Source organism: Phaethon aethereus (genome assembly GCF_964289735.1).
Source record: "Phaethon aethereus genome assembly, chromosome: 20".
In the NCBI taxonomy this organism is placed as follows: Eukaryota; Metazoa; Chordata; class Aves; order Phaethontiformes; family Phaethontidae; genus Phaethon; species Phaethon aethereus.
The window spans coordinates 3,402,148-4,555,580 of NC_138596.1; the positions used below are offsets into that span (position 1 = coordinate 3,402,148).

The 1,153,433-nt window shown below is 47.7% G+C and overlaps 5 protein-coding genes across 9 annotated transcripts; 4 read left to right on the forward strand and 1 right to left on the reverse strand.

Moving 5' to 3' along the window:
• Positions 1-346,321: 346,321 nt before the first annotated feature.
• On the forward strand, positions 346,322-525,372 carry PAPPA (pappalysin 1; the record flags this gene model as incomplete). Its single annotated transcript, XM_082009036.1, has 22 exons — positions 346,322-348,832; positions 374,311-375,379; positions 400,778-400,923; positions 405,448-405,741; positions 409,838-410,030; positions 416,049-416,170; positions 421,731-422,238; positions 439,305-439,433; positions 441,048-441,139; positions 453,649-453,845; positions 472,101-472,214; positions 472,623-472,758; positions 476,393-476,606; positions 485,993-486,161; positions 492,731-492,914; positions 495,556-495,766; positions 496,367-496,538; positions 499,899-500,046; positions 502,701-502,810; positions 509,465-509,536; positions 513,396-513,494; positions 525,265-525,372. Exons 1-22 carry the CDS (start codon positions 348,436-348,438, stop codon positions 525,370-525,372), a joined length of 4,884 nt encoding a protein of 1,627 aa, XP_081865162.1. The 5' UTR covers positions 346,322-348,435.
• A 15,447-nt stretch (positions 525,373-540,819) lies between these two features.
• Positions 540,820-899,182, reverse strand: ASTN2 (astrotactin 2). 5 transcript variants are annotated; one of them, XM_082009183.1, is made up of 23 exons: positions 897,900-899,182; positions 842,611-842,798; positions 807,491-807,875; positions 788,760-788,909; positions 780,609-780,716; positions 765,941-766,087; positions 754,190-754,357; positions 742,103-742,187; positions 741,859-741,933; positions 741,321-741,458; positions 705,836-705,986; positions 693,022-693,188; positions 690,861-691,049; positions 671,373-671,497; positions 670,855-670,959; positions 669,144-669,323; positions 645,925-646,190; positions 633,624-633,757; positions 632,332-632,480; positions 575,811-575,952; positions 550,141-550,241; positions 548,708-548,891; positions 540,820-541,489 (listed from the first exon to the last, which is right to left on the reverse strand). In XM_082009183.1, exons 1-23 carry the CDS (start codon positions 898,222-898,224, stop codon positions 541,252-541,254), a joined length of 3,900 nt encoding a protein of 1,299 aa, XP_081865309.1. In that variant the 5' UTR covers positions 898,225-899,182; the 3' UTR covers positions 540,820-541,251. The 5 variants fall into 5 exon arrangements, with proteins under 5 accessions (XP_081865309.1, XP_081865306.1, XP_081865308.1 ...); XM_082009180.1 differs by having other exon boundaries at positions 780,609-780,830; XM_082009182.1 differs by having other exon boundaries at positions 741,321-741,446; positions 788,760-788,929; positions 807,487-807,875.
• TRIM32 (tripartite motif containing 32) lies at positions 655,379-660,447 on the forward strand (the record flags this gene model as incomplete). The annotated part of the gene is given in 4 exon segments (XM_082008811.1): positions 655,379-655,417; positions 657,329-657,344; positions 657,347-657,443; positions 658,312-660,447. Coding segments are annotated over 4 exon segments (2,163 nt in total). The 3' UTR covers positions 660,323-660,447.
• Positions 899,183-980,740: 81,558 nt separating the features above from the next.
• LOC309412257 (CMP-N-acetylneuraminate-beta-galactosamide-alpha-2,3-sialyltransferase 4-like) lies at positions 980,741-986,205 on the forward strand (the record flags this gene model as incomplete). Its single annotated transcript, XM_082009129.1, is given in 10 exon segments — positions 980,741-980,769; positions 981,154-981,281; positions 981,913-981,976; positions 982,836-982,931; positions 983,492-983,535; positions 983,538-983,683; positions 984,025-984,033; positions 984,035-984,154; positions 985,620-985,766; positions 986,098-986,205. Coding segments are annotated over 10 exon segments (891 nt in total).
• A 6,622-nt stretch (positions 986,206-992,827) lies between these two features.
• On the forward strand, positions 992,828-997,946 carry TLR4 (toll like receptor 4; the record flags this gene model as incomplete). Its single annotated transcript, XM_082009009.1, has 3 exons — positions 992,828-993,415; positions 994,238-994,404; positions 995,687-997,946. Exons 1-3 carry the CDS (start codon positions 993,293-993,295, stop codon positions 997,944-997,946), a joined length of 2,550 nt encoding a protein of 849 aa, XP_081865135.1. The 5' UTR covers positions 992,828-993,292.
• Between the last annotated feature and the right edge of the window lie 155,487 nt (positions 997,947-1,153,433).

The window sequence follows — 1,153,433 nt, forward strand, 5'->3', positions numbered from 1 at the left end:
TGTTCAGGCAACACACGCTAACACAAGTTAGACTACTATTTAAGGTCATTCCTAGCTTCTGCGTGGCCCTAGGCCAAATCATATTTGCAGGGCTTTAGCCAGCTCCTCCTCTGTGGAATCATCCCCTCAGACGTGGTACACAGTCACTTCCTCTGCACGTCCCCGGTGCTCGGGGCTGGGGTGGCTTCCTCCCCCTCTGCCACCTCCGCATGGTGCTCCTGGGGCAACATGGGACACCTTTCTCCCAGAAACACAGCTGGAGCTTCACTTTCCGGGCCGTGAAGCCAGGGAAATCACTCACAAATGCAGCTGGGGCTCCAGTCAGACCATAAATGGGGAGCTTTGGGCCTTGTTACGAGGTTTCATTTAGCATTTGAACAATTGTTTTCATGTGACTGTGCATCCGGTAATAAGTTTGTGGCACATGGTTTTCGGAATAGCGCAATCTCTGTGCTTCCCTAAATCACACAGGCCTTCTGAGAAATCCTGCCTGGGTGAACATACTGGCTCTGGCCCTGGGATACTGCCTGGATGCACATGTTCAAGGTTTTCGCTCAAGGTCAGGTAAGAATACCTCACTTCACTGTAATGAAGCACATTTGAAGACATAGGGAGGGCCTTTCACACCCTTCTTTTACAAAAGTAGAGGTATATAGAATTTTCACATCAGCCTTGGTCACACATTTCTTGCTCAGCACGCTTTGTTTTTGCCATCAGTTCAGTGACAGCCCAATTGCTAACAACAATGTTACAGTACAAAAAAACCCCAAACCAACAACAACTTGAAATACTTCAAGATGACTCTAGGAACAGTGGAAAACTTCAGCTGAGAAAAACATCAACAGCATAGGATTCAGCTTTGCTTAACCTTAATTTATTACTCTTCTCCCACATATAGAGACTTCACTCCAGAAATTGAGAGGTTAGAGATTAAGGTACTAGCAAAAGATGTGTATTCAACGTTTTTTCCCCCCACCAGAAATCCTATGTGATTTCAGGTGATGCTCAGTCCTTTCATGCCACTCTTTGTCACCTGGAAAACCCCACCATCAATCCTACCTTACAGGGGTGTTACAAAGGAAAATGCTTTCAAGATTAGGAGATGCTGCTCTGAGTTCATACCCAATGTAATTTATAACTTGATTTCAGAGCAAGAAAAGTAGGCAAACTTCTGAGCAAGCTGAGAAATATCACTTTAAATTCCACTTCTGTTTAATTTATATTTTTTCAATTCCATTTATGTCAACACTTCATTTATCCCTGATCTATTCACCTCTCTAGCTGCAACTGAGGTGAGAACCTTCATATTCAAAATAAAAATCTTCGAAGAACAAGGTAAATAAGGACAGGTTCTTGATCCCATGCCCAGCCATTTGAGATTACTGAGAAATGCAAACACTTCATTAATTATCACAGTAACAAAGGATGTATCTTATAAGGTTTTGCAAGGAAGAAGCCAGTATATCAATCAACAAATCACTAAGATATTAAAAATTACTAGGAGAGAGGTGGAGTCTGAAGAAAATCCAGTGTTTAACTCTGGACTGAAAAGAGACTTATCTCCAGAATGGTCTCCTAGAGAGCACTAGTGCAGGTGAATCCCACCTCACATGAAATCCAGAAGAAAACAGGTAGTGCTATCTTCTTCAATTCAAAGTCAACAACCAAAGCCATTTAAGGTGAAGGAGACTTAAGACCATGACCCAGCTTTGTTGCATTTGGAGCAAGAGTGGGAACCCTTGAGTCAAAGCTCCCACAGCAGTCACTAATTACCAGCTGGCAGTCTCTCAGCTTCCCCTCATGAACTTGTTCTGCTTTGTGTCACTAGCTAAATATTTCTTGGAGCAAAGACAGGAAACTGTTCCCATATTTGTATCATATTCCATGTCAAGTGGACCATTTGCAGTGGGAGAGCAGCTAGCTCATCCCAGATGAGCTGCTAGAGAAGACTGTATCTAAGTCTTTAAACCAAGCAGAAGGAGAATTCACCACAGAACTGCCAGGTAGAACAGGGAACACTTTTACCTGAAGTCTTTTCCCAGCAGGTCAAAGCACTCTCCAAGTCCAGCTGCTGAATCAGACACACAGGCTAAGGAAGGCAACATCTACATTGTGAAAATTAGTAGAGCTTAGCCCTGAAAGAGCTGCCAGCTTCATTAGTGTTGTCATGGATGAACATAAATTAGCAGAAATTTAGTCACTGTTGATTTTAGGAGTAAAAATCAAGATTCAGAGATTTGGGGTAAACCAAGGCAAGCTGGCAGCTGAGTGCGAGTATAAAGAATAACTGCAGTGCCTATGCAGTAGATTAACATGCTCAGAGGGACAGCAGGGTACCCAAGGTCTTATAGCCAATCTTCCTCTCCTGTCTGGACACATAAGATCAGGTTGTTTTGGATATGCAAAGTCAGCTTTCTCAAGATTACATGATTACATGTGTTGTAAGAGTAGAGGACTGATCTATCCAACTTTTAACCATACCAAGATTCTAAGAAATATCCACGTAGTAGAAATTTTGAATTCTTACTTCACATACGAATGTAAGTAAGTGTGAAAAGTGTGCCCTTGATGCCATCCAAGCCAGAGCAGGTAAAAAGGGAACATAAAAGTTCTCCTATCATAAAGCCTCCTTTTTTATGTTGTTCCTCATAACTAGAAAAGGATATTGAACTTCCTCTAAGTTTTTAGTCTGGGCACGTCCCCAGAAACAACAAAGCAACAATAAAAGCTGGTGTGTATCAATATGTTAGCCGGATTTTTACGAGGTTTGTTTCTTAATAAGGAATGTTGACTCATTTGTAAATTAAGAACATGGTTTGTTGTGCAATCTCCTTTTACATGCCACTCAAACATCAAATGCAGATAATTTAATGGTGGCTTGCTTACCAAGAAGAGATTTAGAAGAAAGTTGTTTTGTCTAAGGGTTGGGGTTTTTTTTCCCCCAGCATATGACAGGTGTTCCAAGAACATACAAATAAAATACACACAATATGCACTTTAGAAAAAAAAAAAGCCAAGATTTTATTTGAATTTAGGACAGCTATAAGGAGGTGATTCTTTTTGAACTAATTATGTTACTCAAACTACTTCCACTCTCACCAACCACAAATCCTACCCCCCCAAAAAAAAAAAAAGCTGCACAGACTTATGTTTGCTTCCACAGTTAGAGAAAAGATGAGTAAAAACTAGATCAGCCACTTTTCCTAGGGTCAGCCACCGATCCCTATTTCATTGAGAAAATGGCATTGTGTTTCAAGTAGCAATAGTGACTTACTCAGAACCTGCTGCTGTTTTATCTCCATTGGTACTGGCTCTGCTGCCTGAGGAATGTGCATAGCTGCAAGACTGAGCTGCAGCAGAACTAGAAAACTGCTCAAAGATGCAAGATATACCATGAAAGTTTATAATGAGGCATATACAGCTAGCTGCCTTCAGCAGTTAGATACACTATACCAAGTAATTTATAATTTAAAGCACAAGAATCTGTGAATTGGGTTCAGCAAAATGTCTTGAGGGACAGTGAAAACCTGTTGAGTTTCTTGTAAACTTCTATTATACTTGGACTGAAAAGCTGACAACGAAAAATCATCTGGAGAAAATGTTAGCGCTGCAAAACAGAACAAGTTGCAAAACAAGCCTTATGGAAACCTTTGTGACACTAGAGGCAGGTTCTGGTTGGGAAAATGGATAGCGCAGCTCTTTGCAGCGTTTACCACCTGCTCGTGCTGTGACACTCAGTGTAACTAGGCAGAACAAACTACTGGAAGGAATGGACCAAAGACATGTAGGAAAACATGGATTTCAGGAAATAGAAAGACAAAGTGAACTTTATCATGCATAAATTAAGCTCTGAGCCCAAGCGGTGTAGCAGCATGCACATTAAGCTAGACTTCTGTTCTCACAAAAATAGAAAAAATTACTTCCAGTAAAGTTTTACTTTAAAAGGGCTAGTTATAAAATCACTTTTGTGAAGATTAAGCAAAGGCTGCCCCTACCATGATTTGCAGTGCAGCTTTTCAAGTGCCGGAGGTCTCCCTGGTGTTGGCTCATGCCTATACAATGGCTCCATTTAAACTCAGAAAAGCAGAACTCATCTTTCTTCTTATTCATTGCTGATACCGTTCTAGGGTGCACAGACCATTTACATGTATAGTGACTGTAAATAATGTGCTTGCTTTGGTATGAGGAGAACAATTCTAAAACTGTTCTCAAATAAGATTTTTTTTTAATCCACACATTTTTAGAAGGGGTAACATTACTTCACCTTTCCCCATGTGATTGCTAATCCTTCTCCAGATTTTGTTTTTACACAAGAATGGAAGTGCAGGGATGTTCTGGCATGCCTATGCACCATAACCCCCTTCTCCTAAATGGAATGTTCTTGGTTATTAAAGCAAAAATACTCTTGCCTTAATCATTCACCCTCATCTCTGCTATTATTCAATTAGGTACATGTGACTTTCCAGCAAGGGGTGCACACTCCATCTCAATTTTAATTGGATCCATACATTCAAAAAGGGCATCTTTCACCATAAACCATACTTCAGACCAGATTTTTTTTTACTTCTGCAAGAATCCTGCTCCTTCTGAGTTTCCTTCTCCTTACAGCCTATTTTTCTTTGCTTTTTTAAGCTTGTATTCTAGTAGCAAAATTCTGAGCTGAAAACCTCCATTTATTTTGAATTCCTTTCTGTGAGATACTTGAGAATTTTTCCCGTTTCATAATAATGCTGGTAAAACCAATAATCTTTTTACAACACTCAAATTATTCTGCAAAATACCTCGAAACTTACAAATATTCAAACCAAATCAGTCTAATGGTATTCTCCGAAATGTTCTGCTCATTTCTAAGCACAGAGCACGGCTTTGGCCCATTCTTCCATATGAGGTATATAAAAATGATTTTCAGTGGCAATATACGTCACAGCAAATTTCTGAGAATCCTACTCAGTTCTAAAGTCAGGCCAACATGAAGATGCTTAACACATTACAGCATCAGGGCTAAAACAAGTCAGTGCCACATCTGCATAGAACAGCAGGCTGCTTATTGCAGTTAGGACACGAATCTCACTGACACTTAAACATCTCTGGGAGTGCAAGCGAGACGTTGGAAGGAGGGTAACTCATGTCTGCCTTCCACTTTCAAATTAATAATATGAGGCAATCCCAATACAGATGAAAATTAAGCATGGGATCTTGCATTCCAGTAACTAAATCAGAGTAACACGAGGAGAACTACCACTGCAGTGAATGTCAAACTCTGTTATCCAGACAAGCTATTTCCAAGAACAGTTTTGGAAATCCACTGGCACCAATTTTAAAAAAATTTCCAATCATTCACTCAGCCTTTTTCCCGTTAGTAAAATGACCCTTTGCATTGTCCTGGTTTCAGCCAGGATAGAGCTGGTTTTCCTCACAGAAGCTAGTGTGAGACTGTGTTTTGGATTTGGGATGAGAAACTGTTGATAACATGCTGAGGTTTTGGGTTGTTGCTGAGCAGTCAAGGACAGTCCAGCTTCTTGTGCTGGCCTGCCAGCGAGCAGGCTGGGGGTGCACGGGGAGCTGGGAGGGGACACAGCCGGGACAGCTGACCCAGGCTGGCCAAAGAGATATTCCCTACCATACGACGTCATGCCCAGTACATAAACTGGAGTTAGGCGGGGGGTGGAAATCGCTGCTCGGGGACGGGCTATCAATCGCGGGGTGGTGAGCAGTTGCTGTATTGGGCATCACTTGTTCTTGTACATTCCTTTGTTGGTATTATTATTGTTGTTATCATTGTTGTTTCTTTCTCTCTTTCTGTCCTATTAAACTGTGTTTATCTCAACCCATCAGTTTTTTTCCCAGTTCTCTCCCCGTCCCACTGTGGGAGGGGGAGTGAGTGAGTGGCTGCGTGGTGCTTAGTTGCCGGCTGGGGCTAAACCACGACATGCATGAAGCTGAGGATGCAGCTTGTTAGAGGAGAAGTCCTGACAGTGTTTGCAGCTTGACTCTGAGAAACTGAGCACTGGCACTTCCTGCAACCACCGTCAGCAGTGGATGACTGGGAATTTTTGAAGCTGTTGCTGCCAATAGGAAGAAACTGTCAAGCAAAACAAACCACTTGGAAAATCCCATTTCAGGAGGCCAAAGCAGAGCTGTGGCCATTTTCACATGTGATGGTTAATGAAAGCCCTGTTTTTCTTATGATTTGTCTTTTTTTTGGGGGGGGGGGAAGGGGGCGTGTTTGGGGTAGTTTGGGGTAGTTTGGTTTTGTGTTTTTTTGTTTGTGGTTTTGTTTGATTTTAAAATACCTTTATAAGAATCAAGAACCAGCTACTGGAATACAGCTGCTCTTTCCTCTGAAGATCTTCAGTGTGTGCCTGCAGAAAGTGCGGCTGTCACACCAACGATGCCTGTCAGACTATCCAGCAAACCTCACCACTTGGAGGAATCTAGTTTCAAGAGGCCAAGAAGTAATTGTTGCAAGATTCACATCTGAAGATTATCAAGCTGCTTTTATTATGATTTCAGGTTTATTTTATTCTATTGTCTTAAAAAGAACCAAGCCTCATTTGTCAAGTAATAAGTATACAAAACAGATTAAAGTCTTTGTGAAACAGTTCATTACCAAAATAAAAAGTACACAACAACAAGCAATCAAAAGCCATTTGTACAGCATCTTCCCCTGGGAATTTAGTGCTCTTAATTGCCATTTTACGCTGACCATTAATTTTTTTCACTAGTGGAGAAGGAAAAAATAGCCTCATCTTGTACTCAAGAACAAAGTTGATCTGAATGTCTAAATCAGTTACAAGTTCTGATACAGGATGTGATCAGATAAGTTTCATTTTCTTATTTTCCATTAAAAAATATAACTTGAAACCACAATATTTTCACTCCCTGGATTTAGAGTGACTCCCCAGGGAAGTCTGCTATCCAAACATTTTTGTTTGTAAACAAACAAGTTCAGGCTGTAATTGTTTGCTCTATAGTAGAAGAAATGAATGCTTCAATGCATAGTCATCTGCTGCAAAACAAACTGCTAAAAATATGAACATCCATATTCACCCTTTGGGCTTCACCAGATAAACAACAAGAATGGGGGGAACTCAAAAATAAGCTCTCTGCCTTTAATACTTCTGTCAACAAACACTGGTAGGCAGAGACTTTATCGGAGAAGGTTCACGTAGGCTTTGATCCTTATCACAACAACTGCTAAGCCCTACCTAGGTGCCTGTAAGAGAGGACTTATCTAGAAAATCCACTGCTTAGGATAGTAAGTTGCAAAATATCCTGGCAGATGGTAGAGCATTATCTCTTCCCAAATCTCACACATCACTAAAACTGCTGGTTTTCTGCTACTTCTGCAGTGACAATCAAAAGCATAATCTTGCTTGGCCAACTGCGCACCACGCTCACAGATTCTCCCCTGGGAAAACCACAAACTCATTGCCTTTCTAAAGGCTTTACTGACCTTTCTCAAAAGGCCATGGCAGCTACTTTTTGAAGACTTGTGAGGAAGAGAAGGAATGCAATCACCACATAGTATTTTTCTTATTCTTCCTCAGCTATTTCCCTACTACAGTTAACCAAGGACACTGGGGAACAAGCTCTGAGGCAGGCAATGTTGCAGGAGCTGAATGATTTCAGGAGAACCAGCTGTAGCTCTGGGTTTCAGTGGGGAAGAACTAGAGGAAAAGAGAAGACAGGAACTCACATAATCTTCAGCATTGTCTCCTCTCTTGCTGATCTCTTACCATCAGAAAGAAGCAGCCAACCCAGCCGTGTAAGGGCAGCTTTCAAGGAAAGCAGCTCTTAACCCACAACTCACTTGCCCTCTGAGCAGACAGGTAAGAAACGACAACTTTCATGCTAAACAGGAGATTTTTTCGTAGAAAACTGAGGAGGTAATTAACTGTACAGAGTCTTCTACCTCCTTGTGACAGATGGTGAAACCTTTTCATTGTCTGGTTTTCAGTTTGCTCCATAACTATGTTTGGTGAAAGAGCTATGGTCAGACAGTGCCTCCACATTTGCCTTGTCCTGCCTGCTGTGCTTGGGTTAAAACAGTCACAGAATGGTGTGTGTTGGAAGGGACCTTAAAGATCATCTAGTCCCAACCCTCTGCCATGGGCAATCTAAAAAGAGCTAACACATCCAGTCAGGGTATCACTGTCACCAGCTTTCTGGAGCAATGGCCTGAAATTCAAGAACCAGTTGGCTTCTTTTTGGCTTTGCAATGCCATGCTGGCTTTTTGCTATAATTACATTGCCTGCAAATGTGTTTAGGCTTTCCTACACTTTATCACATCTAGATGTTAAGCAATTCCCCCACCCACCCAGGAAAAATTAGTCAGGAGTTTCTGGAAGTGCTCAGCATTTTTGTACCCGTAATTAGTTTGTACAAAATGCACAATTTCAACCTTGAAGTTACTTTCCGAGGAACACTCTGAGGTGTTTGCTTTAACAACACTAATCCCTGAAAAAGCTATCAACTATCTGCAGTGATCCTGCTCCCTCCTGAAATATTTTTCTGTTAAAGACATTACTGTCTCACAGGAAATCATTACCTTCCATGCATACGCTACCTACCTCATACTTTTTGGTCACATTTGTTTCAAAAGCAAAACTCAAAATTATGCCTAAGCCGGGATGATCATTATCTGTTTATATAGGCGAGGTACCCTATTCATGGACTGACCACACAGAGACACCCCCTTTGACGCAGGCTGGAAAATGCAAACACACTAGAACTGCCTTGTTTCTTTTAAAAATAGCATTGAATAAAGGGCTCCTTCATTTCAGGCAACCTAGGAAACTGAAGCGTTCTGTGACCCATGCCTTTGGATTACCTGCTAACATCTCCATTTCATTCAGAAAGCTGCCTTGGGCTTTGCACAGTAGGGAATGAAATTCCCCCCTTCCCAGCAGGAAGAGAAATAGTGAGTGGTACCCAAAGATTAACCAAAGCAAGCCACAAAGGAAGCCTGCAAGCGCATATGGAACCCTGTACAGCATCGCAGCAGTGTGTTTCACGTGCATCCCCTGTGCAACCACTCTTTACCAACACTGATTGTTTTCCTTCCCCTCCTTACCCATGTCATTTTTGTCAGGGAAGTGGTGGAAAACATATTTGGAGCAAGATGCACCTCCATGTCAATAACAGTATCAACCAGCTTAACTGTGTTCCCTACATAGAGCAAGGTAGGGGAGATCCTAAAAAACAGATTAAACTTCAGAAATGGCTCCAAAACCTTTCTATGAATATTCACTCATCCAGATGTCTAAACATAATTTATTTTGTCATATGTACTTGTCAGTATATGCCAACTTTACCATTTCTGTAAGAAATAAGATGACAGTTCGCACTTTTTTTTGCTTTCAGCCATTTTCCCTGAATTTTATGGATATACCACAGAAATGGGAAATGCAAGTGCATTCCCAACCTTACACTATATGTGTCTTATAGTTGAACATGATATCCATACAGACCGTGGCAGTTAGTTACACTCTGAGTGGGTCAGACATGTAGCAACTCTTTTTACAGGACACAGCGTAAGTTACTATGCCTTGCCTCTCTGTTGATATGGATCTGAACTGGTTCATGTCAGGCTTGCTTGGAAGACAAGTGGTGCAAATAAGGTCTGCCTGCACTGTTATTGAAAACATGTCCTTGACTCCACACTGCTTGCAGAAAATCTCTTTACTCTTTGTTATTTAGGCTATGACAAGCTATTTATTCTTTGAAAGGACAAGCATTCTCAGGTGCAAGGAAGGCAAGACAGAGGAGGAGGAAGAAAGAGACTGGGGCAAAGACATGAAAGAAACAGAAGGGAGACAAGCTTTATTGAGAAGGAGCCTGAGGTCTGGGTCTGATGCGAGACTGCATAAGAGCATCCATAGCCTGAAAATGTAACTGGAGAGCTGTTTGACAGGCATAGGTAGGGTGTGATTCTAGATGGTGGCAGCTTAATGGACAGACTGGCATTTTGAGGAGACATCTGGCAAAAGCTCAGGTAACCAAACAGACAAGAAGGGTCTCTGGAGAGTCTTTCAGGGAAGAGGAAACCATGCTCTGGACAATAGAGGGAAGAAGGAGAAATTCAAACGTGAGAGCTGAGGTGTTACAGACAGATGTTAGTAAGACAGTGTAGGAATCTGAGGAGCAAAGTCACCATTGCTCACTGAAAGACAGAAGTAAAATGATTCAAGAGGTGAGACACAGACAAAGGCCAACAGCAAATCTTTACTCTTAAATCTGTTCAAAGGGAAAAAACAGTGCAATGTAAAGTGGGATGCTGCATTAACCTTTTAGCATTTCCAGTCATGCTTACCTTCCTTTCTTCTGGTGCGTTGGTAGGACTGGGCTTCAGGTGAGCTAGCCCTTTTCTCCCCACAGCATTGCAACTGCCATGAACATCTGTAACTGCACCACACATCCAGCAAGGAAATATAAACTTTTGTGAATAAATCACTTTGATGCCAACATCAGTAACTAACTTGAAATTTAAAACACTTCATCCCATCCACTGTTACATAAGTCAGTCTGCAAAGTTATGCCAGCTCTTGAAGGTATCACAGTCCAAAGTAGTCTGAGGACAGATACATAAAGAGAGGATAAACCAGATTCTTTAAAAGTCTACACTGAAAAGCAACATTGCAAACAGCTGCCCCACCTTCATTAAGTACTAAAACAAAGATTGTTTCTGCCACCTTGCTGTCTCTGCAAATCTGTTTCACTAATAAAATCCTTTTCCAAACCAGTGATGGTCTCTGCTGAAATATATTTACCTGGTTTTGTTCCTAGCTGTACAGAATTAGAGCAAGCCAGGAAAGCATCATCTCACTTCTCAGCTCGAAAAGTAAGGACGAGACCCCTTTTCAATCTCCTCCATCAAGAAAAATCAATCTCCACTGAACAGAAAAACAGTAACGCTCATAAATCCCTGCCCTTACAGTTTCTAGGAGACAAAACAGGAATTAGAAAAGTTTCTTATAAAAATCACATTATTGTGACAAAATTTATTGTATTGCAACATCAATAGTTCATTGATTAAAAGAAACATTTGTTCTCATGCATAACATGTTTAACATCCTTTGTATCTGTGAAACAGAATAAACTGTGAAACAAAATAAAAAGCACCTAATAGTCGAACTCTCTTTAAACCCCTGTTTTTAGTACTCCCTCCCCTCTATCATGTTCGTATCATTTGTGCCTTTTTTCCATCTCCCTTCTTTGCACCTTAGGGCAGTCATCTAACTTCTCTGTCAGTTTTGCAACTTTAAATCAGAAATTTTGGATCCTCATAGGGACAAGGAGATACATATCCAGTAATGACTATGAGACACTGTTTTCAATAATAGAAGAGTCAAAAGGCAGCCCTTCTTGTGAGACAGATACAATTGGTCTCGTTTTGAGGAAACCGAGGCACACAAAGCTTAGATATCTTGCCCAGAGCTTCAGTGAGTCATTCTAAAGCCAGAGGTTGGACCAGGGAGCCCAGAGCTCTTGCTCCTTTGCTCTAATCAATTGATCACTTTTCAGGATTTATTTCCTCTTTGATGACTGATGACTCAGCTACTGTCTAAGGAGGGCATTATATACTGCTTCATGAGAGGCTAATTCCTCCTCAACACATACTGTTGGGTATAACATGACCCAAAGTTACTGAGATAAGAAGTCCATTGTCTCAGTGTGTTAACTGAGACAAATGGTGCAATGAATCATGTTTAGGTGTCTGCTTCAATGTTTCCTCTTTGTTTTCTGCTCCTGAGATTAATGCCTTCAATTCCTTGGAGGTGACTGATGATGTTCCTCCTCTCTGAGCACTACTGCTGGGATACTGTGTGTGCTTGTGCTATCTCATTTGCAAAATATTCCGCTTATTCAGATTTGCTATTTTCAGAGTCTTTGGAGAATTGTTTTTCCATGCCAACTGTTTTTGAGGTTAAAAGCAAATGAGAAGGATGGAATCAAAACAACAACTCCCCTTCCACCCCGCTTTTTACACGCGAAAAAAAATCTGAACCAATCATTTTTAAGCTTCACCATTTGGGATTACGGTTAAATGATTTTATCAGCCGAACATTAGCCAGCTGTTAATCAGGGGCATTTCTGTCTGAACTTTCTGTCTCCCCGGAGCCTTCTCTGCTCCAGGCTGAACAGCCCCAGCTCTCCCAGCCTGTCCTCCCAGCAGAGCTGTTCCAGCCCTCGGAGTATTTTTGTGGCCTCCTCTGGACCCGCTCCAACAGATCTATGTCTCTCCTGTGCTGAGGGCTCCAGAGCTGGATGCAGTACCCCAGGTGGGGTCTCACTAGAGTGGAGTAGGGGGGCAGAATCCCCTCCCTCACCCTGATGGCCATGCAGCTTTGGGTGCAGCCCAGGACACGGCTGACCTTCTGGGCTGCAAGTGCACATTGCTGGCTCATGTCCAGCTTTTCACCCACCAGGACCCCCAAGTCCTTCTCCTCCGGGCTGTTGTCAATCCATTTTCTGCCCAGCCTGTATTTGTGCTTGGGATTGCCCTGACCCATGTGCAGGACCTTGAACTCAGCCTTGTTGAATTTCATGAGGTTTGCATGGGCAAACCTCTCAAGCCTGTCCAGGTTCCCCAGGCGAGTCAACCACACTACACAACTTGGTGTCACCAGCAAACTTGCTGAGGGTGCACTTGATCGCACGGTCCATGTCACTGACCGTGTGTGAGTCCCCTCACATGGACCCCTGATGAACGTCACCCATCACTGGTCTCCACTTGGACATCAAGCCATTGACTGTAACTCTTTGTGTACAGTCATCCAGTCAATTCCTTATCCATCAAGTGGTCCATCCATCAAATCCATGTCTCTCCAATTTAGAGATGAGGATGTTGCATGGGACAGTGTCAAATGCTTTGCACAAGTGCAGGTAGATGACATCAGTCGCTCTTCCTTTATTCACCAACACCATAACCCCATTGTAGAAGGCCACCAAATTTGCCAGCCATGATTCACCATTAGTGAAGCCGTGTTAGCTGTTGCCAACCACCCCCTTATTTTCCATGTGCCTTAGCATAGTTTCCAGGAGGATCTGCTCCATGGGCTTGCTGGGCACAGAGGTGAGACTGACTGGCCTGTAGCTCCCTTGGTCTTTCTTTTTTCCCTTTTTAAAAAGGGGTTATATTTCCCCTTTCCCAGTCAGTGGGAACTTCACGACTTCTTGAATATGATGGATAGTGGCTTAGCACTTTTTCCCCCAGCTTGCAATCAGTGGTTAGAGGTGAACAACTAGTCCTCTCAAACGAAAATATTGTTTAGTGTTAACAGCAGAAGCTAAACATAATACTAAGCTAGAGAATTTTTAGCATAGTGAAAGGCTTTGAAAGGATGCCTCCTATTCAGTGGAAATTAAAATCTTCCCTAAGACATCCACTGTGAATTAAGCCAAAGTAAGGACAGAAAAAAACCCAGAATATCCCACAGAGCTGCACTGTAACCATCCATGGTCATACTCAGCATCAGTAAATTACTGCACATCAGGCATGGCCACAAGGGAGTTTAGCAAAAGTTGTTTAAGGATTTAACAAAAGGGCACAAGTCTGTGTATAGACAAAACTCAAAGCAGGCCTAGCAGAGTCAATACGGTGGAATTTATCACTCAAGGCAGTAGCAAAAATGTTGAAAAATTGGCTCTTTTGACAACTTGGCTCTGGGCTTCGCACTCTCAGTAGAGACAGGTTAGAGGAAGACAGCACCATCAGAGGGGAGCAGAGCACTCCTGCATTTGGGTGTAAACAGGGGTTAATGATGAGGCAGCACATAAGTAATTTATTTTTATGCAACTTTATATATTTTTATATATATATTTTATACTTTATATACATTTTTATACAACTTTATTGATCGGGATTGTATGGAGATGTTGAAAGCTAGATGTAGTGATAAATTGTGGTTCCAAAATAGAGCTTTAATTCTTTAGCAAGGTGCTGCTGCTCCCCTCCCCCCCCCGAATATACCTGATTTGGATAAAGGTAGAAGCTGCCACTTGGATGTCTCTTAGCTGGCCCCAAGCACATGGTTTCAGTTATGCCATTCATAACTGATTAAATTCCAGACTTGTTTGGATTTTGTTTCCAGTCTGGGAATACAATACATAAACATAATACAGTCACATTCAAAACAAGTTCTGATGAAGAAGTTTGTTTCCTGGTGAATCGTTAAAGTGCCACCAAAATATTTGGCTGCCACTGTAAAGAAAGGGCTTTCCCCCCTATGCTGGGCTAGCTAAAGTTGAAAGACAGATTTATGGGTTCTTTCTAAATGTTTAAATAAGGGCCTGTCAGACAGTCCAGTTTGAAACAAGAACACTTTTTTTTTTCCCCTCTCCATTGCAGTTTTCTGTAATTTCCATCTGACTGTTCGATGGCTCTCTCAGGGACATAAATACCCAAGGGAGGCTCTAAATATCCAGACATTACAAAGATATTTTATCTGCAAGAACATTATTCAGCTGATGTTTTTGTATACTAGACAAGAGAGACTAAACCGGGCTGTTAGCTGCATAAACAACCCAAATCCATATTACAACACTGTTTCAGTTTCGTCCCTACAGCTACACATGTCACACTGTACTAAGCTAAAAAGCTGAATTATGTCAACACACCACACTCTGAGCCTTATTGCAGCTAGGGAAGAGAAACATTAGAATGATTGAACTTTATAGTCAGTAAGTTAAAGGTAACACCTGCTATTTGACATCTGGAGTTTAATCAGTGGGGATTAGGAAAAAGCTAGGCACCCTAGTGCCCACTCCTTCCTTCAGCCGTTCTGCCATGCTGAACAGCCTACAGTACGCACAAGCAGAGCTTTGCTACAGCATATTCAAATTCAGTTTGCAAACCCTTGAGGAGAGAAAGAAAATACATCATTCTTATGTGTACAAACGTGCTTCTTTATGGCTTTTTGGCCAAGTATGCCTGTTTAAGACCTTTCCTTCTTGCTGCCAAAACAAACACCATTCCTGTTTATTATTTGAAGAACAATCAAATTACATGTTATTTAATTTGAACTGAATTTATCTGACCCTGCACAATGGCATTAAAAAAAAATCCAGATAGAACAAATTATACCAGAGGACTCCAAGTGAAGAGATGAAATGCAAGCTGGGCAGATGAAAGAAGAGTTTCAAAGTCAAGGTCAGCATTATTTTGAGAAATGCAGAAGTCTAATCTGTCTTCTCTTAACTGCTGCCCACCACCCTCTTGCCTGCTCCCCTGCCCATCACAGGTTCTTCCTGTCACAGCCTCAGACACAGTCCTGAGTCTGGTCATTGGATTTAGAAGTACTGCAAAAACTCTGCAAGGGCCAATTAATGTCCCAGTTGAGACCTACAGCTAGAAGAGGGAATTTGTTCTCTTGGAAGCCCTTCAGATCCCCTCCTCTCCCCCCCCCCCTTTTTTTTTCTTTGTTTTCAATGCAAACGCAGTTTTCAAAAACAAAGGGTTCAATGAATGATTTAATAAATTCTGGATTAAGTAAAAACTAAACTGTGCCATACAGTTCATTCAAACAGCTGGAATACACATACATATATATATCTTTTCAATGGGTTCTAAGAGGAGAGGAAGGAAAAAATAAAGAAAAAGGAAGAGAAAGTGTTTTAAAGACAGCAAAGCTCTACGGCAGATTTCCAGAGAATCCACAGGGAAGTATATTCCCTAGAGGAAGATGAATGAATGGGGACTGCACACAAAAATAATTTTATGGTGTGTGGTAGGGAACATGGAAGAAAAGGTGTTGGGTAACAGTGACAGAAGGAAACACTAGAAGCACGAAAAGGAAAGTGCCAGTGAACAAGAGAGCACTCCTGTTAGAAGCTGACCTTCAGCAGGGCTCTGCAGAGCAGATGCAGCAGTTCTTGCCTTGTAGATGCAGCGCTGTGTTTTGTGACTGGGCATTGTGGAGGGGGGTTGCACAGTGAGCTCTTTGTAGTGGTTTCTTTAATAGTCTCCTATTCTTCCCAGGGCTGCTTGTGGAGGCAGGAAGGGAGGCAAAGAGCAGGGTAAGATGGGAGAAACATTTCAGAGGGCTGAGACACAGCAGGGAACAAGAAAATCAGTTTTCCCATATGCTGCGGTGGCAAAAACATATGCCAAAGGTTTGAGGGCTTGGAAAGATATAATGGAGGATTTAAATTCAGGGCAAGATAACATTTTATTTTAGGAGCTCAGACTATTTACATTCCAGTTGTAGCTGTGAATGGGCCTGGATAACCTGCTCCAGCTTCTCGGCCTGACAGGCTCAGCCCGTGCCAGGCAGGAAGCTAAATGTTCATTTGTTTCCTGATCTGCTGTCACCTCTGTCCTGAGAAAGGCTGTATGCAGGCAAATCTTCAGAGAAAATGCTTTATCTTTCCTAGCATTCAAGAGCCCAATTTCCCAAAATATAGCTGTACTTCTAGACTGGTTCAATTCCTTTCATTTTTTTTAGCTCTTATTTCAGTGAAATTGGAGAATAAGAGAGGCTTAAGGGTTGTATTAGATGTGTTCATCTTCAAGGAGAACTTGATAGAAATGGATAATCCTACTACGGACTGTTGGGAGTTTGTTCAAGAAACCACACACACACCCCCCTTACTGTTCAGATCCCAGATAATGGGATCTGAACTGCAACAGTTCAGATCCCGTTATTTTCATCCTTGATAAATTCTGTAAGACATTTTAATGGTAACAGCTAAACTGTGAGTTTCTTGCTCCCTTTCAGTCATCTATTCTCTCTGATGCCTTCTCCCAGACTACCATTTCTAAATAAAGAAAAACATTCAGAACAACTGAAAGAAGAAAATTCGGAAAGAGATGTACAGCTTCCGCCCCCAGCCCGTGCATCGCCAATAAATGACCGTCATCCATTCTTTTAAAACCTCAGGATATCCATCAGTCCCTCCTGGAGATGAGAGCAGAAAGGTAACTCTAGCAGAACATCACTACAAATGTCATACCTTCAAAAAGAAGTTTCACTGATTTTAAACAATTCCCCTTTACAAACACCAGTAGAGGATAAACACACAACCAGTGGTCCCCTTTTATATTTGTACACAGCCAGCTCTAGGGAAAGCAAACACACCAGGCAAGCGATCAGGGTTCAACACCCTTCTCTGTCCAGGTTCCGAACACTTGTGTTTAAAGCAGTCATTGTAAGCCGCCAGGAATGCCTCTATACTCACATGCCTAACAGATCTTCCAGTTGGATATCTTCCACGTTCCAGCAGGAAGAAAGTGTGTTCTTCCACTTCGATAAGTTATAGCTTGGTAATTAGAGTACCTGCTTGGATGCAGGAGATACAGGTTTGAATCTTTTCAGGAAAGAGAGAGAACTGAGTCAGAATCTTACAACTGACTGAATGCCCCAACTTATACTCTGCCTAGAGAAAAGGCAGAACCACCACTCTTAGGACTCTCTGCTTTGCTTTACTTAGACCCCATGCACACCAAGTATTCACAATAAAATAAGTTTATTAAGGGATGGAGAAATTGTAAATATTGAAATATAATTTGATTCAACTAGGTATCAAAATTTGGGCCAAGAATAAATAGGGAAATAATTTCACAGACAATTCATCCATTTACTCCATCCTGTTCCTGATTAAGGCGCCTTGTTTTTTTCTTCTACTTCCAACTCGGTTTCTGTTCTCCACACCCTTCTCAGTTCCCTCTTGATTTCCTCCCATTCTTTCAGCTCCTTCCCCAGAGAGCCAGGCCAGATCGTTGCAGCTGGCAGCAATGGGCTATACCCCTCCCTTTGATGCAACTCGCTGTCATGTTAACAACTCGGGGTACCCTCGTGGATCTCCTGGATTCATGCAATACCTTGACCTGACCTGCTGGCTTCCCTGAAGCACTGCAGAATTTAAGCAGCAGAAACCTCCTATTTCACTAGACATTGCACTATTTTTTTTTCTTTTTTACAAGAACTGGTGTCAGCTTGAACATGTGGCAATTGGAAAGACAGCATTTGTACTCTGGGAACAGCAAAAGCTGCTTCCTTTGCTTTGTAATTAGATCTTCAAGTTGGCCTAATCCATGTGCTGCATAAAAAGTCTTATTCTTCTCAGCCTCAGTCACTCCAGTTGGAAAAAGAAACTGTCAAATTGCTTTAAAAGGTATCCTTAAGCTTGTTTTTTGGATAAGCCCCAAAAATTACCTACACGTGGATCACATATAATTGAAAGGATTCCAGCAGGGTTAAGCACTGGCTGTGGATGACTTGAGAATGGGAATGTTATGTAACATTTTTAATCCAAAAGCAGGAATCACCTTCAATCATAGCTAGGGTCAAAGTCATTCTCAAGAAGTTAGATGGTTCTAATTCTTCCCGTTATGCTTTGCATGTCCACCTAGAAGTGTAAGCTCCCTTTGCCCTGTGAACCCCAGCTCTCCAGCAGCCTGCTGACTGGAGACAGGTCGAGGGGCCTGTGGGTGTCTCGGTGTCTCCTATGCAAAGCACAGGTAATGGTCCTAACCTCTCTGGAGGGCTACAGTGAAGAGTGCCACACCAGGACATTACTGACAGGACATGAATGCTTTCTAAAGTTTTGTCCCACATTTTACAGAAAAAATATGCCCGTAAGCTCTGGCCTCAAAAAAACTTGCTAATTCCAAGTTTGCTGTGAAATACAGAGAAAACATTGCACGAGCCAATTCTCCCATTCTGTAAAAATAAATCTCAGTATGAGCTCCACATGGACTACATTTTCTCCTGGGCCATTCTTTCCCCCAGTGGGAACTAAAACAGTTTTCTAAAATTCTCCCAGCAGGAAACATTCTGTGATGTCTCTACTCCACCACAGCACCATCACATCAAAATCTGTACAGTCCTTACGCCTAATTTTGCTCTAACAAAGTTTATTCACAGGCCATCTTATTTTCATCAGCAGAAGGCAGTCCTTGAGAGCAGCTCTGCATTCAGTTTCTTCATTGGCAAACTCAGTTTGAGATTTCCCCCTTTTCACCTCAATAAATTTTTTTCTAATGTCCTAGGCAGAGTTCTTCGGTTTGGTTTTTTGTTGGGTTTTTTTGGGGAGTGGTGTTTTTTGGTTTTTTTTACTTTCAGTTGTGGCAATACCCTTCTTCATTAGGCTGCACTTTAAACTAGGTCTGTGAAGTGATCTGCAATTAACTAATCTAACATATGTACCAGCGCCTAAATCCATTCCACTTCTATTGTAATTCCCTTCCCCCCATTGTTTTGCTGACCTAGTTTAGAAAACCTCTGCTCCTGAAAAGTTATTCTGTACAAGTGAGGACAAATTTAGCAGAATGACAACATGTGGAGCTGGGAACTGTTTTTATTATGGGCTTTCCTATGAGAGGAATCTTAACAGCATATCATTAATTTGAAATTATCCTTAAGTTCTGAGTCACTTTGAGAGGTTTTGCATGGATGCGTTATGTCCTGGGTTGTGGGCAGACAAAATTAGCCCCATTAAGAAGGCACAGAAATAAGAATGAGTACTTATGCTTTGACTACTTAGCAGAAACATTTTGAGAACTGCAACAATTAATCCAACCTCAGAGTAGAAAATGTTCATACTTTTCTGTAAAAATAAGGTGTCTTTTCTTTCCTCAGAAAAGATGAAACTTCAATTAGAGAGCTGAAAACATTCAACTGGAATTCTCAATTTTAAATTCTGCTTCAAAATATATGGGTCTTTCTAGAGAAGTATTTTCAGTACGTTTCAATTATTTAAGGAGAAAGTTTCAATGGAAAAAATATCTGGCTAGTGCTAGCAATTACCCAATCTGTCATTAGAAAAATGCCACATCTGCCATTCATAGGACCTTACAACCATGATCTTGTTTCTGCTTCGGAAAAAAAGTCATCATGACAGATGCAGTAGCAATGTATGCACACAAAAAAACCCACAGAAAGAATACCAGCTTTAGATAGATCAAGAGTTGTTGCTATGCTGACAATGCAAAGGAAGAAGCAGCTCTGAAGACCCTATTTGCCTTTATCAAGCATTTTGTAGACAGCTGCTCATTATTGTCTACCCATACCACTGCATGAATAGATTTGTTAGGGCTACACACTGAAAATTAAGTATTTACTTGCCTTATTTTCTACTCAAAAAAAAAAAAAAAATCACAAGAACTCAAGGGAACACCTCCCAGTCACCATGTTATGGACTTAACACAATGCCTAATTTTACCTGCACCATTCATATCTTGAGATGATTTTATTTGAAGTAAAATAAAGCTTTAACACACCCACGCCTGTTGTCCTGTATCAGAATAAATTGATACGTGTTGTACAGCACTGGTTGAATATCAGGTTTTAGATCAGAAGCCAGGAACCTTGCTCCAAAGAAACAGGCAAAACATAACTACTCAAACAGCATGAGTTTAGTTCCGGGCTTTGTTTTGTTTTTTAAAAACTTCATGCAAGTACTTAGCTTGCTTCAGAGCTGTGGAAAGCAGAGGCCAGTCAGCAGAACATCAAGAAGTTAAGCAGTGATTTCAACTCACTTCCAGCAGCTGAGGGTTTAGTGAAGAGCATTCCCTTGCCCCCAGCTTGTCCTGGGGTATGAATCCCATTAGCTCAGTATCGTGAGACCACAGAGTGAAACAGAGTGTAGCTTCAGAAACTAGCCCAAAGCACTCTAAGAACCAGAGCAAATTAGCACAAATGATGGGAAGATGGCTGCCAAAGCAATCTTTGCAGTTGTTCTCTTCCGACTTTGGGTGGCAAAGGGGTGTTGTGTCACAGCCTGCAGCTTCACACGATGTCAAGGGAAAAGATTAGCTCATCTTTCAGTGACAGACAGGAGCTTGGCCTGTGTTTTTTCACAAACATCACCTTTCCCAAGGGAGGGAGAATTTACACTCTTGTCTGTCTCAAGCAGTTAAGTGTCAGTTCTCAAATGCAAACCCGCCGCCTTCCAGTCAGCACTTCTCCAGAATGACAAGCAGCTGGAGGGAAATAGCACAATAACCCATTGAGTATGAGAAAGAGAAAGATTTTGCCACAGGGCAGCGTTACAGGTCTTTCTGAAGCTTAAGGAAAGGCAATTAGAGATCTTGTATAATCTGTTCCCGTCACGTCTGGGCTGTAATGGAAAAAGGACCTCCCCAGCTCTTCTAAGAAATTTAACGTACTGCTGGAGACTCGCTTTACTTTAAACATACGGCATTTTCAGTGTAGTCCCCAGTCAGGGGACTGTGCGAAATACTTACAGTACTGGATAACCTTTTCAGTACAATGGCTTTAAAGTATTCGGGTTTCAAATACACATAAAAGTTTACTCAGTTTAATGCCTTTTGCCATCAGAAAGCGTCACAGCTTTCAATGTCAAACAGAGTAGAGACATGTGAAGAACATTTCCCTACGCTTGTGATGGAGAATTGAACATTGTTAATCCAATTGTGACTATTTTGCTAAAGGTACTGACAAAAAAACCAAACAAATGCTCCTGGTTCAGAATCTCAGGCTGGCTCTATTGGAGTAAGCATCTAAAATAAAGTTGCAAATTTATGTGAAAAACAAACAAAAGCCAGTGCCCCCTCAAAAATCCCTGCCATAATCAAAGTGTGTAAAAATTATCATAAAAGGAAAAGTTGTCCCAAAATAGTAAGATATCAATCACGGTGGGAAAGGCAGTTTTCCTATGATGAAAGCATTTAAAAAAAAAAAAAAAGAAGAGGTGACATAGATAAATTTGTCCTTAGCTTTGCTAAGGAGAGATTTTGGATTTTGGAGAAATGGCTTATGGCATGCTGAAAGTGCCTTATATCTGCCAGGCACAATAGGTGGGGGGGCAAAGGCAAAGAACAACAAAAAAAAAAGAAATTAAAAAAAACAGAGCTCCTGGCTTTCAGGGTTTCCTGCAGAAGTAGTAGCCAGTACTGTTGAAGTGACAGATCCCTCTCAAGAGCTTTTAAACACATTGGAATTGACAACCTCTTCCCAGGAACAAAAAGTCTAAGCAGGCAAGGTCAGCAGAGAAAGGAGTGGGAAGGGGAATAATTATCCAGAACTCGTAGATGGGGAACAAAGAGACTAAGTTACTTGTCACACAATACCTTGTGTTTCAAATACCTAATCCCATATTCTAAGCAATAAAGACCACCCTTTCTCTTGACAGCGTATTTTTAACTGCACACAATCCAAAGGAAAGGAAGGTTCTATCACTGAGAAGTATTAATCCTCTTAATTAAGTGGAGTAGTTGGAAAGCAGTTAAGAAAACAAGTGAAAGAAAACTAGCTGAATAACATCAGAAATAAACACTAGACTTCTTGATAAATATGACACTTGCATCAGTCAGAGGCCCTGGGGGAATGCAGTGCTGGAGACAGATTGGTATTTCTTGAGGAACATTCAAAGCCTGAGAAGCATTTTAAGCGGTACAGTACATAACAGCTCCAGGGAGCCCCACTGGAGCAGGGTACAGCAAGCAGCAGTCTGAATTGTATCCCTTCAGCTCCCACTACCTGAAGTAATTTCAGGGTGTTTGCTTGGCTCAGTATCTTCAGCAGAAGTGACCCAATTCAAAAACTCACCTTAACAACTAAACTGAAGACAATAAAAATCAGTAACCATTTTGCAAATGCTTTGCCCTTTCCTTCTGCATCCCAGTCCATAAAGAGAATGGAAACCACCATCTTCATAAAGTCATCGGGCATCTCTGATGGCATAAGCAGCAGTGGGATGCTCTCTTGTAAGATACTTTTAAAGCTCCATTATTAGTGTACTTGCAGATCAGCTGCTGTATTGGCAATTCACAGGCATGTTACAAATCAGTACTAAGGAGATTTCCCCAACTTGAATGGGAATAAGTATTTTAACAAGCGTGCTGTACTGGTAGTCTTTGAGACATCTTCCTCTGCAACTACAAAGTGCTTGGGATTTCCTCCTAGTAATAACTATTCATGATGCCTTAGCAACAATTTGGGTCTACTTCTCCATGTTAAGTTAATTAAGTTCACGTTTTCAGGACATGTACTTAGTCTTCATTGCATAGTTTTCAGACCTTCTGTTCTCATATTTTGCCTTTTTTTTTCCTCCCTCCTTTTTTTCAAGCTTGGTTGAAGCTTTACTTTTTCACATTTGTCCTTTCACCTGTTATGATTCTTGACATCTAGAGCAGCTTCTCCCCACTCCTTTTGGACTCTGCACTTGAAGTCATTGAAGATGGCTCTACTGTTGCCAGTTGCATTCTGGATTTATTTATTCTACTTGTTCTCTTCATCTCTCTCCCTCCTTTGTGTATGATGATATAAATAGAAAACTATTCCTGATAGTTTTATCTTTTTGACCATGAATAAATTCCTAACCTCTTCCACAGTTGAGTCCTTGAGCTCCTCAGCCACACAACTTCTTAGTGTATCCATCTCTGTTCTTGTAAAACCAGTTCAGGCTTACTTTTGCTTCTTACATTACATCCCGAGTCACTGAAAACACGAAATTGGTTGGAAACTTCTCTGCAGAAGGCATAAAAGCCTTTAAGTCCTCCATTCCAAAATTCAAACAATGGAATAAGAAAAGCCCTGTTTCTTCAACACTGTATAGGCAGCAATTCACAAAATTACAACAGTGTATGAAGGTCAGTAACGCAGCCAGTCCTCCTCAGCTGGAATTCCTGACACACAGAAACTATTGTCCATCAGAAATGAGTAGAGGAGAGTTACTGAGGATTTCTTCCTCTTTCTGAGTAAACAAAGTCAAACACGACATCCAAGAAAACCCCCAAGTCAGCAAAACAAAAAGTAATTTTGTTCTTTCAGGCCAAATATGGCCATAAGGAAAGGCGGAAAAGGCCGTTGTACCATGTGAAGAGAGTTGTCAAAGACAACTTTTATTTTATTGTGATGCTATTTCAGCATAACTGTATCCCCTGCATTTCTAGAGAGAAAGAAAAAAAGCAACAATAATTGCTAAAGAACTGAAGTTAGCAAACAAAATACCAATCAACTTCCCGAGAAATGGACTTCAGTAAACTTTTTATTTGATCCTCTGAACTTTTAGAGTGAGAAAAAGCAGGGGGAAAAAGTCTTCTCAACTAAAGCATTCTTGAGGATAGCCTTTTGAGTCCAGTGGTCAAAATGCACAGATTATATTAAATCGCAATACTTCATTTAACATCAAAGACTTGGTTTCATCAGTACCTTGCAAGTTTTTTCCTTCAGACTGTGTAATTTATAATTTATGTTTGAAGCCGTATTATAAAATGAAGTCTCAAAACCTTGTTTTGAAAGTAACAAGTGTTTTCTAAAACAGAAGTTACATGGATATCTTTGCCTCTTCCCAGCTGAAGAGATAAACAGGGAAAGAAGATTCCATGCTCATAACAGCTCAGCACTGAAATGAGAAGACAAGATGATCAGAAAACAAATTTTCCATACACTAAAAAATTCTGTAGCTGAAAAGCTGGTGGAATTGTGTGACACTGGACTCGCTACTGAAAAAACGCACAGCTCTCGATCATTAGCATTTAATTTGTTGATTTTTTTTTTGTTTGGGTTTTGTTTTGGAGGGTTTTTTAATGCTATTATAAAAACGTGATCTTTGGGAGATGTGGGATGAATTTTTATTATTCTTACAGAAAGTCTATTTCATCAGTGAGGCATAAAAAGATCAAATTGCAGTACAGCATTAGCAAAAATTTAAATAACATCTTTCTAGCATGATGCCGTTTCAGAAAGTAGTACCGCCTTCCTCCCAGGAGGTCTGACATTTAAATATTTATAGGATCAAACATTAATGACAGAAGATTTCCTCAAGCTTCTCTCCCTGCCAACAGAGGATAAAGTTCTATAACGTCTCTTCTAGTATTCAAACAGTGCTTCCTTTTAAGTGACACAAGAATCAGGGATTTCTCCCATTTTGTTTTCTGTTGTGTTTGAGGCCAGACTCAGCTTCATCAGCTCACGGGCAGGGGCCTTATCTATACCCTCAGTGTAGGTTCCAATCCAAAACTGGATGAGGTGTTATGCAATAAAAAAAAATTAATGAAGCAAAACTTTTCTAGTAGCTTATTATATCAGCCCTCCAACTGCTCTTATTACATCACTTCCTTACTGAGATCATAAGATAGACTCACAATGTCTCAGCTAATCTTGCAACATCATGTCAGTTAAGCTGATTTTGCACTGGTTTAACACAACTAGATCTGAACACACTGGAAGAATAGGGATTGTTCAAACATGAAATGTGAGCCCAAAGTGGTTGTAGATACACCAACTACAAAATAAATAGTATTCCAGTGCTTTATAATTAAGTTAAACACAAAATGCACATTTTAGGAACTTATCTTCCAAACTGCCTTTGGTACACCAACAAAAAAAATCTCATCCTAAAATTGACACAAATTGAGATAAATTAAGATTGAAGCATTACAAGTATTCACCTGGCAAGACACAGAAGATGTTGAGCTAGCAATTCTTCTCTGCTGGAAAAGCTTTGGATTATCACTATAGGAAAGGAAAGTTCACCACACAGGGGATTTGTTGTTGTTTCAAGTAATTATCTCCAATGAACCAACATGATTCATCATTGGATGAACAGCACTTTACAAAATTAAGCTTTATTTACATATAACAATTAAAATGATATAAAAAACCCCTGTGTATCAATGCATTAACCCTTTCTTTCCCCACAGCAGAAAGAAACAGCTTTCCTGCAGATACTAATAAAACATTAATTTTCAGAACCTTGAGTTTCTCTTCAAAACACTGATTTCACATGGTGGTTTTTACTTTGCTCTACTTGTCTCTGTACGAAGTAGGAATCTACTACTACTAAAGTCCTCTGATATAAATATACTAACTCTGCTTGAGCGTTTCCCCTCTCATAACTTCTGATCCCTTGTTGCTTTCTTCACTGAGTTCTTCATCAGCATGATGCTGCTAAGCTTTCCTCTGAAGCAACAACCACCAAAAGTCCTCTTAAGCACTTTTTTAGCATTCAAAGCAATGAGTTAAGCCCCTAAATATCTTCAGGGCCCCGGACCTGAATTCAGAGGGAGGCACTCAGCAACACCTTATTCAACTGAAACCACTATTCCCTCTGGGTTAACTGGAGTTTTTATGGGTCAAGTCACAGCTACCTAAAGAAAAACCTGCTGACTTACTGTTTTTGAATAGTGTAATCTTACAAGGCTCTAAGTATGTTTCTCATTAGAAGTGACATTGAATTTGAATTTCAGGGGGTGGTAAATGATGTTGTTTTGTTTCCTGTTTTATTTTTATAGCTATTTCTGATTAGCTGTTCATTCAGTCGATTTTAGTGTTTGATGTATTCTGTATTTAAGCAGGACAGTATGCATTGTACCTTACCTGGTATTTCATGTAACACCTTCTGGAGGAAATTCACGTATCCCTTATCTACTGTTAATTCTAAACACAAATAGAATATATTAATCAACGACAGAGGCAAAAGAACCCAACAGAAAATAACTGGCTGCATTTGCACTGGTTTAACACAACTAGATCTGAACACACTGGAAGAATAGGGATTGTTCAAACATGAAATGTGAGCCCAAAGTGGTTGTAGATACACCAACTACAAAATAAATAGTATTCCAGTGCTTTATAATTAAGTTAAACACAAAATGCACATTTTAGGAACTTATCTTCCAAACTGCCTTTGGTACACCAACAAAAAAAATCTCATCCTAAAATTGAGACAAATTGAGATAAATTAAGACTGAAGCATTACAAGTATTCACCTGGCAAGACACAGAAGATGTTGAGCTAGCAATTCTAGTGATTGCTCCATAATACCCTGCAAATCAAAGGGGATCTTTTCTTTCTCCTGGCAGACCTCATAAGTGGACTTTTAACATGACAGACAGAACATCAGAGGGTTTCAGATGATTAAAAGCAAGAACAAATCACAACTCTTTCTCCCTCGCCCAAGGAGATTAATGTAAAGCACCTTAGGATTTGTCTACATGAAAAACTTCATATAAAATAATTATTGTAAAAATACTTGCCAGCATTTGTCAAATGCTGTCCTTTGAATAGTTGACATCTCTATTAAAACCTCTCTCAATTAGTATTCCATTCAGCATTAGTAAATGGTAGGTGTCAAGCAGTCACAATAGACTCCCAGCTGATGCAACTGAAAAAGAACCTAATGCAAATTCCAGCAGGCTTCAGATGTCGTTTTAAAACACTTTCCTTAGAGCCTAGCTTTTTATTTGCTGACAGATGCTTTTGTAGGCCCGCTAACTTTTGAAGCCAGCAAACAGTAATCACTCAGGCAGAGGTTGCATCAGCGGAACAGCAACAATGAGTAAGACTCTGTATTTTGAATGAAACTTGAGCACATTTGCCAATATCAACAGGTACCACACCATTGTTCCTTGGAGATTCATCTGCTTGTGCAAGCTGTCCCAGTTCTCTCTGGCAAAGAGGAAAAGCTGCTTTCAAATTTCACCTGCATCAGCACCAATGAGGAGTAACACCACAAAAACAGAATTAGTTCCAGCTTATATCAAGATTACTGAGGTTGAAGCCCTTGAAATTTCAATTTTCCAGTCATTGAAATAAAGAGAGAAAATAATACTTGCCTACCATCAGAGGGAATTGGGCTGACACATTAACATTTGCTCAGTGTTCAAAAAGTTCCAGCTCAAACAATTCACATTCTAAATTTGCCTCAAGTTCATCCTGTGCCTAATGCCAGTGATTTCAATCAACTTACCCCAGAAGATGTCTGGTCAGCCTTTTTTTTCTCCTCGAGCACACTGTATTTTCTGCTGCTGTGGCCAAATGCAATACAGATGGCTTCCTTGGCATGCAGCCAGCCAGACACAGGTCTTCTTACCTCGCAGCAAATCCCCATGCCAGTGCACCGCTCCTTGGCCTGAATGTACCTTCATATATGAAAAACAAGAAACCACGTGGAACCCAAGCTAAATTTCATTTCTCTTCCCACTTGCCAGCCTCCAGGACTAAAGAATTTTTGCTTCAGGCTTTTTAATTAAAACTTCCTTTCTACAACTGCACTGTGTTAGCACTGGATCCAGTCTTTGGCTTGCAACACACCTGTAGAGCCACGAACTGTAGACATGAAACACAGGAACGTGTCAAACTAGAAAGGGCGAGAAAGATGGTTGCTGCTGAGACTTCGATCAAAGCAGACCAAAAAGTTAGGCTGCATTCTCCATTCTTGGTGCATATAAGCACTATCAACAGAGTGCAGAAAGGAATGGGAATCCAGAAATTTGCATTCAGAAGTTTAAGAAAAAAAAAATCCATATATGACTTTGGTTAAGTCCCAAAACCATAGTCAGAATGTAATTTAAAAAAAAAAAAAAAAACACCAAACCTGTAGTCTTGTATACCACCATTGTCTGTTGTTGAAATCCTCCATCAATGCCTCAGTTTACCACTTCAAAATTCTACATATGCTTTAGCTATACCTGAACTTCTGTACATTACCAAAGCACTTCAGTCTTGGTACTGAGCTGCTGACTGCCTGTGCTCTGGCTGTGCTTGAATGACATCGCAGTTCTGCATAACCCTCCCGTTTGACCAGGTATGGCATGTTCAGGACTCATAATACAAAATGTCTCTGACAGAATAGAGTAACAACACTAAGTATCTTTTAAAACATAAGCAGAAAAAGAGGTAATGTTCTCTCTTCCCATGTACACCTTCCTATCCTTTAGGAGGCAAACCAAGGGTAATGCTCAGGAAACATCTCTCAGCAAAGAGACATAACTACACAGTTATAGGCTATTCCTATACTGTTTTGGACGTATGCTTCATTAGCTTATGTATAAAATTATTAAGAGTTAAGAAGTTTGCAGATGCTACAGTAACAGGAAACAGTCAATAGAAATATAGTATCTTCAAGAGATTGCCAGCTGAAACTAATAGCCATGTTTACTTTCTTTTCCCATCAAATGGGAAAAACACTCTATTACAATGTTATATTGTAATTTTATGAAGAAAGTGACATGTGTTGGGGATTAACATTAATGAGAGAGAACCAAAACCTCATAATTTTGGAACAGAGTGTCCTGGAATGCAAGGGAAAATTTAGACCTAAAATCAAGATTTATTTTCACAGCAAGTATTTCCCATTTTCTGCCAAAGACAACAAACAAAAAGAAGATAGCAGATTTAATGGAAAACAAGCTGAAGTCCTCAACCTCAATACAAGAAAGGGACAGAGGGATGTAGACAATACCTGAAAGTGAATTACAACTTTTTGGCTAAGTTGTTATGCAAAAGAGGCCACACATGAAGCAATCACATGAAAGCTGGGACTGCAGTGCTGCAGGAAGTGGGCACACTGAAAGACTGAGACATGGAGTGGGGCTGGAACTTTTCACGGAGACAGAAATACTGAACAACAAGCTGCCTCTGCAGCTGGGCCTGGTGAACTCTAGAACGTAACAATATATGGTCCTATTTGTAGTACCAGGCCCTTGATAAATTAGGAATCATGTGAAAAAAGGTAATGCCTAATTAGCATAATTAATAACAGAGTTATGACAAACTCCAGCTGATTGCCTTGCTTAATGGAAGGCACTGTTTCCTCAACCCTCAGACATGTCTGCATTTCAACCCAGGCGGTCATACTTTACCCAGGGCCACTGGCACTGTAGCCACACAAAGCTACAAGGATTTATCTTAAGATCAAGCTGAATTCCCCCCCCCCCCATCAAAACAGTTTTACATATCCCAGTCCTTCTTTCCTACAAAAGCCCTTTGTTTTCTTCCATTCAAAGCAAGAGCTTCAAAGAAAGGTCTGGACTCACAGATGGAAAGAACATTCAGAACTATAATGAGGGGTTTTGCTATAGGGACAGTATTTTTTAAACAAGGAGTTTAAATTTCTCATGGGCTCATTGAGAAATCAGCCAGCAAATACTGAGTTAGGATCAACCTCAAACTACTCCACAGCTACCCACACACACTGTTCTTTGAAACACCTAGTGTAGCCTACTTTAATTCAACAGAAGACAAGTTCTGCATGTCTGTCCATGCACATTTTAACTTACTATACTTTGTAAACTGCCCCCACAGGTTGACTTTTTTTAAATAAGATTTTTATAACCTGAAAAATGTCCACCCTCCCACCCATCTCACTTTCCCATAAATTGCACAAGACTTCGAAATAAATCAACACCTAATTCTTACGTATCTGCTTCCAGTGCAAAGCTGCTGACAAGGACAAGGCTTCACCAGGAGAAGAAACGAGAGCCAGGTGTCACCAGCCACGCAAGAGCTTCACCTTGAGGCTCTTAGGGCAGCGTCCGTACATCTTCTCGAGCGCGGAAGGAACTGAGGGGCGCTTGTGGAAAGCCTTGAGCGGCGGCTGCTGAGGGAGAGCCCGGTGGCGCCGCGGGCCTCGGCCCGGCCCGGCGCTGTCCGCCACCGCGGTGCTGAAACAAGGAGCGGTCCGGGGCGGGCAGAGCCGCCGCCGGCAGGCGGAGGGTCAGGGAGCGGTGGCTTCCCCTGGGTCGCCTGCAACGCTCGCTGACCTCCCGACTTACTAGGGCCTGGTGTCCACTTTACCCGCCGCGTTTTAAAGATGGCTGTGGTCCAAGCATGTACTTTTCTGCAAAGGAAGCTGCTGAGATGAGACAAGATCTGTTTGTGGTTTGTTCCCCCCCCCCCATCATATCTAGAAAAGGATTCCTGCAAATCGTCGCCAGAAGTAAAAAAACTGCACATCAGAAACTTCATCTGTATCCTAAACTATATAGTGCACCTGAAAGTCCTGCTTAGCCCCAGTCCTGGTCATTTTTTTGAGAGCAGAGAACCGGTCACAACATCAGCATGTACTTTCAGTATGAAAATTACCTGTCAGCTTTAACAGGTGACACTTGAGATGAAGCTTTAAGGGTCACATGAGCATCAGTAAAAGAATGAGACAGTCAATTTGTCCTGAGACATCTTTAACATGAGAAAAGCAGAAACTATAATGGCCAGTGCTCTGTCTCTACACTGACTCATGGATGGTGGCAAACGCCCTGTGGGGGTGGTTACAGCAATGGAAGCAGAGCAACTGGCAGTGCAGAGGCAAATGCATCCGGGCTGCCACATTATGGCAAGATATTGCTGACCCGTTGTAAAACTGCAATGGAGTCAGCCCATCTTTTCGACTATGGTTCATACAATAACACCAGTAGTAGAAGTTATGGATATGCTGCCCACTTTACCAAAGGTCTTAATGAATCTTATCACAACCATCTAGAGTTAACTGAAAAGAAGCATTTGTATTCATTGGCCTGAAACCCTAAGTTGTTTTCATTCTAGGTTGGGACAAGTATTTAAAGTTTAGTCCAACAGATGTTCCAACTATAGAGCAAATGTCAAATATAAAGGATGGAAAAATCAGATCAAACATATATTATACAGTTTTAAAATATACTTATATTTGCTGCAGTGAAAGCACCAAGAGACTGACTGAGCACAAACACTTTGACACTGCAGCAACTGCAGTTTAAGAAAAAGATTCATTGAAACTGTTCATGGAAAATTCACATCTGCTAACAGTGACAAAAATGGAAAGGCAAGAAACAGCTTGTTCTTAATTCTACTGTTTGCCAGCCAAACCCTCTGTTGTTCAAATAACTTCTCTGAACTCTGCTTTTAAGCTGAATCGTGTATATTCTTATACCACAAGTACTAAGAGCCTATTTTCAATATGATTTAACTTAACCAGCTGACTATATATACACTAGCCTATGCACATGGCTAATAGTTTTCTCTTGTTTGTGCACTCTTCTGCTGAGAAGAGCTTTAACCATGACATCACCACATAGTTCCATCAACTTAACAGAACAGGATCCCCTTTTCTTTTTCTTGTTCCTCATGGTTCTTGGCACCACTTCCAGGAGCTTTAAATGCAATAAGTAGATCTTGAAAGACAGCGACTCCTTGAGAGACTTAAGACACTGAAATTAGAATCCCTGAAGAAACAGAATAAGGATTAGAATTATTTTTTCCTCTCCAAACAGAGCAGAGCTTGGTCTCCTGCTGCGGTAACCACATGCTAAGAACTGTGATGAAGACATCTGTTATCTGACAGATTACATTTGCACCTACTTTTATTAAATTCTTTCTCCAGCAATTTCTCTTCTCATTACTGTACTACCTGAAGATCTGTCTCCACAGAATTAATCCTTGCAATACCATGAAAAAAGGGCAATAACACAATTTCCCAGCATCATGCAGAGCTTGCCAGAAGTGTTTCAAGGAAAAAAAAAAATTCCTTATGAAATGCCATTGAAACAGATTCTTCTCCCTCTCCAAGAATACAGCTTTTTGTAAAGCAAAGGCTTCTCAGGTGCAAAACAGTATATCTAGTCAGATCAATGTATATATGCAGATCAGGAGGACAGAAGTCAAGTGATTATGGTACTCTGACATGTTAGTTATGTGACACATTTTTAAATCTGTATAGAGAAATTTTTTTTTACTTGAACCTTAGGACTAGAATCAGAGTCTCAGATAAAGAAGATAGTTCTTAAAAGGAGGAATCAAATTCACTCCACCCTAGACAATCCCACACTTCAAACGGTTGAGAATTCTTGCAGCAAAGGATACAGGGAGCTGTACATCGCATTAAACAATAATTTCTGTTCAGGCTTGGAGGTCAGAATTGTAGATACTGTGAAGAAACAAAGTTCCACTGAAGATGGTGTGGTACATGGAGTCAACAGGATGATTTTTATCCTAGTGTGTCACTGACTTGACCAACATTTTATAGCAAGTCATTTCATCTCTGTACTTTAGTTTCCCATTTGTAAAACAGAAATGAGATATTTCATTAAGAATATATAGTCTGAAGACTTGCAGATTTTGCTGTAGTCTGAAGTTATTGCCCCCTGACGCACTTTATTTTCTCTCATTTGACCACACAGACACCCCAACAGACTGAAAACAAACAGGCTACTTTCAATGTGGTTAACCAGGTTACTTTAAATCATCTTCAGCAGGACATCTGGCTGTGCCCCAAAACGTTTACTTAAGAAAAACTTAAGACCTTACTCATGTTCAGATCAGCACTTTGCCCTCTCTAAATGATCAACCCCTTCATCCTCCCAGTGGCTCATTTTTCCACAATAGTTAATTTAATTATTCAGCTTATAATCTGGCAAACAAATTCCTAGGGTATATCCTGGGTGCACTACCCCACAGTAAGAGGGAAGCAGGAAAGCCAACAATAATATTTTTTTTTCCACAGGAAAGATATCAACTGGAAACCAAGTCAGTTATTTTCTGATAAGCATCAGTAGCTTCTCACCCAGGAATAGTTCTATGGGACTTTATCTACACTACTGCAAATCACTCAATTTACTTTATTCCAAATTAGTTTTTCACTCAGAAAATTATTGCTTTAAAGATAGCATTTGTGTTCATAACCACATACTCTCTAGGACCTCACAGTTCTTGTGGTTTCCTTTAAATAAGTGTAAACAGTGTAACGCCTAACTCGGGCAGTATTGATGGTGCTCAGGCAGCAAAAGCTGCTTTTGTGAAAAGGGCTATAAAATAGCCAAACATAGACTGTTAAAAACTATGATCAGCTTGATACTGCATGCTTTTTACAGGCCTTCAAAGCTTCAGAAGACCTCAAGAGGTGGCCATATAAATAACCTGGTGGTAGAAGAAGCTATAAATAGCTATTCCTGGGGTTTTTTCAGTATTGTTTTTTGGGGGTGTGGGTTGTTACTTTATGTTGTTGTTGTTTTTTCCCTTGAGAAAAGCCCTGTGGTATCTAGGGCAAGACCCCACACCATTTAACTCCAGGCTAAGAACTTCCACTGTCATGACTCCCCTTGGAAACTATACATCTCTATTATACAACAGCTTCTGTCTAAACTACACAGGACATTGAAAAGCTGAGATGTCCCTGTTGTTAAAAAAAAAAAAAGACTCTTTTAATGAGCTCTTCTCCCCACCTCATCTCCTCCTTGCAAACTTCTACTTTTATCTCTCTGTCTCAAGTTGCAATAAGATATTTCTGTATGATGAACATTTGACGTTAACTTTTCTGATAAACCTAATGGCTGCTTGGAAGCCTGATACAGTTACAGCTCCCAGAAGCCGGTTAATGATGACTTTCATTCCATCTTTTTGGAAGTGCATCTCACTAGAACACTGCCTGATTAAAAATCCATTATGGTGTCCAGACTTGATGACCTTGATACGTATGTTGATTTAAACCACAAAAGACAGCAGAGGGGGAGGAAAAAAAAAAGTGGAAACAGTCATGTCTAGTAAATAATTCCTAGGAAAGTTCCATGCAGGGCTTTCAGCCACACTGTAAATTCTGTAGGGTGAGAAAACTCCTGTTATCATTTGGCACATTGGCATGTTATTCTGAGGAAGAAACTGAACAATGCCTGACTAGCCTACAAAAGGCCAAAAAAACAAAAATCCACCAAATATTTGCTGCCTGGGGCAAATATTTGAGTGTTACAAATATTTAGCAGTTGGTAATTGTGTTAATGTTTTGAGGCTCTGGAGAACACATTTTCCAGTTTACCAGGACAGTAAAACCACACAGTTTAAGATTAGAGCAGCCAAGTTGTGAAACTACTGCTGATGTTACTGTGATAACATATACGTAAAAGGAGTCAGGCAGCTGGTATACATTTACATAGGCATAACATTTACATAGGCTAAAGACCTTGGAAACTCATCAACTTTACTGAAGTTGATTCAAACTTCTATCCTCCTAATCAAACTTCTATCCTCCTAACTACTTCTTACAGAAGTTACATAATTTCTTTTATTTTGAGAATGGCAACTTCATGCAGGTAATTCTGTAGCTGATTTTGAAACCCTGAGTGACTGTCACTGTTTAACTCCAGCCAGCAGTTAAACCCCACAGAGTCGCTCACACATTCCCCCCCGGAGGGATGGGGAAGAGTAAAAGTGAGAAAACTCATGGGTTGAAATAAAGACAGTTTAATAGGGAAAGCAAAAGCCACGCAGGCAAGCAAAGCAAAATAAGGAATTCATTCACCACTTCCCATTGTCAGGCAGGTGTTCAGCCATCTCCAGGACAGCAGGGCTCCATCACACGTAACGGTGACTTGGGAAGACAAACACCATCACTCCAAATGTCCTCTGCTTCATTCTTCCCCCAGCTTTATATACCGAGCATGACATCATATGCTATGGAGTATCCCTTTGGTCAGTGGGGGTCAGCTGTCCTGGCTGTGTCCCCTCCCAGCTTCTTGTGCACCCCCAGCCTGCTCGCTGGTGGGGTGGGGTGGGGAGCAGAAAAGGCCTTGACTCTGTGTAAGCACTGCTCAGCAGTATCACACACATCCCTGTGTTAGCGATGCTCTTTTCGGCACAAATGCAAAAACACAGCCCCATACCAGGTAGTATGAACAAGATGAACTCTATCCTAGCCAAAACCAGCACAGTGACCCTGATTGATTGTTCCACCTTCTTTTGTTTCTGTGAAATGACTGTGGACATATTTCCATGGCTGTAAATAGCAAAGACTCATACTCAGACATAATAATTGTATTCAGTTCTACAGCAAACTGCCTTTTTATTAAAAAAAAAAGGCATATACACAGAATTAGGAAAATGCATTTTATTATCTATTTTAACTCCTACTATCCTGAGTTATTAGCTATTAAAGGACACTAATTTTAGCGACTATAAAAAGAAATCCCATACACTTTTGCAGTGGTTGACAGCTTTAAAATCTTTCAGTAAATATTTGAACCATTTTCCAGTAACACCAGTCCCATGTATGCAGCTTTAATGCTTGTAATCTGGAGGTATCTGGGAAGTGGAAACAGGTACATAACTAGAGAGAACTTGGTTCATCATGCTCATTCTTACAACAGAGCTCACTGACAAAGAGAATCAAGAACTCAATCCACTTCCATAAAGCAGGAAGGAAAACAGATACATCTGGTTTCTAAATATCTGAAATCCTTAGACATATGCTTACAGTATAGCTTTTCCTCAGTCATTCACGGGTTTGAGTAGGCTATATCTATGCGATAACACCAAATAGGGCCATCACTCAGCCTATTGCAATTTAATACTACGGCTACTGAGACAAATTAGACAGGGATTGAAGAATTTTTCCATTTTCAAGGTGAAATTCTATCCCAAAGTCACAAGCAGGGGTTCTGAATACAGCTCAATAGAATTTCATCTTTTTAAATCTCAACATCTTACAGACATATGAAAGATTTCTTTAGAGCATTTCAACATATTTCAGTGTCATTCATTCTACAGAGGAAAGAATCCCCTGGAGCATTAGTAGATTAATAAAGCTAGCGTACACTGCTCCACCATTCATGATTGTATAAAATGAATAAAAGTTTCCTGCCAGACTGCAAACTCTGGCTAACTTTTAAACCCAGAGAAATCAGACATCAGCCACTTGGTCCTACTCACGTCACCTTTCCAGTAATGTTCAGTAGAGAATACTACTTCTCAAAGTGTTTTACCATGGAAAAGGGAGCCAGTGAACTGACTGAATAGAGTTCCACTTGTTAAGCTATCCTCCAACAAAACACAGAGACACCAAATGATCTTGTAATTTATGCAGCGAGAAATAAGAGGCGACAATGACAACCAATACAAGGAGGGTTTCTCCTAAAAGATAGGACTCATCCAAAGCCTACTTAAGTCAGTGGGAGTCTTTCCATCAACTTCAAGAGGCTTTGGGCCAGATACCATATGAAAAGTCTTACAGCAGGACCAAAATACAGAGACTATGGGGAAAAATATTAAAACAAAAAAAACATTGCTTAAAAACCAGAAGTATGGCTCCTCCCCAGATGTCATTGAAATATCTTGTATAGTTTCCTGCATTAAAAAGGCCCTCAAATCAACACTGTGTGCCAAAAAATAAAATACGAAGAACTATACCATATATTTCTTTGGAAATCCAAGCCAAGGTGAATTACCAATGTCCAAGTACTGCAAGTTCTCCTGAGGAATATATAAACTGTCACCAAAACACATTGGCTCCCAAATCCATCTGCACATTTCCTATCAGACATTATCAATACAATCATTCAAACATGCAGCATAGGCACTATCGGAATACATATATACCATAAGCAACCCACATGTTTTATTTCAATGCCAAATACCCTTAATACTATGAGGACCTAATCTGGGCAGCCCTTGCCAATATCTATATGGACCTATAAAGGAATTTGTTCTGCCACGGAAGTCTTTGTTGTAAAACAAAGACTTTTCTGTGATTAAATACACTAGCTGGAATAGAAGTTGGGGTCTTGCTTAGCTTTACAAATACGTGCATCTTGGCTTTAAAAACCTGTGCGTATCAATAGCTAAAAGAAATTAAAAAATAAAAAATTAAGTGAGCCTCAGTGATTCCCTCCAAGGGAGTTGAAGTCAGGTGAAGTGAAAACTTGAAATCTGTTCACCAACTTAAACCCTTTGGACAGAATCCTAAGTTTTTAGAGTTCCAGCAGCCGAAGCTATCAGATGTCCAGAACTGTCAAACAAACAGCCTCACTCTATAAGACATTCACATCTGGCACATCCCACACTGCCTTTGGTCCTGTGCAGGCACATATGAATTCTTCCAACTCATCAGCATGGGCATTAACATGTAGCACGTTTCTTCAACCTAAAGTTTGCCAGCATAAAAATTTTCACAGAAGTGAAAAGTTTTTGTATGACAAGATAAAAGTTCAGATCAGAGTCCTAATTCAGCAAGACTTAAGCACATGTCTTATTTAAGTATGCAAGTAATTCAGCTGAAGGACTGAACGCTGGCAATGCGCAAAACTACTTTCTTTAATTACATCCAAAAAGTAGATCGGCACTGGATGAATAGTAGAACTAAAAGATTTAACTGGTTAATAGTATCAGCATGAAAAATCTTGATCTCAAATTTTCATGGTCTGCTCTGTAGTTTTGTTTTAAACACAGCTTCTGGTTTACTTCTAACAGTGAGACAGTTTTAAACTCCTAAAAACATGAAGTCTATCTGAATCTTAAGAAAATGTTTACACAAATGAACCCCTGTGCTAAAATGCTTTGTCAGCATTTGAGAGGTTTCTGAGTCTACTTACATTAAATACAGTTTAAACACACAAACAGGGGAATATAACCTCCCAGGTGGAACAAATACTGTTTGTTTTTTTTATTTTTCTGGTTTTCAGTTTTAAAAATTTCGGTCTGCAGCCACACCAAGTTAGTTGATGAGTTGCATAAAATGCAGTCACAAGAATAAAGATTTGATTTTAGGGGAGACATTAGCTGGAATCAATTTATTCAATACTTACAGACTTCCTATTACTGTAGGAATAGTGGTAAGATCTATTATGAAACCAACTGTCCTAGAGGAAGGGTAATCTTAAGTATAAAAGGGTAGATAACCTCCACTAATGAAGTAATGCAAATCATGACTTTATGAATAGAAGTTGTTTGTGGTACTACTGTAATTAGTAATAGTATTAATGATAAATAATGCAATTGGCTCTGAAAAGAATCGTGGTAATTAATTTTACCTTAAGTATATAGTAGCAAAGGCATGTAGAAAGCTGTGCATGTAGAAAGCTGTGCTTTCTACAGCTCCAAAGGCAAGGTGAAATTCCACTGCAATAAACTACACCACCAAGTCTAGGATTTTTAACTACGTTAAAGTTGAGACATCATGGAATCCAGTTGGAGCCATTCCAGACTCTCTGCTCCATCACTCAGCCTCTAATCAGAACCAGTCGTGGGGAACCTGACTGCACAGCTCTGACTCAAACCCTTGGCATGCACAGAATAAATAGAAAGTAGCAAATTATTAATTTAAAAAACAACTTTTCAACAGAGGTGATACCTTAACAAATACAAGGAGATTTCAGAAGGATGTATGTATGTAAATTCCCCCGTTGCTAAGGAAAGGAGACATTATATATGCAGTACGGGAAAGCTCCAGGGCTCAGCACACCTATTTCTTTCCCCACCTTCCCCTCCTTCCTTCTTTCTACTAATTGTCTAACTATGTATGTCTGAGGCAAGAGTTTGTCACAGTTTTCCATGCAAGAAGCCAAGCTCAGTAGCAATACATATGAAATACCTGGGGTATTACAGCAAAACTTGCACGCAAGAACAAAAAATTAAAAAACTGAAACTAATGTTTGGACATAGGCCTTGCCTATCATACCTCAGAAGACGAGCTTTCTTCTAATTACATGTTCTTTCCTCTCCTCAGTCACATTTACTGCAGTATGCTCAAAGCTTAAGCTGCATAACGAGTGGTCGGGAAACTCTCTGCAGAACTTCTGCATGCACAGCAGCACACGAAGGGCCCTTATTATTCAGGTGCTACTGACAGAAGCTGTTCTTCAGAACTGGCTGTCCTGAACTGGCTCTGGGCTAGTAACAGAAAGGAAAGAGATGTATTTTGAACTGAAATCAGTTCCCCGAAGGAAATGAAAAAGGAACAGCTTGGCATGGAACACCTCCATTCTCTTTACCCCCCAGCAGTGACTTTTGTAGTAAATTGATCACGTCAGAACAGAGTCAGATCCAAACCAAATTTTGAACTCCCCTCAGTTTTCCCACAACCTTCCCTACGACTGGAAAAAATCTTATTTCCCCAAACACCTACGTGCTGCTCCACTGTGTCAAGCAATGCAGATCTCTATAGCAGCACATGTTCTTCCTTAGTGACCTGATGTTCCACTCTGCCCTTGGCAGGGCTTGCAAGGGACACTTGCAGACCTGCTTACAGATGTGTCTTAGTGGTGTGTTTACCTCCAGTTGACAAGCTGATCAGACAGACTGTAATATGCATACAAATACAAGCATATGCTAATTTGGAATTGTACACTCTCAGATATCTGGGACAGGCAGAAGGGGAAGTCACTTCATGCTCCTTATCCCCAAAGGAGGGAACGTGGCTGAAAAAAAAAAATTATAAGACTGGAAAGAAAAATAAATTCTTACCATCTCACCTCATTACATGAAGCCAAATTCCAAGACTTCAGAAAAGGAAACCAAGTTTCCAAAATTGTGGAACTTAAAACTGAATATCAAGAGCTGACAGTGCTGTGAATATCTCTAGTATTTTTTTGTCACTATCGAGTACTGCACTTAATCTAGATACCAGACATGGGAACCCTTAAACCATTATGAATTCTGTTGCTATGGCATACATACATACATAGGTATACACACTTAGATCCTGCAAAGTACTTATTTGTCTGACAGACTGGAAAATATAGGACAATGTGGGAATCTTTCTGTATGAGTCACTACAGGAGCTGCTTAGAATCTTCCAGGGCAGTCCGGGTATTCTTCTGGTTTTAAATGTATTTCAGTAAGGACTGTAAGGTTTGGTGTATTCTTAATGATTTTCTTTTCCTTGGCAGCCTTCCACCTTTTGTGAGGTAAAGACTGAGGTTTGCAAGAGCAGTAGGGGAAGAAGGATTAGTAAGTTATTCTCAATAACTCCCCAACCTCCTCCATTTCTCCCCCTCTTAGCTCTCATAATTTCTTTCCCCACCATTCTGCAAAATACACTTTAATTACTTCATCGTTGCTAAACAGAACCACAAAATCCCTGTTGACTACTCTTCCACAATAAAAAATAAACACACACACATATAAATACATACACACACTCTACAATAAGCCCTTCAAATCTAGAGCTTACAGTGATTTAAGACATTCTAAATATAGTACAGGCTGTGGTTGAAAACCCCATGAGTTTTATTTTTTCCAATCTAGGAAATAAAGCTTTCATCAGCCTGAAACTCCAGTTCTAATAAAACAAGGGAGTGCCTTTCACTTAATGTTACCACTAATGCCTCAGGTAGTGCTGAGCAGTAAATGTTCAATACACATACGGATAAAAACATTAAAGGACAGCCACATCTTTGTTAGCAGGAGGGAATTTGAAGGGCTTCTGAGGCTACAGAAGATAGTTTTACATGAAGATGCTGGTCTATTATCTGTGACAGCAAGGACAAAGACATCCCGTTCAGCTGCCCTTGAAAGGCAGGACACCTCTTCTGCCTAAGCCATGACTAGAGAAAGCACGAGCAAAACATTGTCGAACCTATGAGAGCTCAATCTGCCCGTGCTCTAAGAGTATATAAGAGCAGACTCTCAAACTAAGAGCATATATTATGCAGAACCGTCTTGAACAGGGGCTCTGATGGCTTGGCTCAGGCCAGTTCTAGCTTGATGAATGGCCTTCAGTAGGTCACTGAAGTTTCTTGTACATTCTGCCTATCCTGTCTTGGCTACAAGTACATTGTGACCGGGACTGTCTCATTACACTGTTCTCAAAATGATTCTGAAAGTGGAGACTATCACATGGAGTTGATGAGACAACTGAGAGAAAGTTATAAAAACGTAAATGATTGGGCTGTTCCTCTTCACTATCTCTTACCAACTTTTCTAAGCAAGAGAAAGTGCATGCAACTGATTCATGGAGCTATGCTTGAAGAAGAGCTTCTAAGGAACAGAAAGGACCATTAAGCTACTGAAGACCCAGAGGCTATTAACAGAAATCATGAGGATGGGCTGAGTTTAAGGTGACTATCAAAGAAATATTAGGCTTTCAGCACAAGGGCAGTGCACAGAATGCGAATGGCAAGTGACATTTCAACTTTCTGAATTCATCTTGTCACTTAAGTTTTCATCATTTCTCTGTCTTGCAGTATTAAAGCTGAACCTAAAGGGCCACATACAACTGATCTACACTAAACTGAAGCAGGAGACAAGTGCAGACCTAAAATCCTCCTCTAAAGCAATGCAAAGGAGATAATATCCCCATAGCATTAAGCTCGGATTAGCATCAGTTGAGGTCTAGCAAAGCAACAGGCAGAAGCCGCAAAGGAAAAATGTACTGATACTTGCTCCCTCAAATGAGGAGTGGAAGTAAGCCTTAGTCAGCAAGTGATTTCTGCAGTAGCTGACATTAAAAACTTAGTCTAAGCACCAGCATCTTCCCAGCAGATGTCTCACCTGTGAAGCAATACAGACAAGCTATGCAGCTCACTTGCCTGTAGCTGGCTCCTGCAACCAACAAGCTTCCATTTCTAGTGCTGGCTTGCAATCAGGCCAAAATGAAAGCAGGATGTATTCCCCTGCTGCTGAGTGTTTTGTCTGCCTGTTCCTTAACCTCACTGATGTAAACTTTGTACTTTTCCCCACTCCCCTTCAGTGTTTTCTGTTTCAGCCCAAGGGCTAGCTCAGATGCCTGTGTTTGCTTTTACTTTGATTTATTGCCAAGCTGTGTCTGAAAACATAGAGGGGCAATGGAAATGTTTAAAAACATATTAAAAGCTATTAAAACTCATTGCTTTTGCATGTTACATCGGTTGTTTCCCCCTCTGAAATGAAGCTAATGTTCTTTGAAGACTGTTCTCCCTCCTTCTGCCTCCCCACCTCTCCTCCCACCATGCCAGTGTGACATGCAGGTGATGTTCTTTGATGGGATGCTGCTTGAGATCAGGCCATCCAAGTTTGCCTAAAGGAAAAAACCAACACAGACTAGTTTCCCCTGCAAAATACAAGAGTTTTATAGTGCCAAAAGGAGTTGCAAAAAGGTAAAAATTATTTTTACCCTGTTGGCACTCTTATACAGCAACTCCACATACCTGAGGCTGTCAAGAACAAACTACTTGTGAGCTCCAACTGATAAACATACCTGTCTCAGCCCCAGTTAGGGGACACTTGCCCTCGGACTAGTTCTGAGACATCATAGCCAAGAGTGTGCACCTGTGTTGGAAAGGCCAGGACTCACAGGGAGCCACAGATTTCCTAAAATGCTTCAGCTTCATTGCCCTTTGTTTAGGGGTACGTTAGTATCCAAGATACCACGGAGATTAGTATCCAAGACAGGTAGGGAACCTGGGCATAGGAATCTGCTTCATGAAATCATTTTCTGCCCCATAGCTCATTATACTTGACGCTACTATTTTTGCATTTGGTTACTGCTGGAGTCCTTGGTCACTGGAAGGCTGAGTGTAGCAACAGACTGGACTTCAGGAGATGAGGAGTCCTGATGAGTCCTCTCCAATCTTAAAACTATTCAAAGCAGGGGAACTGAAGCCGTTGGGGCATTATCATACAGTGAGGTTAGTAGCACAGATAGGAGCAGACTGCATGTCTTTCGGGATGAAATCCAACACCCCAACACTGACTACACGCCATTCACATAAGATCAACATGCACCATTGGAGAACAGAGCCACACATTACATGAAGCCTTCTCTTCTGGGTGCAGAGTTTTTCATTTCTTCTCTTCAGTACACAAAAAGCTAAAAACACCAGCTAAGTTCATAACCACAAGGGAAAGCAATTATTAAAGACTGGTGACAAGTGGTCCCCCTTCTGTTAAAGTAGGTCCCCATACTTTGGTTAGGGCTGACTGTCCTAAATAAAGTACCATTTCTTCTTATTTTGCGTGCATTCGTTTTGATGTTTTAAATCTCAGGCTTTTAGACAAATTGAGAAACAGTAACAGAGTTTCACCAGATTTCTCGTATAAGTAATGATCAGCGAAAACCTGCTTAGGAAGAGCAAATCCACAGAATTTTACAAAACAAATTACATTTTCTTATTCCTTTGTAGGAACAGAAAAGAAAGCTAAGGGGTTATGGCATTCCATCACTGACTTTAGAAGCAGGTTTTTCTATTTAAAATCAGTGTAGGTGAGGATAGCAAAAAGATAGGAGAAAAAGGTGAAGCTGTAGGCATAATGATAGGTCTGCTCTTATGGCAGATGTGTGTATAAGACAAAGCACAAAGCTAGAGTTTTGGTGGAAGCGTAAAACTGTCCTGTACAGAAGACAATACTAGCCCCAGCATCAGCCTGATGCCATTATGCACACTCAGAAAGTAAGCAAAGACCACATCACCTTCTTCTGTAACCTCTTTGTAGCACCATATTTTTATCTTAAAATAATTATCCCGCCTAGTGGATGAAGGAAAGACTGTGGATGTTGTCTACCTGGACTTTAGTAAAGCCTTTGACAGCGTCTCCCACAGCATTCTCCTGGAGAAACTGGCGGCTCGTGGCTTAGACAGGTTTATTCTTCGCTGGGTGAGGAACTGGCTAGATGGCCGAGCCCAGAGAGTTGTGGTGAACGGTGTTAAATCCAGCTGGTGGCCGGTCACAAGCGGTGTTCCCCAGGGCTCGGTTCTGGGGCCGGTCTGGTTCAATATCTTTATAGATGATCTGGAAGAGGGAATCGAGTGTTCCCTCAGTAAGTTTTCAGATGACACCAAGTTGGGTGGGAGTGTTGATCTGCTGGAGGGTAGGAGGGCTCTGCAGAGGGATCTGGACAGGCTGGATTGATGGGCAGAGGTCAATGTATGAGGTTTAATAAGGCCAAGTGCCGGCTCCTGCACTTCGGCCACAACAACCCCATGCAACACTACAGGCTTGGGGAGGAGCGGCTGGAGAGCAGCCCGGCGGAAAGGGACCTGGGGGTGCTGGTTGACAGCTGGCTGAACATGAGCCGGCAGAGTGCCCAGGTGGCCAAGAAGGCCAACAGCGTCCTGGCCTGTATCAGGAATAGTGTGGCCAGCAGGAGTAGGGAAGTGATCGTGCCCCTGTACTCGGCACTGGTGAGGCCGCACCTTGAATCCTGTGTTCAGTGTTGGGCCCCTCACTACAAGAAGGATGTTGAGGTGCTGGAGCGTGTCCAGAGAAGGGCAACGAAGCTGGTGAGGGGTCTGGAGGACAAATCTTATGAGGAGCGGCTGAGGGAACTGGGGTTGTTCAGTCTGGAGAAGAGAAGGCTGAGGGGAGACCTTATCGCTCTCTACAACTACCTGAAAGGGGGTTGTGGCGTCGAGGGTGTTGGCCTCTTCTCCCACGTAACTAGCGATAGGACAAGAGGCAATGTCTTCAAGTTGCGCCTGGGGAGGTTTAGATTGGATATTAGGAAAAATTTCTTCACCGAGAGAGTGGTCAGGCATTGGAACAGGCTGCCCAGGGAGGTGGTGGAGTTGCCATCTCTGGAAGTGTTCAAAAAATGTGTGGATGTGGCGCTTCAGGACACGGTTTAGGGGACATGGTGGTGCTGGATTACTGGTTGGACTTGATGATCTTGAAGGTCCTTTCCAACCTAGTGATTCTGTGATTCTGTAATGTAAACAGAGCAGAAAACACTCCCAAAATACACACTCCACTGTGTACATAGTGCTAACCACTGGAGAGAAGATGAAAGAGCAAGCCATTTCAGAATTATTAGTTATGTAATGCAATGACACTGTTTAAACACTACAGAAGTGAAAGCGCACCAAAAATAAGCTATTGGACTTATTTTAAAGAGGCTGTTATTCCTAAACAAGGTCACTCTTCCTCATTTTTCACCCCAAAAAGAAAAAAACAAACCCAAAATAAACCCAGATTAGTTTCTAAGGTGTGTACTCTGAGCAAACAACTGGCTGTGAACACATCAGGGTACTGGTGAATTATAATGATTTGGTTCTCATTGCATCAAGTACCCAGCAGCAGGCGGGAACAGTTTGCATCTCCCGTGCAGTGACAGATACCAGAAATGGCGAATTCTGCAAGAGATGAGTTTCTCCTAGGCCTGGCTCTCAAGAAATCCTTTGCTGGGTGTCATTGCTGATGCCAAATACCAATTTGTTCCAAACAGGTGGAACTGAAGCTCCATTCCCCAGAGTCCTTCTTTAGGGCAAGCTGTCTGGGTCTGAAGAGATACCAATGCAGGGAAAAAGAGATCTCAGTGTTAAATGGTCATGTTAAACGGTCATGTTAAATGTCACCTGAGTCAGAGGAGTAACATTAGGGAAATGGTGGTAGGAAGTTTCTGGAACTAACCCACACAGGGCTTTCCAACAGATAGCGTCAACAAATCCATGCCTATCCTATTACCCACTCATATACTCCCATCCACAATTCTAACCTGAAATATTGGAAGTGGTTTAATACAAATTTGGATCCAGCTATTCTATGCATACACACACAATCTAATCTTACATTTCCTAGATCCATTAAGTTTGGAAATACTCCCCATAACTTTCTTAGACTGGTGTACTGGGCCTAACTTCAGCCCATCTCGTCTCACAGGCAGCGCAGGACACACTGATCTACATTGAAAAAGTAGAGTTGCAGCAAGAAAGGAAAGTAAGAGGAGTGGAGAGAGAGGAGCTATGTGTAACATGCAAATGAATTGTCACCCAATGCTTATGCAAGCATGATCAGTTCACAGCAGCACATGAGTAGGGTCCAGTGATTATTGCAACTTACAGGAGCACAAAAAGGGAAGAAGGCATACCCAGGTGACTTGTTAGGGCACTGTGAAATTTGCTGAGCAGCCTGATGCAAGAAAAGTGCAAAGTAGGTCAACTCATCGTTACTACAAGGCCGCATAGCCTCTTCTATGCCTTTGCAATGCTGTTTCAGCACTTTCTTATAACGTTTTTTTACTAGCTAGATCTCCCTTCTGCTTTAGCAGAACACATTGTTAGTAATAAACACCTATTGTATTTGTATATCAGCATTTCCCTAGTGCAAGCACATGGCTTAATTTGTATAACTTGGATATTCCTCCTCAGCAAAAGCACCAAGGCCAAAGCACCTCTTCCTTTATGCACACAAAACCACTTACTATGAAGCGGAATACAGTATCGAACAGCAAATTCTTGCATAATGCCAGTGCTTCCATAAAACGTTCACAATTTAAAGTACTATTGCCAAAACATAGTCACGAAAGTAAATTATAAAACACTTGGATAAAGACACTCAATGCAACAATAACCTACTATGTAAAACCAGTAACAAATAAATGGAAAGTAACAAAAGAGCACATTAAGACAACTAGTTAGCCATGTCCCTTTAAATCACTACATGATACAGCTTGAATGCAGACCAAGTTCTCTGTTCCCCCGTTGTTAGGGCGGTAGCTGTTTAGCAGCCGTAGGTATTTTTCCACAACAATTCAGAGTGGTAGGAAACATCCAAGCTCCTCGGAACAATTTCTTCACCTATTCCACTCAGTTTTGCAAAGAAATATAGTAGAGATGCATTCTTGCCATACCCTGTCCCTCCCAAGCCCAGACACGCAAACACGAAGACTCAAGAACTGAATCCAAAAGCTGAATTCTTCCTCAACTCCTGCCTTTGAAATAAACCTGTTCTCTAATGGCATTGACACTGCACGGGGTACTTCGAACAACTGAATGCCAGTACCTTCATGAAGAAAAGCTACCAGGTGTTAAATGGCTTTAAAAATGGCAAAAGCTTATTAAGAACTAACAGCTAAATACTAAGCCAGGGAAAAAAAAAATAAAAGGTACAATTTCTTAGCAGAGATTGTGAATAAACTTCAGGACACAACATCCAAAAAAGTGGCAGGATCACTCCCTCAATACTCCAGGAGGTGAGGTCAGCACCTCTCCCTCAATATCTAGAGATTAGATGCCTTCAGAAGAAATGCTTTAACAAAAGAAGCTGCGAGGTTCCATACAGGAGCAACAGGGAAATATTCCAGAGCCCCACACAAGGTACATAAACCAAGGATCTGTGCATCACACTTCACTGCGTGACAAACACCTGTGACCATCTGCACAGGTCTTGCAAGTTCTGCACACTCTGAGCTAACAAGTTGTCACCATTTACAAGGGGCAGAACTTGTCAAATTACCTCCATGTTCAACCTGCTTCAGAACAGGAACTGCCACACTTGAACCTTGTATAGCCAGACTACCCCAGTTACAGTTGCTCTTTATGCGTTTTTAAATTAGTTAGCAGCTGGTATTCACCTACTTGATTACTTTTTTCCTTCCTTTTGTCCCTTTTCCACTTTCAGCCCATAGACAAGATGTTGCTTCTTCATTCACTCAAGGCGGGCAATGGGACTTGCTTTCTCTTCTCAAAACTATATGTTTTTTCCATTTCAGAATAGCACATGGACACTTGTGCTGTACCTGCTCTGAGAATAAACACAATTCCAGTTTTCTGCTATAGACAAGGGCTATCGTCTGTGACCAAAACATATATTACAGAATGAAGCACAGCTACAGAGACAACTTCTTCAACCTTTCTTGAAACACAATCTCAGATTCTTACATCAATCCTGCCTGCACAAGACAAGAGCAATTAGTGTGCTGTCTTACACGAAATTTACCCTGGACAAAGCTTTCTCCTGTCACAGCCCAGGTGATTTCAGTACTTAGAACTACCACATACTTCTACCTTAAACCATGCTGTAGGCATACCCTTTATTACTGGTAGTTGCAAAGACCTCCTTTGGCTCAGAGGAGACATTGTCATAGAACAGAATCATAGAATATCTATAGTTGGAAGGGACCCATAAGGATCCACAAGTCCAACGCCCTGCTCCTCACAGGACTACCTAAAACCAAACCATATGACCAAGAGCATCATCCAGATGCTCCTTGAACTCTGACAGGCTTAGTACTGCTGGCACACAGAAGAAATCTTAGATTTGGTTTTAGTTTTTAAGAACAACCTTTTTTCTTATTGCAGTTGACAAGACAGATTTTTCTTCAAAAATTAGAGTGTTTTAGGCCCAGAGCACAACAGAATTGTGCATGGAGATAACAGTACCACAGAAGTTCTCATTTCAAGAACAAATATTCCCAGAATCTATCAGAAACTTTGGGCAAGTGTTTCAGGTATGAGTGCCTGAACCTTGAGTCCTACTGCCAGTGAGGCTGCCTGGAGCTGAGTCAATCTTCAGGGGAGATAGTATTCCACCTCCAGACTAGAACCTTTAGGCAGGATGGAACAGCAATTGACTCCAATTCAGAAAAAGTGCATTCAGCCATCCAGAGATCTAAGATGAATTTGAAAGTTTCCCCTGTTCAGCAGAGAGGCAGCTGTTTGAGAAGTAAAATTACAAAGGCAAAGTCAAAATTCAGTTTTCATCTGAAGCTCAAAGTGTCTTTTAGCTCCTACAGAGCCTGCTGTTTAAAATGCCTACTTAGAAAAAGTGTCTTTAAGCAGCAGAGATCTGATTCATCCCCAATTAAATTAAAATGCAACCTTCTTCACCCAGTTTACATTGGATTGGACCCCAACCTAGATAACCAAATGTCCCAAACCTACACTTACGGAATGAGCAGGGATAAGCTAAAGCTACATTGGTATAGTCTGTAAGAGTTAAGAGCGTCAAGTACATTGCATCCACCTGTTTTAAGGCGCAGATTTTTGACTCCCAGATTAAGCTAAATTAGAGCTAATGCATAGATTTGTAAAACAACAGGGCTGAAAAATAGCTCTATATACGGAAAGCTCCTGTAATACACATAAGTAAGTTTTCCAAAATGAGAGGGTGACTAGGCAGACAGCAAGAATTTTGGCAAAGAGATCTTCGTGGAAGGGCAGTCATTTTTCTCTATTCTCCTACTACAGCTCCAGGAGGAGCTACATTCACTAAGATTTATAATTGGCCATAAATACGCCTGGTACCATTATGTTCTTAAAGCAGTCCAGAGGGGACCATACCCATACACTAGGGATTTGAGACTTCTCAAAGTAAGCTTAGAAATTCATCCAAAAAAGACCCTAACATGGGCCTTTCAGGCACACCTGAAATTTGCTTATACTAACTGGCTAAGCTCTGATAACATTAGGTGACCATTTATTTCAAAGCTTTTTGGAAGGGCTCTCTCCCCACCTCCCATTACTTTTAGCTTTCCTCCTTGGATAATAACCAAGGTTTCAAGGACAGCACTGATAAAACAGTAACTCAAGTAAAAACAAATTAGAACTGAACAAAGGCACCCTCACATACTGCCTACCCCATTGGAGCCAAGATTTCTTAATCCCTTAGTGATTTTCAATTTACGATGCTGCTATTATGTTAACTAGAACAACATCTCTTTCAACAGTACCCAATTGCTTCTGCCAGCTTTGGCCATGTGAGCTCATCCAAGCCTTGCCTTACAGTTCACCCACTGACCAGTTTAAGCTCTGGCCCACATGTATTTTCATCATCCCAACCTTTCTATTTCTCCAGCTTTCGGGTTATGCAACCCCCAGGTTCTGCTCCCATTTCAGGATTACTATGTTTCATGTCCAGCTGTCAACTGGACAGCAAATCCCATAATGTGCAAAAACACACAGCCATTCTCTCTTCCAAGAAATTATATTGGAAGCAGCAAAGGGTGGATGACACTGCAAGGTTGCTGAGAGCCCTTACCGTACCTGCTTGGAGAATTAGGCTATGGAAGCCCAGACAGAAAGAAGCAGCCAGCACCCAGGCCACAGGGTAGAAAGTGGTGCCTCAAGGTGATGTAAGAAATTCTCTTCTCCGGTAACGCTGGCTGTTCAGCACAGATTCTGCCCTTCAGGCAAGCATGCCTAGCTGACAGTGGCATGAGAGCTCAGCAACATTTTGCAGGACCAGGCTTAAGGCTCAAAGACTTCAGAATTTCCACCAGAAGAATGTGTACTTCCAGAGGACTGAAAGAAGTAGGAGGAATATGTTCCTTATTAGACCAGTCCAGTGTGCCTGCAGAGGAAAGAATGGAATCTGACATGTTATTAGCTTCACATTTCCAGGAACCTTTAGGAAAAAGGTAAAAGCAGACATAAGAGCACTCATTAAAGTTCAGTGCGGAGGTAAGCAATCCTTAGCACTGGTCTCAAGTTTAGTGTCAGAATTTTTGCATGGGCTTGGGGGCAGTGTTAGCTATAAGGCTTTTGAAAATAAACTTGACTTTGGACTCCAGACACATTCAGCACTTCTGATTTGATTTATGGCAATTGCAGCAGGGAAATATCAGGCAGAGCGTGGATAACCACCCTTTGCAATTAAAATGGGCAACTATGAAGTACCCAACAGCAGCTGACCTACCCACAATGGTTTATGGTGAAAGACTGAGATGCTAATAAGAGTAAAACCCATTGGAAAAGAGGTTGTCTGGAGAGTAAACAGTGAGGACATCCTCTAGCTTTCTAACGTAACAGTTATTGACACTGGATCAACTTTTATATATCCTGAAAAACTGGCCTACAGGGCAGGAGTTCAGGATTCATTAAGGCCTTGCTCAGTGGATGCTAATTCACACTTCTAAACTACAGAAATAAGAGACCATTGCAGTTACTGAAAAGCCTTTGAAAAGTACTGTTTGTTTGCAGTATGCATAGGGTACTGCCTTCTATGCACTCGAGTCTTCTATGCTTATACTCTGGATGGTCAGCCAATCTTGTCCACCCTCAAAAGACAAGTGTTTGTGTGTCTCACCTCTATCCTCACATGAGTGCAAAGATATCATTAGGAATGAGCTGGGCTACAGGATATGCCTATCGATTTAAATATGCAGCTGCACTCAGGGGTCAATCTGTACATATATCGCTAGATATGAAATCCAGACTTGTCTTAACGCAATTCTCTCAGAAAAGTCACTTCTTCCAATGACTCCTTAAGTAAACTGCTCAGCCCATAGCTTGTCAGCTTTCAGGCATGCTGCTCATTTGAAGTAAGTGTTCCTGGCTCTCTAGTTGTTATTACCCAATACTTTTGTGGCAGCCAAGTGGCTACAGGAAAAAGGACTATGGCCCGGATCACAAGACGGGTTTCAGGGATGCTCAGCACTTAAAGCAGCTCCTCTTGCAATTGAAAAATTGAAGGATGGACAAAGACAGAAGGAAGGAGAAGAAGTATGTAAACACTCGTAATTAGTGATGCAATTAAACTATGAAACAACTCAAAAGATACAACTTAAAAGCCTACTTTTATTATCTAAGTATTCATCATTACTCAGTGGATTAGTACTCTAGCATATATCAAAATATCAAAAGGTTTCTTCATATATGGGTACCTATTTAAGATGCCATTAAAAACAGCATTTCAGTCTACATCAGGAGCTCTGTGCTTTTCTCTGAAAAACTGTTATTGGTGCTCTGACAAGAGCCTTCTCAGGATTGCTCTTAGAAAATAAAATTAATATAACTAGAGCAGTCTACCAGATAATCTGCACCTTAATTCAAAGGCTTAGTCACTAATTCCATTGTCCTAGAAAGAAGTAGTGCTAGAGTGAATTACTACTCTTATCTGGGGATTTGTTTAGAACAATTTGTTGTTAAAACACAAGTTGTATAGCACAGAAACATGCCACTGAAGTGCCATTTATGTCCACTAGTGTTGTGACAGGGTTTGTGTACCCATAAAACAGACAAGTAAACCAACGAGTTGCAAATAAAGAATTCAGAGACATTTAGCTTACTGAAATGTAGACTACAGCGCTTCCCAAAATCTAGTGTCAGACCTATGAGTTTGTCCCTATTATTGTTGGTCTCAGCTGCCTACTGGTACACTCCAGCTGTCTCACTTGCAGAGAGAACTTAAGTGTAGGTAACTTAGGTCAATTCCTAAGTGAAGAGATACTCTGCAAACGTACACCGTGGTCCCACACCAAAATATAAAGCATTGAATCTGGGACTGCTAGTGCAACAGAGCTCTATTCTGCAGGAAGAACAAGGAGTTGCCCAGGGCAGCCAGATATTTAGGAGTGGTTTATTATGTGACTGACTAGAGAGACAGGAGGGACATCTTCCAGACTGTCAAAGGAAGACACCTCAGGGCCAAGCACAAGGGGTGGGGAACAACCCACAACTTATTTTCTTTAGCCTCCATCCCACTGAGAAGTTTTACTCATGAAATGGTAGATTCCGTCACCTTACCTAACTGGTCTGAGCATGTTCCTGCAGAATTAAATAGTGGGCCATGAAGGAGCAGATGGGACTTTAAGTGCCATGACTTTCTCCAGCTGTCAAATCAGAATTCTAGATGAAAGACAAACAGTCTCTACCCACCATTGCTTCAGGTCACATTTTCCAGCTAACATGCAGTCATCTGACTAGAACTACACCTGGAAGCATATATAATCCTAAGAAAACATCAGAGCAGCTCATTCAGTGAAGTAGAAAAATCCAATCTAAGCTTCTGTTACAGGACACTTCTTGGTCTGGGAGAGAAAGGAGAACTGAGGTAGATCTAATGCTGAAACTTTGTTTTGGTATAGTTTAACTGATATCCATCCACACTATGACATCCTGAAAGCTTCTAGTATTTCTGTTGCCAGTTCTTCATACCAGAACCCTCTCACAGCTTCGGTTCATGCAAGACTAGACAATGCCCTGATCTGAAATAAGGAATAACGCGATATACTTCCCCATGAAAGGCAGCACAAAGTGCTGAAAACATGTGACAGGAAGGTTACAGCTAGCAAATGCAGTCTTTAGTTATCAGGAAATCAAATCTACGTGTACCTAACCCTCAAAGTAGCAGGCTGTAGGTGAAGTGCCACAACCTTGTATAAGGTGAACCACGATGCATCCGTCAAGTAGGTAGTTTGTATGGATACTTTCCCCTCACATTTTGAAATTCTTCAAGACAAGGACTGTCTCCTGTTAGGCATATGACAGTGTTTATCTCAACAGGACTCTGAGCTTGACCCTGGATCCAAAGTGTCACTGCCACCAGCATGTCAAGTAAGATTTGAGAAGTGTAGTCCAGGAGGCTGAATGAGGAGGCAGCAAGTGCTGCACACATGCTCCATGATGGGCTGCTGTGCTTGATAAGGGATGATAGATCATTATATTAGTGTCATTGTTGCTTTACTGGATGACAACCTGGACACCATGACATTATCAAAGAGGAGAGTACCTCTATTAGGGAGAGCAGGTAGGGTTTCCCTGATAGTCATCAGCTGTGGACAATTCACTATAGAAGCCTTTTGGATTCCCTGCTAGTACCTGAGACTTAGCCACAATGTCATCACTACAGAGCACAAGGATGCCTTATATTTGCTAGTCAGAAATCAAGGAAACTGGCACCTTGAAATGAAGAAGTCTGCACAAGAGCTTTCTTCTGTTGTTATATAGAACACAGATTCCATCTGTAAGCATATTTACAAAATACAGCAGCACAAGAAAATGCAGTCTCAGCTGATAGCTAGAATTGTCTCAAGAACAAGTTCATTAGGTTTTCAAGTTTGTCTCATCTGGTCATTTTTAAACACCATCTAATTTAACTGACTCATGATACTGCCAGTAAAAACTCTACAGTCCCTATGATATTTGCTTTAGTAACTGAACCCTGACCATTTAAAGTGGTTAATTTTATTTGCAGCTTGGAGCTCCAAGTCAACAACTTTCTAGCTAGCACAGCTCTTTCAGTATTTCCGGTGACTCCATTGTGCACTATTGATGCCTCAATTCTTCCAAAACATAACAGATATCCCAACAAACTTTATGCAGTTGTACTGGTGCCCATAATATGGGCATGGAAAGGAGAAGGCAACAGGATGAGTTCCATGCAACAGATTAGCCCATTCTGTTAGGAGTGTCATATCTTGAGGACTGTTCAACAGTCAGATTCCTTCCTAGCGACACAGGAAAGAGGGCTCAGGTTTGGTTGTATAAGTCTGCCTTTCTCTTTCAAGAAAATTAGGAGAGTTAAGATTTAGTACATTGTGCCAGTCCCTTAATTTTATATGCTTCTATTAATAACTTTATTTACTTTTGGGTTTGAATAAGTCTTCAACCTCAAATACTACCAGTGACATTAACAGTGACCTTAAGTTACTTCCCTGGTGAGTGACAGAGTGTAAAGTCTACAAGAAAGTGAACTTTCAATTTTGGTCACCACACCTTTAAGAAGTAAAAGATTAATTATAACATATTTTCTTCTTCTAAAGAAGGGAATGATTAACTTAAATTTAGATGTCTTGCTCCATAGGAACTCAACTAGATGGATACTTTAAGTGTCAATTCATAAGCTAATACAAGTTATAGACCAATAGTTCAAATGCTGACAAACTGAGAGGATACTCAGGGGTCCACAGCTTCTTGAAAAGCTTCATCATGAAAGATTACACTCTGCTGAAAGTGTAGTGACCTGAAAAACTGGCTGCAGCCATAAAACACTTCCTGACACAAATTAACATAGCTTGGTGAATAAGGACAAGGACACAGGAGAACAGTGTGAATGGAGAAAGAAGCAGCTGACTGACCAAGGCCTCCATCATGGTCAAATAATGCTGTTCCACCAGTAAAAAAAAAAAAGTTAGTCAGAAAATGAAAGCCATGAAAGTCATTCTTTTCAGGACTGCCATTTACTTACATAATTCTATAAAAGTTAGTTTCATGAAGTTTCCCTTCCGTTCTTACCTCTTAAAATTTTTTTTTCTACTCTTGTACATCCTCTCCCCTCCCACCTTTTCTTTGCTTTCCCTCTGACATCCCACATTTTCTTCTCTGCAAGTAAAATAAGGGCAGAGTAGGTTGCTAGTTTGACAAGCTTTCCAACACCCAACTTTCATGACAATGTAAAATGAAAATCTCTTCTCAAAATAAAAATCCTTAGAGAAGTCCTTTCCCAAGTCCAGGATCAGAATTCCTTACTGTGCCAAGCAAGGTAACAAGAGGCACACAGCAGGCACTTCCTTCACCTACCCATTTTATTGATTCTGTGTACAAAAAAGGGGATTACACTTTTCCTTCTACATACAAGACGCCTGCTAGGGCAGAAAACTGAGCCAACAGACTGCATAAGTGGAAAGAATCAAACCTTGGAGAAGACAACTAGCAGGGCTGTGCTCAAGAAAGAAATAAAGAACAAGATGTATGAACTCCTTTTCTGATGTGCTTCAAGAGCAGCAGCTACGTGCTGCTTCCATCCCTCAGGACGGACTGTACCATGCTCTTCTCCACGCCACTCAGTATGTTTTACCCAAGGTTGCACAAGTATCCTGGAGACTTCAAGTGCGTTGCTGGAGGGAGGAAGGGGGAGGGCAAGATGACTTATGAATAGAGCTATTCACCATATCCCACGGTGGGCATGCTTTTCAGCTTGAAACAGCAGCCAGGCTCTCCAACACTAACCACAGCTGGAGACTCTGCCAAGAGAGCTGCTGAGAAAGGGGAAAAAAAACCTCCTGGTTGATTCGTATTTAATCAAAGTAAGCTACTGCCAAGGCTCAACCATACAGGGACTTAAGATGCCTCTATGTTTTGAATAGTAGACTTTGCTGTTGATAACTAGTCTTGGATTACTTTTTTCCATGCAAAAAGAAAAGCAGCCGAGGCCAACTAGAACCATTTGCAGATTAATGCCAAGCTGTGGGAGTAGCTGTGGACAATTCTATTTTTTCTTCAAAAAGTCAATCTGTTCTACTGTTTTTGAGAGTTGAAGCCAAACAAGGCAGTACACTGAAGTCAGGTTGCCTAACATTTAAAGGGCAATAATCCCAGAAGTATTTCGTAAAAGCCTGAGATGTTTATCAAGAACAGTTTGATCTCAAAGGATTTTCATTTTAGTTCAGGAGTAAGCCGTAAAATGTGATTTGTACAACTGAAACACTTTACCAAAGCATCAAGAGCCAGGAAGGCAGATTTGCCTAAGCACCCAGCTCCTTTACTACTATCATATCTAAGAAACAATCCTAAAAGACATCTTCCTCCTCTTGAGTCGTCTCTAGTCACCCCAGAAATTCACATAAGTCAGATGCTTTGGAATGTTCCAGACCTGAAATCTCAGGGTAACAACTATACTACTATGGGTAAAAGCTGAGATGGACTTCATCAAGACCTTTGTGGATTGTAAGACATCTTCTGCCTTGTGTAAGCTACACTACCACAAGAATGAAATCTATAAATCGTTCCCCTAAAATAATGGATTAGTTAGGCTGAAGAGGACATACAAACAGTGCCAAAATGCCAAATACTGTTTCCTACATACCTCGCAGCTGGGAGTTTCTGACGCAGCCAGTGACCATCTCAAATGCATCTTGCATAGAAAGATCTTGCCTTAGAGTACTATAATTTTATTTAGCAAAGTTCAGACTTCTAAAAATTCAGATAAATTTTCATTTGAAGCATCTGTTTAGCTCAGGTTAGCATAAGTTACTGGAGAGTAATCTAACCAGCTTTACTCCTATTACCCATTTACAGTGTTGCATCACATCAAGTTTTTACCTGAAGCAAGCAAATCATACATGCTAGCAACAAAGATCCATGCCTAATAATTGAGATATGCCATGTCCACACAAAGCGGTCCATTTTGGTCCAAGACACCAAAGAGTGTCTCAAGTTTATTTTCAGAAAATCTCACCCACAGCCCTTTTTGAGCATTCAGTACATAGTTTATAACATTCAGAATAATTTTGGAAAGCCTAGCCATTTGTGGGTTTATAATAAGCTGAGCAATTTAGAGAAACATAGTCCTTCGGTGCCAAGCCCTTCTAAGGAGCCCAGCTTAACAGTGATGTTCTTTAGATTTTAAAGAACTTGAGAGCAGATGTCAACATTGGAAAGAACAAACAGATGCACCTTTAGCAACTTCGTGATTTATAGCTGTATTGACCCCACTTCACTTCTGATCATGATTCAACAGGAAAATATGGAAGCAGAGCTCCATACAAGCAACTTTAATTTCAGCTATATTTTTTGCATTAGTAAGGAAAAGCTGGGAAAGCAGAGGCATGTACTTAAAAAGCAAAAATCCTGTGCTATAGCCTCTACTGAATGCAGTCAGGAGGCAGGGATACAGCACTTGAAGGAACTGGCAAAGATCTACAGGACTAGAAGATGCACAGTTGCCATCCCTAGATGGGGGATTTATTATAACAGGTTTCCAGCAAGGAACTAGAGACCACATCAAACTTCTCTCAAGAGAAAAAAGCCTTAAGGGAAGAAGCCTAGAGGAGGTTTAATGGTGAGGATACTGGGGTATAGGAAGTTACTATACAAGGAGACACGTGCTCCTACTCTGAAGGTTTGTCTGATGGTCATCAGCATCCGACACAGAAGCTAGAGGTCGTTCTGCAACTGAGATCTGAGGAGCTGCTCTGTGCACTCAACTGATGCCTCTGCTTCTGCGCTCCAAGGCAGGCAGCTTTAATTAGCACAGCCCAGATGTACACAGGCTCCCGATTAGATGGTTCATGACCCAGAACACAAACAGCTTTAACAAAATACTAATTCCACTTCAAAAAGCAATCCCTTTAATGAATTTATACAAGCCTTGAGGCTAGAATTACCATCCAAATATTACTGGTCTTAAAAATAAGGAAGTGAAGAAGGGAGGAGGTAGAAGTACAGATAAATTATAGCCAAGAGCGCTGGCACCAGACATACATACTACCTGGCCTGGTGGTTGGGACACAGTGAAGCAACTGGGGAAGTAACACAGAACTGCTATAAAAACCTTGTTGCAGCTTCACAAGAAGTACAACATTGCAGTCCTTCAGGCAGATTGTAGCCTTCAAAACAAGAGTGAGACTTTGGAACAGTTTAAGACAAACAATGATGCAGCCAAGAAAATGCCTTCACTGGGCGTTTAGCTCCCCAACAGAATAGCATAGCAGCTTGCAGGTGAGGTTCAGAGCCCAAGGCAGCATACCTTACCAGGCTTATTAACGTAGGCTCCGTCCTACAACTCCTTGCCCTTTTTGCTGTCAGGGCCAGATGAGCAGGGACATCTAGCTGGGAGGCAGCAAGGTCAACAGTAGTTTAGCATTCATGGGAAAAAAAAATAGTAGAAACACAAGGGAGAACCTTGATCTCCTCTCTTCCCTACTTTGCCACTGACCTGCTATATGATATAAAGACAAATATTTATCTTGTCGTATTTCAGTATATTAGTTCCTATAAATACTTAAATCCAGCTAATGGAAGGGACCTCCAGCATAATTTTAAATAATATCCCCTATATCGCGGGTGGCTGTTGGACAACAACACGGCTCTGTCTTCATCCTCAGCAAGCCAGTTCCCTGCCAGCCCTGTCTGTGCTCCAAGCCAGCCAAACCAGCTCTGATCCCAAAGCCACGCAGCTACAGTAGTGCAATACTAAACCTGACATAGCAAACCAGCAACCGCTGCCTCAGGCACAGGCAGAGAAATCAGCAAGTCCATAAACCAGGCAGGCAGAATAAGCAAGCTGGCTTGTGAAGATCATGAGAAGTAGGAACAATCTGTTATCCTGGGAACGGCAAGACTACCGCAGGGAGAGTGAAAGGTTACATGAAAGCAGACATTGTCAAAAGACTCCTGGGTCTACTGAGTATGTAATTTTAACATCAGCCGCCTTGGATGTTTGAGCACGCTCTTAGTCTCCTAGGTAGATGGCAGTTTTAGAGTTCATCTGTCCATAAAAACATTTCTTCCCAATCCTGCTTAGGCCTGTTTGCCTTGTAAGGTAAAGGAAAGAGAGTTGGTGATGAGGCTGCTTTTACAAGACTTTGGCACACAAGAGAAAAAAAACAAACAACAAATTCTATCCATGTATAGAAGGACCTTCATCACCTAGACCTCTCCAAGAGTGCTAAATTGGGCTGCTGGTAAATGCACCTCCTTTTCTTTCCTACTCCCACCTTACTTTACTCCTACCTTGCTTTAAAGAAAAGCTTCTTAACCACCTTAAATTCCTAGTATATGACTGCCTGCCTTGCCTTCATTTTCATGCAAGAGCCCTGAGAACTACAGCATTGTGTCCACAACACATTCAATGATCTCTCTGCCAAGGCTGTTAATTAGTCCATCCATTACTTTGCCTCAGCAAGTTGCATCTCACATATCAGCTTCGCTTTCCTACTACTAGACTCGAACCAAATTTGGCCCAACACCACAGGGATTACCCACAGTCACATTTGTGTTAATCCTTTACACAGCCCCTATTAATGTAGGGCTTACAAACTAACAGTATTTAATGTGCTGCAACTATCAAATGTTCTTACCAGTTTCACCAGCAGAAAACTGAGACACAGAATAAGCTGCATATCCACAATCCCATGGGAAATGCACATAAAATAATGACTCAACTTCAAGTCGTTTAAGTCCCATGTAAAAGTCTCACTTTCTCCAAGTTCACATATTACCATATTGAGTACTTCAAGACTGCTCAGGTGCCTAAAAGCAGTCACGTGCTTAAAGTTGTTGATAGGAGATCCCCAGAATATTTTACACTCTTCATTTTCTTAAACAGTGCTGAACAATGTAAAAACTCCTTTCAATAAGGCACCAGGCAACTTTTCCCACTGACAGTCTCATCTTTCCCATACCAAGATCCTGAGCAATCTGCACAGCCTGCTCCCAGCATGGGCACTCACATCCACCACAGCGGTAAAACAGACATGGAGAAGGACTGCCCAGGGTGGACACTGCACAATTTTAGTCACTTGCATCCAATTACAAAAAAATCTGCAGGGGCCAGAAAAAGCCATTTTCTTTCAAGACGTAATCATGCTGTGCATCTGATCAACAAGCAAGCAACATGCCATGGCCTGAAATAACTCATAAAGCTGGCTGACTAGAAAAATAAATTTTCTAAAAAAAAAAAAAAACCTATCTAAAAGCACATGCCTTTGTCAGACTCTTACTGGTTGCAAGCCTACATCTCCCAGGACTACTTTTTATAAAGACAAAAGCAAACATAATCCTGGCACGAATCCCACACAGCTTGTATCTGTCCAAATCATCAGCTATGTTTTTGATTTAGCTGCAATTTAGCCAGCCAGCTTCTCCAACATACTGAACAAGGCAGAGTTGTTTTAAAGATGCTCTGAAAGCAAAGGGAGAGAAAGATAAACCGTTCAGAAGCTAGGGCAGTGTGGTCAGGCAAGGCTCCTGGGATCTCTAGGGAAAAAGAAAGTGTTTGATGCCTTCAGCACTCATAGTTCCTAAACAACTTCAGGAGGTGGGGAAAAACACAGAGGTCTTCCTGTAGAGCTGGAGGATTTTTCATGTTGGAACAAAACCAGCATTTGTCTTTGTATTTGCTCTTGAAACTGTGCAAGTCCTCTTTGATCAATAGCGTGTCTTTGTTTTGTCTCCACCTGCATTGTCAAATGCTGTCTTTTCGTCATAAAACTTTGCTTATTTCTGCAAAGGCATACAAGGAGCTCACATGTCCCCTAACAGCACAGGAAAAGAGGTGGCATGAAATTCTAAGCTACCTGGAACAAGTAAGCAAGAGTCACCAGCAGGAGAAAGAGGAGGTGGGGGTTACATATGGATGCACTTGATTCATCAAAGCTCAGATCTCACTGTCTGTGGAAAGGTTTAAAGTTCACATTACAACCATCAAAGATTAACTAAACATTTTGCTTTTAAAAGAAACCGGAAAAAGCTTGTTCCGAACATCTCACTTCTAGATTATACAAGTATATATAAAGCACAGAAGAAAGATTTATACTTGCATGCAGTTTATTGGTCTAACATTAGTGGTGTTTGTGAAAGAATGGTACCATTGCAGAATATAAGGGGAGGAATAGCATTTGCACTCACACAGGTGACCAGTCAAATAGAATCTCAGAAGATAAAAGCCCTCAATAAATGTTTAAGAGACTAGAAATCTGAAGCAGAGAACTGTATCCACAAGGAACAAAGATTAAAAACCTGCCCTAATGTGCAGTAACAATCATGACAAACTTGGACAGGCTTCTTGACATCGCAGCTGCTCATTACAAGATCCTAAGTAAAGCCCTGACTGATCATAGGAGTTCGCCTCGCAGACGTGCAATAACCATAGCTCCACAGCACACATCAGCTCCGGTGGCCTGCAAAGTCACTTCAGCACACATCCCAGTACAAAAGGGCAGCTCAACTCTCCCACAGTCATGGCCCAGCAAAGCTGGACTACTCAAGAGCTTTGCATGGGGTTTGCTTAAAACACTGTTCATAACAGGCAGACAAGAGTAATTAGTCACCAAAAAGCAACCACCTGCTTTGTAGTCAGAAGAACCATGGAACATAAGGTGACTGGACTTCAACATTTTGACTACTCTTTTCTACTGTTCTTTGCTTCCCACCTAAGCACTGCCAAGACATTCCTGACCAAGCTACTGAGCTGGGAATTCCCAAACATAAGAGCATAAGCACAGATACCCCTACAATGGCAAGGGATGCCCAGATGACGAGCAGTGATACCTCTTAACTAAACAGGGCTCTGCAGAGGAGTTTCCAACAATCTCATCACAAAATTAGGAATATTAATGCTTCTCTGAAGGCATTAGGAACTAGCCGTGTAATGGAACACAAACATTCCTAGATTTTATCTCACTGCTTTCTCTTCAGTGATCAGTTTTAGTTTACAGCATAAAAATAACCTAAAATGCACCAACAACTGAATTAAATTTAGGACCTGGAGAAGAGTTTCAGCTGTTCTAAGAAAAGTTTTTAACAAGGAAGATTTTTCTTTTGAAGAAAAGCTTCTTAAGCTGGTCTTAATATTTATTGCTTTTTAGTAACAGAAGTAGGAAAAGGAGCAAGAAGCATGATTTCAACACAGAACACTCAGTGGAGCTGGAGTCTGGAAATGCTCTGTGCCACTCAAATGCTCTGTGAAGCCCAGTTTAAAAAAAAAAAGAAAAACAGAAAACACACAACAAAAACCCAAAGACAAAACACTTGAGAGTGCAGTGGAAACAAAAGAAAAGAGTGCCTGATGACACAGGCTCTTTTCTCAGTCAGAGCTTTGGGTTATTTGCTGAAATGAAGTGATGGTACATCTAACACTATCAACTATTTCTGGCCTGTGACTAAGGCGGGCTCCTACTTGGCATTCTCTCCTGCCCCCAGCACCACTTGGAAGTAGGGAGCTCCGTTTCAGCTCAACAGGCAGAGCACAAATAGAACCAAGTTTATAAAAAGTGAAAGATTTATTATCTCTGCAGTTGTTAGTCACATTGACCTATAACAAGCTATTAGTCGTCAGGCATACATCACTCAAAATACGTGTGCACATATCTGTCTGCTTCCTCCTTGGCCATCAGCCACAGACCACAGCTGTACTGCACTGCTGCCCTTCTCCGAGCACTCTGCTTACAAACCTGGCTGCAACGCCACCTCGTGTTTTGTGATTTCATGGAAAAATGGTATTTATTGTTAGGGTAGACACTCATTTACCTTTTTGAGCTAGATTTCCTTACTCCTAAGTACCAATCCACTTGTACAGCTGAGAGTGCAACAGGTATCCAAGAGAAGCAACAGCCTTCAAGAATTCTTAAATCCAAGTTCTACCAGCCAGGGTAGCCCAAAATACTGGGAACAACCTATTCAAGCATATAATTTGTTCTAAGGTAACCCTACAAAAGGTAAAAGTCTGACCTTCATCCTATTCATACCTATCCTTAGATCCCTCAGTCTTCAAAATCCACAAAACACTTCATTAAAGATATAGAATACATATATAGAGACAGTATATCTATACAGATAAAGATATATAGGTACATTAACCATCTTGATGGCACCTGCAACAAATAGTCCCTGCAGTTCATGCATAAGTCAAAATACTCTGCTTCCACCGGATCCAGAGAAAGAGATTCTACTTATTTCAGCACAGCTAGGAACGAACAGGACATCTGCAAGCCCTGGAGGACTGCTGCTGGAGCAAAATTCTGCCTATTCTTCCTTTTCTTCTAGGTATTTCAATACTACAGTTTGCTTTAGTGAATTAACAGAATTGGAAGCCATCGTTAAGTAATACAGACCCACACAAAATCATACATGAACAACCTGAGCAGGGCTGCAATCTTCAAGGCCAAATCCAATCTGAAACCTTCAAGCCCAAAGATCTTTCCTACCATCCTGCCTTCAAACTGTAGCAACAACCTACTTACAACCACCTCATCCAGCATGAAAATGTGGAAACAAGTTTTCATATTACCTGTTCATCTTGGCAGCATTGCAGGAGGAAAACTATTGCTATATTTCTATATATACTTATTTCTATAGAGAAAAAAAAAGCATAGTAGATCTTGAGTATTAAATATCAGAGCAAAAATCGGAGCATTGACTGGAGAGTTTACACATTGAAATTAGCTTGTATATTTAAGGATACAATTTTAGAATTTCCAAAGAGCTACAAGTAATAAGTGGTCTGGCAAAGCAAAAACATTCTTGACAGATTAAAACTGCTTTAAACCAAAATAACATTTGACCCTCAAATTAAGTATGCTTCATTTACATTTTGAAGATCTTCCAAAAGGAAAAAAAACACACATCACGATTGTTATAACAAGAAATAATCTCAAAGCTGAAAAAATGTTTCAAAGATGCCAAAGAAAAAGCTGTCATAACTCTTCCTATGGATTATGAAAGATTTGATACCCTGAGAAGTTTCTAGTTGCCTCCAAACTTAGTTGAAATAGAACTAGATGAAGATTTTCAAGACCTAACTTTCAGGAGCTTCAACAAAAAAACCATTTTTTTCTAAATTATCCTGGTTCTTGGAACCCCTGCCGAAAAAAAATAATCTTGGAGCTGATTTTAAAATGCCTGCTTTCACTTTTCCCCATCCATTCTTAAATTGTTTTACCCCTTATGCTTTCTGCTCTGAAAGTCTACTCTCCAAAATAATTCTATTTTATTAGAAATTAAATACTGTTCTTGGGACATAGAGACATCTTCCATGACATCCAAAACTTTAGCATTTTGGATTAAAACCATGAAAAAAAATAAGCGCAGAACCAAGAAGCACTACCCGAGATCAGGTTATCACTATATCACCTTGCAAGAAGATAATGCTTTCTCCAGAGGAGTTATCCATTGCCTGGATCATCATCTTAAACTCCAAAGGTGCAATTAGATAGAAAAATCCTCTGAAGTTTATCAAAGTAACAGGAGCATTAAATACTTTCACCAGTCTCTGTCACAGTAACTTGTCAAAGGAGGAATGCATATATTGCTATGCTGCTTCAGACCAAAGGTTTATCGAGCTAGAGAAAACAATACCAATTGTAAGCTGTTCACTAGAATGCAACACCCTATGAAGATATTCAGGGATGATTTCCCCCCCCCCCCCAGTATCCTATTTGAAGACTCTGGATTTAAAAAGGAAATTAATTGAAGAGGTTGGTCAGGAGAAAGAAAAGCCTCAACTTTTTATATACCCCAAGCTAGGTGCAAGCAGACCAAGAAGGTCAAAGGCACCCAGGAACCGTTTGGAACGAATGCAACACATTACAGAACGCCCCGGGCACTTAATAAACTGACAAACTAAAAGAGGGTAGATTTAGACTAGATATAAGGAAGAAATTTTTCAGAATGAGGGTGCTGAAACACTGGACCAGGTTACCCAGAGAGTAACTGGGTTAGATGCCCCATCCTTGGAAACATTCTAGGTCAGGCTGGATGGGACTCTGAGCAACCTGATCTAGTTGAAGACGTCCCTGCTTACGGTAGGGGGTTGGACTAGATGGCCTTTGAAGGTCCCTTCCAACCCAAACCCTTCTGTGATGCTATAACGGGTACCAGCAAAGCCCTAGGGCTTTTCTGTCAGTTTAGTCTTTCAGACTAACCTGGGTGTTGGCCTGTTGGATAGCTTCCTCACTGTCCTGGCACTGTGTCTTACAGAGTTTTCCAGAAACAATTTGCTTTGTTTGAAAGATCCTCAGTAAGTGCAAACAAACTGGAAACATCAGCTTCTTAGGGGAAAGTGCTGAGTCAGCAAAAAGATTGAACTTGGTTAGGGCTTCTTGAATTCAACACCTGGGTGCATTGAGAAGAGAAGCATTTTTCAAGGGGAGTGGCTTGCACAATATGACTGATAAGGTACTGCTGGAGCTAATGAAATATTATCAGGTCAGCTGAAGAAGCAGAGGCAGAAGGGTCACACAAAAGGGACCTCCAGGCAAGTAGAAATGAGACATTAGCTAAAAAAACTCCACTACAGTCACAAGTGAGGCCATGAGCACCTAGGAAAAGCAAGAAAAAGGCAAACCCATATAGTATTTCCCCCCAATACTGTCAAAATTCAAACTGTTTTCACCTCCAGGAACTCGCCGGTTTGATGCTGTTATATTGTAAACCAGCTGCACAGCCTGATTTCTCCACCCCATACTTAATCTACTTATTGAATCTCCCTCTCACACACTGGTGCTGCTTTATTGTGACTTCTGTTCTGGAAACAGGCTATTTAGAAGTGGAATAATCTTTGTAAACATTCTGATTTCCACAGAACTATTTTTCACCTCACTCCTACAGCTTCTCAGGATCCAGTGAATATGTAAGTTTGCATGTTAGTCTACCCGTCCTAGGAGGTTATTACCCTTAATACCAAAAGTTGCACACTTTAAAGAGTCTTCTTTTCTTGAGGTTTTCTATCCAAAACGGAACTGAGCAAGATTCAACAGTTTGGTTTTCCCTTTAATTTATGTTTACTTTCTGTTGGTGCACACACATCGGTATTTCCTTAAATCACTCCCAGCAGTATGAAGCATTACTAATCCTAACTGACATGGAGAGTCACACATTTCTTATTTATACTAAGATATATACACATCACTCATTTTCCATTCTTTTGAAATAAAGGAATCAAAAAAGGTCCATTGACTACACAAATTGTCCAGTAGCATAAATACTTTGCCTCAAGTGTTTCAAAATGTTTGATCATGAGGTAAGAGGCAGCTGTTACTGCCTTCCACAGCCTTCACTGGGAATAAGAGGTTCTTCAGAGCTGGTGCTGTTCCTTTCACAGCCTAGAGATGTTCCACTTGCTTGGAGGATGGCTCCCTACTGCTTCCCTGCCCAGGCACCACCAACTACATCAGTTAGCAGGCACAGAAAGTGCACCTTTTAAGTGTGCCCATACTGAGACATGCCAGGTTTTTGATCTCTAAGAATTGATTTTCTGAATTACTTCATTACAGGAGTAATTCACCATTCCCAAAGACAAATAAACCAGATTTAACTAAGAGTAACATGCAGGTTTGACAACTGGCACAAGATTTAAGGGCAGTAAGGAAAACTGGAAGTTAATGCAGAGATTCTTTGCACAGCACCCACTATTCCAAAAAGGTGATACAGCCCAGGGGAGAGCAGGATAAATCCTCTAAGAACTAGCGTACTTCTCATAGCTAGTGCAAATGCCCTAAGCAGAAACAAATTATACCTTTTTTCCCCTTGCTCAAAATTAATTTATCACCAAGAAAATATACTGAAGACTTAAAAGAAGCCTTGCTCATTTTAGTGCATCTCTTCTCCCTGATTATACACTACTGATCAGAAACCACATATGCCTTTCTCAAAACCAGACAAATTTTAGTAAAGCCTGTTGGAAAAGACTTCAACTATCTACTCCCTATAATAGCCATGCAATTTAGTCTATATATGTGATAGCCAAGACCTTTGAGCTCTATCTGTTAGTTTTGACTAGACATTTTATGAGTGTAGTTCATTTTGCTTGAAGACACACACACGCTCTGAATTTTTATTAAGGATGCATCTAGAAAGTGTGAACTAGCCTGGGGCATCTGGGTCACACCAGCAGTGACATACACTGGCAAATAACCGATAAACTAATTCTACAGTGCCAATCCTGCCTCTTCAGACTGTAGAGCAGCAACCTAGACAGTCTGCTCATCACCAGTTCAAGAGAGCTGATCATTGTTTTCCTTGGCATTGAAGTTTTCCAGTAAACTCTCTTTGCTTATTTTTGCCACAGACTTCAAAGGCAGGTTACTCTAGAACTATACAGTTTTCACGCCAGAGAAGAAAAAACAAGTATCTTTTTAGCTTCAGCTTGCATCAGCTCACTCCCTTTCCTTGTTTTCAGCTCAAATATGTACTTCAAAAGCATACTTCCAAGCATTTTCTGGAGTATCAGTTCTTACAATTAAAACTACGCCCTGGCTTAAGCACCCATGTGTGGACCTCATCAAAACACACACCTGTGTGTCTTTGTCGGTCAAGGAATGTTGACAATAAAGGAATATGATGGAATTTGGGGGTCTGAAAGGTTTTTCACAGTTGTTTCACCAAGTAACAAATACACATGGAAGTTACCAATTGAATAGTTGGGGAACACAGGCAAGAAATTTAATCCAACTAGGCAAGCTACAGATCACTACCTTTGTACTGGACTTGCATCCTTGTTCCTCTTTGTTGGTGTTCTCCAACCCGGACCTGTTGGGCACATACCATGCAAGATTCCTACCTGAGAGTCAGAAATAAAGCTCTTCATTCTTCATATGATTGGCTGAGAACTGGTGATATAAAGGCTTCCACACAAAGTACTTCATAAATATGAAGTAACAAGTAAGTCTTAATCCAGATGGGAGGTAGAGGCTGACTGCACATGTATACCTTATATCAGAATCAAGGTCTTTAATGCCTAGAACCACAGACAACTCAAATTCAGAGCTTCATTTTGGACCCACATCTGTTTTTAGTGTGATAGTTTGCATCATTTTTAGTTTTCCTAAGATCAGCTTCCATGGAAATATACTCCTTTCACACAACTAATCACTTAGACTATCTGAAGGCCAGATACCAAGCTGATTTACTGGCTTGGCTCCCTTTAATCCATCAGACATTTGCATTGCATCACTTCCTAGTGAGTGCTCCAGATTGCAGCAAATGGGATGCAACCAAACTTTCTGCCCCAGATCTGGTGGCAATGACCACCTGAGTTATGCCAGTTGTCTTCAGATTCAGATGCTGCTGCTGAAGTATTTCTGTAGTGGCAGGTGGTCTCACTCCTAAAAAAAAAAAAGCTGTGAAGAATCCAGGGATGATTTTTCAGAAGCTTGAGACACACAGGAATACTTTAATCAGTTCATAAGTAATTACAATATAGTTGCAAGTGTCCCACTCACATTTGACTTAGTCACTAATGGCCATGTCCTTTGGAAACTGAAGGACTTGGGTCACATGCTGAGGATGTTATCAGTTCTCAGCCAGTCCCACTTACACACTACCATCAACATCCTTGACTAAATTCAGGAGAGTGAGAAACAGATCTCTGGACATCCTTTCGTGCTGTCACAGCTATTCCCACTTTCCCCTCAGCAAGGTGATGGGGATGAATTAGTTGCTACAGCAAAGGAACTCCAATTCCTTATGCTGTGTGCTCTGGGGTCAGAGCACTGGGATGTTTTAACAGTCCTACTAAGAGTACCTGAAAGCTGTAACAGCAGCTAATGGATCTGCCAGACACAGCTTCTTAAAAATATCATCAAGTTGGCTAATGGAAACTCCAGCCCTCCTTTTTGTTGTTTCATACATATAAGTATCATTTCACTCAGGTTAAGCATAAAAACACTGTCCCTCCACTCAGATTTGTTTCAGTGCCAGATCTCCAGTGCTATTTCTAGGGCAATAAACGAAGCATTGATCAAGTTATGTTTACATTACCACCTAAGGAAATATGGGTGTGAAAAACCAATATCAAAATACGGAGTCTGGTGTCTAAAACAGAGTTATGCCTCCCCTTGGTCTGGAACAATTTATATAAAGCATTGCTTTGGGCATTATTCTACTAGCTGTAGGATAAACTTGTTATTATGGCTAACTACATCGATTTGTATGAAATACCTGACTTGAGCCTTCATCTAAAAACTCAAGCCAGTTCTCTTGTTACTGAAGTGCAGATACGTTCCCTCCACCCATTCCACGCTGGGACTAGGAGCACTGAAACACCAAAAGCCCATTTCTCTGTGATGCTCACCTGAACCATACTGTTATGCAGCTGATGCAACAAAATGGAAAAATCAGTCTGCCCCTCCATTTCCTTCACAATAAGTCTCTGATTCAAAAGGTTTTTCAATCCTAGTTTTATAGATTTGTATCTAAGTGCACAAAAGAATAAAAACAAATGAAAAAACTCCTGAATCCACCAACAAACTGATACTGGCACAGCCTGCTCCAGTAGCTATAGTGTCCGTCACACACCAAGAAGCTAATTTATTTATTAATATCTCATTTAAGAGTTTCCATTAAAGGAGACCTCAAGAACCTCAAGTTTCAAGCAGCTGGACTACCAGCATAACTTGAGTTCCCAATCAGGTATTCTTGGGGTCTCATCCATTTAAATTTCTTGCTTCAGATTTTGACTTGAGATCCACAGACGACAGCCTTTCTCTGATTTTCCCATTCCTCCTCAGGTTTGCTTACCATTTGGCTGAAACATTACAGCTTAACTAGGATCTGTCACTCAGAACAGAAACCTAGCAAACAGCTCTTAAACCTGCAGCATTGATTCCAATAAGCTTGAACTCTACCACTGATTCAACCCCAAATTTCAGTTTAAGTTTCAATTTTGTACTGCATGAACCTAATCCAAACTCGGGAATGTTTATCTGTAGGAAGCCTGGAAAGCTTTGAGGGCTCTACCTGCTGCTAAAAATAAGCCAGCCTAGGGTAGATAATACCTTCACTGAAGGACAGTTTCTCCACCTCAAGGAGAGACGAAAGCATCAGCTGAACAGAGATAAACAGAAGAACGTATCTTTGAGAAGTGAGACCCTTGTCACATCCAAGAACTCTGATGTCTTTTGTCATTACTGTCCATCTGAAAACCCTGCCAGGTTAGATACATGGAAAAAACAAGTCTTTCAACACTCACTAATCTAGAGCTTTTAGTTCAAACCTTATTTTCCACTAACAACCTTTGATTACTTGCCCTGGGTGGAGTCCAGCAAGTACTTCCTGCTGAGCAGCACACACCCTTGTTCTTTGCAATACTACCATATCTGAAAGGTGCGCAGTAGAAGCAGCAGCTGCTAGCACATTTGCAGATCAGTACAAGCATCATATCAGATGGAAATTACCTCATCCGTGCCAGTAAAAACTGAAGACTCAGCATGTGATAAGAGTGCTTTATCCCTGCACTAGAATCTTCTTTCCAAAAAGCACAGGCAGCACACATGAGTGTTACTGACTTAAAAGCTGAGCCAAGGGGAGGTCCAGGTGGCTGTGGCATTCCACAAGTATTCTGTGTATATGTAGGACTGCATTAGTCATAAAATGTAAGGTGATATGTATACCAAACTGAAATGACTCTTTAAATTACTATGAAAAAGCATTGAAGAGAAGTAACATCAGCCTTTTCACAGGAAAAAGTGAATTCACATCATCAGTCCTGTGCTTGCCAAGTGCACACAAGGAAAGCAGCCCTCTCCTTCACCAGATGGCATGTTCTGACACTCATTTTTCTAAAGCTCCATTTATCCACTACACGATCTCACCAAATATCCTCGGCTTTCACAGAAATCCGGGCAACCTTTCATTGCATGGGAGGGAGAGCACACAGACCTTGGTCAATGCTCTATCAAGAGATGACCTTATGGAGGGGTATTCTACAGTAATTGCATGAAATAAAACATGCACTCTTCACTTCAGGAAAAAAATCCTATGAGGCCAGTAAGGTCATTTACATAGTTTTAACCTTGCACAACAATAAAACTCTTGAGTTTTCTAAATATTCATATACGTGTTATTGGCTTTTGAACTATAACTGATTCTAGCCTGAAAACAAATGGAAATTGAGCATCTTAGGTGGAGTTTAGCAGGTCAAAAGATATGCAGGGTAGAACAGTGCCTTATAAGCCAGACTGAACTGTAAAAGCGAGAACTCTATCAGCTATTACTCAAGAGGTACAAAGTAACACAGGAATCTTCATAGACCACATGAAGGATGGCTGCTTTTCCATCAAAAATTCAAAACCTTGAAAGTCAAATCAGTTTTATTAAGCTGACTAAGGCCCTAATCATAATTCTTTTTTTTCCTCTGAAATTATGCACAACACCATAGGAAAGAAGAGGCTCTACAGTCATACAGTGAACTAGTAGATCTAGTGGCCAGGCAGAAAGTTAAAGACAAGCTATTTAACCTCCTTGCACTTTGGTACATTCATGATTCCCCCCTTCTTCTAACCTATTTTGGTTATGAGGTCAGGACACCAACATATTGATATTGAAGAGTACAAGGATCTCGTTAGGTCAAACAGGGACAAAATTAGAAAGGCAAAAGCCCAGCTAGAGCTCAGTCTGGCCACAGTCGTAAAGGATAATAAAAAATGTTTTTACAAATATATTAACAACAAAAAGAGAGGCAAGGAGAATCTCCATCCCCTACTGGATATGGCGGGGAACATTGTCTCCAAGGACGAGGACAAGGCTGAGGTACTTAATGCCTTCTTCGCCTCAGTCTTTAATAGCCAGTCCAGGTATCCACAGGATATTCAGCCCCCTGAGCTGGAAGACGGGGATGGAGAGCACAATGTACTCCTCATAATCCAGGAGGAAGCAGTCAAGGACATGCTAAGCCACCTGGACACCCACAAGTCTATGGGGCCTGATGAGATCCACCTGAGAGTACTGAGAGAGCTGGCGGAGGAGCTTGCCAAGCCACTCTCCATCATCTATCAGCAGTCCTGGTTAACAGGAGAGGTCCCAGAAGACTGGAGGCTTGCCAATGTGACGCCCGTCTACAAGAAAGGCCGGAAGGAGGATCCTGGGAACTACAGGCCTGTCAGCCTGACCTCTGTACCAGGGAAGATTATGGAGCGGTTGGTCTTGAGAGTGCTCACAGGGCATCTGCAGGACAACCAAAGGATCAGGCCCAGCCAGCATGGGTTCATGAAAGGCAGGTCCTGCTTGACCAACCTGATCTCCTTCTATGACCAGGTGACCCACCTAGTGGATGAGGGAAAGGCTGTGGATGTTGTCTACCTGGACTTTAGTAAAGCCTTTGACAGTGTCTCCCACAGCATTCTCCTGGAGAAACTGGCGGCTCGTGGCTTAGACGGGTTTATTCTTCGCTGGGTGAGGAACTGGCTGGATGGCCGAGCCCAGAGAGTTGTGGTGAACGGCGTTAAATCCGGCTGGCGGCCGGTCACAAGCGGTGTTCCCCAGGGCTCGGTTTGGGGGCCGGTCTTGTTCAATATCTTTATAGATGATCTGGATGAGGGAATCGAGTGCTCCCTCAGTAAGTTTGCAGATGACACCAAGTTGAGTGGGAGTGTTGATCTGCTGGAGGGTAGGAGGGCTCTGCAGAGGAATCTGGACAGGCTGGATCGATGGGCAGAGGCCAACTGTATGAGGTTTAATAAGGCCAAGTGCAGGGTCCTGCACTTTGGCCACAACAACCCCATGCAACACTACAGGCTTGGGGAGGAGCGGCTGGAGAGCAGCCCGGCAGAAAGGGACCTGGGGGTGCTGGTTGACAGCCGGCTGAATATGAGCCGGCAGTGTGCCCAGGTGGCCAAGAAGGCCAACAGTGTCCTGGCCTGTATCAGGAATAGTGTGGCCAGCAGGAGTAGGGAAGTGATTGTGCCCCTGTACTCGGCACTGGTGAGGCCGCAGCTTGAATACTGTGTTCAGTTTTGGGCCCCTCACTACAAGAAGGATGTTGAGGTGCTGGAGCGTGTCCAGAGAAGGGCAACAAAGCTGGTGAGGGGTCTGGAGCACAAGTCTGATGAGGAGCGGCTGAGGGAACTGGGGTTGTTTAGTCTGGAGAAGAGGAGGCTGAGAGGAGACCTTATCGCTCTCTACAACTACCTGAAAGGGGGTTGTGGCAACGAGGGTGTTGGTCTCTTCTCACAAGTAACTAGCGATAGGACAAGAGGAAATGGCCTCAAGTTGCGCCAGGGGAGGTTTAGATTGGATATTAGGAAAAATTTCTTCACTGAGAGAGTGGTCAGGCATTGGAACAGGCTGCCCAGGGAGGTGGTGGAGTCGCCATCTCTGGAAGTGTTCAAAAAACGTGTGGATGTGGCGCTTCAGGACATGGTTTAGGGGACATGGTGGTGCTGGATTAATGGTTGGACTTGATGATCTTGAAGGTCCTTTCCAACCTAGTGATTCTGTGATATATATGCCCTTTGTTGTGGATGGTCTGCAAATTCCAGCATAACACAGGTGAGTCCTGCTCACCCGTCACACCAATTCTTGGCATAATCCCTTGTAAGCATACAGCCAGGAGCACCCTGCGCCAATTACCAATCCACTACTGGTCTACATAGGTGAAAAGTGCTACAGGAAGCAGCCAAAGCTAAGTCCACTAGAAATGTGGGGGCAAGGCCATGAAAAGGGACATGTATAAGATGGAAGAGGGATCAACTGGCATTGCCGTGCACAAAGCTCTCAGTGAGAGCTCAGACAGACCATGAACAGAACTATCAGAGTAGCAGCGATTTGGGTCATGGAAACTAGAAAGGGACTTTCCTCTCATTAGGTCAAAGCATTTATATTGTATGTAAACACAAATACAGCAACAGTGCATCTCAGGATGACATCTTTAGAGAAAGGAGGAGGGAATCTTGATTTTATTTCTGTTTATATAGGTTGCATTTCTTTTTATTATCCTGGGAAATAAAACAAAACTTTTGATTTTTTTTTCTCCTAAGTAGGATTCTCTCATACAGTCCATTAAATCCTTCCAATATGAAAAGGTTGCAAGGGGTAGAAGACAGAAGCTGCAATCTAATTTTCCACTGTATCTTCTAAGGCCAATTAAAAAAAGATTGAGGCTACCACCTCCTGCAGTCAGTTGCCACTGAAGCCCATGCCAGATATCTATCCTTTGAAATCTACCCTGGGTCACTTGCGAGAGTAGTCGTTTCTCTCATTTGAGGAAAACATCATGACAAACAACAGACAATCAAATCCCAGTAGGACTAAGTGAAATGAAAGCAGTCAACAACTCCAAACTTGCTCCCTTGAATTTGACATATACTGAAATAAGATGTGCCTTGCTGTTATTGACTTTCCATTTGTACCTTTCCACTAGTAATTGGCCAAAACTCCCAATTCCAAAGCCAGCTGAAAACTATAATATGATCAGACTTAAATCTAGATTTGATAGCCAGTGCCCTACTGGTAAATAAAACATTTTGAGTAGTTATCTTCTCACTTGCGAATACATTGAACATGTTGATTGCAGCACTGGCAAAAAAACCCCAAAGAACATCACAACAAAGCTCCCAAGCACAGATCATGGGAAAATATGGCCATTCAGCTGCACCAGACCTTTTGACTGGAAAAATGGAAATTATTCAAACCGGAGAATAAAATTTAAAAATTAATAATCTTTATACTTACAAATGATAAACCATTGAAATAAAAGCATCTACAGTCCATATTTGTATTTACATACATGAAAGATGCAGATCTAAGCTACCTGAAACTTAACTGTGATTAATGCAATTAATTACAAAACAGTTTCAGAATCAACGGGGTTAGGGGAACTTGTATTGATACTGGCTCAACAGTTAGGATTTAAAAAACCTTCCCAACTGTGCTAAGGCATAATCCTACACAAAGCCCTCACAAATAATGCAGCTGGAAGACATAAGCAACCTGCAAATAATTATCTCAATGATTGCACTTAACCTTTATATTTCCACCAGGCCATCTTGGGTGAGATGATGTGTTCTCTGAAACATGAGGGTGAGTTCCTGATGCATGCTGACAAACACTCCCTCAGCTGAATAGCTCTTCTTGAGTAAGTTGTGTGGCAGCTCAGTGAAGAGCACCACAGGCAGAAGGTAAGCTCACAGCTGCACATAGTCACTCATGCTCGTGGTAGTGAGAGGATATAGACTTGCCATTGGGAAAGGAGACAAAGCAGAGGAGGAAAAAAAATTAAGAAAAGGTGTCAGGCTAGAGAGCTGGGACACACAGTGATTAGACATTACTAATTTTTTTTGTTTCTGGGTAAACCTTAAAAGATTCTCTGAAATTCTGAGTTGAGAAGTTTCTTCAGTTCCTCTGGGCTGGCAAATCACAAAAGTTCATCTCACATGAGCAAGCGTACTTGCAAGACTTCTCGTAAGTCCAGTGACTGATGACCACCCTACTGCCTCCTGGCAGCGCGGCTTTTAGTTTTAGTGGGAAGCAGCTTGTTATTAGTATGCCCATAAAGAACTAAGTGGATTCGCTGTCAGCATCAGTCTTTCAGCTGCCATTAAATAAATAAGCCTCAAAACAGATATCTTCAGTTGGAGGACCCATTTAGGCCTTTCCTTGCCTCAATGCACATGTGCAAACCTTCTCACCTGGAATGATTCTAGCAGCATACATGTATGCCTAATTCTGTAGCAGCACAAACCTCTCAACAGGGAGAGATGATAGCAAACCCATCCTCAGCATCTTTCACAGGCTGGGAAGCCAGAAGCAAACATGTGGCCGAACCCTCCTGCATTCCAGCCAGCAGCATTGAATGTCCTAGAGCATTCTTCTGAGGACAGCATGGGCAAGCACTGTACTTGGATGAGAATGAGAAACCACAGCCTGAAAAACAATCATTTTCACCTTCTCATTTTTATTTTTTTTTTTAAATTGAGTTGCATATGTGCTTCGTTGTGCCAAAATCACCACCAACATAATGAAAGAAACCAAGTAAATATCATTAAGAGTAACAGGCCTCCACCACACTGCATTAGCAATACAGGTCCCCAAAGAACATCTTGTGCTCTTCCTGAAAAGAGTTATAAAACACCACACACACCTCTTCGTAATAAAACTCAGGATTTTCCAAGGCACACAAGTGAGCCGTGCAACAAGAATTCTGAGAGTACAAGTTTGAAGCCACATTGTCAGCTGCTGTAAGTCAGCACACACAGAGTCTGGGACTCAAGGACACCATCAGTGCATTATCAAAGGAGTATTCTTCAATTTGATGTTAGTAATCTAATTTTTTTTTGGAGAGTACAATTTCCTCTTTTTTGTTGTGGTTTATTTTTGTTTGTTTGTAATTTTTTTTCAAGCAGTTCTAGTCTTCAGTTGCTCTCTTGTTTGGGTGCAAGGTACAGCATGAGATATAAAAGGAATATTCAAAGCTAGTTCTTTCTTTTTGAGACAGAATGTCAGTTGCCTGTGATCTATTAATATTCAATGCCCAAGGTAATAGAACAGTTTCCTGGTTTGATTATGTCTTTACAGAACACTACACATCCAGGAATATTAATTTTACTCTTTGCAGTCTGAGTAACTGTAATAACGCAAAAGAACGTTTAATTTCAGAGCGTTGACAGACTATAGCATCTGTGCTGTAATCTTGCATACACGTTGTCATTTAACACCTATGCAGAATGCTATCAAGGCAGAACACGTTGTATCTACTTTATCCTTCCTTTATAGTGTTGTGGAAGTTTTATGAGGATCCTGCCCTCCCCTGAAATATTTCCATTACTATTTTCAGTGCTTAACAGTCACAGTAGTAATCCTCACAGCAGTGAATATCACTTTGAACTGAAAACAAACATCATTCAGAGCTAGAGAGTCATCACAACATGAATGTGCAAGACTGATTAGCAACTGCTGTGGCACTGAAGGCTTAGGTCTAATAGAAAGAACAGAAACTAGATATTTATGCATTGGGGAAAGCACATCTTCAGGCTCTTTCCCCACAGATACTACAGCAAAGCAGACAACTCCACTACTTCTGTCAGATAAAAAGACTCCAGAAAAATGAACCCAGGCAGACGGTACACAGCACTTGATTTCCCTCTCTGAAGTTCAGTGTTGACTACACATTGTGATACATATACCACCACAGGACCCACTCAGTCCAGGGCTCAGGACAACAAGATTTTGAAATCAGAAAACATAGCTACTTCACATTCAGCTGCCTTCTAAAATAGTACCTAGGAAGGGATGGAAAGGAAAACACATGGCTCACAGATACCTACGCTGTAGACTCTTGAAAGAGTTTTGCCTGCAACACGTAAGGGCCTATCTTACTTGATTTCAGTGAAAGTTGATGTTCTAAATGCAGTAGAGTGACTTCTGGAAGTTAACCGCTCAACTTTGGTGTTGGGTTACCTCAAGATCAATGAAAATCCATAAGAATGAGCATTGTATTTTATTGCATGTATACCTTTAAGTGATGTCCAATATAGAATGAATTTTATTCAACAGGAAACTGTAAAAATATGGAATTCAAAGTTGTAAGCATTCACTCTGCTACTGTTATAGCTGGCAACACTTCAACAGCACAATGCTTTCTTGAAAAGTTGTAATTTAAAAGGAGACCTTAAATGATAATTTCTAAGAACAAGCACAAGAGTGCTAACCTGAAAATATATGATGATGGACTACCAAGAGAAAACAGACAGCCTGCTATGCCTTCTGCTATCTCTTCAGAATGCCCCAAAAGGTGAAATGCAAATAAATATTTAGAGTTTTGACACAAAACCGGTTGCTCATACCCAAAAACAGTGCAACTGGAAGCTAACGGACTATTCTACTTTGAAACCAGGTGCAAACTCATGCCTAAGGCAAGTGGTCACTTTACTTTCTGGATTAATCCATTGTGTTCAAGGTCAACAGAAAAACAGTTGCACAGGTTGTGGAAAGATGTTCTTTGAAAAAAATTCACTGGTAGTTTCTTTTTTTATTGATTAGTAAGGGTGCTATGACTTTATAGGACAAGATACCCACTACTGAGTCACATTCAGATGCACTACTGTACTTAATTTTATGCATACCAACAGCAGTAGAATCTCCTACTTGATGCAATATGATTCAGCACAACCAGTTCTGGCAAAACTATCAACTAATCAAGAATAATTAGAACTTGGCGATTTATACTCTGCACCTATACAAGCTGTGAGAAAGACTTAAGTACCTTCATGCATCTAGCATACCACATGTATACTTGGTATCAGATTCTGACCCCAGATGCACCTTCACATTGTTTTGATCAAGGGAGGCAAACAGGCAGGACTGAAAGTTCTAAGCTCCTGCTATGACAAATATGTATTTTGCTCCTAGTGAAAGCTGGTATCCATTTTTGTAACCACCTCCTTTCTTTGTAGGAGGAGAGGACTTCTTTTAAAGGGAGGAGTGACAAATTCCTCAAACTACATCTTGGTACAGTACAGCACACATACATCCCTTTACCATACAACACTACTGTGATGGATACACTCAGCCCCTTAACTAAACTAGCAGTAGTTTGGTACAGGCTCCAAAGGAGGTAAAGGCCTGAGCTGAGTTATGACTGACCCAAAAATTAAAGTTAACACAGGATTCCCATTCCCCAAGCCTAGAATGAATATACATAACATTAGCTTCCAGCTTTTAACACACACACACCCTCCTTCCATCCCAGTTTGGTTATAAACAATACCCTGATATACCTGGGAAAGTATCAGAATGAGAATTTATTAGGATCATAAGTCTAGAAAGTTTAACAGCTAATTGATCCTCTGATTCCTTTTATCCAAGACAATAAAAAATAGGAATTAATAGGCACAAAAAGCAAAAATAAAGAGGAGCAAAATTTCTACTATATATTCCTAAAGTAGGAGAAAAGAGGATCACAAAGAGTCCTAACAAATAAGGAGATAAGGAGAATCACTTTGGGGATGCAAAAACTTATACCAATAATTATCACCTAGACATGACTGATTAATCAAATCCTACCTGATAAGAGAAAAATACTTCTCTCTATGTCACCTTTCAATACATGCTATTTAAATGTTTGCAAGAAATTTAGACACAGCATTGCCTTCCTTCAATAGTATTCTCAGATCCCTAAAGTCAAGGAAAGGACAGAAATGCTCAGTTTATAGTACTAGCTGGAAAGACTTTTAAACAACTCCGACAGATCAGTAATAAATTACTATTGTCTGGCTGCATATTCCCACCTATTGTCTCATGTAATGTGGAAGGAATGAAAAAGAAGAATACAGACAGAAGGGAGCAGCATAAAAAAACAGCTTCCTCAAGTCTCTAGAGAGAAAAAATATGATGCCTTAAGACTTGTTTTGCATGAGCAGTAGCCACATTAAATGCACCATTACATCACCACAATAGACACTGTAAAGCTTACATAGCTTCAAAATCTTGAAATACTAAACATATCACCTTAGACAAGAAGTCCCCGAATACATCCACAAAGCAGATATTTCTTTCACTTTGTCAGGGAGCAACGAGGGCCAGTTACTCCACAGAGCACAGTGAGGAGCAAAAGGAAACAAGGCTACAGCATAGACACAAAGTCCATCCAAGACACAGAGCCACAGACAGGTCTGAAGATAAGCTACGGGCATATATACAGAGAGTCCTGCGAGGAGATGACCAACCTACCTCCACACATCCAAAGCCCATTGAAGAGATAGGGCCAGAGGAAGGGCTGAAGACACACATACCTATAATATAGCTCTAGGAGATGTGAGAGTCCAGGCCCAAGCCCAACTGGGTTTTCTGGGCCCGGGGCAGATGGTTGGTAGTGATCCCAGGTGAGGCTGGTCAGTGCTTATTATGGCCTAGTGATGGATTCAGGGTCCTGACACACTCATCACAGCTCAGCCAGTATTTTTGTTCTTCTGCACACCCTAGAGACATATACAGACAGTATGGCTTAACTTGAATACAGGTGTTTTGCATACACATAAGTAATGTGATTTAAGATATCTCTGATTGCAACCTCAGTTTATCCTTTTAACTTTAATCTTCAGATATAAGAATGCCCATAGTTAGCACCCCCCAATCACAGCAGTCCAGAGCTAACAGAGTTACTACTTGCCACTCCTTCTTCCTTTTAATCCTTTCTCTCCTCCTAGAAAGGCAAAAAAGTCAACTTCACAACAACACAACTGCTTCTGCAGGAATACACAGACAAGGCCTATCTCAGTCCTCTGTACTGAATCAGAAAAAACTCTTTTCTTCCAGCCCATCCTCTCAGCCAGCAGTACTTCCCAGACTGAAGGCCATTCCACATCTCCAGGATACTAAACACTCAGCACAAAACTTATAGACATGCTTCTACAAGGTATAGGTCTGTAGAAGATATAGACAAGCCACAATCAACTACAGCAAGCCAAATTCATAATCACCATTTTAGCCTACAGGGAGAGAATGCCACCATATAGTTTTTCTTGGACTTAAGCAGTAAGTCTTACCACAAACCACCAGGCAGCTCTCCTACTCCCTTTTAAGCTAAGCCTTGTCCTCTACTGGCAAACCAAAAAGGGAAAACCCTAACACTTGCCTCTGATATCATTGACTGAGGTTGATTAACCTTTTAATGAGCTTGTTAACCCTTTCCTCACTTATGTAGGGTTGGTCTAGTAGGAGAGGCAAAGTAGCTAGAGTACCTAGAAAGAGTGAAGCTCCTACGTGAGTGGGAAAGGCTGTTATAATTTTGTATACTGAAAACTTGCCTATGCCACAACTTACACATAAATGGAATCACAGATGTGCAATCTCAATGCACTTATTTTTTTAGATTCCAGGTCAGTGTCAGTCTCTGACACCTATTGGAACACAGTGTTTTAAATACTGGGATATTGCAAAAGAAAAACAAAAGAGGGGAAAAAAGGTGGATGGATTTAATGTACTGCAAATGTTGCTAGTCTGAAGCTTCCAAAAATCATGAGGTTGTTTTAAGAACAAAAGACTGATTACTTTCTATTTTGATAACTTTGCCTTTCAGATGCACTTAGACACCACATTTAATTTTGCTTGCAGATGCACACAGGTTGGGGAAGCACAGATTCAAGGCAATGGCAGCTGAAGTTCTCATACCACTTGTCAGTTCCAGGAGGCAGGGTGCTATGGAAAACTCCAAATCCTGCGATCTTCGCACTTGTATCACAGCTGTTAGCAGAAAAACCCTATCAGGGCCTGGAGAGCATTAATGACCCTGACTGGCTCCACCTGATCACAGGTGGGGTTACTGAGCTTCCCTTGGGCTGTGTGTGTGGCTGTCTGTGGTGTTTTTAGGGTTGTGTTGGGCTGTATAGCTGCTTTGTTCTTCTAGGCTCTATCCTGCAAGCTTGTCTGGGTGGACCTTGGACTTGCCTTATAGCCCTGAGCTTCCCTGATGCTGTGGGCTCTCAGCTGTCCTCCCTGGGCTGGTCCTGTTGCCTTGTTCAGGTACGGTGGGATCGGTCCTGCCTGGTTGGGTCTTTGCCCTGCTCAGCTCTGGTCCAGCAAGCTCAAACTACCTGGAGCCCTGAGCTGGGCACACTGGGACCTTGGCCTTACTGCTCCTCAGGAGGGACCAGCCTGGCCCAGGGCTCTGGCTTCCCCACGGCACCCACCCCTACCTGGCCCCAAGTTCCCCATCTGGGCTCCCCGTGGGTCCCCAGCTCAGCACCAGTGTTGCTGTCCTGGCTCTGTCCCCTGAGGTAGCCCTGAATCCCCCACAGCTATTAAAACCGCTCTAGAGCCAGGGTCTGTGTGGTGTAGTGCCCACCTCATGTGGGGAGGTCCTGAGGGCACCAACAGGCCTTAACAGCCCTGGGCCTCTCAGATGCCATTCCAGCCCGGGCCCTCAGTCCTTGTCCCAGTGATACTGTAGGCTGCTGTTTTCCAGCTCTGCCACAGGCCTGCTGGGCCCTGCGGCCATTCTGGGCTGCTTCTGATGCTGCTGCTTCCCAAGGGAGCCCCTGGCCCTTGCTACACGCTGACAGGAATGCTGAAAGCTGCACCTCAGAAAAATCCCTGCCTTGATACTTACAGTCCTCCTCTGATTTATTCACAGTGCAAGCATGGATTTGCCACCTCGGACTGAAATGGCTTAGCAGCCTCCATCCTTTTCCCTCACTGTATCTACTGCACTGTGTACAAGCACAAGGTCATCTTCCCTTTCAGACAGGTAAGGGACATTTTGTGGGCTGCTTGTCATTGCCAGCTCTGGGTTAAAAGGTTGCGCCCTTTCCTGGGGCCTGCTGGCTGCAGGGAGGCCTCTGAGCAGGCAGGGAGCACCAACACTTTCTCAGTAGGAAACAATGGGGATCTCCATGCTCCTAAATCACTATGTGCTAAACACGTGCTTTCCAGAAGAGAGCATGAATCAGGCTGGAATCAGCAGAGGTATAAAAGACAGGGTGGAATGTTTTTCTAGGTATAGCATAACTGAACAAAGGAGAGAAGAAAAGTCATCTTGTTTTTTTCAATCAAAGCTCAAAGGGAGAGAAAGATAAGAAAAATAAACAATCTTTTGTGTTTCTTCCCACCAGCTCAAGAAAAATCACTTTGCATCAATCTGTAACTGTTCTCTTAGACTTGACTATTTTTGTTTCTTTTAGTTATTTAATCTTTTGAACGCAAGAAAAAAATCAACTTAAAGCATTGCTTTTGAGTCAATATATATTCATTTTCAAACCAGAATATATAGAAAATGTAATTTAGAAAGCAAAGCAAATCAGGGTGAAAATATGACATGACAACATTGATCTTTTCAAAGGTTTTTCCCTAACAACTTTGGCCAAAACTATCTGTTAAATTCAAGGTTCATTGGCAAAGAGCTTCAGCATCCCCTGAAAGAAATTTTCTTTTTTTACTGTGGGTCCCCTCATTCAACAAACTTGAAGGAGCAAATCCTTATTCCAGCTCAACCACTGCAAATGGAAATTTTAAACCCTCTCAAAGCAGTTTCCCCCTAAATCACTAATTAGAAGGGAACGCAGTAAAAAAACTATTGAATTTATGACTAGCAAAAATTAGCAAGAAAAAAGTTTTCTTATTATCTGAAAAAGCATTTATCTGAATGATTATGAAAATGTCATTTGTACTGGGAGCCTCTCCACGCTGCAACTGCGTCAACATAATTATTACTGCATTTTTTCCATTGCTAGTTGAGGGACCCTTTATGGTGTTGCCAAGTGTCCTTGTCCTAGCCAGATATAAACCCTGCGCTGTTTTTCTTACAGGAGTATTTCCTGTGACTCTTCCCTCTGTCCTTCATAGGTTTTAAGTATGGACTGTGTGGCAGAATGGGTGTGATGGGTTTTTACTAAACTACTAAATAAGCAGTCAAACTTCTGGATATGTGGCATGAACGCATTCTAAAGTTCATCATTTAGCTTGTTTTTTCTTCTACCAACTGAGTTAATCTAAGTTCCCAGCTCTCACGATTTATCACACATTGAATATTTGAGTTTTGCCTTACAGTCCCAACTGTTAGGGTATGGTGTTTGAACATGAACATCTTTTTTTTTTCCCTGATTTTAGGCATCGTAGCTGTGGAGAAAATCTTGAACATTTGAATTCTAAAACTTCAGAAGCTAAAAAAAAGTAAATCTAGTGACTTAAGGCAGTCTTATGGTTATTTTTTTAATGGTTGGGCAAAGCAACACTGACTCACTGTAGCCTTGTCTAATGTCTCCAAACACCACTGACAAGGCTATTGCCAAGATCTCTGCTTAAAAGTTCCAGCTGTTTACAAGGTAATTGTGTGTGGGGAAGTATGTGGCAATAATTGTGTTTCTTCTAACTGAAAAATGGTTGAAGAAATTTTCTGACAAATTGTTCAAAAGAAGTGAGCAAAACTGACTGAGGGCAGGAACTAAACAAGACCAATTCACAAGCAAAATAATGCTTAGGACTGAAATCTTTCTGAACTTTCAGTTGTGGATGTAGCTCCCCTGTGTACTCTAGAGGTAGCCGAAGGAAATGGGGTGGTCGTAGATTTTCATCACCAAGCTGTCTCTGTGGGCCATCTATGAAATTTCCTGTTCTGTAATTGTAGACTAGCAATGCTTTGCAGAATTTTCATTTGTGCTCTACACAGAACACTAAGACTGAGGGTAAAATATCTAAGAAAAGAAAATTCTTTATAGATTTTTTCATATTTGGGGCACTCCATTTTTATGCTATTTGCCTACCACTTTCAGCGAGGTCTTAGCAAGGCCTTTATGCAAACTGAACTGCCTGACTCCTGTGACTTAAAGGCTGACTCCAGATTATCTCTGGCATTGGATTCTACAGAATATCCTCTTGAATCAGCGGTTGAACTTTAAAAGATGAAGGCTACAAATACTTCCTAGATCCTGTCTTATCTGACTCCACCTGATCTGTCCCTGTTCTTAAAACCCGTCTGTCTGTCAACATGGTTGTCTTGGTACTTGTTGGGGAAGATCAGGAGAGGAAGTTGTACAGTGGGCTGTCCCACTGAATTCCAGGTAGTCCAAATGCCTCTGTTTCCTTTTCTTTCATCTCAGAATAAAATTTTAGCTCATTCCTCTTAAAGTCACATATAGAATACAGGAAGATACAGAAATTAAGATAAGCACAATTGTTGTAATCATTCAAAAATTGTTTCATCTCCACAAATTTTTTTAATTCCCAAAAAGATGTTAATGGATATTTTTGCAAAATTCAGGGAGATCTTTGGAATTTGTTCTAGGTTTGCTCATTCATGCCTTTGTATGTTCATTTGATTTACATTAGCTGTGTATCTTGCACAAGCTGTGCATCTCACCTCAGCCTAAAATAGGTTCCCTACAAATGCTTAATCCTGACCTGCAGATATTTGTCACACAAGATAAAATTAATCTCAGTTTGTTTTCTGAAAGTTAGGTATTTAGTCGAAGTGGAACGTCTGCCTTGTATTACAGCCAATGAAGAAAGAAGCACTTTGAGTGATCTATTACATTGAACTCACCAACTTTTTTGGGTAGGCACTCAGGATCTCCTTACCGGGTAGAGAGAGCATTCAGAAACCATGAAGTGAATTAAAAAAGCAGATTTCTCCCATAGTTTAACTAGCACTAAGTACTAACTGGTGTGTGTGTGTGCAATGGTTTAATTTGCCCTTTCTAAATGTACAGATAAAGATAAACCCCTCTTTAAGGGTCGCTGTTTGATATCCTGTGAAGGCTGTTGGCTGTGCATCTTTAGTGTACATCTGGGTTTAAGAATCCCAGTGTGCTAATAAAACAGCTTGGCTTGAGAGACTAGCAGGCAGAAAGCCCACAGCATGTTTATAGAAACAGTTTTTCGGCTGGTATTTATCTGAAGGGTCCCACTTTTGGTTTAATTACATTCTGTATAAATCATAAGTGAAGTTATATTTAAAACTGGAGAGTTCTCCTAATGTAGAACATTTTCAAGGGTGCTGTGGTTTGTAGAGAAACAACATCAACCAGCCAGGGCAGACTGAGAAAAACAAAAACCTGAGCAATAACCTAGACCTATGTGCAGACAAAACTCATGCCAAGTCCTGTTGGCTGCACAAAAGGCCCAGAGCCAAACACTTTAGGGTTCCCCAAGGAAATGTAAATGCTGATTAAGTCTGTAATTTCTGGAGGTGCATTTCTTGTCTCTAAGATGTGTTGTCCTAGGAGCTCTAGCAGGTTTTTCACAACTGGAGTGATTTCAGGGCCAGTGTGAGCTACAGACACTCTTACCTAAGGCTGTATTATCTCTGCATGTGACTTTTTTGTCAGAAATGTGCATGCATGCACAGATGGCCTACATATGTGCTATAAATTTTCTATTTCAGGGACACATTAAAATGACTATGCATGTGTTAGAGATCTGATATACAGCAGACTGCTGAGGGAAACAAAGAGAATGCTCAAATTCTTATATTTTGGAAGATGAAAGGCAAAATACAGGAGTAGCATGGGAGAAAGCCCAACAGGATGCCTTCAGAAGGCTTGCTTTCCTTAGAGCTTCCACCTCAGCATTCACATCACAGGCTTCATTTGACTTCTTGACTCCAAACACCTTAAGAGATTAATCCAAGTAGCCCTCTCTTCCCCAGAAGGTACATCTGAAAGGCATCTTTTCTCCTGCCTTTTCCAAAATCCCTTTCCCAACTACTCCAAGCTGTGAGGGTGACTTGGGTAAATCCTTACCCCTAGGGCTTTCCCTGGCCTCCTGCTCCCAGGTATACATAACTTTATTATACTACATGAAAAGCATAAATTTAGCTTAATCAAAACACAAGCTGGATCCAGATTCAAACCCCAGGCTTCTCGGTGTTACCCCAGTCTCCTCGGTGTTACCCCAGTCCTCTTGCCAGGAGCACCCCTGGTAATGGGCAGGATCCCCATATGGTGGTCCTACATGTATCAGGCTGCGGGGGGAGGTTGCATGGGGAGCTGCTGCAGGAGGATGGGCGGCTTTTTGGTGCAAAGCTAGCAGTGAAGAACACTATGGAGCCCCTTATTTGATGCTTTGTCCATCTACAGAGCTCCTTTGCCTTGTGGTTGCTGTGCGATGGAGTGGGGGATTCCCACAAGGGTTCCCTTGGTGCAGGCTGTGCCTTGCTTGGGTGCTGCTTCAGGGCTGGGCTGGTCTTGGATTAGCCTCCTTGGGATTGAACTGCTGTTTTCTCTAGGTGGAGCAAAGAGCAGAGCAGGCTTCCCTGGATGGGGTGCAGGGGGAGTTCTTGTACGTGTCTTGCTGTGTGATTGCAGTTTGAACGATTCACTGTGTGAAGACATGTTTTTCCTTCACCTGAGTTTCAACCACACACAGTACAATGGAGCTCTCTCTGTATCTGTGATGCACAGCTAAAAGTAATAAATGGAAATGACGATACTGTAGAAGAAGGCAGGTGAGAGCTGTTGGGAATTACTGATGCTTTCATTTTAATGTAAATGGCATCTCATTTGGAGCTGATGAATTGCCTCATATTTCCATCAAGTATTTTATAGTAGCCAGTCCTTTTTATTACTGTGATTGTTCAGCATCTCATTACTGACAATTAATTTTTTTCTAATGTATCTGTGTAAAAATATGCATGGACATAACACATAATTGGCTTCATTTTCTGCTGCCTGATACCCATTTACTTTTTCCTATGCAAAAGAAGGTGCAAATGGATATGGAGCATTACCATATCAGTGTATAAGTCTCTGTAAGATCTAATTATGTAGTCCACATGCAAATGAATCTAATTTTTCCTTGCACAATAAAACTGTATGTTGAATGTCTCTAATATAAATTATAAATCCTTGGTATATGGTCAAGTTAGGGAAGGTGCTATACAAAACTACTGCCTGCCCTAGCTCAGCCACAAAGGCTAGCAAATCATGACCCTTTCCCTGACCTACCTTAAAGCTAGCTCAGAAAAAGCTGGAATGCAACATGTCACTTGCAAAAGCTGAAGGGGAAAAAGAAAGAAAGTCTGTTGCTAAACTAGGCTGGTCTTTGTTCAGCAGCTTAAGCAAATAGAGGCACAGGGAGAAAAAGCATAGCACCGTGAGTGACCTAGCCCTGGCTTGAAGTTATGAACGGGAGCCCGGCAAAATTGGCATTAAGCATGCTTAGGAGAAAAGCTTGGAAAGGACTTCTGTGGTCAGGGTGCAGGCCCAGGGAAGGGAAAACAAAAAAAAGATGACTCAACTAGCTAGTTTGAAGGCAAGTTTCACTCTGACTCAGAAAAAGAACTGAAAACAGTTCTTGCAGTTCTAGTCAATATATCAACGTTTTGGAAACAGTGAATGGAAACTTAGAAATAAGGAGCAGTGCACAGGGAGCTCGGACAACTCATGCTGATGGAGATGGATATATTTAGGCTGCTTGGTCAGTTAAGGTGAATGACTAGATCACTAGAGCCTGCATAACTGTTTACATTAATCCTCCTCTAAATAACTTTCCTCCAGGAGAGTATATGCACATGTACACTCCACTTAACAGTCATAGTCATGTTAAAAAATGGTTATGTTAAAAAACAAAAAAAATCAGATCTAAGCTTGCTGAATGATGGCTCTGTGAATGGCTTTAGCAGAAGGAAAGCAGAACTTGATGCAAAAAGTATGCTTTTCTGTACCCTCTTCCTTCTCTTTTGTGGTGCAAGCTCAGTATGATTGATGTGATGCTTAAAAGTAACAGGGCTTGCTCTCCAACATGCCTGTGGAGCAGGATGGTAGCCATGTGGTAATGCCATCCAACTTGACCAATCTTTCTTATGTAAATGGATAAGTCTCTGCTGTGAAATGATGCCTACAATTCCTCATCCTTAACAAGGTTTCATTTTCCGTTGCCTAATCGTCATCTGCCTCCTTGGAGGAAGAATGGTTATTTACAGAAAAGGAACAAATAGGAAGTAATGAGAGAAAACCCATTCTGTGGTCAAAGTGGAGACCCTTAAGTGTTTTGTTTCTTCTCTGAAATCGGGTGATATTTGCTGTAGTGGTTTTTGACCTTGTAGCTTTTCTGGATTGCCTGAATCTCATAAGTGAGAAGAAAAGAGCAGATTATGACATCACTTCCCTTATGCTTGTTCCAGGTCCCTTTCTATTTGTGTCTCATCCTTTTGTCACTCTAATCCAACTTGCTTATAAATCCTGATGCTATGTTGTGCACCTCTTCTTTCTTCTCTTTCCCCCATTATAGCAAAGAAAATCTGTGATACTTGCTTTCATCATCTACTTTTTTAAGGAAAGAGAAATCAGGAAAGACTAACTGCATCATTAAACCAGTGAAAGTGGGCAGGACAGGAAGTGATAATGGGACAGACTTGCTTCCAAAAGTAACAGATTGACTTAGCCAGGCCTTGTCTACTGTTGACTTCAAAGAATTTAAACTCACAGAACTGGACTCTGGTTAAAGAAGATTTGACTCAATGCTAAGAATGTGCAAACATACTCAGATAAGATAAGCACCCTGAGCTTTTATTTCATAACCATGAGTTTTTGAAGTTGTACTAGAATAAAAAGTACCATGAGCAAACATTCTCCTGATATTATAGTTTTGTTCTGAGGTTTTATTTGTCCCGTTGCTCCTTGTCTTCAGATCTCCTATACCCTGGGCTTCTTGCTTCCCGGTGGGCAGGACTTCATGAATGGCATGAGGAAAGTTGAAGAGCAACTGGAGGAACCCTGGAGGAGAAAAACAAGAATGATCAAAGGTTTAAAAAGAATCATGACCTTTGGTGTATGACTGAGAGAATGGGCTTTATTAAATGTAGAGAGAAGAACTGAAAGAGACATGTTCTTTAAATACATAAAAGTTAACTGCAAAAGACTAAACTGTTCTCCATGTGCTGTATAAATAATACTAGTGAAAGACTTAAATCACAGAGAAGGAAATTTTAAGGAATATGTTATAAAAGATGTTCTAAGGAGACCGAGGCACTGGATTGCCTAGGGGTGTGTGGCATTGCTGTCATTGGAGAGTTTTAGGAACAGAAGAGTCCAACATTTCTTGGAAATGAAGTTAATTAATGCCAGTACCAAATCTGTAGGAGAGAAAATCTGATCCTTTCAAATCAGTGGGATATTATGAAGAACATCCTTATGTGGGTTTCCTTTCCAGCATCCCTCTCTTAAACAGAAGAATTTACTATAATAAAAACATTTTTAACAGTAAAAAGTCCTGTAAAATATTGACATATCATGTCCTATTTTTTGCAAAGATGGTGTTTTGTGTTTTCTTCAGTTTTTGCTGAAAATTGAATTGCTTTTTTTTTTTTTTTCCCCTGAAATAGATGATGGCTTTATATCCCAAGGGGAAGCACTGACTATTTTCTTTCCAGTTCTCTTCATGCTTAGAACAGCATTAGAATCTAAATAAGTCCTGTGTGCTTTTCATGCTGGTGAATAAATCCAGTGTTTCACTGCAGAGATGCAAACTAGACCTTTGTCCTATCACATGCTGGTCGGCTTCATGAAGCAAATCCAACCTCAGGTCATAAGGGGACTTTGATTATACATGCAGCCCCAATGGCTGAGGTTTTGATCTTGCAGGATGAGCTACTGACAGTGTTCCACCAAAATACCAGTTGTCTTGGGGTGATCTGAAGCCCTCCGGGACCAAGAGAAAAGGGAAGATAACTCCTTTTCCTTCTTCCATGCATAACTGGTTATTGGTCTGACAGTAGCATTGGCTAAAAACACCAGTGACAGGCTTAGGAAGAACAGACTTTGGGAGTGCAATGGACTGGGCTACAGCAGATTCAGTCTCGTCTGCCTGATCCACCTGAAATGCATGGAAGAGGAAATGGCCTACCCTGAGCTGCAGAAGTGCTCAGGCTGTAAATCTCTGAGGCTGGTGGGTTTTAGGACTGAGCTGTCTAACGGGCAAGCCCTGAGAAGGGGCTAAGGCCCAAACTGCATGTGTAGTGTAAGCAGAGCTATTAAGTGTTCTGGGTCATAAAGGGCTATGGTTGTGGCTGGTTGTTTTTATGCAAAAACACTGTTTTGTATCTTTTGGTTGCTTTTCAATCCTTTTGAGCTGAGGCTTACTGATGTATTTGAAATGGTCATCTGGCAGCTCTCTGTCACGGGAGCTGCTTGCTGTGGTTCATATTTGCAAAATCAGAGACTTAATGAGTTGTTCTCATGTGTATGTTCTTTACAGAATTTTCTTCTTTGCTTTAAAGTATTATTCATCATGAACAAGGCTAGAGAGAGCAATCTCAGTTGTGCAGCAGTGGAAATATAAAAAAAAGATAGCATAAGCCCAAATAGGCATCTTCCTTTAATGTCTACTCAGGACACTGTTTCTGAATCCTTGTTCTTACTACTGGTTTGGGACGCACCACTTTTGTGTTGGGACAAGTGAGTGTGGTGTTTATGCTTGCCCTAGGCAACAGTTCAGCAAAGCAGAAATTTTCACCCATCAAGAGTAAGGTTGGTGGGCAGCTGGCAGGATGCTGTTATCCCTCCTCTTCCTGTCAGTCCCATGTATCTATCTTGGAAAGCTCAGAAGTTGTTTACTTTATTTATTGCATATCAGTATGGTACTGACTTAGCCACGATGTAAATAAATGATATATGCCTGACCAATGTTTGTATCATGAAGTATTAACTACAAGGCCCTGCTACAAGCTGAAATCTGGTGCTCTGCATTAACTCTTTGAGAGCAGAGCACTAGCAGAGAAAAACACATCAAATATTTAGAATCTACCCAACTAAGAGAAAACAAATTCTCTTCCTGATCCTGGTAAAGACACTAGAAAAGCAAGGTTTATTTATGCATGGCCTTGACTGAGCTACTTAACTTCCACTAGAGTCCTTGTGGGGAATTCTGGGGACCAAAGGGGTATATGGATCCAAATTTTACAAATCATCCTAGTTTGTGGGATGGGCAGGAGCAAGGCAGTGAAACTCAACATTTCTGACCTTTTCAGAAAAAGGCAATTGAAAACTAGCTGTGGAAACAGTGTAACAGCTGAAACTGAGCCCTTCTCAATGAAACCTTTCCAAAATGTTGCTGAAGTTCGTTTTATTGAAGGTTTCAAACAAAGCCGCACTGGCTGCTGGATAATAGGCCTTTAGATATTGCAGTCCAAACACGAAAGAAGGGCTAGTTCATTTCCTGTAAAAAGGATTTTATTTTTTATTCAGCTAGTGAGTATGAAATTGCTTCAGTCTGGGGAGTTGGAAAGAATGCAGTGTGGCCCCTTGCTAAAGCGAACATAGACATTGACTGACTGATATGATGTTATTGGAGGAACTAGGAAACAGGGCTGGAAAGGTCTTTCAAGGTCATGTCTAGTCTGGGGCTCTGTCAGGCATCCATATCATAATGGCATTCATAAATGTATCAAGATGGATTTTCAAATCAAGACTCAGTCCCACTACTGCTGTGAGGAGGCTGCCTGAAAACCTTATCTATTGTGGTTAAAATCCATCTTATTTCTACCTTAGCGTATTACTGCCCAGCTTATGGCCATTTATTAATGAAAGCTTTGAGCAAGGCTGCTGAACTTCACTTCACCAAGATTAAGTTCTTGTGCCAACAGCTTTTTTTTACCAAGCTCTCTCTCTTCCTAAAATTTATACTCATGAGTGCCATTCCAAATATTATGCCACCATGTTATATTGCCAAATGACATCCTATGCTAGAGAATTGGATTAATACGAAAACAAACCCCTTCCCCCTGCCTTTTCGTCTGAAACAGTTTTTTTTTAACCATCTCTCCTAAGATTTCTTAAAATTTAAGTTTCTTATTTACTTCATCCATATTTTCCTCATCTGTTTGTGGTCTGTTCCAGTCTATCCTTTCTGGAACATGAAGCACCCCTATCACATTCTTTTAGCTCTTGCTTTGCCAGACCAACCTCTCCCTCGTTCTGAGTCACTTGTTTGCACCCTTTTCTGGATTTATCTCCTGGAGTCCTCTGGGATGGGTAAATGCCTTTCTACTGTAGAATGGTCTCCTGCTCAGTAAAGATTTTTTTTTTTTTTATTGGAAATACTGTTAGAAGGGACAAATTTTTTTCAAGGTGTCTTTTACAAAATCTAGCAGGTTTTTCCAAGCTGCGTGTTTCATTAACTGTAGTATTCTTTTGGCACCAAAGATAGGATTTTGTGATGTTCTCTGCCAGCATCTTGGTTCTTGGGAAATTCTAGATTTTCGCTGCCATGGACTTACTTCTAGATCCTCTCCCCTCTGTTAAATCAAGTCGGAGTAGTTTATTTTCTTCTAGGCCAGAGGGATAATTGCTCTATCACTTCTAGTTTCAAATCTTATTTGTAATCCCCAGAATATCCTATGGATATCCTGTAGCTTCTCTGGATAAAGTGTTTTCTTTTTGATTTTTTAGAAACATATGCACTTTCTCAGTTTTTCTCCAATATATTCCCTCCAATATTTGATTATTCATGCTAAGGTGGGCAACATGCTTCTGATATGGGTCTTTAACAAAGATTTATTATTAACAAGGAGAAATTCCAAACGCCAGAACACTTCTATATGGCAGAAGATCCCTTTGTCTTTGCCTGCACTTTGCATTTTCAGAAAGAGATTGAGAAGAATCTGAATGCAATCCATACTGATATATAGTGGCAGTGAGAGCAGGGAGGCTTACTCTGTCTTACTGCGTCATTCTGTAGGAGAAGCCTTTCTGTTACCACCATACATGTCATCTCCTTGTGAGCCTGCATGCAGGGAAGCTCTGCTTTGTTCTGGAGAGTGAGACATGTCCTTGGGGAAGGAACAGGGGAGAACAGTCTTTTTCCATCTGCCCCCTCACCCCACTGCCATGGTATAGAGGAGATACGGGTAGAGAGCAGGCCACAGAGCGGCAGCAGGACCTGGTGGTAAAAGACTCGTACCAGACGTATTTATGATGCTGTAGTATTACTGGCACTTAATTGTTTGGTACGGCATACAGCCGGAACTCTGGTTCTGCTGAGGCATCCTTGTATCACTGCTGCTATATATCCATGCACCAGGGTCACAGAGCTTGGGGTTCAAAATATCCATTAAGACTCGTGAGCAATCACCCTTGGGAGCCCCTCGACTGCTGGCTAAATGGTGCATTTTCATTGCTTAGTCTCTGCTTTAAGATTCAAGGACATACTGTCTCACTAGTTATGATTCTGGCTTGGATTGGTTTGTGCAAATATTAACATTGGCTTTTCCCTTCCTCAGCCTGCCTCCTCATATGGTAGGAGACCACATGTATGAATAATGTGACAAGCATTTCTTTTGGTGGGATTGGAAAATGCAACTTTCCTAGAGTTAGATCCGGAATTGGCAAGAGTCATGGCTGCCACTCAGTTTTTGGACTTAGCAGAAAAAGCAGCAACCATTTTTCATTAGCAGGCATCTGGGGCAGATAAAAGGCCTGCTGAAGTCAATGGGTACCAGAGAATTGCATTTGAGAGTATTTACTTCAAAGTCACAAGGCACTCATTCTGCTGAACAAGAGGTTTGCTCTGTGGGAAGAGCGACTGCCTTGCTACTCTTGAGCTGTGTGTGGTGTGGGCAGCCCCAGGGCAGCTCCTCAGAGATGGCCAAATGACATGGTTAACTGTGGGAGAAAGCATGTAAGCAGGAGTCCCCTGCTAAACTGGGAATCTAAAATGCATTTGTGGATATTATCCTGACAAGAGGGGACTACCTTGGCCATACCAGTTAAAAACTTTGCTGGTAAAATGGAAACATGGTTGATTAATAAGAAAAAAGGTCAAAAAGCATGTGAGTATTGTATTCGGGATTATGGAACAAATCTTGACATATCAACCTAAATCTAATTGCAGCCCTCTTCTTACAGGCTGGTTAGAGCTTATTGAAAATAAAATTAAAGCTTTTGGTCCAAACATAAAGCTGAAATACTAAAATACCATGAAAAGACATTTTTCTTATAGTAATTTCTGCCCACATGAAAATAAGGAAGTACTACAAATCTTTCAAGAGAGCCTGACTTTATGAGATTTCCAGCATAATTTCCAGATTAAACAGATTTGGCTCAATGTTCAAGCTTCTTTAGGCTCATCCGAACCAAACACATTTTCTGAGATTTATGTCAGTCTGGGCTTTACTCCTTATATGAGTCTTACTGCAGATTTTTTCTATTTACGGGTATATTTAGAGGAACTGTGCAAATCATTCAGCCTGTATCTCAAAAGCCTGGATTCTGCTTTCAGCAGCAAAGCTGGGATCGCTGACCAAATCAGTAAGAGCCTAACAAACTCTGGACAAAGTTCCATGGAAAGGGGGTCCAGGTTGGATTTTAATTTTAACTTTACTCAGTTTGGAGAAGAGAAAATATTGAGGAATGGGAAAGCTGCTCTATGATTTCTTGCTGTCCTGCAGGCTTCTTTGATATTTAAGTTGGCTGTGTAACTTCTAAAAGCTATTTAGGTATCCAGGTGCTCTTGATTTTAATCAGAAGTAAAGGAAAAGCTGGTGAGGGTTAGCTCATTACCTTCTGAGCTGATGTCAATAATGATTTCATGATAATGCCTGAGTTGAAGCTCTGTTTTGCAGAGTATAGCTGCTGAGCCTGTTGGGACCAACCTACAAGAGTCTGCAGTCTGCATTATTGCTTCTTAGCACAGGGATGTAGGTAGCTTATTTTAGATTTCAGCTGGTCAAAAAGGTTGTGTGGTGGTCTAGCATGTAGGAATAACGTTAATGGAACTCAAGCCCGAGTTAGATATCACCTCTCTGCTTCAGATATGCATGGAGCAGGGATGGTATATTGCTTTGGTACACTAGAGTAATGTTAAAGATTGTGAAGTGCTTCCTTACCACTAGGATTAATAGGACCATTTAAGGATTTTTGGATTGTTCTGCAGAAAAAGCTGTTGAATTAATGCCAATCTCCTGTAACAGGGAGATTTTTTCCTTTATTTGAATGTCAGCAATATGCAGGGTTGGAATCATGATTTTTTTTTTTAATCTAGGAAATCAAAATACTACTTCTTTTGAGGTCTGTTGCACTTTTATGCATTTAAGCTCTCTCCAGATTAATTTGAATGTAAATGCACTGAGGTCACACTAAGTAAAGGCTGCGTTTATCACCCTGAAGGCAATGTTCAGCAGCCATTTTGTTCTTAGAGTAACTTTCTAAACTGTAACAAAGGAGCTGAAAATACTATGTTTTCTTATGATTACTGAACTTTACCTGCTTTCTTTCATGTTACTCTTTACAAGAGTCAGATGAAGCTGGACAGGATGAGTTCTCTTCATTTTGTAGGGAAAAAGATAAAATAACTGAAAGTCTCTAACAATTTAAACCAGCAAATCCTTGCAAAAATGAAACTGTCCTAATTCAGGGAAAAAAAGCTTTCACCATAGTGAAACCATCTTAAAGCAATCATGTTTACCAGATTGGTGTTTTTGTTTATCATTAAAAACAAAATAGGGTTTATAAAGGAGATTTGCCACAGATGTTACCTGTAACAGAATCTAATAACTTTAGATATTTTTATTATCATGAGATCCACACTTCTTTCAAAATGGGGAGGATGTTTACAACTCTGGACTGTCAAGATTTTGACCTGATTATTTGCAGGCAACCTAGGCTGCCTACTTACATAACAGGACAACAATTGTGTAATCACCACTGTGAGGTGAAAAGTCACAGGATTTGAGTTTTGTTTAAACTCAGCCGGTTCTTGTTTCTTAATGGGTTGCCATTCCCTTGTCCCTCACCCTCAAGGAGAGTGAATTAGATAATTTGAAACAGCATTTCATCTTTGTCTTTTCATGCTTTATAACTTTGTTATGGCTTTCAAAACCTCCCAAGCTGTCAGGGAAATAGCTTCCAGTATTAGTTAACTGGACTAATTACACACTTCTGCATGGAATTGCTCTGGCATTAATGGTTCAACAAGAGTTTTCCTAGTGAGCATGTTTGCCCTTATGCATGAACAGCTTCCCACAGATCAGTCTGCAGACTTCAGCCTTTAATGGGCCACAGAGACTTGGAGTGCTCTCAAGAACATTGTGGATGTAACACAGAGGACTGGAAGGATGATCAGAGGCAGCAGTCACAAGCAAACATATGTATATGTGTGTATGACAGAAAATAGATTTCCAGTAGAAAAAAAATCTGAGTGATGTTCCTGAGGAATCGGGAATACAATAGTTCCCACACCAGGATGAGAGGATTTGAACTGAGCGCATGGTTAAGCATTCAGATCCTCCAGAATTTTAATGCCCGTCTTTTGTGCCATACCAGTTCCTATAAGATGTTCTTTCAAAGGGCAGATCTCCTGGAAATAAAATAATAGGAAAAAAATACATCTAATTTGTCCTGGATAAGAAATTATATAGAATAAAATAACTACATTTTCTGTAGTGTTCTATTTGATTCTTCATCATTGTTGTAAAAGCCCATTGTTTAGGAGATAAATTGAGAGTGGCAGTAAACACAAAAAGGTTAATGAAATACATGATTTCTGGCTCATTTGTTGGAAAGGAGAAAACATGGGAGGTTTTGGTGTTTGGAATTCACAAGTATTTCCATTATCTACCCTGTGCCTCCTTTTTTTTTTCTTTCTCTCCTAGATCTAAGATTCTCTTCTTCCTTTCCTGTTTCTTCATAATCCTCTTTTTTACTACTTCCACTGTACTCCCCATGGCCTGGAAGAACTCCTCTGCCCCACACCCGAACTCCCCTGTTCAACTGCCAGCAAGTCCTTGCTTTTTCTGCTCAGTTTTGTACTTCTAGTGGCCTTTCTGGGAGATCTGTTAGAACATATTTAAGATACACTTTTCTTTTCAGGATATGCTAAACTATATGAGGAGAGCTAAATAAGTATGAAAAACTGTCCTAATACGACTGTGTCACTACAGTAGTTGCCCTGGGATGTCTGATAGCAAATGAGAGTACAGATGATCTACTAGTACAGGCTTTGTCTCCTGTAAGATATGATTCCCTGCTTGAAACTCCTGAGCTTGGCTCTCTTCCTAGAGACAGGTTTAGCCTGGAAAGGCTAAGTGACATGGCATCTCAGCATGGTAGAAGTACTGCATCCCACAAACAGATGCTTCCCTTTGCTACAAGACTGGAACTGCAAATATTTTCCACAGTTACTCTGCCATTCTTCATGTGGCAGGTACATTTTGTTGAGTGATGATGACAGCTACGTGCATGAGCAAGATGTCTATTCTTTAACCTCTGCTAATGATTTTACTTAATATGAAGCAAGCAAAGGACAATGGATCATATTGTGCCTGATTAAATTTTCTGAGCAAATGTCTTAATGTCCCCTGTGCACTATCTTGGCCAGAGTTACTTCACTATAACCACAAGAGAAAGGTGAATCAACCAGCAGATTGAGCCACAGGTAGTGTCTGAATCCAGCTGCTGATGGGAAAGGCATTTTTCCCCTCTTCCCAAGTCTTTTCCTGCAGCCAGTGGGATAGCTGTCGAGGCAGTATTACATTGCAAGGATGTGTCTCATTCTCTGACAATCTTACATGACTTCATAATTTATAGCATAATAAAGTAAAAATCATATGTTGCAGTTAATCCCCCTGGAGTGGGCAAAGCAACACACCTGCTGCTTTGGGAGGCAGGACATCACCTCTGACTTCAGAAGCCATTTTGAAAATAAAAGAGAGGATTATTGAGTATTGTTTATATGGAAAGAAGCGAAGTCACTATCAAAATGAGGAAAAGCAATCTATAAGCGCAAAAATGCTGAACCCAAATTTCTCTTTGGTGTGTATGTTTGAGAGAGAGTTTATCCCTCTCAGTTTCTATGTTTGAAGAATGGTATTTAATGGAATGGGGCAGACAGGGTCAAGCTGAGACATGGATTTAATTCCTTACCTCTGTAAACAAAAACACCTTTCTTGATGAACTTTGCATGATGAGAGGGAAAAGATCGGGACAGGAATTTAAACATTACACTTTACAAAAAAAGGGAAGTAAAATGTTCACAAAGGTGGTGCTATTTGCAGGCACTTCTGCCTTTGCCTGGGCGTTAGTGTAACTAATGTATATTTGCACTATTACACTTTGTTCATAGCATATGTGCACCACACAGAAACAGCACAGTGGGGGTTATCTATGGATCTAACGGCTTCCTCCTGCATGGAGCCAAACTGGCAGTCACAAGGCAGATGCTGTCAAGCACAGTAGCACATGCAAAAGTGGGACACGATGGGAAGCTGCTCTGCAGGCACAGGATGAGAGAAATGGTGGAAAGAGCACGTGGCTGAAGACAGTGGTGATCAATAGTGGCATTTGGTCACTTACAAAGCTGGAACTCAGAAGAGATTTCAGATTTGGTATACCAATGGCTCTTGGCAGAGTGATGCCCCTGGGAATAAAAGGGAAAATAATCAACAATCTCAGACTCAAGAGAAGCCCAAAATTTGGTGTTTGAATGTTTGTGGACCTGTTGGATCCTTTTGTTCCATCAGCCTTGACTTTTGTGTTTTCCCATAGCATTAGCTGCCCGGGGTGACTGAAGATATTCCAGTGCTTTGGTGTACCTGGGATTGTACTATTGACTAGCATCCTGCTCTACAAACTTTTATTATATGACAGCATATATTGTCATGCATCTTCATACATAGATTTGTACTGAATATTCCAGTACATTGTACATAGATACTGGGGAAGCAAATGTAAGAGAACTTGTTATTATGGAACGGAACCAGCACCTTAAATTATACTTGCTGACTGAGAAACAAGGTGTTCAGTCGGTGAAGGTATGTAACCTGTATCCTAACCACACTCTTCACATCTATTTTTATCAGGCTTTGGGGCATGGAAAATAGCTATATTTTTAATATTAAATAGTCCATACTGATAGCCATTCTACACCTAGATAACTTTCTTCTTTTTAACCTTTGACTAACCTCTGAATACAGACCCATTTCATGTCATAGTTTAGGAAGTTAGAAGGGCTCCCTGAGAACTGTGGAGTTTGAGCCATCTCAGGGTTTGTTCAGTGCAGGGAGCTTTCCATTATGGAGCTTGCTTGGCTGTTCTCTCCAGATACATTCCAGCTGCTTCCCACTTCTCAGCTGATGCAGGCTTTTGATATTTTCATAGTTAGGTAAAAGAAGCCAGCAAATCATTATACCCTTTGCCTCCCCTTTGCTCACACGCACACGACTGACAGGAAAATAAGCACTAATATTTCATCTTTAAAATAAGAAGGGGACATGGTTTCCCTCTGAAGTAGTGGAAACAGTGACATCATGTTTGGAACAGCTTTTTTCTCCTTTCCCCTTCTAATTGCACTGAGCTTTTAAAGCCAGGGAATAAAATCTTCCCCTCTGGAGCGGGAGAAGGTTCCCCATAGGCTGCTGTGTGTCTGGGCTTGGTATGACTCACGCTGCTCCTTTTGCACTTCATTGACAAATTACTAGAACCAGGAGCTGGGAACTTAGGCAGCAAGGGGAGAAAGCAGGGAGTGCAAGTCAACTGGTGAAAGAAAACGAGGAGGAAATATTATTTATGGAAAATTCAGTAACTGGTTCCTTATTTCTGTATTTTATTCTTTTTCTTTCCACTTTAAAGGAAATGGCTCCTATAGCAAGAATGACTCACTCGTCAGATGTTGCCAGTGATGTGGGTTTGTCAGTTACTTATTACATTAACCTTTTATCACAGCATGGTGCAAGTGCATGGTTCCAGATAAGACCACAGATGTGAAGGCAGAGGAGGAAAACAGCAGGAGGTGGAAAAAAACACATCGTTTATGGTCATGCATCAGTCCTGTGTGTCTGCAATGAGAAGGAGCTCTTTGACAGATCTTTGAGCTGACCTGAAATAGTATTGAGAGGTTAGACCTCTGTAGCACTGTCCACACAACAACACATGCTGGCTTTCACAGGATTTTTGAGTTCTGTATCCTGACAAAGTAGAGGAAACTCCACCAGGCTCAGTGATAAGCCAGGTATGACACCATGTCAGCTCTCTGCTAAATGTTTTTCTTGCTGCAGCACAGTCTGGTTTTGATGGCACCTGCTTCCCAGCTTTGCAGAGCTCCTCTCAGATCCCTGGAGGGTCCCTAGCTCTTCGCTGGGGAGAATTTAGACTTGAGCTAACAGAGGCAAGAGAAGGAGAGAAACAAAGGAGGAGACTGCAAGTAATGTAAGGAAGCGATCTTACTAGTTTCCCTTCTTTCCTCTCTCTGCCTCCAGTTGATACAAAATGACAGTGAAATACAGGAACTAACAGAAAAATGGGTCAAGGTATGATGTCTGATCATTCAGTCTATGAGAGAAGCCCAAAAGTCACAGAAGGAGTCTGAGCTCAGCAGATGAAAGAAAACAGGACACTGTTCTCTTCAGGAGAAGACTTAAATGCAGCTGATTTTGTTTTGTGTCTGTGTTGCCTGTTCTGAAATGCTTGCAAGAAATAATTGAATTTTCATTGTTCTGAAATACTTGCAGATAGCACGCTTTAGACTCAGCAATAACAAGACTAAGCCTAAGATAGTTAGTGCTAGAGATTTGATGTTACACTATCCCAGTCAAATCAATCCCAATAAAACCTTCCAGCAGTAGCTGGAAGCTGTTCTGCAAGAAGAGCTGGTTGCTGATTGATGGTTCACTAACACACCTTAAATAAGAACCATGAATACACTATTGGTACATCTGTACTGCTAAATGAAGGATGTCCAGGAAATGAGAGAGGGCAGTTAAGCAAGGACCCTTGGGTGTCCATGCTGCTTTGTTGTTAAGTCTCTTTAGGACTCTGTTTTGGACCACTTTAGCAAGCTGTAAGGTAAGTCTGCTTTACAGACGACTGGCTGTAAGCAGTGTGGGTGTGAGCCAGTAAACAAAATCTGGTGTTAGAACTGGGTATTGGTTCCTGGTCCTCCCTATTCAACAGTATAAATACAGTCTCTGGAGTAACTTAAAATCCACTGGCATATTGGTTGACACAGACTTTTTTACAGTTTTCTTGATGTCATCCCCACTTTCTAGATGCATACACTGGAAGATGCAGCACAAGACAAGACTGAGTCCCATTTAATCCAAATTGGCAGTTCTTATTGCTATTCATATCATCTAATATCTTAGGATCATCAGAATAATTCCATCTGATAAAAGTTTGGACACATTTTCAAGAGGTAGAGTTGGACTGCTCTGCGTTTAAACAGAGGCATCCCAAGAGCAGTAGTGATCTGCTCTCCAAAGAAACTAGAGTGCCTCAGGAACTTTTTTTTAATACTATCTCCGACGTCTAAGCATGTATCAACTCAAAGTTTGAAGTTCAGAGTTTGCCACCTCTCAGATGTGCCGTTTCTACGACAATCATACAATCATAGGAGAGTTTGGGTGGGAATGGACCTTTACAGGCCATCTAGTCCAACCCCCTGCAGTGAGCAGGGACATCTTCAACTCGATCAGGTTGCTCAGAGCCCCATCCTGCCTGACCTGGGATGTTTCCCGGGATGGGGCATTGACCACCTCTCTAGGCAACCTGGGACAGGATTTCACCATCCTCAGTATAAAAAATTTCTTCCTTAGATCTAGTCAAAATACACTCTCAGTTTAAAACTGTTACCCCTTGTCCTCTTGCAACAGGCCCCACTAAGAAGTTTGTCCCCATCTTTCTCATCAGTCCCCTTTCAGTCCTGGCAGCTGCAGTAAGGTCTCCCCGGAGCCTTCTCTGCTCCAGGCTGAACCCCCCCAGCTCTCCCAGCCTGTCCTCCCAGCAGAGCTGTTCCAGCCCTCGGAGCGTTGCTGGGGCCTCCTCTGGCCCCGCTCCAACAGGTCCATGTCTCTCCTGTGCTGAGGGCTCCAGAGCTGGAAGCAGTACTCCAGGTGGGACAAGTTCTCTGAATTGGATCAGGGAAGTGATGAGACTTTAAATAAAAGCTATTAAAAATGCTCTTAACCCAGATGATTTTAATTTATTTGCTTTAGAGCACCCATGACTGCCATAACCTAACTGATACTGCAACAACTGGGAAGAGGAGGAATATGCACAGCTGGTGGGGGGCGGTCTTAAGAGGCTCATAACCTCTTAAAACATTGTTAATGCTGTAGAAGATGGATGTATGTACCTTGAACATTTGTGCAAAGAAGGTACAATATGTTTATTTTGGTGTTTTAGCCTAAGTGACTTACTCCATAATCAGAAAGGAGAAGAGCATGTAAGGGCAGTGCCATGATTGTAGTTAAATACCCTACAGAAAAATACCCTTGATAAACTTTTTTCAGCATGCTATAGTCACGTTAGTGTTACTTTATAGTTTAGATATTACACAGGTCAGCATCATGCACAGAACCAATTCCTTTGTTTTAGACAAAACAACTAGGAGACATGTAAGCAGTACACAATTTTAATCCTTGTGTCCAATATATCCAAAGTTCGGGGTTGTTTTTCTTTGAGTTGATGAAATGGAAATTCAAATGTTACTTTGACAGTGCCATAGGAAAGTCTAAAGTGAGGGCCTGTAAATGGAGTTCGAGCTGACATTTCAGCTTAGAAGTTAAAGGAAGGAATGAAGTGAAGCAGCCAGTATGAATGCTCACTGGAATCTTGAGGGAAAACTTAACATTTGAGAGATGCTTTTTTTCTACTGATATTGTAATTTGTAAAGCCACATCTGAAGGCCATTTGTTTTTGTACTCAAGATATCAATTCAAAGCACACTCTTATTTAACACAAAACTACTTGCCATCCTCTTTTCTTACCCCAGCTCTCCATTCCCTCCTTGTCTTTGAATTCTCTGCAGTAATTCCTGAATACAGGTTGGAAATGAAGCCATTTACCAGCCGAGAAAGATGAAAAGATTTGGTAACAAAGCCTGACATGCCAAACTTGGTGTCTGCAGTGGAGAGCATTCTCCATGGCTGTTTTGTGTGCTAGCCTGGAGTTTTTAATTAAATCTGATATAGTGGTCACTCACAGCAGCCCTGTTGTGCTAGGCAGTATCACATATCCAGAAGCAGCGTGGGCACTTACTCTGCTTTTTAGGGCAGGATCCTGAACTGCCTCTGCAGAAGATGTTTATTATAAGAATCTGTAAAACAAAGCGCCCTGAGGTGAATGAGACACGGGATTCGTGTCTGAGAAAAGTCACTAGGACTGGAAAGTGGGAGAGTTGCCTACAGATCTTTTCCCTTGCATTCCCTTTCACTGTAGTATTATAAACAATCATTAATATTTTTAGGCTTGTGGTATTTCTGGGAGATGTTATCTTCATTTTGTGCATAGAGTCTTGGATGATCCATCTGTCTAGAGAGGTACTTTTTTGTGCTGGGAAACATTTGATCAATCCAGGCTAGCAAAGAAGTGCCTTTGGGAAGTTAGTAAAAGCTGGCAGCCAAATAAAAGGCAATGTTTCATCATGTGTCTTTAGAAAATCACTGTGCTTTTCTGGTCTTTGTGCTCTTGCAGCTTTGTGTTCCAGAGCACTGCACGTGAGCCCTGCCTAGTGCTCACTCTGGGGTTGCTTCAGATTGCTATGACAAACTCACTGTGTGCTCTCGCTCGTTAACTATATTCTTGTTCAGTTCTTTTCTTCTTTTAATTTCTGTTATAATAAGCCCATTTGCAATGGAAAGTGACATTTTTATGGTCACAGTTTTATAAGCCTCTTCTGCTCCTGCAGTCATGAAGCCAATGTAATTTTGGTTGTATGGCATGGCAGCTGGGAGATTCAAGTGTAGTGTGAACAGGCAAATGTAATTAACCTAGCTTGTAATCCAATTAGTTAGCAGTATCCAGGCTAAAAAGCTGTAACAGCTACAGCCATAACATCCTACCTGGTACCCCAGATATATATTCCACAATTGAAATCTATTTCACTGCGAGTTTTATTTACGGCAGGTCTCTGTGCTGTTTTCATGTTTGGTAGGCATACTGCTCAGAACAGCCTGTGTTTCTTTTCAGAGCAGCATCTTGAAAAGCCTCTGAAGATCATGTTTATTGTGCTCTAGGTGGCAACATCTTCAACAAACCCCAACGGATCTGATCCCTGCTTAAACAATGACTAAAATATTGTGTTCATTACGTCTGTTCCAACTTGTCCTCTCCAAGCTTGTCTGTAAAGGAAGTGGATGACATATCTAGTTATAGGACACTCAGATCATACATTCTTCTGCCAGTTTTCCCTTTCAATTGGTGAATGCAAATACAAGAAACTTTCAAGCGAAACACTGCATCCAAGGAAAAGGCAATGAAAAAAATCCTGTTGACATAACTGAAGCCAGGATTTCAAGTATTTTCACCTCGTTTTCATTTATTGAACCCAGGTAGTATGTCAGGAGTTCTCTGAAGTCAGAGGAGGTGTGCTCATTTATGTTTGAGAGCAACAGATTCACATTTTCTGCTAGTTAAAACCCTATAAAGTTTATGTGGAGATATTTCCCTACAGACTTTTTCCCCCTATGCTGTTTCCTTCTCATACCATTTCTTATCCAACACTTTATTGACAAATTTTCTCTTTTGATTTTTTTCCCAGTAAGTTCAAAGCAGCCTTCATTCCCAAGCCTTCATTGCAGTCACCATGACTTTTGGCCTTGCAAGACAAAGCTTTTTAGCCTTCATAATACATTTGGCGTTTATTAATGAAAATGAGCATAGGCTCAACATGTTAATGGGGCTTCTAAAAAATGCTGGTGACATAATTCCATATCTGAATGCTTATGGCATACATACCTTTATTTCAGGTGATTCTTGTGATAACAAATAGCTCTTTCTCACGATGTTATTATACAATGGACTAATATGGTCCACAATGGCTTCCTCTTGAATTTTAATGACGAACTGTTTGTAAGTCTTTCAGCATCAGAAAGTTCAGTGCTGTCCTAGCAGCTGATCTATCATAAATCTGTGAATTCAGTGAGGGGTTTGATCTTCTAGCTTATTTCAGCAAACAAAAATGTTACTACAATCATTCATGAAATGGAAACATACTGAGCACTCTCAGCCCAGTGCACAGTAATTTCACTCCTGCCTTAAGTATCCCAGATTAAAATAAAACGTGTTCTACCCAGGGTTTTTTTTTTGGAGGTGGGTGAGTGGGTTTATTTTTTTCCACTCCTGGGACATATTTCTGCCATCCTGGACATAAGAAGTTGTTTTTCCTGAGTCCAGAGATTTTCTTGGTAAAGTCTTTTACAATACCAGGGAGGTTAACATCACCTGGGAATAAGGCTGGTACAAAATAAACAAGACATTAATATGTCTCTGGAATCTGAGCTGTTATTCCCGTTATGGAAGCAGATGATCTGTATTGACAAGACAGACATGGCAAAGTCTTGGCTCAATACTAAATGGGAATGATACTTTCATGTTTGAACACAACTACTGTTGGCTTTGGTGGACCTCTGTGGGATGTTGCACCTGAAATCTGAAAAAAATCCCAACAACCAAACCCTAAGCTGACCAAGTGGAAAAACTTGGAAGTTTAGCCTACAGAAAGCATAAACGTAGTTGGATTCTTTCTGTACAAGAGAAAACTGGATGCATACTAAGGGGTCATGAGAACACCTGCTCCTTTTGTGACCTGGCTTGCTCTATGCCCGTTACAGGGTGTTTTGAAGTGCCATAAAGTCATGAATTATCTGACAAAACCTCCTTTCCGTAAAACAATGCCAGTCCTGGATGCTGGCTAATTCAAAAGGGTATGTAAATTCTGAGGCATTTGTTGGACACCTATGACTCTTTAGTGTACTCTACTGGGATATTGTGATAATCTTGACATTTTTTTAGTTAAAAAGTACTTTTTGGAAACTTCTACCTCACACATCTCACCACAGCTGACTATGGTATGTGTATTCTCTCATATGAAAATAAGTATCTCTCCAGAATGCAAAAGATTAACCACCTGAAATCAAGCTATATCAACACTGAGACTCACTCTGCTCATTTGCCCTGGGGAGATGTCAAAAGCTAATGAACTTAGCCTGGAGATTATAGACTGTATCATACTCATAGCCATAGTATCCAAGCGTATTAACAAACTTGACTAACGTCTGTTGTGTGGTGTTCTCTCATCTTTTTGTTTCTTCTTTCCAAAGTAAATTTTAACAATTTTCAGAGAACAAAACCCAAATTTGTAGTCCTTTCAGTAGATTTTTTTTTAAATAACTGTTTTGTAAAATGAAAGCACAGTAACAGTAAAACAGAACAGCAATGGCCAAAGCACAGCTCTTCTCTATCTTTTCCTGTTAAATATTTCCTTCCTATTCCAGTTCATGCATAGACTAGCAGAAGTTACTTAAAACATTCTTCCTTTTCCATCCACAGCTGCCCGTGGAGCTGTGTTGGGAATCAGAGAGGGGACTGATCATGTTGAATAGCCTGCCTCACAGCACGAGGATGACCACAGTTATTCTGAAATGTCCAGGGTGTGAAGGAGGAACAATAATTGATATAGCCACTGGCCTCTCTCTCTTTAAATTATTTTCTTGTTTGGGATCATGGGAGAGATGTTTTCATAATATCCCATATAGAGAAACAGCTTTCTGGCTACAGCTTGCCATCAGTGTATGCCTGAAGCACAAAGTCATTGTCCTTGTGCTATGCAAGAGTTGCACACTCGGAACTGCATGGATTTCACTTCAGCTGGCCACATGCCCATGAAAATGATTCACCGCCATCATAGGCAGATTCATATTTAAGGGCTGACTTTCTGCCTAAAAGACAAGGGTTTTAAATCCTTCTGTTACCAGCTGTTTGTTAGTATTCATGATCTGAGTGCTTTAACAGGAGTTATATCTATGTATCTGAAGGAAGTGTTTGTACCAGTGTTTGTTGTAGGTCATGGGCTAAATTCATTCATGGGATAGCCTGACTGAATTCAAGTCATACCAGGAATAAGCTGGCTTGTTTCTGACTTTTGCTAGATGAACAAATAGGCCAGAGGAATGTGTATGTTAATGTAACGTAAGCTTGGGTGTGAGTTTACACCCTGACAGATCATTCTAAATGTACCTCAATACTTCAGACTACAGAATAGCATGGATCTGTGTGGGTACCAGTAACAATTATCTCCATAGGCTGGCTTGCAGCCGAATAATCTACAATTATCATGCATTTGTCCTCATTTACCATCAGCAACTAAGATTCTGGCGTCAGTGTATGCTCTGTCTAGGTCACAGCCCAGACATACCCAGTCTGCAGAGATCCTGAATGCTTCCCATACGCACGGTTAGACTGCAGGTCTAACAGTCTAGCTGATCTGACAGTCGTTGCACCGTGGGTTGCTGAGTGGGGATCTCTGCAGAGTCTGATTCACTGTCTGCAGGCAGTCTGTGGTTGAGTAACTGTATCTTTCTGCTGCCTGCCTTTCTGGCTGAAGCTGGTCTGGGGGTCCTTGCAGCACATTCACATGTCCTTCAGGGAAGATCTTCTTTAACATCAAAATAAACAGATGTCTTGCTGGTTTCTGATATCATAACTATTCTTTCCTGTGAACTAATACTACTGTTATTAGTGGGTTCATATCTATTCAAAGAGTTCTTTTATTGCCTTTTTTCATCCCATATACATGCTGGTTTTCTAACATCTATTTTACACATGTAAAGAAGATTGCTCTCCCTGTGGTTCTTGTTAATGTCTTAAGCTGCTCCAATGGGATTTCAGGATCATCATGTGAGTCTGGCATGCATCTACTTGGGGATATGCTAGTCATATGTCTATATTAAGAACTCTGTTGACAGCTATAGGCTGTTGGATATTCTGAGTACATTTTTAGGCATGAACATATGTCACCAATGTAAATATAAGGTTAGATTCCAAGTTGCTGTGATGCAGAGGTATCAGAAACTGTTCCCTGCAGGCTCTCCGGGCAAGAAACTTGCTGGTGGGCAGAGTCTTTCCTTCTGTGTAGTTGTTTAAATGGAGGAAGAAATTAGGAATGTGGTGACAACAGAGAGACAAACTAGGGATGGGGTGAGAACGGTCCATGACCATGCAAACTCACCTAAACTCACGCAATCACAGATGAAAATTGCATGACGGTCTATTTTTTTCTATGAGTAGAATACTGTTTGAACAAACCTTTCTAGGAAGCACCATGGGATTGTGATACAGGGGCTGGACAACATAGACAGAATCTTGTCTATTGTCTGGGGTCCTGAAAACCTTGCTGTACTACCAGACTGTAGATTCAGGATGCAGCCTGCATGAGTGTAAGCTCCTGGATTCTGGGTTTATTCTTCCTTGCTAAACAAATCATAGGCAGCTTGCTCATCCAGATGACAAAGGACACGGACTGGCTACATTCACACAGTACGGCTGGGTTTTCTGTTGTGTACATGTGACTCTCAACAACTTACTTTTTTTTGCATGATGCATGCTTTTTTTTTTCAGTTCAAGATGCTGGAAGTATTGTGAGAACTGCATTGCAGCCCATCAAAATGGTATTTTCATTGTACAAACATAGAGGTGCTGCATGCCTTGGGATATGCCGTGAACGCATGTTGGGAATTCCTGAGGATGCAAAGTCTCCTGGAGCAGCTTAAGGCAAGGAAACCAGCATGGTGCAGTCTTGTCTATGTTACCTAATAAGCCCTGGAACTTGTTTTTCCCAGAATTGGGTCTGAGTGTTGCCCTGAAGACTGCTAGTCTGCTGCACATGGTTGTGCACGGGACACAGCTAACAGCTGCACGGTATTGACTCCAACCACCAGTGCTTGAGCCCCTGAACTTATCCTGTTCCATTTAGCGGCATAGCCACAATCTGGGAGACTGTGGGGGAATTTCCTGAGGCTGGAGTCACACTGGGCATTGGGGTACACTTTATGTTTATGAGCTAACGACAAATACTGACTATCTAAATGGCACAGTGCAGCGGCATGCAAAGGTATTAGTCCTGAGCTTGGTAAGAAGTTGCCAAACTACTATATCATTCCACTTGTGTTACTTTCCTTCACCAGAGCTGACTGACTCAGCTGTACTAAGCCACCCAGCGTTTTGCTTGGGAAGGAGGCATTGTCTTTTATAGAAAAATCTACTTGTTAGCACTGTGCTAAATTCTTTCTCTCTTCCGTACTTTCTGAAAACATTTCTTGTGTACTTTGCGGCGACCTTTCTCTAGCAAGTCACCTTATTCCCATCTCTCTCCAGCCATATTTTTCCCTAGACTATTCTGCTTTCCAGTATGTGTTTCCAGTCACCATTTTATTAAATTTGCCAGTCCTGATCTCTGCTCGTAGCCAGCCCACCCACTTACAAATGCATCTGCCTTTAGGAGTACCTGCCGCCCTCACTGAGTAGCTTCCTTGCAGACAGACAGTCCTCTTGGGAGCATCAGTAAGCCTTTCAAGATGCTGGGAGGAATATCAAATTCTCATGTTCTCTGTTATGGAATAGCCTCCTACTACAAGGAGAAATAAACACTTCTCTTGCAGGCAATGTATTCATTATTTGTGCCTTCTAAGGGTTCTATCTACTGATACCTGCCTCTGGGACACATAAATCATTAGTTTAACTTGATATGTGTACTTTCTAGTCTTCTATTTTCAGGGCAGTGAACATGTTGGCATTTATCCAGTCAACCTCCCCTTAGCAGTACAGTTATTTTGTTGCAGCTCTCTTGAATGCAGCATCTGTACGTTTGTTCACATATTAGATTATGATAATATTAAAAGTATTCCTTTGACCTTGGTTCAGTCCAGACTCAGAAGAACAGTCTGATTTATCTGCTTTGTGGGTGGTACTTCAGGCAGTTAATTAACCAAATCATAAATTACATTATTTACAGTGACTCTTTCTTTGTGTCTGCCAATGATGTTTAATGTTTCAAATTTAAATTGGCCAAAGAAATGGAAGAATGCACGCAGGGCTTATCATCCTCTAATAGGACATTCCATTTGTTCACAAATTCATACTGCTCTTGGTTCTCCATCTTCTTGCACTACTTTTAAGCCAGAAAAGTAACCTGCTGTGTGTCACCAAACCGGAGGGGAACAGGCGCCAGCAGTACCAAAAGCATACCAGGTCAGTGCAGGTAGTCTGCAGGCTTGTACCTTAATAGAAAATCTTTTTCCAGTCCTAAACCTGACAATCCTGAACATGTGATCAAGACTACAGCTGGTATGTTAAAACAAATAGTAGAGACATGGTACCAGCCTTGACAATGGTTCTACTCTGACCAGTGGGAAACCTGTAGAAATAGAGCATGTGATTTAGCAGAAGGAAACAAAACTCTGCGTGAGCTGTTAAACAGTAGAAGCACACAGAGGGCATACGCTCTCCCAGAGGCAAGCAGCAGCAGCACAAAAACGTGAGATGTAACTCAATGAAAATTGTGAAAGCAAATCAGGATTATGTTTAGCAAAATTTCTCCCCACATTTTTCCTTGTATCAGCATTAGGGAAAGTAGCAGCTCTGTAACTAGGCAGTACCTTTTCCTTACAGTTCCTTAAGTATTTGTGAGAGTCTTTCTTACATGGTCATAATGTGAAGTTAAGAACTACTGATGTAATGGGAACTGAACCGAACTGGAACTCTGATCTGGAAGTATCAAAGTTTCCTTTAAAATTCATCTTGTGAAAGAGTAGTCCCCATGAGTCTCACCCAGATTTAACCCTTCAGGAAAAAGCGGGCGGATGCAGTTTTCTTTCTGTGTGACCTGATGCTGTAAGTCCAAGCTGCTAGGTGTCTATCTCTGATTGTTTAGTCTCAGGGTGGGACTGAAAATTTGCCTTCCTCTAAAAATTTCCCTTGATCTGGTGCAGCTAAGGAGTCCTCATTCTTCTGTCAGGTTTATTTCACATCTTTAGAAAAGGCAACTTTGCCAGCATAGCTTTGAGAAGTTCCAGTGGTCAGTAATGATGTTTTAATATGGATAATAAAAAGGCCAAACTCCATTTCTTTTAATCCCTCGAATTGGACTTCGAAATACGTAGGAGATATCCCATTTCACCAGTGTTAAGTCCACAGTGTTAAATTCCTGGTTTAGACAGTGACTTTTGTGTGACCCCGGCTAACAGCTTCAGAACACGAATACCCTTTGTCATTATTCACCAAGTAGGTTAATACTTCTCTCCCCAACAAAAGTGTTTTGGGAAGAGAAATGTGGTGGTTTAGGGGTAGGTGAACCATTTTTTGCTCTTGGAATCCAGCAGTGAAGTAACTATTCTTTATTCAAAATAACCATAAAAAGCAGTGAAGTTCATTGTGGGAAGGAAAGATTTTGCTGTAACAATAGCAACAGTCTCTGAAGTGACAGGAAGTATGCCAGGCTGGTCAGAAAGACATAGCAATGATTGTATCTAGACAGTACAGTAAGCACCATTCGGTCCATTTTTAAGGAATCTTAAAAAAACCTTCTAGATAGATTTGATATGTTGAGCATGGCCCCAAAGCCAAGGCATCTGTACAACTGCTGACTTCATTATCTGGCATCCTTCTGGTGTCTGACTGCAGAGGCCAGTCTCCCAGAAGTAAACTGGGTGCCTTGGCTCATGCTCATTTCTATCCATAAGACTGCGGTCTCTTTGCCTTTTTTATCACATGCAACTATCTCAGTCTCTCAGTATGTTCAAAAGGAGGGGAGAATTAAAGGGTGACAGAACAGGGAGAGGAAATCCATTTCAATTTAGAAACCATCTGGGCACCACAAATTCTATCAGAAAAAGATCCAGGAGAAGGGAGTCTTCACACTGAAATAAACAGCTGAATATCCATTTGGAACATGTCATTTTAACTGAAAAGGCTTTCAGATTGCTCTGTACTTAAAGCTTGCCAAGGCCATGGGTGAAAGGGCAGCTTGGGAAAAAGATTGTTTGAGTTTGCTTGCTAACAACACTTCAGAAATAATGGGTTGTGAATGATGCATAAGGTTTGACAAGGCCTGTGGACCATTCATCATCTGATATGTAGAGTCTTTATGTGCGCAAGGTCAAGCTAACATGGAGCCAAGATGAAATTGTAAAAGGGCTGAATGTGCCTTCATGTCCCTAAAAAACTTCTCTGGGTTAACTAAGTGCTCTTCTGAAGACACCTAAAAGTCTGACTCACACTCGAGTCATAACAAAAGAACTGGCCTGTGGTAGAGGTTCTTGTAAACCATCATGTATTATCAGGTACTGCAGAATAAATTTTTGTGGAGTTTGTGGACAAAAGTCAACTTTGAAAGAGCAGAAAACCACCCTGCCCCCCCCCAATTTTTAAAGTTTAAGTATAGCTTAAGTTAAACTTCACTGTGCTTTTTTCAGTCCTCTTTTCTAATCTTTCAAATATAAACCAAACATACTAAATTAATCCAGAACAGCACTTGACATTTTAAAAAGCTGATTGACCTAACACGCTGTGGCTTTTGCAGACTGCAAGTTCAAAAAATTAATTAGCATATGTACTTTTCATTCTGATTTTCAATAGGAAGAGTGTGTAATTTATTTAATGTTTTGAACAAAGAGTAAGGAGACATCAAGGCAGACAGACAGGACACCATTTCACATTCATTTCTGGAAAACAGAGAAATAATCAGACATGTCTTCTCTGGCAGCCAACTTGTTAAAGAAATTTCATACTGCATTTTACTTGCCTTTAGTAACACTGAGGCAACTGTCCACACATGGTTCTGAACAAGATTGCTGAAGTGATCTCGCCTAAAAAGAACTTATTTTTGCTTAAGGAGTTTTTTAGCCAGGTCAGTGCGTGGCTTCAGAAGGAGCTGTACAGACACAAAGGAACAGGACGGGGGCGGGCAGCCGTGAGCAGGCTGGGTATACACGAGATCTTCCTAAACTGTCCAGAAAAAACACATCATCAGACAACAGTGTAACCTTATAATTCTTAGGCAATTCTGAGCAAATGATTTCTTAGAAACTTGCCATAACACCGTGGTTTGTGTTTGCAGTGGTGACATCTTCATTTTCCTTATCCTGGAAAGTTCTAGCCTTAACTGTTGGTGGGCTATATTCAGCTAGGTCTCCAGTGTAAAAACTAAGGATGGGATTATGATTTCTTTATACATTTCAGTAGTACTTGATTAACCATTAAACCATCCCCTTGAAAACAAGAAATATCTTCACAAACTCCTACAGCAGTAAGGAACAGTATAAGCTTGTCCCAGAGGGTGGGGGATCACTAGGAATAATCTGAGCCAGAACCTTCAGATCATCTGCTTTGTGAGAACTGCTTACAAATGTCCTGTCTTGGAGGTCTTTCTGTTTTGTTTTAGGAATCAGCTTAAAAATACCTAAATGCTTGTTTTTGAGTTTTTAAGAATACAATATGTTAATGAAGTATTTTGCTCCAGAGGTAAATCCATGAGTGAATTACAGCACGGGTAACATCCTAGACGAAAGTTATCTGGGAGAATAGAAAAACAGTGGGAATACTCACTGGTTAAGAATGCTGCTGCTGTCATCTCACATAATTTGTTAATGTTTGGTGTCCTCAAAAAAGCATAAGGGAACTAGGGCCCTAAATTCCATGAGGATTCACTGGGACTTGGTTATGCTACTTCCACAGGCTGTTTTGTAAACAACCCCCATTACAGTCACCTTTGCTCTTCAGCACATACTCTCGGCTTTTCTTGTCACTGCTGAGGAAACATGATCTTGTACAGATGTGGACACTTGACTTCTGCTCTGGCGTAGCGTGAAAGTTTGTTGTGTTGCATTTAGTATATGAATTGCATAGTAACATGTTATCAATATACTAATCCCACAAGAATTTTAAGTTATTTCTCATACAAACTGAGAAAAGTTACGCTGTGTTGCTCCTTTCACATTACTGAACCTCACTTTCTTCTACTGCCCTGCACTACAGCGATGTTGCAGCAAATGCAGGCAGGCTGCCTCGGAGTCACTGATCATGGGAAGCTGTTGCTTTTGAGGCAGACTGTAACCTGCTTCCTGAGCAGAGTAACTCAGCAATACTATAGCAGATACTCGGCAGCCTCCAGGACCTGTCTTACTCTTGATCTAAGATGTCTAAAAGCCTGGGCCTGGGTTGCCTCAAAGGCTGCAGGTCTGCTCCACTGACTAGCTCTGACTTCAGCCCTTGAGCCCAAGGAGCAAAGTGTGATGGTGGCAAGATCACCAGCACTGAGGCTATTCCCTGCAGAGATCCGTTAGTGGCTACTTTTGGTCCCTTTCAGCTCTCAATGCAAGATCCATCCACCAGTTTGAAAAGGACTCTCCAGAGCAATGTCCCCTCCACAAGCACTTTTGACTACCACAGCAAAGAAGAAAAGCAGAGAAATAAAGAGGAAGGAATGCACATGTGAATTGTGAGGGTGTGAGAGCCCTGAATAACAGCCCTGACCAGCCTCATCTGAGGCCTCCACCCTGCCCATGGGCTCAGGAGGTCATTTAAGCTCAGTCCTGGGACTTTACTCCTAGGTCAAGCTATGCTGCAGGATTACTGGTCTCTAGCTCAGCCACAGACACGCTGAGCCATGAATCGACTTTCTGGCTTGGACTCAAATCTGTGTCATCACTATGAACCTGTCTGCAATCACTGGACTATGTCTGACCCTGTTCACCATCACTGAACCTAATCCTGAATTGCTGACTTCTACTTGTTCCTAGCTTGGCCTTGAACCTGATTCATCACTATGAACTTGTCTGGTCACTGGCACTCTTAATTGAACCTGGCCACCACCCCCTGCCCTGTCTTGCTTGCCTCGCTCAGGAGTTGGTGAGGCTCTTGTTCTGCTGGCCCTGGGATCACTCCTGGCTTCACCATTGCTTTGAAAGCAGCTGACACTACTGTGCCCTGACAGAGGAGATCATGAAAGCATTTGGATATCTATAGCAGCATGCTCATGAGTTTGTTGGACATGAACTTCTGAAAGAGTCTCCATTATGCATTTGCTTGCAGTAGCAGGGAACCAGCCTTGATGACCCAGGTGATTCCTCCCAGTTGCATGCTGCTAAAATGCATGTGAACAGGATGCAGATGTATTGAAGGTAAATTCTGAATGACCTAGAATCTCATAAAGAAATGCCCAATGGAATGAGGGGACTAGCTACATTGCACTTACCCCGAGAAGTACACCTTTAAAAGCATGTGTTTGATAAATCCTTCTTGTGAGATTATGGACTATTTGGGAATAACTCTGCTGTTTTGCTTAGAAAGCTAAAATTCTGGAGAGCGGATTGATGGGAGCTGTTTTTACTGTTAGCCTAATTCAGGTTCCTAAACTGATTAAATGAGGCTTTGGCTAACGTGTGTCATGTCTCAACAACTGTGAGGATGAAGGGTTTCATGAGTTTCAGGAGCCAGAGCAGACTTTCAGTTACATCCCAGGAACTCCAGTTACACTTTGAAGGCAGCTTACCTCTGCTTCTTGCTAGTTGTTTCTGTCAGCTGTGTCCTCTAAAGTCACTGATGTTGGGTACCATGACCCAAGTTCCTGAAGGGATTGGAGAATGCAGAATTAAGTGCTGTTATTCTGTATGTACACTGCACGGAAAGACTTTGATGCTCCAGAATTGAGGAAGGGGGGGCAAAAAAAAGCTCTGAGCAGGGAGCCATCACCTCTAATAAGTCAGGAAGCATTGAGGACAGGCTGTGTTTTTTACATCTCATGCCCTTCAATATCTTGAAAGAGGGTCTTTTCCAGTAAATGTGAGCTGTTACTCTTATTCTTAAATGAAAGTGTCCTCAGACTAGACAGTGCAATCAAGATCTGATTTCCTTCTCTAGCCACAAAGCAACAGCTCATTCTCACCCCCTCATTTGTGTAATCGAAGAACTGTAAATGTTGTCTGCAAAGTGGAACAGCTTCAAGCAGAAGCAAAGTAAAAATTCCTTGCCCCGCCACTGTGGAATAGCCTCCTGTTCCAGGCACTGTCCTAAGGAGTGAGAGCTCTGATGTTCAGACTACTAAAAATTAAATTTGAGAACTGAAGTGAGATTAAAGTCACTGAGTTTTCTCCTTTCAGTATGGAATAGATCAAGTCTTCATTATTTAGTGTGCAGGAAGGAATGAGACAAACAATAGATTAGAAACTAAAAAACATGATGTGTTGTCTTTCCCCCAAAAAGAGTAATTATTTTAGATAAGGCACATTGGCAGAAAGATCATGCATGGTCTAATCTAGGAAGCATGTCATTATTTAGCCTCAGTTATCTCCCACATACTGTTTAGCCTCCTAGCAAATTAGGAATAAAGACTAGTTAGCCCATTGCTAAAGGTTACTTTGTGATATGTAGTTGGCCTGTGTGAGAGTCACAGGATTTTCTGTAAGAGAAATCCATTGCTGCTAAACAGATTTTTATACAGAATGTATTGTTTTTGCCAAATTCAACCGGTTTTCAAAATCACAACCAAAATAAAGACAAAAATCCTGGAATTATGAGACTACGCCCATTTCTGTATGAATGCTTTGCACGTACTTAATGTGAACATGTATCTACTTAGAAAATGGAGCAAAACCAACAGCTCATTTCAAAAAGGCCACCAAAAATTGTTGGTTCACTTTAATATTCATACGTTGTTTGCTTGCAACAGATACACCAAGAATATATCTCATTTTGTTAATATTTCTGTTTTAATGTGTGTACAGAGATCTCTAGTGGGACAGGAAGACTCTTATAAGGCCAAATTAAGATATTTCTCTTTTTTGTGAGAAAGTTGGGGTCTGATTTTTCTGCATATTAATTGCTTGCAGAGAAAAGAGGTTTTCAGATCCCTCTGATCCAGTAGCATATCACATGCCCTTTGCATTTGCCTGTGACAGGAAAGGCAAATTCAAAACTCACTACTGTTTTTTGAGGTTCGATTCTCTGCTTAAACTGGCTTAAGTTAGTGATTTCACAAAGATTATTCCTGATTTATACTGCTATTTTTGAGGGGAGAATCAATATGGTTGATACTTAGCTAGCTAGCTAGAGACACATGGAGGGAGAAGAAAGAGGCATGAACATACACTTAAAGAAATGTGGAAGCCAATTTTCTATTATGTACTCGTGAACAGACCACATAGCACTTACCTTACCTGTCAAGGCATCAAAACTCCTATCAGTTGGAACAAATAACCCTAAAATGAGATTATAATACTTTCCTATTTTTGAAATCTTTTATCTAAGAAACGCAAAGTTGAAGGCATTCTTTGCTGGAAGACTCATAATCCCTAGAGTGGTTTGCATTGTGTGTATTTCCCCAAAATCATTTTCATATGAGCATTGGAATGCTCTGCAAAACCCCTCTATTTGCCTTTGGGGATGTTCCAAAACTCCTCCAGAAAGTCTAAAGTTTCAGGGATTTTCTGGGATTATTTGACTTAAACTGGAACGTGCCTCACTTTACTCCAGACAGAAGAGAAATAAAGTCAGCATGTTTCTCCGGAAGCTGAGCCTGTGTATATAAACACAGTACTTCCACTGGTAACTCTTTGTTATAGAAGACTAAGTGTGTGTTTGTGCAGAAGAGAGGCCCCTTTGTCACTCAGGTTAGCAGATCATTATCGTGATATGGAAAAATTAATAAAGCACAAGGAAACAAGTTTATAGAGTAAAGAATTTTTCGCCTAAAGGGAGGCAGTTCACTGGCCAGTTGTTTTCCTGCAAACAAGTATGTCCTTGTCAGAGTTGGGTTACAAAATGGAAAAAAAGTGGAGGAGGAAAAATGTGTGGGAGGACTAGCAATAGGAAATTTCAAAGATCATGAAGTCTAGGACAATGTATGTGACAGTTGTGGAAAACATGTCCTTGACTGCCAAGAGCCAGCTGAGAAACAGACTTCCATGGGAGATGACGTGAATCCAGCATCTTTAAGCAATGTGACAAAACCAGTGTTTTACGAAACATTTCCTCTGTAACAAGATGACATTAGCAATGAGGCCTAATCAATGAGCAGGAAAAAGGGGATGTGGTTTCATGTAAAACTGAATGTTCTAGAGGAAAAGTTTTCCTTTGAGAAAGACACATCGCAAGGGATGTAAATCTCTAAAGAGGTTTTTTCCAGCTGTAACCTGCCAAAATATTCATTAAATATTTAGCTAGAAGTTCTTAATATCTTTCATTTTAAAATGAATACTCTTTAAGATGAAAGCAGCTGAAATTCTTTTTTAAAGTATCTTATTTCTCCATTGAAAAATTGTAAGCAACCCTGCATACAAAAACAGCACTCATAGCTGTCCACTGCACAAAGAATTGAAACTCGTCAACAGACATTAAAATTAGTAAGTGGCCAATGCAAGCGGAGAAATACCAAAGTTAACTATTATCTCCCCAGTGCAAATGTATGTGGCCCTATCTAATTTCCTGAAGAGCTCTCTATGCAGATTGCTTGAATGGTGCAGTGCGAAGCATCTTGAAAATCCTTAAACAGAGGAGCAGCTAGGACAAATTATAAAAGCTTAATAAAAAGTCTTTTCAGTCATGCATTAAAAAATGGCAATTGAAACCTGACGGAAGTCTGTCTTTAAAATCTTGCTACTGAAGGATTCCCTGATGGTCTTAAGAAAAATGGTGAAAGGAAATACAGATAGGAAGAAAAAAATCTCTTCTTTCTTTAGCAATGGATTATGTTACCAGACAAATTTTGGCAGCCTATTCATATTTCACCTGAATAGCTGAAGTTTTTACCTCTTATCACAAAATAAATGTAAAAGGATTTCAAAGCTTTGGTACTTCTATCTGAGCTCTACCTACTTTTTTTTCTTTTTTCATAGAATAAACTACCCAGTAAGCTTCTGTCTTTCTAACTTTGGTGGTTATGAAGGTCACTGAAAAGGTATCTATTGCAATTTTGTAGTTATCTGGAAATCTAAGCATGTCAAATTTCTAGGTGCTTGCAGTAATTGCTTGGCATGCGTGCAGTTACTGAGCAAATCAAGCGTCTGGTTCCCCTTCCCAGAATATTATATGGGGCGCTTGCAGATACAGTAAGACTTAAAGGATTTTAGGGTTACCTTTGTGTGTACTGCATTTTTTTGGTGTTCACCTATATGGGGATTTAGCTACCACAACCTGTGTCATACATTCTTTAAGGTTCTTGGTTATATTTAAAACTTTAAAAAAGCTGTGATATCAGAAAACAGTAAACTCAAACTGATTCCTAACAGGATAGCAGTTCATTTGGCAGCCTAGTTGTTAACAGACAGTGATGAACTACTATCAAAGTGTAACACGTTGATTATTCATTTCAAAAGGACTAAGGGGACCTTGACCTTTTGGCATTTTGCAGATTACATACCAAGTGGCTGATATGAGGAAGGGCTTTCATATCATCCAAAGTCGATGACAATTGCTTAATGCACAGCTGTACCCGAGCTGTATATGTCGGTTTACAAAGCCAGTATGGAAGAAGACTTCATTACAAATTCATATACTTTTTCAGGACATATGGATATATAAAAGACTTCTTTGAAGGAAAACCTAAAACAGGATTAAGAAGGGCTCATTTGGAAATATTCCACTCTATTATGGGTTCTGATCAGCAGACCCCTTGATTCCACTCTTGCAAGGATGACCTTTTCTGATCTGTATAATCTAAAGCAGGAATAGCCCGGCCAGCAGAAAAGGCTAAGGAATAGATAACCACTAAGAGCCAAATGTTCATCTTTGACAGCAGTAGCACTCCCAGTGACATTAAATGGTAATTGCATACTGCAGCAGAGACAGTGAGAGTCTGTGTTCTACAGAAACCTTCAGCTGCAGCCTGTGAGAATTTCACCAGCCCTGAAATCTTTCTTGAAACAAGAGGAGTGGGACATAGCCTGTTGCATGTTCTTGTTAGACATACCGGTCTTCTCAAGATGAAACTAAAGGTATGAGGAAAACAAAGCCAAGGAACTTTTGTTTGTCTTACTGAAACAATTGCATAAAGTCTGGCACAACTAAGCATATACTATAGGTTATTTTGCAAAGCTTAAAATCCTCTTCCTAGATGCACTATGTTTCCAGTGCCTTTCAGAGGGGATTCCATCCTGCCAAGCCTTTTTATAATATTTACTCAGGGAAAGAAGTGTGCTCTCCACAGAGTGGTCCAAATTCACTGCTTGCATAAATCCACAGAAATCAGTGAAATTATGTTGCAAACAAAGAAAATGGTCTCTTCATTCTTCACAAGGCTGAGAGAAAATTGCATACAAGTAGGGGAGTGTATCAGAAAGATCAGGATGTGACCACTAAAGATAGAGTCTGCTTGACAGACTTGCCCATTGTTTTTGCTTCCTAAGCTTGTTTGTTAGCACCATCTACCATGTTACTAATCATGCTGTCTTTCTACATCTCCATTTGCTCCTTATTAGTCAATATTTTCCTCACACTATATCTCTCTGAAGGGTGGAAAGATGGGTTTTTCATACATGTGGCTATCTTTATGGTTGTTCTATTCAACATTCAGGATTTGGAGTAATTTAAGACATGCATAAGGCCTGCAGGAATTCTGCAAACATGCCTGAGGGGAGAAATATGGCAGCTAAGCTGGCTGACCTTTCTTAAAGTACTACCAAAACAGTGCTGGATATGTCTGAAGTGCTGTATTTGTCACTCTTTCAAACTAAAAATGGGTAGCCTCTGGAACCAGTGAGTAGAAGACTTCACATTGGCAACCACTGTGAAGATCCGATTCCTACCGTAGTAAAGTTGCAGCTCTTTTTGAAGGTGAGTTTTTTAAATTACCACTAACAGATAATCAAGAAGATGATGCAAACCCTGGTTAAAGTGGCACCTTTACTCATCTTCCCAGATCTATCTTCTGAACCAAGGCTTTGCATTGTCATCTATCAGTTGCCTTTAACTAAAATATTTGTTGGCTTCTGAATCGTAGCTGTTCACAGGTAACCCAGGTTAATTTAGTCATTCAGACAAGCACCCCTTTCTAAACAGTGCTAACACCCCAGTTGTGCCTCCTACCAGAGGCATTAAGGCATGAGCAAATAAAAGTAGGTCACTCAGCTGTCACAAGCATGAGAAAATAACTCTGCCAGCATAGAAAATTAGTATGTTTGCATTGGGGTTTTATACTTTATTTTTGCATACTAGGCAAGAAATTGAAAAAAAACCCCCACAACAATTGACAAGTAATGTGACCAACAGACTTCTTGAGCTTCATTTAATATTTTAATGAGCTTTCTTAATTCTGAGTGAGAGAGAAAGCACAGATGTGTTTTCTCTAGCTCTTTAGAGAAAACAGAGTACTTCCAATGGAAAGTACCAATCAAGGAATCGTTCCCTGGAGTCCACTTAAGAAGACTTGCTTGTACTGACATCATGGAAGTTGTCTGGGGGTACAGTGATCTGAGGTCAGGGGGGCTGATTTTGATAAGGAAGTGTTTTGGAATTCTGCTTTTGGAAGGCTAACTAGAGCCGGATAAGTATTAACAACTATTTTAAATCAGGGTGTTATCAGGAATAATTAGAATTAATATGCTTGTCATCATGCCATTGTCTTGTCTCTTACTGATGGTTATTTCAGATGATGTGGATGAATCTGTGAAAGGTTAGAATTTAAGTGATTAGTTAAACAAAGTTCACCACACAGAAAATTGTATGTAAATGTATTATGAAGGCATGCCAAGAGAACATGCTTTGTGTGGGTATGTGGATTGTACTGGCTCTCAGTTTTACTACAGATCCATATTTCAGACACTGAAAAGCTTAAGTGTCCTCAAATTTGATTCAGCTCTTTATAGATTTTGTGACAAGGTATCAGTCTAAGTTCCAGATTTATCAGAAATGGAGGAGAGAAAAGTACCCTTTCCAAATGTGACTGTATATTAAGCTCTTACGTCTCCTAACCACCGAGGTTACAGTCTCTGCAGAGTGATGGGAAATGTGGGCTTGACACTCTCCGGGCAGGACACTGAGCTGTTTTACATCTGGGAGTTCTCTGTTGACTAGAAACAACCACATATTCTGTGCTTCAAAAACATCCATGACTGGGTTCCTTGCCTTGGCTTGTCCTGGATGGAGGGGCCTTCCAAAGATGGTTACCACTCTGAAACCTAAGGAGAGGAATACTGTCTCATGATACTGCCGATCAATGAGCTAAGCTGTGGAGAGGGACAGGAGGGGGATTCTGGGGGCTACAGCGCTCTGCTGCAGAGACCGAGTGCACCTTGAGCTTTGTCATTTGAATCCCTTTTGTGCATTTGATAGTCTGGCTTTCAGAAGGCCACAGATGAAATCTGTGATAGAGTAGTGAATCAAACCACAGCCTCCTGGCTTAAAATCCACTTAGCTACCCTCACTCCCCTGACTGGCATCTGTCTCTTCTTTCTACTATGCCTGAAGATATTTTTTTTTTCTTTAAGAAAAACTCCCTTTAAAAGTTACAAAGGACAGTTGAGATACATTTCCTTCTTTTTGTAAAATGTTAGACAACTCTTGAAGCTTCCAGCTTTAGGAGATTTAGCTACACTATAGCTACTATAGCCATTAACTTCAACAGCAAAGTCCTCTGCCACCACATGTATATTTTGAGTTATTTTTATGTAAGTGTATTTAAAGTTGCAAGGACAAACTTTCTGAAGTTGGGAAAAGTCAGAATCATAGCTCCTAAGTGACCTGAATTTGGTCTCTTCATATGTGTACATTATGGTACAGTTTCAAAAACTGATTACCTCTTTCTCCATGTGACTCTGTACTTCTCATGAAGAGGATGAGCAACGGCTCTTCTTATTGTTTAGATCAGTTTCATGCTTTATTTATTGGATTATATTCAAGTCCATTCTGGCTTTTTCTGGTTTTTTTCCTATTGTGCCTATTACTACAACATTTTAGCATTTACAAAACCCTCTTATATTCTTTCCATTACACTTGCATATGACAGGATTGATGAGGAAATAGGGACACAGAATGTAAGGAAACTCTAACTTTTGGGTGCTCATTGAGAGATCCTCAATGGCTGATTTTTTTCAGAGCACTTAGCAGTATAGAGCACTTTATTTGTTCCCAGCTCCCATGGAGTTCAGCTGTAGCTATGAGTACTTAGCACTTTGGACACACGGCTCCTGGGGCCGGGGTCAAACAAGGCGCACAGAATAAGTGGCCACCTGGCTGAAATGACTTAGCTTAGCGAGGTGGGGTACTTGGTGGTAGAAGCTGATATCCAGTCTAAGTCTGTATCCCATTGCCAGAGCTATGAGATTGTCTTTTCTTTTCCAGCAAATCCTTCTGCATGTAGTATGTGAGTCTTCCTAGAAATGAAGTAGGGGTCTTAAAGTTTCTATTGTTCTACGGCACAAATTCATCACAGGACATATCTGTTGGGGTTTTTTTAACCCAAATGAAGTAACTTGGAATAGGAAGGGATAGTGTATGGTCATGGCAGAGCTAGAAGAAAGTCAGCAGTTTTGAAGGAGGTAACGTGGTTAAGCATAGGAATCAGACATATCTTTTTGGTAGGAATTGCTGAGAGGAAGGGAAGAAAGATGTCTTAAACTCATATCTGCCTCCTTAATTTTGGGTTTCTTCTAGTATATCTTTGTTAGAAATATATTACTTCTTCCTAATCTGTCTGCTTCTTGAGGGATGGAAACCCAAACAGGACATGGAGTGGTCACCTCTGATATTGACACACAAGGAGGCCTGCTATGGCTCCTACTGTCCTGCTCCATCTTTGCCCTGGACTCCAGAGACATCCCTGGCATTTTTGTCTTGTGGCTACTGTTCTGCAGACTGTATGCTTTTTCCCCCCATGCTCCTTGAAAAAGCTTCAAAAGACACACATTTGCAATATTTCCTTGCTAGGAACAATGAGAAAGCTTAATTTTTCTGGGCAGGGTTCATCAATGCTTAGAGATTCAGGACTCTGGGGACATTTACTAGACCTTTAATCATATTCCCAGAAAGACAGAAAAGCAAAGGCCAGTGTATATCAGCTTTTGCTGATAATATAATTCCCTGTTCTCTTGCCTATGTGTACAGCTGGTTCCTACCACCAAATGCCTTATGGAAAGATGGAAACGTTTCACTGAGGACAGTGAAGCCTTCAAGTGGCACTGAGAAAATTCACAATGACGCCCTGTTGTTGAAGTCCAGAAACCTTCTCAGAGATGTTTTGCTCATTCCCTCTGTAGTAGTTTTAAGAAGATCTGGCTCTAGAAAGGATGGCTAGATACCTGGACAGTCAGCCAGAGGATTGGTCTAGGGAGGACAAGCAACTCCCTTTATATGCAAAGGAGTATGGTTAAGAAAGATCCCTATAAAATTTCTCATAACCGCCTTGGCATGTTGTCTATTTCCTCATGGTTTAATTTTTGAGCTAAATTTAGGACACAGACACCACACATAGATGAGCTGAGAAGGCTTTTTTTGTTTAAGATGGCTTAAAAGGACTACTCCTAATCACTATGTTCAGTCACAGCTATTGTAAGTCATATCTGCAGCTTTTGCTTCAAGTATTACCAATCTTATTATATTATAATATCTTACATATATCTTATATTATATCCCAAATATTCCTTCTTCTGCAAAGATGTCAGTAGGGCAAAGTAAGTCTGATGCTTCCTGGAAGGACTGTATGTACTGAAGGAGTTGCATTGGTCATCCACTTCAAGAATCTGCTCAGAAGTTTGAACTAATACTCATTTAAGTGTCCACTTTCAAGTGGCATATGAATAAGCTTCTTTGAGTTTTCTGTCTTATTCTTAACCAGCAAGAGGCACTATGAGTCATCTCAGTATTCAGTTTGCAGACTTTGGATATCAAAACACAAAAAAAAGGCAGAAAGGTAAAAATACTGACTATGGTTCTGTGTCTTGAAATGTCTGGTTCCATATATCTAATGTCAGCCACACTCCTTACCTCTACAATAATATTCTCCTTTTACTTTGCTGTCTGTTCTTTGGATTTTTTTATTCCTAGGCCTCCAAACCAATGACTAACCCACCTCTTTCTTCAGTGTCTGGTTCTTCTGGAGTTTTGACTCCTGTCTGGGAAAGCAATGATCAGTCACAATTATTTTAAAAGACCGTGGTGGCCCTGGAATCTGATTGAAAGGAAAGCACTCGAAGGTTAGGAGAGCAGAGCCTGAAGAGCTCTTCATGGAACTTCTTTATTGTTGGGTTTAAAACTGCTAGTCAATAGAAATCACAATGAGGCAAGATCAGACTAAAAATGTTGTGCATTGTTCTAACAATGAAGCAATTAATCTGTTTAATAACTCACCAGTTATTGTGGTTGATTGTCTCACTGATAACCTTAAATCAAACTCACATTTGCTACAGATCTGCTTTAACTAAAATAGCAATTAAATTGTGGGCAGACTAGAGATGACAATCACTGCTTTCAGACATATCTGTGATTCACCATTTAGTAGCCTCAGACACTCCCTTGTTCAAAGGCAAGGTGACAGCAGCCAATCCAGGAAAGTATTTTGTTGACTTTGCACTCAGGTAATCTCAAAGGTGCCAGACTAGGCCTGGAGACCAAGAGCTCTGCCTGTTTGCAAAAGGGGTAGATCACTAGGTATTAATAAAAGATTGCCCAGCCCAGCAGGCTCAGTTCCGTGCTGGCCTAGAGGTAACCTCTTCTGCAGCAATTAATAAAAATAACACTCTTTTCTGAGACTGTTACTAAGGTGTTTGAGCACAATGTGGACCTTTGGCTTATTCCTGTTTAGCAAATAAATTGTTTTCAAATACATGGTCTGTACAGTTACCTAGAAGTGAAAACTGTCTTACTATTGTCCCTCCTGCAATGTATTCCTTCCACAAACAATATTTATTTGTTTGAGGTAATACTGTAACAGAGAATTTTGTCTCCAGAGACCACTTTAACAAGCACATACTGATTTCCAAATCACAGTCATAATGTTTGCACAGCTGCCAGGTATTCAACCACATTTACAAGCAAAACCTTTCTAGTTTGCTTATATTTGTATTTCGATGATCAAAATATCCAACTTGGCAAGTGGTTTGACCTGTGGTGAAACCTGTAGCTTCCAGATGCTGATTCAATTTAGAAGATGATATAGTCTTGTAGAATACTTTCTAGTTTCATCTTAGTAGGTTCATCTAAGGCTGATAATAGCAATGACCTATACAAGACTTTGTTGTATGGGTCACATAGTTTCATCTCCATCTTTCCATGCAAAACTGTACTTCCTGAGAAGTAGGGTAGAGTTAGGGTGAAGACCTAACTAAAACTCCTATCCTTTGTACCTTTGCGGAAGTGGTTTCTGTCTTAGCTTCATTTGTCTTTCATTCCTTTCTCCACCTTATTTTTCGTCCTTTTTTTTTTTTGGTTTCGGTTTCTTTTGTTTTGTTTTGTTTTGTTTTGTTTTTTAATGTTTAGATTGTTAGGTGCTTAAATGCAGGTATTTGACTGTCACATCTATTATATGCTATCTACTACAGTGAGGCTTTTTCTTATCTGAGTTTCTGGCTCCTGCTACATACAGTGAATGCCCACATTTAGTCAGCTGTAGTCTACAAAGGCTGAGTCTATAAATTTTGAGCAAGCTGACTGGGCAAATGTGTCTGATTTCCCCAGAGACCTTGAGAGATATTTGCCATTTGATTATTTGCAAGATTTCTAACCTATTCTGTTTTCTTCGGTACCCACAGATGTCAATAGCTGGAACAACCAGAATAAAACTCATTTCTAGGCAGAACCAAGTCACAGGGAGATATTACCCAACACGTTCCTTTGCGTAGGAGCTTGATTCCATTCCATTATTTTGTCAGCCAAAATTTATGGTCTTCCAACCTCTTCCCCATGGCAGTTGGCTAAAGTTTGAAAGCAATTACAAGTCTGGGCTGATATTTGTCTGTTTGTAGGAGGGAGTAACTAAGTGCTAACATTCAAAAACAATTCACTTTCTCTGCCTGAAAGAGTCTGTTGGGAGAAGACCCTTTTCTCCGGGTTAAATTGTTTATATAGTGTAAATGCCAGAACTAGTTTGGGTGCAGTTCTGAGACGGAAAGAACCTATTTTGCCCAATTTGTGTCTCATGTTTTCTTCTTCTTCTAGAGTCTTTCATGGATCTTTTATGGATCTTCCCCATAAATTTCTACCTAACCTTAGATACACCCTTTTCTCAAATAGCAATCATAACACTGTATTGCATGATAAGTGTCCAAACAACACCTTTGCCCAAGATGCCCACAAACGACCTTCATCTTCACTGCTAGTCAGACAGCAGTATTCCTAAATTTATAACTGGGTTTCAGATTGTGGAAAAAAAGAATATCATCACCCTTTCATTTTAGGATTTGTTTGGGTAATGTGTTTGAGAGCCATATCTGGCTTTAGATGACTGGACAGATTGAAAGTGTGTAAGAAACAATTCATAACTTTTATTCTACTAGCCTTCCCACTTCACTTTAAAAAGTCACCTTTTCTTTCTCCCAATATTACTTCTCCATAAGCAGACCCTAATGTATGATTGAAAGGAACTGTTACTGCTTCACTGTACAAAGCAATGTTGATCAATTCATGCCAGAAATGCCTCATTTCAGCCAGCCTTGAGATTGAAGCCTTCTCCTTTCCAAAGCGCATGTCCAACACAGCACATACTAGCAACAAAATATGTTTTGTCTCTCTCTCATAGCTATTTATTCTTGAAATCAATAACTGAACAATTCTCTCTCCCATCCTAATTTCCTATGATATTCACTGCTCATTTCTCACAAGCAAATGGAGTAACTTCTGGGATGGAGACAGTCCTAAATTTGGGATCTGCATTTAGGATTCGATCCTGGTACTGACTTAATTTTTAGTGTTTCTTTCCTACAGTCTGGGATGATGGCAGTAGGAGAGCTAGTAGGTACCACTGCTGCCGCCTGCCCTTGTGAATCGGAAATGGCTCCTCTCTCTGACATCACTGCATCATGGTCCTAGGAAAGAAGCTAAGCATGATTGCAGGGTAGGAAAAAAGCACTGAAAGAAAAATTACATTGGTTTGAGGTTAAATCCGTGGTTGTAGTCCAAAGATGCCCTAGGACTGACTGTCCTTTATAGCAAGCCATGGAGGGAACACTCACGCAGAAATCTGGCAGACAGAGGAACCTTGAGATAGCCTGTGATAACCAAACAAAAAAATAAGGGAGTGAAGCAGATGGAAAATGGCCTGGAAATATGCAGTCTAAAAATAACATATGATTTCAATAAGTTACTTCTATCTGCATTCTTTAAATGCCTATTTATTCAGTGCTATATACAGTGTGTTCTATGCTCCACATGCTATACGTAACTTATCCCACAGCCTGACATAGTTCTGCAAAAAAATATGCCCCAGAAAACACTCTACAGATGCAAAACTTCAGTCTATAGATTAAGGGTTTAGCACCAAACTGTTAGGCCAGACCACCATGCCTGGAGGTTGGTAAGCACTTTGTGAAGTTTCATGTTATGTCCTAGTGCTTCTCTCCTCCCTATTACATCATCCCTTTAGCTTCACATCTGGACCCCAGAGCACCTCTGGATGCCTGTTTGCATATCACTGCATATCACGGAGAAACACATTTTTCATAGCATTATTGAGAACTATTGCAGTAGACTTAAAGGGAGGAGCTAATGTTTTATGGTGGAGCTGACAATAGCTTCACAATTTTTTTGAGCTTTTTTGAGCCTAAGCAATTTTTTTGCTAATGATTGATGAATGCTGGAGGGTCTGTGTTGGGCATAAAAAGCAACAGTTCCAGAGCATCCACCAAGGACTGCAAGCAGCAGAATCCTTGTCTGCTTGTGAGCCCAACAACCTGCCCTCTTACAGGCTCTGTTTTTTCCTGCTCATACACGAGGGCTAACCTCCCCCAGCAGCCAGTGTGCATTTCAGGTAGGGAACAACATGGACAAGAGATGATGTCATGTTTTTCAATCCTTCACGGAGCTTTTAATCGGCTGGAAGACTGTGTGAGTAATGAATTGTTAAAAATGGTTCATGTCAAGAGGTCGCTGCCGCTGCTGCTGCAGGATGTGCCAGTGACTCAAAGAAAAGGCAAATGGCTTATTTCTCTGAGCGAGCAATGACTCATTAACATCTGCCTTTTTCTATTTATACGTGTGAATTCTCTCATTGACTTGCAGATTTTCCTTTCCATTCTCTTTTACAGTAAGACTGTTACTATTTTAGTCTATTTTAGTCTTTCTATAGGCAACTTTTTCCATTGCCCTCTTCCACTCCTTCCTTGGGAAGGAGCTGCTGCTGAAACTCCCTTTCACAAGGACTGTGGCTCTCTGAATCCAGTCCATCTGGAATCGGTGGCATTATGAGATCCTTCAGCGACAAAGTGCAACACATTTTACAGGCAGTTTTTCTTAGAGTCTTATGGAGTATGGGACTTCTGTGAGAAGTCAATCTGAAGTGACCAAGAGCCCCTATACAACCACTCTCCTGTCCCATTTCCCATGATGTCTCTCTTTGGAAAGAGGTTTCCCAATCATTACACGCTTCTCCATGCTGCCAGGCTGTCTAACCCAGCACGCTGCTGATTTTGTCAGTTTGGTCAGATCTATCTTTAGCTTCCACCTCTGCAGAAATCGGTCAGTTTTCACATTTCATCAAAACTCTCTGATTCAAATGAAAGCTTGTGATTTTTGGTTTGTGTTCTTAGCTGCCAGCAGGGTGCTGGTGGATTTATTTAATGACAGTCTTGGGTACATGCAGTTGTGCTGCGGCATTCTCTGCTTCCAAGAAATGTTGTGTGTAGGTGCTGGCAATGCCTCAGAGGTGAGAGTACACTGACAAGGCAGTGCCCCTCCTCTTTCTCTGTGCCTCTGTGGCCCAGATTATGGCAGGCAGGTCTCAGAGGCAGAGCAACTCAATCTGGGAACTGGTGTGAGACAGACTGTTAGGGCAGCTTCAAAACAAGATGGTTCATTTAGACTTGTTTAGTGCTAATGTTTGTCATGAAACAGGCAAAAAGTACTTAAAAGATAAAACTGAAGCTTTAACTGTCATCCCTCTGATGTATAAATGATCCCAGTCTTTGCATTCCCAGCACTTTCTGGACTCTAAGCTCCAACCAGCTAAACTTTTCCAGCCTTTCTTATATTCCTTCCCTCCTTCTTGTCTTGGTTGACTTTGGCTAGGACCTCTCTGCACTCCCGGTTCATTCAATTCAGACCCAAGTCCGAAGCTAGAGCTATAAAGGTTTTCTTAGAGATGCTTATCGTTGTGACCACAACAGAGAAATCATGATTTCCATTTAAATAATATGAATCTGACTATTCATGTCTATGTTTTTGGACACCACAATATAGTAAAGGCTTGGAAGGATGGTGGGCAGGGGGTGATTATGGAGAAATGGAGGACTCAAAAGTCATACTAGGAGAAGAGTTTAAGCATATCCCCTCCAGCCACTTTTTGGTTATTTTCCCAATAAAAGGTGAGACTTGTTTGGTTTTGCTCACAGTTTGTGAATCATTAATCAGTACTGTTCACTCTCAAAACTGATATTAAAAGTGACTGGAGAGTCTTCATTATTGTGTTCTGGTTCAGAAAGCAAAGAATCTAGTGATTAGCTTAGGTTTTGAGCAAAATTGTATTGAAACCTAAATAAAACACTTTAATTAGAAACATTTTCTCACATTTTAGAAAATTCAAAGAACATTCCTCTGTCAAAAATTGAATTTTCCTTTTAGCACTTGATGCATGTGATTTAAAAATTGTGTTGGAATTGTGTTTTTGCTGACCAACACCAGTTAAGACATGACGCTGTTTTCCTCCTGCAGATCACAATAAGTAGTCATGCTGCCCAGTGTTGAAGGATTTCTAATGGATGCTTTTTATGGCTGTTGTCTCCCAAGCCAGGGGAGGGGATGTCTTTGGCTCTTCCCAGATCAGAGCTCTCATTTCTTACATGACAAAAGGAAAATGCCACAGGGTAGGAGACCCTGTCTGTGTCCTGCTGCTGAAGAGCTGCACATTCAGTTAAAATAGATACAAGTATTGTACAAATGGGATGTGTTTTTTTTTTTTTTTTTTGCTTGCTCTGCTTTTTGTACCACCATTATGTAGCAGTGAAAACTGGTAACATAAAACACATTGACTATCAGGTGACACTGCTGCTGTGTCAGGGGAAGCTCCCAAACCACAGGCTGCAGAGCTGCCTCTCCCTCTCCTTTCTGGATTTCCCCAGGGAGACTCTCCTACAGGAGCAGATAGGAGACAGCTTCATTATCTGTGAATAAAAAGTCTGTGATGATCTCATAGCAGATGCATAAAAGTGCACATTTCAGCATTTTTCAAACCTCAGGTTCCTTCAGCACAAGTGTGCTTCTACCACCCACAATGGAGTAGGAAAAAACATTTCCATGCAGTCCCCCACAACCAAGGAGCTCTTGGCTCCTGCTCCTCATGCAGAAGATCCCTGTGTGGTGGGAATAATTGTATCACCCACGCTTGTCTTCTAAATAGAGCTTTTGCAACCTCTTTGGACTACCCTTAGGTTGAAGGCCAGATACTCTTTTAAAGATTGATGTAATTTGCTGAATGTTAATACCTTTACACCCTCAGCTCTTGTAAGTTAGTGCTGGCTCTGCTTTTTTTTGGCTCTGCACATTGCAAGTCTCTACTGGAAGGTGGACCACATTGTGTTTTTGTGAAGAGCAAGATAGTAACTGCCATGAAGTGCATAACTTTATCTGACCCATAATTTCCAGGGAAAAGGAATAACTTAAACTGTAGTTCAGACTGCTGTGACGATTCCTTTCCTCTTACATAATGTTCTAGGTAAATTATAAAATCATTTTAGAGATGTAACCTGGTGATTCAACACACTTTCAGAAGCAGTTGCATCTGTAAGAGAGAAATGAGGGTAGGGCACTGCAAAGCCATGTGATCTAAAAGGCGTATTTTCCAAATGTGTCTTGATGCAATGCTGTTGTTCAGTGAGGCTTTAGCCCAGCTATGGCATCTAGTTGTATCTGCACAGCATCATTAAGGCCTGTGGGGAAGGAATTGAGGAGCACCAGCTGGCTGCAAGTGCAGACCTCCAGGAAATGCCTCCAGTTATCCCAGCAACACGTGAATGGGAATGCATAAGCTGCTTCTCAGGGTTACTCTTTTTACCAAAGTTTAATTAACCTTGATGCTGTTCACCTATGTTAACCACATAAGGAAGACATGTTTGTACAGATGAGACTATTTTCATATTCCTGATTCAGAAAATCTTCTGAAAGATCCTTAAAGATCACATGGTGATCTGGAGGTTTCTTCACAGCCTTTGCCTGTCACCACTGTCTGGCAGACTGATGTTCTGCTATGCTAAGCTTGGCCTTGGACAAGGTGTCCATATCAAACATTTCTGTTGAATATGGCTAACTTCCCATATGATATACCTTGCACTGGCAGTCCTATGCCACTTTCATAAACTTTGTTGCCTGGAAATTTTAATCAGCAGTGACTTTCATTTTTTATCACAAATGAAATCATGCAAACCTCCTTGCTGTTCAGCATAGAGTCTCAGCCATTGGGCATTCTTGATATCTCACCCTGCTTACTTCTTGTCAGAATGTTTACAAACAACTTTCAAAACTATTGGAAATGCCCTAGAATGTTGTCTGCAGTACAGCTACAGGTCTTTTTTGCATCCTTTTTCTCTTTTTTCCTTTTTTTTTTTTTCTGTTCTTTTTTTTTTTTTCCCCAAGTCTCTTGACACTCCTCATTTGCATCTAATGATATAGCCACAGGATGCTGCCGCTACAGCTGAAGTTTTGCAATGGCCCATGGATGCCCCTGCTGTGCTTTGGACCCCTTGAGCCGCCTCTCACAGCTGGCTCTGCCCTAGGGTGGATCAGGAAGGATTTGAAGGGCCTGTTTTGCTGACCAGCTGCTGGAGCCAGCCGTGAGGAGCAGATAGCAGTCAGTACTCCGCTTGTTTTCAGTAAAGTGGGGCCATCCTTTCTGAGCTAGTTTTTGGTGGATATATGCCAAAATCTCTCCCTAAAGCCCACCGGTGGTACTGGCACCATTCACCAACAGATGAGTTGCAGAAAAGAGCACTCACAGCTTGAACTGACTTTGCCTTAGTTCTCCCAGATGGCTAAAACACAGTGCTGAAGCAGGACTGAGACATGCCAAACAACTGGCACTGCCAGGAGTTCCTGTCTCCTTACCCAGAAATCCCAACAGTGCTAATGTCTGTCCTGCTCTTTTCATTCTCCTCTGCCTGTGAAAAAGAGAGGATCTTCCCACTGCAATCCACTTATCTCTGGGGTGGAAGATGGAATATGCTCTTCAAAACCCTTAGTAGCACACACAATTTGAAGCAATGAGCAAACAGATTACCTTATACAGCCAGGAATTCATGGAAGTTTAAATGGGATAGAAATATCGTCTTAGACTTAAATAACATCCATGAATTCTGGTGATATTCTGGAGTTTAATTTCCATAAATTCAAATAAATATTTGCTATTAGTGACACAGGGAGGTCAAAACTTCAGTTCATGACACTCTGCAGGCATCAGTTGCAGCCATGTGGAGAACTCTTTTTGTTCTGGAGCATGGTTATAGTTTACTTGAACACTCATGAAAAGAGATACACCTGCTTTTCCTGGACTACTCTCAGTGACTCAGTGCATATATGAAAATACACTTTCCATCTGCTGACTTCTGGTTGAAGTTTGTTCTTTAAGGTCTCCATTTCAAATTCACAAAATGAGAAAAAGATCTGCTTCACAGCAAATTTTTCAGTAAGTGGTTCTGAGGAAGGAAATTTAAAGAAATCCCAAAGAAATCACTTGGTTATTCCCAGCAAGGAACGCTGAATTCAGCCACTTAATCCCTGGGCTCACCCTGGTATGCATTGCTGTGTTGAAATCAAGACATGCTTAAACTTCCAAAGTGAATTAATTTATCTACTGCTCTGAATTACTTGTTTTGCTTTAGTAAATATGACAGCATTACCCAAAAATGTTCTCTTCTGAGTTGATTACAGAGATGAGTTGCTGGAAGTTATCAAACATTTACATCTCCAAAAGGAGAGAGAAGTTTATGCATAGTAAGAAACTGTAAATGTTTCAGGTATTGCATACTTCTGACACAGAAGGCAGGCATTTATGATGTATAAACAATTTAAGCAAAGAAGTTTGCACAGGAATGACATGATGGTCCAAGTCTTTGCCTGGTGTAAAGCAGCATTGCTTTACTTGACTTCCTTGGTGCAAGCTGGTTCATGATGGCTGAGGGTCTGGTTCAAGGGCAATTAGTGAACAGACTGTTGCAGGTACAGGGATCCAGTCTAGAAAGACAAGCTCTGTGTTTATACAAATCTTTTGCAAAAGTTTTCAAGCAATTTTGAGGAGACAAAATGATGCTGGAAAACTCAAGTTGTTTTTTAATATTATTATTATTATTTACTTTTTTAATTCTTGTATTTTCCATGTGTCCAAACAGGCAGATTGATTCTCAAAAGTAACTTAAACTATTCAAACTGTAGCAGTGGGAAGAACCTGGGATGTCAGAGATACACGCAAGAGAACTAAAAGGGCATCATCAATCAAGTGAGGCAGTTAATGGCAAATTAAACATGGAAAAAGCATCAAATGAATTTAAAAGCTGTTGGCTCTGATTTTAAGAATATTTTGTACTAGATGGCTTCCCTGGTAAACATCCAAATATACTTGAATCTGAAGTGTTCCTAGATACTAGCCAAGCTGCCACAATCTTTTTTAGTTTCCATGATCCATCTCCTTTGCGGCTAATATAGCATGTATTACTTACTTTATTGACAGCTCCGTCACCTTTGGACTACGAGTCTGTGGTTAGCATGTGTGCACATTTTTGACTTTCACCAAAAGCATCGAGACTTGATATAATGCAGGAGGAGACACTTTTAATAAGATGTTTAACTGACGTCTGTCCCTGTCAAGGCAACATGAAAACAGATGCTAAGATTCCTCTGTTCCTTTCTAAAGTCCTGAATCATGTCATATTAATCAGGAAACTTTTTCTCTTTCAGTGAAAAAAAAAAATTATTAAAAGACAACTTGTTTAGCTAATCGACAATGAAAATAGAGATAGAATCAACTAATAAAACTTGGTGGAATCTTTCAAATATGAACCAAATATATAAAATAGGGGGTTATCGATTCAGTAATCTAAAACAGGCTGGTACCTACAGCTTCCACCCTTCTTTGTGTGTAGTCTAGTCCAAGGTTAAAGGTAGCCAACCTTAGTTTTGCTCACCATAGATATTTTTTTAAAACTTGTCTAAACTCCAAATGTCATGTGTAGACAAATCAAAGTCTGATAGCCAAGACCATGCCAACCACTTAATACTAGTCTTATTAAACTTATCTGCCCATGCCACTTGCCTGTCACCCTGTCCCTGGTGTGAAAAACATTATATAAACTGCATTTTGTTACATGGTGTTGCTGGAATTCAGGCTATGAAATGTTTCAAGTCACATTGTGTTTGCACATAATTCAAGTGTCCGGGGATCTGAAAAACTCATTAGCTCTTCTGTGTTTGGAAGGTTTTAAAACTCATTTGGCATTTCAGTTTGGAAGGTTTTTCATCATTGTAAACTAAGCATAGGCTGAGACACATCTCTCCCCTGAGCCTTTCTTTCACTTCTTGCTCAATCTAATCTACCCATCTAGCTAATAAAGGTGTTCACCTCTCCTGAGGTCAAGAGAGGTGCTAGACAGGGGTTCCGGGGAAGGTCTGAAACTTGCAGTAGGACTCCCTTTGCAGTAACAGTAAGTCAAATGTTTACACTTGTAATGTGGCCTTCTGCCCAGGAGCAACTTTGCAAATCTCTGTATTTAACTCTAGCCATTTTCTAGCAAATTATCACTGAAAAGTCAGGGAATCTGTGAACAAATGCATTTCATTGCTAGAGCGGAACAGGAACTCAAGGTACAGCTCCCTGGTCCCTGGGGATGGCAAGTCAAAATCCAGATTCTCCTCCATTGGTCACAGCTAATGCTGTGGGCTCAGCTTAACTCTTACAATTCTGCTCTCTCTGCAGTCTGGGAAGGCACAGGACTGGCAAGGACTGATTGGTCTCTGAGGCTGTATAAACCACAAAATATCTCCCAAAGCTATGAAACACAAATCATATAGTTAAAGACCAATAGTCATAACTAGACTATGGCACAGGAGAGAGCACAAGGGAGTAAGGACAAGGGCCCTAATGCTTCAGGGAATTTGTCAGATAAAACCTCTCTGGAGCCCCAAGGCTTGGCTTTGTCCCATGTCACTGAAGGAGTAAAACAACCTCGGTACTCCCTCCCTAATAATTTTAGAGTTAGAAAAAGCTATTCTGCCTCCAACTGTGGTTGTAGGCTAGATAAACTGGGCTTCTCAGGGATGTGAATGAGGCCAGGATTACTGGTGTATCCTCTGCACAGCCTGTCTCTAGGAATTGCTAGCTCCAGCACTGCAGAGAAAGGGTGAGTTCTGTATAAGGCAGAAGGTGCAGAAGGAAAATGCTTCCTAGCCACGCTGTACACCTAACAGAAGAACCGAAGTGTGAGGTTCATACTGCATAAACCTGATGGACACAAACAGATCTCACCCCCTTGGAATTATAGATAGATAGATCGGAGCATTGGGCTATGATTAATGGGATGAAATTTAACAAGTCGAAATGCTGGATTCTGCACCTAGGACAGAGTAACACCAGGCACAAGTATGAATTGGGAGAGGAGTGGCTGGAGAGCAGCCCTGCAGAAAGGGATCTGGGGGTGCTGGCTGACAGCAAGCTCATAATGTGCCAGCAGCGTGCCCGGGCAGCCAAGAGGGCAAACTGCACCCTGGGATGCATTAAATACAGCATAACCAGACGGTCAAAAGAGGTGATTATCATTATTATTATTATTATTACCATTGGTGTGGCCTCACCTTGAATACTGTGTGCGCTTCTGGGGCCCACAATTTCAGGATGCCCTTGAATGCATCCAGAGGAGGGCAACAAAGCTGGTGAAAGGGCTGGAAGGAATATCATATGAGGAGCAGCTAAGGGCTTTGTGCTTGTCTAGTTTGGAGAAAAGGAGGCTGAGGGGTGACCTCATTGCTCTCTGCAGCTTCCTGAGGAGGGGGAGTGGAAAGGAAAGTGCTGATCTTGTCTCCCTGGGATTCAGTGATTGGACTCATGGGAATGGTTCAAAGCTGCACCAGTGGAGGTTTAGACTGGACATTAAGAAGCATTTATTTGCCAAGAGGGTGGTCAAACACTGGAACAGGCTTCCTAGAGAGGTGGTCAATGCCCCAAGTCTGCCAGTGTTTAAGAAGCATTTGGACAATTCCCTTAACAACATGCTTTAACTCTTGGTCAACCCTGAATTGGTCAGGCAGTTGGACTACATTGTAGGTCCCTTCCAGCTGAAATAGCCTAGTTTATTCTGTTCTCTATTGAGCTCATGTAGAAATTGAGGTAGCATCAAAACTCATATCGGACCTGAAATCCTGCTCAGTCTTCAGTATACCTATAGCACTTGGTGGTTTGGGGATGGATTTAGGCAGCACTTAGAGAAAAATGGACCAGAAACCAGATTCTGTGGCACAGTGTTCCTTACCACCGTGACAGCCCATCCTTTAGCTGCCATGTAAGTCTCTCCTTCAGCACAGTGGTTTCGATTCATGTTACTGGCACTGTAGAAAATGCATTCAAATCTCACTGCAATGATTTGTTTTCCTCCATTCAGTTTTGTTTCACTGGTTTTACTGATGCCAAGCAGGACCAGCCCTTTGAACACTTTATTTAAAAACCTTTTTATTGTGACTGGTGGGTGTCCCCTCCAGAGCTGACCACCAAGCACAGCACATGGCCAGGCTTGGCAAAATGCTCTGAGAAACTGTTCTTCCTTTTCCCCACTCCCCACACTGCCTTTTGTGGTTCGCTATTTAGAGATCTGGGTAGAAGAACAGATGGAATAAATTGTCTGGTGGTAGCCAAGTGACCGAACCACTTCTGGGAAATGCTACATCTCTCTTTCTGTTGGATTTATATGTGAGATGCCCAGAAGTCACTCTTGTGTCAGGGGTGTCAGGAACAATTTGCTTTGCAAAGCACTGTAAATCTCCGGGTCTGTTCTGCTTCCGGGAAGGCTCCCCAGCAGAGACGCCTGGAGCCTGCTCATGGGGAATTTCCAGCCAGCCCAGGGCTCTCCTCTAAACCAGCATCCGTGTTGTTAGACCATATAGGAATGAGGCCAAAACCACCATCTATATATCACCTCTGCGGATGTGGCAGAGAAGCAGGGGAAAAGGGGGAGGCACACATTAAATCTTACAAGTACCATTTTGTTTTCCCTTCCTTCTTCTCTTCCAGCATCCTCTCCTCTCCCCCCCCAACCCTCCGCTTTTTTTCAGTAGCTGATGGGGGTGGTAAAATTCCAGGGGGCCAAGACAAACTGTTAAACGTTGTGATTTCTAATGGTTCCTCTTGAAAATTGCTGACAGATGCTGGTCCTGAGATCAGAACAGCAGAGGCTGCCAGCATGAGGCTCAGGGCCAGCCATTGATTCCCTTTTTTAATAGTGAAATCTAAATCTATGGTAACTCTCCAGGCAGAGACTATGTACCACTTTTCTCAAAGTTTCTCCTTGTCCCCTCATCTTCCCTCTTTATTCCTATTCCCTTTCCCACTTCCCCAGACTTTACTCTTTATTCTCCAGTTCATAATTTTATTTCATAACCTTTCTGTATTTCCCTCCCCCTTTCTTCCTTCCCTGTTTCTTTTTGCTGTCTAACTACTGGACTCTATGGATGTTTGCCCAGCTAAAAATTAGAAAAAGAAAAGTGCAGGAATTTGACTGATGCAGCAAGTTTCTCTTTGGAATCTCTAACTCACAAGACAACCTATTTATGTCGCAAAATAATAGATGGATAGAGCTAAGGAGAGAGATGTGATGGGGGCTCATTCGGTATTGAGGTCAGTCAGTGTCTTGTAGAAGGAGACAGAGGTAAGCTGCCAGCTTAGGGAAGGAATGCATTTTGATTCCAGCCAGACGTGTAGCTGTATTTGTGCACACTGTGGCTGAACTATTGTTGCATCCATAATGTGCCCCGGCACCTGGCATAGCAGTCTGGGCTTTTTCCTCACTTAATACCGGCTCCTTGTGACATAATATCCCTAACTGGATGTTTTGTAAAGGAAGAGATTAGACACGGTTTCAGTTTTGCTGGTAGAACTTGGAAAAACACTGATACAGTCCCAAACATTGTCATGTGTTTAAGAAACAATAGCAGGCCCCAGGATGTGGAGCAGGGGAGGCATTTGTCCATAGAAAGGTTCATAAAATTTAGACAGAATTGGAAACTGCTATTCTCCAAGGCACAAATTTCTGCCAGCATGTAGGTTGAAGTCTCCAATTTACCTGCTGTGACTGTGGAAGCACTAGAGGTGCAGAGATCAGTACCTGGGAACTGGGTCTGAGGTCCTTAGTTTCAAGTAAATACGTATGCACAGTTGGGTGACCAAATCTGCTTTCTGTGGTTACCTCTTTGTAAGTACACCACAGCCACAAGTTGTGGCGTACGATATTCATATTGGATGTGGGGGAAAACACCTTCACTAGGAAGATAGTGCAGCACTGAGCAGGTTAGCAGAGAAGCTATGCCATTGCTATCCCCAGGGGCTCTCAGGCTTGGCTGCCTTGATCTAGTACTGGCAATAGTCCAGTAGCCAAATGGGAAATTGGACTAGAAACCTCCCGAAATCCTTTCCAACCACTTCCGTGATTCTGTGATGTTCAGATGCTAGTTGGCGAGAGCAGGATGTAAACACAAGTAGGCAGAGCTGTTTCCCTGAAAATACTCACTATTGAGACACTCAGCTGAGGCATATCCCTCATCGTAAAAATAGTGATGGCTACTCCTTTTTATCGTCAGCAGCAGTGTCACTAGACCTCAAAATAGCATCACAGAGTTGCTTTGGGCCAGAAAGTATGACCCATTCAGAGCTGTGCTGCTTAAACAAGGCTTCCTTTTACCAGTGTAGCAATTCATACACGAAAAGCCATTTCATCCCTTTTCCTACCTGCAAAGGACTCCAGTATATTCCATTATGCCTATCCAACAAGCAAATGTTGGAGACAGAGATCTGCCAGAGATATGAATCCCCAGCTTCCAGGCTGGCAGCATTAATGGTCATACTTGCAGTATTTTGCTGTCTTATTAGCAACTGTCAACACCACTAAGGGAATGCCTCTCACTCTGACCAGCAGCCGTGGGATATTAATGTGTGTGATCCTAGAGGAATTGTTTCTTCTGGCTGCTGATGTGCCACAATTAGCACCTTCATCTCTAAGCTGGTACTTGGTTCTTTATTAATAAAACGATTGTCAAGGATTTCCTTCCAGAGAGTTGGGGGAGTGCCATGTCAGAGAGGCAGTGATGATGGATCGGCTGAACAGAGGCACAGCTTGGGAGCTGTGCAGATATTGCATTGCTCACGTCACCACCTCATTACTGTTGTTGACTTTTATGGCACCATAAACATTCGGCTGCACCCTTTTCCTCCAGTTGCAGACAGTGAAACGAGGGAGCTATCAGCACCTCTGAGGAGGCACTCCACATCATGCGGGAGTGAGTTCAGTGGCTATACAAAGGAGACCATAAAAGCAGCCTAGGAGAAGTTTGAGCACAGGCATCCATAGGAGAGGCTATGCATCCTCTCCTAAGGCTGTAGGATTCTAACAAAATTTCAAAAGAAAACCTCATCTCCAAAATGGGGATTCACAGCACCAATATCCTTTTGTCTCATGGTTCCAAAGTGTAAGAGGTAGCCACACTGTATGGTGTCCCCTGTTGTTGGAGGGCACTGTGAAGTGCAGAGATAGGTCATCTTCACAGTTGCATCTACAACACCACTAATGTGGAAGACAAGTTCTTCTGCATTTTTAACATGGAAAGTCTGAAGGGTGAAGCAGCTACATATGGGCATCCCCATAACTGGTTAAATGAAGAAATTCAAGCAACTGACTCACTGACCTGCATTCATTTTCACTACGGTCTTCAAACACTAGACAGCAGGGGAGAGCCTGTTCAAAGCTGCAGCCATTCCTGAACCATGAGCTCTCTCCAGTGCAATGTAGTCCTCTCCCTTCTTCATGGGGGCCACGTTCATTCTGTCACATAATGCAAAAAAGCAGGAACCATGGTATATGCTCTAGGTGAGTGTGCTTTGTTCTTTGGTGCTCTGCTTGTCTGTAGCAGATATGGGTATGGAGCTGTTCCGTATCTTCTGTAAAAGATATAACTGTTTGAGATCACAGTGCAGACTGCGGCAGTCACAGATATTTCATTCAAAAACAGAGGGAATCACATTGCTTCAGCCCACAGGAGCCTTAACCACAGATGGGCAGTTAATACCTAATGTTGGAAACATGATTTGAGTCTTCCAACTCTTAAAATCTAAGTGCTACTCAGAGAGTGAAAGCACAAGCCTTGCCTGTAAGAACTGATGAAAAAATATCAGTCAAGTCATTTAATTCATTCAGGAACAGCAGTGAAATAGCACATACATACAAAGAAACTCATTACAGTGTCTGATATTCTTGGCAAAATACAGGGCATATCTAATTGTGTTTTTCATTGCTGAGTTCATTGACTGATCATAGTGAATAAATAATGTTAGAGGAAGTAAAGTATATGTATCTGGGTATATATTTCTACAAATGTCTGGTTTAATTGCTATTTATTACTTATAGTGTAGTAACACCTAAGTCCCATCAGAAATTGCAGCTCGGTTGTTTTAGGCACTGTACCCACCCAGAGTGTCTAACACACCCTTTGTCTTGACATGCAACCTTAAGTAAGACAGCCTTAAGATCTGAGGTGTACTTGGAATGGGAGAATGAATATCATCCATTTGCCGTAAATATTAGGACAGTGATCTGTCTGCTGGGAATGCTCCTTGTGAGGGCACCAAACTGATGGCATGTTCTGCAGAGAGATGTTGTGCGATGTAGGTATGAACGTGTACAGTTGCCAGAAAGCACTATATTTCTTGCAGTGGCTATAGATGACACAGGTTTCAGATCCTCCTCTAAGCTCAAATCCTCCATTCACAAATAGGAGAATGAAAATATAAAGAGAAAATATAACACTGAAAAGCAAGTGCTTTCATGTCACAAAGATGTAGTAAATATGAAGTCAGTGGGTTTTTTTACATTCCTACTGATCTGATACTTTGCCAAGAACTGTGCAGACTACTAAATCCACCTAGGGAGCTCAATACAGGAGGAGGAGGAGGAGGATAATGGTGTCTTTTCTTTGAAGTGTTTTGTTTTCTGCCTAGGGATACTCCCATGCAGAACCAAGCTGTGATGGGAAAGAGATGGGAAACAAATAAAGGTCCAGAATACATAAATAACCATGACAGGGCCTATACAGAGCCAAATGACTTTGCACGTGGGAAGAACTAAGCGGAGTGAAAAAAACGCTATAGGTTAAAACCCAGGAGACTGTCTGTGCTAGAAAATGACTCATTATTAACAACACTTGTCAAAAGTAAGTCCCTTCCCCCTCGTGTGGGACTGAAAACACGTTGGCTACTAGAGTGGATAGAGCCAAAATGTTTTCAGTACCTATTATAGAAAATGTATGAGACCCCTGAGCAAGATATTTCTGTAAAAGAAGGTGGGAAAGATTTGGCTTTTTCTACCCTAGCAATCAGGTAATTATCCAGGCAGAGGGTACTAAGAACTCACTCCTCACTGGTGTTTGTTGACAGCCATGCATCAGAGCCACCAATGACTCCAGAGCTCAAATTAGTGTCGTGCACCTGATCAGGACCTGCCCAGAAGTCCCGGATCATTCAGGTGAGAAATAGCATGAGGGAGATCAGCATCTGACTCCCACTGTCTTCCCTGACCAGTATTTTCTGCAACCATAGGAAAGTACATACAAGTCCGTGCCACTGAGGTAGAGCCTTGCGCATGTGCTAATTTGTGTCTAGACAGCCTGCCCTCGCCTCTCCCGTGGGTTTCCCTGGTGCTAACGTGCTGCCTTTTATGCACTATTTCGGATGAAGGAGGAAGTATTGAAACACAGACCCGAGGAAACGGCGTTAATGTCACTTATACCCTGATTATGTCACTGTGTGGCTGCATCTGTTCGGTGCCCTGCAATGAACTGCATTTCTTGTCCTCCGCAGGGACCTGTTCAGGCACAGTCTACAGCATTTCTAGCTTATGGGCTTGGGTTTCTTTGCATGGAAACTGAAATGCAGGAAAGGCTGAGCAGGGTTGAGGCTTGGTCCCGTCACAGAGTTGGAGCTTTGCCAATACTTACACCTAGACCTGGGAGCCAGGAAGCATTCCTGGGTCCTACAGTATTGCCTGGCTTATTAATCATGGCCTCGTAAACCTGGTTACATCAAACACCTCCTTAGTTCACACTTGCATCATGGTGAGAATATTAAAAATCAAGAGTAGGAATATGAGAGGACTTTGTCAGCCTTTTGGATTTCAGAACTGAAGGCAGAACAGTTTATATGAAGCTTGCAGAAATGCAGTCTGTGTGGTCCAACTTGGCTTTGTTGTTGAAGGAATTTTTAAAATTGGAAATACCAAAATTAAAAATTAGATACTGAAAGATAGCATTTAAAAAGTAAACAAAATAAAGCCAGAAAAATTTTTAAATACAAAATTGTTTTTCCTCTTTTTAGCATTCTCTTTTCATGGCTATCTCACATAAACACTGTGACTAATAATCTGCACTTAATTTATCACATATTTTTATTAGTAACCTAACATCACACAAACATCCTCAGCTTGTTACCTTTCTTTTCTACATGCTATCATAAAAGTTTGAGAGCTAGCAAAGGAAGTTATTTCACTGGTCATGGTGCTTGGGAAGAGTCTGTTAAAGTCTACGTTTAACTGGAGACTTCTTAGGTGACCTCAGTAAATGCTCAGACGGTATTTCAGTGCTTAGCTGTGATTGATTTCCATGGAAATGAGGTGCCTACATTCCTTGCAAGAGAGCAAGTTACAGGACAGAAGGATGACTGGCCTCGGCATGCTGTAATGTGAGAGCGATCTGAGGAAAACTTTGTGCGTTACCTTTCACTGAGGGCTGCAAATCAGCCAACACAGCAACTTTTGGTGTGTCTGAGCCCTTAGATTGGTAATTTCTGTTTCCTATTGGCAAAATGAAGATTTTAGGTTTTTTTCCTCAAAGGAGTACATTTGTGTTCATAGGGCTGACCTACATTAGAAAAATACTGGAATACAAGAAAAGTGTCAGTAATATAACACTGAAGTGCATGTCTGTATGACTGTATTTTGTGTGACTTGTTGATCGATTGCTGGTAACAGGGTGCTAAAAGTTGGGCCCACATGTTCACCTGGAGATAAAAATGTTCCTTGTTAATTATTAGTATTTTGATAAAATTATCAGAGCTGCCCAGCACCTTTTGGAAATGTATGAATAATTCCCTTATATGATGAGAAAACAAAGAAATGATTTCTTCTAGTTGCTGTTTTCCTTCTACATCTTGTTCTGTGCTGTGTTGGCAAAAGTTTTATGAAACTTAGGGATGCCCTCAGGAATCAGCCACAACTCCAGGAAAGGCAGCAGCAGGCTCAGGTTTGGGTAGTTTGGCTTTTCTCAAATTCCTGGTTTCAAAGAGCCCCTCGGGGAGGGAGCAGCCGTGGGTGACCCCGATGCTTTCAGGGAGCTGTGGAGGTTCCTCACTAGTGGAGCCAGGGAAGGTAAAACCAAGAAATTACTAAATGCAGAGTTCAAAGGAGCAGAAACTGAGTGTGGGGTGAAACCATGCCATGTGGGAGCTTTGCTCGGCATTTTGGGGGCAAAGCAGCTCAGACTGGAAAAAAGTCAGAGAGGTGCATCACATGTAGCGGGCAATGGTGATATCCTGCATGAGACATGCACAGTAGTACATCAGGGTGGGTGAATAGATATTTTCAGATTTAGAGACAGTTTGCATCCTTCTTGCAGCACAGGCAGAACTTGAGTCTGTCTGAAACAGGCCTAGTTTGCTGAATCACTGAAGAAACTGTCTTAAATTGTTGTGATTCTCTCTGCTAGATGCAGCTAGGAGCTGCTGACCATCCTCTGGGAGCTGCCAGTGCAGGCACAAGTGACTCTATTAGTATAAATTATATTTAGGATCCTGGGGACTGGATATATATAGGGGACTTCTTTAAGCAAGAAGGCATCCAGCACTTGGAGTATCTAAACAGACCTCCATGGCATTGAGTTGTGCTTGCTACCCCTACGGGGCCATGTGTTTGCAGGTTATTGGCCCCGCCGGGCAAAGCGGGAGGGTATACATTCCTGCAGGGGCATGGGGAACACAGGGCCTTGTGCTGTCTCTCTGGCTCACCTCTTTGCTGGATTACTTTGATTTCCACACCCCCCCCCCCCCCCCCCCCATAAACAACCTCTCCCCTGTCTCGGTGTCAGTGCATGGCTTTATGGCTGGGACTGAAGTGATGGTTGGTCCACTCATTCAGAGCCTCTTAACGATAGTAACAGTTGGTCCATCTAAGCTGTTGATAGTACCACTGGATTAACTCTTTAGACAGAATTCATTCATTCATCAGGATTCTCCCTTTTGTTATTCCCCTTGAAAAATATTCCTCATTTCACAGTCTATCTCTGTGAAAGGGCTGGGGACCAGGACGTGTTGCAGTGACTGTGGGGATCACGCCGGCTAGTGACTGCAACATGAAATGCAGTCATTCGCTGACAGCTGGGTCTTTTTTCCGCTCTTGTTTCTCTTTTTCCAGTTCGGCCCGCTGACGTTTGTGTGTAATTAGAGAAGAGAAAATTAATGAGTAAATCATAGGAATTAAAAATGTCTCCAAAGCAGACGGATCCTGTTAGCTATACTTCTCAGGCTGTAGTAGTTTTTCAGTGCTTGGAACAAAGTTCTGAGCAGTCAGATTTGCCGACTTGTATTGATGTGGCAATTACATGCAGCGTGTCAGGTGTCAGATACGATACATACCAAGGTAGCCTGGGAAAGAGAGAAAATCTTTCAGTCCATCTTCATAACAGGAATAAATAAACTGTTTTAGATGGATAAAAAATTAACCCCTAGATTGAGAATACAACAAAACAAAACTGACAAAAGCCCGAACCTACCCTTTTTTCCATTCCCATTGTTTTTTGCCTTCTCTATAAGAAAAACACTTCCCTCGGAACCTGTACAATACGATGTTTGCTAAAGTGCTGGACGCCTCTGAGATGATTCTTGTGAGATCCCTTAGTCTTTCAGCTGCCAATCAGTTCTCTGAGTCTCTGCACTGAATTCTTAGGGCTCCCAGTTTTGGGCCAGTTTGTAAGGTTGAACACGGTGTTGTGATGCCCATACACACCTAAGCCACACAGTTATAACAGTTATACCCTCCTGACGGTGGCTGAATTAAAAAAAACAGTAGGAAGATCCAAAATGTTAATCAAGTGGGAAGACTCCTTAGCTCCTTTCTGTGGTTCTTAAATGGGGAAAATTGTCCTCAAGTAAATGCCCCGTAAGTATCTATTCTGCAATGCAAGGTCATAGAGAAAAGCACAGAGGGCATTGGCCAGGGATGATGGATGCCCTCTCTCCTTCCACGCGTGCTCCCAGCATCACTCTTTGCTTCATTGTTTGTTTGGACATTTCAAACCAACACTTGAGACTTCCTCTGCATTGCACAGCAGACTTGTCTCATGCAAGGCACAACCATTTTTAGCCTCAACTAGAAGACAAGTCCAAGGGCTGGATCAGAAGGAGAAAAGTAATGTTCAGAGAATAACATCAGCGAATATTGGACATGCCAGGGATTAAAATGTGTTCCAGGGAGCTTCAGAAGAGTTTAACGAACACAGATGACATGACAGATATGGATAGCAGAATTTCATATAAACTTTCAGGCAAAAATCAGCTGTCAAAAATCTTCAGCACACATTTTTAAAATCTTTCACACAAATCTCACTTTTCTGCCAAGACAAACTTTCTCCGTTTGAAAAGCAGAAGCAGTTTTCAAAGAGCCATTCTCCCATCATTTAGTTATTATGATTGATTTACACATCACCCAAGATACCATGCCCTTGGCTTTTGTTGTATCAATAGTTACTGGCAGAAAGTGAGAGGCAGAGCAGAGAAGCCAGCCAGCGAATCTGTCAGAATCCCAGAGAGACAAAGAAAGTTAATGCTCTTGGTTGTGCATAAGTGGAGCAACAGTAGGACTAAAAGTGTGATTCAGTTCCTCTGCATGGCACTCCTCCGGGACTTGAAAACCAAAGAAAAGCATGTACATGAAACCTTTTCCTTCTAACTCCATCAGTTGATCTAATAAAGTATAAGTTGTATGATTTCTCTCCACAAAGCTTGCCCAACTGGCATCTTGGGCCATCACATCTCCTGCAAAACCGTTCTACTGTGACATGTAATTTTGGCACTGTAGGAAGTGTGAAAACTTGTAAAGGAAGGTACAAAAGTTACATGAGGGCTGAGAGAATGTTTCAGAACAAGAACAGAAGTTGGTTGAATATGTTTGGTAAAAGAAAATATTGAGAGGTGAAGTAAATATGTTATGTAAGTACATCCCTGGGGGAAAAAAAAAATACTGGGCCATGCTGAGCTCCTCCATTATCCAGCAAAGTAAGAAGCAGCAGATGGATCTGAAGCTGAATAAATTTGTGTGAGAAATTCAACAAAGCCTTTCTGGAAGAGACATTTTGGACAAACACAAATTATTTGGTTCAGAATAATTAGGTGAAATATAATGGCCTGGCCCATACAAAATGTTGTAGTAGGTAATCCAGCGATCCCCTCGATCGTAACACCCCCAAGTATGCTTTGTGGCTGCCCACACCATGAAGAGCTGTCTGATGGCTATGCAACCAAAGAGTGGGAGTGGAGGCAGAAGTTAAGTGACTTGCCTGAGGTCATGCAGCGGAGCGGGAAGGCAAACCCCTTGTCTCCTGACTGCCCTCATCTCCCCTGTGTGCTGTCCTGCTTTGTCTTTCCAAACTGTGTCTTCTCCTCCACACATCTGGTTAGGACACTAAAAAAAGAAAAAGGCAGTTAAGGAGATTAGTCAGAAGGTCTGAGGTAGTTTCCTGTTCACATAATGAGTTTCCAAGCCAATGAGGCTGTCATCCTATCCTTCTAGTGGTAACGAATGGGAAATCCTGAGCATTAATGTCCTCAAGCAGTTCAGGACAAATCATCTGTGTATCAGTGGCTGGAAGGTTGAGTAAGACATCTGCAGGTCAGGTAGTCAGGTGTGCACCACCAACAGCACTTACTGGTCCTCTGAGAGGTCTAGACTCCTACTGGTTTTGACAAAATATATGTCAGACCAGCACATGTTGGTTCACAGAGGTAGTTATGTGCCTTTATTGCCATACAGACAATGGGGAAATGGAGGCATAGGGTGGCAATTGGCTTTTTCAAGACAGTACAGCACGTCCTTAGCAGATCTGCATCCAGCAACTTTGTACCTGGCAAATGGGCCTTTTTGTGGTATTTTCTGACATCTGACCCAGGAAATCTGGGCCTTCCCTAACATAAAAAAGAAACAAAGCTGAGAACAGAATAGTCAAACTTTTATGCAACATCACTGATTTTGAGGATTTGGGATAAGTTTGCCACTAGTTTGTGAATAACTTAAGCCATTTCTATTTTCTTTGCAGCTACTTCCCATATCTTAGAAATGAAAGCTTCCAGATATTCCTGATAGATAAACTGTCAGTGCCAAATAGTATGCAGTAAATAATCACCTCAGGGTGAATGCATCTTCAACCCCTTTGGCTGAAAGGCACTTTTGTAGCCTTTCCCTTGGTTTAAAGCTAATTGATGCTTAAAATTCTGTGTATTTCAATTTTCTTGTGGACTTGTATCTTTGAACGTGGACCCCACCTCCTGTGAAAAGTTTGGTGGCAGTGTGGGTCAGCAGTCTGCAGCCTGGCAGCTACCAAGTTTAGGAAACTCATTGCCTGCTGCTGAGAACTATGGCTTGTTTGCCCTTGAGACTGCGTAGGATCTTCTGACTTCTCATCTCAGGGAAAGATACTGTTGTGGGCATGAAGGTTAGAGTTCAGGGAAGAAGTCTCACTCCTTGAGTGAAATGAAGACCCGGCAGCAGGAAAGAGTGAGAAATCGGGCAGCTCTGGGAGGCAAAATCACAGAGCATCATCATCATCATAATTCACTTTCCTCAAATGAGAGGAAACGTTATGTGCTGGAAGGGTTATACACTACATGGCTTGTGGGAAAAAAAGTGTCTCTTTAAAAGCTGCTAACTAGGTTATGGGTGAGGCAGGAGATAAAAAAGATCTTGAACTGATGTAAACCTGCTTAATCAGACTCAGCCCACCTTCTTTCCTCCAAGTATAATGGCAGTCTGAGATCCAAACCCACATATGCTAAAGCACAGATGTCTGAGCACAAATGAAGAAGAGTAACTTATGGTAATTTCATATTTCTTTCCAGGCTTCTCCATACCATTTCCTGCCAGTAAGCTCCCAGAGACGATGTGTTAGGACACAGATGCTGCATGACTGGATCTGGAGCGTTCACACAAAGGGACTGGAGGAAGGTATTTACCGTATGGGTGTTGATCCCCTTAGGCATCCCCCTGGGTTTGGCCCCATATTTGTACCCTCAGTCCCCACCAAAGCCCAAACAAAGCATAAGCTTCAACCCTGGGAAGTGGAAGCAGTCATAGAGCACAGCCCTGGTGAACTGCTCTGAAAATGCATCCTTTTTTTGTGAGCTTGTACAAGTGCTGTTGCTGCTTGTGATGGGAAAGGGGCTAAGGACTGCCAGCAGGAGCAGCCCACCTCCACAGGGTCCTTCTCCTGAATTCCTCTGATCAGACTATTAATAGTGAGTAGTTTTGACTTGGTGTCCTGCACAATGATACTCATCAAACATTTTCTCAAAAGATGCTTCAAAGCCTGACAGGCATCACTGGAGCTGTTGTTTTCATTTCTTTTCGTAAACTGACTTAAAGCCAATATCAATATTTATCTGCAACTAGGGAAGTGTTTTGCTGCCAGGAATGTGAATGTTCTGTTTTCCTCTAACTACAAACAGGGCAATTACTAATGAGAATATTTCCAAAATGAATGAGTGGAACATTAATTTCCCCTTAGCCCCAGTCTCTAGTCATCCCACAAATAACCCTTTACATGTTTTTAAGCCTTATCTGATGGTTAAGTTGCAGGCTCCATTACAAAACATGATTTTATTAACATATTCTGGGTATTGCTACCCCTCAGACTTGAGTGTCTAGTTGTTTTGTCCACATCAGTTCTAGTTGATGGGTATGTTTCTTCTGTATCCTTCACTTGGAGTGATAGAAGAGGGTTTTTTTTATCACAGACCATAGAAAAATTCTGAAAGGGAACATAAGAAATTGTTTAGCCAGCCCCATGCCCCAAGGCCAAATCTGCTATACCTGAGCTATTGCCTACAGATAGCAGTCTGACCTGCCTGCACTCAGAAAGATGGAATCTTGGGAAGTCTGCAGCTTCCCTACACAAATTATTCAGAGGATTTATTATTCCTGTGCATTCCCTACAGTTTCATCAAAACTTCCTCAGCTACACTTTGAACTTATGACTTCCTGTCCTCAACACAAAGGATATACTGAATGTTTTATTCCCTTTCTTTTTGCAATTACCTTTCACATATTTGAGCACTGTTATCATGTCTTTCCTTTGCCTTCTCTTCTCCAGGCTTAAATAGACCAAGACTTTTCAATCTTTCATCACAGGTCACATTCTCTAGAGCTCTGATCATTCTTCTTGCTTTTCTTTGGACTTCTTCCAACTGATCTTCCAGTCTTTCTTGATGTGTGGTGCTTCAAACTGAATAGTCTGCCAGCTGGAGTCTCATGGTGTAAGCAGACTGGCAGGTGATCTATAAGCTCACACAAAACAATAAGGGGATATAAAATAGAAGCTGATGACTACATGTCATCGGCCCCTAGTACATCTACTATCTGTTAATGTTTCTGCTACGTTGTATTGTATACTGGCATGCCAGCTGACACCAACAGACCAAAGAAGCCTTATGTTCCTTTCCACCTACACTTTGGCCAACGGTGCTCTGATTAATTTTCAATAGTGGGAGGTGAGATGGGTTCCAAACCAGCTCCTTCTAAACCATCCATCATTATTAACCTACTAAGCCAAATAAAAATGTTCTTTGATGATAGCTCATGCCCCTGGGGAGGAAAAGGTTGGAAGAAAAGTTGGAGAGAATGAGACATTTCATTAATTACCCCATAGCAACTTAGTGGGAGGCTGGATATTTTCCTAAACTCCCAAGCTGTTTTGTGCACACATCCTCCCCCACATTTTTTTCTATTTGGTACATTATTTCCATCTCTCTGCTAAACTCTTGGTGTTGCCAAGCTAAGATCTTGCAAATTCTCCCTTGCTGTTGAAAGCAGGGTCATTTCTATGAATCAGACTGAGAGGAGTTATCACATGCCAAGATACTTGTGATGGATAGACTTTAATGGAAGCTGTGACTTCACATATTTTTATATATAGATCAGCCTCCAGCTGTGGAAGGATTCCCTCTTCTCTATCAGTTCAGCTTGGGATGTGATCTCACCACGTTTTGCTTTCTCATGGAAGACCTCCAAGTAAAGCCCGGATTACTGTGGGAAGCTGTGCTGTAGACTTAGTAGTCACCCTCCTCCATTTCAGCTTCCAAGCCAGTATCCTATTGTAAAGTTTGCACGGTGTTCATAAATCACCATGCTCATGGTAGAGTATTGAAGCCAAGTCCCTCAACACCAGTATCCCAGATCCTTGTAACTTTTGCCTGTAAAGTAGCAACTTTCTCCAGCAGCTACATTTCTCTAAAACTCAGACCTAACATTGCTAAATTAGTTCATGATTTCCTTTAAAAGTTGTTTGATTAGAAAAGAAGATGGTGCAGCCAGAGTCTAAGTAGGTAATGCCATGCTTTCTAACATGCTTCATTAAAGCACACACACAAATACCTCTTAGCCTAACGAGCGCCTAAGGTGCGGGAATGATCCAGTGAAGAATGAGTCTGAAGTTCTCTGTTCTCTGCACTGTGCTGTCTCTGAGTTGCTGTTGGATATGAAGCTGTTCTTTCCACTTCTCCTTGCCATATTTATCACTCATTTAAAAAAGAGAAAAAAAGATGCCATTGTTTAGCAGTTTGTTTCTTTAAGTTTTCTTGCCTCTAGTGTGATGTAAAGGGTAGGCACTATACTATCGTCTTTGGGTATGGTATTTGCACAGTTTAAAGACGTGTTCTTAAAACAGTATAGATTAAGGCTGGATTATCCAATGTTAACTTTATGGAAAATCAAACGCTAACATTGGATATTTGTAAGATCTTATCAATGTACATTTTTGGATTAACAGTTAATTAAAAAAATCCCTCTGACGCTCTTCTTTATTCAAGTAGATTGTAGGCAGGAGGTGAGATTCAAAAATAACCTCTCAATAATTCCATATTGAATTCCTGATTACAGATTGCCAGCATGAGTTCATTGGTTAAATATAAATGAAAAATAACTTTTAAAAATTCTCTAAAGATCTAATTTGCTAGATGGTAGACATTGCAGACTGGAAGCAAAAATCATTAACTGTCTACACTCACAAATGAAAATGGTGTTTTTCCATTCCTTGCAAAGGCTGAAAGAAATGTTGATTTATGTATATTTTGCACTCACTGTGCACTGTGAGCACATGTCCCTGGTTGGAAGGGGACAGGCTCCTGATCAGCACTGTGCCTGTAGCTTCCAACAATTCCAGATAACTCTGATTTCATCTCATGGGGCCAGGAACCAGAACTGTACAGGAGATCCTGGCATTCAAATCCAGTCCTCAATTCCCTTCACACTCAAAAAGGCACTTCAAATAGTATCTAGCTTATTGTTTGGCTCTTTGGCCATCTTTTCCATTCCAGAATTTTCTCATATTACTATAGCATAGTTATTCTATCTACTTTTGGACAATGCATTAGGCAAACTTCATGAAAACATCTATGTTCTTTGGTGTATTTGCTAAAAAGGCTGAATGTTAATGCTTTCTCCACGCAGCAGACAATTTATGTACATCTGAAATAGCCTTGGCTTCCTTTGGCTGTAAAATACAACACCCTTCCCTGGTCTTAATGCCACGCTTGGTGTACGGCTCTAAACTGCTAAAGGGCAGCTGTTGTACATTCTGGGAGGCCATGGGCATTTGCCGGCATCCCCAGGGATTATCACTAAGGCAGACGCATGCTGTTCAGATAATGATGTTCAGATAATGATGACTTCTTTACTTGACACAAATTTGGTCTTAAGCCCAGAACCTGCTAGAGGTGATAATGTCACAAAGCTGAAGAAATACTTGAAAATGCAAAAAGTAAGTTTTTCCCACCCTGTTAAAGTCAGTTGCAGAAGTTTCTCTGCCATCAACAGGAGCATGAACAAGCCCCATCAGAGGTGGAGGAGGGCTGCCACCTTCTCAGGAAGACTCACTGAAAGAGAAACAATAGAGAAAACAAAGAATAAGTATGTGATTTACCCTCTGAGCTCCCAAAGTCATCCAGGCCTGAATCACTGCATGTGCAGAGGCAGATGAATTGGAAAGCATTTATTAATAATTTAAGAATAGGCTGACCCTTTGCTATGTGCTCATCCCCGGCAAGTTTCTCATACCACTGATTCAGTCAAGCCAACTCCAACATGTGGCATTACACAGAGGTACTTGCTTGCTTATATAGTGGGAAATAGTGCAGAAAAATACACTAGTCAGAGGGAATGAAAACGCAAATTTACACTGTCACTTTGAGTCTGAGCCTGTTTTTAAATCCTCACATGCCTTCTCTCCATAGTGTTTACCAGCATTTTGGCTAAGCATTAGAGCTTTCTTGAGGATCAAGCTTGAGCATGCTCCATGCTTTAGCCTATCCCATGTACCCATTCACATAAGTGGGTGAGTGCAGTCAAATATATTATGTTCCAGTCTACCAGTAGCTATCACCCAGCACAGTCATCTCTTTTTTAGATCTCCCTCTCCCCATCAGAAACGCAGGCCACTGGGCAACTGGAAAGTGAGAATCTGCTGCAAAAAGAAGCAGAGCATCCTCTGTACTTCTCATATGGGAAACTGCACTCAACAGTTTTGAACTCGTATCCGTTTTGAAACGGATATGCTGGGACTGAGCATTCTGGACCAATCTTAAGTTGCATTTGCATCAGTATTTTCTTTTTCCAGATTGTAGTTTGGATGCATCTAAATCTCATGGTGACCTGGAGATTTTCTGAGATTGTAGATAAATATGATGAAACATGTGAGCTGGAGATTTTCATAAGAATTAGGTAGAACCAGCTTGCAAGACACCGTAGCAGGTCTATTCAAGGACTCAGATGACACCTATCTCTTGGCCTTTAACACAAACCCCAGTATCCTACCTAGTCAGTCTCCCCGGTGATTATTAGTGGTGGCAATCCACAGGAGTCTGACTTTAGTTCTAATAGTTTCCCAATACATTCAGTTTATATTTAAAGCTTTTTGTTTTGAAATGCCAGAATGAATCAGAGAAGAGATCCTCTACACAATATTAAAGATGTTAAAAAAGAGTGGATTAGGGGCATGTCCTTTTCCAGTGAACCTCGCAAGACACCTGGAAAAGTAAATGCCTCTACCTAGACAGAGTTATAAGATGATTTTGGAGACCTTGCCACTAGCTCAAAGGATACCTAGTTTTCTCTATATGATAGATATCCCTTTCTGGTGCTATATAGAAAGAACTTGCCTTGTGATTCTTTGTTGTCTTGTAACAGTACAAATCACAGGATTGCAGACTGGCTTCATTTTCTGTGGTGCATCTTTCAGCAACAGTAACGTGTCTGAAAATTGAGTGTACCTTTATCCCCTTGCAGAATCACACAGCTATATAAAGGCAGCGTTCCAGTTATCAGATTGGTCCATGGCAGACAAGTTTGTATTCACCAAGGTATCTTCCCAGCCCCATGAAATGTCAGCAAACTGCTCCTTCAGCTCATGCTCTGGTTAGTATAAATGATAATGCAGAAACAACAGCGCATCAGCCTCAGATGTGTTTCCAGTTAGCTGCTTAGAAATGCATGTGCATTAAATATGTACTCTAAAGCACAGTGACCACTCCTTTTCTTCTGGGAAAGGTGCTAGAACCATGCAGAAAATTCCTCATAGACAGGAACTTTGCATCTTCTTAACTAGCTGTAACTACCTTGAGCATATTATCACCATAACCAGTTGAAGTAAAATATGCTGGTCCATCTTGCACTACTGTGTCACTTGGATTTTAGCTTAGTTGCTTCTTCCCCTACTATGAGTAGCCTCATTGCAAAAGAATAGTTTGACACCAGTATCAGTCCTACAGCAGGTCAGAGCAGAAATGAGTGCAGTATCCCTTGGTACGTTTCACTGTTGGCAGAGAAAGGTTTAAACCTAGATATAAACCTCATTGACGTACATTCTGCTTTCTGTCCTTACCATTTTTTGAACGGTCAAGGGTAGGCTTTTGGGTATGGGTTGTTTTTTTTTTTTATTGTTGCTGTTGCATTTAAAACTTCAGAGAGGAAGGGATTTACAGAGTAAGCAAAGCTCTGCTTGGAAGCCGATTCAAAGCAGTTCTAAGAATTGCTTCCAAGCTTTTAAAAAAAAAATTATCTCTTCCCACTCCAAATGATCGATGAGGAAAAAGACAAAACATTCCCTATCACACAACAATCACTCTCAAACGCTGCTTCCTTCACTGTGTTTTGTATTACTGGTGACTCTCCCATTTCCATCTCCTCCACTTGGCACATATTCTCTGGCTTTCCAGTGCCTAGGGATCATGTGTTATCATGATCAAGTGAAGAGGAAATTACAAAAATGGCATCCTGTAATATTTCATGCAGGAATCAAATGCTGCTTTACTATGAAGTCATTGTTTTTAGTCTATAAAATCCAGTGCACTTCTGAAGTTACTTTCAGTTACTGGACACAATTTTTAGACTGGCAAATAGATGTGCATGAGCTGAAGTGGATCTGATCCCATTTTGAAGAAAACTCCATGTTTATGGGTCACAGCTGCCAGAAATCCACGTGCCTCCAGAGACACAGGGCCTTTCCTTCGCTCCAAGCACTGACAGACGTTGTCAAGATTTTGGCTTCTCAGTCCCTATATTGCTATGGATCTGGGCCCAGCAATGTGCAGTAAGAGCAGCTGACAGTAATCCTTGCTTGTGGTAAGGTGTCCTTGGTATTTTAACTAAATCCTCTTGTTCGTTGAACACGGAAGTTCCTACTTGCCACTTGGCTAAAGGATGATAACCAGATGTCTGTGCCGTGGACCTCCGTAACCAAATGAACAAGGCAGTGAGGGCATCAGTTAGTTCCTGTGTAGATCTCCAGGCAGACTGATCTGAATAACACATCCAGAGTGAGTACAGCGAGCACAGAGCAGTGATCTCCCCTTGCACAAATGCCATGGTTGATCTGACTAGGCACCATGGGCATTTCTCCAGGATTTCCAGATACTTGCAGGCTAGTCTGAGCTCCTGCCCTGCCCGACCTGTGACTTATGTAGAAATCCTGGAAAGTCAGCCAGTGCCATTGTGCCTGGACAAATGTTGAGGCAGAGAAAGCATGTGCGTCTGGACTTTCCCAGACACAGGGTAACCTTTCAGCTTTCAAAGTTCCCTATCCAGGTCTGTCCAAATTTTTCATTCTCTATAAATAGGCAGTGCTGGCTTCCCTTGGACAGTCTGGCTGGGCTGCTTTCTCAGTGGGGACAGTTAGTTCTGGGGGCAATCACATTTGCTGATATCCCTAACGAGTCTGTCAGTAATTGATGCTGGTACTTGGATCGGTTGCATGTCTATTAGGAAAAAGCTCTGAGTTCATTTCCTCCAGGCAGAGCACCAGACCAAATGGCAGACGGAAGTACAGACACTCTGAAGCGATACCAAGCCAGAGTCCCACCAGCCTCATTCCTTCAGATCCATCCTACATTCACAGTTGTTTGCAGAAAAATGGTGTATTCAGCACCCTGTGCTCTGTGAGAGTTGTCAGATGAACCCCAGCCCTGCTGCCAAGCTTTACCTAGGAACCTAGAGTCAAAAGGATAGATGATGTGTTTTAATTCTCTGCTGAGTAACATGAAAGAGCAGATTTTTCAACAGAAGTTCAAGCCTAGGCCGAGCAGTCAGACCTCAGCAGCTCCCATCTGTAACATTTCACAGGCAGTGTCTGAATTCAACTGAAATCTGACTTTGAAATTAGAGAGGCCAAAATGACAAATAAGGTCTTTGCAAATCTTGTCTCCCTTTGGATCTAAAAATTGAAATCTGCAGCCTAGCCCTTTCTGATAGCTCAGAGTGGTGGCTTAGACCACCAGTTCGGGGTTGGACTCACTGTGGGCTTGGGAGAGGACTTGAAGGGCTATTATCTACTGCTGTTTGTTTTACTTCTTTCTCATGGAATGATGGAAGAGACAGAATCCCTCTTCCCCACCCACACTGTGAGCTGGCCCTACCTTCAAATGCAACCCTATGGTTGAAATAATGTTCTACTTTTGTAAAAACACAATTTGCTCATAAAACTCCTGCTAAGCCAAGCCTGTTCCACTGGCCTGATGGAACCTGCTCCTCTTCGTATGGCTTGAGAGGCTGAGCCCAAGATTTTTGTCAATAGATTTCAGAGTGGATGGTTAAAATCATCTTGCCTGATGTGAAATCCATGACCTTTTATTTACTATTTTGCCATTTTACTGTAGTTCATAGGGCATTTACCTTCAGAGAGATCTAAGTGCATAAAGCACTGTCAAGAGGGGAAGAAGTCAATAAGGAATAACTCTTGTAATTGGTTTTATGCCTTAAGGACACTATTATTTTTAAAGTCTCTCCAAAACTATACATTTGAAGTCCTTCCTATATTGTTGGTGTCCAGGCAAATGTTTAGAAGCTGAAATCAGAAGGGTCTGGGCCAGGTTCAAAACTGCAGGGAAGTGTAGCAGAGCAAAGCTGAGGATTGTGTGGATTCACAGAGGTAACCTGCAGTGACATCTTTTATACTCCAGTGCCAGCACCAGTCCAGCCTCTAGTTTAATTTAGAGCTGCCCGAGTCTTTTTTCTATCTTTACCTTATTATTTAGGCTCTCAGGATGATTCTCAGAAAGCCTGAAGATACACATCAGACATGCATGGGTCGTTTCATACTCTAATTGTCAAATAGTTATTTTGCCAAAAAAATGTGTTTCAGTGATCCTCAAACTGCTTGTTAATTCCGGCTGGAGTCACAGATGAGCTCTGGCTGGAGGAGCACTGTCATGGCTTGAGCGATGGTGCTTTTTCTTCTTTTTTCCAGTATCTCAGTGGTAAGTGAATGTGAATGCAACAGGGCTATGGGAATCCTGGGTTTGTGTCTCTCCTCTGCCAAAGCAGGGCTCATCTTATAGCTCTCGCAAGTCTATCCACTAGGTTAGACAGTATTTAGGCTTCATCTCTCCAGTTTGGGCTAATTCCGCCTATTTATAGGCTATAGATAGGAAAGCGGAGAACAAGTTAGTGACTGGCAATGGAGGGACTACCCAGGAGATGAGATATTACTTCCCACCTTCTGCTCCTGGTAACATGTAGCAGAAGAGGACCCATGACAGGCTGAGAGCACCCCCAGTGAAGCCATTCCCTCTGGCTCACACACTTCTGTGTAGTGATAAGAGACAGGAGTACAAAGCCCTCCAGGCACAGGAGGGAATCTGTGAGCTGCTGGGGAGTTGCCACGGCTGCTCTCAAGTGTCTCATTTATGCCCTGAAAAGCAGGAGAGATGCCTCCACAGAGGAGAACTCTTGAATAGAAGCTGTTGTCTACTACTGCTCGGTTTGATACCATTAACAGAAGCCAGCTAATGCTGCCATGAGTAACAGCACTCTTGGGCTGGGATTGTCAGAAGCAGCTCTGGTGAAAGTTGCCCCACTCTGCAAAGGCATCCCACACTGGTTTCAAGAGGTTGTTTATCAGCAAGGTGAAGGGTAATTCCCTGCCGGCTAGCAGCAAAAGAAATCTTTAGGACTGCCTTGCTTATCTTTTCAACTAGTGTATTTAAATACATTTTCCAGCTGGGAGAGGTTTCATAGGATAAGGGGAGGAGTTTTGGGGAAAGAATGTCAAGCTAAGGAAAATTCTGTGGCTGCAGGAAGGGCTGAAGGGAGGAACAACAGACTGGGCTGTAGGTTTTATTAACCAGGTATTATATGTAATTATGCACCCCCAAGTGCACATAAAGGCTGTAATAATATTTTTTAGTATCTCAAGCTCCACTTCTGTGTTTGGTGATGTCACCAGCAGCTTGCAGTGGGTTAGAGGCAGAAGAAAGAGGGAAATAGAATTTTATTCCTCATCTTGGACGATGTAGGAAGCAGGGATGCGTAAAAGCAATTCTTAGTGTGGTGCTTTTCTTGAAGATATGTTAGAGGTAGCCTGACTTGCACTCCATGTGTTTCTTATCAGTGGCCTAAAAAATTGGTTGAATCCATAAAACCCCTGAAACACCAGCACACCTACTCACTCGGTGAGCTAAGGAGAAATTCATCCTGCTGCAGTGAAAGCAGAGGAGGGATGCTGTCATGTTTGTCTTATTTTTGTTAACTGGCTACCTTGAAAGTTGCTTTCACTAGGAAAGAACAACAGAGCAAGTGCCAAGGCTTCATTGTAAGCTGATCCTAAATGAATAGTTCACACCTGACCCAAGCAGTAATTACCACCACTGTGTTACTTACTGTCACATGGGTAGCTGAGGGTTTTTTGCTTACCTGGACTTTTTTTTTTTGGCTTTACATATTCCATATTTAAGCTTGTCTGGAAGAAATTAGTTCTTTTCATCTCCTTTGCCTTTGGTGTTGCAGTGTTAGGAAAGTTTGAAAACTACTTTGAAGGGTTCCTTCTGAGCAGCAAATGCTGTTATTGCAGGGAAGGTATTCACCCACGAGACAGCATGGCTCTGAGGAGATGGAAACGTGCCATGAAGCTCTGCTGCCATCCTGGATCCTTGTTGCCTGCCAGTGACATTCAGAGCCTTGAAACAGAACTGGAATGTCACAAGCTCTGTGGCAAGCAAGCTCATTATGTGGGACAGTGCCTGAATGAAAGAGTTTACAGCCTAAATAAGCAACGAGCAGGGAAAATGCCCCTGTTGAAGAAAACAGCCGGGCAGGTGATTGCTATAGCTGCTCGGAAAGCTGGTTGCCCGGCTTCCCTCACCAAAGCTGTCGCCCATATATCATTTGGAGGGCAACTAGGGTAGGTCTTCTGTAAGACAAAGTGGGGTCCTTCAGTTCAGCAGATAGCTATATGTGCACGATACGTGGATGCCTGCTTTAGTGCTGCATGTGCTCCGCTGTCACCCTCCAAAGACATGGCCGTGTAGCTAAACATCCCTTCCACTAAACGGGATGGGATGGAAGAAATTAAAAGCATGCATGCCAATCTGCAGAGAGACAACATGATTTTCTCAAAACCATCTTGGGTTTGTTTTCTTTTGATAGGAATGGGTTTGATCCATCTCTTATTGCAGAAAGCTGTGGCAAAATCCGTGTATTCAGAAAGCTTGGGAAAATGCTGCAGCCTAAGGCCCTCTCTGACTATTGTTTCCCAGTGCCTTGTCCTGGAGGATGACAAACCGGATCGCCTGTTATCTGTGACTGACTGTAGCAGAACACTGTTTCCTCTGTCATTAACACTGCTAATCAGTCACGGGCAATTCTCCCTTGGTCTCACATACATATACTTGGACACAGGCTTTCATCCCATGAACAGGGCTCTATAGTACTAGCTTTCCTCAAATTCTTTGCTTTGGGGAAACGAGTGGAAACACAGAGCAATATGAATTGAAAGCTTGCCACCTTCCGGACATTGCAGAGTACTGTGTCTTTCACAGAAAAATTAATTTTACAAAAAGGGAGCTCCAGACAGCAACTGAAAGTAGATACATGAGTGCCAGTGTACATGTACTAACTTTAGGGATGAAAAAGGAAAAAGATGGATGGAACAGGAATGCGAGTTGCATAGTGCAGGACTCTAACCCATCCTCACAACAGCTGGAGTGCTCATTTTCTCCCTTTATGTTTATGTTTGTTGCTGAGCTTGTGAAAACAAGGGATGGTATAGCATGTGCAAGTGTGTGCCAGGATGCTTCCATCCATCCATCCATCCAACCAACATATATCTTCTCTTTTCCTAGTCCCACCTGCACATCTGCACAGTGATGGCGATGTGCTGGCACCCCGTTCTCTCCCACCGCAAACCCCTGCGAGCCGCAGAGCCCGTACCCCTCTGTGCCATACTCCCTCCCAACGTGTGCTTTGCCCAAGAGCACCAAACTGTGCTACTGCCTGTGAGAAACCAAACCCAGGACTCCTGTGCTGTAAAAGATTCAAGGCCATTTTCGTTCACTCATGGTTTGAATTTGGGTCTCAGGAGATGTGAGGCCACAGAAGTCACCCACTGTATCTATCTGTCAGCCACAAGCCACACAATTCTCAGCCATGGATTTCATACTCGGGTAAAAACGGACCTGCCCTGGTGATCCTATACTGAGACCTCTGGTCTCAGCTTTTAAAAAATAAAAAGCAAAATTATCATGGTAATAATAATAAACTCTGACCATGGGGCTTCAACCTGGGACTTAAGCCACAGGCACTATGTGCTACAGCTAGAGGAGGGTCTCTGCTGCTCAGAGTTTTCTATGGACAGGCCCACAGGCATGAACAAAGCGTTCTCCTAGTAATGAATAATGTTGTGCAGATGATGGGAGCCTGACAGGGTTTTACCTGAAAGCAAAGCAAAAAAAAAAAAAAAAAGTAAAATATTTTTCCTTTTCTTTATTTATTTTACCTATTTTTCAGATGAGTCCATCATCTGTGATGGGAGTATGGACAGACATTTGAGCAGTGTCAGTCAGTACAGCGTTAACTGGTGTGATTGGACAACGAGAGCTCTCAAAATCCCCAAGATCAGTACAGCTCTCCAATCCTACCCTTTCATGGAAATTTCACAACATTCACCAGTAACTCAACTTTCAGCACAGGAAAAAAGGCCTGCAGGCAAACAGGTTTTGTTTCTGTAGCTATATTGAATATCACTGACACGCTGTGTACATGCGTGTAGCAGTGAGATGCTACTCTCAGATTTACCACACGAAACCCAAGGCTCAATTGAAATGCCAGTGTATTACTGGAGAGCAAATCATGGCGCTCTTTCTGTGACAGGAGCTACAGATGTGAATATTATTCCACAATAAGCTCAGTTCTACATACTCCTGCAAGCTTCAAAAAGCTTTCAGCTCCTATTGAAGGCAGCAACTGCAATAGAAAGTGATCAACATACTAAGGAGGTGGTTGTGTTTTTTAAAAAAAATAGTCCTTTTACTTGCTTGCTGGAGTATGTTGGAGCCAGAAATTGCAAAACCCCATATATGCTGAGTCCAGTATCTCTCCCAAATATTGGTGCCTAGACATCAATTTAAAGAGCGGGTGTAGGCTATCTATAATAGCATCCCTAACGTATTACGATTCCATTCCTCTGAACATTACAAACCACTCACTTTTCCGTTACGTGTCCCTGTCATGCCTGGTCTGCCTGACACCCCATTCAGGCCACTCAGATTAATTTAGTTCCCTCTTTGTCACCCTCCCAGCCTGGTGCAGTAGCAGAAATTGCTTTAGATGTTTGCATATAGACCCAGGGATGGTACATTTATCAAGAGCAAAAGGTCAGGAGGACGTTTCATCCGTCTCCTGCCTACTGCTTTGCTCTTGACTTTGCACACGTAAGAGCAAAGCACACATGCTGTGTGCAGTGCAAACAAATCCCAACCACAAATTTGTCTTTGAGAAACAGAAGACAACTTTTATACAAATAGGCCTATTTTGGGTCCCCAGGGACATGCAACCCTGCGTCACCTTTGGGATGCAGAGAAAGGATTGAATCTCTCGTGTCTTTCAGTAGCCTTCAAGTGCTGTCTGAACCTCGGCGCATTCTTTCCTCCCACTTTTGCCTGTGTGCAGGATGTGCTGGGGTCAGCGAGGTGCTGCATTGCATAAACCACTGCCACCGCCTCCTCGGCAGGATCAGAATTTCCCACTCCTTCCAGGACAGCTCAGTGGTAGTAGAGATTTCTATCAGCTTCAGAGGCAAATGCTGTTATAGCAAAGATGATGATTGTAACAGGCATGCAAATGAGTAAAGTCATTTAACTTACATTGGCATCATCTTAATTACGGCAGTGTGATCAACTGTTTTGACCGTAAAAACTGCCTTCCAAAAACATAGCAGAGAACTTGAAGGCACACCAGGCAAAGGTCTGAGAGCTATGAGGAGAGGGAACGCTAAGGGTAATTTGAAGGTGTGAGGTGGCATCAGCCTCCAAAAAATTGAGCCCCTAGAGGCAAGATGGCAATTTGGGCAATCCTCCCCCCCGCCCCCCCCCGGGGATTCATATTAATCAGCAGGCATTATGCTGCAAGACTCTCAGACCAGTAGGAGTAAAGGTGTGTGCGATCTGGTCACAACTCACCTGAGGCTCACAGGGCACCATAAATCAGGAAGAAGTATGCAACTGCTGTTACTGTGCACTGTGTTACATCAGGTCTAGGTTGCTTTTCCTTTTTGAAGTATTCAGGAATTACATATCTGTTTCCTAGCACTGTTCTCAGTCTCTGACTTTCATCACAAAATTGTTGTCTGGCTAATAATGCACGGATCATTTCTGTCATCACTTGCCTCTTAGCAGGGTGTGTGAGGTAAGATGCAACCCTAGGCAAAAGACTGACAGCTTTTGGGCTTTATGCCACAAAACAAGCTTCAGTCCCAGGATACAATGCATGCAAGTGCAGCAGTGTAACCACCTGGAGCAGTATCAGCCCTTCAACTCATAACTTCACTGTCTGCAGTGGCCTTGCATCAAGGTGTCCCTTTGCCTTGCTGGACGATGACAACACAAACCTGAAGCTAACTTCATGCCTAGCAAAATCAGGGCCACTCTTGAGACACTAGACCTGGTGGCACTGCTGCTGAAGCTCCCTCACAGAGATGACACCAAGGCAAAAGAACAAGCTTGCTGTGCAGTACCACACAGAGGCCTGCAGCAAAAGCACTGCTGCCAGCCAGTATGAATGTCCCAGGAGAGTCATGTGAAACCACACAGCAGAGCAACCTCACGATTTGCAGGTCTTCCCTCCTTAGATAATTTCCTGAATGTGCCCCACCTGAGTCCCGGTAAGAGATGTGATTTTCTGACTGGGTGCTCCATGCCAGGTGATTTCTGGCATGTTCAAGGCTTTGTATTAGAGACATTAAACTTAACATAATAGAAAATTTCTTGGAATTTTCCATAAGCTGCAGAAGAGACTTTAGTCTAAATCCTTGTAGTTCCTTTTATGTCCCTCTTCAGAAGACACCTTAAAATTACTAACATCAACCCTGTTAAAAATACTTTGATTCCTACCGATAGTAGCTACTGAATTTTGTGACTTGCAGCTAATGCTCTGTACCTGGAACGAATCCCTTCCTTGTTCTCAGGATAAGAAAGTAATCTTAAAAGCTTTTTGAATAAGCCCATGCTGTGCAGATTTCAGGCAGAAGCACGCAGAAGAGCCCTTGCAGCTGTACTCTGTACAAAACTGCAGACAGAGGCTGTTGTCTGAAATAACGCGTAACTGCTTTTGCAGCAGAAGTAACATATTTATGCTGTCATAATTATTGCATTTTTATCTTTGACTTTTCCTCCACTGCCTGCATCCATGCAATTCTCTCCAAAATCCTACTACCAAGAGCAGCCTCTTTTTAATTACATCCATTTTTCTCACGGCACCTGCCTTTCCTTTACATTTCCACATATAGACCTGGCTCCTTCTTCTGCCTTTTGTCTCTCCCTTTAGCCAGGACAACCAGACATGCTGGAGTGACCCCCCCCGCCCTGGAGTTTAGGATCTTCTTGTGATACCAAAGGCAGTCTTGGAGATCCAGTGCTGCCCCATGTTTTAGAAGCAGCACAATTGCCTCCCATAGCCTTTTTTTAAGATACAGCTTTTCCTCTTGCACCTTCTCCTCAAGCCATCAGCCTGGGAACACCTGATATTTAATCCTGAGATGGGAAAGAGGAGCACCTGCAGAAAACTTTTTCGCCATCTTTTTGTTGTCCACAAAATCTGGCCTTAGCCACACCAAACCCACCATCTCCCAGCTTGCCAACCCAGGAAAAGCAGGAGGTTTGCTCTTCTAAGGGCTCGGGGAGGGGGCGGCGTGCCCGGGGCTGCTGCCAGGGCAACCCCCAGTGCTGCCTCTGCCCCCTGCTGTGACCCCCAACTAGCTCAGTCCCAGCTGCAGGCGATGCTGGGCCGGCCCAGGTGGCTCCAGTAAGGATTTAAGGGCGGGGTGGGTTATACTGGCTTCCACCTGCATGGCTTGAGGTGGGGGAGTAGACGCAGGAGTGTGGGGTGAGCCCCAGGTTCAGCTCGGTGCTCCCGCGGGAGGGGGCTGCTTCAGGACAGGGCTCCGGGCCGGGCTGGAGGTACGGCGGGGGAGGTTTGCTGGGGCTCTGGGGGTGCCGGGGGGCCGCCGAGCTCCGGCCCGGGCGAAGGCCGCCGAGCCGGCCGAGCTCCGGGCCTGGGCTGCGCGAAGGCCGCCGAGGTCCTGGGCTGGGCGAAGGCCGCCGACCCGCCCGTGCAGCGGCTGAGGGCCGGGGCCGACCGGACAGACACGCACACGCGGTGCTCAGACCCACTAGGTGGCGGCAGCTCCTTAAATTAGTGCATTCGGCGTGGAAAAAAGCGGAGGATGAGGGTCTTGAGGTGGGAAGTTATGAAGGCAGCTGAGCGCTTCCATTCCTAGGGCTTCCTGCGAGCCCCAGGCCGTGGTCTGGGGCCAGCCCGGAGCCCCAGCTTGGCGGTGTCGGTGCAATTGAAAACGCATGCTCGGGGGTTCCCTTCTGAGTCGGGGGGGGAGGTTGAAGGCCCCGACTGTATAATTTGTTTAAAAAATGCCACTAAGCAGCTGCACTGGCCCACTGCTGGGCCCATGGCGGCCCTGCCTGCCCACAGCAGGCTGCGGTGTGTTGAGGCCCACTGAGGGGCTGGGCAGCCCTGAGGTGCCTGATGGGTGCTTGGCAGAGCTGAGGGCCCTCTGGATGGGACTGAATTGCATCTACCTGACAAGGTTGAGGGTCTGGCCAGAGCTGGAGCCTCCCTGGGTTTGCCGCTCTGGTGCCAAAATACTTTGGCAGCGCTGGCTGCTGTGGCTGCGACTTGAGCCGTGTTCAGAATTGGTCTCTTAGATGTTGGCCCTATCCAGAGCTAGAATGGGAAACAGAGTTGGGGACAGATTCCTGATTTGTGACACTGTCATCAACTCCCACCTGTTTAGGACTGGGAATGTTTGTAAGATTCGTAAAAGTAACATGCTACTCCAAGGTTATTATTTGTCCTAATGATGCTGCTTGGTAAATGAGAGAACTTGTATATATGTAATCTACTGCTCTTCCCTGGAGTGGCACCTTGCTGTGGACTGTGTCCTGATACTGTTTTAAGCAACCATAGCTCAATATGTACCTTGTGTTGTGTGAACCCTGGGCATGATCTCTGTGTGAAAATTGGTCCTGGCTAAAACCTTTACTCTCTGCAGCTGCAGCAGAAATTGCCATGTTACTCTATTTACAGACAGGGGATAAATGACTTGATGAAGGTCAGGTGACAAGGTTGTGGTGAAGCTGTGAGATAAATAAGCACTTGATTCATGAACAATGACAAGGAGAGGGGGGACAGTTATGTTAGCTTAGACATCTTCCCTTTTTGCTGCTGTTGCCATTAGATTAGTCCCTTTTTGGGTGTTCATTTGTACCTCTGGTGTGCAATGCACTTGCTCTTCTCCTCTCCCAGGCTGCAGAGAGCATCCCTTTTATACTGCAGCTGTGATGCCTTTCATGGGAGTGAGCATTCCTGAGTGTTTGCCTGCTGTGTTGCTTTACTTATGTGCAATGCTGGGTAGAGATCATCCTCAAAATCTTTCATTTCTGGTTGGTTACAGATTTGCTGGGAAATTTTCAAGAACTGGGCAGTTTTCCTAAAGCCTGATGGTTCAGACTTACTTGTGTAGCTTTGTGGCAGAGTGCACAGTCACCTGGGCATCTCTAGGAGTTGTATCGGGTGGCAGGTACCATGGCTCTTGCTATTGTCATTCCTAAAAAATGGAATATGCTTCATTGCAGGTCCATTACCCAGAAACTGTGCCTTTTGCTGTAACAATTAGTGTTGAAGGTGGCAGGCTGCGTTTCCAGTAGTCTACCTACAAGACAGCACAACCTGTAAGTGACTTAAAGATGTGCAATCTTCCGTTTGCTTATCATCTTGTAACTTGCCAGAGAGCATCTCTTCTAGGATGCTTATCACACTGCTGAAGTGCTCACCCAACCGTGCTGGTGGGGCTTGTTCAGCCAGATTCTGCTGTTCGTGGAACAGCCCTGCAGAATTGGGGACAACTGTTCCCTGGAGTTCATTTGTGTTCAACCCCCTTCCCATGTACATTTGAGTGCAGTTTAATTGGGATGTGAATTTTAACCTTTTTCTGAAGTGCCATTTTCTTTCTGCTTTCCTAATATTGCATACAGAAATGCCGATGTCCTCTGTATGCAGTTACCTAGAGCCAGATCCTTTCTGGAAGGCAAAAGGGAGCTTGTTAACAGTTACCTCTGTGCTTAATTAATGGTCTAACTTGGTGGGGTGGAAATGCTCCCTTCTGCCCAATGCAGTTCTGTTACTGCAGTGTGTAACTAAGTACCCAAATCTGCCCTTTATGCCAGTGCTAAAATGGTAATTGTGCTTGAAATGGACATAAATGGGATGAATATTGGTAGCTTACATGTAGCTGCTGATTCCCCTCGTGTGTCTGTTCTGTGAAACGTTTGGAGGGCTGAGCAAAGGAAGGGAATAGGATAGTGAATTTGAGGCCTTTATTTCCATTTGCTGAAGTCAAATGACTGGAATTAAATGTGACCTGTCTGAAAGCCAACCTTGTTTCCAAAAAGTGCGTGGGGACCTGAGATCAGAAGACACATTACAAACATTGCAGTAGCATAACTTGAGGCAAGTGCAATCATTTACTTGACTAATGAATCCCCTGGGCTGCTAGCAAGAGAGCAAATCTCTCATTCATCTTCTTAATTTAATAAGCAGAGGGGTTGGCCTTAAGGGTAAATGAAATGCATAGCGATCCCATGAATGTTTCGGCAAATTGATGTACAATAATACAAGGGAGATCCAGTGAGTGGCTTGCTTTATTCTGAGACTCTCAATGGGCTTTAAGGGAAAAGGAGAGAAGCTCAGAGCTGATAGCTCTGTGTAGCCCTCTCCACTGCATTTCTCCCCAACCTCTTCGATTCATACAGGCTGGAGCACAGGATTTCTTGTCAGGATATAATCTAGTGAGCTTAGTACAAAAGTAATGCCTGTTGTGCTTGGTGCTGCACATAAGACAGCCATCGGAGATCAGTGAGCTTGCTGAGCTACCCAGCACGTGAAAAGCTGAGTAGGGAATGCAATCTGTCTGCAGCAAATAACCTTCTGCCGTCTCACATGCCTGTGTGTACCTACAGCGAATCCTTGCTGCTTGGAAAGGTTCATGGCAGAGCTAGAGGACGCCTGTACTTGTGGGAGCTAATGAGGCTCATTCCTGTCTTTCATGCTTCTAATTACTTTAGAGGAGAAATCGATGGTGTGAAACAATGAAATGCTTTAATGGCTAGAACAGAGATTGTTGGTTCTTGCCACCACAGCAATTATGGTGCGATCACCTGAGGAAGTGTTATGCATTAGGGAAACTGAGGCAGAGATGAAGTCATAATATTGCTATAGATAATAAACTTTTTAGTGTAAAAATGAAAACGGGGTAAGGAAGCTTCTGACACATGCAATAAATTTGGTAGGCTTTTTCTCTCAAAAAAACACCACTCCAACAAATAAAAACCTCAGAAGGGAATACTTTATATGGTTCATGATTTAATTGAAGTTTAAAAAGTGACTTTTGGGAGTCTGGATAAAGTATAAATAAATTGAAAATGGGAATGCTTGTTATTGGCTATCATTTGAGAGGGGATTTTGGGATTAGATGGTCCATTGCTATTGAATGTAGTTCATTGCTTATGCCCTTTATGATGAACACAGAATATAGTGCAGAAAACTGAGCAGAATTATCAAAAAATTAGTGGCTTTTGGCATGTTTTGAATTTTGGACTTCTTGAAATCAAACTGGATAGTCAGATTTTCTCTTAATGAAGGTAAAATATACAGATATAATGAAGTTCGTATGTTGCATTGGAATCTGAAATAATTGCATTTGTGGACTAATTTGATGGGATGGAAGCTACAGAATATGGATTTAAGTTATGAAACTTCATGTATATGCATTAGTATAGTTCTGTATTAGAGTGAGATTCTTAATAATGGAGTGCTTTTGCATTCTGGCCAGTATTTGTAGGGCTGCTCTTCTGGAGCTTGAAAAAAATGTATAGATGTGGCACTTCGGGACATGGCTTAGGCATGGTGGTCTTGGATTAACGGTTGGACTTGGTGATGTTAAAGGTCTTTTCCAACCATAATGATGCTGTGTGATTCTGTGACTTTAAGAATAATGTGTAGCAAATTGCTCCTTTTAATGTGAGGTAAATGGTTGTCATGCACTGAACAAGGTGTTGGCATAATGTGAGCAGTATCGTTCTATTTTAGGGTTCAAGCTGCAGCTCTGAACACATCAAGGATTGAAGACCTTGAAAATCTCAGTATTGCAGCGTTTATGCTAGCACAAAGCAAAATTCCTGAGAAACACCATGCTGGTGACTGGATTTGTTGTAAGCATGACAGTGTTCTTTGGACTTGGAAGCCAAGCTAGGGGCCAGCTCCCATGTTTTGTTGTTCCCCAGGCGGTCAGCAGCACTGCTGCCAGAAGTAGCAGAGTTGCACTGTGCCTGCAACTTTGCAACCTATTTGGTGATTGCTATAGGTGCCATGTGCAAGCTGCTCCTGTGTCAGGGCGCAGGCAGTTTTGGGGAGGGATAGCTTAATGTTGTAACAAAGAAAATTTGACTTAATTGGACTCCTAAGGTTTTGTGTCCTTTGCAGTGTTGTAGCTGGGTGAGATGCATGTTGTAGGAAGCATTTTTATTCACATGAGAGAAAATAACCAGGTGTTTGGGTTTCAGTGAGCTGAGGCAGGGGGGAAGCTTCCAAAGGGGAATATCCTTATTTCCACTGCGACTAAGAAAGAGGCTTGACATTAAATGGTCTGTTCTGTCAAGTCTATCTGGGAACTAAAAGGTTTAGGCAGTTGTGGTCAGACTCGATGGTCAGAGCTGCTGCTTGTTCATGGAGCAGACAGTACTGGGGGAGGAAACAACCCAATCTGGGTGTGTTATGTCACTCCCTTAGGTGCTCCCTCCCCTGTGAGGTGACTTTGAACTGGTCAGTAAAGGTCAGATCCATCCCCAAATCGGGCTTAAGACATGAGCACTGTTGGCATAGGAAGAGAAAAGAGAAATGTTCTGGATCTGTTGTTGGGGTGCAGAGGGTGGGGCATATGTGCCTCTCAGCTAGCAGTCCCCATGACTTGGAGCACTTCTAAGGTCTTCTAGATTGGCTGCTCACTGCCATTCCAGTTTAGCTGCTGTGCCTTCATCCCATCTTGAGACAGGACTTCTTTTATCAAAGGAGCAACTTGGAGTGAAGGAAGGGACCTGCTGTGTGGCTGAGCCTGAAAGACACCTCATTCCTGCTGGAAAGAGGGTAGGTTGTGTAGGTCTGCTCTTGCTCCTTGTTGTAAAGTCTACACCTCCCCTTCCTTGCAGAGCTCATCAGATGTGTTGAGCTGATACAATTTGCTGAACTAACAAAATTATCCCTCTTGAGGTAACCCAGTAGACATACTAGTTCTGGGTGCAAGTCCCTGGATAAGGGACTTAACTCGTTTACCCTCTCCTTAGCTTGCTTCTTGGTGAGTATTTCCAAGCTGCTTGCTGATGTTACTCAGCCAGACTAACTCTTTGCTTTAGCCTGTTTTCACTTGAGAGTGATTTTTGTGCTGGTGTATTAGGATAATGAATTTTTTGGCCGTACTGCTAGCTGTCACTTCCTTCCTAAGAGTCTGGGCAACATTTTAGCAGTGTTAGATGGGGAGAATAAATAGTGGAAACATTAAGCTGACTGCTTCAGCCCAGTGTTCACCTCTGCACACCAGTGCCTAGATAATGCTACAGTTTTTGTGTGAACCTGATGAGCATTGGGGTGTGAGGCCAACAGTCTTGGCTGAGAAATGAGATTTTTTTCAGTTCCCAGTTTGGTGTGCATAGCTCACTCCAAACTGGGAATTTGTTATCAAACTGGTGTCAAGCTTACAAGAAATCAACCTTCCTGCTGACAGATCCCAAGCTATTGGCAAACCTGTTGCGTACCCAGGCACTGGACCCCAAGAGTCCCATCTCCCAGGCAGCTCTCTTGCTGTGCTGCCTCTTTGCATAATTGAGAAGCATCTGGATTAGTGTGCTGTGCTGTCATGTGTGACTGGTGAGCAAGTGACTCCAGAGGAGCTTGCCTTGAAATGGAAGAGCTGAATGATAGGGATATACAAGTGCTGTAATACCAGGGCCTGAGCTTGCATATTCCTGTGTCTCTGAGGGTGGCCAGTGCCAGATGCATCTGAGAGGTGCCAAAAACTCCTTAGTGTGCTCTTTTAAAATGTCAAACTTCTCTGTCTGCTCCACAGAGCAATGAGATCTTTCATGTCTTCAGCTGAGCCTCCATATTAAAAATGGTAGTTCTGTACCTCGTTCCAGGGCTCTCTGGGGTTCATTTGGCCAGAAGTCCAAACCTCTCCTGTACTCCTGCCCCAGGAGGTTTAGCCTTAATGCATTTATCTGTGTGTACAAGGAGAAGGGAACATTTCTGTTTTTACAGATGGTGTGGATTCAGGAAATCCAGTCAGCTGGTGTGGATCTGGAAACCATTCTGCACTTATTAACACCCTCCAATGATATAAACAGAGAATCCCCAAAGCAAGAAGCAGTCTAAATAAAACTTCAGGCCAAACCAGAACATCTAAGGTGTGCCAGATCTTGCCTCAGGGAAAGAGAAGGGATGGGAAGTGCCAGGAAAGGGAAGATCTTAATTTCTAAGAGAACAGCCCCATGATTAAGGAAAGTTTGTACTCTTGCCTCTCCCAGAAGGGAGAGAAGAGAGCTGAGGAGGGGATATCCTAGGGAAAGGGCTATTCTCTGCCACTGCCTTGTCTCTTCTTTTGGCAAGGAGTGGTGAGATCTAAGCCAGGGGTTGTCTTAAGACGGAGGTTGGAGGCCAGAAAGCCTTTATAGATCTGAGCCTGTATTTGCTGTCTGCCTCAGTTTCCTGTCTGTAGTATAGGAAGAGCAACTAAAAATACCCAGCTGCAGAGCAGTATCTGCCCAAGGTGGGAGCCCCGAGGTCTTGCAGTGTGGCATGGTCTTCCTCGTTTCTGGAGGGAGGTCTGGTGGCTGCAGGTACGTTACCTCAGGGGTTGGGGATGTACCATTTGCCACTGGGGAGGGTGCTACAGCTCAGGATACATCTCTGCTGTGTGCCCTTGCCCTGACTTGCATTTGTAGTGGGGAGTGGACTGGGAAGCGAAGTGATCTTTAATGGGGCGTTTAAGAGCCTATTCCTGTGTCCTGCCAAATGGACCAGGACAGTTCTTCCAGGGTTGACATCTCTGATCAAGAGAGGTAGTGAAGGGGCTAGAAAATGCTGTGTGATGCAACTTTGAGAGCTGAAATTTTAAAAAGGGAGTTTTCTTTTGTACTGTCTGCTCTCTTTCTGCTTTCCTTTTATCTCTCTTCCCTTTGTGTCTGTTCTTTTCCTGTAGCTCCTAGTGTAAGTAAGAAAGAATTTAATATGCTGAGACAGGAGAGAAGTTGTTCCATGTTGCAGATGCACAACATGTCTTCATTAACTCCCCATGACATTCAAAATAGCTGGAGATAAAGACAAACTAAATCTGGGAAGACAAATATAAATACTGTTACCTCTCCCTTCCTCTCCCCCTTGCACTGTGCACCCCCCCCAGGGCATGCATTCAATTACTGAAGATGAATGGAGCAAAGCCGTGCGGCATTGGGGATGCGTTGAACAGCGCTGCCCGCTTCTGCCATCAGATGGCCCCACACTTCACGGAATCTGCTCCGGGCCCAGGGTCCGGCCTGGGTGCTGCTCCATGGGGTCTGCAATCCCTCCTTTCTCTGGTGGGGTGATAGCCTGCAGGCAGCCAGGGATGGCTCGCAAAGACCTGAGCAGGCATTGCTGCATTGCTCGCATCTGTACTGTCCCTTTTTGACTCCCTAAAGTGTATGGAAGGGAAGACCTTGGTGTTTAAGGCACTAGGTGAGGAGCAGGGAGTTAGGCTTGCTCTCCTTCACCCTACTGTGTAGCTGTGAGCAAGTGCTGTAGCTTCTCCCGGGGGTGTGGACACAGGCTGGTGGCAGTGGGGAGCAGGAGCGCTTGCTGGGAGAGGCTGCACGCCTCTCCAGCAGATCTAGATGGCATTATAGAGAGCTTGAGGTTCTGGTTAGGTCTTTGTTTTGCTGAGTGTAGGCTGGAGAGTTTTTTGGGGGAGAAGTCTCTGCCCTGGGGTTTGCAGCTGGGTACCCAGAACACCCTGGCTTGCTCTGACTCAGAGGTGCACAAAGAACTGCTCTTGCATGCATCCTTTCTGTGCTCCACACGACTCAAACTCCATTCAAGCTTTACTTTGCATGGAACTCTCTCTGTGATCTCTTGGAGCTTTTCTGTTGCTGCAGTGCTGCAAGAGTTAGGGTGAGCTCAGATTGCTGCGAGCTGGGGTGAACAGCTTCCCAAGGAAGGACTTGCCATCTCTTTCCATTATAGTCTTTTCAGTTCCCTACCTCTCTGTGCACAGCAGATGATTATCTCACAAAAGCATTCTGGGTGTTTTTTCCTGTGTAGTTCAAATTATCCTTTCCTAAGTGCATTACCTTGCATTTGTCTGCACTGAACTTCATCTGACTTCATGCTGCCCATCCACCTAGCTTTGTTAAATGTAATTGAAATTGAGTTTGAGCTGGGGGGAGGCCTGGGGTTGATGTAGCAGAAAAGCAGAGGCCTGTGCTTCCAGGACTAAAGAAATACTATGAGCTATTCAGTTGTTGAGTCCTGTTACAGTGACTGTTCATGTTACAGTGAATTAAGTGAACATCAGAAATGAAAAGGCAGGGTAGAACCTCATCTCTGCTACGCCAGGCTTAAAACTAGAATAACTGCATAGCCTACCTTGTGTGGATTCACATTTTGTGTTCCTTTGTCTGAGGTCAGAATCTGTCCCTGGGAAATTGTCTAGAAATGGCAACTTCTTTCTCTAGTAGAAGCAGGCTGAGAGCACAAAATGGGGATTGTTAGTGTGTGTCAGAGGACACAACCTCTGAGGGTTTGCTGCAGCCCAAGCAGGGATCTGGACACAGTTTTCTCATTACGAATAGCATCTGCTTCCAAGGACTTAAGCAAGTTCATTGACACAAATGAGCTGGTGAATAGCCTTACAATTTGGTCTGATTGTTTCATTGTTTAAATTACTCTAACTGGCTAGTCATAAGGAGTTAAGCTTTTAATAGGAATAGTGGGGGTAAAGCCACAAACTAGTGTTAAAATGAAGCTGCTTCTTCTGAACAGAATTATACAGTCCCGTGGACTACAATAGTGGGGGACTGTATTCAGCAACCCAGACAATACCTTTCCATCCCTTGCTATTAAAAGACTTTTGTGGTATGCTGTTGAGTAGGACCCAGACCTCCATTTGGAGAAGTGAACTCAGCACTGTTACCTGTAGCTTGCATACATGTCAGATGAGATGCGTACGTGACTTTTTTTTTTGGCAAGGAGTCCATCAGAAATAAATGCAGAGTTCAAATTCTCCCTACTGCAGTCAGCAAAGGAAGGCATTTCAAAGGGTGCCCCTCTGTTCCCACACTTCTCCTTATAGGAACAGCAGCCCTAAATCACCTGCTCGAATGCTGTGATCGACTTGGTGCTGGAACTCGGATAGTGGGATGTTGAACCTCCTTTAAGGTCCTTTAGTCTTGGATTTTTAAGCCTTGTAGCCCCACTATGAGGAAGGAGTTGCGTCATCATACTGTATTTACAGAGCAGATGCCTGAAACGAAGGGAGGTTCTGGTTTGATCAGCTATCCAGCACCAACAGAGATGAAACGGCGGGGAGACCATGGGTGATGTGGGTTATAAGTACTCTGCTTGTTTTGCGGCAGTGACCAGCCAAGTTCTGCTGGAGATGTGCCTGCTGTTCCCTGTACTGCCTCACCTTTCCCTTTGTTGGTGCTTTGTGGTTCTGTTCCTCTCTCCTCCCTGTGTTCCTTTTAATGGTTTATTATTGCCTTAGTGGGGTTTTTCCCTCCTTCAGTTCTTGTAACTCGCACAATGAACAGCTCCAACATCCCTGTACGTGACTAGCAGCTTCAGGTAATGATTAATGGCAATTAAATGAGATTCTTCTCCTGCACCCTGCCCCTTTGTTGAATGAATCTAAAAAGGGTTTTATGGGGGGGGGGAATACAGGGGGGAAATTAAAAGGGTTCATAAAAGTGAATTTTAAGAAAAGCCTAATGAAGGAAATGAACCTCCTGAGAGATCAAAGCTGAACCTGCTGTGCCAGTGCAGAGAGTTTAGGCTTTTTCTTATGTTTCCACTGGCACAAAAGCACATGCACAAATATTTCTTCCAACAGCTTTAACTCTTAAAGTCTTGTGGGGTTGGCATTAATGGCCTCTTTCTGTTTTGAGTAGTGATAGAGTTAAACTATTTCATTAGAAACTTGCTTATGTGAAGCCTCCTTTCACTTATGGAGAGGACTGGGTGTCCCCATGATCCATCAGGCCCAACAGAAGGATGCCACCTTCTTCTCCAAGAACCGGGTCAGCTCTGTGCTTTGCTTTGTAGCATTGCTCCTGCCTCTTGCTACAATGGCCCTACAAGGAAAGTCATAATCATTTAGGCTGAAAAATACCTAATTGCTGTCCCAAGTAGGAAGTATGAGGGCAATACTGCTCCATTCCCCTGGTTGCCAGCTCTGTCTCACGAGAGATATTTGAAGGGGGGAAATGGCTAATCACCTGGTCACAGTAAGTTATGGAAATGTTACGAAGTCTTAAAATTCCATTTTCCTTAAATTAAAAAAATAGGGGGCTCTCAATAGGCTCTGAGGGAGATGGAAATGTTGACTGAGTTGCATGTAGGGGAAGTTCCATTAATCATGGAAAGCAAACTGAAGGCTCTTAATTTTAACCAATTTTTGTAGGCCAGACTCCCCATACCCTTAATTTTTCCATTACACGTGTAATCTCCTTTCTGAAAAGGGCTGGGTTTGTTTAGCATCAATTTTTTTGGTTGTTGTGGATTAAAGACTGGATGGTTCAAATTTGTCAGGGGCTGGCTCTGGTCTCCTCTCCTCATCTCGTCACTTGTCGCCCTCGCACAGGTCCCAAGGCTCTTACTTTTAAAGTGTTTCCATGTGTTTGAGAACAGAATAAAAATGGGGCTGCACAGAGTGCCTTGTGCACTCGCAGCTTCCCAGAGTGCTAATGAGGAACATATTGGCAGTAAGTGGCTGAGTAGAGCAGTGTAGCAGGAACAACAACTTGCATGCAGCCTTATTTATGGCAGGCCTGTTTCTCAGAGAGAGGGAATGTCAACCTGGATTTGGACTTTCACCTAATCTTCCCTGAAAGTACCCAGAGATATTAAGTGGCCACCTACTCAGCTGCTGGACTTCAGTTTAAAAGCAGATCCAAAAGCCTGCTTCTACGAAAGCAAATTACTCACAGGCGCAGTGGTGGCTGTAGGTCATGGCTGTAAGCCTCAGGCTCAGTAGAAAACCTTTGGACCTGATACTTTTGTGTGTAAGATGGGGTGAGTTTGCCATGCTTGGAGTGCTGCTGGTGCAGGATTATTGGCAAGGGCAGGAGGAATTGTGTCCCTTTCCTCTACTGGGAGGTGATACTAAAGCTGCTACAAGAGAACTAGCCAGAATGTGGTCTTCCCAGAACCAAGCCTAGAAGGAAACAGGGCTTTCTTGGGTCTGCGTGTCTGGGAAACAACCCTTCTGGCTTCCATAGCAGCCTGTTTGAGCAAGGAGGTGGGGAAGGAAACAAATTCAGAGATGTGCACCCAGACTTGGAACTTCATGGACATGTACATGCCCACAATCAGAGCCTGATTTTTCAGATTGGCCTTTGCCTTTTCATAGGGGTAATGCTACCTGAATGTTCAAAAGGGAGGATTTATTCATGGACCAGCACGTGTGTTGCATTGCTCAGTTGCCTTCATCTCTTTGCCCTTTTTGAATACGGTGTTCATAACCTGGTCTGCTGTGTGGGTGCTCCACTGCAGTGCCCTCTTCTCTAGTAATACTCCTTGCTTACTACAGAAAGCAATGGAAAGTATTCCTGCCTGCTATTAAATCTCTATTCATGGGAAAAGCTGGAGATGTCGGATAGACCATCTCCCCTCTGCTACTGAGGTGCTTCCAGGAATTTACAGCAGCATTGAATTTGGCCCAACGAACATTGTTACACTTTAAAAAGCTAGCCATTGAATTATTTTTATAATTAGTTGCCTCCTGAGATTCATGATTATCCATGTGCATCCTAATGACTTGATTAAAATATCTTTGAGCCATGCTTTCCCTGCTTTTTTTCCATTTACCTTGGTCCAACCAGGCAAAACCATGATGGAGAGCACTTTGCCTTTTACAGCACTGACCAGGTAGTGATTAGCTGACAGTTACAGCAACCTAAAAACAGTATATAGTTTTAAAGGTGGTATCTTCAAGGTGAATGGAAGAAATCTTTAAAAAGAGTCAAGTTCTTTATTAACAAGCTGACCCAGCTGCTTCTGTAGTGCAAAATTGACATTGCTCTGATTTACCCTGGCTGAGAACTTCACCCTCTGCATTAAATTACACAAATTACTATGAATATTGCAAACTACAGTTAGTCCCTTCCTGCCAAGTGATGAGCTCATGATTCCTCACTTGTCTTGTGAGGGTTACGATGACCTAACCAGGACCAAAGATGCAAGTTCTTGCAGCTCCTTTTGACTGTTGTTCATAGCAGGAATGGGGACTTCTCTGAAAACCACTGCTTTATCAGCAGTAATGTGGGAACGATGACTCCTTTATTCTTCCTGGAGTTGGAGGAATCTTACCAGTGTGTGTGTGAGTGGGATGAGGTCTAAAGGCAAGGCCATCAGTGTCTGGTCACATTATCTGGTTGGTAGAAGGTTATTTCTGATTCTGTGCTCAGTCTGTTCCTCGGTGTTGCAAACAGCATCCCGTGGGGATGGTGGTTCCCATTCTAACTGGGTATGAGTTTTATCCCAGCACAAACTTGCTTATTTGCCTGTCAGACTTTTTACTGCATATGCAGGGAACGAGGGAGCCGAAGCAAACCCATCACCTTGCTTATGCTGAAAAACCTTATAGTAAAGGAGGAAGCTGGCTCAAACTGAAGCAGATGCTATGTGGGAACAATTACCTGAGAGAAACTCTGGGAGGGAGTGGAAGAGATAATGAAACACCTAGGGATTTGGGAGTCAGCTTTCCAAGGAGCAAAGCGGTTAGCAGTTTAGAGTTGGAGCTTGCAGCTGTGGTGAGAATCAGCTTCCCTTTCTCTCTGCTCCTCCTTTTTCCTCCCCCTGGCTCAGAGGATGGAGGAGAAAGGTGACCTTTGGAGCATGAGTCACATTGCCAGCAAAGAACCCCGGCTGCAATGGTGCTGTGCTTGAAATGCAACTTGCTGAGCTCAGCTGCTGCCTGCAGCCCTGGCCAAGGCAAACAGCTGGTGTGGGGGCTGCAGCAGGGATATTGCTGGGTCCTGACCCAGCTGCTTGTCAGCCGAGGAGCTCTTTTCCTGCTGGATGGGGCGTCACTGTCACCAGATCCAAAGCAGCGTGAGCTCTACATGGATGTGAACTTAATGCCCTACAACTCCAGGAGAGCAAGAGCAGGATGGGTGCCCAGAAATCATCCAGCTGTGGATTCCCTAGAGCCTGAGGCTTAGCTAGCTCCCCTCCCCTTTCTCTTCTCCTGCAGGCAAGCACTCCTATTCCATCAGCTCATCTGAAAGGGCCAGCTTTGTTTTCAGTTTACCTACATGGCTTGCAGTACTGTTGATAGGGGATTTAGCATGTGTGTTAATAGCAGGCTGAGCTGGGAGGACCAGGGATTGAATAACACTTCCTGGGTTTCTGTACCTGCTCTGCCAAAAGCCCACTGTTAAGGCTGTTTCTACTTAGTCCAATAACAAAACAGTTTGGGCAAATCATCATTTCTGCAAAACACCCTGCGCTGTTCCAAATGAGTTGCTGTGTGGGGTTAGGCAACATCAGTAGCTCAATGGTGCAAGCAACAACCTTTGCTGTTACAGTGCACCTGAAAGTAAAAATAGGGCCAATTTTTGGCAGCTGAAGGCCCCCAAGAGATCAGTTCACAGCTTGGAGCCTTCATCCCAGTTTGGTTTGAGACTCATTGTTCCCTCATCTTCCTGTACCTCAGTTCCTTTCTATGAGTCTGAGGGTAGAAATGCTACTTGCCAGGGAGCTGGGTGCTTCAGCCTCTCCTCCATCTTGCCTTTGACTTTGGAGCCTTGTTGGAGGTTTTGCTGCTAACGCTGAAAGGCCTCTGTGGTTCTGGCTGTGGGTAATGCTTCTTCCTTCTGAGCTATGGGCCTCTTGAACTGCTAAGAGAAAGTCTGAGTATTAAAGATGGCTGGTTTGCAAGAGATGGGCTGTGGCCCAGAGGTTAGATGGACTGAGAGACAAAGAAAAGCATACCAGGAAATTACTGAAACCACTGGTTTTCAACTTGTGGTTTGTGACCACTTCTAAGGAGTTGCTAAGAAATTTTTAGCGCAACCTGTCATCAGTATGCATATATCCACCTTATGGGGCAGAAACCTGTGTTTTAGGAACTTTAATAATAACAATCATACAAAAAGCTACTTCAACAGTCTAGGTCTGTAATATGAATTTTTATGTAAATCTTGTCAAAACTGTCAAGCCTTCAATGCGGAGAGCTTCATCTTGTGTACTATATACCCATGCAAAGTGAGATGTATATGGTTTGCTACTTACCTATGTGTTTTTTTAACATGTACTGAGGGGTTCAGGAGGCTGCACTGTTCCTAAGCCAACATGCGATTTGGCCCAATTCATATGTGGCTTCTGTTCTCCCACTTTAAATCTAAGCCAAGACTGTGAAAGCTACATTGGGCGCATGCTGGAGGAGGTTTGAAATACTACTTTACAATATAGGACATTACACTAATTTTTCTCAGACTTGATTAACTGGGGCTATTGCAGGCAATCACCTTGGCTTTGGGTAAAATGTGTCCAGTTAGCATTTTCTGCAGTAAGCACAGGGAGTGCATCAGCAAAGACTTGAAACATCTCTTTGTTCATTATTTGTTATTGTTTCACCTGCCTTGAAATGGTAATTGCAAGCGCTTTGATTTGTGGATTAGAATGCAATTTAGTTTCAATTGTTGCAGGCCTGTCGTACCCACCTGGAGCCAGGCTTTGGAAACTTCCCCGTCCACACTCAGCAAATCCTGACGGATGTCCCCACTCCTGCTGCAGCAGCATGCTTTCATGAGAAAAGATGTAGGGAAGGTTATCCCTGTTAAACCAAGGCATTATGGTGGTCTTGTCCCTTTTTTTTTTTTGAGCTTAGTTATTCAGCATATTTTCTTTAGATTTCATCCTCAGGAAAGAATGGGCCAAAACTGGCTTAAGGGAAGCTGTGGCACTATGCTGATAGCAGCAGCTGGAGATCCTGCTTTCTATTTAGTCTATTGATTTAGACAGTTGTGGATTTTCTGTAGCTGAAATATTTTTCATGCTGTAGCAGAACCAGCTTTAACTCAGTTAAGACAGTGAAATACTTAGAAATGTTTTGTTTTCACAGTGATCAGGAGCCACAAATTAGCATTACTGCTGGTGTTACCAGCAGGAGATAGACAGTGCTGGGGACTGTGTATGTGATTGCCAGAGAAGAACTTTTGTATTTAGCTGTTGGACAAGCTTGTGCATGATACTCTGAAAACAAGCCTCGGTGTTAATCGGAGAGGAACAATTCCAGAGCTGAACACAATAGCAATAAGCCTGGAAGGGACCTCGAGAAATCGTGTACTTCAGTCTCCTGCTCCAAGGCAGGATCTGTTCTACCTAGGTTATTCCTGACATACCTGCCTAATCTGCTTTTAATTTGCAGTGAAGGGAGTACTTTAACAGACTGATTGAGGAGATTTTTGTCTTCCTAATATTTCACCTTAATCTCCCATGGTTCGAATTAGTGTTGTTATTCATTGTCCTATCATCCAGGAGCAGAGAGAAAAAATTGTTTTTGTTCCCTCTTGCCTAGTTGAAGAGTGAGGGGAACTCGTTGATCTTTCCTAGGCAAGACACTCCCTGATCGTTCAGCCTTGTCTCTCAGTGTTTTCTAGACATCTTATTCTAATGTGTTTCTTCTGAACTTGCTCCAGTTCTGTGCTTTGCTTAAAATGCAGCACCAAACACTGGCTGTGGTACCCTTACCTGAGGCCTGAACCAATGCGGGAGAAGAAATACTCATATTTTACAGGGTTGTTCTTTGTGTTTATAGGTGTTTAGCTTTTTCCCCCCGCCTAGGAAACACCAAAAAGGTGCAGTTCAGCTCAGGCCAGGCAGTTTTGTGGGATGCTGTATCTACCAAGTGATTCTACAAAGGTTCCAATATTGCTTGACCTCAACAAAAATCTGAGGTCACATATGCAAAATAGAGATCCAGGGGACCCACAAAAGCTTGTAAGTCGGTAATATTCAGTCTTGCACAGAAAATTAGTTCATTCACCTGGACACTCATAGCAGCCCTCACATAGCGCAGCTACAGTGCTGTATGCTTTGCCGTAGGCTGCTGCAGGAGAGCTGGTCAAGTGCTGCAGAGCAGTTAGTTTCAAGCCAACCAAGCCAAAGTAATGCTGACACCTCAGCACAAGAGGGTGCAATAAGTTTGTAATAAAACCTGGATGCGAGGTGGGTTTGTCCCTTCTGCTGTAATGGTGCCAGTGGAGAAGTTTTTCTTTGCTGAGACTTGTCTCGCAAACCTAAAATCCTGTTAATTGGTGGAGTTGGAGCTGTGCGAGTTTGCCTCATTATTTTCAAGTCCTTTTCACTCTGAGTATTTCCATAATTACGGTAATTAAACTTGGTGGGGTTTTAATTATTATTTTTAAAAAAAATAATCAGAACTGTAGTTGAATTATGAGAGTGCCAAAATGAGCTGGCAAATCATAATTTTAGTTTGCTGCATTATAAATCAAAAGCAGACTTGATTTCCCAGCTTGCTGGATGTTTTGTTAACCAGATCACTCCAGCTCTCCTGAGGCCTTGTATGCCGAGAGCTGTCCCTGAACGAACAATCAGGCTTTATAAATAGCAGCCTTAACAAGACCGTCACTGCCAGATGCTGCTGAAATAACTTAGGGACTGGTGCACAAAGGAAACTCCCTCATCTGGGGGCAGCTGGGCTCCCATCCATTATCTAGGACATCCCCCTGCTTGTGAAATTTCAGAGAAGCTGTTAGGATGCCTGCAGATGGGGTCACAAGCACATTCCCATGTTTCTCAGATGCTGGGCTTGCCAGCAGCTCCTCCTGATATGCTTTGTGTTTACTACAGGAGTTCAAGATCTGAGTTTGATCTATTGCTTCCACTCATGTCTTGTATAGAAACGGCAGTAACTCCTCTCTGCTTAATTAGCTCTAACCAGTGTCTAGCTATGCTCTTTCTTAGCACGGCAATGACTGAGCTGCCTTCTAAGGATCCCTGAATGTTTAGCAGCAATTGCAAGGGGTGGTCCAGGCTCCTGCCTTTCCCGAGGAACCAACTTCTTTTCTCAAAATCCTTTCTTGTGCCTCTTGTCAGTTCTCTTGGCTGCTAATGCCAGGCTTTCTAAGCAATTAAGGTGAGTGGTGGACAACATACTCCATTTTTTAGGTAAAAAACGATCTTTAAAGTGTAGGATATGTATACAAGTCTCCAATAAGGCATTATTTAAGAAGCACTATGTGCTGAGATGTGTATCAGAATGGAGTCAGAAATTACAGTCTTGGCCTTTCGGACATCTAGGTAAGGTAATAAGGACCCATGGGTACTTGAACTCCCTAGGATTTCATAAGGTGGCAGATGTCTTTTTGAGCAAACTGTAAAAGACTCTACAGAGGTAATGGAGACAAGAAGCCCCGTAAACCCAGATTGCCTTTGTCCCCATACTGTGCGTTATTCTGAGCACAGTTTGTCCTTTGCTGCTGATGTTCACAGACTGGCATGGCTGACATTGCAAAACTGTGGCCTGCTCACAAGTGGGCTTTGGCAGGAAAAGAGGCTGGGAAGAATGATGGGGATGAACTCTGTAGGGTTGGGCAAGTCATTTGGGGTGAATGTCAGTTTAATCTCAGAACCGAAGCATGGTTAAACACTGTTCTGGGTAAGGGTTTTACTCAAGGTCTGAGTCTCTGTAGTTCCCCACATATGAAGATGGTCACCCATTGCATGAGGAAGTGCTTTGGGTACAATGACAGTGGAGTACATAGAAGTGCTATGGGTGGACAGGAAGAGCACCATATTGCTGTGGAAGCAAGTGACTTCACAGCACAAGTGTTCTTCCTGAAATTCTGCCTTGTGTGTTGGGTCTCCCATAAGCCCTAAGGTACAAACTGCATGTTTCTTGCCTCTGTCTTGCCATAGGCAAGGAGCTGGGATGGCAAGAACAATCTAAACTTGCATGCTTCAGCCCTTGGGCATCCTTGTGTATTAGGAATGTATTGGTTTATCCCCATGCTCTGAAAAATAAGCCCTTCTCTTTCCAGAGAACTGTGAATTTTGTAGTTATTTTGGTATCTTTTTTTTTCCTGGTTTGAGTGTAATTCCATATTGTGCAAGCTGTATAATTTCTTCTATTTCCTGACTATGCCTCTGCTAACTTTAGTTTTCAGAGTTCTAGGTAGGGGGAAAAAGAGAATCATGGGGGAAGTCATCTCTAAAAAGGGAAGATAACACTTTCACATCTGGAGCAGTGTTTCTCAGTGAAGTCAAATGGTTTGAGGCTACCTGGTTCCCAGCATGTGGCATGCTAGGTTTCAAACATTAGAGGCACAGTGTATCCCAAGTAACTGCTGATCATGTACCACAGGGTATGTAAACATGTCACCCCATGGGTGGAAATATTTGGCTAAGGAACACTTATTTGCAATCCTTAAATACATGCAGTAAGTGCACCCTGTGCTAAACAGCAGCTTCTGTACGTCTTTGTCTACAGGAAGTTATCAAAAGGCTGAGGAAAATAAATCTCATTTCAGGCTTTCATCTGAGATGAGATTTATAAATATATATGTATAACATTTGAAAAAAGTCTGAAGACCTTATGCGTACCAGTTGGGTTCTGTGATCATTTCTGGGAAGATGCTGTCAACAGAAATGCATAAATGCTTGCTTACTCATAACCACTGCGATCTGTGGGGCTGTTCTGCTGCTTGGACAAACAAGAGCAGGAATGACCAGCTGGGTCACAACAGAGCTCTGAGAGCATCTTGAATTAACAATCAAAACATTCTCTGCCTTAATTTCATGACTCTCTGCATCATTGATGTCTCCTGAACAGGCAGTACTTGCTATGAGAGCTGGATCTGTTCTGAAATGGTGGTATTGAGCTAGGTCCTCGGCATGGGATTTTCTGTCATCCTGCCTGTCTTACTCAAGACAAAAACAGAGATGTGAAACTTTTGTCGTTATGCTTGAAGTATTTACTTCTGCTGAAAGGGACTTCACAAACTGCAGTGCTGGAAAATCGGGTCGTGTGTAATTTAAGTCCTTGTTTCTGTTCATTTTTCCTGGTGTTTTTTTGCTCATGTGGTTTGCCTGTTGCAGTGACTTACTCTTATGCATCTTGCTATGAAGTGAAATTCCTCAGTGTAGTGCATGTGGCAGAGGTATTCCACAGGAGGATCCACACAAACTAGTAAAGGCAGTTGGGAGCTGGTGGTATTTCTTAGTAGAAATTGCCCTGAGGAGGGGGGAAAAAACCCAAGACACTGAACTTGTAGCTGCCACAGACTTGGTCACTCCTAAATATGATGTATCTCTATTCTATTTTCTAAGAGCAAAAGTGATAACCAGAGCAATTCTTGGATTTAGTCAAGAACAAAGAACAGGACAGCCTGCCTTTCCAAACTCTGCAAGCTTTGCTTGTATGAGTTTTGCAGGGAATGCACATGTGTGAGTGAGAAATAGGAAGAAATGTGTTGGCAGTTCTTTGTTTCTTATCGCTAAGAATTGTATACTTAATGAATGGCATCTAACCCTTCTTCTGACTTTGTCTCGGTCTTCACGGTGATGGTTTTTCTTAAGTAATATACTCATTATCTGGAAAGTTGCTAATTGTGCCCCTTAGTTCTTCAGAATGGTTGTCATGGTCCAGGAAATGTAACCTCTTTCAAAATCTCCTTGTGTTCTGCTTTGTCCTTGTCTGCTCTTCCTTCAGGCTTGCACTGTTCTGTCTTTTTGATTTAGATGTGATGTTAAGCCTGTCTAGTTTAGTCTGAGCTGGCACTTTTGTGATGGGAAGCAAATACTTGCAGTCACCCGTATCTACCGGATCCAGTTTCCATCTGTCTTGTGTGTGGAAGTCCATGATGTTTTTACACCATCATGTCTCAGGCTGTAGTACAAGATGCCCCTTTACACCTCTCTCACAAACAGCTTATGCAGTGCTGTGCCCAAATGCAGTGATGGTGCGAATGGGTGCAGCTCTGTGAAACCATACGGAGCTGGGCTAGGCTGTATTTGCCCGATGAAGCTTGTAGCTCATTGCACTTCATCGGTGATGCAGAAGGAAAAAAGAATGCTCTTTGCATTCAGACTGGAACAACTAGCTGCAATCCTTTCCCTCCCAAAGAAATAGATCTCCTCTTTGAGGCAAACTGTTTGCATTAAGAGTCTTCGGCAAATCCTCTGCTACATGACTGTGTGTGTACGCTTCAACTTATGCACCCCGTACATGCAAAAGGTCTCTTGGGGCTCTCGCTAGGAAGCAGCTGCATTGCCTCTTTTCCTTCCTGATGCTGTTCCCAGCATCACCAGTTCCTGTGACACTTGTTCTTCTGCCACCCACCTTCCATTTGGATGCAGAACTCATCTCACTGAAAAAATGGAACATTGGGTGACTGAGCTCATCCTGGTTGGGGCTCCGATTTGGCTGCCTGCTCCAATCGACCTGTGCAGCCTGCAGGTCAGACTCTGGTCACTTGCCCCTTACTTTCTGTGTCCTAGCAGCAGAAGGGGATGAGTGGGAGAAGGAATTGGTTTACTAATGAATCCCCAAGCTCTGCTTTTAAAGGATAAGAGGATTGGGGTAATAAAAGGGTGTTGCCCAGGTGATGCAAGCTTTGATTAGCCTCTGGTGGTTATTTCCTGCTTGCTTCAAGCCATCTACCTACTACTTCTACTGCCCTTTAACCTAAACTCCAGACTTTCAAAGCTTGACAAAATCCCTGAAGTTTTACTGCATACAGCATTCTTTTAGTATACAAAATATTCTTAGCATGTGCTAAAAATACACTGTGAGTGCTAAAATTGTACTGCTCTTTCCAGAGAGTCTTCCTAATTTCTGTACATTTAGTACATGTCAAGAAGTGATTTAAAGGTCATCTCATTTCCTTATGTTTGTTTAAAAAGAAGTGCTGAAGGCTAACATTTTGGCAAATGCTTGCTATAAGTTGTACACGTTGTACTTTTTTTTAAGGTAATAGTGGGTTTCATCTTTTGTAAGGAATCAAAATGGAGCTTGATTTGAGAAATAAGGGATATTGCAAATCTTGTGCATATAGGTAAATAAAACTCCTGAAAAGGCAAGAGGTATTTTGTCAAAATCTTGAACTAATTGGAAAATAAAATCTTTACTTTGCAATTTTTGTCTCCCTGTCTTTAAGCATACAGATTCTAAAACGTCTTTCTAATGGCTTGAATTACTGTTGTATGACATCTGGCTGCACAGGTGTGGTAGCAAAGTAGTGGATTCCTGATGGAAAGAAATGTGCATCTATGTTGTATGAGGGCATTGCTGAAGTACAGACTTTTGCCTTGAACTCCTCTTTGCCCCCTGCATTTCTGATGCACAGATGCTCCATCCATCTGAGCAGCTTAGGTGAGAAGGGAGGATGTGCCTTTGTTATTTTGAATAGCAAGAAGAATAATTGGGGAACTTATGAACTCATCGCAAACCCTTTGCAAGTTGGGGTGGCCTTGCGTAGAAGGGCAAGAGAAAGGCCGCCATTCAACAGTGAAGTTTGCTGCAAACTTCACTGACCTAAATCTGGCAGCGGAACGAGAGCATAGGCTGGCTGCAATGATAAGGCATTTTTGAATGCATGAATTTGGTGTATTTCAGTGGTACTGAGCCAAATTCTACTTTCATAGTGGATCTGGAATATAACTCCATTTGTCTTAATGGAGCTGTATTCCAGATTTACAGTGGTGGTGAAGAGAAGAGGGGAAAAGACTATGCATAGAATAGGTGGGTGGTGGAGAAAACCTTTTTTTTCCTGCTACCACAGTTTTCAGTGAGAAATTGTGTAGACAGCAGCTTCTATTTTGCCAATGCAAATTGAGACAAATTAGAGGGTAGATTAACTAATTATTATAATGTCATGGTAGCAATGCTACACTTCAGGTTGCAGAAGGCATTCCATTATCAGCTGTATTCTTCACAGTTACCTTTTAATTGGTAATGTATTTGTATATAAATTAAGGCAAAAAGCCTCTAGCCTTTTGTTTTATAGTCATTAAAGAAATGCTTCAGTGGGTTTTGGACTAGAAGGAAAGAGGGACCCTTTACAATGATCAGAACAGATGGTAATGCCCCACAAGGGGGACATCTGTAAGAATGGAAATTCCTTTTTAGACCTCACAGTGGAATATGAGTTAGATACGCATCTGATAAACAGGCTATTTTAAATCTCTGTTTGGGGATATGGGAAAGTAAAATGTGCAGCTGGCAAGCTAAATCTCATCATGCTTCACTTCTTAGAAATAGACAGTCGCCAAACAAAAGGCCTTATTACAGTTATTCTAGTAATAACTAATATACATACCTGTATGTATATGTATATCTCCCTTCAGAGTACAGCTGCAGGAAGCTATGCAAAAAGATAGTTTGCATTTGCAGTTTTTTGGAGGTGACTGAAATTCTCCACATCTCTGAAAACTTTGATGTGTGCTTTAGGTGTAAACTGAGTTTCAACTCATAATGGAAACTCTGCCCTAAATAAATAATTCACTTTTAATGTTCTATTTTAGAGGTGCTGTGGCCTCAAAGATAGGAATTTTTTAATCTGAAATGTAGACAAATATGTGCCATAGTGCTGACAGTGACCTGTCCTTGTGCTAGGTCTTCTTACCTGTGTTCTGTTCCTAGGCTTTTATAAATTACATTATTAAGGCAAGTAGGATCTTTGGATCCTCACCCTGTCTCATTATGGGGATGCAGCTTATGTAGTATATATGTATATAATGAAATGGTCACCTTGGAACCATTAGGATTTTCTGGAAGGTGGGTTAAATGACTGCAGCGTGGGGAAAACCTGGGTGGAACATGAAATTTCCTTTCCAACTGGAGCCTCAGTGTTTTGTTTGACTTTTCCAAGAGCCTTTGGAGCGGCCTTTTGTACACCCTGCCCATCTGCTTGAGGAGAGCTGAGTGGTTTGCGTTGAGTGACACACCTCTGGACTATCCATTTGGTGAATTACCTGGGGGCAAGAGCACTGAGGGCTTGCTGAATGGGAATCAGATTATAGGAGCTGGATCCTTCATGTTTTTCTAGGGTTCCTTCTCTCTCTGTCCATCACACTTTCAAGGCATTTGGGACCTGGCCAACTTACCTATGGGGTAAGGCATGGGAGGTGGGAACTGTCTTGGTAGCTCCTTGGGCAGAGAATTTGGGACCCAGGTGGGCAAATGGACTTGAGGCTGCTTTCAAATTGGACACATTCTTGCAGAGTGTCTTGATGAATCATTGCTTTTCCTCAAGAGAATAACACAAAGACTGTCAGTTCCATATATATTGTACTTGCACTTAATGTAAAAGCACAGAAACCCTTTCCTGCTCCTGGGAGCTTTACATTTACTTCAGTAGGAAGGACCATTAATTTAAGCATGGAATTGATATATGTCATCTGAATCAAAACATCTTGCAAGAATGTGATTAAATGAAATTCTTCAAGTACGTTCCTGCCATCTGGAACGACTTTTCCATGTTGTCTTATTGATTTTTTCAAAACTCAACTGAAAATGTGTGTTTTCACTTTTTTTCTTTGTTAATACTTAGTTTTCATCTCCACTGCACTTCTATAAAAATCTGCAAATCATTTTGGAAGAAGCATTAAGGGGAGGGAGCTCTTCAAACTGAGAACAAAATCCTGTTGGGTACTGGTGGCTTCTGCTGCCCTGAGATCCCATCCCATCTCTGGGGGCCCTGGTACCTCTCTGATTTTCGCCTAGAAGGCATATCCAACAAATTACCCTCAGAGCAGATGGGAAAGGATGTGTGGCTGATGTGATGCCTGCAGCCTGGCCAGCTGATGCCACTTCAGCCTTAGAGGAGGCAGACTTACTTTGTCAAGTAAATGCAGTCCACAGAGAAGCAGAAAATGAAGTAGCAACTACCCCAGATCCCTATTTGGTGTCTGAGTTGCACACCCCTGGTAATGCTGGACCATGCTGTTAGGAACAGCAACCTTCCATGTCTGTGGAAATCGGGGTCAAAACGCTCTGTGCATGAATTCAGAACATAAAATACAAATAAACCCCTAAATGCATGGTCAACTTCAGGCTTGTTAAGACTTCCTGCAAACAAGCTATGCATGATATCAAGGCTCAGCTAAGCAGAGATGAAATGTCAAAGCAGGATTTGGAGGGTACAAAGGCATAAATCACCATGCTCATTGCCTTTCAGTGACCTATTTAAACATAAAAACATAGAGAAATTGTTACACACAGATTGCTATGCATGTGTTTCAGGAAAAAAGGCAAAAAATACTGCAAATGTGCCGAGTGTGGACCGAATTAGTTGAAACTAGCTTCTTTTCAGATACCTAGCCTGAGATTTTCAATTTTACCTGGATTCTTTGGTGCTCACTTTATTTCTTTGATGGCATCTTATCTGAATTCCTTGAAAATATGTAACTTGTCTCAAATTATTTGATATTTCTTTTTATTAAGCTTGCTTTGGATTATTTTCAGTAAAAAATAATGCCCTCCCACCCCCAAAACTTGCTTTGCCTTGGATGCTGGGTGGGTGCACTCTGGAAATAACAAATTCAGAGACCCAGCAATCGGTCATTTAGCAAACTGAAAATCTTGTGGGATTCTGTCCTGTAATGTAAGTAGCTATTTATGTACTTTTTTGTGACTTCACTATTTCTGATGTGAATAATTTACGGAAGTAGTAATGAGAGAAGACTAAATAAGGAGCTGAAGTACAAGAATTGAAAAGCAGGAATCCAAAAGTGAGGTTCAGCTGGAACTGTTTGTAATTTGCAATGTCTATGGGTTTAGGCAACTTAAACATTTAAACCACAAAGTGAGGAAAGACTGGCTTGACAGTACTTTGGCTCAAACTTTGAGCCTAATGAAGCCCAATTAACTCTTGTTTGAATTTTAGTCTTGGTCTAAATCAGATCTTACTGCAGACAGTAGCAACATCCCCGTTGCTATATGCCTGTCTACATAAAATGGGGCCAGTGCTTGCAAGGTCCTGTTGATGAAAACAGGGCCCGTGCTTGCAAGGTCCTGTTGACATTGATTCAGAAAAATGTTTATTATTGTGTGGTAGAGGGAGAAGGGACTTCAATAGCTGTGTTAACTCCATGTGACTTTTGGCACTTCACTGATGCTGGGTGACAGTTGCCTTGATGTCCCACTGTAGTTGAGTGGCACACGGGTAGGTATACATATCCCAACACTATGGAAGATCCCTTTGGAAGATGTTTTGCCCCCACACTGACAAATAGAGGGGCGTAAGATGCTACATGGCTCCATGTGGTACCTTAGGGTAAGATGAATGCAGACCTGTGCCAAGGTGGTCAAAAGCTGAAGGATGGTTTGCAGCTCATCACTGTCCTAGATGGGCAATAGAGAAGGACTTTCTACCAGGTACTGTTGCCTGGTGATGAGACATCTTGTGATCACTCCTCAGTCTCTTGACTCCTGAAAGTGATACATATAAGGCAAAAATTTTTGGAAAGTTTTGGCCCACTCTCCTGCTGCTGACCCCAGTGGGAGTAGGGTGAGTACTTCTGACATTCCTGCTCTCAAAGTTCAAGCAACTTCCTTTCTTTTCCCTTGAGCCCTCACCATGGATCTGCTGTGAAGAAAATGATGAGAAAATGTTCCTGCGTCTGACTTCTTGTTAATGGTGGTAGTGCTGGAGCCATGCTGTCATGTTGTCAGGTCCCAGCTTGCATTTGCAAACTTATCTACTAGGAAAACTACTCATGTCCTATAAATAGAGATGGCAAAGAATGGCTTGATTAAAAGTTTGTTTACTCTTTGAAGTCTCCTGTTTGTGGAAAGCATTAAGCCAGTTGGAGTAATAAGTTTTTCTGAAATACTTGTCAGGAAGTTTCCTCAGGTTCAGGGCAGCTCTGTGACAGTTGTTGGATTGGGAAGATGGATGAAGTGCAATTGCTTTTCTGCTTGAAGCAGATTGAAGTCTCTGTTCTCAACTATGTCAGTCAGTCACTCACCTCCCCCTAAATCTCTTGCAGAACTGTTCTCCTTGTACTGCACCAGTGATGTGGAATGAAGCTGAACTTCAAAATGCTGGAGGGTTTAGTGGAGCAGAATTGTTTTCTAGTCAGTCCTGCTATGCAAGTGGCCTGAAATCTCAGAGACAATAAATCTAGATAGCACAATGTCCCCTTTCTCTGCCCTCCGCTTGAGGTCCTTTCTGAAGAACAGCATGGAATAGGAAAACAAGGCTTTAAAAAAAACAGGGTACGTACTTAAGTTCCTAAATTTGGATTTAGGTGGCCAATGGTAAGTACTCATCTTTGAAAATGCTGGCCTCAATGGACAAGCTGTAGGTTGTTGGGGTTTTTTTAAGCTGCAGACAGATTAAGTGGAATTCTGTTTACCTATCTGGCAGCCTTGCAGAAATAGGATGGCAAAGCCACAAAAGGAAAAAAAAGTTCCATCGTTTGGAGGGTGACATCATTTGCAAGTCAATGAATGATCTCCCATTTAGGAACTTGCCTAAATGGCTGGTAATGGTTGTTTGGCAGACCCTGCCAAACAGGGTCTGGATTAATGAGGTCATTGTTCTAGATTTATTATTCCCTTTTTTAAAGAATGTTCTTATATATTCAAATGGAGCAGAAGCAATATTTCTAGTGTGAAACGCAGCATACTGACTTGGGGGTTGCATGTCAGGCACTGAAATTACCATCCTGTATTGTGGTTTTCTTTATTGAAAAAAAAGCTTTAATCTTAATGGAGAGAGTTCCTTTGAACCTTTAACCATTCCTTGACCTTCTAATAATTTATTTTTGACCCTTACGTACACTTCCACCTGGACCAAACTAAACTCCTTTACCAAAGTTCTCTGAAAACTTGGAAGTTGTAGTCCAGGGCTGGATCTCAGTTTTGTGGCTTCATCCCTTTGCCAGATACTGTTAGCGTTTATAAGCAGCACAAGTAGCTAGAATTTCTCTGTCAGTTCCTATTATAAGATCTTGATTTTAGTTGATTATAACTTTGCCAGACTTGTACTGTGGAGCTGAGGTTTTCCATACTTGATTTTTTTTTTGCAAGTTGCAGTTAATATGGCTCATCTGTCTCATTGCAAGGGAGGGAGCTGGAAAATACATTGTTTTCCTCGTGCTCCTTTTTGAACTAGGAATTTTCCTGATACGAGGAATTAGTTTGGTTGGCAGCTTTCTCATTTTATGTGACACTGACTTCACCGAGAGATGGAATTTGGGGCTCATAGCATATACGTAGCTGGTTTACAGGCTTATCAACAGAATTTCTAAGGGGTACACGTGAGGGGGGCAAATTCTGATAATAAGACTATTGCAGTTCTGGAACATCAAACTTCTTCTAAAAGGCTTGACTAAAGAGCTTTAGCCTTCCTTATTTGCAGTTTTCACTTGAACTCTGGATCCTAGAAGTTTGGGCAGGAATCTTATCTCTTGAAAATTGGATGTAAAATATTAAAGTTGGAGGTTTTTTGTGTTGGTGTTAGCAAAGTAATAAAATGGCTTATAGCCATAATCAGGATTTTCTTTAAAGTGTGTACATATAAATCCTATTTTGCTTTTGCATAGTTTTTTGTCTTGGCTGTGTGTTTTGGTGTTAGTTGAATCTGCTTTACATCTCTGGTAAAAGCTTCAGAATAGCACCCTACTTAGGACAATTCTGAAAAGGATTTGAACCATGTTGTGTTTACCTCTGTTTCTAGGTTATATTGCTGAATGCACACACTTGTGAAAATGCAAAGTGGCAATGGAGATAAGAAGTGAACTTATCTGAACTTTCAGGAAAGAACTTAAACCCCATTTAACTTACTTAAATGTGACTTGACTGCCCAGGTCTGTTCTTAAGCTGTTTGGATACACGTTCCTCTCCTTAATCACAGCAGAGATCAGCCACTAGTTCTTTGTATGTAAACTGTGTGCGCAAGGGCTTACATTGAGGGTGAACTTGGGGGAATGATGTTCCTGGTCATAAAGCAATTAAACTAATATGTTCTGGAAGAGGATAGAAGGGAAAAGGGATGTCCTTTGGCTGGCAGTTACCATTCCAGCTCTGTACATTATATGAAATGCTGGCTTTGCACCATACAGCTTTTTTTCCTCCACTGTTGTTCCTCTCCAGTGCTCTTTAAAAGCTGAGAATAATTTATCTTAGCATATGTAAGTTTATTTTTTATGTAATTACATGTACTGTCATGTTAACTTTGTGAAAAGGTTGTGCCTATTGTCCTTAGAAAACCAAAGTGATTATCATTGGTTTGTTTTGTTACACAATTGTTTAAATTATAATAAGTTACCATCATTGTTTCTTGAGTCCAGCTGTGTTTATGGATTAAGATCTACTGACTCAAATATTTACAGTGTTCCAAAAATTATGAGAACATGCAGTGCTGGGGGTTTTCCATATGCTGCTTTATTTGACTGAGAGAGTTCTCCATCACAACTGGAAAGGAAGTCTTGGTCCAGAATAGTTTCATAAAAGACTGTTGGTGGGTACCTCTTGTATCCATCTGGGCCAGTGCTGTCTATCACTCTGGTGGTGTGTAGATGCAATTCCAGGTTTCCAAGAGAGGCCAGAGCTCTGGCAGTGATGGGTGTTGAATCCTCTGGAAAGCTTGACCTGGTTGGCAATACTGACAGAGCCCTTGAAGTCTGGCTAAAGCCAATGATAATTGCATCAAATTCTACGCCCAGGCCACTCCAGTTCTAAGTATCTCTTATGTGGGTTACCTGCTTCTGCAAGGCATGTATGTGCAGGGATATCCACTTAAGGTCTGGACCAGGGCAGCTCCCAGGAAGTCTGTGGGCCGCCTCGGAGCAGATTTCTGTCTCCTTTGTCTAAGGCAGACTAGAAGTTGCATTTGTATTTGTGTTGTCATTATGAGCTGGGTCTTTCTGATGTGAGGAACTGGCGTTACTCACAGAAGAGCTGCATTTCTTGCAGGAAAAGGCTTTGAATGACTCGAATCCTTACGCTGCGGTTCAGGAGCACGTCTCTGTGCAGGGAGACAGTTCATTGAAGGCTGTCGGATTTGATAATGCTACGTTTGTGTTCAGATACTTCCTCGTGCAGGGTCTGAGTCTGCTGCTACTGAAGGTGTAAGCCGATATCAAATGGCAAGGGGATTAGGGGGAAACTTTCCCTCTTGACTAGCTGTTCTGTAGCTGCCTGCTGCAGAGCTGTTGTATTTTTCCTTTGTAGCACTGAGTACCAGCTACTGTTGACAGCAGGGTATTACATATGTTGGGCCACTAGCCAGTCACCATGGCAATTCCTGCCCTTCTAAGAGGGGAGAGGAAGGGACATGAGAGGTCGTTGTGCTTTGCTGTAAATAGACCAGGGTGAGTTTGTCAGAAGAGCTGAATCGTCAGATCTTGTCCTGTGCACCTCAAATATGCCCTATCCAGGCTGCTGGCCATCACCCTCTGCTGTGGCTGCTCAGACTTCTGTGGGCCCCTGCTGCTTGCATTGAGCAACAGACCTCTTGTTATTCTTGGCACCTCCTTTGTATTTTTGTCTTGACAATAACAAGTTAGCCATCGTTTTGCTGTCACTCAAAGCATAAATTGTTTAATAGCAAAAACATCATGGAAAGCAGGTGAGATGCATGCCTAGCTTACCAAGACACTGCCCCAACATCGGTGTGGAGCTTCTGATGGGACTAGAGTCTGTAGACCCTGTCAAGAGTTGTTTTTCTTGGTCCTAGTTCCACACAAGTTTTTAAATTGAGTACAGGTGACCAGGGTGGTCACTTCTGTACAGCCTTTGGGTGTACCATGTCTTGAACTACGTCATACAAGCATGTGCTCTTACCTTCAGGTCTGAAACTACAAATATCTTCATTACTGTGGTAAATAGACTTTTTTGCATATGTAACTTAGTCTCAAGTGCGTTGCCAGAAACTAATCCTCTCTTACCCATTCATGTGACAGCACCTCAGTCACGAGCAAACCCATAGAAGCAAAATGCTCTCACTGTGTTGGTAGGCAGACTGTTCTGTGCATGGCTTGGGAATCTCAGCAGATTGGCCCCTGGATTTTGTGCTGTTTGTAGAGCCTTGTGTCTTTCCCAGACCTGTGTTCGTTTTGTTTCCTGTGTGTGATTACCTACAAGTCTGTCACTGGAGCTTATGATGTGAGTGGTGTCCTCCATTCCACGTGCCCAGGCTCACTGTGGGTGTAGATGGAGTGGCACTCATCTGGTGGTGCTTCAGTTGCACAAAACATTCATGAAGGGTGTTGAACTCTGATTAAAACTAGGTTTATGGCAGCTTTTTTAAAAAGAGCAAGTCATTGTTATTTCTAGCATTGAAATAGGACATTGTCCACTGCTTCATTCTTCAAGTGATCAGGCACATAAGCACATGCTTAAAGTTAAGGAAGAGTTAAGTCTTGTCCTGAAAGAAGGCCTCATGGTATTTTGGTTTGTTAATTACACTGTAAACCCTGGTTTTTGTGGGTCTGAGTTTTTAAAATTCTCATCTCTGTTGCACATATTGGAATAAAAGTTATTCCCCTGTGCATAGGAAATATCACTAATGGAGCTATGGATGCTTTATTTTCCTCTGTACCGTGCTCAGAACTCACCTCATTGTGTCTGCCTAATTATGGAGTGAAATATGATCCTCCATCTGTCTCTATTGTTAATTACTATGAGTTTGGATAAAAATATTAACCCAAAGTATGAAATAGTCTAAGTATGAAAGCAATGTGAAGACCAAACAAGAAAGCCATTTGTTCTCTCCTTTTCTTCCTTTGGCATATGGAGGCTCTACTGCTAAAGTCTGCATATTCTTCCTGAGATGTTTATTTCATTTATATTTAATTTCTTAATCACAAGTATTTGTGTGTCTATGTAGGTGTGAATATTTATGTAATGATACAATGGAAGATAAAGCTGATCTGCTGAACAGCTGTGTTCTACCTGGGGTTTAAAAAAAAGTTTGAAATGCCCTAAATGTATTTACCACCTCTGGGGCTTTGTTTTTAGTGAGTTTTTGAAACTGCAAGCTTAAACGGAGTAAAAATAATAGCATCGATGCCTCTTAAGGTTGTCCAATACTGCTACTAATGGTATCTTGCCATCAGAGGCTAGTATTTGCTGTAGTGGTAGTTATTTGGGTAAGTGCTACATGCTAACTGCAGGCTGATATTTTTCTGGAATCTAGAGACAGCTCATCTGTTTGACGCATAGATGGAGAGGCATGTTTTGCCCATATTTAAAAATATATTTTTAACTTCAGGGGGTTGGAGTACTTGAAATAAGTAGAAGGTCCTGGCAATGGGTCATGAGCTCCATGCTACAAACGTGAGTAGCTTCAGCCTCGTCAACGCAGGTCTGACACCAAAGACAACCCTGTGAAGAGGTGTCAGTGGAGGCTACTTCAAGTGATGGGCATGATTTTCTATCTTAGTGCCAGTGCCTTGTCTGAGTGGGTAGCGGGCCTTTTTCAGAGGCATAGGTACATGCTGCTATTTCTGACCTTTTGCTTGCTAAAATGATTATTTCCAGCAGAAAAGGCTATGACAAAATGAGAGAACAGCGGTTGAAAGCGGAGTGCTGAAGGAGTGGGAGAGGAATACATGAGCACTGCTAGCCCTGAGCCTGATCCTGGTGACAGCCAATGTGGTCATGTAAGAGAAGGGCTTCACAGGGGTAAGCAGGGCTGAAGGTGTGAACAGTCTGGTGTTTGTTAACATCTCAATCTTTGCTTTCAATCAGTTGCTATAATGTCTTTTTTTGCATACGGTATTAAATATAAAGACTGTTCTTGTGAAATCTAGCTCTTTCATCTGGGGGATTACAGAGATAAATATCGGCTTAACACTCCAGTAATTATCTAACACACTTTTATTTTGCTGATTAGAACTGTGAAACTTCTGAGAGTTTGCATCAAATTGGACTTGTTCATTAAATCTGTGCTGGAACTATGGCACAAGTCAAGTCTGAAAGTGACAGATACAGCAGTTTGGTTATGCTTGCATAAAACTTGTTTGGCTTACCTGGATGATATCAAAGTGTATGTATTTATTAAAAATATGGATATTTTTAACCCTGATGAATATGTGAGAAATTAGCAGCCTTAAAAAATGTTATTTTGGAAGATTCACTTAAACCCGAACACTAATGAGCATTATTTTGCCGACTGTGCAGACAAGATAAGAGAGGAAAGAAAATAACCTATAAATATCTGTGATAATTCTTTAAAACTCCTGTTTTTATCAAGCTGTAGTGGATGAACGTTTGACCAGCAGTCACTGTGAACATAAGACAGAAATAGCATTCATAGAAATCTTAGATGATAACACATCACTAGCTTCATTGTATATTTTCCGTTTCATGGTGACTACAGAGGACCAGAGTCCACAAAACAGTCTGTGCTCATACAAAAGGCACCCCTGTATAGCAAATGAACAAAATGTTCTTGGATCAAACTCTAGTTTTTATTTTATTTTTTTTAGGCCAGAAAAAGTTATTTGAATGCTCCCACAGCTTTCCTCTTCACCTCTTGTACTGTTACATCCTCTGACATCATACTGTGCTTCCAAGGAGAAGTTTATGGTGTCATGAAAAGGGCCTCAGAAGTTCAAGACGCTGTGACACTGAGCGAAAGTGTCTGTATGTTTTCAAACATTATGGAAATTGTAAGCGTGCTTTCCAAAACTGTCAGAAATATATACTTTGAAAAGATGAATGCCTGTGTGGGATTAACTCCTCATGTTACACGTGTACTCTGGAGTGTGGTGTTTTCTCCCACTGGTCTCCAGAGCCCAGTATCTCAAATGGAATCTGACACACCACACCAGATGCTAAATGAGGCCTTTCCAAATTGAGGTGTGTGTTTTCTGTGCCGAATGTAATCTTTCCAGACCTAGTTTGTCTAAGTCTGATGGGAGTTGTCCTGCTGTTTTGGAACAATTCACCTGGCTCAGCCACAGCCCATCTTTGTGTTTGTTGGTGTTAACAAATGCCTGTGGATGGGTCCCTCCTCCCTCTGCGTCCGAATCGCCCCTGGTTGAAACGTCTTGCTGGTGTAGTTGGTGTAGCTAGCTGGTGTACATATGGAGCATATTTCTAGGAAATGTTACGCAAACCAATTCCAAAAAAGAGGCAAACATAGGAAAATTATGTTAATGCTATCCCTAAAGCAGATAAAATCCATTTCATATGTTATTCCTCTTCTTTTTAAGAAAGGAGAAGCAAATAACTATAGCAGCTGTTTGTGCTATAACAAACTGGCACTGTGTCTTCATAGCTAACATTAAACAGCTGATCTGTTGCAGATCCCAAGACTCTTCATAATAAGATCTTGAAAGATGGGGTTTACCTGGATATGGAACAAGAAATGCTCCACTAACACTGGCACTTGCTAACTCGGAGCACAAATGGCAAGTCAAAATGACCATAACCAGCTATGACAGCTTATCTGGCTTGGGCAGGAGATGTCCCATACTGCCTCTAGAAGGAGGAGGGCCACAAGATGGCTGAAGCTTGGGTAGTTTGGAGCAGTGATGTGGTAGATGGCACAATGTTCTCAAGCCATCTCTTCATGTTTGACATAAGTCTTTTGAGAAGCAAGTGCCCTTTAGCTCCCCTGTTGCAGTGGTCCAGAATTTCTAGGTTGAGGAAGGAGGAGGATGGATGAATGATTTTTTCCTTTTGGTGTTTTTAGGCTAGTGATTAAGGTTCTCACCAAGCTGAGCAGAGACTCCAGTCTCTGGCCCGCAGGAACTCCTAAGCACATAAATCTCACTAATCTTTGGGTACGATACAGTGCCTCTGCCATGTTCAGTGTGGCACTGCATGAATCTGTCTTTTGATGACATTGATCTGTCTGTTATGCTGTCTTCTAGGTAAAGTGCTGTTAACACATCATCTTTTAAAGCATGAGATTTTCACATGGCAGTGACAGGTAATATATACTTGTTTCTGTGGAAAAAAAAAAATCTTTTCCGTTAGCAATGACTTGCTGATTGCCTATTTATTTTCACAAATCTTCTCATGTCAAAATATTTTGATAAAAGTCTGGCCGATATTAAATAATCAAGAAAATAATTACTACTTCCAATTTCATTTAATTTTTGACTGTCAAATAATCTAACAAGCTTATTTTTAGCTCTCAGGAATACATCTTGTAAGGTGCTGCAGTGAGTGAGTAAAGATGGTTTGTACTCAGCAGAGGTTGGGGAATGGAGGGAAGTGGCTGATTCCAAAGCCTGGCATACATTAGGATTGAAAGGGAGAGAGTGCAGGGAAGGAAGAAATACTTAGTGTGCAATCTTGACCCAGCAGCATTGGGTTAATGATTGCCAAGTGGCAGCCAGATTGGTTAATTAGAGAATAAGTGCTTGCTGTTTGCATCTGTCTCATTAAGTCTGAAGAATAAAGCTGAGGAGAGGTACTGAACAGTGCTGTTAGCAGGGTGCTGGCTGTGGGGGGGTTTGGGTACTGGTCTACTGGAATCGTTTCTTCAGCTGAACGTGACTTCAGTGGTTATTCTGTGTCTTCTTGCATACTCTAAAAGTTGTATACAGGGTTCATGTACTGAGCTGTAAAGAATGTTTATTCTTAGTTTGATATGCTGGTCTGAAGCATTACTGTAAAACCTCTTCATTTTAACATGCAGCAGGAATTTCCTGTATTTATGCCATTAATGTTGAAAACATCGAAGTTGCAGAGAAAAGGTATGCAGAGAGGAAGGGAGTTAAGGTAGGGCAGGAGAGTGAAATTGCGGGTTAAAGGGTTGATTTTTTTTAAAGGAGGACGTGGATTATTTGAACAAGTCTTTCAAGGTTGTCCCCAAACATCTGCCAAGTGTGAAATTCCTCTTTGTACACTACCGTGGCACTGCTGGGACTGGCGGGAGAGTTTGTGTTAAATAGCCAGTATGAGATTTACAGGAACCAGGCCTAAGTGGATGGGACTTGAGAAACCAAAGTGCTTGGGATGCTTTTTTTGCTTATTTGTTTTGGTTTTGTGGTTTGGTTTTTTGGAAGGCAAAAGTCAATGAAAGGATAGTGAATCTGCCTAGATAAGTAACTCCCTCTTGCGTTGCTGGGTACGGAGCGGGACAGAAAGGTGTAGAAGGTATGAGGTGGTGCGGGTAGAGCAAGGCAGGTCAAGAAGAAGGTGTGGGGAGCGATTGTCACATTCCCCCTGTGGTCCTTGTGTGCAAAGGATGTAATGGGTCAGGGTTCAGGCGGTTATGGGACGTGCAGAAGTAAAAGTCTCGAAAGGTGGCATGGCACAGGGGACTCCAAATGAGCATGAGTAATAGGGAATGGAGGAAAACCAGCCTTGCTGCCCGTTAACAGGCAGCTGGAATGTGAGACTTTTCTCTTAAGGCTATTTCTTGTGATCCTTTTTCTTCCAAAGGCTGAGCGTTAACTGTATTTGGAGGCCTGATGTGGACAGAATGATATTCTGTTTGAGAAGGATGGTAATTCAGGGTGCTTTCCAGAACGTATGGAGGCCATTAGGGACCTAGTCTAAATGACAGTCTTTCTCCATTGACTTTGAATCAGGTTATTGCATCTTACAGCTGAAGCTTCCAGCCCTCTCGCAAGGGTTTTGGACACTTAGTCCCCCATGGAAAATTAAAATGAGATTAGAAAAGCTCAGCCTGCTATTCTAAGTGGATTGAATCAGAAGTAGGAACAGGCTTGGGGTTTTGTTAACAATCAATTGAAACTTAATACTGCAATCACTTTTAGCATCCACAGGGAGGGAAGGCAATATCTCTGGAAAAAGACAGTATTGTATATCACAGAATTGAATATTCTGCATGGAATACTTATTGGAAAATGATTTACATTCCCTTAATTTTCCCCTACAAAAGTCTGCCCTTTTCTGGCTGGAATTGTCTTCATAACCACATCCCTGTTTCTAAAACTGCTAATAGAGCTGATTTAAGTTGTGCATATAAAATGCTTTTCATGGAGGAAAGAATTGTTCTTAAAGTGCATCTGACTAAAATATGCCAAGGTTATCAGCACTTCAGATTTTGCAAATGAATTCATATCTTATTTAAAATTTTAATTGAACATAGATGGCTTGCTTTTTTAATAACTTTCCTGAAAAGATTACTCTTTTTCCAATAAAAACTAGACTCTGCTCACTAAAGAAAAATCTAAGGAAGATTTGAGCTAAATTATCCTTTCCCTCAAAAAAGAGGTTTGAAGAAATAAAATAGAAAAATAGGTCTCTTTGGGCCCTTGCAAAATGCAAATATCTCTTAATGGGTAGGCTCTGCTTGGCTGTTAACTAGTTGTAGCTGTTCTTGCTTCATTTGGTTTGCATAACTGTGGCTTAATTCAAAACTATTTTGTCCTAACGTACCCCCTTTGTTACTACTTCTGTGCTAATGTTTTGGCATTTACCTATTTCCTTGATAGCTTCGGATCTCCTTTCCGCCTGGCCTGGCTGTGCGGTGGCAGTGACATTTGTGCCTGAGCATGTGCCCCTTGCTGTCTCCCTGCTGCCCCCTCGCCTCTGTCATGAAGGTGTTTGTCCCTGTGAGGACACAGGGTGTGGGGACCGCTGGGTGAGGCGCCTGCTCTGTGCCCCAGAGGGATGGTGGAGGGGCAACAGGAGGCTTGGGGAAGAGGGACAGGCATTGGGGTTGTGTGCTGGACCCTTGGGCAGGGAGATGGATGTGGTGGGCACCATGACCAGGAATGATGGGCCTGGACCTTATTGGTCTAACTTGCAACCTACCTGAAAAAGCTCTTGCTTTTGTCTCTACTTGCACTGTGGGGGTTGAGTACACCCTTGTGTTAACTCTTCAAGCCCATGAGTGTTGATAAGTCACCTTTACAGGTGATGACCAGAGAATCCAGCCTCTATTAAAAACCAGAAAGGTTGAAGCAGGGAAAGTCCAAAAGTACTTATGGTGAGCATAAGTACTTGGTTTCCAACAAATAGTTGTTCTGGGTTTAATTTTTGCCATATATAAACAAGAGCTCCACCAATTGTACATTGATATTAGAATTAGTTTGATTTGAAGTCAACCAGAACACTTGCATCCTGGCAGTAGATCCCTTTAAGTTGCATGTGGTTCCATTAGGAAATATTTGATGTCACTGTCAGGGTAAAATTGCTGATTTCAATCTCGTCTGGTTTCCCTCTTTGCACTTTGGCAAGTAGAGAAATATTTTTGCTTTTCTGTGTAGTTTTCCATTGAGTAACTAGGGCATCTTGGTAGTCTCTTAAAAAAAACAAAGCTGGCAGCTGCCATCTTAATGTTCTCAAAGTAAAGTACCTTCAAGATTTCTTTTCTCTGCTGACTTGCAGCTGCTATGTTAATTTATTAAGGTGGGAGTCTATGGGACCAGCCTTTAATTAAATAAAATTTTGAAAAAGTCTGTGTGGGTGCTGGATACTTTACCATGATGCATGAGACATTGTCTTTCTGGCTTTTAACTCCAACTTTTTGTACCTTTAAAAATATTGATAACCCAATATTACAGGAAAGAACCTGAGGCCCAGGTTCAACTGAAAAATGAACAGAATGGGTAAAAGCAGAGCTGCAGGGGGCAGCTGGGGAAAGGTGTTGCCATGGCATTCAGTGACCAGTTCAGCATTGTTCTTTACCAGTATCAGAAAGCACATGTTAAGCAGTCTGTCCTTCCTGTGACATTGTATGACAGTGTCCCCTTTCACACTGATCTCTTTTTTTCTCTTTTCTTTTTTCTCCCTGAAATCTAAAAAGGGATATAACGAACGCAAGATCCTAGTTTGCGTGGCATTTGTGACTACTGCACTACTGTTAGGACGTTGGCCTGTCTATTCTGAATAACCAAAGCTACAGTTCCTGCCCTATGCAAAAATTAACTGTATCCCAGGTGGGATCTAACCACATTTTCCCCTGACTCACAGGCATGAGAGGATATCTAGAAGAGTTTGAGAGAGAATGTCATGGGAGGCAATGCCCCGAGTGAAATATTCTGGTGTTGACAACATTTTTGTTAAAATTCTTCAGACAAATCTCTGTGGAATATAATTGGTTTGGATTTATGTTTAAAACACAACTAATTTGAACTCAGAATTTCCAGTCATCTTCTAGGCACTGATACTTTTTGACCCAGGCTTAGCGCTTACCTGTTCCGTTATTATCAGTGATATGCTAAAATGTTATGGCCAAGTACCATACTCCCTATGATAGTTAAATATATAACATATTTGGAGTTCTTTGCTTTTGCTTCTAATCTTTCAGCAACCTTATACTTTCTGACTTCTCTCTCAAACCAAGGACAGACATTTTTCTTCGTTGGGGAATTCTGTTTTCAATCAGAAGGTGTCAGCAACTCCGACTTCAGGGATACTGTCAAGTACTACTAGATTATTGATAATTTTGCAAGAATGACCACACCAAAACAGTCTAAATGTTTGCAGATACTCAGTCTGTGGCAAGGGTAGGAATCGGTGCTAATATGTCATGAGATACATATGGGAGATTTTTTTACTTAATAAAAAGTAAAGAAAACTAGAAGTCACGTGACAAGCCATTCTCTAAACATTTTTTGTTGTGTTTTTTTTAAAGCCAAGTGTAATGTCGTAAGATTTGGATCTGATAGGGAACCCAAATCTTTGCCATTACTGTGGAAGACTTTCTTGGAGCTGTGTACCTGGCAGGACCCCATTTCTTTTCGAGTAGTTCAGTCAAGTGTTAGATTCTATAGCACTCATCAGTGTTGCACAGAACTCTTTTTGCAACTGGTTTTTGGAAAATACTGCATTATTTCTCAGTACAGGAGCTCAGGACCTATTTTGCACCTGCTCTGCTAATACACCTGTGCTTCCAGGATCCTCAAACAGGCATAACTTAGACTGACAGAAACGACTTCTGATATTAGTGGGTAGTTCTTCATTTAGTGAAAAGTGCTGATAAATGTGCTTTTATGTGGCTGCATTGGAAAAACTTTTACTGGCACACGTCACAAGCTAACCCTGTTCCTCACGCTAATTGACGTTGATGGCCAGACTGGCAAGTTTCTTGTGTAGATTTAGTCTCCGTGCTGGAGTCAAATATCTTCCAGACTTTCACCAGTGCTCCAGCTCTCAATTTGGCGGGGTTTTTGGAAGGCCAGGATTTAGGCACGATATGTGTGGCACAGTGTGGTAATCCCCTTGCTTGTGTCAAGCAGGCTGGCTCCAGCTCTGCACCTCCCTGGCAGTAGCTTTGGCGGGCTTGAATTTAGCTCTTGGAAAATGTTGTGCTGGGGAGTTGGAAGAAAAGGAGTTTGGCGTTTACAGGGGCTTGAAAACAAAATGCTCTTTTTCACAGGAGGATTTTAGGATTGGTTTGGGGGAGGGAAGCAAGGAGCTTGTTGAGAGGTAGAGGGAATATCTCATTAATGATTTACTAATGAGCTGTAAAAGTTCTGACTCTTTATAACTTCTGAGGATGGAAAATGTTTCTTGGAATGCTGCAGCTCCACAAAGGCTGGGGCAGATCCTGGCTGCCTCTGTGTAGGGTCTTTGATACAGTCGACTTACCTCTTTACTCCAGTCCCTTAGGCCTTAGAAAAGATTAATCACAGTGTGGTGGGAAGCACATGGAAATAGCAAAGAGATGAGAAATGAGAGCGGGAGAGAGGAGGAAAAAAGCCCCAACATGAAACACTGTTTTCTTTCTGGTAGGGCTCGGGCAGGAATAAATTGCCAATGATCTCACTTTCGAGCAATGTCAGTTTATTTGTACTGACTCTGAACTGACCGTTTAGCAGGGGCTTCTTGCTCTGAGGCCCGATGGGCTTCTCGGCTCTGGCTTACGAGGCAAGAGCCTTGTAATGACACAGGTTTTATGTACAGCGCAACAGTCAGCAGGGATTTGGGTTGGGGAGGTCCAGCCAGAGCCCAGTGCAGTCGATGTAAAGGACGCTGGCTTCAGCCTATTAGCTCTGTCCCTAGCAAATCGACTCCGACTTAAAGGTAATGCTGCATATATCCAGTCCAAAGGTGGGCACAACATACAGTGCTGTGGCTTATGCGGAAGAAATGAGGCAGATGAGAGCCGAACGAAATAAAGATAATTAACTGAAACTTGACAACTCTGAAATCAAAGTTCCCGGAGTGTTAAACAGCAAGGACTTGGAAAGAGCCCAAAAAGGGCCAGGGTATGGTATAGATTTGCCTTTCCTGCAGTTATAATGCTTTCCTCTGTGTTATGTCTGTAGCTTGGAAGAATTTGAGTGTGTTTTTCTGCAGCCAATTCCCGTGGTCTTTATTTCTCCAGAAGTAGCTAAGGGTAGTGTTGGAGTTAGGGCATGGATCTTGGAATTGGTGTACCAGGGTTCATATCTTGGTTCTGCCAGTGATTTGTGTAGCCATCAGTAAGTCACTTTATTCCCTCTGGGCTTCAGTTTTCCACCTATGAAATGTGGTTAACAAAGCTTTTCTGTTGTTCATTGTCAGCACAGCCTACAGCTCTTTGGGATGGGGCCACTCGGGACCAAGTGCATGTGAAGTACCTTGCAGAACAAGGCTGTTGCTTTGTTCAGACCTGGTGGTGGTTTTCAATGAAATATTAAGACAAGTGGAAACCCCTGCTGGGGTTAGCTGTGAGATCTCCGGCTTCCAGTTTGCGAGCAACCTTTGTCAAGTAAGCACAGCACAGAGAGGCTGTGACCTCCCTAAAGCTCTGTGTACACCTTTCCTTGCAATGACTCTTGCCTGGGCATGGCGCTAACACTGTAAATCCTCCCGCACGAGGCTGCACTCCCACCTCCTTGTACGGTAAGGGAGAGCAGAGGCTGTATGAAGGTGCTGCACATTCACAACCTTGTCTTGCTAAGACAAGTTGGAAGGTACCCAAGTATCTATCTGAGCAGTGTTAGCACTTTGTGTTTTCTTGGTTTTAAAGCTCAAGTGTTTAGTTAATGTCTGCACAGGTGGTTAAATACAATGGCTCCCTCTGCCAAGTTACAAATCTGAAGTTTACTGGAAAGAAAAAAAAAAAATCGTAAAGTCAAAGTTTATTCATGGTTTTTGCAGGTTGTAAATGTAAGGAAATGAGACCACTCATGCAGATGGGCATAATGTATGCCTAGTGTGACATCTGAGAATGCCACTCAGTTATAGGCTTTGAGACTCAAAGCGGTGGGCAGAAGTCCCCTTTAACATTGTAGCTTGACACACAATTTGTATTTTACAAACTAAGTATGTTCAGTTAGTGTGACACTTTTGCAAGCATTCCTGCAGAAAAGCTATTTAACTGCAAAGTATATGTATTTTAAACTAAGCCCAAATACTTTTCTGAAAGAGCTGCCATGCAGGGGCTGTGAGACTGGTGGAAGAGGATTCTGCATTTGGTTCATAACATTCTGAGAAGTGGCACTCCAAGTAACAGTGCAAGCTGCAAGGCACCAAAGCTGAAGTACCCCCAGTTTTGTGGTTCCATCATCTTGAGGATTCTGGGAAGAGCTAAATGACAAACACAAATCTGAATATCCTTTGAGCAACAGGCAAATTTTCTTCTATTCCTGGACGCAATATATTTTACTATGAGTGACCTGTGAGGTAATGTATGAATCTTTTCCTTTTACTGATCACTCTCCTAGGTAGGAAGCTCTCCCCTAAAAAGGACCTAAAAGCTTGTAGGTAATGGAGCCCTGCCCTGTGTTCAAGGAAATGCTGTTGGTGGGCTCTTTGCAGGAGCTGAGCAAGCTCTGAGTTGCTGGGACAGCAGAACTGTACTGGGCTCTTGCAGGTGGCAGAGGAGAGGGCAGCCAGCATGTACCAGGCAGCTGTGTTCGTCTTCCTTTGCTTAGCACCATGGAAAGAGGAGCTTGAAGCTGCTGGGGAGGTGTCCTCTTAGGAAATGGTCTGAAAAACCATTCAGCTGAAGCATTGCTGTACTGCTGCTGACCTGCTACCGGTTCTAGTAGCAGATCGCTCCTAGATTTCTAGACAGAAAAACATTGGTTTGGTTTTCTCCTGCATCCATCTTTTCATGTCATCTTCAGTTTAGACTATTATGAAAGGGAGAAAATTTATATTGTTTCTGCAAGCTCTATATGTACAGTAACCTTCTTGCAATGTAAATACACTTGTATATTCATGAGTAGCAGGCAGTGCCATGTGTAGTTGTCAGGCCTTTGAAACAAAGACTTCATTTTGAAATACATGAGGATGTACTGAATGTGAACAGAACACATCAACAAGCTGAGCTGCTTGGGGGGAGGGTGACCTATGATAATTGCTGTTGCTCAATAACTCTTCTAAAAGAGAGTGCTCAGTGGCTATGTGCCCTCCCACCCCCTAAAAGCCCAGTGAGGAGTGATGGGCCAGCTCCTGTACACTCAGATATTAGCCAGGCATGTTTTCATGATCAATTTAGTCCCTGGAACTGTTTTTCTAGTGGATGAGTTAAAAGGCAAGGAGATACCTTCTCTGCCCTGGTGAACTTGTGTCATTTAGATATCAGAATCTGCTTGAACTACCCCCAAGGAACTGATGATTAAAGCAGCCCCCAAGGACACATGTTCTTCTCTGCTGCTTCACAGTGGAAGGCGCCAAGGTTTGTTGGTGAGACCAAGCTTCCTGCTGAGAAGTCAACTCAAGCTGGCTAGAGATTAAATAATACTTTTAACTGCCTGATACTGTGAAGCTTAAAAGAAGAAAAAGACATGCAGTGTCACCTAGGGAGTAAACCAAAGCTTGCTGAAGTCCATTGAAAGGTTTCCATTGAATTCAGCAGGTACTGGAGCAAGCTGCCAGCAACATGCTGATGTGACCTCAGGTTACAGCTGTGCCACTGCCACTAAAGGAGGTTGTTCATGTTGGGAGTTCAGCATATATCTCAGCAAAGGCAACTGAAAAAGAAGGCAAAGGGGTGGGATTGAATGTGGAGCTCATTTTAGATGCTTTCAGTTTATAGACTGGATTTATCACCCATAGCTGAAGTGATTTCTCAGTGTTAGACACCTGCCCTTCCCCATGGCCAGCTCATAAATGACATTGCTCTTTAATATAATGGTTTTAAAGGTACAAAGGGTAAGTTCCAGCTGAAGCAATGTTTAATTTGGCTTTTGTGGTTCAGACAGCTAAGGAGCTGTGGGCATGTCAGTTTGAATTTCAGCTGCAGTTCTGTCAGGCACCCAAACCCAGCTTTAAGCATGTACCACTGTGCCCCTGTACAGGGCCTCGTGCTTTAGGCAGCCCTGTACTTCAGGGAGCACTTAACATATGAAAGAACTTATTCCTGTTTTGAATTTGAGCAGCACTGCAGTGCATTGTACTTTATTACAATGCTTCTGAATTGCTTTCATAATTTCCCCTGTGCCACCACCCGAATGTAATTCTTCTCCCGTGCACACTCTGCTCCGGCTTAGCACATGGCTGCCTGCTGAAGCTCGCCTGCAGGCTCCTCTGGCGTGACTGATGCTTTACATTCCCGTACCATCTCTCAACCAGGCTGAATGAATTTCAATTCACGGTAGTCCTGTATGGGAACCAAGTGCAATTATGTCCTGTAAGTGAGAAAAAACAAGGTGAAGAGAGATGAATGCTGTGCATGAAGACACTGGCAATCCATGGCAGGAGGCAAAGCTGCAGAGCTGCCAGCTGCCTAGTTCATTTGTGCTACTGGATTTTGGTTTGGCCCATGCGTCATTAACTGGATTACAGGGAGAGAAGTCTTTTGATTTCCTAAAGCTCCTGCCCATCCTGGCAGAGGCAATGGGCAGCCTTCAGCACTCACATATATTCCAGTTTTAATTACTCATTTTTTGAGTTTAAGAGTTTCCCTTGAGCTGTGCATATTCTTCTGTTTGAACCTCTGGAAAATGAGGTTAAATGAGAAGAGTTTTCTTTAAAATAAGTATCCTTCTGCTTGCTCTCTTTTCTGGAGCTGCAAAATCCTTCAAGGTGTTAAACAAATCTGTCAACAGGGTTATTAGTCATATCTTGGTCCCATGAACAAGTTGGGATTATTGCATTAGAAAAATGCTCAGCATACAGAGACCCCATCCTCTGCTGAGATTTGAGAGAAGAAAACTGGATGCAAAGTTCCCTCTTAATAAATGTGTCCTCATTTATCATCACTTACTGTCTTTGGAAAAGAAGATATTGTTTTTCCAAGTGATCCTGCAGCATTGGGAAGACTTCTGCAGCTTTGACTCATTGTGATTATTCCCAAGTGTTGTCATCAGTTCTTCCTGTATTTATGTGAAATTGCTCTTAGCCTGTGCTTGGCTCCCAAAGCTGATCCTATTCAGAAGTTCTTTGAATAGGAAAAAAACACAACCCCACCCCCTGCTTATGGACTAAAATATGATTTGCTTCATTCCATTTCATGCTGCTGGGAGATGCCAAACTGAAACTTCTACATATCCCAAATACTCTACTTTTATTTGTCAGGCTATCGTTCATGGTATAGGTTATATATGTTGGTTATAATTAAGGAGAGGCTGAAAAGAATATAGGTCACTATACAATTATCATTAAACCTGTACCATGCTCTTATGTTCTATGTGTAAACATGCTAAGATGTGATCCTCTGCTGCCCTGTGTGTCGTAGTCGCATCCATCACAGCAGAAGTCTAAAGTGTTATTAAATTGGACTGCAGATGATTACACTCACTTTAACATAAATGACTACGATGCAGATTCTAGTCCCGCTTTGTGATGTGCTGTGTGAAGATCTGTAATTTGTGCTTCCTATAAGCATAAGGGAGAATTGGCTCCACATAGCAGGTACTGATACAAACTACTACAATCCCAGACTCAGTACAGTTAAGGGTTGTCAAGGAAGAGTGCAACTACTTGTTACTAAAATTCAGAAAGGATGACTGTTTAGGGCTATGCACACTAAGCAGTCAAAAGGGAAGGCTTTTTAACCTATAGCATCAACATTCATTCTGCTGACAAGTGGTAGTTTCTAAAGTTCCCAGTCTTGTAAGATGTTGCAGGATCCCTAACCACAAGTAGTGTGCTGAGGCAACAGTTGAAGTATTGTGCAAAGCCACACAAGAAAGGTGAAGTTTATTTCTATCGGCTCAGTTTAGTTTGGAGCTTGAGCGCATCTGCCTGTAGCAGCCATAATGTAAGGATGTTAATAATGACTTTCTGTATGAACTGGCATAAAAAACTCACTGTGTTCTCTTTAGCAAGTAAACACTCTTTTTTTACTCCAGGGCTTGTAATAAAGGCTCCTTTCTCTGATTCCTTCTCCATCCAGATGTTTCTCTGTTACCAGTATAGCAGAGAAATGTCTTCAGCTCATAAGGCCACCAGCAAAATACTCCCTACACCTCTGTCTTAATGTCATCTTTTCTGTTCTATTCATTCTATTCCAAGTATGTACTGTATTTTTCTTTTTAGAAAAAGAGTGCAGCTACTTCTAAGAAACTTTCTCCCACACTGAATGTCTTTCCCAAGCATGAGAACATTCTACCCTTTCATTTGCTCACCAGGCATTGCATGATTTGCAATGGAAACTGGCAAGAACATTTAAAATAACAAAAATAAAAATTGTGATCATCTTGGAACTGGAAGATGAGTGCATTTGCTGAGATATGCAGGGGTTTTGAGCACTGTGATTGAAGTCTCCAGGAATGTTAACTGAATTTTAATTTGCCGGTTACACAATGATATGTATGGAGTGAATGTGTTAGGTCAGGAGAGGGTGAGAGGAGACTGAGCCACGCAGGGTAAATGCATCGCTTAGTGCCCGCTGAACAGGTTTTTGGTTACCCCAGTTTTCAAACTTGTGCTCTAATCTTTATTGATTTGAACAGGGGCTCTCGCACAGTAAATTAATGCGGCATTAGTTGTCCACAGTACCCTTGGAAAAGCTGTGCGCTGTATATGAGCGTTACTCCTGCTGGTGTGGGGTCTGCCATGACTGCTGGGGCTGGAATGGGCAAAAGTGTGTGTGGATCCATGGACTAGATTATAAATAGCAGGTGGCCCAGGGGTGCTTGTTTCCCTGTCTGCCTGCTTTTCTTGGGTGCTTTGTGGGTGAATCCTTGGGAATTTTTTTTGAATGGCTGTTGATTTAACTTGTCTCAGTTTTTCAGGAACCTCTGTCAGACCTTTGGTCTGGCTTTGTGCAGTAATTTGCTTCCCTAAGATCTCACGAATTCTGGTTCAAAAGCAGTACATAAATTAGCTCCACTCAAAATAAGGAATTCAAAGAAATTGTTGGGGACAGGCCCAAATTGAGGATTCCTTTTAAAATAATAATAAAAAAGGCTTGATTCCTCTCTGTTACTCCCTCAGGCCACAAGATTGAGCAGGTAACTCCAAACCATTTTTGAAATGCTGAAAACTTTCTGTGAAAAGGTCCTGTGTATTGTCTGACAAAAGCAGCATTAATTGCTATGTGCGAGACTACTTAGAAACCAGTAGCAACCTGGTCTTTAATGGAATTGGCTCTCCCATGAGCACGAAGCTAAGCTGTACTTGTTCTGTTCTAGCTTCTTTAAGGTCCTCTTAAGAAGAATTCTTATAGTATGTTTTTGTTTTATACTAGGGTGAGGAGGTTGGCAAGTAATCCAAAGAGGAGATATACCTGAGGTCACCACACTGAATCAGGCAATGGCACACTCAAGTTTCGTGGGCTTTTGTCATTGCGTGAAGTTGCCAGGGACTCTTTTGGACCACATGAGTGGCTTTGAGGAAAAACTAGTAGAGCTCTGTATTGTTTGTTGTAGGTAGGTCAAGGTGAATGCCCTCTCATGAAACAAGCTTTTGTGCAGTTGCTCTTCAGACCCTTCTGTGTAGTGCACAGCATCGTCCGTGAGTTGCATCATCTCTTCCATTTTCGTCTCCAGTACATGAAGCTGTCATCTATCATCTAGCTTGGATGTTTCTCCTGCTGTTTTGTGCTCCCGTGGTGTCTCCTGCCACAGATCTCCGGCCGATGAAGCAGTGGGGAGGAAGGGTCATATAGCAAACGTGGATCCGAACTGAGGCGGAGGGATAAAGGGGAGTAAAGGTTTTCCTTCACCAATGTTGTCAGGCCCTGTTGACATTTCTCATGCAGCCCTTAATCTGTAAAGTGAGATTAAAAAAACCTCCCTAAATACTGGCAGAGCTGAGAGGGTGATTTCAGTATCGTTTGTGAGGTATTAAAGCCTGGATCCTTGAAGTATTTCAGCATCTTTTTCTTATTTAAGAGTTGCTGAATGAAGCATCTAAATAAATCAATCTCATGGTTTTGGGCTGGCTTTATTTGTGATTTTTGAGCCTTTTGGTTTGGCAAAACCATGATAAACTCTTTTTGGATGGAGGCCACATTTCTCTTTGAAATCTTGTGAAGCAGCACACGAAGCTATGTGCCTCTCTACATGGTTCGCAGTAATAAGGGAGCGATGGACTGGGAGCTGTGTGTAGCGGTCCAGCTGTTCCCACACAAACCTTTCATTTGGATGAAAGGAGACTGTAGCTGTTAAAATGAGAGCAGCGAATGGCATCAGAAATACGACAGACAGATGGATGTTAATGTAACAGCTGTAAAAGGCCCATATGAGAAAACTGGGATAAAAGCTAATTTATTCTACTTCTATTGTATTTTTTTCCTGAGTGAATTGGGTACTTGGTGATCCAATGGCAACATGATTTCCAATTGTAAAGTGATAATGCACAATTGCCAGAGCTGTCAGGTACTGCCAGCTGGAGGACTGGCTACTGGGATCCTGCATTGACCCAAGTAAGTGGGAAACTTCTTGGGAAGACAGCTCCAGGATGTAGGTGCCTGTTGAAGTGCAAAAAAAATGCGCTGTTTGCCCCCTGCAATACTTGGGCACTGAAAACAGAGTTTTAGTTCCCCGAGCATAAGGGAGAAGACCCAGCATAAAGCTCTTGAGATCACCTGTACCCAGCAATATGTGACCAAGCAAGGAGGTTCACAGAGCTGGGCTTGCTTTGTTGGGCAAAGAGGGGATGAAGCAGCTCCCTGCTAGTGATCTGCAGCTACCTGGAGGGGAGTGACCAAGACAAGGGAGATGTTAGTAGTGCCAGACAATAAAACAAGGGGTAGTGGCTGTAAAGCAGCCATTTGGAAGCTGCAAATTGAATATTAGAAAAATAGTTTTCACTAGAAAGGAAGTGCAGGCCTGGGACGGGTTGTCTAGACAGGCTGTGGAAGCACCATCCTTGGAGGCTGCTCTGCGTCTTGGCTAGATGAAGCTGTGGCTGACCTGAGCCAGTGCTGGCAATGGTCCTGTGTTGAGTGGGAGACTGAGAGGTCCCTCCCAGCCAATATTTCTGTGATAAGAGATACTGGAAGAGAAAAGCTGTATCTGCAAAAACACTTATTTTAATACTCTATATTAGACAAAATTAGTTGAGGGACAGAAATTATGAGGAAAACATTTCTTAAATTTATGTGGAAAAAAGAACAAATTAAAAATGTAATAAAAGAATAAGAAGTCCAGACTCTGTATTTTACTTCAGGCTGCTTGGAAAAAAAGTTCTGCAGCATCTCAAACTATAGCTATCCATTTATGTGCATGTAAAACCATACACCAGTGGATCTGTTGTAACTTTGCTGTGAGACAATTAAGCGTAGATTCTGTGGGTTTCTTATTTCCAGCACATTTACTGTATAAATAAAAATTCTTTTATTATGTTTACTCATTTGGAAAACAGCTAATACTTTCTGGGTGCGTATTCTAAGATTTTTTTGAACTCACTTCAGTATTTTTTCCTGTGTTATAATAGTTGGCTTGTAACAGCAAAGTGTAGTAATCAGCTGATTGTGGCTGAAATAAGAACCATATACCAGAGGCTGGTTTGATCGTTTATGTCAGTTATGGTTACGACAAAAATTTGACTAATTGGTTGAATTTGAAGATACAGGAATATCTCCTGAGCAAAAAATAAGAGAATACTTGGAGCCAGTAATAGTTACTTAGCTTTCAAATCTTCGGGATTTCCTAAAGATTCTGTCTTCTCCCTGAAAACCATGAGCTGGCACTGAGTTTGTAGAGTCATGGGAGAAATAGGTGGTGAAGGATTGGTCTTGTTCATGTTCACGCAGTCTTGGTGCTATGTGCATCTCAAACAAGCAGGTCTCCTAGGCAAGACCAGTAAATTCTGCCTAAGCTTGGTGCCGATGCTGTGAAGGAAAGAAGTGATATTTTTCTGCATGTAGGCTTCCTAAACTCCTGCATTGGCTCTTCCCAAGCTGCAGAATAGGGAATAGGATTTAAAGATCCATGTGAAGTGGCAAACTCCTGGGGCTTCAGTGGAGCAAGAATTTCAGCCATATTTTCAATAACTACTGTCCTCTCTCCAATTTTTCTTATAAGAGATCCCGTCTCTTGAGAGCGTGCTTGTCACGCTTGCTACGGGGAAATTACCTTGAAGGTGTTCTGCCAGAAGCCTAATTCTGGCCTGGTTCCAGTTTGCTTCACTAATGGGTAAACGGTTGAGTTATCTTGGGAGCTTAGTCACATCAAGATATTGCTCATACCAAGCACTAATTCATTTAGTTGCATAGAAGGCTTTTGAGATGATGGCTTCATCATGAGTCAGTTATTCATTATCACATTCCTCTGATGTTACACAGCAATATTGGAACTGCCACAAGAAAACAGATGAATGATACAAGATTAGATGGACCTTGTCTCTGATAATGGCTAACGTGTCAGGCCTCAGACGCACGCAAACAACCAATGCGTTGCATCAGGCTCCTCATGCGAGGGAGACAGAAGCCTTTCACAGCTCCTGCTTGCGGTTATATATATATATTTTATATACTTATATATGGAAATGCGAAAGTGACTTTGCAGCTTGATTTCAGTTACTGGCATGGTGAAATTCCTACTCCTAACCATGTCTAATCATTCCTTTTGAAAATCTTGTTAAGGTATTCTTTTCAATTAGTACTTATTTCAGTGAGCTTCATGGATTAATTAGATATTGCATTACAAAAATAATTACGCTTTTTAACCATTTTCAGTTATTTACTACTTTAAATGTTAGTTTTGTGAAGCAAACTGGCTTGGTGCCGTAATTCATTTGAGCAGAATCTAACGCAGATTAATGAACAAACTTGAAAAGCAAGCAGTAAGTCCCCCAGCGTTTTGTAATTAGGCAGTTTGATTAAAAACAACTGGAACAGCTCTCTACACTGAGAAACAAAGTGGAACAGCTCTCTGCATTGAGACCTGCATAACAACAGATATCAAAACCAGGTCTGAAAGTAATACAGGTAGCTTAAATTTTTTATTGGCTGCCTGATAGTTTCCTAGGAGAGGTTTGTGAAGAGTGGGCATTTAGGCAGTGCAGATATTATTCCCCAGCCTTCTGCTTTGCAAATACAGAATGACAAAGGGATACAGCTCACTTCTGAGGAAGCAACTCAAATGCTTGTCCAGACATGTTTCTGTTGCTCTACAGGCACAGCGCATGTAATTCAAAGTAGGTGACTTTTTAAGACGAGCTGAGAATTTGTGCAGTTGGCTTTAATGGAGTTGCTTCTGCCTTACCCTGATGCCTGTGATATCTAAACCGGGCCCTCTAAAAGTACCTGTGCACAAATGGCCTGTGGCTATGAAAATCTGTTACCTGTGTTGGACCAAAAGCTTAAAATTGCTCCTGAGGTAAAATTCCAGCACTGATTTTGAGGAAGCTGTGCTGATTTACACCGACTGACAAGCTGGCTCAAAGTAAAGCTAGGCATCATAAGTAGCTGGATTGTGAGTATCCTAGGGCTTCATCATGCTGGCTCCTGTGCATGTGTGAACAGTGCTGTAATTGATGTGAACATGGCTAGTCTGAAAAAGCTGATACTGCAGCTGAAGTGCAAGGCAGGGCTAAACTTCGTTCACCTTCACATTAAGGGCAAGTCAGGTTGACAGAAAAATACACATGTTCTTCTTTCCCTGTCCTAGTATTACCTGCCTGAACTACATTTCTGTGCAAATGAGCCTGTCTGAGGCTTCAGACATCAATTTTCCCTTATTTTCTAACCCATTTAGTTTTCTTTCTCACAGGCAGATCGTGTTTAGACTCAATAGATCCCCACTGTATATTTACTTATTGGATTTTAAAAAAGGAGAGGAAGAAAACTTAAAAGAGAAAATGTGGGGTTTTCATTGGAAGTCTAGTATTTGAAATGCAGAGCCTTTCTTTCAGCTTTTAGTATTGCTACATTACAAAACATAGTTGAAACAATTTATGCTCCAGCTTGGCTTATAAAATCCATAAGCAGACTACAAAGATCTCTCCTAATGTGCCTCAGATGATCATCAAACGCTGCTTGGGCCCTTTTGGTCAGTCCTCCTTAGATGCATTTTCCACAAATTTGCAGCAGGTCATAAAGTCTTTCAGATCTGGCTTCTACCAAGCTATGACACAAAATGGATTCTTGGAGACATGTGATAGTGACCTGTTTCATCATTCTGCTGTTCATCTGCAGAAGGGTGGTCGCCTCCTGTGCTGAAGGTAGCTTAGATGGCATCTGTAGGGATATCATGCTGCTGGGTTGTAGATTTGTCAGTCGTTCTTGCAGACTTTAATTTATTAGCTTTAGTCAGGGATTGAGAAACATCCTGTCTTCTAGGGAGCCTGCTTATAATTTAGATGTTTGGAGAAAAAGAAAGTTTAGGGAAAGTTGTGCCCAGGGTCCTGTCCTTACCAGATGGTCTCTTCCTTCCCATTGCTGCTGTACTGCACACCACAGTAAATGGGAGTATGAAACTCCTACGCCTTCCAGGAAACTTGACCAAATGAAACCTTTCTTTTATTGATAAAGCGGTATTTCTTTATCAATAATGATCCCCGCTGCCCCAGGAAACTGGTAGAGGAGTACCACCAAGGAGTTGAAACGGGCATGTTTTCACATTGCTTGCTCATGAGAAAGCCTGCACATAGAGAGTTTGCAGGCGTTGGATGACATTACTCTTCTTTGTAACTTCACGTGCTTTTGCATGAAAAGATCAAACCAGCCTGTTCTTAATGTAGATCTGTGTGGACACTTGCCCTCTCTTCATAGCCTTATAAAACAACCAGCTCAATACAGGTTGCATGTTCCATTTTTCCATGTGGCATATTCTTTTGCCTTATTATTTGGGCCTTCCTCTTCCTCAGGACTGCAGTGAGGAACATGTGCTAGTTTTCTGTCCAACTGGCAAAGTGCTTGAGGGAGTTGTGTGGGTATGGAATGGAATGACTGAAGTAGGGTGTATTCAGCATCTTCATATCCACGAAATAACCCCTGTATGAAAGTCATTCCTTGTATGTGCAATAGGTGTATATTCCGTTGCATGTGCATACATGGAATCTATATTCTGTTGCATGTACATGTATATGCAATATATGTATATTGCAAAACAGAACTTTACTGAGCTAATCCCAGCCCACAGGAAAATGCTTTGTCACACAAAAGGGTAACCAGGAAACTGATCTCAGCAGTAAAGCAAACATAAACAGCGTGTATAGCCTGATTCTGTACTGTCATTCCTTGTTTGCCTGAATGTGGAAAGAAGAGCAGCAGGTCAGGGTATCCTCTCTCACTGGGAATGCTGATAGTCTGTGCTGGAGATCTAATGAAGTTGGTTTTATTTGGGAAGGTCCAGCAACATGGGAGAGGTCTACAGAGGGTAACTTCATCACATGTCTCTCTTTTAAAGCCCTATGTGTAGTAGGAAGGTTGAAGAAGAAATAATTTTAGTAACGTCACTGTCTTAAATCTCTGGGGGGAAATGCATGCCTGTCTGTACGGTTTTCATAAAAGATCCCGAGACGGACCCATTGAGCATGAACACTGGAAGAAGCCTCTGGTACCTAGGTGCAAGGCAGTGTCTTCCCCAGGAACCAGGCCAAAACTTTTATTGTAGCATCAATTATCAGAATGGCCCAGCACAGCTCTCTTCTCAGCTGCCTTCCTCCTCTTGGCAAGGATGATACTGTCAGGGCCAGGGAAAAGAGATACTTCTGCACCTGCGATTTGGCAGAGGCCTCAAACACATCAAGCATCAGAGGCAAACGTCGTCTTGCTGCTGCGTGTCCAACCCACCTGCTGAGCAGGCTTTTGATGGTGTTGGAAGCTCTCTGTGTGTCAGAATGGTTAGTAACAGGCAGTCTGAGTTTGGGACTTTTTTTTTTGAGCCAGACCTTGCAGTCTGGGATAGAGAAGTATGGACACAAAAATAAGTTAATTGAAGGTAAGCTTGCAAAATAGGTTCAGTGCAGTTATTACAAGGTATCTCTGCCATCCATGTTGAAAGTGAATTACTCTGGAAGCAAACGTTCATGCAGTGTAGCTTTAGTCCAAGGTAGCCCAAGGGGAGATCTGCACCTTGGTAGTCTAGGCTTCAGTGCAAGGTGCACAAAGTGAATCTGAGAGGCTTTGTATATATGCAGGATTAATCTTTGCAGCCTCTGCTTCACTGCTTTCAGTCCTCAAGCAAACCAGATTAAAGATATCGTGTGTATGTTTGCTCTAATACCTTTCCCCATCGTTATAACAGATTTTTGTAGAAACCCACATTTACAATGGTGATTACTATGAAGTAAATACAACACCTATTTTTCCTCTTCTAATATATGCTTATATGTTGTTTAACTGCAAGTTTCTTAGAGCAGGGTTTTGTTTCCTTAAATTTTTGGAAAGCATCTGGCAAATAATGGATGTAAGTGTGTACAAACAGTGATAAGCTTCACCTGTTTTAGACTGCTTTCCTTTTAGTGCTTTTTACTCAGGGTGGGAATCAAAACTGGAAAACTTAAAACTTCCCAAAGTGCGTATTATTTCCAAACTCCAGTACGGTTGCCCTGAACTCGTGGCTCTCAAACCTCTTGTTATCTGTAAAGCTCTGAGGAAAGCTGAGGTTGACCGGAAATGCTGAGTTGCATCTTCCTTGCATCATGTCTTGTGCTTTGGTGCTGCTGCTGCTTATGGCCCCCACAGGTTAAGGGTCAATGCATGTGCATGCACATAAAGTCTGAGGCTGCATTTAGGTGAAGGCTTGCACTGGTGTTATACATAAACTATTCCGGTTGGTATATTTTCTTATACTTTGTTCATAATCTGACTGTATTCTGTTTGCTTTCTACCTGAGATATAGGAGACAAATGCCCCAAATAACCTTGGCCCCAAACTAGTTGCATTCTATGGCTCAACATGAATAATGGCTGCCAAATCTGTCCTTCTGGTTAGATCCACCTTACAAAGCTCACATGGAAGTTTAGCAGCGCAAGTATGAAAGCTGTACCCTTTTCTCCTAATCTGATGATGGGTAGTATGAATTGTATTTTACCATTTATCTAGAAAATAGACTAATGTGAAGCAAAGAGGTGTAAAAAAATATTGTAAGGATGGCCGTAATGAAGTTTGTCCCAATACAGTAGAGTCTGCATAGATTAGTAACAAGTTCACCTTATTGTTAAGCAGAGGAAGCTGCTAAATGTGTAAAGACTCTACTCTTAACTGTTCCCTTAAGAGCAAACAGCCTTTCCTGGGGAGGTTGAAATAATGATCAATTTAGGCTTTTATTCAGGGTTTAAATTTTACCTACATCTCTGCCTAGGCTATATCAAAACCCAGGCACTACTGAAATCCTCTGGAGACCCGGATGAAGATCTGAAGGCCTGAATCTGAAGCCAGCCAAGAGGCAAAGGGACTCGGGAGAAATCTAGGCAGCCTGAATATGCTCTTTAGTGACTATTCACATCTCATATGTTCTTTAGCCAACAACTTACATCCAAGAATGTAATATCCTCCTCCATTCTTTCCCCTCTTTCTGTCCAGTCCTACAGCCCTTACATGAACTTTAAGTAATTCCCATCAAAGTCAGCTGGTTTGTTGAGTGAAGTTCAAATCCCCCTTGGCTCTGTGTAGTGCAGCTTTAAGTCCTGGTAATAAAAGAGATTGGGGAATCTGCAGAGAATTAGCAAACCACAGGCCAACTCCATATCCTGCTCACTGCCTCATCAGCCCTTTTCTGAAGAAGAGGTAACTTGCTGTCCGGTCTTCCTGAGTCCAGCAGAGAGACCTTAAAGCCTGCTACCTTTCAGCTAAAGATCTGTCTTGAGATCCTCTTCCCTGAAGCCTCAGAATAAATTATAAAGGAACCCTGTTGTTCCAGTCCTAGCAGGGAGGTTAATGAGCTACGTTCTTAAGATTGACAGTCTTTCTCGACAGCCTTCATAGTATCCCTTTGATGCTCTCCTGACAATAGTTTTCAAGGCAGTAAATTGTAACTGGACATAAAGCCTTCACTGAGAAATGAAGGCACCGTTTTGCACTTACCAACTCTAAATGCAGAAAGAGGCAATTTTAAGCGATACACTTAGCAGGCTTAGCTTGAGCAATGATTCAGGCTTCCAAGAAAGATACTACTTAAGTGGTTTTATTGCTCTAAATAGGATTAAAATTCACTTTTTATCAAAGCATCAAGATCCCTAAACCTATCCTAAACAGGTACTTAATCAAGAATATTAGACTGTAGCTGTAAGTTTTTCTATTCCTAACTTCAGTACAGAGCTTTTTAAGTGAACCTGGTGTGTGCTAAACAGAAGAGGGTAAATGCCTCAGGAACACTTCAGCTGCTGCAGTTATTGTCCTGTGCCCTGAGCTGCTCTTGAATCGTAGCTGGGTCTTTTCTCCTGGAGTCCAGGTGCTTTTTGGGTTTGAAATTACTGAATTTTTAATTGTCTTGGTCTGACAATGTGTGATGATGCAAGCACATTAGAGATGAACCCAACTGGAGGAGATGAAGAAAGCCCCTCTCCCAAACTTCAGGGCCTTGCCAGACAGATTTGAAACAAAGCACTGCGTTTCAGGCCCTGGGGAAAAAAAAAAGTGACGTGTCTGAACTGCATCACTTATTCTGACCAGCTCCAAGCTAGGGGAATTGATAGCAATATGAATCAGTGTCTGGATCCAATATCTGCGGCTTAAGATCAGCTCATGGAAATACAGGCGTTTCTGAGAGATGTCGTACCAAGGGATGAGCATAGGAAAATGCCAGCTCTAATGCAGCTTGCTCTTCTCCCTACTAATTGTTTTAGATAATGAGGGAGACGGAAGCACTCATGATTTTTAAGCCTAGAGGGTTGAATCCCAGCAGAGTTGACTCAGCCATTCATCTTTGCAAAGCAGATAAGCTTGGTGGTGTGCGTAGTACGAAATGAAAAAAAAAAATTTGAAAAAAAAGCTTTCCATTATGAAAAAGGGCTGCGATTGAACAGTGCTTATAAAAATGCCCTTCCCCCATTCCCTGCCCAAACTGAAGAGAGGAAAAATATTGTTAGAAAAGATGTGTGTATTTGGAATCACTATTTTAACAGCTTTGACCAAGCTAAAATGAAATGGTGGTACTCACAGGGTGGAAGAAGTTACAAAATAAGGAGAGGAAGCTGATCTGCCTCGCCTGCGTTGCGGTCCCTGCCCACCAGCCTCGCTGCAGAGCTGGCAATGCTCTACGTGCACCGCTGTTGGCTTGGTAATAGCTCCCACTTCAGCTTTTTAATTTCCTATAGTTGAAGGTGCTGTAGGGGATTATCTTGCACCTTTCAGACATGCTGCTTTTATTTACTTTTCTAAAATACTTATCTGCACATAACAGACACTCACTTTCTGGCCCTGTGACAGACATGCTTTTGGTGGCATACGCAGAGCTACTCGCGTGGTGGGGCAGAGGAACGCGCCGTATCGTGTACGGCGATCTGGATGCCAGGATGCCATGTCCCACTGTGGGACATGCCTGTGTAACCTGTAATGGCAAGAATGAGTTTTTTTTAGACTATAGAGGAGTTGTACCAACGTTGCCATGCGCAAATCATTGGTGAAAGCTGTGCTATTGCGTGCAAGGGTGTGAGTAACCACCACCTGCACCATGAGGTGTGATGGTGGAGGGTGACCACTGCCAGCCTGATCCTTTGGATCCTTAATATGGTCTCATACTGGTGCCAAGTGATAATTTCAGTTTGCAAGCAAACTGGAGTTAGGACATGTAGAATAAATATGACTGGATTTGAGAAGTTACTGCTCGGGGAAGGAAATCATGCTCGGCTATGCTGGCTCGAAGCTGCATTGTGTGAGGTACTCTGGCTTTTGGGAGGGCAGAGGCGTTGCTTTGCCCCCTCCTTGCCCACTGGTATGGTTATGGCTTGTAGCAGCTCTGTCGAGCCTGCGAGGCCCGTGCGTCAGCAGCACCAGGATGGCACCTGGATACAAGATGCAAGGGATAAATGAGTTCTCTGTATCTACTCGGTCATGCACGCCTCTGCAGCAAACTGGTCAAAGCTTGGAGTTTTTCCTAGTACCTGGGGGTTTCTTTGGTATCTTTTCTGGAAGATATTTTTTTTCTAATAGCTTTTACTTTATCTGTATTTTGTAGTTGCAGCTCCATTATAGGAAGGCTACGGGATTTATCTAGTAGCCATCTTTCTCAACAGGATGCTGTAGGTCAGAGGCAAAGTCTTTTTCCCTATATGTTTTTCTTTACAAATATCCCGTTCTGGTTATAATCCCTTTGCCCCCGAGTACCGATGTCTCATGTGTGTTTATTTTTTTCTCCATTTCCTTTAGGGAATTGCAGGAATGTGTCTATTTTCAATGGGGAGAGGCGCCATTCTAACAAGTGTCATGTTTACCCTGTGACTCCTGTTTCTGGAAAAAGAAGGATTTCCAAGGAGGAGTGGGGATGTCGTTAGGGGAATCCACTTGATCTGTCCCCACAGTTTTTGTGTTTTCTTATCCTCTGGGGAGGACTCTTACTCTAGTCAGAATTGCGGATTGATATAGCTATTTGTTATTCTTAGCTGCTTTTGAGAGAAGCCAAAAATGGTGGTTTCCATTAGTCATTTCCCATGTCGACCATATAAAGGCCATGGCAGGGCACGATGCTGCCCCTCAGCCTATTGCCAATGTCCAGACGGTACATTAAGGGGAATTCCTTTTCATGGGTGAAGGTTCATATTTTTCCTCCGCGGCTGGAGAATCATCCCATTCCCTCATCCAGAGATTAAACTATGCTAGGTGGCTTCCTCAAGTTTGCCATGTTTGAGGCTCCCAGGATTTGATAGACTCTACTCAGCCACCGAACTGCAATAGAGTAAGGCTTGACACTAGGGGTAGTGTTAGGTTTGGCGTACAGAGTAAAAGAATCAGCATGGGTATAACAAATACAGGGTAAGGCTAATCTGGAACACGTATCATTTCCTCTTTTGTTTTCTGTTCTGATTGTTTGAGGTTCATAAAATTGTGGTTAGTTATTTCTCTGGTTTTCTTTTCTCTGTTGCTTTTCAGTTTTGCCAGCTGCCTTCGATCTTGTGGCATTCCTGGTACGAGAGGAAGGACAGGCACTAAAAGGCAGCTTAAAGGCTGTTTATGACAGTCTGGCAGTCCAAGTTGGCAGACGGAAATGGCATAAGGGTTGAATGAATATTCAAGTGTTTTACTTCTGAGCCTAATGATCAGTGCTGTGTCATTGACTCATAAGCTGTATGGAACATCCATTTGAGCAAAGAATTTATTTGTTCTCTGAAATGCTTAGCATGTTCTAAAGTGATAATGGCATTAATAATAATAAAAAGGTATATTAACTAATGGAGATGGTCTCTTTAAAGCAGAGAATATGCTGACTGTGGTAGAGAGAATACTGTTTCTAAGTGGTAACTTGGTATTATTGTTTGTTCTTGCTAGTACTATCTATACCTTGCAGCTTTGGGTGTATTTTTTTTGCTTATTTATTGCTGCTTGAATTTTTTTTGTCCAGAACATGCCAGGAGGTCTTCAGATGAGCCGCATTACTTAGTGGAATCTTAGGACTCGTATTTTATTTCTCGACGCGATCAAAGTTTGTTGGAGCCTAATAGGCAGAATTGCTTGACCGACACCACTTGGTGACAGAGAACAGATGTCACTTGTGTGTTAAAACAGGCCTCAAAGTAGGTCCAGCTCCAGGCATCCCTGCGCAGAGCAAACTTCTCTGCGCTGCTGCCTCGGGGCTGCCGTCTGGCAGGGGAAGGTGAATCACTCCCTCAACCTCAGCACTTCCAGTACGTTTCTGATTCCGTTGTACTAAGTTGCATATTCAGAGGCCCAGAGCGTTTTCACTCTTTCCCTTTACCCACTCTAAATGCATGATGTTACAATTTAAAGGGTGGACATCAAGCCCTTCTCTACACTGAAGGGTAAGCACGTAGGACACCAGAGTAACATAAAGCTGGAAGCCATAGAGAATGGCTGCTGTCGTGGTGCACAATTCTCTGCTGGCAGGAGTATCTTAGCACTGTGCAAGGAATATTTTTTCACTAATTGTACATTCTACAGAAATTGTAAGGAAATTTCAAGAAAGATACAAAACTAATCAGCTCACCAAACGAGCCCCATGCTTCAATAGTAATAAATTTTAGTGCTTAAAAGATGACAATTCAATGAGAAATCGTCACGAAGTCTCTGGAGTCCAGCATGCGATTCCTCCTTCCCTTACTGCCCATTCAGGCCTTTCTTCCTATTCATTTAATTCTCACGTGCTCTTTCTAATTCCTTTTAACAACATTATGTACCTGGAATCTGTGGCTTGCTTAACAACTCAAGAGCCATAGAAACTGTTGGGTCTGCTATTTTCCAGGCTTTAGCTGAAGCAGAATGAAAACTGATACTCCTTGTAGAAGAGAGCACCATCACAGAGCGAGTTTCTTTCAGCCTGTGCAGTTCCAAGTCGCCTCCGTGGTGAGCGCAGCACACATGCCAGCTCCACTGGGCTGTGAATAAGGATATCCAGGGGAAAAAAGTGGGACATGAGCTTTAGCTCAGTGAAAAAAACGCTTCAAATTTTCTGGAAGTGCAGAATAGAAGTGATAAATATTTTACTTTTTTAAAAGCAAGTAATGGTTCTGTTAATTTAAGTAATTTTTCATGTAGTTAATGCTTATCATTGAGAGCAAAGACTTCACATGCTGATCTTCAGCTGGTAAAAATTAGTGTATTTCCATAGACAAATGAATCTGCTCTGACTTATTCCAGCTCAGCATTTGACTTACTACAAATAATGAAAATGTGAGGTAGGGATGTAAGGAAGAAATTAGCCAAGCTGCAGCCTGGCAGGAATCACTGCTGTTTTCAGGAGTCCTGAATGCTCAAGACTAGAATTGGCCAAAATGTTCATTACAAACAGTATTAACAACTTAATGCCTTTACAGTTGTTAAGTAGTCGCAAATCAACCCTGCTTTGCTTTCAGAGCATTTGTTATTTTGCAATTACTCGGAGGCAGCTCAGAGGGGTCGCGTTCAGGCTTCAGGCCCAAGTCTCTTTTCTATTCCCACTGCCCGTGGTGTGGTTGGTTGCCCAAGTGACGTGGGATTGTTTCTGCTCTCTGATTGAGCAACCGAAACATTTTAAGCATGAGAATAATTAATAACATACTGCCCTGTTATGCTAATGGAAGCTGCAGGTGTTTGACGTTTCTGAAACCCAGATTTCTATAGGACATTAAAATTTATTAATGTTGTAGCTCTGAGGGACTTCTGCCACGGACGAGACCCCCTTTGTACTTGGCACCGTGGAAATGCCAAAGAGATGTCCCCTCCTCCAAAGCATTTAAAATCCAAGTAATTTTTAATCCTATTGTTAAAAATTACAATGCATTGTGCCTTAGAACTGTGTAACACAATGTTCATGAAGCAGAAACAAAGATGCACTGAGAGACACAGTCCACTTGAAAATCATACATCTGTCGGAAACACTTGACCTACTTTGTACAAATGACCTTCAAAGGTACTGCCATGGATATAGATTTTGATGGGGTAGGGAAAAAAGATTGCCTTTTTAGTTTGCTCGCGTTCTGTATCTGAAATCACTTTGCACGCAGTCAATTTTACATCTGAGCTCTTCGCTTCTCACCCTCATTGATGTCCGTTGAAGAAAATTATTAGCAGTGACCTTTGATGCATGAAGCATCTTTTCAAGTTTGGTGTTATATAAACTGTGATTCCTGCTCATGTGTACTGTGTCTGTAAGCATGTAATATTTGATTGTCTTCGTGTTTCCATATGAGTATGCAGTTTACAATTTCCAATTTATTGCATGTTTTTCCTGGTTATCATTTACTCTGTTTTCTTTATATTTAGGAGTCAGATTTGTATTGTTTTTTGCGCTGAGCAGACATGAGGATTTCAAATTTGCCAGAGGAAATGTGCTGCTTACTTGCCTTGGAGAAGCTACATGGGTGAATCGCATTCCCATCTATCTCTTTCCTGCAAGTCTGATATATGTAGTTACAGCTTGCACTAAGCTGCTGCTCAAGTGATACAACCTCAATTTTCCCCTCCCTCAGACAGAAGCAAACCACCCCAAATAGAAAAGAGGAAGGTAATTTCAGAAAGATTTCTTCTCATATTTTTTGATTAAAAGACAGACTTAAAAAAGGAATGTGTGTGGAAAGACTCACTTGGGGTCATTACAATCTTCTGTAGTGAAGAAAAAGATATCCTATTTGCTTCATTTCAGAAAGTTTTTTGCCTTTGTATTTTTCACAGAGGCATAGATAATTTCTTTTTTTTTACTCTGGAGTTTTGTAAAAAGCTCTGAATGTCTTCCAGAGCTGCGTGTTAGAGACCAGAAGACTGAAGATTGAGACTCTTGAGAGTAACCTATAGTTGGGAAACTCAGAAGCATCCTTTAAGAAATATAGGTGCTCTACTTCATTTAATTAAATGCAGTACTTGGAATGAGTGAATCGGCTGTGTGAAATATCTTATCTGTCATGTTTTTGTAAAGAAATGAGACAATTTAAAGGTATGCTAATCTTTCCCATTATTCTGAAGCTAAGCTTTCAATAAGAAAAACTGCCTTTCAAATGCAAGTGTCTTAGTTAATACCTCTTTATAAAAGATAAATGATAATGGAAGAGAAAAACAATTACCATAGTACTTTCAGCCATGAGGAAGGCCCCTGTAGATGAAGTAGAGGTTCTTAGTGGAACATCATAACAGACAATGCATCATAAAACAAACAACTAAGAATAAGGAAAAACTAAACTTAACAGGAAATTATTTCCTTTTATTTTAATTTTGTTTGACTTATTTTCCTGTGGCAGTCAAAATTGATGCTTCTGGTGGAATTAGCATGTTTGTGCCACTCTGTCTTTTGCCGTGGTAAATGTACTTTTACAAAGAGATTGAAGGACCTGCTGGAGCTCTGAATCACCCTGTGGAGAATCTTCTGTCTTTCCCTGTTGACTGTAAGGCAGAGAAACTTTCTCAGGTCCAGTCTGGTTTGATGCCTCTGTTGTGCCCTGCTGTGCAATCTTTGAGCTGAAATTTTCAAGAAACCCAGTGGGGATTCCACATTTTTGGCAAGAATTGGCCATACAAATACCTTAGACCCATTTGATGTTTCCAGCCTTTATATGTTTCATGCTCTGTTATCTCAGCATGCAGCTGGCAATGGCAAGGGTCAGTCAGAAGGCCCAGATCCAACAAAGCACTCTGGCATATGATTTCATTTAAACAGAAATAGCTGTGGCATCAAAGCACATGGAAGAAGGACAATGTTGGTCAAAGCAATGAACTCCAGTGCCTTGGATTCGGATAGTGGCTCTGCCACAGAATCCTTGTATGACCCCAGAAAACACCTAACCTTGCTGTGCATACCTGTTAGTTACTGCATTTTCTTTATATCTTTGCTTCTGGGGAATTCAAAGACAAGTATTTAGGGCCCTGTGAGCTTTATCAAATTAGACATTTCTAACTGCAACGAAGCACACAGTTAAATGAAAGTGTCTGGGGGCTTCTTCAACCCCTTCAGTTTTCTGGGCAGAATAGTGATGTGTGGAGGTTGGTCTCTATCTTACAACACAGATATTTGGAAGCTGGAGCGTGTCCACAGCTGGCACTGCCTTACAGAGAGAGGTGGAAGTGTGGCTTGTTGAACTGCATCCAGAGACCTGCCCTAGGGCCATGGTGAGGACTGGACTTTTGGTCCTGCACGGAGACCAGCAAGCTCAAGGGACGTCAAGCCAGGCGTGCTCTTTGGAAAACAGTGGACCACGTTTGTTTGAATATGCCCAGCTTCCTAGGTCTCTGCAGGATGTGAAGTGTGCTTCCCAGATAAGCAGTCTGTAGGCTGCCCATGAGGCGTTCAAAGCCTGTGCAGGGTACGGACCAGCTGCTGCTGTGTCTACCCACTGAACACAGTCATAGCTTAGGTCTTCCCCCCTTCTTAAGCTCCTGCAAAAATCCTACCTTTAGTTTGTGCAAACTGAGAGGTGCAATATAAATAAAATAACAGATTATGCAAATGTGTAAACAGTTGTGATTTCCTCTGAGATTTTCTCAGTGCAATTCCGTGGAGTGACTAGAATGAAGGAATATTGCTCAGTATTCTTAGGCATGTGAGATCTGACCAATAACACATTACTAACATAATACTCTCTTATCTCATACGTATGCTGGGAAGATTGATTAGTCTTTGCCTGTAATATGCTGGGAAACTGGGAAGCGTTATTTGCCATAAATGCTAAGTACTACTCCTATTGAGGCATCTGTGACTCAGTTCCTTAGTTTTAAATAAATAAAAGCCTATGTCATTAGCAACAACAGAATAAATGCACAAGGGCTTACTCAGCTACAAATTTGTAGTTGACAAATTTGAATTGACAAAGCTCAGGTAATTAAAAGCATGAGCTGGAAAAGATCCTCAAACTTCAGAATAGGTCTGACACATGGAACTCTGCAACGCTGACGACTTCTAGCTTTGTAATTCAATGTATATTTTTTCCTCCCCTTTCTTTGCAGCCAGAATTTGTACTTTGGCTTTTATCTGGCCTCTTATCTAAACACAGGGATATCACAAACTGAATATCAAGGGTAAATCAAACTTCCCTCAGTAAGTTTGCAGAGGACACCAAGTTGGGTGGGAGTGTTGATCTGCTGGAGGGCAGGAGGGCTCTGCAGAGGGATCTGGACAGGCTGGATCGATGGGTCGAGACCAACTGTGTGAGGTTTAATACGGCCAAGTGCCGGGTCCTGCACTTCGGCCACAACAACCCCAGGCAACGCCACAGGCTTGGGGAGGAGCGGCTGGAGAGCAACCCGGCGGAAAGGGACCTGGGGGTGCTGGTTGACAGCCGGCTGAACATGAGCCGGCAGTGTGCCCAGGTGGCCAAGAAGGCCAACAGCGTCCTGGCCTGTATCAGCAATAGTGTGGCCAGCAGGAGTAGGGAAGTGATTGTGCCCCTGGACTCGGCACTGGTGAGGCCGCACCTTGAATCCTGTGTTCAGTTTTGGGCCCCTCGCTACAAGAAGGATGTTGAGGTGCTGGAGCGTGTCCAGAGAAGGGCAACGGAGCTGGGGAGGGGGCTGGAGCACAAGTCTTATGAGGAGCGGCTGAGGGAGCTGGGGCTGTTTAGAGAAGAGGAGGCTGAGGGGAGACCTTATCGCTCTCTACAGCTACCTGAAAGGGGGTTGTGGCGACAAGGGTGTTGGTCTCTTCTCCCAAGTAACCAGCGATAGGATGAGAGGAAATGGCATCAAGTTGTGCCAGGAGAGGTTTAGATTGGATATTAGGAAAAATTTCTTCACCGAGAAGGTGGTCAGGCATTGGAATAGGCTGCCCAGGGAGGTGGTGGAGTCGCCATCTCTGGAAGTGTTCAAAAAATGTGTGGATGTGGCGCTTCAGGACATGGTTTAGGGAACATGGTGGTGCTGGATTAATGGTTGGACTTGATGATCTTGAATATCCTTTCCAACCTTAGTGATTCTGTGAAGGGTTTCTAAGGATCCCAAAGCAATAAGCAGTAGCTATCTGCAGAACCTGGTATGTCATTTCATGTACAGAGCTTAACTTTGGAGCAATGTTGTGTTGCACCCCTTCCCAGCATCATTAGCCTGGACAGTGAATGGGATGGCCTCAGAAGGCAGATAATTTTATTTGGTTTGTGAAGCTCTGGCGAACACTGGGAGAAATGTCCTCAGGAGTGTTTCTTAAGTCCAGAAGGCCGTTGAAGGTCCTCTTCATGGAACTTCTCTCTCTAGCTAGGCTGAGATTTGCAAAGAGAGTAACAGAACTGGGTGGCCAAATTTTTTGCAGATCCTGTGCCTGCTAGGAAGTGCCTTGTCCTCCGAGATACTGAGCGGCTGGAAAGGGCTTACATTCCTGTGGTCATTCTAAAACATGCACCCAGCAGGCACCACTCTCTACTTTCTGTCGCCTTCATGGAGTTTCGCACTTTTCTGCTTCCTGGTTTGTGTCCTTTACTACCATAGCAAATTGTTAAGATCTAGTGGATTGTTTTTCTATTTTAATTCCATAGATGAATTGACAAACAGCAGATTCTACACACTGTCTCTCATGAGTTTTTCAAGTGAAGAGATAAGCTCAGCATTTTAATGTGGTATTGATCTGAGCCCTCTGGAATTTGAATTTGCTTGACTTTGTAAAGTTTGCATAGGTAGGATATCTGAACATCAAATGCCTGTCAAGCTAGAGCCTGGCCTGTTTGATCTGGCTAACTCATAATTAATTGAGCTGTTAATGTGAGTATTTGATAAGAACACCTGAGGGTGTTTGGCACAAAAGGTGCTGGAGATGTGGAGCTTGACAGATGGATGCTCTCCAAATTTAAATCAGGTAGGTCTTAAACAATGATTTATAGCTAGGGTGAGTGGAATGTAAAGTGATGTGATATTTTCCAAGTGAAGCAGTCTGGTCTTTCTTAAGATCAGGATACAGGATGGAAATGATCTGAGCTGTCTATTAACAGCCTTCATTTCAGCTGGAACAGGCTTTTCCATTGTGCTTTTTGTGCTGAGAGTCTCCCTGAGCACTTTGCCATGACAAACCACATAATAGTTCAGTTTACGGAGGCAACAAATAGAGCAGTAATAATGCATGTAATACGTCGGTGTACCTCTACTGATTCAGAGGAACACTTTGATTTGCTAGCAAACTTCACACCCAAGGAAAATTGACTGCAAGCCCACAAGGGTTTAATCTCCAGTGATAGGTAGAGAGAACACGAAGAGCTCTTATTCTTCCTAAGGTAGATCTACAGATGTCATCAGTGCGGTGCTATTAGGATTTTTGTAGCAGCTGTAGTGACGTGTGTGGCAGCACACTTGCGTGTTAACCAGGCGAGTTAGCAAGACCTCTCTTCTGTATCCTAACAAGTGGAAGAAAGACGATCAGTTTTCATTTAAGGGGCATGTATCACTGGTGAGACTAAAGCGTGCAGGGGCTGGAAATGAATGGCCTGGTATGTTTGACTGGTTGCCTCCTCATTCTCTGCCAGTGAAGCAGCTTTCCAGCTGCAAATGCTTATTTGGTTATTGCTTGCTTTTGATGCTAACACCCACCACAGGAGGGGACCCAAACAGTGCTGTGTTATCACCAAGTTCCTTCCTCCTTCGAAGTCTGGACTTGCCATTGCTGATTCCTCATCATCCTGGGCTGTTCTAGCCTAATTTGGCAAAAGTCAGAGCTGACTCTGGCCCTTGAACCTGAACAATTGACAACCTCGACATAGACTGTCTTACTATGTGGGTGGAGGGGAATATACAGCAAGAACTTAATATCTTTTTATTACATCATTCCCAAATATTTTTAACCTCAGTTGTACTAAGATTGTACCCAGAGCTGATTGAAACACCTGTTTAACACATTCTTGGCTTGTTTTGCTCCTCAGACTGGAAAATTTCTCTGGGGAATGAATGCATTGCTTGAGGAGGAGGGTATAGGAAACAGAGGTTGTGCAACGCACACTGAACACCGCGTTCCTTTTCTGCGCAGTACGTTATATATAGCTCTATGTGAAAGCTCATTGCAGGACAGTGTTAAGGATAGAAGCTTTACTGTTTGCTTTTTGATCAAACCCATCGGATGCTGAGCCACCAGAAACATTCATTTACTCAGTAAACTTTCTCCCTTTGTGTCTGATTGCTCTTGAAGTTGAACCAGTGTCTGCCTATGCAGTTTTGGACTTCGTGCTATCGCTGTTGAGAGAGGATCTGAACTAACCACTGTGCCATTGTGAAGAACATGATAAAGTTGAGTTTGTCTGCCAATCTCTTCTCAATTGCTTTTGTTCATTCTGTCTATATCACCAAACCAAAGGCATCAAATTCCACTATAAAGAGTATTCTTATTTCACAGGGGGTTCTGTTAAGTGTACTCACTATCAGAGGCCCTGCTGTATGCTGAAGTGACATAAAAAAGGATTTGTTTTTTGTATTGAATTGTGTTCATATTCAAGTCATAGCATTTTAAAAATTAATTTCTGTTGCTAAAAGACTGACTCCGTCTTCTCTTAGGAAAAATACTGTCTCAATAGAAGATGAAATATTATAAAATAACTAGGTTGGGTGTGAGGGGGGACATCTGCGTGTTTCTGGTCCAACCCTACTGCTCACAGCCGGGCTAAACTTGAAGTCACATGGGGTTGCTTAGGGCTTTGTACAGTTGGGGTTTGGTTATCTTTACGAATGGAGATTGCAGTTTCTCTGGGCGTATCTGTTGTAGTACTTAATGTTATTTTTCCTGCTTTTCTAGCTGGAATTTCTCTTACTGCAACCTATATGTTTCCTCTTGCTCGTTGTGCACCTCTAAGAAGAGCTTGGCTCCATCTTCTCATTATCCCCCTATTAGGTGCCTGAAGATTCCTGATGAGATGTCCTTTTGGCCCCCAGGTAGAGCAAACTCAGCTTTCCTCGCTGCTCTTCATACTCCATGTGTTCTGAAGTATGATCTGTTACCATCCCAGTTCTTCTCTGAGCTTGGTCTAGCTCGGCCTTATTTCACTGACCTTCGTTTTCCCTTTGTCGATAGTTATGTGAGACCCATTTCTAGGTTAATATAACTTAAGGCTCCCTTCCGTTCTTTCATTTGCGCTTAAATGAATTTCAGCTCTACTCAGATAATTTGAAGGCAGCTGTTGCTTTATGCGGATGCTGGGAGTGGAAATAGTGAAAAGAGTCAAGTATAGAGGTGAATGTACTATAACTATTTGTTCTCATAACTCAGTGCAAGCATCACAGTGAAGTAGGCAGGAGCTTGCAGAAATACCCTGGGGTTTTGCACATATCCAAACATATACATTGTTTTAGCTTCCTTGTCAGATTCTTGTGCTCAATATCCTAAATATCTCTTAATCTGATCAGATCTTTTCTGTACAGTCTTATTTCCTCAGGCCCAAATGAGGTTGGTAGCCACATATCCTTCTCAGAAACAATTGGGAAATAATTAAAATCTGGAAATCATCATTCAGGCAAGGATGAACAATATTTTCAATTTCCTAAGTAGCTTAGTGACAGTTTTCACATGAGTGCTTGCTTTCTTCTGAAACCCCTCACTTTTCTCTTTGGCCACTCAGTGTTCTTTGTTTCCCCTCAAAAAACTATATCCTCATGAGAAGCACAGGCAGGATTGGGATGAGCGCATCAGTGAGGCAGGAAGGCAGCTACCTTCTGCCCTGAATGTGCCATACATGTTCTTTCACCGTTCTTCCTGTAATATCAATGCTGCAGGATCCTGAAGCTTTCTCATTGCTCCTTATCTACCTCCCAGCTTTTGGATGTGGTGGGTTTTTCTCTAAACTGCTCTCAAGGGTTAGGGTCCGGAGCTGCCTTGCTGATGCTGAGTTCGACAGCAGATCAAGGACTTGCATTGGGGCATAAACATGGCAACGGCCCGATTTGTGAGTGTGCTCCGCTACCCCAGCGCCTCAGCTCGCCGGGCTTGTCCCCGCTGCATGGGCTGGCGCGCATGGCTTTGTGGCCTCACGGCACAAGCGACCCGTACGCCCAAGTGTGTTAGATGACCTGGCATGGGAGACCTGCGTGCAGGCATCGGCAACCTCTGGGGTCCCTGCGTGGCAGCCCCACCGAAAGGCACACAACAGGCAGGATGCCACTGAAATCATAGTATGAAACCATTATACTTGATTTAGGGACCTGAATCAAATTTCTAGCTATATAACCTTTTTTTCTGGCTCTGCTTGTAAAGAGTGGTAGATGGTGCTGTTATTTTTGGAAGTGCAGAGATGTCTGTTAGGAGCTGAAAAACAACTGTCCTTTATTTCAGCTGGAGGCATTTCCATATAAAAGCTTCTACAACTTGTCGCTGTATTGTAAATTTATTTTGGGGGTTTTAATATTGAAGTCTGCCCAGCATGTAGTATTAGTGAGAGTGAAATTACATGAATGTGAAATGGAGGAGTTTAAATATTCAAAGGGCATTAAATGAATTAGGTTTCATTCTCCCACTGAAGGAACTGTTCTCTTTCTCCCCACCATTTTATGCCACACATAGATTATAACTTCAGACTAAGGATACATAATGCATTCAGGCACTATTTCCAGTTTCTCCCTTTTTTCAGCCTGCAGTGTCTTGCTTAGCTAAAAATCAATTTGTTATTACATGACTTGCTGCAGGACATAAAGCTGTCTATGTAACTAGCCCAATTAATTAATATTTTTGCACTGTACTTTAATCAAACATAATAGCCAGGCTGTTAAATATGACCACTCATCAGTATTTTCCAGTGGAGCTTATTTTTTGTGATTAAATTATTACTGCAATCTATCCTTGTGCCATTCCACTGCCTTCATATTGAAATGAAGCGTTCTCAGCAGCAGCAGAGAAAGACTGAGAAGTGAGAAGAGTGAGGAGATAGTGGAGCGTCTGCCTAAGTCTTTTCAATGAACAAATTAGTCCTTGGTCAATGTGTAGCCCAACAGATGACTCTCAACCTGTCTGTGAGTATTTTGGTTCCAATTCATTGTCCATCTCGTTATAGAAGATCACCAGAGCTACGTCCTGGCGTCACTTTAAAACTATCTTAAACATGGTTTGCTCCTTGCAGGACTGATGGAGACACCTGGGCTGTCCCCATTCTGTAGGTGACTCATTTACTCCAGTTTGCCACAGTGTTCAAAAGGGCATGATCCAGATGGAGGCTGTGGCAAAGCAAAATACCTAAGCCTTCAGGTCTCTCCATTCCTTCTTGTCTCCTCTCACCCCTTAGTTCAGAGCTGATTTTGCATAGGCATAAATCTACTAGTACTGTGCAAGCAGAGAAATAGGAAGAGTTCATTATACTAAGTCAATTATTTTCCTATCTCTGGTAGAGCAGAGAAGCTCACAGAAATATGTTCTAGAAAAATAATGCTTATACCTTTTATTGTGCATTCTCCTGCAAGATAAAGCAGAGGTGGAAAACGCAGTCTTTGGGAAGTATTCTGTCTTACATCTCACGGCAAAGAGAATGGGACCAAGGGTTCTACCTGGTGGTGGATGCTATCGGTTGCTTGAAACAACGGCAAAGTTGAATAGAGAAACAGGTTCCCGGAGATTATCACAGTACCAGCTTGCACTTTAGCTACAACTCTTGGTGACTGTCCCAAGTAACTTGAGTACTTTTTGGATGTGCTAAACCCATAGGCACGCGTGTACATGTGGCCAGTCAGAGAACTGCAGAAAATCGGGGCTAGAGAGGGCCTTGGTAGCCTTTGAACCTGACAGTTCACCAGCTATTTTAGCTCAAGAGCTATTGGGACTTCTTTAAAAAAAATATCAAGATTATCTTGACCAGCTTTGCCACAGTTGTTTATTGTTTAAGTCAAGCAAACATTAGGTTAAACCACAAATGTATCTGCATTGCTGTTTATTTGCATGCAGTGTGCACATACAAGAGGTTTTTACAATTGCTTTTACCTACAGCTTCCAGCACTCCTGAGGCATTGACTAAGTTTGGACTTGAAGGATTTATGTGTTCATAGTCCTTGTTTTCTTATAGTTTTGCTTTCTCTTTTCTGCTACTCTCTATTTCTACCATTGTAGGAGTAGAGAAAAAAGGAAGAGAAGGACTGTGTTTCAAAAAAAAAAAAAAAAAAAGAGGGAGAAACAAAGGAGAAGGAACCTATGTTCAACCTGGTAACTGCATAAAAGAGAAAAATCCAGTTCAACCAAATCCTCAGTGTCCAATGTTTCAATTTTCCTTTTGGAAACAAAAAGCAGTTTTGACTTTCAGGAAATTTGGGGTTGGTGTATTGAAACTTTGAATGAAAAAAAATTTCTGTTACTCTTAACTTTTTTTTTTTTGGTCAGAAAAATCCTCTACTGAAAAGTTCTCAAATGAAAAATAATTGAATGGTAAAGGATTCACCTGCTGCTCCCCCAGCATCACTTGCTGCACGGAGGTTCCCCAGTCCGTGCATTGATCATAGGTTCTCGGAGTTAGCAATTCAGATCATTGCTGCTCCTCATGCCCTCTGCAAACACAGTTATAGATCTTGCATTAATTAAAAAAAGTGGCCTTTTTACTTTCTCCAGAAGTTCCGTCACTGTGCAAATGCAGCCTGAGGGATATTTCTTTTCTTCTCCCAGCAAAGATTGCATAAGGATTGCTAGCACGTGGATCCAGTGCGTGGTGTGCGGCAGCCAAATAATCATGGATTTAAGAGTCCCTCAGCACTCATTCACACGCCAGACCGTAACCGCTCTGATTTTCCCCTTTCAGCAGCTGCAATACCCAGGCACAATGGGGTGAGTTAAGGTTAAGGATGTCGTTTCAGCTTTAACTTGGAATGTCCTAGCTTTGATGGCCCCAAGCCAAATCCTTAACATTATTTTAACGTCGTTTTTCTTCTTCGTTTTATGTTTGCATATGTTTAAAAACAGAGCAGGGGTTACTTATGTCACAGCTGTGCATACTTTCGAAGGCCAATGGATAAATACAGGCTTTATACTCCAAAAGGAAATTTTTTGTAGGACCCAAAATACAAGTTGGTTGAGAGTTTGGTTGGTGGATGAGATTGGCAGCTAGCGCAAAGAGCTGTGTCTCCCTTGATTTTGATGGAATTGGGCTGATTCCTCTGCTGAGGATCTGGCGCTCTGTCCCTCTCTAAGCTCAGGACTTTTTTCTGGCTACTTGACATATATTTTTGTTTGTATAGAATTATCTATCTCTTCCCACCCGTTTCCTACTTCCTGTCTTTCCAGATTTAGGGTTTAATTTTGTACAGACTGAATCTATTTATCTGATTTTTTTTTTCTAAAGAAAAATATTTATTTATTTTTAAGCCAAACAAGTGCTGCATGTTTTGTCTTGGTACCCAAGTGGCTTGGTTGAAATCTTGGCTGGGTGAAGTATTTCAATTTGCTGGGGAAGACTCCAGTAAACAACTTGACTAATTCTTCCTTTTATGATCAGGATTAATGATGTGCTAAAAGGTGTTTTACTCTATTTTTCTGGTATTAAACACTGAGCCAATATCTATAGTATGAAGTGTCAAAGTAAAAAAAAATGCTTTAGGAGAACCTTTCAAACAAGTTTCTTAGCCAGATAGTAGAGAAAAGCATTGTTTTGTCGTCTTTGGGATTTTTTGGGTTGTTTTCTTTGTAGCAGAATGGAGATTTTTAGCACTGTCTATTTTGTCTGGTTTTTTTCTCAGTTTGCTTGTTTTTATCCTGGGTAGAAGTTTTGAAGTCTTTGTTTTCCTTACAATCAGAAAGTCTTTGAAAATCTGGAAGCCATTTTTTCTGCCAAATCAACCTAGGATTTTAGTGCAGGAAGGTCGCAGGGATCCAACAAATAGAACTTTAATTCTGTACCTGAAGTTGCAATGGCAAAACCAAAAGATAGTGACGCTAGTTGAAACTAGCGCATTGTGTACCTGGATCAAAACTCGGAGAGATCAGTGGAAGGTTTCCCACTGACCTTAATAAGCTTCGGGTCAAGCCTTAGACTTTAAGATGAAATTTATTTCTTTGGCATCCCTCTATACGCTGTGGAGCCATCTCATAAGCTTAGATGCTGAGCAATAGCACATTTCCCCCGTCTCGCGACTCGCTCTGGTTTCCTGCGGATCCCTCCGGCGCAGCAGAAGGTTTGAACGCGATGCTCATTTACTACAGATGCACAGCACAAGTTCCACCCAGGAGCTGCTACGCATGGTTCCTTTCCTCCGGGGCCGGAGGGAGATGAAACATTCATGGCTCTTTGGCCCCTGAGTGCAGCTAGCTGCAGAAGTGGATTTTTTTTTAATGCAGTCACGCTATCCCTGCCATGCACAGACTTCTCAGGTGAGCACTAATGCTCAACCCGAAGACATAATCGCGGCGTTTATGGTCAATGTAATACTGATTTGACTCTCCCGGCAGATGGATTTCAAAAGCGTTTTCCTTCGTGTCAGTGCTAGTACAGCAGTTGCCACATTCCTAGGGGAGAAAAATTGTTGCATACTCAGTTCTTTAGAAATCTATATTCTTATTAAAAATACATATTCTATATTTTTGAAAGTAAGAAAGGGAGGAAGAGAGCACAAAGCAGCAAGAGGGAGAAAAGTCCTATTCTGAGCACCGGGAGGGTTAGTTCCTTTTAGATGTTTTTTTCACGACGAATTCACCCTGAGCCAAGAGCGCAGAGCTGAGGAAGCGTGCAGCCCTGCCTGCGTGCTGCTCTCCGCATTATGAGCGGCTGTTAAGGCCAAAACCGGTATACTTCTGAGTAGAGGGGGTATATGAGGTGAAGCTTCGAGGGGCAGTTTCCTGCTTTGTTGGAAAGAGGCAGAAAGACATTTTGTATCCTGTCAAGCTGTAAGGCTTTTCTCTTTTATTTATAATTTTTTTCCCCTGTTGCCTGAACTTTTGCGTCTTGCTCAAACATAAACAGCAGCCGAGGGGCCGAAGCCTCCTGTGGACCCAGCACGGCGCAGTGGGGCTGGAGACGCGGACGACTGCAAGTCACCCTTGTGTTGTCCAGTTAAGCCCCTTCTGTTTTCACGGCACAGAAGGATGTTGCCAGTTAACGTGTTTGCATTCCCCTTGGAAGCTGAGCCCTGTTTTGATGAGCAGTTGCCCTCTGGATGAGCGAGCTGGTAACCCGTTGGTGTGCAAGAGCAGCTGAGTCCAGCTGCCCCAGTTCTCCTGGTTCTTTGTGAGCCGACCAGTAATTAGGACAGTAGCTTTTTCTTCATGTGCTTTAGCAAAATGCACCCAAACTTATAAACTACTTTGAGCGCTGGGCTGTGTGCTGACATGTGAAACTATATACTGGAGGATACTGAACTGAGCCTCATGCTCATGCTGGAACGTCACTTTTTAATATATGCATTTGTCAGGTATGATGCTTCTATTCGCCACCCAGTGATTTGTAGCATGTAACAGCCACAGCTTTCATTGTCCTGACCCCCGGAATTAATGCGGAGGTGTGTGAGAGCTGGGCATAGATTCTTGTCATTTCTACACAGACGTGCACATTCGTGCCTGTCCTTGGAGGTTAATTCTTCCCTCTTGTGCACCCACTTCTGCAGATACTTCATCACAGGTGGCGTGTGGATCTACGTGTTGCACTCATAACAAAACCCAAGGAGGAGTCAGAGCAGGTAAAAGCAAAACAATCCAAAATTAGCATCATGAAACCTTTACAGAGTTTTGCGCTTTAATTCAAGGAGTAGGAGCTGTAATTCTTCTTCCCAACGGAAGCATTCAACAGTGTCAACAATTTTCCACAAAATAAAAAAAAAAAAAAAAAAGCCGTGTTTGGAAAAGCATTTTCCCCATAAGGAAGCTGTTTAATCTGAAAAACAATTTCAGCCATCTCTGGTATAACACTAACTTCACTCTGCAGTAATGTATAGCAACCTGAGTTCACTGCAAACTGAAAATTAATTATTCTTCTCTGAGAATACTCTTATGTTTGAAAAATAAACAGAAATCTGTTCTACAGGTGCAGGCAACAAGAACAGTATCTGTTTGTGCAACCCTGCAGTAGGGGTGTTTGCACACAGCTTGTAGGATGCAAATGGTTTTTTTTTATCTTTTTAGAGCCTTGCTCTTTAGCCTGAATAAAAAAAAAAAAAAACATTGGTGATGTGAGAATGCTGCTTTTGAATAGTGGGATCCAGCACCAAAATTTGTGTCGTTGCATCCTAATTTAGGAGGTGACTTTCACTGTTATAAGTGACTGACTTTTTCCATAGCACATGGTTTGTGGGGGTGGGATGGAGTACGTTGCAGACATCATCTGGTCAATTGTTGCTTCTCGTAGGCAAAAGAAGTTCATCCTAATTTACCGAATCCCATAGCAATTCTTTTTCTGTAACAGCCACTGTTGTGATGGACGCAATTTTAGCTGTTAGCAGAAATTGAAACAGCTATGTCCAAAAGCTCGAATCTGTAACTGAAAAGAAAACTAAAGCCATGAATTACTTGGCTTAAGCTGATACCCTTTAGCAGAGACCAGTAATGGAGTGGCATTTTCTGTGGGATAGCCAGGTTTCACTGGGGTAGCGTGTGGAGCAAAGGGGTTTGTGATAGGTGGCTGCACAGGAGTAAATCCTGTCCTCAAGTGAACTAAAAAGTGCCATCCAAAATCGGTCTCCGGTGTTGTTCTTACCTTGAGGAAGCAGGACCAGGGTCACACTGCAGATACTTCAAACAGTCGTTTTGAATGTAAATTGTTTTAGTTGCAGCTCTTAGAGGCTGCTGAACTGTATCATGAATCAGGTCCAAGCCTGAACAAATGGTGAGAAAGACTAATATGAATATTTCTAAGCATGAACAAGCATTATTATTCTTTTCAGTGGTAGTAAACAGATAGCATACTTACTGTGGTAATACAGTTTGGTTTTTTTATTATTTATTTTTATGCGCTGGTGGAAAGTACCGATCATATGCGAAAGTAGTCAAGTCAACTCTTTTTCACAGAATGAAATCTGGTCAGCTTTATGGCTACGGAGGGACTACATGACTTGATGGTTGAATAAATAGCACCAGCAAACTTGCTGTCATTGTGGTGCTGATCAAAACCTCAAATTTCTCCAAGAAGGGAGGCAGATGGACTCACCCAGAGCTCCATCCATTTGCATCAGCGACTGAAATGTATCAGAGTCAGAAGTTCAGTCGATAGAGAAATGACTCACTACTTTTTTTGACTAACAATAAAGTCATTCAGCTGAAGTGGAGACAAGTCATATCTGATATCATATTCTTATATCCTTTTTGCTTATTATAATTTATTTTTTTCAGATTGATATTGCACAGAGAAATATGATGCATTGTTCTGAAATTAAATTTGAATCTGTATCAAGGCAATTTAATCCCACTTGGACTTGATGGATAAAGGAGCAAGCGTAACCTTCGATAATTCCCTTGCTCATAGTTGGCTTTTTCTCATGCACAACAATTTAAAACAAAATCACTTTCTCTAATGAGAGACTATAAATTACTACTTTAATGAGACACATGAAGTTTGAAGAGTTGAATTCCCACGTTCCTCTTATCTGTAAGCCTGGGTACCTCAAGGGACGGGGAAAGATCCATACTGCTGAATTTCTGTGTTGTAACATCGCTCAGTATTAAGATGATTATTACAGTATCATTAAGTCCCAGATGGGAATCTGGACTTCAGTATGCTGAGTATTGTTTCCATCTAATGTGAGAATCTTAAAATGCTTAGAATTGAAACAAAAATTGGGAGGGAAACTTGGATCTGCCCAAAACCAGAGCGCAATGTGGTGACATAGTTTCTCACAGTTCCTCCTATGCCATTTCTGCAAGTGCACTGCGTTGTGTTTCAGTAACGTATTTTTCAGGTAGATATTGGCATCTGCGTTCTCTCTCGCAAAAAAAAAAAAAAAACTTTTTGGAAAGGATTAATTACATATTACCTTAATAACTAACAGGTTGTAATGTGGTATAAAAAAACAAGGATCAAAAACCCTAAAAGTAATCATTGTGAAGTCAGTTCCACGATCTTGGAAGGGACTGTAGTAGCTCCACACATTGAATCTGTGCTGCACAGGTACAAATCCTGGGGAGAAGATGGGGAGTATGAGGAGTCCTGCTTTGATTTAGAAACTGGTAGGAGCAGAGAATCCAGCACGGCCTTTGGTCAGCTACCCTCACGGCTAGTGTCGGTAACACCAAACCGCCCTGCCTCTCCCACCGGGACGCGTTCAGTGCGCGCTCCCGGGCGCCGGCGGGTCTGGCGCATGGCCCCGAGCGTGGCAAAGGCTTCGCGCCCCCGTGTAAGGGCGGAGCGGCAGCGCGCTGGCGGGGAGCGAGCGGGGCTGCGCGGCCTCGGGCTCACCGTCGTGGCCGTTAGTTCTGCCGCTCGTGGCGTCACTACGAGTTTCCTTCTCTTGACCTTGCCCCGCAGCATGCGCATGAGAGCTGGAGGGAAGGACTGTTTGCAGCATCACCGCTGTGCTGGTAGTGCAACGCTCCTCTGTGGTTCGCCTCGGCTGCGCAGCGGTCCAGCGGGGTTCTTCCTTCAGAGGTTTTTGGAAGTCTGTTCAGACGGGTCCTGGCAGGGAAAAGAGAGAGCTTGCGGTGACGGCACGTGGCTGCACTATGGTTAACACCAGTGAGACACGTATGGCATTTGAATAAAAGATCGTTCTTTGATAGCCCCCCCATTTTGGGGGGATCTCTGGAGAGGGGCCATATAGTGCTCATGGCCAAAGAGGCTTATGCGTCTATAAGGGACCACTATTTATATGCAATTATATATTCATGTATACATTTGTATATTAAATATATTGATCATGTGCATGATGTACTGGCTAGCCCGATGTATTGTTTGCTGACTTTCTTAAAATAGGTCCTAAGTAACGTAAAACAACAGTGTGGACGATGATTGCTAGGTTATTCTTCGTTCTTCAAGAGAAAGGCAGTTTGTTTCATCTATTCTCCATAAAGTGTCCGGTTGCTGGTATGATAGCACTACAATTTAAGGTATTAGCATATTTATAAACCAGTGTGTGTTCTAGCATACCATTTCTTGTTTGAGGCAAATCTATTACTGGTCCTTTGCCTCTGCCAAGACCAGCCCAAGGCAGAGCTGTCTCAGCAGACTTTATGTATGTGTCGTCTTTTCAGAAGATGTGTTTTTTGCGATGTGGTCTTTCATTTATTATGTATTTATACAGCACTTAGCATTATGAAAATCCTGATCTGATTGATTTCTAGCACTTGGGCAAAAGAAATGTTATGCAATAAAACAATCATTGTCCCTTGTTGCCTTTCAAACACTTCAAAATTTAAGCAGACTGCATTCTTAAATGAGGGCTAATATGAAAATTAAGTGGAGTTGTTCTGCATAGAGAACCAGTGTTTCTTAAATGCTTTCAAAACCGTAAAACAATCTGTGAGTAGCCAACAAAAAAGTATGTTAACAATGGCCAAATCAAACAGTGATTCAGAATTTGAATTAAAGGTCATAAAAACCCTGTATGCATTAATCACGGAGCTCTGGAATGAATATTAATAGCAGCTGAGAGCTGTTGAGTAGATGTTTTAGCTTAATTTTAAGCATTAATTAAACATTTATTAAAACTTAACTCTATAAATACTTTATAGCTAAAAAGCTATGATAAGGACTAGGTTGGATGAAAGTGTGGGCTATTGGTACCTGTTCTTTTGACTTGGATGTATTGCCAGTACAACTCAGATTGGTATGAAAATAACATTTAGGAAACCATATTTGCAGTGTCTCAGAGCTATGTGTCTAGTGGTAAGATCCTTGTAATACCAGACTTCAAGATATTTGTGAGAAGGTTAAATTTTCAAACTACTACAGTTATCTAAATGATTTCTGGACTAAGGTTATATTGGGACATTTTCTTTCTGCCCTAACCCAGCTCTCAAGAAATTCTTTGTGGACAAGATCTGGTGCATGAGATAAATGGTAGCTGCTCAGAATGGATGGTTTAACAGCTAATTTGGTTCTCGCCTTTAAATCTGTAAAAATCCAAAAGAAACGCCAAAAAGTGCGAGTCACACGTCAAGTGTTGTTTACATTTATGAATCTGCTGAAAATACTATTTTAACTGGTTTTGCAGATACTGAACATTTTTCTTTCTGCAGAAATATAAGCCTAAACTCTTCTTTACTTGGTGCATTAGTATTTCTACAGATCATCCTTTCTTTCTCCTTTTGCTATTCATTGTTATTACAAATAATTTTGCTTGATCCTAATGTTATGGTTTGATGTTGATATATCAGAAAGAGGGGTAATAGCTAGTTAGATAAACTTGGGGAATGGATGAAAATGACCCATGAAGTTAAAGAAAATGAACCGGCTGAAACAAAGCTGTGTTTTAATTGATTGGTAGAAAATACTGCTAAGGGGGCTGGAAGCCCTGCAGCTCTTCTCAATGTATCTCTGAATTGCTAGACCGTTACAGACATCCAGCTAGCTATATTCGTAATACCTAACAAAACGGGGTTTCAATTTTGAATTGAGTCTCTGGTTATTTGCCTAATAAAAGCAATGGATATATTAACATCAAGTGGGAAGGAACGGTATGTATCAGCAGGCAGGCAGCAAATGCCCTTTTCTAGTAATTGCACTTATCGAGTATAATGGTCAGATGAAATTACCTAATATTCTTTTTTTTTTTCCTGAATTCCTGTACCATTCACTGGCATGTTGTAGGGTTCTTTCAGTAGTGTTTCCTAACGAGCTGTGAGAATGCAAAGGGTGCAAACGATTCTTGGTTGACCTTGCTGGCCTGAATTCACATTAGTTGGAGACATTCTAGAGGTTAGTCCTCTGTTTCATTTCAGGAACTGCTCAATAACAGTTTTAGTAATTCACTGCTGTGAAAACATGATTTAGTGTTTCAGGTAAAAACATCTCCTTAAAATGCACTGGATGCCGCCTCTTGGACAGCACGTGATTCCAGTGCTCACAGGCTTGCTTTAGGAAGCTGGGGGATTTTTACATGAGGGTTTAGACACCCAAAAGATCTTATGCATCTTGAAAATCTCAGCTCAAACATCAGACACCTGCTGGCATACATATATAGCCAGGAGAAAATGTGTGGTGTTTGCCTAGCCTGCGCGTGAGCCTGAACCATGGCCAGTGGAGAGCTTGGGTAGGAGATGTTAGCAGAATGAACTGGATGATGGGAGCAGGAATTACTGAGTAGCAAGACAGTCTTCCTTCATGGTTTGCTGCTCTATCGACAGCACATTATACTGTTGTTCAGGAGAGATCTGATGGTCGGAGTTACCTTGGAAATCTGTAAAATCAAAATTCTACCTCTGGGTTGCAAAAAAGGTCTTTACAAATGTTGAAGACATAGTCCCAGTGTACTGACTAAATTCCAGAAGGCATAAACGTTTTTTGTACCGTCTCCTTTGTGCAATTTCCAATGGATACAATAAATGTGATCTATTTTGCTGTACCTGAGGAGCTGCTGTGCTTGACCTTTGTGGCGACTACATTTTGATGGCAAGACAAAGTGCCAAATACGTTCCACTGGGGTCCTTCTGGATAAAAATGCCATGCAAATTTATTCTTTATGTTAGATTTATTTATACCCTAGCTGACATGATAGTAGAGAAGAAGTCGATCCTCAGGAGATGTAAATGAGTGAATGCCCATTTCTGTCTGCCAAGAATATGTCCAGGATGTCTTCAATCATACTGTTCAAGTTGCAATCAGACAGGGGCATGTATCTGTCTTCTAAGGTCTCTTTGTTAAGCATTTGGTTCTTCATTTAAACCATCTTCTGAGTCCAGAAGAGGTTTTCTTTGCTGGCCTAAGAGATAGTTACCTTTAAAATTGCTCGTTCTTCTCTGTCTGCCCTTGGACGTTGTTCCTATCCCCTGTGCTACTGCAATGTGCTATTCTGCCAAGAAAAGAGCATCTTCTGTTGTGTGGAGGCCGACATCCTTGTGTTAGAAGACAGACAGCCTGGCAACATCCTACAGCAAAGCTGGTTGTCATCCTCACAAGAGAGAAATAGGAGAAACCATCATTGTCAAGGGAAGTGTTGGCTGTCTTGAACTTCCTTGACTGTCCAGCGCAGATCTCCAGTCCTGCAGGTGAACCTGCAAAATGTGCAGTCCCTGAAAATCCTTTTAAGAGTGTTTTATTTTTTTATAGACTACTAGTTTACAGTATTTGAATAACAATGCAAATAAAAATCTGTGAGAACTGAAAGGTCATGTAGGCTGCAAAACTGAGCATCTGAAACTTATGAAGAGCTCTCCCTGTGCATAAAGAGGCAGAACTGGTTTGGAAAATTTTCAGTGAAAATATTAATATCTCCATGGGCAGGAATAATCTGGATTATTGCAAATTTCTCATGAGAAGGGCTCTGATTTTTATAGCTATCCTTTTATCCAACAACAAAGAATTCTAAATTATATAAGAGCTGAAATTAAGCTAAATTTAGAGACAGAAATATCGAGTAAAAGCAATCTAAAGCAAAACAGGATACCTTCAAAGTTTAAAAGGAGAGCATTCCACTTTACCAAAACTGGTTTTTTTCCCTTTCCTAATTAGCTTTTTGCTCCATATAGACTTTCTGTAATCTCAACTTTTTTTGTCTGGTTTGGGCTTGGGAGTAGAGGCAGGGGGAGAGAGGATCTTCAAAATCCTGAAAACCTTTTCTGCCCAGAGCTAACAGCAAGAGAAAAATCGGTCTACGTTACCAAGAGGAGGAGGAGGATGATAGGGCATGCCCAGTGCTGAAAGTACTCCAGAAAGTCTAGTCTACCTCTATATCAATACAAAGGGAATTAATTTCCCTCTTACCCCGATGCTGGATCATGGTCTGTATTTCTCACAACTGCTGTTTTATTTGCATTTTAGCTAGATGAAGTAGCATTACAATTAGTTCTTGGGGCTTCCTGTGGACGTTCCTTCATTCTGAGGTCAAAAAAGCTTTGCTCTGCTGAAAAGTGTCTTAAGGAGAGGGGAACCAGCAAAGCAAGGAGCTTGTTAGCAAAGCTAGTCTACGCTTTGGATTGATTTTGTTTTCTCTAATGGCTTGATCATAACAGTTGCACTCTAATTTTTGTACAGGGTTGTGCACATTTTAGGCAATGTAAATATATACATTGGCATGCTTATTAGCTCTGCTGTTTAAGTTACGGATATTTGATAGTGTATAATAAAACCAAGTGGTCCTGTATACCATTTGTCATGCTGAGCTTGGACTCATCTCATTGTACTCCCACTCCACCCTTTCCAACTTCATTATATTCCAAATGCTCCTCCTTGCTTGGAGCAAAATCAATCCTCGTTTTACATTGGGTGGAAGAGGAGAAATGCGTGCTGGGGTTTTTCTCAATGCACAGAGCTGCGTGCAGACTTAATACTCACTTGACCGATAAGCGTGGGGCTTCCCGGGGCGGAGGGGCAGAATGCTCTAAGACAGTTGAGGTCATGGTCACAGCCTCAGCCCTTGTGTATTAAACTGCGGAAAGAAGTGGAAATATTAGAGGGCCCTTTCCACTTATCAGGAAAGAATACTACTATGAATGCTGCTTCCCTGAGCCGCCATACGCTGCAGGCAAAATAGTAAGTCCCTGCAGCTCTGAGAAATTATTTTTGTTTGATCATCCCTTCATTTCAAAACACCATTTTCCCCCCACTAGCTCAGTCTGTCTTTCCCTTGCCGAGGGACTGGCTCATGTCACCGACTAAATGCATCAGGCCTGTGTTGGTAGAGGATGTATTTTTCTAAGTGAGGATGTAAGTCCCTAGCTGAGGCTTGGGGGATGCTATTTATACCCACAGGACCTCAGACAGGTTAAAAAAATGTGGCTTTCTAATTCCACTGGGAGTTGGGTCCTGATTTACCTGTATAACTTGCTAAGGTGAGATGCCAGTGGTGAAGCTGAGATAGGAGAAGTCTCAGGATAAATGTCGGAGGGCTACATGGTCCCCAGACTGTATCCTGTCTTGCAGGGGTACATGGTCCACAGCTTATCCAGAGGAGAGGAAAAAATGCCTCGGAGACCTTCTCCCTGCCGTGGTGCTCCCAGTGTGAGTAGGCTATTGGGGTGTACGTTGTTCTCAGGGACGTCCTTGTCCCTTAGCTCTTCTCTTCCCACAAAGACCAATGTCTCAGGCAAACCTTCAGAGTTTTACTCTGAAGCTCTTGAAATTATCCAGCATTGCCAAAAGAAAGGATTTGCTGACAGTCAGAATCCTATTGGCAAACCTAGGTGGATTTATGATCTTGGGTGGAAACCAATTTGAACTATAATTTTACGTGAATCCGATCCCTCTCCTGAGCCAGGCAAAACTTCATGATTCTGGCTGATGGTTCACACTCAGCGGTTGAGCACTTCTGTTCAAATTTGAGCTGAAGATAAAACTCTGGGCCCATGATTCTGCGCAAACCAAAACTTCAAGCCCATGCAAACAGATACAACTCCCTTCCTTGCTTCTTGATGTCTCTAGCTGTAGGTTGACTTTCTTGACATCTCTTACTTGGTTGCCTTTTCCCTAAAGGAGCACATTAGGAGTTACATGTATGCTCCAAAATGTAAACAGAGTAACATGTTTAAAGCATGTGCCACCATCTCATGTTGTTATGTTAATTGTTATAATTATTAAAAGTATTGCAGTATTGCGTCCCCTATTCTTCTTAGCTCCTTCCACCATTTACCCCCCACACAAATCCAATGCTATTTGGGGAGCAGCAATTTTGGGTATTCTGGGTTCAGTTTCTGCTTCTGCTCCAGGCTCTTGGTGTGAACGTAGAAAATTACTTCAGGGTTGCCTACGTGCAGGCAGGCATAAGAGTTAAGTGGGTGCAGTCAAGTCCCCTGCAGATTTTCTACATGCTGCAGCCACTGTTTGTAAACAGGAATACACATAATAGGTTGAGAAATCAGCTCCAAAACAACAGGCATTGTTTGTGTGCTGAGTAACTCTAGTGATCAATTAGGATCTGGGAAAAAAACCATGTTGTGTCCAGATGAATGTAAAACCAGAGCCTCCCCTGCCAAAAGCTCCAGCTGATACCTTTGGAACTAATGGAAAGTTTAGTTAACTTTGTTCCCCATATTTGACTTAACTTGTGGGAACATTTTATTTTTTTTTAATTTCGGCAAACTAATGAGAAATGTTATAAAAATAACAAAATACTAAGCGAATGCTGGCTAGTTCCATCTCTCTCTGTGTCGTGACAGGAATGTGACAGAGTTGTGCTGGTACCAGTCAGAGCTGAGCCCTGTGAGCTGCACTGGTTGCATTTACGTCGGGCAAAAATGGGCTTAGGCTTGACGTGCTGTGATGGTGGTGTCCTGACCCATCGGAGTAAGTGTTTTTACCACCCTGTCAGGGTCTGTGCTGTGCAGCTGTGTGAGTGAGGCGCAGTAGTGTAAGGGGATATATGAAGGACAATATACAGCATGTCCCCTTATAAGCAGGTGATACTTGTTAAGGTGTCGAGAACCATAAAATGAGCAGTCTATTGGTGTAACGGGAGCCCACTGGTGCCTCGTAGCTATCTGTTTGGTGGTCCTGGCTGGGTCCAGAAGACCTGCAGATCAACTGTGGTAAAGATACAGGTTCATACAAGCCACTTTCATTTCTTTATTCCCTGTAATATGAAGGAACAGCTCTCAAAATTTCTTCCCTGTCCCTAAGACCTGTGGGCATTAGGACTTTGTCCGTAATTTGCTCCCACATTGCTGAACCCAGCAGTCATCTCCTGCCTCAGTTATAGCTGTGGCTATACAGCTATTTCCTAAGCTGCATTGGTGACTTCAGAGCCACTCAAGGTCAGTGACCACGCAAGGACAGCAGCAGCGTTGTTTGTGATCTGAGGAAAGTGCTTCAGTTGCTAAATGGATTTGAGTTGAGTTTGTTTTTTATCATCCTGAAATAACCGCTGCTCAAACAATTGTAATTCTTCTGATGTCTTTCTGGAAAACATTTGGCTTGTTTGGCAGTGCAGTGTTGTGTAAATAAATACGTACCAAGCATCAAAGTCAAGGAGGGGAGGGTGAGTTCTCAAATAATTATGTAAATAAATCCAGATAGTGTGCTCTGATATTGGCTACCATGTACATTTATATTAATCAGTACAGACATTACTGACAAGTGAATCTATTCTGCTTCATTCTCCTGAAGGTTTCGAAATTAATGCTTCATTTTACTCCTTGGTTCGCTGTAAGGGATGCAGGGGGACACCGGGGCTGTCTTATCTCAGCATCCCCTTCAGATGTCTCTGGGAGGCTAAGACCAATGAAACTTTGCATAAGAGCTTACAAGCTTGATCCAGCACTTAAAAAAACACGTAGGGAAAAAAATAAATACACTCCTTTGCTGGAATGGCATTTATTTGTCAACCTCATCTTGACATCTTTGGGGAGGCTAAAGGACATTTAGTGACTGTAAAGCGCAAAGACTTTTGTATGTAGCCCCTGGTGAACTTTTTCGATGTTCCATTGCCAACATCTGTAATTCAGCCAACTTGAATGGTTCTCCATTTTTCTTTATCCAAAGAACCCATTTGTTTGTCCAGGATTTGGCACCCATGCTTAATCACAGAATAAGTGAGAAAAAGCAGTTGTTCTCACTGCTTCTGTGATGTTTTCCCCCATAACTATTAAGCCATTGAAGTATATTGTGAGAAGATGGGAAATTTTCTAGTTGGGTGGTGACACAGGCTACCTAAATTGTAAAGTTGAATCTTCATTCAGGGTTCCACCGAACCTGGTGCTGATAACTGGCTACCCCTGTCCCTAAGGAGAAATGAGGCAGGAGGTGAAGATGATCGGGAATGAGGCGTGAGGGTGCTCTTCTGGAAAGCAGGGAAACAATGAAAAAGGCAGTTGGAAGTGATGTTTTCAGTTTGTGAGGTTTGAGTTATGTGGCAATCAGCCCACTTGTTAAAAGTCGGAGGTGGAGGAAGAAAGGATTGTTGCCATCCTCTAATTCAGAGTCCTAGAAAACAGGAACTTAACTTGTGACTAGAGCACAAAATCATGGTAAATGAGGAAGAGCTGAGCTTTTATCTTACTATCTATCTATCTTACTGCTTTTTAATTCTTAAGGAGAGGACATGTTGCTTTCTTGGAGAGGCAGATTGCTTCAGCGCCAGAAGGGGCAGATGCCTGGATGAAAAGGCAGAAGAAGAAAATCCATGGGGCAGAGGCCCACTTTGGGACGACAGAAGTCTCTAACTTGTTAGCTAGAGTTTACCCAGCTTTTCTTTTTTTCTTTGCAGCCTTATGGCAGGTTGCAGGTAACGTGTGATTGCTGACCATGTTATAGCTAGTGAGATTATTTGCATTAGAGTAGAACCTTCAAACTAGAACAGTAGCATGGATCCTCATGTTTCAGTTTTTAATTCGTGCAGAATAATTCGAGAAAGGCCATGCATTATTTTCAATTCTTGGTGTGAGAATATCGTACAGATTCATTTTATTCCTGCTCTTGGCTTTTTTTCATTGCTGTGGATGGGGATCTATGTTTCCATTGTATCCTGAAGTTGAGCAAATACGCATGCATTGTTAAAATTCACTGCGCCTCCAGGTGTGAAGATGCTCAGCGAGAGTAGCATTGGTAAATTGATTAATTGGATCAATTACATAAGATTTTTTTCCTTCCCCTCTGTGCTTGCACAGTTTGCTTCAAATACCAGTGTTCAAAATAACACTTGCCTGAGTTAGAGGTATGAATGATTACTTCTCTGGCTAGCTATCTCCTCTGGCCAAAACAGTACACGTTGTCAGTTTGAAGCTATCTGTTCAATGCGTACTGCCTAACAAATGGCTTTGGCAAATACTGTATTTGTACAGTACAATATATTGGTAAGCTAAAGTACTTGGGTGTTCTCAGAATCTGCTGCTTACCACTATTTTTCTACTCCTCCTGTTTGCTGCATTTTATTAAGCATGTATTATATGTAAATAAATATGTTTGTTGATAGATTGATTACATGCCTCTTGCAAAGACTGTAAAGGCAAAATGGGTGTATTTTATATAGTGAAAAATCACAACAAAACTTAAAATAACTTTCAGGAAAGCAAGGTAACTGGAATAGACTTTAATCTAATCAATAGGGGTGAGCTAAGGGAAAAGTGACTTAAGGAAAGCTGGCAGACCCTTAGGGAGTCTTAAGGCTACAGGTTCAAGCTATCCCATTCAGAAAGTATAGTAGGGGACTAAATTGGTTTAATCATGAGCTCATCGTTGACCTCAAATGCAAGAAAGAAGCATGCAATAAGAGGAAACTAGGTCAGGCTCCCAGAATGAGAACAGAAGTGTAGCGGGAGCATAGACGAAATCAGAAAGGCCAAAGAACTAAATAAAGATCTAATGTTTAAGAGCCATTGGCAGTAACTAGATACCATTCTCTATCACTGTTACAAGAGGCTGGTCTGCTGTACGATAGGGAAAGAAAGCTATCAACGTATCAACACCAAAGAGAATTGTTTAATGTCTTTTCATATGAAGTTCAACATTAATTAGATGATTTCTGTAATTAGGACTAGTCATAAAGCAGTAAGGTCCCAACCTAGATATGTGAAAAATGGGTTAGGGCCAACCTGGATAATTTAAGTGTTTTCAAATTGGTTGGAATTATGAATTTAATTTTAGAATATTTAAAAAAAAAAAAGATATTTCAGTGCTGCAAGTGGGGTTAACTTGCAAAGTAGAAGCTTGCAAAAAGACTAGCACAGTGAATATTCTTAAAAAAGAAGAAAGAGGAGGAGTTGGGAAGCTAGCGATTACCAATTTAACATTGATTTCTGGAAAAGTACACGAACAAGTAATCCAACAACCTTATTTAAATACCTGCAAGATAACAGGGAAAGAATTACATGCCAAAAATCTTCCGAAAGCCATCAGGCTTCCTTGTGTGGCATGGCAATAGGTCTTGTGGACAGAGAAGCAGCAGCAGATTTATATATTCAGATTTCAGTTAGGTCTTTGGCAGCGTCTCGGTGACATCATAAGTAAGTTACAGAAATGTTGTGTTAGTCCACCTAAGATCTTAATTATTTTCAGGAGGCTATTGTCTCTATTGATTAGAGTGGGGATCTAGAAGGCTTAGCCTAGGCTTTACCTCCTGGACTTTCTACTTAAAGGCTTCAGCAAGTGTGTAAAGTAAGGCCAGTATTCAGTGCTATCACTTAAAAGAAGTCTGTTGGCTCCATGGAGTTTCCAGCAGAACCATGAATGGAGATTTCTTCATAGTGAACCCCATAGGTAATGTGCTGAATGCTCCCCAAGGAGAGAGGAATCCCCTCTCTAGGCGATTCATGTTTGCCTTGCTGAGAGTAGATGAAGAAAGGCACCTTGGTAGAGTAGATGTGTATGTGTTAATGTAAGTGTACCAGCTTCTTCCCAGGTGCAAACAGCTCCACAGGATGCAAGGAGGGGGGAATGAAACTACTGTTGGATTAGGGATCTGGGGTGACATCGAGGTGGGAGCTGCTCCATCTAGCTTCTGCAAATGCCCTGACTTGCACCGTTGCCAATTTAGCCTTGTACTACCTCTCATGCCCCAGCAACCCAGAGCAATAGTGTGGTTATTCAGTCTTAAAATCAGGCCTAATTGCAAATCAGACCCAGTGGCCAAAGGACAAGAGTATTATAAATGCCAAATATTTGTGAGAAGCCAACTTGTCCCAGGGAGGGACAGCTGCTCCCAATTTGCCTGAGAGAATCGTATTTTAAAGCTTAAAAATACAATAATTTTTGTGCATAGCAGGGCAGCTACTCCCTACCCAGAAGGGTTTAGTATTTGTGTGCCTTGGCCTGCCAGCTGTGAGATGGGAAGAATACTTGTCTGCTGAAAAGGCGACTTTTAGACATGCTAAATTATTTCAAAATATATTTTTGAGGCCTTCAGAAGAAAACTGCTGAATTGTGCTAAGTTTTTAGATACTGGACCCTGTGACAGGTTAACAGTGTTCAACTTGAATTAAGCCAATTCCTCCAGTCCGGAGAGACCTCAGCGCATCTCCCAGCATAACACAAGAAGGTAAAGACCGTGGGTGTTTCCCTCGGTCTCAGATTGAAGGAGCTATTGAAGAAGGCACATGTTCCTAAAGAATGAGCCTGTCTTGAGAGACAAGGGAGGAAGGAAGAGTCCAGCTGGGCTGTTGGCACAGCCTACATCCAGGAGGGTTATAAGGACTGGAGCTGTTGTTTTTGTTTGGTTTTTGGTTTTGTTGGTGTTTTTTTTTTTTTTTTGTAGCACACAGCTAAAAGCTATGGCTGCAATGGCTTTGGGATATCCCCCCTCAGCACCAGTCTTTGTCAGGCAGGTGGTTCTACCTGGGCCAAATCTTGTTTTGCCTTGGGGAAGTCATTGTGGACTGCTGCACTTCAAAGGGCTTGTAAATCCTTGGTGGGAAGGAGCCCCACTGTTGCAAGAAGTGACTGGCGGGCAAGTTGTTCTGACAATCACTGCATGCTTGCAGCTAATGTCAATGCTATGGGTTGGGAACATTCTTTATGTCTTGTCTGCACAGTCCAGCTCTGTGCTTCAGCTGCTGCTGCTTCTTTGAAGGTCTTGTGTGAAAGAATTACAGGAAACAAGGGACAGGACGTCTAAAGAAAAACTGCACTCCCCTCCCCAGGGATACAGTCTATCCACCTGCCTCCTGACAGTGTGTAGGGAGGGGATGCAATGAAATCAGCCACCACTGGACCTGCATAATAAGCTTCTTGTCCATATGCTGCTCTGAATTTGGATCACAAACCCATGCAGATCAACCACTACCTTCAAGAAAATGCAAGCATCCACAGATGACTTTTGTCCTCCTGCATCAGGTGTTTCTCTTGCAGATGTGGTACTTCCATCTCTGGTCAAAGTGACCTGGAATTTTGTTTTAAATGTTGAAGGCTTTTAAAAATGTTCTAATTGTTCATAGCCACAAGGTGGCATTGCAGATTAAAGGGAAAACATCTCTTGTTGTTCAGCGAGATAGGAGGGAGGTGGGAGACTTGAAAAATATTGCACAGCCACCCTAAAAATCTTTTTACATCTTGGAGAAGCAAGGAAGACTTTTCCTTTCAACTCCCAGGCCTCCAGGTTTGATAGAAGTGAGCACAATGTTTGCTATATTATGATCATGAAGAGTTTCAACTGATTCGGCATTTGCAAATACATTTGAGCTGTTCAGAGCTGCTACTTCACTCTCTTCCTGCCTTTGGGGCGTGATGTAGTTTAGAGCTGTGAGAAAGGTGATGGTGTCACGTCACAGGCTCTTTTGTTTCAGTTGGTGTGTTCAGATCATGAAGAAAACAAATTACTTTTTCCCCTTCCTACTCCTGCGCCACCAGTCACATTTCCCTTGGTTTCTGTGCGGGCTCAAATTTGGGCTATCTGAAAGGATGGCAAGCTGTAGTAAGTGAAGCTAAACCCTCAAATACAGATTTGAAGCTAAACAAAGTCTTAAGGGCTATTTGTTTCTTTACTTGTAAAGACGAGATGAATTGAGCATCCTGTAGCTGGATTTTCTCTGTACTTTCCAGGTTTTACTGTGATCCAGGGCTCAGCCTTTTATGTTAAGGGTAAGACTTGGAGCAGGATGTTCAAAGGTGTTTGTTTCTCTGTTGAGTCCAGATGAAATAACACGGTGTTAGGAGATCTGGGTGAATCCTTTGGAAGCCTGTTTTGCACGCAAAAAATGGTACCAAATTTCTCACTCTGGAAATACTGACCACTTAAGATCAGAATGTGCTTCAGCTTTTTATTTCCTTGTCATCTTTATTATGAGTCCCTGTCCCCGGGAGCGTATCACTCTTGTATCGCAGCTGTACTCGTGCACAATGAAGGGGCCTGATTTTTTGCTCAGTCCCCACTATGTTGCTGTAATATAGCTGCTGTGTTGCTGATGGCTCCTTTCTAGTCCTAACTATTCTTATCAGTGCTTGTTGCCTTTGCCTGTACATACTTTCCATGTAAACCAGGAAAAGTAGCTCTGCTGAAAGATAGATCTTCCCAGCACTGGAAACAAGTGCTAAATGGAGTGGGGGAGCACCAGGCCAGCAAAGGAAAACCTTACCTGTTTTGGAAAGAAAATGAAAATAGTTGTATTTTTACTTCTGCTTTGGAGAAGGAATGAAAGGCAGATTAAAAAAAAAGCTAGCTTTTGCTCAAAACCCACTGAAAGTGTTTGTTAGGAATTTTGCAGATTAATGGGACATAATTGACAGTGTGCTTCTCCAGGCAAGAGAAATACCCTTCTCCTAACTCTTTTCTGAGAAGGAGAAAAGCACTGAAAATTTCTCATCAACATTAACACGCAAATGACAGCAGAGAAAAACATCATGCAGTTTCGCTTGGACAATTTTCACCTGGTCGAGAAAGCCAGGGCATATAAATACTTACAGATCCACAAACAGAGATATACATATATGCCTGTATAGAAATATAGGAGTTTCTTGATATATTAGACATGTCTGATTCCTTTTGTGACCAGCTTTTTTCAGAGCAATTTCTGAAAAATATTCCTAGTGTTCTCAGCCATGATTGCTTTGCCAATTGTCCATAAATTTCTCCTGGTTTTCCCTGTGTGTCTGCCTTGAGGTTACTGCAGTAAGTGGGGATGCTCTTGCCCAGACCAGCTGTCCCTAGGCTGTGAAACTGGTTTCCTCCAAAAGGACTGTGGTGAGCCGGCCACGAAAGTGTGCAAAAATGTTGTTGGTTTAGGTAGTGTGGGAAACGCCAATCTTGCTCCAGTTCCTTGTTCTACTACAGACCTCGCAGCTAACCCTGCCCAAAATACTCATCTGCCTCTGTTCTCAGCAGGGACAATGCTGCCCAGCAGCTCAGACTGCACAGTCTGTATTCCTGCTCGAGCAGACGCTGTCTCTTGCTATGTGTAAAGCATGGTCAGACTTGGACTGGGAGGACTGATGGAATATAAACATCAAGTATTTATTAAATGTTATGAATACTCTGCTCCTGATGTGTAAATAAGCAGCTGGCATTTCGATTTATGGGATGATTGACCGTGGTAGAAATATGTAAGGCTAATGAGAACATCCAATTATGTTAGGATAATTTAAAAAGGGGTATATGCATCCTTCTGGGTGTTGTGTACTTCTGGGTGTAAGCCAACTACTAAATGATAGGGGTTAGGACGGGGCTAGCAAGAAACCTCATCTTACCAAGGTTATTTCATAACTGCCTACTGCAGAATTTCATATTTACCACTGGAGCAGCTGGTGCTGGCTCAACTCATCTGTCAGGCAGGGTGCCGAAAGAGATGTATTACTGGACTGACCCGAATAGTGAATCTGATGTTCTTGGCGTTTTTTTAGTCTCTCAACCTGAAGGGAGAAGTGAACCTTTTTCAAAAGAAAAGTTATACATAAAAAATTCTGTGCAGTCCACATTTCTGGATGAATGTTCAGGCCAGCATTACTTAATGCTGAAATCAAAGCTTTGGGGATTCATGGGCATTTCCAAGGCTGCTGTGATACCACAACCCCTCTGTATAACCTCATGCTTAACACAGGTATATTATTCACCTTGAAATTCTCTTTTGCTCTTCAATCAACTCTGCTCTTGAAGGAAAGTGGGGAAAGGAATAATATGATTTATCAGGGTCTCTGGAGACGAGCAGACGCAGCTCTCCTGTGATAGAGACCTTTCTTACAGTGATGCCTGTTCATATTCTAGAGGAGGTGGCCAAAGAAAATTTGGGACAGTATGTATGTTTTCTGGGGAAAAATGCTGTTTAAACTACCATCTGTGTGTAACTATTAAGTAGCATGCAGCACAGTAGAAAAAACAAAATTTCCTTGTCCTGGAAAACACTATGTGAACACGTTTTGGTAGATGTAGTCTAGTAAAGATGGGATCTCTCTTGTGTGTGTTGCTGCTGACTGATAAGCACCTTGAGGCAGTCTCAGTCTTGCTGAATTCTCATTGAATGCCCTATTAAAGGGAAAACTGTACTTCTGGTAGAGGGGCTTGCTGAATGACATATGGTCTAGCTTGGTGACACAGAGGTTCAGACATGTAGTCTGCTACAGAATGAAATCACAAACTAGATTTTTCTTTTTATTTTCCTTCCTCCTCCTAATTCCAAAAAGGAACTTTGCTCATACAGTTCAACAAGGCCAAGTGCAGGGTCCTGCATCTGTGGCGGGCCGACGCCCAGTATCGATACACACTGGGGTTGAAGGGATGGAGAGCAGCCCTGCTGGGAAGGACTTGGGGGCACTGGTGGGTGAAAAGCTGGACATGAGCCGGCAACGTGCACTCGCAGCCCAGAAGCCAACCATGTCCTGGGCTGCCCCCAAAGCCGCGTGGCCAGCAGGGTGAGGGAGGGGATTCTGCCCCTCTGCCCCGCTCTGGGGAGACCCCCCTGCAGTGCTGCGTCCAGCTCTGGAGCCCTCGGCACAGGAGAGACATGGACCTGCTGGAGCGGGGCCAGAGGAGGCCCCAGCAATGCTCCGAGGGCTGGAACAGCTCTGCTGGGAGGACAGGCTGGGAGAGCTGGGGGGGTTCAGCCTGGAGCAGAGAAGGTTCCAGGGAGACCTTACTGCAGCCTGCTAGTGCTTAAAAGGGGGCCTACAAGTAAGGTAGAATAGAACAGACTATTTCAGTTGGATGGGACTTGCAACAATAATCTAGTCCAACTGCCTGACCAGTGGGGCCTGCTGTGATAGGATAAGGGGTAACGGTTTTAAACTAAAAGAGAGTAGATTCAGACTAGATACGAGGATGAAATTTTTCACACTAAGCATGGTGAAACCCTGGCCCAGGTTGCCCAGAGGGGTGGTAGATGCCCATTCCTGGACACATCCCAGGTCAGGCAGGACGGGGCTCTGAGCAACCTGCTCCAGTTGAAGATGTCCCTGCTCACTGCAGGTGGTTGGACTAGATGGCTTGTAAAGGTCCCTTCCAACCCAAACCCTTCTGTGTTCCTATTTTCCCCCACTCCCCAACCCAAGAAACTATGGTGGTTGTCAGGGGGTTCACGTAGCATGGCGAGTACTTGAATTCAGGTACTTTCTGGGAAGCAGACAGGTCTTCACCCTGCACAACTTTGAGTATTGTAATCACTCAGCTACTCCTGCTTAGTTTGAGTTAGAGGGCAGGAAGAAACATTGCTCTGCTTTTGCTGAAACAAATGCATATCTGAAAAATACCTTTGTTTTTGACAAATCAGTATTTTCTCTAAACTTTTTCTACTGTGTTGCTGAGTTCGAATGCTAAGGCCATCATCTAGAATGGCACTGAGTTTGAAAGATTTAATTTGGTCTTCACATGTATAACCTGCTGACATGCTACAAAGGTCTGAGATGGCTGACAACACCTAAGCACATTTTCAAAGCACAAACACTGGCTTTAGTCATAGTTAAGTTGCATGAATCAGATCATTCTTCCTCGGACAGTCCTCTGAGGAAGAAATTTGTTTAAATTTCTCTGTTGTGCATCTGCAATTCATGCTTTCATATGGGAACAATTTTTTTCATGTGCATCAGGGAGGAGTGAGTAAGGAAACAGCGACACGCTGACCGCAAAAGCTCTCGGGGAGTTTTCTAGAGCTTTGGGCTGCCTGTATGGAGATGCGTGTGTGCTTACTCCAGCCTTTCTTTTCCTCTGGTTATCCTGTGTACACCTCTCGCTGATCACCACCCCTGCCAGGGGTATGAAAACACAGACGAGCCTTACTTGCACAGCTAAAAGCCCACAGGTATTTTGAAGGTGAGTGCTGAGGAGCAGCGAGTTGATGGGAAGAAGTGTATACTATTGCTATTTTTGTTCTACCTGCTGTGTAGATGCAGAGGCATATACTCTCATCAGCTGTCAAGTTAGCAGTTTGTGTTCTCAGTAGAGTCGCTTCAAGGTTAAAGGCAGAGCAACAGCTACCCTTGATTTCCTTAGCATGAAACCCAAAGTCTTAAAGGCCCTGCTGATACCCACTTGAGACGAAAGTTTTATTTCCATGGCTTGAAATGACATCAAGAGTTGTGGGCATCTGTGCCCAAGGGGTGCTGAGCTCCTGCTGGCACTTCAGAGATGTCTCTGCTCATGCACTCTCTTCTCCCTGTTAGACACCTATTCTAGCTGCTGTTACCAACTTCATACTCAATCACTTTGTAGAGCAGAACACATTGTTCTTAACGCTCATCTGATCCTTTCTGTGCAAGATTCGGTTGGCGAAAATGGCTTTATTCCCGTTTGTTCTTGTGGAAATTAGGGCAGAACCAGACTGGAGTAGATCCATATGTGCACACACACATCTGGCTGTGAGAACATCCAGGGATGGGGTGGAGAGGAGCACACGTGAGCAGCCCTCTTTGGATAGTAGCAGGTTCAGTTCAGGAACCTGAGATTAAGGGGTACGAAGAAGAGTTACCCTGAGGTTAATATTTATGTTTCATGGGAAAACCTTAGGGGGAAAAAATTTTCACCTATTTCAGACCAAAACAATACAAATTTGAAATTTTCCATGGAAAGGAATTACTCTCATTTTAAATCCCTGTGTGTTGTGCCATCCGCACCACCTCCCCCCCCTCCCGCCCCCAATGCATTTAAATATTGGAAAGAAATGGAAACAAATTTGAAAGTTCCTGACTGGTCCTTAAAAAGCTAACCAGGAGCTGACAGCACAGAAATCTTGGGGTGATAACTGAGATGAAGGCTAAAAGCAATTACTCTTGAGCTCAGAAACAGTGATCTGTACTAAGGCGTGGGCCCAGCTGTGGGGGAGCGTGAAATCTGTTATTTGATTTTTACCTTGGTTTAAACCCTACCATGTAAGAGTTACAATTAGGAAACACAGTAAATGTTCTCAGGTACTTAATAATGGTATTAGTTTACTATCACTAGTTTGTTTTGTATTTTACACTCCACTCCTTTAGAGTGCCTTTCTGTAGAGACTTTGGGCTCCCTTCCTCTTTCCTTCCCTCACTCTTTTCATTGCTGTATTATTTACGGCTCATCTGGGATAGGCAGAACTGCGTCCTTTGTCGTCTTATAGCCCAGAAAGTGATTCTTTTGTGAGATAGTCACTACCGCAAACCTTGAAGTCTCCAAATAACCCTATTTGTAATCCAGTTATGTTGTTTTCTCATAACCTCCTAGGCCACAAGACACCCAGATCCACCCCTGAGTTGATGACTGCCTGGTAAGCAGCTGTCATTAGATAACTGAGTTCACCCTTGCAAGTCTCCGCCCACAGGAATATAGAATTGTTCATACATATGACTAGCTCTTGTGGTTGAGCATTGCTCTTTCTGGAATGGCCAGTGCATTGGAGGATGGTTTTCTCTTCTCTCTCTCCCTTCCCACTGACCTTCCCCAACATGTCCTTGACTAAATATGTAGTGCTGCACACGAAAGGAAGGAATTTAGAAGTGTGTGAAGTACTTGCAATTAAATGTCATGCAAGCCACATGTGGTTTTGTTGCTCCAAATTCAGCTCAAATGGATGGAAAGGATTACAAAATGAGGGAACAACTTGGGTCAACCTGGAGTGTTAAACAAAATATGTTTTCCTTCAGTAGCACCTAGGAGCATGTGATGCATTTTACCAAATGAAGAAAAAGAAGAAGAATCCAAGTTAGGGGCTCAGGCAAGGTATAATTGTCACAGGACTAAGAAAGTCGGGCAGTGTTGCTTTATGAGCCTTAGTAGTTCTGGTGCTTGAAATAGTTGCTGCTTGCTTTGTTTGGCTTGCGCCAGAGGGAGTGTTTTCCATGCCCGCTGTGACAGAACAAGAAGGAATGAAGGTACGAGTCAGGAGTGAGGTGATGGCTCAGGCTCACTAATGGGAAATTAGGCAAAGGAGGGACAGGAACTGTTCATGTTGAGCCTCCAGTGAGCCAAAGCTCAGGGGGTTCCTCGAGTCTTTAAGATTATTTAAGATTATTTTCCCTTGCTGGACTATGCAGTAAATGATATCTCCATATGTGAGATTTTATTACCTTCCATTCCTAGTCAGAGATTCCTAGGGAGATGAGTATAGTTTCTCACTGAACTCGCTCAGATCTCTGATGTTCCTGTGATCAGGAATCTCCCGATTCAGAAATTTTCCAGCGGTTTTGACTGAGAACTGCTCTGTCCTGGTAGAACTGCTCAACTCCTTTTGTGAAGTTGAGAGCCAGAAGACTACAGCAAACCTGCCACAGCCCTGTTGTCCTCTGCACATTGAACTCTGAAAGGTTTGATAGCATTAGTTGATGGAGGAAGGACGTGTGTCTTTTCCTGAAAAGCTGAAGAGAACAATTTGCTCTCTATCAGCAATGCCATTGCCTTTCCCAGGCAACGACTGCCAGCTGTGGAAGTCACGTTCCCTCCTGCCAGCTGTTTGTTGTGCTTTTGCAGTAGGAAGAGGGGGGATGGAAGAAGGGGGGATCTTAATTGAAAAAATAGGCCTAGGGCTTCAGGGACATAACAAAGTCAGTGGGAGTGTGTGAACAGCGATTTATTTTGTCAGTTCAAGTTACAGTCACTCCGACATGTGAAAATTGCAGATGCCAGTTTCTCAATGTGTCACTGTGACAGCATCCCAAATAAATAAATAATGAAACTCTGGACTTCGTTTGCAGAGCTTCGGAAAGCCCAAAGAAATGAGATGTAAAAATTGACACGTAAACTGAGAGAGTTTTCATTGATATAAGGGGCATGATCTTAGCTCAGCCTTTCACAGGTCATCTTCATACCTTTCATTGCTTCAACAGAGTGGTCCTATCGTCATTGTAGACCTCATACAGTTTATGGCCTTCATAGCCTCTTTGGGCTTTGAAAATGGAGCTGTTTTCATGAAGAATGAAGCAGAGCTTTCCCCTTGAAACTGTGAAGGATTGGAAGGAGTGTGGCTGAAGTGTTGATCTGAGACTGAGTAGACCTCCGAAGGAACTCGTTAAGGCTAGGATCCAATTAGGAAATTAACTGTTACCCTGACTGTTTAGGAGCTTTTTAAATGTTCCATTTCTAAATTTTGTTCTTCACCTGTAAAATGGGAGGAAAGGCGATATTTACATCTCCTGTCTTTTCTTACTTAGTTTAAATCTTTTAGTACGGAGCTCTCCTTTCCATGTATTTCTGTAGCACTTAATGTAATTTGGCCCAGCCTTTATCATGGTATCTAGATATTCTAGGAATAATATCTCTTGTTTTGTGCAAATGAAGTAGTTCCGATGTTTGTTCATTGGGCTTACAGAAGTAGACAAATAGCTATTAACGATCAGGTGACCAAGTTAGAAAAATGAAGTTGATTAAAAGTTTAATCAAAAAGAAACTGTTCTGCAGAGATTCTTGGCAGGAGCTTGAGTGGCAGCAAAGGCATTCATTGCCCTTAAAAGTGAAGTCCTTAATAACATGGCAAAGCTATGAAAGGTTTTCTTTGCCATTTCCCTAGTTAATCTGGGTTAGGAGTCAACAGTGTGGTCAGATGGAATGTGTGACTTCTGAAATCCTGAATAACTAGAATCATTTTATCTAAGCAGAAAAGAGTGAGAAAGGATATGGTAAGTCTTCAAATGCATAAAAGGCCTGTGCATGCAAGAAGAAACATGTTATCTTTTGGAGAAGAATAGGATGAGAAGCTGTAAATTTAAACTGCAAGGAGGTCTGTGTCCAGAACTTGATACCAACAGGGCCAGTGAGGATGAGAGCTTGTGCCATTATCTGTAGCATGTAGTCCTAGCAAGCTGGGGATGGAAGGGAGTTCAGGATTCTAGCCAACCCTTCCTCTAAGCCAACATCTAAAAGTGCTAATGTTTTTGCACAGTATTTTGAGAAGCTGAAAGTCAATGCAGACAGGGAGGTTTATCTGGGTTCATGACTTTGGAAGAACTGTTGAACTGACACTTCTTACCCGCAGGTAGGTTGTGCTCAGGATTGTTTCAGTAGTGTAAGAGGATCCCCTTGTTCGTAGAACAGTACATCTCCTTCGGCTGCGCTGCTGTCTCTTTTCATGAAAACTTAAAAATAAGGGATGCATTCTCAGGAACTCGAAAGCCAAACTGCCCTTCTGTGCAGCCAGGACCAAAACTAATTTTGGTCACATGAGGCTGAAGACAGAAATATGAAATGTGCTAGAGAGGGATCAGCTCCTAATCACAGATGAGTGAGCTCAGTCTGTACACTTTCCAGGACGTGGTTGAATCCGTAGTTCTTCTTTTCCACGGAAAAGCATCCGTTGACTTTGCGTCAGTGCTCCAAGGGGAAGTGCTGCATTGCCCTTCTTATGCTTTCGAGAGGACTTTATCTGCTTCCTTGGGAACTATGGAAAGAAACTGCATGAATTAGGCTGCAAATAAATCTTACTGGATGTTAGTAAAATCTTTTACTGGATGTTCTTCATCCACAACTGCCCTGGTCACTCTTCTGAGTACATCCCTAGGTAGACAGACTTAAAGAGAGCTGATGCAGTTACTTGACAGACCACTTAACGTGTTATTAGCTCTGTGCTTGCCTATACTCTTAAAACATGCGTCATTGTACACTGTAATTATAAGGAGAGCTAACTGGCAAGGAAGGATGATTGCATCATTAAGACACTGGAACGGGAATAACTAATTCTGCTGTTAACTCCTCATGTAACCCTGGCTATGACACTGAAGATCAGTTTTCTCATCTGAAAGAAAAAAATTTTTCTACCTTATTCATCTTATTTTCTTGTACTGTATAATGTCTCTATATTTTGAAGGGACATAGACATGAGGAAGTTGTGTCTATAGCATGAATGATAAGGATCAAATTCAAACTGGAATTTCCTACAATAAGAATATTAATGTCAATAATATTTATAATAAAATATTTACGAAGAGTTTGGAAGAGAAATCGTAACAGAAATAGCTAAAAGAAAAGTCTGTAGTATATAATAGAACCTGGTTAATTCTTTGTGTCAATTTGCAACCCTGACATCTCTCACCAAGTATTCTGGCAAGCTCATAGCACTTTCAAGAAAAGATTTAACAGCCAAGTTACAGCACTGACATCTCATGTTGCTTTTAGTTTATTATTATTGCAAAATGCACTACTGAAGACTTACTGGTGCATCACGAAATAAAATGCTGTGGAATTACAAATGAATTTTGCTTGTAAGATGAATGACTCTGATTTAGAATCGTTGATATCAATATCATTGATGCTTTCATGGTAAAGATGAATGCAGTCACAAGGATTTTTTTTTTCTTTTTTTTTTTTCATTTGGAAGTTTTAGCACCATTTTGAAAAAGGTAAGTTTTGGTAAGATTCTTTGTAATCTTTTCCCTAAAAAGTTCAGACAGCTATGAAATAAGAGTGATTTTGTTTGTTTTCCCCTTGTTAGCTTATTTTTCCTCTTTTAGATCAAGCATTTTTTATGATGTCAACCTTTTTCTACCTCTGCTCCCATATCCCACAACCCTGCACTCATGCACAAAATTCCACAGTCCCCTGGGACTCTGTTACCCATTGATGCTGTTGGCCAGAAGCTTCTCTACCCATAGAAGGTATTTTCTTGTGCAGTGTTCCTTGTGCCTCCATTTTTGTGTGTATCACATTATAAACCCGTGCAAAACTAATACAGCTGAAGAGCTAAGTCATCACTTTCAAATTCACAGTGCAAAGCAATAGTTTGGGTTTTTTTCTTAAATATTTCAGAAAATGCTTTTATCAAAATGGGTCATTCTTCTGTCTCGTCGGTGTGCCACTCCTTGCAATGACCAGTTCTAAGTGCAAGAACTGCTGCAGTGGGCAGTAATGGATTAAATATGTCCACTGTGAAAGATTCTTCCTTAATTGCATTAGCTTGAGGTTTATTTTATGCCCTGATACATGGCGTCAAGCCAAAGATACCACAATACACCTCCCTTTCCAAGGTCCGAGCACTGAAAAGTATCCCTTTACAAGAAGGGTGCTTAAGTGCTTTTCTGAATCAAAGCCTGAGTCAGTGCTTTAATGTACTCTGTTCATGCTTGGAAATGGCTTATATTCCTCTGAGCAAATTTCCTTTAAAGAAGCTAAGCCTACTACAGTGTCTGAAGAATTCAATGTCACACTGAAAACTTATCCCCCAGATCTGTCTGTGTCCAAAGAGATCCTGCTTAATGGATGCTACCTATTACTTACTGCCATACAGCATTCCTCTGTCAAACACTGAAACAGTCTGTTCTCTCTCCAGGCAATGTGTCAAATTTTCGTCTGGTCGCCTATGGTGTTTTCCATTTATATTCAAGGTTCTAGAGAAGGTCACTTCAGTGCAGCATCAATAGCACCTCCGTACCCATGATCTCATACATATATTTGAGGCTGGCTCTAAGGCGAGAGGATCGTAGGACTCAGACTGCCCACTGGAAAGTTTAGGCAGCCATCTCGTGTAGGACAGAGGGTGATTTAGGGATGTGTTCTCTGCTGCTGTTTTCAGCACAGTGGACCACATTGTCCTTTCAGAAAGTCTGAAGCAGGTGCCTGACCTGCCTGGAAATGCTTTATCGTGGTTCGTTTCCAGCCTTACTGCGGGCTGCTGCTTCCTTGTCTGACTATTGCAGCCCTCGAGGAAGATTCATCCCTTAGTCTTGCTGGGCTATTTTAAGGCAATGCTTCTAAGTGTCTGTGTGAGCCCATATGCTTCAATTAGCTTTTGTCTGGCCTGAGCTGTTTTTGTTATCGCCCTCTTTTTGCTGATAAAGCAGGACCATTTTTAGAGGCGATTTCCCCCCCACCCCACCCCGCAGGAGCCCTAGGATGGATGAGAATGAACTTTGTCAGGTGCTTAGAGTAAAAGGAATTGTCAGGATACCTAGCTCCCTGTCGGTCCTGACAAATCGCTTGTGGGCCTTGTATCTCGGGTTGCTCGATCTGCAAAGCGAGGCTAGTATTTATTTCCATTATATATATTAATAGCACTTAGTAACTTTGAACAAGGTCAGGACTTCACTGCATTACATACTGTGCTAAGACATGCATATATTAGTGCATATATTAGTTCCTGTCTCGTGCCTCCTGTAAAGAAGTGGTGTAAGAATGCAATGCCTGAGATGCAAGAAATGATCCATAATGCATGATGTATTCTGAGGTTCTGTCCTGTCGCATTGGCTCATCTGATGGAGTGCATTATGGGCAGGAGATTCACTTGAGCTGGCCCCTTTCATAACTTGATGATCTTCTTTCAGTGTTAATACCCACAATAAGGATCCATGACTAAAGGAAGACAATGTCTGAAAAACCTGTGCAAAGTTTTGGTGGCACTGCTGGTGACGCAAAGCAGGGAGAATAAAGCAGCAATGCCAAAGAGTGTGTACCTCTGCCGAGGCTGACCCATGTTTCCTCTAAATTTAAGCCCCTCTCTTTCATCACTGCCTTGGGTCCTGCAGTCACTCGCTGGATGCTGTGCTCTTTCAAGTTCAGACCAACGAGTCTCTGAATTAATAGATTAGTAGACAACAGCTCTGTGAACCTACAGTATGAATTAATAAACAGGCTGTCTCCAACCACCGTTAATGCATCCCAGATTTAGGGCTGCCTGACAAGCAATGTTCTACTGTTGCCACCATGACTTTGTTCTATACTTTAAACTTGTAAAGCCATGTTTAAAAAAAAGAATAGTTCGGAACCTCTGGTTGTTAAATGACTGCAAGCTTCCATTGTGGATGCACAGTGACACCACGGTTGCTAATGTCTATAAAACTGCTCCAGAGGACTAAGTTATTTTGGGGGGGCCCACACTATGTTAGTTCCTTCCTGGACAGGATGAGGGACCTTTGTGTGCAAAAGGGACATGTTGGGGCAGCATTGCTGAGGTTATGGAGATGTGAATTTGGATCTGTGATGGGATATGATTTTTTTGATTCCTTCTATAAATGACAATATTGATAAATGGTGCTTCCTCCTAGTATCATCATGCCCGTGTATTCTGGTTTCATACTTGGAGGCAACAGTTAAAGTTCAGGGTGGGAACAAAGGCAACTGGATGTGCTGTTGATCGCGTGAACTTTGGTGACAGACCGTGCTCGGTCCAGGGTTGGACTGAAGTGGGGTGGGTGCTTGTCTCTGAAATATTGAAGCGGGAGTTGCTATCACTAGAAGAAAGAGCGAATTGTCTTTAAGCAAAACTGTACTAAATTGTCATCCTCTGTAAAACATAGAGATGGGTCTGCAAAACTAGTTCAGCAGCAGAACTAAAGCTTTGTGTGAGGACTGCAGCGAGGCTAGTGATGTACAGATGTCAACAGAACATCGTATACCGAACTGAAATCGTTGTAAAGGAACAAAGTTAGGGTGTGCAAGCTCTGAAAGCAGAATGAATCTGAGATTAGCAACACCGTATGGAGAGCTACAGCTTAATCTTGTATGAAAAGATATGTAAAATAATTTGAAATTAAATCCTAGTTGTGAGATGGTAATCAGCTGCTGAACTGCGATATTCTGAAGGTTTGTTTAATGCAGCATTATTCAGAAATCTTTAAATTCTATGGTGATTAAAATATCCTTTTAGCTTTCTATTTATTTCTTTTTTTATAATATAATCCTACTTTATCAAGTTTGAAAGCGAGGTACAAGTTTAGCGAAAGCAACGAATACGGTTTGCGAGATGCTGGCTCTTCATGCTTTGCAGTCATGCAGGGCAGTACTTGGGGGGGAAAAAACGAAAATGATCCAGAGTCTTCATTCCAAGAAAGAGTCTAGACATTAAGCCACTGCATAAAAAGCTGTTGGAAATTCAAGGATTTCCTTACAAGTACTTGCATCTTTCTTTCCTGGCTTCTTCTGGAAGTTGCAAAGAGGTCCATTGACTTCTCTGAGATTCACAGTACCACATAAATTAGACGGAAAGACTCCATGGGAAGTGGGCCAAAGGAAAAGACAGTCCTAAAATATATTATCTATTTCACTCTTCTCCTTTATACATTTCTCTCCATGGCAACTCCTCCTCTGTACTTAGTGAAATACGCTTTGAAGTAAGTTAAATTGCCAAAAAATAAGATAAACTGCCAAAAAATACTTGTTATATTTTCATTCTCTATTCTGTATGAAATAATAGAGCAGAACCAGTAAATATGAGAGTCATGTTACTTCCAGTGTTGGTGCGATGGGCTCAAAAGTCACCTCGGATTGTTCTGCCCATCTCTCCAAGTGGTGAGGTGACAACAATACCAAACAAGCAGCAAAGAAAATAGAAGGTCCTATACAGCATTTTGAATACTGGGCCTTTTTTAGAGCTGGTGGTTGTTTGGATAAAGGAACTTGTGGAAATAAGCCACAGCTGTACAGCTGGTACCCACGAATAGTCCTTTGGAGCAGAAAATACGCTAGTCACAAGTGAGCTGTCCATGGCTGGTAGCAAGCAGGGACTGTCTATGCCTGATAGAAAAATTACCTTTCCAGTGACATTTCTATCAAATGTTTCAGGGTTTAGGGGCATCTAGCATAGCTGTCTTCTGATTGTTCCTGTTGGCCAGCTCCCAGCTGCTTTTTGAAGATACTTATTTTTGTAACTTGTTGCATTTATCGGGGTGGATTAGCCAAGTCTGTTGACTTTAGTGCTTTGGCACAGGCTGTCAGAAATTATTTTAGCAATGCTCTGTCCTGGACAAAGTGCATTTACTTTTCAACCTCTGCTCTCGCTTCCAAGCATTAAGCTACTGAGGGTTTCATTTACAGTCAGACATTCAGTGGAGTTCCTATCTGCAGCACTCTCTTGTAGATTGGATTTTTGTTTGTTGAAATCAAAGAGAAAGGACCATCTCCACCTAATGGCTTCTGGCTACCAGTAAATTGTGGCTATTCCACAAGGAGGTATAAAGCACAGTAGGATGTTTTCAGAGGTAATAAATCTGCTGGGATTGTCATGAGGAGTGCCAACATCATCTGAGAGAGAGGAACTTGTGGCATTTCCTTTGCTTTGTCTTGGGCATCATCTCCATGAAGGCTTGAATACGTGGGCCAAATTCTCTGCTCAGCAGATCTGTCATTTTTCAGCACCAAAGGGCTAGGCCCATCCTCTGCAAAGGGTTTAGGTTAAAACACTGGTAGTGAAAATAAAGCACAGTATTAAGGGAACTCAGAAAACAGCCCTCCTCTTGGCTAAGCTGATTGACCTTTGATAGTACCGTCAGGGCTGTGAAGAAGTTTTTAATGGAACGTGTTCACCCTAATGTTTTTCAAGGCAAGGAAGAATTTAATCTGAAGTAAAGCTCACCGTTCAAGAGACTTTCATTGGAAATTGAATATCCTCTTGATGCCATTACCTCCAGCAGAAAGTTCACCGATTTTTCTCTTGCACAACTCTGACTAGCCTTTACATTCATATCTACCTTTAAAGTAAATGCGACTACTCACTTCCACAAGGTTTCTCGCTCACGCTAATTAGCCTGTTCATTCTCTTAATTCCACTTGCCTCTCCTGCGGATGAATGTCACCGCAACCTCTGTGCTTCCATGCTAAAACCTGATCTCGTCACTCACTTCAAAGATGCAATTCACTGCCAAATACCTCACCTTCATCCATCTCAATCTAAACTCAGCAAAATGACCTCTCAAAAAGTACTCTACAGAGGCACTCTTTAATCAACATCTGTTTAGAGCCTTCCCCGTTAACTTCACATAGGCAGATTGTTTTCCATAATTAGATACAGATAGGCTTTGATATAACCAGCTGACATCTAGAATACATATTCATTTCTCCCTTTGACTTCTTGAAGGATCTGAGTAATGCAGAAGAAACACCTAGTGCATTTAATACTAGTCTCAAGAGCTTCAGACTTGTCTAAGAGTTGCTGAAGCACTTCAGGTAAAACTCTCATCTCTTGTTAAAATGAGAGGCTTAGGACAGTGTGATGCTCTTGATGAACTAAGAGGCTGTATTTAGATAAGAAATGGAGAGGAACTTGGAGCTTGTGTCTCCTTATTTTCCCTTGCTTGATGGGCTATAAGGGGCAGAAACATTCTTTAGGGACAAGAAAATGATGACATGAGCTATCGTTAATAGAGCTTTCACTGCAAAGAGTTTATGGTTTTGCAATTATAGCCCTGAACAGCTACTTGGGGCTCATTGATGCTCACTGCTGTGGAATTTGCTTGATCTGTATTGTCTTAGGCCATTTGTTAGAGACTCTAGTTCAGATAAACACTTAAACATATGCTTAAAGTTATTCATATGTAAAAGAACCCTTAAGCTCTCTCTACTAAACATGACCTTGATCTCTTGGTGCTGCAGTTCCCCAGTGAAAAATAGAAATACGATAACAGTTTTATCAGTCTGAAAAGTCCCAGCAGTCCCATGCTACTATTTCTCATGTAACATAACAAAACATATCTATAAATGTGATAGTATTTACTGGCTTGATTCTGCCCTTTCCCTTCAGTGAAATTAAATAACAGCTGACTCCAGAGGCAGGCTGATTGATTTCAGTGAAACTAATGCTACTACTCAACAAGAGTAAAGGCAGAAGTAGTGGAGTCAGGCACCGGGCAGGTTCCGTTATTCCCCTGTTACTGCTACAGAGCTCTGGTTATTTTGAGAAAGCCTGTTCCTATTTTCTCTTTTTCTCTTTCCTCCTGATCTTTTCTTTTCACCTTTTCTCAGCTTCATAGAATAGTCTCAAAACTTATCAATTGACTGCCAGTCTTCAAATCTCCTATTTCTGGAATTTTCAGGTTCCTCAAGTGAGCATTTAGAGCCACAGTATCTCCAAACCATCTGCTATTATAGGAAAAAAAATAACACTTTAAAAGCTGACAGCTGACTTTCAGAAGACTTTAGTAATTGCAGCCTTAGTTGAAATTATTGAGAACTAATAGTCTGACATGTTTTGGAAAGTCAGGGCACGGAAAGGTTCATTTGCATTCTGCTGCCTCCAGCCCCATAATTTTCTACTGTTTTTCAACATATTATTGTTGAAGGTATCAAAATTTGGAGGTGATTAAAACTCAATAGTTCATTTGGTCTTCAGCATATTGTTTTCAAACATTTCAAACAGAAGTAAATGCTTAAATCCCATTAAATTGGAGTCTAAATGCCTTAGGTTTCTTTACAAATCCTTCTGGTAGGCATCAGATATCAAACAGACAAAACAAAAAAATTAAGCTGAAGCCAGGGTATTTTTCTTTCCCTATGGGGAAAAGGGCATCCATTATGCAATGAATCTTCTTTTGTAATGGTTTGGTGGCTTTGACAAAATCCATTTTACTTCATTGTCCTTTTACTTTACATAATGTCCGTAAAATGGCAAAACAGAAGATGTTATTGCTGATCAGAACAATTAGCATAAAGCTCTTGAGTAGAATAACGTTGCCAGAAAAGCAACCTTTCAGGCCAGAGCAACTTTCTCAGGAGCTGTATTCTGCATGAAGGGGTATGACTTGCAGTGCCCCAAAGCAGTTTTTGTCTGTTGCCTTCATATCAGGGGAAAAAAAAAAAAGAGGAGCTGGTTTAGTTCCTCTCACATTGTAATACCCAGCACGTTGCAAGATACCAGAATAAATGTTACAAGACGGGTAAAGCTTAATTCTACTGTGATCCCAGGAGATGCTGGAAACTCTAGTAAAATGAGAGTCTGTGAAATTGAAACAATTAAGTAAACTTTTTTAACATTAGGTTGGGGATAGACCTGAAACGGGATCCATTTGGGAGACCATGCTCTCATATGGACGTCTCTGGATTTGGGAGAGGAGTTCCAGCCAGGTGTAGGGGTGTACCCACATGTATAAAGTTATGAGGAGGCTTAAAGATCTTTCGGGGCAGAGAGAAAACTGATAAACCTATGGTTCATATAATCTGGGTTTACCTCGTAGTGCACAAGTCTTCCATAGGTAAATCCCTGTGGTGCGGAGGACGCCTTTAAGGACAGCTAAGCCGATGCCCCAGTTCCCATTGATTTTTACTGGGAGTCTGACTCCCATTTGCCTCTGATTAGGGGCCCCTGGTTTCCAGTGAATGTAACCACCTTGCTCTCATGTGGCCCCTGTTGTGTTCACCTGTGGGTTCTCCTCTTCTCCTGCGCTGGCACCCTCACGGCACCCTTTGAGGAGCCGAGCCCAGGGGCGGTGACGGGAGGGAGCAGGGAGCTTTGGCTGGCTTCCTGCAGGAAACTCCAGGAGCACGGGGGGTGGGAGATGCTAAAATTGTTACTTGAGGCCTTATAGTTGGAATACGGTTCTGTAGATGGTTATTTCTTTGGAGAGTAGTCTCTTTAATTAACACGGAGCCTCCAGAGAGCACCTTCTCATCTCTTTCTTCCCATCCCTCCCCTCACGTATATGTCTACGAGCATTAATCCAATCGCTCTTCTGTTCTGTCCATGAGTTGAACACGGGGACTGGGTTTCTTGCTCACCCTTGGAGAAGGGGCCAGCTTATGCCTAAGTTAAAGCCGAGGCATTCGATCTGCGCAAGCCAGCTGAGCTGCGGCGCCGCAGCGAGCGGGGCTCGGTCTCTGAAGGCTCCCTCCCCCACTGTCCAGGATCCTTCGTCTCCCCTGATGTCATCACTCCAATTTAAACAGAGGGGCTAGTCTAAAAAGGCAGAAATTTGGGTTTGGCTTTAACCTCCGGCCAGCTCGGGCCTGTCCGGACATGTCTGCGGACCATTTGTGAAGCGGGAGTCGCTCTAGCAAGCGCACGGCCTTCCTGCCCCCTCCCTGGCACAAAGCTGCTCGGCGCAAGTTTGTTCTTCTGAAACCTCAGTATTGACACGGGCTCCGCGAGCGCGGTTTACTCGGGGTCCGGCTGCAGATGGGGTCTCCCGGAACAGCCTTCAGCAGCTTGGCGTGGCGTAACACCCTGAAGAGGGGAACGAAGGCGTTTGGAAAGGCGCGACGAACATCCACGGGTGAGCAGGCCGCCTCTCCGCCGGGAAATCTTTGTACCCAAGCATGTGGGTACAGACCTGGAGTCCTTTTCCTCAGGACCACGCTTTCCGTTCAGAGAAAGATGCTGCCATCGGCACGGGTGTGCGAACGTTTGATAGGGACAGTAGAGAAGGTCATAGGCTACGGAAGGACATGAGCGGTACCGACTGCAGCTCTTCAGTGATCAGCACAAAAGGGCTGTGTGAAATTAGCAAATATTTGTCATTAATATTTCTACTAGAAATAACAATAATTGCTTTAGGCCAGTGATTTTTTTTTTTAAAGCACTTCACCAACTTTCACTGAGTCTTTAACCTTGAATTTTTAAGGTTTTTTTGTGTTTCAGCATGAGATGGAGAAGAAGAATTATCCTCATCAGAGGTATAGTTCTTAGAAGTTGGAATTTCTTGAAAATGTAGAATTTTAACTAAAAATATTAAGGGCTTTTGTCCAGAACAGGAACACCCTTACATAATAATGCTAATCTTACAGATGAAAAAAGAAATCCTATTTTCAAGTAATACACTGGAAAAACCCCACAGTATTTTAATTAAATTAAATCGCAATGAAATGCAGAAGACTTAAATAGATTGTCTGCCTCGTATAGCTGCTAATCTGTCTCAGGTTCAGTGATCTGCTTCACGCCGCATAATCATAGTCTATTCTGCCTGTGTTGTTCGAGACCGGCTACATCCCAAAATATTTTGCAGAGTTAATCAAATGCAGTCTGAAATTCAAAGAAAAGGAGAACAATTAAGATGTATATGCAAGAGAGAAATGTATTGCTTTCAGGTACAGCTTGGAAATAGATGAAAAGCCTCAGATCTATAAGGGAACTTTCTCAGAGCTCCTGCAAGCATATGCAGTAGCTCCTGTAAATGCCCAAGGGACTGCAGCGGTTCCAGGTGCTCTGCAGTTTGGTTTCTCTGTCTGGGGTCTATGAGTTAATGAAGAGGAGACAGAAGATGTTCCATCATCCCACTACGGGTAAGCAAAGTTCAGCAGTCAGATTTCTTTCGTGCTTATAGGATGCAGCTTGTCTGAAGGAATCAGCAACGCTGCCTTTGAGATCAGCAGTGTCTCCATTACCTTCCCTCCTGCCACATTCATTTACACCGGTTAAAAGTTTCGGCTGAGACCTCCAAAGAGAAGTATAGGCAGCTAGATATCTTTGAAAATCTGGGATTTTTTCACGGATGCTTTTCAGAGCTTTTGTGATTGCCTGGCTCTTTCCATTTCTCAAATTTCTCTTTCCCCCCCTGTCTCCCCGCCCTCAGCCTCTTCTGACCAGCCTTATCCTCTTTCCTTTCTTGATGCCTCTAACCTGCTTCTGAACCATTTAGCCATTTCTCTGATCAAAGTATATTTTGGTTTGAGTTTGGGAAGAAATTCTTTTTAGTCAGTCTGTGTCAGAAACACTTGGCCTTGTGCTGCCAGTCTGCTTTGGCATTGTCATTCTTAGCCAGGTTTATTCAAATTTGCACATAAACCTGTTTTAAGTAGGAAATCAGGCAGAAGCAAGCCTCCTGCTTCCATCCAGACACAGCGTTCGGAAGCCCTCAGTTCAAATTTCAGCCATTTCTAATTAAGAGCTCATCAAACCTCATAAAACCCACAGGGTTTCCAAGGATCTCTTGCTAATGGCTACACTTGAACAAAAAAAAGTACTTAACGCTGAGTTATTTTGCTTTCAAAGTGCACTGTGTGCTTTTGTCATCATCTTCCTTTTCTTTCTGTGACATCTATGGACAAAGTGTATTTGGAGATGATTTGGTCAGTTAGATGAGAAATAATATATTGAGTATACTAGCATTTAACTTTACTTTTCAAAATGCTTTTGGTCATCAGCTTGTACACAGAGGGACAAGCATGCACATATGGTCTTGTGTATACTAGTTACATGATAAACTTTCTTAAAGGAAAGCAGAAGCTTTTGCACATGTATTTATGTTATTTAGACTTTTTAATTTCCAAGGGAATGTTGTCTTTTTTTAATGGCTCTGAGTTATTTTTGAAGCCAAGAATTGTGCATCAACTCATCTGCTCATGGTGTCCGAGTTTCTAGATAATGCAGATCCTGCTCTTGCATTACTTTGTCCCCCATAAATCAGTCGCTGAGTCAAAACTTCTTAAAAACATAAATGCAAACATAAAAAACAACAAATGTTAGGATAGTTAGTCTGTTCCTTAAAAAGGAAGGAGAGCAAATAACAAATGATACAGAGAATGAAATATTCAATGCCTTTTTTGGTTGCTTCTCAAAAAAAATATGGTTGATTGTGGTTGTATAGTAATGCAGTAAGTTTTAACAAGGGGATAATCTAAAATAGCAAAAGACTATGCTGGCTAAAATGTAGATAATTTAGATGTCCTGCAATTCAGCAGGACCTGATGAAATCTACCCTGGAGTACTTCAGGATCTAGCTGAAACAATCCCAGAGTGATTAGAGATTATCTTTCAGAGTGCACAGATGACCAAGGTAGAGTCAGAGGCCCAGGGAAGGGTAAACATAAGGTCTATTTTTAAATAGGGAAAAAATGAGAACCAGGGGGATTATGGAACAGTAAAACTAACTTCAATACCCAAAAAGTTTCTAGAATTAGCTGTTACAAGCACTCGGAGAATAAGAAGTTAATAAGAAACAGCAAATATGGATTTGTCAAGAGCAAATCATGTCAAACCAGTACAATTTCTTTGCAGGGTAGATGAACTAGTAAATAAACCCCAAGAAGTGCATATGATGTTTGTGGATTTTTAGTCAGGCTTTGAGTGCTATCTTTCACGGCATCCTCACCGTCAAAGTAGAGAAATGTGCTCTCTTTCAAACTGCCACGTTGTGGGGGTACAACTAGTTGTAAATTAAGGATCAAAAAGTAGGTATAGATAGTTTCCTGTGGAGGTGGGAGGGCATGTGAGATGAGGTCCCTCAAGGGTCTGCCTGGGTCAGGCAGTGCTCAGTACTTTAGTGATTGTCTTGCGTGATCATATAAAGTGCACAGTTCTAAAATTTTCTGGGGTCATGTTGGGTGGAATTGCAGCATTTTGGAAAGGAGAAGCAGACCTCCAAATGTTTTTTCATTATACCTGGGTATATGAAATTAGCGACTTGAAATGTGATAAAAATAAATCATAATTGTTAATGAAATAAATGCGAGTACAGAAAGAATGCAAACCAGAAAATATTTAGCAAGAGAAGCACTATTTAAAAACTAAGACAATTAAGGATGCAGAGTGTTGGAAAAATCATGAACTGAATATGATATAGCATCATAAAACTGCTTCAGAAAAGACAACTCATGCAATGGAGAGTTTTAGTGGGACTTGTGAGTAAAAGACAAGGGGTAAATTTTGCTTTTCAGGCAACCTTCATATAGTCTTGGCTGCGTTCTGCTTTGGTTGTACAGTTCAAGAAAAATCTTGACAAATTGGAGAGGGACTAGAGGAGAGCTGTAGGAATGATAAGAGGTTTGGAAAACGCAACCTATGAGTAAAGATTGAAAGAATTGCATTTGTTTAGTCTAGAGAAGGGAGGACTGACAGCATGTGATAACATTCCTCCAATATGTAAAACATTGCTGGAAAGAGAATGGTGATGAATTGTTTTTTTGTAGCAGCAATGAGTAGGAGAAAAATAATTGGCATAATTTTTAGCAGAAAGGGTTTAAATAGTAGAAAAAGCTTTCAAGCTTCAAGGATAGCTCAATACTAAAATAAGCTGTGTGAGAAGGTTACTGGATCTGCTTCTTTGGAGGTCTTTATAAACAAGTTAGTCATCTGCCAGGGATGGTCCAAGAGTATTTTGTATTGTCCTCTGTATGAGGGAACAGGCTAGACTGCAGCTTTGGGTATCTTCTGGCTCTTATATCTGGGTTTGTAATTGTAAGTGCATTTAAAGATTAGACTGAATAAATTATTAGCAACCGCCAGGTAGGATGGAGTGTTGATCACTTGTCTACTGTGTTTTTTAGAGGGATGCTGCTGTAGATGCATCTGAGTTCTTAAAAGAATGAAAGATTTTATTCATTCAACGCTTGTGCAAAGTGACTATTACACTTCTTACAGTAGGTGAGGAACAAGGTAGATTAAGTAGTTTCATCAAGGTTATTCCATGTTGTGTAAGCAAACCAGTTCATATACCCAGGCCAGGTGCCCTTTCAACTAAAACATCCTTCAGGTTTTGTGAGAAGCATTATGCCTCTCTAGTTATTTGGACGCTAGGCAGTTGGATATAGTTGTTCATATGATCGTAGCCTTCCTTGGCAGTTGTATTGTGGTTCTCATATGTTTCCCTGCCTTTGTTTTACTGTTCTGCTTCATTGTGCTGTGATTAGTAATTAACGCGCTTGGGGTTTTACATGGCTTAACTTGTTATTTACAGCTGACAGAGATAACTGTGACTGGGTGGAAGTGGTGTGATGATACATCTACAACTTTTCATTCCCAAGTTCACCACCAGCGGGTGAACACCGCTTCCTGGAAACTGAGTCCTCTTCTTTTAAATCACAGATTACTCTGATACAAATGTCAAGGGAGCCTGGGGTTTTCAAAGTGCCGAAGAGGTCCAGACACCTGCAGCTTCCCGAGGCTGATGGGCATCTCATTGCTGAAACAAGGATAATTTAGGATGTAATCCCTCCTTCCCTCTTTTTTTTCCTAGAATTGTGACTAGAAGGGCATAAATGTTATCGTACGCTATTTGTTTTTTCATGCATGAACCTACAAGTGTAAAAGGGACGTAAAAGTAGTGTAAGCACAGGTGTTGCACATAGATTTTGAGTAAAAAGGCGAAATATCTGAAATTGTCATCGTTTGAAATTTCAGGACACTGTTTAGAAAAAAAGGAAGAACAAAACACCTTTCTACCCTTTCAAGCTGAAATGCTTTTGTAGTTTTTCCTCAGGACTGGCCTGTGCTGACTTCACGGGGAGGCTCTGCCAGGGGAGCTCCAGCTGAGCAGGGGCTGCCCGTCCAGCATTGCGTCGTCCCCCTCTGAGCTGCCTCTCCCCAGGGCTCTCGCGGGCACTGAATCCCAGCTCGCACAGTTACGGCAAACTGAGACACAACAAGACCACCGAGTACCCACGGTGGTTTTGGCAGAGCGGTGTGAGGTATGCTGGCTACCTGTACATTGGGGGTTAAGTACTTTTCGTTAGAGATCACCCTAACGACAAGTTGAGGGGCGAAGGGGAGGCTGGCCACTTCCCTGCCTTCGTGGCACCCTGTCTTCCCTTACATGGTGTTGCTTTGTGTGTATGAGCAGCGGGAAGCAATTGTCCAAGGAACGAGAGCGGAGTCCTCACCACTGGTGTGTGTGTTTGGCATTGGGATTGCCATTTGTCCTACCTTGGGAGTCGGGATGCGGGATGAGGTAGCCTGATGCTGGGTTTGAGGGAGGTTGCGCAGCGTAGCTGGCTGCCCCGGCACATGACCCTGGCGAGGGCTGGACCAGCACGGATCCAGACGGGATGATTTCCAGCTGCACCGACCCGTTCCCAAATTCCAGTTTTGAACCAGGGACCAAACAAAGTGATACTCAGAAGGTTTCTTGCTTCGGGGGTGTGTGTGTGTGTTTTATGTGTGTTGTTTTGCTACACAGCTGCATCATCCCAGAATAAACTACCCTAAAGAGACAGCGACTGTATGGACCAAGGAGACCTCTGTATCTCTGAATACGAGCAGCAAGTCTTGCACTTTGCCTGGGGAAAACAAAAGGTTAAAAGCCAAAGCTGTGTGTTACTTTCCTGCAGTTGAATTTACTTCTTTTCTGATAAAGAGAACAGGCAAGATGTTCCCCCTCCTCACACACCTTCCCCCCCCCGCCCCGCCCCACTTCCCACCCCGCCGCTGCACACGCTGGTTCTTCTGCACTACATAAGTGGGGGAGATTTCTTGAACCAGGGGCCTCCTGCTTAATGCACCAAGGATTCAGTCAGGCCAAAAATGCCTGTAGCATGTGGGGAAGGAAAGGGCCAGCAGTGAGCGAGCTTGGACAGATGTGTTGCGGAGGGAGCGTGGTGTTAGTGGGGGTGGAGAAAGCTCTCCCCAGCCGTTTCGGAGGGTGGCCAGTCACAAGCAATGGACCCTTTTTAGGACCCCAACAGTTAGGGAGAGCCCCCGAGGCATTTTTGGCCGGGAGGTTGTGTGCGCGCACACACACACACACGGAACAGTTCAGCAGCAGTCCAATCCCCAGTGACATAGAGCTTTTTCTTAATTCAGAGCATATTTCAGGCTTCAGTTTAAGGGGGAGAGAAAAAAAAACACACCACCAAAAACCAACCCATAAACCATAAAGAATCTATTGAAACAATTGTAAGGGGAAAAAATAGAACGTAGCTGCATCCAAAGTTGTTAGGGAGGAGGTGTAGGGGAGAGATGAAAAAGAAAATGAACAATTACTATTTTCCTCACTGACTTGGCCAAATACAGACCTGTGCAGGCACTTTCCAAAAAAACAGAAGCGTCTCCCCCAGAAACGTTGCTGCCCACGGGCGAGCTGCTGGTTGAACTGGGCTTGGGGACAGATGCGGCTCTGCTCATTTGCTCTTATTTTCACAGCAGCATCTCTTGTGTTTCTCAGTGTTGTTTTTCAAGGAGAGACTTAAAGCCAGGTGATCGGTAGTTTATTTTCTTGTTTGTTTGTTCTTACTGAGCACTTTCATTTGGGGATCTCACAGCACGTTGGAAGCAAGAGGCTCACAAGCTTTCTGGTGCACTGAGGCCATCTCCTGAGACTCCCCTCCACAGATGCAGAAACAGCCGCTTCAAAGTGTTCCAGTGATTTTTTTTAAAGGGTGCCAGGCAGGACCGGGAATGGCACCTACACAACCCCAGTCCTCTTGCATAGAATCTCTCTACAGTGTGATCTTTCCTGACAACGTTTTTTTTTTTTTTAATTAGCAATTAGGACTTATGTGCCTGGACCTTGGCATCCTATACAAAGAGCAACTGAGTTGGTCCCTGCCCCAAATACCTTCCAGTCTTTGCTCTCGGGGACAATTTTCCTCTAAAGGCAATTTAAGTGCACAGAACCCTTAGCATAGCTCGTTCATTACTGCCAAGGACCTGCAGTGCAGGATGAGTCTCCTCAGTTAACATCTGTTTTTTTGACCAAATTGCCTCAGTTTCTGCATGGGCCCACAGCTGATATAAAATGCTGAGAAATTATGACTGGTTTTGTTGTTTGGGTGTTTTGATTTTTTTTTTTAACTCTCCGGTTCATTTTGGCATACTGAGCTGGATTTACTTACAGTCGTACCCAGGCAATTACGATGTTAAAAAAATTCCTCCCGACTTACCCCAGTGCAGGGAGGAGAAAAAACAGGGGAGGTGTGTTTGTCTCCTGAGGGGATCTTTGGCATCAGACCAACAGGAGCAATCGGTGTTCGGAGGGAAAAGATGCATGTGCGCATTAGGAGGCAACATCTGGTCCTAAGGCCGCATGTTCAAATGCTGGCCTCGAGTCTGCTGCCGCAAAAAGAGAAATGCCACTTCTGCGCTGTCGTTCTGCGTGTGGCATTGGGTGTCTGTGTGCAAAGGGGTTCAGGGTGAGCAAGGTGTCTTTGTGGGAAGTTTAGGCACGCTGGCCAGATTTTTAGTTGTTTTTCTCTGTCAAGTCAAGAAGAAAGCAAGCAGGCAAATGAAGTCCAATTTTGGAAGGGAACTGGGCACCTGAGATATTTCTGTCACCCTGTTCTTAAATGTTCTTTATGCAATTAAAAGCTTAAGGGACTGCATAGGTGATTCTTTGACTGCTGTCTGGACAATTCAAATCAGTGAGAAATCAATAGCAGTAAGATGCCTGGAAATTGCTCTCCTAGTGAGGACTTAAAACGGCGGGTGGAGTAACACTTGTGTGTCTTTGGCAATGAAGCAGCACTTTGTCACCCAGCATTAATCGTCCCATCAGCCCTACAGCTCTGTTCCAAAGAGTTCCTGGTTATTTCTGACCATATTTTACTGCTTTGCTCTTCCAGGTCTGTATCTAGTGCTCACCAGGATTGTCCAAGGCAGATAGGAAGCCTTTGCACTAAAAGCAGTAGCAGCAGTTTCCTTGGCTTTAGTGGCAGCCTTTGGGGAATCTAAAGTCTAATCTAATAGTTAAACTTTGGATCTGATGGCCCCAATTTTGGAATCTAGATTCAACTTTGCATCACCTAAGGCAATAAAATGCCTGGCAGGCTTGAAGACTAATTATTGAGATTAAAAGGAGGCAATGTGTCTTGCTGCCTTTTCCAGGCGATGCAAGACATGCAACCTCAAAAGAAAATATCATTTATTGTCAGAGTCTCTCTAGTGAATTTGGAAAGCCTGAAGGTAGGACAGAAGGAAATCGAAGTGCGAGGACAGGGTCTCTTTTCCTTGTCCCTTACTTGATATTATAGAATGAGTTGTTAATTTTTATACTCTGCATTTCCCCACACCTTTGGGCATATTACATTTCTTTATGTAACTCCCTTTGGACCAAATCTGGATTACCTGCCAGACCTCCTCTGTTTAGATTTAACTCTGCGTTGTGTTTGTAGTGTTATGCTGAACTCTAACTCTTATTTTGCTTTGGCCCTACCTTCCACTCGTGCAGAGGAATCCTGACTGCAAACTGAATCCATCTGGGCGATGCTGCTGGATGGAAAGGTTGAACGTGTAGAGGGGAGGCAACGCAAAAAATGAAATTTTGATTTTTTTTTTTGAATTTGAAATTTTGAATTTGAAAAATCAAACCGGAAGACCACCGGCATCATTCAGTCCCATCGCCTTGTGCCAACAGGATGTTATTGTGCAGTGTGGCTGTCCTCACCCGAGGAGCTCAGCGTGAGCTAACTGTAGTAGAGACCAGTTTGTAACAAACTGGTGCTTCTCCTCTCCATCAGTTCGTGGCTTGTGCTCCTGACCCGTGTCTCCTTCGGCAGGGATAAAAGCCAAGCACATCACTGCTGCCGGCCCAGGGCCTCAGCTCTTTGAGGCTGTGGTCACAGCACTCTCTACAAGAGTAACTCCATTTTCTTGGCTAAATAACTATGTGGGTAACTCCATACTTCCTTGCTAAATTCCTCTTGGAGTTCTATTTTGATTTGCATCTGTTTCTTGTGTGGTATAAAGTTTTACTTTGTCTTGACTAGCACTTGCTTTAAATGCATTTTTTCCCCCAATAGTGGTAAAAGCCTGAGTTTGGAAAGTGAGAGCTTTTGGGAAAGTGTTGCAGAATGTTACCTTTTCCCCAGTGCTCTTAATTTTCATCCACTCTCAGGGAAGGGGATGGCAGGTAGACTAAATAGGCCCAAAGGAGTTTAGAAAATGCAAAAGGAGTTAAAAAGCCAGTGTCTTAGCAGGTTACGGGATGGATTTGGGATCCTCTGGGTATCCAGATATCTGGATTTGCTGGTGAAATCAAAGAACTGTAAGTTGAAGTGAGTGTTTACAGGCTCCCAAATTCAGTTAATTTATGACATGTTTAGTATGTTTTTACAAATGTTTGCTGTACTCAAGTAGTGACGATGCTTTATTTGGTCAGTAAAATTCCATCCTGACTGCAGTACGCGAAGACCTGAATATCACAACGATGTTCTGTGTCTAATTCACTCTCACTTTAAACAGCTATTCCAAATTCTTTTTCTTTGTTTAATAGAAACTTAAACCTGTCGCTGAAACCACCAACAGGACTTTCCAATTCTCACTAACATTAAAGGATATTTCTGATTTTTCTGGTTTCCATTCTTCCTCTTTCCCCTTTTTTCCTTTTTTTCTTACCCCCCCTTTCCCCACTCTCTTTCTTCAGCTTAACAAGATTGGAAATTAGTGCTGGCTTGAGGCCATGGCTGCATCTATGAGGCCATTTAAAGTTATTGCTCTCTACTCCCTCTGGGCTAGTAGGAAGTTCAGCTGTGATCACAGAGGAGAAACTACCCCAAAATGCTAGAAATAATAATTTAAAAAACAAAAATCAGATTAATATGGAGTTTCTTTTAGGCAGTCTGAGTTCTGGGTGAAAAGAATTGTGAAAGCAGGTAGAAATACTGAAAAGCAGCTTTTTGTGCTGAGGTGCTGGGATTGCTCTGGTGAGATTTGTGGTCACAGCCAGAAGGGAGAGTCTCTTTTTACTTTGTTTTAGTCCCCAGAGTTTGGGCTTTGGCCTCTGACTTTTACATAGGTATAATCAGGAATAGTCCTACTGAAGCTGGTGGGGTTCAGCTGCTGTGTAGTTGGATGGAGGGAAAGCTCTGAACATCCAGGCAGGTGGGAAAAGATTTGCAGCTTCATTCCCATTCTACTTCGGAATTTTGCAAATCAGCTTATGCAGGAACCTGAACTGAAGCAAGACTTTTCTTATAGCAGCATGGCTTGGAGTAGGATTTGGGAAGGTGGATGCAAGATTGGTTTGCATGGGTAGAATTTTAGTGAAAAAACCTGCCACCACAGAAAATGTCCTCTTTTGTAAATAGAAGGCTTCTTGGCTGCAAACAGGGAGCTGAAGATGAAGAACGGGCCTGTGCATGTTCACGCAGATAACCTTTTTGCACGTACCGGTTGGTGGCTTTTCAGGCAGTACGTGCACACATCTGAAAGCATCTGGCTTGGTCTAGCAGGTATGAAAAAAGCAGAGCCTGCCTTACATTGAGTGAATGGGTACGCCTCAGCCGCCCTTTTTTTTTTTTTTGGCCTGAAGTTGAATGACCTGGTGCTGTAAAATCTATCCCTGCAAGCTTTCTTTTCCCATTTGTACAGCAGTAGCTGCTGAGCAACATTTGGGCTAGTTCTTCTTGGGATACAAATGGAGTTTCTGTCTTTGCAGACAGAACAAGTTTTCTAGGAGGGAACAAAGGGAAACCTCAGGTATACTCACTTTCAGCAAAAAGGTGAAGGAATTTTCAGAGTCTCTGTATGAAGAGAGAGGGATGTTGTTTAATGGATTTAGATGTTCTCCCAGCACCAAATATACAAACCACATCCTAGATCCATGAAACAGGTTGCGGGGCAGGGAAATGATGAAACTTTTAAAGAAAGCAGTCAGAATGGTTTGAGTCCTCCTGATGTTTTCCGACTCCTAGTAGCTCTGTATTGTTCAACTTTCCACTCAATTCTAAAATTATTAAACCCAGTCATTAATGGAGTTATGGCCCTACTTGGTACTGCCTGTCCAAAAAGCTCCAAGTTGAAAAGCAGCTCAGGACAGTATGTGATGGCTTGGTATTATTCAGGAGTTGTTTACATCACCGAACCTCCATAGGCTCTGACCTTGATGCCTGTCTTGTTCTTGATGCTACGTACATGAAGTCGATGTTCCTACTTGCCCCTCGAATTTACAGTCAATATAGGTGAGGCAAAGAGAGTCTTACATCACATCCTTGGTTAATAGCAAATTCAGATTCTTCTACTTTTAAGACCGCTTATCCTAGAGCTCAATTCAGTGCCGTATCCTACAGCTCAATTCAATGCCATATTAATTTCTCAGACTATTTTAAATGAATGTAGGCCTCCTCTTCACTGAACAGAGATTTTAAAGTTTAGGAGAATTCTTTAAGTTTCAACCCTTGGGTTTCCTGTTCCTCCCGTGGTTGTCAGTTGGCAGATCCTGCATGAGAAACTCCTTGCTTCCCTGTTTGTCATGAAGGGTTAAAAAATAAATAGCGGCATGTGTTCTGGGGTGCCAAACTTTTTCTTCTGCTCCGTCTCCTTTTGATTTAAAAGCTTTGTTTATCTCTCTGTAAAGTCACTGGCAGGCCATAAAGAGATATATTGCCTTGGTGCAGACAGCACAGACTCCGCTCCTGGGAAAGCAATGGACTGTGAAGTTGAGTGTGTGCGTGTGTGGGCCCGCTCATAATTCAGGAAGGGTTCTCTTTTGGGAAGCTCCCAATGGACGCTGCCTGCGGTCGCTTGCGACTCCTTGTAGGAGAAGCGTGCATGTATCCACGAGGGTTGGTCGGCCGCACTGCTTTTGATGTTCTCATAAAGCCATCACTCCAAAGCTTGGAATCGCAAGGCTATTGAACTCAGTCATAACAGAGTGGATAAAGTACTCCCAATGGTTTTATTTTATTTTATTTTTATTTTTTGATAGAGAAATAATGTCGTGTCAGCACCCGGCTTGCTTGGGCACTCTGTTTAGCCGGCGTTGAGCAGTGAGATTCAACATCAGCACTGCTGCTTTGCTTCGCGGGCACTGCCACCAGCGGAACCTGCGAGGGCGCGTTCCTTTACAGGGGCTGTTCTCCGTTGCGCGTTTGCAAACCGTATGTTCCCCTGCGCATCCCGCAAGTGCCGGGGAGCAGTGCTCTTGGCTGGGATGAAGGCATTGTGGTAGGAGAGATGGAATAGGTGAATTATTTCTGTCGCGTTTAGACTGCAGAACCTGCTTGTTTAAGCTGAGCAGAGGACGCTTGGGTTTAATCTTCAACGGAATTGACTTGTAATGTCCTTTTTGCTTATCACCAGAGGAAGAAGCTACTGAAAAAGAGGGTAGAGCACCAAAGCCAGCAGAAAGGTTATTGATTCCCTGGCCGAGAAGATAGGAATCTGCCTCTCTCCTCTTTTAACAGCAAGTCACGCTTTGTGGGAATCCCCTACCTGGAATCATGGATTTCCAAAGATGTGAGCCTAAGTTGGGGAAGCAGCAGACACGTCTTTCTGAGAATTTCCTCTGCGTGGAGGATTAGCATGAGAACGACAGATCATTTCAATCCCACTGCCTTTCTCAATGCATTAAGTGACGCGTAGCCTAGAGGAGGCCCCTGAAGATTAATGCTTTCCACAGATGCAGTTTGTCTTTGGAAACTCTACCAACACATGTAGAACATGGGCCCTCAGCCTGCCACCTCCTCGGCAAGCCCTACCCACCCTGTTTCTCCTTGTGGATGGCACAAAAGGGGGTTCCAAACTCACTGTGTCTTCTGCAGCTCTGGGCTGCTGTCCTTAAAAGGCTGTTAATCACAGTCTCCCTGTAAGCTTGTGTTTCTGGGGAGAAATCATTAGTACCTTTTTCACAGTGAGGATAAATCTGAGAATTGCCTGAAAATCTGCAGGAAATTACTTTTCAAGTGACCGATGGTATGACCTCTAATTTCCTAATGATCTAGAAGAGTTCAAGCCCAAGTGCTTGTATATGCAGAATGCCAACTTTATATATACAAAGCATCATAATTACTGTCATGGAGATTTACAGTGCTTTACAAATCATTAATAATCATAATAATAATATTTACCATAACTCTTTCTGGCAGATTAATTGCAATACTCTTTGACCATCCTCAAACTACTTTTCTTACAAAGTCTTTCCCATTGGCATGAAAATGAAGTACACAGAGCATAATTTATTGGCATAAAGAGTGGCTTTATTTGCATGTGTGCATTTGAGACAAAACTAGATATTTGCTATTGAAGTGAAAGCATAGCATGAATGAAGAAGCAGATCTTTGAAGGCAGTGCTGCGTATTGCTACATTTCAATACGGCGTTCGCAGGTGATGTGCTCTTGAATGTTTGTGATGGGCAGGTGTGGTTCTTACTGCTCAGTTAACGTACCATTTGCAGTAATAAGTGTATAAAAGACATACGTAGGTATTTGCACAAGCATCTTTTAGGTCTTTCAAACCCGTTTGAAAGGTTTTTGTAAATGTTTGAAACATTTACTGTTTGTGGGGTGGAATATTCACAGATGATAAATGTCAAGTTTAGGTTACACTGACTGATGTGTGATTGATGGGCTGAGGTGATAGAAATTTCTCATTTGTCTAAATACCATCAAATTAATGAGATTTGTAGAAAGGAAAAAAGTAAGAACATGTTTTCTCATTTCCTCTGCTTTCCTACTCCTCAGTATACAAAGTTTGCAAGCAATTTCAGATGGGATAGAAAATAAATGTCAGCATGCAATGGCGTTTTTTTGTTTGAAGTTTTGTATGTTAGTAGCTTTTCTTTATAAGCTATTTTGTTGTAGCAGTTTTATGAATTTTCCTGCCATTTTTTGACAGCATGTACTATTCCTGCCAATGCCATGGGTATTGTTTCTCTTATGAATTATTCTATCTAGGTCTGGTTTTATCCATTACTAGAAATCTGGTATTAATAACCCTTTATCCTATGGCAGATTCATTAATATAAAAGGGAAGTTCAGTTATTGTTTGCGCTTTTTTACATTATTCTGTTAGCTATTTTGAAGAAAAGGCAGTATTAGCATTTTGTATCGTAGTTTCATGCTTCCTTTTATTCATCAAAAGCACATTTTGTTCACCTGCTGTGGTAGCCCAGCTGTGGGGTAGAAGAAATCATTTGCTTAACTGTTTACTGGAATGGTACCCACTGGTTGATGGTTAAAAGAGTTCTGGCTCTAAGATATACCAACCACTCTCATCTCTAGTTGAACTCACTGGGAGCTGCGAGTAACGTGCGTGAGTCAAAGGTGCAAAAACATGTAATCTCATATTGAAATACTGCTTGAAATATATGGTAATTTAATAATTTGTCAGACCAACACAACCTTTAACTGCATTCAGTGTTGCAGCATCAGACTCCCTACCGAGGTACAACGACCTGGATATTAGGAAAACTTTCGCAGGATGACAAACAGAAAACTCGGACACCCCTAACCTTGGCTCTGTCTCATCAAACTTTCACCTCTGTGAGGCAATTACAAAAGCTTATGTGTCATAATGCAAAACGTTGAACTATTAATGACTGCTGACGTGGAGAAAAATGGTAATAGTATTTCTGTCCCACCTTCCTGTCCTTCAGTTTAATTTTATAGCCAATGTCTCATAATTTTTTTAAATTTCAAAAAAAAAGACTTAAAGAATCTTTTCTAAAAGAAAGTGCCAAGCAAGCTAAATGTGCAAGTTACTGCCAGTTCTACCTTTTATACTTTTGAAACAAATACAAATTTACACTCCTACCACAGCTGTATGCCAAAGGCCATCAGAACTAAAAACATGTTTTAGAATACAGAAGTATAAAGTGGGTCGGCTAGTTCACATAATTTGGTGCCTGGAGGCAGAACACATTTACACAACGTCCTTTAATCTATTTCTAATTTATATGATGTTCCTTGGTCTAATCTGTTAGTTCTCCGTTCTGTGTGTCCAGCAATATACGGTACACATTTGAGTGAGACACGATGGCTTGCCTGACAAGGACCGTTCTATGTTTGTTCATATATTCTCCATTCAGTGTAATTCCAGAGAGATAATTACCCATGAATGCATTCTCCTTTCTCAAGTAAATTAAAGGGTTTCCCATGCGGTACATCCTTCTGAGGCCACAAGGAGTTTTCTGAGAATCTGCAGCGGTTCAGGTACAAGGAGACTCCCAGCTTAGCTGTAACCTTTGAGGTCCTTCCTATTTTCATACCGACACCTATGTCATCAATCCCATTACAGAAAAATTCCTCTAATTGGAAAACCCTGCTGGTGGAAAACCTGTCCTCATCCTATGAAAAGTAAGAGGTACCATGGGGATGTTTTTGTTGTTAGTGAATCATATCTGGTAGGAGTTGTTTCTTTTTCTTGTGCCACACCTCCAGCCCCCTCCAAGCCATCTCACCAATTGCTTTGGCTGAAACAGCCCGTGGAAGTATAGCGTACAGTAATTGCTTCATTGCGTTGCCTTAAGAGGAAAGGAAAATAGCTATTACTGTGAGCAAGTGCTTCTGTTTTTTTTCCCCCATTGCTGTTGTATGTTTTGGTTACGAAACGTATCCTATTCTGAAACTGTTTTTTTGAGACTTTCTGTTGTTCAGGTGGAAGGTTGAGAATGGGCAACTGTTGGTAACGCAGCTGGTGGTAAAGAGAGAAAACGTTGGTTTAGAGAAATGTTCTTCATTTATAAAAAGGGAATGAAACTATTACTGATTAATTTTCATCCTGATCTCTTTATGGAAGGTAACAAAGCAGCATAGTTTTATTCCTGGAAAGCATGCCGAGGCTAGGCTTGATGCCTATGTATTTTCATTTTGTCTTCAGTTACATAAAAGTTAATGGAGATTTGACTTTTAAAGTTACTGTACGTACTTGTTTACCCATTTGGTTATAGACATAAATATGGGATTTAATGGTCAGTCAGTGGTTGAGATAAAGCTCTATAAATTTGGGGTACTGCCTGTAAAGAAGCCGTTCTTCCATAGCGCTATTCTGAGAAAAACGAACCAAAAAAAGCCCAGCTCCAGTAAACTGAGATCAGACCTATTACTGGAGATATCTAGAAATTTATGACTGGAAAAGGTATTAGGTTGAGACCTGATGGTCTCCTGCTGCTGAGGCTCCAATGGTGATTAGGAAGAAGTGATTTCATCGCCGTATGAAGGCTGCCGCCCTCATCCCTGTTTTTTTTCTCATTGAGAAGCTGAACGTGGTATTCAGGACTAAGAGGAGAAAATGCCTCCCCACACATACACACAAAGCGTTATCACTGCCAGCTCCTCGTCTTCAAAGACCCCTGGCTGAAGGTCTGTGTGACTAAGTCCACTTAATTCCCCACCTAAGAGAAAAAAGTAGAGTTCAGAAGTTCAAGAAACTCTTTTACTAACCACACGCTTGTGGTTGTCTGGGCTGCAGGGTGAAGGGTTAGGCTGAATCGCTCAGTGTTTCGGACCTGGTCACAATCATGTAATGTCTTCTTTCGAGGCAATGAATGGCCAAAAAGTGGAAGGCTTCACATGCTGCTGGTGGCACCTGAGCGTTCTTGGAAAAGTAGCTTTAGATGTCACCTTGGGAGCTGTTTGATATGAAGTATCTGGGAGTCTCATCCCAAGTTCTGGGAACGTTTAGCATAAGATTGCGTATTTGTGGCCTTGACAGGGTCATATATAACCCTGTATAGCATCCCTCTTTCCTCCCAACTTGTGTAACTGTTAATAGTAGCAGTCTCCTGTGAAGCTTAAAGTACGTAGAGCATTTAAAGCTTCTAACATTTATAGATTGCTACAGTAGCAGGAGAATCAAGCTAATGAAAGGATTGGGTCGGTGCCCTGAATTAATACGACCATAATCTAATTCATTTTAACTTCTTTTTTGCTGTGTATAAAACCTTCCTCTCTCCTCCAACAGCGCACTTAGGGCCCAATTCACAGGCTTGTGGCAGATAATGGGAAGGTTCCCGCCCGGTGGGGCTGAGAGTCAGGTTTTGAACAGGAGGCCCTTGGCAAGGGCAGAGTAGCAATGGTAGAGGTGGTAGAGGTCTTCGGTGGAGGGTAACGGGAGGTCTAGGAAAAGGGGATTTAGAGTTTGAGGAGTGAATAGGAGAATCTAGAGCCAGGAGGTGTAGATAAAGCAGTGAGTTTTGAAGCAGGCTCTCTGCTGTAATTTGAAATAGAGATACTTTTTTATTTCCTTCAAAGTGTATAGAGTATAGCACCTACTTGTACCCAGAGATTATCTCATAGGCTGTTCCTTTCCATTTTATGACCATATAGCATTTTACCCTCCCTTCTCTGCCCTTGCCTGTTCCCTGGAGAAACTGTGTTTGGAGAATACTTCTTGTAGTTATAACTCTTAAGGGCAGTGAAATGTATTTGATTGTGCTGTCTACTTTTGTTCTTTGTTTCATCTCCATTTCCCATCTGTTTTCTTTGTTTCAGCCAAAAAGGAAGGATTATTGAGTGCTCTATAGATCATCCCTTGGAAGCTTGGAGGGTGGGGAGGGAGCTCAGGACCTGCAAGCAGTTAGGCTGGGGAGCTGGAGGGGAAAGCAGTGATTTTTGAGAGTGAGCAAGGCACTGTGGATTGTTCTGACAGATTTTGCTGAACTGTGTTACTGGATCACTGAGTCCAAGAAAATATTACAGCACGTGTAACAGCCAGTTTATACTTACAACCTTTTCATATTCTTCTCAGAAGTTATGTATGACACTGTTTTCTATGTACAAACTTTGACAGCCTTCCCTATCTGCTAGAAAGCTATGGAAAATAGTATACTACTAATAATATATAATAAACTATAAAATTTCTTTTTCTTAAGCCTGGATCCATGTATACTGTGCAAGGGTTTCAGTAGCTTCTCAGTGCTTACAAGCTAAGGGATGGGCCTGCTCTAGGATGTGAAAAATCCAGTAAAAAACAAGGTATTAAAGAAAGCAATAGCTGGACACGATTGAATGGGGAGCACTGTTCTTCATGGACCTATCCTGAACTCGTCCCCCAGCGCAGTTTGAGGACTGGTGTTGTGCTTGGAGTAAACCTAAAACCAACGCTGAAGCCACTTGCGCTCATTAAAGAACCCATGGCAGCTTTCGCTGTGCTGGATGAGCAGCACCTTGCCCTGGTCAGACACTTACTCGAGTGAGTCTCTTGTATGTGTTGGTTGTGGCTATTTATAACACCTTATTTAGGAGGCTCTCTCCATCACTTTCTTTCTCCATTGAGTCAATTAAGAGAGAGTGCATGTAAATTAAGTTTGTTCTCTTCTTGCCTTCTGGAAGTTTGTTTTTTCTCCTCTCACTAAATATATAAGAAGTCTAGAGAGATTAGCCTCATAATGTAGGCTAAGATAGGTATTTAAAAGCAAGTTGAGTTTACACCCATTCTTTAAGCATCTAGAATCTTCATTCAGATAAGATATGCCTTGTCCCTTTCTCCTAAATTGCTATGTCACATTAAAGCATTTCCGAGGTGGCTGTACATCCATCTTGATCCCATGTGCTTCTGTGAATACTCAAATGTGTATGGGGGTGATAAAATCTACTTTATTTGAAGAGACTTGCAAGCAGTAAAACAGTGCCTTAAATAAGAGAAATGCTTGCAAGGATTGGTGCATACTAAAGGGTGAAGTAATACACGCAGCTGAAGAAAATCATGGTTCCCCCCGGTAATACAATTAGCAACCACTACCTGCAGGCTCAGGGCTGGATTAAAGTTCAAGTGCATAAATGCAGAATTGCATCTCCCAGAGCTCCTGCTCCCAACAAGGTGAGATCCGGATGACGGGTTCTGCGGGGATGGAGGCATTTCCCTGCAAGCAAGGGCACTACAGGCCTACAGTTCTCTGCAACTTCTCCATTGCCAGGCTCCATCTGCTCTGTCCTGGATCCTGCTGTGAGGCAGCCACAACAGAGAGCATCGACACCTCTCGCTGCGCTGCCTCGCGTGCTGGTCCTCCTGCTGCCAGCCAGCCTGCAGAGCCGTGGTGCTCACACACGCATCTGCCCACTCCGCCTGGCTGAAAGGGACGTGGTCCAGCGCCTCTGCTCTAGCGTGCAAGCAGTGAGTACCCCCAATTAGCATTTGCATTGTTAATGCCTTGTGTAATTCTACAGATAATGAAGAGACCCTACTTGGTGTGTGCTGGGGAGAGGAAACCACAGCTCTCGAAAGGGCAGTGTCAGGATTCATGGGATAGTCACCATAAAAACACAACGTGGTGGTATGGGGAAATAAGCCCATACTTGGCCGAAACCTGCTCACGTTCCTCGTGGAAGAACCACGTCACGGAGTCTTCTCTTAAAATATCTGCAGGCAAAGCCGATGAGATTCGACCCCTGAGGAGCACCTGCAGGGCCGGCCTGTGCTGTCCAAGCCGTTTCAAGGTGCAGGGCAGAGCAAAGCTGGTCAGCCTGCAAATGCAATGATTTGTTTATTTACACAGAAACTCCCTCCTGTTCCTTGCAGAGGCCCGAAGCCAGAGCTTCATCGGGGAGCGTGCGTGCTGGTTTGGGCAGGAAGCATGGCACGGGGGGCACCCGACCTGGTTGAAAGACACCTCCTCTGACTCATCAGCTGAAAGCAAAATGAGCTGTATATATTTAAAGCAAAGCTCTATTTTAAAAATTAATGATCTGCCAGGGAGAGAGGAGAAACTGCTTCTCTGTAATGCAGAAAAAGGCCCTGATGACCACAGCCTGGGTCCCTTTCCAGATGATGTCATCATCAGTCTAAATAATAAATTTTTAACGATGTGGGAAAAAAAAAAGGAGGAGGAAATAAAAAAAGAGGGGGACTCTGTTTCAATGAGGAGTAAAAGTAGCTGGTGGCAACAGGGTCTGAGGAAAATATATGGTTGGGTGAGGTTTCTGCCCTGTGTAATTAGATTATCCCAAGTGTAGGAGTGTGCTGCAAAAGGCACATTGAAATGCCAGTAATTGACTGCTCTGTGTCTTCCCCTGCCGCATACCCATGCCGAGTGGAAAATTGGGGTACTTGGGATATATAAGGCAGAGGGGCATTCTATAGACGGGGTTGCTAATAATAGGCAGTTAAGATTAGAAGGGAAAGTACGGGCTCTCATCAACCCAGAGACTAGGGGATATTTTCCCCTCATAAATAACAGGCCACAAGAAATCTATTCAAACGGATTTGTGTTTGGTTGACAAATGTATGCAGTATATTACCAACAGAGTACTCACACTGGCTCTTTAATGCAGCTTAAATTACTAGTAACACATTCGTTTTTAAATGTGCTCAGTTTTGTTTCACGGTACCCCCCTGGAAACGTGTTGCCTATTGCCGTGAGCGTGTTGTGCAGGCGGGGAGAGCCAGGCGCGGGGAGAGCCGGGCAGGCATCGGCGGTGTGGCTTTGGGAGGGATTGTGGCACCAGTGTAGACTCAATGATTTTGTTTTTTCACTTCATGCTGACTCCCCATCGTGGGGAGCCCTTGGGCATTTTCCATGGGATTCCAGCCAGAATTTTCACAAAAAAACCCCAAACCAAACCTGTTTTTGTGCGGGATATCAGAATGTATCTGATGTCATTTTAAGCTGTATTTTAAGCAATCTGACTTCCAGATCCTGTTCAGGGCTTGAGTTCCAGTGCACTGTGTATTCCTGTAGAGATGACCCTCGCTTTGAGAAACTTAGAAGCTAAGGAGACAAGACGGCAGCTATTCCAACCTGGCAGGCAGGGGGGCTTGGTTGTCCAAAAGCAACAAAAAATTCATGTCAAAGCTATGGACCAAAGCTGCATTTCTTGAATCTCAGTCTTGTATTTTCCCAACTAAATGTATTAACCCTAATCAAAGTTTTCATGGACCTCGGCTATCTGAACGTCAGGCCCTGAAAGGAACAGATGTGTTTTATGAGGTTTGGGGGTTTTTAATGGGAGATTTCAATGGTTTTAATACCCAAATCTACACCTTCTCCTCAAACTGTAAGGGACAGATTTATGTCATGTTTTGTAGTGGGCTGATCCTAATACCCTTGTCGTGAGACAGATTTACTGTAGTTGTCAAGACAGATTTGCTGTAGAAGTCAATGCCTCTCAGCCCGCTGGTGCCTTAAGGAAAAGAGGGCTGGGCGTTTAATGCTGTAAATATTTTATTTTTGCTCTGTTGTACAAACCTTGTATGGCCTTTCAAAACCAACTTCTATTATGCCCTAGTTTCTCATGAGTTAAATGGACATAACAACACTTCTGAGAGTGGAGTGAATAAGACGGATGAAATAAGGAAACTTCTGACCAGGAAAATGGAAAAAAAGGTCTTTTTTCTGCGAGTCCCTGTTATTTTGTTTAAATGAATTCTTTCCTTTTTGCGGTTTTCATTGCTCCTTAAATAGTCACTTTAATTTCCTTTCAGTTTTGTTCTAGTATGCAAAGACACACCTTTTAGACACCTTTCAGCTTTGTGAGTCTTTTGGTGTCTGTGCTGCTGCTACTATTCACTTAGGGAGGGAAAAAGGCACCTTGGAAGTATTTGTGTTGGGTTTGAGGTGACATTCACAGGGCCCTGCAGAGATGCTGAAGTTAGCAAATTCAACTTGGGTCTTTCTACAGTTTGCTGGTGGAAATGCAGAGGAAGAAGACAAATACTTAGTATTGACTGTCAAGTGCTTTTGTCTGCTCTGGGTTCCCTGTGAGAAGAGGAGATGCTGCTGCACTCACGGCTGGGTTTTTCTTTGCTGCTGGCCAGGCAGGAGGGCACCATGCAGGACTGATGTGTCCTTTGTATTCCCGTATTTCTTCTACCACTGTGAAGGATACATTGAGCTTTGGGTTTTATGCTGGGCTAAAGACACTCTCATCCATCTGAGTCTGCTGCAATCTAAAACACAACTTAGATTTTACCGGTCCAATACGGACACTTGTGGGATCTTTCCTATTATTAGTTTGCCCAGAGTTTACCATGGATGGGCAGTGCTGTGTCTTTCTTCTGTCTGTTGTGATAGAGCTGGGTGCTCCTTCTTTGAGGAGCATACAGGGTAAACGTATCTCTTGCTGTACAGAGCGACAGAGTCAGTTCATGAAAAAGACGAGCAATTTGGGTAGAAAAAGGACGCCAAGTTGGCAGTACGAGCTCACCCTGTTTGGAAACAAATAATGCTGGTGGGAGGACTGGAGTCACTGCGCCATTCTCGCGTGTGTTGCACCGGCTGCAGTGGAGGTTCAATGCCAGCACGCTGGATGGAGAGCTGGGAGAAAAAGTGAGTGAGTTGCCAGGGACTGCCTGGATGAGATGTGCCTACAGAGGAAGCGTGAGCCATCGCACCAGCTATTTGGCAGTTGAGGAACCCGTCTGCAGAAACCAGGCCTTCTCTGAAATGTGAGTTATACCATTTCTCAACACTGTATGTAGCAAGAAACGACTAGGAGGCCAGTGATTCATTCTGGGTTAATGTAAAGGTACCAGAGGGGCTAATATAAAGGAAGAAAATTGATACCGGCTTTGCCGTGTTTGTGGTGGAGAAATGTGTACAAATGTTTCCCAGGGAATATTTCCAGGGAATATTTGACGCAATATTAAAAACAAAAAATACCCACCCACCACCAAACAAACAGCCATGGGGATATAAGGGCTGGTAACAGTGTTTGGCTATCTGTAAATCAGGGCTAACTGTACAGGTATTTGCTTACTGCTGTACATTTCATTGCGGCTGAAAGGAAAGGGCCCTTGTGAGATGGTAGAAATAGTATGAGAAAACTTCGCTTGAATTATAGCACTGTGTCAAATTATTGTGTCAAATACACTTTGGTGTGTATCCATGAGAGTTGCACAAGGGACAGATTTGACCCTTTGGGATGAATACTCTGGGGAAATTAAAACTAGCTATAAAAGCTATATATAGTTGAAAAGGCTATGGTAACATTTTATACGGTATGAGCCATGTTCTTTTCTTTACAGAAACCCATATCTGTAAAAAAGCAATTAGAAGTGCTTCCCTGAAAAAAGGCAATTGAACACAGTGAATGAACTGCAGGAATTGTACAGTTTCCAGAAAATGGTGGTAGTGAAGCATTTGTGGGATCCATAAAGTCACCATAAATTCCTAACTGAATATGGATTCACTCTCCAACTCTAAAACCACAAGATTTATTTATTTCCTGCTGGCAGGGGAGGTGAAGTTCGCAGAGCTAGATCTTCCTCGAGCATGCCAGCAGGTGGTGAAAGCATCGGTATGTTCCCAAGTGTGTAACGTTCCCAACATCACCTTGATTATCCGTGTCCTTTCAAGATGAGAATAGAAGACAGGACTGCTTTTTCTCTTTTTGTTGAAGACCTGTCTGTGCTTTCAACACATGTAATTGTATATGGGTAGGAGGGTTTACTAATGTGCAACATCTCCTATTGGAAAAGAAGGATAAGGGAGTGGGTACGCTACTGGTTTCACTTGGGAAGACCTAGTTTTGGCTCAAGCACTGACTTTGAAGTCACACGAGCTCTATCTGTCTGGGCGGTGGGGATGTTCGCGGGTGAGTCACGTGTTTTGTGGTACAAATCTAAACGATGTGGTCAAGGTTGCTTTGTTTCCTTTCCATGAAATTCCCTTTGTCCCCCAGACTGTGGCTGTTTCATGGATATGTGCTTTCAGGAGGAGGCATTGCTGTGGCAGGTGGTTTTTGTTGGGGTTTTTTTTCCCCCCTCTCTGCTCATACCCATTGATCTGTGCCTCTGGGTCCTGGTTCCAACGCAGCTCACTTCAGACTCCGCTCTTTTAACTGTGCTGTGCTACTTCTACTGCTGAACATAAGAAGGGCACCAGCGCCATCAGCCAAAACTTTTAGTCACTTGACTGCCTGCAATAGTGATGGAAATATGCCTATTAATGTGGATTTGGGGTGGGAAAACTGGAGGATTAAGTCACAACTTCAGGTAGGGTGAAGTAAGGCAGGGAGACATGGACTAAAAGTCACTGCATTGAAATGGAGTGCAGCTGCAGAAATTTGTAATAATTTGCGCCCTGCCAGAGATGAATGGCTACGTCTCTTTCCGAAGTCATCTGCATAGCTGGGTAAATGCAATCGCATTGATTTAGCGTGTCTTCAAGAGTCTTTTTACAACCACAGGAGCTAGAAATGTCTTTTGTTGTTGTTGATTTTTGTAATGAAAGCTGACGTTCTGGAGCACAAGTCAGCAGGAAGTGGGGGTAAGTTTATTGGCTGTTTTGGTGGGGCTTGGAGAATAATTCTGCTTTTCTCCTGCCTTTTGTCTATTCAGACTGTAAATTCATTGAAGCAGGGACTGCTTTTTACTGTGTGTCTTTATAGCACTTGCTGCAATGGATCTGTGCTCTCAGCTAAATCCCCTAAGGCTTAACAAAATATAAATTAGGATAATGGTATAATAAGTTAAATGTTAAATGGTCATGGGGAGTGGTTTATTTACATGAATTATCACCTTAAAAAAAAACCAACACAAAAAGTCCTTCTGAAATCCTGGTGGGAGTTTTTAGCTTTGTGGCAGAAACTGTGCATTATTCGACAGTATTGAGAGGACAGGGCACTCGTATAGTGTTTGTGCCCCATTTTAATAGAGAGGGGACAGGCTGGTTTCAGTCTTCCTGTATCCCAAACTTTTCTAAGCTGAGTTTGTTGTTATCAGTGGGAAACTACTCCCTCCAATTCCTTTCCACAGGCTTCAGTGGTTGCTTTGTGTTGCACCGTGCCTTGGGCAGAGCTTTGACACGCAGGAATACATCCTGGAAAGATAATTTCTTCCTCCTTCAGTTCCTGCACAAAGCAGTCTTCAATGCATTCCTTGGCTGTTTTGTGAAGAGAGAATGTAATGCTAAACCGGGCAGACGTGACAGAGTGGAAGAGTGTGACAGAGCTGCAGCAAGCCTGATGTGGCGTCATGTTGGCGTAGGATTTGTATCTTTCCCTCATGAGAGCAAACAAGGCCACAAATGGCAAGAGCTTGGGGCCCAGGCTGTCGTGCATGTGTAGGAGCTCAGAAAAGATGTGCAGAATGATGAGAGTCCTCAAAATCCAGAGCAGATTTGCTCATCTACGTTGTGTGAAAAAGGATAATCTTAATCCCGCTCAGCAATCTGCCAGGTCCAAGCCCTCGGGAGTAGCTTGTTCTCCTGCCTGCAAACCGCAGCCTGTCATCGGCGTCCATTTAGGTGCCTTTGCTCAGGGCAGTGAGTCCATCCATAGTTCAAGGTAGTGGAAAACTGGTCTCTAGCTCTCGTTTTTAGCATAGTTAAGATCCGCAGCAGCAAAACTTTCTGTGGCTCAGATATTGGAAGTCGTCAGGAAAGTTAGTGGCAGTCTGTCTGCCAGTGTTGCACTGGCTACTTTGAGGTGACCTGTCAGCTGTCCTGTCAGGTCAGCTGGAGGCATCTTGTTCTAGGCTTTGCAGTGTGAAGCACCCCCGAAGACGGCAAACTTTACTGCCACAAAACAGCCCTATTTGCAGGTTGCTCAGTGCAGTGATGCGGTGCACATCCCATATCCCTGCCTACTCCTTGATAGTTCCTGGAGGCTGGAATACCCCGGCTGCATTTTAGCACTGTCTGATTCAAACATTTGTATACCTGTGTCTCTGAAGCACCCGCTTCTGTGATAGATCACCCTTGTTTTTCCACTTCCAGAGCAGACAGCACAGCTCAGACACACCAGAGAGAGCCTCACTCCAAACACAGACCAGCATAAGAGAGCCAAACTGAGGCCAGTGGTCTGTCAGCAGATAGTCGGGCTTGGGAGAAGGCAGAAACAGGATTTGCCGTCAACTTCGTGCCAGTGACAGCACCGCGACGTTATTTGCTGTAGATTAATGTGAGAGAAGGTCCTTGCCGACAACCCCTGCGAAACAGTTCAGCTTCAAGTGGAATTGCAGTGGTCCTTTTAGATAGTGTATCTTTGCCAGCTGATCCCCAACAGCACTCCCAGCGGTGGGGAAAGCTGAAACTATTACTGTAAATACAAAAGGGAAGACATACTTGGCATCCCTTTACATTAGAGCTGGCTCAGAAGAACGTCTGCGTAGCTGTTCCACTGCCAAGATGGATTGTAGTCAGATAGTACACATTGCAAAGGAACCAGAGCACACACTGAGATCTGTTGGGGTTTTTTTAACAATAGTTTATTTGTGTTTCAAAGGGATAGTTACAGGAATCCAGATCAATATGCTTGTCCAGAACTGTGCCTTCCTATTTTAGGGCCTGGATGAATAGGAGGTTACTTGAGTTCACATGCATATTGAGGGATTGGTGCCTGCGGTAATGCAGCCTCCCAGGCTTGTTACTTTTCCTTTTTGAAAGTGAACGTGAAAGAGCTGCAAGGCTGAAGTTGCCATTGTTCTGGTTCCTGGAGTTTTAATTTTTTTTCCAATGAAGTCCGTGTGGCGTTGCATGTTGTGAGGCTCTTTATGAATGGTGAGGTCGTGTCTCAACGGGAGATGGTAGGAGCTGAGCACTCCGCATCCAAGGTGTTTAAATAGACTTTGGTTGAACCATTTTAGACACGAGTGCTCAGAACATGTCGGGCTTTAGACCAAATCGAACACTTCTGAATGGGAAGGAAGATTGTCTGTTTCAGTTAAATGTTCTGATTTTTTAAATGGAAAATTGTAAAAGTACATCTTTTCTTTGATGAGAATATGTTTGGCATTTCCCAATCCCAGGTTTTGAAACCATCTGTATATTTTCACAGTTTCACCACTCTATCCCATTTGTTGGGACAAGAAAAATGGTTGACTGATGGAGTTGGTTGCATGGGACCAAAAAAAAGGGTTCTGTTTCTGAGATCTTCTGAAATGCTGGATCAGGCAATGAATTGTAAGTGCTTGAGAGTTAGACATGTAATTGCTTTGAAAATCTTGCTTTATGACTTGTTTTTTTTCTCTATTGGTCTTGATATATTTTTAAGGGATGGAGGCAAAACAGGACTTTGGATAGGCAGAGGTACTTAGATGCTCAGGGTAGGAGTAAGATATTTTCCCACATATAATTTCAAGCCCTGATTTATAACAAGCAATAGATTTCTGACAGTTTTAAGCAAGCATGTACCACTGCTGCAGCTGGGTTTTTGAGGGCAAAATTGCATCCATTACTTGAGCATATACGGTATCTAGCTGGTGATGAATTATGCTGCTCATGCTTTGAATGGTGCCACTGCATTTTTTGTGAAGTGTAGACTCAACAAAGTATATCAGCAGACGGAGACAGTTTCTTCTGAATTTCAACCTATGACAACTTTCTCAACACACACTGGTCTACGTTGATCCAAGGGGCTATCTTGATGGGTGTGTTCCAACGCAGCAGTGCTTCAGAGTTCAAATTCTGGTGTCATCTGGCACATATCTGATGTCTGTGGCTTTAGTGATGACATCCTGTTACATGAAGAATTTTGGCTGGTGTATGGTGTTCTCCTTTCAACTGTTTTTGTATAGCTGAGGAAGATACCTTCCTGACTAAGTCAGTGTAGTTTGCAGCAGTATGTCTGGTCTTTGATGTGAGAAGGCCTTCTTTAATCTTGACTTACTTTTCTCCATTTTTCTCTTTCCCCCATGTGTTTCTGCATTGCCCAGCGTGAAAGGTGGGGCGGTCTCTCGTGGTGGCACTGTTGCAGAAGCAATAAGCACTGTGGCAGTCCTAGTGGAGGGCAAGAGAAAGGAGTTGTGGTTCATCAGGGATTTCACAGCCCTCACTCTTAATTGCACTAGAAGGTGAATGACCAGGGAGGTTATGAAAAAGTTGTGGATTACCTTCTGTTTGCCGCTGGTTTTCATAGAATCATAGAATGGGTTTGTTGGTTTGTTTTTACCTGACCTGATGGGCTGGGGTGAGCAGGGAAGACACTTAGAATCATAGAATAGTTTGGGCTGGAAGGGACCTTCAAAGGTCATCTAGTCCAATCCCCTGCTGTGAGCAGGGACGACTTCAACTAGTTCAGGTTGCTCAGAGCCCTGTCCAACCTGACCTGGGATGTTTCCAGGGATGGGGCATCTACCACCTCTCTGGGCAACCTGGGCCAGGGTTTCATCACCCTCAGTGTGAAAAATTTCTTCCTTACATCTAGTCTGAATCTATCCTCTTTTACTTTAAAACTGTTACCCCTTGTCTTATTGCAACAGGCCCTGCTAAAATGTTTGTCCCCTCTTCCTAGACACCCCACCACTATGAGGGGAAGAAATGGTTTTACAGGCTTTAAGGAAGCAAGGCATTATTTCTAGAAATGTATGAATTGGGAACCAGGCATAATTGTGGGGGACATTTTGAGAGCAGAGCTCTTTCCAGATCCAGGTCCCTTTAAAGAGAAACCTTTAGCATGTTTCTGACCACACAGAATTAGGGGACTCTGATGAGAGGGACAATGAGAGCACGGTCAAGAAGATGCTTGCAGAATCCTTCCTGGCCCTGGCTAGAACTTGAAGTCCCTTGCTGTCCTGAGCACACTAGAAAACTCTGCACACTGAAGTTGCCTTGCAGGTAACTGGCTGGGAAAGAATTTTTTCAGGGCTTATACTCTACCTCCACCCACACTTGCAGTCCCAGAGTCACCAAATAAAATTTAAAAATATTCTGCTAAATGTTTGCTCAGTTAATTTTTTTTAGGCCTTTTTGTGTTTATCCCCTGTTTTGATTCTTTATTTTTTTGTCCCTGTCTTCCCTTAAAAAACTTCCCCTTCTGGGGGATGGTCTTTAGGAGTTGGATGTGTAGAAGAGACTGCCTTAGCAGTAGTCACCTTGCAAGTACTCCAATGCAATGCTTTTCCGTGTGCACATTTGTGGTCTGGGAGTTTTATTTAGTACTTTTTGATGGGAATCAAATCAGGATAGGATTTCAACATCTCTTGAAGAGAGAGAATGCACAGCACAGACTGCATTGCAGGGAAAACTACCCAGCACATCATGTGCCTGCTTCTCATTCTTCACCTTGTTCTTACTGTTCCTTGAGTTGAGGGACCAACCTCTATTTGCTCCTGTTCAGGAGTAAAGTCACTTGAAGTGACTAAAAGTCAGGGGAGTTCTTGTTTTGGCATAACAAGAGATGGCCTTTTGCTTTACTTTTTTGTACTTTGTACAACTTTTGGAAAAAGCAGTGGGCTTCCATGTTTATTGTGTCTGCAGCATGATACCATGAGATCCCCGTGTCGAGTCTACCTGCGCTTCCTGCGGAAGAGAGAGAAGGTGCAGCTTCAGGCTCAGCCCAAGTCACTTAATCAACCCCTCACCTTCAGGGGCTGAGAAATGTGCTTAGGACATGCTTCCAGCCCTGTTGGCTTTCAGATGTAGAGGATCATGGACTGTCCCAGCAATGGTTCCCCACACCACCGGGGCGGTGGAAGTACAATAACTTTGATGTACAGTAGGAAGTTGTACATCTTGTAGGAAGATTATAAGCTGTTCATTTATCAAGATTTTCAATCTGTGCACAGCTGGAGAGGAATAAAAGCAACAGATTTATTCCTTTAGGAGGTGGGTTAATCCTGTTTCAGCAGTTCCTGGGCAGGGGTGGGTAGCAGGAGAGGGAGAGCCGTTGCTGTACGTCCAAGGCAGCACGCTGCGAGGTGCATTCAGATGAGTTTCACCTCGGCATGCACGCTGCGTCGCCTTGGCTTCCTTAGCAGGTTTGCTCTTCAGCATCCCAAGAGAAGCCTCAAACAAATTACCAATTACATTTTATGCTTTAATTAAACAGAAAGGTGGGCATACGCTCCAGCTTCACTGTGAGCCACAGCGTTAAATAATCTCTTGGAACGATTGCAAACAAAGCAAATTGGGGCACTGCATGCTGCTTTTTTTTCCACATATTGGTGACTTACCTCAAAGATTCCCCTGTCAGTGAGTTCAGTGTCCTCCTAACCTGCCCCAGAGAGCTTTTGAGACTCAGGGATGGTATGAAGAGCCTTGAGCATCTGTTGAAGTCAGAGGGGGGCCCAAAGTCATTAAGGGAAGCTGGAAGATGCTCAGAATCCTACAGCATCTGGGCCCTGTGTGTAAGACCTGATATTAAAGCAAGGAGCATATCCAAAATTTGTGCCACAGAGGGAAGCGTTGGCAACATGACAGGAGCCCAAAGGTTGTGCTTCATTTGCATGTGTATTTGCATAATTGCAAAAGCATGAGATGCACATTAATAATCACTCTTGCATCTTTATCATTCTCAGTAAGTACAGAGAAAATTTCTTGCTCTTGGAGTTCATCAGCAATAAAAACCTGCAGTGTCCTTATTCTGTAATCGCAGGGAATTAGGGACACCTTGGGAGAGACAGGTTTTATCGTTCTCTTGGATTTGTCTGCCCTTAGATCTGTAGTCCATAAAATTTAACTCTGGACTAGTTCTGGGCAAGAGAAATTAACTGTGAAGGGAAAAATACTTTGAAATTTTTATATTAGTGGGGATATTTTGAGGAGCCTAGAAAAGCTGGCACCTGGATCCTGTTGAATTTCGGTGGAAGTCCCACTGCTTCTTGCTCTGTTCAAAGCCTCAGCAAAACCCTCTAGGGCATGACCAAGGATGAGTGTAATTCTTTTTGGGTGTTCTATGTAAGGACTTAGTGGGACTGACAAGAAGTGGTGTGTCGGATGGAGTTGGTTGCTCTGGATGTAGAGTCTGATACTGTCCCTGCCATAACGACTTTATTTCTCAAGTAGGCAGTACATAAAAAGGATTGGAAGAGGGAATGCAGAGTCAGAGGGTTTTGCATATCACAAAAAACCTCTTCTTTACCAGCTTGTCTTTTTTTAACCTTATCAATTAAATTTCTCTCATTCTCAAGCTTATATTTACTTTGCAGAGTTGTTCTTTCTGACACCACTCTTCTGCATTATACTGTGGTGCCATTACTTAATTGCAGAAAATCGCAGTGGTTTTAGGATGGAGAGTGATGGATTTCTGCAAGTGATTAAATGATGCAGTAGTCTGTTGCAGGAGGGACCTGACTGTGATGGCCTTGATTTGATGGACCAGTGCTGTGTTCCAGTCTAGAAAGTCTGGGCTTTGCTCATGTACTTCTACAATGTTTTTGTTACAGTTGGCCCAAAAATGAGAACTCAATTCAGCAGAAAACATTTTTGACTTTCTAATGTTTGTTTTCATTTTTTCTCAGATTTAAAACTTTTAACATTTCTCAGGATGGGGGAGATGGAAGAATATGATTACATTTCTCCCAAACCATCGCTGTCCAGTGGCTTGGATTGAGATGACTCAAATTCAGAGTTGTCCTTTTCTTTATTCAGGCCTTGAGTCAAATCTAGGTGGGTACCTTAATCATGTTAGAGGTCATTCTGGAATAGATTCATGAAACCCATCTTGATCTTCTTTCTAAACAATAGTGTAACTGAAACTTATCGCTACAGTGTTTGGTTCAACAAATCAGCATTTTCTCTAAAAACAAATATCAATAGGGATCATTGCTATTGTTCCTTTATCTTCCCTGCTGTAAGTGCTGTAATTATGGAATATTACCTTAATAGGTGAAGACAGGATAGGTTATGTATTTACTGCTGCAGCATCTCAGTCTGATGTCTCCCTTGGGATATTGGCTCCAGAGTTTTCTCAGTGAAAAAAGAAATCTTCATTAATTTGTCCAAGGAAGCAACAGCCTGTGAAGAAGGGGACAAGCTACTTAAAAGCTTTGTTCTGCGTGATAGAAGTCCCATGATTTTGCAACAAGCAATGTCATGTTTCAGGCACCTGCTTTGCCTCAGCAGGATGAACTCATTGCTGGTGATTGTCTGTTCCATTGAATGGTTTCTCAGGGATCTACGAAACTGCTGAGTGCTCACGTAATTGTCTTTACACTTCTATTGCAGATGTCTTCAAATGTTTCTAAACTGAACACACAGGAGACTGAGCAGGCATCGATCAGCTTCTCTAAATCGGAGACCTCACGTTTTTCTTCAATGGGATTTCACTTTACCCTTCAAATAATATTTGTGCCCTCAGACGTACTGTGGCTTCCGCACTTACTTTGAAACTGTATTGATCATGTAATTAAAGTGTCTTCTGACCACCTCAGGAATCTAGCAAGATTGAGACCTAGGCTTTCTCGTCTGGTTTCAGAAACTTCAGTCTGTCCTTCATTTTAATCTCAACTCCCAACTTGATTCTTGCATTTACTTACAGATCTTGCAGCCTGTGCTCCTCAGAATCTTCAGCCATGCAGAATTCAGTCATTTAGAAGATTTAGATGGATCTCAGTCCTGCGCTGTGTTAATTCCAGTCTTGCATTTCTACTGTCTCGTTTTAATGGCAGTATACTGCTGTCCACAGGCCCCAAGAAAGACACTGGGGGTCACTGTGCAAACTCATACAGTCCCTTGGCCTTTGCTGACTTCCACCAAAGCAATGGGAATGATTCTAGTACTTTTTATTTAAAATCATATATCTGATGGGAAGATGAATGCAATGATCATCATTCGCTGTTCAGAACCATCACTGGTTCGCTCCGTGTTGACTGTGAATAATGCCGAAGGTGCTTGGCACAAAAAAACACTTCGGAAAGATATCTGGTTGATTGACTAAATTGAATAGTACTACAAAGTGAGCCAATAAAAAAGAAGTAAGACTGTCAACTATTCAATCTCTCTTCATCTCCGTAGTATCTTTCACAGCTATTAACTTCAAAGCTTTTCACAAATTTATCGATACTTTTGAAAGCTGTTTGGGATAGATAGTACATTATTTTGGGAAAGAAAGGGTTTAAAAAAGTTGTTTTGAGGAATAAAATACACACTATTAACAAGAGGAGGCAAGTTAAGAGTGAATGTGAGTACACTCTGGCAGAGAGCTTCCCAGCTGAGGAATATAATGCAAAAAGCCTATTGGCCAAAAGTTTTTGTCCAAGACTTCCAAAGTCCAGCATTACCTATAATCGTGTCCAATCTCTTGCTGATCCAAAAGCCATTTTTCAACTCAATTCCGGATGAAATTAGAAACCCATGTAGAGATCTCAGATTGGTGAAAAAAGCCTGTTACCATGCATGCCAGAGATCATTCCTGCTGCCACGTTCTGGACCAAGTACAATTTCTTCTAATAAAAACATTTCTGGCAAAGCTGTACATTAAGAGTTAGTGTAATTGAATCTGGATGTGAGGAAAGCATGCAAACTTGCTTCCAAGTCAGCAAGAGTTAGGCAGGATTTAATCCTCCATGTATTTTTATTATGATATAAAAAGCTGTTATATTGGTATTTTTAATACATTTATCAAAAGGAAACTGCAAATCCAAAGTCACTTCCAAATTTCCCACTGATACAGGAATGAGTAGCTGAGACAATTCTGAAGTGAACTAAGGCAATGGGATTTTGTAATATGGGGTTAGCTGCCAGGAGACCAGCATTTGGATTTGACTTTTAACCAGTTCACACTAGACCTGTGCAAACATTTTCCCTGAACATTTGCTGCGGTGTGAAGCTGCTTTTTTTTTTTTTTTTTTTTTTCTTCCCCCCCTTGTCTGCCCTGTTTCTGCACATTTTTCTCTTGGCTTTTCATGAACATTTTAGCAACCCATAGGATCTCCTGGGATGACAGAGCCAGTCACCAGCCATGCACCAGCAGCTCCCACCACAGCCAGCACCACTTACTTAGGGGCCTAAGAATAGGAGGCGGCAGACATTTCTATTAAACCCTCTTTTTTAAAAAAGAGCTTGGCTCTCATTTACTCGTCTAAATAAGGTCCAGGTTTTCAGAAGAGCTCAATGGATTGCGTGCTGAACACTTGTGAAAATAGAGTCTACATTTCACATCTACTCTGGGGCTCAAGGCTTTCAGAAGGCTGGCCTCAAATTTCTTGTTCTTGGACAAACAATGAATGTTTGGGGATACCTTGGGGTTGATTCTGCCTTCCTTGCCCTGGGGTTTCCAGTGGTGTGATGCCATGCAAGCATGAGTGGCCGGGCTGGTGTGACATCCTGCGGGAGGCAATGGGAGGAAGTGGTAAGGGGCCTCCGATACAGGAGATGGGCATTTCGTTCCCTGCTCTGCCACAGATGGCCTTCAGGGTCTTTGGCTGGGATTTTCAGGCTGTTTAATGGATGTTTGAGGGTCACAAGGAAGTAATTCAGCTTTTGAGTCCTAAAAATAAGATACTTTGAAAAGACCTGATTTTGAGACCTGCCCTCTGATATATGCCAAATTAGGTGGTGAGAATGGAGGCACTCACAGTCATCTCTGAGTTTTAGTATGCTCTGACTTCTTGGTTGGTTTGTTTGCGTTTTAAAATTCTTGCCTCCTAGGGAATTGCGAGGACAAATGCATTAACGCTATAAAAAGTGTTTGGGAACTAAGCTAATAGAGGCAGCGTAAATCCCATGTACTGATTCTGAAGCCCAATTTAGAGCAGCCTAGGGGCAACTCACCATCTTTTTATTCCTTCTCAGTACCAATTACTTTTGGATGCTAAACAACCTGTCCTGAAGCCTGACTGTACTACAGTATCTTTCATCCTGAAAAACCCTAAAACTACACAGCAAATATATTACATAAACCATACAGGGATCGTTTTACCTATCTTTAGAAAGCAGCCTCTTGTGAGTTGGGAACAGCAGTGTTATGCAGGAAGCACCATTTTTAATCAGAATGCTTTCATCTACACAGTGAAAGTCCCTTGCCAAAAGCGCTCTCATCTCTGACCCCTTATGCGGTGATATAATGTAGTTCCTCCTGGGGCATGAGAGCTGCTGAGGTCAGCCTTGCCATGTAGTCTGAATTACTGATATTAAAGAGGATAATTGGCATTTTTACCACCTGGTACAGTTAATAAGACAGCATCCAGATCAACTGTCTAGAGCCCTGTAAAATAATCATAAGGAGAATACAGTTCTTTAATAGCAATGAAAGTATAATAAGGTCCTCTAAATAGAGTAACAAAAGTTGAACGAACCCAATATTAAAACGCTATATATTATTAGATTTTTTAAAAAGTCCGTAACCAGGAGATCCTTTGGCACACAGTACAAAATCAAATTTAACAAGTGAGTTAAATAAGCAATTGGGAGTGAGGATTTTAACTTCTTTCCAGTCTCAATTGCTCTAATTTAGCACAAGTGGAGATCTGCCTTGTGTATTGCAAACCGTCTCTGATGGTGGCCGCACCTGAACAGTGGCATTTTCAGAGAGATTGGCATTTTCAGAAAAAGATTGAAAACCTGATTCTCACAGCGGGTCAGATTCCCCAAACTGACCCTTTCTTACGTGACGTCTTTGTGTCCGAATGCTCACCCAGGATGTTGGAGACCCAGATACAGTTTTTGCTTCTGCCTGGGAGAATTGAGACCGAAATATCCTCCTTTCCAGAAAAATCTCTGCCTAGAGAGCTGGTTGCTCTGCACTGGGTGCATTTTCCAGCACTGCAGTTAGTTTTACTGGTATCTTAATAAGAATGCAGGAACCATTGGATAAGGAGGGGAAAAAAATATCTGAAGCCTTGTAAAAAGTGCCTTTGCCAGTGGTAGCAGACCTGAGTTCCAGCCGTAACCCCAAGGTTGTTGAAATGTTTTTTGTGGAACAGCTGAGCAAGCAAAGAAGCAAAACTGGAGGAGCTTGGGGAGTTCAAAGGAACTGAGTGAGGTGCCTTTAGGGTTGGCGGAAGTTTTCAGGTTGCCATTTTGAGCATAGGAATCTAAATGCAGAATCTAAACCTGAAGATCCAAGTCCTATTTTGGCCTCGTCCTGGTCCACTCTCAAAAAAAAATTACCTTTGCCTTAAAAAATGTGTATACACCAAGTAGCAGGCATATTTTCTGTTGGATGAACTCTCCCAGGAAATCATAGTATCTTTCTAGCTCAGCCACTGGGATTTTACTGGCAAATTGCACGTCAGTGTGTGAGGTCCTCAGATGCTCTATGTTGGAGGAGCTCCATGACTGATACTGCTGGTATTCACATTTGCACCACTGCCATTTGAAGAATCTGGTTACTTATAGCTATAAAAAAGACAAGCCATCGTATCTGCTTTTCTAATTGATGAATCTGTTGTGGTCATCCTTAAAATAAGGTGGGATTTTTAAGCCATTCTCTCCAAGTGTTGTTACAAGAGGGATTTTAGAGGGATTCTAGAGGGATTCTGCAAAGCTGGACTGGTGTGCTGCCATCCTTGGCAATTCTTTGTTGATAATGGACTCCATCACTTTTAAAGGCTCTGTTTCTGCAATTATTGGAAATGTCATGGCTGGTAACTGCCCGGCAAAGTAGAGGCAACCAACTGTTTTGGATGAGTACAGTGTTTGAGCCGCATCTTGCTTTTCATACAGCATCTGTCTTGCTCAGGAGCGTGTCCTGGGTTAACTCTCTGCTCGACAGCAGCAGAGCAGCAGTGCTGGCCCTACGGTCAGCACTAGCCATGTCCTTTTTCATTCTCCTTTGTATGACTGATTATTTCCCTTTAGCTATTTTATTTTTTACAAAGAAACATGTATCTGTAGCCACATGTGAAAAACTCTCAAATGGGCTGTTCAAATCTAGTCAAGGTCTTCAAAAAAAGATACTTCTAAAGTGGTTAGGGCTCTTAAAAGTCCTTTTAGATTCCCCAGAAGCAAAAAAGCAGCATTTACCCTGTAAGCCATATAGATCAAGGACTTTAGTATCTTTCAACATCCCAAAGCCCGTGCAGACTTTAAACTGGTATTCCTAGCTCATTCGCCAAAAGAAGAGGAGGAAAATGAAATGAACTGAAAGCTTTTGCCTTGAGGTCTGGTGCAATAGGCCTTCTGAAGTCTGGAGTCTGAATTGTTTCAATCTATGTAAATATCGGGAAATTAAATTCCATATGTTCCATGCCAGATGCTCCCAGCTGCTGCTGCTGTGTGGGGAAGGGTAAGTAGACAGTTTAGCCTCGTCAGGCGGCGAGGGGGGGATATAGAAAGGATGGAGGGGGGGGATTGTCATTTTGAGGTCGGGAGGGTAATGTGCACAAGTGCCTATGCCAGTGAGCTGACAAGCCAAATCGCTGTAAGTGCCGTGTGAGGCTTAAAACTGGAAGACCCCAGTGAGAGAGTCACGGGACTTGGCGTGAGAGCTGGACCCTAATGTATATTGTTTATTTCAAAGCGTATAGGAATTGTGCGCATATGGGAAACAGTCAGGTTTGGACCGTGAATGGCTCAAGTGGGTAAATCTGACTTTGTTGTAGCCTGGGAAAAATAGCCCAGAGCAGGAAAGGCCCCGTCACAGAACCAACCAGCCATCGCCAGGGGCTGCACAGGCCACTCGTCAGCGGCCCCCGCCGCTCTACCGCCATGCCAGGCCATACCTCACCATCGCCCTTGTTCGTCACCCCAGCTCCAGCCTTTTGGCCGGGCCTTATTTACGCCTTACAGCAGGCTCGCACGTTTATTTAATAGGTTTGTTATTTATATCGCGAGCCTTATGCTGTGGAAGGGAAAGGGGAAAGTAGAGCGACGCAACCACAATTTTAAATGACCTGTTCTTAAAAAAGCACACACGCCCTAATGAAACTAGAGATTTAGGAATCCTCGTGGAAACTCCAGCTGCCTAAAAATAGGCAGTGCCCCTCTCGCGTCCACACGGATCCTTCGCCGTGCTCCTGGCCGTCGGCGCAGCCGAGCCTCGGCCCGGCCGGAGGCGGCTGGAAGTGCCGCCAGCCTGGCCTGCAGCAGCCCTCCTCCTGGTCTGGCCCACACTCGGGCGGCTGCTCCTGCCTCCCTCCCCCTTTTTATTCTTTTTTTTTTTCTTCTGCGGTGACAAGTGGAACGGCCTCCGAAAAAGAGCGGCCTTGTGGCTTGCCCCGACATCGCTGCAGACGTTCAGTAAACATGAGGGAAGCCGGAGCCCCGTGGCCGGGGCGCGGGAGGGAGCGGGCGAGGAGGGCCGAGCGGTTACTCAGCATTTACTGTCTGAGAAGGTGAGAGTTACTGTGGAAAAACCCTGCAGCTTTATTGTTCTAACCTTTATTTAAATATAGAATCTATAACCCGTTTTTCCAGAGAATTTAAAATAGTGGTTTTTCTGCTCGCAACTGCCCCATCCAACTTCTGAGGTATCACATACTTATGTATTATTTTATGGAGCTGACAGAGGGGGAGTCTAGGGGGAAAAAATAGCTGAAATAGCCAACAGCAGCGTGTGGAATAAACCCGTGTGTGTGCGCGTGTCTCGGGAGGAAGGTCGGCTGCCGCCAGCCTGCCAAAGCCTGTGCTTGCTTTTAGGTTAGCCCACCATCCTCCACCCACGGCTCCCCGGCTCGAGGGGCTCGGGCCTCAGGGCTGCCAACAAAAACCACCATTTCCCCAGGCAGCGCCCGTGTGAAGGGCTCGGGGCGGGCGGCCTGGCCCTCGCTGTCCCGCCTGAATTATTTGTAAACTTCACCAGCGGAGGCATATTGTTAGAAGCGATCTTTTCTAGTGGCACGCCTGGAAAAAGAAGGGGGGGGGGAGAGGGTATCAAATGAGCGTGGCGGTTTCCTCGGTGCTGCCGGAGCTGCTTCGTCTGACACGGTCGTGCCGCTCTGCGGTGGGGGTTTGCCGGCTTTTGGGACGCAGGGCCTCCCCATCCGAGACAGGCAGAGGCCTTTTGGTTTCTTGTATGTCAGCAGAATCCCTTACGTTCCCAAGTCCGTTCCTGCTTGCCCTTTGTATCCTTTTCGCATGCTTTAATACTTTGCTGAAGACTTTTGCTGTAAAGCGATAGGCAGAGCAGCCATGAGGAAACACCTCCGCTATTCTCAACGGGCAAACCTGCACCCGTCTGTAGGGTAGCGTTTAGTCCAAAGCAAGGCTTTTTTAAGTCATGAATACTTGTATTGCGGTGGTATCTTGAAGTCCCTGTGGGGACCTGGGGTAGGTAGTGCTGCACGGACATTCAGGTCTATGTGGGCAAGACAGACAAAGGGTGTGCGGGGAGGTGGGTGCGGCTCGCTGAGGGTCAGGACGAAGCTCAGTGGCAAAGCCAGGGCTGACCTGCCGCCAGCGCAGTGCCCGGAGGCTGCTCGGGGATTTTGCACTTTCACCGTTTTCGGGATGGCTGTTTTTGCCCTGTTCGCACAGTGACAAGTGCTTTGTTCTGCAAAAAGCATGGTGTTTTTCCTCTTTAAAGAGTGTATTTTAGGGCCTTAAACAGCAACAAAGCATTCAAGGTATGCATATGGGCATGCCAGCAGAATCTTAATGCGTGCACTTACCAGTCACGTACCTGTTCCCCTGGTGCTTCCCTCCCCTCTCTCTGTCAGGTGCTTCCCTGATGTCATAGGATTTAATTCTTAATTTTCAGTGTTTTTGAAAGGTTGGTGTTTTGATTAGCTTATGGCTGATGAAAAGCTGCCTACCTGTCTCCCCATCTTGAAAAATGGGGCTGCAGAACTCAAGTGTTTGAAAATCATGGCTGAAAGATACAGGGCCAGGAAGTATAAAAATTAATGTAAACTATCAAAAGTTGTTACTAAATCAAAATGGATTGAAGACGGTGGGTGGATGCGCATGCGTCTCGTCAGAGTGGGATTCAGAAAGGTGAGGTATGTTTGTGGGGAAACCTGTCATTGGTTTTGTTTGAAAAAGGAAACATTTACATCAATAACATTGGTTATCTCAAGGTGAAACAGTAGCGTACACAGGGCACGAGGAAAAGTTGGCTTTTCAGAGCTTGACAAGATCTGTCCGTTGACTCTTCACAAGAGGTTTGTCATAGCAGGCTAGGTGGATATGGAAGCGATGATCCTCCCTGTCCTCATGGTGTTTTACATGGTAAATAGTTGTCTTGGTGTAAAATCACAAAGGGATTTTTTTTATTTCCCCCACCCAGGTAAGTGAAATTACTGGTCCTTTGCCAGTCCGTTCGATGGATCAAGTTGAGGTAGAGGATTGTTCGTGTTTACTATTCATTCACAACTTGTATTGCACTAAAATCTCTTTGATATGCTCGCAGAATAAACTTCAAAACTGTTTCAATTAAAGACCATGGCAGCAGGTTAATCAGTGACTTGACCAATATATTCTGGTACAAGTTCTTAGATCAGTCATGATTTATTACAGAAATATATGGAAGTGCTGAGTATTGTGTATACTCTCACAGACAACATACAAATCGTAAATAAAAGGAGACTGCGAAGGATCTAAACTGAACAGAAAGTGCAGAGATAGGAATGGGTTTGAAAGATTTTTGAAAGATTTCTACCTCTGTGTTTCCTCTACTGCTGTCCAATATGGCAGCTAAGGTATTCAGAGGAAAAAGTGGCTTTTTCTGGGAGTTCTTGTGTGAGCGTAAGTTGCTCATAATGTGAGTGTCTTTCTGACCGATGTCTCCAAACATGTGGAATGCTAGTTGATCTTTTTTCAACGTTTGTCATCACATGGTATTTAGGTTTCCTTTGAAGTCTTTAGTGAAAGTTCAAGTTGGTTTTTATTTACCATAATTTATTTACCTACTTTTAACTGTGAAAAAAGGGCACTTCAACCATGATGTCAGGGGGCCAGCCTTCCTCTCTGCTCTCCTCCCACAATGTGACCATTATATCAACATATGGCAAACATTTCTCCTATTCTGTGTTTACTCCCAGCAGTAAAAATTCAGTAAAAAGCCAAGGGCCTTCCACAGAGAGAGAAAAACTCAGCTACAACCTTCAGGACAGGAAAAGCAAATACACGTTTAACAAGAAAGTTATTGGGACATTGCTAAGTATTTCCAAGAAATAAAATAACAAAGGAGCTTGTATCCAAGAGGAGTCACATATCTTCAGAAAGTATAAGCATAATGGAAAAAAAAATCCTGAAGGATTATTATTGAAAGGTTAGCTGAAATTAAAAGCACGTTTATGCAGCCAAAGGAGTTTTTGGGCTTTAATTCATTAGCTCAGGTTTCATCTACCAGGATTCCGCCCCCGGCACGTGTAATAAGATTAGTTCATTAATCGTCAAGTCCTTGGGAATTAACATACTGGAGGTGCTTTTCTCCCCCTCTGAAAAGTCCCCCTGGATATATAAACACAGCAGCGATTTTGTTGAACGTGGGATCAGAGTTAGTCGTGCCAGGTTTGGCTCAATGAGAATGACTGAATCCTATAAACAAGTGAACAGTGGGAGAAATGTATTAAGAAAAAAACCCTTGTTTTGTGTTTTAGAGTTGTACTGCAATGTTTGGCTGATTGCACATGGAAATCCGGTGTATTAACTCTTTTAAAAAAGAAAAAAAAGGAAATATAGAATGGTTTGGTTTACAGAATAATTACTGAGAACTCTGCTCCCTACCTGCCATCCCATCAGAAAAGTGAGGATGAAAGGCCAGAAGGGGACCCAAGCAGCAGCTGGCGAGTGTATAATACGGATGTGTGCGCATGCTTGGGGCCAGACTTGGGCAGAGCGATGCAGAAGCATTTCTGCCTCCCAAAGAGGCACGTTTCATACAGGGGCGGAAGGCACAGTAGCGCTGTCCTGGGGCAGCACTGGCCTTGCTCAAAAGGCAGGACAGATGGCCTAGTTGCTCCTAGAACAGATGTCTGAAGGTGGAGGGAGCACATGGTCAGCAATGTGGGAGGAGGATTTTGGGACTCTCATCTTTCCTTCCCTTGGTCAGGGCCTAAACAAAGTCAAGGCAAGATGTGGCCCAATCCTTTTTGCTGACCGAGTGGGAAAGAATCACTTTTGTAGTACGGGCTTTTAAAAATCACTTGGGTCATGCGCCCATTTACATTGTGCCATGTTGTCATGCAATTTAAACAGATTAAAAACACATTTAACAAAGTGCAAGGAAGGAAATGCCCTGATCCCAAGTGGCAAGGGTCAGAAGTGACATGAATGATTAGGTGCGTTATTGGGTATTTTGATACGCCGTTGCTTAGTTCTGAGATTCTTTTGGATTTTGAAGCAGGGAACGTAAGGCATGAGGCTCTGGACTCATGGGAATTTTACCTGCCAGAGGATATTCAGCTTTCCTTTTCTTGTAATTTCTGACTCCATTTTTTCTTCTCTCTGCAATCAGATACAAGCTATTTTCTAACAGAGGCATATTTCACTTTTGGAGCTAAAGGAAAACATTCCTGACATTGGCAAAGGAGACCAGGGCGGGATGATTTACGAGTAGAAGATTAAAAAGAGCTAAATATGGCTGCTTGGTTTAAAATGACTAAGTAGGTATATGATAACTATCTTCAAACATATAAATACTGGAGAGAAACAGAAACATCTCGTTTGAGCCAACAGAGGCAAACCTGTAGACAGTGGAAGGAAAATAAATAAAACTCAGGCTGAGTATCAATAGAAAATACTGAGTAGTGAGACCTCTCTAAAAATCTCAAGGTACAACAATGCTCCAGTTGTAATAATGTCGTAAAAGTGTCCCAGTGCTACAAATATTGTAAAGAGTGCTGGGGATTTCCTATTTATTATGCCCAGGTGGGATTAAGTAACCCAGGCAAAGGAAGGCTTGATTCAGTCATTAGCCCCTGTGAGGATCTGGAAGGAGTGCAGGAGCAAATTGGGGAAACCTCTCAGTGCTGATAAGTGGAAGGAGACAATGACCAAAAGAAAGGTGAATGTGAAATTATCCTATTTGGCCTCAAAGTGTGATCTGAATGGTGAATGCTCTTAATGAAAGCATGGCTGCTTTAGTAACCCAATACCTCCATTACTATTTTAGGCTGTAATTGTAGCTAATAGAAGGAAATGGATTTATATTTTGCTAGAATGCATTATTTATCAGTAAGAGTTTTAGGATTCATACAGTGTTGTGGTGAGAACTGCTTGATAGAGCCTAAATAGACTGAGTCAGCTACACTGTATGCACTGTTTTTTGGGGTGTGAGCCCTAAGTCCAGAAAAAAACCAAAAAAATGAGAAGAATAGTTCTGTATTGACATGGCCAAAGGAGACTTTGTAGAGTAAAGGCAGCAAGAAATACAAGGTGAGTGTGTAACGCAGCCTGTAAATAAGGAAGAGATGGAGCAGGGAGAGAGCAGAATCTCCCAAATGTTCCTAAATCAAAGGGGCAATATGTAGAGGAGGACTGAAAAAACAACAATTGCAGGGACTCTTTCCAGATCTGCTGAGCTGATGACTAAGCCCTCCTAAGATCATAAAGATTCAGGGGACATTCAGTTTCCTGGAGCAAAATCCTGTACTTATTTCTTTAAAAGAGAAACTTTGTCACTATGGGATAAGTCACAGCAATCCCAACAAGGTGAATCCTGCTGAATTTTAATTCTATCCCATCCCCTTGCCAGAGAGGGAGCAGTCTGGGGCTACAAATAATGGAGTAACACAGGAAAGAAACACAATAAATGTGGTTATCAGGAAATGTGTACAAGCAAAGGGCACTGGGCTATGAAATAGCCACTGCAGCATGATGGCGGAATCCCATTGTTCAGGGCTTTTTTTAAAGCGGTCTGGACAAAATCCTAGAAAACGTCTTTGAAGACAAACCTGCACTGGCAGGGAAACGAGCTGGATGATCTAACTGGACTTCTCCACCTCCAGCTCTGGCGATCTGAGCACAGCTTCCCACGAGGAAAGCCGAAGCTCTGCTGCCTGAATCACTTCGGCGTCTGGGTCAGACCCGCAGCCCCTTACGCTCGTGACGGACGTCTCCCAGCTCTGCAGACACTGGTGGGACTACTGTGTCGGTAATTTTTCTCTGTGTAAGAAGTTGTTGCGCAACCTGGCCCTTCCATTAGGGAGTGAGCCATCTAATGAACAATTAACCACGCACATCCTAGATGCAATTTCTACACAATCATTTCTATTTTATCATCCGCACTTACGTTTTTGTGGCTGCTGCTTCTTTCAAAAACCGGAGAAAACAAAGCAAGCTATTTTGTGTTTTGTTTTTCTTAGTAATTTATGATTAATGGGGTAAATCTTGGAATCCCTACTCAGTTTTCACTTTGTGTTACCCAGGGCTTCTGTTTATTCATGTTTTGTAACAGAAATAAAAAGTATTTCCTTTTAGCTCAAGGCACGTAATCAGGATTAGGCCTGGAGCAGAATATTTTGCATTCTTGCATTCCAGGAGTACCTTGATGTGGAGTTATCTTTTGTCAACTGTAGACTGGATATTCAATTACACTACTCTTTTTTTTTTTTAAAAAGAAGGTATTTTAGGGCATATATGATCAACTGATACTGAATACAGTTATTCTCTGCACCACATTTAGTGGATGTGGGTCTTCTTACAAGTTCCTTAGCTGAAAGTTGATAGTTGAAGTTAGTTTGTGAAGCTGCCTCGCTGTGGAATTGAGGGATTGGGTCCCATTCATTGCTGTAGAAGCAGTCTGCTTATGTCTGGCACACAAGTTATGGGTCTCAGTCCTACACTGAGCTCGGACTTGTATCTCATGCTTTTAGTCCCCGGCTCATGCACTATCTGTGGCACAGGAGTCACTGCATCTCCTCCTACCTGTTGGCACTCCGTCCTTCTCTGCAGTCCAGTGTGCACTATAATGTTTACAAGAAGCTCTGATTTATGTGCCAAATCAAAGCGATTTTGAAACAGTATCTAATTTGCAGTTGCTTGAAATAACAATCTGTCCTTGTATTTCCAGTGGGTGAAGATGAGTGACTTGGAGGGAGACAGATGTCAAATCAAGGCAGAGTGTGTTCTGGATCGTTCTCAGTCAATGCCGCATTATCAAAGCCGAACTGAATTGTAGAGCTTTTCTGCAATTACAATAATAAGCAGCTTTATTTAAATGTAATTGCTTTAACTGAAAATATCCTAATGTGGGGTTTTTTGTTCTCTCTGGTGTTTGGAAAAGTCTCTGTAGCTTTGAGTCACCTATTTTGAATTTTTAAAAGAATTATGTCTAGTTACAGTACAGACATATTATTACGCATCAAGGTCTTAGTCATTTTCTTCTGTTCTTACATCCTGGTGAGCTTATTCACTTTGGTTTATCTGAATAGGGAGGGAGGGAACCTGGAGGGAATGAGAAGGGTATATAGACTGAAGGAAAGGTCCCACTTACCTTTAGAAACAGTGGGCCTTTACTTTTTAAAATTATTTTTATTTCATTGACTTACTCTAAATAATGATAACTGTGAAAGAATGAGAAGTCCAGAAAAAACAGTTTTTTATAGGACAGCTTTCTGAGTTGTACACTGTATTGGAGAATCCCATTGAGGAGTAACATCAGATCTCACCTCTCTAAATAGCTTTTATATTTACAGTACATTATTTGCTTTTATTTTTATACAAAGGGATTACTTGTTCCTTTTTTATTATTATTATTTTTCCTTTTCCGTTACTGTGCCTGTAACATACTCAGAAAGCTGGTTTGTTACAGTAGTGTTTGGCACACCTTACCAGGAACTGAGCAAAACTTCCAATCCCTTGACCTTTGGTTTTCCAAAATTAAAATTTGCAGCAGAACTGCGTATGTTAGGCTTATCACCTAAATATCCAGGCTGATGCTGCTGGTTTTGGGCTGCAGTGAACGTTGTTCTTCTTTGCACCATCGCTTTTGCTCCCCACCCTTCCTGTTTGAGCTGCGGTCTGTCCAGCCACGCAAGAAATTTTGAATCGGGACTCCTGAACCTCCTCTCGACCCCGTGCAGGACTGTACAAAGTGAGTCACTTCACCAGTCAGTGGAGTTTGGCCTCATTTTGCCTGAATATCAGGCAAATTACATCACTGAGCTCTTGACGGGACAGCTGTGGTCTCTGGGTCTTCTTGGCCTGGTGAGAGAAGCAGGGAGATGACACGGAGGTGACGCAGCTCAGCAGAAGCTGCCGCTGCAGTGTCCCTGAGGCAGCCTGTGTTCCTGTGTGGCTCCCTGTCACTTTGTCTTCAGGCAGTGGCAAAATCAGTAAATGTAAAAAAGAGGATTATTAAACAAAACTCCTCTGGCAGGAGAGCTACTTAAGTGCACTGTGTGGAGGAAAAACATTGGCCAGGTACAAGGATAGGGCATAGGAAAATGGGGAAGGAGGCATCTCTAAATTAATGTGAAGAAAGGAAGCAAATTTCCTTTCAGCCTGTCCTGAACACAGCTCTGTGTTTGCTTGTTGTTGCTTTTACCAACAGGGAAGTCGGCCTTTTAAATCTCTCTCCGGCTGCGCAGGTGGCAGTGTAAGTAGCATAAAACAGAACTTGTCAAATCCAGGAATCTGGCTTGTGGAGACCAAATCCCAGAAAGAGGAAAAAAAACCCTCAACCCCAAAACAAAACAAAAACACGATACCTAAACCAGACTTCCACTTCTGGGATCAGATCAAAACAACAAAAAGCCCAGAAAGATTAAACTAAGCTCAACTTAAATTAGTTTACTGTGTTGCCTGTTTCTCGAGGCAAAAGAGTTTACTTTAGAATTAAAGCGCGCGCACACATGACATAGCCCTCGACTGGACATTCAGCGCTAATAGTTTGCAGAGGAGTTCAGGGAAGTTGACTCTAAAAAACAGATGGGTGTTGAGAGGCACCGTTGAGGTCTCCGCATTCCTCTCCGTGTATCGACATGAGGTTGTTGTGCTGAGATGGTCAGAAACTATGCAGCTGCTTGATTCCTCTGCTTAAACAGCTCTGCACACGTACAGCCACCTAACACCCCGCAGAGCCCCATATACCGTATAACGCAGGCTCTGCCAGGGACCAGTCCTGCCGCAAACACGGAGACAGGGTGGAGAAGAGGGAGGGCGCTTTGGGGGGCCAGAGACCTGCTCCAGGGAAGCATTGATGAAGCGCTCTGGCTGGCTCTTTCAAAGCGTGTCTGCCTCCATCGTTTCTTGTGGCTGTGGGACCGTTGTGTGAGAATTGCCCTAAAAGATTGCTTTTGTAGTATTAGTTGGTAGCATTTTGTAACGCTTTGGCAGGCAGGATTCTGGCCGCAAATAATTAGTGCAGAGGTGGCATGAAACTGAAAAATGAATTATGAAAATATTTGCTTTTTAACTTTCAGTAAGAGCTTTGGTGTCCTGTTTGGGAATAGTTTCTGTTTTATTCCAGCTGGGTTGAAGTTTTTGTACTTTTATTGTTCATTTATCTTTTGAGGTGAGAGAAGGGCATTTCTTTATGCTGGTGGTGTCCCCACAAGTCCACCCGCACACATCCTTAGTGAATGGGGAAAACATGGATGCCATGATAGGACAGGGTCACTGTGAACCCCCTGTGCACTGGTGCCCAAAGAGGCTGCTGTGTTCTTTGCGGATCTGGCACAAGGGGGGCTTGTGAGCCTGCGGCAAGTTTACGTGAAATGATGCTTCCAGGTGGAAGCAAAGCCAATGGTAAAACGTTTGGAAACTCCTGCCGCAGTGAGCCTCTTCTACAGTAGCAGAGGGTGCAACCTTCCCTGTTACTCTGAGGGTTGGCAAAGGAATGGAGATATTGCCAGTCTTAGGTTTCTATTTTATTTACTTAGTTTTTAAGGCTGCAGTCTTGGCAATAGGAAAATGCCAATGGCTATTTGTGCAAGAGCCGCTAAGCTCCCTTCCATAGCATCACTGGGCTGTCTGCCCTGAGAAGGGCATTTCTTTCAAGGTCATCTCCTGAGGACCAAAGACCGCTGTGTTCAGATGAGGGACAGTCTCTCCTCTTTTCTCCTCCAAGGTTGCTCGGGTGGAAGCAGTGCGCTGAGAGCTTCTCAGGCTGGGAGGGCTGGGACGTGACGGATGCGAACGCAAGGACACTATGGAGAGCAGGAAGAGTGGTTGAGGTGGAGAACCGGCTGCTCTTTTATTCTACTTCTGCTGGCCTAACTCCAAGCTCCTCCTTTACCCCATAATATCACCCAAGACACAACTCTGGTCCATTTGGAGAAGGCACAGGTAGGATTACAGGGCTCTCTGGGCGCAATTAAGAGGCCAGCCATGAGGCCTCTGACACCACTTCCTAGTTGCCCGCAGCGGCAAACCTCCTTGCTGCTCCAGCTTCTCCAGGTCTGGGGAGTGCCTGAGCAGATGCCTGTGCTGCTGGCAGCTAGAAGGAAGGTAAGAAGCAAGGGGTGAACGGTGGGTTGCTTGAAGATATGTTCCTGAGAAAAAGAGCAGTTTAGAGTCCAAGGACAAGGTGTCAGAGCAGTGTGATGCTTGAGGAAAGGACAGCCCAGTTTTCCTTAGTTAAGTTTCACATTTGACCTTTTGGTTAAGGAGTCAAGTCAGTCCAATTTCTTCCAGCATAAAGACACTAAATTTAATTGGTGACTGGCAGTGGAAGGTTGTATTTTTGGACCGGGGCTGTATACTGAGGGAACCTATTCATTAGCTTTTCTAATATTGTGAATATTAGTCGCTGCTACTGCTTTATGATTCTGGCTTCATGTGTTTATACAGTGTTTATGCTAGTACTCTGCTTTGATGGCATTGGATGTATTCCCCAACAGCAACTCCTAAGTTTGGTGGAACTAGCACATGATAAATAGAACCACCTGACTTTGCTGTGGCCTCATATGCCCTTGACTCTCTTTGCAGTCAAGTTGAGATGTGATGTGGGGTTTTCCTAGCACTAAATCTTTGTCATTTTGTACAGAGTTTGAGGCAAGAGCAGGAAACTACTTGGTTGGTTTTGTTTGTATTTTTTTTTCTAAAGATCTAATTCTTTTGAAATAACACATAAGAGTCAATAGAGTTGTTAACAGCTACAGTGGGGATTGTTAGTCCCACTTTTGCAGATGAGTGGTGACTGTTAAGGATGGATGCACAGTTAGAATTCTCTCTAATCCACAGCTGGGATAATACGAAAATTTAAATTCTAACCAGTGGTTTACAGGTTTGGTGTTTTCTCCTTGCTAGGTACTTAGCCAGAGGAAGGGCTGTATTTATTGACTGTTATGTCCAGTCCCAATGAAAATAGGAAATCCTTGGGAATCACATGAAATCCATCCAAATTTCATCCATTAAATAAAAATCAAGATAGTGAGGAACCAAACTGCTGATTCTTCCTAATATCACAATACTGCTGGAGAGGTGGTCCCTGAAATTAGCCAGAAGTTGATAGAAACTGGGGGACTTGAAGCTGAAAAGTGGCTTTAGTAGGGCTACAGGGAGTAGGGATGAAAAGTTTCTTTCTCCTCTACATATCTGTTTGCTGTACATTCAAACTATCTCCACATGCCATATTGTGGCATTAGGGTTTTTAGTTCCACATTGATTTGAGGGATGATTTCTGTTTAAAAATCAATGGCCCAGGGTGGCTTGTGAAGAACAGGGAAGGGAAGCCCATTTTGTGTTTGTGTAACATTTGCTAGAATTGGTTAAACAGACACACATCAAAATAAATGCTGTAACCTTTCAATAATGTTTAGTCTCCCTGAGAATGAACATACTGTAAGTATGTGTGTTAAGTATACACCATTAATAGTCTCTGTGACATTTGGGCTGGCTCCACAGGGGAGATGAAGGGCATGCACTGAAAATGGTATCAAAAGGGAAAAATAATCACCTCAAGTCACAGAAATAAAATTTACCAGAAGTTACAGGAGTAAAAATAGGTTACTTGGGTTCCCTTGATTGAATTTGTTCTCTGTGATGTCGCCATCAGAGGACACAACTTAGGTCCTTTCATAGCCCAGGTTTCTTCTCTGAAGTTGTGACAGGAATGGGTCCAGAAATTCCTGGAGAAGCATCACAGGTGATGGATAATTTTGGTGTAAGTTACTGCCGTTACTTAAAGGCAGTAATTTTTTCTCAAATTCTGTCTCTCTCTGTTGGTCTTTTCTGTTTCTTTTTGGAATGATATAATCATAAGTATAAATATCTAAGGACGAATTACCACTACGGCAGACTTTGTCTCCAACTGGTTCACCATGTCAAAGCAACCTTATGGTCTGCTAGTGGAAGCAATCTTCTGCTACTGAAAGCATGTGAATGATTGCAGTCCTCTGCCCTAAAATGAATGGCAGCAGAGAGGTGAGGCTGGCCTAGATGTCAATTAGGTGATTCCATGAAGGAAGAGCAATTTTGATAGAGAAGATGATAAAGTCAGTGAAGACTTCTGTTAACGTCAGTGGCCTTGGATACAGCCTTGGAGGAGTATAAACAGGAGTTTTTATTGTGGTTGGTTTGTTTTTGTTTTTTTTTCTTTTAAGAATCATGCTTCACCAGCTTACTGTTGTCTACAAAACAGCCCATACCTGATGATTGTGGTTTTTTGTAATGAGCTCTAGCTAACTATGTAGGTTTATTTCCACTAAGACTGAAGCAGAAGATGACCATAACTTAACTGAAACTCTGAGCTGTATCAAGTTTTGCTTAGGCTCCAGAAAGCTTGGTTATTCCCTTTTTATTAACTTTTCTTGTCTCGCTTTATCTCTCAATGATAAGAATGGTTATTATTTCTGGACCATTGAGCTAAGACTATTGAAATTGTTTATTGGTGTAGAAAGGCTGATGTGATTTTTGTGGTGGATCATATCATCCTACAATAAACAGTTAGACAAAGTGAGATGAGATGCCTCGACCTGGTGAGTTTTAACAGAATAACAGTTCCACGTGGTGTTCTGAAGCCCCTGAGTTCACCCAGACCTGGCCACGGCTGCCTTTTAAGGCTTTGGACAGTCTCTAGAGATAAGTTACTAAGGATGGCTGCAGAGCATGCAACTTTCTCTTTACAGTGGACATAATGTTCAGTCTTGAGAAAAACTGTTCTTCCTGTGGTACATTGCCTAGCTCTGGGGTGTTAGTTTGGGTGGATGCCATTGTCATGAGTTTATATAACTCTACCACATCAACTATGTACATTTTGTATTAGCCACAAGGTTTGATTTGATGTTTTTCTGTGACTCTTAACATAAATCGAACTGACAGAGAGGTGCTGCAGGTGAAATCTTAGGGTCTTTCTGGAATACCCCTGGTAATCGGAGAACTGGGGAGTCAAATGCAGATCTATTAATTTTGTATCACCTTTGCATCAGCCATGGCCTTGGGGAATGTTCTAGGGTGGACTGGAATAGGCTGAGATGAGAGCAAATCGGGACATGGCTCAGACAGACCTACATTTGGCTATGGCTCTGCCGATAGATTAAACTGATTTTCCGAAAGATTTTATCATTGATGTGACTCAGCATCATTAAACTTGAAAGCAATAGCCAAATTGGTGATCAGAAAGAGAACTTGGGGACCATCACTCAAAGTTTGATGGCCTATAATAAGTCAGAATGGCATCCAGATGACTCATGTTCTTTAAACACAGAAAGGGTTTGGATAAGATTCTGAATTGGACCCAACCTTCCAATGGTTTGAGGTTCACCTATTACTATTTTCTGTCTAACTTAGGCAAAGGCTTAAATTTAGAAAAATAACTTAGTGTGTAAATATTAAGCACTTTGTTTAAATATTAAGCATTAAAGTTGCAGGTTGTTTTTTTCACTTGAGCATGGAAATATGTAGCCTAATTTGCAGAGGTGTGGAAGCCAAATCAATTTTGGGACTGGAGTGAGCTCAGCTCATTGCACTTACGATGTGTGTATGGCTTAGAGCTATAACCAAAATGTTTGCAGTTTCACTCTGTGCCCTGGAATAGTCACTATTTGGGATAAAAGAGAAATTCTTTGCAATTGTAATATTCCAATAGTAGGAAATGAAATTGATAATGTCTGATTGCATTTCAATAAGCATATAAGAGGACAAAACCCCGATTCTGTAAAGGCTTTTGTGTGTAAACAAAATTGTGCAGCCTGGGAGTAGCTGCATGAAACCACAATCATAAGGTATATATTAATAATGTACATGCGTCTTTACAGGGCTGGGGATGTAGATATTCTCCCTCTGAGAGCCAAAACAGAATGAAATAGAAGTATAGGATTTGCCACTGTGACATTTTGGTTGTGGAAATTTTGGAAAACAAGCAACTAGTGTGTAAAACCTTTCTTCTTGTTGAGGCTTGTGCTTTATTCTCCTCCCTCCTCCAACAGTTTCTCAAAAGCACCCTAAGAATTGTTGAGTAAAGGTCATTCATCTAGTATGGTTTTCTCTAGGATTGCTTTTCATGCTGGCTGTCACAAAGATTTGGTGCTGGAAACTGCCTCAATTTGTTATAGAAGCAAGCTTGCTAATACAGAGCTTGAATGGGGATGTTTGGAGGCAGTTGGCTGGAGAAAGGAAAGGCCTTGTCCCCTATGAAGAAGTAAGAGCCTGTTTTAGTTTGTCACCTCCTTGCTTGCTGTACTGGTATCCAAAAAGCAATAACATTTCTACAAATGAAAACAGGAATGATAACCAAATGAAAAATCCTCCTTATTTATGTAAGATAGCATCCAGATCTACCCACTTTGGTTAGATTTGCTGCTTTTTTACCTGTTTGCTCCATGCACTGCATGGATTTAGTAGTATTTGCCGAAGACGACCTTCAAGTGCTGCCAGCAGGACAAAATATGACTGTGTAATATGTAAAGTATTCGAGGACTTTTCTAGCTTGATGCATTTTCCAGAGGTACCTTTTCTACCTTGCATCCTCAACAAAGTACTTTCCCACAAGTTGTCACGTCTCCTGCAGTACGATATTATTCCTATAAATGCCTATATCTTTCAGTATGTGGGAATGCCCAGTAATGAGAGCTGAATGGAGAGTGAAGTTGTGAGTCAGGGACTTGGATAGCTTTAGTACCACGTATCATTAGGATTCCTGTAACTAAGTTGTCATTCAAATGCATCTTAGGTTGATGGTGTCTGAATGTTGTTGCCAGCTGATGATTGTCCAGGCATCCAGGTGGTTTCAGCTCTGTAAGTGTCAGAAGCAAATAAACAAATCCTCTGTTGTTTCGCACTTTTAGGCAGTTTCAGCCAAAGACTGTTTTCTGTGTCTTCGCCAGCTCTCAGCTGCAGCCTTGATTTCTCAAGGCCTGGACTTCAGGACAGGTTTGAGGCTGTGGGTATTTGCTTGTGTGTAGCGAAATGCACCTGCACAAAAGCTGTCACTTCCCAGGGGAGCAGTGAGCCGCTTAGACTCCCTGTTACTTCAGAAGCCTGAAGTCCCAGGGCTCCCTTAACAGTCGAAAGGAGATAGATAAGATGAAGTTAGGCTCCTGATGGTTTTTCTGGAGGATGATTCATTATAGCCTCCTCTCTGGCTATAAAAGGAACGCGAGAAGCTTAACCGGACAAAACCATGGATGACTTCTGTGAATGCCCACCACCATCATGCATGCAGCAAAGCCTTGCAGCCACTCTTCAGTGGTCAAAGTGACAGTGCAAGGGGCAGGAACCAGACCTCATGGCTGGGAGGGAGCGGTACGCGCGCTGCAGCTGTCTGGACTGTACCTCTTATGTGGATAAGCAATCAGCTCCTGTCTCCAGGGCTGTCAATCTGGAACCTTTCACCAGCACTAAATTCACTTTAGGAAAATAAAATAGAGAGACAGGGAGATTAGTCAGACTTCTAAAATGCTTCAAGAAACTTTAATGTTATTATCTAAGCAGAAAGATATCCAGCAATTCCTCAGCTATTTAACATAATAGGCAGTTGCTGACAAACGACGTTATCGAGCATACACTCTTGAGTGAGGAAGAATGATACGATCTTGCTTAAATTGTATTTTAACAAACATGCCTATCTAACAATTAAGCTGTAGCAATTTTACTCTAATAGATGCTTTTGCTGCTTAATATAGAAATTTACATGTTCATTTGTAGCCCCCAGAGATCACACAGCTGCCAGACTCCCAGCTGCCACCACCCCATTCCTCCCCCTACAACTTGCTCTCAGCTTTGGCTATGAGCACTTGATCTAACGAAGCACTTTAAAATACAAATCCCACTGTTTTCTTGGCCGTGGAGCTAGGCTCACTGGGCTGTATCTGAAATAGGCTGTCTGCCAGCCAGACACCCTTACTCACCTAAGCTAATTTTACTCCATCTGATGGCAAAATTAGTTGTTACCCCTCCCTCCTTATCAGAATCCTGCTGCATTATACGCAATGCTACGAAAGGCTGGGAAGGGCAATCCTCTGTGCCCTTGGCTGTTCACCCTGTCCCTCCTCCCACGACGCGGCGCGAGGTCTGTCCTGGCTGGGATCAGCTCCGTGGCTGCCGTGGGCCGTTTCAGGCAGGACGGGCACCGGAAGAGGCAGCGGCTCTTCGGTTGAAACTCTGCCATCCAATTCACGAGGCATTTCCCAGATAAGGAGCTTACAGTGGGAGGTGGCAACAGGCAACTTGGGCGCTGGCAGCATTTTTCCATTCTCCAGTTACTCTGTAGTTCAGCTTGGGACAAACACGAGCCTGATGTAATACGCTGTGTGCTATTTCAAGGAAACGGAGCCCATGTCCTTCAGGCCAGCCCTCGGAAAGTTTAGTAGATAAGAAATTCCACTCTGAATGTTTCTTATAGTCTCAGATGAGAGAAATAGGTAATGCTTTCTTTTAACTCTGCCAGTGAAATATAGTTGTTTCATCTAAAATCCCAGGAGCAGGGTGCCCGTAGCTCAGCATTTCGCGTGTACACGCACTTTTGGCATTGGTTTAGCAGAAGGTGGCAGGTAGAAATGAACGCATGGCTAGCAAACTGCAAGTTGTTAGGGAACTGTGAAATCGGTTACCTGTGGACTACAATACCAAAAGCCACACAGTGGTGCAGGTACTTGGCTCTGTTTTTCTCTGGGATAAAGATGCTGGAGGGCTTTGGTTTACCTTCAGGTCTCATCTGTTGTTCTGTCATGTGGATGAAGGATCTTCGGGTCCAAGCACTGCCTTTTTCTCCCTGGACACAGTTAGAGGTCGGATACTGAGCTAGATGGAGACTGGGTCTGATCATGAGGTTGTTCTTACGCAGGAGCCAGCAAAACTGTATCTCTAAGTAACTTGTCCAGCCACAAGAAAAAAGCCTAAACTTCTCTATGAAGTGTTTTGGCATGAATAATTCTATAAGCTATAGACAAAGGGGCATATTCTCTAGTATAAATCGATTTATGTTTCCTAGGGATTTGGCCTAGAGCTTTTTTCTCTGACTTTTTTTCTCTGACTTGCATACCATTGTGACAGTTTTGTAAAACATTGTCAAAGATAATTCATTGTGGATTATTTTGTATTATGATCAACTGTCCATATCGTAACAAGGGGCGTTCAAAAACATTATTTCCCCCTCCTTCCCCTTGCTGAGTGACAAACCTCATACCAAAGGTGCCTTCGAGGGTTGGAAGGCCAGAGAATCCATTCCATTTGTTTTCCCATTTAAAACAAACCCACTTTTACTTAACCATAATGAAGGAGAGAGGCAACACCACTCCACTTGGCATAATAATATATATTTACTTATAGTAAATGCACTTGCTAGAAAAATTTATAGCTTGTTCCTGAAAAATAGACTGAGTATATTGATAGCATAGCACAATCTGACTTGTTCTTCCTGCGTGGCAAAAGGAATGTGCATCCTCCCTACGCCTAGAGCTGACGTCTCTTCTGCAAGGTGACAGATGCCTTCATTTATAAATAGGCCCAATTAGAGTGAGGATGATAGAGCTATACAATGAATTTGGGAAATTCCTCCCCTCCCAGAGGGAAGAAATGCATCTTCTGAAATAACTTGTGGAGGATAATGTTACCCCTGGAAGAAGTGATCCCTAGGCTGCTCCAAGGACAGGCAAAACACCACATTGAAATATTTTCAATGAACACTTTTTCCCTAATCTTCTGCAAGCTTTCCAGAGATGAACCAAAATGCCCTTGCAGAGGACTGCCTCAACTAATCGAGTGCTGCAAATGGAGGTCAGCATTGGACAATTAACTGCCAGAAGGTACCTTGAACCAACAACTTAGCCAAACATGGAGGTGTTAATGCAGTCAACAGTGACTGCATGATTGAGGAGGATGTCTCTGGAAAGCATCTTCCAAACCACACCCAGAGAGGGAAAGCAGAGTCTCAGATAACCAGAGTCCTGGAAATATTTTCCTCTGCCTAGCGTGTGTCCAAAAACTCCTGGAAAGAGACTTCTGTGGATCTTGCATGGAAAAGACTTCAGCCTATGGAAAAGCTCTGCTGACATTTGTCGCACGGCCTCTTGTCACTACCACCTCACGAAGTGCCTTCCCCTCAAGACGTGGAGGGCATCAGATTAGACAACAGTTTTTGTGTAGCTCAAAACAAAGTGCTGAATGTAGGCGTTCAGTGCTTTAAAATTAAATGGGGGTAAGTTTGGTCTCAAAACTTCACATGGAGTGAAAAATTTAATCCCATCGTTTTGAAAAGTTGGAACTGAAACATTTGGACTCTTTAAAAAGCTCTGGTTTTCTGTTCTTTTTCATCCCTTTTGGCCAAAACCATTAGTTTAATTTTATATAGCTGCAAGAGAAATTGTGAACGATCCAGAATTTTACTTACAGCTTAAAAAACACCAACAAAACCAGAAGAAAACATCAAATCTACCTTAAAACAAAAACCCTCAGGTATAGCTGCTTCTGAGAATAGGCCGTGTGAGAGATAACAGCCAAGGCTATCATTTTCTAGTGCTTTCAGTATAAAACTCTGACTTTTTTTTTCAGTTACTCATGCAGGCTGAAATTTTTCCTGCTGGTTCATCTCTTAAAACATTTGAGCCAAAGTAGTCTTCTCTTTCCAGGAACAAATTGGGAGGAAATTATGTTGTATTACCCATTAAAAAAAACAAACAAACTCACAGCTGTTTCAATGTGAAACTCTCAAACTTCCACACAGAAAGACTTGACGTTTGTTGATAGGATTTGGGGGCCTCACTCTGCTAATGTGCATTTTTATGGTCCTAAATTTGCAGCTAATTCTGTCTCCCAACTATACGTGTTGCACAGTTTTGGAGCCCCTGCTTCTGAACTATCAGTGCATGGAAGAGGAGGAGACCGCTGTCCGTGCTCACGTGCCGAAAACACAGCTTCATTTGGTCTCCACCCCAGTTCATTTTTGGAGCAAGGATCTGTGCCCTGAGTGAGGCAGCCCTAAGCAGCTTGTGATAAAGGAGCATGTGATCATAGTGTTGGGGACATGGTTGTAGTGTGTGTGCACATGGGGAACAAATTTTGATTGCACATTCAAGCATAATTCAGGGATTTCCTAATCGCTGAAATCTTGACTCTGCAACCTTATGAATTTTCTTCCATCTGTGGTGGTGTAATTTGTTGCTGTAATTGCAACAGATGGCTATGGAAAAAAAATGAAACAATAAAAAATTGGGGATCTTGGTGTCTATGACGTTATACACTGTGTGACGTTTCAGATTCCGATACGAATATTACCTGGCTATAAAATCCCTGCATATATTTTTTGATAGCTCACAATACACTACTTTCTCCTGTGTAGTGACCACTTGTCACTGTAATAACTCCTACAGCTCTGCCATGGCAGCTTCATGCAGATGCATCATCATCCTTAGCCTACCTACGCTGAGCTGAGACGGAGCACAAATGGTAGGAAGGTATAATCCTGTCTGTCCTGCAGGCTGCAAGCTGAGGATAGGCGATGCAGGTCTGGAGAAAGGAAATGCAACTTTTTCCCCAAATCCTTGGCTTAACTCAATACACATTGTGAGCCCAGTGTTTTCAAGTTAGCTTTTCAGAAAGCTTCAATTTCTATAGACCTCTGCGATTCCTGGCTTTGCAGCACCAGGTATGTCAAAACATCATGTCAGAGGCTGTTTTGATGGCATCATAGTTCAACCAGGTGCAAGATGTAAATCCTAGGAAGGGTTTCCTCTCCTCCTTTGAATTTTGAAAAATTTTGGAGAGCCTAGAGCACAGGCAGCCAAACATCTGAATTTTTGTGAGAGTCCTTCAAACAAACCTCTGAAATTTTGGGGGAGCCTTAAGTGATTTAAGGAAAATGTTGGAGATTACCTAATTTGATACGGGGATAAGCAAACTGGAGAAAACTAGACAATGAAGGTAGAGAACAACCCCTTACTCCCCAGTGTTGGGAAGAAATGTTCCTGCTCCAAATGATGTCTGCCCATCATAATTATCTTTAAAATACATTTTGCAAGTTATGCAGAAAGCGGATGCATTTTACCTTTGCAGAGCAATTACTTAGAAGTGACGTATTGATTAGAGATTATACTTTTTGCTTCTCGTTAATCAAATGTTGTCTTTGTGCCCCCTGTTATTCCAAAGTCTAGGTAAACACTATATGGGATAGTAGAGCACATGGAGAAACAAGTGTCTGTATACATTTAATAGCTGAAGGAGAATATTGCCAATGTTAAAAGCAAACACAGAGCTGTTCACAGAATGCTAGTAGGGCCAGCAACATTAACGTGACAACCCTGATTAGTATCTGTGGGAGTGCAGGTGAACAGTTGTGTCTGGTCAAAGCTCAAGATACTGAAGGCTTGAGAGGCAGTGCAGGTAGCAAAAGATGCCTTGGCGAGAGACGAAATAAGGGCAAATCTAGCTACCCACGTACCTGCCCTGCTTTGCCGTGTGCTATGGTGCTGTAGCGCGATCCTTTGGACTCTTCGTATCACTGGTAGGTATTAGGGGATTTGGTGGTTTAGTGGCTGTTGTGTTTTTCAAGAAGCCATGTAATAGCTGAGAAAAGTTGCAAGTCTGTGCTACTATAGATTTTGCTGATCATTTTGCGTTTCTTTCGTATGAAAGTTTTAGAGAATCGTCGCATAGAGGTAAGAGAAACTGGGCCGACGTTACTCACCTTCTGATACAGGTTGTGGAGCTTTTCTAATCCTCCCAACTGCTCATAGAGCATGCTACAACTGCAGAGAATAATGTTACAAAACTAACATTACTATTTTCTTGATAGTTACTTGAATTTATAATTGAGGTTGCCTGCAACATACTTTTAATCTAGTAGTGGTATAACTGTAGCAGTCTATTTGAAATGTCAGCATTAGGGAGGGTGAATGAGCAGGAGAGCTGAAAAATGTGCTTATCCCTAATGCAATTATTAGTACTTTTAAATAACTTGTTCAAAAAGAGGGAGAGTGAGTTGCTGACTGCATGTTCAAAGTTTTTTCCCCACCTTGGGATCCATTTTCATCCCTAGTGGAGGTGTGGAAGAAGGGAAGCCAAAGCAATGACATAGCTTCTGCCTTTAGCCCATGCTAGAAAAACATCCTGTTACACCTAATATCCTCCACAGCAATCGCTTCACTGGCCACAGCCCAGAAAACCTCCCCACTAATGCCAGAGTCTCCTGCATAACAGACGTTGGTGACAGCCACTTGCGAGGTGTGGCTCTGACTCATGCTTCATGTTTGCACCGCTTCCTCCTGCACACCCACCCCAAAACATGTCCGTGGAGTGGGGCCCCACGATGCTTTTGTCCACTTGGTCCTGCAGCCAAGCCCGGGGCCCGTTCCAGCGTTGCTCTCTGCTTCTGAGGCCGTTCCTCAGCTTTTTTCCTTTTCGGTTTCTTGCGTCCCTTCTGGAGGCCTCGATATCTGCTCCGTAATCTCTGGTCGAAAAACTAGACAGGTGCCACTCAAAGGTGTCCTAATCACCAGCAAATGTGTGCCTGGATGCCTCCGTGTCACAGGGCGAGGCGAGTGGTTGGGAGCGTGGCACCCGCTCTCTGTTTCGTGCGAGGACTGGTGACCAACGTGGTGGATTCAGCAGGAGCTGCCCTGCATGCTCTCCCTTCCCCGTCTCTTTTGGGTGCTGTACTGAAAACCTGGGGACAGAGTATTTCTAATATGTTGATTTTTTTAATCTATTAAGAAGCACAGGAGGAAATCAGTGATAGTAGATTGCTGGGATTATTTTTGAACCATATTTTATTCCCTTAGCCAACTATAATGGGACTGCAGGAGGCTTTATGATGAGCTGTAAAAACTCACCGCTGAGTGTGGTAGTTTAATGGTCACAGGGACTTTCAAAAGAGAATATAGTTTATTTTTATGTAGCATCCTTTTTAATTAAAAAAAAAAAAAAAAAAAAAGAAAATCAGGAAGTATTTTACAGGGAGGCGGTAAAATAGGCAGTGAATGCTTCCAGGAGGTGGATGCTGCTTTGGAGGGAGAAAGGGTGAAGTGGTATATAAAGAAGGACAGGTACCGTATACAAGAGGGAAGGGTGAGGGGAGAGAATGGAAAGTGAGCGTGATGGGAGACAGAAGATGAATGTGGAGGAGTTGGACAATTCGAGAGGGGAAGGATGCAATTATAGAAAGGGAAAGAAGAGGGGAGATGAATGTTATATTTGGGGCTAGGTGTGGAGGAACAATTTTTGGCAGGAGGGGAGAGCGATGGGTTTAGTGGGAGGCATCTGCTGAGGGGGGAGGGAGAGGGGCAAGGGCTGTGAGAGGAGGGGTGATGGCTGGGTGAGACCTTTGGCTGGCTGAATTGGTGGGTTTCCGTGCTTCTTCTGGAGGTGATGGTTGTACCCTGGTGTGTGATTTCTGAGAATTTAGGAAAACATGATTCCAATATTACGTTCACTGGTCATGCCGCTAGTTTCTGCACAGGAACATGCCTTCCAAAGATGGTCTCTGTACGGGATTTGCATAGAAAGAAAGACTGCTAAGCAGAAACACCCTCAGGGAGACCAAGCATCTAAACTCTTTTCTTAGTGATAACAGTACCCAAAGTTGGCACTGTCAAAGATAGCCCTTTGTGGTTTTAATCCTAAGTGGTTATATGGCTTCTGCAACATGCCCTGTGATGGCAAACCTCAAAGAAAGGGAAGAACCCATTTGAGCTAACAGATTGTCTTGTATTCAGAATAAACTGAGAAAGTAGCTCTTGTAATCCTATTGAGCACTCAGGCCATGAATACCCCGACACAAAGCCTTGGCATGTAGTAGGATTAGAAGGGCATGAAGAGACATGGTACCTCCAGGGTGGCATGTCCTGCTCTTCCTATTGAGGAAGGAATCTCCCAACATCATTTTAAAGCCAGCACCAACAACCAATCTGAAATCCAGCACCAGAGTATTTCATTTGCAACCTGTGTCCACTCCTGTTAGAAGCTCGATGTTAAGCCTTGAGAATGCTATCCCCGCCTCAAAGACCTCACAGGCCTTGAAGAGATGTAGAGGTGGGGAGGTCTGGAGTGATTGGCAAATTGCAACAAGAAACAATTTCCCTTCCCCTGAAGAATGCAAGTGAATGAATTTTATGCAGATGAAGTACTTGGTTTAAAAAAAAAAAAATAAACCCCCCCCAATAAATAAATCCCCAAACAAAAAACAGGGTGTCTCATGACTGGAGAATGAAACAGTGAGAGAAAATGCCAAAGAGCCTGAAGGCCAAAGAGCTTTTATTCCTCACTCTGAAGAAGAGTAGCGTAGATTTAATGGTCTCAGGAGGAGGGATAAGGAAGCTACAAGCAACAGAGGTAATTATAGTAAACTGTGCAGAAAATTAGCCTTTCTGAATGGGGCTATGTCTTGACCATTTATCAGTGAATAATCTTAGATTTTCCTTTGGATTCTCCCAATCAAAGTTTCCTACCGAGTAACATCCTTGAAAGCCCAAAGCTTTCCTTGGGGTGCTCAGGTTCCCCTCCGGCTCGCTGCCTCCAGGGAGCCTCATGCGGGGACAGCCGGCAGGAGCCAGATGCAGGAGGGGTGCTCTTCGTGCGAGTCTTAGGTGTCAAGCTGTGGTACAGCAATGGAAATGCCTCTGTGGATTTCCATTCAGTGTCTCTTTGCCTGAGATGAACCACTGGAAAAAAAAAAGAAAAAAAGAAAATATCCAGGAGAGAAGTACTCTATTCCTCTGACCTGCTTCCTACCCGGGTATGTGCGTGCTGCCTACCGTAGACATTAAGGCTGTAAAAGCGTATTGTCAAATCAATTCCGCTCTTACTGAGACCCAGAGAGACCAGGAGTGCACCTTGAAAGACTTTAAATCTTGCCCCTCCCTGATGATTTGCAAAGTTTAATTTCTGTAATGGGCTCCGGTGACAGAGGCATTCACTGTTTTTCCAACAGGAATTGCTGAATGTATGAATGACTCATTCTGTAGGCGGGAGATATAATGGCAGTCTTCGATATCCTGATCTAAGGGTGGGGAGGTTGTGTGGGAGGGGAGGAATGGGGTATGCTTTAAGTTAAATTATCCACCTTGCTTCCCCTTCATCAGGCAGCCCCTCCTCTCAAACTCCCATCCTGGCCCGGTATCAGGATAATGCTGAAAGAGGGAAAGGGAAGGCTGAGGGACCTCCTGTGGGAGATGAAGTTTATAATATGTGCATTTGCCTGGAAATGCCATAAGAAATTAATATTTGTTACAGAAACAGTGGGACTGCATTAATATTTTAATATTAAATGAATATTTAATTTGAAAGCTTTGATTTGAAAGTGAATGAGACAGCCATGACACGAACAGTTGTGCTGTTCCTGTTAAGAAATGTTAATGATTTATTGACAGTGTCGGTAGCAATAACTTTACACCGTTTCAGTTACATAATGCCTTTGAAACATCGATAAAGTGATTACTGAGAACAAAAAGCAGGCTGGCTTCAGCAGCCCTTTTGGGAAGGAGTTATGTTAGAGAAAAGTGTGATTTCCTCCAGAAAGAGGATCCCACCCGGTCCCCCAGAGCCAGGCTGGCTGGGGCATTGGGTGGCTGCCCACTCCCCAACATCAGCATCCTACACTGATTTCGACCATCTCTCTTGCCCAAGGTGCCCCAAGCCGACACATTGCTCTGGCAGCGGCTCCTGAAGAGGAGGCTGAACCTGGAGGGGCTAAGAAATTCTCAGAGCCAGGCTTCTCAGGCGGCTTCCCACAGTGACTCCTGCCAGGGACCTTGGTGCCATTTATAGCCAAAAATGGCTTGCTCCAGGGTTTCTTACGGCTTTTCTGGCTGAAGATGACTCAGGGGTATCTGTTGATTTTCATGCATTCAGTAGTCTTAAACATCAAAAGCATCTTAATCGCTCAAGCAGGTTTATTTTGTACATTTTACAGGGTTGTTGAAGCTGTACCTGTAGTTTCTGGGAGCTGTCTTAGGGTTTTACTCTGGGGTGTGAAGGCCGTGAGGGAACAGAGGAAAGCAAACAGGTCTGTTGCCTCATGAGCATCCAGAGTTTAATCTTAAATTGCAGCTGAAAGTGGAAGTCCTTGGCTGAATGTGGCTCCAGTGAACCTGAACCTAGTTGCCTACAGCCTGTAGGCATTGGTTCTGAGGACTCTCTGCCTATAGGTTTTAAACCCCTTGAAAACTCTCGGAAAAAGCTCTCCTCTGCTGAACAAATAGGGATATGGAATATTCTTGTGACATGCTCTGTAACCCATTACCTCAGAACAAGGAAAATTCACCTAAAAAATAATTAAAGAGACACTTTGGCGTGGTGTCTTGAAAGCTGTACCATGCTGTAGGTTCACAATTCCAGAAATGTGTTTCTTTTTAAGGCCAATCTTTGTACAAAATTAAGAGAAAAATGAAGCCTAAATTCACAATGTGACCCAATCTAAACAGACAGAGTGTGTTTTTCTTCCTTTTTTATTTTTTCCTTTTTCCTTCTCTCTCTCAATTTTATGCCATTGTTACAATCAGCCTTAGTAAAAGTAAATTAGTGGAATGAGGAAACAAAAACTCGGTATAGGATGCAGTTTAAAGTACTGGTTCTTGAGCCTGATAATCTTTCTAATTTTTCAGCTGCATTTTTCTGATGGCAGTCTTGGCAAAAGATGCTAGACATAGAAGGATGGAGGCTTGAACTTGTATAACAAATGTCAGCGCATGTTTTTGTCTGCTGCACCTCTGCCCTGGTCCCTCTGCTGCCTTCTGGTACCTTCAGGTGGATTCTAGGTAAGGTTTTGAGGAATGAAGGCTCATGATGGCCTCCAACAAATAATGTCACAGAAGGCAATTGAAAAGGATGAGATCAACTTGATAACCTTGGCCATACTTGACAAGGTTGGAAAAGAGAAAGCAGCTATTGCTGCAACCTCGTAGAAACTTGGCAGTTGAATATGTTAACATCAACTCCTATTTAAATTCTTCACTTCCACTGACATGATTGGAAAGGTAGGCACCAACATACTGATGTAGCTCTTGATTTTGGTTGATTGGCCACAAACTATACAATGGGGCTCATCATCCCACTCACCTTTAGCGAGAAAGCTGCCCGCATTCTCCATGAGGTAGTTGCTGTAAACTCCACGTACGGCTTTTCCTATTAAAAGTTGTCAATATATTATTTGCTACAAAGCATGTACAGTTTTGGAGCACGTGACATTTAAGGGCTGAATTATTGTGAATAGTCCTAACAAAGTTGATTTCATTTGTGAACAAAAAGCCTCCCTATTTTTCATAGTAACTCTTCAGTAAACTGACAACAACTCAAGTCTGACCTAATTAAAATCAGTCCAACCTTTTTTTAGCGATGAACTGAACTGTAAAGATTTTGGTATCCCAGAAAGAGTTGCTAACCTTTCTGGGCAGTTCCTATAGCATTTAACAGCAAAGGGTACCTTCTTGTATAAAGATTGTGAACTATGGAATTTAATGAGATTTGTATTGTGCTATAGAAATGTACTTTAGAGAATTAATTTTGAAGTCTGTAGGTTTAAATGTTTTCCAAAAATAGTATTGAATATATACAGGGCTTTGTGCTTCTATGCCTATTTAGTTTTGGAGAATGTTTTCATGTATTATTTGGGTTTTCATTTTATGGCCTTTTCTTTTTCCTCATTCTTTTTTAAAGCATTGGTGGCAAAGGAATGAAAGGAGGCTATTTTTTGCTACAGGATAAATTTTGATATTTCAATTCCAGGTTTTGCCTCCTGAGGAATTTTCTATTTTCTTGAGATTCTTATCCAGGTCATTCACGTACTCATCGGTTTAATTACCTGCCTTAGCAGTGTATCCGAGCTTCCATTTCAACAGTCCAGTCCATTAAGCGTGTCCAGTTCTGTGCATAAATGCACTCATGCAATAACAAGCAGTTTTAAAACTAGTATACATGAAATATCCGCCAATACAAACAAGGATATAGTTTTCTCAGATCCAGTTCTCTGCAGCTTTTGTAGCTGTCCATATGATGTTTTCTGTTTTTCTATGCTAGTGGGCAAACAGGGTTTGACACTCACTAGCGAGCTGTACTGCATCAGAGAGATCTGCTACGTATCACTGGAGAACCAGGTATCACCTCAAAGAGCAAAGGGAATTTTTGAAAATCCTGTTAAATGCATTACCAATGAGCTGGGGATAAAGTCAAAACCCTGCTTAGACATTTCGATTGAGAGTTGCCATACAACTATAGCCAGTGGTGGGTCTTGGCTGAAAATGTATTTATACATTAAGACAGATAGAGATGGATTTCACTAGTTTAAACGCAGCTTTAGCGCAGACGAAAGCGATAGGGGGTGGCAGGGAAAGCACAGGCCGCCACCACCCTCACATATGGCAATTGTTTCCTATAATGCTTGCTATATTGTGTTTATTTCATGCAGTAACATATCACAGAAAGCTGCCGATGCCAAATTCTTAACAAGAAAAACCCCAACCTGCAGCTTTTAGTGAGGGCTGTCCTCCAATTTATTTATGTTTTGTTGTTGGTTTTCTTTTTCCTTCTGCTTTTCATCTGTCTGGTTTCTATTTCTACTCTTTCTGTTCTTTCTTTCTCCGTTTTGTTTTGTCTTGTTTTGTTTTTTTTACCGTATTTGAGGAATCTCAGTTGCACTGAGAAGCCTGGGAGGTATGAGTGGAATGTTTGATTTAATACATCCTTGCCTGAACTTTCTTTTGGCAAATCAATTAATATCTGTGGATTCTGGGGCAGAGTATTGGGGGGCACAGGAAGATGAAGCAGCCAGGGTGCAAGGCTGGTATGAGGTTGGTGAAGCTTGACGGCACAGGATCAGGAAGGGAGGACTCTGGAGTGCTTGCTTCAGGTGCAAGGGAGTGACAGGTAAAGTTACGAGATTTTTCAAATTCTGAAGCTAAGCACATACCTGAAAAGACTAGATACATCTTCCAGGCAGGCTGTCACCTTGCTCTGCGATGCCAGATCCTGCCTGCCTTGCTCTGAACTTCAGGTTTAAGGTATAAGCTGCAGTTTGGCAGAGGTTGGTTCAGATGCCGGGTGAGTTGCGTTTGCACTGACGTAGCCTCCTGTGTCAGCTTGGGGCAGGAGTTAGCCTTTGACTGCTGATTTATGGGTGGTCTCAAGGACCCAAGTCCGGATGAGGATCAGGTGCCTGTTGAGGCTTGGGAGCATTTGAGTCAAGGACTTGTCTTGGGCCCTGTGTGCTGTGGAGACAGGACAAACTGCTAAATTCGGATCTGCTGCTGAAGGCTGTGAGGGCCTGGCTGGGAGGGTTCCCCACTTGGCTGCATACCTTGTGTGCATGGGACTCTGCAGCTGTGTTTTTCAAATGCCATTCAAATGAAAGCAGAAAGGGGAAATCCCATTTCACTGGGAATAGCTCTCAAATGCAGAGAGAAGCTTTTCCTCTGAATTCTGTCTTTTGGCTTTCTTGCTGCAGAATGACACACAGTGTCTTTCTCTTGATCAATTTGTTTATCATTTGCTTGATTATCTTCTTCAATAGCAAGACACGACAGGTTTCTCTTGTTAATCCTGTTAGTACTGGCATTGGAGCAGAAACTTAGTTTAGCAAAAAAACATTTGGGTATGGTAAACTTTCTTGTAGATGATGCCTGTGAATACCAAAACATGGCCTGATATGTTTGAATTTTCTAGATTATTCCTGAGCCATGTATTTCCATCTGTCTGAGTCTTGCTCCTTGTCTCTCCCCACGCATACTTACGTGCCAGCACCAGACTTTCCTCTGGCTTTCAGAGCAGCTTGTGTGGCTTTTCAGATACAGTACCACAATGTGCTGACTACACTTTGGGGAAGCTGAGAGCGCCGCAAGCAGAGCCCTCTTCTCCATCCCCACCTCCTGGACCCACCTCTCCTCCAGTGGCTGATGCCACCCTGCCTGATGCATGGGCTGGAGAACCATGCCGCTGTTTCTGCTGCTTTCCTCCTCCAGGATGGCTGATAATGACCTTTCTTTAACGTTTTAAAAGAGATATATGGCTAGAGGAAAATGTCAGAGCAGAGCACCAGAAGACTGATGACCTCCCATGTATCTTCTGAACAGGTACCCAGCTAGCAGAGGCCCCATATGCCTTTCCAAGGCAGCCCCCCTCCCCTCTCTGCACCCATGCATGCTATTTATCTTGTGGGGAAAACATTAGTAGGTCTAAGAGGACAGCTTAGGCTCCAGAGCTCACCCAGCCCTTGACCTCTCGGCTAAGACTTGCCAATGGGGTGGTGACTAATTAACAGCAACTGCAGTGGTGTGTTTTGTGTTGTGGATACATGCCTTTTTGGGTGGAACGTATCTGCTAATGTCACATATGTTTACAGAGGCAGGGGACCCCTGTGTCATAAGCGAGCCCCTGTCTTTTCTGTCTTAGAGTTGTTTGACTGTCTGGTGCTGTCTCATAAGTCTTTGGTTCAGTGAAACAAGTCTTTCTCCTCCCCTGTCACCCTCCCGATTTGGTCTTGGCTGTTTTGGGAGCCTGAGTACTCCTGGGCATCCTGAAGACGGATTTGAGGTGGCCCCAGCGGATGTCAGGGTGGGCTTGTGGGTCCTGTCACGGATACAGCTCTCTTGAGTTACAGACTGCAGCGAGGAAGCCCAAACAAACTGAAAATGCTCAGGGGTGAAAAAGCAATGGCCCTGTGCAGTCGTCCTCCTCCTGCAGGTCGTAAACCAACTATACCAGTACTTGCAAATCACTAGGAGATGCAAATCGCAAGGAGTTTTTCCCTTCCTGGTCAGTTGTCTGCTTCTCTTGTTCCCCTTTCCTTCCCAGCCGTGGTCTAATTCTCTTCCCCCAGCATTTGACCCAACCCCAGAAATACTGGAGGACATAGAACCTTTGGGTGAGATGCTTTGGGAACCCCATAACACGTTTTGCATTCTGGAAAATCAGGGTATCTCCTCATGCACTCTCCTGGGTTTTACGTGTTTTTTCAGGAGCAACATTTGATAGTTCCTCCTTTTCGCCCCTCAGAAATTCCTCATTGGGCAAAAAGTTCAGAAGTGATAAAACTAGTGTTCTGCAGTTCTGGGTTTCAGCATCCTGGTTCCATGTGAGGATCGTAAATCTCTGGGCAAACAGACTTTTACAAGGGGCTTCATTTTAGTCTCCTTAAATGAGAAGGGAAAGGGGGGCAAAGAGTTTTTGTGTTCTTCTTGGGGTTTTAAACCTGTCCAAAAGGGACAGGGGTCTCCGAGCAGGGTTTTCGATACAGGGGCAATGCCAGGAGGGCCTGGGGAGGGTGCTGGGAGCTCGCTCCTGCCAGGGACACTCAAGGGAACCCCTCAGCTGCCCCAGTGGCGTGGGGCTGTCTGGGCATGGAGCTGTGGGCACTGGCTGAGACCCAGGAGGTCCTTCCTCCTCTCGGTGTCTTTTGCTTTAGGCTGTGATTTTGCTGCCCCCATCAGTCTGCTGGTTTAGGAACCTGCCTCCTTTGCCTGTGAGGTGCTCTCCCGTATCAGGATGTGGCCCTGCAGAAGTGAGAGGTAAAGGGCCTGTCCCCAAAGTCACCCCATGGGACCCACTGGGGCGGCTCACATAAGCCTTGTGCATCCTCACATGTGCATCTTGGGTCACAGGGATGCGGCCTTGGAGTGGCGACTGGGCACCGCTTAGGTGAGGTCTGTGGTTGTTGTTCTCTTCACGCCTGAGTAGGGATTTAATCTGGGCAGTCCATCCCGAACACCCAGAATTACAGTATACAGTCCAAATTAAAATGGACCCACTGAATTTGTCAGCATTTATGTGGCTTAATTGAAGAGGAGGAATGTGCCGCGTTGCTTACATCATCTACTATGTCTTTTTGCTCTCACCACAATGTTGTAGAATAGGGATTATTGCCCCACACCCAAGAATGTATTTCAAGAATGTGGTGAAAAAAATACAAAGAATATGTAACTTTTCTGGAAATACGATATTTCATGAGGGAAATTTGAAGGATAAAGTAACCGAATTCCAGGTGAACAGGCATCAGTATTGTTAGGAAATACAGCTCTCTTTAGGGCAAAAAAGAGTGTTATGCCAGATTTGAATAGGAATTTATAGCTGCTGACTGTAAATTAGCTTATAAAATTACTGATACCTACATAAAGTCATCATTTATATGTTTAGTCTTGATTGTCATTTATGGTACTTCTTAATTGTTCAGTAAACTTTTCTGGATTAAATGGTGTATTTCAAATTGACATGAAGCTGTTTTATTGGTGTAAATTAACATAGTGTATATTTTATGTATGGGACAACTGGGGGACCAGCAGTAGAAGAGTCTCTTAGCCACTAAGAAAGGCAATGTAGCACTGGTGTTCTGACTTCTGCTCAAGTTAGCGTGGTTGTATGGAGTTATGAGTATGCAGGCAATAGTTAAAAAGGACCCTTATAATCAGGATTGTTACTAGTATGGAGTGCAACAGTAAAGGCAGCACATAGACTTTTAATTGTTTGTCCTTTTTAAAATAGGAGGAGGAAGGACAGATAGAAAAAAAATTTTTTTTAAATAGTGAAAGTATACTGAGTCCAAATTAGGTCTTCTGTTAAATCTTTTCCAAGACAGAATACGTTTGACGTTTTTTCATTGTTGTTTTTTTGATTATTAGCATTTCTGCATTTTCTGGGGCTCACGAGGAGCTGTAGCCATGTTCCACCCAACACAACCCCTGTCTCACCATCATGACACCAAGCGAGTCGCTCTGTCTCCTAAGAGGTGCTGGACTTGATGGGATTCGCAACCTAGAATGCCCAAATCCCCTTTTCTTTGAAGCTATTCTCGGCTCTTTGGGTTTCATTCCTCGCTATTCTGTGGAGGCAGCGTGATTCCTATCATACCATTGTTGATTGCATAAAATATTCCCTGAATCCAACACGTTGCATTAAAATCTGGTGTCTGGGCCCTGTCTGATTCTGAACAGAGTAACTGTTGGATTGCGTTTCAGCGATCCTCAACCCACGCCAAGTTTGGAGAGACTTGATTGGGATATCGGTGAGGGGTAAAAACCATGCAGACCTCTGCTGTGATTGATGGAGTTGTGCACAGTCAGGACAAATACGTACAAATACTTGCCCAAAATAGTAGGGCCTCAATTCAGCTGTAACTGGCAGACTTTTCATCTCGGCTTTCAAGAAACATTGTTTTTAATTGACCTTCATGTGAGTAATTTGAAGAGCCAACACTGCTTTTCACAAGGAGAGTTTCAAGCAGTTGATTCTCCCATCATATGTAAAATCAGTAATTTTACTATATCGTGAGTGATTAAACCTGACCCCCAGGGATCCAAAAATAATGCTGTGTGACTTCCTTGCCTAATTAGCACAGAACAAATGTGAAAATGTGTACATTACAGTAAATTGTGTGCTAATTGGCCATAGAGAAATACTAAATATGAAGAAGAAACTGGCATATAATTTTAAACATATTTGAGAGGTTTTGCAGTCTGCTTGCAAATAAGAGAAAAAAACCCGAAATTTGATAAAACCATTATTTCTTATGATTTATTCACTCAGCTCTAGTCTTGAACCTGGGAGTTATTGGCAGCTTCAGCTAAGATTCCTGCTGAGTAGTTCTACTTATAATGACTGCGTACAGTATGTAGCTCAATGCTATTTTTTTGGCATAATATCATAAATATCTATTTTAATTCTTGTCTCTATGTGTGTATCTAGGGTTTGGTGTTTTTTTCCTTTTTCTTGTGAAAATACCTCTAGATGCAGGACAATATCCTGCTCCCTTTACTTAGGAGAATACTCCACTTGAGTTCAACAGGAGGATTATTCTCCTTGGGTAGAAACCACCCTGCCAGAAGGTCCGTACATCACTTAAGTAACTGGCTTAAGCAGAGAATAAATGTCCATCTGTGTAGGGTAGAATTTCATCTGTTGTCAGGGAAGTTAGAGCTGACCCAAAGACTTAAGGAATCCCAGATTTACTCGCTATTCCTAAAATTACATTTCTCCCACTCTCCGTTCTTTATCGCTCAGGACTCAGGACTTTATGTATCACGTTTTCTTTATGCTTTTGCTATGTCTTAGAAATAAAACTGATTGAACATGTAATTTGTGCTCTAGAGGTAAATTCCATCTTTTCATACTTTCTTCTGTCTTCCATGAGTACAGAAAGCTGAGCTTTGGGCCTTTATCTTTGTAGCAAGAATACCCCAGAATTTGTTGCTGGAATTGCAGTCTGATGCATTGAAGTGTTGCATTTTGGTCACAGTGAAACCCTCTCTTTTGCCAGTGATATTGTAAGAGATAGAAGGTCAAATATGTTCAAAATGAAATGCTGCAGTGCCATCAAATTGAAATGTTTCAGTACTTTTCTTTGAAGATTTCAGACAAATCATAATGTCCCTAAGAAACATTGCGATTTCACAGAATTGGCTTTTTCCACCCGAAAAACTTGAACCCACATTATTTAAGTTAAAGAGCCTGCTCTTCCGGACTCCACGTGGGCAAAGTTCCCGGGGACTTCAGGGGAGTTGTCAAGTGGAGAAAGCGGTGTCCCTGGCAGCAGGACTTTTCCTGGTTTAGCTCTTATTTGAAGTTGAACAGGTTCGCTTTAAATTTTTGAATTTTTTGTTTGATTTGCACTGTCCTCTGTGTTAAATTAGAATAGTAAAGTGCAGTGCTTTAGCTCTGATCTTAAATTGTTTCTGCCAAGCAGGCACGTACGCGTTTTTGCATCCCTCTGAGTTCGTCAGGACGTTTGTGGGAGTTTATACCATGGTATAGTTTGTTTCCGAGCTAACAATTTCCTCTTGGTTGTTGAGAGGCTTAATTGCTTTGAGGTCTTTGTATTAAAAACTTTTTAGATGTTGCCAGTATTTTGTATCTGTCTTGTGTGTAGAGCTGTTGTGGAGGTCTGTGTGGTTAGAGAGGGGTTGGTCAGCTGTAGTTCTTGTTGACTTTCTGGTGGGACGTTGTTGATATATCCAGCTTCTCTGAAAATGCCAATTGTACATTCTCGAGTGTTTGCAAATTAGTAAGAAACTGAAAAAAACATCTCTCAGAGGCTTTGCACGCATACAACAGGCCTTTCTTGTTGAAAAATCTACTTTCACTAATTTTATCATGTATATTTTAAGTGTAAGTAGTCGTAACAAACATGTACTAACAGGGTAGTCTGCAAAAGGAGAAGGTTTACCGTCCCAGGAAAACTCTCTTGTGTGATTGCTGTTACAAGTTTATAGAAAAGCAAGGTGTGACAATCGTTAGATTTGAGATGGGAGAAGAGGATGATGTGGGTTACTGGGTTGGTGACTGGATTTGGTGCGATTTCACTTGGTTCTACTGGACTACTAAATGGAATAGTGGCCCGTAGATTCAGAGTGCTACTGCTAAGTCATTTCCACTTATTAAGTACTTAGAAAAATCCTTTTTGTTGCCATCAGGGGGAGCTTTTGAGATCTTTCAAGAGTGAAAAAAAAATATTAAAAAAAAAAAAAGGAGAAAAAAAAGAAACGTCCCAGCTCAGAAACAGAGATCTACAAACCAGCAAGCAGCCAGAATCTTACCTGTGGCTACAACTAAGCCAAGGGAACCAGGGGAGCTGAATTCCTTAGACTGAAAAATTAGCAATATTGAGAGAGGATTTTTTGACTCAATCCACCAATAAAAATAATAATTTTTTTATTATTATTTCAAAAATCCAGGAGTCTTTGGAGCATTCAAAAGCCAAATTCTACTCTGTTGCTACAGCTTCTGGAAGGCAAATGCTCTTCAAAAAGCTTCTTTCCTTTTAGCTCCTGATGATTCGATGGGGACCTTTGATGCAACATTTGGATTAGCTGCACACAACTGCACTGAGGGGGACCACAAAAGGGGGAGCCTGGCTGATTGCATAACTTTAAGAAAATAATAAGAGGAAAAGAAAGAATTAGGAAAGAGAGAGAGAGTGAAAAAGAGAGAAAGAAAGCAAGCAATTAAAAAAATATCTGAGACTCAAGTTTCAAGACTCTTTATGTGCTGCAGAGGAGCATAAGGTTTACCAGCAAAGTGCAACGGGGAGTCTGAGAGGAGAAATAGCTTTCTCTTTTGCCAAGAAAAAAAAAATAGGAATGTGTGTTTTGGACTGGACTGAGAAAGAAAGCTTGGGGAGATTGCAAAAAGGGGGGTGAAGGATTTTTGTGACATTGATCCATTCATCTTGATTGTCTTCTTAAAAAATAAATAAGAGGGGGGAAAGTGATAGGGGGAAAGAGGAAGAGAGGAAAAGAAGGGGGGAAAAAGAAAACAGCAAAAGTGTTTGAACCTCTGGAGCTATCTGCTCCTTCAGGCTGATTGATTAGTCATGATCCCTGCAGTTTTAATGGGAATCATTCAATTGGGAAGGTGGAGCACCCTAGAGTAGATTAGCATATTCTTGTTTACTCATCTTCTGAGGGGCTTTTTCTCTTTTCTTTCATTTTGTGGAGAAGAAGGGAGGGGGGGAGGTTGGGGGGAAGGAGGGGGTTGTGGCTTATGTTATAAAGGAGGCCAAAAAAATAAATAGAATAGAGCATCTTTTGGGGGGAGGGAAATCAGTGGGTCTGAGTCTTGGAGAAAGCTTGGGGGGGTGTTTTGTTTTTTTGTTTTGTTTTGTGTGTGTGTGAGAGTGTGTGTGTGTGTTTTTTTTTTTTAAAGAAGAAAAAAAAAATAAAGGGAAGAAAATCCAGCAGAGAAAAGAAGAGAGAGAGGAATTCCAGCTGTGGAGGAATAGAGGAGAAGAAGACAGATAGAGGAGGAAGAACAGAGAAATACATTTCAACCAAGAAGGAGTTTTGATTTATTTTATTTTTATTTGTTTTAAGGAAAAAAAAAAAAGCCCTATAAGCAGGAAAAAGAAAGAAAGAAAGAAAAAGAAAAAAAGAAAAGAAAAAGCAACTGAGAAGGGTTATAAAAAGAGCAAATACCAAGAAGGGTGAACAAGAGAAGAAAGTCAAGGCAAGGAGGAGCCCAAAGCTGGCAGATCGGGAGGATTTGCAGGGGAGAAGGGGGGGGAAGATTGGAAATGCAGCTCTGGAGTTTGCTGCTGCCTCTTGCGCTTCTCTGTTCAGCCCTAGCCAGTGGCCCCGAATGTGGGATGGACGAGCGCTCCCGCAGGGCGAGAAGGGACGCCAGGCAGAGCCGCCGGCCCCGCTCCGCCGCCCCGGGCACCTGTGCCACCAGCTTAGCCCGGGGCAGGCGCTCCTCTGCGGGGCTGGAGCCCGGGCATGGCCCCCGCAGGAGGCAACAGCGGGAGGTGAAGGACGAAGAGGAGTCCCTCAGCCCGAGCAGGGCGCTCTATTTCAGTGGACAAGGTGATCAGCTGCGGCTGAAGGCAGATCTTGAGCTGCCCCGAGATGCCTTCACTTTGCAAGTGTGGCTGAAAGCTGAAGGAGGACAGAGATCGCCGGCTGTCATTGCAGGTAGGTAGCTCGTCGTGCCTGTGGCTGCAGCATCCCTTTTACGTTTCGGGAGCTGGCAGAATAGCCCGCTGCAGGCGTGTGTGTGTCTACTACATGTCTGTGGACATTTAAATGTGCGTGTGTGCCTTGCAACCTACATATGTGTGCGAGTGCATGTGTAAACGCGCACGGGTGCCTTTAGTATCTATAGATTTGGTGAAATACCGGAGCTCGGGAAACTGTCTGAAAGTGTATGCTCGCAGAAAAAGTTATGTAAACTTTTGCATAGGGAAATGGCAGTATCCTGGGTAGCCTCTTGATTTCTGTGTGTACGGATTAAGATGCAGAGAGGAGAGAGCGCTCTTAAGGTGGGGTTTTACCTAATTTTCAGGTTGGAAAATTGTAAATAGAGCGTTTGAAAGTAGCTTCTATGTATGTATGAAAAGAAATGTATGTGCCTAGTGTGTGGCTGCAAAGAAATGCATATCTAAGGTCCCTATACGATTTCCTTAGTTTTATTAGCTCTTTAGTGTACTTGACTGTTACCTTTTTAGATGCAGTGTTAGCATGTGGTTTCCAAAAAGCTATAAAGGAACTTTTGGCTATTGTGAAACCTCAAATGAATCAAATGAGTTTATAAAGTTCCCAACCCCTCGACACTCAGCTGGGGCTGGGACTAGCACTGCAGCTAGAGGATGTGTTGAGTATTTTTGTCTCCCCTTAGCAATGGCAAGTGTAACACAAATGATTGTAAGGTCAAATAGCCCTATAAAATCATTTAGTACTCAAAGCAGCTACCAGTCTATGCTGTCTGAGCTGAACAATAATGAGGAATATTGCACTTTTCTTATTTAAATTTTATGAGCCCATCATGAATTTGGGTCCTTGTCCCCCATGTTTGCTCCCCCCCCACTCCTCCCCACTTCAGTGATAAAGTGCAACAAAGTCGTTGTGAAATCGGATACTTTTCGGAGGGTTACAAACCCTTATAAATGTCGCCACATCCATCTTTGCTCTGAAGGAAGTAATAGAAAATGGAAATGCCATCAAAAAAAAAAAAAGAAAACAAGTCAGAAAGAGAAACGAGTATGGGGCAGGCAGGGAGGGTGGAAGACATGGTTTACAGTTCTTTTGGCAAGGAGATTCCCTGAAAGTACAAAGTTTCCATGTCCTAGGATGCCTTAAAGAGACAGGGAGGATTTCCCCATTCCCTTTAACTGGAGTCACTTCCTACCAGGAGCAGCAGATGCTCGTGCCGGTGGTACCACCACCGCGCTGCTCCACGCCAGCCCAGCTCGCCTCTCCCCTGCCAGATTGTCTCCATCTCCGCTGCCCCGTCCCTGACCTGCGCGACTGTCCTCTCGCAAGAAAGTTGCTTTGTCCTAAGGAAAACAAAAACTAAGATGAACTCAGCAGTGCATTTCCTTAACTTTCCCCAACCCCAGCTGCTTTGCTGACTTGTGAGGAGGGGGACACGCTGTGTGTGGCTGCCAGGGTGGGCAGGAGGTGCGGGGCATGGGCTGGTCCCTTTTGCCTTTAGCAGGACAGGCAGATGAGTGATTTCATAGGTGAAATAGATTATTACTTGCTTTATTTTCCCTGGCTTTCTCATACTCCACTCTTCTGGTTCCCAATCTTAACTTAAATGCCAAGGCTCAAAGTGCTTCTCTTTCAAGTTAAGAAAGGCAGAATTTGGGTTTACACGTATCTTGTCAGTGGCAAAACACGGTCAGTATATTTTTTTAATGTGTTTAATCCAACACCTAAGACCCCATGTCTGTCTTTGGTGCAAGTATCTCTAATTCATACAATAGGGAACCTAGACAAACACACACAAAGATCATTTGTAGTAGAATACTTTAATTGGATGGGGGAGGTTGGGTTGTTGCCTGTATAAAACACTTGACCCATTTTATGCGTGGAAATAACATTCCACTGTGAAAAATGAAAAGAAATGTCCCAGTTTAGCACTGTAGAGCTTGTAGCTCAGCTCGGGAGGACTTTGTGATTTTTATTTTATTTTTAAGCTCCCCCTCCCCCCCGCGCATGCAGTCTTGAAGAGGAGCCAGGTTTGGCTCTGTGTGTAAACACCTGGAAGAGGTCCAAGAGGAACTCACTCGGAGTATCCTCCGCACACCACAGCCTCCCAGACCTGCAGCAAGCTTAGGGAGAGATTACGCTTCCCTCAATGAGGAAATCAAGGGTTCTGGCTGCCAAAACTCTTGGCTTTCTCATTTTCACTGTTTTGGGATGTGACAGACTCAGGAGCCCTGTTCTGCTGTTGAAGTTGCATCTGTAGGACCCTACTGAAATCAAGAGCCCTTCTGGGTGTTTTGGAGGGGGGGCAGGGACTGGGTCAAACTTGCTGACAGTGCCAGAAGTGAGTTTCTCCCCAACTTCCATCCCAATTGCGAAGTCAGAAACTCTGTGATTGTACAGATCTGAGGGAGAGGGCAGGATTGACTGGAAGACACCTCTTTTTCAGAGTCCTCCTCGTATCTTCATCTGCTTTCTGGCTCTCACCTCTGCTTGTGTTGACTGCTCCTCTTCCATCCCTCCTTGCTGGCCTGTATGTAGTCACTACAAGTTGCATAGGAGCCACATGTGTGCCTATAGGAAAAGCCTGTTGTGTCTGTTAAAAATCTCATGTAGGACCCGAGTTGTTATCAGCTTCTATGCCTGAGCCCTGATATAACGGAGCTCTTCTGCTAATCCAGGCTACAGGAGTTTCTGTTTCTGTCTGGAGCCAACTCTCCTTACGTCACCCTCTGCTGCAGTATTCAATTTGTTTTCATAAATGGCTAATTTTACAGCGCTGTTAAGTGGGTTCGTCATTGTGCCGGGCCATGCCCTGTCTCTGATGATAGGCAGTCCTTGGTGCCAGGCTCTGCCAATTTTCACGCTGGTTGGCAGTGATGTTATTGCTGCCCTGTTTGACTTCACTGATACCTCTTCTGGCATTTGTCAGGGAAAGCTGTTGGGAAACTAGAAGCCTGACCCATTGATCTGTGTTATGCAAAAGTTCAGAAGCATTTTCAGAGCTGGGCTGTTCTTCGTTTGTGTGGCTCCCGTGGTGCAGCTCTCCAGCGGTGGCAGCTCTCAGCTCGCGTGTACTTGCCTCCCTCTCCGGACCACATAGTTTTTGGACAAACGCTCCTTGGATGCGCGTACCTACCACACAGCACAGTACATCCCTCTTACACACATGTGCACGTGGTATTAATCATGCAAGCTTGTGCACTTTCCCCTGTAGAGTTTTTGAATGCATCTCTAGTTGTGAAGGAAGGAGTTAAGGTCCAGACTGTTAGTCAAGTTGGGTAATACACATGCCATGCAAAATAAGACGCTTCAAAGCACAGTTGACCTTCCTTCTGTTGTAATCAAAGATATTTCAGTTCTACTGTGGAAATGCAACTCCATCCTAAGAAACAGGATCCCTCTGAGTCCCTGTCAGTGTGTTTTCTGGTATATGGCTCGGGAGCGGAATAGCTCATGTTTTCATAGGAATGAGATGTTGACTCTTTACTGGCTGGGAGCTGAGAGGAGCAGGATGAATGATCGGCAGCGGGAGCCGGAGTAAGAAGGCGTGCCTGCTCTGAAGAGTGAAAGTTATTTGTGTTTTGTTTTTTTTTTTCCCCCCCCTTCCTGATTTCATTCTCCTCTGTCTCTCTATTCCTCTGCCTGCCAACAGAGAGCATGATCCCAACTTAATAAAGCTTCATATGTAAGGGAGTGCCTATGTTTTCCCAACTTCAGTCCTTGATGAACATAAAACTGCAGCAGAATCCAAAGGGAAAGAAATGCCAAAATCAGCACAGTGGAACTCAATTAAAGCCACAGCTCTTGCATGTAAGAGACCGAGAAACATCTGTGTCGAGGTCCAATAATTGGGCAATTATAAAGATATGTAACTGACACTGCGTAGGTATGTTCCCCCCACAGGATTTGAGAATATATGTTTACTTTTGGGGGTTAATTTTGTTCCTTTCTGAAGTATTGGAGTCTGATATTGATTTAATACACTTCAGGTAGAATTGGTGAGCTGGGTCCTGTCCTCAGAGCTGATCCTTGTAGCAGGTGTGTTGGGAACTTGAGGACGTTGTCGACAGAGTTTACTCTGAGTTTCACTGGCATTAAAATAGTAGGTAGATAGATAATGCAACATTTTCTCATCTTCAACTGCCTGTTGTCTTTTAATTGCATGAATTTTCTTGTTTTGATCTGTAATGAAGTACTAGAACGAAGGACTATCGAGTAAGTGAAACGCAAAGTGTTTCACTGGCACCCCTGTGCCAGCTCCTGGGGTGATGGGCATGATGGGCAGAGGGGAACGACGGCTGGACCAAAGTGACAGGAGCTTGAACACCTGCCCAGATGCTCCTTCAAAGTGACAAGCCTCCGGTACACCAGTGCTGAAGGCTACAGGTAGCTCTACGGTATGGCTTCCCTGTGGATGGGTTCAAATGATTAGCCACTTCATGACTATGGATCTGGACAAGGCTTGACTGAGGCCTTGACAGGCCACTGAAAAAATACGGCACAGCTTGTCATTTACTAAATGTTTGCGTTTTAACAGCAGATTTTCTTCAGCCTGCTGAAGAAAATAATTTTTCTTTCCATATGATCTCCAGTTTTAATTGGTTTCATTCTTTTGACCAGCTACACACTAAAGTCAGAACATCACAGTTAGAAGAAAGTTGTTTGTTTTTTTTTTCCTTAAAGCACTTACATGTGGGCTGCTCTAATTAATAAAATGGTAATAAAAGGAGGAGGGAAATTTGACTCTGTGTGTGTGAAAGATGGTAAATTTAGATTCCTAAATGATGTATGGCTGTCTCCTGTAGGCATGGAGATGTGTCCCAGGCTAAACTCACCTCTGCAAGCTTCATTTTGGACTGATTTATTTCAAACCAGCCTGTTTCAGTTAGAAAAACACGCGTGAGGCAGAAAGCAAGCTGAGGGGATGGTGTTTGGAGAGAGAGTGGGCGCGGGGCTCTCCTCAGGGATTCGTGGAGACGTCTGGAGAAGTGCAGAGCAGAGCTGCGGCGGGCAAGCCTCGGTGGTGAGCGCAAGAAGCCCTTGGAGAGCCTTCGCACGCTAAGGCACTGTGGAAAGACAGACCTGGTTGGTGATTCAGATGCCTGAAAGGTATTGTGTCAGGTGGAAGCTGCTCTCCGGGTCCCCCCGTCGCCTCCCCACATGGTGCCGGGGGAGCATTGCAGAGGGGATCCCAAGCCCACAGCCCAGCCGAGCGGACGCGGAGGTGCCTACCATCATCCCCAGCCACACATGGCATAGTGAGGGATGCACTTAGATCCCAAATCCCAGAGGTCTCGCTGAGCACTGCAGTGGCTGGGAGAGGTGAGGCTGCCTCCCTGGGGACCCTAACCCAGACCCACTCACGAAGGTAGGTGCCACTCACTTTTCTCATGAAGAACGGGACAGGTCTCTGCTTTTAAAGCAGGCCCAGGGGTTTGCTGATGCTGCTCCACGTGTTCGTTAAGCTTTGCCAAGGACGGGAGAGATCCTTGGCCGGGTGCGTTGAACAGCAAAGAGCTGAACAGCCGGCGGGAACTTCCCTGGTCACTGGGGCCCGACCCCAGTTAAAGGCAGCAGGGGCATGCCAGCTGGGTGGAGCGGGGATTTTTGGTGGATATATATCTTCTTTGGAGCCTGGGTCTGACTCGGTCGGGACACAGGTGCCAAGCTCCTCAGGTCTGTCGCAAGAGAGTTGCATCCCCGACGCCTGCCTGAGCTGCTTTAACACAAAAATACTGCAGGAGCAACGGGTTTTAGGTGCTCGCAAGACCACGGGATTAACTGAGTGCTTTCACCTTGCATTTTCATTGCTCGTGCTGGTCTGAGCCAGAAAAAAAGAGCCAAAATATAGTGGCTTTTTTCAAAAAGATGTATTGAAAAAACAAAAACAAACCCTTCCATGATTGGGGTCAGCTGAAATGTTCCTGTATAATAGTTTTCCTTCCAATTTTAGCTGTTGTTTTTTCAGCTCCTCTTTTCTTTTCTGTGATAGAAATTATAGAAGCAGAAGCAGAGAAGGGACCACCTGGGTTGCCAAATTCAGTCCCCTGCAGTGTCAGGGATACAACAGCAGATAATTAGTGCAAACATTCACAGAATATCCACTTTGTAGGTTCTGATATAGCACAGGCCACAGAAAATTTCCCAGTGCACTACTATAAACCAAAGATCTTTAGCTAAGACCAAGTGTCACCACTATAATGTTAAGACAGGAGGACAGATTGACAACATCTTAAGTACGTAAAATCCAAAGCACTGGTTTAGAAAAGTGTTAAGTATGAGAAAGAAAAACATTTGCTGGTAAAAGATATCGGCTTTCTTATTTTCAGAAAGTTAAAAAGGAATCAGGTGTTTTGACAATTATGAAACTTCTATTGAAATTTTATGTTAGAATATTTGCCAGAACTGATCCTTTCCCACAGATAGTCTGTTTTGATTAATTTCCCTTTTTCCTGAGAAAAATATTTTATCAAACATTTCCCACCCTTCTCCAGTCTTATTCTGTGTGGCAGTTCCTACATTCCCTAATAGTAAGAACGAATGTGTTCACTTTATTACATGTTTACTTCTTCAAACCTTGTATTCCAGGTTATTCTCAAAATGCATCAGGAAAGTCTTGTTTGATCAAAAGCCTCTACCTTTTTCTCTCAACTATATCAGCTAGTCTAATGTCATCTTTTTCTTAATTTAACCTCCTCTCTCAAGAATACCAAATTTTTCATCTAATACTGTCTTTACATGATCAGTATATATTACTTTCTTTCTATTTCAAATATGCCAAATATATTGGACTTTTTTATTTCCTAGGTTCTGGGCATTTGCTTCATGCATTGTTCTGGGCACGGAACAATTGACTGTGCTGTCCTTTTTGTTCGTTTGTTTTCCCAAAAATGAGACTTCTAAATATGAAGGTGTATCTTTCTTCCGACCTTATATTACTCTGCGGGCATTTCCCTGCCTTGGAGTAGCTGACATCTGGATATGATTCTTAGTTTTATTTCAGCTTTTTGTGGAGAAGAAATGCTTGATTGTTCTTCTGCTAATTTCTGCTTGTCCCTACATTTCTCTTCATTTTCTCTGGTGTGAGCATTCATGCACATAAACACACAATTTCCGAAGCACCTTTGATTTTTTTTCCCCAGATCAATAGAGCATTTAAACTCCAATGATCAAGGAAGAGCAGCTTGTTTATTTCCCCACATATTCTGACACAAGTGGCAGATCTTGTAAACTGCTTTGATTTGATGTTAGTGCCTGTTATAGGGTTTATTCTTCCCAAAGCCATCCAGGAAGTCAAAGCACTCTTAGTCTGAACATGAGCAGAGCAGAACTCAAAAAAGCGAGTTAAAAACAAGAGTGAATATCGTATCCCAGAATTTTGCGTTCTGCTGTCCTTGTTCATAGTGATCAGAACGATTTGCTTAGCTGAGGACTGTTCAACATCCATAAGGTTGCCAGCACCAAGTGAGGGTGCAGTATGTATCATGGTTAACACTGTGAACAAATATAAATAAGTCAGATTATCCCTTGGTGAGAATGAGGCTGGATTCATCATGTTAGATTTATGCAGGCAGCATGAATTTGATCCTAAACCTGTTTAAGATCATGAAAAAATACCATTGACCTTGGCTGACTCTGGCTTAGGCTCTGATTTCAAAGAATCTTCTGCATCGCTCCTCTATGGCCTGGCCCCTTCCATGGTCCTTGCTTTAATGTCCTTTATTTTGCTGTCCTTTCTTGCTTTGGATACAAGAGAAGAAAACTTGCGAAGCCCTAACGTCAGAGGAATTGGCCGGGGGAAGGGGACAGGGTTTTTTTCAGTTGTTTTTGCTATACTCCAAATCCCACTTTGGCCTCCGTCTCTTTCAACCTTACACTTTTTTCTTTTTTTTTTTTTTCTTTTTTCTTTTTGGTTTTTTTCAGTGTTAAAAAGAGCACTTATTCAAAACACGCTGTCTGGTTTTCTGTTTTGCTGGGTGATGTAAGTGTGTAACTTTCCCGTCCAATCTCTCCACCCTCTCTTATCACTATCATAGTCTCAGTTCTTTCTCTACTATCTGGTGTCCTTGATTCCCCCGTCTTTCCCTTCTTCCTGCTCCGCACAGTTCCCTAGCAAGAGCGTGCTGTGGGTAACCCTGCGCTCTCTTAGTTCTCGTCGTCTTTTGCCGCAGGAGGGTGGTAGCCCCTCCTTGCAGACCAAGGGTGGCCACCAGGTTGGTGGCTTCAGCCAACTCGTGTAGGAAGTGCCGTGGGAACAGAGGGTAAGCAGGCTGTGTGTTTGTGTGCTTAGTCAGGCATATGCTCATGCATATTTTCTGGGAATTATTGATATTGTTCTGTTTAATATCCATCCTAGCGGTACACAAACAAGGAGCGAGTGGCTGTTCTCACAAAGAGGGAGTGAGGGTGAAGTGAAACTGAGAAGCATCTGGAATTGGCCTGGTGAAGCAGCATCTGAAAGAGATGATACCAGCTCATGAAAGCAAAAGAATTGCTGTGTTAGAGAAGAAAAGCCACTCTGTTTTTTGCTGATCAACTCCTGGGGTCTGGTAGGCTTTCCCTGAGTCTTCCTTTTGAGTGATACTTAGGGCTCTTTTATCTCTTCTCCTTCCTCCCCTCTGCTGTGTTTTTCCTCCTTTTCCTTATCTAACTTATTGTCCCTTTATTTGCTTTAAATCACTTTCCCATATGGATTTCTCTCCTCTGACCCATCTTCCCCTCTCTCATCTGATTCCCGGGAGTCTTCTGTCGTCATGGAATTGGGAGAAGAGCAGCCTTGTTCCCGACACCAAGCATCAGCTGCAGGCTTCTTTCCTTCTTCATTTTCTTCCTTGCCTATTTTCTGCTGTTAGTCTTGGAAGCATATCCACAAAGATCATCCATTGGATTGAGGAAAGCGATCTTATCACCATTATTTTGTTTGTTTTATTTAAGACAGGGAAAGGAATGGAACAGAGAGGCCTCCACTGTAACCAGTGTTACTTAGTTTTGAATGTAGGTTTTAGTTCTCCTGTGCTAATGTGTCCTAGTACTGTTATTTTCCTTTATCATTGCAGTAAGATTGCGGTTTTGTAGTACACATAACTGCCTCAAAACATCCTGCTGGTGGTGGTGATAAGTTTCTCAGGCGTGGGAGAATATTGCCCTTAAAATGAGGGAAACTGGGGAACAGAGGGATGCTCTGGTTTGTCCAAAATGTGGTAGTGTGTTGGTGACAGAGCTGGAAACAGGGCCCAGCAGGCTTGGCCTTTTGTTAAACTGTTGTGGTTGTTTTAAGGGCAATGAAGGTTATTCTTCAGCCTGGGTTGTTCTCCATGCGAAGTCAACACACTCTAATTCCTGTAGGATGTTTCCTTGTAGCTGCTGATGGGTCTTTGCCGGGTGATTGCTGTGCTGAGCTAATGGTGGTGGTGAAGTCTTTTACCTGGTGTTGCTCAGTTGAAAGCACTGGCGACACAGGGCATGGGTGAAGAAGGCAGTTGCTATTTGTGACGTGAGCTCTTTGGACATGGCAGAAAATCAGATGGTCTGGAATTAATATCTCCGAACCAGACGTGCTGGTGATGTTTGAATCGGCATGAATTATTGTATTTCTCAAATGGAACGGCGTATGTAGCCCATAATGGGAGAGAAAAGCAAATATCACCAAAGCCCCTTAGTTCAGAGTACTCTTACTTAAATTGGAATACTTTGGTACTTTTCATACATCTGCACATTGATTAATATATTGACTTGCTGAAACAGCTTGTAAAATATGTAAGTTGTAACTGCTTATCTTCCTAGGAAACGCTGAAAATCTGTCTCTGGATATCTCAGGTTATTGATTAAGGGTGAAAGCAACTCATTTACCCCATAGTTAAATATGGACCAGGTAAGAGGTTGCAAAGGGGCTTTGCACACAGCATGTTAGTGCCCCAGACTGTTTTGGGAAGGGATCATCATCTAGTGCATACCCTCACAGCTAAACGACCGGTGTTTCTGTCAGGAGCTTCAACAGGGAGGCTGTACGTCGTACAGTCCATGCACTTTTGTTCTGAATTCAGCAGCATCTGTGCTTGTAAAGTCTGAGGTGCTCAGGTTGAAATCTGGAGCTTGCATTACTACTGTCTTACATCGCATCTCTCTTGTGGGTAAACAGAGCAGCCTCTCTGAGGTCAAAACAACACCTTTCACCAGTGATAATTTAATGGGAATTATTTTCAGTGTAAACTAGACAAGAATTGGAAGCCTCCTGTGCTGTAGCTTATGAATGGAGATGTTCAGGGAGAAAAGGAGTACTGGGAGAAAAAGCAAATGTTAACTAAATGCATTACGCACACAATTTTGAAACATGTACTTGGCAGATGGAAGGGTGAGCAGTGCAAGCCAGATTCTGCTATTGAACACACCAGTGTAAACCTAGAGTAACTCCTTTGGAGAGGAAATCGGGGGGTGCTCCAGACCGATGACTGCGTAGGATTTGGGGCATGCAATGGGGAAAATGAGCAAGCTGAGAAGTGGATGTCATGGAGAACAACCTCCAACCACTGCCACCGCTGTCGATGGTTTCATTTGGGTGTGTAATGGTTATGGTGATGCAGTGGGAAACATTTGTACAGTGTGGGGTTGTTTTTACTTTTTGGAACATTTTCTGCATATACCTATCGTAATCCCTTTAGACTGTGAAATTAGGCTGTATACCAGTTTTACAGTGAGCCCTTTGTGTTTCTGGCAACAAACACTTTTGAACTTTACTGTCCTGTCTTGTGGCCCTAAACTCCTTCACCCCTTCCCATACTGTCCCATCTCCAGTAATAATATCCCATCCTCTGTTTATAAACAAACACCCTCAGAGAAAGTTCAGTTCACAGGAAGAAAAGTTACTTAATGAAAATCAACCATGCACTCAGGTCCAGGCTGTGGGTTGGAGCCAGCAGGTTTCCTACTCTGCATCTGCTTGTAGGAGTTTCTTTGACGGGATGTTTGCCTGTCTGTCTAACTATGCGTCTTTCTCTTCTTTTTCCTTCATCACGGAAAGTATGAAAAAAGAGGGACTAAAATTATAGTCTCAGTTTGCTTTAAAATCAGCATGGACAGTATTTCGGGAACCCTGAGCAGGGAGGCTAGCTTCAATGAACTTGTAGAATTTCTTCTTGATAAATCCACTGCTTTTGTCTTGTTTTTTTAAGCACCGAAATTTAGATTCTGGCTCCTGGCAAAACTGTTGCTCTTGAGTTGCACAAAGGCTGCAAAAGGACTAAAATATATCAAAGGATAATTGTCCTACTATAGCCTGAGCATAAGGGTGATGCATCTGGTGTTGCACATCACTCTCACAGAACCACTAGCTTAGGAAGGTAAGAGTGAGCAGGACCCAAGGAAGTAGGTAACACAGGACTCTGGAGTCACCAGGAGCTCTGGAGTCACCAGGAGCTCTGGAGTCACCAGGAGCTCTGGAGTAAGGGACAGATAGAGGTGGTAACGGTGCTGTCAGCAGGAAAACACAAAATGCTTTAACTTGCTCCAGAGGTCCTCCAAACCCCTTACAGCACAGGGGGAACCTAAGAAAAAGTCTATCGTCTTGTGACTGCTTCTGGGTTGTGCCTTTAGTACTGCACCTTGGTGGCCTCAGATAGGAGCTGAGGGAATTATGTGTTTGTTTCCTTCCAGGAGACACCGGAATCCTCTAAAAAGCCTTTCTAGATACTCAAAATGCTTGGGAAAATCATCAGATAAAGAAAAGCTCTGGGAGTGGAGGAGGTGGCACTGGTCAGGGCTGTGGTTCCTCACTTGTGCAGAGGTGTGGTATTAATGCAGTGCTCATGTCACTAAAGGAATAAGGAATAAATTGGGAATAGGGGAGTTTTTACAGATATAATAGATGTGAAAGTTGTGGTCCCACTTTTAGTTCTAAGAGCCTTGAAGTTTTAGATGTATTACAAAAGGTGTCCAGTGCTGGCAGAATCTCCATACCTTAAAATGTGATGATTTAAAATAGTCTTATCTGTTGCTTTTTGCTGAAAGAACAGTTTCTCTTATTGTACAAATATTTTCTGTTATGTAATTAATAGCCTTATCTGTAAGACTATTCCAGTGTGGTCTCTCCACCTCCCATCCCAACAAGGAGGGGGGAGACAATCAGAAATGAGCATTTCTTATTGCAGCATGGACAAAGTTTATCAGTTGTTACATAATCCCTTTGCCTGTGAACAGATTAAATAAAGAAGGGGGGCTGGTGGTGGTGGAAATGGACTTGATTTATACTGGTGATCTTCCTCCAAGAATTCCAGGATAACTATCAACAGTTTCTTCTAGGAGGAAAGTTGAGCGATTCATTCTTGCCCTTTGAAGAGCTCTGAATTAATGAAGAGCAGAGTGTCTCCTGCTCTTTGCGCTGAGGAAGACTGGAATTCCCCAAAGTCCTCTCACTAGAGATGGTTTAATCAAACAGACTGTTTACATTTTATGTCTCACCAGAGGCAATGCTCGAACAGGGGTGGTCTTCAGCTATATTCTGTAATACTACAGGTTTATTTTATTTTATTTTAAACATCAGCATACCACCAGTTTTACTGAGAAATGGCCTTATCCAAACACCTGCAGGCTCCATGGAACAGGCCAGGGAGGGAAGCAATGGCAGCTGCATCTCACAGGGGCAAAATGATACTGTGAGGGGTCTCTGTTTCTCCTCCAAAGGTTTCTGCAGGGTTGGGATTTGGCAGCAAAGGTGGCCCGGGAGCATTTGCGCTCATGGAGGAAGACACCTTGCAGCAAGGCTGAGTGCTGGACCAAACCCTTACCTCTGCCTCAAGCGCTGATGATGGAGGCAGAGAAGCAAGGGCCTTTCTGCCCCAACCTTGTGTTTTGTCTCACACTGTGAAAGCCAGATTGTTCTGGTGAACGGTTTCTGTGGTCTGATACTTGAGAAGGCACTAAATGAAATGGGAGCTCTGTATTTCATTAGATAGAGGGAAGAAGGAAACGAGATTAGGATAGCTCTTCCTACCATCGCCCATCTCTTCCCTCCACTCCCTCACAAGGAACATCTCTTGCACCAGTATCAAGAAACCAACACTTTACTGGACATCTGTGTGTCTGAAACTGGCCATAAATCTTCAGTCAGGATCTAAACTTGTGTTCAGATACACTTGTTTTAAAAAATACTTCGGTATCTTCTGGAAGTGATGTATTTCCGCTCCCCATGCACAGGATCTTCTGTGCATCATTGAGGAGGATGCACGTAAGTAGGCAATGTGGCCAGCATTCTTCCAAACCCAAGCAATCCAACCAGCTGTTCAGCAGGGATGTTATTTATTGAGAACTGTCAATGTGTTCAACACATGGTGCTCTTTGACAAACTCGCAGCCTGGCTTTTATGGGGTTTCTCTGACACTTGTCAAACACTGGTGACAGGGCAAGCTTGACAAGGCACACGTTTTTATGTGGAATTATTGTAGAAGGGCATTGCAACAAGATGTTCTGTAAGGAAAGGAGAGACGGAGACTAGTTGGCAGAGAAGAAAACAGGCAGTTGCAAAGGGTAGAGGTTTCTTTTTGGCTGGCGGTTTCGGGAAGAGAACAGAGATTTCCTTCAGCGATAAATTAGAGCTTTTGGGAGAAAGAAAGGGTGTTTGTTTCAGCAGTGATGAAACTGTTTGTGTGAGAGAAAAGCAGGCTCCCTCTTCTGCTAATTCAAGCTGCTTATTTTGTGGCATAGTGGTTGGAGGTGCACAGGTTGCTCTGGGGTTTTAGTTGCTACTTTGCAATTGCTCTGAGGTGCCTTCAGCTCTGTCCTTTCCACCTGTGAAGGTGGGATAATGGTCCTTGGCAGCCCTCAGAGAGATGTTGTTTGTAAGGATGAGGTAATATCAGTGCAGTGCTTTGACCAGGTATGATGCTGTAAATGGCAAATACCACTCCATTGTACCAAAGAGAAGAAATGCTTAGCCAAGAAGTCCCGTTGGCCAGGGTCGTGCTAGGTCCCTCCAGCGCTGTGCTGCTATAAAGAAAAGACCGAGGTTGTGGAATGCCAAAGAGACAAAAAGACAGAGGCATATCTTGCCAATCTCCTAGTTATCTATTTGTCCCATCTTTTTTCTCTTGACTTGTGTAAGCTCGTATTCATGAGTATCACAGGTATTTATTTTCCCCTACTGAAAAACAAAGCTGTTGCCTGAACAGTGTGACTCTGGCCACATTCCCTCCTATTCAGCACAATGCAATCTTGGCTCTTTACTAGTTAATATTTTCTGTCAACAACCTGCAAGAAAACATAAAATCAGTGCTGATAAAATTTGCAGATGTTGCAGAGTTCAGGGAGTGGTAAACAATGACCAAAACAGGACTCTCATTTGGGTGTTTTCAAAAATTGAGAACATGCAAAGACTATGCATTAGAATAAAGCCAAATGTGAAGTCATACATATAGAAAGACGGGCGGCAGGTCACACATAAAGGATGGATGGTGGGGGAATGGTCTTTCACCTGGAAGCTAGATGTGTAGGAGTAACTGCCTGTTGGAATAGATAAAGCATGTAAATGTGAGCTGCCAATGGGGTGCTGCGGCCAAAGGTTTAGAGTCATCGTTGGCTATGTAAACAAGGAAGCATTGAGCAGGATTGGGGAGGTTGTGTTATCCTTGTATTGACACTGGAGTAGCTGCTGCTGAAGTACTTCATCCAGTTCTGGTGTGTCCACGGTTTAAGAAGGATGTTGTACGAAAGAGGATTTAGAGGAAAAAAAAAACCTATTACAATAATTATATGATTTGTAAGAAGTATTTGATTCAAGAAGATTAAGAAGTGGCTTGATCTTTATGATCTTTAAGTATATGTTTGAGGAATATTAATCTGATAATTCAAGGTTGAAAATCTAATAGTAGATGATATGAGTAAATCTAATGGATGCACATGGAGACTAAGCAACTTCAGAACAGAGAGAAAATGCAGTATTTTATCCCTGAGAGTAGTCAGTCATTGAAAAACCTTTCTTACTAGAATGGTTGAATATCTGTCACCATAACTTTCAAATTAAAATTCAGCGTTTTTCCACAATACAAGTTCTTTAAAGAGGAGTTAATTCAGTCCTCACCTGTATTGTGTCTGTGCTTCTAACATCAGATTATTCTGGGGTTTACAGCTATTACTGCAAATATAATTGAAGCCAACAGTAAAGCACAGGCAGCACTAGGATGCTTATTTCAAATCCTTTCATTTTCCAGTATTTCTATGGATTCTCCTTGACAGTGGTGGGATACTTCTAATTGCCATAATATTTCCTGCTCTTTGTAGGGTCTCCTAGGCATCGCTGTAGGTGAATTGTCAGGCTCAGTTTCATATGTTGTTAATTTTTACATTTTGTCACCTTTAACCAGAACGATGTGCTGAGCAATGACTTGACTTTTCCCCTTCAAAACAGTCCAATGTGCTAGTTTGAAGACAAGCTGAAAAACAAGACTGAAATCTTTTCTCACTGAAGGTAGTAGAGTTTTGCTGTTGATTTCAGTGAAGCCAAGAATTTACCTCTAGGATACAAACTTCAGGGAGCAAAATCAAGGTTTCCCTCTGGAAGCTGGAGCATTGACAATGTCAGGACTGTGAAGCTAACACAGCAGACATCTGTTAAAAACAAAGCAGTGAATGAGAAAGCAGGGAATAAGGATTGGGTGACTTTTGCTTGTCATCTCCTCGCTGGGTGGTCTGTCAGTCTCAGGGCAGAAGAACAGTCCAGAGGGGTAAGTAGGCTGTATGCTGAAATGACATACTCCTGTGACTTTGGCTGAGCTGCAAACAGAAAATATAGACCAAAGACCTATCGAAGGCAATTAGTTTTCTGAGACTGGATTTCATTTCATTTGAGCCATCCCCAGATGGAGACTGTTCCTCAAAATTCAAATTTAAGCCAAGTGCTCAAAATGCCCCAGTCTGCTCCCTCAAACCCATGTGCACATGTGTATATATAGGCCTATGCACAGAGAAAGTAGTACACGTACATGCTATTTTGTTAGTCTTCATTTCTTTGGTTCCAAATGTAACCAGAAGTGGAAGGGCTGAAATAACATAAGAAAGGTTGGACATACGATATTTCCTGCTGCTCAGCTAAACACAGGAATTGCCAAAAATCTTCCAAGGTAGCTTGTTTCTTTCACATTTTTCTCCCAGTTCTGCAGACTTGAGAAGATCAATTACTTTTGAGAAGCATTTGACTTTGGCAACGCTTATGGAAAGCGAAGCAGAATTATGACCTTTTGGAGGTTTGCCCATCGCTGTCCCATCTTGTCCTTTAAGAATTAAAGGCTGAATTTTCAGCTACAGCCTTTGGTTTAATAGGTGTGAATTTGTTTCTGTACACTTCTAAGACATCGTGAGTATCTGTGTGAGAATTTTCTTTTAGATGTCTATTTATTTGTGCTCACAGATCAAGTGAGCGCTGATATTTGTAGAGAAGAAGTAGAGGCTCAGGTATTTCTAGGAGGAGAATCATATCAAAGCAAAGGAAATTGTATTAAAACTGAGCAGAAAAACAGAGGTCTAAAGTTATATACTTAGGCTGTAGTCACCATATACTAACCTATCTGGAATGCATACTATAAGAGTTATATCATGTTAGAGAGGCGGGTTTTTTCAGCAGGATGTTTCCTAGAAAGCAGAAATATCTCTGTGGTTTGTGTATGGGTTTGGAACTTGTATGCAAGTATGGAGCGGGGAATTTGAGGCATGGAGTAGTCATGATTAGAGAAGGCCCGGATCCTTTTCAAAAGCGACAACAGAAAACAGGCACAATCGGCTCCGCTCTGCCTGCTGTTACTGTACGCTGTTCTGTGTATTGCATCGGAGACGTTTCTTTTAAGGTCGGTAAATTCCTCAGTCGTTTCTATTAGTACAGGAAAGATGCAGTCATATGGAAAAGCCAGATCCAATAAGATATTGGAGTCTGGATAAGATCTCAGATATTTTTACAATAAGATATTTAATTCTCACAGAGGCAAAGACCTTGCATGGTATAAATCAGTGTAAATGCACTGGAACTACTCAGTTTTACACTCGCAAAGTATCTGCCCAAGAATGTTCTCAAAATCCAATTAAATAACTAGAACTGTTTCATGTGGAAATGCCCCTCAATTACAAAAACAAGTCTGAGCTATCACGATGTGATTTTTACAGTCTCCTCACAGGGTGCCCTAGTTTGCATTCATGGAATTTTTTGGTTTTGTTTTGGTTTTGTAATAATGTAGATGTTGGCCATCTGTCTGATCCTGGAAAGGTTGTAAGGTTGTCCCCGCTCCCCAGGTCCTCTTCCCACTCCCTCATTGATCATAGTGTTTGATTTAGGTGCCGCTAGACTTCCTCCTTTGTTCTCTAGCCTTAACCTTCCCCTCCCACCCGCCAAACACATGCGCGTTGTGCAATGGTGTAAAAGCTCTTCTCTCTGCAGCTGGGAGTAGTAACTGCTCAGCTGGTTCCAGTGCTGCCCTAAAGCTGCTGTAAAGGTCACAGACAAGGGAATTCTAAAAAGCAAAACAATCTGTGGCGTTGTCCCCCCTTCGATCCTTGCTGTGTATTTTGATCAGCACCACAAGCAATCTCATGTGTAGACATCCACTTCTCACTGCTCCACGTTTCTGGCCATCGAGGGGGGTTCCGTAGGGCAGCGTGTCGGGTGTTTTTCCAGCACGACTACGGGCTTGCCTGCTGCCGCAGCTGATTGCCTTGCAGTGCTTGTCAGGCACAAAGCACATTTTGAAAGGAAATGCCATATTGAACTCCCAGTGAGCTGATGGGTATTGTGCACGGTCATCTGATGGCACAGATGTGCCCCTAATAATCCTTCCAGAAGAACGTTTCCTCCTGGGATGCTCGGGCCATCTGATCTGCTCTGAGGTATGCTGACCTATCTTGACCCAGTTTATGATCAATTCTCTCTGCTGTTTTCTAAAATGAGCCCAGAAATACCACTTTATCATTTAGATTGCCTGGAAGTTATGGTACTTGCATGTCTGTTCCTTCTGTAGAAGATACTCTCTGTGTTTGCTCTCAAGCATTAACACATACAAAAGGGAGGAAAGCCACTCTGTGTTAGCATGCACAAGAGTAGATTTCTCTGTAGAGCTTTGATAGCTAATCAGTATTTGGCTAATAGTGCAGGGAGGAGGAGGAGACGTGTAAGCAGAGGTAACATATGTTCCACCAAGCACGTTGCCAGGTACATTCATCTGTGCGCATAGAACAGCTCTTCTGCTGGCGTGCCGTTGTATTTATGTCCTTTTTTGCAGGTTTGTGTGTGCTTCCAGCTTTGTATGCGTCCCTTGTGCATGTGTCTGTGGAAGATGAATGATTTTCACACATGCCTCTTGATATGTATCCTTGTGTTTTGCAACATTTGCATTTAAGGTGAGAGTGATGTTAATGCTGGATTTCTCTAAAGGTGAATACAACGCCTCAGCTGCAATAGGATGCTTAATTCGTAACCTGGCTCTGCTGATCAGTGAGCATAGGTAAGCTCGGAAGCTGAAAGGTGTGTTCAGGTCTCTTTGAGCCAAACCAACAAACTTATTGAGGGCTTTCCATTCATCATGTTTGAAAGATATCTGCGTTTTCATAAGCACTAAACTCTGCTTTATTACCAGTGGGCCACACTAGCGTGTCTAAAACTGGCACCCGTCAACCTGAATTCTTGTCTGAACCAAGCCTGATGCAAAGCCTCCCATATTTATGACATACACCCGTGATTCTCTGAAGGAACGTGCTGATGGACACAGAGTTTATGACTTAAGTAGTGTCAGAATAAGGCCTGCCTGTACAATCTTAATACTGTCCCTATGTCTGCATGTGTTATGTTCATCTCTAATAACAGGGACACGTACTGTTTTTTCAAGCTTCAACCAGAAATATTTGGTTGTTTCTGAGAGCGAGGCAGACAAAAAATTGTTTTGTAGATGTTAGAAAATCCTTACCCTTGCTCTCTGGAATGTTCCTGTGGTCCCAGACTTTATAGTAGGGACTGAAGTTTGACCCTTGCGAAGGATGTGCTCTTTGCTATCCGACTAAAAGCCCATCTAAACCTAGTTATTAGATCATAAACAGCCACAGTTTGTTAACTAAGTACCAGTCTCCACTGGTTCTGCAGCTTTATTGTGAAATGCTTAGGGAGATCTAGATAAGAAGCCAACCTTCCCACTAATACTTGTTTACGCTGATACTGTATACAAAGGAGCCCTTGCAAAAGCAATACCCAGTCCAAGGATGACCCTGTTAGAATACTGCAAGGACTGAAGCTCGCTCCTCTGTGCCATCTGGTTATGCAGTGTTGTGTGTTCACTTGCACCTCAAAATCCTCACAATCTAATAATTTCTCACCAACCCCACCCTACCAGATCTGTTTGCAGTAAGCTCTTCTATACTGTTAGTGGGTATATTCTCACAATAGGCTCAGTGAAGTGTCACTAATGTGATTGTCCATGCCAGTGGCTGCTCTGTTGCAGCCTACGCGACTTTGTTATCAGAAGGGAAGGATTTATGTAATGTTCATAACTAACCAGCCACTACAAATCCATGTTTTGCTGTTTTAGCTGTTCTCACCTCCCCGTTTTCAGGCTTCAAGGTATCTCATTGAGCATATGAGTGACTGGGAATTTGAGAAACAGTGCTGAGTATATGCTTAATTTAATGCTAAATGGCAACGATATAAGGATTTTTATATTGCAAAGAGCCTTGGGCCAAATTCTCAACATTAAATAGGCATAGCTGTATTAGAGACTGTATTTCTACATGATGAAGATCTTGTCTTTCATGTGAAAACAAAAGGAACTCAGTCCTTCTCTCTCAGTTCTGAATGCTATTGCCTGGCTTGTGAATGATAATATCTGGTGTGAATTCAGCTAGATTGATAGCAGCACCAAACGTCCCCTTTTTGCTCGCTTAAGTAGTATGTTGCCACCTGAGCAAGTCTCAGGTGGTTTGCTTCAGCCACTCCTTGTCTCAGGGGGTGACCTCAGGAGGCCTCTTAGCTGTGTTGGAAATGGTATAGACAGAGATGTTGCCTTAAGTACTCTGGACCTTGAATTATTTAACTATTGTGGAAGGAAGCGGAGGCTGGGGTAAGCATGGCAAAGGAAAGGAGAGATTATTTCTCCCCTTTGTAAAACTATATTGGGTTCAATGTCATACCATGAAATATCCAGTGCAGAACTCAAGAACTGCTCCAGTGGATCTTCGCTGACTTATTCAATTGCATGGAACATGGGGATACTTAACCCAAATCTGTCGGTTTTAATTATTTTCCTCTGGACAGATAAAAGCTTTCTATAGGTTCCTGTAGAATATTTGCTCTTTCAAGCATTCCTCTGTGCTTTGATACTAAACGATTAAAGCATGCTAAAGAAAAAACCAGCCCCAACCTTTAGCGCCCTGTTCTTGGGCCCCCTGACTGCAGCTTTGATTGTTGACCTAAATTCCCCTTTCATAACTGAGTCCTGTCACCTCTGGTTGGAGTCTCCCAGCAAAACAGGCACGGCCAACTTTCAGAAGTGCAGGGCATTGTTTTCCGTTCTGCCTTGCATGGCTGTGGCGGGCTCCGCAGCACACCTGATGTGTTCAAAGTCAAACTGACCTCCTTCTTCCCCTTCCCCCAGCCTCTCAGCTCCTGGAAAGGAAAGCATAACAAGTCCTTTTGTGGTTTTGGGTTTTTTTTTTTTTTCTTTTGCTTCCAGTTGCTCAGCAAAGTGGGGAAACTTCTTCTGCATAAAGAATTAAATTCTTAGGTAATTCTATGGCTGAGCTGATTACCGGGAAGATTGCTCTTAGCAAGATGCAAGAAACTGCACTGAAGTGAGGGAGGGAGGCCTGGAGTCTGTTATTGATAATGTTAAAGTGGATTATACCAGCTTGCATGGGCTACTTCAGCCTCTCTTCTTTCAAACTCTGCCCACAGAGAGAGCTACTTAGGACTCCAGCAGCTACAGCCTCTAGCTGTGAGTTCCCGTTTCTCTGTGGCTACCGCTGATAAACATCTGCTCCAATCTCGGCATCGAGAGCCTGGTTACAGCAACGCCTCGTGTCCTCACCCAGGACTTTCTTCCAGAACTTCAGCAGCTGATGCTACACGCTGTGCTGGCGCTGCCAAATCCTGTCCAGCACACAGGGCCCATGCAAGGATGTGGCCCTATTTAAGTCCCCAGTAAAGTCCTGAAAACAAACTGGGTTATAAACTTTACACTGGCCTTGGTTAGAGCCTCCTGGAAGAGGTCCGGTGGACAGTCGCATACTGGAGCAATTGTGGGTCAGTAGCGAGGACACTGAGATTTCACTTAAAAAAAAAAAAAAAAAAGGAGAGACTAAATTTCTGGGGTTTCATGTTTGGCTTTTGGTGTTGGGACTTTGGAGCTGAATTTTCTAGCTTTCCCCACTCTTGATGCCTAGGAATTTACTTTTCCTATAAGGGATAAACATCATGGGACTGCAAGGAGCCTCGTGGGCCATCAGAGTCTGTCTTTGGCCAAGTAGACAGGAACGTGGCATCTTACTCTGTTATGCACTTCTCTGGAGTTGTCAGAGAAGTGACTCACTTCTTTGTGGGGAAGGAAGGTTACCAGTGACTCTTACTGGAAAGCTGAACTAGTGCCTCTTCTTTCTATTTTTTAACAGGAGATAAAATTCTGGTTTAATCCCTTGGGTTTCAAGAACAGGAGCTTTACAAGGAAAAAAATCATTCAGACTAAGGAGTTAGAAGGGCTGTCAGTATTCTTCTCAGCTGTAGCTCCATCCCTTTCTAGCAACTCAGGGCAGGCAGAAGTGAGGAAAACTGTTTGCTGCTGTATGAAACTTGTACATATTTTTTTAATCTAATTGCTGTGGGGAAAACAAACACCAGTTTTATTTCACACCATTTCTTGGCTCAGAAACTTCAGGCTTATTCGCCAAATTGTGGTTTTGCAGTCATTGGCTTGAGTCTCATTTAGCATGAGGCCTCTTTACACCACTCTTGGTTTGTAAAGGGATATTAAGTAGCTAAAAATGTCCTTTACCACATTATTGTAAAGAATTCTCAGTGTAAATGAGAATCTAAACTCTGTATGTTTTTCCTGTAGATGTTGGTTGTGGTCACAGCTGAATTTTGAAATTCAGAGTGTCAACCATTGTGAGGGGTGATTTTGCTCAAAAACAGCCTTGTTTGGGGTAAAAGAGGCCTCCTCTTGTCTAAAATGTTCTTAATTATGTCTGAGAAATAACTCATGGCTATGGAACCTTTTACTAAATTGAAATAAATTGTGAAAACATCAAATTATTCAGTTTTCAGAAGTTCTGGCAATTATTTCACATGTCCCTCTTCCAATGGCTTTGCCCTTATTAGTTGTCATAGAAGAAGTAATAAATTCTTTTATTATGACATCCGAAGTCCCAGCTGAAATTAGTTTCATTGTGCTGGGGACAAAACGGAAAAGTGACACTCCCTTAGCCGGAGGATTCTTAGTCTAAAGCCAAAAGTAAGTGAAGGATTGGGAAAGTAGGTACAGCATACAAGCAGAGAAGGTCATACAGAACTGGTACGACTTTGCAAGTTATAGGGAGTGTGGGTTTCTTATCCCTTTTCTTACTCATTTTTCCTTTCTCTTAAGAATAAAACAAGTCTTGCTGCTGAAGGGATTGTGTTCAGGCCATCTTTTCATCAAGAGTTGGATGTCTGTAATAGTAAAAGTTTGAGAAAAGAATACTGTACGTGGCATATGGATTCAGTAATGACCTTTGCCCTAAACTAGAAAATGTAAGGAGCTGGAATAGTAGACTGTTTTAGTTCAGCAGCTTTCATACTGGCATGTTCAGTGGTGTCCCTATTGTCACTGTTTTTTTCTTTTTCTGCCCTCCTTTGGCTCTCTGTAAATCTTGAATTGATGGCAGCTGTTTGAGCCAAACTCAAGACACGTTGCATCACATCAGGGTTTAAATGCTCAAAGGCAAGGGACGATTGCTACTATTCTGTAGTATTCCTCTAGCAGCTCCATCTGTTCAGCTGAGGTCAATCACTAGCATCGTGCAGCACTTCAGAGAGAGAGGAAGATGTTCTTTAATGCTGGCTAGGAAACTGAATTTCCATTCCACAATAATTTATTAGTTCTTTGGGGGAATATTTCCAGTACAAAAAGCCAAAAACCTTGACCCTTAAAGACCGTACGGTGGACTTCCCCAGAGCTGGAGACCCCAGAAGCCTGTTCCAGGACTTCCAGCCATCCGTTCAACAGCCGGGATCTTGGATGCCTTAAGAAACAGGTGGAGCAACTGTTGCGTGTGTAGCTGCCCTGTGGTCTGCAGGCCTGAAGAATTCAGTCACTGGGTGGCAAAGGTGGCAGGAGATGGTGGGGAGCATGGCTGGGATGGGTTGACCTTCTATGCTTGCAGTCAAAACAGCCGAGGGGGTCCCTGGCTGGGTCCATGGCGTTCCCCTGGCCATGTTGAAGACCTGTACCTTCTCAGAGAGCTTTGCTGGTACTAGCCTGTTTTTGCATCACTGTTTCTGCTCTCGCCATGTTGGCATTTCTTGGCAGGCAAAAACTCTCTTACAAAATGTCTGACCAGCTCTAATGGTCTTACTACAATAAGTTGAGATTTTTATAGCTTTTTTTTTTTTAATGACTTATTTGGAAGAGGGACGTGTCTTGCCAGCTGTCTTCTCATTCATCGCAGTATTATCCACCCACTGTCGTTGGACAATACCTTCATTTGAGATTCATAAAAATGCAGACGTTTGTGGGCTCTCATACATCTGAAAATGAATGCTTTGTAAAAGTATTTATTCCATAAAGAAAATTTTAAAATGCTTAAAAAACAGACTCCAGAAAGTCATCGGTAGCTTTGGCTTTCATGTCATGAATTTCTCAGGTAAATATCCATGCCAGCAAATGTCTTTTTTTTTTTTTTTTTTTTTTTTTTTATAGCATGTTTGGTTTTTCCTTCCCTGGTTCTTCTCCTCTCCTTTCTCGTGACGAGAAGTAGCAGTATAAACTAGAAGCTGATCTTGAAAAGGTTTTGAACTGAGTGCGCCCTACAGATGAATAAACACATTACCTTCCGAACCCTGGCATCTCTCTTCCAAAGGAAACAGGAAAAGGGGGAGCTCAGAGTCCCTAGCAAAATACCAGCATGCAGAAAAAAGGCCTGTTTAAATTTTTTTAACTTTCCCATCAGAAGACTTTTTTTACAGGAGGAGGAGAGGGGAAGGGTGTGAGGAGAGGGGGGAAGGTGGGTGCTGGGAAAGGGGAGGAAAAATACAGTGAATGCTCCTGTAACCTTTGCTCTGTTGATACTAGACAAGACCACACTGTTAATGAGTGATTGTTAACAGATGGCTATTGAGCAACTTAGTCAGAAGCAGAAGATGTTATTTGGTTGTAGTGCTGGGAAGGTTAGGGTGCAGGGGTGAGGTAAGGGGATATTTAGTCTTTTCATGAGGACTGAACTGTCAGAGATTTATGATTTTCGTTTAGGCTTTCGTTTTACTTTTGGAAGTGAAGGCGTGGGGGAAGGATTGCTTTCTGTGTGCTGGTAGTAGAAAGGCTGTTCGGTGCTGAAGGCTCTAATGATTACTTTTTCAGTTGAGGGGTGTCCCTGCAGCCCTTGGCCTTTGAGAACTGCAAGATAGCAATGTGTGTCTTTAACTTGCCAAACCTCGTGTCCCAAACTGAGGAGTGGGCTCTTCCCACCACTTGGCTTGTCTGAAGACCAGTTGAGAGAGCTTTAGGTGTGGATCCATGCTTTGTTTATGAGAGAAATCATTAGTGTATATTCCCTGCGGTGCACCAAATTGCTATGAATTGTGTGTGTGAGGGGGCAGGAAGCTTTCTGAACGTGTGTGTCCACCCATGCATGTTTCTTGCCCTTTCCTGGTGTGTTATGGTCAGCACATCCAGCATACCAACATGTGCCATTTCTTATTGTTTTTTATTGGGTATGAAGCTGAAGGTAGCCTGAACACATCCCTTTCACTCTCTCTAGTGTTTGGGTGTTTGATCCTGCCAAGATTATTGCAGCTGCTCAGTGTTTCTCAAACTGTGCAGTACTTAGATTTTATACTTATTTCTTCTCTGGACCTTATTAGATGCAGGGTTCAGGGATATAGGGTATAAAGCGAGGTCAACAAGGATTATTTCTCAAGACTGTTCTTCTTTTCAACCGGTGATGTATGGCTTGAGTGAAGGTAGGAACCAAATGCACAGTACAACATTTTGCAAAAGAGTTTTCATCTTTGGTCAGAATAAGGGGAATCCCATTCATACATGCCCCTGGCAAATCTTGACCTTTAATAGCAAGTCTTAACATGACCTCTGACAATGATGCCCTAGATGATTTAATGTCTTTCTTGTATACTAACTTTCTAACATATGTAGGTGAGTGTGTGTATATACATATAGAGAGATATATTTATACAATTGAAAGACTAATTTCTTTATTCTGTCATCCTTATTTATTCGTATTTCTTTTTTGGGGGCACATAGGATTATATGACAAATGTTCTTACACCTCCCGTGACCGAGGATGGGTCCTGGGGATTAACACCGTCAGTGACCAGGGGAATAGAGACCCCCGCTATTTCTTCTCTCTGAAGACGGACCGTGCTCGCAAAGTAACCACCATTGCAGCACATCGCAGCTACCTCCCCAACCAGTGGGTGCATCTGGCTGCCACGTATGATGGGCACCTGATGAAACTCTATGTGAATGGTGCCCAGGTGGCCACAAGTGGAGAGCAAGTGGGCAGCATCTTCAGTCTTCTGACCTTGAAGTGCAAAGTGCTCATGGTTGGAGGAAATGCCCTGAACCAGAACTATCGGGGTTACATAGAGCACTTCAGCCTCTGGAGGACAGCCCGGACTCAGAAGGAGATCTTGTCGGACATGGGCCAGGCAATTCACAGACAAGACATGCCTCTACCTCAGCTAGTTCTTCAAGACAGTTTACTGAATGTGAAAAACACCTGGTCTCCCATGAAGGATGGCAGCAGTCCTCAAAGCAAGTTCAGCTATCATCATGGATATTTGCTGGATACCAGCCTAGACCCTCCTCTCTGCGGGCAGACAGTCTGTGACAACACGGACGTAATTGCCAGCTACAACAAGCTCCCTAGCTTCCGCCGCAACAAAATCGTTCGCTACCGTGTGGTAAACCTCTATGATGACAAGCACCAGAACCCCACTGTCAGCCGGCAGCAGATTGAGTTCCAGCATCAGCATTTAAATGAGGCTTTCAGCCGCTACAATATCACCTGGGAGCTGGAGGTGCTGGAGGTGAAGAACTCTTCCCTTCGCCACCGACTCATCCTGGCCAACTGTGATATCAGCAAGATTGGGGATGAGAACTGTGACCCTGAGTGCAACCACACCTTGACTGGGTATGACGGCGGAGACTGCCGCCATGTACGCCACACACTCTTCAACAAGAAGAAGCAGAACGGTGTGTGTGACATGGATTGTAATTACGAGAGGTACAACTTCGATGGTGGGGAATGCTGTAACCCAGAGATAACAGAAGTCACCAAGACGTGCTTTGACCCATATTCTCCTTACAGGTAAGCAATTTCTTAAACAAACAAGCCTTTTATGATCATATTAATGAATATTTGTCTAGGTATTGATCAGCCTGCTGGCTGTTGAACTCTTGTGTTATTGACGTTATGGGCCTTGGAGTTTTTAATTAGTTTATGCTTTTCTTAGTGTTTAGTTCACGTTACAGTTATCCAAATGCAATCTCAATAATAGTCTCAACAGCATCTTAACTGGTATTAATTGGTATTCCCCAGCTAGGCTAAAGAAAGTTAGAGCTAAAGGCCAAAGCAGCCAACTTTGGGAAACCCATTAGTTGTTGGTTATGAGCAGCGTATTGTAGCATTGCACAGTTTATTTTAATGACAGACTCTTAGGAGTGGGGATTGGATGTCATAGAAAGCTCATATGTATTTGGAGGGGGAAGAGCCCCTCAGGCATGGAACAGAACGTAGTCTTAGGTAGACTTTAATTCTATAAGACTTCTTTGAAGGTGGATAGGTTATTCTATATTCTTAATGTTGTAAGTACAGCTTTCTGTAAGCGCTGCTGTAGAGGGGCAGCTGAGTCTGTGGGTTATGAGGAGGGAGAGGGGTACCAGGTTGCTGGCAGCGCTGTACACACATTGCGTGGGTAATTGAACTCTTCTGCAGCCCTTTTTATATATATGAAAATGGGGGTAATGCCACTTCATTGCAAATGGCAGGGCAACTTTCTGTTGGGTGCATGTGAGTTTATAACATCCTGAGATCCTCAGCTGAAGCCTTCCTTGTGTTGTAGTTTGAAGAGGAGCATCCGTGAATAACTTGCATCACTTGAGTACCACCTACCTACAATAATTCCAACTTACGTTTTGTCTTCTTCAGATAAGAGTTAGTATGTATAAGTAAAAAAGTGTTCCCTGTGAATGAGTTAGAAATATAAACACACAGAAGATGAAGGTTAAAGCTGAAATTCTGTTGTCTGTATCCTGTGTTACAGTTTTTTTAGGGCAATTCATGGAGTCATGGGGAAAAACTTCTAGATGGTCAGAACACCCTGTGTTGTCAACACTAAAGTTCAAGTTAAGAAGGAAAGTATGAGTTGTGCTGGAGTCACTTCCATTATAGCAATTCAGGCTATATTTGTAACTTCCTTAGTAGAGAGAAGTTTTTAAACAACATTATCAGCTCTACTGGAGCTTTAAATACACATAATTAAGCTGCAAATAAACCCTTCTTTTCCAGCTTTTTTGTGTTTTTTGTAAACTCCAGTGAGGTTGTTGTTTTAAAAATCCTTACAGCCCAGCTTGACTTCAGCCAGCTACCACTGAACAAAGCTCAGATGAGGGAATGCTTTAAATACTAATTGTTGAAAATATCAAAAGGAAAAATACCAATCTTTTAATACTGTTCAACTGGAGAAGAACACAACTAAGCAAATATCATCAAAGGCATAATGCAAATTGGACTGTTTTAGCACTGTAGCTCTGAGAACGCGAGGTGTTAGTTATAACAGCTATGACAATTTTTAGAAAAATACATTATTTTTAATCTGATAGTACCCTTTTATCACTTGTTCTGTGACCAGCATAATACCCACACAAAATGAAACAAGAAAAGCCTTGTAAATTTTAGATGACAGTTTTAAGACTGTGCCTTAATATTATTCTGACATACAGAGATGTTTCTATTTCAAATGTAGTCTTTTTGCTGCACAGATTGTACTTGCACAAGCCCAAGCAAGAAATTTAGTCCCAAAATCTGAAGTTACCTTAACACAGCATAGTTGCTTTTCAGTGCAGTTCTATGTTCCTTTTGGAGATAACCACCTTGCTGAACTTGTCTGGAGGATCTGCATTTCATGGCATTGAGCCCACAGACCTTCTACGTGTTCATTTTGGCTTCAGAAGCATCTCCTTTTCACTGACAGGCTTAAGTCAGTGAGAGAGACCTGAAGGTCCTTTTCCACAGTATAGAGCCTGAGAAAATCCATAAGATTTTTTTACAAGAGTTAGATTTCCTTTATTTGTCTTTGCACAGACATTTTAATGCAGCATTGATCATTGGCAGTGAAACCAAGAAGGGCAGTAGAAGATATTCCATCTCTCTGGAGCCTTTATTTGGTGGCTGATGTGCTTAGGCTCAGCTCATACCTACCACTCGGTATGGCAAAATATAGCAATTAGGCCTGTGGACTTGATCAGTGAGGTTTGTAAGGCTGAACACTGCTTTGAGTATTTAGGCTAACAAATACAGGTTTAGAGCAGTGGCTTTGGCAGCAAAACCTTCATTGACTAAAAGGGTGAAGATTCAAACCCTATGTTTGGCTTTGGTATTGCCCTCAGCATCATCCCCTGAGAGAGAATTCCATGCCAATTAGTGACTCAGTCAAAATCTGTGACTCAGTTGGCACCATCTGGGCCCATTTTGCATCACCAGCCCCTCTTGTCATCACTTTCATTGGCAAAGAGTCCTCAGTCCCCTCTAGTGCAGGCCTTGCACCACATCAATGAAGACATCTCCACAGCCACCGAGAGCTCACATCTAATTACAGGTATTTCCTCTGCCAAAGTTCAGTCTAACAATAGCAGAAGAAAGGTAAAAGAGCCCTCAGTCTCATGAAGCATCAAATAAAAGAGGGAAAAACAATGAAATGGTACCGGTAAAAAGTTTCCTGAGCTTTGTGCTGTAAAGACTCTTCACAGCCTTCCTTGGTACTGGAGGGGCCCTCAGGCACTACTGGGTTTTGTTCTTCCTACATCCTTAGTGTCAGCAGTTGTAGCCAGCTGTTCACCATGTCGGAGTTTATTCCTGAAATACTTTTGTCCTTTGGAACCAATCAAAAATTGCTAATGCTTGATTAATGCTGTTATAAACAGAAACCCTCTCCAGTGCCTCTTCATTCCCAAAAAAAGATGTATCCGTTTCCAGTCGCTTTCCTTCTGACTGTCTCAGTACTGCCCATCTAGCCTCCATCCTGGGACAAGGTTGGTATGAGTCTTGTTACAGAAAACTCAGTGGATGCATCGTGACTAAGTGCAACCACAGATGTGATATCACTGGAACAATTTCAAGACATCTTTGATCTGCATTATAAGTTTCCTGTGATCCTTTTGGCACCTTGGACAAAGTGCTTAGGTTCTTTGATGGTGTCCTTCAGTCACTGTTGTGGTGCAACTATGACTATCAACTTTAGAGCTGATCCCAGCAGCTGAGCTGGTTTTTGTTGGTTTGGGGTTTTTTTTGTGTCCCCAACCTCTCTCTGGCACCTCCCCAAACACATTTTCCTCCCAAGACCTGAGATTCTGTGCCATAGTCAGGTAGCAGGGCTGTTGGTGCATAGAGATTTAAGTACAATGGCTTATCTGTAAAGAAGGTTGCCAGAGGGGCAGTTCAGAGGGACAGCACTGATGGATGGGGACTCTGCTTTCAGAGCTGCTCAGCAGAAAAGCTGTAAACATTGTGGTACCAACTAGATCATCTCTTCTCTTTTTTAATAGCCTACAGGAGAAAAACAAAAGACTGGTTATCATTAGCTGCACAGTAGGCTTTCTCCAAGAATAACTGCCTCACTTTTTATTAATTTCATAAGAGTGGGACAAAGTGTGTTTAGTCCCAGCACCAGATTTGCAAATATTGTCCAGCTTTTCTTTATTTCTGCAATTCTGGGAAATTAGAACATGCTAAGATCATACAGTCTGGCCCAATACAAAAGGAAGGAGCAAGGATAAACACACTTGCCAGAAACACACATTCCTTGTGTTGTTTGGGATATTGCTGGTTACAAAATAGGGAAGACTTTGAGCTCATGACACCTACCATGGCTCCTTTTCAAAAAAACTTGAAACAAACAGCAAGGGATCATAGGAAATCATGCTCTGTAAGTGCCATTTGATGTGGCAAATTGTTGCACCATACGATGGTTAACTGAGCCATTCCTTTTATGTAATATTGGGCTTGCACATCAGGCTTCACCACAGGATCGCATGGACAGATAAGAAAGCATTCCCCTTGATGCCTTCTTAGGAAAATGATGATGAAATTCCTGAAACAGTAAAAGCTACTGGAGTCTCTTCAAACTCCATACAATCTACTGAATACTTGCTGGAAATCCCCTCAGAATAGCTGACCCTGGGGACAGGCTTTCTCAACATCCATATGTGTGCCCTGAAGGCTCCCGCAACCCTTCCTCTCTGCCTAAACAAGGGGCAGGGATGAGCTGTACATGCTCCAGAGTGTATTTGCAGCACCTGCCTGCAGGCTCGGGGTGACACCAAACCAAAGAGCTGGAGTCCAGTGCCCTGTTGATCCTACCCTTTTCTGTAGCCTCTTCCAGCGCTTGTGTTGTGCAGTTCAGCAAAGCTTAGCGTTGCGTCACATCAGCTCGCTCAAGATTAAGGGCATTGGCACATTCCAGTGGTACGTAAATTAGACTCTGAATACACGTTTGAACAATTTGTAGAAATTTCCATAGTGGTTTTGAACAGCAATGGGTATGGCAGAGTCTTGTACGAAGAGCCCACCGTGCTATGCCATGTGGATGGCACTAGTAGCATTAAAAGCAGGAGGTGGTTGGCTAATCTACAGCCCAGGTCAGCCTCGTACAGACAGCCGAGCAGTGTCTGCACTTCGGGGCTCCTCCATGGAGTTTCTGATCAGATCAGCTTCTTAACTCTTTTTCCTTCTCTTCCACTGAACATCTTTTCATGAGGCTTCTTTGCAAAATATGGTCAACTTACTCTGGAGGAGGGAGGCATACTTAATGCCCTTTTCTAGGAGCTAGAAGAGTTGTAAGAAATACTCCTTGATTCCCAATAAAAGATTAATTTCCACCTAATCCTAAACACTAAAAAGAACAGAAGAAATTCATCAAAGCTCTTCAAGTCAGGAAGCTTGAGAACTTAATCCCCTGCCTCGAAGAGACCATTGTGTAGCTCTTAACATCAAGGATTCCTGCATTCACACAGGTATCAGACAGACATATAGCAAATACCTGAGTTTTTATCTAGGGATTCGGCATTAAATGTCCAGTTCTTTAATTACCAGCCCCAGGGCTGTTTAGAAGGTGGAGAGGTAACACTCTCAAGGACAGAGTTGCTGTATCTTGGTAGTTGTCACCCAAAAGCCAAGTCCCAACAGGAAATCCTCTGTTCTCTCTGTTTATTCTGTCCTCTGTTCCAGATGTCAGGGATGTTAATCAGCTGGGAGGAGTTGCATCTGTTCCCATGCTAGTAAGTGACATTTATAAGTCTAGTATTGAATTCTGATATAGACAGGACTTCGGTATTAAAGAAACTATTTCTGAGTATACAATTGCACACCCTAGAAACAGTAGGAGTTTCCTCGATTTATCTTGACCCACAGTCATCTTTTCCAACAGTTTTTTTTCAAGAAACATTTTTTCCCCAGGACTCATAGGACTCATGTTTTTTTTCATGGATGTTATCCATTATGTAAAAAAATCACTGTCTGGTCAAACTGCAGGATGCTCGGAATGAAAACAGCCTATAAAATCTATGGAGTAAACTACCAGAGATCATTAAGAATCCTTGTGGGAGACAATAGATTAAAGTATTATTATACTGTCCAGTGCTAATGCAGACCCGTTTAGCTCTGGCTCTGGAACCCCACACGGAAGATTTGCAAGTGCAGAGTCTGCAGATTTGCAAGGACTGAATTTGCCCCTCGCTGCTCTGCAGCGCTGCATCCTCCAGGCCCGGCCGCCCTGCGGGCACAGACGCTCTCCAGCAGCCCCTTACCAGGCTCTTTCTAGCAAACAAGGTGGAGCTCATCCCCTCCCGCGTTCTGAAAAGTAGCAGTGTATATGAGCTGTTTTATTCCCCTTGCTGATCAATTCAAATTATACCAACTTACACACAGACCCACGGTTTGATCACATCCAGCATGCCTCTTCCAAGTGCCGTGGGGCTTTGCATTCGTCACCCTGGTTTTCTCCCATATGCATTTGTGCACAACCTCTCTTCAGCAGTGGGCGTGAGGTGCCCCTTGCATTTTTAATTAGCGGCAGCTGAAACCTTCTGTAAATTCAGGGGGTTGCACCTTTCACACAGAGGAAGATGCAAAGCACAGGCTGTTTCTGTGGCAAGTTTAACCAGGTGCAATACTCATATTTGCAATTCCAATTCTATCTTGCAGACTTCTGATAGGAATTTAAGTCTAATTCCTGCAAACAATGGGGAATGCAAGCTGCCCCTTGGGAAAATACAGAACAGGCACCTCCACCGTGCTTCATTTTACAGCATCCATGAACATGATGCATTTGACTTTGCCTCTCACATAGATTGCTGGACTTGGGTAAATAGTACTTCGGTTGGGTGGGTTTTTTCCTAGCGATCCCTTCACTGTTGCTGCCAGTGGAAACGTACAGAAATCTTTCAGAAGAGATGATGCTGACTTGTGCTATGTCCTGGGGGAGTTTGCTCTGTGCAGCCACACTTCAAACCCTCGGCATTACTGGTGCCTTCATGTAGTGGGTTCGCAGGGTTCAGGAGAAGGGGTGAGAAGGATAAGGTGAATTTTCTTTATATAGTCTCAGCTGAAAATGTTGATTGAGCAGAGGCACGAATACAGAGCCCACGAATTGGGCTCTGCCTTTGCCCAACATCTGTGAACTTAATGCAGGTGAAGAAAGCCAACCCAAAAGTGTGATTATTCAGAAAACAGCAGTTTCTACAAGTAGTCTATATTTTTGCATAGAAAAATGCCTTTATGCCACAGAGGACTTGCCTGCAGCCTCAGTAGATGCAGTGGGAAGATTGGGAAAAGGGATGCAAGATCTGCGCAGGAAAAACAGATAATATTGTGTCAGTGCTATGATTTTCAGAGCAATGTTGTTCTTGATGTAGCTGGGAGAGCTGAGCAAGTAAGGCAGGTTTCAGCAGCAGGGGGGATGTCTTTTCTTAAGCCAATTAATAATGTTAAGAAGAAAAGGTAAGAATAATACAAAGAAGGGTTTATGAGACGGAAAAGTTGTCCTTTTTTTCCGCAAATTAATCAGTTGATCCAGTTAAAAAAAAAAAATATTAAGATTTCTCCCGAGAAATCATTGCTTGTGATTTTTGTGTAGTCTTTCTTCTTTTGGTTTGTTGGCCTGTTGGGGGATTTCAGAGATAGGAGGAGGAGTTGTATGTCAGGGGATTTGGGTATGTATGTATGTATGTTTAAATCTGATAGCTGGAACAGAGTGAGGAGGGGATTAACTAAATGGAAAGGTGATAGAAAAGAGGAAGCTCTTGGAAAAAAATAAAGGAGAAAGGATGCAGAGGCAGATCTGTAGGCAACAGCACGAAGCACAGTCTGTGTCTATTGGCCCTTGTTTGAACTTCTTTGGCACCAGTTCCTGATGTTTTAAGTCACTGTCTGCCTCCTCCCTATTCTGTCTTCCTTCCTTCCCCAAGGTAGGTCATCCCTTCAGTATAGATTCTCTCCTCTGCCCAGTTTGGGGCTAGGGGAAACCCAAGAAGTGGATGTCCTGGTTTATCTTCTCTTAACTGCAGCGAGAAAAATTCATTGTCCCTCAAACACCCCAGGACCAGGACAGTGTGGAGCTGTCCCATCACTTTTATAGCTGTCCACCACTACGATATGCTGGTGCAGAGTGACTGGCAAGGCCTATTTCAAAGTACATGTGATGTCTTCTCTATTAGCTGTATGTCAAGACACCCATTGAAATCGTCATAAAGAGTCCTAAAACTTTCTCTGTGCATGTTTGAGAAGGATGAAGAGTGTGGGTGATCAGAGGGGCTAGAGAGAGTTGCTGGTAATAATTTCCTTAGAGCTATCAGGAAATGCAAAGATGCAGAGCCTCACAACAGGTCTTTTAGGATTACTGAGATACACTGGAACCACTTCAATATTCGTTCATAAAAGCTATGTTGTAGAAAAGCCTGATGCTGATAGCCATAGTAATTTTTCATCCATTAGGGCCAGATTCATTGAGAAGTAGGATGGATATAGCCCCACTCCTCAACCTGGTAGAGTGTGTAGACCACGAATACAAACCACTACTGCCAAAAGCAATTCTGTGATTGCTTGGTTGCAGCCCTGAGCCCTGGCTGAAGCGGAGCTCAGGACAGGACCCACATACAGTGGAGGAAGATGAGGAGCGATTGCTCTGTTGGGGTCAATGAAATCTTGTCCTTCAATTTTGTTCTGAGTAGATTTGCAGTTTTGGAGTTTCTCAGGGTAACTCAACTGAAACTACCTAGTTTTCACATAATTTCAGCGCTCCAAATTAACATAAATTTGCAAGAAATTGTTTTCAGGTTCATTAATAATGGATGGGTGGCTACACCATCGGAGCGCTTGTTCTCAGCTTCCAAAAGGATCAGGGTGAGCTGCGCTGAGGAAACTTCTTGGAATACTTAAATGTTTGGGGTATGAAACTCTAATAAACCTGCAAAAAGCCAGGAAATTTGGAGTGAAGGCTGAAACTCCATACTTAGTGCACCCTACTGGGTTTTTGTATTTCAGAACACGTTGTGTTTGTTTGCTGAAATATCTCCAGTATGGAGCTCTTTAGGGTGGAGTTTCACCTTTAACTCTAAATTTCCTGGCGTGTGTGAGTTTGAAGTACATGCTTAACTTTTCCCCAGTGCTGTTTTTCATTTTTAATTTCCTTTTTCTTTTAAAGGAGGGACCCTGCTAGAGGGACCCCTGCTAAAAAGGGACCCCACTGAAACCAAGATTAGAGTTTTTGGCCTAACTTGATCTTTCTGAAATTCTTCAGGAGAACTAGGTTCAGCAAATTTTTTCTACTGTTGTTTTAAAGACTCTTGTGGCCAATCCACCCCAGTGAAAAAGATCGATAAAATCTGCACCCTGCGGACCAGTTATTTGAGAAGGTGCCCAAATGTTTGAGTAGTCTATGACAAACCTTGGAAACATAGAACATCTCATGTAAATTCTAGTTAAAGATCTCGTCATGGCCATTGATATGTGTGAGCTGTTTGTTGTGAAACATGTTCTTTCTGTTAATCCAATAATTGCAGAAGCAGCCCATGTTTGCTGTTGACACTTGTTGGGTTACATCAGTGATGGTAAAATAGTGGAAACAGCAGTGGTTTGGAATGACAGCAGTGGCAATTACCTGCAATGCTTTTAAAAATAATTTTGGCCCTGGACGTTGAAAAGATGTGTCATCACTGATTTGTGTGAGGGCAGCTTCAGCAGGGTTGAATTACAAGACTGGAGAATAAAGTTCTTTCTGCTGCCTCAAAATGCATCTTTTGAGCTATATTGCCAGTAGATAATATGGAATAAGTTTGCCTCTCATGCTATAACCCTGTCACGTCAATAAATTGAGGGCTTTGGTGAGAAGCTGTGGTAGTTAGTTTCCCCCAGCACAAGAGACTCTTGGTTTTTCACATCGTTCCCATCAGTTTTGCAAGGAGAATTTACCTTAGTGAAATGTCCCTAGGGAAATTTGAAAAGTGCAGAAGTTATGTGGCATTGGTTTTGTAAGTGCCTGCAGCCTCAGACCAGGTGTGCTGTGATTACGGAGAGCCCGAGCCTGGTTTCCAGAGGACTTGAGGCTCCCGTACTATTTCCCTACAGACCCTCACGATGGCTGTGGCATCGTACGGACTTTGCATGGAAGTCCCTGAAGCTCAGCAGTTCTTGAGGATTTTTAACAACTTTAGTTCATGCAAATAGAAATTCAAAGTGAAATCTGGGGAGGATTCCTGCTGCCTGGAGCCAGGTACTTTGTCACCAACGAGCCCCTCTGTGATGGGCCTGGTACCCTTCAGTGCTGAGAAGGTGGTGAACTCCCTGTATCTTCTGCTAAGCTGAATATTTCTCATTCTGACATAAAAGCACTTTGTTGCTTTACCAGGAGACAATATTCCTCTCCTTTCACCTCTTCCACTATGGCCCCGTCAACATCCTTGTGTTGTATTTCCAGCCTTGACTTTGTAACACGGATCACAGCTGGTTGGTTTGAATTTCCCCTGAGCTACCCAGGATGCTGCTGAAAGCACAGGAAGAGCAGAAATGCTTTAATCAGTTAAATCAATCAGGCAAAAAAAAGTAGACTAGACCTTAAAATTTACCCCGCGACCTTTGATACTCGCTGCGATGACGTCTTTGTTCTATCCCTTTAAGTGCAAGAGTTACTGGGACTTGGCAGAAGGGTGGAGTAAGGAAGACACAGGAAGGGGGTTTGCTGAGTTGAAAAAGCAAAAAGAAAATGTCAGTGAGAAAATGGAAATACCCTGATGTTTCTCCAGCCTAGGGCTGGAGTCGGACTCTCTCTTCCCCGTTTCAGGGAAGGGACTCCTTTTCCGTTAGCTTGACTATGGCCTTATTTAATCGGTTTCCTCCGACACAGAGCCAAGAAGGGGCTTTGCTGTGTGATGCTGGGTCCTGTGTGCGCTCAGGCATCCACAGCTGTTCCCGAGCAAGGGTTGGCTTTTGACTACTGAGGTATTTTTTTATAGCCACAGAGGGCAACTATTAATAGATGAGATTTACCAAAACACAGAGCTATGCAGCGTGGTGTGGAGGGGAAGAGGGAAACCTGTGTGATTTATGCCAGGAAAATTCCATGTCAAAATTATACTGAGACACAGTAAAAATGCATATGCCAAGAAGGGGATTTAATCTGCTACTCGGGCCATGCCAGCATTTCTCTTCCATTAAGGATCTGCCCCATCACGTGAAGTTTGTTGCTGAATTATTTATTCAGCATTAAATGGGACAAGTTATACGAAGGATAAAGATAAGACGCATAGAGAGAAAACACTAGCTTTTCTGAGATGTGATTGGACTGTGAAAGAAATACCAAAAGGAAGCGGAGGCATTCCTGACCCTGAAGACATTTCAGTTTGATCAGATGTGGGATTAGGGGTAAAATGTGAAGAATTCCGCACGGTGTGGTAGGAATGAGTTGATCAGAAATTTGCCTCTTTGTTTATTGATTCATTTCTGATTTCCATGATATGATGTAATGAGACTTTGTGCCCTTGTCAGACTTGCAAATTATATTCGTGTATCGAAGAAGACAGGTTAGGGAACATTGAGCAGAAAGGAGTGAGGTGACAATTTAAGCTTCTTTTGCAGTCAGAGCTCAGACATTGATTAAATAATGTAAAATCCAGATGATATCAATTAATAGACCCGTCACTGTAATCATCTACACATTTTTTGTGCACCTCCCAAAGGCTAAAAAGGGAATTATATACCCAAAATGAGACCCGCTGACTATCAGTAGTGTGTGGGTATCAAAATCCCCTTTACGCTTTGAAAAGCTTGTTTTATGTTTTCTTGGGGTTTTTTTTCTTGTTTAATTAAAAACGAGACAGGGAGAGATTAACTGTTGAAAAATTTTAAGTAAATAAAGAAATACGACACGCTCCTTTAGAGAACATGAGTAGACCTCAAAAAGGCCAGAGCTTAGTTTGCTTCACGTGAGCATCAGAGAGTACAGAAATGTTTCCAAACTGTCTGAACTGCTCAGGTTTGCAGAACTGCTTGAGAACAATTACAAAACAGCATTTTTCTGTGATCTCCTGATTTCCACGAGCTTGATGATGCTCTATTCCTGCCTTCAATCCCAGCAAGCGCAAATGGAGACAAACATGGGCATGCCTGAGAAATATTAAGAATTACATGAACGTTTTATGCAAAATACCTTGGGCATTTCTGGTTAAGGCGTTTTATTTTGCCTTCACATTTGGCTTGCTTTCTGTTGAAGACTAATTCTGTGAGTTGCTGATTCCTCTCCAAACGTGTAGTCTTAATGTTACTGCACTGAGTGCTGAGGATAACCATTGGCCATTCGTAGTTGTTGCTCAGTTAGTTCCTTAGGGGAGCGTTCATGCCATCTGCTCGCAGCAGGTATAGACACACAACACAGGTATGGTTTAGAGAATTAAATCTTAAAGTCTCTATAATTGCTGGAGAAAAGGTAGCTTCTTCCACTAGGATTCAGAGCACCTAGGTTAGAGGCTGGAAATAGCTATGTAAATGCCACGCACAGTTTGCATCGGGCTTCCCCATCGCACTGCATTCCTCAGCAGTCATTCCGTCTTTTCTATTTTTATGTATATAATGTTGTTCCAAATGTACGTTATGCTTTCGGTCTGGACTGAGTTACATATCCTAAGCTCTTTGAAGTCCATAGAAAGATTGAACTCCCAAAGACTTTGGTCTTTGGCTTGGATCTCTACATCCAGAGCACAAGTGAGGTCGAAAGCCTTCCTGAGACGAAGGGTAAGAGCTAAGAGGAAAGCTCCTACAGAACAGCACTGGAGTAAGTAGAAGAAATGTTTTGGGTAAGGATAGATGGCAACAGTTCACAGCATTATGAAAATTACTTCCCTTTTGCCTCCAGCCTTTTTACCACGACTGTGTCAGTGCCAAAAACCAGAACTCACTCACTAATTCTTCCAGAATTGATCGGTCATGATAAACTTCCAAACACAGAGTAAAATGCTTTCCGTCAGACACATCAGAGTGTTTCTCCCAGTTTGCCTGAAGAAATCTGTGCTGTTTGATTCCCCTCCTGCACCCAGTTGGATTCAGAAAAGGGCTAGGAGTTCCTGGCTTCCTCCTCATACGCTCAGAATTCCTCTAATGGTTTTACTTCTGGGGATAGATCTATTCATGTGTTTTTGCTTCAAAATGCCTTATGTTGTCTTAAGAATGCAGGCTCAAACCTTTAGCTATCCTCATCTTGATCAGACACAAAGTTGGGGTTTTTTTTGTCCATCTGGGAACAATACCTGAAGAATTTCCAGGTTTTGATCTAGAAAACCATCGGGAGAAGATAGTGCAAAAGGTGGTTCCAGGATGCCTTCTCTTCCCCCCCAGCTGAATAAGGCAGGATGTCAGGTCTTGCAAAGTTCTTGAGATGTACTTGAGCTGGCAGCAGAGGAGCTGTAGAAGTGAGGGAATTCATAACAGCCCCCCTCTGTCCTTGACAGGGAGTCGCAAGACATTTCATGCTAACATACGTTTTATAAATGCGGGTTTTTTATAATTCAGGGTCTATGTGTGGGAAACAGTGGACAACAATGACAACGTGCAATTTTTGCTGGATCCTTTGCAAAGCTAGTTTTGTAGTAATCAAGATCTTAAGTCCTGTAGTAGCTGTTAGTGACACGTTACAAATAAATTACTGCAGCAAACCAGAGTGACAGTTGATGTGTGGTTGAGATACGCAAATAGAGTGACAAGGGTGCAAACGTTACGGGGAAGTTAGACTGCATGGCCTGTCCGTAGCGGTCGGACTCATGGCAATAGTTGGTCAAGAAATTCCCCATAAAGGAAAATTAGAGTTTTTCTCTATTTGTGTTAGTATTCGGCAATGTAGAACAGACCTTTGCATCCTCGTAGCCCTTTGCTAGAGGTCTGTGTTTGATTCGAGTGGATCCACGGGCTTGTGGTGCCAAAACAGGCAATTTCTGCACCCCATGTCTGAAGGCCAAATATATGGGTATGATTTCCTATAGTCTACTGTTACATGCTGGATCAGTGTTGTACGTTTCATAAGCTGCCAGTCCAATTTTGTAGGGTCTTGGGAAATGTGTCCTCCAGGGAATGCTTACAATCAACCTTATGTTTTGGGCTGATACTGCCTGTTTTCTGGTACACGTGTTAGCAGATCCATATGTGAGGCAACCCAAATGTCCCTCCACCCGACTAATAACCATTAGATGTGTCTGCTGCTCACTATTTACTTAAGGGGTAGAGGACCTTTTCTGCTTAATTTATCTCTCAGTCCAGGAAACGTCCATTCTCAGAAGCACACACGTACAATGGTATTTGCTTTAACTTGTATCTATGCAGAAGTTGCAGGTCCTGCATAGGCTTAAAAACCAGAAAGTCTGAAAGTTCTTGCGGGTTTGGAAAAGGCACATTTACATCTTTCCTCCTGCTGCTTGTCTCTGGCTCAAGAGAGAAATGAGGGGCAGGATTTTGATGACAGGGAGTTAATTACGTTAGCAGTGTTACAGCCATTGCTGCCGTGTTTCGTCTCCCAACAGTAGTCGCTTGACAAAGTCATGATCTACTAAATCCTCTCTCCAGGTCCTACTTTTCCTTTCTTTCTGTTTTTCTAGTGAACAGGAATTAAAAAAAAAAAAAAAAAAAAGTTGGATTTAGAAAATACACCGTCCACAATATTTTCTTTCTGCAACTATGAAGTATTTTCATTGCAGGTCTGTTGGAGTTTCTGCCAGATCACCTGGCAATTTACTGTGGATTCTGGGAACTTCAAAGCTGAATATTCTTATGTGAAATTTCTGTTTCAGTGACTGACATTTTGTTTCCTTGTAATCTCTTCACTGCTGGGAAAGAACAAGAGTAACCAGCTTTTGTAGATGTCATAACATTTAGTGGTTCTTTGACTATTCAATTTTCTTTTTTTTTTCCCACCTTAAAAACTGTGTTCAGCACTTCGCTGTTGAAGGTACTTCCTGGTATGATCCATCAATACCTCCTGGGAAAAAAAAAATCGGAAAACAAAAAGAGCTAAATATTAGTGCTTTGTTGTAACAGGGAGAAAAAAAATCTCACGAACTTCAAAAATGCGAGGCTTTTAGGGCCAGGGCACAAGTTTTTCTTGGTTTCCCTGAGTGGAAGTCTCCATCACCAGACTATGTTCTTTGTGACCTCACTTTGGTGTCTCCTACCCTTTATTGCAGAAGATGAAATAAGAAGAAATTTCAGTCAGTCTCATTTGAATCAGGTTTTCATTTCTTTCTCAGAAAAGAGGAAAATTGGGATTATCCTAACCATAAGCCATTGATGATCTGCCCACTGCAGCAGGACCAACTTTATGCACAACCCTGTCAGGAGGTTAAGAAATGAGATTTGGAAGTCCACAAGTTGTAAAAAACAAAAACAGAAAAGAAGTGCCATCTCGAAAGCAAAAATGATTTTTGCAAGATGCATATTTGGACTGGTTATTTTGGCCCATCAACTCCAGAAGTAGCTGTAATAAACATGTTTAGGTCCTTTGTGGTTATATATGATTTGATTTCATTTTTTTTTTTTTTTAGGTGATGTCGGCCTGATTCCAAGTTGCTCTTCATTCCAATAGCAATGTATATCTCACGTTGGGGCACAGGGTTTATGCGCAGGGAGGATTAGTGTCAAAAAGTGAGATGAAAGGAGCAAAGAATTTGATCGTGTTCTTTTTTCATCCTGCATTTTTTACCCTGTGTTAATTAGGGAAGATGCTAAAGGACCAGCCCCTTAAAGTCCCAGCTGCACACTCCGGCAGGGACGGTGCCACGTGTCACCCTTCTGCAGGAGCTGTGACTAATTGCGATCTGTGAGCACCCCAAGGCCACAGTGCTCCCTACCCTGACCTGTGTTCGTCTTCCTAAAAATCTAAAATATTCCCAGAGTAGGTGATCCACCGGAGCCCACCCAGATTGGGCCCTGACCCTGCCTGCCTGTGGTTGCCCACTACAAGGGCAGATGGACCCCAGGACAGAGCAGTAACCATGCAGTAGGGTAACTCCATGCTTTCCGTGGACTCTAAAGAGGGAACACAAAGCGTTCCCCAGTGCTCCAAAAGTGCCAAAACCTGAGTCACTCCAATCGTGTCTTCCCAGCAAGGCTGGTCACGCCAGCAAGGCACTTGTTTGGGCAGGCTGCAAGTGGGACCTCAAGCCTGACCCCCCAGCCACCAGGATGGCAGATGGGAAAGACAAGCTGGAGTAGAATGTTAGTAGTGGGAATTGTTAGACAACTTTAATATAGAGAGTTGCTATGAACTACTCCTATAATTAAAGAAAATCCTGTGTCAAAGCCTCAAGTTTCCTCTTGATCTCTCCTTCCAGTCTGATTAACAGAGGCTCTACCTAACTCTTGACCTGACTCAAGGGAGTGATGACAGGCTGCATGCCCGGCCTCTGGTGCTTTTCATGAAAAAATCAGGTTTGTTCTGGTGACCGAAACCAAAATGTCCTTTCCTTGAACTGTTGTGCAGTGTGCTATGAACGTACCTGTTGGTTGTTCTGGAAAGCTTTGGGATGAGAGGTGGTATGTAAATGCCAAATATTATTCGAATGGCAGCTGCTCGGTCATTGAAAGTAGAGCCCTGGTTCGACAAGATCTGTTTATGAAGTAAATGTGCTACATTGTCTTCAGAAATGGTGAAGCCAAGGGATTCAGGAAGGACCCGCTTGTTGTAGGAAGCTCCAACTTCCCATCTCCTGAGCACCAGACCTTTAGGACTTTTTTGGAGATTGTAATACATGAGCAAAAGATTGTAAAATAAGAGCGAAAGCTTGTAAAATACGATTAGTGGCCACTAGCACAAAACTTAAAGGATCAGTAACACAATCCACAGCTGATTTAAAAGAAAGATGATCCATATTATCACAAAACGTAGGCTCAAGAGATCGAGTTTCTAATCCTAGCTGTCGCCCTGAATGATTTTGTTGGTTTGAACAAATTATTGCATTTCTCTACCTCAGTTTTCCCATTCAGAAGACAAGGAAAATGACTCCATTTGCCTATTTCATGGCCTCTTCAGTCATGGTAAAATTTCTTGAAGGGAGGCCCAGCACAAGGGTTCTTGTCCCACTTTAGTATCACTTAAGCCCTTGGATGGGGTTTGGAGCAGTGCAGAGGGCTCGTGTCAGGGCTTTGACCAGAGTGGAATTTCTCTCTTCACATTTAGGAAGCATTCTGAGGCCCAGAGGGGAAGCACTGTGGGAGTGCCAAGCAGTATAACTGAGGGTAAAATAGTCAAAAATACATATACCTTCCTATCCCGATTTAAATTCTCGAGCGTACGTGAAAGGTTTGCTGCAGCCAAAAGGGGTTTTCGGAAAAGCGGCAAAGGAAATCTTTTTTAACAGAACAGGTTCCTGAAAATATCCTTACACCACTTCTTTCTTTGTCGTTTGACTTTTCTCCTTGTTACAATGGTTCAGCCTGTGGAGTTTGGAAAAACATCAGGGTAACCAGGTCAGAGGGAATATCAGATGGAGATGAGGGATGGATAAGAGACAAATTACAGTGCGTTTCTCATGGGTCATTTGGCTCTAGTCTTGAAAAGAGGGAGAAAAAAATCCCGAAGTAGTAAAAGAAAGAGACAATCAAAACAAATAAACCTGCCAGTGTTGCTGATTTCAAAGGTCTGTGAAATGTGCATATACGCTTCATAATGCTTTGCTGTTTTAAAGAGATGCGTCTTGAAATGTTCCGTGCTTTAATCCTACTCACTGTCTCAAAAGTTAATTGTACAGTAAGATCACAATTCTCTTTGCCAAGGCTTCCCTTTGTTTTCTTTTTTCTTCCCGTAAGTTGGCCAGCCAGCATATCTTTTTCTAGTTCTGTGTAGTCGCTTAGATTAATTATTTTTTATGGTCGTGTGAGGAAACGGGGGTTTTCAGTTCTTGCTGTCTGAGTGAACTCAAGTGTTGCTCCGCTCTTGGATGTAGACCTTGCAAAGGCAGAAGGCTCGGTGAACACATATTTATGGGCTGGAGCACTGCAACTCCTTACAAACCTACATAAAGGTGGGGTCTCTGGTATAAGCCGTGGGCAGTGAAGCCTGGGAGGATAAACGGAGAGAGGGAACAAATAATTTTGTGTACATTAACAGCCACCCCAAACTTTTGTCCAGAGCTCAGACTAAACATGTTTGACATTTGAAAATTTTTACATCATCTTTTTCCCCATTCTTTTTCCCTGAGCCTCTATTCTTTCTTATCCTGGCCAGAAGCAGCAGCAGAAGCGCTGGGGGGGGGATGTGGGATAAAAAAAAATCTGTTTTCACTGTATTTCTGAATCCCGGCCCAGGTTTGTGAAGGATTTGGCAAGGATTTACAAACCTTTGAGAGAATCCGTGTGGAGATCTGAGGAAACCCGCCTCCCTCCTTAGAAAATCAAGTTGCGTTGGCCAGAGATTGGGCAAAAAATTGGTCGTTTCAACTGAGGTTTCCTTTGAGATTTTGGATTTGAACCTGAAGCTGCACTTTGAGAATCAAATTTTGCTCTGACTGACTCTAGATTTATACTGGAGCAAATACATCACAGTCAGCGCTGATACAGCGCTGATACTCAGCCCAGTGAGAACAGAAGTTGGCTCCAAGTGCAAGCTCACATGAACCAAACCAAAAGAGGACCCAGAGGTAGGTTTGGAGTAGTCCAACCATCCGGTTTATTCCAACCTGTTGCTGTGGTTCAGCCCATTAAGTAGATACTGCATTTACAACAATCAGAAGTTATTTATAGGCAATTATATGCAATACAGCTGTATCATTTATTAGAGGTCTTCTACGAGGAAGATAGGGCTGAGCAGGGGTGCGCCATTAGGGTTCTACAGAAGATAATGCTGATTTTTAGAATTTAGTAGCAAATAGTTTTCTTTATGTATGGGTTCTTTTTTTTCCCCTTGAAGTCCTATAGATTTATAGTACAAAATGTTACAGTAGAAATATGATTCTTTCTAGGACTGTCCTGCTGGAAAGCCAGCATTTCAAAGCAAATGGAATGAAACTGATGACTTGACAATTGTAAAAATTTCCTACTTTAGACCAAGGAGCTGCTTTCAGTCTCTGTTGCAGAATAAAGCAAATCCAGACCCAAAGGATTCCCATATTTTGCACAGTAAAACACCTATTTTTTTTATAATAGGGTGAATAAAGCCTGAGTCACTAGCATAATGGTAGAATTCAGTTCAGAAAAGAGGGCAACCTAGGATCAACAAACACCCAGATTTTTGTAGCCATGTGGCCTTTTATTTTGTAGTATGTGTTGCTTAGGATTGGTCTTAACCTGCCACTGATGTAAAAAAAAACTTGTCCAGCTTTAACCAGCTAAGCTGAATGCATTAGCAGTGTCACAGAGTGATACAGAGTTCAGCACAGGCTACCAAACCTACCCAAGAAGCTGGGTTTATATTTGGACAGTTATCCTAAGTATCTTTTCTTGGATCCTTACCATTTCTCCCCCCCACCCCCCCCCCCAAAAAAAACCCCAAAACATTCCTTCTTTCTTGTAACAGGAGATCAGATTTGGGGGCTGTAGAGGACATTTTGCTGCAGCGGATAAATCAAAATTCTTTAAAAGCTGCCAAGCCTACATGTGCTGACAGTGCTTGCAATTTATGCTTGTGGATATGACCTAGTGACTGCCTGGTTTGGATGCGGTCAGAATTACAGTTACACATTTGGATTTTAGTGTGAACACTAAAAGGCAGTGATCTGGATCTAAATTGGGACCTGAAGCCTTTCACTTGCAATATTCTGGCTCTGCTCTATTTCAGGCTCTGTCCCAATCACTGAAAGATTTATACTTTTATCAATAAATTATCATGACTTTTACTACACTTACACCAGTGTCTTAAATTAACACTAAACTAAATGTAGATGAGGCACGCTTCCTGCTTCGCAGGATTTATGGCAATCCTTCTGAAATGAGGAGCAAAATTAAATTTGCCAGCAAAGGCAGATCTTAAACATCAGGTCAGACAAAAATTTTATTGCAAGTCCACTGGTAAAGAGGGTTTGTAGGTTGTCTTTCCTTGTTCAGATTTTTGATAGACCTGTAGCACTTTAGGCAAAAAAGGAAGAAAAATGTTAGAAATGTTTGTAGGTCTGAAATCTCTACTGTGTCCTTTAGATCAGGTTGGAGGTGATAGACAGGGCAAATGTAGCAGTTACATGGCACTGATAAGCTCTCAGCTTGAGGACTGTCCCCTCTTTTGATGACCTGCCTTTGAGAAAGATGTGGGAAGTGCAGATGAGAGCATCAGAAATTACCAGAGATCTTAAAAAATATAACCAGTGGGGAGAGGCTGAAGAAATAAGGTGGTTTTAGCCTAAATATGGGGTGGTTTATAGAGAATATAATAAGCTTTCAAATAAGTAATAGGTTTGCTAAAGTGGAAGGGACTCCCTCTCGGTGGAGAATGGCACAAAGAGTCATATACATCTGTTGCAGTAGAAAAGATTCAGGTAGACCTTCAGAAAAACCTCCTTGTATTGAAACATGGGCTGCAGGTTGCTGGTGCAGTTGCAGAGTCCTTGTCACGTGTGATTTTAAGTATAAGCCAGATAAAAATTTGCTTGGTGTGACATACAGAGATGCCCCTGCTTTGGGGTGGAGCGCTAGCAGTGATGGTCTCTGGACATCCTTTCCAGACTTGTTTTTCTGTGACTCTATGACAGAAGGCAAAAGGCAGCTTACGCACTGGCATCAACACTGCATCTCCAAAGGAGAGCACCATGTCTGACCAGCCAAGACTGAGAAATCACAGGGGAAAAAGCTAAATTACAATTGTACGTGTCTGCCAAATGGCCCCATTTCAAGGTCAGCTTTCAGTGCCGTTGAAGTCACTGGTCTTGCCATTATCTTCAGGAAGAACATAATTTATCTCAAAACCGTCCTTGCTGTTTGCTACAGATACTGAAAATCTCTAGGTGGACAGTGCACCCTAAAACCTTGGGCCCCTGTTTGTTTGCTTGACAAAATGGGACAGACGGTTGGTGAGTGCCTGCCCACATACAGACTGCTGCGGCCTTTTGCTTCTCTCTTGAGTTAGTGTCAACCCTGGGGCCAAGATCAGAGCTGGAGGGACCAAGGGAACACCACTGAGACATACCAGCCACACCACGTTGGGAACCACACCTGGGTCTGTCACAGCCTGCTGGCGAGTATTGCCAGGGCTGGCCAGAAAAGCTTTCTCTTTGTCTGCTAAATCATATACCATGGTTTAAGCTGGGCTGACAGCTCTTTTGAGAGCACCAAATGAAAACAGAGACAAGGAGTCTTGGGAAGGAGAGGGATGTACCGGCTCCCTATGATTCCAGCAGGTTTACTCTGTCCTGCCATACGCTGAACCCTCTAGGTAAAGGGGAGGACATTGCATGTCAAGAGATAAAATGGAGACTTTTTGAGACTGACTTCACAATTGAGAAGATGCTGGCATGTTTGGTTTTGTTTGTTTGTTTGTTTTATTTTAATGATGAAATGCAGTGCCTTTTATTCCTAACAAACTCGTCAGGCAGTTGGAGACCATAATCCGTAGTGAGCAGATAGCAAAGTTCCTACTCTGTATTTGGGTGGGGTCTTGCAAATGAGTACTGTTTGTTTTCTTGCTGTAAAGTGACACTTGTCTTTGAAGGAAAAAATGAAAACAAAGTCAAATAGAGAAGAACTCAGAGCAAACAGGAGAAAACATTTCCTAACAATAAGGACTGGAAAGCTCTGTGTTCCTTGCAAAAGCAACCATGAGCGCAAGAGGCTGCACCCCAGCCGCAGTAGGGAAACACAGGAAAGCCACTCTGACCTGGAAGAAAATGGGAGAGGAAGAGTTTCCAACCCAGTCACAAAACTGCTCGACTCTAGTCACCAAGGCCAGATTTAATCCAATTAGACCTGTTACCAACCGAGCTTAAAAGCCATTGTCAAATGTGTTTGTAGCTAAGGGCAGAGATTTGTGGCTGGATTTGGCTCTGGAGCTGAGGGCCGGCAGAAGGGAGCTCCTCGCGGTGGTCCCCGCGGGCAGGTGGGGCTGCTGGCTGGGGGCTTCACCTCGCCGCCCGGGGACGAGTCCTGCTGCGGTGAAGCCTCAGCCCAAATTGACAGGAAATGGGCTTGACGGATGACACGAGCGCGGGGATAATGGCTCGCGGGACTGATGGGGCAGGCTGCGTGGCGGGCAGGCCGGTCGTGAGACGCTGCTGGGTGAGCTGAAGACTCCATTAGGCTGAAACTGGAGCACTGTACAGGATACACGTTACTACTGAGGTCCAGGGCTTGCTGGATAAGGGCGGGCTGCTGTACGGTACAGTTTCAGAGGGCTATTCACACTGCAGTGAAGGAAAACAGCAAACTGAATCTGTGCGTTGGACAAATAAGTCGATGAAAAGATCTGGGTGGGAACGTGCACATTGCCTGATATGATTTGCTGTCCCAAATGGCCTTAAACAGCCCATAGAATTTCTGTGTCTAAAGCAGATTCCAGCAAAGGAGGCCTTTTATGATGCACTAATAGGCTCATTAGGCTTTCTTGAGCAGGGCACGCTCACAGTATCGTATGTTTTTTCCATTACAGGAATTACATGTGTTTTGTTGTGCTTTGGGTTTTGTTTTGTTTTCCACATAGACTTGCCCTGACAGTTCCCCCATTCAGGTTTATATTGGAGGTACCATCTCGAGCCAATGAATTTTATGAAATATGTTGCTGGCACTCACAGAGAGATGCATAAAGGAAATATTCTAATGACAGTTGGAAAGGCTTTGATCCCCTTCCAAGACTGCACTCATGTCTTTGAAATGCGAGTTTGGCAGTGCTGGAAAGGCTGGGCTCTTTGGCTCTCTTTGGCACAAGCCCATGTGACAGACATTATGTCCTCTATCAGGGGACCCACATAACCTTGAGAAGTGTAAGCAATGCTCACACATTGCGTTGGGTCAGATAGTCTGGGCTGATAACAAAGCAACCGCTGCAGCAGGGGGGAGTCAGCCTAGTCCAACGCAATAACTGAAAACTATTTTGACCTGGTAACTGTTGGGTCTGCTGCCTGCGGCTACGTAGTTGGACATGAACTGCAAAAGTAGTTAATTTATGCCTCCTTGAGCGTAGGAATGTGGTGATGATGGATAGGGATGGGAGGTTATTAGAAACATGGGGAGGAAGGAGAGGATGGAATTCCAGCTCATGTTTTTATCTCTTACACACACACACACATGCTGGTTCCTTTGCATACATACTCTTGGCTGTCTTGCACGTGTGCACAATCCAAACCCTTTCTTACACACTCACACCTCTGCTCATGCACGCACATGCACGCACACGTTCGCATGCTTACAAGGGATTTGCCCGAGCTAAATTCTTGAGCGTGTTTATGTGGTTGGGGATTGCTGACTGCTTTTTCAATAGGGGTTTGCCTCTACCTCCTCCCAAGCACAACCTGTTTACACCTACTCCTATGCAGACCCTTTGCTAAAAATCCTCTTAGCATTCTGTTCTTACACCATTTGAATATATTCTGCTCATTCGCAGACTTCCGTTGGCTAGCAGAGAATTAGTCGTCAGAGAAATACTATAAAACCAAGTTCAATTGACTTAGTACAGTGGATTTACGTAAGGCACGAGTTCAGGCTCGGTGATGCACTGACATCACTGGCCAATTAGTTAAATGCTTTCTGCTCTGGATGTTGTCTGCAGTAATAATCCATGTACAAAACAGCCCTAGATGTTGAAGCACAGCCTGTATGCAAGTGAGAGAGCGATTGTGGCCATGCACTGAGGATAATGGGGATTGGATTGTGTAAAAAATAAGAAAGAGACAGCTGAGAATAAAGAAATATTAGTTTAAATTATTTGAAACCATAAGAGAAAAGCCAGGATAAAAATGGTAATCTCAGGAGGGGAGTTTGATTATAGTTACTCCTACAGGGATTTGCATAGGCCATAAAGTGTCCGCATCCAGAGTCAACAACCGCAGTCTCAATACAGACAGTGGGCCTTTCCTTCCCACTGTGATAGAAAACACAACCATTTTCTGCTCGGAGGTACGCAATGCTTCTGTTTCTGTCCTTTTCTCTCTTGCACGAAGTATCACAGCACTCCCACGTTCTCTCTTACACTTTTGCTCACTGTCTTTTGCGGATGCTGCCATATGTGCAGACGTGCACATCGTCCCCTTCACATGCGCACATCCTCCGTCACATATTCCCCCAATGCGCTTACACTTTCGTTTGGAAATGTACATTAGTTCTCAGATGTAATTTCAAACTATTGCTTGCGGACATGTATAAGTATGAGCCCATGCTTGGAAAAGATGTTTTCAAAGGCACAAAGAAGATCCTGGAAGTAGATTACGCACAGCCTCAGAACATTGTGCAGATGTGCGCAGAGCAAGCTTGAGGAGCTAAAGGAAAGATCCGTGTATTTTCCATAGATGTGTTGGGAACTGTGGAGAGATGAGAAATGTGTAAAGGGTCATAGTGCTGACCTGTCCTTCAGGATGTCATCCACATCGATCGGAAGATAAACACTGTATGGAATGGAAACATACCCTTCTACTGGTGTCCCTAAAGAGCACGTCTTCCTCCATGAGTCAGCGAGGGCCTGGGGACACCCAGCCATGAACTATTTTGGAGGCAATGACTTCAGCAAGTGACAGGGGAAGCTATTGTGGAAATATGAATGTGTTTTCCATTGGGGAGTCCTCCAGGGAGAGACAGAAAGATCTTGATGCTGAGCCAACTCCCCTATTTTTTCTTCACCCTTCTGGGAACGAAAGCCTTGCAAAGTATGCAAGGAACCCTGCTTCCTGAAAGTGAGTGCGTTGGGTTTGAGAGAGCTACACGAGCCCTATACACGCCCATACACATACGGAAAGGGGGACTTTAGGAAGCAGGAATGAACCTGCTCAAAACCATCATGGTGTCCTTGCCCTACAAGCTAGTCAGCCGTGCTTCACTCAGTGTGATCTGTCTTTCCATTGTTTCTACCTGTCCACTGAAGACAGTGCAACTCATCCTTGTTTTAGATTATGTGTTGGCACAACACTTAATATCAAAAGACAATGTGAGCTGGAGACAGAGAACCAATGGCTTTACCCTTGTGCTTCACTTTCTCCAGCTTTACTCTGAGAGCATCACAGTGCCACTGAAAGCAGCGTGGCACCATGGTACACACTTCAGCAAGTAGCTCCTCCTGTATTCCAGCATTGACAAAGTCTACTCCTTCAGAGGAGTGCTAAAAGTACTTCCAGTGTGGCCATCAAGCTTAAGGGATTGGCTTTGCTTGCTTCCAAGCAGATTGCTCTGTAACCTCCAAATAACCCAAGAGCTAAGAAGAAATGCCGCTCATCTTGGGGGGACACCTTAGGAGCCTTAGGAATTATGTCACGGTAGGGTACCACTCCTGCAGAGATCCCTTGCAAGGAGATCTCTTGGCACAGCTTTGCTTGCTGGAAATAGCAATGCCCAAACAAGCATACTATGTCCGGGTTAGACCGTGTGCATCTCGGCACAGGTGACTGCCGCTGGTGCTAAAGGAGTAACTTTGTGAGCTGCTGTTAGTTGTTGTGCCAGCTGTGAAACTTGTTATTGTGAAGGAAAATTAGAGGTAACAGTAATAAACAGCTTCGAGGAAATGTGCAAGGTAACTTCTGATATAAAAAGATTTACTGACCATAATACATAGTTAATTACATTCATAATAAATAGATTCCTATACTTATCTTAGGAATGCGGACAGCTTTATGTATTTACCTTGGATTTTGTGGCCTTAGTTAATCAATGGCCTGAAGTCCTTAGATGAGATTCACTATACGAATGCAAAGTAATTGAAGTTTGGGAGTGGGTTATTAAAATAATTCAGGTGACTGATATGCAGGATATTATAAGATCTTTGCCTGGATTGCAGCAGTTCTTCAATACTTTGTTGCTTTTTGTGACACCTTTAGAAAAATAAAAGCTTTTCTTTTTCTACAGAGCATACTTAGATGTCAATGAACTAAAGAACATACTCAAACTGGATGGATCCACACACCTCAACATCTTCTTTGCCAATTCCTCCGAGGAAGAGCTGGCTGGAGTGGCAACTTGGCCCTGGGACAAGGAAGCCTTGATGCATCTAGGTGAGCGATAAAGATGTTTCTTCTTTGTAAAGCATTCTTTTGAGGCGCTAAAAAGGAAAGACAAATATGCGTTAAGCTCTGTTCTGATTTCTTATCATTCCTCTAATATATAGTCAGGGGAAAAAAAGTATTTCACGATTCCCAGATACTGGCTCACAACCAGGAAAATATTAGGTTATAAACCCAAAGCATATTATGGTATTTGTAGATGATGTCAAGCTGAAAGTATTTCACCTTTTAAGTGAAGCTACTTTACAGGGCATTCACTCCATGGGAGCACTTTGCGAAGAAGATTGGGGGGATAGGTGGGCGGATGCTAGACAGAAGTGAATTTTTAACCTTAGCCTGTTACATACTGATCCTTAGTTCTTTGCTTACTAAGTGTTCAATTAATTGTCCTCACAGACTATAGTTAACATTTGTTGCTATTTTTCTCTACCAATGTGCAAAAGAGCAAACTGCTGAGAGATTGTATTTCTAATGTTCATTTGAGTGGAACTGGAAAGAGTTCACTACCCTGCAGATTGCCCTGCGTGTTTCATAACTAGGTTGCTGAGTGTGGCTGCTGGAACCCAGGGATCCAGACAAAGCTGTGCAACCTGCCAAATGACTCACTGCCTTGACACCTGCAGTGCCACTGGACCCGTGTTCCTTGCAAAATGTCAGATGAACCTCAAATGGTTCGTTCAGAAGGCACCGACTGAGCCTGTGTACTTCTCTTAACTGCACAAACCTCCCTGGGGCTGCAAACCTAATCTGGTCATCTTATAAGAGCAGGGATTCTCACAAGTTTTCCAGATATTTCTCCAGCCTGTCCGGACCTTCCTAGGCTGGAAGTGAAGACCAGTTTCATCCAAGTTCAGTCTTTGTGAAAGGCTGTTGCAGCCAGTTTTTATATTACCCAAGCCCATGTTGAGCAAAACAAAATAGATGTGGCAAATGTAAAGCCTAGACAAGGAAAGCAAATACAGTGTTTATTCTAAAGCATACTCGAGGTGCTGAACTACTGCCGGAGCCATCAGTCAGAGAGATTTTCCTATGTTCAAAAATACATTAACCAAAAGCCTTGAAGTTAACATCTCTTTATAGTCACCTGTCTTCATAGCTGAGAGAGGCTTCATGGTCAGACCAAGCAGTTGGAGCTGGCTACCCTACTTCAGTTAGTAAATGTTTTATTACGACATCCAGCTCTGCAGCTGCTCTGGAAGGAGTGCGAGCAAACTTCCCTTCCCAAGGACCGGCCCTGACACACATCCAGTCTCCTGCTGAGCTAGGCTGGAAGCGAAGCCACTTCCACTCTGACTTGCCTCCAGCCCCATCTCCATGGACTCCTGCTGGGAGCACCCAAACAGAAGATGCAGTAAATGCCTGCCAGCGAGCATTCCCCATGGCAAGATCTTCTGGCAAAAACAAAGATAGATATTAACCCCAGCCTCGACCTGCACCCATGCTGCTGTGATTTCTATCGCTTTGTAATACCACAACCCCCTATTCCTAGCCCCACAGGAACTCTGTTTGCTTCTGATTGTGCAACAGTATGGGTTGCTGGTGGGAAACATTAGCCCTAATGCCACTGCTGGTGTGAAATAAGGCTGTAATATAGCCGATCCTTCCTTAAATGAGTATTTTCACAGCTTCCCTTGGTGTTGCCATGGGAGAGAGCAGAGAACAAGGGGAGAGCTCCAGAGCGCCAAGAAGAACCTTCTGCAAGAGGGCTGGGGCTTGCCCAAAGCCCTGATGAGTTCTTCTGTCACTTCGTTAAGCTAATTGTCAACATCATGCCTGAGCAAAACAATTTAAATTCAGCTCCTACAGTGTATTGACAGAATTCATTGACCAAAAAAAGATCTCATGAGGAAAAAAAAGACATTAGCCAACAGTTTAAAGTTGACTTGCAGTGGAAAAAAAAGTAAAAATAAATAAATAATGGTCATAATTTCCTGTCATAATAGCCCTCCCTGACCTGTGCTTGGTCTGTAAGAATTCATCTTTAATCTTTTTCACTCTCTTCTATAAATCCAATATGTACTTAATAAAAAATATGAAATATGTCCTGTGGTGCAGATCTAAAGGCTGGGATAGAGATTGTCTGGGTGAGGGAGTTTATCTTTTCTGTAAAACTGCAATTGATTTAGATTCTTGACAGCTGTGAAAAATATAAATTTTCAACAAAGGCAAAAATAAAATCTGCCCCTCCAGCTGCCTCAGGGCTGTCCAATGCCAGAACCATTTACCCAGCCTTTATTTTGAAGGCACGTCCTGCTGGGAATTTTCACCAATGCTCCTGCCATTGGAAAACAAACTCTGGAATTATCTTTGGGAAAGACACCCCCACAAAACAACATACCAGGGTGTAAATAGCTCCACCTGGGTAGAGCCCAAGCTCTGGATGCATCAAAGCCTGTATTGTAAAAAGGGGGAGAGAGGGATACAAGGAACATGGGGATTGCAGTGGCTGTGTGCTGGTAGGTCTGGATACAATTAATGGAGGTTGTTCAGAGATAGTGTAAGGACCAGTTCTGTGCTGTGAAAAGGATGTGCAGGTGCTGCATGTGGCATAATAGGCGTGATGTTGCAATGTGATTGATTTTATTCACTCTTTGTGCCTGTATTTACATTTCCAGTTCATTTTTTTTAAATACTGTGTATGTATTTGCACATGCCCGTGTGACTCCTCTCCACTGTGTGTGTGTAGTCAGACACGCTCATGCGCAAAGGGAAAGTCTTTTTGCTATTGCTATGTATGCATGTGTCCTTGGAAGACATCCGAAGTGGTCCTTCCTCTCTCTTCAACACTGATAAGTGTTTCATGGAACACTGTATTATGTGTGGACACTGTACTTGAAGGAAAATGTGAGACAACTGGGAAAACCAAAGGAGAACAACAGTCAGGGAGGTCTAGAAAAAGGATTGAGCTACAAGGAAAGGTTGAATGGATTACAGCTTTTCAGACTGAAGGAAAAGAGCTTGAAGTTGGGATGATGACAATCTCATAAAAGCTGATGAAAGGAGAGGAGAATCTTCTGTTCCATATCCATGTGAGGCAGGACTTGAAGTCATGAACTTAAATTGCCAAAAAATCAATTCAGATTAGATGTGAGTTAAATCCTTGAAGCTGTAAGGATACTGAGTGCTGAAACTGATTGCTGGGGCAATCATGTCATCAGAGGTTATAAGGAGACATTAGGCCAATATGTATGAGGAATGGTATAGACCTACTTGGTCCTGTGTTGTTTGAGAGTGGAATTTAGATGACTTCTTAAGATCTTCTCAGTCTTATTTTCCTCTAATTGCATGGTCATTGCCACCAAGTTTCCAGGCAGATGAGAAGGAAGAGTCTATGGTATGTCAGAACCCAGTGATCTCATCTTCCCTGTGCTACAGTTTGATAAAGTTCCTCCTGCCAAAACCTTTTCTCTCCTCATTGTCACTAAGTTATTAGTGTACCATATCCAAGATTTATTTCCCCACTACAACTTTTACAAAGCAGTCTCCTGTTCTCCTGGTAGGCAATATACACAAACAGTTTTAAATAAAAGGCTTGGAAAAGTTGAGATCAACAAGCTAAATAAAGAAAATATGAAGCATATCATAAGTCCAAAGGTACATCTAGCTGAGCTAAAAATAAAATTCTTATGATTAATTCAATATACTGTAAAGCCCCATTAATTTACTGTTTGCTTATCTACACATCCCATAATTCATACAACAAAAAAATCACCGTTGGTTTTCTTTGTGCACATTTATCAACTATGCAGTTCTTTTAGAATTATCCCATTCCAGGATTTCATACTTTTTGACACATTAGACTTATACATATTCATTAGTGGACTGTGCAGTTCAGATCAAGCTGGGCTTGTGAGAGTTCATGAACAGAGTGTGTTTCTGGCAGTTCAAAGCTGTCCACACGACCAGAGCACACCCCAGAAAAACTGTTCCAGCCTTGGGTGTATTCTGTTTTCTTTGTCCATCTATTATGTTTGCAAGTATTGGTGCAACCTACTGCAATTTTTAGGGTGTTTTAGAGGTTAATAGGCTTCTATTATATCTTTCCTCTGTGCAATAATATACAGGGAGTGCTTCAGCTATGTTTTGTTTGACTCTTGGTATCAAATGCATTGCTTACACTTATCTGAGCAGAATGATTCTATTTAAGCACACTAAATTATTTGAAATTGCATAGTATGAGGTAATTGCATGTAGAATTTTTCTTTGAGTTAACAAACCAACCAAACTGACCATATTCAGTGGACAGACCGATTGTCACTGTGGTTTTTGGTTTGGGACATTGGACTTTGTCCCATGATTCCTCATCCTTACAGCCCCAGATTAAGGATGAGATTAAACCTTGCTGTGCAGTTTCTCTGAGCAGGCAACGTGCCTAATTGTGCAAAAAGCAGTCAGTGCTATAGAGAATCTGATGAACTGCCGGTGGATCTGCCCTTAGGATTGTCTTCCTTTCCCTTTCTCTTTCTGTCCTGAGGAAGACAAGGCAAATGAAGCTCTTCTCTTTTCCCCTTGCAGGTGGCATTGTGCTGAATCCTTCCTTCTATGGAATCCCTGGCCACACACACACAATGATCCATGAAATCGGGCACAGCCTGGGGCTCTATCACGTCTTCCGGGGAATCTCAGAGATCCTCTCCTGCAGCGACCCGTGCATGGAAACTGAGCCCTCCTTTGAGACTGGGGACCTCTGCAGTGACACCAACCCTGCTCCTAAGCACAAGCTGTGTGGGGATCCTGGACCTGGCAATGACACGTGTGGTTTTCACAGTTTTCTAAACACTCCGTTCAGTAACTTCATGAGCTACGCAGGTACTTGGGTTTCCTCGATTTGCTGGTGGTGTTTGTGGTTGGGTGGGAACAAAGAGTAGCAATATTACCTCTGATTTCTACAGTACATTTCATGTGGGGCTTTATGCTGATGTGTATGTCCATTGGTCTAGGACCAGACTTGATGAGAGATCAAATTTGATGGCCTCAGGAATTTCTTCCTGTTCTTTTTCCCTGGTTTTCTCCAACTTTACGTAGTTTCATGTGATGACCAGGCAAGAAGGTTTGGGGGAGGGAAGAAATGAGGTAAGTATTAAGGAAATGGCTTCTAAAGGCTCTACAGCAAATTTGACACCCTATTTCCCTGGGACCTAGCTGCCTGATCTATGAGGTCATCTTTGAAGAAACCAAATTCAGAGATTGTTTATCCTCCCTGAAGGACATATTGAATATCAGGTTAATATAGATACCACCGAGGCTGTGTAATGAACCTGTGATAGGTAGACATCTAATGAAACACTGCTCATGCCTCCAGGTGTCTGTCCAAATACCACGTTTGGTTGGTGTTTGATTTGGAGCCACTGTCGTTCAGCTACAATGATTCACGACTGAGTTTTATCATCAGAGTGTGAATACTGGGATAGTACCTGGGTCAGGATTGCTCTTCTGGTCAAAGACTACCGGTGTGGTGTGCTGGTTTGTGCTGGGAGTGCAACTACAAAGGTTCCGTATCAGTGCGGTAAAACCGCCCCTCCTAGAGGAATAAGCTGCTTAAGCCAAAACTCGATTTTGTGGTTACAACTCTGTGGGCTTCTGTAGGCACAGCTGTGTTGGCCGGGGATGCCAGTTCGTGGCACTCCTACAAACAGAGCGTAATGCAAAGAGGGCATGAGCTCCTGTGACCCTTGCCCATTGGATGAGGGTGGCGTGGGGTCCTTGCTGCACCCCTGTAAGTTCAAGGGGAGTTGAAGGATCCTCTGTTATTTCCCAGAAAGAAGAGGGGATACCTTGGCTCGTATTTCCCCTTATTTGGGGTCACAGGGTCTAGCTGTGATGAAGGTCTGTGACATTGAGCTGACAGCATCAACAACATTTTAAAGGTGACCAATATACTTAAAGCCACTGAAGGGCACCTTTATACTCCAGGCAGAAACACAGATTGCCCAGAAGGTCATAGGAGTGCTTATTCTGTAATAAAACTGTAGAGAAGCAAAGTGTTTAATGTCATCTGGGGCACAGATTGAAATGATTTATAACAGAAATGCTTTTATGCCCTTCATGACACTAGCTAAAAGTGATGCTTCGTTTTCTCTTTATTTTTCTATTTGTTTAGACGGTGTTTTCAGGGACAAGCATACACCACTGAGTCAGCTCCTCAACATGTTGTGCACTTTTGTGCGTGCGGTAGGGCAGAAAGACTTATTGCCTGATACAGCCTCTTGGTAACACCACTCAAATAAGTCAGTGCCACTTCGGGTGACGCTATCCCTCCGCCAAATCTGCTTGTGTGTATGTGAGAAGTGGTGGAGCGTGCGTGTTTCAAAACGCTGAGGTCTCTTCTTCCAGAGGGAACTTGCCTTGCCAATTCTCTTGAGAGATGAGACAGAGGGGCAGACCACAGAGATACCTATCTGCTATAGGGAACTAAATATGTGCTGGTGTTCTGAGCAGAAACCTTTTTTTTTCCTTGAAAAATTAAGTGAAGTGACATGATAGGCATCTCTAGAGCTCATGCATGAATCTGTTTGCTTTTCTGTTGTTGCCAGCAGAATAAAAATATATCAGGATATCAAATTGCTGTAGAAATACCTTTGAAACATCTAGGTTGAGGTCATGCAGCTCTAAACATTGCCTTTCTTTCCTTTCTGTTTTGCTGCTTGTGTACAGCTTGATCATATTGTGTTTGTCTGTCTGTGTCTAACATCCATCTGTCCAGTTATCACCAGCTCTGTAGCAAAGCACTGACTTAAAGGGTAACTTTTCTGTCCCTGAAATAACAAGCTACAATGTCCAGAAGATCGAGAAGTGTGAGAAATTGGACTTGTAAATTATTTTTACGAGTCCAAATAGCCATGGTGTTCCCAAATGAAAAGATAAGTTAGTGTTTTAGACCACTCTCCATGAAATCAGCAGGAACTCTGCCTCTGTATTCTGTGGAATAATTATCCCAGCAAAGTCTCTTGAATTTCTCTAATTATTGCTTCATCTGAGGATCTTGAACCTTTCTTGAAATCGAGTGCCCAAGTGAAATACCTTTCTCCCTCGCCTCTCCTCCCTTACCCCCAGGACACAGCCTGTGCTGATGTTTAAACAGATTGAGAATGCAGGTCATCTTTCTCCCGTGCCGTTGTCTCCCTGCTTTGTCCTATAGATATTTTATTGTTCCTTTATGATGGCTATTAAGGGCCTTTGTTTCCTTCTGGGCTTCCGTGATGAAAATTTATGGCTTTTACAGCATGCTCAGGGATAGACCTTCGATAATTATTGAGGAAATCCAGAGATGTCATATTAAAGTGGCTTTTTGCATACCCACAGGGATTTGTAGATACTTTCAAGCTGGTGGTGTCCGTCTGTCTGCTGTGCACGTTTGATGAGGAGAGGCTCACTGCTCAGTGGAATTAGGAGAGACACGGGAGAACATGAGAACTGGCGTGTCCTTGCTGTGGTAGGGCTGTAGTTTGAGCGGGATCCCAACCAAAGCTGTCTCCTTTTGCTTGCATCTCTGGGAAGATGTGGTAAGGTTTTAAATTAGCCAGCAAATTCACACTTCTCTTTAGAACAAATTAATTTTTGTTTGTTTGTTTGTTCCTTTTGAGTTCCAAGAGGGCACAGACTTGGAGACATCAGAGCATCTACTGAGCTCTATCAGAGCTGTTACAATATTGAACTGCGAACTCACATGCACGCAAGCAGCTCTCTGAGCAGCCTTTGGTGACCTGCGTCTTCCCAGAAACGTGTAGTACTTGACCTGTGCAAAACTGTCATTGTTGTTTGTATCGCGGCAGCATGCAGAGCTCCCATCTGGGACTGAGCTTTACTGGGCTGGGAACTTTGCAGGCACATGTGAAGAAACACTCTGTGTTTTCAAGAGCTTTTCATCTGATGGGAAGAGTACCAGAAAAATGGTTAAAGTGCTAGCAGTAAGTTCTTTAGCATAGCTTTTCTGGATGACTTTGCACGACATCTTTATTCCTTCTGTGATCTTTCTCAATAGAGAAATAGTAATTTTGTACTTCTCCGGGGCATTGTAGTTGTTTAAGTTGTATGGTGTTCAAAGGGCACTAGATGTGTTCTTGTTGCCAAATCATGTTTGGGGAAAAGAGATGAAATGAGAAATGGATATTTATGGGAAATTACCCAGCAAAATTATTTCTCCATTTTGAATGAAAAAGAAATTTGAAATATCAAAATTGTTTATGAGAAGTTCTGAAAGCGGTTAGAATCATAATGGTAACAGGGGAGCTTTTTAATAGAAATAAAGTTATTCTACTGCACAAAAAATTTACATTTTTAATCAGTGTTTGTAAGGATTTTCTTTTAAATTGATCTTTCAGAATATTTCTTATTTGTTCATTAGAAAATTTAAGAACTTTAAAAATACTGTGTTGGCTTTTTTTTTTAAATTCTGTGTTCTCTTAATCTAAGAAATCTGTTGAAGTCTATTGTACACAGTTTGCATGAATGTAAGTCAATGCTGTGTCCTAACACTAGCTGTCCTCTGCCCTTTTATCTTCTCTCAGACATATTATTTTAGACGTGAAATTCTTTTACGTCCAGAGGTCCACTGGTAGCCCCAATTCTGATCAGAAGCTGCTGCACTGAGGCTTTCTGTTTTCTCACGTCTGCGTATCTCTGTCTCATCTACGCATGAACTGTAGGTGCTTCCTGGAGCAGAGGGAGAGAACGTTTATTGATTTTTTTTTTTTAGATTTTTTTTTTTCCTTTTTAACTTTTGTTTCCTTTCACCTGCCTCCACAAGTGATGACTGCGCTAATTTGTTCACAGGCCGTTAACTTACGAGCACTGCGAGAATCCATCCCAGCCTTTGCAAGAAGCTGCTATTCACCGGGTCGTAATTCTCTCTTTTGCTCCCACTTTATATGCTGCGTGGTTGATGTGGCTTCTGTTTTAATTTCAGACGATGACTGCACCGACTCCTTCACGCCCAACCAAGTGGCCAGGATGCACTGCTACTTGGACCTCGTCTATCAGAGCTGGCAGCCCGCAAAGAAACCGGCTCCTGTTGCAATTGCCCCCCAGATTGTGGCTCGGACCTCCACCTCTGTCACCCTGGAGTGGTTTCCACCCATTGATGGGCACTTCTTTGAAAGGTGATCACGCGCTGCTCTGCACTCTTGCACTGAATTGAATGGAAAGGGGAGAAATAAGGGAACAATCCGGGGCCCCGCTCCAGGAGCACAGCTTTATCATGTGCTGCTCTCAGTCTGGGTTGAGGCTTTTTCCTAAATTGGTTCATATTGAGGAGGTTATTGATCTGTTTTCTGCTCTTCCTTCCTCAGCCTGTAGCACTCTGTTGAGGGCCATTGATTTGCCATGTAAAGGGCAAGTCTTTTTCCATATGTTATGGGAGGAATTTTCAATCGATGATTCTGGCCCTGTGATTCCTGCTGTTACTGCTCCTCACAAATACCTGTGGGCTTCAGCTCTGCCTGCATGTCCCCCTCCTCCTCTGACATGTTTCTTTTGCAAGGATAAGGTGAACCTTGTTTCTATTCCCGCAGCATCACAGAGCTCACGGGCAGTGGAGTCTCACAGGGCAAGGAGGTGGCAGGGCCGGGGAGAGGGACAAATGCTGCCTCCTCCCCTGAGCTGCAGGTCTGAGACGGGAGCTGAGCAAGGCAGAGTCAAAGACCTAAAACTCTGAGTATCGTGCAACCAGCATCCTGCTGCACCCTGAGCAGAGCATGTAGGTCAGAGGAACTACTAGGCACGCAGCTACGCGGTACCAGTGAAAATTAAATGAATGCAGGGCTCTGGACAAGAGTTGCACCACACTGCAGTTCATAGCCGGAGCAACTCTTACTCCAGGATGACCCAAGCGACTTGGTAGTTCCTCTAAATACTCTTACGCAGCACTTGGATGGGCTGCAGGAGCTATGGGAGTCCGAGCAGAGAACTTCCTAAATGATTGACCACTTCGCATCACCATTAACTCGCCTTCCCTGTTCGCGTTTCTTCTCCACTTTTTGCCTTTGTTATTTTATAGAGAACAAGCTTCGAGTGTCCTTCAGGACCGTAGCAGTACGTCTCGCAGGAGGCCCAATTTACAAGCGTATTAGCTGTCTCAGCACTGCTGCTTTGTTCAGTTGGAGCACCTTGAAAGCCCCTGCCTCCATCAGGGGTGAAACTCCTTCCAGCACTGCTAGGACACCATGGCCATTTCAGTGGCCAGCTTGCACTTTATCTGAGTAGGCAGATAGCTGTTATTTTCTGCTCAGATGAGATTTTCCACCTTTATTGCAGATTAATACAAGGAGGGCAATCAAATCATAAAATCATAGTTGATAAAGAGAGGTCTTGTGCTCTGAACAATGTTTGCTTTAATTGCAATTTTGCAGCTGAATCCTTTTATTCCCTACGTGTGAAAAGGACTTATGTGAAGTTCTGAAAATTAGAATTTTTTAGCCCATAATCATTTTTAGGTAAATTAAGTTTTTCCAATTTAATTTAGATTGCAGAAAATGCTTATTGTGTGTTAAATAAATACCATCTGCCTCTTAAAAGACAATGATGCAGAGTTAATTGTTACGTAACCAAATATGTCTTTATGACATATTTCTTATAACTCAATCAATATGTTCTTAATAACCCCTAGTTAGTTGCTTCTTAAATAACATACAGTGGGATAGCCTGCTAAGTCTAAAATTTCATAACAGAGTTATCATATGTTAAATAAATAGTGATTTTCTAGAAAAAAAAAGTCCTTTGGGTTTTCAAATCTGTGTGCTCAGTATTACCGAAGAGATTTAAAGAGACAGCCTCAAATACTTTGAGTCCAATTCCTGGTTAAAATGAGATTCCCAATCCTAACAGATAGAGAAATGTTGCTTGTCACCATTTCAAAACGTCACTGAAATATATATATATATATATGTCTGTTTAAAACATGCCCAAATTTCTGATATATTAATCAAAACAAGGATGGTAGTAGTAGTATAGTGACTAATACTGGAAAAGCTCACGTGCTGAACTTCCAGTACCAATGCATTCAGCGCCGCGCGGTTAGAGATACATGCCTGTATCCATCTGTAAAATTGGGTCACTGTGCAAGACAAGTAGGAGGTAGAATTGGCCAAGTATAATCTTATCTGTGTGTGGGAATACTGTAAATCTTTGCAGATATTTTTACACAAAGTGCACACCATGGCCCAAATTTTACTTGCCTCACTTGAATGAATCAAGTCATTCACTTCAATGGGACTATTCATGTAAAAAACAGAAGACTGATACTCAACTGCCGAGTGCCTTGGGCCTGGTGTCTAATGCACAGAGGCCCCTCCGTGCTGTTTGGACAGTGTAAAAGGGCCTTAAAGGGATGAATGGCTCTGGCTCCATTAGCAAGTACTGTGGCCCAATATAAGTAGATCTCTAGCGCAGAGCAGTTGTTAGTGAAGACCTGACGTCAACGCTGTAGGGCTTTTGGAGGGTGGTTTCAGCCTAGCTCTAGCCTGGCCCCGTGGCGTCAGCAGTTGGAGCACATCAGGTGTGGTCCTGGAGCACATCTCCACTCTGGTTTCAGGCAAAACTGGGTCCAGCTTCCACGCCCCAGGACTGCTCCGAGTGCTGTAAGGGAGGAAGATGAAGCGTTTTACTTCAAAAGCCTGCTCCTGATAGGAATCGCGATGCTACTGTAGGCGCGCTCAGTGTAACTCGGGTTCCTTTTATGTCCCTTTTATTCTCTAGAGCTGTGCATAGGCAGTGACCTCAGCTGAATGAAAGTCGGGAAGGGAGAATTAGCCTTGTGTTTAAAAATGTAACGCCGGGCTGGCTGTATCTGTGGGTGAGGTCCTGACAGGCTGAAGGGAGATGAAGCATGGAAGTAATGACCATGTGCCTTTTCCCTGCTTAGATGCAACTTTGTCACAGGTGCCACAGTATTAAGTGCTTGTCTTTTAGAGCCTCAGTTCTGGGATTACATGGTTAATTATGTGGATTTGGGGACGGAGAGTAATGCCAACTCATAGTTCTTGAATATTTGGGGTCGGCTGTCGTGTGTCCTCACACCTTGGCAAGGGTAGCTACATGAGCTGTGTACAGAAGTAAAATCTTGTTCTTGACAGTCCCTCCTTACCTGTTTACGTGTTCAACTGATGTCTGCTATATTACTTTAGAGAGTCATTTACCTGCACATAAATCCTGCACAAAAATTTGCCAATATGTGTTTGACCCTAAACTCCAGCAGCTGGTTGAGCTTCTAAACATCTCGAATAATCAAATACATCAAGAGCCAGCATTTTTTCTTGTAGCTACTACACACAGGATTGGAATACTTGCCATTCTCCATCCTCCCATTAAAAAAAGCATGAAAAATGTCGCATGCGGATATAATAATATGTAATAATAAAATAATAATAGAGCCAACAAAACAAGTGAAAACAAGTGAGAAACAGAAAACTCTATTCATTTCCTGACTGCATCTATTAGATGCGTTCATCTGCTGTCGCTAAGCATCCATTCATGCGCCTCCTGTTTGATATGCATAGGCAGGATGTAAACAGTTGTTGTAATAGGGCTCTGCAGCAAATTCTGCTTGGACAGAAAACTTTGAATGCATCTGCTCTTCCAAGTTTTCATTGAGGTGACTGCATTAATTTCCATGAACCTGATGCTATCTCATTCTTAGCAAGCAAATATTTTGGTCAGTATGGTGTCCCAGATCTAGATGGCTGGGCTTGATAGTCGCTTGCTTAAAGCTTACTGGAAAGTTTCAGTGCCTTGGAGGGGGGAGCACCAATTCTGAATTTCAAGTAAGGAGATACAATTTAGGCTGAGAACAGGCACACTTTATGGAAAGGAATGACAGATTTTTACTGGTTTTGGGTTGCCTACTGAACTGGTGCTGGCCCTGAAGAGAATTGTCTGTTTTTCACTAGTAATCTTTAGATTTTGAATCCACTTCTGAAATATCATGCTGTAGGAATGAATTCCTCCTGCGCTCTGAACTTCATAAGCTGGAATTTCCCCAGTACTTGGCTTATTAGAAAACAGAGAAGTCTAGATTTTCCATTACCCTGCACTTTGGGGAGTCATGTGCACTAGTGTATAAGGTGTCAGATATGCTATTGTCCCTAATTACAATAGTGTTTTGACCTAATTTATGCTCATTTTGTCTTGATGTCAGTGGCTGCGTAAGATGTAAGGATCTGGCTTAGATTTTCCTAAGCCTGTAAATGCAGTTCCATAATTAGTTTTGACATTCACGGCTGTTCGTAGGATTTGTGTGCAAGAGTCTGCAGACCAAAAACTTTAACCCAGGAGTCATCCCCTGTGTAACTCCTTTCAGCCAGTGGAGTTACATCAGGGTTGAGTTTGGCTCCCAAATTGGAAAAGTAAAAAGAGAAAGTTTGCTCATAGCCTTTCCCACATGATGCTCCTTGTGATTTCTCTTACCTCCAAGTCCTTGCTGGTAAAAGGAAATGTTTGTCCATAAGCCTACAGTTTTTTCCACCATGGCAGCCGGTGATGAAATTGTATAGCTGCTAATTTGAGTAAAAAGCAGTCCTAATTGTGGAAACTTGGCTTTCAAAGCCCTGTCCTCATCCAGGACCAAGCGCTAATGCAGGATTCTCTTTGTAGAGAAACTGAAAGATTATTATTGCAGGGACTTCTATCCTGATTATTGGTGGATGTGTCTGAAAAACAACTGCACAATAATAGTTCTACATTTTGATTTCTCAGTATCTTTTATTCTGGATTCTTGATTTTTGTTGCATGTATTATTTAGGCAGGCTGAGTTAGATACTTAAACCACAGCTAAACAGACAGCTGACAAATGAAGGAGGGAGGCAGTGTCATACCAATAGTGCGGGTAGGTGAAGTGAGACAGAGAGAAGTTATTTGCAACATGCCCGCGTTTGTTCATTACCAGCATTACAGATTGTGCAAGGAAGAGGAGGGCACCTTTGCCTCCCTCTTCTCTATTCTACCCCATTGCCACATTTTCTTTTTCGACGTTTTCAGCAGGTGCATCCCTTTCTGCACTGTCTGCAAGTTCAATCACCACCTCATTGTAGGGGTGGCTGTGGGCCATATTGAAATGGATACGAGTTTTACCACTGATTTAATTCCAAGTTCCCCCTGTTGACAATCCCTGCTTCCGCCTAAGTAAGCCAACAGAAAGTTGACTTTCAAATAGATGCCTGTCAACAAATAGGAGATGCTAAGCTGTGGAGCAGCTGAGCGTGTGTTGTCCCTAACACCAAAGGGAAACGAGATCGTACAAGCCTGGGAGGGCTGGGAGAGTAAACGTACAGTCCCGGTGTCCTCGCTGAGGATCCAAAGTAACTTCTGTCTGAGGAGCATGGTGCCCTTTGCAAAGCAATGCTGAAATAAATTGCACAACGGGAGATGGTTAAAATTTGCATAGCTGATTGTAATAATTGACGACTCAATCCATACTTGGGTAGCTTAGAGAATGCACTCTTACGCACAAATTTTTTGCCTAACGTTTCTGTTTTTTCCTAGGTGCATTTAATCATTAAGATCATTAATTTTTTCCTTTCATTTTGAGCGGGCAGCGTTTATAACCCACCCCTTTTCCAGGCTTGTAGAGCCCTGGGCTATGATACAGCTCCAAAAGCAGGTCCTTGCATACTTAGCGAAGCCATGCTTCACAGAGCAGCTCTGTCTGATATTCTCAGAGCCTGGGACTTTTCCCTCTCCTCTATTCACCAGTAAGCCCAAGGCCTTCACAATCTTAAAGATACCAGTAGTTCAAGCAATAAATCCATGAGGGGAGCAGAAATAGATCTGAAATCTCCTGAGGCCGGTTTCCCTCCTCTAACCACTAAACAACACGTATTTTCTTTTGTGGGGTTTGATCCAGTTGTAGTGCCGGGGGCAAAAAAAAGAAAAAAGATATAGCTGAGCGTGATTTCGCAAGTTGCTGTAGTTTTGTGTTGGGTGGTGGACTCACAGATGTGGTCTATGCAGGCCGTTCGCACAAACCTACAGAAGGTCAGCATCAGAAAACACCTTTGTCAGTGCTGTGAGAAAAGAGGGTTAAGTGGAACTGAATTCTAAGTCTTACTGCTTTTAACATAGTTGAATAAGCAGCTCATTCAGCTGTTACTAAGTTGGTGTGTTTTCCTGTTTTCCTGGCCTCCTAGAGAAGTGGGATCAGCATGTGATCTGTGTGCGGAAGGAAGAGTCCTGGTGCAATACGCCTTCAGCGCCTCTTCCCCGATGCCCTGCGATCCCTCGGGGCACTGGAGCCCGCGGGAAGCAGAAGGTGAGTCACAGGGCTGGGGACAAAGACACGGTGGGGGAAAAGTATGGCCAGAGCAAAAGGAGAGCCACAAAGAAAGTGGGAAAATCTGGGAGAGAGAGAGTGCTTATACCTGTGTGTAGCATGAACAAAGCTAGAGGACAGATGAATAAACTGTGCCCTGAAATAATGCTACTGGCTGAAATACCTGCGTCTTGGCCCCTGTGTCCTGACCCTGCTCATGAATTAAATGAATTCCGGGAGCTGAACCTGAATTTCAGAACGCAGCGGAGTGCCAAGAAATGCTGACCATTCACATCTGCCAGATTAATTCTTCAGGGGAGCTGTTTACTCCTTCTACTCCAACTCCGAAAGTGAAGAATTGCATGTTATTTATCCGGGCCTGATTTCTGCTGCCTTCGCTTCCATTGAATAGTAACGGGATGCACCCGCAGACAGCCTGAAAGGAGGTTGCCCTTTGGGCAAGTACTTTGCAGCGTGAACGCAGGTGACTACGTCGAGCCCCGTCTAGTTCAGGGTGTTTTGCAAGTCATTCTTACCGCTTCTCTTGGAGCGTGTTGGAGGGAGAGTGGTCTGCAGAGTGGGTTGTACAATGCCATTAGATCTCCATCATTAACTCTCCTCCATATGTACCTTTCTTTACCTAAGTAGGTGGATGTGGTAGAGCGTATTTAAGATATGCCAGGCAGAGGTCAGTAATCACAAATTACGGTTTGAAAAGAGCAGAATATTATTTCAGTCAGTGCATCACAAGCTATTCCTTTGGGAGCCGCACACTCTGGGCCCAGACTTCACTGTAAACGTGCAGGTGGACTCACTGAAGTCAAAGGCCAATCCCTGGATTTTACAAACTCATTATACAAATACCTCCTTACGTTAAGGGCTTCTCTGTCCCGCAGCTAGAGTACGTGGGAGTTATTCTGCAAGGAAGATTATTTGTAAGCTAATATGGCGATATATGCAGTGCTGGCACCCTGGAGCCCTCCCTAGTCCTAACGTCAGCAGGCAGCAAGCTGCGTCCCCACTGCGTGATGGGACAGGATGTGTGGGCAAGTGTCCTCTGCACCCTTCCCCCAGGTTGGGGGCCCAACAGAGGTTGCGGTTCGCTCCAACTCAGCCCCCCAGTTTGGACATCCAAGGGCCACGGCTGCCGGGCACAGCACAGAGCACACCTGCCCCTTGGGTGGATGTTGTTCAAGAGCTCCGTCCTGGGAAGCAGCGCTCTGGCTACGAGTGTGACTTGGATTATCAAGTAAACAGGATTAGCAAAGTTTGGATCGCTTGCAGTAGTAGTGCAGGGTGGAAGGTTGAATTTCCATTTAGCCAAGGATTACAAGACTTTGAAACCTGGTTTCGTTTGGAACAAAACCTGAAACTTTTGAAATTCTCCATGAAGGAAAATTAAAAACAAAAAGTGTTTGAGGCTGGCCAAAATGTTTCATTTAGCTCACATAATTCCTCTTTCATGAACTTTGGTTAAATTCGGACATTTGAAAATATCCCCTTTTAGTATATAATCTAGGGCACAAGCAACTTTTAATAACAAAATGAAAAGTGTTTCAAAGTGCAAAAATGAAATGATTTCTTCCAAAAATATCAAAACACATTGTTCCAATGTTGTTAGAACTTTCTTGCCATTTTCTCCAGAATAAAATTTTGGCCAAATAAACCAAATTTTGCAAAGTGTCTTGATTTTGAAAGAACTGCATATTCCATTGAGTTATGCAGTACCGTCAAAATTTCTCCAACGAGCTCTGATTTGAAAACTTCTAGATCTCACACGTCTTGCCAGCGGCATCATTCCTAGAGAAACTAAGTTACTCTAAGATTTATTACTCAGCTGCATTTTGCATTTAATTTCCTCTTCTTACAGTGTGTGCCTGCATGTTCTTAACTATGAAGGGTGCAGTCTGATCCTTATCTGCCTGATTCAATTGCTGTTGTGCCATTGCTCTGGAAAGAAAATTTGGGAATCCTATCCTCTTACTATGTTAATAAGTTGTCTCCACTTCAGGGTAGAAAATATACCAAGTGTATGGTATTTGTTGCTCTGTAATTTTCTGTCATCACGACCACACTCCCTGACACTCAGGATCTCTGCCTACTTACACGTGGTCCGAGTTCCAAATAGCACAGTCAGATCATTGTCTGGTTTCTTTAATTGTCTACCTGTGAGTATTCAAGCACGTAAGCTTTAAATTCTCTTTTTGCAAGCGTTCATGTGTGTAAATCTCCACTGCTTGTCTTGTTTGTATTCATATACAAAAGGGACATAAGCGTGGACAAAATGAACTCATTTTAAAATTTGAGGCAACACACGTTTTGTAGTACTCATCCAGCTTCTTACCAGAAAACCGCATTTCTCACGTGTCTCTGAAGCAGCTCCGAACCTGCTTGGTCTGATTTCATTTTCCTGAGGTCTCATAGCATTGTAACGCTGCACATTTCCCCCAGGCAGCTGACACCAGCTGTGGTCTGGGCTACATGCGAGCTGTGCCCGTTGCAAAACTCTGCTGTGGGGACTGTCCCCTTCCCAGTGCCCTGTTGTGCCCCAGCGTGGCAGGGTACAACCCCCGGGCTGAGATACTTAGTGATTCTTTCTCAGTTGTGCCCTTGCACGAGCGTCTTTTTGCTCCTCGGCAGCAGTTGTGGGATGGCACTGGACATCAGGCAGTTCTGATTTAGTCTTCACCCTCGCCGTAGAGCAAGAAAGCTCTAGCCTATCTGGATTCTCACCAGCAACACCAGCTACATAAACAAGCCTTGCAGCACCTCCACAACTTAGTCAAAGGGGGTTTTTGTATAGGAAAGGTAATTTTGGCTCAAACCCAAATAAGTACCTTTGCTTACTGTGCAATATATGTATATATCAGTCAGTTCCTGCTGCCTGGCTCACTATTGACTAAGAGAAATGTGAGAATACAATAGAAATTTTTGCTGCATTAGGCTGTTCTAGTGCCCTGCATTTCCCAGTGGCTACTATTTCACTCAAGGGCGATTCATTCTGTATTTGCAAGTGGAGTTGTCTCAGTTGGACGTCAGAGTCTCACTGGATGGTCCCTTTGTCTTGACCAAGTAAGAAATGTGGCAGGTGAGTTGCACTGGTGACAGCGGCTGCGCCCCAGGAGGCTGCTTTATCCCAGCTGGTCTCCCCGTACAAGTGTGTCAAGTCTCTGTCCACGTGGCTGGGGCAATGGAGGGGCATGGGTGTCTGCTCCCAGCCACTTTGCTTAACTGCATGATGAAAGCTTGTGTTGACACCAGGCTGTGGCTGACGTTTTGGTGGAAGCCTCCCTCCCAGCCTAGCATTCCTGCTGTCTAACCAGGAGATTGGATTTGACTTCTCCTCACAAAACTCACGTTCACATTTTGTTTGTGTTTAGGCAAGACATGTTGTTTTATGAGATGCTGTTCTATGACCGATCTTGCTGATGATCTCATAAACCAGATGATTTTCCAAACCTGAGTGCACAAGGGCAGAATAATTACTGCACCATCTCTTTTTATATATAAATATTTGTAATTTTCATAGTATTTACCCATCTCTAGAAATCTAGAGTTACATGGAATAAGGTTTCCATCCTCTTCCACAATTAAAGGAATGTTTCTTACCCAGTTCTAGGTGTCTGATGATATTTAAGAAAGGACTCTTTATCTAAACTTTATTGAGGTTTTTAGTCTATGCATGACTACAATCAAGCTCCCATTTTGGGGTAACGATCTGCATTAGACTCCCTGGAGGCTGAGTTCAGTTCATATAACCCCAGGGACCACACCACGACCTACCAGAACGTGAAGGTTTATTCCCTATTTAAGTCTTACAGAGGCCTTGAATTGGCAGAGGTGAATTTGCAGGAACCCAAGTGGAGACGACTTTTGAAAACATACTAGGCTGTGAGCCATTAATCAACTCCGTTTTCCTGTCTGCGAGATGGCAGCGATAAGATTCACAGATCTTTTCAAAGCACTTGGAGATACTGGGGTTAAAAAACACCTTCTTAGGGCTGCAGTCAGGAGCTTGCTGTGAGTCTGCAAGAAAGTCATCAGAGGGCCCAGCCAGGCACATGCGGGCGGCAGCGAACGTTGTGAGATAACGTGAGTTGAATGGGGTATTCGTTACTCAGAATGATTATACACAGTACGTGCAAGCTTGCCAGGGGGAAAAAACTTGAGCGTGTTAAATGGAACTCTGGCTTTCTTCAAAATATATCGCTGCTGTGGTCTCTCCAGATGCGGAGGTTAGTGGCATTCCCGCTGCATGTGAGGAGAAGAGGAGGGCTATGGGGTATGTGCCGGTGAGGGAGAAGCGTTAGAAGTTGTGCATCTGCAGGACAATTGCCTTGGATCATGGGGAGGACTGCCCGAGATACCAGGAAATCTATTCTGCATCTGGGTTCATTTGGTATGGACAGGAGAATTCCCCGTGCTGTTTATCCTTGACAAAAAAGGCACATTTCTAACACATCTTTGGATCACAGACAGTAAGAATAACCTTCACACATTGCCCTTTTCTCTTTAAATTAGTAGCGATGTCCTGTTTGTTCATGTTTGCCCAGTGCTTTATCTTGCTTTCTTCCTCGGTTGCAAACAGCTGTGCTCTCTTTTTTTTCTTTGCCTTCTCCATTTCTCTCCCCTTGTTACCTTTCTTTATCTTTACTTTTCCCTTTCTTCTTTCTTGTACTTCGCCTTCTCCCTGTCCTGCTTGCTCCCTTTTCGTGTGATTATTTGGGAAGGAAGAGGGAATTTATAGCTCTCACTGGATTCTGTTACCAACTGTTCCACCCATCTGACCTCTCTGGATCTTGCAGTCCATGACTCTGTGCCAAATTGTAATGTTACCATAGTATTTGGGAACCCAGCAAGCATTGTGGCTTTCATTAGTTTTTAGTAATACCTCCCATGTAGTTGAACACAGCCAACGGTGAGAAGTGTAAAAGTTAAAGTGCCTGTTGTTTCATCACGACGAGTGCAAAGAGCCAGCTCAGACCTGTGCTCCATGCGCCTCCAAAAAATGGGGTTTTACACAATGTGCTAGATTATTAGCCTGTAAATGGCATAGGAATTGCCCCTCAACAGCCCAGTGCAACAGCTTCTGGTACAAAAGCTCTTTTCTTTGCCTTTTTTAAAGACAAGAGAATAAGATTGTATTTTAGAGTGACAAGCAAGGAAGAAGTAGGAGCACAGAGGTGAGCTGAAGGCAAAGTGACTGTTTATTGGGTAAAGTACCAAGTGGAAGGGGTAGAAAATATCATTGTTTGGCACAGGGGAAGGCACTAGAAATAAGAAATGCAGGACAAGACACACTGGCGAGGTGTGTGTTGTGTGGTGTTCAGACCAGCTGGGCACTTAAGCTGGGTTTGTGCCTCTCACCCAGCCAGGAGACGTTGATGTTATATTCCTGCTCTCCATGCTGGCCATGCCTGTTCTGCTCAAGTAAACAATTAGTTTCCTGAACAGATATGCTCTCCTGCCACCAGTTTTTCTTTCAAGACCGATGCTAATGATAACCCATGTTTTCTAACTTCTTTTCTGCCCTGCCTTTTCTTCCTTTCTTTCTTTCCAGGGCACCCTGATGTTGAGCAGCCTTGTAAATCCAGTGTCAGAACATGGAGTCCCAACTCGGCAGTCAACCAACACACAGTGCCCCCAGCCTGTCCTGAGCCTCAGGGCTGCTATCTGCAGCTGGAGTTTCGTTATCCCCTGACTCCCGAGTCCCTCACAGTCTGGGTGACATTTGTTTCCCCAGACTGGGACTCCAGTGGAGCGGTGAATGATATCAAGTTGCTCACCATCAGCGGGAAGAACATTTCTCTTGGGCCGCAGAATGTCTTCTGCGACATCCCATTGACCATAAAGCTGGATGCGGGACAAGTGGGCGAGGAGGTGTATGGGATCCAGATCTACACTCTAGATGAGCACCTGGAAATCGATGCTGCCATGCTGAGCTCCGTCCCCCACAGCACGCTGTGCACGGACTGCAAACCCATCCAGTACAAAGTGGTTCGGGACCCTCCCTTCCAGTCTGGATCTCCAGTTGTCATCTCAAACCTCAGCAGGAGATTTGTTGACACGTAAGTACTGCTTTCCAGAGAGCTGAATAGACTGGTTCAGAGCAAAACAATAACCTGTTCTTCTCATCCCGTTAACGTCCAGCATCGCAACTGATTGTTAGGATTTTGAACTAGATAGACGTACCAAGTATCGCCAAGAGAGGATATTCTCCTAGTTCCTCTCTGGAACCAGGAGCATCACACTCGGGTGAAGTAGCCTGGTATTTCGTGAGTAGTTTTTGAGAAATTTCCTTGCTAGTTGTGCAGAGACATGAAATTCAGGCTTTCCTTAACCAGAAGGGATATTGCAAACTACCTGAGCTATGATAAGTTAACTGTTTAAGATAACCTCTCCTGGAGTAACATGTCATAATTTCCTAAGAAATCTTTTGAAAGTAATATTTTGATGGAGGAGATAGAATGGCTTTCAGTTCTGGAGCACCAATTAACTGCTAAAAAAAAAGAATGCAAAAAAATACACTTGTGTGTTCAGGTATATAAATGTATTTCAGCCACTCTCATTTTTTGCTTTCATGTGTCACTAAAACAAATTGTGTTGGAGCTGGATTGTTCCAACATAAGTAAACATGCTAAATGTGCTAGCTTGTTGCAGGGACTGAGTTTCATCCCAGATGCAGTTATGCTCATCTAGTCAAGGAACGCATGACTGTTGAGGAAAGTCCAACTTCAAAATATTTAAAGATTTCAAGGAGATCCATGATCTTCCCGTAGGCATTCTACAGCAGCAAGAAAAACATCTTTTGCAAAACGTGATTCCCTGGAAATGATTCACTCATCTGTGGGAACAACATGAAGCTCTTCTGAAAAATGAACACCAGATAAAAGGAAACCTGCTAAGAAAACTGCACTCTAAATTAGAAAAGATGATCTAATTAGTACAGCTAATATCAAGGAAGCATACATCATTATGGTCTTCTAAAGCATATTTAAATATAATAAAAATGATTAATTAACAATTCAGTAATCATGAGCTACCATCCCTTTCATGGCCCAATTATACAGCTCAGAAGATGCAAATTGTCCCTACGGATTTAAAAATTCAAGGTAACTAACGATAGTGAATATAAAAACAAAAACCCAGGACATCACTGAGGTTACTCATGTGCTGAAGTTAAGCATGTACGTAAGTGCTTTTTTGGGTTGTAGGCTTATTCCAACAATTGCTGGCACTTAACATGAGATTAATATTGGCATATTGGAAACATGGAAAATGGTGAATTTTCCCATGGTTTTGCTGTGAAAGCATCTTTGCCTGAAACCTGGCCCACTCTCACTGGAAAATGGGACTGGTTTGCTTTGAAATATTTGCATACCTTAGCACAAGTTCCCACAGACACAGGTCCAGTTTCGAGTTCATAACAAAATATGAAAGAAAAAAAAAAAAAGCCCAAAACATAACTTTTATTCTGAGTTCTATTCCCTCGTCTTTTATTATGATTTTGTGGGTCACTTCTAGCTTACAGCTAGCTGAGGTGGAAGGGTGCTCTAATAATTAAATCAGTAGCCAGGGATTAATGACCGTCTTCCTGGGGATCGTTGAATAATGTTGCATGGCATAACATTGCTATACCTGTCTGTAACTCTCGCCTAGTTACATAGACAGCTAAAAATCAGACATAAAGTTTAAGTTAGTCTTTCTGGGCGCTAGCTGCGATCCGTAGACAGGAGTGGATGCTCCTGGAGGCTGGCACAACCAGCCTCCCAACCAAGCCTCTAGTCTAGCTGGCTTCAGGTTGCCTGTGTCTTTCCAGGGACTACAGGGAAAATCCTGCCAGTGAGCTTTGATGAGACACTTGGAAAGTGAAGTCTTTAGTCACTGGGTGAGGCGTTGAAGATGCAGATTCTTAAGCACTTGTAGTTGGTTTTGATTCAAGAGTTCTGCATGTGTTTGAAATTCTGAAAAGTGAGACGATTTCTTTACCCTATACGCATATGTGCGCAGCCCTGATCCGGATCCTCTGGTGACGGGGGGTCATGCAGATTCGTAGCCTGATGCTGTATGTCCAGGCTGCTGCTGGGCCATGCCTTGAGGCACAGCAAACGCCTTGAAACTCTGCGTGGGGTTGTGGTTATGTGGTAGAGACAAAAGCAAGATGAATTTTCCATTAGCACCCTGTGCAAAGAGCAGCCCCAGTCCTTATACTCTGTAAGCAGGAAGGAAGGGAAGACGCTTCAGGAGGCAGAGAGATGCTGGGCTGTGCTCCTGTGTAGAGGTGAAGGCAGTCTCCTTCAACCTGTTCGCATCTGCTTGTTTGTCTCGTTCTGTACAGCTGGAATTCGGCGTATCTGTGCAACCAGATTTTGCAGCCCCTTTATCTTTCTGTAAGCCCCAAGCCAGTTACCCCTCTTTATGCTTTTGCATGTTTTCCATATGAAATAAAATGCCACCCCCACATGTTCTATGGAAGGTTATTTTGAAGGCAGTCACATACCTTTACTCTTGCCTCCTCTGACCTTGATCTTCACTTTCTCTTTTTCTCCCAAAGAAAATATTTGCTTGCACTGTTATCTGTGAGCAAGATCCTTTCCCCAGGTGTGGTGATGCTGAAAAAAAAATTAATTTCTTCTACCTTCTTCCCGTCAAAGAGTGGGAACTTCTCTTTAAGCTGAGAGGAGAGACAGCCTTTAATGGATAGCCCTTGCCTAGTCAGCACTGGGTGCTCCACAGAAGGAGAGTAAATAACTAGAACGGTGGAAACCATTTATTAAGAAATGCAAAATAATGCCAGACCTTCTGTTCTCAAGCTGAATCTTAATGTCAACTCTTGGCTCAAACTGCGGCTAACAATAATTCCTAAGGGTCAGGGCTGTATCCTTGGACCTTTGCAAGATACACTTAGTTCTACTGAGTATGGATCAGCCAGAATTGCTGGTGTCTGTGATACAAAATGAGAGTCAGAGCCGTGGAAGAGAGCAGAAAGCTAAATAAATCAGTGGGGAAAAAAAAGAGGTCAGGCCAGGTGCAGCACAGAACTGCTGAGTCTTCACACCGCAGTGAGTGATAAGGAAGAAGCCTCATCTGCAAGTCTCAAAGTCTCAGCTCACAATTTAATCCAAAATTTGGGTTGTGCTCATACATAGAGAATTTCACTCTTGCTGTTCTCTAGAAATAATGTGCAAGATAGTCGGAATGGTGAACGTGGTAATTGCTTTGCCCTCACTTTGCCCTTACTGTAGCTGTTGCGCTCACATCGTTGCAGTTGGAAAGTAATCGTTGCTTATGCATTTGTTTGTAGCAACCACTGATTTTTTCAGAACTCAGTGAGAAGTAAGTGCCCACAACGAGATGCTCTCCTGAGGATGCCACAGGTACGGTCAGGTGTCAGTCCCACCGGGGCAGTCTGGGGTGAGCAGCCTGTGTTCCCCATTGTGCTCTCAGTAGCCAAATTTGCGAGTGGTGAGCAGCTGGGTGTGCTGGCGAGATCCACGCTCTCCCCTCCGGCAGGCCAAGCCGAGAGACGCCGAGGTTAGTTTTGGAAAGTTGTCAGAATAACTGGAAAAGTTTCTAAGAATGGGCAATTTTCCCAACTTTTCTGTGACAGCCTTTGTAGGAGACCTCAGAATATGGTGGACAGTGATGGATCGGGCTGTCTTTGTGGTGTTAACCTGTAGTCTTTTTTCAAGACAAAAGCATTGACTGAAATAACCTTGAAAGAATCCCAGCACAAAGCCTTGGTATGGGTTTTGGTTTTGCAGAGCATCACTGAGAAATGAGTATGCTGTCCTGTGATATATTCATCTGAACCATTCCTACACCGACTAGAGCTTTAGTACCTAAGTGACACCCAGAGATACTGCATTCATACTTGAAAAAGAAAGGAAAGAGAAAGACTGAGAGAGAAACTAGCGTTTTCTCATGCAAGGAACATGTTTTTCTTCTCAGTTTCATCTATTTTACACCTATGTTCTATGGCTAAACCTTTTCTGTTGTTCGATAATAGTTGGAGGGGGCTGGTCATCATCTGTGTACAGTTAAGTACAACGTTTTTAAATATTTTGATAGAATCAGGAGTTCCATTCAGTGCTAAGCTTGTAAACTCCATGTCATTTACTGTGTTTTAACTCCGCACCTAAGACGGTGGAGTGCAGATCTCACTTGGGCTTCCTGGAGTGGTTGCAGAATGAGTGAGAAATTACCACGATCAAGATTGCAGGTAGTTGGGGAGCTGTTGTGGCATTGGTCGTGGGTCCTTAGCGTTTCATGTACTTCAGTGTCGTATTTTATCCAAAACACTTGTTTCAAAATTTGCATTATTTATGCATTTGCCATTTGTTACTGGTGTCCAATCAGAAGGGCGTATGATAAGTGACTTGTCAGAAACCCCAGATGATTAGTTGAAGGAGATGAAAAACAGTTCTTAGTCTGAAGGTTCCTACAACTATGAACAAGCAGAGAGGCTGGAGAATCAGTGGTGGCTATTCATAATGAGCTGTGATTCATTACAGCAAATTACTGGTGTCACTTTTAGCCCCCGAACTCGATACGAAGACTGCGTTTTCATGACACAGGCCCAGCTGAATGGAGGACTGGAAAAATATGAATATCACAATGATGATATGTAAACCTAAGTCCCTGCTGAATCCAATACTAAAATTTCATGGCAACATCTGTCCTTATTATGGCATTCCTTCCTTCATCTTGAAGATCTATTTCTCTATTTTCTGAAGGTCTACCAGCCAGAGGAATGTATGATCTAAAGCAGCTGAAATGAATTGCCAGATCCATCTGTCATGAAGATAATTAACACCATATTTCCACCCAAACAAGATACAGATCACTGGGTGAATGTTCTCCCGACACCAAAAGCTGAAGCCCATATTATCACCATCTTCTGCTTACCCCTCCTCCACAGTTACCATGCCAAACCTCTCTTGATATGCCAGGAAATACGGGGGAGTTTCTAAGATAGGACTGAAATGTTAAGAAAGCACTTTACATGCCCAGATTTATCTGCGAGAACTGCTAGGTTGTCCGTGCAGTATCGGCATGTTACACATCTGGATCCCCAACAGGCTTTAGAACTATATATGGTATTCCAGATGTCCTTGTGCACGAATACTTACCCAGCTACCCTGGAAATGCCTTGCCTTGATGCATGCAGGGACCTTGTATGCTTTTTTTATGGATACATCCCACTGATGGTTCACAGTTGTCTTGCAATTGAATAAATACAACCAACTGCTTCTTCCCCTCTCACTTGCAATTAAGAGCTCCCAGCTTATTCTGAATTTCTTGATACTACATGCATAATATTGTCTTATACCAACATACGCACCATTTTGAGACATCCAGTGCTGTAAATTAGTCATTTCTACATTGTAAGTCCATCCTTCTCTGCATTGACTTGAGCCTATTTACCAGTTCTGTGTTGTGTGTGGATACTTGGACTTTTGAGGTTCAGATCTTTATTTGCAGGAAATGTTAGTTAACCTCAAAGTGATAACTGAAAGACAAATTTCCATTTTTATTCAAATTTCTCTTTCATTCCAACCTATTACAGCTACTAGAATTCAGTACAAAATAGTGTCATCTCTTGTTGAGTCCCTAAGTGATGCCTGCTCTCACGCCCAGCAGTACCAGAGACTTGCCATTATTAAAACGTTTGTTCTCTAGGCTGCACCTAGGAGGTTTCTTTCCCATAATTACACAATTCTCTGTATGATTTCTGTCTAGTACTATATTAGAGATCCCTATCTGTATCCATATGAAAGTTTACAGCTCATCTCCAGTAAAAACACTTTTACCAAGCTTCAACAGGAACAGATTTAGTCACGCTTTCTTGCTCCTTCCCAATAGCCTCCCTATCATTAGTTTGCAGTGCTGTATGGACAAAGCTATTTTGTGCTTTCCTAGGAAGCATACACCCTTCTGTCCCACCAGGTTTCTCTTACCCTATAATTTCCAGTTTCAGGTACCATACTAGCACAGCTAGTTCTCCACCCAGAGCCCTTGCATCAGGGGTAAATGTTCCAGTTGTTCCCCTCCGACCCCAGTTTCCCAGCTGGGTTAGCGGCCGTGCCGTCACTGCCCGAAAGCCTCCGCATGTCGGTGAAGAGCTTTGAGCCTATCAGGGCTGCCTGCGGTCAGTTTTGGCAAAGTTGTGGAGTTTAATATTCGGCTGGTACGGGAGAGTGTAGCAGGCCCAGAGCTCAGCGGAGGTGCTGGCGATCTACTAGCAAGCGTCGTCCCTCTTCACACCCTCCGAGGCCTTCTCTCGCCTTAGCTGCGTTGTCAGTTCCTGCCCTGTGCAGCCAGCACTGATTGCCCTGTCTCTGCTTAATGAACCTGGAAATTTCCTGTCATGAAAGAACAGAAAAACACGGGTCGGTTGCCTCTCCCACACCTTCCCTTCTACCAGCGGGAGTCTGGTCTTAGGCTTATCTGACCCTAACGGAGGTGAAGTGCTGGTAGGAAGGAGAGTCCTCCTCCCAGCAGCATCTTCACCGCCAACATCCCCCTCAGGGAGATTCTTTCCTTTCCCCAGCGGTGTGGCCTCGCCTCTGGCTTGCACGGCACAGGGGTGGCTGATTCTGCTCCCCGTGCCAGGTGGGAGCACGTACCCCAGCTCTGCACCGCGGGCTCGCTGAGCCGGGAAGAGGAAAACTGCTTCTTTTCCACCTACTGTTCCTGCATCTTTCCTCCACATAGGTTGTGCTGCTAAAGGCTGAGGTAGCGGTGGTTATTATTTATAGCTACCGGTAGCGTGCCGGGCGTTTTGCAGAAGGTGCCTCTTTTCAGAGAGCTCACAATTAAATGTTAGAGGCTGCAGTGCCGCTGCTCTCGGGGATTACACATCTCCACTCGGCTGATGTGACTTGACAGCTGGAAGCCACGTTCTGATGGCTTTCCTTCTTTCTTGCTTTCTTCATTAAAGTGCCAGGTTATCTTTGCGAAAGAGTAAAACCTGCTTCCCGACCCCACACACAGAACAGATAGAGCAATTTTTTCCCTTGCCACCCTCTGCCAAATTGCCTTAACCCTGCCCTGGAGAAGAGGAAGAACAATTTGGCGGTCTGTGCCCATTCAGCAGGCAGCTTTTCTGCTAAGCCTGTGCAAAGATGCCATTTGGTGTAGCGATAGATTTGTGATTCTTCGCTGTTGCGGTTTCTTATGTAACGCAGTAACTATAGCTGGCACTTGACAAAATCCGTAGCTCCTGTTCTGGCTCGGCCGCACATGATGCAAGAATAAGGTAGTAAGGGCGGGTTTATATCTTTATGGGTTTGTGATCCTGAGGCAGGGCATTCCAGAGGCATTTTTCAGCCTGGGTCTATCTTTGAAGGGTGGGATTATGCTGAATGACCCCCAGCTGCCTCTCTCAAAAAAATGACTCGAGAGCATGGGAAGAGCCAGCAAAGAGGGACTGCCCCACTTGGGGAGTCACACTTTGCTTCGGGATCGGCTCTGCTCCAGCCAGAGGCTCCCCAAGGACTGCTGCTGCATTGGATCCACGTCTCCAATGTACCTCTTGGGCAATACACAGAGGCTGGAGAGAGATCAGACCCATAGACTACAACTTAGCCATATGCCAGCATCCCTGAAAAAATGAACATTAACAGCTGTCCCATTATTAACCAAATAGATACTATTAGAAATTAATGTATTTAATCACTCCCAGCCAGGGTGGAATTTGAACTCGCGACCTAGAAGTAGTAGCAGAGTTTTCAGCTGCAGGAAAAAAAAACAGAAGGTCAAACAGGACTTTTCCTGCTGGGCAAAATAATTTATTGCAGGTGAAACAGTCTCAGATATGTGGTAAATTAGGCTGTGCATTATCTCATGGATAATAATTTCTCTCTGATGTTTGCCTTCTTGTGTGCATCTTTATTTTGGGCTCTAAATAAGATAAGAAGCACCAGAAACCTCCCAGGAATAACAAATGCATTTTCTTTTCTTGATTGAGGAAAGAAATATTGGACAGACATGTGTTATGCAACAATTTAAAAATAACTCTCTTGTAAAACTTGGAGTGAGCCTCAAATACCGCAGAAGAAGCAGAAATGTGTTACCTACCTTTTTATCAGCAGTGTCAGCCAGTACAGCTTTTTTCAGCTACTTTTACTGAACTATTGGCCTGATTGTTTCCTGGGAATTTTATTTTAATATAATTTCCTAGGAAATAAATTCCAAGTCTCTGTTAAATTTGGAGTTACTCTCAAACAGGCAAGGATTTGAAAACAACGCTGCGGTAAGACTAAAATACCTGTGCTGTCCTTAATACTTTGTTGGATACAGCGACAGACAAGACAGAAGCCCTTTAGGTGTATCCTTGCATGGCATGCAGTGCACTGAGCACACTGCGGGCCCAAGGCGCCCATCGTGTGATTGCTTCACCCAGACTTGATCGTAGTCGTTCTGGTCAGGATCTTCTTCAATGTGTGTGCAATTGTGCACCTCCGTGCTGATGCCCCAATTCCAGCATTTTCCCGGAGCTTTTTGTGATAGGAGGGGCAAGGTGGAAATAAGGCTCATTCTTCTCTGCAAATTGTACCCCACTGGGGGTGCCTGGAATTGGACACCCCAAATTATCAGCCACTACTGGAAATACTGGTCCTGAGAGCTCAGTGTAGTAAACAAGATCATTTATTCACAGTGGTACAGACTTTTTTGAAATGTAAGACCAGTTGCAGATGTAATGACAATAGAGGAAATTAGCTCATGATGGGATTTTAGAAAGAGGCTAGTGGAAATATGTTCAGTAATGTTCAGTTATTAAACCATTAAAGATCCCACTGGAGACCAGCTAGTAGGATTTCTCATAATCTGAAGTGGCTTAAGGCAAAACACAGAGCCCCTAAGGAGGGAAATGACAAAATGTTCCTTTGGAATAGTCACCTCATCTCCTCGCCCATCTCTGTGTGCTCTGCTATGCGGCGTGCGTGACAGCACATGCGTCTCTGTCACGCATACGCACGTGTACATATAGGCTCCCTCCCTCCTTCCGAGGAGCAGCGCCTTAGGGGTGCCACAGCCCCCGTGCCCTGGCCCTCCAAAGCGGAGTTTTGGCGAGGAGGGATGGTAGAGGTGAAACCAGAGAAAACTGCAAACATCTGTGTTTGCTTGGGGCCCAATCTAAGTCCTACTGAAAATGCACATAATAACTTCCACTGGCTTCAGGAGCCTTTGGATCAGGCGCTGCGAGCGTCTGCTCCCATGGCTCTGTTTACCATTTTGGTGGGATTACACAGAAACGGGAGGGTATTAAGTTCTGAAAATCAGGTCTTGGCTCAGGCCTGTTGAAAGGAAATCCTAGAGGTCAGGTCTGGATTCAGAGAAGCTGAAGAACATTATTCTGCCAAGCTGATGACCCTAAATTGGGAAGAGCCTTCTGCCCACAGGGAGAGCCGAACCCTACAAACTGGCATGGGGCTGAGGGTAGCAGCCGAAGTGCTCCCAGCACCGGTGATGAATAATCGACACGCAAAAGTTGAGGGGTGGTCCCAGACCCCGTGCAGAGTGTGCATCAGGCCCTTCTCCTGCAGTGTGGGCTGAACCAGCACTGGAGCCCGCGTAGACGCTGCCACTGGCGGTCCTGCACGGAGGAGCGACGGCACAACCTGGACATCGTTAACGATGTGAGTAATCAGGCAGCGCTCATCGAGGGGCACGATGCAACAGGCAAAGGTTCGCCAGTGACGATGATGGCCGTTAAAGCAATTAACCTGTCCTAACCTGCCTGCCGGTCGTGTTACTGTTTTCTCCCTGCCGCGCCGGTACACCGGAGCACTATCCCCCGGTGGTGGGTACCAGCACCGTGCCCTTCAAACCAGTAGAGAAGTGCTGGCTTCCACCGGCTGGAAATAGAGCTTTCTGCATTTCGTGTCCCAGATCTTTCCTTCCTCGGTCAAAACATAACAGCTTTCCCTCCTGCGGCGGCCACGTCTGAGCTTCATGTTGAGAGGCACTCCTGTCTCAGCTTAGGGTCTGATCACAGTGGTAAAGAAGCAAACACAACAGATTTTCCCCTCCTTCCCTGCTTCTAATAGCAACCAGGTGCTCCGACACTTAACCTGTGTGCTGCCGTGAAATTGCCCGTCTAGCGCAAACACCCATGTGAGGCCCTGGGCCTCTAGGATTTACTTTATCCCAGGATTTGCAACCCAGTCTCATTTAGATCCTCCATTTCTATCATCCACTTTAAAAATTCATAATTTTTGTTATTGTTGTTTAAACATGAAAGTAGAAAATTAACCGTTGACATTTATTTTTTTTCTTTTGAGAAAAAACAAGAAATATCTTTAAGGCCTTAGCTGCAAACTTTGTTTTTTATTAAATGTGCTACTGTGTTTTAAATTGGTACCAGGGCAAATACTTGGACGATTATATCAAAGTCTGCTGGAGTTAATCAGTTGCATATATATCTATAAGTTTGCTACTTAAAAACCTCATGGTTCTTGCACGAAGGACGGAAGAGAGCGGTCTGTGTAAAAAACAAATGTTCAAAACCAAATGGCTTTAAGGTCCTAAACAGGACCTGGGTTGCGGAGCGGAGGTGTGTAGTCCTGCGCCAGCGCAGCTTGTGCGGGCAGGGAGCTGGGCTGAGCAGCAAATGCAGACGTCTGCAACTCGGACCAACAGATGAGCATCTGAGTGGCAATGGTGCAAACCTGGAGTGCTTTGCTGAGATCTCTAAAGCTACTTGAGGTTTACACCAGCGTTAAGCGAGAGCAGAGCAGCACGCTAATTGCCTGTTTTGATTTTGTGATTATGAGAGGTGGTGGTGGCTTTGGTTTGCAGAATGTCGTGGAGCAAAGGATATTTTCCTTTTCCCAATAGGTTGGATCCCTCAACTTTTGACTTCAATCTCAAATATGTGGGACATCATGGTATTGCGTAAATGGGCAAAGGGGGGTTTTTAGGGGTTACTAGAGATACCTTCCTCATACAGTTAGGAGCAAAAAAGCATCGTTGTCTTGATGCCGCTGCTTTGAGTGGTGAGACTCTGGGCTTCAGAGAGCAGAGTCACCTGATGGTACAAAACATACCCCAAGTATTCAGCTGAGATTATACGTTCAGGTCGTTGGCTGCTCTGTCCTTCTTCAGAAACACCCAGTTCAGGTTTAAGCTGCGTCTGGGAGCAGAAATCCACCATCCAGTCCCCACTCTCCCATCCAACCTATGAACTTTTATTTAATACTTCAACTACGCTGTTTTGATTTGCTTGTAAACAAACAAGAAAGCTGAGGGCACAGAGCAAACCCACCGCCCCTGTTGGGATCTATCTCATCATGGGTGGAGAGAAAAGCCTCTCCAAGGCTGCTTCCTCGGCGTTTATGCCTTCTGAGTGAGCTCAGTGTCTGAGAGAGATGCAGGAGACTTGTTTTGAGGCCTTTGCACCTGCCATATCACTGGGTTTATCCAAACAGCGAGAGATCGGACCGCAGCTGAAAAAACAGCCCGTCGCAAGATCTTGGGATTTTTGACGTCCTTCTTTTGTTTACAGCATCCTGCCCCTCCTTTCTCCTGACTGCAGAGCAGGACAGGAATTCTCTTCATTATCTTCTGCCGTGCTTCTCATGCCATTTTTATTAAAAGAAGGCAAGGCGAGGGGGAGAGTGTGCGAGAGATGAGATAAAAGAAGAATATGGTCATCTTTGCACAATCAATGTCAATGCAGGAAAAAGGACAGGAGTTGGGGAGCAAATCTATTTGGGTCCGTCCTAAAGTGACTTCATCCCCTGCGTAACTCTTTACCGGTTGCTTTTGGAGCACCTGAGGATGGGAGAGCCTGCAAACACGGCGGTGGCATTGCTGAGAGGTAAAAGCCAGCGCAGTTTAATGACCCGCTCTCTGAGTAGCAATGAAGAGAGCAGCGTTAGCTCCTCCGGTCTAGAAACATTGAGCCCTCGTTCAGTGCCCTGGACTGGGAAGCTCTAAGTATGTCTGAGCAGCGCAGTAATTCTTCACTGAGTTAGTGAATATTTGGGGTATTTCAGGACCTCTGTAAATGACGTTGGAGTTTTCAGTGGTTGTGAGCAGCATGTGGGGAGCCAACTGGACAGCGCCAGGCTGTGGAGGGTGGGACTGGAGAAGGCATAGACCTTCGGCTCTTCTGTGTCTGGTTGTATTCAGTCCACCTTGAGCAGCTGATGCAAAGCATTGCAACAAGTGAAGATGTGGGTGGCTGCTACTTGCTGCCGGCAGATTTCCTGTTTTGCTCGGCAAGCTTCCTCACTAGGGAAGAAGAGCAAAGGCAACGGTGTTAGAGGGAAACGGGGATGTTGCTGGCAGCCTCATTCTGGGCTGTGGAGAGCTGTCCAGGAAACGTTGTCTTTTGGCTCAAGAGTTTGGTGGCTATTTAAGGTCAAAGAAAGATGGGTCCTTCACGAGGACACTTGAGGTGCAGAATTTGCCTGTTCCACATGACACTGCCTCTGACAGCCATAATTTAATTGGGGATGCCTAAGACCTTGTTGTCTTGTCCTTAAATAACAGGAACACTGTCTGCTTTCATTGCTTGCTGGGCTTTTATGTTTTCATCGGGCAGAAGCTGGGATCAGCCTTAAGGATATTTTCAATTTTGTTGGAAACAGGTCTTTGCTGTATAAAAACCCTCCCTGCTGTTATTTGTAGTAGGAAAAACATATACGCCATTGTAGTAAGGAGAGAGACGTGGGATGTTTGCTTTCCCTCGGTGCTTTCACTGCATCTCAAGGGTGTGCTGTGTCCTCAGATGCTGAAGCCCCACAGTGGGCCCTGCAGAGCAGATGTGGTTGGGGCAATGTCAGCCCTTGCAGGCCTGCAGGCACTCGAGGGCATGTGTGCTGCTTCTGTAAATTCAATGATCCTTTAAACCCACCTTGGTCTGAGTAAAAAACTACTTCCCAGAGGTACAGTTTTTCCCGTAAGTTTTACAGGAACACCCAAACTGAAAGCAGAGATCTCTTGCCTGGGGGACACAGCAAGATTAACTCAACTGCCCGGCCTCCCCAATAAAAACAGGGAAAGAATTAGAGGGGTTTATATTTCTGACCCTGGATCCGTCACTCGCCACAGCAGACAGGAAGGTTGCCCTCGTGGTATTTCACACGGCACGTCCTAATTCCCCCTCTAAGCAGAGGGCTTGAGTCATTGCTTTTTAATAAGACTGCCTCCCCACGGGCGGAAGCTGCAGCGATCAATGCGGCTTACTCAGTTCTCGAAAAGGTCATTAAAAGACCATAGATATAAATTTAAAAGAGTGTTTGTTCACATTCTTAATGTTAAAGATGTTCTTCTGTCTCACTTCCGGAAGTGGCGTCGTACGAAGCCGGCGTGTGTTGGACGTGCCTGCCAGCAGGGTGGAAGGAGCACAACACCGCTGTTAGCGTGCCGTCGGCTCCGAGGGGAGGCAGGAGAGAAGATAAATGGTCAAAAATCACACTTTTATCACCACTTGGAGCAGAGCTTGTTTTACTGCCATCTCCAGTCTGTAATATTGACCTTGGTGACCCATAACTATATAGGAGAGGATAAGTTCTTGGGGTTTTTTTGGGGGGGGGAGGTCCCCTTTGTTCCTGCGTTCCTTCCTCCCTCCCTCGCTGTGGTGCTAGATTACTGCCTGAAGTATTGCATGTGCCACCCCTTTAGCAGCGATATTCTTCTGAAATGCGGGTACTGTGAAGGAATGGTAAAACCCTCACTTGCTGCCGATATGATATATTTAACAGTTCAGGAGGATGTAAGCGTCTCGGGTTCCAGTTGTTGAGACGTGAAATGCCGCGTCCAGCTCAATTAGGTTTTTGCCACTCGTTGCGTCAGACCAGGGTGAACTGAAAGCGCGATGGCTTGCATTTGAGTTTCTAAGGTGACTTTCTGGTGCTCCTAGTCCAGGCAAAGCTTGCCTCTGCTTTGATTTCATCGATGTATATTCCAGCTATGATTGCGTGATGCTGGAGGGCACCCCTGGAACACACGTGCGCCCATGTCTGATACCTCTGCGCATGGCTGGTTTGTTGGTGCTGCTCCTGGTTGTGACCACTCCCAGCGGGGAGGAGGTTGTGAGGCTCCAGGTTGCTCTCGGCTGGGCAGTCTGGAAGGGGAGCCAGGGTGAGGATGGGGAGGATTGGCCCCGTGGCTGCGGTGTGGGGCTGGAGAGCTGGCTCCCAGTCCTGATGTTGCGTTACAGTGCCCGTATGTCTCTAGGCATTTGCCTTCCCCTTTCTCTTTTTTTAACCTAAGACAAGGATATTTCGTGCACAGCTCATGGGGTAACGTGAGCATAAATCAGTTAGTAGCTATTTTGTACCCAAGCTGGGTAGAAGTAAGGGAAGTCGGGCTGTACAGATACCTAAGTGTATGTGTAAGGAGTCAGGTATTTTGCTCACCTTTTTTTGAGAAGAAATGGCCTTTTTTTTTCCCCCTGTCACTAACCTATAAGGATCACTTGCCTGTCGGGACATATCACTTCTCCAAGAGCTTTCCTTTTCTGAGCAGCAGGCTGCAGATGGACGTCTCCCCTCGCTGCCGTGTAGCGGGTGACAGGGTTAGACCAAAGCCCACTGCCACAAAGCCACAGTCTCTCCTCTCCGACGTCCACAGGCTCCCCTCCCCATACCAGGTTTTGCATTGGCAATCCATCCAGCTAAATACGCCGGAGCGCTCCCCACCGAATAACTTTCGTTTCCAGTTTTCTGCCTTCTTCACCCACATACACATTTGTCTCCGCTCACCTAATAATACATAAACACCACATTCCCTCCCGTGCCTAATTTAGTACTATGTCTTCTTCCATCATGTTCTGCCAACTTCCCGCCCTGTACATAAACAAATGTGAACTTTCCCTGTTTTCCCTTTGCTTACATGTACACACCAGCGTACACAAACACTCCCACACACTAAACACGCTTGCAGAGGCACACTTTCTGCTGTTAGCCGAATGCCTGCCCATCACCTATGGGTAGCGGTGCAAATCAGAGGCGAAATCAGAATGTGAAAACCACTATTTTGCACTTGCGCGTGTGATCTCAGCGCATCAGGAAGCAGCCCGGATTTATTTATTTTGTAGCTGTTATAGCTGCCCGAACTGTTCATTTGTTAACAGTCTTTTTTAAGAATTGAACCTTTTTTGTGGTTAGCAGATCCCCGGTGACAAAATCCACATTTCTGCAAAGGTACTTGTTAATCTTAAATATTTTACGAATGGTTTTGAAGAAAGAACTTGAGAAATAACTGCTTTTTAATAATAAAAGCTTGTCTCTGCTTTGATTTCATGAGTGTATATCAGAAACTTCCCATCTCAATAAGTGGATTCATCCAGGAGTGAAATCTAGAGGAAACCCTCAGTATTATACATCCGTGTGTGTTTGGCCGCTTAAATTATTTCCTAGAATTTTATATTTTTTTCCAAAACAGGTGTTTTAAACAGGTCCCAAGGGCAGAAGTTTGAAATTTTTCACTGTGATTGAATAAACACTCGTACCAATATCTGGGTAGACGTCTCCCCAGCCTGTAGGTGAATTAACATAGCGTTTGTGCTACCTGAAACCTCAGATTTAGCTAATAGGAGCTACAGACTGTTGCCAACAGGAATCAGGGGAAGAAGCAATGAGAAAGCCAGTGGTGGTGGGTTTTCATTCCACCGAGTTTCATTCCCCGTTTCAAGTGTGGTAACAAAGAATCACATCCCAGCGCTCTTCGCATGCAGTTCCTTCGATGATAGTTGTTTTGCAGGCATAGTAGCCATGAGAAACAGCTTTGTTGTAAAATATAATGTGTGATATTGGAATCTAAGTCATGCTTATTAATTTAATGAATGTTGTAAGGACTTACTTATTTCACGAACTTGAAGATTTCCGCAGCTGCAGTCCATTGATACCTACTTCAATGGCTTTGCTGCTCTGTGTAGTAGATCCATCTCTTCATAGTACCCGGTTCATTAATACATGTTTTTTGACCAAGTTCCTGTGACAAGAAGACGTGTACATTACTGTCAGTAATTGGGGCAATATGAGCATCTTAAGCAGAGGACTGGCACGGGTTAGGAAAGAGATGGTTTGCGTTATGAGCTCTGTAATTAGCCTGATTGATGACTTTGAGCAAATTGTTTTGCCTTTGCCACTCCATCGCTTTACAAATCGGCACAATAAGGATAACGGTAATGAGTTTCTTTGTGGAACATTCTGAGTTCTGATAACGTAGCAGGTATTGTAAAAGAGCTAAACATTTATATTAGGCTTATATTATTTCTGGATTGCATATAAAAAAATTACTCCTCATTTACAGATGTACAGGATTTAGGTAATTATGGATTTGCGTAAATATGTGTTTGCTAATTCTTTTTGCACATATTTTGATTCCAGTGCTGCGGTGTGGATCCTACTTTTTGTACTCTCTTGGAGAGGAAGACACCTTCTTTTTAACTCTGTTGTTTCAGTATCCGTATGCAAAGTGGATAACTTACTTATCTATCACTGACACATCCCCAGTCCAATTCTGTCTTAAATCAATACGCGAATTCCCACTGGCTCTAGCTGCAGTTGGATTGCGCTCAGGGCTGTTGAGGAAGTAATCAGTGTTTGCAGGGTATTTTAAGTTTCTTAAATGAACTGTGCCAAATGAACTATGCCACAAACTTGCAGGTAATGCCATCCCTGCCTTGGAGCGACGGGAACAGAAGTGCTCGGAGGCTAAGCACAGTGAAGCTCAGGGCTGGTTTCTCTCGTGCTGCAGTACTATCGACTGTGGGTAATGCTGTCACTGTTTCCCCCTGCCCGCGGTGAGGATTGATACACTGCCGTGGTGCCAGTGCAATGCTTCTCTACAGTGGGTAGAGATGTAAGCAGCAATACACTGAACTGTATGATTTTCATCAGCAAATAGTTTAGCTGTCAAACAGTCAAGAGTTGCACCTTGTTCAGATCTGGCATGAATCGGGCATGGACATAGGTAGCACTGATTGTGCTCACAAGAAAAAGACACCCATCCAAAAATTAATCCCATCAAAATGAGGTAGGGATATTCTGGGAACCTGACTGAACTAATACTTGCTTTTTTGGCAGCCAAGCACCATTTCAGTACCAAATTCTCTGCCCTTTGCTACTGCCTTTGGTGTACCGATCACTTTATATTTCCTCTTGTCTTGCAGGGAACTGAGCGATAGGACCACGTACACGTACCATGTCATCATTGTTTCCGGGATGGAGGAGAGCGAGCCTTCCCCCACGCTTGTGTATATCTCTGGAAGTGGATACTGTGGAGACGGGATTATCCAAATGTAAGTCTGGAGTGAGCAAACAGATAAATCTAGGCACATCTACTCAGCCAGAATCTGAGACTAGAAGGGAACTGATGACCTCTGATGTCTCCTTAGTTTAGGCCGGCTCTCATCTGTAGATAATGACTCATGTGCTTGATGATTACCAGGATGATGACATTTAATTGGAACTTAGGCCCTGCTATCCTGGCACCAGTAGATACAGACAGAGATGCAGATAATGGAGTCCAGACAGCAGGATCGATATGAAAGTACACTATACGCTGCTTATGCTGTTTGTTCGTGTATCCATATCTTCATGCGTGTATATGACATTTCCTATATGGAGCTGAAGTAAGTGATGGAAGAATTCAGTCTTTGATGCTGTCCTTACGCATCAAGTCCCATGTGTCTGTCAGCTGGTGGACAGGGTAAAACTCCTTCCATGTGGTGGGCCAGGTTCCTGGTGCAACCTCTTGTTTGACCGACCACCGGAGCTGGGATGCATTTGGAGGCGATAGATTTGGCCTCTGAGGGAGAGTGCTCGGAATTGCATGTTCTCAATCAGCTCCTCCCTCTCACCGGCTGCCAATCCCCAGACCACTGAAAATGTAAAACAATCATTCACAACTATGTTAGGGTTTATTCTTTTACTATGTTGGCCCTTAAGGCCACCTGCTTCAACACTTGCTGGTATTAGATAATTTAATTATTTAAATGTTGGAAGTAACAACAAGCAAGTGCTTAAGCCAGCCAGTATTATTTGCTTGAAATAATGCTGAGCAGCAATCACATAGTGCAACTCTGTCAGATGATACACCTGGCAGCAAGTATGTGCAGGATGAGGCCCAACAGGCAGGGAAATCAAAGAGAACAATCAAACGACATATGAATCCAGGGCAGTCTTGGAGAGAGAGGTGGAGAAAGACAGATTAATTTTGCTTTCCATAACTTTTCTCCTACTGTTATGTTTGCACATTCCTCAAACATCACTTGTGGCTTTGCAGCAAGCGTCGAACAATAGCTGAGCTGCCTCAGGAGCGAGCAGGAACCAGACTGTGTCACAGCTTGGTTGGTTGTGGCCCCACTTGCAGCTCTGGCAGCCCCTTTCTCATCTGGTTCGCACTCTTCTCCCCACACGCTGCTGCAACCGTGCGGGCTGGCGCAAGGCAGGACCCCGTCGCCGACACCACCTGCTCCTCGTTGACTGCTCTCCTCTGAGAGCTGTCACCTGGAACAGCCCAGCACCAGGCTTTATGCCTTGTTATTCCCATGCTGGGGTCACAGTCTGGCCCTTCCAGATTTAATACAAAGAGTTTCAGAGATTCCTGTTCTCTTTTTCCCCACCTGCTGAGTTGCAGCCACACCAGCTATGAAGGAAGTTGCTCATATCCTCATCAGAGAACAGCAAGTGGTATCCACATGTGCCGGAGAGAAGTGGCCAGGCAAGCTTGTGAACCAGGAATGATGAAAGTCAGGGCTGGAGGAGAAAGGGAGAGGCATTTTAACAGTCGGCACACAAAGCTGCTGTACTGGATTTCAGGGCTTTGGGTTTCTGCAGAGGGGTTGCAGCAATTGTTAGGATGATGCCATTTGCCATCTGACTCCTTTTGCATGTGTGTGCCCTGTCTACAGAGACTTGGGGGAAGAATGCGATGATATGAATAAGATCAACGGTGACGGCTGCTCCCTATTCTGCCTGCAGGAGTTATCCTTTAATTGCATCGGTAAGTCTGGCTCAGACCCCTTCCACTCATGGTGGGCAACAACTCTATGCAGAGTGCAAGGAAAAAACCAACAGTATTTTCAGCATTTCCAGCTGAAGAGTTGTCATGGAAGAGAGAAAAAAAGGTGGAATTTGTAGGTTTGAAAGGCGAACATATCTTCCCAGCTTCTGGTCATTTTGATGGGAAATTGGTTCTGCTGGCTTTGAAACAGCCTAGGACTTAAGGCTAAGTCAGCCATTGTGGGACTGATCCAAAGCCCATTGAAGTCAGTGGGTGGTTTTCCACTGGCTTCAATAGGCTTTAGATCTGGCTACGTGAGAAGACATGAACTGATTTTTTCTGGTAAACAGGAGGAGGAGTGAAAGGGGAAGGGACTGAGACCAGAAGCAAGTCCAGCTGAGGTCACACCTCCTTTGAGTTGCAAATCAATATCTGAGGATCAAAGGTCTAGCTAATCCCCTTTTTCAGAGGTGAAAACTACTTAATCAGATTTCATTTGCAAGCCTGGTTTGCTCTGATTAGCAAAACCTGTAAGCACAATGGCCGGAAGATGCTCGAGCTATCCGGGGATAGCAGGGCTGCAGTTTGAGCTTTACATATTTATTAAACTCTCTAGGAATGCTGGGGGCAGAGAGGGGAAATGGGGGCCAATTTACACTGCACCTTCTGTGGGGTAGCCCTGCGCTGTGGCATTGCATTTCCCAACCAGGACTCAGTGAGGTCTGGGGAAGGATGAGACATGCAGAGCTCCTGAAACCAAAGTTAATGTTTATAAAGGGTGGGCTTTTTCTCAAGAGATTCCTTATCTGGACTGACCAAGCAAACACCCTGTCCCATCTAGTGATCCCATGTCTTCAGCTCAGGGCATCAGTCCTAATGTTGGCAAGACTGAAATTTGCTCTTTTTGGCAATCTGATGATTATCTCTTGTGCCTGGAGCAGCATATAAAGGACCTCACAGGCACCATGTTTCCCTTGGGTGGTAAGCTGGGGACTGTTCGTCTCATTGTAACATCTACATTTTTACTTCAGCATCCCACCCTGTGAGACTTGAGGCCCACTTTGGTGATGTACTTATTTACATATTTACCTATGTAAATTGCTCTATTGAAATCCGAGCGTATTTATGGTGGAGACTAATTGTGATTATTGGTGGTCTTGAAGTTGCATTTGTGTTTCAAGTAATTTGCTGCACTAGAGCCTCAAGCACTGAAAGATAGTAGTCATGATATTTTGAAAGTGAGATAAACATACAACTGTTTTGGGTTCTCTAAAAGTCAGGCACAGTGCAAGGCTCGTTCCAGCAACAGTTTGGGTTGGAGCTGTGTAGTTGCATCTCTATCACCCTGCTCAGCTGCAGGTCTGAGTTCCTTGGTCCAGGTCTGTGCTTTGACCACATCCCAGCGTTGCATTAGGCCATGACCAAAGGTCCTCCTGGTTCTGAAGGAAACGGGGTCGTGTGGGCTGGGCAGGAGCTGCATCATGCTCCAAATAAGTCCATGGAGAGGAGTAAGAGCAGGGTTGTCCCAAGCCTTGGCCTGCACAGCAGTGTTCTGCCAGGTGAGCGCAGGAGCCTGCTTTATGCCTGTGTGCACGTTCATCTCCAGGACCAGCAACTGGTTAAGAGTGTGGAAAAAAACCTGTCTGACAGCAATCTGATTAGAAGATGAAGCAACTAAAACATACACACTGATTTTTCTATGCCGTTACAGAGGAAGCGATTTTTCAGATTTGCTTGTGTTGAAAAGGAAAGGGGAATTCCAGAGGTATAAAGTTGTTTGTTTGTGATGGGCTTTGGAAGGTTGTGGTTTTCCACAGGTCCTGGATTACAAAAGCAAATGAAATCACATTGTTTGTGAAATACTAAATATAGGGACTCACTTAGGTGAATCAAATTAGCTGCATCAATGGCAAGGCGGGTGGACGCAGACCTTACAAACGTTTTGTTGTGTGACTTTACAGTTGTGGTGGCGCGACTGCTGTGGTGGTGATGGCCCTGCATGCGGGGTCTGCAAGGGTAGAGCAGTGCTGTTGGTTTTGGGCAACCACTGCCTTCATCAAGTCCCTCAGAAACGTTCAGAGAAGGCAATACCTGTGAAACAGGTTCTGTTGGCTTTTATGGGTGCTGGACCACCATGAATTAGGACATCAAGAGCTAGAGAGAAACTGCTGGCTAATCTTTCAGACAAATGAACAGTGCTGATTTGTATTCTGTTTTAACGTATCAAGCATTAAAATCTCACCAGAAACCATAGAGATGTTGGGGAAGCAAGAAGCTGTGCATATTACATAATAAATGATAATTAAAAGAGCAGAAAGTCAGCATTCTCCACAATCTAATAATATTGGACTGGATCCCCTGCCTTTAACCATACAAAAGTCATCTTTGAGACTGGTGGGGTGTTTTCCTGGAAAATACAGAATGCTTGGGTCCTTGTTTGAGGAGCACAGAAAAATAAGTGTAATTTATTTGCATGTTTACAAGGCTAACACATGTTATAATCCTGTAGGACAACAAGTAATTATTTCAGACAGTGTTATTTTTGCAGTGATGTTCTTGTTGTATTATGTAGCTCTTTAGAGCCCCGGGAATCACTCCCCTTCACCAAAGAATTCAGTGAGCCTCAAACACATGTTCAGAGGCTTTGCTGAACTGGGGGCCTCCGGGTTTGATCTTGCAAATGCTTCCTTCCAGGCATGTTTCTGAACTACCACAAGGCATTCTTTAGACTTCAGCAAATCTAACCACAACAGTGAATGCAATGCTTGTCACAAATTGTCTGCAGGATTGGGTCCCACATGGCTGAAAATAATCACTAAACATTCTGTTTGCGAAGGCAGGGCTGAAGGGGCTTTATCTGGGGGGGGGGGGGTCCGTAGCAGGAGGTTTGATAGCAAAGCCCAAGCGGGCTTCTTCCTTCCAACGCAGAGACCACGCAAGTCCCCTCACTTGGTAGAACAGAAACACAACAGAGCCTGCAAACGCCATCAAGCTTTAGATTTAGAGCCATGAATCACAGAATAATTTAGGTTTGAAGGAGTCTCTGGAGGTCTCTGGTCCAAGGAGGGCCAACTTCAAAGTTAGACCCAGCTTCAAAGTTGGAGCATGTTGCTCAGGGTCATGTGCAGCTGCCTTCTGGATATCTCCAAGGGTGGAGGCAGCCTGTCTGCAGGTGTCTCTCTGCCCCTCCTGCTCCCTTTGCCTTTTAGGATCATGAGGTTTATGGGGTTTTTTAATTGGTCCAACTTTTCCTTTGAATAAATGGCACAAGGCTCTCAAGACACTTTGTGCTAGTGCTTGTAATAAAATTAGACTTTTTCTTTTTTTCTCCTGGTTTTGTTTTCCCTCCTCCTTTCCTCTCTAATCAGATAACAGTGGATCAATCTGCTCTGCCACGGGAGGAGGGGCGCGGGGGAAGGAAGGAGGGAGGCAGGGAAGAAAACTGTGTGGTCTTACTGTCAGGCTGTCCTGGCCTTCTCTGAACACAAAGCCGAGTAACAGAAAACAGATAAGATTAATAGCGTTTTCTTCCTGCAACATGCTGACGAGCGACAGTGAGATTAATTAATTAATTAATGAAAGCATCTGGCAGCACTCCTTTTTTAAGTTCTGCGGTACACTCACCCTTCCCATCCCGAAATTTATCATCTCTACTTTTTTCCCCCCTCGCATAGTGGATTTTGCGTATTTTATCTCATCCGCACAGAATTTGGTCCCACGGGGAAAGTTTCACTTTGCCTTTTGATTTGTAGGAGACGAGCAAATCAAAGTCATGTCCGCTGTGACTGATGCACCCCTCTCCTAGCTCTTGGCTGCTTTTCTTTCACCTTGCTCTTGGATTACTCCCAGGATAATGGGGTTTTGCGATTACTGAGGATCTCAGCCAAATTCAAGCCGACATGTCCTGTGTAAAACAGGCCCCAGTCATAAGAGTTATGATTTGCAGTTGTGGGAACCCAAGAGCTTTTTAGCACTTGATCCGTTCCATCCAGACCGTTGAGAAATGGGTGTCTAACAAGCAGCTGAGCACCTTGTCCTTGGTATGCACTCTCCCACACACCCAACATCGTACACATGCGTCTAGATATATGTGTGGACGTTGAAAAAGAGCACTGCTTTCATTTGCATTCCTTTTGTTGAGTGTGATGTGCATTATGCATTGATTTAGCTCGCTAGTGCTGAAGAAAGAGAGGGATATAATAAAAAAGATGCAGAGATCAATAAAAAAGAAGGGGAGGGAGAAAGTAATATGAAAAGAGATGAGTAAAGACTGACAGACACTTTGAAACGCTGCTGGGAAGTAGCTTCAGAACTTCTATCTACCCTTAAGTTTGTCTGGTAATTTATGGCATTTTCAGTCGCATCTTACTGGTGTTATCATTGCTACACTTTATCGCCTTTGCTTATAAGGGACTCTTTGCTAAAGCCTTTCTGCAGGAAAACCGGGCAGCGCTTCCACTAACTTCCACACGTGAGTGGTCCCAAGAAGAATGTGCATGTTTCCGGTTAGACACACGTCTCCGTGATCTTGGATCAGGTGCTCAGGGATGTAAAATGCAAAGAAAAGGCACAGAGCAGAGGAAAAGAGAAAATAAATATACGTAGCTCTTGAACGTACCACCAATTTCTGGCATGCTTGAAGCATTAGTCGCCAGTGGTTGTCCAGGGAGAAGTATGACTTTAATTTGACAATGATCCTTAAACACCTTTTCTTTCGCTCCTGCTTGGCCTCAAGTGTTTTTTCACTACCTTACAAATCTGGATCTGTCCTCCTCCTCCTCAGAGGCCTCTCCCTCCAGCTGTGAGCCTTACCTTTGTGGGAGCTCTATCCTTTACCTCTCCCATTATCCATAAATTAAGCATAGCACTTTCCCCTAATCTTATTGTTTGGCGGGCTGCATTGCATTCAGGGAAATAATTAATATTCATGAGCTTGCTATCTCTGTTTGGTGCATAATCCTCTAGGGAAATTGCAGTGTTAAATGAGTGACACAAACCTAATTTTATATGTCTTTTCTTTCCTTTCTTTCTTTATCCTTTTTTCCCCTTCTGACAGAGAAGTAATGTGCTTAAAATAAATTGATGGATGACCATCCATATTCATTGTGGGCATGCTTTGAGAGTGCGCCTCGCTCCCATCCTCTCCCCCTCCCTTTCTCATACCCCTGCACAGGAATACAGCTTTGACTGCCGAAACGGCGGCCCCACACAGCAGCTAATGGTGATTTCGCCGTCTTTCACGAACACTAAATAGGCCTTGGCTGACCCTGCTGAGGGCTTTCAGTAGAACAACAGCATGGGAGAAACTGAGCCACCTTGCAAGAGAAACTCAGCATCTCACAGGGCATCAGTAAGACTAAGGCATTGACCAAGGAGCTTGGGAAAGAGTATTGCTGTCGATAAAGCAGCTGAGATTCTATAGCAGAATTTCATAGCAGAGAGCAATGAATTTACCGACCAGGGCTATTCGGATGATATTTGTGTGAATCCTTCGGCCTGAGGCAAATACTTTGAAGCTGACTGTTTCCTGCAGCTCATGAGAGTGTGGCTACATGTTCTAAAATGTCTGAGCGCTCATTTGGCAAGTTAGTAATAACAGCATCGTCATAAAGTCTCGTAAAGTGATTTTCAGACTGTCATCATTAATAGCGCAATCTTAGCAGGGCCAGCTAAGCCACAGAGCAGAGAGAGCAGGCGTCTCAAGCAGCAGAATACAAAGGACAGATGCTTTTTTGTGGGGGAGAATGTGGGCTGGAGTGGTATTTGCCTGCATTTTTCCCTAGGCCAGTGACTCCAGCCCAGCTCAATCCAGCTTTGGTTTTTAGGACACAGCTACAATGAGAGCCCAACAGAAGAATTACTCCTTTGCTTGTTGCACCCTTCGCACATTACTCTCCGTGGATCAGAGAGGCTTCCACGGCTGGTCACGCTTCCCTCCTTAGAGCATTCTCTGTGACTCAACAGCAACTTGCTGTGCTTAGAGGGTGATGCTGAGCACAAGACCGTCCTTTGCAGTAACATCCCATCACATGCAAACAAGCAGTTGGTTTTCCTTGGTGAACGGCACCACCGGGTTTTTTCTCTTGGGCTCATTCCCAGCCTCCCAAGCAAGTGGGCCAGGTGTCGAGAAGGGCCACCACGCTGGCCAGCCTTCTCGTGGTCGCAGCAGTTGCTGCCTTGTGTGACAGCAGCCTCAAGACTTTCAGTCGAACAGTCTCCAAGCTTAGCTAATAAATCTGTGAAAGTCTGAGGAAATATTGGAACATTCTCAGCACCAATTTTCTGATTTATTCGACAACCCAGGGAGGGAAACAAGATTAGGTGGGAAGAGGATGCGTGTTGTAGTGCTTTTATAACACGCTTGGTTGCCCGGGGCTGGGGGAAGGCCACGTCGGCTCCTGTTGGCTAGCCGCAGAGCAAGGTCTTGCTACCGCTGGCAGCGATGGAAAATATCCTTTCGCTTAAGTGACGAAGGCTCGTGTTCTTGGAGGTGAAATATCAAATTTCAATGCCGGGCTCTGCAAGGGAGCTGTAATTGTATCTGTCTGCAGCACGCAGATCAATTGCATAATTATTGTCCTCCGACCGCTATATCATACCGATGAGCCGAGTCACACCAGACAAAGAACAAGCCCAGGAATGTGTTTCCACGAAGCAGCTGAATTACCAGGCAGCCGTGCTCTGCAAACGCATGATGCCCGCCCGCTCGGTTCAGGAGATGCTCGGACACGATTGTCATATTGTATGGACAAAAGCCCTCCTGCGAGGCCCCTGGAAGTTCTGCAGTAGATCACAACACCCACGACGCCTTAATTTCCAAAGTGTCTGTTTTGTTTCATTGAAGGAAAACGTCACAATTCATTGATATGCAACTTCATGATCTTAAAGGTCCTTTCCAACCTTGTGATTCTGTGATTCTGTGTGATTCATTCGGAAAGGTCTGCCCAAGCTCTGTGTAATGGTTTTCCTCTTTTCAAATCAGAATTTCCAGGAAGGAAAATAACTCTCGAATATTTTACTGTAGCAGGAAATATCTCTGTCTCTGGCTTCTTCAATATTAAAGAAGAGATTAGCAGATATCCTGGAAGCAGGCCATGTTATTCACTCTCTTCCCACTGAAGCCAAAGGTGAAACTCCCATAGAAATAAATGGAGCAGGTTCTGCGATCGCTCAGCCGCCGGGTTCATGTGATCTGCAGTGGAATTATTTCTCCTTTTGTGATAGAAACCTCTGGATACGTTTCTTCTCGCTCATCTGTGAACATAAACACCAGTGCTGGAGATGCCAATTAAGTGACGCGGTGGTAAAATCACGCTTCTGCGGAAGTTGCTGACCTAGGTGAGCCCGTGATTTGGCCCTCGCTGTGCCCGACAGGGCCTGCACACCTCTGGACAGACCTTTCAGGGGTTAAAATGCAAAACTTGCTCTATTCCAAGAATTTGTTACTCTGAGACAATACTTCTGCATTTTTCTGTGTCTCCCCCCCCCCTTTTTTTTTTTCTTCGGACAAATAGTTATGTGGCATGAGGCTTGTTATAGTTGGAAACATCCCTAAGTAAACAGCTGAGCTTAAAAATACTCCTTTTTTTGTCTGGCCTTTTAAAAAAAATAGTAGTTATTGCACAAAAGAAGACTATGCTGATGCCAATCACTGCGTTCCAGCTGAAAACAGGAAGCTGCCTCAAGTGTCTGTCCCCAGCACTTTGACCATGTGGCTCGGACATTAAAAGCCTCGTCGGAGGATGTGCCCTGTGCTATGAATTGGATCTCTTTATCTTTCTTTTTTTTTTTTTTTTTAATGAGGTGGAAGGCTGCCTATCACAGATAAGTGTATATCCTGCATGTCTGCTTCCTGTACCAGACTTCATGCGTTTCGCCGGTGATTGTCGAGCCTCGCTTGCAACAGGTAACTGTGACGGGGAGTTACCTGCTCATCCAGACCTGGCCTAGCAGGCGCTTCCCAGGTGCTCTCTAAGTCCTCTGCTTTACCTTGTGCATCCTTTCATTTCTGAACCCCAGAGGAGGGGGTTGTTTTTCAATAAGACAGGCTGCATTTTGCACTGTGCTTGGGCAGCTTAATAAGCAAGGAGAAACAGAGTTTGCACCATTTTCTGGTGCAACACACAAGAGCCCCAAGATCGTTCTGGATCTTGAAGCCCGACTGCACTAGTAAGCAGGCCATGTCTTACCATTCTCTTTCCCCAACAAATCCCTCTTCTCCAGCTTGACGGCTGCCATGGGGTGTTCAGGGATTCCCAGATGCCACAGAAAGCTTTGCTGAACCAGGGACTGCCTTTTCTCAAAGCAAGGGCAGGACAGAGACTTTGGTCTGGCCCCAACATTCTTGTGCCTTCAGTAAGAACTTTGTCACAGAAGAGGAGCTTGGGCTGCCCGAATGAATACATGTTTCTTAAGTTGAGCTCAGGATCCTTCAGCATCTGTTGTCAGTCCCCCAGAGACGCTGTCTCCTGCCGCCAGGTGCTACATCTGCAGACATTTTACTGTTCTAGATTTAAGCTGGATTTCCAGGTAACTGCGTTTTAATTTTTTGAAGTCATTTTTTCTTGAGGACAAATCAGATTTTCTTCACGTTCCCTTCCTCCATATCTCCTTCAACTGAGATTCAACTTTGACGTGAGAAGTCCACAGTGTTGATGAACATAGTCCATGATGCAGGCCACACGTGACCAATACATTGCTATGACCTTGGCCAGGTCTTGGGAGCCTATAGACCTCTGTGGAGACAAAAATTAGCTTATGTTACTAAGGCCCTAGATGCATTTCACGTCACAGTAGTTGAGAAGAGAGCGGAAAACGCATTTTGCACCATTACGGCAATAAATATGCTAGCTACTGCTTCCTAGAAATATACCACTCCTGACACTGAGCCTGTAGGACTCTACAGATTTAACTGAGCTGTGTTCACACCACTGTGGAAAGGGAAGAAGCCTGTTAGTTTTTATTTTGTGAGGGCAATCGTAGGAAGAAACAATCTGGTCGTTCTTCACTTTGCTCATGAAAATGTAAAGCCCAACTTGTAACCTACCAAGCATCCAAGACCACAGTAAGAATCAGAAGTCAGAGCTGGTGCTCAATACCTGAAGAAGGAAGAGCCTCTGCTTCTTTTTGGCAGCCTACCCAGTGATGCGCCACAACTGGCTGTCACAGGGTGATGCCCTTGTTAGTCCCCTCACCAGTGTCTCGGAAGGATTCAAAAAAGTCCCCCTTTTTGCCATCACTCAGAAGTCAGAAGCTCACGGGCAGGAAAAGACTTCCCCTCTTCTCACCAACGCTCCCCTCAAAGCATGGCATCGCACGCCTCAGGTTGGTGTGCCCGTAGCAGGACCTACAGATCTTCCTTAATAGAAAACTAGGGTTGTAAAGCCACTTCCCCCCATCATTTTTCAAAGCACACAAAAGCGAGCTGGTACCTAATCTCTCAGCCTTTGTGCGCAGTGTCATCCAGCCAGCGAACCCATGCTGCGGCGGAGGGCAGGGTGCCGCGGCTCTCCCGGACTAGCACGGCAGAAGGGCTCATGACAGTGCAGTTCAGCAAGACTTCGTTAATCATTTAGGCAGTCTCTATTTAATTCAGACATCTCAGTCCCTCCATTCGGTTCCTCCCTCAGGTTTTGCAGACTCCAAGCAGACAGATTTATTGGGGTCTTAAGCATAATCAGGAACAAATTAGCCTCTGTTAGGATCACACACTGGCCTGGATCACAGCTATTCAAAGGCTGCCTTCCCATCCATGTGAGTATGAATTAAGTCATCGGATTGGAGTAGGTCTTGAGTATTCTTTTATCCCAAACACATGATCTTATCAGAAGCCCATTACGTTTATCATCGCATTAGGAGGGAACATTTGGAGCCAGTGCAGGAGTATGTTGCTATATAAATGTTGTGCTTACTTCAGTGCCTGTCGTGAAAATAAGTCAGTGCCTCAGGAAGGCCAGGGAAACACTGTCTAAGCACATACGCCTAAAATTAGGCTGTCAGTTTCTGGATATGCGTTTGCATCAGTGGGGTGGCAGCACTGGGGATGTGCAAAGAGAGCATACGTGTGTTTGTGTGTCAGTGTTTCTGTCTGTGTGGGTGTGTAGCAGGATGCACTTGGGTGCCGGTGTTTCGCTGTAAGTGTATATCTTACTGTGCATGTGTTTATAGGCTGAAGGTTGGGTCTGTTTAATATGGTAGGTATTTTCCTTTCTTTTTTTTTTGCCTTTTTACAGAAATAAGCCCCATTTCATAAAATGACCAAGAAACTCTTTTCTCCAAAAATACATATTTTCATGTGTTTGGGATTTGTTTTTGAGGATCTTTGATTGCTGACCACAGTCTCTCCAGAGCTGAATATTTCTGAGAGATGTCTGCTGAGACTCTCACTCAAACTGGGACATAGTGCTCCGAGGCGGGCGAGCCGCTTTGCTTTATCCCGGTGGTCTTGGGCACAGCAGAGACCTGGCCTGCGCTCTGATACGTCCCTGCAGAGAGAGGAGCAAGAGGTGTGGAAGGGTCAGGTGAGGGAACCAAGAGTTTGTCTCCATGGCCCTCAGTTCTATGCTTGCTCTGACCACTCCTTGAGCTGGCCAGACACAGAATGTGTCTCTCCAGGGACGGATGAGCCACGCTGGTGTAGCACCGTGCCAGCATTAATAATCCCTGCAGAGAAACAAGGTACGTTACCGGCGTGTCCAAACTGGGGCTGTCAGGGCACATACGGTTCGTGAGCAGCTCAAGCTCATGTTCCCAGCTGGGTCAGTATCAGATGAGGAGTAGCAGGGTCCTGCTGGCATCAGGGCTGTTGGGCAATCTGGCTGTGGGAGGAGGCAAGGCAGCAGGGCCGCTGGGGCCAGCGCTGCTGGGTTGCCTTAGGGTCCATCTTCACATCCACCCTAGCCCCCTCCCACCGTGGAGTAATGGGACACCCCGGGGAGCCATTGTCATCTTCTGTCTGTGAAGCACTCTCCCAAGCGCTCCTCCTTCTGAGCTCTTCGAGGTGTGTGGTATATGTTTGGTGGCTCCCAGCCATATGAAGATTTTAAGATGTGACATGTAGGGTCAAGAAGTTTGGCCACCCCGGGAATATTCGCTCAGATGGAGGGCTGCGCTCATACAGCTGAACGGCTTCCAGATTCATGCTGGCTCCTTTTCGCCAGCTCGGAGCACTGGCCCAGCAAAGACACAGTTCCCCACGCTTATCCACATACACAAGTTGTCCACAGAGGTCGTGATGAAATGAGACCATAATGACATTCTTCCCTGATAGACTTCTCCATTCTTTCAAACTCACTCTCTTAAAGGATCTGGAATTTTGCATGGGGGAGTGGGAGGAAGGGAGGGGAAAAGGAGTGAAAGGCTTTAAATAATTGAATTGCAATAAACTGATTTTTTTCTGGCTCATGATGGTATTTCACTGTGTAAACTAGGAGGAAAAATAAACAGGGGATTTAGTAGTTTGGAAGTAGCTCAAAATTGAGCGGCCGTTGGATTTTCTGACACCTAGCTCGAGATAGTCCAATGCTACCGACAGGACTCTCCGTAGAGATCATTTCCATCAGTCCAGCTAGCTCTGGCTAATTTCCTACCATTTTTTCAGCAGGCTTATTTGCCAGACAAAAATACAACAGGCTGTCAGAACTGGATACCTCTGGGGACTGGCAATGATAATACAATACAAAATAGGATACCAACAGGTCAAAGGTTTCCATTTCACAGAGTACTCTAATGACTGAAAGTCATTATTGCTATGCAGTCTGTTTGAAAAGAGTAGATGGATCTCAGTTCAGTTTTTAATGGGCCAGTGTTACAGAAACAACCTCAAAAATTTGGCATCTTTGTTGGCAGTCTCATTAGAGAAGCCACAGAATAAATGGACAAGGATAATAAAGTCTCCTGCTGCTTTTGATCCTTTCAGGTCAAATCTGAGTCATGTTGGTTGAAGCCGTGTGTGTATGTGGCAGGCTTACCCTCACATTACGTATCCTGTATCTGCTCTTTGGATAAACAGATCTGTTTGGCCCTTTGGTCATTGCAACTGTGAACTTGGCGGTTTTCGCTATCCCTAAATTCACAGTTGCTGCAGTTGTTGTTGTTTTGCAGATATCTTTTAAAAACAAAAAGGGAAACATTGTAGACCAGATCCTCTGTTGGCATTTTTCCATCCAAGTTGGTGGAATTATGCCAACACTCACATTGTGTGTCTATGTATTTTCTATCTCTGCTTTCTTCTGACTCCATCCTTTTAAATGGAGAGAGATGAAAATAAGCAGAAAACCCCTTACATTAGGAAATATCTTGGGGGAATTCCCCAATACAGAATTTGACTATTGTTGCTTGGCTTTTTTAAAATCACCTCGTTATTGCCTAGAAGTGACCAACGCTTTCACTTCCCAGTGATCTGGTCCAGCAGATACACAACCATTTATCATTTTATCAGGTCCTAGCAGCTAGATTGCAGACATGTTGCCAGTCCTTTGTGATTTCTCTTCTCTACTTTCTCCTGGCAGATGAACCCAGCAGGTGCTATTTCCATGATGGTGATGGAGTATGCGAGGAATTTGAGCAAATGACCAGCATCAAAGACTGTGGTGTTTACACTCCCAAAGGCTTCCTCGATCAGTGGGCTTCCAACGTCTCCGTCTCACATCACAGTGACCAGCAGTGTCCAGGATGGGTGGTCATCGGTCAGCCAGCAGCAACCCAGGTAAGGAAAGTATACTCCCTTTCCTCTCCTGGCCAGTGAAGCCCAGCAAGGAGCAACATTCATGAGGGTAGCTAGATGGTCAGCGTTCTTGTGTGATGTTACCCCTGCCTGTTAACTCGCTGCTTCACCAAGGAAGGCCCCTGACAGCAGTTTCCCTCTTTCTGAGCCTGATTAGTAGTGATGAGCTGAAATTCAGTTCCAATCATCCCACTGAAAACTGGCTGAAGTTGTGGCCTGCTTGATTCAATAAGCTGTGTAGGAGTCACCTCAGCTATCATCACCTAAAGGACTAGATGGGCTCTCTGCAGCTAGCACAGGGTACTATCTTGTGGTGATGAGTTCTGAAGGCTAATGCCGAGTAATACAAAAGAGCGTTCTTTCTTTTTTAATAGTTTTGTGTTTTCTTTCTCCCAGTTTCATAAAAGCGCCCTATTGTTCTATTCTGAGAAAGGTCCCGTCCATTCCCAAAGCCATTCATTAGCTTTAACCCCCTTCTTACATGTCTCCTTTGTAACATAAATAGCTCCAGTTACCATAACTTTACCTTTTGTCTGCCTGAGAGAATTAGATCCAAATGAGTTCAAAAAGACATTAGTTAAATGCCTGGAAAACAGAGCTGTACACAACACAGATGCAACGGTCCAGACGCAACCTGACTCAGGAAAGCCCACGTTGCTTATTGTTGGGTTTTTAGAGGATACAGCAGGGAAAGGATCATCACGTATGAGCTGCTTTGTATGTTCCTTCTTCAGCATCCACCGTCGTCCCTGGCTAGAGACAGAGCAGTGGATTAGACGGACTTTTGGTTTGGTGCAGCAAAGCTGTTCTTACAGTCAAATTAACTGGGAGGTGTCTTGAGTGGGCAGTGCAGAGAGGAATGCCGTGTCACAGATGTGACAAGCCGATTTCTCCGTGAATAGTACATGCTAAGCATTTCCAGTTGGCTTGCAAGAGAAAACATCTTTATCCAAGAGACTTGGCCTTGTTCACATCGCACAAGTCTGTAACAAATTAATGACCAGGTCAGTTTTAAATGCACAAAGCATGGTTAGCTGGCATAGTACCAAGACAGTATCCCGAGCCCAGTATTGCCTTTTTGTCATCGTCTCATTTATTATTTCACACTGTAAAAGGAACTTTCCTCTGGACCCCTACCAGTGCCTTCGTAACGTCTTTCCCGTTCGAGCTCCCTGTGCTGTAGTACAGTCCAAAGCCCACTGTCTCTAGTTCAGGTGCTGCTTTATGTGCACGTCCTCAAGCACTCTGCCCCGTGCAGCCGCTACGGAGAGCTGCCCTGATTTTCTCCTAATATGCTGGTAGAAACGCAGCCACGCCACGCAGTAGGTAACATATGGTCCCGCGGTGGAAAAAACCCCACCACGCGCACACACAACAGAAAGCCCTGCTGTGTAGCCACAACTCAGGCGTGTTTGTTGTACCCAGATGAGATGAAGTTGTCACAGCCTTGTTAAAAAACAGGCAAAAAAAAGCTGTTGTATTTATAGGCAGAGCACTAGCATATCGCACACTGGCAGAGTGAATGGGAACATGCCTCCTGTTATTGCCTGGCCCCTGGGGAGATAACAGTGTGCTATTTACTTCCAGCAAAAGGAATTTTTGCTTTAGCTCAGCTGGTCCTATTACACCAGTTTGAGTGTGTGGGGTTCATTGACCTTTTTAATCATATATGTTGAGAAAGTCTTTGTTTTCCCCAGGAACAAGACAGCCTCGTCGGCTTGTGAAAGCACCTGACTTGCCACTCCGGAGAGGTTAGGTGGGGCAGTAGGTCAGCAGTCTGTTAGCTAGCGGAGATGAAAATTAACCTGAGATCTCCTCTAATCACTGCCTGTAATGATCACCGGTGTGTAAACATGTTTGGCTTCATTATCTGCACAAGCAATGAGCCTTAGGGGTTTTTTGTATTGATGAAAAGAGCACCTTTCCTCACCCTACTATCTCTCAGAGTAGGTTGTGTGCTTGCTGGTGTCGTGCAAACTTTTCGTGTTGTTGCTGGGTAGTTTCCTGATTAATCAGAGTGGCATTTGTGTTGGCTTCTCATCAAGAATGCCATGGAAGATATGTTTGAGTGCAGTGCACAGCAATATACAGAATACATAAGCTGCCTCTTTGTTAGCCATCCCCGTTCCTTGTCATTGCCCCAGTGCTCTCAAGGTGCTTTAAAGCATTTTAAGCATGTCCTTCATGATTTGAAATGTTTCCCATCCTCAGATATCTCAACACCCCTTGCTCTGCATGACTCTCATGGTTTTGCCCAGGCTGTTTCTGAGGAGTCGGCATTGCAGGTCGGTTTGTTATTGTGGTATTTCTCAGTAGTATCTGCCTGAGTGCACTTGTTTACTGTTGGAGGATTGTTTATGAGCACAAGCCTCAGCAAACTTGCTTGTCATTGTAGGGTTGCTTCTGTGGACTGACCACCCCAGTTCAGCTAAGAGGTTGCCTGTTGCTGCAGAGCTGGTTGTTCCTTAGAAGAAGAGTGTCCGCACTTGCTTATTATTGTGAGATGGATCTTACGTGCTGGTTCCTTACTGGTTAGTACGAGGCTGCTGAACGGCAACATACTAAGTGAGGGGAAAAAAGAGTTCACAGTATAAGGTTTGTTTTGAACAACAAAATGCTTACAAAGAATGACACAGTCTTGGCGAAGAGATACACATTTGAAAAATGGAAAGGTCACACAGCCCCCCCACTTTAAACAATTGCTCTTTCTGCAGAAGAAAGACTGATAGACAGCCACTTCTACTTTCCTGGCAGCCACTCTTCAGTGCTGATTAAGAAATATTCTCAGTACTGACAGCATCATATTTGGAGCCAAAGAGGACCAGTCAGCAACATTGCACCAGCACAGAAACACGAGTGCCGATGCAGGGTATTTTTACAGTTTGATTTCTAATCTGGCATCCTCCGCAGATCTTGAAGCAGGCGCTGCTCAGTACCTGTTGACGACTGCGGGAGGAATTCAGCAATAAGGGCTTTGCACACTCTTGGGCTGCTCTTTTCCTTACTGCTCTTGCTGGGAGTTTGTAAACAGTCTCTCCTTGCCATCCACTGTGTGTGAAATATTATCAGTGTTGATGTACTGGTTGTGTGGGGTTTTCTACAGCACTGTTTATTTCTCGGGGCCTTTCTTGCGCTAACGATTATTGATGCTAGCATTAAGTCATCAGCTGGTGTATGCTGGCAAAGACTACAAAAAGGCAGTAGCGCTGGGCAGATTTATACTAGCTGAAGGACAGATCCAGTAGGCATAAACAGACAGACAAAGGATGCTTCGGCTGATGTGTTTTGTGAATAGCTGCAATTTTTTCTGTATTGGGAGTCCCCAGGGACTTATTTCCCTGACCAGTTTGTACCCAGCTAGGGTCAACCTTCTCATTACCAGCAGGAGGGGGTAGGACGTGGCCTCCTGACACCAAGTTAAGCACATCTGGGCTTCACAACGCCTGAGTTTAAAATGCCAACTGGTGGCCTACCTGGAAAAAATCTGTTTTATCATCACTGGTGAAGCTGCATTGGTGAGGAGTGTTGAGTAGGCACATGCAGTGTGGATTAGGTCACTGTAAAAGGCTGCCTGTCTTGTAGAGGTCAAGAAATCAGGGTCTTGCATGGACCTTAGCCAACTCAATCTCCGTGCTCTCCTTGCACACCAGTTTTATTTTGCCACAGTATACACTGGGTGAGTGCGTTAGCTTATATGTTAGCCTCTCTTTCTAGAGTAGGTTGTACTGAGCAGGAAGGATTTGGTTATTTTGCTAAAATGTCTTTCCTATACAGATGTGCCTTTGCAGGAAGCCTCTGACAGCCAGTTTTGGGAGGGTTGCTCCATGGCTTGGGCGAGAGGAGCAGAGGCAGGCAGATGCAGACCGTCTGCAGGAGGCTGGAGATGCCATTTCTCATTTCCTCGTGCTGGTGGCACTCCTGCTTTTGGAGAACTGATTCATCTGCAGTTTCCCTTTGGGCCTTTATAGTAGAGAATTGTAAGAAAAATCTAATGGATCTTTAGGTGGCTTATTGCTGACCTTGTTACTCCTGTCATGGAAATGTGCACTCAGGACTTGGAAGTTGGTGCGTGCATTGGTGATTTAGAGGCCAGTCCCCCAGTAGCTATGTCTTTCGTTGCATTTCCTCGCAGTTGTGCAGAAGTTGATTAGACCAGTAACTATATATATGTAATTTTTTTTTTTTTTCTCCCTATGCCACTGTCCGAGCCTGGTTTTCCCCTGTACAGAAAAAGCCGCGCAGCTCAGGCACAGTTAACCGAAAGGGGACTCTTTCCTGAGGCTGCTGGGCACAGACAGATTCTGGGATTCGTTTTCGTTCCCAGACTGACTAACAGCCCTGTTCTCCTCTGGGTACCCCACAGGGGCTGCTATGGAGTAAGAAGTTGTGGAAGAGGATTCTTATTACATCTTTCCCACAAACAGAGGCCCCCTCCTGCCCCTATTACAGTTCCCACAATTGCACTCATCCAGACTCACTGCAACAAACTTATTCTTCCATCAGCAGCAGAAAGATGTCTAGAATTGCAGTATGTCTGAAATTGCCCACAAAAGGAGACGACTGGAGCACAAAAATATTCTGAATGCTAGAAGAAATAACATGGTAGAGCAAGGGCTCCAGGGGTGGTAAGAAAATACCATAAGAAAATGGAAGAGAAAGATGATGAAGTTCTCTGCCATGCAGTTTTATTTTGACTAATAAATATAACGCTGAAGATAATTCCCCAAAGATCCAGCAAAGCCAACAAATAGAGTAATCTTGAACAAGAGTGGGAAGAGAGGAAACCTGCAACTTTTAATGGAGAAGCCATTCCTTTCCTTTGGGGTGATCTTGCTGAGAAGAGGGAGGGTGTCTGTCTGTCGGCTCTGCAAGTGGCCCTTTTTGAACTTCCCAATTCACAGCCAAGTCCTGTTGCTCTTCAACGGTAAGAGTTTTGTTGTGGTTGGAGGGATAAAAAAATCCCTATTTTTAATAAGATGATTTGCTTTGCAAATGTCTTTGTTATTTCTAGCCTAGCCAGGCTTTGAACCGCTAATCTCTGGAGGATGAGGGCAGAATCCGACTAAGAAAAACTATTAATGGAGGAACCATGAGTGATCAGAGACCAGTTCTGGAAAAAGATGAACTGGACACTCTGCACAGGCTGTTGCAAGAGGAATGTAGGTTTGCTGTATGCATCTGAGCTCATTTCCAGTACTGGCTGATCCACCAAAAGGCTTCAGCTTAGGTTACAGAGTCTCCAGGTCTAACGTTAGTTCAAGAGGGTCCAAAACTTTTGTCTTTATTTCAGCCTTCCCCTGCATAGTACAGACCAGCCAATTTTGTCTTTTGCCTGAAGGCTGGAGAGTTGCATCACGAGCCTGGCCCTGACCATCAGGCAAATTCAGGCTGGAATGCTCCTTCCTTGGCTTAAGTGATGATATTTCTCATATTTCTTCAGTGTGCAGGGATTAATTAAGCCTTATCACAGCGACACTGCTTGGTCTCTGTTCCATTTAATAGAGGTGGAAACCAGAGCACAGAAATGTAAAGTTACTGTTTGAGGATTTAAACCTCAGCCCCCCTTAGGCGTGCTGCAGGCACCGGGCACTATTGAGCCTAGACCTCTCCAGGACTAGGAAGTTCAGGACATCTTGAAAGGGAAACAAATGTTCTTATCTTGGGTAAATAGAAAACTGTTCAGGGCATGCTGAGAGTCACTGCCTGGGAGCAGAGACCTGGAAAGGGTTTTGGGTCATTAAATCCACTGCATTTTAGCTCTGTCAGCCACCTCACATCATCCTGTTTGTGAATTAATCAGACTTTATCTTAGTGCAGTTTGGCTGTTCAGTCCCAGTACAAAAGGACTGGAAAACCATCCCACCAACTCCTTGCTTTAATGGCTAGAAACCTTGTTTCCCACCTCTCTCACTGCGAAAGCTGGATTTTGCAACCTTTCTGACGAAGGAACTCCACTGGTCCTTATGTGCACATTTGTATTTCTGCTTTGCCTCGTTGGAGGAGGTGGTCCATGCAAAGGGTTCACACCAACGTGAACGACGCTACAAAGCTATGTGCTCACAACAGTGCCATGGCTGCTGCTCAGGAATGATCTCAGTGTTCTGGGACGGTCTTTGAAGCAAAATAAAATGAAAAATGGGATTTCTAGGTAGGCTGGCTTGAAAAAGACTCAGGTGCAGAGATGACTGAAAAAGAACATTACCCTTAACGTCGATCCAGAGCGGGCTGGAGAAAAGGGGATGCTGCCCATCACCTGGCTGCCTGCTCCCTGCTAGCACAGACTGTGATTCTCTCCTCCTCACCCCACCGTCCCTACGTCTTGTCAGTGCTCCTCTGCTCCCGGCAGTAGTAAACCAGCAGACCCCATGGCTGATGTCTTGCCTCTGGCTGATTTGTGTAAGGGGAGGACAGAGAGAACACAATGAGATGTCAGAGGAGATTCCAAGCAATTTTGCCAAACACTCAAGGGATATTTTTTTTCTTTCCACTCCCTTCCCCCCTTAGTTTTTAGAATAATTTTTCAAGAGCACATATGCAAGTCATCTAAGGGAAACAGAACAGTGAGTACCAGGGGCTGGTACACTGTGTTCCCTTTGTGTACTGTACAGAAAATAGATAAAAGAAACAAAGGATGATGCAGAGAGCAAAGCAGCCATCAGTACTCTCAGAGAGGTTCAATCTGACCTTTTCAGAGATGAAGGTCAAACCAAAAATCCTCAGGTGCTGGAAATTGGTCCTGTCTTCCTAGGACCAGGAGACATTTACCACTAACGAAAGGAGAGTGGAATTCCATGCCATCTGTTATTGCTAGAAGTGAGAAGAAAGGCAAGAAAGGAATATTGTCTTGGATAATAATAAGGATTATGTGCTTCTTTAGGAAGTATCTTACCATTTTATGATCTGCTGTACACCCAGCCACCCACCCAGATGACACAGTAATAGAAAACAGCTTGGACCCCCCCGGCATCGGCGAGCTGGAAAGCCGGACCCCATGACAGCGGCGGTGCTCGTTAGCATGCACCCTTCTGAAAAGAGACCCCCCTGCTCGGCCCTTGCCCCTCAACCTGCCAGTCTCTCCGTCTGCTGTTGCGGCTCACAAGCCTTTAGATGCAGAGCATGTCCAGGCGTAAGCGTGGGATAGCTCTCCTGCATCCCATCCGGGTTGTTTGTCTTGGGTCCCTCTCCATTCAGAGCAGAAGGGTTTTGCATAAATGCATTGACACGTCCGCTTTGTTCATGCATGAAGGGTTCTCGGCATTTCTCATCCCACTCCCGCCTCGGCCGTCTTCTCCCTAACCTCCTAACATGTAGCTTCACCGGTTTTTGCATCATTTCCCTGTGCAACAGCGAACAAACCCGCCTGAAGCATTGCCAGTCAGTCAAATGCAGTTAAAAATACCTGGTCGATTATTTTGGAGAGAATTAAAACAAATGATCGGAAGGACAGGACGGAAAAGGGTGCAAGAGTGAAGCCGTAAGGGCCTTTACTATGTAATTTGGTTTCATGTTCTGCACAAGAAAACATGTAAAATATGTAAACAGAGCTCTCCAGGATTGTAATGTAGCTACAGAGCCACAGATATACAGGCAGGCAGGGTGCTATTCTTCAGCAGAACGGAATGCCATCCCCGAAACCACACGATCATTTCTTTAAGCCTGAAAGTAAACTTTCTCATGCCAGGAGTGGAGAATTTATTTTTCCTTTTAAATGAAGGATTGTCTGCACTGCTTGTTCGGAGAACTGCAGGCATTTTAGCCACATTGTCATAAGAGACCTCGTATTTTGAATGCCAGTGGATGTTAGGGTGTTCATCTTGAGATGTCTCTAAAAGGCATGGTTTTTGGAGGATGGTGCTTACCCGGCACCGTCCTGACGTTCTCTTGAGTCAACCCCTCTGTCCGCACCTGCGAATAAGTATCTGCTTGAAAAAGGAAAAAAAAAACAAACCCAAAACCTGGGGATCATTTGGATAAATTCTTGAGCTGCTCTAAATCTCTCCTGAATCGTGCTGCCTTAATTGGAGACGTAACTGTTGTGGAACCCCAAATCCATGCTCATTTTTGGAAATACTGCCTGTAAAGTTGGAGGATCACTGTTTCCTCCGAGGTCATTTCAGTGGTGAATCTGATAAGGAGACATGAGTCACCCATCTAGTAAGTGGGCCCAGGTCCCTCTGCTGTCGGCGGGAGCCTCCCCCAGCCCGGGTTTCCACCGTAGCCTCAGGGTCCGGCTGCAAACTGCAATGCGTGCCAGGAAATGATTATTTGTACGATCAGTGCTATTATCTGTCTGTGCATGTACCTACTCACCGGGAGAAGCTCTCATTTCAGGAGAACATCAAGTTCTGCTCAGCCATTTTGATTTGGGCCAAAATCCTTACATTTAGCACTTTGGGCAGTGGATCTTATTTTCCCATTTTTTGGTAATTAACACTTGCATCATCGCTCTGAGAGAAGACAAGTCTCTTTTCAGAGAGGAGAAGCTGAAGCACAGGGTAGAGATGACCTTCTTTCCTTTCTCCATCCAAATAGCTTTGAAAAATCCGCCCGTCCAGCAGAGCCGGTCTGGTCCTGGTGCGCTGCCCTGTGTTGACACTGCGATCCCTTACCTGCTGGAAAAGGAAAGTCTCGCTGGGGAAATTTGACTGGGTCCCAGTGGTTGTTTCTGGTGAGAAAGGCCAAGCCTCGGCAACTGTGAGCTCCTCCATCCCCTGAGCTCCCAGACTGTCCTCCCAGAGCCCGCTCCTGGGAGGCAGCGAGGCTGAAGGAGCCGTGCGCTTCCTCTCACAGACGAGGCTCGTACTTCAATCCCTGCAGTAACTTTTTTGGGGAGTGGCTGGGAGTTTCTGTGAACTCCCCTACTAGCCTGGACATCAGGAGTGAAAAGCTCCAAGTGGTCTTTTGGTTTGATTTGTGGGAGTTCGAGGTTTATGGGAGCAACCAGGGCTGTTCTGAGGCTCTGGCTTCCCCAGACGCCTGCAGCCGAACCTTTGCTTGGGTGCAGACGTGCACGGGCTGGAGGAAGAAACTGGCTGTTGCTCTACGGACCCTCCCCGGACGGTCCAGCTCGCTCGGAGGAACTCGTTTGTGCGGCGGCGGTTTCGTTCCTCTGCAGTTTCAGTGGGAAAAGCCCGGGGGAACCTTCTGGTTTGCATACCACAAGCCGTGCCGTCAGGTATTAAAAAACCCAAGCCACCGGGTTTGAGCGTAAGCAGCGCGCGCTGACGTAGGGCTGACTAGTTGGATGGGAAACCGAAGGGGTTTGGCTGCCGAGGTGTAACCGTAGTCGGCTCCCCGGGACGGCACACGGTAGCTCTCCTCCGTGCCCCCCGCCGCGCTCGCTGGGAGCCCTGCCGCAGCCTGCCCTCCCGCTATTAAACTCAGGGCCTCTTCCTCAATGTATCATCTCCTTGGATGTATCCAATTAAAGCCTGTTGACAGCCCAGAGCAGACTCATACCCTCAGGATCAGAGGCATGTGTACGTCTTCGTATAGGGAAGGACAACAACTGGATGTCTGGCCGGCGCGCTGGGAGTGCGGTGTGGGAAGCCGAGCAGCTTGGAGAGGGAAACGGAGCCAGGGAGAGAGAGATTTGCACCCCCAATTATCCTTGCATGTGGAAACGCTGTGCGATGAGGGTTGCGTGTGGTTTACACAGCGTGTTTACATGGTCCATAACCCTAAACAAAGCTGAAAAGCATGACTTTAACTCTGGAAATAAAAGCACTGCAAACCCCTGGTTTTCTGCACATGAGAAAGTTTTGTTCTTTAAACACACAGATGTTTTTAAATTAAAAATCACTCTTTTGACCTTTCCTGCATGTGGTCATGTGGTCAGAGCTGACATTAACCACTGCGCGGCTGTTTGCTCCAGCCGCAGGCGAAGCTTAGCAAGTGATCTTCAGAGCTGGAGGTAGCACCTGCGTTGTCTCACATCTCTTGGAAGCTGCTCCTGTGCCCCGTGTGCATTTGGGGCGGTTCAGGGGAGGTGGCGTTAGGTACGGGGATATTTAGGGTCTACACCTACCCATGCTGGAAACAAAAGCGTTGTGGTTTTGTCCTTCTTGCTCGTTGGAAAAGATGTGGCTTAATTTTTTTCCTATCTGTCCCTCTTCCTATCAGAAACGTTGCCCAAGTGCTTTTACGCTGCATTGTCCACCTCAGCCAGTGTGCTGTTCTGATGGAGAACTCCTCATCGAGCTGAAGATCCCCAGGGGTTTGTTGTTGTTGCTTTTGGGATTTCTCAGTTAAGCTGTGTGCTTTCTTTGTCCAAGCAAATTCATAGGACCAGCTTTGGGAAGGAAGGAGGGGATGTTACCAAGCCCAATCCTGCTTTGCCTTGCAGGAGTGCCAAACCAGCAAAACTACAATGAATCCAGTGAGTCAGATCCACTAATATAATAACAAAAATATATTTAAGATCCTTCTCAAGTGTGGTGCACATTCTGCCTTTGACAATTTGATTGTCTGATGCCAGCTGCTCCCAAATGAAACTTTCCAGTCAAAGGAAGGAGGGGGGGGGGGAAAAAAAAGCTTTTGCTCTACTCATCAGCGGTAGAAACTTATGGGGTGGGATTGTTTTCCTTTGCCGCAGCACCCCCACGGCCAGCCTTGGCCCGCAGTTAGACGCAAGCTTTGCTGTAGTGGACCTAGCTGGTTCAAGTTAGAGACAGGCAGTTTGGGAAGCCGAGTGTGCAGCCAACAATAATGTTCTGGCTACTGTATTTGTTTAACCTCGCTCTCCAGTGGATGGATATACAGTCTGTTAAAGCACTTATCAGTCTATAATGCCTTCACACTTTTGTGAGCAGCAATGTGGAAGTTGTAGACAGGAGCTTTTGCCATGGATTGAAAATGTCTTTTAGCTGTAACTGGGCTGATGTTTGCAAAGCTCAAGGTATAAGGTCTTGTTGGGTGCTCTTTCTTTATGATGTCTGTCTAGTGGGTTGCATTTGGCTCCTGTTTCTACCGGTAGATGTATTCATGAATTTGGACGTAATAGCAGAATGCAATTTAGGGCTAATTCTAAGAATTACGCCTTCTAGGTGAGATCCTGGCAGTGCTGGGGTGGAAGATGCCACTGTTTAAGAGCACATCTTTATGTGTTGGAGAAACAGCAAACCTTTGATATGAATAAACAGGAGCACACGGCACACTTTGATGTGCTTTGTGTGAGACTGCATTCTGCGTGGCTGTGCACTTGGAGCTATCGCTTGCTTTCGCATCCTTTCAGCGTGCACTGCTGAACGGAAAAAGAAACAGGGGCACGTCGAAATCGCACTCATGAGCTCCAAATGCTGGTGTTTACTTGTGGGCTGGTGCAAAAGCGGAGTTGATTATTAAAACCCATTAGCGCAATTACTGCTTCTTTTTCTCACTCTCTTTCTGTAGTTTCTGGCCCCGGCTCAACTGATGGCTTTGGGGTGATCCTTTGAACCATGCAAAAATCATCTGGTTAGGGTTTTGTTGTAAAATCAAAACTCCATATTTTTTCCACAGGTCCAGCTAGCATCGTAGATATTTTGATTACACCTGGCTGGATGTCAAAGCTGATGTGGGTTTGGGATAGGGCCAGTCAGAACTGATTTACAGTTTTTTCAGGTATATCATGTGAAGTTTATGGTTTTATGTGAGTTTGATTTGAACTCACCAGTTTTAAATGAAATTTGCTTTGAATCTGGAGATAACAGAAATTCAAAGGAAAGCTCAAAGAATGCGGGTCTGCATGATTTAAAAAATGAAATATATTGTTCATACAGACTCTTTGGAAGTGAAATAACTGCATTTTTTGAGAAAGCTAAAGTTAATAACACACATTGAATACACATGCAATCTGGGCCATCATCTAATGGAAATGCCTGTAGCTCCTATTCGCTTTCCTGAAACTAAACCGACTTATATGACAAAACAAAATAGCCCTTGCATCTCCCCCTCATTTCTGAATCACAGCCCTGTGTTACATTCAAAACTCTACCCAAGGAAACGTCCCTTTGGAAACGAACGCTATCATTTCTGTCGTAGAGGAATTTATCATCACGGCACACTGCAAACAAACTGTCGATGCCATGCCGTACCAGCTGCAGTGCTTTCGAACACATAAGGGTCACTTTCCAATTACTAAAAAATCCAACCAAACCTTCGGCTGAAAACTGGGGCTCCGCGCGAAGGGAGCTGGGGTAACTCGCTAAAGTGCGCAAGGTCCAGGCACCATCGGCTGCTCCAGTTTCGAAGGGGAAGTGGCTGTGCTGAGACTGGACATAGCAACTGGCAGTGGGGCTTTATTTCATCCTGCAGGAGATGTAACCTGCTTCCCAATCCCACAGCCAAATCCTGTTCTTCATTACACGGGTACAACTGACAGATGAGATTTCCTCTTACTGCTGAGCCAACTGAATCTGGGAGTAATATAGCATCAGTGTGTTACCCCAGAAGTTTTATCAACTTCCAGTTGATAAAGCTTTTCTGTTGATCACCTGCCTGCATGCCTTCGTCCTGGAGCAGGACATGCTGCAGTTTTTCATCTTTTGCCATCGGACCTTTAAGTACCCCAATGGAAACAGGCAAAAGCAGACAAGAACGTGAAACTGAGTGATCGGACACAGAGGACAAGGAGAGGTTTGGGAAGAAGCTGCAGTTTGTGAGCATCAGAGGTAAGGGAAAGCTGCTGCTGAGGAAGAAGCAGCAGGCGAGAAGGGAAGAAGGCTGTTGAAAGAGGGAGGACACAACTTTTTCTCATCGTCTTACGCTTATAACCTATGCTGCTGAATCTCGGATTTGGTCTTGGGTTTTGGTTTTAATTTTTACAACAACAGGGTGTTTTAAACGCATTGTTAGTGCACATAAAAATTTAATATATGTACCAGTTTGGAAAAAGTAACTTTGAATGCTTTCCTTAAGTTTTAGAGGCCAACCTGAAATGACCCAATGCTGACTTTCATAGTTGGGCAGACAACTGCTGACTCAAATCTTCTGACGGAACAAATCCAGAACACTAGTAAAGAGACCAGTCCTAAAGCATTTCTGACCAGAACCTAGAAGAAAACCCAGGGCAAAATTTCTGATGTCCTTTGAGTAAGCCTGAGTATATGACTTCCATCTGAGTTCCGTGGGCTCCTGAGGTTTGAAATGGTCATAGAAATCGGCTGATCTTTGAGGTGTTTGCTGGAACCCAAACGGTAGCCTTTTTAATGGTTCAGTGCTCACTACTGTGGGCAATTTCATTTTTGCTGTAACTCCAACCAAATTCCTAGCCTAAATGAGAAGAACAGTGCAACAGCTTTCAGAACAGATTGGAGGTCTGTGCTGCAGTCGGCAAACTGGGTGGTGTCCATGTGGCAGTCAAGCTGCCTGATAGGATTGGGCAATAAACAAGCAGGAACCTTTCTGATACGCAGCAACTGCACCATAGTTCCTCATCCTTGGGTAAAATTAACCTTAGGTCTGCAAGAACAATAACATATTTAAGAATAAAAGGTCTGGATGACTGCCAGCCCCTATGTCTGGCAATGGAGAGAGAAAGTTTTCATCTGTAAGGGATGTGTTAAAATGCTGCTCATGTCATGGTTGGGATTCTCTGGCATGTGTTGAGTTAAATATAGATAGCATTCTGCAGACCAGTCGGCTAAAAATTGTAGATTAACGAGGTTTCATTATTATGGTGGAATTCTGTTCTTTAGCTGCGTCTTCAAACAACAGAACGTGTCCTGTTTATGCCTCCACGGGTCTCATATCAGTCCATGAGTACTTCCGTGTGCTTGTACAACCTCACTCAGGATGTTGTGTGCTCCACAAATAGATGGTACTGTGGGTTTTACCAATAGATCCTCTTCCTGCTTGTTCTGTGGTTGCTGTTTTGCAAACGGGACGGGCTATAGCCCGTCCAGAAACTCACAGCACTGTCTGTCTCGGGGCAGAAGTGGCAGCAGCGAGTCCCCAGTAGAGAGGAGGCAGGGAGAGGCAGCAGCCTCGCGTCCGGGGCACGATAACCACTTCCACCCTTCTCCTCCAGAAGGAGGTTGCTCCCTACTGCCTGACGGACAAGTGCTCGCCATGGCCCTTCACAGCCATACTTAGCTTGAAGGCATGTTCTGGAGGAAGCCCCGCCACGGGACAACAGATGGGATTTTGGGAGCAGACAGATCTGTGCGCTGGAGATTTGCTCTGCTTGCAGCCGCCTGTGGGCAGGCAGACAGGCACGTCCACCCCAACCGCGGCGTCAGCCGTATGCCAGAGCTGAGCAGGGCAGCATCCTAGTTTAAATAGCAGCTTTGCCTGTCTGCGTTTAGAATTATTTTGATGTTACAATGTGAGAGATGAGAACCACCAGTGTATGCAAAGCCTGTGGTGTCTGGCTGTGCTTGCTCGATGGGAAGGACAGAGCGGAATGGCATCTGTTTGTGTTTAGCCCTCTCCTGTGGGGAGGCATATCCTTCGCATGTGTATGTGCTTGTGTCCCTTCGCTTTGTAACATCTGAGCACCTTTTTGTGGCTAAAGGCTTTTGCCCTCAAGATACCTGCGAGACGTGGGGGAACGTCATCCTTGTCTTACGGCCGGGGGCCTCAGGGCTGGAGAAGCCAGGTGCTGCCCGGAAGGTTGTAATGGGGCTGTGCACTGGGCATGGTCAGGGTGAGACCTGGTCCAGTGCCCAGTCCACAGGATCAGTGATCCTTAACCTGTGGTTCGACTGCAAGAGGAGCCCATCAACACAACTTAACGTCGCCTGAAGTCACGGGATGGTGGGGAATCATTCACAAGGGTGCCTTCCAAAATTTGCTCTTCAGCAAATTTTCCCATATTACTTTGAAGGAAAACGTTATGAGGAAATGGAGTGGATTGCAATAGTGAATGCGTTTTAGATGTGGCAATGAACTAAGCGCTCCCGATATATCACTTTTCCCTTTCTACTGACACATTCCTCTGTCCCCTTGAGTAAGAGAAAGAAAACAGGAGAGGCGGTTTGAAGAACATGTTGTCCCTGTGATTGACAAGAGGTTGTATAAATCAGTCAAAGGGAATCCTCCAGGCATTCCCTCTTGTGGGAAGATCCCACAGTGTTCTCTGGCCTTGTTCATGCTGTCTGTCGATGTTTGTGTACAAAATGTGTGGGTGGGAGACGAGCTGCATTAGAACCTCTGAGAGGAACAGACATCAGCTCTTTTAATTGAAAGCAGCTTCCTAGGGAGGGGTATGACATGGGCTTCCAGTAAGTAGACACAAATAGTCCCCAAATACTTTGGAGCAGATACTAAGCTCCCGTGGATCCCAGTTGCTGTGTGGGTCTGAGAACCTGGATAAGCCCCAGTGAACGAAGTTTTGAGTCCTGCGTGATGCCGTCATTCTTCAAAGCAAATATTTTAGTGTTTGGTAACACCCTGAAATGAAAAGTACATCTATCCCTCCTTCCCTCCACAGCTGTCAGGTGCTTTAGCTGCTGGTTTGCATCACTGTAGCAAACCGGAGGATGTTAGGAAATAATTTATTTCTCATAAGCATTAATTCCTATGACTTTGTAGCCGTTTGGAGAGATGATGCTCTGTCTTCCAGGCCCTTGGAACTTTTAGCTTAAAAGTGGTGGTACTGCGGTAATAAGTGCCTTCGCACTGCTGCCATCTTCCAGGGACGTTTCAAAAGCAGAGGCGTGAAAGACTCTCCTCGCAAATGGTTCTCAGACTTTGCAGTCGTGGTGTGGCACTCAATAGCTGGGTAGAATTAAAAAGGGGATGTATTTACCACGTGCGTTAGAGCCTGTGGAGGTGGTGGAGTCTGTAGGTGATGGGGACTGTTTATCCAATCAGATTGTGACTACAAAATCTTAAAGGACTTTTTTGCCATTAGCGAAGTTTACTAGATAGCGGCTAGTGTGGAAGAGGCTCTTGAGGCAACTCCTAACGTCATGTCTGTTAGACTTTTCCCACACATCTCAATTATACTCTTCTCATGAAAGAACTTTTTACCCCAGTGCCAGTTTGAAACACTTGTCGGAGTAGCAAGGGATCAGCCTCAGCAGGAGGAAGCTTATCTAACCTGTTCAAACCAGGCCAGTCTACCGAGTCTGCACACCTCAGATGCACATGTCTCAAACACAGGCTCTTTATGCAATGTTAAGATTTTTGCTAATATTCTCAGGCAGAAGCAGAAAGTGCTGGAGTTCACACACGCACACAAATCAAACAAGGCATTTAAAAGTTAACAGAGATTTCCAAGCCACCTCAGCAGGGGTTTATTTTGGGTTCGATTCAAACTTTTGGTGAAGGTCTGTGTGATTTCTTAATACAGGTTTTCACTCATCCATTAAGTGGCACTTAAAATGCACCAAACGTCAGTACTTTTGTTTCTTTCAACCACCTTTTTGGACCAATAGAGAAGGAGAAGATATAAGAATAAGAACAAAATCATATAAAAGTAATGAGACCTTTGTTCATGTCAAAGAGCTCTCTGACCATATAAATTGCAGATGTGGGTAAGATAAATTCCCTAGCTGGAGAGGTATTAAAATAAAAACCATGCTCCCAACAAGAGACAGGCTGCTGAAAATGCAAGAAGGGAGAATTGCGAAATGGTACATGTCGAATTGCTGGCCTGGATTTCAAATGCCAAAGATAGTTTATGTAAAGCCTTGCTCTGCTGTAAAATGTAACACTATCCACTGGCTAGCCTCAATGAAGCTTGGTCCCAGTTGTTTTAAAAAATAAATAAACTAAAAATCTTCTTCCAGCCCATTAAAGCTGATTTATGTTTTGCCCATAGATTCCTCTGTGCTGGATCTTGAGGGACTCAGATTATAGAGGTGATTACCTCACTTTTAGCCAATCTGGTTTCTCATTCCCAGGCATCCCAGGCTCTCTTTGCATTGCCCAGACTTTGTCTGCCAAGACAAGAGGGCAGTTCCGTGCAGAATTACCAACTGGGCACAGGATTTTGAATGGTTAAAAACATCTCTGTTAATTCTCTTGTTTCACTTCCTGATTTTCTTTTTGTTTTAATAACCTGGGAAGTACGGGAAGAGCTTTACTGACGGCCCATCACCACCTGATTGCTCAGTTCAGGCTCTGGTCTTGGAAAGAAATCTAATACTGTCCCCAAGAGTACGTGGCTCCAGTTAGCACCTAGCGCAGGTGATCTGTGTGATCAGTCCTAGGCTCTCCTGTGGCTAGCACAACGGCTGGAGATGGTTTGGCCTCTTGGGTTACATTCGTAGCTCCTTTGCCACTATATTGTGTGACCACAAGGAATTCCCTCTATCCCCATGACTCTGGTAATGGCAGCCACTAAGTTCACCAAAGTGTTGTGAATCTTAGCAGGCACCTTTCAGATGCTCCGAGAGCCTCAGCTGGAAGCATCTTTCTAATGCAGTTGTGGCCTTTTGCATGGTGGGCGCTTCCTTTCTCGTGTTTGTTGGGGGAACGAAGGCTATGGTCACGCACGTTTCTTTTTTTAAGCAGCTTCACTGAGCAGTGTGGTTCCAGGGTAAATCCTACCATTTCTTGCAGCTTCGTTTTCACATCTTACGGCACTGCAAGGCTCTTTGGTACTTAAATTCAGGCATTTTCTTCTCTGAGCTTTTCATCCATGCCAGTAGTTGGGATTCATCTACTTGTTCTTTATTGAAAAGAGCAGTTTGCTTATAATCTCGCTGCTGCCTGCCATGGAAAGTGCAGGAGGTGTAGGAAGAAGGCGATTCCACTTACAGAAACTAGTTAATAAAACAAGAAACTAGTTTGCTTAAATTGGGTTGTAGAGACAGGCCTTTCCTGGCTACACTTGCTTCCAAGTTTACATGGCCATCTGTGGCTTCCCTGGGGTTACAGTAACATGCAGGTTTAAATAGGACGTTGCTTGAGTACTGTGGGGAGCATCTGCAGGCTGTCTGTGCTGTGAGTTGGTACGTTCGCGAGTGATTGTCACGTTGACTCCAGTGGGAAGAGTCCCGGTCTATTTGGGTGGGAGCAAATTTGTTCTGAACGCTGTCAAAGACCTCGTACCAAATTAAGAGGAAACTGTTGGCTGCCATCCAGCTGCTGTGAGTCTTTAGCTCCTTTTCACATTTCAGTTTTTCTTATTGAGGTGGAAGATCTGGAAACTTAACTTTTGAATAATCTCCTGGTATTTAGAAACATCTTTATTGTGTATTATTTTATTCTAGCAGTGCACCTGGACTTTTTTCCCCACTTTAAAAAGTAATAATTCTTCCTTACTGTCATATATGTCTGTTTTGGTGTTTCTTTTTTCTCCCACAGATGTGTCGAACTAAGGTGATTGACTTGAACGACGGTGTCTCTCAGTATGCCTGGTATCCCTGCACGGCCAACTTCCAGTACTCCCACATGACACAGACCATTTTCTGGCTGAAGGTAGGAGGTGCACATGTCATTCAGAAGTATCCTCTTTGCCTGCCTGTAGAAAGTTTCTCCAACAGGCAAAATATCATGGGGCAGCCTTCCCCGGGCCAAGCTGCTCCTTTCTTTGAAGTATGTTTAGTGCAAAATAGCAAAACAAAGCCTCTGAGCACTGTCTAGAGGGTCAGTGGTGAAGTCCCCTCCTGTGATAAGGCTATTGAATTTCTGAGAGGTTACAGCCTCCAGCTGCAGGGCTTTTTGACTCGAGGTTATCTAGTTTGTGTAGGAGAGACTGCAAGAGAAAACTTCTGTGTGACCTGGGACGGGAATTGTTATTTTAAAAGTCCAGGACTGACTCTTGGGGTTTTTTAAATCCCACCGCAGTTCTCCACCTCAGTCTTTGTGGGGCTTTTGTTTTCCCAGGCTTATTTTTCCCAGCCTATGGTAGCTGCAGCAGTCCTAGTTCACTTGGTCACTGATGGGACCTATTACCTGGATCAGAAGCAGGAGACCATCGGTGTGCAGCTGTTTGACACCAAAGAGCAAAGCCATGATCTCGGTAAGACTGTATTTTATTAAACTCCCTCTTTATTGCTTGCTTAATCTGTTGGTACCCCCATTCACAAACTGACTGATACTCCTGCTCAGTTTTTACAGGGTCAGACAAAACAAAAGTGCTTGCTTAATGCTGCAAGACCTGAGTTGCACTCAAGTTTGTTGAAAATGATGCATCATTTTATATAGACCTTTCTCCATACCTGTTCACTATGTGTTCAGAAGTGGTTAGTTCCTCTTTAGTCATTTAAATAAGCACTATTTCAACGCTTCACCCACAGCACCTCCCTGGAGAGACATTGACAGTGATGCAGAGAACTGCTGGTAGCAGGGAGTGAGGGACCTGCACCAGCTGGTGCAGCAAACGCTTCTGCTCCCCAAGGTGTGAGTCGGTCGGATCTCTAGTTCTGCTTGCAGGGAGGTTTCCACAGCTATTTAATGGCCCAAATTTTTCATGCAAAGCATTTCAGGTTTGATGAAGGTCTAACACCAGGGCCCTTGTGGGTTGCTTGCATGGCCTCAAGCAGAGGTGCCTGACAGAGGCTGTGGTCCGGCTAGTTGTGCTGAAGCGCCAGGATAGACCGTTTTCGTCTCTACCATGGGCACAGGTTCCTGAACCTGGGAAAGTTGTATCTCGTGAATTGAGCCTGGCTGCGTTTAAGCTCCAGGACCAAGGAGCTCACCCTAGTTCCCAAATCTGTGTCAGGGGAGGACTTGTGTAATCCCTTTCCAGCTGTCCCCTTCCCTTTTTTCCACTGGGAAGAAAGCTGGCTATGTCACCCCAAGAGCAGTTTTTAAGGAAGCATAACCCTCTTCCCCCAGCTTTCTGTTTTACCCTAACTTTGCCATTTTGACAAGCTGAATCTCAAATGAACTTCCTGTTAGTGATGAGAAGGAGACGGGACATGCACAAGTGCCAGGTGTTGGATGACTATCCAGGGTAATATATAATTTGCTGGGGTGTGGAGGAAAAGAAAGGAAGTACGTGTGGTGTCTGTTGTCTGAGAACAAACCAAAATTCATAGCAAGTTGTGCAGGTTGAGTCGGGATCGCTCCCAGTTCACCAGAGCCCCTGGATTAGTCTTACCCTCCTCCTTTCGCAAAAGAGTGGCACGTAGCTCTTTCCCTCTGAGAAATAACTGATGGAGACACAAGCGTGCCAACAAATGCTTAATGCGACATTTTGTAGAGACAGACAGACAGATTGTGAGAGAAAGAGAACACGAAAGAGGAGCAAAGAGGAAACTGAGGGTTAGGTTTTGAAATCCTCGAGGAAGTTGCAACATGAGTTTGGCATGGCTCAGACTGACGCCTGGAGATCTTCACAGCTGAAATGCTGCCTTCATCGTGGAAAAGGCCCTCTGACCTTTTCAGACGAGGCTGGCCGGGAGCAGAGGGGAGGTATAGGTAGGCTGCCCAGCAGTGCTCACTCAGGCAGAGGTCCCAGTCGCTGTTTTGAGTTCTGGGTGCGACTTTTAAGTCCTTTTCCTGGATGTTGTATTTGATGTGTTTGAATTAGCACTGTGGCAAGCTAGAAACCGCGGCTGAAGTGCCAACTTCAGCATGCACTGGGTGCGGGACTGGCGGCAGACGGTCATCCAGCCTTAGGCAGAAGTTAGTGACAAACTAAAAGTACGTCCAAAAGGAAGCAGCAATTATTCAAAGCTTGATCAGTCCTCAGTGTGCTAAAGACACTCCCATGAGCAAAATGCAGTCTATCCAGAAGTGCAGTTTCCCACCTTCATCAGAGCAAGTTTTTACTGTGTGGACTCCCAGAAAATAATGAGAAGCTTCTTCTGAGTCTCGGAAGGAGATGGAGAGGTCGGCATGCCAAACACCTCCGCGCTGTTAGTTCAGAGCCGTTGCAGACACTGGGTTCAGCTGCTGGGCTCTTTGCAAGAGCTGTTGAAGCTTGAATACGTGGGTACAGAGCTACAGGAACGGGGCAAGCACGGAGACAGCTCTAACTCCCCTGCCATGGGCACCTGTGCTATCTGGAGTGGTTTTTTGCTGATGAAGGCAGGTTGGTTAATGAACCTGACCTGTTCAGCCCCTGTTTACCTTGTCAGGGTCAGAAAGCGCCTGTGGCACAGCTCTGAGGGTCTGTTTTGTTGTGGACATCACCTGAGTGCAAGGAATGAAATTGCAGTGAATAAACAGTCTCATGCCATAAGGTCTTTTTTGGCTTTCCATCAGAGAAGGCAGAAACTTCCAAGGAATTTGGGAACCCAGGATTTCGAGTATTAACTGCACCTGTTTGTAAGTGAGAAACGTGCATCGTTCCACAAGGAGCTGATATCAAAAGACCTGTGGGAGGCAAGTAGACAGGGAGGTTATTTCAGGGTCAGGTAAAGACCAAAACAAAAAGAGGTTTGCTTTTTTATTTTATTTTTTTATTACAGGAAGACTTTTTTAAAGTAGAGGGTGGGAGATAGTTGTTTAAAGAGAGTGGCCAGAAGTCTCTCTTAATTCACAGGAAATCACTTTCTAAGCAGAAAAATGAAAACTTTTCTATTCCTTCCCTTCTGAGTCAAGAAACCTGAACTGGGGGAAAAAAAAAAAAAGAAATCCCTAAGCCAGTTAAACATGCAAATAGAATTTATTTTATTTTCAAATTCGTAAGTGTATCAGGGTAGCCAAAGGGCCTGCGCCAAAGCCGTTGCTGAGGGAGCTCCAGTGAAGTGAATGGAGCTGGAGCCAAGCTGAACCTCGGAGTGATGCCACGGAGCCGCGGAGGCAGGGCTTCGCAGTCAGCCATCAAGCTGTGAATCTCAATTAATGAATTTTGAGGCCAGCCGACAGCTGTCTGTCCTTTGAGTTACCTCTGAGATGGATTTGGCCCATTTGAATTCAGGTTGCCTCTACTTGAAGGTGGGAATTTCGTCCTCACTATCACCGAGTCCCTTCTCTGCTGAAGAAAAGGGAGGGATTAAGAAGTTTCCTTGTCACCTCTCTAGTGCTTCTGTGCACCTCGACCTCTTGAGACACTTTTATTTTCCCTGGACGCAATTATTTTCTTCTCAAATGAGATCACCTGTAAAATCCTCAGTGGGTCCATCACCCTTGTTTGTCTCTGAAGAACCGTCTTTGCCTTTCTTAGCAGAGAGCAAGGTACCCCATGGCTGAAAACCATCCAAAAAGCCAAAACTGGGCATATGTAGTGTAGAGCTTGTGCAAAGAAGTTTTATGTTGAGTGCTGACGACATGCACAGCTACAAACGCGCCACTGGTGCACTGCCCAAAGCCACCCAGCCTGCCGGCACCATTTGACGCGCGGTATCAAGGTTCCAACCGTCCTCTCAGACTGGTTTTACAATAGTGCGGCTCCGCTTCCTCCCTGATGGTTGCTCCTGATTTAACAGCGCACAATAGAGACGTAGCTGTGGTCTAAAGGAACGACTCTGAGAGCTTGCCGCGCTTGCGGAGAGAATGGCAGCCTTTCTTCAGCTGTCTGGAGGGATATACTTCTCTGCTAAGCTCTCTGGGGTGATTTGGGAAGCCCCTCCAGGCAGCTTACCATAACTTTTCAGCTCTATAGGGCCGTTCCTATGGGTGAAATGCATCTGAAGTGCCCACGGCTTCGGGAAGCGATTGTGTTAAGTCTGACCCTTCCTCTGATCTTGTCTCTCCTCTGGCAGGTGTCCACGTCCTGAGCTGCAGGAACAATCCCCTGATTATCCCCGTCATCCATGACCTCAGTCACCCTTTTTATCACACCCAGGCTGTCCTCATTAGCTTCAGCTCCCAGTTTGTGGCCATCTCCGGGGTGGCCCTGCGTTCCTTCCACAACTTCGACCCCATCACCATCAGCAGCTGCCAGCGAGGACAGACCTACAGCCCGGCGGAGCAGAGGTGAGCCCGTCAGCCTGCTTCCTTCTGCCGCGCCACCCACCGCCCCCGCGCCGCCGCCCGCGCCGGGGCCTGCGAGGCGGCAGGAGGGGCACAGCAGCTGAACCCTGCTGACCCCTTTGTGTCGCTGGTAAAAAACCGGCAGTGTTCTCATTGAGCAGGATGGATGGGACATTTAACCCGCATGGGATACTGTTAGTGAATTATTTCCTCTTCCTTTCTCCTCCCTCCTTTATCCCAAGCTTGGAATTGGGGCCAGTTAACTCTCCATACATTCCCCAGTACGGCGGCGTTTTCGCCGCTCACACGTCGGCTTCACTCTAAACCGCTTTGTGCTGCTGAAGTGCTACAGGACCTCCCATGGAAGCGGTCGCGCGGAGACAAAGTGATGCTTGTGCCCCGGCGGGGCCGGATCCTGCAAGGTGCTTCGCCCCGTGCAGTGGGTGCTCGGCCGCCAGCATTCGTGATGCTTTTATGGCTGGGTAAGGGCCCTCGGTACCTCTCCGGATCCGGCCCATGCTCTGAAAAGCTCTGTGGGACCCCCCAGGATGAAAGGTTTATGGCTACCGTTTTATTCTTGTTGTTACTACAGACACATCAATAGATCACCACCAACCCCTCTCAGTCTCTGCTTTACAGCATCCCGCAGAGATTGTGACCTTTCGTGGCCTCTGGTGCGGCAGCTTCATGGATCCTTTCAGCAAGGCAGTGAAAAGAAGAGGGGAGAATTTAGCAAAACCCCTGAAAGAATCACCTTTTTTTTTCCTTTGTGAATTCAAAGTTGTGAGCCGTCGTCATACCAGAGCAGCAGCAATAGTAAAACAAGTTGCATATCCCAGCAAACCTCTGCTCAGCCTCCTAAGCAAGCTGTCAGGTTTTTTGATAATGTTCTGGCTTGTTTTTAAGACCTGCGTTTATTCCAGGAAGGGCGGGAGGGTGAGAAGGGGGAGAGGGAAGGGAAAACAGAATTAAAAAAAAAAAAAAAAAAAAGGAGTATATCTATAGCTAAATCAATCCAGTCAGTGTGTTCTGACCTAGATTCAAGGAGTCTGATCATTCTGTGCAATAGGTTGTATAAATTCAGAGGCCCAAAGACAGGAGGATCAAGTTTCAGATGAGAAGTCTGGTTGTGGAAGTTTGGCCAAATCCCAGTTGCAGGAGCGGGACAGAAAAAGCGAGAAAGACCCACTGGAAGGAGATGGAGAGAAGCAACAGGGAGCTCGAGAGGGCTGAGTCGCAGGACCACATTCCTCCCTCTTAAGTTTTCAGTAGGAATTGAACCATTTGTTCACTTATGAAATTAGAAGTGCTCTGTGTTTAGAAAGTTATTTCCTTAATAAAAAATGCATTCCCCTTAGGCAAAGCTTCAGTGAGCCTCTGCAGCCCAGCAAACTAACCTTTAGAAATCCCTTGAAGAAGAATCACCCGCCGTTTGCCTCTTCTTTCTTTTCTTGATTTTTTTTTTTTTTGCATTGTTTTGTTTTCGTGATGCAGTGAACCATCTCAGCCCCTCACTCTCTAAAACTTGCGTCAGAGCCTCGCTCGTTCAAAGCAACGTTTTAGGGCTTGCAGGTTACAACGCTGGATTGATCATAAAGTTTCCCATGTCAGTCAAGGAACTAGAAGCTCTCTGAAATAAAGCCCTGGTCTAAAGCCAACTGAAATCAGTGGGATTTTTTCCACTGATGACAGGGCTATAGTGGAAAATCTCCAATTTGCCTTGTGATGGGATCGTTTTGGGTGACCGTATGTGCTTTCTTCTTCTGTACAAGAAACTCTAAGTAGTTCAGGTATCCAAGATGTAGAGAAAGTTGTGCATTAAGTTGTGCAGCCAGGAAATTGGTGACACCTTTGCTGTCACCGGCCATTTTTCTACTTCATTATTTTACCCAATCCAGGAAGAACATAGAAAAGGCGATTTTTTTAAAAATTTCTTCTTAACGAGATCAGAAGCTGGATGTGTGTTTTCTGCCTCCCACACTCAGTCTTCCCATGAGACCCGCTTTGAGTGCCAGTCCCACACTGCCCATCCTTCCCTTCTCCCCTTTCCTGACTGGTTGCATTCACCTAATATGATTTTTAAAATATTTATTTAATTTTTAAAGGAACTTTCCTTCCTACGTGAAAGCGTCCATTTTACCGTTTTCATTTTCCTTAGGTAAACATGGATATTTTTGCCTGCTTTTTAGCTTCTCTCTACAAGAGATATTATTTCTCTCTCTTCAAGAATTATTTTGGTTAGAGAGGATTTACAGCCAGATACAGGCACTTCTAGGCAAGGGTGCAGATTTTAAATATGTAAGGGAAAAAAAATGTATCGGCCCTTAAAAGTTAACACAGCTTTTATTTTGAGGGTGAATGGATCACTCCCATGGGTTAGTGACAACTTAATAACTGAAAATAGAACATGCGCTCGCTCTTCTTTCTTAACATATGATGTATTACAGTTAATATTTTCGAAGAGAAAGAGGAGCTTAAATGCAAAAGTCCCATTGAACTTTATAGGTAGTTGTCCTCAGTCCTCATTAGCTCTTTTGAAAATCCATTCCATCCTTCTGAAGATATTTATAGAGGGTTTAAAAAAAAAAACAACCCTCTGTACTTTCCAGTAGTATTTTTCCAGTTGTTGTTTTTTCTGCTGCAGCTGACCACAGGCTCTTTTTTGTTTTCAGCAAAAGTTTACCTCACTGCTGGAGATGTGCTGTAAAAACAACACGCTTTATTTTCACATTGCATCCTTAGACCAGATATAACGGCCCAGCTAGTTCTCCTCTTGCACTTTATAGCTGGAATTATTATACTTTTATTATTTCCTATTTAGCAGAGGTATAATTTCCCGCCCCGAGTCTCTCGAGCAGCCCGGTGCATTGGGGCTGCCTTTGGCAGCGGTTCCTCAGAAATCAGGTTTTTGTCCTTTTCGCTGTGTAGGAAAGAGCAGCTGGGGATCTCCCACCCCTGGCAAGGCAGCTCCTGTGACGTGCTGCTTCTCCGTGGTGGCATTTCCCTGCCGTGTTCACAAGACCTGTCCCCTCCTCCGTCGCGCCTGGCGCCCATTGCTCCTCTCCTGGAGACTGCAGGCGCGAGGCGTGAAAAGCCAGGTAGACGCCCCAATTCAGCTGTCGGGATTGTGCATTTCAGGAGTTTCCAGCTTTCTAATCCTCCATCAACTCCATGTTTGTGATGAGGAGAAGCCTCGCCGCCCCGGAGCGGGCTCTGCCCGCGGCTCTCTGGTGTGCGTGCCCCACATCGTGCAGCTCCTTGGTCTTTCTAGTTAGTGTAGCAAAAAGTTTTTCTTTTTCTTCAGTTAAATCTTGGGACAAACTCACTGTGACGGTTGCAAAATTGCTTCTGCAGCGGAGATATTGGCTTTACTTTTCTCCGTGAGTGTGCACATCTGGGTGTTTGACAGCCGGGGGGACCAGCACTGTAGACCAGGACGAACTCCTGGCCACCGCGGCATCGCCTGCCCGTGCCCCGGCCCCCGGGGAGAGCCGTCCTCCCAGCTTTTGCCTTTTGCCGCCCCAAACAAGCCCCAGGGAGATGTAGCCCACTCCAGCTCTTCTCTTTGTCTTGTTCTCTCCTGCTGTCAGCTTCCCCAACAAGAAATGATGAAGATAAATCTTCAGCAGCGGAACAAATGCAACGGCCCTTTATAGCTCCGGTTATTTTTTTCCCCTTTTTTATAAGGAGGGGAAAAGAAAGGGTTTCCTCGTCTCTTTCTTTCCGTGATTTAATGCAGCTTTCTCTTTCCCGATTCAGCTGCCTTTCCCCTGCCCTGCGTTCTGTCATTAAGCGCAATCTCTGTCAGCTTGCTTCTGGTGAAATTAATGAATTTCTCACAGAACTGTTAATCATAAAAGCTTTGGTCCGTGACATGTGTTATAATTCAATGGGTTTTTAACCTTCACCCCATTTTGGTAATTGGCAAACGGCATCATTTGGCTTTTATTAAAGTGGAAGGCGATGCGTTTTCTTTGTTTACCTGGACAGACTCTGGCAGCGAGACCCACGGCGCTGCTGCCGCCCAGGCACGCGGCCCCGCTTCCAGGCTGGCCGGCCAAAGGGGCTGTGAGAGCGTTACCGCTTCAATAGGGACCCCCCGGCAGGGCTGTCTGACACAATGAGGTGCGCTGGGCGGTGAGCCGCTCCCAGGCTGAAGGCAGAGCCAGTCTCTGGGGGACCATTACCCGGACAGTGGTGGGGACAGTGGTGGGGACGTGCTGGCTCGTGCTCCTCCTGCCCCCACAGCTTACCCGGGGTTGGATCAAGCATTTTCTGTAAATCCCTGGGTTTATCCCCATTCCTGACCCTATCACTTTGACTTAAAGTTTTGTTGTGATCGTTGTGGGGTCAGGCCCAACGGTATGGCAGTGAGATCGCTGAAGGGACCACAGGTGATGCTACTCTTTTGGTCACTCTCATGGACCAGATTTGAAGACAAACACCTAAAAGGAAAGGGCTTGATCCTTCTTCCAGTGGCACAGTCAGCCCAGGCTCACCAGTCCCCATCCAGCCCCAAGGATTTGGGTAGATGTTCTTTGAGTTTTTGTGTTAGCACGAGGAGATCAATGTGTTTCAGCTGGGAAGACTGAAGATGACAAATTCATTGCCATCTTTGCAGATCATACTTTTTTATTTCTTCAACAAGGAATGTGGCTAGCGACCTTTGCTTTTCAAAACGCTACATATACGTTTGGATTAGAGAGAGAGAACCTGCTCTTGCCTTTAGGGGAATCTCTACTAGAGGAGAAGACGAACGCACTGTAAGGATAAATGTGAGAAATACCCTCAGAAGGTTACCTCTGTGTGAGTTGTATGTATGATGGTGTAGAACAAAACCAAAGTATGCTTCAGATCTGCAGCCCAGGCTGGCCTGGACTGTGAAAAAGGAAGTTTTTCCTATGTGCAATAGATAATGGTGTGGCTCTTCTCATAACAAGTGCATACCATGAGTTTTTGTGCTCACCTATGCACATATATGTGTCAGAGCTGTCAGGAAGGAAACAAAAAATTAGGGCACTATGTCAAGATGAGTTCTTGGAAAAGTGCTTGACCCCAAGGTTAGGAAAAGAAAGTTTGGCTGCTGTAAGCTTTTCAAAAGAGGAAGTCCTGGATTGTTTTTATGTGAGGAAGGAAGAGTTCCACTTAATTGTTATAATTCTCTATAAACATGTTAAAATATAAATGTTTCTAGGATTGTGTCGGTAAGACCCCAATTTAGCAAAGCCCTTAGCTATTTGCTTACATCCCCCTGTAGTCAAATCTATCAGTGGGACTTAACCACGCTTTTGAAGTTAAGCACATATTTAAGTGTCTTGCTGAACTGGGGCCAATATTGGCACAGGGAAATGAAGATTTAGAGGCTAATGACTGAGCTCATTTAGATTAGGGATGGGCAGAATGGATTTGAATAAAGTAAGAACTGGCTCAGAACTTCAGCCTACATGTGAAGCTAACTCAGTTCAGGGCTTTTTACATCATTGAAACGGTTTGCCTTGATCTATATTTTTAACATGCTACAGGCAGCAGAATGGGTGCAAGAAATCCACTGCTCCTTGCACTCACCCTGACATGAAAATGTTGCTTTACCAGGGCAAGAACAGGAGCAGGTGAATCCTGAAGTAGACCTGGTAAAATAAACACTGTCAGGGAATATCTCAGGCACCGACACCTGTTCATTACATATATATCAGTAAATCATTAGAGTGGTCCTTGGGTCCCTTGCGTAGCTTTTGTCCAGACCAGCTCATACTCTGGCAAGCAAGTCCCAGGTGCATTTGGGGAGTTAGGATAGACAAGGGATGATTTGAAATAGGCACTTTTGATGAAGTCACCCAATTTTGATTGCAAGAAAATGGGATAAGCCGTCCTATGCCAGGAATCAACGTCAGTTAAAGTAGAAGTGATTTCATTCTCAGATATCCTATATTATTTCTTTCCCAAGGAATGCATAGTTTCTGGCACATGTGATGATTAACCACTGTTAAATGACAGTACCCATGCAAGAGCTTCTGTAACCCACAATTCTGCAATATGGATGTGATGGGTTCTTTGTCTAAACTTCCTACTTGGAGATACTCATTTCTCCTTCTGCATTTGCAGAACTCAATTCAGGATCGTGACTTCAAAATTCATTGGGATTTACGGCTGACAGTAGCTGATACCAAATTGGAACCAGTAGCTAGAGAACCAGAAATATTTAAATTGGAAACATTTGGTGGCAGTGGTTGTTTTTTTACAAAAAGTGAATGGTTGTATTGTTTGTCACTGAAGTCATTCATATAGAGTTACAGACAGAGAGAGCTGCCCAGATGATCTGCTAACCGAGGCATAATCTGGAGCCTGGAGGGGGTGGCTAAAAATGTTCCCTGGCCATTTAAGAAGACCACAAGGGGACTTGTAAACAGAAAGAAGAACATCACAATAAGTGTTTCTTAATGCCTTTGTCTGTGGCGTTTCAGTTCTGTAGGACTTTTAAGCCCAGGCTTGCTCATCTGGTGTCCTGATATGAACTCAAGAAACTAGATTCTTTTTCTCTTTTACATTGATGGAAATGAAAAGCGATGCCACTTACTGCGGTGACGTTCCTCCAGATTTCCCTTTGTGCAAATCGCAAAGGTTTTCTTAGGCTCATCCTTCCCTCTGAAGCCATTCAAGGCTGAATTCAGTGCTGCATTGATGTGTAGCACATTGATTCACAGAAGATATTAAATGAAATAGGTCTGCTATTATTTTATTTTTCCAACTTTAGTGCAAAAAGGTTTTTGGATTTTGTGGGAGTTTTGCAATGGGCAGTCGAGGTTCGCAGTATGTACTTCTGAGAATGGCTTGGCAACGGTGCTCGCTTTTTTCCTCAATGAGTCAACTTCCCCGTCACTGGAGCCCTGGCACGGGAGGAACTGGTGTTGCAGCCTCACCCTCTGAAAAACGGAGGGGAGCAAAGTGACGGTTGGCCTTCATGGGTAGGTGTAACTAGGGAGGATTCGACAAGACGTCATTCATCATTGACATTCTCACTCAACGTCCATGTTCAGTTATTCTCGCTAATGTTAATTGGTGACTTACTCAACTGGCAGTGCTGTGAGGTCGATAGCAAGGTACTGCTCCGCTCGGGGAGCCACGGTGTGCGAGGCTGCCCGGGGGCTGCTGCCGGAACAGAGGAAGGTCTGTGGTTCACGCTCCTGGGTGGTTCATGTTGGGCATTTACCAGACAATTGCACACGGCTGTTCTCTTCACCTCGTTTCTCTGCAGCAGAAGACCACCTGGGCGCTAGGATATACTGTCCACTTGCTCTTCCACTGTCTCACCCACAATCTTATTGATCGGTGAAAAGTGAAATCAATGGCAGTTTAAATGCGTGTGTCGGGTTGTGAGCTACAGTGACTGGAAAACATGTGTGAAACCCTTGGCGTGGGGAGGGGGATCCTACTGAAGGCGGGATCACTCTGCGTAGGTCATCTCTGGCAGAGGATCATCCGTTCTGCAGAAGTAATGAGCATCACAGTTGTAGTGCTGATAGACGGGGCGCTGTTTGTTGCATACAAGGGTATCGAGTTGGCCAACACGGGGATGGAATTCTCCTTCCTCAGTCCTGTCAGCAGCAATACTTTGTGCACAATGAGGAAATAAGATCTTTCTGAATGTAGAAATTGTTTATGGCTCATCGCACTCTAGGGAAGGGCCGCCACTGAACAAGCAACCTTAAATTACATGCAGTGGGCACTTCCCATATAGCACTAGTCTGGGACAGAGAAATGAGTTGTGGAGGTACATAATACTGTCGTCTAATCTGATCTAGAGCTCAGTAGAGACATGTGCAGATGTGCTTCTCTATCAGCAACATGGGGATAACAATACCAGCCCAGGTGTCTCACAGGGGTGTCATGAAAATTAATTAGATAATGTCTGCACAATGCTTTCAACACAGCAAAACATCATGTACGTGCTAAGTCCTGTGCTTACTAAGGTGGATGGGGTTTTGGTGGCTGTTAACCCTTTTTCTAGGAGACTGGAATAGCTTGCTTGTAATCCCTTTCAAAGTATGTGTATTGGTGCATCGCTTTCCCTTCTTTCTATAACTTTCTGTGTTTCAGGTTCTTCCCTACCCACATAGATGGTGAAACAAGTCAAAGTTTTCCCTCCTCAGAATTAATTTAACTGTATTTAATTTAAAATCATTTAATTTTCAGCAGAGGCATATCACCTTCTAAGAATCCTTAACCCCCAAAATTTTGTCTCTAATCCAGGAAATCGTCTTTGCACACAGAATCAGAGAATCATAGAGTCATAGGAACAGTTTGGGTTGGAAGGGACCTTTCAAGGCCATCTAGTCCAACCCCACTGCAGTGAGCAGGGACATCTTCAACTTGAGCAGGTTGCTCAGAGCCTCGTCCTGCCTGACCTGGGATGTTTCCAGGGATGGGGCATTGACCACCTCTCTGGGCAACCTGGGCCAGGGTTTCACCACCCTCAGTGTGAAAAATTTCTTCCTTAGATCTGGTCTAAATCTACCCTCATGCTTTAAGACTCTCAGCATTTTCATTGCCCTTTAGCTGAGGGACTGCCCCATATTCATATTTGAACGTGCGCTATAACGTTTGACTCGGGTCAAACACAAAGATTTTGTGTCAACCAGACATTTCTGTATATACAAAAATTTAAAAAAACCCACCTCTTTTTACAAGTTGTGCTAAATGTTACAATAATTTACTGTAGGGAAAGCACACGGTTTCCATCCGGGGAAACATTTTATGGATGGCAGGGCAGCAACTGGAGAGATCTGAAATGACAGCATGCTGCTGAGCTTGATAAGAGCTTATCAACACAGCTACGCAGCTGATGTTTGGCGTTCCTCGCGAAGTGGAATAAAATGAATGTGTTGATTTCAATCGAATTTCTCACAGATAAGAGCGTCTATCAGAGAAACCCCTCCTCACACGTACACGCATGCACACTTATCACTAGCAGTATCGGTCACTCCTGAATTCAGCAGAGACTTAAAGTTGGATGGGGCATAAGGACTGCTCTTGGAGGGAGAGTGCCCTCGTGGGATGGATCGATGCACGCTGGTGCGGGAGTAGGAGGGCCATAGTGCAGTTGAACGTTGCAGAACAGAAAGGAATTCTGCAGAATTGGCAGGCTTTTCCCTTTTGCCACAAGACCTGTCATTTGCCTTCATTGCCGTCACCGTTACCACTGTCCCTGTCCTTCGGGAGACATAACTGGAGGGTGTGCTCGTTGGTGAGGAGCCTGTTGCCAAGTCGGGTTCAGTGTGCAGCCTATGTACCTGCTGCCTGACAAGTGATGAGTTTGTGAGTCAGACACGCTTGCTCTTGTGGAATGAATTAAATGAATCCAGTAAAAACACCACTTCTTGTCTCCCACCTAGCTGTGTCCACTACTCCTGTGAAGCCACCGACTGCCAAAAGCTGGAGATTGAGAACGCGCTGCTGAACTGCACCAGTGGCGGGTGGTACAACGGTGCCCAGTGCAACGTGAGCTGCAAGACGGGCTACATTTTGCAAGTCCAGCGAGACGATGATCTCAGCAAGGGACAGGTTTGTTCTGCTGGTTTTGTATCACTCACAAGACAGGGATGAGCAAAGAGATGTGGAGAAACTGAGAAATAACTCGGCCTAAAACCCCAAATCTCAGCTCAGCCTTGGGACAAGGCCTTATCCAGATACTTCTCAGCAGAATAAAAGCCATCTGACTCTGTAGGAAGAGGAACTGACAGTGAGCAAAGCTCAGGTATTCCCCAAATTTAGAAAATTTCGACCCGAAAGGTTTAAATATGTGTTCAGGCCTTCTCTGATGTCACTGGCTCTACTCAGCCAAACAGTGTTTCATGGGTTGTTTTTCTGGGGGTGGGATGTTTGGTTTTTTTGCACAACCAGTTTCTGGGCAAAATACCTAGTTTTTATTCCTTGGGTTGAGGCTAACAATGTCTTAACTCCTTTGCAGTGTTTCAGTCCATCTGCTCCCAACCACACCCTGACACTGCAGAAATACATGGTGTCAAGGGGGTGGAAAAAGCAGCCAAACCTTTTTGCTTCCGAACAGAGCGCCGAAAACCTACCCCAGTGGGCCAGGGAGTGCTCCCCATCTTCTCCAAGCCATGCATTAATAATCCAGTCCTACAAAAGCGGCACGTCTTGGTGCAGCGAGTGGGGTATTGAGGAAAATTATCCATTTCTTTAAGCATTAAAAAGCGCAGTTGCGTTGCGCTGGAGGAGGTGGATGAGGTGGACGTGCAGCGTGGCCCAGCCTCGGCGTGCCGCTGGGAGCCGGATGCATGGGAGACGTGGGTGCAGGTCAGGCACCCCAGGTTGCGCTCTCATCTCTAATGCTGCCGGATCCCGTCAGCGTGACGAGCGGGTGATTTCCCCCATCGGCACCTTTGGCGCGCTGTCGGGGCAGCGCACACATCTGGGGCCGGGAGCGCTGGGGGCCGGCAGCCGCGCTCAGCAGCCTGTCTGCATTTGTGAAATACTGCGTTCTTCATCCGCGCGCGGAGGGGGAGACGGAGCGGAGGGGAATGAGTCAGCCCTTTCAACTCAATTACAAAACAAATACAGGACCCCACGAGCTGGGCCTCTTCCATCCTAATTGGCATCAGCACCAGAACCCCAGCTCCAGCTGAGCATTTTTACAGAACAGAAAACAAGTTCTCAAACGAGCCTGAATGGCTGAACCAGGAAATAGTTGGAAGGGATCTGTACATTGAGCACACAGGAATCCCAACCCAAATAAAACAGCCTGGACATGTTTCACCAGCGCTGTGTTATTTAAATGCAAGAAGTACCTTTTGGGGCGGCTCAGCCAACTGTATATGGTTTTGCTTTGAGAAGTTTGGTTTCAGAGCCTTGATCAGACTCATATGACAGGAGGGGAGGATTTTCGCACCCCTAGCTGACGTGATTCACTGCCTATTACAACATGCTTCCTCTCACCCCGGTCTACTATTGCACTTCTTCTTCTTTTTTCCACCAATAAAAAAGCCTGAGGCCAATGGCTTTGTTTTGCCCAGCGCTGTGCATTCACTGTTCAAATCAGGGAAGGAATGGAGCATCTTAAAGATCCCCATGTTCAGCTAAGCACATTAAACACGTGCTTTAAAAGTTTATCCGTGTGCTTCGGCGATCTGTTGAAAAGAACGGACAGTTTCTTTCACTATCGTCTTGGTTTATTACTTTGTGTCAGGTGCTTCAAACCAGAGCTTGTGGAACATGTAGGCAAGAAATGAATTATCTGAGAAAGTCCGGAATCCGTGGTTTGGATTCCTCGTATTGTGTTGTATTGAATTGCATTGTGCTCCTTTCACAATTGGTTCCCAGCTTCAGCTTCTCTTCTGATCCCAAGTGTCTGGAGATGAGATGGGGCATGTGTGGTATTTGCTATGGTCAGAGGGACCTTCTGCCATGACTGAGGAACCTTGCACAAAGCCGTTGGTTGTTTCGTTGTTGCCATTTAGTTGGATATTTTGCTTGTTTGACTGAGTTGAGGGTCTAGAGCTATTTTTTTCTCATTTAACTGACAGTGGGGGGGGTTGCACGAGGAAGAGGAGGAAGGAAAGTAGCTTTGCGCATGCTGGTGTTTCACACTTTTGGGTAGGAAGGAGGCTGAGGTGAGGTGCAGTGTCTCAAAGAGCAGTCTGAACATTGGTGGCCCATGACCACTGCATGCTGATGAAGATGATTGACAGACCTGTGAAAACGGCCTGGTTTAGCATCTGAACCACATTTGTCTTCCGTATTTCAATGAAAGGCAGCAAAAAAGGGTGAACAGAGAATTAAAAGCAAAATTTTCAAAAGCACCTCAGAGATGTAGCGGCACAAGTCACATTTCAAACCAATCTTTTACATCTAAGGGGTCTTTGAAAATCTTCTTAACAGTTTCTGCACTTTCCGGCCTCTGTGTCTTCTGAAGCCACCATTTTAATCAGTCTTAGGGCAAAAAATTCATTCATCTCTGCTCTCTGAGAAGCTCCCGTTTCCAAATTCTGTTAAAACTCCATAAAATCACCAAACCCTAAAAACGTCAGCACTATGTGCAGTCGAAACTGTTTGCTGTTTGAAAATAAAAAAAAGCTGAGCTGTTTGCAGACTCTTGGGCTCTCTCTCATCCTCATTTAGGGACTTTAGCAACAACAATAAAAAAAAGGTTTGCATAGTGATGGAGTAAAATCCTTCATGTTTCTTTCTTGCAAAGAAGATCTCGGGATGTTTTCATTTCCCCCCGATTTCGTCCCACCCCGCTGACAACTCCATCGTTCGTTCTTCTCTTCTTCCCTTTTCCTCCCTTTGTCTTTCACTGCTTTCCTCCCCCTTGTCCTTCGCCGAAAGCCCCGCTCATTCAGTGCCTTGTTGTCATCTCTCCTTGAAGCTACCACCACTGCTGCTCTGGTCAAGAGGTGTTATTTAAAACCCAGCAGCTCCCTAATGTTGTGCAAAGGCATCATCAATCATGCCAGGAAAAGAAAGCGCGGCTCATGTGTGTTCAATTAGAGGCACAGTAGTGGGCAGAAGTGGAAGAATACTTAGAGGGGAGGGCACAGCTGTTCATTTTTAAGGAGAGGAAACTTCACACGTGAAGCATCGCTTGAAGAAGGAGCCGGCTGGGATCTTGGGCAGCAGGAAGGAGACATGAATTCTCCCAGGCTGTTAAAAGTCCCAAGAAACAAATCTTTCTGGCACCAGATTTGTTTAAGTGTGCATCCTCTTCACTGTACGGCACACTGTATCTTTGGAGGCCCCTTTTTTTTTTCCCTCTCTTCTCCTCCTTGCCCGCCCTCCCTCCTTGCGTAAGCCTCTTTTGGAAGGCAGGACATGAAGGGAAGCGGTTGCTGCGATGCCAGTCAAAGCAGCACAAAGTGCCCAAAGTGACAGCTAATAAACCAGATGAGAAAGCCAAGTGCTTCCTATGGGCTGCTGTGAGCTGGGTGACCTTGTCAGATCAGACAGGCGAAACAGGCACGTGCCTGCTCAGGCTTCGGGTGGGAGATGCAGATGCTGCCGCAGAGACCCGGTGCCAGATCCAAAGGCAGCGCCGCTCAGGCTGTCGATTGGAAATAGCCCCGAGGTGCCGCGAGTGTTGGGGAGAGCCAGGCTCCTGCTCAGGAGCCCGGGGTCCTGCCCTGCAATGATCCCACCTTTGGGTGGGACGTTGCAAGAGGGAGAAGCTGAAAGCTGGTGGGTGCCGTCTGCAATAATTTCCATGTTAGGGTTGTCCTCTGTACTTTCAACCAAAGCCACTAGTCTTTGTCTCCATAGCGGGGAATGTTCTCTGTTACATTCTGCTGCAGAAATGCATATGCTCCTATTGCTTGAAGTGATGACATGATAGACATGCTCTAAAATGTGCCATTATTATGTCTGACCTTGAAAACCTCAGCTTCCATCATACAAAGTGTGGAACAAATTACTGGAAAAAGCTGAGAAGCCAGGCTCTTACCCACATGGGCATAGCTTCTCTGCATGGGAATGGCCTTGCTAGTGTGCCAGGAAGAGGAAAAGCCATATGAGTCTGGAAGAAGGTGACTCTTCCAGATTTGGTTAGTGGTTTTGTTGGGGAGGTACCACGGGGAAAAACACAGAGATGAAAACATGGAGAGACTAATTTTTTTCTTCACATCAAGATCTAGAACAGGGGCAGAAATAAAGTGCAGGGGGAATATAGCTTTAATGAGGGATCCCCTCCAAGGAGGGGTGACCCCAGGCACGTTGCGTTTCCAGCAGGCCGTAGCGTCCTGCAGCTTTCTGCTAACAGACACCACGGCTGCAGCTGAAATACTCCCACAAATGTTACTTGGGCAAAACATTCTTGCCAATTTTCTGTGAGGTGTGACTGTCATGCACAGATATTGCTCCTGTTTAAATTTTTGTGTTATGTTTCAGATTCTGAATTTGCACTGTTTATTTGGTGTTCCGTAGAGGTACATCTGATGTGCAACGCCGTCATTAGAGAAACTCCCTTGTGCACCGTACTGTGTCTCTGCAGCCAGTATCAGCTAGTAGGAACAATCATTTATTCCTAAACTAGATCACACCAACACTAACAACTGAATTTTTGGAGTTGAATTCTCCTATCACTGATAGAGCTTCCCCGTGCTCAGCATGGATCCAGCATGCAGCAAGACACAGTGCAAGACCCATGTCTTTTCCGTAACATGTGGATAATCCCTGACATCAATAGCTTGGTTTTATGTTTTTTACCTCCTGCTGTCGAGGTGCCCAGCAGCCACAGTGCTGGAGTGTTATTTGATGATAGCATCTGTTAAGGGAAATGCAGGCTTTGCTGAATGCTGGAGCAAGCCCAGCCTGGAGTGCAAATGTGGTGGTGACGCTGCTGTGTGTATGCCTTATGAAGACATGGAGATACGCTGTATCGTCCCTTCTCCTGTGGCCATCACACCACAACTTCCTGGAAGCACAGGCATCTTCAAGTCATCAGCTGTCTACAGGATATGTGTACTTTTCCATGGTGCAGATATTCTGATACGCAGCAAAGGCAGAATTAATAGCCACTGGGGAGCAAAATGATTGGGAGTGAGAACGCAGAGCGTCGCTTCACCTGAGCGCTCCGAGAATCCCGGAATGTGCTACTCTGAATTTGTAGAAAATGCATTTTTTTCCATCAGCAGTGCTCCCTGTTTAAATAAACTCCATGGTCTAGAAAAGGGGTTTTGTGCCCACTTGGGAAGTGTCCAGTTTCTCAGCTCTGGGACTGCTTTTTCCATTCTGAATGCAACCATATATCAAAGGGAGACAGGTCTGAACTTCTGTTGAAACCATTAGGGTGTTTTTGCAAAAAGGGAATCCAGGTCCCTTTGATGTGTGCTAGAAAAATTCCCCTTCCTTTTATAAACCCAGATCAATGGTCGGTGGTGCAAATCTCCTGTGAGCGTACCAGCCCTGAATAAAATATTCCCTGGAGGCAGAGGAGTGCTGCTGTACAGCTTGGTCAGATTCCTTGCCGGTATCTTCCCCTTCTCGTGTTTAGGTTTCTTACAGTTCTTTTTCTTCTGTCCCTCTCTTTACCCTGGCATGGAGGGAAGAGTCCTACTTTCAGATTCTTCACTTCTAGTTTTTAATAATTTTCCCTTTTTAATTAGAAAGTTGATATGTTGTTTATTCTGTTCGTTTTGCCAACATCTGTTTGTCCTTCGGTCACCCAGTAAATTCTTCATCTTAGCTTTGGATGGGTGGCTCCTTTACCTACTCCCTTTTTTTTTTTCCTCTTTCCCTAGCACTTCAGTATTTCAATCTGCTGCACTGTTTGGATTATTCCTCAAATCCTAGAAGTGTAGCTTTTGTGTAGCTGTGATGGCAGGGTGACCATTAGGGAAGTCAGAGCACAGGTACTGACTCTGTATTCGACCTCTCAAGTGCCAGGTGAACGTATGGGCAGGATGCTCTTGGGTCTGTCCATAGCAAACTCCTCCCGGGAAAAGTCTGTCTCTCAGGCGTGCATGAGGGCAGCAGGGCCCTGATTTCATTTGGAGCCTCGGTGCACTCCGATAGTAGAAGCCATAACAGCAGCCGTCAGTGTCTGAACACAACATTGACATGGTCCAGGCCACCTCCCTTGGTACCCCAGTCCAAGGGTGACTGACACCTCTTGGGAGAGCCTCGGATGGGAGTCCCAAATGGGTTCATGTCAGGTTGGCTTTTACTTCAAACCCAAGAGCGAGTTTGACTACTCAGGAGAACCTGGGGACGCCCTTGGAGTGGCTGTGTCACTGCAAAGGTGACAGGGATCGGGGAGAGCTGTCAGCTCCCAACAGCTCAGACGCTGCTTTCTGATCACAGCGCCGGGCAGCAGGCTTCCCGGCTTGTCTCAGGGCGTGATGCAGACCAGAGTTCAGATTATTTGTAGCGCTCCACGCTTTATATTGAAGCACTCTGGTGTCTCACCCCAGAGGTGACAGAAATACACCCTGGTTCTCTGACACTGTTTCTTGTGGGACCTTTGTGTTTGTAGTAGCTGCTGTGCAAATGACGATGGTAGTGATCAGGCCCAGTTCTGCTTATCTTGTGAGCCACAATAATGGCTGCTACTAGGCTGGAAATGGTTTTGATCTCTCCCTTGCTGGCTGTGGTGGCTGTAGGCATGTGTCTTTTTCCAGATGGAGTCCAGCATCACCATGACTTGCATGGATGGGAAGTGGAACAAGCAGGTGACCTGTGAGCCCGTGGACTGCGGTGTCCCAGACCAGTACCATGTCTACCCAGCCACCTTCAACTGCAGCGAGGGGACCACCTTCGGCAAGAAATGCTCCTTCACTTGCCGACCTCCTGCTCTTCTGAAAGGTATCGGAGGGTGTCTGTGCAGTGACCTGGGGATAGCTGCAAGGCTAACACAGACCGTTCCTGGTAATATATGTTGCTGTTGCTGTTGTTTTAGATTTATTCATGATATTTTAAGTATGAAGAATTATGAGACTCTATGGGAAGGTTTATTTATATTAGAAGTTAAGTTCCTTTGCATCCCTCTATTACCTTCCTTTGACCTTTTCTTGATCACGGCTGGCCAGGCAGTAATGACAGTGAATATTGCTTCCATACAACCAAAACATGGAAAAGTCATGGGGATAAATCAAATTGAATTCTCTCATCTTCTTTCCCATGCCTTCTCTGTTTTCTGTGTCTGCCTCCTTTCTATGCCTCCTCCATGTATTTGGAAAGGCAAGAGAAGACTGAAAAGTCCCATGTCCCAGTGACACAGTCCCCCAACACTGTTCTTCCTAATCCACCCATCAGCTCTCTCCTCTTCCACACTCATCTTGCTCTACCTCTGACCTTTCTCTCCTCTTCTTGTTTGGGACTCTCTACAATTTTTTTCCTTAAAAATAACACGCTCTGCTGCCTTCTTTCTTTTTCTCCCCCATCTTCTCCCCTGCTGCTTTTCTCCCCCATCTTCTTCCCCGCTGCTTTTCTCCTAGCATCCCCATCATCTCAGCACCATCAACTCTTCTGCTCAATGGCACGTTACCCTTTTTGATCTGGTCCTCAGGAAACAAGAAAAGATATCATTGTTAATTTGAAGGAACATTAGAGCCATATTAACTTGTCATCTTGCAGTGGAGTAATCTTAACTGCTGTTGTCAACTCAGGTACAAATGCTGTGTAAGCTTTTTTTGTACACATGGTATCACCTTTTCTGCTGGGATTTGTTGCAAAGCCCCGAAGAGGCATGGGAAGCGTTCTTCATTTCAGTGAAAGGATATGTTGATTTCTTTATATATAACCAAATTGCTTAATTCTTTTAACTCCAACTTACGAGGGTAACCACAAGCAGCCAACACACAGTGAAAGTTTAGACTACTCAAAGGGGAGATTTTTATCAAAGAATTCCCTTTTTCAGACACTCAGAGGGTCATCTTCAACAAGAGGTGCTTTTTCATTGAAAATGCCTGGAATTTTTTTGAGGGGGCAGTGAAAATAATTATATCCATCATAACCAACAGGAGCTTCAGCTGATGACTGCGGCGGGGGTGGCTGGAGGGATGATAACCAACCCCCAGGTCAGGGGGTGCGGCTGTGGTGTGTAGCATCACTTCACTTTTGTCCAGAAACTCTGTGAGCTGTGAGGTGAAGGCACCATTTGGTGTACAGCCATCGGTGATGACTAATAGATGTTGCCACTAAGCTCCTGGAGAATGGCGTTCGAATGACTCATGCCTAATTCAATCACTGACGTCATGACAGCCACTGTTGGTAATGTCACAGCTTATCACTTAGCAGTGGCAAGTATGATATCACCACGGCTGGTCTGCAGAGCTGCTGCATGAGTCAGAGCAGAGGAGCATGCTGGTGCTCTAGAAAAGAGCTCCCTTCCGCACAAAATACCTCTGCAATCATCTGCAGTTGGGGAGGGGAGAGAGAAAGCCAGGGCTGATTTAATGTGGCTTCTCTTATCTTTGTGGGTAGGGCAGGAGGGCTCCTCCACATACCTTCCTGAGCCCTCCAGAGCCTTTTGTTTTCCTCTTCTTTGAATTCCAGCCTCGTGCCCCGGCTCTCTTCCTTCCCTCTCAGAGAGATGGCATTGCTTTGGGGTTAGCAGTTTGTCAGTGTTATTTTGGATAACTCCGAAGTTGGCTTACTGTTGAAAATATGCCTTGTGGGTTGAGAAGAGTTCCTGCAGCAATGCTTGGGGATTTCAATGGAGTATTAGGGATTTTTGAAGGGTTAGTGGCTCATAGCTGTGCTTTGTTTCTTAGGAAAAGCTTATTCCTTTTCAACATACAGTATAAAATAACAAAGAATGTAAAATACACTGCGACTAGGCTACTTTTAGCTTAACCTTCTGAAATCAAGTAGGCCATAGCAGAGGCAAATAGATCTATTGTACCTTTTACCTTTGAGGTGCTGGCCAAGAAAGCTTCCTAAGGAAAACGAGTCTCTAATGAGTATGATGAATCATATTTATCACAGTAGTCCCCAAGGACTGAGAGTCCCCAGCTGAGAATGGCTCCTCATTGTGTCGGAGTAGTGACTCTAATACTAACAGATGCTGCTCCAAAAGGCTCAAAATTGAAATAAAAAGGACAGATTCAGGGAAGAGATACAACACAGAAGCAGAATGAAGAATGTAATGGCACCAACCCCTCTGTTAATGCCGTGACTTTGGAGAGGAGGGGGTTGATGTATGAAGCATGCTTCCTTTCAGAGAAGAACAAAATAAGGAAGAGAAATACAAAAGATTACAAAGCCAGTGTGGTTTCCCCATGCTATAGCATTTCCTGAAATAAGCTCTGTCTGCCTGTCATCTGAAAACAGAGTCCTTAATGATTTAATGCCATCACCTAGAAAAAGAAAATGCATAGGACATACACAGTTGAATTTGTCAAACCAACTGAGGTGGCTCTTGATATATTACAGGTGTAAGGACATTTCGAAAAAAAAAAAAGTCATGCTGAACATTGTTAACTTTGCTCACTGTTCTTCTCAGGAAACAACAGCAACTTGACCTGCATGGAGGATGGGCTGTGGTCCTTTCCAGAGGCCCTGTGTGAGCTGATGTGTCGAGCACCCTCCATCGTCCCTAATGCAGATCTCCAGACTACTCGTTGCCGAGAAGATAAGCACAAAGTGGGCTCATTTTGCAAGTACAAATGCAAACCAGGTTACCATGTTCCTGGATCCTCCAGAAAAGCAAGAAAGTACGTAAAAGAGTAATGCCATGCAGTCAATATGATTCAGAAAGCCATGAGTTAAAATGGGTTTGGGAAAGGGATGGGCTGTTTGACAGACTGTGTGTGTGGTAGGGCGTATCACCGAGCAATTCCTTCATGCAGATAGCTGTGCAGTTTCAAGGGATTTAGGCACCTTAGCTCACTTCGGCTTCTTTGCAAAGCCTAACCAGTGCTCAAAAAACAGACCTTACCTTAGAAATACCGCTTTGATATGCAGCCTGGGGAGTCCCCTTTGAAACTCTGCAGGAAGGGGTTAGAGCTATCGTATATTTTTGACTCTGCACAAACCCACTTCAAACCAACCACAGCCCACAAGCCTGGTAAGCCTTTGGGAGACGTGTCCACGGCCGAAAGAGGAGTTAGGCTGGGCAGCTCAATGTTGGCTTTGCAAATAATCGTTATTTTTGCCCAGAGACCTCATGACGCAGATTCACAACTTGTTCCCCAAGTGTTAAAAGCTCAGGCACACCCGTCCCCTGCAACCTGCTAGCAGAGCTCAGAGGCTTTAGAGGCTCTTTGCTGACTCAGCCACTCACTAAATGGTCCTGTTTTTTTCCACACAAAAAGGCGAGCCTTTAAGATCCAGTGCACGCAAGATGGCACGTGGCTGCCAGGTGCTTGCGTGCCCGTTACCTGCGACCCTCCGCCGTCCAAGTTTCACGGGCTCTACCAGTGCTCCAACGGCTTCCAGTTCAACAGCGAGTGCCGGATCAAGTGCGAAGATGATGACAATCAGTCGGTGAGTCTCTCTTATCCAAATTATCTCAACCCATAAAAGTGTGGTTTTATCATATGTTCCTTAAGGAGCCTGGTCTTGGAGGGGCCGAGTGCCATTATGCTCTTCTGAGACTGGAGACAGAGAAATGGAGAAGGGAAATACATAATGAAAGTAGAGGGAGAGAGCTACTGTGAGGAGCCTAGAAATACTGTTTTTATGATAAGTAGTAATGGTGTTAACTGTTACCCATAGAGGACTAGCAGTGAGTGACTTACAGTTTCCAGACAGTAAGTGGCTGAAAAATTTGCCTCCATGGCTCTGTGATCTAGCTAGAAAATAAGGAGTAATGAATGAAAGTAAGTAGGATATGAGTTACCCACACTTGTCTTGTTTGTTCGTTCTGTTTTACCTTGCTTTTCTCTCCAATTCTTTCTCTCATTATCATTATATGTATGTGTGCCATGTGATAATTTAACTTTATAGGGATTACAACTATTCAGATGAACTGTCTCTAAACTTTCATGTTTTCCTGGCTGTGAAGGTGTCATTTGGCATCAGGGATCAGATCGTCATCTGGCATAAATCAGCGTGTTGCCTTTGCCTTCCTAGGAACTGTGTTCACTGATACGAGAAGGTCTGGCCTTCAGTATATTGTTTGAAATGCTTTGTTTTCCTCAATAGAGGTGATTATAATTTGTGAGATAAGTAACTTCTCCCAGAAGTGCTGCTGCTGCTTAATACACTTGGGGAAGAGAAAGTGGGGATGTAGAAGCTGCTGCTGCTACATGCGCTGCGGAGAGCAGCGAGTGCTGTGTCAAAGGCCATTCCAGATCCCGAGGACATATTGAAAACGGACCAACGCTGCCCTAGGGCCAGTCTTCTGAAAGACACCTCTGATACCTGCTCCAAACTTTAAAAGCCAACTGCTGCCCCCATTCCCTGCCGGGTTGTGCTCTTCACGGGAGCAACAGGCAGAGCCCTGGGGTTTTGCATCAGGGCACGTGGAAAAGCTTTCCCTGTGCAAGACTTCTGTGAAGTTACGGGCCTCGTGAAGTGGGAAGCTGCACGCGTGGGTGCAGTTTGGGTGGGAGCTCTCGGGCACGGCGTCTGTGGCTTTGCGCATCTACCACGTGCTCAGAGTGGTCAGCGTGGCTGGAGACGCGTAGTGCCAGTGTAGGGAAACCGGGGCCGCCACGGTAACGACAACGGGTGTAAGAGCTTTGTGTTTGCTTTTAAATGAGCTGGATGTGAAGAGGAGCAAGCAGTGGAGTCAGGGTTACGGCAATAATGAAGTGAGCTCTGGAAAGTGAGAGATACAGCTCTGTCTCCATGCACTGTAAGGAAGAGTATAGTGACTGTTCAGCTGCGAAAGCACCTTCAGCAAAGGAGTAGATAACATCTTGAGAAAGGGATTTGCAGAGAAAGGTATTTCCAGATATCCCAGAAAATAGACTACAGAAAAAGAGGGAGGACTCCTGGCACAAGCCAGAACCACTTGAGAGGTGTTAATTATTTAAGGATTAAACCCCACTAAGTCTCTCTCAGCTATATAAGGTGATAATGCACGTTGCATCCAAGCAAGAAACCCAGCAGGGATTTTCACAAGAGATTTTGCAGGTCAGGGAATGATGGACAGTATGTTACTATAGCAATGGATATCCTGGGATCTCAGAGGATGTTGCAGAAACTATACAATAGTACCCTCAAGCACAGCCAGCTCCAGGAACATAAATCAGGTTTCATGGCTCACCTTTAAAAATCATGCTTGAACCCTGGCATGCAAATTGCAATGGAAGTGCACCACACTTGCTAAAACAGCAAATTGTGCTCAATTATCACTTAGCAATCTCTTCCTGAATTTGTCACCACGCTGAAAGATCATTACTCAGAGGTACATATGGCATCTCTTAATCACCAGGAACGTAATGGTCATTTAAGCAGGTACCTCCCATGGCACCAAGAGCAAGGGTCGTCCACTTCGGAATATTGTGCACAAATCATATGAACAGTCAGACCTAAATTAATCAGTCTCTGCCAAACTGGCCCTTAGGTGAGAGTCGCCAAGCTGGATCACACCCCGAGTCCATCTGGTCCATTATCCTTTCATATGATTTTCTTATTACTTCTGGCAATGGCCAGATGTCTAGAGAAGGGGAAGCAGGTCCCACGCAGTAGTCTGTCGATAAGACCACTTTGCATCTCACTAAACATTGTGTTTATCAACAAAGCTGAGCAAAAAAAGCGTTGGGATGTTAAGTACAAGACAAACACCGAAGGCTGCACAATCTTCCACACCGCTACCAGGGACTTGTGCCAATCCCTGTGCAACAAGGGGTGTGGGTCATAGGGAAGAGCTCCTAAAAAAAGTTGAGCAGCCCTGCTGGGATGCCAGCATAGACAACACACTAAAGGATCCCCAGAGATATCAAGCGCAATCTCCAAGGGAGGGTGGGTAGATTGCAGGCAACATGCCTGGCATGTGAAATGGGTGAGGAGAAGCAGAGATCCTGCATGGTTCTCCCACCCAGCGAGGCCCCCGCGGGAGGTTTGGAGCCCAGCCACAGCAGACATCCTCCTGTTGAATGTCCCACATTACCCCATGGCAGTTAGGCTCGCTGATCCTGCAGAACATCTTGCGCAGAAATCCCCAATGCCATGAGGATAGATCTGACAAAAGATTGCCTGTGCGCTTCTTTGTTGTTTCTAAAGGGCATGATATTTCCCCTCGGACTTTGGTATTCATTCTTCGGTATCATACAGAGAATCTTTTCTATAAGAGAAATGTCATATTCTGTTCCTTGCCCATTCCCACACCAGAGGATTTTTTTTCTCCCTTCCACCTGCCTCTGTGCGTGCCTGTCTCGGCCCCTTCGCTTGCTGTCACTCAAGGCAGCCAAGCTCTGAAGAGCACGTTCTGCCCTGCTAAGCATCCCTGCTCGTGTCCCGCTTTCCTTCCTCCTTCAGATGGCCATTGGGGGATTCTTTCTTTTTCAAGACAAAGATGATGCAACTAGTTAGAAAATGGGAGGAGGGAAAAGGCAGTCTGCATTCAGCACAAACCTCTCAACAGCAAGGAAGAAGGCACACGGGGTGAATGCCCCTTTACTGCAACTGGAGTTGGGTCTATTTTAAGGTAGAGAGCATGCAAGGGCTGTGTAAAGAAGGCGTTGCATTGCACAGAAGAGGCAAGTGTGTGTGTATGCAATGCAGGCTTCCTTTTTTTTATTCTTTGGAAGAAAACTCCTTCCTGCCCCCCAGGGCTGGCTGTCCCACACGGGGGCTCTTTGAGCTCCAGCTCGGCTCTGCCCGCTTCTCAACGCTCAGCTTGTCCATGCTGTTGTTTTTGTGACCATCCTCGTTATCTCCTTCTTTCATTCCCAGGGCCGTGGAAGCAACGTGATTCACTGCCGGAAGGATGGCACCTGGAGCGGCTCCTTTCATCTCTGCAGGGAAATGCAGGGCCAGTGCGCGCTGCCCACGCAGCTCAACAGCCACCTGAAGCTGCAGTGCGCCGGCGGCTACGGCATAGGTTTGTGAGCATCAGCCCCGGCCGTCTGCCGTGCGGGGATGCAGCTCGGGCGGGAGCGGGACAGCAGACGAGGCAGAGGATGGGAACGAGAGGGAGGAAGGAGCCTGTGGACCTGTTCACCCGAGTGAGAGGCTGCTACGGGAGGCTTTTCAGGGAACTGCTTTTAGGAAACACGAAGTTTTGAGAGGCCTGGCTTCATGTAACGTGCTCTGATCGCCTGCTCCTTCCAGCGCTTCCAGTTTCATGGTGTCCCTTCTTGGCCAGCTGGTTTTAATGGGCAGCCAGCAAGCCAGACTATGCCAGAGACACATCTAGTCCTCAGAAAAAGAGACTGTACCTGCATTTGCTCTTACACTTTTGTAACGTCCCCCTCCTTCAGCCATGCGCACACACACGTGCCCCGGCGGCTGAAAGACAGGAAGCTGGCAGGGAAGCGCAGCACCAGGACAATTCAGGTCTCTCCAGAAAGAACGTGAGACCAGCTGAGCGTCCCCTTTGGTGTGACAGTTGTTTAGGAGCTGTTGTAAGGGTATGCTTTCCCCCTTCCTGCTGGGGTGCCTGGTCGCTCTGCAAGGCGTGATGACTTCCTGCACTCAGCTTTGCTTTGTGTCACCCAGGCAGAAGGAGGGATAGGCTACACGCTGAATTGTACACACTATATTGTATTTCCAGCCCCTCTTTTTGAGGTCTCCCTGCTGTAAGGGCTGCAACAGGAGCTGCACTGGCTGCAGCCCGCACAGACCCGCGAGGCCCCTTCCTGCAGCCCCGCTCCCAGCCCCTGCCAGCCCCCTCCTCCCTCCGCCTGTCCCTTTGAACTTGGAGAAATTTCCTCGTTGCGCGGCTCCCTCATTATATCGCAGCCGTGCGAGGGACCACGAGCCTCCTTGTGTTCCCTCCCTGGGGAGGAGAACACGACCTGGATGAGATCACCGCTCTGTAATGATGCCAATTACAGATCATATATCAAAACAATTCCGACCCGCTCCTTTCCGTAAGCGTAAATAGCGTGGCGGAGCGCAGGAGAGCGAGCGGCGAGCAGGCTGTGGCGACTCTTAATGTGGCGAGGCATTTTACCCTTGAGATGAGGTTACCTCCCGGGGCGGGCCAGGTTTTTGCAAGGGGAGAAATGCCGATTCCTGGTTTGGAGGGGAGCATGTCGGCGCTGGAAGCAGGCAGGTCTGCAGCTGCCCAGGCAGCGGGCGCCTGCCAGCCCTCGGTCCTCACCCAGCCCTGCCAGGGCAGCGGCCAGCAGGTGCTGGTCCCAGATGCAAGGTCCTGTGGGCCTGATCCGGGGATGGGACCACACAGCCGTCGTGGAGGTGAGAGACTCATGGACCCGATCCTCCATGAGAGCATGGCTCTCGCTGGAGAGGGAGGAAGAGCACAGCAGCCGTTGGCTCTTATCCTCAGCAGATGGAGACATACCACGCACTTTGTTAGCCTCGCCCAGCACCACCTTTCCAGATCAGGTTGTTGGATTTTTCTTCTCTTCTTTGTGTTTTTGGAAGCCTGATGGATGTCTTTCCGAGAAGGCGGTCTCCTGCCACTCACTCGCAATGGGGCTGGTTTCAATGGGCCTCATCCAGCGGGTCCGTGGAGCCGCTACCACGTGCACCGGGAAAGAAAAACAAACCCCACGCGCTCCCTGTTTTGCTGGCTCAACAGCCCAGGTCTGCTTTGCTCCCGCTGACTCCTCCATGTGGGAGTACGCGAGAAGGCAGAAGCAGGTGGGGAAAATAATAGCATCCAGTCGTGGTCACTGTGAATCCCACACACCTTCAGTAATTCCGCAGACACCTAATCTGCCCTTCCAGGCTGAGGTGTGTGTTGAGCCAAAGGTTCAGCTCTCCAAACCAGCGCTGAGATTAATTCCTCCCCCAGCGCAGACTGGAGTGCAGAAATCCTAATGACATGTTTGCAGCAGCTGTGCCATTCAAGAGTGATTTTCCAGGGGGGAAATGGTAATGGCCCAACACACTAGGGCTTACGGTTGTGTCACCACAGGGCTCTGGGATATTGCTGCAGAGTATCGCAGCATGTTTTAATAAAGAAAGGACAGGATTCCCACTGGGCATGACAGTTAATCAGAGAAAAAGCAGGTTTATGTGTGAACAAAGCCATCATTACCTCTCTGCGTACTTCTTATCGACTGTGGGACTTAGGTGATAGCTCGCCTGCAATATCGTTAGGCTTGGTCACCCTCTGAAAGATTATTATTGAAGGTTTGTAAATTTGGCAGATCACACGGTAGGTTTTTGTCATGTCGTAGGTGAGATGAGTTCGACAGTCTCTGCTTAATCTGTCCCATTGCTTGAAAGAGCAGTTGAAATGGAAAAACCTTCACATTTTCTTGATGATCGGAAAGCGCAAAACCTGACCCCCTTCTCGGAGTTAATAGCCAGAGAAATACCTAGATATGCAGCTCATACAAAAAAGCCCTGGAATGTCTGCCACCCCCACCATCTCCCGCTGAGATGCAGGGTTGTACTCAGCATTTCACGTGTGGCTATAAGATATGTGATAGTTATGGTTGACTGCTAATTGCAATTTAGGAAAAACGAGCCCTAATCCTGTCCTTCAGCTGGAAGGATGCTGAAAGGGTCAGAAGCTGCTTGCTTTATCCTTTAGTTTTATCCTCTCCGTGTTTCGTGCAGGCGCAGAGTGTACCACCTCATGTCTGGATCACAGTCACGAGCCCATCCTCCTGCGCACGAACGAGACTGTGCAAGACATCCAGCACTGGATGAACCCTCAAAGAGTGAAGGTCAGTGCCTGACGATTTCGCTGTGTCCCTTGTCGCGTCTTTATGTGCAGTGAGTGAAGAGCGTTACACGTGGTTCATTCGATGAGGGGAATACGTGGGGAATTCTGCCCTTTAGAAAAGAATTCCTGATTTGTGTCACGTCTTTGCGTGTTGTCCTGGTAACATGGTGACTTCGTCTCCAAGTTGCTTTCTATCTGTGATTTTCCAGTGAAAGTCAGTTCAAGGTAAAGGCCCCAAATTAGTGTGCTCAGATGCACCCAGCACCTACGGTGGTTCTGATGTGGAAACATGTTTCATCACACCGGAAGATGTGATGGACAGTGAGAGAAAGGGTACTGGCCAGGTTTTATTGTCTTCCTCCTGTTCGCTATTTTGCATTCTTTGGGTGGCAGGGCTGGATTTTTCTGCACTGCTTTTGGATGACAAAAGAAGCGGATACAGAGGGTATTTCATTTCCCAAACCAGCAGAGCTGGCTGAGTCGTCCCCCCGCCCCTTCGCCCGCATGCGAGAGATGCCTGCTCAGCACAGCCCCTTCCAGAGGTCACCACTTCCTCCTCCTGCCTGCTGCAAACACACAGGCAGCATTAACCGCTCACGGCACTCCCTGCTCTGCGTCCTCCGGCACACGCCGGCATCGGGCTGCCCTGGCGGGGCCATGCACGCTCATGTACAGCACCTTGCACACACGCTCGCCCCTGCACACACGTGCCACTTGCAGCAAATAGCTGCTTGTTTCACGCCTGCGCTTGGATACCAGTGGGGGACACACTCACCTACCTCCTTCCGAAACCCCTCATCTGCCATCGGCGCAGATGTGCCCTCCTGCCTAGAAATGCGTGTAACCGGGCGCTTGTGCCTACGCAGTATTTCTGCTTTATCTGGACGCGCTCAAGCGCGTGTCGGAAGACTGGCACATCGCCTGTCACCAGGGTGCGGGTTGCTGGGGGTGCTTGAGCAAGCACTGTCGGCTTTTACGTACTTGGCCTTGGCTTTGCAGGAGCCTGTTTTACACACTTGAAGTCCATTTTGGAGGCGAACAAGCAGCCAATGCAGCCTCAGCATGTCCTGAGCAGCTTTGACCGTCTATTTGCTCCGCTACATGCCTAAATACGTACCCAGGGTTTGGGATTTTTGAAATCTAGCCTTGGCTGTGGATAGCGAGCCGCTCCAAAAATCTCTGCCACATTTTACTTCCCTGTTTCACACGGAGCAATAGAATAAATCCTGGAAAGGGGTGGGGAACCTAAGTCCAGAGAATATGACAAGCTCGCAGTGTCCTTCCCAGCTTCCCATTCACTCCAGAGGCCGAGGTTGTATTGCTGCCTAAGCCTAGGCTCTGCCAAGTTTCTGGCATGAAACATAAAGAAAAGACCTATCTCTGCATTAGGGGCAGTTTCTCACTGGCCCTTTCCCGAGTGCTAGGCTTTAAAGTGGTTTTGTAATTCATGGTGAAATGAAGTGACAGCTTCCCTCCCGTTCTCTGCCGCGCTCCTTCGTTTATTGATGCGGGTACGCAGAGGGAGCTGTAACGAGTTTTATACCTGCGGGTCTCTGGAGGGCTCATTAAGCAGCAGGGAAAACACATAGTAGTGAAGGGGGAGATGAGGGGAGTGAGGGATGGAGGAGAAATCATGGTTTCCAAGAGTACAGTGGTAAAGACGACCTTTTTTGCCTTCATGGTGAGGATCTTGCAAGAGCTTTAGGCTGTGAGCAGATACAAGTTCGATCCCATGAACAGTTTGTAACTAGAGGATGAGATCTGGGCGTGAAAACTTGTGTTGGGAGATGGAGGGGAGCCCTCAGGAGACCAGCGGGATGGTGCTGAGACACGCTGGAGGGGACTTTTTTGGTAGCTGTGAAACATCCATCTATTCAACTCTCCAGATAAGGTGGCGTCACCCATGGGGAGCGGTGCCTCGCAGGGTCCCACTGGGGGAAATGCTGCTGCTGGGGGGACTGGGGAGACCCTGGAGCGACAGGACCCGGATGCCTTAGGGGAAGGTCCCCATGGCAATGTGTTACATGTCATTAATATTACGTGTCTCTATTTACGGTCAGCGACAGCTTGCTGTTGTGCCGTACGAGTAAAGCGAGCAGCTGGTTGCATTTACACGGCAAGTCTTTGTGGATCTCAAAGTACTTGAATGACGCAAAGGAAACACTTTCAGTTACTTAATTTCGGGCACAAGTAATGTACAAATGAGTGCAGTACGAGAAGTGGATAAAGGCAGGACCGATCTCTGGAGCTTACCTTTGAGAGGATAGGCACAGATAAAACATAGGGAGAGCTGGCAAGAAAAGAAAAATAGTTGTGTGTAGCTGCTCAAGCAACAGCTGTTGTGGAAGCAAAGTGGGAAGAAGGAACCATTCCTCCTCTGGGGGTTGTTTAGAGCAAAGCTGTGCAAATCACTTGATTTTTCAGTTTGCTCAAAGTTCCGTCCAATTTTTTTAAAAAAGTTTTCTCCTAATCAAAGCGAATTTTTTGTTGTTGTGATACTTGGTGAACCAAAAAATGAGAGAAAAAAACATGCTGGTTTGAACATAACTTAGCATTTCATTTCCAAGGATTTTTTTTAAACTTTTTGTTTAATCGAAATGAAAAAAACTTAGCAATTAAATGTCCTCTCAAAGGAACAACACCACCAGATATTTAATTTTGAAAAATGTCTAAATATTACTGTGTTTTTCAGAATCGGTTTAGGCTGAGTTGCTTTGTTGGGTCTCAAATAGTTTGCCAAAATCAGTGCAAGCTGGCAGTGTCTTCCAAATCAGTATTTTCAGCAGGAAAAAAAAAAATCACCTGAAATCTTCTGTGTGTCTGTTCTTCTGCAGCGGGCCGTGTTTGGAGCAACCATTGCTGTCCCCATGATTTCCCATTTACCGTGCGCCTGCAAGGGGCAGCGAGCTGTTGCAGACGCCTATAGATAGATCTGCCAAGGCTGACTATGCAGGCAGCGGAGAGAAAAAAGTGAAATGTCTCAGAAAGACAGCTTGACAGCTCTTTCCCACCGACTGCAGAGAAACAGGGCAGACACCTAATTTCTTAGGTTGTCTGAATTTGAGTCCTTGCCTTTGTGCTGAGCAGCAACAGGCCAAATACTGTGCATGCACAGGATAGCCTTGAAAGGGTCGGCATGCCCCGACTCTGCCTGCCAGCGGGGTTGAGTGTGGCCGTGGCCCCTCCGCACGCCGGGGACGCTGCCCTACTGCTGGCGATGTGTTTTCCCATATGCACTGCAAGCCCTGGGATTACGGATGTCCAGAAGTCATTAAGGGGAATTCTCCTTACATACTCCCTGATTCACTTAAGCTTTGAAGTTTTCCTCCTTCCTTCCCCTCTCCTTTTTCTGTGAGTGTTGGGCTCATTTTGCAGGGAGGGAAATTGAGTCATGGAGCGGTGAAATGACTTACTGCAGTGCGGCGGCTCAGCGCCCGGGAAGGCAGGACTTCCCACCCCATCTGTAGCTACAGGAGGAAACAGCCACAAAGCGCCCTGTCTCCCTTCCCTTGGCAGCAGCGGCCGATCCCCTCACCACCACGACATTAAGCCCACGGTTAATTGTCATGTTCATTTAGTGCCTGAGGAGAGAGTTAGCTGAGACCAGTAGATACCAGTCCCTGGGCTTTAGCCCTGGGGGACACTTGACCCATCTAAGGTGGAGGAGAGCTCTCCACCGGCCTCTCCTGGGGAAACCTAATCCCCTCTGCAGCCCGCAAATGGTTGACATCATTGTGTTAGTCCCACCATGGGAGGGAAGCGCTGTGACCGGAGGCACTAGGTCTTCCCTCACAAGGAGAAAATGACAGCTTGATTTGCTTTCTTGGCTCTTTGTTACCTACTGTGGGAGTGCATCCCGGCTTCCTCTCCCTTCGCAGCAGATGGAGGCACAGCCACCAAACCGCAGATGTAGCTGGATGGCGTTTCTGGGATGGGGACAGGACCAAAGTCAATACACCCAGCTGCGCAGCGCGGCCCGTGCGGGAGGGCAGCTGTGCTGCAGAAGCCAATGCACGAGGGGAGCCAGGGCCATGAGGGCGGCATATGTCACCACAGCGGCTTGGAGCACGTGGCGGCACAGGGAAGGGATGGGGCTTGCAGAGGCAGCGGCCAGATAGGCTTCATCCCCTGTGCACCACCTGGCATGTGTCGGATGTGGTCCTTCCATCCACCTCTTACTGCATCCTTTGCTGGCCTCGTGTAAGTCCACCTTCCTTTCTGCGCGCACTGATGCCGTCGATCACGTCCTGCAGTACTGCTGCCTGTGTCCTTCCTTGCTTGTTTTTTATACGTTTGTTTATCTCAGTTTTTATACACCTTTGTGCCTGGTAGCACCGCAAGAGGCAGGAACGATGCCCAGCAACCTGAATCATCCCCAGTTTTTAATTCTCCAACCCAGGCTCTCCCTCTACAAACAACCTCTCTCCTGTCCCATTGCACCACACACACCACAGCAGCAGCTTGAGGGTACAGACAGGTTGGGTAGCAGGAATTCAGCATTTGGAAGACCAGCAAAGAAGAATCCGAGGCCATGGCCGAGGGCCCTTCCCTGAGCGTACTCTGCTTCCAGCTCTGCGAACGTTAGAAGGATTGAATTCAACTGGAGTAGCTCTAATGGTGTCCGCTAGCCTAGCAAAGTATCATCTGAATAGAGGGCGAAGTAACTGGGCCTAAGCCGTTGGCAGGTACCACTCAAGAGTAATGTGAATGTCCCACTGACCAGTGATGGATCTAGCGCAAGGTCAACCGGCTTTCCTACGCTATGGAGAGCGGCCAGGGCTGCACGCCCTTTCCCTGGAGGCTGTCCAGCCACAGGCTGTGCTGCCTTTGGGATTGCCATGACCTTAAGTGAGATCTCCAAGGAGAGCACCGTCCTTGCAGAGATTTCACCTTCTATCCGTTCCTCTAAGGAAGGGTGCTGGCTTTTAAATATTGGGAGGATGAGGATAGTAGTCGGTGCGTCTTCTGCAAGGGATTGCCTTCACTTGGAAACCTCTTTTCTTAAGAGCCCATTTCAGGGCTATGTGGCTCCTTTTGTTACCTCCAAATGCTCACACACATTCACACATACCGAGAGATTTTGTAAATACTGATGCTTCTTACCGGTGGAATGTGAGATGCTCTTTGGAAGTGCACTTCTACTTATTGTCTGGCTGGCCTTGGATATGGGACGCAAATGCCTGAGTTTTTCTACTTTGGTTTAATTCTTGTGTTTAAATGCTCTTGAACTGCCTCCTTTACTCTGCCCCCTCCGGGTCTGTTGACTGGCCTTGTTTATTTTGAAACCTAGAAAAGTTTCCTTTCTTTTCCCTCTGAAGTGCAATAAACAGAAGAGGGGGGAAAAAAAATCTAAAAAAAGTCACCATTTGTGGCAGGCAAGAGCCTGGAAATCTCCAGCTGTCTGTCAAGTGCGCGCTGGGGGAACGTCTGACACCGCAGGGCCCCCGCACCTTGCAGCCTCCCTCCTGGGGGATAAACAGCGTCCTCCCCCTCGCCCGGCCGCTGCTCTGCTCACACAGACGAGCCCTGTTGCGAGGCAGGTGGGGCAAGCCGGGCTTGACTAATAGTGGAAAATCCGAGAGCATCGGAAAGATAAACAGCCCAGGTCAGATAGTATAAAAGTCCTTTTTCTAGCACGCGCCAGGTAAGCCTCAAATGACAGAAACTGTAAAAACATGCTGAGGTTCCCCTGCAGATGGCTTAAATTAGTCCTCAAATAAACAGGGAAAGGGATGGCTTGTGCGTCAGGTCTTCCCAAATGTTAATCCCTTCCTTCCCTGGGCCTCCATTCAATCTCGACCCCTGCCCTTGGGCAAGTGCCTATGTGTTCGTCTTGCCCAACTGGACATTGTAGTGTTTCATCCATGGATGATAGCGCGCAATGAATGTTGTGCCTGGTGTCCTGGTGAACGTACCTCCTAGACCTCCATGGTGCTGAACCACCATCTCCACTGACTGGCCAAACTTTTCATCCACTCTTAAAATCTAAGTTTCCATGTCCACAGGCAAACAGCGACTGCCCTGAGTGTGTCATCATTGAGTAGGATGGTCATCATTTTTGCCCCAAACTGGGCGCTCCAGAATTTACTATAAATACAGAAATTATTATAAAGCTTATATGACGTAGCAGACGATGCTGTCCTTTCAGGGGTTATTCTGAAGGCATGTAATGGGAGGTGCTTCCATTTAAGATCTTCAATAAAGGATGGTATGAAAATGGATCTGAAAGTCCACCTTTAGCATCTTTGAGAAGCACAGATGTGATGGCTAGCAAAAGAGAACAATGTTTTGCAGTACCAAAGAAATCCCTCAATTAATTCCTAAAATGTCTCCCCGCTACCCAAGAGCAAGAAAGTGGACCTGTGCCTTTGCCTTTCCCTGACACGTTCTCCCACCATGAGTGAAATATTGGACATGACATTTTAGGAGAACCTTAAATATTATTTTAATCTCAAATGTTCTGTTATTGCAAGTGTCAAGTCCAACACTTCTTGTAAATACCTGGAGGACAGCCAGGTCCTGAGAACACAAGAGGTGTTAGGAGCCGAACTTCATTGGTTAAGTACAGGAGAGTCATAGGAGCCAGCACGCTGACTTTCTATACACTGATTTCTTTGTCTTAACCTGTTTTGTTTTTTTTTCTTCTCCCCTCCAGAGCGTTGTCTGCACGGCGGGACTCAAGTGGTACCCTCACCCTTCCCTGATTCATTGTGTCAAAGGCTGCGAGGTGAGCTTTCACGTTAGCTCAGGTGGTCCGTGCTTGCTCTCCCAAACGTTATGGTAGCAGTCACTGCAGCCACCTGGGTGGTAAAGGCTGTTTTTCAAGTGAGGCAAACAGGCTTTTGCCCTGACCATCCTATCGAACAGACTGTGATCTCCTGAGTCGGTTCTGACGCTCGGTGGTGTGAAATCGGTGGTTTTCCTAGAGCTGATGGTTGGGTGAGTCTCACGGGAGTTAAATGATCAAGTGGCTCAGCAGCATTAGTAGATGTCAGAATTTCCGAGGATCTGGGAATTTCTGGGAAGTTGCAGAAACTTTCAGTTGTTTTTCCTTGATTTTTACATCTTCTTAGAAGGCCAATTCTTTTCAAGGCCAGCTAGGCTTTGGGCTTTGGTTTGTGCAGATAAACTTTAGGGAAGCCAGAGGCAGAGATGATACCACTGGGTGGACAGAACAGCTGGACAGTGAGAAGATCACACATCCCTCCACTGTGTACGTCCATCTGAACCAGAAAAAAAAAATCGGAAGAATGCAGTTACATTTCAGCTGTGATACATTTTTACAGTCTTTTGTGTTATTTGAAAAAAAGCAATTATTTTGTTTCTTCTGGCAAAAGTCTTTGAGAAGTCTGAGAAGTCTTAAGATGCTTCCAGTGGTTAAACAGGGCTTGGGAGCACCTCTCTCTGGGTCACGGTGCTCATGCAGTTTCCATTATGCCAACCCTTGAGATTCTCACCCACGTCAAGAAGTTAATCCTTGTGGCACCTCTGTAAGGCTGGGAAGCTTCATGCCCATTTTAGAAATGGGGTAGCTCCCAGGCAGAGGGATAGATGGCTGCTTGGGTTACATGGACAGGCAGTGGAAGAGCTGTGTCTTGACCCCACATCTCCTGACTTCCTGCAGCACTGACTGCGCGCTCAGCACCCAGTAACCCAGTTTTACGAGCACATTGAAGTTATTTGCCCGGAGTGGCAGAACATGGCGCAGAACTCCTAAATCTGACACGAAACTCTAGATCACATTGCTGTGCGACGTGATTTGTCTTGAAGTGAAAGACAGGTTTCCTTCGCATACAAATGTTGGGCCCAAGAGGGTGATAACTCTCCAACAATGTAATAGTTTCTGTCTAGTTGTTCCCTAAATGAAAAGCATTCTGCTGTCAGTGCTTTGAATGTCATAAGCCGTCTCACGCATTGCATTCATGCAGGCTGGCTGAGCGCCCCTATTCTCCAAAGAGAGCTAAAATAACATCCAGCGACCATTAAGAAATGCCATTCAGGTGCTGATGCACCATTGGGTATCCATTCTCCTGCTGTTTCAGGACAGTTGTTACTGAGACAAACTTTGCAATGATGTAATAATTTACCAGAAGCCATTATTACAGACATGCTTTTTCTCAGCATTTTCTTCCCTTCCATCATTGTTAATTGCCAGACCCCTCTGCATCAATAGGAACTTTCTTCTTTTCATCATTCATTCAGCAGTGTCACTGCATCGCAATCTATCATCTTGGAAGGCTTTGCCCAGACAATTGATAATGGTCTGTAGCATCATTTTTAGAGCACGATGCTTCCAGGGTCCATGAACGGGCCAGCGCTTGTTCTCTGGCATTAAGATCTCAGAAGAAATGCCATCTTCACCAAGCCTTTTTTCACGACTATGGAAACAGGGACTAATAAGCCAGTAGGTCAATAGTACCGGGCCATTAAGCTGATACAATCCCTCATGTATTAACATCCTTAGCATTAGGGTGGGTTCCCTGAACAGAAGGCTGGAAGCGGGGCACTATTTTACTCTTGGCGGTCACAGTGGTAACCCAGACTGCTGCTGCAATGTGATTTTTTGTCGCTCCCTAGTGGCAGGAACAGAGGTTTATGAGTCAGCCCCGTACTTCTCGGCAGCTAACTTGGGTGTTTCAGTAGAAAACTAGTCCCTCTGGACTACCTGTATAGTCCTCCAAAAACCTAGGAGCACTAAGATACGCATGAAGACCTATAGCAACCTCACCCTCCACAGCCAGGCCTTCAGGGTCGCCCAGATGAGGATTTTGGTACCAAATCAGAATAGATGCTATTTGTTCCATTCTTCCTCCAAAGGACTGGCTTGCCTACTCTGTGCCAGTGTGAGTGAAAGGCAGATTCTTCCACAAGTTTCTTTTACTGATTTTCCAGTGCTCATAGGTGTAGAGTGCAGGCAGAGGCATGGGCAAGCCTTTCTTGACAAGCAGGCACAGCGAGGCAATACAAGGGAGACATGGAGAAGTCTACACAATGTCTTGGGAGGATGGGCAAAGTTCACATTTTTGAATATGACCAGGTTGGCATAAAAATATCTCTCCATCTACTTACAAATCGTTCCCTTTTAACTCTTAGCATATTAATTAAATTGGAAGGACGTTTGCAAGTCAAAGTCTTTGCTTGTATAAATAAGTCAATCTCTGTGGAAGTCAATGGAGTTAAGCTGGTTTACAGGGAGAGGAGCCTCACCCTGTAACTCTGATTTCCTTGTCAGCACTCGTAGTATTTGCGTGTAGCTAACCGAGTGATGCGCAATGCAGCAGTTACCTCCTGGTAGTCCTGCTCTGGTCCGATATTGCCATCATTGCCTGAAATTCCTACATTCTGATAGAAATATTTGAATTTGCAAAACATTAGCCGTAAAAGCCTGCGTTTGTACCACTCTGTAGGGTCCATTTCAATACTGAAGAGCATGGCCATGGCTCTGTCTGGAGAGGGCACGGCAAGCTCTCATTGCTGCTTCTTCAGGTATCTGTCTTCAGGGAGACTCTGGTACAGCAATTGCTGCAAAATCCTCCCAGGAAACCTCCACAAACCTCCCACCTGCTCTGCAGTGATGCCTTCTTGTAGGAAAGGCCTTGGTGTGTTTTTCACAGTGCAGAATAGATGCATTTTCCGAAGAGCAGATAAAATGGGAATGGCGCCGTGAGCCTGCGCGTGTAAGAAGTGTTACAGAGATACGGCTGTGCTCTCTGCTGAGCATCCATTTTTCTGGCCTTTCAGTGCTGCTCATACCAGGCACGGGCCTTTTTTAGCATCAGGCACAGTTTTGACTTCCAAGAAAGACTGTTGTACTTACTGACCAAAAGGGCTCCAACATGTAATGAAAAACCAGACTTCAAGCCTTTTCTTCAGAATTGTGATTATTATTCAGGTCCTGTGCAGCAAATAGACTAGTGACCACATTTTCTTTTTCCAAGTGATTTATGAATTTTACTTAATAGCTCTCCACAACGTCCCTCTGAATATAATAACGTCCACAGCCATTATCCCAGCTCTGAGCTGTGGAGCGGAGGGAGATTAAGTGTCATGGCCAAGGTCACAAACAGTGGTTGGAGAATGAGAACATGTGGTCCCTGTGCTGAGCTCAGACCAGTTCCATTTTTCTTTGTGATATGTGTTGTGCCCTCAATGCTGACACTTGTTGCATAGTTAGGAGAACTGTGGTGGAAAGTACAGATATTAAAAGCAAGCCAGTTTTGCTGCTATACATAATCTTCTTCTTATCCCACATAGTTTTGGAAGGTTCACTTAAAATTACCAAAAGGTGCTGCAATTTTAGATGCCTTGCTGCTGTCTCTGGGCCTAGTCAAATTAATATTCTTGAAGCAGCATCTTATGTGGGATGTGAAAAGCCAACAAGGGCTCATTTCCCTTCCATCTAGAGTCCTTTTTTTTTCTGTCTGCTTTGAAGGGAGAAGGGAATAATTATTTCTTGCTTTTCAGGGCAGTTGGTAAAGCTACAAACTATACAGCTCCTTCAAGTCTTCACGTTTTCCTTCTGGCATGTTGTTACAGGTTCATCCATGTCCACATTCACAGTCTTTTTCTGCTATTTCCTTTTTCAGCCTTTCATGGGGGACAACTACTGTGACTCCATCAACAACCGAGCCTTCTGCAACTATGATGGTGGGGACTGCTGTGCCTCAACAGTCAAGACCAAAAAGGTAGGGATGCTGCTTCCTCTTTTCACTGGGAATTCCTTGGTGAGTGCTGCTTTGTGCCTGGGAAAATTTTATTTTTGCTAGAATAGGGGCAGTGCAAGGCCTCAGAAGAACCTTCAGTCCAGGCATAGGCGCTGAGTTCTTGTTGGTTCATTTTGAAGTTCTCTCTTGATACGCATGTGCATTTCCCATCATAACCTGCCTTATGCCTGTGCAAGACAGGTTCTTAAATAAAGTAGTCAGAGACATTCATTCATTCTTATTGTAAATAAACTCTACCTTTTCTTTGCCTGTAGGCAAAGGCTGGCTCCCTCCAAAACCCTGGGGGATGTTCATCAGAAAAGCTGCACCTGCTGCTTAGGAGACCTTCACACAACACTGAGAAGGGTGTATTTGCCTGTCCCAATATCCGCCCTTAATGCTGAGAGAGGAAACTAAAGGTTAGAAGTCATTAGGAAAAGAACAGAGAGCGAAACGAAAGCATCATTGTAGGTCTGTACTTGGATCCGTGTGTACCCACATACGCATGGCTCGCTGACCATCCCATCTCCAAAAGGACAGAGTGGAACAGAGAGGGGTGTGGAGCACGGCAGCAGGGCTGAGCAGAGGTGTGAAATATCTTCTGCACGGAGACCACATAGACCAGGACGTGCAAATCTTGCAAAGGGGACAGTGGGCATTGTCAGTGGCAGAGATTTATAAAAACATTATTTAATGCAGGGAGGATGCTGTAGAAAATAAATTCCACTGTTTCTTACCACACAGCCAAATTAACTGTAAGCAGATCCAAACAAGTGAAAGAAAGTGCTTATTTGCACAATGTGTATTTGAATGGCGGGATGCGTTGCCACAGTATTATTAAGAACAAAAATATATTTGAAGTCAGAAAGAGAATAGGCATATTCGTGGAGGTTAGCTACATCAGTGGCTGCTAAACACTCTGATCTGGATGCAGTTTCTGTCTCAGGAATATTTAAACCATTGGCTGCTTGAGCCTGGGGAAGGATCCCTCCACACATCACCCTTTTTTATGCTTAACACCCAGTTCTGGCCACTGCTAGAGGCAGTGACTGGAGCAGTGGAGCTTGTGGTTTGGAGCAGTACGACATTTCCTATGTTTCTAACCAGGATAGATTTTGAACTTGTTTCCCAAAGAAAGGAGAGAAAATTTTAGCTTCTGCGATGTGAGGTTTTTACCTTGTCTTCAAGGTTGGAGCATAGACCAGAATGAAGAAAGTCTATCTATGTTAGGTATGTGTTGTATATTGATAAATAACAAAACTTGAGAACAGACAAAGGGAGCTTGGGCTCAGAATGTGATGTCAACCCGTTCACCCATCTGAGGAAGAAGGTCCTCTCTACCACAGCTGAGGGACTGAAGACCTCTCTGCAGGGAACAGTCCTTTCTAAGACAGCTTTGGCTCGGAGGCTTCTTTTGCTTGGTTCAGCCAAAGATCTCTTACCAGTACAGCACTGTGGGCTATCTCTGGCCCATGTGGGAGCACTGGGGAAGGGAAGTGGACATGTCTTGGCACGTGGAAGGAGTTCATTTCTCCACTGTGTAGGAGGTGCGGGAAGAGGTAGCTTTCCTAACTGCTTTTTTGGACAAATTTTCCCCTGTATTGCTGTGTTTCCTTTGCAAGTGTCCCTGCGAGCCACGTGCTGAGAGGGAAGCACGGGCAGGTGAGCTTCGCTGTTCCCCAAGGGTGGAGTAGGGCACGGAGAGCCCGTACAGGGCTCCCTGCTGAAACGACCGCTGCAGGGACGAGCAGGGTGACAGGCAGCGGCTTGTCTTCAAGTGTCGTCTCCAAGAGATTCCTATCTCTGGCTGATTTTCCACCTCCTTGGGAGGAGCAGCCCGAGGGCAGGCACAGCTTGCTCGTTGGCCTCTGCTGGGAGGGCAGAACTGGAAGTGCCTGGTAGCTCAGCATGGCACAGGTCTCGTCCTCCTACAGCAGCCTGCCTGGGAAACTTTATCTCGCTGCCTCCAGGCTTGAGAGCAGGGGATGAAAAATCCCAAGAGGTGCCAGAGGAATGGAAGTGAGGTGGCCGGGAGGGGACCGACCCAAACCAGCGCTATCAGGACAGGAGCTAAGGGCACAACTCATTGCTGGGGTGGCGACGGGACTGAAACACAAGGGATGTGAGTGCCGAATTGAGGGAGAGAGGGATAGGATTAAGGTTTGGGAGCAGAATTTATTGCTGGGCAGGGAGTTGAGACAGAGTGGGATCTGCACAGAGTCGTGAGCGCTTACCAGCCAGGCGAGTCACACTCAAAATATCTGCTGCTTCACTGCCACCCAGAAACGAAGCGACCACCCAAGAGGGGGAAAGCACTTTGTAGCCCAGTTGGTTACTGGTTTCTGTGCTAAACTGCTCGATGCAAAGGGCAAGTGGTTCAGCGAGAGGCAGCTGGTCACACGTCTGATGCATTTCGCCCGTGGAGGGGGAGGTTTTGTTGCTTTTTGGAGATAAGTCTGCTTGTGCTGACTTCATTGGGAGCTGTATCTTTGTGACTGGAGGAATTAGACTTACGCTAGTTTGTGCTTTAGAAACCCCCATCCTAGCGATCACACAGTTTGAGGGCCAAACCACAGAGCCCATCGCTTCCTCGGCACGCATTCAGCTTCCAAAATCCTCTCCTCTCTCCCAAAATGCCACCAACGTCCCAGGGGCTGAACAAGGCGCTCGGGAGGAGTGAGAAAACCACCTTCTCCTTGGACCTTCCGTGCCAAAAGCAAGATGCTAAGCCCCAGTTAATTACATTTATAGGGTAAAGGGGGAAATAATAACCGGGGCGGCAGGGCTGCGGCGTCAAAGCCGAAGAGGCGGCAGGCAGGACCTCTCTGCCTGCAAAGCGGCCGCTGACACCTGCGGCAGCAGCCGTGGGGCCGCGGGTCTCGGCTCTGCGAGTTATTTTCCCGTCTGAGGCCTTTGACTGGGACCAGATTTCAGGCAAGGCTGTTCAAATACAGTCCTCCCTTTGAAGAGGTTTATGAGTGGAGCGTTACAGGAGATATTCCAAAGGGAAAAACAATGAAAGGTGAGAGAAAAGGGAGCTGAATAAAAATACTCCGCATACCAAATCCTTCCAGCGTAGTTTGCCACCTACTTAAAAAGGCACAGTTTTAAAATACACATTGGGTGTAAAAGCCAAAAACCTGGAGGAGACATAGGGAGGGGCGAGCCCAGCTCTGTTAATTCCAATACCAGATGAGAATGTATTTTCATACGGTTGTAGAAAGAGCGAGACACATGAAAGAGACTGCTTTGCTCCTTTTCTTTCAGGGTTACATACTATGTGGCAGATGTGTCAGTCTTTTAAAGCCTCTGCAAGTTTACCCATAAATGTCTAACATTTATGCAACACCTGTTTTTCTCCCAAAATGTCACAGGACATTTTACAAGCTTTAGATTTATCATCTTTTCACCGTTGCAGCCATTGCTGAGGTGACACATGGTTCACATTTAGCAGAACATAGCAACTCCGCACATTATTTTAGGAAAGGGCTGAAGATTAACATTGCATCATGTGAAGATTCAGGAGTTAACAGTCAAGTAAGAGCTGGCTTCAGATCTTTAATGTCCGCAAACTGTCAAGATTTAAGTTTCACTGCAATCCCACTACCCTCCCAAAAGCACTTTCAGCTGCACGCAATGCCGTGAACCAGGCCACGTGAAAGCAAAATTATTCACTCACTTTAATTCTGAGCCCTCTCACTTAACGTGAGATTTTGCATGCTCCTGTTTTGTTGCCCTGAAAATGCACGAGAGGCTTCCGTGCAGCATTTGGTTAGGCCGCGTTCTCCTTTTGCGTTTGAGCATTAGTGGCAAATGACCTTGTGCGTCTGTGCAGCGAGGGGAGAACAGAGCGGTGTGACTTATCTGACCGACTGCCGACTAATCAGCGCTGCTGCTTAGATAGGAAATAATGAGTATTTGCCCTGCACTATTCACGATCAGGCTAGAGAGCTTAAAAGAAATCATTAAAGATGTCTTTTGAATGCTACAAATGGCAACACATAAATTCAGTCATATTCTGGGCGTAAATTCGAGGCAACTGCAGTCGGCAAGCAGGAAACAGAGACATTCATCAGCTTAATTATTTGTTGTGCGCTAATTGATCAGCATGCCCCTGCAGCAGGCGAGAAGCCAGGGCTGGCGCAGGGATGCGCGCCGCCCGCGGGAGCAGGGACGCGCGTCCCGCGGCGCCTGGTGGCGCAGCCCCGCGCAGGTGGGCTGCGTGGGGAGCGGGGGGCCGGCGGCGGGGTTTGCGGCCGGGGCGGAGGACGGGGCTGCGCTGCTCGCAGCTTGCCCTGTGCCTGACCCAGGAGCAGCTTTGAGAGACAGGAAGGCCATTGCCGGCCAACCTCCAAGGGAGAGAAAGCTTCTGTTGTGTATCTGGAGGGGATAAAGTCTTCCGTGAAGGACAAAGCAAAATCCCATCTCCTTTTAATCTTCCTACCCTCCTGACCCAGCACAGGTTGCCAGCTCCCTTCTGCCTGGCTGCTTTAGGAAGCTGCTTCTTGCTTTGTATCCTGCCGCAGATAAAAGAAGATACTATTTTTTAAAACATTAAATATGTGACACTGCTAAAGTGAGAAAAACAAATAACCTGGGCATAACCGGCTGTCTCTGGGCTGGCGGCTGCCTGCAAGGAACTCCTGGGGCGTGCAGCATTGCGGGGAGATGATATGGCTATTTCTTTCTGATTTGTTTTGGGAAATCTCTCCAGTCGCTGTTCTCCTTCACTTCTTTCTCTTCCCGTTCCCTTTCACAAGTTTTCCCTGGACAAGGCTGTCTAGAAAGGCCTCGCAGAAATCAGGAATGTCTCTCTTTAGGCTCTGCTTATGTACTTTGTTCCAGACTCAGAGTGCAGGTTTCTTTAGTTGAAGATCCTGTGGCCTGGTCCCTGCAAATGTAAATAGAATATGCCATTTTAAAATTCCCTCAACTTAAACCATTTGAAAGGGCAAACCTTTCATCTGTCTTTCCTCTCTGCCTTTCCTTCTCACTGCATAAGGGGTAAACCTACAGCTCCCGTGAGAAAAACCTGTCTCACTAAGTTATCACTTGGGTTTTCCCTCAACCACTTTGCCCCACAGCACTTAGAAAAGAGAAAGAAAAATCATCCTGGCAAAAATTCCCATCTCAAATGCCGCCCCTTCAGCCTCTTGACATTTCTGTCCAACACCTTGGAGAGGAAAACCAGCAAGTGCCTCGGCGGAAAACAAATGAGGACTTGCAGCAGATAGAGGACCGTGTGGGATTCATCCAAAGCTTTGCTTATCTGCAAGATAGGCAAGTTATCAAAACCTCTTCAGAGACTTTATGGCCGAGAATTCAAGGCCTAAAGAAAGGAGCTTTGAACTGAGGGGCTGCTGCTGGCTCCAGCGGGGATTTCCAAAGACTGTCCCTGTCTCCCCAGAAAGGGTGGGATCTGCAGCACTCCTACCCTTAAGACAACAGAAATAACCGCTTCTCGGTATTTTGGAGAAATAAGCACCTTCTCCCAGCTCCCTAACTGCAACACAGACCTGTCTTGGGGAATCTCAGGTCTTGCTCTGTCGGCAGAACATGGTTTTGAGACAGTTAATGCAATTAGCGGCTTGAGTGACCACCCAGCTGAGGAAGTTCTGCTTATCCAGAAGAACTGATGTTCCTGCCGCAATGCTGCTCCCAACAACTTGAATGTCCCCAGCTGGGTGTGTTTGTCAGCTCTGTAATTAGCTGGCGAGATACAATGAATGGTGGGTGAGCATGGAGGAAGGAAGGATACAATGCGGAGTGTTGCTTCATGCCTCTGGAAGCGGCTGAGCGCTGCTGCGTGCTCCGAGCACGCTGCTTCACCCAGGCGTGTGGGTGAACTCGCTTACCCATGAGCTGTTGGTCATGGCCTCAGTGGCTTGCCGTGTGCCATGTGAGGAGCGTTTTCAGTTGCTTGGGTTGGGATGGGAGCTTATTTTGGGGCTCAGAGCTTGGTTTCATAATCGTTCAGGGAGGCTTTCCAGGCGGCGATAAATTAAAAGCAGGGATGGTAGTAGCACATGTTGCCTATCCTGAGAGAACGCTCTTGGCTTCAAGGGACATGGGGCTTCCCACAGCATACAGCATTCCCAGGGGATGTGCTAGTGGAGGGTGTTTGCTTTGCTATCCGACCTCACTTCATTAGCAAGTGTTACAAAAACCAGTGAACAAACCTTCCCTGCTCCACCGCCAGCTATTTGGCCTCTGGGTGGTCTGGCTCCTATTAAATCTTTGGTGATTATTTAGACTAATTACATTCATGTTTGCACAATCAGTAGCACGAGGGTAGGAAGCGCAGCTGATCGCTGAGCAACTGAGCTCCGTGTGGTTTGGCAAACGGGCTCCCTCGCTCCGCTCAGCGGGCAGGCGGGGATGCGGGGGTCCTTGCGGGCAGGGCTTTCCCGGGGATCCCTGCTGGCTTTGGGCCATCCTGCTTCCACCCGTTCCGGTGAGGCTGCTCCCGGCTTGTACCCGACGGAGGGAGAGGAGTGTCCGTTGGGTTCGGCTGAGCTACGGCTCGCTGCACCTTGCCTGCTGGCTTCAGTGGGGGAAAGCCTGGTTTATGGTGGGGCAGCCAACAAAAAGTCAAGCCTTTAAAACGGTATGTGCTGCACGGAGAGGAGGTTTCCACCAAGCTCCATCTTCGCCTTTCCCAGGCCCTCCGGAGCAGTGCCCTGGGTGTGAACCTGCATACCAGCCCCCAGAGTTAAAAGGGGGCTCGCTCTTCTTCCCTTATCTCAGAACAGCCCTGGTGACCTAAATGCCGAAAACCACTGAGAAGACCCTTACAAGATGCATTTTTGTCCCACAAGGGCCTTGTCAGGGAACAAACTACTCCCTGGCGTTTGAGCTGCGAGGGTCTCGGGAGGCACGGGGCTGCGACACTCAGCACGGCCTGCCACGCTTATCTCGACACGCCGCGTTCGCCCGCAGGGGCTCCGTCTGCGGCAGGGCCTTCACATTTCCAGCTAGGCTTGTCTGGGAGATTTCGCAAACACTTCAGGGCTGAAATCTAACAACAGGCTGTTTCCCAACACTTTGCAGCCCTCCTCCCCGGCTTCCCCCCCCAGCCTCCAGCCCAGGCCCTTCCCCGGGCCTGATTCTGCCTGCCCTGGTGCTGCTGTGAACCAGCCCCGAGTGCGCAGGATGGGAGGTACAGCCAGGTCAGCCTGATACGAGCCTGCGTGAGGGATGAGCTCCGACCCTTGGCAGAACTCTTTCCCACCCTTGCCTGTACCTGTCCGGGATTTCTTCTGTCAGCATTCCCACCAGCTCGCTATAGACTGGCCTTTCTCAGCGGGGGTCTGTTTTGGGATGTCACCAGCCTCTTTAGATAGGTGCCGCGTAGCGAAGATTTGTGGCCTCTCACTCATTTCTTGACCTGGATCCCGTTTCCGCGCTGGTCTTTGTTTCCGCAGCTGGGAGCGTGGTTCCAAGAGGGTGCTTGGGTTTTATCCAAGGTCTCATCACCTAGCGTGGGAGAGGATGCTTCGGGCTCCCGTGCCGTTGTGGGGAATGGAAGTATGGGTTCATACGCTGCCAGCATGGGTGGAGAGTTGGTCAAGGTGGAGACGTGTCAGCTCTCCTGCGCATTACACCCCAGATGTCTGTTCTAGCCTTCTGCCTAGCCCATAAGCCTACGCCCGCTGCAGTTTCTCCTTTAGGTTCAGAGCATGGTGTGTCGTGCAGTGCACGCCCCTGGGGTGACGGCTGTGATTTAGGTTGTGTCTTGAAGATAGATAATCAGTGGTCCAGAGGGGTTCAGGTGTGACCCCCATCCCCCTGAGCGCTGCCGATCCACACTGTGGCTCTGCTCTGGATCATCTCCAGGGATGTGTGTGTAGGGGGGGTGCGTGTAGGTGTTCTTCAGTTGTGCCTCTTTCAACCTATTTTAGTTAGTCTGAGGAGGCAATATCCTGCACTACTTCATCAAATGACCAAGCCGGGCCCTAAGCTTAATTTTTAGCTTTTTCTCCCTGCCCTCTTAGATATTAGCCAGCTTTTCTACAAGGGGAGATAGATGTAGGGTGAACACAGGACTTGGCAGGTGGAAGGAAGAAGAGCTGATTCTTTAGTACTGGCTTTACAATGGGTATATCTGGGAATTTCAGTGCAGGTCATATATCGTCTTAATGAGTTGGGCTTTCACGGACCTATTTAAAAAGAAAAGAAGCAGTTAATCTTGGAGTATGTATATCTGGGCTCCACACCTAAATGGGCTATCATTCGGAAAAAGGTTCAGCATTTATTATTTCTAGCACATCCAGCAGCCTTATTCATGGCTCTGTACTCCAGAGGGCTATCGCTGTACGAGCCCAAGGCAAAAGATTCTATGATACTCTATGATTCTATGAAAAGACGGTCCTTCTTCTAAGGGGTTTTATGGTTTCTCCAAGTCGGATACTTCTGACAATCCTAGTAGATGTTATGTGTGGGTTTGATTCCCTGAATACCTGTGGAAGTCAGGTCCTTGGGGAACTCGTATGTGTGTTTGTTGTAGAGGTTGTTTAAAGTGGAAACCCTGTATTACTGCTAAGTGTTTGGAGAATTTTGTCTAATATGACTGTGGATGTGCTCATTACCCCATAGAAATCTCTGCCTTTTCACATAATAGAAAACTGATCTCTGGAGCTCACTGCCATAAGACAAAACAATTCATCTATCTGGACAATGGCGCTGTAAAAATCAAATTGCATAAAAAAAACTCTGTAAGGGACATAAAGTGAATAAGGCTAATCTGATCAGGAAGAAACCCTCTCACACTCAGGCTACCCACTGCTGTGACTGCTGCTGAGCCATGAGACTGTCTGCTTTTGGGGCCACAGCTCTGCACTTCTGTCCCTGACCGCCGTCAGGAGGCTGGGGGGTTTCTAGGGGACAACACTCAGCAAGACATTTCCTCTCTAGTGGCTCCCTCTAACCAGAAGCTGGCTGTAATGCAGTAACAATCCAGTCTCTTATGTACACCTTTTGTTCAGGTTGCTCCAGTGCTGAGCACGCACCTACAGTGACCTCTAAGAAAGCAGGGGAAAACGAGGAATTCGCAAGGAGAAATGGGAGAAGAGGGAATGAAGAAGGTAAATCACTTCAAGGCAGTCTCAAACTCGTGCCAGTTTGGGTTTCTAAGGCCACTAGTTCAGCACAGCCCACAGAATATGTTACGGGAACGTGAGCTGGTAGTTCGGAGACACAGTCGTGTAGGGCTTTCACTCTGATGTTGGCTCTGATTTTCCCACAAGTGAAATGGTAGCATTTATGGGATCTCCATCCCTGCAACACGTTTCACTGTCCCACTTAAGCACGGACAGCAGCAGAGGCAAAGTGCAGTAGGATGTCACGGCTAATTTCAGCCGCTTTACTGAAATGCCTGAGTTGGGTGTGTGGTTGTCTTGCGTTCAATGCAAAATGTCCATCCACCTTCTCTGTGAGCCTTTCTCTCTCCTTTGAATGCAGAGCCACTTAATCGCCTTTGTTAGACTGTTACAGACAAACACAGTGGATCCAGGCCAGGGAGAAGAAAAAGCTTGATCAAGACAAATGAAAGAATCAGATTCCCAGGTCTTGCCTCCAACCAGTAGCTTTGTTGTACAACAGGGAGGATTTTTTAAGTCAAAATCCTTGCCAAATCCAGATTGAACTGAATGATTCAGGATAAAAAATAAAAAAATAGGGGAAAAGTCCAGACATATTTGAATGTTTTGTTTGAGCATTTTCTAAGTGAAATAAGTTTTCATTTCAAGACATAACTTTTGCTCTGAAGTAGTCTTTTTTATTTGTATGTCTTGGAGGGAAAGGTCAAACCTGAACTCTAGCAAATAATCTAAACCAAAATGTTTCCTTCTACATTGAACAAAAAAAATCTTTTTTTTTCCTGTGTCTTTTCTTTTTCCCTTTCCAGTGTTTTAATTCAGTCATTAAACAATCCCTCTTCAGCCTCCTCCCCAAACCCCATTGTTTGCAGATGTCTCTGTTTTCCTATCTAAGAATATTCATAATGCTGTGATATGAGACAGTCCTGCTCTGGCTGGCTTCTGTTGGCTCAAGTGACCCTTAAGCTCCTGTTGTTTTCTGCAGTTTATAAACTTCTTTAGTATCCAATTATTTGAATTAATTTGCTTTTAACTTTTTGGACTCTCTCTTCTCTTTGCAACCTCCACATTTGTATATTCAGATTACTGACTGGTTGGTTTCATCGTGTAAGTCACCAAGGCCATGGCTTGATGAAGAGTCATCACCCCGTTCTACCTGGAGGAGGGTCAGGTCTTCTGGGAATGAAGTCAAAAGCAAGGGGAAGAGGCTCTCCAAACCCTGATTTGATGATGAGTGTTGGCTATTTGATGTCTCTGTCAGCATGTCCCTGCCTTAGACTCCCCAGTTGTGAAATAAAGATCCACACCTCTTCATCCCGTTCTTGTGTGCGTCAGGAGATGGACATGCAGGAACACGTATGGAGGGTCTAGGTGGAAATGACAGCAATGTGTTCATGCACAGCCTTGGTCCACATTCCTAGATGTGCTGTTGATGATACATAGGGAAGAGGCAGACCTAGGCTTTATAGCCTGGAGAAGAGTGTTTATGAAAGAGAGAGCAAACATGTGGCAGCAAAGCCAAGGGAATCAGACGGAACGCGCGCATGCAGCCCTTGCCGGGAACGTTTGAACAGGTTGTGGCACTGTTTTGGAAGGAGCGTAAGGAGAGGATTGAGGTCATTTGCTCAGTCTGTGCAGATGGGAGAAATTCTTGGGAATTCACTTCAGGGCACCACCTCCGCCCCCTTTTCTTTGTGTAAATACTGTGATGCAATAAGCCAAAATCAACTTCCGCTAGCCAGGCACTGCAGGCTATTGTTTCAGCTCCTTCCCACGCTTTTCCAGAGAAATCATGGACAGATGACCAGATCATGCACGCAACAGTCTCTTACTTGCATTCCTTTGCTGTTTCTCAGTGCTTGTTAGCTGCATCTCTTGACCTTAAACACAACAGGTATTTAGGGAAATCTCTGCTAGACTGCAGCTTCACTGATCTGCTAGGTAGTGTTTGGTTCGGTTCCTGCCCTGAAAAACTGAAATCCAGAACATTCATAATTAAGTGCACCCATAGATTTAGGCACGGCAGCAGCACCCAAGCCATTGGGCCCTACTGCAAAGTGGTACTACCCTACAGAGGGGAGATCATGGCCCAGGAGTAGGATTCACCAAAACCCCCAAGCAGTGGATAGCAGTGCTACAGGAAGACTGGAGTTGGGACCTGCTGGACCCAGTTGAGTTTGGTGTTCGTTTGAGCTGGTCATGTGAGATGAGGGTTTTGTAACTTTGCTGTCATTTAGTGTTTGTAGCCTTAGGGATAAGGATAGCTTTACAGAAGAGGTTGGCAGCATAATGTGATCCAACATCATGGTAAGTACCCCAAAAAGCCCCAGAGCTGCCTGTGAAGCACATGTCTCCCCAGCCAGCTATGTTCGCGTGCCTGATGTGAACTGTTGGAGTATCTGCTATCTGGTAACTGCATGAGTTGAACAGGTTCTTCTTTACACTCTTCCAGCCTCTCTTATAGACAGGTAGCTCACCTGAGAACTCAGTGCACCACCAGCTCAGCACTAAAATAAATCACTGCCAAAAAAAAAACCCACAGCTGAAGGCTGCAGCTGATCTCTGAAGATAGCACTCCAAAGGTCTTGCTTGTTCTCCAGGGTGCTGTAGGTGTGTACCCTCCTTCATGTCTTTGTGTCTTTGGTTTCCTTCCCCAGGTTACTCCCTTCCCTATGTCCTGTGACCTACAAGGAGAGTGTGCTTGCCGGGACCCCAACGCCCAAGAGCACAATCAGAAAGACCTCCGCGGCTTCAGTCTTGGGTAATGCCACGCAACATGGAATGGAGGACCACACTGCTCAAGGCAGGCTAGGAGAGACACCACATCCCTTTTGGTATTGTTTTTAACATTTAGCTGCTCAACTGGATGGCATTTCTGCACCAGGGACCCTTAGAATTCAACCAGTCTGCCTTTAATTTTTGTCCAAGGAGAACTTAAATAGGGGTTTATGTATTAACTATATCTTAAATAGTGATGACAAGAAACAAACAACCAAGAGTTAAGTCGAGAAGACTCGTGTATCAAAACAGCATGTTTTGCCCACCTAATTTGAACAGTTCCTATCTAGATTCAAGGCGAGAAACAAGCTATTTATATACACATATTTATAGAAATAAGTAGAGAAAGAGAGAAAGAGTGAGAGATTATGATCAACGCAAAAACACTTTCCCCTCTCCAGCACTCACAACTCAGACCGTTCATGGAAGAGGCTGTGCTCTTGGAGGACTCCAAGCTGAGCCTTTTCTGATGCTGAATGCCAAGGTATCGCATGCTCGGGGCACTGAGATTGGGGTGGGATCTCCACAGGGCTGTGCCTCTTGGCAAGTGACTTGCCAGATGCCCAGCAAGCCTGAGACGTGGGATGCATCTGCTCCTCACAGGAAAGCTACTTCCAGCCAGGGAGCTCAGCAGACTGCAGTGGCCTTTCTGTACAGCTCCTCCTTCTCCCCCTGCCCCCAAAAAGCAAACAAAAAGCCCCCTTGTAGCCTGCCTGGAAGCTGCAGGGCTGCTGGGATGTTTCTGTGTGGAGGTGGGCAGGTGGTCCCATGGTGGAGTCAGGGAGTGGGGAGTCTTAAGGACTGGCATCGAGGAATGTGGATGATTGCTTCTGAGGAGCAGAGAGGGTAACTCGCCCCCGCACTTGTCATTTGAGCATGTCTGCTGCTGCTACTCCTGCTGCTATGTCCCATACAACTCGTTTCCTTACTGTGTCAGGACAGGGTGAAAACAACCCCATGCAACCAAACAGTCTGCCTTAAAGCTTACCTACAACCTGCCTTTCAAACCCTCTGGTCTCTTCCTCAGCATTGGGGCAAGAAAACAGGACACCAGCCAGCCAAAGGAATCTGCTTTCTGGTCTCCACCCAGCCAAGTGGTTCTCTAGACCTCCTCCACCTGCCTCTTATGGTAGTATATAGCTAACAACCGCTTCATGCTCCTGTTTTCTCAGGAGGGAAGAGGAGGAGGAGGCACATGCTATGGGGAAAGGACCTCAGGAGACAGTATTAGAATTTTGGCCGTATTTGTCAGTATTAAGCTGCCAGGCCAGTGGGTTGGACACCTTTGATAGACCATGAGCTTAGCTGCTTGTAATCTTTCAGAAGGAAGGGCATTAGCTGCAGCAGACCTCATACTTCCCTGTTGTATAGCTCCATCCTCCTGTTTCAGCCTGGGGCGGGGAACGACATGTTGTGCCAGACCCTTGGAGACTCATTTCATCATAGGATTCATCACACTGAGTCACTGAGCTGCCCAGTGCATCTAAGTGCTGCTGCTACAACCCATCCCATGTAAATCCCAGTGTGGCTTGGGCTTGTCTCCTGCTGCTTCAGGCTTCTGCTAGGAAGAGCACACATCCCAAAGAGCATCCTTCCAAGTGTTAAGTCTGTCTGTTCCTTGGGACTCTACTGACTTGTACAATCTACTGGGTATAAGACAGGTTGGAAAGATTTTTTCCTACTCCTGCTTGATTGGACATTTAGGTAGAAAGGTAAAGGGGGATGCTCATGGAGATGAATGTAAAAATAGGTAGGAGAACTAGAAATAGAAAACTGACAGAGTTGTAGGTGCAAGGAGCCAGGCTCTTGTCACCCACTGTTGAGGTGTTTTCTGTCGGAATAAACCAGAGGTGAACCTCAAGAACTAAAATTTAGAGGCCTGGAGAGGTGATTGGCATAAGAAGGTGAGGAGCACGCTGTTGTGAAGCTCCAGAGAAGCCCTGACCATGGGAACTGTGCAGCTCTGCTCCCACCGTGCAGGGGGGTACAGGAAAGGGAGGTGCTGTGGGATTCGGGCTCCTTCCATGGAGTTAGGCTGAAGGTCCTCAAGTGTAGAGAACATTGGCAAAAACAGCCTGGACAAAACTTCCACTTTTGCCCCTGGCCACCTAATTAACAATGGAAGTAAATAATTGCACAAAGGTTGCTTCCTTCAGGTCCCTTTGCCCTCCCCCTTTGTGCCAGCAGTTTGTTTATGTGCCATCCAGCCCGTCAGAAGAGCTCACAACCTTTGAGCCTTTCAGACTGCCAACACATCATGTCCTCAATGCCTGAGGAGATCTCCCCCTCCGCTCCCCCTGGGTTTCCCCCTAGCAGGGAGCCCCAGTTCAGATCCTGCATCCCGATGGCAGCTCAGTTTGCAAAATCCCCTTCTCAGTTACACAGCTGGGCATGGAGGAGATTTTCCATCTGCTTTTCCCACCTAGGACATTGCCCAGGAGAGACGGGTCTGTGTAAGCATTATTGCCACTTGCTGCTATGGTCTCCCAGGAGCTCAGGGTCTGCTGAACTCCTCTGCCCGGCCAGGGCCAGCCTCTGCTCGCCGAGTTGGAGTCCTTCTCGGCTCAAGGGAGACGGCGGCCTCTTGCCAGCACAGCCTCACACCTCAGCTTCACTCCTGCAGTCCAGGGGTGACCCAGCTCCCTTTCCAACAGGCAGGCTTTCCATGCTGCTATTTGATATTTTTTTCCAACTGCTGTGTTGGCACTGTCCATCTTCTCCAACGGGGCTACAGAACCAAGGAGCAGAAGAAGTTCTGCTCCGAGTCATGTTAAATCCAATGGCATTTTTTTTTTTCCATTGGGAGAAAATCGCATTGAGGCAAAGCTTTGCCCTCTGTGTTTCAGGTGCTGTACCATGCTCCCAGGGGGTGCAGAGAGGGGAGCTGTGGGGCATGGACACCTGCCCAGCTCCTCTCCCCTGTGCCCTCACCCTGGGGCAAGTCCAGCTGGATGGCCTTGCAGCATCTACCACTGTCAGGGCCTTGAATGCCCAGTGGAGTCCCTAGGAAAGACCCTCCATGACTGTGATGGCCACTGGGTGCAAGTTGAGAGGGACATTACCCACCACCTTCACCCACCAAGCCAGTGGTGCAGGACAACATCAAAGCAGCAGCTTGGGGGAACAGGAGAAGGTGCCCATGCTGATGAAATTTAGCTGCTCATAAAGTCCAGGTCACATTAGTGCCAAGATCTTCTCTGTCACAGATAGTGAGCCAAGGCTGCAGCCTACCTGGGGCCACCAGCCAGCCTCCTGGCTATGGGTGGTGTCCATGGCCAGTGGGATGGAAAGCTGGAGCAGAAAGCAGTCAATGGTGCATGGTGGGGTGGGAAACTCCTATCAGCTGCTACCCCTCTCCCTCCCCACCCTCTTGCAGATGGGCTGAGCTGGTGTCTTCCTGCTTTTCTTGCATCTTCCGCTGTCTCCCCCAGGCTGAGAAAGGAGGATGGCACCAGAGGACTCTTGGAGTCGGGTTCCAGCTACCTCCCTTCCGGTTTCGGTTTCACTTGGTTGTAACTGTCGGTTTGTTCTAGGTTTTACCTGTGTTTAAGGAAAAAAAAAAAAAAAAAAAAAGAAAAAAAAAAAAGAAAGAGAAAAATAGAAAACCCAATAGCCAACAGAAGTTTCTTGCTACAACTGATTCAAGTGGGGGAAAAAAATAAGTGAGGCTTTACAGAGAGGAAGAAAAGGAAAAAAAACCCCAAACCAAACCACAAGAAAAGGAGAAAAGAAAACCCGCATCATCCAAATCCAAGAAGAGCAAGGCCTATTTTTGTGTGTTTGAAAGGAAAACACTGATTCTGCCAGCTGAGTAGAGAGCTAGATACTTAAGTGTAGATTTCCCTAGAAGTACCGTGAGGTTTTATAACATTGTCTGGTTTTGTTTTCCTTGTGCTTTGTGATAAGTCCAGGAACTAAGGCTAAGGTATTTTTTCCCCGGTATATTGTTGTTTGTGGGGGGAGGGGGGTGGAGTTTATTATTTTTTTTTCCAGATTATTTTTTTAAGTGTGTATTTGTGCTTATTTTTACATTATCCAACTGTACATACGCATTTAACCAGTATTTCACTGTGCTCTAATTACTGCACTCAGAAGCACTGCACAGTCTGAATCCCGAAGAGCTGCGAGAGACTGGGAGTGAGGGGGGGAAGGAGAAAGCTGCTACCTGAGCAGACAGGCGATTCCCGTGAGTGGGAAGCGGGACGCCGACCGTCCCCTTCCCACGCTCCAGCCCGTCATTTCCATTCGAGGCCAAGCTAGAAGACAGGAGGGGATGGGATTAAACCTGCCAAGGCTGGGATGCTCAAAGGGGTTTCAGAGCTGGCGATTTGTCCTTTGAACTTTTTTGGATGCTGTGGAAATTCCCAGCTTTTCGGCAGTGTCTTGCCCTCCTCTGCCCAATCCCTGGATGCCCCAGTGTGGATTAATGGGCATGTTCACTGGGAAAGGACCGTTAATGGGCATGTGTCACTGGGAGAGGACCGTGTGCCCGGCTTAGATGCGCTCTTGAAATCTTCATGGTTGTGGGCCCCATTTTGGTCTCGGTGGTGCAACTGAGCTGATTTGTTTTGCATTTCTTCCACGTCATCCCTTCCTCTGGGGAAAGCCATCTCCCTGCCGGGGACGTGGACCAGTGCCTCCAGCTGACCTCGTGTGTTGTGTGCACTGGAGCCCCGGGGATGGTCCCCTTTCCGCTGGAGGACCTTGAGCACTGAGTTCAGTGGGAGCATGACCAAGACATCAGCAGGAGCATGTCCAGGTGGCCCAAGATGTATTTCCTTAGGGTTATGGTTGATTCGGGCAATAGGGGTTTGGCATTGGGCTGTTCCTGCCACTGGGGAACCGGTGTTCAAAACCCCTGGTTGTTTTAGCAGGAGCAAAGTGGGGCTTAATGTTTTGTTTCTGTCATAGTTTGGCAAACTGAATTTTCCCCTTTTCACCTGATCTACACATCCAAGATTTGTTAAGAATAATAATCACTTCCTCTGAGGCCAGAAACAAGAGCTTGGGTTGGCTTCAGGTGTTAGATGAGGAGTCTTGGTGCTACTTGGTGGTGGTGTTAGTTCTGTTAGGTCGAGATGCGGAGCTAATGAGTCCAAGTTGTCTTTGGTTCCCATTCTGCTTTGGTCTTTGGTTTTTCATTCGTTTGGTGAGGCCACAATTCAGCCACCAGTTTCCATCTTCTGAGTGCAAAGAACCAGGGCTTTAATGAAACATTTCACCAGCAATTGAAGAGGGAATCGGAACCATTGCGGAGTTTGCGTTGTAGGGCCTCTGTAATTACTTACCTGTCTGCAGATGATAGGCTGAATTTTGCTCCCATCAAGTCAACAGGGGTTTTTGTTGTTGTTGTTGACTTGACTGGGAGCAGGATTGAGCCGTACTATATATATAAATATATATATAAATATATATATGATATATATATAATATTATATGTGTAATATTATATATATATATCAGTGTAATATTTACAAATAAAACTGTGATCTCGTCTAGAGAAAAATGTATTCATATTACCAACTGCTCTTCCATATTTATGTATCATATTGTATCTTTTTATTATTGTTATAATTATTATGATTATTATGGTTATTATTATTATGGAATCTTTCTTGGCACCTTTTGGAAGCCATGTCAACCAATACTCCAATGAAGTGCTGAGGATCTATTTTCACAAGAATTCTACTGGTCTACTGTATAAAAGAGAAAAGAAAAAAAAAAGAAACAAGCAAAATACAGTTCAACCCTTAATTCTGTACCTCACGCCTGTACGTTTGCTGCTCCGATTTTGGGTTTTATTTTGCGTTCGTTTGTTTTTAACGGATCTAATTTAAGTCTCCAAGCAATATATAAAGATGTAAATAGTAAAGCTTATTTATTAAGATTGTCATCTTTTTTAATTTATATTTACACAATTGTTCATCTAATTTATTTTTTTTTCAATACAGTTTTTAACAGTTGTCCTTTTTTTGGTTCATGAGGTTTTTTAAATCATTTTCACAGAATTTCTTTATACAGGTTTTCCTCTTTCTTTTAATAAACAACAACTTCCTCTGGTCTTTCAAAAACAGGTCATGTTTCACTCAAAAAAAGTTATGTCAGATTCATCAGAAATATTTTGCCATTGTTGATTCCTATACCCTAAAGTTCTATATTATATAAATATATAATACCTTGTATGCTTAAATATTTAACTGTGTGATTTTGTATATATCTTCATACACATGCTCACACACATATGAGGGTTAATGTCCCCAGATGTTGGGAGAACAGAGAATCGGAAACACAAACAATATAAGCTTGTATTAAAGAGTTCTGAACTGGACCGCTTGCTCTTGCCACGTCTCCTTTGCTTTCGGTCGAGCCGGCCCCGAGCGTCGCCGGGTACCCCGGGGGGGTGCGCGCGGCTGCAGGCTCCCACATCTGGCTGCACAGCTGCAGGGGCCACCCTGTCCACGTGCTCCTGCTGAGCTCCAGTGCTCCGGTTTTGGGCAGGGCTTTTGAAAATCGCGGCGTTCTGGCAGAGCCCTGATGGGAGGGGGCTGCGGTGGGTGGAGGGAGGCAGCGCCGGCCGGAGCCACGTGTCAGCCCAAGAGCCCATTTCACCTCCAGCGGGTTTGGTTCTGCCAAGGCGGTTCAGGTCCTGCTTCACTCGGGCAGACTGGTGCCCAGGGTAGGTTTTGGTGTGAGAGACGCTTGAAAATTTAAATCATAGAATCATTAAGGTTGGAAAAGACCTTTAAGAACATCAAGTCCAACCGTCGACTCAACACCACCATGCCCACTAAACCATGTCGGGTGCTTCTAATTTTAAAAATAATTTATTTTCTTTGAAATTGTCCCTGGTGTCTGTTCACCCATCAGATGCAGGACATGGTCATCCAGAAAATGAGTCCCAACGGGAATTTGCCTTGACGCGGGGGTATTACCTAAGGGGGGAGGAAGGCTGAAAGCTCTGTGCAGCCACGGAGCAGAACGTGCCGATGCGCAAAGCCTTTGGACACACGAGCAAACACAGAGTTAAAGATAAGGCAGTGTCCAGTGGTCAAGACATAGCTGGGCTTGCAGTCCCCTCGCGCCAGAGCAAGGTCTTGTAAGGTATGTGCAGTGAGCTGGTGCACATCTGGCGGTGGTAAAGCCCCACGGCCAGTGTATGTACACACACACACGCACGCACACACACACATGGTGTTACAGTCTGTCCTGGTCCAGACCCCTGCTCAGAGCTGGGTCACCTGCAATGAAGGTGCACGTTTTTCTCCTCCTGGAGAATGATGAGGCTCTGCAATGCTTTAACGTCGTTTTGGTCAGCAGTGTGATGGACACGTCTGGGTTGCACACCCACAGTCACGCCCATGTCTGAAAGGAAAGGGGTGGACTCAAACCACAGGGCTGTTGGTTCTTGCTAATGTGTGAGATAAATAACCTGAATGGGACTAAGAAAATTTTGGTCCTTCACTACCAAAAGCACGGCGCTTTGTTGCCACGGCAGGCGTTCGTGGTCAGGGAGGTAGGCTGGAGGAGCTGCAGCTCCAGCAAAGCCGGCAGCAGCCCCGGGCTCAGCCCTGCACAGCTTGTGCAGCCCACCAGTCCCCGGCCAAGGGCGGCTTCCCTGGGCAATTTAGTTGATGGTCGTTAGTGGTAAAGTCCTTTGGCCCTGTTCTGGCACAGCGAGTTTGCAGATTTTCCTCCCTCTGAGGCTTTGCCTCTCCTTGGTCACAGCCGCGCTGGTCCTGCCGTGCCGCCCCCGCGCCGTCACTGCTCCAGCGGGACCCCCACGCCGGGGCCGTGGTGCAGGACCCAGCCTGCCGCCCGCTCAGCCCCTGCTGTGGCAGGCAAGGAAAGGGGCTTCACGCTGTTCTGCTGAGAAATCGGTATCGATTCAGCTTCCAGATGTGAACTGATTCAGCATCGACATCCCCGAACGCTGAGGATGCACGTGCAGTCGGGATAGGTGCCATTTAGCCCTGACGGTTATTGACCCCTGATCCTAAAGAGAGTCATTTTTAACCCAGTAAACTCCCCAACTCGTTAATGATGTAACTCCCCAGGAAGGTCCTGGTAAGACACCGAGGCTGGGAACACGGGCAGCGGACAAGGAGGGGGTGCAGGGGGGTGTTAAATACCAGCGGTGCTCTCCCTGTTACACATTTGCCTTTGCCTCTGCTTTAGTCGGCGTTGGGCTATAATGCCAGCTAGCTCCATTTGCCATCCTGACATAGTTACAGTATTGGCTGGTACCACCTTGGCCCCCTTTAAAAGTGTGCCAGTAACACTATAGTGTGTACATGGCCTGTGGGTTGAACAATAAATTAATTCCACGCCACACAATCCATGGGATGTTTGGGGGCAAGAGACTAAAGAGAATAAATCAATTATTTTTTTTTCACCCTGGCATAAGAGAGTCAGTAAAAAGATGTTTTGCATTTTAACTGTCAAAATCCACCTCAATATATTGAGCAGGGAGAGAGAGAGACAGAAAGAGCGCGAGCAAGAGTGCATCATGCTTTCTATACCATGCTCGTCTATGGTCCGTGCATTATTAATAGGGCATAAGCGCATCACAGACAGCCCTATCAATAGAACACACGGTAGATAAAAAGGCCCATAAACAATGTATTAAATGGTTTGTGCCTATAGCGATATACAAACCAGTTGGCTGTGTGTTGAATTATCTATTAAGCATTAATAAGGACCTTAAGACAGGAGCAACCCACCAAGGCAGCGAACAGCGGGCAGCTCGCTCCTGCTGGGCTGGGCTGCAGTTGCTGCGCTGTGCTCAGCTCTCGTCCCCTTGCACGTGCGCAACCGCACGGGCGCGATCAATTGACGTGCACAGTCAAAACAACAGTTTCTACGTCCAGTTTACATGTCTATCTGGAAATCAATCGCTAAAGAGAGGGAGAAGACAAAAAAAAAAAAAAATCAATACCCACATTGAGCAAGGTCTGAAGCCGCTGTCCTGCGAGACGGCAGCAGGGCTCGTGGCCACCAGCAAATGTTAGACCTGGCTGGCACCTAGCGCGCAAGGCAGCTTCCATAGCCCAGCCCCTCAGCGGTAACACCGGCCACCTCGCTGTGCGGTGGCCAGCCCGGGGACTCTCATGACACACTCGGAGTCGCCCAGGCTGGCCCACGCGCCGAAGTGACTGCGAGGCGCTTGTGACACCAGATGCGGTTCCTGTTGGCTGCATTAAATCAAAAGGAGTTGACTGCATTAATTATATATGAAAGCCAGGGAAATTGCTCTGAATTCATACGGCAAAGTCCTCTCCCAGCTGAAAGCCACAGCTTCTCAAACAAGTATGGCATTGGTAATTGTGGTAATGGGAAAATGAAGCTGTTTGTTAGCAACTTCGAACAATTTGGACGAAAAGACACAGAGGCTTAAAAAAAGCATCTGTAGAAAGACTGGAATATAAAGGAAACTACTGACAAGTGTAAAAAAACCCCTTCTTTCCATGTAAGCATCGGAAGATCAAACGAACATTCAGGTGTGTGCACTGGCAGGTGTGTGCCCATGTGCTGGCTTGCTTACACCCCCCACACACCCCCCCCCCACCCCACAGCTCCCCACACCCCCAACCCACACAGAGACGCAGGCACACACAAACCCAGCAAACACTTTGTGGCCCAGCACTATCTTTTCCTGGACTTGTTCATCCCACTTCCTCGGTGTTTCAGGTTCTAAGGCGCACGCCTGGGAGGTGAAGAAAAGTGAGCAGTTCCCAGGCCGGAAAAGTCTCCGTTTTGCTGCTCATTAACTACCACAACACTACGATGGCCCCAGATTTTCCCTCTGCCCTGAATTGGAATAACCGCTGCCTACATCATTCAAGTCAACAACTGGCCTAAGTTCTCTGATAAAATGCAGCCAAAGGGCCAGGGTCTTAAATTTTTTTAAGTACAAGTGAGGCAATACTGTGTCAAAATAGTTTTAAAGGTCTCGAGAATCTTTTGGCTGACTTCTCTCGGGCCTGGGGAGGATTGTTAGTTAACAATTAATATTCTTTTGCAGATAAATAAAAAGTTATTCACAATTTTTTGATCATGTTAGTTATGATGAAGAACTAGTCCAAAGAGCAACATGATCCCTTCTAGCCACCCCCTGCTCTGAAGACGTTATCTGCCAGTTTACCTGTGTATGAAATGTTCCTCCACTCATATAGTTTTTTAAAGACGTATAAGAGCCCCAGATCTGAGCTCGCTGCTGCTCCCCCTTTATCATCATCCAGCCCACAGGGATAAACCGACTTCAGATTCAGGCTCATTGGCATTTCCGCTGAAAGAGCTGAAATACAGGGATGTTTCTGGCTGCACTTCAAAGCCCGGCTCCTTCTTTGTGCACTCACCTTATAGCACACACCTGCTCAAAATAAGCAGGTTCTTTTCAAAATGTCACCCTCATACCACAGTCTCTCCCAAGCCCTGACGCTGCCGCGTTTCCGTAAGGCGTGAAGGCTCCGCAGCGGCTGCTAAAGGGGCTTGGGGAGACGGGAGGCTGGGCGGGAGCAGGGAAGAGAAAGGGAATCCTTTTTATTGCATGCTTTATTAATGCTGCAATGCTCAAGCTTGCCGTGCACGCAGAGCCTCCCGACGCCCGCAGCACCACAGGAGCAGCCGAACCCGCAGCACGCCGCGCCGACCCAAACCCATCCCAAAGCCTGTGCAGCTCCTGGCGCCCGGGAGCTGCTGCGAGCCCTGCGGGCACAGCCCTGCCCGCCCCGGCCCCGGCCCCGGCCCCGGCCCCGGCCCCGGCCCCGGCCCCGGCCCCGGCCCCGGCCCCGGCCCCGGCCCCGGCCCCGGCCCCGGCCCCGGCCCCGGCCCCGGCCCCGGCCCCGGCCCCGGCCCCGGCCCCGGCCCCGGCCCCGGCCCCGGCCCCGGCCCCGGCCCCGGCCCCGCTCTCCGAACAGCACTGGCAGGGCCGGGGCTGCCCAGGGCATGTCCCCCCCACGGTGAGACTACGAGCCATGGTCCCTCCCGTCTCAATGTCATGGCCACCAACACTGGGGGAGGCAGAGAGGCCAAGTGCGCTTAGAAAAAAAACCCAGAAGCCTTTCCCACTGCATCTTGCCGTGCACAGATTGTCACACTGGTGATGCTCAGCTTCTGGAGAGCCAACCCCGCCTCGGGCCCAGCAGGTACGGCGTGCAGTTTGCATCCTTGCAGCACGACAAGGTGTGAGCTGGCAGGTCAGCGAGGCATCGGTCACATCTCGGGGCATTGTCATGGCTGAGCACTAGTGTTTGTTACTGCGAGTCTTCGTCCACCCCAGGCAGCCCTCCCCGCGACGGAGGGGACCTGGGCTGCCTGCGCTGAGCAGCCCCCGGCACTGCCTTGCCTTCTTCCCCGGCCTCAGCAGAGCCTGCCTCAGCCAACCGAGCGAAAATGGGGAAAAAAAAAACCCGACGACGAAAAGCAGAAACCAAACAAATAAATAAAGGAGCAAATGCAGCACTTGACTCCAGAGGCCTTTGCCGTGGGAAGAAGCTGTCCCAAAGCGGTGTGTCATCAGCGGCGCAGCGACCCAAACAATCAGCCCCTCTGTGCACCGTGCCAGCTGCGGCCCGGCCGGGACGCGGGCGGTGGGGAACAATGGCCGTGGGGACAATGGGGATTGTTCAGGGCCGCTCTGCTCCTCGGGAGGGGGCAGCCCCACGCAGCCCTGGGAGGGGACCCGCGCCTGTCACCAGCTCTGAGTTGCCAAACAAGTGGCAGATTTGGGGTGCCCTTAAGAAGGGCGTGTGCCCGCTGGGACGTTCAAGGGATGCTGAAAGCAGCAGTGAATATGTTTGTTAAAAGGAAGAGTGTGAACGCACGTACGGTGAGGAGTGAGCAGCCTCTGCAGAGAAACCACCTCCTGGTGCTGGGCTGGAGTTTGTGGGGTGCTGGGGGGTGCACGGGTGGTGGGAGTAGGGCCAGGCTGCGCAGGGAGCAGCGGACACCCACGACTGCTGTATCGGTGCTGTTACCTGCACGTGCACTCACTGCAAAGGCACGTGGAGGAGGCTGCTCCTTTTGACCTGAACTCATCCTAAAGCTGGTGACTCTGTCCAGGAGCCATTGACGCCAGGTTACCCTTCCCTGCTTCATGCCATCAGGCAAACAATTTCAGCTTTGCAAATGGATGTGGGTAGTTTATCTATTAAACCTGGATGATGACATCTTTTTGCCCCTCTGCCCGCTCACTTTTCATGTTTCATCCACCCCTTGGTGCTCTCTTCACTCAGGACAGTGTTGGCCCCTGGTCTCCCGAAGCCTGGCCGGTGGGACGGCAAAGTCGGGGTATGGCTTGGCAAGAAGAACCAGCTCCCGGGGCAGCGGCAACTTGCTTTGGAGCAAGAATCTCTTTCCCCTAAAGGAGCCAGAGGAATGGCAGGAGTGCGTGTGTGCACACTATGGGGCACAGGTCCACCTGCCAGCATTGCTAGGCTGTGACTACAACTGTTTATCTTGAAAGCTGGAGGGTTACATTCTCCAAAGTTTCCAGGGAGAAAATACAGACCCTTCCTTTCAGCTGCGTGCTGGAGGATGTGTAACCTCGACAAATTCCTTGGTTTTGTTTGGCTTGGGTACGCCACGCCGGGTAGCATCACCGGCCAGAGGCTCCTCTGGCTTTGATCTGGGAGCTAGGTGCGCTTCTCGACAGGTTAATAGCTGTCAAACTCCACAGCCTTCCTGCCCGGGAGTCTAGACTCTTCCACCTGCTGTGTACATATTAACACAGGCTTACACACAACTCGCTCTGTATACGTACCCGTACGCAACAGCCAGCCTCACCAAGGATGCGACGCGAAGCTCTCCAGCAGCCTTCCAAGGTAAGCAGCAAGAATTAAGCCTGCGGTCTCTGCAGTGGACACCGCTGCAGCACGGAGCCAGGGGCACAGCCAGCCCATCCGTGTGCTGCTTGTGTTTTGATCTCGGCAGAAGCCAGGGCTGCCAGAGCTGAAGGTCTCCTTCCCATCGCCGTCTGCAGCAAATGGCCCCGTGCTGCAGGTTTTGCCTCTTCCCCCTGAGCGGGGATGGGTATCGTGGGTGCAAAAAATATCACCGTGGGAGAGTTCGCGGTATCAGAGTGGAGAAAAGGGTGCCGAAGGGCACCCAGCCCTGTGCTCTGGCTGCTACCTCCTACTCCCAACCCTCATGTTGGTCAGGAATCCCATGAGTAGCATTAGCCCCGTCACACCTGCGACTGCCTCCAGTCCCATCAGCGGCGTTACAGAAAACACAAGCAATTTGTCTGTCAGGTCGGTCAACATCGGCTCTCGCCTGCCGTGAAACCGCAGCGCTGCTCCCCGTCGCGGCACACACTGCACGGGGCTTTCAAGAGAAATGAATCATCTCCATGCAAAAACAAACAAAAACAAAATAAAACACCACGTTTGTAAAATACAGGGAAAGGCACAGCTGCGGGCCAGAGCCTTGAGAAAATAAGACGGCTTCAAAGCACCCGGAGGTGCACCCAGCGCTAGCAGCAACACGCCGACGGGCCGGGACCGTGCGGTTGTTGCTGGCCCCGGCAGTCCCGGCGTGTGCCGCGTCCTGCCGGGCGTCTGGGGGGGACCCGTCCCGTGGGGCGGTGGGAGGGGAGGGTCAGCCCCGGTCAAGCTGCATCAGTGCCTCCGAAGAGAGCGTTAGGGGTTTTCGGCGCCGCCAGCAGTGCACACAGCGGGTCACGGCGGCGCATAAACGAGCGGCTCGGTGTCACACCGCGGTGCCAGGAACACCAGTCCGGGCACCGGCCGGGACGCCTGCACATTTGCACGAGCGTTTTGCCGTGTTTTGTTTTACACAATAGCAAGGTCGATCGAACGGTGCCTCACCTCCTCCCACACCAGTGCCTCCCGCTGCGGGAGGCGCACGATCCATACGAGCTCCAGTCTCCCCGCGGCTCACAGACCCGCTTCGGGCCGAGCTGGGGCACGGGGTGCTGGGCGAGTGCTGAGGGCCGCGCCGGGGCTCGGCAGCTCCGGCCAAGCAAATGCAAAATCTACGTTCGTCTGCAGCGAGTCACAGTCTTCTCCTCCGTGCCCCCGACCAATTCTGTGGCCGCCAGATACCTCCGACGGGCTGAGGGGTGGTTAATGGGCCGCAGCCCTGCTGGGGGTCGAGAGAGGTTTTAACATACATGGCATCGTGGTCCCTCCATGGCCCTCGTGCTCGGTGCTCTACAAGCCTCAGTGACACAGCGGCCATAGCCCAGATCCCTCAGTGTCACTGTCCTCTCCCTCTCCATCAGAAAAAGGGATTTAGCTTAAAAATTAAGTCCTCAGGCAGCCTGCAGTGCTGTGGCACTTGCTCCACGGGCTGCTACATCAAGGCGAAGTTTTCTGTGAACGCCGGCGGGACTTTGACCAGGTACTGGAGGCCTTCCCGATGCGCAACGTCAACGTGGCTCAAGACAAATGAAGAGACACAACCAAATAGAGGGGGAAAAGAAAAAAAGAGCAGTTTGGAAGAAATGATCAGAATTATTTGAGTGGGTGCAAATCAGGCAAATAGGTTTAGCTCAAGAAGAAAAAGGTCTCTGGTTGAATTTCCTCCACATCAAATCCTGCACCTTTGTTTGGTTTCAAAACATTTTCATTTTGAAACTCACCTCTTGCTTGTTTGCTTTTACGTTAAAGGGTTAAATAACCTGAAAAACTAAACAAAACTATTTGCTTTGCGCTGACTAAACCGATTCATTCAACCCACACTGTTCCCTTTTCCCCCCTCCAGGTTTGTTGTTTTGCTTTAAAAAGAAAAAGCAATAGCTTTGAGCTGATCTGATTTTTGGTTTTTTTCCCCTCTCACCCTCCCGCACTTTTTGGTTTGGCTACCAGGCTGAGAAATGCATTGCCCACAGGGATCCTGGGCCAGCCTAACCCACATCTGACAGTAAAGGAAACCAGATTCTCCATCTCTATTTAGCCCCTGGCTTCCTTCTCGGGCTTTCCCACACGTCTCCGGCTCCCACCGGGGCTGGCGGCCTAGCCGGGTGCTGGGGAGGGAGAGGACCCTATGCCAAGAGGCTGCACTTTCCCCTCCTCTCGGCGCGTCTTGCCCTCGGGGTCAGCGCACGTTTCCAGATACGGCCCCTCATCTCAGGCACATCCCGGCCTGGGGACGGCCGCCAGCGATCCCCTCTCCGGTCCTGACACCCTGCGAGCACCCCGGAGGCGGTGGGACGGTGTCAGGAAGAAACACCAAGGAGGCAGCGAAGATGGACTTAATATGAATCTTTAATGCACAGAACAAGCTGCCGGGAGCCTTGCGAACGAAGGCTGCGCACGGAGCCGGTCCGTCGACTCGGAGCGGTACAAAAGCCCAGCTTGCCTGCAGCGTCCCGGCACCCCTCTCTGGGACCTTCGCCGGCAGCGCAGTGTCACCGGCCACCCGCGCCGCCTCCTCCTGGCGTCCTCGGCCACCACGGCACCGGGGCCCCTCGCCCCACAGCTTCTGCCCGGCGGCAGGGCAGGCAGGGCAGGCAGGGAGGGGGTCACCCTGTGCCCAGCAACTCCCCTCTGCCTGGCCCTGGCCTTGAGCGGGTATCTCCTCCTCCCAGGGTTTTGGAGTGTGTAGTCCAGGAAATTCAGTAAGAAAAGATTAAAAAGGAGAGGCTTTTATGCTGAGTCAAATTAGGTAATTTCTTTTTTTTTACCTCTTGAAAAATTAAAAAAAAAAAAAGGAAAAGAAATTAAAGTCCAACTTGCTGATTTCTTGTTTCTCTGCCGTCTGCGTGAGAAAGTCCTGTTTGGCCTCGCTGTCCCCTTCCACCCCCTCTGAACACCACCCGAACCCCACCAGCCACTCAGCACATCACGAGTCCTCGACTCCTTGGAGTCCCTTTGCCTCCCACAGCTCCAGGCCCGCACCTTCCCTCACCGCCCCTTGGACTCCCCGTACGTGTTGCGCAGCATGGAGACCATCTTCTCTTCGCACGTTACTTTGGTGTCCTTTAGGATGCTGTACCAGACCATGCCGGGCGGCCGGACTTCTTCACTGCGGCAGAACAAGTAGGGCATGGTCTCGGTGCGGCTCTGGACGTAGGCACTGCGTAGCAGGGTCGAGCAGTGACTGCTGACCTTCTCCAGCCTCCTCAGGATCAGGTGGGCCTTCCTGGAGGGGACAGAGAGAGAGACGGAGCAGGGTGGGCAATGAAAAGAGGAGACCAAGAGCGAGGACTTCTGCATTCCACCACTAGCTCTGTCTTGCGACAAGAACGGACGAGACCCGTTGCCCGAGACCCGTTGTCTTTCCCGTTTCAGGTGGAGAGAAGCTCTGTTTTGCCCAGAAGTTCTGGGTGTATCTACTATTTCAAAGAACCAGGTCAACAGGGCTGGAGGGACCTCAGGTCTGACCCACAAGAGCAGCTTTGGGTGCCCTGGGGACACTCTCTGCCCCTGGTCACCACCACCACGTGCTCCGGGCAGGCTGCAGCGCATGTGCTGGCCCCCGTGCACCTTGGCGAGACCCCCAGCTCCTGACTGAGGAGCCCAGCCCTCCCTTTCCTGTTTTCCCAAGTCTTCGGGAGGCAAATGGCCCAAAAGGACTGAGACGAGAAGAGAGAGGAAAAAAAGCACAACACATTAAGACAAAACAAAATAAACCCGTAAGAAACCAAGAATCTTCTCGTGGGAGTCTGCAAAGTGCTAAATCAAACAAAGGGAGGGGAAGAGGGTTTACTTCAGTGGTCTGAAAGTCTCAAGATCACAGATTATTTCCTCTCCCTCTGGTGCCACAGGAAAGCTCTGGATTCGGGGCTAGGGGATTTTGCAGTTCCTGCAGGAATGTAAATTCCCGATAATGACACGTCAGGGGCAGCGCTGTCAGTCAGCGAGGCATAAACACGGGGATTATTTGATTATGAAAGCTGAGCGGCGTTGCAGCTCGGGCCGTGAGCTGCCAGCCACGGGGGAGCGATGGGAGCCCGGTGCGGCCGCGCGCCCGCAGGCGCCCGGGGACGGGACGCTGGGGAAGGGCTGGCCAGCGTCAGCCCAGTGCCGGAGCAGAGGGCAGAGACGGCGGCAGGAGGCAAGAGGGCATCCCGGCGGCCCCAGCCAGCGACAGGCCTCTCCCTGCGGAACGGGAGGACTGGATGAAAGGCTGCAGGCAATCGCTGCTCCTCCAGGGCCGCACGCAGAAAACTTCCCCGCTCCTCCCCGGTGCTGATGGGCTCAGGGTCGGCGCTCCAGAAGGGAAGAGCAAAGGGACTTGGCCCTTCTTGGACAACACTACGTGGTTCCCTGTATGGAGTCAATCTATAAAGACAAGCCTGACTGGGCAATTTGAGCCTCATTAGCAACACACACACATATATAACAATGTTGTCACGCACTGAGCTGTGCCCCGCTCTGAGAGAATAGCTCTCCTCACGCTACTGTCCACAGCAGCCACCTGACCTTCTACAGCATCTGGTGCTCCCACTGCAGGTCAAGACCTGACACACTGCCAAGAAGAGGTCCTTAGCTGCTGGACGTCTGCTGCTTGTTATGAAATTCTACGATGGCATTAGATGCTTTCAAGTAAAGACCGATTGATTAAAGCTCAGCTCAGCAGCAAACCGAAGTCTGTAGTGACTGTCACCACAGCTAACAAACTTCCAGCAATTCACAGTCACTGGTGCTGGAAGGGACCGAAAGGCATCATCTGTGCCATTTCCTTGCTGGGATCAACATGCTTTGATGAATATCTGTCTAACCTGATCTTACAGCCAAGAGCTGGCAATCTTTCCAGTGCTCACCAGTCCTAACACTGAGAAATTGTTTCTTAACATCCGCACTGCTCCTTCCTTTTCTTCCAGGGCAGGCCAAGCAAGCACCGGGCCCACGGTTACCTCACAGGACAGACTTTTATGTGAGCTCACAGTGCTTGGGAGGAGAGCAGGTGGCCAGAATACCCTTCTCCTCAAAAAGGATAACTACCATCTCCCTAAGGTCACCCTTAGTTATTGTAAATCATCTCTACTGCCAAAAGGGGATGTTGGCCCTTCTCCAGCCCAGATATCCTGGACCTGAACGCTGCACTGACATGGGGAAGTTGTCCATCTCAAGGCCAACCAAGCAACCCATGGATTTTCCCCCAGATTGGGTCCCACTCCAGCTTGCCACAAGGCCTTTTTCAGCCATAGCAAGAGGGGAGCAACAATGAGTGGCCATGACCAGCCCTTGAGGCAACCCCCAGTGGTGGGTAACCATGACTTGGCCCTAACAGCACAAGGAATGGACTCCCCAGCACGCACCTACACGTCTGCTGGCCAAGCTCTTCTCTTCCTCTCCTCCCTTCTCACAACTTCACCTTTTTCCTATCCCCCACAGCTTTCTTCACCCACCTCTCACTTCTCTCCCGCACAACCTGCCTTTGCTTCCATTTCTTTTGTCCTTCTCTACCTTTCTATTTTCATTACTTGCTCCACCATATTTCCATGATCTCCTGGATTTTGCTAAAAATCACCATGTTGTCCTTGCTTCCTGCTACATACTCAGGACTCCTATCCAGGCAAATATTCCTATGCGTAAGGAGCAGCTCAACGCTGACAAGAAGTCCAAGGGTCAAACCATCCAGACCTGCTGATGTCTCATGTGCCAGAAGATGTGCTCCTCGTGGAGCTGGTCTCCACATACCTGCTGCATCTGCAGTCGTGCTTGGTGCAATCGGGCCCAGGAAAGAGCCAATGTTTCAGGGTGGGATGCAGCACACGACGGGTTGGCCCTACGAGGATGCTGAAAACACACTGCGCCGTGGTCAAGGAGGAGACAGGGTGATGGGGAGAGAGGGAATCAGGCCCCTTGCTTTTGGTGTCCAGTGCCAAAGCTCCAGTTTTGATGGTTTTACTGCTTTGAGTCATTTATTTTAGTGGGGTAATGAAGTCATGTGTAAATGTTAGATTTAGCTTTCGGCTGTCAGCTGTTCCCTCTTTAAAAAAATAAGGAGAAAGAGAGACAGAGCGGGCGAGGGGAGGGGTGAGAAAGAGAGAGAGGCTTTTTGGTGAAGGCTGGGTAATAAATTACAGGAGCAGTTCTTGGGCTGCCAATTTAACACCATAAATCAAGCCCTGGGTATTACCCAAGTGCTCCCTGCGGAGGGCTGTCGGGTCAGAACGACCACCTTTTCAAATACTGGAAATGAAATCTTCCTAAATTCTGACCAACCTCATCCCTGCCAGAAACGGTAATTTATGGCCTTATTAAAGGGCAGGAATCGGGAGAGGACAGCAGGGGAGCGAGCGAGGGGGGAAGCGCTCTCATGGCTGCCTGTGGCCAGACCTCGAGCTCTCAGCCCCCAAAGGGATGAAGCAGCCCCCTTCCCCCTCACCCCGCAGCCTAGATGGGGGGTGCCCCCACGTTGGCATGAGCCGGGGTGCCCTCCCACCTGCCACGTGCCTGCCGCAGGGGCCGTTGTTTTAAGTTGGCGCCAGCCAGGGACTGATTCTGGTCTCCACTTCTGTGACGGATTTAGGAGGTCACAGCCGCAGTCATAAATGATGAAGAGGGGGATTTAAAAATAGTGATGGCTCTACACGGCTGCTTCCTTCTGCGGTACCTCGTGGCATGGTAGGGGGGAGGAAAGAGCAGGGGGACGGGTGTCTGCTGCCGGGGCACTTCCCAAGGGCTCGTGCATGAGCCAGTGGCCCCACTGCAAAGGAGTGCGGTGCAGTGATTGCACAGGGGACAAGGCACCGAGGTCCGTGGTTGCCAGCCCCAGCTCTGCAAGGACGTGCCCAAGAGCAGGAGACATGTTACCTCCTGCTCTGCCCAGCCCCGGGGATGCTCCTGCAGGGACATGTGTCACCCAGCTGCACAGGGGACAGCAATCACTCACCTTGATGGCTGGTGTGGGACGAAAACGTATCCAGAGCCAGCAAAACCTGCCCTGTCTCACCTGGGAGGAAGGTACTAAAAGACAACGAACCAGCATGAAGAAGCAGAGAAGAAATGATACCTGGGCTGGAGGGAAGGATGAGACTCCTGGGACTGAGGAAAGCATGGCTGCCTGGCTGCTGTGTTCCCACTTGGGGCGATTTTGTCATAAATTCAGATTTTTCCACTCTACTGAGAACTGACCTGGGTCTGTCAGACCCTCATGTGGGAGGACAATGAGTCCGGGACTCGATGGCCTCTTATCACAGCCTCCCATCAGTACATTGCATTCCCCCTCGGTACCAGAAGGCAGCTGCTCTGGAGATGCACTTCATCTCCGTCGGCTGTGCCTGCTGCCTGCCTGGGCGACTTGCTGGAGCAAAGGAGAAGCTGCGAGCTCTGGGCTGATGCCACATCCTGACCCCGTTGCTGCTGGTAGCCACAAATAGGGGCACAGAAGGAAGATTTTAGCTTAATCATTTGTCCCACCTCCTCTTAAAAGCCAGGCCCTGCTTGCAGTGGTCATAAGAATTGTCCGAAAACACAGTAAGAGAAAATAATAGAGAAATCTCCCCGCCACTCTGTCAGGAAGCACTCTGGCTGCACAGATCCGAAGGGCCTGAATGCACAGTAGCGTTAAACCTTCTCTGGTTTAGACAGATTCTTCTGTTTTGTTGGAACAAATTAACTCTATGAGATTCGCTTGGTGTCTGTAAGAGGAAGAGGGGGAGCGGGAAAGGGGTTGTTGTTGCTAAAGGACTAGCAGGATGAGGCAAGCCAGGTGCCAAGATGCTGCTGACCACAGAAAGTCCTGGTTTAGGGCCACCTATGAGCTAAGTTTTTAATGTCTCCTTAATGTAAATGGCCTGGTTGGGACATCTGGCTGTCAGAGTGTCTTCTCGCAAGCAGCTGTTTGCAGTAACCTGTGGCTTTCATGGAAACTGGGCTCACGAGGACTCCAGTGTGATGTATTTATTACACGGAGGCAATCAACTTCCCTCTTGTCGCTCAGTTTTATGAGTGAACATTTACTGTGAAGCTGAGGCTCATCTGATAAACATTTCAAGGTACGAAAATGAATGTCCCCCTGGGAAGGAGAACAGTTCGTCAATTAAAATCGTGTTACGAGATGGCCTCCCTTGGCAAATCCTCACTCGCTCAGTGCCTCTGTTTCTGTCCAAGCTCCCTGAGAAGCACGGCTGGACGGCAGAGCTTCACTCTTGTCAGGAGCCTGGCACCTGCTGCCGCGGCATTTATAGACGCTTCCCCTTGGCTGCAAGTCACACGCTTCTCAAGTACAGAACAGAGGCATATGAGCACTGCTAGGAGCTCATCTGGCTCGGTGAGGAAGACAGACAGCAGCCAAATCGACCACTGACTCCAGATGCAGCTTAGTACAGAGTCGGGCAATACGGGCAATTTAAATGTCACCTTGCAGATCTCCCGGCTTGATGCAGGGATCAGGTTAGGTAGATAGCATCCTTCAATAAGTGTGTTGGATCTCAAGTAACAGAGGAAATAAGGATGTGCAAGGAGAGGCTGATGGTTCCCAGGGATTTAGAGAAACAATTGAAAAGGGCAACCAAGTCTGCAGTACCATCAAAGGAGGAGGAAGGCTCTGTGCCAGAGGCTAATGAACCACCAGAGAAATCATGACCAAGGTCATCTCTGGAGGAGGGCAAGCCCCAAACCAGCTTGGATTTATGTCCGGGAGCGGTGTAAACTGTGGTGAGGAGCTGTCATCCTGGTATTATGGACAGATCCTCAGCTGCATCCAACAAGCAGATAGGAGCAGGGTGGAGAGAAAGAAAATCTTTTCCAGTTATTCATGGACTGCAGGACGCCATTCCTCCATCTTCCTCTGCTTCAGCTTCCCAGAGAATAACATGTTAGATGAGGATGCTGGATGAACCATGTCTCTAAAAGCTTAAATGAGGTCAAGGCTATTTGAATCCTGTAAGAGATCTCAAGATGTCCGGAGGGATACGGCTACTTCTGAGCATTTCTTGCTCAGTGTTTCTCAAGGGGCTGGGTGCAGCCTGGCCTCTCCCGGGACGCTGCTGGGACACTGCCAGCACCCTGGGTGATCTCTTAGAGTCTTACCACCCCTTTCAGTGTATGCTGGGGGTTTGCAGATGCAGAAACAATCCTCTCCCAGCCCTTTTCAGAGCATAAAATGTACAGTAAAGAGAAAATACTTGTAGCATAAAGCTGTATACAGGTAACAGATGAGGTGCTGTGTGCTTGCTGGCATCCTTCCCTTGGGAAAGAGGGAAGGTGGAGAAGGGAATTTTGGACATATTTACAGTTTGTACCACAACCATATACCACTGTGAGAATAAATATATGCCAAGTCAGATAGATAGAGAAATAAATAGAAGGAAATGTCCACAAAACATGCTACTTCTTAGAACAGCCAAGTTTACCACATACAGATAGTTCAATTGTTGACACCTCTGATGGTATCAAATAGACAATCTACAGACAAAAGTAATAATCTGTTCGCCAGCACCTCAACTCTGCCTTCCAGGGGCTCAAAACTGTTTTTGCATATGAATAATCCCGCTGCAGCAGGGTGTTTGCATTGTTGCAAGCATGTCCCCAGCCACACGAGGAGGCAGCAGGTGCCCAAAGCCACACCTGGGGCGCATGGTCCTCTCCTCGACTGTCCACAGGGAATATCGCCTAGGTGTGGAGGAAGCTAGTCGGAATGCAGGATGACAGAAGGGATCTGTCCTGGCTGCAGAATCCATACCACTATGGGGGTCCTGGAGGTCACATCAAGTTCCTTGACACCAGTGGGCTCCACCAAAAAAAGCCCAGGAGGGATTCTGCTGCTCCTCATTACCTAGCTATTTGACATGCACAAATGCTACAAACAATACAGGACTTGCCCTGTATTCCTCAAATATCTCTGAGGTATACAGCTGCCTCTGTATGGCAGCTCTGGATACCTAATGCTTGTCACTGTACACACCACTCAGCACAGACGTACCTGCTGCATTTTCGCTGCATTCCCTCAGGCACCCTTTCCAGCCATCCACCCTGCAATTAATCAGGGCACCTTTGAACCCTGGGGCAGCCATGGTCTCATCTACCATGGCTTTACAACAGAAGAGGATCTGGGATGATCCTGGTTTACACTTTGTCCCTAATTTACACCCTTTGCCCGTTACCCTCAGCTTTCCCAACGCACCTAGCCCATCTGCAGTATCACCCGCCTGGGTCAGGCTGGTTGCTAGATGTTCCACAAACATCCATACAAAGACCACCCAGCTACTAGATGTCCCACAAGCATTCATCCAAAGACCGAGCGGGACCTGATGGTCCTAGGGGATGGCAGAACAGCTTGGTGAACACCAAAAGGGGACTTCTCTCAGCTACAAGGAGAAGGCAATGAGGGTCACATCCAAAGTGGCCAAGCACAAGGGTGCTCCAGGCGGTGGGGCAGGGGAGGACACAGGGGAGGGACAGGTACCTGGGCCCCAGCTCGTCCTCACTGCGCCAGACGAAGTCTCCGAACTTCTCATAGTGGGAGTTGTAGTGGTGCTGGACTCGGAAGAGCATGGAAGCGGAGACCTCCATCAGCGTGTTATAGGCCGTCTGCTGCTCCTTCCCACTGGTGTAGCCGTTGTAAAGGTTGTAGATTTTGTCAGCTATCTCTGGAAAGGATCGGGGGACAGGATTAACAAACAGCCAGAAGGTGCTAACACAGGAGGAGAAGGAGGAGCAAAGCCCTTGGCAGGGCTGGAAGGAGAGGCGGGCATCTGGGATGGCTGCCAGTCCCTTGGGGCTGCCTGCAGCGGGGTTTAGCGACCTGGAGAGCATTTAGCAGTTCCTCAGGCTAATCCTGCAGCCAGCGCCCTGCATGCGCGGGGCAGCCCCAAAGACACCAGCAACGCTCCACGAAAGAACGGGAGAAGGAGAGGAGAAGGGCTGCCAGCACAGGCGGATGCAGCCTCATCCTCCCAGGTAGGGCAGGCGAGCGCTTCCCTAATTCACCAAACCAAAAGCAATTGCACAGCTACGATGCTAAAGGGTAGGAAGAATACAACATTGTTGGTCACAAGACGGTACTTCAGCCAGAAATACAGCACATCATCGTTGTGGGTATCTACTAGAGTGGCTCAGATGTATTAAACAAGAGGGTGCACTCTCTGCTCTAGAAAAGGACCTCTTTTTGGAAATGAAAAAATGCAGAAAACTTAATTTCCTTCCTTTTCTTTGGTCTCCCATTTGCTCCTTTTTCCTGGAAATGCATATCAACATCATGGAACAAAGCATTAATCAAAACTGTCTTTCGTGTGCTTTTCAAAACAGAAAGCAAGCAAGAAAGGAAACAGGCAACCCGCCTTTCACTTAGAGGAATCTTTTAAAATTTGAAAGCAGCCAAGCGCTCTGGGCATAAGAACAAATGGGATTGGTTTCAAAACTGGGAAAGGCAAATGCGCAAAAGTGACTGGGCCTTTACCGGTGTTTCTGATTCAGAACCGAACCAGCTGCCACCGGCACCCTTTTAATCGCCCGGAGCCGAGAGCGTCCCGCACTGCCCACTGCCCTGGCCCAGCAAGGGTTGCCTCTCCCGGAAGAGACCGGGTTTTTTTTTTTCCAGGGGACGTGTGTCAAGCGCACGTTATCGGCTCCCATGGCCGCGCACGGGGAAGGACGCCGTGGCACGGCGCGGCACAGGACCACGGGAGCCAGCGGCTGCCCAGCCGAGGGGACTTTGCTACTGGCCACTCCTGCGGTTTGCCACCCACCCAGATTAACGTCCCCGTGGGTGAATTTACAGGAGCCTTCGCCCTGGGAGAGGAGGGACTGGAGGGGCTTGCAGGGGTACAATGAATAGAGGAAAAGCAAAATTGGGAGAAAATGTCTTCTGTCGTGGAAATGAGGCACCTGAACACTGACCTTCCGCCTTGCTGTCGTCCACCAGCGGGCAGGCTGTCCTCAGGGTGACCGTGCTCAGCTCCGAGTGTCTCCCTCGCGTGTCCACTGCGTAGAGGGTAAATCTGGAAGGCAGGAAGGAAAAGGAAAATAAAGGCTTTACCCCTCGGTCCCACGCTGCCAGGTTGTTATGGGAATCGGCCTTCAGAAGAGAAAGGAAAAATGTGGTCCAGGCTCCTATCAGTCAGTTTTGGCATCTCAGGCTTAGACCAGGAGATGCGCCCGGCTGCGAAGGACGCACGCATCTCCGGGGTGGCTTTGCCAGGCCCCGATGCAAACATTGCAACGTCGCAGCGTTTGCAAGCCGGGCTCCTCTCTGGCCCTCCGGAGAGCGGAGCAGTAATTCCTGCCGTAAACGGGCTCCGTGCTGACAAGCGACAGCTCGTACGCATCCTGTGAACGGCCCTGGAGGTTGTTTTCTCCCTCATTTCCTCACCAGGGTGGGGCTGGTAAAAGGGTGGGAATGATAATTTCACACTTGAAGCTAATGGAGAGCATCTGACAGTAAAATATAGCTTTTGTGCCGGATGAAGCATTGAATAAACAGGCTGCGGCTGCATGGGACATCCCGGGATGCTGAGCTCAGAGTCCTGGTCAGAATATCAAAGCTCCAAAATGAGAATGCTTCTTCGCAGCAGGGACGACAGCCTTCTGTCCGCCCCCGCAAAAGGCTTCGCTTCATATTTATTCACCCCAAGCCAGGCATGGAAACTTGAGCTGGCTTTGACAAAGCGCAGGAGCTGGCTTGAACCCCTCGGAGGTCTGAGATGCCTGGTGGTGGGGTACCCCGCTCCCGAGAACTAACACAGCCCCTCTCCTTATCCTAGGGTAAAGCTGAGCAGCTCTTGCGAGTGCAAAGAGCACCATAAAAGCAGCTGAAGCTTAAATGGGATTGAGAGCCTGAGGTATGTTTACTTAAGAAACGGTCCTAACTCCTTAGCACCCTTGCTGGGGACAGAAGCAATGCCTGCCTTTTCCTCACCCCACACACGAGCCCCCCCAGTCCCCCTCTCTGCTGGCCCTGTGCACCCCACACGCGGCTGATAAGAGCTGACACTTGCACGGTAGCAATTCCCGGAGCAGGACATATTCTCTCCGAGCAATTAGCTTTAGTTCCTCAACAATACTGGCTGTCTGAAAGGATGCCAGCAGACTGCCAAGGAACCCACTTGTGTGTAGGGACAACTCCCATTTTCACAAAGCTGGGGCATGCAGGGGATGCACACGCTGAGCTCACCCAAGGAGATGCTATTTAATTCTTTGGCATGACATCATTTTCCTTAATTTACAAGGAGCGTTGCTCAGAGTGGGAGCATCTCAGGAAGGACGGCTGCACTGTGCAACTTCACAAGTACCACACACAGGCTGTTCTCCCGCTATAATTAAGGGACAGCAACAGAGCAATAGGGTAATATCGAATTCAGGGCTTTGCGTCCCATCCCAGAGGTGCCACCGTCCCTCCTCCTCCCTTCAAGGCGCGTAAGGAGTCTCCTGCTGTGAGCGGGTAAAGTACGTGTCCCTGCAGCTTGGCAGCATGAATCCCCCTCTTTCCAGGTCCAGAAAGCAACAGCAATAGGGGCACCGGGTGTTGGGTGGGCGGACCTCAGCCCCAGCGAGACAAGGAATGCTGCAGCGGGAGAGCTGGGCAGAGACCCCAGGGGTCCTGCTGCCCTTCCAGGTGCTCAGCAGCAGGCAACGCTCTTCTTGCGTTCTTCATCGCCGTCAGTAAGTGCAACAAGAAGCAAGAGGGCTTAACAAGCAGGTTACTACTGCGAGCTGATCTCCATCCCCATACTGGGGCCACTTGCTTAGCCACAGCGGCTGTGGCGGTGTGGGTGGGTTTTTTTCAATGGGTGAGCACAGCTAATGTGTAACCTCTGCTCTGCCCGTAGCGGCTCAGTCAGTAAGGCTCCATTAGCTCTGAGGCAATCAGTGCCAGAGCACTTTCCTTGAAAAACGGCAGACTTTTATCAAAACATAATTGTAATATTTGGCAATTAGTGCCCACAGCACCTATTCCATCGCCAGCGGGGTCAGGAGGAAGCATGTCTGCTTGGCAGGGTGCTAAAGCACATCCAGCCCTTTGGGCGATGTTGAAGACCTGCGTTAGCCCTTTGACTGCGCTTTTCCCCTCTGCCCAGCACACACAGAACAAAGGCACTCAGCTGCCAAGAGCAAGAGCATCTGTACCAGTCAGGCCTGGGTTAAAAAATATATATCAACAAAGAAGCCCTTCATTTAATCATTTTTTCAGATGATGTAAGAAAAAAATCAAAACATAAATGGAAAAAACATCAGAATCAAAGTGATTTTGATTTGGTCAAAAATCCTTTTATGAAAGAAAAAAATAATTGCTTTACCTCACCTGAAAGCAGTCCTCTTTCAAAAACCTTAGAGGAAGGTTTTTCATTTCCATTCACTCTCAGTGAGATGTTTTGGAATCAGCACCAATGAATTCAGCTCTGGTGGAAGCTGGCAGCCCCGGCAGTACGCAGCCCTCTGCACCTCTCTAGCTCCTTCCAACAAATGATCTCAGAGGGTTTTAACACTAATTACAGTCCAAAAGATCACCCTGAAGCACAGCAGTATTAGTAGCTCTGTTTTATCGATGGTAAACAGAGACATATGGGGTGAAGCATCGTGCCCCGGAAAGGCTCAGTGACATGAACAGCGTGGAAACTCGGGAGATGGTGGTTTCCAATCTTGTTCTCAAACCACTTGACCACCCAGCCTCTCTGTGGCAAAACACTTTTACGGCCAGTTAATGGCACTGCGCAGAGTGCTGGGGTTTATTTTTTTTCCTTTATTCCCCGAAACAGACAATTAAGAGAAGAGAGTGCAAAGATCTGCAGCTCAGCGTAAATCCGGCATTAACTGGTGGCTCCTGCTCACCACGTCCAAGAGCAACCGCTGATAGATGAAGGCGAAGAGCCGCCGGCGGGGACGGGGCCAGCCTGGGACCCAACAGGGCACGAAGAGGGCAACCGGCGGGAGGAGAGGGACCACCACCGCAGGGGAGGGATGGGGATGTCTGCACGGCAAGTAAGGGGAGCACGACTGAGGCAAGGAGCTACGCAGAGCACGTGGTGGGCTGGAGTCCAGCTCTGCAATGCTGCGTGGAGATCCTCCTGCCATACTTGTGTCTACATACAGCGTTTTGGGCCAAGGACCAAACCAAGCAGCATCGCCGGTGATGACAATGGAGCTGCACCTGATTACACCAACCCTGATAATCTGTAAAAAAAAACAAAAAGAGGCCAAAGAGCGGTTCTGAGCGTTTTGCCCAAGGCAGAGGATCTCTGGGGTAAAGTCAAAGCCAGAAATGAAAAGGTCCCAGACTCAGCGCATGAAACCACGTCAGACAACCTGGAATGCCATATGGTAGCTGCGATCTGGCAGAGCCTCCTTCGTAACCTGGAGGTGTTTTGTTTAGCAATAAACTTTCCCCATGACATTTTCTCCTGTTCTCCCTTCTGCTTTGCAAAGGAGCTTGAGGCTACCTGCTACTGTCTCACAGCTGATCCTCTTTTTCACCCGTGCCTTCAGTAAGATCATACACGAACACTTGCTTTTCTAGAAATACTAAGATATATTTTGCCCAAAGAGGTTCCACACATGCTCTTGGCAGAGGTCAGCCCCTCCACGCCTGGCAACGCTGCCACCTCTGCAGTAAAACACAGCATATGAAGTGCTATAAAGTAACGCTGCTTAAATGTTTACTACTAAATCAAACCTATTGGGATCCGAAGGAACTTTTAGAGAGAGACAGAAAGCAATTAACATGTGGCCTCGTGAAATGCCAACACCACCTTCCTCGCAGATACCCCACCCAACGCTGGCTGAAGCCTGGATTTTATCACTAGGCTCAAGATGCTTCTTGGGGGAGGAAGAGAAAGCGGAGGGGGGTGTTAAAACTTCGGTTCCGGGAATCCAATGATAGTGGAAGATTGTCAATTGCATAAAAAAAAAAAAAAGAACAACATGTTTCTGTCCTTTCTCAATGCAGAGAAAAAAAGAGTCCAAAACACAAAACTCTAAAGGCACGAAACCGTAAAGGCTGAGAATGAAACCCCAGAAAGTGTTATTTATTTATAGACAACAACATCAGCTCATGTTTTTTTAACTCCCTTTCATGATGCTCATGATGTTTGAGTACTTTACTCATGATCCTCATTTGCAGGAAGGGAGATAAGGACTTCTGTGTCTGACCTTCCTTAGCTCGGCGGCCGATTTCTTTATATCCTGCAGAGATACCACACGCATTTCTGCTCCGGCTTGAGCACTGCTCTTCCTGAAGCCTGGGGGCTTGTGCAGCGGCCCAGTGAGATGCCGTACCACAAATGGGCTGCCTGGGCTGCAGAGAAAAGGGTCCGATAAGGAGTCCAATAAGCATTCCTGCACCTTGCCGAACACCCATACTAAATAACGGGGTGCCTACGAGTAGCTGGCTGCCTCCAAAAGCAGCGGCTGTGCGGCAAACCCGGGCCGGGCTAAGGGGACCCCTGCCCCACGTAAACGGGCAACAGGGCAGAGACACTGCTCCGGAGCCCAGCGTCACGCAGAGATACGGTCTCATGCTTTCCGAAGCGATGCAACCACAAGATGCTCTTGCCAGTAGGGCTTGGCTTGAGCTTGGCTGATAAGCCTGGGCTTGGCGCCTCGCTCCTGCGGCCAAGCGATTCTGGTTTGCGGCTAGCTCCAGGAGCGCGGCGCAGGGCAGACCTGGCCGGTGTCACACACACGGTGCAATGGATTCTCTCTCCCCTGGCAGCGTGGGTGCCACCACCCGCGATGCTGAGCACGAAAACGCAGATCCTGACCTGGCTGAGGTCTCATCACCCCGGTGTTATGCGCACGTCCTGCTGTCACCCTCTGGCTGGTCGTGGCTTATCCGTGCCTTCTGCACAGCCTGGGGTCTCTGGGCTCGCACGCAACCGGCGCCGCGTGGCTGAGGCTGGTCCAACGTGCTGACACACACATCACATCCCTGCTTTGCCAGCCCTTCTTGCTTGCTCTTCCAGCCAAAGAACAATTTGGAGGCCTCTGTTTAAAAGCCCTCAGCAGACCAGCTCTTGGCAATCCCTGCCTCCCCCGCCCCGGTGACCTCGACACGGGGACTGGGCACGAGAGACCCGGGGCCAGCAAGACTCGGGCTGTGAACATACACCTCGCACCCAGCACTGTGCACGCCCTTGTGCTCGGGGGACCCACGAGCAAACACTGTCCTCTCCCGGTCTTTTAATACCTTCAGCTCCCAGACACCAAGGTGAGGGGCTCGCTGGAGGCAGCCCTGAGGCGGGGAGGCTGAGAGGGTGTGTTTCTTTGTCCCAATACTCAGAGTAAGCGGCAACAGACCTTCATCTCAGCATCTCCTGGCTGCTAAAAACATCAGCAAATTTACAGAAACAGTTTCCCCGAAGGACTATTCTTGCAAGGCTGGGCAGCCCAGGGGTGCTGCGGGGTGGAGTAGAGCTGTGGGTCTTTTAACCCCTGCCGCATTCCACGGGGTGCGCGTGGTCCATGGGGCCACTGAGCACCCACCCGCTCCTGTCTCCTCACCGTGGGCTCACACATCTCCTGCCGAACCTCCCAGCCTCTTTCTTTGATGGCCACGGAGCAGGAGCGGGGCTTGCCGGTCAGCAGCCGTCTGGGCAAGTACGGGAAGGAGGGGTGTGTGTTTAGTGCAAGCATTCCCAATTCAGAAACCATTACAGTTTAGAAAGACATCAGATCAAATAAAAAGCAGCCCGTCCACACAAGCCACAGGAATGCAGTTTAGCTTATTGGCGACTCTGTAATTTGAAATAATTAAGAAAGGTAAATGAGAACAACCCCCCCGGTCCCTGTGACAAATACCAAGCAGACAATGAGCAGGGAGTGGTTTTTGGAAGGAGAGCATTTCTTGGTCTATTTCACAGAATCACAGAATCACTAAGGTTGGAAAGGACCTTCAAGATCATCAAGTCCAACCATTAATCCAGAACCACCATGTCCCCTAAACCATGTCCTGAAGTGCCACATCCACATGTTTTTTGACCACTTCCAGAGATGGCGACTCCACCACCTCCCTGGGCAGCCTGTTCCAATGCCTGACCACTCTCTCGGTGAAGAAATTTTTCCTAATATCCAATCTAAACCTCCCCTGGCGCAACTTGAGGCCATTTCCTCTTGTCCTATCACTAGTTACTTGGGAGAAGAGACCAACACCCTCGTCACCACAACCCCCTTTCAGGTAGTTGTAGAGAGCGATGAGGCTCCCCTCAGCCTCCTCTTCTCCAGACTGAACAACCCCAGTTCCCTCAGCCGCTCCTCATAAGACTTGTGCTCCAGCCCCCTCCCCAGCTCCGTTGCCCTTCTCTGGACACGCTCCAGCATCTCAACATCCTTCTTGTAGTGAGGGGCCCAACACTGAACACAGGATTCAAGGTGCGGCCTCACCAGTGCCCAGTACAGGGGCACGATCACTTCCCTACTCCTGCTGGCCACACTATTGCTGATACAGGCCAGGACGCTGTTGGCCTTCTTGGCCACCTGGGCACACTGCTGGCTCATGTTCAGCTGGCTGTCAACCAGCACCCCCAGGTCCCTTTCCGCCGGGCTGCTCTCCAGCCACTCCTCCCCAAGCCTGTAGCGTTGCATGGGGTTGTTGTGGCCAAAGTGCAGAACCCTGCACTTGGCCTTATTAAACCTCATACAGTTGACCTCTGCCCATCGATCCAGCCTGTCCAGATCCCTCTGCAGAGCCCTCCTGCCCTCCAGCAGATCAACACTCCCACCCAACTTGGTGTCATCTGCAAACTTACTGAGGGAGCACTCGATTCCCTCATCCAGATCATCAATAAAGATATTGAACCAGACCGGCCCCAGAACTGAGCCCTGGGGAACACCGCTTGTGACCGGCCGCCAGCTGGATTTAACGTTCACCACAACTCTCTGGGCTCGGCCGTCCAGCCAGTTCCTCACCCAGCGAAGAGTAAACCTGTCTAAGCCACGAGCCGCCAGTTTCTCCAGGAGAATGCTGTGGGAGACACTGTCAAAGGCTTTACTAAAGTCCAGGTAGACAACGTCCACAGCCTTTCCCTCATCCACTAGGCGGGTCACCTGGTCATAGAAGGAGATCAGGTTGGTCAAGCAGGACCTGCCTTTCATGAACCCATGCTGGCTGGGCCCGATCCCTTGGTTGTCCTGCAGGTGCCCTGTGAGCACTCTCAAGACCAACCGCTCCATAATCTTCCCTGGAACAGAGGTCAGGCTGACAGGCCTGTAGTTCCCAGGATCCTCCTTTCGGCCTTTCTTGTAGACGGGCGTCACATTGGCAAGCCTCCAGTCTTCTGGGACCTCCCCTGTTAACCAGGACTGCTGATAAATGATGGAGAGCGGCTTGGCAAGCTCCTCCGCCAGCTCCCTCAGTACTCTCGGGTGGATCCCATCAGGCCCCATAGACTTGTGGGTGTCCAGGTGGTTTAGCATGTCCTTGACTGCTTCTTCCTGGATTATGAGGAGTATATTGTGCTCTCCATCCCCATCTTCCAGCTCAGGGGGCTGAATACCCTGCGGATACCTGGACTGGCTATTAAAGACTGAGGCAAAGAAGGCATTAAGTACCTCAGCCTTGTCTTCGTCCTTGGAGACAATGTTCCCCGCCATATCCAGTAGGGGATGGAGATTCTCCTTGCCTCTCTTTTTGTTGTTAGTATATTTGTAAAAACATTTTTTGTTATCCTTTATGACTGTGGTCAGTCTGAGCTCTAGCTGGGCTTTTGCCTTTCTAATTTTGTCCCTGCTTGACCTAACGAGATCTTTGTACCTAAGCTTTATAGGGCAGTGGACGTCCTCGTGCTGCCCCCCCGGAGCTGGCACTGTCACAAGTATCGCAGCAATCGGACGCTCCCGTTAGGGCATCTGAAGCCTGGCGGGAATGTGGGGCAGGGCTGGGGACAAGGGGCTGCGCTGTGACCTCTGGCTGCGCCGGCGCAGAAGGGGCAGCTCCTCGTGGAAGAGGAGTTTCTGAGCAGCCTGGTGCCTGCTGCGCGCTGGGGAGAGGCACCGAGGAGGTGACACCAACCACCAACCTGCTACCACCACCCAGCGAATTGCTGCTTGCGTATCATACCTCTTCTGCAAAAGGACTGACGTCTTCTGTTTTGCATTGCCACCTTTTTTGGCTCTGCCTTTTTGCAGAGGCTAAACTGCAAGAAGGAAACAGTGGATAGTGCCATCTTGAAAAAAACCCCATCTTTTAGAAAGCTCTCCTCACAGTTTTACCACCTAAGAAAAGTACCTTTTATAACTGGGCTTCTTTTAACCATCTGTGACAACTGACCTTGCTCCCATCAGTGTGAGTGCCACGCCGCAGTATTGAAGCTTTGCCGTTACACAAATACATGAAGCTGTCAGTAAACTGTTCTCACTATTCACACCCTTTTTTCCAGGACAGCAAATGCTGTGAGACTAATGGTTATCCTTCAACAGATGCCTCCCAACAATACCAGACCACAGTTATCAGATGGAGGAAAGAAATGTACCTGCCACAACATGCCTCAGGGTCTGATGCCTTTTGGAAGTGTCTAAAACATCAAATACTCCTGGCAGGAGGAAGAGCACAGGCTGCTCTGCAGAGTAAGAGGCTGCTTGTTGAAGAAGATCTCTGGAAAAGGCCTGAGGAGACCTGATTTCTGAGACAACGAGGGCAGCTGGAGCAGCTGTGGGGCTGGGGACACCCTTGCACAGGGTCTATCTCTGCTCTCTGGCAACCCTGGGAAAGTCACCCAGGCTTATCTGCACTGCAAGGTTACCCTGAGTTGCAGCTGGTGCCATGTCCATGCTCAAAACTGCTGACTTGAGAGCGTGGTACTTCCCACGAGAGCTTCCAGGGAGAAGGGCAGGGCCACTTAATGCTGCTGCATTACAGGGGTGTAGTGTGGGCCCGTACCACTTCTTTGGTGTCACAGCATCCCACCACTGTGCTCCTGGAGGTGTTCTGCAGCACCCACTGCACATACAGCAAACCCCACAGCTGCCATGCACCCCTGCACGAGACAGACACAAAATGAAGCACCATCAGACCCTCCTTACCCGGCACCCAGATTTGTCTGAGGGAGCAGCTGCTGTCCCCTGGAAGCTGGGTGGCACTGGGGAGATGACAAGAGGGAGGAGAAGCTGCTGAAGAAGAAGGAGGACTGCGGAGCACGTCTACACGCAACGCTGATCCCCAGGTAGCACGAACGAGGTAGCTCGGCTACAGCTGATTCAGCTCGAGAGCCGAGGAACAGGAAAATGCCACTCCATGCACTGAAATGCTGTCTCTGCACGGCACTGCGTCAGCATACCATGCTGCTCCAGGTCTCCCAGGCTTGCCCTCTGTCTCTGAGCTACGAGGCCACGGAGAGCCAAAACCTGCAGTGGGCAAGGAGCGAGCCCGGTCTCCCCGCTCCCCTCTGCAGGCGCGGTGGGCGCTGCATGCCTGAGCCAAGCTACGATGCTCAGCTCTCGCTCCTCGTAGCACTTCATCAATCTCTTTTTGTTTCAGATCCCTGTTGAACAAGATCCAGAAAAAGGGATGAAAGGGAAAGAAAGAAATTAGTTAAAAATCCTGACCATTTCTTGCTACTGCCTGGATCCATTGGCTCCCTGCTAGAGAAATCCCCAGCAGGACACTCACCTTCCCAGCCTCAGCTGCAACGTCTCAATTTCCCGAGATTTCCCTCGAAACCCTGTCAATAAACCCCACCAGAGCAGCGATTCCCAGTACCGCCATGGCTGTGAAAGAGGGCCTTGATACACAGGCCACCTTCTGTTCCCCAGAGCCCTGCTCCTGAATGATCCCTGTGTTAGAGGGCCAAGATCCCACAAGGAGCCCCTTTGCCAGCGGGACACCTTGCGGGAGGCAGTGCCAAGATTGCCTTGGGCGAAAACGCGTTTCACTGGAATCGAGGGAAAGACGCCAGCCCGTTTCAGCAGGGCCACAGTTTCACCTGGAAGGTGCAGCATGGTCAGGGCAGCCCTCCTGGCCGCTGCGTCCCCAGGGTGCCTTCACCATCCGGGGCTGAGAGCACCAGCGGTGCCCCTCTCCCCCCTTGCCCTTTTCTCTGTCTTACGGATTTCCTCCTTTGTCACTCCTGCTCCTTGCAACTGCTGGCAAGCAGCAGACAATTACTCCCTCATGCCTCACCCTTGATACGGTTTCCATTTCCCCGGTGCGTCGCTCACGCTCAGAGTACGTCCTTTCAGCAGCAGCTTTACACCACTGATGAAGAAAGAGCAGAGCTGAAGAAAGCAAGCTTCCCTGCAGAGAGGGGCCGCTGCACCGTACTAAAGCTTCCGACGGAGACGAGACGTGGATGAGAGAACAGCTCCTTGACGTGGCAGCCGGACAATGCACCCAAAAAAAGCCGCCCTGACATGAGATAACATTAACACAGCCTATGTTGCAACCCTGGGGCTTTGGATCCTCAGTGTGCTCCAAGGAGCAAGAAGTCTTGGTCTTTTATTAGCTTGAAGATACCCAGTAGACCCTTGGGGGTCTAAGGGAACCCCTAAGCGATGGTCCCTGAACTCTGGGAACAGGATGCTGCCAGAAAAAGCGGGATCACTATGGAATTACCAGCTCTGGTGAGGAGGGATAGAGAGCGTTCAAGCCCCATATTTCTTGGAGGCTGTGTCCTTGTTTTTGTCCTGCTGGCTGTGAGGATGAAGATTCCCAGATGTGCTTATAGAGGCAACGCAGCAAGAACTGGCCCAGCTCTTCACAGTCTCCGCTGCCTGTCTCAGGGTTTGGGCAAGGTGTTCCCCCGCTCTGCCTGGCAAGGCCAGAGAAGGTCTCAGGTCACCCAAGATGTGAATCCTAACGTACTTTGGTGGAGTGAAGAACCAGAAGGAGGTGGTGCTGAGCCACTACGGGCTGGTGCTTTTGTCTCCAGTTCCCTGCAAAGGCAGCTCGGATCAGTCTGTCGAGCACCAGAGTCCCTGTTCTGCTGGGACTCACCAGGTGATCCCAAACAAAGCCCTTGGGCAAAGGTCAAACGAGTTGCCCCAGACTCCCTGTGCTGCTGGAACAATTCCCCCCACGCCACGGCTCAGATTGGCACCCGAGGCTGCAAACCACAGGGGCTCGTCCCGCTGCGGCTGCAGAGTGTCAGCAGGAGCTGGTGATGGATCGAGCTGTCCTGGGTGCAGCACCGCCAAGGAGGGCTTTCCCCAGGCTCTGCGTCCCACATGTCCCTCAGGTCCTGCCGCAGCCTTCACACGGGCACCGCAACGCCCATCGACCCCTCCAGCTCTCCACAGCCCCCTCTGCCCCCGGGGGGGGTACCCCCAGCCAGCATCCGCATCCTCTCTCCCTCCCACTGCCATACCTTCTGGTCTCCCCTTAGGTCTGGGACAACCCTGCTCTTCCCTCAGCCACAGACACCCCGAGGCCTCTGGCCCTGGCTCCACGAAGGTTACGTGTTTAGGGGTAGGTCATTACTCTGAGGTTTTGTTTGTCATCTTGGCATGGATCTATGGGCGAGTGGCTTTCAGCCTCATCTGAAAGCATTAGTCCTGTGTGCTGGGCGGGTCTCCCAAGAGAGACACATCACGTTAGTACCTTCCTTGGGCTACTCCTGGGACAGCTGCCGTCCTCCTCCGTGGAGAGACAGCAGGGCTCGGGGAGGCTGCAGCTGCAGGAGGCAAGAAGGCTGCTCAGGAGAGAGGGAATAAATCAAAATCTTCCTCCAGTTGTGCCAGAGAGAAAGGAGAGAGGAGCGAAGCGCTGGACCCCTGCAGTGAGCTCCACAATGGAAATGTTCACAGCTAACCATACCCGCCGTTCAACCTACCAACACTCTGCAAAGCTTGGCCATCGCCGGCCCTGGGGAGATGGGGGGAGAGGAAGGTTGTGACCCTTGGCAAATTGGGAAACGTTTGCCCCTCCCAACCTCACAGTCACTCTAAACAAGAACCAGACACGCCACAGTTTGCTACCCCAGGAGAACCCCTTGGTAGGGCTTGTTCTCATCCTCCTGGGGGCTTGGCTTCCATCTGGGCTGCTAGTTGAAATCCAGCCCAGGCTGGTAGCGACTTCAAAAGACAGTGTCATCTGAGGAGTAGTGGGTGGTCCACGTCAAACGAGTCGATGGCTGACTGTTCTTATATAAGCCACCACAATAGGGCCTCCTGCTCGACGGCCTGAGAAGAAAGGCGAAGGGCTGCACTGACCGCGGGGAGCGCGGCCTGTGCGCGGCCCCGAGGGTGGTTCCTCTGGCGCGGGGCGAGTCACCTCGGTAGGGCGGCACGGGGAGGTGGCTGTGCACCCCTATGAGCAGAGGCTGTCGATCTATCTGTCTCCATTGGGTTTGTCCCCAGCACCGCTGGCCAGCCCCAGCTTCACCCTCTGCATGAAACAAAGCAAAACAAAGCACGACAACAATAACGGCACACAAGGGAACGGCTCGGAGGAGGAGGACGCCCCTGCTCGCCGTGCTCGCAGCATCCCAGGCAGGATCCAACTGTGCCAGCCTGCGAGCCAGGGGCATCCGCGCCCTGCCACGGGCTGCGGGAGCGGCACGGGCAGCCAACGGGCCCCCGCGACGGCCCCGCAACATCGGCACGGGGACGCGTCGGGGGAGGACGGTGGCAAGGCAGGGATGCTGCGTGCCAGCGAGCCGCAGCAGGACGCCAGCCAGGTCTGCGGTCGCCGCTGCCCGCTGGCCGCTCCCCCCGCGCCCCGGGGCGCCCGAATCGAGGGGGGACGGGGCGCGGGGCTGGCAGCGGGCGGGAGATTCTCACAGCTCCAGCAGGCAGACAGGGGAGGGCGGAGGGTAGGATGAGGGGGGGCCCCGAAACAAATAATAAAAACAAAATCCCAGTAAGCACGTTAGAATTCGTTTGAAGTGCAGAGGAGCTTTCAGGCAGGGTTATGTACATCTCCCAGCCCAGCGTGATTTACACATTCCTTGCAAGCAAAGGAATCTTCCCTGATTTGAAGTAAAACAGATGTTTTGGGTTTTTCTCTCCGCGCCCCCCCCCATCCCCTTTTAATCATTTCTTTATTGAAATGATGGCTATAGAGCCGACCAGCCCTGAGCGAGAGCCCTGCTACCCCCAGCAGGCCTCCGCCGGGACTGGAGACCCGCTGCCCTGCATTCCGGGAGAGCACCTCGTCACCCGTGTGGCGCCCGTGCTCACGAGCGTCCGGGGTGCGGAGCCAGCCCCGCTCTCCCGCAGATGCTGCTCCGGAGGCATCGTTCCCTGCAGGTTTCTTCCGCTGCTCTTCCCTCTGCATGGAAGGATTGCAACTCCCAGCAGCTTCTCCTCCCTGCAGCTAGAGCCAACACAAAGATCCTCCATCCCTGCTCCACCAGCCCAGGTCCAGGAGAGCTTCTAACTCTACTACTGGTCCAGGAGACTTGTGTTTGGTGGTGCCTTGCCCTTCCTCCTACACCTTAGCGTCACACCTCAGCCCGGTTGTTCTCTCTCCTGGCAGTGTTGATGGAGAAGGGTGATGCCCACGGGCTGGCAGCTGCTCGCGCATCCCAAGTGAAACAGCCCAGCCCCGGGGCCGGTGCTGGGCAGGCAGGCTGGAGCCGGGACTATCTCTTGGTTTGAGCACGACGTGATCTCAGCCAAGTCACTCTGCCCCTATTTTTGTCCCATGTTTTTCACCCAGGAAAGTCATTTGGGGAAGGAGCTTCGTTTTCCCAGAGGGATGCACAGCACTGAGCGCAACGGGGGCTTCTGAGTGCTGGTTGATGCTGCAAACTACCAGCATAACCGTGCCCTTGAGTTTACACTCAGAATAATAACTCATGGCCAGTAGCAAATCCATCCGGCTCCCCCCATCTTTCTTTTCTTTCTCTTCTTTTCTTTTAAAGCCTGTTGTTATTTCTCAGTACTTCGTTGGTGGCAGGGTGGGAAGGGTTTTTGTAACACATTCACGTACCATTGGGACTCACTCCCATTCCCGTCTGGTACAAGAGATTGCACAAGAGAGAGAAACAAACGGGGATGAGGAAATGCGTGTTTATGAGAGGCAGCGCTGTCATCGTGAGCAAGGGACCCCCCGCAAGAAAGCCGGCCTGGGAGCCAGTGGAGAGTTTCCATTCTCTCCTAACACTCCATTCATGCCTTGTTTCATACCTCCCCGGAGGCTCCGCGACTGGCCGCGGTCCCACAGCACGGCGCGGGACTCGCACCCCCCATGCGCCGCCTTCCGCGACATTTGTTGTTGGGGGGAAAGAGAGAGATGTTGTTGTCTCATAAAGATAATGAATTGAGAAAGAGCAGCGCCCTTTGCTGTTGCGTGCGCTCCTTGTTTTCCTCCCGCGGCGGCGAAGCGGGTCCTCCTTCCTGCACCGCCCGGCACCCTCCCTGCTGCGCACCTCGCCTCTGCCTGCTCCCCTCGTGCACCCCTGCTGCCCACCCTCACGGGGCTCTTCGTTAACGCCCGTCATGGAGGCTTGCGTGGGCCTTCCCTGCTCGGTGTGCTGTGGTCACCATGATGAGCATCCTCCTGACCCGATCGGGAGCCCTCCCTATGATCCAAACCACATCACTGCCTGATCGGATACGGTCACCGGTGAATAACCTTGACTGCAGCGGTCTGGAAGAGCGAGGGATCCTGTATCACAGCTATCAATGATTTAGGATCGTACATCGTTTGCAGATGACACGGAGAGGGTCTCATTGCTCGCTACCCCCTGCCCAGGCATCTTCCCCAGGACAGTCCCTGTCCCACCTCACTTCAGACGGCTCTAAGCTAAAGCCACCCGGGTGAGAATCGCTCCTGCACGCAAGGTACGGCAATGGCTGATCTCTGCACTCCCCTGTGCGTTGCAGAGCCCCCAGCGATGGGGCTGGGGTCCCCCCGCAAACAGGTGGGGTTATTAATAAACCCGAACGCCATCGGCCATGCACACATACTACAACCCACTTGGGTCCCTCTCCCTTCGGCTCCCGCAAGCCCCCTGCCTCCTCCCCGCTTTCTCCGCACCTCAACTTCATTATCTCTGATCTTGAGCTGCCTACTACACGCTTGTTGCCAACATAAATATTTAATCCCGGCGCATTGCACAGAAAGGCCCTTGTGGAGTTAATACTTCAACTCATGTTTCCACTCGGAAAACAATTCAGCGTGTGGCAGGGCAGCAGGTACAAGGCCGGGAGGGGGCCTGCAAGAGCTCGGGAGCTGTGCGGGGTGGCACGGGTGGGTTTCAGGCCAGGGGGTGGGCTGCTGCGGGGCAGCTCTGCCGCAGCAGCGGGCGGGCGGGTTTGGACAGGCGACGGAAGAGCCACGGGCGCGTCGCTGCAAGCGGCTGCCCGGGAGTGCGGCACGGGGCACGCCGCCGAGGGGAACGCGAGGCGCAGCGCGCTGCTGGGCTGCAGCGGCGCGTAGGACACCCCGCTCTCTGCAGCGCCCCTGGCGGAAAGCCCTCCGTGAGGGGTTTGCTTCACCCGCCGGAGCACCAGCCACGCGATCGCACGCTGCTCCACGCCTGCGCCGCCACAGGCACCCTCATCAAACACCTCAAAATACACCTGCATACCCAGAGGCTACTGAGAGCAGGATCTGGCTGTGATTTTGCCTCACATGGGCTACGGGATAAGGGTTATGGGATGGTGGGATTACGGGGCTCTTGGGTAGCACTAGGGTACGTGTTCCCGCTGCTGGTATGGGAAAGACCCCCAGAAGAGTGAGGTGTCCCAGCCCCCCCGATCCAAAACCCATGAAGAGTACAGGCAGATAGGCACAGCAGTCCTCATCCACGCACTTCCGTGCAGCCTGGGGTGGGTGTCCCAGGGAGCAAGAGGCGTAGCTGAGCATCTCCCACCCCACGCAAGACACTGGCACTGGTGCGTGTGGAGCCTCCGGTGTGCAGCATACGTACTCCCCCCACACCCACCCACAGAAAGGCTGGAAGATGGTGATGTTGCAATGATGCAAACCAGACAGAAAGAAAATACGAAAGTATCCCAGGCCAGTGGCAGGCCCTTCTGATTGGAGTTGTGCAATGAGATTAAGAGCTGAGGCTACTTCCATAGCTGCGGGGCGGCGGGAGATGCTCAGAAGGAAGGAGAAAACGATGCCAGGGGCTGGCACGCTCCAGATGGAGCTCAGGTTGCTGCTGCTGTGCGCTGCCCTGCGACTTCCCCGGCAGAAACCAAGAGGAGAAAAGATGGAAGAAAAGCAACAGGCCCTGATTCAGGGGCATGACAGCCCAGAGCTGAGTCAAGGTAAGCACCCAAGCCCACCTCACTGAGCTGGCCGGCTGCCCAGCCAGTGGCCCCAGGAGTTTGGGCAAACATCTCCCAGCGACCCAGCGCCGAGCTCCCTGAAGCGAGGCTCCCTTCACATCCCCTCCTGCGAGGGCAGAGGGTCTCCACACCCGGCTCCATCAGCTCACCTAGTGCAGACAGGACCCTGCCCCACTACCCCCGCCATCCATAATCCCCTAAACAAAAAGCAACCCTCACCCTCTACTTCTTTTTTTAGAAACATTTGAATTATGACATAAGCTTTGGCTCCGAGGGTTTTCGGTGAAAGCCAGGATATTTTCTTCCCCTTTTCATAACAGAAACCATACAGCTGGATCATCGAATTTATCTCATTCCTGATGAGGGAAGTGAGTGTACGTGTGAGGTGACCAGGAGCAATGAGGGCACGTTGTGCCGGGAGCAATCACTCTAGAGGTACTCAGAGCAAATATCCTTGGCAGTAAGGAGGTGGCATCAGATTGGGAAGACCAAGCAGAGACCACAGTGGGCCATAGCTCCAACAGGGAACACCACTTATGGCAAGTCCAAGCCTCACCGCATAGATGCCACCCCTGCAACCAAGCAGCTACTTCTTGGCTCTCTCTCCCATTTTCTTATGCTGCTGTCCTCATCATACAGGAAACCTAGCAAAGGGTGTAGCTCAGTTTTAACACATCTGTTTTACAGGTGAGAAAACTCAGGAAGAAGCACCTACTTTGAGCTTACTTGCTAACCTTGAGTGTCTCCATTTTACACCGACCTACTCTGGTGCAAATTCAGCTAGCCTTGAAGGCTTTGATGCACCCAAAATGGAGATGTCCGAATTCTGTTTTGCAGACACGGGTTCTGCAGCAGGGACTTGACCTAAGCACTAACATAACTTGAGGCAGGCTGTGAACCTGTGAAGCTGAGGGATTTCTAAAGCCTCAGGAGATAAAACTGAAAAAGGTCCCAAAATGTGGACACTCCTGACAAGTACACACTCCTGCTCCACCATCTGAACCCAAGGCTGCCTGAGGTCTAGGGGGAATAACACCTTCCTTTCCCAGCACTGAAGATGAGACCAGCACAGAAAAGCCCAGATGCACTCAAGATCCTCGAACTAGGAAAACGCAAGCAAACTTCTTTTGCAGGGGGAAACAATCCTAGAACCCAAGGAATAAGTTAAAAATCACTCAAGATCTACAGGAAAGTGGCTAAGTTCAGCAGCTGCCTGCGCAGGGGCTCCGTCACCCATGCAGCTCCCCCGTGACAAACTCCCTGCAGCTGGGAACCAGCCTTGTCCCGCGACCTTGAGGGGGAGAGTGGTGGCGGAGCTGGAGGGCTCGCTGTGTGCTGATAAAATCTGGTGTGGCACAACCAGGAGGTGGGTGCTTACAGATGTAATGCTCTGCACAACCGAAGATTAAAAGAGAAAGGTATGTTTTTTTAAATACATAGCAAAAAAGAAAAAATGGGAAAATGAAGATAAAGTGCTCTCTGGGAGACAAGGCTGGTGAAAGACTCTCTGTGCTGTTGTTGTTACAGGAAAAGGATGGAGTGGGATGTGCTGCAGGTGCCCTTTGGAAGACGAAATTAAAAAGTTTATCTAGTTTTATGGACTTGCAGGTCATATATGAGATACGCACATCGCTGGTCTGAGCTGGGACAGATCTTGTAGGTAACAGCATCTAAACTTTACCTCTAGAGTGTGGAGGAAAAGATGGGCAGGTAGGATTAGTTTGTGACTTATCTTTTTACTTGGATCAGCATCACCTTTTGGGCCCAGTATCTCCAGCTTTTGGCATCTGGGTTCCCATGCGGAGTCTGTCTGAGCTGATTTACCCTGTGGGCTGTGGGAATGGCTCCAGCTTCAGGTAAGACCTGTGGGTGCAGTGGTATCTGAACTCCTGGGCACCAGAGCAGCTTGTCACATCCCTCCTGGGGCATATTTATGGATACAGCTGAGCTGCATTTGGCCACTCCTTAAGGCTAGAATAAGCCTCTTAAAAACTTGAACTGCCTGCAAATACCAAGTTGACTGCTACTGGGTGCAGGGAAGCAGTCAAAGGAGGAGGCAAAAACTTCCCATCCAAACATCAAAGTATTGGCTAGCGCCTCATGAACCCACATGCGGCAAATCCTGACCATCATTTTGCAGAGACGAAGCCTGCCTGGGGTGTGCAAGAGCCATCCAGCCACAAAACAACGCACGGTGAAGCGATAATCACCCTGACAGAGACCTGAGCAGGAAACCAGCACCAGCACCGCAGCACGTAAGGCACCAGCTCCACTGCACCCTGCCCGATGCCCCCGTGCTCCCCCTGGGCTTGGCAGGGCAGGTGTAAAGCCACGGGACCGCCGAGTGAACACAGCCGTGCTGCGCTGGCTCGGGCTGGCTCGCACGCAGCCCGCTTGGATCCCTCTGCAGCACACTTGCCCGTAATTTAAATTCCAGGATCAGCATGGGCAGAGCTTGTTTTGGGCTGTGCGCACCCCAGCAGGACTGCAAGCGGGACCCGGAGCCGCAGACGTGATGTAACACTGCCTCTTTGTGTCAAAGCCCTGGTGTTGCCCCCCGCCAGGCGAGCGAGCATCGCTCCTGCTACGCTCCCGGGATGGAGGTGCGGCTGCAGAAGCTTCAGCTGCGCTCTGGCAAACAGAGGGGAAACTCCAGCTGGCAAAGTGGCATCGCCCGCTGTCTCTAGCACTCTGCAAAAAAGTCATTTTGCTGCCAGATTGGCTTTGCTGGGAAAAAAACACCAACACGCTGAGAACAAGAACAAGGGAGAGGGGAGAGCGTGAGACACCAAGGCAGACAGCAGCAGTTCCGAGGGCATGCCATGGCTTCCTTGGTGTGACCACTGGGTACCTGGGGCCCACGCTGCATGAGGGAATTAGGAAGAGGAGACCCTATTTTTGTGCAGGAGGCATTGCTTAATCCCCTGACCCAAAAAGCAATTTGCTCAAATGCTCTTCTGGAGTGGGGCTAACATGAAGTGTGAGCAAGGGCATCCCTCAACTCTGCTCAGCTCCAGCCCCCTGAAGAGCTTCAGGCATGTCACATCACCTCTCCCTGCCTCAGTTTTTCCCTGCCTAGGACACGGCCAACAAGAACAAAAACATTTGCCCTTCTCCTAACCCATTTCTCCCCTACACGATAAAAGAAACACCCACTCCAAGCAGTGAATTCCTTCTGTCCTGGAAGGGGCGAGGGTTCAAACCTCGCTGTAAGAATCAAATCAACATGACTCTCAGCTTTCCAACCTTCGGGAAAAAGGTGCTTCATACCATGGAGAACTGACGAACAAAACGAATGACTCCAACGCAGTAGCACAGCGCAGCTTTTGCTGGCTTAGAGGCAAATCAAAGCCAGCAACGCATGTGTTGATATTTACATCACATCTCTTGTACTCGCTCTCCCATTAGTCAATGAGATTAAGACTTGGACGGATCTATGTGAGTGGCATTCGGTTCCCACACACTCAGAAATAAGAATACTCTCCAAGACTTTGACTGTAAAGGGTTGGTGATAGGGGTTTGCTGATGGGGAGAAGGTGGAATTGCAAGGTCCATTTGTCTATCAACAGACAAAGAGGCCAAACTCCTCCTCTCCACCCCATTATCTGTCCATGCCTCCTCCTCCTCCTCGCTCCCCAGCCTTCCTCCAGCCACCCCCAGAGGAGCAACGCAAATGGGCCTGGACCCAGCCAGGTTTGGGGCTCGGATGCCGGGAGTTTTTAGAATAAAACCACCAAGAATGTTATTTGCATCCAGACGTCCTGAGAAAAGGGTGGGGAGGAGATGGCCATGGGAGGCAACAAAGGCTGTTCTGTTTCTCTTGGTGACTTGAGGTATGAGCAGAAACAGAGAATTTGGGGAGGATAACCTGGTCTTTTCTGCAAAAAGGAGGGAGATGCTCATATGCTTGGCAGATACTAGGGAAGGAGGTTCCACTGAGGTCAGCGGAAAGGTACCTCCCGACCCAGATCTGTCCCAGGTGGCTGAATACTGGTGGCAGGGACAGATCTGGATCTGGAATGAGGCTTCAGGCACAAACACAACTTTTAGAAGGGCGATGGCAAATGGTCGGTATAGCAATATTGCAGCAGCACCTGGAGGCCCTGATCCACGTCGCCCAGGCTGGGATGTACACAGAGAAAGCAAGAGAGCGCTTAAAACCTGAGCTTATAAAGGGAACAGGCAAACAGATGAAGATGAAAGTGAGACGAAATGACCTGCTTACGCCACTCAGTACTGCAAATGGCAAAGTTGTGAAAGAGCCTCCAGCACTTTGATTGGCCATGAAAAAAGCATGAATGTGTTTCCCATGGCTTCTATACGTTTACTCTCCTAACGCTGGAAACTTCAACAAGAGCCCAACTTTCCACCTTGCATGGGACTTTATTAATATCAGCAGAAGAGAGACTATCTCCTTCTGCTGAGCCCCTGACCTCCCCATACAGACCATCATTCATGGGGCCAATCCACCTCCACTGTTGTGGTCTGCACGTAGCCCAGATGGGCCCAGACAGCTTAGTGCTGGACTTAACTTCAGCAAAACCACATCCAAGACAGCATTCGGGTAGTCTGGTTCTGAAGCAACCCTAAACTGCTGGGGAAGGATGAGCCTGCATGTAGAGCACAGGCCTGGGATTTAGCAAACACTTATTCAACTCCCAATTTGCCTTCTTTGTGCTTCCACAAACCAGGAATGCCTGAGAAGAAACTACAGCCACACACTGCTTGACTTCAGGAAGCTGGAGAGCGTGCGGAACAGAAGAGGTGGATTGAATGAAGCAGCACAGCTCCCGTGCACACAGGGGACGCAGCCAAGGGCTGTAACAGATGTGTTTTAACCCATGCCACTGAGCTATTTGGGATCTGTCTCAGATTGCTCCAGTGCTCATTCACGTGTCTTCCTGACGGAAGACCAACAATAACAATTAGTATCATATAAGGAGCAGCGGACTGCTGCCAGCATTAGCACACTCTTGAGCACCAAGGGTTTCCATTCCACTTTTTATCCCAGCTATGCATAAGGCAGAGGTCAGTCAACATTAATCAGCCTTCTTCTGGGCCAGCTCCTTTAGCGCATTCAGCTTGCTGAACTGCAATTGCTGTCTCTCTGTGCTACAATGGGTTCTCCCTACTCAATGCCTTTGCCTCTTTCCTTAAGCTCACCAAAATAAAGTATGTTCACTGTTTGTTAGCCAGCATCTGATGACAGAGGTTAAGCCTGGCCATGCTGGTGATGGCCTCCAGACCCTACAGGGGATGATGCTGGCCAGGAAGGTCTTGATGGGTCTTGGCTGTGGATGGGAGCCTTGTGTTGTCATTCTGAGGTCTAACTGAATCCCCCTCTATCCGATGGCAGTGCCCAACCTTCATCCCCTAGGAATGGGTTTCCACCTTTCCAACACTCCTGAAACGTGCTCTCCCAGAGCCTTGGGCTGGTTCAGGATCACCCATGGGGAAACCCTCTCTGAGCCAGCAAAGGGAATGCAAATTTGCGGCTCCTTCTCAGCACATGAACACACTCCAAGGAAAGGCTCTGGAAGGGATCCTGATGATTTCCATATTATTTCCAGTAAATTTTGTACTGATTCTTGGCACAAACACCGGAAATGAATAGGCTAGGTCAGGAATGTAAATAAAGTGAAACATTGGGATTTAATCTAATCTATAATTATAGTATCTGTGGCACAGGGAAGAAGTTGGTGTGTTTGCATTGCAGCTCCATTGAGGAGCTGGAGGGGGTTTTCATTTCCCCTTTCCAAAACTTCCCTTTTTGGCTGAGGGATAGTTGGTGTCTTCCCAAGTATCTGAAATGAATGTGCTGGGCTGGCAGAGCTGCTTTCCGGCAGCCGATCAGGTACAGCTCAGTGAAGAGGCATCCCCAGGCACTCAGGGAACAACGGAGTTGGATGAGTTGGGTTGAAGGCTCAGGGAGGCTGCAGAATGCACAGGGGAAGCTCCTGGCTCCACAATGAAGAGATCGGTTGGGTTCGTAGGGTGCCCAGCTATGTAAGGGCCATGAGCAATGTAAGCTCAGTCCTCCAGGCTGTGTTTGGCCTCTGAGACAAGCCAGAGCCCTTTCTCCTGACTCGTGTTTGGTGCTTGGTGCATCACAAGTTGCCTGTCACAGTGCAGTGCTCCCAAGCTCCCAAACCATCAGTCTGATTGGTGTCAACTGCTGTCCGGGCTGGCTGGTCCATTCAACACGAACACTTAACAGACATGTAGACATCTGTCCCTCTGCCTTCCTCACCCCATCATCTTCCAGATCCACCTGGGAGGAAGCTTGACAGACTGCTGTGGTCTAGCTGACCTCAGGGGAGAACAAACCCCTCTCCTGAGATGAAATTTTGCAAGAATTGTAAGACTTTTGTTTTTGAAGAGCTTAAACCAAACTTGACAGGACCATCCTCAGTGCCCATATATGCGTGCACATGACAGCATTCACATGAGTGCAGCATGGATCCCCACCATGGGCACCCATGTCTGACAGACCAGCAGGAGCGTCCACATGTGTACACGAGCCTATGGAGTACATGAATCTCTGTTGACATGAACTACTTTCCCTCCAAAAACCCTCTACGCAGGGATTAGCATCTCAACCCCGATGTACTACAGGCAGGGGAAAGAAAAGGGATAACAAGGCAACATATTTTTGTCAGACTGAAATTGCAAGGGACAAAGAAATTAGTTCTCCTTTTGTTAGTTTATATTTTGAGATTACAGAAGTCTCAAAAGCAGAGGAATCAATCAAACTTTGTTTATTTGTTTGCTTGTAGAGCATTTTTTGGTTTTGTTTTTCATACTCAAGCCCAGCTTTGATCTCAGGCTGATAATACTCCAAACAAATGGTCAACTGCAGAGTGTAATTGCCATAGGTACTACAGAAGAAAAGGGACAGAACGTCTGACACATTTACTTCCATGATCTCACAGTCCCCTCTCAGTTTACATGATACCTCCAGACTACTGAACAAGCAAAAGCATTTGCTTTTGAAGAGCTCTGACACTGCAGACTCTTGTGCTCACCTAACAGAAAAGCACAGGTTCCTGCCCAGTGGCTATAATCAGGATTATATCCAGGCCAGAGCCTTCCAAGATAGCTATTTTTCCACAGAAACAAATGAAACAAGCAGAAGAAATTCAATTTAAGAAATGACCCCGTGCCCGTGTTTCTGTTGTTACGTCTGCGCGGACTCGGAACAGAGCGTTAGCCTCACATTTCACTGTTCTGGCTTTCTTCATGCTGTGTTGCAACTGTATGGACATGTGAAGAGAGGACTATTTGATGTGTGTGCCTGTGTAGCTGTGAACGCACAGATGCTAAGTAAACACGTGCTGGTTAAGTCCCAGGTTGGAGCTAACGTGTGTGCGTGCTGGACACGCATGCATCCACGGCAGGGCGTGCGAACACGGTGAGCCACAGGTGTACTGGCCCACGCAGGTGTGCTGGGGCGTGCAGCAGCGGATGCTGAGGAGGGTGTGCTGTAGCGTGTGAGCATGTTTTTGATGCCCAGGAGCGTGGGTCCATGTTCCACAGGTGCCGACACGAGCATGTGTCCATACATGTGCGCTCAAGGGCGCGCAGCCGCGGAACGGCATGCCAAGCTCTGCTGAGCATTAGCTGCGGGACGGAGCCAACCCTGTGCGTCACCCCAGCGCCTGTCCCTGCAGAAGGACGAGGTCCAAAGCTCTTCGATGCCAGGGGACTGCTGCCTGCCGGCTGCCTGCAGCCATGGCTCCCCACAAAAAGCTACTGTCCCTCACCCAGGGGCACCCACGGAGAGCAGGAGCTGCCCATAGTCACCCCCAGGACACGGGGCATCGCTGACCTCTGCCTACCCCCTCCATGGCAATGTGCCTCGTGACTGTGAAGCAGAGGCCTGGCTTTGGCCAAAGGGATGACAGAACTCCAGACAAAGCCTTACGCCTTCCACCCTAGGCTCTCCCAGCCCTTTGCAGACATCAGGAATTAGATCATAGAGCCCCTAATGCGACGGGTGAGCGCATCATCCCTGCCCAGCCGATGGGGAAGATGACTTGGCAGCCCGGGCTGCCCCAGAGCCAGACCTCCTGGCTCCCAGCTCCGTGTGTTCACCTCAGCAGCAGCCTCCCCATCAAACCCAGCGGCTCTTCCCTCGGCCGGTGCCCCGGCAGCCGTAAGCCGAACGGCCGGGAGCTCACAACCGGCTGATTTTATGGGACAGCGAGTTATTAGCAAGCTCTGCGGTTGCTCCAGCCTCTCCCTGGCACCTTTTCAGAGCAGCCCAGTTCCCAGAAATATTTATAATTATATTTATGCATTATATATACTTAACAAGAAAACATTTAAAATTATTAAATGGCAAGAGATATCACTCGGAGCCTGCTCCTGGACACAGCCCTGCTCGAGAGATGCGCAATAAAGGCTTCTCCTCCTTCGGAGGCTGTCAACATACTTAACTGGGGGGCGGCGGAGGGGGAGGCAAAGGGAAAGTATTAATCAAGATCTTAAAAAGCTCTCGCTGACAGACCATTTGCCAACTCTCGCTTTAAATGCTTTTGTGGTCCCATAAAAAGTTTCATTACTCACTACAAAATGTGTTTTAATTATTAGAGTCACTCTGACATTAAGCCCTGGGTGTTTCTCTCTTGCTTACTCTGTGTCTCCTCCGTCTCCTTGCCTTTTTGCTCTTTTTTTCTCTCTTACTGTCCTGACTCCTGATATCCCCCTCAAGACAGAGGATGCCCTGGATAATGAGTCAGGCTGAGAAGCCCAGACCCCCTCCAAACGATACTGAAGGAGAAGTTAATATTCAGATCCTGAAATTATCCCTTTGCTTTGGACACTACTCCACAGGATTCAAACAGAAAATCCAATCCCACATTCTCAATGATATCTCAGAGGAGTCAAGTGAACAAGAACATCAGCACTGGCATGGCCAAGCGTTTCTACAGAAGTCTCTGGGTGGTGGGCAGACGGATTTGGTGTCTCTCTCCGATCTGCTCTATGTGTCCTACTAATATAAACAGCGACTCGCAGACAACACCTACCACGCTTCTGACATCTGGCTATTTCGGTCCACCAGGCATTTGGCAACTTGTTCAGTCTGACCACATTAGCTCAGTTCATCCATGAGAGACAACCCTATCCCACCAGGCATGGACCTGGAAGCCCAGTATACTGAAAACGTGAGTTATTCTAGTGGAGTCTCCCATAGAATCCCAGTGCGTCCCGTGCTGTACTGGCAGACACTGGTTCTCCATTTCACTAGCTGAGCCTAACACTCAAAGCAACAGAAAGAGTCTCATAGTTTGTCCAGCATCTTGTGGGACACGGTGCTAACCAGAAAGGTTAATAACAATTAAAGAATAGCACTGGAGATCCCCCTTGCCCCCAGCACCTCCCCGCACGCATCTCCTTACTTGTACAGCCCATCTGGTTCCAGGCACTTGAAAATGACTGAGTAGAGGCTGGTTTCAGGGACGTCCCCGTGGCTCCTACCCGCTGCCACACAGGATGTTGCAAGGCCAGAAAGCAAATCATCCGCAAAGCTCAGGGATTCTCCTGGAGGGCAAAGAGATGAACAAGACCAAAACATCAACACCCCTGCAAAATTACTGCTGAGCATTTAAAAAGCACTGTAGGAACACCTCTAACAGGACAGGCAATCAACAAACTCCAGTTGGCTGTGGCTGGTAGGAACGGCCCCAAGCCTATATGGAGAATATCGCCTATGGACAGGGCAAGTAGAAGACACACCTGGGCCACCAGCTGGAAGAGGGACCCAGAGGAGAAACCAGGGCCAGTGCGAAGCCGTCGCTTGGGCAGGGCAAGGGTGCGCTCCCAGGGCACACAGGCGACGCGTGGACTCGCTGCGACCACCGCACACGGGCCCACCACCCAGGGACGGGCTCCAGGACCCCAGAAGGGCTGGAAGCCTGGCTAAATAGGGCCCCCCTGCCCTAATTGCACACTCAGTTCTTAAAGGGAACATGGCCTTTTTCTACAAGCACCTGCCACAGTGAAATGCGATTGTGCTACGTTAGATTATCAGTAAAGGAGACATCTTCAGAGCTTGGATGGAATTGCTCTCAATGAGCTGAGTTTTTTGCTTTTTTTTTTTATTCAATGAAAACCAGTAGTTTTGCATTCCCTTTCACGCCGGCTCCTGGAACTCTGACTATGCACCCCTTTATAAGCATTCAAAGAAAAAATATACTAATTAAAAGTGCTGATTTTTTTTTTCCTTCTGGTTTATAAAGCTTATTAAACACTTAGATCATGACCCAGCTGAAACTGAAAACGCTCCATTTATTAAGCTTTTTGGGCATGATTACCCACTGCCATGCAACCCGTCTCCTTGCAGTGGGCAGGCTGTCTGTCAGTTAGAGCTCGTTGCATTCAATTCCCGTTTTGCACCAGTGTAGCTGCAGCGTACCAGAGCAGCTGCCCTGGTTGTGCCCCCACGCCCACTGATGGGAATCGGAGAAAGGGCTGCTGCAGCTGGTAGAGTTACGCTGGTATCAGCAAACCCGGCCCCAGACTCCTGTGCCGGGTACCCTGTGTATGTGGAAATGTCGAGACTCCGTGGCAGAGGGAGGAGGAGAATTCCCTTCTCAGCGCTTTTCTTTCTTTCTTTTTCTAAAAGCAAAACTGACTGATGACTACTGAAACAGTAGTGGTGACTCTGCCTCTCTGCCCGGCTCTGGGGAGACCCCCCTGCAGTGCTGCGTCCAGCTCTGGAGCCCTCGGCACAGGAGAGACACGGACCTGCTGGAGCGGGGCCAGAGGAGGCCCCAGCAATGCTCCGAGGGCTGGAACAGCTCTGCTGGGAGGACAGGCTGGGAGAGCTGGGGGGCTCAGCCTGGAGCAGAGAAGGCTCCGGGGAGACCTTCCTGCAGCTGCCAGGACTGAAAGGGGACTTCTAAATGGGAACAGTCTTTTAGCAGGGCCTGTAGAGATAGGAAAAGGGGTAACAGTTTTAAACTAAAAGGGGGAGATTTAGACTAGATCTAAAGAAGAAATTGTTACGATGAGGGTGGTGAGGCACTGGCCCAGGTTGCCCAGAGAGGTGGGAGATGCCCCATCCCTAGAAACATCCCAGGTCAGGTTGGACTGGGCTCTGAGCAACCTGCTCTGGGTGAAGATGTCCCTGCTCACTGCAGGGGGTTGGACTAGATGGCCTGAAAAGGTCCCTTCCAACCCAAACTATTCTATGACTCTGATTCTATGAAATGAAGCACAAGTCTAGGTTCTCGGTATAATTTGTAATAAATAACCCAGTGGTATAACCAGCCCAGAACAACTTACTGTGTGTCTGGATTACCCAGGTAGAAGAAAAAATCCCCTCCTTCCCAGCCCCCGAAACTGCATTTAGGTCTTGTCTCAAAATACACAACTCGGTAACAAACGTCCCCCTTGGCTAGAGAGAAGAGCAGTAATAAATTCTTTTCCTCCCTAAAGGAATCCAAGCCTTAATTATTCATTTTAATGCTCCCAGCATGACTTGTTCTTTCCAAACTTTTTTCAGTCAGCTTTGACACTGGTCTCCATAGCTTAACCCAGCCCCCAGCCCCAGGTCTGTACCAAACCCCAAGTCAACTCCACGGGCAGTAAAATCCCTGCTTGGACGTCAGGAGCACTGAATGGCCTCGAGCAAGCCCCTTAGCTCTGGGCTTAAGGTTTAAACAAACAAAGAAAACCTTGTTGCTAATTTCCAACTTTCATTTCCATTCCGTTTCGTACGAGGTTGGGCTGGATTGGGGAACTCCCTGTCACCAGAAGTCATTGAGAACAGACACTGCTGCGACTTCCAAACCAGATGAATCACAAACACATAATGAAGAAGGAGGACAAGGTTGTGTTGCTAAACTAGAGAAAGAGCTTTTAAACCTCTCCAGATTTCAAGTAACCAACTTCTAACCAGGAAGAAACTTCATGGGAGGACCGATCATCCCATGGGTGCCTGCTGTGGGATCTCACACCCTCCTCCAGAGCACTCAGGGTTGAGAGGCAGCCGATGAGGAGCAGCAAAGAAAAGAGTTGGGCAGAGAGACTGTGATGAGCAACTGGGCAAGACCAAGAGGAGATTTGGACTGGCAGCGCACGGCACCGGGAGCATCAGTCAGGAGATCTGTGCCAGGGACCACAAGAGATGCGACGGGAGAGAAAAACACAGGGCTGAGACAGGGAGTGAAGAGCGTGGAACCAGGCTTGCAGGAAACTGGAAATGGGATGGAAAACGTCATGTGCAACCACTGAATTAAAGCATGTATTAAAATTCCACAGATATCTCTCCTCAAGGCATCCACTAACTTCTGAATGCTCATCTTTCATGGTCTTTCTGGGTAGCTTTGCGGGGAGAGGAGCAGGCTGGCAGTGAGCAATGCCCCGAAACGCAGTGGCAGCTGCATCACACGATAGTCTGGTTTGCCACTGAGCCCGCTCAGACCTGCCTAGGTTGCGGAGTGAGTTGCACGGGAGGAAATGAAGCTCTGAGGGTCTGCCAACGCGGCGTCACCTTGGGTTAAGCCAAAATCCTTGCAAGAAAATCCCTACAGCAAGAGGGTACTTTGTTCACTCAGGTGTTCAATCCTGAGCCTCTGGGGAACCTTCCCCTCTCGTTGGCCCTGCCACAATCAAACAAAAGCAAAGAGGTTGTTATGAAAATAGCAAAACAGATGCTAGCAAAGGTGCTGAAACCTCAGCCCCAAGGCTGGGAGTCTTTCTGCACCTGTACAAGCAGCAGCGAGATTGCTGGTGGTGCCAGACTGCACGGACCGTGGAGCAAAAACGGGGCCGGGTAAGGGACGCCCCAGGGACGAACCGACTACCCAGAGCTGTCAGTCCGCAGCGAACGCAGGGAGCTGCTTTTACACGCTCTCCCCTGGGTGAAGCAGAGCACACAGAAACTTTGTTCATCTCACGCAAGAGAAGTCTCTCTTCGTTCAGTCGGCAGTGCTCTGAGAGCAGCTGAGATGAAATTTCCTAAGCCTTTCCTAGGACCAGAAAACAAGTTATTCCCTAGATTTACACTGGGACTTTGTCAGTGGAAGACAGCTAAGGCAATGGGTGCATTTGCTGGCGTTGCAAGAGGATGATGGACCACTAACGTTGCCCTACCAAGGAAAAGTGGTCTTGGGATGCTGTAGCAATAGAGGAATACTGACCTAACTGCACAAGCCCATGGTGAGAGCTCAGTGCTCATCTGAGAGGGTTGCTCATCTGGGCTTACGAACGAGGCACGGGGGAAGCAGGAGAGTAGACTTCACAGGGAAATAACAAAAAGCACAAGTTTACCATACGGGCAGAGACATAAAAAGGCCAAGCAGAGATACATGACTCTGAATACATCAACAGATGTATACATACTCAGATGGAAAATAAATATTTAGGCTAATGGGCAGTAATGGCAAGAGAAAGTAAATTGGATATGAATAAATGGTCTACTCTCGAGAAGGGCAAATAACCTAACTATCTTTTAAGAAGGAGTTTGATCGCTTTATAAAAGGGATTATATGGATAAGTAGCTTGTGATGGAAAGCAAAGGGGCTTCTCTTTCCCGTCTGGACCTGTGTTCTCACACACCCGCCAGCAAATATAAAGAAGGATTTCAGCCTCCCAAAGCAGCCCTGAAGCACAAACCTTCTAGATGGCTGTAGTATCTTTGCTCGCGTTATTAAATTTCAGGAAGAATCCAAAGGTTCTCTGCAGAGTAAATGATAGCTAAGTAGATCATCTCTGTGGAGTAGGAGATATTTTATTGACCAGACAGCCATCTGTGTCCTTCATTAATAGTAATAAATAATTGATGTCATGCTAAATAAAGCAATAAGCTGTTACAGATACCAAGGACAAATGACCAGCTCCTGTGAGGATGCCTCACCTGTGTTCACGTCTCAGTAGTAAAAAAATCCAAGCTAGAGCTCAAGATCACCATGGCAAGCGCTGTGCACACTGATTACAGGTAACGGAGCAAGTGTGCTCACCAAAGGGATGCTGATACTCCCAACTGTACACCAAAACCCTGCAAGACTCTCTTCCCCCTCATTTCCAGGCCACTGCCTTCCCAGGACTGGTCTGCCCCAAACCATCCAATTCCCCAGGCAGCTTTTGAAAATCATTTTCTGCTCTGCTAATGGCCGCCGGGAAGAAGCAGCTCCCTCCAGGTGGCATTTTCCTTCTCTCTCCAGTGCAACCCCTCGCTCCTGCCTCGTCCTCTTCTGCAGACACGCTGTGGAGTTTGGCAAACCTTCTCATTTTGGTTTTGTAAACACGTATCTTAAACTGATTCTGGTGTTGTGGTGAGTCAGAGCTCTCCCTAAAACACAGGAAAAAAACCAGCACGCTTAGGACTTGCAGGGGGGTTAGCCCCATTTTGTGAACCTCTGCAAGCTTCTCCTGGCCACACCAAGGCACAGAGGTCAACCCGCCGGCGATGGCTCTGGGGTGGCTGCCCGGGAACTCAACTTGATGCCTGGTCTGGAGGAGGAGGACACCCCCAACTCAGCTGCGTGCCTGCAAGGCTGAGCTGGCAATGTGCGCTCGAGCGAGCACATTTCTAGTGGAAGGGAGCTCGGATGGGCAGGAATGGGGACTGAGGAATGAAAACGGATGGGAGCAGGCTCAGACTGCTCGCTCGCAGCATCCAACAGTCTTAGTCTGCCTCAGTCCTTCCACCGCGACCCGTGCCAGCGCCCTGCAGTTGCGGACAGCAGGCAGGATGAATCACCTTCCAACCATCCCACCGAAGACAACAAGAGTTATGGCGTTGAGTTCAACCAGACTAAACAAGAGAGTGAGGCCAGGAGGCTCCAGGAGGTTCGAGGAGCAAAAGGAAGCCCTGGGACCCTCACAGGCAGTCCCACACCTTCAGCCCATGTCCCTGTGCTGGGAGCAGCATGGAAAAAACCCAGGCGGTGCAAACCAAAGCAGAAACGAAAACAAGAGGAGACCTCCCTGCTGCGATTCACCTTCAAGATTCCTAGAAAGAGCATAAAGGAGAAAGTAGGAAGGCACCAACGTCTCTGTCTTGACGGCTTCTTTACTAGACTGGATGAAACCAACCCTGCAACGTTACCAGTCACTTTCTTCTGATTGTGGTTTTCTCTCTCTTTCTCCCTTTTGCTTTTTTTCAACCTGTTTTCAATTTACTCTTGTGGCATCTCTGACTGTGACCTCATTCTGGTACTTAAGGGGGGGGGGGCGGAGAGAGAGAGTGTCCTTTAAAAAAGAAATGAAAGAAATCATATTTTATTTAGCTTGGTTGGTTTTGAAGCTTTAGCAGAAGAAAGATTAACCTTTTCTGCCTAACTTAATGAAAACAAGGAGAAAGCCTGTATGGATAAATAAATATCTGTGTGGGTATGGAGCAGGCACGATCGTGTTACAGCCCCGGTGGAGCTGTAATGGGGAACAGGCGCGTTCCTGCGCAGCGGCTCCCAATTCCCGATCCATTTTCAAGGAAAGAAAAACAGAGTAGAATGTCAGAGGCCCAAGTGGGCATAAATGAGGGAGCCCAGGGAAGGCAGATGGGGCCCAGCGAGGACCTCCGTCCCCAGCAGTGACCTCCGGAGCAATGCCAGCAAAGCAGATGGAAAAAGAGACCTTACTCCACTTTACTCTTGGCAGGTTTTGGTTCCTGAAATGAGGAAACAAATGGCATGCTCAGCCCTCCAAGTCTGTCACGTTTTGGGGGTCCTCGTCCCACCCTCCTCTTCCTCCAGGGCTCTGTTTCTGAGGAGGAGAGATTCAGAGGAGCGCTGTGAGCAGGAGGCTTGGACCGGGTTTTTGGATGGGTAGATGGGGAGCACAGACTTGCAGGGTGGTTACTCCACAACGAGGTTGTACCTGGGTTTAACGTGCTTCGGCTCTTGCGCTTGGTAGGGGAAGGCAGCAAAAGGTGGTTTGTCTTGGAGATGATGGGCTGATTTAAATTAGTGTAACATAACTTTAGGCAATAGAGCTGTTCCGATTTACATCAGCAGATGGTCTGTCTCGCTGCCTAGATCATTAAAAGCAAACCGTCCCTACTGATCCTGGTGGAAAGATGTCAAAACCTCCTTCCCTGCATGGCTTGCCAGATTATAAAAGAAATAAAAAGGCCTAGTTATTACTAAAAAATCTTCTGCCCACATTCTGGGAGCAGCCACGCGTGCCAGCCTCTCGTGTTAGATGGGAGCCTAAGCCCCAGGCCCCAAAAGCCTGCAGCCCCTGAAATAATTTCTTTGTCATGACTTTTCTCAAACACGTATCTACCGGGAATCCCTCTGGCTGGGCACAGGTTGTCTAGGCTGAAACAGAGAAGCCAGTGATCATGCTGTGAACTTCGGGCACAGTTTGTGCCTCGCTCGCTGACTTGTACGAAGGTGCAAATTGCAGTACTTCTCTGAACGCCTTCGCCTTGCCTCAGTGATGAATTTTGGAGGAATTTTCTTCCTATGTCTATATGCTACTAGACACATTAATAATGATGTAGAGCTCTCCTCTGGGCTTCCCAGTTCCTCTGCTGATGGAAGACTGCATTTGTAGATGGCTAAATTTAAGGAGCAGTGCTTTAGCTGAGCTAAGATGAAAAGTTGCATTCCAGTGCCACAAAAGTACCTCAAACTGCTTCGCTGGTGCTCTCCAGGGCTAGAACTTGCTGCACGGGGAGTGACCACACGGAACTGAAGGATGGGCTGTCTTGCACTGTTCCTACCAAGAGCAGTCAGTCGAACAGAAGGAAATGGTATTAATTTGGATGAGCTGCAATGTTCTAAAAACATGATGCACAAGGCTAATCATGAGTGTATTCTTCTTTTAGGGTCACCAGTAGGACTCACCGCTCCTTCACCTGAGCTCTCCACAGACTGCTTATCACAGTTCTTTCACAGTCAATACCTAAGACCTCAGAAAAACTGCTTCAACTTATGTAAAAAAACGCATCACCTCCTCAATCTCCCCCAACGCAGTAAGCTGCTGGAGGAGAGTGAGAATTAATGCATTTCAATCTGTGCTGTGAGCTCTCCAGTATTTCTCAAGGTTCACTGGGTTGCTAAGGGTCAACCACAGCCAGACACAAGCTGATTCTGCTATGCTTGGAGCCATCCAGGCATGAGCCAGTTCCAATCTCAAAGCCACGTATTCACATTAGCATGGTGGAGAGTCCAAGTGAATTTATCTATTCCCTTGGAGTTTGTTTTGGGCTCTGCAGCATGTTAAAATAGTTACTTGATTTCAAGGCACAGTGGGAACCCATTTGTGCTGGGAGTTGTGCAGACACAAAGCAAAGACACGAGCTTTGTCCTCGGATACTTTTTGTCTGGCAGAAGATCTAGTTCTCACCCTCGTCACCACAGATCTAGTTCCCACCCTCATTCTTGCTTCCCTTTCATTTGTAGCTTCTTTTAAATTAGAGATTTCTAAACAACGGACCAGTGGTCCAGACCACTTGGTGGTCCCCAAGACAGCAGTCTGTAGCAGATCCAGGGACTGCATGGAGCCTTATGTTCACCAGGAATCCCACCAGCCCTGCTACAGCCCCAGAGCCACTCTTCTACAGCGTAAACTGATGTGTCAGATACTTCAGAGACAGCAACAAAACCTGTATCATAACCTCTTTCTTCCTAAACGCACAAAGCTACTGCACTCTTGCGGTTCCTAGGGGAACAAGCTACTGTCCAAAAATTACTCCCAAATTTTGGATGCAAAGACGGCACCAAGGACCTGGGCTCCACCACTCCAGAGCACTGTGAGGTTCCATCTCCTGCTGGGATTAACATGACTAATCCTGAAAGGGAGCAGCTTTCACCATGAGACACCTCAGAGGACAAATCCTGGGATCCTTTCTAAAGAAAGGTCAATGACAAGGTGATGCTGGCCAGTCCAAGTGGGCCCTGGGGATACACCTACAACGTGCCCGATGTACAAACTTCCTAACCTGCCTAGTACATGGTGGTCTATGAAGAAAGCAGGGCAGACCTGCCAAACAGCAGGGTCAGGTCCTTCATTTCCAGCTCTACTGAGCAGTCTTTTACCTTTGTTTTCAGCTCTTTATGACCAAATACTCCAGTAGTTCAATGCTCCACAGAAGCCCACTGGCTGACTTGCACCCATTGGAGATCAAGCCTTACACACATATGCAAATACCGACTAGGAGGAGGGGGAAAGGACATTTCCTAGAAAGAAAATTAGTGTGCAATTAATCACTAAAAACAATTAATCTCGAATGATTTGTCAAATCAAATTAATGTAAACCTATGCTGAAAAGCCATCAGCTGGTCTGTGCTTCATTTCTCCTTTTACTTACCGGGAAAGTGCAGTTTTTGGACCTCTTAGATCAGCCAGTTTCTTTTATGTTATTGTCACTGTTGCCTGGCCCTGCTCCTGGTCCCTTCTTACACTTCAGGGCTCAGTGCTGGAAACTGGACCAAACCACCACCTGTAGCGGCAACTAATTTAAAGACAATATTCTTTGTTTGGTCCCATTTATTCTAAATAGAGGTAATATGTGTAAATGCTGATGAATTAGCGATAAGACTTTGGACCAGTATATTCCAAAGGGCTCAGCACACACAACTGCAGCCAGATCTGCAGCCTGTTAGCCAACAAACACTTAAAAAATTGGTCCTGATGGAGGGACCTGCATGGAAGCAGACCTCTTGTTTGGCCCTAATATGCAGTTTTGGACATTTGAGAATGTGGGGGCAGATCCTCAGTTCATAAAATCTCCTGTAGCTCCCTTGAAGTCAATGGAACAATAACAATTTACACTAGCTGAGTTTCTGCATCCTGGCTGTGAGCTATTTGGAACAACTACATCATAATGTTTATTACAGATATTTCAGATCACTTGTCTAAGATGGATAGGTGAGTATCACTGAATAAGAAAACAGAGAGTTGGTTTGCTACGATTTCCAAAGAATTATTGATCCGTATCTTGCAAATCTTTACACGTGTTTAGCTTTATTCATGTGAGTTGTTCCATTACTCTCGTGTGCCAGATAAACTAACGTAAATGCTTGCAGAACCAAGGTTAAAACTTGTGCAAACACAGCGAGTTCTAAATATTTTTGTAGATATGTTCAGTTACCTCGGAGTCAGACTAGAAAGCATGCCATTTGACTGTGCCTCTTTTCATAACTCTCCATTCATCCGAGCAGGTATCACAAGAGACGTCAAATGAGATATCAGGATAAAACTACGAAAAGAAGCAACGACTTGACCAAACTCAGAAACTAGAAAACACCCACTCAGTCAGGACTAATGCATGCAAGAGTTGCCATCAGCTCTTGAACAAGGAATTACCTGGGTTACTAGAGTATACTCACAACAGCTTTCTTAACACAGCTAATGAATCATTCACTTATTGATTTCCCCATAATGAAGTTAACATTTTTCTTCACAGTTTTGATCCAGTACAAGACACGAGTCAGCGAAGAGGAGAAAGAGCTGAGAATCTCTTGGCCATGAGGAGTCCACTTCAGCATCTGTCATCATATCAGCAATCACTCCACCTTTTCCACTAAGACTACAAGGTGAGACAGGATCTCCCGCACCACTGCACAGTCCCGCCACTCACAAGGACAGAATACAATCTCTAATTTCTTAAATTGAGCTGATTTTGTTTCCTTGAGGACAAGACACGTGTCAACAGGGCACCTGACACCTAGAGACTTCAATGCACTTCACAAAGGCCATTAATACCTCCGACAATGTGGCAGCATTTACATCCCTCCGCCAAGACATGAGCTCCGTTACGATCCACAGCTGCATCGCAGAAGGCTGCAGCGTCGGGAGAGGCGGCAGGCAAAGGAGCAGGGACGCAAAGAAAGGAAATTACTTTTTCAAGATAGCAGGCAAAAGGCAAGTTTGAGGCTATAACCCAGAGCCCCAGTCCAGACTTCTAACCACTAATAGCTGGCTTTCATCTCTGAAAGACTATTAACCCTTTTTTACAAGTGAGCAAACTCCAGGCACTGAGGATACCTGCCGTAAGGGCACAGCAGGATGACAGCATGGAAGGAATGCCTTCTGCTCTGAATTTTAAGTCATGTTTCGCAGAAACCAAGACAAATCAATCCTGGCATTACAGGAAAGGGAAGTTGTTAACAGCCAGGACAGCTCTGATGGAAGATGGCCCCTGGGAACCCAGCTCACCAAAGGCCCTCTATGGTGGGAACAGTTGTTTGACTCCTAGATGTCCTTGGCAAAGCAAGGTATCTGGGCACGCTTCCCATCCCCAGGATCACCGATCGCTCTAGGATGGTTAGTTGGAGACACGTCATCGCCAGCAACTGTGCAACATCTTACCCCTCAGATGACAAAAGACAGATTCCCAGAATGAGCCGAGCAGGATTAAGCCAAGTGGTAAATGGATTCCAGGGCTGTTCCAGGATCTGTGCTGATGAGGGAAGCCAACCTGGAGCTTGTACGGTGAGGTTATCACATCCCTCTTTTCCTCAAATCCGTAAATAGAACCCAAACACCGCTTGGGCCATGTTAAAGAGATAAGGTGAGTCTCCCCCATCCCTTGCAAAGCCTGAAATAGAAACCCCGCTACTCTCTATCCTAAGCATCAAACGTAGGATGTTGACATTTAGCAGTAGGGAAAATTACCCAAACAATGAACCCTCTCAGGTCTCTCTTCTCCGTTCCATTTCCCCAGTCCCCTGGAAAATGTTCATAAAGTAACGTGGAAAAAACCCAAACCAACCCAAACCCCAACAACCAAAACCCAACCTTCCTAGGGCTGTGGAAATAATATGTAGAGGAGAGTGAGTCAGGCTCTGCTAACTGCGCAGGGGTCACCAGTCCTGAAGGCAGAGATGATTCACCAGAGTGGCAAGAACTAGAAGGTAGAAGAAACCGAAAAGAGGGTGGGGAAAGAAAGTTGTATTAAACAAGGGGAGGCAATAAGAAATGAAAAGGTTCCAGATTGCAGGCACCTTGCTCTTTACCAAACACCACTCAACTGGAACTGACGTGGGATGATTAACTTGATAGTGGTGAGATTATTCCCTTGGTGCTTTGTCCAGACTTCCTTTATGAGAAGGAGGGCAAACAGGCTGTAAGGCCTCAATCCACCGCCATCTCCCCTGCTCCTCCTTCTCTTCTTCCCCTGCCTGAGATGCTCAGCAGAGCCTCACCTCCCTGCTGCCTCTGCTTCCACCGCTCCTTTCCTGCACCCATGCCCTTTAACTGTGGCAGCATTATGGGATTCTGTTTTCCCCATAAACGATGCCCTCAAGGAGATGAGAAAAGCCGGACTTGCTTACGAGCACGGCATGCTGTGGGGAGCCCTCCTGGATGCCACTGGCACAGAAAGTACCTTGTCACAAGAGATGGACAGGAGGATGGGGCTCAGATGCTGGGGAGAACTCTGCCTGCCAGAACGCTCTCCTGCTATTCCTCCACTCAGCCCTTCTCCTCAGCCATCTCCCTCCTCTCCTTTTATCTAATAACCATAAACAATTCAAACACGGAAAACTTGCTCTGAAAAAACCGAACAACAACAAAAAAATCTTCCCTCTCAAGTTCACAATGAGAACTGTAAAGCTTTTTCTGCTTGGAAAATTCTCCCGGTCAGTTTTTCCTACTGTTTAATCCCCGCTTTGAGTTACACAGAATGAGTAAACACATTTTATAAGGTTCTAATTCATACCTAACCCATACAGTTTATAGCTTAACGTAGTAAAACACACATGCGCACACACACGCACGCACTTTTTTTACATATATATACACACACACACACGCTCACATATAAATGCATAAAATGGCCTTGGTCCCGCTCCTGCGAGCCTCCCCGCAGCGGGTCTGATTGCTCCGGCATGTGCCCCGCTATGAACGCAGGCTGGTGCGCTTCGGCGTGAGCGAGCTGCCCTGCGGAGTAGTTCCCGCTCCAGGTTCCTGCAGCCTCCTTTGTAAGAAATAATTAGTCAGCCTCGTTACAGGAACGGCGGGACCCCCCACGCCATCTCTGCAGGACTGAGGAATGCCACCACGTGGTATCCCAGGCACAACTCCTGTCCGCTTTCTGCCCAGCGAGCACTGGGAGTGACGCCCATGGCGGGGAGGCAGGCGAGGCTGGGCTGGAGGCGATGTGGGGAGCTGGGCTACCGTGCGGCCGTGGCCGGGCGCCAGCCGAGGACGCGTCTGTCTGGCAGGCAGCTCTCTGCCGGCAGCGGTTAGAGAAAACCTGAAGGTGGGCCCTCAGTCAGAAGATGGCCTACGGTGTGAACGCCACCCGTTGCTGCTCTGGAGGAAGGCAGACAGCCCTCACACCAAACCCCGCCACGCAGCCGTGCGTTAGGGTCAGCCCCGATGGGGCGTTGCAAACACTTTGCGCGGCGCCAGCCTCCGCACCGAGCTGCTGGAGAGGTAGATCCTCCCCCGCAGCGAAACCGCTTCCTTCACCTTTGCTCGGGACCGCGGAGGCCAGCCGTGACGTGCTGTGGATGGCGTCAGGGCCAAACGGCCACCAGAACCTCCATCTCCCACTTCCGCTGTTTGGGAACCAGCCACCAGCTCCTGCCTTCACCTCCCCAGAGGCAGAGCTGACCGATTCGCCCCATTACGCCTGGGCTCAGCTTCAGGTCCCTCTGCTTCTTCAGCCCTTTAACTCGCTGTGGGCAGGGGAGATGGACTCTTCTTGACTGGTAGTTAACAATTAGCTAATTCCACCCAGGAAAAACACACCGCCTGACACAGGGAGCTTGTGAGCAACAGCAAACAGCAGCAGAACCCAGCAGTCCACAAGGAGATCTACCTTGCCATGTCCGACGGGAGTCCGTGCAGCTCTGGTAGTCCCAAGCACCCCCGGGGTGAATAGCTGTGCACATCGGACCAAAGAAACTCAGCAACACCCCTCCCAAACTCTGAACGGAGGAACCTTATAAACATGTTGAGCTGCCTGCCAGTGGCTTTGAACTTGGCTGTAAGTTGAAGGTAAGAGAAATTTACAACTACTGACCACGGAATTGCCTCTACCATTGCTCTGAAGAAGGTGGCTTTTCTTGAGCTTGTGTGTTTTGGGTTTTCCTGCTTGTTTCCCCCAGCAGGTTGCTATTAAACTAAACTGAGCGTCTCGTACAGTCCCATACTTCTGTCACAGAGAATAACTGTTAAGTGATTAAAGCATCGTTACTGCTATACCTCTGCAAGACCACACCAAGAGATCATTTCCTCAGAGGAAAGAGAAACAGAGAGAGAACGTGTCAGTGACACAGCTGAAGCCTCCGCTGACACGAGTGGGAAGGGAGCAGTTTGTGCCAGCTGAGAGCCTGGCTCTAAATCGTGCTTGGTGTGGTGCAGCTCCTCTGAGCAGGACGACAAGACAACAGAAACACCCAGAAAACATCCCAGACACTGGATTTTGTGGTTCTCCAGAAAAGCTTTTTTGCAGCATTTGTTTGATTTATGGGATCCACTGCCCTGAACCCCATTTATTCCCTTGATGGGCCTCTCCTCTCCCAGAGGGCATCCAATTAACCAGCAGAGAAATCAGAGTGAGAATTAACTCATTTTCATGTCCTGACTCACTGTCATACCTCCCATCATCTTGTTTTTCCTCATCCCCGCCTGTTTACCCCAGCCCCAACCCCTCTTCTATTCAGAAACCACAGAAAAAGCAGGAACAAATATAACCCCCACCAAAAGACCAGGGTCAGCCGGAAATCTTGACTGCAACAACACAACTCCCTGGTCTTAATCTCCTCAACTTTGTCTTCTCATCCTCTGTGAGACCACAACACCCTCCAACACAGCCTCCGCTCAAGCTGCCAGTAGGCCAAATCCCAGCAAGCAAAAATGAGTTGACCCTTGAAGCCATATTTTTAAGTCAAGGTGCCTCTGCATCCTTTAAGTCCTGGAGCATCCTTGCACAAAAGTCACCTCCCAGGTGGGAGTTTGTCTCCGAAGACCATGCTCTGGGTCTCTGCTGGCAACCACAGCTATGGCTGCCCGAACCATGGCCCCAAGGGAGCTAGCACCGTTACCATCCCTGCTTTTCTCTCTCTTTATTCCCTCTGCCTGTTGCTGCTGTTAGAACCAAGGTTTCAATTTTTCAACTTCAAAGATTGGCTTGAAGACTCAGTCTCTTTTTTCTGGGCGGTTTTTTGATACACAGCCCCTCCAAGGGTGCGGAAAAGCACTCTGGGTTATCAAGGTGAAATCATGGGCATCATTCAAGACCATCCTGGCCGGTTCTGTGGTAACTTGTCACTTGAAGGCACGGACAAAAGCCATCGCTCAAGCTAGTGGTTTAAAGTTGCTTCCAGCCACGCAAAATATGAGATGTGGACTTCAGGCTCCATAATGCTATTTTCATTTTCCTCCTCCAAGAAAATAAACTGAGTGTTTATTTCCTGAATGCTCTGGTCTGAGAAAGGGCAAAACTTTCCTCCAGGAGCCAGGTGGCTGGAAAGGGAAGGCAAAGGCAAATATTTGCCGAATTTGTCAATGAGCTCTTATTCCATCTTTCTTATTAATATTTATTTAGACATAATGTGAGGGAAACCTGCTCAGACCACAGCAATGTGGGAGATTCCACTGTTATTCTCCTCATGCCAGCTACTGGTGGGGAGGGAGGAGAGAAGGAAAAACAGAGACAAAGAGAGTGTCAGGGAGTTCACAAGCAATTTAGAGAAAGTCACGGGCTTTCGTCTTGACTTAGCAGAAGATGGGATGCCTTGAGAAAGTCAATACATCTACGGACCATGTGATGGGTCAAAGAGGTTGAACAGCTCAGCCTTCCTTGCTGATATTCAAGGCACAGGTGTAGCTTTGAGAGAGAAAATTACCTCATTACAGAGCTCTCTTTCTTTTTTTTCTTTTAAAGGAAGGAATCGTTAATGACATGGAGACAAGGAGGATAAACTGCAACCCCAGGTTTAGTAAATTGTGTGAGACGAAGCTGATGTATTTCTTCAATGAGACAGTTCATTCCCTCGACACGAGATGCATGGTACAATCTAATTTATCTGGGTATCAAGAGGCACTAGCCATGACATGACATGGGTAATTATTAGGTAAGCTTGAAAAGATGGGAATTAGCAGAAGAATTATACAGCAGGTCAGGAACTGAGTAACGAACAAATGAAAAGGTTATGCTGAGAAGAGAGTGATGGGAACCGAGTTATAACTAGCAGAGTTCCTCGATGATCAGGCTTGTAATCAATCTTATTTCTCACTGGAAATACAGCAACGATGTTAGCACCGATGAAGTGGAATGCATTAGTGCACAGGCGATCAGAGGATCAGTCAAAAGACATTAAAAGATCTTGAGGGTTATAGTAATACAAGTGGAATGATTTTTAATATTTAAAAATGCAAATTAACTTAAAGATGGACAGTAGAATAGTTCTTTTGTTAGCAGGAACTTCTGCAGATAGAAACAAAGGAGGAGGAGGAGAAACGCCTGGATGCACTGGGTGGTCACAGCACAAACACACGTTGCTGCTGGATGAGAGCTGGAGAAAAGGAAAGCAAATTTTTGGATCAGCTTAGAAAGGGTCTTCCAGTTGAAATAAAGAAGAATCAAATAGTTTGACAGCAAAAGGCTGAATGTGGTGGCCCACTACCTGCCTCGCCATCAGAAAATCGCAGCAAGTCTCCAGTCCAACCTCTTTAAAGTGGGGCCAACAACAAAGCCAGGGCACGGTTGCTTGGGGCTTTATCCAGTTGAATTTTGAAGATCTCCAGGGACTCCTCCAGGAGCCACATAGCTGATGTACTAATAATCACTGCGTGGTAGCAGAAATCCCACTGGACCGTAGTGCCCAGGGGGAAAGACCTGGATGCATTTCTGCAGGGCTTCAAAGCCCCAGCATGCTGGCTGCCCAAACTGGTTGGGAGAGACCTGGCTGTGAGCGTGTCCCCTGTTGCCCTCCACTGGATAGAAGGAGAATGTCACGCTGCTGTGTCATGTCTGGGGACAGCACATCCTAAAAGCATCTCCTCTTTCAGCTGGGGTAGGAGTCTGTGCTCTGGGAATAGAGCAGCTGAGCTCTAGCTCTGTTTTCGCTCTGACTGGGTCTCGTGTAGCAACAGCTGGGCGACATAGGTTTGCTCAAACCACAGCCAGACGATTGGAAATAAAAACGATATTCATATATTAATTAACATCTGGTGACTCGTCTAATTACATGATACAATGTGCATGAGTTTTTTTGTTCCCTTCATATTTTATGCATTGAATGAAAACTAAACAAATGTTGCAAAAGCAACAGTGCAAAAGCAAAAAACCAAACACTACCCAAGTTTGTACTTAAAATACTTACTGACACATCAGTTTAATTAACATGTAAAGAAGGACATGACTAACCCATGATGACGAAGATGGTGGTGACACCAAACTGGAATTAACATCCAGCCTGATCCAACCTGGCCATTTTTCATTAAACTGGGCTTCCCTTTACACATATTCTTTTTTTTAAAAAAAAGTAATAATTTGTTAAACTGAGCAGTTCAGGGCCTGATTTAGCAAATTATTACTTACCCATTTTCAAAAGCCACTTTTAATGAAAACCGGCCCTAAAAATTTCAGACGGACTGTAAAGCACCATCCCAAAGGAAACGAGCTGATGTCACCCTGCCTGCGCAACACATCTGACAGCGTCTGGTGTTTTCCGTCTTTGGGGACGGAAATAAAAAAGAACGAGGGGGAAGGAAAGCCAGATTAATTAAGAAAAGTCATCACTCAGGTTGTCTGGCAGTAACACATTACCCCGTGCCTGTGGCCGTCCCCCCGGGGCTGGCAGGGGCGGGTGACGGGATGCCCCATGGTCATGGGGACAGCGCGCACGCGGGTGGGCAGGGAAACGAAAAGCTGAAGGCTTGGCACTTGGCTCCAGGTTACACCTGGGTTTTGTTCAGAAAGGGGCGTTGAGAGGGGAGGCAGAGGTGAGAGCAGAGCCCCTCCTCCTGCCCCACCATAGGCGACCTGGGGGAAAGAAATGCCCAGCGCGTGCTGCCCCACTGAGAAATCCAAACAGGCTCTTGCATGGTTAAATACTTCGTCAAGAAGGCTGAAGTCTTCATTAAAAACACAGCAAGAAGAACAACAACAAACCCAACCCTATGTTCACGAGCTCCTTTCTGAACCCAACAGCAAGAGCGGAGCAAGAGGAGTCTTGGGGCTGGCAGAGGTGGGAGGGCACAGGGTTTCGGGAAGCAGCTCGCGCAGAAGCGGGGCTCCCCGGCACTCGCCCCCAGCGCCTGCCCTGCTCGGGCACCGCTCCAAAACCATGGCTCCGTTTGATGCTGACGCCATGGAGGCAACATAAAGCAACTGCTCTCCTTTTGGGTGGATCGGTGCCCATGCCGGAAGCCTCTTGGCAGCACAGCGGATACGCAGGGGTATAACCGGGGTATGAGTGAGCTCTGAAGGGTTAATCCAACCAGCCAGAAGCTGGTGTCACCCTCAGTTTGCTAAGAGGGACCAGAGGCGGGAGGTAACTCATTCAAGTTACCCATCCTTCACGCAGACCATCCCAACCACACGAGCCCTGCCCTGACGGCAGCGAGGTGTGACGCAGCTCCCCCGTCACCGCGGCACCTCTGTGAAGGTGACGGGGCAGGGTCCCGCCATGAACAGTGATTTTCTGGCTAGCATGCAGACTCCCATCACCCGGTATAGACGTTTCTATCCCTTACTGCATCTCTGCAGGAGGCCAGATCCGTGCTCAGCCACCCGAGAAGCGGACGCCCATGAAAACATTCCCCCAAGCAGAGCAGGTAGCACAGCCTCAGCACGCTGGCCCAGCACTTTCCATATGTTCAGCTCCTACAACACTGCCAAACTTTAACTGTTTAGGCTGAAATTTTCCACACTGGGTATCTGCCTCAGGCTGAATTTTTTTTGGAAAGTTTCATATAAAAAAGTCTAGCCAATTCCAACAAGGCAGCTTGGGAAAAATATAGTTTTCCTCATCTTAAGAAAAAAAAAAAGTCAAAAAAACAAAACCAACTTAGAACTTTTGTCATCAAGCCCCAGTGTTCAGCGTGGGGACTTGGCATCTGGCCGACCGGGTGGTCACTGCGTTAACGACACGGCTTTGTCGTTCTAAATTTCGTTCAAATTGGCAGCGTTGCAAGGCCATCGGTACTCAGTTTGCACACACTCCACAGAGAGGTCGTCGGGCTTCTCCTGAGTTCCCGAGAAGCTCCAGCCCCTCACAGCTCCTGCGCTAGACCACACCACGTTACACGTCCCTTGCGGAGGGTGGGTGAGCGTGCCCCAGCCAAAAGGCAGCCCATAGCTTCGTCACTACCTATTCAGGGACTGAAGAACATTGCTTCATGTTACCCAACCGCCCGGTGCCTGCTGCAGCCGCCGGGGAGAGGCGACTCATGCCTTAAGCACCAGCGCAATGGTAATGCAGAAGGGCAGAGGGCTGTGCAGGGGCTGCCGATGGTGTTGGGAGTAGAAGGGGGCTCTGCGAGACCACCACAGAGAGATCCCACGGCACAGGGAAATGCCTGAATGAAAGAGCTTCGCCCACCTCCTGCTGAAACAGACTGGGGAACATCAGTGAGTTCTGTGGGGTGGGATTCAGCTCTTATAAAGGAAAAACAGATAGAACAAAATAATAAAATCCAGTAACAAAGCGGTATAGGAGTGTCTTGCAAATTATGACCCATTCTGTGTGAGCAGGCCTCGCTGCTTTGCTTGTTTTAGTGCACTGGGGTTTCTCTTCTATTAATTTTTTGAATTGCAAGTGGTAACAATAATCACAGGCTGATGTTTGCTGGGCAGGTAGCCCCGCGGGCACGGTGTGCAAGCAGAAAGCAGGGCAGCTCTTGGGCTGCAAAATAAATCACTTTGGCTGGGATTTACCTCCCTTTAGCCCTCTCCAAACCAGGCATCTAGGTAGGTTCTTCCTTCAGTCAACAGGAAGGTAAAGGTGTCTCCTGATGGTGATTCCTCACACGCAGACAACGTTAATGAAGACATGCAAGAGGGTTTCCCCAAGAGGAAACCTGTGCAGCCACTGGCCACTGCGGGGACCTGGTCATGCAGGTTAGGCAGATGACGTTAGCGAGGAGGTGTACAGGGCTAAGGGTACAGCTAAACTGTCCTAGAAACCACCAGTCTCACAGTCGGACTCTTCTACTGTACACACTGTCAAGGAAGCAGCAACGGAAATGTGGGCACAGGCTTGAGCTTCAGGAATGAGGACCGTGAGACACTATCCTACAGGTCCATGTTTCCATCCATGTAGTCACAACTACTCTGATCAAAATCACAGCCCACACAACGCAACAGCACGTTTCCCGCAGAGCCATGTGGGAGCTTGTACCTACAGGTTAAGAGCCCATCACCCTGGCCAGTGGGCACCAGCTGGGCTGGAAAGCCCAGGCAACTAGCAATGCTCAAGCCAACCCTTATCTCGAGAGCTGCATGCTTCAACTCTACCTTCCCAAAATGGGAATGACAAGTGTTCCCTGCCCCAGAGATGGCTGGTGAGAAAAAAATTCATAAGACATCATAAAATAGTGATGGAATAACACCTCAGGTAGAGCAAAAAGTCAGACCTTCATCTGCTAGAGTATCCCACTTCCCTCACTCAAATTCTTAACACCATCTAGCACCGATTGGGGTTTACATCGCACTCCCTATATTCGATCAGGACACTTGGTAGGAAAGAACTTGTCCTGTATCTCTCCCTGCTCTGTGGTTCAACAGATGACTCCAGTCTTCAGGACTACTACCCTCTGATCCTTCATCAGCATCGGGAAATATGCCAAGAGGAAGGAACAGAAAGAAATTCGGAGGAGATGACTGTCATGTGAAAACCCGTCGTGAATGGCGCAACCGGTTGCATGTCAGGGGGCTTGGGAAGGGGTGGTGGGAGCTGGCAGGGTGGGCAGTTGCTCAAAGGAAACCACAGAGGACTGACCAAGCACTTGAAAGATTCCACACATACCTCCCAGATATGCCAGCATGGTTACAAAATCCCTGCCCGGCACTTGGGGTGGCGGCTTGTACTTGGAAAAAAAAAAGGGGGGGGAAAGAAGAAAAGGAAAAAACAAAACCCCAAACAACCATTCATGGGACACACAGAGGGCTGCAAGTCCTCTGCTTTAACGAGATGCCGCAGGCATCGCTGCCTTGGAATTTGGGCTATGCTTGCGGTCCACGAGGCGACTCGCCGAAGCCTTTGGTCACATTAAGCAACATTACATGATAATGCTGCAGCACTTTCAGGCTGAGGGAGAAGGAAAACAAAACAGATGACTCTGGATGGAAAGGCATTGCTGTAAACCTGGGAGGGAGAAGAACATTCTTTCTGATACTTTTTTTGGCTGGTTGTGTCCTCCCCTCCCGCCTCCCACCTCTCTCTCCCTTTCCCCCCTCCTTCTCTTGGAGAATTGGTGACAGCAAGTTTTTTTTACTAATATTTCCATATTAAATAGAAAGGAAGAGTGTGAAAGGCCATGTGGAGTGGTGGCAGCTAGACAGTGGAATCTGCAACTGAAGGGTGGAGTTGGAGCACTGGAGAGGTGCCGGTTATTTATAGGGTATGAGAGAACACAAAAAATGTCTGGCCCCTTTAAGGCCCCTTAATCCAAACAACCAATGGAAAGGGAAAAAAAAAAAAAAGAGGAAAAAAAGAAAAAAGAAAAAAAAAAGAAGAAAAAGAAAGAAAAAAAAAAAAGAAAGAAAAAAAGAAACAAAAAAGAAAAAAAAGAAAAAAATGAGGAGAAAAGGCACCTCCGCACCAGACTACAAAGTGTGAAGGAAGACTGGGCGATGGCCTGGCACGGTCCTGTCCCGTCCCTCCAGCCCAACTCGCACCCCATGGGCCCACCACGCTCGGGCAGTGGGATCGGCATCGCGGCGAGGAGCCCTGCGCTTCCCAGGCAGCCCGGAGACGCAGCTGCCTCGAGGGTGGGACGTGGCAGCTGTTTAAACCATGATACAGCAGCGTTGGATGGGAAGCGGAGATGAACGGCGTGTTCAGGAGAAATCAAAAGAGAGAAGCTGAGCGCGTTGGGAATGTGGGCTGGAAATTCCCTTTCTCAGGTCAGTATTTGTGGAGCAACCGGGGATCTCTGCACTCCGATCCGAGAAGAAGAGTCTGTGAGATGCAGCCGATGACTCTCCTCGCTCATTTGGGGATACATAAACTGGAGGGCCATCTTTAAGGCCGGGTGTTTCAGTGCAGACGTGGATGATCTGGGAAGGCTGCCGGTAGGACCCTGGTCACAGCAGGTTTAAGCAGGGCTATTCGGCTCTAGGCCTGGAAGACCATCGCTTCCAGCCCTTTCCTAGGATTCCTGATGGATTTTAGCCCAGCTGAGTAGTGTCTTTCCTCTACAAGATGTCCTTCCTGAAGAGGAGTGATCGGCACCGCGGTGCAAAGAGGGGCCACGCAAACCACAGCAGTTTTGTGCTCTAACTAAAACTCCTTTTTCCTTCTTTATGAAAGAAATGCATGAGGTTATGCCTATCTTTTCTAAGCAGAGGTAAGGGAATTGTGAAGAGGTCCTGGAGGACACTCAGCACTTGCGTGATTTAGAGTACAACAAAGTGGATAAGTCATCAACTGCGATGAATATACACCTGGAACCAGGGAAACTGAAGACAGACAATTCTGTGGATAGAAAAGGGTCAGTAAAGAGATTCAAGAGCTCGAGAGGATGACAGTGACACTAAATCCTCAGGCCTTTTCACAAGCCCTGCTCTTATTCCCTAGGATCCTGTTGAACCCATGAGCCTTCACTAATCGGTTTCATTCTCCTCTGCCAGTATCAAATAACAAATGTCAGATCTCATATGGGAACCACTAAGAACATAAAAATAAGATTTATATGGAAAGATGAAGATCAAAAGAACAGTTACAAAACCCAGAAAGGTTTTGTTTGTACCCAAGCACACACAAATAAAAGCGAAGTCAAAACACTGCTGTTCAGGATTGTGATCACCATCGCCTGTGACCTTCTCCCACCATCACTGCAATTTTGAACGCTGGACACTGGCTACAAATTAATTTGCTGAAACTGAGGAAAATGCTTCCCTGATGTGTAAATAAGAAAAGGCTAAACATGCATTAGGTAATCCCAAACTTCATTTGGCCACTTGTAGTTCACACAAACCACATGCTAATACTCCCTCTAGCTCTCTTTTCATCTAAGACAGGAGCTCCAGAGCTCTACATCTGCTCCCTACCTTCCAACCTCATGAGAAAGACGACAGCGTTATAATGTCAAAATCCTCAACTGCCAGTTGGCGACGCTGGTTTAGTTTTTCTGGTGGCCACAGAAATGCCAAAAGCATCGCAGATCTGGAAAAAAGGGAGGCATGGAAAGGTGAAAAGACTTGGCCACGGCAGGGAGAGGCAAATCCTCAAGAGATGTAAATCATTACAGTTCTTCCGATGTCAGCACCCCAGGGAGGCTGGACCAGCATCAAGCAGAGCAGCGAGGAAGAGGAGGGCTGAGCCTCTTCCTGCTTGTCACAACATGATTCCAGGAAACTCGGACCTCGGCTCTCCTCCTGCTCTGGACTTCAGCCACCGGCTCATCTGCTCGGAGAATCTGTCAGCTCACCTCAACCCTCGAAAACTGGGGCTTGAGCCAAGGCCCTCAAAAGGGAGCAAAGGAAGGATGGGAGACGGAGTCCAAAAGCGTCTTTCCTCCCTAAAGGTGAGCCCTCTGGAACAAGCTCGAGTCCCATCCGCTCCGCCGGGGGACGGCCTGCCAGTGGCTGTTTGATATGTGGAGTGAATGAAAACGTTACCCCCACGCGATGACGTTCCAGCACCTTTCAGCACCAACTTGTCTTTTCCTTTATCTTTTTTTGTTTTAAACACAGACTCTCGGGAAAGCAACTTAGCAGACCAAGCTGCAAAGCAGAGACAGAATAGAATTGTCTTTTTTTTGGCTTCCAATACAAGAATGCAAAGCATTGTCTCTCTGGGAGGAGAATTAAGTATGGGCAAGTGTTTTGGCAAGAAAGCCACAGAGGAGAATGGAAGGCGAGGATGAGGTGGGGGAAGAGGAGGGGAGGGAGAGCCGGGGGTCAGATGGATGGTTTGGTCTTTTATAAATCTTGGATGGGGAAGAGGCACACAGATGGCTTTGTGTTTTAAAATGATTCTAATAAATCAACTCCATAATCATAATCAAAATGCCCTTGTCTCTCTCTTCCCCCCTCTTCCATGGATCACAGCTGAGCAACGAGGCCGGAGCGTGCGTCTGGCGAGGGAATGGCAAGCACCCGAGACAAAACCAGGCTGCGGCGAGAGAGCGAGGGGACGCGCGCGAGCGAGCGTGCAAACCCGCGTGCCTCTGCGCGCACGTGTGACCGCAGCCGGGCGTGGGAGCCGTCACGAGCACTCGCTACGTCAGTCTGTGGGTGAACAACTGACACGCGGAGGGGAAGGGACGAGCGAGGGGGGCCCTGCAGCGTGCAACGGGCAGGCAGTTTTCAGGGCATCCGCGCAGGAGCCTGGGCCGTTTCTAAGCAGGAACGCGCCCACACGTGCAGGACGAGGGTCCGAGCGGGAGAGCGAGCCTGCAGCTCTCTGCAAAGAGAGAAGCTATCCGGATGGCGGGGAAAAGGCAGAGTCTCGTCCCTCCCAGGCGGGAGCAGACGTGCCGGGGAGGAATGCCGCGTCCCCGTTCCAGTGCTTGGTCTTGGCTGCGAGGAAGGTGCAGCCTCTCCTCCTCCAGCAGGAGCCACTGGGCCTGGACCGCAGGGGGAGCGGAGGCTCTCGCTGTCCGGGTTTTCCATTTGGAGCTCCACGTGGCACGAAATCCCATCGGTTTCCTTGCCAGAGGGAGCCAGGTGGAGAGCACAATAAAAAGCAGAAGGCGCGGGGCGGGGCGGGATGGTCCAGAGCGGATGCAGAGGATGGAATTAATCAGCTGTCCGGGAGGAATATTAGAGCTCTTCGGCTTGTCGTCAACGCCTTCTCCTCCTTCCCAAAGACAGACACAATGAGAGACCGAGGAACATTTCCTATTGTTACAGGGGATTTGTCCACAAGGTCCAGCCCCATGTGGAAGTCATTACGGGCTGGGAGTGGTAGGTATCTCGCACAGAACATGCAGCTAGATGGGATGGGGGAGGGCAACGGGGAAAAAGTTGAGACCAGAGACGATGTGTCCTTGTCTAATTGATTTAGGCATCTCGAGGGAGACTGTCACCATAGCAGCCCGGCTCCAAGTCCAGGGATTGCTATGGGCTGAGGTACAAAGTGTTTTGCTTAGTACCACCCCTTGGACCAAGCCAGAGTCCTGAGTGCTCCTGCGAGAAGCCATCAAGGGTAGCTCAGCGCCAACAGAATGGATCATGAATTTCACTGCTGCTACCGGGAAGGGAGGGACAGTTACGTCAAGGTTTTCTTTTCCCTGTCTCCGACCCTCCCTCGACAGAAAACTGAAGAGTGGCTGCAGCAGCAGCTGTATGAAGCACGAGGTGAAGAGCTGCCCACTGCCCACCTGCAAGTCCTCCCGCTCCAGCAGAACTTGGCCTTCAGGATCATCCATGGAAGAACGCAATTATCCGTGGGAGAGAGCCCAGGACTGAGTGATCAGAGAGAGTCAACACCTCCAGGTTCCCAGAGGAAGGCCGATCCTTTTTAGACACATGTTACATCTAAGCTCAGTCGTTTCACTCTAAATCATACTTAAGTCAGCAGCATCTCCAGAAGTGGTGATGTCAACGTCCCCAGGACAGCCGGAGGAAAGGGGCACCTCAGAAATCAATGGGAAATCAGCATCCTGACTCATTTGCTGCCACTTCCCGGTCTCCCTGCTCCTAACCTGCTGGGTACTGAAGAGGGTTGAGTCAAACAGATATTGCTGTAGGTAAAATGCAGACTGGTGTACGACAACACTGCCCTCCCCAGGCCCCCCAAGCTCACTCATGACTTCTCCAGCCATGAAGGAGCAGACAGAATCAAAGTCAGTCATGCATATCGGGGTAAAAAATAATCATATGAAGCCTAGTTGGTCTATTTGGTCTGACAAACCACGTAAAAGAGAAGCAAAGAGACGTAAGCGTGCTGGGGCCTGGGGGAACAAGCAATAGTCAAGAGGCAGCTCAGTGTTACCTGGTCCAGAGCTGTTCTGGAAAGTGGGCCCAGAGGACACCTTTCGGGCTGTGTGCTAACTGCCACCCGCCACTGCTGGCATCTTTAATGCAGAACTGTTTCTCCCAGGGATCTCAAGCCTCATTGAACAAACAGCCTTTAGGGTTCCAGGAAGAGCAGGTGCCACTTTCACCTGGATGACATTGGAGCAGTCATACAGCTCCTTTAAATGCTTCCCTCTCTTGAATCAGGTTCTCCAAAAACTCTCAACATATAAATACACAAATGGGGAGAAACACCAACACTGAAGGTTGTCTAACCATATCCTAACCGGTTGCCTTCCACCTAGCAGGGCTTCTCAGTTGACTTTTGTCAAGTTTCCACCACTGGCCGGGGTTATGGCTTGGGCAGAGCTGATCTGCAGGTTGCACCTGGGTAGGAAGAGGTGTCCTTCTCCAGAAGATGCAAAGCCCAGTCTCATCACGTAACTGTAATATCCAGAGGGAAAGGATTTGGGAGGGAAAGTAGGGCAGGCACATAGTCAATGGGACAAGCAGTGTCTTTCTGGGGTTTTCAGAAGCTCCAAGAACGTCAGCCACAACTACCACACTTGCAGATGGGCACGCACAACTGTCTCAGACCACACATCCCCTAACAGCACTGGGGGAGCAGGAGACCGCTGCTGTGGGGCAGACCAGGAGAAACAAGGACTCTCTCAGCCACCCTCAGATGCTGTAGGACATCTAGGACAACTGCCCACAAAACCCCTCTTTTGCACCACAGATTAAGCAGATTTCTCCAACCTTCTGCCCTCGCTGCATTGCTCTCCTGCTCAAGCTTAATCCCCCCACACCGTATTTCTTGTCTGCATCGGGTCAACTGCACACAGAAGCCCTCACAAAACCGACCATGGAGCTACGATGCTGTGCTGCTACTTTTTTTTAAAGTAAAAACAAAACAAAAGAAAACAAACCAAAACCAAGTTCTTATACTTCCATGGAAATCACCACCAGGAAGTTTAGCATGCTCAGCTCATTTACCTCCACGGAATTTCTTCTCAATTGAGCAGGATGTCCCTCCCCACAGGACAGCACTCAGTTGGGTACTTCTACAGTATGAACACTGTGGCTTTTCCTTGTAAACGGTGTGAATGTTCTCCACTATTTATGTCCTACAAGAACTCATTTTTACCAGCCTTTATGCATCGTAACACACAGCCCTGATCCTGCAAAACCTTGACACCGGCACAGCTTTGTGTATGCCCAAGATCTCCCTGGCTTCAATGAGCTATTCATCCGCAGCTTGCTGAAAAGGTTGAAGCTGTACTTGTGTTTTACGCATGTGGAAAAATTATTACCAAGCAAATAGGGTTCAAACAGGAGTCCCCAGATTCATCAGATCTTTGACTCAATTGGTACGTGCAGTCAAAAATGGAAGCAGGGGGTGGGAAACATAATAACATGAAATAAAAATGTCTTCAAACATTTCAGGTTGTTGAAAAAAAAATAAATCACTCTTTGTAAATTCTCTAACTTTTGAAATCATGAACATGTATTCTCACAAAGTTAGACTTAAAAGTAGCTCATATTTAATTTAAAATTGCATTGTTCCAATTATACCTACAAAATACACACAACATATACATGTATAAAATACATTATTACTCCATAAAATATATGTATTTACATTATTTAAATTAAATTTTAAATTAAAATCATCCCGAAACTAAATTTATTTGCTTGCCATATGTCTTTGCAGGACACGCTATCCTCATTCCGTAATACCAAGGAATATAAAAATAAAAGCTAGGTATTGAACCCATGTAGCTCTTTTCTCTTTAAACTTTTTTTTTTTCCTTTTTAAACATCAACGGAATTTTTAGGCAATCTTCCTGACATTATGCGCACACTCTCCACCGAGGTACCGGAGCTGACGTGAATACGGATTTGACCCGTCCGGCAGGGAACGCGCGTTCCCCGCTCCGCCCAGCCGGGCAAACGACGCCACGAGGGCTCAGCAGGCTGCGGCAACGCCGGCGCTGCCTCGGTGCCACTGGCATCATCTCCTGCCACGGCGAGGAGGGAACGGCCACCGCGGGGAAGGGCAGACACCCCGGGCCCGTCGTCACCGACCCGCGACGCGGTGGCCTCCCAGCGCTCCCGTCGCTCAGAGCCGGCCCGTTCGCGGCACCAGCTCTCTCCCACCTCCCCTCCCGCGCGCTCCCCACACACGCCGAGCTCTCCTCCGCCTTGCCTCTCTCTCTCCTTCGCTCTCCCACCACAGCTGGTTAAAATTATGCTGGAATTTTGTTTTTCTGTCAAGTGAATTTGGACCTGGTAAATCCCTCCCAGCCATTCCAGTGGCCTCCCAACGAACGTCGAGGCTGCGTGTAATATCCATGATTTAAGAAAGGTGCTGCTGGAGCTATTTCCGAGCACGTTCAATGCTACAGGGTTGAGGGCAGCCAAGAGGGGCTCCTGCGGCTTGCAGACCCCCTGTGAGGGACGGTGGGGCTTCCACATGAGGAATGGGTGGGGGAAGGAGGAGAGGTCCGAAGGCATGTCATGTCAGCTGGAGCAGCTCACCTTGCAAAGGACAACGCGAAAAAAAAAAACCACCAACCCAAAACAAAAACATCCCGGACTTGGAGAAATCCCAGCCCTTTTGTCTTGAGAGACCACGGGAGCAAACATGAAAACCCTCTGGTGAGCCAAGCCAGCGGGGAGCTGTGGTGCAGGAGGAGACGGACATGTTCTTGGCTGACCTGGGGGAGCCGAGGGCTTGCAAAAACATACAACAATAAATGGAGGCTACTCGCGCGCACGGGGACGCTTGTGCACCTGCAGGCATGTGGGAAGCTCCACGTGCACGGGGTGGTGGGTGGTGGGACCCGGCCAGGGGACGTGCCCAAGCCCGAGAGCCTCCCCGCTCACCTCCGCTGCTTCCGTGGGGAATGCGAAGGGTCCCGAAACCGGTGCCCCCCTCAAGGAAAGTCTTGGGCCACCCTCAGTGAGAGACAACGTTTCCCAGAGGGAAATGCTGCAGTTACGAGCAGGATTGGTTAGGAATACCAGCCAAATCCAGCTGTCCAGCAAAAAAGTCTTTCTGGTTAAAAATGACAGGTTTAGAAACAGGCGTACAGGTAAAAGAAATTCTGGGTTGGGGGGAAAAAAGCGAGGCAATCCCTTCGATAGTGTTGATGCTGCCCCATTACGGCATTTTTGGACTAGAACAACGCAATTTTAGCTTTCAGAGTGACTTTTTTCAAGACAATCACCGATGGTTAAAAATACTAAATTTTTAAAAGATCAGGAAGAGAAAAAACGTCTTGCTTTCCTACAACAAAGCCTCTAAATTAACCATAAGCGGGTTTTATGAGGGGGCAGGGAGGGGAGGTAGAGGGCTGTAAAAGGGAGATTTTATTTAATGGAATATTTCGAATTATTATGGGAGGGGAAAAAGGGTTCCCTTCTGTTCTCTTTTGTCATAATTAAATACATGCATATTGTGGATATACGTACATGTACATATGCATACACACCTCTTTTCCCTTCAGACGAAATATCCAGACCCTCTCCAGGTTTAATTAATTCCTGCTTGTCCTGGGCATGTAGACACGATCCCTGTCCTGGAGAACTCCCGATCCCAAAAAAGCAAACCAAAGGATGAATTAGGACCTAAGGGGCGAAGCAGCAGCTTAAACTCCCCCAGTGGGTCAGCGGCAAACCTACAACCAGAATCCAAGGAGCTCTGGGTATCACTCATTGCATTATGCACTTGGCCAAGTACGTGAAGGAAAAGCTATTTATAAGGTGATGACTGAACCGTCGAAGAGCCGTCTACATAGCCTGGGTTGGATGTGAGCGTGCAAGAGAAGAGAGAGATTGTGTGTGCACGCGTGCGTGCCCATAGGCATGTCTATGCCCACCTCCTGGATGGGGCTAGCAACCAGCACTGAAATTACCGAGAGGAGGTGTAAAGAAAAGAAATAAAGTCAAAGACTGAAAAGAAATAAAGTCAAAAACCGAATCTTGGTACTAGTCCGTATTTCTCCCCTGCCTCCCACCCCAAACACAGCAATAAAAATTGACTTTAAGGCTTTTTTTTTTCCCCCCTCTTAGTCTAGTATAAGCTTCAGATGATACGAGAAGTTTTTATATATAATCTAGATTTATGGCTTTTTTGTTTTTCAGTTAAATGTTGGGTTATGGAAGAAAAGGAAGTCATGTTTGGTCATAAACAAGAAAGCACACAAACAGAAAATCACTTAGATATTAATTTTGCATACCTAATGACTGCATTTTATATGTATATCAGTATATATATATATACACACACACCAAAGACATATAACTAAACCCTGTGCTTATGCATCATGTTTATACACTGTATCTATGTGTACTTATAGAGAATTCACTTTCTGACTTTTTTTGGCATTTGAAAACATGCCAGTAAAAAGCCAAAATGTCAGTAAACACAGTGGATGTCGTCACTGTTTTCCCTTTTCAGGTTGGTTTCCCTGGTGTACAAAGGTCAGCTCCAGCTCCAGCATAAATTATTACTGCCTATTTGACTCATAATAACATGCCCAAATAATAACCAACACATGCTGGATGCTTTATGGATGAATAATTCCTATCCCAAAGAACTGGCAATTTAAACAGTTTCGATGTAGCAGAACTGGGAGAAAAGTCTCGTTGCCCAGGTCGTGCGGCAAGGGGCAGAATAAATCCCGTGCCCGAGGCAGCGCGGAAAGTTTCGCTGCTGCCAGCACCTCCGCACCCACCCCGTGCTGGACCCAGGGCAGGAGAAGCGCAGGCTCGTGACGGTCAAACCTCCGCTAAAACCCAGCAACCCTTCGGACTCGGTGTGGAGCTGTCGCGCCTCGAGCCAGCCAGGCGCGCGCGGAGGAGCGGCGCGAGCTCGGACGGATGGGAGGCTGCCTGCCCTTCGCTGGACGGGGCTGGGCTTTCACTCGCCCCTGACCTGCGGGAGCTGCTCCGGTTGAACACGTGGCCGAGGCTCCGCCAGCCTCCGCGACGCCCCGCATCTCTCCCGCGTGACGAGCACGAGCACAAACCTGGACCGCTCCTAGGAGCCCATCCGCAGCCTTTGCTGGCTCCGTCCCCGACATGTAAATAATGACATACCATTTCCACGGCTTTCCAGCCTATTACGCTGCTCTTTGGACCTTGCCTCCCATCAGAACAGCAAACCTGTGTCCCTGTGTGACCCTCCTGGTGCAGCCAAAGCAAACCAACGTGCTATATTTGTTTTTCAAGCCCAGGCCAGGAATGATTCCCGTAAGGCTCAGCCTGGCTTAATGGAGCTGTGTCTGTGCTGTGCCTCTAAGCCTGCATTTGGCCACGGGGCTGAAGCTGCTTTTTTGCCTGTCTCGGGTAGGATGCAGCGGTGTTTGCTGAAGGTAACTCCGAAGTGCGAAGCAGCAGCAGAAAGCGATGATGGGGCAGGGGAGGAGGAAGGAAAAAAGGGAGACGAGGGAAAACGAGGAGGAGGGGCAGCCGGAGGGTGCTCCCATCCTTCCCAATGTACTGCGGCTGTTCTGAGACAAACTTGGCTGGACAGCAGGTTTCCAGTGAGCAGTGCAGCGAGAAGACAGCCGGGGCTGCAGCCCGGCGCGAGCCGTCGCCGCGACCTCCTCGCCATGCCCGTGTCACGCTGCCGCACTCGCCCCCTCCAGCCTCTTGCTCAACCGCCGCGGCAGCCGGGTGTTTTCCTTGGAGGAGGCGGCCGCTGCAGTTGTCCAGGGTCAGGCTGCGCTGCCGGTGGCTGGGGGTGCCACGGAGAGCGGTTCGGCGCCGGAGGGCCGGAGCCGTGACCCGCAGCCCCACTGCTTCACCGCTCTGCTTCGCGGCAGCCCTCGGCTCCCTTGTGCAAACGGGGCTGTCCCCAGACCCGCCGCCGTGGCGCAGCACGGCGCGGCGTGCACCGAGGCCACTGCGGGGCTGCCTCGCCTTTCCCCACTGGCCCCTTCCCCACAGGTCACGCTCATGGGCTGTGGCTACCCGACCTCCCAAAGGAGCATCCTGAGCACTGCACACAGCATGAAAGATGCAGAAATCACTTCTGGGTTCTTCATCATCACATCCCTCCCCCCAGCCAGCCTCTTATTTCAATCACTCCCAAGAGTGATGAAAGAAATCTTGCCTTAAGCTAGACAGACGAGATCCTGAGGCTTTTTTCATCATACCATAGCCCTGTCCTCCATGTCTTCTTTCCACCCCGCATGGGTACCTGCTTTATTGCAGAGGTATGTGGTACGCAGCGCAAAGAGAATCCTGGATACTAGCGGAGACCTGCAGGCAGAGCCCTGCATACGGACCCTCCCAATATCACGGCATGGAAGGATTTATTTTTCCAGGAGAAAACTTTTCCCAGCAGAGGAACAAGCAGGTTTGTCAAGCCAATGACGTTTGCAGCCGGTTGAGCACATGGTTGTAGCCTGCACATAGTAGGCAATAAGATACTAATTAGAGAGGTGAATAGCACGTCCTGCTAATTGCATCAGTGAGGTGCAACTGTTCCCCTACACCGGTGTCTGTGCAGACACCCGGGTGCTTTGTCCTGCAGCCTGGTGCACCAGGAGCCCAGCACAGCGGGGCAGAGCAAAGGAGTTCCACGGGGCTCAGCACACAAAACCCGAGTGGCTCGACTGCGGCCGGACGGGGAAAGCTTTGGGGAGGACGAGGAAAGCATGGCTGTTGGGCCCAGATCTTCTGCTAAGTGCTGAAACCTGTCCAGAGCAAAGCAGGAGGAAGTAGAGAGATTGAACCCACAAAGTTTGGTTTAAGAGCCAGAGCAGAAGCTGAGCTTGCTCAAAGTTTGGATGTATTCAGACCGGGAAAAGATTCAACTCCTTAGGAAGAAAATGGCCATGAAGTTTGGACCCAGAACTAAACTTCTATTAAGTTTCTATTGTTTGAGTTTCAGGTTTTTTTGCTGGGACTCGTAAACGCTGCTGTCCCTGTCCTCAGAGGAGGCACCCATTGCTGCTCGCAGGTGGGACCCCAGGGCAGCTGCACCCTCCACACCGGCACCGCATCCCTCCCAAAACGCAGCCACTTCAACACACGGGGGAAGCAGACGAGCTTCGCGTCCAGGACATGGGAGAGGAATCAAATGCCATCGCGCTGTGGCCAGCATTCCTCTGCATTCTCCAAACAAGCGACGTCTGAGCCGGGCAAACCTCATCGAGACCGGCTATATCGAGGATGAGACACATCTTCCTCTGAACATCCTCAAAAACAGCAAACAAGCTTCCCAGAAAACCACCAAAGAGACACGTCCGGGAAGCCGGGGTGCGCCTGCACATCCCAGCCTCCCTCGCTCAGGCCGGAGGGGAGACCGGCGCCCCGAGGCCATCTCTCATCTGCGGTGCGGAGGGCCGGTGGGTTCCCGCGCGCCCCCGCCATGCGGGCATGGTGGGCGTCTTCCATCCCGGGGCAGCACGGGCCAGGCGGGGGGAAGAGGCAGCTGAACTTTTAATGGTAAATGTAAAATGTTTCTCCTAAAATAGAACCTCAGCCCAGAGGGTAGCGAACGACTCAGCTACAAGGAGCCCTTCGCCTCTGGAGAACATGTTTCAGGCCAGTGGGATCACCAGTCACCGTTTGTGCCAGGCTGGTAATTAAGAGCACTGAGTCAAATCCCCGACCACGGCCACAGCCGCCCGTGGGCTGCAGCTCCGAGGGAGCCACGGTGCCCACAGCAGCCCCGCGAGCAGCACCGCAGAAACGCCGGCTCTGGCCAAGAGCTCCCCCCGGCCCCCCACCAGCGCCCAGCGAGCGCGTGGGCATCTCCCGTGGCCTCGCCATAAACACAGGACGTCAGTCTCCAGGCGGGACGTTCTGGCATCTTTCCGAACGTGGCATTCGGGAAGCTAAAATTATGTCCCCGCCACCTACACCCTCGCCGGTCCTGCTGCAGGGACAGGGACAGGGCACGGCTGCGGCGGGGGGGCGGGGGGCTGCAGGGCATGGCTTGGGCACCACGCTCTTGCTCTGAACGCCGGGACGGGCAGGAGCACAGGCAGAGCCGCAACTCCACCTCGGCGCTGCCCGTTCCTGCCTACCTGCCTTGGGGAGGGAAGGAGGCGGCGTCGGCCCCCCCGTGCCCCTCGGGACCTGCCGGATGGTCAGAGGCAGCCGATGCGGCACCGCTGCCCCGCGGGCACCACGCCGCCCTGCCCGCGAGGCGCGGCAGGGCAGGGCAAGGCAGGGCAAGGCAGGGCTGGGGCCGTCTGAGCGCAGCGCGACCCAGACGGGGCCCCCTCGGCTTCCCGGCCAAGGCAGGACGGAGCAGCCCAGCTGCTCGGGCTTGGCTTCTCCTTGCATGGCAGCTGGAGGGGAGAGCCAAGAGCAGGGAGAGACGGGGATCGTCTGTGTGCTCGGGGGGCTGCAAACGCCCTCCCCGCCCGCCTTCCCTCGGCTAGATTAAAAAAAAAAAAGAAATAAGGAATTAGTAATTAGAAGGTGAAATCAGGACGTAAAAGAAGCAGAAAATCGTCTCAAAGGGTGCTTTTTCTTTTTAAAGGTTTCACCAAGATTTTTGCTTTTCCCCAGGGTGTCCTTTGCAAATCAGGCCTCACTGCAAAGGCTATTGGATACGACTCTGACGTCAGCAGGGAAAAGGTCCCCAGACTCTCATTAGAAAGGGGAAGAAAAAAAAAATCTCTCCTTTTTTTTTCCCCTGACCAATTTAACCTTTTCAGAACAATAAACAGGCTGGTTACAGGACGAAACCAAACAAGCAAAAGGGCTGTGGGTGCTGCTTCCCGGGGACGAGGGAAGGCGTGCGGTGGGCAGATGCCAGGGGCTTGAGCTGGCACTGCGGCCAGGCAGCCCCCACGCTCCCCATCCTGCCCGCCTCAGCGCCGAGGGGCTCAGCACCCCGGGGCCCCTGGGCAGCAGCACCCACCGCGCCTACGCACAGGGTTGTTTTTAACCCTTTGCTAGTCTGGAAACTGAAGCTCCTTTCACGCCCTGAGCCAGCGTGTTGGCATCCAAAAGGGGAGGCTGCCGTGGCTGGGTAGCGGGAGCAACCCGCGGTACCCAAAGGCAGCGATGAGTTTTGTTTCTGGCTCTGTGCCGATGAAGCCCGCGGCGCCGCGCAAACCAGCGAGCGGGGTGAAATGCTGCTCTGCCTTTCCCCAGCACCCGTTCCCCGACCGTGCAGTGCCAAACCGACTTGCTGTAACCCCGTCTTGCTGAAGGGGGTCCCCAAATGACCCTTGGAGACCTGCCACCCATTTTGGAGGATGCTCGGATGGCAAGTTTCACATGATCCTTGCGCAGGAGAGGCATACGGTTACCAGCAGCTCCGCACTGCAAAAGTAAAACATTACTGTTTAGAGCCCTTGGTTACCATTTCGGGGAACAAGAGGCGTGAAAGAGGCCCTAAGGGGCTAGGCTAAATCAGGAAGGGTCCCAGCCATAGAGATTATGCTCCAGTCTCCGGAAAATAAGAAATTTAACTTTTAAGATGGAAGGAAAGGAAACAGGCTTTTCCGAATTACAAAAATGAGGCTTGTCAGCGTGCAGCACATGGGTCAGTGCTGATGAAGCCTGGCCTGTGATACTCGGGATGGGCAGTAACCCAAAGGGAACATCTGCTCATCGCATGGTATTTTGGGCCCAGTTTTCCCAGCTGGGGATGGGCAGGTCTCGGCGAGCAGATCTGGCAGGGCTGCTCATGAGAACTGGGCCGCTGCCCTCCCGCAGGAAGCGGAGGACAAATCGCTCCGAGGTGGGAAACGGACGCCGCGAGCGGCCGATCCGGCTGAGGGAGGACCAAAGGGCTGGGTTGCTTCTCCAGCCTCCCCGCGCCATCGGCCACCCACGCAGGACTCCACTGCTCCTCACCCCCCGGGCGGGCTCGCTCTCCTGGGGGACGCCGCGCGGCTCCCCTCTCCTCTTTCCGGGCGCCCTTCTGCCCCGAGCAGCCCCTTCCCTTGGCCCTTCCCGTTTCCCATGCCGTCCATGCAACGAGAACGTAACTTCCCACCTGACGTGGTGGGACTTCGCTTTAAAGCCTGCCCTGCACGTCCCAAAGCCACGGCACGCCCAGCCCGTACGCTCCCCCATCCCATTCAAGGCCTTCCTCCTCGGCCCTCGGCGTGGGATAGGGATGCGCAGTGCTTCTCCCTGCTGCCGGTGCCAGCACCGTGCCGGCGCTAGCTACCAGTTGCCCCAGCTCAGCTGTGCCGGCGAGCAAGAGGACGAGAGGTTTGGCCAGATCTTCACCCAGCCACGTCCCCCCAGGGTGGAGAGGGAGGAGGCGAAGCGGCCGCTCGCTCCCGGCTGCCTGGCCCCCGAGCTCGGCTCGCCTGCGCAGGGGCGGGTGTGCAAACGGGGCTCTTCCCTCTTGCTTTGCCTTTCCGCTTTGCGCGTCGCCGTCCGGGGCGGCAAACGTGGAGCCCTTCAGCCCGGAAAGCTGGGATTGCTTTCCCATCGCTCCCCCGTCATTAGCACCGTCACGTCCATGCTGCGGCGCGGCCGCTCACGCTCAGGCGAAGCCTCAGCCCTTCCCTGAGCTTTGACAGGGGTGCGCTGGGCTGGACGAGCTTTCGGATGGGCTACAGGGACCTTTCCGGGACAGACAGATGACGATCCCCTCGCAGCAGGGCTAACACCTCTATAGGTCGTGTCCTGGACATTTTCTCAGCTGCCACTGAGCGCAGGGGGAGGTGGAGCTCAGCAGCAGCAGACCGAGAACGCGGTGCTGTTATTTTTGGGATTAGGATGCAACCTCCTCCAACTGCCTGCCCCTGCCGCAGTCCCGCCTGGCCCGGCCAGCTCAGGACCTCCTCAAACCCCACGGGTTTGTCAAAGGGCATCAGAAAATGCCAAACCTTGTCAAAGGGGGAGAAGACAAGGCGGGGGGTGGGGGGTGACCTGACTCCTATCGCTCACCTGACCTCCAGCCTCAGCTCGGTTCTCCCCTCTCGCTCCCCCAGCCCAGCAAGGCCAGCCCAACTTGGACATCACCTTGACTTTACCCCAGAAAGGCTCACGGGGGGATGCCCACCCGCACCAAAAGGGTCTTTGTGCTGCACAGGATAATCCTCGGGGGCATGTGATAAAGATCTCCTCATCCCCATGGAAATCGAGCCATGTTCCTCACATACCTCCGCTAATTCAATTTTACACTGTGTGAATAGACCTGCCAAACCTTTATTATTCTTTCTTCTCGAGAAGTTCGCAGCACAGGGGTAGGGCGGGCGGAGGGGAGGGTGGGGGGCACGAGGGAGGGGGTGGGCTCCCTCCTGCCTCTCCTGAGCCCGATCTCTGCGATAAATAGTCATGCTTGGTGCTCTTCAAGCACGTTTCATTCCTCTCCTTTCAAAACACGGGGCTGAGGATGGAGGGGAAGCGAAGTCTGAGGCAAATATGTAATTGCTTAGAAATACCGGGGGCACGAGGCAGTGGATTCTGGATTTAGGCGAGTGTAACGGAGAAAAGCACCCGGAGAGCATCCGCAGCAGTGCTGCTACCGGAGCTCAGCCTGGCCTGGACCACAGCTTGTCCCACTCTTAGACTCCACTCCTGAGATGCCCCAGGCAGGACTCCCAGCCCCTCCACACCCCCTGCCCCACACCAGGACCCCCCCAGCACACCTCGGTCCTGCCTCGCAGGGCCCGCAGCCTCGCCAGCGCTCATCCAGCGTCGCACGTCAGCATCGTCACCCCGACCCGCTCCGACCCAAGCCAAGGCAGTGGGGACACTCGGGGCTCCGGCACGCGCCGCCGCTGCGGTTCTGGGGCAGGGACCTGGATCAGCGGGTGACGCTCAAGAGCAATAAAAACGTTGCAAAAAGTCCTTATGATATTCTCTATCTACTCACAACTTGCCATAACCTCTGCAGCTAAATAGCTCTGTAAAACCCTGATTGATCTCACAACATCTTACACAAGACAGGGATGGGTTGCAATTGCAATGCATGGGTGCAAGAAAATCAAAGAGGTGCCTCTAAAGAGGGGTTCTCTTTCAAAGTCCATACATGAGGAGACCCACTCAGAGGATATGCGCAGGGCAACTGCCAGCTCGGAGTCACTCAATCTGCAAGGAGATCTCCTGGATGGGCAAATACTTGCACAAACAAATGGGTTTTCACCGGAGGCTTGGTTTGGAGCCCTAGGTCTGGTCCAGCACCCATGGTTGACCCCTGAAAGCAGATGGGAGGTGGTCTGTTGAGCCATCAGAGATCTAAGCTTCTAATCGCAGCTTTCCTCCTCACTCTGGGACAAGCCCCTCAGATGTGGTCTCCTGCACATGGTGCAGGACGCACAAGAAGGCAGGTCATTGTCTAGAACAAAGATCAGGTATTCAGTTTCCAAAGGGAATCTGATTTGGAACCCTTTCTCTCAGAAATTTATCCCAAATGGAACTTGGATTAACGAGTTCTGCTGCTGACCGAATGAAACTCTTCAACCGGACTTGGGAAAAAAGTGAACCAAGATACACAAATTACAAGACACTTTGACAAAGCTACTAATGAGGGTGTGCAAACCTCCTCAAGTTCCCACTCATCAGAGATGAGAGCCAAGAGGGGGATGAAATTTGGAAACCAATAAATAAATACGGTTGTTAGATATAAACACACAGAAAAGATGAAATTCAGTATTGTTTGCAAGATTAAAAAAAAATTATACAAAAAAACCCTGATAAGGTCTAACATGCACAAAAAGGCTAAACTTGAGATTAAAATTTAAAAAAAAATTTTTTTTTATGTATTATTGAAGCTTTGATGTATTTCATATCTCCAAATAGCAGGACCTATACTAAGTTCTAATAGCTACAGCCTACCCCGGCTACTTGAAATGCAAATTAACATGTTCAAGTGTGATTTAACTTCCACATTCAATAACTCAGGCTTTTTACCTTCTCTCTGCCCTTTTTTTCTAATTTTGTTGCGAGATTACCCATTAGTTTTCCTTTAAACCTTAAATTACTCTTATGCATTCTGTACATTAGTTCCACACTGAAGCTATTTGTTTGGGATTAGTTATACTTACCTAACTGGAGGGGTGCTGGGAGGATTACCGGGAGTTTGCAAAGGGCTCTGACGGTGGAAAGCACTATCTAAATGCTAAGTATTACGAAGTCAGATGAGCTATTTACTGACCCCGACTGGTAATATCCCCCCCTCCAAACTGGACGCAGAAATTGAAAGAGCAGAATCCTTTTTCTGGAGAGACAAATAGTAACAGAAGGCCAAGCCAAGGTCCACAAATAAAAGAAATCCTAAAACATCACTTAAGGTCAAAAAAGGGCTGGGTTTATGCCTGGTATCAATAAGCACCGAGCGAGTGGCAGGACCCAGAGCACGGGCAGGGAGGGTGCAGGAGGCAAAACCACACCTTGCGGGATCTCCCTTCCAGCCTTCCGCAGCGCTTCCCCATCACCCATTACGCAAACCAAATACCCAAACAGCTCATCTGCCAACGGCTTTGCAGCCTGGCTCTTAAACGGAGAGATGGACGGAGCTCCTTTTCTTTACAAAGGTGGGTTTTACTGATGCAACGTGACCTTTTGCTTGGGCAATGGTATTCAATCGTTTCATCTTGCAGTAGCACCTTGAGATCTCAAGAGAGACCAGGGTCTTGTTGGGAGAGATTTTATACACATACGTATGAGCCGACAACTCCCGCTTCAGGGAGCTGGACTCAATGATCCTTATGGGTCCCTTCCAACTCAAGATATTCTACGATTCTATGAAATACTGCCACCATCATAGTCCTACATCAGCTCCGTACAGACACAGATGGCAAACCCCCCCCCCAAAATCAACCCATGTCTTCAACAAATTCATCATGACCATATTTATCAAGGTGGGAGGCTTAATGGGAGCATGGCCCCTTCCGCAGTGTAGACACTGCACCCTGCACCTGGAGCTGAATCCCTCCCTGACACGGCCAGGAGAATCCAGACAGAGATGGAGGAATGAGGGAGAGGGGCACAGGGATCAGGAGAAAATCGTCTGTCTATACACATGGCAGCTTTTGGGGAAAGTTTTGAGAAGAGCTTTGGGCAAACATGATGAGGGGATGCGGACAGTGCAAGGATCCTTGTTTAGAAGCCTGTTATAGAAGTAATAAAATGTGAAGTGCTGGGAGGAAACTCAGGGAGGTCAACAGCAAACGGAAAAAGTGATGGACCAGCAATTTAGGGATCAATACAGGCTCTGGGGTGGGATTCTTCCCCCAGAAAAGAGACAGTACAAAGCCTCAAGCACTCCTGTCCCCAGGTCCCCAGCTCCTGGCATGGGCTGAGAGGGAATAGGCACCTGAACCCTGCCAGTGAGAGCCTCCACGGGGAGACACACGCCAGCATAGCCCCGTATCACAGGGATGAAAAGGAGGATAAAGCCAGACCATTTTGTTTCTTCCTTCATCTTCCTGCAGTGATTTTTCCCATTGTGCTGACACTTGGTCATCAAGTTGGATTAAAGGGTCATGAATCAGCAGTGTCTTGCAGTTGGTGTGGCTGTGGCAATGATGGTGTTGGTTTGCTTGCCAGTGTGAACAAGAGCTTGCCTCATCGGGGAAGCGTTTAGATCCATTGAAGATTATCCTCCAAGAAGGGCCATAGAAAATTATTTTCTAATAATTGAAGATTATTTTCCAATAAGAGCCAATAAGGTCTTCAGACCTGGCTCAAGACTCCGGCCGCTCTCTGCCGGACACTTTGGCCGGCCTGCAGAAAGCAGCTACCTGCAGGGCTTGTGTTCAGTGCCAAAATCGGACTGGAGAAATGCTCTCCTAGAAAACCTTATCTAAAGATGTTTGTCTGCTCTAGGGATGAGCCACTTCACCAAACCCAGACAAACGCTGCAGTTGTTCCCAAGCAGAGAGACGGCAGGGATGAGCCCGGGGAGAAACTGTCTGCAATCAAACACAACCGCACGGGGAACCCAAAAGCAATGCCTCAAGTGTATTTTGCACTGTCGCCCACAGAAGGCTTGCAGGCTCCCGGCTGGAGGTATTCGTGCTCAGCAGCGCCGTGCGGGATCCCAGAGAAGACGCGAGGCTGCCGCTGTGCGCGTGGGACGAGGCAGGGCGAGCTCACTGCGAGGGACATGAAGATGCAGATGGGGGAAAAGAATCTCAGAAGTGGAAATTTGTGAGGAAAGAAAACAGGACAACGAGGTTGGCGGAAGGTGATGGGGACCTGCAGAAGGACAGATCAGAGGGAGGAAGTTTGTGTGGGCAACCAGAGTATGACAGCGCGTGAGGAGATGGGCAAAATGGGCAGGTCTCGCACCTCCCAAATGAACCATCGGACCATGAGGAGGGTAGGGGGTGGTGTTTGGGATTAGCTGGTGACTAATGGAGGACTGTGTCCAAAAGCTGGTCCTTTTTTCCCCGTTTCCTTCTCCAGGTATATCAGATGGCCTAACAAGAGCTGTTACCTCCCCTAACAAACCACACCTCACTGAGTATTTCTCCAATGTGGAATTCAGCAGGAAAAAGAGAGCAGAAGCACCAAGAGTGCATCTTCACAGATTCAGCCTCCACTCCATGGCTGGACACTGCCACGGGGACAGGAAAACCTCATCCACAACCAGCGGAAAAAGAAGAGACAGAATCCTCCAGCCCCCACGCTTCACCCACTGGGGACCAACTCGCCGGCATTGTTCCTTTCCCCAGCCAAAACTATTCTGTGAATTTGACCTTAACTTTTGTAATAGTTTGGGGGTGACGAACATGGCATTCTTGACGTAGCTAATGTTTGTGAAAAAAACAAATGAAAAAAGAAATAAATAAGCAAACACCCAGCCGCAGACGGCGCTCGGTTTCGCTGTGGTTGACGTGTACAGCCTACGGTGGCTGCGGTGAGGATGACACACCGGGGTGGCTAGCGGTGCTGCTGGCAAAGCTGGGCAGGGTGCCGTGGGCAGGGCTGCGGGGCCAGCGAGGGGCTGGGTGGGCACCCGCCTTGCAGGCACCCCTCCCAGCCCGCAGCATCGCTGCAAACACGAACAGGCTCTTTTCCTGGAAGGGGCACCTTGGCTCTCTGGGTCATCACGGTGGTGGGATGTGCTTGCTTCGAAATCCTTCTGGAAAGGCATGGGGTTAATTTGTGGGGGTAATGGTGCGGTTCAGCCTTTAATTGCCCCTGGCAGAGCTAAAGTCCTGCTTGCCCGGTCTGCCTGACTTCCTACCCGACCTCCATCCCCCTCTGCCTGCTCAGACCGTGGCAGGGAGCTGCCCCAACACACGCCATGCCCAGTGCAACGGGGCAGTCACCCCAGCGGGGACCATCGGCCCCCGACAGCCCCACGACACTGCGTGAAGGACTCTCGGGAACTGGACTCTTACTTATTTGTGAATAAAGACAAGCTTCCTAATTGGGAAAAGAAAAACTCTTGCGGGAAATCAGCTGCTCAAGACACATTTTGCTGGTTGCTCCTAAGAGCAGAGAAAAGGGGTATGCTCCTCGCTTTCTCTGCAAGCTTTAAGAGCACACAAAACAGCGTTTGAGAGATAATTTGGTGGTCACAGAGGACTGGGTTTTATTCCTCAATTGAAAACTGGCTATTAAACATCATTTAAAGAACAAAATAAAAATAAAACAGCAATTTCTTTTTTTATTCTCTCCCTATCATCATCATTAACCTTCTATCTGCATAATATCCCTCTGCCAAGGATCTTCAACTGAGTCATAAAATTTTAGTACTTAAACCTTATCAGTGCTCTGGAAGGGAGTATTCTTCTCATTTCAGAGAGAAGGAAACCAAGGCACAAAGAACTGAAATGACCTGCTCAAAGTCACACTGAAAATTATTAGCCAAGCCAGGAATAGATTCCCTGAGCCCTGAACCCCGGGAGGCAGCGCGCCCACAGGTATGCTGCCCTTACAGGCCAATTAGCTTTTATGGAAACGTTTAAGGAAACATTTCCTTTCACAGACTCTGCCTGCTAATTTACTCCCAAGCTTTGTCATCCGTGAGCGAGAGTGTCTTTGTTTCAGGCTGTTACAGAGCAACTCAGCCCCTTCCCTTGCTCGAGACAGATGCGCTTTCAGCAAGTAAAGATACCTGACAACACAGAGCACCCTGCTACATGCTGGTTAAAAAAGGGCTGGAAGAGGTTTTACTGCAGGTCCCTGCTTACTAATTAAGTCTGATTGCAGGGACTTCATCAAAGCAGAGGGCTTTGCACGGAGACACAGCCACGGGGACCGCCGGGGCGCTGGGTGCAGAGGCGTGCTTTGCTTTCCAGCACGCCGCTCTGTTTGGGTCTGCTCAACTTGGTGGGGCAGAGCTGATTTTTCACCTAAATCCTCAACGTCCTAGGTCCTGCCTTCGCAGGAGCCAGGAGGGAAAGGCAGGGGAAGACGAAAGAAGGGCAGACTGGACGGCAGCGGGCGAGCACGGCGCAGGAGAAAGGCAGACCCGTGTTTGCTTTCCATCTCTCTCCGCTGAGAAACGGTTAATAGGTTGCAAGGTTTCCACCCTTCCAGGACGGAGCCTTTTCCTCCCCTTTCGAGTGCCCCTGCCTTCCTCCTCCAGCGACTGGGAAGCTGTGACTGCTCTACACCGCTGACACCTCGGCTGCTCTGGAAACCCATGAACTGTTTGAGAAAGGTCAGCTGGCAGCCGCTCCATCCCTTCTGCCTTCCCAGCCCGGACGGCCTCGGGCAGTGCAGGAGCCCCCTCTGTAGGCAAAGACCCACATTTACCAGCATCCCCGGCTTCCTGACATGGTGGGGTTTTTTTTTCGGCAACAGCCCCTCTTCGTCCAGCCCACCCCAAGCCCGAGCCCCTGCCACAGGGCGGAGGGAGAGCGGGACTACGGGGCTCCGTGCCAGCCGGGGTCGGGTCTCTGCTCCGCTGCTCATTAATAGCCGGCCCCGTTACACGCGGCGCGAACCGAGGCTGGACATCCCGCCGGACAGCAGATTTGCCATCAAAACAGCCGAGGTCTTGCCAGCTTGCTGTTGGCAAAATAAAACAAGCACGCCTCTGTACAGCTCTGGGCTTCGGTACGTCTCCCAGGTCCGGCGTTGCCCTCCCTCCAACCTCTCCGAAGCAGTCACCTACTTTTCCCTGGTCTCTTGCCAAATCTGAGCTCCGCGGTGCTGCGCGAGCACTTTCCCAGCCCGTGTTTCGGGGGCTTTGGTGCACTCCCTTGCGGTACGACAAAAGGGAACCACCCGCCCTCGACGCTCCTTCTCCATCCTCTCTCCTGCACCTCCTCATCCCAGCACCGCACATCTTGCCGGTGAGGATCTCCAGCATCGCCACAGCCCCCCAAAACCACAGCTTTAAACTCAGCTCTGGTTCAAAATGACCCCGTTTTGGCCCGTTAGATATGCTGCAGCATGCCCCCCAGGCACTTGCTGGGGCCAGCAGTGAATTAAGGGCAGACGAACACCAGACTGGAAGTAGCCGAGGCAAAATTTCTGCCTGGATGCAAACAAGCTCTGTTCTTCCCAAAAGAGGAGTCTTTCTGGGGGCGGGAGGTTAGCAGCTGAGTCAAGGGCTTCTGGCAGTTGTTATCAGCCACTACTCCTACAAAACAGTTTGACCACAGCTTTTAAGAAAATGTGTGAATTCGCCCGTGTTTACTGCTCTCTGTCCTCACCAGTCACGGTGCCTCCTCCTCGGCCTGTGTTCCCCACAGCCTTTTTATGCGGCCAGCCCTTCCACACCCCTCCCGCTCAGCCTCACACCCAGCGTATTTGCCAGCAGCCTCGTAAGGCTTTGCCACCCCAAAAGCAAGAACCCCCTATTTTGGATGGTCTCTAGTTGGGAGAAACATATACTTTTACCCGCTCCCAGCCCCAAGACGTGCTATCGCTCGTGCTGCCATGTGCCCTCATGACAAAGGAGGGGGGCAAAATTAGAAAGGAAGATGATGATGATCTAAAGCCAATTTGTAGGCACCCTGAAATAACTTTATTTCTCTAGTGTCCCGGGAACACTTCTGTCCAAGACATAACATTACTCATTTTCATTTGAAGAAGTTTCAGCATGTAACAAAAATATCTCAGGCTCAGTAATGAGGCAAGAAATCGTGCTTACGTAGCTGAGCGAGTAACATCACTCAACTTCCCTGTCCTTGCGGTGGAAGAAAAATGATTGGAGAATAAATTAATCCTAATAAATGTAGGATTCTGATCAGGCATACATAACCAGCAGTGCATCTGCAGGATGAGCAATTGATGAAGTCATTGCTTCAAAGGTGCCTTGATGCAATTAGTCACTTGTAAAACACGCAGCAGAGGAGAAAATCCCGCTCCTTTTGTTAAGGAGCATGAAAATGCTCCGTGCATCGGAGTGATTTATGGGTTACAGTGCAGCAAAATTAGAGCGCGCGGCAATTAGGGTCGTTCTCTCAGAGATGAAAGGCCGGGGGGAGATGAGTGAAAGGTTGGACAGGATGCAGAAGGGCCAGATGAAGGCAAAACGCCAACGCCACATTTCTGTGCCGTTGGTTTTTAACAGGGATTATTTCCCCTTTGCACAAATCATTGCGGGGGGAAAAGCGGGCTTCACATGTGAAACTGGTGCCACTGAAGATGAATCAAGTCATTAATCACCAGCATGAGTATCCGTAATTAGAGCTGCCGGGAGTCACAGGAGCAAGAGTCAAAGGCTCTAACAGGATTATGGACAGATCTGGATTGTTTTATGACTAATATTAGCAGATAAAGGGAATCTATGACGTGCTCAAGGAGGTCGGCCGATGAGCGGGGGGGCAGGGAGGAAGGCACTTCCCATCCCCAACCCTGCTGCCCGGCTTTGGCGTCCACTGCACCGTCCGCCCAGCGCCGTACATGCAGAGAGGAGGGCAGAGGACCACCCCAGCACCCTGCTTGCGGGGTACCCCAGGGGGGAGGACCCTCCCCGCAGGCACCGCAGCACCCAGGGTGCAGGGTCAGCCCACGGCCGAGCGCCGAAGGGAGCTGGCTGACCCGGCCGTGCCGACGCGGGGTCGGTCCCGGTGCAGCTCGGCGTGTTCTCGATGAACGCGCCAGCTGTTCGCGGCTGGAGGACGCGGGCAGATGCCGAGCCGCCGACCCTCACGACGCGCAGCTGGGGCGAGCGGGGAGCGCCTGCCCGGCTACCGCCTCCCCCGGATGAACCGGGAGACTTTCCTGCATCCGGCTGTCTCTCCGGCACACACGCTCCCTTCTCCAGCCCCGCTCCCAACAAGCCCCGGCATGCCTCTCCGCAGCCGCCCGCTTTCAGGACAGGAGGGAGCCGGGAGGCTGGGAGCTGGGGCTGGGCAGAGCAGGCGCCAGAAGTCCTCCCAGCCTCCCTGGGAGGGGAACGCGCAGCCGCTCTCTAGGTCTAGGGGCCCCAGCGCCCAGTTTTAAGCCGCTATTGCTGCTTCTCTGAGCTCATCCTTGAGGACTGGGGAAGGTCTGGGAGCTTTCAAAGAAAGCTCTTCAGCGTAACTAAGGTCTCGTGCCTTTGTCGGTGAGAAAGCGGGGTGCCGAGACAGGGCTGCACTGCCAGACACCCTCCTGGGGGCATCTGGCAGACAAAGCTCCATCAGCCGCGGGGCTCCGGGAGGATCCCGTCAGGACACCAAGGGGGAACAGTCCCCACGGCCACTGCACATTGTTCCAGCAGGACCCAGTGTGCCCCACGGCACCCAGATGGGGGTGGTCATTCCCCATCTGCTTCAGCTGGGCCCCAGGAGGGAGCAGACCTGATGGCTTCTTTTAGCTCTTGCTCCTGCTCGCCTTGGCCCCTAGCAGGAGGGACACATTCGTCCGGGTTTGACACTCTCCATCCACCAAGACAACATCAAGGTTGTCTAGAGCAATGGGAAATTGAGATGTGAAAATAATCTGAAGCCAAGTGTGAACTTTGGAGGTTTGAGAGAAGACATCACAGTAAATATTAACTGTACGTGAATTCAGACCACTTGCTCTTAAGTGACTGTTCTGGATTTAGAGGCCATGCACAATTTTTGGCCATTACTGCTGAGTGCCTCAATTTCGACAGCTGCACAATGAAGCTGGAGAGGTTTATCCATAATGCAGGATCTGTGATTGTGTACAAGCTCTCCTCTCACAGCACAGCCACACTGCTAGCACCTGCACTCTTGCCTTCCCCGTCCTCATGAGTGGGCACACGTGTGAGCATGCCATAGAGGGGAAGATGGAGAGTGGGGTCCCTCAGCACTCCTGACTCCACCGTCACCCCAGGCAGGTGCTCAGGGTCAGCACCAGGGGAAAAAAGCGAGCCTGATTAAAGCCAGCAAGTTGACCTAGCTGCATAGCACCACGGGTTTCTCTGGAGTTGAAATTCAAGTCGTCTCAGTGGGGGTAGTGCTCATATTGGTGAGGCCAGCCCCAAGGACAGCCCAGCCAAGGACGGCAGAATGACTGTAGGAGCTGGGCTGCTATGTAGCAGGAGCCATTGCCAGGCTCCAAGCTCCAGTGAGGTATTTCCTACCTCAGCGTCGCTCTATTTCATCAGGGTGAGTCATCAGACCACCACAAAAACCCCCACGACTTTGTTTCTGTAGTCGCGATCAGAAAGTTCCTCTATTAACCTAACGAGCATCATCTCGCTGCTAGCGCAGAGGAGCGGGCGCCGGGAGGAGTGCTGCAGAGCCGGGCCTGGGGCCAACCTGCACCAGCAGAACTCGTGTCCGGCAGTGCTGCTCCCGCGCACAGCACGGGGAACGGGAGGAGGCATTAACCCCCACACCAAACAGGTCTCTGGCATAAACGTGGTGGGTTTCCCTTCTCCAGCTCACTGTTCTAAGTGACCCCCTCTGGCACGTATCGGCCCCTTCCCCGTGACTGGCATGACATGGGCTAGCAAGGAGGAAGATCCTACTTGGTCCAAACACCACCAGTTCAGAATCAGAAGCTTCTTCTACCCCAGGGTTACTGGAGACATGACACCCATTTGAAAAAAAGATATTCTCTCGTCTGCAAACAAGCACCAGGGGCAGGTCAGCACCACCCACCCCTCCCTCCAGCAAAGGAAAGGTCATGATCCTGTTCTCTGGAAGAGCAGGATCACAGGGGTGGAGAGAGTTCAGCGACAGTCGCTCCCAGCAAAGACCAAGTCAGCCCGATGCTGAGATAAGACCGCTCCTTGACCCCACCACGCAGGCCCCGTCAGTGGGAACGCAGCGGGGGAACGTGGCAGAATACGCACTCTATCCCCCATAACCCAAACTAGCCACAGCAGTTTTTCCTATTATGTCTCCATAACCTAATCTGACCCCCTCTAGGGTCTCCAGATTAATATCTGAGAAAGCTCACAAGTCCAATCACCCAATTACAGGGAGGAAAGGTTTATCCTATCTAAACAGCATGAAACGTAACATAGACCCAGCTGCCCGCTCGCTCCCAAGAGCCCGATCTCAATCCCTAGCAAGCTGAACAAACCAGGAAGGGGTCACGGGGGAGATGGGGAGGGTCTCTCCCTGCTCTTGTATCATATGAAACACGCAGGAGGAGCAGCTATTTTAATTGGCAAATCCCCTGACTCAAGGTTTAATCCCTCTCCATTTTTGCTGAACTTCCCCCACACCAAAGCAACACGGAGAATAGATGACATGCCCCACCTTGACCCACTGCCCAACAAGAGGAGCCCCCGTCGTCTTGGTGAACGGGGAGCCGGGGCACGACGGTCCTCAGGACACACAGCCCAGCTCGGGCAATGCAGGGACAAAGGGCTGGTACCACCATGTGCCGTCTAACGCAGATGCGCCTGAGGAACGGCGTGGCTCAGAGCAGCCTTGAGGCCGGCAGTGCAGAGCAGGCAACAGGCAGGATCACAGCCCAGGACAACTGTAAGGTCCCCAGAGTACCTCCTGCACTGGGGATGAGAGGCTTCAAAGAGGACAGAATAGGCTGTCCCCAGGCAGCCTTTGTGCCTCCTTGGATCCCTTTCCTATCCTTATTTCTTCCCAGAGAAGCGTGGAGGGACACAGTCTAACTTTTTGGATTGTCTTTCAGCCACCTGACAAAGCTGAATGCATGGGAAATCTCAACAGCAGCCAGTGGACTGGAAAGCAGATTCCCCATCCCGCTCAGGATCTCATCTCAGGCTTTGGCTAGAATGCGAGGAACATGCCAAATCTCCAGGAAGATCCTAACCTGGCAGGGAACACCAGTCTGGGCATCGTTCAGAGCCCATCCAAAAGGAAGACCCATGGTTTTTGCTCAGCAAGCATGCCCAAGTTTCCTCTCAGAGCAGGGTTGTGTTGCATCCATGGATGCCCCGCAGGCTAAATTTTCCAAGTAATGAGCCCTGAGCAGGCTGCATTGCCAAGCACCAGCTTTGCAAATGCAGACTGAGCTTCCCTCCAAATTCCAGCCACAATTTATTGATTAGAAAAGCCTGTCTAGTTGATAAAGGCTCCTATGAAAAGGTTCCACTGAACTGCACTCACACGCCATGATCCGTCTGACTGCATTAGCAGCCTTCGCTTTTGATGCTTTCTGACAAGATGGATTTGTGGCCTTGACTTTTGCAGATCAGGAGAAACTTAATCCTAGAGGATAAAATTACAGACCAGTAAAAAAACTCCACGACTGGCCTTATTAACTGCCATTTAAGAAGTACAGAACCTTCGTAACTAGAAGGGAGCATCTACAGCTGTCCTTTGCCTCGAGGGAGAGGTAGCTCTGAACAGACAGCATAAAGCCCTTGGCAAACACCGTGCTCTTGAAGTGCACGACATACTCGTAGCACCATCCAGGCTGCTCTGTCCTCTGCAGTCAGTGGGGAATGGGCAGACGGTCCCAGCTCTGCACCTACGAAGTGATTTGGGAGAAAGCAAAGAGAATGCCCAGCTCTGTCCAAAAGGTGTCTAGGCAGCTAAAAATAAAAAGCCTGGAACAACCATATGGAAATGTGAATTAATGAAATACTTCAGCAACTGACTCAAATCCTAATCGAGAGCTGAGAATCCTCCACCTTCCTTCTGCTTTCCAGGATACAAAAATGACACTGGTAGGTGGAAATAACTACAGCTGTCCCAGTGGGAGAGAAATCAGTGCTTCACAGTCAGCGTAATGGTCAAAATGAAGCACTTGCTTGGTGCTATTACACAGCACATCCCAGGAAGCAGCTTCCAAAAACTTGACCTTCTCTTCAAAGGCTTCTTTTTGAATCATCTTGCCTTTTGCTAACAAGTGAAGTGGGTTCAGCACTCGGGAAGGGTACTCTGGGTGTTGAAAACATCTTTACCCTGTGTGCTGGTTACAGGAGAGGCAGCAGCCCTGCCCTGGCCAGGCGTTCGCAGATGAAGCTCTGCTGCATTTCCATCCCCAGCACGCAAGCGCTCGTCGAGTGGTGTTGAGATCAGCCAAACACCTGCCCACCGAGAAACCAGCTGAGATCCACCAGGCAGATCGCCAAGGAACGAGCCAGTCGAGACAACCGAGCAGTGAGCGCAAGACTGGCAATGGTGACCAGGTCCTGACCACCATCACGTCCTCCCCTACTTCAGTGATGCTCAAGGACCTTCTGAGCACGAGTCAACTTTGAACACGAGTCTAACGCAGAGATGCCCCCTGAAAGAGCTGCCTATCGCTCCCAGGCTGAGCACTAACCTTCCCGAGCACCAGCACCACTGTGCTGAGAGCAGCAGTCTGCCACCACAGAGAGGGAGAGCGGAACAACTGCTCTTCTGAAACCATCGGAGGCTGGGGTCTCTTTTCTAAGCTCAGTTTGTGACCCATCAGCTGCATAGCCTACGACCCCTGGGCCAACTTACAAATACAAAAACATCTACAAAAATGGCACCTATGTGACTATAGGTGCCACAGCTCCCACTATAGAGTGCGCTTTGCCTCCACAGGGCTTTACAGATGTAGTCAACACCATCACCCACACTCAAGATCATTGGCATCTTTAACAACAACTGGCTTAAACACTCATGCTTAACATCCTCCACACTTTGTTGGCATGAATTAAAACTCTCGATGTTTACATATTTAGCCAGCTCCTGGATGGACCCGAAGGTCCTACAGCTTTCTAAGGGCAGTGTCAACTCCTACTACTCTCTCTGGTGTCCAGCCTGTTTGGAAGTCAGGACTCTAAAGATGATTTTAAGGTCTGTAATAGGAGTGCAACCTGGTTGTACGGAGAGCGCACTGACTCCTTCCTGACAGGCACAGTATTCGTTCTGGCCAGAGAGTTTTTTCCTCCTCTTCTTCCAGTCTATCTCTGGTTTTCACATGACAGTAGCAGCACAGCTTGCACACAAGAGGTGCACTAGAAGTGACGGTTGCCATAGCTATATCTACACAGCCCCGGCCACCCAGACACGTCAGAACACAGTTAAGTTATAAATAAGATACTCTCAGGCCTCAATTTGGAGCACAACTTGCAAGTGTACAAAACACTAAGCCTTCTGGTTTGGCCTCTTTCACTTTCTTTTATAGACATGATGCGTATTCAAAGACCCCTCTGCAGAACAGCGTTGCTCCAGAGAAGCCCGTAACGCCAGCGCAGTGACATGCACAGGTTTTATGTAACTCTACCCTCAACTACTGCACATCGTTCTGCCCAGTCTTTTCTCCACACACCCTCCCCAGCTTACCCGCCAGCTCTTCTCCACACCACAGTCCCGTATCTAGAGGGCCCTGGCATACTAGAGGACTCTGACCAAGCTGCCAAAATCTGATTCTCCTGCTCCGAGGTCTACGTGATCCCCAGCAAGGTCATTCAGCAGGCTGTGTTTCTCCTCTTCTCCTTTCTTCAAGGACTACAAGCTGTGCTGGGTGAGGACCAGCTCTTCCTATGAACATGCCAAAGAGACGCAGGAGCAGCCAGGACCCCTTGATGTCGTGAGAAACGATAAAGCTTGAGAGTCTCTGCTCGGACCTCATCTGTCCTCCAGGGACACGGCATCTCGTGACCGACAGCAGCGCTGCTACATAAAAGCAAATGAGGGGTGTACTTTTTTGTCATATACTTTCATCAGCTAATACCCCGCAACATCCCCACCTGCACTGACCCAGCCACCGACACACACTGAGTGCAGAAGTGGTACCACAGAAAAGAGCGGAAACCACAGCGTAAAAGCCTACGCAGAACAAGACAGAAGACAATGGGCTGGGACAGAGGTAGAGCCTCATAATCCATCTTCCATGGTCTGTGTGCAGCGATACGGAGCAAGCAGCGCGCTGCGGCAGCGTCGCATTCACGCTCGCTGTCCCCCTCAGCGACAGCGAGCGCTGCTTCGCGTCTCCCCAGCCCGACCCGCGTTGGTACTGAAGCGCGGGCAGGAGGAGATGGCTTCACGCCCGAGGAGCACGGCTACGACGCGTGCGTCGCACGGCTACAGGGCTGACCCCATGCTGGTGGGGATGACGGGGAGGCGCGGCGTAGCTCAGTGCTCAGCACGTGGGTCCTGACAGGAGTGAGCGCAGGGCAGAAAGCTCGGAGGCAAGTACCGTTCGATGCTGAGGGTCTCGTGCTGAGGTTAATTCACTGCCCGGCTCCGACAGCCTTGGGGAAGGCATTTTATCTCTGTATCTTGGTGGGGTCTCTTTCCTCCATCTGCACAGCAAGGGAGAGCCCATTCCTATGGTTGGACTTGATGATCTTAGAGGTCTTTTCCAACCCTCATGATTCTACACCTCTACTTTTCAGACCGTGCAAAGTCTGACTTCTCACCAAAGTGCTTCGAGATCCTCTCATGGCTCACACGCTCAAACCACCACCTCCCCAGGCCTCCACACCGTCCCCTGTGCAGCCACGTGCTGGCCACCCCCAAGCCCTCCCCAGATGTGGGTTCAGAGACCCAGCAGCAGAGAGATGTGGGTGGGAGGGGAAAAAACTGCAGCAGGGAGAGGAACATCAAGAAAGGGACCAAGGAGCTCCCAGAGCTACGATGCATGACAGCAGTGACACGGCTACCAGCCCAGGAGCGAGGCAGCCCCTTGTCAAGCCCAGGGACCCCAGACCATCACGCAGCAAAGGCTTAGCCCCTCGCGTTCCCCCAGCCGTCCCCAGGACTGCCGTGCGCATGCTACAGACACACCTTCAAAGCGCTCTTACTTTTAAATCTTGCATTTTGCACGCTCACAGCAGCGACCTGCACCAGCCCCCCGGGGGGTCCGACCACCCGGGGGGCCCCCAGAGATGGTCCAGGGGGAGTTAAACCAGGCACAGCTCTGCCTGTCCCCACCCGAGGATCTCACCCTTCGTCTCTCAGATCATGCCTCCCACCTCAGCTCCTCGTCTCCCAACCCCAAAACCAGGGCAAGGATCCTTCTGTCCTTCCGCCCATCACGGGCTGGAGGACGCAGCGCTCCCCAGGCGGGACCGTCTCAGGCAGCGGGGCTCAGCTCACCCAGGGACCTTCTAAACCAGGGCCACCACAACGAGCAATGGTGATACCCAGGTCCCCCATCCGGCGCAGGCAGGGACATGGCCTGGCTACAGCAACCAGAACCGAGACATAAAAAGCACTTTGCACCACGGTCATGTTATCCCCTCATCCCACCCCCTCATCCCGTTCGGAGCTTCTTAACTTCAGAAACCTTCCTCCAGAGGAGTGTTGGAGTGACAGAAAACATTTTCCAAGCCTAATATCAGTTCCAGATGTTCACAGCCATTTCAGTTTGTACCTCACCCTGTAAAACACATTTCTCCCTCTCCCTCTCTCAAGTGCAGCGCCTGCTTCGTCCATGACATAATGCGCTGGCGGGCTCGGCCGTGCACACACACACGCGCTCGCGCCCTCTTCGAGAGCCCCATGTTCAAACAAAGAGCATCACTCAACTACAAAGCTGTCGCACACATGGAGTTATGAGTAATTTCCACAAGTTTTAATAAACAGTTTGGGATGTAATTGCTCTCCATCTTCTGCGCTGGCTCCCGAGCGGAGAGCTGCTCGCTCCCCGCGTGCTGGTGTTGAAAGCGTGGTTTGTTTCGCACACAAGTTCACCTCCTATTAGGCTCAGATGGTCCAAGGGCTGTGTTTTTCTAAGCGCCAGTAATAAGCCTCTTTAAAAAGCACGTACAACCGGGGGTAGCCGACCCAGGCGAGCTCCCGACTCCTTCCGCCCCGTCCCACAGCATCGCTGCCCGGCAGCGAGCAGAGGGGATGCGTGTTAGATCAGCCTCAAAACTCCCTCCTGACTCTGCTCCAAGAAGAGGAACAAGTATTTTCTGGCTCAAGGGAAAGGCTACATCTTCCAGTTGCAAAGCAAAGGGGAGGCCACGGAGTTCTGCAAGGGCGAGAGACCAGAGGCTTTTGGGGGGCAGGAGGAAGGCAGAAGGCAGGTTAGACAAGGTGCCAGGTACCATCTAGCTTGTCTCAGGGCTGAAGAGCATGTTGGCACCGCTCCAGCCCCAGCCCATGCCAGGAATCCGAATAAGACATGGTTACAACTGCACTAAAACAAACAAAACCCCCGTACAAGCACAAATAATCCACCCATTTAAACTCAGGCGATCCAAGGGATGAATGGCAGCAGCCTCAAGAGTCCTCAAACCTTGCAGAATCCTCCCAGCCCAGCGCTACCACGCTCTGCAAATACCTGTGATGCAGCTCCCAACAACGGGAGCGACCTGCTCCTACCTGCCAGCAGCCAGGAGACCGATGGAAGATCTGCCAATATCCATCCAAAGTCATCCCAATTTCATATCCCTCCCTCCCCCTCAACCCCCCGCTAAGCTTCCCCCTTCTGGGGTGACACTGTTTTTGTGGATGCTGTTCAGATGTGACGGAGATGTGGTGCAGCGTGACGGGTGGGTGATGGTGGTGAGGGGGTACCCACGGTAGGATTTTTGGCCAGGCAAAGCATGGTTCCAAGCGAAGCCTTTGAGAGCTGTAGCAGTCAGCATCTCTGCAAACCTACGCAAGGTATTTGTAAGAATCAAGTCATCTGGCATTAGGGGCCTGTAGGGTAAGAAAGGAATGAAGGCAGGAATGTTGCTTGGTTATAAACAACATAGAAAAAAAAGGAGAGATTCAGGATTGGCTTTTCTCTTTAATTGTTAATGGGGTTATTCTGTCCCAAACAGTCCCCCAGAGCAGGGAGAGGGGAGGGCAGCTCCCCACAATGAATTCAGTCGCCTGTCAAACACATGGCAGTCATAAAAGGAAAATAATAATAATAATCTGTATTTCCTACTCTGGCTGCCAGGCAAAGATCCAGCCACTTCAAAGAAGAAACCCCACGTTTCCCCGGTCTGGCCTCACCTGACCGATGTGTGAGCAATCTGGAATCCCCATCCAAAACAAAGCCCCTCCTTTGGTGGCTTGTTTTCTTTCTCCGTTACTGGAGGGGTGCCCCTCCAAGATAAAGAACAAGCTTTCTTCCATGCCGGGAAACTAGAAACATAACCCAGGGGCCACGGCCACATCGGGCAGCTCTGGAAGGGGATGCTGGCAAGAAGGTGCAGGAGAAAGCTCCTGCGGGACAGGACCGGCGTAGGAGCCAGGAACCAGAGCTCCTTCTCGCTGGGGTCTCCACAAACAGCTGGGGCCCCCCAGGTTGTGGGGTTCTGGCTCTCTCCAGCAGGAAATGTCCAGCTCTTGTAGCACAAAAGATTTGGATATGGTGGTAAGAGAAGCTGTAGAAGGAGAACAGATGGACGCAAGATGAACAGAGAGGGTGAAAACTTCCCTGTGGCTGTGAGCTGGAGCAGTTTGCCCTGTGGCAGCTCACGGCAGCAGAGGGCTTGGCTCAGAGGGTCTTACAAAATTACTGAGGAGAACAAAAAAGCCACCACCACAAGCTGAGAAAGCTTCTGACCAAGACCTAAGGACTGCCTGCATGCAACTCCCAATTTGGCTCTGAATGATCTTTCTAAGATTGCCTTCCCAATGGGGAAACACAGACAAACGACTTGCCAGGATGTCCTGCAAGACTGCAGGAGCACAGCGAGGTTCCTCCCTCCACCATCAGCCCTGTCCCCATGTTCAGTCTGGTCCCTTGGCCTCGAAGGCAGCCCAGACATGCATGCTCCACATACCTGACCTTCAAACAAATTAGATTTTTCACCACCCAAAGCGGTAGCTGTTGCAGAGCCTTGCTCCAATGATGGTGGAAACCTTCTTCCTCTGTTCCCTCACCCGGAGGGGCGCGGAAATTTGGTGCTGCCAGTGTCTGGGGGAAGTGGCCCTTTACACAAAGGTGTATCGCAGCTTTGGCCAACAATACTGGGTGCCTCCGACACGTCACCTGAGCTTTTTTTAACAGACTGCATCCAAAATCCTCAAGCAAAAAGCAGCAGGAGGTTTTGCCTGGCTTTCCACGCAGCAATAGCATCACTCAAAGTCTCAAGTGCTATTTCCTGAAATACATCATTGATTCACCCAAATCAAACCCCATCCTTCATGCCCCTCCACCATGCTTCTGGAGCATGGCTTGAAGTGCTGGCAAAGCCTTTCCAATGCGCAGAGCACTTAGTCCAAGCCTGAGCTGGGAATCAAATTCTGACACAGGGAAGTTTCAGGTTCCCCTAAAGATGTTTTGTGCTGCTTAAATGAGCCCTCTAAATATTGCAGACTACAAATTACTTCGACAGGTAAGCAAGGCAACTTAAGGTGTCCTTTCGAAGGCTGGCATGCAATGTAATATTCACTGGAACGCACAGTAAAGCCCTTGAGTTGTTGAGGGCTGATGTTCCTCCCACACCCATCATCCTGCAGCATTTCAGGCCGATCACGTCAAACAGCTGCTTCAGTCAGAAACTCCAACTTACAGCTCTCCTACCCAAAAAGGGCACACACGCTGCGTTTTTGTATTTCCCCTTCCCCTCAAGCACCCATATCTGCGGAAGCCTTCAGAAACCGCTCCTGAATGGACCGGGTTTGATACTTCATGTAATACCTTGGCTCTACCACCATTCCCCACAAAAGCAGCGTCTCTCAGCCCGGCGGGACGCAGGACGCGCCGCCGCGCGCCCTCGGCACCGAGAGGAGCGTGCCCTTGGCAGCTGCACCCACCTGTGTAGAGGTCCGTGTCTGTGTACTCGTCCACCTTCTTGTGCTGCAGGACGTAGTCAGACACCTTCGTCCCAATGGCAGGCTGCACGTCCAGCCACTCCAGAGAGACCACGGTGCTGGAGGGCTCCACGGTGGGGGAGAGCCGCAGGCTGGCCAGGAGACAGAAAAGAAACCAAGTAAGACACCAGCTCCCTTTCTGGGGGGGAATCCACCTCTACAGGCAGCACATCCCCAGGCAGGGCTCACACTCACACACAGGGATGAGCACACAGACCCACGAGCACGGGCGGCACAAGGGATAAGGTAGGGGAGCATGGAAGAACTTCCAGTTGAAGGTCAGCTGGGTCCAGCCTACTGCGATGCGCGTCCTTACCTCCCCTGCTCCTGGAAAAGCCCGGGTCATGCACGCGCAACCACGCGACCTTCACGCCTAAAGGGGCCTTCATCTCCTGGGAGAACTGCTGGACTCCAGCAGCCCCACAGGGAACCAAGGGCCAGCCGCGCAGGAGCCAAAGGGAAGGGGAGGATCCAGCTTAGCCTTCACGCAACCCAGCGGGGTTGAATCTACAGGAGGGGAGGGTCCGGTCCGCACCGCCGGCGAGCGGAGGCCAGGGAGGGTGGGAGGCAGAGCCGGGGCAGCTGTGGCTGTGAATTTACCCAGCTGCAGATGAGCAAGCCTCTGCTGGGCGTGAGCAAAAGCCAACACAGGGCAGCTGCGCAGCAGCTCCTGCCCGGGCCAGGGCCCTCGTGGGGAGGGGCGAAGGCAGAGCAGCTTTGTGCTCCCGGCCGCTCTTTGCACCAGGGCAAGCGACAACACAATGTACAGGGCTACGGAGAGGCCGGCTCCAAGCACATGAGCGTGTTTGTTGAACTCGGGATGGGAAACAAATCTCCTCCAAGGATACTGGCTCACTAAGAAGGTGTTCCGCTCCTTGTGGATCGCTGGAGCCAGTCTTCCTGCTTTCTCAGCTAATTTCCCATCAGTTTGCTCCTGATCTGCTCTTGCTCTGACAAGCCACAATGAATTGCACTGTAATTCCATTTCTTTCAGCATTTGAAATCCCATTCTACAAGCCCTGCTAATCAGGTGATGAAAATGTATAAGGAAACCTTCCAGGGCCACAGCCGGAGCCAGGATATCCTAAAGGCATCAGTCACACAGCGAGGAGCGCTGGACTGCAGCCCCGGGGCTCGAAGGCGAAAGGAAGGAGGTGCCCATGGGCTGAGCCTGCGGGAAAGGGGCTGGTGTCGGGGGGCCGTGAGCCACGGGAGGGTCTCGCACTGATACGTACACAGGCGGAGGGAGAGGGCTGCAGTTCGGAAGTCCGTTCTCATCGAAAGCGCTGAGGTCACACCTGCACCAGTCTTCGATAACATCGCCTTTCCCCGAGCACCAGTATGAGCTCATCAGGGCTCCCTTGAAAGCCTGATGTGAGAACAAAAAGCGTGAACACGTGTGCTAAAGACTTGGTGAAATCCGGCCAGCGGCTTGGCCGCGTGGTGCTGAACATCAGGGCTGTGTGTGCACAGAGCCCCGGGATCAGGAAACGGAGCGAGGTCCTCCACACCTCTGCCACGGACTCTCTGCATGGCCCTGGGCAAGTCCCTTCACCTCCCTGTGCTTTAGCTCCCGCTAAAGGATGCCGGCTTATCCCCGGGTGCTGCTTTTGGTGTGGGGACGAGGAGTGTCTGCACGATGCCTCGTACAGAGAGGATCCCCTGTGATGGAGGACCGAGCTGCCTGAAGAAACACAAACATAAGCCCATTTGTGATGCTGGAGACCATACGTAGGGTACCTTTACACTGCTGCTGTGCCCAGTGAAACTATTCCATGCGCCCATCCCATAGCTGTTTCTGTACCTGCAAATAAATTCCTACATCCTCAGCAGCACAGACCACTTCATGCTTCTCATAGGTTTGTAATTCATACAAGCTGCTGGCAAATTGCTGCTTTATTCACTTGCATAAGGAATACCCACAAGCGAAACAGCAGGATCTGGAAGAAAAAAATAAAACCCTGTAAAATACTTGCAGGGTCTTCCCCAGCCGGGCAGTGTCCCCTCTCAATGGATCCCCAGAATAACAGCGGTCCATCTTGCTGGGATCTGAGGCTGAAACACTTTGACTGAATTCCCAGGTCTAACTCCACAGTGTCTTCCCTGCGCTCATCCCGCAGCTCGGGGCAGTCGGTGTCGGTCCCCGCGCTGCAGGACGGGGCGTCCCTTGCTCCATACCCTGCTGTAGTTCAGGCTTCGTGGCGATTCCTCCTGCTACCTTTGCCTGTCGTGCCTAATTAAACCTCCAGCTTGGAAGAAAGCAGCTCTCCCTGCCCACACACACGGACGACGTTCAACCCGACCCCGTGAAGCCACAACGCCCTGCTAGAATAATCGTTACACCAAAACTTCAGCCACTAAAACAAACCTCTTTGTAATGCTTTTGACCTTTTAAAAGGCACAATCGTGGGGCCAAAACGCCTTCATGGGTCCTCACCCACAAACAGCAGCCTCGCTGCCAGCCTCCACGCAACCCAGCTCGCAGCAGCGCTAATTCCGCCCATTCAAAGCCGCCTGCGGATGCCTGGCCCCAGCGATACCGCCCGTGCCGCCAGGTTACGCCTTAAAGATAAAAACGTGCCCTTTGAGGAGGACAGGGATGGCTCCAGCAGCTGCGACATTTAGCAAGAAACTCTAGGAAAAGCGCCATGCCGGGGAGGTTTCTGAAAAGCGGAGGTATAAATAGAGCCTGACGTCAGGGCTCCCATTGTCCGGGGTTTTGTCGCTCTCCCCAAACACCCCCAGCACCTTTAATGAGGCGCCTCGAGGCTCTCACCTCTGAAACATTTTCTGCTTTCCAAGTGTTTACAAAATGGGACTGTTCCAGAAGGGGCGGGGGGGGGGGAAGGAAGGAAAAAACACGTGAAAAAGAGAAAATGTGACATTATTTTATTTCATTCTTTAGAATGTAATTGAAGTGCTGGGCTGGAAAGGACGTCGCAAAGTAACTGGAGAGCAGGGAAGACAGAGAGGAGTTTATCCGACACATGGATAAATGGGTGCAGATACATTTCTGTAGAGAGCGGCGGGTCTGTGCGGGATGGAAACAGAAAGCCATGCATGTAGATGGATGGGGAAGCGTGCGCGCGCCCAAGGGAGCAGGATAAACACGTATGTTGTGGGTAGATGCGTGCACGGACACGCGCTGTGGGCGAAGACGGATGCTGGGTGACCCCTGGAAGAGCTGCACTGTCACGCCAACAGCACCGCTCCGCTGCCGGCGTCCCCAGCCCCGACCCCGCCGCTCGGCACGCTCCCTCCCTGGCCCTCAACCCAGGGGAGAAATCCCAGCCGCCCCATCCGTGCCCTTTAGCCAGATCCAATAGTAATTTCTTCCCTTCTATCTCCTTTCTCCCGACGGTAAGCGCAAGGCTGGATGAGCAATCCCCTCTGCTCCACCCGCCCAGCCTCGCGCAAATTTTAATTAGATCCTGCAGGTACCCAGCCGTCATCTGCCTTGTGTCAACCTTCACACAAACGAGGTTAGCTGATCGATGCGTCCTTCCATCGCACTCATTAAGGCGCGCGCACCTACACGGGTTACCCGGAGCACGCCTGGCCCCCGCTGCTGGCTGCGCCTCGCGCCCGCTGCCGGCGCCGGCTGGCGTCAGGCTCGGGCTGGGGCGGCCGGGCAGCCAGGACCTGCCTTCCCTCACTTACCAGCGGGATTTCCAGCCAACGGTCTCCGGCCTTTTCCCGTCGGCGCCGGGGAGCGCGCGTTAAAGGGTGGGCAAGCGGCAAGAGCGAACTGACGGGGGAAAGGGGTCAGATCGCAGGCGGAGGGGGCGAAGCTCCCCGCACCAGGGTGTTCAGCCCCGCTTCGGGAGGCTCTGCGCTCGCCCCAGGAACACTAGCCTGCTCCCTGCGGCCACGCACTCGCTGCACAGAAACTCCAGGACAAACGGAGGGTCTCGGTGAGCTTCGAGGAGTCTGGGGTCCTCCCAGCCCCGAAGCCAGGTACAGCTTTTGCTGCAGCTCACGCGCAGCCCACCCTTCCCTCCCTCCCGTCCCCCGGCCCGGGCCAGGCGCCGGCTGCAGGGGCAGGGGCTGCTCGCAGGCCCTCGTAGTGCTCGGCAGTCAAGGCCGCCTTCCCGTGCGAAGGCGGCGGCTTTCACCAGCCCAGCAGGCGTCTGCTCCTCTACAGGTGGCAACCACATGTGGCTGCCTTTCTCCTCCGGACAGCGTAGCTCAGGAGGTGTGGGACTGCTCGCACAAACCCAGGGGAATGGCGGCTGCCACCTAAACCAGGAGCCCAATGGCACAGAAGGACCAACGGCAACGGACAACGGACACAGCAAAGGTGCCGACACCCATCCCGTGGGCAGCTGTAGCGTTTGGGAGAGCTGCCGATGGGAACGCATGGGGACTTCCCTGGTCTGCGGTGGCCAAGGACAACCTTCCCCTCCTGCCTTGGAGCGGGCACCTCCACATCTCCTGTCCTTCCCTGCTGCCGTGCTTGGAAACACTCGGCAAACACTCTCCTCCCTGCCAGGAGACAGCACACACAAGACGACGACCATCTCCAACACGACATCTCCGCATCGGATACTGCCATGGCGGTCACGCCAAGCTACTGAGCTGGGAAACCCCAACAGGCTCTGGAAGTGTGAAGGTCTTCCCAGGAGCAGCCCTGCCTGCTGGCGATGGCGGAGCGGCCCCCGACGCACCGTCCCGCGCTCGCCAACCACTCCCCGGCATCTCAACGCCCCTCTGTGCCCTAAGGCAATTTTATCTTTCATTTAAAAGTATCCAAATCGTATTGTTTCCCTGTGAGTCAGCCCATTTAGTTTATGTCCTTCAGTGCCAGAGGGGAAATTTATGAGATGAGAAACTGGCTCGAAACGTTTATTTTCTAGATGACGAGTCATGCCATTAGATATATAGCATTATGAATCATAGGAACAGCATCTAATTTGCTCTTAAAGGTATAATAGGTCTGACTCCCCACACCCATACACACACATATATTGGATTGATAGTTCCCCCATAGGATGGCTAGTTCATTTGTTTTGACATGAGCAAGACTTACAGGACCATAAAGTCCCATCTTACCATAAGTTAAGCCTATTCATAAAAAAAATATTAGGGAAACGAATGATCAGCTAAGCACATTTATCCTACACTCGATTGCATATGGATCTTTCTCCTGTTGTTATTTGTGCTCAGGGGGAGGCCGTTTGGCCCCGTTTTATAGCTTAGACGCTCTGCAACAGAATATAGAAGAACATTTCCTTTGTCCTCTGTTAGACCTGGCCGATGGAAGGAGAAGCATTAAGTTATTTCTGACCGTGGGTTTTCTGTTGACATCCCCAGAGAGGTAAATTATAGGAACCTTTCAGATCAGCATTTGCAGGACTCAGCACGCACCACAGGGGCTGGGGTTTCCACATGGGGTACTGGAAAGGGCATGTGTTGGGTGCTTCTCTGTGTTCGAACATCTGCTCTTCTCCACGCCTGATAGGGAAGTGAAAATCTGGCTCAAAGTTGTTTCTTTGAGTCTAGGTTTCTTTGTGGTTGGTACGCACACCTCGGTTTCTGGAAAAATTAAAAAGGAAATACAAGAGAAATGCAAAAATAAGCGCAGATGAGCATGCAGGCTGGACAGAGATATGCTGGAGATATCGGAGATGGCCTAAAAGTTGGCAGTTTGGTACATTTTGGGTTTTGCACCAGCTTCCCTGCTCTTTGCTTGCTTGTTTGTTTTTTTTCTTCTAAATGTAGAAGGAAGGGAAGAAGAGTGGAAGCAGGGTCATGCCGGCGGACAGGCTCAGCCTCGTGTCCGGACAGACCTTCCCGTTTGCAGGAGGGCAACTGAGCCTGCACGCTGCCACCGCCTCGGCGCAGCCCCGTCCCACCTACCACCAAATCCAACTGCCCGGCGCCGCGGCCCCAGGCAGAGCCCGACACAACCCGCCGCTGCCCGCAGCTCCCGGCCGCTGCCGTGCTGCCAGCAGTCCGTAGACAGCAATAGCAATGCTGACTGTTCATCAAGGGAAAGAAGACTACGGGATGTAGGCTCCAGCCTGGATTTCACAGCCTGCACGGGATGATACCATGATGATAGGGTAGCTGGAGGAAAGGCTTTTCACACCTGTACAGTAATGCTCGGTGCCGTTCACAGGAGACAAACGCTGCTCCTTAGTCTAGACATCCCCGGGAGGAGGAGGGGGGGAGAAAGGAGGAAAACTAAGGATTTCCCAGGCCAGAGACTCTTTCCAGGATAATGCAGTTCGCGTCTGAAAGTCTGCTCCGGGTTCACAGCAAAGGAGGATGAAGTTTCCCTGCTGCTGTTGGCAGGTGATCTCATCTTGTGCTGCTCACACCCTGCCTGCCTCCGGCTGCCTGTCCCCGGGGAGCAAGATCACCAGCACTTCATCCCGGGAAGGCACATCAGCGGTTTGCCGGAAAGGTCAGGGTGCTGGAAGGGACCCAGGGTGGGCAGCATCCTGGTTTCTGTTATTTATGGGATCCGAGGGAGCAGCAGAGGACACTGTAAAACCTGGCAGCAGGGGAAATAAAAGCCTTCGCACTGCAGCGAGAGTCCCGTCCTGGGGAGCCGGCTCCGCTTTCACACCTCGGCTACAAAGCTCCCCATTATAGCACAACCGGGGCGTTACAATGCGGCTATTCTTCCCCTGGTAACGCGAGTCGGATGTGGGCTAGGGCTGCAGCAGGATGCTCAAGTGCGCGAGGAGGAGGACGAGGGCCAATTAGGAGATATTAAAACAAAGCAAAAACAAATTAAAAAAAAAAATAAAACCCACACCCCAGACCAAAACAAAAAACCTCGCCTCAACAATACAAACGCTGTCCCCATTCGCCCTGGCTCCCTTTCAGCTTTGGCGGTGGAAAAAAGAAATCCCTGGCACCGGCTCCCCAGGCCTTCAGGGGCTGCTTCGGGGAAGCTGCGTATGCGCAGGGCGGGTCGCTGCCCTCCAGCGGCTCTGCCTTTGGGTCTGACAGGGGCCAAAGTGAGCCCTTGGCCGCGGGGACGCCTCTCACCCGGTGCCCATAGCATCTTGAAAAACCTCACCCTCCTCCTGCCAAGCCCAAGATGGGCAGAGGACATCAGGAGAACCAGCCCTGAGATACAAGGCAACGGGAAGGGCCCAGATATCTGCCCTCCTGAATGGGATTCAAGGGGTATGGCCAAACTCTTCCCTCAGAAATCAGTCTCAGTTTGACTTCTCCAGCCTCTGCCTCAATTCCTCTGTCCCTCCTCCTCAGGCTAACGTTTCTCCTAGTCCTGCTCACGCCTAGGATCGGTCTCCTCCAGGCACGTCTCTGATCTCCACTTACAGAGGTTTGCTTCCCTCCGGGCTGAACCGGGGTGGTCGCACGGACAATGTTTATCCAACGGAGTCAAGGGCTCCTCTCCAAGGCACAGCTGTGATTTCAAAGCCAGCAGCAGAGCTCAGATGATGCCCAACAAGGCCATCTACTGCTGGGGGAGCACGGGGTCTTGGAGCAACAGCACCAGGCTCCTGGGGTACTGGGTTTCTCAGGTATGTTCTTTTTCACCTGCTCTGCCCTTTGAGGGCAATGTCAACACCAAAGGTGGGAGGTCACAGCACCAGTGATACACTTGGATGCTCCAGCTCCTGGCCCAGGGGCTGGAGAGCCGCAACGGCGAGCCCAGTCTGCACAGACGAGGGTGGGCTCCCCACTGCCCCGACGGACTGGCAGCAATGGAGGTACGGTGGATGCATTTCACCGTGTTGTGGGCCCTTTACACCGTCCACCCTGGTGATTCAAGGTTGGTATAAATGCATAAAAGGGCTCCAAGTACACAGCCAGGGCACGGCTCCATCACGCTGTGCCTTAGAACAGTGAGTGTGAGACAACCTTGACCCCAAGACCTGACCAAGAACCACCAAGAGAAGACATCAACACAAGCTACACTTTGCACTTCAGCTGAAATACAGCCAGTGGAGTGAGCGAGCGAGCAGCAGGGGCTTGGAGATCAGCTGGACCCAGGAGGAAAAACACCACCGGTTTGTGCATCTCCCCCCGAAGCTGCCACCACCCCTTTGCCATCGTCTGTGCGAGCAGCTAGCCTGCTCCGGGGGGAGGAAAGACACGTGCTCCATCGTCATCAGCGCATCCTCAGAGCGAGCTGAGAGTAAGTAGCTTGAAGGATGGAGGACAGGAGGGATGAAAGAGGAGCCTTGCCCTCTCTTTGCCCCTGCTTGCCTTCTGGCCCGTGATAACCCAGCCGGCCGAGCTTGGGCAGTGGCTGGAGCCGGCCCAGCACTCCCCAGGGCCACCAGCAGGGGCTGGGCACGCTCATGTCCTCGCTGCCAGTGCCCTGGCCAAGGGAACACTGAAGGCAGGAGGAAGAACAGAGGACAAACAGGAGGGACTTCGCCTGCCCCCTTCCTGCCCATCACTGGCCATGGCTGCTCTGCAGCCCTGGCATCCCTGCTGAAAGTGGGCAGTGCAGGGCGGAGGTGCTCCCAGATGCACCGAGTCTTCCAGGTCTCAGTGCCGCTCCTTGGGCCGGTGCTGGCCGCGGGAGGGAAGGGGAAGCAGGGCACCCCGCTCCTCCCGGTGCCTCTCAGGGTAGCTGCCTGGCTCGCCTTCCTGCAGCCCGGTCCAGGGGACATGGAGGTTTGCAGAATATGCAGACCTGGCGTCTCGCCCTCTCAGACCGTGCCTCTTGGTGGGCTCCAGGTCTCTGCTGGGCAGCAAGAAGTATTCCATGGGGTGAGGGCAAGCACGAATATTTTGATGGCACCACAGAGCAGCGAGGAGGAGGAAGGCCATGACAGCCTGGCACTCTCACTGGGCGATGCGCAGCGCTTTGCTCCTTTAGCTCCAGGACGTTCACTAGAGGGAAGCAGCCAGGGTTGTCACGTCTCTCTTCTCTCCCATCACATGCCCTCAACAGCATCCTGCCCTCGATGTCAGGGGCATTTTGCCAGCAGAAAGCCCCACAAAGGGTAGAAGCTCTTTGCTGTTGGCTCTGGCCAGCCACTGACACTGGTGGAGGTTTCCGCCACAGTCCTGCAGTGGAGAATCTCCTCCAGCTTCATCTGAACACAGCAGTGCAAGGACCACCGCTTTGACCACACTCCGGTGTCTGCGCTGCTGCAGAGCACAAGGGAGATGTGGGCAGACGGCATCGATCAAAATAAGATCAGGTTCCAGAGACGTCCAGGGAAGCCACTGCCAAGGTCACTGCTTCTCTGTCTCTTTACATCTCTTCAAGTCATGTTGTGGGCATTTCAACCGAAGAGCAATGGAGCTGTAACAGCAATGGTGCTATAAACCTACTTGGACTAGTTTAACCTCACCAGCTGACTGGGACCAGTGGAGAGAGGACTCCAGCACTGCTTCTGTTCCAGCAAGCTGTCCTTCCCCCGTGAAACCTCCCACCCACCGCCACATCAGCCATGACTGCCATGAAAAAACCATTCAACAAAGCCCTTCAAAAGGTGCTCGGACTTTCAAACACATTTCCTTGACTCTGGGAAGCTCCTTGCCCACCCCAGCACCGCCAGAGTCCCCAGCCAGGCTATCAGCAATGATGCAAGTTCTCTAACGAATGCCGTTAAACCACAGGAGGAAACAGAAACACCTCCTAGTAGGGGCTCGATGTGTAGAGTTTTCATTGCACGCAAGAAGGAAAGGGGAGGACGTCAGTAACCAGCAGTGCCTTGCCCCAGGCACCCAACATGCTGCTCCTCCCCGCTGCTGCGAGCCGGGGCGATGCCTGAGCGGGATGGGGGAGACAGCCCAAACCCCTGCTGATCACACACAGCCAAGAGTTTCCTTAAGCTCACGGCCCAAATGCCTCTGGACAAATGCTCCCTGGGCAGCAAAAGGCAAAACCCGACTCCCGAAGCCCTTCTAAATTTCAAGCCCTTGCTTCAAAGCAAAAAGAAAACAGCAGTTCCCATGGAAATAAAGAGATTTCCAAATTATTTTGTGCGGGCAACGCAATATATTTTCACCTAATCTCCCTCTTGGAAATGGTCAGTTTTAGCTGAAATCAAATGTGTATGCATAGAAAAATTGCAAATCAGCCCAAGGCAGACACCCAGCACGGAAACTTAAACCCCGGCACTTAAGGCTCTGTCAAGGTCATCAGCAACCAAGACCACGGTCTTGTACCACGCGGTAGCTGTAAATTTTAAAAAGTGTATAACTCACCGCACAGAGGCAGATGAAAAGACAAACCTAGTAAAAAAAAAAAATACACATACTGAAGTGGGCAAAATGTCTTCACCTGTGCCTTGCCTCACCTCTGCTGCTTATTCCCTTTCAGCAAACTTTATAGGTGTTAGCATCCACCTTACTAATGACGTGTACAATTATCTATGTGGACGTATACGCAAAGAGAAAGATTTTCATTTTTTACAATTATTATTTTGTTAATACTACGGGAGAACTGGGATCCACCCGCAGCTCCCATAAGGTCAGCATTTGCTGTATCGATCGAGTATTATCCACACGAAGAGAAAAAGCAGGCAGGGGAGCGCTCCGCTGCGGATGCTGCGCTCGGAGGTGCAGGACTTGGCTCAGCCCAGGCATCTGCAAATCTTGTTTATGCCACAGGCAAACGCCACTCCGCTAGTGCCTGGGACCCGCCCCAGCCTCCTACTTGACGCTGAAAAAGGACATTTCATCATCCAGACCGTACACGAGACGCTCCCGACAGCACCCCCGCTTTGGGAGCCTACCCTGCTGCGCAGAGCCAAGAAGCGGCGTAAGCCGGCGGCGTTCAGGCACGCTCGCAGCGGACCGGGGCACGCCGCCGGCTCTCGGCCACAGGGCGATGCCCCCGCGGAGGTGGCGGCTTCCCACCGCCCCCAGACCCCTGCCCTTTCCTGGGCGTCCTCCCTCCCCGCTCACGGGGGAAGGCGAGGGGCAGGGCGTGCCGCGGCCGCCGCGAGCACCCCGCGTCCCCGCGCTCACGATGCCGCGGGAGGTGCAGCGACACGTTCTCGCACAGGCAGCACTAACCCTGCACCAAACCATCCTCTCGGGGGCACGGGCACGGCTACCATCGGCTCCAGCTCCTCCGGAGAGGTGGGTGCAGGTTCACCCAGCCCAGGCTGCCCGGCAAAACCTCCAGTGCCGAGAGGTGAGGTTTGTGCCGTGATGGCAGCAAGCCCCTCCAGCAGCAACGGATTCCAGCTACCCGGCACCAGGACGGGTCCCTGCCCGTGGGGCAGCGGCGGGAGGAGAAGGGGAGAAATAAATACCCTGCAGCAGAGAGAAGGGTGAGAAGCGAGCTGGGGAGGAAGGGATGGAGGCAGCAGGACAGCAGATCAGATGAAGGTTTAAGAAGTGAGCAAGAAGGGGAAAATAAAGTGCTGGAGCCGGTGCGAGACAAGGGATTCACACTGAGGGACTAGGAATAGCCAGGAAAAAGGAGGAGGGTCAGGGAAAGCAAAAAGCACTCCCTGTGTCCTGTTGCGGCAAGGGTGGGGATGGCCTCGGACGGGCTGCAGGGACGGGGGGACGAGGGGGCCTGCCCTCAAGAGAAGCCCACAGCCAAAACGAGACCCCATCCAGCTGGGGTGGGGCAGTCAGAGAGGACAGTGTGCGCTGACCTGCACCCCACCCCAGGACCCTCCGCTGCGGATGGAGCAGGGTGACCTGTCCTGGCACGCACTGCTCGCTGCCGGCTCCCCGTGTCCCCTGAGCCCCTGCTCCAGCAGCCGCCCGAATCCCTCGCCTTGCCACCTCTAACGCCAGCACCGCTGGTCGCGAGCACCCTTGGGGGCACTCAGACACGGCACCCTTGCACAGACAGGCTCCCCGGGGCTGCCCCTCCACCTCTGGGTGAGCAGGCGGAAGGAGGAGGAGGGATGCATTGCATGCAGCCCTCTGGAAGACGGCTGGGGCTTCTCTCGTTTGCTTGCTTCACTGGGGTTTTGTTTGTTTGCGTGTGTGTTTGCTGGTTTTCCCGGTGCCTCAGCAGAAAGCACAACGCCGGCTGTGCTCCAGCTGCAGCGGAGGGGGCCAGCCCTCCGCACGAGCCAGGGGAGGGAGGGAAGGAGGCTGCTGCTGGAGAAACACAGGCTCCAGCTCCCCAAGACAAGGAGGTGTCCCAGGCGAGCCCGCAGGGCAGGCGGCATCGGCAGGGCTGGGCGGACAGGTGAGGATGAGGAGGGGACCTTGCAGCTAGGGCCAGAGAGGCAGGGTGGCATTGCCACCTGGGCGCAGGGCTCAGAAGGGGAGCTGGTGGTGAGCAGGGTCCATGGAGATCCCCCAGATCCTGCTGCGATCTGCTCGCCTTCACTGTTACCCCTTTCCCCGCTAGCTAACCTACCTCTTGTACCCCGAAAGGAATTGTCTTCTTGCAGGTTGCTGCTGGGAAGCGCATCTTTCTTGTCCGAAGGAAACCAGCTTTCCCACTGCTCTCCCTGTACCCGTAACACCTCATCCCAGCACTGCCTTGGACATGCTGGTAACGGTAGCTCAATGTCTGCACAAGAGCTGCCCAGTGGGAAGAGCAGTCATGGGAGGGGAAAGGATGCAGGGTGTGGAAAATAGTGAGAGAAAGGGAGTTTGGGGAAAGGAGCTGGAAAGAGAGAGGAACCGAGATATGGAAGTCGGGCACAGCTGCATGGAAGAACCAGGAGGGTTGATAGATGGGAAAGCAGGAGCAAGATCAAGAGGTGGGCAAGGAGGGACAGTCCCAGTAAAGGACTTGGGTGCCAGGAGAAGCATGGGGGCTCTTTTTCCCCTGGATCTGGGAAGAGGATGAAGCATCATTCCTGGTGGTCACACCTCCACATGCTAGGACTGCTTCCCAACCTGCAGCCCTCTGCGTCCCACCCGCAGCTGCTGCGCGCTGGCTCACTCCAGGCATCTTAATCAAGTGCAGGCTCAGTGCTAATAAGTGACTTTAAGGAGGTCTGTCATTTTTGGACCTGAGATTGGGGTTAGAGGGCTGCGGAGTGGGGCGGGGGGCGGCAGCGAACCGAGAAATCAATCTCCACAGGATTAACGCTGAAGTTCTTGCAGGAGGCAGAGGAGCCCAGCCCCAGGGAAGGGTGACCTCCAGCTTGGCTGGTCCCTCCTGGAGTAACAGTGACCTCCTGTGGCTGCGGGACTGTCCCAAGGGGCTGGTTATTCCCTCCCTCTGCACCCTCTTTGCAAAGCCGTGCTGGAGCCCTGCAGGTCTTTGCCCACCCCTCGCACAGCTTTGGCTGAGATCTCAGAGCCAGGAGTGAAAGACTGATCTGATGCCTGGCTCCTAAGACCCCTCCGCAGGACGCATCCTGTACGCTGGTGCCTGCTGTGGGTGGACAGCGGCGATGACCTGGCTGCTTACAGCATTGCCTTCACCGTACTGAGGCAGGGAGACACAGGTCTGCGAGGGCTGTAGGTGGTGGGCAGCAGGATCTGCCAGCTCCATCGCTGACACCATCCTGAAGTGTTCCCCAGCAAACATGCACACGAAAACACTGCCTCGCTCCGGGAAACCCAACATTTATGCAGAGGCTGAGGAAGGCAGATTTGAGAGGTGACTAAGGCAGGGCGATAGTGGTGGAGCTGGTCCGTCACCTGCTCACTCACCTCCCTGGTATCGTTGTCCTGGATCAGAGCGTACAGAGGCACCACTCGGTTGATCTCCAGCAGAACCGGTGTAGGGCTGAGCTGCTCCTTGCCCGGGCGCCGGCACAAATGGCAAGTGGATGGGCAGCGCCCTTTCTCCTCACAGTGAATCTCCACACCTGAGATGAGGTGGTCATCAGACAGCATCTGTGCTGTCAGCAGGCCTGAGAGATAGGTGATGAAGGGCATGGATTTCAACTCCTTCTTGTTCCCAAGTTCAGTTGTTTCTGGTTTAGGGAGAGGGAAGAAACCAAAAAACATTAAATAAACCTCAGCACAGTCACCTTCTCAAATCCGGACTTTGCTGCAGCCAGGATAAATGCAGCTGTTGAAGGTGTAGGCCAGGTGGGAGCAGGACACCAGAAAGGTCAAGGAGAGAAGGAGAGAAAAAGGACTTGCAGGTGACTGCTCGGGAATGGGTAGAAAGCGTGAGCATTTCTAGACAAACACTTTTAGAGTGACAGAACTGACCATGTTCTCCTTTTTTGTAACTTGCATATTCATTTTCTGCACTTCAAAATGAAACAAAACCACCGAAGTATATCTTTCCTGCCAAAGAGAAACCTCTCCAAAGGGACCAGGTCAAAGAGCTGAGTGCCCTCACCTCCACCCCAATGCCAGTCCTCTCTAGTCCCTGTGGTCCTTAGCTTTGTCTCTTGGGTGACACATTATCCAGGGCACTGAGACGGATCCAAAGGAAGCTGCAAAGAGACTACATTGTGGGATGAAGCCCCTTGGCAGAAGGGGTAAGCAGGTACCGGAACAAACTCACTGCATGGGGAATAGATGGAGGGATTACCAAAACTGTCAACACTCTGCTTTCAGGAAACATTCAGGCCTTTGAAACACATTGTGAAACTTCGTGGTGGTCTTAACCATGAGGCAATAAACCTGGAGAGCCTTACTTTGTTCTGCCTTGGTCCAAATGCTCTCTAAGGACAAGGAAAGTATCGCATCCCTGAGCAAAGGAGACAGGACTGCCATCTTTGTCCTGTTAAACTCTTTATCTATAGACACTCTTCTTGGGTTGATGCAAGAAGGAAGGTCCAACCTTCAGAGCCTGGTGATGAGCCTATAGAAGAAAAACCTTTCTCCATCCTATGCCTGAATGAGGCTCCCAACACCATAAGCTGGATGGCTGTTGCCTCTGGCAACATTCTCCCAGTCCCAAGAAGAAGCTGTAGAGAAATGAGGATTGCCTCAATGCCCTCGGCTTGCAGTGACATGCAGCTGATCTGGCAAGGCACTAGTCAATTAGAAATACAAGTAAACACAGTATTCATTCATGACTTCCAAAGCCCTTCAGGCTAGGGACAGCCCTTCCCTGCTGTCTGGCTGTCAGGGAACACTTTTGTGTGCAGGATCAATGCTGTCACGGGAAGAACGAGCAAATTCCAATCAACCCATCTTTCAGTGGCATAAAAGGGGGGCAGTTGCTAAGATAAATTAAAACCAGGCTGTGAAGAGATGTCTCGACATCTAGGGAGACACTGGGATACACAGACATGGAAAACGAGAGTTGGAGCTGGTTCTTGGAGATATCATTTTCTGGAAGAGCAGCTCCAGGCAACTTCAAGCCTCATAAGGGAAAGCCATGAAGCCATGATAAACTGGGTGGCTCAGAAAGAGCGAAGCTACGAGGCGATACCATAAGCCTCTGCTCACTTCTGGGTAAGAGCAACATTTTTTTCAACATTGCAACTAAACTACTTTTAGAAGAGAAAGAAGAAGATGACAATAACAATTCTGGGCTGCAAAGCTTCTTCATCAGAGCTCAAGCAGTGGTTTCAGCAATCCTCCACAGGGAAAGAAATTTTGGAGCCATGCTTTAAGAGAGAACATGAACACAGAGCTGAAGTGAAAGTAGAATCAGTTATCTCATGATTGGCAATAGGATATCAAACCTTCCTCCCTGAATTATTTGCTTTATAGGTCAGGATTGTACACCTGGATGTGTCCTTAACACAGGCTATGGCTCAGCCTAAGCCTAGCTGAGGCTTGTCTGGAGATGTGGCACACAGTTTCAAGCCTTCTAAAAGGCTTTCTGAAAATCATTGTTCAAATCTCACATATAGGCTTCCACCAGCACCTGGAAGAAGACCTGGAGACAGCCCAGGCTGGATGGGCAGCATGGTCCAGCTGCTGGAGCACTGCTCTGGGAATGCCTTGTTGGAGGCTCCATTCAAAGCAACGTGCTCTGTGCTTCTCCCCCGTGCCACCCGTCTTCTCTGTGTTGAAGCACAGGGCACACGATGCACGTGCACACGGTGCTTGTGGTCTCAGGTGCTCTTCGAGTACAAACAAGCAGTAAGGGGTGGGATGAATAAGCAGGACGAGCAACTTCCCTTGGTCCTCCTCCGTTACGGTCTGTGTTTGCAAGGAGCAAGCCAAGGCAAGTAAGGAGCAAAATAAACCTCTGAGCAAGCATTTCCCTCCGCAGGAGAGTGCTAACGCCAGTCTCCCTGCGCTGTGCCGTGCTGAGGGACAGCCCCGACTGATGCCGCTGTGAGAGCCAAGATTCAAGTGTTTGCATTAGCTGCCCCTAATTCCCTATTCGTCGGGAATACAGACAAAGCTCCGTGCAGCAGTGCTCCACCAGACACACCACCATGGGCAAGAGAGGTCACAGCTTCCCTGCAAACGGTGGGCTAGACATGGAGAGCTTTCTTTCAGCGTTCACCCTGACAACACAGCTCCTTTAGCAAGAAAAGAAAATGAACATGAGAAAATGAACATGTCCAACATATCCTGCAGCACCCACCGCCTCCTTCGCCCATTACCCCCAGGAAAGGGCACTGCAGCTGGCGTGGTAGAGGCGGTGGTTTCAAGAGGTCTCCAAAGGCACTGGCATGAAAGCGAGGGTTCCTCCTTTCTCCTGAAAGAAACTCAGGTGGTGCAAAGCCATTTCAGGAGCAGCAGTCACCAAATGACGCTGCAGAGGGGGAAAAGTAGAAGTCTGCAAATAAAATAAGGTGGAAAACTGTGTGAGCAGCGCAGTTCCCTTTCCGTAGCAGCCACCTTCTCAGCAACAGAAGATTAACCGTGGAGCCTGGTGACTCGTGGCAGGCTTGTCAGCAGAGCAGACTTCATAGGTAGGGTGGAAACGACTATCTGCATTTAATCCTCTTTGTAACAGTGGAAGCCCCAGTCACTTTGGGGAAAAGGATTGCTTTGCAGACAGGCTTCCTGGGGACGTAAGGGGTTACTGCAGCCGAGCTTACTGGGTCAGCGTGCTGGCAACAGATCCACGGTGTTCCCTTGTACCAAAAACGCTCTGGGTACAACTCCAAAGGAGGAAAATGAAATGGGACATGGCTTAGCAGAGGGAGACAGGCTTCACTGCCAAATTGCCAGCTCTCATCCAGATGAGCACTTGGAAATCATCAGCACTGGATAGCAATTCCTGGTAGCTTTTGTGGAACAAGCTTTGGGGGCTTAAGTACAGTCCTAACAAAATAATCACCCTGTTTCTGCTCTTAAAACCTATCTGAGAGTGCCAGCTGCACACCCTGCCTGTGAGCCAGCTCCTCTGGAGCCAGGGAGAGGCAGGGAGGAGGAATCCTCCTCTGCTTGCTTGGGGGGTGGAAAGCATCAGCTCCAGGTACCTTCAGGACTGCACTCATCCTGAGAAAGCCAGCTACTTCCTTGACAGAGACCATGCTTCCTTCTCTTCCCACCCGCATCACCCACCACTTGCAGCATCTCACAGAGGAGTTCCTCAGACCTGGGAGGTATCTTCCCACAAAACACACTCCTTTACTCCTGGACCTGCCATTGCAACTGTAGCCTCGGGAGAAGGGATCAAGGTCCTTCTATCTCCCTCTCTCCTACCTCTGAGATGAGGTTTGGTTATTTGCTCAGCTGCCTGTACGCCAGGAGGGGACTTGGGGCCAGCCCACTCTCCCCACGGCAAACCCCACAGTGAACTGGAGAAACCCCACATGTTCCTGCAGGCTCAGTCTGGCTTTTATTACCTAGTCAGTGCTGAGGCCCAGCTGACCTGGCTTCTTCTCGAACAAAAATATGGGCGGCCCAACGCTATTCCTGATGAAGTCAAAGGAAGTTTTTGCCATTGGATTGGAGAGAATCAGAACCAGACCCTGCAACGTACCATTGCAATGCCATCTCCAGCTGCCAGTGAAGCCAACAGAAACACTCCTGTTGTCTTCACTGCAAGCTGTGTCCAGTCCAGGGTAAGTAAACCCAGCTCTAGCATTCATGTCCACATTGCATGAGCCCCGTGCAGAACTCGATAGCCTCCCAGGGCACTCAGATTGCTCTTGAAAAGCCTCTGCTGTGCTCCTAGGGGAGGACTTTGCAGGTGAGCGTTACGAGGGTGCTCCAAAGGTCCTGTTCTGGCAGGAGGATGAGGCTTGGCTGCAGGGGCTGCAGCGCAGCAGCAGCGAGGATAGAGGGATTCCTTATCAGCCCTTACATCTGAACACGCTTTCGCTAACGCTGCTGGCGACTCAGTTGAATCCTGACAACATCTGTTTGAAAGCACAGCGCCGCGGATGTGGTCAGGCGCATCACGGCAACTTGTGGGAGTTGTTTGTTTGTTTGTTTGTCTGAAATATGTATTAAAAAAAACCCCAAAACACCACAACAAAACAAATAAAATAGCCTTCCGCCATGCATCAAGTCTTGCGTAAGAAAGGAGGATGAGCAGTGCAGGGTGGGCAGAGGTACCGCTTGCCTGTTGGGGTGCCTGGCTCTGGCCCTGTGCTCCACCAGGATTTAATAACCCCACAGCACGAGGTGACTGCCTGCACAGCGCACAGAGGTCCCTGCTTGGGGTGCAGCAGTTGCACATATGGGGAAATGCTTCCAGCGTTACCAGCAGCACCTCCTAGTGCTTGGACAAGAGGGAAGCACAGTAACACCACTACTATAACAACAACAAAAGCATAATACCTAATTCTTTTGTACTGGAGTGCTGTTTTGTCTTGAGAGCTCCCAGGAGATGATGGGTTTGCTAGTTGTCCAGCATTTTATACAGCGCCTCTTCCAAAAGATCCCAAGTCATTCCAAAACTGGCAATCACTCCACTTACCACAAGAATGCAGCCACATCGGGGTAGGATGTGGTAGCTCTTCAACAGCAGAAATGCTTGGAACAAGGAAAGGAGAAGGCTCTCCAGCTGAAGCCGTAGAGGGAAGGTCAGGAACACACGCAGGTAGGGATTCCTCCAGACTCAGCAGGTTAACCCCACCAACACCGACAGGCTGCTCAGCTGGGCCCAATTTAGGACCTGGGTTTTGCATTTCATGCAAGGAAGATGTAATTCTGGTCTGTCTCTCCTTTACACCACCCACCAGATGGACAGACCTAGTGCCACCACAGGCAGGGCAGTGGGGATTTATGGCCAGTACACACCTGCTAGCAACAGGCTGCCCGTTTATTACCTGGTGGAATAATACCCCATTTATTGGCAAATCCATCGAAAGAGAGTTAGAAAGAAAATCAATAGATGTGTTTCCCTGGGAATTTCTCTTTCAGTGAGATATTGTCAGTGCGGTAACCAACAGCTCTGTGAAGAGCCTGGACAGATTTAATGTCGTCCGCTGTTAGTGATGGGCAAACACTGCTTGGGGCTGTGAGGAAGACATGGGTGCAGTGTCTGGGGGAGCCAGCAGTGCTCCTCTGTCACACGCATCCACGTGTGCAAGAAGCTCGGTGCCAGCCCCTGCTGCTGCCCAGGAAATGCCATACCAGCAGTGGCTCAGGCTGGCTGGGCCAAACCGCCAAGCAGCCAGCAGCAGCCACGTCCCCGGAACTCACATGTGGGCATGGGAGACCTAGGACTTGCCACCCATCTTTTGGGGAACACAGCCATCCTGTGGCATGTCATCCCGTGTGGGAAGCCTGGGTGAAGGCGTGCCTACAGCCTGTGCGGGAGGGATGCAGCGTGCGAGTGCAGACCCCAGACGCGGGCGCGCCAGGGCGTGCAAGCGACCGCAGGCGCGCGCCCGTGGGCCACCTCCACCGAGCCCCGTGGAGCGGCTGGTGGGGCGGCGTGGGGCCCTGCCACGGCGTGGCTGAGGGGCAGTTGTGGCCACGGCGGTCCGTGAGGACCTGCTGCCCTCTCGTGGCACCGCGGGAGGATGGCTCTGGGGCTGGAGATCCCGCCACCGCCTGCTCTGCCGCTGTCACCCCACAGCCCCTCTGCGGGCACCTCCCGGGCCTCATCCCTCGGGGAGCCCCACGCCTCGGGAGGACAAGTCTGGCACCCCAAATGAGTAACGTCCCTGAGTGACAACACGAGATCATTTCCCGAACAGGATGGTTTGTGACCCCTTTTCTCCCCCCATTATGGCCAGAGAGCCCCACACTGCCAGTGCCTGCCTCAGCCCCCCGGCAGCCTCCCCTGCAGACCCCCCTCTCTCCTTGCTGATGCTCTGACCGCTGCTGCCAGCCGATTAACCTAGCTCAATTAAACACAGAACCCTGCGGACTCTCAGGGCCCCAACGCCCAGCCTCAAGGAGTGCCCAGAGAGCCGTGCTTGCAGCTCCGCAGCATGTGTGACCCCTGCTTGCCTGCGGCAGCCCCTCTGCCCTGAGGCTGATCCCGAAGGTGCTGGCAGGGAGAAACCTGGAGGCAAACCATCTCCTCAGGCTCTGCAGTGACCTCAGCTTCAGATGAGACATTTACAGGCTTGCAAGCCTGTGGTATGAAGAAAAAAAGCGAAGAGAGCTTTTAGAGACCACCAATAAACCTCTATAAAAGGGGATGGTGCAGGCATCACTGGCAAGCTCGCTTTAACAAGGGAACTAGCTCTGCAGAGCCCTGCACGGGCCCCACTGCCACCCCGCTGCCTGTGCCAGCTCTCTCAGGAACAGCAACTGAAGTCCTGCCCTGCCCTGCTCGCCTGCTGCCTCCGAGCTACTTCAGCCCCGCAAGGACAGCTCCATGACCCTGCAAATCGCTGCTGCTGCCCCCCACGGACTGCTGTGTAAGACCCATTATCAGCAGCTGGCTCCTTCCCTGCTCCAACGCACCCGCACACCCATTTCCCATGGGATGTCCGAGATCTACCAAGCCCTGCCGGCTGGCTGGCTGGCTACCAGCGTGGGGCAGCCCCTCGGGACATGCCACCCTGCCAGGGGGTCAGGGTGACCGAGGTCCCAGGCTGAACAGCCTCCTCATCCTTCCTGGTCGTGGCACAGGGTCCCCATTTTCCAACATGCTGGGTAACATCATCAATATCACCTTTAAGCAAATCCAGAGAGTCCTTTGTTTTCTCCCCAGGATGCATTAAAAGCTTATTTCCTTATTCCTACCATTATTTTTTCCTCACTTTCAGGTGTGGGTGCTCTCACAAAATCTGCCAGACCACCCTGGTTCGATGCCTACATCCACTTTTATTCACTGGAAAACACATCGGGGCTGAAAGAGCATTTCCCTGGTGATGCCAGGAATCAGGAGTGAACCCTGTGTCTCCTCCCCAGGCATAGCAACATCCCCATGGAACCACTGGTGCTTGGGGGGGTCCCACTGAGGTTTCCTGCTCAGGGCCTGAAGCATGGCCTCAAACAGGAGACCATAAATCTCACTCATTTTCTTCTGCAGCCCTGGTCAGGCTGTGCATCTGCTCTCTCTGCCTTTGAGTGCATCCACTGCCCATACTGCTGGTTCCTTCTACTCCTGATCGCTGCTCAGATGTAGGTCCCTTCCAACAGAACTATGCTATGCTATGCTATGCTATGCTATATAGAAAAAACTAGAAAAAATACCAAACCCAGAAAGCAGCAAGAATTGCTACATTATGCTAGTGCTTTCTTCAGTGCTGGTTGAGAGCTGCTGGAGTGGGTGAGCAAGCAGCACTGGAAATGTGCTTCAGCTTTTGCTGAAAGGTCTGGGCACAGCCCCATAGCTGCTGGCATGGCGCCGGCTGTGCCGCACTCCCGCCTGGGCATGCAGGTGGAGAGGGGAGAGGCCACAGGCAGGGTTTACGGGAAATGTTTAAACCCAGGGCTCACCATCTCCCCAGGCAGCAAACTCCTCTGAACCTCATCAGCCTGTGAGCAGGGCTGACTGCAGGATACTACCGGGACCAGCACTGCTGCCAGCGGCAGCAGAACTGCAGCACTGCTGGTGTGTGAAGGACATGGTTCCCCTGGACCTGCCTGCCCAGGCTTGGGCTTCTCCCTGCTCCCACAGAGGAAGACCCAAGGCCTGACATTTCCTGATTTGCTGTGCAGCCCCACAGTGTCATAGCAAAACTGGTCTCTCTGCCATCTGTAAAGCAGTCTCACAATGGCCAAGAAAAAGCTGAGCTGGAACAGGACCGGCATTACTGATGGCCCTTACACCAGCATGACCCTGAGAAACACCAGGGCAGAGCAGAGTCACTGTCGAGTGGCTAAACCTCTGCCTCCAGATACCGCTGCCAGCCTGCAGGCAGCGTGAGAGCCTCTCTGACGGGCGGAGAGGTCAGAAATAAAGGCTGGAGGGACGAGGAGGAGGAGGCGGGAAGAGGCAGGAGGGAAATGACTGATTCTAAGATTAATGACTCCAATCATTAGCCCTGCGCGGGTGTAATGGAGATGTCATCCTTTGCTACCTCCCAGGCGTGAGCAGATGAATCGAACGACTGGGCAATGCAAGCTCTCCTCCGATCAAGGGCAAACCCTGTAACTGCTCGATTCCCCATGAAGTGTTGAGTTCCCGGCTGCGCCATGGCAGCTGCACCGACCGCTGGCCACCAGGGCCAGAATCGGGGCCGCTGTGGAAAAGGAACGAGTATCAACCAGGATGTGCCCTGAGCAAGTCTTTGCATAAGCAACTGCAGCTGCCTATCTATCTGCTGACGATATTTATGCGCATCACCCAATCAACTGATTACATTTGCTATTCTGTATCTAAAAATAGTCCTTTTTGTCCTGGGAGTCCACAGGCTGCTCCAACTCAATTTATGAGACGGACCAAGAAAGACAAATTTTCGATAGGTGACGCAAAACCCAACACGCGCGCAGGACCCCATCCGACGGAAGGGCAGGGCAGTGACCAACCTGTGCATGCTGAAATTGCAGGTAATAAACCTAGAAATACAAAGACAACATGTTTCTGTTTCCATTTTTTCTTTTAACTTTCCTCGACAGAAACAGCAACAGCACAAACATGGAGGAGCGAGCCTGGCCGACCTGGGAGCTCCCTGTGCAGGCAGGTCCCTGCTCCAGCCCCCGGCGGTGGCAGGCCCGGCACCAGCCTGCGGGCCCACCGCCTGCCCTCACCGCTCTTCCTGCCTGGATGGGACCCCCGCAGCCTTTCCTCCTACCCCAGCCCCGCTGCGGCTTGCCGGCCCTGACGCCTACCCCAGCCGCAGGCCGCCTGCCTGCAGGCCGCCGGGACTCCATCTCCCAGCATGCTCCGGCGGCCCGGCGCAGACGTCACGGCGGCGCGGCCGCGCGGGGCATGCCGGGGAGCGGCGCGCGTCTCGGGAGCGGCAGCCAGGTAGGGCGCACCCCGGGTCCCTCGACGGCGGCGCCCCCTGCAGGCGGGGCGGGGGCGCGGGGCGGCGGCGGGCGGGACTCCCCTCCTTTCACAGCCGCGGGCCCGGGGCCCATCCCGGGGCGGCCTCGGCGGGCTGAGCAGGGGACGGCCGCGCCGGGCCGCGCCTCCGCGGGGTGGGCGCTCCCCGGCGGTAAGAGCCCCTCGGCGGTCGCGCTGGCGTGAGTCCGAGCCCCCCCTCAGGCCGCGGCCGCCCCGGGCACCTGCTGGGCCGCAGCGGGGGGGGTCGGCGGGAGCTCGTCCTGCGATGGCAGCGGGAGTTTGTATCGAACCGGGCGTCCTGTCGGTCTGTGCCGCCGTTACAGCCGCCTGTCTCCCCGCAAGAGCCCGGCGGCTGCCCCCGGGGCCGCGGCCCAGCCCGCAGCGCCGGGCCGCGTCAGTGCGCGGCCGGCGCCAGGAGCGGGAGGCCGCGGGGTTCTGTGAGCGAAACTGCCAGCCCCGGGCCCCGGCGCTGCCCTGGCGGCTTTGTGGTCGTCACTCCGGTACTGCCACAAACGCTGCAGGAAGCAGTCACATGGCAGATTGTGCAGCTTTCCCCTGTTATTTTACCTCGTTAATGACACAAGCTATGAATTACAAGTGAAACGGGTTGTCTCGCGACACACGCTAACTGAAAACTAGAGAGCGAGAAGAGAAACTGCGGCAGGAAATTTTTTTCAATGTAAGGAAACCAAACTCACATAATTTACAGAGTTTTATAGCTTGATCCTCAGCTGATGCTTTCTTTAATACCCTGCTCTGCGTCAGAGGAACTGCCTTGAGAGGGACTGATACGCAAGAACAACTTGCTGTTAAGGAAACTTCCACGAAGGCACGGCCGAGTGTGAGATAAAGATAAAAGTGCAGCAGTAAAAATCATTTCATGTTCCTAACGCGCATGCTGGCATTCCAGTAAAAGGGGGTTTTATATGAAAAGAATGTCATACAAATCGTCTTTCAGAAAACCGAGCCTAACTTAAAACTAACGAAAATCCCCTCTGCCATTGTTCTTTAATGAAGATACTCGTTTTAAAGTAGCTTTTTGTGTAATTCTCAGTATCTGGTGCCAGTGCTGCTCCCTCATCCTTCCCTAAGCAAGTCTTTTGACATCTTTCCAAGGAAAATAAGAATAATGGAGCTGGTATCCTGTGTTTAATTTTTAAAAATCATTTTAAAATACAGATTTTTTTATCCCTCAGAGGAAGGTTTCTGCTCTACGTGACAGTGCCCAGGCTCCTGCTTCCCCAGCTGGGATATATGCTAAGAATAAAAAGGAAGCATATTCAGTGCCAGAGGCAGCAAGTGCCTGGACTGCCCCTCCTCCCCTGGTGCTGAGGATGCGATTCTCATCGTGCCACCATTGAGCCGTGGATCAGATCCCACCTTGGTGCTTGGTGGAGATTCTGCTATGCCACTGAATCCCTTCCTGAAATGTGGGCTTTAGAGGAATGTGAACTGCAGCTGATTGATAAATTAAAATGATTTTTTTTTTCTTTGTATGAACATAAAGAACTTTTCTTCATTGCAGTTGTCTCCATCCACTTGAGCAAATGGTAGACTGAAACACACTGAACCTTTCTGCCTGAAATGCTCCTGAGGATGAAGCAGGCAAACCCAGCAGGGAAGCGAGAATGCTGCATGCATGCAGCCATTATTCAGAAAAAGCTGTCTTCTCGCATCCCTCTGTGACCGTCTCTTCGTTTTAAAGACTAACTACTTCCTCCTCCTCCTCTCCCCCTAGAAGAAATGTTTTCTTCCCCATTTCTTTTAATGGCTAAGCAATGCAATAGCAAAGGTATTGAAACCCAGTCTACTGAATAACAACTTAATGATGTGAACCCTGTTCTGCTTCTTTTGAATGGATGGCTGCTTTAGCAAGAGAGCTGCTGGGATTGCTCCCTGGTGTGAGGGGTTGGAGCATGGAGAAACCTGGATTGAAGCTGAACGGCAACCAGAGTGGTATAAAACTGAACCAGAACACAGGAATGCCTTCAGCACTGCAAGTTTGTGAAACAAAGGGACTTTATATGCAATTATTATATGCATTATATGCAATTAAGCAAAGTTCAAGAACTAATAGTGAACACTTGTAGTATATATTAACTAATGTTTGGAATTGTATGTTAACTCTTAATATTGCTAATACCTGCGAGAACACTGCCACGTCGAGCTGTGTTTAATTTGCATGCTGAAGCATGATGCAGCATGGCAGAGGTTAATGAAATATGCTGGCATAAAGTCTTCGCAGTGTGTTTTCACTATATACAGTCATTCCCAGACAAGTGGAAGCTGACCATTCCTTCTAGTTTCTGGCAACTGCATGAAACCTTGAAAATTTATTTTGGCTATCTAGAAAAGCAGAGTAAAACAACCACATTTATTTCGTTCGTATCTGATGTCACATCTGAATGCAGGTCTCTAGAGGTGATATATTAATGCCCTAAAGCGTTGCACCATCTGGTTCCTCTTTTGATGCTCAACATTTTGAATGCTTGGTTTAATCTCCCTGGGTTTCAGTAAATTATGTAAACTCAGAGGCCTGGCAGCGGGAGATGGGCACCATGAGGAGATGATTCAGTCATCAATATCTATTGGGCTTCCTTATTGCTGCTGTTACACTTCTTTCAGTTCTACTTACAAATTTTGCAAGTGAATAATTCATAGCACTAGGAGCTGCAAGTTAGTTTCGGAATTTGCCCACTCTGAGATTAGCTATGACTAATCTATCCTTTCCAAATGTTGGAAAGCTAACTGGGCTTCTTTTTTCCAGGGTTGGGTGATAAATCAGAAATAAATTGCATGTATATGTAACTGCTGGTGATGACATAAATCATGTTTCCTTTTTTCTTTCTGGACAGAATCAGAGCACCTTGGAATAGATGCGAGTACAAGACTTTGCACCAACCAGAGCTGCCTTGGAAAGCCATGGCTGCCGCCCCTCACCTCAACTCAGATGCACTCCGAGAGGTCCTGGAGTGCCCCATTTGCATGGAGTCCTTCACGGAGGAGCACCTGAGACCCAAGCTCTTACACTGCGGGCACACCATCTGCAAACAGTGCTTGGAGAAACTCCTAGCAAACAGCATTAATGGGATACGTTGCCCCTTTTGCAGCAAAATCACGCGGATCACAAGCTTAGCTCAGCTGACTGACAATCTTACTGTGCTGAAGATCATAGACACCACCGGACTGGGGGAGGTGGTGGGTCTTCTCATGTGCAAGGTCTGTGGGAGAAGGTTGCCACGACACTTTTGCAAGAGCTGTAGCTTGGTTTTATGTGAGCCGTGCAAGGAGACATCACACATGCCCCAAGGGCACAGAGTCATTGCTATCAAAGAGGCTGCTGAAGAGCGTAGGAGGGAATTTGGGACGAGGCTTGCCAGACTTCGGGAGCTCATGGGTGATCTGCAGAAAAGAAAAGCGTCTCTGGAGGGTGTTTCGAGAGACCTGCAATCTAGATACAAAGCAGTTCTGCAAGATTATAGCAAAGAAGAGTGCAAGATCCAGGAAGAACTGGCCAGGTCACGCAAGTTCTTCACCACCTCTTTGTCTGAAGTGGAGGAGGTAAATAATCAGGTAATGGAGGAGCAAGCTTATCTGCTGAACTTAGCGGAAGTGCAGATAATGTCTCGCTGTGACTATTTCCTTGCCAAAATAAAGCAGGGAGATATAGCTCTCTTGGAGGAGGCACCAGAGGAGGAAGAACCAGAATTGACAAACAGTCTCCCAAGGGAGCTGACTCTTCAAGAGGTTGAACTCCTTAAGGTGAGCCACGTGGGACCACTGCAGATCGGGCAGGTGGTGAAGAAACCCCGGACCATTAACATGGAGGAATCGCTCATGGAAACTGCAGCATCCTCATCAGCATCATTTAGGGAGCCTGACTTGGTGCAAGAAGAGGCCAGTTGCACACCGAATTCCTCACCAGCCAAGCCACGGATGCCTGAAGCAGCCACAAGCATCCAGCAGTGTCACTTCATCAAGAAGATGGGCTCCAAGGGCAGTCTGCCTGGGATGTTTAATCTCCCTGTCAGCCTACACGTCACCCTGCAAGGAGAGGTGCTTGTGGCAGACCGAGGCAATTTCCGAATCCAAGTTTTTACCCGCAAGGGCTTTCTAAAGGAGATCCGCCGGAGCCCTAGCGGAATCGATAGTTTTGTACTGAGTTTCCTTGGAGCAGACTTGCCCAATTTGACTCCCCTTTCTGTCACCATGAACTGCCATGGCTTGATAGGTGTGACTGACAGCTATGATAACTCTGTCAAGGTCTACACCATGGATGGCCACTGCGTGGCATGTCACCGGAGCCAGCTAAGCAAGCCCTGGGGCATCGCCGCCCTGCCTTCTGGGCAGTTTGTAGTGACCGACGTGGAAGGGGGGAAGCTCTGGTGTTTCACGGTGGACCGTGGCGTAGGGATAGTGAAGTATAGCTGCTTATGTAGCGCAGTGCGCCCTAAGTTTGTCACCTGCGATGCCGAAGGGACCATATACTTTACTCAAGGGCTGGGGCTTAACCTGGAAAACCGGCAGTACGAACACCATTTAGAAGGAGGCTTTTCAATTGGCTCCGTTGGCCCAGATGGGCAGCTGGGACGCCAGATTAGCCACTTCTTCTCCGAGAACGAGGATTTCAGGTGCATTGCTGGGATGTGTGTTGATGCCAGGGGAGATCTCATTGTTGCCGACAGCAGCCGTAAAGAAATCCTCCATTTTCCTAAAGGAGGTGGCTATAATATCTTAATCCGGGAAGGACTCACCTGCCCGGTCGGTATCGCCATTACTCCCAAAGGGCAGCTGCTGGTGCTGGACTGTTGGGATCATTGCATTAAGATCTACAGTTACCATCTGAGAAGATACTCCACCCCTTAAAGGCATGTCTGTAGGCAAAGCCCCTTTTGGCAGCAGAGATTCTTCCAGCCTCATTGCAATCTGACGGGAAGCAGTGTCAAGCGTTGAGGAAGATTGTGCCATAACCGAAGGGGGTTTGGCATAGAGGCTGTCATGTTTTGTGTTTAGAAACAAAATAGCTTATGTGGTGGTGGTTTGCTTTTTCTTCTTTTTTTTTATAAAATCCATACAATCAAAAAGAACAAGCACGAGGGAAAGGATCCATCCTTCTGGAGTATTGGTTCCTTGCTAAATGACTTGTCACTCCATAAACCTTCTCACCTCCTTTCGCCACATCTACACTTCTAGCTTCCACCATTGTATCTTTCTTTGTGCCATAAACACTGACTGACTGCTCTAAATCACCTTCCCTTAGAGGACTAGAGAGGCAATCCTCTTCTCGCTGTGGTACTCGCAAGGAACTGGGGTAGCAGTTGTCTGGGCAACTACTAGAGAAAGCAATTTCTGATTGCAGCACTGCATAAAACGAAATAGCCCTCTTAAACTGCGGGGAGATGGAGCTTTACTTTCAAACTGACGAGGGAGGGTTGTCTCTCTCCGTTTCTCTGGTATTCAGGAGATCGCCGCTGTCGTGCCATTTGTGAACTGTGTCTGTTCAATGTGAAGTAAGTACTGTGCAATCATGGGAGACCGAGCTGAGCCAGAAAACTGCCCTCTGATGGCAACAGGGTTTTTATTACTACTAAGAGTTCTGCTAGATAGAAGGAGGTAAAAATGGAGGGGGCGGGAGGAAAAAAAAAATAGAGGGGAAACCTACAGTTGATATTCACTGTTGTTTTATTATTAAATGTATCCTGGAAACTGTCCTTGGAAGGTATGTCTGGTATCTAATGCCTTGTGGGGAGGGGGGAAGGGCTGGGGGAATAAAACCAGGAGATTGTGGTAGGCGAGATTAAATGCAACATATTGTATGTTCACCTGCACTTCACTGTTCTGCATTCCAGACCATTGCGTTTAGTGATCCATTTCCATCTGCACTTCGTATGTGCAAGCTACTCACTGCTGAGATAGGGATGGGGACGACGACTGGTTTGCTTTTATTTTTTTAATACTTGGAAGCACATCCATTGGTGCATTGCTTTTTTTTTCCCTTGCACAGCAAAACACTACATTCCTCAGATTTTTTTTTTTTAATGGCACCAGCAGGCACCAGAGTTCATGTTCATCAGGGCTTTGGGCCAAATGAAGCACAAAACTGCAGCTGTGTGAACCAAGGCCCCCACAGTGCTACTCTCCTCGCTGATAAATGCGTACCTCAGTGTGGTGCTGCTTGCCTAGAATAGTTTATTGAATGAAAGATGCATTTAAATAGGGCGCAGTGGTAGCATGTTAATCTGCCACAGATAATAGTTACACTGCAGTGCATTTATTTGTTGCTATCAACAACGTAGTTGCAAATTTGGGGCCATGACAGACAATATAAAAGCTGACTTTATGGTGGCTGCCATGCTACAGCAAATTGTTTGCTGCTTGTGCTACAACATGTATGCAACAGGTGATTTTTTTTTCAGCTCCCATATACCTTCTCCTGGTGAAACAGCAAAGTAAAATAGGCTTCAGAGCTGTTGCTGCTTCAGCCAGTTACTTGGCAGTTACAGGGTTAGCAGAAGCAGCACTGGGAGCAGATTTTGGTGGGATTGGAGGGTTTTTTTTCGCCCTGTTCTGCTCAGCCAAAGCGCTGAAAAGGGCCAGCACAACAAATGCCCAGCTGTGTGATGGAGGTGCCCCCTGACCAGGGCAACTTCCGGTTTCTCTCGCTATTATTCACTGGAAAAAGCTTGCGGAGAAGGGAGTAGGAGCTAAGACACGTGCATGGTAGATGGTGCTGAGGGAGCCCAAGGGAATTGAACCAAACTTCCCTCCTGAGCTGCTCCGTGTGTTTGTCAAGGCTACCAACTTGCACATAATTACATTCTCTGCTCCTCTTTTTTGGGTGGGAGGGGGCAGTCGCCTAAGGTCTGTAACAGCAATTTGGGGAGCTGATCTCATCGTGCATGTATGTTTTTGGGCGATGATGACTATTACGGGGCCCTTCTGCAGTTAATTACATTGTAACTCAAGGCATTTTTTCCAATATTATGGTAATGACAGTTCCTCTCCTACTGATCTCTTTTAAACATTTCTCCTGTTTCTAAGAACTGCTCCAAGCAGGAAGCTACTGTGGACCTGAATAATTGAAGCAATATTATGTATGATAATATGTACCTCTGTCATTTTCTGTTCCAATGGGTTTTGGGTTTTTTTTTGCAATAAACATCACACTACTAGCAATAACATTTCCTGAAGTGCTTGAAGGGACATAAAAGCTGGTCCAGTAAACTGAGCAGTTGGTTACCCCAGCCTGTTCCTGGTTACATAGTTCAAACAAAGCGTCTGTCATCTGTTTCTCACTCAGAGGTTCAAGAAAAATAACACTACTCTGCAATGCACTGGTGGGCCAGGACACTGCGATCAGCGCCTGGGGGGATGTGTCGCCTGCGGCTCTTCTTCTAGTCTTGGGTTTCAGGCAGAAAAGGGAAAAAGAAAACCTGCTGTCCCTCGCCCAGGGTGTGCATGTCCCCCGACAAAACTTGACAGTGACTGCGAGATGATTTTGCAGAGCTTATTTCTTGCCATGGTGCCCCCACACAATGTTGTGATCATCTGCCAAACGAGATGAAATGGAGTAATTAAGGATGTGATGAAATAGTTTGGCTTCTGCTCTCTACCTGGAGAAAGAGCTTGTCTGGTTATACATATGTGTTTGGTTTCTAAAGATTGTGTAATAAAGGAAAAATTGATCCAATTATAAGTGCATTGCAAACAGCTCATTTTCTTATTAAAAACACTTCATCTCCTCCCTTTGGTGGCAGATTGGTTTTTACAGCCAGAGAGGATTAGATTTGGGAACACAATGGCTACGAGACCCCTTTTATGCTGTCAGGTTGCAGAGGATAAATCTGATCTCCTTGGCAGGTCTCATGTAACTTCATCTGACGCTTCCCTCCCCACCCCATAAACAAATACTAGAGTTTCATATCTTAATTCACGCCGATACTCCCACAAGGGCAGTATCTTACGTTTCAGCGTAGCCGATACCTGATGTTTTAAAGGTCTGGTCCAAATTGACTGGCACCAAGCGCTCAGTAACAGGATGTGGAAGCCTGGCTGAAGGCTTCAGCACCCATGTCCCTGGTTCATCAAGGGGCTTTCTGGCTCAGCTCTGCCCCGCTGTAGAGACGATGTATTTGCTGGGGCTGGTAGCAGTGCTGCTGTGAGGGTCCACCTATTATTCTGGATAATTTGGATAAATGCTGCAAAAAATCCTATTAGAAACAGTCTATTTAGGTAGAGCCAAAGGAGAGCTGAGCAATTTGCCACTCGGCTCGGTATTCAAAGGCATCAGTACCCCAGCAGCACGTGCAGGTTCTCCCCTGGTCCTGCTACCCAGCTGGGTTTGCTGATCTGGGTGAAGGTTTTTATCACTTGGGCTCATCTCAGATGATATGAAACAGCTCTTTAAACAGATACGAGTTGCCAGTTTATCAAACGTATACGATCCTTGCAGAACAACTGCCGTGCTGGTGCTGTTAGAGTTACCCTGCCATTTTATGGGAAATTAGGATTTCTTAGGGTAGCAGCAACTAAGCCACGAACATTTGTTCTGGGCAGCAACCGACAGCCGGGGTTTCTAAAGGGATGAGGGGGAGAGTCTGTTTCTTAATCAAAGGGGGCAGAGCTACAAAAGTAAAAATAAAGCCAGATGCTTCGAGTCTTTTCTATTGTATAGTTTAAGTGATTTTTCTGGGTCATTACTCAATGCGAGGATTTAAAGTTATTTCATTTTGCACAACTAATTACTCGACTTGCCTGGCAATTTTGGATTACAATGAGCAGTGCATAAGGTCATTTAGCAGACTGAGTCACAGCACATATTTTAGTCTAAACTAAATTTCACGGCAACCAGCTAGATTGTTTTTTCCTCCTCCAAACAAAGTGTCAAAATCTGAGGTTTTGAAATAAATATAATGACATAAACTGCAAGCAGTTAAGAGTGTTACAAAGGTAGTAGAGCGGTTGTTCATAGGAACAGACCTCAAGGACAGGGAAATTCTATATGCTTTACTTCTGACCAAGCAGGTATAAGGGAAAGCCATTATCTCCCTTAATAGATGCAAACCTTGCCTTACAGCTTGCTTAATGCACCTGATTCTGTCTAGGAAATGAAAACTAAAGGTTCCCATGGACTAGTTCAATCTTAATTGTGTTACAGCAGTACCAGACCTGAAGGGAGATGAATGAAACCTTGAGAGGACAGAAGGGATCCACAGACCCTACTCAGAAGAATATGGAAATTTTAGCAGAGCTCAAGCCTGTATGCTTAAAGTGGCGTGCATTTTATGAAGATCTCTGTCTAAACTGCTAAGTTAACAAGAAAGCATGAAAACTGTAACCTCTTAAAGGTAAATGCAACCAACGACATATGGTCCAAAAGAACAGGAGCAAGTATTAGAGAGGCTGGTGGGCAGAAAGCCTTAGGGAGTGGAATAGGACGTGTCAGGGCACAAGCCCCTCCACGGACTATTTTAATATACTGAGAGGGAACATCTTTCACATCTGTAGCAGCTACTTTCAAAGCTCAGCTTGCTGGGCGCCCAGCATGGCCAGGTAACCTCAGCCCAGGAAACTATCTAGAGAACGTCGGAAATACAAGAAAAACAAACATTTCACTGCAACCTAACAGTTGGGTAGTGAAACCCTCAGAATCTCCTCCACCCTTGTACATCAGCACCCTTCCCACTCCCCCAGCTGTGCATCTCCCAAGTCCTTGGCGGCAAGGGAGAGGAGCTCCTGCAAGCCCGCGTGCTCCTCCGCAGCAGCACCCCACTGACACACTGCCTCTTTTTCCAACTTTTCCCAGCTGAAGGACAGAATTCTCCCACACTAAGGCTCAGCTAATCTGCACCGTGTGAAGGAAAAGAGTTGTCACTCAAATGCTTGACAAGACAAGACCCTCTGCATTACTGCTGATAATGTCTCCATTTTCTCTAAGTGCTAGAGTACTTACAGACATTTGTTCTGCATTTTGTGTATTGCAGTGGGAATGAGCAAGCTAGATCAGCTCTTGGGGAAATCCCACCAGGGCTGTCAGCTTTTGCTATCAGAGCAGCTCTTCCCTTTCCCTAACGAAGGTGTCCTCCTCCTTGTCCAACCAGACCAAGAGGCCACAGATTGAGCAAGCAGGTCTCTGATAAACCTTTAGCAGGGACTGAAGCGATCCCTGGCAGGTGGATTTGCTGGACGGAGGGATTGCTCTCTTTCCTCCTGTACATTTTGTGAGTCTCTTTGTGGTGGGTTGACCCCCAGTCTCGACCTCCAATTTTATCGCTCAGCATGGCATTATACGGTGTGGAATAGCCCAATGTGGGTCAGCAGTCCTGGCTGTGTCCCCTCCCAACATTTTGCCCACCCCAGACTAAATCGCTGTGGGGACAGAGTGGGAAACACCGGAAGCCTGGACGCTGTGCAAGCACCGATCAGGAACAGCCAACACACTGGGGTGTTACCAACACTGGTTTAGCCACAAGTCCAAAGCACAGCATCACGGGGTCTGCGATAAAGCCAGTTCACGGCATCCCGGCCAGACCAGCACGTGCAACGGGAGGTGGCCGGGGGCGTCATGTTTGCCCAGCTGCCAAACGAGATGCTCACACAATTGGTATGAACTTAATGAGGTGCCGTCAGTGTTAAATGCTGGCTTTGACAGGGGCGAAAACCAATGCAGGCTCCCATGGCACAGATCAATGGCCGGGTCGATCTCAAGGTCCCTGCTTGGAGGCTGATCCGATGAGTTAAAGCATTGCTTGGCTGCACAGAGCCAGAGCAAACAGCCCAAACTGGGCTTTTAATCACTCTGCATGAAATAAAATTTGGGTTCGGTTTGCTCATGGGCTAAAGCAGTTCCTAGCGGGGAACCTGGGGGATGTTTCCATGTCTGTCCTGGAAGGAGCCCGGTGCTCGGTGTGCCACAGCCGCGCGGGCAGGCAACCGTGCCTCTGTGCCTCTCTGGCTCTCTTGTTTGCAGGATTCACTCCTGCAAATCCTTAGGAACAAAGTCAGGCAGCTCCCTTGCCTCACCTTCCCCCAGCACACACCTTATCTGCTTGCAGGAGGAAGGGGAACATCTTGCATTTCTGCAGACAGAGCAGCCTGCAAAGGCCGGCGGTGCCTGCAGTCTGCCCGTCCTGGCAGCACGGTGGGTCCAGGCAGCGAAGAAGGCGCCAACTTTCTGCTGTCCCCGGTGAGAGCTGGATTGCTTTCCCCTCTCTTTGGCTAAAGGAGGTGTTCCGCAGACACCGACCCACGTCACGGGCTGCTGTGCCGGCTGCGAGCGCGGCATTCGGGCTGCTCCAGCCTCGGCAGAGAGCCAGCACCTGGCCCGGCGCTTTACAAGGAGTCTGGCTGCCAGCGGCGCGGTCTCTTCTTTGAGACCATGTTTTCAATTAGGGCTCGACGCGCAGATTGTGTGCTGTATTGGCGGAGGCCTCCTCCTGAGGCCCGCCGATTGATTTATGAGGTTGATTAAAATATTAAAATAATTTTGTGCGATGCTGCAAACACACCGCAATGTGCATTTTTATCATATTTGGTGCCGTTCCAATTAGCTCGAGACTCTCCTCTCCCCCTCCTTTTCTGACCTGCTTTGTTCGCTAACAAATTACAGTTATCCTGGCCTTACTTTTGTATTTATTAGAGATGATGCATATATGCGCTCTCTGAGCAGTTCGGAAATGGGCTGGCTAGCAGCGGGGAGCTCGGCGGGCCAGAGCTTTTTCCGAGTGGAGAAGGCATCCAGAACTGTCTAGCTGGAGCTATTTATTCAGATCCTCCTTATGTCACTGTCAAAATGAGGGTAAATCAGTGGAGAAGTTGTGAATAAAATCCATCTACCATAAACAGCAAGCTCTTTCTGATAGCTAGCTGGGGTTTCTCCAGGAGAGAGCCTCGGGTTTCCCGTGACACCACCTTCTCTGTCCACAGAGCTGATTTCCCCCGGTATCGGCAAGAGCCCTGAACATACCCAATGTCCTTCCAAGAGCATTTTCTGGCCATCACAGAGCCAAGTACAACACCGGTCCCCTCTGCGGTACCAATGGCCCTGACGTTCAACCTCACCGTCCCCACCAGCTACCGGAGCCACAGACGGAGCCACACACGAAGAACAAGGTCGGAGCCAGCACCCGGAGTCTAAATGCCACATGGTCAGAAATTAAATGCTTATGTCCAGGCGTTAGGTGCAAAACCCCCGGGGATCCCTGGGATCCCATGAGTGCTTTGGTGGGGAAGGATGTCCCGGATGACCCCAGCGTGCCGGGGCAGCCCTGCCAGCGGCATGGGGCGGGCACGGCTCCAGGGGCACGGGTGGGAGCGGGGTGGGGAGTGAGGGAGCTCGCCTCGGCCAGCTGCATACCATGGACTAAAAAGGAAATTATTTTGTCAACGAGGCACTGCTCGCCTTCAGGCCCTGCGCCACCGCGGGGCTTTGCGGTTGGGCCCCGGGAACCACCGCTGCCCCCGGCCGGGGGGAAGGTGGGGGCTCAGAAACGGGAGATACTTCACCACTGGATCAGGCATTGCCAGTGTTCATCTCCCCTCTGGCCCCAGCACCGTCGAACAGCAGCGATGCTCCCGCCGGGCTCAGACTGCAGCAGCCGCCTCTTGTTCCCACCCGCCATCTCCAGAGAAAACCTGCGTCTGCGGTGACGGCGCTGGGAGCGCGGAGCCACGCTGGGTCTGCTCCCCACCAACACGCTTGCTCGGGGATTGCAGGGAGCACGGCCTGATGATTAATAACATTGCGAGCGCGTAAACGACACACGTCCACGACGCTTGCTCCTGCTACACAGGGGCATTGCTATAGCAAACTTCATTTATCGCTATTTAAAACCCAAACAAAAGAGTACAGGGTGTTATAAATACGCTGACAAGACGAGCTGCGCTGGGAAGACAGAGAAAAAAAAACGAGCAGAAAGCGACGGAGGCGGCGGGCAGGCGCACACCTCCGTCCGCTGGCTTCCATGGAACGAGGCCGCTGTTGGCAGCGCACGCAGGGCAGGATGCAAGTGCCTTTACAGCCTCCGTTACCGTCAGCCCTACAACAGGCCCTGTGAAACACCACAGATGTTTTTCAACAGAAGAATATCAGACCCGGGGAATATCCCCAGCTCCCTGGAGGAAAGAGATGAATTGGCAAATGGAAGGCTACAGTGATAAGGGAGTTTTTATAAACATAACCTAATTGTATTACTTCAAAGTCCTGAAGTTTATTGCCCTGTTTAATGATGTGTCTCATTATTTATGGTGTAGCACAATGAGTCCGCTATTGATTTAATACACTTCCTTAAAGACCGTCCCTGTCACAAGCAATAAAACGAAGCCCTTCTGAGACAGCTCAATTATGTCACATCTCCATCAGCCGACCCCGAGCACCCCCGGCGTGTGGGGGCCACCGCAGCGGAGCCGGGGGCAGGCGGTGAAGAGGGTCCTTCCTCCGGCGAAGGACGGAGCCAGAGTGTGGCAGTCGAAGGGCAGGAGCAGGCAGGGTGGGCTCACCTGGCTCAGGGGTGCTGCCCACGGACATATGCCACCACCTTGGGCACTCAGTTTGGTACAAGTCTCCTGTCTGCGCCCGCTAACCGGCACGGTGACGGCGTATGCACGGGGGAGAGGTGCAGGTGGAGGGAAAACAGCACGAATTAACACTGGCGTTTGTCCCACTGCCCGTTTCCACCGCCCTCCTCACCTTTCTGGTACTGGAGCCAGAGCTGCTGCTGGACCTTCTTGCTGGGGAAGTGGATGGCGCAGCTGAACTCGGAGCCATACAGTGCCTCCGCAATGTAGTGGGAGCCGAACTGCTGGATGAAGGAGAGCAGCTCCTCCCGGCTGCTGTCCTTGTTCAGGATCTTCAGGATGTTCGCAAAGCCTGCAGGAGGGAGGCAGGGGATCGGCAGGTTGGTCGGGCCAGGCTGCCAGCACAGCCCAGGGGGAAGGAGGCCCAGAAGATCCCCTGCTCAAGACATACTAGTCCCCATATGCGTGCAAAGCACGGTTCCTCCTCCCTTGCCTCCATGGTCTGCATGACCCTTTGGAATCCACAACCTGCTCTTTACCCTGGGCTGTGGCTCTGGCATCCTTCTATGATCCTTCTCCCGCAGAGATTTCTTAAATCAGTTTGTAGGGTTGTCCATGTGAACGCACGCGTGCACAGACATACCCACACGCACACAAATGCCCTCCCACCAGCTCCATCCCGTTTTGCAGGCTGCTGGGACATCATCCACGCTCTCCCCAGAGGATGTGCCTGGCCTTGGCTTTGCAGTAACCATAACCAGGGATGTTCTGGTGTAATTTATTACAGATTGCACTGCAGATCATCCCCAGTGCAAACATCCTGCACAACCGATAACTATATTTAGGAAAGCTGGAGACAACCCAGAGGGACACGCGGAGCTGGGCTGACGGCAGCTCTCTGGCTGCGCAAGGGTCGGGGCAACTCTTGAGCAGTGCCCTGCAGCACCCGTGCAGACAGCAGGGACTGCTGCCATGGGGCAAGGACACGGATCCTCGCTGCTCTATGGAGATGAAATATCGTGGAGGCATTGGTGACTACACGGTGCCTTGGCATCCTTCAGAGCTGGCTGATACCATCGTTTTGGTTCAGTGGTGGAACTGAAAACATACTGCAAGAAAACACGTCATAACTGTCACCAAAATGAGGTTATCTGGCTGGTTGGTTGGTTTATTGAAGGAGAAGGTTGGTTTAATAAAAAAAGCTAGAAGAATTCATTCTGAGCTGAAGCCAAATAGTTTGTTCAGCTCCGAGCAGGTTATTTCATTCCAGGGCTGTCTGCACTAAATCTTTTTTTTTCTTTCCCCATTTAAAAACAGGTTGATTTTTAAATAAAAAATGCTATTTTGAAGTGAAAAGGCAAAACATTTCAGGTTGCAACAAAATGTTTCAGCATTTCTGAAACAAAATGTGTAGCTATAAAAACATGGAAGTGAAATGTTTTGACGTTTCCAGGATCCTCCTGCCCGCCCCTTCCTCATCTGCAACTCTCTGCTTTATATGACCCGCATTTACAAGCGCTTTGGGTCCTTTTGAAACCACATTTTTTCAAGAACTTACTGTTTTTCGTTCATACGCATATACACAGCCACCCTCACGTGAATCCTCCCTGCACTGTTGCTTATTAGCTTGAGCCTGGCTCTGACCCCAGCTCTTGGTTTGTGCAGCCAAGACACACGAACTCCCTGCCTCAGTTTCCCCCCTTAAAAAAGGAAGAAAATCTCTCTGCCTGCCGCTGCAGCAGCGCCAGGAGCACGAGTTACTGCCCGAGCAGAGCCTGGAGGTGGGAAATGCTGGTGAGATGCTTGGCGTGGTTGTGCCTTGGGGCAGAAGACCACCACCCTCCCACGCAGACACGCATCTCCCCGCCGCTAGAAACCCTCACCTGCAGAGAGGGTGATGGAGCTGAGCTTCACCCTGTAGAGGTTGCTCCTGACCCGCCAGTGCTGCACCATGGGGTAGCCCATCGCCTCGTCGTACTTGATGTCCCCTGCAAAGGAAGAGCTGGCGCTCAGCCCCTGCCGACCCGGCGGCCGTGCTCTGGGGAACGCTTCATGCTCGCACCGAGCTTTGCTACACGCCGCAGGGGCGAGAAACGGGGTGGTAGCAAGGACGGTAACCTCCTCCGGTGGCCATGCCACGGGGTCTGTGGGCTGCTGCCAGCACCAGCATTGCGGTGGCTGCGGCTGCCCGGAGCTCGTGGGGATGGAGGTGCTGCCTTGCCACGCCGGCGCAGACTCGCACAGCCCATACGCTGTTTCGGTGCAAGGGATGCTGTGAAGGACCCCACAGTGCTAGTGATGCCGACGCCCCTCAGGGACCACACTGGGATCCAGGGTGGGAGAAGGGGCTCTTGCTTCTGCTCTTGCCCCCGTGGGGGCTGACCCCGGGGGCAGCTCGTACCAGTGAGAAGCTGAAGGTCGGGAAGGGGCTCTGAGAGGACGCCGCGGCACTGCTCCTCCACGGGCAGCGGGATCACCATGAGGCCGTCGGCCAGCTGGGGGAAGTCCTTGATGAAGTTATTCTCCCTGCAGAGAGAAAAAGACAACTGCAAAGCAAGGATGCAGGCTGCGGCCAGGCAGGGGGGCCGAGCCGCCCCGGCGGCACGGGGACGGATGGCTCAGGAGGGCGAGGGACATCTCCCGCGAGCAGGAGACCTAACAGGAGATGGGGTTTGCAGCCCCTGCCGCCAGCTGGCCCTGGCTCTGCAGCCCTCCGAGGTGATGCCTAACGAGCTCCCCAGGGATCGTGGCTCCATTCGCTCTCCGGCAATACGGGACCGCTCTCAGCCTGGGGACCCGGCCACTGGTTTTGGCCCAGATTTTCAAAGTGTACCACTGAGAGGAGGCAGACAGCGGCGAGGAGAGAGGAACGGCTGCTACATCCCAAAACTGCCTCGTTCCACCACCTGCAGCATCTTCCCGGTACGGGACCGTGACCAAGCACCAGACCAAGCCCCGCTGGGGCTCCCCACCCCGGCAGCATCATTGCCCCCATGGCTTTGCCCCCACTGGCTCTCCAAAAGGAGGAGAAGGTACATTTATAGCTAGACACCAAAAAAAAAAAAAAAAAGCCCGTGTGTGCAGCTCACGGCGCGATTTTACCACACATGCGGGATCTTTTCTAACCTTGGCAGGAATAACGCTGTATAATAGGCCCCTAATGAATTGTTTCTAGAACAACGGTACTGGGGAAATTATTTGAAATGGTGAACAGACAGGTCTCTGGGAGACGAGTCTCCCCCGGCAAGCGCAACGCCTCGCGCCTGCGCAAAGGAAACTGGAGGGGGGATTTTAAATATTGATCTTAGAAGCAAAATGTAGGCCAGGAGGCTCTGTGTCCTCCGGGTGCGGAGACGAAAGGGCAGCTGAGCAGAAAAAAGGGAGGTTCTTGCAAAATCGGGTCAGCCCCAGGAGCTGGGGGGAGGCTCAGGCTGGCACCGCCTGCCCCAGCTGTGTTTTTCTGAATAGATTTCCCTTTAAACAGCTGCTGGGTTGACCCCCTTCCCCAGTTTTACGCCCCGCAGCCCATCCCTGGGCGGGATGCTCCATCATCCCATGAACACCCTGCAAGTGGGGACGCACTGGCCACCTCCAAGGGTCCCGCTGCGGCGAGACACCAGGCTGGCGGAGCACTTCCCCGGGGCCCTCCCGCTGCTCCAGGGTCAGGATACGGCCACTGCAATCTGTACCGAGGAGGCCGTAGACCCGTGCAAGCCTGGGGATGCTCCCAGCCCCGAGGTGGGTGAGGAGCACTGGCATGAGCAGCGGGAAGGAGGGGACACACGAGTGGGGCCGAGCACGGCTGCACAGGCAGCCCGGCCACCAGGCAGCAGGCAGCAGCCTGCCTTCATGCTGCACCCCTGTTTCAAAGCCGGCACCCAGTTGCATCTCAGGAGCTTCGCTTTAGGCACTGTCAGAGGAAAAGTGGTTTATTTGTCTGAGGGGAAAAGCCTCTCGCTTACATGTGTGCTCACAAATCTCCTATTGATCACGCCGAGCGTGGGATCCTCGTGGCGGAGCGGTGCTTTTGCTGTTCTGAGCCCTTTGCTGTCTTAGCAATGCAAATGGGGAGCTGCAATTACTGCCGGAGCCGGGAGCTGTATGGGCGGTGGGAAGCAGGGGCTGCAAAATGAGGCAAGTCTGTAGGGAACAGGGGAAGAAGTGTGTCGGTGTCTCAGCTGCTCTGCCTCAGCAGAAAAGGGGGAAAAGCGTCAGTGCTACCAAATCCCAAAGCCCCGGAGAGGCGCGATGCTGCACCGGGAAAGCGGGATGCAGCTGCGCGGAGCCCGCCTGCCACGCCGGCCACGGGGACCGTCCCCTCCCTGACGGCTCAGCCCGGCACCCGAGGGCGAGCGCGAGGGCCAGGCAGGTCGCACCAGAAGCCTGTCCAGCCCCGCGTCCCACCTCCGAGAGGCCCAGGAGGGACAATGACTGGCTGGTGGCACCTTCCCAAGCGCTCTCCCACCGCCCCGCACAAGGGGACAGGCCTGGCGGTGCCAGAAGAGCTCAGGTGTGGTGGACAGAAACACGCGGCACGGCAGACACCAGAAGACTGCGTTAACCCTGTGCCCTGCACCCGAGCACGGGGCAGAGAAGATGCAGCGAAGCAGCGTCTCCTCCTTGCCCCACGCAAACCCACCTGGACCATCTCACCGACACCCGCCCACGCCACGAGCCTGCGGACCGGCTGTCCCCAGGCACGAGGCCAGGTCACCCAGGTGGCAGGACAGCCCCCGGGGGCTGGTGGTCCACGCGCAGGCAGCTAAGGAGGGCGAAGCTGGAGGAGACACGCACCAGTGCAAGGGGAACCCACATGCAGCGGCTGCTGCTCAGAGCTGATGCCTCTATGACAAGGTATTTACCAAAAAGCCGCTTTCTGCAGCGCCGCTTGCTGTAACGCCGTTTGCTTTAGCTGCTCCGCAGTCGAAAGGTTGAGGAAAAACAAGGGGCAAGCGCGAGTCAAGGCGTGGGTGTACACACCGGCGTGTGGTGTACGCACCACAACGTGCTCCCGGAACGGGAGGGAGCAGCGGTACAAGGCAGGACTTCGGGAGCAGTTCGATGATGCATTTTTGCTACCAAAACCTTCCTCCATCTCCTCCCTCCAGCCCCCTCCTCTCTGCCACCCCGAAGCAGGACGAGCCAAAGCCGTGCCGGGGGAAGCCCCCGCATGGCGCAGCCCTCCTGCAGAGCCCTGCCAGCCTGCACCGTGCCGAGCCCTCGCTGCTTCTGCGGGTGCAGGAAGGCAAACCGGGAGCGCAGATGATGGGGAGACCCAAACCCGCGTGTGCCAGGCGGCTGCTGCCCGCGGCGTGCCCGGCCGGCGCGGAGGGCAGCGTGCGGCGGAGCCGCAGCCGGCAGAGGGCTGTAGCTCCTTTTCCACTGCGCCTTATTAATAACCCTGCGGCTCACAGCCCCGCTCACCGTAGAGGCACAAAAAAAAGAGTTTCTGCCAGGCTTTTGTGCTCTCTGGAAGCTCTGATCAGAGCCGTCGGGCTCTGCGAGGGGCAGGGAGACAGAGGAGGGAGGGATGTGACAGCATCCCTGCGCACGTGCCGTCGCGTGTGCCTCCACCTGGGACACGGCCAAGCCACCGGCACCTCCGCACGGGTGTGGGACCATGTGCGGGGCTCATATCTCGGGGTCCCTGCCATTTCCCAGAGGCAAAGCAGGACCCTCACGACCTCACGGTTCTTACCAGCCATGGAGCCAGGTTTATTCCTACGGGATCAGGAGATAGCCCAGCAAACCCGCCTGCTCCCAGCACCTGCTTAGCCCCACAACATCCTCCTCTGCCTCTTGTTCTGCCCCTCAGCATCCCCCCAACGCTCACGGAGCAGATGCCTGATACTCGTGGGAGCAGCGAGCGCGCCGCTCTCTCCAGCATGATGCACACTGAATCCACTGGGCTCGCAGTGCGCTCCTGGAAGGGAGCTGCACGCCTCTCGGGGCATTTTGCAGATACTGAGTCATTATACAAGGAAATGCTGTTTCTCCTTAGCAGCCCCCGTCCCCAGCAGTGTCTGACCATGTACGTCCCTGCCTTGGGAGGGAGCTGACTTGCAGATATATGAGTTTTCATCTTGGGAAAGGTCAAATGGCCAAAGGCTTTACTGAGCTCTTGTACTGGCAGGGTGGGCTGAGGAGGAAGGCAGTTGCCTGGATTAAACAGCTCAAAATCCTGGCTTTGATGGACACGTTGTGTAACCTTGGCCGAGTCATAAAATCCAGCCGTTGCTTCGGGTGACACAGATACCAGACAGCAGCTCCCTCCATCCCGGGGTGCTGGTGGGGTAAAGGCAATTAATGGCTGCTCAGGTTCCAGGAGGGGGCTCAGGCAGCGAGAGCCTGCTGTGCTGGTGTTCTCCTGGCCTTCCGAACCTAGATACACAAACTAGAGGTGTTTTCGAGGAATCTGACCTTAAAAAATGCACCCAAGGTCATGCAATACAGCTGTGGCACGGTGTAGCGTCGGGCTGCATTGCTGTGCTCTGCAGTGCTGGTATCATCTCACGCAGCCCACAGGAAGCCTCCAAAAAGGAACAGCATCCCCCAGTGTCCCTGAGCGAAAGGGGGTTTTGGGGGAGCAGGAGACCCCGATGCAGGCGCTGGGGAGCAGCCGGAGTGCTGTGGTCCTCCCAGATGGGGCCACAGCCTCCAGGTCCTGGTCCATGGCCCGATTCTGCTGAGCCCTGGGGCACCTCGTCCCCTTGCTGAGGTGCTGAAAGCCAGGGCCAAGCCTGCAGTGGGATTTTGTCCCGTGGTAGTGAAAGCTCAGCAGGTGCCTCACATTCATTTCACTCTCCTGTTAGCAACACTGTTGGGTGAAGGAGCAGCTTCTCCTCCTCGGCTCAGCCAGCTGTGGCTTCCTCCCTTCGCACTTCACTCCTGAAGGACACGGCCTCGAGGCCAGACCCTGCCCACCAACCCTTTTGGAGACCTTCCTTACTCCGGTACAACTCCCACTGCAAATCCAAGCACCAGCGGGCACGGGGCTTCCTGCCTCCATCCGCCCTGCCTGCGGGTGCACACCCTGCATCGCACCGACCGGGCAAATATATTCAGGAAGGGGTAAAAAAAAAAAAATTAAAAAAAAAAATGACCCCGCAAGTGATTAGCTGATGCCCTGAAGCATGAGATTTAATTACCCGTATCTGAGCCGGCACAGCTACAAATATTAATCACATTATCATCCGGCATGCTTATGTTCAGCAAAGTGACTACATGAGAACTGCGCTTTCTGCTATGCAAGTCTGAGAGGACGCTTTCTCGGGCAAGAATAATTTAATAATCTTACTTCTTCCTGTCCTGCAATGGCTTGGGAAGAACAAGATGGATTTGAGGTTATTTAGTGCCAGCTTTTGACCCAGCTTTCCCTCAGAGAAGCTTTCCCGCCGGGGTGGCTGCAAGCTCACAAGAGCCCAGCCTGAATCTGACATGCGGACATTCAGAAATAGCTTCTTTTTAGCTTGTCGTCACCAAAAAAAATTGATCTAGAGTCACTGGGAGACAGAAAAGAGGGTGTCCTGTTTCCACAGCCACTTTGGAGAAGGTAAGCACGCTGTAAATCTCCCCCCATGTGTCTCCATGACCTCAGGCACCGGTGAATTATAAAGGCTTAATACAAACCCTCTGAAGTAGCCATTAGTTATTCCAAATTTACTGGTCATTAACTTTAGCGAGGCCCCACTCCTGTATAACAAGGCAGGATAAAAAAGGAGAGACCGCTCAGGTTTCAGCCCCCTCCAGCTCCCCAACTTTCAGCCCTAACCACCGTTTGCAAGGGTGCGGGGCCGCACTGGGCTGCAGGGAGAGAGGAGAGCACCAACCCGGAGCTGCCCGTGCCCCCCGAATCCCCCCGGTGCGGCCATAGCCGTCGCCCCCATCCCTCCACCGGCCCCGATGCTATGGAGAGACCCGTCCCCGCACTGCCCGTCCCTCCCCGCCACGTTCTCAGCGTGCCCCACTTCATCGCTGGCAATAAACAGCCCGAAGATATTAAATAGCTGCCTTACCCCCTCGGTTCAGGGAGAATTAGCATTTAAATTGAGGTGTTTCGGGGAGGTAAATTATGCCAGCGCTGGGGCCGCGGTGCCTGCGGGCACACTCGGTGCTCCTCGGGCCCGGCACGATGTGCCTACGAGCACGGTGCTCAGCACCATCCCCTCCACGCGCCCTCAGACTGAGCCCCAAAACCTGCCCCAAAACCATTGGTGGGGCTGGGAGCGACCGGGACCCCCAACCCGTGCCCCCCGCTCCCCCTCTCCTGTGGGGCTGGGGCTGCGCAGTGAAGTCACCTGCTCTGTGATGGGGAGGTGCTGAAAAAGGCTCGGCTGACGCTGGTGAAACACCGTGGGCTCCGTCTCGGGGGCTCTTTGCTCCCGGCACCGGAATACGAATCGTGACGCTACGCCAGCATGGCCGCACTGGCACCGCTGGGGCTCCTTTGCCCTCATCATGCCCAATCTGGGGACACCAAGACATGTGAGGGGACAGCGAGAGCCGCGGGACCAGGCAGAGGGTGGTGGCTGTCACCAGGGACCGCGGCTGGGAGCAGGAGCCACAAACCCCGCTGGTGCCTGCACCACTGGGCGCGTGGTGCCGAGCAGGGACCCCAGCCACGGCACGACGATGGTGGCAGCCAGCAAATGACATCTGGACCTGGGACAGCAGTGACAGCCGGACAGTAGGACGCGGGCGGTGGGAGCAGCGCTGCTCCCCGGGAGCTGGCAGAGGCGGGGAGGGGGATTCCTTCCCGGTCAATAGTTTATTCACCGTAGAACAGGAACCCAGTTGATCCAAAGCTGTTTGTCAGCTCCACTTGAACCTGTTGCAGAACCTGAGCAGAGATTGTTTTGGTTGTTGTTGCTTTGAAGTACAAAACAGATGGAGGAAGACGAACAGATGCCACCACCTCTGTGCCTCGTGGGGGGCTCCTGTGCCTCCCCGGTAGATAAAGGCAAGTCTCAATGGAGACTGCGTCTGCTTTCCCATTTCACGGCGATCCAAAGCACGCTGCTGCTGGCGTTTTAGTTCAGCTGTTGAGAACCGACAACTCAACTCTCCGCACCGCTCGTGCCCGAGCCCGGGTCAGCAGCAGGACCCTCCCTCTGGCCCCGGAGTCATGCGCCCATGCCCATCACGCTCCGCCACCGCTGGACCGTTCCCACCTGATTTTCCTACAGACCATCTGCAAACATCCCCCCGACACTAAAGCCCTCCTGTGGTCTGCACAGCCCTGCCAATGCCCGAGCACCCGGGGAAACGCGGCCGGGGCGCCCACCACCACGGCGCTGATGTTCGCTATCACGGAGAAAAAGTGCATCCTCTCCTGAAGCCATTTCTAAAGGAAAGACACAAGAATCTGCTTTGAGACGGGGAGATGGAGAAGCCGCGAGCAATAGGAGTGGGGATCTCCCTCCTGCACCCCGGCGAGCCCCAGAGCCGGCAGCGGCGGGGGGACGCGCTGCTGGAGCAGGTCCACCACCGGCACGTGGCCAGCAGAAGCAACGCAGCTCAGGTGGAGTGCCCGTGGCCGTGCGGGGGGACCCCAAGGGGCTCCACGGCCTCTCCCAGCTGCTGGCTCTCGAGATGCCGGGTCCCAGTGACATCTTCGGCACCCTTTCATCACCTTTTATTATCCTCCCCACCCCGCTCCCCCATTATACAGCTATTTATTTATTCCAGTAAAGCGTGTCTCCTGTGGGTGAAATCCTGCGGTAGGCTGTGGATCTTTCTTCCTCCGGAGTGTCTGTTGGGAACAGGCTGAAACAGAGTGCCGAGTAAAAAACAAATTTGGGAAGTTACGGTTCCCACAGCAACGCCTGGCGCCTGTGCAGCAGGCAGCACGCAGGCACGCAAAGCTGGATTTATGCCTTAATTACAGAGTCGGGGCTGCAAGAGGAATCCCATGCAAAGCTCTAGTTTTCAGCCCCTTAAACAACTTTGCAAATACACGGATTACTCCCTTTGGGATTGAGATTTCCCATGCTTAACCTAAGCTTAGAGGTGATTTTCTGCAAGACGTTTTAAGAAAAGTCAAAAATCCCTATTTTTGAGTGAGAGGGCGAGGAAGAAAAGCCGACGCATCCCCAGCTGGCAAAATGGAAGAGTGACAACCTGTCTCTTGTTTGGCTGTAACTCTGGCACAACTTGCTCCTGCAAGCCCACACCCACAGGGAGCAAATCCCTTGGGAGGCGAATGCATGTGAGCTAGGAGGTACAACTCAGTGCAGAAGCTGCCACCATTAACACCTGAACCTGGGTAACAGCTCCGAGGTGCATCAGGACCACAGCCCGAAATACCAGAGTCCACCGACAGTCCCTTCCCTCTGACGGAGCAGGCTCCAAGCTCCCTGCATTCACTGCTGGAGACCTCCTCGCTTGACGGACTGCTCCCGTCAATGACCGGCAGCGAGGAAGCTGATGAAATACAACCCAGCGTATGTCTGACCCAACACTTTCCATCTTTAAGTTGCCATCTCCTTACTCCTACACTGCTGGAGTCACACCACCCAGGTGCATCGCATCACTTAGGTGCATCACGTCACCCAGGTGCATCCCCACCCGGAACAAGCGCTGCCACACACACCTCCCTACTCCTCTCCTTTTGCAGGGGCAAAGCGAACGAGCAAGCAGCCAAAACCTCTCGCCCTGCATGGCTCTGCGTTCAGGCTTTGGCTGATCTCACCAGCGAGGTAGGCAGCGGCTCCACCACTGCCCGCACCCGGACGGGTTTTGGCCTCAGCACCCTCGTCCTGAGTCTGCAACCTGGTGGCAGGGCCAGGAGGACACATCTGAGCCATATGCCACCCCTCCTTGACTGGGAGGTCTGGCAAATGCCCGACAGCTGATGTGGATGATGCAAAATCTGCCTGTTTGCAAAGGGCCGGCGCTGCTTAGCGTCTGCCAGGAGGATCCGTGTCTTGCTCCATGTATCTGCTCTTCAAGGTGTCTCCCTCCATTAGCTTCGCCGTCGCTGACAGCCGAAGGGGCTGACCTTGTCGGCTTCCATAAGCTCAGCAACTTCCCGCGTTTTAACGATTTGGAGGGGGAAGTGCCACGAAGATGGACAGACCTCCTGGAGCAGCTCATGGAGCTTCTGCCCACCGGGCTGTAGCCACTGTAAGATGATGCGGGGACGGTTTCTCTGTGGAGATGGTTTTTCTGTGCCTGAGCAACCCAGAGCTGGGCTGGATGCCTCCTCTGAACGATTATTTTGGCGGTGAGCTGAGGCAAGGCTGCGGGTCCTCTTGCGCAGGTTGTTTGGATGCTGTTTGCAATCATTTCCTGAGCATTGCTCAAGCAGGTCCGTGCCTGGCGCTCTCATTAGCATCATTTGTAACGAGGTAACAAATAACAAAGTTCACACTGATTTCAGAGGAGCTGGGACTTCCCAAGGAACTGGCGCAAGGCTGGTGCCTGACTTGCATCCAGTTCCTACGGCATTTGGGCAAGGTGACCTGAAGCCATTGGGCTCTCCGCATGCCAGCAGCCCCTCGCACCAGCAGCTCGTCCAGGGAAACCCACACCCCAGCTGCGATGCCCTGGGAAGTTCAAGCTCTGCCTTTTAAATAATATTTGCCTTTACAACGTAAATGCAGACCCAGCTCTCTGCTAGCACACGCATCCATTCTCTTTTAACAATTTGGAATCTTAAGCATTTTTTCTTCCTCTCCTAAGCTTCATCGTTAACCTTTAAGATGGAGATAAGGCATAAGAGTTTGGAAAGGAATCAGGAGGGACCTTGGAAATGAGCCAGGAGCAGTGTTAATACTGGACTGCACATCATATCTCTTCGGTTCTTCTTTCCCCCCAGGGTGATTTGGACTGCTCTTGACTACCACCATGGTATTACAAACTCTAATGAGGTTTGGAAAATAAGAAACCCACTGCGGCGTGGGAGAAACTAATAGAAATTGTTTTGTCTTCTCTCTATTAGTCATTAGAAGCAGAGGAAAAACAGCCACAGGCAGTGGCAGGGCTGCAATATCACCACACATTTCATATGCTGGCACTCCGACAAAGTCATTTCAACGCAGCTAATGCTCCCGCTTCCCCTCCGCGCAAGGCCTGCCGTACGCCAGCACGGGCTCCAGCTGCGCCAGCGTCCCGGTGCCAGGATCGACCGAGCCCGGGGTGTCCCCAGTGGTGCCCGGTGCCCGCCCAAGGGTGCTCGGCCAGCCCGCGGCTCTGCTCAGCAGCAAACGGGCCAGCACGGACCGTCGCAGCACCCTGCAGCGAGCTGCTGGGCAGAGCCTGGCGTCCCGCCGGGGCCGGGGACAGGCGGGGAAGGCGAAGGCAGCGCCCGGGCAGGGCAGCGCTCGAGGACGCATCCATAAGCGGCAGCTCCCTGGCGCTGTCAGGCAGCCAGAGCATATGGTGAATTAGCTGGGATGTGCCACCGCATCTGCAAAGTCATGTTTCTGGCTGCGAAGTTCATTATGGAAGGCACGAAATGATGCGTGCTGCGAGCTGGGGTGGGGTGAAAGCACCTGCAGCGAACTCGCCCCTTGCCACCCTCCCAGGGCAAGGCGGGTGCTGAGCACCAAGTCCCACTCCAGGGGCTCAGCAAGGCGACTTGGACCACCTTACACTCCTCCCAGCTCCGTGGGCCATCGCACCCAGGCACCGTGGCTGCCTGATGACAAGTGGCAGTGCCATCACACCTTCCAGATGTTCATCTGCTGCCTGCGGGTCCGGGCACAGCTGGCAAGTGGCACCATCCCCGAGAAAGCTGGGGCGCAGGCACGCAGGCTGTTCCGCATGCACCAGGCTCCTTTGGCCCATGCTGGGGCAGAAACAAACTGGCACAAACACCCCAAGCTTTAATCTCAAGAAATCTGTTATTGAAGGCAACAGCCCATGGGAGACTCGTCCTTGCCGGCTGCAAATCTGGGCAGGGCAAGAGCACGACGGCACGGGAGCACCGCTGGGCGACAGGGAGGCCAGTGAGCAGTGCTGGGTCGGTCCCAACCGCCGGCTCCTGCATTCCTCCGTGCTGGGCCATGGCTCCAGCATCCAGGCCAGGTCGCGCTGCCCAGGAACCGGGTGTGGTGGAAGACTTAGGAGATCTCCTGGGTTATCCCACGTGCCTATACCCCCTTCCATCCTATGGGTAGGATGCGGCAGGGGATGGGAGGGCTCCCAGCATAGCTCGTCCACCCATGTGGTGGACAGTGGGTTCAACTGATGGGTCCCAAGCCCAAGCCTAGCACTTGCCTTCAGGTTTATGCAGTCACGAGTTACGCTGCAACACACAGAAGGGCAAATCCTCCATCTCTGGAGAGTTCACTTGGGATGGGAACAAGCAAGACAAGATTTTCTGCCGCACCGAGGACTGCATCCAAGCCCTGCTGCTAACGCAGAAGCAGGTACGGCTCGACAGCTGGCATAGCTGCGGAGCGCTCAGATATCCCCATGCTGGTGCCTGCTCGTGACTGCATTGCCTGGAGCAACGATTCGCATTGCTAAGTCAATGTCAAGTTGATTTAGTCCTTGGATGGGCAATCTCCATCGACCAGCGCTGGCACTAGCGAGGAAGAACAGTGACGGGCTGGTAAGTCTCAGCCTTGCCCCGGAGGTGCCGCTGGAGCGATGCCCGTGGGGCAAGGAGCACAAAGCCATGGCCCGTGCTAATGGTGACCACCAAGAAGTGCCCATAGCATGATGGAAAAACCCTGCTATCACGGCTTAAAGCTGGGTGATTACAATTTACTGCCTCAAACCCTCCTGCCTCACTCTCTTCTTTCTTTCCAGCTGGACATAACCCTTATTTTGATGTGTCCCGAGTGGGTGCAGATCCCCTGTGCCCCAGGAACGGCTGCACCCCACGGCGGATGAGGAAAGAAGGAGAAGCGATTCCTCTCTGCAGGTCTCTATAAAGCAAGGCTATAAAGCCAATAAGGACCGCCTGAGATGAAAGGTACTCTATAAATCTGAGCGGTTATGACTATAAAACCAATCTCCACTGCATCTCTTAATAATGCAGATTAACTATGCAATATCACCACCTATAATTAGGATCATAAAAGTTAGAGACGGAAAGGCTAGCAGGTCAGCGACTCCATCCCATGGACTGCTCCCCATAGCACAGGGGACGGGGGAAACCTCCCGCATGCCCTGGGAGCTCGGAAAAGCACAGGCAGGCTTGGCAGTGCCGGGCACCATGAAGGGGGTGGTGACAAGGAGGGGACGGCACATGAATCACCGCACCTCTGCCAAACCCAGGAGGGGAGCAGAGCCCCGCTCTCGCTCTGCAAGTGCCCGATGCCAGCCTCTGGTCCCTCCCCTCCTGTGCGGGTCCCTGTCCCCTCTCTCAAACCTTTATCCTTTCCTCATGCTCAGGACTTGAGACAAGGGTGTCACCATCAGCTTTTCACAGGGTGGCCCCTGAAGACCGTGCTGAGCCCCCTGACAGCTGTGCGGGGGGACGTGGGTGTCCCCCAAGGGCCACATGCTGACGACAGCAGGGTAGGCTCCTTGCAGGAGGAGCCTGTGTCCCAGAGCAGCTCCCCAAGGGATGAGTGTTCCCCTGGACCCTTCACCGCCCGTCCCACGAGAGGCTCCCAGCCCCAGGGCTAGGAGACGTGACCTTCCCGTACACACACACACTCGCCTTGCCCAGCAGCGTTCCTGGACTGGGATCCCACTGCCTGCTCCCACCTTGCCCAGGGACGAGCACTCCTCCTCACTGGGTGACCAACCCAGCCAGCACACACAGCCCAAGCCCCGCTGCCCGCTGCCTTCCTCCACCTCCCACTCACGGAAACCCCGGCATCCTCCTCACCTCCACGGTGAGCCCACGCGGCCCCGGCCCTCCTCCTCTGCCATAGCCGCTGGCGCGGCGGCGCAGGCGGTGGGCAGGGCAGGAGGGCGTGCTCCCTTGCCTGGGCACAGCACTGCTCTGCCCAATTAGTGCTGCTGGGTGACAGGCTCTGTTTGCGCTGCGTGATTAGCTGTGGAAATGCAAATCCGAACTTCCTCCGCCGCAGCAGCTAACAAGATAATGAATATTTTCATCAGCTGCAGAGAATACAAACATCTGCGCAGACACGAATGTGCTGCCAGGGCCGGGGGGGAGCGGGGAGCAGGGGCGCGGGGTGGGGAGCACCTCCCCGGCATCCCTCGCTCCACTGCCCGGGGAAAGGAAAGCTCTGCCGCCGCTGTCTGGTCCCTGAGCCCAGCAAAAGCCCGTGGGTGACACCCTATCAGCTTCGGTGGGTGCTGGTACCATCCCCAACAGCAGTGCCTTGGCTCTGGACTGTGCCTGTGTCTGTGAGAGCGGGTTTGGGGTACGCATCCGTGGTACCCATGTCTCCCAGGGCACCGTGCCGGCTGTGCCTCCTTAGTGCCCATCTCCAGGGCCCGAGCTCCCCTGTGAAACATCAACTCAACGGTTTGCATGGCTGCAAAGCCTGTGTTCAGGGCATGGACCGGGGTGAAAGGTGCTGGGCTTCTCCTCAGCCTCATGATACAGGTGGGGAGCTCAGCTGTGGTTTTTAATACCCACCTATTTCTTGTACCAGCACATCTTCACACACTGCCTGGCACCGCTGGGGCTCAGGAGGGGCTGGGGAAGGTGCCCACGGGTGTGCAATTGGTTTTGGGCTCTGGCTGTGCTGGTAGCTTCCACCCCGCTGCTCCTCCTCCTCCGCGGGGCTCAGGCACAAGCTGGGAGCAGTGGGGCTCTCGTGGGCAAACAGCAGAGACCGACCCCGTGCGAGGTTATCCCACTGCCTGCGCAGCCTGGAGTGAAACGGAGCAGCTCAGGAGCGCAACTGCAGCAGGGACAGGGCAGCAAGAGCAGGAGGTGGCTGCGACGGCCATGCCCACGCTCGCCGAGGATGGGCTGGCCCATTCCTTAAATCCTACCCACTCCAGGCACAGGACGAGTCTGAAAACCTCGAGTACTTAAAATACCTCTATCACCAACATCTCAATCAGTATATTCTAAAAAATACCTCTTTCGCCCTGGACTCCTGTGTTGTCTTTAGGATATCACTGGCACTAGACTTGCCTTTGTTTTGCTACAAGAATAAAAAAAACGCTACCAAGCCGGTGCAAAAGTATGCGGCTGCAGACTGTCAGAAATACCAGCTCAAAGCCACACAATCTGTTCTCCTTCTCGGTGGGATGCTACTTTGAAATGGAGCAGGGCTGATGCACGCAGGATGCATTTAGTAGCCTAACTGACAGGGTGCTGTGCTAATTGCATTAGTCATTTATACACTGGATTGATAAAATCTCAATGCTTAGCCTGGCAAGCGAAGATGCGCTCAAAATACATGGCGTGCGTCTACGTGCAGCCTGTTGCAGGCTCTCAAAAAGACTGGATGGACTCAGGAAAGCAGCCAGAATATCCCTGACGCTAGGCTGAGGGGTGGAAAAAAATGGGATTGAGCAAAAATGGCTCAGTTTTTTGGGGGCCCTTGGGGAACTGAGGAAAAGCAGCTCAGATGGGGACCCCTTGGGGGCTGAAAAGCCACTGAGCGTGGCATGGCCACGAGTGGGTACCAGGACATCTCTGCTCCGCAGGCAGCATCTCCGGCTGGGAGCTGGCAGTGGTTCCGCACGGCGTGTACGGGGAAGGGGGCAGAGAGCGGAGCATCCTGTCCCACCGCAGCTCCGCAGAGCTGCGAAACTGCTCGCGACCCCCTCGACTGCTACCGAGGACCAGGGCCTGAGGCATTAGCCTGGCTTGCAAAGACATCATTGCTTCCAACTAGTATGTCTGAGGCTTCAGAGTTGTGAACAGGTAATAGAATTGCAGCAACAAATAATAAAAAGAGGAATGAAATGGAAGGCAGCCACTGGAAAAGAGATCCATCCGTTATCCCGGCCTGAAGGGTAATAGGTAAACAAGTCGTTGGGGCACCGGCTGGCGCCGAGCTCGCCGGCACAGGAATAATAAACAGCACAATTATAACTTCTCTGCTCGGAGGTTTCAAAGAGAAGGAAAAAAATATGAAAAAATCAATGGCGTTAATGTAACTAGTTATAGACGTTACATTTGCGACGCCACGGGGGAGGCAGGACGTCCTCGCCGGGGCTGGCCCACGAGCTCCAAGCTGGGAGGCACCAGCGAAGCCCCCGCGCAGCCTCCCGCACCCGACGTGATGCCGCAGCCGGCTGAGCACCCATCCGGGCCCCGGCAGCACCCACGGCCGGGCAGACACGGGGGAGCGATGGGGTGGGGACATCTCCAAAAGCAGCCCCCCGGCAGGGATGGCGCCGGGCTGTCGGCACGCCCCGCCGTCACCACGCTGTTTTATTAAGGGCTGAGAAGCGGCGAGGGGGAAGAGTGACAGATTTAAAATTAACTTGCCAAACTCTCCATCAATATTATGACAATTTCCCGCACCGGTTCAGCGACCCGGCGCGCCGCCTGACAGCATTACCGTAGCTGTGTGGAGGCAGAGCCGGCTGCCGCGCTGGCAGCGCTCAGGGCGAGCGGGCGCCCGGCCCTCCCCGCGGCACCCCGGCCACCTCGGCGCCGTGCTCGGGGCACTGGCCGGCGCTCAGCACCACCTCCAGTCCAACCCTTCCCTTCCCCAAGGCCGTGAAGAAGTAGCAGCCCTGTTTTACAGGCAGGGACGCGAGGAATGGCACCCTCCGCAGACCGATTTGCAGAGGGAAGGGTGCTTCCAAGGCGCGGGAAGGTGCTCGGCACGGCACGCAGCCTTGTATCCTCTAGAGTCGTCCTCCATGGTTATGGAGAGGGGAAAACACTCGGTGTTGGGCAGGTTTTTTGCAGCGAGGCAGTGCCGACACAAATCCTCTCTCCCCTCCAGCCACTAAACCATTTTGGCTGCGTGCCCCCAACACCCAGAAACTCCCGGGACTCGTTGCATCTCCACTGGGGGGATCCCATGGGTGCTCCCCGTGTCCCAGGGCCACGCCAAGCTGGAGCAAGAGCCGGGACGAGAAGCAAAGCCAGAGGCGGGGAGGGGAAGAGACCCCAGTTAGGGCTGGCGGCTGCTCCCCGGGCAGCGTTCCACCGCACGTTGCTCTGACATCCCATTTGCCGTGAAGTAATAATCCAGCGAGTAGAGCTGGCTCTACAGGTAGTAATTTGGGTTTTCTCCATATTAACGGTATAAAAGCAACAGTCTGAAACTGCAAACAGCTCTTAAACAAAAATCTCCATTCCCTCGTGGCAAAGAGATGGCATAAAACAGACGAGGAATGAACAAACAATCCATTTGGAAAATAATCCTTTGGTGATTTGGGGACAGTGTGGAATTCGGGCTCTGCCCCACCATGAAGCAATGGGGGGAAAATCGCTCTAATCTAGTCTTTAGCGAGCTGGATCCACCGCTGAGCCTCCCGACTAGACCAAGAGGTGTGACTGGAATAGATCAGCTCCAACCCCATCTATTTATTAACACCACACAGCATTTCACTGAAGAGAAGAACCTGTTTTAAAAAGAGTCATGCCCAGAAGAAGGTGACGGCTCTGAATGTGCTTTTGGCTCAACGATGGAAGGAGTGAGGGGGGTTTCTGGTGCGTGATCAAAGACCCCCTCCTCTGCCCCCCACCGAAGTGCCCGGAGAAGGACTGCATGGCAGAATCATCACCAGAGGAGCGCTTCCATTTAAATGCTTGCAATAAAACAGCAGCAGCAATGACGTCGCGCACTAGTCCAAGCAGAAACCTTGACGCTGCCTTGTCCAACAGGTCAGTAGAGCACTCCAACCACCACAACGATAAGTAGCAGCTTTTAAGCCACCTCAGTATGGAAAAAGCTGTCCACAGAGCTCCTAACCCTGGTCACAGCTGCCCATGTTTGCTTCCTCCATCCTTCCCTTGGGCGTTACCACCTCCTCCGTCATGCCACCGAAGTGTCTGGGTGCTGCCCGACTCCCTTGGATAAAACGATGTGGGTTAAAGGGGAAAACCAAAATCTGAGCCAGCACCAACTAGAACCGCAGGCTGGTCTTGAGTCCGGGACCTGCAAGCTGTGCAGCTCGCCCACTACCAGCCTGCTGTGCTGCATGCTCGTGTCAAACACCACCCTTACTCTGTGTCCTAAAGGTACCCGCTGCACATGCCTGGACCCAATAAAGCCATCGGTGCTACCCCAGCTTCATCCCAGTGCCATGCCGAGCCACGGCCGGGGGTACCACGCAGCCATCAGGAAAGGGCAGAGGCTCTACTCAGTGCTGCAGGGTGCTGGGTGGCAGAGACCACCCCACCAGGATGGAAAAACTGCTGTAACTGATAGGTGTTGCCCAGGCCAGGGTGTGAGAGATAGCTTTTCCCAGCACAAAAGCTTCCTCCCAACACCACGCTGACATGCGGATTGAGAATATCCTATTTATTAAAGACACTGAAGATGCGGCGACATGGGAAGCAGACACCATTCAAAGGACTGTCACATCTGCATAGCTAAAGGATCCCAGCAGTTATAAATCCCTCTAAAATACTCAGCCCCTTGTTCTGATAGCAGGTTCTTGCTCCTACTTTGCAGAAACAGGCTTTTAATCCCTGGTATTAGGCAGCTTCCTGCTATGTTTCAAATGCACCAAATTAAGGGCTTCTCTAACAGCTGGTGTCTTAATGCTCAGAGAGGTTCTTGAATATCTCTGAAAATCAGAGGCAAATTACATCTTTTAGTTAATAATTTCTTCTCCATTAACCTCCTTCTCTTCCCTTGTTAGGAGATGATGTAATGGCGCTTCTACAGCGTAACCCTCTGACACCCCAGGCAGCCTGGCCGCGGGGAAGGACGCGGCGCACGGGGAAGCGAGCCCTTCTCATCACTGCCCGGCTCTTCTGGAGCCACCAGGCTACATTCAAATGGGAAAGGGCAGCCGTGCTGACCTTCCAGGCTGCCGAAAGCATTTCTGGAGCAAGACGTGCCGCCTCCTGCCAGGCTCCAAGCTCTGCCGAGCCAGCATATCGCGCGCTACAGCCTGCAACACGCGGGCATGCTTTGCAGGTTGCTCTTGTTTCAGACCTGCTTTCTCCTGCCCCTCACAGCCATTAGACCCAGGACTAGTTCCCCAGACCATGCTGGGCACTGAAAACCCTGTTTGTGATGACAAGGACCTGGCTCCCGCTGTGCAGACCCTCACTGGGAAAAGCCTCCCCCCACGCACGCACCCACGCAGAGCGGCAGGAGCGGTGCCAGCCGTGGCAAGGAGGATGGATCACTAACAGCCCTTTTTTTTTTAACCTGAAACCCTGTCAGCCAGATCGCCAGGGAGTGCTTTGGGCTCTGAACCCTGGAAGATGCAATCCCAGCACCGCAGGTGTTTTATTCCGAGGGCAAAGAGGCCGAGGGCAGCCCTGGCAGGAACCGCTCCTGGTCCAGCCTGGGACTGCTCGAACTCACCATCCCCAGGATGCCCTCAGACGGTATAACTTGGAGAACCCGCATCTCCCAGGATAAACCAGACCCACAGACAACGTTGTGTGCTTTCCGGATGGAATTTAGCCCTGAGGACAGGGGATGGGTTTGCTTCCTGGCAGCAACAAAGTAGCCCTTAGACCCCAGCCCTGGCTGAGGCAGGGAAGGATGGCTTTCCAACAAGCCTCCTGCTTTGCGCTGCAAGCAAAGGGCAGGGCAGGCTACGGATGAACTGGAGAGAAAATTTAAGCCTCTGCAAAACAAGATTTGGTGCTTAGGGACTGGCGGCACAAGCTGGGGCTGGACTTCATTCGGGGGAGCCCGTCCGGGTCTGGCATTTCCAGGAGATGGGCTTCAGGAGTTCCTGAAGCCCCAAGACCTGCTCAACCTGCCAGCTCATGGAAAATTTCAGCTCTGCAGCCCTGGCTCTGCTCTGACAGACCCACTGACGCTTGTAACACGGGAGGGAGAGAAAGCAAAGAGGAGCCCGCTGGGAAAATTGCCTTCGTGTACTGTCAATTCTCACTTCCAGCAAAGGCTGTGGCTCCGCTGGCTCCAAGCGCTCCGTTGGCTGTGGCTTTCTGAGCGCCTTTGTGCTGGTGGAGCTCGTAATTCATCTGCCATCAAGAGAGCAAAAGGCCAGAGTTCAGCATGAATCCATAGCTAGGAAGGCTTTGCACTTAGCTAGAGAAAAAGCGCCCAGAAAAACACTGTGGCCAGCAGTAATGAGCACCCACAACGCCAGCTAAAGTCGGAGGCAGCAGTGAGGTCTCGGTGCCTTAACAGGAAAGAAACCCCCAGCGCACTGACAGACACTGGGCGAGGAAGAGTCGCGTCTGCGTGGGGTGTGGGCTGGGTTCTCTCTTGACCATGATGGATGCTGCTGCTTTGAAACTCATAGGCCCACCTGGTTTACACCTGATTGAAATGCAGCTGCATTCAGGAGAACATCAATTCATTTTCCCTGAGCACTGCAAGGTCTCCCCTCGCCTTCCCACCCGCATCTGACCCTCGGCACTCGCGATATACTCAGGATGCAGCTTGCGAACATCCCCTGCTATCTGCCACTGGCACGCTGGTGGGGGATTTACCTTCAGCTTGTTTACAGTATTTCCATATCCACGGCTCGTCCCAGTACTAGAACTGGGGGCACCGAATAAAACCAGCCTGCATAGGCTGAAAACGCACCAAAGGAAATGCTAGAAATGCTCTTCCATACAACACGCAATTAAACGGTGGAACTCATTGTCGCAGGGTATCGCGGAGATGAAAGACATCGGTGCTCACAAAGAGATGAGCGAGAAAAGCCCGTGGAAGACAATTAACCACTCATTTGATGAGACACACTGGCCCAGGAGGGTCCTATGCTGCTGCCTGCAGGAAGGATGAGCACATAGGAAAACCACGGATGCTTGTTGTCCTCTTGGTCTCTTCCACTAGTGAACATGCCAGAGAGGCTGGCTCTGCACCGACGGACCTTGGACCCAGCCCACCACCCTGATGTTCCCAAAACTAGGAGCAGAACCGGGCCATACCTGAAAGTCATCTGGAACACCTGCCCTTGGTTGACGTGCTGGCTCCTGTTGTTATAGCCGTGAAGCATCTCCCCAAAGAGGGTGTCGTTGAACTTGGCATCCGACTTCAGGCACTTGGGGCCCTCACAGATGTCAGACAGCATCAGGCAGGACTTCCCATCCGGGGCCAGCTTGTACTCCTCCACGCACCTGCGGAGCACCACAAGCTGCATGAGACAAGCGGCGTGCCCTGCGCGGGACGAGTCCCCGCTGAGCCCAGCCGAGCCTCGCCAACACCCGCAGCAGCCGCCCGGGAGGGCGCAGAGGTCGCGGAGCCCACATCCTCGGCAGCGGCTCATTTGGGCGACCGGCACACGAGCGCTTGGCTCCTGACAGCCACCCTTCCCGCAGCAGCACGACCCCGTCTGCCCGCAGCCGTGCTCGCCTGCCTGGGAGCTGCCCCCGAGCTGGAGAGCAGAGCTGAGCCCCCCGCGCCTCTGCTGCTCCGCCATCGCCGACGGCCCCTGCCCGCCCGGTGCCCTCCAACACTGCTGCGGTGCGGGGACAAACGTTCCCCAGACAGGAGCAAAGCTAAATGAAGTTCCTGCCCTTTTTTTCCACCCAGCAGTGCCCTCCTGCAAGGAAGCAGCTCCAGCGTGGCTGCTCCTTTGCTCTTTGGTCCCACACGTCGTGGGTACGATGCGCATCCTCATCTTCAACAGACAGTGAGGGAAACTGAGGCAGGCGGCAGGGATGTGATTTAACTGCAGACACTGGAGACATCAGTGCCATCTTTTGCATGTGTGCTCATCCTGCTTCCCCTCCTCCTCTTCTTCTTCCTCCGGCCTCTTCCCCAGCTCTGGGCTCCCAGCTGGCACGGAAACCTCCATACCCTGCCCACCCCGTCCTCCCCGTAGCCACAGCGCTCTGCGAACATCAATCCCATTTGATTCGCTCCCCTCTCCCATTCCTCTACCGCATTTTACTGCTGCAAGCGAAACTCCCACCCGTCTGTCGCACTTCTCCTTGCCTCTTCCCAAAGTACAGCTCTGCCTTGAAAAGGGATTATAAAAAAAAATATCGCTGCCCTTGGGGATGGAAGATTGAAATGCAGATTCCCTGCGTGGGTGTGGATGGAGACCACGTAACATCCCAAGATTTTTTAGACCCTCCCCACAAAGGTTGCTGGTGCCTATATGGATTTCCAACCCCTTTTGCAGGCACAGCACAGGCAACGTGCTCTGTCTTAGTGACTCAGCTGCTCTGCGCTGCTAAACAATAATAAAAAAAAGAAGGTGGGGTGGGTGGGAAACAACAAACCAGCAAAAAGGGATTAAAAAAAGAGAGAAGCTGACATGGGCAGAGCTCCCTGGACTGCTCTTCCCCGGGGAGCAGCCAGAGGCCAGGGCTGCACGAGATCTCTGCTGCACCGGCAGCATCGGGACTCGACGGATGCTCCTCAGAGTTACTATCAGGAATTTGCTCCCCCTTTCTCTTGTGAACATTTCCTTCCCAAAAGGGCTCCTCTTCCCCTCTTTCACCCTAATCCTTCCCACAGGGACGCGAAGGAGGTTCCAGCGCGTGCCCCACAGCGTGAACCAGCCAAGGGACGCAATCTGCAGAGCGCGGGCGCCGGGGCTGGGCGCGGGATGGGGTGGGTGGTGGATGGCAGGCTGCAGCTGTGCAGCGTAAAGCCAGATAATCACTGAGCTCCTTTTAGAACATACTGCAGCCGGGGAGATTTTCCTGAGAAAAAATGCTAAATTGTGTAGGATTATGGGATCCCGGCCAAAATCAGGGATGAAACTCTATTTTAAGAAAGGCAGAGGGGAGGAAAAAAAAAAAAAAGAGAATAGTATTTTTTAAACAAATCCTCCAATTCCTTCCCCCTCCAACACGCAATGTACGATTTTTGGGTCCCTTCACAGTGAGTCACAGATCAAACCGTACCGTCACACAGCGGGGGAGAGGAGGAAGGCGCATCTGCTCACGCTGCTCCTCGCGCTCGCGTACGCTTTTACCCGCAGGCAAAGCAGGTGGAAGTCGGCTCCACAAACAGCCTCGCTCGGGCGCCCCGCTCCCTCGCCGGGCACACCGGGATGGGGAGGGTTGGCAGGGATGGAAAAGGGCGCGGGTTATTTACCTGCTAGCGGGAGCCGCGGGAGCGCCGGAGGGGACTCACCCGCAGAACATGAAGATGGTGCTGGACGAGGGGTCGTGGGGCAGGGGGAGGGTCTGCTGGAGGCAGAGCTGCTCACAGCCGCCATTGAAGCCATCCGAGCAGTCGATCCCTTTGGAGTAGTCGTAGCAACCGGTGCCGTCCTTCATGGGTCGGAGGTCCTCGGGGCACTGCAGAGAGACAGGGGCTGCGGTAAGGCCACCCGTGGGTCCTCACCTACCCCGGAGGCACAGCCCATCCACGAGCCAGAGGGCTTTGTGTGTCGTGCCGCCGAACCCCGTCCACATCTAAAGGAGACGAGTTCATCCCGAGTGATGGACGGGGACGGCCCAAGGGCCCCGCGCGCCCTCGCGCAGCCTTTGGGCAACGGGCAAGGACCACGGGGGCGAGGACCTGGTCTGCTGCAAAAGCCACGCTCGCCATCCTCCCTCCGGAGAGGGGGGAAATCTCCGAGGCAGCAAAGTTACACAGCGATGAAGCCTCAAGGCAGCGTGGGGCGAAGCTCTGTAACCTGCTGGAGGAACCCTCTGCCTTTGGTACCTGCTCCTCTGAGATGCAGAGAAGTCTGGCGCGACCTGGTAAAACCATCTCAACACCGGGGACCAACCCAGAAAACCATCTCAATGCTTGGGAGTGACCCAGAAAAACCATCTCGACCCAGAAAACCATCTCAATCCATGCCGGGCAGGCCAGCGAACGTGGCCTTGGCATCATCTCCAAAAGCTGCCTCCCATGGGAGAAGGCAGCTGCGGGCAGGACCAGCCCGTGGTGGAGGCAGGACTGGGGGGACAGGATTACAGCCCAGGCTCATCAGAACAGGTTTCCGCAGCCAAGGGAACCACATTGATTCACACAAGCTGGGGATCTGGCTCTGGGTTTTAATTTCAGTTTCCCAGCTGGCTTTCCTTGTCCCAAAAGATAAAAGGCAGCAGGCGGCAAATGCCATCAATAAATTGTCACCCAGATTAAAGCACTCTTCTGTTCCACTTGTGTTATTTACCCCTTTTCACCAAACACGCATGCACACAAAAAACAACAAAAAGGCCAGTCCTTGACGAAAGAATAAATCTTGCCTCGGAGCAGCTTGCAATTAAAAATGCATTATGGAATTTCTTGAAGATGAGTTAGACTGGAGCTTGTACAGGTAGTGATGAAGGCAGGTTATAAATGGCCTCTGTCAAGCCGAAGAAAGGTTATAAAACCGCTATACTTTGTGCTTAAAAAAGAAAATCAATTTTCCGTGTGAGCAAAATGCTGTACATATTAATGAAAGTTCAGGAGACCCTGGACCCCGTGCTCGCTGCCACAGGCGGGGTCCCAACAGGAGATGGGCTGCCGAGCCTTGCTTACTCTTGGCTACTCGAGAAGCAAACTGCCCGCAGGTGACACCAGAAAGGTGCTTTAGGGAGTCCTGGCCCACCTCATCCGAGCGATGAGAACTTTCTCTCCACCTCCACGTCCCACCTGGGGGACATGCCGGACGTCCCCCAGACACCTTGCTGGCTCGCTGCCCTCCGCTCTGAAGCTCGGGTGGACCTTGCAAACCTCAGCACCTTCTTGCACTGGAGAAGGTGGGAAGGGGAGGCAAGGGAAGGTTGCGAGGCACAAGGCTTTTCTAGCCAAAGGATGTTAGGATGAGGGGTGATGGTTTTAAACTAAAAGAGGGTGGATTCAGACTAGACTGAAGGAAGAAATTGTTACGATGAGGGTGGTGAAACCCTGGCCTGGGTTGCCCAGAGAGGTGGTAGATGCCTCATCCCTAGAACGGTTCCAGGTCAGGCAGGACGGGGCTCTGAGCATCCTGCTGTAGCTGAAGATGTCCCTGCTCACTGCCGGGGTTGGACTAGATGGCCTGTGAAGGTCCCTTCCCACACAAACTATTCTGTGATTCTAAGTTGGCAGCAAAGGGCTCTGAACTAGGACGCTGCCCATCCCTGCAGAGCAGGCAGAGCACAGGCAGGGCCCCGGGGAGGCGGCTTGGGAAATAGTAGCCCTGCCTAGGCACGAAGCAGCAGGAAGCTTTCTAGCTGTATATACAGAATAAATATGAAGGAGGAGAGGACACTTAGAACAATCTGTGCCTTTCCCTGCCGAGCCGCCTGGGAAACAGGATCAGGATAAGTGTGTTTGTGAATCTGCAGATACAACACTTATCTCCTGTGGTCTCCTCCGCGTCTGTCGGCCCCACTGTAAGAATAAGAGCTGTGCGAATTGGCAGAAACACATCTCCCTTGAGGACATAGAGGGCTGACTGCAAACAGCATCTTCCGCTCCACGGCACTGCATCCGCGTCTTTGCTCCTCTCCCCATGCCGACGGGGATGGGGAGGTCTGGGACTCTGCCCAAGTCCCCTGTGGAGCTCCCGAGGGAACTTCCAGGGTGCTAAAGACAACTGGATGGGACTTCAAGTCAGCAGGAGCTACAGGATCACAGCCAGAGGATCAGTCACAGCTTTTCTGAGCTGTCGCTTGGAACACTTGCCCTGGCACTGATCCATGTGCTGAGCTCAGCACCTTCCCCAGCACGCAGACGAAGATGATGGCTCTTTCCCTAGGACCCAGTTAGTGGATCACTAAAGCCCTCCCCTCCCTTAGCCCCACTCATGCTCAAGGCCACCCATGGGATATCCCTCCAGTCGGGCTTTTAATCACCACGAAGCGTGTTTCCTTTCTGTTTGTAATTATGCATCCTAATACGCATTAATTATGGCAGGCAAAGAGCTCAGCACAAAATTTGCAACAGAAAGCACCCCCTCCCCTGCGCACCCGTCCCCGGCTCGGCGCGGAGCCGGCTCTCCAGCCAGCTGTGTGCTGCTGCGAGAAGCTCTCCAGGGACAGAAAGCTTTGGCAGCCAAGGCACGAACGCGGGAGGTGGGGCCGGGGGGCACGAAGGTGCCAGGGACAGCGAGCCAGGGCAACCGGTGAGCTCTGCAATGGGAACCGGCCAGCAAAACCCACAGGAGAGACAACCACCCCCCGCGCGGGGGGGTTGCAGGGATGAGTAGGTGGATGGAGCAACTATCGGGCACCGTAAAGCTTTACTGCCGAACTCCCTGCCCCTGCAGCAGAGGATTTGCAATCAGAATGTCCCACCAAGAGATCAGAGCAGGGAGAAAACTAAAGCCCGCTGGGGTGCAACGATGTTCTTGCCCACGGGCTGAGCGTAGTCAGAAATGACCCAGGAAAAAGCCAGCTCGTGCCAATCCCAAGTCTCCAGGCTGTGCTGAAGGGTCGGTCTGGGCTCCCCGGTGGGTTTACAAAACCAGAGCTCGCTCTGCGTTTGCTGGGCTTTTATAAAGGACCAGATCTGTTATTGCTGACATTGATTTGTCTGGCTCGGGCAGCAGAGAACCAATAATTACGGTGAGTTTTAATCAATCCCCCATCAATTCAGCTGCAGTTCAATTTGCGATCAGCCTTGACAGTGACACAGGGTGGGGGGCTGTGTCAGAAAATGATTAGAAAATCAATAAGCAACTCAGCCAATAACTCTGTCCGGGCGGTCACGGGTGACATGTCCCTCCCCGACGGGAGGAAAGCTGGTGAGACGTGGTGCCCCAGCAGCCCCGGCCAGCCACCTCTGTGCAAGCCTCGTCTGGATACGGGATGGATCCATTTATCCAGGGAGGCAAACCGGGATATCCTGCAAAATGTTAGTCAGCTATTCAGAAGAAAAAGCTGTTCGTGGTTTGCCGTGTTAGATCCACGCTGCTCAGGAACTCACTTTGAACTCCCAGACCATCCTTCACCCATGAATTCGACCAGCAAAAATACCTCAGAGCTTGGGAAGAGGGTTCGGTGCTTAATCCATACTACGGAGAAGAAAAGGGAGGCAGGGGGAGATGTCAGCTTGTGGTTTGCTCTGAAAAGCCAGGGAGAAGCCATTACCATACAAATGGAATTCCGCTGCCTTGCAAATCCACTCCGTCTATGCAGGAGGGAACTGGTTTCTCTGTGATGATGGCCAGCCCTGAAAATTGCTCTCAGCATTGGAAAAGAAAACTTAGCTTCTTGTCTTCTCCTGCATTAGCACTGATAATACAGATCCTGCAGGCTAAATGCGACCCACAGCTGCAACGCCCTGACCCTGCCAAAAGGTTTGCGAAGGAGGAACCGCCGGCAGCTCGGCGGGGTTTGGCTGATGGCACGGCTGGGCACGGGCTCATCCTCTCCCAGCCGCGCCAGGCAGAGCACCCGGGTCTTTATTTTTACGATTGCAGTCAGCAAATGGACTCCCAAGTACGCACAGGGAGTGGATATGCTGAATAAGAACGTGCTATTTTTATCCGGCTTTTGGAGAAATGGGATTTTTTCCCTTTTGAATGACATCTCCAAGGTGACACGGAGTGGCAGAGCTGGCAGGACCCGCTGCCACATGCCCACCGTCACCCCCGGGAGGCCACCAGAGCCAGCCTGGCTGATGGGGGTGGAACGGTTTGGAATGAAACGGGAGGCCCGTGCCCACTGCTGTCACCCCGGCACAGCCTGTGACACCGCGTGGGCTCCTGCCACCAGCACTCGGCACAGCTCCGCCGCCCACCGCCACCAGCACGGCCACAGCAAACGCAACGGGAGCAGCATCACCTTCAAGGGGAAAGAAAGCAAGCACCCGCCGAATCCACCGAACCCAGGACTGCGTCTTAGGAAAAGACTGGATGAGTCCCTGTTCATGTTAGTGACAAAGGCCTCTTTTTTTTTTCCTTTCTTGTTTACAAAGCTCATTAGCAGCGAGACAGGTGAGGGGGTCACTGGAAATAAAATCCGAGTCTCATTACTGACACGGATCCCCCAGACGAGAGGACACCAGCTCTGCATCTGAGCTGCCCGCCAGGGTTTCTCAGCTCAGCTCCCCTTCTCCGTTATTAAGTTTAAAAAAAGAATATTTAATAAAGTGTTTCTGTAGAGAGTAAATTGCCCTTTTTATTATTCTGCTCTGTTTTCTCAACAATAGCAGCCTTTTTGTCAGAGATAAAAGCCCAGACTTCTCCCGTGCCGGGGGTGGGAGGTGATGCTCTGGGCACAGTCGAGCCCAGCTCCTCCCCGGTTCTTCCCACAGGGAAGCTGCCACAAACCCCCTGCGCCCGGTGCCCTCCGGGTACCACACCCCACGTCCGGCTGCGTCCGCAGGTGAGACCCCGGCCCTCTGCAGCTGCTCAACTGAGTGCAACGTCCAAAGGCTCTAAGAACCCCGCTCTGTTTAGGGGCATCCTCACTCCTCACCGAGGAACCTCTTTGGCATGAGGCAGAAAACATTAATCTGCGGCACTGCTGAGGTACCAGCAAGCACCAGCATTTTAATGAGCTCCTAACTATGCACTGGCATGTATTTTATTTGCTTGCTGGAGCTCAGAAATTATACAAATGCAGTAAACACCTCTGCGTCCATATACATATATATACACACACATTTTTTTCAGACAACTTTGGCTTATTCTGTCTTCACTTTCTTGGCCCAGAAGGCCCCCGGCGAGCAACGCTCCAGCAGCAGGACCAGAGTCCGGCTGTACACAGCCCAGTCTCTATGGGTGAAATACATCCCTCCTGTCCTAGTATTAAAACGGGCCAAAAAGCTGGTTGCTAAAGTGCACATCAGCACAGAGCAGCCTCTCTCCAGGGCCACCCCTGCCTCGCCTCCTCAGGGTAGCGATGCCCTCACCACCACCCCGGCCACGGCAGACCCCTCCCCGACACCCCGCTGCAGGGGAGCATCCTTCCCAGAGGGAAATATTACAACTGTTTTCTGAAATAAGTCATTATCTTCCCACTCTTTTTCCCCTCCCTCCTTTCCCCCTGCTTCCTTTTCCCTTTCAAGATCATCAATCATTATTTTAGCCTCAGAAAATCAAACTCATCTGTCTTCCAGGCTCCCAAGAACACGCTGCAACAGCTCATGCTCCTCGGCTCGGTCCCCCTGTGCCAGTGGGCTGGGGGTCCACGGAGGAGACCAAAGCTCTGGGCAATGAGGCAGTGTCCCCTTCACCTCCGGCCACCACACAGCTCTCGCGTGGACCCTCTCGGGCAAGTCACTCTATGTGTATTTTTTGCATCTCAATTCAAAATGGGATGACTTGTTTCAAGCAGCTGGTGGGATGCTATGTACATAGACATAAGTGCTCAGAGCTCCTGGAGCAAGGAAATCAAATGAGTGGAAACCCTCCAGCTGCTTTCCTTCCAGGAGTCACCATCAGCCCGTTTTGGGGTGTGCTGGCTTCTCCTGCCCATTGGGGCATTTCCCTTCCTGGCCACAGCAGAGGCTGGCACCTCCAAAGACCTTGGGGAGATCAGAAATTCAACTCCTGCCCCACCTGACATCCAGGGTATGGCCCGGCCACAACCTATGATCCAAACCAAACCCAAAGACCCAACCCAACCTGTCCTGGTTTCGGCTGGGATAGTTAATTTTCTTCCTAGTAGCGGGTACAGTGCTGTGTTTTGGATTTAAGATGAGAGTTACGTCGATAACACACTGATGTTTTTGTTGTTGCTCAGTAGTGCTTACACTAAGTCACGGACTTCTCGGCTTCCCACGCTCTGCCAGTGAGGAGGTGTGCAAGAAGCTGGGAGGGAGCACAGCCAGACTGGCCAAAGGGATATTCCATACCATATAACATCATGCTAGGGTTGGGCTAGATGACCTTTAAAGGTTTCTTCCAACCCAAACTATTCTATGCTCAGTATATAAACTGGGGGAAGTTGGCCGGGGGGCAACAACCATGGCTTGGGAACTGGCTGGGCATTGGTCATTGGCATTGGCGTTGAGCAATGGTATTGCGCATTGCTTGTTTTGTATATTCTTTTATCATCATCATCATTATTATTCCCTTCTTTTTCTGTCCTATTAAACTGTCTTTATCTCAATCCACAAGTTTTACTTTTTCCCCCGATTTCTCTCCCCATCCCACTGAGGTGAGGGCAGTGGGCGAGCGGCTGCGTGGTGCTTAGTTGCCGGCTGGGTTTAAACCACGACAGACCACAATGCATGAAGCATCCCAGTCTGCTGGAGAGCAGAGGGGCAAGGGCTGGTGCCAGCCAAGCCCTCCACGAAACACTGCTGAAAACAACAATGCTGGAGGAAATGGGGCTTTTATCACCCAAACTACCTCTTCCCAGCACAGGCAGAGACCCTCCAGCTCACCTCGGTGCTTCCTGAGCTACTCCACTTGCTCTTAAACTTGGCCACCGCTTGCCGACATGGTGCAAACCCCTTTTGCAGCCCTGAAAGCAAAGGCGGGTGGGCATGGGCTCCCCCCTGCCCCTCCGCTCCCTGCCGTGGCCGGCTACCGACCCCAGCAGCTTTTGCCATCTTTTGCTTCTGTCTCTTCCTCAAATCTCATTTTCATCACAGGTAGTTACCTGGCTTAACAAGATAAATCTGAAACCGCATGCTCCTGGGAGGAGGGGGCTTGCTGTCGAGCTCAGGGGGCTTCTGCTTCCAACTATAATGTGCATAAGGAGTCATCTTCAGCTTCAAGGAGCCAGCTAAATTTTAAAGGGATTAGAAGAGAATGGTTTCCTCCCCATCTCCCTCCCTCGCATGTGCATCTCTAACATAATTAGCTAGGTGCCTTGTAAGGCAGGGACAGATGAGTTTTTATTTTTCAATGAACAATTGTCTGTCAGAAAAATGCAGGTTTGATGAAGCTTAAGTGCTTTGTGGGATTTCATCAATTACATCTCAAAATTCATTGGGAAATTAGGAGAGCATTTAATTTTGACAAGGTTGAAATGTTTTGGTTCCCACCGCCTAATTTTGTTTTTGTTTCAGGCTGTACACTGGGATAACACAATACAGAACATAAAGCTCCAGATGATAGTGTTGGAATTAAACACTTCCCCCTCCTTCATAGACAGGAGACGTTTTGAATCAAAATATTTTTGAATTTTCACATATTTGGGGATTTCTGCACAGCATTTTGCTTTGGGCTGAAACTCCCAAACACCGATTTCCCCAAGAATATCAGTTCTCAGCATCATCCACTTCGTTTTGAAGTACCTCCCCACAGCCCCTGGTCCCCAAGCCACCCCTGGGTGATTTGTGCTGGAAGGAGGAGACCAGAGCGGTGGCCGCTGCCCTGTTCCTTCACTTCTAACCCAATTTCTCCCTGAAACAGTCTTAAATTAAGCCATTTCTCCGCCCCACTTTGCAGCGGCTGAGGATCGGTCCATCGTTTTGACATGGAAGAGAGCAAAAGAGAAGGGTTAGCTTCAGACAGGCTGTGCTAAGGCTTATATGCCAGTGTGGACCACGCCAAATTTCTCTTCCTTCTCTATCTAAAAAGGCTGGGACCGACACCACATGGGTGTCACCGTGGGCCACAACTTCGTTAAGAGACTCTCTGGTAGGTGCTCTCCCTTCCGCGCGCTGCAGAGCCAGACAACTCCCTCCACACTGTGCTTGGAGCCAAACTACACTTTTTTCATGCTCAAATTCAAAATAAATCTGTGCTAGAGGAACCTCAGCCTGCGAGCAGGGAGATGGCGATGACCAGCAGGATTCCAGGTCTTGCAGAACAGCAGTGCCCACCCACAGCCTGGGCGCGTCGGGCTCTCCTACCCCTCGCCAGCACCTCTCCCAAGGTGGCAGCCGTCATGCTGTGAGCCCTTCCACGCCCGCCTGCAACACCCTGGGCCTCCGTGGCACCAGTCACTCGCTCCTGACTTAAAAGACTAACTCACCAACGTCTGCGGGCATCCCCATCTGATGGGGAACCATCAGACCACGCCACCCGCAGCTGCACCGCTGCGGTGAAGCTGCTCCATGCAGCAGGGAAACAAGGGGCCTGATTCTGCCGCTACCTTGGCGTGGGACCCTGAGCTGCCTTCCTCAGCACCAGCTGGGCAGCTCGTGCCCTCCTGCTCCTCCAGGAGGTCCTCAATGGTGATGGGACCCCATCCCGAGAGGCACCACAGGGCTCAGACACGTACCCTCACCGCACGCCTGCACCTGCTGCTGCCTCCTCCTGCGGCGATGCCGAGGATGCCCGACGTGCCAAGACCAGAGCTCACCTTCTTCGGGAAGATAATCTCACCCCTCTTATTCCCCTGGGGCCGCAGTCCTGCCTGGCCAGGTTCACAAACAGGCACAGCCATGGGGTGGCAGACACAAGTGACCCCCCTCTTCTCCCCGGGCAGACGAGAGCACTGGCACCAGTGAGCAAAGCCAAGCTGAGAGACAGGTGGGGAAACCTGAATTTAAGCCACATTACAGGTGTTTCCCTCAGTCCCTCAGGGCCAATTCACAGGTTTTCCTGTCAAATTATAAATCATCATGAGGGTCAAGCCTTTTCCATCCTTCAGCATCCTCCTTCCTGGCTGAGCAGCTACCAGCATGCTGGCAGAAGGAATCAGCCATATATATTCCTGTATTGGCAATAATCTGACTTATTCCTCCAGCACGGTTTCTCTTGGCTTACTGTGCAAAATGCACACTGCAGAGCCACCAGATTTAGAGAAGCTCAGTGGGATTTTGTTTTCTTCGGAAATGCCTGTGGTTTCCCCAAACCCGACGGCAATTCTAGGATGCAACAGGAAAAAGCAGCACAGAAACAGGTTTTGTAGAGCTTGGGGATTGTTTTGCTGCGTTGCAAGGTAGAGCTCAAAGGCGAGGCTCCTGTTAGTAATGCCAAGGTCTTAGCAAGGTTGAAGCTCATACTTCTTAAAATTGCCCAAACAAAAAAAGCCTCCGATAAGAAAAGAACTGCAGAAAACCTTTATGCACTAATGCCATCTACTGGGTATAGGTAAAAATAACAGAAAAGCCATGAAAAGAGGGGAGAAAAGGGCCCCGTGGGAAGTGTGGGATGGAAGCTGGGGAGCTGTTGCCCCTCCGGGTGGGGACCCCACTGCAGAGCCTTCGGGGTCTTCCAGGCGACGCCTCGCACGCAGGATTTTAACAAAGCAAAGGGATGTTCTCTCCTCTCCTTCGTAAGCCCACGAGGCCGCCCTCAGAGCCCCCCACCAGCTGCAGGCAGCTGCCCTCGACATTTCAGCCGAGTCCTTTTAAGGCCAAACAATTAGGTAATGGCAGATCCCGCGCCGCTAAAAAGCCCAAAGATAAATACATCCCCAGTCCTCGCGGAATTACTGGAAGCTGTATTAAGGGCATGAAGAAACTGGTAACAGATGATGATTATATATAAAAGGAATAAGAAATCTTTGAGATTTGTGCCGTTCCCCGGTTGAGCGGCTAGGCGCCGGCTCTGCTGTGTATTAATTGCTTACAAGGCTGCATGTATATTTTATGCTCAGTACCTGCCTGGAACATTTGTTGGATTTAGCCTTGATTGATGAACCACTGATTATATACTTCTGTGGTCCTTGGCAAATTAATAAACTGTTGACTGGTAAAGATTAACAACATGTCATGATTTGCGAAACAGTGTCCAGAGTAAAGCTGAAGCAAACCTAGTGCTAAAATTAGTACACGAATGCTCCCTGAACTCCATAAAAAGGGGATAGCTTAATTAAATTACATCCCGATATTGCCCATAGCACTTACCAAATTGGCAAATTGAGTTCACAGCAGTTCAGCTCTAAAACTAACTGACATCCCTGCAAATTTGCAGCAAATGACCCCATCCCCGCTCGCACTGGAAGCCCAGCTCACACCTGGCAGACTCTGGGAACAGGGGCAGGATGAGGAGGGGATGTATCGCCCAGCGCAGGGGCTGGTGCAGAAAGTGCCGCAAGATCAAACGCCGGTGCTGGGGCGAGCTCCGAAACTCAGCTCCCATCACCTGCCACCCCACTCAGCGCCATGAGCACGACCTGGGGCTGGGGGCAGTGCTGCCTGCCCACCCGTTCAGCTGTTCCCCAGACCACGGCCACGGGCCACCATCAGAAACACGGGTCAGTGTCCTCCGGACCTTTGCTCACACCCCTGCCGTTGCTGGGGACCTACGCGCAGGCGATGAGTGTAAAACGTCGCACGGGGCTGGGAGAGCCAGGAGGGATGGAGCACTGCGCCCATCAGTCCGATGGGAAGCAGGGAGAGACGTGGACCAGAGGTGGGATGCAGCAGCCATCTCCAAACTGACCCCGGGGAGCTCAGCTCTGCTGTCCTGCAGCTGGGGAGCTGGGGGGGCTTCACCCCACGGCCGGGGGCTGCGGAGAGGGGCAGAGCAGCCTCACACTCCTGCAGCGGCGAGAAAAAGGGGCGAAGAGCGAAGAGCGGAGGGAGGAGAGACGGGCACCTCGGCGGCCGCCTCCTGCCCCACGGGCTGCACGGCCCCGGTAGCCCAGCGCGATGCAGGGGGGTGGGGGGGTCCCGCGCCCCTGTGTGTCACCCCTCACCCACGGCTCTCGGGGAGGGGACGTGCTCCGGGAGAACGACTCCTGCCGCTTCTCCTGTCTTCCTCCTGGCCCACTGCACGCGGGTCGCTCTCCTTACGTAAAGCCTCACTTAGGCATTACAGGAGCAGGGGGGTTATTTTCCCCGAGTGACACAGTTTTCAATTTGTGCCTCTCTGCACACTGGCATGTCGAGTGCTAGGCCTGTAATTTATTGACACTTGCTACCTTAATATATCCTGACTTTTAAAAAGAGGCATCTCTTCCCAGCGGCATGGGATGATCGGAGCCCCAATTATTTCTGACAGTGTCTGGGAAGCACGTTGGCATTCAGAGCAAAATAACACCCCCAAAAAACGGGCAAAACGCCCTAAAGGACTAGAAAGGCAGCCGTTCCTTGGAAAAAGGAACAAAAGAAAATGACAATGGGAAAAGAAAGGAGAAAAGGGAGAGGAGTGGCAAGGGGAGACGGCACCAGGCGCTGCTGGTGACACGTCAGGCTGTCGTGCTAAATGGCCTTAACAAGCAGCCGGAGAAAGGGATAATGAAAATGCCACCCCCGGGACGGCACCGCTCCAGCCTGACCTTTCCCGGCTGCCGCGTGTAAACATCTTCAATAAATAAAGAGACAGTTAACTCCCGCCTCTGCTGGGATGGGAGGGATGGGGCGACGGGGGCTCTGCCTGCGGCGAGAGGGAGGGGAAGGGGCAGAGGGGCTTGGGGGCTTCGGAGCAGCGGGGATGTGTTTGCCGGGCGGGAGGAGCGGGTGAGGAGCTCTGGACCCCTGGGGGGTCACCACCCGCTGCCTGGCAGGCAGGGGCTCCTGCAGCAGGCAGATGAGACGGGGCACTCCATGGTTCCCCCGGTTTCCCAAGGCTCTGCCGCTGCATCTCTGCGCGTCGCTACCGGACCCGTGCAAGCCCCACGTGCCGGGAAGGGGCAGCTTTACTGTCAAGGGTTAGAGCCGGGAGAGGTGCTGAGCGCTGCTGCTGCCGCCTGGAAGAACGGCCAAAGCCCTCTGCGCATCGGTAGCTGGGAGTGGTTCAGAGCCTCTGCCCAAAACTAATGTCTGGGGTCAAAGAGCTCCTCTGCAGGGGGGATTGCGAAGCCGAGGACACAGCAGATTGTCCAGCAAGACGTGAGCACGTCCAGAAACAACCCAGAACTCTGAGGCTGTCAGAGGGGCACGGGGAGGGAGAGGATGGGGAGATGCCTCATCCTTCTCCCATGCTGGGAAGCGCAAGGCAGGAGAAAAGTGAGACTGCTTTCAACCCGTGCGTCTTGACCAGCAGGAAAATGACCATCAGCCTCATCCTTTGCTCTTTTGCACACCTGAGTCCCTGGGCTCCTTCCCGGAGGCCCTCAAGGCCTGCGTGCTTTGCCATGAAGGCCCCAGGGTCGGGAGAAGCCCATCGCCAGCATGCACATCCCCTTGGCCACGTCCCCAGAATGAGAGCAGGCAACGTCCCCCTCTGGCTTGTCCCCAGAGCAGACGCCCAGCCCCAGGGGCCAGCAGCCGCGGCACCTACCACGCAGCCCGTCGAGTCCACCTTGCGATCTGAAACGCACTTGAAGTTGCGGGTACAGCCACCGTTGTTGCGGGAGCAGTCTCGGACCGGGCCGAAGGAGGAGAGCAAGTCATTGATGGTTTCAAAGTAGGTGGACAGCATCGCTTCTTCCCTTGGAGAGAAAAGGCACCGTTAGGGCTGGCAGGGAGCTGGCAGCGCATGGCATGGTCTGGGCAACCCACAAAGAAAGCTGCTCTGGCAAAATCACATCATTTTGATTAGCAAAAGTGAGGAAAAGGAGGCTTCCCAAGAAAACTAAGGCTTTGTGATTACGCTATATAAAATAAATTTACTGCATAAGTCTGAAATTCTTGATGAAAACCAATCAGTTATGGGGTTTCAAAGAAATTATCTACCATTTTCATGCAAACTGGCAACTAAAAGAGACTTTATCAACAGCCTGGAGTTGTGTTTGAATCCAACCCCATATGAGACAACAGCAAATCCACAACAGGGAAACCCCTCCTGAAGGTTTCACAGCTGGGCCAAGCCTCCCCGAGCGCTCACGCCCCGTCCATCACCTGGGGACACTGCTGAAGCTGGAAAGCCATGCAAAACTGGGTTTCACGCTTACTGGGCTGGGGGTGCGGAGGCTCCTGCCTGTGCTCGGGGACGGGGGACCCGGAGCAGGGGACGCAGAGACGGCTGCAGGCACAGCGCTCTGCTGCACTGCTCCGGCCCCGTGACGGCTCTGCAAAGCCCCGGGCACGGCCGCGCTGGGACACCCCTCTCTTAAGCCAGCAAGAAGCATAAATGTCTACGAATTCAACGGCCATTTAAAGCCTTGGGAAGCTCCCAGCCCTGCCTCTGCGAGCTGCGCGCACAGCAGATTTTGTCTGTGACGAAGTATTCTGGCACTTCTTTGCTTTCTGCTGGGTTCCTGCAAAGGGAACACAGATGCTTGTCAAGAGCTTTAAGCATCTCCAAGATATTTTTCATCTTCGAAGCACATTTTATATATTAACTGATACCTGCAACCCATCCTGGGCAACAGATCCCATCACCCTCTCACCGACAGAAGAGAGACAAAGCGATTTACCCGAGGTCACAGAACAAGCCACTGATGGCGATGGACTTGACCTCCACAAGGTATTTATTAGATTTTTATACACAGTGGGCTGCAAATAAAAACTGACCCCTCTGACCTTAATATACCCCCTAAGGCAATGCCAGGAGTCCCAGGGGTGTTTGTTCCCCTTTAGCATCTCCCCTGCTCTCCCACCAGCACCTAAGAAGTTGCCCAATGACTCAACACCCAGTGCTAGTCTCCCTTTTTTGAGGGGTTTTACATTGAAAACCGTGTGCTTGGCAATGAAACAGCAGTGGAGGAATATTCAGCAGCCCTCGAAGACCACCACACTGCTGTCTCGAACTAGCACTGCATTATCTATCAGCGGAGGGCCCCTGCGCACACACGCCGCCGGCTCGCGCACACACGCCCTGCCAGTACCAAACGCTCGAAACAATCCTGAGTCGGGCATCCAAAAAAAATATAATGAGATTGGCAGAAAAATGATGAGATGTTTAAAATAAATCAATCACTAGGTGGTTTGGGTTTTTTCCACCCCTAAATTTGCCTTCTGCTTTCTGAGCCTTTAGGGCATAATCGAGCTTTTCCCTGCAAACTTGAGGGCTAGAAACTACCCAGAGAGCAAACCCAAAGACATAAAGCCCTATGCAGTCCTGAAGTCATGATGTTGCAGATTCCAGATTTCCAAGCAATCACAGGATTCCAGAAGCTGGGACTTTCAACAAGGAAAAACACCATAAAACCAGCAAGAACTGGTAAATAGGCACGTCCCTGCTGGGACAGAGGTGAAGTGCAACTTCTCCGCTACTGTGGGTCGGGGCAGACGAGGTACCCCAGTGCCAGGGTAGCTCCGTGCCCACCGCGGTGCCTCCGGCTGCGCTGCCGCCCCACGTAGCAAATTCATGTCTGTGCTGCCCACTTTCACCCCAGCTAACGCTTCCCAATTAACTTTTCCCTCTTGGTCATCACGTTTCCGATATTACCCCTTTCTTGGCCCACCTCCTAGATTTTCCAGCATATTTGGAGCTGAATCTCCCTCTGTCCTTTCTCGGTCATGTTTCAAATATCTTTAGAGGCCCTTTTCTATTAGCACTCTGTTCCCACCAGAATTTGCAGCTCCTCTGAAGGGAGTGAGAAAGGCATAGAAAGAATATATTAGATCAGGGCACGTATTTCTGCTGGAGAGGTGGTGGGAGAGAAAGGGCATATTCTTTACCAACCAAACCCACTGTTTATTAACGTAGGGAGAATTATTTAAAAAAAACCCCAAAAACAACAAACCATGACAACTCCTCCACCGCCCACCCAGAAAGCTCAGCCCCATCTGGTCCTCCCGACGGGCTTCTCATCGTAGGCGGACTGCAAGGAGAACCGTGCCCCCACCCTCCCTCATGGCTTTTCCACTTGGCCACCGAACACCCAGACCCTCCGGCATCTCCCACGTCCGTGGAGGGAGAAGGCGAGGAGCTACAGCTGACTTGGGTGGTGTAAAGGAGACCCTGGGGCTGAATCCGCGGCCGGAGTAGCTCCCGAGAGCCGCAGTGCTGCCGGGAGAAGCCAGCTCATCCCGCACGGTGCCATGCTCCCGGGCTGGGGCTGGAAGGGGCAGCTTGTCACGCTTTTAATTAAAATCCGGAAGCACAAACCGACCTTCTGCCCCTGGGAGGGCAGAGGACGGGAACGGGAACCGCGCTCCCCAAAATCATGCCTGGCACAAGGGATGACCCCCAACAAAGCACGGGCAGGGGCAGCCAAGCTGGAATGAGCCATTAATTGTATTAAAATATTAACCTAGCTGCAAAGCAGGGAAGAGGAGCCGGAGGGAAGTGTTCAAATGTCAGTGGCGAGGGGAGCGGGGTGACGGTGCTGCCAGCAGACGGAGGGAGGCTGCTCGGCCGGATTGCTTCTGCGTCGGCCGTCACATTAGAGGAGCATCACTTCAACGCGGCACCCTGACAAGGGGGATGTCAGCAGGGAGAGGGCTGTGGCGATGCTCGGGGCGAGCTGGGAGCAACCTTTGCTTTCGTCTGCCTCCGGAGGGGCCGGAGGAGCCAGGCTCAGCGCAGGCAGGCGCTGCCAAGCCTTGGCACTGCCAGCCTCAGTGGCTCCTTTTAATTTTAAGGGGTGAAGAGCACTAATTAATGACCTGCCTCCACCAGTGACAATGGGATGGGCGACACGCGGCACGGAGGGGATGATTTTCCACCCACGCAGCTCCGGCAGCGGCCCCTGCCCACCCCTCCCTGCCCGCCGTGGGGACCGCAGCCCCCAGCCCCGGCCTGGAGAGCCGGCAGCGCCAAGGCAGGGCACGCTTGAGGAGCGATGGCAGTGCCTGGCCTCCATTGCGCGGTGCCCGCCGGCGGCAGCCGTCCCCTCCCCACCGCCCGGGCACATCAGATAGACCAGCCCTGATGGATGAATCCCCTTCCCTGCGGTAACGAGCTGCCTGCAAAAGAACAGCTCTTTCCTCCTGTTCTCCATCTATCCGCACTGAATTTCACCGAGTAACCCCCGGATCCGTCCTGACAAGGCAGGATGAAGGAGACGGGCTGCACAGTTTGTGCCGTGCCCGGAGCACACTGGAGAGCCGGGGGAAGCTGCCGGTGGCCCTGGCCAGACCCAGGCACCGAAACTGCAGGGACCAGGCAGGGCTCGGCACCTGGCGTAGGGGAGGATGAGGCAATTCCCCACCGCCCTGAGGCAGATGCTGGGTCCCGTCAAAAAGGGCATTTTGGGGCGAGCAACCTACTTTCTAGTGCCAGATTCTCTCCGCAAGCACGTGCACGTCTACGAACACACACACACGCTCCTTCTCTAACGACGCACAACGGCAGGGCTCTCCAGCGGGCTGGGCACAGCCCCTGCGGTGCAGACCACGGCACCCATCTTCACCCAGCCCTGTGCCCACACTCACCTCGATTCCCTCGAAAATACTTTTCTCCATCCTCCTGCTTTGTTCCAGGCCCTCATTAATGAACCAGATTCAGTGACAAATATCACTGGGGGTTATTTATTCATGAAATACCAACACCATGCAATTCTCAAAGCCTCCAAAGCACTCATCTCAGAATAAGCTCCTGAGCTTCGCAGTGGCTCTTCTCTCCAGCTCATCCTGGAAGGGGATTAGTGGGTGTTATCCAACTCAGCTGCCCCTTTTTATTGCCTGCTAATGGTTAAAGACTTCGGTGTCCTTACAAAGTTAACCATCACTGAGAAAAACAAAGAAAAGGATGCGAGCTGGGGACTAAGCCAGTGCTGCTCTGCCATTTGCTCCCTGAGCTGTGTTTGGAGAGGGATCGGGAGGAGATTTGGGGTTCATGAGTTTCTGAGACAGGACACACTGGCAGCAAAAAGCATGATGCTGTGTCACCTGCAGTTTCGTCCTAAAGGAGGGACCGGTAGAGAGCGGGGACCCAAAACCGCGCAGCGCAGCCAAGCCAGGATGCCTCATGTCCAGCAACTCACGCTGTTTCCTACTTCCATTGGCAAGACCCCATTCAACAGGGAACTTCAGGGCTGATACACTTACAAAACAGTACAGAGCGATTTCCAGCCAGAGTGCATTTTTCAGCCCGGCAGCGGCTTGCCTGAGCAACTTTGACCAGCTCTGGCCACAAAAAGTCTGCTATGCTGCGAGGCTTGAGAAAGGGCCGGTCTCCTCGCCACCATGAGCCCACCAGCGAGGAGTCCCCCTGAGCGGACTTTGCTCTCTTTTCCCGTTATGATCAGCCAGGGGTTAAACCCGGATGTCCTCTGCCTTTCACCCTTCTTCTCTGCCCCATCAGGTCACCTCACCCAGAGATGGCTTTACCCAGAGGGACACTCACCCTCTGCCCCACGGCTGCTCACATGGCTCCTTCCCCCTTCCAGACCCCATCGCAGCCCCATCCAGCCCCGAAACATGCCGAGGGCGCAGCTCAAGCCGAGCACCCATCCCTCCGGGGCAGTTTCCAGGAGGAGCTGGATGCCCACCCTGGGGGAAAACGCCTCTGAGGAGTCCCCAGTCACAGCCCCAGACCTGCAACAGCTGAAGTCCCCATCCACGTGGTGGGCAGGTTATTCCTCCCCAGCAAATGCTCTCTCCGAGCATCACCTACCCCGCTCCTGCCTTCCTCCGCTCCTTTTCTCTTCTCCCTCACATCTCTTTTTTCCCCCACTAAGCCCCCGCTTTCCTCTGCTAATCCGGCCAGCGCTGAAATCATTAGTGAGGTTGCCGAACTCTTCCTCGAGCTTCAGAGTAAACCGCTCGAAGATATTAATGGGATCGGTGGGAGTGGGACATGCATGAGCCTTTTTGCTGTGCAAATGGTTCTGCCTCTTTTTTGTCTGCAGCCACGTGGGCTGGAAACTTCTTTACCAGCCACGAATTGCAAATGCTGGGTGGAAGATGGTGAGCCAGGAAGAGTAGGTACTCTCAGTTGCAAGATTGAAATATCAAATTGGAGGGGGAACTATGGGCTGCAGCAGAAGCAAAGTTAACCCAGCCCTTCACCCCCGGCTTCCTGCCTGCAGCGCTTGGGCTTGTTAAGGCTGGGAAGAGCTCAGCGTGTTCACTCAATGCCCAGCAAAATTCATCCCAGAAATGGGCACGACGGCTCTGCCTGCCTGATCGACATGCGTACCCCCAGCCGAGGGCGTACTGCAAAACTCATAATCACCTTTTTTTCTAAAAGCATTACATATAAATGATAAAAAACCAAATTGCATCTGCAAAGCCCAGCATTCAGAAGTGAAGCGTTGGGATTTGACCAGCACGCGGGGTTGGCTCCCCGGCTGCAAGCAGACCCCTCGGGACCCCAAGGTACCACCGTCCGCAGCCCCAGCCCCGCTTCCAGCACGTGACGCTCCCACTTGCCTGCAAAGGCAGAGCCATCCCTTCCCCTGCGGCTTCCCCCTCCCCACAGCGTCTCACGAACGTTAGCTCGTACGCTCACAGCTTCTGTTCGCTGGGTGTTATTTTCTCCACGTTTAGGACGGGGAGCCAAGGCAACAAGAGATCAGGATTACAGATGCTCACCACTGTTGAATGTCCAACTGGAGATGCTTTCAAAGTTATTTTTAGGACTTTTAGCACTTCCTGCGCTCACAGTACAATTCCAACCAGGTTTGATTATACCACAGGCTCAGCTGTTCTGTACAGAGGGCCACGCACTTAAACACCCAAAATATGATGAAAGTGCAATAAATGGTCACCTGAGAAAAGCGGTCTCCGATTTAAAAGCAACAGAATATGTTTTTTCCAGGTTTTCTTCTCTTTTTTATTCTGCCTGCAACAAGAGACCATTCTCTCCTACAGCCCTCTCCTGCAGCCACTACACCATCTACCACGTCTGTAGTGAATGCAGCAACCACCTCCCGCAGCACCAAACCACGAGCTACCTCCCGAGCAAGTCCATCTGCACATTGACCACGCTGGGATGCTCTGGAGAAGTTCATCGCCAGCCGCAGCGCTGGAGGACCCGGTGAGAGGGTGGCAGCTTCTAACTCAGGGGCTTCACAGTCTGAAACTTTGGCGTGCTTCAGCTCACATCTCCAACCAGGTTTCCTAGCGCAGTGCCTGAAGAGGTGTGTGCATGCAGCAGATTTAGTATTTTATGCAGAAAAACTGAGTTTCTGCCCAGCGCATTCACAGACACTTTTCAGACACTCTAATAGTGCTGGGAAGTTTGAAGAAAAAACACCATCCATAGAATCATAGAATCATAGAATTGTTTGGGTTGGAAAAGACCTTTAAGATCATCAAGTCCAACTGTTAACCAACACTGCCAAGTCCACCACTAAACCATGTCCCTGAGCACCACATCTACATGTCTTTTAAACACCTCCAGGGATGGGGACTCCACCACACCCCTGGGCAACCGTTCCAATGCCTGACAACTCTTTTGTGAAGAAATTGTTCCTAATAACCAATCTAAACAATTTGAGGCCATTATCTCTTGTAACTTCGGAGAAGAGACCAACACCCACCTCACCACAACCCCCTTTCAGGTAGTTGTAGAGAGCGATGAGGGCTCCCCTCAGCCTCCTCTTCTCCAGACTGAACAACCCCAGTTCCCTCAGCGGCTCCTCATAAGACTTGTGCTCCAGACCCCTCACCAGCTTTGTTGCCCTTCCCTGGACACACCCCAGCACCTCAATGTCCTTCTGGTAGTGAGGGGCCCAACTCTGAACAGAGGATTCGAGGTGCGGCCTCACCAGTGCCGAGCACAGGGGCACGATCCCTGCCCTGCTCCTGCTGGCCACACTAGTGCTGATACAAGGAAATGATCTTTCTGCTCCAAGTCTTAAACTGGGAGAAATCATCTTTACTTGAGTGATGTTGGAGAAGGCGCCTCGATGGAGCTATGCTGACACATCACTGCTGATGAGCTGCTTACTATAAATTTTCTGGGTACTCTCACTGTTTGTGGTAATACTATAACAAACACTTGCAAAAACACTCTCCCAAAAACCCTGAGGTTGAAAGTGTGAAAAATTCCCTACCACGCTTCAATAATTTGCTAGAGATTCAATAAAACCATCGCTCCGCCGGAGAGTTTTGAAGCTCACCTTGGCAACCAGAAAGGCCAGAAATTTAATTACAGCAAATCAAAGCAAAAACAAACACACCGGAATAAAAGGGAGCTTGGAAAGCCCGTCGCACGCAGCGACGTCCTGGGGGATGCCTGGGCTCGCCAGGACCCTCCACCCCGCCGCAGCTCCCTCGGAGGCAGCACAGCTCTGCCGTACGAAGGACCAGGATGTCACGGATGAGATAAACAAGATATTTTTAATTCTGAGCATTTTCTCCCCTGTTTCAGGGAGGCACCATGGTCGCCGCTTCAACCCCGCGTGAGCCGAAGGCAAATGCAGGCCGTGCTGGCTCAGCCTCCCAGGCAACCTCGGCACCGGGGGGTTTAAGAAACGGCGCACGAGCCTTAACAGGGATGATAAAGCACAGTCAGTAAGCGCGCTGGGAATTACACATGTCAGCGTCCGCTTCACTGTGGCTTGTAATTAATCCCAAATTTGGCGGGTTGCCTTTCCCACATGGTGGCGGTTCCGTCAGGATGCTCCTGTGTGCCACGCACCTCCAACAGCAAAACGCGGGATGGGATGGGATGGGATGGGATGGGATGGGATGGGACAGGGGCTTGGAGGACAGCAAGCACCCTTGGTGGGACAGAAAACCCACACTAAGCACCTGAGGACACCAGCCAGGAGAAGAAACAGCACTGCCCAGCATTGCGTCCCACCCCGGCACGTCGCAGCAAAAGGGATGGGCATTGCTCTGTACCCCCACCACCCTGTTCTGCATTTATTGAAAATACAGCTTTCCCAGCCATTTTTGAGGTCCCCAGCTTTATCCTCCTGTTTTATATCGTTTTGGAGCCCCAACAGCCACGTCCTGGCAGGCTGCAGGGGCTCAGCCCCGTCACACTGCACCGGGCAAACGTGCCTGCGCCGGCGCATCTTCCACCAGCCCCTCGTTAGCTTCATCGGGAGCGAATTCCTCAAGGCGGGGATGCGATGCCCCCGTTTCGAGGGCATCCAGCGCTGACAAAACTACTTCCCCCCCCCCTTCCACGCACTTGCTCTTATTACCACAACTGGTCCTATCATCCCAGCTGATGTTTTCAGCTTCAGAGGACTCCGTTTCCCTTTGCTGACTACGTCACCAGACAGAGCCAGACATACCTACTTCAGCTTTATTAAGTCATTTACCTACGAAGCACGCAAAGTTATCCCAGATGAGCCCGACCTGTCCCTCTCCCTACGCTGCTCCTCCTAACTTCAGCTACAAAGAACAACTTTGTAAAATGAATTCTAAAAGCTCAAAAAATGGCAGCAAGCCCGAAGCATGGGAAAAGCAGAGTTTCAACATCTTACGAAAATAAATAATTAAAAAACATAGCATTTAGACCACCAGGAACAGAAAGCTCCAGGCTCAATGAAGAGTCACCTGGCCCCTCACACCAATAAACACCTTTTGGTGAAGGGCTCTAGGCAGCTCCAAATATTAATAATCTAAACAGTTAATAGTAGTGGAATCTGCCTGTTCAACACCGAATTAGTAATCGTAATATGTATTAATTGGTAGTAATTGAGCACTAATTAACTCGCAACATAATATGTTTATCTAGCAAAATGGATCACTCTATTGGCACCGGGGTTATCAGTAAAGGCAGCAATGCATAATTAAAAAATACGTAAGTGAAAATTATCAAATGGTTTCTCTATGCTAATTAATATTTTTACTAGCTCAGTTTGCTCAGCAATTCCTTCCATCCCATCCTCTCATAACATTAATTTCAAAATAGTGAATTTGTAAATGCATTTTTGCCTTAATTTTAGAAACAAAAAAGGCCCAACTGTTTTTTTGCACACTCAGAGATAACATGGTGATGCCAAGGAAGGAAAAAATCTCTGCAGAAGGAGAAACGAGAGATCACAGGGAGGGCTCGTGGCTCGCCACGGCCGAGCTGCTCGGAGCCGAGCAGACCTCGCTGACGCTGCTGGCAAGACCTTCTGCAGGCTGCCGTGAAAGGAGGCACCCAAAACCGCCTCGAGCGGCCCTGCCAACGAAACGCTGACGTGCACCGTGCGGGGGGCGGCCAGGAATCCCGTGGGCTTCTCTGGCGGGATGGAGCAAAACACACCACGCCGCAGGAGGAGCGGAGAGGGGCGGTGGTGGGGGGAGAAAGCTGGTTTGATGTTGATTAAACTCCGGGCTCTGGCCCCAGAACCGCATGTCGGAACCAAGGCCAGCCCGGCACCCGATCCTCCGTGGGATCACACTTCTGCAGCAGCTCGGCATGGGCTCTGCTATCATCATCCCTCCTCGCTTGGACGCAACCCAGCCCTCCCCGCAGCCCTGCCACCCACGTCCAGCGCCACGCGCGGTGCCCCACGGTTCAAGTCACGGGGAACAACGCCCTCTGAGGTGGATGACACCTCCCGGCGATCTCCGCTTGGATGGTGGGATCTCTGCCGGCAAAGGGATCCTGCAGAGCATCCGCTCTGCAACGCAGACCCAGACCAAGCCTCCGAGGAAAGCCCGTGTTGGCAGGGCTGCGGGTAAGACGGGCGCCGCAAAGCTGGGCAGCCATCGAGCTCCATGCCGCGAACGGGAGCCGCGGCCATGCCACGCGGGTACGCACCGGTCTCTGGATGCAGAAAAACTATAACAAAGGAAATTACAGAGGTTGCAATGTCACATACTTAAAACTTAAGAAAATGTGAGACTAAGGTTGCCAAAGCAACCTTAATTCAGTCTCTGGTAATTAGGCACTTTGATGAAGGTCTTGATTGCGAGACCACATACAGGAGGTTCACCTGAAGGACCTATCTCTCTCCAAACACCAAAGGTGATGGTGCTGAGCTGTAGCCGGGTGCCTCTGGGTGCCTGAAACAGTCCCGAGCTCGACATCGAGGCATCCCAAAACCCACCCCAGCACCTATGAACATCCGCAGGCTCCTCAGCACCCCACTAACAACTTCAGCTGCAGCTTCTCTGTATCTCGTTTTCTCCTCCTTGGAGGACGCATAGCTCCTACTTTATTGTACTCCATTTGGATGCTGTTCTGCATGCACAATTACTCAGCTCCTCATGGGTTGTTTCTTCTTTGCTCAATACCAGAAAGCAGCAGTATTTCACAACCAATAAAGTGATTAAGTTCCCAATCTCCCTGTTACTATCGCCATTTTACAGATGCGGAGCTAAGGCCCGGGAACTGTAATATAAAAAACATCCACTACATTACATGCACCAAATTTGAGACATTTAGACTTGATTTTTCAGAGTGCTTAGCATTAAATGACACTTCCCCTGCTCAAAGCACAGCTCTCATTGACTTTGGTTGAAGTTTTTACAGCTCCACATTAATGCAGATCATTCCCAGAGCAGGTTCATCGGCTGTGCTGAGCAAGGCAAAGGTGAAAAACCAGGATATGATCATGCCATTAAAGACGGTTTCATAATGCATATGCACAGAGGGGCTGCCTGAAGGCTGCACAGCAAACTGACCCTGGCACCTCCTGGCTTTGGAGTTGCGCAAACTTGATAACATTTGCTAAAGAGGAGCCGAATCGGGGTTTTATTCCAGGCAGGGAGGAAGGGGAAGGCATTCAGTCTGAAAAAAGAGGACATTTTTCAGCAGCAGTTGCCTTTGGTGGGCAGAGCTCTCCCCGCAGCCAAATCGCCCCGGCAGGCTCCTGCCTGCCTGCTCACCGTCCTCTTCCCCTCTTGTCCCAGTATAGCCCACTCCTCTCCCCCATTGCCTCAGTTCCCCTTCCCTGTTACACTTGGTATTTTTGGCCAGCTGCTGTCTCCCTCCCTCAGGCCCGTGGCCAGCGCTGCGGAGCGGGGATGCTCGGCCGTGCTCGGGCATGGAGGACTGCTGCCGACTCTTGCTGCTGAAATCAAACAAGACTTCACGCGGCGTGCAGCAATTCAAGTTTTTCAAAAGCGCTTCTAAGCTAGCCAAATTAAGGCAGTTCTTTGCTTGTAAAAGAGAGACCCTCCACAAAACGTCTGCCTCAATCCTCTGCAACAGTTTTGCCTGGGGGAGAAAAAGAAATGTTAGAAAAACAAGCAATCGAGCAAAAGCCTAGACATCTCTCATCCTAAATTATTAAAGGCTGAAAATACCATGAGACGGGTCAGGCCACCTCAGTACCAGGCAGTGATTGCAGCCTTGCCTGGGCTGGTTCAGATAAAACACAAATTCACATAGACTCCACGTGGCATGGCGAAAAATGCCATTAATCTCACTGCCGTGATGAGCTCTGGGCATCTCCTCGCTACCTCAGCCGTATCCACCCCCAACATGGACCCGATCAGACACTGGAGAGGAACTGAGCATCCAGCCACCTTCCCCTTGTCTTTGCCCTTCAAAATAATCAGCCGTCAGCAAACCAAGATTTCAGGTTACTGCTTGTTTGTCATCCCGAAGGGCTGAGCCTGTGATGAGCTAAAGGATTTTCCCATTTAAACACAGACATATATTCTAGCCCCAAAGAGAGCTTGGCTGCAGCAGTTCCCATCTCTCCACCCTGTTTTTCCCACCTAGAAATTGGGAATTGGAGAGGCCAGAAAGGCAGAGGGGAGCTGGAAGGACCCCAGCCCACATGCTGGCTCCATCCCTCGCTCCTGTGCCCCAGCCCTCGGGGTGGCACAGCCCCCTCAGGGCCGCAGCTCGTCCCCCAGCCCCACGGAGGCAGAGATGTCCTACAGTACCCCACGGCTGCTGGGGACAGACCCGGTACGGGGTACGGCATGGGGGGCTGTATCTGCCTTCGGTCATCGTGAGCATTTTGCAATGGCAAGCTTGAAAATCCCAGCCTGGGGCTCAGACTTCAGCATCTGCTTAGGCACAAATGAGTCCCTGAGGTTTTCCTTCTCTTTTATAGCCTTTGAGGGTATTTTGGGCAAGTCTTCTGTTCTAATGGACTCTTCTGGATCTGACTTTTTAGCCACCAGGGGAAGTTGGACTTTGTAGGGAAACTGGGAGAAGGAGGGGGTTGCCCTTCAGCCTGTCGTTTGCCTGCACCCAGGCACCAGGACCAGCCGCATCCCAGATGCAACCACTCTGTCTACACAGCAATTGGGATTTTTTTTCTCAAGAAACGTATAAAGTGCTTAGATGCGGTGACGATAAGCACTTTAGAAATGCCGATAGAATTAGATTAGATAAATAGGAAACAGCCAGGGCTGCAGGATCAGACATCTATGCCCTGATTTTTCACAGATGCTCCTATCGATCCGTTGGGAACAGACAGCGTCAAGCCTGTGGGAAATCGGGTGCTGGGGATCGGTCGTCTCCGCACGGGCAGGGATAAGCCTTGGGACGGGAGATCCCTGTCCTGACGAGACGCTCGCTCCGGGCAGGACAGCCCGTGGAGAAGCGAGCCCTGTAACACTGCAGCAGCTCAGCATCCCCGTGCGGCTCCAGGCTCTGCAATAAAGCTCCATCCAGCTGAACCCCTCCCGAAAGCCACACAGCTGTGTGACCTTCACCAACCCCTCCACATCCCAGGGACCACCAGAGCCCCTCCACCCCCTGGCTCCCCACAGATCCACGGCACCAGGTGAGCAAGCGTCCCACGGCGTGGGGGTACCTACGGCTGCATAGAGAGAGGGGGAAGAGCCCAGAGAGAGGGGGAAGAGCCCATGAGAAGCAAAACGAGAGCTTTTTGGAGACCCAAACCCATGAGTTGTATTTTAGAAAACACCACTCACATGGGTGAGGTACTAGGGATGCATTTATGCATACGTATACATACATGCATAGCTTTGCTGCTATATATAGCACCTTCTATCAGCAACACTCACTGGCTTTGAAAAAGCCAGGTCAATGTCCGCAGACAGAGGAACTGAGGCACAGCTAGACTATTTACAGCTTGTTTCCAGAAGTAGTCTTTGAAGTTGGAATCCAATTAATTTTATACCTAGGGAGAGATTTGCATAGGGATTTTCCATCCGTATGGGCAGATTTTTCAAAAGGACTTGGCTCTTATCTGGGTACCCAATGCAGACTGTGTTTTCCAATGTGCCCAGCATCCATTAGCAGCTCCTCGGAGTACAGCGGGTTTGTCAGAAGGGCAGCACCCTCCTCGGTAAGCCGCTGGTTACTGAGCCCTTCTCAGGACATTACCTCCATGGGTCTGGTCTCCAGAGGCGAGAAGCACCCTGATCTGCTGCTGCCTTTGGTAGGGACCCATCTCACACCTGCCTGGAGATGGGGGCACTTGAGAGCAAATAATCTCCTACCACGGAGAAGGAGAGGGGTTTTCTGCTGCTTTAAATCCCTGAACAAGCGCCGTCCAGGATCAGAGAGATGCCACCGTTGGCATGGGGGAAGTGATGGGCATGGCTGAGGGAGGACCAGGACCACCCTGTGTGATGGCCACAGCCCACTAGATCACCTTGGATGTCTTAAAACCACACTGCCAGGAGGGTTTGTCTTGTATCTGCCCTGCAAAGATGCCCCATGCCCCAAACCCCTCTCAACACCACGTCGGCAAGCGCTGCCCGGACAGACCTCACAAAGCAGCCACACGCTGTCCCCAACTTGCAAACTCTTGGGCGCAGAAGCTGTATTTAGACCTGCACTTGGGGCGGCTCTCTTCAGTGCACTTCAATAAACCTTTCCTGATTTGCAGTCTTACAAATACCCCAGCGGAGACACGAGCAAGCTTTTCCCCATCCCCTTTCACACCCCCGTCGCAAACCGCAGCCCCCGGGAGCGCACGGCGCCGTGCCTGAAAATCTCTGATCCAGGTGACAGCTGCAAAGCATCACCTTCAGAGTTCTGAGGAAGAGACAGAGCTTCAAATGCACATGAAATCCCCAGAAGCCAACGATTTGCAAACAAACAGCACCCACCGGGAGCAAGCGGGCAGCCCTGGCTGCAGCAACGCCTGCCTGTAATGAGCCGGCCCGCAGGCTTCCTCCCGGCTCCTCGACTTGCGGGGTAATTGCTGCACATTTTTAGCCTTGCCTGCAGCCATATCGCATAGCGAAGGCTGCCGAGCTGTGTCCAGAGCCAGGTGTGTTCAGAAAAAAGGAGAATCAGCATTTAAAAAAAAAAAAAAAGGCAAAAAATCTGGCACTGAACTCTGTTGCATCCATTTTTGTTCCTGCTGAACCAAACTGGCTGCCATCGAAGCAAATGGCAGATGAAGAAAACATTGACTTTCTGCTTGGGTCAATAAACAAGATAAATTGAGTGGGGAGTTGAACATGGAACAGGGAACATCATCATTTACCTGAGGAAGAGAGAGGGTTAAAGGCAGAGAGGCTGAAGCAGGGTGCATGTAACGGCATTTCACTTGGGAGCTCCGTGCTGGGAAGCAGGAACCGTGCCAGCTTGAGATTGTGCTGTGGGACTGGGTCTGATGTGGTTAAAACCGGAGACCCCAGACCCAAATCCCAAGAAATGACTACAGGGGATTGCATTCCTCGCACGGAGCATCCGCTGGTGCCAATGGCATTTCCCGTGAGCGGGCACAGGGCTGAGACCTGACTGCTGCCGGTCCAGAAGTGGCCAGACCAACCCTTCCCCAGGCCTCAGGGACACCGAGGACAGGATTCAGCCCACCCATCCCACCGAGGACAGGACTCGGCACACCATCCCCATCCCAGCACACACACAGACTGGTCACTTTGGGCTCCCTCCAAACACACCGGGGCAGACTGGCTCATTTTGGGGATGATGCCCCTGCCCTAAGGAGGTCATGGATTGCAGCAAGAGCTGATCAGTGCCCAGAGCGTCGCGGACCAGATCTCCACTGATTAGAACAGTCAGCCTCAGGGACTAGCTTAGACAGAGATCTAAGGGTGATCTAAGCTACTCCTAAGTGCAGTCAAATCAGTCCCAGTCTACAGCCCTTGGAACTACTCGCAATGGGTGCCAAGGAGAGAAGGATGAGTCTGGTACTGGCCTTCCTGAGGAAAGGGAAGGTCTTGAGCTCACACGTAGCATTAGACAGCTAAAACACCGTTTGCGACAGAGACGGAAAGCGTCGATTATGGAAAAAACCTCCTTGTGCTTTGCACGGTCTTAAACACCACAGATCCACCATGAGACACAAACCTGCAAGATGCCAAAATCCCAGCGCCCACAACAGGACTCATTGCCCTTGCTGTGCTGTCCTGGTTTTTCGCCTCTTGACATTGTAGCTACCCAAGCTTAGATCTGCCGAGCAGGGCTAATTGCCCGCTGTTGCATTATAAAGCAGAAGATAAAGAATATATGCATTTATTAAAGGCAGAAGAGACTACACCTCCTGGCAGAGTCTTCCCTGAGCTCAATTATTGGCACTAAGTGTCCCATGTTAAAGGCGTTTAGAAGAGCTGCGCTACGGCAGAGGTTGCAAGGGATGCACGGGGGGCCCGAGCCTGCGGGCAACGATGGGAGCTGCAGGCAGGCGTGCACGGGCCAGGAGCATCCCTCCCCTTGGGCCAGCCAGATCTCAGCCATCAGGTTCGTTTCAGTTGTCAGTGTCACGGTGAAGGATATTCAGTTTGAACCGCAATTCACAGGAGAGCGGGACATGGTCGTCACCACTCCTGCCTGATTAGATCTGTCAAAACCTATCAGGGGGAAGTCTGCCTGGGAACCCGCGCTCCGGCTGCTCATTTAGCAACAGCAGATTGATGACAGGAGAAAGGGAGGTGGGGAAAAAAAAAAGACAAGAAGAGCATTTGCACGCTGCAGGACCAGCTTCCTTCTCCTGCCCATCACATTTCACTCGCCACCTTTATTTTGGTGTCTATCTTCATTAAGAAGACTGAATGGAAAAGCTTCCATGCTAATCCAAGGTCTGCCCCGAGGGGCTGAGGACGATGCCCAGAATACAATTTGCTTCCTCAGAAAGGCACCAGAGGCAGACATGCAGAGATGTGACCCTCCATGGTCCCACCACGAACCCCCCAAACCACCTCTGCCAGGGCCGGGAGCAATGGGTGAAGATCTTCCGATGGGTGCCGGGAGCACCCATCAGAGCCCATGGCAGTCGGTGCCTCCAGGTAGAAAGGGGAGCTGAGAGCATTGCGTGGGCCCTCGGAGGAGGTGGGGGGCAAGAGAGGGCTGATCCCACCCCGACACCCACGGCAGCGTGCACCCCACTCCACGGGGTGACCTCTCAGCCTGACTCGCTCCACCCTGCAGCTGCACGGAGAGCGATGCCGACCCAATGCCGCATCAGAGCCTCTCAGACAAACACTCTCCCAAAATACAGGCCAGGACTCCTCTTCGATTACATACACGAGGGGCAAAACATGGATTTTTCAGCCAATAAGCAGCAGCAGAAGCAAGCCTCTGCGAATGTGACCCTTGGAAAAAGAGTCAAGTAGGATGTTTTTGGAGGCAGAGCTCACCGGAGAGGCAAACCTGGGGATTTACAAGCAGAACACAGGCAGTGGTTGTATTTTTACCATTTCACTCAAACAGGCTTCTCCATATGTATTTGCAAAAAGCGGGGATCATAGCAAAGACTGAGCTTAACTTATTTCTCCAAGTTTTTCTCTCAATGGAAAGAGCACCACAAAGCTGAAGCGCTGCCCCATCGCTGGCCCGAGGGCAATGAACTTGCTTTCAGTGTTTGGCCTAATTCACATTAGAAGACTCAAATTGGACTTCAGCGATATTCACCTCTGTCTATCCAAATCCAAACTCGGTTTAAAGAAATGAAGATGACCTCTAAACTCCCGAGGGGCTGCTCTGCCAGCGGAGACGAGCAGAGAGCATTCTCAGGAATAACGCCCCGAGCAGGAGCTGGCATTTCGGGATCGGCTGCAGACTCCGATAGTGAATTACCGCACGACCGTGGGCAACTCACAGGATGTGTCAACACTCCAGACTCCTCATCTGTAAAACAGGGACAACAACAGCTACCTACCTCCCACCGTGCTGCGCAGTTAATTAATGCTCCTTTGAGTCGTGAGATGAAAAGCAGCCTATAACTGCAAATAGTGTTTTATTATTACTATGAATTAAGCCTCTGCCTGTTCCATCAGAGTCACCTTAAAGCAGTGCTACTGTACACACTGTGAGTTGTTCCCAGCAGCTGTACTACCGCTGATATTCGGAGGATTTTAACTGTAGCCTTGCAAGTAAGAGCTTTGAACATGTTGGGGAAGAAGAAAGAGAGGGAGAACAAATAAATAGAAATTCCACCACATTTTGTGCTTAGCACCTGGAGACAATGCTCCCGCCCTCCTGGGGCCTGGAATAAAACAAACCAGAGACAACAGCATCTCTTCACCTCCTGGTCTTGACTGTACTTTACCTTCACGGGCTGCCGTAGCCCTGCACGCGTAACGTCAGGGCGGACAGTACTGCAAGGGCACTTACCAGCAAATTCAGCTCACATGGACACTTCCTAATTTCCTAAGAAGTGATTAATATATTGTCTCTATTTGACAAGTGGGAGAAATGTAGCACAGGACACTGAAATCACCCGCCTACAGGCAAGCTGGGGGGCAGAACACTATGTCTGAACTAAGCAAAGGCGTGGACATGCTCCCTGCGCCGGCTGGGGCAGCGCCAGCAGTGCCCAGCTGTTGGCACCACCCAAACCACGTCCCCATCCTCCCAGGTGTGCTGGCGGGAGGGACCGTGGGAGCACTCCTCACCCACCCAGGGGCTCTCCAGCCCTGCAAACCCTCCTTACCCTGCTGCGAGTATCAAATCTGGTGGAGCAGGTCCCCAGTGCCAACCACAGCCTGAGCTGTATGCAGGCTCAGTCCCTCTCCTGCCACAGATGACTCTGAGTTGGTAACACCAGACTAGCTGTCCTGGTTTCGGCTGGGATAGAGTTAATTTTCTTCCTAGTAGCTGGTACAGTGCTGTGTTTTGTATTTAGGATGAGAATAATGTTGATTACACACTGATGTTTTAGTTGCTGAGCAGTGCTTACACTAAAGTCAAGGACTCTTCAGCCTCTCACACCGCCCTGCCAGCGAGGAGGCTGGGAGGCACAAGAAGTTGCGACAGCTGACCCCAACTGCCCAAAGGGCTATTGTGTACTGTACGACGTCATGCTGAACAACGAAACTGGGGGGAGTTGGCGGGGTGGCGGTGGTCACTGCTCAGGGACTGGCTGGGCATCGGTCAGCAAGTGGTGAGCAATTGTATTGTGCATCACTTGTTTTTTGTATATTCTTTTATCATTATTATTCCTTTCCTTTCCTTTTCTGTCCTATTAAATTGTCGTTATCTCAGCTCACAAGTTTTACCTTTTTTTCCTGATTCTCTCCCCCATCCCACCGGGAGGGAGCCAACGGCTGCGTGCTGCGTAGCTGCCTACCGGGTTACACCACAACACTAGCAGACAGCAAAAGAAAGCACAGCTCCTGACTCAGCTACTTCAGGCAAGTCACCTTTTTCTACCTACGCTCCCTGCATTATCTGACAGAGGGCCAGCGTCGGTTTTTTCGCTCCACCTCGCGTATCTAGCCTGCACCTCCCCGAGGCAGACACTCCTCCTTTGATGCCTACGCAGCGCCCGGCACTCTGCCCTCCCTGCAGCCAGCCTCTCTGCGCCCCGGCAGCGCAACCCCGGCCCGGCGGAGCAGCTTGGGGCTCTCCATCACCCCCCACATCGCCGCTCCCCCTCTCCGGGCCACCTCCGTCTGAAGGACTCGGATGCATGCAGCACACGGTGTCCATGCCGCTCCCGATAGGTACCTTTCATGTTTAATTCAGAGGCTAGTTTAGTTAATCTATTTTTTAATAATTCATCCCTTCCATCTTAATTTTGGTAGTTGTTGAAAATCCCTAATAAAACATTTAGGGGCTCTTTTACTGAAGCAATGGCATGATTTACTTGACAGAATCCAGTCTTTGATGTTCTGTCTTAATTCCCTCTCTCCCACCGTGCCTCAATCCTGTTTATCGCTGTGCTGGAGGTAAGAGGTTCTTGTCAAGTTTTGTAGCACTTAGACCCTTGGTCAACGTTAATAATTCAGCTGCCCCGCACAGCTCGGACAAATCATGGAGCACACCATCCTCTTCCTCTTATCAACACTTCCCTCTGCCACCGTGGATCCGGGCATCGGGCAGGAGCGGTGCGGAGGGACCAGGCAGAGCATCCCAACCGACACGGGTCACAAGTGTGAGCAAAATATTGCAGGTGCCAACTACATTGTTGAAAGAATATACACCCTTTTACAGCGCTTATATTTCATTCTCTACTGCCGGAATGGAGAAACATGCTGGGTTTTTGCATCTGTAATTGGGGAAGAACAGATGGTGGAGGCACAGTTGGAAGTAATATGGCCATTAAAATAATCTATACGGCTTGTAATTCTCCAACATGAGAGAAAGAGGAGGACTTGCCTTCACTCGAGTGCCCAGCCCGGCCGCTCACCCTGCTGCAATATGGGCGGGAACGTTTTCTTGGCAGTTGTTGGGATAGTGAGGTGTTTTGGTGAGTTTGATGGGTTTTACCATTTCCCTTCTCCTGGGATTCTCCTCTTGAAGCTACTTGCAGAGTCAACAGCTGAACCAGAGCTGCTTCCACTGGGCATTTATTTGACTCCGCGTGCCATGCGGGGCACATTTTCCCCCCCAAATCGCCCAGTTAAAGCAACTGCTAGCTTTACAGCTTTCTTAACAATATAAAAAGAGGAGCAGAAAGTCCCAAGCACCTCAGGCAGGTAGGGTTGTCTCTGTAACTAACTAGATTTTTAAATGGGGGTTAGGGGAGAAAGATTATGCAAAAAAACCCCACTGATTCATGAAAGTTGAAACTTCTCACAGGAAAGCACAGGCTTTGCCATCACCTCTATCACTTTCAAATCTCGAGAGCGCTTCTCTGTAAAATCAGAGCAAGAAAGTTTCCCAGAAAAGCCCAGACCATTTAGCTGATATATGGAAATTTATGTCCTTGTTCTGCATGATTTAGACCATGGTTTCAGAGACTTCTGTGCCCTCCAAACACCCCACCCACCACATTGTTTGGTACCTCTTGATAGGTGAGGGTTTTTCTCTGGGGTTTTGCTACTGCTTTGTGTCATTTTGTTTTTCCACACGAACATACTATAGAAAAGGTCCTACAACATCAATATAAAATGGAAAAAACATCCCAAATCTCAAAAAACCACACTGGAAGGAGTAATCCTTTCCCACTCAAAGCCAGACACCAGCATCCCCATCCTGATTTACGGAGCAGAGAAGGAAAGGGAATTGCAGCAGCATCCTCTGGCTGGGAACGCAAGCACCTCGTGTCCCCAGGCACCGATGCTTCCCACAGACACCTCCCGGGTGGGGACACAATTATTTTCTCAGCCAGAAACCTCTCCGTTGGGCTTAAAGTCTTCACTGAGATCATGCAAGCAAGTATCTCTCCAAATCCTTACTCTCCGCCCTGAACACATGGGAGCCAGCAGGACGTTACCTTGACAGCTGGCTTTGCTTTATGGAGCTGTAAATACATTTTTTAATAGGCTGGCGGCAAGAAAGATGTGTTTTCAGGCTCAACAACATCCAAAATTAACTGCGATTCATTTCAAAAGGGGTGAAGGGGTGGAGGAAGGGGGAACGCAAGCCTGAAACCCACAGAATATAAAAGCCTTGAAAGCAACTGCCAAAAAGCCCCTGCACAGCTGCCTTCTGGCTCGCAGAAAGAGATTAAAAACCCAAGCAGCATCAGGCTGAAGCAGACGTCACAGGGACCACCCTGGGCCGTGCTCATGCTCACATAAGACCCTTTCTTATTATTCTTCCGGAGACGACCCAGCTTTCACCAAGGCGTAGCTCTGCCCCGCTCCTCGCATCACCCAGCACGACGGGTTCATCTAAACCGAGGAGAGGAGACACGAGGTGCCGGTGCCTGGGGTGACCGGGGGCTCCCCCTGCACGGGCCCTGGGGACCTCGGGGGGATCCTGCCACGAACGTCAGCATCCCCTCCTCCTTCAGCTTCTCATCCTCCTTCGGCATCCCATCCTCCTTCGGCGTCCCTTCCTCCTTCGTGTGCCAGAGCATTAAACCTGATGTGCCTTCGTTAGCCCTGGCGCTGCTCTCCAACGCCTAATTTGACTAACCCTTTAGTGACTAATTTAATTACCCCGGCCCACAAACTGACAGACAGCTGTTAAAAATGGTTATTGCATTATTAATACGCTCCAGTAATTTCCCATTAAAACTGTACTGTTAATAATTTTTTTCCCTGTATTTCTTCCCTCTTAATTAGTCTATTTAAAACTTTGAAGGAATATTCTCTTTATGGTAAATGGGAGTGTCGAGCAAATTACATTTTTGATTGAATACTTCTGTGATAGGCCAGCAAATAAGACCGTTGAGTTGTTAATTATTGTCAGAGTTTCACACGATGCCTGCTAATGAGGCAGTCAATCTTCTCTGCCATTCCTAGAATATTAATGGAGGCCTTTGGTATTGATTCTGTCACCAGGAGAAGGCAGGAACCCCTCCTTCCCAGGGGGCTCCGGGGGGCTCTGCACTGGGAGAGGACATGTTGGGGACCAGAGACCTTTGGGATGGGCCGAGCCAAGGAGGGCTTGAAGCTGGTTGAAGCTTGGGAAGCTCCTGGATGTGCCAACGGGGGCTTGCACAGCTCACGGGCCCGGGGCACGAGGCAGCACATCCCCACGGGGATCAGCCCCGGCACCAGGCCTGGATGCACCACGGCTGTGCGCCAGCCAGACGCGCCGGTCGCCGTCGCCTCTCTCTGTGCCTACCTGCCGCCTCTGAAGAGCATCGGATCGCCCCTTGTCTTTCCACGATACAAGAATCTGTCTTGGGGCCTTTTTGAGGAAAGGGAAATACCTGATCTGTCTAGACTTCAACAAGCAACTTGATAGAGTGATGTGGGGAGATTATTAGCGAAGAGACCATGGACACGGATCCACATGGAACCGTGAGGTGGCTCAGAGACGGTACAAAAGCTGCCTTTCCGTTGGGCTGGAAGATGAGACGAGGCGCTTTCAGTACCATTTCTCAAGCTCTCTGGGGTCCTCTTGGATATTTGCACTAGTGTCCTCATCAGAAGGAGGAGGAGTTTAGCAGCAGTGTCTGCTGGCGTCAAAGTCGTAGGACTTGATGACTCTTCCCATCCAGGCTCCCATTGCCCAGCCCAGAGAGCAAGAGCACGTCTTGGGGGACCATGCCCCGTGCGGTGCCCAACGGCAAAGCCACCTCCCTGCAAACAGCGTCTCGGCCAAGCCAGAGGTGATCCTACTAAAAAAACTGCTGATTTTATAACAAGAGAACTGAGACAGAGAGAGGCAGCCGCCACCCAGGAGGTGGATGGGTCTGTGATCGATGTCCCAGCTGTCCCGTTGATGCCATCTCCCCTGTGCGGGCAGGGAGCTGCACCTCCCCGAGTGAGGGGTTGCATGCACATACGTGCAATTAAAAGATGATGCACGTATCCCTGCTTCAGCCACCAAAAGCAAGAATGAACACGCAGAAGCTGTTCCACTTGCACCGTGGAAGCCGCTCAAGTGGCACAGCCCCCCGCCCGAGCGTGTCCTCCTCTGCCTTCTGCGGCGTCACCATCCCCTGCCAGAAAAAGCAGCAATTCCCAGAGCAGCAGCATTCCTGCGCTGTGGGTGAAAGTCCCTCGCTGCGAGACGCACGGGGCAGACGCTGGCACGCTGCATGGTCGTGCTGGCACGCAACGGCGAGAGGGACCGCAGCAGCACCGGGCAGCGCCGGAGCTGCGGCAGAGGACGTGGGACTGACTTTGCCGGGACTCTGTGGCCCCAAGTCAGAGCAGAGGTGTGGATTTCCTAGACAGGCAGCCCGGCGCTTGGCGCTGGGTTTTATTTCTGAGCTTTGCTCTGAGGAAGAGCCTGCGTGGGCACCTGACCCAGGATCAACACCGCACACCAGGCGCCATGCTGGCCCTGCAAACAGCTCAGCCCCCACTAAACTGCATGAGCCTTCCCGGCCCCGCTCCCCCCGGGAACGCCAGGAGAGCCCAGACGAACCTTGCCAAGCTCAGAACACCCGTTACAGCAGGCGATGTGCCGACACAGGTCAGACTGTCACAGCTGCCGCGGAGAGGCCAGAGCTCAGGGACTTCGCTCCAGCTACCTGCTGCAGCTACTCCAGCCGGGCTTTGCACAGCCAAACCCACACGCTCCCCAAAAATGAGACGATTTTGGGCTACCCTGGGAACACCCTCCGTCTGCCTGGGGAGAAAGGGAGGGTTGGAGCATCTGTGGGGATGCTCCCAATTCTCTGCATGTCCTGTCACCCACAGCTGCACAGCTGGAATGACACCAAGAGACAGGGACAGACAGAGGACAACAGCCTCCGCAGGAACAGCCGCCCATCCGCACTGGAAGCGGTGGTGGGGTCAGGACCACCATCCCCACAAAGCTGCTGCCACCTCCCCAGCTCCGCCTGCAACCTGAGCACACGTGGTGCTCTCCGAGCAGGCTGCCAAAATACCAGGGAGCCAGATGTTTAGCAGGAAATCTTTTCATGCTCCCTTAAATCCCTGCAAAGCCCCAGCTGATGAATCCAAAAGGCACAAAACAGCTGGGGCTTCTTCCTGCACCGCTCGCCAGATCTGCACTCGATCCTACCTGCTTCTTGTCCCCTCTCGAGGCCAGGCAAGGCGACAGGAGGAATTATTGTGGTTTCTTTCCCACCGCGGAGCCAGGCAGCAGGTGAGCATGGCTGGTCCTCAAATACAGGCAGTGTCCCCCCACCCCGTCACCCCTGCTTTTTCCGAGCCCATCTGCTGCCCACTTGTGCTTTATAAGCAAGCCAGGCGCTATTTTTACCGCAGTGAAGTTTTTCAGGCTCAGTCTAAAAGCTCTGGTTTTTTCCTTTTTCATAAACCAGGCTTCAATAACAGAGGTTTCCATTTATAATGACTGGCAGTGATGCAGCATATCCTGCTTTTATCAGGAAAGAGAGAGCCTGTAACTCTCACTGAGCTCCAAATGAGATGCCACAAAAAGCCCTTCAGGTCAATGGCAGCCATTCTTGACTCTCCTCCTCCTCATGTATCAGCTATGTTTGGGCACAAGTTATGGCTTTCATGCCAAAAATCCCCCATGTCATCACAGTGATCTGGCACCAAGTCCACCTAACACAAACCCAGGAGCGCTCCTTCACCTGGACCTAGCTCCCACCACGCCGGCAGGAGGGTGGAAAAGGTGGGCTCAGGTTTGCCTACGGTCACATCAGGTAGGGATGATCTGCTCCTACCTTAAGTCCTTGAGAAGCTCCTGGAAGGGCAAGAAGAAGCCAGGTCTCCTAACACACCTAGCACTGGCTTCTTGGCTCAAATAAACGGAGTACGACTCCCTGTCTCCCCCAGGTCTCCTCTCCCACAGGGAGATGCAGGTTGATAACTGGAGCTATCAAAAGCTCCCTGCAGGACTGGGGAACATGAGCCACCTATTCAGAAAGGGCAGAAGAAAGAACTAAGGAAATGGATAAGCTGGAATAGTCCATCCGTCTTGGCTTGCAGGGGTGCCCATCCCAACTACCTGGAGCAGGTCTAAGAGGCCTCAACAGTCATTGACAACAGCCCATGTCCTTTGGACCCAAATGGAAGCCAATTACCAATTTACAGGTCAAATGCCACCAAGGAAGCCTGGCTGTGGGCAGGAGGCAAGCAGAAACCCACAGCTTCCCTGAAGGAAACCTTCGCCATGGAACAAGAGGAGGATACCAGGTACCACCACTCAACGCCTACCAAGCCCCTATGCAGGTACCTCGGGCACGGCCGGGCTGTGAGCCGGGTCGGCAGCGGCAGGACGACGCTTGCAGGCAAGAGGCAGCGCTGCCCAGCCTTGCCCCAACGGCACTCAGCCTCTGCAGACACTAATGCCTGGGAAAACAGCCTCGGTGCTGTCAAGCTTCAAGGTCACGCTTCAAAACAAGGGCAGACTTTGAGTTAATAAAGGGTTAATAAAGGCAGATTACGGGCTGTCAGCATGGGCACATACGGAATAAAATTGGGACTGAGATCAAGAGCCTTGTGGTGGGTTAACTCCATCCGTTCCCACAGGGTTTTCAGGGCACCCCCCTGGGGAGGTAGTGCAGAATAGCTGCTCCACGGCGTTTACTCGGGTAGATGAGCCCTAACACACATCAGGGACCTGTTAGACATATAGCTCATGTCTGGTATGGATGGTTATAAGCAACGTATTCACCTCTTGGACTCTACCAGTCGAGGAGCCCTTCATTAAACCACCCACAACTTGATCATCAACCCTTTATAAACTACTCAGCTATGGCCCCAACCTGGGTCCAAATCTAGAGGACCCACATTTCAGAGCCAACCTCTCCAGCTCTGGCCCATCTGTGTCAGAGACGCACCGATTTTTAAAAAAAAAAAAAAAAAGAGAATTGTGTACTGAACTGAATAAAGAGATTTCTCCCTGCAAAAGCTCAGTGCATATTTACACAGTATCCTGCCTTAATTCTCAGCTTCTTCATTTATGTCATTTTAAGCCCTCCGCAGTAGTGGGGAAGCATTAGCTGGTGGTTAATTGTGTGTTGCTGGGTTCAGCGCGGCTCCCGAGGAGCTGCTGCTGGGAGAGAGCCCCACGGCAGGGCAGGGCGGCGATGGACGTGGCGAGGCAGTGACGGGGACAGCGCGCGGCAGAGCCACCAGTCAGGGCGGTGCGCAGCATCGGAGGACCCTACCCCACCCTGAGCTGGTTTGGCCTTACATACAAGGTGAAACAACATCGCCCGGCACCGAACGACCTGGCCACGTGGCAAAGCCCGGCGTGCAATGCCTGGACCTCCTGTTTGCAGGAGAATATGAATATGTTCCCACCCCAAAGCCCGTCCAGCGCAGTGCCAGCAGATCTGAACATGCCCTAGATGCAACTGGGGGCTCCTCACGCCGCCACGCGCCCCCCCTCCAAAGCCTGCTCAATACCAGCCGCTTTCGTTTCCTCTGATGAGGAGAAACTCGCGCTAGATAAATTATATACAGACCTTGTGGTCCATCAACACCCTCATCCCCATCCCTCCCTCCCAGCGCTGCCTCCCCTGCCTCCGCTCCGGCCATGGCCAGCTCTGCTCAGCCCCGCCGGAGCCCGGCCCCGAGCGCGGCGCAGCCTGCAGCACGGCGCAGCAGCGGGTCCCTAACTGCACCCATCTGCGTTATGATAAAAGGCACTTGGTTGCAGCCAACAGCACCTCATTAGATCAAAAACACCGCAGGAAATGTCTAGAGCTGAATTGATTATGGCACAGTAATTCTTCAGGCAGTGAAAGCAGGGCAATTCCCAAGATGGGATTATTTTTTCGCAAGGTTTCACCTAATTTTCTCGATTTTTTCCCCCCTGCTCGCTCCCCAGCCCTACTTCTAAACCTCTCCAGCTTTGCACCGCTCTTTGATTTAGTCCCTCGAAACAATATTCTGCTTAACACACTCCAGAGTAGTGCCCAGAAAGGCATCGCTGCCCACCAGACCTCCCAGCTTTAATCACATAGCAGCAGGAGGAAGTTGAGAAAGCTTTTGCTTTTCACCCTCTAGCCAGCAGCCAGATTTGGGGAGACCAGAGAAAGACCTGACAGGTACTTATAAACATCTAAACCAGAAAAGGACAAGATCAGAAAGCAGCAAATAAACGGACAAAAAGGGGCAATGAAGCAAAACGCGGGCAGAGCAGAGGCAGAGGGCAGGCCACTTGCAGCTGATGCACGGTCCGGTCCGGCTGCGGTCCCGCCAGCCAGCTGCGGCAAAGCACGGAAGGGTTTGCTGGGCCAACGGGCACCGCCAGACACGGCGCACCCTCCCTGTTCTGTGCAACGCTGACACTGTCTCTAAATCATGCGTCGAGCTTTTTGGCGCTTCTAACCTCATTCTGAGCTGGTTTTGCTCCTTTGCGCGGAGGTCATGGGGCCAGGGAGAGCCTGCAGAGCATCTCTCCTGCACCTGGAAACTGCACGGAGTGAGAAGGACCAGCACGGCACGAGTGAAGTTCATTTGAGCTGCCTGGAAAGTGCTGTGCTCCTGGCTCCCTCGGCTGCCCAGGGGCTGGTGGGAGGAATGGAGGGCATTTTGCCCTAATAAATCACCCTGAGAGCTGGGTGACATCCCAGAGCAGAGAAAATCCCCTGGGGACAGCAAGTGACCCCCGTGACAGCGGGGAACCGAACCAAGTCCAGCGGAACCAATGGAATCATCACCCCAGCCCCAGCTGCTTAGGAGCAGGAACTGAAATTAATTAACTTCATTTGTCTTTGGAGCACACGGCCGTCCCGGTTCGCTGGCCGGGACTGCGGTTGCCCCCGTGCCCAGCCCCAGCTGCCCACGCTGCCAGGTTCGGCAGCCGCGTTGCCTGCGAAGTTGCTGCCTGCCCCAGGGCGAAAGCTGAACAGGAGCTTGCCCCTCGGTTGTGTCTGCTTTGCACAGAGCTGCCTTCCCTTGTCCCTCCACGGCGAGAACAATGTTCCTCTGCAGCAACATGTGCATCTCCCCTTCCTCTCAGGAATGAAAAAACTCCCATAAAAATAAGCCTAGGGGTCCATCTTCTGCAAGAGTCCTTTTCCAAGCCTGCAAGGGACAGTGTCTTCTCGTGGTGCCCTTAAAGCAGAAGGACAAAGCTCCCCTGTTCCTGTCCACCTCCGTTCCTGTCGTTGCCACTGAGATGATTTCTCCTCCCCACGCCGGCTGTGGAGCCTGTCGCAGGTCCCTGGCGTGCTCCCAGGAATATTTCGGCTCAGATGAGTTTTATTAGTTTTGTCCTTTGGATGAAGTGATCCCACGGTAGTTACGGGAGATAAAAACGAGAAGGGAGGAGCAGACACGGTCTGCATTGGGCAAGTTTAAGGCAACTGAAATCTCGTCAGAACTGGTTGGTGGATGGTGCCAACTCCTTCCTGTAAGCTGCATTAAGAAATAGCTGAAGAAAAGGTATCAGCCCATTCCCAGTGTCACTGCCCCACCCAGGACCACAACCCCGGTGACACAGCTAAGCTGACGGAGAGCTGTGCAGCCGGACAGGACTGGGGTCATCGTCCCACCCCACCCTGGAGCATCGCGGAGCCTTAAGGACAAAGTTGCTGAGGAAAGCCCTGGGAGAGAGGGCAGAGCATCAGAGCACCCTTCCCCAGGCGCCCAGGAAATCCAGTCCCTCCTGCCACCACCACTGTCCTCGTGCCTCCGCTGTCCCTCTCCCGTCCCCAGCGACCCGCGAGCGCGGCTCCCAGCCGCTGGCACCGGGTGAAGGCAATGCGGGTTGGCTTGCTCTGAAATGGGAGAGGGCAGAGCTGACCCCAAGTACTCTGCACTACGAACCATCCCTGCAGCACCGGCCTGGCACCGCTGCGTCCATCCCCAGCGACCTGGCCCTTTCCGAAAGCACCGCAGCTCCCTCTCCAGCACAGGAGGAAGAGGAGAGGAGGAAGAGGAGAGCAGAGGTTCCCTGTCCCACGCCTGGCACAGGTCCCCACCGTCCCAGCACCACGCTGCTGCCACACAGCCGCCCCTGCCTGGGCCAGGGGATGAACCGTCTGGTCCCAATCCCACCTGCAAAGCTCCGAGTCCCCTTCACAGGCGGGAGGCAGACACAAAGGCAACGGTAATAAAGCTCAGAGGGGGGACGTAACTCGGGAAAATAGTACAGACAGGCTGTATAAACAGAGATGGGGCTGCACTTCGAACAGGCAGCTACAAAGCATGCTCCGGCTGATGTTTAACAGAAAGAAAAAGCAGGGACATAAAAACAAATAACACCATCAAACAGGAACGGGAGAACTCCTTTCATTGAAGAAACCCAACGTCTGATTTTGCCACCTTGCATCACCCTTTCTGCTAAGCACACGCATCAGCACAGTGTTTCAGAGCTCCTGCCCCCCGCCCCAAACTCTCTGTACCCGCCGCTCGTCTCGGTGCTGGCAGGATCCTGCTCCACTACGGAACCTGCTCCGGGCGGCTGGATGGACGGACACACAGCTAACAGCAGCAGATCTGCCCCCAGCGCAAACCCTGCTCTGTGATGGGAGATCCCAGGTACATTAAAAGGAATCATTCTGGGTGTGAGACAGCACCTGCATATTTGGCGGGTGTCAGAGTTTTTTAATTGTGTCAATAAATATATAAAGAAAACCGGTTTGCTCGTTGGGTTGTTTTTCCCTCCTGGGCTCTGCGGCTCCATGGATGATAGGAACAGCCATCACACAGCTGCCAAACTTGTAGCTGGTGCTGGTGCTCCCTACGATGGATTTGCCTACAAGCCAGGTCCAAATTTACATCCACTACCCCTAAGAGGTTTGATCATTTTCTGTGCAGTTTTATGGCCCAGCATCAAGACCTCAGAAGCACACTGGCTTCACACAAAGGACTAGAGCACAGAGAGTGAAACTCAGCATTACCATAGCAGGGATTATGAAAAGAATCCTTCTGAAGAGGGAGGGCTGAAATGTCCCTCTGCTGCTGGACATGAAAGATGGTGACGGATCAGGAAGAGACACGCTGACGGCACTGAGGTCCCTGCACCCTCCCAGAGGTGCTGGGTGACCCACATTTCAATTCTTACCTACCCCAGATACTCCCTGGGTGATTTCAGCTTGAGTTTTGAGGGTTCTTTTCCCCCCTTTTTTCTCTGCTCCTATTTCCCCATCTCACCACTCCTGTATCTCCTCTCCTTTTGCTGCTCACTCCCTTCGGTGGCTGCCGCAGGGTTATGTCTCCATTTAGTCACCCCGTAGCCAAGTGAGACGTACCTGACTCTTCTAACCTGCTCTCATAAATCAAAGCGGGAGGCAGGGAGCAGGAAAAATCCCGGTAAGCAGCCAGGATGATGCTAAGTTGACAGATGCAGGGCTGAGGCTCATGGCTGCCTCTCTGTAAAGCATCTGTCCTTTCCCTCCACAGGATGAGGCCAAAGGCTGCCTTTATCCCCGTGTTAAGCACTGCAAGCTGCTTCTCCACCCCTTTTTGTGAGACGATGGCGTGTTGGGGCGATAAGAAGCCCAGGGCCGAGCGGTGGGGACGTTATCTGCAGGAATGATGGTGTCTCTGTGATGTGCACAATAATGAATTGCCCTCTTTGCAGAAATGAGTAAGTTGTGCCTGGTGATGCAATGATCAATTTGCTCCATCATGTGAAGCCATCCATTCATCACAGGCGCCGGCTGAGAGCTGCTCACGGCCGCTTTACTGGCACCAGTGGAACAAGAGCCTCTGCAGGCAGCTCCCTGGGTCCCTGCTGGGAACACCCCAGAAACGGGGTTTCCCTTCTCCCCCGACCTCCTGGCCGAGGGTGCCTCCAGCATCGAGCATCCAGAAATACACAGCCCGCTCTGTCCCAGGAGGGCAGGAGACAGAAAAGGAGGAAAAAAAGACGAAGTTCCCACAGCATCTTCTGCACCAAATGGCAAGAAGAGCTGGCAGGGTGCTCTCTGCCTGCTCCTGCCTGTAACGCACCAGCATACTGCCCACAGGGACTGGCCCAGCCCAGCTCCTGAGCCTCAGTGATGCTTGCCTGCAGCAGCACCCATTTGCCTGTGCTCCCGCAGAAAAGGCACGAGGCTACGGCACAGGGCAGATGAGCTCCGCTGCTGCTGCGACAGCGCAGCCACGGCAAAGCCGTTTCCCCTCTCCTGGCCCAGACTCCCTTTGCCTTTCTCATCCACTTTGCTTTTCATCCTCCTCTGCTCCCAGACAGCCTCACGCCGCAGTGCTCGGCACCAACTTGCGAAATCATGAGTGCCCAAATCACTGCAAAAACCCTTCAAAAATCACCACAAAACCCCTGTAAGCCTGGGGCAGCGGTGGTGTCGCAGGGGCACAGCGGGGCTGAGCCAAGGGCAGGGAGCAAAAGCCCAGCTCCCGTCCTCGACACGAGACGGGACACACGCGGGTGCAGAGCTGGGGAGCAGAGCTCTCTGCCGCCGAGAGCACTGAAAATAAAATAACAAACAAATAAAAAAAAAAATCCAGTTGATTGTACTTTGGCAAAGAATTCAGAGAGCAAAGGGGCTCACTTGGGAGCAAAACGAAGATGAATTGACAGTGAGTTCAAGAGAATTCATTCTGGCACCGAACACTTGTCTCTCCATCAGGACATCTCAAAGGCTTGTCAAGCGAAGGCAAGGCTTTTATTTGTTTCTATGGTTGCCATAACGATAGAGCTATATGTCACGTCAGGCGGCAGCTGAGGCTCGCGCCTTGGATTTATAGCCGCTCACCCAAAATTATCACCTTTTCTGCAGAGCGGGTGGCACGGTGAACCAGGGCCACCAGGTGTTTGCCAGCGCCGCGCTCTGCCCCCCGGGTTATCTCCCCTCTTCATTCCCCCCCAGCCAGCCGTGCCCCAAGGGATGCTTTTATCATCCCCCATGGGGATGCTTTTATTTTCCCCCGCAGGGATGGTCGGTGGTGGGACCCGGATGCTCGGTGGTGGGACCCAGGGCTGCGGGCGTGGGGTCCTGCGCGTGACGGCGATGCAGAGCAGTGTACGCTGCCGCAATTATAGCGATTCCTGGTCTCACAGGACAAGCGGTACCTCCTAAAGGGCCAAAAAGAGACAGCAAGGTGTCCAGGGAAGGCCAGTGGAAGGATTAAATTTGTTTAAAAATAATATGGACTACTGTGTTTACCACCAGGTTATGGGAGAAATACAGATAAGAGAGAGGGATGGGAGCAATGGGGAGAAGGAGCAAAGAGGGGTCTTGAAAACAAGCGAGACAAGGTGGGACTGGGAGGTATTCCTTGTCCTGGCAGGGGATGTGCCGCTGGGACAGCCTGCCCAGCCCAGGACCCGGCCTCCAGCCCGGGACCTGGCCTCCAGCCCAAGCCAGAGGCTTCCCAGCGTGGAGAGAGCCCCGGAGCACTGCTGCCGACCTCGTATGAACAAAGACATCACCGTTAGCATGGCTACCACGATCCCAGACGTGTGACCGACGTCATCCTCGTGTGGAGGATCAGACTCTGGGGTCGAAGAGGAGATGCTCAATACGGTTACTGATAAATCACACATATAAGTTTCATTAACTCCAAGCACCTTCATGCTTTATTTATGACGCACAGCCCCAAAACCTCCACCACTGAGTTCTGCACGCAAACTCCTGTCCCCCCTCATGCCCCGGCACACGTGGGAGCATCGTCCCCGGTGGGATGTTTGCACGTAGACCTTTGGCTCCTGTCTACAGAAGTTTCTCCAGTGACCTGGCTGCAGCAGCGAGAGGAGCCTCGGGCCCTTCGCTCCCACCCACCAAAGCACTGCGTACAGCTTGCCGCACCGCTCAGCGGTGAAACACGCGGAGAGCAGCATCCCTGCGGAGGAGCAGCAGGGAGTCAGCATTTCTCCGGAGAGCTGCTGAAAGGCAGAGCTCCACCTGTCCCTTCCGCAGCCTCGAGCATCTTCATAAAAACACAAGGCCACGTTTGAACCTTTCACCCTTGGCATTGTAAAGACTTCATCACCTGGTTTCTCCAAACCAGGCTTTCTGCAATTTCCCTCCATTAAACTCTTCAATACAAGTGACCCCAGAGCCAAAAGGTGTCAGACTAATGAAAGGTCTGGAGGAATGCAGCACGCTCGTTATTAAAGACACGGAAGAAATACAGCACTGAGCTACCGTCACAGCCTTACAGGACAGCGAACGAGGCGCTCCAGGTGCTGAGACGTGGCCGTGTTGCCGCTAGTGTAATATAGCCCAGGATCTGCTACTCGGCACGGGGACGTGACTGTATTAGAGCTCAAGTGCTGCAGGACCAGGAGCTGCCAGCACGGAGGGACAGCAGTGCCACCGCGGTCCCACAGCCCAGGGAACAGGTCCTTGCCCGTGCAGAGGGATGGCTGCGTTTGAACACCTACACAAGGGACAGCGCACGTTCACCTCCAACGGTAGGTCCAACACTACGGGTCATCATGCAGACATCAGAACCACCAAAACTGCTGCATTACTGCTCCCTTGAGAAGCTACCAACAGTTGGCTCAGTCCAGAGGGACAAAGTAAAGAGGCTGCAAGATAAACAGCTCTAAAAGTACCTTTCTCGTTGCGTGAAAGCACTCAAGAACCTCAGAGGAAGTTCTCAGGGACAGGCCAACGCGATGCCCATGAGCACCAAACACAACCACATCCCTTCTCACCGACTGCAGTGGACCTGAACAGCCCCAGTGTTAGCTCCTCTGCACCATCATGCTCCGCTCAGGTGGGATCACCTTGGTTTCCACCCACCCCAGGGTGCTCGGGACCCTGAGCTAGCAGCCTGATCCCCATTTGAGAAGAGTTTAAGTTCTAATGCAGAAATAATAGATCGCTTTTCGGTTTTCACTGTATCTGTGAAACCTTCCATAATTCAACATCAAATATTTATTATTGCGTTTATTAAAGTTTTAATAATTTAGCATCTCCTGTATGTAAGATACAAGCGCCATAAACTCGCCTCCCTTATTCTACCTGGGTCACTCCAATATTTATACCTGGAATTCTCAGTTCAGGTTTCATTTATGAGGGGAGCAAGCAACAGCCTCCGTTGCCAGAAGTCCCCTTCCTCCTGCCTGGCGTTCATCCATCCCGAGTCTCTTCCACAAGGATGAGTGCCTGGAGACAAATACTGCACTGGAGCAGAAAGCAAGCTTCCTAGCCTCTACTTTCGTTAAGGTACTTTTAACAAAGATGTCAGGAGACAAGAAATAACGTTCTCCTGGCATTTTGGCTCGGAAAATGCTAACATACAACAAAGTGACCCTTCACCTTCTCAAATGAAAAGCAGTCGTCTTCTGCAGACAAGAAAAATGACGCTCCTAAGAGAGTCAAATTGTGATAGTTATGTACCACCAGTTTCTTTTTGCAGGAAAGGGAACAAGCACTAATTAGCAACAAAACCACACCTGGAAGTAAGGACCTCTTGGATGCCAGTCCTGGCTCTGCCATAGGTTTTGCAGGCACTTGCTCCAAGCATAGCCCTGCCAAGACTCATGATGATGGGACAGAAGAGTGGAAATCCACCATCCCATCATGCTGGGAACAGACAAGACAGAAGGGGCTCGGAGACACAAGAACCCTGCTTGTGCACAGGAAGCTGATTCACAATACAGAGAAGAATTTGCAGGTGAGGAAATCATGTCAATGGGAGAAGGGAGAGCAAGAGGGATCACAGAGTCTCCCTGGCACCCGACAGTCACATGCTGAATCTTATTTTAATGGGGGAGAGGGGAACACAAGCCAAACACCTTAGGAATTAAACAGTTAAACCCTTGTAAACCTAGCAGAGGAGGACAATCACCACCATCGCTCTCCTCCAAGGCAGAGGCTCCTGCTTCCTTTCCAGCTGGGGCACAGAGGACAACCATTTTGCCTGGCTCCTTTTCCAAGGAACCCCCCTTTGCCCAGCCTCAGCCTGTTCTCCCAGCAAACAGCTTCTCCTTCCACCAGGGAATCTCTTCCTGCAATGCCCTCTCAGGTCCCACTTCTGAACTAGACTGTCACAAGTCCAGTGAGAGCCGGTTAAGATACAAGCTAGCCCAAATCAGGGAGCCATAGAAACGTCCAGGCACTTACTGAACTCGGGGAAGGAAAAGAAAAACTCTAATTGTGTAATAGTTGGACAAGCCACATGGCCTTTCACCAGAGTCTGACCTTGGCCCTTCAGGAGCACCACAGCAGAGTACCAAGGGCTGGGTCAACATGATATACATATGAGTTTCTGAAAGATGATAGCACCTCCATACCGGTAAATGCATTCATTTAAGCTATACAATCTAACTTAGATTTAAGACACTCAAAAATTGCCTTGCCACAGGTTCATACCAATTTACCTGACTGGATTTGGCAGAATTCAGACCTGTATACACAGGTCTGGCCTAGACCCATCAGGGCCAAAAAAGCCTGGGGAGCTATCACATCAGATTTCTTATTGGAAGGAAATTAATCAAACTTATCATCACAGAAATTACTGCATCCTCAACAACAATTTAAAGAGCAGTATAGTCACTCAAGCATGAGGAAAACGAGAAATCCGCTTCCTACCTGACATCTGCTGGATCTTCTGTCACCAGAACATCTGTCTTGCAGCTGGCGAGAGGATTGATGGAAAGCTCCACGGGGGGCACCACGAAGCTCTTGCTGACAGGCAGCCACAAACCTTGACCCAAACTATAGGTGGACCTGGAATAAGGACAAACATGTCATATAGGAACACAGCATCCACAGCGAACGGTGGCCCTCTGTCGCACCTCACCACCTGGAAATCAGAGCACTGGTGGCACCATGGGATAAGTTGGTCATCTGGTCTTGTCCTGGAAGCCAAACACCAGCAAATGAGAGAGGAACAGCTAGAGATGCGACATGGGGGTGATCACGCTCTTCTTTTTGGTCCAGGGTGACTTTCTGCGCACAGTGTTCTGGCTTTTGCTGAGCTGGGTCTGGCTGAGAGGACGAGAGGGAAACCCTTCCCTGTCTGCAGAACATTGACGGAGCCGGGAGTCACCAAGAGGTAGCATCCACTGGGATGTCTCCACTGTCACCCGCCTCCCGAATGTCCAAGCTGAACACTCCTTTGACTCACCTGAGTATCTTCTCCGGCGCCTGCTCTCCTGTGACCAAGTCATATCCCCGCTCAAGCGTCGTGTAGGGCCACGGCCTGGGAGGCAGAGAGGGAAAGAGCCGCTGTGGCACGTCAGGCGGCAGGGAAAGCAGCACAGCCCCGTCCCGGCCCTGTGGTGCCGGCGATGGCTGGTGGGAAGGAGACCAGACCCCTCGCCAACGAGGGAGCCAGGACAGAGCGAACACACCATCATATCACCACTCACCCTTCGCTGTGTCCCCAGTCGCTGCGCACACACAAGTGGCGATGGACGGGGTCCGGGGCGTAGCCTTCATGGCAGCTGCACTCTCCTAAAAGAGAAGAGGGGAAGATAAGACCTCACTGCTCCCGAGGAACATAAGCGACCGTGGCATGGGGCCCTATTTCCTTGCTACCCATCTCTGCCCGTTCGAGGCCAGTCCTGGTCCCTGCCATAGATCTGGAGCACTTTGGACTCTTCTGGAACCTCCAGGTGATGCAGAGGACGAGATGTGGAGATGGGGAAAGCTGCAAGAAACCTGTAGTTCCTCTGGAGGGAGTTAAGTGAGGTAACTCCCACTGTAGCTGGGGATGGGACTCCATGATGCACAAGGTCTGTCCTTAACCCGTAGTCCTGTGCAGCCCTGCGGCTCCCCCAGCTCAGCCAAGCTCTGTCTGGTGGCCTCCAAGGACGGCTCAGGCTCCCCACAGAGAGGTGCCCATGTGGATCCGGGCCCTGCCCTTGTCCTGCCGAGCCCTGCCCGCAGCCCTGGCAGAGGGGCTGCTCTGGGGCCAGTGGTTCATTCCTCAGCAGGGATCGTGACCTCGCTTGAGGAGAGCCAGCGTCCACCTCCACGCACCTCCCGGGCGGGGGGACCCTCCCGACCCCTCCTGGCCATGTCCCCTTCCCACCTCTGCTCCTGCCACCTCACGCGGCGATGGGACAGCAGAGTCTCCTGCAGCCCAAACTCCCACAGGAGGATGCAGAAGCCCCCAACCTCCATCCTCCGCAGGCAGTGCCCGTCCTGCGGCTCAGGGGCTCTCGGCCCCGCTCCCCTCCTGCTCCCCTTCACTCTCTGGGTGCTGGCTCACCCTGTTACACCCTTCTGACAGCAGAAGAAGACATTTCCCACACCACAAACCCAATTGTGCTTGGCCCAAATTGATTCCGTGTTTGGTAGAAATACATAACCCGGAGCAAGAAACAGCAAAATCAAAAGATTAATTGGATTTGCACGTAGAGTTTCTGTTACAAGCTCCTGCTGACAGTTTTTTTCCCCCCTCCCCTCCTCTCCCCACCGTGCCTGCCGGCGCGGCAGGCTGAGCGGTGAACACGGGCAGAGGTGGGGACCTGGGGAGGGTGCTGGGGGGGCACCCCCATCACGGCAATAATGCGGACTGGCAGGTACCCGCATGCTCATCGGGATCCTAAGCAAGTTCTTAAAATGCCTCCTAGGGATTACACTAAAGAGCTTTATTGTCAGGAGGGAGCGAGATGGGGGTTCAACCGCAGAGATTTTTAAGGAAGAGCTGCCTGGGAAGGGGGAGGTGGCAAAAAAAGAAAAGAAAGGGGGAAAAAAGAGAGAGACAGCTAATGATGTGCTAAAATGCAACAGCACCTTCATGAAATATTCACTGCCTTAAACACGTCTAATATTAAAGATTAAATGTCCTGGGATTTGTCCTAGCGACTTCGAAGCACTGATTTATGATCTGTCAAAAGCTGCTAACCTCATGATTCATAATGGGAGCGGCAGGAACATTGCTGCTCCAAAGGGAAAGAGTTGGGAGAGGGACGGCAGCGCTAGCCCCTGCACCGGCTCAGCTGTGCCCGGGGGCCGGGGCGGTCTCGTTGTGAGAAAACGTGGGTTCTAATGGCTCCATCAGTGATTTTAAAAAAAGAAAAGTTATTTTTTCCTTGGGTGCTTAGTACGCAAGTTTCCCTAGCCGCGCCGTGGATCATTAATTCCTGGCGCTTATTACATAACAAATATATGCTCTGCAAATGAGAGACATCTCAAAGTGCTTGCGAAGCAGAGCTGGGAGTCTTGGAGCACTGGCTCATGCTCAGCTCCTGCCACAGAAATTAGAGCAAGCGGGGAAAAACCACCTACAGAGGTTGGCATCGAACAGCCCGAACGCCTCCCTCCTTATCCATGGCTGGAGGTGCCAGGGCGGTGAACCCCTTTCCCACGGCGCAGGAGGGTTTATTTTGTCCGTCAGTTTGTTTACTGCTCCATCAGTTTGGCGTCGGAAGGAGAAACTCTATCAACCTGCAGAGGTATTGATTTTATCGACTCCAGTCCTGGAGTTTCAACAGCTACAGCTGGTGCTGGAGGCTTCATCGGGAGGTTTATTGGGAGGTTTATTTCGGTAAGCGAGAGGGCAAACGGCAGCGCCGGCTGGGAAGGAGATGCGGGGCGGCAGAGGGGTGGGACATCGGGGAAAATCACCCAGGGCACGGAGACCACAGGTACCTGCCCCTCACCAGGACCACTCGGGACCAGCTTTCCCCAGGGAGTTCTGCACACTTGTGACAGAAGTGGGATAGGAAATCTCCCAGCACGGGACGGGCTGAGCGCTGCAGCCTGCCAGAGGAGCGGGGACGCCATCTCCGTGGGCCAGGATGATGGGTGGTTTAGGACCATCTCCATGAGTTTAGGACCTGTTTCTGTATCTAGAACCACAAGCAGGGAATTAGTGGGGTTTCCAAAATACCTCAGCAGAACCTGCTGGGCTTCTAAAAGTTCCCATGAGCTTTTGCCCTCTCCCCATCAGCATCCACCCTTCTTTGGCCCCCTGAGCTACTCCATTACTTTCTGTCCGTCCCCATCCTCCCCAGGCGCGATGCTGAGCCAGAGAGGATACTGAGCCAGCCACACTTATCCCCACGGACAGAGAAACACCCGCTAAAGCCCCCGGAGCAGCAGGAATGGGGGTTTCCGAACCTCTAACTCCTCTTTAGGGTAAGTATATTTTCTAACGAGCAGATTTTAACATGCCATTAAAAAAGCCCAAACAAGGCCCTTGTTCAGAGCTACTAAATCCCATGTGCTTCTGAGACAAGTGAAGTTATCTGCTCAGCATCGCTCGTGCCAAGTTAGGATTCAACCTGAGCTTAAAGCCAGAGTTGACCAAAATAACCAAGTTTGACAAATAACCGCACCTGAAGCCGGATGCAATTTCCACAGGTCCTGCACACGCCTCCGCGCAGCGTTCGGCTGCTGCAGGAGGACAAATGAATCAGGATCTACAAACTGCTGTGACAAGCATCCTATTTCTGCAGCCACCAACCTGCACCCTGCACGTTGTACAAACACAGGCGTGTGCGGTCCTTCCTGCAGGTTCTTAACCTACAAATCACGTCGGATAATCCACGGCAAATTTTGAACTGTTATAGCAAAGGCAAGGGTCACTGCTCTCAGCTCTGGAGGTCCTGTGTTATATTTTCAGTCTGTTATTTAACAAAACGCTGCCGGGGGGGGAAACGCCTCCGCCATTGCAGCGAGAAGGTGCATAAACTGGGAAATGCATCACTGCAGCTCTAGCAAGAGGCTCAGAAAACATGTTATTCATGCAACACGTGCAGCTACGCGGAACGGCGAGGGGAGAGCTGAGGCCATGGAAGCAGCACCTACAGCGCTGCTCTCCATCCTCCTCGCTCCCCTCTTACACAAAACCTCACCAAAGACCACGCTGCCGTGACTAATTACAGGTGACACGGAGTCTCCACGCTGGTTTCTGCTTGGGGAGGGCGAACCCGAACCTCTGTCTGAACCAGCGGGACATATCCCCAAACACACGTCTCGCCTGCAACCTCCTCTCTGCTGCGCCTTCGTCCCCGCGGCGGCCGCTCAGAGCCGCGGGCCGGGCAGAGCCCCGCGCGGCGAGCCGAGAGGCAGCCCCGCGGGCAGGAGCGGGCAGCCCAGCCTGCGGCACCTGCCGGAGCGGCCGTGCAGCTCCAGCTCCCTTTGGCCCCACGGCGTTGCAGACATCGCTCCTGCCCCCGGCTGGGAAGTGAGGAGGAGCTGGAGCCTGACCTGGAGGAACGGGGCAAGCTAAGGACACATGGACCTGGTTTCCACATGCAGATGTGAGCTTCCTCTGCCCGTTTCTGAGCAAAGGACTTCTCGCGTTGCCCATGCTTTGCACCGGCTTTAGTGCTGGCGCTGCAGATGGACAGGGCGAGAGCCGTCTGCAGCCACTGCTAGCATCCATGGATTTTGGCTCAGGGTTGGCACACGCTGAGGCTCGCTCATGCCTGAAGGAAACGAATCTAACACAAGCCACATCCGAGCTCATCACCTCCACCGGCACCGGGCAAAGCCAAGTACGTGGAGGAAAACAGCCCTCCGGCCCCTGTGGCATCTCATCCAGCACAGCTGGAGGTTTTAGCTTGCTGCTTTTTTTTTTATACCTAAGCTGCAAGTTGCAGCACTAGTCTTCCATTTTGCCCACTGCACCATGTTGCTGCTCCCCCCGAAATGGGAAATAGGGTCTCTTGCTGCAGCCACATCCTCCCCGGCCGTCCCCGCGCTCCGCCCACGGAGCCGCAGAGCAGGGCCACGGGACGAACCGCCAGCGTGCCAGGGTAATCCTGTTAGCCTCGTTAGGGAGAGAGGAGATCTGCAGCGATAACGCTGCAAGATCCCCCTAATCCACCCACCCTGTGCGCCGCACAAAGCGGAGGCTCCGGCGTCCCTGTGCTCCCGGGGAAGCTGCTCTTTGCTGTCATTGGCACTTTTATTTAAGGAGCTGGAGGGGCTTGGCAGTGGCGGAGCAAACCTGTGGCTCGTCAACCCTCTCCTGGCACTGCGGGTGTCCACGATTCCCTTCTGCACGGCTGCACCTCCAACCCTGGCGTCTGCCTTCATGTCGGAGGGATGCCCTGCTGCGAAAGCATGGTCCTGGGGACAATCCCAGCCCCAGCTGGGGTGGCAGCTATTTCCTGGGGGCTGCAGGGCTACAAACACGCACCTTTCGGCCTGTGAGAGCATTGCACGTACACGCTCACACCTGCTTCGGGGCTGCCTCTCCCACCCCGAGTGAGGCACAGCCTGGCTCCAGTTTATCAGGTCAGCACCCAAAGGCGGACCCTTCCTCTCTGGGGACACACACCAGGGGACATGGCTGCCCCAGCAAAGCAACCTCGGTGCCAGCGAGCTGTGGCACCACCTCCCCAGCCACCCCTGGCTCCGCAGCCCAGCTGGGTCGTCCTCCCCGCAGAGCCCCCGTCCCGGCGGCATCCCGGCAGTGGGGCGAGCTCCAGCACAGCTGTCCCTCCAACACCACCTCTTGCTTCTCCTCCTTCCACCCACCAGCGCACGGGAGGAGAAAGGGTCTGCAGAGGGAGGTGGGTGCCGGGCAGCAAGCCAAGGCCGAGCATTTTTCGGCAAACAGAGGCAGCCGTTGAGAGCGGCGGCTGCCCGCCCCGCCAGCCCTGACTGCACCAGTGTTCGCTGCGGGGCTGCAGCACAAAGCCCCTCTCTTACGGGTGAGCACAGAGCCATCTCCAGGGTTACCAGCCCGCTCCGAGGTGGGAGGACTGGAGAGTCCCCCCTCCTTCCCTGCTGCTGGGATGCAAAGCCTTTGCCCCCATCGGCAGCTCAAGCTGCATGGGCCAAATCCCTTCGCCAGGAGCAAAAATGGCTGCAAACAGCATCTCCAGCTCGGTGCTTGGCGAGGGCCATGTCCCCTTGTCACCACTGCCCACAGCAGGAGCTGCTGCCCAGGAGCCCCCGCCAGGGCTGAGGGGACCTGGGTGCTCCCACACTGGGCTCATGGGCTGCCTCCTGCCACCATGTAGGACACCCCATGCTGTGCCCAGCTCTGCTGTCCCCCAACATGTCCCTTCCAAGGTGGTGGCAATGCCCAGGACCACCAGCAGCAGCCCTGAGCACCAGCTGTGTGGCACAAGCCACCAACAGATCAACACAAGTCACCCCCCAACGGCCACGGCCACCAACCTCCCGTAACGAAGCTGTCGAGGCCTCCAGGTCTCGTCCGCATCCAGAGGAAGCCCTACATCGATTTATCCTTTGCAAAAGGTTTCTGAGCTCCTGGCGGAGAAACAACCTCTTCATCCAGCATCCGCACCAAGTTTGATGAAGGCGAATCAAACCTCGTGTCCTTCAGCCACATGCAGCGCGTGCTCTGGCCCCACGGGCACCTCTCACAGGCCTCCTGGCCACTGTGGAGCACCCCGGACTCTCGGTGCCAAGGGAGGCTGCAGGGTTCCCTCCGGCACACGGCACGGCCTGACGGGCCCCGCCGCTGCCGCTGAACCACGTGCGAGGCTCGCTGCCTCGGCCCGTCTCCCTCCCTGCCTACAGCAACCCCCGTGCAGGCAGATCTGGCTGCACCCCTGCACCCCACCCTAGAGCTGCCATAACCCACAGAGAGGTGCCGGGGCCCCCCACAGCAGCACCCCTCCTTGCTGCCAGCCCTCCCGCCGAGGGGTGAGCACCCTGCCAGGGACAGGCAAACGCGGGGAGCCGCACACGAGATCTCAGCCACCGAGCCCTCCCGCAAACGGGAGATTCCCGGCCTGCAGTCTGGCCTCAACGACAATAAAACGCCAACCTGTGCCAGCAGCACTCCCCCGCTGGCCTCAGACTGGCTGCTGGGGGGCAAGCGCAGCATCGCACGGCTCGCGGGTGCCAGGGTGCAGCTCCCCGCGGAGGAGCGGCTCCCAGCGGCGCGATGACAAGGCTGAGCTTGCCAGGATGGGGCAAGACACGCGCTGGCACAAGGGTTGGCACCAGGGTTTCCCACGGAGAGAGGTACAGATGGAGAGGAAAGTTAAAAACCCTGCAACAAAACCCCTCCTTAAAGAGTTTGCTCTGCCCCTGTGGGAGGGCAGAGCGAGGGCCTCTTTTGAGAAGGAGATTTGGAGAAAATTAAACACAGGCAAGGATGAACAAGGGTCTTAATAGTTCATTAAATTCCCAGCTTCAGTGAACAAGTGAAGCGTCTTCAAAGAGCTGCTCCTGAAGTCGGGTTGGCTCCTGGCCGACGTCGTGGCTCCAACAACCGCGGCGGCAGCGCCAGCTCCCGGCAAAGCTCTCTGAAAAGCTTCTCTTCTTACCCTCGCTATCTGCTGTTCCTGGCCTTCGGGGATGGCGCTTTCCAAACCTGGGTCCCTGCTTCATCCTGACGAGAAACGCAATTTCAGTAAAAGCAGTTTAGCTCTCAAGGAACGAGACAGGGAAGGTGGCTCCTGCCCGGCCAACCTGGCACAGAGTACGGAGGGAAAACCTGCAGTTAAGTTTACAGTTATCCCTCCTCTCCCGCCATCACAAGTCCCCCTCTTCACCCGGATCCATCACAGCACTTAAGCGCAAGCTTAACTTCCAAGGATTGCGTCTGGGTTTATGCTCTGCACGGATTTTATTCTCATTATCATCTGCTCAGCCACTGAGGAAGCTCTCCCCGGGCACACGTGCGTGGCTGGTGCAAGGAAGCAGCGGGAGGTCCCGAGGGTGGACCGAGGGTGGTCCACAGAGCCATGCCTGTCGTCTTCTGGGGCGACCACTGCCCCGGAGCTGACCACGCAGGGTGAGAAGCCACCTCCTGCGGTGCTGGTGGGACGAGTCAAGCCAGGGAGATGGGCCCAGGAGCAGCTCCGTACAGCAGAACTCATCCCTCTTTCCCCCTCTCCATGGTCTTTAGACAAGCACAGAAATGCCATTACAAGAACATTAGCAGCTGCAGGATTAAACACTCTAATGGCAGAAAATGAGAGTGTAAAGACAGCACAGATAACCTTAACTCAGCCCCCTCGAAGGCATGCATTTGATTGCTGTTTATGTGTAACACTTCAGCCCCAAGCTAAATTAGCTTGGGAGTTAACTGCCTCCTGCCCTGCTTGGTGCACGAGGCAAGCTGTGCTGCCACATGAAAAGAAATCGTATATTACATGGTTTTTGACCAAGTTATTAAACTACATACCTTAGAGAGACAGAACCTCATCTTATAAAAGTCTAAGTCAATAAAGACACTAGGATCCTCCAACAGCGAAAATAGCAGAAGTGCACAAGAACAAATATGACTTGATGTGCACAAAAGCTGCGTGATATTAAATTGAACTATGGGAGAAAATGGCTGTTTTCATAAACACAAATACACCCTCACCAAGGTTGGTCATCCCCTGATTTACATGCTCAGCTCTGCAACCTCCAAATCGCCTTAACAGGTTGCCTTTAAAAAATGGCTCTGTTTAAAAATGACTTTCATCTGTCTCCTGCCCACAAGACCCCTGTCCTATCCGAACAGGAACACCATCTGCAGCTCTGGTGACAAACTAGCCCATTTGGAAGATGATGGAAACCTTTTTTTTCCTCCTCCTCCTGCCCATTTCCAGAAAAGACTTTGCTACCACATCTCATTTGGTCCTTACAAGCCCGTGCCTATTCCTTTGGGGGTGCCATCAATTGTGGATGCAAAGGAGAGAATTTTGATGGAGAAGTGCCTGATTTATAGATGGGGGAAAAAAAATTCAACGCATTTGCACCTGCTAATCAAGGTAGCTATCCATCTCATTTATGCCACTGCTCCTGCAAGCCTGACAGCACAAAAATCAGAGGCTGTTTTTTCCAGCATTTGGCCCTCAGGGACCGATTCTCCAGCAGGTCTCTTAAGCAATGCCCACAGAATGTGCAAGTGAATCAGTTTTGTGCATACAAAGCAGGTAATTGTGCTCACAAATCAGGATTTGCATATGCTGCCAAAAACGGATGCCCTCATAAACGTTAGCGGTGCTGGTAAAGGGGGACGGTGAAAAAGCAGCACTCCCAGATTTTTTGCGGCGGTATCCCAGCATGGGGTATGAGCAGCGGCGCTGGCAACGTACTCCACAGCCGTCCAAAATACGGAGAGCGAGAAGAGTTGACTGCAAGTCTCAGCAGACAAGAAACCTTCCCCGTTCTTGCTTCAAGCAGCACAGTCGGCACCTGCCAAGAGGATGGAGTGTTTTGGCTGAACCTCTTCAGCCGAGGACCACAGCCTGACCCCAGGGATACCTGTCCTGCCCGACGAGGTGGCTGGGGCACGGCCACCGTGCAACGTCTGCACGTTGAAGACCCTCAGTAGCATCCGTTTATTTATGTACTTGCAGTCCTGTCAGACCAACTGGCTTGGCCGTTTCCAAGGCGGGGGGAAGGAGAAAGATGATATTTTGCTCATGTACAGATGTTGGTGCTCCCTCTGAAAAGCTCTGATGAGCTGGTGCTTTGCAATTTGGGTTTGAGATTTGTCAGGGGGGCAGCAATCATTTAATTAAAGAGTGAGTCACACAGCAAAGACACAAGGGAAGGCAAATTAAGGTCAGGCAAGCAAAATGTATTTTGGCATTTCCTAGTGTTTCAGAACCTCCGTTTTCAGTGCGGATTATTATTCATACTGAAGTAGTACTTGGTGGCTGGAGTCACAAGTCAGCACGCTGTATAGACAGACCTTATATAAAACTCCAGCCCAGAAGAGGTCTTCAGTGCTGGGAAGGGCTAAGAGCTCGAGTCTCACCAGACAGAGCACCCGTGACCTCGGGGCCTCTGTCCCAACATGTGCCAGGAGCCCATGGCACTGCCACTGGGGATGAGTCCTGCCCGCAGATGTCTGCCTACACCTGGGGGCAAGGATGCTTTGGGACGAGGCTGTATCCACACTGCCACGGAGGGTGGCTCCAAGGGTAAGGCTGAAGTCAGATTAGCTATAAATGTGCTGGAGGACCTCAAAGCTGGCTCTGCTGCTCTTCACAGCGGAAACCTTCAAGGCTTTCATCCTCCAGACAGGACAAACCTCAGTCCATCCTCCTCATGGATGCTTTGCCCAGCCCGAGAGGACAGAGGGCAGGGGAAACCCCCAGCACCCGTCGCTTGGGATGCTCACAGAGATTATAAAATCCCTGACCTGGAAAGGTTGAAATCTAGGCAGGATTTATATCCCATAGTAAAACCACAGGCCTGCCTCTCTCCTGGCGATAAAAATAAATCACCCTTAAAAATAGAATGACATTAATAAAAATAAATCTAAAAATACATGCAGTGCATCACGGAGTTACGATCTGCTCCCAGCCTGGCATGGAAACTTCTCACCAGCCAAAGGCTGGTCAACAGTGATGAACGGTAAGTGGTGCCTGGGGCTATGTCCTGGGGTAGGGTGTCAAATAGGTACTGCCAAAGGCCTCATTTTCAGTGTGTGGTTGCTCAGCACTTGTGAAGTTTGGTCCTCTTAAGGGGGTCCTAGATTTAGGCTCTGAAAATCAGCAGCCTCACTGGCCAGTCTTGCTCTACCCCTGTGGATCCAACTGGCATAGACAGGAGAAAGCTTTTGCTTTATCCATGTGCAAACTCCCAGGCTGGAGAGAGAGGGACGAAGCCGATCGACAGATTTGAGGTGAGGAACCTGAAGGTTCAGGTCAAGGCTGCTCTGCCCTCACCTCCCACCGTGGGTGGAGCAGGGAGGATGGGAACCAGGGACAGGAGCTTCAGAGCAGCTGGTGAGGTTAGGATCCAGCATGGTGCCGGAGCGGAGCACCTCCCGGGCTAAAGAGCATCGCTTCCTTCCCTGCAAACATGATCCGACACATCCTGCTCAAGCGTGGGGCATCCAGCGCGAGCGGCAAGCTGCTCCGGAGAGCTGGGGACGCAGCGGGAGCGGCAGCTGGGCCAGCTCGGGAAAACAGACGCTCCTTGCAGCAGAGGCCATGCAAGTGAAACAAGGATTACATCAGCCCTGCTCGGTACCAAGGATGGCATGGGGCTGGCGAGCAGAGCCACGGGGCTCTTCCAACGGGCAAGTCACAGTCTGGCTCCTTATGGTCTCCCCGCAGTTTCTGCTGGACGCAGGTTTGGTTTTTTTGATCTCCTCCTCCGAACCAGGGGACAGCTGAATGATTTGTCGTTTTGCTGTTTTGCCGATGCCTGAAACAACTGCTCTGTGACATCTGGATGAGAAGAGCCTCCTCCTGCACCATCTCCATCTGCCGGGGTGGCTGCCGCCACCCCCCAGCCCTCCTTGGGACTGTAGGTGATGCCCAGGGCTCGTCTACACAGCAAATCCATCCAGCGTAATTATTCTGCCACAGCGATGCCTGCCAGTGCCTCCGTGCAGACAAGCCTTGAGGAACACGAGTACTAAAAAAGAACATTTTCTTGACCAGGAAAATGGATTTTTGAGACCAAGTTCAGTATTTGCATCTCAGCTGAGCAGGGGGAATGAGAACAGGGCCACCCTCGCCAGCCCATGGTGTGTTCACGACCCAGGAGGGCTTCCTCCTCTCAAGATGCCGCATATTAAAGGCACAGTCCATAGCGGTAGGAGGCTTAGAAGAAGCCTTCTCCTCCATGAGCCATTCCTCCTCGGAGCCCCTGACAACATCAGAAACCAACATCCCTACTCGCAGCCACGAGATTCATGCACAAACACAGGCAGCAGAGAAACCATTTTCCCATTTTCCCTCCCTTAGGGAGAAGGGAAGCGGCTCATGTGGAGAGCCGGCGCTAACCTGGGAACAGCACTCCTCTGCGAGGAGACGGGGGTTGCATGCTCTTCAGATGCAGAGCACGCCAGGAGCAACAGGGCCACTTGTCTCCATGCCACCAAGAAGGCATCCCACCCGAGGCAAGGCCCTGGGAGCAGGAGCAACGCTCACCGCGCCGGAGGGCACGGCACACCCTGTTACGAAAAACCAGCACAGTCCCTGAGCCGCCTTCCCATGCAAGGTCCTGTCACCCACACCAGCGAGAAGATGCCATCTCCTGAGGGCCAGCCGATGGCTGGGGCCATGTACTTACCTCCCACCCACGCAGATCCCCTGCCTTCATTCACTAGTGGCATGTTTGCCACTTTGTCTTTCCAGCTCACTGCAGACTCCCATTCGTCACCCAGGAGCACGCAGGCCAGAAGGAAAGCTGACGCTTCTCCTTTGCCCGGCCCCACAGCCCCGAGTCCCAGCAGGACCGGCTGCTGCTTCACAGGGGCAGTCCCTGCGTGCAGGCAGAACACGCTCAGCAGAAAGGTCATTTACAGATGAGGAAAGATGGCAAACTTCCCAACTCCACGAGGAAGGGTTGGAGGAGAGTTCCAACCTAGGTGACCACCAGGCAGGACTGATAGGTCCACCATTTCGAATCCCCATCCTTATGCCCACCTTCTTCATACTTTGCTGATGCGGGGCACCACTGCGTGACCCTGGTGGTACCTCTTGCTCCTCAGTGCCTAACACCAGGCTAACGCAGAGGTGAGCCAAGTGGGCACCGAAGTACCCCGAGACAAACCTTCTTCCCTCGCATCTCCAAGCTTTGCGAGGGCTTCACTCTTCCCCGGCCTCCCTTACCTGTCTCTTGGTCACACAGTTGTTCACAGGCATCAGTGGTCCTCTGTCCACAGAGGTCTCTCACCCAGGGGGACGTGGCATTGATCTGATAGTACAGGGACAGCTTGGCTGGATTAAGCCAGTCGGAGATGTCCAAGTAGCTCCCCTCGCTCACAACGAAGCTGCTGCCTGGAGGGTGGGGAAAAAGCGCATTAAGGGAGTATAAATATTTAAAAAACAAAGAAACAAAAATCAAACATGCATTTTGGCCCAATACCAGCATGCTCTACTGTTCAGGAGCTGCTGTGATGTCAAGATCAGCAAAATAATACTGAGTTCACCAACACCTGGACCCAAAGAATTTCATTTGACCATTCCTCTCCATAGGAAGTGCCCCAGGAAATGGTCTGCCAGCTGGGACACTCCTCTGCCCAGAGACTCCCCCACCCTACTCAGCATCACGAGACACCGATTTGATTCCCAGATCTCTGCAGAAATATGGACCGATGTAATTACTCCGACCCGTCAGATCAGAGCATCGCTTCCCCAGCTCACGCAGGTGGTGTCCACGAGACGCCTGGGTGCCAGGCTCAGGCAGCGGCAGCACGGGCTGTTCCCACTTCAGTTCTTTAGTTGAAGGTGAATGAATTGGCCCAACACACAACTTCACGTACGAGTGGTCTCGTATCAGGGATGCTCCCTCACCCTCTCCCTCCTGAGAGTTAGAAGTGAATCCCTGCCAACAATCTTTTCTTACAAAATCTTACGTTTCTTTATTTTGTGAAATGTATTTTTCCCCACTGGCATCTGGGAATATGCATCATCTAATTAGCCAAATAGATTTTCAGTTCAGCCCAATCATTTCCTTATCTAACATCTGAGGCCCAGCGTGGCTTGGGGGATTTTCCAGACACAGAGGTCCTCATTAACTCTGATCTTCAATTACATTGATTATAAGACTGCCTCCATAATAGTGCTGCACAGATCAGAGTGGAGCCAAAAAACCTCTGCCATTAAGTGGTGTTTTGCAAAAGTTACCAGGGTAAAAGCCTCTAAAAACAAGGGAGAAGAAACCTTCAAAGAGGAGCGGGCAAGGGGAACCGCCAGGTAGCCCAGGAACCCGCAGCCATCCTTCCACTAGGACTTGCAAACATGAGCAAAATTTGCAACCACTATCTAAAGATTCAAATACTTCTTAGCGATCACCCAAGGATGGCAAGTGGGTAGATCCAGGGTGCATTTTCACGAAACTTTAGGGCTTGTATCCCTTCGTAAAGGACTGGGACACCGTTTTACTATGCACTGTGTAAGGTCTTAGCCCAATGAAAGCCAAGTGATTAAAAAAGCAGAACAAAAAACCATAGCAGCAACCCCCCGCCACGAACCTGCCCGAAGAGAATCAGTGACGCTTTGGCCAGAAGGAGCCCTTCTAAACCTCATCCCATGCCCCATCATCCACGCAAAGAATAAAAAAAAAATCAAAGTTTGAAGTCAAGCATCCCATTTTCAGGCGTCCTGAGATCTCGGCACCATACAAAGCTGGGCCCTAATTTCACATGAATTCAAATCACTTCTACTGTTTATACACCATAAACATATTCACAGACGCATCTCTACACTCAAAGCCAACGGAGGCTGCCAAGCTACTGACTGTTCAAGCAAATGAAAATTAGACATCCAGGACCCAGCTGCCCCGGAGATGCAGCAAGGCAGGAGCCCCGCCAAGGCTGCAGGACACGTCTCAATCAGACACACGGCAGCAGTAAATTGCCGGGTAAACTCCACAGCACCAGTGGAAAGCATCGAAACGCTGAGCACAAAGTACCTTAGAGCCACGTAATTTTATTGCTAATTATCGTTCTTTTCCATGAATATTTAAAGATAGCTTTAAATACCAACGATAACTATTGCTGATTTATTTGACCAAACAGAAATGCATCACGGACCCGTTGGGAGTGTTTACTATTTATGTGTACATGTCTATGTAGTAACCTGTCAGTCTTGCTTTCTTCCTTATTTTTGTAGTTCCCCTATAAAGAGCGAGGCTTAGGAGGCACGGAAGCACATTTTGAGGCTCAGCTACAGACAACTCCCTCTGCACCCAAAGACTGAAGAGCAAAACCACCAGCTCTCGATTAAATCCCCACTTAATGAACCCCACTTCTACTTAATGAACCCCACTAGCCAGCCTGCAAGTAACGGAAGCAAATCAGACATAAAATAGTCATATAATTAGTAGTCATAAAGACGAAGGTGACTCGAGCTGGCAGAGCATCCCAGCCCAGGAGCTGCTACACGGAGGGGACCCCGTGGTCGGGGTGGGCGATGGAGGGGTGACTTCTGGAGCTCCCCACCAGCCCCACACGCTGAGCTCCTCTGGCCTTGCTGCCAAATTTTCATCTTCTTTGGACAACCCTGCCTGTTTGCTGCTGGAAGAATAAAACCCCAATTCTCTATTTATGGAAGTACCTCACCAAAATGTGACACCCAGCCAGGAACTTCTCTTTCAGCAGAAGTCTGGTGTCCATGTAAAACCACAACTTGGGAAGCTTGAAATAATTTGCAAATTGATCAAGTTTGCCATATCCTGTACAAAGAAAGATCTTCCCAAATATAATGCAACTGTAACTTAAATAAAAAGGTCCTGGTATTTTCAAGATTAATTACTTATTTTGATTTTAGTAAGTCTGACTGAGAAATCATCTTCAATATCAAAAGTTAAAAAAAAAAAAAAAAGTAGAAGTAAAAATATTTGAATCCAAAATCCCTGAATCCAAGTTCAGCCTAAGCTGGAGGCTCTTCTACTTCAATATAAGAAAAAAAAAAACAACCTAGGGAAATGAACGGTTTTAGTTAATTGTAAACACTTTCCTTCCCTCCCAGGAGGAAGGAGGGGACAACTCCAGCAAGGAAACTTGTCACATCTTTGAAGCAGACTGTGTTGCAGCTCAGCTGGGTAAGATTTTTAGAGTTCACAGACACTGTCATCACCTTCACTCCCATTGAAAATACAAACACACAAACATCCCAACCTTGATCCCTTTATGCTTGCCTGAGAAAAAAACAACAGTGAAAGGCATTTTACAAATATTTTGAAAGCTAAAATTCTGAAGATTTCAAAGCCTTTTCACAGAATTTTTCTTTTTATTTTCAAAGAAGCCACACATAGAAAACAGTTTTCAGAAGTCACCAGCGTGCACTTATCAAAACCATCTTGAAAAGCTCAGAAAGGGCAGCTTGAGTATCAAATCCTTTTAGAAACTACTGAGGACAAACACTTTCTAAGCAAGAGCCATTTCAAACATGTTTAGCTTGCCAGGAACATCAGCCAGGTTTCTTTTCACCAACACGCAGTCTCTCAACAGAGGGAAATCCAGGAGGAGGGAAGGGGGGTGACAGGGAAGCCGAGGGGCTCACACCGCCGGGGCAGCGGGGAATAGACCCCACCTCGAACCATCCTCTGAAAACCTGCCTCGAGGACCTCAGACCCCACCGAATCACCCTACACCCACACCCAGCCTACAGTTTGATGCACATCTACAGTTGCTGCCTGTGGACCCCAGGAGCAGATCCCAGCAGAGATGGTCTCCAAAGACACCCAGAGCGACTGTCCACCCTGCTGTCCTCTACCGCTCACCCATCCCCTCTCAGGTGTCTTCCTGGACAAAAGTTTCGAGCTTCCCACTCAAAAGCTCATTGAACCCCCCCCTTTTGAGACATTTAGGCCTCAGGGTAAAGCAACCATCAACGAAACAAGGGAATGCAACAGCTAAACAGCAGTTCTCCACTCACCACCACCATCTCCCAGGAACCCCCGTTGTAGGCCATTTCCCTTGAGCGCCGTTGGCTATACAAGCCAGTCTATGCAGAACAGCAACATCGCAATGCCATGGAGAACATCAGCACAAGGCTAGACAACCACTTCCCGGCTCCATGAGGTCCACCAGCACTTCGGCGGATTGATTTGTTTGGGTTTTTGCATGTGTGTCTTTCCCCTCCTCCCCTTCCTTCTCCAACGCTGATCAAAGCCAGATCAGTTAAGGCAGTATCAAAAGTTCATGTCTCTCATGCTGGGGTCTCCTTCAAAGTTCAGTGGAACTGCTTAAGCCTTGACAAAAGAGGCTTGAAGTTTTGACATTTCAAAAATAATTTTCCAGAACACAACAGGATAAAGCAGCTCAGAAGAGATATCTAACAAGGGAAAAGAACAAAGCACCCAAAAGGCAGCCAAAAGGGTTTTGGCTTTCCCTTTCTCTCGCTCTCTCTCTTGTTTCCAAGGGAAGAGATCAAAAAATAATTTTTTGAAGAATTCCTATTTCTTCCTCTCTCCACTCTTTTTGTCTTCTTTGGTCCATTCGCTGTATCTTGGCCAACGAAACTCCCTTTTATCTAAAATTAGTACTTTGCATTGAAAAGCCATGGGAGGTCATACTACAGGTTGCTATTAATGTATCCATCCCTATACTATCATACAACTACAATCCTGTTACAGAATTATTTTTTTAAATGCTAGAGGAAGGATTAGCCCTCTTGCTTCAATCTATAGGTACAAAGAATAACCCTATTTGATTTCTTTAGAGACCTTTTTTTTCCCCCCTGTTAAACTTGAAAGAACGTTTTCCAAAGAGACAACTCCTTCCCTATCACTCTCTCCATTGATCAGCTCTCGCTCTCCTGTCCTGGTCCCAGGGAATGAAAACTTCTGCTTCTTAAATTTCTTTCAGAAAATCCAGAAGAGCCAACCAAACTATGTGTTTCCTGGAAATCCAACCACTGACCTACGCAAGCAAACAGGGCTTGGTGCAGAATCACACCCACAGACTAACGCGGTGCTCAGCTTTATCACCCTCTCCCACTCAGTGCAAAACTTGGTAATTTTGGAATAACTTCAGTTCTTCAAAGTCGAACTCTTAATTCTTTATTCTAAACTGAAACCAGTATCACACCAGGTTAAAATTCAAGCTATCCACTTCATCTTGTTTCCCAGATGTTTCTTCTCTTGAACAAGATGAAATGCCTATCAGAAAGTTATGATAGCAAGCTTTTAAAACCACACAAGCCTACAGACACACCTTTCAGTTACTCTTCCATCAGCCAAAGTGCGTATGTTTTCTATCACACACAGTGCTCTACTCAAGGATGTGTTTTCAGCATAGGAACACGGCCGTGGGCTGCTCCTGCCAGCGCTCCCCAACCGCTGATGATCAAACCCAGAGACCCCCATCCCTTAAAAACACTGTCAATCCTGCCAGAGCTTTTTCGCTCTGGCAAAGCAGAAGCAAATTAGTGATACAAATCTGTATGTAATTACAGCTCAGACTAGAAGCATCTTTCCTGTGGGAGGAGCAGGGTTACATTTTAATTGTTAAATTGCACTTTCTTGATAATTCTGACAGACTCTCTCTTTGGGTTTTCTTGGCAGTCAGTCTTGATTTTGCCAGGGATGAACTTCTGACAAGCAACGCAAGGATTTAACTTTATTCAGCCGGTGATGACTTGGCCACCTTTTCCCAAGGGACATGGCATCTTCCCACCCCTGCCTCATGGTCAAGCTCACGCAGCAACGAGATCTCCCATGGCATTGTTAGACTATGTAATTGCGCGGGCGTTAGTAGCAGCTCATCTCCGTCCTCAGTAAGCATCTGGACCAGCAATGGCTGAGATGGAAATTAGATTCCTAAAGAAAAGCTTCTCCTTAATGCTCCCTATCTCCCAACTCCCACGCTGCAGCCTGGGGCTCTTTCTCAGTGATGTGCTCTAGATATGGGACAAGGGTTTGGGGAAATCCAGCCTAAATCTAATCACTCCACGAAGTATATGATGGACGAGTTATGATAAGCTCTAAAAAATGTACACTGTGTGTGAATAGAGATTTTTCAGGCAGCACCAAGACCAAACGTCCTCCCCGGATGGCAGAAAACAGAACCAAGAGGCAGCACGTGCAAAGTTAATGTGCCATGGGACTAAGGCAAGCTACCACCCACTCACCGAGAGACTGCACTTCAGCAACGCTACTTGTTGGGAGAACGATAAAGTGAAGTAGCACGTTCCTCGCCATGCAGCCTCCAAAGATCCTCGCTGCATTGCTGCGTCGTAGCTGCTGCATGGATCCCATGAATTCTTGTTCAAAAGCCTAAGCCAGCTTCCCAGGACTGACCCACCACCACGCTGCAAGCAGGCAGGGCCTCTCCTGCAGATGCAGAAGTCAGTGTTTGCATCTCTCCACCTAGGAAGGGAGCAGGTTAGCTGGCCAAAGACATTGTGCCTTACTGTAGTCTTCCCTCACCATCCCTCCCAAAGTAGAGGGTAAATGGCGTTGGCAGAAGCTCAGCAGGCACTGGATGCCACCTCCCTAGTGGTGGGCACATCCTGCCTCCCTCAGGGTGCAACAACTCCCAGTTCTGAACCGGCTCCTGCTGACACCATCCAAATATTAACACCAATCTCCGCAGCTTTGCTCCGATGAATCCTGTAAAGGAGAAGGGAAGAGGCATTTGCCTTCCCTTGCAAACGGGGCTGCCCCGGCAGCCGGGCGCGCTTGCGGCAGGCACGCGGCCGCGGGAGCCGGGCCGGCACGGGGGAGAGCCGAGCGCAGGATCACAAGCCTGTCGAAGGCACAGTAAAAATGTGATGTACTTCAGCCTCCAGAATCGTATTAGTTCTTCATGCAAAGAGTGTTCATGTCGTAAAACCGTCTCAGAATCCCTTTGATCCATGCTGATACAGTTTATAAATTGATGTTAATATTTAGAGTTCATGTCTGGTAACGCTGCAGCCACTTGCTCACATTTTCTTGCCAGCCAAACAGGCGCGGGAGCAGGAGTGAGCTGTAATGCAGACACGGAGGTGACCCGGTGATTAAGAGCTGATGGAATCGAATGCAATCTGTAAAGCTGCCCCCAGACATGGCCACCTCGCCAGAAACACGCGGGGTCCGGGTTAGCCAGACCCGGCACCGAGTCTGCAATGGGAAAGCATTGCTTCTGCTGAAGCCCTCACCCAGGTCTCTGTAGGGCAAAACAGGGACCTCCGCAGCAGAACGACTCCCGGGAGAAAACAGCACAAGAAAATACCTGATTTCAAGCCAGCGAATTCCCTCCACCAATTTCAGATGGGGCTGGTGGGGCTGGGACCAGCTGGAGAACACGGGGGACCCTTATGGCCGCGTCTCTCTGGAAGCTCAGAGAGATAAAGGTATCAGATCCCTTTCTCCATCCTTCTGGTATAAACCTGGGGTGCTTCACGTGTAGATCAAAGAGCGTCTCCAGCTTTTCCTTGCTGTAAAAGGGAACGGGGAGGCGGCCGGTCCCCCACCTCCCGCTGCTCATTTCTCTGCGACCGCATGCGTAGCACGTGCCGAGCACACGCGCAAGCGAGCGCCTGAGGACACAAACTAATGCCTGGTCACCTCTGAGGGCTGCAGAAGATTGAGCAGGAGATGTCAAAAGCAAACAATTTAAAGCAACACATTTAATTAAAACCAAAATGAGAAGTTGTTGCAAGTCCAACAATTGCAATCTGCAGAGCTCCGGCAATCTTCGGGGAAAATTAACACAAGCTGCTAATAGCGGCATCCAATTCCACCGGCGCCTTGGAGGAAACTGCGGCGGGGGAAGGTAGGAAATAATCTTCAGATGAAACAATTACCGATCAGCTGCGTGACAATCACAGAACGTCACGGTTCAGACGGGCAGATGCACAAAGCTTAAAGGAAAAAAAAAAAGAAGGCACAAAGAGCTTCCTCCAACCCTGCCATCTTGGCAGACACTCAAACCCAAAGCATGGCAATTCCACCTCCTGGGTCCGCCTTCCGCGCCCCGGTGCTTGCAGGGTAGCGTTCGTCGGGGGGCTCCTGACCTCCACAAACGCCCCAGCCCGCAGCTGAGCGAGGTTTCAGGGGGATTACCACCTCTCCTCCGGCTCGCGTCTCGGGAGAGGAGGGAAGGGGGTTGTGAATGCTCCGAGATGAAGTGACAGAAACCTGCTTTATGCCCTTTACTTTATCTCCACTTACAAAACGAGGCCCTACAAGCCCCTTGCTAAACGTAGCTCTTGCTTCCTTCTGTACGCACCAGAGGATCTCCCCTACCTCTCCCACTAAAGGATCCAGATACAAACACCCACCCACGCCATATCTAACCTCTTTGCAGGCTGTAAAAATGGGAAGCTTTAATTGCAACCATATTTCAAACTGTTGTGCAGCAAGGACATACTCCAGGCTGAGTCCTCCAGGGTATCTTTCTCCAGTCCTGCCTTCCCTGCGAGCTGCACCCGTTGCTGTGGCTCTACTTTTTGAATTACAAGAAAGAAAAAAAAATAACCCAACTACGGAATGTATGGAGCTGAGTGGCTCACATTCTCATAAGGGGTTTTATTGCTCAGATAGAGGGGCTCTCTTTCCTTTCTTCCCCCATTGACACTGCTAAAGGGTCCTTTAAATAATGCTTTGCATTTCCACATCCTCATAAAAGCCACCACAAGTCTTTCTATAAATCCGAGCTGTCTCCGAAATCAGAACGATGCCTCCTGCTCAGCGCGGGCAGAGGCTGCCCCAAAACACGACGCCCTGGAGCAGCAGAAGGGAGGAGAGGATGCTCCAACCATCCATCGCATCCCTAAGAGGAGATTTAGAGGCACCGAGCCGTTGCCCAGTGGCAGGAGGTCCCCAGCCTGCCCCAGCCCAGCAAAGAGGCGGATTCGGCCGCCCGTGAGCTGAAGGCAGAGCAGCTGGACACACCGGGCAGTCATTGCTCAGAGGGGAGAGGAGCCGGGGGGGAGCCCATCAATAGAGGATATTGATATATAAGAATAAAGGAAGAGAACGAACAGTGAGAGAGAAGTAAGGGCCATAGAGACAGGCTGGTTATTAATACTGCTGCTTGGAACATGTTCTCCCAGGCTTTGCTGCCGGTTGGCTTCTGGTCCCAGTCCTTCCCCTCCCCTTTCCCATCCTGCGACTCCAGCTGGCTCGAGAGCCTCTTTCTCTGCGCCGTTGTTCACTGCAGAGGGGGAGAGCAGCTTTCCTCCAAGGCTGGAGACATTTGGTGGGGCTTTCCCCCCCCCCTTTTCCCAGCTTGGCTTTGGCTCTGGCGGCTGGAGCTGGCTGGCGCCTAAAGTTTCCCTCAAAGATGAGTTTTCATCTGCTAGGAGAGGGATTTCTTTCAGTCTCTGTCTTTGTCTCTTCTTGCAGAGGTGTTGGTAGCTGCTCCACTTTAAGATTTTCCTTGGCTACTGGCATCTACTGAAATACTACATTTCAAAAAGGAATGAAAGGGCACCCTTCTCCCGCACCGGAACATCTCCCCTGAAGGCACCATCCCTGCCTTACCGTCACACAAAATACAGAAGAGAAGAGCTTCAGGAACCAGACCAAGTGCACGGCAACATTTATGAGCCATGGTGGGCAACATCAGGTGCCACGTGAGGGGTTGGTTTAAGACTGATCAAAGCTCCCAGCCTGGGCCAGGCCAGAGACATCAGCTCCACCGTCGCTTCGCTTATGGGGATGCCCACATGTCAACCCCCTTTTGTACCCAGGCGAAAAGCAGGTTTAAGCCCAGCCAGGAGATCGCCAGGGAGGGGCAAGTCCCCTATTGTCCATCAGCTTACGACTCCGGGTGCCAAGCCTCTGCAAACACCGCCAGCCACATTTTCCTGGGTAACATTAAAATTTCCCAACCCGGCTCATTTCTGTGATGTCTTTAAATGTTTTATGCTATTTTGCTGCCAGTTGGGTGCTGCCATGAGATTTGCCGTTATTCAAAAAGGAGGGACAACTTTAAGAGCTTTTCTCTTCCCAGGCAAGGGACTCTGCCATCGCATAAAATGATGAGATTTCAGTAAAAGTGATAGCCACTGCAAAATGTCTTGGCTGCTTCTATCTGAAGAATTTGACTGTTTCTCATAAAAAATATTTAAAAAGTTTTTGCAGTTTGTAATTATATTTTACAGTTTCATTACAAAGCTCATTTTAATTCTTCTCCAAAACGTTTTTTACCAGTCCTCTTGCCACTTTCTCTTTAGAAAAGTCATTAAGTCAGGTCTGGAGATCATCCCATTTTCCCCAGTTTCAAGGATATTAATCTGTTTTATTGGTATTTCATTGTCATTTCCATTCGAGTGTTCTCTGTATTTGCATAATTTGCATTGCCACCCCCTTTCCGGTGACAAGCACAGGCTCAGCTTTTCACTTTAATTCTACAGAGTCACATTGCATTTTGTTATATTTTCTTTCTGGAGGACACGCTGCCTTCCCTGGGCATAACCGCAGGCCGGGAGCAGGATGCCAAGGTCCTGTCTCCATCACTGCCTTCCTGGCTGACCTTCAGCAAGTACCAAAACCAGCTGTGAACTCCCAGTCCAGTGATGAACTGGCCCGCACTCATCTCAAAGGCACAGGACTTAACACCAGCACAACCTCATTTCCCAAGTGCAAGAAGAGTTTCTGTTCTCCAGCTACGCAAAATAATGATCTGTGAAGACTTCAGAATATTTACGTGCAGCCTGGACAATCCTTAAAGCCTTTTAGAAACAGGTCAAGGTGTAGACAAGTCCCTTGTTTCAAATTATGTGTTTTTCACATCTCTACCGATGTTCAGTTCCTCCAATCTGAGACCACAAAGTAGATGCTCTCCTCTGTTCTTTAAGGACCAAGCTTTGCCCGTTGGGATATCCCATGTACCTGGAGATTAGGTTGCGATTTCCAGAGTCAGCGGCTAAGAAGTGTCCTCACGGATGAGAGCGGAGGCAGCCTCGCACGCCGGCACGGGGTCATCAGCCTGCTGCACACAACACCCATCCCATAAGCATCGTTAGGGGTAGACGTAGAAGTGGGGTTAACGAGGCAGCGAGGGCCAGCGGTGGGGCTGGGGAGGGCATGTGCCCTCTCGGTGTTGCGGTGCAGGTAACGTCCTACGAACGTGTATCAGGGCCAAGAAGAAACCGCGCTTGGCAGGGCTGAGTCCCACTTCAAACACGCTGGTAAGTCCCTCCCTGCCACGGGGTGATGGTTTCAGCCCCTCTCCATCACCCCCTGCTCCGCCAGGCCACCGCACCTCTTTAACCACCTACCTCTCCCCAAAATATTAATTCCCCCAAAGAGCTGCCCTCCATCCCGTCCCCCCAAAGTGGTGGGACATTGCAGCAGCCAGCGATGCACCGGCTCCGTGCAGCACGTTTCTGGCAGAGAAAAGGTGACCCCTCCACACACCCCAAGCAGTGAGACAAGCGTAGGAACCGACTGAATAATGGGTCCCGTCTGCTGGAAGAAAATGAAATTTGCCCTCGTGTTACCAAAAACTTGCACTCGACACTCACTGCACATTATAAAGAAAAGGTCAGTGAAACACAGCAAACGCAAGGAGCCCGGTTGCAGAAAGCAATAAACAGTGACAGCAGCCCTCGTCTAAGTTTTCAAAGCATCTTTGCCTTTGCTCAAATCCGAGCAATTTCACTCCGCGCTGCTGCAAGGGGCTGGGGAGAGCAGCTTTGCTGCTGCGGGACAGGAGGACGTCTGTCTGTGCAGGCTCCCAGGGCGTGTCAACGAGTTTGGAGAAAAACAGGAATATCCATCAGACATAATTAGCAATAATAATTATAATTAAAAAAAGATGCGATTGAGATTTTGGCCTCGGGCTTGCAGACACGCCTTGCTCCTCTGGGAAGCGGGATCCCTGCAGCCGAACGCAGCTGGGGCAATTCCCAAAGAGAGTGACCCCCAGTCCCAAACACACCCGGCGGGGCAGCGGGGTCCGAGTCCCCAGAGGGTCTTACCGTCCGCGATGAAGTGCTCGGGTACGTGGAGCGTCACCTTGACGGTCAGTGGGCAGGAGAGCTGGGAGCCGCACACCACAGCCAGGACGCAGGAGCTGACCGCGATCAGGGTCAGCGCAGTCTTGTTGACGGGGCTCTTCATCGAACCTGGGAGGAAGACAGAGGAGTGGATGGCCAAAAGGCAAAGCTGTACCAGCGTCTGGCTTGGCCTCCCCCCTTCCCTGCGCGGATGCAAAGACAGCTCAGTAGCACTGGAAGAGTTCTTGAGGCCTGCAAACCCCATCACACCCTGGCTGGTTGGGTTTTTAACATTCGTGTTGTCTCCCTCACTGAGTTACGTCTGTCTTGGGGACTACATTTTCCTAGAGGAGGGAGAAAACCTGCTCAGAACCCTGTATAGACCCACTCCCTGGGATCCCCCATCTCCGGAGCCATTCACCACCCCTGCCAGGCTCCCCCCGCGAAGCCACCATCACTTCTCGTCAGCCTTGGTTTATTTGGCAACTCTTGTCAAGTCAAAAAAAAATAACGAAGCCAAATCCGAAAGCTGCCTGGACCGTGGCATTATTTGCTTTCCCTTAAGGCCAGGAGAAATCTACACCTGTAGATATTATATTGCACTGATGAGTGTTAATTATTTACACAAATACATACAAATATTCAGTCATCACAGGGGAGCTACGACAAACAACAAAGCAACCTACAGAACCAGCTGCTTTTCACAAGCAGGAGACACTACAAGAGACGTTTTATTTTGTTACGGCATCTCCCACAAAGCAGCTCAATATTTTCTGACACAGGAAAGCCAGCCACCAAAGCAGGCACCCAGCCCACCCGGCCCCCGCCGGGCACCCACACGGCCTGTGGGTCACTCTCAGACTGCCACCCCACATCTCGAAGGCCACATGCCTGACACCAGGGCTACGGGACGCCTGCACCGAGGAATCATCCTGGCAGGCTGGGGGGATCCCATCGCCCCGTGGCTCCGCTCAGACCTGCACGCGTGGCCAGGCTTGGTTGGTGGCTGCTATTTTATTAGGATTTTTTTTTTAAGCCGATGGCATTAGGTGAAAGCCAACAAGCCAACAAGGAGCTCGAGCATCAGCAGGTCTACAGAGGATGGCAGCAGGTACAAACCCACCAGGAAACCACCTTGGAGTGGCACGGCTTTAAGATGAGTCAGAGTCAACTACATTTGGGTGGGACAGAGCAATCCCCAAACAGAGCAATTCCCAAAGGGAAGGAAGGGGGTGAAGCTGGGCAATACAGAGGCATTGGGAGAGACCTGGCTGCCCCAGGAGATTCGGATGCTCTTGTTGGGCGCAGGCCAGGAGCGCCCACGCGTCCAGATGAGACACTCTCCATTGGTGGAGATGACCAGGAGAAACTGTCCCCTGGCCACCGCTACCCCATCAACAGGTCTCCATCGCCCAAGAAGGGAGCAGCCCTGGACTCCGCATCCTTAGGGCACCACAGGTCCCCTCCCTGCCCAGCCCCTCTGGAGCTGGGGGCTGCCCCACGGCTGCTCCGACGGCACTGCATCCCCACAGCCACCCAGTCCCATGCCTCGCACCAGCGCTCTGCCTTGCTCGAAGCTAACGACAGACACCTCACAGAGCAGCCGGGTCCCTTCTCTGGTGCTTGGGACATCGGTTAAAAACCTCTTGGGGAGCACAGCAATGCCCCAGAGAGGGCCCAGCCCGGCAATCAACCCCAGCCGCACCCCCGTCAAGTACCGAGATGACCGAGCTCCTGGCAGACCTGTCCACATCCCTGCTCAGGATTCAGACGAAGACATTTATTTTTGGAAACCAACGCAGCCTCTCCCCCCCGGCTCCCCAGCCCTCACCATCTCATCAGCCAGGCGAGATTCAAAAAGCATCAGTTTGAAAATTGAACAGGGAATACAACCAGCAAGTTAGCACTTGCACACCCTGTAATTTGACCGAAGCCGCTGTTAGAGATGCTGGTGCCAGGGCAGGGATCTCACGCTCGGCACGACCTGCGTTTGCCAGGCATGGCAGCGTGCGCTCCCAAAGCGTCCCCTGCCGCAGGACGGAGCCTGCACAGTGGATGCTCCAACTGGCATTTGCAGGTCGAGAGAATCTGCTCATCTGCTGGAAAACACCCCCATCGCTGTGACCGACAGGAGTATGCAAATCGATTATTTATGAAGCATCTTTTATTTTCCTTATGCATGCATCATCTAAACAGCCTTCCCACCCCTATTTCACAGCTTTATCGCCAAACTGCTGCGCCCTTCACCTTGCAATCCTCTTTTTTTCTTCCCAATCTTTATTCCTATCATCTGCTGATGAAGTTAGCACCTCTCTAGGAGGCAAACTCATCCTCTTGCTGGGCATACTGTGCCTGCCACAAACCCTGTGTTTAGCTGGAGTTACTACACTAATGCAAAAAAAAAAAAGAAAAAAGAAAAAAAGAAGGAAAAAAGCCTCCATCAGGATAATTGGACACAGCCAAGTATACAATAGACCAGACAACACTGGATTTTACCATTACAAATCACCTTTCAATCCAGGGTCTTAAAGTGCTTTGCAAACATTAAATCACAAATCCCTTCTGAGTTAGACGAGTATTATCCCCTTTTCACAAAGAGCCTGAATCACACGTACTATGGCAGCTTTCACCATCCTGCAGCCGGAGTGGAGCTGGAGGAATTAGGCTCCAGGAGCTCCCATCTCCATCGGTTCACGTAGCTTCTTCTTTCCCCGTGACTAAGAGGAGAGGGGCACAGGAGTTTGAAACAGCAAAAAGCCCATGACAGCTCAATGAGTTTGACCTGGACTGTCCAAGGAAAGCGACAATGTGCTACAAGTCTCCTGTAACTACCTTCCCACTCCCCTGCCTCCTGCTCCCCGCTTATTTCCATCACTGCCCTAATTATGGACCTCTAGAACTGCTTGACATTGGCTTTGACCAACTGAACCAAAACGACAGGTCTTCTGCCTGAGCAGAAATTGGATTTCTAGCTCAGCTCTTCATCGCTCACGGCCAGTTTGCCAGTTTGATGGGAGGCTGTTGGCAAAGCAGATCCTTCCCTCGTTCTTTAAAGAGAGGCACATGGCTCCCATTCTCCGTCCCATCACCTGCTCTGCAGACCACTGATGCTCCAGCAGCGGCACTCCTGTGTTGCATTTAAACACCCATCTGGAGGTAAACAGCTTCATGCCATGCCTCTAAAACCACAAGCAAATGTATTCTTAGCAAGCCACTGCTAACCAAACCTGCCTCAATGGATTCACCAGGGCTTCGCACTCCCGTTCTAGACAAAACAACCAATTCCTTCCTTGGCCCAGAGGGTGATCAAACTGGTTTCCGTAACTCAGGCAGTGCCATATAAACCACAACACCTCGAGACACTGGAGACAGGAGCTCTGCCTGGGTGAAGCCTGTCCTCCTCTCCTTGTCATCTCCGGACTTCCAGGGAGTGCAGATTTACAAACCCAGGTCCACTGAACACGCTGGTATCAACCTCCTTGACCAAGAGGAGGAAGCGTGGGGTGGAATGCAAGACCTTCATGAATGGCTGATGGGACTCAGGAGCCCTGAGAGCCTCAGCACCCAATGCAAGTCTTCATTTGGGTCTTGTGGTATCCAAAAAGCCCAAGAGAAAGGTGGCGACCAGGCACGGCTGAGACCAAACTCACTCTCCAGGTTCCTCTGCCCTAATAAATCCTTCATCTATTGAGATGACCTCTCTATACTTTTAATTAAACATGTTTCTGTTGTGTTTTGGATGGTTGCAACAGAATGAGCGAGCGGGTGTTTGGGCACTCAGTCGGGCTGTGTTAGGGGGAAAGCGACGGTCCGCGGGGCCTCCTGGAGGAGGCAGACCCAGGGAGCCTGCGCCCGAGGAGCGGGCAGAGCGGCAGGCAGAGCGGCAGGCAGGACACACAGTGAGGATGAAGAACAAGAAGAAACGAAGTATTCCCCAACAGGGTGAAATGACCTCTCCCCCCCGCCTGCAAGAGCAAAGGAGAGAGAAGCAGAAAGGAAGGGCAGACTGCTCCATTTTAGGGCAGAACCATACCTGAGATGCCTCCTGCTAGCGATCCAATTAACAGCAGCTTAATTAGTCTGGAAGACGAGAGGAACAGCCAGGACCGCAGTCAGAGGGGCTCCTGCCACCACCACCTTTCCCACTCAGGATTTTTTGCCCCTATAACCCCGGTGCCAATTAACCCAGCCCCGGCCTCCCGGAGAAGATGCAGGTCCCTCTACAGACCGCTCAGGAACAGCTTGCGAAGCACCACGTTCCCCTGAAGATTTTGCACCTGCTCCAAGATGAAGATAAATTCAGAGCCACTGGTGTAAACACTCTGCAAACAGCCCCTCCAAACGCACCGTGTCTCCTTTGAAATATCATTTCCTTGTGCAGATAATTACTCATTGCTTTGTACGTTTTCCCTTGCCCACCTAAAGGACAAGGGGAGGAAAAAACCCAACAAAACTCCGAGCTCATTTCTTCTTAATATTGGCAGTTGCCTAAATTTAAGGGTAAAAAAAAGGTATGTTCAGAACACATGGATTTACGAGCAACACAAATATCCCGCGCTCTTGGTAATATGATGTTTCTAAATCAGGCTCATAAATACATGCTTGGGAGATTAGTCTATAAAAAAAATAAACTTTAATTACCCAATCTTTATCAGCATGCAGCCCATGGTGTTAGCCATATGTGGGTGTTAAACGCCAAGTGCTTTGCAATCTTCCCCCCCCCGAGATAATAGCATAATACAGAATGTTTCGTGGCTATTCGGATATTAAAATGTATTTCTACCACCCGAGGAAGACGGGGATGAGGAAACCGAGCAGGAGAACAGCGAGTGCCTGAACTGCTTAGCAACGCGCGGCGCAGCCGCCAGCGCCCGGCCGCCGTGCCGCATGCAGAAGCGCCCGGCGTGGGGCGAGCAGCTCCCCCGGCACCCTGGGGAGCAGCCGACCCGCCGCAGCCCATCTCGCGTCCCCGGCATCCCCGCGCCGCTCCCAAGGCACGCCGCTGGCGCGTCAGAGGAGTTGGTCGCTCCTAATGATCCTTCTTTATGTTCCAGCAGAGACTCATTAATATGGTACAACAGCGTTTCCAGGACACCCTCACACACAGAAACATCTCACGGTGTTTTACAAGAGGGGGATCATGTTGAATCAAATCAAACACCAATTAAGATGAGCAGCGGTGTTGGCAGGCGGCCTTTGCCACGAGCACCCCTACACCGGGCAGCAGCACTGCCCATCTCCCCTCCCTGCCCCACGCCTCTGCCCCTCGCCACGGCCCCCCCACCCCTTCGCCATCGGGATGGTCCCTCTTCCTCCAGCACACCAGACACGTGGTGTGGCATGGCGTGGCATGGTGTGGCGTGGCATGGCATGGCATGGCATGGAATGGCATGGCATGGCATGTGACAGAACATCCTCCTTCCAGCAGACACAGCTCCCTGGCACCATGGCCCCCACGAAGTCTTCGTGAATCACTCTGCCCCAGAGCCACTTCCCTCAGAAGGGGATGGATGCCGATGCAATGCACACCCGGGCAGCACCTGAGCAGCGGGGTGAGAACACGTGCGGGCGTTTCATGGCGTGCCCTCTCTACGATGCCTGGCCCCAGCCCCTCCTCGAGCAGGCACCTTCTCCACCTTTGCCTTGGACAAGTCCCGAGTGAAAGCGCCCACACCTACAGCCTAGATCCAGGTCAGGGTGTGGGCACGGGGCCGTCTCCAGCAGGATGGAGCAGCCCTGACCTGGCGGCTTCGCTCGCCCCGTGCCCGGGACGCCTGAGAGACCCCCGGGGAGACCCCCCTCACCTCCGGGAAGGCAGAGAGGGCACACACAAGAAGGGACAGGGGGAAGCGAGGAGGAAAGACGGCTGCATTGTGCAGCAGAAGGGTGTGATCAGACACTTTTAGATTTATAGAGGATTTGATCTTGCTAAGCGCATGCTGAATCAGATTAATATTAACATTTATGCATTGCTCACTAGCAATTAGCTGAGGTGTCCTCCAGTCCGGCATGGGGGGCTGCAGGAAAGGCAGCGCTGGGGCATGGGTTAGGGCGAGGAGGACGCTGAGGGGTGGCAGGGCCAGCGCGGGGAGGCCAGGGCCGGGCTGTCGGACCCCGCTCGCCCCGGCCAGCTCTCCCGCTCCTCCAGCAGCCTGAGCCTTGGCTCTTTACGTGCTCCTGGAGTTTTAATGCCTCGTGTACTGAATAAATGTATTTACGTCCTATTTATACAGTTGCCAGTGGCGCTCCCCCTTTGCTCTGAAACATCGCGCCAGCAGCTCGCGGGGAGACGCCACCAGCAAATTTCAATCATGAGGAGGAGGAGGAGGAAGGGGGGAAGCGGAGGGAAAGGAAAAGCCCTGAAGGCTGGACAAGGAAGAGGCAGCGGAGGGAAGCAGGGAAGTGGAGATGACTGAGGTGGCACAGATTGAGATGCTGGTCTTTGCTGACCCACCAGCCGCATCACCACCAGGGCCACCACCTCCAGCCCTGTCACCACCTCCATACCCCTCACTAGCAGGACCACCACCTCCAGCCCCCTCACCACCATGGTCATCACCTCCAGCCCCACAATCATAGGCAGGGTCACCACAGGCAGGTTCTCCTGCCTGCCTGTCTTAGACATCCCCAGCACAGCAAAGGGGAAGAATTTGTGCAAACCCAATTTGCTCTCCTGGAGCTGTTACATTTTTTGCGTTTCTCTGGGCATGGACAATTAAAATCAATGAAGTCAGTTTTGCTTTCATGTTCTCGGTGCTGAACCAGTTGAGATAAAATCACATTAAAGAAACAGTTAGATATCTAAAGGCAGAGATTGCCTGCACTAGAATTTTCTTTCACGCAAATCGATGCAAACACTTCTCCTGGAATTCAGGCCTGATTTTTTTTTTTGTTTTAAACTCCAAAGAGTCCCAATTTTACAATATACAAACACAAAGGCAAATCTGAGTGGAAGGCTTCATTTCAAGGAGGAGGGAAAGCAATTTTCAACACAGTGTAACGAAAACATTATTCCTACAGGAAAAAAGAGGGGAAAAAAGTAATCATTATCTATGAAATAGCTCGTGGTGAGTCACAGCCCAGGGAGGATTGCAGTTGGCAAGCGAAGGGCTGGTCAGACGGCTGAATTGATTTCGGAGACCGAGAGGGAGCCGTGATGGAGGCCAGGCGGCCGTGGAGGGCTAGGGACCTGGCAGGAGATGCCCCAGCACCCGGCGAGCTGCCCATCGCTGCTGGACCTCCACCACGCTGCCCACCGAGGCCCTGCCTGCTCTCCCATCACCCCTGCCAGGCAGATCCCAGAGTCTGGGATCTGGGAATTGCGCTGGGACCTCCAAAGCCACACATGCAAAGCAAAAAAACCCAACGCCCCAAAAACCCCAAACCATCTTTTCCCTTCCTCCGTTATTTTTGGAATAGAGGCAAAATGGCCCAGCAAGGTGGGACTAAAAATCCCCGCTCTGCAACGGCTCCCCAGGGGTTGGAGCACATCCCCTCTGTGCCTCAGTTTCCCCCGCAGCCAAGGGCCAGCTTCACCAGCACGGCGTGACCTCCACCTCCTCCCACTCCTCCCCCTGCCCCAGCCAGGAGATAAATCCATCGCGTCACGGGCGCGCCGAGCACCGGTGCCGAAACACATCTTCATTTTCCAGCCGGCGCGAACCCTCGCCCTCCTCCCGCCCGCATCCAGCGCCGCGTTTATGTTCAGCTTCCTGGGAAACAAGAGACTCGTTACCATGCGGAGGGCGACAGCAGAGCGATTAGTGAAATTTGTTACCCACATGCTCTGAACAAAATTAAATTAAAAGTGCTGCTTTGCTGTCAAGATAAGGGCCAAGCCGGAGAGATAATTTTTCACTCTCAAACACTCAATTACTCGCTGAGGCTGTATCAGATACAATCAAAAAATAAATAAATAAATAGAAAGACCCACACTGCCTCCAGGAACAGATGTAAAAGCCGTTATCTCTAGCGCAGTCCGGGGAAGTTAAAGAGCCTGCGGCTGCCGCGGCACCACAACCGCTTTAATTGCGGACCCCCCTGCTCCCCAGCTCACGCTTCCCGCAACAGCCCCTCTCCTCGAAAGCTCGGCACCCCTAGCACAGGCAGGGGTGTGTGTGCACCCCCTCACCTACAGCCAGCGGGGATTTACTGGACCAAAGCGGCCTCTGGAGCAAGCCCAGCCCAGCGCCCAGACACAGTCTACCGGGGATGGAGGGGGGCTCTGGGTGGCTCCCGGGTGCTGATGCGGCGCCTGCTTGCTCCGCCAGTGAAACGAGCCGCCACGCAAAAGCGCCGCGTTCGCTTGCTCGCTGGCAAAACAGCATCCCTGACGGAGCTGCCGAGAGCCGAGAAAGGTTGGACATGACCGGCGTCCCTCATCGGCACCGCCGCGCCGGGCCACGGCAGGGCTCCAGGCAGGGGCTGCGCCAGCCTCTGCCGGGAGGTACAGGCGGGACTTGTACCGTGAAGTATCTCATCCCCAGGGATCTGGGGGCGTCCAGGGCGCATGGGACACCGGTTATGCCCTCTGGGGTGCTCTTCCCTGGCCTCAGAGAGAGCGGCACGGCTCCACGTGCCATCACCCAGCTGGGGACGCACCAGACACCAGCACTGACCCGTCCGTCTGTCCCCGCAGCACAGGCTGACCGCACGGGGAGGGGATGGGCAGCAGCTGAGAGGGCACAGGGCTGCCAGTGCCGGCAGGGTGGGAGGAGGCTCCCCGAGCACAGACAGACGGCACGAGGCACAGACAGACCCATTACCCCCTCTTGCTACTGTGAGCGACCCAAGTCAACACGTTTGCTTCATGGCCTTTTGCATCCCATTCGACCCCCGGTGCTGCCTCCCCGGTGTGGCGGCTGCTGGCGTGGGGAGCCGAACCCGGCGCAGAGCCCGGGGGACGGCTCCCCGAGGACCACGGCAGAGGTGGGGCGACGTGCTGCCCGCAGCGTTCGCTCAGCCTCGGCGGGGCCGGGGGGACCGGCAGAGCACGGAGAACGGTACCCAAATTTCATTCTGCATTTCGTTTAGCTCCCCACGAAATAATAAGTGTCTGCTGCCTCCGGAGACAGCAGAGGATCAAAGCAAAGCTTCCTCATATGTAACAGACTCCGAATACCTAATAGTCCCTTCTAAAAGGCCTTGTTTTAAACACCAAATACAGAGGCAGATCAAAGCTCAGCTTCTCGTTCTCTAACAGCCCTCAGAAGACTTCGCCAGCCAGCAAGGCATACGCATGCGCGCGCACACGCGCAGCTGACACCGATCCAAGGTACCTAATTGGACTCTGCTAATTTGTCTAAACCGTCACCACGTGCTTTGGAAACAGCCGGGTGCCTTCCTCATGGAGACCTCAGCCCCAGAGCCTCCCAAAACCAGGTCCTCCCTTCCCCGGGGTGCTGGGGAGCTCTCCTGGGATGGCAGCGGGTTGCTGGTCTGGGAATCACAGAATCACAGAATCACAGAATCACTAGGTTGGAAAGGACTTTTAAGATCATGAAGTCCAACCATTAATCCAGCACCACCATGTCCCCTAAACCATGTCCTGAAGCGCCACATCCACACGTTTTTTGAACACTTCCAGGGATGGCGACTCCACCACCTCCCTGGGCAGCCTGTTCCAATGCCTGACCACCCTCTCAGTGAAGAAATTTTTCCTAATATCCAATCTAAACCTCCCCTGTTGCAACTTGAGGCCGTTTCCTCTCGTCCTATCACTAGTTACTTGGGAGAAGAGACCAACACCCTCGACGCCACAACCCCCTTTCAGGTAGTTGTAGAGAGCGATAAGGTCTCCCCTCAGCCTCCTCTTCTCCAGACTAAACAACCCCAGTTCCCTCAGCCGCTCCTCATAAGAGTTGTGCTCCAGACCCCTCACCAGCTTCGTTGCCCTTCTCTGGACACGCTCCAGCACCTCAACATCCTTCTTGTAGTGAGGGGCCCAACACTGAACACAGGATTCAAGGTGCGGCCTCACCAGTGCCCAGTACAGGGGCACGATCACTTCCCTACTCCTGCTGGCCACACTATTCCTGATACAGGCCAGGATGCTGTTGGCCTTCTTGGCCACCTGGGCACACTGCTGGCTCATGTTCAGCCGGCTGTCGACCAGCACCCCCAGGTCCCTTTCCGCCGGGCTGCTCTCCAGCCACTCCTCCCCAAGCCTGTAGCGTTGCATGGGAAGGTACCACCTAGATGAAAGCTATGCGTGAAAACAGGGTGCGATACCTCCTCCCCCCTCTTTTAGCTGGCTGCAGCAGAGGCGATGCCAAGAGGGGCGAAGCGACCCCAGACCCGAGCGCAGAGGAGCGGGCTCGGGGTGGCCCAGTGCGGGCGGAGGCAGATGCCAGGGCCTGCCTGAAGAGAGCCCCTCCAGCGCGACGCCAGCTGGGGCACCGCGCCTCTGGGCACCCTCCAGCACGTCCCAGCACCGACAGCACCCCTTTGCGCTTGCACCCAGCGCCGCGTCGCATCAGCGCTTCCGGCAGCCCGCTGTACCTGGCCTTCCTGCTTGACAAGAGGAGCGGGATCAGCCCAGGCCCCGGCCCTGGCCCCGGCGGCCGCCAGCAGCCGTGGGGGCCCCCGGCAGGTCCCGGGGGCCCAGACAAGGGCCGGGCTGCAGGAGGGGGCAGAGGCTCTCCACGTCTCCGAGACGGAGAGGGTCGAGATGCTCAGCCCCTCGCAGGGTCTCTGCACAACACCGACGCCCTCCGTGCCTCAGTTTCCCCTAACACAGGCAGCTGCACGGCACCCACCCCGCAGACCCGACGCGACACCGACTTACTCCTCATTTACCCCTTAGCAACCTCCTCCTAGAAGGGGCTTTAAAAGAGCAGGAACGTTTCAGTGTTACAGAGCAGCTGCTCCGGGGCCCGAGGGAGCAGGCGGAGGTGGGGGAGGCTCGCTCACGCCTCTCCCCTCCCCAGCAGCAAGCCGGGGGCCTCGCCAGCCTCACCGAGTCCCCGAGGAGCCGTGCAGCGCGGCCATCCCGCCGCTGCCGGGAGCCTGGCACGGCCTTGGAGTTGCCATGCCGCTTCTTTTCTCCCCGCTCTTCCCTCCGAACAGCCGTCGGGCAGGCACTGCAACGTCACGCCCGGCGCTGGACCTGTTCTGCCGGGCAGGAGGTGGTAGCACCACGCCAGAGCTACTAGTATTTTCCTCTCAAACTCAGGCTAAACACGTCCCACGCTGCTCAGGAGAAGAGAGGAACTGAGTAAGTGTCAAAGCTTGGTATCACCCGCGACGGGCAGCTGGGGATGTGGGTTTCGCATCTCTACAACACTGGCAGGTTTTCTCTCACCGAGACTTCAGCACGGGTGAAAGGCGTGATGACTGACAGCTCGGAGACGGGAGCCCTCCGCGTGCCGCAGCCGGCAGGCGAGGAGGTTCCCACGCCTCCCGATTCTCCCGGGGGAGCCGGGAAGGGGAGAGCCAGCCCCCCCAGCAAGCAGAGCCCTGGTGTGCACAAACCTGTTGCAAACAGGTTGCAAGAAAATCTAATTTCTGGAAAACCTCGTGGAGTCAGTAACGAGGGTCAGCAGGAGGAAGCAAACCAGTCACCCCCGGCCCCCGCGGACAGTCCCTCCAGCCTCCCAGCACGGAGCTCTGCATGGCCCGACAGCCTCTCCCAGGACTTGTTTCACCTGGAAAAGCAGGACATTACGTCCAAATTCCAGCTCCCTTGGGACTGCATGCCAGCCCGGCTGTCAGCGCTGCCACCCAGAGCGGAGGTGACACGGATCCACCAAAAAGAAGCAGAGGACGGAGAGCTGGCGCGGGCACAGGGCTGTGATGGAGAAAAGGGATGCCTCGCTGGCGGCGGGCACGAACACAGCACTTCTTGGCATGAGCCAGTGCTCCACAGCCCCCATGACCAGCGTTGCCGCTCCCAGCTCAAATCCCAGAGATGGGACCGAGCCCAACAGCAGACAAGGACCAAGGCCCCGTGGGAAGGTCTCTTCTGCATTACTTCTTACACTCTCCCCTCCTCTAACTTCTCTGGGGACTTTCCAAAGACGGGGGAACGTAAGCGCAAGGGGCTTAGAAGACCTAGAAGCCGGGAAGATGCATGGCGCGGTGTGCGGGGACCAAAGAAGGTGATGCCTCAGCCGTCCCTGCCTCTGTGCCCGGACTGATCGGATTTACTTCTCGGTGTGTTCCAGCATTGAAACCCAGATACCAATGTGTCTGCTGCTCCCAAGATAACCAGAACAAGCTCTCCCACGCTCGATATTTACCTGTGGGAATGTCCCTCCAAGATACCTTGCCAAGGCACTAAGAAACCTGCAGTCTTTCTTCTACAAGAGACAAAGCCCACGACCACTTAACCAGCCGGCTTCAACAAAGCTCAAAGTAAAAGCGAACCTACGCGCCACCGAAGTGGAAACTTCCCATCGCGTCGGCTGGGATCAATGTCTTGACAGTATCAGTAATTAGGCTCAATCCTGCAAAACCTAATCCAAAGAGAGAAACCCTGAGGAATCTCTCTCCTTGGACCTGATAACTACCTCATGGCACCTGCAATGACACGCAACCACGGCGAAATCGATACGGGAACATCATTGTAAGAATTAACCGTATCTGACGATGCATCCTTCTCTATTAGAGTTATGATCTCATCCAATTATGGATCTTTGCTGAACTTATAATTACAAGTTTGGTACTGTGACTTCCCACTAAGCTATTGCCTACCTTCCACAAGGGAGAGAAGAGTCAATGAAAGGATAATGGAAAATTCCTTTCAAGGACGCAGCGATGGCAAAATTTAGCTAGACAGGAGGGAAAATACAATGAGGACTTTATGCAAGACAATTCCCTCGGTTAGCCGCCCCCGAACACGCACAAACCAGGTTCTCGCAGCATCACTCAAACGCTAACATAGATCTAACAGCCAGCTCTGTGCAAGCGCGCGAGGCAGCTCTTCTCTTGAATTCCCTTCAAACCCAGCCATCAAAGCTGCCCAGGTGAACAACAGCTTATTCAAAGAAAAATAAAGGGATTTTCCCCATTTATCTATTCTTTTGTATTTGCCCTACAAGGAAGCTTAAACAAACAACCCAAAGCCAACATATATGTCAATAAGAATATCTTTGTACCCAGCCTAACAGCGTGAGCCTGTTTCGAGAGACTGATGGAGCACTTGACCCCACAGGGAATGGCATCAAGGCAGTGGGAAAGCAAAGATTTATCTGCTTTTCATTAAAACACCATTTTCCACACCTCGCTCACACACCATCTCCCCCTTCCACTGCGGTAGGTGAAAAAAACCCAAACTTCAGCAACTTCTCCGAAGTACCCAAGGACTGTCACCCAGCCCAGTATTTCAGAATAACTCATTGAAAAAATCACTTCAGCACTTGGGAAGTCTTCCCCCTGCACCAGCGACTTTTTGGGACCATTTATTTTGCTCCTGTTTGCAACACAACCGATTTCTTCCTTCTCTTCCAAAGCAAACATCGCAAATCATTTTCCCCTTAATGCAGCTATGTTCGTACTGCAACAGGTAACTTCAGCTCACGAATTCTCTCCCTGCTTTTCATCAAAAGCTCGTTTTAAACTCGGTGAGAATTTCTTGTGGTTCTAAAACACATGGAAAAGAAAAAAATTGAACGCCCTGCCTTTCGGCAGGAACAAACGCAATATGCCCCTGTGCATGCATGTGTTTATTCCTGTGTGCAGTCATCAAGCTGATCATAGGTGTTGAGGTAATTTCACATTCAAATAAACACACTGCGAGCGTTTATCGGAATGCCTAATCGTCGAAACAAATGGGGCCGTGCTTGCTGCGATGGGCGCAGGCTTCTATCTGCCGTGCTGCGCTCTGCCGATGCCCAGCTTAATACAGAAAACAAACGGAGGGAGCAGACCCACTGTGCAATTTTTAAATTGCTTCCCAACATAGTTATTCCCTGACAGTGATTTATCAAATGCAGCAGCAAGGCTCGCCCTGTCGTCCACCAAAGAGCTTGATCCGAGGGTCCCGAACAAAAACGATCCAGCGTGATGGGACCGGAGGAAATCTGGAGACTAATTTCAAACTGCAGATGATATTTCAGTTTCTCAGCTCCTCTAACTCAGAAAAAAGCCTGAAGGGATTCTGGTCTACAAATCCCTGCCCCAGCCCTCATTTTGAATTTGTTCCTTTTAATTGCCTTTGTGCCAAGAGGAAAGCTGGGAAATTTGTGTCCGACGGATGACTTGCATGGGAAATAAAGGACAGAAAACAAGAGTTTGGAGCAAGGAATTGCTAAGGTGACCAGCCCCAACGGCTGCGCTGGCACCAGGACGATGATGGACACAGTCACCATGTGCCAGGGCACATGTAATCTAACTGATACTAGAAACCATCAAAGAAATTTCTCATGGTTCTAAAACACATGGAAAAGAAAAGAAAAAACTGAATGCCCTGCCTTTCGGCAGGAACAAACCTCAGCACCATCACCGGGAAATGCTGTTTATGGCTCCTGCACGGTGCTGCACCACACAAACAGCACATCTTAGGATGTCCTTACCGCTCCAGACCGGTATGGCGATCCTTACCTAGACTCCTGCTGTATCAGACAGCATCACCCAGGGCAACAGTCAAGGTGCTCAACCATTTTTTACTCTTACACCCACATGCATCACCGGTGCCGGTGTCATTTCGTACCTTTGCTTCGTCGCCGGCTCCGATACTGCTCGGTGTAGAAGGTTAGCTGGGTTTCATCGTCCGCCTCCGAGCCGGAGTTGCCTTTGGCACGTCCAAACCCGATCCCACCTGCAAGCAACAGAGAGGCAAAAATCAGCCCCGCCAGCCCAGACGCACAGCAGCAGCAGGGAGCTGGGAGCTCCTCGGCAGAGCTGCTGGGTTTGGCCAGCATCCACCCAGGCACTCCCCAGAAGCAACCGGGGACTTTTACCACTCATGTTTTTGCTGGTTCCTTATTGCCCTCCTCAAGAATCAAGACCCCATGGTGCCAATTGCAATGTAAATGTAAGAAGGTGCTTTCTAGCCCAGGAACGTGCGTTACAACTGCATTGCAATGTATTTACAAAGAAAACCTCTGAATGGAGAAGCTGCTCTCCCCAAGGACCGCCGCACGGTGAAGTACAGTAAAGCTTCAAAGCAAACCCAGCTGAAACAAGAAGCATGGGGGGATACAGCACTTGGGGGGCACTCAGGACCCCGCTACATGGCGAGGGTCCTGTTCCCCTCCCTCTTTGCCCCATCTGCTCCACCAGCTCGTCGTGACGGCCGGCGGCACGCATCCCTGCGGCGGCCGGCACCGACAGCCGCGGCAAGGGGCAGGGCTGGCTCGTGGTTTACCCGGCATCTCCCTCCCGGAGCCGGGGTGGGATGCTGGACCCACCATGGAGTGACAGATGCTTAGAAAGCGACACAGACTCTAGCTGGTGGAAGTCCTTCAATCCTTGCAGAGTTTAAAGCAAAGAGGCCTCCGGGGGTTGACACTGGCCCTTTAAACTGCTATTAAAATATTTTACTGTTTTTAAAAAATCCTTTATTCTAGGCAGAAGCACAATTTCCCCACTTCTTGGCACGAGAACAGAAAACAAGCGGTGCCTTCTGCCCTCTGAAATCCTTAATCACTGCGGTGAGAGGTGGCTGCAGGAGCCGGAGGGACACCAGGGGCTCGGCTCGTGGCTCCTGCCCCATCCGTGCCCCGACCTGGCCGTGCAGTGCCCTCGGGGGGTCCCAACAAGGGGGTAGGAAGAGGCTCCACCAGCTCCTTTCCTCCCGAAAGCAGCAGGAGGGGTCAGTGCTTGCACACGGGGTCTGGGGGTTTACAGACTCGCACCCAAAACCGTAACCCACCGTAGACCCTCTTCAGACCCCCATATCACAACGAACATCCAATGTCACGATACATCCGCACCCAGAAACTGAGGTTCTGAAGGGCACAACCTAGTGGGTAAAACCAGTAAGGCTTAATTTAATTAACCTGGGCTTGTAACGTGGGCCCTTGGGCGACCAGCCAGGGCTGCGCCTCTGCCACACGTCCCCTTCTCCCGGCGAGCAGGGGCTGCCCCGGGCCCCTCTGCGGCCGCTGGTGCTCGGGGCTGGGAGGCAGACATCAGCTATGGGAAGGTTTTCCCCCCGGGAGACGGCAGAGCCGGCTCCTCTGCCCGGGAGAGGGACCTGGACGCTGCCCGTGCCGGCAGGGCACGACGCGTCCCTCTGCCACCCTCCCGTGAGCCAGACCCCGTCCCTTTTGTGCAGGCAGACGGCCGGGGGCAGACAGAGGCAGTGACATCCGGTGCTCGCTCCACTCTCGCACCCTGCTGAGGGGACCGGGCAGCTGGTGCAGGCAGCCGGTGCAGGCAGCAGTCAGCCGGTGCAGGCAGCGGGCAGCCGGTGCAGGCAGCAGCTGCTCCACCAGCCCCCGACCCAGCCCCCTCCGGCCACTCCGCGTTTGTTTGCCGGCTGCGTCGCCGTGATGGATGGCGCTGACATGTTAAATTACTCAGGCTGGATGTCTTCGGAGAGCTGGTGACAGCGATATTGCATTTTCTGATTACCCAGCACCGTGCAGGATGTATAAATACAGGAGTCGGGAGACCCGGCGCAGGTCCCCAGCCCGCAGCGGAAACGTCTCCTCTGACCCAACACGCGGTGGCAGAGGTCAGCCTGGAAACACGAGCCCGGGGCAGAGAAACGGCCACAAGGGATGCGCTTTTACCCCTTCATGCTATCGAGGATGCTGGAACGCACCTGGGTAGTGGTTTTGGGGGTCCCGGAGCCCAGTCAAGGCAGCCTGTAGGATGCAGGAGCGCTGAGCCTCAACTGATCCTGCCATGAACCTGATTTCATGTTTAACTGGCCGCAAAAATCTTGCCGAAGCATCCCTGTGAGATGCTCACGCTTGGGGCAAAACCTCCCGCGCCAGCTCCAGCGGCAGGATGCTTGCCGGGGCACGGGGCCGAGGATGCTCACTGCACAGAGCACCCACGTGCAGCTGCTGACAGGGAGGAACAGAGCACCCAGTTAAAGCCCGAGCAGCCCTGCCTGGTCAGCACTCCTTTTCTCTTTAAAAAGAGGGAGAAAAACACCAAGTAACAGAAAAAAAGACCCTAATCACCACGCCTGATTACAAAGCAGAATAAGATGCTTAAAAGAGAGAGGACAGGGAAACGCCGGCTTCGCGGCTCTGGGTACCCGTAAGGCACCGGCAGCTCTCTGCAGCGGCTCCCCCCGAGGAGCTACACCCACTTTACAACCAGTTTACTCCTGCTACTTAGATTTGAGAAAAACCAAAGCTCCCCCTCCTCGCCCGTGCCCCCGCCTCCTGCCCCTGGTCCCCAGGCGGTGGGGCAGGAGGCGGGGGCGCGGGCGAGGAGGGGGAGCTGGAGGAAGATGCTCTGGCTTCTAATCCTGTTTGCAGATTTACAAGCTCGTCAATCCGTTCAAATAGATCGCAGCTCAGCCACGCGCCAGGGCAGGGCGCTCGTTTTGAGCGCAACATTAATTTAGCGGGGAGCAAGGCGGGGTGCCAAGGCAAACAACTCTCGTTATGGTGTAATTAAAGATGGTAGCGTTAATGCCAAATGGGGACTAAGGAAATAAAATTCAGGAATTAGTGGCTCTGTCGTCCCCAAAGACTTTTTGTTAGCTAAAGCCATGAGTATTTTTTTTAAAGGTGCGTTTTTGTCATTAAAAAGAAGGGAAAAAAGCAAACCTGACATTTTAAATCCCTTCCCCAAAGCCAGGAGGTTACAGAGCGTCTTAGGGAAACAACTGTGGAAAGCAAATTGAATCAAAACTGGGTGAAAATAAAAAATAAGTTACAGGAACTATTTGGATAACTCCGGCCTGAGGCCAGGTTGAGCCATACTTAATCCCTCCAAGCTGGATGTTAGGATAGAAGTGGGAGCTCATCTTTGTCCCCAGTGGTGCCACCCTGGGTGACACCTCTGTCTGTGCATCCCCCCGCCCCACAACCACAGCAAAAGGGTTTTCTGCATCCCTGCCCTCCAGAAAAAGGGCCAAGCCCTGTACACACCCCAGCCTTAAAGACCCACAACCTCCCTGCTCGACTGAGTTGGGTTCACTCCGCCACCCCGCTCGCTTGCCCCGTGCAACACAGGCTCCTGGGTGTTCAACAAGCCCCTCTGCTCCCAGGCTTCCCAGTAAAAACCAGATGAGGAGTCCCCTCCCCGCCTCCCCAGCGTCGCGGCGAAGTCCGTGCGCCGGGAGCTGGCAGGGCAATGCAGAGCTATACAATTAGCTAAGTGGAAATTTTCAGTTTTAATTAATTTACCCCCAAAAGAGCACCAGTCAACTGAAAAACCAAATGTGGCCAGAGAAAGGAAAATTAGATGCAGTTTTAGGGAGGGGAAAAAAATATGGAAACATTTTCTTTTGAAACGCATCCAGTCAACACAAAAAAAAATTATAAAGAAAAAAAGCCATTTAAAAATGAAGCGCTCGGCTCTGGTTTGCCTTTGCAGCAGGGTTACGCATGCATACATGCTGGCTTCAGCTGATGAAAATTCTTCCTCCTCGTTGATCTTCCCTTTTCCTTCTGCCTATGCCCAAAAAACCACACCGGGGCGGGTGGTGCAACCACCAGGCAACAGCCCCACAGCTTCCACCATGGAAAACTGGGATCAGCCTGATCCCAGACGGCAGCCTTCGCACAGCTGTGAAGGGTTTTATTTCACCGAGGACCAACCCAAGGAGCTGGACGTGATCCTTTGACTTGAGTGAAGTGAAAGCTCCCGGCTGAACCCCAAAAAACGCCTCGCCAGCAAAAGGCGATGCTCCGTGGGCACGGCAGGACGGACGGACGGACGGGGCGATGCGGCGGCATCGGGGTGCGAGCAGGGACCGCGGGCGAGCCCAGCCAGCCACGGCTCTGCTCCCGGGGCTGGCTTGGGGCAACTCAGGGCACAGCCACGACCTCTAAAACACGAGAAGCCGCAGCCCCGATAAACAGCGCATGCCGCCTCGGGCAGAAGGCTCTAGGAATCACTTATTTATTCTCAAAGCCCGGGCGCTTTTAAAGGCCTGCCCCAGGAGAGGGCACCAGACCCCCTCTCTGCGCAAGGCGGCCTCCGCCGGGGCCACCTCCCAGCCCCGCACCCCGACATCCCACCCGGCCCCCGGGGTGGACGCAGGGTGGCCAAACCCGCACCCGCGGTCCCGGCGCCGCTGCCTCCCCCCGCGGTTCAAGCCCCGCTCCGACGCAGTCGGGGCGGGACGCTCCGGGCACCAGCCTGGCTCCGTTTTGGGAAGCACTAAATCCCGATCCTCCGGGACGCAGCATCCTTCCCTCCGGCGCGGCCAGCCCTGCCCCTACCCTCCTTCCAGCCCACCCCTCCTGCACCTCGGCTCTCATCAGCCTCGCTCTCCCTTTATTATTTATAACCTCTAACTGCGCTTCACTCGATGAAAGTGGTTGGGGAGAAAGTTTCTATGCAGAAGGCATTAGACAAAATAAAGTTATATGGTACTGTAAATGGAGAGGGTGGCGTGGTGGTGGTTTTTTTTGTAAAGTCGATCTTCTCAGCAAAATACGACCTTTCCCAGAGCTGTTAGAAACACTTAGTGCAGAATCAGATTTAATGACAAGCAATAGGCAGCAGTTTAAATGCACTTAGTGCAGGAAGCGAAGCAAGGCAAAGCTTATCCCAGATTTGTTTTTGTTGGGCTGGGGTGGCGGGTTGTTTATTTTCTGGTTTGGTTTGTCCCATCCTTCTGCAGGAGTGACACTCGGAGCCCTTTTGGGGCTTTTCCGTAAAGGAAGAAATCCTTTTGCTGCGCGTGGTTCCTGCAGGGAGAGCACTCCAGCTGTAGGGCTCTGATGAGGTTAAGCATTAATTAAATCGAACCGCAAGAAAATAATTACACACATGCATCCGTCAGGCTGACTTGTCACTACCCCGTAACAAAGTTGGATGCAAACTCCATCAGTGGAACTGTCACACGGCTGTTAGACGGAAATAAATGCTTCCCAAACGGACAATTTCATTTAGGGGGAGGGAAAAAAAAAACACCCATGGATTGCAAAGGATTAATGAGGCGAAAGGTTTGTGTTTGCAGTTGGATGTAAAATGCAAACATCGTGAGTTGTGGTATCACCGTTTAACCTCAATGTTCGATAGCACTCCAACCACTCGCTCGCCGGAGGGACAATTAACCGCGGGCTGTAAAAACACCTTCCGGCACGGGAGAGGCACCGGGCAAGGCGTGGATACGGCCTCGGCACGGCCACGGCTTTCGCACGCAAAAAGAAATGTACATTAAAAGAGGATGGGATGGGGCTGTGGGGAGCGAGGTCTCCACTGGAGATGCTGGAACTGGCTTGCTTTTTGGGGCTGCTCACTGATTTCTGATGACTGAGACCTTAAAATCTTTTTTCTAGGGTGTGCTGGTGATGGCTGCCGTAGGTGGAGACAAAGTCAGAGTCCGCTCCAGAAGCCCGTGGGATTCGTTATGCCTTGGGCAATTACGGCCAGACACAGCTCCCCGCCGTCCCTGACCGCACACACAACCATCTGCGGACGAGGTGTTGGGAGAACCAGAGGCCCGAGGAAACCACGGGAGCTTGGGCACCAACGCCTCGGGGACCCATCCCGCCCCTGGTGCAGACAAGGGAACCGCCGCGGCAGCACCTTCCCAGCTAACCGGGGCCTTCCCTTCCAGCCATCCTCTTCGCCTCCACCTGACCTGAGCCCCGCAGCACGGGGGTGCAGCCCCCACCCACCTTGGGGCACCTTCAGGACCAGAGCCGCCTGAGGTGCCGGTGCCCAGCTCCTTCCCATCCCCTCCCCTCCCCTGCGTCAACCTCGGGCGGCCGAGAGCCTGCCCGGCGCGGGGCCGCGGGGGCAAACGCCCGGCGTACCGGCGACGCACGCCCAACGCCCCGGAGACAGCCCGAGGGCAGAGCGCAGCGCTGGGCGCGGCGGGGAAGCTCCGCGGCCAGGCAGCCGGCTGTGCTCTGGCTCCCCACGGGTCCTTCCCGGCCCGGAGCGCTGGGAACAGCACAAGAGTCCCAAGGGAGATGGTTTGCTCCCTCCAGCCTGGCTCTGGCCGAGCCTGCTGCTGGGGACCTGCCGGGCAGCCCAGCTTTAGTGGCGCAGGGCTGGGGGCCGCGGGGGCCGGCGGCCGTGGGAGGGATGGAGGGTGACGGTGCCGAGCACCACGAGTGGGTTGCCAAGCGGGGCACGGCAGCTGGAGAGGAAATTCAGCTCCCCATCCCGAGCAGCAGTCGGGCACGAGCTGGTCTCCAACCCTCGCATGGAGGAAACACAACTCTGGGCAGAAATGGAGGGCAACGAAGGGTCCTTGTCCCCAGTGGCTATTCCAGTGGCCACCGATGGGCAGAGGGATCCTGGGGGGCAGCAGCCATGGGGTGAGGGCTCGAAGACCTCCTCCTGCCTTGGGGCATGCTCCAGCACGGTGCAGATGGGGATTTGAAGGGAGGAAGGGGAGCTCCAGCCCAGGGAGGTGGGAGATGGAGGGTGTGTGTCCCCAGAGGTGGGGGACCAGCCGGGCTGGCTCAGGGCCACGCTCTGCTCCCACGCAGCCAGAGGCTCTGCCGGCAGCCGGGCGTCACGTCTCCTCCTAAGCTCGGCTTTGAGGATTAATTGACTTGCTCCATTAGTGACCAAAAACCCTCTTGCCTTCAGGCGGCTTAAAAGCGAAATAAAAAAAATTAAAAAAAAAAAAAGAGACTGGAGCAGGGAGTCAGGGAAACTTCACCAGACAGCCGCTGTGGACCCCAAAGCACCCACACACATGCATGCTAAAATCCAGATATATGTATTTAAATAACTACTAGAAAACAAACCAAATAATTTAAACCAGTTAAAGAGTCAGAACATTTTCTTCACACTAAATGAATAATTTATGGGCAGAGCCATAATCAAAAAAGCCCTCTCCAGGCCTACGTTGCAGGAAAATGTATCCAGAATAAAAGATCACATTTCAGACTCAAATAAATTAAAAACAAACCCAACAGTCAACAGAAAGAAAAGCATTTCCTTCCCGGTTCCTGGCACTGCCACAGGGACTCGCAGCGCGCAGGGCAGACCACGGCCAAGGGACCTCCCTGCCCATCATCCCTGGAGGGACCCCGACTCCCTCTCCTCCTCCCCAGCTGGAAATCTGGACCCAAAGCCTGCGCGCAGCCTCGGCACTCACCGCTTACCCCGCGGCCGTCGCCGTTTTAAGCAGCGATAGCTATAGGAGCCGGCGGTTTCCCTCGCTGAGCGGCAACGCAAGGACCAGTCCTGCTCACGCGGCTGCTCCAGCCAACCTCCTCCTGTTGCTCCCGTGCCTGCGGCAATGGCCGTCAAGGCTACAAATAAACCTCAGCACCCCTCCAGCAACGCTTTTGCAGGGTGCAGGCTTCAGAGCCACGAAACGCTGCTCCCACCCTCTGTGTGGCCCCTAAAACAATGGTCCAAAAAACCCCAAGCACTGGGAAGGCGCAACAAAGAGAGGTCCCAGTGATGCGAGTTACAGCCAAAATGAACTTCACCCCTCCCTCCGAAATAAAAAGTTACCAAAAAAACACATTTCACTCCCACCAAGCCTCCGTTAGCTGAGGCAGCTGGTAGGGACCGCAGACTTGCGGCAGAGCTGGATAAATCCCTGAGGAGGATGCGAGGTGACACCACGCCCAAGCACCTCCACCAGACCACCCAGAGGATGCTCCAGCCTGTCATGGAGGAGCTCCAGGGTCCCCACACTCAGCAGCAAGGGTGAGGAGCTCCTGCTTTCCTCCCAAGCCAAACTCCTGCAGACGTGGCCAAACCCAGGGCACCGGAGGAGCAGCCGGTGACCGCGGCAGCCTACCTCGGGGCCGGCTCCGACGTTTCCGTCTCCCCACGGACGTGCTGCGCAGCGCGGGCTGGAGCTGCCCAATCTCTATGGGCGTGTTGGTGCGGAAGCTCTCCTTGAACTTCTGCATCAGGGACTCCACCGTCTCCTGCGTCACCTCGGGAGCTGTAACACCGGCAAAGGGACTGCGGTTAAGAGATGTCCTGGCCACAATGTCCCCCACGGGCCCGCACAACCCCTTCCCCCTGTGGCAGACAGCATGAGCTGGAGCTGAGTCTGTGGGCAGGAGCTCTGCCAAGTTGGGACAGGGCTCGAGGCCACCCTCTGAAGTGACCCCCAGCGACCCATCCAGCATTTTCCAAGTCTTACCAAATCCACAGAAATTAGAAAATTGGGAGTTTATGGAAACTGCATTTTTCATGCTGCTTCCCAGCATTTGGATTATTCCTTGCCTCTTCCCCCATGTGCACACAGGGCACCTGGAAGCATCGTGCCCTTATCTGAGCTACAGCCCGAAGGGTTCAAAACACACAGGAACCCCCCGGCTGGCTTCGGTCCGGTTTAACTCTGCCCCAGGAGCTCGCAGTCAAACCCCACCCGGGCTTGGCAGCCTTTTGGGGGGGCAGGTACTCCCCAGCAGGCAAGTGTGGGGCTGCGGGGGGAAGCCAGGCAAATGATGCCCACGCCCACGGTCCGGGCACGCTCCGAGCTCCAGCAGGAATCCCTGGGGTCTTCCAGTGGCTGCGCTCAGACACTGGGCAGCAGCGCCCGGGCTCAGCAAACAGCTTGCTGCAACGCCCCGTGGCACATCGCAGCCTGCTGGGATTTAAGCAGCTCCCCTCCTTGCTCCCACCCACCTCCTACCCAGTAACGCCAAAAAAATCCCCCTGAATTGTCCTGTGAAATTCAGCACCCACCCACACAACGGGCACTTAAGGGAAATGATGAAAATACTCGCAAAGAGCAAAGATGAAATTCAGGATCAAAAGGTTTGTCCTCCGGCAGGCCACAGAGGTCTCCCAGGATTAACAAACAGTTTGGCCTCTGTCAGCTCCTTGAATAAACTCATTAGCCAAACGTAACCCCTGTCCCATCTCCATTTCGGGAGTCACGAAGCCCTTGCGGCTAGCCCCTGCGGGGCTGGCAGGGGTCACTGGCCTGACGCCCACACAGGATGTGGGGTGGCCAAGGGGGGAGCGAGCGCCCAGGAGCTCCCCAGCCTGCCAGGAGTTACAGGCTGATGATCCCCCGCCGCATCGCCCGCGGCCAGAGACACGTCAGACCCGTACGGAGCTCCTCGGGCACCCGGCGGGCTCGGGCTGCGTAACCGCTCCAGAGCACGGGCTCTAATTCCCTTTGCAGCCTGGTGCAGGGGCCATTTTAGCGCGAAATGAGAAGCTGGCCATGCAGGACGAGGCATTTATAATCCCAGACAAGGATTCGACTTCAACGCGGAGCCTGCCGCAGCCTCCTCCAGCAGCCACCCATGCCACAGGGAGGGGAGGGCCCCGACCACCCCGTGCCGCAGGCAGAGCCACACCAGCCCACGGAGCAGCTCCCCCTTCCTGCTCCCCAAATCCCAAAGGTGATGGCCTGCCCAGGGGCGAGAGGCTTTAGACCACCCCAAGGTGCTTTCCTACTCCCTCAGGCTGCAGAGAAGGTACCGAAATCTGCCGGGGCCATTGGGAGGAGAAGTGCCGGAGAAGAGCAGACCGGCTGCTGCGCCCGTGGGCGCGGGCGCAGCGGGAGGGCTCGGGAGAGGATCCGTCCGCCCAGCGCTGCCGCACCGGACGGCAGAGAGACGAGGATCAAACCCGCTGCCTGCGTAAGCCCTGAAGGTGGGACCCATTTCAGGAGAGCTCCAGAGAGAGGGTGGCCTAAGGGACCAGCTACGTTACGTCTTCCCCTTGTCCAACGCCAGGCTCCCCGGGCGCCGCAGATCAAAGGCAGAGCTCCCCAAAGCCCCCACGTTCACGGCAGTCGCGGCTGGACGCTGCAGTGTCGGATGCCCCGGCGAGCGGCATCGCAGGGGGGACAAACAAACAAACAAACAAAAAAATCGAGAGTGGGGAAAGGTCTCCAAAGAGCATCTAGTCCCAGCCCTGACAGCGCGCATCCAACCCCCTCTTCGGGGCTCCACCACGGTGCCGGGGAAGGACGCTGCGGAGCACCGCCGCGGCTCAGCACCCCGCCGCGGCTCAGCACCCCGCCGCGGCTCAGCACCCCGCCGCGGCTCAGCACCCCGCCGCGGCTCAGCGCCCCGCCACCACCTTTGCCGGGGGCAGCCCATCCCCGCAGCTCCGCCGCCCGGGAGCGAGCGTAGCAGGGCCTCCCCGCGAGCGGACGGCAAGTCGTTTGAACCCCGGGGCTGTGAGATACGGAACGTGTGCAAGCGGAGCCGGGAGCTCGGGAACCGCGCGGCTGAGGCTTATTTACCGAACAGGAGGCCAGCGGGAGGGGAGGAGGCGGGGGCCATGCCTTCAGCTAGCGACGAAACACGGCGAGGTCACAGCTCTCTCGTGGTCCCGGCTCGGCCGATGGGAGCAATCAGCGCCGCGGTGATCGCACCCCATCTGGCCACCGCGCACGGCGCATCCATCCCGAGGCATCTGCTCACGCGCTCGTCAGTGGAGCGAGTGCTAAAAGCAGGAGGGGAGCATTGCCTTCGCAGGGAGAGGGTCCCGGCCGTCGCCGGCTATTCGCAATGATGTTACAAATACTTATCCAGGAACGGGAGCAAAAAACTGGTGCATCTCACCACTCTGCACAGCTCGTGTGCACCAGCACGTCGTCAGCCTCTCCACATCCCCGACCTTGGGGGTTTGAGCAATTAAAAACAAAAAGAAAAAAGAAAAGAAAAACAAAAAAAACTCTTGTTGACATGTTCTCAAGGAAGCGGAGTTTGACAAAGCCAGCGTGGAGAAAACTCCACTGACAAATGAAAGGTAGCTGGGTCAACTGAATGAGCATCAGGGGTCAAGGATGAAGGAAGGACCCTTCACGCGCTGCCAACCGCAACAAAAGGGAGGCAGAACAAACCGATGCACCATAACGCCGTGAGGCACGGCACTCGCCCAGCCTGCTGGCACCCACAAGAGAGACAGAATCCACCACAAACTGCCACCTGGGCTTTGCCACCCAGGGATTTCCACAGTCAGCCATCTGAGCCAGGGCCAGGAGCCCATCACCCACACTGATGCCTCCGTGGGCATCACACCACCGCACAGCAAGCATGAGTTCACTCACACGCACCGCCGCGCCACGTGTGCCAACACCGGCTCAGACGGCGGCTCCGGCGCTGCCGCACTCCCCGCATGCTGCTCCCCTCCCAGCACAGCGCAGCCGCATCGCCAGTGCCCGGGCACCGGCTCCCGCCAACGACGGCCGAACGCGACGCGGATTTAGAGGCAACAGGACCGTCCTCTCCTCGAGCGAAGCTTGCCAAACCACCTTCTCTCCCACCCTGGTTTCCAGGAGATAAATCCATCCGGGCTCACATCTTCGTCACCACGTTGAGTTTCTCCAGCCTGGCAGAGGTGGTGAGATCCACCCCGAGGTTTGGCACAGTGCTACGATCTCAATCTCACCCCGTCCTGCAGCGAGGCCCTTCGGCAGCGTAACAAGCCCAGGAAAAGCTGAGGCAGGGGAAGCACGAGGTTCTTCAGCCTCCGCAAAATCAGCCTCCATCTCTGGCAGCGATTTAAGGACGCTGATGAAGGTCACCGTACCTTTGTAAAGCACATTACATGTTCCCTTCGTACACCTCCCTCCTGTCCACCCCCATACGCTATTTTGAAAGCGATTTGCTCTCCTTATGGTTCCCCTATTCATTTGCATGTCTCCCACAAAACAATTCATACCAATAGCCTTTCTTTCTTCCTTCGTTTTTGCTGGCACAAATTGCAGTGGGAAAATATGTTGTTTGGCTTAAAAATTACAACAGCAACAACAAAAAAAAGTCATCAACTGAACAATATGAGCGATGTTTGGGTAAAAATACATTGCAACAGAGATGGGAAGCAGCAGCACTCGTTCCAGCCCTGGCGGGATGCCCAGCGCGGCCAGGAGAGCCATACCTTTCCCAGACATGTACATAGGCTGGGGTCTGGGGGGCTGGTGTGGGGAGATACCAGAACTAGTATCTCACCAGCTTCAGTGGCCAGAAGGGATTCTCCAAAACACACTCACGGGCTTGGATCACTGCAAACCACCACCAACCCGTATCCGAGAGACACACTAGTTGGGGGCCTCCACCTCCCCTGGCTGCACTTGGGTGGTGCCTCCAAAATCCCAGGACATCTCCACGGGGCAGCACAAGGGACAAGGAACTGCAAAACCCCTTTGACTGTGCAACCTGTTTTCTGCCAGCAGAGGCTGGGAGGCCGCGATGGAAGTACCCCGTAGCCCTTCTAAACAAGCCCTCAACCTCACTGAGATATTTTAGAGTCTTCAGAGGTGGCCTTGGAGGACCCCAACGGAGCAGATGTATCACACGCTGGAGAACTGCCCTCGGCCTAAGTCAACAGCTCCTGCAGCCGGCAGAGACCCCCTCTCCCCCCAGTACCTGGCAGCCCCACCTGATGCTGCACCGGACCCTGGCAGGGCAGGGGAAGGGCAGCAGTTCCTCTCCAAACCAGGCTCAACGCCTCGCAGTGTCGCTGGGAGAGCTGGACGGCCCCAAGGCTTAGTTTTTGCAGCTTATTATAACAGAATGGTGAGGCTTAAGGTCTGCAAAGGTGCCAGCTTCCCCATGTCTCCCAGTCTTCGGTGTCTGACTTAAAGTTTAGGTCCCTGGAGCCACAACTGTCCGTGTCCTCCTCACACAACATCTGCACACCTACAGCTGCAGGGAGAAGACTGGAAAGGCAACAGCAGCTTCTGTTAGAGCTTCCCACACTAGGTATGGAGTAAAAAATATTAAAAAAAAAAAATAGTTTTTTAAGCACCTGATTTTCACATCCCTCTCTGATTTCTGAGTATCAGAGGCCAAGTTATCGATTCCTCAACATTACCAGTGGTTAAAATGCTCCCAGAGTTTTGGAGAGAGGAGTAACACGCAGAGCAGCTCAAGAGCTGCTCGACTGAGCATGCCGCTTCGCTGGAATCAAACTGCTTGCAAGAACACGTCAAACTCAATCAAGGATTAAATGGAAAAGTTTGGGTGCAATTAGAAGTCAAGATTGGTGGGATTTTTACCTCCTGACTTGTGCACGCACTCATGACGGCACTCACGGCCACGTGTGGGACGCAGCCCCCTCGTCTCAGACACCAGCTCTTCTCCATGTCCATCTCCTGCCCTCTCATCGACTAAATAATCCGCTTTTTTCTAGGCACAGGGGAGGGTGCTCTTCTGGGAATCACCGGCACCGGCTCAAAAGCACAACATCACGTCCATAACGCACCACGTAAACATCAGCTTTGTGTAACGCAGTTTAATAACGTTATAATTGTTTCCTCCAAATCAAATCCCTGAGTTTCCATACGCTCATTTTGATGTTTCTGGATCAGCATTTTGGAAATTTCTATTCTACAAGTACTTCAAAAAATCGACCTTCTGATTCTACTTGGGATGAGCATAAAGTTCACAATACTGGAAGTTTTCCACATGGTGGAAACCCTGTTTTCTCACCAGCAATAAATAATGGGTGTTTGTTGCTTTTCGAAGCATGAAATAAGCGATCTGAAACTGGGACGTGGACTGATTTTCAACAGTGCCACCCTGAAGGTACTGAGCTCCAGAAAGCAGAGAGCTTTACTAGCATAAAATCAGGTAATCACACCAACGCCTGGGTGATGACGGTGGGAGAGGTTTGTACGACAGCTTCGCACATACTGGGAGGAAAACACATCTGGAGAGCAATGTCCTGCCACAGGGCACGGTGGATACAGCAAAGACACGAGAAATGCTGAGAACCTTAGCTCTCCATCGCCTTCTCCAGCCACCAAGTACCTCTACCACCACCTCTCGAGCAAAAGTCACTGTCCCCGTCGGTCCCCTGCTCTCCAGCTGTCCGAGCCATCGCCACGTGCAGGCACGCCATGTCCGAGGACACCAGGAGACTACCAGCTGCATCACGCTACCAACTCAGGAGATAGATATTTAAAAAAATAAAATAAAATATATATGTAAAGAAAAAAAAAATCAAAACAAAGCACAAATAACCACACGTACCCATCCATCAGGGGACCAAGCACCTCCCGCAATGCATACATCTCCAAGCCATCCTTAGGTGAACCCACCAGGGGAAATGATATACGTGGCACCGCGCGCTTTGCTGGAGCTGGCCCCCAGCCCAGCCTGCCAACGCGGCGCGAGGGAGGATCAATCTTTCTCCGAGAAGGTCTTCCACATAGAGGGGTTTTCAGATGCAGCAACAGAGGGATATGGGAACCCAGGAGCATTCTGAGAACAGGCTTGTATTCCATCTCCACTTCTTCTTTCTTTTCTCTCCCAGCCCTTTTTGTTGAGTTTTAAAATAGAAAACAGGTAATTTTTTTAACATACGTATTAATACATTAATAGGTTATTATATATATCAATAAATCGCTTGCTATAAAAATAGATTTTTATACGTAAAAATCTGATTTTAATTGCAAATTGGAGGGGGAGGGTAGCAGAAGAGGAGATAAAGTTTTATTCGAGATGTTTCCTTTGAAGGAAACGGAACAAATGTACTTTCCTCCTTCATATATTCATGAGATGACTGCTTCCCTACCCCGTTCTCCACCACCCTCAGCTCTGGGCTTGGAGCCAGCACGGTCCTTATCTGGTATGAGGCAGAGGGGGAAAAAAAGACAAAAAAACTGATACGATCAGAAGTTTTCAGTAGTTTAGCAAAGCTGGGGGGAAAAAAAAAAAGGCTCCATTGGTTTTTAATAAAGCTTGGGGTGTGTGACGGGGAGGGGGGACGCCGGGAGAGGCTGGCGTGCAGCATGGGAGGGGGATGGAGACCCTCATTCACTCGGGAACCCGCAAATGCTGACGGGGACCCCGGGGTGCACCAGGGCACCCCACAACCCCTCTGACCACACACCCACTCTTTGCTTCTCCTCTTCAGTGCAAAGCTTTGCTGTTCCCCCTCATCCACAGAGAGCAGGAGATCGTACCTGCAGCTCCTGTCTCTGCTGCAGCTGGGTGAGCTGCTCCTCAAACCGCCAGGACCCGGGGGAACACCCAGCCCACCGGGAAGGGGCATCCGGAGCCCCGGGCAGTGCCCACCCAGCACCGGCAGCCCTGACCCTTCTTCATCCTCTCTCCAGTCACGGCGCTCAATCGCTTCCCAGCTAATTGCCTCCACTCATGTGTGCAAACTCACCGTTTACTGGAAAATGCCACGGAATGTTAATTTTGTTCAGAATTGGGTAATTGCAAAGCACTTCCATTTTTTTTATGATAGGAAATGAATAAGCACTGTATTAATAGCATCGTTCCAACCCTGACCACAATCGCAGCCCCATCGACGGAGTTATTCGTCACCCCGCACCTTCCTTGCCTTCCCACCGTCCTCCCTTCGCTTCCCCCTGCCATGCCCCCGACTTCCCTCGTTGGTAATTAAGATAATGCAATATAATTATAAACACACCGCGGAAGATCAAACGCTTAAGAGCCACGGCCCCCGCCTCTGCCTCGCACCTTCGCGTTGCGAGCATCTTGCAAAAGCAGATGGGTCTCTGCACTCCTTGGGCTGCTCCCAGCTGGGCTTGACCTTCCCAGGAGCTGTTTCTGAGTAGGAAACCCTCAGCTCTTCCACAGGGCAAGGATCTTTCTAGCACATCCCCCCGCCACATCCACAGGGCACTGCAGATGGGGGTTGTCAGCCTGGGGCAGAGAAGGCTCCGGGGAGACCTTCCTGCAGCTGCCAGGGCTGAGAGGGGCTTAGAAGGAAGATGGGGACAGACGTTTTAGCAGGGCCTGCAGCAATAGGACGAGGAGTAACGGTTTTAAACTAAAAGAGGGCAGATTCAGACTAGATCTAAGGAAGGAATTTTTCACATTGAGGGTAGTGAAACCCTGGCCCAGGTTGCCCAGAGAGGTGGGAGATGCCCCATCCCTGGGAACATCCCAGGTCAGGTTGGACAGGGCTCTGAGCAACCTGCTCTGGGTGAAGATGTCCCTGCTCACTGCAGGGGGTTGGACTAGATGGCCTGTGAAGGTCCCTTCCAACCCAAACCCTTCTGTGATTCTTTGATTTGTCCCTTTACCCCATTTCTCCTTCTGCAAGGAGAAGCCTTTGGCCATGGGATGCTGCCCCGTCTCCCCCTGCCCCAGCACCGAGAAGGTCCAGGCCACCGCAGACTCTGCTTCCCACCACCTCCACTCCAATGAAGCCCTTAAAACTTACCTTTAAATTAAACCCTTAAAATAAAAACTCACCTTTTTTTTATGAGACACTGTAACTTTTTCCCTTACACAGCAAGCGGAGAAGAGCAGGGAAGATGGGCAGACCTTCAGCAGCAGCTAATGCTCCTCAAGTTATAAAATAATTGAAAAGTTAAATAAGAAGACTCTGGAGGAAGCTTCCCGATTTGGTGCTAATGGGCACACGGAGCAGCCCAGGCTAATGTTGCGTGGAGGAGAGCTGCCGGCGCGAGCGCACAGCGCTGACCTCCAGCTCCCTCCCTCCACCGCACGTCGCCGACAACTCCACAAAACCAGGGGGAAAACGGCCCTGGGAGACAGCTGGGGTGGAGACCCACCAAGGGCAGGAGAAAGCCCCTTCCCCACCTGGCTGAGTAACCTCCACCGGAGGATGAACCTGGGGGCAGCAGTGCTTCAGCACCCGTAAAGCCGGAGGCATGAGCGAGTCCCAGCACCCCTGGGGATGGGCACGGGCAGGGTGGGAAACGTGGCACGGAGGCCCCTCTCCAGCCTCAACCACCACTCAACTCCCTGCTCGGCAGCACGGTACGGAACTAATTTGCTGGTTGGAAATTAAATTTCCTTTGCCCAACAGGCAAGGGGATACCCTTTCCTGTACTGGCAACTCCGTGCCGTGTGCCGGGGCCAACAGGGAGCAACGTTACCCTGGAGCAGAAGGGCAAGCCACCAAAACCCGTACTGCAATGGGGTCAAGAAGCGTCAGCCGTGCACGCACGGCACAGACGGCACCAAAAGGATCCCCTCTGCGCTGGCAGCGACCGGCCATCTCCCACACCGGCAAGCACACGGGTGCCGGCAGCGGGCAGGAAAGGAGGAGCTACAAGCCACCTCCTTGGCTCAGGAGGAGACCTGGAACTGATGGAACGCCCGGAGAGCACAGGCTATCCAAAGCAAACCACTTCCAAGCCACGCAGGAGAGGCAGCGAGGCCAAGCACAGCCAGAGCAACAGGACCCCGTAGGCAAGCCGCAGCAAACGCTGTAACGCAGCGGGGCCATCAGAAAGGATTGATTTGAAGCACCTTGTTAATAAGTTTCCTCTCCCAACGGTCCTTTGGGTAGGTCAATGCTAATGATAAACGGGGCTGCAAGGTGCCTGCAGACCCAGTATCAGCGCAGGTGCCCAGCCTCGATCCATCTTCCTTAGGAGCCGGCTGACAAAACTAACTGTCTCGGCACCGCAGCCAGGTAAAACATGACCGACGGGAAGAGGACATGCAAACAGAGCGAAGAGCTGTCGCTGCAGCTGCTCTCCCTGCTCCCCTCCCCATAAAACCCATAAGCCCGGGATGCACCGACGGGGAGGACATCTCCACCAAGCCGACCAGCAGAGCTGCAATGCCGCTAAAAGCCAAGGTGAAGCAGCACTGGGCATGGTGGACCGAGAAGGACCCATCGCTAACGCAGGTGACGGGATCTGGAGCAGCCTCAGCTCTGAGCCATGCATCCCAGGGCGCTCACCAGCATCTCTGTATTTCCAGCAGAAATGGGAACATTGTGGGGTTGTTCTTCATCCCAGCCCCCATGTCTGCTCCACACCGACACCATGGGAGAACGGCCCTGAGCAGAGCTGAAGCTCCCCCAGGTCCTCTGCACTGCAGACAAGAGAGCTGCAAGATGCAACCCAGCACAGAAACCCAGAGAGGGGAGGACACTTGAGATCTCCCGTGGTCTCCCAAGAAGAATAAACAGCCACCATATTTTTTTTAGATTTTGCATCGGGCAAAAAAATCTAAATTTAAAATTTTTTAAAAAAACATCTTGAAGCTAATCCTGGTCAACAACTGGCCTACAACCCAGCTACGCTTTAAATAATGTAGTGCTTTATCAAACATTCAGAGCGATGCACAAAGCGATGAACACCGTGCGCCTAGCGTTTATATAAATATAGTTCCTGATGGCTTGTTTTCCTTGGACAGCCAAAACTTCACAGCGTATCTTCTGTGAGCTTGTGATTCCGCCTGGATGAAAAGCACTTCGGACACCTGGGGAATCAGGGCTACTGCAGACAAAACTGCCATGACATCTCCACCAGGCATCAGCAGCCACACAAAACCCACCAAAAGCCCACGTTGAAAGAGCTGCTGCTGACTTGAGAAGCTACAGGTCACGCAGCCGTGGCTGGGAGAGGGGATGACCAAGGGTATTTCTTCTCACCTGGGCTGTGCAGCGTGAGGGTGAGACCAGCCCAAGCCTCGCAAAGTGGTGATAAACCAGCGGGACATCACGAAACCACCATCCCTTGGGGATGCTCAGCAAAATGCTGGCGTATTAAAACACCCCTTTTCTCTTCCGTTCCCTACGGCACCATCAGAAGTCGCTTTTCCATCTGCTTCTTCCCTCCCCTGTCTCATGAAATTAGTGAGTGGGGATACAGCAGAGGCACAGGGAGGGGAGAAAAACAAGAAAACCACATCAGGAAATCCAACCTCCCAGCCTTTCCTCATCAGTGGGCCAGGACAGCCTGAGAGATGTTTAAGTCTTAACTAAGTTATTAAGCACGTGCCAGCACAGCACCTCCCTTGGCCGGGGCGGATGCAGGACCAGAAGAGGCCCCCGGGAGCTTCCCCATCCCTCCTGACCTGCTGCTAGGAGGCAGGAGGGACGACGTACGTGGGTCTCATCTGGGGAGACCTCCTGGGCACGCTCCCACACAGCCGCGGCGCTGCCTTAGGCCGCGTTCTTGGGGGGCGTAGGGGAGCGGGAGCGTGTCCGCACGTCCAAGAGACCACCATTCCCTCTCCCCACGTTGGTGAGGACAACCCAAATTTGGGATGGAGGCAACCAGTTCAATGCGACGGGATGGTCAAAACAAAACCTAGAAGTCCCACCTGGCAGCTCTCTGTTCAGAGCTCAAAAGGCAATTAATATATTCATTCTGACTGTGTTTCTCTCTCTGGAAAGCAAAGCTTTTCCCTGGCAGGTATGGACATTTTCAAATCAACACTAAAGTCAGAGCTGGCATCACCACACAACCGCAGGGCCCAGTGGCGTGCCCGTTGTAACCTCTGCAGCCGAGGCCCCTATTCTCTTCATTAATGCTCTCAAAGCAGTTGGAATTAAGCATGTTGGACTTAAAAGACATGCTTAATTTCTCTAATAACTAGAGACACTTGCTAAGCACGTGCTTAAATGCTTTCCTGAATTGGGACCCAATTCCTGTCCTGTTGGGCCTCATTTATTTTCATTTCTTTAAAGCTGAAATTTGCAGCCGGGTTTTTCAGCCAGGAGTAGCGGACTGCAAAAAGCATTTTCCACAGGCAGGCTACATGAATATACATCTTCAAAGGTCTCTGTAAATTGCGCAAGGAGTTGGCGGGGATTAGAGCTGGGAAAAGCTGATCACGTACAAAGAGGGTCATGATCCCATCAGGTCACTGCAAAGAAGACAGAGCCCCAAGGCACATCAGATGCCAGCCTGACGTACTGTCCCATTTTAGCCTCCAGCCCCAGCAAACATTAAGTCGTCATTTTATTTATTAAAGGCTCAGAAAGCCTCTGGTTAATGCTCGGATTCAGGGTGGCACGGGATCTGCCAACCCGAGCGAACGGCGGCTGCAGACGGCGGCTCCCAGCCCCGGCACGGCGGCGCGGGCGCGGCACCACCGGCACGGCGGGGATTTCCCTGCCGGCGGCCAGCCACGAGCCCGGCCGGGCACCGACGTCCCCTCCAGGGTGCTGGGCTGTCAGCGCGGGGACAGCAACATGAGGCCGGCCGTCTCGCTCCTGCTGCCCACGGGCTTTCCATCGCGGAGACGCCGCCATCACCTGTCCGTTACGAGGGCGTCACCTCTGACTCACACCCCGTCTTTAAGTCTCACCCCCGAGATACTGCAGCGATCGGATACTTGTAATAAATAGCAACTCCAGGGCACAGCTTAACTACCTGCCCTCCTCTTCCTCATCGCAGCCCCCAAAACGTCCCTCTCCCCAGCCCTGACACCGCGACCTCGCGCCAGAGCGCTGCCCGACCTGCCCTACAGCAGCCTGCACTGGCAGGCGAGGGTGATGACTGGGATGTGGCCACCAGAACAGCTGCCCCAGCGTTGGTGGGTGGCGTGGGAAGCTCCCTCTCCTCATCACCAGGACCCTTCCCCTGCCTGCCTTTTGCTGTTATCTCAAACCTAAGGCATTTGTCTCCCCGTCAAAAACCCTTCTCCCACAGTTCTCCCAGACTGCATCGCCAGCAGTTTGGCTGGGAGGCTGTTGGGACCACAACCCCTTACGTTAGCAGTTCTCAACATTCCCTTGTGCTGCACTGTCTGCTGCCTGGCTTGGCTCCCCTCTCCAACTCACAGATGAGAACTGGACCATTAAGTGACATGACCAGGGTTACCAAAGCAGCTGGTGGCAGAGCAGAGCCAGATCTACATCTCCAGGTTCACTCTAGGTGCCAGACCATCTTTCAGGCATGCTCAAAAGCCTCTTGCTATCACTACAGAGAAAAGCATCCATGGATTAAGTAAGAGAAACTTCAAAGATTTATCTAAGTTAACACAGCAGGTGAGACGAAAGTCCAGGAGATGGGAATTCAAGATGACTGCACAACCACACCTTTGATATGCCTACGGTATTAATCATTGCTACCATTGGTAATAAGTCCTGTCTCCTGTCTAGACTTGGAGGCCATACCCAGACTGCAGAGTCTCTGAAGCCAGCACAAAGGCCCGCTTGAAAAGTTCTTTTTTTTGAACATGAAAGAAACTGAGAAAATAAAGATGGGTCCTTTGTCGCAGGACTGAAATTGCAGATACTCGATTTACAAGTCTGACATCTATTTTCTCCTCAGTTTTCACCAGGCAGAAGTTCTCTTTCTCACTGATACTGATGAGATTTGGTTTGGCAAAATCTCCTCATTGGGGAACTTGCGGGTAACCCCATATTCAGGCTTGCTGGACTTTTATCTGCCTGCCTTTACTAACTCATCTCTGTGCATCCAACGTGTCCCATCTGGGGACGTAGCGGTGCTGCCTGCGATGGACTGGGGGACAAACCCCCTCAAACAGCACTTGAGGGACAGAAGCAGAGGGCTCCTGCCGCTGTAGAACGAAACCATACCGGTGAAGATGAGCGTCAGGTATAAAAGCAAGTCAGGAATTCCCAAAGGGCTGGAGCTTGAGGCCATCTCCTTGGAAAATAGGAGAGCGGAAATCATCAGGAGCATGGACTGGAAACTACCCGGAGAGGTGAGGACAGAGGCAGTGAGGACAGTGACATCATCTGCGTGAATTTACCCAAATCCCCTTAATCGCAGACCACTGTGTACACATGGGGACTGGCTTCGGACACGGAGGTCTCCCCCGCAAAGACCGAGACCCCAGGAACCGCACCCCACACCAGCAGACCCCACCTGGGACCACGCACACCCACGGGGCACGAAACGCCTGGAGGCCTTCGAATTGCCAGAGAGAACCCAAAACCACGAGGAGACAGCACGGCCCCCTTTCCACATCAGCAGAAAGGGATCTTTTTGGCTAATTAGGACTGCCTGGCTATTGCCTCCTTCCTCGCTCCATTTCATTTTATGGTGTTAATTTAAAAACGACTACTTTTCTTCTCAAGCGGCCTCGGATTCTTCTTCTGTCTCAATTCATTTGGGCTCTGCGCAATGTCACCAGGGCAGTTTGTGCTCCTGCTGCAATCCTAATTTTGTCAGCTTTCCATTTTCGAGGGAGTTGGGGATTTTTCTTCTTTTTTTTCTTTCCCCCTCCAGTCAAAAATGATTTTGCATAACAGTAGTAATGTTAATGGCCCTGCACAGCGCATCCCGGTTACAACCGCAGCTAGGGAGAAATAAACATCTCATCTTTGCCCTGCTCTTTATCTACCCACAGCAGAGCCTGTATCAGGTCAGAACCTGTAATTTCATTAACTTTATCACTCAGACGCGCTTGTTGCTAGATGTCATAATTCAGCACATCGCTCCCGTGTTTTGTGCCGGGCTTCCCTTCAGGTGCTCCGGCACCGCGCGGGAGTAGCCCTCCCATCTGCATCGCTGCGGAGCACTGCCCGAGACTGGGGAGGCAAGTTTGGCTCGCTGATCCGTGCCCTGCTTGCCCGTGATTTGCAAAACATTTGTGCTGCTCGACCTCCCGGGCAGGGACTTCTCTCCAGTTCTGCAGGGCTGGAAACAGCGGAGTCATCCAATGCGCTTCCCTGCCCGTCCCGATACCTCCAGAAGCTCCACGTGGGGGATAAAAAACCCACACTCCTCCCCACGGAAAGGGCAGGTGAGCCCAACAGCCGCGCAGCGCGGGGCACGCGAATGCCAAATGATGGGAAGCGCCCGCCGCCGCGACCCGGCACCTGCAAATCAGTCGCTGCCCGGCACGTGGGGGGACGCACAGCAGAGCAGGCCGGGAGAGGGCGAGCTGAAATGCTCCATCTTCGTCGGATTTGCCATCCCTGGTAATTAATGCTGGGAAGTGACACTCGAAAGAGCCTCTAGTGACAGCCCCGGCGATGATACCATTTGGAGCCCGCTGACAAGTCCCAGCTGATGTCTTATCACAACGCTACACTGCAAGAGCAGGAAGGGGAGCTTTTCCCGTGGGCGCTGCTGACTCCCTGGGATGCGGGCACAGCTCCTTGCCCGGCCTCGGCGATCGCACCGAAACCCGGCGACTCCAGCCAAGCAGGCAGGCACGGGGCGGAAGGCTGACCCTGTCCTCCAGCTCCCTTGACGCATCCATCTTCAATCCATCTGTAAAACCGTGCCCGAGCAGAACTGATTTCCAGCCCCTGGGGATCTCCAGGTACGTGGTGTCTGCTCGCCCCGACGGCAGAGCCTCCCCGCCCCACCTGCCGCGTCCCGCGGGAATCCCAGCTGCGTCTGCTGCGGGCGGGCAGGTCGAAGCGCCCGCGTGCGCAGCGCGTCCAACACCTCCCGAATCACCACGTTGCCCATTCGTGTGTGAAGCCGGTCGGAAGGCAAAGCCCACAGCACGGATATTTATATTTCTGGTGTAAAAACCCTACATCTGAACTACAGCCACCTCATCCTTGATGATCCAGGCTCTGACCAACTTCAGCAGAGAGGAGCAACTAGCGCACACCGTAGCTTGAGTCCTTGAGCAAAGCCTCATCCAAGAGGGAAAAGCGCCCATCTGGGAGAAGACACATGGTGAACCAGCACAGTTTGGAATGATCAGACCAGGCAAGGCACAAACCTGCCTCCATCCAAGGTGCAAAGCCCGACGGCATCACAAGCTGAACTGGTGGGAGCATTTGTGAACGTCTCTCACAGCCTGGGGTACCCTGGCCCAGCAGGCAGCTCGCAGCCCCGGCCTGCGGGGATTTTTCAGTCAGTGTAAGAAGTTCTTTATTGCCAATTCCTGAAGACCTTGGAAGGTTTAATATTCTGCCCTAGTTCTTGTTTACTATTATGTTTTGAAGAGGACTGAAATGCAGTTACTGCTTGTCTTCCCCACTCACACAACTCTAAATTATTTATAGAAAAAGGAAAAGAAAGAAGGGAATATGAAAGAATAACAAAGGTAGCTCAGTTTCAATACATGAAGGCTTTCATTTGTTAGTTCTCACCGAGCAGAGGGTTGGGGAAACATATCTTAACACCACGGGCCAGTAGCAGCCGGCTGTACACGGGGGATGCCAACACGGGTGCTCAGATCAGCACTCGAGGACGGCAGAAGGACCCCTGGGCACCTCCGCGTTTGTTTGCGCAACAATAACCGTCACCGTCATAATAACCTTGCTTAAAAGACCAAAGAGTAAAAAAAGCACTTTAAGGAGGGAAGAAACACAACCTCAGCCACCACTTAGAGCCGCCGCAGGTGCAGGGACGGGCTCTCCAGAGGCGATGCATCACCTGGGCTCTCCCCGGCTCCGTCGCTCAGAGCCGCAGTCTCCTGCACGGAGCTGAGAAAAGTCGCCGTCCCCATCCCTGTCCCCCAGCACTGCCACCGTGTGTGCGCCAGCAGGGACCGCTCAGCCCTTTTGGAAATCCCACACGCCCACAGGAAGAAGGGAAGGACAGTCCAGCGTCTCCCCAAGAGCCCCTTCCCCGCACAGAGGGAGCCGGCACATCCCTTGCTCGCTCCTGCTGGAGTCACTCGGCAATTAGCACTAATGTACTTTGCTTTTGTTTATTCGAATGCATTTTACTGTGCATCGCAGGGTGAACAATATTAAACGGCTTCTAATGACATTTCAATAAGCAGAGGCGGGTGCTGCAGCTTCCGAGAGACAGACTTTACAAACGCAGGCAATCAAGGGTGCATTAGCCAAAACGCTCTGGGGAAAGCGCTGCTCCTCTCTGCGCAGGAGAAACGTCCCCCCCGCGTCACGCAGTTGTACCCATGCAGCCGGCGGTCCCCCTAACCCCGCGCGCGGGCGGGGGCAGCACCCAGACCCCGCCTGGCTCTCTTGGCGATGGTTCTCCAAGTGCAGAGAGCAGAACAACGTGGCCTGGCAGCACGGGTTTCATCTGTGGTTTAAGAGAACAACTACATAAAGAGCAGCCAGTCCGGACTGCTTTATACAGGCTCTCGCACTGGCGCCCCGCGAGAGCTGCCCAGTGCCTTCCAGGAGCACATGAAGAGACCCCACCAGCATCTGTCACCCGTGGTTTGGTCTCTCCCCCTCTCCCAGGAGAAGCCGTACAGGCTGATGGCAGGTAACGCGCCTCCCCAGCCGCTCAGCCTGCAGCAACGCTGCCGAGCCCCGTCCATACGGGCTTCCCTCTGGTCCCGCATACCCCGTACAGCCAGCAACGGCTGCCATCACGTACGCTGCGACCGCAGAGGACCCTGTCTGTCTGTCTGTCCTGTTGCACCCAATCTTTGGCTACTCGCCGTGCCGATGTTGCATTGCTTTTCCCAGAGGGACCCCAGCTCTACCTTCTCTCTGAGCTGGGCAGAGCTTTGGGGAGGGCGAACCCCAAAGGGACCAGAGCTCCTCCAAATCCCAGCCCAGCACCTTCAGGGAAGGCACAAAGCATCCGCAGCACCTCGCCTGCTCAGGAACGGGCACCCCAGCCCACCTCTCGCTGCCCAGCTCCCCGCAGCTACTGGCAGGGGCTTTGTACCTTACAACAGCAGCGTTCTCCAATATTACACCTTACGAGCAGTCAGCACCGCAGGGACGCAGCAGCCAGAACCCACACTTCGGGGATTGTACCGGCTTCTTTCTAATCCGATCTACAGACGCTGTAGAACACTCTACCTGCCATGCCAAACACCTCGAGTGGGCAATGGTTCGCACTTGGGGTCTGTGTCTGTCCATCGCATCCACACGGATTCAGCTCCGAGCTTCTTCCCTCAGGGTGAATTTTCTGACCTGCCATTTCCAACTCCGCACAGGGCTCCTACGTGCTTGCCTTAAATCTACGGCCCTGATGGCTTTGTTTGCGGGTGCCTACAGGATCATTTGTCCGATTGCTCAGAGAATAAAGCACAGGGGATATTTTGCCACTAGTGGAAAATACAGCTTTATGGAGCAGCTCTCCAAGGAGCATCAAGGCTCAGTGGGCTGGTGGAGCCCCAGCGCACCGACACGTTTGCTCGCTAGAACTGATGCTCTACTTGACAGCAAGGCCATGAACATTCCTGCCATCGGGAGAGTAAAGACGGGCCTGACGGAGGCCCATGTGCTAGCACTCGCCCATGGCAAGAAGTCAGGAAGAAGCCCAGCTTTCCCATCCTGTTGAGGAGGCAAGAGTTCCAGCGCCACTGGAACAGCAGGAATGACTCCTCCGTGCTGCCCCGTGCACGGCGCTGCACAGGCCCACGGCAAAAGAACAACTCCCCTCCCTGGGGAAGCGCCAGCTCTGCTCCCCCAGCCAGGCACCCCCCAACCCACCGCAGGCGGCACAGCGGTCTCTGCCATTGCTAGGACCAGGTACACCACAAGCCTGAAAGCAGGGCCGTCAGCTTCCCATCTCATCACGCCGGGCAGGCTCATGTTGGAAACAGGCAACTGGTTTTGGAAGAGGACATTGACAAAGGAAACGGGTCAGAACCTATGAACCCACATCTCGGTGGAGCTCCCAAGCACAGAGCTTACACACTCCTACGGCACCTGAACCACCAGCAAAGCCCAGCCAGGGAGTGCTGCGAGACCAGGGGACCTGGCCCTCGGGGCTGGCCATGGCAGCTGAGAGCTCACAGCTACTGTGCCTCAGTTTCCCCAGCACCATCCAGAGGCGATTCCCCCCTCAGGAAGGGCAGCTCCAGGACAAGGTCTGCAAACCACCTTGTAGATGACAGCTGAGGACCAAAGCCTGGAGAGCCGAGTGCCAGCCACAGGGGCTGTATACGGATGAGCCATCCTCTCTAGGTGACACTGCACAGGACAGACACCCTGGCAGGGGATGGGGAGAGGGAAAGAGAAGAGACAAAAGCCACAAACCTTTCTTTTCATAGTCAGGCTTCTCCTCCCCGACCCGGCCCAGGCTCTCCAGCGTCCGTGTCACCTGGCTGCCAAACTCATCCTCCCTGGTGCTGGGCTCTGCCCGCCGCGGGGTCTCCTCCTCCTCCTCGTCCTCGTAGTCATCCAGGATGGGGGTCTCACGGATGGGCACCCCGATGACCGAGTTGTGGGCCTGGAGGCGCGAATTGCGGAAGCTCTCGCGGGCCTGGGGGCCCAGCAGCACCGAGGGGATGTAGTGGATCTCGTGGGTGGCCTCGGTGCTGGCACTCTTCTGTGGGATGCGGCGGCGCTTGTGCCAGCGCCGCTGGGCATACAGAGCCACCGTGAAGACCAAGAGGAGCAGGAGCAGCGCGATCAGCCCACCCTGCAGGAGAGGAAAGGCACGGGTCAGGAGGTGCATGGGGCACAGGGATGGGTCAGGAGATGCTGCAGCCATCTTCTCTCCTCTTCCACCCCCAGAGCACCCTTTCATCAACACTCCACGAACCGCACACAGGAGGGTTCCCATGGAGCAGGCACCTCTGGGGCAGGACACCTTGGGCAGGAGCAGCAGGGTGCTGGACGTGGCCTTTGGGCAGGGACAGCACAGTGACACTCCCAGCTCAGCTCTGCCCAAGTGATTTTGCCCACTCTCCCAGGGAATTTGTTCTTACACCTCACCTCTTGGGCCCCCCCAGCCCCCCGGCCCACCCACACACACAGGAGCTGCAGTGGGCAAGCTCAGGGAGGTGGGAAAGGAGGCAATCGCATCCCACCGCTGAGGAGAAAAAAAATAATCATTAAAACAACCTAGCCACCGACACGGGAGCAATAAAGCCTCAGCAGAGACACACAACATTTCACACAAACGATGGTACAACAAATGGCACCACGCAACCAGCGCTCCCCAGGGCACGGTTACCCCGGCTCCATCATTTCTGGTTGTGATTTGCCTATGGTTTCAAGGAGACTTCAGCTGCAGACCTGGGGACACAGCACAGCATATTCCGGTCCAGGACGTTCTCTGCAAAGCTCTCCTCTTCCCCCACCTCCAAATTTTATTCAATACAGCTTCCAACTTTCCAACTACATTACCCTAAGAAAGAAAAAAAAAAAAAAAAATCTTGACCAAAGAAATAAACTTCCTAGATATCTATATATCCATGGAAGTGGCCTCTCCTCCCAAGCAAGTCAGGCTAAGAAGTGCCAAAGGGAGCCAGCCCTGCCTCTGGCTGCTCTGGAGGTTAAATTCAGCCACGGTCTCTCGGCCCCGCGCAGGCGGGAGCTCTGTCTGTGCCACTTCCAGCCTCTTAATCTCCACGGTGTCGGAGCAATTTCATCCCGTGGCAGACAAGCGAAGCAGGGCACGTAAATCAGGAGCGGTGCGAGCAACACGGGGCTTCGCAGCGCGACGCAGAACAGCCAGGGCATGGCAGGCGTTCCGTTGGCGCAGCCCAGAATTTTACAGAGCGTGCAAAAGCAGAGCCGAGACGTTCCAGTATTTCATCTGCATTCGATACAAAGCACCGTGCTGCACCCGGAGCGCGGCTCCGACGCGTAAACAGGATCAGCGGTAAAGAGGCGGCATTGAAAACGACAGCTCACGGGGTGAGTTCGCTGGGGGAGAGGCCTCGGGAGCAGGAGCCGAGGAGAGACCTGGACCACGCCGGCACCGCGACCGGCGGCAGAGCGGAGCCCAGCCCAACATCTCCCCCCAGACCGGCACTAATGGGAGAAGGGCTCAGGGATTCAGGAGGGCAGTGCTCAGCTCGACTTCCCTCATTTAGGTGACACGTGCCATCAGGAAAGGCCGTTTAGAGTCCAGGAGATGCCCAGGGATCTCTGTGGGGAAGAAGGGGAGGGCTGGCTGAGCCGACCGGATTCATGCCCTGCAGCCCCGGAGCACCTGAAGGACCGGTGGGATGAGGACCCTACCTGGCCTTCCACACTCAGAAGCAAGAAACAGCGTGGACACCTCAGCCGGGAAGAGCAGCACCGGATGGTGCAGGGTTTGTGCAGTACCTGATGCACAGAGACCCCAGAGCGTCACAGGAGCTCCCTGGCATGAGCCACCCGCACCCCCCGCACCGAACGGGGCCATTTCCTCGGAAGCCTGCCTTGCAGGAGAGCGACCATGGCACGCTAGACCCTCCAAAAGGGAGGCCCGGTGACAAAGGCACAGCAAGGCCATGAACTTCAACACGATGAACCACACCGCAAAATCAGGTCTGGTTCGTGTGCCGGCTTCCTTCCGGCAAAGCGAGGACTCTCACGCTACAGAGGGGTTCAGAACACCACTCATGGACATGACTACTGGGAAAAGTCTTCTCCGAGGCCCCAAAGCCTCACCACCGAGCCCCTGAGCCGTCGTTCGTGCCTGGGTGCTCTCCACAACTGCAAAGTGGCTGCAGGACGGAGCAGGGCAGAGCACTCCGCACCCGCAGGCACTCGCCCTCCCTGGAAAAGCACAACCGCAGACCAGCCAGACGCTCGGAAAAGGCTGGGGTGACTGAGAAAGCCCTGCCCGAGGAGCAGCTTTGCCAGCTGGACCCGGGGAAGCGGTCCGGGCGCCCGCGGCAGTGCTGGGGCTGTGCCTCTGCCTGGCTGGGCTGCTCCTGGGAACCGGCTTGGAGCCGACAAACCAGCCAGCATATTAAAGTAAAGATCTCTCTGCTCGGAAGAAATTCCAAAAGGTGTAAAGGCACAGAGGTTATTAGCGTGCCATTCCCCCCGGCTCGGAATGACAGGGTCAGCTCGAGGAAGCCAAGGGCTCCCAGCCCAGCCTGGCCGCGGCTCCCGCACACTTTGGGGATGCGCCGGAGATCTTGGCTCTGCCGGCCGCCGGCCGAGACAACAGCCCCCTCTCTGCCGGGGAAGGCCTGGGGGTACCCGTGCCAGCCCCTCGGGTGAGCACTTGTGGGCTCAGAGCGGGCAGCTCAGTTTCGACGTGCTCCTTTCATCCCCGACCCCGCGCCGGCAGCTGCTTGTTTAACAACGCCACACGCGCCGGGAGAGCTTCCTGGGAAAAGGGGGAAAAAAAGAAAAGAGTCAAACTTAGGAGGCATTCAAGCCAGCCTCATTTTAATCTATTTTTCATGTTAAATTATCCAACTGAGGGAGCAGGAGAGAGAAAGGGGAAGGAAGGGATAATATGAGAAATGTTTTATTTGACAATGTGTCATTCGGAAACTGATTATTTCTGTCTCTGAGCTTTTTAATATTCCCAAACAATGGCCGAGCCGCACGGGGATTTGGTATTCTAAGGCTGGATTTATAATACTCTGTTCTGCAGTGATAAGAACACGGGCCTTTAATCCTCTGAGCTGTGAACATGCATATTCTCCTGCGTAATGTCCTTCCCGCCGCGCGCCCGCGTGCCCCGCGCCGGCCGAGCCCGGGCCGCGGGCACCGCAGGGTTGCCGAGACCCACAGGAGGGGAGGAGGAGGGTGTGGGAGAAGAGGGCTGGTGGGGACAACCCATGCGTGTGCAGAACTGCAGGGCTCGTGGCACGGGAGCAAATCTCATCTGAAAGCGAAAAGCAGCAAGGCTGGGACTTAGCTGAAGCGCCGAAGGAAAACCGAGGGACGAAGCCACCTCGAAGGCCAAGAGATTGGGCACTCGTAAATCGTGAGGGCTGCCGACCCGGAGGGCGATCGCCGTTCGGGCGTCTGTTTGAGAAGCTGAACGCTTTCGGAGCCACAGAAGATGCACGTGCTGCTTGGAAGACAAGTCACCACCCTTCCCCGCCACAGGGAAGGCGAGGGAGCCCGTCGCTCCGCGGGGGGCCGGGCCGGCCTCCTCGCAGCGGGACCCAGCCTCTCCGCCGGGCTCCTCGCCAGCTCCGCTCGCCGCAGCGCGCCGGCAGCCCAGCCCTGGCACGGCTGGTCCCTGCGGCACAAAGGGACCGAGGTCACCGGAGAAGGTCCCCGGCTGGAGCAGGTGCTTTGGGCTGGGCAGACCAAGGCAAACACCAAAGCATCCCTTCTGCGGGGCAAAGCCAAAGCAGTGCAAACAGCGCAGCATTCAGTCCGGTGCCGACCTGAGCCCCTTCTGCCGCTTCCTCTGAACACCCAGAGAAAGTTTTACCCTGGGGGGGAAGGGAATCCTTATTTCTTTTCTCACTTCGAAGCCGCTATAGCTCCCGCACGACATCCAAAACCAATTACTGTCCCACGTTGTGCCGACAACCAGCCCCATCGCCACCCACAGAATCACAGAATGATTAAGGTTGGAAAAGACTTTTAAGATCATCAAGTCCAGCCATCGACCCAACACCCCCATGCCCACTAAACCATGTCCTGAAGTGCCATGTCCACACATTTTTTCAACACTTCCAGTGATGGTGACTCCACCACCTCCCTGGGCAGCCTGTTCCAATGCTTGACCACTCTCTCCATAATCTCCAATCTAAACCTCCCCTGGCGCAACTTGAGGCCATTTCCTCTCGTCCTGTTGCTGGTTACTTGGGAGAAGGGACCAACACCCACCTCACCACAACCCCCTTTCAGGTAGTTGTAGAGAGCGATGAGGGCTCCCCTCAGCCTCCTCTTCTCCAGACTGAACACCCCCAGTTCCCTCAGCCGCTCCTCATCAGACTTGTGCTCCAGACCCCTCACCAGCTCCGTTGCCCTACCTGCTGCCAGACGAGACGGGGCTCTGGCAGCCGGGGCCACCGCTCCCAGGACAGTCCCTTGGGACAGCCGAGCCCTGCCCAGCACAAACCCTGCACAAAGACCCCCCGCATCGCGCCCTGCTGCTTCGGAGGGCTGGGGCGAGCGGGACCCCGATACTGGAGCATCACATCGTCCCACACTGCCCCAGCGGGCAAACTGTGGTGAGCAAACTGGCATCAGCGATAACCGCACGGTCCTCGGAGCTCTTCACACTGGGCACTTTTTCCTTTCTTTCCTTTCTGGCCATGAAGGTAATTAAACACTAGAACAATTTACCAAGGCTTGTAGCGGATTATCCATCACTGTCAATTTGTTATTTATTTCTTTTTTCAACTCAAGCCTGGATGCTTTTAGAAAAGTTATGCTTTATTTCAAATGAGAAATAAAGGCCTTGGGGAGTCCCTGCACGGCACTGGAGGGCAGAGCAGATGATCCGACAAGTCCCTTCTGGTCTTCCGCTCCCCCAGTTTTGTCCTCCCCACGTTTCTTCGTGAGTCACAGCGTCCAGCTCTGGAGCATCTCACCTGTCTTTCAAACATTTTGTCCCCTCCCAGGTCAAGCCAGATGCAGAAATCACCACTGGCCGTGGACACAAGCGGGCAGGTAAGACACATCTAGCTAACGCAGCCCAAAGGGGGTTGATGGCACCAGCCAAACCCCGACCAAACCCCGGAGCTCTGCGCCTCGGCACACAAACCTCTCCTGGCTCGTCTCAGCCGTTGCTGAGGGCTATAATAAAGCAGTGCTCAAGGAGCACGTGTAGCAAACATTTGCATTAGGTTTTAGCCGTGCTGTAATTTGAGCTAAAGGATTTCTAATTAATTTAACTAAAAGTGATGGCCAACGGCAGCATGGAGACCCGATAAATGCCGTTTCACCAGGTGGAGGCTTGCTCCCGGGCACAGACCCCCCGAGGCCACGTCCCAGGTGAACCGCGATCAGAAGCGGGCTGGGATCATCCGTGTTGGCCGTTTTCACAGCCTGTTAATGGGCAATCAAGCCGCTCGGCCAAGCCCTCTGCTGCAGCCAAACCCAGCGAGGACGCCCATCGGTGCCCAGGCTGGCTGGGGCAGCACGAGCTCTGCCAGCCCCTGCGCCAGGACCCCCGCGCCCGGACCCCCGCACCCACACCCTAACCAAGGGCTCAGGACGACTTTGGAAGAAAAATACTGCATTTAACGTGTTGGGTGCGTGGCATCTGCTTCTTCCCCCTCCACGCCAAACCTGCGTGCCGCACCAGCGTCTCCCTAGGACTCCTTTGCCTTATTGCTCCTGTTCTCTTTGCCACACCTCTCAGTTTAAATATTTCTTCTGCAAATCTTAAGTAACATGCTGTTTGCACCTTCTTTCAGATCATTGACAATGCAAAATAAGGCTGATCTCTGCAGACATCTCAGTCTTCCCTTGCCCGCACGCTGCCATTTACCGTGACCTCCTCTGCACCCCGCCGCTTCCTCGCCCTCCCGGGGCGCAGGACGTAGCCGCAGACGGCACGCGATCCCTCCAGCTTTCGAGAAACACCCTTTCCCTGCCCCTGCTCCTCCCTCGCGCGGGGAGGACACCAGCCTCTGGTTGTTGTCCCCGTAATGGGGGAGTTTTGGGCATTTCCTGCAGAATCGAGGTTTCTGCACCCACAGCACCTCTGTCTGCCTCTCCATCTTCCCCCTCTCGTGTCTGTACACACTGGTCCATCGCAACCAGGTCTAAAAAGGCAGAAAAGGGTCTCAGAAACACCGCCATCCCTTCAGCTTTTGCGATAAGAGGAGATATGTAGAAGAAAGAGGCCCCAGATCACCCCATCCACTATCGTACCGCAGGGCAGGGAAGTGTTATCGGAGCCAACCGAAAGCGTGCGAGGTGGGAGAGGACAGGAGAGAAACAGGGCTTTGGGAAACAGGCTTTGCAAGAAGCAGCCACGTCTGCCACAAGAGGAAAGCAGAGCTCACGGGTAGAAATGGAGCAGCAGCACCTGGAGTTCGGGAAGGCGCTGGATCCCGCCCCGGGAGATGCTCTCGCGGGCGCAGACCTGACCTGGCCTGCCCGGCCCCCACCCAGCCTCGGCCAGCAGAAGGGACGCGCCAGCGCACAGCGAGGACGGGAGGATGCTTCCTGCGTCCACGGCGGATGGCACGAGGAGCTGCGAGCTTGAATTGCAGCGGGGCTCGTTCGAGAAGAAACACAACTGCAGCACGCGCAACGCACCTGGGAGAGCGGGGACACCTCCGGCGTCGGAGGTCACCTGCCCGAAAGGCAGAGCAGCGCTGGCACGCCTCGGGGACGCGGGGGGCCTGGCCCTCCCCAACCGCCCCTCCCCACAGCGGGCAGCTTCCGTCTGGAGGATGCATCGCCCACCCCTGCGCAGGAATCACAGCCACCCGCTGAGAGCGCGTACCCCCGCGTGCTGCGGGGGTCAGCAAAGGAGCCCATGGGCGGGCGAGCATCAGGTGGGGAAACTGAGGCAGAGCACGAGGGTGAGACCAAGGACAGACAGCAAGCCAGCAAGAAGGCTAGCGAGGAAGAGATGAACACCGGGATGGGGGGGGGGGGGGGGGGGGGAGAGAAAAAGAAAAAAAAAAGAAAAAAAAAAAGAAAAAAAATTACTCCAAATAGATCTGGATCTGGTCCTGATCTCAAAACCACCCAACCCAACCTCTTCATAAAATACAGCAATGATACAGGGCAAATCTACTAAAAAATACAGCATTTTCTCCCTGTACGCTTCAAATCCCCATTCGAGCACTGCTTCACAGAAGTGCTTAACCACACGCTTAACTTTAAATATGTGTTTAATTCCCATTACAGTCCATGAGACGACAGCACACGCCTCAGCGCTCTGCTGAGCGGGGACGGCTGCTTGAATTGTGGCCCGAAGAGAACCGTGTTATGTCTTTTTTTCCCTCTTTCCACGGCTCTTACAACATCGCCGAGCCCCAGCGACGATGGGGCACTGCCGTCTGTTGTTACCGCAAGCGCGTCACCTACCCCAGCGCTGACAGCGCCTACGCACCGCGCTCTCCAAAAGGGCTTATACTGGTGGAAGTGAGTGCAGGACCTGGCCCAGAGGTTTAAAAGGAAGGGTTCCCACCGGATGGCTCCACCAGGGCCGTGCAGATCCGTCACATGCGGCCGCTCCTCCTGCCATGCCGTATGTACGCGCATTGGGCGTAAATTTAATAGCATATACAGTCCTGCAAAGTATAACACATGCACAAGAGAGTTACAGTTGCTGTGGGAACCATAACTTTAAAATCTCTGACTCTTCCATGCTAAAAAAAAAATGAGTCAGACAAAAAGTCACATTTCCATATAATTTTTCTTTTTAAGCCATGCTGAATTTTGTTTTGCTGTTTCATCCAAGAACGGAAACAAAAAGGAGGAGTGAACCTGCCAATCAGCCTCCTTGTGCCATTCACACGTACGATGTGATGTTCCAGTTAATGTTTATTTGAATGGTCTCCCAGGCACCAGCTGTAAGCGAGCACCAAAACACACAACCCTCAGTCACACCGAACACGCCTGCATATCCTGAGCTGCACATCTAGGGTAACAATTCAAAATTACTCCTAATCCATTTTTATGATGTTAAAAAAAAAAAAAAGGCATTTATTTGCAGTGAACTGAAAGGGGAGGGCTGGAGGTGATTTTATGAAGCACCTGATCACGAGCTCTTTCTAAAGCCAGAGCACAGATTGCATAAATTGTGATTTTAATGCGTGCTAAACGGTTCACCTAAATTGGCTGACCTGCTAACCCCCAGCTTGCCCTCGGAGAGGGCTGATTTTAAAATGCATAAGGGCTCACGCGTTCGCGCTCAGGTTTCCCTAATGCGGGCAGGCTGGCCGAGCACAAGGCTGAGACAAAACCAAAAGCGGGTTTTTTCCCCCCACCAAGGAGTCTCAGTTACCAAGCCCCATCCCTCCTCCCCGCGTTCCTCCTGCTCGGCTCATTTACACCCGGTACCGGAATTGCATTTTAGCCATATTCCAAAGGGGAGGAAAAATCCACTTGAGTTAAGAACAACCGACCTTGCTTTTAAATAAAGCAAGTCACCACATCCACAGAAGGTCTCTGCCGGCACACACGAGGTCGCGCGAGCAAGGGCTGCCACGCGTCGCGGCTCGTGAGCCGGCACGCCGAGCCCCTCGCAATTAAACATGGGGCCGAAGGCGAGTGCAACCACCCACACGCCATCCCGCCCTGCGCTGTCTTCAGACCCGAGCCCGAAGCCTGAGCGCCCACGGGGAGCCGGCCGGGCGAGGAGCGTCCCAGCGGCCGGCGCAGCTGCCCTGCAAGCTGCGCCCCGGCGAAGGCAGACGGGAACCCAGCCGCCATCAAGGAGGAGGACCAAAGAGACTCTCTGGGGCCCTGATACCTTCCCACGTGAAAGAGAAGAGCAATGAAGTCCTCCAAGGCTCAGTTTTGGCTCGAAACTTTTTTCACCGAAATCAGCAGTAACAGCAGCTTGACCGCGCTTGCTTTGCCTGCTGCTAGAGGGGAGCACGTCCCCACCCCACCTCGCCTCCCTCCAGCGCTTCCCGTCTCCGAGCAGAGATGGTCGCTTGGGGGGTCCTCTTGCCCAGACCCCTCCAGCAGACCAGCAGATTTGCACCCGCGCACCCCCGGGCACGGATCCACAGTTTTTCCCAGCCTTCTTGCCCTGAGCTGCAGGCTACGCGCTGCCCGTGCGGGTGCCCCATCCGGCGGCAGAGCAGCCGGCACGCCGCGCTTGGCTGTGCTAGCCGCGCCGCGCTCCGTTTTTCTGGAGCCGCTTTTGTCACGTTCCTGCTTCACCCGCTGCCCTGCGGAGGCCACAAATACCTCCACAGCTTCTGCCCGAGCTGGTTCCTTCTCCTCCGGTAAAAAAGGCAGAATATCCCTTTTAGCATCTGATGGAGAAGCCAACCTGTTGGCCCCAGCGGACAGAGCAGCACGGAAATAGTCACAGCAAAAGGCGTGTAGAGGCGGCACAAGGGAGGAGGGACGCAGTTAAACTCGCTAATTAAAAAAAGGGATAAAACTCAGAGGAGCTGCACATCTTTTAAGGACCCACAAAGCCCAGCATCTCCACCGCTGTGCCCCGCAAAACACGGTGCAGGTCCTACCTTTGCTCCCGCCCTGCGTCTATCCGCTCCGTTCGGGCAGCGAGCGCATGAGAGCGTCTCCCAGAGCCAGTGTTCTCAGCTGACCTCTGCGGCACCAGCCGGGGCTCCCGGAGCCACCGCGGGCTCGAGTGGCGATTACCACGGGCCCCCCCCGAAATCGGAGCCATGGCGGTACACCTGAACTACCCAGCTGCTTCCCACCCCTCCCGAGCAAAGGTTTAACAAATGCTAAAGCGAGGTCTCAAATTACTTGGATTATTACAGCATCTACCAGCAGAGCATTTGCTAGCAAACGATGAAATATAATTAAAAGTAAAGAACACTTGTCAGGTAAATGAGTAACATGTACTGCTGTTGCAAAAGTACCTTTCTTGTTTTTTTAGTAATTGTGTTTATTCGCTTCCTCACTAATTTACAAAAAATGCAGTTAATTCTCAGTGGATCTCACAACCATTAGTGCGAATTAATGCTGTTCCCACCGTATATTCTGCATATATTAAAAAAAAATTAATCTAATAAGATATGCACATCTCCAGATGAGGGAACATGAACACAATTCACATTGTGCCTCCAGCTTCCAAGTGCTGGTGAGTGACACAGTACAACATCCTTTCTGCTCAATTAACCAGCCAGATTCTGGGGGCTGCCAGATTCTGGACAGTTGTCCAGAAAAGGTGGGAAAACATGGAGGAAAATTCACCGCAGGGTTAAGGAACAGGGACTTCTTGGAGTAGCCCAACACCTCCAAGCCCCACCGATGGGCCAGGTCTCCTCGGCGTTGCTGCGTGCTGCTGCTCCACACAGGGTGGAGCGAAGACGGGCGAGAGACTGGAAAAGGGGTTGAGAGTTTATTTATGGACATCTCAAAGCAATTTATGGAGCAAGGAGCTGATGGGACGGAGCAATTGTGCCCATGGGAAAGGAGGGAAAGAGCTCTTTTTGTTGTTGGGGTTTTTGTAAGGGTTTATTACTGAGCCTGTAGCTGGCAGCTGCTTTGGGAACGATCCAGCCTATTATGTAAAAAAAAAAAAGAAACAACCTGCCTTACCATATTTAAAGTGCAAATATCTCAGCATAATGAACATCTTTCTGAAAAGCAGCAACACAAACCACTGCTTTCCAGGGGGAGAGGGAGGGTGTTCAAACACAATAACGGATAAAAGCTCCGTACACGTGGCTGCATAGCATTTGGCATCTGAAGGTACTTCGCAATTCTGGCATCGTAACTCATGCTACAGGAGTTAGATGCCGCAGCCCCCCGTACGCCGAGAAGAGCCTCCGCTGGTCCTTGGGGCATTGCACGCCAGGAAAAGAAAAAGGAATTTATCAGTTTGCACACATGCAATTTGAGAAATGCACTGTCCCCTGCCCCACCATGCATCTCGGAGCAGGCAGATCCGAGACTTTGATTTAAAGAAAAGCTCAATGAGTTCAGCAAGTCCACAAACCTTCTCTTTTCCAAAAACAACACAGCTATTCCCACCGGGTTATTTTGAGTCCGGTTAAGCACAGCACTTAACCACCCACTTAACTCCCGTTAACTTCCCTGGGACTTTGCACATCCATAAAATGTATCAGGTGTTTCTGGGCTTTTTTTGTCTTCCTGATGAAGAACGCAGAGCTCCCGTTACCCAGCCCTTGGTGTGATGCCTCCAAACCACCTCACGGCTTGCCCCAGTGGAGAAGCAAATCCACAGGGACAGGAGTTGTCCTGCCGTAGAGCTCCCACACTCGTTGCTCACACATCCACAGGGCCACAGAAACCTTTTTCTTCTGCAGCACGTCGGACCTCACGCACCGCTAAGCCATCTTGCCCGAAACCGTGCTCCTCGCTTGCCCAGCCCTCTTGCTGCATTGACAGAAAGCTGAGAACACGAAAGGATGGGAACACACCAGCCTTGTTCTGCTCCCATGTTCTCAGGTGTGCTTTGAAGGGCACAAGGCCGGGGATCTCCTTGCCGGGGAGGCAGAGCCGCGGGTGGGGAGCGCCGGGCACCCCGCTGCCGGGCTGGGGGGGAAAAGCCGGGATTGCATCTGCCAAGGGGCCCTTTGCACCCTGGGGTGCTGCCGGGGCAGCTTCAGCTCTGGAGAGCTCTGGACACCCAGGGGACGGTCCCAAAGCACCTGCAGCTCAAGTCCCTCGTTTTTCTGTATGGACACAGGACCCCAAAGGCGCCGGGAGCAGAGGAGGTGGCAGAAACCAGGGCTCTTACCTGCATCTCTGCCCTGCAGGATGCTGCAGGAGGAAGGCTGAGCAGGTACCAAGATGCTGGCACTTCCAAAAGGACATTTACCTGTGCGTTTTGAGGAAGGAACCATGATTTGGGGCAGTCCAGTCCAGCCCTCTCATCCTCAACTGCCTGGATTTAAAGCCCCACAGTTTGAAAGCCCATGACTTTCTGAGGCTAGAAGCTAACCCACCAGGCTAACCCACACCCTTCCAGAGCAGGGCTTGGCAAGAGGGGACCTGAAGGGACCCCCCCAGGGACCCCCCCAGCCGCAGCCCCCTCTGGGGCAGGGCTCGGAGCTGCATCCCTGCTATCCAAAGGGACCTTTTGCAGAGCCACGAGCTTTCACTTGCGCTCTCCCAAAGCGAGCAGCAGTCCTTGCACCCGGCTCTAATGACAGCCACGGTCTTGTGAGGAGGAGGCAGACCTTTAATGAAGGGCAGCTGGCACCAGAGCAGGAAGAGGCCAGTGGGCAGCAGCAACGGCTCAGAGGGGCAGGCAGGGCGTGGGGGAGCTGGTGGGCTTGCTCAGTGCCACACACACACATCAGGATGCTGGATTTTCTCCGCCTGCATCGTCAGAGGCAGCATCGATGCCATCCCCTGCAGGACAGGTCACCGGCTGCCACCCCTTCCACCTCTGCTAGGGCTGCAGGGTGCTGCTCAGCCCCCAAATGTGGGCCCACCCAACGGGGACATCTCCTCCTCTGCGGCCAGCTCACGCCTGGTGCTGCAGCAAAGTCTGCGTGAGACCTAGAGCAGGGTAAGCAGCAGCTGGGCTATAACAGTGGTTTTATTCCAAGGAGTTGCCCCGGCTAGCAACAGCCCAGAGCATTCTGCACGCAGACAAGACGTGCCCAGACAGCCCTGGGGACCTTCATCTCCTGACTCCATCGCCCAGCTGCAGCTCTTGCCCACAGAAAGCAGCAAGCACCACAGTGATGCCACCCGTGTGCCACGAAGATGACCCGCCAAGCTCCCCGGTACACGCTGCTCTACATGCTTAGGGAGACTGAGACAACGTGGGACTTGCATCCCCCAGCCTCGCTGTAGCAGAGGGTTTGGAGCACGTCCGAAGGCTGCGTGCGTGGAGGAATGGGAGCTCCTTCCCAAATGGAGAGAGGATTGCAGGGCACGGCTATTACAGCCGGTTCACGGCAGCCCAGCTGCACCACGCCGTGAGGGTCCGTGATGAGAACGCTGCGGCCCCGCTCCCCGTCCAACACCGGCTGAGAAAGGGCCCATTTGGAAATGGGAAAGAATTCATTTCAATTAAACATGCCTGGCGCTCCAAACGAAACCAATTAACTCTCCCCATCTGAAAGCTGATTAGCCGGGATATCTGGGTAAATGGATAATAACAGGCTAATAACCCCCTCCCGTCCCCGTGTGCACGCCGGTGCCGCCGTGAGGTTTTTGACACGGTGTCGCCGGCGTAATTGCAGCATCTGCGAGTAATCGTGGAGTGAATTCAGCCATGGACGGCCCGCGGCACCATCCCCGGCCGCTGGCAGGGACCGGGTGAGGATGGCTGCTTTGGAGCCGGCCTGACCCCCAGTTACACCCTCCCAGCCTTCTGCCCCCCCCGGCAGCGTCGACCGCGACACGAGTTCCGCGGCTCTGGGTCCCCCGCTCTGCGGCACCCCGTCTCTGCTCGCCCACCGCGTGACACCAGTGGGGGCTTGTCAGGGCCAACCACGGCCATACAGGTTGGGTGTCCAGCCGACGAGCAGTAACTCATCAGCAAACAGGCTTCAGCGACGGCTCCGTGCAAGGAGAGCTGCCCCCCCGAGCCCCAAACCTCCGTCATCCCCCCGGAAGGCTCTGGGGGCAGCCCTGGCCACGGCAGCTCCCCACTCTCCAGCTCTCCCTTCTCCCCACGGCTGTTACTAGCCAGTGTTTAACTCCACCGTTTAATTAATTCCCTCATCCTTCCCCCTGGGATAGGCTCCTGGCCAGCCTGGCCCGGGGACGGACGGCAGACACAGCACTGGGGTAACGGGCAGGGGAGAGCTCAGCACCTCCATCCAAAACAGCCTTACAGCACCCCGATTTAAGCATCCCCCACCGACCCAGGCACACAGAATCACAGAATCATTAAAATGAAAAGACCTTTAGGATCATCAAGTCCAACCATCAACGCAACACCACCACGTCCCCTAAACCATGTCCCGAAGTGCCATGTCCACATGTTTTTTGAACGCCTCCAGTGATGCTGACTCCACCACCTCCCTGGGCAGCCTGTTCCAATGCTTGACCACTCCCTCCGTAAAGGAAGTTTTCCTAATATCTAATCTAAACCTCGATGGTTTAGATTACCCCTCGAGGCAGGGGGGGCCAGCTCCCGGAGCCGTGCCGAGGCTCGGCCACCGAGGTCCTCAGGGAGTTCAAACAGCTGAACCCCGACGTGGGGACAGCAGCGAGCAGGAGAGGAGGGGGGAGGCACAAAGCCATCCCACGCCTTTCCACGCTCCTTGTTCCCTCCGGCTCCCGAATCACCCCCAGCACCGCCGCAGCCCCGGCCCCACAGCCCCCACAGTCGGACCCTCCAGGTCCCTGCCAAGGGGCGGCCGCTGGCCGGACAGCCGGTGGCAGGAATTTTCCAGCTCTGCTCCCTTTATTTTTGTCCCCAGTTGGAAAGCGTCGATTAGCTAAAAAACACTTTCCAACAGGGTATTTTTGGTTAAGAGCGATCGCCGGGCCAATTCGCGCACAGAGAAAAACAAAGATCTCAATCCCGCTGCCATTTTCTAATCAAATTTCCTTTTACTAATTTGACAGGCCTGTTTTGAAAATCTAAATTTAAAGCTAAATTAAAGTTAGATTCCACAGCTAAATGGACTGAATGAAATATTTCAAGACAAAATATTTCAAAAATGGAGCTAATAAAGCCCTTCTGCCCACACCTTTTGGCTCACAAAGCACCTTTCCACTCCTTATTTGCTGCTCCTGATGCAGACGGTGGGTAAGGAGCTTTGGTTCTCTTCCTCCCCAAACGCACATGCACCCCCCAACAGTTTGTTTTTAGCTCCTGGGAGGCAGGAAAACCACCTCCCGCCCGCGTCCGCTCCACCACAGCTCGCCGCGACGCGGCACCCGTCCTGCCGACCGGGCTGAGTTCAAAAGTGCACGTCTAATCTAAATTAAGCCCAGCCCATGCAACGCTCCATCTTCAGAGGAGGCCTGGCCTCCAGCTTTGCCTGAGGGCAAAGCACGAATGGGAGATGAAGATACAGCCATGAGTTTCCAGAGAAGCTTGCTCAGGTGGCAAGGTGAAGGCGGGCGGCGAGGCGAGAGCCCCCGGGTAGAGAGAAGCACCCATTTGAGAAGCAGCACAGATCTGCACGGGCTCCTCTGTCTTTCTAGTCCTCCCCTTTCGCCAACAAAAAGAACCTCTTGGTCTCCAGGCACTCAGCTGATGTCCTCAGCATCCAACCTCCTTTCAGGCTCTCATTGGAAAAGAGTCATTTCCCACAGGAAAAAGGAAGCCAGACAACCCAACAGCAGCATCCCCAGTACGTCGCATAGACAGAGTGCCGGAAACCTGGTTCAACCTTTCTGGTCCGTGCCTGCATGGTCCTTGTCCAAGCCCCAGGACGCCCAGTCAATGTGCAAAACACCGAGGTGAAGGCGGCCTTCCAGCCAGGGCTGGAGAGCACCCGGGCGCGAGACCCATCAGCACCCCGCGAGCCACCGCAGCAGGGCGGTGCCCAAGGGGACAAGGAAGCTGCTTGGCTCTTTGCTGGCCACCACCCCGAGCAACAGCACCCTGCGCCGGCGTGCCGTTCACCAAGAGCTCCGCTTGCGGCCAGGGAGACACAGTCGTCCTCCGGTCCCGCCCGCGGGGGATCTTCCAGGGGCAGCGGATGACTCTGCGGGGGTAGCCCACAGCCCCGAGCCCAGGATCTGAGACGCTGCGCAGCGCTGCCCAGCCAAACCAAGGAAACCCTCTCTCCAAGATGGGCAAATGTTCTCCATCAAGGAGTTTTCAAAACAAGTTCTTCTCTCCTGGCAGCCTCAGCAGAGGGCTGGGACAGGCTCCAACATGCAAACAGGACCTCAGGAGCCCAAATGGGGCCAGAGTCACTACATGCAAGAAAACAATTACGAAAACAAGGCCCAGGGCCCCGCTCCCTCTCCTGTATCCACGTTTCAGGCGGCAGCACACTCTTCCCTCTGCCCTACCAAGTCCTGCTTCCACCACAGTCCCTCTCCCTACTTCATCCCAAGGCACCGCCAAGGACCTGAACCACCTCTGGCCACCAGCAGAGCTTGGCCATGCCAAAGCAGACATGCCGGTCCCCTCCTGACCCTCTGGGGTGCTCAGCCCCCCGGAAGAGGCAGAGCCGCCCGCAAGCAGCCGGCACGGGCAGCAAAGCCTGCAGATTGCCACGAGTCCTAAAGCTGCTCCTTCCCATCGCCAGGTGCAAAACACATTTATCGTGTTAACATTCCCAGCGGCAGCGCAGGGCTCCCTTTCCAAAGGACGCTCGAGATAAAAATCTATGTGACGGCCAAGCAATGGCAGCAGGCAATTTAATGTGCTAGCCCCGGACGCACGAGGCGAGGAGAAGCCTGTCCCAAGAGCTCTGGGTCAGTAAAGTTACGCGCTTGGCAGTTGCGTCCCTGCCTGGCCCGTAAACGCTCACTGTGGAACAAGGCCGGTCCGCCAAGGGGGTGTTAAATACCCCCCTTGGGTATTTAAAGCGTGGGTGCATCCCCAAAGAGGAGGGCTAGAGGGGTCTGCGGTGGGTGGGGCTGCTCCAGGGAGATCTGCCGTGGGGGCCTGAGCCACAGCGCCATGCGCGTCCACCACGGATGGGTCTCACCAGAGTGGGATCCCGAGGTTTAGCGGACCTGAAGGTAGTTTCCCAAGACTCCTCGTTTCCAGCCTGTTTTCCTCCTCCTCCTCACACATCTCAGGGATGCTCTTTAACAGTGCAGCTGAGCTCCTCCCCAGCCAACAACTCAGTCGTGAACTTCTGCCACGAGCAGTTACCCTGCGCCACAAAGCAGTTTCCACCCTTACACCAGAGAGGGGACACGTGGCACTAATGGGGACCAAGGGACCCCACAACGCTCACGAGCCGCAAACGTGCAAGGATGAAAACAGCAAGACTGACAGCCCCACAAGAGGGTCAGGAACCTGCGCTGGGGTTCAGCTTCCCACTCTTCTCCTTGGTGACCACCCCACCATGCTGGGCACGCTTCCTGGGCTCCCCCAGGACAAGGTGACCCACACACCAGCGAACGACACCGAGCATCAGCGCTGCCCTTTGACGCTGCAGAGCTCAGTAACCCAAACGCTTCATTGCACCGTACCTCTGCCCTGCGCACGGCAGTCCTCCTCGCTTTACGGTGACCTGCCACCACCACCGGGTACCAGCTCAGGGTACAGCAGCTTCTACCGCAACCGCAAGAGAGCCCTCACTCCCGGCTAGGGCTTCCCGGCACCATCATACCAAGCTATTCATCACAAGGACCTTGCTACGCACCCAAGACCCTGCGGGAGGAAGACTAGGAGCACACCTAGGAGGCTGCCCGGAGCCACCCCTTGCCCGAAGCGCTTCCAAAGCTTTGTGCTCGCCCAGGCACAGGGAAGGCAGCCGGGGGGTCAGGGCTGCCGCGTTCAGGTCCCAGCTCCTGCCACAGCTCCATCTGGCCTAAAAGCCACTAAATCCTGGCACTCCAGTGTCCTTTCTGCCACTCAGCAACAGCCCTGCCCCTCTTTCGTGGGAACGGGACAAAGATAAATCTGTAAATCTAAGGACAGGTCTGTGCTGGGGACCACAGAAGAGCAGCTCAGCTACTTACTGAAGACGAGGTGCCCTCACACAAGCCGGACAGGGGCGTCTGTTTTAAAAGCAGAGGCTAAACGTGCCTTGCACAGACCAAAAAGGAGCCCTGGGGAATAAAACGCCCAGAACAGAGGGCCTCTGGCATGGCTGGCAACCTCTTGCTCCAGCAGCCGGTCCCTGCAGGGGAGGTTTGGTGCCTGAGGAACGGATGCGGCTCCGCGGAGCACGGGCACGTCCGATTTTTCAAGGGATACCTCTGAAAGAAAAATACAAGCGCTTAGACCTCTCTTCTTAAAAAGCAGACGGGCGTCCTCCACACGCACGTGTGTCTGCAACCTCTGGCTGAGGAGCCGCGGGCAACGCCGGGGCAAGAGGAGGATGCCGGCCGGCACTCCTGCTCGGTACCGGCAGCAAGAGACTTGAAGCTAAATCCTCAGAGCTTTTCCTTTAAAGGAAAAGGATTTCCATCAATCGCTTCAAACCGCCTGCTTTTTTAAATCAGTCCAAGCATTGCAAAAGTTATTTGAAATACCGGACCGCTGCAAAGTTGGGCTGAAGGCAGCGTGCTGGAAGGGAAGCGTGTTTTGGCGGGGTTTGTAAGGCTGCTCTCCTCGGGTCAGCCACAGCCCAAGTCCGAATCTTTGCCAGATAGCGCAGGCTGGAACAACCGCCTGCGGGGCCGCGGACGTCTTGCAGAACAGGATAGAGAAACATCCATCACCAGTGACAGCGGGTTATTCATCCTGCCCAGGGGCAGAGAGATGGATTTAATGACCTCTCCAAATCCCTGCCACTCTGGAGATCCTATGGAAAAGTAATCCTCATCCTGAAAAACCCTTGAGAAAGGCAGTACCCCTGGAGCATCCCAACTGATGCCAGTGCCACGAACAGGGCATGTACAGGAGGTTTGGGGTGCTGAACAAACAACTCAAAAAAAACCCCACCCTGCAGTCACAAACCACCACACCTTCCAAAGCAAAACCGCTTCAGCATTAACCTGAAAAACTTGTTTAAGAAAACGACAATGAAAAATTAGCACAAGCCAACGCAACACAAAGCACGGGGCTATGCTTGCGCAGCCCGGGGCGTGCAGGTGAAGCTCCCGTTCGCACCCGCCTCCCACCAAGCCCCAAACCCCAGGGATCGAAGGTGCTTTCCAGGGAGGTTCAGCACAGCTAAAAACATAGACGGGTGCAAAGATAGCAAAGGGTCATGTGCTTATCCCACTTCACCTTTGACTTTCCAATATTTGCACTGTCAGGATGCTTTCCAGCACAGATAATCGTTTAAACCTGAAACTTCCCAGAACAAAACCATAAAATTAGCAATTCCTCTACCAATTAGGAAAGGAAGAATGAAGTCCAAAGCACAATTTAAGTCTATATAAAAAAGAAAAGAGCAAAGAACTAGTTATAGATGAATGCAGTTAAGCTAAAAAAAATACAGAAGTCACGATTCCCATTTCTGTACATTACACCCTTCAGATCCCAGCTCAGTAAAAAAATACACACACATATATATGAAGTTTATATATCATACACACATACACAAAGCCCTATAATACGAAGTGCTTCTGGTCATACGTCAGGTCTGCATATTTGCCTGCTGAAGAGCCCGGGTGGGACGCCCAGACCTGCGATGCCGAGGGGCTGGCGGGGCCCCGCGAGCAGCCCTCGGCTCCGGCACGCGAGCTGCGACGCCGAGCAAGAGAGCAGGCGCGCGGGAGCTCGCATCAGCTGTGCCACGGAAAAGGTCGGGGAAGCATATGGCGTGCATGCCGGGTGCTGGAAGGAGGATGACCTCCTCTTCCTCCTCAGCAATTTTTAGGGCCTCGTGCATCGGCAGCCAGGTCTCCAGCTGTCCTTGCTCAAGAGGACAGGAGGAACAAGGGCGTTCTTCTCTGCTACCCAACCAGACGCGAGACTCGCGCGCACTTCCTGATGTGACGGAGCTTCAAGGCTACAGGGTTACGCGTTCAGGGCTCATCTCAGCTTCAGCCCCCTTCCCCAGGATGGCCACACCGCTGTCCACACTGCAGAGCCTCGTGCACAAGCGGCAATCGAGGACACGACCCACCTTTCCAACCGAGTTCACCCACAGAGAAGGTCAAGCTGTTTCCAAAATCAGGAGGGTTGTCGCACCCAGCCCTCCGGCTGTTCCGCGTACTCAGCCCTCCTCACGACGTACCCCTTCCCCTGCACCCAGCCCTGCTTCTCTCGCTCGTTTGCACACAGCATAAAACCCCTCCCCAAGGCGAGCTCTCATTTCGCTTGAGCATCACCAAGATCCACGAGACGGGGCTTGCGCACAGGACCCCCTTCACCTCCTTTCTCTGCAGACATCTCCCTCCCGTGCCTCTTCCTTCTTTCCTCCTCACCCCTCCCTGTGTGAAACGATGCTCCGCGACCTTGCGAGTGCACTGGGAACAGCCCACAGTACATAAGAACAACTCCTGAGGGATGACTGGGTACCGGGTACCGCATTAGCTGCTCTCCTGACCAGTGCTGCTGCCTGGCACCCGAAGGACGTGGGAAGCAACAAACCAGGCATGGAGAGCAGGAGGAGAAATACCTGCCCGTCCCCAGCTTCTCAGCCCTGGGAACCAGGAGAGCTCAGGGACAACCACAGCTCTGGCCACACAGGGTCATCTCTCAAAAGGGGGATCAGAGGGTGAGCAGAACCCCCCTTATAACATAGGGGCTCTCCCCGCTCCGGCAGAGGACCGGCTTTTTGAAGACATATGGCTCCTCTCCATACTTCGAGGAACAACTCTACCACGCTTCCGAATTCCAGCTGCCTAAGCGGTTTTTGCGGATATTTCCTCCTTCTTTGCAATCATTTGGCTAATAAGATGAGCAGGTTGGGCTCATTTATTTTGGACACTGTTCTTGGGTCATTAGCAGAAAGGCTAATCATTGCGTTGGCAGAAAATATCACTTCTGCTTCAGAGCTGGCTGCATAGCACAGGGAGGGGGAGAGCGAGCTTGACAGAACCTTTTAAAGAAAAAATACAAAAAACAAGTTACATGCCTCTAGAAGTGGAATTTTCCTCTGCTGTTTCCCAAGGTACCCACCGCTAGGATGATGCGGGCAGGCTGGAACGCCCGAGGCTGCTCTGCAGAGCTCGCGCTCTCTCCCACGCACGTGCCACCTCCGAGGGCCCAGAGAAGGCGCGACGCTCGCGGCGGCAGCCCGGCCTCGCCGCCTCCCTCGCCGAGCCGCAGCAGCGTGCCGGGGCGACGCTCAGCCTTCCCCACCCACAGGCTGACCCGGCGGGATGCCAAGAGCCCCAAAGCACAAGGCGCAGCAGCCCTTGCTGGGATGGTTTGGGGTTCGGAGAGCATATCAGGTGGGACACCTGCGCTCTGTTCGCAGCACCCCAGCACCAAAAGCTACCTACGGAGAGTTGCTGGAGATGTTTAAAGAGCAGCTCGCATTCGGTGGTGAAGGCTGGAGTGCCAGCGGGGGTGCTGAACTGCCAGGCATTTGCAGAGCTGAAGCCTGAATTTCCAAGAGGGACAGCAAAGCTGAGCCCTTCCATTCCTCTCGAGACAGAGCAGAGAGCAGAAGCAAACGATGAAGCCCCAGGGCACAGCCATGCCGAAACACAGCGGCACTGCCGAGCAAAGCTGGTCCCAAGCTCAGCTGCTGCCAAACCACCCCTCACCAGGAGCCCTGGGAAATGCAGTTACCCTGCAGACACCCTGCTACGGCGAGCGCGGCGACGCGGAACTGCTGCCCGCTGCCGCCCCACAGCGCAGCAGAAGCGGCCGCTGCCTTCACCGACTGACCTGGCGAGGGCAGAAACGAGGTGCTGGGGGGGAACAGCTGGACACAGCACGGGCTGTCCCCTCCTCTAACAGACACGCAGCCAGCACGCCTCCGGCTCCCCTCCTCCAGCTTCATCTGGCCCCAGATGTCCCGGCCATGCGCGCTGCCGGCGATGCCGTGACCTTGACCGCTCTCAGCGGCGTCCCTGGGGCAAGAGCAGGCTGGGCCTCCCCGGGGAGGCTGTCGGCAGCTGCCCATCGGCTCCGCGCCTCCCCTCCCGCGCTCGCCGGCACCGCAGCCGAGAACCCCAACGCGCTCGCCAAGCGAGCGCTGCAAAGCGGCTGTACGGGGAGGGACCTGGGCAGGGGGATGGGGGGGGAGGGCAAAGGCTGGGAGGAGGCATGCCAGAAATTTGCCCCCCACCTCTCCCCAGGTGGTCCAGCTTGCCTCGAGCCACGCCGTGCCGAAGATCTCCCCGGTATCCCCATGGGACCGTGACACTGCCCTCTCCAAGCAAAGCCCCCCAGCAAGGCTGCAGAGCCCGCCGCCCCGGGGAGCCCCGCCACGAAAGGGGAGCTTGCTCGCTCTGCAGGGCTCCCTCACCAGAGAAAGGGAAGAAGAAGATTTGGGAGCTAATTTAGAGCTTGGATTTCCTAAGCCTTTTCAGACATCCAGGCTATTGGCAGGCAGCATTACAGCCCCTGCCAGCCTCAGCGGCTATACAATGTCCGTCCCTTGGCAAGGGCAGCGGTGGGGAAAAAATAACACACAAAAAACAAGGGACGTGTGATGGAGAGTTTGGCTGAAGGCTCCCTCCCCCCGCCGACCCGCATACCAAGGAGGAAGAACATGAAAAAAAAGTGAAAAGTGGCCATTTAAAAAAGGAAACAAAGTAAAACAAGCGGTGTGGGTTTTTAAGAGCAAAGTGGCTGAGCCGAGGGCACAGAGCTGTGGCAGGAGGCGAGTGGTCGCATCTGGGGCCATCGCTTTGCTCGGTGGCCAGGGCAAAGCCATCACCCTCCCCACACGCTCCGGCCAGCACAGGGAAAGCAGGACTCCCACTGCCTCCTTCACAGGCGGCCGCATTTTGCACAGCCCCCCTGCTCCCCACGCTGCCGCGCAGAGCCCCCAAAAGCACTGTGTGTCCCCCCAGCAGACCTGGCGACGGGAAAGCACCCCAGCACGGAAAGAGAGCGCGGTGAGAGATCGTACGCCAGCAGAGACACCCAGACGACAGGCAAGGCATGGTCAGGTGAACCACGATCACTTTAAAACAGTGGTTGGCAAAGAGATACACAGCACGTGGCTTTATCGTTAAAGCCGCTCTTCCCAGCGCCGCGCATCGTGTCGGCAAGCTGAGCACCACGTACCTCTACAGGTTCAGCTACGCCGTGCGATGCCCGGAAAGCTCGAGGCAGCCCTGGGAGTGCGGCAGCCTGCTCGCATGCACGTGGCGCTCCCTCCACGCCAGCCGCTCGGCTAGCCCTTCCGTTGGCTATAGGCTCTTGGTACTATAGAGGCTTGTGGAGCACAAGTGGCCCAAAGCCAACGCAGGTCACCTCCACCTCCTGCCACGTGGCACCAGCCAGGGACATCAGCCCTTCAAGGGTCTGCAGCTGCCAAGGTCAATGTTTCACCCCCAACCCATCCGGGCTGGGGAAGGGCCCTTCCACACGCCGGGAACAGCTCATCCTCAGCGCCCCTCGGGCAGGGCTCTGCCTGGCCACGGTGCGGGATGCTGGGGGTGGCAACCAGGCTGGCAACAAAGTCCAGGGTGGGGTATACAGGGACTGTGGTAGCCAAATCCAAAGCTCCTAAGGTAGGAGCAGCTTGGCTGAAACATCTGCCCGCGTCCGCGTCTCTGCCTAAGCCCGGTCCCTGCAGACCATGGGCAGGCTGCCAAACGCTCTCGCAAACCCCCAGCGCTGGCCCTGCCGTGGGGGGGGGTCAGCAGAAATACAAGCCAGCAAACGGCCCAGCTCATTCCTGCCTTCCAGGGAGCGCAGGGCTGAGGGCAGGAGAAGAATTGGGTCGCTTCACTCCTCTGGTTTTGGCAAGGTCATTCCCCAATTCCCAGGACTAGGCAGCAGCTACGAGAACAACCTGGCCGACTCCTCCTCTGCCCCTCGGCCCCCAGACAAGGGGAGGATGAGCCGGGCTGCATGGCAGAGGCGGTTCAAGTACATGGAGAGGGAGAGGAGAATTGGGAACGGCTCCACACCACAGCTAAGTGCTGCAGCATTCGTCCCAGCACAAGCCACGAGCGTGCCAGGTGGATCTGGGAAAGGGTGCCTCCCAAACTGGTACCGAGGGTGCCCTGAGACAAGGTCAAGGTAGCCCTCAAAGAGTGAGCCAAGTCTGCCAGCCCAACCAGCATGCCCGGGCAGCTGAGGCACGAGATGTTTGGTGCGGAACAGGACCAAAGACAAGCTGGCTGCGTCAGCCAGGGCTGGGGGGGGCACGGCCATGTCCCCTCCCGTAACCTCAGCCTAAGGGCTCAGACCTTGCATGATAACTGGATCCTCAGCCACGCAGCCGAGAGGAGCTTCTTAGCTGGATGCTGTGGGGCAAGAGGAATCCTTGGCACTAATTCAAGCGATAGGTCGACGTACCTGGAGCCGTTGACTCATTTCAGTCAACGAGCCTATGAGCCTTGCAGCAATCATTGCTTTTGTTTGCAGTTCGTAAATAAGCCTCCTCCTTACCTAATCCCGCTCCACGCATGGCTCCAGCGCAGCACTCCATCCCCACAGCGCTCTCCGAAACCCGCACCCCAATATCCATCCCCCATCCTCTCCCAACCGCATGAGGCTGCACGCCCCGAAGGACCATTTTCCAAGGGGTTGCGGATGCTCCCGAACCCGCGGGCTCCCGAGAGCACGTGGGGAACAGCGTCTAGACAGCCACGCACCCCGAGCCCCCGCCACGAGGAAGGGTGGCGGGAGGAGCGGCTGCCCGGCGCTCGCCACCCTCGAGGTCCCAGCCACCCGCAGATGCGGCCCCGGGGCCCCGCTCCGCCGCCGCCCCGCAGAGCCCTCGCCTGCCGAGCCGCATCCTGGCGCGCGAGCGGGCCGGCGAGTTCAAATCATTAATTTCTGCGGCAGAGGGAGCCTGACAGGCCCGGAGCTGGTGTGAATAATGATGGATCTCTGGGAGAGGCCAAGTAAAACCTGCAGCTTAATCGCACCGAGTCAGTCCCTTCGGGGCATTAACCAGTGCCCTCCATCCAGCCGCTCCCGGCACCGCAATTTCACGCTGCTGACGGCTGCCGGGCGCTGCAGCTCACAGCACCCGCACAGGACCGCCCGTCCCTTTACTTCTGCTTTATCAAACCCACCCCCCCATGCAGAACGTTCCCCTCTGCAGAACGATGCTCCCAAAACGCTCCGATGTTTGCAAAATAAGCAGTAAATTCAACTCTGGGGCTGCGCTCTGCTTCCCCAGCGATCGCTGCCGTCCCCACCTTGGCTTCACCCTGAGCTCGTGAGTTTGGTGCAATGAGGAAAAACATGCCCCGGAGAGCAGGAGAGCTCAGGCTTGCCTAAGGGGCGGCTGGTGACGAGCTCATAACCAGATACGCCTCTGGGAAGGGAAACGGAGATACCAGACACTGCTAAAGCATCAGCCGGCTTTGCTGTCGTCCTCCTGCAGGCAGGTTTCTTGCCTCCCCATCGGAAACAAGCGTGAGCGGGCTCCTCTGCCCGGAGGAGCTAGAAGGAAGGAGGGTAGAAGGGAAGCCAACCAGTTTCCCTGTTGGGTAAAGAGCAACACAACAAATAAAGCGCCAAACCCCCGAAAACCGAGCGTTTCGCAGCAGAGCTGGGGCTGATGCTCCTGCTCGCTCTATCCCCGGTTGCTTCCGTAACGAGCCCAGCCCAGCCCCAGGAGCTCCCACTCAGGGCAAAGCCCAGCCAGTCCGAACAGCTCCCTTCAAAAATAATTATTTTCCTGCAGTTTTAGTTAATTGGATTTTAAAAATAAGCACAATTACATTTGGGGTTTTTTTCTCCCTTTTCCTTTGCCGCACATCGTGAACACAAGGCTGCTGCTCGGAGCTCGCAGAGACCTTTCGAAGGCTGAGAGGGAGCTCGGTCCCGCCAGTCCGGGGGGGTGGAGGTGGGAGGGAGGAGGTGGAGTGGGAGCAGCGACAGGTAAGAATAACCACACTTGGCCTGATGTTGCTCCCAATTAAGCCGGTGGGAATTTTGCCCAACTTCCTACAGCAGCAAGATCCAGACACGCACAGAAAAAAAGTCCTCTGCTATATTAGCAGCCTTACGATGATGAGAGAAAAATCACATACGCATGAGTTTCTTCCCCCCATTTCACACCAGCAGGTATTTGAGCATCCCCTTCACCGGGGCTGGGCGCTGCAGAGGCTGGAGGAACTCGGTGGGCAGTCATCAGCCCCACATCTCCTCTGCTTTAGGCACAGTTTTACTCCACAAAGAGCTTGGCAAGGTTTTTCAAGGAATGGTTTATCTGCTCAGACAGTTTCGCATCAGCTGAAACCAAAGCGTAAGTGGTTTCGGGGAGGATATGCAAAGTGTGGAAGAGTAGAAACATTTCATTCTGACACTTTGTGAACAAAAAGCACTCTGCCTTTTCACAGTATAACGTTGCCTTGTGAAACTATGTCCAATTTATTTTTAAATGAGAAAAAAAAAAGCCCAAACTGAAAGCAAATATCATATTTCTGGGGACATACATGACGCTGCAGTTCATCCTGTCGTTAACGCTTCCTCCCGTCTTTGGGTTTTGCCAACCAAATGAAAATTCAGTCTTGTGTAGTGCTGTAATGTAAAATCTTTCACAACCAGCTTTAAGCTCTTCTGCACCAGGTTCATCACAGTTCACCTTTACACGAGCCGGTGCCCGATACCCACAACACTTTAACCGACGCAAACATTTCTAATTTGCGTTCAAACAAGAACAACTACCGAGAGAAGCGAGATCTGCGGCTAACACAAGGTTTGAAGGAATGAAGTAAGATATTTCGCTCCTTGTCTGAAGCCCAGCCCAGCTTTCAAGCCCCCAGGCTCTCCCTTGCAGCTGCAAGAGCAAACCCAGGGCGAGGAGCATCGCCCAGCTCCCCGCGTCCCCAGCCGGTACCGACGGAAAGCTGGAGATGATGCTCTTGCTGCAGGTAGGTAAAGAGCGCGTCGGGCGTCCCCCGCCGTGCCCCAGCGCCGCGCAGCCTCGCTGGCAAGGGGATGGCACCCTACAGCCCGCCGGCATCCCCGGCACCCGGCTGAGGAGCACCCCGAGGCAGGCAGCCCAGGCACACGCTCTCCATCGTAAGCAACTGCCTGGGAGCCGGGGGCCGTTCACCCCCAGCCACCACCGCACCTCCCGGGGAACTCGGCATCCACCGGAGTCACCGGATTAAAGTTTCGTGACAATTTTAATGCTGTATGTAGTTTCCAGCCTGGCAGTTTAACGCAATTAGATCTAGGCTGGGAGCTGCAAAGCATTTCTGTATTTACGTCAATGATTCAAAGGTACCGATCAAGTGCTCCCAGCACTTTACACGCAGGATTAGCATGGGGCTCCCACGTGGAATCGCTCTCTCTGGGAGCCCTGCAGCTCGGAGAGGCCCACGGCACCAGGATACCCGACCTGCGTGGGACAGGGATGTTCCTTCCTCTCCCAACTGCTCTGCAAACCAGGCGCCGAGGCAGAGGTACCGCACCGAAGCCTGGCTTTTCCATCTGCTTTGCCCGGCGGAGAGAAACAGCACCGAGAAAAGGTCAAGCTACCAGCTACGCCCCACGGCGCTGTAGATGCACAAGTATTTCTCCCAGACAGATGGTGGGAAGGGGAAGAGTGAGGAGGAGGAAGGAAAGGAACAAGTTCAAGACAAGAATCTAAAATCGGCAAACTCCCCGCGCAGCCCAGCGCTCGATAAAAATACACGGCTCGCTGCCGCCGGCAGCGTGCAGGGACCCACCGCGGGGGCGAAGGCAGACGCGCACGACGCCTCGCCGCGTGTCCCACCTTGAGCCGTGAGCTAACGCTGCTTCCACGCTCCTCATCCCGTTCCCAAAACCTTCCTTCTGCAGTTTTTCGCCATCTCTCCGCCACTTCAGCACCCCCTTCCAGCTCTAGGACCCCTGACTGTACCAGCCACCTTCCCAACGTGAGCTCTTCCTTTTCCCCCTCCATCCTCTTTTCTCGGCGCATGGAGGTTGGGAATCTTCTAGGGCTGCAGGTCCCTCCCACACCTTCGATGCGATCTGCAAAAAGCAAACCCCTCCCAAACGCCTCCGACGGCTGCTTTTCCCCCCGTACCAACTCGGATTGCTCTGGGGACGACACGAGAAAGTTAGTTTGCTGCTCAGTTCGGATGAACTGGGAGTATTTATTCAGCCTCACTTTATCAGAGATGCAAATCAAGCACTCCAGTTACGTAGTTTAATGGGGGGGATGCGCGAGATAGAAAGCTATGAAGTGTCTAATGTGTTCACAGTAGCTAAGGTAGAAAACAGAGGGAGATTAGTGAAAAATTTTTAACGTAACAGATGCCATTGTCACAAAAGTGACACTTTAAAGACAAATGCTCCCAAAATGAATTCCCTAAATACAAGAGCACATCGTTAACTACATTTAGTCCCTGTTTTATACCGTCGCTGCGAAGGAAGAGGAGAGCGGAGCGGAGGGGGAGGGTGAAAGAAAGAGGCTGCTTCTCCCAGCCTACAAAAAAGTTGGTTAACGGCACGTTATGGAAACGAAACATGAAGGCAAAGAACGTCCTCATCCTGGGAAAGAGCAGCCTGCCCGGACGGCGTTGGGCCGAGGGCCGGGAGGCTTGCTTCTAGCTTCACGGACCAGCAACGCACCAGTTCGAGCGCGTGCGCGCGCACGACTTCACTACTGTCTCCACGCTGCTTCGGCCAGCGCAGGGCAGGTAAAGGTTTTGAGGGTGAGGTTCTGCTTCCAGCTATGCTGAGCTCCAGTCCCCACACTGACACGGTCTGCAAGCGCTCTCCTCACCTCCTTGGCCAGTATTTCATAGAATTGCAGAGAATCGTTAGGGCTGGAAAAGACCTTTAAGATCATCGAGTCCGACAACCAACCCAACACCACCAAGTCCACTAAACCATGTCCTGAAGTGCCACGTCTACACATTTTTTCAACACTTCCAGTGATGGTGACTCCACCACCTCCCTGGGCAGCCTGTTCCAATGCTTGACCACTCTCTCAGTAAAGACATTTTTCCTAATATCCAATCTAAACCTCCCCTGGCACAACTTGAGGCCATTTCCTCTCGTCCTATCGCTGGTTACTTGGGAGAAGAGACCAACACCCACCTCACCACACCCCCCTTTCAGGTAGTTGTAGAGTAGACCCATAGAGTAGACCCCAGTAGACCCACCAAAGGTCCTACCAGCCCCTTTGGCCACCCAGAAGCAGCTCAGGGAAGACCTGAGGGCCACCTTCAGCAGCCTGGGGAGGACTGCGATGGGAGACTGCTCCGGGCAGGGTGCTTGGTCTGTCATCAGCCCAGAGCCTGCGGCTGCCGGCTGCCTCCCTCTGCACGCTGAGACGGGTGCCTGCGTTGCCTCGGCCCACACGTGAGGAACGGGGCTGTGATTCTCACACTGAGCCCAGCTCCTGGGGTTTTGGGGCTTTTCTGTTTTGTTTTTGGTTTTTAAATAAAAACAGCTCATTGGAGATAAATTTAGCTTTTTAACACCTTTCAGATAAGGAAATTTGCTGCAGCAGCAATTCTCTCCCTGCCTTAATTAATTCCTAAACGTATCACAAGCTGGAAGCGCATGTTTTATGAATCTGGTTGACCTCCTGGTGCAGAAATGATGACACAGATGTTGTGCCTTCGTCACTACCTCATTACTCATGTTACACCATTTTTTTTCCCCGTTGAGCCAGCTGACAGGAGCTCCCTTGCTGCCATCAGCAAGACGCGCTGCAAGGAGCAGAGTAAGGCTCAGGCAATGCTTTGCGTCCACCGGAGCAGCCATCCATCCCGCAGGACACGCCGCGACGCAGGCTGCAAGCAGACGGTCGGGAGGGAAGTAAATCCATCGGGAGGTTTTGCACCGCGAGGGACAAAACACCGTTGGGTAGGAAAACGAGACACCACGCAAATTACAGCTAAGCAGGCGGGAACGCCAGAGCTGGAGGAGCCCGCACGTGGACGTGTCCGAGCGTCGTCCGGAGCGATGCTTCAGGGGGCTGTTTGCTGGGGAGAATGGGAATTGCCCCAGCGCTGCAAAGGGTCGCAGCCCCCTCGCCCCCCGCCCCGTGCACGCGGGGACAGGCCCCGTTGCACCGGTATGGCGTGATGCCCGTCCACGGGAAGGAGAACACCCCCCGCCAGCACAGGCGGATGCGGAGGCGGTTGGGCTTGCGCCGCTCTTCGGAGAGGACCGCGCCGTCCCGCCCAACGGGAGGGATGCTGCGTCCAGAGCGGTCGCCCACGAAACGCGGCGGCAGCGCGGGGCCGGGTGCGCCGGGGACGGCTGCCGTCGCGCCCCAGCCGTTGCGCAGGACAAGCACGATGCCACCCGCGCACCGCACTTTGTGCCGCCGAGCTGGAAGCCGGGAGCCTAATGAGAGGCGGGGTCCCCGAGGGAACCCGCGCAGCATGGAGGGAGGGAGAGCTGTGATACGGGTCACAGGTAACGGCAAAAAAGCGGGGGAAAAAAATTAAAAAAGCAAATGAATGCACTTGTCATGGCCCTCGCTGGGGTGACGGCTTCAGAAGGGAGGCGGCGGCAGCGGCTCCCGAAGCCTCACTCGCTCTCGGAAATCACTGCAGTCCTTAAGAAACTAGAGAGCTGCCCCGGCCCCAGGCCGCCGCGGGAAACCGCGCTCGCCGGGACGCACCTGCGCGGCGCGGCGGGCGCGCGGGACCCCTCCCCGGCTCCACTGCAGAGCAGGATGCCACATCAGGGCAAGGCGCTTAAGAGCGCGCTTTGTGCCCGTCTCGGAGGCTGGCAGAGCGCAGCACCAACGGCTGATCGTTAGGGAAACGTCAGGATGTGTAAGAACAAGAAGAAAAATAAGAACAAGAAGAAAAATAAGAACAAGAAGAAAAATAAGAACAAGAAGAAAAATAAGAACAAGAAGAAAAATAAGAACAAGAAGAAAAAAGGAAACTTGTACAAATAAGAACTGAAAAAAAAAACCTCTGCTGAGACCTAGAAACTGGTAGCTAACTTGTCTACTGCCAGTAACAGCCAGCAGAAAGTAGGCATTAACAATAAAAAATAATAATATTAAAAAAAAAAAAAAAAAAGCAGCCTGATGAGGTCTGGTCACCTTTTATTCCAGACACTGAAATGTTCCCTTGCTGGGCAACGGCACGAGATGAAACAAGGCTTGTGCTTGTTACCGTTCTCAAAAAAAGCCCACCTCGTTTCTGCTGGAGATAAACCCGTCCCCTTGCCAGCGGGATGGGACGCGGCTTTGCACCCTCTTCCCAAACCTGCATCCCGGGCACCCGCAGGGCCCGGAGGAGCTGCGGGGTGCAGCGGCCCTGCCCAAGGTCACCGCGAGGGGGGGGTCACCACAGAGGTGAAACGTGCCTGTGCCCCCCATCCCCGCACCTCCACCTCCCCTGAGCCCGGCAAAGGAGACGCATTGACAGCAAACGCTGCTGGACGTGGCCCTGGGTTTGAATTTACCACGACGCAGAGCAATAATGAAACGGGGACACAAGATGGTGGGGAACTAAAATAAATAAATAAATAAATAAAAATCTCTTACGTTTTGTTAAATTCAGCAATTTACAAGGCTGGAATAATTAGTGGTTTAAAATGTTTTGACACAAGCAGCCCCAATAATCATGATAAATCATATCAGGCATATGCCCAGATCCTTGAAGTGACAGATGACAAACACAGCAGTGACAAGACGCTCCATCACGCGGGGAATCATTGAGTTAATGGAAGAATTATTGCTTCTGAAATCTACTCCGATCCTATTGTGGGGAACATTCCAATTTATCAAAGCCAAATGAACATTAATTGCTGCAGCCTGGTAAGTTTTCGAGCTGCTGTGACCTTCATTGAATTTTAATCCAAAACAGATAAGATTTACTTCCACACAAGAGGAAACAACACAATTAAACCCAAATGACAGCTAAGATTATGGGGAAAAAACACAACAGGCGTAATGACAAAAATATTGATTTCTTTCTACTTGACACTGTGAAAAAAAAAGGTAAATAAATAAAATCTAACATTTGCATATTTGGGTTTTTTTCCCCCCTTCCCCCCTTCTTTTCATTTGGGAGACAAATTTCAGATGCTCAAGCCAAGTGGAAAGGGGTGGCAGACAGTAATGGAGACCGAATTCCCTTTAACTGCAGTAATTAATGTTACGTCTCATCGGGGAGAGATTAAGAAAAAGCAGCGAGGAAAGGAAAAAAATAAATAAAAATCAAGTATTATTTTGCTGTCAAAGATGCCCTTGAGCTTGGGAAGGGAGGTGCGAAGGGGGTCACGGTCTCAGCCAGTGCTTCTGCAGGGGACACAGGGTGATGGACACCGATGGCCCCTTCCCTGCTGCATGGGAAGCAGACCCACCCCAAGGCAGGAAGCCACGCACTGACAGCCAAAATCCCTGCAAAGCCAGGACTCAAGCCCCCCCGAGCCCCCCGGCAGCACAGAGGGGGTCTTGGCTTTGGAGGCAGAGCGGGAGCGACCATAACCATCCACACGGACCCCAAACAACGTCCCGGTCCGAGGGAGCTCAGCTCGGAGACGTCTGGCTGTCCGACACAGCCCTGCCCGAGCGCGGGATTAGCGAGACCCCCAGGCGGACCCTCCCCGGCTTTTGCTGGAGGACGCGGAGACAGGTAAAAGTGGGTGTTACAGCCACTTCAAGAGGATGGAAGGAAGCACCTTCCCATGTCTCCTCCTGTCCCCCGCAGCCAGATGCCGGGCCGATGACGAAGGGGGCACGCGGACCCCGAACGCCAAGGCAGCGCTGGGGTGGGCAGAAGCCCTCCGGCCAGCGGGAGCGGTGCTCTAGCCTGCGGAGAGCACGCGGGAGACATCAGGCTTTATGGTTGGAAGCAGAAGCAAAAGTACTTGAGAAGCTGGGAAGGAGGACACGGGGTTGTCCAGCTGCATCTCAAGGCAGGAGAAGGGATACGGACACGATGGGCGCGGGGAGGGGCAGGAAGAGGGGTCCCACACAGCACCCTGGGCTGGGACCCGGCGGCTGCCAAGCACGGCACGGCCGGGGAACCCCGGGGCCGGGGAGGCAGGTGGGCTCGAGGGATGGGGGCTCTCCGAGATCAGGGAGGAAAGTAAAGGCATGGGAAAGCATGGGGACTCAGATGAAGTATTTCCCCCAAAAAACAAAGACTTTCACCCCGTTTTATGTTAGCTAAATAACTCCATGTGGTCTTGGGGGGAGGGGGGCAGGCAGAAAAACCAACAAAATACACGTTTATCTTCTGCTGGTAACTCAAACTTGGCTCGGGTTCACTCAAAAAGCTAATGAATCTTCTAAAAAAAAAAAAAAAAAACAAAAAACAAACAAACAAACAAAAAACCAAAAAACCCCAAACAAACAAACAAAAAAAACACTGAGCAAAGTTTCAAGTCTGTGCTGCTATCCTGACCCAGGGAAGAGACGCCCAGGGCTTCTGCCTCCCCAGGGACATGCGTGAAGCCCAGACCCTGTCCCGGATCCACATCCCTGCCTGGGACCTCGGCTCCTGTCGAGAGGAGTATCGGGATTTATAAAGAAAGTGGAATGATAGCTCATTCTGTGCAGCAGGAACATGTGTTTCTCTCCTGTCTTCCCCCAGCTCTTGCGGAAGGGCAGGAGAAGCTCAGGGCGTCGGTGAACCCTCACAACCCAGCCGCGGCTGCTCGCACGCCATCAGCTCACGGGCCGGCCCCGGTGAGCGCGCAGCAGCATTTCCGCTGCGATACGCGCAGCGATGCCTTCAGCTCCACCCCGCCGGCACCACCGCTCCTGCTCCCCGAGGTACAGCACATGAAGGCTCTGGGCAGGAATTTCTCAGGGAAACCTTCTCTCTCCAAACTTCAATCCGTTACCACCATCACGTTGTTGATGTAGAAAGATCAGCTTCAGCAGGCTCTGAACTCCAGGACTGAACCTCTCCCTGCCGAAGAAAATCCGCGTCTCAAGCCATCGCGCTCGTGGCCGGGCTCCACAGCCAGCGTCTCCCCGCAGCCATCTTCTCCGTGGCGCAGGTTTGCCCACAACAGCCCAGCAATCCCACGCTCAAACAGGCACCCAGCTTCTCACACCCCCGATTTGGCTTTTGCTGTCTTCAGTCCTTGCTCTGTCTCTCACTTATTTTTTCAGGCTCATTTTCCAAGTATACCGGTTTTACTTTTTTTCCCCTCCAAAACTCCACCACAGTGACATTTTCAGCAGGACGTAAGAAACGCTCCCCATCCAGCCCAGTAAGCTCCAGTCCCCGATTCCTCTCCCTTCTGCCATCCTGCTACCACACTGCATCTTATCTTGCTCAACAGCCTTCATGCAAAGCCTCTGTCCATGCCCACATGCCCCAGTGCCCAACCTAAAAGCCCCACCGACAAGGGCTGAGACACTCAAAAAAACAGATTTAGGTAGTAAAAGCCAAATAGCTGCTTGTTCAAATGGGGAAAAAAAGGCTTTGTGCAGCCATCATCTCTGCTCCTCCTTCCAAAATGAAGGACAGAAGGTGTAGAGATGATACACGGCTTCCAAGATACAAACAGATGCACCTTTCACAGAGGGTTGTTGCAATGGGATCCCCAACCCTATAAAAGACTTTCTTTGGTCAAATAGGTGACATGCATACACACAGGATCCACGAGCCTAACTTCTTTTTTTCTTTTTCTGTTATTGAAAGGATAGTTTACCCCAATGGGAGCTAAGGGACAATACATTTAGTCTCATTTTACAGATGGAGCTCTGAAGCACAGATACAAATATGTAGGCAACCACCTCATAAGATACTGAAATAAGCATTTTAAAAGGCAACGGAGCACATACATGATATGTTAATAAAAGGTCACATAAACACCCGAGACGGAGATATTTAAAGCATTTGGATCATCTTTTTACTTTTAGGTCAGGCTCATGGTTTTCAAGAGAAGGTTATCGCGCTATAGCCCATACCCACCTGACAGGTAGCATTCAGTTTCAGAAACCTTCAAAAAGAAATGACCACACTCAAAATCTTGCCTGTGCACGTGCCTGAACACAAGACTAAGGAGAAATCCTCCTTACACCTCACCAGTTGTCAGTAGGAGCCGGAGGAATCACAAGCTTCCATGTCACCCTCTCAACAGCTTTTTCCCCTCTACGGTCTGTTGTTTTATTTTATTTCATTTCCTTAAAAGATCAACCACTCTTCTTTTTCCTGGCCCATCCAAACACACCTCTCCCTCTCTGGAGGCCCAGCCAAGAAGGGACAAGGACATTCACAAACCAGACTCACCACCATGCTCTTCATCATCACCCTCCCACCACGACCTGGTTGCCGGCCACTGTCCCCTCCCAGGTGGTCCTCTGTCCCCTCAGGTGCCACTGGCAGCTTCTACTCACCATGACCGAGATATGAAGAATGTGCATCTGCTCCTCCACTATCTCCGAAGGCTCCTGCAGGCTGGGGGGGGTGGCCCGGGAGAGCTGCTCAGCGCTGCTCATGGAGACGTGGAAGTACAGGGTGCCGTTCTCCAGCCACTGCTGCTTCCAGTGCACCAGCGAAATGTCAGCCACGGTCCCCGACATCTCTGCAGGGAGAAAAGACGCAACTGAGGATGAGTTTGCTCCACGGTGCTAAAAGGTGGTATTCTTAGCAGTCCTGGAAATCAGGACTTTTGAGTCTTACCCCTAGTACTGCTTCCAATCTACCGGGTGAGTTTGAGCACTGTTTTTTGGCCTCTGTCTGCTGTTTCCCCCATATATGAAGGGTAACAGTTGTCCATCTTAATAAAAAGCAAAGACTATGAAGCGCCTTGGGATTTCTAGGCTAGAAAGGCAAGAGCAGTAAATAACACGTTGCATAAGGTGCCTTTAACCTCCTATAGCTCTCTCAGCAAAAAGGCTGGAAGAAGCTCCTAGAGATCTGCAGCCAAGCCTGGGGAGGTTTGCTGCTCACCACAGGGCAGAGGAAGGACAAGCCAGCCAAAATGCAGACATCAGTACACACGCTGCCGGCATTTACAACAGAAACCCTCCTCCAGGTAGCGGGGTAGTACTCGAGCAGGGACGGTCCCGGCACAGACTAACAAGCACCATAAGAAGAGACAACCACCAGGCTTGACAAAGACGTACTGGCCGTGGGGCTGCATGCCCGTTGGTCCTCCTCTGCAGCCTTCTGCCAGCCCTGCATCCCACCCGATCCTGGTCACAGCCTGAAGCGCGCCGGGAGCCGGGCTTAGAGCATCCCGGCACACACATGCACTGCGGCAGCCTCCCCTGACGCCGGGCACCACACCTGGCTGGCCAGGGGCTTGGACAATCCGGGCACAACCCCACCAAAAGGCAGCCCCGGATCCGCAGGTCTGGCACAGCCGAAGCCAGCAGCCCCAAGCCAGGCAGCAGCAGACGCAGGCAGGAGCGCCGACAGCTCCACAGCTGCCCATCAAGTCTTAAACGGATCTCTGCAAAGAACTGATTTGGCAGTTTGAGCAGCCGAATCAAAACCGAAAAAAAAATACTAGCGTAAAATGAGCCAAAATATTTCTCCTTCCACCACCTCTCTTTTTGTGCTTGTTTTTCCATTTGCAGTATAAGCAATGGGAAGCAAGTCAGGTCCTCTTAGTCACTGGGCCCACGGCTTTGGCAATCGCCCGCTTTGTGGGAGACCCAAATTCAATCCCCTCCGGTTCGGGAAGCGCGACCGGCTCTAGCGGGCGGTGACGGGCAGCCCGCATGGCGTGCCTGCTCCAGCGAGGCGCACAGCACGAGCTCAGGTTCCCCTGGCACCGCGGTGGGAACGGAGACCGGGTCCTCCTGCACGCCTTGGCCGCAGAGCGCCGCCCGTGAGAGGGTCAGCAGGGGGGACGGGCTTGTTGCCCTGTGGGCAAAGCAGCCAGGGAACGGTGGTGGCATTTTGCATTTCGTTTTCCTGAACGCAGCTGGGCGAAAGCACATCCAGTTCCAGCTCCCAGTGGAGATGAAGGAAGGAACAAGCCTGGCTGAGGCTCTCCTGAGGAGTTACCCGCACCTTTCAGGACAAGATGCTTCAAGACATTTGGGCGCTGGCTCAGGAGCAGCCACACAGGCTACAAAGCCAGACACCTCCACTTCTACAGACCCACATCCAAACCCAGCGATAAAACCTCTCGATCCCTCAGGAACAATTTTTCTTACCCCTGAAATCAATACATCTCCCAGCAGCAAGCTCCTGGCTTCCACCGCGGATTAAAACAGAGCCAACCACCCCTTGCTCACAGAGCAGCCCCCCATTACGGCCCTGCAGGGTCGCCCCTCGCTGCACAGCCCGGCTCAGGGACAAGGTTACCCCGCTACTGGCAAGTCCCTGATGCAGCACCTCACCCATTACACTGCTGACGTACCTGAGCCTCCCGGCGCTAATGGGAGGACCGTGCTCGTTCCCCCTGCCTCCCGAGCACTGCGCCGGTCGCCATGCCCAATCTCTACGTGCATCTGAGCACGCGAAGGAGCAAAACTAAACAGCTCCTGACCACGCATGGGATCCACCAAGAGCCCACGCATGTGCTTTGCAGGGGACGCATGAAGTCCCCGTCGCCTCCCTGCCATCGCAGCGAGACCACTCCTAATAATCCCTTCCCTCCTTTAATATAAATAGCTGTTTGCTGGAGCAAATCAGTAGCAAGTGGCGTCGCTCGCACTCTTCACCCTGTAAATCAAGCCAGCCCTGCGGTACACGCTGCACAAGACCTGGGAATCTCATGAAAACGAGAGTTTTGTGTCTCTCACCTCCAAAGAGGCCAAAGCCAAAGGTTTCTCGTAGCGGTAAAAGTAAGAACAAAACGAGAGGAGTATCAGGTCTGCTTAATTGCGGTCATCTCCCTAGCAATACTTCAAAGGTCTGTACTGAAAAGCACCTCCTTGTCTAATTAAGATTGCAACAAACGCTACTTTTAGGGGCAAAAGCAGTAACTCGGACTCAGGATGGGTATCACACGCTGTTCCACAGAGGCCATGGGACAGCACAGACACATCAAGAGACAGGACTCCGGCTACGGGAAGCCACCTTAATCCTGAACCGAGGAACAGTCACCCACAGGAGAGGCTGATCTACGGTGTTACATGCTCATCACACCCTCCCCGCAGCAGACCTTTCCACGAGGGCTTAGTAAAGGAGGTTGTATCGCCCAGACCACAGCACAGACCCCACCGCTACAGTTCCCAAAGGCTACATCACATTAAGGAAGCAGAGAAAAAGCCTCCAAGGTCGATCTTTCTCCAAATTTCTTCCCTTGCGCACACATTTTTGCATGGGATGTTTAAAAGGATCACAGAGAACATTTCTGGGGAGTTCTGCGATACAGGCAATTTTTTTGGATTTTAGCCTAGACTGGAGATAAGCCTGTTTCATTTTCAAAAGGTCTCTTCCAAAAGTAGAAACTTCAATTTAACATTCATTTCACAATTTTAAGCAAACCCAGCAGCAAGGCGATTTCTGATGAAAGTTGACTTGCCAAGCTTGGGTACCATTTACCACGCATTTATAAATACCCGTATCCTCTTCCCCGCCGCAGCCCGCGTTGCGGCAAACCGGGCCGTTACTACGGCCAGCATTGCCAGGGCATCGTGAGCCTTCAATCAGATTTGCAGCTCACAAAAGAAAGAAACGTCTTTTCAAGCCCTGTTAGCTGCTGAACCCTTCAATATCCAAACAGAGGGAAGCTTCTTGGCCTCATACGCTTAACGTGAATATTACACCGCCTGTGTTTCACCGGACACGCGTTGTCACTCCACTATCTACACGGCAGTTACAGCAGCGATAGCCCATCCATCAGAAAGGGTGCAATAGTCTGCAGCAAGATTGCCTGTTTTCAGAGCTTTCAAATGGTTTTGGAACAAATTAAGGGCATTCCTGCACCAAAGCAGAATGAGATACGGTTAAAGTTTCAAATGGGCAGCGATGGAAGAGCGCTTGTAGGCTATAGCTATTTGAAATCTCAGCACCTGGCAGACAGGGAGCTCTCGGCAGGGTTCAAACACAGCTTCGTGGGTAGAGCACCGAGCAGAACAGGCAACAAGACCAAGCAACGTCTGCCATACCCTCTTCCTACCTGCTCACTGTGCCCGAGGGAGGGCAGCAGCGAAGGGACAAGACGGGTCCTCCTTCCCCACGGCAGCCGGCCAGACCCTCCTGCTCATCCGCAGCCCACAGGCAACCGTGTTCCTCCGTCCCACCGCTGAGCAGAGGGCCCCAGGCGCCCGCCGGCCCCGCGACGCCAGCCGAGGTGCCTCCTCCCCGGCTCCCCACGCCTGCCCCTCGTCTGCCGTCACGCAGCCCGGCTGAGCTCACGGGCAGCGCTGCCCCCCCCGCAGCCCCGCCAGCCTTCCGCTCCACCGAACGGCCCTCTGAGCTTCGGAAAAGGGCACGGAAAGTCCTTCCCCAGGTTCCGGGTCCCATAAAACTGCAATTTCCACGTGCTCCTGGGGAAACAAACGAGCAATCCGAACAAAACCCTTCGCAGGGCTCGCAAGACCCCGACGCGGGCTCGTGGCCATCGGAAGGTCACCCGCCCAGGACAAGGCAGGGGACAGCAGCGACCACAGCGAGGGCCCTTCCGACGGATCCTCCCATTCCGTTCTTCCCTTCACTGTTGCTACAGCCCTTACATAGCTACATTTCACTGAAGTCTTCAACTCATATTACAATCAAACTTAAAAGCGAAAGGGCCTAAATGCATTTGGTTGGGAACCAAGACAATTCCCATAAAAGCAGATTATGCTGACGCGATGAATGTAAAATGAAACAGCAGATATTAAAGTCGGAGGATTGTTACTCTATGCCTCCGGGCTCCCGGCCGCCCTACCCACCTCCTCCCGCCTCTCCGCCCGCTCCCACTCCGGCGTACGGAACGCAGAGCGAGCCCCTTCGCCTCTGCCTTCTCCAAGGCAGGTCGCCAGGCTCCAAGGACTCAACAGCTCTCCCCCAGCCCCCTGACCTTATGCCGTGCTTCAACATTCATCAGTTATTCGGGAGGTTACAGCCCTGCCTTATCTGTCATGGCATTTTACAAAACCTCTTTTGTATTTAATTGGCTTGTTCTTGCTAATCTACCATGATTATTGTATTTTTGTTTAATTCTTGAAGGTCGTTATTAAAACAAGCTGTTTTCCTCACGGCAGTTCATCCCTGCATGGTTCCCCACACCCGGATAACGGAACTCTCCTCACGCGTCCCCTCCTCTCTTCTCAGATCCCGGGACCTGCCGGACACCTTTACCCTAAGGACCAAATCCTTGGTGTGACGGGTGGAAAACCTGCGAGTAACTTCCAGCGCACGGATCCAGGCTCCTCCTCACCCTTTTCCTCACCGGCACCCCGCGGCCCGACTTCAGCAGCTCACCTGCACAGCTCATCGTCTTAATCTGCTGGCAGGGGAAGGCTGGAGATCCGTTCAACGACTTTATTCCCTCCCACGGCAGGCTCACAAACACGATCCCACCTCGCCCAAAAAGCCAGCGCTGACAGCCGCGTCGTCCTCGTCTCGCCCGCACGTCACCCCTCGTCCTGCAACCCCGTTCCTCCTGCTGTTAGTCCAGGGGCTTTTCTTCGTTAACGTTCTCCGGAGGCACCAACCTCCGGTGAAGCGTTAGTTTATAGATCCTTTGGTGCTAGCTACCACTTATGCTAATAAACCAAATTTATGCAGAAAGTCATAAACAGAGAGCTCTCCCCAGTGCCCTTGCCAGCACAGGATTGCTCCCTGCGGGATAGATTATCATGCTCTGTGCAGACTAGCTCCACAACGACTCTAGTAATGGGGCTTCCCCGTGCTCCCCGGGGGACTATTCTGCAGTCAAACAGGCCCTAATAGTTCTAAGGGTTTGGGTCTTTCCGTGGCGACGTGGTGGGTTTTTTATCCCAATCATTACCTCAGCTCATTTTTTTTTTCCCCCTTCCCCTCTGCTCATTTTTAACGTGTTCCTTCCCTGCTACAACTGCTCCCCTGCTCCCCCCGCAGTGCTCCCCAGGGCAACGCACAAACGCAGCTGCAGGTCGTAAAAAGGAATAGGGAAGCTCAGAAGTTTAGGCGGGGGGAGATGACAAGCTCCCTCCGATCATCTCTTTCCAAAGCCCTGCCTGTGAGGGGTGTGCACCTGCAGGGCGTTTCAGGGGTGGTCTCGGCGCTGCGCGCGTCTGCTGGGACCCGGCGCGTGTCCAGGGGTGGTACGAGATGGAGGAGGACTTCGGGGAGCCCTGGCCTTGGGGGGGGTCCATGGGCACCCCGCCAACGCTGCGGGCGGGCTCGGGCGCTCTCCCTGCGTCTCCTTTGCTCTGCCAGCAGCATCGCGCGTCCAACGTTGGACGGGCAAAATGTCAGGTACCCCGGGGCGAGATGGGATTTGCAGTAAAGTGGGATTGGCCATTTTTAGGCTTTGCTCAAACCGCCTGGAAGGAAAAGTCAGGTTTCGTGCATGCTCCTGGGACCAGCCGCCTCAAAGACCACATAGATCCGGTAAGAGCTGAGCCGCCACCAAAGGGTCCCCGATAATCAGAGCAACACGACTGAGGGCAGATCCCAAGCTCAACAGACACCCCAAAAATGAGAAAGCCTCCTCAAGTCAGCTGGAGAGCCTGCCTTTCCCCACAGCCAGGCTGGAGAGGCGCAGGGGCGAGGGCTGCCGCAGAGCATCCCCCCGCGCCGCCAGGGAGAACCGGCACCGTCGGTACCACCGCGCCATCCACGCTGTCGAAGGCGGGTGACAGACAAAACCCCAGCACAGCCGCCCGCTCCGTCACCGCTGCAAGCCGACAGCATGCCTCCGGGCAGCCCCGGCCCACGCTGCCGCGAGGCCATGGCGAGTACAGAAAGCTGCGACGAAAAGGTGTTGTTCCCACCTCACAGTGCCGTGGCCAAAAATCCTTCCTGGAGACTCTTCAGAAAATGCTTTGCACGGACTCTGCCCTGTGCAGGAGTGACTCCCAGGCTGCGCTTGTTCACAGAATCATTGAGGTTGGAAAAGATCATCAAGTCCAATCATCAACCCAAAATTGTTCATGCTTTTGGCAACAGTGAGGAGCCACCAAGCACCCCAGCACCTCTTCCCTCACGAACACCAGCACCCATGGTTTCTCGAAGAGCTGGAAGCCTATCACATGCATCTCAGCTCCCGGGCTTGAAGATTTACACCCATTTACTGGTAAAACTCTCCCCACAGGCAGCGGTTTGGTGGGAGACAAGGTCTGTGGGTGCGTCTGCACCCACAACGCGGAGGTACAGGGCACCCCTTCGCCTGGCGCTCTTCCCAAGCCCCCTCACCCTTGCAGAAAAGGGGATTCTCACCTTGCACATGGCAGAAAGCAGGACACACACAGCCCACGGTGGCTGAGAGGGATGTAAGGGAATAAATGCACTGAAGTGGTAAATTCAGCCACCGGCACTTGAAGTCAGGCAGCGGGTCCCAACACAAGAAGGGCTCTCCTCGCTGCCATCGTGTTCCATCATCAAGCTACGAGTGCCATGCAATCGCACCAGCCGTCCCAAGGGTGGCCCACAGCAGCTGCCCAGCTTCCGCAGGCACCAACGCCAACCCTTACACTTCCCTGCCCGACCCCCGACTGGGCTCCGGCCCTTCTGGGGCAGACCCTGCAATTTGCCCCGAGCTGGTGTTACACCCACGGGCCCCGCGATGGTGCTGGAGTTACTCCAGTTAACGTCACGAACAGCAAACTCAGCCAGGACATGTGGATTCTTCTTGTCCTCCCACCAACCTGATTTATAAACATGGATTTGTTTTTCCTTAATGATGACATTTTAGGTAGATGTAATTATTGCAAAATGCAGCAAGAGGTCAGCAGATTGCGTCAGCACAAAGATGGTCCAGGAGATGAGACCGGGAGAGCGGGGAGGACAGAGACAGCCTCTTCCACGACTCAGCCCCTGGAAGCCCTTTGAGACAACCGGCGGCTCGGGCTGCTCCAACACAGCACTCGCTCCCGGCTCTGGAGCCCTCTGCATCGCCCCGGCACCCCTTCGGCCTTTCTAACCACAGGCTTTAGGGTCCCTATACGTGTCAGTGAGTGGGTATCGATTAGGCTTTAGGGTTCCTATACGTGTCAGTGAGTGGGTATTGATTGGCCTGCCCTGCCTACAGATCATAATCTGCCTCCACGCAGCTTAAAGAAGCTCAGCGCACACTCCACGTTCTTGCAGCTGCTTTGATTGCAATTCGGTCTCTAGTACATTACCCTTATTTATAATGCCAGGGCTTCAGCATGGCCCCTCAGGCGCTCTAAAATTATTACAGGGCCCTTTTGACTTTCAATTCCCTTCCATTCAATTCCATTTTTATTTGTCAGCAGAGACTCCCACTGACCGGCGGCGGAAGCCGACGGCGCGCAGGCAGACAGCGTTACCGCACGTTAAGTCAATCCTACAGAAACTACTCGCACGCAGCTCAACGCGGCGGGTCATCGCGGTTTGAATGAGAAACGCCGGGTTTGGAAGAGCAGCTGGCAGAGCGCTCCTGGGTGCGGCTTCCTCGGAGAGACGAGACATCCAGGCTTGGAGCAGCACTGGGGGGGCTCACCTGCAGCCCCTCGACAGTGCCATCCACCCAGCTGATGCAGCCGTCATGAAACACAGAGAAGGCGAAGGAAAGCAGCTTTAAGCATTAGGGCCCCTCCTGCGTCCCCTTCAGAGATGATGGGGCAGGCTTGCAAGAGGGATGGGTGTGAACGTGGTGGCTTGAGGCACGGATTTTAGCAGCCCTCTCCCCTTCCTCGATCCCCACCGCTCAATTAAGGCACGGGAGTTTGCTTTGGAGGTGCTTTGGGGTTTTACTGAAAAGCTCAAGCTTTGCCACTTCCCTCAAGGCTCCCGGCTCACCCAAAAGAGGCAGAGGGTTCACTTTTGGAAGTGCACTTGAAGGCGCAAGGAAGAGCAGAGTCTTTCCTCTAGTCACAGGAAGAAGAGCTGCCGGTCCACGAAAGCTGCTGCTCTAGAGATGCATGAGGAAAGCTGCAAAAGTCCTGTTCCCCACTTACTCCAGATTCTCCAAACCAACAAGAGACAGAGCTGATAGATGGGGGAAACAGACTATTTGAAAATCACAAGAACCAGTTTTTGATGGTCCAACTATTAAACCCTGTTAAAGAAATCAATGTCTGACGAGGACGCTTTTCCGCAGGTAACAGGCACACAACTCTGCCCGCCCTGGCCTGTCGCCATTGTAAGGATGGATTAAATTAGACAGGTTTTTATGAAGACAGGAGGGATGGTCTGGCTTAGGAAATCCAGCGACACGCAGGGGATCGGCAGACCTGCTGCAGCAGGACCAGCAACTCTGCTCAGCCCTGAGCCCTGCGGGGACCTGGGCTGCCCCGCTCCGGGTGCCAGCCCGCACCCGCTGCCGCACGGGACTTCTCTCCATCCCTGCCCCAGCACCACACGTGACTCCAGTACATCTGAAAACCCCAGTTTGGCTCCTGCAGGACCACTACAGGCATTAGTCTACTATTAGTCTATTCCCACTGCACCTGGGCAAGAAAACCCCTATTTATCCCTCAAGCCCAGGCGCAGCTCAGTTAAGCTGAGGTGCCAGTGCTTGGATTGCCATCGCCCGCCGCCGCAGACCGCTGCCTGCACAGTGACACCAGAGCTTCGCTTGGAGCCTGAAGGGATCTGAAGTGTCTAATGACACAACTGGAGGCTACAGAGCAAAGAGCTGCTGTGTGCGATAACCACTCGCTTGATTTTTCACAGCAGCTGAGGGAGCACGAGAGAGGCAGCCGAGCAAAGGCACCGTGCATCGCCTGCAGTGGCCGGATGCGGTCCCTGAGCAGGCAGCACACGCTGCCTCATGGAGATGGGGCCAGACAGGTTCTGCTGATATTTTAATCCAAGTCCCACAGCAGAAGAGAGAAAGTGCTCGGCCAGCCCCAGCCTGCCTGCATCCCTCCTGCCTTCTTTTCCTTGACGTTGGCATTAGCCAGTGAGGCTGGGGTGGTGATGTCTTTTTCCAGGACAGCCAGCAGCACAGAGGCCATGGCTGCAGAGCAGCCCCAGGAGTCATTAAGGCTTGTGCAAAGAGAAAACACTTAATTTTTCAAAAACTACCCCGTGGCCTCTTCCCTGCCTGGGTGACGGCAGTGACTTTCTCTTTGACTCTGAGTTTCTGCAGGAGAGGAGAGCTGGGAGCGGAGCAGGGCGGAGGACGGCTGTCACACAGGCGAAGGGACAGCCCACGCAGCGGGGACCGCGCTGCTCTTCCCTGTAAGCTGCGGCAGGAGCAGAAGGGCAACGTGACCTACGCAGGTGTCCTGAAGAGCATCGCTAAGCCAGGCAGGCTTCATAACAAAGCAGAGCGCTACGTTCGTTTTATAGCATCTGCCATTCTGCACAGCATACGCCGGGGAGCGAGCAAACGGTGCCGGCCTCGAGGGGCGAGCATCGCTCAGAGCTTGATTAAAACTAGCCAAGTGCTTTATAACCTCTATGCATTTTTAAATGTCTCTCTTTGGGAAACTTACCTCTTAAAATGATATGGTAGTTTGATAGCTCAGGGCACTGCTCAAACTGTGAAGCAAAGTAATTTTTCCAGCACAGTTCCTCCACGGATCTCCCCTCCCAACACGCTCTTGAGCATGAGACGGGTCCCAGTGGAAACTCCCCACGCGCTGGGGTGGGGTGAGGAGAGGAGGAGAGAAAGCAGGGAAGGAGAGAGGAGATCTCACCACCTTCTAGAGAGACAAACACTGGGATGGATGGTTCCACCTCCTGAGAGGTGGTTGTCCTTTTCCAAGGAGAAGGAGCCAGCAATGCAAAGGAGCTGGCTGCTGGCTGGGCATTTTCAGGAAAAACACAGGTAGCGGATAGCTTGGGCTCTTCAGCCTGTGTGTCACCTGGAGCACCAAATGGGTGCATCAAAAGTAAAGTAGCCTGAAAATTCTGGGCATACCCTTGCCCAAAAAGGCAAAAATATCAGTCACCAGGAATGAACATTTGCCGGAGCCCCTCCATGTGCATCATGATGGGGCTCCTGCACTAGGAAGGGCCTTGCTGTCAAGGCCGTCATCCGCCGCGGTTTAAAAGGATTAAGGGTCTTAGCTCTACTCCGGAAGAAGCTCTTGAGAGCTCGCTCCCTGGAAAGCCTCTCGTTCCCCAAAGCCTCCCAGGTACCCAAGGTACCACCCAGGTTCTGTCCTGGCTACTCACAAAGCCCATATCCAGCTCTAACTTCTAGAAATGAGTTCTTGCAACCTCACGGAAAATTCACTTCTCTCTAAGAGTCCAGTATTACACCTGAAGCCGGGAGTGACCCGCACGTTTATCTACCCGGAGGGATGCCATCAGCCTGGGACACACCGACAGCCTCCCGCTGGCCAAGCACCACCGGGTTTCTGCAGGAAGGGAGAGAAGCACAGCAAGGGCTATGTGAGAGCAGCCTGCAGCCCCCCGAGGATGCCACCTTGGGCTACCAGACCCCCCCTGAGCAGGACGGACCACCCAGGCAGCCTCAGCCCTGGAGCGAAGGGCTGCGGTGGGAGGCTGCAAGCCGTCAGGCTGCCAGAAGCAAAAGGGTTTACTGAGACGGAGCTGAGAAAATCCTCACCTCTCCGTGGACCGACTCGCGCTGAAATGAACCGGACTCAAAGCAGCTGATCTAAGAGCACAAAGAAGTCGCTGGAGGGCTCAGAAAGCGGCGTCGTAAGACAAGGAGACATTAAAATACAAAATAATGAAAGCAACTGAATTTATTAAGGCTTCTCGGAGCCTGTGGGCAAAATAATTTTTCCCCGTTTAAAAGTGGGTAAGGCAAAAGAGAAGCTAAGCAATTTGTCAGAGATTAGGAGCGACCAAGTGGCAGAGACCGAAGGCCGAAGCCGCCATGTCCTCGCAAACACAACCACCACCTCGGCTTGGCGCAAGCAGGGTTCCGTTCCCCAGCAGGGCAAGCGTGGAGCAGGCAGGCTGGCCACGTCTAGCAACGAGTGCTTCGCCTGCCCAAGCGAGAGCGCAGCCCCGGGCCGACAGAAAAGCCTGCCGCGCTGGCAGGGCCGCCGGGCCATGCCGGGGGTGCCAGCCCCTGCGCGAGGGTCGGGGAAACGCCTGCGACGGCACCGGGGCGCAATGCCGCGTGACGCCAGCCCGAGCCAGGTCCCGGGAGGTCGCCAGCCGCCACGCTTAGCCCAGAAGTTCCTGGGGTGCCGGCGGCATCTTGCTCTGCTGTCACGGCAGCCCTCACCCGGCTTTGCAGAACCTTTGCAAACCCGCCGTCACCCCGCGCCGCCCTGTGTGGTCCCACTCCAGTGGAAACGCTTCGTGAGGCTCTTCCTGGCCCCCCACCCTTCCCTCCCGTCGTAACAACAGGGCTACCACCCCGTTCCAGCCCTTCATCCGTATTTTTCCCTTCCCCCCTTCCCGCCAAGTTCAGAGGGCCTCCCATCCCCTTCCCCATTAGGAGAGGCTGAGCCGTGTCCCCGTTAACAGGGGACCTGGTGCCCCCATCGCTACCACACCGTTAGATCCAGACGCAACACGGTTTCACGGTTGTACCCCTCAGGGAAAGCTGTACAGCAGCTGCCCAAAAAGGGCCACCTACACCGAGGAAGAGGAGACACGGAGCATTTCCACCCTTGATCTGCACACACAAAGGTCATGGCAGAGAGGCGGAGGGGGACGGATCCTTGCAGCCTCATTAACGGGGAAGAAACTGTTTCTGCAAATAATAATTGATTTCTAAATTTATCCCCTAATTAAATAGGTTCCCTGAATGAACCTACATACAAGCTGCAAGGTGATGATTTAGTGCCTGGGCTCCTACGGGAACGCATCGGCACATGTTTGCAAATCGTCCCTCTCCCAGGCGGAGGGGAAGGGCGAGCATCCCCCCACGCCCGCACGCGCGGCGCAGCCGGGCCCTCCTGCCGCCCGCAGCTTCCGGCGAGCCAAGCCAAGCCCTGCTCCGCGCAGGGCAGGAGGCCGTTTGTCACCTGGCTGGCCACGGGTCCCCGTGCTCCGGCCCCACAGGGGCTCTCCCACGGAGCAGAGCAGGGGACCCGTCACGACCAGAGCGTGCGACGGGCTCCTGCCGAAGCGGGAGGCTGGCAGGAGGACTTTTTGGCAGGCAGCAGCTGTAAAACCACGGCAGGACGGGAAATGCACTGCCTAAACTCAGCACGTAGCAATGGCACGAATGAGAAACATTATCTCCAAAACATGCTCTTGCTTCCTACATCAATTCCACGGCTGTTCCTGTCTAGTCACTTTGACTTTTTCCTACAGACACCATCAGCTAATAAAACCTCAAGAGACGGATCCCGGGATAAAACCATGCTACAAGCTCTGTAAAAATTAAACACATTTATCACTCTTCTGCGGAGAGCCTCTTTTGGAAACCAGAGAGCCCGGATACTCTCAGACAAGCATCAAAGGGCTCCGGACACCGCAACTCCACGTTAGCTTGAAAGGCGACGGCGCCGAGCAGCCCCGCCATGTTAAAGCCCCCACACTAATTAACTCCTGCCACCCGGGACTGTAAGCGCGGAACCTATTGCCTGTCCATACACAGCACTGGCTCAAAGCTCTCCTCTCCCAAGAGAGGCACTTGCCCGCACCTACACATCATCTTCGGCTTGTCAGCAGCAGCAACACCTTTCATCTCCTCCTCTTTCCTCCCTGCCAGCTTTCCACCCCCAGTATCGTTTGGGCACCAGGCACACAGGTCCACCTTCCTCCGGGGCTCCAGCCCTTTGGTGTTGAGGCTTGGGGATCTACAGACTTAGATCACCCCTCCTGAGGCCCCACATGTTGAGGTCCTGCTCCTGGCACACGGTGCTTGCAAAGAGGAGCCGTAAGTGCAGCCTGGAGACCCTTTAAGGTGCCCATCTCTGCTACACCGGGCAGAGACTGAGGAGCCCTCCATTCAATCCTCGGCTCTGCCACTCATCCCAGAGAAGTTCATAAATGCAGATATTTATGAATCTGCTTGGCCCTGTTGGGGCTTTTGGAAGGCAGAGATGCAGCCTGCATGTCCAACTTGCACCCCACTGAAATCAGATAGAGAAACTGCTCCCATCAAGATCTAAGAGGCTCTTCTGAGGTTTTGAACCTTACCCTGGTCTGCAATGGAAAAAAGAGACCGTCTGGAAGTTTCCCCATGAGGGAGAGGGGAAAATAACCTCTCCATCCATCCCTTCCAGAAACAGTGAATGTAGGTGGCAACCAAAGTGTGAAAGACAAGCACCAGGCATGACCTGGCCAAGTCCATGGCCGTTTGCTATCCCAGGGTGACTACAGCACACATGGACACCTACCCACCTGGTCACCCGCTCTTCTTTGAAGAAATGCCCAAAAATGGGACTTTCTCCCCGCTTTGCCCCCAAAAGTGTTCAAAACTGGAGCATCTCCATGGTGTTTTGGATTTCTCCACACTTCTGGATGAAAACTATCTCATTAAGTGAGTTCTCAACCAAAAAATCACAACCGAAGACAGAGCTCGGGCTCTAACCTACTTCTGCACTCAAAAATAAAAAATCCATTAGGTGGCTAAATACTTTAAGAACTGCGTCCCTTCATCTCCCCGCTTTGGTTCTCCATCTGTAGCAGAGCATCCTCCTTTATAAATTGCCTCTGAGAGCCTCAGATCTCTTATGAAAGAAAACAGTATTATTCACAGGATAGGAAAAAAATGCAAGAAAGCTAATTAGTCCTCGTACAGAGGAGTTTGCAATATACAGCATTTAAATGAAGGCTGATTTTCGGATCACTGTGTTAAAATCTTTGCATTGCGTCACTGGCTTTCTCTTCCAGAGGTGCCTTTTTCGCTCACCTTGAGCATTTTTAAAGGCAAAGAAAATTCCTTTAGGTACCAAAGCAAATTCATAATCTAGCTCTCCACCACTTACCAACTTCAGCACATTAAAACTCTGTTAAAAGCAGAGCAAGATGAGTCCTTGAGGCCCTGTTCCCCAAGGATGTGTGCACATAAAGCAAGGAAAATGTGTGGTTATTAGAGTTTAGCTTTATTGTTTTCATAAAACACACTGAAGATTGTGTTTATGATTCTGGAGAAAATAAAATCCTCTCTCCAATTGTTAAAATAATGAACACAAGATACTCCAGTGACTTCTGAACAATCAGACACTTTGGACTTGCACAGCACCCTCTACTCAGATTTCAGAAAAGTGTTTACAAGAATGAAAATAAGCGGGGATGGGCAGAGGATAAATCCAGCATCTCACCTGATAGTCAAAGGAAGCAGCACAGTTTACGCAGTCATTGCATGAGGCTACCTTACACAGACGGGAAGGGAACTGTTCAAAACTCATCACAGAATTCCTTAAGAGCCAGTTTTGCTGGTTTTCAGTAACATCCCAGTTTCTGAATCATCAAATCCCATTTGAAAGCCAGATTCGAGCACGAGAATAAACTAAAACACACTCAAAACAAAAAAAAAAGTAAAATCTTAGCTGGCACTTTCTCACTGGCCCCTGCACAGGTCACTCGCAAAGCCTTCTCCAACACAACATTCACACCTTCAGAGGGCTTTTGCCTGCCCCATGTTCCTACCATTCTGAAGGTCTTCTGCATCTGGCTGCAAGAAGGCATTTGTACCCCTAACGGCATCCAGTCAGACCAACAGCATTGCCCAAGGAACCTGACAGCCTCCATCACTTCTGCTCCTCTACCTCCAGCCTGGAGGAAGGACAAACCAGAGGAGGTTTTTTTCCCCTCCTTTAAATATTACAAAGACTACGCGAGGTTATGAATTATTGAACGGAGCTGTCTCTTCAGTTTAGCACGACGATGACGGAAGGGAAACGTGGACTGCAGAGCAGCCGTGTCCCCAACATGGGAGCAGGGCAAGGAGCCAAGGGGCACGACCAAGCCAGATATTTACCCAACTGCTTAGTGTCTCTGCCCGTCCATCAGAGCTTGACACCTGCCTGGCACCCCTCACATGGCGGGGACTGAATTCGTCTTGGAAGAAGCCGAGGGAAATACATCATCCGTGGCAATGGCCTAGAAAGGGAGGGAAGCTCTTCAGACAGGTGACCCCCTCCATATCCCTGTACCCCTACTCGAAAACCTGGGCTGAACCAGGACCTGAGACCCTTTTGGCCGTGTCCAATGGCCAACCTGGATGGGCTGACCTGGCAGAAGCAGGTCTCCTTTGGAGGTCCCGCACAAGGCAACAGACTGGGGGTAGGGATGGAAAAAGCCGGAGAGGACAGAGGTACCGAGAAGGTGGTAGCAGAGCCTGGCCTTTAGATAGTTTTGCAGACGCTTTCTGGAAGGTATTACTGCCAGCTCTAAACCGAACTATTAGTATGAGCCTTTGGGGGTTGTAATAAAAACCAAGACTTTTTTTCACAGAGCCAGGTTAGACAGAAGATGTCTGAAAATTAAAGGAGCAGCCTAAAAAAAGATTTCAATTCCATCCCTCCCTTTACGTACATTTACTCGCACGTTCCTCAGAGACAGAGGTCAACTCTGGGGCAGTGGTGCCCCAGCTGCAATCATCCCCAGAACTGGCATAGCATGCAAAAGCATTTTCTGCTCCTTGGACCCACCTTGCTGATTAACTGCTTCGTTCCAAGAAGCACAAAACAAGATTGAATTGAGACTTAACTGATTTCAAAGAACCATCAAATTCGATACACACAGCCAGATCTTCAAGTTGAGGCAGCACAGAGTGTCCAAACTAACGACACAGTCTCTGCGCATCCTGCCCCAGCAAGACGTGCCAAAACAGATGAAAATGGAGTAGTTTCCAGGGCCCCACTTTTGCCCCTCCCGCAAGCTTCTTCTGTGGGTCTCCTTCTGAAAAAGGACATAACCAAAACCAACACACCACCCCAGCGAGATTTGAGTTTTATGAACTAAAGCTCTTCTACTCGGAAAAAGCTGAGAATCAAGCTCTCCTACAAGAGATTTGCCACCATGGCTGCCTTTGATCACTCCATCACACACTATATTACTACCTGCACCCGTGCCGAAATCCTCATTTAAACATCAGAACTGAAAACCTAGGTCTTGCCCAAGAAGTGTGCAGGAGCCCCGCTAGGTCCAATCCTGCCTTTTGCCTCCGCAAAATGCAACTTATCGCCTGCCCGCGATGACTGCCGTGCCGTCACCACCTGGCTTGCGGATCCTGCCCGCTCGCTCTTTTTTTTACTCCGGATGTTAATGGAAAGAAATCTCTGGATCCATTTGAAATGAATTATACTCCAGTAATTGCAGCTGCTATAGGGCAGTATTAGGTCAAACTGCGCTTTTTGTGCTGTGTCTCAAACACTAGAGATGATGAATGGGCTCATTTTCAGCAGAGCTGGATGCTCGCAGCGCCAGGTGAAGCCCATGCAAACCGCAGATGCTCACCACTGCGATACCGCATCGCCGGCGCCTGCCAAGCGCTTCCTTTAATAAAACATCCAAACTCACGCTATATAAACACGATTTTGGCTCGCCTTGCTTGCTACTTGTTGTCATCGTCCCGCAGGTCCTCAGCGCACAGCCTCCCCGGGCCATCCCCAAGGCTGTCCTCTCCAGGCTGCACTTGATTGCGTACGAAATCTATGCCGCTCTCCCACTAGAAGGACCTTTTCAGCCCAAAACAGAGATTCCCTCCCTCCCCTCCTAACCCTGTTAATTATTAAGATAGGGTGGGATTGAAGACACTAATTACGGCTGTAAAGTTACTCTCCTGAAGGCTGATAAGGGAAGTAATTAGGATGGACAAGCATGGATTAGAGAGCTCTACATCTCTCTCTCTTGTCAAGATAATGCTGCTGCCCAAACCGCACAAATGACAAACAAGTCCGTAGGCAAACACGAAGCCGTCATGGAGACCGGACAACAGACTGGACCATCACAGCACACACAGCCTTTGTGCTGCAGCACAAGGGGATCCCTTCCCCAGCAGCTCCAGACTGGGACCAGCCTCCAACACGCAACCCCAAGGACCTCAACACAGGCATCCTGCCCCAGGCTGGGTGACAGTTCATACTTGCACCCACGTTGCTTGTCTTCCATGATGGGTTAACCTTGGTGGGCCACCACACGCCCACCAAGCCACTCTCGCACTCCTTCATTCCCAACTCTTCCACCTCCTCCCCGCTGAGCAGTGCGGGGGAGACGGGGAACGGAGGGTGCCACATAACCCCAATGCTTCTTCACAGTCAATGAGATGGTATGTTCCTTCAAGTCAACACACCCAGCACCTGGGATTTTGGACACCATGCTTTTGGCTGCTTTGCCTTCATCTGGTCTCTTTTCACCTCACCAGACAGCAGCTAAGACAAGAAGCACGCTCAGGCAGGAGATAGAATATGACAGCTACTCCACTGACCTGTGATGGGACACGCGTCCCCATGACATGAGGGCAAGGGTGACACTTCACGGTGTCACAGTAGTGTGCGACTGCCCTGGGAACATGGCTGCTCAAAGCAAAAGCCCAGAGCCTGGGAAATCCCAGGAGGACCAACCCCATGCACATCTCCAGCCACCTCCCGTCCCATGTCCATCAGCTTGTTTGTCCATACGGAAGATGTCTCACGGGTGAGATGCAGCAGTGGCAGCTCAGGGCATCTGGATTGAAGCTTGACCTCCAGGAAGGCCAGCCTACGCGACCTTGCGTAAGCCATTTTGTGCTTCACAGCTACCAGCACACGGACACCCGTACGGCACGTCCCTTCGCTCCGCCGGCTGCAGACCCCTGCAGTTCTCAGCGTTTGTGCGACACACAGCGAAAGGGAGGGTCGAGCTCAGGGAGAGCTGCCAGCACCACCAAAATAAATCTTCGTATAGACAGCGAAGTGCCCGAGAGCGAGCTAACTCACCCGAGCTCCCCAGCAGACCGCTCAGCTTGGGCTCTCTTCCAGCTGCAGAAATTCCAGCTCCCAGGGTCACGTTCCTGCTGCAGCCGTGCACATCTCACACACATTCCTCATGCATACACACAGATTATTTTCCTATAACGATTTCAGGCACCCGGCGCTACAGCATTTATAACTAATACGTATTCTAATGTTCCCATTCACCTGAGACACTCAAAACTTTCCCGGCTCATTTGTCAGACTTTTTTTTAAATACCTTCTTCCCCTCAGGCCAGTCAAATCAGTCCAGTTAGTTTTAATTTCCACGGACAAGGAAAGTCATCTCAAGGTCATTTTGGGGTTATTTTCCAGTTTCAAGTCTGGAGGATTTTGCAGGATTTGCAGTTGAGGCTTCTGATTATCTGTTACATATTGAAACGAAACGAAATCGGCTGAGGAGAGACGGTGATGAAGCACCCCATTGACACCCAGCTAATTAAGGAGAAACAAACATGTTTGTTGGCTGAAACAAGGGGGAAAATTATGCAAACCACTTTATTCTAGCAAGGAAGAGTGGATGAAGGAAAGAAAAAGTAGCAGCTAATGGGTTTCCATCAGAAGGGCGTGCTTTGCTCAAGCCAAAACCTTCCCAGGGTGTTTGCATTTCAGCGGGAAGGTTGTCGCGTGCCACAGGAAGGCTTTTGTCACCTCTGATCCAAAAGACAGTGAGAAGAAGAAACCCACTAAATTGCAAAACACAACCTTTGTGATGCACGAGATAGGCAGATCAACACAGCCCCACGTTGAAGGGGAAAAAAAAATGTACATATATATATATATATGTCCTAAGGGCTCAGAAGTGTCACAGCCTGAAGGTTTGCCATGGGACAGCCCTATCTCCTCCTGGCCAGCCTTAGCATTAAGGTCCTGAAAATTATTCCCTTGGGAAACCGGTGATTCCCAGTGTTAACCCAGCTCAGGGCCAGGACCAGACGATGCCAAGGCCGCAGCAAGAAACAACATTCACGGTGAACTTCACTCGGCTCCCAAAGCGAGCCTAACGCAGGCGCGTCAGCCTGCGCTCCAAACGTGTTTATTAAATGTTTTTAATATTGCGGTGGCAGAGAGAGTAACGCAATCAAGCCCGAGTCGCACATCTTCCCAAGTCCGCGGGGACAAGCCTGGCTTTTGTTTCTTTCCCAGGGAACGATCGAGATACAGGACTCGCAGCTCAAATCACACACACTCCCCAGGGCAGGCGACAGTAATTAGTTCGTGCGCACCGGAGGCATTTTTGGTTTCAAGCCCTGCTCGGGGAACCTGGCAGGAATACCCGGGCTGCTGGGCAGCGAGCGCTCGGAGGGACCTAGTCCTGACGGTGGGTGCCGAGCAGGTACAACGCTGGCCTCAAGCTCTCGAAAACTGGCCTCGTACCACCCATTATTTGCTGCCTAAAAAGCATTGTACTCAGGCTGGGTGTTTTCTCCCCATGGGCAAGCATCTTACAGAGAGGAGCAGCTACGAGAAATAGCTTATTTTGATCTCCTTAAAACAAGGCAAATCCTACTATTCTGGGAGTGCTTCATCCCGCTCTCCCAGCCCCAGGAGACGATGCCCACCACCCCAGGCAGAGCTCACCTGGTCTGAGGTCCCACCACCACCTCCCCAGGCTCACGACAGCCTGGGGGCGCAGGGGAGAGGGCAAACCTGCAGCCCCCCAACCGCACCAGCGCTCAGAGGAGGATGGGGAACGTCGCTGAGGGCAGCGCTGGACCACGGGATCCTTAAACTCAGTTTTAGCTCGACTCCAAGCTAGACTCAGACTGCCTCAGAGCGGATTGGACACAGCAGTCCAGTGCTACAGATCCTTCATTCAACATCAAGTCCTCTCCCCTGGTTGTGCAGGAAACCTTGAAAACCGTGAGACACACTCGGCTGCAGCCGCAGCAGTAACCCGCACACCTCCAGCTGCTCGGGTCAGGTCCTTGCAAGATGCTAATCCTGTAAGAGTACAGCTGAAGTCAGGACTATTTTCCTGCTGACTGTGAAATCCGTGGGGGGCAAAAAGAAAAAAAAAGCAGGGAATGTATTGTCATATACATTTGTCCAGATATAGCACTACCAAAGGCAGATTTGACATCAGGGCACAGCCATGAGATTAAGTCATTTTTCTGTTTGCTGAAAGCATTAAGAGGAGGGGAGGGGGGAAACCCAAAACTTAAAATGTTTGCTGTGAACTTAATGTTTCATTTGACAATTAGTTTTGAAATAGCGAACGCTTGAAACAAAGCCAAAAAAAAGCTAAATGTTAGAAAAAGATCATTAAATCACTGTTAGGCCAAATGTACTTTTAAAAAAAAAAAAAAAGAAAGAAAGAAAATGCTTGAGTCCGAAAAAGCCTGGCTCTGCATCGGGATCAGCCGTGTCCCTGGGAATGACCCCTGGGGCACCGCAAAGGAGAGCAAGAGGGAAACCCACCCCAGCTCGGCCGGTGGAGCAAACGGGGCTGCCCGCGCCCTTTTTGGAGCACGACGCTGCGTCTCCTCTGCCCGCTGCGCCGCCTCCGTACGCTGGCACGGATTAGGCGGCATTTACGCGCCGAGATCTGGGCAAAGCCGGCTGCTAATGGTGAACTGGCCGCACGCAGCAGCCCCTCATGACTCCAGCATCCTGCCTGTTAAGCAGTTTATTTTCCGAGTCGATGCATCCAAGGACCTGGTTGTTTCACATCAGCACAAAGCTCCTGTCACCTGCGGGTCCCGAGGGATGAGGTGCGTGCCCACGCACGGGGGCGAGGGGCTGCGGAGGGCTCCCCGCCGCGAAGCACGAGGTCAGCCACCCTGATTAGCGATCAAAATTAAAACACAAAACGGTGCCTAGCAAACCCAGGGGAGAGACACAGCTGGTGCGTAACATTAAGGGGAAAAATAAAAAGTTACATCCGAATCCACCTTCTATGTGCTGTTTAACGGGGTTCACTGCTGCCACCCCTGCAACATCCCGCTGGCGGGGGGTCCCATCTCCCCTCCACCGCTCCCAGGCTGAAAGGCAAGGCAAGCTGGCCGGCCCCAAGCCCAGCAGCCGGCCCTCACCGCTGCCAGCCAGAACAAGCACCGCGTTCTGAGCCCCTTCTCGTCGCACCAGTGACTGCAGGAGAAGCCCTAGAGCTGCTGGTGGCTGCGCTCACCGCCCCGCACAGCCAGCGGGAGCCAGGGAACCCTCCTCGGGCTTCACCTCTCTGCCTCCTGCTCCTCCTGAACCGGTCTTCTGCTCACAGACCTCCGGGCACTCTCTCCTGCCCTGCTTTTTTAAGGCAAAGCCACAAAAAAACCCTGAACTAAGAGACCGGACTCCGACTCACAGCAGCCCCCGGGTCTGCGCCTCCTCCCACCACCCCGGCTTGGAGCAAGGGCTGCGGGAACAGACGTACCACGACACGAGGAGTTTAAGAGGCTCCTTGTTCGCTGCTGCGGGGAAGAAGGAGCAGCGGGGAGATAAGTACTCGCTTCTGCGTGCGGTACAGAGAAGGATTAGATACTTACAAATATTTTATCCTAGCTAAAGTAATTGCACCACTTGTTCTTATGAGTCAGAGCTATTTATTTTCATGCTTCAGGGCATCAGTTGATCACACCAGCTGAGGTCAGGCAGAAATTCCCATTGCTCCTGTAAGCGTTTTGCATATTGCAGGGATGTGCGTTAGCACTAGTTACTGCAGCCTGGCCCTCCCCTCGTCCCAGCCCGCTTCGGTCCCCACCGGGTGCAGAGGACACGTCAGCAGGAACAGCTTCTCCACCTTAACACCCCCAGTATGACACGGAAAACAGTCATCGCTCTCACCAGTTTAACTTCTGCTAGAGGAGAAGCATATCCCATGCTCCTGCCCTGGCTGGGGGACGCTGAGGCTTTCAGTACCGTCCCATACCATAGCCACATCCAGCTGCGCTCCGTCCTCCCGGCAGCAACCAGGCACAGGGACCAGCGGGACGAGCATCCAGATGAGATGAGATGAGATGGTCTCGGTCACGCAGGTGGCGAAAATTAACACAACTCCTTTCGACCCTGGGCAGGAGAGCCGACCCGGGGTCACCAAAGCTCATTTCGTCGGCCAGCGACTCCGCGGCCTCTGCTGGGAGCAGACACGGATAACTGCTCATTTCTGAGCGCTTACGAATGTGCAGCTCTAATTGTGCCACCACCGAGAACCCTCTCAAAAACCAACACTTCGCCAACGTTAATAAATGAAAACCAGGCAGCATGTACATGGAAGGGGCAGAGGAACACAAAAAACCAGCCACAAGTATTGGAATAGGAAAAAAACCACCTCCTCCCACCCAGTGCTAACTACCCAGCTCCACTAACTCAGGAGCATTTACTTAAGATCTTGGAAAGAAACAGCCCTTGATCTCCGAGCACCAGGCATGAAATGAAGCGGCAGAGGCCAACGCTCACCAAATAAAAGGTTCCTTTCGCACAAAGGACAGGTCGGCTGCTCTCGGAGCAGAACGCGCACACACGTGCCGGCGGGCTCTCCGGCAGCGGGGACTGCAAAGTGCTTCCCCGTGCCAGACGGCCTGTGGCCAAACCCGGCCAAAGAGCATCCCACACCATGCACCCAGTCTGAAACGCCTCCGGGAGCTGCGGCAACGCGGGATCGCGGGGAGAGATCCTGTCCCTCTCCCCACGCGTCCCCTTCCTTTCGTTGTGTTCATCCCCTAACTTCGCCCCCCGCCGTCCTCCCAAACAGCAGCATTTTGCCTCCTCAGCCCTGCCCAGACGCTCACCGAAAGCCAGGTATCTTACGTGTCCTCATCTGCGCTTCACTGATCCCCGTTAGTAATTACACTGCTGCGGCAGCAGCTCCGAACTTTAATTATGAGACAATTTCTGTTCTAATCCCTGGTTTTGACTCGATACCGCAGACCCGCCCCCCCCTTTTCTCCCCCATCCTCTCATTCGGTCATTTCAGAAGGGAAGTCATGCAGATAAGGAGGAGTTTGAACAATCAGGTGTAATGATAACACGGACATCACTTTCATACAGATGTCTGAACAGCGCTTCAAGGGCAGGACCGCAAAACCAGCCTGCTCTCTGAACCTTTGCCATTTCTTATGTCATCAGAAACAGCGTCAGGATCCTTTTCGGAAGCTTGCATTTGTTGCCTTTTCAAACAAATAATTTTATGGCCATCATTGCCAAAGCTCTGGGACATCCTCCCCTCGCTGCTGGCATCTCACCCTCCAGCAGAGCCCACTGCAGGGACGATGTACCAGCAAACTGCACGCAGGGCTGCAAACTCACCGACACCTCCACGCCCAGAGCATCCCACCAGCACCCTCTGGGTGACGTCCCCTGCCAGGCAGCTGGGGTACAGGGAGAGCATCAGGAATGTAAACCCCTCCAACTCAGAAACCCCAGGTTTCACACCCAGATCTTCAGCTCAGCTCACTCGACTTCACCTCTCATCCCCCCACCTGTCACTGGGGATAATATTTTTTTTTCTGACACGCTTTGTTATTCAGAGATAGAAGATTCTGTAAATGCTGAATTATTATCATCAAATTATAATACTCAGAACATTGTCTCCCTTTGGGATTCATGCCGCAGGAGAGGAGAGCACAGCACAGGCACCCGGAGCTGAAATGTGCCACGTTCAGTTCCTTTAGAGATGGGGGGACGGGTGCTGCTTCAGTATTTTCTCTCTTCCTCAGTTGTCTTGGAAGAGTCTCTCTCTGACAGGTCTTCTGCTGGAGAGAAGTGAACTATATTTGAAAGGTAATTTTGGAGCAAATGGGAACAGAAGTGTCAGAGTTGTCATGACGAGATTTTTTGGAATTTCCTCCCCACTTCAGGAGCGAGGAGGCGGGGGACATCAAGACTTTCTGCATTTCATTGTTTTCAAAATGGGATGGCTCCTGCCGCCGCCTCCAGCTTCCCCAGGCTCCCTGCAGGCTCCCAGCCGCAGGACTCTGCGAAAGCCCCCAAAACAGGGCCAGCCAGCCCCAGACATTTGGTTCTCCCTCGTTTTCACTTTCAGAAATAAAAATAAAGCCGGTTCCAGATGGAGCCACTTACAGCATGGGACACGAGGGCACCCTGTCGAGGAGCCTACGGGGAAGCCGTCATCCAGCCTCTTCCTGGAGCCACCGCTGAGAGCCAGCACTAACAGGCATCCAGCACTGCATCTCGGGGCACACATCTCCCCCCAGACACGCAGGAAAGCCTATCCACATCGCTGGGACTTCCCAAAATTACAGCACACAAGCACAGAACCAGCAACATCCAGTTCTGGTACCCGCAAGGCTGGGGGGAGCATCTTCTGGGGACAGCCTGGAGAAGGACCGGCACCACCTCCCTGCTCCCGCCCGGTTTAAGGCTTCATTTTGACATCTTCAAACTTCTCAAATGTCACCTTTTCAGGAAAGGAGGCAGAGACAGCCAAACCTCCAGAGATGGGCAAAGGCTAATGAATTGCTAAGCACTGAGAGCCAGGAGAATGAGACTCTGCGCAGCCAGCGAGCGAAGGAAAGCAGCAGCCTGAGCCCAGCTTGGTCGAGCCCCGGTATCGCCTCCAACGCAGCTTCTCCAACGCCTGCCTGTTTCCATAACTCAGGCCAACAACCCCAGAAAGAAGCAACGGGGAAAACACAGACGCCGCAGGCACAGCGCAGCGAGAAGCCATCAAGCGTGCGAGCAGGGCGCGAGGAGAGGGAAGGCTCTTGCAAGCAACAGCCCGCAGCTCGGGCGGGGAGGTTTTGCTCCTTCTCTGCTACAAAACTAGCTATCAGCTTCTGCCTAAATGCTTTCTTCCCCGTGAAACTTGCCCTGTTGCCCCTCACACACAGAGTTTCAGGCAGCAAAACCCCTGCTAGCATGGGCACTGGAAAGGTAAGCCTCACCGGTCCCGCTGGGAAGCACCCGCAGAACACCACGCCAGCACCCCCGCGCCCTGTACGTCAGCCCGGCTGAGGCAGGACACCCCGGTTCATCCCAGAGCCCCCCCAGCAGCCTCCCCCGGAGGGGTCTGGGCACAGCACCCAGCGCAGGCTGCCCTCCCGCCGTCCCCCCAGCTCGGGGTGCAGCCCGGCTCCCTCCTCCCAACACGCTCCTGCTGTCACATCCACCGCTTCTCCCTGGGAACGACGACAGCAGATGATACAAGACCTTGAATTTAATTGCAGTGGGGGAAAAAAAAATAAAATTAAAAAAGCGTTCAGAGTGATAAAGAACCCCTTTCATAAGCCACATTATTTGTGTCTCTTTTCTAGAGACTTTTACGGTTTGCTTGGGGGTCGGTTTGCCTTTTGCAGCGCCGGGCCGCAGCTTGCACAGAAACGGGCGTACGGCTGGGCAGCCGGTCACCCACGAGCATCCTGCCGGTGCAGCGCGACCAGCCGCTGCGTAACCGGGGCAAATCTCCCACCTTCTCGGCTACCTGCTGGACCCTCGCTTGCCCATGCCACACACAGACCTTTCTGCTTACCCTGGGTATCGTGAAGGAGCAGTTCCAATCCCGCACACAGGAGACAAACCACTGGCGGATGCTTCACCGAGATGGGAGAATATTTAAAAATAAAACATCCCACGCCCTTACAAGCTGAATGGCTCGACCTGCCACTGCCCTTGCTGGTTTGCTTGTAGCAGAAAGCCCGGCCAGGGCATTCCCATGCTCTTTGGGGGCTGCTGCTTCCACGGACCTCGTGCCCCCAGAGAAGAAGGGGCACGGGCACGCAGTGGTCATTAGTAAACGGATTATCTGGGCATTGCAGGGAAGGGTCTTACCAGTGGAGGGGGAGCAGAGAGGAGAAGAGGCACAAGGCCAGCCCCACTGGAGGGCAAACAGTGATTAAATATTTATAGATTTTAATGCATTGATTTGTTAAGTCGGGAAACAGTCCTTTAAGAGTCTGAAGATGCCTTTCAAGGCAATTCTTAATCAGCAACCCAGGTGCAGCGAAGAGGAGCTCAACAAGAGGCAGAAACCACTCCAGGGGAAGGTCTTGAAAGCGGGGGGCTCTCCCCTCCTCGCCCGGCGGGGGACCCCCACGGCCGGGCCGGGATCCAGGCGGGCTCAAAGAGCCCTGCGAGAGATTTATGCCCAAGGCTTTCTAATTAAGTTTCTCCTATATGGGATTTATTTTTCGACAGCATTTTTGCAGGAGAAAATTAAATGACACTGCTTAAGGAGAAACAAACCGCAGCATTTCAAGCTGGCCGTAAAAGAAAGACTCCAACACCCCTTCCAAAATCTGCACAATCTGACTGAAAAAAAGCTGCTGCCCACGCCGGCCTCTGCCTCGCCATCCCTACACCAGCTCCGTGCCTTGCTTTGGAAAAAAACCCAGTAATTGTAAAACAACCGGGAAGGAGGGGGTGCCCGGTAAGTGCTGACCCAGGTGAGGCACTGCTGGCCGCTGCCCCTGGAAGCGCTGCCCGGTTTGGCACAGGGTCCCCTGCCACGGCACGCCGCGGCTCCACGGCGTTCCTCACGCGCGTGACGGTTGCACCTACCCCTGCCCGGGCTGGGACAGGCCTCGGGGCTGGCCCCGTTCGGCCTCTGGAAACATTTCAGGGCCACCAAAGCAAAGTTCAAGCTGGCAGCGCTCCTCAGCCAGTGCTGCACGTTCGCCGGGTTTATGCCGAAGCCGGTGGCAAACCCACCTCCACCGTCCCTCGTTTATGATGGTGCAGAGCTGGAAGCAGGACGCCTGCCCATCCTAAACCTCCTGCAGTTCAGCCATGAAAAATAATATTTTGAAGTAAAATGGCAGTTTTCATTCTAATTCAGCCAACTGGAGGGTACAAATGAAGTGTTTCCCCACCTTCCCTCCCCCCCTTCCTTCAGTGAAATTATATTTTCTGAAGGGAGAACTGTGAGAAAAGTTTTAGATGCTCCTCTCTGGCTGGGAAGCATCAAGCAGCCCCAGGGCTACCAACACAACATCCCATAGTCCATTGAATCCATTAGCTTACTTATCAATATGAGATTAATTATTCCAGTTCACAGGATATTTGGTTATTTTTTAATGCTCCAACTACCCCATTCGACAGAGCCGAGATGCTCCCGCCTTGGCTCACTGGATTAGCTACCCCTCAGGGTCACTGCCAGCTTTTAAGACGCAAGCAAACGCCTCCTCCGGGCTCACAAACAAAATGACAACTAAAACGCCATTTCAGGAGCATCCGCTGATGCCGGAGCCGACGAGGTCCTCTCCTGCAGCCCTCCGGGCAGGGGAGGGGGCTGCCGTCTAACCTCCACTGATGACAAGAGCACAAGCAAGTGCGCCTTGAGTTTGGGTTTCTGCTGCCTAATTTTAACGAGGAGAGGGACAGAGAGGGAGGGAACACACAAACAGGGGAATACAAGAAATTGCACACATTTTGTTCCCGAATCCTCCAGATGTGACTCACTTTGCTCTATTGTGACAAACTGAAACGCCTCTGAGGAGTTCATTTCACGTCTCATCCATTCGCTGAATAATGGGAAAATCCCTCTTTGTTTCTCTAAGATATCAGCACGCGCGACGTGCCACGTACACCCGGTTCCATTAGACATAATGGAACAAGATTGTCCCAGAAGTTGTTTTCAATTGCTTGAGTGCATCCTTCATTTAGGGAAACAAGAATATACGAGCTGCTCTACCCCAGCCGATGTGAGGACGCAATCTTTAAGCTGAAGTCAGGGCCATTTGTTTCCCGGCTTTGGCATGGGAAGAGGCTTGGTCCTTCCTCTCCCCAGCTCCAGAACTGGGCTAACCAAGAGGCTTGGCCATCCTCCTGGTGAAACCCAGGCTCCTGCCAGCATGAAGCCACATGTGAAACTGGAGGTCAAGATGTCTTATGGCAAAGGGTCCCCACTCCCTACAGTTTCAAGCTTTGGGTGCTCCTATTAGGCACCGAAACCTTGAGATGCTACGCCATGTGCCACGTGACGTTGAGCAACGACGCTGCGGGATGCCCGCGCTTCCCTGGCCGTTGACCTGGTCTCCCAGTACATCCCATCCTGCCGTTAGCAGCACTTAACGGTGCCAGTTGTATAGTCAAGGGGCTCAGGAACACTCCAAGACCTCAATGCATAACAAAAAAACCTGCTTATCTGCCAAGGAAAGCGGATCCCCCAGGAACGCGTGTTCTAGCTGGCTGCCTACAATTTACTTTGACTTCTTGGGACAAAAGAAAGTTTGAAAGCCTTAGAGACAAACCAGGCTGCCTTAAAGACACCGTCTGTGATAACGACGTTGTTAGCATCGCTAACATTACTTCTGTATTCAGAAGGAACCAATGGGGCTTAGTGGGGAGGAGAATGATGGATCACAGCAGCCAGGTTTTGAGTTTTGTTTTTTTAATTGACTGCCACCTTGAGATAGTTCCTCTTCCCAACATGAAAAAAAAAAAATCACAACAAAGCAAACAGCATCTTGAGCCTATTGGATCCTTTTCAGCAAAGCTCTGGCTTGAAGCCTCCGTGACACTGGTGCTTAAAGCAAAGCACGTGCCTGCGCTATGTTGCTGAATAGGGACCGATGTTCCCAGAACAAATTCAGAGGAATATTTGACCTGCACTTACATGACGTGACAGCGATTACCCCCGGCCACGCTGCTCACTGGGGACTTCAGGCCTTTCAAGTTTAACAAGTTTTAGGTTTTCCCCTTAGAGAACGCATGTGATGTGAGCACAGGACAACAAAACCTGTCCCCCACCAAAGCACAGAACCACTTTCAAGCTGTTCTTTCCCACTGAATATTTATTTTCCTTTCGGATTTACCTCCCCAGCCCTACAGGGAAGGAGCAGCACAACTCCTCACAGCAACCAGACCAGCAAACACCTTCGGCAGGCACTGGGATCCTTATCCCAGCCCTGTCCTAACTTCCAGATAGATGAGCTCAGGGCCACACCGAATCATAATTTTTTCCCCTAGAGCTGGCACCCAGCCTTCCCTCTATAGCTTCTCCTGGCTTGGTTTCAACAGCAATAGGTTTTATTATTATGCCTTGCTGCCCTAATTCTCTCCACACTCAATTTTCCATTGACACGTTGACCCTCTGCTGCGTTTGCTAGCTCTGGGCAGGCAGCGGGCAGGACAGGCATCCTCCTGGTCCTGCCCGCACCCGTGTGGACATGGCCCTGTGGGAGAGGACAGGCTGGGAAGTTTCTGAAGGGAGCAGAAAGAGGTGGACGGGGAGCCAGTGAACAAAGGGAAAACAAAAAAGATGCAGCACAAAGAACATGAAGGGTCAGGGGAAGAGAAAAAAGAAAGCAAAAGCAGCAGAAATTCGGGAGCCGGGGTAGGAAACGCGACGCCGACACGGGGTGATAAGATAGCCGCATGGCAGCGGCACGAGGCTCCAGCAGGGCTTTCGCTTCCTCGCCCCGGGGAACCCTCCCGGCTCCAAGCGTCACCAGTCCAGCCCTGCCTGGCTCCTGGTCACCCTTCCACAGCCCCACTGGGATGCCCAGAAGAGCAGCAGGGGAAGATGCAGATGGGTTTGCTCCTAGGACTGCAGAGGCTCGGTTCCACTTTCTCTTCTGGTTTCTACTCATCAGATGGGTTGGGCAGAGGGAGGTGGTTGCTCCCAGCTCATTCCTGGGGTTTCCCCAAAGAAAAAGAAGAGCACATGGGAGCGAATTGCTCCTACAAGACCCACCTCAAAGCCAGCATTACCGCTCTGAGCGCTACATCCATCTGCCTCGGGCTGCAAGGCGGGTGGGACAGGATTTTGCCTCCAGTCCAGGGCTTCCCACCCCTCCCCTCGGGAGAGGGACGCAGAAATACAAGCACAGCACCCCTAACCTGCAGCCCCTGACCGGGCTGGTGCTGCCAGCCCCCAGGAGCCACCTCACCCGCTCCTGCTGCCTTTGCCACGCCATCCCAGCCCACTCCATCACAGTTTTTATTCGCAGGGGACACGCAAAGACCCACCGACGAGCAGCCCCGCTGGCGGCGAGAGCGAGGGGATCGGCTCGGCACGGCCCAGGGGGCTCTGGGGAGGAGGGGGAGGACCAGCACTGGCTCGCAGCTGCCTGCTGAACACAATACGAGATGGAGAATGGACTGTGATTACAATTTGAAGGGCTTCTACGCACTGAAAGGGAACTGATTCAATTGTGCCGCAACTCCCGAGAAGCTGTCAGCAATCAAGGCGCTCTCCCCGGAACAATCATCGGAGGCAGGGCGCAAGCGAGAGCAGGAAAAGAAGTATGGCTTAGGTGATGGCAAGGTACAGCAGCACCGTTCGCTCCGCAGCTGCGATCTCCTTCCCCATCAGCATCCGCCGCCGGAGAGAGGGAGCACCAGGGGCACAGAGGGGATGCTGGTTTCGGAAACGCTTCTCTGGTGAACGCTGGATGGATGGCCCTGAGACCCGCCAAGCCACGGACCTCCAAGAGCGGAGTAGGGGATGAATCCATGATGCACATTTTGTGACCGCTCGCTCCGGGAGCGGCGGGTGGCACGCCAGAGCCCACAAGCTCACCCACGTGTGCCACGTCCCCCTGGGCTGCGACTGTCAGCAGGCAGCGTGCAGGCAGCGTGCAGGCAGGCAGCCATCCCACACCCGGGCAGCCCCTCCATCCCCAGCACTTTCTGCATCCCAACTCCTTTCCCTGGCTGCAGTTAATTTGGGTAAAATTTTAGCTCAGCCTCCCCTCCCCACGCGGACCCCAAGGGCAGCACCCATCCCTTCGTTTTGGAATTGGAACAAACGCAGAGCTGCCAGCGTTCACCCCACCAATTCAGGATCCAAGCCGCTGAAAGCCACTTTTAACGCTTCGCTGAAAACCTCAGACCGGGCCAAGAAAACTGCAACGCAGACCCCCCCCGCCGGCTCCTGCCCTTCCCCGTCCACCCCACTATTCACGGGGAGCACGAACACTCACGGGGTGTATTTAGAGGGGGAGGCGACAAAACAGATGCCACAGAGCTGGTGGGCACCAAACAACAGCAATGCCGAGCCCTGCCCAGAGCCGGCTGCCTGCAGCCCCACCAGCACCTCGCTGTCGCTCCTTGCCACTCACGCACAAAACTCAATTTGCAGAGCTGGAAAGCAACCCCGAGAAGATTTCGGTTCTTGGGGCTGCAAGAGATTGGGAGGTCATTTTCAAAAGCCAGCGCCATGCCAGAAACGCTTGCTTTGCCAGAAGCTCTGCTCAGCCACTAATCCCAAAACCGAGGCACCGGCGTGCTCGGAGCAGGGCTGGAGTCTGCGCGTTATTTCAGAGTTTATCCGCTATGGACAAACTCTTCCCAGACAAAAGCAACCCTGTAAAGGCTTCAGCAGGAAGGACGGCACCAGGACACGTGTGTTCATCTGCACATTTGCAGACCTCCCTGTTGACCCAACTAAAGGTTGTGGGTTTTTTGGTTTTGGTTTTTTTTTTTTTTCCCCAAGCTTTGCAGAACTCCCACTAAAGAAAATGCAGATCGCCAAAGCCTGCTTGAAATCAGCAAAATGCATTTCGTACACATTGGTAGGTAGAAGCTATCCTATTATCCAAGGAGATTATAATTACCTCATTTCCTATTAAAAGGATACTGTGACAATATTTAAGTTAGAATGCTTGGGTTATTTGCTAAAAATTATGTGGTAGCAATCAAGTGAAAATTTAGGCTGTAATGCAGCCACAGCAATATTGCTAGCAATTTGTGTAACCAATAACAATTATTTTTAATGCATTAGCAAACATGTTTAAATAGGCTTTTTTATAGACATACGTGTGTGTACATATACACATGCATTGATGGGCAACATGGGCTCAATTTCCCCCTCTCTGAGAAGCAAGACCTTTGATGTATCTTTCCTCGTTAGCACAGCAAGAGATCATAGAGTCATTTGGGTTGGAAAAGACCTTTAAGATCATCCGTTAACCCAGCACTGCCAAGTCCACCACTAAACCATGTCCCTGAGCACCACATCTGCATGTCTTTTAAACACCTCCAGGGATTGAGACTCCACCACTTCCCTGGGCAACTGTTCCGATGGTTGACGACTCGCTCAGAAAAGAAATTTTTCCTATCCTCTTGGCGCAATGGCGCAACTTGAGGCCGTTTCCTCTCATCCTATCGCTGGTTACTTGGGAGAAGAGACCAACACCCACCTCACCACAACCCCCTCCAGCCTGTCCAGATCCCTCTGCAGAGCCCTCCTACCCTCCAGCAGATCAACACTCCCACCCAACTTGGTGTCATCTGCAAACTTACTGAGGGAGCACTCGATTCCCTCATCCCCTTATAAACTGATAAAGATATTAAACAGAACTGGCCCCAATACTGAGCCCTGGGGAAACACTGCTTGTGACCAGCCACCAACTGGATTGAACTCCATTCACCACAACCCAGACAGTTTTCTACCCAGCGACGAGTACACCTATCCGAGGAACAAGCAGCCAGTTTCTCCAGGAGAATGCTGTGGGAAACAGCGTCCAGGTAGACAACATCCACAGCCTTTCCCTCATCCACTAAGTGGGTCATCTTGTCACAGAAGGAGATCAGGTTAGTCAAGCAGGACTTGCCTTTCATAAACCCATGCGGACCAGGCCTGACCACCTGGCTATGTGATGGCACTCAAGATAATCTTCTCCATAGCCTTCCCCGGCACTGAGGTCAGGCTGACAGGCCTGTACTTCCCCAGACCCTCCTTCCGGCCCTTCCTGTAGATGGGCATCACTAACCTCCAGTCAACTGCGACCTCCCTGGTGAGCCAGGACTGCTGATAAACGATGGAAGATGGTTTGGTGAGCACTTCTGCCAGCTCTCTCAGTACCCTTGGGTGGATCCCATCTGGCCCCCGAGACCTGTGTGTGTCTAAGTGGTGTAGCAGGTCACTAAACATTTCACCTTGGATTACGGGGCTTCATTCTGCTCCCCATCCCTGCCTCCCAGCTCAGGGGGCTGGGTGCCCAGAGAACAACTGATCTTACTATTAAAGACTGCTGCAAAGGTGGCATTAAGTACCTCAGCCTTTTCCTCATCCTTTGTCACTGTGTTTCCCTCTGCATCCAATAAAGGATGGAGCTTCTCCTTAGCCCTCCTCTTGTTGCTAGTGTATTTATAGAAGCATTTTTTATTATCTTTTACGGCAGTAGCCAGATTAAGTTCTAGTTGGGCTTTGACCCTTCTAATTTTCACCCTGCATAACCTCATGGCATCCTTGTGGTCCTCCTGAGTTGCCTGCCCCTACTTCCAAAGGTCATAAACTCTCCTTTCTGTCCCGAGTTCCAGCCAAAGCTCTCTTTTCAGCCAGACTGGTCGTCTTCCCCGCTGGCTTGTCTCGCGGTACATGGGGACAGCCTGCTCCTGCGCCTCTAAGAGTTCCTTCTTGAAGAATGTCCAGCCTTCCTGGACTCCTTTGCCCTTCCAGACTGCCTCCCAAGGGACTCCGTCAACCAGGCTCCGAATCTCCAAAACAGGAGGTGTAACACTTCAGCAGAAGGATATCTCCTGGATAGCCTGATCCCGCCAAGCAGACACAGAAGATGAAATCTCCCATCAGCTGATGGCAACCTGCATGATCAGAGGAAGAATTTCCAGAGTCCTACAGAAAAGGAAACTGGGGTAAGAGGATGGGGGACAGCACGATTTTCCCTTCTCTGCAAGCCCACCAAGGATCAATAGCTTTTCCACCCAGAGATTACAGGGAAAGTGTCCTGGAGTCTTTCTTGCAAGGGTTCTGTAGGTCTGCTCCCACGCTTTAATCTCTATTTTTAATATACAGCCCACCCCGTTGTGCAAGGTGCAAGGCTTCTTTGCTTCTAAACAATAAAAAAAAGAAATCGAGTCATACATTTTTACTTGGCATCGCCCTCAGAAAATGGAAATCTGATTACTTATTCCTTGCAATCCCAAATTACCCCTGCCAGGTCAGACACAGTAAATAAATCCTTGCTTCTAGAGATACCCTCTCCATTATAAGTACATGATGGGACCAGCATCCCATTGACCCGAGGACACCGGGAGCACCAGCTGCAACCCCTTCAGTCTGTGTCATTGCCTCCCAGCCGGCAAGCAATCCAGGAGGGATTAGCACGAGCGCGGGATGGTGCACTTCCCCAGCTGAGAGCAGCCTTTGGGAGCACAGACACCAAAACTCAATTTCCTTCTCCGCTGTGGCATTTAACCTTGCGGAAAGGAGTGAGAGGATGGGGGAGAAGGAGGAGGGGTGCAGGGGAGGACGGATGTTTCTACTCAAAGACATCCCTCCTGTGTCCTACCCTTCCTGAGAAGTCCAGGAAGAAGCGTGCTTTATTTGTAGGAAGCAGGGGAAAAAAAAAAGAGCAATATTACGGCCTGCTGTAGCCTTCCAGCGGTCGGAGTACGGGAGAGAGCTGCCAGTGAGCAGCTCTTCCAGAAACCGGCTGCTCCCAAAGACACCGGCAGGAGAGGTCACAGCACGACCCCCCGCCCGACCCTGGCCAGCTAATTTCATTTGGGGATTTGTGCTTCATTTTCAGCCTGAATTTATCTAATTGCAGCTTCCAGCTGCTGGATACAGTTACGTCCCAGCCTGCGAGGCGGGGGCTTTGCTCTGAATAGCCTTATTTTCCCAAATGCAGAGAGCTGGCCAGCCAATGCTATTTTTCCCCAAGCTTCCACATCAGGGAAAGGCCACAGCCACGTGCCTCGAGGATGGGCTTCTTTTACCCTATAAGAAAGAAAATAATAATAATTCCCAAGCACAGTGCCGAGCTGTGCACCAGCCTCCCACCTCACAGAAGGACTGATCTAGGACCGCTGTCTGCGGGCAGCCAGCTCATCCACGTCCATCTTACAGGGGTCAGCATCTCCATGAAAAAATGTCCCTCCCATCAAATAAGCAATAAACTCTCAGAAAAGCTGTATCAGAGGCATACGGTGAGATTTCTCCAAAGCTGTAGCTACACAGTAAAACTTGTGCATCCCAAACGTCCCAGCGCACTCTTCACAGAGCTGGCCACCGAGCTAGGTTCAGTCCTTCGCATCTGAAAAGGCTTCTTAGATCAGGTACAGAGTTGTACCAAACACTAATACCATTCCCACAATATCCACACCAATCCTTGGACGCTTTTCCTAAAAGCTGTGCAAACAGTAAAACAGATGCAGTACTTTTTTAGTATTTTATGTTTTAAAAGCAGAAGACGATGGCTCCAGGACTGGAGAGCTAAATACCAAACTACAGGAGAGCGGGAGCTGCACTCCGAGTCTAATGAGAGGTCAGCCAATACAGAAACCAGCCAAGTACAATCTGAACAGGTCGAGGCACGCAACTTCTTTAAGGCATGGAGGAAGAGAGGCATGCTAAGCAATCTGGCAGTATTATCTGCAAAAGAAAGCCTTTAAAATAAATGAAGGTGATTTAGAGGGTCTAATTTCCGTGGATTTTCAGAGAGCTTATGATAAAAGTGCTTCATAAAAGATTAAGGAAAACAAACGGCTACCCAGTAAGGGGCACAGCCGGGCAGGGATTACAGCTGGCTAGGGAAAAGGAGACAGGGACAGCGCTTCCCAAATTGAAGAGAGGTTCACGGGGGCCAGCGGCGTTACAGAAATGCTGCAAGAAGCGCAGAGCAAGTCGCAGTTTGCAGAGGATCTTGGGCAGCTTCGATTTGCCGCGGCTACGGGGATCGAGCACCTCTGGCTGGATTCATTACACACCGTGGGAGGCGGACGATAAAATTCTGTTTAGGCAAGTAAATGAACATGTTCTGCACGCTGAACTCCTCGGCAGAGGAAGGTGAATGTACTGAATAACCATGCCGATCCTGTATTTTAGTCCATTTTCCTCCAATACTGCCGATAGAGGAGACTCCAAAGGCGGACGACAAAGCCACACCAGAAGCATCGAGAGCCCTGGCTGCCACCAGACTGGGAGAGAAGAGCCAGATGTGCCTCAGCTGGCAGAGGGATGGCAAAGGAGATTGCGAAGCCTGATCACACCCCCGCTGCTGATCACCTATGAGCCGGCACGGCGCGCCCGTGGGGAGCAGGGCTGCCTTCTACCAGCTCCAAATCCGGGGACTCTGCCGTCCCATGGCAGTGGAGATGCTGATGGTGGGGCTGCTCACATGCACATGGGAAAGAAAAAGCTACTTGGGGAACACCCAAAATTTAATTAACAACCTGCAACGCCTCTCCAAAGAAAGGCATGAGGACACAGAAAAGCACAGACTTCATATTGTTTCCCGACTTTGGCAAAACAGGCACTTGCAGCCCAGCCAGTGCTGAGATCTTCCCACCCAGACCCTTCATCTTCATCTCCCAGCTCAAGGTCAACCACAGCAGTCCTTCTCATCACTCCATGACCCACCACCAGCCTACGCTCCCCTCCCCGTGCCAGGAAAGCCCTGGAGAGGTCTGAAATACGCCTTTTCGCAGCTTTTCCATGCTTCCCCCCCTCTACCTGCTGCCTCAGCAGAGAACTAGGGCTCACGCTGACTCCGAGGGCTGCTTTCCCCAGAAACGCCTGCCGTCAGCTGCCCACGCTCCTTCTCCAAACTGGACAAGGGGACTCCGGCCACACGCATATGTATTTGCCTGCCAGCACCAAGCTGCAAAGTTTATGGAGAACATCTGCACGTGTGCAGCCCGTTTTGGAGGCGGCCCTGGAAGTCCCTCAACAAATATTTGACGTATTTGGGGGGGGGCAGGAAGCCGCCAGCTCATGCAAGCAAATTAAATAGAAGTGAAGCTGGTTCAGTGCTTTTCATTAACAACCCTCCAAGACAGGGCAGGGGGAGAATGTAATTCCCAAGTCTAAGGTAAAAATATAACCAACGGTTTTCTTCATGCGAAGCTAACCCAGAGTGCATCAATCAAACTCTGGTCCCCCCTGACAGGGGAGGACGCATCATTGAACAACGCTCATCGCTCCCCGTTGGTGATTTCTCATCTCGCCCGTGCTAGGAAAGCCTTGCCGAGCACTGATGCAGCCGCCCCGTCCCGTCCCACAGGCTTCCAGGCACTGCAAAATGCCCAAGTGATGCACTTCGCTAACAACACCACGAGAGACAAATCAGTCCTTGGGCGATTTAAGACCTTGCAATTTTTTTTCAGAGACCCAGGAGGGTGCCACATTAGCAGCCTCTATGCACCTAACGAGAAGCTGTTCAGCTAAAACTTCTGGAGAAATCCAGAGACAGAAAATGTCCAGCTTCCCAGGGATTTTTCAGTAGGGAGCACTAATGACATCAATCAGAAAGCCAGTTGAGCTTCATACACCCGCTATCTTGTGGCACTTCTTCGTCAGCATCTCTAGCAGCATCTAACAGCAGGAGCACGCTTCCAGCAAATCCCAAGCAACGCGCTTCACTCCTACGTACAGAAAAACATCAGGGCTGAGATGCCTCATGCCTCGGCACAGCCATTCAGCCAAGGAACAACTGTACACACGCTGACAGCCACCTGCACAACCCTCCTCCGTGAGCCCTACGGTCTGTACGGCACTGGGGACGTCTTGCTCAAACACCGTGACCCCAGAAGCAACGGTGAAGACCAGGCTATTTCACTTTGGACTGGACGGCGAGCAGGTAAAACCAGTGGTGCCACATCTCCATATGTAAAATGAGTGCCTCTTTAAAAGCGCTTGCAAATAAATTCAAATAAATTCCCAGGTAACCCCCTGAAATCGGACAAACTGATAGAGACGAGGAAATTCCACCCCACGCGCTATCCTTGCTGCAGGTGCATCCCCAAGGCTCTGCGGCAGAGATGTTTCTAAAAAAAGCATAGAGGTTATATGGGACAAAAGTGTTAGCACTTACTCTGAGCGTGGACTTGAGAGTCTGCTTTATACCCCAGAGGCGTCGCTGGGTACCAGCGCAGAGCCCTGAGATGGAGACGGGAAAAAGACAGGCACTTACTGGATCTAACTGGAAGAGAGAAGGGGGAAAAAAAACAATGCTCCACAGGAGCGTCCCAGCAGCAAGCGGGTCACACCGTGACGGCTGGCACCAGCACATCCCCAGCCCACGCTCCATCCCAACGAAAACACAAGCGACACCTGAAAGGGAACGCGCTTGGCGTCTCCCTGCATCCCCCTCTCAGGCAGAGCCAGCAAACTACGGATCGGTCAAATTTACACCTCCATGCGTGTCCAGCATCTCCTCTCCCTGCAAACACTGCTAGGGAAAGCCCCTTCAAATGGGATTTCTCCCCAGTGGGGTTTTTCCTCCGGTACAAATCTATTTGAAAAGAAGATAAAGCATCTGCAGTTTGACTGAGGTTTTATTCAGAGAAAGCTCTGGCTCAGAAATAATTGCCATTTGCTGTAATTGGTGAGATGCAGGAAGGGACTAGATACAAGTGGAGTCTGGTGCAATTTTGGGAGATTTGTTACGCTTAGCTCGCTTCTATCAATTTCAGTGGCTCAGACGCTTATGACCTGTTGCTCAGCTTATTGTGAAAATGGTTTTTATTTACTGCACTTCCATTAAAAGATGAAATCCATGCATAGGGCTCACAGGGCAGAAAATCACAGTTTACGTCTCAGCTTATCTCCCTTCAGCGGCCTCAGCTCATTTTCGCCCTGGCTCGCTCCCAGCTGCTATAAAAAAGTATTTCCGAGCACTGTTTCAAGTAGCCAAGGCCCCTTCCAGCCCCCAGGGCAGGAGGTGCATTCAGATTTTAAGGCAGTGCTCAGCGCTGCAGCCGCCACCTCAGCCGGGACGGCGAGGACGGAGGGACAGCGAGGACGGAGGGACGGCGAGGACGGAGGGACGGCGAGGACGGCGAGGCACAGGCTCCCAGGGCACAGGACACGGCTGGTCCTTTTGCAGCACGCACGGACCCCGCTGTGCTCGCAAACAGCCTCCGGCAAGAAGACAGCAAGCAGCGGTGGGACATAGGTGCCTCCTCCCGCGGCGGCTCTTGCTTTGCACGGCACCAGCCACGCACAGCGGTGTCAGGGAGGGAGGACGGGTGTGCAGGCAGCCCGAGCTCTTGTCCTCGCGAGAGGCCATTTGAACACCAGACTCCATCTCCAAGGGCAGCTGGAGATGGTCCCCAGCACCAGCGTGGAGTTGCTAAGGTTACCTCCTCGGCTGCCGAACTGGAGAAGCCGTCACTCTCGCAGAGGCCAGGAGACGCGCGCGCACGCGGCGGAGGGGAGGGGAACGGCCACCCGTGCAGGGCGTTCCTAGCACGCTAGGGCAGAGAGGAAACCCCGACTCCTAATGGGACAGCGTGTTACAGCCGTGGGACTCGACGGCCGCAGCCTGCTCCGCCGCTGCCCGGCCGCAGGGAGAGCCGCCGGCTAGAGGAGCGCGCTGGGCCGCAGCTGCCCCGGCTCGGAGAAGCCGTGGATCCCGGTCTGCCGAGTCCGCTTGCCACTCCTCCACCCACCCATTTCTTCCACTGGTCTCCTTTCCTCGGCCCTCTCTGCGCCATCAGCCGGCAGGCAGGGTAGCGGGGAAGGAGCCGGGAGGGTCCCTCCTTCCACCGCCCGCGCAGCCGCCACGCAGGAGTTTCACACCGCCTCGGGAATGCAAACAGGGAGCCCGCCCAGGCCCTTGCAAAGGGCGGGTAAGGAAGAGGTACAGGGAGGTGCGCTCCCTTGGTCAAGGCCACGTCATGAGTCAGCAGCAAGGCCAAGATGACAATCCCAAAATGACTCAAAAGCCCTGTATTTTCCACCAGATGAATCCCCACGCTCATGCACGCTTCCTTTAACTGCAGTACAGTAAAGATCATGGAGGGAAGCTCTTCCCCCCCCGCCTCAACACAGCTAAGAGGTCGCTTTCACCTCCTGAAACCAGACCCCAAATCCCATATACGAGGCCAGGAACAAAGCTGGGAGCGTGGAACAAGACACAACAAGAAATACAGCACCTCGAAGACGCTCAGGAGAGCCTCTCCTCCTTTCGGGCAACACCCAAGCCTGGCACGCACGTCCCACAGACGGCTGCCCCTCTGTGCGGCCAGCTCTGAGCACCTTCCTGCCCGTCTCCACCCCAGCTCCAAGCGCGCAGGACCCTCCTCCATGAGGGAGGGAAGGCAAGACCATCCCCACCTTGGTTACACTCAGATCGGGAGCACTGGGCAGAGGGACCCGGGACTGTCCCACCCTGCAGCTGGCATCCTTGGGAGAAACCACAAAAACCATCCAGTCTCCACGGCCAGGCCTTCGAGGAACGGGAGCAGCGTTAATCCTGGACGGCAGTGCCGCTGGGGTGTGACTTTGCTGGCTCAGAAAAGTTTAAGAGCAGTAGGATAAAAAAAGCAGATGCAGCCAAAAATGCAAAGAGATCCCTGGAGCTGAAACGCTTGCCAAGTTTCTCCCTAACGCTTCACGACACCCACTCATCCTCCCCAAGGGCCTGTCAGACTCACATGGCAAAAAATACATGCTCCACACCCACCCGAGCCCAAAAGAAAAGACCCTTAAATAAATCTGGAATCCAGGGCTGGCAGGAAGACAAAGTTGGGGGCGGAAAAGAAATTTTGGGTGTCTATTTTCTAATGAAGGAACTGCCTGACAGCTCTTCTGCAGCAGACCAGGGCTCGTGGCCCTGTAAGTCGCACAGTCTCCTCAGACATCGTAATAGATTGCTTTTAATTATAGGGCAGGTGCTCAGAGGCCCCTGGGTATCTGAGAGGGAGCAATGGAAACTAGAGCTTAATGGGAATTAAAAATAGCCATCACAAGCCAGCGCATTGGGGTGGCCACAGAAAAGAAAACCCCAAGGGAAGGCTCTCAGTGAGCGACCAAGGATGTCTTTGCCGTCCCGGCCGAGAGGGGCTGCAGGCCGCTGGCAAAGGGGAGGTCGCTTGGCGCAGCCCCGTCAGATGCCCCGGACACCTCCTTGCGGGCTACCGCTTCGTGGGGCGCAGGAGGCAACGGACGAGCAGCTGGGCTGGGCCACGGGACCGCAGCTCAAACTCAAAAGCAACACGGGGATGGGGAGCCAGCCGCTGGGAGAGGCTGTGAAGGAGCCCAAGGTGCTGGAAGTCCCCAGACCCCCCTCCCGATACTGGTGTTTCACGGCCGGCCTCTGCCCGCCAGCCCAGCTTCCCTGCTGCCGGCGGGTGAGCCGAAACGGCATGAACCAACACACCCCGGGGAGTGGACGAGGAGCAGGAGCACCCAGAGCCGGTGCCGGAGACGGCCAGCTCCGGCATCCCCCCTGGCTCCTCATCTGCTCAGCTAACCCATTACGCCGATGTTTGCTCCACGGCTGTGAAAACTCTGTTTTCAGACCAACTCCAACAGCAGCGAGCGCGGCTGGGTCAGAAGTGGCGAGGGCATCGCTCAGGCAGCGGAGGGACCAGCGCCTGTCCATGCGCCATCGATGCCTCATCTCACGCCCTCCTCCTGCTGCTCCATCGGCTGCCTGGAGAAAAGCAAGCACCCAGCGGGGCTGGGGGCACCCACCGCTCCCTCTGACCGGGGCTGAGCCAGGCTCACCCTGCCCAGCACATACCAGCAACACCAGCAGGAGCCACCCGCTTCACCACGCTGGACGCAGGGTCACCTACACGACAGCCAAAGCCAGCAGCACCTCAAACCACCTTCACTGATCTTCAGGGTTGGTCACGTTTGATTCTGGCCTGGGAAAGTCTTGTCAAGAGCTGCCTTTCATGCAAACTTCATCGTTTTTTTTTTTTTTTTTAAATGTGTCAGTTTAAGATTGTAAAAATACTTTCATCTTCAAAACAGTGTCACAACTCCCCTTCAGCATTTTCATAACAATGCTGCAATTTTGGCTTCAAAACATCTTTCCAAACTTATTGTTCACACATACGCTGAACTTTAAAGCTCAGAACTGAGGGGCTGCGACGAAACTGGAACAAGCCGCTCTTTGAATAAAGACAAGTTTTCCTTTCATCTAGTGCTAATTAACAGAAGCATCCCTCCCTCCGCACCGGCCCCTGGTCAGCACTCGGCATGTCCATGGGACCTCAAAGGAAAACCTCCCTCTTCCCTCACCACAGCCCATCTGTGCTCGGTGCAACGCACCAGCCCCATCCACAGAGCGACTTTCCAGAGAGGCCAACGTTATGGAGATGCAGGAACCCTTCGGGAGCTGCTGTGGGACCCTTTCAGCTCGGTCAGGACACACAGACGCTTACTGCAGCTACGTGCACCCAAGCATCCCACGGGAATGCAGGAGCAAACCTCCATGGGATGCGCCAGGGACCCATGCCCTGGTCCTCACCTTCTTCTGGCCACCAGAGCAGAGGCTGCTAGGTGGGGTGGATCTTGGTGCCCACCATAAGACCATTCTCCTGGTCCAACCTTTCCCTCTAACGCAGTTCATGCCCGGCATAAAAATCTCCCCGGGCAGCTCCCTAACCGCTGCAAATATTTGCATAGAGTTGGAAGAACAAGCACATGGAGAAGACCAGGGAAACACTGCACGGCCACTACCAGCCAAATTAAAGCTGCAGCTTGTTCCCCAGCCAGGTCCAGAGCACCCCTCCTCTCGCCCAGGTCCCACCTGCCCTCCAGCTGCCGCAGCCGAGGCAAGAAGCACCATTTCAAGCAGCTTTTTTTGAATCTAAATTCTTCCCCCACCCAACAACAGCAAAAAGAGAAGAGTATCAACACCTGCTGATTTGCCCTTGGGTGCCTTCACAACAGTTTTGTAGAGAGACGATCGGAACAAGCAGTGATTAAAAACTGCAGCCCCACAGAAAACCCTTGCCTTTTGTGCCACAGCCAGGGCAAAAGGGTCACCTCCCCTCCCAGCCCAAACCCCTCCGCTAGCAGGGACGGGGAGCTGCCGCCCCACACTGGCTCCCCGCAGAGAGAGGCTGCAGGACACGCGGCGATTTGGGACACCCTTCCCGGGGGGTGACAGCAGCAGACGTGTGCCAGGTATCCGCAGACAGATTTGTACCATTCTTGCTGGAGAGAGGCTTTGGAGACCAAGGTCTACTAAAACACCTGGTTTACATGACTCGGGGCACAACCTAAATCGGCCGGGAACGTGGTTTTAGAGAAGCGATGCAGCGGGGAGATGCCACAGAAGAAACACCGACGCGTTGTTCCGCAAAGGGAAGGCTCTCACAAGGCTCAACTTTCTTCAGCATCCCCTGCAAACACCCTGCATCTCAGCCCGGCGCAGGCTCAGCTGGGAGGAGTGCTGCAAACACGATTTTTTTTCTCCCGTTATGCGTTTAAGTGGCTCATTGCAAGATGCTGTAAAACCCTTCATCGGCAAGGAGGGAAAAGGTTTTACAACAGTCTTTAAAGCGAGCCTGGGCAGCAGAAAAAACCTTCCCCAGCACGCAGGATTTTGGGCAGCACGCACGCTCCTGGGGCTGCTGGGGTGCAGAGGCCGGCAGCATCCCCGCACCTCCAGCTCACGGAGCTCCCGTCCTACCCAACTCCCAACTCCCATCCCTGTTCCTGCACGCCGCTGCGCCGCGGCACGTTGAGGAACAGCTTGTCAGCTAAGCCGCACAGGCGGCTGCTACAAAAGCAGAATGGAATCGAGTACAACGAGGAGCAGCGTGTCTGTCGTGCAAACTGCTGCTCCGGCGAGACCCCAAGCTGGCTACGAGCAGCCCCTACAGGCAGCGTCCCCGACCTCCCTCCCAGCTGCCGTGCCACCAGATAATGGACGTCCTCCTCCGGCGCAGGAGAAGCCGGGAACGGAGTAAGGACAACTGTGCTGGCTTGTCTGGGGAGAGCAAAGAACAGAAGAGGAGGAAACAGCAAGCCCTGGGATGCGCTAAGGTGGAAAGCAATGTAATGGAGTCTTCAAGCAGCTCCGGTTTCTTGAATTGTGTTAAAAGGCAAGGCTGTTGCTGTTTAATTAAATACATTTCTAGCCCCTCTGATCATGCTCAGAAAAATTAAAGCGAGAAAAGCGTAGCTGTTGATCCAGTACAAGGCATGCAACCACAACAACTACAGTAAGAACGACCAGAAACCCCTACTGCCTTTTTGAAATTCGGTCGATACTCAAGGCTCTTAGTAGCCAGGATCCATGAGCTACGCTGGCAACACCACGTCCCATTCCTGGTGGCCTGAGGAACCATGTCCATGGGGTCTGGGGAAGGAGGAGAAGCTAAAGGAGCTGCAGATGGCAACACTTGCGCTCCTCGGGGATGGGCATGAGAAGGCTGGGAGCCTCCAAAGCAAGAGCAAGTGGACAAAAAGGCTGGCATGCTTTTGAGGTGTCCCCGCTCCATCCCAGGAGCACCCACAGCAATTCCCATACGTTAACATTACAAAATAACCTCCCTCGTTGGTGTGTTGTCTCCTCCTTAATCGAGAGCCTCAGGCTGGCAGGCACCTCAGCCCTGCAAGCACTGCGCACCCCGGATCTCCGGCGCACCAGGGTGCATTTAACGGGAACAAGTAAAGGCTGCTTTTGATTTTACAGTTTGTTTATAGCATACATTTGAGGAGCTACACAGGATGGGAAAATACATCCCATAAACAAACCGCTAAACGAAACAGGCTAAGTGTGTACCACCCCAAACGAAAATAGACTCGAGCTAACCTCCGCTCTTCGAGCATATGCCTCTGATGACAGCTTTGTTTAGTGCCCCTTACCCCACTTTCAGTTTTGATTTTTAGGCTCTGCCACCATCGACAGCAGCTTCAGACGCCTCCCACGGCCCCAGGTAAGCCGGAGGCAGACAAAAACAAACCCAACCGGAGCTGGAGCCCACCAAGGGTGACCGCGGCAGAGGGCTCCGCTGCCCTTCCCGGCTCCCACCCCGCGGGCGGTGGGAGGCAGCGGCCGCCCAGACGTGGCCAAAGGCTGCAGCACACGGACAGCAGCAGCAGCTGGCCCAGGGGCTGTCTCTGCAGGGACAGAAGGGGACACTGGCTGACAAAGAGACCTGCACACCAAGTATTGCAGGCAGACGTTTACAGACTCCCCGCCGTGGGCTGCCCCAGCAGCAGCCCCCATGCCCATCAGCTGAACGCTCCCTCCCTGCTTACGCCCAGATGCAATTTCTCAAGTGCTCAAGCTTTATTACCCACTTTCTTGGGGCTGCACGGAGCTAACAGTTCCCCTGCGAATGCTTTTTCTACCAAGATCCAAAGCTGTTGAAGCTGCGCGAAAGTAATTCCCACCCACTCCTACTGCCCCAGGAAGAATATTTCTTGGCTGGTTTTGCATAACAAACAGCTACATGGTTTTCCTTTTTCTCCCGAGAAGCTCGGGCTTAGAGGAAAACACCTGGCGCAGCACTAGTCCGAGATCAGACTTCATAAAGTCCCCCCTGCGAGGGGAAGCGGGGGGAACGCGCTACCGCAGAGATCAGACTGCAGCCTCTACTGATAGCGTTCAGTCACCCTGGCAGGCTGCAGCGCGCCGAGTTTGTAAAGCTCCTTGGGAATCCTTCAAGATGAAAGGTACAGTATGATACGGATGTGTTATATCCACGGGCTTTGTAACAGCATGCGTTTCCTAGCACGGTTTTATTGCTAGAACACAAAGTTCAGCCGAAGCCCAGGGGCTCCTCAGGTGACGAATGCAGCCCTGCAGCCCTCCCGCCGCTCTGCGGGGGATGAAAAATGCTGGAGCCCCTGATGTGAACGCGGTAGATGGAGCAGACAGCGCCCTTCTAGCACCAGCAGGCGAGGACCTGCCTGCATAGACAAGGCCAACGTCATCGCTGCTGGATGAGCCTTCAGCCTGCAACATGTTTCACTCCCAAGCATACCTGTCAGGTCCCCAAAATGCCACTGCTGTGATCAGCTCCTCTGTGGCATCCCGCCTCTTCGGCTGGACCTACCGCAGAGCCTCCTGCCCCACAGGGCAGCACTGGGAAGGGCCAGGAGGCTCCCATGAGTTGAGCCCACCTTCATCAAGTGGTACCCAACACTGGCAGCCCCTGGGAGATGCCGAGCTGCCCACCTCGAGCACCTCCTCTGAGCAGGAAGATGATGGAGGATGTTTGCCCTGGGGCTGGGGGATCCCAAGCCACACCAGAGTCTGAACCAGCAAAATCCCCAGGCACACGGAGGTAAACCCCAGCAAGCTGCCTTGGCTCAGGCTGTCTCTCCTGCAAACTCCTGTCTGCTCCTGGGAGGGAGAGAAGGAAACGGTTTCTAATTTTTTTTGAAACTTAATTGATGCTTGAAATGCTACGAATGAGTCTTTGGACACAGCTTGACCATGGGCTGCCCGGTTTGGATGGCACAGAAGAGGGGAGGGAGGGGAATGTGCATCCCCCTTTTGGATGGCCTTCCCAGCACCTCACTCCTCCTGGGCATCTCTCTCTGTCCAGATTTCCTAAGACATTAGAGGTAGAGGAACAAGGAGCATGATGCCAACAAGAAGGTTTTCAGGGAGGAACTCCCTGGGCACATTACAGGGCAGGAAAAAGAAATTAAACCCCTCTAATTTAAACAGATGAGAGATACAAAAGACAAGAAAGAAGTGTGATGGGGATAGAAGGAAAAGGGACGCATCAGGATGTCCCAACAAGCCCCAAAGCTCTCCAGGGCCACCACCCATGCTCAACCTGCCACACAGGCGACTGCTCAGACCCAGCAAGCCAAGGTGAAGGGTTTTCCATCTCCCTCGTCCCTGCAGAGCAGCCTGTGCAAGGCAGCGCTGAGCGACCGCGACTGAAGCAGGAACAACTGTCAGCATCTGCCGTGGGAGCTCCTTCGCCCCGGGAAGGCCATCCAAGTGGGAAACTGCCCCAGAGAGCAGATCTCGCTCCGAGTGGCTGCTGCATGAGTAATTAATTAAGTCAGCAGCAGCAGCTTTTACCCCAGCTCCCGTCAGACCCTCCGGCAGCAGGAGCGATAGCAACAGGGCAAGCGTGAGCAGAGATAGAGGCTTCTCAGCCCCAGCACACAGCCCCGACGCTCCCTGGCTGGGGCGGGCAAGCAGCAAGCCCTGCACGCCCCGCTCCAGCCCTCCTCCCTGCTCCCGCACACAAACTGCCCCGCGGCTGCCGTCACGGCACGCTGCTGACACGGGAGCGGTGCTTCAAGAAGCCGATGTGACTGAGCAGTTGGCTAGAGGCAAACAAACAATCAAAAAAATTCCCATGCCATTGCCAACTCCTATTCTCCATCACTTGATCCCATGTTTTAGGGATGCGCTGCGCTCCTTGCAGCCAATCGCTCGAGAATCAGAAAGAGCAGCAAGGGAAGGACAGAGGCTGTGAACGGCCTTGGGACAGACACGGCGGTGACTGCGGCAGCCGCAGGCACGCTCTGCGACGCCAGCTCACGTTAGGCGAGCGCCTCGGCAGCCAGCAGCCCTGGGGGCTGGCCGGGGAGCCCAGCTCGCACAGCGGCACCAGGGCAGGGCTCCGGCCGCAGGCGAGGCCACCCCCCTGCCCCCCAAATTGATATAGGGGAGGGAAAAAAGGAAAATGAACCAAAGCCTCAAAGGTAGCAGCACAGCCGAGCTCTCGCGAGGATGCTCACGGCCAGCAGTGGGGCTGGGAGCAAACCTGGGGTCTCCAGACCCTGCAGCCCAGTTCTGTGGTCCCAGGGCCACAAGCTTTCGGAAGGGGGGGTTCACAGCCCCAGTTAGGGTCTCTGCAGCCAGGGCAGCACCCCTCCGTAGACATATCAGACCTGGGGAAAGAAAGGTATTGGGCACTGAAATAACCAGCCTGGCCCCAAAGGGGAGGCGTTCCCCCCACCACTCGAGGACGGGCAAGCGCCCGGCCCTGGGGAGCCGTGCTCCGCTCCCCCCGCTGCAGCTCCCTGTGCGGCTGGCGATGCAATTCGTGCTTCGTTAGAAGGGCAGAGGACGGTGCGTGCAAGGCGCTAGGCCCAGCGGGGCCCCTCTCCAGCGCAGCCGCTCTCCTCTCCCCGCGGAGAGACGCAGCGCTAACCTTTACCAGCTCAGCTCCGTGCGTGCGGCCGTCCACGCCGGCCCTTGCCTCCCCGTCTGAACAGGATCGCTCCCATGCACATGCCTGGGAGCAACACCATCAGCTCAGTCATCTCCCTAAACACGGCAGTTACCAGGTGACTGGGAAAAAATCTCTTTTACTGCTGATGCTGCTAATGGAAAATTTCTCCCCTTTCGCTGCTGCTTTCAAAGCCAGGCGCGGTTTCACACAGACTTTGTCTTGCAGGGAGATGGAGACGTGGCAGCACAGAGGGAGCGGTGCAAGGCTGGTGGGGAACAGATAATGAGGAAACAGAGGGGAACTCGTACTTCTGTTGTCCTCCCCACCAGCCGCCTCTGCCCACAGGCAGAGCCCTGGCTCCTAATCTTATCCGCCCCATCTTCTCGCAGGCAGCGGCAGCCCAATCTCCTCCTGCAAGGAATCCTTCCTTCCTCCCCGACCACAGCGGGATGCGCACGCTGGATGCATTCAGGAGCAGCGCTGCTTGCGTGGCATGTTGGGGAGGCACCCAAAGGGGTTGCTGGGCCAAAATAATTTCTTCTGCGATTTTTTTTTCCCCCCACCTGCCTCCTTCCCAGGAGACACCCAGGAAGCCTCACCCAGCCAGTGCAGATGCAGGCAGCCAAGATCACTGCTCGTCCCCTCTGCATGCCGTTCTGCTCCTTCAATACCATTAAGTGTCTCCATACTGTCTGGACACTGGAAACCTTAACCACATTAGCCGAGACCCGAGCAGCAGCACAAGCATTCAATTCTTTTAAGTGGCACCATTTCTTAAGCTGGTTAAGCTCTGCTCGATGCCGTCACCCACCCCACAGGTAGCGACAGGGCAGGACCGGGGGCAGCAAGGGAAGAGCGGCTGAGGCTCATCATTCCCCATTTCAGATGGTTGCAACTGGAGGAAGACACTCCCGACACGAGCTGCACTGTGGGCATCACAGATGATGAAAGGCTTCAGTCAAGGCTTTTTTATTTTCTTCACTTCTCCTTTCAGTCTCCAATCCCAGCCTACCCCCACACTCTACAAGGCATTTTGGTGTGATGGTAGGTGTTTCTCAAGCCACCTGCAACAGCTAACGTGTATGTCAAGGTAGCATAAGATCAATACCTCATCGTTCCCACAAGTGGCACCAATCTGTTCTCCTCCTGTCCCTGCCAGTCCCACACCTGAACTCCTGCTACACCAGGAAAGCCCCAGGGCTCAGCCCGGTTTCGCAGCCAGCCAACGCTGCACGTCAGCACTGTATCACCGGGGCAGCGCGCAGGCTTGTCCGTCACACAGCCGGGGTTCGCACTTCTAGGGCTGAGAAAGGAAAAGGCAGCACGTTTTAGACGTAACGTCCACCTGCGTGGTGGCACTCGGAGGCCGCTCACCTCCCAAACCTGCAAGGAAAAACGCAAGCTCCCCATCTAATTCTGAAGAAAAGCACATCTTTTTCCTCCAGCAAAAGAGCAGTAAAGATCTCTGGCACACCGACATCATGGAAAACCCGTCTGCCATCACATGGGAGGAAGGGGGGAGCAGAGGGGATCCCCAGCCGTCAGCCTCCTCCCACTACTCCAGCCTGACGGTTCAGCTGCAGAAAACCGGCTCCTCTCTCTATAGTTAATCTTCTGTTGCCACTAGCTGGTCAACGTGGGTACTCATGGAAAGCAGCAACTCCCCGAGTACAGCCTGCCACTCAGTTACAGGTTCACAGTTTAAAGTGGGATTTTCACCCCAGAAAATACCCAAGATGAAGCAAAATCCCTGCAAGTCCACATCCCACCATGCTGGACAAGCCACGTTCAACCTTGCCGTTGGGGAGGGAAGCGGTCATCAGAGGACTGACGCATTTTCACGGGCATTTTGTGCCTACAGCTTTTCTGGCTGTTACAGAACTCGCCTCTCCTGCGGCCACAGCGGGCAGATCTCGACCCACTCCACCAGTACAGCCGTACCCCGAGCTGGGCTCTTCTTCCTTCCCTTTCCAACTACAAGGACCCAATGGCCTGGAAAGCTTAAGTAATCCCATAGCTTCATACGAGGAGGGGAGGAAATTGCTACCAGCAGGTTTTCCCCCTCTCCTACACCTTCCCCAAAGCAGCCCCCACCACCAGGGACCCGGCCCAGACCCCACGGCCATGCAGAGCTGTGGACAGGCATGAAGGGGAGGGGAAGCAACCCCTGCCCTCGGGTCTACATCCCCCCCAGTCCCTACCCCAAGGAGACACATCTCATCCCCACTGTAGCACCTCGCTGAGGCTTTTTGGGTCCTTCCACTTGCCTGGTGGAAGATGTGACTCTTTACCTCTTGGACTGCCTTGTGAACAGCCAGGAAAAGAAAAACAAATTAAAAAAAAAAAAAGAACACTTGATGAACCAAACCTCTGGCCAGATATGCAGCGCAGCTCTTCAAGTCTAGCAGGAGGCAGTTAACAGAAAAGGGAGGTGTTGAAACCAAACTTCGCTCATCGGCTTTGCTCTGTACAGACAACCCGGCTCTTCGATGCCGTGCCTCGACGAGCAGGGTCTCACGCCGGGCACGCTCCCCCTCTGCCAACCCGCACGATGCTGCTCCACACCTCACAGGCCAACTCAAAGCAGGGAACGTCGCTTCTGAACAGCGGCCTCAGAGAGCTTCAGTCGCACCCGCGCTCCCCAGGAAACCCTCCAGCCTCGCCACCCCGCTCTGCGACAACGGGAGTCGTTGACAACAGCAAGAGCGGCAAAACCCTGCTCAAGCATTTGCAGAAAAAGCAGTAAATTCAATCTGCAGGAACTAAGCACTCTCCCTTATTTTAATGCGTTCTTACCCTAAAGAGGAGAAGAAGTTCAAGTTTTAAGATGGCTTCAGGAAAAGTTAAGGAAGAAGATAAAAGGAGTGGCAGCGAACTGCTGAGGAGATGGAGGAGCTGCACAGCTTTGAGAAGAGGGGATATCTTCAGCCATGCACAGGGGCCACGGTGGGACACTGGTAACGTAGATGCACGAGCAGCTTTTCTGACAACCACCAAAACAAAGCACCTTGTAGCACTGCAGACGCCCGTCAAACAGCATCCATTAAAGCCATTTATGAGAAGTGTGTAGTAAACTGTTCTTATGTAAGCCACTACCGGGTAAGAGCAGTGGTAAAAATTTGTCTGCCTCTTTCCTTCTCTCTCCTCTATATATATCTGCTCACACATAGACAGAGCTCATCTAAATTAGCTCGGAAGCTAACTGCTTCATTCCCTGAATTGCACTCAAAGCAGGCTACGCTGCTTGTGGAGCAGCTATTGTACAGAACACATGGCCGCTGACTAAATCAAGATACATACCTTAGAGAGACCTCATTGTACAAGAATAAAGTCAATGATAGGCTGCACCATTTGCCAGCGTAACACTAGAAGAATTGGAGGGGGGGAAATACCGCAAAGCATCAGTTGTATCCAAGGTTAAGGAAAGGGCAGGATGCTTTTTCAGGAAAGGGGATGCAGAGCAATTCATAATGCACTGGTGGCAAAGTTACATTTGTCATTTACTGCCACCACTGCGCTTTGCTGGGTAATTTTATAGTAATGTAACTGGGGGCAGGGGGACAAACATCCTCGTCTCCAACTCAAGAGAGGAAAAAATAAAACGAGGCATAGAAAATACAGAAACTGAGACAGCCCGCTGAAGAAGGGACGCCGAGAAAACTCGAGCTGCTGGTCGGTGTTTCGGCGGCAGGTTGCCCTGCTGCACCCCGGGAAGGATGCAGCAAGGAAAAAAAAGTTTTCCATCTCTGTTGGTCCAGGACAAAACCATTCCCTCCTGGCTCCCCAGCCGCTTGCAGGAGGCTGCGTGCAGCCTGCAGCCAGCGCAGAGAGGGCTCCTGGCAGAGCAGAGGCTGCTGGCCGCGCATCCCCGGGCTCCCACCACCCTCCAGCGAGCTCCCGCGCGCTCCCCGCGCACCACTCGCGACCCACGGCTCGCGCGGGCGAGCAAGCGGCTGCTGCTGGTGCAAGGCTGCCAAGGGGCCAGGGGTCAGCTGCCTGAGGATTTCATAGTGCTGCTTTCTCCGTTCATCTCCGTCGTGCAGCAGCTCCTGCAGACCAGGCTTCTCCGGCAGGCAGGGACACGACCCTCAAAGCTCTCGCTTCACACACTTAAGCGAATAAAATCTCACATTGTCAGGGAACAGAGAAAGTTGCTTCCTCCCTAGAAGGAATCCTTCTCCTTAAAGGGACACAGAGCACTGCATGTGCTTTATACCAGCCACCGACTCAGAGCATCTATCTCCTCAGCCTGTTTTAACTTGGTCTGCCCTTAACGAGAACCAGCAGAAGATGTGGTGCTTAGGGACACGGTTTAGTGGGACTTGGCAGCGTTAGGTTTATGGTTGGACTCGACGATCTTAAAGGTCTTTTCCAACCTAAATGATTGAACGATTCTAAGTCTCACATTGCTGCAGACAAGGCTCTGGCACCTGCCAGCCTTTAGCTAGAGATCCCCCACCCACCTTTAACGCAAAGGGGTGACCAGAGAAACCACTCCAGCCTCGGGAGACTTACTGAGCCGGGAGTTGCTGAGCAAGCCCAAGACCACAGCCTGCCACAGCACCAAGCAAGGCAGCGTTTTATTTCGTGTTTCCTGGCCTGGAAATTTCCTTTTTGAGCCCTGCAGAACAAGGTGGCCCCAATTTATTCTCAACTTATTTCTCTCCAGAGTCCATAGTACCAGCACCAGGACTCAGCTCTGCTCTCTTCATGGTTTTGGGTTAGTTTTTTTCTTCTCTCCCAAAAATCCCTCCAGGATGCCAGTCAGGGTGGCTGTCCTGAGGTGTGCGCTTTTGGAGGTCTTAACCCAATGAGGCCAGAAAGCAGCAAGAGCCTGCACTCAAAGGCATTCAGGAGCCTTCAACATGTCGCAGGACGTCGGCTCTTATCTGTCCTCCTGCACTCAGGCCCAGGCAGCCACTAAGTACGTTCAGCGACACAGAAATACACGTAAGCATCAGAAATCAGCTAACGACAAGGGCTATCGAAGATTTCAGCAAAGAGAAGGCACTCTCTAAAGCACTCCTTGCCCCCGAGTCACTGCAAAGGCATTCGGCTGACCTCCCACATCTAACGTGATTTGCACCTCCAAGAGCCCGTTACGAGGCAGCGGCGGCAGCAGCTCTCAGGTTCCCAACCACCGATGAACATAGAAAACGATGCAGTGAGGAAAAGAGACTACAGAAAACTCCAGCATTACTTCCCGCAGTAGAAAAACAAGCCAGCAGAAATCCTCTAAAGCACTCACCCAGAAAAAGAGTTAACTGCCAGTGAGACTCAGTTGCCACACCAGGAGACAGGAAGAAATGCAACAAATTTGAAGTATCGGAGCATCCACAGCAATTCATGAGCTAGACCTTGGGGAAGGACAAGTGTTTTACCTCCTCTGGAGGCAACATGCTGATTAATTTCGGGACAGTGATGAAGCCATCCCACCATGTGCAAAGCTTCCATTTATCTTCCTATCCGCCTGACGCCTGCGGATTCGGGGGAACAGGAAGGGAGGTTTTGGGGTCTTTTGTCCATTGAAGGGGCAGAAACAAAAACACAGTTTTGCACAAGACATGCTACATATTCAAGCGCACACGCATAACGAATATCCCACAGACGCAAGAGAGTTTTTTAGACCCAAGACATGGTCTCTTCACCAGCAGCCACTCACAGAAACAGGATTTGCTATACAAGATCACGTCTCTAATCTATCAAGACAAATTTCTCTCCTCCAACTTGAGCTATTACCTAAGCTACACACTGAGGGGTTTCTTTGCCTTCTGATACAGCGCAATTCACACACAGTCCCTGAATAAACTGTACTCTAATCTGAAATTTCAACTCTGTGAACCACGAAACTTCTTGTTACTTTTAATCACAGTAAGGTAAATGTCATTCCTACTGCATCAAACCTTTGATTTTTCACTTTTATTACTTGAAATAGAGTATCTGGTTTGTTTGGGATTTTTGCGGTTGACCAACCGTGTCTAAGGAAGTCACACTGCAAAGCCAGAACCCAACATGCTCAAGAAGTACCATCAATTTATTTATTACAGGCGCTTGCTACAAGAAAGCTTCACAGAAGCTAGAGTGACAGGACTGGGAGACACAGGCAGTCGTTTCCCTACTCTGGTACCCTGATGTGAAGTGAAAGCCGGTCACTTCCACAAGCTATGGGAAAGGGAATTGCGGCGAGGTGCCCACCAGGTCAACCTGCACGCGGGCACACCTCGACACGCCAGGCACGCGCAGGGCGTCGCGCTGGAAGTCGCAACCCAGCGGTGTCAAGCCGTATCTCAAAGCCGAAGTTAAGCAGGTACTTAAATTATCCTAGGTTCAGATTCTGAAAAAGCAAGGAACCTAGCGGGCAGGGAAGAGATGGGCAAAAAACCTTCGGTGACCTGGCAGAGCAAAGACCACGCTGCCCATATGGCATTCTCAGCAGTTCCCCTGGGGGGTCCCCTGGCCGACTGAGGCACAGAAAAGGATAAAAGTGACAAGAGGCAGCACAGGCACCCCATCTAAGACAACAGGAGCAGGCATCAAGACGAAAGTACGACAACAGAATTATTTCTGGTCCCATCCCCCTCCCCACAAGAGCTGAGCTGGGAGGAAAGTCTGCAGGCGTTCGCCACAGAGCCAGGCGCCGGAGTTGTGCGTGAAGCAAGAGCGAGCTTCCCGAATTAAGACGAAGCATTTATAAAATGAGGCTCTGGCTTAGGAAAAACAGCCTCTCCCGTTCTCCCAGGCTCGGTGGTACCTCCTCCAGGGCTAAGCGTCAAGTTGGAGCACAAGAGGCAGCACCCATCACTTTACAGCCGGAGCGGAGACGCTTCGCTCCCAGGGCTTACAAAAGGCAGCAGCCCTCGGGCCCTGCCGAAAAAACCCTCCCCAGCAGGGGGAAAAAACCAACAACCAACCCCAAACCCAGGGTGCTGCAAGGGCCGCGTGAGGAAGCTCCGAAACACAGGCAGGCTGCCCACGAGAAGGGGAGCGGGAAGGAGATGCCCGGCGCGGCAGGGGGGCGGCGCGGAGCCGCTGCCGCGCCGGGATGCTCCGCGACCCGCGGAGCTGCGCGGCGGGGGGGGGGGGGCCGGCGGGACGGGCCGGAACGCGGCCGGGGGAGCGGGGCGGGCGCCTACCGAGGGTGAAGAAGGGCAGCTCGGTGTTGTCCAGGTCGTCCTGCACGGCGACGCGGCCAGGCAGCTCGCTGCGGACGAAGAGCAGCAAGCGGGAGTCGGCGGCGGCTGCAGGCGGCGGGGCGCCGCTCCAGCTGATATCGTTCTCGCGGAGCACCGGCAGCGTAGACACCGTGACCGTTTTCACCCGGCAAGGACCGGGGGGCTCCCGCGACGCCGCCGCGCCGGGCCCGCCGCCCGACATCCCCGGCAGCAGCAGCAGCAGCAACAGCAGCAACAGCAGCGGGGGCGGCGCGGCGGCGAGGCGGCGGCGCGGCGGAGCGGCCATGCCGGGCCGGAGCCAGGCGCAGGAGAGCCGCGGCGAGGCGAGCGGAGGGGAGGCGAGCGGAGCCGGGCGCACTGAGCCGCCCCAGCCCGCCGCCGCCGCCCGGCTCCGCCTCCCGGTCCGCCCCGCCGCCGCCCCCCGCCGTTCCGGGGACCCTCTGCCGCTCCCCGGCGGCCGACGGACCCGGCGCGGTCTGCCCGGGCGACGTGAACTCCCCCGGCCCCCCGCTACCTGCGGCGGGCCCTCCGCTCCCCCGGCACCGGCCCCCCGGGCCGGGGTGTCCGCTCCACGCCCGCTCGGACGCCTCGGCCTGCGCCCGCGCTGCGCTGCCGGGCTGCCGCCGCCCTGCGCGCGTCTCCCCTTGCGCCCCCGACTCGCCGCTTTCCCGCGTCTCCCCCCGCCCCGCCCGTTGCCACGCGCACCTGCGGGCTGCCCCCGCCCTTCCGGCGGCGGCCGGGCTGCCGCGGCACACAGACGCGCTTCCCGGGAGCTTGTGCGAGCCGCTGCCCCCGGCAGCGGGGCGCACCAAGATGGCTCGCCGTGACAAGCCTGGAGGGGACAAACTGGTGACTGGCAGCAAAGATTTTCGACCCGGTCTTTAACAGCCGGTGTTCACGTGGGAGCCAGAGGAATAACCGGTGCTGAGGTCCGCTCCCAGCTTCCCGTAGCCGCCCGTCGCACGGGTCCCGGCGCCGCCTGAGGAGCGGCACTCCGCACCGGAGTTTGTGCTCGAAGACAGACCAGGTGAGCTCCACTGCCACGGTTTTGGCTCATGCGCCAGCCGGCTCTTCCAGCGGGGAAGCTGGAACGATGGGGATGGGTTTGGAGGCAAACCCCGTCCCTACGGCAAAACGGACGCGGTTAACCCCAGCCCCAGGGCCGCGAGAGCTCCAGCCCGCGGCTGGGCATGACTAACCCCGACGCGGAGAGGCAGCCTCCGGCAGGTACGAAGCTGTGAGTCGCGACAGCTCTTTCCTAGGGACTGCTAATCTACCTGACTTTAGCTGTACATACAAAAGAAGATGTCAAAACCCTCACAAAGCACGCGTAATGCTCAGGCTTATATTATTTCCACAAGCTAATTAAGATCAATTCATCACACGCCTATTGAGGCAAAACAGCCTTCTGAGATACCTAGGTCATCAAATGTTAAAACCACAACAAGGGCAGAATGGCAAAGAACGCGAAATCCAGCAACTAAACAGCTCGAGCGCCGCTCCCGGGGGCCAGTCCCGGCTCCCGCAGCGGCCGCAGCCCCGCCGGGAGAGCGTCGGTGTGAGGACGGTGCCTGTTTCCAGCTACAGGAATAGAGAGAAACCAGAAAGTGCTCACCGGCACACAGGCAGCTAGTTACAAAACGTTTAATGCAGGACACCAGCTCTGCCTAACGGGGAGGGATGAAGTTTCCAGGAACGCTGGAAAAAAAAAAAATCAAGCAGAAATGCAGTCCTAAATGTCAGCTGTCGGTTGGGAAAACTGTAACAGTAGAAAAAAGTTCGCCCCCACTTTTTTTTTTTTTTTAAAGGGGAAAACGATAGATTTTTGGACCGGCTTAGACTGTTGTCAGTACGTGTACTAATTTCCAGGCAATTGGCATGATTTCTTTTTCTTAGTTTTGAAAATTCTTCCAGGCAAACAGAGCAAAGAAACAATACTGTATAGATACACAAAATGACACACTAGTAGGCAGTATGTCTAAAAAGTGAAGTTTTGTTTTTTGTTTTTTTTTTTTAAGAACTGGAAATCCTGAAAAAGAAAAATATCTATTTCTGGTTAAAGCCACATCCCTGTGACTTAGGACTCCATGTAGCCACTTGCTGCACAACTGTGTGCGTGCCATAAATATAGAATTTTTTTGCTGTTGAGTACCAGAGGATTTTGGCAAGGGGTTGTCTTTGAGGTGGGAATGGGATCCAGAGATACCTACTGCTGTCACAGCTCTGGGTGCAGGGGTTTCTTCTTTAGTTTTGCCATGGATCCGGCTGAATTGGAGGAGAGGATACATGTTGTAGGTGTATCCAAATTCTCTGTGATCTAGCACATGCCACTGAGCAAGGAGGTGAATGCTTTTCAAGGTTTAGAGTTGGAAAGCAACAACTGGGAGACGTGGCTTCAAATGCCTGCTTTGCTGCCGACTCTGGGCGAGTCCTGAGATATTAGAGAACAGAGCTGGGAGGGACCTTGAGGGGTTGTCCGGCCTGTGCCCCCACCCAAAGATCGGAGCAGCTCTACGTACGTCATTCAATCCCGTTTTGCCTCACTGCCTGTATTCATAAAGGACTGCTAACAACCGTCTTCCGAGACGCACACCGAGATCTTTGCAGGTCCTCCTGTACAAACACAGACATGACGAAAAAGGGGAACTCGCTGCAAACCGCTGCCTTTAAATGGGTGCGTTCAGATCCTAGCGTAGATCCTTCCCGGTGTAAATGCAAATCTCTGTTCTCATTTTTGGGAGAAAAGGATTCCACCTGCTTTTTAGTTCCAAGGAATGGAGCTAAACACAAAACTTCACTGTTTGAAAACCACCAGTAGTATTTCCAAAGGGAAATATGTTAGTCCTGGGTTTCTATTCCCCTCCTCCAGCAGCATTCAACAGAAAAGTAAATGGCACGAACAGGGTAAAACATCACACTGAGAAAGATTCACTTGCCAGCAAACTGTTCTAGGAACACTTACAGAGGTTTGCTTAAAATTCTAATTTTGGGTTACTTTAAGTCCATACAAATTGTGTGTTTTCAGTCCATAACCCAGATTCCTATTTCTAAATGAGGTCCATTATTTTTCCTATTCTTTCTCCTATTCTTCATGGATCCGACCTTTCCTCAGGGAAGTCGGCAACTGCCTGACCATCGCTTTCAATAGCATCAGAGCCAAGAAACCAGCAAAAACTACCATTCCTAGCAAAAACTCTGGGATGAAGATGGAAATCATCTTACAAGTGAAAACACATTACAGTGACAAGACCCATCTGGGTAGGGTGTGATGGGGCGGGTAGGGGATCTGACAGGTTGTCAGGAGACAGCGGCTCTGTTCTCACCTCCGCTGCTGACTGTGCAGCCTGGGGGCAAATCCCTTCTATTTTCCATCCTTGGAGGTCGTATCCTCTCTCACATACAGAAACTCAAGAAAAAAATAATTAGTTGTTACCATAATAGATAAGAGTTACTGAGTGCTGTGGAAATTGTATCTATAACAGTCCCAGGCGTGGGGTTTTGGGTACAAAAAGCATAGACTTTCTCGGCATGAGCTGGGAGTTTCTCCACTACCGAGCAGCAATAGTGGGCTGCTATCAGGTGGAGCAGCCTCCAGAAGTAGGCAGAGCATATGTTGTGCGTCATGTGAACCAGGGACTTTGGCTACGCTGAACTATGCCTACCTTCTGTCTGCATCTGCCTACATTCATTCCCAATTTTCACCTGAGTGGATTTTTTTAGCCAGAACTTTGAAACACTCTTCAATTTACTTCTTATTCCCAAGCAGAGCAGCTCAGCCCCAGGGTCATTTTCTTCTGTATGACAATACCCCAAGTGGGATTCAGGCAAACTCACGATTCGGTGCCTCTGTGGAAAACTTTGTGCAGACATTTTGCTGGAAAACACTTAAAATAGCTATACTATCTAAGTTTAAAAAGGATGGGGAAGGGGAAAAAAAAAAGTCACTCTCATTTAAAGGGTCACAGATGAAGCATTCTTCGACTTTCAATCCTGTGAGCTGGATTTCTGGGCACCCAGAACTAATGCATCTTTTATCGGCTGGCGCAGAGGAGTAGGAGGAGGTTATTGCAAAGATATCAATAGCAGCTTTCTGAAGTGGTTTTCAATTGGCCCTGCTACCAAAGTTATGTACATACAGCAGCAATCATTAAAATGCACTATGTATTTACAACATAGAGAACAATTTATGTCTGTAATGCATATTGCAAATCCTACTGCTAGCAACCGGAGGAGAAAGTCAGTCATACAGCTATGATGTAACCAGAGGTTTATATTTCACCCTGCAAGAGTCACATCAGCATCAACAACTCCGCTAAAGAAGTGAGAAGGGTGGGGTTATTTTATATTCCAAAGGAAACGCCACAAAATTACTTTTATTTCTAAGCTGCAGTGTACGAATGCTGGTCCGCAGCCATATGGTATCTGACTGTGGTCAACGACCACGTTGCTCAAGCTGTGCTTTTGTCAGCTCTCGCAGGCAAAGCAAGAGACAGGCTGGGTCAGCAATTCGGAGAAACACCTCCTGGGAGAGCGAGCGAGGGGATGCAGAAAGTGCCCTTTGCAATTCAGGAGGTGACGTTCTTGCTTCTAGGTTAAGAGCGAGCCAACAGACCCCTCACTGTGCTCAAAGCTGCAGGAGATGTTGTCTTTCTGACACGGCATCAAACTAGGAGCTTCCTGACCACTTCCAGATAAGCAGCCTGAGGGGACACTCTGCAAAAGCAGGGAAGCTAAAGCTAGCAGCCAGGAACAGCTGAATTCCCTCCTCCCTTCTCGGATACAAGTGCTTGATTCCTGCCTTTTCCGGGGTAGCTGCGCAACACCGCTGTGCGCTGGGAAGCAGCCCCTGGGCTCAGTTCAGAAGGGCCTGGAGTCGTGGCGGGGGGCTGCACCATTTGTACAGCTAGGAAAGGCTGTTAAGCCTTTTGGGTTGAGGTCCAGACTAAACACTTGCCTCAAAAATAACAGCGTTGACTTACTCAGGAGGGAAGGTTGTGGTCAGGTGCCCATCACCGTGGCATTTTCTAGTCTTTTTCCCCCCAAGCGGTATCATCTTGCCCTACCTCCCTCTCCATAACTCACCCTGCAGCACACTGGGGCTGTAGCCAGATCTTACTCGCGTACGGCATCAGCCACGCGCTAGGCACCGCCAGGACCGAAGCCACGTGGAAAAGGGACCTGGCACATCCCAGGGCAAGCCCTCACCCAGGCACCCGGAGTCAGGCAGGTGCCTTGCTACACACCCCCTCCCCAAACAGCCCCGGAGGGGGGCACAGGCCAGCCTGGCTAGCAAGTACCCTGCAGGAGGGAGGGAGAACCCAGGGACAACTGGAAAGCAGCCTGTTGCTGGAGCCAAAGTCCGGGGAGTGAGGCTGTCCCTTCCCTTCCTTCAGTGCCACGTAGCCACTCCGTCCCTGCCTGCCCTTCAACGCTTGCCCGAGCAGTGGCAGCCTCCAGCATGGCTCCGCTCCTTCCCAATACAAAAGAAACTTTAAATGCATGTAATCCTTGCACTCTACTTAATTAATCAGTTTTTGCATTACAAGTGAAACTGCTTTGATGCAAGAAATATTAAGGAGCAAGAAAGGGAGGGGAAGGAGAGATTGTTGGTGGGGAGACATTGGCTTTCACTGCTTAGGAGATGGATGGGCTAAGGGACCCAGAGGCTAAACTGCAGACTGTGCATGCAGACTGTGCATCTGCAGCAGGACAGTCTGCCCAGATAGATGCCAGCGAGCAAAGGATTTTCCCTGCACTTCTTGCCTCTCGAGCAGATGGTTTTTACTCCATGTTCAAGCCCTACGTGCTCACCAAGATTTGCTCACACAGGCACAGGAAGGGGACAATGCCTGATTAAACTTTCATGAAAAATAATCTCTAGTTGATTCATTGTTTTTTATCTTGTGATCGCTGCAAGAAAGTGAAGTAAAATGAGTCTTTGCTGAAAAGGAACAGCTCCATTCTGGAAAAGCCAGCTGGGCTTTTAGTCAGATGAGGCTCTCCCAAAGGATGTGCGAGTAGTTATCTGTTAGGGGTTTGCATGCGCCATTCCCACGCCGAAGGAGAGAAAGCAGAAATCCACGTGTCGCGTGGATGTTACAGCAGCCCTCGACAGCGCACAGCGGGTACTCAGCACCAGGCGTGTACGACACCAGAGCCACTCCGCTCTCAAGACCCCCCAAAAACCCCTTTTCTCCCAAACCACCACAGCTGATGAAAGTCACCTGTCAGCACTCCCCAAGAGCCCAAAGCAGAACCAGAGTCTCTTTGCTTTCCACCCTGCTGCTCCTCATCTGACTCATTCAAGAGCTGGGTTGGCTCCTGAAAAAATCCGTCAGATCAGACCTGCTCCCATGGAACCACCAGCCCTCCAGAGCATCGCGACGGGCCTGGCAGCCACGCAGCCCGAGCCAAGCAGCCAGGTAACAGGTTCTTCATAAACAAATGCTGATGGTGTAGCCTGCGTTAGCTGTATAAAGGGTAATAACTGAATAAATGGGTTAATTATATCCACCACAGAATTTAATTAGACCATCTCTGTTCACTCTGCTTCAGCCAGAATCTCAATTATAAATCTTTATTTTCAAGGTTTTACAGCTTGGACATAAAAATTTGCTCTGGGCTTAAACATGACACACAAGGTCCTCTGTTCAGGGACTGCTCCAGTTTTTTTAACCAATCTTTTTTAAAAAGGTCAGGTTGGGGGACCAGATGGCTCCAGGGGAAGGTAATGAAGATGCAGGGCTTTTCTGAAAGAGGTGGCTGGCTGAAATTGTGGGCAGCTTAAGAGAGCCGAGGCACTGTTAAAGGCTGCTGGGTGAAACCATGCTCTGCTCTCACCGGTCCCCGACAGGCAGGAGTCCTCACTGCAAAATGAAACTGGGGCTTGGGCTAATTGGCATCCCAGCTCCCCATCAGCCGAGACCCAGGACTGCAGCGGCGGGGGAGAGGGGTCCGCCAGCCCCCAGGCAGCCGCGGCAGGGCCAGGCAGGGCAAGCTCACACACCTGGATCCTGCACCCGGAATGTGCTCCAGGGCTGTCAGGTGTGCGCTCGCTGCCTCCCCCCGTGCACCCAGAGTCACCCCTCTCCTCCTCCTCTTCACAGTCCTGCTCCCAGGGGAGCAGGCGAGCTGGGTGATCTAGAGTAGCTGGAAAAACAGAAATTAGAAAGTATTGCACTTTTAAAATTGTTATGATTTTGAAGGCAATTTAGGACGCACCTTCTGCTTTCCAGAGTTGACAGTATTGAAATCCAGTACTTCTGACTCGTTAAACACGCTCTGAAAGATTCTGCTCATTTTAAAATGTTGATAGTGTTACAGGAAAAAACACAGAAAACATGTTTACCAGCAGCAGAAACATCTACGATCTCAAGTCACATCCTCACTCAATCTGAGGTATGTTATTTTTTTATTCCCTCATTGAGTTAATTAGTTGATTTGCTTTTCCTGCCCTGTGCCAAACCACCACCTCCCTCTGAGTGAAAACAATGATTGCCAGCAGGGACCAGTCCTCAGCAGCCAACTCCGCTGCCAAGGCTCCCCACCCTGCTAGTGAAGGCTGTCACCAGGCAGTCCCCCTGCATAACATGAACTGGTCATCCTGCCTATAGGCTCAGCATATATTTAGGAGCACTGCGGGTGCCTGTTCATTTTCTACAAGCTTTGGCCACCCTGGCACGTCAGGATGTTTCGCAAAGACTTTTTCCAACCACCCCTCAGTAACGTTCTTATGCACATACTACGTGTCCTAAATACATACTCACTTGGCAAACCAGAACAAATCTATTGGGTAAGTCAGACTCCAGTACTGCTGAATACATATTTAACCAGCAGATCACAACAGTTTATTGTCTAGTTGGTGTCCGATAGAATTTAACCCTTTAGAAAACATTGGTATGCATCAGGCAGCCAAGTTACTGCTCAGAAGGCTATGATGTATAGCATGAATTACCGGTAATAAAGAAAGAGATATATGGGATGGATTAATCAAATCATAAATTTCTTAAATCTCTATGGCTGTCCATAAATCAAATTTGGCTGCATGTTTCTGGCCCTTATTCAATGTATAATGTGAAGCAGAGATGACCTACATGTACAGAGCAGATTTTTTTTGGTGGACAGTTGGGACACCCTGGGTAAATAATCAAAACAAGCAAACCCCTTTTTAGAAAAGATCATGTTGATGTATTTCAAGCTGCACCATTGAAAATGTGTGCTTTTTGGAAGGTAAAAGGTGTTCCTGCACCAAAAGTTAAACCAGACCCAGAACAGATAGTAGTGGACCAGGCTAGACATGGTACAGCTTGGATCAGCTCTAGCGTCATGAGGCAGAGACAGGGCTTTCCCAAGCACAGATGACTATCCTAGCCAGGCCTACCAGCCGTCCTGATTTTTTAGGCATTTACCCCATTTTATGTGCAAAGCAGCTGGCAACTCCAGAACAGAACACACTTCTGGGAGGCCAGCAGTCAGGAGCCCCTTCACTGCTGAGCTTCAGCTGGATCTCAAAGAGGTCACACTCCCTCCAGGCTGATTCAAAAGAAATACACAACTAAGGGGAACAAAATACCTGTCTTGTGCCCTATCCTTACTTCCATTAAAAACTACCACTTGGAATCACCCCTTTACACGAAGCCCTTGCCCAGCTCAGACTGACCCTTGTTTTCAGCCCACACAGAGGCACAGTTCCCCAGCTCCTGCGCCTCTTAACCCTCCGCTGGTTTTGTGCGGGGAGGAAGCCTCTGGTACGACGCCTTCCGTTCCAAACCCTCACACTAGCCCTTGCCTCAGGACCTTTGCTGCTCCAGTCAAAACTGGATTCACAAGCTTGCCACCGGACAAGCTGCCTGCTTTTTGAACACCTCAGATGTTTTGGTAAGGTCTTAACAAAAAGAAGAGTGACAGTGTGCTCAGAGTGAGCCTGCTCCACAGCCTAAACATCCATTTGTATTTACCAGAGGGAGCAGCAGGCTTTAGAAGTTCGATTTCTTTTTGACTGTCCACAAGAGACATGAAACAAGGAGATTAAACGCCAGGAACAAACACCTATAAATAAAACTGACTATTTAAATCCACCAAAGCCAGGACATTTGTCATGAAATCCCCTGCTCTCCCCCAGTGCTAGCACAGCAGCGCTTCTGATTTTGTTTACAGCTGCACAGGACAACAGAGCATCCACCTTCACTTTGAACCTGGCTGCTGCTCTGCCAGGCTGTGTGGAGACGGCCCTTAGACAATAATTATCAAAGTCCTGCCTTGACCGAGAGACTGCCGCTGTGGATTATTGTTTGCCCCCCTCCTTCTCCTTTCTCCACAGGAAAAGCACCCACTGAAAAAGCCCATCTGCTTATAATCCCTGACAAAGCTTAACCTGAGCCCAAGTGGGAGAGGGTTAAAAAACCCTGAGATGCTCTTTATCTGGAGCCAGGCGGAGGGGCTGCAGCGGGGGATTCGCAGGCTGCCTGCCTGGCAGCGGATGCCCTCTGTTGGCACCTTTTAGAAATATTAGATACGCAAGCTGGGAGCTCAGATCTATGCCATTCGCCCACTCTTTATCCCGTGCCGCGTGGAACAGCCCTTAGTGCTGCGTCTCATCTACGAGCACAGAGCAAAGGGCAGCCCCTGCCCCACTGCACCCACTTGCTCCATCACAAGAAGTGCCCCCCATGCTCCAAAGAGGGTATTTGCACACCCTTTGCAGCACAGCAATGCAAACAGCACGGAGCAGGGAGCCGCGGAGGCTCCCTACCCCGCTCCTACTGGGGCTGGGAGCTGCAGGGAGATGCTCCCTCTGCCGGGGTGCGGACGGTCCTCCTCAGGGATGCAGGGGCAGAGGCTCAGTGGTGCCAGAGCAGCAGCTTTCTGGAGGGATCAGCTCTGTCAGCAGCTCCTGGAGGAGCATCCGACTCACAGACAAGCAAAGGGAGAGGAAAGCAGTGAGGCACAAGCAGGGTCTTGCAGCACATGTAGACACTGGGTTTGCAGACAATGAGTTTCTCCTCTAAACCCCTTCAAGCACAGAAAAAAAATATAGCAATCACCTCTCACAGCTGTTGCTGCTGCCACACAGGCCAACAGGTTGAGAAACTGCTCTCGTGTGGCCAAGCTTTCTCCTGCCCCATGCACCCAGGAAGCAGTGTCAGCTGGTGCCACCTGGTAGACCTCATGGCCTAAGGAGGATGAGCACAGCAGGAGGGTCCTGGTCAGACAGACAGCTTGCAGGGCGGGCTGGTGGCACGGGGATAAACCTTCTCAATGCATCTGGAGGTTCACCGTGACACATATTGAAGGGCACATCCCTCCATGGAGAAAGGCTGTGCATGAAGAAGTGATCTGGAGGGCTCAGCTCCACTGTGCAGCCTTGACCTGCAAGGAAGAGTCCACCTGGAGGTCCCTGCCCTTACTCAGCCACACCTCACAGCCTGCAGTACTGCTTATTTTGCCTTGCCTGCTGCCTCCCTGCCCACCCCAGCCCTCCAAGGTACTCTGGTCAACAAGCAGTAATGCAAGTGGCAATTCTGTCCCCAATATCCAGGTGCCACAAGGGCTGGTGCTCCCTCAGGGCCAGGAGCTGCTGGGGCCCCCAGCACATGCCACTGTACCTGAGCAGGACAGCAGGGCCAGCTGCTGAGAGCCTACAGCATCAGGGAGGTTTGTAGGCAGGTCCAACATCCATCCAGGCCAGCTGGTGTGGCAGGACACAGAGGAGCAGCATGGCCAAGAGAGATCAAGAGACAGCCCCACACACAGCCCAAGAGAGGCTTAAGTGCTTGGTTTGGGCTTAAACAGAGCCCGTGATGGCTGGGGCAGGTGGGGCTGGTCAGGCTGTCAGAGCCCGTTAGCTCTCCCAGACCTGACACCACAGGAGAGGGCACACATGCATCTCCTTGGCAGACGATGTCCATAATTCAGTTGCCAGTGAAGAAGATGACTGATCGTTCCCAAGGACCGATCGTTCCCGTAACAGGGCACGGCCAGGCTTCGGCAGTGTCTCTGTGGCTTTGCATAGTGCTGGGGCTCTGGGTAGCACTGTCCTCTGAATTTGGGGGTCCCACCAACACGACAAGTGATGTTATGCCTTGACATTCACCCTGATGGTGGGGGAAGGTCTTTTAAGCTGTAGGTGCATCCCCTTCTCCCAGGGCCAGGAGGAAGGGACCTTTCAGGCTGGTCGGCACTAGAGATGATGTCTCCAGTTGCTGGGCTTTGCCTCAGGAACTGCTGAAAGCTAAAAGCAAGATGCACAGGGAAGGCCCCATCTTTAAAATCATCTTTCCTGGCAGTTCAAAGGTGTGATGCCACTATTCGCCCCATCCTCAAAAGTCGTCCCAATAAAGAACAAAGACAACAATTTTTGCGAATGACTCTGTGGCTATTTTATTGCGAGAGAAAGCAAAAGCAAACTCTGAACCAAAGGAAACCATAAACAATAAATGATTATTATTCCAGTTACAGTCTCCTCTTGTACTTCTCTCTGAGGAGACTTTGTAACAGAGGTTATATATGGCAAGAGTGGATTTACCCTTGGAGGGGATCTAAGTACCTTTTTCCTAAAATGAGTTGTAATCTTGTTTTAATGGTAGATAAAAAACAAGGCGCAGACATGGCTTGTCTATATGTATGGGGGGAGTCTTGTAAATCCTGTTTTTGTATATCAGGGATAATCTAAACAGCTAGTAATAAGAAACGTGAATAATCTTAAGCAAACCCTGTGAAGCCAGTGCAAATATTTAAGTCACTTATTCAAAAGAAGCCATAGCAAGATCTGCCTTTAGAGAGGCATATCAAAGAACATCAAATTTCTTACATCTGAATAAAATCACACTGTCCTGCCCCGTGACACAAATTTAGCTGGTCTCTCAATTGCAAGAAAACATATCTAACCAATTTGGTGTTTACCAGAGAAGTTCTCAATATTGTGAATTATAAAGGCATTCCGATATCCTCTTAAAGCAGCTCAAAAATGGAAATAAAATTTCGTGGTGGTATTTCATGGCTTCATCTCATCTGTGAAAATATGGCTCGGCAGAGACCACGCAGCAGCTGCCCCTTCTTGTACTTCGCTCTGCTAAATTGTCCTGCTTGCACACCGAGCCTGTGAGGACCCCGGAGCAAAGGCCAGGATGCACGCGTGGCTTTTAGCTCAGTTCAGAGTTTTCAGGCCTCACTTGATCCTATTGCTTTGTGGAAAGGGTAACATGACATTCAATATAAAATTGGCTGCTGTCATCCCTTCGTTGGGGGAAGGACCTGGTAATGTCTTCAGCTCATGAATATGTAATCTGCTGAATGCCTGTGCAGTACGCTTCTAATTGCCTTTGTTCTCATGGTGGGAAATTCTCAGAGTATTTTAAGAGTTTTTCTTTTATTCACTCAATTTTCTGAGTCATTCTTTTAGTTTCATCAGGGTTTAATAGTAACTGGAATTCTGTTTCCAAGAAGTCCAACCAACCTTACTTTTATGTATAAAAGCCTTCCAGCTCTCAAAATAGTCTTCTTAATTTAATTAATTCTTAAAGAGCGCCTTTAAACTTGAGCAGTCATTAAAGAAGTTATTGTCCTTTTTTCGTAACAACGTTTAGTGAGGTGCCTCTTGACAGATAACTAATTCCCCAATTAATATAAATACTCTATGCTTCAGCTACTGCTATAGTAGTAACCGACTGCAGCATCATCTGACCTTGCTGTGTTGTACATAAAGCATCTCACCAGTCATGTAGCGAATGCAGCGGGGAAGTTATTTTGTGAATGGCTGTACATAGATGCACAACACTCGCAACTGCACATCTCAAGAGAAGCTTGTCATTTCAAACATTTAAGGAATCAACCAAGCTTCACAGCAACAAGAGGAAACATGAGTTGAACAGGAGTAGCTAACATCTTCCAGAGACTGTTTTCCAGTTCTCGGTTTGTTTTTGTTTGAAGTCTTGAAAGTGTTTATAGACAAAATTACTTTCAGTAAGCATAATATATCACTTCTTTTAGCTGATTTAAAGTAGACAATTTTTTTTCTGCATAAATAAAAAAAAGGAAACCTGATTTTTATCACGTGCCTTATGGATCTGATAACACGTTCCTACATTCCTCTTTTTCCTAAATTTTCTGAAAGGTTTATTTTTTTGCAAGAAAACTCATGTCTGTGCTAAAATACTGTCCTATATGCTTTTTTTTTTCCTCTTTGCTGAAACACTCTTGTTAGATGTTGTGTGTTGACCAAATGGTTTCTGGCTTTACAGTCTGTCACTAGTACTACATTTACAGCTTGCAATTAAGGGCTTCAACTAAATATTTTGCACAAAGCTGCATGTTCCAACAGCCAATCCTTACATATTTTCCAAAACATGGCAAAAAAGATAAGAGCATTGAAAAGTAAACCAAGGTTGAAGTTATAAAAATGGCCTTTAGAGTCTGGATAAACATACACAGTGGTTTCTAGCCATGGATGTTATCTCTTTTGATACTGAGGCTTGCCCTTGGGTGACAAGAGAGCAGAATCTTTCCTGGATTTCTTTAAAAGAGACTGAAAGTCTTCTTCGGTAAAGCATGCGTATAACATGGGCAAGTGAATATCATCACTGCAAGCATGCTGCATGTTTTTTAAATGGCATGTTTTTGATGACTTAGCATATGTCAGGGTAGCATACATTGACAGTGCTATAAGCCATTTTTTGGTCAGTATGGATATTACCCCCTTAATTAATGTAAACCTCCCCCCCACCCGCTCTTCTCTCTCTCTCTCACAGGGGCTCTGAGTCTTGCCAGAGGTTTCTTCTGTTTTCCACCATGCTCCCAGGTGAGATCAAGGTCTGCCTCACGCTTGCTGGCCTAGTGGCATGAGAGGAGAAGGTCCCCACAAGCCATAAAGCCTTTCCTTTCTGCATTTCATGCCGCTGTAGAGCTGATTACAAACACCCATAGTGGGTTTTGTGGTGGAGTGCCAGCAGCTGGGATCAAGATCTAAGCAATCTGCCGAATGACCGGAGATGGCCAGTTGCCACCAGGAGGCCAGAGCTTCTCTGGACTAACAACGGAGGCGCTTGCTGACATCTCCGGCCCAAGCGCGGATGGGAAGGAAGGAGAACATCACGTTGCCCTGTAGGTTCCTTCTCTGCTGTAGCTTGGGTAGAGCAGATGTCAACCAACCCAGGCTCCTTCCCCGTGCCTTTGCCAAGGCACCGGGGCTTGGCAGCGCTCCGAGGACACAGACAATAGGAGGCCGACTGTCTGCACACCATTTCGTGCTCACTTGACATGAATAATTTTCTGCTGCCTGGCTTTTGGAAGCAGCACAGGACTGTCTGGCGCTGCTCCTGCCAGCCAGCTGAGGAGCAGGGGAAGGCTGGGCCCTCTCTCCGCTCCTCTCCTGGGCTTCTGCCCATCTCTGAGTAGCTGTTATATGCTCCTATTTCTCTATCAAACTGTGACTCTGCAAAGGAAAAAAAAAAAGGCATTTCCCCCCAGACACTCATCAAAGAGGGTCTCCAGGATGGGTCAGCTCTATGCAGACCGTTTGCGGCCAAAGGCTTCTCTGTTCAGACTTTGGGGGTCCATTTGGGATGGTCCAACAGGACTTTTCCCTGCTATCTGCCGCTCCCTGGTGGAGATGCTGCTTTTGGGCTTGCTGCCAGGCTGTTGAACACCTCTTGTGCCTCTTCACTTCCTGACCCAGAAAACCAGGGGGATGTGGCAGTCAGGAGTGGTGCTGGAGGATCTCTTTCTTTAATAATAAAAAAAAAGACCCCAAAAAGCAGCAGATGAAGCCAAGGGGAAGGGTTCTTTCTTTTCTGCTCAAACCTCCCCGTCCTGTGCTGCTGAGCAGCCATCAGCGGCCAGGACGCTGGCAAGGGCGAGGACTCAGTCACCCCACCCCAGCAGACTGCCACTGTGTCACCTCCCGGGTGACCATGGCTCTGGCACTCCCCCCTCCTCCTATCAGGCCTGCATAGGCAGCAGGAGCCATTTAACAAAAGGAAAACCGTTAAATTAAACATCTTCCCAGCCTGTCTGCTATCCTGCTGCAGTGCAGCAGCAGATGCTGGGGGCACACAGGGCAGTTTCCAGTGGTGCAGAGCCGGGGTATAGCCTAAGCTTTGTCTACACCCACCCACCAACCCCCAGGTAAGTCCGGCAATCCCTTCTTCCAGGGCTCCTCTGAGCTGCCCTTCCCAGGCACTGACTTTGGCTAAAGCTTTCAGTCCAACCCAAGATCCAGGCAGAAAAGAAATTGCTGTGAAATTCTCCTTCTATAACTGGCTCTATAGGGAACCTTGCATTATCCAGACTGATGTTCCACTTTCCTTCTTCTCTGGACTACTTTTTTCCTTGGAAATCATTTCTTCCAGCTCTCATTATTCCTGTTGTTTCCTCCTGATCGCTCCCCCGTTCTCCCACCTCTTCCTTCCCATGTGGTAACCCCTCTGGTCATGGAGCTCCACTGTGGTGTCACCAGCCCCTAGGATTAATGGAGATCTCCTACATCATCTGCCTTTTTATACAACCTGGGATGATGTTTGCCATTTTTGTAGCAGCTTGATATTCCTGACTCATGTTCACCTTGTGGAACAAAATAAACCTTAGATCTTTTTCTGCTGAAGCCTAGCTCACCTGAGCAGTCCATCATCCCTAGGCATATTACTTTCTGTCTGCCCCAGCTGAATCTCAACCTCTCCTTTTTTCAGTCCATTTCTCCAGTTTGTCACAGAGGGGGTTGAAGAACAGTGTCCTTGACAAATCCATAGTCACTGGGACTCCTCTCATTGACACCTCCCAGATACCTGTAAATACTATATTCATATCTTTCTATCAGGATTTTTCATAGACAAGTTTTCAAACTGCTGAGTCTATAGTTCCCCACTTCTGCCCACTTTCCCCATTTAAAAATTAGGCATTTTTTGTCCCTTTCCAATCTTCTGGTGCTTCCAGAGATAACCACTAATGGCTCTGAGATGATTGCCACAACCAGTTCTGCAAGTATCCATGACTTAAATTCACCAGGTTTGGAATAATCTTCCCAGAGGGTTTTCCTCCTTGCCTCTGTCAGTCAGCAGCTGGCTTATCACCAGGAACAGAAGGGATTATATCCCTTGTAAGCATTTTATCCGCTTATCTATGGATGTTCATTATCTGTCTATCACTCTCTGAATCCTCTGGAGCCCTTGCCCTCCATGGTTGTTTTTTAGCACCAAGTTCGACAAGTCAGCCCCTTCCTCCCACCCAAATTTCAGCACGATCAGAGCCAGACTCTTCTCGCAGCAAAGGTTGAGCAGCACCGGTCACGAGTAGCAGCAAGGGAAATTCCGACTAGGTACGAGGAAAGACTTTCATGAGAGTGGTTGAATAGAGCTTGGCTGAAGCTCCAAGCCTTGGAATTATTTAGAGCTCAAGTGGACCAGCCCTGAGCAGCCTGACCCATGGCAGCCCTGCTTTGAGCAGGACTTGGACCCTTCACAGGTCCCTTCAGCCCATGGTTTTGCAATGCAGTATTTCCTTCCACAGTGGTTGAGGCCACCACTGCATCCCTCCTTTTTGGTGTCTCCTCTTCAAGGGCTGTCAAGGAGAGGGTCAACGCCTTTCACCTCCTCCCACACTCGTTGTCATGTATGTCATCCAGTGCCAGGGTACAGTGAGGTGCCTCTCTATTCAGAAACTCTCCAAAGCTCTTTCCGGCTGCCCAGTGTAGTGATAGGTGGGATGGGCACAAAAATATCCTATAAGGATACCAAGGGGTAAAACTCCATTCTTTTATTTTTCCTCAACATTTCCCCAGTGAAGCAGAACCAAATCCAATCAGAGTGAAACCTCGGGGAGGGGGGGGACGACACACGGACGGGACGGGACATGGGGACACCAAAAGCCCCCAAACTTAATTTCCCACCAGTGAAAGCCGATCTGTGAAAATCTACATTTAGACAAGGGAGAAAAACTGTGATGGAAAAGTGTCAATTCTTCTTCGCTGAGACCCACCCATTGTCTCCATGGGACACGCTGCTCTCTGCTTTTGCGTAGGTTGAGGCTGGCCATAGCTACCCAAGTTAAAGCCTTTGTGCAGACAGGAGCAAGTCTGTAGCCAGACCCTTTCCACACCACCATATAATGGTATGTCTATAAAACAACCGTTTTTGCCCTTGTTCAAGACTCTTGTTGTCTTAGAAACAAGTGGTCATATAGACTTCATCTCTAGCAAACGAAAAAAAGGGAAAAAGAAGGAAGAGTATCTGGGTAGGTTTGGGCAGAAAATGGCTTCTCCAACTTATAAAGCTGGGTAAAATTTAATATCCCATTCTGAATCTGAAATCATTGACAAGCTCATCCTCTCCAGAGGATTCGGTTGTCAGGGTCTCTGGGGGGATGTGGCAGACCGAGATTCAAATCCCTGCTCTTGATTGACCTGGCAGAGACGTGGCCTTTTCAGCCATGTCATCCCCATGTCATCAGGGTGGTTTGAGCACCAGGTACTTGATGGTCCTGGATAATCTCCTGCTCTTCTGAGGTCTCTTTCCCCTTGTAAGAGGGTTTAATCATATATCCCTCTTGGCCAGGCTAAACCATCTTATCAGGGTGGAGATGTTCTTTGGAAAGGTTTAGTTTTTGAGAAGCTGGCTTTACTCTAATAAAATAAAATAAATAAAGTGAGGAGGGAGAGAGAGAAAGTGAGAGAGAAAAGAAAAACCCATTTTATTGAAAACTCCAGTCTGGCTGTTGCTGCTGGAAAAGGATCTTACACAACAGAGCCTGCGTTCTCCTGAAGCGAACGGCTGACAATAGGAGATCAAAACCCGAGTAAGAAACCATTTCTAAGTATCTGAGTATCTTAATGGGAAATCCTCCAGCAATTGCTCATCTACTTTTTTCTGCAATTAGATATTAACATTCCAGATCAAAGCATCTTCCAGATGCAAATGTGAAATAATACAAGGTCTTGTCATCTAGTTTTGCTATTCCCCCCCACATTTTCTTTTTTTCCCCCCTTATCAGCATGATCAGGGACCTGAGGAGGAGCACAAGGGAGAGCAATGCCCAGGAAAGGCTGCGAAGTGAGATAATAAGAGGATCTTTGCACTCCGGCGCTACTTGCCCGGCCTTTTATTGACAGAGCCTCCAAGATGCTCAAAGATAGCCTTGCTGCAAGTTACATTACCTTGAGATTTATTTCAGTGCCACAGAAAATTGGGGGGGGGGGTGAGGGCAGAGGGAGGGAGGACTGAAAATGCTGCTGTGGGTAGAGTGATTATAACCAGAATTTCTTTTTAATGCAAAAATCTTTAGCCCGACAAAGGATCCATCTCTGGGAGAGGTTTTTCACCATCCGATCCCCCACCCCTTTGCATCAGAGCATTGCAAAATGTACTTGGAAGAGCCGCGAGTTCGTTTTAAGCGATAGCATTCAGCGCTTTTTGCTGTGCTATTCATCCATATGACAAAGCTGAGAGGGAAGCCCATACTTCTTCCTGACTTTTTATTGCTTTTCAGCCCAGTGGGAACCAGCCGACATGAAAAAAAGTGGTTTAACCGCAAAATATGTTTAAGCTCCTTTTTTTTTTTTTTTTTGGCATGTCAGGAAAAAGGAGGAGAGGGAAGTGAACAGCAATGGCAAAACAGTCCCAAAGTAACAGTCATGCAATTAATCCAAAAACCAACCAACTAGTGCATGGGAGCCTGATCCTACATATAAAGGGTGAGGTTTGAAGTTGGTGATTGGTGACAGCCTTCAAGTGCTGGGACCATTGTGTTATGTGACAAGAGATAAGACAGGATCATTTTCGGGTGACTAAATAGAAGCTGCAAGGAGAGACCATGGGCAAGGAGACTTGGAGAGATCATGGGCTGCAAGTAGGATGGTGGGTTTTCTGGCAGAAAGTTCACGGACGAGTGCTCGCCCTGGGAAAGGACAGTCTGTGTTGGGGTCTGGGTTTTCCATCTGGATCTGCTGGAGAGGCTGGTAATCTGGACTGCACTCTGCCTGCAGCTTTGGTCTCGCTCGGTGTGAACTCTTTTTCTCAAGTCCAAGAAGTGATTTTTTTTAACCTATATTTAAACTTCTAATTTTTCTAGATTAGAAAAGCAAAAGAAGCCTCTGCTTAGCAGAACAACCGCGCACGCATATCACACCAGAAAGAAAGGAAAAGTTTAAGAAATGAAAATCAAATGGTATTTACATGATCCCAGATGTTTCCTTTTTTTGTTGATTCGAAACTAAACCTGCAGATTGACCCACAACACAAGCATTTAATTAACTCTTTGAACAAAATCTTCACATTTTATCAAATAATTAAAAAAAAAATCACTTCTGATTTGGGAATACTGTTGTGTGAAGAACATGGAGGTTTTCAGCCTCGATCAGAACAACATCAAAAGTCTCGCATGGCTGCAAAGTCCCTTCCCTGTGCCACTCTGCCCTCAAAACCCCAGCGGTAATGGTGAACGCCAAGCACTGAAATCTGCCCCCAGAAGAGATCACAACGAGCACCCGCTCCCAGCTCCGGACAACACAACTCCCCACCGGCTCTACACTCTGCTAAGTGTTTTTACTTACTCTTTTAAGAGTTTCTTTTTCTCATAACCTCTCCTGATAAAGTGATTCTCTCCAGCTGAGCCCAGTCTGGCTTCAATCTCGCCTGTGCAAGACAAACATATTAACTCCTTCCCCACCGAGAACCTGGACAGGGCCTCCTGGCGCGCAGGGCAGGGCTTGCTAAGATGCGTGCGGTCGGCGCTGCGTTTGCTTAGGTGGACTCATGACACTTGGTATGAAAAGCAGCAAAAGATGATGCTTCTGCCACCTCCAACTCCTGTAATTTGCAAGTTATTATAAGGCAGGCTAAAGATGGTGAGAGAGAGGATAGAAATAACTAGAAGCGCAGATGCAGGAAGAAAAAACAAAACACCTAGAAAGAAAATTGGCTGCCTTTTAAAATACAGCAAAGGCATTATCTGAAAACACAGCTCAACAGTTAGCCACACTACCTGGGGTACAAAATCCTGGTGCCATGCAAGGCAACAGCCTCAGAACCTCACCCCTTCTGGGCAGTGAAATAGAGAGTCTGCCTATACCCTACTGTCACAAAGGCTTTAACTGGTTAACATGGGGAGTGTAAATAGGGTGTTAGGGCACTTTGGTCCTCAGCAAAGGACTTAGTCATCTTCCTCTTAGTCTTCCTCACTGGCTCCCACAGTCCCCACTGAAACTCCTCCTGCTCCAGCTGCACTGACACCCAAGCCGGATGGTTTAAAATTAGCTCAGATGGATCTACCACAGCTCCCCATGCGCTGCAGTGCAGACCGACGCTGGACTGACGGCACCGAGTGGGCTCCTCCATGGTCACTGTCCTCTGGCTAGCTGGTTGCTCTCGGCTCTGTTCCATGAAGGTGCTGGGATTTACTGTGGGAAAGGCGGGTCTATCAGAACCACACAGATTCCTCCTTCCTTGCAAGGTGGGTGGGCAAGAGTGTCTTGTCTGCTGAGTCTGTAATGAAGAAATGCTCACCCAGTTTAAAGCAAGACCTCCCTATACTGGTCAAATAGACCTGTGCAAAGATGATAGCTGGTGGGATGTCAGGTGAGCCCTGGCAGAGAAAATGGATGAATGTCTTGGCTTAGAATACAGGAGGGGCTGGGCAGGGGAAGAATTGGTCTTGTCCAGCCTGATGGTCTATGAACCAGCTCTACTGGAAAGTTTCACTTGCAGAGTTTCTTTGTTTGGCAAAAGTCCAGGTTACCGTTCCCTGGAGCTGCCTGCAAAAGTGCTATAGGATTTAATGCAAATGCAGTTGATGGGGTTTTATAGTAAATTAACAGAGTTTATTGAAATCTCATTCTAAAGCCCACAGAGAGCAACAGCAGGGGGTGATTTTCTAACAGTCCCAAGGGGAATTTCAGACTTTTCCCAAAGGCTCTTGCTCCCAAGACCTCCCATTCTGTAGCCTCTCTCCCCTGAGCCTTCCTCCCCCTGAAGAGACCTCAAAACAAGAGGTCATTTCCCCAAAAGCTGTTTCAGTTCATCTCCAGCAATGAGACATTGTCTAGCTTTATTCGACGTGCGCAGCCGAAGCATGAGGATGGAAGAGATGCTCTTCGCATGTTACTCGCAGGCTCCTACAGCAGGTTGATACTTTGAGACTCGCAGAAAGTTTTCATCCTGGATCCAGGAAAGCAAAAAATTCATGCTGAGTAATTTCAGCCAGAAAATATTTTTTTTTTTTCTTTCTTAAAAACTGGTACTCTGTGTGTGAGTTGACTGGAGTGCCCTTAAGCTGGGGCTCCTGTCCCCTGTGACCCGCAGGAGGGCTTCAGATATCCTAATTGTGGATGACCCACTCTCTGAAGTTGTCTCTGGAGGCTGGAGGCCCTGAAGGTGACTGCTGGAGGAATTTGGCAGTTTCCATCAAAGGATGATCTGTGCTTTGGAAACAGTTTTGCAAAATTCCATCAGCATTTTCCAGAGATTTTTACTTTTTTCCCCTCAAGGATCCCAACCACCTTGTGATACCAGACTGCAGGGTGGGTGTCCAGCTTTCCCAGCCATTCCTGGCCCCACCATCAGTAGGGGCTAGGCTGGGCGCAGGGCATTTCCTACAACTCCATTTCTTTTCCTTGTCAGTCTTTGGCAAGACAAATTATGTGATGACTAATGCCCAATACTAAGTGCTAAGAAATTGTCCCATGTAGTGAAATGAAGTACGAGACAGCAAATGTGGAAAAACATTTGGAAACAGCCTTGATGCTGAAGCCATTCTGAATAATCGAAGGGGCTGTTTTGGGGGAAGACAGGTTATTTCTGAAAGATACCTTTTTAATGGCATGGTGTCCCTCCAGCCGCGCTGCTGCCTTCCATTAGCAGCCAGGAGGGTTAGGAGAACTCATCCAAGGTCTGCAGCTGAGAGGGAATTATTGATTTGTTTATTTTTTACAAACGGTCATCAAAAAGCCTTTAGTTCTTGTTAAACCGCTGCTGTGGCAGCCGTGTTTGTGGGGAGGGGGGCCATGGTCAGTGCCAGTCACAGGCAGGACTCTTCTGTTTTCCGTTCCAGAATTGCAGAAACCCAATTACAGCTATCATTCTTGAGGCATGCACGAAGGGAAGGGCTACTCTGCTTTTCAGTGATGTTGAGCGACCGCGCCTTTTGCTGACAGCCACAAGCATTGCCTTCTGCCCAACGTTGCTGAAAATCTGGCCACAGCACAAGCGAGGTCCTCCCGGAGTACTTTTTCTTTGCAGGGAAAAAAAAAAACCACCAACCCTGCCTTCCCCAGGTAGGAGAACAATAGCAAACGAAGAGTAAATTGTTCCGAGACGATCTATTTTGGCTCGGAAACCTGCTCAGAAACTTTCTTCCTGACGTCTTTTTCCCGGTGCAGGCCGCGCTGCTCTGGCCTGCTTTCTAACGCCCAGCATTCGCTTCCCTTCGATGGGTCTGCCATGCTTTCTGCCTGGCTGCTAAGCCTGCGAGCCATCCAGATGAAGTCCGGGCCCCGGGCCCCACCTGGCAATAGCAGCTCCCCCGTCTCTGCTCACTGCCTCCTCCGCCCTCTCTCACGCCCCACGGTGCTTTGGCCTCTCTGAGCGTTGCAGCCCCGCGGCGGCTCCGCAGGCACCCGCCGGGCCTCCTTCCATCCCAGCCCCAGCCGGCGCAAACCACGTGCCCCGAGGTGCGAGGTGGGGGCTAGCGGGAGAGGGCTGGGGGGGAAGGGGATGGCTGTTAAAGCGCTGCCCGGAGGCGCGGCGGAAGGCGGCGGTGACGCGCGGCGTGGCAGCGGCACCCACGGCGCCAGCCCGAGGGAGCCGGGCTGGGCGCCCGCCTGGGCACGGGGAGGGAGCTGTAGGTGTGGGACTGGAGAGGTGTCCCTGAGATGGCAGCTGAAGCCCCAACCTTGGCCCCCACCCTCACGGTCCCCTCTGCACCTCATGGATGTTATCCCCTGGATTAGGACAGAGGGAAAGGGGAGCCGGCGGATTTTGGGAACGCGGCAGGTCACGGCGAGGTCTAGCCGTTCCCCCGGCCAGCACAGGGCCACAGTGCCCTTGCAGCGTGGTGGAAGGTGGAGCCTTTTCTTCAGCTTTCCAGAGATCAAAAATATGAGAAATCAGGTGAGTCAGAACTTCCTTCTCCTCTCTCTGCCCTCAGCTCCTGCCTGGAGGAGAAGTCATTGAGAAAGAGGGGGAGGGATCCTTTTGGGATGCCAAAACCAGAGGGACTTGCGGGGTGCGGGGAATGCAGTTTATCACATTTACCAAGCGGCTAACTCGCACGTTGCAACGCTGAGGAGCAGCCTGCTTTATTCTGAACGCATTTGCTAACAAGGCACAACCTCAGGGTTCGTCTCGACCATCCACCAAGGTATCCTGTTACCACAAGGATATTAGAACGTGTCAGAGAATGTGTGTTTCAAATCACCCTATCTTTTTCTGGCGGTGGAGACAAGGCCGGAGGGTCTGGGAGAGAAATGGCATCGGTTTTGTGTCCTTCTCAGTGCTTCTTTGGAAACATTTGGTTTCTGCACCCCTGAGGTCACTCTCTGTTGCTGTCAGATCCATATGACGGCCGAGGACAGCACGGATGGCTGTAAAGAGGTGTCACAGCAGAGCAGCAATGATTCTTCTTTCTTCCCATTCCCCCTCCTCATCCTCGGCACTAGGCTAATGACACCGCCAGGTACCAAGCAATAGAGAATTGAGCCTGTTGTTTTTACAGTGAAAATGAACAAAAAGTGCCTGCTGGGTCACATAAACCTGTCAAAAGAACAGCCGGGGCTTCCAGCGAGAGGGATAATAGTTAAGAAACCTGAAATTCTGAGAAAAAGGGATTATGAATCACCAGTAATATTTACAGTGCAAGTCCATTTTCCCTATAATTCCACTTGTTTCTCTCTCCTTTCCAGGGCAATTATTTCCAGGAGCAGAGGTGCAGAGCCCCAAGTGCATCCTCATGGCAGGTAAACAAGCCAAGCCCAAAGTGTGGGTCTGACAGAGCTCATGGACATCTTGCACCCCTGGCTCCGCCACCCCTTCCAAACAAGGGGGTGACAGCAACCAGGGTGCCTCTTGGGGGGTGGGCAGGGTGTCCCCCCATGCTGTGCAGTGAAGCTGCGTGCTCATGGCTTAGCGACGCATCCTGCATCGAATCCTCTGGGCGTGTGAAGCTGGCAGAACATCTGGGCACCTATGCTCAAGCAGCGCAGGCCTACGTGATATTGAAGTTTTACGTTATGGAGTTACTAGACCTCAGGTGGTTCATAGACCTACCGGGGCTGCTGCAGATGGGGTTAAAGGCTGGCTGAGCGCTGGCAGCCACGGCGCAGCCCAAGGCAAAGCGTTCCCCTTGACGATGCTCATCAGCACCTCTCCCTCGAGAGGAAGGGTCCTTGCAAAGACAGGGATGTGTAACCGTGAGGGAGAGCAGCAGGTCCCTGGATGAGAGGGGGCCGTGATGTGGGGAAGGGAATACGCAAAGACGGGGGAAAAAAAACCAAATCATTTGTGCTGGTGCAGGTGCCAAGTGAAAATGTAAGAGCAGATCACACGCAGCCGGGTTAATGAGAGTACCATTCCCCAGGCCTCACCAAAGTGGGGAGAGCAGGGATGGGCTGGACGGCGGGCGCTGAATGATATTCTGTAATTAGCTGGCAAATAGAATATGATATTTAGTGTAATTGCTTGGAAGAATGTCTCGCAGCCCCAATATGTGCATTACACGCCGAGCGCTGCATCCCAGCTGCCACAGCAACTTTGCTTCCCTTTGTTTCCCCTTGCCTGTCATTTCTAATCACATCGTTCCCAAATTTGATTGCATCATCTCTGAGGTTTAGTTGCTAGGGTAACACCACAATGTCATTACATGCATGAGATGAATACGCAACCCCCTTGGAGGACTGGTTATTTGGCCATCCCTTTTTTTTATTTGGCCATCCCTTTGTGACCCCCCGACTCAGATTCTTTTTGTCTCTCCCTTTTAAACCAGATCCCACGGCATAAAACCTGGTGAGAGGCTCGTCACTCATTTCTGTGGGAGCAGGAGCGGTACGGGGAGCTGTCATTCACAGCTTAGACAAAATGGCCCTAACAAATCCAGCAACTCAACATCAGAAGTCGGTCCGCCAGCAAAACCATGCTGCTTTTTAACGCTCAGGGCTGGAGCGATGACCATTACACAAACTACCTGTCCCAGATCTGACCCTGGCCTTTCCCTTGTGTAAGCACAGACAAACCCATGGTCTGTGTGGGGATTTGTGTAGGCGAGGGGAATATACGTGGGTTTGCGAGCAGGCGTAGGAGCCCTGTAGGTTGGCTCGGCTGCACCCGGGTGCGAATCTGCAAGGCTGCCGTGTCGCTGCAGCGGCGTGAGGCTGTAGCAGTTCGGCGGGTGATTGCAGACGTGGTCTAACACAACTATCCTGACAAAAGTGACGATGGCAGTGAAGGTGGCGTGGAAGAGGCTTCCCAAGGGCTACCAGAGCCTGCAGCCGGGGCTGGTGCAGCGAGTGTGTGCCGATTAGCACCGCAAGCCCCAGCTCCAGCTTCCCCCTCTCCGCCGCCATTGATCCTTGGGCTCAGGGAGTTCAGCCGGTGCTGGTACATGGTCAGCAGTTTGCTCTGGGTGTGTAGGGGAGCCTCTGGTCAGCGAAAGCCTGTGGCTGGGAGCTGTGCAGGGAGCGCAGCGCCTTTGATGAGAAAGCTGGTCTGGCCCCGCAGCAAGTCCTGGGTGTGGCAGCGTTTGGCATCACCCCCCGCCCCAAAATTTCAAATACTTTCTCTTCCAGCACAGCTTGAAGCCCTGCTCAGCAGCACTTCCAGCGCATCAGCACACCGCTCTCCATCGCCTGCCTGTCTGCAGGACGCCTTCGGCGTCTCCAGGGACGGCAGAGACTGGGTCATCCTTGTGGCAGAGCCAGCTTTCCTCTTGTCCGCCCCACCGCCTCCCTGGTGCCTTCCGGAGCCGGGACGGGTGCACTCCCAGCCCCCAACAGTGCCAGGCAGAGAGATGAAAGATACAGTATTTCAGGTAGAATAGCTTCCAAAATGGTACATTGGCAGTCAAAGTGCTGTTTGGAATGCATATGAACCGCTGCCTGCAGCAATGAGAAACAAAGCCATTAAAGTTTAGATAGCAGTGTTTTTATTTTTAACCAAATGAGTCAGTCTCCCCTCTAGCTCTGAGCAGGAGAGGGGGAGAAAGTTGGGCACAGTGAGTTCAGAAAGCCTTAACCCCACCGGGATCCTGCTGCGGGGAAAGTTCAAGCAGCCTGCTCGGTTTAATTGTGCCTTGAAAAGGTATTTAAACCGGAGCTGCTGCTTTGATAGTGCTTTGGTTGGATGCATTTTTTGTTTGTTTCCCTGAATTTTAATTTTTTATTTTAAAACACTTACTGCATCTCTCTTTCCTCCCCGCATCCAGAAGGCCTCCTGTTGCTTTTCCTTCTTCTGCATCCCTGCCCGGGGGAGGTTGAGGGCCAACCTGTTTCCCAGTCTGGAAGCCTGGCTTGGGATACTGCAGGTTTTCTTTCAAGCTCCCCTGTTAATAAAAACAGGCTGAGGGAAGAGGATGACCCAGGGAACCAGCCTGACGTGTGCGTTGCGCGTACGTGGTGTGCATGCGTATGCACAAGGGTACGCTCCCTGCCAGACCGAGGCAGGGCTGCAGCCTTCTTACTACGCATGTCCAGAGCCCAGGCACGAACCGCATTTCAACAAGACATCTACCTGCGTGTGCACCGCGGCCCAGTCTATTCCTCTCGTGGTTTCTTTCTCCATCCCAGCCCATTTCCAAGGTTCCTACCCCCGTAGCATCTATAAGATGATGTATCCAGCTGTTAAAAAATTCCCATGCTCTTGCCATCATCCTGGGCTGCTTCTCTGAGAGCGCAGCTCCCACCCCGGCAGAAGGCTCAGCACTCCGGCCCCAGATGCTTGAGCACATGCTTAAGTTAAAGCTCAGGCTTAGGCCCCTGCGCTGAATCGGGCAGTGGGTGCTCGGCCACTTGCAGGAAGAAAGCCTCAAATACATGGAAAATTACAAAATTACATTCCTACCTTTTTATTGTTTTTCCATGCCATATGGAAATTTATGTAAATATACAAATGAGAAAGGGGCCCTGGAGCTCTGGTGAGTTCGCCAATGTGCTACTAGTGCTCGGAACCTCGGCCACTGTTGACGCTTTAGGAGAACAGAGTGAGAGAAATGAATTCTGGCTCCAAGAGTTATCCAGAGACATGGTTTCATTTTTTTTTCCAACGCAATGCCTACTGTTCTTGTGAAAAAACATCCCAGACTCCCCCGGCTGCTCCAGTGAGAGCTGGCTGTACAGCCAGATCCCAGTCAGGCTCAGAAAAGCGGGGCTCATCGCACGCGTTTGCCTATGGAGCAGACTCTTTTGCAAGCAAATTCCCCTTACCAAATTTTGCATATGAAGGACGTGGATTTGCAGACAAGCTGTGCATAGGCAGGTTAAATCTCATGGTATCCTGAGGAGTGTGTCCATGTTGACCAGCTGACGAGGGTTCGGGACTCTACAACTTCCACTCCCCAAAAGGGTAAGGTTTGATCCTGTATGTGTTTCTCAAATGACACCGATGCTTTTCTGAAAGCAGGGTGGTAGCAGGAGGCAGGAGGGGAAGCGTACCAACCTGTACATATTACAGCCATCTCCATGTGTTTTTTAAGTTATGATGTAACCTGGGTTTTTTGGGATCCCAATCTGGGGAAATAGGAAACGTCACCGTGAGCTAAGTACCATTATCTGAGCTGGATGGAGCTGGACTGGGCCAAAGGTTCATATCCAAAGTGTGAGCTTTTGTGGTTTTTTATACATGTATATACGTTTATATGTATATATAAAATATATGTGTAAGTGGGTATGTATATGTCCAATTTATTTATATCCACTTTGTTTTAAAAAGTGGTCCACTTACAGAATCACATCTTCCTTTCATTTTCTTTGTTTTTCTAAGATCCAAACTTTTTTTATGGGATGGGGATTTTTTTTTATTATTTGTTGGCACAGTTTTGGGAGGAAAGTTGGGATCTGCAGAAGACAGAGAAATGTTTGAACAAAGTTTTCGCGGAAAAAAAATGCAGTTCTGGTGAATTAAAGGTGGAAAAAAACCTCCCAGCTATGCAATTCCCTTGCTTATTATTAATTATTGGAAGTTCAAACATTTTTTTCTGTAAACATTACCATTTGTGCTTTGAACATGTATAATGCTTTATATGTGCTAAATGTTGTTGTTATTTCAAAAGATTTATGTCTTGAGTAAATTACGATTTGGATAATTGCATTTTGTCTACCAAAATCCATCCCACAGCTTCACTGGAGTGTGGAATCCGCCTTCGCTGCCTGGCCTGCACCACTTTGTTCTGCTGCGATGTGTGATTAAACATCTGCTCCTCGTTCCCTGCGGGAGCAGGGATGCATTTCAGTGGAAGGGTCAGAGTTGGTGAGGTAATGCTACTCGACAGAGGTCTGCTCATAGCAGGGAAAGGCAAGAGCGTTAAGGCCTTAGTTGATGGAGTAGGTGGAATGGGATTTGCCTTTCCATGGGCCCTCACTGCTTTGGAAGTTCAAGCCAGTTTTGCGTTGGATGAGGCAAGAGTTTCAAAAGAAGCTCCACATTTTGCATGCCCAACGTTTGGCTCCTCAGCAGCCTCTGTCTCACCTGGACTGCGGAGCAAACGCACCCTCACGTTGGTTGATCACTCTCTGGGAAGGTATGGGGAATCTTCATGCTGGGGGCAGAGTGGGCTGCGAAGTCTCATGATGGTGGTAGCTTCCCATGACATGCTAAACAGATGCTGAAGTTAACAGGGAAACCCAGACACCTCCCACTGTTCCTCTTCAAGATACCCATCCCTGCCCATTAAATGCAGTACTTTGCAGTATAATGTAGAGATATGCAAGCTTGTCATGGTTTTCTGGCCCAGATATTGGGTCGTGCTCTGGTCCAAGCCTTTCGTGTATTTCAGTGGTGGGCTCTGTAACACTGTGGGCAGATAGCAGTTCATGGTTACATCTGCCTTGTAGGTGCACTCAAAGGCGTGCTGTCCATTCAGGGTGGCACTGGTGGGAAATGAGCACAGGGTCTTGTGGTAGGGGTCCGAAATGGTTCCCCCCAACAAGGAGGTGGTAGCTGTGGACTATATCAAGCTCTGAGTATGAGTAGGCTAAGTTGTTTGGTGGAAACAGGGCCCTTAACCCTTAAAACATTTTGAGTTGGGTCTGTAAGGTCACTTTTCACTTGCTTTAGGCTTCTCTTAGCTCTGCAGTGGGAACTGTCTCTGACAGAGACAAAGCAATGAGTGCCCACTGGTATGTCTGAAGGATCCTCTGAAGTGTCTGCAAAACCGGTGCACTTGGTGTAAAAACAGACAGAAAAGCTTCCATCAAGAGAGGTTTCTTTCCTCAGAGTTATTTCACTTGTGGTATGAGTGGCAACAGCAAGTTCCCACTTCAGTCAACAGCTCTTGGGAGGGGTCTGACGTTCAGCAGATGCTGAGGCACCTTCAGCTTCTCCAGCGGTTTCAGCAGAAACAATGGCTGTTGCTCACTGCTGTGCCGCGAACTCTGAGCTCTGCTACACAGGGAGGTTAAAAGAAGGGAAATAGTGATATGTTTGTCCTTTAGCTCTGGGTAGGCTGTGAGCAGGAGCAGGTAGGTGGAAAATAGAATTTTATTTTTATTTTCACCATAGTCACTTGGGTCCAGAGCTGGAGCTGTAAGAGGAGAGACATGATTCTACTGATAAAAGCAAGAGAATCGGCCTTCAAGGACTCTCCAGTGGGATAGGAGTAACATGAGTCATCAGTCACAGTAGCGAATAGGGATATTAACATATTTTTGACTAGCATTTGCTAGCACGAATGCAAACTAGAATGAATCTGACAAATCCAGGAGTCATCAAGCCTCCCGTGCTCCAGTGCATTACTAGTACGCATAACTCGGTAGCTCTGCTGTGGAATATTTCTTGTTCATATGCAGAATATGTGCAGACCAGTGTGTCCTGTATACATTGGGCGTTTTTGCAGGTTCCGTCATTTTCCAGCTTGGTATGACAGGCACTTACAACTGGGCTGTCAATATGTCAAAGCAACAGCCACACTGCATTGCACCAGGCATCTGGACAGCACATATCTGAAAGGCGTGACATGTCCAGATGTGCAGGACTCATTGCAGCTGTGCTGTGGAGGTGATCTGTGCATATGGACTTCTGTTGTCACTACTCCAAGTGAGTGACCAGACAAAAAAACCCAAGGTCCGTCCTCAAATTCACCCCAGATCAAGTTCTCAGGTGGAGAAAGAAGCCGCATCTTACCATTCCCAAATACACGGTAACCCTAGAATGAGCCTGTCTTGGGGTGCAGATTATCTGGCACCCCACTGTTTTGGTGGATGCAGTTGAAAGCCTACTGGACTAGGAATAAAAAAGGAAATGTGGGTAACAGAACCACACAGAAGCGTCCTCTGCTGAGAGCTGGCTTGCTTGTTAGTCCTTGGGACTAGCAGTTTTTCCTGATAAGTTCAGCAGTTTTCCATGGTAGGAAATGCGACCTCACTATACACACAGAAACTTGCTATTTTATACCTTACTGCCAGCATGGATCTTAATCAACCATAAAAACTCAAAATGACAAACAAACAAGAGACATCTTTGCTATCTGAGGTTCATTAGCTCCTAGTGACCTTTTAAATCTGAAAGAAACCAAAGAGAAATGTTCGGAAAACGGGAGGGCTTTCAAGTAATTTTGCCAGTAATTTCCACCTATTCCCCAGTTCCCTCTCAATAATGAATGGCATTTCTTGATTGTTTTCCCAAGGTTTGCATTTATCTGAGCAAATGTAGGCTGGAGCTTTGACCCACAATATATAGGGGGTGGGAGGTAGAGTCTCCCTGGAGGAATGGCACATACTTTGTGTCTTACAAGGTTATTTGAGGCTGACTGTCAAGGACATCATCATCCTCATCTGGGAGGCTGGAAACGTGAGTAAAGGGCAGCCTGTTTCATGCTTGGCACAAACACACACCGGGGAGACATCAGCACTGTGTGCTGTGGAGGGTTAGATGTGGGTTCATGAGGAGGAGCTACTAGCCAGCAGGGACCTGGACTCTGGGATGCATCCAGCACTGGGGAAGACAGATAAAAGCTGAATGACACTTTCTCTGGCGTGCCGACACCCTGTCCCTGGGCCACGGGAACCAGGGAGCAGGCAGCAGTGTCGGAGAGCATCACTTCGTGGTGACTGACAGGCCAGTCACCAGGTTGCTTCTCCACAGCAGGCTCTCAGGGCCAGCTCCTCAGCAGATGCGAACAGAACTCACTTTTGGCCAACCTGGGGCTACCCCTCTGCAGCTTTTCCTGGAGTTTTCCTTCCTGGTAGACTTTGAAATGTTGGGCTTTCTTGCCTAATGGGAACAGAGGCAGCAGATGGATTCCTTCATGAAGTAGAGCACCTGTCCTCTCATCAGTCCTCTTCAGCTTTGAGATCTAGTTGCCTTCTCCAACTAGAATGATGATGAGGACCATTGCTTGAGTGGAAAGAGAAGGGCTGTTTTAACTGTAAGTAAAACCATTTGAGGCCATCTTGTATCTTCTCAGAAAGAGCTGTCCTGTTGGGACCACAACTGAGGAACTACCGATTGTAGATGGAGAACAGAGAAAAGCAGACAAAGCATCAGAAAGAGATGAAACATTAAGAGTAGGCAGAATAAGGGGGCCCTGAGAAACATTCAGAGTAGGCAGAATAAGGGGGCCCCGAGGGCATCTGTGGAAGATGTTTTCTGTGTTTTACTGACTTGTTTTGATGGGAAAAAAGAGTTTTCAAAGAAGAGATATAAGACATTACACATTTATTTACAAGACTGTAGTCCTCCCTGACAACCTCTATGAACTCCCTCCACTGAAGAAAGAAGTTAAAGAACTGAAAAGAGAGAGAAACTAAAAGATGAAAGCATAGGCCAGAGAACGGAAACTCCCTTTCCTCCTGCCAAAAGAGAGCTTGTGGTGGGACCTCTCTTCTCAACCTGAATGTAGCCCCCACTGACATCACTGGAAGTTATTGGGACCCAGTAAGACTGGAATCCAGTTTCATCCAGGCACTGAGGTCCACTGGCAGCATGGAGGAAGAGGAGCCCAGGGCTGAAGAGTGATGAAGCTAGAAAAGGTCTACGTCACATAGGAGCAGCTGGGAAGGATAATTTGCCATCTGTGCTAAGTGGTTTCACCCCAGTGCTGTCGGTCACACCAGAATGCAAAGAGACCTCGTATTTATTGAGGGGAGGGGAAGAAATCATGTGTGGAAGGGAATCAGTCCAGTACGTGGCCTTGGAGAGTCACATCCAGAGGGGGCTGAGCTAGAAAGCATCTGGCATATATCTGATACCTGTGAGACCACGCAACAGAGATGCTGAGAGCAGCTGTGGGGAGCACATGGCTCAGGCTGTGAAGGGAAAGCACGTACAGGCTGGTGGTGTCAGGGACTGGGAAAGGAGGAGATGTGCTGACTGGGCTTTGCTTCTGTAGCTAGACCATCAGGGTTTTCAGTGTGGGACTCTCCAACACCCTGCCTTCCCCGCTGCTACGCGGAATGGGCTACCGCTGTGGAAAGCAGGAGGAGAAGGCTTGGGGGGCTAGGAGAAGAGATTAAAGAGTTTGCTGAAAGGTGTGCAGGAGCTGGAAGGGGAGAAAAAAACAAAGCAGCTCCCGTGTCCCATCACAAAGTAGGTCAGATTCCTGGTGTGGTGGATGCTGACTCAGATGCGTGCCAGAGGAGGTCCCAGGGAATGGAGTCCATTGCACGCTCATCTGTCACTGACGTTTGCGCAGGCTCTCTTGCATACTCAGTGGGTAGTTGCTTTCAGGTTGAATAATTCAAATGGGGAGAATAAAGTTGAACCTGCTTTCAGTCTGAGTCACTCGTATGTCTTTGTGATGTGATACGCTTTAAAGTTGCCTGTAAATTCATATGCGAAGCCCTAATTGTCTTTAATTTTTAGGTCCACCATTCAGCACCTCTCTTCATCAGTCTCCCAGCCTGGAACCAGTGAGCAGTGGGTCTTCTGAGCAGAGGTTAATGCACTGCAGTGTTGGGGGCAGAATCCTTGGCAGCCACCTTTTTCTCCCAGCTTTCTGACAGCACTGCAGTCCTGTTACAGACCAAGAAGTGTTGATAGGCTTCTTTTCTCCTGGACTGTTAATTCAAATCTGGCTGTAGGCCATTAGTGTTTTCACACTATTACCTTCTAATGGCTTCTTGCTCTTGGCTCAGCTCTTACTTGGTAAGTCACAGCTGTGTGCGTTGTTAGCTATAGCTGCCCAGTTAGCCTCTTGCTGGGAATCTCAGTCAAGATTATGACTTGTGTCCGTGTTATGAAAATAGCCCGTGTGTAGCAGCTGCTGTCCAGCCCTGCTCCTTCCAGCACTTGCTCAACAGGTGTTATGAGCTGTTCTCCTACCACCATGGACGGGATCAGCTGTTCCAACAGAAGGTGCACTTGTAATCCGTACCCCCTCCCTGTGCCATCTGGGTCACACGGAGCCGCTGATGAACCCGTGACAGCTTTTGCTGAGGGAGCTGCATCTTTTAGCTCAGATACTGGAGACTTGCAGTGCAGGGGTCGGTGATACACTGGCGTTCCACCAAGAGCTGCAGTTTTCCCTCCGGGTTTCATACCTCGCTAGAGGGGTGAAGTACCTAGCAGAGCCTGCTGTGAAGGGCTGACCATTACTGTGCCCATGCTCTCTGGTCAGACACAGGGGTGTTGCTGAGAGATATGTCATGACAAAGCTACGTTACATACTCGCTGCTGAGTTTGACTCCTTTCCATGGTGCAGGACTAGAAGACCTAATGCTCTCCAGTCCTTGATTTTTCCACACGTGCCCATTAAGACTGGGTTTTGGTTTTTTTCCAAAGTTTATACTCAAACAGCTGTGGATGCAGGAAAATCCCATGGCCTCTGATTACCAGAGGTCAAACTAAGTTGTCTCTTTGGCCTTAGGACCCATGTTTCCATGAGAAGATCACATCAAAGAGTTACGTAGGGCAGTATGTTCTAACCATTTCTAGGACCAGATACATGAGAATGGATAAGCATCAATGTTTACACAGCATACAGTGGGATTTAGGTGTAGCTGTAGGACAGGTGGATTAGGACTCAGCCCTGCTGTCTCTTTTCTATGCTTATTCTGAGGATAACACGGGAGATTTCAATGTGCAGGTCCAGCTGACTGGCGTGAAATTAATATAAAATTCAAAAACTAAATTGGAAAAAAAAAAATCCTTGTAAGAGTTCCATGGAAAATCAATTACCCAGCATGCGAAGGTGATGCCGAGAACACTGCTCCATAAAAAGGGCAAAATTCCCTGCAATTTTCATCTATTCATCCTGCAATTTCCCTCCCATTCCTTGTGATGTTTTAAGAGATGGATGACTTTTTTTCTCTAGTTTTAGATATGCTTATTGGGCCTGGAGGGTGGAGAGACCAAGAGAAAAAAGACTGTTCAAAAAAATGTAATTAAGGTGATATTACTATGTGAATTACACATTATATTTTGCTGGAATGGCCCTGAAATTGAATTGTGCTGCAGATTCCTAGCTGATTTTGCCCACACTCACTCACTGTCAGGGATTGCATTAGACCTGGGGAAAAGGAAAGCATGGATGGAGGAGGGGATCCAGATGGGAAGGAGGGGCACTGTTCCTCCCGTGCAGAAGCTTTCAGCAAACAGACAAAGAAACCACATTAAAAATTACTCTTCATGCCATTGAGCCAAATTGTCTTAATGCATGCACCACCAGCATGGGCTGGCCAGCTGTGGGGACAGTGAGGATGTCTTGCTGCCCTCAATCGTATCTCCTCCACTGAAATGGTCATTTGTGGTGGAGGAGTTCAATGTATATTTGCTCACCACAGTCTGGCTGAGGAAGGGAGAGTTGCTCCACAGCCGTTAAAAGCACTGTTTCCCCTGCTTTCAGTCAATACTGCTCTGAGATGGGTTGAACCTGTGACCGAGGAGCAAACAGCTCATCAATCTCATCTCTCCTCACCTCCTTGCCCCAATGTCCTTCTGGAGCTGCAGTGATGGGCCAAAGGGTAACAGCATCCCCACCAACATCTCGCTTCCCCCTGAGTTTACTCCCAGGTCTCTCAGCTTTGCTCTTTTGGGATATGAGGCTTTCACACCCTCTGCCTGCAGCTGCTTGGAAGACAGACAGTGGTGGGAAGGAGAGAGCATTTGACAAGGTCGCTGAAGGGCATAGGGGCACTGGGGCATGAGCGACTCTGGGGAGTCTCATGAGGGAGAACAAGAGCACGAGGAGATGGGAAGAAATAAGGACTAACATCAACCTCTGTGTCCTCTCTCCAAGGCAACAGCTTTGCAGAGATAGGGGAAAGAAGGGATGACAGGAACAGTTTCTCATCAGGGATGGCATGAAGAGCACAGGGGCCAGCTCACCATGGCAGTGTTGCCTACATAAGGTGGCGATCACCGGTGGAGCATGGGGTGGGGAGGTGGCTGGCATCCCTGTCCTTGGGAACTTTGGCATGCAAGAGTCAGCGCTTTGGTCTGTCCTTGTAGACCCTTGAGACTTTTGGTGTCTTGGCTTCACAGCTCCTCGATGGAGCTGAAAATACGCTGCTGGATGGCACAGGGATGTAGTGAACAATTCACCACATGGGCAGCCGGACAGACAAAGCCAGGTTTCTTGTGGTGCTGCCATTTGCAGCCTCGCCGATGTCTAATAACGCTCCCGTCTCTATCCCCTACTCGGCCACCTATTTCTTATGCAACCTGCAGGAACATGATAGCTTTGCACTAGCTGCTCTGTTAAATTGGTTGAAACTGGCATACAGGTTCAGACGTTACGGGGAAGGGAGGGGTGAGAGAGAGAACCCTCCCCTAGCACAGCCACAGTAATTCAGAAAATGAAAAAATTAGGAGGTGCTGCTGTGCAAGAGACACCCACAGCTGAGCAGTGGGGACAGGTAGGGAAGAAGACGTACAGCTGCCCTGTGTTAACACTGATGTCCTCATTCTGCAATTCTTTGTTCCAGTATTCAGGTTTCCGTATTCCCTTTTCCACGGAGGCATTACCCCTGTCCATGTTCTGCCCTCGGTTCCTCTGCCTTGGTCTCGAGATCAGCCGTATTGGTGCACGGCGGCTGTGGGAGAGGGTGCTGCTCATCGGGGGGAGAAGTTTGCTGGATGATCCGATGCGGTGTGGCCCCGGCAGCAGGCAGATGTGCCCTGGAGAGGCTTTGGAAGAGCTACCATCTGCAAAGGGGGAGAGGGAAAATATTTCTTGCCTCCTCTTTCCTTAGACCATCTCCCATCTGAATAAAGTGGGAGAATTAGAAGGGGATTATCTACCGGCAGGAGAGGTGTAATTCATTTCTGCCACTGTCCGCGTGTCAGGTTTGATTTTAATTTCAGATAATGTCAAAGCCCGATTAAAGCCCTATCGTCTACGTAGGAAAAAAGACCCATCCTTCCCACCCATCTCACTGAGCTGCCAGGACAGTGACTGCCATCCCTCCCTCCTCACCCTTCAAACACACTTGGCTCTTGGCACACTGCTGAGGCTCCTGCGTGGGAGGTTGGCCCTCCTTCCCCATGCCCGCCGCATCTCCTGGCCCTCGGCAGCAGAGCTCCCCTGTCTTCCATGCATCGTGCCCGGGGTGCTTTATCTGGGGACAAGGAGAGGGCCTGGGAGGCACGGATGTACGGTCATTCACGGGCACTTGGGAAATGAGCTTCCAGTGAGTGTGCAAAAAGCAGGGAGAGGTGAGGGATGGTGGGGTCAACCATTAAAGAACAAGGCGGAAACAGCATTGGTGGAGCTCCCCGTAGTGCCTGGCTGTCCGCCGGCCCCCTCCTGGGATGCCTGCAGAGTAAGAAAGGGTTATGGATTTGGGGGGGGAGGTTATTCCTGGCTCCTTCAGAAACATACAGAAATTAGGAACATTGCTTAGAATGGCATCATCAAATGAAAGAGGCCCCTAAATTAGACACCTATATCTGTACCTGACAGCTAACAAGAAGCAGTGTGCACGGAGGATGTTTCACCTTTCTTGGAAGTCATTGCTTTGGTGGTTCAATGTTATTCCTCCCTCAGCCTCTCCCTTGCGCCTGTTGGGTCAGAGTTGGGTCAGAGTCAGATCTGCTGAGCTCCAAGAGTCTGCTCTGACTTGGGCTCCTGCTAGCTGTGGCTCTTCAGGTTTGCAGATCGATGCTTTGGGGTCTACAAAAATGGAGCCATTTGGCTGGAGTAAGGATGCTCTTACTTGCTTTGAGATCTTTGGATGGAAGGAGTGGAAGTGCCTGATTATGTCTTCTTTCCCTGAGTGAATGCAGACATACGTAATTCCTGCTTCTGCTCATATAACATTTAAAGCAAAGTGCTTCTGACAAACGAGGGGGAAGATGGACTTTATGAAAAATAAAAACATATCTCTTGAGATCTGATCAGGCACTGATAAATCCTTCTGGGTTTTACTAGTATTTTGTTTTATTTCTCAGTTATTGCAGACAGTGGCGGTGAAGAAATGCTGCTCTGATATTGATACAATGGGCCGGCCATGGAGCTGTGTGCGTGCAGGTGGATGGGTGATTTCGATGTTTATCATAACAATTAATGTGCTAGTGGACTCTTTTCATTACAACTGTATTGAATCAGAGGCAGAGTCAATCTAAGCAGCCAGCTGGGTTTTCCCATTGAAAAAAAAATATTGGAAATATGATTAAAAAATAATAAAAATAAAGGAATGGACCTGATGCTCAACATGCCTCTTCATCCCGTTGTTTGCTCTCTCCATTCTTCCCCAGCTGAAATTCAGCGCCGCTCCGCCGCTATTCCCAGCTGTGCCACGTGTACCAGCATGGGCCTCAGCCTGGAGCAGGACACTGCCTTGGGGGAAGGTGTCCAGGCTCGTGCTCCTGGCCTCGACTCCCGCATCGGTCCGTTCTCCTCTCTACGCTTCAGTATGGAATACAGGGATAACTGTCCTTGCCTCCTCGGAGATGTGGAGTGGCAGAGAGCTTAGCCCATATCATAACCCCATCATCTAAGTTTAACAAAATTCAATGTTTGGAAAACATAAATCGTTTGCGTTTTGGTGCATTTTACCATGCCTGCAGTGAGTTGTTACCATGGAGGAGTGCCCTGGGGAAAGGGCCATTTTGCTTTGCCAAAGTACCAATACGCACTATGACTTTCATGCCACGTTGTGGCAATGTTGACCAACATCCAGGCGGGAGCTCACATGCCCCAAATGGTACGAAGAGTCTTGAAGCACAGATGAGTGATGTGAGTAAGTCAAATTTGATTCGTCTTGCCCAGCTAGTATGAGATTTGCATACCTCACTGCTGCATCCCAAAGAAACCTGGAATCCAGCTCACTTTTTTCCTACATTCGTTATGCTCTGCCCATGAGTACCAGCAAAATCATGCCTCTGCTCAGCTCTGCCTTCCCTGGCTGCTACCTCTCCTAGAGCAATGCAAGAGGTGTGCTGCTGTGGGAGCGTGGGGGTCCAGCCCGCACTACGGATGGAGAATGTGGGTTGTTCCTGCAGAAGATAAGGTCTACACCTCAGAGCTATGCATAAATCCAAGATTTTGGGGATTACCAGGGGCTGATGTGCTGGGGAGATCTATAGTCTAGGTTTGGAAACAGCTGGTGGTGGCTGTTTGGATGCTTCTCCATGCTGGATAGAAGCTGGGTCTGCTTCAGGCTTGCATTTCCTATGTTTCCAGGGTCCAGGCTCCTCCTAAATCTTTGCAAGCTCTTGGCATCATATGTGACCACAGGTCTCTTTAACGTCCCGACACACAGAGAATTCCTAACACACGCAGTAAACGAGTGGACACCTCACCACACCCAGCGTCGCTGGAGTCTGTTTTGGGGCTCCAGAGAACTAGACACATCCCTTCAAGCTGGGGGCCTGTGAGACGGCACTGAAGGCTGTTTCAGCAATGCCTGGCAGTGACTCAGTCACTGTTGGCCCAAATGTCCGGGATGCACAGCTTAGTCAAGAAGACCAAGTTAGTCTGGGTTAGCCCAGTGCTGAGCAAAAAACTGCCATGGGCTAATGCCATATATCTGATTTCTGTGTTTCAGAAAAAAATCCCTTATGTGCCATAAATCTGGCAGCATTCAGGGAGACAAACCAGAACTAAATAAACCCCCTGCTTCGTTTGCATTTAAACCCCAGCCTGCTTCTCAGACAAAACCGTTCTGATTCACAGGCGTGGATGATGGGGGAAACTGAGGCACAACTGACCCCCCCCAGCTGCCACCCTGCCCTCCATTATCATTAACTCGCCCAGCTGTGAGAGCAGCGATACACACAGGAGCGCTGGGAAATGTTCCTATTGATCGGAAATGAATAATTATCACCCGCTCCCTGTTCCAGGGCCTCGCGGTGAGCGGAAGAGCAGAAGCACTAAGCGGGATTAATAACTACTTTTCATTACTTTTAATGCAAACTATTGATTTTAAAGTGTTGTAGGGTATGACAGTTTATTACAATAAGACAATAAAACAGACTATATGAAATAATTGAGAATAATCTCTTCCCTTTTCCTGCACGACGCAAGGACATTATGTTCTGTGCATGTGGAGACATTTATGGCAAACTCTATCCAGCAATGGCAGCTTAAGCACTCTATAAAACAGCACTTTGGAGCTGGAGTATTATAAATAATAGGCAATAAAACTGGTAAATGGGGCTTTAATTTGATTCCATTATGTCACCGAATGACAGTAAGGAGGGGGCAGAGCAGCAAAGAGGGATGCGACGCCGAGCTGGGTTTGGGAGCCCTGGATGCGCGGCGGCGGAGCAGACCACAGTGGTGCCAGCGGGTCAGGTCGTGCCAAACCCCAGCCCAGGCGCGGGCTCAATCCTGGCAAGTGACAGCCAGGGATGTCTTGCAGGGCTCCCGGCCGCAGCCAGCGCAGGAGATGGCAGTAGGGACACAGGGACACTGCTGTCACAGGACTGAAGGCTCCCGGAGGATGATCGGGTCCCTGTAGTGCCAGGTACTGCCAGAATAGTTGAGGTACTATCCCAAAACCTCCACACTGCTGCCTGATCTCTGACAGCGAGCGACAGTCCTTGGGGGACATGCCTGCACGCCTTTGACTACTCGCAGCAGACACTCTCCTGATGAAGAGCCGCTGCCTGCCAAGGACCAGGGGTACCCCTGATTGTCACGGCTCAAATCCAACGTACCCCAAAGAGCACTGAGCCAAAGAGATCGCCGTGAGGAGATGGGCTTTGTTCCTCAGCAGGCTGGAAAACCAGCGCAGGGAGTCCTCGCTGGGTGCTCTGTGCGAGGAAGATCTCTGCAAAGCCCCGGGAGAAACCGCTGTGCGCCGCACCCCTTCCCAGCGGGGACGCCCACGGCACAGAGGGGTGGTGTTTGGGATGGGGTGGATGGTGCAGGGGGTCGTAACAGACCACACAGCCTTCGGCTCAGGGCTGCCGGCTCCCGTCCAAGTGCTGAGGGAAAGCCATTACCAGCCGATCGCTTTGCAGGGCCCAGTGATACATGAAATGAGCTGGGAGTCTCAGCCCAGCAGTTTCTGCTGTAAAGCTGTTTCTGCTAATTGGGCCCCTCCTCGCCAAGGCTGCAGAGAGAATGTACCAAAGAGACCAAAGGCCAAATGTGGAGAAGGGGCTGAGGAAGCCCTGGAGTTGTCTAAGTGCCACGATACTTGGTTACCCCCAGCCCATCAGTCCACATACCCAGCTCACGTGCTGTCCGTACACCCTCTGCCCATCCTCACCCCTTACACTCTGCCTAAAAACGTCCCCCAAGGCCCAGACAAAAGGTACAGGGAAGGACGTGGGCAGGGGCTTATCTTGATGCATGGACAGGTCTTTTCCCCTCCCTCAGGTCCTGGACCCCAGAAGCACCAGAAAGGCTGGCCCTGAGAGAGAGGAGGTGAATCAACATATCCCTGTGGATTAACCCTGTGCCTGGAGCGTGAAACGAAGCTGGTCAGGACCTCCATGGGCCTTCCATGGCCCTGTGGGATCATGCTAAACTGCTGTGCACCAGCCCAGTTAATGTGAAATTGGAAAGGACTGGAGAGGAGAGAACGGCCAGGACCTCGAAACCACTGCCGGGGCAGCCATACCTGGCCCCAGAGCATCATTATTGCTGCGAAACTTTTGCAAAGCGTGGAAGGAGCAAGCCAGCGGCACTTCTTCACTTTGCCTTCATTTTGAAAAACCCAGCTCTTCCCAGATTCTTCTGTAGAGAGTCTCAGTGTCCCTGGGTTTTTTCTAGCCTCTTGCCTAAGCATGTAGTCAGGCAGGACTGGTTTTTCAAAAGGGGGTTACACACACAGTGGAGCAGAAGAGCCCCATCAGAGCGACCGCAATCTGTTAGGATCGGCACTCTACCCAAAATGAGCAGCAAAAAGGGAAACACTGAACTGGCTTTGCTGCACCTGCTGTTCAGGCAAGAAGGAGGTTTGAGCTCTGGATTTCAGTGGGCTTTTCTTTCGGTCCCTGCGCTCGTATTGCATCAGGGTGTGCGTGTGCCTCTCCCCCAGCCCTGAACGCTGGTGATATTGCAGCAGCAAGCGTTGGCCCTGGGGGGTGAGAGGCAATGCCCACTGCTTCGTGCTGGAGACCCGGTAGCTTGGCACGGAGGTCTGTGCCAGAGGAGACAGACTGCGAGGAGGGCAGGGAGCAGAAAGAGCTGCTGGTCGGGACCCGCGTTGGGAAAGATCTTGCGGGGAGCAAGGGGAGGTTGGAGATGGGAGAGAGACCTGTCAAACAGGGGAGAGCACTGTTTCCTGATGCAGCTGCAGGGAAAAGACATCCAGGATTAATTGGGGTCTGCAGGAAAGGGGAGAAGACAGTGCCAGCCAGGAGAAGGGGCAGAGTGGAACAAGCTGGCTTTTGGGGAGAGATGGAAGGGTTACAGAGAGGCAGGTGCATGACGATCTGTACGTGGGGGTGGCCGCTGCCTCCACAGCCCTCCGGGAACCCTCCTGGGCAGTTGCAGGAGGCTGTGGTGAGGATGGACAGCTGGACCCACTTCTGCTGGGCATGAGGTTGGCTGGCAGCATTGCCGTGGCAACCGGCAGCATCCCAAGAGGAGGAGGAAGGGGAGGAAGAGCAGGCCAGTGTGCCCTACCACAGGATTTGAGCAGGAGAAAGTTTTGCTCCAGGTAGAGAAAAGAGCAGTGTAAACCCGTGGGGCGCGTGGGGATCCTGGGTGTGTGGTGCCCACGGTCCCCTGGCCACGGAGGAGGCCAGGGCCAGCTCTCCTCCCTTACACACACCCCAGTGAACAACAACCCTGGTTTCATTTCCATTAGACCTGAAGATCTTAATGTTACTAGGAGCAGCGCATGGGGGTGCCCACAAAAAATAACCATTTGGAGGCATTTGAGCATTGTGAGATCTGGTGATGAAGAAACACCCTGCACAGGCCTCTCTCTCTTTGGGTTATTTCATGCTACTTTTTTTTCTTCAGGTACCCAAAGAAGGGTTACAGTAGGGTTACAGCTTCCTTCACCCCTTTTGGTCTGTCTAGTAAACCTGGCAACTGAAGTGTTTCAGGAAATAAAGGGGCGATCGGCTCTGAGTGCACGAACTTTTGTTTCAAAGCATGGGGAAACTGGTTTACTCTCTTAAAGGAAAATCTGTATTTAGGCCCAGAAATGGCTTCCTGCACCTTTTTGCTGGTGCAGCCCTGATAATACACCTGGAGGAAATAAGCAGTGGTCTGTAATCACAGGGCTAATGAGGGCTGTTGATTAATGAGGCAGGGCCAGGCACAGCCTGCACAGGGCTGAGCACAGACCCAGAGAGGGGCTTGGGTGGACAAGAGGAGGTATGCAAGATGGATGACTGGCAGGTGAGGCAAAGAGAGAGGGCTTTGCCAGGAGACTCAGCCAGCCTCTCCATTTGAGAAATTGGGCTGTGGAAGTAGCGAGAAGCAAGTGTGAACAGTTTTCTGCCTGCCTCAGGAAGGGGTTGGGGATGGAGAGCTGGGGCGGTGTGGAGGAAGGGGTATTTCTGCATTTAATGTCTCTCCCTGCCTGCTGGCTCCAGGCCACCCAGGCTGAACGCTCGCTCGCAGTTTGCGCTGAAGTGTTGGAGCACTGCAAGGGCCTGAGGCTGTGCTGGCTGGTCCCTGGCATCTTGCATTTCAAACGCCCTCAGAATGATGGATTTGATGGTTCCCCTTTAACTTACTACATTTAAAGCGGTTTTGCCAGGGGGGTAGCTCAAGAGAACAGGCAACGTAATTTCCCGTGTTTTCCCAAGGACGCCAGGAGCCGGGCGCTTGAGCGGCTGTGTGCAAGGCCAACGACAGGGCCCAGTGGCCAGCTCTGCAGCACCCTGCTCTCCTGCAGGCCGAGAGGGCCCGGGCCCGCAGGGCTGCGGCCCACCTGCCTCCGGCCCGGCTGAGGAGCACGGGCAGCCGTGAGCGGGGAACCGTCGGCTGTGCTTTCCTCCTTTATCATCAACACGAGGCAGCTGTAAATGTGCTCTCAGCGGCAGGGACCTGGGAGCTGAGAGTGCAGCTCAGCTGAGTGTGTTATTGGATTATCAACTGATTAGAGCTGTTAAGAGTCCACTCTTGAATAATCAACATGGTGCTTTTTGGCTGCTGTGTGTCAGGGGGAGGGGGGGAGGCCGAGCAGCTAGCCTGGCTGCCGTTGAGTCACAAGTGAGCCCTGGCTGTTGCCACCAGCGAGCCCTGCTCGGTGGGGAGCTGTGATGCCCACCTCCCCCAGCTCCAGGCTTTGCAAGCTCCAGTGATGGGATGTGGAGCTGCAGGGGTTCCTCCTCTCTCCCTGGCACAGGTTCCAGGCCGGAGGGTTTCCTGCCAGAAGGGGTAGGATTTGGAGAGTCTTGACCGTGTGGAGAGATGCCCACACAGCCTGGTGGTGTGCTGATGCTTGTGGTGGGCTTGATTCGCCGTGATCCAGGGTAAGGACGCAGTGCGTTGGAGACTATGGCTGTCTGTTCGTGGTCCTGGAGAAGGCAGGTCCAGGTCTTGTACGTGGAGAGGGAAGAGCCGAATCCCTCCGTTGGGCTAATACAATGGGTGGAGGTAGTGTGGGGATGTGGGTGTCCCACTGCTTGCCAAAGGACTCACTAGGCAAGGTAAAGGGCAGGGGAACTTTTCTGGTCACGTAAGTGCCAGTGAGGCCAAAAGCTTGGCAGGAGCTTGCAGTGATGCACTGTGATGGATTCCTCTTGAGACAAGGCAAGACAGAGGCCCAGGGATGGAGCTGAGTTATCAAAGATTAGGCTGGGAGCATTTTAAATGAAGACTACACAGTGTTCCCTTTCCTCTGCCTCTCCTTTGTACTGGCACAGCAGCATTTGGGTGATAGACGGAGCAACAGCAATGTGCCTGCTGGCCCTTCTCTTTCACTTTCTTTTCCCCTTATTTCAGTTTTTCAAGGTTGGTTTGGCCTGTTGCTGAGTCACAATTTCCCCTGGAGAAGCTTCCTGCAGCGACCTTGCAGTAAGAGTCATCTTGCTGTCCTTTGATGTGTATTTTTGCTCCCTGGAGCTGAGTCCTTCCAGTAGTCTCTAGCCTGGAGAGCATGATTCACCAGCAACTTCACGGGCCACGTTTTTCCTGGCAGTTGCAATGCTCCTGTCCCCACTAAAATCAATGGCATGTAACCTGTGTGAGGGGAGAATTTGATATTACGAGGAGTAATGTATCACAGGCATATCAGCTGTGCCCTGATGTTCAGGGGTACTGAGTCATAAGAGCGGAGGGGATCCCTTGCTCACCCCCTCTTTCTCTGCCTCTGCCTGCCTCTGAGGAGATCAGTACTCTCCTTTCGGAGACCTGCAGGGGTCACAGTTGGATTGTACAACAGGCTGTGATCCATCCTGGGGAAGGGCAATCGGAGCATCGTGTTGCCCTCTTCCTGCTAGACTGTGGGTTGGAAGGCCAGCAGGAGGCCAGATGCCCACTGCCCACAGGTCGCTGCCCCACACACCCCACCCCGGTGGGCTCCAGCCCCTCCTTTGCCCTCTCTGCTACTAAGCTCTAGGAGAGGTTTCCCATGGAATGCATTTCTTAACAGAACAGTGAAATCAAACATGTTTCACGCTGGAAAGAGCTGGTCTCAAGTTCACGCACAAAAGGGTGTGAAGAACGAAGATTTTAACAAGAGGGTGGGATAAGGGAGAAGGAAGAGGAAAAGCCATGCATTAGATTATGTGATGTATACATGTACAGTGCAATCAAAGTAAGGGAGAGTGTCCTAATTAGTAACTTGCAACCTGTAGAAGAAGGCTCAGGCTGCAGACTTCTCTTGTCAAGGTTTCTTGTACACATAAATGTTGGTGGTCCATCAAGGCTTGTGCAAAGGGACTTTGCTTCCTGTTTGTCTGACCTCATCTTACACAGAACTGGATAGTACAGACCTCGAAAAGCCAAATCCTGTTGGTAGAACTGGAGGAACTCAAAAGTAGACCTCCAGTGAAGTGAGATGGATGGGGCAGCTCTTGCAACCCTGACCGGGTTTCCTTTGGGATCAGTACTCATCTCTGCAGTTCACTTATGGGGCTGTGCTCATCCACCTTAGCTTCCCTATTCAGTGGAGCCTCCTAGGAACAGAGAAGTCACAGGAGATGTGCAGGACCAAATAGGCAGCAGTGTGCTAGTGCTAGAAGGAGGACCAGTGCCTCAGTAAATTCATAGTTCCCATGTAAAAGCAGTTCTCTGGGTAGGGATTTTCTGTCACTGTTGCCCCAAACAGCTTGATCCTTCTTTCTTCTATTGGATGACTGAAAGTCTCCTTCAGATGGGCTTGATCCAGTCTCCAACATGAGAAGCAGCAAAAACAACATCACCCATCTTCGTTCTCCAAGGTCTCTTTGCAGACACTCACCCACAGCAACACCTGGGCACTGCCAGAGTCTCCTCCCCATGTCTGCACTGCACAGGGCTCAGGGAGACAAAGTAGGATCTGGCTGTGATGCTCAGGAAGATGGACCCTTTCCATTATACGATAATTAAATTGCCTGTAATTATGTTCTTGACAGTGAAATGCAGACAGTAAATGATCCTAACATTCTGTGCTCCCTCCCTCTTCCCAGGACCCCCCTACCAGTTGCCCCTCCCCTCTAAATGCTGAATTATTTTACAGTTGATAGTTCTTTAGATTTGCCGACCTTTAAAAGCTGAACACTACACGCCTGTTGAATTTTAATCAATTTATTTTTTTCAACTGGAAATGTCAGACTTCTGTACAGAATTACTTGGTGCCGGCTGATGTGACAAAGACTCAAAGTTCAGCATCTGAAGCCGCGGAGGAGCAGAGAGTTGCGTGCATTAGCACAGATAATTTGCAGGATGTGAAAATGAGAGCAGGAGTGAGGGAGCATATATTTTTCATTAGCTTTGGTTTAGAGGGTTCAGGGACCTGCATTTATTTCATCCAGTGAACTGTGGCCTCATTAAATCCAGACCGTGGCTGGTAATGACTGGAAGTAAGAAGCTGTGGAGGCCACTAAAGGGCAGGAGGTAAAGTGATCTCTTTGCTGGAGCATGGAGTGAACCTCGGTGTGCACCGGGACAGCGGGAGAGCAGCAACCTCTGCCATGCCCGCGCTGTGGCACCAAGCATGGCAAAGGGAGTGCGAGTTGCCCAAACCATTTGCCAACCTCCACTGGTCCAGCTCATTAGTGCGCGTTGCATCGCGTGCTTCACTCTGGTCCTGAAGACCCTGGGCTGTAACCAAAAGAGCCCAGCAAAGGCTTCACCTGCCGTGCTAGCCTTTCTCCACCCAAGCAAGGAGATTATTAACCTTCTCATTATCACTGAGCTGGGCTGGCACTACCTGGAAGGATTAAACATTCCCCTGCAAAGAAGGGAAGAGGCTTACTTGTAAACATAGTCCTGCTGCTGGGGAAGCCCATGGCTGTGAGTATGCACCAGTGAGGAACCTTGTTGTCTGTACTGGGATTTTCTGGCTGTTATCGTAACTTTAGTACCGCATTTGTGAGCAGTAGCTACAGCCAGGGCAATGCTGGGGGCTGCTCTGCCTCCTTTCTGAGCAGGGAATTTCTCTGCAGCCAGTGGCTAGGACATTCCACATCGGTCCTGTCCTGCATCATCTGCTTCCCCATTATCAGTCGTTTCAGGCATAAGTTATCACCTTCTGGTCGTCTTCTGTCAGCAGCCTCTGGTGTTCCCCTGCAGTGTAGTCTGTTCCAATCCTGGGCCATCACAGCCCTACAAACATGTTTCTGTCCTATTAAAACTTAATTCCTTCTTTGGAATAGAGACTTATCACACACAACCGGATGGATAAATGTTTACTAAGGTGACAAGGACCAAGTATATTTAATCTCCCTTCCTTTTTTTTAAAAAACTGTGCCCGTCGTTGCCTCTTGGCACAGGTACATTAAAATCAATAATGAACCTTACAAGCGGATCTGTGATAAAATATGGTCTATCCTTCTGCATTGAATGGTAATAAGCAACTTTTTCAAAATCATGCATGTACCTATGTGCAGCAAAAATAATGTGGTGACTGTGTGTTGGTTCAAGGAAAGTTCCAGGAGACTTAGTAGGTTGAGGTGCACCTCAAACCCAAGTATTCTTCCAGTGGCACAGACTGCTTGTAGTTAGAGATGTAACTTTTGGAAGCTCACCAATGGAAAGGGTCATTCTTCCTGTGTTCTGATTGTAGACCCTCTCTGAAGCTTTGCAGTGTGCCCTCTGAGGCAGGGGTCAAGGAACCTTTGGTCTGACACACCACCACAGATCCTTTATTATGCTCTTATTTCCCTGAAATGGATTTTAATGGGAAAATGCTCATTCTTTCTGAGGGAATGAACAGGAATTCCTAACTGGGACAAGTCTAACGGGCAGAGGGATGCAGAATTGAGTCGCGGTGGTGAGGTACACAGGATTGCCACACAAAGAGCGACTGAGCTGTGATTTACACCAGCCTTGCTCTGAACCAGGCTGAGGCAAAGACTTGAATCGGGATTTACCATGTCTTAGGTGACTCTGCTGTTCATCAATATATTGACTCATCTGAGGGAACCTGTTTGTTGTGTTCCCCCTCCCAGTTCAGCCCGTAAAACTTTGAGACCTCCCTTTTGCCCTGAGGAGGATGAAAAATTTGTTTGAATTTTGGGTTTTACAAGAAAGGGAATAATTTCTGCTGTGTAGCTTTTTTTTATTTAGCTCAGAGGTCCTGCTTCTCAAATTCTCCCATATAAAAAGCCCTCAGAGAAGATAGTGAGCCTATGGAAAGCAGCCCAGCCCAGGCTTACTAACTATTCATCAGTATTCCCTTTAAAGAAGGCAAATGTTGTTATCCTTGCTGCCAAAAGGGAGTGTGAACACATCTGCTCCTCCACCCACCCTCTTGGCACCCCCTCCCAATGCAAACTCCCACAACGCACTCTCTGTCACAGCTCGACAACCCATTACAAATGGCTATGTTTGAGCGAGGTCTTGCTCTTCATTTACAGCCCTCTCAGTCACTCCGATGGGTTCCTTCCCTGGCCTTTCACAGCCTCCGTTTGTTTCAGGTTAAGAAAATGTCAAGCTCATTTGGAAGTTCCTTGCCCCGCCACAGCCATTAGTGGTCCTCTCCCTGCTGCAGGAAGCTGACATTTACATCGCAAGCTGGGGAGGAGATAATAGCGGTTAAGTCGAACTTTGCTAATCACCAGTTATGTCCACCTTCAGAAATGAGCTCAGGTGGCCAGAGCTTATTTTCCTCATTTCCTATCTCTCACATTCTCATATCCCCATCTGCCCCTGCCTGGTCCTCCACCCTCCCACCCCATCACCACTTATTTATTGACTGTGGTGGTGTCATTTGATGAAATACAGGTTAAAAAAAAAAAAAAAAATCACTAATTTTGGAGACAAGATTAGACTTGTCTGAATGTACTCCATAAGCTATCATCCTTCCCAGCTCTCCCCACACCTTTTGAATCCTGTGGGGAAGATGACAAGGCCCATTGGCAGAGCTAGCGATGAGGAGGGCCTGAGTATGTGATCAGCCCTGCTCATGTTTGGAGGTCCTGGGACACACTGGTCTTCAGGGGTGAGATAAATTCAGTAAAGAAAGCAGATTCTGCCCATTGCATTTTTCTAGTCCAAACACAGCACCAAACCATAAAAAGGAGCTGGCATTTCCCATTACTGGTGAATCTCATGCATGTGGGGCTGTTTGACAAGGGGATGGATGAGGTGGCATCTCAAAGTCCTGCTCACCCCTAATCTTCTATGATTCTGCAAGGTTGACATTTAAGGATCAGATCAAGACTGGAAACAGTGGCTTATGTGGGGCTCTACTAATCACAAGCTTTGTTCAGATTTGAAAATGAGTTTTGACCAGGGCTATTGATTTCCCTTCTTGCTTTGCTTTTTCAATGTGTATGCATATGTGTGTGTTTGCAATTTTAACCTGAAAGACTAGAAGGCACCTCTCCCTCCTGTTCCTGACTTCTGTGCACCTCCCCTTTGAGGTCCTGATATGGGACTTCATTAAAAAAAAGCAAACTGCAGCAGTCAGGAAGTGCAAGGGGAGGAGAAGTAAGAAGAACTGATGAGGACAGCAAGTGTTTGAAAGCTGAAGAAGAGGAGGAGGAGCTGTGGCAGATGTTGCCAGCTGTTTGCTCAGTGCGTGGGTGTCACATCAGCCCACCCCTACAGAGCAGAACAAACCCACAAATTAAGTCATTGTGCCGTGTCCCTGGCGCTGTCCTTTTCTATTTTAGTTGGTACCTCTCCTTGGGCCTCTTTCTGTCCTGTTGTCATAGCCTTCATCCACCAGTGTCAGTTCTGGCTGCTCTGTTCTGTGCTCTGGCCCTTGCTGCTGTGTCCGAAGGCTGTCAGCCAGCTGTGAACGACTGGGAAAGGGGAGCTGGGGAAAGCCATCTTTATTCATATGACTGAAGTCCTCTAAAAACATGAAATCAATCCAGTCTGTGTGTTCTGTACATAAAAAAAAAAAAAAAATCTGCTTGTTTTATAGCCTCTCTCTTTTCCCTCCTTGAAATTTGCTTGTTTTCCTGGAATGACACTTTGCTCTATCATCAGAAAGGGAGTGCTGACATATATTCTTTCTTCTCCATATTACACTGTTCCCTGTGTAGAGTTGTCTTCTCCCAGCCTCCAGAAGGTTTTCTCTCAGGTGTCGGGATTTTCTGAAGCTCCCCCATGCAGAAGCAGTTTGTCCCGCTCCCCAAGCCTTGCCTATCATGTAAAGATCACATTAATCCCTGCAATGCCTTCCTTCCCCTTCTTCTCCCATTTGGCTAAAGAATATTAGTAAGGATTTAAAAAGGAAGCATTTGTATAGCCAGAAATGAAAGGCCAGTTGTTCATCTAACCTTAAATCTACGCCTTATTTAAATTCATTATGCCATCTTTATTCTTCTCATCGCCTAGTGTTTTCCCCCCAGGACCTCTGCCTTATTCTATATTTGATGCTGGCACCTTTTGAGAGTGGACTAATGAAATGTAACGCAGGAGACTGTTGTCTGTAGGACAGTCACTTCATTTCGTGCAGACAGTGTTCTTTTTTTTTTGTCTCTGCTGGTTCCCCCGTGACCCCTCTGCCCCCGTCTTTATTTCCAATTCTTCTCCCAAAAGTCAGAAGAAGAAAGTGAAATCCCCTCAGCCCCTGTAGCTAGAAAGGTGCGACCCTCCGACCGCAAGCTCTCCAGCAACCTTTCCACCACATGCAAATTTTTATAGCATATCAATAAAAGGATCTTGAGGCCAAATGGAAATTGAGCAGCTGCCTGAATTGCTTGAGGGGAAAGAAACCCATTCAAAGAGGTTTTTTTATTATTATTATTATTTTAAACATTCAAATGAATGACCCAATCTATTTCAGGCCTCTCCATTCTGTGAACCCTTCCCAGGAATCGCTGTGCGCTCCAGCTGCGGGACCAGCGGCGCTGCCTTGGAGAAAGCTGCTGCAAGCACCGCTTCTCACCCCTGGGTCCCTCCAGCCGTGCTGGGGTTGGCATCTCCCTGCTCTGCTGTCCCTGCCAGGCCAGGATGTTCAGAGCATTCCTCTGAAAATCCCCCTGCACTGGGTGCAAAGGGAAAAGTCCTGGGAAATTTGGTTTCCCTCTCAGGAGAGCCGAGCAGAGGGTAAGTCATCACACTCACAGGGCTGTGAGAAAACCATTTATAGGGAGGGGCAGAAACAAGTGTGTCACCAGAGAGGTTTCTCCTCCGCCCATACACAGCAGAGTAAGCCCATGTAGTATCTGAGCGCTGCTGTGTCTAATATTGGCTTTGCATAATGTGATTAATTGATGGATTTTCAGAGTGTGTGACTAGCACTGGACTGGACTTCAGTGCATTTTCACTTTGAAGACTCTAACTAGAGACCCTCAGCTTCATTTTAGTGATCAATACTCTGACTAGAGCAAGGCTAAGCCAGCTGCATGCCTTTTGCAAAGCCACATGTGCCATGCCTCGTCTTTATTCTCCTTCTTAGTTCCTTGACCGTTCACCTCTCCAGCAGCAATCAGCTGTCCTTGCTGTAATAATGAAAGAATAGCTTGCTGCTTCAAGCTTGCCACCAGGATTGTCCTGCGTGCAGATGGCCTGGCACGCTGTTCAAGTGAGGGGAAGTGCCAAAGGTGCATCCATTGACTGCAAGAGCATCCACAGTTTCAGTGGTCCAGTTCAAATGTCCTTCCTCAGTGGTACTTCTGCACAGCCTTCGGGGACAGAGCTGCAAGCAGGCTGGGTTTCAGATGCCATGTGTATCTGTAAGAGTGCAGGTCCATTCCCTTCCTCACTACTGCACAAAAAAAGTCACCCTGAGTGTATTTATTGAATTTTTTTGATGAGGTGCTAGATCCTCATCAGGAGAAAGTCTTTCTCTGGATTCATGCACTGCCCTTGGACAAACTATTCTTTCTCTCTGTGCATCTGTTTACCTCTCTTATCTTTTTTTTTTTGGTTTGTCTTACCAGCGCTGACTGCAAACTTGGTAGGACTGAGGTTGTCTCCTAGAAGTATTTGCACAACACTTAGCGTGAAGAGATATCCAGGTCCTACATTAGCAGTGTGTCTGAAGGCATCAAGAACTGGGCATTGCAGGGCATCACGTGCTGTCCCCTGTTCTGGATAGGGCCTTTCTACAGAGTTCAGTGTCTGGAAAGACCTCATTTCCACCTCTTCCCAGGCTCCTAAGAGCTAGCACCCACTGTGAAATTCAGACTAACATCCCTGCCCATCCGCCTCTTGTTTGTTTGTTATTTTAATCTTCCTCCGCGGACTGCAGTGTGAAGAGAAAGGGCTGATTGACAGCCTAACTGTTTCAAATCAATAGAAAGAGCACTTGGAGATTAAAGCAATTTAAACAAGGTGTTTATGTTTGGGGCTAAAACTGCACTTGAAGGAAATAAGCAAAGGAGCTGAAGGAAGTGGGTCAGCCATGAGACACAGGGAAGCTGCGTGAGCAGAGGTAAGATTACAACAATAGGCTGGGATGGCTTTTTCATCAAAAAGAGATCACTGCTTTCCATAAAGGAGGCCTAATCTCGAAATTGCTTTAGCCTCCGACTGATTGTTCCATCGATTTAAACATGCTGGCCCTGCCCCTCTTTCTCTCCCAGCACTCTCTAATCTCTGGCATATCTCTCTCTCTTTCGGTCTCCGATCCACTGCTGGTGTAACTGGGCTGCAGGGACAACCCCTCCCAGAGAAGCACTGTCTTCCCCTGGAAGAGGTCCCCTGACTACCTTGGTTTGCTGGGCTGGAGAACAGAGGCAGCGCCCGGGCAGTGCTGTGACTTCTGCCTCTAGCTGATGAAGTACCTCAGGGGCAACTCTGAAGCCATCTCAATGATCCCATTACATTTTTAATCAATGCAAAAGGCCCTGTCCCCTTGCTAAATTACTTGATCTCCTCCCCTTCCCAGGCTTTTAGGTAATTGCTGTAGATGAGCACTACTGCATATCAAGGATAGCTGAGCCAGGGCTATTGATCAATCCAAATGTGCTGTTGGCATGGTTTAGAAGAGCTTTACTAACCTACCCTAGGGGCAGATCAGGTTTTTTAGCCAAATCAAGCAAGTTTCCTGTTCTTCCTGTTTTGCATAGCCCTAATGAGGTGGTAATTCAACGCTTCCTTCCCTAGACACCCACTGTATGATGGCAATCATTTGTCCTGGGACGTGCCAATATTTCTCCAGTGACCATAGAAAAAGTCTAGAAAATTGGTTTACACTAAGTGCTTGATTTCTGTCCAGCTGAAGTTAGGGGGGAGGGATCCCACTGAGTCCCCCATGAGGGACCATGACCATGCCAAGCAGGTGGGTCAGTTCTGCCTAAGCTGACTGAGGATCTAACCCTGCGTGGAGGCAATCCAGCAGGAGATGCATGGACAACCTGCTTCCAAAGAGCTAGAACTGCAGAGACAGCATGAGGAAGCTCAGTATAAAGGACAGGAAAAATTTGTTTGTCTGTAATTACCATATTAAAGTCTTCTATAAAACTGCAGGCGTAGATCAGCAAAAACCCCTGGACTCCAATCCAGACACAAAGGTTGACAGCTTTTGCGTCCACCAGAGAAGACAGGAAGTCCTCAGGCCAGCTTTACAGCACCCGGACTGCCATAGAGAAATTTCCCATTTCTGTCAGTCTCAGGGAGGTGATGTCAGGTCCCAATTCTTTAGCAAGGACTTGAGAGCAGAGTGGGTGGTAAATTACTGTTTACTTTCTGTGTCACCAGAAACATGCAGCGGGATTCTGTCTCTCTGGCTTCTCAAGAAGAGCATCAAGTAGACACCTGCTCCTTTGGTGGGGGAACTGAGCATGTTTTGAAGGCCATCCACAGCATTGACGTACCCATTTCTATGTGTTTATTATTTTCTGGTGGTAAGCGTCCAGCTGACATAGTAATTCAAATGGCACCACAAGAGCTGTCACAGCTCTGTGCAATTAGAGCGTGCCTTACAAAGGCACGCTCCATCTTCCTGGGAGACGTGGTGCTTGCAGTGATGCTGAGTGGTGTTGTGTTCATCAGCTCAATGTCAAGCCTTTCAGGTGTCCTGACCTATGCACTAGGTAGTGCCTCCTCCTACGCACAGCGAGGAAAGCTCCTGGGCTTTCTAGAAGCATGTGTGGGTCCATGGGACATGACCGAGGTAACTGGACATGGATGCAAGAGTTCAGACTCATCCTACCACTGACACAAAGAGATTAACTTCACTGCTTTGTGAGTCCGGTCGCTGATCTCCATCATAATTACTTGCCATAGGATCGTTTTGAATATGTTGTACTGAAACTCCTGGTGTTTGATCCATGTCTGTTGAAATGGAGAGCCTGCTCTGCAGAGAGGGGATGGTGGCCTGCGTGTGAAGGGGCAAGATTTTTGGAGGTGGTTTGTTATGAAGAGCTTTGTTAAACAGGGAGGGTAGAGGTCTGAGGGGGGGGTTGGTTGCTATATAGACTCCAGAGACATCCAGGCACTGACAGGGATTCACAAGCTGTGAAACGCAGCCTGAACACGGCCTGTCGCCGGTGGATGGTCTCCAGCTGAAGCAGCGCCAACTTGGGCTCCCGGCCACGCAGGGTCCAGCCTTGCAGCTCCTCTGTGCTGCGCAGACGGGGTTTAGCTGGGGACTCCGGGGCGCACACTCGCACAGCGTGCGGGTTTACACCAGCCGGTCAATCTGACAAGGGCACCCCGTGACTGCAGATCTGCTCACCCGCAGCAGCAGGCACTGCGAGCTGGGAGGAAGCGCTATCCAAATCAACCTAGGAGAGCACAAGAGACACTCCTGAAAAGCTGGCTTTGCCCCAGACACCCTGCTTTTAATTTCCTGGCAAGTGTCGGCCATGCAGGTTGCTCAGGGGGCAGGGGAATTTTGCAGGGAAACAGTAAAAATTTGCGATTAATTCTGTATCAGCAAAAGCTTCTACAAAACTACCAGTCTCCCGTGGGCTACTCCCCTGTAACGGGCTGGGGAGCCTGTTGTAAATGGGGAGAGAAAAGTGTCACGTTTGCAGCTTTTGCCCCCACTCCCCTGGATGCGCATTGGAAATCCTGGGTCTGTGCCATTCCTCCCTGCCCACCTCAGGGCTCGTGCACATACATTATCTGCCAGCTGACAGATTCAGCAGTGACAGATTAGTTGAGCTGGAGAAAGGCCATTTGGACCCTGGGATGCTGGCAAGGCCGGCGAAAGAGTCCAACAGCCAGCAGCAGGAGTGCACAGAGCAGGGAGGCGTGTGTTCCTCTTGTAATCCCAGCAGAGCCAGAAAGCCCAGGGAAGCAAGAAGTTCAAGCCATGGGGCTGGATAAAACATTTTACTTCAGGTCCTAGGCTGGCTGCTCCTGTCTAAGGCGTTTTTGGTGGATTGAAGGCTAATCTCTCACCTAAGCCCAGGAAATGCTCTCCAGCACATTTCCACTGCTTAGCATCCAACTGTGTTTCCCCATGAGTATAGGCAGTAGGGCGGCACAGCACGTTTTCAGCCACGCAGGAGAGGAAATAACTCACACCGCGCTACTGCAGTATTGCGAGCCCTTTTCCCCACATCCAGCATGCTGGCAAAGGCTTCCATGTGGAGACGGGGAAGCTGCGGGGAGATGCAATTGTGATTGCGTAAGTTGGGAGCGACGTTACGGAGACCTGCGAGAGCAAAGCAAGGTCAGCTCTGACACCTCTTTGTGCGGTACCAGTGGATGCGTTTGCGTTGCCAGCCACTAATCTGTGCCAGTTTGCACCAGCTGAGCACTTGGGCCATGAGTTTTGTGTGCTGATGGCATAAAAAATGGTTTGTGTTTCACTGTGTTCTGCTTGCAAAAAGAAAAGAGGATTCTACTGGAGCTATCGGAAGAGCGTCTTCATCAAACATGCTGAATAAATACTGTGCCTTATTTATAAGGCTTTAATTCTCTACCAGATTAGAACCTGACTAAAACATGAATCTATTCCCCAGTTCCTCACACAACACAGAAACCAATGCCAATTTAAATCCAGATTAATTCAGGTTTTTGAAGGTAAAGACAGGTAGAAAAGACACTGAGTTCGCATGTGTGGCTAAATCTTAGGAATGTGGCAAACCAAACTGCCTCCATTTAGCTGCTGGGGAGGAAGGTGCAGCTTGGTACCTGAAGGCGTAGATGAACTATGAACTAAGGGAGATGGAGATACATCACCCAAGAAAGTGTTCCATATGCTTGCCACATCCATGACATCTTTCCTGGACCCAGGATGCCCTTCTATGATAGCCTTCCCCACCTAAACATGAGGAGCTACTTGTGTAAACAGAAGGGGCATGACCGTGGGAATCAAATGGCGTGGATCTCCCTGGGAAAAAGGAAACTGTGAAAGGAGCTCCAGATTTCCCAGCTCATCTGATCTCATGAATCTGTGAAAATCTAGAGGGTGAAATGACTTGCATGGATGCCTCTGGCTGCTCCTGATGCTGTTTGCCTCCATGGAAATACAGTTGCCTCCAGCTTGCTTTTAGGAAGCCCAGTGAGTTTGCCTTATGTGGAACTGACTCCCCATGGGGGAAGTGCCCTGCTGAATACCCATCACTTTCCTCTCAAACCACGAGGCCCAGTCTTTGAGATGCCAACTCCAAAAAGCCTCTACAGGAAGAGGGACTATCAGCTGAAGGGCACCAAGTGCCACCAAAACTGCACTGCTCCTCTTCTTGCCTGCTGTTGGCCAGACCCACTGGAGGCGGAGGAGATCTGCTTGTAGGGAATGGTGTGGCTGTTGCATTTCAGGGTGCAGGCAGCAAGTATTTCCTTAAACCAATAAGCAAGTGGGTTCTCAGAGCCTGCAAGGAAACACAGCGTTGTTCAGTAAACTGCATGAGACCATGTTCATTGATGTGCCTCACTGCATCGGCGAACACCTGCATACATTATGGTGGCTGCCAGCAGGCAATTCCAAGGGTAATGGCAATAACCCAGTCTAATACAACTCCCCAGTAGTGTGAAAGGTGATGGGAGAAGATGGGGAAATTTCTTTCCTAAGGCTATTCTTTCTCTGCATTCTGAAGTTTGAGATTTCCATTCCCCTATTCACAGGTATAATGACATGCTCTTAATGGCTGTAAAATTACAGAGCTCTTTTTTAACTCCAACTACAGCGTATCACTCTCTGACCTCCTGCAGTAGTGAATTACATGAACTGACTACGCAGTACATCAGGTGTGGTGGGTTTTTTTTCTTTCAACCTGTATTAAATTTGCCTAACCATCAATCTAATGGAATAAGACCATGGTTTTCATATTATGAGATTAGGCAAGACAAGCAATAAATTCCTTTTCACTATAACTCATATAATTCTAAAATACTCCTGCCTTTAACATTCCTGCCCAGGCTAAATACTTTCTGAGAATTCTGGCCACCTGGGGTAGTCATCGACAAACCCCGTTTAGGCCCTCAGTCGCCTTTGTTTCCCTTCAATTTTCCAATCTTAATTAAACATTGACATCTTCCCCAGTGTGAGATGACCCAGAACATACTGTGCTAGGGTCTAAGTATATCCAGACTAAATTTGGCTAAATCTTTTCTTCAACAGCTGGGAGACATGGGCAGTGGCTCCTTATCTAACGCAGAAAATTCAAATCCAAATTCCCAAAGATCAAATTTCTGTTCGTTGAAGCAGTAGAACTGTACTGTGACTGTCTACTCAATATCCTCGTGCCTGCAGAAACATTTAAAAGCCCCTCTGTTATCATAATTTTTATGATCTAATGTGATCCAATCAGTAAAGATTTACTTTGAGTTGAATATGTTGCTAGACATCTTTACAAATCAAGATCCCAGGTACTATCCTGGATGCTTCACCACTTTGCAGTATCAAAACCAGAACTCCCAACAGGTTTCAGGAAGCAGAAAATGACACCGCTCCTTGTTGGTGAATAGCGTATTGGAAAGACCATTCCTTCCATTAACCAAGTTTGATCTTTCCTTTTGTTCATCATACCCTTCCTCAGATGCTATAATCTTTGCTGATCCCAGACCTCTCATATCCTGTTCCTTGATCTTTTTACTCTCTGGCCACAGAACTGCCTCAGATCAGCAAACACCAACCTTCAACACAGTCAGATTTCAGAAAATCATTTTTGAACTGGGAAAGTCCAGAACGGTTGCTACAATAATACTACCCTGCCATTACAGAGAATCTCAGAGCAATCTTAAAAGGTAGGAGAGTATCATTAGCTACATTTCACAGATGGCAAGCACACAGAAAGGAAATGATTTATTTGAAGTCATACCTCAAGGCGGAGACAGAGGCAGGAAAAGAGCCCAGGAGTCCTGACTTCCAGTTCCATTATAGAGTGTAAGTGGAGACCAACTGAGTGCTTACAAGCCTCTCCAGGTACAGGAAACACCAAGGCTGCTCTAGCAGACCTGGCTGCTGGCCAGCTGGAGAAAGAGAGCACATATGGGGGCCAGCTGAAATAAATGAAATCCTCTCATGGGAGTTTCAGACTTAATTGGCTGTTTTATGACCAAGTAAGCTAACAAAAATCTCAGGCCACATCCCTTTCTTGCAGCTGAGCAGGCTGTGAAGTCCAAACAAAGTCCCATAAATGCTGCTTGAGCCTCCAGAGACCATCCTTCTGGTTTGTGCTTAGCAAAACCTGTCCTTTCCTGCATGAGATTAGCCTTTTTTCTTTTTTTTTTAATGAACTCATCTCAGTGACATTGACAAAGGAAACCACCAAGATGAGAGCTGTTGGGGCTGCAAGCCTTCTGTGAGGGTAAATGCAAACATGTTTTCCCAACACTCTCCCTGCATACACCTTCCACTGCAGTACAGTCAGCTCCAGCACCAAAAATTAGACTCCCTGCAGACCTACACGCCAGGCAGGCTGTGAGAAGGTCTACCAAGAAACCTGTTATCCTCTAACAGATGTGACCAAGAACATGACACATGCCCATGTTTTGCTTCTCTTTGCCCATATCTCCCATTTGCTTTTCAGTACCTGCATCACTTTGATTTGTTTATTAATGTCATGTTTCTCTTTCAATCTCCCTTTTTCTTCCTCTCTTTCTCACTCTCCCCTCCTCTCCTGGGCTAAGCCATAACACCACTTTGCCCAGGCACTTTGGCAAGGGGAGCTGTACAAATGGAATAAGGTGGGGTCATGGAATTTGAGCTATTTTTTGGTGGCATAATTACAGCCCCTGGGGACCTGGGTTGAATGCTGGGGTCCACCATCGAGCAGAGCAGCTGCTCCAGTTCAAGGGGAGGGTGTGGGTACCAGAGTGAATGTCTGACATGGATGACAGTAGAGTTGGGTTAAGATCCAGAAAAACAGCAGGTAGGATACAAAGGACCTCCCTGGAGCCAGTTGCTCACATAAATATGTTTTAGCCCTTGCTTAATGCGGAGCCCAGTGGCCTATATTTGCAAAAGGTGGTGCCAAAAAGGACAGGGAGGGTCTAGTCATTTCAGGGGAGGCACAAGCCTTCATGATAGAGAGAGGCACAGAGAGGCAGGAGAATAGGCATGCAGCGGAGGGCTGTGAAGCACGGGAAGGAACTGACTAGAGGAAAGCGGATATCTAACATGCAACACCCTTGGGGATCAGTCTACGCTTCTAGCATAATGATCACTCAAACTCAGAGCTCCTGTCACTAGCCTGGAAGATAACCCCTTGCCATGCTCCCTTCTAGTATGCCTTAGCTAAAGGCAAGATGTAACCCTGGTAGTGCAGACACGTTGTGCTTAGGCTATCCGGTGCTTGGCAAGGAGATGCTATGATGCAGCTCCTAGTATAAAAATCCTACTGAAGACAGACCCCTGACTGGCAATGAAGACATGCCCTTATTCTTTTTCCTTTCACCATTTTCAGGGCTGCAGGTAGCAAATCAAACCTTTTCCTAAGTGTGGAAATGCAACCTGCAGAGTTTGGTGATAGACAGGGCAGAGCAGGGTCCTGCTCCCACAGTTTGTTTCTAGTTTGTTTCTCTGGAAATGCTGTGAGTGTTTTATACTTACACTGTTGTTAAAGGTGGCAGACAAGCCAGTCATTGTATTCTGCTGAGGGAGAGAAATAGAAATAAAAATAATAACCATGTGCCTTCACTGTGACTTGGATTCATGGGAGGGAGTACAGAATAAAGAAGGACTTGGGACCTGCTCTGCTGCCCACCCCGTGTGAATTCAGAGGACTTTGTAACATTTTAAATATCAAATACAGCCTCAAGTAATCTGATGAAGCTTGATGCTTCCCCTGTCAAACACCCAGATATCACGACACAAAGTCCTCCCTCTGCACAGGTTTGGGCTGTATTTTGGAAATGGGCAATCAGTTGGTCTTACTGATTTTTTCAAGGTCCCTAATCCAAATGCTTTGGCATCTCTAGAAATAATACACTGAGAATTTGCTTCATCTGGCAACACAGATACCTACAGCAGCGAGCTGTTTCATCTTCTTTTGCAGACAAGGGAGAGAAAGATACCTCTGGGGTGCAATTCATCCTGTGCTGATGTCTAAAGCAGGTGAAATGAATCATGCCCTTGACGTGCCTCTTGCCTCCATGGACTGGAAAGGCAGCCTAGTGCGATGAAGCCAGACAAACAGCACTGTGGACGTCCAGAATGAAGAGAGGAGGCTATCCGGGCATTTCACTGGAGTCACTCCAAAACGAAAGCAACCAGAAACGGTTATTTGGGAACCTTTACCCATATTTGTACAAATAGTCTGGGCCATTGACCTCCTCCTCAGCCAGAGGACCAGGCTCCCAGCACATCACCTCTTCTGTAGGGAATGGCCTTGCCTCAAATGGTACTGCTTTTGGCTTGGCTTCCAGGTCTACTCCACCCCATCCTCACAAGGACCTTGACGGGGACACTTGGCTGCTCTTCCGTTGGCCTCATGATGGAGCCAGAGCAGCGTGTGGACGTGGCACCGTGTGCCCGGGGAGCCTACCTGCCGGGGAAGGGGCGTGAGCATCCATGCAGCTCACTGTAATTTCTCTAATGGCTTTCTTTGGCTTGATAGATATTGAAGGAAGCTTGTTGCCGGGGCAATTTCCATGGAGAGATAATAAGAGATCATTTTCAAGTGAGCGAAACTTTAATGGCACATTCTGGTAATGAGGCAGCAAGGAGAGTAATGACCGGAGACCTCAGAGTGCGAGCACATCATGAGAGAGGGGGGAGAACTCTTAGTTCACTCCCCGAGGCAGACATTTGAGGCCTGATCTTTGTCCCCTTGAAGTCAGCCTGGAGTTTTACAGCTGACTACAGGGAGAGGAAGATTAAGACCTAAGTGTTGGTAATGGGGCTGGGTCGCTCCATAGAGATGCCCCAGTGAATTCAGTGGGGAAGCAGGAAGACTCTGGTAGGGCTCAGGCACCAAACGCTCAAACCTCTCCTTCAGCAGAAGGTAAGTTGGAAACAAAAGTCAAAGGAGAGCTGGATAGTCCTGCGCACAGTCGTGTGCTTTCCCTCTGAAACCAATATGAAATATTTTTGCCTCTGTGTGTTAAGGGACTGCAATCCTAGAGGGAAGGGTGTAGGTCCTGTCTTTTTTAAGCTCTGTGTCCTGTGGTGGGCATCTTCAGAAATACATAGGAAGCAGATCTGAAATTCAGGGAGGGTGGTAGCACCAGAGGGTTGGTAGACAGAGATCAAGGGTCGATGGATAGGGAAAGCTAACAATAAAGAAAGACTAAGAAAAGCTCTTATTTCCTTCAGCTTTTATATCCAAGGAGGAACTATACCTATTCCTCTGGCCAATGGTGTCAGTGTAAATATGGAACTCAGCAGCCAGTATAAGCATGAAAGCCACTTCTGAATTAGGAGAGAAAACTGTGCCCATGCTAGACCAGCTCAAAGCCACAGAGTGCAAAAGAACATGGAGAACCTGTGTGGGGCCAAAGATACCTAAATTCCAGGATTGTGTTTTCTACTCAGTTCTGAATCTCAGATAAACCTAGGAAGTTTTGCCCAGGACTTAAACTACAGAAGAGGCTGTGGATGCCCTGCCTCCACCTGGAGGCATGAAGCACCTTCATGCCTCTCAGTTCCTTGAATTCATCTCTGCAGCTTGGTTTTGGCCTTGCTCTTAAGGAGGGCCCTCAATCAGCTATTTCTTAAGGGCAGCCAAAGCCTATTGTTGTTTCCCTCCTCTCAGAAGAAGGAAAGTGAAGGGTCTGCTTTCCTCCAGCCTCGTTAACAGTTGTTTCATTAATCACAGCTTTCTCTTCAAAATCAGAGACAATCTGTCCAATTAACATTAAAGCTCTGGCAGTCGCTTGCGATGGTGGGGAACTTTGCAAGCGGCACTTTGACAACCGTCGCTAATAAGTCTAACATTTTAAAAGCTGCTCACAAACAAAAGAGCCCGGTCACACCTCATTAATACCTTGCGCTCCCTGTTTGCATGAGCAGTAGAGCCAGCCTCCTTTCTATTCACTTGTATGATGAATCTCAGCAGAGTCCAGGTCCCAAAATACTTCTTCCATAGGCTTTGTCCATCACATCCCACCACCTCCCTGGGTTTACCTGGGCAACTCCTTTCTCCTGCAACAGACACCCAACCAGGCTTTAACACTGGACTGCACCTGACTGAACTGAGCTCCACAGAGCTGTAAGTCAGAAAGAATTGGCACATTAAAGTGTAGGTTGAGCAGAAAAGGTGATTAATAATGTCTTGTAGGGGTCATGCCATATGAGCAGAGAACAGTAGGTGTAGTAAGGTGTGGAGGAAAAGTTATCCAGTTAACTGCAAGCCTCTTAGTCTAACCTTGAGTTGAGATTTCAAAGTGAATTTTGAAGGAATGAACAATTAAATACCCAGAGATAAAGGGGAAATGAGATAAGATGCAACATGGGTTTACGAAATGTAGATTGTTTCAGATGAACATGATAGCTTTGTTTTGATAAGATACCTGATTTTCTAGACAAAGGAAATGCTGCTGATCTTGTTTATCTAGACTTCAGTAAGGTATCTGATAGGTGCCATGTGGGAAATTATTAGTGAAGCTGGAGGAAAGGAGGATTAGCAAACTGTAAGGTGAGGTGCAACTCTCTGGAGGGAATTTACCAAAAGAGTTTCTCACAGAACAGTTTTGGAACTGATCTTTTCTTCTTGTGGAACATCTTGACAGTGAAAGCAGGATCCTGAGGCGAAAATCTCCCAGCAACACAGAACTGGAAGTTTTGGCAATGCAGAGGAGAATGAGAGTACAAGTCTGAAAGAACTAAGTGACCTTGAGTATAAGAATAATTTAAATGAGATGGAAAACAAAAAGTTTGAGATGACAGGTCACAAATCTGAGGATTTGTGATAGCCTCAGATATAATATAGGAGATGATGAGCTGCAAATGATCAAGGAGATCTGTGTGGTCTAAGTGACTGCAGAATGACTGAGATGTCAGGCACAGAAAGGCAAATGCTATTCTTGGATGTATCAGGAGGGATATTTCAGCAAATATAGACAAAAAATGGTGTCATTGACTATGGGTCTGACTTCTTAAGGTCAAGATGGATAGGCTTAACATTGCATGAATGCAGAGGAAGGCTGGAAGATAATATAGAAGATGGAAAACAGATCACAGAGAGGAGAGCAGAAGAGTCAGGAGCAGCATGTTTAGTTTGGTAAAACACAGGTTGACATGGGAGAAGTCCCAGAGAGGCAGAAAGGCTCCGTAAACCGATGGGACACAGCTTCTGAAGCAACTCAGGGGCATGAACTCAGTCAGACAGTTAGGAGAAGAGGTTCCCTGCCTGCTGGTGGAAGATACAGGGACAAAAGAGAATGTTTTGAGGTTTGAGCTTTTCCTTTTACACCTGTGATGACAAGGACTGGCCTTGCTAACCCAGGAGGCCCCTGACATTCATGTGCTCTCAGGCGAGGCACTTCTCCCTTGAGTTTCTCATAGTATTCTGGACGGCTTTCTCATTCCTGATGCTCCTGAGAACCCCTTCAGGCTTCTGCCAGAGAGTCAGTACGTCTGCATGGGAAACTGAAGTGATGATTGCAGCACATGTAGGAAAATCTCAAGTCTAACGTAGCCAGGACAGACAACAAAATCAGGGAAAACAGGTCAGCAGAATAGTTAGCGTGGTGTAAGCATGCAAGCTATCTGCCCGGGGTCCTGGTGATCTGCTTGCTATCCTGTGCTATCGCATTTTTATGGCTCTGGGTTAGCATTTATTGCCACTTTCTTCCTAACTTACATCAACATGTGAGACGATCACCTCTGCATTTTGCTGTCTAAAGATGCCTGCCGAAAGAGGGTAAGCTGGCAGTAGGAGTCAGGCGTGCTGACACAATTTGCGCAGTGCATGTTTTCCCCTTCTGTCTGTTGCTCCTGCATTAGAGTCATTTTAACCAGCATATGCTTTTTTCTTTTGCTTTATATTTGCCTCATTTTCAGGCGTTTTGTGAAACTGGGACAAGTGCTTTCTGATGAACTGACTATGGATTTGAGGAGCTCGCTGGGAAGGCTATTTACTGGGTGGGTATGAACTGGGCTTAAATCTAAAGGAACTGTTAATGCCTTGTCTGGCACAGGGCTATCACACGTGTCACAGCTTTGATTATTGCTGCCTGCCATGCTGGGAGGTCAATGGGAGATGAAAGAAGATTGGGAAACAGTCAGATTTGAGCAATCAAGGTGATATGTCCCTGGGAGGGAGAGAGGGGAAGGCTTTGGTGACCCTGCAGGTTTTCTTCTCAGCTTTGGGCCAGCAGCACATATGTTGTAATTACATGTAGATGCTGGCGTGGTGGGGAGAAAGCTGTTTACGGAAATTTTTTACAAAGTTTTTTCCCCTGCTGTGACGACTACGTTAGCAAGTGCCAGGCATCGGGGAACCTGTCGGGCCCTGAGGAAGGAAGAAGCAGGAGCTGTGGATTAGGGATTGTCAGTGGTTTTTGCCTCTTAAAAAATGCTAACCCTCCTGTATGCAAGGGGGTGGAGGACTGCATCATGTCTTGGACATGGGCACTGCCTGTCTGTCTGTCCCATCTCTTTAATATATATGCAGGGACAGCTTGTTCTTTTGATGTACATGCTCCCCTGTGTGCTGGGAAATCTGCTAAATCATAATTGTTACTCTTGTATTTCCTGTCTGCAGCTACCATCTCCTTTAACCCAAATTCTTTTCATAGAAAAGCACAGCAGCACAGGAGAAAGGCTGGTGGGGAGGATTCAGCTCGGGGAGTGATGGTTTAGCTTCAGAGGGCATGGGGCAAGCAGCTAGAGCAGTAAATGCTTCACACCAATGCTATGTGCTCATGCCTGGCCAGCTGCCCCATCTGGTGATGCTTATCATGTGGCTCACATGCTCTCCTGGATTCACCCTCGCCATAACCCCTACAAAATGCCATAATCTGCACTTGTCAGAGCAGGAAACTGAGGCACAGGGAGTGAAGGTGGTCCAAAGTCAAGGTTTACAGCTCTAAAAAGTATTCAGGAGAGCTAAAAAGCATTTGGTGCTTTGTTCAACATGACATGAGATTCGGGTCATCTGATCCCTGTGTCTGAATGACAGGAGCATCCTTCCCCGCTCCATCAGAGGTGTCTCAGCCCAGCACGCAGGTTTGTGCCTGGTGGCTCCCGTGTCACCCACTCCTGCCTTTGCCCCTCTCCTTGCCCTGGCAGCTCAGGAGCTCTCCCTAGAGCAGGTGAGCAGAGAAGACAGCTCTGCTAAGGCCCAAGTCCTCTTTCAGATACGTACGTAGTGTCAGGCTTTATCTCCCTGTCTGTGTTGAGCTACCAGATTAGGAAGCCCTCCTCCCCTTCCTGCGGGATCACCGTGCTGGCAGGTTGATGGTGTACCTCCGAGTGCCAGTATTTGTTCCCTCCAGAAAAGGTCAATGCCCAGCACTTTGGGGCCATGGCACCACGACCTTTTCAAAGCACAGACAGATGGAGGTGGCTCTGTGGAGAAAGGCCAGGGCAGGAAGGCAGCTGGCAGCTTTTCTAGGAGTCTGTTTTAGCAGCAGAACATACAAGTCTCCCAGACAAATACACATTTATGGCCAGCTCCTCAGCTGCTCTGCGTTGGTTTACAGCCAGCGACTTCAGTGGTGCTGCAGCGCTTGATCCAGCGCTCAATCCACCCTCTCCGATTTGCATGATGCTTCTCTAGTTCCTCCACACACTGTGAGACCCTCGACTCATTTTCTCATCGTGCTCCAAGGGTTTGGCTTTCCTCTCTCTGGTGCGTGGAGAGTCTTACCCCCAGGCAGGAGGGGTAAGAAGTGGAGCCATGTCTGACTTCTCCACTTGGGCCATCCAATCTTATTTATCCATCCTGCACATGAGCCCGCCCGGGCACAAGGCTGCAAAGCAGAGGGAACGGATCGGCTTTAGCTGCCTGCCTGCTGTGAGTGCCATGCACGGGTCCACTGCTGGGCAGTAGGAAGAGAGGTCACAGCTGAGCTTGCAGGTGATGCACTGTGCTGCCCCTCTCAAAAAGATGCTTTGCTAACATATTTCCACGAAATGAAGACAAAAGCTAAATTATATTTGCATTTCAGAGCCTGTATATGTCTCACTCCGTGTCAGGATAAGAATTACCTCCTCGTTTTATCAGTATTGTGAAAACAGGTTGCAGGTATATGGCTCAGAGAAAAGAAGAATATTTTTTACTCCAGGGTCCTAGCAGCCACATTTTTCAAGTGATTTTTGGATTTTTTTGGTTTCAGGATGAGCCATAAAAGTCTTTGCTAACTGTCTGAACTCAGTGAAATGTGTATCTCACCACCCCGCAGATATAGAGCAAGGCTCATGTTTAAATGCGCAGCAGAACTGGGGCCCAGATCTGGAGCTATTTCAGAGATGAGGAGCATAGATAAAGCAGATCCCATGCCCTCTGCAGAACACAGTTGGATAAAATTACCTTACTGGCCAAATGAGCTAAAGCACAGAGTACGTTTAATTTGTGTGTTACGTTCTTGTTAATAACAATATCTAGTTAAGGCATCTGGCGACAACTTAATGGGCAGAAAAGGAAAAAATCAAGAAGGCTTTATTGAATTTTTCTTTCAACTCCAGCTCTCCGGATTTAAATGTCTCCACCATTGGAGACAGAGCCTTGTTTGTCTGAAACTGTCTTCAGCCTAGCAGTGTAAGTTCTAGTTTTATTGTCTAGGATCTGTCCCTTAAAATTAAACTCGTCATTCTTATGAAGATGATTGCTTGAAGGGGAGATTAACCTTTACGATGTGATGATGGAAGTTGTTGTTGTTTATTTCAAGAGCCCAGGAAGATTGTTGGATGCTGGAAGTGATGGAAACTGGACTGGGATTTGGTGACACAGATCAAAGGTGGAAATGGAGTTTGTCTTTGACGGGGGTCCTCTTGTCCACTTTTTCACATCTGATTTCTTTGTGGAGTTATTATTATTATTTTTATATATATATATTTAAAAAAAGATTTAGAAAAACCTGAAGTCTCATTTGTATGTGTGTGCAGCATCTCATCCAACAAGATCCTTATCCCTGCCTAGGAACTATCTGCCTATGTGATCCTAAATAAAAGATGGGTGATTTATCAATAGCAGAGTGGTTAGTTTTGTTTGCTATGTGCTGCACATTCCCTTTCCTCCTCCTGCTGCTGGCTTGCAGAATAGACAACCATGTTGTCCGCAGCCTCTTGCAGAGGAAAACCCCTTTGGCTTTTTCTTCCTGCTATCTTTTAATATGGAAGACATCAAGGCTGTGCATATCAATATTGCAAGCCCTGGCCCCTCAGATTTTGTCTATGCTACAAGCCACAAGTATAACACCGGCTTGTGCAGACAGACCAGAGTTAGCTGTAAACTCAGGGAGGGAAGCAATGTTTCTAGGACAGTTCAACCACAGCAAATCTCAACCCTCACAAAAGGTTGTACAAGTCCAGCAAGGACACGAGTGTAGCCCTGACTAAACAGTTCTGTGTAAAATGACACTAAGTTGTTTTCAAGCTCTTCTATATGTGATTGATCTCCTGTAACAGGACACGTGCAATTAAGCAGCAGCTCTGCTATTAATAACTATCCCTGAGTATGTGGATAAAATGAATTGGTGCCTCTGTGGATTATTGCCTTTCTCCACCTGACACTTCTTTAGATGAATGACATGGAACAAAAAGGGAATCTTAAGAGTATATAATTGAGTGTATATTAGGGTTTATGAAGAGATTCCTACAGTAACTGTCATGTTCCACCTGACGGAGTAGCTGTTATGTGAACATGCCAAAGTACCACTTTCCTTGCTGTGATCTTTGTTCTCACTTGCTTTCCCTCCATTATCTTAAAATCTCCTTTAGCTGATGCCATTGAATGCAGCCTGAGTAATGACTTGAGTGCAAAATAAGGACAGGAATAAAGAATGAGGTGAACACTTACTGTCAGAGGCCTCAAATTGGGCACCAAAGCAAAAGGAGGCCCACTGCTTCGGAGGCAGACAGCTTCTGCTGCTTCCACCAGTGGCGGCTTCTCTGGAAAGCAGGACACATCGGTTTATATCCCGCTGGAAACTGAAGATCCAGGCGCCACGGTGCTAGGCACTGTCAAACCTCTGCTCCAAAGGGGACAGCTACATCAGGCAGAGGAAGCACTAGAAAGCGAGTGAAGGCACGGAGGGGTGCAGTGACTTGCTGGCTGTGTCACAGCGGGTTGGTGGCAGAGCCAGGGGAGGGGGCTCTCTGAACTGGACCGCTCTGTTGGGCATCCCAGATCCTCAGCTGGAGAGTCCTGGCAGCGTTGTCCTGTTGTGTGAATGAGAGTGTGAGGAAACGTGATTTCTCTGAAATGAAAACTTACCTATAGTCTTAAATGCAGTTTTGTGGTGGATGCAGCAAGATGGAAACTGGACCCTTATGTGCCAGTTACTGGCCTTTGCTGAGGGTGTGCTGGGAGACCTGTGATAAGGACAGCACTGCGGTCCTGCTGCCCGTGGTACCACATGAGAGCAAAAACCGCAGGGGTCTCCGAGACCCTCCTGTGCCAGTGGGAGAAGGGGAAGGTTTGCTTTCACCCTCTTCAAGGCGGTGCTGTGTGTCACTGGCTGCTCTGACCTTCTCAGACAGAGGTGTTCGCTGCTCAGAGCCATGTGTTAACAAAATACCTTGGCTTTGGTGAGTTGAAACCCTACTGGGATTTGGTGGTGCTGGGGTGCTCCCATTAAAGAAAAGGTGCAGCTTGCAGATGATCAGGTTTCCCTGCAGCCTGAGACCAGGGCCGATGATCAACACCGGCACAAATCCTTCCTCTGACCCGGCGGTGGCTGGTGCAAGGCTGGTCCCGGCCATAGTGGAGTTACAGGCAGACTGCTTACACCTGCCCGTGGACATGCACCCTGAGATGGTTTACAAAAAGACACCCTGCCTTTGCAGCAGCAGCCAGCCCTCGTATCCTTTCACATCCAGCAGCATGGAGAAAGCTCTTTTTGCATCCCAGCTGTCCCTCTCCATCACCAGCCCAGCCCTTTTTCCATTGCTGCCCTGCAGCATTCCGTCCTATTGTCTTTCTCTGGCCTCCCTTTCTTTATACCCCTCCATCTTTCAGTATGGCTTGTCACATACACACGGAGTCACACACTTAATCCTTCCAGAGCTGCAGTTCTGCCAGAAGATCTTGAATGCGGTGGGGCTGAGGGATGCCCTGTCACCTTCTGTCGCTCCACGTCCCCCCTGCCCTGTTCCCCACTGATCTATTGCACAGGACAGGTAACCTCAGCCAGAAAGAAGATGGATGCCACAATTACATTCCCCTTTTCAGCAGCTCTTTCCCCTTGCTTCTTCCTGATGGAAATCGTGGGCAAGAAAAATCTATTATTACTCTCCAAATCATATCAAATATTTATCAAGGTAATTCTCTAGTTATCACCACCGATTGCAAGCCTTAGTCACGTAGTAAATCTTGTTAGTGTCATCTCTGGGAACGTGTCTCGTCTGTCGTCTCAGCCAAGTGCTGCATAAACCAGGTTGCCCCAGGGGAACTTGGCTTATGGGAAAGGCAGTGGAGAAGGAGGAGGCGGAGGTGATCAAAGATGGGCTCAGACTTCCCAAATCCCCCTTCTCCCAGGATGCAAGATGGGGTCTGTTCAGGGTGGGACTAAGGGGAGAGCAGGCGGGTTGCATGTGGGAAGGGGAGGTCTGCTGGGCCACACTGGCCGATGCCTTCCTGATGTGCCAGGTGCTGTACAGATAAGCTCATTCCTAATCAGAACTGTCTGAAATAGGCCAGGCTCAAAAAGAGAGGTGTATTAACTTCCCCAGGGGAGAGATTAAGTGAGTTACCCAGAGCTGTATGGGAAGTCAGTGGCAGAGGCCAGAACAGAGATCAAGGTCTCTGGCTCTAAGGCTAGTGGCTTAATTACATGATTATTCCTTTTGGAGCACTGTGGCTGGTTTGAAATAGCACTGTCCTGGGGGTCTGGTAAGCCAGGGCAACCTTGACATCTCTCCTAGCCTTGCCAAGGACGCTCTCCTTCCACCCGCTGCGTAAAGGACTAGCAAATGCAGCCACTCTAGCTGGGCTTTTTTTGTTTTTATTGTTGTTGGCACCAAAATGTTTCCAGATTGTACCTATTTTTAAACTCTTTATTGGGTCAGATCTGGACAGCTTGGAGACTTCAGCTCTTCCCTCTTTCTACCCCTGTACACATAACTTATTGCTGCAAAGGGAAGAAATGAGCAGCAAATTTCCTCTGCCAGAACCAATCAATCTGGCACCTGTCATCAGCATCACAGCAGCTATAAAATATTTAATTTCTTAATGATGAATTAGCAGATTGTTTAAAAAAGACAACAAAGAAACAAAGAAAAGGAAACAGACACTCACAATATGCAGTCACACTCTTTGCCAGGCTGAGCCTTTGGAGCCGATAGCAGGAATGTGTTTTTCCATCCAAGCTACCTGACAGTGCTGTCTATTAATAAAGCCCTGATAGTTGTTTTGGGGATGTTGCTGCTCAGACAGTCATTGGACCCTTGACTTGCCATCCTAAGGTCCCACCACTGATTCCTGATGAGACTCAACCTTCAGAGGAGGATTTTTTTCGGAAAACAGGAAAACAGCTTCTCAATGGCACAGATCTTGCCTCTCTCAAATGTTGATACACTGGTATAAATAAGGAAAAAGAATGACCAGGCTAGGTCAGAGCACAAAAGCATCCAGCCAAGTCTTCTGTCTCCAGCAGTGACCAACAGTGTGTGCTTTGGGAAATGTATAGGAATAGGTCAATCATATAGTGCTATTTTTCTAGCAGCCTCCAGCATCTGCAGCGCAGGGAGATCTTTGGGGTTTCTAGCTCCAACTGGAATTTTCTTCCACAAGCTTGCCTAATTATTTTTTAAAGTTATGCTAACTTTGAGCATCCACCAAGTCTTCACTCAAACAGTCCCATAGTTCTCCTGTGTGAAGCTGTATATCTTATTTTGTTTTCAGCATAGCACCTACTAATGTAACTCAATGTTCCCAGTTCTTGCATTAAAAAGACAGTGAAAAATCATCCTCTCTTCACCTCCCATCCCTTGGACATGTTTGGCTCACAAAACAGGGAGTGGCATAGAGATGCCTGGGCTAATGGAGACCAGAATTGGTAAGTCTGCAGTGAACAGTCTGACTGCACAGGGCATGTCAGCTTGCATGTGCCCACGGATACCTTGTGCCTCTGGTACCTACAGCTGTGAGCTTGGAGGGCAGGCAGAGCCCTCACCTGTATTATGGTCTGTTTGCAAATGCAGTAGGTGATGCTGGTGGCAGCCACCGATTCAGCTGATGCAGCTGCAGTGGAAAGGGGATGGCACAGAAAGCAAGCCCCTCTGCTGAAGTTATATGAATTACTTACAGAACTTAAAAAACACATCCCTGTCCCCATGTCAATTTATATCCATTACTCTTGCACCTCAGTAAATCCTGTAAATACACAGGCAAGCAAACTGCCTGACTAAAGAGGCCCTCTTACTGTAGCCTGTTCTGGTGGGCTTTATTGCAAGTACAGTGATATTTGGATTTTTTTGTTTGATTAACTCCTAAGTCCTGTTCTTGGGACCTTTTAATTACAAGAGATTCATAAGGTTTCACTAAAGCAGATACAAACTTCTAGCCATCACAGAAAAATTGGAAAACCGGAGTTCTAAAGGCTTGCAAAACCCTCCTAAGCCCTGGGGAAACGAAGAGGAAGCGAGCATTTTTCACTTATCACCATTTATTATTTTTAAGTCGGTCTTATGATTTGAAGCGGTGACGCTCCTCAGTGGCGTGACCAAACCTACACTATTCATCTGGGCTGGGGGAGCGCGCTGGGAAGTTTGGCAGACGCAAGTGGGTGGCTGGCAGCTCGCATGCGGTGCCTTCGTGCTTCCTCCTCTGCCTCTCCTGGCAGCGTGTGGGGAGCGAGGGCTCCAGCAGACGTTCGCGGTGGGATCAGCTGGTTGTGGTGGGATGGCAGTGTCCAGCAGATAGCGAGGGTCATGCAGCATCTTAGCTCAATTTACCAGGAGATATCTGGCAGAGCCCTCAAGCTCTGTCTGCGCTGGTGATTTGTTTTAGCCCTCCTGCAGACATCCTGTGTAAATATGCAAAACAAAAGCTCCCACTTGAACAGGAAGGGCTTAACCTGCTTTCAAAGAGGGGTCAGTACGATTAGGAGCAGTGCCCATCACCGCTGGGAGCTGGTACGGGATGGCAAACTGCTGCTTCAGACCTCTCCCCCTCCCACCGGCATGGGTCTGCTCTAGGGAAAAACAGGGTTTCCCCCAGCTCCGGCGCAAAGTCTCCAAACCGCAGAAGGATGTTTCCGTACGCACCAAAGCACATTGTGCTCCTAGGGGCTGGTCGCTTTGGCGCAGGGATAAGATGAAATCAAAGGACAGTACTTTCATGTCAGACAGCTTATTTCCCTGTTAACTCTGGATCTCTGTCTTCTGCCGATGGTGTTTAAAGAGAAGTTTGCGCCATTGATCCTATCTAATATCGCCGTGGAAGTTTTGCATGGAAAACATCTTGCTTATCTCTAATCAAAGACGATTTTTCTCTGCCTCTGGGCCAAAACATTGCAACAGGCTTGGCCCTTGCAGGAGTAGTGGATGCTGAGCAGGCACGGAGCTGCCTGCCTCCTTTCCAAGCATGGGGAGAACCTGAAAACCAGCCTGTTCCCTCTGTTCCCGGCTGCAGGTTTCCTGGGTATTCAAGAGGTAATTAGAAAGCAGCAATCCAGCAGCTCCTAGCTAGGTGGCTGCTGATTGCAGCATAGTAAGTCTGAAGTGGCATCTCTTTACCATCTATTAAAATAGACACCACCACCAGCAAAAAAATTGGGAAGTGTGACTCAAAGTGGGGGAAGGAAAAGGGATAGGGCTGATCAGTATCTAGACACCCACATCAGGAGAGCATCTAAGCAAAACTACTTGCGTCCTACCGTTGTCAACGTGATTTCAAATTAAACATATGCTTAAGTAGAGGAGGGATCGAGAGAATAGTTGGCTGTAGGAAGTTTTTGGCTTGCAGTGATAGAAGGCACACGCTAAGGGTGTTCGTGGGATGAACAGTGTCAGAGTCCTCTCCACCACACTGCTTTTCTATAAAGCCTTAAAAAAGAGCGTGAGGTTAAATAGATCTTGCTTTTCTTTCTCCCTTATTACCCAAAACCAGCCCTGGACACTGGTCTGAGAGTGTCCCTCTGCCCTTGACTCCTTGCCAGGCATGCCTGGCTGGAAACCTTCCTCCAGATGGATCAGGCTAGGAAAGGTAAGGACATGCAAAGAGGGAAGAAATGAAATGTATGAATGCCCCTCATTTTGCTTATGTTTTTGCTGTCATTTAAACCACTATAAAATGAATGTAAAATATTATGATTCCACTCTAATAACTTTTTTCATCCATTTACACTGGCATAAATTTCCTCTGAGTAGAAATTTTTGTCAGAGTCTGGTTGGGGCAGATCCTTTATTTTGTTATTTGATTGCAAAGAACCCACTTTCTCCCAAATTATCTTTTTTTTTCCATTAAAAAGTAACAACTGAACATGGCCAGCCAAAACCACGTATTGCGGTGAAGGTAGTCCAGATAGAGAGCTGCAGCATGAGAGGGAACCAGGAATATATTGGGCACTGAGGTGGGAGCATCGCCAAAGCTACTTATAGCACTTTTCAGCCTAAATAGCTTGGTTTCTCGTTAGTTGGATCAAAAAGTCAAAATTTCTGTGAAAAAAAAACTGACAGAGGAAGGTTTTTGGCTGAGTTTCTCCAGGGGAACATGGTTCCCCATCCCAGCCCACCCCTCCTCTTCTCCACCGGGCGTTGCGGTGGGGCAGCGACTGACCCCTTTACGCTCCCCTCGCCAGGGAGCCCCTCGCTGAGGCTGCGGCAGGTACACAGCCTGAAAAAGCAGCTTCTCAGAAAAACACCCCCCCAGCCGCCTGCCTCTGTGGGCCAGTTTCATGAGCTCCGGGGATTTCATCCCCCAGGCCAGGGAATGTGCGGGGGGCCCATGGCAGAGGGGCAGGGCTGTGATCCAAGCAATGGCGGTGGTCCCGGCTCATCCCCCCGTGGTCTGCAGTGCCCGATGAGGGCAGGGAAATGGGGACAGGCCTGCATGGTATGGGGCTAAAAATGGCTGCCGGGCTTGTGGGGGCTGCCGGGCGCTTGGTGCCTCACAGCTGTGACAGGCCTGGGGGGCTGTGGCTCTGGGGACACAAAGGCCACCATGACTAAGGCCACCTGGACGCGAGCTGGGTGGCAAAGAACGACATGGTCCCCTTCTAGCGCTGAAGTGTTAAAACTGCTGCAGGTCGCCCTGCAGCATGCTGGGGGGGGGACACGACTCGAATGCAAACCCCTCCCTGTGAGCAGCCCCGGGGGCCATTGCTGCGGGGAGGGTGAAGGCAGGGATCGGCAGAGCGGAGCTGGCAGCACCGGGCTGGCCTCCGCCATGCGGGGGGACAGGGCAGGCCTGTGTTTGGCAGGGGACCCCTTCCGCATGGCTGCCCGGCCTGGCAGGGCAGGAGGAGTAAGCAGCGGGCTGAGGAGGAGGCCCGGCACGCTGCGAGCTGCCGCCTGCCCTCACCGGGCACCAGGCCCTACCGTCCTCCTCTCCACACCCCAAGAGCTATTTCAGGCCATGGCTACTTTAGCAGTTGGTTTCACAACCCGGAGCCCGGGTGCGGCTAGCCAGCGGCGTGCCCACGTTGTGCAGCCTGGCTGCCATCAGAACGCTACGCTTTCCTCCCCTCTGGTGCTTTTTAAAATTTGTTTACTTTTATTTGTTTTATTTTTATTTTCTCGGTGCGTGCAAGAGCCAGAAACAAGGGCCATGAAGCCAGGAGTGCCCCGTGCTGCCACCGTGTCTGTCCCTGCAGTGGTGCTCTCACAGCATCTGCTTTTCAGCCCCGCGCGTGCAGGTCTGGGCCCAGCTGCAGCCTCCTTCATGAGGCACAAGCAGAATGAGCTCTGAAAGGCTTTTCCTCTCATTGCTCTGCAGCCATTCCCTCCTGGTCTGTCCTCCTGGGGACTTAGTGCTCGCTAGGACAGTCTCTGCCCCAGGACATGGTGCAGGCAGGCAGTCAGGGAGGGCTGCAAAGGCTTTGGGCTCCAGAACTGGGGGCACTGGAGGCAAAACCGGGGCCTCGTGATGTGCACAGCTTCCTCTCTGCTTGTGTCAGGCTGGACCACAAGCCATGGAGATGTGGGAAAGCGTGTACATACCCCAGGGCTGAGACGTGTGGATCCATCCTCTTCTACCTGCCCTGCAGGGCTTCTGCCCCAAATGGTTGGGGTTTTCTTGCATTAGCTCATTTTCCCCTTGCAATCGCTCATTTTTCCCAGGCAATAGCTAATTTTTTCCTTGCAGAATAGGCTAGGGCTTGCTTGGGCTCCAGGGCTTGCTTGCAGATCTTGCTGCTTGTCTGAGGCCGGAGCTGCAGAGGACAGGATGAATTGCCAAAGCTTTGGGGTGGAAAGCTGGTGTCAGAGCAGTGGGAGAAAACATGAGGGCTGAAGGAGGGTTTCACTTGGAGTCGTGCCTTGGAGGGGACTAGGGGAACGGGAAGAGGCAACAGGCCATGCAATGACATTGGAGGGGCAGGACCCACACTGACTGCAAAGGAGATGCACACAGTCTGGCTCCCAAGAGACATGGCTGCAGCATCCTAAGGTGCCTTTTCCCACCACAGAGCCAGACAGCAGCACGCAAAGGGAATGCAATGTCATCAGCGGCCCCGAGTGCTGCCAGCCATGTTCCCTGCCCTCCTCACCCCGTGCACGGTGCAAGGCTCCTCTGTCCCCAGCTCTGCTGCTGGACGTCTGCTTCCCAGGTCCCCCCAGGTGGCAGAAGACCATGTTGCGCTTACCAGTCGCTGCTGCCATCGCTGATTGAGGCACTTTGCAGCTGTCACCATAGGTGCTGTCAGGGCATCGTGATGCTGTTTGCTGGCGTTGTTAATGAGCACTCTTTCCCATGGATTTGCTTAACAACGTGGCACAGCGCCCGCTGACGGGAGCTGAGGACCTGCCGTGCCTGGAGCAAGGTTTATTAAGCAGCAAGAAGGGCCTGCTGGGAAATCTCCAGGATGGGGAATTTTCCAGGTGAAATAGAGGGCAAAATCCCCCATTTTCCACTCCATGGCTCCTTTGCTGGGGCATCTTTTGCTATTTCCCTCTGAGACATCTGTAGCCTTCAACAGCCCTGTAAGGATATGGGACTGATTTCAGTCCTGTGCTGAAGGATGTCAAGACCGCTGAAACATTTGGTCGCCCAGAGAGCATCATGGCGCAGGGCTGCCCTGCAGCCCGGCATGTGTGTGGCGGTGGTGGCTGCAGGACTTCCCACTCCTGGGTGGTCAGTGCAGGGAGCTGGGACATGGTACCCCCAGGGACACCCAGGGACACTGAGGTTTTGCTCACCAGTTCCTCTGCCTCCTTGTTCCCTTCAAGTTTTGCCAGCCAGGAGTGTCTCTGCAGTGCGTACCTAAAGCACATGATGGCACTGCAGGAGCGCAAAACCGCCTCAGCCTCCTGTGCAGCTCAACTGGATTTTTAACCCCTCCATGGAGGCGAAGCTGCTGCAGGTGCAGTGGCTTTTCCAGGGACAAGGTGTGGAGGGGGGTTTGGCGATGCCCAGTGCTCTGCTGTCAACCAGGGCAAAGCCTTGAGTCCGAGCTGCTGGCTGCTGCTGCAGGGTCGCCCCGTCTCCTTGGGGCTGGAGGAGACACAAGTACATCTCGTGGTGCAGCGTGGGCCTGGGCGTGTGTTCGTGAGCTGGCATCTTCCAAGATGCACGGTGGATGCTTTGTGCAGTGGTTCCTCACCGCTGGACGTGGGACGGTCCCTGGTCTTGGCATGCCTGAGACCATTCCCCTCTCTGCATAGGCCCAAACAAACCTTCCCCAAAGAGACCGGCTGTGCTTAGCCAGGCAGCAAGACAGGTCTAGGGCTAAGCTGGGCAAGCACCTGCAAGCCAATGTGCCCCAAATGCATCTGCCTGGGTGCACTGAGGAAAGCTGCCCGTGCCCCGGGCTCGCTCAGACCCCGCTGCTTCCATGTCATCTGGCTTCACCTCCTGAGCTCAAACAGGCAGAGAAATGGTCTTCAAGTACACACTGCTCAGAATCAAGCCCTGGTGCAGGTCTTGCATGATAATATCCTGCTGGCTGGCAGCTGGGTTTTGTAAGAGAGCGAGCAAATTTGTTAGCTTGCTGGTTCCTGAAGTTACCGATCCTCTAGTCAAAAACCAGGGAGAGCTGTAGAGATGAACAGAAAGGCTGCAACAGCATTTGCATATAGAACATGTTTTTTCCTGAAATAATCCCTGCAGGAGAGAAACTCTGTAAAAATATCTGGATGTGATAATCCTGGTATTTATCTGTCCTTATCTACAAGGAACTGAAGAGATATAAACCCAGCAAGTTCTCCCCAAATTATTGCCAGATCCTGTAGATATCTAAAACAGTGTGATCCCCTTCTCAGAGGTTGTCCTGAATTGTCTGGTGGACACAAGGTGGATGTTTTTGCTTTTCCTCCTGCTGTTGTCCGTGTAGGGAAAAGTTCTCTCTAGGAGTTTGCCATAAGCAACAAGATATATATCCAGGAGAGAAAGCACAGAATCAGGAGAGGAGAGGAAAAAACCTCTTCCAAGAGAGGAGAAGGACAGAGGGGGTCTAGTTCCTGCAGCTCTCGTCTGTCTTCTTGGATGGAGCACACTTTGCTTGATATCTCCCTGTTATAAATGCAGCTGATTGATTTTCTTTCTGTTTCTTCTTTTGCACTTGTTTATTTTAATAAAGATAGATTATTTTTTTTGAAACCTAAAGCAAAATGTTCCAGTGTCTCCACCCACCCTCCTGGCACTAAGCGCTGATGGTTATTTCAGTGGTTATAATTTGATTTCTGCCTCTCCTGCTGGGCTGATGTCAGAGAAACAATATTTAGAGAAGTTGATTTTTTTTTTTTCTGGAGCAGGGAGGCAGAGGCTGAGAGTGGTGTGGGAAGAGGGAAAGAGAATCAGCAATATACACTCTCATTTTCTAGGCCTTTCTTTTTCAAGTTTGCAATCTCTGATGGACAAAAATCGTAGTATAGCTCAACTAATCAATTGCTCTCTGAAGAATGGAGAGTACCTCATCTCTTCAGGCATTTTTGTGTTATTCTTGGTCTGCTGCAGTGACCCATCGTAGCTGCTCTATGCCAGTGATTTTAGGTTTGTAGCCTGAACTACGATGATCTCCTTTTTGCAAGTGGGGAAACTGCGGCATGGAGTAGTAAATTGGCTTCTTCCACTCGATCACCTGTGCAGCCACGGACAGCATACGGCACAGGCACTAAGGGCTGATTTCCAATCCCAGGATATAGTCAGCACACACAACCCAGACCACATCTTCAGCAGCACTCAGCTCCCAGTTAAACTTATACAAAACAAGGTTTTCACTAGTGCTTAGCAGCCAGCCCTTCTTCGGTGATAATACTGAGCAGCGGATTTTCAGAATAGTTCAGCTACTCATCAGTTCTTGGGAGTTTCTTAGGGAAAAAACTGCTTTTGGTAAGGAATGTTGTGTTCTCTTTTCCCAAAAATCTGACCCTTCCTTTCCAGGCACAGCGTTAAAAACTTGTTCATCACTTTTTTCTAGTTTTTAAAAGAGTAACATCCCTCTTTTCCCTTTGATTTTTCAGCTTCTAGGAACAGGGCTAGTGATTGCTTCTGTGCATATCTGAAGATAATAGCTTTGCTAAATAATTTTTCCTCTTTTAAAATATATATCAAGATTGCCTGCTGCACAGTTTACATTTCCTGCTGTGGAGACAAATACTTTAATTAAAAGGGAAGGGGAAAAAAAAATCACACAGGAAAAGAAAGAGCCTCTGTGAAAAGAATCCTAAAAGGCTTGAGAGAAGTAGAAATGGGTAAATGAAGCCCTTTGGCAGCCAGGATGCATTTTCCATGAACAAGTGCATATATGCACGCAGGCTTTTGGGACTGTTTTGCTCAATGCAAGGAGGGAGATGTCAGTGAAAGCCCTGGCTGCGTGAAGAAACCCAGTTGCATTTCTGCCAAGCAACAAGACACCTTTTCTCAAACTACTTGTCCTCCACCTCCTACAGCTCCTGCTCCAATCTGCGTGCAGGACAGATGCAATGGCTTGGTTTCAGATGATGGTGTCTTGAGAATAAGGAGGAAACAGGATCTTCTACCTACCTTGGCCCTGCCTCTTTCCTTCGCTTAAGAGCAAACTGTTGCTGTATTTGATTATGGGACTCCTTGTACCTGCTCTCCCTCTCTTGGCTTTAGCTTGCCCCTGGGAAAGCACAGCAGCAGAAAGCAGCAGTAAACTCCTACGTCTGCCAGGCTGGTATTAACTCCAGGGGATGATGAGAGGGATGGGAAGTTGCAAGTACAGAAATTGCTGCTCTGACACCCAGCCCTGGGTTTCAGAGGGCAGTGGTGCTGCAGCTGTGTGGCAGTGAGCAGAAGGATCTCAGCCTGGATTAATCAGCCTTGCAAAGGTCTTTTTCCAGGCCAGGGTGTAAGGGGAAGAGGGTGGACTGAGATCATTGCGGAGCACTTCCCCCTGCTGAGCTGGGACTTGTATCTAGCTCGTTGAGGATAATTAGATGATCAACATCAGATGGGTAAACTGAGCTCTCACTTTCTGCACCATCCCTCTAAGAGAGGAGCATATTATTCCTGTTTTTCACCAGCCTGAACCAGCAATTGTCTCTTTGAGCTGTGATGCTGTCCCTATATAATTAAGGCTGTCAGTCAAACTCAGGCACCTAAATGCTACAAACTCCATGGCTTACCAGGATTGATCACAGGACTTTATTGCTTGGCAGTCAAAGCAGTGCTTTGTGGGCTCTCTTTTTCCCTTGTTGGAGGAACAAATTGTGGGGCTGTGAGAAGGAAACATCCCTGGGAAAGCGGTTAGGTGCCTCCAGTGCTTACACACCCTAGCTGTGACCATGGGTCCTGTGCAGGTGGTGGAATGAGCTGCACCGATCCTGGTCACTGTTTCTGGTTCAGAGCCTGCGTCTGGGGCTGAGGGTATGGGTGGGACCTGCCTATGGTGGCAGGGGGTTTGAGTGCTTAACTACTGCCTCGACCAACCGGAGCACCCAGCAGAACAGTGAGAGAAGGGCTTTGCCCAACACAGCCACCCTTCTCTGTGCCTGGGGGTCTTATGGGGCAGCAGACGGAGCATGGGTGGGGGGACCAACACTGTAGGGATGGAGACATGGCATTGGGAAGTCTAGGCTTGTGGGACGGGCACCCAGCCTGTCCCTGCAAAAGTGCCAGGTGAAAGCGTATCAGCCCTGTTTTTGACAGGTATCATCTCCGCTGTTTTGCAGGATGCGCACAGGGACAGCATGAATGCCAGATCTTTAGTGGGGAGACTCCTCTTTGCCTTCTTCCAGTGCAAAAAGCTGGTGATCTCATTCTGTGTGGTAAGAAAACCTCAATGCATGCTGAGTCCTGCTCTCTCCCAGGCAGCACTCACCTCTGCGTCCCCATGCCTTGCTGAGCTGGGGCTGTACAGAAGGAGAGGCCCTCCTGGCCAGTGATGTCTTCACCAGAGAGACCCCCAAAATGGGAAGTGACAGAAGAGGGGAGAGAGGAGATGTGTTCCTGTAAATCAGACACCTGCAGCCTAAGGTGTCTCTGCAGACTGAGATGGGGGGGATGTGTGCGTGCTCCCAACACAGCCAGCTGACAGCTATGAGGAGAAAGGAGCAAGGGAGCCCGTGCTGTCGATGTGGGACTCCACAGCTCACCCCAGCAGCGGGCATGGCCAGGAGGGCTGTGGGCACCAGGGAAGGGGAGGTAGGCTTTGTGGCCAGGCCAGCCCCCAGGGGAGCGTGCTGAGGGGCCGAGGGCTGTTCCAGCTCAGGGAGTGCCATGGTCAGTCCCCTCCGCACTCTGCACCGTCACTGTGTCATTTACAGACTGATGTGAGTGATTGCTGGAGCGCTGTGAGGCTTGAGCTTGTAAGTGAGTGTCCTTAGCTGCTGGGGAAAAAGATGCTGCAGTTACTAGGGTTCATCCCCAGAAGGCCCCGTTTAATTTCATCTAGCAAGGGGCTAACTCAAATACAGCCACTTGGAGGCTCCAAACTCTGGAACAGGGTCTGCTCATCTGCAGGTCTGGTGGCTGCAGGGGCTTGGGAGATGCTCTCAGCGGGGAGAGGTCCTGTGGGCTCTGCAGTGGGGTGGTCTTGGCTGAGTGCTGTGGCTGTGCGGCTGCTGCGCCTGTGTCAGCCTCTCCATAGCCATCTGTAGGTCTGTGTGTGCAGAGCCCGTACTGCCCTGTGATGAGCTCACATGAAAGTCGTGATGAGCTCACATGAAAGTCATGTTGAGTAAGTTACCTTTTCTTCCCTTTTCTGGGCTCACTGCTACTGTGGTCTGGGTTAGAGGTAAAGGACAATTCATTACTGTTGAAAAAAGAGGCAACTACCCTCCCAAGATAAAACCTGGTTGAGAACCAGCTCACCCAATAATATGACTCCCTGAGGACTTGGAGGACTGCGTTCTGCCTGGCAGTGACTTGCGGGCAGGGCAGACAGAAAAGGAGCAGGATGAAACAGTGTCAGTGAGCCTGGAGGTGCCTTAGCGAGACCGCAGCAGAGATCCCCTGGTGCTGATGGTCACTTCCAGAGTGCCTTGGGGACATCCCACAGTGCTATTCATTGCCTGTCTCTGCCTGGAGGAATGAATGAGGCTTACCTGATTGTTTAAAACTCAAGCTGTTCAAGGTCCTTGACATAACTTTGGCATTAGTTCTCCAGAGATCTGTTTCCACCTAAACTCCTTTATGTAAAGGAGACCTTTATGTGCTCTTGGGGGGTGGGGAGTGCCGTTCATGGGACAGAAATGGTCAGGAGCTGGGAGACAGGACAACATGGTCAGGAGCTCACAACCATATATTTGTAGACCTCTTTAAGAGACCTCCTGAACTATCACTGATTCTCAGACCACAGTCTGAGAGCCTTTAGGAAGGGCTAGTAGGAAATGAGCCTTGTTTCTTTCACAGGAAGCATCTTGGTGTTTGCCAGAGATGCTTTGTGTGGAGTAAGCCTTTTCTTGGAAGGTTTGTTAGCCATGTCTCATTTGTTTAGGGAATTTTGTTGAGAGATGAATCACTGTCTCAATGGCTGCTGATGGGTAGAGACTGACAGCCTAGGGTTTGTGTGCAGATATGCAGGAAGGGAAATAGAGATAAGTTCAGCTAACTGTTGCACAATGGCATCTTGACACCATTACAAGTGAGTCAAGAGGCCAGCAGAATGTTGCAATACAGATGCGTGCATAAAATGTCCTCTGAAGGACAGAGAGGAAAAGATGTGCTGTTGAACTGATCAGTGTGCAGCAAGGCTTTGTCATGGGTGTCATGAGCTTTGTCAAGAGCTTTGTCATGAGGTGAATGAATAGATGAAACTGGAAACCTACCTGGAATTCTGCCCCTCTCTCCTGTTGTGGCTAAGCAATGCAAGGATGGATAAGGATTCCCCAAACATGTACACAAAGAGGAGTGACTGTAAAGGGAGAGGAACTGGGGGGCCAGAACTGGAGGGAAATGTGATTTTGCTGTCACTGCTGCTGAGAAGGTGGATTAGAAACAGCAGTAAGGACTGTCTTTAAAAGATGTGGGTCATTTCTGGGCAGTACTTCAGGATAGCTCAGTAGCTTTCCAAAGCTCTTCATTATGCAGCCTGATTCAGCTGCCCTAGTCCTTGTGTCTCATACTGCTATGACTGCTCCACTCATCCCTAAACTGCTGCCTCTCTGAATCTCTCTTGGTAGGTTTGAATCTCACTGGAAGCCTTTCCTGACCAGCAAGTCCTTATACTCACTCATGGACAGACCTTTTAGAAGAGAGCTTGAAAAAGTTCTGTTGTTCCATAAACTGCCTTTCGGGCTGCAGAGCTCAGGTATTGCAATGCTCTTCCCTCAGTGTTGCCGTGTCTTGGATGGACATTGTGTAGCTGGTGAGCCCCTGTTTTGGGGGCAGCCTTGAGTGCTGCAGAGGAGATGGAAATACAGCTGGGCACCAGGGGAGATCTGGACTGACTGGATGGCATGCTTTTGAGAAAAAGTTATAGTTCATGATGGTGGTGATGGAGGAAGGAGGGAGTGCTTTAATTCCAGGCTGTAGCTGTGCCAGGAGGGATGGAAAGGGGAAGGCTGACAACAATGTTCCTGTGGATGAAGCAAGAGCCATTGTGGAAGTTACCAAATACCAATGGAGAAAAAATACTGAGTGGGTCATGCCTTTTGCCTTTTTCAGTGTGAGGTACTACAGAGCAGCTTCAGTTGCTGGTAGTGCTGGTCATAAAATGCATGCCTTTTATGTGGAAAAATGCCTCAGTTTGGACAGGGTTGGGCAGGTGGATGTGACAAGAGTGGTGTTTGAGCAGGCTCTCCCATGTAAAGTGTCCTGGCATTTTACAAAAGGAGGAAGCCTATCTTTTTAGAGCAGAAGAAAAAGGAGAGTTGGCCTGTTGGCAGTGATGGGGCCACATTTCTTCCCTGAAGATGACCCTTCAACTTCTTGTCTTCCAGTTCTCTCTGCTTTTACCATGTTGCAGCTTCTTCCACAGCAGCAGTTGCCTGGATCCTTTGTCTGGTACGAAGGCCGGGCTGGAGATGGGTGTTGGGGGAGCAGGCGTGTGAGGGGAGTGATGGGTTGAGAGCACTGGTTTCTGCCGCTATTCAAAGTTCTCTCTCTTAGTGCTCAACTTCACAGCCCTCTCTGCCTCTCCTGTCACTGTTCATCTCCTCTCTCAGTAGGTTTCTCTTTCCCTCCCTTTTAAACATGCCCTTTCAAGCAGCTCTCATACTGATGAACTTAAGCTGCTATATCCCAGCTCCCTCCCTTTAACTTCTGTCATACCCTGATCTCTGTTCTCAGTATTGCCCCACTCTGTATATTTTCTCTTGCTCTAACTCCATCCCAAGTGTGACAGTCTAGGACTTGGAAAGTTGGATACCTCCCTCCGTTCTTCCTACCCACATTCAGGGAGAGCAGAAAACAAAGTAGCCTGTGACAGCTGTTAGCAAATGCTTTCATTTGGGCCCTTCTTTCTTCTAATTCATTAGAGGAATTATTCTGTGGCCTCTCATTCTTCCTCTCCACAGTACACAACATACCTCAAGCAGAGGTTCAGCCTCCTAGTTACTGGTCTGCTGGGTATCCACACTTGACTTTCTCTCCATTTTTTCAGTGTCTTGTGTCCTCTGGCTAACTAGAGATCCCTGACAATTTTACTGGTATGTTGATGGCACTGAGTGCCTTATGGTCAGTAAGTTAAGACCTATCTGTCTAGGATGTAGCTGGAATCCTACTAGTCAGGGTTTTGCTCCTCTGATGCCACCCCAGGAGTTACCTGGGAACATAGAAAAGGCCCTCTGGGGATGCTGATCTAACCCAGTGGAGACACTTGTCAGAGAAGGACTTACTGTCTTGCAATCTATTATTTTGCCAGCTTATGGTGCCAAAGGTGCATTGTGGTTGGCAGTGGTTGCTCCATCTGTGGCCAATGCTTTGGGAAAACGGTTGACTTTCACCACATTATCATAAGGTACTGAATCCTTACTAAAGCCTTAACAATTAATCAGAGACTGAGGAGTGATCATATGCAAGTGACTTTCTTGCCTGGCAAACATAACGTTTATGTTCCATCAGCTCAAGTCATCAAATAACTTTCTTGCAGTTCATGGCCAAGCACAGGCACTGCAGGAGCCAGAATTTGTATCACTTGTTCACAGATGTTGTACTGGGAGATGGATAACCATCTCCAGCTTGGTGGAGTGGCAAGCAGTCCCAGTGTTACAGGACTCCATGCCTTTTTACTCCGACTTGAGAAAGTAATTTAATTTCTCTGTGCCTCACTTCCCTATCTGAAAAATAGTGGTTGTCTGCCACCTCTGTCTGCCTTTGTTATTACAAGGGAGGAACCACTGGTGTGTCTGTGTGAAATGCCCCGTACTGTGGAACCAGACTGCAGGGTTGGGCCATAATGTGTGTTGGTTCCCTCAGGTGAGTTCATGTGGCCAGTCATGTATCTGGCAGAACACAGCTTCCTCCCTGGCTGGGAACAAGTGATACTGAAACTGGACAAATTCTGGCTTTGGTTCTCAGATTAAATGATGCTCCAGTAAAAGAGCAGAAGAAAGATGCAGGTGAGAGACCAACATCTGTCTCTTCTTCCCTGAATCAGCTCTGCCTAACCCTCTAGAAAACAACGACAATAATACACTGATGGTGTTTGTCCCATTCAAGCCCCTGGATTTCCTCTGGCTGAGGGAAGTATTGCTAGAAACAAGGAATAAGGTGAGATGTCTTTAATGAGGGAAGGTTGAAACCAGGTTATTTGTAGTGATATATTCAACAGATCTACTAATCATGTATCTTTCAAATATTTAATGAGCTGCATAATGCACCTGAGACCTTATTTTTCACTAATTAGAAAGACCCCAGTCTCAGCCACATTGGAGACAGGTGTATGGGAATGAGTGGAAAGGACCAGAAGATCTTTTGTTCCTCCAAACTCTCCTGAGTCCTTCTGAGCACCCAGCAGAGCAGCAGACCACAGCTAACTCAGGGATCTTTATCATGGCACTATCTGGTGTGTGTGGGCATGCCTTAAGTGTCTCTGTGCCTTTCTCCTGCAGACAAAGGTGGGGCTTTTGGCACCAGCCCCCCCAGGAGCAGAATGAGAAAGTCTCTCTGCTACGTATTCTCAACCTGTTTGTCACCTATGAAGCGATGTACAAACTGCTGCAGCTGAATGCGTCAAGTAGGGTATGAAGCAATACTAGAGAGCAAACAGATGAGCATCAGTGTTCTGTGTCTTCCCTCATCCCTTACTGCTTCAGTGCCATGCAAGGGGAAGGGAAACCTGCTCAGGAGATTAGCTAGTCCCTTCCCCTAGTAAATGTGGTCTTTTCCTATAGCATGGTGCTTCAGGTTTGGAGCCCTGCTCCTAGCCAGAAAAGGAAGACTTTTCCCCATCTGTCACAGCACTGCAGTGTTATTCTCATTCCGATCTGCCCTACCACTCCTTGCCATTTTGCATTCAAACCCCTTTTTAGAGTTATATTTCTGTCCATTGTTCTAGACCTCAGGAAACCTGGTTCTCTAGTGACGAGCTGCTGTACCATATAAGCCCTTTTGTACGTGTTCCCATGCTTTCCCTGTCTGCAGACCATTACTGATAATTAGCTAGCATAAAATGGGAGGACTTTTGGTTGGCATTCCTTGAAACACTCGCTTCTCACAGATCTCTGGCCTGAGGCTGGCTGTTATGTCCACTGCTTCTGGAGCACAGATTTCCCCTTCGCTACACAATGGAGGATTATTTCATTAATGAATCTAACGATACTTTGTCTTTGGTCCGGACGATCTTTGTGATGGTGCTGTGCAATCTTTAATTAACTTTAAGCCTGCCAGGCACTGCTAGGATGCTTATAATCTGCAACAAATGCAGGAGAAGCTTGAAGGCCTGGTGTGGTAAAATAACCTTGTCCAAGGTCATGCGCTGACTCTTGGCTAGGGCTATGATTAGATGCCAAGTCCCTAAGTACTGAAGCAATGCTGTAAAAAAAAGTACATTTCCCTGCTAAAATGTTTGGAAAGTGCAAAGTGGGACAATCCAGGCGAGGGGTGGGATGTGCACGGTTAGGCTTGGGGGACCAGAGAGCATGTTCAGCTGCTCGTGAGCAGAGTGGCTGTGCTGCTCAGTCACAAGGCTTTTAAGGCAGCGTTTGATTTTGTACGTGGCCATGTTAGCTTTACGTGAGCAGAAGGCAGTTTTGTAGCACGCAGGCCAGGGACAGGAATTTAATGCGTGGATTAAAAGTGAGGTATCACACAAGGGCTGCCGGCAGGGAATACACACACAGAGGCACACGGAAAAGACAGATGCAGAGACCTTGTGGAAGCTCCTTCATGGATGTGGATGTATTAAAAAGTATGCTGATTCCATCCATTTGAAGCTTTTTTAATTTCCATGGAGCTCTATGCTTTATCATCCCAGAGGTTGTATGTACCTGAGCCTGCACCTTCTGCAGCACTTTTTCATAAGATGCTCCTTGTTTGAGTTCTGGGAGTGCTGTCCAGGCATCTGTCCTGTTTTATTTCTGTATTTTTTGCTATACTGAGTGCGGAAGAAGCTACTGGTCCCAGCTGCAAAGGTGTTGCTGGTGTCAGTGTTGCGAAAGTGTGAGTTTGAAATCCTAAACAGATGTTCTCTCTTTTCCCTTCCCAGAGATATGCCACCACGGGAATCATTGCTTTGAACCTAGCTCTCCATATGTGCCAAGAGGTCAATATTGCAGCCTTTGGTTACCCTGGCAACCACGACAATGCTCTGCCAATACTTTATTACAATACGGGTCGCTCATGGAAAAAAGAGGTAAAAAATGCCTCCCCATCAAACTAAGGTGTCCTCCATAGGGGAACCTACTGAACAAAGCTGGGAGTCAAACAGCTGAGAGGTCTGGTAGCTATCGCTGGTGTTACCCGTGGAAATTCCTGCTGGGACATGCTTTGTTCTCAGAGAGCAGCTTGGGCACAGATGCTGGCACCTTCAGGGTAGTTTTCCTCTGTCCTAGCTTGGTCATGAGGGTCATGTGCAGTGGAAGTCCTGCAGGCAAAGTTGGGTTGGGCAGGATCCAGTGCATTTTGGGCAGGATGAGTGGCACTGTAAGGAATCATCTATAACTTTGCTTCTCTTGTCCCTGCAGCTCTTTCAGCACAATATCACTGCTGAGGGGAGCAGGCTGCTGAAAATGATCGAGTTGGGGGTGATTGCTGACATAGCCAGCCCTTCCTTCCAGGCCCAGAACTGCTGAGAGAGGGCTATGCTGCTTGCTGTCCCCTCCAGACACCACTGATGATCCCAGCTGGGCTTTGCCCTTGTTCTGGGTTGTTTTGAGCAGATCACAGTATGTCCTGTCACACATGGAGCGGGACAGGAATCCCTGAGATTCAGAGCACTTGCCCTTTCCTCTGTTGGCTGCTGGTTTCCACCACTGACTGCTGTGGTGGAGGGTGGAGTGTTGCACAACACTTCTGCCTTTGGTAATCCCCTTCTGTTTTGTAAACAGCCATCCTGTGCTCATCAGCTATTTGGAAAAGCACCAAACTGAGATGGTGCACCAAACAAAACAAGCTGGTCTTCAGCCCCTGAGAAAGGGAGGGGGTGAGGGGATGAGGTCCCATACCTGCCATGGGATTTCAAACTGCTTCTTAAGCAGATTGGAGTAGAGAGAGAATTATACCCACCACTTTGGAAAAGGGCCAGGTTGAACACTCAGATTTCAGTGTCTTGCTAAATTGTTGGGAAATATTAATGTCTGCAGGAAGCAAGAAATGCTGCTTCTTTTATTGTTCTGTTTGAGAATAAATGCACTTCTGGTTTCAAGGAGTTGGCACTGTCTTGTGGGAGAGGGATTTCTGGTCAGGACAGGTGAGAATTACCTTAGCATCTCCTCCGAGTTCTTCTCATGGCCTTATGACCCCATGTAATCCGCTCTTTTCTTTTTTTTTTCTCAGCATGCTGTCTGGAGCTTTCCATGTCTCTTCCAGCTTTTCTAAGCATGGAGCCACTCTGCCAAGTCTACTCTGTGTGCTGAAGACCTTACACATTTAAGAAGCCACCCTAAACCCCCACTTATCTGTGGCTGGCTCATGCCCACATTCCACCTCTGGGACCACATCTTCTCCTCCTCTACTGTTTCCTTCCAGCATACAGCTATGTCATCATTTCTTTTCTTTACTTCCCTCATTGCTACTTTCTTCCTGGCCTGTTATCATCACGGGTTCACTTCAGTTGCTGCCTCACCAAAATGCTGGCTCTATCAGCAGGATGAACCTACAAGCTGATGGCTATGATTGTACGACCACTTTGCTGCAGCCTTTTCAGCCAGGTGCTCAATGGGAAGAAGACTCCTCCTGCATAGCTATTCGAGGGCAAATTCTAAGAGTGAGGCTGACTTTACTTGCATCAGGCTGCATGTGTCTTACAGCAGCATTTGGGGTGTGGGAGCATTAGTACAATACCCATCAAACTGCTGTTTCCACAGGAGATGAAACTTCTGCTTTCTTTCCCATTTCCTTCCTCCCTCCCCTTCGCTGTGGTCAGGCTTTCCGGACAATTCTTGTGCTACTCGTGTCACTCCTTTTCTTGGGTAACTTCTCTTCTAGTATCTGAGTCCTGCCTCCTGAAAGCTTTCCATAATGCCCTGTCTCTCATCATCTGTAAAGTGTTAATGCTCTTCATGTTGCTCTCACTGCTACTCCCTTTTGGCCAGCCTGCTTCCTCCTCCGTTAGAGCTGAAATGGTTTTGTCCTGGTTGGTTCATGCAATTCACAGCCAAAGAAATGCTGACAAAACTCCCCCAAAGCTGCTTTGCCCTGGGAGACCGGTGGAAGAACTGGAGGCCCTGATCCAGCTCAGTTGAAAAAGGTCGCTTGAAGGCTGAAAGGGGATGACCTAATCTTGCACATGCAAACGGAACTGAACTGAGCTTGGGAGAAAAAGGGTGTTTTGATAAATTCCTCTTTATCAGCTAAACACTGGCTTCTGGTTTTACTCTGTACACAAATAAGTCTTTACTCTCTAAATAACACGTAACAGTCACACAGGTTCTGCGGATTCCAAAAATACGATGTTCCAAATGCATGCAAATAGGTGTTTGGATCTGGCTCGTCCACTCTTTTACTGCTTTGTAAGTAATGGATGTGGGCTCTCAACTATGTGGACAATTAATATTCTATGTTCTTCTCCTGGTACAGTAAAATGGCATAAAAATCTTAATGTCTAAAAGCTGATGTATAAAGCATGCTATGAACTAACCCCTGGAGATGGTTTACATTTTCTCTCTAGGCAATGCGTACACAAGAACTTCACCACGGCTTGCAGGAGCTGTGTCTGCACTTTCTGCTGCGGTTGCTGCAACATTTTCCTGTCATGTAGTGTCAAGTCATAGTAGTGAAACCATAAACATGAGGCTCAAGAGTCTTCGCATTGGTCACTGCCTGTGGCAAGTGCTCTCGGTACGTGCAGCACCCAGGTCTGCTACACAGCTTTTTGCTCTTATGTTTAAGAGCTGGCTGGTTTTCCCACAAAATAGGGTTCTGTAATCTCTCCAGGTAACCACGATTCATTAGAGTGGCCTCTTGTTTCAAACTTCCCCAGAGGATCAGAGCAATGTGGTAGGGACTTAGTATTTAAGCATGCTTTGGCAGTGGCACTGAATCCCCAAATCAACCTTTCTCGTGTCCAGTTTAAAAAAATCTGAGACCTGCAGTCCTCCATGCCCTACACACCTTTTGTGTTTGATTGATAGTCTGAATAAATCCTTGCCCTACAGCAGACTGATTATTATCAAGAGAACTGGGGGAAAGGAGGTGGAATAAGTAGGATAAGGCAAAGCCACAGTAATACAAAACGTATGTAAATTAGGCTATGAGATACCATAATAAGGATGTAATGGAGGAGGAAAGAAAAAGAAAATGAGTCCTATTGTTGCCTCAGTAGCATCGGTCTGAGGAAAGGCAATTATATTCCGTCTAAGCACAGCACGTTTCATACCAAGGCACTACGAACACCCTCACATCAATGGCGACAGTGAACCCCCAGCTCTGTGGCCAGCTGAGGGGTGACCATGGTTCATCTGAGGCAGAAGGGCAGGGAGCTGTTTGGTGCCGGCCTGCCTCTCTCCAGGGCTCAAGGGAGCTCTGCTGTCACTCACTGCCTGTCCACAAATCCTTGGCAAAGGAGTCTGGATGCCTCCACCATCTGTGTGAAATCCTTCCAACCAGTTAGATTAAACATTGACTTCAGTAAAATGTAGGGCTCCTAACTGACCTGACATAGTCCATATGGAGTAGCTGCCACAGATAGTGACTATCTTGACACTGATTAATCACTCCTTCTAGTTGTGTATATGTCCCTGGTTACTTGACACAGTTCTTCCCTAATAGCTTTTGAATAGTTCTGGGGTATTCATATGACCTTGGCTTTGGGGAATAACCCATCTGATGACACGCATTACCTACTTCAATGTAGGCTTGGCTGCTTTTCATCAAACTAACTTGGACACTAGCTCTTGGTTGGTTTTTTTGCTTTCCCCTGTGTACACCAGTATGTGTCCTTTTCTGCAAGGGGAAACACCTTAGCTATGCTGGATTCTGTTTGGTTTAGGTGGCACCATTTGCTGGGGCTGGGGCTTGGTCTGTGCTATATAGCATGTAGAGACTGTCTTGATTCCACCTCTGTGTCCTTACCTGTCACTTACAGTCACAGGCACGACAAGCAATCTGCATTACTGATGCTCCTTGCTTTGAAACTAGCGGTTAAATGATCTGTAACTAGAGTCAATCATTGCTCAGACAGACAGCAGCGAAGCTGTCTAACACCCCAAACTAAATGCAGAGTTTCTCTCTCAATCTAAACGTTGTTCTCTTCTTCAAAGGTACAAGATCCAGAAGCAAAGGCAATAGGTCTTCCAGGCTGATCTTCCATCAAGTGTGAGATTATTACACCCACTTCATATGGGGAAGCATCTCAGCTCAGAGTTATAGGCATCAAGGCACTCTGGTAAGGGCTTGTTCTGATGATATCGGTTTCTCAGCTCCTTTGCCAGCCTTGGTGCAGGCTGTGTGTGGATCAGCACTGTCTCTATCCAGTGTTTACCAGGTGGGCCAGTGGTTGCTGTGTGAGGTGGTGACTCACTAGTTCCAGGAAGCAATGTATTGTGGAATTTGCAGCAAAAGGGTCTTAAAGCCATTTTCAGATTATTTTTTTCCCCATTTTCCCCTGTGATTTATAGAAATTGTTTTTTTCCAGCAGAACGGCTGGGAAAATTCAACATACTCTTAAATTTTTGAGACATTTCCTTTTGTTTTTCCTATCCACTCAGACAACCTTTCAGGTTCATAAGGACTGATGATATGTCAGCTGAACCTCAAGGACATGGTAACAGTCTATACCTGAGCCTAGACCCCATCTGCAACCTGCTGTGATTTAAGCTTAATTCATCACAGGTGACTGCTAAGCTGAATTGTATTAGCTGATACTGTGCTAGTTAGGAAGGCACATATGGCCAGTGCTTCAAATCATCTGAGAGCAATACTGGGTCAGCTGGTGCAGCCTGACCACACGCCTGAGCTTCTCAAGTACTTTTGGAAGGTCTTGGGGGACTCCTCATCTCTAGCTCCACAAATACTGTGTTGTGTATGTGTCAGCATCTCAGGAATGCTCTCTCCCATCTGATCCATGACTCACAACCAAACAGTTGTTACAGATGGTCCTTTCACTTAAAATAAGACCTGATTTGTTTAATCTTGAAATAATTCTTGCCATGTTCCTCAGCCTCCATTTGCAGATAGACTTGGGGAACTGTTCAGGATGACTACTGAGGCAAATACATTCTCTCTTCTGGGTAATAGCTGTTGATCTACATGTGATACTGGGTTAGCTGTGACCTTGAAATCACCGTAGATACAGACAGCCCTATCTGTTTTCATGGCTGTCACCAGTTGTTTTGTTCAAGAGTCTAGCTAACTTTTCTTTTTGTCTGGAGTTCACAAATTGTTTTCTTTTAATATAAGCAAGTACAAGATGTTTTGTCAGTCCAGCTACATTGTGGACATCTTATGCTGTGTCATACCCTGCTTGAGATCACAGAGGTTGAGTATATGCTGTCTGCTGGTGTGTTACTTATAATAATGTTCAGGAGATCAAAGATTACTTGGGCATGTGTTTTTAGAAACACAGATTTTCTGTAACACCTCCTTTCTGAGAGATCTTTGATGATCCCACCAGTAAATTGCCTGCACAGTGAATCATGTTTCATTTTAAATGTTATTCTTGTCACTTTAAAGGATTCCAAATAATACTTTTGTTTCTTGTGAACCAAAAGAGGCAATTACATAGACATTATGGCTTTCTACACTCATTGCACATTGTTGTATGCAAGCTGAAGAATATGAAGTTAACCAGCATTGACTTTCTAAACTGGTGGCTGGGTTTGATTTTCTAGCTTGCATGTTTTCCGCTGGTGCCCCATCCTTTGTAGTTTCTATATGATTTGTCCTTGAATAAATGACAATGTGTATTGTAAAACCATCCCTTGTGATGGAAGCAGCACATTCTTTGAATGTCCTTCAAGCTGTACTTTCCACTTGACCCCTAAGAAAGGTTGTTGGACAGATTTTGTGATGCTCCCAAACTCTTCAGCATCTTCAGTGAGTCTCCATTGAAATGGTAATTTCTAGAGCATACTTCAGGCTCATCTCAGCTTTAGATAAAAATTAAATGTGGATCACTTCATTCTGCATATTGAATACTAAAAGATGCACTCATTTGTCCTCTTGCAGACACATGATGCTCTGCCAATTTCCTTAATCCAGGCACAGAAGCCGTCAGCAATTGTTTCTATTCACTTTTGATTCCATCTGGGAAAGGAAATACCTGCAATCACAAGAGGCTTTTCAGAATAGAGATTTTGAAGAACTTGCCCAATTTCAACAAACTTTTTTTCTGCTGGCTTAATGGGCACTATCTGGCTGCACATCAGGGTGTCGGTTTTAGCTCCCATTGTGCTGCCATGTGTTTTTCATCCCACAGATCATCTATTATTTTAGGATTTCCCCATCTCTCAGTGGCCCTCTACTGACCTGCCAAAGAAGTCCAGTCCTTCTACCCCCGCTCCCCAATATTTGAAAGTTTTCATTATAAGCGGATTGCTCACTGGCCTGATATTGCAGCTTATATTTAATATAAATTTTTACAGACTTTCATGAGTAGTCACTCCCTATTCCATCTACCTCTAGACTAGTATTCCATCTTTGTCTCATATTTTTGCAACTTCTCTGTCTATGGGACGTTAATAATACCCAGCAACCCTATGGCTGGATCCCCAGTAACACTTCTTAGCGATCTACAGAAAGACAGGAGTAGATACATGAATGCACTACCATTTATCAGAGTAAATGAAGGCAGGGAGCTTTATTAGAAGGCTCACAGCGGATTTAAATTAATATTACCAACTGTGAGGTTTTACAAAGCCTCTTCCAGAAACAATAGCTGTGTCAGCACTGTAAATTAAGGACCGTATTGAGATGTACTCACTTTGTAGCGAGGCATCAAACACAGATTCAGGCATGACCAGGGCAGATAGCACCTCTAAGCCCAGCTGGGCTGTTTGTGCCTCTCCCGATTTGCTGCTCCCTGCAGCCCACCCCCCCAAGGAGAGGTGCAAGGTCCTGGGATCTGGCTGCTCTGTGAATCTCCAGCATTTACTCCTTGTGCCTGGCCATGTGCAGCTTGTTCCTGCGATAATTGCAATACTGAGGTCCAACCAGATGGCTAAAACCTTAGCTGTATGTTCATGGGAGCTCAGCCACAGATAAACCTGTTGTTACCTGGCTCAGGAAAACATCTGCCACAGCTGAGTGTTCGCTGCTTGCCAGTGCGGTGTAGATGGGAGCGTGGCAGGGGTACAAAGGCAGAGTCATTTGCTCTACCCAGTGCATTTGAATTATGGGATGTGAAGCATCACCTTCCAGGAACTGCACTCAGAATTTCACAAAAGTTTCCTATTTTTTGCCAGTGTGACGCAAGCTAATCTGAGGCAGTCAAGTGACACACTGATACAACCCATATTCCTCTTTACTTTCTAGTCCAAACTGTACATTTCATTACTTCCTTTTTTCTTTTCTTTTTTTTAAGCTTTTTTTAAAAGAATTGCAAGAAGAGCAATTCACTCAGAGTATGTCTAGAAACCAGGCAGCTACCAGTTTCACTTCCCTCTGTTCTCTGCAACTCAGTGACATGCAGTGAGAAGCAGGAGTGGTGAAACACAACGCTTAGCATTTCAGGAGGTTTCTCGCTCCAGGACCTTGAGTGATACCCATGCTGCTTTCTCCAGCATGCTTGGCCTCCTGAAGATGCCCAGGAGAGGAGCTCTTCCCCTGTGGACACTCGTGGTGCTGCTGCAGCTGGCGTTCATCCCGTTGCAGCTGGCAGGCTGCCTCCTCAATCCTTGTTTGGAGGTACGTGATCTCTAAATGAGCACAAAATCCTTCTGTTTCTCTGGTGCAACTTTTCCCTCTGCTTGGGAGATTTGTGCATCAAGTCTGTTGTGTCTTAGTTGTCTTATGAAAGCCCATCTTTTTTCCAAAGCTGTTACCAAGGTGATTGATGTATTTGAAGTAAATGCAGGTCTCAAAAACATCTGAGAACCAGAACCAGCAGCATGAACCTTTTCTTTTTGTTGGCTTTCTGTACCTCTGAGGTTACTGCAGTACAGTTAATCTAATAGATTATGTTTCCCTTCAGGAAGAAATCTAAGACTTGTCTGTAATTTCTTCAAAATACAGTATTTTTGTCTGATTTGTACTGTAGAGTGATTTCACCCGTACCCCAAGTACCTGGCACTGATCAACTGCTCTTGCAAACTTTTGCCGACAGTTATTACTTAGAGAGTAACTTTGGTTAGAACTGCCTGCTTATCTGCAGTGTAACAAAGCTGAGAGCTGATCCTGGACACACAATGCATCTTTGTGTGCTTGTTTTGCTGGCGCTCTCAAAGGTTGCTGCTGGTTCATCCATAGTCTCAAGGAACACTGTCCTGTAGTTTTGCAGTCTTGCTTCAGTCAGCAAGAAATGTAGCTCTTCCTGGGGAGTAGGGCTGGTTCTATTAGAAGTGGGAAAGATGCTTAGGATATATAAGATTATTTCCTAAAACTCAGGGCAGCTCATTTAGAAATTTACTACAAGGTTAGTAATTTTGCTCCTGCTTTCCTGACAGTGTAATTTTCTGGCTCTTCAGGAAGAGCAGATGTTGACCGTGATTGGATCTGCCACTGTTACAGGTCATCCCTAACAAAGCTTTCAGATGCATGGGACTGAACGTCTCTGGAGTTCCTGCTGGAGTTCCAAATACCACACAGAACTTGGATCTCAGTTTCAGCAATCTGAAATCACTGGGGTCAAATTATTTTTCATCAGTCCCTGAACTGCAGCTTCTGGATCTTACAAGGTAATGAGCTCTTTTTTGTGGATACTGGTTAATCTTGCTTCTCCAGCTGGGCCGCCGTGGTTGCTTATTTTGGGAACTGTGGGTCTTGGATGTTCATTTTTTTTTGCTTGTGACTTTATCCCTGTGTCTGTCTCTCTGCACATCTGGTCAAGTGATGGGCAGCTTTTAGTCCAGTGACTGGGTGCACACCCTCTGTGCAGAGCTGGATCTCTCACTCTGGTCTTGTAGGTTGGGGTGTGAGAAGAAGGAGGAAGATGTTTTAATTCCCTCTGAACGAGGAAAATGTCAGACTTTTCACTGTTACAAAAACTCCAAAGTGGAACATCTTGGGTGAGCTGTTTTTCTAATCACAGCTTAAAAAAAAAATAAAATGAAGGTACATTCATTTTCTAAAAGGCTGTTTTAAAATATCAACATATTCTCTTTTCCCTTCTCCTCATACATCTGGGGGAGGAGATGGGGGAGGCTTATTAGAAAATTTGAATTGATGTATAATTTCCATTGACTTGAGACATCAGTTTCTCTGGGTAAATTGTTTCGCTGAAAAATGTCACTCAGTCCCATCACAGTTACAGCTGTGATGTGGCTGAGTGGCAGAGCGGGTTTGCTGTAAGGCACTGGATGGATTATAAAACTAATTTTGCTTGAATTCATTGCAGAATGGATTTGGGTCTCATTCTGGATCTTCCCATATGAAACCATCTCTAGGTGGCCACCCTCTTTTTTCCCTCTTCCTTTTCTCCTTTAAAGACAACATGGCTTGGGTTCTGCTCCCTCTCAGCTATCATCAGCAAAGCTGCTGACAGAGTTGTGAGGTTTGCCACTGCTGCATCATGCTGATGCCAGTGGGACTGCCCAGATGTGTCTGAGGTGACAGTCTGAAGGCTGGGAGGGTGCAAGGTGTATGGGAATGCTGTATCTGATTGGCTCTGCCATGAGTGATGATCATTACAGTGTTACTTCAGCCTAAACAGAAAATTAGAATTCTTCTTTTCTGTTGCCTCCATGAATTTTTGGCCTTCACCATGGCTCAAGATCTCTTGCTTTGCAATTCAACTTCAGATTTAGAGATGGAGGAGGAGGTGAGGGAAGGTATCCTGCTGTGGAAGGGTTCCCTTTGCATATTCAGGAGTGCTGGCTCTGCCCAGCACGGTAAAGCCAAACCAAACCCCAGCGTGAGGTTGAGCCTAAGAATGTTACACAAGAGCTTAGTGTTGTAGCATTAGTGAACATGAAAGGGACAGTGTTTCATGCACATTTATTCTCTTTTCCTGCCCAACAGGTGCCATCTCCATACAATAGAAGATAACTCCTTTAAGGATCTTCATAAACTTTCCACCTTAATTTTAACTGCCAATTCCCTCCAGTACCTGGGAAAAGCAGCTTTCTATGGCTTAACATCTCTGAAAAAACTAGTACTGGTGGAAACCAACATAACCTCTCTGACTGACCTACCCATTGGACATTTGCATCACCTGCAGGAGCTGAGTTTGGGCCACAACAACATTGCTTCATTGAAGCTTCCCAAGTATTTCACCAACCTGACCTCTCTCAGGTACCTGAGCTTTCTCTCTAACAAGATCACATATATCTCCAAAGAAGACCTCGATGCCCTGAGGGAAGCAAACAGGCTCAACCTCACACTGGTGCTTTCCTTGAATAATATAAAATACATACAGCCAGGGTCCTTTGCAAAGATTCACCTTGGTGAGCTGGTTCTAAGGTCCTCTTTTGAGAACTTCAATGCGATGCGCATTTCTCTTCAAGGCCTGACTGCTTTACAGGTCAACAGACTAATAGTTGGAGAATTCAGTGACAGTCAGAGACTGGTAGACTTTCAGAGTGGACTGTTGGATGGACTGTGTCATGTACAAATGCAAGAGTTTGTCTTAATCTGTTTCAGGGAATTTGAGAATAACACAGACACTCTTTTTAACTGTATAGGCAACGTCTCCAGTATTCGGTTGGTGGACCTCCAACTTGAAGACGTGTCAGAAGTTCCTCTGTTCTCTCAAGTGAAACAGCTGGAATGCAAGACATGCAAGTTTAAGGAAGTGCCTGCTGCGAAGCTGTCTCTTTTCAAGGAGCTGAGAGTGCTTCGTATTATCCAGAGCAAACACCTCAATAGCTTTCGGCAGAAATTTAGGAGTCTAAATAACCTGGAGGTCATAGATTTGAGTCAGAATCGCCTCTCCTTCACTAGCTGCTGTTCCCCTCAGTTTCATGAGTGTCCAAATTTGAAACACTTGAACCTAAGCTTCAATTCTGACATCAGCATGACTGGAAATTTCACTAATGTGAAGAATTTGTTATATTTGGACCTCCAGCACACAAAGTTATTTGGTCCTGGCTCCTACCCTGTATTTCTATCCCTTCAGAAACTTGTTTACCTCGATATTTCCCATACCAGAACTCATGTTGAATCCCAGCATACATTTTGTGGCTTGAAGTCTTTGCAAGTGCTCAAGATGGCAGGCAACTCCTTTGAGAACAATAAATTGACCAACAACTTCAAAAACCTAAGTCACCTCCATACCTTGGATATTTCAAGTTGCAAATTAGTACAGGTGGATCAAAGTACATTTGATGACCTCTCTGAACTAAAAGAGCTAAACATCAGCAACAATAAGATATTGAGCTTTGATCCTGTAGTCCTCAAGCCACTCCAAGCCCTGAGAGTCCTGGATTTCAGCAACAACCAGCTGAGTGTTCTGTTGGACTCAGCCCTGGGAATCCTGCCTGATAGTCTGGTCCTGTTAGACATCTCTCAAAACCTGTTTGAATGCTCTTGTGTACACCTGAACTTTCTGAAATGGGTCAAGGAAGAGCAGGAGCTACTGCAGAATAAGGAGTTGATGATATGCCACACACCTGCATACGTGAAGGACATGAGCTTGTCAAGTTTTGATCTGTCCTCCTGCCAACTCAATGCAAGAACAGTGGTGTTCTCAGTGATCATGTTGCTTGCTGCAGTGGTGTTCCTCTTCCTGATTTACAAGTACTACTTCCAGCTATACTACTCATTGGTGCTGCTCAGTGGGTGTAAACACTCTGCAGAAAGGGGTAACACCTATGATGCATTTGTTATCCACTCCAGCAAAGACCAAGAATGGGTGATGAAAGAGCTGGTGGAACCCTTAGAAGGAGGAACACCTCCCTTCCAGCTTTGTCTTTACTACCGGGATTTCCTACCAGGGGTACCCATTGTCACCAATATCATCCAAGAAGGTTTTCTGAGTAGTAGAAATGTAATCGCAGTTATCTCTACTGACTTTCTGGAAAGTAAGTGGTGTAGCTTTGAGTTTGACATTGCCCAGTCCTGGCAGCTTGTTGAAGGAAAGGCTGGAATCATCATGATTGTACTAGAAGAAGTGAATAAGGCCTTGCTGAGGCAGAGGCTGGGGCTGTCCCGATACCTGAGGAGGAACACCTATCTGGAGTGGAAAAACAAGGAAATAAGCAGGCACATCTTCTGTAGGCAGCTGACAGGAATCCTGCTAGAAGGCAAAAAGTGGAATCACGAGGAGGTAAAGCTCATGTGAAGAGAAAGAGAGATCACTTCTCTCCTGTGTCCCATCCTGGCCTTGGCTGATGGATGGTGCTCAGAAGCTGGTTCTTCTGTGGCTGTTCAGAGTTGGAGGAGGTGGATGGAGGCACTGTAAAAGCACTACAGAAATACCTGCCTTGCGAGTCACCCTTGCTCAAGGGAAATTGCAAACTAAGGAGTGACAACAGCTAGAAGAGCTGAACATGCCTGAGCTCCATGTTTCTCTGTAGCTGTCAACCAAAGCTGGTCCAGCAATTCACGCAGGTCTGGTGGGTTGGTGAATAGATGGACTGCTCTTACTGTCATTTGTCTGCCTCTGAAACTGGATTTGGTTCCTGGGGCCATTTACCCAGTGGAACTTCAGGGTCTGTGGCTTTGAGTGGACCCTCGGATCTCCAGGGGAGAGCAAAGGTACAGGATTCTTGGCTCTAAAAATGGTGGGAAACAGAAAAAAGATTTGGATCCTGAGAGTCTTGGGTCCACCTCCTTAGGCACTGTGACTCAGGGGAAAAACCCTACAGAGAGAAATGGGGTGCCCTACAGCCACCGAGCACCTGGCAGCTACTCAGTGAAGCTGAGCAGTTATGTCATCACTATGGGGGGAGGTTGCCGTTGGTGGGAAAATTCCCCATCTTTATTTCAGTTTTCTTTAGACCAAGACCAAATATTGAAAACCCCAAATATCTCCATCACCTGGAACTCTTATTTATATCTACATTATATGGCATTTGAGAGGTTTTCTTGTGGGATCCAAAAATCAGTGGGACCAGAAGAAGCCATAGAGATGCTTAAAACCTTTAAAATCAAGGTATTTCTTTGCTCCAACTGCTTCTCCTCATCCAATGTTTCTGGATATACTGTGTGGGACTGCCCTATATGAGCAAGATTGAACCTGAGGAAAGTGTTTTGATGTTTACAGCCATGCAGTTCTAGAACAAGCTTTTCTACTCTCTGGACCAGCCTTAATTCGCTGTTGGAAGGTACTGTAGGAGCCTTCAGCACATGGGTTGAAATGGACTTCAGATACATTCAGACCTAGCAATGAGGCTGAGAGTCCCTCTTCTTTCCCCACGACATGCTCTGGCACCCTCTGGTCCTGGTGGGCATCTCAATCATCATTTTGGACTTCATGATCTTAAAGGTCTTTTCCAACCTTTATGATTCTACAACTCAACATGTGTGGTCAGCCTTTCCAAGTGTTCAGCTGCTGCGCTGAACAGGACAGCCACTGGATGGGAGAGTTTTGCCTTTGTTTCGCTGAGAATGTGCCTGACATTTTGCAGGGAGAAGAGATGAGAAAAGTCTGTTTTAGCTAAAGTAAATGTATCTCAGCAGTGCCCTGAATAAAGGGAAGGAAAGTCTAAATGCCATTGAATCATATTACAGAGCACTCCATTGATGTGTCGAATATTGAATAGTGCTGGAGTATTGCTCTCTATTTACGAAAGGCTTTGGTTGGGATTAATCACTGAATTACTCTAGTTTTAAACTTGCAAATCCTTCTATAATCAATGACGTTCTACAGAGGTAAAACAGAAGCAATTGAGTGGTGAATCAGATCTGATATTTATTCAGAAGAAAGGGCCTGATCCATCTCACTTTTCTAAGTACCAGTCCGCGACATCTCCGTGGAAGCCAGTGATAAGTGAGATCAACATCAGACGCTATTTGAAGAAGAGGGAGAGCTAGTTCCAGGGCTTGTGCTGGCAAAAGCTGAATCAGAGTTCCCTCTCTATGTCCCGTGTCAGTAGTATATTGGGATAACACTGCCAAAAAACCCCCGCAGCCCTCTCTAAGGTTTTGTGACCCATGAGACGAAGCTTTAATAAAACTAAGCCTGACGCTGCATTCACTTGCCCAGCGACTTCGTTTTGCATCTGCTGAGTCCTGTTGCAGCGATTTCCAAAGTGGGGTGCTCCTCACCTCCGCTGTGACTGACGGGCCCCGAGCGCTGCGTGGTGCCAGCAGAGCTGCCTCCTTGCCCGGGGGCAGAGGCTGCGGGAGCTGGGGAGGGGACGCAGTAACCCCGGGCACAGCTTGAGGTTCCCTGGACTGAGGCTGAAGGACAGCACAGAGGACAAAGCAAATATTAGCCCAGATTTCAGCAGCCACAAGTTAAACTGAAAAACAGAAGAGGAAAAATTAAATGGGGTGGGTGTTAGTGCTCCTGAATTGAGCAGCACTGAAGCTGCATTTCTCCCTCACTCTTTCTCTCTATGGCTCCTCTACAAACAATTCAGTGTATTTCTGGCACAAAGAGGAGTGTCCTATGGTTCTTGATTGTAATTATAATAATGAGTTTCAGAAAGCCTGCAAGTGCTTCTAGGCATTATAATATGGGTTTAAGACAGTTTTGTTTAAAAAGCAAGTGTTTGTTGAATATCAAAGCAACTTTAGGAAGAGAGCTGGGGTGATGCTGAGGGAGGCTCCCGCCTGTAAAAAATACAGCCAGTCACTTGTTCTTCTCTTCCTGCTCAGAGTCTCCACAGCAGAGATGGACACATGAGTTGCCCCAGGCTTTCTTACTGCCCAAGAGAAAGCACAAAACCCATCACAGTTTCTGGAAGGGGTGAGGGGAGGGAGACCATGCGGTGAGAGGGCTGTAGGCTGGGACGTTCAGAAAATAAGGGATTTTTTGGAAGAGGTTCATCCCCTGAAAGCCCCACAGTCACCTCATGCATGTAGAGCAGTTGGCCTCAGCAGTAGGTGGTGCTTTGAAGGCACAAGCTGATTTCTTTTATTGCTGAGACCTTCAGCAACAGAACCAGGATTATTTATTTTTTTTGCTGTGTGGCACAAGGAGGCTCAGGAGGACAGGCTGGCTGGTGACACCAACACCCTTTGACGGGACCTGGGTGCCAGACACAGCCACGTGCTGTAAATGTCCACCCATGCAGCCGTGGGCACTGCTGGGTGAGTGGCTCCCAGCCCGCCCAGAGGGGCCCTTAACCTGCCCTGGCAGTGCCCATCTTCCGTACTTTGAGGCTTATGAGTCTAGGAGGGAAAAGGCTGTGTGAACAATTATATTTTCACCATTTACCCAGAAGAGAAAAAGTAGATTTGTTATCGGAAGACTCAGAACAACTTTCCCCCAACTATAAATGGGGAAAATGTTGTGGTTCAAACAGAAACACACACAACTATTTGCCTTTGTTACAGGATGCAAATTGCCAAAGGAAAACTCTGAACATTCTCATGTCTCCAAACATGTTGGCTTGCATTGTTGTTTGAAAGTGTTCACTGTGCAGCAGGTAGCTTTGATATTATTTACTCATTTGGGTGAATAAATGAGCAGCCAACCAAACATTCGTGCAGGTCTGCATTCATCTCTCATGCAAATAGCTGAACACGTTCCAGTTACAAAAGCATCTGTTTTGCCCAGGTCATAAAAACAGATGGAGATGAAGCTCCAAAGGGCTGCTGCGTCCAGGCTGTTTCACTTTGTTTGTAAAGGGGATGTGCCCTGATTTCACGCTGTGCTTAATCTGACCCCCACAAGATGCCAGTACAGCTGAAGCTCCGGTCTTACCTGCGTTGCAGAGGGTGGATCTCAGAGGCAGGTCGTCACGATGTGCTGGCATCATCGCCAGGATGCGGTTTGCAGTGAGGGCTCTGAACGGAGCAAGCCTTCATTAGTATGATTGCATTTGTGGCCTCCACACCGTAGCAAAAACATTATATAAAAGCTGAAAACTAGGGCCATTTTCATTGATGCCAGCCTGGACCTGGCTGGCTGCAGGAGCAGCACTGCCTGAATGCTCCCTTGGCCTCCCCAAGTAATAGCACAGACTTCCAGTGTCAGTTAAAAAAATCAAGAAAGCAAGAAAAAGCAGCTGATTTCTCTGGACTGACTGATACTTGACAGGAACGCATTGAAACTTTTCTGGAAGAGTGTTTGCCCTTTGGGAAATGCTATTTTATAGGTGGTTTATGTGTTTTAATGAGGTAGCGTAGTGAATCTATCGAACAGAAATTGTCATAGCAGGGTTTCTGGTTTAGTATTGCATGGGGTTGTGGTCTTGGAACAGACACTTTGCATGGAAACAGTGATTTTTGCAATGTTTTGGGAGGGTTGGAAAAAAGGATTTAAAATAAAAGTTAAATTGCTCCACACCATCATTTAAAAAAATGTTGGTTTAGGCTTACGCTGTAGTTTCTCAGACTACCTTTTCATTTTGAAATTTCTTTCTATTTATATAATCTGACTAGGCTCCCAAAACAAAACCAAAATGTTTCCACCTAGTCAAATTAAAAACTAAAAATTTTATTTTCTGGGAAAACTCACAATTTTTCATTTTTCATGCTGAAAGGCAGAATTTTTGACAAAATGGAAATTTCACTTCCATGACAGCTCTTACCCTGACCCTCTGAAAGTTAAACCTTCACCTGGCTGTATCACGCATGTAGTCCGGGTGGTAAAAAACACTGAAGAATCCCCAGAACGAATTTCACTAAGTGCCTTTTGCAAAACATCTTGAGTAGGTGCAGTCAATCAATACGAACTGCCTGAGACTGAGCGCAATTGAACATGGTAGGAAAGAAGCAATTCCTTAACAAGTTGTTCTTCGCCATCGCAGCTCAGGCTGAGAATTGGGACAAACGACCGCACAGCATGGTTTGCAGAAGAAGAGCCCATCTGCCAGTAGCACTAACCTTCCTCAGCTTCAAGGTCATGTAGAGGGCAAAGTCAATAATCCACCAGCCTGGACCTCCATGCGCTGCTGCGAGCACAGAGGTAGAAACATTGCGTAATTGAGGACAGCTCTGTTAAAAACCTCGAAAAAGCAAGAAAAAGGAATGAAAAGAATAGGAAAGAGATTAGTGCAGGATCTCGGGGAAAGTGCCTTCAATTTAGCAGCTGTGTGGATCTCAGCTGCTGGAGGTGGTGTGGTCCCAGGCTTTCCCGCACTAACAGCCTAAAGCACCTAGAAGTTAGAAGTTTTGTGATGAGTCTATAAGTGCTACCTTTTTGCATTATGGTGATAAGAAAATGTTTTGAAATCACTACCTCTGAGAAGCTGAAGTTGCTCTTAAATCAGGTTTTTGCATATGGGTGCCTATTCAGAGAGAAACTAAGGCAGCAGTGGTGTGTTTTCCATCAGTCCTGAGAAGAGGGAGGTAATTCTGCTCTGCTCAGCAAGTCCTGCTGGGGAGAGCTCAGATTCAGGACCTGTGAGGTTCTCACCCTGGTGCTTCCTTGCTGGGGAAGCCTGGTTTGCCCTTTTGAAACATCATCCTGAGGCATCCTGAATGAAAATGGTGCTTTGCATGTTCCTCTCCACGTCTTTCCATCATGGGCAACTCCCAGAGGTTAGCTCAGGCTGGGCTAGCGTTCACTACCTGCATTAGTCCTCTCCCTACCCACGTGGAGGAGAGGGACTGAGTCACCATTTAAATATATTCAAATACAGATGAAACTCTGGCCTTGCAGTCTGTTACGTATGTGCCTTCACGTGTTCGTTAGGGGATCCCTAAACCCATTCTGCAATGCTCTCTCTGACTTCAGTCTGCAAAAAGTGTGATTTTAGCTATTACTGTCTCTGGGTGCCCTGTCAGAGAAGCATGATGGCACTTCTCTTAACATTCTCTTGCATTGCTTCCCCCCACAGCCTCCCCTTTCAGCACATGAAACATCTGCACTGGAAAGCACATCTGTATTTACCAGCTGCCAAAATTACATCTTTGGGCCACTTCAGCTTTAGCAATGGTATTAATATGTCCTCTGTCCTTGCAGTACCCCCATGGCCCCTGCTGCGGAGCGGGTACTGGTTCAAGACCTGGGTCTGTGCGGGAGGGATGGAAATGAGCATCGCGTGGGTACCAGCCTTGTTCTGAGGTGACAGGGTGGAGCCTGGCAGCACCTGGAGTGGTGGCTGGAATGAAACTCCTTCAGCATCTCTGCAGGGCTACAGCCCTGGAGCGCAAAAGCAGCCCAGCCCAAATCTCCCTTCGTGCCTCCCACGCTACCCAATATGTAGAGGGAAATCAAAAAATCCTCCAGGTCACAATTTGTTATTCTTCACTTGCTTACAGTCACTCTCAGTTACAGGACACAAGTTACGGGAGGAGAGACAGTCCCAAGGCAAGAGACATTGCCTGGGGAGACATTGCTTGGGTTAGACATTGGCTTGCCATATCTAACCCGTGTATCTAAGCATCGACAGCACATACCCCCTTCCTCCTGGCCTGAGCCCCCCTCTCACACTGGGTCTCTGTGCTGCGAACTGACGGGCAAAGCATGGGCTCCGCTTCCGCAAAGGGTCTAGGCACCCCGCGGCACCCTGCTGTACCCCTTCTTCACCAGCATCCCTCGCTGAACCGCAGCTGAGGTGCTACACGAAGAGTAGCACTAAGGAGAGGGTTGAGAGGGCGACGAAAGCAAAGTCTTGACCATGTCTACAAACCAGAGGTGTAGCAAGGATTGGGTATAGGTCTCCCATGCTTCCAAAATCCTCCCACCTGAGCCGCTCAAAATACATTCATTGCTGGCAGTGGCAGATCCTCAGCGGAGGCAAAGGGTCACCCCTCCTCTGAGGCTCGGGCCCATACCCCTCCGGCCAGAGGATCTCAAACAGTGCCGGCAGCGATAAGAAAACAACTGCAGCCTCCCCTGCCCGCAGCCCCTTCCTCCCTTATCGCCACATCTTGAGTACTATGCAAATAACAATGGGGTTTTGTTAAGCAAAAGAGATTTAATTGCAGCCTACACTCCCAGAGAAGGTAAGATAAGCTTTTCTCCACATCTAATCTCCAGCATTTATCTTTTCTTCTCCCCTCTCTCATCCTTTCCCTCTCCTCGAAGTTTCTCTTTTCTCTCTTTCTGCTCCCAGCCAGCAGCAAGTAACCAGCCCAAAGTGTATGAAAGAAGGGAGGGGTGTCCTTTTTTTTTTATAAACATTTTTTTAAACAGTCTTTAAATCCTTTGGAGTGTTGTGTCCCGCAAGAAGGATTAGCAGTAATTCCCCTGCCATCTCCTGCTTCCGACGCTCTGACAATTCATTCTCCTGAGATCCCCTAAACTCACTGCTGAATACATTAGCCAGAGGACGTGGAGTGGGCTTGAGGAGACTGTTATCCCGTGTCCCCCCTCCCCACAGCCTGCAGGTCCAGCTGAATGCATCCCCCGGAGGCCCCCGGGTGAGCCCTTCTTCTCTTTAGTAACCCTAAACAAACCCAAACTTGCCCGATGTGGCAGCGCTGGGATGCACCGCAGCGGTCCAGCTGCCGTGCTGCGGGATTCGCGAGGCCATGCCTGAAAATCACTCTCCTTTCCCCTCTCTCAGGGGCAATGGATCTGGTAGGAGCCTCTGCCCCTTCCCCTGCTCCTGGGGTGCAATCCCTCCGTTTTCTTTTCCAAGCACTGTAGTCTGCTGGGAAGGACTTGCTACCGTCCCTGCCTGGCTTTGGGTGCTGCTGAGCCCCCCGAGATGAGAAAAGCTGCCCGTTGCCTCTGCTGTGCCTCGTTTGTTGGTAAAATGCAGTGACAACCTGCAGACTGATTTGCTGGAGTGAAGCACTGAGGTAGGTGGAGTCTAGATCAGAGCCCATGAAAACGGCACTTTCTGTTCCTCAACTCTATTTCCCCCATCTTGGGGTTTTGAAATCCTTCTGTACAGCTCTTCCCCGTGCCAGCAAAAGTGTGTCTGAACTCAGATCCTTCCAAGCCCTTTCCTATCACTGGAACTGCTCGCGGTCACTTAAGTTCTGTTTTCTTTAAGGGAAATAACTGCACTGGCGGTAGCACAAGAAAAAACAGTATTTGGCCCCCAGGACCCTCTTTGCAATTCTGCCTTAGCAGTAAAGCCCTCTCTGCCCAGCTTATTCCTTTCTGCCACCCCTTCCCTGATGCTGAAAGTATTAAAGTAAGCTGTTACTAAGAAAACCCACAGGCTTCTCCCTCTCTGCTCCTCCTGAGACTGTGGCCCACGTCTTTCTGACCTGCAGAGAGTCAGCAAGTTTCAGTTCCCTGCCGCTTGCCCCTCTAGCAGCCCGTTTCTTGCCTGGTGCTGAGCTGGGCCAGCCCCGCTCTACGCTCTGACGCTTTTCCCCACCTCTCACTGCCCCACTGAAGGCAGGTGGGTGACAGGATTCGTGCCTCAAGCCTGAGACAGAAACTGCCTGAGCTGCGTTATTCAGAGCCCTGATGGAAATAAAAGGATGCCCGCCTGCTAAAAAGTGCCACGGCTGGGAAGCAGCCGTCTGCTCTGGGCAGGGAGGTGCCCGCGGAGGTCCCCTGCGCGCTGGGGAGGTGCCCATCCAGCATCCCTGGGGCTGTGCGGGGGACAGAAGGACGACAAGATGCTGGGACTGGAGCCTGAGCCAAACCTGGGGAGTTCCTTGCCCTCCCTTGATAGCTGCTCCTCTTGGAAAAAAGGGAGTGTTTTACAAAGAGCCTCACGAAAGCAAAGTATATCATGATTTCAGTGTGAGCAGACAGCGAGATAGGAGCATCCCCTTTGATTTGCCTGCCGGAGGTTATTTATCTCAGGAAGCTGCTGAATAAAAGATAGAAAAATACAGCAGAAAGTAGTATTATTTGCTTCTTTCAAAGCATGATGGGAGGCAGAAAAACATTATAAGGGGTATCTTTGAGTCTTGCCAGCCTGGATTTGTCAGGGCAGAGTTTTCACAGAGTGCTCTCCGGGTGACCCAGTTTCCAAGACACAGGCACAGACACACACACGTTCACGCACACACACGCCGAGCCGCAATCCACAACTTTAATAACTGCGTGACATACAAAGGAGATTTTGATGCAAAGTGGAGCTGACAGAGAAGTGGAAGGAAGTATCTGAGTCTTTGCCTTTTTTTTTTCCCATCCAGTGCCACACCAGGATTACAGTCAAGGTGATTTCAACCTTCAGCAAGGACTGATGTTATTGTGGTTTCTGCTTTTAATGACATTTAACAGAAAAGTAGCTCAGGGGGAGGGGAAACAAGGCTGTTCTTTTCTTTTCAGGAAGAGTTTACTAGGGCTGTCAGGATTAAGTGCATGAAGTGAATGCATATGGGGCTGCAAAGGGGCTTTAATAGCTTTGCCGCTGGTAACGACCGAAAAGCTCTGAGACAGGGTTTGCCAGCCCTGTCATGCGTCTGATGAAATATCTGTGTATGTGGAAGTCTGCATTTGAGGGTATGTCACAGCAACGTGGTCACGCTGGGGTGACTTTGCTGTCGTCTACGGTTTTCTGGCTGTGGGTATGGTGTGGGTGACATGAAGGCATAGTTATGTAGCAGCAACCTCTGTGTTTGTTTCTGAAAACTTCCCTTCAAGGATGAGCTGGTGGCTGCTCCAGCCCAGGTGACGAATGTCACTTCTCTCACCATGATTTTATCAGACTTTTCTATAGGATCCTGCAGTGAGCAGGCACGTATTAGCCTGGGTGGAGTTGCCAGGACCCCAGGGCAGGTGCTGGCTGGACAGATGCTCCAGGTTGGGTGCGCGACTCCCCAGCTCAGGGTTGATCTGGAACGGGTCCAGGCATCCCAAAAAGCTCTCATCCCTCCCTAAGTCATGCCAGGCTGTTGGATTGAGTGCACCCAGGCTGATTCCAGCTGACTCCATGTCCTTAAAGCAAAACATAGAGACTAGTTGCTTTACTATTGCAGCAAAAAGGCTAAAAATGAGGCGTTCTCATAAAATCTGGGGCTTAGGAAGGTAGAGGAAGGAACAACAGGCAAAATAATTAAAGGAGATGAATGTGGGACAAAGTACGTCTCTTCTTGAGCTTTCCCAGTATTTGTTCATGGCAACGAGGGTCCTTGGAGCAGTGTTTTGGCTTGGACTTCCATTTAAAAAACATTCTTTAACTGTAAATAAGCCAGTGGTGCCTTGTGCCCCTCCAGGACACTGTAAGTGCCTAGACCCAAACTTCTGAAAAGAGAAGTCTGAAAAAAAAGAAAATCTTCCGAGAAGCCAAAACCAGGACACACAGCAACGAAGAAATGGAGAAGACAGACTATTGCAGAGCTACCGCAGCCCTGATTGTATGAGCTGGCAGAGGGTGGTGGGCACAACTCAGTATAGGGACGGTACCAAACCAAGAGGAGAATAAAAGAAGGTGCTATTGTTTGTGCTGTGTGGACGTGATGCAATTCCCACATGCATTTCAGTCATGTGAACTTTAGCAGATGGTGGACATGTTTGCTGGACTAGGCTGGGAGACCTTGTCAGAAATCCCTCCCCGTCTTGCGGCTTCCAGTCTGCTCCATTGAAGAGATCCAGATGCTGAGGCTCCGGCAGGGACCTTCTCCTCCTGGGGACTGACAGCTCTTTTGTGAAGGGACCTGGCAGAAGGTGCACAGCCCATTCAGCAGAAACGTCTGCTGGCAGCCCGGTGAGATAGCCGGCTAGAGAAAACGAGCACTCCCATGCCAAGCGGGTTGTACACCTTGAGCAGGGTGGTGGCAACTTGCTGTAAGAGAGATTTGGTGGTTTTGACTATTCTGGGGGAAAACCAAATTATTTCCTCATGGTGTGGGGAATTTTTAATGAGCCAGCATGGGGCTGTGGTGAGGAAGAGACGATCCTCAGCGGTGAGCGCAGAGAACGTCAGTGGGCGTATAACACATGGTGGGATGTGAGCGTGTCGGGGAAATGCAGCCTTTGGCTCCTATTTCTCTGCCCAGCCCCTGTTCGGGTGGGGAGCCCTCTCTCCCCACTGTTCTAGCTGGAGGGGAGAGCACCCACCGGGCCAGGGACCCTCTCTGCCGTGGGACGAGCCGGCCAGGAGCTGCTCGGTCGCTGTCGGAGCTGAGACCGGAGCAGATGCTCCAGGCCACCCAACGGGCTGCTCTCCTCCGGCTTGGTGCGGTGGAGCGGCGATAGCTGCCTGCTTGGTTGCTGCTCTTTGCATCTGATATCCAAACACAGCGCGGGGAAATGACAGCAATACGTGTCCCCCTGACACCCAGAGAATATAACGATATTGCTGTGAAAATGAGGCTGCTGCTGCACAGCTAAACTCTGAACCCTTCCCTCTGCGAAGGAGCTATGATTAGAATCTCATCTCCCTCTCTACTGCACAGCACCTCCAGAAGAAAATCCCACCCAGCAGCACATAACTATTTTTAAAGGCCTTTTTCTAACGGGCTGGGAGATGGGGCTGGTGAGAATCCTGCTGGTGACGTGGATTTCTTTCAACCCCCTTGCAGAAGAGGATGGAGCTGGACTTGGGGAACGTGGCTCAGAAAAAAGGGAAGTGGCAGAATTATTTTGCCAAGTCTGAAGCTTGTGCCAGCTCTTCTCATTGGAAAGCTGAATTTCAGCATCTTCCGCGTCTGTTAATTTTTTTTAGGTTTGCTCTAGTGACTCATGGACGGTGGCGAACGCCGTGCGGGGGTGCTTACAGCAGTGGAAGCAGAGCAACGGGCAGCGCGGGGCAAACCCAACTGGGCTGCCCCGCTAGAGCCTGGCTGTAAAAGTCTTCATTAGCCAGGAGAGCACAGTCAGATGATAAGCAGTCCGGCAGTACTGCAAGCAGCGAAAGCAAAAAGCAGCCACTAACAAGCACTAGACTCTAATATGAGGAATAATAATTTAAAAAAACTAAAACAAACCTCTAATATAATATAAGTAAGGAAAGCAAACCCATGGCAAGCACGGGAGCCTACTGGTTAATAGCTCAACAGCAGTAACAGCCGTAAATTCGATCTAGCACATTCCAGTCAAACCTGTTGTTGTCTCGAACACTTCGAGGCCCCACGTTGGGTGCCAAAAAGGACTGTCGTGGTTTAACCCCAGCCGGCAACTAAGCCCCACGCAGCCGTTTGCTCACTCCCCCCAGCAGGACTGGGGAGAGAATCGGAAAAGTAAAAGTGAGAAAACTCACGGGTTGAGATAAAGATAGTTTAATAGGGAAAGCAAAAGCTGTGCAGGCAAGCAAAGCAAAACAAGGGATTCCTTCACCACTTCCCATCGGCAGGCAGGTGCTCAGCCGTCTCCAGGACAGCCGGGCTCCATCATGCCTAACGATGCCTTGGGAAAGCAAGTGTCATAACTCCAAACATCCCCCCCTTCCTTCTTCTTCCCCCAGCTTTGTATGCTGAGCATGACGTTGTACGGTACGGGATATCCTTTTGGTCAGTGGGGGTCAGCTGTCCCCACTGTGTCCCCTCCCAAGTTCTTGTGCACCCCAGCCTGCTCGCTGGTGGGGTGGGGTGGGGAGCAGAAAAGGCCTTGACTCTGTGTAAGCACTGCTCAGCACTGAGGAAAACGTCCCTGTATTATCAATCCTGTTTCCAGCAGAAATCCAAAACACGGCCAAAACTAGCCACTGTGAAGAAAATTAACTCTATCCCAGCCAAACCAGCACACTCAGTCAGTGAGATACCTCCAGCTGTCAGAAACTTGCTGTGTGAGACTCGTGAGCTTTGAACACACGTCCAGGCACATGAGAGGGGCCCAGGGGTGCATTTCATGGGGGACGTGGGCAGGAGCGTGTCCCAGTGATGCTCCGCTCTCCAAGCCAGGGCTGCGTGTCGGGTCGGTTACCTGCAGCTTCTGGACACCACAGTGTAAGGGGTGGGGAAATCCGCTGCAAACGGGCAGGGAAGACCAAGGGCCTGAAAGAGCCCTTGGGATGTGGGACACGATGAGCTGTGAATTTTGGGCTGCCAATGCCAAAATGGCACTGGGCATTTTGTGGGTGAATAAATCCACCCACAAACCCCAGCAGCGTCTGGCAATGGAGTGTAAGTTCGGAGGGTTTGAAGCGAAGCCCCACTTTCCACTTGATATGCTGTTCATGGACGGAGTCTTACGCTGCTCAAACATAATTCACTCTCCCTCTCTGAATGGAACCAGAGAAGTGTATTGCATTTATCTTAATAAAACAAGTCGCTTTGCAAGCAGTGGAACATAGGAAGCCTGGTTTCCTACAGTCGTCTCCCATGTGGGTTCTCTGGTGTCTGATAGAGTGGCTGAGCTCATATCACATCTTGGGATCAGGATAGAAAGTGGAAAGGAGATGGGAAGAAGTGCTAATTTGAATATACCTTTCCTTATAAAGCTTGTTAGAATTTAATTCCTCTGAGGTGTCTCTTCTTTCATCAAATCTGATTGCAGGCCAGCAGGTTGAGAGCACTATTATGCAGCGCCTGTGAGCCAGCTAGCACAGTCAGATAAGCCTTTTTTCCTTGGGAAACTATGTTAAAAAAATAAACAGACCTGACCTGAAACGCCTACAAATTATTTGTCATTATATCCCACAGAGTTTGACCCACATAGTTGTCTTTTTCATGGCTGACATTTATCACCAGGGCTCTGTAGCTGTGATGGAGATTAGCAATAACCTGAGAAAAAGGGTCCTGCTTAGTATGTACCATTGACCATACGGTTTGCAGATTGAGCATGCAGCATTAAATAGATGTACCCAGCCACGAAACCACTTCCCATTTTGTACAATACAGGCCAACAGAGATTTGAAAAATGTTCCATTTCTGTATAGAAAGAGTATTTTTAAAATTGAACAGTAAGTTGGTCCTCTATTGACTTTCAATTTCCATCCTCTTACATTTCCATAGCAACTCTGGCCATTTATGCATTTATCTTTGTATTTAACTTTCCTCTTTTATATCATTTCAAGTGGACTCAAGTGCTGTGAAAGGGTTAAATGAGTCTTTCAAATATCTCCCTGTTTTTAAGCAATTACTTGAAAATACGTATATATATTTTAGGCTAAATTGACAAGTTTGTGGTTTAATGAAAACTGTCTCTGGAATATTTGCCCTGAAAAACCCTTCAGGGTGATAACAAGAACGAGTCACAACCTCTCTCCTCTCACCTTGCCTTCTATTATTACTGTGTTCAAAATTCTCATACAGAATCTAAACTTGCAGCTGCGATAGCTGTGACAGTCAAATGGTGGGGTATTGGGTAAGCTTACACTTCAGTAATTTTGGCTTTTTTTTTTTTTTCCTTTTTTTAAGTATTTGCATGTGTATCGGGGAACAGTGAGAAAGCAAGTGCACTTCACAACTTTTTGTGCTTCTGGGCTTGCGGCAGAGATGTGAGTTCACCGAGACCATCTACAGTGCACGGTTAGAGTTCCCATCAACAAGCTGGAGGGTGTTTGGTGGGAATGTAGTAACCTCCTCAGACCTTGCTGTCCAAGAGAGCTTAGGTAGGTGCAGTAAGCCAAGTGGATAGCCTTGGGCACAATGGTGAATCTCCATGCATGACACTGGAGAGCCCCACCAAGTAGGCATTGCTGGCTGAGCTCCTCGGGGAGCAGATTGGTCTTGAGGTCTTGGGTAATGTCTGCATGGGGCACTGGGAAGACAGCTTTCAGGTCAGTAATCCTCTTCTAAGTCCACACTTGCCATTTCCTCCCTATAGTTTCATAGTGCCTTTAGCTGGAAACTCTGGTGGGGTTTCATCCTGGCAACCTCTTGACTTTCAATTTACGTTGTCGATGCTGCTTCTCCTTTAATGTCTTCCCACCCCTCCTCCATCCAGTTGATTATTCCTACCACTTACTGGGGAAGGATGTCCCCTGTCCCCAGGAAAACAAAAGGTGACTTAATTGCAGCGCAGAGAAATAGGGAGACCTGGTGAAGCCCCAGGGAGGACACGCTGCTTTGGGCAGGCTGTCGCTGTGCTCACCTTGGGCACTGATAACCCACAGTCGCTCTGCAGCAGAGACCTACCTAACGGAGCAAGGTGCTTAAGTGCCAAAGGCATTTTTAAATTTTTATTTTAATGGGCCTGGGAGTCTAAATCTCATTGACTTTCAAATCGACTATGCAGATCAATGCACAATGCCCTGACAAGGCAAGACGGTTTCCTGCAAAATGTCCTCCCGCACATCAGCAGGTCCACTTTTACACTGCTCCAGCAGCTTGGGATTCAGTTCTAATCTTCTCCTGCTGGGGGATTTCTGATGCGTCCTAGAGCCAAACGTTTGCGTTGTTTTATGCGAAGATGTAAGTAAGCGACTGATGGAACTGAGGAAACTATTTAAGTGCCTAACTCCCATTGAAATCTGTTGCCTAACCTGCTTAGATGCATCTGAAAATCCTATTAAAGCACTTCCCCTGCACCTTTAAGCCCCTAAACACCTTTGAAAATGCATTCTGTGATCACTTAGGGATGGAAGGCCGGAGCGTTTCCAGAGGATTTGTGCTCCTAACTCACTTGCTGCTCCCTGAAGAACTCTTTGGTTTTGTCCGCATCGTTCCAGTGTCCCATGTCACCTTCCCCTTTCATCCATCACTTGTGTTGTTCCTCGGTGAAGGACTCTAAATAATTCCTCCCCCTTCCTTACTGTTGACACCTTCCTGAGTATTTGCAGGCCGTTATTAAATCACCCCTTTACTCATCCTTTATCTGAGCTGTACATAATTAGTTCCTTTAATCTTTCCTCGTAGGTCAATCCTTCTAAACCCTTAATCATCTTTATCTCCTTTTCCTGGAGCCCCTCCAATTTGCTGACACTTTTTTTTTTTTTTCCCATTTTATTTTGCATTGAGAAACAACAAAACCCACAAGTTTCAGACTGCCTGAAGGCAGTGTGGGGCTGCGGGTTTCCCTGTGGGATCACCCCTCTTTGCTTCTGGCACAGCCTGGTGATCAAAGCTGGTGTTGGAAGGGAGCAAAACATCTCCTGATAACAGCGATTTGACTCTGCTAGCAAGGACTGGCTCTCTACACCCTGTTCTTCGCTGGCACAAAATCTGCATCCCTTTCCGGACGAGTGCTTTGGGTGACTGAAAGACGAGTAAGGTTTCAAAGTGTCTCAAGTTCCCTGTCCAAGCACCGCAGTCGAGCTGCTTGACAGCACAGCTGCGCTTGGAGCCGTCCGGCTCCTCCCGCTCCGGGTGCTCGGGGCTGGCGGTGGGTGCTCTGCGAGAGGCAAGGAGCGGTGTGCTGGCGGCGCTGGGGTGGACCGGCGGCGCTGGGCTCCCGGCACGGGGGAAGGCAAGAACCGGCACTGGCAGCTGGTAGGAGAGAAAGACTCTTTTATTGCCTGCACCAGTGCCAGACACAGAGGGGGGGTTATGCGTCACGCACTTCACCGAAAGGAGCTCTTTTCACCGCGTTTTGTGTCCTACTAGGCGAGGTTATCCGCACTGCTATCCTGACGGCCCTTTGCGATGCCGATGAGCTGCAAGTCTAGCGCTTCCATCCACAACGCCAGGCTCTTTCCCTCGGCCGTTAGTCCCGCAGCCCTGCGGCTTCCCACCCGCGGCAGCTCCGATCGACCTGCTCCTGCCAGGGAAGGATGCGGCCGGGTTCCCAGCCCTGCTGCTGCACCCCAAACACAGGCACACTGTGCCAGCTCCTGCCCAGCTCTGGAGTCCTGCCCAGAGTAGCATGGCCTCTTTTGCTTTGCTCATAACAATACTATTTCTGTGCTTTGATTTTTTTTTTTTTTTTAACATTATATTTGTCCTCAGTCCTTCCCTCCAAGGATCTGTGAACACTTCTCAGCTGGTCCTGCATTCACCTTCACAATATCCTTGGCCGGTAACAACAGGATGGGGAAACCGAAGCACCGCAGGAGGGGCGGAAGGCAGCCCTGGTCCTCCAGCCCGTGCCGGCGGTCCTGGCCCCACTGCTGCGTGAAAGCGCACGGCAAGGGCCCCAGGAAGAGCAGGCTTTCTGGGGGAACGTGGTGGAGTAGGGACCACTTGGAGTCTATTTAGGCAGTGCTTTGCTTGGCTGCCTTAACCTGAATGAAGACTTGCAGTTTTCTCACTGGGAAGCACAGCTGCTTCTTTCTCCTGAGCAGCACATCTGGGTGCTCCCTATCACGTATCACTTTGCTGAAAAGCAAAGGCCACCTTCATCTCCTTTCCTTTTATTTGCCTCCGGGTTGGCCTGATTGTGAAACAAAATAAAGCTGTGAGAGGGTGGTAGAAATTTTCAGCTCAAACCTGTCTGGCGATACTCCTCAAACAGGAAAAGCCTGAGCCTGTTCCGCAGAACTGGGAGCTGCGGGTGACCGTGACCAGCCCTGGGGAACGGTCCCACTTTACAAGCTGCTGTGTTCTTTTGTGCAAGAGAGCATTGACAAAGCCACTGCAGTCACAACTTTGATGGTTCTCTGCATAGCAGTGAAGATTAGACACTTGCCAACAGACATGATAAAACCTGCATATTAAGATATCTGTCATTCTGCAATGCGTTTGCTTTCCCTTTTCCCACCCATCCCAGCAAAACCTTGCAAATGGTGCGTGATGGGCAATCCTGACTCCTCAGAGGGTGACTGGATGTTTGACCTGGTCTGGCATATCACAAGCCAGGTCAGATCTGGCTGGTTATGCGGAAAGAAGCCGTTTCTGTGCTGGGGTATGCACACGGGCTTTCCAGTGACCATTATGTGCTTCGGATACGGTGTGGTGGTAGGAGCGAAGGATCAGGCTGTGGCTCTCCGTGGGAGTGGGCTGGGGGAATTAAACAGTCGAGACTCTCCCTTAAAGGTGCCTAGAGGTAGCCACTTGTGCTTAATGAGGATGTGAAGCTGCCTGTTTATGCAGCTCTCCTGGAGACCTCGGGGGGAGGCTGCTGACAGAGAACTTCTTGCTTGACGGGGATGTGAAATACTTGATCAATGTAGCGAGGGTCACCCTGAGCCTAAGCAATGGCTGGGAGCAACGTGGCCGTGGAAAGGAGATCAGGAGCGGTTGGGGTATTGCCATCCCACTCCTTGCCCCTTCCAAAGGCTAACAGCACAGCCCGAAGCCCTCCGGAAGCCCAGAGCACCCACCCCTCACCTTCCCCTGGCACCGGCAGCAGCCAGGCAAGCCCGGCAATGCCTCCAGTGCCCTGCTTCCCGAGGGATTTCTGAGCCCATTCCCTAAAGCTGGCCGTGCCTGGTAAGAAGAAAACCTCCAGGCCATTTCCAGTCCAGGAGCCTTGGAGGGACTCAGGAAGATCAGATGCAGCTGCTCTGCCCCGGGTGTTCTGCACACACACACACACATGAACACGTACACGCGTGTGCAGGGGAAGCGCACACTAACCCTCTGCCCCCCACGCACGGCGCGGGCGCTCCACGCTTGCCTGCCCTTTCTGGAGCCATGCTGCGTCCTCTCCCTCTTTTGGTGCGAGGGGAGGCGAGGACTGTCTGTGTCGTATCCTTGCAATGGCTTTTATGAAGCCCCATACATCCATCTCCGGCTGCTTGGAATTGCCACAACCACGTCTACCCGCCTCTGAGCTCTGATGGTTCCAGATGGGACTATTAGAGCCCAAGGAGAGCAACTGTAGGTGTCTGCAGAAATGCCACCCGAGCACTGCAGAGCGGGAGCACCACGAACACCAGAGCTGCCTTGCTTCTTCACAGTTGTCTTTATTCATGAAAGAGGCTGGTGACTCCCTGAGGGCTCAAAATCAGCAGTGTTTTGCAGCAGCTCTATTATCAAGACTTGCACTCCATAATGAGAAAAATGAAGAAGTGGATGCAATTACTGCATGGCTGGAGTGGGACAGAGCCATCCTGTCTCTGCCACTGATGTCTCAAGTAGCCATGGTCACCTTACTGGAGCCAGTTATTTTGCAGTTGCATGCAGATGGGTCCTTGGAAGTTGGAAATGTCTTCTGTGATGCAAACAGCATTCACCACTGGGACTAGCCTAATCTTCAGTGGAACCTATAATTACCATTGTAATGGTAATAATAAACTTATCAGTGTCTCTCTTCTGCCAATAAAAGTAGCATCATTGTGCCCTTCCTGAGATGCTTTTTCTGCGTATTTCCTTTCAGAGGAGAAGCATAGTTGTGTTGCTTCTTCCACCCAAAATGGATTCCGGAGGCACTGCCAGTGCTGGGTTTCTGGAGGCAGCTCGCTGAAAGTGAATCCTCTCTTTAACCAGCGAGACAGCCGTACCATTAGCTGACCTCCTGCGCCGCTGAGCAAGCGCGCTGTGGTTCCCTTCTCCCTCGAGCTCTCCTCAGCGCTGCAACGGCTGGCGATTGCAAATAGTTTCTGAGAAAGAGTGAAATCCCAAACTGTACTCCACTTGGTTGCAAAACGCCCAGTGACTTCAAATCTGAATACTGTGTTGCCAGCATTTTAAGGAACTCGGCAGGGAGGGCCAGAAGCAGATGCCTCACTCTGGGAGCCATTTATTTGGAAGCATTCAGACTATCTCGTTATGTTTCACTTGTGCCGTTTCACAGAGCTCCCCCAACACAGACCTCGACACCCTCCCTGCACCATGGCACAAAGCGGGGTGACTGTGACCTTCTCTTGACACGCGGACGAGGGCTTCTCCTGGACTGGTAATGCAGCATCCCTGTAGCAAATGTTGCTTCCCAGCAGAGCACATGCTTGTTCCCAAATCACTGCTCCCTAAAGTCACTCTAAACGCCTGTGACCAGCCCTCCAGGAGACGGATCCTCGACGTAGCTGTCGCTGAGATGTGAGCCCACGTGCGACTTGGGAAAGACCGTCTTGTCTACCAGGATCTGCAAGAGACCAGGGCACTTGTTACAGGATCCTCTTTATTACGAGTGGATTTTTAACAAGAGTGAATAGAGGAAATTACTCAGAATCAGAGTTCTCGCGTTTCTTTTTGAAACCTGGGAAACAAGTTTATTTTAATGCAAAACTCGCCACACTTCATAATTACTCAGAGGACAGATTTTGCAGTAGAAAGACAAGACTCCTCTCCTCTCCTCTCCTCTCCAGCAGGCACCAGTTTGGAAGCAAGGGGACCATTACTGCAATAAGGGACTAGGTTAAAGAAATCTCTGTGGAGATTCTGTGGAGATCTCTGTGGCCCGGTTTTCCGCCTGCGTTCCTTCACCTACCCGCAAGAACTGTAGAGGCACAAACGAGGAATCCTCACAGGACTTTGTTTACAGGCAACACTTCTCAAAATAGCCTTTTTCCAAATAAGCTTCCACAGCAAGTAGCTTCTGCAGAGCTCCCAGTTCTGTCACCGTGGTATGGACAGTAAAACTATAAATAAAATTATCAGCAGCAGCTCTGCCTTTATAAAAGCAAAAGCCACCAGCGAGTTCCTCAAATCCCTGATCCTGAGGGACAGCAGTGATGACCCCGGGCTCTGCGCACCTCCCTGCCACAACTCCCCCTCCTAAATATTTTCAAATAAAAAGCTAAGCAGCAAGAAACTCAAAGCCTGGGAGATCTGATAAGCAAGCGTTTGTCCCCTCCTTCTGGGTATTGATGTGCAAATAGTGTCTGAGATTTCCAGCCAGCGCAGAGTTCTGCCGTGTTCCCTCAGACTCCCACACAATCCTAATCCGAGGAGCTGGAGGGATGTCTGCAGGGAACACGGACCCACGTGAACTGCCCCGTATTAGCAAACGACAGTCAGGATGGGCTTTAAAGCCACCGTCCCTTTCAAAATGCGACTTTGAAAACTCAGACTCCCTTGACTCTGTGGGCTGAAGTGAGACACTTTGAGAAAATGGTTCATAATACGTATATACACAAGAGAAAAATAAAGGATCAAGACTATTCTCTCATCTGTCTTATTTTTTTTTTTTTCCCCTTTTCTTTATTTACCAAAAGTACCTCCAAGGCTAATGGCATTTTCTTTGGCCGCTGGGAGCAGAGAAAGGTTGAAGTCTGAAATATGAAAGCTTTTCTCTTGGTTTTTAACAACTTTGGATCACTCTAGTTAACTCTCAGTCTCAGTTCAAAGAAACTGGCGGGCTGGTTCTGTTTTTCTATTAGAAATGAGCAATAAATGATTTCTCATCCCAGAAAGAAACACAGAGGCTTAAAATTCCTTGTCCTGGATGAAAAGTCAAAATCACTAAGACTTTTGTGAGCTGACAGAAAATAAAAAAAAATTGCCTGCAATACCTCATTTTGATGATATCAGAGTGTTTCATGTGTGACCTCTTTTTGATTTAAAAAAATGTTTTTATTATAATCAGCTTAAATTTCAAAACAAAACGACTTTGAATAAGAAGTTGAAACAGGTTGTCTTAGTCTTAATTTTTTTCCCGACAGAAGAAATTCATCAAACTGGCTCTCTTTCTGTGAAGCATTTCAATTGAGATGAATCAGCCTTTTCCAAACTGTAATAGATGTCTTAACAAGATATTCCTGCCCAGCTCTTGCTGTTCCAGAAATAATGAGTTTCCTGGGATGTGCATGATGACGGACACTGCAGAGGACAGAAGTTCTGAGCCAATATTAGGCTGGGGTTCAAAAAGGAGAAGGTAAGTCTTAAGGAGCCATATCCAAGGGTGACAAGGATTTCAGCCTTTCCCAAACTTCGAGGACTTGGAGGTTCTTAATCAGCCCTAAAGCTTATATGGGTGCGTTAGTGCTGCTGATTGTACAAACGCTGTGGAGTTCCCAGCTTGCCTGCTCTGGTGCAAGAAGGAAATTCATTGTGAATGGCCTTTGACATGTTATTTTGATATTCCCTTTCAGGATATAGAAGTCCAGAAACAGCAACGTTGGGAAAACTAATAAAATTCCTTTTAGCCTCTGAAAAACTCTGGTATTTCTGTTTGAGCTGTCTGGACTTTGCCCCTGCCTTCACACGGCAGGTTTGCTTGGCTCAGGCAGCAGCTCCTGAAGGAAAATGCCAGTATTTGAAAGAAGGAAGGAGCAGTTTGCTAAACCTTGGTGCTTTGGTGAGGAGTCATTCTGCTCCTGTGCCTTTCTCACCTTCTCAACAACAGAGCGTAATAGGGATGTATAGGCAAAGTCACACGTTCAGCGTTAAGAGGATTGTAGAAATTTTCTTGCCTACCAGCTGATTGTATCACCACTTTATTTTTAAAAGTCCTAAGCACAGAGCGACTTGGCTAGGAGCCACTCCAAGGATGCAGTGCTAGACAGGGAGATGCCTGGATGCTCTAATCTTTGCTCTTCTTCTGACCTTAATTTGCTCCATGATCATGAGCTGTTCGTGTAATCTCCCTTGGGCATAGGCTCTCCAGGAGTGGAATGAGTATTTAGTTGTAGAGGAGAGCTGGAAGAAATATCCCTGAAGTTAACCTGTCCGGCCAAACGGTGGTCAAAGATGAACGAAATTTATCACTCCTAAACCAAGTGTCCTCTGGATGAGTAGCTTGAGCTGCCAGTAGGAACTGACTCATTTCTATATCATCCTCTTCCTCCGAGTTTCAGATGTCTCAGGATTTCCTAGATCTGGTGGATCAGCTTTAGCTTTTCAAGAGCTTGAGCCCTGGCAAAGTGGACAAGTAGGGTGAGAGACTCTTTCCCCAGAGGGCATTTCATCCAGGTATTTCATCCTGACCACGACAGGGTGCTCTTCTTCACCGCATCTGCAAGCGGGAGCTGCATCTGGAGCCAATACATTAATTTTTAGCTCTGGCTGAATTTGTGGATGATCTAGGCAGAGTGATTTAAAAAAAAAAAATGGGATGAAAGAACCCCAAAAGATTTGACGGGGAATTAGTTTCCACTTAAGAGAAAGAGCTATGTTAGAAATAGTATGGAGGGTGGTCTCAGGGGAGGCAAGAAAATAGAAAGGAGAGGAAAAAAGAGGATCCTTAAGGAGATGAGGCTATGGAAAAGGGTAATTTCCGAGTATAGACTGATAACAGGGATAAGGATCCAGGGAGCATGGCAGCTGGGTCTGGTGATATTCAGCCTGGCAAGCTGACACCAGCGAACCGATCACAAACGCTTTCCCTCTCCTCCTTGTCTCCTCCTTCCCCAAAGTTTAAAGTTTACCTGTTAATTCCCTTATCAGAAGTTTGTGCTGAGAACTCTTATCTGGATTTTACAGGCAGCTCTTGGCACCAGACCAAAACCAGAGGAAAGCATTTCATTCTTCTCCAGTTGTTAAATGAAAGCAGCATTATAAGCCAACAATATTATTCTCATTAATGGGAAGGGACTGTTAATGATGGGAACATATGTGTTCGGCTTTCAAATGAGATTTGCCATCTATCCCTGCTTCTGACCTGGTGCAGCTTAGCAGGGCTAAATCGCTTTTTAAAGCTGAACAGAATGAACCCTAATTGAGGCATTAAAGACACGTTCATTTGATCTTCCTGGGACCCACAGCCGCGCCGTTGCCGACGGCTGGCTTGGGCTCGGCCGGGATGGCCAAAGGAGCACCCCGAGAGACAAGTGCCGTGCTCGAGAGCGTCTGGGCTTGTCGGCAGGTTTTTCTGCCGTTCTCCCCAGCTCTTCCTATTTTTTCTCTTTCAAATGTAATTGAAAGTCATTCTTTTAACTTTATTTATTTATCGGCTTTGATACATTCGAAATTGCAGGCGCCTTCCTCTCAGCATTCATTTCCTTGCCCTTTAATGTGAACCTGACTCAATTCCCCATCTCCTTCAAAGGTCTTTATTAGTGCTGCGGCGTTTTCCCCCCACCCTCCCTTTCCCTAATTTCTCCTTCCCCTTCGGCAGCCCGGCAGCCCAGGGCCAGGCTGGGCTGGAGGTGCCGCGCTGCCGGGGAGAGCTCAGCTGTGAAGGTGCTGGCATCACCCCGAGTCCGTCGGCACGTAGCTGAGGGAGAAGGCAGCCCCAAAACAGCTCTCCCCAGGTCATATTGCTGATGAGATCGCCGCTACGCTGCGTGGTGGAGGAGCCCACCTTTCTCCCCCTTCACAAGGTTTGGGGAGCTCTGTCCCGCCAGGCTGGGGGGGCAGCTGGGTCCCTCTTCCCCGCTTATCATTGGATTCCTCCAGAATGAGTCATTTAGATTGGATATTAGGAAAAATTTCTTCACTGAGAGGGTGGTCAGGCATTGGAACAGGCTGCCCAGGGAGGTGGTGGAGTCGCCATCTCTGGAAGTGTTCAAAAAACATGTGGACGTGGCACTTTGGGACATGGTCTAGGGGTCATGGTGGTTTTGGGTTAACGGTTGGACTTAATGATCTTGAAGGTCTTTTCCAACCTTAGTGATTCTGTGTGATTTTTGTGCCCTTTTTTTCTCTTTGCTAGCAAGCCTTCAGTGCCTGAACCCACAAGACTTCTGCTACAAAGGGCAGGCAATTCAGCAGGGAGGCCCGCAGAGGAGCAGACTGCAGAGAATAATTCAAACCAAAACCCGAAAGGTCCTTTATCTCCAGCTTCCTTTACGTGCAACGATGATGTGAATTTTCTTCCCTTCCAGCTGGGGAAACTGAGGCTTGGAGCAAGGAGGTGATCTGCTCAGTGTAGCTGGGATTATTTTCCATGCGTAATTATTTTCCAGGCGTATTTTCCATGAAATACCTCTGCGTCCCACAGCAGGACCTGAGGTCCAGCTACAGAGCACCAAGGGGTTATTTCTGCAAAGCTCTATGCTCTGTTCCTGCTTGACTCTTCCCAGGCACAGAGTTGAAGCTGCCCGTAGAGAAAATAAACAACCTGGTTTGGATTTGTCTTGCTGGGAGTTGAGTTGCTTTTTTGCCTTGTCACGGAGACGTGGCGAATAAAGAGATCAACTGTGGGGCTTGGGGCACGGTGAGGGGACACAGACACTTTGTGAGCTGTCACCTCACACTGTCGGGGTGAGTCTGGTGCAGAGGAGGGCTGTGATAAGGCAGCTGCGTGACGGGACATTGTGCCTAGGGCACTGTGAAAGAGCCCATGAACCTCTTCTTACTGATGGAAATGGCTCCTTTATTTTGTTTTGTTTTGTTTTAGTCTGGTTTATTTATTTTATTTCATTTCATTTTATTTAATTTCATTTTATTTCATTTTATTTTATTTATTTACCCGCCCCCCCCCCCAGCCTCTTTTCATCCCCTTATCTTCACCGGTAGTTAATAGATTAATGCATGTCTTGGAAAGATAAATGCACTTTCAGATCTTCAAAAGGCAAGGCAGCCTCTGAAACCAGTGTTTACAACCTCTTTGGCTGGTGACAAGGCGGCAGGCAGCGTGACATGACCTTCGGCTTAGCCACCAAGGTCAAGCTGAGGTGCAAATCCTGGTCCCCAGGAGCAGAGTGGGTACCAGAGCTCCCAGTAGCATGGCTGGGCCAGTCAGCCATGCGGTGTTTGGGTTTACCTCTGTTCTCTGCCAGGCAAACTCCCTCCCCTCTGCCTACTGTCTGTCCCCAGGCGCCGCAGGAGAGTTTTGGGATGGAGGAGGAAAGAGAGAGGGAAGGTGGAGTCAGGGAGAGAGAGCAAGCCAAAACTCCCCAGGATTCAGCGCTATACAGATATTGAGGCTTTTACTCAGCCCTAAATCCTGGATCTGGACACACCAGTTAGAAAAGAGACATCCAGCTCCAACGTGCAGTGCCGCTGGTCTTCGCCCCCGAGGGCCGGATCACACCCCTTCTTGCACTCCTTGAAGATCTGCAGTCCAACACGGGTCTGCCTTGGCCATCCCTGAACGCCCCATTATGCGTTAGGATAGTCACCCAAGGGTCCGTGACTCTGCCTCTAGCCCGAGTTTTCCAGGCATGCTTTAGCTATGTGGCCAAGCCACATTCCAAATACTGAATTTTAGAGATTACCTGAGTCCCAAGGTGGCTTTGAAATATCCATCCCCGTGTTTCCAGCTCCTTCCCTAGTCATCAGGAGTCCCAGTTTGCCATCCTTGGCTGCCGGCTCGCCCGACGCCGCAGAGAGGAGCGGGGCTGGGGGCAGCAGGTTATACAGGCTTGGGGGGAGCAGGGCTTGTGTGGACAGAGCTTAAGTGGTGGCTCCAGGGTGGGAGAAAATGTAATTCTGTTTGAGCAGTCCGCAGGCATTTCGAAGCTCATCCCTGCGAATTAGGGGCCGAGTGAAGTCATTAAACCCTAATCAAAAGCAGCTAATCAGGAATCAGTGGGAGATCTTCCAATTAATCGCGGCCGGAGCTAGCGGAGCTGCAGCGCGTGTGGCTGGGGAGGGAGGTGGCTGTAAGGAATTAGCAGCAGTGCCAGGTCTTCTGCCACTGAGTCGCCCCAGCGGGTCTGCGCCAGCGCAGAGGGGCCCATGGTAGGTCTGGGGACCTCAGAAGTGTTTAGGGCACCTCGGAAGATTCCTTGCTACCTAGGAGTTCCCGATGATTTCAGAAATGTGCTTTGGACCAGCTGTGGCTTTGTGGGTATTCTGCTGACACACCGTGACGGAAGGTCTTACAAGGCTTCTCTGCCTTTTGGAGGGGGAGAGCAGCTCTCACGTAGAGTTGTTAGTGGAGATCCATTACCCCACGTCTTTACATCTGAAAGTCTCCAAATGCTTTAGGGATTTCATAGGTAAATGCAGGAAACTGAGTGACATGCAAGACGCGCCATGACACCCCAGACTTTGCGCAGGCTTTGTCTGCAGTCCAGTGAAGATTTAACTGCAGTTAAAATAATGGTTTCTGTTTTGGGTGCAAAGATCATTCTCGGCTGTGTTGTCATGCCCTGCAAGAGAGGGCACACTCAGCTGACGTTTTCCTCTTCTGCTTACTCCTGTTCATAGCTAAGACGACAACCAGTCTCTGTGGTCAGTCACTGATATACAGTTAATCACTTCCCACAACCCCTAAGAACTAATCTTCCGATGGGACCATCAACTGGAGCAGCAACATTTGCATTGCATGGTCTCCTAAATTCAGCCATGGTGAAGGTGTCCTACCATACCCTTCTAGACCTGAAGTCTTTCTCCTCCTCATGCCTGGAGTCAGCCGTCGGCTGCGCGAAAGCCGACAGCATGTGGTGTGAAGGATTAGGGTGTATGAAGGTGCCTGGACCCCTGGACACCTCCTGTGCCGTTGAGTCACTGGAACACGATGCCACTTTGTGTTCCTTTCTATTTTATGATAAAAAATGTCAAGGATATAGTAGGCTCCTCTCACCGTTGAAAAATCTGGGGAAGAGCAGAGGTATTCTGCTGCTTTTGGAAATTCCCTCGCTTCCTGCTCCAGAGAAACGTCTCTGTTCATAAATCTTATTGTACCTATAAAATCCCTGCCTGTTCTTTAGCTTCTGCTTGACTCCCTCTGACGTGACTGTTCCACTATTGCATTCAGGCTGCACTATAAAAAGAAAAAAGTGCATTGTGTCGGATCGAGCACGGCTGTAAATCCTTGCCAGGTTCCAGTTGACACAGATTGAATTCTATCATAGCTCTTCTTCGGAGGGTTTGCCGACCACCTTTTAAATTTGCCAGGGATGAGATGCAATTTAGTTTAAGTAACTAAAGGGAAGAGGTGCACAACATTGTTGTAGGGCATTAGCTGCCGAGGTTCAGGTCTGTAGGAGAAGCTTCTCTGTCCAAAAAACTTTACTCAGATGCAGATGAATGCAATCAGCAAGCCTGAGTTCACTTTTGCAGATATGATCTTAATATTTAAACCCCAAGAGACAGGTTTTCTGGAAAGCCCACCTCCTCACCAGACAGCAAAGTGACAGCAAAGTCTGATACAATTCCCTGGAGTCTGAAATATTGCTGCTCGCCTGCTCAGCCCTTTTCACGTGTGTGCTGTAGGGGGAAGTGGTGTTCATGACAGTTTTTCATCTAGATTGAGATAAAGGTTTTTAGTTTCAGTCATAATCTAAACCTATTCCTGTTTTATTGCATAGCCCTACAAATAAACACATTGGCATAACCAAGACGGGTGGTAAATTGGGGATGAGGAGTGTCTGAGGTCTCTTCTACTGACTTTGTGACCAGTGGACTTCGCTGTGGAGCTGCTGCGTGAGAACCTGCTGAGACTGGACCTGAGCTGATGTCTTCTGGCAATGCGTGATGTTGGGCCATTTGGGACTCACAAATGTCCCCACAGACCTGGCCTGTCCTCCTCCAAACCTGGGGGGCAGCGACTTCATCCCTGCTGCTGGGGCTGGGGATTTCCAGGGGTCTGTGGACTTCTTAACGGCATCACTCTCCCTGTACCCTCCAGAGCCAAGACTGGTCCAGGCCTCTTAAAACCAGCACAGGGAGCAGCGTGAGTGAGGAGGTTAAGCATTACCAGGGCAGCTAAGATCTGCCAGGGCTTTTCTTTCTGACTCGGACACGTCTTCCCTTCCCTATGTGCTGGTTTCCAGCAGGCAGAGGATGATTTGCCACCCCCTGCAAAGTGCATAGAAATTTTCCCGTTTAAAGTAACCCAGGTGTTGTCACACGGATGGCATCGCTTGCGACAGTGGGTAACGCTCTCCTCCCTCCCGTGGAAGCTTGTTTCCCTACAAGGTTTTCTTTCCTGATCTACCGTCCCATCCGGCTCTTGCTTTCCTCATTGTCTCTGTGACTGTGCTGAGCTATTGATTTCTGCCTTCCTCATTTTGTAGATTTGGGAAAGGGGGAGGGATGTCCCAAGGGAAGGTCAGGATAAATTGGCAATTTGTCTCCACCTTGGCTTCTGCATCCCTTACTCGAGGTCTCTGTTGCATCCTTGTCCTCGTTGCAATTTTTCTGCCAAATGCCGTTTTTACCCTCCTCACAAGTCCCAGGAGAGCTGTTATTTATGGCTGGTGGAACAAAACCGAACGACACGAGCTGGTTCCCAGCCTTCAGGAGGATATCCATCAGCGGGGACTTTAGAGAAAGCCCTTTGCTTAATTATGGGATCACTCATGTTCTCTCCGGTCTCTTGCCCCTCCCAGCCTCCCCTTGCATCATTTCAGTGAGAAGTCCAGGAGGTACTTCATCCTCTGCTGGCGATTGATGGTTTACTCAAATGATTTCTAGATGTTCTCTGTTCGTATTCCTGCGGGTGCAAACCCTTCTTCGTTGCTCAGAATACTTAATACCTGGGAGGAGAGGGCAAAGGGCCATCCACTTCACAGTCAGTTTGGGAACGATAAATATTATTCTATGAATATTTCTGCAAAAGGACACGCAGTGTCCCTGGTTTCTATTTTCTTCCCCTCCTATGTAATCAGCACTTTCTTTTACTAAAAAGCAAAACAAAGACCCTAAGGGTTTCACTGAATGAGCATGAGAATCATTTTTAGCGAATCCTTCCCGATTTACTCCGTTTCTGCTATGGCAGATGCCTCAGACGTTTTTTTTCCCAGAAGCCAGGCAGCACTGTCTGCAAACGCATCTTGAAGTGGGCTGAAGTTTGTCCCGTGTGGCTCTGACCCTGGGAAGTCACCTCCCAGTGACAACGCGCAGGTAAACCCAACCTTTGGGGGAGTCCCTGCAGGAGCCCAAACCCAAGCCCCCGGCAGACCTTGTTGAGTGGGCCTGGGAGTCAGGAGAAGGGGGAGCAGGTATTTCTTGTCTGGACCTCTCAGAGCCAGAAAAATGGACCGTGTCGGATGGAGCAAGGACATTTGGTTTCTCTGAGGCACTGACATCTCCGAGGTGGTGATACGAGGCATCGGGAGTGGAAACGCACCTCTTTAGGAGAGGAGAAGAGCCTGTGAGCTGAGACGCTACACTAATTCAGCTGGCTGTGTGTCTGGCCCTGAGCCCCAGGAGCCCTTTCCAGCTCTGCTTTGCATTTTGCCAATCGTTTCTAGAAATGACCGGTTTTCATGGGCATGTCGCAGCGTGATGAATGGCTGAGGACGATCAGCGAGGATATCTGTCTCCACTGAGGCTCTGTGAGTCAGCTATCCCATGTCCAGCTGCTACTTTTCTGCCTTAAAAGCCTCAATATTCTCCACTCAGCTCACCTTCCTGCTCCTTCCTGGTCTCCAGATCCATTAGTCTGTCTGGGCTGGTACCCATTAAACTGCTGAACATGGGCTACTCCAAGCAATCTAATCAGTGCTGCAGCTATTAAAGGCAGAAATAGCAAGAAACCGAATCACCAGTGCAGGCAGTCTGGCACTGGGATTAAGAGAGAAGTTTTGTGAAGCCTTGGCATCGTTTGTGGCGAACCGCAGAAGCGCCCGTGGACAATATTTAATTGCCGTGACAAATTAATAAATAGTTTGCTAACGCGAAACAGCAGTATTCCTGGATCCGGTAGTTTGAGTTTTGCAAGGTTCCCAGTACCAGTGGTCTCTGTGCCACCTCCCAGACGCAGAGAGGCTTGTGCAATGGGGGGATGTTGCTACCGTGCACCCGCAGGTGAGGAAACTGAGGCACAGGGTCTCAAAGCATTCGGTGCAAGGTCGCGGCGGCGGTCTGTGATACAGGCATCGCCTAAGGCAAGCAGCTCTGCAGATGTCCCTTGAGGAGGATCGTCCCTTGACCCAGATGCGTTCTATACTGGCACTTCTTTTTTTTCCTGTACAATTTACAACAAGGATTCCCAGAGCGTTTTTTTCTGCTGCTGCTAATGCTACTGAAAAAAAAAAAACCAAAAAACAAAGCCTCAAAACCTTGGGAGCGCTTATTCGTTAGTGCCCTGGGTGGGATGTGTTACACCGGGGAGGAGGTTTGGGGTTTGTTCGGGATGCAACGGCCCACAGCCGGGTATTTGCTGGCCTGGGCACATGGGTTGGGCATGCTAGCTGTCCCACTTTGCACGCCTGTCAGCTCTTGTTTTGAGGTGTAAATGAGACTGCAGGCAGGAACTAGATGGAGAGGACTTGATTTTGTGTGCCTTAAACAAAAAAATCATGCTGAGCCAACTATGATTAGAAGCATGCTTGTACAGCTCAGCACAAGCAGAGCCCAGCGAGGTTTCTCGGGCTGAGGGCAATAATTTTACGATTACAAGGTCTGATGGGAAGGCAGGCTGGAATTGGCCTTTTATGCTGAATTTTCACCCATAGTCAGAAGTTTACACTTGACCCAGTTGGATAGTCTGAGCCCCGAACCTCCTGGTTGTTCCGTGCCATCCTTATTCCTGGTTGGATGCAGATTTGTCTTAGATTAGATCCCACCTTTTCTTAACTCTATTTCTGTGCTTATTTGTCAAGCTCATCTGTTAAGTTCCTTGGAATGAGACATTTCAGAAAGGGATGACTTTTTCTTCGCGTTGCATGAAAGAGAGAATCTTAGTTCATGGCTCTCTGAAGGCAAGACAAGCAGTTTCACAGATCCCAGCTCTACCGCTGGGTGAAGTTCAAAGGTTTGCCTGGACAGCTGTCCTAGAAAGCAGCTCTTCTACCAACTTCTGCCCCTGGAAGAAAATTGCTTTCTCAGTTTAATTTGGTCTTGGTTCTGCAAGCCAGCTGTGGAAAACAGGCCAAGAGTTTTATTGGCATATCTAAGTCATAAAAAAAAAAAAAAAAAAAGCTATTGACCCTTTTAACTGATACAGCTCACGCTGGCCAAACTTTTCAGCGTACACTTGGCCTTTATCTGGAAGTGCTTTAAAAATGCAGTAATGGAGTGTTGGAATGAAGATGTTGGACAACAGGTGTGCTCCTCGCTTCAAAAGCTCCCAGGTAAGAATTTGCTCGCTGGTGACATCCCATCCATCAGAGATGCCGAGGTTTTGTCACGGTTCCCAGTAGAACAAAATTGTCACATAAATCAGAAAAGGTGGAGCCAGTCAAGACATGGGATCTGGCTGCATTTATTGTAAAACTAGGAGTCGCATGCTGAAAATTTCTGGTTTCTGCGCCCTCGTGCTGATTTAAAAAGAAAATAAGGCAGTTAATTCTCATTTTGGGTGTGAAGAAATCTGTTCAGTGAAGTGACTGGAGGTTTTCCCCCTCCCCGTTTGGCATGTGCACATGATTTTGTTATTTCACACTTGGCCTTTTGGAATTATTGGTATAAATCCTTTGCGCCGTGTGGAAGTACATAACCCTTGAAGCCTGAAGGTACATTTTTCTGGCCTCCCAGGTGGTGTGTGAGTTACCCCACTGGCTGGCCGGCTTCTTTCACAGCATATAGCCAGAGCCCCAAGGGACTCTTACGGGAAAGGATGCTAATTGCTGTGGACTGTTTATTTTTTTGTTTTTAAGCACAGGGGTTTTTTGGAATTCAGTGTTTTTCTTAAACCCCTGCAAAGGGGCTGCTTACAGCTAATGGACTGACTGCTAAAAGCCCTCACCTCCAGCCAGAAAGGGGGTTTTGAAAGATGTGCTGAGTGCTGTGGGATCAGATGTGCCCAGAGAAGCTGGGACTGGATTTTCAGGTGCTTAAAAACCACCATTAAAGCAAATTCTCAGACATGACCAGTCTGAATCCAGCATGGAAATTAGCTGTTAGTTTAGAAGCCTTAATGAGGGCTGGAAACCTGCCTAAAAAGGCTACTGTTTGGTGAGCGGTCCTGGACTTTTAATTGGTGTTCATTCAAGACCTTTTCACTCTTTGGGGAGTTTGCTTTGAATGCGTGTGAGACGCTGAAATTTGGAATTTTTCTATGGAACAGAAGTTGTCACATTTTCAGATTCAGAACAGCCAAGAGTTTCATCCAGCCCATTTGTAATCCCTTCATTTAGATGGAATGAAGCATTTCGTTCTGATAAGGTCAAAGCATGAAAATATGAATATATTAAAATACGTGTCAAAATGAAGGTAATCAAAATGAGAACTGGAGCAAACACTGTTGAAATAACTCACTCGTCTTTTTTTTCCCCCGCTATAAATTTCAGTGCTGTGGGCATATTCTTATGAAATGTTTTCATGGGAAAACTCTATTTTGCTAGCAGATAGCTACCCAGATTTTGATCAACTCTTGGAAAAATACAGGCTTTGGGAGGGCGATGCTTGAGATTCCCTAGCGCTACCGTCGGTCGGTCGCATCCCTGCCTCCAGGCTCTCTGGCTGAGCAAGCCCTGGCACTGCTGCTGCTGCCGGTTGTGGCTCAGAAGCCCCCGGTGACCCTTAAGCACAGGGTTTGTGTTGGGGGCTGCATGGGGGCTGCCCGAGATACTGAGATTGAATCCGTAACTTCCCTCTGGCACCTCTGGCATCCTTAGACGCCGTCCCCAAAGTTGCGTTCGCTGTCCTTTCCCTGCGGGACAAGACGGTCGTCGAAGAGGAGGGCATGCCGTTGTAAACGGACACCCGAAAATTGATCCGGGCTATAATCGTCCCGTCGTATTTTAGCTGTGGGTCTCTCCCTCCCTGTCCCACGGCAGTCAATCATTCCCTGTCGGGTTGTCCGCCTCTCCTCCTCTCTCCGCGTGGCCTCTCTTGGCTGGAATTGGATCTAATTTTGCATTTCCTAGCAAAACGTAAATGCCGTGTCCTCCTCCCTGCGTGCTCCCTGGCCGCCGCTTCCCAACCACTGGCGGCGTTTCTGTGCCGCTGCTGTCTTCCGCCGCGGAGGGGGATCTATAAAGCTTGACTCTAACGGGAAAGAGATGGGATTTGACTCATGAAGGGAAAGAGATGGTGGATAGGTGAAAAAAAGATGGATGCCCCCCTCCCTGAAAAATAAAGAAATATGGGCAGAAAAAGAGAGAGATTTAAAGCAGCTATCAACTGGTCGCTATTGCAGCTTTAAGAGCTGTTGAAACAACATAATAAAAGGCAATAACCGAGGGATTTATGACCCACTTGCTGCAAACAGCTTGCTGCAGCCATTGTGTGGGGTGAACCCGGTGGGCAAGGCTGGGGCGGACCGGCGCCTGCCCCCAGCCCCTTTACGGGGCCGTGCCCGTGGCTCTGCCCTCCCGTTTCTTCCCCCCTCTTCATCTCCCCCCTGCCCCTCAGCCCTCTGAACCCCCATATTTCTGCGCTTGGCATTTTGTGTCTTAAAGACTCAGTTTGGTTCAGTTTGACTAGTAAGCCCAAGACGATTTGTTGGGATCGATGGCAGCGGGCTGGAGTTTTAAGGGTCAGGTATTTTACCACGGGGACTGGACCCTCAAGCTAAATCTCGAAGGTGGGGAAGGTGAAAACACACAATACTGCCTACGGCAGCGTCGAGAACGGCTTGTAAACTGCTGGAACGTATTTAAATTGCAGGAAAATCACCAGGGGGGGAATAAATCTACAAAAACAGAACCAAACCTAGAAGAAGAAAGAGAGTGACTAAACGTGGAGATTTCTAATGCCTTCTTCAAGGCTGAAACTGTCCTTTTAAAGAAAAAAACAACCTTCCCTCCCGCCCAAATCCCACAGAGGGCTGAAACCGCAGTCGTTAGCACAAAAACGTGGTTAGGCAGCACGTGTCTGGCGCAGGGTCTGGGCTGCGGTGCTGGCAGTAGCCGTGCGTGGTTTAAGGACCACTGGCACGGGAGGGCTACACCTCAGGAGATCTGAGGAGACTCAAGAGCTGGAAGATGGTCCTCGGGGCACGGGGAATGGGCACCGGCCCTAGAAACACGCTTGCAGGAGAAAGCGTCCCGTCTTTCCCGGTCCGGGATGTGAGCGCGGGGTGCGCTGGGCGTTGTTCTGCTGCGTTTTGAAGCCCTGGCACAAAGCTCTGTAATTTGTTTTCCCCTCTTTTTTTTCCTCAGAAGGAGTTTTAACCTCCTGCCTGTCACTCTCGCTTTCCGGCCACGAGTTACACGCTTTTGCTTTGCAAAGCGCAGTAAATCTTAGCGGTGACACGAGACGCTCTGGCATATCCGATGCCGTTTGTTCTTTTGGAGAAAGGCGGGGAGAAAAGCGAGTGTGCCGAGAGGGGTAAATCAATCCCCTCCGTAAAAAGAGGGATGCAGCATGGCGCAATGCTGTGATCCCGTGGAGCCGGTGCGCGCCGGAGAGACAGATCTGGGGCGGAGAGAGGAGGGGTGGCGGGGCCGCAGTGATCCTGTGTCCCCCTTAAATTCCCCGCATGGAACAAAACCCTTGTTAGCAAATAAGGATGGGGGAGTGGTAGTAATACGCTAAATAAATGCCCTTAAGTTCAGCTGTAATAAAAAGCTGGGAGTCTGCAGTGGAGCCCTTTCATAAACACTCGGGGACAAGATTGTTCTAATTATAAAAGCCCAATCAGAGGGAGCAGCAGGCATGAAACTATGGATTAATTCAGCTGCTCGAATGCCTGGCAGAGAGGCAGCGACTGCCTTCTCTCTCCTCCTGCCTTGAGAGGTTTCCATGTTCTTAATTCGCCCCTGGTTTGGAAACTGCTCCTGTTAAAAGGGGAAAGGGGCACAAAGACGAAGAGAAGAAATGGCTTCCGTGTGTTCGCCCTGCGAAGGGCAGAGCTGGCCTGCCTGGCCCTGGTGGTCCCAGGGCGTTCCCCCCCGTGCTGAGAAGCCTCTTCTTGGTGGTCCAGACTGCGGGGACGTGCGGGAGCTGGTCTCTGCAGGGCCCTCCCCGCGTCCGCGCGCGCGTGCAGAGCGGCTCTCGTGCGTCTCAGCAGGGTTATGGACTACGTCCGTCCATCCCCCTCCCAAAGTAGTTCCTGTCTCCACAAATGCAGTGAGAGGAAAGGAAAAGTTAAAGGTTTGAGAGCTGCAGATTTGAAAACTGTCGGGAAAGGGTCTGGACACCTCGAAAGAAAAACCAGCAATTTCTCTTCATTGCAAATTCAAGGGTCAAGTCCCTCCTAAGCCACGTGTCTCTCTGAAAATATTTAAGACTGATTAAATAATAAACCATGGCTTCTCTCAAACGATTGTAAGAAATTTTAGGGTTGGCTTTCTACAGCTTCTCTTGGAGGCTCCGAAGGTTAAAAAGATCCTTCTTCATAAGAACCAGAAAGAAACGGCATGGTGTGAGTGGTTAGGAACTGCAAGAAAGTCCCTTTCTTCTCTCCAAATCATGAGATTATCACAAAGATCACCACAGCTGGCAACAGTCTTTGAAAACATGTTTTAGAGATTTCAGTGGGGAGCTGCTTCAGACCTGCGGACACCTTCTGCGTGGAGAAAGCCTTGCTGATGCTGTGGAGGGTCCTCCTCGCTCTCCTGGAGGAGATTCCCACCCCAGGACAATTTTTCTGCTTCCAGTTTCCCCCAGCATTTCCTCCTCTGCTGCCACCGCTGGGAATTTCCCTCATTTCGATTTTTCACTTCATGTGGAAAAAATAAAAGCAGACCAAAACCCTACCGCTGTCCCAACCATTTCTCCTAGTCCACCTGCAGCAAACCAATTTTGAGGCAAGAAGCGTGGAGTTAATGGAAATTCTGTGAATTTACAAACAAGCATTCAGAGGGGAGAATGTGCCTATTTATCTCCTAATACAGTGGTTAAAAAAAAAGTCTTTCTTTAATTGCGTTTGGAATCTATTCTAACGATTTACCCAGGAGAGTGTTAAGATGTCAAGGCTTGTTCATTAGTAATATATCCCCAAACAAAATCTTTGTTAAGATAGGTTAAGGCAGTAAATAGACCATTAATTTACAGGAACATAATTAGTACCTCGCAGTTATTCATGAAAATAGTAGGATTTCTTTTGTTGTTATTCAATGGCAAGATTTAAAGCAAATATAGAATCAGCAGGTCAAAAAACACACAGGCCAAAAAGCATCAAAGGTATTGATTGAAGTTTCAACAATAACCTTAACTCTGCCCCGGCACCCAAACCAACGTAATTTATGCGAACAAAATGCATTCTCCAAGTGGTAAATAATGAACACAGAAAACAGCATCTCGAGTTTTGAGCAAATATCGATACACAGCTGTAAAATAGCTTGTTTTAAGGGCTAGAGACTATGTCCCACATCTAAAATTGGAAACAGTGTTTGAGGCATTTCTTTTCTTAAGAGATCGTTGGTAATATTCAAATACAACACTTATTTTTGAGGAAAGTATTTTGTTTATTATTATTTATTTAATTGACACGCCTATCTTTTTGTTTAGAGGAACTAAAATGTTCCTTTAAAATGAAATAAAATGTTTTGCAAGGTCAAAGTCTTCTACTTTAGTTCCTCAGAATTTTGAAAAAAGTTTTAATTTAAAAACATTTCTCAATTCAAAGTTATCTTTTATTTTTCTTAATTTTAGATTATTAAAATGAAGAAAATTTCCACTGACTTCAGACTGACTGAAAAACTAATATTACAAAGTTTTTTTTATAGCTCCTTATTAGAAAGCTTGGTTTCACATGGTCGAGAAATCAAGTTTGAGCCAATTTCACCTTTTTCATGTGTATTACTGTAACTTGCAAAGCAAAAGGAATTTTCAGGGGTCAGAAGCTGTACTCATAGGATAGTAAGGCGATAAATCATGGGCATTGCTCAACAGGTGAAATATCAAAATATATTAGACAGCAGTTAATGTTGCAGTTATAAATAATAGTGAATTATCAAACTGAAAGAAGAAGCAGTAATAAGGTTATTGTGTGCCAGACCAAGAAGTTCAAAGTTCAGCTGCATCATGAGATGAATGTATTCTTGCTTCCCAGACCAGACCATTTTATAGCAGCTAAAGTGAAAAGAGAACAAATAAAGTCTCACTGAAAGAAGGTAGCAAGAGCCATTTTAATTTCTTAAAATAACTTCCCTTGCTTGTTTGCTACTGCTAATAATATCAAGGTGCTGTACAGGTGGGTGGAAGTTACTGTGTTTTCTTTATGGGAGTTTTGCCAGGTAGTTTCTCTTTTTTTTATATATGTATATTTTTTCTTTTTTTTTTAAATTGGGAAAATGTCTGCCAGAACAATTTCTAGAAGAATGTCTTGGGAAACTCAATATTCAACGATACAGAATAATTTCCCCATTATTTGCTTGAATTGCTCTTCCAGTGGCATTTAAAAGGAGCCCAGACTCAATCTTCTCTCTTCAAGGCTTGTAGCTCCCCATTTTGCTCTTGAACGAGAGACCAGAAGCGCGACGTAGGAACCGGGGAAACTGAGGCAGGGAATCCAGGCAGCAGCCCGGGCCAGGTCCCTGATGGCAGCCGCGGCGGCATTTGCCAGCGACTCCCTTTCGCTGCCGTGGGAGCGGCGAGGGGCCGGCGTGGAGGCTCCCGGCGGCGCTGGCCGGGGAGACGCCGGGCTGCGGGCTCTGGCTCTGCCTCGCCTGCTGTGTTACCTCCAGCCCAGACGCGCTGACAGCGGGACAGACTCCTACTGGGACAGTGCTACCGCTTGACCCTGCAGATGGTGAGGATCTCGCCAAGTCTCCGTGTTGTAAAGCTCTGCTGCAGGGTGGAGAATTTTAATAAGGACAGGAGAAAATAGCGAGAGACGGGGAGAAAGGGATACGTTGCAAAGAACCTGACCTTATTTCCTCAGAGTGTGTGACTAAATCACACAGCTAAAAATAGCTAAGTGATTTGCTTTGATGCTGTAGGATTTTGCTGATACCACTTTTGTTACACATATAAATACAGAGATTTAATATAGTATTTCCCTTACTGCAGTGTCTCCTATTAAGACAGTGCTAAAGTCTCAAGAGCTGCTGTCTCTGTCTGCTGCTTTAAGCTGTGAGCTACAGAGACTTCTTGGTTCTGCGACTAATACGCTGCTGGCCTTTGGGAAAATGCATGAGAAATTTCTTCCAGGAGGGATGTTTAGTGTCAAGCATTGTCCATTACTTCTCCCGAGTAACCAGCCACAGAACAAGAGGAAATGGCCTCAAGTTGCCCAGGGGAGGTTTAGACTGGGTATTAGGAAAAATTTCTTTACTGAGAGAGTGGTCAAGCATTGGAACAGGCTGCCCAGGGAGGTGGTGGAGTCACCATCACTGGAAGCGCTCAAAGAAGGTGTGGACGTGGCAGTTCAGGACATGATCTAGTGGGCATGGTGGTGTTGCTTTGATGGTTGGACTTGATAATCCTAAAGGTCTTTTCCAGCCTTAATGATTCTATGATTCTATTCTATGATTCCTGGTTGTCTGAGACAGTGACTCCAAGACCAGTGGGAACTTCCCTGCTTATTTGTTATGAGTGACTGCTTTGAAGAGTTTTGGTCCCAGCCTCCCCCTTCTTTATAAAGGGGAGGATAAACCCGATCTGCTTCTGGAGGGTCTCAAGCAAACTGGCTGGATGATGCACGGGGATAGCTGTGAGATGCCCAGGGGTGGGCCCTATGAACCCGCACAGGTGATTAAGAGGAGCCCAGTCACTGGTGGTGCACCCCAAAGGACGATACTGGGGCCAGCACTGCTTCACATCTTCATTAATGACCAGGACGATGGCACAGAGGGCACCTCAGCAGGGTTGCAGAAGATACAACCTTGAACGAATGGTTGATAGACCAGGTGGTTGCGACACCATGCAGAGGGACCTTGACGGGCTGGAGAAATGGGTCAGCAGGAATCTCATGAAGTTGAATTGGAGAGGAATAACTCCTTACCTGGGGAGGAATGCTCCCAGGCACCAGCACGTGCTAGAGAGCAGCTTTGCAGAGAAGGACATGGGAGCCTGGTGAGCACCAGGTTGACCATGAGCCACCAATGTGCCCTGGGGGCAAAGACAGCCAACAGCTCCTGGGGGCACTGAGCAGAGCCTGGCCAGCAGCTGGAGGGAGGAGGTCCTGCCCCTCTGCCCAGCCCTGGTGAGACACATCTGGATGGTGGACCTGGGGCAGCCTGCTCCAGCTGGCCCTGCTTGAGCATCAGCTGGATGAGGTGATGGTGCAGGGGTGCCCACCAGTCTCGGCAGTTCAGTGAGTCTACTGCACAGGGATCGGAGAGAAAGCAAAAGCCTGGACTATGCCGTGAGCTCCTCTGCAGGGCTTGAGCTCAGCTCTCCCCACACCTGAATGCTTTTTTCCTTTTCTGACTGAGCTGAGAGTGTCGGCTCTGCTAGGCGTCTGGGGCTTGAAGTGTACAAATGGAGAGAATTATTTAATACTAGACAATTATTCTGTTGCATAAAACTCTTGTATTTGTTTACTGAGGGGCCTATGCTGAATGCAAACCTCCAGACAGAACTGTCAGGGAGCAGGAGAAAAGAGACAGAGGTTTCTTTAAATTCAGAGTGAAGTGTTTCACCAGTCCCCGTTTTGTCTTTTTTAGTTCCCTCCGTGCTTTCCCTTTCCTTCATTCGCCTCCACTTTTCCTTTTCTTTGGTAAACTCCCTGTTTGCACGCAGAGGTACCAGACTCCCCACCTTCTGGGTGGACTCTGCGGGGTAGCTGTAGATGGGGAAACTGAGGGTTTCCCAGGCTGCAGGCATGTCCCTGCTCCTTCTGGCTATCTGGGAAAGCCCAAGAGGATGCTGCTGCTCTCCCACATCTCCTACTGACCCCTCGCCTTTGGGAAAGAGCAGCTCGTGCTCCGATTACCGGTGCTCCTTGCAGAGAGCTGTGTAAATAAAGGCTCCAGCCGGGGGATGCCAAGAGCTGGCACGGCAGGGACTGCCACTCCGTCAACGTAACCCCGCTCTGTCAACATAGCCCCGCTCCTGACAGCCCCCGTTCTGTTGAAACCATTCCTTGCGACGGACCGAGTTTATCTCTAAGTCACTGGATTTACACCGGAGATCTAAACAGCCTGGTAAATCTGCCACCGCAGCGCGGGGGTGGCATTTATCTGCGCGTCCCTTTGCGCAGCTGGGGATTCTCCGAGCACCGCTCAGCCTGGACGTGACTCTCTGCCCGCAGCAGGCGGTCTGTTTGGCTCAGGGGGACTCTTAGCAACCATAAAATCTGCAATTAACCCCCCCTTCCTACTTCAAACTCTCTCATCAGGCTCCCAAGCTAGGCGAACGTTACAGCTGTGAAGAGATGAGCGTGCTGTTTTCAGCCTGCAGCTGCAAGCCAGCAACCCGAGGAAAACCAGTGTTTAAAAATCAGAGCTCTTCCCTCCCCGCCGCGGTCAGCCCGTGCCCGCCGGCCACCATGTGCCGGCAGATGAGCCGCCTGTCGCACCCCCTCGCCGGCCGTCAGCCTCCTCGTGCCCGCTCTGGGGGCACAGAGCATCTCGTTGCGGCCCTGGTGCTGAGCAGATACAAAAGCACTAAATTAATTTTCGTAGGGCCCTGTGGTCAAGCAGCTCAAAGCTTTTCAGAGACTTTAATTGAGCCTTGGAGTTAATGAAGCCTCACTAACGTGCCTGCTGGATAAAGGAATGTTTATTATCCCCTGTTTTACAGAGACTGGGCAGAAAGCTGGGCAGGTTGCTGTGTGGGTTGGGTTAAGGTTGTTTTCCCCTTCGAAACTAATCATGAAGCACAAAATGGCTTGTCTTATCAAAAGAAATATTTTCAGCAAGTTGTTCTGAATACGGTGGGATTTTTTTCTCCTGGTTTCTTAAAGAAATTGCAAACAAACTTTGGGATTGAAATTAATCTTTTTGCCTCCACAGAAATTTTTCATGCAAACTAAGCCAACAGCTCTCCCTTAAAAGCAGCAGTACCCCAAGAGGAGAAGTCCTCTGCATTCAGAGGTTCCTGACCAGCCTCTCTGAGCTGTCAAGTCAATGCTGCATCATATATGAGAAATAAATGGCTTCCAAAAACCGTGCAGTGAACTGACGGGCCCCCCGACCCCCAAACAGTCCCCACGTCCCAGGCTTGTCCTTCTGCAGCACAGTCAGCGTGTCCAGGACCCACGCGTGTGTGAGGGCCTGATCCTGCAAAGTGTGTCATGCTGATGGTGGTGAAGATCCCTCCTTCCTCAACCCTCTACATGTAATTCCTTGGTACCTGTGCCCAGGACTGCTGCAACCGCTTAGCGTGAGCCCTGGCCAAAGGCAAACTTTCTGTGTTTCGCTGCTCCCAGCCAGCCCGTGCCAGAGGTGCCGCGGAGCAGCAGGTCCTCCCCGAGCAGCAGTGCTGCTCCAACACGCTGACCTCAAACCGCTTCAGTCAGCACCTTTCAGAGGGGCCCTTGTTCCTCGCGGTTAAAGCTCGGAAAGCTTGTTTAAAACTTCCCCTCTTTGTATTTTTAGCTCCCGCTGCTGCAGCGTGACCCTGTGCTCGACGCTTGCTGGGCCGAGCAGCTCCCTGCGCCCTGCCTGCCTGCCTGGCTCCTGCCTCCATCCCTGGCTCTCCCTGGGACTTGCTTAAAAATTTCTTGGCTGTGCAGTCCTGCAGCCCTGCTGCCCACGTCCAGCGTGCGTGGGGTAAAGGGAACTCAGGCTGCCCAGCATTTTTCAGGTGGGAGCCCGTGGGAGCCTATATGGAATCAATAAATCAGATAAAGTGGGTAAGGCATGCATCCTGCTCCTCTGTTTTTCCCTGCCTGATTTGAAGAGTGACCCTTGCCAGGCTGCCGGTGGCTCATTTTTCAGTGTGGTCATGAGCAGAAGACAGCAGTGGGATGCTGTGGGCTGTCATGGGGTGGACTGGCCCGAGCTGAGGGCTTTGCAATGAAGTTTAGACAAGTGTGCAAACCACCCTGGCCTAGAAAATACACAGAAATCACAGGGAAAAGCCTCTCCACAAAGAAATCCTTGTTTCCCACGAGGACTAAAACACCTGCATTTATACCACTCCTCAGGTTCTCCCTGCAGGGCTCCCCAGCCCCATCGCCACCGCCACGAGCAGTGTGGGGACAGCCCTGCACGCCGCAGCGAGCATTGTCCCTGCGCAAAATGAGTTTTCCCACACCTCAGTGAAGGCTCAGCCTTGCCTTTGGGGATATGTGGCGTTGGGATCAGCCCTCCCCATCTCCATCTGCTCTTCCCGCTGCGGATTTCCTCCAGGATTTTGAGGAAATCCTTTCGAATCCATGAAAAAAATAATAATACTCTTACATATAGGTGTGCAGATACGTACAAAAACAAAGTCCGTGATGCTTTCGGATTGCGCCAGGAGCAGGCAGGCTGCACCCTCACCCCGCAGCTTCGCAGCACCCCCCGCGGCGCTGCCTGCAAGCGGAGCCGGGGGGCTTGGGGGGCTGCTGGCTGCACTTGGGTGGCCTTAAGGACCCGGTTTTCAGCCGAGCCCCGCGCGCGGCAGGTGGCGTCCCAGCTCCACGGGAGACGCGCGGCCGCGGGTGGGCGGCGCAGGGATGCGCAGCCGCGGGGGGGAGCGGGCGCGGTTTCCCCCAGCCCCCGGGGTTTCTCGCCCTGCCCCGAGCTCTGTCTCTCCGGCAGCGCTGGGGCTGTCGGGGGCTTTTGTCCCTGTCGCAGCGCTGGCGGGGCGGCGCGGCTGGCCGCGCCGGGGGCTGTTCCAGCCAAACCTGTGTTCTGGAAAACCGTGGAATCACAGGAGGGTTTGGGTTGGAAGGGACCTTCACAGGCCATCTAGTCCAACCCCACTGCAATAAGCAGGGACATCTTCACCCAGAGCAGGTTGCTCAGAGCCCTGTCCTGCCTGACCTGGGGTGTTTCCAGGGATGGGGCATCCACCACCTCTCTGGGCAACCTGGACCAGGGTTTCACCACCCTCACTGTCAAAAATTTCTTCTTTATATCTAGTCTAAATCTGCCCTCTTTTAGTTTAAAACCATCACCCCTTGTCTTATCACAAACAGGCCCTGCTAAAAAGTCTCTCCCCACCTTTCTCCTCAGCCCCTCGCAGCCCTGGCAGCTGCAGTAAGGTCTCCCCGGAGCCTTCTCTGCTCCAGGCTGAGCCCCCCCAGCTCTCCCAGCCTGTCCTCCCAGCAGAGCTGTTCCAGCCCTCCGAGCATCACTACTCGATTGAGAAAACATCCCGCTTCTAAAACATAAAAGCCTCCTGAAATGAGCATTACGTTCCCAGAGAGTTCCCCCATTTCACACACCTTCTCCCCTGCCCTTAACCCCATCCCTGGTTTTGTCCTGGCTGTGCCGCATTTGCGCAGGGAGAGGACCTGGGGCACCCCAGCCATGCAGTGCCTCTGTCTTTTTTCGTTTTTCTGTTGTTTTTAAACGCTGTTCAATCTTCGACTTCAGAAAAGCTGCAGAGACTTTGCCAGAACCACTGCAGTAGGAATTGCATTGCAACTAAATATAGAAACAAAATTTTGGATGAAATACAGGCTTGGGTGCATTTTGGCAGAAGTCTCAGTGTTTTTCTCACAGCACTGGCTCTGCGTGGAGTAGAATATTCCCAGGAATAGATGTGGATGGCACTTGGGGCTGGTGTTTTGAAATGTGTAGGGTAAGTTTGCATCAGCGTGCGAGGAATTAGCAAGTAGAATGGAGTTGAACTCAGATTTTATGTCCTGTGAAATTCCCAGGGCTTATTTCACTGCAAAGTAAAATAAGACTTTTTTTTTTTTTCCTCTGTAAAAACAGAATAAACTGGAGAGAAATATTTGCATTTAGAATTATTATTGTCAGCATTGAACTGTTTTGGCTTTGGTAGTTCATAAGCTCACTCTGACACTGCCATCTTGACTTTTAGAATCTTTTACAAGTGATAGTATGGTAAGAGTCCAAAAAAGAAAGCCAAAATAAATGGCAAAGTAGAACTGTGTGATTTGGATTATTTATTTTTTTTAAAGCAATAACGTGTAAGTGGAATTGTCATACTCCCACAAGTCACTTTGCATTCATTACATAGCATCCACTGCCTGAAAAAATCTTCTGTGGAGTAACTTTTGACCTAGCTGTGCTCAGATCATCATTTGCAACGGAAAGAGCAGTGGGCACAGGTAATTTTTAGGTCAGGATGATTTGTAGTTTATAATATTACCTACAAATTGAGGTATGTTTATATGTAAATATTTGTATGTAAACATGTATGTATTTGTAGATTAAGTTATAGTTAAATTTTTTCAGCTGCTCGGTTACAGTTTAATTATAAGGTCTGTGGGATATCCTCCTGGGCAGTTCCTCTGGAAGACAGCAACGCCGGATGAAGTGGAGGAGTGGAGGCAGAAAGGGGTGCAAGGGGGCTGCAGGGATGCTCTGAGGATTTGAGGTGTAAAGCGGGGAGTTAGGGGAGCCCTCGCTCAGCCCCGGTTGCTCCCTGCAGGTACGCGGTGTGTCTCGCTGCAGATGCAGCAATGCCATTAGGCAAATAAGTTGGTCTGAGACCTGCAGATAAGGCTGGGAAAGGGCTGCCTAAGCCTTCCCAAGGAGCAGCTCTTTGAAGGAGTTTTGAGGCACCGGCGCTGCTGGCGAGAGATATGAAGGATCTTGAAAATTAACCAAATGAAGGCCTGTGCCCTAATACCTGTAAGCTGCATTTTATTGAGGACGTTTCCTGTGCCTGAGGACAGCGACAGCCACTCCCCGCAGGACGCTCGGGGAAGGCAGCTGCCCCGAGGGGAGCGTCTCTCCGGCTCTGCCATCCAGTGCTCCCCGTCCCCAGGACACACGGCGTACCTCAGCTCCCCCGTCAGCGTGTGCTGGCCGAGAGAGCGACTGAGGGCGTGCGTGCGCGTCTCCGTGCGCGCAAAGGAGAACTTGTCTCTGCTACACGTGTCTACCAGCGTGCTCCTACTTGTGCCTTGGGATTTGGTTCTGCACATCCGTGCCACCCCGGTGGGAGTGCACCCTTCCCTGTGACGTAGGTTTGGTGCATCCTTAGTTGTACTGAGTTTGTGCAGGCTCAGCGTGCTTATTTCTTTCTTTACCCATTTTGAAGCCCGGCTCCTTGGCCAGGTGGGCGCTCCGAGCTGTCGGTGGGGCTGCCAAGGGGGGCTTTTTCATGCGTTTGTGATTCTGGGGGGTATCCCTGCGAATGCCTCAAGATGCACGAGAAGGAGGGATTTCCTTTTGCGCTAAATGCTCTGCTTTTCGCCTTGCAATGCCGTTAATCCGTAGGGAGGCTGTTGCTGCGGGCTGGCTCCCTGGGGAGGGTTGGTGGGGACCTCAGTGCCATCACCAGCAGCAACCGCACCGACTGCACGGGGACTTCCCCGGGACTGCAGCTCCTTCCTCTCAGCTCGTTTCTCTGCTCTCTCTCCCGTCCTTGTGCTCAGAAAGACTGTGACCCAGCTGAACTCACCAGGGCTTTGATATCGAGAAACCTGGAATGCAGCACCTTGCCCATTCCCTGAGTTTCCGGTGAGCGCGGAAAACAAACTCTGAATAAAACTGCCAAGGGTTCATTTGTTGCAAGCTGCAAACGAGGAGGCAAGATGAGGAGGGAGGAGACAAAACCTGGGCTAAGAAGAGAGGCTGGGGTTTGCTGAGCTTCTGTGGCACACAGAAGACTTCGCACAGTGACTCAGCCTGCTGATAACTTTTCAGCTCGCGTGCCTTGGTTTCACATATTGCTGTGCTTTTCCTGAGCTCTTTCTCAGCCAACAGGACTGGTGAAATTTGAGGTTTCTGCTGGTTTTAGGCTGCCTGCAAATTGATTGAGCGCTTGTGAAATAAGCTACTCTCTTGTAGTGTGTTTTCAGCTCCTCCAGAGTAAGTAACATGGGGCCTGAGTAGGAGGAAGGGCTGAGAAAGGCTCAGCATTGCTGTGCTGGTGTGAAACGCAGGCTCCAAGGTCCAAAGCTCGTGGGGCGACTGCCTGATTCGATGACTTTTTACTGCAAAAGGTTTCTTGTGTCTAGGGTCAAATTTCTGTGAAAGGAGAAGAGAGAAAGTGGGAGCAGGATGGCTGAGAAGCTCTGGAGGGAGACGTTCAGCTGGTGCATAAAAGAACCTGCTTCAAATTTTTGTCTTAATTCAAAAAGAAGGGGAAATGAATTGTAAACTTTCACAACTTGGCCAACCCCTCTTTACCACCAGTACAATGGATCAGCAGTGTAGATAACTCCCCCTTAAGTGTTAGGAGAAAATTAAAAAGGTCTCATTATATTCCACTCTGGAAACAAATAAATATTATTATTATTAATATTATTACTTTATGCATCTCTCACAAGAGAAACGATTCGCTTCCAACTATAGTCAAGGGCTCCTTTTGTGGGAATAAGATTGGGAATCTCAGGGTCATCCCAGCCTCAGCTCGTGATGCTTTGCTGTTCTCCGGAGCCCCTCACGGTCTCTGCTTGGTGCTACGTCCTTCGTCTCAGCCTGCGCTGGAGGGACGGGCAGCTCTGAGCTGCTCACACATTCCCTTTGCTTCAGTGGGAGGTGGAAACTGCCCCTAACTGTCCTTGACCTACCTCGAGACGGGGGTTATGAAGTATAATTAATTTCGTTTCAAAAGAGCTTTGAGCTCCCAAGAAGAAAAATGCTTGAGAAGTGCAAATCACGATTAATCATTATTATTATTATTTCTATAAATTCCCACTTCAGCTTGGTTGGAACACAGGGTATTTAGCGATGCCGACGAAGGTAGAAAGGGTATAGAATGGCCTGACTCTCCCCTTAGCCTGTGGGGCTGCAGTCACGTCTGTGGAGTTACACCCGATTAGCATCAACGCATGCGGGAAGAGAATCAGACCCCGTAGTCGCTTTTCTCCATACTAATGGTTAGTGCGAAATTGCTGCTCGTCTCTCCCTGAAGCATGCGGGAGACAGTTCAGTACTCGCTGTTCCTCGCTTTCTCCCTTGTGGAGAGGTTGGAAGGTTTAATTCAATCATATTCCTAAATGGAAAATAAAAGTGCAATGAAAAAAATGCACAGATGTCTGTGGAAAGAATTTTGTCTTCAGCGAGTTTTGATCTGGATCCTAAAAGAGCAAGAGAAAACCCTGTGATTGACACCCTTGTTCTGCACAAGGTGCCTTAGAGGAACCTTTCAGAGCAAAAGGTTTCCTTTGCTGGAGGGGGTGTGGAGAAAGCACAGGCTTCACAGCTTTTTGGGTTTTTTGGGGTTTTTCTTCACCTATCTGCTGTGTGAAGATGTGACACCCTCTGAAGTTTTATTTTTCTGGAGAGAGCAGCCCACCTCAGCAGAAAACCAAGGATTTACAAATCAGTGCTGTTCTCTCTCCTGACCAGTGGTTCCCCTCTCAGAAAGATGCTCCTGCCCTAGAGAGGTCCCTACCCTGAGAGATCCCAAAGCACCCGAACCCCTCTCAGCCCACGGTGGGGTGTGTGAGCCTGGCAAATGAAGGCAGGATGAGTCCAAGCGACTCTCCCCAGGTCTGCAGGAACCCCTCGCGCCCGCCTGCCGGGACGCTCCTCCAAGCACCAGCCTCGTGCGCACGCTGGGAGATTATTGCTTTTATTCCCCCGTGAGTCCATGTGAAATCACAGGCACTTTGACTTTTGCTATAAATCAGAGATGCCTCGTTTCAGTGATGGTGACACTTCCCTGGCTGGGTACGTCGCACTCGGCTCGGGCTGGCCTGGATGCACTTTGCAAAATACTCTGTCTCTGGCCTGAGGTTTCAGGGATAAATAAACCATCCCAATAAAACATTGGGATGGTTTTATTCAGTCCCATTCTCTGGCATGGTGGGAGCACTGGAAATCCCATGACCTTCCCTCTCCCTCGTCACCAAGCACTCGCTCCGAAGGGAGGGATGCTTCGCTGGGAGCTCACCCTGTTCATATATCACCGAGAAAACGCCGACGACAAACAGTGAGATTCATTTTGGTGCCAGATGACCATAAATTTATTTGCTTGTTAATGCAGCTTCTCCCAGTTCATGTTTTCCTTAACTAGGAGCATCAAAATGTCAACCTGTCCTCAGGGGTACATCAGCCTCCCCAGCTGAAGTAGTAACGAGATCAGAGTCCATGCTGCTCAGAAGTGCCGTCTCTCCCGCATGTGCTCTCTCAGTCACTTGCACTTATTTTTTTATTATCTGCTTTTTTTCTGCCACTGATGTATTTTTTCCCTTCCTCTCAATTTTCCTCTTCCTCAGTCCTCGATGAAACAAATGTGAGCTGACACACGCGTGCAGCGTCCCCTCCCCAGTCTGCGTTTGTCATCCTGTCCCTGCTCCTTCCGCAGGCTGCCCAGCCAGCCAGCATCGGGCCGCGCTCCCCACGGCCGACCGCTGGCTTTGCCCCGGCCAACCCTTTCCGTATGAATGTGAAATAAGACGAAGAGCTGCTTGAAACGGAATAAGTATGCCAAGAGGAGGTAGGTGGGAGAAGAGCGGGTCTGCGGCTGGAGGCAGAGGCAGGGAGAAGAGGACATCCCCAGGCGGCTGGGTGCGGTCTGCGGGGCTTGAGGATGTGAGCACTGGAAGGAGATCTTCTGGATGGGGAGATCTGACCGTGGTAAGGCTGGAAAACCTAAACCAGGCCCCTGGTCACGCGAAACACCTACAAAACCAGACGAGGAAGCCTCGCTGCTGGGGAGATACCTCCTTTTGACGCAGAGAGGTCCGGGAGCCGAGGCAGGAGGGAAGGGTGCTCAGGACGCAGCCGCAGCCCCATCCGGCTCAGCGGGAGCGGGTGGGAGGTCGGGTGCTTCGGGGGTCAGACGGGCGCTCGCTTCAGGGGATAAAGCTCCCTACTCTGCCCCGGCAAGACCGCTCGGCTCCCGCCGCCCGAGGAGGAGGGGGAGCGCTTGCTTCCCGTCACACTTCACTTTCCGGTTTGATTTCGAGCCCCTGTTTATTAACCTGCAGTCACCTGCTGTAGCAGCGAGCTGTGCGTGTGATTAATGGCCCCTGGAATATTACTGGGTTTGAAAAGCTGCTTGTTTGAGATTTGCACTGCATGTAGTTAGCTGGGGGGTTTTTTTGCAGCTCAGCAGCCATTTCCCACCACAATTGCCACAAACATATAAAAAGGGTGCGGTTGGAGGCGCGTGGCATTGGAGCGGGATTCCAAGAGCTTGCGACTATCTATATCTTAATCTTTGCAACGTTCACTCTTCCTAAACGTCTGCAAAGCCACCTTGGGTACGTTTGCTGGGACTGACTCACTGAGAAAATAGCAAGCCCAGACCCCCTTGGAGGGATTGTCCTTCTGCAGGCACTGGACCTGGGGACACACAGACTCTAGTCCCTGAAGAGGTGGCTCAGAGGGGCGGGAGAAGAGCGTGGCTAAAAAGTTATTAAACTCGAAGTAGAAACATGCACACATTCTTTTTATACGAATTTATTTTCCTGAATTTTTAATAAAATATGTGACCTTCCAGGATGAGGGAATGAAGGCTTTTTTTAAAATTTAAAAATAACTCGACATTTTTCATGGAAGAAGCTGTCTTCCATCCAGATCTTATTTGATCTTATACCTGCAAAGCACACTCATACCGCTAATTCTTTGCTTTTCTATGCATGAAATCCACCCATGAAATGAAGGAATTATCAAATTAACTGTCTTGAGAACTCAGCTTGACTTGGCTCAGTCTAACAAGATGAAGGTACACGGTAGGCACCTGTATATATTTTTTAAAACTATCTCCGTGGTGCAGCTGGGCTCAAACCTGGAGAACCCTTATGTTGCATCTTTTACTTCTCTAACCCCTCCCTGAGCAGCAGTTCTGATGAAAGAAGACACGTATCACAATGGGTCCTCTCATGTATCCCCAAATCTCTGGCCCAGGCATTAGTGCATGAGAGCAGGATCCAGCGTTCCCCACTGACCGTGCCCTGAAGATTGATTTTTGGCGTCTGGTCCACAGGGGATACATGGCTGTTACAGCTCCTCAGCGTGAGATATTCAGTGGAAGCTGCAGTTGCTGCTGCATTAGGATTTCTGGGCCACTTTTCAAGCTCTGCCACTGACGTGCAGCGTCCTGGATCAGCCTTTAGCATTTCCTGATGCCTTTGTCTCCTCTTGCTCCTCTCTGCCTAAGCTGTAATCTCCCCTGGACAGATGTGATCTCTGCCCAACATTTGGCAAAAAGTGGCCCTTTAATTCCCAATCTTGTCCCATCGGGCCACATTTTTTACCTCCCTCCTGCAGCGTCGAAAGACCCCAACCCCACTGGCTGCTGGTGGGGTCCCCCACCCCATCCCCGCTTCCTTAAACACGGCCGGTGCCCCTGGCCACCATGCACCATCCCCTTCCTAACCCCTTCCCAGACTGGATGACTCTAAAAGCAATATAATATGAAGAGGTGACATTGAGAATGGGGGTCTCGTGAGTCGATTGGTGATTTTGGCTACCACCGTGACCTTAGGAGTTGCCTCTGCCTTTCTTCTAGCTCGTAACTAGAAACTGAGTAAGGAACAAGAAGAGCCTTCTGCACTGGGGTTTGGAGAGAGGAGGAAAAAGAAAACAGATGCTGCATCTAATCTGGGATTTCCCTAAGTAAATAAATTATAAAATTATGTTAAAGCATCTTTTTATTGCATATAAAAGCTAGGAAATGAATGTCTCCTCCATAATTGCTGCAAAGGGCCTAAACCAGCCATTCCTATTTGCAGTTCCATATTTCAATGAACTTTTATTTATTTCCATTTGAGTGAATGTTCCTGTTCATGAATATTTTGAGGGAGTCAGAGCACTGACCGAAACGAATGCTGATTTTCACCAGGGTGAAGCCACATTCCCCCTCGATCTATACAGATACTCCTCCCTCCATGCCCATGGGAAAGCAGCAAGATAACTATAACAAACCTCTTCAGATACAATTACTTTAGCTCAAACACAAAATTAACTTTCTGATAGGTTTTAAGAAAACAAGTGAGCAAGCAAACAAATTCCCTAGCTCTTTCCTTAGGACATTATCCCAGCTGTACTTCCTCCCTCCTTTTCTAGTGGAAACCATGTCATTTGCGGATGTAGCCATACCTTCTGTGTTTAAATTGAACCCAAGTTTTGCAACTTACTTAACTAACTTAGGAAATGGAGGAAATTGCTTGCACACCTTTTTCTTAAAGCTCCAAGCCAGGAAATGAGAAGGCTACACTGCTTTTTTTTTGTTTTGTTTTAATCCAGAGCTGAAATAAAGGACTTGTTCTTTCAGATTTTTCAGAGGTAAAGAGTTTGGTCTAGCAAGAAATCAGCTCAGTTGGGGGTGTGAGAGAGACCCGGTTTTAGATTCCTGCTGTGAATCACACAGTGGATATTTCCTAGCTTCCCTTATCCTATAAGGTTTCTGGTCCATCTTCTGAGTTTTGAGCAGTAATTCCACTCGGAGAACATTTTCTCTTGAACCTGAAACACATCTGCAGAAAAATCTCAGTTTAATACTTTTCTCAATAAATATAGGTAATTGCAGGCTGACCTATTTGATGATTCAGGCTGCGCTGTGAAATGTGGGACCCGCGAACTTGGCGTTTCAGACTCGTTATGCAACACGAGCGTGTTTCACCCCCTCCCCACGACTTCGGAGACAGTCCCTTTTTTCCCTTTCTTTTTTAAAATCTTTTCTTCCCGGCTTGGGATTTTGTCCTGAATTGGGTGTACAGGACTCCGAATGTCCCCTCAGAGCCCCAGTGCTGACACAGAATTATGAAAACTTTATTTTGCTAAACGGCCCTGTCCCGCGGGAGGCACTTTAGTACCGAGAGGGGTAACTACGCGGTTCGACTCGCGTCAGCCAGCTGAGCCGCGGTAACCAACTCGCTGCCTGGCGTTAGCCCGCTGCCGCGTAGGGCAGCTCTTGCCAGCAAAAACCCACTTCTGCAGAGCTTTGCCCAGCTTTCCTCGCCAGGCAAGCTACCGCATTTCACTTTGCAAGAGAGCGGGATTACCAGCGACTATCCCGTGGAGGCTCCGCAACTTGATTGCTTCAGAGAATATGCCCCGCGTTGCTGACTTTTGATAAAGGGTTGATTTTTTTTAAATTTTTTTTGTGAGATAGAGACCTGGTTTTGGGGAATCTGGAGTGCAGCTGGCTCAGGAGCAACAGGATGGGAAAGTGCTGAGAGCTGGGGCTCCGCGGGGAGCTATTCTGTGGACCTTCTTTTTTTTTGAGGAGACAGTGCACGGCTGCCTGACGGTCACTCCTGCTTTTGCTCCGAGCTGGCTGTGGCGAGGCTGAGGCTCGTTGCCCGCTGCCGGGGAGCGGAGGGGTGCAGGGGGGAGCGGGGGCTGCTGGAGCGAGCTCGGTCCATATGTCCGCAGGCATCCTGGAGACCGGTGCAATATGGAGCGGTTCAGTGTTTGATGAATGTTGTCATTAGTGTTCGTGGCACTTACGGGCTTCCATTTATCCTGAGCAACAGTGATTTATGTCCAGGGCATAAATCCAGGTAAAAAAGTATTTTAAAAACTAGGGGAGGGGCTCTCAAAGAGCTTTAGCCTTTTCCCCTCCCCTCCTTCCCCATAAACTAATCACAGTTAAAAATATTCAGGGGTGACACATTCCCTCCTCTCCACGGCTGTCCTCACCGCCCCGATGCTACAACAGGCAATTCCTTCATTTGAGAAGACCCTTTATTCCTAAAAAAATGGCTTTGAAAGGTTCCTGACATTTCTCCTTTTCCTCAGCCTGCCTCTCCATCTCTCCACCCTGCCTTGCACGCTGCGAAGGGTGCATCTTTCAAAGCTGCCTGCTCGTGCCACGGTGATGTGCAGGGCTGTGCTAGCAAAGGGCTTGCGAAGGGCTTGCAAAGGGCTTGCAAAGCCTGACTGGTGCAGGAACAGGCTCGGCAACTTCACTGACACAGCTTGACAGTGGAAAATGCAGCAGGAAAAAAAGGCGGGGGGGGGGGGGGGGCAGGCTGGATTGCTTGGTAAAAAACAGATTTCTGTCCTCCCTAGCCCCAATTAGGTTTTAGTTGGACAAAAAGGAAACTCAAAGCCAATAGTTTCATTATGACACCAGGAAAAGTTGGCTTACCTACTTTTATTATATATGAATAATATTTTGAAGAGTCAAACTTATAAATGCCAAGCATTCAAAACCAAAGTTTTTATTGAACCTAAGTGGCTTTTTTTCACCCTCCTTCTGTTCCATTTTAAGAAAAATAGACCATTTTTGTCCTGATTTGGATGGGGAAGCTGATCTCAATCTTTCACAGAATGGGAACTCGGCTTTCTGATGAGCTCTGCCTGCTTATGGACTCCCCAGTCAGCAGTTTAATGCCATTCCATTCATTTACACCAGTGTAAATCAGGAGTAATTGTCCTGAAATCAATGTCACCGTGATTGACCAGATTTTCAGAAGAGCTCAGCTCCCAACTAAACCCCTGCGATACGTGGCCAGATGTACTTATTTATTTCATTTAAAGAACTCTGTGGATACCTATCCCCTGTGAAATTTGGCATCGAGCGACAATATTGAATGCTGATTGCAGCTTGTCAGAAAATGAGGGAGGGGAGCAAAAGCAATATTTGCAAAAAGCTTTGAAAAAAGAGTTGTGGGGTTTTTTTCTTTTCCTTTGTGAAGAGCGTTCTGTTTTTCTCAGTTAACTTCCATCCTCCTCCCCCTTCCAAGAACGTGTGCACACATCCTGCTTTCTATTCCTGATTCTCTCTCCCTGCCGCTGACTGTGAGATTGCATCTCAGCACAAAATGTATGTGAGACACTCCATGGACTGAGGAGGCTGCAGAAAAAGGAGAACTTCCCCAAAGGAGATGTGTTGCCCCGAGGGGAGACCTCATCGCTCTCTACAACTACCTGAAAGGGGGTTGTGGTGAGGTGGGTGTTGGTCTCTTCTCCCAAGTAACCAGCAACAGGACGAGAGGAAACGGCCTCAAGTTGCAACAGGGGAGGTTTAGATTGGATATTAGGAAAAATTTCTTAACTGAGAGAGTGGACAAACATTGGAACCGGCTGCAGGCCTGCAGACACAGGAGGTGGTGGAGTCAACATCACTGGAAGCATTCAAAAAACATGTGGATGTGGCGCTTCGGGACATGGTTTAGGGGGCATGGTGGTGTTGGGTTAACGGTTGGACTTGATGATCTCGAAGGTCCTTTCCAACCTAATGATTCTGTGATTCTGTGATACCTCTACTAGAGTAACAACTGACCTCTTTCAGTGGGAGCCTTTCTCTCTAGCTCAAGGTTGACGCATGTCTCAAGACAAACTAGTGTACCTTTAAAGGTCTTGAGTTTGGTTTCCTCAAAGCAGCCCGTCAGGGGTGGCTTTGTGCCAGAGGTGAAGGTGAGGGATGGACACTGGTAATGACAAGGTCGTGCCCTTCGCCCAAACGTGCCGTGGTTGGACTCCCCTTTGCAGCTCTGCCATCGTCTCTAGATGTTGCCCATGAAGCCTCACTTGCAGGTGGTGTGGCGTTCCCGTGCCGGTTGCGTGAAGCAGCAGTTTGCTAATAGCCTTGCCTGTGCAGAAGGGCTGGTTGTGGGACTGAGGGCTCACCCTGGGTAAGAAATGTGTTAATTGCTTCTTCGCTAACCTCCTTGGCTCTTTTCCCCCTCTCCATTTTGCTTTGGCTTGCGAAGGAATGGTAAGCACCTCTGCGATTCAGGCTTTCTGGGTGGGGACGTGCAGGGGAGCGGGCAGGGGAGCGGGGCGGAGGGGAGCATCCTCGGGGAAGGAGGACGACGTGTGTGTGTTGAACCACATGTTCTCATTTTGATTCGCATTGAATATGAAAGGCAAGCAGAAACCCAATTAGTAACCTCTGAACTAGCCTCGTGTTATCTCCAGGAACACATGCCATCTGCCAGCTCCTCTGCCACCCGGCGGCCCCCTCCCTCTTCCCAGCTAAATGAAACAGGTGGTGGGGCCGGTTTCTGGGCTGGAGACACCACACAGGGACCAGTATTTAATAAAACAAAAGATAGCCACCTCCCACCCCCCTAAATCAGCCCCCAGCCCATGGTTATCTGCAGCCTCCTGTCTTCCCCTCACTCTTCACGCTTCGCTCGCTCATCCTGCAGACCAGCTCGGCTCAGAGGCTCTTTCGGCTTTGCGGCCGCTGGAAGGGATGGGGGTCACTCAGAGCACCGATGAGGAGATCTTTTCGACTGCTGATGGCTGGGCTGGCAGGGCTCAGCTTGTGCCACGGGCTGCTGTCAGCGTTTTGCTGTCTGCTGTGGTCAGAGAAAGCTGACCCCAGCCAGAAAGAGGAAGATTTCCAGTGAGAAAGCAGCAAAAAAACCTGGCATCTAAGCTTGCAGGATCTGGGCGTTGCTGTGATGAAACCCAGAGGTGAGGGAGAGGAGCTGGTTGCAATGGAGGAGGCTTTTTCTCTGGTGCTGACTTGCTTTCGGGGTGGACGCTGTCACCAGGATGTTTGCACAGCCGATATTTCATGTGGCACGGATCTGGGCAGGGGTTATGGGTGGCTGTGCCCGGGCTGTCCTCCCTGGCGTGGCATGGCAGAAAAGGAAGGAAGTGGAAACATCAAGACTTGGCTGCAGTGACCTGGGTGCTGCAAATGGCTGGACCTCCCACCAGCCTCTGGGCGAGCTCCAGGTTCGCATCCTGCTCCCAAAGGCCCGGGGCATGGCAGAGCATCAGCAGGAGGAGAGGGTCACCACTGCAGATGCAGCGCTGAAGAGGAACAGGCATGGGTCCCTCCACCAAGCTGCCTCGTGGGACAGCGAGAGGGCCCTGCACCCCAGCTCGGTCCCTTCCGCGAGCGGCCGAGCTTTGGCTGCGCTGCTCTCCTTCCCCAGCAGCCTGGATAATTGTGTGTTTACAGCAAAATTGACAGATGGGAGTTTCAGTGTTTCACGGAGGCAGATGGTACCAGAGGAGAGTGGGAAAAGTCTGGCAAGGAAGTGCCAACCGGCTCTCCTTGTGCCAAAGCTGCAACATATGCCTGCCTTATGCAAAGCAGCCCCGTTTTCCTCCAGAAAAGTTCAGGGAAGAAGAGCTGTGAATCAATAACCTGGGTCTCCTGTCAAATGCTGCACGTGCCAATGGTCTCTGTCTTTCCCAGCTAGAGAGAAGCCTGTATGTGAACACGGGAAGGGGAAAGTCGTTTAAAATCTGGGCTCCGGCCCCAGCTGTGCATATGGCCCAGATGGAGTCGGAATGGTGTTGACCCCTTGGTAGACTTGAGATGGTTAATGACAAGCCTCGAGGTCTTTTTTCTCTCCTCCTCCTCTTTGCTCATGACTCCAGCTATGGAGCAAGGATCCTGGTTACCCTGAGGTCTGGTTTTTCCGTGTGCATGACAAATGGTAGAGAGAAAAGAGCAAATCTTGCCTCAGAGTCAGCTTCAGAGCGCTGCGATGTGATTGCTTAAAGGAGCGACAGAAGCAGGTTTGCTTTGGATGTGGTTTGGAGTCACGCTTGCCTACCAATATCCCACTCCCATACCCTCACGCTCTCGCTGCAGGCGTTGGGCTGTGTCCAGGAGTCCATGGACACGTCACATTTGGAGCTATAGCCTCCGCTCAATTTGTAGAGCTATAGATTTTCTCCTTTACTCTCCTCGTGACCACTACCATCTGCTCCCCTTGCTCCCTCTCTCCTTGCCCCTGTAAAACGAAAATCTCTCAGTCCTCTGGGACAGGTACAGGGATAGTTTTCCATTTCGTATCATGCCCTAGCTCATGCGAGGGATATCAGTTGAAGTACCAACGTAGCCAATTCTAGGTCGCAGTGGAGGCTAAGCATCAGGCAAAGGGAAATTAAGGGTGCAAAGTACCCTGAAATTCAAATTACTGGGCCCTTCTTGTCACCAAAAAGGTAGTAAAGAAAGTTAAAAACTTAACTGGAGGATGGACAGCAGCTTCTTAAATACTGCAAAGGAAGATTTATTAGGCATGAACAACCAGGCCTGGGTTTTAAACCTCCTCTGAAAGCAGCTTTCTCCACTGTGGCTGCTGGCAGTGTTCAGCTTGCTACAAGACTCCAGGTTTTCAAGATCTTTCCAGGTTTTCAGTATCTTCTTCAGAGCCCCTGATATTAAGTTGTCAACAAGGAGGCTGGTAAGTAAGGAGGACTCCACATTTATGAGGAAGAATAGTAGATCTGGGAATTATCAGGCTACTCAAACAGAAGATACATCATAGAAAGAGGTGGATATTTCTTTCTTAGGGACAGACCACATTCCCCAGCAGTCGCAGCTGCATACACAGGGGGAACGACGGGCGTAATGCAGTGCCAGGGCTTACAGCCTGATCCTGCGCTGTGCTGGGGAGCAGCGTGAGGTGCTGGGCTCTCTCAGCTCCCACCAAGTCCAAGGGAGAGATGGCGTCTCTGTGCATCGCGCTGAAGTTTTTCAGGTCAGTCACAAACAGTTGAAGCTCACTGCTGAATCCTTCAACGGGGAGTTCAAGGGAGCCTGTTGCAGAAGGAAAATGGAGGTGAATTCATTGATAAGCTGCCAAAGAAGAGGAGGCAGCAGTTGGGGTAACTGAGGAGTTAAGCCCTTGCCTCCCCCATGGGACCATTCCCTATAGGTGCTTTGCTGTTCCTAAAGCCTGGGGGATATTACCCAGCTTGCGGGATGCAGCCGAGTTTCCGCATCCCATCTAGGGGGCAAGCATTTGGAACAGGGAGAAAAACGGCCAACCTGAACGTGCCCCTTTCTCTCACAAAGTATAATTAATGGCAGTTAAATGAGCCGCCTGTGCTGATGCATCACATGCAGCGAGGAGGCTGAGAGCCCATTTGTTACAGATCTGGGCTCCTCTAACGCAGGGTGCGCAGCGGTCTGGATGCGCTGCGCGGTGCTGGCGGCTCAGGGGAGCTGCGGAGGTGGGACACGAGGAGACAGAGGGTGATGCTGCAGGTCTGCTCTTCCTTTCTTCCCCGCTCGCCCATTTTTATTCGGAGGAATTCGCTCGGGGCCCCTGGCCCTCGGGCAGGCGGGCGGTTGGGATGCAGCGTGCTTGGATGCTGCAAACAGCATGGTGCTCTCTGGGGAGCAGCCGAGTGTCCTTGTCCTTTCTTCACATGAGGAGGCAGGTCTTGCCAAGCAATGACAGGCTGACACCTCTTTTCCAAGCCTCTAGTTGTAGTTATGGGGTTTTAACAAAGTAAGAGCATCAAGATCCCCTCTGCAGAGGAAAGCAAAGCTCAGGCCGTTCCTGCAGAGACCCCCCTCTGGTGTAGGATGGGGTGGTACTCTGTCTCTGGTGGAGAGGGGAGTACATCAGTACCGACAGCCTGGGGAACAACGGGTGATGTATCAGAAATGCTGTTACGGCTTTACATAGAGCATCTCAAAGAAGCGGACGCAGGCCTCTCTGAGGGAAGCAATCCTGCAGCACTGCCCACTGCCCGTGTTCCTACCGTGCAGCAAAGTCCCTCAGGCACTTCAGCTGCCCTTGGGCACTAATCGCAGCTTCTGAGACTCAAAGCCACTTTACCGCGTGGTGCCTGGCACTGCACAGCAGCAGCGTTTATTCTGCGCGGGACGAGCTGGGGCTCTGAGGAGCAAGGGAACGGGCAGGAGCAGAAGGGGAGCTGGAGGAGAGAGGGAAACTCTTTTAGACCACGCTTGACTTGTAAGGCCAGAGTCATCCTTGATGGAACTCTGCTGCAGTCTGTGCAGAATAACGCCCTTGACTGGCGGCTGCTTCTCGGTCGTGAGGAGATGGATACCTCCAGCCAAACAGCTACAGCCCGGGCACTTCTGCCTCCCTGGCTGCTTTTGGCATCCATTGCTTACAGCAGTTCCAGTGTGCTCACCGTACTGGGCCATCTGGGTCACCAGAAACAGTGACGCGTGTTCACATAACTTACCAGGACAGGAACAATCCTGAATTTGCTGGGGCTGCCATGTGCATGCCATGCTGGAGCAGCGTGGGTGGGGGCCAGGGCATGTCCCTGCAGGGTAGCAAGTGCCTCCACTCAGCTCCTGCCTCCAAAGCCCTGGTTGCCCACAGCCCCAGTGACAGATCGGTCAGTCTGATCTGCTGCCATCCTTTCTGTTGTCTGTCCTTTCACCCCTTTTTCACCTCTGTTTTTTATCCCCCCTCCCTTTGTTCTCCTCTTATTGTCCTTATCTAGTAAGACCCTATAGCCCGCTTTTATTTGCAAAAGCGTCCAATCTCTGACAGCATCTGGTGTTTGGCTGGACGTGAACAGAAGACATTGGCTCTGTTTTTTGTATTTTTTTATGTGAGATTTTATACTGCCTTTCAGCTCTTGGGATCCCTCTTGCTCCTTTTTTTAACTTTGCAGTGATGCTTTTGCAGCTCTTTTCTTGGCAGGAAGAGGGCTGCTCATGGAGGATGAAGGACCAGATTGTATATGTGTCGGTCACACTCCCTGTCTGTTTGTCTGAATAAGTGTCAGCCTTCTGAGGCTGGATTAGCTAATCAAGGGGCTCAGGAGGCCAGCTAAGCACATCACATCTGATGGGAGGAGGTGGAGAGGGACAGTGGGCGAGTCCTTTCCCTGCACTGCCTGAAACCAGGATGCCAGTCCCTGCTACTCGGTGACCTTGGAGAAGGCACTTGCATTTCTCCTTCAGGCTGCCCGGGCTTTGGGAATGAGAACAGTCTCTCGTTACACACGTACATATAAATATATCACTTAGCACAATGGTGGGCGTCTTGACTGCTATTATAGTAACAACCTGTCTCCCCCGCTCCTATCTCCATCTGAGAAGAAAGAAGTGCTTCTCTGTCTCGGGGTATGAATAGCAGGATGGGACTTGCTGTTGGATTTTGATCTGAGAAAGGACTCGATCTTTTCTTTTTTTCTTTGAAAATGAGTTTGGCACTGGTTGCCAACGGCAGGCTAAACCCTGTTGAGTGGTGGTTGCTCTCTGTTTGTATGGTAGATAACATATCACTATCCTCATGAACTGCCTGCTCACCCTATCTCAGCCTTTCTCCCCCTTTAGTAAAGACATCTCTGATGTATGAGCCAGGAGGAAGGGACCTCCTGCTCTTTTCTTGTGCCACCATGTCTTGGTCCTCCCACCAAACGGTTCCTCAATTTCCCTGCATATAAAATGATAATATTGGTCTATTATTGAGGTTGCTCAGGAGTGAGCTTGCTGCTCTTAGATTGACTTTGGGTCCACAGAGCTGCACTGCAGGACCTGAACTACTGCCCTCTCTATTTCTCACCCCACTGGAACGCAGGACCGTGAGAGCGGGACTGAAAGATGCCGGAGCCCCTGTTCAGCGCTGCAGCTGCAGCAGCTGCCAGGAAGCCGGGCAGGAGTAAATCTGCCACTGGCAGGGGTGAAGGGTGCACGAGAGAAGGACACTATTGTTTCTGCCCCAAAGATGGAGAAGGAAGGGAAAAGATGGAAAAGTCATTTAGTGACTCCCAACAGCTGGAAGTGGAGTTCTGTATAGCGTATAGCACGGGAGTGGTAAAAGAAAATGGAGCGAAGAGGAGAAGAAAAGGGTCTGAAATCTGCAGGGTGACTGAGTCTGTGAATTGACTGAGCAGGAAAGCTTTCCCTGGTCCAAATGGACCAGCTCCAACAGCGCAGAAATTCTGCTCTGATGCACATAGGACCGAGAGGTCCACATGTCAAAAGTGCTGGAAACACCAAACTGCAGGAAGGGCAAGCAAAGAGGGAGTGAAGGAGGAATACGTGAGCTAAGGAGGTGGGCAGGCAGGCCCTGATGTGGATGAAGGTTAAAGTCATATTGATCTGTACAAGGAAAACATGTTCTCGCCACTTCTCATCCTCCTTTCAAATGATCCTGCATCAAATAAAAAGAAGGGCTGTTTTCCAAGCCTGGCTTTAGAGATCTTTCCAATGATATAACAGATAAACAGCCGCTTGCTGACAGAGAAGGTGCCAAAGTGATTTTTTGATGATATGAGCTGGGCTGGGAGGGAGGAGGGAGAGGAGAGGTTGCTGAACGTGATAAAATGCAGAGGAAGGTGACGGGCAGGACTGGAGCCAAGGACGCCGGGCTGATGGGAGACGTGGCAGCTCAGTGCGAGGCGAGTGCTGGGGGAGATGTGTGGCTGGGAAGGGAATGGTCAATGTCAGGAACTGGATCTGGATAAGCAGATCTCCCCCCTAAACAGAGGATAGGCAACCAGGCTGCTGTGCCCCTGAAAGGTTAGTTATTTAGGAGCTTGCTGAGTAATCATCAGGCACCCTTAAAAATAACCAGGACCCCAGTGCATTGCTGTTGGCCTGTTTCCCATTGCATATTGGAAGAAGACTGATTATTTGGCTGGAAGTTCAGCCCTGAGGAGGCAAATGCTCATTGTTATTCATGGCTCTCCTGCTCTTCAGACACTTGTCATCCAGCCAGAGGGGGAACCAAAGCACTAGGTGTGTGGGCAATTGCTCACAGCAATGGAGGAGAGTACCAGTAGTGCCCGTACCCCATGGGGATGAGAGTAGGTGCTCCTCTGAAGACAAGGAACAGTTATAATATCACTCCAACCCTAGACTTTGAAAATAGAAGATGCTTCTGATGGGGCCTGAATATGTGTGGCAGCATCTATGTCTATAGCCATAAGCAGGCTGAGTCATGGAAGGCAGCAGCTTTAAGCATTGTGGCTCAACACTAAATGCAGCAGTCCAGCAGAAACCCAGCTGCATGATGTTCCCCAGAAGTTGGTTGTCTTTCACGTAGCTGTTTTCTAATCGTAGCTCAATTTCAAACAAAAAAGGAAAAACACCAGAGGAAGGAAAACCTTACAGCAGGAAGGTGGAAGAAGGTGGAATGGTTCCCAAGCAAAGTGCAAGAGCTCAGGCAGGAACAAATAAAGTTTAAAGAACATTTGTGGTCCAAGATTTAGGGTCGTTGATAAAGAATTAAAAGTATTCATGAAAGTGCCTCTGAAGAGGCAAAGGGACCTAGCTGCTATGCACTTCTGGCTAGTTCTGCTAGGAAATCCCATTCCTTGTGGAGACCACAGCAACATTCAGAGCTCTGTCTCACATGGAAAAACAGGGTCTTTACTCAGCTCTGCACCAGGCCAAAATCCTCAGCTGAGCACAGACGACTTCATTTCAGGAATAGACAGAAGGCATGTTACAAACTTCTTACCATTTGCAGTTTTGGAGCCTTTTATTCCTTGTATAATACATGTCTGTTGGGTGTAGGTTAAATAAGATAGACACGGAACTGAGTCCCCATCCCATGACCAGAGGACAAAGCTGTATCTCCTCTCCACAGTGTGGCTGGTCCCCAAGACTAGTGTGGTGCGCAATGAACTTGTGAGAAGCACATTAGGAGCAAAGAAGGGTGTTTCTGTGGGGTCCTGGACTCTATCACAAGCTCTGCATTTTCCTAATTCCTTTGGGCAAGTCTCTTCCACCTCCCTTGCCTCAGCACTCCCAGCTGTTTGATGGAGCTGAGTGCTTCTCTCCATACAGCACTCTCAGATATTCCCATGAAAGGCTGTGTATAACTGTGAAGTATTATTATTGCACACCTTTTGGAAAGTGCCTTGAGACGTCTTGGAATGATAAGGTGCTATAAGGCGGAGAAGTTGTGCAGAGATAAATTCACTGTGAAATGTGTTTTGCTAGAGACATTTATGTAGCATATCATCTTATCAAGGAACTTTGCCCAGGAAACAAATTCTCATGCCTGTATAAAGAGACTATAATTGAACTGTTGACTCACAGTTTTGGGAAAAGACAGAGTGGGGGAAAATTTCCAGGGCCTTTAGGACCCCAAGGAGGAATGTAATTAAGAAAGACATAATTGGAAACCTAAAGCAACCTCATCCACTCAGAGTGCTGAAGCAGCAAGCCAGAATAGCTGGGCTGAGGCTGAATTGCAAAGCAGATGGCTGAGGATTTGTAGGTCAGTAGCTCTTGGATCTGCTGGGCCACGATGGGGTCAGGGTACCATATGGATGAAGGGCAAAAAAGACAGCATATCTGAGCAAGCCGTGCACTCTGCTTGCCCAGAAAGACTCTGATCACTCAGACACAGGACAAACTTTCATGCAATTTTTTGCATGTTCTCAAAAAGACAACGGGTCCCAGCCTTCTTCAGTGATACTGGGGCCAGTATAAGCTTGGGTTATTTGAAATCACACAGCCAAGAAGCAAACAGAGTCCATGAGCAACACTTAATGGACTTTAACTCTGCCCCTGCCCCTACTTTGGGTTAGCCCATGCAGTAGCACTAGTTTAGAAACTGATTTTCCTCCTTGATGAGGATCTTTAGGCTCTTCAAGCTTGTTTTTTCTATCTGGCATTGGCATGAACAAATCTTGAGAGAAATGATCAGCAAACAGTGGGGGAAACCTTTTCTTATCTCTAACTCCTGATTTATGGCCCACTGGTTAGGGCGCAGCCTTAGGATGGGGGAAGTGTCATGCTGAGGACCCCGTTGTGGATTGCTTAGGCTGGGTTTCTTGTTGTTGGTACCCAAGCTCACCAGATCAGCCACAGCATCAGCAAACCTTCATGATCAGTTGTAGCTCTCTACCCTAAGACAGAAGAGGTGTCAGAGCAGACATAGAAGTTGAGCCCATGATCCCATGTTGCTGCAGCTGATCTCCATTTTCTTTAAACTCTACAGACAGCGTCTTCAGAACTTAATTTGATTTTGATTGATTTTTTGAAACTTGAAACACTTCTAAACTAATTTTCTGTATATTACTCTTGTCAACTCTTAAAGATTTTGTCAGTAAGAATTTGCTGAACAGACACAGTAATTTTGTTTCTCATTTTGGCAGACCACCCCTAAAGAGGAAAGTGGGAAGGAGGGGATGTTTTTATAGCTGCAGTTATTAGAATATATAATGCAATTACTCTGCTCCTATCTATGGGACATTTCGGAGGAATTTCTGAGAGCAGCCACTAGGAGCTCAAGGTGTACAGGTGTGTGTAAAGCTAACTATATTAAACCTCAAAATTTGCATGTTACCCCACTCCCAGAGTGATTTTTAGCTTTGAGGGGAGTCCACATCAGAGGTTGGCTTCTGAGATCCTTGAAGCCTAAGATCCACCTCATGCTGGCTGCACCACCACTCTCTAGGACTAAGCTCCGCACAAGGGCTAAGGAAAAGACCTTGTAACACTGCAACAAGCACTATCTATCTGGGGACTCCTGAAAATGTCATTCTCACTGCTGTTAACCAATTGTGAAATGCTACCAAGTGATCCAGTTGTTTTCCCCTGTGTGGGTGGCAACACGAAAAAGAAGTCAAGGTGAAATGGGACACGGTATGTAGAGAGCAAGAGAAGTGAGGGAGAGGTTGTTATATGAGAAACTTTTTTAGCTATAAAAATTGTAAGTGATATCATATTAAATGAGGTAAATTAACACATTTTCCATTGGAGCTGTATCTCTTAGGCTTTCTTGGGATGGTGATATTAAAAGTCCATCACTGAACAGCTAGAGGGGAACAGCGTTAGGGATATAAAATGATACGTCCATTACTGGCTGGGGTATTAAAATTGAGTGAGGAGAGTAACTCAGTGTTGGGAGTCTGGATGGGCACAAGCAGTGACTGAGCTGCAGCAATCCCCATTTGACAAAGCACTTAATGAAGGCAGCATTTCAGGGATGCTTATTCCTCCTGGATGTCTCAGTGCAACCTTTGCTTCCTCTAGCCTGTTGCTTTTTGAGCTGCGGAGTTAAACTCTTAACCTTTTGTCTCTTGTGCTTTCCAGATTACCCTCACCGGTAGGATGTCTAGGGTAGAGATTTATATTTAAAAAAGGGACAAAATCCCTCCAAGCATTAAGCTCAGCTGCTCAGGTTTTTTATCTTAAAAGGCATGTTCAGCCCACCTTGTTCCCTCCTGCCCTTCATTGTTTTTCTTTCTTCTCTCCCAGGGAAAGGCTTTTCAACTCAAACATTCAAATATTCTGATTGGCTTGGACCATTCATGCAAACTGGAATGTTGAAAATTGCAGTGTCCTGTTCTTAAAAAAAAAAAAAGAAAAAAAACTTTTTTCTTTTTTCCCTTTTGAAATACCAAATGGGATGGGGATGAGGCACAGTGAGGGGCTTCCTACCATCTGAGCTGGAAGATCTGCTCAGCTCTGCTTTCTTCACTCTTCCATCACTTGCATCTCTCATCAATTATCATCATGGAGCTGGTCGATATTGAAATGAAACTGCCAGGGATCGATAGCAGAATCACTGAAGAACATTCTGTATGAATGATATTTTTCTTATTTTGTGGGCCGGGAGGATGTGTCGGGGTGGGGGGAGGCAGTAGAGATGGACATTGGGAAGAAATGCATGCTAAGACATTTGCCATCTCAGAGAACTTTATGAAACATCCAAATTTAACAAGCTACCCCATGTATCACTAATGTGCTTGTGAGGGATATATTTTGCTGCTAATGGAGTATTTCTCTGAGCAGTTTGGAAGCTCTCTTGTGGGTCTTGCTGTTTTCTCTGTTTCTTGAAAATTGTCACAACTAGCCAGAGAGGGTAAATATATGCAGATAGGTTGGGTATGTTTTGGTTGGGTTAGTAAACACGGGTATTTAAGGTGCATCTGTGCTCGTGTAGGTTCATTGTGTTTTTATTTTGCACAGGGTGACGATACCATGCCTGTCTGCAGCAATGGTTTTCACATCTTGAAGTTTGTTGACTCCCTAAATTTTTCCCCAAGGGACACATAGACCCCGCGTAGCAGATGTGAGCTCTGTCACAACAGACTTGATCTCTGTAGTTACCACTCCTGGATCCGTTAGCAAAATAATGGAGGGCCTCCAAGGATTCACAAACTCCTGAAAAGCATCAGATTACAGATTTATAGGCACATCACAGAGAGGTGAAAGGGGGAATTTCTTGGGCTGAGGGTAGCTCCTAAGCAGTGAAGTCCTGCCTCTCACGGGCATCTGCAGACGGGCTTTACAGTGATGGTCTCACAGCACAGCATAATTTGGACCATAAAGCTGCAGAACATATAGTTGCTTCCTATATACTGCCTCTGCCCGCCAAAGGAAACTGAAATGTAAGTAAGTAAGTGGAACGTTTTCAGGACAGAAGTTGGAATTTCTTTTCTCTAAAAACATACTTACGTATCTTTATATAACAAGACCAAGATGTTCCCATTAAAAATACCCAAACATTTAAAATCTTTTTTTTTTTAATTAAAAATTTAAATATAAAAAGTACAGGGCTGTCAGAAACAAAGCACAAAAGCATTTGTCAGGCATTTCCAAACAGCAGCACAAAACCGACCGCAACCAGAACACTGGCCTGGTTCAGCCTTCCTTTCTAAAGTGAGTGCGCTGCCAGCACAGCCCAAGCAATACATAGGTTCTGACTCAACTAACCGTTTTCAACTCTCTTACACCGCATTGGGTCTTAACTTTTCATCTATTTCATTGGGAAATTACAACTTAAATACAGTGTTGTTGATCCCTAGAAACCAAGAAGCAGCCCCCTCTTGCTCAGTGCTGTATGAACTAAGACCAGACCTCAGGTCTCAGATAAACAATTAAATGCCATTTCTCAGCTCCCTGAGTGTCTTTGCAGAGCTGAGCCACCTCGTTGCTCTTCGCAGGGGCACGGACTGACGTACACCTATCTCGCCCATACTAAATGACAGCCTGTGACCCAAATATCTGTTATAATATTAGTCGCTTGCCTGCTGCTTATTACCAGGTGCCATTGGCTCCGGAAGGAAGGGATTTTGTTTTAAGCACAAGGATATTTTCATCTCTGGCATCATTACGCTGACCTCACCGGAGCTGGAGCGGCTCTGAACTTGGCCTGGCGTGTGCCGCTTTGAAGCTGACGGCTTGCCTGGCCTCCCTCCCGCCTGCTTATCCTGTGTCCCCAGCGAGGGCTCCTCCCGCATATGCTGCTTCCCAGCACGATGCTTGCACAAGGTAATTATTTGAAGCTGTCTCCTCCAGTGCTTAGTCTTCCATTGTTCTGTTTTTATTTTGCTTCCAAGGGCCTACTTCCTCCCTTTTTTGTTTTGTTTTGTTTTCTCTTCTCAAGAAATAGGGTGTATACAATGATTCGTTCTCGTCCCTAGGCTGCATTTGAAGGATATTGTCTATTTTCAGAATCCTCAGCTGTGTTTATGCTCCAGGCTCCAAACTTCTCTCTCCCTTTGGAAAGAGGGAGCAAATCCTCCCTTTGCCTCCTGCCCTGCGTAGCCACTTGCTCAGGGATGCGTTGTTCTAAATAACCATTAACCTCCCCAAGGTGTGGGTCACTTTCTATTGCAATGGCAGATCCTTCTCTCCATCTTTTCTGCACCCTTTTCTATGTTCACACTTGTTACAAACACGCCTGTACACAAGTCCTTGTGAGTGTGCATTGCTGTTGGGCAAACAAGTTCACCGTGAAAGGGGAGGTGCTCTGTGGACCGTGGAAAGCAAAACCAGGCTGATTGTGGCCACCAGAAATCTCCAGGTTGCTCACGAAGTCCTTCTCATCTGCACTGGAACAGGGGAGGATGGAGATCTGTAACCTCTCCTGGCAGACCACAGGTAGGCAAAAAGCTGTAGGCTGGCCCTCTGTGATTCAAAGGGTGAGATAACTTGTTTAAGGACATCTGACGCTGTTTTTTTCAGGGATGAGGGTCTATGGAAAAGGCTCTGTTATTGGATAACCTCCTGCGCACAAAGCCGATTTCTGTTACCCAGATGTGGGCAGTTTAGTTGCTGTTCTCCTTCCCTAGAGAAACATGCTCTGTCCCTGCCTGCTCAGAGGGTCGGTGATTAGGGGGCCCATTGGGTTCAGCCGCTCTATTTGTCCAAGGACATTTAAAGATGGGTTCCAGTGGATCTGAGGGTGCCTTGTCCCTTGGCTGACTGGTTAATCCGAGATGTGGGGCACTGCTATGGTTTTCCATGAGACCCTCGTTTGCATCAGTCCGCAGTGAAAAGTGTGAGTCCCTCGGGATGACACTGGAGCAAGAAGACCCTGTGCCAACTGGTTGTTTATTTGAGGTTAAAACAACCCTCAGTCGTCCACACTGGTGGATTTTGGATCAGACCGTTAACCGATAGCCCTGGAGGTCATCCTCCCCTCTGTGCCCTGGGATACCTGCAGGCTCTTGAGCAAACCTGTCCCCTGTGATCATTCACGCCCTGGGTTCCACTGCTCCCTGAGGATGTCGGGCAGCCACCGCAGCACTCAGAATCCCAGCCCCTCACATTAATTCTCTCTCACATCTTGAGGAGTATGACAGCAGCAAGCCCTCCGAGTGAATCCTAGCCCTATATTAATTCGCTCTCAGGTCCAGCTCTCTGATCTGCTGTCATCTGAAAGTGATACTAATGCCAGGTTTCCATATCCAGTATCCCGCTGTGCCTCCCGCTGCAGTCAGAGTCATGCTGGGAGAGATCAGCTCCGCTTGAGAAGGGTAAACCAAGTGCTTGATTTCAAACAGCATCAAATAAGTCAAGAGAGAACATGTGGTGGGGGAAGAGGGAGGGAGTGAAGGAATGAATGGCTGGGAACACAGTCCCTTGAAAGGGGTGAGTGGAGAAGAGTGCAGACGGGTTTATTTCTATCTCCGATCTCTGTCCATCTCTGCTACCCACGCACCTGGCTTTATTCCCCCAGCTGACCCAGTTCTCTCTTGCAAGACCAATTTCCTTGCCCCACTTGAACCTAACTAGGCTCTTTGCACTGCAAAGACAGACTAATAACCCCAACGTATATGACTGCCCCAGTTCGGAGGAATAAAGATGAGGCTGCTTGCTGCAAAGCTTAGTGTGCTATCAGCTGCTGAACCAGATTCGTGCTCAGCTATCCACAACGCTGCAAAGCACGGGACTTGCCAGGGAGGTATAAGGTCCAGTTCACCATCAAAGTAATGGGCAGTGGACAGGCTATCCAGCCCTCTCACCAGTTGACAGCTTCTGACAGCCAAACCCTCTTCCCCTTCATCATGTACTGCCAATCGAGGCAAGGGGGAGGAAGGTGAATGTTGATTTAATTTGGCACTCCAAGAAAAGCATAAAGATGCCTCAATACAGACATCATCTTTCCTTCAGAAAGTTCCCTGAATATTTTACTGGCCAGCAATGCTGTAATATTTTTGTGAAGATCAGTAAAAATTACTTAAGAAAGCCAAGGAAAAACATTCATAACAAGCAACAGTCACTTCTAAAAAGAGCAGGAAGGAGCTTTCAACAGATCCAAAGTGATTTGTAGTAATACCTGCTTTGGGCTGGTTTTTTCCCCCATGTGTTTTATTTATTCTGTATCTGGGGTACCTTCAGAAACCTAATTTCCAGAGATATTTTTCCCAGCATTTTTGGAGAATCAAGCTCTTGAAGGGGTCTCAGATTTGGAAATCTTAGAATAATAGCCTCCAAGCCTTCTTGTCATTTCTGACAGTGCTGGTTGCAGACATCTAACACACCCCACGGCAAAGGTGAAGCACTGAGTCAGGAGTAGGACTTGCAGTCCTAAAGGGCCTGTCAACCAAAGGCTGAGGATCTCTGCTGGGTGGACCTGGAGTGCCTCCTTCCTCTTGCAACGTCTTGGCAGTTACGACCACGACCAAGTAGAAGAGGTGGCTGTGTGTGAGCACTCCTCATCCGCTTCAGTGCGAGGTCTGAGGGCTCAGTGTAAGCTGTTGGAGAAAGAATAGGTGTGTGGGGTAGGGAGAGGGGCTGAGGTTAAGTTTCTAGTTCCTCATGGAAGTGGTCATGCTTTACATTCATCCAGTGAGTAGTATATGCCCCATCCAGTGGTACATGCTTTACATTCATCCACCTTTCTGGGAAAAATGGGAACCTGCCAGACAGGGGCAATAAAAAAACCAGGAGGGAGATAATATCTTACACCCAGAGTTGCTTCTGATGTCTAGCTTGCCGGAGACTTCAATTTCTGAAGTGCTTGGTGCTTGAGTCTGCCACCATCCACACTAAACTGTCCCTCAGTCCTGGAGGAAACCTCCTGCAATCCTCCACGAAGGCAGTCTGCAGCAAGGGAGCGGTCTGTCCCTTGCCGTTCGATGTTTATGGCAGCGTGGCTCTCTCCGCTGGCTGCTACCTTATGCTGTGCCACTTCATTTGCCCTGATGTTCTTTTTTCTAAATGGTAGGAAATCACTACTTACCAAGTGCTGGCCCAGAATTTATTTGACTTTAATTTCCCTTTATGACCCCGTTTGCTAATCTCTATTGCACAGATAAAGAGAGGTAACCCAGGCACCATTACCAGTGATGTGGAGAATTTTCTGCAGTTCAATTATAATCTCTTTTTTTCCCCTTGAGCAATAAAATCTCTCCGTCTCTCTCTCTTTCTCTTCTTTTACACTTGTTCTCATAATTCTCCCTCTCCCGCTCTCAAGATGAGGTTAGGTACTTTTGTGATGTCTTCTTGGCTGCCGTGTTTGTGGAAGTCAAAGCAGTTAGCATCGGAGCAGAAGGTTCAGCAACGTGCACGTGTTGCTTAATGCATTGCTGGAAAATGCGCAGAGGCGCGGTGCAGGTGAGACACCAGAAGTGAATGGAATAGATTAGCACATGGAAGGGACTCCGAGTTCTGCGCAGACCTCTCTTTCTGGATTGTTTTCAACCTTTCTTTCTCTAGAAATGCTAGAGTGATGAGTAGCAAAGATGCTGCTGAATTGATGGTTTAATTTGACTTCTTTTTCCTGTTGCCTTTAGAAGCATCTGGAAGGCATCTGGTTGTAATCATGCCACCCCTTCGAAAGGACGTACTCATTTGTCTGCAGCTTCTTTGAAAGGTGAGTAATTCTCAATGCATTTTTCCTGGGCACCACTTACCGTGCCAGGGAGATCTTTCACGTATGCTTGTGACCTTTAGGACAGCAGGGCCCTCGATATATCTTCAGTGCATGTCTTATCTTTGTCATGCCATGATTATTTGCAAGGGTAAAACAGCTTTGATTTCAAAGTTCAGGCCCCAAGAAAAAGAATTTATCTATTTCTTCTCTGATTTTTTTAAATTTTAATTAAGAAGGTTCTCATTTTTTTTCATTTTATAGTTTAATTTGGCTTAAATTTAAACCAAAAGGGATAGAAGATGAAAACAAAAAAAAATTGATCTCTGAATAATGACAAAGCTGGTCTTAAAAAGGACATCAAAATGACATAGTCTTGACTTGTGGATTTTATTAATAATAATAGTCACTGTTAAAATAGATCATCATTACTTGGAGATGCCAACTAGACCTGCTTAGAGCACAATCTTCCCAGGTCTGTATTTATAATGAATAGATGCCCAGATGCCCAGCCCATTAGCAAATGTTGGTTGCACCTGAACTCAATTAGGCAATTAATAGCTGACTGGAGGTGGGGCTAAACCTATCTCCCCAGATGCAAGTGAAGTCTATCAGAAGTTGATTTGAATGGCTGCTGCACACCTCAGTTGCATTTTACAGGTCTGAATCAAAAGCCAGTGTCTACATGACTCCAGACTCGTGGAAATACAGTCTGAATCCAAAAGGTCCTGTTGCATATGTAGGAAGACAGATGGTGGTTGAGCTTGCCTTCCTCTGGTAAGATGAGATGATTTATCCCTATGCTGTCTGTAATGAAAGAACGTCTGAGGGCAGTCTGAAACGCAGGCGCTCTGTGAGTGACCACTTACAGAGGTGAGGCTGTTTTTCTTTTCCCACAGGTATGGCTAGAAGTAAAACGCATGTGTATTTCTGCAGTTGTCCTACAAGCCTGCTTTATAAAGCAGCAACTTTTTAGCATAGACAGCACAAGACACCCACATACTGATCCCTATCCTCAGGCATTTCATCCAATTTTGTTGTAGGATTAACAACTTTGCCATAAGATTGGCCTATAGCATTTATTTCTTCGGTGCTATGGTGAGATTTTTCTCAGCAAAACCAGCAAAACAATGACTTGCTGTGTATTCTCAGGGTGCTTTAATGATCCCATCTCCATATCTGTTAAAATTTACAATACAGCAGAGCTCTGACTGGCATATGGTTGTCAACTGAGAGAAAACCTTGTGACTAGGAAGCAGATCAATGTTGACATTGTGGAGGCACCTCTGGAAAGAATTAATCGAGTCTGATCTTTGCATACCCTCTTAGTATGGATTTTCATTAGATGTGGTGCTGTTTCCACACAGAGAGAGTCCAAGGTGCTCGCCTCAAGGTCAGTCCATTGAAGTTGATGAACGCTATATAGACTGCAGGCTTCTTTGGGCAGAGACCTTGGTTGTCTCAGCTGTAGTAGCATGCTCTATCGGGGCTATGGCATCTGGACAGGGCACTGCAGTACCTGGCCTAGGTGTGAAAGTTTAAAAGAGTTTTTGAATGTGTGAGAAATGGCTGTCTGGAGGGAGAAGAATTTGGATTTGAACTTGTGAATAAATTCCTAGGAAAAATAAATTCCTCTTTTAATCAGGGGGTAAAGGGAATCATCAGGCCCCTGATTCAACCTTAATTCAGGTCCATTAGGTGGACTTGACCCCCAGTAGATCACCTGAGCTAAGATCTAGTTTGCCTTCATCTCATCAGTTGTCTAACTTGGGCTAGTCACACCGTATCATGACTTGTTACCATTTATTTTGGCTGGTAGCACAGATGTACATAAAGTTACAGCGCATCTACAGCTCCATTGCTCCTAAAGGTAACATCAAGTCCTTCATTAGTGCTTGTTATTAGGAGCTGTTAGTTGTAATCGGGCTTAATGATATGTCCACAGTGAAGCACAGAACAGTCATATTCCTTAGACAGAATTTAGAACACCCTAATAGGAGAATCATCATATTTTACATATGTTGTATTTCAAGACAATGCCAGAATAGGCATCAAGAGTTTGGGATCCAAGAGGTAATCTTATTAATTAACAAAACTAATGCTAACTAGTAAACAGATTCTGAATTTGTGATAAATAATTAGTCATCACAACAATTTCTTAATGGGCTATTAAGTAGCTTAGGGTGGAATTCTCAGCAGCTGACATGTAAGTATGTGAAACAAAACCCACTCTTTTCCAAATAAATAATGGTCTAATTAATATTGAAAAGAACAGCCTGCTTTTGCTATTCCTTGGGTCTTTAAGAACAGAACAGGCTTATAAAATAGAAACCTATCCAGCCTATGCTGATTGGTGCCAGAAACCAGTTTTTCAAGAACTGTCATTGAGAGTCATTAATTATCTGCAGGACCCATTCACTCTGAATCAGTGACAAACTTTGTGAGATTTTTGCATGGTTTTAATTAATGTATGGATATGAGATGTAATATGCTTCTTGTTTGAACAATTATTGTCCTAGCACAACCCTTGAATTAAAGGATTGCGGGAAAAAATAAAATTGGAATGCTACAGACCTCTGAGCAGAACCCACCTGGGGAGGAGCATGTGAGTCGGTGTAGGCTCACACAATTCTGCCCTGATCTTACAGTCTGAGTCTCATACCTGCGAAAGCTGCTGTGACTGCACACCCCTCTTCGCAACACAAAGACCTACTGAGGAACTTTGCAGTTGTACAAGGACAACGGATCATTTCTCTGTTAGACAAGTTGATGCAATGCACATTTTTTTAAACTAATGAGACAAGTAGCTTACACTTCCATTTCAAATCTAATCAAGATGCTTGGAGGTTTTTTTCCCCCCTTTTTAATTCAACACAAGCTGCTGCTTTTATTTTTCTTTTCTTTCTTTCTTTTTTTTTTTTAATGCTTCACTGACATAATTAAAAACTAAATGCATTGGACTAGTGAGCAGGACAACCAGAAAATCTAAGTATCATTGACCAGGCTAGTTTCACCATACAGGCTGAATAAACTGTCCAAGGCTATGTGCCTATGAACAGATCTCTCTGTGGCAATTTTATGTTTACAGCTCTGTCCTAATACATCTACCTGGCCTCCAGATGGGAGATATCTTATTTCTGGCCAGCTCAAGCAGACATAAAGGAATTTGGGTCTTCCATATCACTGGTTTTAACAGGTGGGGTTTCTTATCTCTCTCAAACAAGGCATATACTGCTGTTCCAAGCAGAATTTGTTCTGTATTTAATAGGCACAAGCTGCACAGCAGAACAGACAGCAAACACTGAGCAGCGCTTCGCATTTAGAGACACAGATCAGGAAGGTGTTGAGTCCATCAGAGTTGTGCTTTTACACGGGCACAGCTATGTTGGTCAGGGAAGCAGTTGTTTTTTTAGTTCACATAGTACCTTTGCCTTCACAGTGATGTAAAAAAATGTGTTTGGGTGTTTGCCTTTGATTTCACAAGCACCACACTTTCACTCATAATTTGACTCAAAAGACTAATATTATTCTGCTCCAGTAGGATGCTGGATCCTATTTAACTTTCAGACCTTGTCTTAAGCTGCCACATTTTCATGAATATACTGGCGCCATCTGAATGCTCACGAATAAGGGATAACATGACTATGCATAGCAGAGGAGGCAAAAACCCGGAGATTTTGCTTATGATAATATTTTTTGGTTATTATTTTTGCACCCTGCCAGCTGTTGATCTTGCTAATGTGCCACTTAGCAGCCAAGCTTTGTTCCCTCTTGGTTAATGAACTATGCAAGAAATCATGGGCCAGTGGCTGGTTTTAAAGCTAATAGTGATGGTCGATAAAGAAGAAATGCCCTAGACCACTAGATCTGGAGACCTAGCAGTGTGTTGTCAAAGACGATGGAGAGAAAAAGGTGAGAGAACAGTCTTGTTTCACCCCCGATGTACTTATACATAAACACGTGCTGAAGTTAAATCTTCAGAGTTATTGCACATGTTGTGGGACTGACAAGGATTTGCAGCCTGGGAAAATATACCACCCTTCACCCAGAAAACCTTGTATTCCATTAGAGGTCACCTGCTTTACATGACAGAGCATAGGCATATGGAGACACCCTCCTGGAGATGATCCTCAACCATAGAATTTGGTTAACACAGCTTCAATTCCAGGAAAGGTGTGTTAGGTTTGGGAACCACCTTACTTAGTAATACCTTGGAGAATGGGCAGTGTGAGCTGCCCTCAGTCCTGCATGCAAACGTGCCCATTAAGGGGCTTATGGATAGTCAACATGAGTCCGTACCCTCTGGTAGAGGGAGTGCTCGGTGAGAAGGGGTGGCTGGGTATGTGCTGGATGGCGTCTTTTCCTCTGCTAGGGAGCTACAGCTTTGCAGCAGCTGGCAGTTCGCTGCCAGCAGACTGCCTCATTCTCATGCAAGAGCTGGAACCGAGGTTGCTGCCAGCTCACTCCTATTGCAGGGGCTTCAGGAAGAGATGCCATTTCCCCCCGAAAGCCCCTTCTCAAACATGTTAGCCCTCTGCTTTGCGGAGCCAGCTCGCTCTATCCTCTGCCTCTTGCTTCTTCTGTTGTTGGCTCTGGGATTTCTGGCGGACCCTCTGCTCCCCCTTCCAAGCACCTCTTGGTTATTAAAATGCAGCTCAGGATAGTTCACTTTGCCTGGTACATTATCATTCCTCGTTAGAGACCCCTCCAGGGCCTGTGATATGCCTGCACCGACTTTATAATTACAAAGTCAATTTCTAAACAGACATTTGCAAATAAGTCAATTTAAATACCGAGATTTGCAAACAATAATTAAGCAGTAGCTTCTTTTTTAATATCTATATATATAATTAATGCCCATGGGCTTTTCATTTTACCTTGCGACTGTGTAGGTTGCAATTGTTTGTTGAGCTAAACCATTCTCAGAAAGCAAATCAAATCACTGATGGGTTTTAAAGCTGTTTAAGAAAGTGCCCTACCTCATTCCACCCCAGCTCCATGAGCCATTTCTTATGCAGTCCCCAGTCCACCCAGCAGCTATGGAGAAGCAGAGTCAGGTGCCTCACGCAAGAGCAGCCGAGCTGGGGAGCTTTCCCCTTCAGCATAAGGACAGTGACCTCATCTGCCAAAAAACTGTCCAAAACCACAACAGACTGAGGAAAACTGCATTAAAGAAACTAAGCAATAAAAGCAGCCTGCAAGCACAAAGGGAAATGCACTCTGGAGGAGGAAATGAACATAGTCTACCTGAGGTTTCCTCCAGGGATGTGCAGTGAGATGGCTCAAGCTGTGAGCAGAGTGTTAAGAGAGGAACAAATGGGCCTCATTCCAGAATGGGTCCAGGAGACGGAGGAATGTCTCTCCTTTTCTTTGAGACAGGTCCTCATGTTACCCAGTGTCACCGCACCACGGTCTCTCTCCAGGGCTCCGTCACAGCTCTCCTTCCCAGCCGCCCCTTGTCCCCTTAGAGAGAGGAGAGGGCATGGCAGGACTCCCACACCCCACCAGCCTGGGATCACCAAAGCACTAACAGCCTCATGGAAGCCAGGCTTGGAGACCATGGGAAGATGAGGCATGAATAGCTGAGCCTGGACGTATCGGGATGAAGCACAGGTTGCATTTCTTGTTAGGAGGCTCCTTGATTTCCACCCTGATGGCTCTGCCTCCTTCCACACTCTCTCTAGTGGCCGCTGCGCTGTCCCTCATGTAAGGCTTGTTAACCCCAAGGCTATTCCCAGCTCTCTAGAGAAAGCTTACCCATTTTCCTGGCTCCCTCTTCCCTCCAAATCTCCTCTGTGTCTCTACATGTTTTTTAATGTATCCAATGACCTCGATAAGATCTTAACACGTACCTGGCCCTCACTGGTTTCCAGTTTTCCTCTCAGCGTGCCGCTTTTGCATCTGTGGACAGAGCTTCCCTCCGCATGCAAAGGCCGCTGACTAGAGGCCCGGTTGCAGTCTCAAGCAACTCGGATTTTCCAAGCACAGCCCCTCTTCTAAGCCTCTGTCCTTTCCCACCACCTGATCCACCTTGCCTGCGCCTTTGTTTTACCACAGCCTGGTTTTCATGCCTGAGCTTTCCTGCCCTTCTTCCAGTCCTCACAACAGCGGATTTTTTTGCTTGGCCTTTTCTCTGGCCCACTCGACCCTGTGCTGTACCTTCCTTTCTGGCGCAGGGGTGACTCGCACCCCTCTGCCCCTTCGCGGCAGGTGGACCCCAGCTCGGCGGCCTGTGCTGTCTTCAGGTTTGCTGCCCTTACAAAAGCTCCCGCTTGGCGAGAGCAGCTGTCTGCGGGGCGAGACTCAACGTGGCAGTTGACACACACGCCTGGCCGGCAGCGTGCATCAGGCGTGACATTGCTCGGGACACTGGTGTGCCAGATTCAGAATGTTCTGGGTAATAAACAGGGCTTCAACTTCTTGTCTTTTCCTTAGCAGAGACATCTGACATCCATGTTACATGTGCACACATACGTATTTGGTGTAAAATTATATCGGCTGCAGAGTCTGTAAGGAGAGACCATAGCCTGGTGCTTTCCTGCCCTGTCCTCTCCGAGTTGTCTCAACAGGTAATAGGTGCGTGGTCAGAGCACACTCCGTGTGTTTTTTGGAGAAGAATAAATCTCCACAGGGCCTTGCCTAGAAAACAGTACGAAAAGGCTGAATGCAAACTCTGCATGTGTGTCATGGTGCATTAAAGATGGATTGCTTCCTGGTTTGCACTTGTGCTCGGTAATTTCAAAGGGCTTACTCATTATTTTTGTGTTGGTTCCACATTTTTGAGCGTGCTCATATCTTAGCTCATCAAACTTTAGCCAGCTGGGGCCAAAAATATCCCTGGCATAATCAGTTCGTTCATCCAAGCCCAAAACCTTCATTTCCCAATTCAAATAGACATTCAAAATCAGCGTATTTGAAGGGAACATGGTCCTCAGTATCATCTTGGGTGACATTGCTGAAAGCAGACTTCCTTGCACCCTGGCACTCTGCATCCAATTGCTATAAATACGAGCAACAATTATACATCCCTTCTTTTCCCTTTTTATGGGTATGCGAGGACAATAATTTAAAGCGCTTGCTGCTATTCAGCACAAAAACAAATAACAGAGCAACTCTGGCTGTGATGCATTTCAACGGCATAACTTAGACATGGCACTGTTATATTAAGTTATAAATATCTATCACTTGGCAATGCCAGTGCTTTTCGGCAAGGAAAGGAGTATTAAAAAAAAATAAAAATACCCCAAACCCTGAATCGTGGTTGCTATAGCAATTAACAATGGGCGTCCTCCTTTAGGAGCCAGAGATGCTGATGCAGCTAAAACAAATGTTTGTGTATGGCCATGGTGGGGACGGTGACAGATTAGGGAGTGTTGGCCTTGAGCCTCGGTGTAATCCAATTCTAAATAAATCATAAATCTAAGTGCAGACTGGCAAGCTGGAGGGAATACCAATGCAAGAAGGGTGACAGCAGGGTAGTTTCAGTTTCTGGTAGGGGCAGAGGTGAGGAGGCAGTAGTAGTGGGATGTAAAAATCCAGATGGAGAGGTTTGTGATTTGGATTTTTTGGCAAAGGACACAGCTAGCCTACCGCCACAAGCTCTCACTGGTCCCCTATGGGATTCCCTCCTGTAGGAGCCTGTGTATCCTCTAAGCATCATGGTCCTGTTCATTTTAGGGCTGAATATAAGCCCTAAAGCTAAAGGAAGGAGAAGAGGTGTGTTAAGGGAGTTCAGATCTTCCTTTCCATCACTGGATGTGGCCTGTGTAATCCACTGGTATTCCACCTTAGCCCGGTCTATGCTGTTATCAGAAGGTTTGTGAGTCCTCTGGGTCTAGGCCCTAATGAAATCATGCCAAGATCCCCACGGGAGCCCTCGTTCTCACACAACACAGGGCAGGACCGCCCACTCTGTGGTTACTGGTGGGCTGAAGAAAAACCTCTGCCCTGTAGAAAATAAAACAAGCAGAAGACTACCAGTGATCTGGTGTCTTCCAGCCTCCCCAACACATGGATTCAGCCTTGATATGGAGTGAAAAAATGAAAATGAGGACAGCTCAGTCAACAGCATGTCTCAGAAATTAATGAGCCCCTTTGCCTCTAACACCTGATAATTACATCTTTCAATTAAATGAACTCTCTCCGTGTCCAAGTTCTTATAAATTAACTCAAAGTGATGCATCTTTGTGAGCTGCCAAAGCTTCCTTATGCCAAAATCTGTGCAAGCTTCCAGGCCCTTGCAATGATGAAGAGTCTTAGGTCCAGATATAACTGAAGGATTTAGTCCTGGTGCCACGGCAACCCAACTCCTAGGTTACTGGCACGAGCAGAGTCCATGGCCCTAGGTTCAGCACTTCGTCTCCCTGTGAAATGAGGGAGAACAAAAGACTGTAGAAGAACCCAAGCAGTCAGCTGCCAGTATGTGAATGCCATGTACAGAGATGTTTCTTAAGTTCTGCTCTTTGCTTGGGCTTCTCGCTGCAAAGTATGCGACTCCTCTGACTCAAGTCACAGCTTTCACGTGACTGCTTAGAGAGGAGCGCCTTCAGCAAGGCGGTGGAGTGATGGACTCTGCTTTCTGGGGGGATTCACACCATTATAGACAATTGGTAAATTGTAAATTGTAAAAGACGCTTGCTAGGGAGAAAAGACACCTGTCATTATGCTAAGGCCTATTACCATATTTTGCAATTACAGTTTGGGTACAGAGGTGCACTGAGTTATGTGTTGAATTTCTTGATGAGATCACATGTGCTCAGAGGTAGGGAAGACAGATGAGTTTCCATCTCCTCCTCCACTCAAATGTGTCTTATGATATTTCTAAGGCTCCCAAGTGCTACCCTGCTTCATTGCCTTCAGCCTGGAGAAAACCCATGCATAAAATGGGGCCTCCTGGTCTAATTCAGTTTGCTGCACACTCAAACCTTAGTCAGAGAAGACGTGCTGAGTGTAGGGAGAGTGGATGCAGATAGAGATCCCAGCCCAGCAATGTGAATGTTACAAAAGCAGACAACTGCTCCATTTTCTTTCTATTCTCCCCTTCCCTTAAGTAACCAAGTGCAGCCTAAAGCTGAGTTTTTATACACTTGCAATAAATCCAACCAGCTTTTCTGAAGCACAGCAGGCAGCTGATGCAATCATATAATTCAGCCCAAACTCATCGGACAATGGCTAGGAATGCTGAGGATGTATTTTCCCCTTAAACCCACACAGGCATGTATTCCCACTTGCGCAAACGTACGCCATTTCAATTAAGGCAATTAGCAGTGACCGAGGGCAACTGCAAAGCCCCAATTAAACCAGCACAAAGGCTAACATGATCTACAGTGTCATGGAGCAGGTTGGAACATGTAGCCCTGACAGCCGCTATCTGCCAGATTAAAGGGTTTATACACTCTCTGTTGTCCCCTTCCAGACCTCCTACAATCTCTTCTCCTTCGATAAGCCCAAATGTTAATCTCCAGTCTTTATACCTCCTCATTAATTTACCCCTTGTCAGGGGCCTCAGGGGAAGATGCTAGCTTTTTTCCCCTTCTTTCTGTCCCATTTAAACTGTAGCCTGCAGCCACAGTGCCCGATTCCCCTTCATTCCCTTAGGGACAGCCTGAGAGTGTGATTTAGGCTTCAGTGGCATTTTCCTAGCTGTGACTGGTGCTGCACTGTGCCTTTGCTGTTTGCACTGGCAGGCTGTGATGGAAAGGAATGGAAACAGACAGCAGAAGAGCAGTAAAGGAGGAAACTGGCTCTCTGCTCAGGCACAGTGATTTCCTACTGGGATGATTTGGGATGGCCTCTACTATGGGGGGAGTGTGTGTGGAAGGGGCTGCCTCAAGTCCTTCAGCAGAGAGCCACGACCATTTGGAGGTGAAGGGATTGCTCTTTGTGGAATCTGCTCTATATTTTGACACCTGTGAAGAGTGGGGAACACCCTTGCCTGGAGACAGACCTGAGCTTGGGGTGGTTTTCAGCTGGTGATTTAGAATCTGCTAGAAAATGCCCAAGAGGATGGTGCGTATGTTGAACTGGACTATTTGCTGTTGAGAGACAGACTGGAGGTAGGTTTCTAGCAGTGGTGTCCGAGTTCTGCCATTGACTAATATTCTACTCCATTGTCTCAGGCTACCTAGATATAGGCAAGGGTCTCCCATCCACTTCTCAGTGGCTTGAGGTTTGGACTCCATCGCATCCGTACTTAGTAGCTGGCAACTCTGAAACACTCCAGACAATCTGTTGCTTGCAGCCTACAAACCACATTTATTGGGATGTGTCGTTGACAGGTCATTGCATCAAAGCAAGGGCAGAGATTGGCACAAATGGCCCCTTTCAAACAGAGATTGGAGCGAGACTGTGGAAGGAGGGACAGCTAATGACGGGGGGGCGGGGGAAGACTGTCATGGGGACATGACGGCAACTGGATGTCGCAGCCGGTGGTTCAGATCCAGCAGAGACTGGTAACTGGTTGCAGTGATTAGCCTCTGGCAGCTATTCAGTGGCCTGAGCTAAATGGTCAGGTCAGATCCTGAGACAGTCTTACTTTGGTTACTAGTGGACCCTTACTGATACAGTAAAAGCCACTAGTACATTTAGTGCTAATTGGTGTCCTCGTTAGCAGTTACTGCTGGAAAGCCACTTGTTGAATAGGCCCAAAGATTGAACTCTTTTCCTTAAAGGTGAGTGTTCCAATTAAGGGTTGACAGGCAGTTAGGGTAAGATGTTTGCTACCTGCTTGGAGGATATGTAGGAATTTCAAGGCTAGAGCCCAGAAATCTTTCACATATTCTCTTAAAAAGGACATCCTTTGGTTTGGGTATGGTTGTGAAGGGAGAAAATCCGAAGATATATTTCATACAACAAAACGCCTTTAATATGTCTTTCTGTGACTCTTGCACCTTTTGGCTGTGCTTAGTTTTTCCTTACTGTTTTAGGTTTTCTTGTGTGTTAGCACTGAGGATAAAACTCATGAAATCCCTTTCTTAATTTTTTTACTTTGTCCCAAGTAACACAGACAAAGGGACTGTCATGATCTGCTAGAATGGAAATTAATTTTAAAAGCATCATCATTTATCACTTTTATAGTAAAAAAATGAGAAACTACTCAGAGCAACTGTGGCAGAAACTTCCTGCACAAGAATTATCAGAAGGTGCTTGGTAATGCAAAAGGGTAATGGCATCGAAGTGCTCAAAGAAATTCCAGGCAAAAGGCCCTATTGCAAGTACACTGCACTGGAGTTTTTGCTTGTGGTGTGAGATTTGCCTCTCATAGTTTGAACCACCCAAAAGTCAGGCATTAACAGTACGATGGTTATCTGACCTCCATTTGTAGTCAACAGAGACACAGGTATGTTTAGAGGGCAACTCTCCATATCAACATATGGTGTCTCAGATAGATGGAATGGGTAGTTCCTCCTGTGAGAACTGGAAGGTTTGTTCCTACAGAAATGCTTTGATTTGTAACAGCATCAATAATGGTAGTAACAATATTGTTGACAAATGCAGCTATCCCTGGCCAAAATGGGGCTCAATGGAAGAGCAACACGGCTCCAACCTAACAAGTGTTGGAAAGCCATACCAGGGGCTCCAGCTGGGGATGGTTTGAACAACATAACCATGAACTGTGAAGAGCAAACACTCACCAACTCATGTGCACGGGCTGCAGGGATCGGGAGCAGCCCATAGGTGACTTGGTTCTGCAACAAGTGGCCACCTGCAGAGATGATGCTGTGAGTTGGGACAGTTTAATCTCTGCCTGAGCCAGGAGCCTCATTTCACACTTCTGATCTAGACTGCCACTCCAGAGGAGCTCATTAAATTGGACATAACAGATCTTCTTCCTTTACTTACTTGCTTACTTTTTTTGCCCTGAGTGGAATGAGTTAAAGGCCCCTCATTCCTCATCTATTCTTTCTATCTTATCTCATTCCAGTCCTCCCCCTCCTCTCACACACTCCTTTCCTCACACACATATACTTGCTCCCTCCAGGAAGCCAGCTAATTATTTCCTGAATGCCCCCAGTGTTATTTTGCCTTGAGAACCTCTCCTGCTGGGACTTCTCACACGCTTATGATTCTCTGTGTGACAAAAGGTTTCTCAGTTTAGCTTTGAATGGGTATTTCTTTAATTTCTACATTTAGTCCTTTTGCCTCATCATCTGCACTTGGGCTGAGAATAGAAACTTCACTTGACATTATCTAAACCATTATCAATTAAATCCCTTCTTAACTGCCCTTTTTTTCCCCTAAGCTGTGTAAGGTTTTGGGTTTTTCCTCTCCTTCATTCCTGCATACCTTTCACTTGTAGATAAAGCCCTTTGCCCTTCTTCTTTAACTTTCCAAACACAACACACTTCTGTGATGTTGGTTTTTTTTTTTTAGTACCACTGCAGTGATCAGACAAGAACACAGGATTCCAGTTTATTTCACACCTGAAAGTCAGTGCACCCTCTTTGAACTTGTGCAGACATTGGTATATTTGCTATGTGTAACAGAGGTTCTCCAGCTGGGTATGGAGATTGTACTGTTGCTGAGTCAGCAGCAGGGTAGCATTGGTCAACAGATGAGTCTGGATCTCATGGCTTTAAGTGACCTACAGGCACACAGTGTACAATCTGCAAAGAAGCAAACAAAACCAGTGTAGTTGTGCTCCTTCGTACAGAGAAGTCAGAGCAGGGACTTCTCTAAGGCCATTGTGCTGGAGAAGTTTTGAACTCAGACCCATGAATGAGAACTCATTATTTTTACCAAAACACTTTCAGACAGTGTTTCACATATTCCCTGGCATGCAATAGTTGCATCTAGGGGGCATGTGAAGATGACAAAGAAAAGACAAGCAAAGGTATCCCCAGTATGCTTCCATTCGCTACCCAACAGCCTGCCCCTCCACTAACATCAAGAATATGCCTCTCTACACGTAGCATTGAATAAGAAGGATGTACTCCTCTGAGCAAGACCGAATATGATCCACTGTAGTGGGGAACTCTTTGAATGGTCATCATGCGTGCATGCATGGGCCAGCCAGTCATGGCAGCTATAGCTCCAGCATAACACATCCCAGCTTGCAGTAAAAGCACGCAGCTCATGGTGGACCAATGCCAGAGGTAATGCAGAGTGTGTGATAAAGATCACAAATGCCTCTAGCAAGGTGTCTCTGAGAGGAATATATTGGGGGTGAAACAGTGACACAAATACATGGAAACTGGGGTATATTTATTCTTATGGAACAATTTGTCTCTTCTTTTGACTTTCTTAGGATTTTTTTCCCCCCACTGGAGTAGAATTCCTGCAGAATCATAGTCGTATGCGTAAAAGACGTACAGGTCACACTGGAGACATGCCAAGTTAAAAGCATAAGCTACTGAGACTTAACCTAATCATAATAATTCTGCAACAGCTCATAAACTATCAAACGAACACGAGGGGTTAAGAAGTACCAGGAATTTATGACTTGTCACATTTTTTAATGTGAACCACCCCCACCTTTGCTGAACCAAAGGACCGGAGAAAATGCAGGTAAGCAGCTGAAATCCAAACCTGCAGCTCTATGAAAGTTCATCTTTTGGAGATGGCACAAGAAGAAACATTAATTGGCTACTGTTTCACCTCTTTTCTTTGTTGGATCAGCTGTTAATTCAAGGCCTGTGGCCATGTCATAACCACTTCTATTGAGCTGTTTCAAAACCCAGTCCCAATGAACCTTTTTGTCATTCAAGCAATGAAGGAGACTGCCTCCCCGCTCCGCAAAGGCTGCTCAACCTAGCCTCGGAGCACCCTGAAATCTATCAGTGCTAATTAGGGCCTACTTAAAGGCTCCCAGGCTGCTGTTCCTGGTTTGAAATGCAGAGTGGCATGTGAAAGCCCTTACGCTTGGCTCCTGACAGGAGCAAAAGCAAACAACAGGCCCTGCTGTGACCTCCATTTATGAGACTCATTTACTGCACCGAAGGCATCATCTTCTTGGAAATCAAATGGACAAATTAGTTTTGAACCCCTACTGGTTAAGATGGACTTCTCACTGGGATGGTGCTCCTGCCTGGCTGGCTAAATGTTTCCTTAATCTTTGTGTCTGTGGAGTTTCTTCAGGGAGGTTGGGTAGATGAGTTTGCTGCCGGGAAGAGACCTGGGAGCAGGGAAGCGGCACACCGCAGGCAGCTCTCCGGCTGCCCCTGCTCTCGGGCAGCAGGTGGGTACCAGCTGTCACGCAACTGAAAACCACGTCGCTATTTTTAACTAGTATTAACTGTTTTCCTTAAGTAAAGGTAGAATCCCGTGCTCTGGCCCATTATTGCATTGCCTTTTTCACCATGATATGAGAGCTCCATCCAGCGATGCACCCCACGTCTCTTCCCATCATTCATTCTCATCTCCATAAGACCAGCTTTGTTGCTGTCTTTGGGGGAAGAAGGGGTCTCTAATTCATCCCCGTTCTTGGCTCCATAGGACTCCAAGACCATCAGTCTATTTTCAGACAAGTATACCCAAATTCCCTGCCCACTGGGCATGAAGCCGCCTAAGGATCCTTTCCTCCCAAAGTTCAGCCCAGCCATAATTGCTCCCCATGTAGGCAAGCTATTGGAAAATGCCAGTAGAGAATTGGGAGCCTTAGCAAACAAAAAATGACAGCATCTTGCCCAGGAATAATAACATATTTAATTTGTTACTCATGGGATCTTTTAGTCCTTATGGCAGAAATACCAGAGAAATACTTCCTCTTTTCCGTCTGCCCCACTGCCATCCGTTCTTTTCTCTGCATTTCTCTCTTAATCTTTCTGAGACTCAAATGCCTATCTCATTATGAGATATTTATATTTTCCATTCCACTGGCATATGGTTCTGTGAGCCTTCTCAAGTCTTTCAAGGGGAATCTGAATTTATTGAATGCTTCTCTCCCCTTGCTGGTCTGTGTCTGAGTTCCAGCGCTGGTGGCTAGGAGGTACTGCCTGTCCTCTGGGACCTCTCTCCTGTCTCTTGTGGACCCACAATTCACTCCAGGCAGTGCCAATGGGGAGAAGCAGTGAAGACATTAAACAACCTAGTGCAGCTCAGCCTTCCCCTTGCTTACCAGCAAGCAGGGAAGCTGGTGGCTGGACAGCCCTATGTCTGCTTGAGAAATAAGTGAGCATTTACTGTTAGTGAAGGTAGGCAAATATAGCCATACCTGGCCTGGAAGAGAATGTGAGAAGGAGGTGTGTCAAAAGGAATCAAAAGCTGACAGATAAGCGGAGAGGAAAGGTTTTCCTCATTGATACCTCAGTGTGAATGTTTGAGATATTACCTGTCTTTAATTCACACAACCTTCATAAAACAGCACAGCACTACTCCATCCAGAGATGCTCTGAGGTTGTGCAGCAATGTCACTCTCGGCTTGTGGCTGAGAGGTGAGGGAACCTCACCCAGGCTGTGGTGTAAATGCGTGTAATGTACCAAATCTGTTAGAAAACCAGACATCTCAGCTGCTTTTTGGTGAGCTCCACAAAGCTGGGAGCAGACCTGTGAACTAGCAGAGCTGGAGAGTGTCTGTTTGGATCGTTACCTTCTGGCTCATTCCAGGATGGTCGAGCAGCCCTTGTATTGCCTGGCCAAAGGGACTGCAAGCTGTGAGAGTCCTGAGCTCTCTCTGTCCTCCCAGGATTTGACACAGATGGTGGCAGTGACATCATGTGGTCATAGTCACAACTAGGACTCCCTGTATCAGATCAGGATGCTGCTGTGTGAGACATTATGCAAAGAATGAAAAAAACCTGCTCAAATATAATGAAAATCATTTAAAAATAACTTTTTATTATGTTCATTGTTTCCTCTAACTCCTTTGTCTTGGGGGGAACTGAAATCCTCGTGTGTTGATATGGGTAAGGAAGGGTTAGGTGAGTACTGCTTCATTTTGTTTATTGTTTGTGTTAATATTTATTTAGTGAGTGAAAAAGTAGACTTACTAATTTTCTTTTATATTTAAAATCATCTACCGCTCAGATGGTAGTGGGCCACATAACGACAGGGAGAGCCCAGACCCTGGACATATTGCTAAGTAGACAAGACATATTCATGATGGCATCTTGCAGGCAAGGAACAGAGGGGCTGAGGAACAAAACCCACATCCTTGTATGCACTTGCAGTCCTCTATAGGTCCATGTGATGTTCTGCAGGATCTACATGCCTAAATAAAAACCAGACCCTTTGTGGATCTGAGTGAAAACAAGGGGAAGATATGTCAGTGGTAGGAAATCAAGGCAGATGGTGATCATGATGAGCTGCTGCCACACCTACCCAGCGGTTCGTCCTCTGGTTCATACTGTGGGAAACGGATGTCACTTGCTTACCAGAGTGGCACAAACCAGGCAGCATTACTGCAAGCTGCTTTGAAGCAACTCTTCTAGTGAATCTCCATCCTCAGGAGCAGGGACATTTTTCTGATGCATAAGAAGGAATTGTCCTTCAGAGACTGCACAGTCCACAGCCAGTGGCGTAGCTAATTCATTTAGGGAATATTCTCAAAGCTTCCTGATCTTTGGCTTCAGATCTCTAAATCACAGCACTGTTCCTGGCCTTTTTCCTCTTTATCTCTGGAGGGACCTTCTCCTCCAGGTGGCACAGTACTCTCCTGCTGAGTAATGGCCAGGTGAGCAAGAAGCCCATCATGAACCTTTCCTTCTTGACTTGCTGGCTGGGAATGCCCTGAGGAAGAGCAGGGTTTGCACTAACAGGAGGCCTCATAGACAAACCACATCTCAGTCCTGCCAGACTGGGCACAGAGGTCCAGGTGTGTGATGTGAAGATGACAAGGTCACTATCAGACTGAGTGTAGACCCCTCTCAGGAGCACTCTGAAGTCCTGTTTTTCAGCTGTTGGCAGAAGCGACCTGGAAGGCGGGAATGTTGTTTCCAAGACTGTACACAGGACAGAAAGAGCCCAGGTTTTGGAGAAGACTCTTCCCACTGAGAATCACAGCAAGAAACCTGATGAGATGAATTGATTTCATATCTGTGAGTAATATCTGTGTAAATCTTGCCAGATGCTTTCCATAAACCCTGCTGACATGGCAGCAAGGTTAGGCGATCCAGCTCCCTCAATCACTTCTAGCCCCAGCCTAAGCCCAGAGGCCAAACCAAACCTTGGGACCCCCCTGCTCTTCCAGCCCCCCTCTCAGTGCACAAGGAGGATCATTGTGATTGCATGCACGTGGTAGGATTCATAGTGCCGAACAGCAAGCTCTGTTGTGCGCACGCGATGAATTATGACACAGACCCCAAAGTGGCTCTCACAAGCTGTCCCCTCCTACACCAAGACCTGGTCTAAGCCAAGAGGTAGCATGAGGGAAGCAGATGGCAGCCTGGCAGAGTGATTAAAGCTTAGATATCTGTTTTAATGAATTGCCCACCCAGCAGATTAAATATTGCAATAGTCAGTCCTATTCTATGCTGTCAGTAATCTCAGCCTTATTTATGACACTGGGGAAATGCTGTGCTCTTCCCTCTGCTGCACATTGTCAGTTCAGGCTGAATTACAAGTTGCGATGGAAAAGGGACCTGTGGATTTTGTCTGTCACCCAGAGTAAGAGTCACTGGGTACCACAGCTCAGGTAAACCACCTTGCAGGAGGATTCAGCGAAGGAAACGGGCAATGGCTGAGCTTCTGACTTATGAAGATATATGTGTGTCCTGTGCAGATTTAGACCTGAAGACAGGTGCGCTTTTTATTCACTTTTCTCTGCTTTTACATCTCTCTTGTTCCCCTCTTCCCTTTCACTCCCTTTCAATATCTCCATCTAGCCCTTTCTGTGTGAGAGCTGATTCGGAAGTGCAAAATCAAAACCCTTCTGTGGTGTCCCGCTTCCCTCTCGCTCCTTTGCTCTTTACTGGGATATTGGCAGAGGAGCTGATTTGGAATTGCTCTGTTAACAGGACTCCTATCAGTATATTTTATATAGTTAGGCAGTCTTAACAAGCACAAGAGGAGCTGTGTGAGTGCTGGTGCCAAACCCTACTATGTTCATCACCCATATGGTGGAGGCTATGCCAGAGTTGCAGTGCTTTCTCTGCCTCACTTTTAGTTCTCCCACAAATTCCCAGCTGCGGGGTTGGCAACCACCTTTTCCCAGTCCTTTGCAGGACGTGTTGCTGTCATCAGGAGGTGAGCAAGTCCACCTTGTGCTCTGCTGCTTTTGCGCTTGGGTTAAAGGCGGTTATCTGCTTCCCTCATCCCTGTAGAGGTACTGCTCGGATAGGTGCTGGTAGAGCAGGACATGCTCCCATGCCCATCTCCTCCAGGAGAAGGGCACATTTGCCTGAACAGAGCCCTGGTGTTTGTGGGATAAGGAGTCCTGAAGACAAGAACTACTGGGCCCTGGTTTCTTGGACACTGTCTGGCTTTGGTGTTGAATAAGGCATAAGCTCCAGCTGAAGCTTTTGAGACTTAACAGCATGTTTCTGATGAGGAATCTGTGAGCAAGATTTGAGATAGGTGTGATGGTCTTTGAAGATATCCCTGAGCCTGAAATCTGGGGAGAAGCATTACCGTAGGGCATCTTGCTGGCAGAACTCAGGGTCTAAAAGCAGAAATCTCTCTGACTGGAGTGAAAAACAGAGACAGGATTTTCATCCAGGTTTTTCTAGAGAGAAATATGTGCTGTGCTCCGTGCAGTTCATAGAGAGGGAGAACAACCTGTCCACGGTGCCTCAGATTTACTGCACGTGCAGAGGGACGAGCACATCAGCCCAGGTCTCGTTCACCTGTACCACCTGGGAGGGTCTGGTGAGTTTCTGGCTGACCCCAAGACCCATCCAGGGCTACAGCATCTCTTCCACTGAGCAAAAAACTGGAGAAGAGGCCACACAGCTACGTTCTTCCTTGGGGATTATTTTTAGAACAGATCAACCTTCCCAACTAAATGTTTGTCAAATACAAAGCCTTTCTTCAAAAACCCCAGATGCCAACAAAAGCATTGGGAGTTTTTTGGCTGGGAGCAAACATGGAAAGCTTAGATGGCTGTTTTGAGGCCAGTTGTGCTGTTTTTCCCATTCATCCATAACTGCTGCAAACAGTGAGACTGGTTGGAGAATACAGGCGAAACCAATGCTTGGGTCCACTCCCTGCATCTCAGCTGCATGTCTAGGGAAAGCTTGGGAAAGTTTCCATGCCTTGGTTATTTGTATTTGCCACCCCTGGGTTTTGAACTTTTGTGTGTGTTGGTAATAATATCCCATTACTAAACTGTAATTTATGTGTGCATCATTTGCATTATTGAACAGCTGTTAGCCTCTCTAAACTGCTTGCCTGCCATATTGCATAGATAATAATATCTAATCCATATTAATTATAAATACACAAATCGTCTCCTAAATAAGGCAAAGTTTTGTGAGCAATACAAACCAATGGGTGCCAAGACGCATTAATGTTATGCTTGACACCCCATCCTTGGGCTGTCACATCATGAATAAACAAGAGCCCACAGCACAAGTTAAGGATGGCATCTGAGCTTTAATAGCCTGCAGCCACGGCCATAAAGCCTCCAGCTATGATTTCATCACATCTCACAAGCTAAACTGCGCTGGGTCAATAAGAAACCTCTATGGAGAAATTGCTGCAGGAAGTGGGACTGCAATTATTATTCACTACCTGGTGTTTGGCGGCAGCGGATCTACGCTGGACTAACCCCACCTTGTGGTGTTGATGGGGTCTGGCTGACTGGTTTTGGAAGAAAACACTGATTTCTATCCTATTTTGATTTGAAGCCCCCTAAAGCTTTGCCTGCTGGAGGTGGAAGTCTAAAAGAAGCCCTTGCAGTTGGCTTGCTTTCCGCTGTTGGCTTTCTCAGACCTCTCAGAAAAAGCCTATGGATGCCCCAGCTTCTGTGGTCCAGGCTGAAAATTTCTGGTATGAAATATATATCCACTATCTATCCACGTGTGGTCGTTCATTCTCTTCCACCCCCTTATTGAGGAATTAAGTGTTGCTCCTAGTATTTTCCATTTTGACTCCTTACTCTCTTCTCCTCAGTCTCCCCTGCACAATTTCAGATGGGCACATTTTTTCCTTTCCTCTGCTCTATGCTATAGTGCTGTACAATATAGCTGTCAAAAAGGTTCCATGTTTCCTTCCAGAGATGGCTAAATTTCTATATAATGACTGAAGACTTTGTAGGGCAGTTCCTGGGACTGGTTAGTGTATGAACGGGACAATACCTGAAAAGCAAGAGCAACATAAATGGCAAATTTCTCAGCTTTTTTCTGCAGAACTATAGAGATAATATGCATACTCCTTCCCCTCCAGGCATATTAGTATAAATGCCACTAAGATCTTACGTGCAGGTAAACCAGTATACTTGTAAGGTATCCAGCACAAATCTGGTTCTGATTGAAAAAACAAATTCATCACAATAGTACTTAAGCAGGGGATAGCAATTTTTGTTTTCATGATGGCTAAAAATTACCATGTTTGCCCTTCCCCCTGGAAATTATGATGTCGTCTTCTTAACAGCATTGATTTCCTTTAACATTTCAACCAAAAAAAAAAGAAGAGTAATTTCTGGAGAGCGAAGCCACTGAAAGACCCTAATTGTTTGCAATACAGATGATCATAGCAGTCAGGGAACAGTCTTACAGATTTCATTTCATTATAGATGCCCCTTCTTGCAGGTTTCAAAAGGCGGATTATCAAGCAGAAAGAAACCATCATGGATACTTAGAAAATGTTTAAGATCTAGACAGTTCAGCCAAGATTTGTACCAAAGAACCCCAAACCAATGGTTGCTCTGTAGATATTAGCAGTATAATGCGACCTCAGTTTCTCAAAAAATCAGGAGGGCAGGGATAATAATTGTCTCAGATCCTGATGTGGACTGTGGTAAGTGTAGAGTTTTTAACTACTGTCAGGAAATTTTTAAATTAATAAATTCCAACTCTTCCCTTACCCCACGCAGACATGTTTGAGGTACAAGGCATAGAATTCATTTGGGAATGAGACATTACAGAGAGAGTTGGTGTCGATGCCTCTAAGGCTCCGTCCTGAAATCAAATCCACGTACGTGACTACTCTTTTCCTCTCTTTTCCTTCCCTTCGTACCAAAAACACCTACAGGACAGCTCAGCAGAGCCTTCCCTGCTGTTCCTGGCTAGCCGAAATGCCTCTCCCTGCGAGCCTGACGCCTGGGTTAGGGCTTTGGAGGGGAACACAGCGGCGATGCTGCAGGCTGAATTGAAGTAGGTCTGCAGGAAAGCTATACGGGGCAAGTTACGGATTAATTAGCTTAAAAGGAAATCTGTAGCTGGGACTTTGAAAATTAGATCAGGAGGATCACCAAGAAATACGCAGTAGTGAGCAACCTTACCTTGGAAAAAAGAGAAGGTAGGAAGGTATATTCTGGTGCTGGTTCCTACGTCACATTGTGCAATAATCAATCCTTTGTGGACAGGAGACACTTTCTCTAAAAAACCCTTCAGATACTGTCCCTGCTTCTCTCAGAGATGTGTGCATGGCTAGAGAGAAGGTGCAAAAAAGGAAGAGAAGGGCTGTGTTTGGTGCCGTATTTTTCTCTTCAGAACGGAGTTTGACTCCTGTCTGCCTTGTCTGGGGGCCAGTAGAGGGAGACAAGCCTCTGAGCTTAATTCGTGCGTGTTTTCTCCTCTCCAACAAGTTCTCAGGTTCTTTTTTTTTTTTTTCCTCTTTTGCATTATTATTATTTGGGCTGAAATATTGTTTTTATGAAAAATAGCTATAAATGACCCTCACCTTGCAGTTACAGAGAAGATTAGATTAAAAATGCGGCAGGGAGATTTGGGTGAGTGAACACATGGCAACAATCCTCCTGTGGCAATAATACAAGGAGCAAATTGGCCCAGGTAGGGGCTCTGAACGCTGAGGAGTATTTGTTTTTCTGTATGAGGAAGCCTTTTCATCACTGCTTGTACTCATGCATGTACATTAGGCTTTCCAGAAGTCTGGGTTCGATGGCAGATGCGCAGGCATCAAGTTTCTCAGGATCTGGTGTAACACTGCAAACTGGCTCCGTAAAACACCAGTTTTTGCTGGCTCACAGCACCTATAGCATAGTTGGAGCACGAATGGGGTGCTGTGAAGGTGCACACTCCTGCAATGAAATTGCCAGGAGCTGGGCAATAACTACAAGGCTGGGGATAACCCTGGGGAGGGATGGATGTCCTGGCCCAGGTTCAGTCCAAAGCTATGTGTTGTTTTTTTTTTTTTTTTCCTTTTTATACTTTTTCTGTGCTCCTGAAGAAGTGGAGGGGGCTGGGAAAGAAATGCACAGCGTTGTGTGCACAGGCATTGCATGGCTTTTTCAGCGTGCCGCGTGGAAGTGACTCGTCTGCAAGGACGGACAGGCGCTGCCAAAAGCAGCGAGGCCCCTGCAAGCAGCCTGGAACCGGGACTTGCAGAGAGAAGGCGCTTTGCAGCAGGGCCAAGTGCTTTCTGCGTGTGGAGATGCCCAGTAAGCCCAAAAGGGCCTTCTCTGAGTGTTGGTCAGGGTGGCCACAAGCAACTGGAAGCCCCTGAGTGCGTGGATGCGGGATGCGCATCCTCTGCATGTCCACGCACGCACCATCCTCCTGCGTCTTCAGGCGAAACTCTTTCAGGGCGCGTGATGGTGGCATCCACGGGCAGCTGCACGTGTGCGTGTGCGTGTGCCTTTGAGCTTCTGTTCACTTGTGTGAGCTGGGGAGTAGCGGCTTTCAGCTCGGGTATTGTGTGTGGGTTTTGACTGTCTTGCCTCCAAGTCCTCGGCAGAAATTTGAGCAGATAAGGCTGGGTAGCGGTTGGGAGTCCAACACAACCAGGGACAACAAAGGATTAAAGGAACCAAACAAATGAAACAAGCTTTTTGAAGTCCTGCAGAAACAGCCTTTCACTATATTTAGTGAACCTCACTGCCCATCAGAACAAAACTGTCGTCACTGGAGGGAAAAGAGGAGAAGTTGCCCTGAATGAAAATAATTCCAAGAGCAGCGCAGAGGAGGAGTGACTGGGAATGCAGGATGGAGAGGGCAATATTTTAAAGGAGCTTTGTGCCTGTTGCCTGCGAAAATCACCCCAAGTTTTCTCACCCCCTTTGAGGGGACCAGTGCCCCTGCAAGCTTTGGGGAGCGGGGACGCATGCGGGGCTGGCCGCGCACAGAGCAGCTGGGGAGGGGGCCGTGCCGTAAGCGTATCCCAAGCCTCTGCAGGTGACACGTCGCAGGGCCGGGCTTCCCTGCAGCGCGGAGAGGTTTTACATTGTGCAGCTTTGGTCGCCGAGGACGCTGCCTGCACCCTGCCATTCCTGGGAGGGCAGTGGGAGGGGAAGGGGGTGCCTGGGCGAAGCCGTCAGGAACAGGCTGCAGCTATAGGCATAAAGGATAAAATCCAGCATGGGTTTGGCTGCCTTTAAGCGTGCAAATTTGTTGAGACAAACCTGGCAACTGCCTACTTCATCTTTATCTCCTCTTCAGGGGTGTTTGCATGGCAGCCGGAGGGCTTCTGCTACCTGTGAACACTGTATTATCAATTACCCTAATTAGAGGTTGACACCTGCCTGACACCAAGCATTTTTCATTCATTTTTAACCTTTTTCTTGCCAGGCCCTACAGCCAATTCTCATAGAACCTTTCCTCTAAAACACAGCAAAACCGGGGGGAAAAAAAAAAAGTGAAAAAGCAAGCAAGGCTAATGCCAGTTTGATTGGTGGCTGGCTGCAGAGCCTGAAGGTTGCTCTCCATCAGTGAGGACCTGTGTTTGCATGGACGGTATTAAGTACAGTGGAGGTGGCCAGGCCCTCACCTTGTGGATTTAATCACTTTTGTGCTGGAGCTGCCACGCAGGGCCTTGGCAGCCAGGTTCCCCTCCTTCCAGCACGCAGCATCTCATCTGCTTACTATCACTTTCAGTGTGATACGCAGAATGAGCTAGAAGTAGCACAGATAAGCAGGTAAGCAAAGCCTAAATTTGTTTTCCATAAGCATGTAGACAGCCGGCTTCAATCATGCCAGTGTTTGCAGAGAGTTAAAACAAAAGGGGCAGCAACACTGTCAAAGGAAGCTGATTTCAAAATGGCTAATAATGACAATAAGGCTCCGATTTATCTATAACCTTTTCGGTAGCAGTTACCGTTGCACTACCTTGGCACCTCCCACACATTTATGGGTTTATCCGTGCAAGCCCACTGTGAATGGGAAGGAATATCATCCCTCCCGGCACATGGGGAGGGGAGGCTCTGGGAAGGTACGACTGCACCTTGCAACCGCATCCAGGCAGGAAGGGAAGACCCGGCAGTCCTGACTCAACAGCACGGCTTAGAGTTTCTCAACGCTTTCCAGCTCAAAGACTGCTTATTCAAAGCACAACAGGTTCACTGCCTCTCCTCAGCTGCAAACAGGAGCAAAACATTTCCCCGTGATAACCTTATATGCATGCACAGCGAGTACGTGTTTGTGTTGAGGCGGATGTGTTTGTGCGCGTGTTTGCCTGTGTGTGTATGCATTTGGAGAGGCTGATGAAGATTACTCTGGAGCATTAGGCTGTTTTCTCTGCTCTAGATTGTAATCATGTTTTCCGCACTTTTGTGACCCTCCCGGGGGTTGTGACGTACCGACTGAGAGCACCGATCCGATGGGCGCGTGGCACGGGGAAGCTACGCGTAGCCGCTCCTGAAGAGCGTGGCTGAACGGGCTGCTTTACAGCAGAAATCAGGAGGCGTTTTTTAACACTTTCTCGAGACGTTTGAGGCCTCTGAAACGTTGCCCACATATGTTGCAGAGCAAAGTCTAAACTTAAGCCCTAGCATCTCGGGAAGCTGCTTGTATTTGCTGCACTGCTGTTGTCTTGGGTACATACGATGCAGCCCTGGAAAGACATATAGACCTCTGGAAAGATCTCTTCAGGAAGAGGTTTTCCACAGAAGCTATAAAACATTCATAACACCTCCATTGTGCTGTAAATCCTTAGCAGGAGTTGATAACAGTGCATGAATTTTTAATGTAACATTTATAAATGGTTATTAAAACTATCCTTAAAGTAAAGTGTCAGTTTATTTTTAATTAACTGTTGGCTATTTAAGCTCCCGATGGCCCCAGGGCAGATCAACAGTCTAACAAGTTAATATTCCACATTAACCCTTCAGCTGCTGCCTTTTTGCATGAGGAGGATGAAGATGCATACACAGGGTCGACAAGTGGTTATTTCTCACTCACTGAAAAGAAATGTCATAATTTCATGGAATGGGCTTTCTTGCGCTCAGTTTAAGAAGTTTTAGAAGATCTGGAGGGATTTATTTCCTGAATATTGAACAGGTACAGATAGATAGCAGAGCTGGGTGATTCTTCTTGGAAAAAAAAAGAAAAATACTTGCACGGCACTGGTGAGAAGAAATTTCTATTGAAGTCAATGAGCTTGGCTCAAACATTTCAAATCGCACCAATTGCAATTTCAGGCAACCCGCGTACAAAGGGCAGCAACACCGCGTGCTTTGTGAATGCAGGTTCAGTTGCAACCATTGCAACTGACCGTGCAATTTAAAATTTGGCACCACAAAACCTATAATCGTTTATTTCGCAAAGGATGCTATTTGGTAGGCTTCATCCTCAATGAGCAGCATGGAAAGTATGAGGAGGAAATTGATGTCACTTTTTAATTAATTCATATATATATTTTTAACTAACCATTTTTTAAGGTTTCAAATTAAATTATTCTTCAGCATGCGACAGACACTTTGCATTTGTTGTTGTCATTGAAATTAGTCATGGGGTGGCAGATTTTACTTTTCTGTAATTGTTGATATTATCCGTGGGAAGGCTCCTGCGGTCATTCTTTGAACATGAAGGTCAAGCCAATGCATCCCCACAAAGCAGTTTAGTTTCAGTGTTATTAATATCCAAAAAAGGTTCAGTTCATAGCATTTTTGTTACTGAAATGACAATTTTTAGCCCAAGTCTGCCTCACAAAGACATTTTTTGGTGGCAACCAGAGCTGGCACCAGAGGAGGTTAGTGTTTGGCTGGGGGAGTTTGAGTTATTGTGCTCCGGAACACTGAAGTCCTGGTGCATTTTTTTCTTCCCTTTTTTGCCCAGCTCAGTTATACCCAGGGCTCTTTGGGGCAAAAAGCCAAGGTCTTTCTCTAGACAGGAATTCATGAAGCTGAACTTTGCATTGCTGTTGTCCCTCGAGTTGGCAGCAAAAGGTCGGTGCTTCCAGAGAGCGCTTCAGAGATTGTTTCTGTTGGATTTATCAGGAACTGCACCTGCGTGACACGAGGGTTAGGTCCCAAAAGCTGGAGAGCGTGGATATCCCGTGCTTTGGCTCAGCTTCCAGTGCGGTGAAGCTGGGCTCTCCCTTTATCCCCCGGTTTCTTTGTAAAGCTCGTTCTCCTGATCATTTTTGCTGTGTCTGTCTTTGCCATCTATCACCACGAGCTAATCCCTGCGTGTGCTCTATCATGCCCGTTGATTGAAGGCTAAGGCTCCCTGGGCAAATAATTGTTATTTAAAGTTATATTTTATTTTCCTTTCCAGATGCTTTCTTTCCTCCTTTCCCAGATGATCAGCCTGCGCATTGAGAAAGCACAAACTTCAGATCTTTGGAGCATGCAAAGCAACAAGGCATCAAGGCAGCAGAGTGACACAAGCAGCAATATCCTTCTGTAAATGCCGTTCAATGCAGTAGAGCTTCTTAGCGATTAAAGGAGTCTTGGAAATGTCATTGCCCTGACCAAATGAGATAATTTGTATCTTCTGCCACTGGAATCAAATCCTCTTTTTTTTTTTTTTTTGTAATTAACTTGCGACTGTGGGAAGGTGGGAGCAAGGATGGGGGTTGGGAAGGGAATTTCATGGGTAATCCAGCTGCAGTATGGAAATGATGGTTGGGTAATTGTGCTCTCTAAATGAACTTGACTCGATGGTTGGTGTCAGGTTTTGTTAAGTGCCCTGGGCCAATGGAGACTAATTAGGAATGCATTAAATATTAAAGCTTTCTGACACTGGGGCATTGATGGTGACAGAAAAAAAGAAATCCCATAACCTAATCTGCACCCAACAGGAGTAATTTATGTTCCCTTCTTTTAACAAAGAAAAATCCAATTATTTGGCCTGCTGGAAAAATGTATTTAAAGGAAAAGTTAATTTAGAGGGGGGAAAAAGTATATATGGAAAAATAATACAGATGCTGTCAACACAGCCTGGGAGCGTCAGTTCCCCTGCAGTTCTGGCTTTGTTGATTGCTTTCATTTACGGACGGGGAGAGTGTTTCCCTGTTACGAGGCTGTTCGCTGGATTTGCCATCCCAGCAGCGGAGGGCAGGAGTGGAAAATTGTGCTTTCCTTCCTCTGTGGCTCAGGTCAGCTGGACACATCAAGGGACGGCGAGCAGGGGATGCCTGTGGCCACGCAGTGAGGGTTTGGCGTGTTTCTGGCTGCGCGCTGAGGGCCTGAGGTGCGGCGCGGTAGCCCTGCGCTCCGAGCACGGCCGCTGGCGTGCTGCAGATCGGGCGTGCTTATGCAGGGCACTTCTGAGGTGAGCTCTGTACACAGATTTCAAAAATCCTAGCAACTAAACTCTCTTCCCGTCTCCCTACCAGGAACCCGCCCTAACAGCTCCTCCTCCACACTTCGCTGTACCTACCAGTTTCCAGGGCAATTTTGTCTGACCTTTAGTTAGATGTCCTGCTCTACCAGGCAGCTCGTTTCTGCTGGTCTGTCTACTTATGCAGTCTAATCAAATCCAGAATGGAATATAATCAGCCTCATCTCGCAACAGCAACTTGCACAGATATCCGTCTCGCTGTCTGCTGTCCTGTCTGTACATCTATCTAACCTCATCTGTCGGCCTGAGCCTGTAACTGGGTTTTCAGCAGCTGTGGTGAGATTTGGAAGAAATTGCTGGTCGGATAGCCAAACCTCTAGCCCCTGGGAGGAGTGATGGGGTGGAAAGAGAGAGGCGGCCGCGGGCGTGGAGCCCGTGTTGTGTGACCTGCGGGTGCGGCCGAGCATCCCTCTTCGCGGCGTGCAGGGGCCTACGGCCTGTCCGCGCTCGCAGGGGCACGCGTGTGTGCACAAACACCCCTGGTGTTCTCTGTTCTCTTGTCCTCTCTTTCCCATTTCCAGCAACAACAACAACAACAAAGCCCGCTCACTTAGGAAATTACCGGAAAACCGTTTTCTAAAGGAACTTGGTTGCCATGGGTTACCAGATGCTTATCGGCCACCGCTGTTATTTTGCTAACTGCAGCCATTACAGGCAGGAGCTGGAGAAGGGAAGCTGGGAGAGCTGTGGCCATCAAAGTGCTACCTGCCTGGGTAACCCTTGCTGCCGTCGTCGTCGTCGGGAGTGTGTTCCCCAGAGGCAGCTGGAAACCGGCTTTTCCAGGGCCTGGAGTTTCTTGTGCCATTGGGCTTCAGAGTCTTAGCAGCACCCGGGGCTTGCAGCGGGCTGGCGCTGAATATAAAGTTGTTTTGAAACTTCCTTTGCATTGGGAGCAGGGGGGACTGGGCTGGGGAAGAGAAGGCAGATTGGAATTTTGGGATTTTTATTCAGATAGTGGGATTGCTCTGAAATGGTCAGGAAGCGCGGGAAGAAAAACAGCTCTACAGAGCAAAGCTGTTTTGTAACTGTGCTGCACTTTGCATTCCTGTGGTGCTTCCAAGCATCACTGGTGAAGAGCGGAGAAACTTCACCCAGGAGTTTTCCGGGAAGAGCATTGCTCTTCAGGGCAGGAAGAGCACTAAAGCAACCCAGCCTTGGAGGCCTGGGGGAGGAGGCAGAGGGGACTCGAGGGGAGCATCTGGGGCCTTGTGACGATAGGCAAACAGTCGAGGCACTGACAGCCTCCACTTGAGCCTCTGCTGGTGGTTCCTCATCTGTGCAGACCCACGTCCTCAGGGGACCCCGGTGCTGAGCTGTGTCCCTTCCCGCGCTGCTGCCCGCTACGCCCGCACCACTTCCTGAGCCCACCAGCACTACAGAGCTCCCCGTTATCCACAATTCCTCTCATTCCTGTCAGGACCCTACTGCCTTCAGTACTGTGGGTCCCCGAACTCCTTTTTTCTCCACGGTCTATCCCAACCCTGGGAATTTCTGAGCCCCCTTGGTCCTGCAGCCCTCCTTACCTGCTGCAATTTCAGCCTCTCCATCAGCGCAGAGTACTTTGCTACTACAATAATGAGAGAAAAAGAAGCTAAAACCAATACTTTACATTTCAAATAACTCCTGACACATCCCTTGTCTTTTTCTAGCGGAATGACAAGTGACTATCGTGAAAGAGAAGGCAGCCTCCTAGAGCTGTCTACATTGTCAGAAAAAATAATTTGTAAATTCTCTGACTATCTCTGTCACTGCTCGACTTTTCCATCCTTTTTCATTTCTCCCTCCCGCTAAAGTCCCTTTATGTGCTATTTCCCAAAGTGCTGCACTTACTTACTTACTTAGTTTGAATGTTTTCAGCCAAATGAAAACTCCCTCTCATCTAAAGGTAGGAAGAAAAAAATCCTGCCCAGAATGAATTAACACATTGCTATTTCTTTCTCTGGTCCCTGCATCTGCATCTTGTATAGGTTGTGAATTTTAAAAACAAATAGGTCTTTAGGACTTGTTAAAATAAAATAAAATAAAATAAAATAAAATAAAATAAAATAAAATAAAATAAAATAAAATAAAATAAAATAAAATAAAATAAAATAAAATGTTAATGAGAGAGAAAGACACACAGAGGGTCTGAAAGGAGGATTTGTTCAATGCAAGAATAACTAAAATATTTACTAATGAGTGGGAGAAGAGAAAGTAATTTAAAAGGTTTAAAATAGTTGTGTGGGATTTTTTTTATTCATGCCTCCTTTCATTTTCATTACATATTTCAATATTTGCCTACCTTTCCAGCAAAAGATTTACCTCAAGTGCGTACAAATTATCTGGCATTTGGTTAAGGACAATATGTCTAATTATGGCTCTAAAGACCTGAAATATTTTCGACTTAAGCTAAAAGTCAAACTAAAAAAAAAAAAAAAAAAGGTAAAATGAATAATCCTTTTAAAATTCATTCCCATGATCATTGTTGTACAGAACACCTCAATGTGAAAGATTAAAACAAGGCAAATGTGAGAGCGGGGAACAAAAAGAGAGAGAAAAATATACTTTCCCACATTACACCCTGGTTTGACCCCCACTGGAGACGTGGACAAACTCCAGTTTAATTGCCTGGATTTGGGTTAGGTCCATCCCACACCCTTCCGACATGAGACGGATGCCCGTGCCGGGATGAGAGCTGCGGGCAGGCTGCAGCAGCGCGGGACCTCCGAGGCCACCCTGGGGCAGAGGGGACGGATATTGGGTACCCTCGTGCCACCGTGCCTCACCCCTTGGGCTCCCCATCACACCCCCGCCGCTGCCGCTTGCTGCGAGTCGCCCGGCTGTGTAAGCAGCCGGTGAGGCTCCTGCTCTGCCAGCAGCGATGCAGCCCGGCGGTCGGAGTGCCGGAGCCAAACCCTCCACCCTGCGCACCCATAAGGAGCTTCAAACCGTGGTGATAAATAACTATTTGCTACTGTACCTCCTACTCGCTGCTTCTCCTCAACCTGAATAACTAATGAAACTCAATTGAGCATATTAATTACTTTCCCCTGGGGGTGAGGAGAAGGAGGATAAGTAGCAACATCTCCGGAGGGTTGCCTGCGCTCCTGCAATTTGTCTGCGCTTTAGAGGGCAGAGTGACCCATCTTCAGGAAGACGCGCAGGTTGCAGGTGTGCTAATTTCATGAAGAAGAAAGGCATTGCCAAATAAAGAACAGATGGCTCCAGTCGCTGGTTATTTATTTCTATAATTACTTGCAAGCTGTGATCTCAGACCTTAAAGAAATTGTCGACTTCTACGAAACTCCTTCTCGCACCAGGCAGGGCGGAAGCGCGCACCGCACGGGCTATGGCAATGGCAACTTGCTGGCTAAAGGCATACCCAGCTGGGGTGCACGCTGCTTTTGGCTCCTTAAAGAACTGCAGCGTGTTAAAAAATGTTTCAGACACTTCTCTCTGGCTGGTGGAGCCCATATGAACATCAAGGAGGGTTCAGTCTTGTTAGGTAGGAAAACATTTAAGTCTGCGTTAAATTCAGCCCTGTATCACCTTGTGTTGCTTTTTCCCCATCACCTTATTTCTCCTCTGGTTATTTCCCCGGCTTGTCCTCTTCTGATCTCACTGTTTCTTCTTCTTTTTTTTTTTCTTTGGCTTCTCTTTTCTTGTGTTACATCTTGTCAGGGTCACACTCAGACTCCTTTTGAGCTGGGTAACGTGATCAAGAGCAGCGAGGACTCAACTCTGGCGTAGAGGCAGCAGGAGTCAGACCATGCGCATTTAATGAAGGGTGGGTGCAGGCTATTGCTTTGACAACGCGACGTGTGTTATTGCAGTCCCTGTTATCTGGCCTTGCAGAACCTGGGTTTGCTAACTCCCAGTCATATCCTCAAGCCTACCTGTTCTCAAAGGTAGGATCAACAGAGCAGGAGGGAATATTTTATTTCCTTCTGGAAGCATCAGGTAGGACAGGTTCTTGCCAGCCCATCTAGGCATGTCTAGTCTACTTTTTTTAGACATTAGCTGCAAAATTGGAATTGTTAGTAAATGCAGGCCTGCAAGAATCTACGTGGTAAATCATTTGCTAGATCTGTTATGAATGCACCAAAAGCATCTCATGAAAATACCTTTTAATGACACAGGATAGTCAATAAACAGCAAGAGTAAAGGAAAAGAATTCTAGAACGGCTTCAGCTGTGCAAAACTTGTGGTTTTGACTTTAAAAAGGCGTGTTCTTTATTTGCGTTTGAATAGTTCCATACAGACAAATATAAGAATGTGTTTTTCAGCTATTTAACAACAATAACAAAACAGCCCCAAACCCCAGACAAACCCAGAAACACTCAAACTTAAACCTGAAGAAAATTATCTGCCTCTATGGAAAAGAATCTAATGAAATCCAATCAAATCTCAGCTGGAAGAACACAGAATGGTGTCTTTGGGCATAAATCAGACATGGAATTAATTTTGTGCTTTATTACATGCCTTAAAAATAAAAAGAGGGCACCCTACGCCTGGGAGTGCTGAACAGATTGAAACGATGTCCACAGACTGCCAGCTCCGGAGTTCAGGCAAACAAGACTTGTTCAAAATCAATATGTATCCTACTGGTGATAAAAATGCCCACAAAAGCACTGACGATACGGAAGCTTTCTGTCCTTATGCCTTCCCCGCAAGGTGGGAAAAGGGATACGTGCCATGGCTAATACCTAAGGGACCTGGTGACAAGATCTATGAAGATGGGGCTGTCTGGGGTTTTCCTGGAGTCACCGAGTGCTATGAAGAAGGTGAGAAGCGTTTTGCTAGGTATATGTTAGAAGTACAGCGGTCCTATAGGTCATAGGAATCACTGGAGTGGGTCAGACTTTTTATCCCACCACCATGGACTTCTGATGGAGATGCCAAAACTGCTGTAAAGACAGAGGTGGAACCTGGGCACAGTTAAAATTTCATGCTGGTTTTCACTAGGAAAAACTTTCTTTGTGCTTCTTTTGTTCTCAAACTAAACAGTGATGATCCCTCCTTTGTACCTGCCCAAAATTGCTCTAAACGGCGCTAGAATGAACCCACTGTGATCAACACGTGGGAATAGAGTTTTACTTTAATTCCTGTTTTTGCTGGCTCTTCAGTTCCTGTCATCATAAAAGGTAGCACAGAATTAAATTCAGAATTTCTGCCCCAGGTTTTTATCCTCGCTTGCAATGAAAAGTTTAATTAGCCATTTATTATGGATGAGCAAACCTAAAGAAAAAGCTCCAAAGTGAAAGAACAATTTATTTTTGATATTTCCATTACAATTAGTTCAAATTTAATGAAAAAAAAAACCCCACCAACCAATGAAACAAAATATTTTGGTTTGATTTACTGAATTTGCCTGAAATTTTTCAGATCAGTTCAGTGTTAAACACCTATTTGTCTTTAGTGATGTGTTCTTTGCTGGAGTTGTAGAAGTGCCAGCTTACTGCAAAAAAATGGATAACAGAATTCCAAAGAACACATCCAAAAATATCCTGGAGTCCTGTAATAAGCCCGATACACCATGAATCAAAAGTGCAAGAGGAATTATTCTCCAGACAGCTTAGCTGTTAAAGGTGTATAGCTTGCAATTATTTATGAGGCAGCCTTTAGTGTGTCGTAAGTAAAATATGTTTAGTATTTGGTTGCATTGTTTTTAAGCAAGACATATAGAAAACCGCAATATTTGAGCCGTGTTTCTATTTTTAATCAGTCTTATTCTGGCCAGAAGTATATATGGCATGTTGATTTTTAAAGTAAACAAACAAATTTCAGCAAATGTAAATATTTCCTTTGAGAAACTGCATTTTCCCTCGTGTCTTTCCAATTCATCCCAATGGAAAGTGCCTGAATAACTCAATATCACATAAAGAACTGAAGGAAAAGGAAAGGAAGTGAAGCCTGAATGCTATTTGGCCAAAGCCCAGAATTAGGCTAGGATTATAAAGACGGGTATGGAGTGATGCAAACCCTCTTAAGTGAGGCCTAATGATTCACAAATAACATGAAATGCATAGGTTGAGTCATTCGCACCCTGCCTGCAGACAGCAAGGGCTTTGAAAAGTGTAGGAAGAGAATTATTGGCCTAATAAGAAAAAGGGCCAAAATCAGTTCTGTTTTAACCCAACATAAATCCGGAGGAACCGCGCAGGATCCAGGCAAAGACCTCAGCCCCGGGGGTGACGTGGCTGGTTGGGCTCTCGCGGCGTGTGGGGGCTGAGGACGGGTGCTCTCCTGCGCAGTGACATGGAGACTCTTGGGCACCTTCCCGGGAAGGGAGCAGTGGATCAGTACAGAAGGTGATTTAAAGCTAAAAATCTCTTTTGAGACTGCCGTCATCTCCGGGAGCTTTTAATTGGGCTTTGATGCACAGATGCGCACATTTTGCTCCTAGAAAAAAGAGCTATACCATATCCCCATTGCAATGCAGAGGCATGAGGGGCAGGGACTAAAGACCATGGACAGGCAGTTTTCTCTCTCTTTCTCTCCTCTCCTTCTATTGAATTCTCCACATTTTTTATTTTAAATTAATTTTCTGAGACAAGGAGAAGATGCTGCCTTAGCTTTGTCCTTGTGAATAGTAGATCTTTCCTTGATTGAAAAAATATTTTTATAGCCTAAATGTGCAGGTTAAAGTCATTTTTTGACAGGTAAAATACCTAGCAGTGTCCCACAGTCCATCTCCCTCCGTCTCTACTCCACCCCCTAATCGTGCCCTGCTAACATCTCTGTGCTTCTGCCGCAGCGCGAGGTCACAGCGGCTCTGTAGCCAGATCACCTGCCAGAAGCCAGCACACCCGGCTCCGCAGCTGATGGGAAGCAACGAAACCCTGGGCAGGCAGAGGAGGACTCGGGGAAACTTCTCCAACGCTGCCCCATGAGAGAGCCAGCAAGGACAGAGCAATGCTGGAGGTAAGCCACCGGCAGTCCCGGCCACTTTCTCCTGCCAATGCTCCCAAGAGCAAGCTCGGCAAACACCACTTCCATGAGGGCCTCTCAGAGCCCCATCCCAAAAATCCAAGACACAAACAGAAAACTGGAAAAGGAAAAAAAGTCATCTCTTCTCTTGTAGGTGAGGCGCAGAAGCACAAAGGTATTATTTACTGCGAATAAAATGTTGCTCCTGGACTAATACTGGAGGAGGTGAGGGGGACCCTGGTCTGAAGTGGCTTGTCCTGTGCCACAGGGAGAATCTGCTCTTGTGGGATGAAATGTAAAAGACAAGACCAATATGTCACCAATACAACTGCCCTGAAGTCGGAGTCCTCCAAATTACTTCAGGCAAGACCTGAAGATGTGACACCAACCTCGTTGCCTGCTTAGTCCGAGACAAAGCAGGTGGAGGTAAGACCAAGGTCATCATTTATCTTGCTGAGGAAATGCTAAGCTGAGCTGCAGGAAGATCTAACCGGCTCTATCTTTCTGCCAGCCTTTGATAGGCAAATCTACCAGCACTAAAGCTCATGTGTCAGTGGCTGGAGGAACACTGTTATCTTCTTATCAGGAGATAAGATGACAACCACAAATACCTTGGCCTGAAAGGCTCCTCTGCTATCACCAGGGGTGAACAACAACGTGCTTCACAAATAATCTAATTTAGGTGGATAACAGAGGACTTGAATGAGGAAGGTAAAGCTCAGAGCCCTGCTCAGTTACCAACAGGACAGAAATGTCTTACATGAATGCAGCACTGGTACAGCAAAAACTTCTTTCCTCTACTAGCACATCTGGTGCGGTTGAGACAGGGAGCGAGTAGGTCAGCAAGCAGGTTCCTATGCAATAGATACGTTAATCATTAATGGTTATTAGTATTTAAAGTCCCCAAATCTTCCTCTAACATGCAAAATAATCCCCCCTGCCATGGATGGTTTGTTTCACCGAGTAATCCACTCATCCTCTGCTATAATCACAGCAGGTACAACTTCTGCAGGGACCTTTCAGTGTCAATATTTTTTGGACTGCGCTGTCTTTCAGAATTTTCTTTTTCCTGTGTTTGTGTATCTCCAGGTGAGTTGTGGAGGGTGTTAGAAATGCCATGTAATGAGTAACTGCAGCCAGTCACTCCTCTATCCTTCTCTCTCCTTGGAGTATTCAATGTCCTTGTGCCTCGCCCAGACACATTTAAAAGAACAATTTTTCTTGTGACAAGTAAGGCAAGAAGTGTGAGTTTGTGTCTGACAGGTTCAGGGAGAAGCTCGCAATGAGGCAATTAGACAAGGAAAGCGCTGATTAGAAGCACTGTCACCCATAGCAAGGAAAGAAACAAATTTTAAGTAGCAGGAGGAAAAGGGGGGGGGGACACACACGAAAAATAGATAAAATGAAGCGTTTGATAAAGCACCAAGTTGTAATAAAAAGTTTGTGAGTGACAAGGTCTCATAACAGGCTGTGGGATTGCCCAGACCTCCTCTGCAGGTAGCTGTGCCTGGCTACCTCCGGAGGCAGGAGGCTGCCCTTGATGGGTTCCTCTCGCTCAACGGCTTTTCATGCCCATGCTGGGGTTGCCAGTCACCAGCTCCTCGGCAAGCTGGCCTCTGCGGACCAGGCCAAACATCCTTCCGTAGACCTGCCTGTCCCTCCCTCCGGCAGGAGCGGCGCGAGCGCTCTGCCTGCCCGGGGTCCGCGCAAGCCAACGACGCCCAGTGTTCAACCTTTGGAGGATGGTTGGAAAGTCAAAAGGGAAAGGCATTTTATGCAAATCCGCTCCACGTCGATCTGACCGCCTTGGGTTGGGCAGAAGGAAACCTGTGGCTCTGCTGTCACTGCGGCCATCAGCTGCGCTGCAAGAGGTCGTCAAAGAGCAGAGACGAGCCGCTGAGCACAGGCAGGCTGCTGGGGCGTGCAGGCAGGGCTGCTCCAGACGTGCCAATTTCAAGGAGGGTTTTTTGAAAGTGTTCTTGCACACCCTGTAATTCACCCTGAGCCGATGAGGCACAGACGGAGGGAGGGAAATAACATAGCCCAAACCTTCACTGAATAGCTCTTCTTAAAATATATATTCTCCGCTTTTGTCTTTCCGGTAATTTTATGCAGCATCGAATAGCTGTGACATAAGCCTGGTGTAACCATTCCAGGGAACGTGCAAAGGACTGTAGATCACCCAGATCAGATACACGTATAGCTGGATCTGCCTTATGGAGTGGTGACAACAAGCAGTACAATATTATCAACACAGTAATAATAACATTACAAAATGCATTAATCTCTAGGACTGCGACTGTACTGGGGAGTCTGGCTACAGCAGATTTCAGCAAATGCTTGTTCCAGGTGCAGGGGTCCTCTGACCTCCATGTCAAGGAGGTGGCTACAGTGTGGTCTTGGTGACCCATGATGGGGCACTAGGCAAAAGGGACTGGCTCTATGGGTACCGTGTATAAAGTATCTAACTTTTTATATATATATATACACATACACACACAACTTTTCATCCTTTTGCTATGAAATGTTCCAAACCTTTGCCAACTACTTGCGAAGAGTTGAACGCAGGCTACCTGGAAGGTGGCCGCTAAGGGGGAGCTGGGTGCTTACAGCAACAGCAAACAGCAACACGCGACAGCTGCTTAAGGACACATAGCGAGAAAGTGCTCTGCCTCTTATGGAATTTAGGTGAATGGACTGTAATTACCCAAATATTTATGGGTTCTCTTTATTGTATGAGTCACTGAGGGCTTGTGAGGGGGCAGACAATTTCCATTTTGTTTAGGGCAGAAATATCCCTGGAGACTAGGCTGATCTATGGAGCTGCCATATCAAACCCTCCTAGGAAAGGAAAAAAAAAGATAATGCATTTATTAGTCAGCTCACACTGGACTGCTCTGTGTAGAAAAGGAAAGAACTCAACTGAAAAATGCTTTTAAAACCACAATTCCATAAGCATCTGTCTCATTTCAAGTACGGCTGGGGCCTTCCTGTCTCCTGAAAGGCAAGGAGAGGGTGAATTCAAATGATCTGTAGCTCTGGAGCACTGAAGGGGAAAAAAAGTCATTTCCAAATAGCACAGCATGTATGCAGACAATGACCAGGCACAGATGACCTCCTCCAGGGAGCCATGCTTTCCCCCAACGCTCAAGTCCTTCCCCAAATGACTTGCTCTGCCGTCCCTTTGCTCTCCCTGAGGCCGAGATCAAAGCTGTAAGAAGAAACCAGAAAAGAAACCATCACTCTTGGACATCAGACAAATGGAGAAGGAGGGGAAAAGGAGAAGGTGGGTAAGTGATGTAAAAGTCCCCGTCAATCTCCTGTTTGTTGCATTTTATCTACCAGTCACTTTCCCCATAACTGCCGCAGTTTCTGCAGGACTCCCTGACCCCCACAGCAGGTTTGGGGAGCTGTGGTGGGTCCCGGCACTGGCAGGGCATGGAGGAGGTGGGGCACAGGGAGTGGAAACGCTCCTTCCCGCGCTGCAATCTGCAGCCCCCGGTACGATGCACGCTGGGAGAGGTGCGGCCCTCCCGTGCACACCGGGGCTGTGTCCGCTCCGGACCTGGCGGCTCCCGTGTTTGTAAATCCATGAAAAGGAAGGGAATGAGGGGAAAGAGGAGCCACAGAGAAGGCAGGAGCAGGAACTGCCCTGAAAATTCCTCTTTGTCCTTTGGATCAGCACAGCAGCCTAGAGGCTTTGTTCAAAATGGGGCTCTCCAGCAGCACCCAGAGAGGAACAGTCCCTCCTCCGATCTACTGGTAACGACAGTGGGGAAGGACAGTCCCGTTTCGGGGCATTGCTGAGGTTGTCCTTAGGCACGTTTGGCTGGAGAGCAGCAGCAGTCTAACCCTGGGGGCAACCAAAGCTTGGTACAGGCTCGTTTGCCTGCCCAGGAGCATCCCCAGGCCGCTGCTGTGACCACCCACTGCTGCTGTCCCCCACGCTGGCCGGCGTCGGGCAGGGCTGGCAGAGGAGCGGACGGGGCACGCACGGTGCCAGCGGGACCCTGCCCGTGCGGGGCGCGAGGCACTGTGGGTCTGGCGTTGTTGAATCTGAGGATCAACATGAGAGGGAAATGGAGAATAAAGAGCAGTAAATGAGCTGGATTAGAGGAGCTGTTTTACATAGCCCTTCATTTAATCCTTTGCTTTCCTTTCATTGTTTAATTGGTTTAGCTCTTGTACTTTTAATGCTGCAGGCAGAGAGCGCCAACCTCCTCCTCGCCTTCCCTTTTCCTGCCTTTCCTTTCCTCTCTTTGCATCTCGCTATCTAATCCCATTCCTCTCTTTCTCTCTCCATTTCTGTCCCTATCCCTTGTTCTCGTTCTCTCCTCCAGCTTCTTTCTCTCTCTCTTCAGGCCTCATATTACTCAAGCAGCTTTTGTTAGTGCTGTCAACTGCATCAGCGTGTAAGTGAAATTGTACTGTAAGTAAAGTTAAAAGTATTTCTATGGTGGGATATTTAATCATTTGAATCCTTGATAGGAGCAGCTCTTTTTATTTTCACTAGCTATAAATCCAGGCTCTATCTAATCTCTGATCTCGACGAGGAGAGAATTAACCAACTGAGTGTGTGACTAGAAAGGAGAAGGCTGGAGAGAAGGGACCACTTTGTCTGAGTGTGGAGTGGAGCAGCATAGGAATAAGGCGAGGAGCCATTCCTAGCTCCCTGCCATTCTTCTCATTGCCTTTCCCTGAGTCTACCTTTGTTCCCCCTCCCCAAACACTCCAGCAGATTGAAAATGCCATTTTCCATTTGCAGCTCGTTCTTTTCCTCCTTCAGCAGTTAACCCAGCCCGTGAAGGTGGGGAGGAGATGTGTTTCAGACCACAGAGCCCTGAACCTTAGTCCATCTCCAGCTTGTGCTGGGCTGGATTGGACTGACTCTGGGTATGGACGGTAGCTGTGGGCTATCCCCTACCTCAAGGGAACCTATGCCAAGTTTAGGATCTTGAGGTGACCCTTCCTCTGGTCTGCTACAGGAGCAGTGGATACAAATGGAGCCAGTAATTATTCCTCCTCTTCACCTGGGTCTGCTTAGAGCAGGTAAGAGTCCCACACAATGTCGTCTCTCCAAACCCAGTACCAAGTGCCTTTCTTTCGGACACACTGTCAGGACTTCTTTGTGCAGTGGAGCCACCCATCCTACTGCTATAATTCAAGTCTTTTTATGTAAAGTGCTGGATGAAGGTATCAGAGTCATATCTAGGCATCTTTCCTTCTTTAGTCTCTTGTTTCACCTCCAGGTATGTGGGATGTAAACAACCCTACAGCTTATTCCCTTATCCATAATTCTGTTGTTTGTACCCAGCACATCTCCATCAGCTAAGGAGTATAATGGGAGAGTCAATCAGAAGTGTTCTGACTGATTCGAGGCTCTCATATTTTTCCTCTCAGAATATGCTGATTTGGTGAAAGCAACACATTCTGCTGAGATGTGTCACTTGCAATGAAGCCCCTGACAGATCATGGTCATCTCTGGAAACGTTCCTGCTGGGTTACAGGGATACAGGTTATGAGGAAAACGGGCAGATCCATAAGTATGGGAATGTGCTTGGAAGGAGTGAAGTTCAGTGGCAGGACTGCAGATCTGGTGGAAGAACAAAATATTCCCCTCTACCTAGGGCTGAGATTGGGCCACCAAGCGAAGGTAGCAGCCAACAGTGTAGATCAAGGCAGGCACAAAGTGGTGAGGAAAGGGGTGGGAAGCCTGTATTGGTTGTCTGTACATTGCTTAAGTCTTGCCAATGTTTTAAGCTTTTCTTAAACCCCACAGTCCAAAAGCTCTATGCGGACAACAGCTGTCTGATTACACAGAGCATATTGGCATCAATATTTACCTAGAGCATTTGTCTGAAGGATGAAACGTGCCACAGGCGCTCAACACCTTGGATGCCGTTCCTTGCAAGAAACACCCAGGTTACCCTCTCTCCTCCACCCTCTTACTTCCAATTCACCAACACTTCCCTTTTATTTCTGTGGCCTGCTTGTTTGCAAAGTCGTCACAGGAAATATGACTCTCCAAAGAAATACAGCAGCTCTGATGTCTTGAGGGTTAGGTCCACACCCCCCACACACTTTCAAGAGGTGCTGGGGTCATGCATGCCGCTGGGCAGTACTCTGCAAAAGTGGGCGATCAGTCACTGTCACCAAGCGGCGGGGGAGGAAGCAAGGGGGATGCCGAATTTGCACAGAGTGCTCATTGCACAGTGAGATTCACACAGCTGTTCTGCTCCCAACGTAAACACGGACAGCCCCATTCATCACTGGCCTTGCTTCCTCAGCGCACGTCCAGGGGAGAGGGATGATTTAGTGCCTGAAGCTGGAACAAGCACTATGTTTCTCTAAAACAGCAACATTTAAAAACTGGGAATGTTTTGCATGTGTGTTTTGTGGTTCTGGGGAGAAGGGAGGAGCAATGTTGGAAGCTGTGAGCTGCAGAAGAGCTGAGGCCTTACAGGGAGTCATTAGCCTTCTCTGTTTTTCTCCTCTCACACCCTCCGTTCACAGGGATCTGCATGACGGTAGCACTGGGGATCTTTGGTCATGGAGCAGGGTTGCCCCAGGCCACTTGCAATCTATATGACAGGTGAGATATAATGGGAGAACCTAGTAGATGAAGTGGAAGGAAGAAGAGGAACCAGCATGAATGGCGTTGATCATAGGCATGGAAGGATCCGTTGAGACTGAGGAGTGAGGGACAATGGTCTCATCAAATGAGCTGTTTCCCTCTATCAGTGAAACATTGTTGGGCTCCACCTCAGTCTTCCCTGCCAAGGGTGTTCGTTTTCATGACAGCAGGGATGTCATCATCCTGAGAGATGGGAATATGGAACCTGGGTTACCAACGGGGAGTTAGGGTCTGGAGTGCAGGGCTGGGCAGAGCTGCAGAGGTGGCAGGGAGGGTGGAGACTTTCTCCTGGATGATGGAGAAGGGTCACCTGAGGATCTGTCTTCATGCTAACTGAATGAGGGAGGAAGGTTGTGTCCTCTGAGCACCAATAAGCTGGAAACGCTGGATGTCTGAGTCCACTGGGTGCAATGAATAGGAATTGAGGAAGATTTTCCTCCATCACCAAGCTGCTCCTACCCCTTGTCATCTCCCCAGAGAGTGAATCTGCTCTCCTTTGGTGGATGTAGCCTCCCAACCATGCCCTGCAACTGCAGGCAGCAGATGGAGGGAATGGAAAAGGGACAGCCCTTATCTTTCCCTCCGGCAGCTCGGATTTGCTCCTGCCATACTTAGTCAACTGTGCCGTGGCTCACCGATCCTGCCGATACCCGGCTTTCACTTCTGTCCATCTTGCAGGCACGCTTCCATCCTGTGTGTGTGGTTTGCTCGGTCTGTGCTAATTACGCCCTTGACATATGCAGCAGAACTGCTTGTGTCTATAACAGCGTGGAGGTGAAGGAGGTTAATTAACTTGGAGGAAGGAAGCTGAGTGTCCCTACATAACACCCCCTTCCATATGCATTAGTTCTGAAGCCTGAAGACACTGTTTAACCAAACACAGCCCACAACTTACTAACTTTCTTGTTTCCTGCCTTTCTTCCCTATATTCCTAGCGTTGCCTGGGATGGATGGCACTGAAGCCTCACAGGAACAATAGCCTCTCCAGAGAAGACAGCACCTCGTTTACAAGGCGGTCAGCCTTTTCCCATGGGGTGCAGGCGGGATGCTCCAGTGAACGAGGCACTGGCATGCTTCCCTGGCCGCTCCGACTGGGAGCGCTCCCCACCGCGCTGGGGTTTGCCATACAAAACGCCCATCTCTCACCCTGCGCCTGCTGGGTTCCTCCTCTCCAACGCTCCCGGTCAGATTCCGCCTCCTCTAGTGCTGTCCTTCGCTTGCGCGAGCCACAGATGCAGATCTCCCAAATCGGCCCGCGACTCGCTGGCCAGGAGCAAGACCTCCGCTGCATGCCCTCACGGCGCAGAGCAGCCGCCCGGTGCCGGCGCCGGCGCCGCGCCGCGCAGCTGCACATGCCGCAGGGCAGCGTCCGCTGGCAGCGGGCGTCCTAAGCACGCGTGGCTCAGGGCGTTCCTACAGCCAAATGGGACCTGCGGGCCACCAAAAGCCCTCAGCTGCGGCGAAGAGGCGTCGCTTCTGCCCGGCAGTGCGATCGCATGCGCGAACGCGACGGGGATGTGCCTGGGTCCAGGCACGTGTGTGTTTCTTGGAGGCTGAATTCGGGAGGCAGTACGGCCTGGCAGAGAGCAGCAGCTGCTCGGCCGTCAGGCCCCTGACGTCTGTTTTCTTTTAACACACAACCTTGAGAGGCTCGATGTCCTTCCTCCTCCTCACCCCTCTCCGCGGCCGCCCCCCGCACACGTTATCCACTACGGTTGTAAATCCTTTGCAGCAAGCCTGCCGTCTCTCTGCACAGCACCCTGTGCAGTGGGTCTTACAGGTGCTGCTGGCATATAAACAGCAATACAGCTCTAATTATAAACCCTGCCGGGACAGCACGAGCCTACAGGTTTTTGTCTCAATCAAGAGGCTCCACAGGGGCCACCTTCTCGGTGCGGCCCCATTTTAGTGTCGATTGGGCGGCTGGTAAGAGAAGCTAGTTATGCTCCTTTCTTTCCACTCACAATGATTATAGGTCTCCCAGGAAAACTGGCCTTAGAGTGGAAATTGTATAAAGGTTTTAAAAGATTTTATTAGAAAGGATTTGGTTCCCGTGCAATTATTAGTTTAACAAGGCACTTTGCTCACCTTCTGCACTAGAACTGCTATTGATCACACCGCAAAAGGAAGACCTAGCAAAAACTTATATAGAGTAGCACACTCTCTCTATATTTATATATAATAGGTACGCCGGCATATATTTATACGTAGTCACTGAAAGGGTCCTGAATGTGCGCACAGGTGTGTCTAGCTCTGTATATGCATACATACACACACCCTACGGGTGGAAAAAGCTAATGGGTATCGATTATACAGGCAGGTCTGTCCTGTCAGAGTGTGTTCACCTTATTCGCTGATGGCAATTGAATAACATGGCCTGAGAATTTGGGGATCAAGTGGACCTGCAGACACCAGACAGGCCTTGCCTCAAACAACAGCTAATAGCTGCTTTATGTTCAGTTTGCAGTTTCGGCCACCTCTGCCCCAGAAAGGCTCAAGTGACATTTTGGGGTTAGGTCTGAAGTCCTACAAATGGAAAGTCTCAAGTTTGTGGCCAGAGGCTGAGTTAATAGCCCAGAAACAGAGAGAGCAGAGCTGTAAAGATTCAGAGGATAAGGTGCTTGAAATATTCCAGTGGCAAGTGTCATGTACAGAAATTATTATTACTCCGTTTCATTTGCAAATTTCGCTGCTGCTCGTGATCTGGAATTTCATCAGAAAGGATTCTGGAACAAGGGTTTGGTTCAAGCCGTCAGGATCTTGAAAATGACTTTAAACACCTGACCCCTTTCAGAACTCCTCCTTGCCCTAGATGCAAAGCCCTGCTCTGATTCCCTGACCAGAACGACCCCTTTTGTGCGTCTTCCCCATCCAGTAAGTGCTTGGTACTCCCAGCACCGTACCTTTCCCCTCTGGATGGCAGCCTGGTACAAGAAGCCCATCTCAAAGGCTCTGACTCATGGCTGCGCCAAGCACCGGCGTGGTAAAGGCAGGAGGGAAAAAAAGCAGCTTAGGAGGGAAAAGATAAAAACCTCAGCTGCTTGCTGATGCCAAACCAGCTCCATTTGCAAAACAGCAGGACTGGTCCAGGTAGACTATATAAACACTACGCTCCTTCTCATATGAAAGCTGGAGTAATGGAAAGATGGAAGGGGCGAAATGCTCTTGAACACACTGACTACCAAACCCACGCTGTGCCCTGCCCACCCACCGGGATATGCTCGTGCAGAGTGGGGAAGGGAAGCCTGCAGCCCCCTCCTGTCCCCAGGTTAATCTCCCTTTTCACGTACCCCCCGAAGTTATCCCGCTCCCAGCTCAGGAGGCACAGAGAGGTTTAACCTTGCACCTCCCCAGCCCTGCTGGAGTCCAAAGCCTGGACTAAAGAATGTGAAATGTAGAGCCATCTCAGCAAATGCAGAGAAAAACACAGTGGAGAGCAACAAGCTGAAGTTGCTGGTGCCCCGATACACAGACAAACCCTTTAGATAGGCTTAACTTAAAGGCTTGCTGCCTTCGACTTGAACACATGCTGATATGACAGCCTGAGTCCAGAGGCTTCCCCGTGCCAGGATCACAAAATTGGATCCCTTGGATTGTCCCTGCTGTGCTGGAACAGAGTCAGCTCCAGCCTCTCGTTAAGTTTTGAAGCTTCATGGTGTGCATGTAGCTCACAAGGTCCATGGGGAACTCATCACACCCCAACAACCACAATGTCTTTCGACAGGGAACAGGTTCGGTTTCAACCAACTGCGAATGAGCTGATAGGAAAGCTCTTTTCGTTCACATTTTCACCAATATAAGATTGCCCCTTGGGTGGCTCTGTGTCTCTGTTTTGTTCTATGGGAGGTTAGTCAGGACATACAGGCACCCTTCAAATTTTTTTTACCAGTGCAGGAGACCTTTCAAATTCGTGACATTGTTGGGCTGAAAACTGCAGCTAACCTTGGCTGTACAGACCCAGCAACACACCATGAGAACTGAGGACGGAGGCACCGCTTTGCACAGCAAATCCATTTCCATCCATTTGCATGGCAGTGGGGTGTTTTCTTTTTACCCGTGTGCCTTTCCCTCCCTGTGCTCACACACCTCTCCTGCAGCAAATGACTCAGTCTGTTTGCGGAGAAGGAAAGCTAATAGAAACCAGGCAGAATTCGACCCTCTCTGGGACTGCTTTACACACTGACAAAATCATTCTTTCTTCCCCACGTTAAATATTCATGACACTCGGATTTTTAGATACAAAGGTACATTTTGTTTCTAAATGTGTTGATCCAGAATAGGCTTCTCGGCACCAGAGTTTTCTTTTCCACCCACTTTCAGAGAAAAAAAAAAAAAAGCAGGGCGTGTGCCCCGAAAGTAATGCAGTCTGACTTCATTTTGATCATGTCTCTTTTGGGGGTTGTTTTGATCTGGGAACAATTTTGCCATCATATTTATGGCCTGAACTGCTATTTGTACAATGTTGGGCTTTTGTGTACACGAGTGTGTGTCCCTTGTACAAATAACACGTCAACATCTCCATGCTTCCCAGCCTGTAGTTAAGCCTATAAAACAAGATGCTTTAACAAAAGCCCCATATATTACTGCCATTCTGAATATTTGTAATTTTGAGACAATATTTACATAGACCGTTAAGGCTAAGCTCCTGGGCCCACTGACAGATCACAGGCAGCTGAAAGCAGAGTGCGTGTGCTGCAGTTTAGTACTAAGCAGGGCAAGAAAAAAAAAAAAAGCCAAAAATACAAGCAAGATGATAGAAAAGAACAGGCTTATGTATGAACAGACACAGAAAGCAAACAGCAGAGACAAAATCAAGTGGAAAATGATACTGCACAAAGCAATGCTAGTTGAGAACTGGATTTGGACTGGAAGTTCCAAATGTTTGGAAGTAGGGCATCATCACCTTTTTATTGCAAGTTAAAAGCTAGCTTTTTCAAAGACCTCAACTCCAGAGTTGAGATATGATCAATTCTTCCCTCATGAAAATGTCAATAAAAATAAAAAAAAAAACCCATAGAAATTTGGTTTTCTGCTAAGATTTTGTTCTTGTTGTTTAAAAGCGCAGCAACGTTACAAGTTCACGTTGGTTTCATTCTCTGGAATTGATCTGTGCATACACAGTGGACGAATTGATATATTGCAAAAACCTGGAAAAAATGTCCATAGCTCCCCTTCTCTTTTTAAAGAAGAGGGGAAATATAGCTATGGCTTAGGAAAGTTGGCTGTATCACAGTGGTGCGTGCCACGTGCCAGGCTGCCTACGTTCTCGCCTCACCCATCTCCGAGCAGAGGAGTCGGTTCCATGCAAGGAAGGGTAGTTACTGCAACGGCAGTGCCAGGAGGATGGAAGACTCATCGATCCACCTTGCCCTCTCGTGCACGGATGGTAGAGGTGCTTACACGATCACCAAGAAGCCTCCTGAGATCTTCAGTAAACCACCTCTGATTGCTGTTTCCCTTGAGCACGTTCAGCAGCTGATTAGTGAGCCATTCATGCACTGAGTTGAACCAGAGGGTACCTCCTTAGCCACCCAGGGCTGTGCCATGCCACTCCTAAATCACAGCTCTCGTGTCCCTTACTGTTTCAAGGGTTTTGAACTTTTTGCTAACTCTCCTGCTTTCTTTTGTGCCAATTTATAGTTTTTGTGGCATTACTTTGGTGCTACCTGACACATACTGTGCACATTTAGTATACAAAGCCAGGAATTAGGATGTGGCTTTGGGATCTGGAAACAGAAATGACAAGGGAATGGGTGCTAGCCTGAACACCTTCAGAACCAGGCTAACCAGGTGCTGGGTCTGAGCAAAACATTTAAAGAGGGGTAATGTAGTGGTGGCAGAGTCTCAAATTATCTACTGTCCATTGGGAAAGATCCACCAAACTGCAGTGCCAGATCAGCTGGGTATAAAAGGTCGTCATGATCCACACCACAGAAACCACAATCAAATTAGCACTAATTGGAAATTGCAGCTGAGAGACCAAAGACTGAATGGGCCATGAAGACTGAACTCCACAATCTCCTCAGGGTTCTCAAATCAGTACTAAAATCACTTGCATTAAAAAAGAGAATAACTATTCTCTCCAAGTTCTTTCATATTTTAAAATCTATGATTCAGTCACATCACACTCCCATGCAGGAATAGTGTTTCATCAATATTATGCATTTGCAGTGCGGTGGAAAGCCCCAGTCTGAAGTCTTATTGAAGCAGATGCTGTACAAAGTCACGATTTCTTTCAAAATGAGCTCACAACCGACATGTACTACCAATGGTACTGCACATTAGCAATGGGCTTTTTTAGGGTTTCCATGAAATGTAGTTTAAAGCAAAATGTCCCTAATGTGCAAGGGTACAAAAAGAGTTCCCCAGCTTCCAGTAAGTCTGACCTCCTCTTCATAGTCCCCAAGCTTATAAAAGGAGGGTATGACCCCTATTAAAGAGACCGTTCCAGAGACAAAAGACTTCTTGAGGACACAGCTATTTGATTTAAGCTGACTTCCTGCTCAATACAGTCCACAGCTTTTTACTGGGTTATTTATTGGCAGTAAACCATTACCCAGTGTTTGAGACATACCTTTCATGAGGCTTTGAGTCTTGGTGTGATTTCCGCCTACACAAACCCTTGCTGAAAGCCTCATTGAGTATTTTCTTTCAGTGGGCTGCCACTGGCAAAAAAGTGAATCTTACTTCTGCTTTGACTTTCTCTTCTAACCCTTCATTCTTTGTGTACCTTTTTCTGAGACAACAAGGAGGTTGGCCATCCAACCAGTCTGGATTTACTCCCTATGACTATGCTTACATACCAAAATCTACAATTTCACTTTCTTCACATTTCAGATCTGCCCTGCAGGAGACTATATCCCCTTTAATGTGCACAGCTTCCGTGGCCCTCATCCCAGACTATCTTGTCAACCTTTTCCATAACGCCAACTCATCTCAAACCTCAGGAGAGGTTTCCAGTCCTGTTTCCTTTCTTCCTTGCCCTGATAAAAGGTTGGTTCTGCAACAGCACAGCACTCACGCTTCCTCTGAATACTCTGCTGGCATTCTCATGTTCTGGGAACTGCCTTCATATACTAACGTCAGAGCTGCTAAGCTGCAAGTTACTCCCATGAACATCATTGATGGGTCCATTTGCAGAGGGGAAAGCAGTAGATCTATTCTAACTTACAGAGATAGCAATGAAACTGGCTTCTGGATGAGGAAGGTTTCACCATAAGAGGGAGTACAGACAAAATGAACTCATTACTGCTTTCACCTGGTGCCAGGTATTAAAAGAATTTAACTGTTTTAGTGCAATTGGCCTTTTTTGTTATGTATACGGGCTTCATGATGGACGAGTCGTTAAAAAATAAATACAGAAGTAATGATGGTAGCAATCACAGAAAGCAATTTTCAGATATAATAAAGAGTCTCCTGGATGTGTACAGCCTGTGCTACACTATTGATTTCTTCCTTTCTTTATTGCACTTCACTCCTCTCAGTTCACCGAAGCCCCAACACTCACGCTGCCTAGCCTGCCAGCCAACAGCTCTGACGAGCAGCCATGAATTATTAACATGCAGGAGCCTTTAATTGGATGAGTTGCAATTAATAATTCATTGGAGGTGCTTGCAGAGAGAAGGAGGGAAGGAAAGCAAGGGAGATGCTGTTGCTGAGAATTGGGTCCACATTATGGGAGCAAGTGGGCACCTGAGATGTACCGGCTGAAGCCCCCGGAATGATCGCTGTGTGCCTGGCTGCAAGAAGAATGAGGTGCAGCTAGCAGAGACCTGCCCAGGAGAATGAGAGAGGCTTTTGGAAGTGTGACTCACCAGTTGCAGAGTTCCCGGCACGTCAAAGGCATGGCACCATGCTTAGAGTTTGCAACATGAGCAGCCCACAGGAGGGTACAGAGCTCAGCAATGAGCCTTCCTCCCACCTGTGTCCCCAGTGCTCTTTGAAACAGTCCCAGCATCTCACCCCAGCTGTGATTTCCCTCCCTGTGAACGGTCCAGAGCAGAGCAGGGTGGGCATGTGGGAGCGAAGCCACTGTGCTCATCATACCACCAGACTCTGCTTTCAGGACTCCAACAACAAATTAATACTACTCAGCCATGCACAGTCTTGCTGGCTTCCAGCTGACAGGCAAGGCCACAGACCATTAATGTTAATTAATATTTACATTACAGTTATGCCTGGAGGGCTCAATTCAGGTCTCTGTTGTGTGACGCATCCTACAAACATATTGAGGATCAGGTCCCCTCTTGTGCTATTCAGTCCACAAATATATACAGAGACACGTTCCTCTGCCTAGAAATAGCCTTTTTCTTTTGCTTTTCATAACTTGTATTTTTTATGGCTTCAGTAAAGAAGCCTTGGATGGCTATTAAAAAAAATGAAGAAAAGAAAATAGGAAAAACAAAACAAGATTTAGTGCTTGTAGAAGTAGCAGGAATGACAATTTCATACCAATTTCTTTGCTGTGCTCCTCATGTGTGGATAAAAGAGGCATAACAGTTCTAGCATACACTGACCACTAATGTATCTGAGAGATGGACAAGTTATTGGGTCATTCAGCCTGACTCCTTCCTCACTACACGTTGCCGAATGTCCAGTGATTGTCCCTGTTCTGACTCTAGAAACAGAAGGTGCGTGACTGAAGCCTGTCTCCCAGAAACGCATCCCATGCCTTCATGATTTCAATACGTCAAAAGACTGGAGAAGCAGCCACATCATTTCTGGAGAATGAGACTCTTTGCCCACTAGGACTCGTTAACAGGCTGTGCACGGCTGAATAGGGAGACATGATTTTTGGGAAAGCACACACAGAAATTTGTCCCGGTTTTCCCATGTCACTGAAGTTGTGGGGATAACCAGCATCAACACTGAGCGTTCGATGTTCACAGGAGCTCTGCTCAGTGCTTTGATGCTGTGCTTCTCCTCTCTGAAAAAAAGGCAAAACTGGTTTGTGGTGTCAATTTTCTCTCCGGGAATCAACTTGGGACTTATTTCCTCAGTCTTTGCCGTGCTACTATTGCTTTGTCCAATCTGTGCATCTTCCCCATACCCTCTTGTGTCTTTAATTAGCCTATATTGTACCTCCAAGCACAGGCTTGAAGCCAGAGTAATAAGTAATTTGCATAGTCTTGTGAGTATAGATATGCTCTAAATCTCAGACCTCCTTCTACTCCTGGCTTCCTCTGTGAGATAGAGGTAAGCGTGGCAACATCTGTACTCTGGCTCAGCTGCTCCTTTGGCAAGTTGGGCAGGTGGGGCCGGGCTTTCACCTCTCCCATCTGCTACGGGGACGTTAACACGGCTTTGGTTCACTGAAGGGCTCGTTCTTCAATGAAAAATATCTGGAAGTTCGTGTGTCTACTAGGAGCCTTGAAGATAAAAGGGGCCTTAAATCCTTCTCTGAACTAAAAGGTAAACAAGGATCAGGCCTGGCAGAGAGATTCAAGGGAGCTTAGTTCTTATCTGGCCCAAATGGGCTAAGTAATAATACAGCTCTTAGTTTATAAGCTGCTCCCAAGGGTAGGCCAGCCTATATTACGTGAATACGAGACATGAGAACCACCTTGCTTTTGCATTGCCTCTGATTTTCCCATTGCTTCAAAAGACACTCTCGTTTTAATTGTTTTAGAATTACTGACCATACAGATGAACAATTTAGTCGGAAGAGATCCACTATCTTCAGAGTTTCCCAATTCCATGTTTTTTTGAATATTTAATCCCATAAACTCCACTGTGTGGAAACCTGTCTGGAGATTGGAACAAGAGGCTGAGAATAAGGAATTTGAGGCTGATTATTTTTATTGAAAGAATTTACTCTCCTTGTGTCTCAGGGAACTATTTGTTCAAGTGCCATAAGAAAGTCAGGTCCCATCTTCACAGTGGGAGTTTGAGTCTTAATGAAGAGGTTCCATGCACCGCAAACGAGAGCTGCTGATACGGCCACTCGGAGCATTAATGTTATTATAGGAGTACCACGGGGACCCATTCAGAATGGAGTATCATCTTTAAGAGAGAGATGTGGAGTCTCTTTGCTTCTGCAGGTTAACAGTTGACCTTTGAATGCTACATCTGCACATTTTGATACAGTGCAAATGTGTTGATCATTTAATATGGTAAACATAGAAAGAGTTTTGTAGAAAATTATGTTCTTTTACCCGTGCCCCAATGTTTATTTCCCCTCTTTGACTAACTCCTTTTCCTTTTTGCGGTAAGCAGGCTCAGGCTATGCAAGGCTAGGTTAAGGATTCCCTTGAGCTAAAAGTGTGGCCACACAAACCCTCCTTCCAGTGTAAAAGCTAATTAAAAAATTCTTGCCTCTGGCTGCCCTTGTGTTGCAGCTCTTCATCCCCTCACCTGTGCATTTACCTGGGGGTTATGTTGCAAACCACATCACAGAAACGATCCATGTTTAAAAACTACCAAACACCTACATCCTGCTTGATCATTTCAGGAAAGGTACCTTTTTCCAAAGGACACTGCCAATGCACAGCATGGGTCTAAACATCATCACACTCTGCACTTGTCTGAAGTCCTGCTCGCCTCTTGTTTGGCTTCTGGTAGGGAAATTTGCTCAGACAAAGCAGATCTTATTGATATGTTTATGTGCAGAAAAGGAGCATGCCTCCAGAATTGCAGGCAGCTCATGGAAAAAGGAGATCCTACAGGCATCTGCAAATGAACAGCAGGAGATGAGTGCCCTGGGGGTGCCTCTGCTCTGTGGGGTGGCATGTTATCTATTACACAGGCTTCTTTCAGGGACAATTTTCCCATCCATGAGCACTGAAGTTACTCAATAGCTTATGGCTATGAGGGATGCATTGGGAGAAAAAAGACAGAGTTTCCTCTGGGTGACAGTGTGCAGGATCTATTCCTGCTATCGAAAGATATGAGCTATAATGAATGGGTCTAGCATGGCTGATCTATCACTGGACAGTGTGGCTCCAGCTCTGGGGCAGCAGTCAGTCTAAAGCAGGTGAGCCTGAGTGGCTCTAGGCTCTGCTGCTGCCTGTTAGGACAGACCTCATCAGTTATGTTTAGCTTATGAATGGGATTCCCAGTACCGTCCAAAGAAGATAAGGCAAATTGTCCTTGAGACAAAAGCTATGGTCCCTGAATTGCCAGTTCAAGGGGACAGATCCGAAGCACAGACTTGCACAAGACTTCCCTTTTTGTAAGCAGACCAAACTCTGAGCTCGGGTTGCCCTTAAATCACATTGGTTCTTGCAGCAGATGATTCTAGGAACCTTACGGGCTGTCCTCTCTATGGAGCACCAGTTCTTGGAGCCAGATGCTATTGAGATGGATGGATGGAAAATCAACTTAACCTCAAAGTAGACCTTAGAGTCACTTCTACACGAATAAGGCATGAACTCAAGATGAACAAGTCACTTGGTAGCAAAGAGAATGGTGCTCCCTACCAGAAACCTCCTCTCATTTGTAATGCCCACGGTACCTCTGTGCTCCACTGCAACTAGAACTAAGCAGGACATGAAGCAAGCTGCAGCAATTAGTGGACACAGAGAGAAAGAGACAAAGAAAGAGGGCAAAACCTTCCAGATATGTCCCTTTTGCCTCTCAGAAACTGTAGACACCAGTAGAGAAATTGGGACCGTGGGAGAGGTCTCCCATCCCATTGTAAAAGACAGCAGTAAACAGAGTCTACAGATTACCCAGCGGTCCCCCAAGCAGCTTTAACTGAGCTAAGACAAGTGGAACAAATACCTTAAGGAAAAGCTTTTGTTTCAGCTCTGATCTAGATGTCCCACTATCTAAGGTCCAACTAGCTTGGTTCTCATCCCAGGAGACCGCTTTCAAAGGGAAGTGAAATCGTCCCAAAACACTCCCTGGAGATGGGGTGGGAATTGCACATATGCATGCATATGAGGAAGAAGTTTCAGCAGTTCATCATAATGCTGAATATGGAAAAGAAAAAAACCTGAAAAATAATTCTATCCAGTGACGCTTCTGCAGCAGGAACAGAGTTCATTTCTCTCCAGCTCTGGGGAGTGAAATGTATTCAGCTCACACAGGCCACTTCAGCATCTTTTTTTGTTTTTTATCTTTCCAACGTAGGAGAACAAATTTAACAATGAGATTCCGTTTCTGTTTCCTACATGTGGAATAATTAAATTTGCATCTCACTCTGTAGTTGGATCTGCTGTTTGAAGAGGAATGTATCAATTGGACATGAGCCCAATGAGTTCTGCTCTGCAAATAAGGCAGTTTGCAAAAAAACAAGGCATAATCTCTCACCCAGGCAATAATCACAGGAAAATCATCCCTCACTGACAGCTCTCTTCAGGGCTTGATTCATATTCTTGCTGGTGAAAGAGCATGGGGGAGGAGGTGTAAAGAGAGCAGACTTTTGGCATCTCCTTGTGGCAACCTTCATCAGAAAAGACGCAGGTTCTGGCCATGGGACCAAATGTTACTGCTGCAGCCATCAATGGCAGAGCACTCTGATTTTCTGCAGGCAGGTTTCACAACAAGAAATTGTACACCTGCTGACTTAAGACCTTTCCAAAGCCTGCTGAAAGCATGGGAAACATTCCTGATGACTTCGATCAGCTTTGTGTGAGGCCAATGGAGAAGGATTTTCAGTGAAATTACAGGTCTTATTTTCAGGGGTTTTGCTACCTGCAACAGGACTAGGTGCTCAGCATTCCACATGCTAAATTGTTCAGAAAGATCCATCCCTTCCAGCTTCAGTTGGCTGGGTGGATATCCCTCACTCCCCTGATCATCCAGCCTTCAAGAAACAGCCTCCCTCTCACTGCCTTCCTTGCCTGTAAGTGGTGCAATTCCTTTGCCTTCTCCACGTCGGGCATCTTCACTCCGGTATTCTCTGCCTGTGACATTTACTTCAACCATTTTCAGAAACGGATGCCCCTTTTGAATCCTGTCCACCATTCTTATGTCCAGAAGGAGGAAAATAAAACATGCCAGGCAGAAGGAACAGAAGACGGAAACTGTTGAAAAATTTTTGGATCTGGCATGGCTGGAAATGAATAGAAGTTTAATTCAATCAATCAGAGAGTCAAACTGCACCTGCCCCAGTTCATCTAAAACTCTTCAGATTAAATACCTTATTCTAAGTGGAAATTAATTGAGTTTGTCGAATGTTTCCTACTGCATTAAACACACTCTAGGTTGGGAAAGGAACAGAAATAAAGACAATAACAATTTTTTATAATTGAAAGGCTTTTAGTGGAGCTGGCTGAAGCTTTTGATTTTTCTCTCTCTAATGTCCCTTCCATATAAGCCTCCTTTTGAAAGGCAGCTCACTGGAGAAAGGTTTGATTTGATTCTCCCAGGGGGGACTCAGACACACAGCCACAGTGCTCTCCTCGACCACTGCATTTCAGGCAGCCCAGCATATTGCCTTACTTGCCTGTCAAGTGGCATTCTCTCTCTAAGGGTAGAAGTACATGACAAGCAGACACGTGCCAAATGAAAGGATAATTATCTTCCAACCCACCCTATGGTTGCTGATCGTGGACCCAGTGCGAGGCCCTTCAGACCACACAGCTCAGCTGCTTATAGGAGTGTCTCTGTCTCTTTTCAGTTTAGCAAAAATCTTCTCTTTAATTGTCAGCTGCCAAGTAGCTGGGTCCAGTGTACTCCATTGGGTGGACAGTAGCAGGCAGCTGGGACAATAACCCTTCCCACGGCCCAGCTAGAGCCCTAAAAAGCCATGTCAGAGTGCCTGGGTGGAATAACACATGGGTCCAGAGCTGAGACGGTGGAGAGCTTTCTAGTTTGATATATGGGAAAGGAAGAGAGGGGTTGGGGAGGAAAGCTGGTAGGGTATGGAGAAGGGACCCTCTCTGATGGGTTTGCCTTTGATTTCTGCTTGATATCGGCTGGAAGTGCCACCAAGGATGCCTATGGGTATATGGGGCAACACCAGCGTTGCATGGGCTCTGAACACACAAAGTCAGTGAAAGTCAATTTTTGTTACTCTCAAGCTGGAGTTCTGTCTCTTCCTCCCTCACGCGTTCTTGCACACTTATTCTTCCCTCTCCCTCTCTCCTCCCTGCTTTTTCCCCCCTTTCCTTTGCATACCTGAGCTGAATCTAATGAAGATGCATAAAAAATGTTTCCATTTCGTGAAATGCAATCCATCAACACACACTTCATATATATTGTGCAGAAATGAATCCATTTCAGCAGGGAAGGCTGATAAATCAATTTAAGTGGAAGATTTTTGACAGTTTAATTCAAATTAAGTCCACTTTGTTCAATTAGAGGGTAGCTGGAGGGGTGGTGGCAGGAAACAAACAGGATTGCTGGAACAAAAACTGCATCTTTTCTCAGTCTGAAGCCATCTGGGGACCATTTTTCTTAAAGCAGGGACAGAACGATACTAATTAACACACAATCAGTGACCAGCGAATTACTTGTTTTTAAAGCTAACCCTTATTTTGCACAACAATCCTGCCTACCTTTGAGTGAGCTGCAACAGTGCTGGGAATAAATTAAGATGAATGGCGAGGAGAAGATGGATGAGGTGGCCAAGGTCTTTCTGCATTCAAGGGTGGTGGTTGCTGCAATGTCCCTGAAGTTCTGCTGTGGGTGTCAAGTACCCTGGGACAACTACAGTAAAATGAACCTTGAAAAAGCCCCCTCCCCAATGTTAGACCACACCATGTGTTGAAGACACACATTCTTGTGGGTCAAAAATAGATGGAGCTTCTGTTTGGCTCACAGGCAAAGTTGGTACAGACGACCGCTGGTGAGTGCCAATTCTTTAATTGCCTACACAGTTCCCCCCTACGTTGCTGTAGACAAGGACGCAAACACAGTTTGTTTGGATATTCAGTCTGTTCTATGGTATGTTCCTGCAAAACATCGACTTTGTGCACAAAAAAGAGATGTTTGCTGACAGTTCAGATCTATGAGTTAAAGCTGGAGGAACGTGGACATTCAGCTAATGGGATAAAATTCAGACAAGTTACCTGTTCTGTGAAACTTGGTGAATTAATTCAGAATTCCCAGTGATTTGGGTTAAGTGAGATCTCGAACCCCAGATGTTTTAACACCTGAGAAATCTGTATTTTAGTGATTATTGAGCAATACATTTTAAAAGTGAATGACAGACCTGGAAAGCAGCATCTGCTTTTTCACTTTCTAACATATTTTCTAAGCCAAACTGAGGTTTTCAAGTTCACAGTGCAAGATGTAACTGAATTTCATCCAAGTTTGCAGACTCACTAACACTTTCCATGTTCAGATTGGCAAAAAACTCCCAATTCTTTTTTTTTCGAACAGTTTTGCAAAACTGAGCCCTTGTCACTGACAGATGGAAAAACAAAGACTTTTGCAATTAGAAGTACAAAGTAATTCATGGGATTTGGGTGAGTTTTGCTTCCACTTTCTTGCTTAGAGATGGTGAGCAGCACAGAAAATAAGCTTTTTCTTTTCCTTCTGACAGACAGATCTCTTCTAAACATGGGAATCCTTTGTGCAGGTAGCAGAAGTTGAGTCCAGAAAGAACATCTAGTACTGGACAAAAATTACCAGATTGCTTTACTGAGCAATTGAGAAGATGCATCATCTTCAACAGAAGTGATGCAACTTCGCTTCCTTGTTACCGGCTGGCTGGTACCCGACTAATCCAGGCCTCAAAAAAGCAAAGCTTTTCATTTAGGCTCGTGTAAGAACAAAGGAAGGTATTTGTGGAGGAAAAGATTTTAATTCAAAATACCTACAGCAGCAAAATGTTTTCCTGGGACAGTGTCTGCCCTGTGAAACTCATGAGTCTACCAAACCCCATTGGTGCCTCAGTGTTGGATGGCAATTTTATAAAATCTGCTTCTACCAGATGCCGAGGGAACAAGAGCGGGAGAGAACAAGAGGGTGTCCAAAACGTTTGTGATGAAGCATTTTTCCCCACTATTTTTTTTCCAAAAACTAGGTTGTTTGCAAAATAGAGCCTGTTTTCACTGGCACTGTTTCTATTTTCCTTGTCTGTTTGTGTGCAGAGAGGAAATAGGTGATCAAAGCATGGTAATTTAAACCATTTCCCAGAAGGGAAAACAAACAAACAACTACTCAAGTGAATCCTTGGTGAAGAACTGCTTAAAGAAAACAAAATGTATTGCCAGCCGGGAAGCTGGTTTGGTGGACTGACGGCCGGAGAAGATGGTTGAGAGAGTGGATGAGAGCAACATGAAAAAGAACAGAGAGACTTCTGGCACATGGGCAAAGTGTTTATTTCCCTGTACACGTGTCTTTCGTCCGCTTTCAGCCCTACTCTGGCAGCCCAGGGCGGATGGCGAGGCGTTGAGTGCTCGCCCGAGTGGCTGCACTACAGGTGACACATCGCCGGCTGCCGTCAGCAGGTCGGAGGGCTTCACGTCTCGGCCCCTGGGAGAGGAGCCAGTCTTACAGCTTCGGCTTCGCTTCCAAACCTCTGCAGTACTTCCCCTGGCCTGGATTTGCTACACCTCTTTCAAATGAATTTATGGCCCTATAAATGGTGAATCATTGTGTATAATAAAGAGCAGAAGAGATTTGAGTGGTATCCAATTTAATAATTACTTGAGTAACTCAATCATTTTCAGATATGTGGTTTCAGTGTCTGCAGACCTTGAAGACCTGCTTGGAGTATTCAACAGACAAGATAGCACTTTCTACTGCTCTGTGACTAACCCAGTCCTTCACAGACCCCGCACACACCTCATCTACGTCTCAAAACTTCGGAAAGATTGTGTTCAGGTTTGGAGTGTTTGAGCCTGGACTTGGAGAAGGAGGTACTTGAACCTGCACTTCCCCGTATTTGAGGCCCTCTCCTTAGGCCGATTATGAGAAATGTCTGCCTCTGCGCTCTGATAGAAGATTCACTTAAACCTCCAGTTGTCAATGTTTAAAACCCAACAGTCTACCTCCCAGACATTTTAAGGTCCACAGCGTGTCTTGATCGGCACTGAAAATAGCTCCCCTCTAGTTCATATTCTTACATTAGATTTTAACAAGGCTGTGCTGAGCTGCAGATCCCCAGCACACGCAGATGCAATGGTCATTTTGCCCTGTCTCCAAGCTGAACAACAGTCAGATCCCACTGGAGCACCCTCACTGGCCCAGGCGGGTCCTTTCACTAACTGGTGAAGTTTCAACTCTGCAACAAAGCTGACTTCAGGCTGAGCAAGTGAAGTAGATGATTAGACCCTAAACATAGTCTTTTCAGACGTCTTCCTGCCTCAAAATAAAATAGAGGATCGTGAGGACTCTGTAAATCAAATTGTTTCCGCGGTCCCAAGGGAGCAGCGTACTACCGAGGACGCTGGGCATTTCAGAACACAACCGTGGCATTTTTACGCTAAGGACAGCTAAGGTTACTGAGCAGTCACTGTAAAACCCACCCACGGTGCCTGGGAGAAGTGAGAGCTGCCACGGGAGCCAGCCCCACCACCTGCGTGAGAGCACCCCTCACACCTGCACCAGAATTTGCAGTGCAAATTCCAGTTCCTCATCACGGGACTGTCGAAATTTGCTCTGTCTTGAAATTCATCATGCGAGATATTAGCCTTAGGATGAGGTTGGGGACTTGGCTATTCACAGCAGTTTGCAGCCTGCCCAAAGGCTTTGCCTGGGAACGGCAATTTCCCCTTCGAAGGCTCACTTTGTGGGTACAGAATTCACACCTGCACTGCGACTTCTGCAGCTGAACGACAGATAAACCGATAGAGGTTAAAAAGCGAGTCACTGAAAACAAATGGGCCACCATTCTTTTCTAGCATCAAGTTAAACCACCGATTTTGGTGGAAGAAATGCTGATTTCCAGTGCTCTAAAAGACCACGGTCCCTGGGCTGTTTTGACACACAGATATTTCTGTGACTCAAGGAAGCAAATATCAGCCTTCTCAAAATTTAGCCTTAGGTATCAAACCCTTCGGTTCCTACTGCTTTCTCCTATAGTAAAAGAATGCTGCCAGTGACCCTATAACTCAACCCCTTCATTTTTTAAAGTGGACACATTATCATTCTGTATTATATAATGCGCACTAATATTTTAGGTAAATAAATTTCCAATAAGAGTTTTTTATTGTGGAAAATGTTGTTTTCTGTATTTATCTATGTATGTGGTCTGTTGAGGACCAGTGTGTGATAAATGACCAAGCGGTTCTTATCTGTGCATGGATCTTTTTGTTCGAAGAATGAACTGTGTAATAGTAGTATCTGGTATCTGTTGTGAATACAATCAGAGAATGCTGTTTTATATCCTTGTGGTAAATCTCTGATCTTTAGCAACTATAAATTTTAATAAAAATAAAATCAGAAAGAAAAGAACTATGGCCTACTACTACATGATTTGTTTAACTAAGCATCGGGAAGATTGTTTTTAGCACATAGACTTAAATTCTCTGCTAGATCTGGGAAAAGCACATGCATAACTTAAAACGTTTGAGTAATCACATTGCAGCCAGCCTTGCAAGTCATTCATTGGAAAAACACATGAAGTCCTTCTGCTACGAACTCCTATGAAGCCCAAGGACACTGGGAGCTGCCCACTTGTGCATGCATAATCACACCGAATTCTGGGCAGATTACGTGCCCGTGCCCGTAAGGATGGGTTTAGCAAACAAATGGTGGTACGAGCACCAAAGAAAGAGAACTGTAGATGGTCAGAGATTGTGCAGGCATTAACTGATGTCTGTGGTGTTTTGGGCCAGTTGAGGATGCAGCTCAAGGGCTCAGGACCATTTTGTATGGTGGTCTGCCCAGCGAGAAAGTGTTTTAGTCAGCTTTGCATCACATGAGAAATCCATTGGTTTTCAAAGCGACACCACATGAGTGCACAGTATAAATCAGGGTAGGCAAGTGGGTTATCAGTACATGTACCGAGCAACTTCACCTTGTCAAAGATACATTGGACACCTGTAGGGCAAGGCTTGGTGGGAGGTGGTGATGGTGGAGGTGGGGAGAGGGCTTTCCATAGGGAATATTTTTCACAGTGTAAGGACTTTTAAGAAAATTAATGTGAAACATTAAAAATGTTCCTTTTTAAAAGGGGATCCATTTTTTAGGCACAATGAGACACTTCAGGTGGTGTGGCAGTGTTGAGTAATGCACATTGGAGTTATTTAACTTCATCTCATGCCTCACTATTCCCCAGGGGCACCCATTAATCAGCGTTACTAGGCAGTTTGTCATGTCCTTTTGCTTAAATAATATCCATACCAAAATACAAGTAATCCAGGCACCTGGAAGCCAGTGGGAGATCTGCCTGTGTCAGGACAGAAGGGTCTGTACTGGAGGACATAGGAAAGCTGAAGGACTCCAGTCGTCTTCCATGGGTTTTGAATGGTACTGTAGCAGATTGTTTGAGTTAGCATGTGTATTGCAACGGGAAAATCTACCAGCCACCACTGCTGAACTAGGATCATTCTGAACAATAAAGCTATAAATGCGTTCACAGGAAGATGTGACCACAGCCTGCAGACACCACGTTGCCACCGGGGGCAAGCCTCAACTTTTCTGCCAGATGAGGAGGGGTTTCAGGTGTGTGCAGATGTGTAACTGCAGCTCATGTGGGGCAACAGCAATAAACTCTCCCTGCCCATTTGGGCAAAACGGCCATGAGGATGCTAATTCTTGGACAGATAATTCATTTTGGCTTTTGGTTCTCATGGCTGAGACCTGCTGCCAAGGCTGCAGATTCACATGACAGTGCGCTGAGGAGTTTGTGAGACGGATGTGCGCCCGCTGAAAGCCTGAATAGCTGTATGAACCACCAGAAACTGAAAAAGCGTCTGTGATTTTACGAATGGACTCTTATACTACCAAAACTAATGCATTTCACCTGGGAAACAAAAAGCAACGTTCTGTCAGTAATGATTGCCTGCCATCACCCCTGGAAGACGGCCTCAGTAATCTCCTGTAGCTAAGGATCTGGAGGGACATCTCTCCTGTCTGTCTACACATACCCACAGCCGGGCTACTCCAGAGATCCTAGCTTGCCAAAGCAAAGACCTGGCCGGTCTTTACCAAGCTTCCTTTCTTGTTTGTCTGATTTGTGTTTAAACTGGATACCTGAAGGTTAAATCACTCATCAGACCAGTAAATCACCTAATTCCCTACCTCCTCCAGCCAAAAGTTTTCTCTAACTTGTTAAGCAAAATACAGACAGCATGGGCTGCCATTCCTGCAGAACTTGCTGGCCTTCTGATGTCTGAAATAACTGGCAGGCCTGTCAAAAATGACCTTCTTTCAACAACATCTCTCTCTTTTTTTATTCCCCCCTTCCAGGTAGGGGGTGGGGGAGGTCGGAAAACTATAAAGATCAAGTCACAGCTGAATGTGGTACCTAATTAAACAAGTGTAAGAAAGCAGAGAAAGGTCAGGTTGTCAAAAGTCATTGCTGTATCTTTACTGGATTGTATTTAGAGACTGATAGCAGCAAAGAAAATAACTCAATAAAGCGAATGAGACCGGAATAACAAACTGACTCCAGGGACAGGCTAGTTTTGAAACGCGAAAGACTAAGGTTTCAAGATTTATGTATATATATATATTTGTGTGTGTCTGTATGTGTGTATATACACGCAGAGAGACACAAATCGAAGAGAAACAAGCCCTGGAAATGAAAGGAAAAGTGTCTGCAAAGAGCAAAGTAAGCAGACGACACTAACGTGGGAAAGGAGACGGAACAGGAGAAGTTCAAACAGGAAATGTGGCAGAAATCAGAGGCTGAAAATACACAGGCACGAGCAGATGAAAGGAGAAGGAACTGAGAAAATAAATTAGGGAGCGGATAGGAAAAGCGTAAGAAAACCGAAAATACAATCCCGACGAAAGAGGCGGCCGACACCCTGAGGCCGGGGGGGGATCCCCGCGGGGGCGGCGGCGCTCCGCTTCCCCGCTGCGGCGGCCGTGCCGTGCAGACGGCCGGCGCCCCCGGCAGCTGCGCGCTGGCGGGGACGGGCCGCTCTGGCCCGCGCTCCGGCAGAGCGGGGCTGCCCGCGCGGACCAGACCTCTTGTGCTGCGTTTCCACCTACTTCGCCTTTCCTGCCGCCATCCCGCCGGCCCTCGTCTCGCTCCCCGGGGCGAGAGGTGCCGGTGGAGGCGGGATCCTGGCGAGCCCGCGCGTGTCTCGCCGGCCGCTGGGCTTTGCCGGCCCGCGGGGACGGTGGGTGCCCGCCGCTGTCTTGGCACCGTTCAGGGCGGGGAATGGTAGGAAGGGAAAAAGGAAAGAAAACTGTCTCCTTGTGGGGGAGGAGAACACAGCAAAACGAGTCTCTGACACTGCCGTATTCCTTGGTAACACGGTTTAATGGCAGTCGGGACAAGATAACAGAATCAGAAGCGTTTGGGATGCTTTCTGTTATTAAAGACGTCTCTTCATTTGTTCTGCCAGAGATGGGCTCCAATCATTTGCTCCTGCTAGTTATGTCTGCCTTCCTATGACACCAGTTAAATTTTTTATAAAGCCTGCTACGAGAGCATCTGTAGGCTGGAAGAAACTGTATGGGGGGTGAAGGGAAGGAGGAGAAGATTTTTCTCCTTTTGACAGACAAGAATTTTTCCTCTTCTATTGCCCCATAAACAACCTGGGAAAAGGCGCACGTGATGTCTTGCATTTAACAAACTGACAATGCATTTAAGTAGTGTACCACTGCAAGTATAATTGCAATTTGTTGTAATTTCTCCTCCAAATTCCACCCTGACACAGTTGATTTATTTTGCAAATCAGTGCATCTGGAGCGTGTGCCGTGTCACATTATGGGCCTTTGATACAGAACCTTTGTTTTATAACAGGGAAAATAATTAGCTTTCGGACAAGCTTGAGCTGTGATGTCAGAAGCTATCCATGGCTGCTGAAAGAAGTTATTAGTGCTGATCTTATGAAAGCTCCCTGGCAAAGCTCGGCTTCTTTACTAATTTGTCTCTCTGGGATTTTAGCAAAATTAAAAAAATGAGGTAAGTGTAAAAAAATGCATTTATTTATATATAAAAAGAGCTGTATTTGTATAACATAAACTTCAGTAACATTGCTGCTAAGAACTACAGACAGCTGAGAAATAAACAGAACAAAAAAAAAGGAATTACTTCGTTTCAGTATAAACAACGCTTTCCTCCGAGCAGAGAAACGTTCGGGCATTTTTTTTAATCAACTTTTTTTCTCCCCCCTCCTACCTTCCTCCTTGAAATTCACAGTGCTCATTGGCAAGTCTGGAAATTATCAGGTATTAGTGGTGTCAGCTTTCCTCCAAATGTCGCCAGCAGAGCCCTCCTTCGGTGTCACAAACGCTGGGGGGACGGATCCTTTCCTTGCTGTCCCTGGCCAACACCAGGAGTAACTTCACCAAAGTCGAAGCTGTTTCTCCCTTACGAAGTGAGAATATGCCCAGGGAGAACCAGACCCTGTCGCCTCCACCGAAACGCCGGGTCCCTAAAGCAATTGTACCGCACAGTGGTAAATATTATGGGAAGGTATGGAGCAGGATGAATTAAAAGCGCCTGGCTGGATCTAAGGAGGGTTTGATTTCACCCAGGAGGAATGAATGAACGCACGCAGATCACTCTGAGTCTTGAATGTCCAAGGCATAATCTAATTTCTCAATGTAGTCAACCAGTTGAAATTTGCAAAATATGGACTCTATTGGGAATCTGGCTGAGCTGTGTCTGATTAGCATGTGCAACTGTTCAGTGGCAGGTTTTTGTGAGCATTTAGTCTCTGCTTTAAACAGAATCATCACCAGCTGGTTATTTTTTACTGTTATTAGGTTAGAAAATAGCACTGAGGTATACAACAGTAATCACGAAGCTGTGATGCCAGGGAAAAAATAATCACGTTAAATTGACCTTCATGAATAAAGAGTGAGGTTCCATTTCGCCTCATTTCTGTTCATTTTAAAACCAGCATTAGCTTTTCTGGCACATAATTTTTCATTGTTTGCTGAGCATGGCTCGATTAGAATGATTCACTGTCTTTAATATTAGTGATTATGGTCCATTTCAATTACAAAATGTGTTATAGTTTGTTGTATTACTCTCCTGCCATTTCTCTGTTCTGACTTCCTTTGTGGGAAGCAAAAAGAGAGAAAGAATTAGACGCTGAAAGCGGGAGCTGGGGAAATGAGCCCCCTTTCCCTAAACGGAATCCCAATGGACAAGCGGCAATGTCTGCTGCCTGCGCTTAACGTTTAAATAGTTTCAAACCCAGATTAAGTTACATACTCCAACCCACCACTTGAGACTCTGCCTGTTGGTCACCGATCTGCCTGTTCTGTGTATTTAGAGAAAGCAAGCCAGGCCACGGATGCAGTGTGCTCCGAGTTTGGATTAAGGTAGGATTTAGGAGATTTATACAAGTGACAGATTAAGGGTTATTCCTTTATGTTGTGGATGTCTGTCGAACCAGGGACTTCAGAGCAGATCTCACTGTGGTTGAGTCAGCGATGGGTCTAAAAAGCCAAGAGGAAAGGGGTCATCCAAGGGTGAAAGATTGACTGGACTTTCTGCGGTGCCCCACCGCATTGAGGGAGGGGACCCCCATGCTGGGCCACTCTGTCAGTGAACCACAGGTGACCCGTGGGCTGCTCCAACTCGCCCCTGCCTGGCTGATCCTGATGACCAGACTCGGAGTCTTTCCTGAGCTTTTGCAAAATGTATCATCTGGGACGCGAAGAGAATACAGGTTGGGCTTTCAAAACCGCTTTTAACTTGAGTTTCACCGTTGAGCTTCCAGAAACAGAGTGATGTGTGGACATGGGATTTGGCAGAGGCACCATTCGTGTGTTTTCATAGAGATGGAGCAGTAGGGAGAGCTGGGTGTTGGAAAAGCTGCAAGAGCTCAGGAGAGAAAGGTGAATAACTGACCTGTTATTTTTAGGTGTTCCTCCAGGCTCTAGGAGTCATCAATAACCTAAATCCTGAAGCATGAGGTGACTCTGCAGATCAAAGTCAGAACCCTTTCAATGAAAAGATACAATTATCCCTCTACTATTTCATTATTCTTTGCTTATAGCGATATTTCCAGTCAAAGTCAGAACTGGGTCCTCCATGAGATTAAAACAGCAAGGCTCCATTGAAACCAGGAACTACAAAAAAGGGATAAGATTTTGTTTCCTTTTTTTTCAGGGTGGAATCTGTTGCATTTAAAACATCATTACAGAGTACTTGTTATTCATTCAAGCATGAGAATTTGAGTGACAGGGGAAAGCATGCCCTCTACACATAACATCTTTCTTTTCACCTTTTGATTTGGTTACACTTTCTCACTTGCCAAGGAAATTGCACGTGTGTGGAGGAAAGGAGGAAGGATTTGACATATTTAATGGACATTTATAAGGGCTGCAAAGCATTTATTATAGTAGTAACCGAATTAACTAATTATAGGTGACCATTAAATTGTGGCTGCGCTCAGAGAAGAAACCCTGTAAAATTAGCTCAGTTTTATTCCACTGATCTGCTCTCTTGACCAAACCACCTCTCTGTTCCCAACCCTGTTGATGTAAATACAGAGTAATTACCCTGCCTCAGTGAAGTTAGTCTTCTTGTTCTTTGGGGTAACCAAGAGCCCAGTTTGGCTACTTCCATGTCTTCAGATCCCAAATGCTTATTTCCCCGGTGAAAAAAGTGGTTGTTCTCTTAATATCATACAGCCAATGAAGCTGTGGGCAAAGAGCTGGAGATAGCCTGTCTTTTTAATCAACAATAAAGTTATCAATTAGGTTCTAGTTGTAAAAGCTTAATTACTGAGGATGATGAAAGAGGCAGGAGAGATCCAGTTCAATGAGCATATTCCAGATGGAGAACACAGCACAGGACCTAAGGGGAAAAACAATGATGCTTTTAGCTTGGAAATTGTGTCCAAAGACTAAGTAGGAAGAGCTCATGGCCTCAGGCATCTTTGGTGTCTTTCCTTAGTTACCACAGTTCTTTACTGCAATCTTTACCTCAATCAGACTAGAGCGCTAAAACAGCTACAGATTAGAAAGAGAGGGGAAACTGATTATTCTTGGGTTTTTAGGAAGGTTTGAATCTGGAACTACTGCAACTAATACAGTGAGTTTCTCTATTGCTGAAGCCAAAGAAAGAAGTCCATGTACTGACAGCCATAGTAAGTCTACCAGTCTTTGACTAGAGAGGGGCTGTAGTAGGAACAGTCTTCTACTTCACTGTCATGGGTTACAGATGACATAAAAATCTATTGCTGAATAAGAACAACATGGTATGGTGGCTGGGAAAAAGGTAGGGGGTCTGGCATGGAGGAGAGAGATCCCTTTGCAGAACCATTTTTCCTCTGGAGCTTTGCTCATGTTTGCAAGAAGCTTGGCAGAGCCTTGCTCACACAGGGAGTCTCTAGGTGCAACCCTCACAATGTAAGTGTTTGGGCTTAGCTATACCACTCTTTCTCCACTGAATACAAACTGAAATGAGATGATAAAAATTGTTATAGAAGCACATTCTAAAATAACAACCTAAAAATAACAAAACCTCTAAAGAACAACATAGCCAAAACATGCAAACAGGAAGAGCATGCTTTTGTCTGAGACAAAGAGTATGTGAGCAGCAGGGAGAAATTAAAAGAGACAGAGAAATTATGAATGTAAATTAATAAATGTTGGCTTCAAATTGGTTCTTCAGTTCAATAGCAGAAAAGGGAAAACTATGATTCTAACTAGAAACATCTTGCTATGTCCCTGTCTATGGCCAAATCCCAATAAAACACATGAAGTCGCTTCAGGAACTTCAAGTGCTATTGATGGACAGCGTTGTGTACAATCAGGAAAAGGGCTTCTGATGTCAGCAGAGCTCATGCTTCGTAGAGGGTTATGTGTCTGCCATAACACTATGAAGTCATTTCCTTGGAGCAGGGCTGTCTATTCAGAAAATAAAGAGGGGATCAGTGAGGAGAGGGAAATGCCCGCCGTCTCTGATTGAAATCTATTTTCATCTTGTGAAAAATATCTTAATTTTCACTTATATTCCATGCCTGTAGCTAAGGGCCATTAAAACTAATAAAAATAAATCATTTGTGACAGATCTTAGAAAACAGTTTCTGCAATGCACCGCACTCTCAAATGCTCATTAGAAATAGTGGTTTTCTTTTCGGAAGAATGCTTGCTGAATGCTTAAAACGTGTTGCTTCCAACTTTTGACAACTAGCACAGGCTATGAGAAGCTTTGAAGCAAATGTTTGACATAAAAAAGATGGTCTGATGCTATATCAAATAAGATTGGGGAGGAAGCATCAAAGCAGAAAGCATTAGGATGAAATGCAGTTGGAGGAAAGAAAATCAACACACTCATTTCTGATTTTACATTTTCTGGCATCAATATAAACAACTGATTTGCATTTGCTGAGGACACTAGATTCAAATCTTAACAAATTAGCATTAAACAGAGCCTCCTCCCCCAAATCCTTTGTGATAGCATAGGGCAAGGCCAGAACAAAATTGTTGCTTACACAGTGATGGTTGCCAGGAAGAAAAGTAAGTATCTTTGATAATGGGACATCACCTGTTTTCCTCCTCCAGCCTCCATCTTGAATGAAAACCAAGGATATCCCGTTATAAACCAGTCTCATGGTCCATTCTGAACAAAATCCTTGCTGAAAACCAGCATGGGTTGAAAAAATACCCATTCTGAACAAAATCCTTGCTGAAAACCAGCATGGGTTGAAAAAATACCCAACACACTGTAAAATAACAAGTGTGTCAAGCATCTTGGCTTAACTCCTTAGAGGGTTAGTGAAATAAATGTTTCATTTGTTTTACATGGTATTTTTGTTAAATACACTTTGAAGTGTCTTGTACATTGATCTAACTAGAGCACTGTGATCTTAACCTTTAGAACAGAGGTGAGCCACTGTCAGTAAAAACTGGATTACCTGAAATACCCCTGGATCACATGAGCAAGGTTTCACCTACTAGTTCTGCTAAAGGGAAAGTCAAGTAGTTGGAACAAAATCCATGAAAACCAGGTCATGTCCAGACATTTCTTCAGACAGGAACGTGTAAGCGCAGGACTCACAGATGTAATGTTCAGGCAGGTGTTTCCTGGAGAGGTGCTCCTCAGCTACTCATTTCTGGCTCTGATCTGCTCAGACGCTGCAACACTTGGATATGGCTCAGGAGAACTCCAAATGGTTTTTTGTTTAGCCACTGTACTAATGTTTTAAAGAAGAGTTTAGAGTTGGTTCCCAAATTTGGGATCACGAGAAATCGGCAGTAGGGTCATCAATGGAAAAGTTACAAGAACACACAAGAACAGTCTCGTATAAATGCAGGGAAGAGGCTTTGATATACTAGCCTAGTCAGATGCTAGGTGTGCAGCCTTGTGCAGTGGTAATACGAATTAATTTACCTGGCATTTTATGTTCTAGTTATTCCGCTTTGGCTATACTCTGCACAGGGCGAACTAACACAGCCAAGCATCTTAGAAGCCCTGCATCTTATGTTTCCCATCCATGTTTTATTCCTTCTGTCTCCCCTTTGGCCCGCAGTCTCTCTCCATCGCTCGATCAGTTTTCATGGTCATTCAAGTCGTAGGGGTGATTTGTTCAGGTAAAATGGAAAATTGAAATGGAACGGGTGCTGGATACAACATCATCCGCTTTTTCTATTTTGTCAAAGTGCCGTGGCTGTTCATTTTTTCATGGTCATGAGTTGAAATAAATTAAACTTCCCAGAGGCGAAACTTCTCTAAGATCAAATTGGAATATATTGATTAGGCTCTTTGAGGGCTGATGGATTGGCCTCTTATGCTTTATAAACACATTTACCAACACGCTCTCAGAAACAGTTGCTTAGCACTGGGCAAACTGATCGTGTTTATTTAAAACTGTGACAGTGGTGTACACCTGTAGCCCTCATTCTAGCCAATAAAGTCTCACTTCCTGATTGATGGAGACAAGTTGAGCTGTCTGGCTGCCTGACTCCTAGGACTGGTCCCAAAGGTTGCTAGGCTGATGGAGTCCAGCATAATGCATCAATGTCAGTAAAACAACTTAGCATGTCATTGAGAAGATCTGATCAGCAAGCACCCAGGAGGGAGGATGAAAGCAGTAAACTGGAAGAATTTTTGAGTGCTTATGATAGCAAAGGGGACAGGGAGTCCCAGAGCAAGGGAGTTTTGAAAGAGCATGTATACTAATAGCTTTAGATGCATGACACTAGAGATGAATGAATGCAGTTACTGGCCAAAAATGTCCAGATACAAGAGTCCCAGAAAGCAAAGCTTGGATGTAACTCGCTCATATGAATAGCTGGGAATAGAATCATGGATTTCACACAATTAGACAGAAACACAGAATTGAGAGTTACATCCCATCAGCCGGGTCCAAGTCATGAGCAATACACGATCCAGAATGACCCCAGCCTGCCTTTCATTTTCCAGTCTTGAACTGCAGCTGTGATTTAGGAATTGTCTTTGGAATAAGAAATCTAAGAGAAACATAAGGAGAAGTTGGCAGTGAAGGACAAAGATATGGAGGTAAGAACTGTGAACTGGAACTTCACCAGATGGAGATGAGGATTTAGACATTGGATTTGTGGAGAATGTGTCAGAAAGTCTAATAGTTCAAGGAGAAAAATTAGTTTTCTAGTTTCTTCTGAGAAAAAAAATGCAATTTTTTTAACATAAAAAGATGGTCTACAGTTGTATCAAAAAGTAGTAGTAAGAAGAATCAAAGCAGAAACCTTTAAATGAAAGAAGACATCTTGCTCCCATCACTCTCTAAAGGTATCTGTAGCATTTCCAATCTCAGCTGCTAGTCAGAATCAGAAAGTGTGGGTGGCACTTGAGCACTTTTCTTCCAGTCTCTCATTGAATCTGCATGGATTAGACCATGTGGGATGCCAACCTGCTCAGGCATGTCTCGGTGACATCTAACAGGCTGTTTTATGCCATAGCCCAGAGCAGCGTGGGAGAGAGCGTTAAGGGAACGTAAGTCAAAGAGCAGAATTTTGCCTTCAGGTTCCTGCCGACAAACAACTTGACAGGGTGTGTGCTTTCCAACAGGGAATAAGCAACCACTCCAGGCAGATAGGGACGTATATGATTTCCCTAGTTCGTCTTGTGTAACAACCAGTATTTGTGGTCTGCTTTAGCGTACTTTGGCTGCCAACCGGTGTGCAGATATACCATGTAAGCGTGCACGGAGATATTGTCTGAATTATTGAGGCACAAGGAGTCAATGTGGAAGAGTTTCAGTAGGTTAGCGTCTTCTGCACAGTCTAACAAAGTGTTCTTTACTGCATTATGGTCCGAAGTGCTTCATTTCAGTCGAGCTTAAAATGACTCAAAGCCATACATTTTTCACCAACTGCCTTTATAGACTGTCTCCCTAAATCATACATTCTGCTCTTTAAAGTTTGCACCATCTTCCTTTGAGACTATTCCCCAGGCTAATAGCTTTGGAGACAACTTCTCAGCCTAACAGACTTTGCTCTTTTATTCCCGTTAGTTGGCCTGAATTTTCCCTTCGCTTAATTCAACGCAATTATTTCCAGTGATACCCACTGGAGCACCCTTAACATTTTCTTTTTCCTTTATGGTGTTTTAGCTCTTCAAAGGCTTGCAGACATTTGTCCTAATGGAGAGCGGATAGAGAGTTATCTGACATGTCGGGGAGGAGAGGTTGCTCTGTTCCGATTCCATTACAGCAGGAAACATGCTGGATATCAAAGAGAAATTTATGTAATGTATTCCTGCATTGTTCACAATACAGCATCATGTTTTATGCAAGCAAAAGGAGCGTGAGGAGAGAGTGGAAGAAAACTCCGTTTAACTGGCAGTGAAATGACGATAAAACAACAAATGGGGAAACCGTCAGGAGATAAACCTCAGCTTTTATGGGCAGATTCCTCAGTCGCTATCATGAGCGGAAGGCCATTGAGCACATCTGAGGGTGGCGACGAGGAAGAGAGTGGTGCTGAGAGGGAGCAAAGGCTCTGGGGTGGATTTGGGGGTTGCACACAACTCAGAGCTGCACAAGGATCTGGCCCTGAGCTCTACGGCGGCCGTGGGAACGGGGCCAGAAGGATCCCTTGCATCGCAGAGCTGGCTCTCAAGCACAGCTCCCATCCATGCACAGTTCTCAGTAATAACCTGGGCAAGGTTCAGAACGGGCCACATGAGGCAGAGAAATACATACAAATGCTGTGCCAGATGTGGCATTTGTTTGTGGCGTTTTCTGGCATTTCTGGTGGTCCTGGCATTTCTGGTCACAGGCATAAACTGGAAGCAGAACAATGCCTGTAAAAATGGGAACTGAATACTCTTGAGCCCCTGAGCTGTACTTGTCACCTTCCCACAGCTCTCCTCTTACCCTGCCCCCAACAATTTGGTCATCAGAAAGAGAAAATTCAGATATTTTCATCTTAAGGTTAGGGTTCAGCTTCAGTGTGCCCAAACAGCCATCTCCATGTCTGAATGAACATGGAGCAGTGTTTACTCCCCAGGAAAGTGATACAGTTTTGGGGGAGCCTGAGGTTTTGATTGCATCATTGATTTTCAAGAAAACTCTTATCAGTGGTGACAAAGTGATAGGATGAAGCAACAGGTACAAAGATATCGAGCACAGTGGAACAAAAGAGGTGATAGTCGCAGTCATAGGAAGACGTTTGATTTGCTCTTTTGGGTCAACAAAACCTTCTGTTCATCATGTTCCCAGTCTACTGGGACAATTGAATGTTAATGCCCTCTGTTAAAAGGCTGTTAATCTGATGGCCTAAATACTAATATTCACTTAAATCAAACCCTTATGAAGTTTTTGCTTTGATGCAGAAGTTTGAAGAATTAAGAAAAACTTCACAGGGTGAGAAGGTGACTCAGTTTAGGGCACCTGCCATGAGATCTAATATTTTTTATTATTTTTTGTTGCTGAAATACACATACGCACGTATATATAAATAAGTGAACAGACTTTCAGAGACAAAAGAACATTTCCATTTTGCAGCAATGATCACAATGTAAAAAGCTCCATCGCCATGGAAACGGCCCTAAGCCTCATCATATCTAATGGTGATTTTCCAAAGAAGTCCTTGAAACATCTTTTGTTTCTTGCTTTGAAGTCAAAAGAAATGGTTGAGTGCCAAGAAGAGGGCTATCAGCTCCAGGTCTCCAATCACAGGCCTGGTCTCAGCTCTGCAGGCAACTCGCCCGCTCCGTACGCTGTGGAAAGCTCACTTAAAATAAATGCCACACGCAAGTTAGCTGGGAGAGGAAAGCAAGAGGAAAGCAGGAAAAAATATATACATATATAAAAAACGCAGGTGGCTTATGGAGAAGAATTTTCTCAAAAAGTGGCCAACATTAGCTCTCCATCCCCCAGACGGGATCCTCTGCGGAGGGCTGTTACATTAGCACACAAAGCAGTGGAGAAGTGAGCAGGTACTGGCTTTCCATGCTGAGCCCACTTTTCCCTCATGGCAGGGACACTTACGCTGCCGTGGCGGCAGCTTTGGTGTGCCTGATTTAGGAATTAATGACCTAATTAGGAGCACTGGAGAGGGGGAAAGGGAGGAGGGAAGGAAAAGGAGACACCATAGAGTATGTTGAAGAGCTTTGCTGCTGCTAATGGAGTTTCTCGCTGTTTGCGGAGGGACTCACTAAGGGATTTGAGCAAACGGTTCACAGCCTGTTTTAAAAGCTGATGGGGGTTGCAACTGCACCGTCAGGGAAAACAAGCAGCTTGCAAGGGAAGGAGGAAACACTTCTAGAAATGTGCCCACCTCCCCGCTTCATGGCCATTACAGTGACCCAACCCTCGGTCATGTCCCAGATGCCTTGTTGTCATAGATGACAGTGCCAGAATGGGGGAAGAAGCGCCATGACCAGTGTGACTATAAGGGCAGAAGATGGTGGCCTGGGCTCTTCAACACAGATGGCCTGAGGCAAGGGCTCTTGGACTGGAAAAAATGAGAATAACAGACAAGAGGCTGAAAGGGTAGCGGTGGTCCCAGAAGTATTTCTTGGTCTGGGGGACAAAGATAAAAAGAGAGCAATGTGCACAGGCAGGAATGACTGTCAGCACCAGCTTACACCCCTGCCATGGTCTGGTCTCTACCAAAGACTCTCATCCTTTCTTTCATGTAGGATCACAGAGGCGGAGGCAGGATAGTGTGATAGAGCCTATCAAATGCAGTGCTGTCATTAATGTGATGGGATATTTCCAGGTGATGCACGTACAGAAATAACTGGAACCACTGGAAATGGAAACAGTTCAGCTACACTGAAAATTAGACCCCATGACCGTCAGTTTTCAGGTCTCAACAGAAATGGCAGACTGCTATTAGAAAGTGACCTAGACTCTATTTTCACTTTGTATGAAAAGCAACTTCTCAGAAAGGCTGTGGGATTGAAAGCTCTGGTGCCTGAAAGGGTTGGAGAAGCCTCTGCAGATGGTGACTGGGGCTAGCGTGTCTCAGTCTTGACCTCTGGTTATTCAGTTAGGACTAAGCAAAGAATTTGCTTTCTGTGCCTTAGCCACTTCTCTGCTAAAGCAGAATTTGCCATCGAAGGAGCTGTCTGAGAATTGGATGCTCTTTCCAGCCAAAACCTGTGTAAGTCTATCATCAACTCCCTTCATCGAGACCATCAACCCATTCTTTGTCTTCAGGTAGCTTGGAACCATTGACCTGGAGGTGAAGGACTTTTTATTTCATTGCCAACCCCTTGAGACCTCCAGGTCTCCCTCCCATCTCCTGAGGCCATGTACTTTGCCCTTTTTCATTGCTAAAATAGCTATCTGTCCCCTTTCTCACCTGTTCCCTTATCCTGGTTTATTTCCTTGTGGAAATTAATTTTCCTTTAGACATTCAAGTGCAAAGGATCTTGACCTGAGACGATTGTGAGTAATAACTTCTTCTAAACTAGCTCTCAGTAAAGTAAGAGTTTTTCTTTTATTTTCTTTCTCCTACCTTTAAATTTTTTTTTAGGGAAGAGTATTGTCTACAACCACATGAACAACAGTAAGACCAGCCCTTATACATACATTAGTGTGTATTTTAAAGCCATCCATGTGTCTATAGAAGGTAAGTATGCACATGGGGTTTTTTTAATGATTTCTAACATCCTGGAATCCAAATATTCAATGTCCCTCTGTTGCTTAGAAAAGTGCAAAAGAACTTAATCCATTAAATAAATCCCAATTGCTGACTCTTGGCTCAGATCCATCATGGCTTTGTCATTCAAGAAATGAGGACTTCAAATCTCAGAGCCAGCACTTTAGTAGCGACTTCACAGGGAACAAATAATAGTAATACAGAACTAAAAGATGGCAAGGTGCAAAGCAGCAGGGATCCTACAGACAGTTCCCAGGATGCTTTTATTTCAAGAAATGAACAGATGCAAGATGCACCCATACGAAAGTGTATGCTGATACCACCATTTTTCATTAGCTGAACGTGAACAGTCTTCACTTGGGATGCAGGGAATAGGCTTTCGCATTGCTTCCATCCTTGAGATACAATCTCCCATGTAATGTTATGAAGTCTTCAAACACTTGGCAGGCAGTCCCAGTCCTTTCACTTCACAGGATGAACAGACCATTTGCCAAGAAATGGATTCAGAACTGGATAAACATTAAACAAATACTTCAGGGAGCTTTATTTTGTTTGTGATATATCTTTAGATTTTGCATTTGAACTCTTTGTGGAGGATTAAACTTTTGATGTGCTCGCCCCTTCTTCTCCCTCTACCTTCTCCTCTTCCCCAGGATCTCAGTTAACAGTTGTGAGCCAGGAAGACAGGATTAGCTTGATGGGGAAGTGACAGGAGGTTGGTTTCAACCCTCAAGTTCCCTTGGAGCAGTTAAGGTTAGTTGCTATGGGTGGTTGAGTGACCTTCATTTCCAGTAGGAAGGAAGTACTACCCAGCTCAGACGTGCTATTTCACCTTGTCATAGTCAAGGATTGAAGGGTCAAAAGAAATGTTAGCCTTGCATTGACCCATGAGCAATGCTGAAGCATCCTCTTGCTCTTTTCCCAGACACCCCCATGTGCAGATTGCATGGTATCAAAACTCCAAAAGGAAAAGCAAATCACTCTGTCTAGTCTATGACTGCTCACAGCCTGACCTAGCTCTTCATCTCTAAAGGTGTGTGTCCCCTTTGCTTGGGTCCATGCCTACTACACTTCTTGATCATCCATCCAACCCTGCCTGCTCCCAAACTTGCACAATGCATGCCAGTGGCGTGGGCTGTGTCACTGCATGAAGTATTTCAGGAAACATGAGCCTTTGATCAGTGAGACGCAGCACAGGGTCGTACAGATGCCCCATCCTCTGCTATGGACTTTTCATTCAGGCTCTTGCCCTGCAACAAGAGTGAAAGAGAAGGGCAAACTTCCTTAAACAACCTAGGTAGGTGTCCACACAAGGACAATTACAGTGGAGTGCTGAGGAAACAGATATGTAGCATGGGATGGCGGGAAGCCTAAGCCCATTTGTGCCTTAGGCTGGACCAGGCAGCATGGTTCAGCAGCAAGAGGAGGCACGGACAGATTTGTATAGTTTTTAGCCAATGCAGAAATCAACCTTTAGATGGGGATTTAGATAGAAAAATCATGACTAGCTTTCCCTAACAGATATAAACCAAAGCTAAAATAACAGCAACAACAGCGCTGTGGCATAGAATTAGATTCAGGGGTGAGGAATATTTCTTGAGGAAGTAAGATTAAGTAATCACGTATTTCCTAATTTGCCTATTTCTCTGTTTCATTGCCTCAGCATCAAATTTCAACCAGTTGGGTGGAAAGGTAGAGTAACCAAACATATGTTCCTGGCAGTTGTGTGACAAAGCAGCGACTGGATAGAGGAGGGATAGGAAAAGGACTTCAGAGACTCCACACTGGCTCCCATATCCAAGATGCAAGTCCATAGGAAGACCAGCCTTTTAAACACTTACCATTCAGGGTCCCAAGCTTTTCCTGATTTCTAAAGCAGGACCTGATTTTCTGTCATGGAAGCGGCTTCTCTTGGTTGTGGAGGATATTCGGGGGCCTCTTACAACATGTGTCCGAAAGAGCACAGCTGCCTGTGGGGCAGCTTGTTATTCACATCACATTTGCAAAAAGCCCAGGCAGCAATAGGGGAAAGATGGACATGAATGGAGAGTGTGGGAAAGAGGGAAAATAGAAGTACTAATGCATTTTCAGCTGGTGGGATTTTTTGTAGATGTTCTGTTCTCTCTCACCTTGACGCCTCATTTCACCTGCTTGCTGCCACAGGCGATTGGGCAGCGTGGTTGTGCTCTGCGGGAAACAATGAACAAGGAATTACAATAACAAAGTACGTCAGCAGCTTCCAGGCTCTGAACAGCTGTAGCATCTTTGGCAGCTGCTGTCTCTCCCATCTACACAGGGGGAAGGAGCTGCTGTGCAAAAGGTGCTCCTCTTGCTGCCCCTGACCAGTGAGAGAGTTAGAAACCAGTAACAGGTTTGTTTACCTTGGGACATGCCCTGTCTGGCTCAACTTTTAAAGCTCCCTGTGCTCTTTGGCTGAGCACAACGCAGGAGGATCATGCAGGCAGCGTGTGTGCTGCTCTGCAGGGACTTCAGCCAGATGGGAATTGCGGCATCTGGACCCCAGCTGAGTGTGTGCGATGGGTCTTACACACCCAGATCCGGAGTTCAGTTACTCTTGAAGACAGTGGCATCCTGACATTCACATTCCTGCTTCACTCAGGAAAACAAGCTAGCACCCTTCTTCTGGCAAAGCTCTGGCACTCACAAAGCACCAGGACACCCAGTTCTGAGCTAGGATGAATCAGTGTAGCTCCAGGGGATGATCAGGTCCTGTCTATTTACAACTGCTACACAACTGGTTCTTCCATCTTTAGGTATTTTTGTGTTCTCAGAAATGGGAGATGAATAAGCTAGGATCTACCTCAGCCCTTCATCTTCTTCCTTGTCATGATGGTGATAAATATTTTCTGGGCCAGCTGTCGTAAGCTTCACAAGTGATGGAGCAACGCTACCTCCCTCCACGGGAGGCCAGCCTTTTGATGAACTATTTTCTCTTTCCCTCCCCTCACTGTGGTGGCTAACTGAAGCATATCCCTTCCACCGCTGCTTTAAGTTCCTGCCACGACCCACCTCCTCTTGATTGTCATTATTAGCAAGGTATAGGCCACTTTGGAGGCCATGGATTTCTGGTATGTGAGAAGCCAGTCTGACAAGATTAGACTGCTTCTAAGATTTCTTACAGGCTTCTTTACTATCCCTTTCAAATTCTTGGATACTTTTAAAATCCTTGGTCTTTCCTAAAGTGGGTTGTCTTCCAGGCAACAAGCACATCATGATCCCAAGAGTTAACTCTGTACTGTTGGGCAACAGAGCACCTCTGGCTGCAGTTCACAGCGGGTCACCACAACTGTTCAGAACTTCAGTATCTCCTGGCATCAATTCCTCCCCTGGACACACTGACTCTTTCTAGCTGCAGCTAGAAGACCACGGTAACTTGCAATTTACTTGTCTCATTTAGAAGGAAAAATGAAAATGAAATCAAAGAGAGACCAAGGAGAGCATAGGTGTTAATGCTGCTGTAAGTACATACCACCTCCCAGAGGGCTTTGGAGGCTGCTCACTCCCATGGCACCAAGGGCCTGTGTTAGATGATTGGAACCTGGGACTTAGTTTTGATTATAGAAGTGTGATAAAGTGACAGCAGGAATACCTCTAATCACTCATTTGAGCTCTTTAAGACACCTCTGTAGCACTAGATTAGAAGAAGGGCCCTTATAATGAACATGAAGCTATATCCCACTGGGGCAAACTGACACAGTTAGTATCATGTGGAGGAACACATCTCAGATACGTTAGTTTTGATCTCTGTAGGAAGTTTGTAAAATCAAACCCACAGGAACCATGATTCATCTGCAAAGGTAAAATGAACACCTCTGTCGCCTAACATAAAATCTGAACTGACTCCCATTGGGAACCTTTCTGTTGCTTTTGATGGAGTTCAGAGCAAGCTGTCATTTAACACTGTATTACTTCAGAAATGGTGCTCTTTGGGCCCAATCCTGCTCCTCTTCCTCAGACAAGTCTCCCATGCAGGTTATTGGGCCTTTTTGTCATCATTTCCAAAGGCAAAACAGGTATAAGAGAAGAACAACTTCTTGACACCCTGATCTGCAAGGAGGAAAGGAACTGGATTTACATATTTTCATGACATTGAAGTCTGGCCCAGGGCTCACTCAGGTCAACAGAAAGATTCCTTTTTATTCCAATGGGCTTTGAGTCAAACTCCAAGGATTAATTTAATCACATTTGACATTAGCTGTCTAAAACCTGGTCATCTTAAATCCAGGCTGAGCAGCTGGACTCATATAAAAGCAGCTGCAAAAATGGGCACTTCTGGGGCAATTTTTCTGAGCTATCTTGAACGTGTACCGTCAGGTAGGATGAAATGCCTAGCCCTCTCCACGGGCTACAGAAAGAGTCTAACTGTCTTAGACTAAGTACCTAACTTTTAGATGGACTAAGGCTGATGATATGAATACCACCTAAATGGTTATATGTGACCCCTGACAGTGCAGCAGAAAGCCCGTCGACATCCAAAGACATCTTTGACGGAAGAAGTAATAAATGCAGAATTCGATCCTTAATTATTTCTTTTTCTTTAGAAAGAGCATTGCTATTTCTGCAGCTCTAACCACAGCCTTGGTTTAATAAGACATGCTAATGTGTTATGACTTCTGGGAGCTCTAGAGTGAACCCATGTTGGTAACAGGCTTAGCCTCAGAAATGATAAATCACAAGGGGGAGAAGAGTTATGAAAATTCTTTTCAGCCATGGCAAATGAAAAGAAGATGTGATTGTAGAATATGTTTGGGATGTATGAGTGGGGTTCCTATAATCAATCATCCTAAATAAACCATTTTACTTAGCATCTGTTTGAAGGCAGACAATCAGGCTAGGTATATATTTTCTCCATGTGAAAATGCTTACAGAGCCTTATATCTGAATTTCTCTATTTTAGGTATTTTATATGAACCCTCATTTTATAAAATGTGAGTCCCTGGCAGACTTCAGAGAGGCTTTAGGCATGATATCCAGAAAGTAATACTAGTTACATTTTACTGATTGACCAGACTTGTTCAAAAGCAAGGAAGACATCTATGGTGGAACAACACAAATAAAACCCAGCACTTTTATATCCTAGCTAGCATCCTGGCCACAGGAGCCGCTTCCTTGTACTGGCTCCCTAGATGGCTTTTCTTATTCTCATAAACTACATCGAGTGTCCTACTTAAGGATGTTTTTTGAAAGGAAATTCCTCAATGTGGTAAACTTCTCCTAATACTGTAGAGTCATTATTGGTGTTTTACTTTGAGTTAATGTCTTCTAGTAAATAATCAGCCAAGCAAAACAACCCCAAGAACAACACAATCCAATAACATTACTTCTGTGGTCCCAGAATCACAGGGTAGGAACAGGCTGCTGGACTTTTTCTTGTCCCCGTCCCTGTGACAAGGCAGAAGCAGTCACATTTGTGTAATTTATGATATTTGATAAACCCACTCATGGCTCTCCTGCAAGGGACACCCCACGTCCCACGCCCCAGACAGCCCACCCCAGCCTCTCAATCCTTTCTATGAGAAAGAAAATATTCCCTCATGGGAATGTTGGGGTTTTAGCCACCCCGTAAGAACACAGAGATTAGTATATCCCCTTCCTGTGTGTAGCATCCTTATTTACATGCAAGGATTACTGTTGTGCTGCACTCCCTTTCACTTCTGGAAGACAACCAGGCACAGCGTGCTCCAGTTTTACTTATAAGATAGGCTTCAGTAGACCTCTGCCCAGTTTCATTGCTCTGTTCTGGATTATCTACAAACTGGGACATCTTTCTAGGAGGCAGACAGCCCTCCAGCTGAGGTCTCACCATAGCTAAGTGCAACAGAGGATTGCTTTGTGTCTCATCAGCCGTATGCTTCCTCACATAGTCTGGTATCATGTTTGGAAAGTCATATTTGGCTTCTGATAGGCGGTAGCCCCCAGGGCCCTGCCTGGGGAACTTCTGCTTTGCTAATTTTCCCCATTCTCTTGTGTGTTTGAGTATTGCAGCACTGTACCCTGCGCTTCTCCCCACGGACCTGCAGTAGATCCTTCTCAGACCACATCTCCCTTGTGTCAAACTCATTTAAAATTCCCATTCTGTGTTTCTGTGCATTGCCAGCCCTGTCAGTCTCCCTTGTGTGTTAAACTACTGTACTCCATTCCCTCATCCAGATCAGTGGTGAAATCATAGAGCAGAACTGCAGCCAGGAACAATTTCCTTGAATTCTCCCACTTCAGGATAGACAATCACTCATAAGGTAGGTCAGATACCCATTGGCACTACATCTAAATTGTTTTCATGCTTGCTAGTTTGCTTCCAGGAACATTGCATGAAGGAAATTATCAAAAACCATTACTGACATGGAGGTACAACACGTCTGCTGTGCATTCTTTATCCACAAGGCCTGTTGTCCCGCCATGGCGGAAAATTAGATTGACTTTCAAATGATTTGTGCATGACAAATCCATGATGGATGTTACTGATTTCCCTGTTTGCTCTTAAGTGATTTTGAATTGTTTATTTGACTGGATGTGTCCCTTGGACACATGAACAGGTCTATCCTAGAGGATGCGCTGGAGTTATGATTTCTGGGGGTCCATCAAGCACATTCCCAGGGTGTGGGTCAGGAGAAGCAGCATACAGGACTGCTTTGGCAGGACGGGCAAAGTGTCTTGGCCATGTAAACCCATCTCAAACTCGTACCTACACTAATCAGGGTACTATGCAGGGTACTAAGCTTGTGTTGCTAGCAATTAATGCACTTTTTTCCCCCCCATCAATGGGTCTAACTGCCATCTCAGTTTATTTCAACTTCCAATTGGATGCACAGGTATAAATGATGCACAAATTATAAAATCAGGCCCAGGATGCCTGGGATGGGAGGGGCTACTTGTGTTTTATGAAGTGCTGAGCCTGATACAACATTCCTCCTTTGTTGTTCTGCACAACTGAGTCACCCCATTTTTTTTCTTTTTTGTTCTCTTTTTGTTCATTAATGGTGCAAGCACTTGCTTTTAATATGTATAATACATCTATGAGGAATATATAGCTGTATATTCCTCATAATTCCTGCCATGCACAATAATGCCATAAAGACTCACCAGAGCCATCTTTGTTTTGTGCCACGGAGTCTTTGTTCATCTACAGGTATTTGCCTGGAGAGCTCTCTCAGTCATTTTGTAGAGTGTCTATGTTCTTCCTCGGCACTTTCTCTCCCTGAGGTATCATCAGTTTCTGGCAAGCTTCAGCCTCCTTTATTTGCTTTTAAGTCCTGGACAGAATCTGTGAGAGCCTGGAACATTCAGTCTTGCTAAAAGGCTGATGTAGGGTCAGCCTGAACCATTCGCCCCTTCTGGCAGAAGCACCCCACCACCCATGGGTAAGCGTGAATGCAACGGTACTGCTTCGACGTGATTTCGGTTGTGCTGGTGTTCACCCAAATTTTGGAGGACCTCTGTTGATTACAAGGTGCTAAATGAAGCTGTGTGTGTACACATCTAGTTTTCTTCCCCATTCAAGCTCATTCACTCTCCTAGCTTTAACTTCACACCCTGTAACTTCACAGTTCACAGCCCTACCCCCAAGGCTATTTTATTTGTTACGTTTGTTCACATTTAGCACAGTCCCTACACTCAGCTACAACGTCAGGAGTGTGAAGACATTCAGGCAGATACTCTTATTAATAAACACCCAGGGCCTGACTCTGCCCAGTCCTGAGACAGCCCAACTCATCACACCAGTGGAACGGACGAGTGAAAAGCTGCCAGGAAACTCCACAAGACGTTGCTGAGGAATCCAAGTTTCTCCCACACGCAGCTTTGAAGGTGACTTTTTGCTCCCCGTGTTTCACTGGATCTATCACCTTTCCTAGGCCATGTGATGCTGTTGTGGACACAGCACAAATCCCCATCCCCTCCCTCCTCCAGCCTGACCGCTGCCCTGCTTGTCTCTGCTTACAGGCAGCAAATGTCTCACTGCTACTGTGCAAATACAAGCATTTCTACGTGTCATTGACATTTTCTAGTTACGAAGCGTACGTAAAACCAGCCCCATGAATTACACAAAACAGGCCAGAATTTGATCACATAACCTGATTAAAGGAGTTGCATGAAAGAAGAGCATATATTGTATGCCACACTGAAGAGACACTAGGTCTGACAACTCTGCAGTCTCCTCCTTTCTTTTGTGCAACAAAAAGAGTTTATATGCAATATAAACATATCCTGGAAATATTTATTTTTTCTCAAGAGAATAAAAGTTTTCCTAGGCTTCAAGTGCAACAAGAATTGTCTCCAAATTAATAGTGAACAACAAGAGAATCATCATTGAAAAAGAAGGGTGGTAAATTTAACACCGTTATGCTTTGCATTTATACAAAGACACGTGGAACTGAGTGCCAAAGAAGTGAGTGAGCAAAATTCAGATAAGAAACAGAGATTTGTGAGAACAGAAGAAGCTCTTCAGCCGCCAGCCCTCCCCACAACCTTCAAAGAGATTCATTCAGGGGCACAAACCAGTTTCTCACTAACAGGGAGCTGTGGGAATCCCTCCTTGGTGGTGGCTTATTTCATAATCATCTTTGAGGGTTTGCTGCTCGGCTCCTGCTGATGAGGTCCTTCCCCGGGACTGCAAGAGACCCTGGTCCTGGTGTGGGGTCCAGAGGAAGGACACTGCAATGCCCTGACATGAGCAGGGCTCTGCTTTGCCAGCGTGCTCCACGTGCCTCTTCCTCCTCGGCCCTGAGAGCTCGAAATGGGGAGCTACCCGCAGCAGAAATCCCACTTATGTGAGCTCCAGAGCAGATGGATGCTCTGATGCAGAAGTCACACTTCCTTTGTTGGCAGACCCTGGCATCTTCCTTTTTTCTAAGAAGTGAAGCTGACTCTCTCCCGCCGCGGGCTCACGGGAGCCCACCCCTTTGCCGAGTCTGGCTCACCCCTGCAGCGGCTGGCGGGGCTCCCGTCTCCGCTGTGCTCGGTCTTGCCGGCGCTGCACAGACGTAAAGCTGAAAAGCACGGCGGGGGGCCCAGCCCCGCCACGCGCGGCAAAGCCTGCAGCCGCACACTTCATAGGGAAAAGCTACTGCGCCCAGGCAGATCCTCCCAACAGCTTCAGATTAGGGTCAGGTTTATTTCACATCTCCTCCTCTCTCACTCCTAAGACTACGGCCGCTTTAGCAGAAAGACCTTTCCCTCTGCCGTGAGGCTACGGAGACCCCCCAGGCTCCTCTCTTCTGCAGGCTCTGTGCGCCGCTTCGTGAGCAGACGCAAGTTTGGGATGGGATGCTCTAGCTTATGGCAGGTGTGATAAGGCACAACCGGTCCAGGAGTGGCAAAAGGTAGGAAAATATGGGCTAGCTTCCTTGCCTCACATGCTACCGTTTATGTAAAGGTTTCTTGGACGCAGTGACGAGCCTGGGCACCGGTTTTAAAGGATTGCTGATCATTCATTGACATCCTCCACGGACAGCATGAGGGGCAAAGCTCCAGCGCCTTCCCTATCTGTGAATTTTTTTCACATTTATGCTAAAAACTTAACCTATCTGCTGTATTTACAAGGCATCTATCACCTCAGTATCTAAGTGCTGCTACTAAATTACCCATCGTACAAGGCAAGTGCAGAGACGAATTGAGTACTGGATTCGCAACAAACAGTCTACGACACGTACTGAGCCATTTCAGGTTTTATTTCACCGGGCACGTCACCGGCAAGCGTTAAAAGCTGTAATAAAGTGTGATGGGAGAGGGAGCGGGGCTGATGGAGTGGGAGGGGGCTGCACCCCGGTTCCCGCGAGCTGGTACCCCAGCTCCCCCGGCAGCCCCAACCCTGGGTCCCCCCCACAGCCCTCCCGCACCTCAGCCGGGGGCTGCGCATCTAATAAACCACTGTGGCTTTGGGGCAGGGATAAAAAAGATCTCACTGTTTCAAGTCACTTATTTCTCAGAAAATAAAAAGAATACCTCAAGTTTTTTGTTTAGCAGCCTTGTTCTTCAAGGTATAACACAGCAGAAAGTGTTTGTGTACACGTAAGTGCGTGTGTGCTTACACGTGAACTACCAGCCTTGCTTTGGCAGCACTAGCTAAAGCTTGCCCGGACCCTTTTTCCCAAATACTAAGATAATAAATAGGTGGAAAACAGGAACCCATTCCGGAAGGTAATGCCAAACCCGGCACCTCAGGAGGAAAACTGTGCCTCAGAAACAGTCTCTGGAGTTCCTTCCTAAAGCCCTTGTCCCACTGGCGTGGGAGTGCCATAGACTCCAGCAGGGCGAGGGTTCAGCTGAAGTACGTTTTTTTTGCCTTAAATAATCTTGGCTGTCAGATGTAAGTTTTTTCAAGAAGCCATTTCCAGGTGACTAAGCCCAGTCCTGCGTCTGCTTCTAAGCTTTGCTTCGAGACTCCTTGCAGGCAGAATGTAATGGAAAAAATCTCTACTGGGTATCAGAATCACCACTAACTTGGTCACAGTTTCTGGGACTAGATCAGATCTGTAGCCTGTCAAAAGGATGATGAAGAAACTGAGGCACACAGGAGCTGTGCATCTGCAGCCCCCTCAAGGCAATGTGCGTTACTCATGCTCCGTGGCCACTTCATGTGGGATTTCTGGACACCACCTGCAGTTTGAATTATGAAAATTCTGGAATTTTCGTAGCCTGCTGTTCAAAGTGTATAGGGGGTTCGTGGGGAAAGGGAATACCTCATAGTTAAAGCAATAGGCCACTGCCCTGCTCGATATACCCAGCAGAACAAAGCAGAAGGGTGGCTTGATTTTTATATCTTAAATAAATAAACCTTTCTGATACTTCAGGCAGAGTCTACAAGTCTGCAATGTATTCTTGTGAGCTGTTGTTTTAGTGTAAATA

Coding starts and splice junctions, on each gene's coding strand:
- ASTN2 (XM_082009180.1), bottom strand. CDS start 898,224: ATGGCCGCTCCGCCGCGCCGCCGCCTCGCCGCCGCGCCGCCCCCGCTG. Junction 754,358..765,940: donor CGAGCACTTCATCGCGGACG/GTAAGACCCTCT, acceptor CCCACCCTCCAG/GCAGCAGCTTCGTTGTGAGC. Junction 646,191..669,143: donor CTGGCTCCAGTACCAGAAAG/GTGAGGAGGGCG, acceptor TCCCTAAACCAG/AAACAACTGAACTTGGGAAC.